The 1,044,542-nt window shown below is 34.4% G+C and overlaps 5 protein-coding genes, 2 non-coding genes and 2 pseudogenes across 15 annotated transcripts; 4 read left to right on the top strand and 5 right to left on the bottom strand.

The window, feature by feature from the left end:
* Positions 1–56,954: 56,954 nt before the first annotated feature.
* On the bottom strand, positions 56,955–59,142 carry LOC127538628 (heat shock cognate 71 kDa protein-like; annotated as a pseudogene).
* Positions 59,143–80,593: 21,451 nt separating this feature from the next.
* Positions 80,594–587,579, bottom strand: DOCK4 (dedicator of cytokinesis 4). 7 transcript variants are annotated; one of them, XM_052001087.1, is made up of 53 exons: positions 587,166–587,579; positions 384,574–384,657; positions 382,349–382,389; positions 380,672–380,727; positions 375,599–375,695; positions 363,575–363,723; positions 358,626–358,710; positions 350,705–350,856; positions 317,339–317,420; positions 316,477–316,537; positions 313,702–313,834; positions 307,811–307,899; positions 281,168–281,293; positions 264,001–264,125; positions 263,189–263,351; positions 254,143–254,249; positions 248,849–249,005; positions 243,556–243,653; positions 243,350–243,433; positions 243,084–243,184; positions 236,399–236,480; positions 234,925–235,095; positions 232,934–233,126; positions 217,209–217,336; positions 213,246–213,380; positions 198,887–198,985; positions 177,759–177,853; positions 167,617–167,692; positions 165,549–165,649; positions 165,003–165,061; positions 148,169–148,317; positions 144,454–144,539; positions 138,978–139,004; positions 138,738–138,833; positions 137,927–137,987; positions 125,433–125,526; positions 116,206–116,354; positions 113,401–113,487; positions 111,862–111,966; positions 108,538–108,679; positions 107,234–107,400; positions 103,026–103,112; positions 100,368–100,544; positions 99,111–99,194; positions 96,393–96,512; positions 95,887–96,008; positions 95,434–95,554; positions 93,845–93,926; positions 93,518–93,627; positions 91,002–91,074; positions 89,069–89,182; positions 86,355–86,416; positions 80,594–83,215 (listed from the first exon to the last, which is right to left on the bottom strand). In XM_052001087.1, the coding sequence occupies exons 1-53, from the start codon at positions 587,200–587,202 to the stop codon at positions 82,790–82,792; spliced, it is 5,907 nt and encodes a 1,968-aa protein (XP_051857047.1). In that variant the 5' UTR covers positions 587,203–587,579; the 3' UTR covers positions 80,594–82,789. The 7 variants fall into 7 exon arrangements, with proteins under 7 accessions (XP_051857047.1, XP_051857049.1, XP_051857048.1 ...); XM_052001089.1 differs by lacking the exon at positions 89,069–89,182; XM_052001088.1 differs by lacking the exon at positions 138,978–139,004.
* Positions 249,587–249,697, top strand: LOC127539567 (U6 spliceosomal RNA). The gene has a single exon (XR_007947992.1). It is a non-coding gene; the product is annotated as a U6 spliceosomal RNA (small nuclear RNA).
* LOC127539542 (U6 spliceosomal RNA) lies at positions 250,849–250,955 on the bottom strand. Its single transcript, XR_007947970.1, has one exon. It is a non-coding gene; the product is annotated as a U6 spliceosomal RNA (small nuclear RNA).
* A 199-nt stretch (positions 587,580–587,778) lies between the features above and the next one.
* Positions 587,779–744,769, top strand: ZNF277 (zinc finger protein 277). 3 transcript variants are annotated; one of them, XM_052001094.1, is made up of 12 exons: positions 587,779–587,972; positions 666,794–666,995; positions 679,630–679,718; positions 680,032–680,114; positions 709,096–709,187; positions 719,135–719,245; positions 721,931–722,063; positions 731,530–731,597; positions 735,709–735,805; positions 738,774–738,816; positions 740,560–740,734; positions 744,153–744,769. In XM_052001094.1, exons 1-12 carry the CDS (start codon positions 587,897–587,899, stop codon positions 744,352–744,354), a joined length of 1,371 nt encoding a protein of 456 aa, XP_051857054.1. In that variant the 5' UTR covers positions 587,779–587,896; the 3' UTR covers positions 744,355–744,769. The 3 variants fall into 3 exon arrangements, with proteins under 3 accessions (XP_051857054.1, XP_051857055.1, XP_051857056.1); XM_052001095.1 differs by having other exon boundaries at positions 587,888–588,470; XM_052001096.1 differs by having other exon boundaries at positions 587,888–588,695.
* A 115,868-nt stretch (positions 744,770–860,637) lies between these two features.
* IFRD1 (interferon related developmental regulator 1) lies at positions 860,638–878,474 on the top strand. The gene is made up of 12 exons (XM_052000355.1): positions 860,638–861,272; positions 868,110–868,214; positions 868,381–868,465; positions 868,961–869,085; positions 870,651–870,808; positions 872,742–872,792; positions 872,883–873,061; positions 873,193–873,301; positions 873,953–874,087; positions 875,892–876,020; positions 876,739–876,834; positions 877,619–878,474. The coding sequence occupies exons 1-12, from the start codon at positions 861,197–861,199 to the stop codon at positions 877,706–877,708; spliced, it is 1,338 nt and encodes a 445-aa protein (XP_051856315.1). The 5' UTR covers positions 860,638–861,196; the 3' UTR covers positions 877,709–878,474.
* Positions 878,475–883,327: 4,853 nt separating this feature from the next.
* Positions 883,328–883,865, bottom strand: LOC127564705 (proteasome maturation protein-like). Its single transcript, XM_052001441.1, has one exon. The coding sequence runs from the start codon at positions 883,793–883,795 to the stop codon at positions 883,370–883,372; it is 426 nt and encodes a 141-aa protein (XP_051857401.1). The 5' UTR covers positions 883,796–883,865; the 3' UTR covers positions 883,328–883,369.
* Positions 883,866–891,634: 7,769 nt separating this feature from the next.
* LSMEM1 (leucine rich single-pass membrane protein 1) lies at positions 891,635–923,129 on the top strand. Its single transcript, XM_052001389.1, has 4 exons — positions 891,635–891,960; positions 904,997–905,128; positions 910,927–911,061; positions 919,053–923,129. Exons 2-4 carry the CDS (start codon positions 905,002–905,004, stop codon positions 919,181–919,183), a joined length of 393 nt encoding a protein of 130 aa, XP_051857349.1. The 5' UTR covers positions 891,635–891,960; positions 904,997–905,001; the 3' UTR covers positions 919,184–923,129.
* Positions 923,130–1,014,661: 91,532 nt separating this feature from the next.
* Positions 1,014,662–1,015,760, bottom strand: LOC127538627 (40S ribosomal protein S19-like; annotated as a pseudogene).
* Positions 1,015,761–1,044,542: the final 28,782 nt, after the last annotated feature.

Raw genomic sequence — 1,044,542 nt, 5'->3', positions numbered from 1 at the left:
CTCTTTCTCTTTCTTTCTCTTTATCTCTCTCTTTTGCTTTCTCTCTTCTCTTTCTCTCTCTCTTTTCTCTTTCTCTTTCTTTCTCTTTTTCTCTCTCTTTTGCTTTCTCTCTTCTCTTTCTCTCTCTCTTTTCTCTTTCTCTTTCTTTCTCTTTATCTCTCTCTTTTGCTTTCTCTCTTCTCTTTCTCTCTCTCTTTTCTCTTTCTCTTTCTTTCTCTTTTTCTCTCTCTTTTGCTTTCTCTCTCTTTTCTCTTTCTCTCTCTCTTTTCTCTTTCTCTTTCTTTCTCTTTTCTCTCTCTTTTGCTTTCTCTCTCTTTCTCTTTCACTTTCTCTCTCTTTCTCTTTCACTTTCTCTCTCTTTCTCTTTCTTTCTTTCCCCCCTCCTTCCCTTTCTCCTTCCTCTTCTTTCCCTTTCCCCTTCCCTGTCTTCTTTGTCCTCATTCAATCAGATCATACTTTCAAGCAGCAAAAAATGAGTCAGCGGATGGGAATAGTGAAAATGAGAGAGAGGAAATGATTGAGGGACCAAACTCTTGGGTGAACAGATTGAAGGGGAGTAATAATAATAGTTCACATTTATATAAAGCTTTACGATTTGAAACTGGCTTTAAACATATTTCCTTAGATAAAGAACACAAGTGGAGAGAGAGGTGAGCTTTGGCTGAGAGTAGATGTATTCCATCATAGATAAGAGTGAAGAAAAGATATTAGGAATGATTATGAGGGATTTGAAGTTTAGAGTATGAAAAAAGAGGGTACTCACAAATGATAGCTTCTCTTTTCTCAGTAAAGTAGGAGGTCAGGTCACAAGGTTTTCTTCTTTTTGTTTTTCTTAATATACAAATATATTACGTAAGATCATATGACATTCTCAAGGGATTTATTAAGTGAAAAATAATAGAGTAAGATTCACTCAAGCACCTAACTTTTATTGTAGAAAAAATTAATCTTGATTTTTTTCCCTAGAAAGGTTCATTATGCATTTAAAATTCATATCTCTATTCTTTTCAGCTGTCCATTTGGCTAAAGAGCCAGCCCACAGGAATCAAGAATAGGAGGGCTTAAACTCCTTGAACACATTTTAAGTTTCATAAATAATTAAGGTGCAGGTTGCTAGGCTGCAGGTGAATTCCATTTCATCTTATCCCATTATAATATAATTTCAGCTTGTTTCACTGTTGGTTTTTTTTTTTTGTTTGTTTTTTTTTTTTTGCTTCTTTCTAATCCAAAGGCCTGAGTTGCAATATTTAATTGTAACTACTCTAAGAAAAGGAGCCTAAGTCTTTTATTTTTGTCATTACTTGATACATGTTTGAACAAGGGAAAAATGTCTATAACATTATCCTATTAAACATGCTAAGAATCCCAAAGAAGAGAAAAAGTGATGGTTTTAATTCCTGTTTTCCTGCTTCCAAGACTTCTCTTGGATTCAGTTCACCTGAAAAGATAGAGAATTCTCAGCAGAACAGCTGGAAAGAGGGTGGAAGTACTGATATTATTAAGGTGTCTTCTCCATTAGAATGTAAATGCAGTATGAGGAATTTCTTTTGTATTTATGTTCCATGGGCTTAACAGAGAGTACATGGCAATAGTAGCTACTTAATAAATATTTTCTCATTTATGCGACTCACAGACTTCTTTAGATAATTTTATAGTTAAGAACTGACACCTTCATTTCCCACCAGCTGTGCTCCGTGGTTTTGACTCCACCATTATTATGCTCCCTCAGGATAAGCTCATCACCAGGAAACTCATCATCATGGAGATTGCTTCAGCTGTGGTACCCTTCATCAGTACCCTTAGTTGATTTTTCCCTTCTGATTGGAGAACTGTTGGAAAAGAGAGTTTAAAAAAAAAAAAAAAACTCCTCCCAAAGCTTCCCCTTTACAGAGGACTCAGAAGTTCTAGCTAACATTTCATTTCTTACCAGTTGTTTTTCTTGGTCTTCTTAAATGCTGCATTCATCATTTCCATGATCCTCCAGATAAAAGCTCCCTTCCCTGGCTACCACTTTTCTATACTATCATTTCTTTCTATTAAAACATCAGTTCCTTGTGGGTAAGAACTGTCTCACTTTGCATCCCCAGCCTTTAACACAATGCTTAGCAGATACTGGGCATTTAAAAAATATTTTTCATGAATTAATGAATTTCACTACTCATACTATAATGTTTTATTTTTAGCTGTTTGGTATTAAGGAGAATTCAGAAATTTTCTAATAAATGGAATTTAAGCTAGAATTAGAAGGAAGCCTGAGAAGCTAGGAACAGATAAGGAGGGAGAATACTCTAAGCAAAAGGGATAACCAATGAAAATATCTGGAGTCTAGAAATGGGGTTGCAAATTCTCCAATTGCAATTCCAGTGCTCTTCCCGCTATAATATGCTATCTTTCCCATAGCATTATTACACACAGATATAAATATATAGATGTATGCATATATGAATGTGTGTGTATATATACACATTCATATAAATTTTGCTGTTTTCCATATAAAATTTGCTGTTTTCCATATTGTTATTTCAGTCATATATGACTCTTTGTGGTCATATGGTCATATTTGGGATGTTCTTGCACTGGAGTGCTTTGCCATTTCTTTCTCCAGCTCCAGGAAAATGAGGCAAACAAGATTAAGTGAATTGGCCAGGGTCACACAAATAGTAAGTGAATTTGAGGAAATAATCTTCCTGACTCCAGGAGAGACAGATAGAGAGAAGGGGAGGGGAGGAAGAAAATGGCAGAGAAGGCAGAGGGAGATGGGGGAAAAGGAGGGGAAGAGGAGGAAAAGAGGGAAAAGGAGGGAGAGGAGGGGAAAGAGAGACAGAGACAGAGACCCAGAGAGAGACAGAGACAGAGAGAGAGAATATATTTCATTAGGCCCTTATCTGAAATCATTTTAGTTTAGTAGCAAGTGCTAGCATATATGTTTGTGTTGTATATGTGTGACATACATAGTTTTTAGCAACTTAAAGTCACCTCCACACTAGGATGTCATTCTAAGTAGGAGCTTTCCTCCTCCTAGAGAAGAGACTCTGCATTCAAAATGTTATAGATTCACAATGCCATTTCAGTGCTAAACCTCAGTGCATGGGTAGATACAAATCAAATGCTGGTTTTCCAACTAATAGGCAAACATGAATTTTCTTGGGGAATAGCCAACATGACTTTACAAAGAATAAATCCTACCAGACAAATTTAATTTTTCTTTCTTTGACAGACTGACAAGGAGGAAGTGGTAGATTTAATATATCCAGACTTCACTAAGGCCTTTGATTCCATTTCACATGACATTTTTCTTCTATAAGCTAGTAATGCATGGTTTGGATCACACTACTGTCAAATGAAGGCATAAGTGTTTGGAAATGGCAACCAAAAAGTGGCTATCAGTGACTCTGTGCCCTATGTGGTCTGCAGGTACTGGTCTTGGAGTTAGGGTTATCTATTGGGTACTGGAATTGAGAGGAAATTCAGTAACTTGACACTAATCAATCTGAGTGGATTGCTGACATCTTGGGAAAACAGGTGAAGAATATGATGATCTTGTTAAGGTTGGGGGGAGCATTAAGAGAATAAGAAAGTGGAACTTCATAGCCACAATATAAGTAAAATAGGTTATGGAATAATTGATGGGGAAGGAGGAAGGACACAATATGTGACACATTTCAGAATAGTACTGGTTGTGTTCTTATTTTCCACCTTTTTGGGAGGAGGCAGATTGGATTGTTTTTGCTCCTTTGTTTTTGTCAAGACCTGTGGATATGAGGTGGACATTCATTTGACTTATGGAAATCAATTCATCCCTAACTTTTTAATCTTAGAGAACTGCCTGGATATAGAAAGGTTAAAAGATATGACCAGAGTCGTACTGCCAGTACATGTCAGAGACAGAACTTAAATGTCTATTTTGCTTACTGGAAGGACTGCTCTGTAAACATAATGCCATTATTCCTGGTTCCTTAGTTACTTAGTTCCTTAAAATAGTAAACTATAATCAGTTCTGCTAAAATGCTTAAAATTGAGAATTTATTCAACCAATGAATGTATCAAGGGATAATCTGGAAATAGTCATTGTTTCTGAAGGATTTCACCCACAAAAAACAATGAATTCAGAAAATTGCCCCCAGCTGCAAAAGACAGAAAGATAATGAGACATACCCACCTAGCTATGTGGTATTACCACTTTTTGCTTGATTTCAGTTGACCTCTTTCCACTTCTTCACACTAACTCAAGCTCCAACTCTTCCAAGACCCACTTCTATCAGCTTTTTCAGATCTTCTTCAAGGTAATGTGCCACATTTAGCCATATTGATTGTATTTGTTTTCTGACGCAGTAAGAGTTGCTATCAGAGTAGGGATAGCTTGTATAAAAATTGTACAACTCCTACTCCCGAGTTTTCCACCAAAGCCAAGGCTGAGGCTCCCAGCCCCTAGTCCCTGCGTTGCAATTTAGCAGCTCATCAAGATTTTCCTCCTGCCACTAAGGGCTATCAACTTTGTCAGTCTAGCCATGGGAATTGGGACATAGGTACAGTAATAACTAAGACTATAGATACTGCCATTATTTATTATAGTATTTATGTATTTCTTAACCATTTAACATTTATAAACCTGTAGTATTTTAAAATTAGGGAGTTTTTTGAGTGTGTCTATGTGATGATGAAGTTTTTGAGAGTTGCACTCCAGACGCTATGTCTTCCATAAGCCCTTTGGTGAATTTTATTGCATGATTTTTGCACAGAAAGATGTGTAAGCTGTGTTATAAATTTTACTTAGCAGGTATTGCTTGTAAAGTAGGGGTGTGGCAAAAATGGTGGTATAGAGGAGCAGGCATTAGGGAGGAGAAGTTATTAAAACACTGATAGGTAATTTTTTCTTAAGCTAGGTGTGTGACCTGTTTTTGCATCCTCCATAAAGTTTTTGTTGGATCCCTAGTCTGAATGGCATACACTGTGTCAGTAATAAAAAGATGTGCTTGTCCAAAATATGGGCTGGTTATAAGTACTCTTGTTACCTAGACACTTCCTTAGGCTATATCCCTATGTAGCCATGGAATGAGGTGAAAATTGAACCAATTACCTAGATAACGAATCTACAAACTACCTTTGCCTGAGGTATAGAAATAAATGAGGGGAAAATGGTTTGGGCTTGATTTTGGTTTAAGTCATTCCAGTAATTACCTCAATTCTCCTTTTACTATAGATATGTAGACTCAAGCTTCTAGTCTGCAGGAGTGGGAATCCACCTAAGGGCTATTTGTATGCTTTGGCATGTGAGGAATCTTCAAAAGTTTAATTCAAACCTGTTTAAAGAAAAGCTGCTTTCTAGTTTCTTTTCTTTTGAAGAAATAACATTGCAACTGGCATTACCCAAAAAAGATGAGAATCTTCCTTTTGGACTAAGCCTGCTTTCTTTATTCTTGCTTCAGACATGATTTCTGTTTTTGATGTCCCAGGGTTGGGGATGAAAAGAATTTTGGATTTAGTTAAGTGAGTCACCGGCATCTACCTTCTTAGAGTCTCAGAGGCAACCCACTGTGTGACTGATTAGACAGGAGCAAACAAAGAAAAACAAGACAGGCATTGTGTCCTATTCAGGAATCAGCTACTCCTGGATGGGGGATTTGAGTGTCACTTGGCCCCACTGCTTACAAGGCAGTTGTCATTTTATTTATTCCTTATAATCAGTTCCCAAAACAAGAAGGGGGAAAAATGAGCAGCCCCTCCCCTGATGCTGCAGCACTTCTCTCTGGGATGGAGTAAACAATGAACACACTGCAGAGACATAAGCAATAATGAATATTGTCCAACTGAGCTAACAAATCCTGTCCCTCTTTTCTTCCTTCTTCCATCATTGTTTCCCCCCACCACTACCACCTTCTTCAAACTAGTTCTTCTTATATCATTTTATTCTTTCAGCCTTTATATCATTTTATGGCTTACTCTGTGATAAGGGAAGCCTTTTTGTAAAACTAGGAGACATGTATGAGATCAGTTTCTGTAGCTTTTACTTATCTAGTGAATTGTTTATGACATTCCCCATGAAAGGATATTGTCATCAGCTCACAAACAATTCCATCAGGTATATAGAACCATGATTATCAATTGACATTGCCCTCTTTGAAAATGCCCCATCAATCCTCAATGTGTGCAAATAAAATGATTCAATGAAGGCACAAATAGAAGAAAAACAATGTTTGTCTTTTCTCAGGTGCTTGGAACAAATATGTGTAACTTTTGTACAGTCTAAGCAGTCAATCTATGGTATAAAATCAGATGCAATCAGTTTAGGTTGTAAGACCACTTTCTCTGTGATTCTACATCTTGAATTCCCAGAGGAGGCTGCTTACTTAAGAAAATACCCTTTCTTTAATGGTATCAACAAGTGTTGATTCATAATTGTTTTATATCTGCATAAATATATACCCTTTTCTGGAAAAGAAACTCACTAATTCCCACTACTAAAGTTGCCTCAGGTCAGTAATATCAGAGGCGAGATTTGAATTCATGTCTTCCCGATCCCCACTGTACCATATTGCCTCTCTAGTTTTGTATGTATGAATATATATGTATATACACATGTATATATATAAAATATAATATATATAATAAGTTATGATAGAGGAAAACAGAGCAACTTATATTTATATATACTGTGTGAATTTGTATGTATAGCACCATAATAATTTTAGCAGAACATAGAAAGGCAGAAAAGAAAGACTTTATACATACACACAGACATACACACATGATTACATATTACATAAAACACTGATTTCCAGTTCTAATATTCTTTAAAAGGCACTTTATATGATAGAGCTAAGAGTCTATGTCATATTATGAATTCAAGTCCTGAAGACTATGTGTGTGATTCTGGACAAGTCATTTAGCTCTCAATAGAATAATTCTCCATCTGCATTGGAAGAGTGAGTTTTCTGGCAGTATATTTCCTGCACCAACAAATAATAATAATGATAATGATAACTAGCTTTTATAAAGCACTTTATAGTTTGCAAAGTACTTTACAGATATTATTTCTTTATCTACATAGCAACCTTGCAAGGCAGGTACTATTCTTATCACCATTTTATAGATGAGAAAACTGAGGCACATAGTGGTTAAGGAACCTGCCTGGGGTCACATATTAAGTGTCTAAGGCTAGCTTTGAATTCAGGTTTTCCTGACCCTAGGTCCTCTGCTCTATCTACTGTGAGTGACAGAGTGTCACTCACTGAGTAGTCTAGTCCAGAAAATAAATAAACCTCAACAAACATGAAAATTTAGCTATTCAAAAGTGCAATCATAAAAGCCAGAATGTTTTACAAATACTTTCACAACACTCATTGTTTTGTTCATTTACTTCATCAAAGGAAATGCTGCTATTGTGTTGCTAATTTAAAAAAAAAAAAAAAACAATTTATATGGCCAAATTGCTACAGAAACACTTTCTATCTGCACAAAACATTTTTTTCCCAGTTGTGTAATTATTTTTGATCCAAATAATTGAGTAGTGCATAACAGCATAAATTATTATATGGAAACAAATTTTACCAATGATAACTTTCATTTTTTAAGAAAAATACCAAATCTTAGTTACGTGTCATAGGGTCTTGTACATACTTTAGTTTGTAAATTATATTATTAATATATGTATTATATAAGGCATATGTATATATTATATATATTGTATCCAATCTTAAGACTGGTCAGTTAATAGTAACATTAGAAAAAGTGATAAGCTGAATCAAAATAACATAGGTAAAAGATATTACCTTTAAGTAAGGGAGCTGATATTATCAACATTCTGTTAGGCATTGAAGCAAATGTAACACATTGTCTATGTATGCAGCCAATGTGGCCATTATCTAAAAGTGATAGCATTAGCTGCAGTTGGAACTTTACTTGAAACAAATAATCCTGAAGAAAAACAGCTGGTAGAACTGTGGTAAGATCATTTAAATATGTGCCTGCTTGGAATGGAAATAAATAACACATTGAATCCTTTGTGTTCTAAGAACTAGAGTTCTTAGTCAAAGATGAGGAAAGAACATGAGGAGATAGAGAAATCTTTTCATTTTGAAAGTGGATCTTTCAAAACAATTCAATGTAGCTTAATAGACCCAGAAAGTACATTCTTGCCTTCGAACACTCAGATTTCTAACCCATTATCTCTTACTTGGAGGACAGAGGCCCATCAGAATGAGTTTCTTCCTTTCCCTTTTTCATAAAACCAGGGCAACTTGTTACTTTTTAAAAAATCATTTAGTGAAAAGAAAGGATTGAATTAATTATTTGATATCAAATAGACAAAATATCATGAAACTATCTTTTTTCTGATTTTTTATCAAATTGTGTTGGTGTTGAGGGAGGAAAGAAATTAGAGAAGGGTAAGAAGCTGAAAAGAGGGAGGAAGAATGAGAAAAAAGAGAGGGAGAAGAAGAGGGTGAGAGAGAATTATTTTAGAGAAAAGGGCACCTCATCCTCCTTCAATAGAGTATACTGACAGCTCTGCATCATCTGCATTTCTGGCAGAATCAGCACATCCTTTACTCCCACAGGTCAGAACACCATGTGCTGATGCTAAATGACAGCAACAAAAGTCATTCATTCTACCACCTCAGCAACAGAGGACTACAGGGTATATAATATTTGTCTCCTCCCTCACAGAGGTAGGGCAAAGCTTAATTAATGGTTGCAAAACACTTGGAGGTCTACATATAAAAGTTGCTATATAATTGTAAAGGATTGTGGTGAGGCAGGAATGGTATTAAAAATTTATTGGGAAAGGAAAGGGATTTAACAGGTGAGTTTTATGTTTTACTTTGAAAATGACACCAGAGAGAAATGAACTGGCTTTCTAAGTACCAGAGGAAAAGAAGGGGGTGAACTTAAGAAAAGGTTCTCTATAAATCCCAAAATATTATTATTTTAGTTTTATAGCTTAGATTAATCTGATTTTAATACACAATAACAATAACCAGCACTATTCAAGCACACTATAATCATTTGTTATTGAGATTAAAAATCTCCCAGTAATATGATGGTTATCTGTCTTTTGAAATGTCACTAGTGTATAATGAATTCCAAGTTCCTTAGATGTTTAACAAGGATACCGCAGCCACTAAGATATTAATTGGATTTTCTTTGATGCTCCTCAGTTTCCAGTAGGTTTCAGTTTCTGTCAGAATCACATGCTTATTTATCTTATTTGCATTTGTTCTAAAGCAGCTTTTGCATAGTAGAGCAGCAATATACACATTCTGTTGAGTTATTAAAATTTTTCTCAGTTAATATTTGGGCAGAATTTGCTTCCATAGCAAAATAATTTGTGGGGTTTTTTTAAATCACATTTTTTGTGGGTTCATATACATAATGGGGTAAAATCCTTTGCTTTGAACACCAGTCAGTTATGCAAAGAATCAACAGTAATGTTATAGCTATCTAGCAGGGGCCTCAGCAATCAAAGAATACCAATTCTAGCTGCATTTTCTAATGTCTTGTCACTTAATGCCACCATTTGTGGCAATATATGGCATGAGGCTCAAATCCTCCCTCGTGTTAATTAGCTTTGAGCTTTCAGGAAACTGAAACCTGCTGAAAACTGAGGGCCATCAGGGTCACATTCAGCCTGTTTCCTCAAATATAAAATGGGATAATAAAACACTTATTCCATGGGATTGTTGTGAAGATCAAATTAGACAATATGCATAATAACTTAAAAACCTTAAAGTGTTGCTTTCAATGTTAGCTATTATTATTAAAATACTTTCACTTGGTGATATCAATTTTACATCCTTAAAACTCTTAATTATGTTTACTGATATAATGAGCCTATATTTGTCTTAAAAGTTTATCTAAATCATACTTTATTGTTTAAAAGGTACTTTGTATTCAGAAGTAGTGTGGCATAGAGAATAGAAATCTAATCTTGAAATCAAGAAGACTTGAATTTTCATCTTGCTTCTAACAAATATGGGAACTTGGATGGTTGTAGTGTATAAAATCTAGGGCTGGAATCAGGGGGATGTGAATTTAAATCCATCTTTAGACACTTACTAGCTGTATGATTCTGGGCAAGCCACTTAACCCTGTTTGCTTCAGTTTCCTTGTTTATAAAATAAGCTGGAAAAGGAAATGGTGAATCATTCCAGTATCCTCATGAAGAAAACCCCAAATGGGATCACAAAGAGTTGGATGTGACTGAAATGACTGAACAGCAATAAATTTGAGAGATAATGTTTGTGTGAACCTCAACAAATCATACCAACTCTGTTCACCAGGAAGTTAAAACTATAATAAGTTATCAATTGGCATTAGTAGAGATTTTTTTTTTTTTTTGGTAACCAGGAATTTCCTTATGCTTATGAAATCATGGTGTATGCGTATACAATACATACATATACACACACAGAGTTAGGAAAATGACTGGAGCTGTGAATTCACTGTTATGGGGAACTTCTAGAAGAAACTTCAAATTGGCACCTTTTCTGCAATCTACATCCTTAGAGAATTTTGTAGAATCCTGTGAGGATTTCCCCACTTAGTAAGTATCAAAGCAATTCTTAATTCAGAGCTTTTTTAACTCCAAGGTTATCTATCTATCAGTTTTCTACATATACATACTCTGCATACAGATTGGTTGAATTGCTAAGTAATTTATTAAATTAAAAAATGGGGCCAGTATGCCCAGTTCTTTAAACACTAATGACTATGATGGCAGTGGGAAATGAGGCTACAATCATACGTTAACATTACAAAGAGGATGTAAGGGTAAATGGCACAGAAAATAGAGACAAGTCAGGAGAAAGGAATACAGAGTCATATGTGGAGAGGGATAAGAAGAAAGACAGGCAATGTTGGGAAGAGGATAAGGAAATGGCACAGAGAACCACTAGTGCAACTGTGGATTAAAATTGGAAGCACTTGACAGCATAGACATGGATAAAGAAGGAAGAGTGTTCAAGGGCCAGAAATTTGAGTCTCATTCTAAAAGATTTTGTGGGACACAGACCATTATCTTTGCTACTTTGGAAGTACTTCATTAATTTATCCAGATCATCTCAAAGAAGTCAGTAAAACTTTAAAGTCAATCAATATATACACATCATCTCAAAATTTTCAATACCATTTGGTGTTCTGTTGGTCTTCTAGAAGATATCCCTAACAACAAAGTTTATAACATAGCCTGATTTGGCACATATTACCAGGAGGTGATTTGGAGTTACTATGTGAAAGAATTTGCAAATTATGCTCTTTGGGGCTTTGGGGCTTTGGGGGGTTTGGGACAGTCTGTATATGACTTCTAGGTTTTCCTTTGCAATCTACTTCTTGATATTGATACTTATACATTTGGTGTTCCACCCACAAAGCTCTTCTGGCTTCTATTTTTGAGAGAAAAGACAAATGATTCCAGAAAGTCCAATTTCCTGAAGGAAAAAAAGACTGAAAAGAAACCAAAATATAGGGGAGTTGCATTTCAATCATGTCCCTGTTTCCAGTGAACTCACCAGGGACTTTGGAGAATTTCCTCTTGGGCAAAAACTGAAGCTCTTTCTTGGTTGTGAGCTGAGGTATCTTGCCTACAGTGGCTGAGTTTACTCACTCTGTGTATTTTTTGATAAATTCTTTGCTATATAACATTTCTAATTTCTTTTTTGATAAATAAATCCTTTTAGATAAATGGATTTGCTATATTTGTTCATTGTGGAATAGCATTTGGGGAGAAGATAATTAAATCTATACACAAATCTCAGTATAAATAAATAAAGTATACATGCATGTATAAGTGCATTATATTATGTTAATTATGAATATTTGTCACAATAAAAGTGGAAATATTGGACCAATTTTTACAGATGGAGCAACTGAAACTCATATAAGTGAAGTAGTATGTCCAAGATTCCAGCTAATCAATAGTAAAACTAGAACTTACTTCCAGATCTTATGATTTGAAATCCACTGCTTTTTCTACTCTAGAACAACTAGCTCTTTGTAGTCATTTTAATCTATATCTACACATACTTATTAATTTATCTATTTCAACAAGGCACAATTTTTGTCTTAAAGACTTAATGCATTGAAATCTTTCTCAATCAATATATTCTTAGAATTGGCATAAATTTTTAATGCTGTTGCAGAGCCAATAGCTGATAATATGTTTACCCTGATCCTTTATCTTTGAGCAATAACTGGTCCTTATTTAGCTTCCTATGTTGTAAAATGAAAAGTAAATGGAATATATGGGTCCCGAAATTTCTCCCATTCTGTATGACTTGTTCATGATTTTGTGAATTGAAAGCTATAGGACAATACTCAGTTTTTTCATTGTCTAGTTCACATGCTCATAATTGGAAGTCAATTTTATAAAGATATAAAATCTGACTGTGAAAAGAATATTATTATTTCATAGAGCCTTGCCACATAGGCTGGTTTAGCTTTTCCTAGCACCTTACTTTCCAAAGTCTAGGATGCTTTTTCCTTAAAAAAAAGTATTGAAATCTCTTCTTGAACTTCAGCTGAGCTAGTTCAGGGGCTTAAAGCTCTAGTCATTGACCCAGCTTCCTGGTCACCCAAGAATATTAAAGAGGACAGCTTATGAGGAGTGGATGCCCTTTAAGCTAGGTCCATCTTTTCCTGCGGACCAGATTTTTTTGGGAGGTGAAAGGGGACATTAATACTGCTATCTTCAGTTCTTAGCCCTACAAGAGAGGTTTTTAACCTTTTTTGTCATGGATCCCTTTGACAGTTTAATGAAATTTTTTGGCTTTTTGTATGTAAAATAAAGTAGAAAGATTTGCAAAGGAAAAGAATTATATTGAAAAGCCTTTATAGTTAATTCATGGATCCCTCTCTAACACAGTAACTAACTATGGAATAAAGTTTGGTAGATATGTGTTGTTATTATTTCTCTTCCTCACTTTAAGTTTATACTTCTTTAGATCAGAAAAATTGCCAAACAAATGCATTTAACTATATGTAATCCATATCTTGCCAACAATTTATACATAATTTCTACATTTTAAGCTATATTGGTCCAGGAATCCAGATTCTCATCTCAAATATCCTCCTCTTAATGAGCTGTTTAATTCCCAGATCTTACTTTCCCTTCCAAAACCCATCCTTCAATTTGTAATAGTGATGAAAATACTCCTTTATGCCCAGAGTCTATATCAACTTCTAGGACTTCATAATCCTATCAACATTTATCTGGCATTCAAGACCTTTTGCAATCAGCCACCAATTTTAGCTTATACTATTTTTCTCCTATTACCCTGTGTTCTATACAATTTAGGACTCACTTGTTTTCCTGACTCCCTGTTTTTATTCATTCTCTTTTCTTTTTCTAGAAAGCCCTTTCACCAACTCTCTAAATGTTCCACCCATATTCTAAGGCTCAGCTCAAATACAACTTCCTAGAAGTCTGTTTAAATACCCTCTACTTGGTAATCACTTCTTTCAAACCTCAAGATTTGTTTGAATCTCCTTTTTCTACTTACTGTTTTATTGTGGTTATTTGAACATGTCTTCCTATTAGACTTTTTATAACATTCTTCTCCATCCCCTAGTACATTGCATGGTGCTTACTAGATCTTTGTTGTTTGGACCAACTCAAATCTTTTATGTTCAATTGAGATTATTTTTCTATTTTTTCCCCTAGCCTCAACAAAGATGACACAATTATTTAAATGGCCATTGTGTGAGGAGATGTTAAATTCTAGAATTTGTCAAAGTACTATTAGTTCTGAAGGCTGACTTCCTCATATAATATAAAAGGAAAAATTCTGAGAAATGTTAAACTCTTGCTAGCCTTTTATAATTAGAATACTGATTGTAAAATGTTAAGTCTGAAAAACCAAAAATAAAATCACTCGCCTACAAAGTTGTGATATTTTTCTGAGAGGGAGACATCAATAGGAAGGGGAAATATATGTGACAAACATAATTTATAGAATATTTTATTGGGAATAAAGAATATATATATATATATAAAACATCATATACATACATATGTATGTGTGAATTCCCATATTAATTAATGAACAAGTGATCAAAGGAAATGAATAGTTTACTCCAGAGGACACCCAGATTATAAATCTTCATATGCATAACAGTACAATTTCATTACCAGTTAAAATGGTTTTAATTAATGGTTTTAATTTTTAAGATACTAGTAATTAAACCAGTAAAATAAATTAAAATGATTAAAAATCCAGTGTTAGGTAGGCTATGAGAAAACAGGTAGAAATGCATTTTTGTAACATTTTAAGGGTTAGGGTAGCTATCCCCACCCTAATTAATCACAGAAGAACCAGACACCTCAATTAATCAAAAGTTTTAACTAGGTGTGAACAAGTCCTTAATCAATTTGAGCAGATTAAAGTGCTTCCACTGTTGGATGAAATTACATGAAGCCACATGGGAATCTTGTGTCTGGTTGAAAGAATAAGACATACTTTAGGATTGCTATATTAATAAGATACTATATATATATATTAAGAGTAATTAGTTTGCTACATTGATGAAGGACTCCAGACTTGGAAATACCATAAGGCAACAAACCCTCATGTCTGTACCAAACATATTAAAGGAAAGGGGAGAATGAGTCCAGATATAGTATTATGCTCTTGTGTCTCCTCTACTGACCATGTCCCTAGAGAGACTAGCCCACAGATAATGCAACCAGAAGATAAACTAAGGATAAACTAGATTCATTGAAGAAAGCTGTCTCAGAACATGGGTCTCTGGGGAAGAGATAAAAGTTAGCTATGAATTTTGAAAGAGCAGAAACCTTTCAAGTCAAGCAGAGAACTACACCTAAAGGAAACTTCATGAGATCTCTACAAAGAGAATGGTCTTTTAATAACCAAGAACTGTTAGGCGACATTTTGCCATAAGTGTTCTTTTTCCTTGTGTCTCACCACTATTATATTTCAATATTGGTGGTTGTATTGAATCCTATACTTAACATTTCCACCATCTGAATAACTATGCTTCGCTCCAGAGATAAAAGCAACAACTTGACAAGATAATGTATACTGAATGGTGCAGTTTATCTGCAGCTTGAACTAGTATAATTACAACAACCTTCTGAAGCACAAAATTCTTTACAGTTACCTGTAGACCTTGATTATTTCTCAGATCCATTGTGTGTAGGGAAGAGAGCCAGTAAGCACCAAAATAATCAACTAGTGACAAGAGACATTATCTGGGTAGAAGAAAAAGAGGCATCTGCTCAGATTTTAACATGAACTTAAGAATTCTAAGAACCTCAATGGCTGGTACTTGAACCAATCCTCTCTACTTAAAAATTTCCATGTTGGATTGGAGTTCTCAACCTCTGTAAGATGTCTAGAGCTCAGAATGCAGCAAGAGAGTTTTTCTTGGAATAGGAAATCTGAAGATTGCCTTTAGGTTATGAAAAATTCTTTTGTACTTGCTGTCCTCACTTTATTTTCTCAGTAATATTTTTTCCTAATTGATAATTAAGTCTAACTTATTGTTAGACTGGTTGTGAGAATTTTACTGATGGGATTCCTAAGAGATAGTACTAGAAATTCAATCCCTCAGAGTTATCTTATAGAATTCTCAAAAAGTAAATAGCATCTGTACTATAGGGACATGGCTTGTCATTTGAAGTGCAAATATAGTAAACAACTTTGGAGGGAGCATCACATTTTAAATGGGTTGTTCCTTTAAAAAAATGATGTTTATTAATATATATATTGCTATCATTTGCCAACAGCTCTTTTCATAGGACCATTTCTTTCAACAGAAAGGTACCATTAAGTAGAACAAACCCATTCATTGCCCACGATTGATAGTGTATGCCTCATTCTATACCCATAGTTCACCACTTTCCTACTGAGAGAAAGGAGTATATTTCATTGTCAGTTCTTTGGAATAAAAACGTCATTTCATTGAATTGAGTTATGAATATTTTACTTTATTTTTTTAACCATTTTATTTCTTTATGCACTTTACATTTCTTGGCAATTGTATATATTTTTCTTATGATTTTGCTTACTTTCTTCTGCAATGATTCACATAAGTTTTCCCAAGTTTCTCTGAATTCATTATATTTGTGGTTTTTTCTGTCACAACAATTTCCATTGCATCTGTATATCATAATTTGGTTAGTCATTCCCTTATTGATGGGCTCTATTTCCAAGGCATTGTTTGTTTTTATTAAAACAAGTTATTGTCTTTAACTACTACAACAAATGGTGCTGTGAATATTTTGTTATATACAATAAGGCCAGTCTTTTTGGAGAACAATCTGGTAGTATAATAGGAGTTGTGGATATTCATACCCTTTAGTGTAGTATTCTATCTTGAAAAATATATCCTGAGGACATAAGGGCAAAGGAAATAAGATAATTTTAGTAAACTCTTTGTAATTGATTTAATTATAATAATCATTTATATGGATTAGTTATAATTTAAAATGGTAGCAACCCATATGACCCAAAATAAAAAAAAAAAAAAGCCTGAGAAAACTAAGGTATAATCACACAATTAAATTAGTTTTAGGAAAGTTATGGAAATTTATAAATATATGGACTGTGTAAAAAAATGATAAGTTGTATGTTATAACATTATGTGGAAAGACTCAAAACAGAAACAATATGAATTATAGCTGTGTAAAAAATATGTTCTCTGCAGATATCATTTGTGGGATAGAAAGTCTGAATTCTTAAAGGCCATAATAGCAATACATGCTGCCAAAACATTCCTTCAGCAGGCAGCAAACATTTAATAATAATTATAATTATAAATAATTAACATTTTTATAGTTCTGACTATATGCCAGACACTGTGCTAAGTGCTTTATAACTATTCTCTCATTTGATGCAACAACCCTGGGATATAGATGCTATTATCCCCATTTTACAGATGAGGAAACTGAGGCAAAGAAAGGTTCGTATAACTAGTTGAGTATCTAAAGTTAGATTTGCTGACTCCAGCTCCAATGCTGTATCCATTGTGGCTCCTAGCTGCCCTGGTAAGCACATACTATCAGACACTATATTAAGTGCAAGAGATACAAAGGTAAAAGACAGTCTTTGCTTTCAGAGTTGACAATCTAATGAGATAGATAACATGAAAATCACTATATACAAATAAGCCATATACTGTACAGAGTAAGCTAGAGATAATCAATAGAGGAAAAGGCAATAATATTTTTTTAGGGGGAGAGGTTTTTTTATACCAATGGATAGTATAATTTATTTTTTTCATAATTATAATTTTTTATTGACAGAACCCATGCCTGGGTAATTTTTTACAACATTATCCCTTGCACTCACTTCTGTTCTGACTTTTCCCCTCCCTCCCCCCTCCCCAATATGGCAAGCAGTTCTATACATGTTAAATATGTCACAGTATAGATACAATATATGTGCAGAACCAAACAGTTCTCTTGTTGCACAGGAAGAATTGGATTCAGAAGGTAAAAATAAGCCGGGAAGAAAAACCAAAATGCAAACAGTTTATATTCATTCCCCAGTGTTCTTTCTTTGGGTATAGCTGCTTCTGTCCATCATTGATCGATTGAAACTGAGTTAGATCTCTTTGTCGAACTAATCCATTTCTATCAGAATACTTCCTCATACAATATCGTTGTTGAAGTGTATAATGATCTCCTAGTTCTGCTCATTTCACTCAGCATCAGTTCATGTAAGTCTCACCAAGCCTCTCTGTATTCATCCTGCTGGTCATTTCTTACAGAACAATAATATTCCATAACATTCATATACCACAATTTACCCAACCATTCTCCAATTAATGGGCATCCATTCAGTTTCCAGTTTCTGGCCACTACAAACAGGGCTGCCACAAACATTTTGGCACATACAGGTCCCTTTCCCTTCTTTAGTATCTCTTTGGAGTATAAGCCCAGTAGTAGCATTGCTGGATCAAAGGGTATGGACAGTTTGATAACTTTTTGAGCATAGTTCCAAATTGCTCTCCAGAATGGCTAGACGTGTTCACAATTCCACCAACAATGTATTAGTGTCCCTGTTTTCCCACATCCCCTCCAACATTCTGCATTATGTTTCCCTGTCATTCTAGCCAATCTGACAGGTGTGTAGTGGTATCTCAGAGTTGTCTTAATTTGCATTTCTCTAATTAATAATGACTTGGAGCATCTTTTTCATATGTCTATAAATAGTTTCAATTTCTTCATCTGAGAATTGTCTGTTCGTATCCTTTGACCATTTATCAATTGGAGAATGGCTTGATGTCTTATAAATTAGAGTCAATTCTCTATATATTTGGAAATGAGGACTTTATCAAAATCTTTAACTGTTAAAATGTTTTCCCAGTTTATTGCTTCCCTTCTAATCTTGTCTGTATTAGTTTTGTTTGTACAGAAACTTTTCAATTTGATATAATCAAAATTTTCTATTTTGTAATCAATAATGATCTCTAGTTCTTTTTTGGTCATAAATTCCTTCATCTTCCACAGGTCTGAGAGATAAACTATCCTATGCTCTTCCAATTTATTTATAATCTCATTCTTATGCCTAGGTCATGAACCCATGACCTTATCTTGGTGTATGGTATTAAGTGTGGGTCAATGCCTAGTTTCTGCCATATTAATTTCCAATTTTCCCAGCAATTTTTATCAAACAGCGAATTCTTATCCCAAAAACTGGGGTCTTTGGGTTTGTCAAACACTAGATTATTAAAGTTATTGGCTGTTTTGTCCTTTGAACCTAACCTATTCCACTGATCAACTAGTCTATTTCTTAGCCAATACCAAATGGTTTTGGTAACCACTGCTTTATAATATAATTTTAGATTTGGTACAACTGGGCACCTTCATTTGATTTTTTTTTCATTAATTCCCTTGAAATTCTTGACCAAAAAGGCAATAATATTTTTTTTTATAAATTTTTTATTTAATAATTACTTTATATTGACACTCGTTTCTGTTCCGATTTTTTTTCCCCTCCCTCCCTCCACCCCCTCCCCTAGATGGCAAGCAGTCCTTTATATGTTGGATATGTTGCAGTATATCCTAGATACAATATATGTTTGCAGAACCAATCAGTTCTCTTGTTGCATAGGGAGAATTGGATTCAGAAGGTATAAATGACCCGGGAAGAAAAACAAAAATGCAGATAGTTCACATTCGTTTCCCAGTGTTCTTTCTTTGGGTGTAGCTGCTTTTGTCTGTCATTTATCAATTGAAACTCAGGTCTCTTTGTCAAAGAAATCCACTTCCATCAAAATATGTCCTCATACAATATTGTTGTCGAAGTGTATAATGATCTCCTGGTTCTGCTCATTTCACTTAGCATCAGTTCATGTAAGTCTCGAAAAAGGAAATAATATTAAAGGAATCAGTGGAGGCTTCTTTTAGAAGGTCAGATTTTAACTGGGGAAACCAGGAAAGCTAGGAGGGAAACAATTTCAGATGTGGGGAGGAGTCAGCAAAAATCACTAGAGTTGGAATGTCTGCTGTGAGGAACGCTGAATCTGTTATCACTTGATTGAAGAGATATGGTGTGAAATAAGGTATAAGAAAACTAGAAAAGTAGTAGGAAGTAGCTTTGAATATCAGGGAATTTTAGATTGAATCCTGGAAATGAGAGAGAACCAATAAGAATTTATTGAATAAAGGGTAGAACTGTCAGATCTGCCCTTTATGGAAATTCATTTTTTCAGTCAAGTAGAAGATGACTAGAAAGGGGAGAGATTAGAAGCAGGAAGATCAACCAGAAGATTATTGCAATAACCCAAAGAGAAGACTGGGAACTGATTGTGGATCACAACATGATGTTTTCATTTTGTTGTTGTTGTTTGATTGCATTTTGTTTTCTTTTCATTTTTTTTTCCTTTTTGATTTGATTTTTCTTGTGCAGCATGAGAATTGTGGAAATATGTATACAAGTATTGCACATATTTAACATATATTGGATTACTTGCCATCTAGGGGAGAGGATAGGAGGAACGAAGGAAGAAAAATGTTGGAACACAACTATCCATATGTTTTGAAAATAAAAAGCTTTAAAAATATAAATTAAAAAAATAAAAAAACATGATTTCAATAGTTCATATATGAAATGAGGGACTGTACCAGGGTGATGACCCATAAAGTACTCTTCATTATAAGGCCAGATTAGCTAAATTTATAGAGGCTTATTATCAGATAGTTATGAATCAGGTAAAGGATTTATTAATCATAGCACTTTCCAAAAGTTATCTATGAACACTCTACATTTAGAGAAGATAGTCTCTCTTAGTATTTATGTATTGAAGTATGTAGCTACTTAATATTGACAAAGATGTATTTTTAACAAAGTTGAATATAAAATACTTTAGGCTAGAGACTGATTCAATTTTATCTTGTAAACCTTGTTACCACACGATATCTTGAATATTTAAATAAAAGAATGAAATAACATTTTTATGTATTTATTATGTAAGTAGGAGATACTTTAAAATTCCTATTGAATAAATCAGAATGATTGGAAGAGAAGTTAGAGTGTGTATAAAACATTTCATAATCTTCATGTTCCTTTTTTTTTTTTTGTAAAAGTTGTTTGTCCATGTTTTTTAATGCATTCAAAAGAGTTCTACTTTCTTCTAGTTCTACTAAAATACAAAGTCCTTAAAATGACAGAGAGCACAAGGAGCACGTCATATGGCAACCTCGAGAGAATATTCATTTTAATTGCATTGATCTTACTTCACAAGGTTAAACACAATTGTTCCCCAAGTTATATATCATTTTTATTGAGGTTAATGTGGAGTCAAGATCCAATTTCAGCAGCTCCTTAGAGTTATTTGATGGGTTCTCCCCAGCCTCTCCAACCTACCTACAGCTATTCAGTGATACATGTTCATTTTAATTCTGATTCCTGGTGTCACACCTAAGCACTGCCTAAACCTTTTACTTTTTTTTTTGTAATCCTGAGCTCCTGTAAAATGGGGATATTAAAACCCCTACCTTCCAGCATGGTTGTGAGGATCAATTGAGAGATAATATTGTTAAATACTTCACAATTCTTAAAAGTGCTTTTTAAAATGCTAGCTATTCCTTTTCTCTTCATATGGGCTTTCCCCTTAGCTATAGGTTACCAGTGCTTAGAATGTACTTCTTTTTCTTTTCCTTCATTTAGAATTCTTGTCTTTTTTAAAGATTCAGTAGAAGTGCCACCTCTATCACAAGGTCTTCTTTGATCTCCTCATTTATAAGGGCTTAACTCTATTCAGTTTTCCTTATACTATGCTTATTTATCTGCATGTTTTAGCAATCCCCCATGGAAGGCTACAATTGTTTAATTTTTGTTTTCATGTCCCCAACTTTGCATAAAATGGATTTTAAATGTTTCAGTTCAATTTAACTGAAACCCTCTGAATCTGCTTCCTCTTCTTTAAAATGGGAATAATAATATTTTTACTACACTTATCACAGGATTGTGGTTTAAAATACTTTATCATTTTTGAGTTGTTGCAATCCTAATTCTTCATGACCTTATTTGGATTTTTCTTGGCAAAAATGCTGGAGTGGTATTCCAGCTTATTTTACAGAAGAGAAAACTGAGGCAAACTGGGTCGCATACCTAGTAAAAATTTAGGCTGCCTCCTAAACTGTAAAATGAGGTTGATTATATTACCAGACTTTTGAAGGGTTTTGTGTGTGTGTGTGTGCGTGTGTGTGTGTGTGTGTGTATGTGTGTGTGTGAATTAATATTTGTAATGTGCTTAGCACAATATCTGGCATATAGTAAGAGTTTTGCAAATGCTTACTATTATTATTATCATTATAATGATTATTATTTTATATTATTATGACTATTACCTTTATCTCATAGGTTTTATGCAAAGAAAAGTCTTTGAAAATGTGGAACAAATTACTATGACATGGTAATAGTAGAAGTAGCAGCAGTAGTAGCATTAGTAGAGATGGTAGCCTTGGCAGTATTAGTTTGTCAAAGTCATTGATTATAAAAAAATTTCAGTAAATCTCATTAAATCAGAGGACAATGAACACAGCAAAACTTTATGCACAATAAAATGACACATTGTGCACCTATTCTTCTATTCTTAATTCTAATTATGGGAAGGTTTAGGAAATTATAATAATAGCTAATATTTTTTGAATACTTATTATGTGCCTTACATTGTGCTGGGTACTTTATCATTATCTCATTTGATCCTCACAATAGCCCTGAAAGATAGATGCTATTATTATACCCATTTTACAGATGAGGACACTAGGGCAAATGGGTTAAGCAGCTTGCTCAGAGTCACAGTAAGCATGCCAAGAACTCTTTAAGGTAGATAAATATGTTATACAGCATTATATCTCAATCTCTAGGACCAAGTCTGAAACTTTAATAGAGAGAAAGGTGCATAATGAAAAAAGCACTTTGCCAAAAGTCAAGATACCTGGATTTCAGCTTAGCTTCTGTCAAATATTCAATTATTGAACTCAATTATGACTTGGACAATAATTCAATTTTTGAACTTAGGCAAATAGCAGAAAATCCCTCTGCCTAAAATCATATGTTGCAGGCTAAAAATCATCCTCCTTGGCAGAGAAAAGAGGAGTAAAATAGGATCAATCCTTTCTACCTTCTTCCTGTCACAGGCTATCATCATTCTAGTCATTGTGCTCAGTGGTCCTAGAAATTCTCTCCTCTAACAAAACTAAACTCACAGAGCAGTCTTTTTGCTATTCTTAGTATTCATAGCTAGCTTTACCTAGTGGTGTTTTAGCATAACCAACACTTTTTTAAAATGATGACACTCCTTAATATTCATTGTAAGTTACCTGCTCTTGTTTATACAGCTTTTGTACAAGTCTTTCAATAACCTAAGTTGATCAATGAATTCTCTGGACACCCATATTACTCTGTATTGATATCTTCCCTGTTCTTCATTTGAATTATTTGTGTTTTTAATAGCATTTTTAAATGAACATCCCACCTCTTCTGCTGACTTTTTTTCTATAGAATTTTTTAAACCATGGATGTTACCTATCCTTTTCTGAATTCTTTGAAATCTACTCTTCCAAAATCTAGATTGCACATTAATGTTGCCCATCTTTTCCTTCCTTATACATCTTTATTCCAAATAATAAGGTAGTATGGTTACTTCTTCCCAGGGTTCCTATCATTTATACTTTAGCAACCAGTCCCTCCTTATTGGTCATAATCATATGTATAATCCATTTGTTACTTCCCACATCTTTTTAAAAATTGTTATCATTAATACAAGGCAAAATTGTATTAACTGCTCCGCTTGTAGCAGAGAAGATGTTAGTTGCTGCTTGGATAGTTGATGCTCTCCATCAATATTATATTATGCCTCTTTTCCAAATTGTTATTTTTATACTTCACTCATTGTTCATTTCCTCTTTCTGGCTAGCAGGTTTGTCATATATTTCCATCACAAAAATGCTTTTATTTCTAACACCATTGATCCTTGCCCAGATGACCTCCACCATTCATTCTTTCCCCTGACTCATGGATTTCCTCCCAGGATGGTATCTTTTTAAAGTATTTCTTTGTTTTACTGATCCTCTAACCTTTGATATAATCTGTTTCTTTGGAAAAAAAAGTTAATCTCTCATCACCATATTCCAGTGTGGAGTCCTATCTCACTTATGAGATAGAATTTTTGCTTCTTTATGTTAAGCTCTCTTGGCCTTTGACTTATTATTCTTAACTCTGTACATTCATGTGTAGGCATGGGGTTTGAGTATGATAACTGACACTTTTATTGAATAATGGTTCCCATGAATTAATGGTTCTCTCCAGTGATAGCCTTTCCTATATTGTATTTGCTATTCTCTGTAGTATCTAGCTTAGCAGATATATGCAAGAAGATTTTGCCTTCCCACTCTATTTTCAATTTAAAGCTTTCTCAATCAGCTTTGTAAGTATCCAAACTAATATATTTTCTTCTGGCTTTCATTAGATATGCTTTATTTTTGGCCACATTCTCATCATTCCTATATCTGAATCTTTAGTCCACAGATTTCAAACATTTTCTCAGATACTGTGTTAATCCTGGTGTTCATTTTTCTTGTCCTTTCTTTTTGGAGCTAGTCAGTCAATAAATAATTTATCAAGCATTTGCTATGTGCTGGGCACTGTGCTAAGCACTTGGGATACAAAGGAAGACAAAAATAGTTCCTTACCTCAAAAAATCTGCATTTTAATGATGAAGAAAAAGTATAAATAACTAGGTACATACAAAATATGCAGAGAAGATGAAAGGGATGTGGAAGGGGAAAGTTAGCAATTAGAGGGAATGTGAAAGACCTCCTGCAGAAATTGAGATATAAACTGAGCCTTAAAAAAGATCAGGAAAGTAAAGAGGTGGAGATGAAAATAAAGAGGTGGAGGTGGGGGAGCAAAGCATTCCAGGAATGGAAGACAGCAAGTTCAAAGTATGGAGACATAAGATATAGTATCATGTTCACTGATGACTCTGCATGAAAGAGGAAAAGTGCCGCTGGATTAAATAGCCATTTATCCAGTAATGTGGGACACTGAGGAGGGAAGAGGCAAATGACGTCTTCATCTATAGATGATTTCTGAGCAATAGGCATGAAGATAGCTGACTGGTCTATTTGTTGGAAAGAACAGGACTGAATAATCAAGATTTTTGTTCTTTGAAATCAGGACTGGTGGAGAAAATTTATACAACTGCTAGAAGTAGTGATAAAAAAAATCACCCTATATTCTCTCCAGTTATCAGCTTTTTGCCCAGGAGTCTGCAGAGGGCTGAAACTCTTGCATCGATGCACTGAGGTCAGGACAGCCAAGCACTTGAGGCTAACTACCGATTGGACACTACTCTATGGGCATATGCTTGGAAAATGGCCCTTCCCACTATCCTGTGCTGGCTCGATGAGTGGTGTATACAGAGAATTGTAGGAGAGACTAGGGGGTGGAGTAAGACTAGCCAGAGTCCCTTTGATGGTGGACAAGGAAGAAGGAGGTTGTGGAGATCCTGCTTCCATCCCCTTCACTTCTACCCCTAAAGACCAAGAATAAAGACTAAGGACTTTTGTTTATCCTGACTCCAGCTGATTCTAAGGTATCCTGGGTGCTAGCACGGTTGTCACAGGAGTCCATGACCAATAACTCACCATGATCAGGAATCATTCTTCTGGTCTTAATATACCTCATATTAGATTCCAGTAATGAAACTCTTGGTCTGGTTCCTTTACAAACAGTTTCCTATAAGGGTAACACCTGTGACTGAGGCTCTCTCTTATTTTCCTGGCTGGTATCTCTATTTCCCTCAGACCATTTGATATCATAGTCACTGGGACTTACTTCATTGGTCCTTCTAGAGACCAAAATACTGTTCTTGAACACCCACTCTGTGACTAGATCCTCATTTCTGGTCCCTGGTTTCCTTGCTATTTCATTGTTTACCTGTATAGATCTCTCTACTTATGTTCTACTGTCAGACTCCTGCCATTATGCTGTAGGACATTTATCTGTTGCCTATTGATAGACATTGTTAGACTTGACTCCACACTTTCCTGGATTTTTTTTTCTGCTCATACGAATATAAAATCACAAATTTAGAGCTAGAATGGACCTCATATTGAATCCAGTTCATTATCAACCTCATCTCCAATTTTACAGATTAAAAAATAGGCTTAGTAAAAGTAACTAAGTTAACAAAAGACATCACAGGTAGTAAATGAAAAAGCCAAGATTTGAAACTAGGGCCTCATCTTCAAATTCACTACTCTTTCCACTCTGTTATGTTCTGCTGCTTTTCCATCTCCCCTTTTCACTAGCTTTTTGATATTTAATTTCCATAGCCTAATCATTCCCAAACATGTCCATCCAGCTGCTGATTTTTTTTTTTTTCTTTCAGTATTTACTTATGAGTTGGTGAAATTTTTTGACATACTATCAACTTTTTGTCCACTTTTAATATTTATGGGCTAGGAGACTCTGAAATAGAAATTCACAATTAATTCTAAGATAAATGTGGAGAGAAGTGATCCCTTCATAATCAGTTCATCATTACAGCACTAGCTATTGTCCACCTCCTTTTCCTCCATGAAACAGGTTCTAACAATCCTTCAGGCATCAATCTAGACTCAGACAAAATCCCCTTCTATCCATACTACACCATCAGAGACGCCCTAGGTCTAATCCTACTACTCCTTGTACTCCTTTTTTTAGCCTTATTCTCACCAGACTTGCTCGGAGACCCAGACAACTTCTCATCAGCCAACCCCCTAAACACCCCTCCCCACATCAAACCAGAAGAATACTTCCTATTTGCATACGCAATCCTCCACTCAATCCCCAATAAAATAGGTGGAGTCTTTGCTCTACTAGCCTCCATCCTTATCCTCCTAATCATCCTTCTATTCCACACAACCAACAAACGAAGTATGATATTCCAATCAGTGTCCCAAACTTAGTCAAAATGAAGCACCTTTTAACATAACACACATTTTATGAATCGTTTTGTTTAACATGTGGAAGAATGGCTTTTATCAGCAGTTCTTTCTTGTCTGGGAAAGCCCTTTGGGATAGTCATGAATGCTTGCCTTGCAGTAGTACTCCCTGGGGTATCATAAGATTAGGCAGAAGTAAATGGTTATAATGTCCTACGTAATGAAGGATAGGGAAGAAAATAATAATAGTACTAATAACTCTCATTAATGTAGCACTCTAAGGTTTTTAAAGTACCATGATCACAACCTTATTATTCCCTATGATAATACCAACATTTCCCTGAAGCATTTTTCTTCCCAACTTCAATATGAATAAACTTTACCTAAAAAAAAGACAAAACATCCTTTCCTTGGACCTGATTGGATTTCACCTTCCCCATTTTGTCTCCAATTCCCACCCCCTCAACACAGGATAGGCCCAGAACACAGCTGCCCCCAGGATCCTAATTGGTTCTGGTTTTCTTAATTCAGTTTCCTGCTGATCTAGGAACATAAAAAATCCCAGCTACAAAAAGTCCAGATATCTCAGACTTTGTGGGTGCTTAAGACCTCAGAAGTCACTATATCCAGCTCATTTGCTGATCTTTCAATGAGGAGATGAGTTGAGAGAAATTGAGTCTAAAAAAGTTGAGAATAAATGTATTCTTATTGCATATCTATTCTATTAGGACAAAATAAACTTCCTTTGTTAAATGTCTGATTTATGATTGCTTCATTTCATGCTCAAATTAAATCTAAACTGTAGAGCCATACCTATATTTCCTATAGTAAATATGTGAAAACTAAGAACAAACAGTTCAATGTTTTTCCTAGGGTAACACAATTTGTGAATTATGGATTTTTTCCCCTCTTTTGGGTTTAAGATCAGTAGTCCCTCCATTATGAAATATTGCCTCTAAGAATTTATCTCACTTTAAAGGAGGGAAAAAAGAAAAATAATTCAGGACAGAGAAATTACAAAAGGTAAACAAATGACTATATTTTAAGAAGTACCTGAGGGGCAAGCAGTGGATAGAGCTTCAGATACTTAGTAACTGTATGATTCTGAGCAAGTTAAGAAAAGAAAAGAATTTTTTAAAAAAAGAAAGAAAGAAAGAAAAAGAGTGCCTGTCTGCCCTTGAGGAATCCAAATTACCCCATCCCAATGGTTGAATTATAGGTCTTGAATGTTCTCCCATCTCATCTTTGCCTTGTACAATCTCTGGTTTCCTTCACACTCAGCTCAAATATTCCTTTCTGTTGGAGGTTTTTTTCTTAGACCCTCATAGCCATGAAACCCTTCCTTTTTAAATTTACTTCTTCCCTTTTTAAAATGTCTCTAATATATGTCTAATTACATACATCTTGTTTCCCCATTACAATGTAAGTGGTTAGCAATGGTTTTTGTTTTTCCTTTGCAACTTCAGTACATAATACAATGTCTAGCATATAGTAAGCACCTAATAAATGTTTAACAAATGATTTAAAGAATTAGTGAATGTGATTGCTGAATCACTGTTAGCAACAAGTGAAAGATCTGAAAAAGTGGGATAGGTACCAGGGACTTAGGATATGTTTCCTAAGTTTAAAAGGGGGTATGTGGAGAATATAGTCTGAAAACCAAGGCCAGTGACCTCGATATTGATTCCTAAGGAAAAAGACTATGAAAGATCATGATAGAGATTATGAGGGAACATTTTTAAGTGGTTATCAAGAGGAGCCAGCATGGGTATATCTAGAATACATCATTTTAGATTAATCTTATTTCTCTTTTTGGCAGAATTGTTAAACTGGTAGATGGGAGGGAAACTAATTTTAATTTATTTCCATTTTAGTCAAGTTTTAAACAAAATTTCATATACTATTCTTATGAAAAAAGGATGGAAAGATGTGGGCTAGATGATATTTGAATTAGATGGATTTGGAATCAGTTGAGTGGTAGGGCTCAAAGTCTACTTGTTAATGACTTAGTGTTGACTGCTCAGTTTGTGTTATTTAATAATTTACTCATAAATTGGATAAAATAATCGATGACATGCTTAATAGGCATATAAATGACAGCTAAGTGATGCAGTGAAATAGAATGCCAAGCCTGGAGTTAGGAAGATATGAGTTCAAATCCAACTCCAGATACTTCCTAGCTATGTGACCTCAGGTAAATTACTTCTGTTTGCTTTATTTTTTTTCATCTGTAAAATATGACTCATAATTACACTTGATTCCAAGAGTTGTTGTAAGAATCAAATGAGATAATAATAATTATAAAGCCCTTAGCAAAATATCTGGAACATAGTAAGAACTTTATCAGTTGTCTGTGATGATGATGATGATGATGATGGCAGCTAGATGTCAGAACAAATCGCACACTTGAATGAAGAAGATGAGTTCAATTTGGCCTCAGATACTTAACTAGTTGAGCATTCTTGGACAAGTTCATTTAACCTCATCCTATCTGTAAAATAGAGTTCATAATAGCATTTATCTTTCATAGTTATTGTGAAAATCAATTGAAATAATATTTATAAATTGATTAGCACAATATTTGCATATAATAGGCACTATTAAAATAATTTATATTATTATTATGCAAATCCTCTTCACCTCCTGGTTTCCCTAAAGAGTCGGGTCAAATCCAGCTTTGTGTAGGACACTATTTCTGGTCTCCTTCCTTCTCTCCCTTTTGCTCTGACTTTTAAAAATCATTTTAGTGATATCTTGCTCTTTGTGGAACCATCTGGGGTTTTCTTAGTAACAATACTAGAGAACTTTGCCATTTCCTTCTTCAGCTCATTTTAAAAATGAGGAAACTGAGACAAGCAGGATTAAGTGACTTGCCTAGGGTCACACAATTAGTATCGAGGCCATATTTTAACTCAGAAGGAGGAAATTTTCTGATTGCAGGCTTAGAACTCTAACCACAGAACCCCTTTGCTGTGCTGTCCTGAAATTACCTTCCACTTATATTATTTATATCATATATAAACACACACACACACACACACACACACACACACACACACACACACAAATGGGCAAAACAAAAACAAAAACAAAACAAACAAAAAAAAACAAATGGGCCCCTTGTTCTCAAGGAGCTTAAGTTATAATGGGAGAAGCAACATGCAAATTGCTTTTGTATCTCCTATATGTAAAATAAGGCCTGACACACAGGGGACACTTCATTCATGCTTGTCTACAGATACAAAGCTGAACAATGGATGACAGTAATCAGGTCCAAAAAGATCTTGACAGTCTAAAACAGAAGTATCAGATACAGCCCTCAACATTCTTGAACATGGTCTGAACCAGAGTAAGATGCATTGGGGAAATATTTTAACAAAATAAATAGAAATACAATAAAACAAATAATGTTAATATGTAATTTTCTAATCCATAAGGGCCCTATAAGGACCCTTTTGTATGGTTTAGTGACACTATTTCTATTTGAATTTGACACTACAATTCTAAAGCACTAGGTTAAATCTGATAAGGTGACTTTTAATAGGGAGAAATGTAAAGTCATACTTTTTTATTTTTTTAATTGTTTTTTTTCTGCTTACACATGTAAATTAATTTTAATACACATTTCTTTATGAATCATGTTGGGAAAGAAAAATCAGAACAAAAGGGAAAAACCATGAGAGGGGGAAGAAAAAACAGAAAAAAATTAAGTGAGCATAGCCTGTGTTGACTTACATTTAATCTCTTTCGATCTCTTTCTGGATGCACATGGCTTTTTCTATCCAAAGTTTATTGGAATCGCCTTGGATCACTGAAACACTTGAGAAAAATAAGTAGTAGTGGTTAGAAACTGGAAAATGAATGGATGCCCATCAATTAGAGAATGGTTGGGTAAATTATAATATATGAATGTTATGGAATATTATTGTTCTGTAAGAAATGACCAGCAGGATGAATACAGAGAGGCTTGGAGAGACTTACATGAACTGATGCTGAATGAGATGACCAGAACCAGGAGATCATTATATACTTCAACAATGGTACTGTATGAGGATGTATTCTGATGGAAGTGGATTTCTTTGACAAAGAGGAGATCTAACTCAGTTTCAAATGATCAACAATGGACAGAAGCAGCTACACCCAAAGAAAGAACACTGGGAAATGAATGTAAACTGTTTGCATTCTGGTTTTTCTTCCTGGGTTATTTTTGCCTTCTGAATCCAATTTTTCCTATTCAACAAGCGAACTGTTCGGTTCTGCACACATAGATTGTATCTAGGATAGACTGTGTCATATTTAACATGTATAGGACTGCTTGCCATCTTGGGGAAAGGATGGAGGGAGGGAGGGGAAAAGTCGGAACAGAAGTAAGTGCAAGGGATAATGTTGTAAAAAAAATTGCCCAGGCATGGGCTCTGTCAATAAAAAGTTATAATTATTAAAAAAAAAAGAAAGAAAATTAAAAAGCTTTAATAAAAAAAAAAAAAGAACTCCCCCTCCCAAAAAAAGAGAAAAACAAAGTCTTTCATAGTTAATCATTGCACAATCTTGCTGTTATTATTACAATGTATTCTTGGTTCTACTTGTTTTGTTCAGCATCAGTTGATGTAAATATTTTCAGGCCTATCTAAAATTAATTTGTGTATCATTTTTTATAGAACAATAATGTTCCATTTTTTCATATACTATAACTTATTCATCCATCACACAGTTGATGGGCATTTATTCATTCTCCAATTCTTAGCCATCACATAAAGAGCCTCTGCAAATATTTTTGCACATGTGGGTCCTTTTCCTTCTTTTCTGATTTCTTTGAGATACAGACCCAATAGGGGTAGTTCTGGATCAAAGAGTATGTTCAGTTCTAAATTGCTCTTCAGAATGGTTGGATCATTTCACAACTACAACAACAATACATTAGTGTCCCAGGTTTCTCACAGCCCCTCCAACATTTATTGTTGTCTTTTCCTGTCATCTTAGCCAATCTGAGAAGTGTGAGATGGTACTAAAGACTTGTTTTAATCTGCATTTCTCTAATCAAGCGTGATTTAGATATTTTTTCATATGACTAAGGATGGCTTTAATTCCATCACCTGAAAATTGTCTGTTCATATCTTTTGACCATTTATCAATTGGGGAATGACTTGTATCCTTATAAATTTGACACAGATCTTCATATATATTTTAGAAATAAGATCTTTATCAGAAATATTGGCTGTAAAAATTTTTCCCAACTTTGTACTTCCCTTTTAATCTTGTTTTTGTTGGTTTTGTTTGTGCAAAACCTTTTTAATTTAATGTAATCAAAGTTGTCCATTTTGCATTTCATAATGTTCTCTAGTTCTTCTTTGGTTATAAATTCCTCCCTTCTCCAAAGATCTGATAGGTAAACTATCTCTTGCTCTGCTCATTTGCTTATGGAATCACCTTTTATGTCCAAATCATGTAACCATTTTGACCTTATTTTTGTATGGAATATAAGATATAGGTCTATGCCAAGTTTCTAACTTATTATTATATAATTTTTCCAGCAATTTTTGCGAAATAGGGAGTTTTTACCTCAGAAGCTGGAGTTTGGGGATTTATCAAATACTAGTTTACTATAATCATTGATTATTGTGTCATGTGTATCTATTATATTCCACTAATCTACCACTCTGTTTCTTAGATAAGACCAAATGGTTTTAATGAGTGCTATTTTATCATATAGTTTTAAGTCTGGTACTGCCATCATCCTTTGTATTTTTTTCATTAATTCCATTGATATTCTTGACATTTTAGTTTTATTTCCTCATTACCTATTCTAATTCCTTTAATTTCTTTTTCTTCTCTTACTGCTAAAGCCAATGCTTCTAATACAATATTGAACAATAGTGGTGATAATGGACATCCTTGTTTCATTGATCTTATTGGGAATGCTTCCATCTTCTTTCCATTAGAAATAATGCCTGCTGATGGTTTTAGATAGATGCTGCTTATTATTTCAATGAAAATTTCTTTTACCCCTATCCTTTCTGGTGTTTTTAATAGGAATGGGTGCTATATTTTGTTAAGTTTTTTTCTTCATCTATTGAGAGTATTATATGATTTCTGTTAACTTTGTTATTGATATGGTCAATTATGGCAATAGTTTTCCTGATATTGAACCAACCCTGCATTCCTGGTATAAATCTCATTTGGTCATAGTTTATTATTCTTCAGATAAGTTCTCGTAATCTCTTTTTAAAAATTTTTGCATCTATATAAAGAGATTAGTCTGTAATTTTCTTTCTTTGTTTTAGCACTTCCTAGTTCAGGTGGTTTACATAGTATTAGAATTAATTGTTCTTTAAATATTTGGTAGAATTCACTTGTAAATGCATCTGGCCCTGGAGATTTTTTTTTAGGGAATTCATTGATGACTTATTTAATATCTTTTTTTCTAAAATGGGACTATTTAGCTTATTTCCTCTTCTGTTAATCTGGGTAACTAATATTTTTGTAAATATTCATCCATTTTGATTAGACTGTCAGACTTGCTGACAAACAGTTGGCCAAAATAGCGTCTAATTATTGCTTTGATTTCTTTTTCATTGGTAGTAAATTTACCCTTTTTATCTTTGATGATAGTAATTTGTTTTTTTTCTTTCCTTTTTCTATTCAAATTAATTTTTAAAAAAGGTTTATTTATTTTGTTGGGGTTTTTTCATAAAACCAACTTCTAGTTTTATTAATTAGTTCAATAATTCTCTTTCAATTTTATTAATCTCTCCTTTGAGTTTCAGAATTTCTAATTTGGTATTTAATTAGGGCTTTTTAATTTGTTATTTTTCTAGCTTTTTTAGTACATAACCAAATCATTGATCTCCAATTTCTCTATTTTATTCTGTAACTGTTTAGATATATAAAATTTCCCCTAAGAATTTCTTTGGCTGCATCCTATAGATTTTGGTACGTTGTCTCATTATTATTATTCTCTTGGATGGAATTATGAATTGTTTCTGTGATTTGTTTTTCAACCCACTCATTCTTCAGAATTAGATGATTTAATTTCCAATTTGTTCTTAGTCTAATTTTCCCTGTGCCTTTATGGTCTGAAAAGGAAGCACTTACTATTTCTGTCTTTCTTCATTTGATTGTGAGGTTTTTATATCCTAATACATGTTCAATTTTTGTGTAGGCGCCATGTATTACTGAGAAAAATGTGTTCTTTTCTGTCCCTATTCAGTTTTTTTCCAGGGTTCTATTGTATCTAAGGATTCTATTAACTTCTCAAGTATCTTTCTTTTTTATTTTGTAGTTAGATTTGTCTGATTATGAGAGGGGAAGGTTGAGATTCCTCATTAGTATAGTTTTTCTGTCTATTTCTTCCTATAACTGGCTTAATATCTTCTCTAAGAATCTGGATGTTCTATCAGTTGGTATGAATAGATTTAATATAGTTACTACTTCATTGTTTATGGTACCCTTCAACAAGATGTAGTTTCCTTCCTTAGCTCTTTTAATTAGATTTATTTTTACTTTTTTGCTTTTTTTTTTTTGCTTTAGCTGATGCATAATAAATTCTACTTCAGCCTTTTACCCTAACTCTATATGTACTTCTCTGTTCCAAATGTGTTTCATGTAAACAACTATTGTAGCATTCTGTATTTTAATCCTCTCTGCTATTCATATCTATTTTATGGGAGAATTGTTCCCATTGACATTCACAGTTATGATTACCAGCTCTGTATTTCCCTCCATCCTATTTTCTCTCCTGTATATACTTTTGTCTCTCTTTCCACCATGTTCCTAATTAATAGTGTTTTGTTTCTAATCCACCCTACCCTCTACCTGCCCTACCTTCCATCCTCCCTCCTCCCTTCTCTTACTCCTATCTCCTAGTGTTTCTGTCCTCCTGTCCAGGCCCTCCCTTTTCCTTCTCCTTTCCCTTCCTACTTCTTTATAGGATAAGATAAATTTACTAAATGATTAAATTATTCATTCTTTGAGCCAAAACTAATAAGATCAAGCTTCAGACAATGCTCATCCCCATTCCTTCTTTCCCTCTCTTGTAATAGGTTTTTTGTGCCTCTTCATGTGATCTAATTTGTTCCATTTTACTTCCCTTTTCCTTTTCTTCCAGTACAATCCTTTTTCCACCCCTTAATGTCATTTTCCTTGATTATCATCACTGCAGAGTCCTTTCACAACAATACTCTCTGTCCATGTGATTCTCCCCTTTGTCAGCCCTAGTAACAGATACAGTTCTCAAGAGTTCCTAGGGTTTACAACAGTTATTTTGTAACATTTAAATTGTTTACAAGAATTTAACCTTTAAATGTGTATTTTTCCCTATCTGAACTAGACTGAGCACCCCTTTTACCCTGGTGAGACTGACATTTATTGGATTCCTTCTAATCTATCTTGAAGCAGTTTCATTTCATCAGAGTCTGTTCAGAGGCTTGATTTCATGTGGTTTTCAAAGGAAACTGAGAGAGCTTGAGTAGCTTCCTGGTTTTACTCTTCCATCTTGAGTTTGCCCCCAAAACTCCATCTTATACTTTCTTTAAAAAAAAAAAAAAAAGTGCAAGTATAATATTGGCAAACCATGGTCAGAAAACAATTGGGAAAAAATAGGAACTTTCAGTGGACTGAAACATCAATATGAATTGGCAGAATGAAATGCTACTAGATTAATGCAGTCTTGGGCTTTGTTATAAAAGGAAATTTCTAGGAATAAGGATGTAGTAGTATTACTATACTCTGCCCCATACAGAGCACATATGGTACATTGTATTCAGTCACAGTATGCATGCTATCACTCAGAAAAAACAAAGAATAGAGAAAGCAGAAAGGTAAAGGGCAGTGATGTGCCATATGTAGATTGGGCAAACGAACTGGGAATGTATAGCCTGCACAGAAGCTCCACAATTGACATGCTGATTTATTGTTGTTGATCATATGTTCAGAAAATGATGGAGAAAATGTTAATTATGCAGAATAAACTGAAAACTGGACCCTATAGACATTTTTCTCCAGTGAGCTCATTGTTAAACATTTACCAGCCTATCCTTGACTAGTCCCTGCAGAAGTCCTTTTCAGCTTTGCAATTCTTTGACTCTATATAAGCAAAAAAACACAATTAGGATGGGAATGTCAGTGAACCAAGGGATGCAGTACATAAATGAAAGAAATCTCAACCAGTAAAAAGGCAAAATCTTTGAATCTGAGAATCATAAAAAAGAAGGGACCTAGGAAGTTATTGATGCCAAACTCTTCTCTTCATACAGGAATTTACAGGGATCTCCTTTGTAATGTCAGTGTGAGTAACCCAACTTCTGACTGAACACATAAAATGATAGAAAGTTTATGACCTCTTAAACTAGTCATTCTGTTTCTGCAGAGTAATTATAAGTGATTGCTTATGTTATATGTATTGCTAATGCTCTAGAAAAAACAATATATGCAATGAAACAATATTGTAAGGGAAAAATAACTGAAAAATTTAGAATTCTGATTAATGCAATGATAAATTACTAGTCCAGAAGACTGGAGATAAAATATGCTCCTCACCTTCTTGGAGAGAGATGGTGAACTTAAAATGCAAAAAGAGACATTGTTGAAGCATGACCAATGTTGGAATTTGTTTTGCTGAATTATGTCTAGTTATGATGAGGGTTTTTTGGAGGCATGTTGATACATACCTATAATCCTCATTACTGGCAAGGCTGAGGTTGGTAACTTATTTGAGCTCAGGGGTTCTGAACTCAATAGGCCAAGCCAATTATTGAGTCTTCATACTGTCTAGCATCAGTATTGCAAGGAGGCCACCAGGTTCCATAAAAGGATAGAAATGGCCTAAATTAGAAATGGAGCAGGTTAAAAATCCCATATCGATCAGTAGAGGATTAGAGCCATTGGATGGTTAAAGAACTTCTGAACCAGATGAGGAAATTTTATTTTCAAAAAAAAGGCAAATTCAGGAATGATCAAAATATCATAGTCTATAAACCTTAGCAAACTCTCCCACCCATGCATACTGTGTCCCTGGGAGAGAGTAGGTGTACACTTAGAGAAATCTATCAGAGAGGTACATACATGAATGGAAAAATCCATGTGCTTTGAGGTAATTCACAACTGGATTATAAATCTTGGTGTAGTATTCCCTTTAGGAACAATCATCATCCCCTGAAGCCACTTCTCTACTTGTTGATCACTTCCTGATTTTCACTACTTTCCTGATGAAAAGATAAGTTTCTTAATTGATGGCTGTTCTTAGGCCTATGATGTTATTATTAAATATCACTAACCTCTATTAAACTTTGTCTACATAATCACTCCCTTCCCCTTTTTCTGCCTTTTGATAACTAGCTCATTAAGTTCAATAGGCTTTTTACCTCTACTATAAAATCTTCTCACTATTTTCCTACAAAGATGAGTTGTTTCTCTTAACTGTGTCACAGTAGCTCCCTTAATCTGTTTTTCTTGAACTAACAAGTTCTCAACTGCCAAGTTCTTTTAATTCACACTATCCTTAAGAGGATGCTGATAAAACATTGTGCTATTGTAGTGATAGTCACTTCCCTTTTATCCAGAGAACCACAAAGTTTCTCAGATTGGTCCTCTGCACAGTTCAGAGTAAGCAATTCAATCAGCAGGAATCTGATTGGCCCAATAAACTTTTAGCTAATGAAACAAGTTCTTACAGCAAAACAGAGTCCATTACAAAATAGATGCAAAGCTCATCCCTGCCCTAACTCTGACCCTTTTTCTTCCTCTTAAACCAGAGAAATATTAGAGAGCAACCAGGCCTCTTAGGTTTTCTCTCTCTCTCAACTATAAATTTGATAATACTAAAAGGAAATGAACTTAAATAGCAGCAAAATTAATCTATTTTTCAGTGAGATTACAGAAACTATTTCAACTGTTTCTATAATCAACAAAGCAATGTCTCTCTTTCAATTACTGACTCCCAGCAAAGTAGTTGAAGCCTTCTTATCAGTTTCCTCTTCCACTAACATCTCCATAACTTACATTTTTTAATATTCCATATAATTCAAATCGAGGCCTTTGTTGGTCAGTGACTCACCATATTAGTAAACCTCAAGAAATTTATTTTTATTTCAAGCATGTACCCAATAGTTTTTATTTAATATTCCTCTAGTCACCAGTTATTTCCTATACCATTTCCTCAGAACCTTTTAAGTTTAGATGAAAAAAAGTCACTTGTAAATATATGATCATTTCCTAAATCATCATTTATTCAGTTTTTTATACAAATAGATCCTTTCAGTATATTCATCTAAAAGGGAAGTTCTCTATATAGTCTTATTCAAAGTATACGTCTCATTCACTTTTTATCCAAGACACTATTTTTTTTTACAAGTTGATTTCCCTTACAAAAAAAGTTTTTTTCTCTTCCTTTAAGCAACGAAATTGTTTACAAGTTAAAGAAATAATGCCTTTCATAAGGATATGAGAAGATTGAAGAATATAGCCTATAAATATCAGTTAAAGAAACTGAGATTATACAACTAATATAGAAGAGGATACTTGGAGAGGTGAGGTGGAGAACATGACTATCTGCAAGAATTTGAAGTGTTGTCATTTAAAAGGAGGTTAGATTCATTCAGATTGGATGCAGTGATACTAAGTCTGGAACAATGGCTAGAATCTGGAGAAGGGCCAATTTAGGCATTACATAATAAAAAGCCTTTAAATAATTAGAGCTGTCTGAAAATAAAATTGCTTTAGGACTAGTGAGTTCCTCCTCCCTGGAAGCCTTTAAACAAAAGGTGAATGATCACTTGTAAGTTATAGCAGGGATCCTTGCTCTGAGGTATGCCTTAGACTCATTGATTTATGATGTTCCTTTAAGCTCCAAAATTCTGCACTTTTGTAATTCTAAGATTCTGAGAAAGCATGCTGGGAAAAATTCCTTGAAGAGAAAAAGTGCTGTGGGGTTCCAAATTCTGAATCAGTGTGATTTCATCTGACACAGCAAATTATAATCATTACTGCTCTCTACTAACAGAGAATTGATTTAAGTCAATATTATTTAATTTAATATTTCCTACTTGAGACTGATCTTTCACTTCTTAGGTAAGTTGAGCTCTCTTTAACTACAAAGGAAAAGAATTTGCCTAAGGAACAGAATCATATTTGTAGGCTTCCTATTCTTGTATAATCTTTTATCTCTGTACACATTTCTAATTTCTTGATGTTTGCAAATCTCCACAAAATCCTCTAAGTGGCTTCCATGATAGCTTGGATAAATATTGCTTCCATTTACCCCAACTAACAAAGTAACTTTGGGGAAGAAGAGTCATGGCATATTTCAGAGAAATATATGTTAATGAGTATTGTCAGTTCAGAAATGCTGTTGCAATAAATGGAATGCATTTAATGCCTTTATGTCCATTAAAAGTGTGAGAACATGGATAAAAGACTGTTCTTTGAATATCAAAGATTTGGGTTGACACAGAGTAAGTATTATGACTTTGGGCAAGTTACTTAATTTATGAGTGCTTCAGATTACAGACAAGTTGCTGATCTGCATCAGTAGAAAGAATTTCCATATAAAAAATTCCTTTTATCAGTATAATCATAGGTCTTTATATCCTACCTCTCTCCAAACCCTACATTTTGCCCATTGCAATACTCCAAAGATTAGGCATGAAGAATTTGTTATTGGACCAGTCACGAAGCATTTCAATCTGTGGCTAAGATGACAGGAAACAATAATGATGAATGTGGGGGGAATGTGGGAAAACTGGTACACTAACACATTGTTGGTGGAGTTGTGAACTGATCCAACCATTCTGAAAAGCATTTTGGAACTATGCCCAAAGGGCTATCAAATTGTGCATGCCCTTTGATCCAGCAGTGACTCTACTGGGCCTATATCCCACAGAGATCATAAAAGAGAAAAAAGACACTGTGTACAAAAATATTTGAAGTAGCTCTTTTTGTAGTGACAAGAAATTGGAACTGAATGGATGCCCATCAGTTGGAGAATGGATGAATGAATTATAGTATATGAATGTTATGGAATATTATTGTTCTATAAGAAATGATCAGCAAGATGATTTCAGAGAAGCTTGAAGAGACTTACGTTAAATGATGCTAAGTGAAGTGAATTGAACCAGGACAACACGGTACATGGCAACAAGATTGTACGAGGATCAATTCTGAAGGATGTGGCTCTTTTCAACAAGAAGGTGATTCAGGCCAGTTCCAATTGGTCTAGGAGAGCCATCTGCACCCAGAGAGAGGACTGTGAGGACTGAGTGTGGATTACAACATAGGATTTTCACCTTTTTTTGTTATTTGTTTACATTTTGTTTTCTTTCTCTTTTTTTTTTTCTTTTTGATTTGATTTTTTTGTGCAGCATGTTAATTGTAGAAATATGTATAGAGGAAGGGCACATATTTAACATATTGGATTACTTGCCATCTGGGGGAGGGGATAGGGGAAAGGAGAGAAAAAATTTGGAATACAAGGTCTGACAAGGTCGAATGTTGAAAATTATGTATGCATATGTTTTGAAAATAAAAAAGTTTTAACCAAAAAAAGAATATGAAAAAAATAAGAAAAGAGGAGAAGAAAAAAACATTTCAATCTGTTTGGAAAATGAAGAGAGTAGTTATTTTTAGTAAGCAATAAAATGAAACTTATGTGTTCTATTCTGTTAAAATAAAAATATTTTATCAGTTTCTTTTCTTTCCAGAAAGGGCAAGCCAAAAATCAGTCATTCTTTCCCTCATGGCTTGGAGGAACCTAGGCTAATACCATTCAATTGATTAATGCAAATTGACATTTCAGGCAAAAATGTCTTGGGTAAAGGTCAAGAAGTTGCCCCAGACTGGATTCAGTCTCTAAAGGGCAGATGGGAGCATTTGCTTTCATTACTATAGTGTTGCTTCTACAATATATCTGTCATTATCAGAAATTCAGCCAAAGCAGACAAACTTAACCATCACTAAAAGATTAGTCTTGGAGGCTGGCTTTACTGCTTAAGAATTATATCCTTATGACAAGCATGTTTCCTCCCTCTCCTCACAGTCAGGCATCATTTCCATTCTGATTGGGTAAAGTAATGCCATGCTCAGCTATTTCAGTTGGTTTTCTAATTAGTTGAGATTATATGATCATAGCTAAGATTTTGGCAACCAGAGTCTGGAACAGACTTATTAATGATGATCAATTATAGCCAGGTGGAATTTCTGACAGCTGATTTTTACCTGACAATATGTGTAAAGCCTTTAATTAGATAAATGTAGCTAACAAGCTGACCTCACCATCTGCTCTTATTTCTCTCCCCTGAGAAGAATTTTTCACTACATTCTGAATTTAACTTCTATCAGTCCAGATCCAAAATTTGAGCTCTGGTCAATTGCAAACAGTAGTCTAATACTTTTTCATCTACTTATATCGATACAAATAGAAACTGTTTTCCCTAAACCAGCTGGTAACCAAGTTGATGATTTGAAAGAAACCCTTCTCTGTCAACTTAAATTAAATCATTCATGTTGCAAGCAGAAGGGATATTTAGATGAGATCTCTTTCTGTTTTGTACAGTCTGTAATAATATAGGCTAGTAGAACTACTTTACTGCAAAGAAGGTGAAAAACTGGTAGGGTTAATGATGATATGGTGAAGTAACAGCAGCAATAAAAACAATATTGCTACTATATATCACAAGGATCTGCAAACAAATACGAAATCTATTCCACACCTATATCTCAGCTTCAGTATAAAAAAAGTCTGTACTCCTTGAGACCACTCTATAGTTTTCAGGGAGGAACTCATAGTAATAACACATACATTGTTGCAAGTTATGGTATACTGGGAATTCATCTCCAGGTATATTTTTATTTGATTATGTTGGCTGTAATTTGTAGAATTCAAAAGTTCATCAAGCTAGAAGGTTGCTTATCATCTATTCTGAACTTCTCATTTTGTGAATGGGCTAAATTAACATTCTCAAGGTCACACAGCTATTTAGTGATAGAAATGATAGAAATAAGGGCAGCTAGGTGGTGCAGTGGATACTCAGGAGGACCTGAGTTCAAATGTGACCTCAGACTTAACTCTTCCTAGCTGTGTGATCCTGGGCAAAGTCACTTAACCCCAGTTGCCTCAGCAAAAAAAAAAAAAAGAAAAGAAAGAAGAAGAAGAAAAGAAAAGAAATGGTACTAAAAACCAGATCCTAATTTCCTAGTCCAGTACTGTTTCTGTGTCAACCCAGGAATGCAACAATGGTTCAACTTTAGGCAAATAAATAATATAATCATATTAAAAACAAAAACATCCAAAGCGATATTATTATATTAATGTAATGTAATATAAAATAGACAAATTACAACATTCATTTCTGCTTTTAAAAAAAGTCTAAAAAGTACAGACAGGATATAACTGGAAGCTAGCATTGTGTGCAATGGAGAAACACTAAGATTGTCCCTTTCCCTGATGTAACTTTATATAGTTCTTAAAAATACTAACAATAGGAAAAAAGAAAACAGGAAAAAAATTTAAAGCACAAAAATAGACAAAGAGGAGACAAAAACTATCTCTACTTGATGATGACATGATGATTTATTTTGAAAATCTTAGGAAATTAGCCAAAAAATTAATTGTGACAATGATTTCAGTAAAGCAGTAGGTTACAAAATAAATCCATAGAGAACAAATAGCAGTCCTATTCAGTTATAACAAAACCCTGAAGGGAATAATATTATAAACATATATTACAAACATTTATTAAGCATCTGCTTTGGGCACTATTTTAAGGGTTAGAGATAGGAGAAAAAATAGGCAAAATATATCCTCTGTTTTCAAAGGAACTCTCACTCTAATTGGGGAAACAAGAAGTAAAGGATATATATGACAAGCTATGTACCAGGTAAAAAGGAAGTAACTAAAAGAGAGGGAGAAGGCATCAAATTTTAGAAGGGTCAAGGCAGGCTTCCTTTAAAAGATGGGTTCTTAGTTGAAACATAAAGTAAGCCAAGAAAGCAGTAGGCAGAGATGACAAGGAAGACTATTTTAGGTATGAGGGACAATCAGAGAAAATGCTAAGAGCTGAATTATCTTGTTCATTGAACAACCAAGTAGCCAGTGACACTGAATCAGAGACTCTGACAGATAGTAAGTATAAACCTGGAAAGGTAGAAGAAGCTGGATTATAAGACTTTAAATGCCAAACACAGCTTTTTATGTTTGATCCTGGAGGTGATAGGGAGTCACTGAAGTTTGATAAAGGGGTATGATATTGCTGAACCTGTACTTTACGAAAATCACTTTAGCACATAATGGATGATGAACTGGAATGGGGAGAGACTTGAGGCAGGCAGACCTGCCATTGCACTATTACAATAGCCTAGGCATAATGAGGAGCTGCACTAGAGTAATGGCAGTGTCAGAAGAGAAGGAAAAAAAAAATTTCCAGATTATTGAATAGGCAAAATCATCAAGTCTTGGCAAAAGATTGATTTAAGAGATGAAAGAGGGTGAGGAGTTGAAGATGATGCCCAAGATGTAAGCCTGAAGAACCAGGATAATGCTGCTATCCATAACAATAATAGGAAAGGAGAGGAGGAAGCTTTAAAGGTACAGATGAGTTTAGTTTTGGACATAATATCTAGTTCAAGATGTCTGAATGGGAATTAGATATGCAAGATTAAAAGTCAACAGAGAGGTCAAGGCAGAATATGTAGATTTGAGAATTATCAGCATAGAAATGGTAATTAAGTACATGGGAACACATGAGATCACCAAATGAAATAGAAAAGGAAGAGAAGAAGACCCAGGACAAAACTCTGAGGGACACTGTCAATTAGATGGTATGATCTGAATGACCTTCTAAAAAAGGAGGCTGAGAAGGAGAGGTAGTCTGAGAGATAGAAAAAGAACCAGGAGAAAGTGTTATCCCAAAAATCTAGAGAGAAAAGGATTTCAAGGAGGAGAGTATGATCAACGGTAGTAAAGGCAATGTCAACATGTCAATGAGATCAGGGAGAATTAAAATTGAGAAAAGTTCAATGGATTTGGCTCTGCTGATAAGATATATAGAGAACTAATTAAAAATATACAAAACCAAAATCCATTCTCTGATAGGTAAGTGGTCAAAGATTATGAAGAAATAATTATCAAAAAAAATCACAAAATATTAAAACTGCATAAAGAAATATTCCAAAACACTAGTAAAAAAGACAAACAAAACTTTGAGGTTTTATCTCATACCCAGCAAATTGGCAAAGTTGAAAAAAGATGGGAATAATTAATGTTGGAGCAGTTGTGGGAAGACAGGCATTGTGGGTGTAACTGTGAATTGTTCTAACAATTCTTCAAGGAATTGGGAATTATGCAAATAAAGTGATGAAAATATTCATATTCTTCGACCCAGAGATTCCAGTACTAGGCATTTATGCCCAGAAGGTCAATGATAAAAATAAAGTCCCATATATATTCAAATATTTACAGTGATGCTTTTAATAACAGAAAAGAATTAAAAATAAAGTTGATACCTATGAACTGGGAAAAGGCTAAGCAAAACTGTAGCACTTGAACCTAATGAAATATTACTGTTCTGTAAGAAATGTTAAATGTGATGAATATAGGGAAACATAGAGACACAATTTGATGCAGAATTAAGATCATTATAATATGAATGGAAAGAACTATAAAACAATCTAATATTCCAAAATTACAAAGAACAAATATGGTTCCAAAGAAGGGTATGAAAAGACACCTTGACTTCACTCCTCTGCAGAAGTAAAAGGTCAATGAATATTGTGTATTATATATATTTTCAGATTTCTTAATTTATTGATCAGTTTTACAGGTTTTTTCTTTTTCTTTAAAAAATTTACTTATTTTATTTCATCTAGCAGAACATAAACAGTGCAGTGGATAGAGTACTAGACATAGACATAAAGTCTTGAGTTGAAATCTATCCTCTGATAATTATTAGTTATGTGACCCTTGATAAATCACTTAATATCCATCTGAATCAGTCTCCTCATCTGTAAAATGGGTAGCACCTATCTCCCAAAGTTGTTGTAAAGATACAAGATGTTTCTAAGATATTTTACAAACTTAGGCTACTATATAAATACTATTATTGTTATTCATCATTATTACTAATAGTAATGATATCTTATGAGATGGCTGTTTTGGAGGGAGAGGAAAGGGATATTGGGAGAAATTTTAATCATACAAAAAAGTATCAGTGAAAATTTATTTTAAAAATTGTAAACTACATAAATGTTTATGTTTACCAACTGGGAACTAGATAAATAAATTCTGGGACATAAACATGATGGAATGTTATACTTGTAAGAAATGATAAATACTGAGAAGCACAAAATTTCTATAAATCAATATTTAATAAGCAATTACCATGCATCAGGCACTGTGCTAATCTCTGGAATTCAAAGAATGGCAAAAATGATCCCCCTTTTTCAAGGAATACACATTCTACTAGAGGAGATTATTGTTCATCCTTTATTTTCTAAGGGAACCCCTGATTACGGGTGATATCATAACTCGTATGTGAATATAGATTTAGGTAAGGTAGAGTTGCACAAAATCTATAGCCTCTCTCTTCCTGGGTTAAGGATTTTCAGTGGCAGGACAAAAGTTAAGATGATTGGTGTTGATCCAAGAGATAGCATGCAAACAATGTACAAATAAGTTAATGGAGTTAACAGGAGTAAATGTCAGAGGAAAGGTACTAGTACTATGGAGAAATGGGGAAGTTTTCTAAAAAATAGTATATTTTACTTGCTACTTGAATGAAACTAGGAGACCAAAAGAAGGAAAATGACATCATTGAAATTTTATGGAATTAAGACTTGGAGCATCTTATATTAGCAGCAAGGAGATCAGTGTCACTGGATTTTAGAATGTGTACGATTAATGTTTAAGAAAACTTGAAGAGATGAAAGGCAGAGGGAAAAAGAAAGCTGCTTATAGAAGACTTTTAAAAAAGCCAAATAGAGAATTTTATATTTAATTCTGGAAATAATAGGAAGCAACTGGAGTTGCTTTTAATGAGGGAAGGTGGAATAGGGATGTGATCACATGCATGTTTTAGGTAGATCACTTGGGTAACTGAGTTGAAGTTATATTCATTAGAGAGACTTGAAATAGAGATATCAGTAGGCTATTATAAAAGTCTGGATGTGCAGTAAAGAGGGCTACAAAAGGGTTAGACAAAAAAGAGGCATTTGTGAAAGATGTAGCAAAGATAGAATCAATAGACTTGCAAACTTTGGATAGTGGAGGGCAAGTGAAGAATAGGGCCTAACCCCTAAGTCATGAGTTTGGTCACTAGAAAAATAGTAGTACTCTTAACAGTAACTAATAGGGAACTTAGGGTTGGGATAGGTGAAACTGTTTGTTGTTGTTTTTTTTTTTTAATTTAAGACAACCAGGACACTAATAGTTTGAAATATCTAATAAGCAATTGGGCAAGACTAAAGGTTAAGTGAGAGGTTTGGATTGTATAAATAGTATAAGATTCATCAATATAAGGGTGGTAATTAATGGAATCTCATCATATGAACTGATGCAAATAGAAACAAGCAGAACCAAGAAAAAAATATATATGGCTACCAACAATATAAAAAGAAAAAGAACATCACAGTATTCCAAATGTGGGCAGATAGGTGACACAGTGAATAAAGTGCTAGACTTAGAGGCAGGAAGAGTCATTTTCCTGAGTTCAAATCTAGCCTCAGTCCTATCCTAACTATGTGACTCTGGCTCTGTTAGCCTCAGTTTTGTCATTTGTAAAAGGAACTGGAGAAAGCAATGACAAACTATTTTACCAAAGAAAACTCCATAAGGAGCCAGGAAAAGTCATACATGATTGATTGAAACAAGTGAATAACAACAAACATTACAAATGTGGTTTGATCAGGAAGAAATACAGTGAGACTGCAGTGGAATTATCATTTCATTATTCTTGAAAGCTATCATCTCTTGCTGCTTGAATACAACTTTCTAAGCTGCCATATCGTAGCTAATTGAGATCACTAAAATTCCCAGGTTTTTTTTTCTTTTTCAGAAAAATTTCTATGAGATACCTTCCCAACTAGTACTTTTGATTTTGAACTCTTGAAAGATTTTTACATTTATTTCTATTAAATTGATTGGGTCGAGTATTATAGTCTGTCAAAAACTCTTTATGTCCTAACTCTCAAGCACTCTTTTTTAGTTATTCCTTCCAGTTTTGTGTCATCTACAAATTTTGTATCAATACCTTATATGCCTGTATTCAAAGTTTTGAAAAAGAATATTAAAGCCTAAAGAAAGGTTTCTGCGACTTTTCATTAGATACTGCCTTCTAAGTTGACATCAAATCATTGGTGAGTGCTTTTTGGGTCTAGTCATTCAAAGTGTTTGGAGCCACCCATTTATCTTGTAAAATAGCCCTCATCTCCATTCTTTCCATAATAATAGTAAGAGAAATTTTGAAATTCCATTCAAATTCCACCATCTATAGGTTGTTTTTACCTGTCACGCCAACTGCTAGTTCCTTCTCCTTCTTAGATTATCTTTCATCTACTTTATATTTTGTACATATGTGATTATTTATCTCTGCTTTAGATTTTAATATCCTTGAGGGCAAGAATCAGTTTCACTTTTCTTCCTACTCCAAATAGAATAGCAATAAAATTCACTTAATAAATGCTGACTGAAGATAGTATAACAGGAGTAAACAAATCTCTGGAGATAATCAGGGTACCTCTTCTTAAAATATTATATTGCAACAATCCATGCTATTTTGCTACTGGGAGGTATTAAACTGATGTAAAGGAAATCCTCTTTCCCCCAAGAAACCTCTGTTATAATGGTAAGCAGTTTTAACACTGAGATATATACATCACAATACGATGTTCTCATAATGCTGATCATCCCTTAACCACTTCATCCATTTATCTGCTTCACAACCACAGTCATTTGTCATTAAATAGGACAGCATGCATAGGTTTGGGAAACATTAGTGGCTCCCAAACAAAATTCTAGCAGCTTCTTTCTTTGCAAGGTTTGCTTATTGTGTATCTAGATAGCCCACTATTAAAAGTGTGTTTCTAATAGCAGAGGAATGTGTCTTTCCTGATTGTTCATAGTCACTTTAGATCAGGTTCATATACTATTGTACATTTATCAAAATTCTAATTGTGCAAAAGTTATGTATGAAAGCTTATGGATATAGGAATGAACAAAACCTGTATGTTTTGTAAGAATTTTTAAAATTCTGTAAAGGGAAAAGGTGAGATGATGTAATATAGAGGAGTGTTGGTCTTAGAGTCAGAAATAGTAATGATGACAATAACATTTATCACTTTAAGATTGGTAAAGTGTTCTGAAGTTCAGGTCTTGACTTTGATATATATTGGCTGTGTGACTCTGGAGTAGTCATTTAATTTCTCAGTGCAGTAGGAAATTTTTTGAGATTGTCATTGGTTATTTGGTAGAGGATTTTTATTCACTGCGAGCTCCTTATTCCAATGAAATCCCAGGTCTGGGAGGAAAAATAAATCACTATTTCTGTTAGAGTATTGTTAATTTTTTATTTTCACGGGTTAGAGTATTGTATTTGGGTTAGAGTATTGTTAATTTTTTATTTTCACGGGATAAGCAAGCCAGTCTAGAAGAAACAGGTACCTTAAAAAAGAAAGACAAGAGACAATATGTGCTGGAAATGTCAAAACACCATTACTACCATCTTAATTCCTTTTTTCCCCTCATCTCCTGATAGGGACAGCCCAGGACTTGGAACCCAAAATCCTTCCCCAAACCACCACTACTTCTAATTCATCCTCCACAGCTATCATTGAAGGGAGAAATCATTGTGGACCTAATCAATACACTTTTGTTAAACACCTTCTATGTGCCAGGTATTGGTCTAAGAAAAAGAAAGACAACCCCTGCCTTTGAGTATTTTACAATTTATTGGGGAAAGATAGCACAGAAAAAAAAAATTGAAAAGGCAGAGGGAATTATCTGGTATAAGAGAATGGCAGAGACCAGTCCAAGAAGTACAGCTGGTGGAAAATGAAGAATTAGTTGTATGACTTGGGGATCTTCTTGCCATTAATAAGAAGGTACCCTGGGAGTAGAAGCATCATCCATACTACTTGTCCTGCTTCCAGATCTGTCCTCATAACTGTCATCTGGGGAAGCAACTACTATGGAGAAGGTAATAACCATCTCTACCAATACCAGTTAACTGTCACCAGCAGGGAAGGCAAGGTGGTTGGAGCAGCAAGGAACCCTGGAAAGAGGAGGCATACAAGAGGAGGCAGAATATATCATGCAACTTAAACCATCATCATTACTGTGACTACTATTTCCTCTTAGACATTAAGAGATAGTTGAGGATTCTAAACTCGAGAGTCTTTTCTCAATCTTCATTTTTCTTTACTAATCTTTAATATTGTTCTTTCTCCTGGTTCTCCTACATGTCTGACTACTCCTAAATCTCATTTGCTGGATCCTCATCCAAATCATTCCTTCTAACTGTAGGTGCTCCTCAACATTCTGTCCTGAGCCCTCTTCTTTTCTACTTCACTTGGTGATCTTATCAGCTTCTGTGGATTTAATTATCATCTCTTACTAAAAGACCCCACAAGCAATGAAATCATATCAATATTAAGCACATTTACAACAAACGGCATAGAACCAAAGTCTTAAAGGAAAGGTTAAGTGAATTACAGGAGATACTAATAAAACTATAGTATTGGGGGAACCTCAATTTTCCTCTTTTAGAACTAGCCAAATCTAATCATAAAATACATAAAAAAGAAGTAAAGGAGTTGAATAGAATCTTAGAAAACAGACCTCTGAAGAAAATTGAATAAGAATAGAAATAAGTATGACTTTTTTCCTAGTTTTATTAGTTCAATGTTTTTCTTTTTTAATTTCAATTTTATTTATGCATCTTTTGATTTTTCAAGATTTACATTTTGGTGTTTAACTGAGAAACTTTAATTTATTTTTTTCTAGCTTTTTTAGTTGCAAGCCTATTGACCTATTCTTTTTCTCTGTTACACATTTAGAGATATAAAGATATAAAGTTTTTGCTAAGAACTGCTTTGATTGCATCCCATGATTTTGATATGTTGTCTAACTGTATGTTCACTGTATTACGATATTGTTATCTTAGTGAAATCACTGACTATTTCTATGATTTGTTATTTGATGTACTCATTCTTTAGAACTGGATTATTCAGTTTCCAATTAAATTTTTATCTATATTTCCATGGCTCTTTGCTGAATGTAATTATTATTGCATTATGATCTGCAAAGAATGAATTTAATATTTCTGTTTTTCTCCATATGATTAGGATGTTTTTATTCTCTAATACATGGTCAATTTTCATGAAGATACCATATAAAACTGGGAAAAAAGACATACTTCTTTCTATTTCCATTCAATTTTCTTCCAAGTCTATTTTCTAAAATTCTATTCAACTTCTTTACTTCTTTTTTATTTATTTTATGATTAGATTTAGTTAATTCTGAAAAGGAAAGTTGAGGTTCCTCCAATAGTATAATTTTACTATTATCTCCTATAATTAATTTAACATTTCCTTTAAGACTTTGCTTCCATGCCATTTGTTGCATATTTGCTTATCATTGATATTATTTCATTTTCGATAGAGTCTTTTAGCAAGATAGAGTTTCCTGGTTTATTTCTTTTATTTATTTATTTATTTTTACTTTGCCTGAGATCAAGATTGCTACCCTTGGTTTTTCTTTTTCTTTTCTTTAAGTATATATTTATTATTTAAATAATAATAGTTTTAAAATTTTTTTTTCCAAAATACATGCAAAGAGATAGTTTTAAACACTCAACTTTGCAAAATCTTATGTTCCAAATATTTTTTTCCCTCCCTTCCCTCCTCTGCCTTTCCTTTAGACAGTGAGTAATTCAATATGGGTCAATATGTGCAATTCTTCTAAACGTTTCCCCACATTTATCATGCTATACAAGAAAAATCAGATCACAAGGAGGGGGCAAATGAGAAAAAAGAAAAGAAAACTAGCAAGCAAACAATGACAACAACAAAGGTGAAAATACTATGCTGTGATTGATATTCGGTCTCTATAGACCTTTCTCAGGTTGTGGATGGTTCTTTCTTTTATTGGGACTGACTTGAATCAACTAATTATTGAAAAGAGCCAAATCCATCACAGTTGATTTTCTCATAATCTAATTGTTGCTGTGTATAATGTTCTTTTGGTTCTAATCTCTTCACTTAGCATCAGTTCATATAAATCTTTGCAGACTTTTTTTGAAATCAGTGATTTGTTTTGTTTTTTTCTTTAGATTAAGCATAACAAATTCTGCTCCATCCCCTTATTTTAACTCTCTCTGTCTCTCTCAAGCATGTTTCTTGTGAACAACATATTGTTGGATTATGTTTTTTTTTAATTCATTCTGTTATTCACTTCCATTTTATGAGTAAACTCATCCCATTCACATTAACAATTAAGATTACTAACTATGCATTTTCCTCCATTTTCTTCTCTTTCTTCTTTTATTCTTTCTATTTTATGCCTCTTCCAAAACCTGTTTTGTTTTTGACCACTGCTTCTTTTATATACCTTCTGTTTTAGTACAACAACGGCCCTTTCTTCTATCCCATTTCCCCCTACTTCTGTGAAGGATAAGATAAATTTCTATATCCAGTTGAGTATATGTGTCTGTGTGTGTCTTTATATATTTATTTTCCTCTTTGAACCAACTTAGATAAGAATGATATTCAAACATTTTCTGTCTCCCCACCATTTCCCCTTCCTTTCATGCCTTTTCTATGTAAGATAATTTTCCCCATTCTTCCTGTACTTTTCCCTTCTCCCATAGCATTCTTCCATCCATTTTTTTACCTTCTCCCAACATAAATGAGTCATTGCTGTGTCTTTCTAACTGACCTAGCAATGCGTTCTCAGAAATTACATGTGTCATCTTCCCACTGGAAAATGTAAACAGTTCAACTTTATTGAGTCCCTTAGAGAAATACCTTTCCTGTTTTAGCTTTTTGTGCTTTCCTTGTGCCTTGTACTTGGAAGTAAAATTTTCTATTCAGCTCTAAATCTTTTCATCAAGATTGATTGAAACTCCTCTATTTCATTAAATATTTTCTGCTTTTCCCTTGAAGGATTTTACTCAGACTTCTAGAATATGACATTCCAAGCTTTCTACTGCTTTAATGTGATACCTACTAAATCTTATGTTTCTTTCTGATTGCTAGGAGTATTTTCTCTTTGTTCTGGAAGCTCTGGGATTTAATAATAATATTCTGGGAAATTTTCATTTGGGGATCTCTTTCAGGCAGTGATTATTTTCCTATTTTTCCCTAAGGTTTAAGTATTATCAGGACAGTTTCCCTTGATAATTTCTCAAAATATGATGCCTGTACTGTTTCTTTGTGACATTCAAATTGTCCAATATTTTTTCAATTATCTTTATCTATTTTCTGAGTCAGTTGTTTTTCCAATGAGATGTTTTAATATTCTCTTCTATTTTTTCCCATTCCTTTGACTTTGATATATTGTTTCTTGATGTTTCATGGAATCATTAGCTTCCACGTTGCCTAATTCTAGTTTTTAAGGAATTCTTTTCTTCAATGAGCTTTTGAACCACTTTTTCCATTTGGATAGTTAAGGTGTTGTTTCCTTCAGTACTTTTGTGCTTCTTTTAACAAGCTGATAATTGTCTTTTTGTAATTTTTCTACCTTTGTTCTCATTTTTGTTTATATGTTCCTTTCCTCATTAGATTTTGAGCTTCTTTGAGACATGGATTATCTTTTAGTTCTTCTTTGTATTTCCAGTGCCTAGCACATATTAAGCAATTAATAAATGCTTAGATTGGTTGGTTGTCATTATCAATGTTTAGTGCATAAAGACATAGAACTTAGAAATAACTCCTTTGGAGATAAAACATAGCAATTATTCCTTCAAGTACTATAGCCACATCCATTAAAGATTCAAAAAGTTCTTTATGCCAGAAGGGCTATAAAATTGTACCTACTCTTTGATCCAGCAGTGTTAACTACTGGATCTGTATCCTAAAGAGATCATAAAAAAAAGGTAAAACTGTTTGTAGCAGTTCTTTGTGTAGTGGCAAAGAACTGGAAACCGAGTGGATGCTCATCAGTTGGAGAATGGCTAAATAAGTTATAGTATATGGATATAATGGAATATTATTGTTCTATATGAAATTATGAGGAGGCTGATTTCAGAAAAGCCTAGAAAGACTTATTTGAATTGATGCTGAGTAAGGTGAGCAAAACCAGGAGAATATTGTTCATAGTAACAACAAGATTAGTTGATCAACTGTGATGGACTTGGCTCTTTTCAGCAATGTGATGATTCAACACAATTTCAATAGACTTGGGATGAAAAATGCCATCCACATTTAGAGGGAGAACTATGGAGACTGAATGTGGATCAAAGCATAGTATTTTTGCCATTGTTTGTTTGCTTTTTCTTTTTCATTTTTTTTCCCCTTTGGTCTGATTTTTCTAGCACAACATGACAAATGTAGAAATATGTTTGTTGTTTTTTTTTAAAGCAAGTTCTTGTTATCAAATCAAATTTAGTCTTTAACACTGTCGAATAATTCAGTGTTAGAAAATGATATGATTTTATCACTGGAAATGATATAAAAGGAGCATTGCTATCTGCTTTGCTGCTGTACCTTAAGAAACATGGAACTTTTCTAACAAATTTTAGCTAAAACCTTCAATATATATTATTTCCCCCATGAGAGTATGAGCCCTTGGGAAGAAAGGATCATTTTACTTTTCTATTTATGTCCACACTGTTTTATATGTATAGCAAGTATCTCGCTCTCTCTTTCCCTCTTTCTGTCACTTCTTTCCTTCCTTCCTTTCTCCCTTCCTATTTCTCCTTCTTTTCTATCTCCTACTTTCCATTCCCTCCTTTCTTCCTCCTTTACTTTCTCTCTCTCTGTTTCTCTCTCTCTCTCTCTCTCTCTCTCTCTCTCTCTCTCTCTCTCTCTGTCTCTCTCTCTGTCTCTCCCCCTCTCCCTCCCTCTCCCTCCCTCTCTCCCCCTCCCTCTCCCTCCCTCCCTCTTTCTTTTTTTCACTTCTGATTTCATCGTTTAAGGAATGACTGGTGTAGACATTCCATTTATTAATGAATATCAACAACAGTTTTAAAGAGAGAGCTACTAGAGGCCACTTATAGGGTAAATAATTTGCTGATGGCCACACAACAAAGAAGTATCAGGTGCTGGGCTCAGACCCTAATCTTCTTGCTTCCAAGGTAAAAATTTTTTTTTTTTATTTTCCAAGCCATGCTGCTTCTACAGTTGTAGAATTTATGAATTCCTTGGCAAGATTTAAACAACAAAAGGTTTCCCCGGAGACCGGCCTCATTTATGTGTATAAAGCCAAGTGACAGTCATTTGCCAGCTGAGTGACCTTGGGGAAGTGGTTTAACCAGCCTGGGTCTCAGTTCCATCATCTATAAAATGAAGGGGACAGAACTAGATGATCGCTAAGTCCCTTCAAGCCGTGACATCTCCACTTCTATTTGGCCTATTCATAACAATGCAGTTCAGGTTTTGTTTCTTTCCTCAAATCCAACTGGAATTCATTCAGAAATGCTGTTTTCATATTACTGACAGACCCTGCTTCAGTTCTCTAATTCGGTACCCAAGGGATAGCTGATGTGTGAAAGCTTGCCTGCTCTGCCAAAATGAAAGACTTCTGCTCAACTTGCTATCTTCGTCTGCCACAATGTGGAATAGTGAAGAGTAAACACAACATTAAGCATGGAAATTTGCACTGCTCTGTTCCATCCTGTAACAAAAGTTGAGAGCAGCTCACTGCTTTATAGCTTTTGTTTTTAATTATAGCAGCAATCTGTATTCATTTTCTTTGCAGTGGGTTTTTTTTTTTTTTTAAATAGTGGATCTACTACCTAGGCTGGCTTTCATCTCCCTGTCAAACTTTGAGGCTTCACTTTTATGTAAAGAATTCTGGCTGCAGAACTGCAGGGCCTGAGGGGTAGATTCGGATTTGTCACTCATCCTAGCTGTGTGATCTTAGGTAAGTCACTTAAAACTCCTGAGCATCATTTCCCCCATCTTTAAAACAGAAGGAGGAGAACTAGATAAACACTGAGTCTCTTCAAGCTGTGATAATACATGATTCTATGATTTATTTTACTCCTGTACCTCATCTCTTCCATCAGCTAAGTCTTCCTGCTCCCATCCCTCCCACATCCCTCCCATCTTCCCCATTTCTCTCATCTCCTGTACTGAGAATCCTCTCTCTACTCATCTCCTCTACTTCCCCACTAATTGATGTTCTCTACTCCATTTTAAAGCAGCTAGACAGTGCAGTGGATAGAGCACCAATCCTGGAATCCTTTGAACTCAGGTTTTCAAATCTGACCTCAGACACTTATTAGCCATGTGACCATGGATAAGTCACTTGATCACATTTGCCCCAGTTTCCTCATCTGTAAAATGATCTAGAGAAGGAAACAACAAAGTACTCCAGTATTTCTGACAAGAAAACCCTAAATATAGTCACAAAGGGTCAGAATTGTACAATAGCTTCATTTAAGATCTAGCTCAAAACTCATATCTTCTTCCCTTGTACCTTCTGTGATCAATATATCACTTTACCCAGCACTGTTATATGTTGGTTGTTTAAAAAAAAAAAAAAAACATATTCTATCATATTGATTCTACCTCTGGTTTGTGTGCAATCTTACAGATTTATAAAAGCTCTGCTTTCCCCCCATCATATCTCTTCAACAATGCACATCCACACACCTCTTCTCCAGCTCTCATTACTCTTATTTGCCTTCAAAAACAAAAACAGTTGCTATCATTTGTATAGTGCTTTAATGTTTGCAAAGCACAAATATATTATTTTATCCACACAATAAGTAGTATTAGAAATGCAATTAGGGTTAGAAATGTAATTAGAATTGAAGTTACTTAGAAGGAAACAGACAGCAATTAAATGATTTGCTTAAGATCACACAGCTGGTAAGTGAGGCTCCCTTTGAACTCTAACTCTAAAAACTGTACCACATAGTTGTCAAGGTTCAGCTCCAAGCTACTTTTTCCATGAAGCTTTTCTTTATCTTCCCAGTGGTTGGTACTCTTTTCAAATTAACTTGGACATATTGATTGACTCCACCTTTCTTAGTCTCTTCTCTCCTCTGGAGGTCTATAGGGTAGAATTTCAAATTCCTTCCAATTACTTTCTTTGTAGAAAGCAGAAACTGGACTCTCAGATCACTGCATCCTGCATCTTCTGCCTTGCTTTGTTTCAACTCCATGCATCTAGATTCCCTGTACCAGGTTCCCTTTGGTATTGAATCCTCCCTGTCCCTGCCTCCTTTTGTGTGCCGTGTCCCTTTTTAGATTTTAAACTCCTTGAGAGCAAGACTGTTTTTCTTTTTATTTATTGCATCCCTAGCACTTAGTCCAATGCCTGGCACATAATTACCTGATAAATATTAAGTGGTTTGGATTATCTATGTAACCTGTTGCATTCCTTGCCTCCCCACCCCTTTATACATTGCAAGTTTCCTGAAGAAAAGGATAGTTTCATCTTTTCCTCTGTATTCTTCAGTGCCTTATATAATATAGTTGCTTAATATTTATTGTTGTTCATTCTTTCAGCAAATATTTATTAAATATTCACCATATTTGGTGTCCTATACTAAGCACTAGGAGAGAAATTCACCTTTCTCTTTCTAAGGGTTTATTCTGTTTCCTTTCTTGATTCTCTTTCCATATACTAACTCCTTTATTGAAGTATTTCATTTCATGTATATTTTATATTTTAATCTTTACACACACACACACACACACACACACATATATATATATATATATATATGATCATGTAGAGAATCATAGAACTTGAGAGTTAGAAACAATCCAATCCCTACATGAAAGAATTCTCCACTATAATTTATCCAACAAATGGCCATAGATCTTCTGCTCAAACACCTCCGAGGAGGGAGCACCAACTCTTTCTGTCACCCATTCCGCTATTGGACAGTTCTATTTTTTTTTTTTTGCTTTTTTTTTTTAATAGCTTTTTATTTACAAGTTATATGTATGGGTAATTTTTCAGCATTGACAATTGCCAAATCTTTTGTTCCAATTTTTCCCCTCCTTTCTCCCACCCTCTCCCCTAGATGAGAAGATGACCAGTAGATGTTAAATATATTAAAGTATAAATTAGATACACAATACGTATACATGACCAAATTGTTGGACAGCTCTAATTGTTAAGAACTTTTTGCGGTCATGAAGCCTGAAATCAATCCTCTTTCTTCTGATGCCTATTTTAAATAGATTTTATTCTCTGGGACAAGAATTGCATTTCTACTTGTTTGTAGTACTGATAAAGTGCAATGCTGTTAACTCCTCTCCCTCTGTACACATTCAAGCGTTCAGAATGCCCAGATTTACACAGTAGCTTAAATGTAACTTTTAAACTGACACTGCTTTGGCTACAAATTTGAGCCCTTCAGTTTTTGGAAATATATGTGGAATCCTCTTTCTTCTGGTTCATTTAGTTGACCTCTTCAATGGTGGATCCAGAAGCAGCACATCCAGATGGGGCTGTTCCACCTCCTGGGAACCTATGAAGCATGCTTCTTGGCATGCCCCCGTACTCTGGTACAGCTTAGTAATGATGGGGTTGCAGACCTTCTCCAACTTTTTTTTGCTGATGCTCAGATTTTTCCTTCTCAGCAATCTGGTTCTCACTCAGCCAGTTGATTATCTCATATTAGTTATCAAAGAGCTTCCCATTTGTCTTTATTACCAATTTTGCAGTCTTTTATCCTTTGTGGTAGCCTTTATGTTGAAAGCATAAGATTTGAGAGAATTTTTGGAAGACCCCTTGTTTCTCTGCACATCCTCAGCCTTGTATTTCTCAGCCTTCTGTACCATACTTCAATGTCTTCTTTGCTTAAATGACCTTTCTCATTGTTGATAGTAATCTTGTTCTCCTTTCCTATACCCTTATCCATAGCAGAAACATCGAGGATGCCATTTGCATCAATATTGAATGTTATTTCAATGTGAGGGATACCTATGGGTGCTGCAGGGATTACTGGGAGTTTGAACTTGCAAACAGGATATAATTCTTTGTCATTGCTCTCTTACTTCATAAATCTAAATAGGCACATCAGGCTGGCTATCCAAATAGGTGGTAAAGATCTGTGTCGGCTTGGCAGGGATGGTGGTATTACATTTGATCAGAACTGTCATGGTTCCACCAGTACTTTTAATTCCAAGTGAAAAAGGAGTGACATCCAACAGCAACAAATCCTGCATATTTTCAGATTTATCTCCAGCAAAATGGCAGCCCAGTCAGCTGCTCTGTAAACAACAGTCTCATCAGCATTGATACTCTTGTGGATCATCTTGCTCAGTGGTTTTCAAACTTTAGTTTTCAGTATCTTTATCCTATTAAAAATTATTGAGGATCTCTCCAAAGTGTTTTTGTTTATCTGGATTATATTTGTAGACATTCACCATATTGGAAATAAACACTATTTTTGAATTTGTAGACCCTCTAAAAGGGTTTCAGAGATCCCCAGGATTCTCCCCATACTTTGAGAACCACTGATCTTGCTGTTGCAGAAGTTTTGCAGACACTTCTCGATTTAGGGCATTTAAATGGAACCACCCACCAGCATGATTCCATGTAATTTATCTATTTTGGCATGTCTTCTTAAAGCCTTCTTCAGAGGGTCCAGTGTGGGACAGAAAAGATCAACCTTTAGCTCTTTGAAATGGACTTGGGTGATAGATGTACAAAAATCAATTATCTTCTTGTAGGGAGTCAGTCTCTGATGGCCTATACTCTCTGAAGAAAGAGTACATTTTGCACCTTCACAGACAAGATACTTATTCTTACTTCCTTGCTATGCTTGAACTCAGCAATAAACTAGTTGATAAAGTGGGTGTCAAAGTTTTCCATACCGATGTGGGTATCCCTTGCTAACCTCAAAAAATGCCATCTTCAATGGTAAAAATTAAGATATCAAGAGCACCACCTTCAAGGTCAACTATCAACACATTTCTCTCAGCACCAACCTTTTGTCTAAGCCATAAGCAATAGCAGCAGCAGTTGACTCATTGATTATTCAGAATCAATGAGACCAATGATGGTTCAAGCATATTTGGTGACCTGGTGTGGGGAATCATTAAACGAGGCTGATACTGTGACCACTGCATTTGTGACAGTCTTCCCAAGATAAGCTTTAGCAATTTCTTTCATCTTGGGTCAAGACCACAGAATAGACTTCTTCTAGATACAAACCTTTGGTCTCCCACTTGGATCTTGGGCCTGTCTGTGTCAATCACCACCAAAAAGGCCAATGCTTCATGTCTGACTATAACTCCATCATCAAATCTGCAACCAATCAGATGTTTGGCAATAAAAACTGTTAGTGAAGTTCATTGAAACTTGGTTCTTCGCAGCATCACTGATTAAACATTCTGTGGTGGTTGCGATTGTGATATAGCTTGGGGTGATCCTGTTTCTTTGATCATTCCCAGTGATCTCCACTTACCCATTTTGGCAGTTTGGGGGAGAGGTTGGGCGAGGGCCTGCTTTTACTCTACCATCTTGGCTCTTCTCCTCCCATTTTCCCATTTTGGAAGAGTCCCACACAGGAATTAGTAGGGCCATAATTAATGCTAACTGCATGTCCCTTTGATATGGTCTTTGGGAAGTTAGGGGTCATAGCTGACCACTGTGGAGGATGAAGGACTGTTGTGCTGAGTAGAAGCCTAAAATCTTGTTAGGATTCTTACAAGGTGCTAAGTCACTGGAATTGATAGAAGCAATAATTATCTAATTTAGCATGGTACTTAACAGTTCTCTAGTTCACAAAGGTACTTAGTACTTACTAGAGTTCCACAAGATTCACGCCTTTAAGAGAGCATATATAAGGACAAGCCCATTAGAAGCTCTTGGAGACTCAGCCAGGATTCAGTTGAGGAGATCCATAAGCTAGAGAAGGCAGCTTAAGCTCTCAGAACCAAGACTACAGAAGACTTCTAAGAAAACTAGCTGAGCCCCAAGTGATGGAGACAAAACTTTGAAGGAGACAATAAAGGATCTGGACTTTAACTCCTGGCTGCACTTGTGATTTCTTTGAACTGAAACGCAGGCTGCCTCCAGAAGCCCCCCAAGAAACCTGCTCCCAGAGAACATTATAATTTAGAGAAGAATATTACAAAATCTCTTCATTACAGCTTCCTAGTTATGGTTTCTGCTGTGTCTATTGTCATTTCCAGTAGATCATTGGTTTCCATGAGGGAAAGTAATAATTTTTAAAGGGAATCATAGTACTGACTACTAATCTTATCTGTTGAATGTCTGTTGAAGAATGAATGTACAGTAACTCAAGTAAAATAAACTTATGTTTTTGAATGTATTAGTTGTGTATTTAGATGGCAAAGTAGATAGGGTATTTGGTCTGGAGTCAAGAAGACCTGAAATCAAATTAGGCTTCTGACACTAGCTATGTGGCCCTGGGACAGTCACTAGTATATAATTATTTGGAAATAACTCATTATAAAGAATGAAAAAAGGGTTTGTTTTCAGTTATATCCTCAGAGGCTCTCAGTCACTGCTTATGTTGTTCAACAGCCACTGAAGCCTGACAGGAACCATGCCATGATTCAATTCTAGGTTTTCAAATTCACTAGCACTTTCTTTGATCATCATTGTGGGTACTCTGACAGAGCTGTGAGACAAAGAATACTTGGTGGTTCCTTTTTAGGGATGGGAGAGGGACATTAAAAAATCTTCCCATTGTAGTTTCTAATTAAAAAATAGTGCATTTTTTCCTGTCATATTTGAAGTGATGACAAGTCAGTGGGAAAGCAATGTGCTGTGAAATGGAAAGAAGACAGAAAAGGAAGATGTTTTAAGAAATGGAATCATAGATAAATGCGTGATGTGAGGCAACATAATAAAGCTGATAGGAACTGAGTAGGGAGTGAGAATCTACTAGGTTCAAGTCTACTGAATATGAGACTCCAGACAAAGCCTCGATCTCTCAATGCCTTGGGTAACTCTAAGATTGCCATATAGCTCAGCTGCTCTTAGATATCAAGACAAGGAGTTTATTACACTGAGTTCCCTACTAGGTGAAATCTAATGTCTGGATTAAAACTAAACAATTTTTAAAAACACAACCTTGTATAGCTTTTGAATGATTGTACAGAACAATATTCACAGCAATTCAGTGAGGGAGATAACAAATATCATTAGCCCCATTTTACAACTGAAGCTCTTAGATTTGAAGTGGCTTAGTCATTTACGATCATGAATTAGTTTCCAAAGCAGTATTTGACCCCAGATCTCCTGATTTAGAGGTCCCACACACTATTATACTGCAGTTATACCAGTGCAAATAACTAGTGTTTCTTTTCTGTCAATACTCTTTTGACTAGGATCATAGGATCATGGATTTAGAACTGAAAGGTATCCTAGAATACATCTAGGACTTGTTGTTCAGTTGCTTCATTCATGGCTAATCCTTTGTGAGGCCATTTAGAGTTTTCTTGGCAAAGATATTGGAGTGTTTGCCATTTACTTCAGTTCATTTTATTGATGAGGAAAACTGATGAGAATACAAGGGAAAGTGACTTGCCCAGGGTCACAGAGTTAGTGAGTATCTGAGGCTACATTTGAACTCAGGTCTTCCTGACTCCAGGCCTAGCCCTATATCCACTGTACCACCAACCTGCCCAATATCTAATCCAATCCCCCTTCATTTTGCAAATAAGGAAAAGATCATTTTAAGAAGGAAAGTTATAAAGTCAAAAGGCAGAATCAGTTTTGAACTCTAAGCACTCTGACTCTAAATCCAGCAGGCTTTCCAAAGTTAATTACGAGAAAAAATATTTTTTTTTCACTTATTGGGATTTTATTTTTTCCAATTACATATAAAGATAGCTATCAACATTCACTTTTGTGAGATTCTGAATTCCAATTTTTTTCTCCTTCCCTCCCTTCTCTCCAAGATAGCAAGTAATCAGATATTGATTGTATAGGTATAATTATTTTTTAATGTACTTTCATATACATCCTGTCATAGAACAAAAATCAAAACAAAAGGGTAAAAGCATGAAAAAACTAAAGCAAGGGGCAGCTAGGTGGCACAGTGGATAGAGTACCAACCCTGAAGTCAGGAGAACCTGAGTTCAAATCTGACCTGACACTTAACACTTCCTAGCTGTGTGACCCTGGGCAAGTCACTTGATCTCAATTGCCTCAGCAAAAACAAAACAAAACAACAACAACAACAAAAAAAAAAAAAAAAAAAAAAGATGATATTCAATCCACATTTAGTCTCCATAGTTCTCTCTCTGGATGCAGATGGCACTTTCTATCACAAGTCTGTTGGATCTCTAGGAAGGCAGACATAAGGAAAGACTTATTTTTTTTTTTTTAACAATCATAATTGTCCAAAAATGGAATAAACCGTCTCAAGAGTTGGTGAATTCCCTGTTGCTGGGAGTGTTTAACCCAAAAGAAATTGGATAAACATTATAACTTTATATTCTGGAGGATATTTATAGTTCAGGATGTGACTAGTAGCCTCCAAGATCCTTTCTGAATTTGTTTTAGATCACATTGGTGAGAAGAGCCAAAATTATCATAATTGAGCACTACATATTCTTCCTGTTATTATGTATAATGTTCTCCCGGTTCTCCTAACTTCACTCAGCATCAGTTCCTGTAAATCTTGTCAGGCTTTTTCTGAAATCAGTCTGCTCATCATTTCTTATAGAAGAAAAATATTCCATTACCTTTATATACCATAACTTATTCAGCTTTTATATTCATAACTTATTTAGAGCTACTACAAACATTTTTTCACATGTAGGTCTTTTCCCCTCTTTTATGATCTTTTTGGAATACAAACCCGCTTTTGGATCAAAGGATATGCACAGTTTTAGAGCCCTTTGGGCACAGTTCCAAATTTCTCTCCAGAATGGCTGGATCAGTTCACAACTCCATCAACAATGCATTTGTGTCTCAGTTTTCCCATATCCCCTCTAACATTTTTCATTATCTTTTCCTGTCATCTTAGCCAATCTGATAGGTATGAGGTGGTACCTCAGAACTGTTTTAATTTTCATTTCTCTAATCAATAGTGATTTATAGTATTTTTTCCACATGACTATATATGGCTTTAATTTCCTCATCTGAAAATTGTTCATATCTTTTGACCATTTATTGAGGAATGATTTGCAATCTTAAAAATTGAAAAAAATATACTTCAAGTTATTATTCCTCCACGGGTTTGAAATGAAGATCAGTGCAATGGAAACTCCTTAAAGATCTCACACATACTCATTATATCAATAAATATTTAGTGAGTTCCTCCTATGAACCAGGTACTATGCTAAGCACTGGAGATACAAAGAAAGGCAACAATTAGTCCCTATTCTCAAAGCCCTCATATTTTATTAGAAAAGAGAGTGTGCAAGCATTTATGTACAAACAATCTTAGAGAGGTGCAAGTGGAGATAACCTTAGAGGTAAGACCCTAGCACATAGTAGGGACTTAATAAATGATTGCTGAATCAAATTAAATCAACAATTGTCTATAAATATATTTTAAAGAAATTTTCTGGGGGGTAAACATTCCCAGGTGGTGGGAAAAAGTGAGCTTCTACTTGCCAGACCATTTAAGAAGTATTCAAGTAGCATTTTTCAGTTTAAGATTACTATGGTCCTGGCTATACCAGAGAATTAGTGAAGTGAAGTCTCTCAGGAAGGATTATGGTTATATAAGTATTACTTCATCTTGTTAGTCATTACATAATTATATAACCTTGGTGAAACCATTGGATCTCCCTTCTGACAGATTCTCTGTCCACAAAAAATTAAAAACAAAACCTAATCTCTGGATGTTGCAAAGACAAAAGGCTCCATCTAATGCAAATTCTAATGTTATTATGCATGCTCATTTTTATTAGGAAGCAGATTATAATAGTACTAATAAACACGTATAATAATTCACTAATGAATGCTTGTAGAAAGCACTTGGGAAATTTTCTTTGAGGAAAACTGAGTGGGAGGGAGGAAAGAGAAGTGTTACATAAAAACAACCTTTATTGTGAGGTTAGATTTGTTCTTCTTGGCCAGTTTGAACCACAGAGTGGCAGACATAAGGAAACACTTCTTAATAATTTTAATTGTCCAAAAATGGAACAGACTATCTCAAGAATTAGTGAATTCCCTCTTGCAGGGAGTGTTCAAGCCCAAAGAAATTGGTTAAGCATTTTGCCTTAATATTCTGAAGGATAATTATAGTTCAGGATTGGACTCCAAGCCTCCAAGATCCTTTCCAAATTTGTATTCTATAAATCTACATATAGATTTCAGGTTAATCAACACATTATTAAGCCCATGACATTTGATTCAATACTTTTCTTTCTCTTACTCTTTCTTTACTTGCTGCCATTAGTGTAAATGTTTCTATTAGCACTGAGGCCATTTACTTTTTGATATGGGGAAGTCATATCCAAAGTCCTACAGTAGCATAGAAGATTCAGTAGATGAAGAGTGGCCAGCTTTCTCTCAAAAGACATGAGAAAAGGGAAGCTTCCATAGGTTTTGCTTCCTGGCTTTGAACACAAAGTGTACCTTTGATGAGATAAAATCTCACTTGTAACATCTTTAAAGCATCTATGCTTTTCTCAACTGATTGACCAAATTTAGTTCTCTTATGAGATTGAGAAGAAAGAATAGGGTAAGATACATCATTAATATGACCCAATCAATAGATTCAATATGTGCATCTATTGGTTCATCATGTTGGTTCTAAATAAAGACATATTTTATCTTTTGGAACTCATCAAGGAGTCAATCACTTACTTTTTTTGGTAGATTCCCCACTTTAGGAATGAGGATGTGCAAAACAGAATTACAGGACTATGAATCATAAGTTCATTTAGGATCAATTTCCTTTTCCTACAAAGATATTCCCCTTATTGTGATAAACATGCTTCCAGTTACACGTGGTACTCATCTTTAAAAGTATGCATTGAGTGGATTTTGTAATCTAATCTCACAGCATTGATTGCTTTATTCTTCTGGGAAATTAGTTATATGTTTGTAATTGGTCCTAAGATAAAATCAATAAACTTCTTCTAAGTGTCTATTTCTTCTGTGTCCCTCAAAGTAAAAAAATCCAAAACTAAATTCATCTCTCCCTGAATCTGCTAGATTTAATTTAGTTCAATACACATTCATTTGGAGTCTACTAGATTCAAGTCCCCCAGAATAATCAAGTTGTCCCTGATCTATTGGAAATGCCCCCTTAATTAACCCATGATAGAAATCTTATAATCAGTTAACTGCTAAGGCTTGTTACCTTTATAAATTTTTACAAACTCTCTCATGGCAAGTATTTAAGGTTTGTGAAACACATTACAAATACTACATCATCTTATTTTTCCAACAATCTTGGGAGGCAGGTGCTATTATTATCTTTATTCTACATATGGAGAAACTAAGGTATACAGCAATTAAGTGACTTTCCCACAACTAGTAAGTGGATTTGAATTCAGGTCTTCCCTTTCTTAACTATTTTCACTGTCATGATTGTAGTCCAGGTCTTCATTATTTCTTACTTGAACTAATGTAATGGCGTCTGGTTCCAAGTTTTCATCTAATATGGTAAAAAATATACAACTATTGGATGGATCTTCTAAAAGCACAGCTCTAATCATATAATTCCCCTGCTCAAAAAACTTCAGCAGCATCCTATTACCTTCAAAATAAAATTTAAAATTTTCCAAGTATTTCAGGTCTTGCAGAATTCAGTCCTCAATCTTTCCTACCTTGCCTCTTATCTTTTTGTTTCACGCTTTAATTTTTATTTTGAACTTTATCATTAATCGCAAAAATATTTCAAAATACAAAGAGAGGAAAAAGATTCTATTTAAAAACTTATACAATGTGAACTTATGCTATGTATTTTTTTTTTAAGAATTTCATAGGTAAGTGTGGTACAAATGCCTATAATCCCTGCTACTTGAAAGGCTAGGGCTAGTGACTCAAGCTCAGGAATTCTGAACTACATAAAGATGATCAAGCATCCACATTATGTCCATAATCAATGGAGTGTGTTGGGATGGACCAAGGGAATGAGAGGTAATGCACCATGCCATCCAAGGAGAGTCAAACTAGCCAAAGTGGAAAAAAAAACACATCTAACCTTCCATGCTAATTAGCAGTGGGATCAAACCCATGAGGCTTCTAGTCTGAGAGAGAAAAAGAACATAGATATATGCAGATATATATATACATATATATCTAGTTTATTAATTTGTTTCTGCTTCCCTATTTTTTCTTCTGCATATTTTAAAATATTTTATTAATGTTTTTTCCCATATCCTTCACTATCCATTATTCTACTCCCTGCTAAATCCAAATAGAAGTTCTCTCTTTTAACAAATACATTTTTGTTGTTCAGTCATTTTTCAGTCATATCTGACTTCGTGACACCACTTGGGGTATTCTTGGCAAAAATACTGGAGTGCTTTGCTATTGCCTTCTCCAATTGATTTTACAGATAGGAAACTAAGGCAAAAAGGATGAAGTGACTTGCCCAGGGTCACACAGCTAGTATGAGTCTGAGGCCAGATTTGAACTCAGGTTTTCTTGATTCCAGGTCTGGAGCTCCATCCACTGTAGCATAAAAATGTACAGTCAGGAAAAAACAAATCATTATTGATCCTTTCTGAGAATCATTTAGTCTCTCACTTGTTTACCAAGAAGAGGGGAGGGTGGAGGTTGAGGGGAGGTATGCTTCATCATGTGTCATGATGGTCACTGCGTTGTTCTAAGTTCTGAATTTTCTCAAAGTTATTTTCTTTTCCATTGTTATTGTCTTTTAAATGTTCTTTTTCAATCTAATGCCTCATTCTACTTCTTCACAAGCATCTGTCAAATGTACTAGTTAATATTCATGAACCTTATCACAGGCTTTCTTGCCTCATTGCCTTTGCTCATGCTTTCTCTCCTCCAAATAAAATGCAGTTACCCATCAGCTCTACATGCCCATTCCTATCCATCAATTAAGGCTCACGTATAATGCCACTTTTTTTTTTTTTAAGGAAGCAATCCTTCCTTACCCCCTTTCCAAGATATTATTCTACATGTGTATATATAAGGGTGAGGGTGGAGATGGGGACTACAGCTATTATTTCATTTTTATGAACAATTCTCTGTGGGGAAACTAACAAAGATCTTCAAATGCTTTACAACTCAGAGTGTTAAGAGTTGCTTAGGGAAATGGGAGGTTGTGTCTTCCTAACTCCAAAGCCTCTCTCCATCAACTAGTCCACACTGATTCTGTATTCAATTTATAATATTCAACTACTATAATTAATTTCAGTAGCTTTTCTTATCAGGAAATTGGGATTAAACTCAATCTCTAAAATCTCTGCCATTTACAAATCTATGATTCAATGATCCAAATGGTATATATGTCTTATCTCTCCTACTAAAATGTAAGCAAAAGGTTGCGTATCATTTTTTATTTTTATATTACTCATAGTAATTTGCACATAGTAGGTTTTTAATGAATCTTTGGTTCATTCAACAGATAAATAACCCCTTGATGATAAATAAGTCAAGGAATCAAATTCTGCTCATCCTCATAGAAGCCACAAAAGTGCCAAGCCAGGCACTTATTTACCTTCCCTTCCTTTCTAGCTTTTTATACCATTATTAAGTGTTAATTGAAAGTGATGTTCCCAACCCAGCACTGCACACAGGTGAGTAGTTAGATGAAGAGGCTGTTGATAGGTGTTTTAATAGACACACAGGAGGCCAAAAACAATTTTACAATGGTGTTTAAATCACTACCTCGCCCTCCAGTCAGCAACAATCCAGTCTGCTCTTGGCATAAGCTACCTTCTTAATCATCTCCACATCTTGCTTGAGCAAACTTTCAGTGTGACACTCTCAGCATTCGATCACATTAAGAAACGTTAGCACTTTCCATAAAAGCAAGTAACAGCAAGAATGGATTACCAAAGAGAAACTTGCTTTGGAAACTACTGACCCAGCAATGACTTATTCACCAGTGTCACTTGATGTCTTGCTGCTTATATGATCATAAGCTGAGGCAATGGTGTACTGATATTCAATTTCACTGACCTCCACCCCATGTGCTAGCAGTTAACTCCATAATCAAAATCAATTCAGTTTAAAAATAAGAAATAGCATTGAGAGGGTAAAAAAAAAAAAAAAAAAAAAAAACTAAACCTCATGCATCATTTTGTGAGCTCTCAATCATTTGATGAATGAATTTATTTTTAAAGAAGTATTTAAGTCCCTACCAAATATTGTTTTGTGATGGGGATACAAACATAAAACAAGTCAGTTCCTACCCTTTAGGAGCTTACATTTTAATTGGGAGAGATAACACATATGGGGAAGGTGTCCAAGAGAATTTTAGTCTGGAGAATTAAAGGGACAGTGAATTGATTTACATGGTAGTTAATTGACAGAAGCAATGGTAGATTGCATTCCAGCAAATAATGGTGATTTTAATTTGATTACTAGGCCTGGAGCAAAAGGTGATGGTTGACGAAATTCCAGAGTACTCATTTAAAACATACAACCTACTTTGAGAGGTGATAAACTCATATTGCAGATTCAAATGTACATTTTCTGTTAAACATGGCTCAGGGTAGGAATTTATTATTTTTTTTTCAGGGGGTGGGAAGGTATGAAGAGGTGATTATAGAGCAGGTAGCAAGATAAGATAACCAGAGGTAAATACTTGTTAGGATATGAAGCATAGTCTGGTCTGAGTTTAGTAGGCCAGGTGAGTTTGCATTTACAGCTTTATCCACTGATCAAGACATTTTAGTCCCAAGGCAGAAATGCAAAAACTGAATGGATTAACTTCCCCAAAGCAAGAGCGTTGTATTTGGAGACTCAAACTTGTCATTTTAATCCTTTTCTCTTTTTTGCTTTAATTCTTATCCCTTCCTGATTTCTCAATCTTGTCCCCAGACTTTCTTCCCTATTGGCTCCTTTGTTTCTACACATTTGAAGGCAAAAATGAAAGGGAAGATTTAGGAAGGCAGACATTGGGCTTGAATTATCACAATTTCAATTGGATGATACTTCAGTAGGAACGTAGTTCAGACTATATATCTTTAAAAGAATTATTAGACATATTCCATAAGTAGTCACTCAGTCTTTCCTGAACTCCAGTGAGTAGGGAAAAAAATGTGCATTTGTATAATGTTATTGCTAGGCTCTCTTGGATCATTGCTTTGATATAGTGGAGACACTTTCATAGTTTGTTGAAACGATGAGCTATGCAATGCAGAGTTACCCAAGACTGACAGGTCAGTGGAGAGTTCTGACAAAAGGAGGTCCACTGGAGAAGGAAATGGCAAACCCCTCTAGTGTCTTGGCCAAGAAAACACCAGGGATAATATTAAAATGTTCCTGGAATGCTCTGGCTCATGTCATGAAGAGTCACACACAACTGAATGATTAGAAAAAAAATTCCAGATGTTGTGCTAAGTCTTTTACAATTATATCATTCTATTCTCATAACCAGACAGGGATGTAGGTGCCTATTATTAAAACATTTAATAGTCAAGGAAACTGAAGCAAACAGAGGTTAAATTGATTCACTCTCACAACTAGGAGGTCTCTGAGGGCAAATTTGATCTTGTCTTTCTGACTCCAGGTTCAGAGTATTATCCACAATATAACCACTAGCTGCCTTATGAAAGAATGTAGCATTTTGTGGCATGGGTATTTTAATTTTTGATAACTAGTTCATAGGAAGTTTCTCTTTAAAATTCATCTGTAGGTTTGAATATTTTGATTGTGAAATGCTTATTTGACAACTGAATAAATATATCCAACAGGTGTTTAGAAATATAGGCCTGAGATTCAAGAGGAATATTGAGTTGAACCTCAGTCAGTCAACAAACATTTAAGTGCCTACTATGTGCCAGACACTTTGGAAATCATTTAATTAGAATTGGTGATTTAATCGATAAGTATGTATGAAATAGTGCCTTTCATCAAAAGATGGAGCAATGTAGGCAGATTATAATCCAATTCCATGGATTCAAAACTCACAATGGCCACACCCAGAGAAGTAGTCATTAATGATCCAGAGTCAACTTGGAAGGAGATCTCTAATAGAGTACCTGAGTATCTATGCTTGGTCTGTGCATATTTAGACAGTATATAGAAGGAGAAAAGAGAGAGAAAGGGCTAGCACATATATATAATTAAAGATGGCATTAAGCTAAGAGGGTTAACTAACACATTAAATGACAGTCATTAAAAAATTTTTTGACAAGACAAAAATGAGTAAAATCAAACTATGAAATTTAATTCAGATAATAGTCAATTCATACAATTTGATTTGAAAAGTCAGTTTTATTGCTATAACGTAGGGGAGTTATAGCTGGGCAATAGTTTGTGTGAACATAATTCAGGGTGTTTAGTGAATTGCAATCCCCAAATGAGGCAAATCATGAAACATAGTGGACACAGGAGCTAATGAGATTTTAGATCATGTCCAGGACTAGCAAAGTAAAAATTCTGTGTGTCCTGGCCATACTGTGTCCAGGAGTATTGTGTTTATTTGTAACCACCACATTTAAAGAAGGGAATTAATTAGCAAGATAGCTTCAAAAAGAACTCAATCAAGATAATAAAAGGTCTCAAATCATGCCATATGAAAAATTGTTGTAATGTAGTTTGAAGAAGTGGATGCTTATAGGGATCCATGACAGTTGTCTTTGAGTATCTGAAAGATAGTCATGGGGGCCAGGGGAAAGAGTTATATTTGTTTTGTTTTGCTTCGCAAGTTGGACAATGTAAACAGAGAGGCATATTTGGGTTTCATGTTGGGGGGGGGATGTTCTAATGATTAAACTATTCAAAAGTAAAGCAGACTGATTCAGGTAATAGTGGATTCTTTCAGAGATGATTTTCAGACAAAAACTTGTAGGAGGGATTCTGTGTCAGGAATATACCAAACTAGAAAGCCTCCAAGGTATCTTTCACATCAGAGCCTTATTATTCTAGGATCAATAGAGATGGAATGTCCTCATTTTAAAAATAAACAAAAACCTTTTAATAAATTCTGGTATTAACTGCCCAATTTTTCAAATATTCAGCCTATATCTCCCGTTCCCATTCTCTAATCCATCATGCCTGAGCACTTTTGCAATCTGTTCATCTGTCTCGTTAAAATAGCTTTCCTTTCTAGCTTTTTTTCTTTTTAATCTTATACAGGCATTGTGCCCAGGTACAAAATGTTAGTCATCTTTGATTCTTCCCATTTCTTTGCCCATATCCAGTTAGTCACCAAATTCTTTGCAGCAACCTTTACCACCACCTTAGGCTTTCATCTCCTTTGTCATTAACGATTGGGACAACTTCCTAATTCTCTCCTCTGCCTAGAGTCTCTGAATAGTCTAATCTTCTCATAACTGCCAGATTATTGCTCCTAAAACCTTTCATTTTGTCATTTCTTTGCTACAGTACCTAAACTAGCTTCCTACTGTCTTCCTACTATTTAATGTCTAAATTTCTTAGCCTGGCATTCAAAATGTCCCTCATTAATCTATGCAATCTTTAATTAGACAATTCTTATCTCCAACATGAACCCTCTACTTCTTCTAGGCTAATTTCCTGGTAACACTTCCTATGCTCCTTCCTGATTCATTCTTTGCTCATTGAGTTATTCTGAAATTATCTTTACTTTCTTTTATCATTAAACAAATCCTGCTTATTTTTTAGAGTTAAGGTCAAGTCACATTTCCTCCACTGAGACCTGCTCTAGTCATCTTGTCTACATTAATTATCCATTTGCTGAGCTCTTACAGTACATGTATTTGTGTGGAAGGCAAAATTGTACAGTGGAGAAATGGTTGTACTTCATAGTTAGGAGAGGCCTTCATTAGAGTCCTAATTTTGACACTTAATAGCCATGACTAGTGAGTGGATAAATCACTTAGCCTTTCTGGGTCACAGTTTCTTCTGCTGGAAAATGAAGGTAACAATGTACTTCATAGAATGCTACACACACATACACTAAGAGGTCAGGTTCCTAGAGCTAGATTAGCCCCACTTCCCTCTCAGGGTTCTAGAAAAGGACAAATTAGTTTATGGGCCAAATCTTTCTGCTTTTGTGAGGCTAATGAACTGAAAAATGTTTTGGGTATTTTAAAATTATTTTATTGTATTTTTAGAATGCAAAAAACCCAAACCAAACCATTCTTTGCTCACAGCCATATGAAAACAGGCAGTAGGCTAAATCTGACCTATGGATCATGGTTTGCTGACCATTGTTCTAAGGGATTGAGGCTTGGGGTGGGGTGTGAGATTCTCATGCTATAAGTTCAAACCTCCATTTTGGAATGTTTTCAACCATTCAACAGGGCTTAGCTTCTTCATTTCATTCAATTAACTATCTTTTTACAAAGGATTAATTACTGAAAATGTATAGCAAGAATAGAAGTAGAAAGATTTGCCCACACATGGAGTAGGGGAAGCTGGAGCACATTTTCCCTTAGACTGCATCAACAAAAGGAAAAGTGGACCTAAACTTAAAATCTTCTATGTAGCATTGCCATTCCAGTGTGACAGGTAAGAGAGGGTGGAGCCAAGATGATAGAGAGCAGAACCAACTTTCTATGACATCCTCTGACCTCTCAAACAAACAGTAGATTAAGCCTCTGAACTTGTTTTGGAGTCAAATAACCCAGAAATCTTTAGAGTACAACACATTTCCCGAAGATACTTTGGAAGAACTTCAGAACGGGCTGTTTCAAACAGGCAGGGGGAACCGTCTGCCGAGCCCAGACAGCAACACAGGAGACTGGGGAAGGAGTTGGGGTGAGGAATCAGAGTGTTGTAACTTCCAAGTACCTGGGAATCTTCTGTGAGCCTAAGAGGCTACTCTGTCCTGGCTGCAAGCTGGTGGTTTGACAGATTTGCTACAAAAGGCAAATTGTAAACCACTGAACCCTGGAAGAAGGCTGGACTTAGTCACCATTACCCAGCCCAGGAAGCTGATCAGCAGAACTGCCCCAGGGCAAACTAAAACATCTGTTGCTCCTTTTAAGAGCAGACCTCAAGCCTGAAAAAAAAAAAATGAACAAGGGGCAGCTAGGTGGTGCAGTGGATAGAACACCAGCCCTGAAGTCAGGAGGACCTGAGTTCAAACATGGTTTCAAACACTTCATACTTCCTAGCTGTGTGACCCTAGTTAAGTCACTTAACCCCAATTACGTCAGGAAAAAAAAGGAACCAAAAAAAAAAAACAAAAAAAAAAAAAACAAAAAGAACTCTCACCACAGACAGCTTTTATGGAAAACAGTCCTCAAATTCTGAGATTTCTAAAGGAAAATCAACTCCAGATGAAGCCCCAAAGGAAGATATGAGCTAGTCTTCATTCACAAGGCTTTCTTGGAAAATTTCATAAAGGATCTTAAAAGAGTTAGAAGAAAAATGAGGAAATTGAAATGAGATCTTTGCAAAAAGGGATAGGGAAAGCACATAACTCCCTACAAAATAGATTTGATGAAATGGAAAAAGCATATAACTACTTTAAAAGATGCCAATTCATTGAAAAACAGAATTTGTGAGATGGAAAAAATTCCAATGAACAAAACAATTCAATTGGCCAAATAAAAAAGGAGCTAAAAAAGATAACTGAAGAAAATATGCTAAAAATTAAAATTGAACAAATGGAAGTAAATGACTCAGTTAGACTTCAAGAATTACTCAAACAAAAGCCAAAAAATGAAGAAAAAAAATAGAAGAAAATATGAAATAACTCCTAGGAAAAACAACTAACCTGGAAAATAAATCTAGGAGAGACAATCTAAGGATTATTGGACTTCCTGAAAGTCATGATGAAAAAAAGAATATAGACATTATCTTACAGGAAATCATAAAGGAAAACTGCCCTGATGTCTTAGAATCAGAAGGTAAAATAGCCATTGAAAGAATTCTCCAATTATCTCCTGAAAGAGGACCCAAATTAAAACTCCAAGGAATATTGTGGCTAAATTTCAGAACTACAACACCAGGGAAAATATATGGCAAGCAGCCAGGAAGAAATAATTTAAATACTGAGGAGCCACAATCAGAATTACCCAGGATCTAGCAGCTTCTACCTTGAAGGATCAAAGGCCTGGAAGCTGATATTCCAAAAGGCAAAAGAACTTGGATTTCAGCCAAGTAAGCTAAGCTTTTTAAGGGAAGAAAATGAACCCTCAATGATATAGGTGAATTTCATCTATTTCTGATTAAAAGACCAGAACTGAACAAAAAAATTAATCTCCAAACATAGAATTCAAGAGAAGCATAAAAAAGGAAAAAAGGAAAATCCAGTGTGACAATATTTTAAAAATCCTTCTTCCTTTCCTCTATCCTTTTTTAAATCCCTCTCTCCTTCCCTACCTTTGTTCTTTCCTCTCCTTCCTGTAATGTTCTTCTTGGTTTTCTGGAGGCCTTTGGGGCAGCCTTCTTTTCAGTCAGAGTAATCTCCCTGAGAATAGTCAGGTGTTAAAGTCCAAATTCTTTATTGCTTCCTTGCCGGGGGGTGGGCAGCTTTCTGAAGAGCCTTTCAGACCAGCCTTAGTCTCATTGGGGGAAGTGGAGGAGGCCAGTCACCAGGAGCCTGATAGAAGATGAAATGAATCTCATCCAGTCCTTGCTGGCTGTTATATATTCCATTATCATAGGTGTGAATCTTGTGGAACTATATTAAGTACTGAGTACATGTACTGAACTAGAGAATTATTAGTGACAATGCTAAACTAGATAACCATTGTCTCATCAATTCCACTGACTTAACATCTTGTAAGAATCCTTGTTTTAAGTACAAGAGTTCTGGCCCATAACACCTTCCTTCCTTCCTCCTTTCCTCTATTCATTCCTCTCTTCCTTCCCTCCATCCCTTCATTTCTTCTCCTTCCCCTTTTTCTCCTTCAGTTCCTTTTTTCCTCTCTTTTTATCTTTCCCTCCTCCCTTTATTGTGTGTTCCTTTCTTCTCTTCTCTTCCTTTTCCTTCCCCTCCCTTTTTCTTCCCCTGACTACCTTCCCTAAAAAAGCAGGAAAAGACAAAAATGCCTTTCACACTCAATTCCTAAGTGTGAAGGACTCAAGGGCTCTTACCACCTAAAGGTTTACTACATGGCTCTCTCCTTGAACAAATGCCAGAAATGAAAAGGAGGAGACTTTTGTTTTGGCCAATTAGTATCTTTGGAATGCACCCAAATCCTGTCTCAGCAGCCAATTAAAGTCTATTGTTTTACCATTTGGCTAGCTGACCAGAACCATTTGCAGAGAATCTGCACATACTACATATCAGAGAATAGAGCTCTTCCATAATAAGATAATAAAACTTCCTAGAATCAGGCTCCCAACTTTTCTGCTAGGAACAAACATCAGCTGTACTCACTAGCATGTATTCACTAGCCTCACACTACCCCACTTACAAGGTCCAATAAGTTAATGTATATGAAATAATTTGCAAACTTTAAAGAAATGTATGAATACCAGTTTAATGATGTATTATGTCATTTGTAGAATCTCAGGTTAACAGGAAGATAAATTATTATTATCCATTAATTTTACAGAAAAGGAAAATGTAATGGTTGGGCTCTGAATGGATGAAAAAACATTTATTAAAAAGTAACTATGTGCCAGGTATTGGGATAAATTTAGGAAATACATATATAAACTAAATACTTCCTGCAGTTGAGGATATTATATTCTATTGGGGGAAGACAGTACATAAAGGGGAACAACAGGGAATGGGAGTACAAACTTGCATTGATTTAGAAATGGCTAAAAGTGATATGGAGACCTGCTTTCACATAGAATAAAGGGAAGGCTCGTTTACAGAACCAAGGGAAGACCATACACAGTAACGGCAAGATTGTAATCATGATCAGCCCTGAAAGACTTAGCTATCCTTATCAATATAGTGAGCCAAAACAATTCCAGAAGATTCACTGTGAAAAATACTGTCCCCCAGAGAGAACTAATTTGAAGCATATTTTTTCTCTTCATTTTTCTCGCTTTTTTTTTTCAATGTGGTTAATATAGAAATACATTTTGCATGGCTCCACAAGTAAAATAAGTATCATGTTGCCTACCTTCTAAGTAGTCATGGGGTGGGGGGAGAGACTGAGAGAGAGGATTTAGAACTCAACATTTTTTAAAAATAAAAAAACTCCTTTATTCAAGCCTAAGAGAAGGGTCCAGGCTTCTGTACAAGGGAGTTAAAGATAGCCAGGTTACATGTTGTCTTAATATTATTATTCAAAGCATGTGGAATAATGTTTTCAAATAGCTATAGTTTTAGAAATAATATGTACAGTATTTATCTAACAAGATTTTTGTCAGGATCAAATTAGATATTAAATGATGTTCAGACTTCAAAGCACTACAAAAATGTCACTTGCTATACTTAAATTTTTCAAATGTGTTGCATAAAATATTGATTTCAAAATATGATTTCAGGCTAATGTCCTTAGAAAGTTCTCCTGGTTATCATGGAGCTTTTTTATAGAATAAAAGTATAGCTATTTGAAAATGTATTATTTCACAGCATTTTTAGCATTTTTCAGCACTTTCATGGATAATTTTATAGTTATGACATCACTATCTTTTTCATGCCCTTTTTTCCTTTTGTTTGTCCTATCTTCTTCTGTAGATCATCTTCTACCAAGTTTGTTTGCATCTATCATTTCATTTATTCCTTACTACAGACCTGGAAAGTAGACATGGCAAAAAAATTACTAATTTACACGTAATTTTCTAATTTGCTAAATTTACTCATTTACAGGGAAATTGACATTCTGAGAAGTTTAATTAATATCTAAATAATATAAAAAACAAGGCTAGAACTCTATGCAGGCTCCTGACTTGGACTCTAATAATAGTCACTGCTCATTCATTAAATCCTATTGACAAATTATGAGCAAATTTGTTCTGTCACCCTTCAACTCAAAAATACTTCTTCAAGTATCATAGAATCAAAGATACGAAGTAGATATCTCACCCATTCCTCAACAATTCCATTGGACCAATCAATTAAAGTTGTAAATTATGTTCTTTTGAGCAATTTATAATCAATTTGGCATAGGTAAAGTACTTTAAGCTGTTGGGTTAAAATCGTATGTTTGAATGTATTGAGATTGAGAAAATTAGACGTTCCTCTCTATATCATAGATGGGATTTGAGCAAAAACAATTCAACAACAATAATAATAAATCAAGTTTTGGGGGTGCTTGGAGGAGATAGATCTGAACAATAAGCAGGGAGGGGAGAGGGGAGACTAGGCCTAGATAACATGTCAAATTTTTTTCTTTTTCCCATCCCACTTCCATGATCATATCACATTGAGACTGGACTGATCCATCTAGTAACTGAAAGAGGACATACTAGACATACTGATGAAAGGCAGAGACTTGAAGTTATAGACTCTATAAAGGCTTTGAGTCCTACACTTCTGGAGAATTTGTGAGGACTTCATAAAAGGAGAAAAGGACTTCTAATAATCCAGAGCCATGAGTTTAACTTTTTACTAAATGAGCTTTCTAAATGTGAGCCAAGTGCCCCAAAAGATATTGTGTTCATAAGGAGTGTTCCACACTTTGGGAGAAATTAGTTTACTACTAACATTTTAGTATATTAGTAAATATCTTTTGTATAAAGGCTAACTAATTCTGGCTGGTAAATAATGTCAGATGGGGACTCACTATACAATATAACCCAAATATTTCAGGATGAATCCCATAGCATTAAGAGGAGAATTAATTTCCCTCTGAGAACTCAAGCCACCAATATTTTGGGGGAATAATCCCAGAGAGGTCCTACATAAGAATCAAAATGTTCTGAAGTCTTTTTGTTCCCATTGTGATGAGCCAGAAAACTGTGCCCTTCAATCACATTACAATAATGTCTCATTGATTTCAAAGGTAATTGAAGTTTATTCCCTTGAGTACCAAATTATTTTTATCTTAATGGCTTATGATGAAAATCTTTCTAAGATGTACTGCATTTATTCTTGCTTTGTAAAACAGTATATGTTGAACATAAGTTAACATTTTGGAGATGAAAGCATTATTATAATGAACATCAGTTAACATACTATGCTGTAATCATAGTATACTTAGAGGTTTCTCAGACCCAACTGTCTCTTTGCTTTTATGTGAAATATAGCTTATCTAGATTTTAGTAAAGAATTTAACAAATTGTTTTATTATATAATTGGAGGGAAATAAAATATATTTTTTAAAAAAGAGAATGTTACCCCCTGAAAGACTTAAAAAGCCTTTTAACTATTACTGTTAAGCTGTATATGCTGTACCTTTGTTTTTCCAGAATTTGCCTTCCAAATATGTGATGAATTTTAATTCCTTGCATGATGGGTGCTCATGCTATCCTTACTGGGGAGATAAAGAAATGGAGGTTAGATGACATATTTAAAAAGATTGAACATTGGTTAGAAGCCAAGACTCAGATAATGGCTATTTGTGAATTTTGTGGTAAGGATTTGGACCAGAAAAGCTAATGTAATTTTGGGCTGAATTAAGAGCATTGCACTATCCAGAAACAAGAAGGGAATGGTCCCACTTTTTAAGATAATATTTGGAGAAGTATTTGGTTCTGTTCATAACATTTCAGTATTCAGAGAAAGGTAGTCAGAATGACTACAGAGAGGCCTTAAGACAATGCTATATGAAGTCTGGTAGAAAGAACTGAGGTGGTCTAAACTAGAGAAAAGATGACCAAAGGGAGGCTATGTTCACTATCTTCAAGGCTTATATGGAATATCGATTATACTTTTTTCTATTTGATCCAAAGGAGAGGAATAGGAATAAGAAGTTGCAGAGAAATAAATTTAGGAATAGCAATGTGACAATAGCTTATTGTCAAAGAAATTACAATTTCCCTTTGTCTGAACACCAAAGTTAATCATTCTTGCTTGAATTATGTCTAAACAAAGACTTCTTCTATGAGTTAAGTGCATCAGCTTTAGTGTGTAGTATATGGCATCTAGTTTGGTCATTCATAGACCTTTTTTCCTAACAGGTTCTTAGGAGGGTTGAAATAGATAAGCAGGGGTGTACTGGTAAATCTTTAACAACCTACTCTCCCCCTCTCTTTAAAAAAAAAAATTCATATCATACCTTTAAGTTTAATTCGTAGAATTAATGTTTTCTCTATAATTTTCCAAAGTCTAGACAATCAACAAAACAAATTAAACCCTGATAGGTACTTCTGGCTAATTTCTGAAGTATAAATGCTCACACTGAAAACTGAAAGATTCGTGTTCTGATCTAGTATGAATTGGCTCCAGCATACAGTATCATAGTTAAGCAACCTCTGAATTGGCAAGCTATTTTATGAAATAAGAATATTAAAGGTTTCTAGCTCTTATGCACCTACAAATGTTATATTAAAAGCCTTCCAATTTCTCTCTTATACAGTTCACTTGAAGTATCAGAAAAGTTCTATCTTTTAAGTTAAATTCAGAGGGTACAGAGGTAACCTTACTAAATGTATGGGAAGTGTATGGAATACTGGACTGAGTCCAGAAGACTTGAATTCAGATTCTGTCTAGGACACTAATTATAAGACTGCAAGTCAGTTAAACTCTATTTACTTCAGGCAAATTTCCAGAATTTATTTGCTAAGTAAAATGATAGGTGAAAGGAACTCTTTATGGTAAGGATTTGCAAATCTACCACATATTTAGAAAACATGCTCTTGAAAGACAAAGATACAGTATACCTAGCTTAATAGTAATAGTTAAAAGACTTTTTTTTAAATGAGTAACATCTCTCTTTTTTAAGATATACATTTTATTTTTCCCCAATTGCATATTAAAAAATTTCTAACATTTTTTACAAAGTTTTGAGTTTCATATTCTATCTATCCTCCCTTTCCTACTCCTTGAGATAGTAACATTCTTAACATGAATGTTTATTACTGTTTTGTCTTCGTGAGTAATTCAAAGGCTTCCATAAAAAGGAACATTACTTTGTTCAGCACAAACAACTATAAAACACTTAATTGACTCAGGAAAATTTATCCTCAAATTTTGAACAAGACTTACAATAATTAAGCCTTTATTTCGATAAAAGTTCTAAACTGCATTTTTAATGTGTGAATTAGCATGGATCAATTAAATAAAGCTGCAAATCTTATTTCCTTTCTTCCCCCTTCTCCTCCCCTCTTTGTTGTTTTATTCCTTTTATGAACAGTATAGAGATATTCTGTCACTTAGATACTATTCTGAGCTACTTGGATCATTATTATGACCTCAGTTATAATGAAAAGTGCCCCAAACCAACATTGAATAAATGGAAAAGCATTTACTAAATGCTTATTAGACACTCACCTTAGATACAAAGACAGTCCCTGATCTCAATGAGCTTACATTCTAATAAAGAAAACACAGGGCAGTGAAAAGAGAGCTGCATTTTGGTCCATAACATTACAAGGATGGTGATTGAAGATACAGAGGTGTGTTGAGAAATAATCTAAAAAATTTTGATGATGGTATATAAGTATGTATTGTCAAAAAGTTATGAAACAAGAGTGATTAGCATTGACTTCAGAGTAATAAACTTGTTTGTGGCACATGAACAGCTCATAAAGCAAAAGGAAAGCTTTATTTACATACAGTTTTTGGCCTAATACATCTCCTAGCACAATTTTATGGAACTGACTAAAAACAGCTGGCTCCCAAACATAGTTTGTCGCAGTTGGCAAAGGGAAGGTGTGTCGGCAGCTTTACATAGCAGCTGGCTGTCATTTTTGCATTGAGTTCTTTCTTTTTTTGGTGTTTTGAAGGGTAAAACAGGGGATCCAGTTAGGCTAATTAATGGTCAGCTAAAGAGGTACATTTAATCCACTTCTCAAATAAAAGAAAGCCCAAGTTTCCACCATCTTTCCTCTTTATACCACAAACATAGTTGTATAGCTGAAAAAAAAAAAGTAATACAATGAGAAGCATTGTTTCACGTGAGAAGAAAGCAGTTATCTCAAGAGACTAGTCAAAAATATTCACTCTGGGAGATAGGTTTACACAGCTGAACTGCTCTATACAAAAACACACACAAAATATAAAAATGTTAAGATTAATCAAGTAATTTTATTTCATATTTACCATTCTGCAGCAACCAACATGAACATCTGGGTAAACAGAATCTCATGAAATAATCTGCTGCAAAAGCTGACTTCAGTAATACACGCACATGATAAATTCAACAACTCTGTTCACTGCCAGAAATAAAAAAAAATGGCTTCAAGAGCAAATAACACTGATTCATACTGTGCTCAAGCACTAGTCAACAAATCTATAAAACTACACAGGGAAAAGAAATCAGAGAGGCTTTGTTATCTTACCAGGGACACCTTATTTAAGTGGGAGGCTTTACTTCTTTATACCAACAGAAAAAGGGAACCTCCCCATATCATTTAGGATGTGATTATAAACACAAAATGTTATAATCAAAAGCAAGTTCAAGAAATTTCAGACTGCAAAAACTTGCAAGATACAAAGCTCAAATTCATATGTTTCTTTTCTCAATTATGAATACTTTCACTAAACATAAATATTTTAACATATATTAATTTTTTCTGACATTCAAAATTGTAAAGTCAATATGGCAGAATTATTGTTAAAAGCACATATGTACAAATATTCTTTTTCATACATAAAGTATTTGGCATAATTATAACAATCATACTGCATACACAACTGTTTGCTTTTATTTATTTTTTTACACATAATGGTATCTCTTATTAAAATTAACCAGTTATGTACAAAAATACTTGAACATTTATTATAGAAAACCTCTATAACCAGCCTCAACAGCGTATACCTGCTGGATGGTTTCATTGAGAGAATATAAAAAAGTGGTCACCACCTTCCAGTTTAAGCTATTGACAAAAGCAAACACAGTTAAACCAACATGAGCTTCCCAACAAAAGAGGGAAAATATTTTAACAGTATGATTCTTAAATACAGTTCATACGTCTATTATCAAGTGAGTGTTATAAACAGTTAAAGAAAAAACAAAGATACAAAATACATATTACATACAAGGTGCTTTTCCACACTCCTACAACTGGGGCATTAGCATTACTAGCTAGATCTACAGATGCTATGTTGGGAAGTTTAAACTAGATTGGACTACAGGTATCTTCTCCAACCAGAGGAAAAAGGGGATCATTAGTTAGATGAGAGAAATTCCACTGTTAAGAAAGTAGAGCTGGAAGGAAATTTCTTATTTTGTGAAGAATTGAGAGTCAATAATGCTTTTTCCTTTTACAAGTTCTGATGCCATGTAGTCGTACTAATCTATATTCTTGAAGAGTTTTTTTTTAATCCCTTCACTTGCACGTATTGATTTAATACTGTCCAACATTGATTCCTGTATCCTGGTTAATGGGACACATTCATTTGTGCCTATTTAATACGGGAACATTTGTTCCTCTGCAATGACCAATTTTATGTAAGAACCTTCTGAAGTCAGCAGGTACAAAATCCAAGTAAACATTACTACAATGTCTTTTGCTTAGGGTAGCAGTTGGAATACTGAAAGTGAATTGCACCTTAAAAAAAAGAGAGAGAGATACAGTGGAGACAAGAACACTGGAGAATTGATATCAATGAATCCTCAAAGTATAGTTTTACATATGTAGACAGCTGTCAAACTTCAAAAGCAGTCTGAAAGGAGTGTTTTGTCTCCAGAACAAAGATACTCCTCAAACTTGACGCTTGCAACCCCTTCAATATTATATACTTCAAGTAACTGGCCTTCAACCTGTTTTCCAATGATGCACAGTTTTCATTCTGTTTGTGAAAAAGCCAGAAACTTCAGCCCTATTTACGGAAGTCTTCTAGAATAAGGACAATTGTGTTAGAATGTGCACTGATTTAAATAAGCTTTCTTATAGTATCAAGTATTCAGTAAAAAGTATACAACTTTAACACAAATGACAGCATTGTGTTGATTTTAGATTAGACTATGTAAAAAAAGTAAACATAAAAAGATACAAAAAAGTCTATATCACTATTTACCACTTTCAAATTAGAATGTTTTAATGAAATTCTCTCAACCACACTTCCTGTAATATCTGGCCTTCTAGATCAGTAATTTTATTTAATATTGTGCAACATAATATTAATAAGCAAGTTTTATTTCATTTGAAGAAAAAAATCTGGGTAAAATATTAAAGTGCCTACACTAAATTTCTTCTCACCATATTTTTATTACTTTGTAAATGGTAAAGAATTCATCATGAGGGAATAGAAAAGTGACTTATAATTGAGAGACCTTCCGAGGAAGAGGTCTGGGCCGAGGGACTTGTTCAGTCCTCCGGCTGCCGTTCTCTAGGTTGGTTGATCGAGCCAACAGAGGTTTGGGTGGCAAGGCTGGGGGCTCCGAAGTAACAGGGATGGAAAGGCTGTGAGGTAGCGGAGCAGGACGCCTCAAAGTTCGTTCATAAACGCTGTAGGGAGGCGGCGTTTTGCTTTCCTTCCTCACTGGCTCTTCAGGCACACTGTAGGTTGACAAGCTGACTGTTTGTTCATTCACTGGATTTTCAAAGCCTGAAGTTTCAGATGTGCTACAGCGGCTCAAAGATGAGATCCCACTGCTATAACTTCCCGACAAAACTGGCGAGTTGGATATTAATCCTGAAGAATGATACTCCACTGGAGATGGGGTAAATGATTGCATGGAACCCTGTTCATTAGCAAAGTGAAAACGAGAAGACAAAAGAATGAGAAACAAAGAGTCTGAGAAGCGGTTTCAAATCAATAGTGAATTGCCTGTAATATTTTTTTTCATTCATCTTTGCCTGTTAAGTTCCCTACATAGGAACCAAGCTCTAGAACTGGACGGGAACTTCCTAGTTCATTCCATCACCCACATGATTAGACTTCTCAACTTTATTATCATCATTAGGAAGACAAAAGAGAACCAAAGAATTAAAAAAAAGGAACAAAAGGATAATACTAAAATCTCTTAGGGGCCCTAGAGGGAAGACCTGAACCTTCAGAGATAGAGGTAATGATGCGGAATTTCAATGGACACATGACTGACAAAATGTAGGGGGAAAAAAACCAACCACCCTATTTTTAAATAAGATTCCAAAAGGTTCGAATGACTCTACTTTCAAAGTTAATGACATAAAATTCAACCTATTTTCTTTTTCTTTCACTCTAAATTGTTATTTCAACAATCTAGGTTAGTTGTAATCTTTCTTCAGAAATCTTTTGTATTTTTAAAAGAAAAAAAAATGTGTCCTAGTACAAAACTCCAATTCTAGGCAGTCTATGTAATTATATATTCTTTCTTTTTGAATTAAAAAATTTTTTTTCAGTTTCAAATTTCTTTATCTCCTTCCTTACCCAGTGAGAAGGCAGGGAATATTCTATCCATCATAAATATGAAATCCTAAGATCATCTCTTTAAAAGATCCAAATTCATGGGTCTTTTTCACCACAATATACCTCTCCTGAATTCATGGTAGGCTAATGCTAGTCATTAGGACCTAATTCTTATACTCAGATTATTTTAACTTGGTAACAGTGTGCCCTCTAATGGAATTATGGAATGAGAACACATGATATTTAGTGGCATTTTAATATAGATTTCAGACCTGTTCTTTACAAAATTTTCTCCCTATTTAAATAAGAGTCTAACATATGTTACCATGCCTGTAGTCAGTAAAATACATTTATTCAGATATTTTTTGCTCTTCCAGAGGTATTGTTCATGCTGTAGCTTCTTTTAATAATTGATATGACATTGGGCGAGTCCTTTAACCTGAGACCTTAAGTGTCCTCATCTATAAAATGGGGATAATAATATTTAACTATTTATCTCATAGAATGATGATAAAACAAACTGTATTGATGAAGTTATTTAAAATTTGTGAATCACTGAATGAATATATTACAATAGCCATGTAAGTACATTGAGTACTACCAACCTATGGCCATGAGATATCAAAGAAAGGACTTGAAACTAGGGTGTAATATTTACACAAGACTTTAAAGTTTTGCATATGTTAATACATTCAATCCTCATGATATTTCTGTGAGATAGGTGCCTCCATTTTTACAGCTGAAAAAGTAATGGTTAAGTGACATCCTCCAGGAACATATAGCTAGGAACTATCTGAGGCAGAATTAAAATTCAAAACTTTTCCTAACATCACAAATAATGACTATCATACCACGTCTGCCTAAAATTCTGGTCAATATGTTACAGCTCTGCTAATAGTAATAGGGCAAACATAAAAACATGATTATATTCTCTCTTCCTCAAGGTTGGCTGTCCCAGTGGGGGCTATGTTGTAAAATGTATGTATTATGAAATGCTACTCTTGATGTAAAAAACTAAAAAAATTCTATTCTACCATTTTATGTATATGTGTGTTACATACACATATACTTCATCATTAAATAACACCTGTAAACCTTCTACCACTCAAAGTCTGATTCAGATTCTGCACATATCTCTTCAGAATTAAAATAAGAGACCATTTAACTCACCAGCAAGTTACCAGAGTAGAAAGTCTAGCAGCAGAAATGAAATCAGATTTCTCTGTGATTTCCTCCAGTTTTGCTTTGAGGACCCTTACCTTCTACAATCAGGCATTATTAACAATGCACAAGACTCAATGTCTCCTTGACCTGCCACAATTTGTTTGGAGAGGCTAAGTTTTCTCTTTCCCATTAACTTCAAAACACCTCATCAGCAGAAGAGATATAAAACCTGGGTATTCTCATATACTTAAGTGCAAAAACTCTTGAAATTCTCACTTCAACCTCATACTCACCTTTATTGCAATAGCTTCTTTAAAAAAAAGGCAATTATGCTAAAACTCAGATCTTATATCATCAAGTGATTATATTGACAATCCTGGTATACTGTCTGATTCAATTTGTCCTAAGAGACTGAAGGCAGTTTTTGGTTTCCAGGGTAGATGTTTTATGTACTGAAATTTTAAATAGCTTATGTCTTCATTGCAATCCAAACTTATCTTTTTGAAAGTTTTCCATATTGTTCCTCCCTGCTTTTGGAAGAGCAGGGCTCCCTTTTCTTTCAATCATAAATATGCATTTCTAATTCACATGCCAGCAGGCTGTTTCAAATGATTAAAAAAAATAGGCTGCATTATTAAGATGGATGAGGATAATTCATAACAAAAAGTAAACAGACACCGCAACATGCCATTCCCTTCAAAAACAAAAAAAGAAAGAAAGAAAAGAAAGAAAGAAAAAAGGACCCAGTAGGATTCGAAGAATAGCCCCCTGATTTCTAATTTATGTTGGTTTTTCACTCTGATTTGACTTAAAAATTGCTGAAGATGGTTAGGGACTTTTGACTTCTTTTGCATTCAACTTAATTCAATTCTTTTTGATATATGCATTTCTTATAATTCAATGCCTATTATAATAATACCTTTATTTTACCTTTATGAAACACTTTGTTACTGTTTTGGGAAAATAATGCCTGTGATCTGAATTTTCATCCTGTACAGGAAGTAACTATGATAAGGAAGAAATCATTTTTCACAGGAAACTTTTCCTCATGCTTGAGTATCTTCCCACCTTGATGCATGTATCCATGAGGATTCTGCTTTGCCTTCTCTCTCCCTATTAAACAACAACCTCCTGAAGAGCAGGAACTGTCATTTTCCATCTTTGTATCTCTAATACTTAATATAGTGAGTGTTTTATTTTTTTTAGAAGGCATTTAATATCTGTTTGTTGAACTAAATGATCTGCTCGAGGATGAAGATTCCAGTATACACCTGAGAGTCATGAATCTGAGGGAAAGTAGGGGTGTGAAGTTTGTCAGGTTCCTGTACCTTCATTGGAGATCGCCCAGCAGGAGAGGGAGAAACTGATGTCCCATGTCTTGCTGGTGAAGCTGTAGACAGAAAGATTTCATTTCATTTCAACGAAGCTAGACAATTCATTCCAAGTAGTTCTCCATTTTTGTGGAGCCAAAAAAAAAACCCCAAACCAAAAGCCTTCATTTCTTATCATACCCAAAGTTAGTACGTTAAGCCACAACCAGCATTTGCTTAGAATAGACCCTAAATGGGAACATATGCAAAACTTCAAGGCTACAGAGTTATCATTAACAAACTGCCAATAAAACGTCACTGCACTCATGAAGGTCCAAGAGCTAGAGGTCCTGAAAACATGGTGTTTTATTGATGAAATGATAGTATCTTAGACACCCCACATTGTGGCCTGGACAGCTAAAGGAGAACCACAGGCCAGAAATGTAGCAGCTTATAGCAGGATCATAAGCAATCCCTTTGCTTCAGTATGACTTTTCCCTCATCTTTGGAAAACTCCTGAGATACACAGCAGAAAAAAAAAAAAATACACGTAACTATAGAGATATAAGAAAGATGAATATATATCATTTGTGTTTCACACATTTACAGCCAGGACTGTACATCATCCTCTAAGTTTTTCAAACATGAAATGACAAACTTGGTAGGAAACTGTAAAGCTTGAACTAGTCTCTCTACTAGTTAGATTCTCCTTTGATGCTAAAATATTAATAACTAGCATTTCTGATCACACTGCTTTCCTCTACTTAAAAAAAAGTTGTGTGTGTTTTGAGGTACATAGGCAATAGTCTACATTTAATTTAATTTATTAAATTAATTTAGTTTTATTTATATAAATATATACATTTACATATAAATTTAATTAATTTAAATAAATTAATTTAATTAATACTTCATACTCTCTAGCACAGCAAGACAGACCTCTCTCTTTACTGCTCACAAAAACATTTACAATAAAACCATATTAAGGTTGATTCTTTATCCCAGAGATCTTTTAGTTTTCGCTCAAACCACAACTCACAATACTTAATTGTAGATGGACAGTCATAATCTGATATAATGTGATGGGTTCATAATTACTTGTCAGATCCTTTTATACTCAAGTATTGTTACACATTATTTTAGAATAACTGATCTTTTAAGTATACTCTGTTCAATGAATTATAACAAAACTATTCATGACTTACAAGAAGAAATACATACAGCTATAGATCCGCACAATAGCAAACACAAATGGAAACTTCACAACAAATTAGATATGTAATCTATGCAGAAGGAAATGTAGATCTCTTGACTATAGGTCAGGTCTGAACTTAGGCTAACTAACCTGTGAAGTCCCTCGTTTGTTCTAAGTTGTCCATTGGCCAAAGTGAAAGCTAAATAAATGTCACCATTAGATTGTGTGAGATAATAAAAATTACTAGGAGACACCAGAAATGCATTTCAATGTATTTGCTGAAATGATTTGAAATATCATTTTAGTAACAATATTATGGTGACTTTCCTACCAAAAGAAGTAATTCTAGCAATAGTCATAAGTTTGAATGAATGATAATAATACCTGCGTATACTTGACTTACGATCAGAACTCAGAGTAGAAGAGGGAACATAAGAAAATAACTGCCCTCAGTTTTTAATTCTCAGAAAATTAACATGGGTAATTTATAAATAGAATTATTAAGTACAAGATTTTGGGCGGGGGGGGGGGGGAATCCTAGTCTTCAGTTCCCAATCTTTCACCTTGCCTCTACCCTATAAGGGTCATGTCTGAAGTTAATGTATATCTTATTTGAAAAATCAAGTTCTCAGGAGACTAAAAACTCATCTTTAGAGCTGTGCTTTCAAATTAGCTTTCCTATGCCTTAGCCTGAAGTAGGACAATAGATTGCTGCATCAGAAACACAAGCTGTTAGTCTAGCTGTTAAATCATACAAGAGCCATTTTAAAAGAATCTGTTATAGATTTTTTTTTTAGGAATCTTCCTGCCTTGACAGAAGAGCAGAGTACTTGTGTGTGTGGGAAACACACACAAGTGTGAATATGAAATATTCACAATTCACACCAATATGAAATTATGTTTGTTTGCTTTTAAAAAAAATTCTAGAATTTATCAAATGCCATGGGGATCATTTCAGAAAATTAACAAAGTGTAACCTTAGTTATCATGAAACAAAATGAAGTTTCATAAAACTTCATATAGAAGGACTCTCTAGTAAACAATCAATAAATAAATGATTATTGTTATAACTATCAATCCTGCTACGTGCAAAGTATTCTTTATAGTTGACCAACAACTGCTGGATTTTGTAATGACTAACGGTATCAGAATAAAATTAGGAAAAAATTAACTGAATTAGTATCAAATTTGATAGGAACCAGTTGGATAATGAGATGGAGATGAGTTAGTTAGGTTAGGTGACATCTCTTAATTTTTGACGATGACATTATGGAGGGTGTCACTTTTCTACAAATGTCTGAGTCAGAAGCAGAATGCTGCTGGGCTAAAAGGTTCTTGGTTTGTTCTAATATTGATTTTCTTCAATATTTATAGAAGAATAGGAGCTCAGAGTAGGAGGAGTAACGTTAGAAAACAAGTGACCTCTTCAGGTTTTCATTCTCAGAAAATGACCACCTATCTTTCTCTGAGTAATTCAGAATAGGGAGGAGTGGTTAGTAAAAAGTATTTTTACAGAAGTGATGGCTCAAATACCCACCAGTTTGTGTGGGTCTTGGAGGGACAGGGGGAGAGATAAGTTTCCCACTATCCAACATGTTCTTGGCTTCTTTCCCACTGTCCAGGCTCCAGCTGCTAGGGGTGGGATTCACAGCTGGAAGGGAATAAGAAAGCTGAAATACACAAGTTTCCAGCTCTTCTTTGTGACTTAATAAGTCTTTATTACCTGGAGAAAGTTAGAACTATCCAAAAACAAAAAAAACACTAAGAAATCTACTGAATACCAAGCCATTATTTCATGGGCTACTTACACTTGCAATTGACATTTAATTTGGCGATAGTATTTCTCTTCATTTCAATTTAGCTATCCAATAGAGCTTGTTGAGAATCAGAAACTGTTTAGTTGCTTGATAACAGATGGCAGACATATCCTTGAGACTATTTTAAAACTTGATTTCTTATGAAACTTTCTTGGCAAATAGTACCCTAAAGGAGAAGCGATGAAATGCTAACATCCCAACTGGTGGGCAGTGCTATTTAAAAAAAAGGGGGGGGGGGGTCATGATAGACAATAAAAATAACTGTATCATATTCTCTTAGAGGTCAGGTAAGCCCTGGGCTTTCAGAAAAATTCCTAAATGAATTGTGATGGGTCACAGAGATGATGGTGAACAAAAAGGATATTATTGTTCATTACTCCACACTCTCTGATTGGCTGATGAAATGGCTCTAATTTCCAGAAAGATGTTGAAATCTTGAATAAGCATATTGAGGACAATAAAACAAAAACTCTCTCTCTCTTTCATGTTATGTGACACACATATATGTATACATATGTAATACATAACATATACATACAACCTGGTTTCAAAAACAAAATGAGTTCAACAGATCTCACGGAAAGCTGCCTATACAGACACTGCCATCTCCTGGCAACTTCAAGGATTTAAATCTCATGGATTAGGAACAGACAGCTATGAGTACCACAAATAATTACGTGGACATCTATTTGAAAATCATTTTTAAAAGTCCAGCCACTTTTTTTTGAAATAACTTTGCAAATGGAAGTGAACAATCTTACATCTCTCAATTCAACCTTCGTCATCCACTATTGGATTTGTATCAAAGTGACATTTTCAGCTTTTAAATTCTTCTTGGTCAGGACCTAAGGGATCTGTGATTTGTACTGAAAAGTTTTATATTCATTTGCTAGTACATTCAAATGAAAATAGGAGCTATGTTCTTAATGAAGGGCAATTAAAATGCATTTCAGCAAGGACATTTCCATTAAAGGCTCTTGATTCATTTGCCTGTGGACCTCTTCTACATTTGAAACTTGACCCTGAAAGAAGCAAATGGGTGATTTCCTGAAAGGCCATTTTTATTCCCAAATAGATGAGGAGGACATGTTTAATCTGCATTTCATTCTGTGCTGTGCCATACAGATTGATGCTAATATGCTATTTGCAACTAAGAATGTGCTTCTTTTTCAAGTGACTTTCAGACAAAGCACATTCCATTATGCACTGGATTATAATTTTTAAATACCATTTAATTGCACAGAGAGCTAAGCCAGTGTCACTGCAAACAACAGATGAGGCTGGGAGACAGTATTTTGCAATAGAGACAAAGAATTGGAAGTATGAAATCAATCTAGAAAGTTACCTCTCTTTCTATAGCAAACGAGTAACCACATTGGCAACCTTTTATTATTGTTAAAGAACAGAGATTTTCCATTTTCTTCCATTAAGGCACCAGCAGAAAGCCACTAACTGTGGATTGCTTTTTTTGCTCTTTGTACATATATTCAAACTTTAATATGAAAACAAATTGTAAGGATCATAATCATCTCTCAAGAGAAAAACAGTTTTGACTCTTAACAATATTTCACTAAGTGCAAGGGTAAGGAAATTCCACATTAGATACACAGAAGACAAGAAAAATTCTAACAGATAAACTAAGTTTAGACCCACCTTTATCAGGTGCAGAAAGATTAGGGTCACTTCGTGGCAAAGGACCATCTCCAATATGATTAAACAGCATCCTCTGGAAATTCAGGAGAATTTAATGTTTTATAACGCAATAGAACATCCTGCCTTATAACACTCTTTAGAACGTAATATCTCACAACTGAACTTGATTCCAAATAATTTAAAATATAGTACAAAGAACCTAGAAACAAAGAATCTGGTTATGCTTTAGGAAAAAAAGCCAAAACAAAAGCAACCCCCCCCACAAAAATGAAAGAAAGATAATGCATTTGTTTTCAGAAAGGAAAAATAATATTCAGAAGTTGGATTGGTCTAAGTAGAAATAGCAACAAAATTAGCATTTAAATATATTTTGGAATGGAAGTAAATGCTATACAATTTTAATGTCCAATCTAGGCCTTAAGGAAGAAATGAGAAAACAACTCTCCTTCCTTTCAAAAATGGGGGGAGGACTTTGGGTGTAGAATACTACATATATGATCAGATTCTGTTGAAAAAGAGTTGATTCCTTTTTTTTTTTCTTCTTTGTGACAAAGAATGGTCCTCTGGTTAATAGAGTAGAAAGAAATATTTGGCAAAAATGTAAAAGAAAAATCAATTAAAATTTTATAAATAGATTGATTTTTCTGGAAGTCAATGTTAAGTATAAGTTAAACAATAGAACAATTTATAAATAAGAGTATATGATACTATAGAAAATAAAATTCAAATGAGAATTAAAGATAAATATTGGCTTTAATATTTCTGTTGAATAGATTTTATTTCAAAAGAGTTAGAAAGCTTATATATTAAAAGTTAGAATATATAACCTCAAAAATAGATAAAACATGGCAAAAGACATGATTTAGGAGTTTTTTGTTGTGTCATACAGAATATAATTTCACCGGGGAAGGACTCGAGATTTCAAGTATCCATGACTTTCTGAGTCCTTTACGTTGGCAGCATTTTCCTTGAGCAGATGGAACAACATTGAAATTCCCTTGCAACATCAAATGACAAAGGGAAATAAAAATGATTAGCTAGTTCAGCCAAATGTACTCAGACATAATTTCTGAAAGATACCAGAGTATTACAGATGAGGTGACTTGGGATTACAAGAATATTACATAATCAGCACGAATGAACCAATTACAAATCAAATCTCTCTTTTCAGTTGCTGTTCCCTGGGAAAATAATATGGGGGGGGAAAAAAGATGCATGGAAAAAAATAAAACCCACTATTTCTGTTAAAAGGTAGAAATGATTTAGAATTTACTCATATTTTACTTGCCACATGTTCAGAGATTAAATTTACCCCCCATAATTTGTAAGACCAAACAAAAGGTATTGTAAATCTTCAACTTTTCACCATGTTACAATTCTCAAATTATCTTCAGGTTCCTTAATCCCACCAAAATTTCTTCATATCCAGGGTAGGAAAACAGTCAGAAAAGACATCTCTCTACTTTCACTCCCTTTGCCTCCCAAAATGTACATTCTTGAAGCCAGGAACTGTTTCATTTTGTCTTTATTCCCAGGGCCAAAGTTCCATAGCTAGAATAAATACTTATTGAAAGAAAAAAGGAGAGGGAGGATTTTAAAATATTTTTTCCTGAATTATGATGATCTCACCTCTATTGTTTCTGGATGTCACAAAGACAAATATGACTCTGTCCCATCAAATTTAAACAGATTAGAGATAATTAAGTAGTGTATTTCCAAATGAGGCTAAAATCCCAGAATCTCAAGAGTTCAAAAGGGAATTGAGAGGTTAAGCTCACCAATAGCTGAATGAGAATCTCCTTAAAGGATTCCCAGACATAGGGTTATCCAGCCTCTGCTTGAAGCTTTCCAATGAAGGGAAAAACCCATCACCTTCTGAGGAGACATGTTCTAACGTTGTTAAATAGTTCTAATTTATTAGTGCTTTTTTTCTTAGCACTAAAATGAAAGCACCCTTTCTGCAGCTTCCCCCACTGATGACTTTTGAGGCTAAACAACAAAATGAATACCTTTTTTGCTATGGAAATATTTCAAATGAAAATAATTCTATTCCCCAGTAAATCCAGTGTCTAAAATCCATACTCCTCATCTTCATCACTTTCCTCTGGATGTCATTCTAATTCATGAAAGGCACCTTAAACGATGTATAACACACATACCACATTTTAAAAACATTAAAAGCTGCATGAAGTTGGGAGGCTATGACAAAAAGGATAAAATCAAGGTCAGAAACTTTATTTCCCTCCTTGTTCTTTTGGCCAGACTATATGTATTTTGATTGCTAATATGAGCAAAAAGGAACTCTCAGGCTTTGTGCAGAGAGAATACAATTTGTACATTATATGCAATCAAATTTGGCATTTTGTTCCAACCCTGTTTTGCCTGTGACATTGCCTTACAGAAGCTCAAGTCAGCTTCTCTGGAGAAAAACCAGTGGTTTTAAGCAGTCCAACATTAGATGATTACCTTTTCCCTTGCACCTGGTTAACTAAGCCTCCCATTCCCATGAGTGCTACCTGTGAAGGCTCCGTGGGAGTAGGATAGATGGCACTGCATGGTCTCTCTCTAGGAGACAAGCAAGAGTTTTCTCTGGAATGTTTGTGTTTGTCAGACAGGAGAGGGGAGGCTAGAAGGAAAAAAAGAAGGCGAGATGGTCAGTCTGGTGGGGAGGGGAGTGGGTATTAGGATGCATTCAGAGGGGAAACCCCTTCTTGAATTCCCTACTCTCTCCGAAGTAAGACCCGTATTTTCTCTGCAGAGTGAAGGGTCCTGAAGGAGGAGTTTACTAGGGCACGAAGGGATATCTGGGCAATGTCATTTCCACCTCCTACTCTGGCACTGACCTCTGGCACTGGATGGGGCTGAGCTGGTCACGTTAGGTGAAGCAGAATGAGTAGAACTCAAGCTTGAGGTAGATGGACTTGGCTGGAAATACATGGGAAGTTGTTATCAAGCTATGCTTACAGGCTTTAAAAAATACAGAAATGCTTTATAACGGCTAAACACAACTCGATATTTTTTAAAAGTTAGCATGTTATCTTAAATGAAAAGACCCCTTTTTAATACTGTAAAATGTTATTAATTCAGAATTATTGAAGAAAGGAGTTTGAATTAGGAACTATTCAATGCTTTAAAATAAATAAAATTTCATTACTGTTAATACCATAGCTCAAAGTTTTGTCTGTTAGGGATCCTTGTGGAATCTGATTTTGCAAATTGATAAAAATGTGTTTTAAATATTATATCTGAAATGACATTCCTATTTGGCTAGAGGTTGTTTTATCAAAACTTTGTTTGTCTCCTAGAACAGTGCTCTGCACACAGCAGATACTTATGTGGTTTTTGGACTGAATTGATTTTGGGGCTTGTACATGAGTGCTGCTGGCTTGTTTCAACTGCTTAAGAGAATAAAATTGTTTTATTCTCTTGGTAATTTTACTGCATTAATTTGATTGATAAAGTTGCCCCCCGCCCATAAATTGTTAAAAGTTCAACTTTAGACCAGGCTCTTTTGGAACTACAACAAACTGAATTTTGGTGGATTTCTTAAGATTATTCATTAGTTTAGAATTTTTCATTAGTCCGAAGCAACCTTCTAATCTTATAGAGGAAACTGAGGTTTAGAGAGGCTAATTAACTTGGTCACACAGGTAGTACATGGCAAAACCAGGATTTGAACCCAGAACCTTTGATTCCATTGGGTTTCCCACTATACCACATGGTCAGATGATAAAGTAATCAAAAGGGACAGATGTCATGCTTCACGCAGCTGATTTTGCAGTACATACATCTTTTCATCACTCCCCACATTCACATATATATATGTAAATATATATATGTATATATATAAGAGGCTAACAGTCAACATTGATGAACTTTGACTACATAAATTGACAAGGCTACACTAGGTTGTAATGTTTTTTCATATAGAAACCTCCTCCCCCCCAAACTCCCAATTTTGTCATGTGAAAAAAGACCACTTAAAATATTAAGAATATCCATCTTTCCAGTTTATTCTGAGATATCTAGTGTGGATATCACCAAAGAACAAAATGATAAAGAGGTATCCAAGCTTACCAAGACATAGCTTTATTAGGTTTTCCTTACTGTAGGGACATGCTTTCTCACAGCAGACAGGGGCAATTTTGGAAGAAATACTTTCCATTATCCCAAAGAGAATAATACTGTTAGAAGGCCTTAAAATATAAGTAAAGTATTCTGCAAACTCTAAAATGTTATAGAGTCACCAGTTGTTCTTATAATTATTATCACCATTATTATTAACTCTTGCACTAAGATAACTGCTTGCTCTCATGTTTACACTTCTGATATAACAAAATGATTAGGAAATTCTGTAATTGGGGTTTGAGGGGGGAGAGGTGAAGGGGAGCAATGAATATATAATTATGATCAAAGAAATAACTGATATTACCTGCATGTTAAAGACTTCATCAGAGCTTTCTGATTGCCCTGTGATATTGCTTACTTCGGCAGAGGCTTGTGAAGACAATGAAGAGGAAGAATATCGGTTGACAGCTGGGTAACTTAATGGGCTGTTACAGAGGGGAAAAATGGTTGTTAACTCAGTCTTGGAATTGTACTTTATCATATGCTGGTATGGCATAAAACTGAAAGAAAAAAGTATACATCACATTTTGTCATCTCACATTTATCCAAACAGAGTCAAACGTTTGAATTTATTTATTTCTCATGCTGTTGCTATTTTACCACTGACAGATGTTTGCAGTTGCCTTGTAGGTTAATTATTTCATTAAGAAAGAGTGTATTTGATAAATTATGCCATAAAGAATGAGAGAATTGTTCCAGAACATCTTGTGAAAATGCCAATGACTTGAAATATAAAATAATTCAGTCTCCAACTTACCTACGTCTAGGAATTACTCTTGCACCATCTGGACTCATAGAAGCAGGTGCTGAGTTTCTACAGACTCGAGGACTTCCATTAGGGAAATGGACAGGACTGGCTTGAATACATGCAGAGAACTCCTAAGGAGAGATTAGGAAAAAGAAATGCTATTTTAGAACTGTAATCAAATGAGCAAAGTAATTTGTAAGAAAGCATTTCAATCCATTATCTACGAATTCTATTTTTAAGTAAAAATTTATCATAATATTTAGGGATATTAGGATAAGTTTGCATCATTATGATTAAGAGCACCCTCTACCCCAACCTTATTTTGGTAAAAATGTGAACATGGTGAGAAGACTTAGCAGTTGAGATTTTCGCTGTACAAGAGTGTAGTATAACAGAATGACCAAAAGATGTCACTATTGGTTGTTTAATCCTCTCTTCAACTAAAAAGCAAATCACATTAATCAGACTCATTGTCCTTCCATGGCTAACTTGTGTGAGACTTTTTGTGTACATACCTGTATACCCAAGCTTGACTTCATCACGAAGAATTGATCAACCAGCTTTTTATGCAAAGGCCTCATATCCTGAGGTACAAACTTCTCATGTACTGCTAAACCAAATTCTAGAATCTGTGCCTTTATAATAAAAGAAAACATTCATCAATGAAACACAGTTCTAAGTTATTACCTCAAACCATATTAATCAACGTGGCCCATTATTTAATTAATCAACATAAGCCCATATCACTGTCAACAGGGAAAGGATATTTATTTTTTGGTGAGTGCAGGAAGAGTTGGGCAGGAATAGCTGCTGGGAGGCATTGGGCATTCCTTACCACAGGAAAGATGAGACTGCTCTCAACATTTCACTCTCTGTAACCATCAGATTCTTAACATTTTTTTTAGTTTCTTTTCATCTCAGAATTGTTAAAAAGGAGAAAAATGGAAAAAAAATAACAGTAACTAATTTTCTCTCTTGATTTAAAAATCCATATATGGGTCTAAGTAGGATTGAGATTTTATCTGTTATTTTATTGATATGGGACAACATTCTTAAACTTTTTATTTTTGGAATCCCTTTAATTACACTCTTAAAAACTACTGAGGACCCTCCAAAGATTTTTTTGTTTATGTGGGTTATATATGCTGCTATTTACCATATTAGAAATTAAAACATCTTGGTATTATTATTATATGCTAGCATCTTTGACCTTTCATACTCCTGAAAGAGTTTTTGGAACACTTTAAGAATTTCTAGGATAATAAATTTCTGCTAAGGAAGGTCCCTCTACCAAAGCAAACCTCTACCTTCTCCAAAGTTTATAGCTTTAAAGAGCTGTTGGAGATATTTAAATTAGAAGAATTGCCCAGAACACATGACCAAAATATATCAGATGTGAGTCTTGAACCTAGCTATTTTTGACTCCAAAGAAGGCTCTCTTTACCTACCATGTTACAGTTTCATATGCGTGTGTGTGTGTGTGTGTGTGTGTGTATACATACACACTTATTTTCTACTTTAAAAAAAAGATCAGCTCTACTACCTTTAAAAAAATACAAGAAAGGCCTATCAATAGGCAAATGAAAACACATAATTATAATGTCTTTTGTTCAGTTATGGATAATACTGAATTGCCTTGATATTGATAGGCTATTCCATCATTATTTTTCAAATATGCTCAACTGGTCAAATAAACAATTTTTTGAAGTAGAATTTAAAATCAATTATTTCCTTCACTTTTAGTATTTTATTTTTAAAGCTTTGGTACATGGAAGCCTGGAAGATATAATTCATCATTCTTAATAGGAACTCTAGTAGCATACAAAGCTTAAGAGAATCTCAAGTGAATCAGGGTTACATTTTCCAAGCATTTTCTAATCCACAAATGTCTCAAATGTGCTCAACTACTTTCTCTTGCCAAAAAAAAAAAAAAAAATCCTCATCAGATGAGAATTCAATGTTGTAATATCTGGATTGAAAACATGTCATTTAATGCTATCTTATTCCTCAAAAGATAATATTTTAAAGAAAAATCAGTTGGGTTAATCCGTTCTTTTGTTAAAAAAAATTAAACAATTTTGAAAATTCATATTTGGGGGACTATTTGAAAAAAACTGAAAAATACTTTAGTTTCTTAATCTTTTTGTGTCATGCACTCCCTTGGGTAGTTTGGTGAAACCTCTCTATCCTTTCTCAGAATCAAGTTTAAAATACATAAAACAAAATATAAAGGATTGCAAAGGAAATCAAAATATTGTTTGAGAATAAGTTCATGGATCACTAGTTAAAAACCTCTACAAAAACTGGTGGAAGGTTGATGTGATTTCTATAGCAAAGCATTCAAAAGGCTCAAGTGCCTGAAAATCTGTTGACATTGGGATCAGGAGAGGGTCTCAGAAGGCATTGTGGTTTAACCTTTTCCTTTCCTAGATGTGGCCATTAAGATTATTCAGCCTAGTCACTATTCAATTTACTTTTATTTTGAAAAGGGCAGAGAAAATGGAGATAGTGTGATACACAATAACAGATAAGAAATGGCAATCCAAATATACAGCGAGGTAGTGCAATAAAAAGACCTCTTGGTCTAGGAAGGCTCCTCTTGATGAGTTTAAATCTGTTTTCTGACACTTACTAGCTGTGTGAGTTTGGGCAAGTCATTTAATCCTTTTGGACTCAGGTCTGTATCTGTAAAATGAGCTGGAGAAGGAAATGGCAAAGCACTCTAGTATCTTTGCAAAGAAAACCCCAATTGGGATCACAAATAATCAGATGTGACTAAGAAGATGCAAAAACAACAATGTGCTTTACTACTTCTAGATCCATGGACCACACTGTGGTTAAACTTCTTCCTGAGGCAAATAGCAAATGTGTCTTAGTAGATTATTTCATGAGTTACTCATACCTAGAAAAATCCCATCTCTTTATGTCAAAAATTCTGGTGACAGATCTTCCTGAACTGGGCTAAACTTGTCCTGCAATGGTAAACATGTGGGCTCACCAGCCTATCTATACCCAAGCCTTATCCAGCTTGGTAAGGTCTACCAAAGCTTCTATTCTGTGATTATAGCCTTTGAGCTATACATCAAGCCATGATGAAAGACTTGGTTAGAACTTTCATGGAGATTGTCTCTGATATGTATCTAGGCAACCAAAGAAATCCTGGAATATTTTTTAAAAGTTATCACACATCAATAGTAGGCAAAATGAATAAGCAGTTGTATCAATTTTCTTACCTGCTCAAGCATCAGTTCTCTCAAGCGTGTGATTTTCTCTCCATCTTCTGGGTGGTTTAAAATGTATTCTTTCACAAAAAATGCCTGCCAGAAACAAACATTGCCAGTCACATCCATTGTGTAACCAGTGGGAGACTTACAAATGTAATTTTTACAAAATTGCAATCTTTGCCTCTAAGGAACCTACAAGCTAATTAAGGGTAAAGATGAGCCACATATACATGCTTAATATAAAGATCAATGGAGTCAGAGAACCTGGATTCAAACTATATCTCTATGTAGACTTTGGACAGCTCAGTTAACTACTCTGTGCCTTAGTTTCCCTGGCTATAAAATGAGGGGATTTTAGACTTACTAGACTCTAAGACCAACTCTTATCCTATGATAATAGGTAACCTTATGATGAGCCTATCTGAACAAAGCTAATTAGTCTGGTCAGTGGCTAACAGTTCAATCTGCTAGAATTGTTAGCTTAATAGAACCTGCCACAGCTTGCTTGCTATTACCATATAAAGTCTTTGAGAAACCAGAATCATCTCTGTATCCCACTGAGGTATCAAAGTAAGAAATCAGTGGATAATATAAAATCCATAAAAATATCAAATCAATTATAACTGATAAGGAGATAGTTGGACTCATTCCTAGAGACCAAGATTAGTCATAAAAGTGTTTCCATGGAAACTACAAATCAATAATCATGAAAAAGAAGAATCTTAAGAAGAGGTCAGGGGTTCTTTAAGGAAGGTGTTTTAAGTAAAATTATTTGAGGCATTATGTCCATGAACAAACTTTTTTTATATTGATGGTGACTGGTGGTATGGAATTATCTTTCTACTAACAGTGATATCATTCTGTTTTGGTTTAGAGGAATGTCAAGATGACAACTGGTGGCGGCTTCCGGAATAAAAATTTCCATCTTGCAAGTAGTCACCCACTGTGCTTACACACACTGTGAACCATCCAAACTTCATTTATTCATTTAATCTTTATTCATTTTTGTATATACACAGGTTGGCTAAGCAATTTTTTTGTGGACTGGTAAATCAGATCTGAATTTTCAAATCCGCCCCAGACACTAGTTCTGTACTATGGTCAATCACGTCAACTTAAGTATTGATTTCTTCATCTATAAAACAGGAATGATAACATCACCTGCTTTAAGAGTTGTGAGGATCAAAGGAGAAACTATAAAAAGCATTTTGTAAACCCTAAAGCACCATATAAATGCGAGTTGCTTCTATTATATAAAATTCTCACCTCTTGGTACCTGGAAACTCCACCATTAACTGCTGCATCTATGACACCATTCAGACACATTGTGAGAGGGTTAATATTTTGCATCTGCCGAGTGTGACACTGGCTAATCAGCGTCTTCAACTGCTGGTTCTTATTTTCCAAAACTTCAATTGCATTTTCCAGAGGACTCATTTCCACCTAAGAAGCAATTAGTCACAAAGCCACACTAAATAATTCCAAAATGTGATTATCCAGTTTGGATTACCTCTCCAGGGGTCCTCAAACTATGGCCCATGGGCCAGATGCAGCTGCTGAGGATGTTTATCCCCCTCACCCAGGGCTATGAAGTTTCTTTATTTAAAGGCCCACAAAACAAAGTTTTTGTTTTTACTATATTCCAGCCCTCCAACAGTCTGAGGGACAGTGAACTGGCCCCCTATTTAAAAAGTTTGAGGACCCCTGCATCTAACCCTTTGGGTTTCATGATTTCTTTTATCATATTCCAAGTAGAAGAATAGATGAAGGTAGAAAAATTAAACTAGCTGCAAGGTTTCAGAAGGTAGAGCAGGCCAAACCCATTCACTGACCAAATTGAAGTTGGGATTGTCAGCAATTCTTAAATTTTCCACTGAAATAAGTAATTAAGAATTGACTATAATCAATTCTCTAAAGCAAATTCCTATACTTTTTATGCAAGATTGAATATCTCTGAAAGCTCATTTTTATTTTCTTCAATACATGACAACTTAATTTGAGAAATATGGCAAACATATTATTTTTTTTTTACAATTATCCAAAAAAATTTATCATACCTTCTACATGCAAAATCATGGTGCTAAGGATTATGGTAAAATGATGAATCAGGCATAATTTTTGACTTCATGGAATATAGTCAAGTAAGAAGAAAAGGATATTTGTGTAAGACTATAACTGAGACCACAAGCTATCACATTATTGAAAAGATGAAAATTATGGGGAAGAAAAATGACTTAAATGCCAAGGTCTTCTTATGGAAGGGCAGTCTTTTTTTATGCTCAATGGTGTGGAATGATTTGTTTTTAATGATTTGGTAAAGGATGGAGTGGGAATGATTAATTACTTTTTTAAAAGATTTGGAAAATACATATATATGACTATTGTTGTCTTTTACTAATTATTGGCTTAATTAAGTGAGAACACAACAAAGGGCCACTCTCCTTGAAGAGAAAGGCTACCAAATTATTAGATTAAAAGGCAGCCAGGTTTAATTTCTTTCAGTTAAGAAGGTAAGGTCGGTATTGTTAAAGATTTCTTACAACATCCAAGACCAACAATGGAGAAAGAAATAATTTATAACCATGGTAACTTAGAATTTAATCAGTTATTATGGAGTTTCCTCATACAAAAGATTTACCATATGGTCTAAAGTTGGCATGTTTTAGATCACAACTTGTATGACTAAATGTGAATCAGTTTTTAAAGAAATAGCAGTGACATCTCAAATGCTACTTTCCATATTGTCTCTTTGTCTTCAGGTATACATTAGTTTTCACAAGTTTTTTTCCCCCTTTTTGTTGTAGACCTAATACAGAAATAGAGGACTAAGCTATTGCTAGGGATTTCTAAACTTTGCAAGTGGGACAAAACTTTCCACACCATGCACCTAACATCCAGCCCCAATATTTTTACTAACTGATAAGCATGTTACAACATAACAAGGGAAAAAATAGCATTTCAGTAACATCCACTCAAGCCACAAAAAATGGATTTTTTTTTGTTCTAATTTTCCATATGAATTGAATTTGTTTCTTGGATTGAATCTACTTGGAATTTTTTTTCTTAAACCACTGCAAAAATAAAGATGTCATTCAATTATTAGTTTAACTGAACATGTCATGTAATGGATGGTTTCACTGTTCACTGAATATTTCAGGTAGGATAAGGGATTCTTGGCAGTTGATTTTGGAGATCAACTGCACCTGCTTCTTTGTTGGCAAGATAAGTATTCTTTGGAAAGGCTACAAGAAAGTAGCTGAGAATGAGTTCATTATTAGCACATTTCATTCTGGAGGGAAGCAGGTGGGAATCATTGAGAGAGCTGGCTTCATTTTTTACAAGATGAAGCAAAACTTATCAAGTGGAGAGATCAGGTGCTGAAAGACCCCAGAGCTACAGCAAGGTCTGGGTGAGTAGAAACTAAAACTGGTAAATGGTGGCAGTGCAGCTCTCATCAACAGGCTCGGTGGGAAATCTGGATTGGCTCAGGCTGCCACCTCTCTTTCTTGGATCTGGAAATTGGCAGGGGATTAGGGTTATGTTTGCTTCTTTAGCCAAGATTTCCAGATGACTGTCATCTATCTGCATTTGGCCTTCTTTCTGTTCCTGGATCTGCCTAAACGAATAATATGAATGCTTCAAGGCATTCAGCAAGACGGATCATAGGGCATTAATATACTAGCACATCTAAGGGATTAAATATGCCCCAAAGCTTCTGGTGGATATAAAAGGCTATATACTGGGCAATATACTGTTTTTGAATATTATACCTATTTGGGAATGATGCTTGATATGATAAAGATTCATTAACTCATGATTGCAATATTCCCATGAAGGAAAATATATTCCAACAATGAATACCACCATGGCTTCAAGTGAAAAATTGTTAAGACGAACGACTTGGCTGTAAATGTTGATCCTTACCACTTCACGCTTTTCCACCTCAAACCAGCGGGAGATTCCAGGCAAACTCTGTACCAAAATCAATGAAGTTCTCTCCACCCAGAGACTCTACAAAATACAGAGATAAATATATAAATGAATGCAACTACTAAACTAATATTAATGTTTACATTTTAGTTTTCTCAAACTTTCTTTATTCTTGCCAGCTTTAGTCTGTCCAGTTACTCTGGCATGCCTTTATAACATGTTGATATCTTGGTAACTTATCTTTCCTGCACCTACAATGCTCAAGACATTGTCCTTATGTTCATATTCATCTTTCTTTTGTAGATTTCCTAATACCTTTTTCTTCTTCTGTGGGTGTTCATTCTCCCAGATCAAATACAATGGGAAAAGATAATTTTCCTTGTTTTATTTCAAACAGGATTAACCATTTTACATTGTCATTACTTTTTAAGACTTAGATATAAACTGACTTCAATATTTCATTCATCCATGACTTTGAGGTATTTTCTTCAGCAACATAAATCTTGTGCCTCTATATCTATACCTAATAGTCTTAAGAGTTGCTACTGCTGGTGATGAGCTTCTACAAACAACTAGACTATGATAGACATAGTCTACCACTAAGTTCCTACTGAAAACCAATTGCCAAAATCTTTAGGAACACACGTTTGTGTCACAGTGATGAATAAAAGCATAACTTATGTGGAAGATAAATCAGTAAATGTATCAAAATAATTGAATTATAGGGCTAAAACAGACATTAAAGACCATCTTGTCCAAATTCGTATTACATATTTTGAACCAATTAAATGGCAATATCACATAGCCAAATTCTGAAAAAAAAATCAAGCCTTGATCTTAGCTATTTATATTTAAAAAACAAAAAGAGTGCTCATCTTGGAATTACCAAGTCTGGATTTGAATCTTGCCTCTGCCATTCATTATTCATAGTCTTTGGACAAATGTAAAATAAAGGTATTGGATTAGATACCCACAAAGGTTCCTGCCTGCTTTAACCCTATGGTCCTCATGATCTGCCTCCTATCTTATATTGCTTCATCACATTATCTGATTCTTCTTACATGAGGGAAAGGGATGAAGATACATTAATGCAGAACGAACAAGTTTTGGTGGGAGAGAAAGACAACAAGAACATGAAGCTTCCAGCAACAAACTTTGTCTTCTTTATGGGTTCAGCCTAATACTACCTCTATTTCCTCACACAGAAAGTGGATTTTATCTAACCATGAGTAAAAAATATTTTTCTATAAAAGAAGCTGCTCTACATATGTAAAAGCATGGTTAAAAAGAAAGGAGCTCTATAAAACAGGACCATCAGAGTAATATATTTCTATTCCTCCTCTATTTTTTCTATGATTAATTTATTTTGTTTTCTGAGTGCCCAGTCAGTACAATAAGAATTCTCACTTTGCAATGTTCCTTTAAGTTGAGAGGGAGGGCTGCTTATAAAACAAGATAAAGTACTTTCTTTCCCTTTATTGATCCACTTCCCTACTCCAATATTTGTAAGAGCGACCCAGACTCTTCTTCTAGTTGAGCAGATTGATCACAATAAGTTGGGACTGTATTACATGGCAGAGTTGATTAAAAGAAGACCTTGTTCAATAATCCCTTCTGCACTAGTTGTTTGTAATTATTCAGGCATAGATAAACAGGAAATAAATAGCCTTAAAGTACTTGCAATGCTTCTTTTAACTTATATTTTGACTTTAGGTCAGTATCTCTGTCTTTGTCTGTCTGTCTGTCTGTCTGTCTCTCTCTCTCTCTCTCTCTCTCTCTCTCTCTCTCTCTCTCACACACACACACACACACACACACACACATGTCCAAGGAGGAAGAGAGAAGATGAGATATTACAGTTATTACTATTGGCATAAGGAAATTATGAATTATGAAAGAAATTTCCTTTACCAATGCAGGTCAGCACATTTTCTGCAATGTCTAGTCCTGGAGGGTTACCCAGAGCATTGAAAGCTTAAGTCATTTGTCCAGGGTCATATACACAGTAATTCAGAGGGAGAACTTTAACTCAGGTCTTTCTGGCTCTGAAGCTGACTATCTATTATACCATATTTCATTTCCAAAGAAACATAAATTCTATATTTTGTCATTTTTAGTGGAACTCTTCAGCTTACTTTAATATTTCACTGTGAAATAGCAATGACTGGGGGCTCTCAAATTATGTCAGCAGAATACCAGCTTTACTGGTAGCATTTATCAAGTTATAAAGGTTCAAAATACAGACCCAGAAAGAAAGCCTATGTGTCTATTATATGAGAATGAACCACACCTAATGATAAAGAAGCTCATCATCAAAAGATCTGTTTTCCAGTTATAATTTAAACAGCCAGAAGGTTCAAATCTTGCCTTAGATACTTACTACATATGTGACCCTGGAAAAGTCATTTGGATTTTCTAATTCTCAGTTTTTCCAACTATAAAATACAGATGACAGCATCTACCTCCCCGGGTTACAGTGAGGATCAACTGAGATACTACATATAAACCATTTTGCAAAACTTAAAGCAACATATAACTCAGAAAACAGAAAAGTTTTGAACAACAATCTCTCCAAATTCTAAAGCAACTGAATTTGTTATTTTAGAAAAATTATTAGTATGGTTAATAACTCAAAAAATGGAATGATGATAAGGCCCTATATTCACATTCTGCAGTTATAAGAAAAATTTTGAAAGACAAAATGGTGACTGCATCATGGTCCATCCTTGAAGTCAAGAAGTGATAAATGTATTCCCTCCTCTAACAAACATGATTTGTTATTGTTTAGACGTTTTTCAGTTGTATATAACTCTTCATGAGACCATCTGGAGTATTCTTGGCAAAGATATTGAAGTGATTTCCCATTTCCTTCTCTAGTTCATTTGATAGATGAAAAAATGATGCAAAGTTAAGTGACTTGCCCAGAGTCACACAGCTAATAAATATCTGAAGGCAAATTTGAACTCACCAAGAAGAGTATCTCTGACTTCAGACTGGGCACTCTAGCCATTGGAACTGTTCCCAAAACTAATTACAAGACCATAAGCAAATTATTTAGCCTTCCAGGACCCTAGGTACTTAGTGACAACTTGCTGGTTAGCATTGGAGGAAGGGTATCCACACTGGAAGTTTTCTACATTTCTCCCTGCCATACCTACCCAAAAAAGATCTACTTTAGATAGGATAGCTAAATAGGAAACAATATAACAAGAGTTTTTTATAACAAGAATTAGATATAAATTATAGGTACTTAGATAATAAAATGAATACAATAAACATTTACTAAGAACTTAATTATTTTTGAGTACCAACCACACCCACACCAGAATGTTTTCTACTGGTTGATCTCTAAGTCCCTTCCAAATCCAAAATTCTATGTCTTTTTATAGAGGCATGATGGAGGCAGTTAAACATCAAATTAAGTATTTTCCATGATTAGACTTTCAGAAGAATCTACTCTCTCTCCTGAGATACTATCTTCAAGATATCTCAGTATTTAGGACTAGAAAGCCATATTATATTCTATTTGCTGAAGAATTTTGCCTTTCTCCCTAGATTGTGTGATTACAAGTTCCATTACCCTTCACTTGTGAAAGTTCAAGGTTACTTGGAGTATGAAAGGAGACTCAGATGATTAGATTAGCAGGGAGAAACAAAAGATGGGTTCACCCTGCTTCATATGACAGGTTCCCACATATACGATAATATATGTTCTCTAATAAAAATAGCAATTAAAACAAACTAATAAGATTCTCCAAAGGCTACAAAATTTTTTCTACTGTAAGAGAATCTATTTAAAATTCATCACCTTAAAAGTCATCATATTTAAACTTCATCACATTATATCTGGGAATAAGTTTTTTGAAATTCCCATAATATAATCATGTTAAAAACACAGATAGTAATAAAAAGTACTTTTTTGTAGGCAAAGACTCTTATTTTACAGATAAGAAAACTACAGAGTAGTTATTTATCCCAGGGATAGACTGGAATTCCAGTCTATTTCTCTTTTAGCTACACAAGTCTCATATTACAGTTTAACGCAATTAAATTATCAAGTTAAGCATTTATTGACATAGGTCCTGCTATATTTCCCATATTAACTGCTTTAGAAAGTTCAAAAGAATGAAAAGATCCATTCTCTGCCTTCAAAGAGTTTACAATATAGTTGAGAAGATTTGACACAAAAAAGTTGAGGATACCTTGAATTCATTCTCTTTATCTTTAGTTCCTTTGTGGAATGGCCTATCATAGCGAAACCTCCATATATGATTCACTTTATAGAAGCTTTTGATGTTGTCTGGGATGCCTTCTCTCTGCAGGACTTCTTGGCTCTCTGGGATGGGAGTCACGGCATATATCTGCAGATCTGTGTTCAAATGATTAAGGAAAGAAACCTGGAATTGCAAAAGCCAAGGAAGTTTATCTGGATCTAAAGGCTTTTTACAATCAAATTGTAGATAAACATTAATTGTTTCTCTCTTGTAAGATCTACAGAGGGAATGAGACAGGAACAGTGCTGCTGGCTCCATTCAATTCTGGGACAACCCTATTATCCCCCTTTTTTTAAGTCAGCAAAAAATTACTGAGATCCCAATTAATAGAAAATTTTTCTAAAATCTGTGGGCCATGAACCAACTAGTGATAGTTTTAGGTAGGTAAATTTGGTGTCTGTTTCCAAGGCATAAATATCCTTTGAAGAATTTTTTTTAATTTGTAATTTGATTTTTGTTTATTACTGATCTGGGTTTTTAAAATCATTTATAATACAACTCTAAATCTTGCATTCTCTTTTGTGTCATTATAAGGGAAAAAATAGGTACAATCGCTAAATAATTTCCTTTCCTTCTTTTTTTGGTTTTTACTTTAAAATGGTTTCATGGGTGTCCAGAAAAACCTTCCAAGTGGTTTAAAGAATAAGTTTCATGGCTGTAGGCTGAGTGAGTCAGATAAAAGAGTACCAAGGTTAATCAACTTTGCTTCTAACTACTAGAGTCTGATTGATCTACTGTTCTTTAGACAGTGGTGAGTAAGATTCTGAAGAGCAATTAATAAAAGCAGTCCTGCCTTTCCTCATTTTTCCATTTCAGAATGAAAATACCAAAGAAAAGGGGGATAGTGAATTATGCAAATAAACAGTGCTATCCTTTCTCTGAATTGAACTAGTTACTATTATATAATATGGAAATAAATTAAGAGGAACTGTTAAAATAGCTTTGAAAAACATGGCTGTGTTGGAGAATAATTTTAATTAAAAGGAGATTTTCCTATATAAAGGATTTCTTTTCAACTCCAATCATCATTTAAAAACAGAGCAGCTGGAAACTGTTTGCCAGGAACCCAGTGAAATTAAATGAGCAGAGACAGAAATACCTAGTATATAGACATTAATTACCCTCTTTTCCCCACAAAATAGAGTAACAACTTAACAACCTGGGAACAAAACTGGGCAGTGAATGGTCAGTGCTATTTGACAAGACCACCACCCTTCTGCATGGATGGATACACTGTGCTTCTGCCTGAAAGATGGTCTCATCAGGCTGATTGGCATGTTGCATAGCAATGGCATGTGGAAACTCATTCAGCATCCGTTGCTGGAAAGCTTCCAGCCTTTCATAGTCATGCCCTCGGCAAACAAATTCTTTGTTCTAAAGAGGGAAGAACAAGAAAAGTAAAACAATAAGCAAATTAAATTGAAGAGGATAGCAATATTAAAATGAACAATGACAGATCTTAGCATCAGGTTGATTACATGAATTAATACTAGTCTGAAAACGAGAAATTGGACTACTTTTAACTATACAAACTAAAGGCTACATACTTTGTTTTAAAGCTTTTGAAATAACCTTTAACATATGCTATCTCATAGTTTTTTTTTTGTTTTTGTTTTTTTTACGGGAGTGCATGATTTGCTTCAAAGTATGAAACTTTGAAAACAAAGTCAATCCATTCAGTCTGAATGCAAACATGGATAAGTAAAATGAGAGATAATTTCAAAGATCCAATCCATCTTGTTCTATAACCCTACAGCTTGGTTAAAAACTATTGTGTTTATCTCCACCAAAGAATATCAAATTAATGGCTCCTGTGTAAATAGATGAATGAAATGAAACATCAATCATCATTTAATGGCTGAATTTTTTTTTAAAGCAATGCTTGTGTGTGTGAAGACAGTTTTGTAAAATCTTGGAGTATTATAAGTAAACCTTTATGAGCTCAATGAGGATATGAGGGGAAAAGGAAATAATTCTGAAATGAACTTTACTATTTGGTATGATAATTCAGGGGGACCTTGCTCTACTACAATTTGGTACAGAAAGAAGCAATGGGTATAATGGAATCACTATGTAGCAGAGTGGAAAGCTGGATCTGGAGTCAAGAAAAACCTTCACTCAGATCCTGCCTCTAAAATATATTGGCAATAGACATATTGCCCAAATAGAAGTTAGAGCTTTTAACACTGTAAGTTAGATAAGCTGCTGACCTAAATTAATTGGTGAAAGTTCCACACTGGAATTTCTCTTCCCTAATCATATGTCAGAACATTCCCCCCAGTATATAATTATGTAGAGATAAAGATAGAAATATCTCTCTCTAGATAAACACCTATATTCTCTATATGTGATATTTCATATCACAATGATTTCAGAGAAATGAAAGGTTCTGTTAGAGCAGTCTTATTTGTTAAGCTATTTCCTATAAGAAAAAATATTAGCTATTTCATGTATTTTATAGTTTAAATGGTCTTGACTTATCAGGAAAGAGAGAGAATTTCTCCTGGAAGAAGAATGTACAGAACAGCTGAAGAACTGAATTTTCAAAAATAGCCCTGCAAAGCTCATTTTTTGCCAACAGAGGGTAATGCTTTCCTATTGTTCAGTAAGAAATCACATTAATATGCAAGAAATGTTTTTTTTTAAAAGAATGACTTAGAAATTGATATATACCCTGGATAAAACATTTTCAAGGGACTTATTTAATGAAATTTATTCTATTAACTGATGCCATTTTCTAATTTGCTAAACTGTCTTTGAAAATTAATGACTCTTACCTCTTACAGATCTTTCTTATTGCAGCTTTAATTGACATTAATTGTGCTTACTAGATACTTCAAGGGATTTATATTATACTTCATAGATATTGAACTAGAATGTCTTGGGTAGAGATTCCAATGGTGAGAGAAGGGTCAAATAGTTTCTTTTCTTTTACTTGCCATTTCAAAAATAACCACCCTTTGTGATTCTCTACATGAAAATTAAGTCTCTCTACATGGAAAGTGAGTCTTTCACCATCATGTACAGTGTATCAGATATGTATATGTGAGTATATATACACACTTTTGCATATAGGACATGCCCTGCATATTTGCTAATAATAAACTCAGATATGTTAACTTTGTTTTTTTTTAAACTCAATAAAAGTAGTTTCTTTTGAAAGAAACTTCATTGTTTTTGAAAGTTGGACTAACCTCACTTGCTGGTCTTCAGATTTTACCATGTCTCAAAATATATAGATGTCCTGTTATTAAAGACTAAGTGATGACAAAGAATCTCGGTATACAAAGCATTTCAATAAAGAAATTTAATCAATTATTAGGATGGATGCTCAGTGAATTACCAAATTGATATTTTCTTGATTTGATTGGAGTTTTGGAGCATGAAACTTTTAAGATGAACTCAAACACTCAGGAGATGGTCAATTATTTGAACTTAAAGATAAACTTAAAATATACCTTAATTATATTTCCATCCCTCCCTTTTATACTCCCCCATCTCATACATCAAAGTATATGTTCAGATACAAAGTAAAATTTGAGGCACCATTAATACTAAAATTTTTAAATATTAAGATTTAAGGAAAAAATTATTTGGTTCTATTTTCCTTGAAATCTTCAATTTGGATACAAAATATATGTATTTCATTTAGTACCTTGAAGTAGTTCTACTTTCAATTTTTTATTCATTTCTTGGCACTAATATAAGAAATACAGATAATGGAGCACAATGTCTCTTATTCCTTGGCATTATATAACTAGAACTTTCTTTATGAACATGTACTTTTTGAACAATTTATTTTGTACAAAATGGTTATTAGTAATAACCACTAAGAATTTAATTGTTGGTGTAGTGTTGACTTTTTCTTTCCTAAAACAACTCAATTAATAAAACAATCCCCTTTCTTCTATATTCACATTCCAAGATATAGAATTGCTACACCTTTTTGAAATGTTTCCATTAATTATAAAAGTTATAAAAACTTCAGCAGTAACTTTATTAACTAGAAACATGGGTGCACAAGACTAAAAAGAAGAAACAAGTATAACTATACAACACAGTATATCTAATAGTTTGCAATAAATCAAGACAGGAGAAGTAATTATTGTTCTAAATTCTAAATTGATACTACTGCAGAATTCAAATGGAACAATCCCCTTTCTTCTATATTCACATTCCAAGATGTAGAATTGCTACACCTTTTTGAAAGGTTTCCATTAATTATAAAAGTTATAAAAACTGCAGCATTAACTTTGTTAACTAGAAACATGGGTGCACAAGACTAAAAAGAAGAAACAAGTATAACTATACAACACAGTATATCTAATAGCTTGCAATAAATCAAGACAGGAGAAGTAATTATTGTTCTAAATTCTAAATTGATACTACTGCAGAATTCAAATGGATTTCAAGCTTAAAAGATAAAAAACATAATATGAAGATTTTTTAAAAACATTTGCAGAAAGGGTGAAACAGTTCTAACATGCCAGATTCCTTCTAATTAGAGGAATTGGCATTAAAAGTATGAAAGAAAGCTAAAACTCTCATGTACTCACTCTTAAGAAAAATGGGAATTTTTTCCCATAAAATCCAACTCTAAAAAACTCTGGTTCAAGACGTTGTTGGTCCATGATCTTGTCATATAAAGAAGCTTCCATCATCTAAGAAAGTACAAGAAAACCTTTAAACATTTTTGCTTGGTCTTTAACCTGGTAATTAGACAGTACTGTTTCCTGAACATTTGAACTTCTTAGTTTAATTTCCAAAAAGATGATTTTCTTGTACATTTTTGTGTCCTTGGGTGAAATGTATCCTCAAGCTCCACTGAATTATTTCTATTCATTCACAATACAATCATGCAATACATTATTCACAATGAAACATAAGTTAATATGGAATGTCAGAATGAAAACCTTTTGCATTTTAAATCAAACAATACTTATTCACTCAGAATGGTCAAGTGATCAATTTGACAAGTAGTATCCTGGAAATTACTGGTGAGGGAAATGACAGAAAATGGGAGTAGTTTTTCTTTTTCTTTCTTTCTTTTTGGAGGAAGGAGAGTAGGAGGAGTGGAATGGTTCTTTCAGAACACAAATGAATCCAGGGATTTCTATAAATAATAAATTACACTTGTATGTGATGTGGACTTTGATGGTCTGATGTACACAATTGTGGGTTTCAGTTTGACAAATGGCTAACTTTTCATTCCAGAGGATGGGAACATTCCTTAGAGACTAGTTTTTGTAGGAACAATTCCTATACAAATGATTCCATATATTAAGTCCCCTGTGTACAGAAAGCCTTTAAGTATAACTTTGATACTACTGAAATCATGAGGCATTACAAAGTGCATATAGTTTCCCACTCATGGTTTTAGCATCACACAAGTTTATATAGTAAAACTTTTTCTCTGTGGATGATAATCCATGGAGCAGCAAGAGTGACTCCATGCTCTGGATTTATAAAAATCTTTGCAACTATGGCACCCAAGAGATACTATGACCCAATACCAGAACTCTCACTTCAGTTACAGGGACAAGATGTCAAATAGCAACAACCAAGAGTCTGAATCTCAAAGTCCAAGACCTGTCAAAACAAGGATAGTATGGACTACATTTAAAAACATATTTTCTGTGGTAAAGAACCACCATTCTACCTCAATAATAAAACTAACAAAAGTTTATTCCTTCTTTATAAGGAAAATCTAACCCAATGTTGATTGGGTTAACTCTATGATTTTTAGTGCTCTCCTTGGAAGATTTTTCTGAGATGTGGCGTCAGAGAGAAATGTAGGTATTGCCTTGTGAGAGTCTGAAGAGCATTTTTTATAAAAGCCAAAAATCTCACTCAGAGAGTAGATTAGGTATTGAAGATGTAATGCAGTATTGAATAAATCATGGATTAATGATCTCCAACCCTTTCTCTATTCAAATAATCAAACTGAAGGTCTATTTGTTGTTTCCAATTTCAGTGCACATTTCACAGGAAACAGTCTAAAATTTTTTTGAACAAGATTTGCATTATTGCAAATGAAAACTAATTGAAAAAGCTGTTCCCTTAACCCTTTGATTAGATTCCACCAAATTTGTTACCCGCATCTTGCTCAGATTTCTGTAGTCATAATAGCTTTCATACTGCTCTGCAATCTTCCGGCAAAGAATAATGCCATTTTCCCAACACTGTGAACAAAGAGATGACATAGAAAAAATTCACTCATCATGCCATGTAATTTGTACCCCTTAGTTATGATATAGTCCTTTTAAGTATTTTGCTTTGAAAATTTCAAATTGCCTAGATCACAGATTAATTTTTATCACTAGAGTATATTATGCTTGAAGGGGTATACTGGAGCCAGCTTGAGCCAACTCCACCTATATGTTAAATTTTCAATGTGAGCATTTGCACCTTAGAAATTGGAAAAGAGTACAAATCAGGGCTTCATAATTTTGTTGATTGTCTAGACTTAAGAAAATAAATGGAGAAAATGTGAATGATTCAAATTAAACTCAAATGTGTCATGTACACTTTTTTTTTTCTTCCAGAGGGCAAGTTGGTAAACACTTAACAGTATATTGCCTCTATGAGAGACAAGAAAAATGGCATGGAAGGTTGGTCTTGAAATTAGGAAGATTAGGGTCAAATCCTCCTCTGCCATATACTTACTATTTGGCCACAGGCTTAATGCCCCAAACACCTAAAACTATAGTTAAAAAAGAACTGTCAATCTGCAAAAGTGGAGGGGATTTCTATGAAATCATAGGTTAACTATCTTTCTTCCACACATAACCAAATATTTTTTATTAATCTTATTCATATTCCTAAAATATTGACCTTTTCCCACCCTCACTTGTCTTTGTATGTGTGTGTATGTGCAGTTTAAAAATCCCAGGTCTGCAAAGTATTAAGAAACATTCATGGCCAGGGAGAAAAAACAGATTAAAGTCTTAGTGGCAGCATTACTAATTTTGAATGCAAAAACAATTTTTTCAGTTGTCATTTCAATTGCATATCCATGTATTCTTGATTAGGATTTCAATTCAATAGCAGCTAGAGAGAAGAGAGGAAATAGACCCTGGCTGCTATGGGGTGATTACCACTGACCATTGAGGAGCAATTACCCCCTCCTGATGGGACCATCGTGGTTACCCTTCTTCTTCAATTACCTAAATTGCACGCCAAGATCCCGAGGCATTAACACAACACCCGCCAACTTTTCCTATTTGCTGGCCACAGCATTACATAGATTCTTTGATGTAACACAAACTCCTGGGAATGGCTTAATACCAACAGCCAGAGATAAAGCTGAGTTTGTGACCAGCAATTAACTCAACAGGTGAGAGACTTGATTGTGGAAGGGCACAGAGGGATTTCTTTTTGCTGCTAAAATAGCGGGATATCAAGGCTAAGTTTAAAAAAGGCAGAATAGGAAAAAAACATTTTCTTTGCTTCAAATTTTGAGTCAAATTATACTTTTTGACAGAACTATGATATATGGAAAATTACAGGTCTCTCTTTTTCTCCAGCCCCAATTTAAATACATATAAAGAACCTATCACTGAAAAATCTGAATGCTCAGTTAAAACATAAAAAATCCCACAGTAAATGACAGGCTAGAGATCACAGGATAATCTATTTAGGGATCTTAGAGATCATGGAGGCCAACTCCCTCATTTTACAGATTAGAAGAGAGGTTGAATGAGCTGCCTAAAGGTATAAATAAGGTTGGAATCAGGTCTTGAATCCAGGTCCTATGACAAAGAAATCCTGAACTCATTATACCATCCCACTCATTCTATGTGAACTAGATAAAGGAAAAGAAACACCATGAAATAATATATTAAGACAAATGAGTTGATCAATGATTCTCCATATCAGTTTTGTAATCAGATTAAGAGCTAGAAGGAACTTTATAAATTCTATAATTCAATTCCCTCATTATATCTGAGGTCTACTGGGATTAGCTGACTTTCCCAGTTACAAAGGTTAAGAAAGTAGAGGAGCTGACATTCAGACATATGTCCTCTAGCTCCAAATTCAATGCTTTTTCTACTGCTCATTATAATGTTGCAGAATTATCAATATAAATTAAATTTATTTAACTCTAGTTAGAAATTGACAAATACTATAGAATATTTTAAAGATACTCTATTGGACCCTGAGTCAGGAAGATGTAAATTCAAATTTGAATGGGCAGGAAGGGTGGCAAGTCACGTTAGTTATGTTGACTCAGTTTCCTTATCTGTAATATGAGGATAATAATAGTGCCTACCTTTCAAGATTGTTGTGAATATTGACTAAGATAATAGTAAAGTGCTTTCTTTGCAAAGTGTCTGGAACATAGTAACCAGATACATACACACACACACACACAAATAAATTAGCTATTATTGTTTTTAATCATCATTATTGTCATTATTACTATGGGGATATTGGGCTAGGGTCAGAAATTAAAAACAAACAAACAAACAAAAAAACCAACTGAAATGAATTGGTTGTCAAAATTCTCAAAAGGCAGGGGGACAGCATAATGAGGATATGTGGAGGATTTTGGAGAAGAAAATTGACTAGTGCAATTTAAAAAAAAAAAATCTGACTAGTGATTTCCACAAAGGAAACTTCCACTTAAGCATATTCTTCTACCAAAGTAGATCAGTGGCTATTCCACAATTGATTGCTTTATAGAATTACCTGGGGCACTGAAGGAAAGAGCCTGACATACAACCTGTATTTGTTAAAGATTACATTAAAGCCAGGTCTTCTTGACCCTGAGGCTGGCTCTCTCCTAAATCAAAATGGCTTCTAAATCTCCTAAATGAACTTAAGATGCTGTTACTGTTTTTTACTATTTAACTTTCTAGTTACTACATACAGATGCACAACTGGTCACTGTCACTTACTTTGCCTCTGTCAAAATTCTGAATGATAGTAAGGTGAAGATATTCTTTCCGTTGCCACTCTGTTTGCATGGGGTAGGTTAAAAATTCCCTGAGGGGCCGATCGGACCATTCCAGTAACTCATCATATAACAGAAGAGTATAAGCAGCCTCTGAAAATTAAGGGAAAACACATTCAATAAAATTATACCTTCAAAGCCACATGGCTATATGTAAGATTTTTTTTTTTTAATATGGAGAAATTTCTAGCCAACTTGGAGGAAATGATGATGTTGCTTTTTGTAACATCTAGACTCTGGTTTTAGTGCCATCCCCTACCTTATTCTTTTCCTGCTTCCCCAAAGTTTCCCAAACTGAACAAAGGTAGAGACCACAAATGCATCACTGTAATCAAAGGTTATAATAATTCCTCCTTAAAATCTTAATGTAATTTACTTTCTATATTGAATAGAACTGAAAAAAATTTATATCATTTTACTCATAATTTGTTTCCATTTTAGAACTTTTAGATAAAATAATAGTCCTTTGAAGCAGAGAAATAACATTAATATTAAGCATTAACATAATGACTTATATAATATATATTACATATAATGCCATAATGCTAGTAATAGATTTTCAGAGTATTATCTCATTTCACTATCCCCCCAAATCTGTGAAGTGATGATTATCTTCATTTTACAGATGATTAAACTTAGAGTCAGGTTAAGTGATTTGTCCAGTGTCATAGTTTCTGAAATGAGATTCAAAGATTTAAACTATCTCTATTCCAAGTCTATCATTCTATCTACTATGCTATATACTGTATAGCATCCAGTATTGATGTAGCTCATTTGTTGTTCTTTAGTTAATCATGTTTGACTCTTTAAGACCCTATTTGAAGATTTGAAGCATTTTGCTATTTCCTTCTTCAGATCATTTTACAGATGAGAAAATTGAGATCAATAAGTTTAAGTGACTTGCCCATTGTCACATAGCTAATCAATAACCGAGGCCACATTTAAACTCAAGTTCTGACTCCAAGGTTGATGCTTCTATCTGCTGTGCCATTCAGCTGCTCCAAAGTAACTTATAAGGACAGTGTTTTCTCTTAATACTGGCTTTCTTTAAGGAATCTATATGAAACTCAAATTGTTATATGTTATTTATATGCAGTCCTAGAACTATGGATTCATCTGAAAGACAAACAACAATAAAGGTATATTTCTCTCCCTAACATTGTAAAAATACTGTTAATTCTAAATTGAATATTTTTTCAGATTATCCTTATCTTTATGATATTGATTTGTTTTTAATATTGCATTCTACCTTCCATCATGAAATGATTTCTGTGTGTGTGTGTGTGTGTAAAACTATAATTCTTTGTATCTTCACATAATTCTAATGTCTTAGAACTTCTTAGCAATATCAATTTTCTTTTTTCTTAAAAAGCAGGAACTCATAACTTTATGGTGTTTTGAGGTATGTAAAGTACTTTTCTTATAATATCTTGAGAGATAGGTAATTAATTCTCAGGACTGTTGTGAGTGTCAAATAAGATAATATTTGTAAAGTACTTAGCAGAATGTGTGACATATAGTAGGGATTAAAAAAATATTTGTTCCCACTTGACTTGCCTGTGATCACACAGCTGGTAAAGGTCAGAATCTGGATAGCAACCCAGATTTTCTGAAACCATGTCTCCTGATTTCTACTATGCTATCCTGCCTTTCTAGCATATTTTTCCCCCCTATCTTCTAAATTATATACAAAACTGGTTATCTAATTTAGTTTCAATCTATCTCCACCTAATTGAATGCATGCCAGGAGTACTTAAAAGGGAGAAAAAAGCCAACAAAAACCTGAAGAGGCAAAAGATAATCCTACTTTCTATCAGAACATTTAAGGGTAGAACAGAAGATAAGGCAGAGTCTTAGTGGTGATTTAATTCTTTGAAATGTAGAAGTGATCAGGATGAATTGAAATTCAGTTTTTGATGCTGACTCATAAGGAAGAATTAATTTCTTTACCCAAGAATGATTAACTGTCCTCAAGAACAAACTTTTAGTTGAATAAACCCCCAAAATTATATTGAGGCAGAAAATGGGAAATAATGTAAAGAGATTCATATGGATGTAGAGGAAACTAATTTTTCAGGCTTCACCTAGACATCTGACAAAATCTTTTATATTATCTTTTCAGAGAAGATGGAAAGATATAGGTTAGATGACAGGACACTTGGGCAGATTCATAACTGTTATAATAACTAGAGCCAAAAAGTAGTGACTGAAGTCAACTGGCTTCTAATGACTCCCATCAGAGATCTGTGGTTCGCTTTGTGCTAGTCTACCTTTTTACCATTTACTCAGTAAAGACAAAAATAACATGGTTATCACCTTTACATATATGACACCAAGTTAGAACCATATCTTTGCTGATAAAGCCTAAATAAAAAAAAAATGATGAGTTAGATCAAAGGTCCAAATGAGATAAAACTGTATGGCTATAAAAGTAAAACTCGGGTTAAAGCAATTAATTGCATAGGATGAGAGAGATTGGAATAGTCAACGTTTCATGCAAAACTCAGGTAAGGTTTTAATGAACTTTGACTTTAATATGAGCCAACAGCATATATCTGAGAAAGTGAATGCAATGTTAAGCTATATTAAAAAAGGCGATGTTTCCTATTCTCTCCCAGGACAATCTGATCTGATCTGCCTTAGACCAGCAAAGATGTGAGTATAGTATCTAGAGTAGAACATTTAATTTGGAATACATTTCAGGAGAGAACACTGACAGAGAATAGTAAGAAGCCTGTCACAAGTATGTAGTAGGTTTAAAGAGCTGGGGATGCTTAGCCTGGAGAAGAGAGGTCTGAAGGAGATATGATAGCTCTCTTTAAGGCATCTGAAGACTTTCTAGAAGAAGCAGAGGGGCAGCCAGATGGCACAGTGGATAGAGAATCAGTCCGGAATTCAAAAGGACTAAGTTCAAATCTAGCCTCAGACACTTAACACTTTTTGGCTGTGTGACTCTGGGTAAGTCATTTAATCCCAATTGTCTCAACACACACACACACACACAAGGAAAAAGAAAAAGAAGAAGAAAAGAAGAAGGAGAATAAGGAGGAGGAGGAGGTTATTCTCTGCTTGACTGCATAGGAGAGGACTAATAGAAATAGATTTTTACCCAAAAGCCAAACATCTATTGGGCATTTACTATATGCTAGACAATTTGTTATGTGCCAAGGACACAAAAAGGGGAGGAAAAATGCATTTCCTTCTCTCAAAAAATATCCATTTTAATAAGGGAATGTAAATATCTAGGAAGATGCAAGATATTTTTGTGGTTTAGTCATTTCACTCATGTTTGACTCTTTGTGACCCCATTTGGGGTTTTCTGGGCAGAGGTACTAAAGTGGTTTGTCATTTCCTTCTCCAACTCCTTTCACAGATGAGAAAACTGAGGTAAATAGAGTTAAGTGACTTGCCCAGGACCACACAGTTAGTAAGTGTATGATGATGAATTTGGAACTTAGGAGAATGACCCTTCATGACTCTCTATATCTGATGCTCTATCTGCCAAGCCCCCCAGCTCTCCCAGATGCAAGATTTTTTTTTAAATGTGTGTTTGTGTGTGTGTATACACACATATAAATATACACATATACACACATGGGGGGGAACGAAGGGGGAAAGAGAAAAGGAGATAGAAAAGGAGAGAGTTTATATTAAGATTATTTAAAAGGATTTAATTAAAAGAATTTATATTAAGATCATTAGTATCTGAGAACAGGGAGGAAAAGGAAGGAAAGGGAGGGAGACAGACTAGACTGCAAAAGATAGGATTTTAATTGAATTCTGAAGGAAGTCAAAGTGGAAGGCAAGAAAGCAGAGTAGATATGGAGGACGTCAAGTGCCCAGCACACAAGGATAGGTGGCAGAAAGGAAATGTCACTTTAGTATAAAGTAATTCTTAACTATTAGAGCTGCCTCTAAAGGGAAGTAGACTACCTCATTAGATATCATCACTGGAGGGCTTAAAGTGATGACCATTGGTTTGAGCCTTTTTGTTTAGGTATGAAATGGGCTGGATAATTGTCTCAGATTCTGTGCAAGTGGGAATCATGGGAGCATTCAGTGACACTATCCAGGCTGTGTCAGGTAGGGGAATAGCTCCGGATAACAAGGAGAGCAACACGTGGGGTTCTCATGCTCTGGCCAGCATAGAATTATATAAACCTCCCAAATGTGATAAGGAACAAATAGATGAGAAGTTAGAATGGAAGGAACTCATCACAAAAGGCAGAAAAAAAGTTTTATACTATTTAAACACAACTTTCCCTCCCTCCCCATAAAATAATTTTTTAAAATTAGTTTACTTTCCCCATGGATACTAAAGAATCAGGACATGAATTACAACACATGTTATTCAATAATAGAGAATAAAATATTTGAAAAAACCTGTTCCTTGAGGAATATGAAAATCATAAGTGCAAATTGGGTAAACATATTTAAGGAAAAGACTGATCTCTTTCTAGAATAGAAAGAGACATATGTAGGCTTACTTCTTGAGAAGCAAAATGTCTCTATCACTTAAATTCTCTTTTTCCTTCCACAACCTTTAAAAAATAAAGATATGTCCACATACATAAATTGCTGCTTTAATGATTAAATAATTCCCAAATTCAAATAGTTCCCAACTAATGAATTATTTGCAAAATTATAATGTAAATTAGATGTTTGGATCTCAATTGGTATACAATGTTGTATAATAGAAATTATATTTCCAGGACAGCTCACAAAGCTAATTTAAGTGATGTATATCACAGTATACCATTAGAACCTACCATAAAAACCACAATTCAACAATTCTGCAAGCATTCATCAATTGTCTATTATATGCAAGATTGTCTGCTAAATGCTAGATATACTAAGATTAAAAAATGACAGTCTTTGTCCTTAAGGGTCCTAGGTAATTTTCAAAGAAATATATGTTCCAATAATCATATAAATATAGATGCACATATTGGATTTAACATATATTTCTATCATGTTTAACATATATTGGACTACTTGCCATTTAGGGTAGGATGTGGGGAAAGAGAGCGAAAATTAGAACACAAGGGCTAATGTTAAAGAATTGTTCATGCATATGTTTTCAAAAATAAAAAGCTTTAATAAAAAAATAAAAACTAAAATAAAAAGCATTGGAGGAAAAAAATTATGGGTTCAGAGTTCCAACTGGATCAGGAAATTCCAACAGAGACTGGTAGGAGGAGGTGGGTGAAATTCAAGGAGGAAACTCTAGCAGAGTGGAGGGATGAGATTGCTCAGTTTCCTGCTGGTATAAATGCTAAGCAACACTCTTTAAAAGTAGCTTCTGGTCCTGTGATGGTAGAATATACTTGGCCCTAGATCACCAGGTATCACTTGCCATAGTGCTTAAGAACATAAAAAACCTTAGCTCTCTTCGACACACAGAGCCCAGGAAGATGGGGTCTAAAGCAGACAGAAAGGCCCTTTGCCATCATTTGAATCTAGGGCTCAGCCTCTCTTGAAAACTGTAAGCTTCGCTGACCCAATAGCAATTATATTATAGCAGATAGTACTAACTCTAACCTGAGTCAATGAACAAAACAAAATGGACCCAGGTTTCTGTAAATATTGAATTCACTCTTCACTGTCAGACTCCATCAAGGGGCCTCAGACACAAAACCCCTTACTGAAGGGATTCTAGAATCACAGTCAGGACACCAGCCCTGAATGGGACCAAATACACGCAGTATGTACACTGAACCTCCTGGGTGTATGCTTTGCCTCTCACTTTAGGATGAAGTAAAGGAATTGGTACCAAATGTGACTGCCAGGGGGATGAGGAGGAAAGGAGTCCAAACCACCAGATACTTACCATCCAAGATGCTTACTCTAATTTCTCTGCTGCTTTAGCTCCCCAGAACAGATCTGCCTTTCATCATTCCAGGACTTAAGGGTAGGAAGTCAACTTTTCTAATCCTGTAACTAACCAATTTCCAACTCTTCCTTTCCCATTTCAATCATTATTTGCCCAGCCAAGCCTCCCTCTACTTGGTAAATTTCCCTTCTCTCTTACCTCTATCTAGCTCAGACCTATTCCTTCTATTTATTCCTTGTTTCTATTCTTCTTAATCTGTCTTAAATTATGTGCTCTGGATCTTTCCCCCTCTATGGCAAAACTTCTCTTCATTCTAGATTTATTCCTCTTAATCTTTCCTTTTTCGTACACACATGGCAAACTTGATTCTCTTCCAGAGGCAGTTTATCTCCTACCACCCCTTCAGAATAGGGTGTTGCTTCTCATAAAACTCCAACCACTTGTCAAGGAACTGGAGTCAGTATACTCCTGGCTACTCATTGCTTCTTCTAGGCCTTTTCTCTACTATTCTCACTCAATAACATCTCCTCTATTGAGGTTGACTCCATCTTTCTATGTCAACCGTCAAGGCCCTTGTTGCTAGAAACTCCCAGCTTCCAAGAACATGTTCCCCTTTCTCACAGAGTTAAGCACATAGCTCAAAATCTTTCTTTCTGCCCCAACCCCTGATCTTGAACTTGATATGTTGCTGTCTCCTGGAACACTGAGGCCTCTCAGTAAATCAACTTACATTTCATGTTAGTCATCCAAAGACTTTAAATAAATGCCACTTCCACGATCTTAAATTATTTTCCTTTATGATTATAAATGCTTGTTCTCCCATCTTTCTAACTTATTCCCCTAAATCTATTATCCATCTTTCCTCATTTCAAAATCTTTAGTCTTTCTACCTCTCTCTTTTACCCCTTAATTCCTTCAGGCCCTGAAGTCAGGAGGTCTCAGTTCAAATATGACCTTAGACACTTAACACTTCCTAGTTGTGTGACCCTGGGCAAGTCACTTAACCCCAATTGCCTCAACAACAAATATATATATATATATATATATATATATATATATATATATGTATATGTATGTGTGTGTGTGTATATATATATATATATATATACACACACATACATATATATGTGTGTGTGTGTATATATATGTAATATCAAATGATGGATATATATAATAACAATAACAATAATATTATCACCCACATAGCCCCCCATTATTATCCTAGCTCTCTTCTAGAAGTCACCTATGCTTGCTGCTTTTAATTCCTCACCTTTCACTTCTAGCTTCGGACTTAGCACTCAACTGAGGCTGCACCCTCCAAGGTTAGTAACAATCTTTTAACTGATAAAACCAATTTTTTTTTTCCAATTCCATCCTACTTGACTTCCCCCCCTGTGTTCCACCATCTTTCTTTTCCCCCACCTCCCTGCACCCCATTGCTTAGATTCTGTTTCCTTTTTCTCCTCTATTTTTCTGACTTCCTCCTTGGTCATTTTGCCTCTGACCTCCTAATACCATGACTATGTATGTTTTTCAAGGCTTGATTTTAGTCTCTCTCCTTTGCTGTTTTCATTTGTTCCCATAGATTCAAGTAACATAATAATAGAGCTTGTTCCAAAATGTACTTCTAATATTTCTTCTAGACTCTTGTACAGTGCAGTAGGAGGCAGAAACCTAGGTCATTTGCTATGTTGGGCGGGAGGAGAGGGGCAAAGGTACAAAACAGTCACTGTGGAGAATGAGACAGGGAATCAATCAATTTTGAATAGGGCTGTCAATTGGTAAAAGCCCAGCTGAGATTATACAGCATAAACTTACAGAGGTTTGGCAACATGATTTTTTTTGGCTTTTCTAGGGAAGTTTAATGGCCTGGGAAAGGCAAAAAAAAAAATCATTTGGAAAGGATTATTTTGGGGTGAGTAATGGCAGTTTGGGAATGGCAAAAGGTCAAAAGAGGCAAGAGATTTTAGGATAGCTTGTAGTAAATCACTGACGTGGTTAACCATAGATACAATCAAGAGTTTCCTTTGAGGCAAGTGAAATTAAGAGCACAGAGATAACTAGGGGAATAGCAAAGGAACCAGAAATGGAGGAAATGGCAAGAATGAAAGCAGAATCTCAGAAATAATGATTTTGGAAAATAGTATGGTGACAAAAGATAGTATGAATGACCATGTTTGTATGTGTCTGAATGAGGAGGCTGCTGGAGTGGAGAAAACAGAGTTTTTGTGAGATTCAGCAGCTCATCCATCAAAACAGTTTCTGAGTGGTAGGCCTTAGGTCTAGATGCACTGTAATGGAGGAAGAAAGCCCCATGGAATAGCTAGGACTTTATGCCAGGTGGGAATAAGAGCTAGTAGCCTCTGACAGGGAAGCTGTTAAAAGAATAAAAGTGACTTTATTTTATCCCAGTGGATTGCACTGATGAGATGGCTGGCCCCTGACATCCTCCTAAGCATAGAAAAAAGCCCAGTGAAGGTGGTATCTCCTCACTTCTGGAGGTCTAGATCTGCTGTTTGTCAGAGATAACCCCTGGGGAAAAGAAGGACTACCAGATGCTTATCCAGAACTATCAACATATATCTTTCCCCTTTGTTTGACAACTTCATCCTCACAAGCTAAGTAAACTCTTCTGTTTCTTGCTTGCATCTTGTCAATCACTTCTACCAACCCAATGCTTAGGATGACTGTCAGAAGTACTTTTTTTTTCTTAAAACAAAAGGGCATTTCAACTAGTTATGAGGTCCCAGGATGGAATCATGAGGAATATCGAAGCTGAAAAAAAAGTGCATTTGTTTGTTTGAAATCAAGAGCATCAATGAAATATAAAACCCAATCTACTGATTTTTGCTAAGAGCAGTAAGCTGAAATATTGTGAATAAAAGCAACAATTTCAGAAAGATAAAGAGTACCTTCACTCTATTAAAAACTGCAAAATAGCCATACTCATAGTTGACAGGACCCCGTATCATACTGATAATGTGAATCAATGTTTACTGGGTCATGCACCGCATTTACTGGGATTTATAATCTCCAAGTAGCCATGTTACTCTGAAATCCCAAATCCTGACTTTGTATTAAGAATATGAATATAGTTGCTTGATTTTACAGGTATAACCAAAATCACATTACTTGTCTTCTTGAGGGATGGGAGAGGAATAGGGTAAAAGGAAGGAATTTAGAACTTAATTTTTAAAAATGAATATTAATTCTTTTTACAAGTAACTAGTAATATAAAATATAAAAATATATTTTTAAAATGAAAGTGAACATAGTATGTGTCATCCTTAATGTAACAATTTCTAACACTTTCCCCAATTCCCAAACGGAAAAGTTACCTGTGAAATTTTGTGCTTTCAGATGCAGATCGTAGAGTTTATGAATGTAGCGTATATACATCTCTTCCTTGTTCAACTCCGTTTTGTAAAAGTTCTGTAGCAAAAGTGTAAGCATAGAAAGCTGTGTTAAGATAAAAAAAATATCATCCTAATACTCTTCTGTAGTTGTTTGATGAAATATAAAAAACTGATTCCTTTTTATGAAACCCATTTTACAAAAGAAAATCTTGAACTGTACCAGGAAAGTTTTAATGAGGGGAAAGTAGTGGCACCAACCATTTATTAGTCACTAAGCTGAGCCATTTTAAATATTATTGCTTAAATTTCTCTTTATTCCATTTTTTTTGTATGCATTTTTTGGGGGAGTGAGAGGGATATCTAGACCAATGATCTTATCAGTAGAGAATTCCCAATATGCAAATTCATGAAAATAATGCTGATTGTCAACTTACCTATAAATTATAATCATAATTATAACTGTACTGCTTAGAGGGATCGAGTGTCTTCCCCATTTATTCAAGGCAGGGCTTAAAACTGGATCTTTCTGACTTTGTCTGGCCCTCTATCCCCAAACCATGCTGCATTTTAAACTATCAATGAATAATCAATATACAGAGAAAAAGATATTTCCTGACTCCAATCTGTCACTCATACCTGAAATGCTCTCATCAATTCATCTCTATATGTTGGGTTCTGTGGCTTTCTTCAAGACTTAGATTAAATCCCACCTTCTTTAGGAGATCTTTCCTGGCATACTTCCCCCACCCAGTGTTCTCTTCCTTCTGAGATTACCTCCCATTTACTTAGTATATCTCTTGCATGTATATATTTGTTTGCATATTGTCTCTCACACTGGAATATCAATTTCTTGAGGGACAGTGCATTTCTTTGTATCCCTAGAGCTTAGCATAGGGCCTGACATAGGGTAAGCTCTTAAGAATTATTTATTGACTCAATAATTAGAGACAACCAAGATTGTAATAGATATAGCATAATGGTTGTTGATATATGGTTTTTTCACACCAAAATGCTTTATAAAATGACATTCATTTCATTGGAGAAGGAAATGGTAAACCATTCCAGTACTTTTGTCAAGAAAACTATATGGACAGTATGGTCCATAGGATCATGAAGAATCAGACATGATTGAACAACAATGTATTTTTTAAAATGAATTTTATTAATGCATGTTATTTTACAGAATGATCATACATTCTATAGCATCTTTAAATTTGAGATTTATTTAAAAGTTATCTAAAAAATAAAAAATGATATTGCTAGACAAAATATGAACCCTGTAATGTTTTCTGAAAAACTGTGTGGTAGAGGACAGATGGAAGAGACCATTTTATGATGAATAAGCACCTACTCTATGTACTAATGACAGATGCTAAGTATTTTTGGTTTATATTTAAAACACTTGTCCTACATATGAATCAATAGGGATTTGATTCATAAAACAAATATTTTAATTGGTTATAAAAATATATGAGGTTCTGATAAAAGAGTAAATGTAAATGAGAATGAAGAGACAAAGAATAATGACAGTTAAAAAGAATGAATGAAAAGTTATGTTTTTATATGTTGAAATTAAGTTAATTGTAAAAATTCAATAAAATTTAATTAGCAATGTTGTTTAATGCTATGTTATAAATAATTTAATAAAAGAATTTTTAAAATGCTTCTGGTTCTTATCTAGCTGCAGCCTTTTAATTATTTACAAATAGCTCTATTTTGATTTATCTAAAAATATTTTCACTGCTTGACATAAAAATATCCTTTATATATGAAAAGGACTACCAAAATTAAAGGGTTGATAGTTATAAAAGCTCCTTCTTTTTCAGTTAGGATAATGAGTTGTTTTTTTTATTTGACAGGGACATTAAACACCATTTAGTTCACTAATCTCTCTGCTCCTCTCTTATTTTACAAATGAGGAAACTGAAAACTCAGAAACAAAGTGACCTTGCAATTACTCTGCAGGATTTCTCTCTCCTTTCCTCCGACCCTTTTGATGTCTCAAGCTATAGCCCCATGATCTTCTCTTTCTCCTCATAAACACTTTCCATTTTATCTGCTCCGAGATAAACCTACTTCATCAACACCATTGCTCTAGAAAGAGCAAAGGGAAAAAGCATAAGTCTCAGGGTGCCGGTTTCATTTCTCAAATGAAAGAATTGGATTCAATGATTTTAAAGCCTCTTCCAGCTCTGGGTTCTGTGAAGAGGAGGGAAGAAAAGAGTCATCACTCCTCCCTACTCTTTCCTCCCAACATTACAAATTTATTTACTTAACCTTCTATCTCTATCCATGAAGGAAAAACAAAGTCTGTTGTCCCAACCTGGTTTTATTTTGAATGCTAATGTATGTACAATCTATATATCTCAGTGATTCAAAATTATCACCATCATAAACTTTGGATTTTTCCACAGAATCTCAGTGAAAAATACAAAGTGGGGGGAGAAGGGGGAGAAGAGAAACATGAAATGAAAGACATTTCATCATCTCTGTTTCCTCATTAAGCTTTAATACCTTAAGACTTTTGGGACACCATATTTATTCCATAGAATAGGTTCTATTATATCATAAAAATTCATTTTCTGGGCAGACCATAAGACCTCCACAATTTAACAGAATGCCTTCCAGAATTTCTAAGGCCACAGAATTTATTACCCTGTGGCCAATATCAAAAAAGCCTTTTAAAAATTTTTTAAACTTGGCTAATCTGATCCTCTGAGGAAAGACAGTCTAGTTCAGGGGTCCTCAAACTTTTAAAATAGGGAGTTAGTTCACTGTCCCTCAGACTGGTGAAGGGCTGGATTATAGTAAAAACAAAAACTTTGTTTTGTGGGCTTTTAAATAAAGAAACTTCATAGCCCTGGTTGAGGGGGATAATCGTCCTCAGTTGCCTCATCTGGCCCACGGGCTGTAGTTTGAGAAACCCTGGGACTCTAGTTCAACTATCACAAGTTATGCCTGAAATTTTTTGAGCTTGGTAAGAATGGCTAAAGTTTGGGCTCTACTGTTATCTCTTACAACTCTGGGTCCCTCTTAGCATGATTTGGAACATTTAAGAGAGCACCAATTCAATTCACTTCACTTCAGTATAACATATTTTAATAAAATATTATATTTCAGGGCTTCAAGCCAATCCCCAAGACTATAAGTTATAAGTTATTTACAGCTCTATATTCAGTAGAGAGTTTTTTGTGTAGCAATAAAATCGTGATTTTGATAAATTGAATTTGTATATACATTTATATGAGGGTAGATTGATGGATACATATATAAAAATATGCTATATGGGTATATAAACATATGATAAATGGATAAGTATTGATAAATACATGTCTATGTAAAAATATATACATACATATATACTTATACATTTCAAATGTATTGTGGATTAATTTTTTAAACCAAAAGTTATGTCATGATTGCTATGGGAAAATTTATTCTAAATTCCACACACTAACAAATTTATTTCTGGACTGTGTCCAGATTAAATTCTGTCTATAATATTAGTACAAGTACTCATTCATGATATTAAAAGAACTACTAATTGAGCTCAGGAAACTTGAAAAATGAAGACTTAGTCTAACAGGAGCACCATACTTTAAATCCTGTGTTTAAAGTAATTTTATTGAGTAGGCTATCATTCTGATTTAAATGAGCTTATACTTTTTTAAGAAGATGAGGAGATGGGATAAGAATCATCAAATTGCAAGTAAGGAAAATAAATATCAGGATCAGATTGTAGACTAGGGTTTGATAGCAAGTTACTGAGTCTGATATCCTACTTCAAATAATATATCTTAAATAGAAATAAAAAGCAAACAAATATTAGATCTGTAAGGGAAATTAATTCAATCAATACGAATTTATTAAGCACCTACAATGTTCCAGGCACTGTGGATTCCAGTACAAGAAATGAAACAATGCTCAGTTTAAGTGGGGATTTTTCCCCCTAAGGCAATTGGGGTTAAGTGACTTGCCCAATGTCACACAGCTAGGAAGAGTTAAGTGTCTGAGGGCATGTTTGAACTCAGGTCCTCCTGATTTAGGGCTGGTGATTATCCATTGCACCACCTAGCAGCCCCTAAAGTTACTTTCTTAAAGGTGTCACAGCCAATTTGTAGCAGACCTAAGGCTAAATGCTAACTCTCACCATCAATGCCTTACTCAGATGACCATTGGGACATCATAAATGTGACTTATTTCCCTCAGGTACTGCCTAGACTAGAATTTGTAACAAACTTTAGCCAATGATTTTCATTTATTTTCTCTCCCTTGTCTAGAAGTATCATTCTACTTATCTGGGAATTAATCTGCTTATGATACATTAGAAATATGATAAAGAGATCAGAGAATGCAAATATTTCCTTTTGATCATATCCAAGATGCTTCGTTTATATTTTCTACCTTTTGTTTCTTTGTAGATTATGGCATTTAATAAGAAAATCAGTAAATAGCGTTATTCATAACCCTCACTCTTAAATTAACCAAAAATCATTTTAATTATCTAGAATTGTTGTACCATAAACAAAGCATCTAACAGCAGCACGGCAGGGTTTTTGAAATTATCAAAGAATGATTTGCTCTAATAGCTTTCTTATAAGAAGGAGCTTTCTTTGAGAACAAAATAAGCCTTTTTCCTCTGAAGGAAAAGTGTTTCTTTTGAAAACATTTTATTATTACTGTCAGTAGACAGGAATCTTTTGCATATGTCTGGCAAACATACGGGTGACACATAGAATAAAACAATAATTATATTTTGTAGTGTTAGTCATGTCAAAAATTACTCACATTATTAACTTAATGCTAGAATTTAAGTCATGATGTTTCACAAAACAAATAGGAATTTTGTTAAAACAAATACTTTAGAAATTCCTCTAAAGGATTAATCAAAATGGACCAAAAGTGGGAGGCAACACTAATCATATTGCAGTGAAAAAAATATCAAAATTTTTCTATATAGAATAAAAATTAAAAGGTTAGCCTAGAAGTGATATATTAGGGCCTTTAGTTATGGATTATTTTATATAAGCCTGAAACAATAGGGTAACATAATATAATAATATATTAATATTATTAAGTAATAATAATAATAAACATAATTGAAACAATTACTCTAAATTATATATAATTATATAAAATTGAAATAATTACTCTAAAAATATGAGTATCTTTTGCTTGTTCACTATCCCTGAAATTACCAGTGAAAATTATATGTTCTTAATCAATGTATAATCTACAGATTCAATCAACATGAATTGATTAAGCACTTACTTCATGCCAGGGACTCAGATAGATACGGGGGATACAAAGACATAACCAAAAAATCTCAACTCTTAAGTAGTATATAATGTAGTAGAGAAAGAATGGAGAGAAGGGAGAATGAGAGAGAAGCTAAACACATAAAATATGCATAAAGGTAAACAAAAGAAAAATACATATAAAGCAAATACTAATTAATTTGTCAGAGTAGGTCACTAAGCAATGAAGGTAACCATAAAAAGCCCCATTTTGGACGTGGCAATGAGCTAAACATTCACGAAAATGAGAACTTGAAAAATCAGAGATGAGGAGGGAGTGAATTCTGGGTTTGGTGAGCAACCTGCAAACAACCGCAGGGACTGGAGATGAAATATCATGTATAAGGACTAGCAAGTAGGCTTGTTTAGCTGAAATGATGAGTACCTAAAGAAAATAATGTATAGTAAGCTTGGAAAAGTAGTCTGGAATTAGCATGTGAAGGGCTTTAAGTGGGGAAAAAAGGGTAGTTTCCATTTTGTCTTTTATCTTAAAGTCAGGAAGATGGTATTAATATTAAGGTTTTTTAAAGGGATGTAAAGGATAGAGCACTGAGTTTGGAATCCCAAAGGCCTGAGTTCAAATCTAGTCTCAGACACTTAATACTTCCTAGCTGTATGACACAGGGCAAGTTACTTAACCCCAAACTGCCTCAGCCAAAAAAAAAAAAATTCAACTCAGATCTTCCTGATTCCAGATGTGCCATTCTATCCACAGTGCCACCTGACTAAACATCTTTGGTTTGTTTCTCATGGTGAGTGCAAATTTTTGGACCTTTATTACATTGCTTCAGCTCTTTAGAGTGATCCAATTGTACAGTTTGTTTCATCTAGTGAGGTGAGAATCTGAAATCATTCATCTTTTTAAAAAAGGTTATAATCAGGTCATTGGTTATAAACTTTTAAAAAAGATGAATGATTTCAGAATAACCAGGTTATTGGTTATAAAAGAATATGGAGATAACAGAATAGGATGCATTTGGAGGAAGGTATAAACACTTGATGTCTGAGGTTATAGTAAAATCAAGACTGGGGCTAAGAATTGGGATTGCCTATCCGAGAGGGACAGTGGGATTAAATATTTAATGTCTGGCAGAAATCTTAGATGTCATATAGCCAAATCTCCTCATTTCACAGATAGGGAAACTAAGTTCAAGAAAGATTAGATCACTTGTCAAAGATTACACAAGCAGTACGCAGTAGAATCAAGAGCTAAGTCTAGCTTCTATGCCCAGCAATTGGCTGCTAGTACATTATGAAATAAGACTGGAACAAGTGAACCCAGAGCATCATAAAAGACAGAATCCTTCCACTGATACCATTGGTACTCAGATATGAGGCTTCCAAATTCCAGTCAAGATACCTACCTGAATGGGAGGCAGATTGCCCATCTCCTATTTGCCTATTCTAGCCAAAACCTAAAATTCTCAACAGACCTTAGTCAAAAAATCTAAAAGGACCTTTGAAAATTAAGTTGTGTTTTGTTGTGTCACTCTTTCATTGTGCAGTGTGTTTAACTCTTTGGGATCCTTTTTGGGGTTTTCTTGACAAAGATACTGAAGGTTTGCCATTTCCTTCTTCAACTCATTTTATAGATGAGTAAACTGAGGCAAATAGGGTTAAGTGACTTGCTCAGAGTTACATAGGGAATAAATATCTGAAGCTAGACATGAACTCATGAAAATGACTCTCCCTGATTCCAAGCTCAATGCTCTATTTATTGAGCCACCTAACTAGCCCAAGTTATTTCTACTACCCCAAAACTGTACCCCCCCAAAAGCTAGAAACTCATGGGCAAGTAGGAAAGGGGGCCAGTAAGTTCACAGTACTATCAGAGATTGGCTACAAATATGGCTACCCTTCAGGGACAGGCAACAACAATGGCATCCTCCCTGTTACCTCCATCCCCTACCCAAATACTCAGTGTGACCAAAATCCCTAGTACTTTGGAAGCCATAGGAAACCACCTGTGAAGATGCTGCAGAGTTCAGACCAGGATACCCTAGCTAGGGGTCCTCAAACTTTTTAAATAGGACTATAGTAAAAACAAAAACTTTGTTTTGTGGGCCTTTAAATAAAGAAAATATAGCCCTGGGTGAGGGGGATAAATGTCCTCAGTTGCTGCATCTGGCCCGCAGGCCATCGTTTGAAGATCCCTGCTAAGCAATAAGCAGTGACTAGAACATTAATATTCTGTCCTGAAATGCTGAAATAGGTCTTGAAGCGTTTGTGCCTGAACTTCAGAGACCCCTTGGGACCTTAATACCAGGAGGCAAAGGTCAGCACAGGAATGTAAGGGGTCCAGTAAAAGATTATCCAGGCAATATCATCCCACCAAAACACAGCAGAGCATAGAACTTGATCTAGGTGTAAAGTCCCATTTCAGAGCCTAAAACTGGAGTGATGAATGAATAAACCAAAGAAGATACTTACACTATATTAATTACTACAGATCTAGAAATGCCTACTCTGTTTAAAAAAAAAAAGAGGGGGACTGGGGTGGGGGAGGGAGGAGATAATGTCATAACATTTGAAATCAGAGACTCAAGGGAAATGGATTTTCCATAAAAATTACATGAATATATAGAAGGAAGCAAGAGATAAAAAAATTTAAATAAAAGTTATGAAAAAGAACTGGAAGAAGATATGCAGGAGAGAAAAAGTGTTAAACCTTACCCAAGTAAATGCACAATCTTAAAAAGATAATAGATTAAACAGAAATCAATCTCCACTAGATGACAAGAAATATTCAAAAAAAATTTTTAAAAAAGAACAATGTGTGAGATATCAGGTATCAGAGATAACTGACCTAGAAACTAGATCAAAGAAAGATAATTTTAAAATCACTAGACTTCCTTAAAAACTATTTTAAAAAAGTTTCAACACTATATTTCAAGAAATTGAAAATGAAAATAGTTTAAATATGTTAGAACCAGAGGATAAAGATTATCCTATCTTTATAGGAAGACTCCACCATTGATATCCTGAGAGAAAAATTTCAGTAAGAAAAAGTCCTAGTAAAAGATAGTGAAAAATATTAGAGAATATATTAGATTACATTATTAGATATTAGAGAAGATGTGGGGAAACTGGGACACTAATACATTGTTGGTGGAGTTGTGAACTGATTCAAACATTCTGGAGAATAATTTGGAACTATGCCCAATGGGCTATCAAACTGTGCACACCCTTTGACCCAGCAATGTTACTACTGAGCTTCTATCCCTAAAAGATCTTAAAGGAAGGAAAGGGACTCACATGTGCAAAAATGTTTGTGGCAGCTCTCTTTGTAGTGGCAAGAAACTGGAACTGAGTAGATGCCCTGAATAGCTGAATAAGTTATAGTGTGTATGTATGTATGTATGTATATATATATATATATATATATATTATGGAATATTATTGTTCTATAAGAAACGACCAGCAGGACGATTTCAGAAAAGCCTGGAGAGACTTACATGGACTGATGCTCAGTGAAATGAGCAGAACCAGGAGATCATTATACATAGCAATAACAAAATTATATGATGATGAATTCTGATGGATGACATGGCTCTCGCAACAATGAGATGATTCAGGCCAGTTCCAATGGTCTTTTGAGGAAGAGAACCATCTATATCCAGAGAGAGGACTATGAGAACTGAGTGTGCACCACAACATAATATTTTCACTCTTTTTGTTGTCTTTTGCATTTTTTCCTTTCTGACTGATTTTTCTTGTGCAGCAAAATATTTGTGGAAATATCTATAAAAGAATTGCACATGTTTAACATATAGTGGACTACTTGCTATCTAGGAGAGAGAATAAAGGGAAGGGAGGGAAAAGATTTGGAACACAAAGTTTTACAAGAGTGAATGTTGAAAATTATCCATGAATAAATTTTGAAAAGAAAAAGCTTTAATTTAAAAAAAAAGAAAAGTCCTGATAATGTTTTAGCTAAAATCTATAGCTGCTATGTAAAAGAAAAAATACTCCAAGCATACTGAAAGAATTTCAAGTACTAAAGAACCACAATCAATATCACACAAGACCTGGCAGCTTCTCTCGTAAATGAGAGATCTGGAATAAAAATTCCAAAAGGCAAAAATTACAACCAAAAATAACTTACTCTACAAAACTGAGTATAATCATATAGAGAAGGAGAAGAAGAAAGGAATGGATCTTTAATGGAAGAGAAAAATTTTAAGCATTTCTGATGAAAAGACCAGAGATATGTAGGAACTAAGAGATTTAAACTCAAGAATCAGGAGAAATATACAAAGAAAAATTTATTTGATCATCTAGAAAAGCCTATATGATGATGGAGTACTAACATTCTAATGAGGAAAAATGTCTCTTCAGAACTTTAATGTTTTTATGTTTAATGTTTAATGATAATACAGGAATTACAGAGTAAAGACAGAGGACCTGAGGTTTGATTGGTTCTATTCTAAGGTTTTGGAGAGGGGAAAGCAAAGGAAAGGCAAAATGGATAAAGTAGTATTTAAAGGAGGAAAAGGGAGATGGAATTTACTATTTATCATAACTGATGTATATGAAAAGAATACACAAAAATGAAGGTAAAAGATAAGGGAAATGGGTATTAAATAATCTCATCCATCTGAAATCAACAAAGATAGGTTGAACATCCATGTAAAACCTATCATATTCAATAGAGAAATGTGGGAATTGGGAAGATAATACCAAGAACACAGCTGCAAACAAAACCAATTTCCTGATCCTGAAGGTAATGTGTGCATATTTTGGATGGGATTTAGTAAGGTTTCTGACATACACTAAATCTTAACAGATTATTGCTGACTTTGAATTTGAACATGATGGAATTTTGTAACACTATAAAACATGGCAATATAATTCCTCAGAATCCAGGGTTGTATGAATTGAAATGGAATACACTGGAATGAGCAGATTGACAACAACAAAACAAACATATTCAACCACAACTTTGAAAAACTGAAGAACTCTCATAGATGCAATGATCAAAATGTCTCCTAAGGAAACATAATGAAGCCTTTTAGCTACCTCTTGATGGAAATATAATGAACTAAAGAGTTTCCAAAGCAGGCACATATTTTTGGGCAGGATCATCATTGTAGATTCATTTTACCTGACTATTCTTGCTCTTCTAAAAGTTTTTTCTTTTTTTTTTTTTCCTCTTGGGTTTTTTTAAATGGAAGAGTTGGGGAATAGAGATCGTAATTGGCAATAATGATACAAAAAAGAGGAGGATATTGGGAGGTTTTTATAACTATAAAGGAAAGGATTGAGGAAAATTCAGAGAATAAAACAGGTGGAAAGAAGAGTTTTTGACAGTGACATGGAATTTATTGTTGCATAAAAGCAAGTATAAGAAGTGACTACTTGTAATTTAATATACAATCATCTTTTTTCTGTTCTATATATGTTGAGATGTTCTTTCCTGTTGTTTAAAGATCAGTATAAAAATTAATATATGTGAATATTTACAAAAATATAGATTGCCTAGATTAACAGATGAAGAAATAGAATACTTAAATAGTCCCATTTTAGAAAAAGAAATTGAACAGAATAAAAATTAATTAATTAAAAATAAACTTTTAAAAGGAGTAGAAATTAGGGCAGTCAGTTAATACAATCATTTCTTTACTATGTGTTGCTGTGAACAAGTCACTTAATCCTGATTGCCTCAAAAAATAAAATAAAATAAAAGGATTAAGGCTTGTGAGGGAAGGCATATAAAACATGAACTTGAAAAGTCATAGCTATCAAGAGCTGAGTGGAATATCTGGCAATACCAATGAATGCAGAGGCTTAATGCGTATTTATAAAATAATGACACTAACATTTATATAGAACTTTTGAGTTTTGCAAAGGACTTAAATAGGATCTCATTTTAACCTTAAAACAACCCTAATGAAAAGGTGCTGAAAGGGGCATGAAAAGATTTAAAGTTGAAGTCAAATGGGAGAAACTTTGTACTGCATTGAATTCAAGGTCACCAAGCAGAGATCTGAGTAGTGATAACTAGAATTGACAGTGAGATGCTGGGAGCAGAAAAACAATTAGAAGATCTATATAAAGGGTAGTATAATACTTGCAAACTCAAAAGAAAGGTAATTTCAAACTGAAATAATTTCATTCTTTTTAACTGGTATCCTCAAACAGTTAATACAGTATCTATCACATAGTAGGTCCTTAATAAATATTTGTTGATTGATTGATAACAGTAACACCTTGCTTCATTCCAAACTAGAATGAATGCTATTTGTCTACATGATTAATCTTTACTATGTAGATACTTGAAAAACTAACCTCTAAATGAATCGTCATTGTTTTAATCTACAAAGACATGAACAATATATTTAAAAGACAGTTACACAGCATTTGCTATGTAATTACTGTCTTGAGTTGTCCTGCAGGCTAGCTGGCAATTGGGTAATAAGTTCCTCTCCTTGAAACACACTATAATAAAATTATAGTTTTGGTGCATTAAAACAACTTGATTTTTCAAAGCACAATCTACTACATAATTATTATTATTTCCTGACAAGTACTTCATTATTCCTCAAAACGGACTCTAGGAAATGGTATGGTAGTTCTACATGCAATTAGGGAATCTACAATGTAGTAACAAATACTGGGAGATATTTATAATCTGAAAGCTAACAATGGCTGTTTTGTGAATGCAGTGTGAAGAAGCAAGAATGTGAAAATTACTGTGTTAAAACACAGAATTGCCGATGGGTAACAAAAAGTTCATTATTCTTTCCTAGAAAAGAATTCAATTTGCTGAAAGAAATGGCAAGAAAAAGAGTGGCCAAAGGAAGTCTACATTAATTGAAGCTTAAAAAAAAATGCTATTCAGGGATGTTTGCTATCTCATATGAGAACAACAGGTACTCTATAAAATGGCTTCAACTTTTATACAATTGAGAATTTTTCCTCTAGAAGTATGTTTTGTCATCACTAGATTCTACTGTAGAATTTGATATGCATCCTAACTTTTATAATAAAACACTGTGCTATAACTTAATATCTATTTTTTTTTAGTTCTGAATCCAACATGTAATTTGCAAAATTCCTCTGAAAGTCAAGCTTTAATTCATTTGAGAAACAATGTACCTAAGCAAAAATGTACAATTATTTCTATGATTAGAAAAAAATTAATCAGTCACAAATATAGGGAAAAAATTATTTACAAACCAATAGGCTAACTGTACAGCCAATCTTTTTGCCATCCACTTCTCCCATTTTCATGCAGTCCCTAAAACAAAACACAATAGAAGTCTCAAGTACAAACAAATACAGTTTGCTTCATGAAACAAATGCCAACTAAAATTATACAATCACAGCAGATAAGAGTGCAATTAAGCATTCAGCCACTGGAAGAAAGATTATATTATATAGCATGCTGCGATTGTATATGACCCAGTCAGGTGTATATGAATTTCATACCAAAACTTTGTACTGAGAATTATGTCTCCAGGTTAAAAAAGAATAAATTTATTTGAGAAATAGAGAATTAAAGGGAATGATATAAATATAATAGAGGTATATCATTACATAAGTGGAGATTAAAAAAACTTTTATTTCAGTTTAATCATCTTGATAGGAATAAATGCTTTAAAAAAACCCAAATATACAGCTAAAGAAAGAGGGATATGTTTAATTGATCCCATTATTTAGAAAGGAGAGAAAACAACATAATATTCTTTTCATTAAATAACAAAACTGGTTGCATCATTTTAATTCTTCATTCTATGAAGAATCAGGAAGATGCTTGATTAGTAGATTTTCAGAAGGGAATTCCCATATCCTAGGACTTGCCTAGAACTGGACAATAAGAATTTCCAATGGCTTGGTTTTGAGCCAGTTATCTAAGTTCGAAAACTCTCATGTTTTAATTGTCCAGTCCTTTGAACTGATTATTCACGTGGAATCTTTATTCTATTCTAACCATCAGATGCCCTAACTCTGCTCCAAGATTTCTGAAAAGTATTGTGCAGGAGCTCACCTGTAGTCTAATAACCTCTCCATTAGACGGGTTACAGTGGCGATCAATGATACGCCACTCTCCCTCCATGTTTCCCGTTCAATTTTCTTCAGTAGACTGGAAAAGAAAAGAACCCAGGACAATTTCAACATTTATTTTTATCAGTCACCATGACAACCATTTTACTTCATCAGTACCTTAAATACCTTAGCAACCACTGCAACATTTCACAAGTACCACAATTTGCAAACAATGTCTTACCTAGGATATGGACCAAATAGTGGAATTCTAATCCAGGAAGCATTGACAAAGCAAATTGATTTTCAGATTATCCAAGTCATCAAGTCAAAAAACATGCATAAGATTTTTCAAAACACACAGACATCTCACAGCTCAAAGATATTTCCAAGTGCCCCTTAGACTGTTAGAAGCTTGCATCTTGGAAAAATCAAAGGACACGATACAAATGGAAAACAGGAGTAGCTCCAAGTTTCTTTTCAGTAGGATATTGTTTTATTCACATAAAAATGTTTTCCTACCTCTCAGTAGAATGCATCTTCATCCAGGCAATTTTACTGCAATGCAACTGCTACAGGAAAATCCTTGTACAGACGGTATGACGTTTTGCGTTTTTTCCTTTCACTTAACATTTGCCCACTCAATACATATTGTACTATCTGTGCACTCACTCAACAGTTTCATTCATTTAGTCATTAATCACTGAGGATTTTCTATGTAGGTTGTTAAAGCAGATTGATGACAAGTACTGAACCACATCTCTCCTCCTACATTTTCCCCTTATTTTTAAGCACCTTGGAGTCGAGGCACTAAATAAATGTAAAATAACAACAATCATAATAATTAGGAGCTGTGTTTTGTTTTGTTTTGTTTTTTTCTGTTCCCAACCCACAAAAAATTCAACAACAAGATCACTGAATTCCTTTAGCTCTCTCAAACTGAACTTTTTCCTAGAGAAAAAAGTGAACAGCCTATGTCCACTGGTACAGGGAGGCTTTCCCCCTTCCAAATTAATAAGGAAGATTATTTGACTTCAAAACCCTCTTCAAATCCTCTTTTCTTTTTTTTTTTATATTTCACCAGAAATAATATGAAAGAAACATTAATTATGGGAGGAAACTAAGTAGATGACTTGCATGATGTCATTTTTTTCAAAGAATCAATAAAAGAAATATAGAATTTTAAAAGAGTGATGGAGTCTTATTTCTGGATCCTAGATTGTGATTATGCTCACTCCCAAGTTCTTTTTTTATTATTATTTTAATTTCTTGGAATTTATCATTCCTTTGCTCTGTTGGCTGGACTTATTATCTAGGCTGTTTTTCTTTCTGTATCCAATCACATATGTTTTGTTAGTTCATCCTGTGCTTGTTCTCTTAATGATGTTAGACTAAGTGAGGGAAAAGTAGCATATGGAAAGATGGAAGGGATACAAGCAATGGATTTTAGCCTGATAAATCATACAAGGGGGGAGGATTCTTGGATTTGTTGTTTGTTTGTTTATTTTGGTATTTCTGGTGTTTCAAAATTTTAAATGTACAGTACTCCCTTTCAGAAACCTCTGAACAGCACCTTGTTCACGTTGAAATGCCAAAACAGTATTGAACCATGTACTAATTCAGGAACTGCCTGCCAAATCAATTTGGGAAGATGTAACAGCTCTGTGAAATGACTGCCATGCACAACCACACACTTGATGGCTTCAAAAACAAAGAATTCAAGTCAAAGTAATGAGTTCTAAAAATACATGAAAGCTTCTGTTTTAGAGATATGAATTTCATTACTCTTCACAGCTCTCTGGTGCAGCAAGTAGGGAGGTTAGGTAACATACCCTGGCCCCAAAAAGTGAGAAACTTGGTAGAACACATTTTCATAATTAACTCAAGATTCAGTGTTGGAGTTCAGATAAGGATCTGAGTCTCTATATTACAGGATTATAGATCTTAGCTGGAAGAGACCTTACATCTGGTTTAACTTCCTCATTTTGCAGATGAGGAAACTGAAGCCAGGGAGAAATTAAATAATTGGCCCTAAGTTATAGAGAAATTAAGTGGCAATGCTGGGAATGAAACTCAGGTTCTGTAATTCTTAAGTTATATTCTAGCTGTGGGGAAGTTCACTTATAATCACCTCTTTTATAGAAAGTAGGTTGTAAAGGGAGGATTTTTAAGTTGAGAGAGGAGAAATTGGTCATTTTCAGCTTACTCCTAAGAATTGTTTGATATCTATTTTCATATTAGATTATAATACTACTAATAGATATACTGTACACACTGGGACCCACTTTATAACACCTAGAAGTTTTGGGAGACAAAGCAAAATATCTCAATTATAGAAGCAGGAGTCCTCAAACTTTTTAAATAGGGGGCCGGTTCATTGTCCCTCAGACTGTTGGAGGGCCGGACTATAGCAAATACAAAAACTTTGTTTTGTGGGCCTTTAAATAAAGAAACTTCATAGCCCTGGGTGAGGGAGATAAACATCCTCAGCTGCTGCATATGGCCAGCTGGCTGTAGTTTGAGGACCCCTGGACTAACCTGATCATACATGTCTTAGGTGCTATATCATAACGTATGGGAGAGGGTTATACTACATCTATATGACTTTTTTGTGTCTACATGGTTTAAGCTAAGTGTTTTTTAAATTTAGAAAAAAAATAATATTCTACTTTCTCTAATATTTTATGACATTTTTGTCACTGAGGACTAGAACTGTCTGGTAATTTCTAAAATAGCATTTTTTTACTTGTGTTGTTTGATTGTAGGAGCTTTTATCACAAGTAGCAAAAACAGGAAAATTACATTCAAAATAGTTGAATAACATTGGAAATTTAGTCCTTTTAGCATGGTATATCTTCAATAGAAAGCATATCTTGGGAAAATATTAATTGGAAGACATGGAGAAATTTAGGCTGCTACTTTTGGAAAGTACTATAGCTCTGCTAAAAATGTTTTCATTATCTCTAAAACAATCACACAAACTGTTATAAAAAACTTTCTATTTATTATTCATTACAATAATTACTAGGTTATTACAATCCGGGTGAATACTTAAGCAAAACATATTCAGCAAAATAAGAAATACATATTAAACTGAAAGACCCTAGTAAAAGAGTGCAATGGCTATTTTGGTTATGGTTATTTGGTTTGTCCTGGAAGAACTCTGAGGTATATCTAAAAGAGACAGAGTCTCACATTAAGTTCTTAGCTCCTATACAATTCTGAATAAACTTTGGTTTAGAAAATCAAAAACACTCCAATTACATTTAGCATTAAAGAAATATATTGAACAGAAGATGGAAATCCAGTGTAGCAAAATGGAAAGCAAATTGGAATAGAGTAAAGTCTTGGCTTGAGCAAATTACATAACCTTGATGGTGTAGGTTTGAGCAATTATGTTTGGAATGGCACTATGATTCCAAACCTATGTCCCTGAGATGTTGCATGGATCAGTGAGGAAATGGATCCATGGATGTATTACACACACAAACATATATGAACACATGTATGAGTGTGCATGTATATGTGTTTGTGTTTACCTAAATATCGTTAAGCTCTTGAGAAGAAAGGCATATCACTGCTGGGATGTTATTCTTTTAAGCACATCAATTCTTCTTCACCAATTCTTTAATCTGTCACTTTAAAAAGCAAAGTATCTTGCTAGGCAGTTTCTGACTCCCCCTCCACCCACTTCCAACTCCAACTTTATATGCTGGAAATACTGAGTTACTTATAGCTTTTCTACTTTTCAATGAATATCAAACAATACATAAAGAAGCATGAATTAAAAAGACCAACTGGGGATCTGCACCCTGACTTCATGTATTTTCTAAACTCTTAATTTATGTGATGACTCACTGTGATTATACCAATTCATTATGGTTGCTCTTGCCAAAGGAACATTTCCTGAAATTCAGTTTGGGTTTCTCATTTTCTTGACCACAGGTACAAATGACATTTAATCATCGCTTAAGTGTTAGTTTGTCCCCCATGCTAATTATAAAAGCATGAAAGCAGAATATTGTTGTCACCTTTCTGAAATTATACTAAAAATGCATGACAAAGATAAAAATGTCAACATAACATATCAGGTACCTTAAAAGAGTCACAAATACGGAGGGCTTAATATTTTAATTACTGACTTTTCCCCCAATGTCAGGGATCATCCTCTATTCCAAAGTCATATTTATGCATAAACTATCCAAATTAGATGTTATCAGGGTTTTTACATAAAAGAAATCAGAAGCATGTATTTAATCTTAAAAATTCATTGCAAAAAATGAGTCACAAATCTCTAAAGAATCATTTCATTGAAAGCTTTCTCATTTTTGTTCTCTTTTCAAGTCACAAATGAAGAGATGTTGTAGAAAACAATTTATTACATTAGAGAAGGTTTTAATCAGAATTCTTGCTAAACTCTTGTCAGAGAAAGACAGATATCCTGCATACTAGGATGAATGAGTACTTGCTACGTTATTAATAAAAGTTTGAGTTTAATTATGGCATTAATCACATGAACATGGTGCTGTGCAGAATGTTGCACAAAGAACTTATTTTATCATTCCCCAAGACAATTCATTTAGTCCCCACTTTTTTTGTTTCAGTTTAATTTTCCTTAATGTTCTGATAACAATTATTACAGATGCAAACTGAATTTTGATCTGCTTTGTCATTTACAATATTATTTAATAGATCCTATCCTTGTTCCAAATTAAGGATCACAAGTAATTTTTTTTTATTTGTGGGGCAAGGGATTTTGTATTTGGCTTTTAACAATTTAAAGGTAAATATTAGTATATTTCTTTAACTACAAAACCTATAATTGCATTATTTTGCCCTTCTGAAAGCAGTGTCAAATTTTATAATCAACAAATGAGGGAACTGCTTCCTTCACATAGACCTAAAAAGTAGACACGTAAGCATATCCGGGCTCTTAAAGCACATCCCTAGAAAAAAATTTGAGGAATAAAGAACCAGCCTGAAATTCCCAAAGAATTAAATCATATATCTACTTTGACCCTTTCAAATGCATACTACTTCAAACACGACAGAAGATCAATTGATAATTCCATATCTGTGACTAGAAACTAATTCTACTTATGTGAACAACCTCAAAGTTCCTTTAGAGGCTCTGCAGAGCAGGTCCAGCATTCCTTTTTAACCTTCATATAAAACAAAGTTTGGACCAAATCAAAATGTGTTTATGAAATTCTAATCTGAAAATCTTCCCAAGCAATTCATAATCACTAAACAATCAGTTCCAATAAGATATTTATAGAATGGAATCAACAAGTGTTTCATTTTTAAGGAGAGGTGGATATCATGTTAATTCCATAGAAGCTAATCAACTCTTACACCTTGCTTTGATGGATAAGCATCATACACTCACTTAATGATTCCCCATATTTCCCCTCTCCCTGTCATCTCCACTCAAAGTCATCACTACATTTCTTGATTTTTGAAAAGAGAATTTTGTTATGTAACACATGCAACCTGTCCCAATCACAGATGAAAATAAAGAGACGAGTCTGATCATCAACATAATAAGAGCCATTTTCCTGAATTAGGCAATTATCCTTTATTTCACACTTCAAAAAGACAAAGCACTCCTGGGAGCCCAAAGCTGTTACTGTAGTTCTCGTCCACAGTGAGGCTGAGTCACCTATATTTTGCACCAACACCAATGAATGAAACAAAGATGAGAGACATTTATTACTCACATGCTGTTGAAGAGCTCACGGTAAGTTTCATCACCTTTGCCTTCTGACATCAAGCTATCCAATTTGTCAATCAGTTTGGCCTCCACCTGAAACAGAGCCAAATATTAGCCGTTCTCTGATTCTCTCTCTCTTCTCTTTCACAAATAGAATTTCTAGACAAACTGAAAGACATGTACGTATTTTTGCAAAGGAAACAGCCATATAAAATGCTCTAATTTCAGAAAAAATATATAAATTTAATGATAGGTCACATTACTTGCTGTGTGTTCAACAGCAACGGTCCCCTTGGAATTTTTTAGGGCTAATTTAAATGGAGCAACGTGACTTCAAACTACTGGCTGAGTAGCATTTGCTGCTGCTAAGGCAGCTATCTATTTATGGATTCAAACAAAAAAGCCAGTAGCCCAGCTCCACTGCCTGAATTCTCATTGAGGGGCTGCAGTGAATAGAAAGTCATAACTCATTTTTTTTTTAAACTGACCCACCCCTGCATCAAAACAAAAATTTCAAGTAAACCATTAGGATTACTTTCTTAATAATTGGGGACTTATGCATCTTAAAAAGTTTTATTTGTGTCTTTTATTTTTTTCCAATATTATAATCATTTCTGAATAAACACTGTTTTCTCTCTCCCTGGAAATGGACCTTAATTCAGGGACTACACCTCTGTGATGTATATCACAAGTGATTCTTTTTGACAACTTGCTCTCCTCCCCCAACCTTCTCTCCTGAGAGGAGAAAGGTAAATTCTAATCTTTGCTCTTCAGTACCAATACTGATTTTTACAGTTATTTAGAATTCAGTTTTCTTTTAGTGTTCTTTCCATTTACATTACATTCCAGAAAGTATTTCAAGGCTTAAAAGGTGTTTTGAAATGTTATATAATTTTGTTCTCACAATAAATCCTGCAAGGTAGATGCTATTGTAGATGAGGAAACTGATATATCTAATATGTTTCTGTGGATGGATTTGAATTCAGGTCTTCTTGACTCCAAGTCAGTGGTCTCTCCTCTGTATTATACTTAGCTGCCACCTACTTATTTCATACATCTAGGCTAGTTCATGCACATTTTCCCATGTTTCTCTGATTTCTTTATAGTGTACCATGAGAAATGGCAAATATTCCACTATATTCATATGCCACCATTTATTTTGCTATTCCCCAAATGATGGCTATCCATTTTGTTTCCTGTTCTTTACTACCATAAGTGTTGCTATGACTATTTTTGTATACATTAGAACCTTTTATTTTTGATTAGACCTTACTGGGGACATAGGGCTATGTACCCTTTTTAAGCTTAAGTTCAAAACCTGATCTGCCTTTGGATAAAGGGAAGAGATAGAACAATTTCAAATTAACATTAAAGGGATATTAAAAAATAGTGTTTCTGAAATGTTGGAAAATAAAAATACTACCACCACCTTGTATTTTCAAGTCCTGTTTATGAGGAAAAGAAAACTATAACTACATCTGTACAATATAGTAAAAAGGAAAGAAAATTAATTATACTTCCCTGGAGCAGAAGACACTCTACTGTCAAATACTTGACCTTATTATATAGGAAAAACCCCCCACAACTTCTCTTTTAAAGTGAAATTGAACTAACAAAAAGTTTTCTTTTTCCAATATAATTTTCTAGTTGGGCTTCATTTATGTGTGACTTTTGAAAGTGCTATCTGGATGACTCTGGGCAAGTCACTTAATCCCTAAAATTGTTTTTGGTCTGAGAAAGAAGGCCCAATGAGCATCTTTTTTATTAATAACCTGCTGACCTTATTAACAAAATGATTAAATTCATCAGAAACTATGTCTCTCAGACCTTTCTAAATGCCACATGGTGAGAATGAGGATGATGACAAAACCTGGAAAAATGCTCTGACCTTCTGATGTTTTAGAATGTTTCCAGTGAAGTACTTTGAAACTTTTGACCCAATGCCTGAAATTAAATCTAACACTTCTGTAATGGTTCATTTGCAATAAAATAGAGAAAAGGAATAAATTGAAGAATTAGCTCAAAGTAAGGCACAAAAAGTGCTCTGGAGTGGCAGAAGCAGCTGAATACAGTTTCTTCATTATGAAAAAAACTGCCCTTTTAAGTTTGGAACCTGAATCATTAAGATCTAAATTAGTGAATAATCATACTAGTAACTACTACATCGAATTGCTTTCCCCCTTCAAATTAATCCAACATACAATGTATGAAGTGAATAAACCTGAACCATTTTTACAGATATGACATTTATAGATCAGAGGATTTAGGCAATCTCAAAAACCATTAACTCTAGGATTCTCCCAGTTGGGACCCATCTCTGACTAAGCAAAGATACTGCTAGCCTTAAGATACAGACTTACAGGTTTATAGAAAACTAGAGCTAAGAGGCACTTTAGATTACCTAAAAACTCTCAATTCATTTTATCAGAGAGGAAACTGAGTTTCTTCCAAAAAGGTAAAGTAATTCATCCAAGGCCATATGACTAATTAATCTAATAATAATAATATAATAATAATAATCTACTTATTAAGTGCCTATTATACACTAGGAATTGTGCAAAGCACTGAGGATATAAAAAAAGGCAAAGACAGTCCCTACCTTCAAAGAGCTTATAATCCAATGAGCAACTCAATGAGCAAATATATATATTCAAATATATAAACAAATATATAAAATCAAGTTTAGATAGATAAAATCACTAAAAAGTATTTAATAGAGGAGATGCACTTTAATTAAGAGGAATTGGGAAAAGACTTCCTGTAGGAATTAACATTTTAGTTGATTAAAGGAAGGTTGGGGATCAGCAGTCAGAATGGAGGAGGGAGGACATTGTAAGAATTGGGAACAAGAGAGAATGCCCAGAGGCAAAAAATGTTGTATCTTGTTCATGGAAAAGCTAGGACACCAGTGTCACTGAATTAAAGAGTATGTTTTGGAAAGTAAGGTATAAAAACATCAGAAAAGTAGGAAGGGGCTAGGTTATAAAGGGCTTTCAAAGATGTACAGAGAATTTTATATTTGCTTCTGGAGGCAGGAGAAAGCCACTAGAGTTTGTTGAAAAGACATGTACTTTAGGAAAATCATTTTAATGGTTGATTGGAAGTTGCACTGGAGTGGAAGGAGACTAGAGGCAGGTAGACTCATCAGTAGGCTATTTAAATAATTCAGAAAGCGTTTATGAAGTCCTGCATTAGAATAGTGGCAGTATTAGGGAAGGGGACATATTTAAGAAATGCTACAAAGATGAAATCAACAGGCTTTGAAAAAAAATTGGTTATGGCAGGATGAGATAGAAGGACCTCAGTAATAACTTAATACAACTCTTTCATTTTACGGATAAGGATACTGAAATCCAGAGAGGTTGAGCCATCCAAGATACAGCTAATTATTGGCAGTTACCATCTTAAAAGGAATTTCTTTAGATTCTTTAGCCAGTGTTTTTCTTCTCTTCTTCTCATACACATCAAGACAGGATTGGGAATCAGGTCTCTTGATCCTTCATTAAGTTAAGTGTTTTTTTCACCAAAATATAATTAATTCAATTTAAGTGGTCAAATATTTATTAATTTTCTGTTTTATGCCAGCCACGGTGCTAGGCACTGGGGATATGAAAATAAGAATGGATTGCAGCTGTTTAAGAGTTTATTAAAAAAAAACTGTTAATCTTTAAAATGCATTTCACTGAATGTTTCCATCTGCATGGAGAGAAGTGTGTGCTTACCTGTTTAAAGTTGCCACTACGCCTTTGCTCCCAGTCCATCATATCATGGAAAATAGGAATCATTACATTCCGTAGGTCTGGCTGAGGTATCAAGGTTACTTCTAAGAAAGGGCCAATCAGTGCAGGAATGAAATGAAGCTTGTGTTCTCCTAAAAAAAACAAAGAAATCAAAATTTGACAGTGATTCAGAAAACATAGTAAGAAATAAATAGCAAAAGACACCACTGTCTTCAATTATGGATCTATCTCCCATCAGAAAAAAGAAGTTCTTGGAAATTTTGTTTAAGAGTGAATTTCTACAAAGTGAATCTCATTTCTCATGAAACTCCTTTTTAAATGAGTGGGTTTTTTTTCCCCTTTAGGAAAACATTCTGGCTCAAAGATAGTGGTTCTCAAATAGTATGCTTTGAACTATATTGAACTTATGCATGTATGTGTGTACAATTCTCTAAACTTTCTCATAGTATGTCAGTCAGGATTCCTCATAAAAAGAAATAATATGCTGTGCCAAGTGCAATTTTTTTTAAGTTGGGAACTGCTATTCTACAATATAATAGAATTACTAAATATGAATATCTGAGATGTTTTCAATCAATAAACTTTTTATTAAGTGCCTACTATGTATAGTCACTATACATAAAGTGCTGAGTATACAAATAAACCAACAAAACAAGGGTTACTTGCAAAGAACTTATACATGATAGGCTTACACATTATTTTACAGATAAAGACACTGAGGCACAGAGAAATTATGTGATTTGCTCAGAGTAAAACATGTCTGAGGAAGGATCTGAACAGAATTGTATCTACTATGCCTCTATTCAAATGTGGCTTGTTAGGATAAGTGAAATAGCTCGTACTGTTGGAAACTGCTAGTTAACCCAGATATTTCAAAAAATAAGGAATCTTTGAGACCATAACATAAAAGAATTGGTCAGAGGAACTGGAAAAACAAGAATACTTGAGGTGTGAGGAGAAGAGATGGAATGTGAAGCTCATAGCTATCTTCCCAGGTTTTTGAATGGGTATGTTATGGAAGGATTATTCTTCTTGGTCCCAGGGGGCAGAACCAATAGCAATGGATAGGAATTCCAGGAAGAAATATAGACTTGACATAAGGGAAAAACAAATTTGATTAAACTTATAAACACAAACAATTTATATATAGTTATATAAATCAGGACAGATTTCCTCAAAGTATGGTGGTTTCCCTTCATGTAAGGTATTCAAGTGGAGGCTGCTGGATAGATTCTCATCAAGATATGGGTTAGCTTTGTACTCTGACATTGTTCCCAATTCTGAGACTGTCCTTTGGTAAAATAGAATTGACTTTAATTTTATTTCAATTCTTCAAGTTTAAAGTAAATACTTATATAACCAACACAGATTACAATCCATCTGTAGCTTTATAAATAGATTATGAGATATTTTATGGCCAAAAAAATTATCATCCCAAAGCCAATCTAGTGATAAACGTCTTCAAATTTAGCTAGCTGATCTTTTAAACAATAAGCATGAACTCCAAGCCTGACTCAGGGTTAGGATCTCCAGAATGACTAAGGTACAAGACTCTATTACCAGATTGAAAATGTCTTTGAAGAATCATCATGGTCAAATTGCTGATGAGTTAAAGCAAAAGTCTTGGTAAACTTCAAGTAAGAAGAAAGAAAAAAAGAAGACATGGGATCTTCAGATAGTAGCTCCAATCTTATTTAAATAAGTATTTAAATGGTCTATCATTTCAAAAAAAAAAAAAAAGTGGGGCGGGGGAATAGGCAAATGTAGACGGTTCCTTTTTTAGAGAAATTTAACTGATTCAAAATAGCTGACATAATAGAAAATACAAAGACTAGAAATTCCCCAAGAAAATAAAAATGTAATTTCTTGCCTCTTGTAGAAATATGGAAGTCAAGGGCAACAACGAGTTTGAATACAAAATGTAAATTCATTCCCAAAACACTGGAGAGTAGGAGGTTGGAAGACTAAGCAGCATCACAGCATAAAAACATTCTGAATAGAAAATAATGGGGCAGCAGAAGAATGAAATCCATCTAAACCAGGTCATTAAAGTGCTTTTGTAAAGGAAAAAAAATGGAATGGAGACAACAAAGAGATGCTAAATGGAAGATGCCATTTTATAGCAATATACTCTCCTTGATGACAGACTCTTTTTGGAAAATTCTGAAGTACATTGAATGATCCAAAGGTATGCATTTCCACAAAAATTCATCTTTTAAATACCAATATTAAGTCAAATATGCAATATAATTACAAACATACAAAAATACAATTATGAAGCAATTGTGTGTGAATTGTGTATACATACAAAAATTTATATGTATAAGTTAATTCCTAAATACATACACATAAAATGTTTTTGTATGTATATACATACACATGTATGTATGTATGTATGTATGTACGTAGCCCAAGGGAAAATGGGAGTAATGATTCAAGTAGACTATAAAATATTATCAATAATGACTGGTGTGAGAAAGTGATGTAAAAGTTGAATGGAAACTCAAATGACTTAAAGAAAATGTATCATACAGAAAAAATGACAGAAAACTGAAGTCCAGCCACATGAGTATCAAGCATATATTAAAATAACCAGAGGAAAACTTTCAGCACATTGGATAGATCATCTATAGAAAAACAAGAACAAGAAATACAAAAGTATGAGGCGTGGAGAAGTTGTAACCTATATAAATTACTCACATGGATGAAAATCACAAAGCAATCACTATTTTTATTAGTAGGAATTTCCTCTTTGAGAGGTTTCTTTAAGTGGAAAATAGCTCAAATTATCTATAGTGTCAATATGGATCAAGAAGTTCTTTTGAGTTCTTCTAAATTTTACAACATTCATTTGTCAATATCCATAGAAAGAAAAGAAAATAAAGTGTGAATCTTATATTGTTAAGATTAAACTGTAGAGCTTTCTAATAACAAATAGAGGTCACTTCAATTTATCAGTAGCAGAGGCAATAAATCAGGGCTCCAAAAAACCTCAAAGGCCCACAAAGGCCCTAGTGAAGTAGGAAAAACTGGGGATAACCATGGAAAGCCTAATACATGAACTAGATCAAATAGTGAAGGAACAAATTGTTTCAAGTTAAAAAAAAAAGTATCTATATCGATAGCTACTCTATAAAATATTTAATTAAAGCCTCGTGTGATCCTGCTATATCTATCTGTGGCTCTGGACAAGTATGACATGATCCTGAAGAAAGAACCAAAACAGCACCTAGCCTCAAGAAAGCGTTTATTCTATTGTTTGATATGTTTTTCTAATCTATCTTAGATTAACTGCAATTGCTTGGGTTGCCTTATAAAAGAATATATATTTTAATCATACTGTATTCTTTTCCAAACACAGCTTTTTTCTGGCATAGACTAAAACAAATAACAAAAAAACTTTAATTCAAACTTAACTGAGCAATCAATGAAACTGCACAAAAAAAAGGGGGGAGGGGTTTGTTTTGTTTTGTTTCCCCCCCTTTCCAATGTTCCTTTTAAACTTCCATCTTGTGTGTTAGATTTTGGATCCGAAGCCATATTGTCCACAATCATTTGCCAACTTCAGAGTTAAATGCATGCACATTAATTATAGTTCCTTTTATTTTGCTGCTTAAGGTAGCATAAAGCACAGGATGCCCAAAAAAAAACAAGATATGTGAGAAAGTTACATTATAAAACAGCAGCTCTCTACACATACATAGGTACATTTCTTTTTGACTTTAGAAGGGTGTTCAAAGTAAAGCTAATATGCAAATAAGTATTCCTTTATTATTATTTGGTCATCTCATGTCTCTAGTTGGGGTTTTCTTGGCAAAAATATGGGCTTGATTTGTCATTTCCTTCTCTTAGCTCAATTTATAGATGAGGGACTGAGGCAAACTGAATGAAGTGATTTACTTGTCCAGAGTCACAGATAGATATAGCAAGTATCTGAGGCTGGGTTTGAATTCAGAAAGATGAGACTTTCTGACTCCAGAACCAACATTCTATCTACTGCCCCACCCAGATTCCCCCATTTTATCCTTAAAAGGGAAGAAAATAATCAAGAATGAGGGATGAGAGATTAGAGGGAAATGGAAAGTTTTCATGACTAAATAGTCTAATGACTAAATAGAAACTACATCTCCCATACCTCATTACCTGGATAGGAGTGTCATTTTCAGTGTCAAGGGAGCACACAGGGACATAAGTAGGTAAATGGACGTGGTATCAAGTATTGTACACAAACCCATCTAAATAATCAACATCATAATAATAATTCATATTTAGATGGGACATTAAAGTTTTCCAAATGTTTTCTTCACCATAGTCTATATAGCACAGTATAAAGAGCACTGGGTTTGGAAATCAGAGGACTTGTGTTCAAATTTATCTCTTCCACTCATTTTGTGATCTTGGACAAATTAATTGTTCACCTGGACCTGGAAAAATTCATTTATAGATTTACACAAACTGCTGCTGAGTGAAATGAACATTGTAAACAGTGATATTGTGTGATGATCAACTGTGATGGACAATGAATTAATTTAAGGCAATTTTAGTAGACTTTTGATGGAAAGTGCCATGCACATTCGGAGAGAGAACTATAAAGACAGAATATGGATCAAAGCATAACATTTTCACTTTTTTTTTTTTTTGTTTTTCCTTCTTTGCTTGGCTTTTAATTTTTTTTTCCTTTTTACCTGATTTTTCTTGTACAAGATAATAAATATGGAAATATGTTTCGAAGAATTGCACATTTAATTTATATTAGATTGCTTGATGTCTTGTGGAGGGGGTGAAGGGAAGAAAAAATTTTATCAATGTTTTGCAAAGAAGAATGCTGAAAACTATCTTTGCAGCTCTGGAAAAATAAAATACTACTTAAAAATTCATTTGTAGAATTGAGGGGTTTGGGGTAAATGGCTTATATTTATGATCCTACAAAGCAGTAGTTCCCAAATAGTGGTTGATGAATTCCTTGAGGGTTCATGATTATGATTCAAAGGGTTTACACTAAAAATTCTTCAATGGTATCTTATGCAGTAAATAACTGCCAAGTTATGAGGACTTTCTGGATAATTTAATTCTTACAGAAGATCCCATGTCCAATTCTTCATGACCCCACTTGGGATTTTCTTGACAAAGATACTAGTATGGTTTGCCATTTCTTTCTCCAACTCATTTAACAGATGAGGACAAGAGGCAAACAGGGATAATTGACTTGCCCAGGGTCACACAGCTAATAAGCATATGGAGGCCAGATCTGAATTCCAGAAGATAAGTCTGCCTTCCTTCATGTCCAGTGCTCTATGCTCTATATCACCTCACTGGCCTTGATTTTATATAGTTTTCATAATTACCGGTAATATATTCAATAATTATAACTATATGATATAAATGTTGAGGAGGTTTGGGGGGAAATGTCATTGTAATGTAAATATTTAATAAATAAATGTATAAGAATATTAGGAATAGTGTATTAAATTATTCTGGGGGCTCACAGCACAATTTGTTATTGTTTAAAGGGCCAGGGGACTAAAATGTCATCAACCACTATTCTAATTTATTATTCCTACTTTGCAGATAAGGAAATAGAACCAAGGTGACTCAATCAAAGTCACACAGCTACACTATAACTTACAAGTCTAGCTCAGAAAGTGATACTACAAGGAGCCTTCTAGGAGAAGGGATGAAAATATGTAAATGAGCCTCTATTCCAGTGATTTTTCTTAGGTAACCAGGGAAACCAACTAAAACATTTTAAAAGCCAAGCATATTTTTTCTAGGTCAGAAAATGTAATATTTTTCAAGAAAGCTTTTCCTGATTAATGCTATCTGACTGACCTCACTCCTCTATGCAGAAAACTCAGATGACACATCCAGTTATTTTATGTTGCAATATAACCTGTCATATTTGGATGGTTTAGAATGGAATCTACAGTACTTAACAATATATGATCTAAGCAGATGTCATCCTGTGAAGTCCTGGATCTGGGAGCAACACTTCCTTCATGGGAAAACAATGTTTTCAAGTACAACTCCCAGATAGGGAAAGGAATCACATATACAAAAGTAATAATGGAAGCTCTGGAAATAACTGAAAAATTATATCTCTGGCATATGAATATTATGTAATACTACCATGCAGTTACAAATGATGAACAATGCAATGTCAGAGAGACATGGGAAGAATTATATGAACTTAAACAAATTGAAATGAACCAAAGAACAATTCATATGAGAACAATAGCTTTGAAACTTTGAAAGATTTAAGTACCCTTAATGCAATGACCTATGATGATTGCAGAAATGGTAAAGTTGATAGAAAGGTGATGGTGCAGAATAAGACATTTTTTGGACATGACCAATAAGAGAATTCATTGTTTTTAACTAGGTAAGCATTATAAGAATTTTCTTTTTCTTTTTCCTCCAGTTGGAAAAAATGAAGCAAAAAAAAGAGAGAAAATAGAGAGGGAAAAAGAGATTGAGGAGGAGAAGAAATGCAAGAGATTAACTATAACTCTGTTATAGTTGTAACTAAACTATAACTAAGGTGTAACTAAGTTAAATAGATGGTATCTATCTAAAAAGGAGAAATCTAATCTAATATTTTGTGTTTTTTTTTCCTTTTCATTCAGACTAGGTGCAAGATAATTACATTAGTATGCTTGCTCACTCTCTAGCTATTTTCTTACCCAATTTTTTTGGGGGGTCTTCCCTTAAGTGGGGAAGTAGTTTTTCTTTCTTACTTAATTTCTTATTTACTAAAGAATGAAGGTTCTTGTTTGCACAAACAGTCTCCTTTTATGGTCTATGTCCATCTAAGATTAGAGGATCATTAGTTTGGAATCAGAAGAAATCCTAAAGATAATTTAGTCCAATACCCCATCCCCAATTTTATAGATACAAAGACAGTTCAAGGAAGATTATTACTTGACCCAGATCATGGAAATAGAATGATATAGGTTGGATTCCATTCTAGGTCCTCAGATTCCAAACCATTATTCTTTCTATTGCAATATTGCAAGAATCTATTGAAACTGATTGACTACTTCAGCCTGGGAATAAGCGAATAGTTATCTTATTTTCCTCAATATGACTTTATTCATTCCTCTTCTTTTAGTTGTTTGTATTTGGGTTTCCCTTTTTAATTCAAATAAATTCTAATACATAAATATATATTAAGTATCTATTCTACAGGCGCACTCTGAAAAGTTCTTGATAGACAAAGAATAAAATGTTGTCATTGGCTTCAAAAGATTTAAAAGCTAATAGGGAAAATGAGTCATATGGATAAATAGCTAACATGTCCATCAGATTATATGTAGAAAAGCAAAATACAAAGTGTCTTATAAGAGAAATTTGAAGGAGGAAAAGATTACTTCCAACTGGGGGCATCAGGAAAGGTTTCATGGGGGAAGTGACACTTGAATTGGATCTTAAAGGAAAAGAATAATTTCTGTAGATGGATATGAAAGGCAGGATTGAAGGTGAGGAAGTTTATTCCAAATTTGAGAGGCAGCATGAACCAATGCAGAGAGATAGGAGAAAACAGAGCAAGGATGGGGAATAGTGAAGTAGTGTGAAATGAGACCGGAAAATAAGGTTGGAAACATACTATGGAAAGCCTTGTATGCTAGTTTAAGAAATTTATACTTCTTATGGTGGGCTTTGGATAGTTTCTGAAAATTTTTGACTAATGGAATATGATGACAGCAGAGGATTATGAAAATTATTTGGACAATGATATTAATGAAAAATGTTGATCATTGACTATGTTTTCCTCCAAGTATTTTCCCCTCTCCTGATTTGTATGACATTTCACTTTTAATTCTCCTATCTAACTGCCTTCTTGGTGGTCTTTTGCTAGATTTATCCCCTTTGTGTTCCCTTTTGCCTCAGGTTGGAACTTCATCATGAACCATACGGTTCAATCGTCATGTAATGATTCTTTGCAAATACCTCTAAATCTATATATCCAGCTTTAGTCTTTCTCCTGAGCTCCAGTCACACATCACTAGTTGCATCTCAAAGTCACCCTGTCCAAAGCAGAATTTATTGCCTTTTCTCTTCTAACCCCAAATTCCTCATTTCTGCTGGGGGTACTATTTTACATATATAGGGCAACCTTAGACTCATCCTTGATGCTTAACTCTCTCTGACCCTATCTATATTTACATCTGTACTACTTTCTACATTCACATAGCTACCACCATAGTTCATGTTGCTGCATCTCACCTGTATGGCAACAGCTTCTAATTGCTTCCAGTCTCTTCCCTGCCCAATTGATCCTCCAAGTAAATGCCAAAGTGACAGTGTCTGGCACATTCTAGGTTCTTAATAAATGCTTGCCGATTGGTTGTTTAATTTCCATTTGTAGGTTTTTCCTAACTCCATAATGCACTTTTCAATCTCTCTGCCAAGAGGTTCTTATGTGAATTTGACAAACTGATATTCTGTTGATAGGCCTTTTCTTTCAAGAACCAAACCTGAAATCATATCCCTGTCTGGGAATTTAGAACAATTTCAATCATCAACCCACAAGCATTTATTAGATACTGACAATATATCAAGCATTATGTCAGGTAATTGGGGGATAATCCAAAGAAAGAAACAATCCCTACTTGTGAGCTATTGTTATTACATCACTTTACTTATAGTAGACCATTAAACATGCCTTGTAACATAGGGCTAAGAGAAATTAAAAGGTCCCAGAACCTCTCCTAAGGAACAAGATACAATTCTGAGTTCTTGTAGAATATGACAACATCAAAACAAACTTCTGTTATCAGTATAGATTTAGTATAGATTTCCCATCTCTAACAGTCACATGCTCTTGTTAAAAAGCATTTAGGATACCTGCAACTTGGTCCCCTAGAGTTTTCTATTTGTGCCCAGAACAGAATGCCTTAAAAGTATTGATTTTTCTACAGTACTCACTAGATGCTGTGTTTGCAAATGTGGGAGAAAGTGCCTGCTTTATATATTTAGTAAGAATTTTACTTCATCTGAAAAAAAGAACAAGCAAACCTTACCAAAAGATAAATGTCAGAGGATAGACCTTGATAGTAATGACTAACCCTTCCATTGTTAGACAGTGCAGCTATGGCAAGAAAAATAAAGATATATACTAGAAAGAAAGTTTAGCTATAAGTATCAACTGAACTGGTTTTCTGACTGTTTAAAGTTCATGACAAATTAAATGCACATACACAATACATTAATGTGGATATTGTTGAATATATATACATATGTACACACAATTTATTATGTAAATATATAAAATATTATTATTTAAACTTATGATAAATACATGTATTTATAAAATGTCTTATGAATTTTATATAGTAGCAAAAACTATATATATATATATATATATATATTTAAAGTAATATAAAACCTTAGAAAAACGGGTGTTTTGGGGAAAAAACAAAATATCCACATATATTTCTTGAGTTTTTTGTCTCATATTAGCTTATGAGTGTTTTTATAATGATGAATTTTATATGTAATTTGTAATATTATAAGTTCATATAGTATCATTTGACCTTCATTTCCCCCAAATAACTTCTAATTATGTTTTGGGAGGATAGCACTGTTTAATACTCCCAAGAATACATAGAGTACCTTAATGTTTCCGAAGTCCTTTCTGTTACCTATTTTGATCCTCATAATCCCTTTGTGAGGTAGATGCTATTTTATCTTCATTTTACATATGAGGAAACTGAGGCTGTGAGATTAAGTGACACAGGCCTAAGAAGTACAAGATGGGAACTCAGGCTTTCCAGATTACAAGTATGGCCTTCTAGTCACTACACCAGCACTGTCTTCAGGAAATGTATAAAAAACTAAGAATAATTTTTCAGAGGTTTCCTCTGCTTGGAGATTTCCTTTTATTGATTTTTATTTGAGGGATTAATGACTATGATCCTGTGTTCCTGACTTGCTTTTAAAAGATTCAGAATACAATGAACACAAGAAATAGTATTTATTTACTCATGAAGAAGTTAGAAACAAGAAACAAGAAATTTATCATTCTTCTTTGTTTAAACAGTTCAAGACAGAAGAAGAAGATATCTAAAAGTCCCCTCCCCCAAAAGTCAAGAGAAATTATAACCTGGTTCTTCATTACTATATGATCTTGAGAATAACACTAAAGAATCAAAAGAAAATATCTTTAAATTAAAGGTTAATTTTAACCTTTGTATTTAAACTTGTGTGAATTCAAAATATTAAACAACATTTTTTTTAGTTGAGAGAACCAACATGACATAAAGGGTAGGGATTCAGCTTCACAATCAGGAAGACTCAGGTTCAAGAAAAAGCTTGACACACTTAAATGGGATCTTAATAAAAATAACTCCTCTTGCACTAAGAAACTCTCAAATATTCTAAGTTGCAGAGAAATGCTGATATGTGCCTATGGTAAAAGAAGATTCCTCACTGGAACTATATCAATGAAATTACTGATCAGATATCTTCAAAATGATTAATTAGGCATATTTTGTTGAACTGGGAAAATCATAATCAGATCTTTATGCCCAACCTAACATATCTTCTTTTTTTACTTAGGGACTTGAAAAATTAGCTATACTGAGTTCTTGTAGGAATCTTACTTATCATTAAACTCATTGTTTATGTATAAACTCATGACTAAATTCCATTTCTCTGTCCTTTCCCATTCTTTTCTTTCTGAGAAGGAAACAAAACAAAACAAAACATGATTTTCCAATACAGTTAAATGAAATTAACATTCAGTAATTTCTATTAGATAATCACATGTAGCAAAAAATAATATTCAATAAACTTTAAGGTTTTTTTCTCCCTTTAGATTCCTCAGTACAATTCTGGAAAATGGATGCTTATTTCTACTTGACAGACACTACTGTCTGTTTCATGCTAACTCCAGAAAAAAAAATTTATTTGTTTTTTACTAGGATGGTGATAGTTCCTTCTTTTCAGTTCAATTTTTTATTAAATACCTACGGTATACAAGGCACTGAGGCTGAGACAAAAACTAGGAACATCCCTGCTAGTCCTGAGAAACCAACATGTAATCAGATAAATAAAAGAGAATTGAGATAATTAGGAATCAAGAAATGCTCCCTGTAGAAAGTGACACATAAACCAAGATTAGAAGAAAGCTAGTCATTTTAAGAAGCCATGATAAGGAAAAGTTTCATTCCATGTGTGGAGGATAGTTTATATAAAAGCACAAAATCATGAAATGGCATGTCAAATTCAGATGACCACAAATAAACTAGTTAAAGGTATCAAATGCTTCACTAATCTGTACTTGGAGTAGGGACTATACTAATCTTACTTTTTGTTAAATTGAAAATATTTTTTGAATTCTCAAATTCTTGTTTATGATTTTTTTAATGGACAGATACAAGATTCCTTAAAATTCTACAATTGTAAACCTTATTTATAAGAAAACTGAAAAACTATTAAAAGTAAGTGAAATGAGCAAATTTGTATTCCTTCTTTGAACAAGCCCATTTCTTTTATACCAGTATTCTCACAAAGATTCTGTATAGCTGTGAATCATGGACACCATGATTTCAAAAGAATTATAGTTTCATAAGCAGGCTTACACATGTTACTCAAGACAATTTTTATTTAAAAACTGGCACAAGAGAAAACGGTAAAGATGTGCACTAATAAAATAGAGAGTTGAGAAAATGAGAATGAGAATCAATGAAAATGATGAGAATGATGAAAATAAGATTGAGATGATCACCCCAAGTAGCCTATAGGGTGTATCTAGGATGTTAAAAGAGTAAGCATTTCCAGATTTGAGGTAAATCTGTAATGGAGGATTTTTAGGAAGCATATGGACAAGTAGCTAAAAGACTGACGGAGCTGTGGAGATACTATGAGCTGTTTCAGTGAACTTCCTAAGGAAGTTATAGTTCCTCTAAAATATCAGTATCAACATTTTAAATATAATAACAAATATACATATATCAGATTATGCAAAATATATACTTAAGTTCCTAAATTAATAAAGTACCCTCCAAATAAGCTCACTGGTCACTCACAGTACTTTACCGAAAACAAGGGTCATAGTCCTCAATTCTCAGTAGCTTCAGAGAGCCATGTTTAAGCCTACCAAGGATATTAATAAAAGGTATTTTTTCCTTATTTTTCTCTCCTAGAAAAAAAATCTCCTTTACTACCTACTGACAACCTTCAAAATTCTGGATTCTTTGTATTTCTGCATTCATTTTTGAAAGAAGAACACCTTTTAAAGAATAGTTTCTAGACTAATGGTATCAGGGATCAGGAAAATGAAGCAACAGCCAAAGAATAAATGGACACCTTGAAGGTACCATGGTCCAGTGGAAAAAACACTAGCTTTGGACTAAGAGGACCTAACCTTACTTCTCATACTTATCACCTGTGTTACTTTGGGCAAGTCCTTTAACTTTCTGGGAATTAACTTCCTTAACTGTTAAAGGAGGAAGACTAGGTGGCCACTTTTAGCTCTAAATAAATGATCCTCTATTCCTGATTAGAATATGAAAAACATAAAAAAAGTTTTCAGGTTAATAAGTCTTAAAGAACCTCAAATATAGGGAATATGTGACACTGTTTTAGAAATGGTTCTAGGCATGTCTCCTAGTTAACTAACCTTGGGACTATTCATGATTCCCTATTTTCAATTATCTTATACACTGACCTATTGCCAAATAATGTCATTTCTACCTTCACAACATCTCTGGCTCACATAGCCACTTTGCTAATAACTATGCACTTCTTCTTGCCTGGACTTTTATTATAATCTTCTAATTTGTTTCCTTGTTTCAAATCTCTTTAATCTACCTTCCACATAGTTTTGCCAAAATGATTTTTCTAAAACATAATTTTGACCATGTGAGCCCGTTCCTCCCTCTCAATAAATTCCAATGACTCCTTATTCACTAGTTCTAGATTCAAAGATATTGTCTTGCTCAGGCATATACAACTCTTCATAACCTGCTTTCTGGCTACCTTTCCAATTTTCTTATATATCATGCCTTTTTATGTGGTCTGTTACAAACTGATCTTTCTTCTCCATGATCCTGCACCAACTGTCCTATATTCACTCCCTCCTCTTAGATCCCTGACTTTCTTCAAGAATTAATTGAAATGTCACCTTCTGAAGAAATCCTTTCTTATTCCTCCTAAATATGGGTACCTTTGCCTTTGAGATTAGTTTTCACCCACCATCCATATGCCCCCTAATGGGGTATTTGGAGAGCAGAGGCTATTTTTGCTATTTCTTTATATTACTAGCACTTGGCAGTGCCTATCACATAGGGATATTGATTATCAACTGATTATCTATTTGTTTTGATCATTCTCTTTGATAGAATAAGGGCCATTTTAACCCAAGCTGAAGTCAATTCACTAAGCAATATAAATTGTTTTATAGTTGCAGTTCTGATCACTAGGAAATTGTCAAATATTCCTTGGAAATTGAAATAGGAGAAAAATTGTGTGCACAGTTTGCTTCCCTCTTGGAAACAAATCATTTTGCCTTATAAGAATGCTATTTTGTCTAAATCAGCACATGGGCTACTTTGCATGCTATTACTCAAGTTTAGGAATCTGAAAATTCTATATTAGTTAGGGGTTGGGGTGGGTCAGAGCAAACATTTATTACATTACAGCTAGATCATCAAAGCACGAATCTGAGCATCCGTGGTCCAGTGATGAAGACCACAAGGATGCACTAACCTCTACTCTTTCTCTAAAGCTATGAACCTCTAGGTCTTCTCTAGCCAACTCTAATATCAGGAAAAAAAATGACAAGCAAGCAAAACTTACTGCACAGCTTGCCCTGAGGTTTATTCTGATCACTTTGGCAGCTGTGTCACAGATGTGGATAGTTAGCTTTATTGTCCAGCACTTAGAGAAACATGCTTTTACTGGAAAAGACGTCTTTATTCAAGGTCTGGGAACATCATGCCATGAGTCAAAGTTACCATGGTTCTACCCACAATCAGTTTAAATAGTCAACCTTGTGGAACTTCGGGTCATCATTTTATTGAAATAGGTTCTCAAATAAAAGACAGAAAAAAACCCCCAAAATACTATAAAATTTTAGTAAAGATATTTAGTAAAGACAGTAAAGATAAAACACTGTAAAAATTTAGTAAAGAGAGGTACAATCCTGGAGTTATTTTATTGCAATACCACCCAAGTCTAGAAGGAATAAAGAGATGGATGATAAAACATTTATTAATTTGTTATTAGTATCATTAATTATGAAGTATTGTGCTAAGTGCTAGTATCAATCTCAGGGAACTTACATTCTAATCAGGGGACAAGAATGGTAGCCAATGATAAGGGAGACTTTTTTCAATTGCTTATTATAATTCTTGGCAGGCTCTATAGATGACTTGTTAAATTGAATAATTATCCAAAAGTCTGGAATGGTACACAACTCAATTTCATTAAATATTCCTTTAGGATATAGTTTCATTATTGTTTGCTGAGAGAAAAAAAATAAGAAAGCCCCCCAATGCAAAAACTTCAATATATATATATCTTCATGTGGCAATTCATATGCATACAGCCTTTATTATATTATCTTGTACTCTCATATAGTAAGAGTGATATTTATGCCTTTTGTGTTGGTTGGATTCCCTTACTTTTTAAGCAGAAATATGCCTAAACCTGGTTTTATAACATATTCTTAAAAAAAAAAATTTAAAAAGCATAGTACTTAATACACATTTAATTCAAAGAGATAAACTACTATAACCATACAATCAAATGATAAAAGAGCAGATTTTTAAAATAAATTTACATAGCTGAAAACAGTGACCAAATTAAATAAGTTATAAACATATAGAAGAGATCTAGTGCCAATGAAATTCTAAAACAATTTCTCTTTTGAATGCTAGTTCTTTTTAGTGTGACCAAGTCTGCATCATCAGTTTGCAGAAATAATATGCCCTTGCTGGTGGGGAAGATTAGCCCAAATTGAAATAACAGTCTCTTAGCAACTGTAGATATTTTAAATCATTTTGTAATACTCTTTATGATATGGCATAAAGGAATAAAGTTTAACAGAATAATGATACTCAAAGTTAATGCTTTATGAAACTCAAATTGAACTTTAGAGAATTTGTAGTTTCAATTTGGGAGTCTTATAGAAACTGAGCAATTACCCAAATTAGTAAATCAATAGAAATGAAGTACTTATTTTCTGGAATAATGAGTGATTTAAATATTGATTATTAATTAAGTATCAAAATACAAAGATACTGTATTTTTTCAGCACCAAATCTAGGGATTGTGGCAAATGGAAAAAATACAATGGTGAGAAAAGGGAGGGCCTGGGGAAAGGTCTTGAAATTTAGGATATAATATATTATGAGGAGGTCACAGCATTTCCTTGATGAGGAGATAGAGAAACCTAAAATGGCAAAGAACCTATCATAATGCTACTGGCATAGTTACAGCCCAAGATAAAAGCAGGGTCAAGTTCTGCTGGGGAAAGCTACCATAAAGTACAGGAAGACCATGGGATTCTGAGGCAGCTGGCTAACTCAGTTGATAAAATTCTAGACAACTATTAGTTGATAGAGCACTAAATTTTCTAGACCTGGATTTGTATCCTATCTCTGAGACTTACCAGATGTTTGACTTTAGACAAGTCACTTAACCACTTTGACTTTAGGCAACCACTTAACCACTCAGCCCTCAGTTTCTTTGCCTGAAAAAATGAGGATAATAATACTGTGTACCTCCCAGGTTGCTGTAAGGATTAAATTAAATAACATATAGTTTGCAAACTTAAGGTGTTAGCCACTTATCATTATTTATTATTATAATTATGATAATTATTATTCCTTCACAACACTTCTCTTTACTTGGTCTTCCTCATCTCATGGGTAGTTTTTAAACAAGCCATCTGAAATCAGGAACAGTTGGAATAGGAGTCAATTGGGTGGACAGAGTGCTGGATTTGTAGTCAGGAAGAACATAATTAAATTCTGGCCTTAAAACAGAATTTAGAATACTGGCTGCGGCAACTTATTTAACCTCTCTTGTCCTTAATCCACTGGGAAAGGAAATGCAAAGCAGTCCGGTATCTGCCAAGGAAAACCCCATAGACAGTATGGTTCATAGAGTCATGAAGAATTGGACATAACTGAATAAATGAACAACAAATCCCTGGAGAAAGGAGTTGAAAATAAACTAACTGGCCCTGTGATTCTCTTTTATAGTGTCTTGCAGGCAGCTGTATGTGCAGAGGATCAAAAGCCAGGCCTAGAGTCAGAAAGAAATGAGTTCAAATCCAGCCTCAGCCATGTCCTGGCTTTGGGCAAGTTGTTTAATCTTATTTAACATCAGTTTCTTCAGTGGTAAAGTAAGTTGGAGATGCAAATCATTGGATATTTTTGCCAGAAAACTCCAAATAGCATCATGAAGAATACAGGACTGAAACAATTGACCAACAACAGTTGGGATGCTGGGATGAGGAATGGCCTGATGCTTAGCCCAGAAAAAATGACCAGTTACATGATACAGAACAACCAGTCTAAGATTGTAAGATGAAGGAATAACATTCTAGAGAACTAGTACCAGTGGCAGAAAATAGACTTCCTGAATACTCTAGATCAGAAGACTCCCATTTTAGTTTTTAGCTCTAATAATTTTTTTCAAAAAGACTGCAGAAAAATTAGCTGAAATCTCATCAAAGTGAAGCAGTTCTGTGGATATTTCCATTGATACCTGTTTTCCTCCAAATTTTGTCTTTTAGATATTACTTTTTTTCATTCTTCACTGTCACTACAATTAAAAGAATATTAAATGGTTTAATTTTCCTTACCTAAATTTTGCCACATGCTGAAGATTTCACAACCCATTGTTACCCGCATATCACCATATCTGAAAATAAACAAATCTAAGGTTAATTAGTGGAATAATGAAATGTTTATGATATTACATTATTCTGAATTAAGTGAAACATTTCTATCAAGTAATATCAAGTACACACAATATATTTGAGTATTTCCCAATCAATTCATAAACTTAGTTTAACTTTATTTGCTTCATATTCTAAACTTTAGACCATTCAGAAACATAGAAAAGACTGAATTTCTTATGCAAGTAAACACAAATCACTGAAATTTAAAGAAAAATTTGCTTCTCATTTTGACCATAGAATCTCAGAATTTGAAAAGACATCAAAAACCATTTAGTCTTCTGTATATTTGAAAAAGAATTCTATTTTTATCCTAAAACCTCAATGTTTTTTTTCCACGGAATAAAAAGATGTTGGATTTATGTACAGTATTCATGAATTTACAGTGATTTGAAGAATATTCTCTTTAATAGCCCAAAATTTGTCATTTGAGCCAGTGTTGGTACTTACTTTTCTAGAACTTTTTTCTTTTTGGAAGGTGTGAACATCTCCAACTGCAGACACAACTGATTTATGAAAATGACAGCGAGGTAAAAGTAGGAATCCCAGATCTATAGGAAGAAAAAGATATGTAAATGTTGCAGTTTCTCTTTGAAACTACTACTCCTCACAATTCAGGTTGTGTCTGATCTGGTCTGTGTCAATTGTCCAATTATTTGTATATCATTATACTCCAGTGTATTTTCAAGGAAAATGAGACATCAGAAAGATGAATTCACTGTTGTTTAATTTAGGGATGAACTTATAAAAAAATACCATTTTGAAATTGCTATTCTTAAGTAGTATAATAAGAAGAAAAGAATTCCCCAAAGCATAACAACCATATAAAGAATGAATCAAATTACTATCAAACTTCACATGAAGAAAATTGGAAAAAACAAAAGATGGAAAAAGCCAAAAAATTGTAGGGATTGCAGAAGGTCAGACACATCAAGATACTGTCATTGGAACTGTTTATTAGTCCAACCATTATGAAAAAAAAATGGAATTACTTTAAAATCCCGTTGATCCACAAATCCTATTGCATAAGAAGTCAGGGATTGAAAGAAAGGCCACATATAAATAAAAATATTCATAGTAATTATTTTTTAGGGAATGACTAAACAAAATATGGTACGTGAATGCATTGGAATTTATGTTGTTTTAAAAAAAAAGAATTCAGAAGAATGGGAACAATTATATGAATTGATGCAGAGTATAAAAAGCAGAACCAAGAAAACAATATACACAATTGACTAAAAAGAAGAGAAACCAAAACTGAATGCTATAAAATTATTTACTTATTTATTGTTTACTGATTCCTTTTATTTTTATATTACTTAAAATTTGCAATCTCTTTTCTCTCTCTGAGAGCTAATTTTATAATAAAGAATTTTTTAAGAGACAAAAGATCTATCAAAATTAACCAATACTTTAGTGAAGGTCTTTATTGTATGTCATAATCTACACCAATAATTCTCCACCTTGGGAAAGAAAGGTAGGCATATTATTCTGCTTTTTGGGGTCATTAGCACAGTGTTAAAAGTAAAGTAGGGCACCACTAGTGGCTCAATCCATTTTTCTGATGTTAGTTCTTAGTTAAGAATTACAAAATGTTAAGAGTTGTAAGGAACATTAAAATAATTTTAGGAAAATAAATACATAAAAGATTAAATCATTTGCCTGAGATCATATAGTTGGTAAGGAAAAGAAGAGTTGGAATTCAAACCCAGAACTTCTAACTCTAATGTTCTTTCCATTATGCCACCTCTCTCACTTCCCTTATTACTAATAATGTCTTGAATAAAATTGTATTTCATAAATTCTCACGCAATTCTACATGAATTACACTAGCTTTCATGAATATGAAGAAAGCTATGATATTGTTTCCTCTGAACAAAACTTAAATAAAAAACTTTTCTTTACCAAGTCCTATAAAATAAAAATATTGTGAATCTTCTAAAAACATTATTCTGTATTTCCACTAACGTGATTTGGAGGACAAGAAGAAATAGCACTAGAAATCTATGATTATATATATATATTTTAAGCAACTACTTCTGTTGTATTTTCTTTCCCAAGTTTTTTGGTTCTGGTTTTAAGTTTGGTCTCTCTCTCTCTCACCTAGTCTGAAAGTAAAGGAGCTACTAATAGTCCAGGGCCTACTACTAATGAGAGCTTTGATTTGTTCCATTTGATTTGTTCCATTGATAAATTCAGTCCTCCTTAGTGTCCCCTTGCTTCCTTGAGTGTACCATATTAATGCTGAACTTGGTGCATATAACTAAATCAGCAAAAACCATAGTAGCTCAGAAATCCCAAGCTAAAGAGAATTTCTATCCTTCTTTCCCACTATGGCTGGTATTATAGACTCTGGCTATTTAAGTGAGTTAAGAAGTTAATACTATATGACTTCTTTTATTAAGGAAAAAAAAATCTTTTAGTGAGAGCTTTTAACTAAAAGCAGCAAGAATATATTTATTTTAGAGCCACAGAAAAAAAGATATAATATTGAGCAATAATTTAAATAGACACTCACCTTATAATCAAAGTTTTCATTTAAGAAATTCTTACGAAGGGCATCTGAGAGATACAAAACTGTTGTGATGATGACACTAGTAATTAAAGAAAAAGGCATATTAAGTAGATGAACTTTTTTTATTTTTTAATTCAATTTTATCTTTAGTTCCAAATTCTTCCTTCCTTCCATTCCTATCCATTGAGAGGACACAAAAAATAAAACCCATTACAAATATGTAGTCGTGTAAAACAAATTTCTCCTTTAACTTTATCCAACAAGGAGTAGGAAGAAGAGAAGAAGAAATAAAAGAAAATATGCTTCAATATGCCCTTTGAGCTCACCAACTTTCTATCTAGAGATGGACAGCCTGCCTCATCATGATAATTGTGGAATTATGTTTAGTCATTGAATTAATCAAGATTACTATGTCTTTCAAAATTGATGATCTCTGCAATACTGTATAAATTGTTCTCATGGGTCTCTCATTTCATTTTGTAGCAGAAATGAACTGACTTTTAATAAAAATCAACTATAGAAAGGATAAATGGTAAAATTACATATGAAATATGAAGTAATTGTAAAATATACAAAAAGGATTAGAAATACTAGTAAAAGCATCATTACTTTGAAGCCATGGAGTCTTATTTAGGAAAACTTGTTTATTCAATATGTTTTAGAAGAGGAAGATGGAATTTTGATGTTTTGTACTATATTGATCACAAATTATTTATCTAATTTAAATTATGCAAAGATTATACATAATGTCCCATAAGCAGTATAAAATGAACTATATTTCATGGGTAAGAGAGAGAAAAAAAAGAGAGAAGGAAGAAGAGCAGGAGAGAGAGAGAGGGAGGGAGAGAGAGAGAAAGGGAGGGACAGACCAAATTGAAAGTCACTAACTTTTTCATGGTTACAATATACTTAGTATTCATCTTAGATCATTGGGAAAACTAGAGACATGGGGTACCTGGTTAGTTATCTCAAGAAGTTTCCTTTCTAAACTAGCTGGAAGGGCAAGATTGCTTCATGGGAAGCAATGAAGCAACAAGAGAAAACCATCATAAATGAAGTGGTAAATTATATCAAATAGACCAGATGTGCCATCAACATTTAGAGAAAAGAGGTATCAGTGTGTATTGGAGTGATTAGGGAAAGTTTTACAGAAGAAGAAAACCTGAAAAAGATCTTTATGAATAGGTACAATGTGAACAAATAAGGAGCAATGAGAGGAGAACATTCTGGAGTTTCAGAGAAAGTTTTCATATACATAAAGCATCTACTGGACAAAAAAAAAAGGAAAGCAAAGTAAACAATTTTGTTCTTCAGTTGTCTGTTAGTTTTTTGAGCAATCAATTAAGTTGAAAACTAAATGAAAACTTTGAGTCATACGTTAATTTTTAATTACTTGAGCCAGATGAATTGTTTCAAAATGGAATGGAACATGTGGTTATATTCCGCAGTAATTAGGAGAATGAATAAGAGTAGATAAATGAGTTAAAAATAAGAGGTTGGAGAGTTTTGCTGGAGAAATTATTGCAACAGCACAAAGAAGATGTAAAGGTATGATTCATTTTAATTATTTAGATGATTCACAAAATCTGATTGCATATACAATCTTGTTCTACATAAAAAAAAAACTAGAAAAAAGACTCAAACAGGTGGAAGAAAACAAATATAACCAATATATTGCAGAATTTTCCTCATCTTTATATTGAAAACATTTTTGAGTTTCTAATGAAATGACATGGTAATGCAGCTGAGTAATGTCCATTTGAGTAGGGCAAAGGCAGAACAAACTGTGAAATGAGTAGAGAGGAAAATGACATGATTTTCTTCTCTATGTTTCATATTAAAGGAAAGGAAAATGGAGAACAGTAGTAGCAGTGGCAGCAGTTAGAAATACAGTAGTGGTAGAGTAGTAGTAGTAGTAGTAATCACTTTTATATTATCGTAAGCATTTACTATTCATTATTAAGCATTAAAAAGCTACAAACCTAAAAAGAGAAGTTATCCCATCTTTACCTTTTAAGTTTCCAAATAACCTTTAACCATATGAACATGAAATTCCTATTTTTTTTTTAAATCATGTGGTCTTATATCACAACTCGATTCTCGTTCCTGGCTTACTCCAATTATTTACTAAAAGCAAGTAGGTATAACTTTTTCTATTTATCTATAGTTACTTTTATTGTCTATTCAACTACCTTCTGGCCTCATCATTTATTTCTATAGTTTGGGGGAAAGAATTCTTATCACTTGGGTTTCCTTTAAAGTTAAGACCTACAAGTCTGGGGAAGACTCCCTCTCTTATATAACCCCTTTCTTTCTACTTCCCTACTATTGAACAAGATGAAGATCTACAATATGTATAGAAATTCATATGTAGGAATGGAGGAGGTAGATAGTGTGAGTCATCCAGGATTAAAGTTTAGGACAAGGGATATGGGATTCTAGAGCAAAAGACAACATACATTTAAAATGAGCACTGGTTGATTTGAAGCTGGAAAAGGAGGAAAATGAAATCAAAGGAGAGTTAATAATCTAAGAAAGTACTTAAGGTTAGGGAGAAATAAGACAAGATTATAGTCAGATAAAGGAATGTCAGAATTTCTAATTAAGGGAGAAGAATACTTGTGGGTGATAGCATTAGATCTTAAACTCCTTGACTGAAAAACAAATTTTTTTTACCTCTTTTTGTAACCCCAGTGCTTTATAGCACATAGTAGGTACTCAGTAAGTCTTTATTAATTGAGTGTTTGATTGCTCTATTTTGTGACCATCTCTATGTGTAACCAAGGGGCAGTGAAGTAAAGCAATCCATATTGACTGTATGACCCTGGGCATATTACCTAACCTCTCTCAGGGGCTCAAATTATTCTTTAAGACTAGTAATTGCACCGACCTGCAGTAGTAGAAGGAGCTTCCAAGTTTCCTACACCAATAAAATTGAAGGTCTAATCCTTATCACCATCCCTACATAGTATAAATTGCAGTGTTCTATAGATGCTGACAAGTGTTGATGATTAATTAAATTAAATCATAACAGTACCAAATTATATGTAAGTGGATGTCTTTTAGGACATTTAGGCACAGTGTTTTATCTGTAATTGACAAAAACTTAACTTAAATATATTATCTATTAATAAAAGCCTTCTAACAAGGTTTATGGCTCACATTTTAAAGCTGGAGAAATAACAGAAAATTCATATACATTTTGAAACTATAAATTGGTTATCACTAACAATTTTTTCCAGGCCTTCTAGTGGATGGAAAATATGACTTTTTTCATGTCATACCTTGAACTTTTAAGTACAAACCTTGCTTTCTGTTACAAAGCTAATTCTCAGTTTATTCTCAACAACAACAAACAAACAAACAAAAAAAAACACTTTTTATTATTAATGAATGAAACAACTGGCCTGAGATTCAACCAATGTTCTGGAATAAAGCCTATGAACTTTGCACTTTTTAAGAGGATGATTATTCTGAATAAATAATTACTATATGCCTAGAAACTGGAAATTGAATGGATGCCCATCAATTGGAGAATGGCTGGGTAAACTGTGGTATATGAATGTTATGGAATGTTATTGTTCTGTAAGAAATGACCAGCAGGATGAACACAGAGAGGCTTGGAGAGACTTATATGAACTGATGCTAAGTGAAATGAGCAGAACCAGGAGATCATTAAATACCTCAACAACGATACTGTATGAGGATGTATTCTGATGGAAGTGGATTTCTTTGACAAACAGACCTAACTCAGTTTCAATTGATTAATGATAAACAGATGCAGCTACACCCAAAGAAAGAACACTGGGAAATGAATGTAAACTATTTGCATTTTTGTTTTTCTTCCCGAGTTATTTATACCTTCTGAATCCAATTCTCCTTGTGCAACAAGAGAACTGTTCAGTTCTGCAAACATATATTGTATCTAGGATCTACTGCAACATATCTAACATATATAGGACTGCTTGTCATCTGGGGAGGGGGTGGAGGGAGGGAGAGGAAAAAATCAGAACAGAAGCGAATGCAAGGGATAATGTTGTAAAAAAAAAAAAAATTACCCTGGCATGGATTCTGTCAATAAAAAGTTGTTATAAAATAGAATAAAATAAAAAGAATTGCTGTAATCAGTAGTTTCTTATTGGTTCTCAAAGACAGAGATGAAATAGGATCTTTGGGATATCAAACTACTGTGTCTGGATGATAGCAGCATGGCAGGTCTATGGACCCTAGCTCAGGGTCTCTATGGACCCTAGACCCAGGACTCTTGGGCCTGGTAGTGTTATTCCAACAGAATGGTGTCAGTGTCTCCCTGTAGGATTGCTCAAGCTCGGCTCTTTCTTAGCTTAAGGTAACTATGAAGAAATCACACAAATAGTTAATAACAAATCTAGGGCTTGAACTAAGTTCCTTTTGATGTAAATCCAGGGCCTTTCCCACTGCAACTTACAGACTCATTTCCTTTACAATCTATAATAAGGAACAAGGGCGATATTCCTTCTGTTGTTACACCAAATTACTCAGCTTTTAGATACTATCAGCAGTGATAGATCACTTCTGCTATAGTGCTTCCTGGTTATCTAGTAAAGACAAATTTTGTCAGGGCAAGGGAGAGTCATATAACATGCCAGGTGAAGCCTTGTATTTATCATCAATCCCTTACTATAAAATGGATAGCTTGAAGAGCTTTTTGTTGTTTGTTCTAATCTATTACATCCTGCACAGTCTGAATGGAATGATTTGACTTCAAAAGTTCTTTTCATTGGCTTCTCCATTTCTCAGCTTTTAGATCATTTATGCATTGTTCTTGAAGATTGGAATTACTGGAAGCTCATCTGACATGCAGTCAGTGAGAGATTTGTATTCTCTCACACTTAGTCATTCAATTTGTTTATTTCTGCAGTATAAATTCTGGCACAAATGTCACTACTCTGGATATTGGAAGTCTCTTTGCAGCACAACTCAATACACATACACACAGACATATAAATATATACACACTTTTTCTGTAAAACAAATAAACATTTATAAAGTACTTATTATGTGCCAAAAACTGTTTATTTGCAGTTCATTTGCCAAATATATTACAAAAGCATACTATATATATTTAAATGTAGCACACTTTTTTTTTTTAGTGGTTTGGTTTACTGTTCAAGGTTGGGTGTGGAAGAAGTAGAGAATGAAGAGGTAGTCATGATACCTTACATCTATCTCTTGGAGTAATGGGCTAGACCTGAAGTACCAGACCCTCATCAGCACCAAAGGCATCCCTTAAACAATAACATAATGATAGAGTTGTTGTAGTAGTAGTAATCACTTTTATATTATCGTAAGCATTTACTATTCATTATTAAGCATTAAAAAGCTACAAACCTAAAAAGAGAAGTTATCCCATCTTTACCTTTTAAGTTTCCAAATAACCTTTAACCATATGAACATGAAATTCCTATTTTTTTTTTAAATCATGTGGTCTTATAGCACAACTCGATTCTCGTTCCTGGCTTACTCCAATTATTTACTAAAAGCAAGTAGGTATAACTTTTTCTATTTATCTATAGTTACTTTTATTGTCTATTCAACTACCTTCTGGCCTCATCATTTATTTCTATAGTTAGGGGGAAAGAATTCTTATACTTGGGTTTCCTTTAAAGTTAAGACCTACAAGTCTGGGGAAGACTCCCTCTCTTATATAACCCCTTTCTTTCTACTTCCCTACTATTGAACAAGATGAAGATCTACAATATGTATAGAAATTCATATGTAGGAATGGAGGAGGTAGATAGTGTGAGTCATCCAGGATTAAAGTTTAGGACAAGGGATATGGGATTCTAGAGCAAAAGACAACATACATTTAAAATGAGCACTGGTTGATTTGAAGCTGGAAAAGGAGGAAAATGAAATCAAAGTAGAGTTAATAATCTAAGAAAGTACTTAAGGTTAGGGAGAGATAAGACAAGATTATAGTCAGATAAGGGAATGTCAGAATTTCTAATTAAGGGAGAAGAATACTTGTGGGTGATAGCATTAGATCTTAAACTCCTTGACTGAAAAACAAATTTTTTTACCTCTTTTTGTAACCCCAGTGCTTTATAGCACATAGTAGGTACTCAGTCAGTCTTTATTAATTGAGTGTTTGATTGCTCTATTTTGTGACCATCTCTATGTGTAACCAAGGGGCAGTGAAGTAAAGCAATCCATATTGACTGTATGACCCTGGGCATATTACCTAACCTCTCTCAGGGGCTCAAATTATTCTTTAAGACTAGTAATTGCACCGACCTGCAGTAGTAGAAGGAGCTTCCAAGTTTCCTACACCAATAAAATTGAAGGTCTAATCCTTATCACCATCCCTACATAGTATAAATTGCAGTGTTCTATAGATGCTGACAAGTGTTGATGATTAATTAAATTAAATCATAACAGTACCAAATTATATGTAAGTGGATGTCTTTTAGGACATTTAGGCACAGTGTTTTATCTGTAATTGACAAAAACTTAACTTAAATATATTATCTATTAATAAAAGCCTTCTAACAAGGTTTATGGCTCACATTTTAAAGCTGGAGAAATAACAGAAAATTCATATACATTTTGAAACTATAAATTGGTTATCACTAACAATTTTTTCCAGGCCTTCTAGTGGATGGAAAATATGACTTTTTTCATGTCATACCTTGAACTTTTAAGTACAAACCTTGCTTTCTGTTACAAAGCTAATTCTCAGTTTATTCTCAACAACAACAAACAAACAAACAAACAAAAAACACTTTTTATTATTAATGAATGAAACAACTGGCCTGAGATTCAACCAATGTTCTGGAATAAAGCCTATGAACTTTGCACTTTTTAAGAGGATGATTATTCTGAATAAATAATTACTATATGCCTAGAAACTGGAAATTGAATGGATGCCCATCAATTGGAGAATGGCTGGGTAAATTGTGGTATATGAATGTTATGGAATGTTATTGTTCTGTAAGAAATGACCAGCAGGATGAACACAGAGAGGCTTGGAGAGACTTATATGAACTGATGCTAAGTGAAATGAGCAGAACCAGGAGATCATTAAATACCTCAACAACGATACTGTATGAGGATGTATTCTGATGGAAGTGGATTTCTTTGACAAACAGACCTAACTCAGTTTCAATTGATTAATGATAAACAGATGCAGCTACACCCAAAGAAAGAACACTGGGAAATGAATGTAAACTATTTGCATTTTTGTTTTTCTTCCCGAGTTATTTATACCTTCTGAATCCAATTCTCCTTGTGCAACAAGAGAACTGTTCAGTTCTGCAAACATATATTATATCTAGGATCTACTGCAACATATCTAACATATATAGGACTGCTTGTCATCTGGGGAGGGGGTGGAGGGAGGGAGAGGAAAAAATCAGAACAGAAGCGAATGCAAGGGATAATGTTGTAAAAAAAAAAATTACCCTGGCATGGATTCTGTCAATAAAAAGTTGTTATAAAATAGAATAAAATAAAAAGAATTGCTGTAATCAGTAGTTTCTTATTGGTTCTCAAAGACAGAGATGAAATAGGATCTTTGGGATATCAAACTACTGTGTCTGGATGATAGCAGCATGGCAGGTCTATGGACCCTAGCCCAGGGTCTCTATGGACCCTAGCCCAGGGTCTCTATGGACCCTAGACCCAGAACTCTTGGGCCTGGTAGTGTTATTCCAACAGAATGGTGTCAGTGTCTCCCTGTAGGATTGCTCAAGCTCGGCTCTTTCTTAGCTTAAGGTAACTATGAGGAAATCACACAAATAATTAATAACAAACCCAGGGCTTGAACTAAGTTCCTCTTGATGTAAATCCAGGGCCTTTCCCACTGCAACTTACAGACTCATTTCCTTTACAATCTATAATAAGGAACAAGGGCGATATTCCTTCTGTTGTTACACCAAATTACTCAGCTTTTAGATACTATCAGCAGTGATAGATCACTTCTGCTACAGTGCTTCCTGGTTATCTAGTAAAGACAAATTTTGTCAGGGCAAGGGAGAGTCATATAACATGCCAGGTGAAGCCTTGTATTTATCATCAATCCCTTACTATAAAATGGATAGCTTGAAGAGCTTTTTGTTGTTTGTTCTAATCTATTACATCCTGCACAGTCTGAATGGAATGATTTGACTTCAAAAGTTCTTTTCATTGGCTTCTCCATTTCTCGGCTTTTAGATCATTTATGCATTGTTCTTGAAGATTGGAATTACTGGAAGCTCATCTGACATGCAGTCAGTGAGAGATTTGTATTCTCTCACACTTAGTCATTCAATTTTGTTTATTTCTGCAGTATAAATTCTGGCACAAATGTCACTACTCTGGATATTGGAAGTCTCTTTGCAGCACAACTCAATACACATACACACAGACATATAAATATATACACACTTTTTCTGTAAAACAAATAAACATTTATAAAGTACTTATTATGTGCCAAAAACTGTTTATTTGCAGTTCATTTGCCAAATATATTACAAAAGCATACTATATATATTTAAATGTAGCACACTTTTTTTTTTGGTTTACTGTTCAAGGTTGGGTGTGGAAGAAGTAGAGAATGAAGAGGTAGTCATGATACCTTACATCTATCTCTTGGAGTAATGGGCTAGACCTGAAGTACCAGACCCTCATCAGCACCAAAGGCATCCCTTAAACAATAACATAATGATAGAGTTGTTGTTCAGTCATTCCAGTCATGTCTGATTCTTTGTGATCTTTGTGATATTGGAGTTTTCTTGGAAAAGATACTAGAGTACTTTATTATTTTCCTCTCCAGCTCATTTTACAAGTGAGGAAAGTAAGGGAAAGATTAATTGACTTTTCCAGTAAAAGTCTAAGGCTAGATTTGAATTCAGCCCTTGCTAACTGCAAGGCTGATTCTCTATCCACTGTACTTCCTTGCTGCTCCATAATAATGGGTATTTAGGGTGAATTTCTGTTAGAATATCAGCTATTATATTTTGTGAGTTATGTTGTTTTACATGGCTATTAAAACTGATGATGTGTCATTTAATTTTTCTTCTCATCTGAAGAAAACTGAATATAGGGGAAAACAACAAGATATAGAAGAAATTAAAAAAGAAAAGTATAAAGATGGCATATTGAGCAAAGGTCAGGTCTGGCAAAACTAATGCTAGATATGATTGAAAATAAATAAACCTGAAAAACTATTTGTTACTCAAAGGCTGAATCTGATTTTAGGCCAGTAACTCCTTAGTTTGGTGACCTGACTTTTGGTAGAGTATCAACAATCCGAGGACAGGGATTCCTTAGTTTTAGTCTTTCCATTTCCAACACAGTTCTTGGCAAATTATAAACATGTAACATGTCTGTTGGTTTGCACTGCATTCACAGATAAAGCAAATAACTCACTAGCTTTCTGGAGAAACCCAAGTACTGGTTATCAATGTAGACTAAGCTGTTTAAAAAAAAAAAAAACTTAAAAAAAAAAGATCTGTGGATCATTATTATAATAGCCCAATCCTCATATTCAGGAATCATGTAAATGCAACCAAACATCAGAGCCATATATTAAAGTCAATCAACCAATATATATTTATTAAGTGCTAAATGTTACCAAAAAATACAGAGCCCTAGATTTTGGCTGAACTGAAATTTAATTTCATTCTTCTCACGATATCACACTAAATATTCCAAGCCCTAAAGAGGACTGCAGCAACATTCTTGATTTGTCTGCAGAAACAGAAAAGCTGGAACTGTCAACACTGCTTCTGCAGTTATTTAAAATACATTATGCCATATTATATGATTTGCTACTTCACAAAGTTTTAACACGTCTGCTTCTATAAATGTATGCTGTAGTTGGAGCCATATTGAGCATGTCTAATAAAAATCTCTATAGTCTCAAAGCTTTTATCACTCTTTTACCTGGAGATTTGAAATTAGATACATAGATCACTTCCGCAAATGTATATCGAAACCAATTCTCACCTCATGGTTGTTTTCTCCATATATCCCAATACCTTTCCAATATGTCACATTTACTTTAGTAGATCAATTAATACAGGGGAAAAGATAGTCAAAAATAATTTGAGATTTCAAGAAGATCCTTTCATATATTCTTCTTTCCCTGAAGAGAAAAACTATTTATAAACAACATATCTTACTTGTTAGCAACCAAGCGCATGACAGTCCAGTCTTTTGGAAACATCTCAGGCCGTATCAGTATTCGAAACACAGTAAAAATCTGCAGCAGGAAATCCTGAGAGAGAATGGGAAAAAAAAATTTTTTTTTTCTGATTTTATTGTAATTACTAACACATTCAAGTGAAAACAGAAAAGAAATATCAAAAATTGCTGGAGCTAATTGCATTTTCTAAACAAAACAATTACAGAAAAGAGAAGCAAAATATTTCAGCAAGTAACCACAGAGCATCTTCCTATCCTTTAACTTTCCTAATTACAGTCCTTAAACTTTTAATAGTTTTGTTGTTATTGTTTAGTTGTATTTGTCTGTGACTCCTTTTGGTATTTTCTTAGCAAAGATACTGGAATGGTTTCCCATTTCCTTTTCCAGGTCATTTTACAGATCAGGAAACTGAGGCAAACATAATTAACTTACCCAGGATCACATAGCTAGTGAATATCTGGGGTAGAATTTGAACTCAGATCTTCCTGACTCTAGGCCCAGCACTCTATCCACTGTGCCACCTAATTGCCATTATATTTAGATGCAAGAAAACAAGTGGAAGACTTGTAGCAACATGTAGAACACTAAAGACAACCACATCAGGAAGCTGAGGCAGTTCAGTGGATAGAGTTCTGGACTTGGAATTAGGAAGCCCTGAATTCAAATTCAGCTTCAGACATTAATTGTGTGGATCAAATGAGCTAATTGCCTCTTTTTGTATCCTCCAAATTTAGCACAGTGTCTGGCATATATCTTAATCTACTGACATTTCCTTTTTCATAGTGCTAAGACTTTTTAAACTAGAAGTTTTTATGATTCTAGGATTATGTTTCTTTTTGTCAATTTAAAAATTTTATATTTAAATCAAAACATCTCAAACAAACCTCCATGTTCATAATTATTTACATGATATCTCCCCCATCTAAGGGGATGATATCCTGGGGGCAGGGATCAAGCTTTTGTAATTTCTTGCCTATCACTTAGTAGGTGCTTAAGAAATGTGCATTGATTGATTGATCTTCCTAAGAATGAGAACAATGAAAAGCACTAGTCTTATTGATCCGAAACCTGGGTGGCTTAGTGAACAGATATCTGAATTTGGAATCCAGTCAGGAAAAGGTGAGCTTCAAATCCTGACTCAGCACTAGCTGCAGGACTCCGGGCAAGACATTCAATTTCTCTGACTCTCAAATCCACCTCTGTAAAACAGGGAAAATAACAGCAGCTACTTTACAGAGCTGTGGAGAAGATCAAATGAGACTAATGACAATCCCTTGTAATCCTTAAGTGATTATGTGAAGGGTTAGTTATTATAATTCACATCACTCTCAACCTCAGTTACTTCATCTAGAATGAGAGGGAGAGACTAACAGGTCATTAAGCTTCCTTCCAGTTCTAACAGGTTATCTCAGAATGGGTTTTAACACCAATCATCAATAAGTATTTATTAAACACCTACTTAGTACTTGTTAGTGAGCTAGATACTGGGGATACAGAAGAGTACATGGCCCCTATAGAATGAAAAGGACTTGTCAAATCTTTTGTCTGGACTGTATAGCATTTTTCAAAAAATCAAACTTTGAGAAGGACAAGAAAGAACTCTGAAGGTTTAAAGACACTCTTCAAAGATGATAGGCCAGAGGGATGGACACATTTGCAAAAAAGCTCCTTTTGAATTGACCAAGCAGAATAACCTGACAAAGGATTTCTTGTTACTCTAGAAGATGGATGCCCTTTTCTAAAATAGATATCTAATGGGGCATCAAAATTCTGCCATAATATTATATCCTATTTTGGAAAGGAACCGAGAAAATAAAATAGATTTTGCAAAAATGAAATAAATTGCTCTCTTTCTGTGTATGTGTGTGTGTTTCTGTCTGTCTTTGTCTATCTCTGTCTCTTTCTCTCCATCCTTTCCTCCTTCTATCCTTCCCCTTTCTCTCTTTTTCTTGCTTTTTTCTCTCTCTCCTTCTTTTCTCCCCTCCCTGTCCTCTGTGTGTGTCTCTGTCTTGCTTTATCTTTCAATTATCTCTTTTAATTTAGTTCTCTTATAAAATTCTTACAGAATCATTAATAAACAGATTCCAAATTTAAAAAGAGAGACTGCTAATACTAGAGGTCTCAGGAAAATATGCTTCCATTTTTCTGATGTGTTTGAAATGTAGCAGCAAAATGTTATAAGCAAAAATGCTGGAATTTCGTATAATAATAAATCCAGTAACAAATCTGTTAAACGTGTAAGTTTTCTATAAATAAGATTAAGGTTGTCACTCAAATCAATAGAAGACAGAAAGAGAAAAACATAAAAATACATTTCTTGTTTATGATATGGCATTTTCTAGATACACTCTAACAGTTTTTTAATCAAATCAATAAATATTTTGACCACATTTTTGTTTTATGTTTTTTTTCATTTATTCATATCTCTATTTGTTATGGCCTCCAGATGGAGAGCATTGGATTTGGAGATCTATTTACAAATAGGAAGTCACTAACTTGTAAAAATAGCCATGAATGGGCTCTGTTCATTTAGTCAATAAGAACTCAATAATTTGTACAGCCAATATATCAGAGGGGGGACTAGTGCATGTTCCCCTGCATGCCCAAGTACATACCCATCTCTACTTACCTTTCTTTGTCCTGTACTTAGCATAGGCCTAGCACACTATAAGGACCTTAACAAATGTTTACTGCCTAGGGTGAGTTTTTTTTTTTTTTAATCTATTTTTTTCAGGGGAGAGGGGAGGGTTAAGCTTAAGTGCTTGAACATCTCCAAGGTGCTATTTCCAATAATATTCTTTAAACTTTTCTCTAAAAATTTACTTTTATTATATTAAATGTTCTTCCTCAGAAAAAAAAGGTGCTTTTTCTTCGTCTAACAATAATTAGTAATAGGCTTTTTTTTTTAGTATTCAAGTAAAATAATATTCATATTGTTTAGCAATATTGCTTAGATAATGATAAGAACAAGGTCACATACTCCACTAATTTTAATTTGGTAAGAGGAATACAATTATATCCTTTGCTCCAGCCAACAAATAAAAGTCTCTCATCATATTCTTTGTAATTCTCATAACCCTATATTCCTTCCTGTTGTTATTCAGGAATGTCTGATTTTTTGAGATGCCATTTAGGCTTTTTTTGGACAAAGATATTAGACTGGTTTTCCATTTTCTTTTCCAGTTCATCTTACAAATAAGGAAACTGAAGCAAACATGGTTAAGTGGCTTGCCCATGGTCACACAGTAAGTGCCTGAGGCCTATTTGTAATGCAGGGAGATAAGTCTTCCTAATTCCATATCCAACATTCTATCCATTTCACCACTGACGGCCCCTTTTCTACCCTACAAGCTGGAGTCAAATCAGAGGGAAGTGGAAGATATTTCAGAAAATTATGCTGTCCAAACATCAGATTTTCAATCTCTAATATCTTCATAATACATTCATTATCATCTAAAATAGACATGAAGGCACTTCATTAAGTTTTTAAAAGAAAAAACCGAAGTTGCAAGGAAAGAACTTCAGGGATATTGGCTGTTCTCAGGACTAACAGAAGTAAATCACATAAATTAATTCAAGCCATTTTTTAAAAAATTCAGAATAGTGAATTAATATTAACTTTATTATCTTCACATGGGACTTAGCTTGAACTTGGCTTCAAGTTGATATGTTGATGTTTAAAAGTGAATTCCTCCCACCCAAATAAAATGTGAATTTTTGAGAGCAGAGGACAATTTTATTTTGCTTGGCATATAGATGGCAATAAATATATGCTTGCCTATTAATTGAATTAAATACTGAAAAACAAGTTCTGATTAAAAGAAAGTTTGTAGATTATTTAAACAAGGTTCTTGATTATCCAGAAAAGTCAAATATGGGTTACATTGCCCACAAAAGATGGCTTAATTGTTGGAATCCTTACTAACTGCTAAGTAATTAGAGTTGATCTAATCTTACAAGAAGATGTTTTGGCAGAACCTGAAACAAGGTACTAAGTAGAACTACCCATAATCCCTCTCTCTGGAAGGAGCATAAATAGGCCAATGGGCCAGTCCGAGAGTTCGGGAGAGTGAAGACGCTACAAGTCGAGATTTCAGCGGAATGACATGAAGACTGGAGCTGGCTGGAGGCTGAAGAAAGCAGAGGCAGAGGCTGAAGGACCAGACCTTTGGATTTAAAGACATTTGGAGAGAGCTCTTGGAACCAAGCAGAGAGATAGGCCTCTAAGCTAACCGGGCTATATTGGGATAATAAAAGATCTGAACTTTTATCACCTGGATGTGTTTTGAGAAGAGAAAAACTCACCACATTTTGGCGCCCTGAACGTGGGACAAACAGACCCCTCAGTGGATTTCAGTGGAAAAGCTACGATCCTGATTCAAGTGGAAAAGCCTCTGATCCTGATCCAGTGGAAAAGACTCTTCAACCCAGAAATTAGGGTGAGTGCAACAAAGAAATTTTGTTAGAAGAGTTAAAGTAGAATTTCAGCTAAGATGGGACAGATATTTAGAAAACAGCCTGTTTCTGTTCAAGGAAAATGTTTAGAGAGCATTGTCAAAGTTATGGAAAGCCAAGGTTTAATTATAAGTTTACAGCAAATCACTGAACTTTTACAAACTGTAAAGGACATATGTCCTTGTTTCTCTCTTGATAAGGAATTAGATCTAAATGAATGGAAATTGGTTGGAGAGGATCTTTGTCAATTCTATAATAAAAATGGGCCTAACTCAATAATTAATACATATAATGTAATACAATTGGCTATAAGAAGTTATTTAAGTGATAGAATGATGAAAAGGAAAGTACAGGAGGAAGAAGTACCAACTTTACTGGGTGAAAAGGAGGACGAATCAGATGAGAATGGAGTTAATTACAATTCTGAGTGTGATACTTCACAGCAGGAGGAATTAGATGATTCCACATCTCATGACCCTCCCCCCGCAATTAACCCTTCATGGGTGGAACAAGGGGGAGAGAGAGAGACAGAAACACAGTCAGCTTCTCCTGTAAAGCAGAATTTGACGAGATTAGAAAAAGCATTAATTAAAGCAAAAAATGAAGGAGAAGATATATCTGATTTTATAAACGCATATCCTGTGATTGAAAAGATTGACTCTTCAGGTCAAAAAGAGAGAAGATACACTCCTTTTAATTTGGGAAAAATTAAAGATTTGAAAAAGGGTTGCACTCTTTATGGGGCTACATCATCTTATGTGAAGATGTTACTAGATAATTTGTCTTATGAAATCCTAACCCCGAATGACTGGAAATCCATAACAAAAACTTGTCTAGAACCGGGACAAAATTTATTGTGGCTTTCGGAGTTTCATGAATTATGTAGGATTCAAGCCCAACGCAATAGGCAAACAGGAGCTGTTGTACAAATCACTTTTGACCAACTAGCTGGTGAAGGTCAGTATGCAGAGAGTTCAGAACAGATTTATTATCCCATAACAGTGTATGAGCAAATTTCTAAGGCTGCAATAAAAGCTTGGAATTCTCTCCCTGGACAGAAAGATGGAAATAATGCTTTCACAAAAATAGAGCAAGGTCCCAATGAAACTTTTGCAGATTTTGTGGGACGTTTACAAACAGCTGTAATAAGAACCATTGGAGACAATGCAGCAACAGAAATAATGACTAGACATTTGGCTAAGGAAAATGCCAATGAGATTTGCAAGAGAATTATATGGGGGCTAGACAAAAAAGCTCCTTTAGAAGATATCATAAGATGCTGTGCCACAGTGGGCACAAATGCTTATTATGCCCAGACTATGATGAACATGGAAAGACAAGGTCCTTCTTGGCAGAGGAATGCTAGAGAAACTCGTCGATGTTTTCATTGCGGAAAAGTTGGACATTTGAGAGCTCATTGTAGATATGGAGATAGAGTGAGAAGACAGGATGAGAGAAAACCTAAAACCCCATGTCCAAAATGTAACCGAGGCTTTCACTGGGCCTCTAAATGTATATTGACCCAGAGGAATGAGAGGCAGGGCCCAGCTCTAAAGTATCAATCAAAGGACAGGTGGGGCATGATAGCAGCTGAGGTTACACCCAGAGAGACTTTAGAAATTCAGAACTCTGATGTCATCAATCAACAGAAAAGCAATCAGGATTACAGTTGGGAAGAATACAGGCCTTTTAAGACAACAAGACAATATCCAATGCAAAAAGCTCCAATGTAATTACCAGATGATGAGGAGAAATCCCAAAAGTGGTAAATAGAAGAGAATTAGATAGGTTAACTGCTTGGGGAAGAGGATCTGCTTAAATTTCCACAGGTGGAAAAGGCTAACAATGAGACTGTCAAAAGAACTTTAAAATCTTCAGCTTTCAGTTCCTGAAAAACCAGCAAGAATCACTGGATTCCCTGAGATGAAAAATTGTTGATGAGACTTTTTGCAGTACTTCAGAGCTTACAGGAATTATTAGATTCCTGGTGCATGAACTAATGGACAATGGAATCCTATTGGACTGTTTCTAGGACTTATGGACATGTGTAAATTTTCAGGATGATTCATGTTATTTGTTACATTACTACTAGCCTGTGTTATATTGCTATGTGCCTATGTAAATTATGTATAATGCCTCCCATATTGATGGATTTATGTATACCATGTATATCTGTTACAAAGTTCTGGCCTATATTGATGGATTTATGTGTACCCCCTCAGAAACCCCCTATGTTTTAAAACAAAAGAAAGGGGGAGATGTTGGAATCCTTACTAACTGCTAAGTAATTAGAGTTGATCTAATCTTACAAGAAGATGTTTTGGCAGAACCTGAAACAAGGTACTAAGTAGAACTACCCATAATCCCTCTCTCTGGAAGGAGCATAAATAGGCCAATGGGCCAGTCCGAGAGTTCGGGAGAGTGAAGACGCTACAAGTCGAGATTTCAGCGGAATGACATGAAGACTGGAGCTGGCTGGAGGCTGAAGAAAGCAGAGGCAGAGGCTGAAGGACCAGACCTTTGGATTTGGTGACATTCGGAGAGAGCTCTTGGAACCAAGCAGAGAGATAGGCCTCTAAGCTAACCGGGCTATATTGGAAATAATAAAAGATCTGAACTTTTATCACCTGGCTGTGTTTTGAGAAGAAAAAGATCACAACACTTAATAATATCACAGCAGGAATTAGAAGAAAAGGCATAGTGAAGAAGAACTCTTTTGGTAGATTCCCCAAGCCTTCATCCACTGATTGAATGTAATAATGACAAAGGTTTTTACTATACCTTGAAAATTTATTATTATTATTATTATATGATTTCTGAAGGCAAAATTTGGACTGGGAGTAAGGAGTGATAGGAAAGGCATTTTTCTGTTCAACATAAGAAAAAACTTTTGCTTTGAGAAGTTTTATATCAATTAGAGCTATTATTTTGAAATCCCTTACAGGGTTTAGGAAATACATTTATAATTCACAGAAAGTTACAAAAAAGACTCGAGAGATTCCCCTCGTCAAATCTTTTCACTTTATGCATCATTATAACAGACATATAAGGTCCTTGAATCATACCAACTTCAGAGATGGGGTGAATGCAATGTCATTTTTTTAAAAGAATGCTTAAAGAATGAACTAAGAGGACAAACTGATAGATTCTTCAAGCACTGCACAAAAGGATGTCTGCTTTTTAAGAACACTGTCTTTTTCCACTTAAAAATGAAGGATGGGTCATGGTGCCAAATGAGCTAGTAGAAAAAGTGTTCAAAGTAGTAATTCCACCTAATGATAACAGATTCTTTCAGTCTTATATTCTAAGAATCAGAAGTCATATGTTTCCTGTGGATTATTAATCTATATGAAACAATTGGTGGCACAGTGGACTGAGCACTGCATTTGGAATCAGGAAGATTCACTTTCATGACTTCAAATCTGGCTTCAGACACTGACAAGTTGCGTTGACCTGAGCAAGTCACTTCACTCAATTTGCCTCAGTTTCCTCATGTGTAAAATGAACTGGAGAAGGAAATGGCAAACCTCTCTAGTATTTTTGGCAAGAAAATCCCAAATAGGGTTAAGAAGAGTTGGATATGACTGAAATGACTCAGTAACAAAAATTAACCTATGCAGAACATTTGTTCTAATATTCACATTTATGGATGGCAAAAAAAAAAATGTAGCATAATCAAACATTTAAAAATTATACATCTCTAGTGCTAGGTGAGTCCTTGGAAGCTATCTAATCTAACTTTCTCAAAGTAAGATCAATAGAAGAAAATTAACTGGTATATGGTAATCTAGATAGAGTCAGAAGTAGAATTTGAATTTAGGACCTGACTGTACAGTCAGTGTTCTTTCCATTGTAACATATTACCTTTAGAAATGAACAGATAATTTTCAGATGACAAAATTAAAGCCATCTATAGTCATATGAAAAAATGCTTTAAATCACCCATGATTAGAGAAATGAAAATTAAAACAACTCTAATGTACATTCTCATCCTCTCAGTTTGGCGAAGATGACAGGAAAAAATAATGATAAATGTTGGAGGGGATTTGGAAAAACTGGAACATTAATGCATTGTTGGTGGAGTTGTGAACTGATCCAAACATTCTGGAGAGCAAGCTGGAACTATGCCCAAAGGGGTATCAAACTGTTATATCCTTTGATCCAGCAGTGTCACTACTAGATCTGTATCCCAAGAAAATCATAAAAGAGGAAAAAGGACTTATATGCGCAAAAATATTTGTAGCAGCTTTTTTTGTGCTAGCAAAGAATTGGAAAATGAGTAGATGCTCATCAATTGGGTAATAGCTGAATATGTTCTAGTATATGAAGGTAATAGAATATTATTGCTCTATAAAAAATGATGAACAAGCTGACTTTAGAATGGCAGGGAAATTTTATATGAACTGATGCTGAGTGAAAAAAAAAACAGAACTAGAAATACTTTGTATACAGTAACAGATTATGCAATGATCAACTGTGAAAAACTTGGTTTTTCTCAGTGATTCAGTGATCCAAGGCAATCCCAATAAACTTTTTATTTATTTGTTTTTCTTTTTTGCTGAAGCATTTGGGGTTAAATGACTCACCCAGGGTCACACAATTAGGAAGTGTTAAGTGATTTGAACTCAAGTCCTCCTGATTGCTAAATTCGCATCACCTAGCTGCTCCCCAGTAAACTTTGGATAGAAAACATAATATGTATCCAGAAAAAGCACTATGGAGATTGAATGTAAATCAACACATTCTATGTTCACTTCTTTTTTCCTGTTTGTTTGTTTTTTTCCCCCTCTCCTCTGGTGTTTTTTTTTTTTCTTTTGTTCTGATTTTTCTCTCTCAACATGATTTATAAAGAAATGTGTATTTAAAAACTAATATATATGTACAACTAGAAAACAAGTAAACTGAGTTTTTAAAAAGAGAAAGAGATATTATCTTTAAATATTTCTCTTTGGTTTTAGAGTTATTTTGTATTTCCAATTGTTTGCTTTAGTATCCTAACACTTTTTCATGTAACTCAATCCATGTTGGGAAAAGACAGATGCAAAATACTGCTGAACAACCAACTAACACAAAATCAATAAATGCACATTTAATAAGCACTTATGTGCCAGGTACAATGCTGAGTACTAGAGATACAAAAAAGGGGATAAAGACAATCCCTACACTACAAGACCATAAAAATCTAATGAGAAAACAACAAAGGAAAAATTCCTTCATTATTGAGCTTGAATGCAATTAAAGTAAGTATATTAATTAAAGTACATTAATAATATCTAAATAAGGTACATTAATATCTACATTTTATAAAATTCACTTGGAGATCACAATTACATTATAAGAAAAAAACTGCAAATAGGTCCTATGTTTTAAGAGTTCTGAAAATTTTTATTATTTTTATAATTATTGGATTCATCATCTCATTTTTATGAAAAATGGAAGAGGGAAATTTGCAACATCCTACACTAATGAAAGCAAATTCAGGAAAGGAAAGATAGCTTCTCATGCAGAAAGCTGTTTGGAAGGTCAAATTTTGCTTTCAAAAATAAGTACTCTATTTCTGTGGTTGAATTGCTTTACTCATGTTTGACTCTTCATGACCCCATGGAGTAGGCAATGGTTTACCATTTCCTTTTTCAACTCATTTCACAGACATGTGCCCAAGGTCATATAGCTAATTAATATCTGAGGCTGGACTTAAACCTCATGAAGATGAAACACCTTGATTTCCAGCCCAGTGCTGCTCTCTCTATTGTTGAATCATTTTAGTTATATCCAACTTTACATGATCTCATTTGGGGTTTTCTTGTCAAAGACACAGTGAAGATTGCCACTTTTTTTCTACAGCTTTTTCACAGATGAAGAAACCGAGGCAAAAAGGGTTAATAACTTGCCCATGGTCATATACATAGAGCTGGATTTGAACTCAGGTCCTTCTGACCCCAATCCTAGAGCTCTATCTACTGAGCCAACTAGTTGCCCTCTTTAATTCTACATTGATGCAAACCTATGCGAATAATTGTGATCAACAAAGAACAGGAGTTTTATGGGTTCACATATGTTGAACAATAAGGAATATGTGCAAAGCTGTAGCCCACAGAACAGGGTGGGTGTATAATGAAGCAGCACAGGCTGATGTAGAACAAGTCTAATCACTATTCAGTTATTTTCCTCGCCTCCAGTTTTAAGGTTTCTTTTTAATTTGTCATATTCCAGTGAAGGAAAAACTTCAAACAACTGAAAGTCTTGGCACTCATGTTTGAGCCCCTCTATACTTTGTACTGACACCAACAAAAAGCTGGTTTTTTTTTTTAATGTACTTCAGTTGATAAAGGAGAAAGAATTCATATTGTTCATGCCATAATTAATCAAAAATCCAGAAACCACTCAAGCGGCAACCTAAGAGACCTTCATGCTCCTTAAGCAAGAATATATTACTAAACTTAAAAGAACCTTTAGGCCCAATTGTGAAACTTCATTCTGATTCAAAGAACCCCTCTCAAAAACTTGGGTCAAATTATTCTCGGGTGAGAAATTAAAAATTGTGACAGAAAAATATACCAAGGAATATTTGTGGAATATACCACCTACTTCACAAAGTTATGGTGAGAGGGCAGCTAAGGGGGGCAGTGGGTAGAGCACTAGTCCTGAAATCAGGAGAATCTGAGTTCAAACCTGGTCTCAGATACTTAAGTGCCTAGGTGACCTTGGGCAAGTCACATAACCCCAATTGCCTCAGCAAAAAAAAAAAAAAAAAAAAAAAAAAAATTGTGGTGAGATCTAAAGGAGATGATAGATTATGTCAACCATAAAACTACATAATGAAGAAAATTAATTTTAATGCTGTATTAATATTATAATATAATATTCCAGTTTATAGAATCAGGATCAGGAACTTGATGAGAGGAAAAATCTTGTCCTAGTACAGATCTCTAGCAGCTTGGCAGCTTATAGAACAGTCCAAGGTTAAACAGCCAATAGGAATCCAAAGTACTTGATCTACCTGATTCTGAGGTTGGTACATTTTATTCACTACAACAGACTTTCTCTGTTACAAAGTATACTAATTAAATGTTATTATCATCAAATCATAAACTCTTACAGAGGGAAAAAGACTTAAATTTTATACAGTCTATAGAAATTCTCCTCATCCTTGATAATTAGGTTCCTCCGACCCATAGGTTAATCATACCCTGAACTCTGTCTTAAAATCTGTTTACTCACATCAATAGAAATGTTAGCTATTGCTATCATTATTACATGACATGATTTTGAAGACCAATACTAGTTACCCTCTTCAGTGAACATTATTTAGCTTATTCTTATCTTTTTTAACATGCAGTACCCTTAAAATAATTCTCCAAGTGTGATATGATAAGGAAGACTAGCATTATATCTTTTCCTTTGCATCCTTTGATTGGGACTTTATACATTTTAATAAACTCAGCCTAAGATTGACTTTTTTTTTCTTTTGGCAGTCACATCACATTACTGATTCATTGATCTGCAATTAACTAAAATCCCTATATCTTTTTCACATAGACAACTGTTAAGCCATACCTCTTCCATACAACATCTGATCAACTGATTTTGTGAACCTTAAGTGCAAGTTTTCAGAGTAATCTGTATTATTTCATCTTTTATACTTGGTCTTTTATTTCAACCCATTGAGATTTTTTTGAATTCCATTCCTGTTATCTGCATATGAATTATCCACTTTCATGTCATACACAACTTTGATCAGCATGCCTTTCTAAGTCTTAAATCATTACTAAAATTGTTTAAAAGGACAGACTTAAGACCAGAGCTTTATGGGGTGTGACTTAGAGACTCCCCTATACTTTGACTTCAATCTGTGAATCAAAGATTATTTAGGTATAATAGTTCAACTAGCAACAAATTCACCTAACCGTAATATCAGTTAGCACACATTTCTTCATCTTGTTCAAAAAATTTCATATGAAACCTTGTTAAACGCTTGATGAAATCTAGATGTGATATAGTAAAAGGTTAAGATGGAATATTTGAAAACACACAGAACACTAAGTTCTAGTTCATCATTTGACATTTTCTTGTCATATAACTTTGGGCAAGTCTTCGAGCTCCATGAATTTCTTTCTTCATTTCCAAAATGTACAATGAAAGATTTTTGTATATAACATTCAAATGAGCAGTATATTCTGGAACAATATCAAAATACATACCAGTGGGAGCAACTAAGTGGTGCAGTGGATAGAACATAAGCCCTGAAATCAGGAGGACCTGAGTTCAAATCTGGACTCAGACACTTAACAGGTCCTAGCTGTGTGACCTTGGGCAAGTCACTTAACCCCAACTGCCTCAGCCCAAAAAAAAAAAAAAAAAAAATACACACACATACACATATACCAATGGCATCTCTGAGAGGAGCATAGTACCAGACATACTGTAATTATTCAGTGAAAATTAGCCATGTTTTCAGAGTTAACAATGTTCAAACTGTTAATGGACAGTATTGGTTTAGAAGGTGCTTATCTATCAAACTTAATAGAGATGCATGCACAGAGCTATGAAAATGTCCAAAGAAAATATTCAAATTAACAATATACAACTAACAAGATATAGACATCTATAGAGTAAAATAGTTTCAAACATATTCCAGTCAATTTGAAAAGTATTTTAAAATTACTAAATTAGTGAAAAATGAATTTTTACACTTTGTAGGCTTTAATGTATTTTTACTTATGTGTACAACAATCCTTTCCAACACTTCTGAATTAGTTATTACCTTGCCAAATTAAAATATTTTCAGAAATAATATAAACCTAAGTGACTAGATACAAGGTTACTGGCAACAATAGCCAGATGAAGAAAATTGGTATTTTCCTCCTCGTGCAACCAAGTAGCATAATTACTTGAAATGAGAGTTACAAGTCAATGAGCTAGAATTCTATAATGCAAGAATATCTTATTGGGAAGGACTAGGAATTAATAAAAAGAATTATGATTACTTCTTGCTCTCATTGATAAGTCTATTAAATAATTCAAAATGAGGCAGGGGATGTCTTTGTCACTACTAGAAATTTTGAACCCCCCAAAATGTAATATAAAGGTTATTTGCCAATGTTATGTGCTAGAAAAAGATGGAGAAAGTGGATTCTTTCTATATTGGCACTGCCAGGGTTTTCAGTGAATAGGTAGAGAGCCGATATTATAGATCCTATGTATTTTCAGATAGTGATTCTGGGACTCTTCTGTCTGTTGGGTCTATATTATATGGGGCTACTTGGGTAGCTTGGATATGTACAATCTATTAAGATATTACTGTCAGTTTTTATATTTCCCTTTTGCATTGTTGACAAATATTGATTCACACATCTTTTAGAGATATCAATTGATCCCTCTGAATTGTAGTCAAATGACTTACTTAAGATATTATTTGTGACCAATACATGAATCTTTTATGTCTTTATTCATGGAGCTCTTATTTAGCCACATGATGTCTGTGGCCTTCAGAATAATTATTGGAAATGGCTTCTGCAATTTGTCTAAAATCTCAAAGGTGTTTTCATAGTTGCTGAATTAGAAAAGCTTTTTGTGGCTTTGAATACTAAACATCAGAAAAATCAGTATTGAAACAAATGCATTTTGTAAGTGCTGTAATACAGCTAAACACTGTTACAAAATTCTTTGCTGTATTATGCATTTAGTTAAACTGCAGATCTGGCATTCTCTGGGGTCAGAGTCAGCCTATAAGACATTGCTAAGAAAGTCTGTCTTCTGTATCTTATCTTACTTTCCAGATAGCAGTCAAATGATGAAGTCCTATAGTATTGGGAAACAAAATTCAGGAGATTGTAGTTCTCTGATAAATCCTGTGAAATGATAAAACCACCAAGTTCACACAAGCCAGAATTAATTACAGTTTCAAGTGATGGTTTTGTATCTATTGAATTCTGAATTATCTTAAGGTCTATTTCAGCCACATTGGTGATTAAAAGTCTTTAAATTGCTAAAGTTAATATTAGTAGATAGAGCTATCACAAGTAAAAACAATACCCAGGAACAGGGCCCTTGGTTCGACTTTACTCTGCTGAGATGGCAATTTTTAATTATACTAACATAGGGAATCCTTTTTTTTTTTTTTTTTTGCACGGTCATTATCATTTCCCATAAGGCATTTCAAAGATGTTTTAAAGATTTATTTATGGTTTCCAGAAACCACAAATCTTACACACTGGAAAAATTTAATTATCTGTTTGATATGTTCAATTTTGCAAATAAGAAGCTTGAGGAAAATCAATTTCCAGTTTTTTGCACCAGGGAAGAAACTATGGCATAAACATGCTATAAAGCAAATAATCAAAAAAAGGAATTTTCAATTTGATTTAATTAGAGCCATTTAGCTTCCAATTTATACTTAGGCTAATAAATTAGTTTAAATTCTCAAAGCACGCGCAAACACACACACACACACACACACACACACACACACACAACTGACTTCAATTTACCATTTTTGTGTAGTGAAAAAAAAGTTTAGAGTCATTTCATAAGTAGTAAACACAAATGACCAGCAATGGCCACACATTACCTTTGTCTTCCCTTAATCAATCCTAAGACCACTCAGCCAATTTACCTATCTCCACTAAACCTGTACATTAACAAAGGAGGAATCATGTCACTAAGCATCCCTTTCTTTATCTTGTTAAATTCTAAATATTGTTAAATTTTAAAGATAAAAATATGTAAAGTGATTCACAAACCTTAAATAACTATATAACTGTATTTTATTAATGTCATGGTCATCATCATCATCAGCCATAACTATTCACTTTTCCCCTCCTGAAGTTCCTATACATAGAGTCAAAAGATTTATACATAAAAGAGATTCCAAAGATCATCTAATTTCATCTGATCACTTTACAGATGAGGAAATCAAGACTTGGTGATTTGTCACACAGTTAAGTGTGAGTGATATAGCTAAGACTTCTACTGATATCTTCTGACTGAATGTAGTGCTCTTTCTAATGCCCTACTCTGCATGTTTTTATATGTTCAACATGTTGTTTTTCCCCATTTTCTTTTAATATATATTACTAACTTTCACTTTAGACAATCTTTATTTTACTCCTCACCTTGTCCTGCTCTCCACCCTGCTGTCTTTCTTCTCTTTTAATTCTTGTTCAATCACTTTAAGACACTTTAAGAATGTCTTTTCTCTTTCCCCTCAGTGTTTCTTTTTTAAGACCAAAAAAAACCAATACAAAACAAAACAAAAAAAAAACAAAAAAAAAAACACCCTATTTAAGGGCAAGAAGCCCAAGAACAGAGCTAGCAATACATCCATTTCAAGGAAAAGCTGATTGATAGTTGTAAAATTTAATTAGACAAAAGAACCAATGCCATTAACCTCTAAATCCCTTGAAAGTGTCTCCAGACTTCTTTTAACTCACCACAGAAGCCTCAATTACTTGCTCATTCCCTTCTAATTAAGCCTATCTTTCCTCAAGTACCAGTATTCAAGAAAAAAAGAATTTTAAGAATTTCTTTATTTTTTTAAATACACGTTTCTTTATGAATCATGTTAGGAGAGAAAAATCAGAACAAAAGAGAAAAACCATGGGAGAGATTAAAAAAAAAGAAAAAAGTGCCCATAGCATGTCTTGATTTACATTCAGTCTCCTTAGTTCTTTTTCTGGATGCAGATGGTATTTTCTGTCCAAAGCCTATTGGGATTGTTTTGGATCATTGAACCACTGGGAAGAACCAAGTCTTTTACAGTTGATCATTGCACATTCTTGCTATTATTGTATACACTGTATTCCTGGTTCTGCTTGTTTCTCTCAGCATCAGTTCCTATAAATCTTTCCAAACCTTTCTAAAATCAGCTTGTTCACCATTTTTTTAATAGAACAATAATATTTCACTACATTCACATGCCACAATGTGTTCAGCCACTCTCCAATTGATGGCAAGAATCAATTGTCAAAGAATTTTCCAATTCTTTGCTACTATAAAAAGAGCTGCTACAAATATTTTTGCACATGTGGGTCTTTTTCCCTCCTTTACAATTTCTTTGGGATACAGACCCAATAGTGACACTGCTGGATCAAAGGTTATGCACAGTTTGATAGCCCTTTGGGCATAGTTCCAGATTGCTCTCCAGAATCCACCAACAATGCATTAGTGTCCCAGTTTTCCCACATCCCCTCCAACTTTTATCATTATCTTTTCCTGTCATAAAGAAAATAAAATTTAATCCATTACTTTCCCAACTTTATTTTCTTTAGATTTTGTTTAATATGTGTTTAGCTTGTTCTTTGTGTAAGATTCTGTGCCACAAACTGGGAATACAAAGATATAAATGAAACATTCCCTGTCCTTAAGGAACTACATGTGTGTAACTTGTTTATTTAGAATCCCAAATGCATTTTCCCATAGAAAGAATACTGATGAAATTTTCCAAACATGGGCACAATGGAATGCTCTCCCATGCACACGGTTGAATTAAGCATTTTAACTACTTTAAAGGTTTAATAAATTTTCATGGATTTGGAAACTATCATCACTCTTTCTATGAAAAAATGCATTTGGGATCCTAAATAAACAAGTTACACACATGTAGTTCTTTGAGGATAGGGGTCCATGTTTGAATACCCAACATGTGGCATAGAATCTGATATATAGGATAAGCTCACTAACTTCATATTAAAATTTTGAAACTTTCAGAAGACAATAAGCTTGTAAGTTCAACAATATTTCCTTACACTTCCTTAGTGTCATGAGAACTGACATCTTTGTTATCCCGACTCTATATTATTTGTTAGTAATAACCATATGAGAGAAATAAATACTACAGAATCAGTCTTGCAATTTGAGGGGACATGTGAAGACAAGTATCTCCAATTTATGCCTTAACAGAAATCCCCTCAATATTATCAACAAGTGGTCATCCAGCTTTTTTTTTTTTTTTTTAATACTTCCAATGACGAGGAACCCACTCACCACCACCTAAAAGAGCCCATTTCACTTTTGGATAGCTCTAAACTTTGGGAAGTTTTTCTTACATTGATCTTTGATCTATATCTCTGTTTTTCTATCCACTGCCCCTTTTCCTGTCTTTAAGGCCCAAATAGAATATATGAAATCATATGATATCCATATTCTAACTTTTCAAATACTTGAGGCCAGGTTTCATGCTTCCCCCCCATCTCCTCCCAGCCTCAAATGCTCAATTCTCCTAATTAAACACTCCTAGTTTGTTTTCCTTTTTTTAAAAATCATCTTCTGACATGGTCTGCCACTTTGGTTATCCCCTTCTAGAAAACTTTTAGACTATAATTATTTATGAAATATGACATGTAGTACTGAATATTATTATATTCCATATGTGATCACTATAGAGCAGAGTATAAATAGAGATTATAACCTCTCTCATTCTAAACATTATGGCTTTCTTAAGAGAAACTAAAAGATTACATCAGTATTTTTTTGGCAGCCATGGCATATAATTGATTCAAAATGATATTAAAGTCCACTAAAAACCCCTAGGTTTTTTTCCCCCATCTACATGTAGTAGGAATAACTTTTACTATAAAATTTGCATTTAACTTGCAAAACCTTTACTTTACATATTCCCATAACTTAATAAGAATGTCCAATTTTATTACTGTCAAAGTACTGAGTTCCCATCACTATTATTGACTGGTTTTGAATGTTCATTTCTAAGAAATGCTTGTTAAATATTTCCATTATTTTTTAGCGAAAATAGCTGTAATGATCAGGGCTGCTGGGTAGTTAGAAGATTTTTTTATTCTTTGCAGCAAACCTATACACAGGAGTCATGAGTCAAGTAAAAAGCCATGTATAACACTTTCATAGATTTCTCCTGCATGTGTATGCATGTATAAATTATCACTGAAAAGAAAATCATCATAATCTGTCTTTGGAGAAAGTTCTTTTTGTTGCCTGCAATGAGAAACATGCATACCTTTATTCAGAGCTCATAACATACATTATTCTTGTTAAAGGGTATATTAAAGTATTCTAAAGCAATATCCTAGTCTACTTATTCATTTCTTTCAATGTATGTTTTGTTGCTATTTTCGATATAATTCCTAGTTTATAAAAATATGTAAAGGAGTTTTATATTGTACTTTCTTTTTTCTTTTTTTTTTAATTACTAAAGCTTTTTTTATTTTTCAAAACATATACATAATTTTCAACATTCACTCTTGCAAAACCTTATATTCCAAAGTCTTTCCCTCCTTCCCCCCTAGCATCTCCCCTAGATGGCAAATAATCCATATATTGTACTTTTTAAATCTGTGACAATCTGGCTTTTGATCTCATCCTTCACCTGATACTGTTCTCTCTCTCTCCAGAGTTACCAATGACTTCTTGAATGCCAAAACTAATGATCTTTTCCCAATTCTCATTGTCCTTGACATCTCTGTAAGTGACCCCCTTCTCTTTCTGACTATTCTTTCCTCTCTGGGTGTTCATCAAAAAGCTTTCTTGGTTCTCCTCCAACTTTCTGATTGCTTTTTCACAGTTTCCTTTTCTGGGTCTTCATCCATTTAATAACTATGAATACTATTGAATGATCCTCTTTTCTCTAACCATTCCTCTACTTGGTGACTTCATTAGTTTCAATAACTTAATTAACATTTCCATCTAGCTTAGACTTTCTCCTAAACTCTATTCTGAAAAAAGCAACTGCATATGGAATATTTCAAATTGGATGCTTCATAACTATCATGTACTCAATATGTTCACAATAGAGTTCATTTTATTTCCTCAAAAAATGATTCTTCTTCTGAACTTTCCTATTCCTATGAAATACATCACCAATCCTTTCAGTCACTCAGGTTTGCAATGTCAGTGTCATCTTCAACTTCTTACTCTCATCCCATATATTGTCACCAGACCTTTTCATTTCTATCTGCAATATTTCTCACATATTTTAGTTTTTCTTGACACATATCATAGCAGCCACCACCCTGGGTCAGCTCTATATTGACTTTTGCTGTGAGCATTGCCATAGTCACCTATTTGTTCCTCCTGTCTCAAGTCTCTTCATATTCCATTCTATTCTCCAAAAGCCATAAAAGTGATTTTCCTTAAAGCATACACAGCTCTGATAGTGTTACCTCATTATTAAAAATCCACTAGCCTACTCTTATTTCAACCTTTCCTCCCCTCCATATACTGTATGATATCACCATATTATCCAAATTGCTATTTTAATGCTCCATTTCTCACATTTATGCCTTTATACTGGCACATATCTGGAAAGCTCTCCTTCTAGCCCTATGAACTCTGATGCCCCTTCAAGAATCAACTCAAACATCACTGCTGTCAGAGGCATTTCCTTATTTATCTTTTCTACCCTAACAAGCTTTTATTGCCTTCTTATCTAAGGGGTATCAACTTTACATGTCTAATATATATCTATATCTGTACATGTTACTTTCCATGTCAGAATTTGTTTCTTGAAAATACAACCTGTTCACTTTTGATGGAGTCATTTCATCTGAAAATCTCAGATTTTCTGAAGGTACATTTAAAATTTACATGTTCAATTCTTGACTCTAACCTCAAGGGAAATATCTCTTCATACACATCTTGTTTTGTCCATCCCTTAGCAGTCCCTGCATCAGGCATTATCCTAATAATCTAAGTGCTTCATTAGTCAAAAGCTCCCAAACAGTACAGATATTTCTAAAAGATTCTTCTGTAGTTTCCCAAATACTTATTAATCCACAGTATTAGAAAAACGATATAATGCATGATGTAGGTTTAGTGCCCTTTCTCAGCACACGTTCAATGCTTTCTTTAAGGGGTTATGCTTATTCTGAACAGATAAAATGTCATATTCAGGCTTCTGCCTCCTTTCCTAATAGATGAGCTTTATAACCTTTTCTTTTTCTAATATTTGGCAAGTCTCTCCACTGCTAAGGAAGAGCAGAGTACTTAATCCATCAACAAGCAGAGTATTTGTCAATCTGCCATATTGACATATCTTTAAAAGTAGCTAACAGAATAGTGAAATGAACATAAAGAAAGGTAGAAAATTGCCAGAAGCTCTGATCACTAAGGAGGATTAGTGAGTCTACAAGGTTTTGGTGGACATTTAGAAGAAAAACCACATATTGCTCAAGTCACATACGAAGACTAGGTTTTTGTACAAACTTGAAATTTGTGGTGTTTAATATCAAAAAACTAATATATGATATTGACCTTAGACCTTAGATGGCAAAGGACATGAAAAACAATCCAAAATTACCCTTGAGAATGGACTCTAGAACCTATTAATAATATTGTAGTCCACAGTGTCTTATTTCAAAGAAAAAAATAATTTTCTCTAACTTTTCCTTTCTATTATTTTCCAGCAAGAACAAATGTTACCAAGGCCACTTCGCAAAAACAAGAGTGAGTTTTTTCATATAAATCTGAGAAATTCCAAGAGTTCATATAAATTAAGAAGTCTACACTAATGATTAAATATTCCTATCCCTATCAGCTGAGAAAGAACTCAAAAATTTTAACATCAGCAGTTGCAAAAAAAAAAATAATAATAATAATAATACTCTTTTAATTATGATAAGGGGGAAAGAGAGAACAAAGTGAGATACTCAGGGGAGAAAAGAAAAATCAGAAGTCACTTACCCTTAATTCTTCTTTTGTGCTGAAGCCATCAAGAAGCTGCTGATAATGTCTGTCTGTCATCTGTCTTAATAGGGATAAGAGGCAGGCAACAAACTCCCCCTAATTAAAAAAAAAAAAAAAGTCACATTATAGGAAAGTTCCTCACTTAGGAGAACCTAGAATTGAGAAAATCTGAATTTAAGTCCTTCTGAAGATACTTCCCAATTGTGTGACCATGGGCAAGTCACTTAGGCTGACAGCCTCAGTTTCCCTAGCTACAAATGGGGTTTATAATCAGACCTGCCTTTCAGGGCTGTAATGAGGATAAAATAAGATGATATATGTAAAGCATTTTGTAAAACAATGTATTAAACATAAAACTATTATCATTTTTATTATGATCAATATCATTTTATCATGATTTTATTATGACCATCATCAAAGTAGTCTATATTATCCTTAAATGCACATTGGAAAACTTGAAAACACAAAGCATCATGGCATGTAATAAAATTTGAAGTGATATTGTAGGCCTTGGGTCTAATTAATTTAAATTTTAAGTTTTCTTAGCTAGAGGTCTGTGAACCTTTTAAAAAATGTTTTATAACTGTATTTAAAAAGAATTGATTTCCTTTGTAAATCTATGTATCTTATTTTATGCATTTAAAAAGATTATTCTAAGTAGGGATACATATGCTTCAACAGAACACCAAACAGATCCATAATGCAAAAATGTTAAGAATTCCTGATCTAAATTAGGCTTTATGATCTCATATACAATTTTTTTTTCCCCTCTACTTCACTAAAACTCAATGAAATTCATGGTACTTGGTAAACTACCAGAACAGGGTAAAAAAAAACCAAACATATATATATGGAGAGAGAGAAAGAGAGAGAGAGAGAGATTGATTACTTCTTAAATAGCAAACTAACCTTGGTGACCTGCCTACTCATGAGTTAAAGTAATGATTGCATCATCAAAAAATGATGATTTTCCACTAAATGATTATTACCACCTCTCCCATTAAATATGAAGGGGTTTTGCTTGTTTGTTTTTTTTGCAAGACAATTGGGGTTAAGTGACTTTTCCACACAGCTATTAAGTGTTAAGTGTCTGAGGCCAGATCTGTGCTCTATCCACTGTGCCATCTAGTTGTCCTTAAGTGTTTTTTTTTTTTTTTAATATTAGTGATTTTTTATGAAAGTTCTTCCAAAAAAGATTATCAACATCACTGCTTATTTAAGTAGAAGACACAATATAATCAAACAATTTCTTAATAGCTTCAATTAATTATAATTCTTTTTCTTCACTGGATCTGTGATCAAAACAATGTGAATATCCTTTCATAAGAAGAGATCATCACTCATACACAATTTTTTATCTTACCTCTCGTGTCTTCCCATAGATGCTTTGATAGGGGTTTCAATTCAACAAAAGAGACCTTTGTTTTAGGTCAATTTATATTATAATTAATAATATATTATGCGTGTACTTGTTTAATATTTGGTATCAGCAGTGGTTAAACTATGCCATAACATATGATGGCCATAAGGGCTGTTGTGCCACAGTTCCCTTTTAATGTCCTGACCCAGTTTCCCTAATTGTCCTACTCAGTTACTCTGCCTCAGATTATAATCATTCCCTCTTAATGTCTGATAGGATAAAGGTCTTAAATCTTAGCCCTTAGGCTATAATCATTCCCTCTTAATGTTTGATGGGATAAAGATCTTTATCCATTTTAGACATCATTAGAATATCAGGACCCTCTCCAGTACTTCCATTGTATCATCTTAGGTGCCTCCCCCACATTAGGCATCCCCATCCAGGTACCTCCCCCATTATGTCATTGTTCTTGTTATCCTATAAAAGAGTCTTGTATCCGACATTTACTGCTGGATTCTTGGAGACAATAGTCTCATTCAGCCCTGGGACCAAACCATGGATCCATTTGTGTTAAGTCCAAGCTAGCTCCCTGAAGGCCTCAGGATCAGCCAGAGTCAGGATAAGTAAGAGGCCTTGATCTTTAGGAGGAGGAATGAAAGAAGCAGGCAAACTGCCAGGAGTTTTGCCAAAGATTTCTTCTGGATTCACCCCACCCTCTAATCCTTGCCCATGATTATCTTAACATCAAACGTTGAGCCAGCACTAATGGTGAGAAGAGCCATTTTCCCAAACATATCTAATAGTCATTGTCTCATATCAAATAAGTAAATAGCCTTAAGTGCTCAGTTGTCTGATTCAACCTTTTTATAGTATCAGCCTTTTACACATTTGGTCCCAGTAAATCTCTCCTTTTTAAATAAAATATTAAAATGTTCTCTAATCTCTATCCTGCCTCAGTTTCTCTGGCATTACATTTTGGAGGCTTCCCACCGAGATATTAGAAAATGAGCAGGATTAGAGAATAGAGAATTTAGGGTCTCCACCTTGGACTTCAAGGCGGCTGGGGATCTGGGTTCTTTGCTTGGAGAAGCTGGCCTTCTGGATTTGTTTTCCTCTGGGAAAGAGCAGTTTTCAGCCACAACTGTGCCTGAAACCTGACAGTGGACACTCCATTTGGCCATGAGACGATCTGGTCTGAAATCCCTGCAGGATAAGTTTTCTGTCTGGTCTGATTGCTAGCAAATCTGGTCCCCAGAAAAAGTTGGGCTGATGAGCCATACACCTCTGGGAAATACCAGTAGGATGCTACGTGGCATTATCTGGTTCTGAAGTACCCTTTGGGTACCTGAGTGCCCTTTGGTACTATATGGTTCTGGGTGTGTGTTAAATGTTTTGACTGTGCAGTCTATGTGTGTTCTATGTTCTGTGTGATTTGTTTGTCTGTTTTATTAATTTAAGAGCTCTGTTAAGTTTAAGAACAGTGATCAAGAAATTAGGAACTGGTTATTTCAATGTTGCAACTGTACTTAGTAAAATTACTTCTGAAGTCCAACTGGAGAAAATATTTGATTAGGAATTTTAGGATGATTCTAAATTTATGGGAAATAATTTTACTATTGCCTTTGCATGCCAGATTTGTTCTGAATATTCTTTTGGGCAGTTTTAAAATTGTGGGAAATAATTTTACTGCTGCCTATGCAGGCTAGATTTAGTTATCTTTAAGTATAAGATCTTAAAAGAACAATAGCTTATTGAAGTGAAGTTCTGTTAACTTGCCTAAAAGGGGTCACGTGCCTCTAATTAGGTAAAGAAGGGTCTAACTTTTCTAAAGGCTCCAACTCTGGCCCAAGTTGGAGCTTAGAAGTCCATTGGGAATAATGGCCATGTGGGGCCAGAGGGAGAAAAAGAAAAATTATGCTGTTTCATTATTGAAATATGATAGAAAAAGCAGTTTTATATTATTGGGAATTTAAAGCTGTATTTAGTTTGGTTCAGAGTCTGTTACCTATATTATAACATTGTAAGTTATGCTTTAAATCCAGCTTTGCTAGACATGTGGGTTTTATGGAATCTTCCCCCTCCCACCTACCTCCCACACTGCTTTCTGCTATTTTAAAGGTTGGGTAGAGTAGGGATGTCTTAAACTTACCCCCACTCCTCTCTGCTACTTCAAGTATGGAGCATCTAGTCAGCCTGGAGTGCAGTTTAGTTCCCTTCCCTTTCCCCTGACTCTTTGGAGGTGGAGTGGGAGGAAGGGCGACCACCGTGGAATCTCCCTCCCCTTCCCCCCCAAACTGTGCTCCAGCCTTTTTTTAATCAAGTTGTTGCCACCTGGTTCTTGGCTAAAAGGAGCAAACTGATTTATATAAATATAAGGTTATGGTAAATATCTGTTTAGGATTTATCTGAAACTTTGATTAATGGGATTTGTTATTGGAGGTAAAATTTCTTGGGCTTGTAATTAATATTTGGGAGTTTTAAAACTCCATTGGGACAATTATTTGGAGTAAACTGGTTTAAAGTGTCTATTTATCCTGTATGAGTTTAGGGATCAGTTTTGATTGTTTATATTATGTTATAGTTATGTCCCTGCATTTTTTTCCTTCTGTAACTAATTTCTATAATCAGACCAATGGTCAATAAGAAACTGTTAATGCAATTCAATTATGTCATATCTTGCTGCTTCCAATCTGGTTTTCTGTAATCATTATATCCTAAATACTTGAGCTAATAAGTATTTAGTCTGGTCATCTGTTGGTTACTAGATATTGTGTCTGGATATTGGAGCTTAGAAGTCCATTGGGAATAATGGACATCCATTCAAGTTTTTTTAACATTTCTAATTAATGAGAAGCCACATCTTGTAGCAGGCCTTTTGGACCCATCTTTCTATCTCAGACTGTTCTAAGCTATCTTTGTTAGATTTGTGTTTGTTTGTTTGTTTGTTTGTTTTCGGTTTGTTTATTTGTTTCTCTATTTGATCAAATTACAGAAATATTGACTTGGTTCTGGGACCTAGATTAGCTTTAATTGTCAGCACGCCAGACCACACCCATCTCCCTCCCTGGACTAAGCATCTCCACCCATCTTTAGCAGGAAGCAGTTTTTGAAAACACTGTCACCCCCACTTCTGATGTAATTTGGACTGATATGGGGGAGTGGAAAAGTAGTTGAATTATTGTTAAAATTTTAACTGTATTACTGTGTTTAAGACTTGGGATGGAAATTGTTAAACTTGTGCAACTTGCTGTTATATTTGAGGAATTGTTAGTCTGTTATGTATATGTGTATGTATAGGAATTTTGATTTACTCTTGGGATTTATATGTGGTATGGTTATTTGACAATTCCTTTCCATGCAAAAAAAAAAAAAAAAAAAAAAAGAGGAAGACATAGGAAATTTGAGAAACTGGTATATTTTCTTAGACACTTCTGTCCCACTCCTTATCTTACTAGTTCAGATTTAATTGGAAGTCCTTTAAACTGTCCTTTTCGTTTTTACTCCTTGCTTAAATTACTGGTGTGCTGGTTATGCTTTAACTTTGAAATCTCTTATTTTGTTGGAACTGCCCTGGCAGACTCAGTTTTGGGATTACTTTTTAGAAACATGCAGAAATCAGACACCTGTCTTGGGACTGCCAGTCTCTCTGATCTGTTTCTCCACTCCTGTAACCTCAGTTCCTTAATTAGTATTTCAGCGTACTTAAAAGGACCTTGCAGTTTAGTGTTAGGCCTCTAAAAGTTTGGGGTTGCCTGCCTTGGTCTAACTGTGCACACAATGCTCAGCAATCTGGATCCTAGTAGCAGCTACTGCTCTATTGAGAGGGGGCAAGTGGAGCTACTCCTGGCCCCACTTTTCTCTCCTCTTAGCATGGGCAGCAGGACTGTCTTGAGCACTGATACTCCCTATATAAGCAGAGGCTGAGTTAAATGCACAAAAGACCATAGACCTCACTCACAGTGAACTGTCCATCTCAAACTGGATTCTCTGGCTGAGATGCTCCCCAACTGCAGAGGACCTGACATGATTGCAGCCTTTGTGTATTGCTGATTAACTCTGGGGTTATCGGGGAGAGACTTGTCCTTGCTATAAGTCCTTGCATTGTTTTAGCTTTATTTTGATTTTTATTGGGTTTATTTATTTCACATGGGGTTGGTCAGTTATGGTGTTGAGACCTTCTAGAGGAAGGTAATTCAATGATTTGAATAGTCAATAGAGAGTGTGGAATGTTCTGCCACAGTTCCCTTTTAATGTCCTGACCCAGTTTCCCTAATTGTTCTACTCAGTCACTCAGCCTCAGGTTATAACCATTCTCTCTTCATGCTTGATAGGATAAAGGTCTTATATCTTAGCCCTCAGGCTACAATCGTTCCCTCTTAATGTTTGATGGGATACTCTATAAAAGAATCTTGTATCCAACATTCACTCTGGATTCTCATTCAGCCCTGGGAACAGACCATGAATCCATTTGATCCCAGTAAATCTCTCCCTTTTAAATAAAATATTAAACTATTCTCTAATCTCTATCCTGCCTCAGTTTCTCTGGCATTACAGGGTTATGCCACCAGAAGGATTTAAACTTTTTTGTCCCTATACACTAAATATCCCCAAAATCTTTTGCCTTTTGAATTCTTGCATGAGCTTTTTACAGGTGGTCTGTGTCGACTGTGCTCTTAACACAGCTGTCATTTCCTGATAATCTTAGTGTGCCTGTCTCTAGCTGTACCATGCTTGCTTTTCAGATTTGTTATATGCTAAGAAGCTAGATAATCAAGCTTATAACCGAATCTAAAAAAAATTAATAAGGCCACATGAGGTCCTGAAGGACTTTCCTATGAATTAAAATAAACTAAAAAAACACAAATCACAATCTTTTCCCAAGTTCTTAGAAGTCTTTTTTTTTTTTTTAATTTCTTATTCTCTAACTCCCCACTCCTCCATTCCCCAGTAGAATAAAAGTTCTTTGTGGTCAGAAATTGTTTTACTTTTGTTTTTTAACATGTTATCTTGTATCTCATAATTGCTTTAAAATGTTTCAGTTGAGTTATTTGTTCTGGTTGTGTTTGGAGAATTGAGAGTAGATAAATTCTAAATTAATACATTTCTTTCCTCAAAAAAAAAAAAGAAGTGGTTCCATCATCTTCTAAATATACTTATCTTGAAGAATAATGGTATCTAAAACCCAAATTAGCTCTCTCCTTTCTTTGGGTTTCCCCATTCCTCATGGCCTTGCATTCTGTAACAAATACCACACCAAGAATAATGTGGTGAGATAATAATGGTGAGATAATAACATATTCATTATCAAAGGACTGTTTCATTGATCTGATATGGGCCATTGAAGACCATCTAGAAACTTCAGCCATTAGTAAACAGAATAGCTTGACTTCTCAGTAAAATCAAGAATTTATTTTTATAAATATTCTTTAATACAATTTTATTCTAAGTATAATTCAAGATCTTAGCTATGGTATATAAAATTTTAGATGGCTTAAGGTTCAGTTACTTTAGTGATCAGCTCTTCCTATGAAAAATGATTATCAGTAAAAAATGATTTGAGGAGATCCAGAATTCCTACTGTTTCTAAAGTTCTCATTCCTAATAGGACAAGATCTATGATAACAAAAGATTAATATTGTCTTCAACCTAGTTATTACTATCCTATCCTACTTTACAATCTAATCTAATCTAAAGGCCAGTCTTCTGTTCAGGTTTACAAAGGAAATAAAGATCTTTTGACCAGATTTCCCCCTGAGATTGGAGGTGATTTGGAAGTAAATGACAAGATTAAAGTTAAATTGTTCCAGCTCCTCACTAGGATAGAACCATTTTGTAATAATCATTCCCTCTCATTAATTGTTAAACAATCAGAGTTGATTCCCAGCCTCAGGAACACCTACTCATTCAAGAACATATAAACTGTGAGCTCACCACCATGATTGCTCCTCAAAATTCCAAAGTGTCAATGATCCATTCTAATGTTAAAAACACTAGCATTATGCTTTCTATCAATAAAAAATTATTAAAAAAAAAAAAAAGAAAGAAAACACATAGGAATATTATTGTCAAATTTCAAAATACCCAGATTAAAGACAAAATTTTACAAGAAATATACAAATATGTAACAACAACAATTTAAATATGCTGGGGCTGCAATTAAAATTGTACTGGATTTATCAGCAGCCACAATAAAAGACTGCAAGTCCTGTAATCCTATATGTTGGCAAACAAAAGAACTAGACCTGTGGCCAAAAATATTATATCCAGAAAAAATTATCCATAATACTGAATTAAAAAAAAATGGATATTCAAAAAAAAAAAAAAAAAACACTAGCATTAATTATAAAATCATTAAGTACAGGGAAATTATACCTCTTGAACTTTTAAAATGTCACAAAATCATGCCCGTTTTGACCACAAAGGGTTCTCTGCTAAATTCTACAACTTTGGGACTTAAAGTAAGGGCAATTTTTTCCCAAGAAATCATTTGCCCAACAAAGCTCAGTGAAGCACCTAGTCTGATAAAACTCCAGGACGTGTTAAAAGACATCATTTTATTGATTTCAAATATATGTCAACTACTCTAATGTTTTCTTTTAAAGGTTTTCCATAACATTAACATGACAAAATTTGATGATTATATTAATTTAGGCCAATCAGTCAGCTAGAGGAAAGAAGGCCATTATCTATGAATCACTGAAATAGATAAGACCAAAAAAAAAAAAAATGGACCACCTTAACTTTCCTGTTCAAACTTTCTACATTTTCTAAGGTGCTCATTCTATCTTCTATCAAAAATCAAAAATTCTATCAAAAAATTCCAGTTAAGCTGCAATTATGTAAATCTAGAATTATATTTGATAACTAGAAATTGGGAGTGAAGGAGAAATTAACAGTTAAAAGATGAGTCTCCCATTGTGAGTATAGGTAACTAGGAAAAAGGTAGTATATTCATGTTGATAAATGAATTCTAATATAATTATACCAATCTCCCAATACCATTATTAATTAATTTTATTTAGGAACTCAAAACTGTCAAGATTGTGTGATGAGCAATAATAGGAAGAGTAGTGGAATTGACATCAAAGGACTGGTTCAATTCTGACATCATCAGGATGTTAAACACATTCTGATTTTTAGATAAGTATGCAGGCTCATGATCAGAAATATTATGAACATTCTTTTTCTCAAGCTAGACAGTGATTGATATTGATAGGCACATTTAAGCTTGAGCTCAGAAGAACTAGTTTAAAATCAGCTCAAAACCATTAAATTCCATTAAGTCCATTTTTTAAAAAAATTACAGTACAAGGCTTCTGATTTGCCAAGCTTATTAAAGAATTTACCAAAAGGGCTTTTGAGAAGTGGCAACATGTGAATCTTCAAGTATATCAGTATCTTTAGGGTCTGCAATGTAATGGGGGAGGGGGAAGAAAAATCTCCATCTGTATTTGATTCCTCAGCCTCAAAATCCCTGAGAGTCATGAACTGGGAACTTTGAATGATTTTAGGCAAATTCCTCAATTTCTCTGGAACTGATTTCCTCACCAAATGGTGCAAGAGTTGAGGGAGAGATAAGTTAAAGAAGCATTGAACTAAATGATCTCAAAAGTCCCTTCCAGCTCCAAATCTTATATTGTGACCAAACCTTGCCTAACTCTATTCAAATGCAATGCTAAAGATAACTTTTATTTCAAAAAAGCTATCACCTTTCTTTTCAATCTTCACTTTAATAAAGAGCAGAAAAATCTCTCTACTACTAGGTTACTTAGTTTCACAAGACTACAGAAATATATTAATAAGAAATCCAAAGCTCCCATAACTTATAAAAAATACAATAGACAAAAATAGTATTCTGTAGCATAAAAGTTACTGTATTTTTGAGTATAGGTACTCTTTAACATACAAGGTAGCTAAAATAATTAAAAAGAAACACAAACTGAAATTTACTATGCATCTCATCTTTTTTTTTAATAGATTCAATATGAAAATATTTTGTAAAAAAAAAAATTGTTACTATTAGTAAGGGGGGTTTTGTTTTTTGTTTTTGATCCCAATATGGGAACTGAGTGTGTAAAATACTTCCATCAATTAAGACTGGCACCTGGTCTGTAATTTAAAGAGTCTCAGAAAACTTTCTATGGGTCTATGGAGTTTACTGACTTGCATTGATTTTATGTGACAGAAACAGATTTTGACCTCAGGTCTTGCTCACTCCCAGCTCAGGCTGCTATCTACTATGCAATATTAACTTTCAAATAGTGTCTGTCTAACTGTCTTGTGTGTGTGTCTATATGCATAATGTTTTTCAAAAAAACAATTTTAATTAAAAAAAGATTTCTTATGTGATATATTTTTGGGGGCCATAAGCCCACATTGCAAGAAATATTGCAAGACAAATGAATACAAAGCATCTATTCTAGACATAGCTTGTGCAGAGATGAGTCAGCTGTAAAAGAAAAGACTTGAGAGAATTATGCACAAAAAAATGAAAAGCATTGGTAAATGCTAAGAAACTCTAGAGTTCAATTTCTTGAGGGTGTGAAGCAAATAGCTATTTCTACTCCTTTATAAAATCTTCATCCATGTACAATTAGAATACTGAAAAGAACCAATTACAGAGGCACTTAATCCAGTTGGAGAGACCATTTTAAAGTTTAAAGAACAGTTGGTAGAATAAAGAAAAGTACAATTCTTTAAAACTGAAAAATAAGGCTACTATTACCTAGAATTAGGTATATAGTAAAAGCCTGTTATACTGGTCTTTGGATATAACTCCCACATTACAGATTTTTCCGAGTTATATGCTGATGTAACTATATGTCACTAAATTCTTTCAGAACATAATTTGATTTGTAATAAAAGTGAAAGAAGCAATGCAACATAATGAAAAGTTTCAGAGGCCCCATGTTTGAATCATCGCCCTGACTCTTATGGGCAGCATGACCATAGGTAAAGCATGACCTTGTGAGCCTTATCTTTCTTACATTCTGTGATGTGGCTGCTTATAGGAAGGAAACACTTTATTTTCCTCCAATTCATCTTTCCTATCTTATAATTTGGCTGAACAACACAAATCAGTAGGTTCCACATCAATAGCTTCCATATTTTCCTTCTCACAGAACATGACCATAAGGTACCAAAAATACTTTACAATGCAATTGTGAGGCAAATTATTTGTAAATCTTGAAGTACAATTTAAATATTATTATTATTATTATTCTAGTTTAGGATTAGAAGTAATTTATGTGCAGTTAAAAAAGTTCAGATCAAAATTAATTTCACATTGTCCCTCCAGGGTAGCTAAATAAAGCTTTTGGATAATTTGAATAGATCTGGTATTAGTGGCCAGAGAGGTGATGGGAATTTAAAGGAATTTACTCTTTCCAATCCAAATATCAAGCAGGGTAGAAATAAAGCGGTCCAAAAAGAATGAATTGATTTGCCTGGCTGTTGCTCTGCGGGCTGCAAGTGGTTGTAGATCTGACTCACAAAAGAACTTAAATAGTCTTGAGGTAATGGGTTAGTTTTCTTACAGAAAAGAAGTCACACAGTAGCTACAATTAAGTTAAAAAGACTGTAGATTACAGTAGCAGCTCTCTGGAGCTTCTCAGAACAGAAAGCTGCTCAGCAATTGACAATAGTAGCTGAAGTTTTTCCAGCTGGGACTCAATTAAGAGATCATGAGATACTTGGACTACATGTATTCCCTCTCTAATAGATGGTACTGGAAATCTGTGAAAAAATATTCTTGTATATAGAAGAATATTTTTTCTTTGTTTTTCATTATGATATTCTGTATTAAGGATTTTTGTATTCGGGTAATGTGATTCCTGATTTGATCTGGAAAAAAGAGAATGGGGCTGGTTTGAACAGATATAGAACATATTTAATATTGGATGTGCTTACAAATAACATTTGAAAAAGATTTCTTTCAAATTGGCCACAGTATTCAAGTTATTATACTGAAATGAGTCTGGGCTATGAAAGAAAGCTATATGTCTGGATGTATATGTGTGTGTGTGTATGTGTGTTCACATATGTGAACATTAGTATTATAAAACAAAGTAAAGTTATGATGTTATTGCAGTATTTTTTAAATTAACAAATCTTTTTCTCTATGAAAAAATAAAATAAAACTGACATAGTCCAAGCCTAAGAGAAGTTATTCTGAATGAAAAGAATCCATTTCTCACTGTAAAGTAATGAACAGAGGTAAAAGTCAAAGAAGATATTAAAATAAAACAAAACAGATCTGTACTTCCTGGCAAAAATCATTCTTTACATCTTACGTGAGTTTTCCCTTCAGAAAGATAGCTCAATATATTTTCTAGTGAAGTGTGTTTCACAGTCCTGCTAGAAAGGATCTTTAACACTCCATCACTGCCCTTTTCTTTTTCTTTTTTGTATTCCATCCTCAGTCTTTCTTTTGGGCACATCACATTTTACAAGGCATTTGATTTACACTATCCATCATACTGTTAGAGCTCAAAGCTCATTTTTGTAACATTTAAGATTTGGTAGAAGCATGCAAGACAATCCCATTTTATAGGCTGGAAAACTGAAGGAAGTTAAGGGACCTAGATCAGGTCCCAGGTTACTAGGTGGGGTTGGGAGAGAGAACCTGAAGTACTAATAAAATTATTCACTGAGGCAAGCAGGGAAGGACATTAAAGTTATAGTCTCACCCTCGAGGTTTTGGATGGCTTTACTTTGTGGTATCCAGTTAGAAATTCAAATTATGTCAAACCTTCAATCTTAAATTTCCCCTATAAATCAGTCCATGGCTCACACCATCTTTGTCGAACACTTTTTGGGTTAAGCCCTCCACAGTGTTGCCTCATAGTGTTTTTCCCTACCCTTCCCAATGCTTCATGGTGTCTTCCTCTCACCCCTTCTACCATGCTAAACAATTAATGGCGTATTCCCACCTCATAGTGTATTCCCTTTCTCCTGATTAACTGTAAATTCTATTAGGGAATTTGTCCTTTCCATTGTTAATAATTAAAATCCCGTTTCCTTGCTAAATATATATATATGCTCTCCCAAATCTATTTCATATTTACCACCCTTGATGCCTTTTGTACTCTTCATTTTGTCTGTAACCTCTTCTAAATAAAGCTACCTTTTGCCAAAGAGATTGACTATTGTGAATTCTTCACATGATCACCAATACTTGGTATCTATATTACTTTCATCATCTGGTGCTAAATTTCAAACACATAAGCTTGTCCACAATCAGCTAGAAAATCAAGGAATTTTCTAGGTGCAGGTATTTGGATCCATATCCTCAGATTCTGTGGTATAAGATTCTTTCCACTGCCTTCCTCCAAAACATTTAGATATAAATTTAAAAAATTTTTAATGACAGAATTAAGTTGATATATATGAGTTTCTCTTTTCTAGTCAAGAGTTTTTTTTTTTTTTTTTGGCTTATTTCAAACATGTGCAATTTTATGACATAAAAAACAATCTTTTCTTGTGTTACATTTGATTTTTAGGATTAAGGGAAATGCTTATTGCTAGGAAGTCAATACACTCTTACTATAAAAAGTCATACAGATCCCATCCCTAATGGCACCAACCAATACCAAAGGGAAATTATCTTTTTTTCTAAGCTGGTTTTGGTTTTTGTTTGTTTGTAAAAAACAATGATGGCTTCCATTTCAAATTCAAAAGAATGATCTTTTCTTCTCTTCTCTGAAATTACAAAGGTGGGAAAGCTAGGCTTAATACTGCTTAATTGTATCATTCTGCCCACTCAGGTAAAGCTGAACTCTGAGAAAGTAGGTAGGTGATCTGATGTGCTAACAATAGTTCATTTCTTGAGCAACCTTCTTAGATCCAATGTGATTTACAGGCAAAGCAAAATCTCATATTCCAGTAGGAAAATAATATTATTTTCACATAGCACCAAAGGAAGCCTATTTCAGAGGATCTTAGGAAATACAATTGGAAGGAAACTTAAAGATTATCTTGTCTGAACCCTGCTTTTCACAGATAAGGAAAGTGAAGCTCAGAGAGCTTAAAAGAATTATCTCTAGTTAACAAAAATTCTTAAGAAGTGCTTGGCACACTATTAAGAGCAGACACGCTTACAAATAACATTTTTAAAATGACAAATTTATCAGTATATGCAAATCAGCTTTTTTTCCTACTATCTTTTGTAGCAATAGACCAAACTCTGTCAAGTGAAGGTAAGTTTTAAATAGAAAATAATATCAACATCCATTTCTAAATTATGTTTTTGAGTTGGTCATGTATGCCATAGATTTCTATGCAATATGGAGATTTAGAGAAAGGTCTCCCCAGTACATTGGAGAGATTTCCGGCTCCCCATACCCTCCCCAAGGGGATTTTGAAGAGGCCTAAAAGGTCAAAGAGTCTACAGGGGTGGCAGTTTATATCACTGAAGAGAGTACCCATTCGAGAAGACCACAAGTCTAGCAAAATATCCTATGTGTATTTTTTTGGCTTTGGAGAATTTTCAGGCTGAAAGGTTTCCCTAACAGCAAAGCATCCAACTCCTTGTTTTTTGGATGTGAAAACAGAACCAGAAAAGCTAATGGACTTCATCAAAGTAGCACAGCTAATCAGTATGGCAGAGCTCCCTAAGGCAGAACTCTCAATCCCATGCTCTTTTTATTTCTCTGTAATATTTTTTATTCATTGTGACTTCAAAAAAAATCTATCACTGTGGCTGTGGGTCTATAAGTCAAGTACATTTAATATAAGTAAAATTTGGATTTTAAAATGTTAAATAATTGTTGAACTGCCTTTTAGAAAATTCATTCCAGGTTTGTTAAATCTACTAAAAACTCATAGAAATGCTCTATAAGACAGCAACACTCATTATAAAGGAAAACAATTCATTCATGATATATCTCCTCATATTACCCAATTTTGACCTACCTTTAAAATGACTAAAGTGCTACCAAGTAGAAACTGTTCCCTTCCCAGTGTTCCTGGGTTTTTTTTTTTTTTTAATGATCTTACCGTCACATCTTGAAACTGAAGTCTCATTGCAGAGCCGGATGGCTGAGGGCGACTAGTGATTTCTAATATGGTTCTCAGAAGAATATCCAGCAAGCTAGTCACAATCACATCTATTTCTTCCAGAACAGACTTTTCCTAAGGAGAAAAAAAAGTGTAAATCTATACAAAGGTATATACCATATTTTTTAATAGCTTTTTATTTACAAATATATGCATAGGTAATTTTTCAGCATTGATAGTTGCAAATCCTTTTTTTCCAACTTTTTCCCTCCTTCCTCCCACTTCTTCCCCCAGATGGCAGGATGACCAATACATGTTAAATATATTAAAGTATAAGTTAAATACAATATATGTATACATGTCCAAACAGTTATTTTTCTGTATAAAAAGAATCGGACTCTGAAATATACAATTAGCCTGTGAAGGAAATCAAAAATGGAGGTGGACAAAAATAGAGGGATTGGGAATTTTATGTAATGATTCATAGGCATCTCTCAGAGTTCTTTCCCTGGGTGTAGCTGGTTCAGTTCATTACAGCTCGATTGGAACTGATTTGGTTCATCTCATTGTTGAAGCGGGTCGCGGTCATCAGAATTGATCATCATATAGTATTGTTGTTGAAGTAAATAATGATCTTCTGGTCCTACTCATTTCATTCAGCATATATACTATATTTTTAATGAACATGAGATTTTTAAATGATAAGGGAAAAACAAATTATCCAAATTTAGAATGAGCATTATCAAATTTAAGAGCTGGACAGAACCTTGGAAATTATCCAGCTCAATTCCTTTACTTTATAGATAGTGATATTATAGAGGGCCAGAAAAGTTAAGTCATTTCCTAAGGCTATACAATCAGTTAGCAGGTCAACTAAAATTGTACCATTAATATTCTTCATATCTTTGCTGTACAATTTTTGTTCTCTCTCCCAGAAATCTGTTATAGGAAACCAGAAAGAATAGTTAACTAGTTCTTTAAAATTATCAACAAAATCCCAGGGATACATAGGTAACAGTGCCCTCTGAAAGAAACCTGAAGTCTTTCTCCCAAGCCAAATATGCCAGTGCTGTGCAAACTGATCTCACTGAGCTCGGGCTAACACAGAGTCTGAAATCACCAGACCCCGGCAGATACACTATGCCCACAGTTGCACAATGATTCCATGCTGCTGGTAATTAGGACTCAAAAGAGCTGCACAAGGCAACATTCTGAGGATGGATAGTTAACCACTAGAAGAAACCTTGTTTGCAATTCTGCCCTATGGAAAGTAAATATTGGAGGATTGTTGGGCAGAGATTCATAAAATATTTTCTTATGTTTATATATGTGTATGTATGCATAAGTGAGTAAGGGTAGAGTAGAAGGTGGGAGTCTACACTTGTTATCTCAACTATATGAAGAACCCCTACTATGGAAACTTCCTCTACTAATCAATACAGATCAACAAACTTCACATTGGTTTATGGAATTATAGATATGGGGCTGAGATGGAATAACAGGCCTATGAGTCCAATTACTTCTTCCTATTCAAATGAGGAAACTGAGGCCCCAAAATGAATTGCCTAAGTGCCTGAATCTACATCCTTTCTGATTCCATGTCTAGCATTCTCTCTGCAATGAGTTGACAGGGTGAATGATTGCTCAAGGTTACATAGCTTATTTCAGAGACAAGACTTGAAAGTAAATCTTCCTAACTGACAGGTCCTCTGTTTAATAAGTTAAGCTGCTTCTTAATCTATATTATGAGCATATTACACATCCCCAGAAAAAATTACAGATATCCTCTGGGTTACTGCCATAGCCCCCATTTTTCAGTTATAAGTCAGATTCCTACTCTGTCCTTACTTAAAGATTCTCTGTCACTTCCAAGCCAAAAAAAAACAATCTGAAATTCAAAATCACTTCATCCCATGCTTATAGACCCTGTTTACTTTCCCATCATGAGTAATAAGGGTTTGAAAAATTAACCCAACAAAGCAGTGGAGTTATTCTTCTTACATTCATAAGAGATGAAGAATATTATACTTTCGCTCACAGTGCTGATCCATCCTGCTCTTCATTTTTCCACTCCCTCTCATTTTCCCTTTTCCTAATAAGGTCTGCTGGCCTAGGTAATATAACTGAGGCAAAGGCCTCATCATCCTTTTCTGAGCAGTTTCCTCTCTTGGTAAATATCCAGAGAGCATTGCTCAGGAAAATTAGTCCCAGTCTTTTCCTCGGAAATAGCTCTACTCTCAGGAAAATAATGGTCAAAATCATATAACCCAATTACACTCGCTATCAATTCACTGCATCACTAGAAAAGGAGTAAGGAAAGTTGAGAGGAATTAATAAGCATAGAATAATAGGGGAGAAAGTAACAAAAATGAACATGAAAAATCATTGTCCACTAGTTTATCTTTGGAAACAATAACTACCAACTAGCACAGTGCCTTAATAATGGTGCTAGAGTTGCAAAACTGGGTAAGAAAGTTGTCTATGCATATAAATAGGAAAACCAGAACTTGTGATCTAAATATGGAGAATTCCTTCCCACCAATAGCATTTCAGTATTTTACTCTTATAAGGAAGTTTTTTTAGGTATTAGCTAGAATTTTATTCAAACCAACAACACCAAAGACTACAAGAAAGATGATATGTATATATGCTTTAAAGGCTACAAAATACTTTACAAATATTATTTCATTTCATACTCACCACAATTCTAGAAAGTAGGTGCCATAATTATAATCATTTTACTGTGGAGGAAACTGAAGGCAACACAGGAAAAATGACTTGCCCAGGATTACCCTGGTGTGAGATGGTTTTTGAACCCAATTTTTCTCTAGGTTCAGCATTCTATTCACTATACCCTCAAGAAGCTAAAAATATCAAAACTTGGGATTTTAGGGAAACAGGTGGGAGATGATAGCTCAAGCTCTTTCTAACTTAGGAATCATGGGTCTCTAAGAAAAGAGTTCTAAACCTTTTTTTTGTCATGGATTCCTTTGACAATCTGGTGAAGCTTGTGGACCCCGTCAAAGAATAGTGTTTGTTTTTTTAAATTTAATTTCATTTTAAAAAATAATTATAACTTTTTATTGACAGAACCCATGCCTGGGTAATTTTTTACATTATCCCTTGCACTCACTTTTGTTCCAACTTTTCCCTTTCCTCCCTCCCCCCACTCCCCCAAATGGCAGGCAGTCCTATACATGTTAAATATGTCACAATATATCCTAGATACAATATACATGTGTAGAACCGAACAGTTCTCTTGTTGCACAGGAAGAATTGGAAGAATAATGTTTTTAAATGCACAAAATAAATTACATAAGACCACAAAGGAAACCAAAGATTAATGAAAATAAAAATATATTTCTTCCCCTTCCAAATTCATGAACCCTATAAAATCTAACCATAGACCAGTTGGGGATCTGTGGCTCTCTGTTTTAAGAATCCCTATGATATGATATTTCTAGATTCCTGGGGAATTTACTACAAAAAGATAGGCTTCTACAATCCAGCTACTGAGAAATTTCCAAGACTTGTCATGGAGATTTTCATAAATTTGAACGGTAACAATTAATGGTTATAAGATGATAAATTTATAGCGAAAAGAGGCTATTTAGTTGAATACCCTCACTGGATAAATAAGGAACCTGAGCTCCAAGACTTTTATCTGACTTATCTGAGGTAGGTCTTAAGCATCAGAAGTGGAATGTGAACTCAGATCTTCTAATTCAGATATCTAAGGTTTGAGAGACCTAAATTGCAAAGACTACTTTTAACTTGATGAAAATCAGTCCTACTCTCTTACAAAAGTTAATTCAGTATAAAAAGTAGAAAAACTAAACTCAAGGAGAAATCAAAACAAGTACCATAGCTTAGTAGTCACATTATTTTACCTTCAAATCTTAATGCTATTTGATTAGTAGAAAACACTTAATAGAAGTTTACATCTCATGATTGTTTACTTACTGAGCTATTTTTCTTGATGAGACAAAATATGTTGCTAAGAATTCGGGCACACATGATGAGGTCCTTTTGCTCTTGCAAATGCATGTGAAGATGATGCAAAACAACAGGCAGAAGTATATATCTAGAATCTAAAAAGGAAAAAGTTATTAGTGTCACTTATTTCAGAAGTCCCACTAGAAAACTTATTACATTTCCTTTTTTTCCTTCAATAGTATTTTATTTTTTCCAAATACACATAGTTTTCAATATTCATTTTGTAACATTTTATATTCCAAAATTTTCTCTCTCTTACTTCCCACTTCCACAAGATAGCAATCAAATTGATATAGGTTAAACATTACATTTTCCTTGTAGGTTAAACACTATATTTTCCTTAAATGATTTTAAATTAGCTCCTGAAATAGGCATCTCTGAATACTTCAACATAAATATATAAAAATATTTTAGTATTTACTTATGTATTTTTTAATCATTTGCAAATGGATAAATGAATATATCCGGTGCTTTTAGGACTCTCAGTTTGAAGATCTGTTATGTTTTTCTAGTCCAACATAGTCCCTTTAGACAAAATATAGATAAACTTATGGTACTTGTTGGCAAGGATACTAACCCATAGAAAGCTCTGGCTCCATTTCTTTTACTTGCTATTTCTTTAAGTGTTCTCTTTGAGCAACACAGAATGATAAAAGATAGAATTATATAGAATGATAAAACTTATTGGAAGCCTTCAATCTAGTTTTCACAAGTCATTTAGTTTCTAAAAATTTCATATGACCTGCACACTTGATCCTAACCTCATTAACATATATCCTCCCATTTCTAACTAGTACTTCTGTCTCTTTATCTACATCAGAAGACTAATACAAAATCAAATAAAAATGTAATTCTCTGCATTAAACAAGCACTGTTATTCCACTAATCCAACTGGATTCTATGTGGAAATCAAGCACAAATGTAATGTTTGGAAATTTTCCTTAAGATACCAACTCAAGAGAACTCAGCTTCAGGTCTACTACCTAAGAGTAACATTTAGAAATCTACTATACTTAACTTTAAGAAAACCTAAAGAGAACTCAGACTTAGAGAATAAGTAGGAAAGTGGTTATTTATTACAGGATAATCTATTGTTTTATGAAGTGACAGACTGCAGGAGTCTTTTAAAAGGTGAATTTTCATGATAAATTTAAATATTTATCTAGAAACCAGAAGTTATTTGAAAGAGAAGCAAAAACTCAACGTGTTTGGGGTTACTGACAACTGCAATTCAGTCAGGAAGAAAAATCACCTCTGAAATTGTTATTATGTATTAATAATAATGAAGTTGATAACCAGAATATTATATATTCACATAACCCTTAGGGCTTGTAAAAGACTTTCTCCGCAGCAATCCTGAGTAGTAGGTTGTACAATATTATTATATTCATTTTATAGCTAAAGACAATGAAGACCAGAGGTTAAATCATTTAACCATGGTCACAGGGATTGATAAACTAGTCCTGAACCCATTTTTCTCTCCAATATGCAACAGATATGATCTATAAAAAAAGTAATTTATATTCTAAGAACATATCCATAGCAGAACATAAGTCAAAAAGTAAATAAAATCTATTTGTGAAGAAGAGGTAAAGCATATGGGTATATTGTCTACAAATTAACTGCTAGGTCCCTTCAAGGCAGGGACTCTTATTTTATTTTTTTGATACTCTTAGTATCTAGCACAGAGCCTGGTGCATAGAAAGAACTTAATAATGCTTACTTGTTTACTAATACTACTAACAGTTACATAATGGTTTTAAACTTTGAATACTGTCATTATTTTATTTTTTAAAAGGTCTCTACATAAGTTTTCCTAAGAATCAAAGAATTTGGTATTCAGAAATTACTTAAGCAATCCAATAACAAAATATGGAAGATTTCTTACGGAAAAAGTTTCTTAAATAACTATATAAAATAATAGCACCTGATAAGAATTTAAAACCTCTTCAGTCAATAAGAGCCAATAGACTACTGGATAAATGCAAATGACAAATGATAAGCTGAGGGATGTCATGCCTGTAGTAACCTTTAAAAAGCAAGAATTGAATAATTCACTCCTTATTACTTTTCTTGTGCCTCCTGGAAAGTATTGGAGAGTGAGGCAGGGATTTAGCTCCCCTAAATTCCATAGGTAATAATAGCAGACACACAAAAGAGTAGAGGGGCTACAGCTGCAGGATAGAGTAAAGGAGTCAAGACTGACATACCTTATAATACAGACAGGATATCTAGATGGCACAATGGATAGAATGCAGTCAGAGATCATCTCTCCAAGTTCAAATCCAGCCTCAGACACTTACTAGCTATATAATCCTGGGCAAGTCACTTAACCCTATTTGCCTCAGTTTCTTCAACTACAAAATGAGTTAGAGAAGGAAATAGCAAACTACTCCAATAGACAACCCCAAGTGGAGTCACAATGACTCAGTTAATCTATAACTGCAAAAGACAAGCTATTATTGATCCCTATAGTATGAGTTCTATTTCTTTCCTGAAGAGTAAATATCCCAAGTCAAAATTACAAAGCAGTACCAAAGGCCAAGATTTCTTTCTCCAGTGGTTAAAGGCAAAAGGAGGCAGGCAACTACTAAACGTTTGGGGGCGGATTGGAACTCGGTCTCCCTGACTTCAGCCTCACCATGCTACTGACTGAGCTGCCTAGCTGCCTTCCATTCAGGAATTTGGAAACTATATGTGTGCTTCTCTACTGTTGAAATCAATGGGCATACACTCCCCCTCCCCCCAATCAATAATGGTAGATATATTTATGAAAGAATGGACCCTTGGTTTACCAGAGAGATATTGTGCTTTTTATTATGCCATTTTTGTAAATACTTTTGCTTTGAACTCACTGAATCTGGTTGCTTAAAAACAGATATACATGGTGTGTTCTCAGTAGTTATAATTTTAGGAGTACACACCCAAAGGTGACCCACAACCTGTTAGTTCTTTGTTTGTTTGGGAGGTTTCTGGTGGGGAAGGGGAGTGTCAGGGGTGGAGAACATGTCATAAATGAGAACTGGGGAGTAACTGAAGAGGAATATCATAGATGAATTATCTCATTTGAGTCTTCCACCACTCTGGTAAAATACTAAAGGTATAATTTTATAGATTAGATAACTGAAGCTCAAGGTTAAGTTAAATAGCTACTGAAAATCAAAAGTGGAATCTGAGCCCAGACTCCAATTTCATTACTACATCTACTATATCATGCAGGCCCTTGTCTTTTCATCACTACATATGGTGTCAACCAATGCAAATTATCAAATTAATGTGCATAGGTATTACCATGATCAGGAGCCTGTCATTAGTTATTCTGTCTTCATTTCCCAGTCTTTCTGAAGGTCAAATTAGCTGACTGGTTGAAATGCTAATTCTTGCCTTTAAAATTTAAAAAAAATTGCAAACTGACCAAGCAAGGAAAATGCAATTTAAGCAAAAATTTTTTTCACACACAGATTGGTGGAAGTTAAAGGCTAAAACAAGAAAAAAGTTTGTTTGGAAGGTTCAAAGCATGATCAGTCAATTTCATATTCATCTACTCTGCTGCTCCTTAATCAAGGGAATAACATTGACTACAGTATGAAAAGCATGAATTTTAAAAGTTTATCCCCTAAGTGACTCTAAACACAGAGACAAGCTGATCTTTGCTTCCTTCAAGAATAGGACTCTGGCCAGGGATCCTATAAATCAGCATTTTGGCATGAGTAGGAATGATACTAAAATGAGTCGTGTGATCAGATCCATATGGCCACTACAGCTCATCCTCACCAGAAAGGGCATATAAATAAATTGGATGCCAGCAAGACACCTCAGCAGCTGAGACATGGCAATCTCACATGGAGATGATTAGAAACAAGATGGGCAGAATGTTCTGCTGAAGTAGATAGAACTCAAGAAGAAAGGCCAAGTAAACACAGAGAAAGAACTTTTTCCTGACTGAGACAACCTACGAATAGATTAGAGAAAGCCATGATTAACATCAAGTCTTCACAAGAAATTTAAAAAGTTAAGGAAAGGATGAACAAACTTCAAGTGTACTCTATTTAGAAAATGGGCTACCAATTCTTCTTTCCAGTCATGTTATCTACATGGGAATTCCTATTACAAGGAAAAAGACAACAATTTAAAGTGGGACATAATAGATGGCCTGTGGAATCCGTCTTCCTACTTTATACAGGATGGGCAGCATACAGTCAATGGTCAAAGGATACTTCCCGGAAAACCTTAATCTGTTTACATAAGTTCTGCCAAAATGTCCCTAAACTGTAGGTTGGGAGTCTATTGTCTTCCCATTTGAAGACAGCTAAGATAGGTCATGATAAAGAGGCTCATTATTGCATGATGGCCAAAAATGTTTTCCTCCCCATCTGGTTATATCACATCACGAGTCGACTATGAAAACAATTGTTGAGGATGGGTGAACAAATCATGGTACATGAATGCGATGGATTATTTACTGTACTAAAAGAAAAGAAAATTATGACAAATTCAGTGAAGTTTGAGAGGTTTATGAATTGAAGCAAACCAGAAGATAATTAACCCAATAATGCAAGGGAAAACAACACTGAAAGAGAGGCAAGGACCAGTTTTGGTCCAAAAAGACCTGTGAAACATAGCCCTCTCCTCTTATTGAAGAGATGGAAAGACTGATGAGCTTGAAATGAAGTATACATTGGAGCCCATAGTTAATATTAGTTTATTTTGCTTAATTATAATCTTTGTTACATGGGGAGATTCTATTGAGAAGTGACAGCAATATTTTTAAAAACATCAATAAAATGTTTTTTTAAAAAAATAAACAATGAACAGCCAAAGATTTTTCAGGTCACAAGGCCATTCCAAAATAGAATTTTTTTCATGTACTACATATGCAGTGGTAGATTCAGCCAAAACATACATAATCACAGGGACTGTGAGAGAAATATTCCAAGAGTGAGAAATCATCAGCAGAATAACTGTATCAACTCTATCTTACCAAGGAAAAATACTTTCAAAGTTCTTACACAGACATTATCCTTATAGAAAGGGTTTTCACACATGTCAAACATGAAAAGAACTTTAGAGATCATTTAAGCCAATCTCCTCACTTTGGAAACTGAGACTTTCAGAAGTAGTGACTTTGTTGAAGGCATGAAATTATTAAGCCTCATATGATTCTCACAACAATCCTATTGTGAGCTCAAATATAAATTTCATTTTTACAGTTGAGGAAGCAAGTTCCTGATTAAGTTGATACAGTTTGTAAATAACAGAACAGGAGCTAAAACCCAACATCAGGAGTTCAATGTTCTTACTCTACAAGTAGTGTCAAACTCAAACAGAAAAGGATCCCTGTTACATATTGACTCAGAAAACCACAAATAAACATAAGATATGTTCTATTGTGCTTAGTTGACTATTTCCTTGGGAGTTTTGCTTAACACCTGGGAGTGGATTTCACACTTCTGTACTAAATACCGTATTGCTAGAAAGAGGAGTATTCTTTTCTCATTTCTACCCAATAGGCTTACACTCTTTTATATTGAATATTATTTTTACAAATTTGATAAATAAGATCAAAAATTTATTTTCAGGGTGGTCCAAAATTTGTGAATTGTTATTTCAAAACGAATTATCATTTTATCAGTTGAGATAATCCTTCCACTGATGATCATCATCATTTCTTCACTCATAAGTAAATGGCCTATATCAATTACCTTTTTTCAAAATTATTCATCCCATGGTAGCCACTTTCTAGGAATGGGCTTTTTCTACTGTAGCAAGGCTGGTCCTCAAGAGAACAGTCTGTCACTGTGCTGAAATTTGAAGCTTTTTCAGCTTGCTAGGATCTGCCAGGATTTGTTTTCTGCTGGCATATCCTTCTAGAACTTCCCTCCCAACCTCCCACTCTTCCTCTTCTCCTCTCCCCTCTCCCTTTCTCTCTCTATCTGTCCCTTCCTCCTTTCTAGAACCAATTCACAGGACGGAGAACCTTAATAAGAAATAAATGAACCTATTTATGAAGAAGTAAAGTACTACACTTATTCACTGTGATTTTATCGCTTCTATGAGCAGACTCAGAAATGACATGGGATATTCTACTTTGTTTTGGCCTTATTTTGTCTTCCCTAAGGAAAAAAAAATGAATATAATTTGGAGCATATACATGACTAGTTACTTCAGTTTAGGCAAGAGAGTTAACATATGAGTTTGACAACACTTCCACTATTATGTGGGAAAATTCTTAAAATAATCCAGGAACTTGGACTTGAGATAAGTTTTTGGCAAATGCTTTCAAGATTCTACCTAGATGGAGATAATACAGCAGCCCTGAAGCAAGAATTTTCTCAATCTGGCAGAGCCCAATTAGACAGAAGTTGGTATGATATGAAGTGGATTGATGATAAGAAGAAAGTATGCAGATGAAATAATAGGGGTTTGCAAGTTAATTTATATATTATAATATATAATATCATATTATATATTAACTATTTTTACTTAAAGCTTATTTTCTGACCAATGGAAAATGTGCATTCTTTAAGATGCACACATTTGCATATACATAAAGATACACACACATATACATACATTTGTAGGTATATATATATATATGTCTGTACATTTTAAATTATCTTTTGTCTTTAATATCACATTTGTTTTTAAATACATTTTTCCCATTTTCCCAGCAATCCTTTCAAAGAAAAATTAAAAAGAAAGAGAAAAAAACCAAACAAACAAATCACTTATGCTTGACAATATGTGCAATATTCCATAAGCATCCCTACCCTGCCCCCTCACTGCAGTAAAGAGCAAAAGTTAGATTTTCACCACTTTTATCTAAGACTAATTCTGATCACTACAATTACACAGCATTCTCTCTAAACTTTCTTATATTTTATGGCCAACATGGAAAAATGTTTGTCAATATACACTTTAAAGCATAATTATCATTGTTATATTCAACACAATACACATTGTTACATAAGATTATTCCTAGCTGTTATGCTCAGCAAAATTCAGGAAGCAGCTGGAGTATATCTGGCATGGACTGCTTTAAGGCTTATCAGCTTCTTTAGCTCACATCTGGTTAGCAGCAAAGTTTTAAACCAGATCAGTTTTGAAAGTGCAAATGAAACTCTATAGCTCTTGCTGCAATAAAAATCAATATAAATTGCACCTTAACTACAGTTCTCAGGAAGAAAAGCTACTGAGCACCCTTGAAATGCAGTAAGCCTTTATTTTCAAAGCTGTTGCCAGAATAATAGATACCACCCACCAAAGATCCTTCTGGCATGTTATGGCATAGAACCAGAGGAGCCCATTAATTTATGGGAAGTAACTCTGAAATGTACTTTCAACATAACCTTTAGAGAAATTTACTGCAGTCTCAAAGAAAGCAACATAACCTGGTAGTAAGGATTGGTGGCTTTATTGGCTCAAAACAATAAAACCCCTTTAATACTTTTTTAGGAATTTTTTTTTTTCTCACTGGAAGGATTAAAAAAACCCAATAGGACCTTTTAGGCTTTAGAATTTTTTTTTTTTTAGTGCAAGCTTCTTATCAATAACATATGTTTAGCATGAATCCTTATGTCTACTTTTCTGTATATTAGCTTGATCAGTCATTCAATTATCCAAAAGTTGAACAGACACATAGGACTTTTACTTAAGAAAATAGCTTAGTTGTACCTGTAGATAGTTAAGTAATCATCAAGCATCAAGCAATGCAAAGCAAAACAGAAATAAATGTGAAGATCGTAGTTCAAATTGATTGATCTTGTAGAGGTTGTGAGTCTCATATCTGTCTCCGTGCTATTTCAAACATTATTGCCCTGTTTCAGGCCCTTATCCTTTCTTGGCTGGGTTATCATAACCTTCTCCTTGATCATCTCCCTGCCCACACTACTAACCAATCCCTTTCAATATTTTCCTGATTGCTATTACCAAAGCTTTCAAGTCACCAGGCTGAACCTGGCAATTTCCTTAAAGCCTGTAAATGCTGCAGATTAACTTCAAGATTCAAAACATTAAGTTTTGGAGCCCTTTATCTGGGTCCCTAAGGCTTTTCTGGCTTTCTCTAATGCCCAGACAGTTATCCTCTGGGTTTATCTCAAAGGAGAGAGATAAAATTTCCAGAAATTCTTAAATCATCTACAAATATCTATCTATTTATTTTGTAGTATAGGAGTGACAGGGGAAATGATTGGAAATTTGGACAAAAATCAAAATCTAGACAATACTCTATGGACCTGCTTTGTGGTCTGCATTTAACAAGATACAAATGAAATGAATGAGATGAACAACAACAAAAAAGCAACCTTAAAAAAAACAATGATCAAACGTGAATGACAATTCTATAGTGTCTTGTTAAAGCTTGTTCTTTCAGTCTCGATGCCTCTTTAAAATCTAATTAGCAAACTGTCGATGTAAAATATAGCTGACAGGAGCTAAGCTATAATTTAATTAATTTATAACAGATTTTGCTTAGAAATAACATTGAAAATAGTGAGTAAAGAATTTATCAGTGATTATCCAGTATTGTGCAAGGAAGAAAGAAAATAGAGCTGGTAGACATTTGCATTGTTATATTATAAAAAAGAAGCAGTGAAGTTATGCTGAAAATTTGGACTTCCTAATTATTACTAATGTAAACTTGGGAAAGTTGTTTTAATTTTAGGCCTTGGTTTTTTCATTTGTAACATGAGGAGGTTGGATGACCAACTCTAAAGCTAGCATTTCTATAGTGCTTTAAGATTTATAGCATTTAATAAATATTATGTCATTTTATCATCAAAACAACATTGGGGAATAAATATTATGATTGTTATTTCTATTATTTTACTGAGACATAGACGTAAAGTGACAATTTAGTAAGAGAATGAGGCTGATTTTGAACTCTGCTCTTAACTCCAGGCCCAGAACTCTAGCCATTCCTATATAATGGCATCTAATAGTAGAGTAAGGGAATTAATTTGTTTCTACAGTGGCCAGGGTAAAATAACCCACAAGACTATCTAACTCCTTTGTTTTAATTACCTATTCACTAGGCAACTACACTCAGAGCTGAAAAGCGATCTTTGAAATCATCTGACCCAATCCCTATTTGTAACACAAATCCTCATTAGTCATTCAGCCTCTACTTGAAGACTTCCATGAGAGGAAATTAATTCCCTCCTGATGCAGCCTGTTAGATTTTTGGACAATTTTAATATTTATAAAATTTGTTACTATCATCATCATTCTACCATGTATGTATGTATGTTGTATGTATATATGTATATAATTTCATTGGTGTGGGGAGTTCTAATGTGGAATCTATCAACACCAATCAGTAATTTCAGTGAAACTTAGAGTCTTGGAGAGAAACTTAAAGATCACTAAGATATTAAGTGAATTGCCCATGATTCTTACATCCCATATATCTTAGAGGCAGGACATGAACCCAGGTTTTCTTGATTCCAACTTTAATCCACTAGTCATTCAACTACTTTCCTATTTATTTTGAGATAAATTTTGACTCTCTATAACTTTTTTACACATTAGTTCTGTTTTTCCCTGTAGATGTTAAGCAGAATAAATCTAATCCCTCTTCCACTCATTAATATAGAGAGTACTACTTTCCTTCACAATTAAGGTGGCTTAATATCATTTTTGGGGGGTGGGGGAGTTCATCTCATACTGTTTGACTATTTTTCATTTATAAGTAACTAAATGATAAATAAGTAACTAAAATTACTAATTGTTGTATGGACTGCTACGTAGCAGTCCATACACCAGGCACTATGATAAGTACTGGGGATGAGACCAAAAAAAAAAGACAATTCCTGCTCTCAAGAAATTTGCATTTTTCCCCAAATAATAAATGGTCAAAGGATATAATTAGACAATGCTCAGATGAAGAAATCGAAACCATTTCTAATCATATGAAAAAATGTTCTAAATCACTATTGATTAGAAAAATACAAATTAAAACAATTCTGAAATACCACTTCATATCTCTCAGATTGGCTAAGATGTCAAGAAAATAGGGAATATGGGAAAAGTAGGACACCAATCTACTATTGGTGGAATTGTAAATGACTTAACCATTATAGAGAATAATTTGAAACTATTTCCAAAGGGCTATAAAACTCTGCATACCTTTTGATTCAGCAAAATTCCTAAAAAGTTTCTAAGAGAGAAGAAAGGAGCCACACATGCAAAAATGTTTATAGCAGCTCTTTTTGTAGTGGCAAGAAACTGGAAATTGAATGGATGCCCATCAGTTGAGGAATGACTGAATAAATGATGGTTTATGAAAATAACAATATTATTGTTCAATAAAAAATGATGAGCAGGCTGATTTCAGAAAACTCTGAAAAGAATTACATAAACTGAAGCCAAATGAAGTGAGTAGGATCAAGACAACATTGTACACAGTAATAACAAGATTATGTGATGATCAACTGTGATGGACTGGGCCCTTACAATGTGGGGATTCAAGGCAATTCCAATAGACTTAGGAATGGCAATGGAAAATGCCATTCAGATAGATAACTATGGAGACTGAATATGAATCAAAGCATAATATTTTCACTTTTTGTTTGCGTGTTTATTTCTCACAGTCTTTTCCTTTTTGGTCTGATTTTTCTTGTACAACATGACAAATACGGAAATATTCTTAAATCTGTATCAGATTGCTTGCTGCCTTAGGGAGGTGAGAGGTAAGGAAGGGAGGAAGAAAAATTTGGAATATAAAGTCTTACAAAAATGAACATTGAAAACTATCTTATATGTATTTGGGAAAATAAAATATTATTGAAAATTTTTATAAATATGTAACAAGATATAAAAATTATTGTAAGTACATGTACATATAGATAGACTTTTACATATGTACATTTTTGTAAAGTTGTGTTTAAATATGTACATTTTATTAGAAACTTTAATTTACACTAAGAATTTTAGAACACCAGCTGGAAAGTGGTATTTGAGCTGCATCTTAAAGGAAGTGTGGGATTCTAATAACTAAAGGTGAAAAATAAATATATTTTAAGCATGGGCAGTATCACCAAGGCTGAAAAAGAAGCACAATGTATAAGGATCAAAGAAAAGACCAGTTTAGTTGGATTGTAGAGTATTAATGTTTCCCACATTCTGAACTCATATAGTTGATTTTTTTCCTCCAAGTTTGCAGCTCTCTGGAAATCCATGACTCCAAGAGCAAAAGCATGATGGAGATCATTTGAATGAGGAAAAAAAGACCTAAAAGATATTTTTTATGAGTTTATTAGAGTATTGAGCCAGATGGAAGAGATGAATCATATCTTCCTAATACAAATTATAAAACTGTCCTAAAAGGACAGACATCTGAAGCCATATACATGTGTTCCTAGATGTTTTTTCTTTTATTTTAACCTGAGAAATACTAGGTCTATTGCCCACAATTCTGGTTCTCCTCTGTTATACATGTTGCATTATCTACTTTTGGTGTGTGTGTATATATATATACATATATATATATATATATGTATATATATGTGTGTGTGTGTGTGTGTGTGTGTGTGTGTGTGTATGTGTGTGTGTCTTTGGTCAAATTTCAGTGCTCTTGATCAGCTCAAGTCTCCTGCCAAGAACATTCTTCTTAGCTTTCCTAAAATCCATTTTTTTGACTCTAGCTAGAGGATCAATTCATCATTCTAGTGTAACAAATTATTGCTCCCCAAAGCTAAATCCTTTTCTTGATACCTCTCTGTAGCCAGCCATTCACTTTCTATGACCTTCTTTTCTCTTTTAAGATGATGACAAACCTTAAATTGATTTAGAGAGGAAAATTTCACCTAATGACTCTCAATCTTTCAATTTCCTACCCAAAATTTCAAAGAGAAACAGATGTATTTCAAATTCCTTTCCCTTCCCCCCCAGCTATAACATTTATATACCCTTCAAATGGCATCCGTTAAACACCTATCATATGCCAGGTACTGAAGATACAAATATCAAATAACTCCTCTCCTCCAAGAAGGACCTGACATTCTTCTGCTCCTCACATGAATCAGAAGAAGTGGACAATGGTTTGTGCACTATAATCTGGGTATGTTTTTTGAAACATCTCTGATGCTCCCCTATCTTGTATAAGATCGAGTTTAAGGTAAGTGAGACAACTATAGTATTCCTAGCAAAAGTCTGCTTTGATTGATAGTGGATTGGCCAGCTACTAAGTGACTAAGAATTAGCATGATCAGGAATGAGAGTGAGATGAAGACTCCCTGAGAGTGAGAAAAGTCAGGCATTCAGCTGAAAAAGAGAGAGTCTATTCAGCTAAGTTCAGCTAAGGGGAACAATAAGGAAACCAGAAATGGATCAGGGTATGAGCAAGTGAGAGTAAGTCAAGTAGGGAGAAGGACAAAGAAGGGGAAAACTAAAATAAGGCAGGTGGTAGAGAAGGCAGAGTTACTTAGGAAAATGAATGAATGCTGGTGTCAGGAGTTCTAAGGTGAAAAGAAGCAAGAAGAGTCAGGACAAAAGACAATATCAGAAAGGGTCCCCACGTTATCAGATTAATATCCCCTAAGGACCATCAGCTTGAGAAGGAAGAGCTTTTTCAGTCCTAAAGGGAATTTGTCCAATCAGGGTTTGAAGGCAAATGGAGCTGATATCCCCTAGTTAATTTTTTAAGGTAAGTCTAGGGGTCTGAGGACTGGACTATATGATTTATGAACCTTCCTTATCACTATATTTCTATGATCTTGATTTACTATTTCAGCTATTAAGTAATGTAAAGTGGAATCATATTTCTCGTCTTTATAATGGATAGAGAAGAGGGTAGAGGAAGGAGGGAATTTGGAAGAGGGAAAGGAAAGGTAAGTAGGAAAAGGAAAGCAAAAAGAAAAAGAAAATGAGACATGTTTCCTACTGCCTTCAAAAATCAACCTAATCTCTACTGGGTCTCTAGCACAGCATGGTAATCCTTTTATTCATCCCTAATCGATACTCTATTCCATTCCTCACAGATATACTTCAAGCCTCTTCTCTCACCATCCTTAGCTCATCAATTACTTTACTGATAAAATAGACTTAATAATGAACTCCATCTTCCCTTTACAATTTAGCTTCATGGGTCACAGTTGGCTACTGTCAAATTTAGAGGCAAGAAATCTCAATTCAAATCTAGTCTCAGAAACTGGCATAGCAGTGCTATGTAAGAATTTTGCTAATCTTGGATTTTCTCTTATTTTTATATTTGTCTGTTTAAAATTAAACAAGGTTGAATTATCTTTGGAAAAAACAAGTTTTAAAAGTTTATCTACATGTATATGTGTTTATGTATACAGAGAGAGACAGAGTCATGTATTATTACATATATCAGTTTAAAATTAAACAAGGTTGAATAATCTTTGAAAAAAGTTTTTTTAAAGTATCTACATGTGTATATGTGTTTATGTATATGGAGAGAGAGACAGTCACATACATTACATATAGATGCACGTATAAATAATACAAAATCCAACAAAGTGGTAATGACTTTGTTCCCTATTTTTCTCCTATGCAGTGTTAAAAAAATATTTTGTTAATGTTTGTAGCAGCCCTGTTTGTAGTGGCTAGAAACTGGAAAATGAATGGATGCCCATCAATTGGAGAATGGCTGGGTAAATTGTGGTATATGAACGTTATGGAATATTATTGCTCTGTAAGGAATGACCAGCAGGATGAATACAGAGAGGCTTGGAGAGACCTACATGGACTGATGCTAAGTGAGATGAGCAGAACCAGGAGATCATTATACACTTCGACAACGATATTGTATGAGGATGTATTCTGATGGAAGTGGATTTCTCTGACAAAGAGACTTAACTGAGTTTCATTGGAGAAATGATGGACAGAAACAGCTACACCCAAAGAAGGAATACTGGGAAATGAATGTGAACTATTTGCAATTTTGATTTTCTTCCCGAGTTATTTTTACCTTCTGAATCCAATTCTCCCTGTGCAACAAGAGAACTGTTTGGTTCTGCAAATATGTATTGTATCTAGGATATACTGCAACATGTTTAGCATATATAGGACTGCTTGCCATCCTGGGGGGGGGGGGGAGGAGGGAGGGAGGGGAAAAAACGAAACATAAGTGATTGCAAGAGATAATGTCGTGTAGAAATTATCCTGGCATGGATTCTGTCAATGCGAAGTTATTATTAAATAAAATAAAATTTATTATAAAAAAAAAAAAAAAATATTTTGTTGATGCTGCTTTTGCCAGTGAGTCAATCTACTGTGTCCCACTAGCCTACCCTATATTTTCTCCTCTGTAAAACAGGGATAATAAAAGAACATACCTCCTAAGACTGGTGTGAAAATCAAATGAGATAATATTTATAAAGTACTTTCTAGCACAGTTCCTGATCTATAATAGGTGACTAATAGTTCATTCCTTTCCTCTATCCTTCCCACTACATCCCATCCCCAGAATGAAGCCCTGCTTTGTAACAAATATGTATATTCCAGGAGTTAAAAAAATCCCACTACTTTGGCCATGTCAGAGAATATATATCTCATTCTGCATCTCTAGTTCATTACTTTATTTTTTCCTACTCTTTTAAAGAACTTTTTATCCTCTTCAGGTAGGATACCAGATTACATTTCAAAATTTCAATGGTAACAACTTCAGGCAGAAATTGTCTGTATTACCAGACAGTAAATTCTCTAAAGACTATGTATAGGTTACCTCTTAGAAAAATCTTGACTGGGGGGCCTAATGTTCTGTACACAAGAGGTGTTTGTGTGTATGTATGTATGTGGTCTGCAAGTCACTAGAACAAATGCCTTCGTTTAATGTTATTTTGGTCTCAAGAGGAACTATTATATTCTATTAGTAGAATAGGAAAACATTCCTGGAACTATTTCAGAAATCATTTCTCATATTCTCTTTTCTCAAAAGTACTGTTTATATGCTTTTTTATCCCTGTTTGTCTCCATGTCAATGTGTTTCGGCCATCCTGTGGATCAAACATGGAATTGGTACACAGTCACACACAAAGGACTTAATACTCACTAGCATCTCATCAGTACCCAGTCTGCAAAATAACAAGCAATAGCTCAACTCATGATCAAGAGATAATACCAATTATTTGTAAAACTAATCCATCCATGTGCCACATTTATCAAAATGGTTAATTTGACACCAAAAAAAAAAAAATGCCAGATATCTAGGATCCCAAACTTTCTGAACAACAACAACAGCAAAAAAAATTCCTAGGAAGAGATTTGTTTTCATAGAATTAGCCCCAAAATGCTGATTTTTTAGAAAACAATGAAACAAAAAACCCCTTATTTGTTTTCTTTTTTGCATTTTACTAATGTCTTTCATTATACTAATTTTCTATTCTTTTTTTTCATAAGATTTGAAAAAAATCTTTCTTGATGCTATATTTAAATTTAAAAATAAAGTTTTAAACACAAATCTGCAAGTTTGTCATACAAACCCAGAATAAAGCAATTGTGCTTAGAGTTCATGAAGTCTTCATTAGGGTTTATTCTTTTAGGACACAGAAATTTTGCCACTCACAGTTTTAGCATAGATAAAAAAAATTTAACTTTGATATTCCATATCAATGATCCTTTTATGAACTGGGATTTTCAGAATGTTTTCATAAGTTCCTGCTGACCTGTAAATTCAAGACATGATAAGTATTCTAGAGAGTTTGTTTCACCCAAGAGTGCTATCATCCTACCAGGGTTGGTATATAGCTGGCTTTCCACTGTTTTTCCAATACACTGAAGTTTCACAGCTTGAAGGGAGTCATCCACATGCATGATTGTTGGCAGACTGCCCAGAGTATCATGCACTAAGTTTGCTACCTCACGAACATCAAAGAGTTTCAACAGCTCAGAATACACTGCCGGGAAGGAGCTCAGGAACACAGCCTTAAAAAAATAAAAAGAAATGGAAGAGGAAGGGAAAAGAATTAAAATTAACCTCAAATTGCCATGTGAAATGAGTTTTAAAATTTCAGTGTTCTGAGAGATTAGTTTAAGTATTTTTAAATGCTGGGGCAGGGAGTGATTAGAAAAAGTGTAGAGCACCCTAAAAGGAAGAGATAAAATTATCTGTTGTTTTTTTTTTTTTAAGTATTTGCTAGAGCATCAAAAGAACTGGGAAATTTGGGAAACTTACCAATAGCTGTAGAATGGTTGGGAAAAACAGTATCAGCAGGGGGCAGCACTGGGATATGGGAAAAACATCAATCCACAAGGCAAGGGATCTAATTTCTAGTTTCAGCTCTGCCAGTTGACTAGAGGTGTGACTTGGGATAAGAAGCTATCCCTTCCACATCTCAACTTTCCCCACTGTGGTTTCAATATTTTGAGAGTCAGCATAGGAAATTAAATGAGAATTTGAGGAGAATTTTGTGGAAGATCCAGGATGTCACATGAAGGTCAGCAAATGTTACAGAAAGTTTAGAAATTCATAAAACAAATGCATAGTATTACATAATATTAACACATTTTTGTATTTTTATATCATTAATAATTTAGACTTCTCTACTGCTACGAAGGGAGGACTAAAAAAGTTTACAGGAATTTTCCAGCTCTCAGGGTGCCATTCCTCTAACCCCTACACAATGTAGAAAGAAAAACTGTACTAACTTCTCAGTTCCTAGTATTTTGCCTCCCTGAAGAATCAGTTATGAAGAAATGAGATAATACATATGAAAGCACTTAGAATACTATATAGCACCATATAAATGTAAGGCATTATTATACTTCCTTTAAGAGTTAGTGAACTACCTCCCACAAAAAAAATCCAAAAACATAATTAACTTGGGTAACCTATTCAGATATACTTATTCTTAATACTTAAGCTCTCCAACATATCATCAGCTGACAATCTAAAGAACTGATTTTAAAGCTATAAAAAAAGGCAGAGTTCCATCTGTTTCTTCCCTTCAGATTGGAGGATAGTACCCCAAACTCCAGACTTCTGTGTAAGGAGAGAGCTCAGCTCAGAAATGCCTCATTTCTCACCTGGTTGTATTAGTCTGGAACTTTTCCACCACTCCCCTAAACTTGTGTACCTCCTTTTAAAGTTTGACATCAAGCTGTCTGCCAGTAATTGTAACCTGCCCCCTAGATAGTTAGGAAGTACATAAGTACTATAATAAGTACATAATCTGTGGCTGGAGGTCAGGAGATGAAAAAGCAGTTTGGGGTTTCCAGAAAATAAACTATATTGACTCTGGTGAAATTCCTACCACAACAATGATAGAAATAGGCTGTCCAAGGAGCAGCTAGGTGGCTCAGTGGATAGAACACCAGCCCTGAAGTCAGGAAGACCCAAGTTTGAATGTGACCTCAGACACTTAAGACTTCCTAGCTGTTTGACCTTGGGCAAGTCACTTAACCCCAATTGCTCCAGGGGGAAAAAAAAAAAAAGAAGAAGAAGAAAAAGAAGAAAAGAAAAGAAATAGACTGTCCACCCACCAATATCCTTTTAGGCAACTGGAAACAGTACTAATGCAACTCAATATCTTTTCAATTCCAATAAAAAAAAAGTTGAAAATAAGCAATCAAGTTCTGCTATTTAGGACTGATGGAATGAAAAAAAAAATAAACCTATTCTAAATCATGACAAGTACAGCTATAAACTGAAGCTCATTTAAGTTTCTATGTAAAATAAATTGCAAACACCTTTTCTCCCTATTCAGCAGTTGATAAAAATTACCTGTGACTGAGATAAAGCTCCAGAACCTTTGCTTTCTTGGGAAAGGAAAAATCGTACTGACATAAGGAGCTCTTGAATGCAGCATCGAAATTCTTCTTCATTTTGACCACCAGTGGCAAGAGAAAACAGTCTTCGAGATTGAACTATATACTTAAAAATATATTCCTGTGCCTAAAATTGAAGGAAATAAAAATAAAAAAATTTACATCAAAAAGAAACTTGGGCATCTTAACAAATGGTACACCTCTCTTTCCCCAAGAGACTGTTCAAAAGTTGTTCAAATGAATTAAGGGTGGACATTTATAAACCTTATTCTAAAATTTAAGACCTAATAGATATTTTGAACCTTGTCATTTCAGAAAGGATTTTCCCCAACACCCTGATGAGATTAAAAAATGTTTCCCAGAAACACTATATATGACTCAGCCTGGCAAACTGAATGGAATGCTGAATATGGAGTCTGAATTAGCCCGCTGTCTTCTGACATGCATACTAAGTTCTCTCAGTCATTATTTCCTCATCGATAAAATGGTGATCTTTGCAATACTGACTTCAAAGGATTGCTCTGAGACTCAAATGAATGGGTATACAAAAAAACGCTTTGTAAACTTTAAAGCTTTAAGGAAGTATCAGCTGTTGTTATTGGAAAACCCATTTCTTCAATTGAATTTTATTTGGAAATGTGAACATCAAAAGAAGATAACATGAACGTTAATCTGGAATATATTTAACAAAGAAAAGTTAACCTCCCATAAATGATTTTGTCTTCATTACATTTTTATTTAATTTAAGATAGGGGCTTTTTGTTCACTACTAAAGTAATTTAGTAATGCTGCACAGTAATTGCTTTACAAAATGTTAATGCCCTTTGAACTTACTTTCTAATGTTAGACAGCATGATATAAATAGCAATACTACCTTGTCTTAATTTGGAATATCTTTCTTTGGATAACCAGATAAATTTTAAGATTATATTTATTTTTTAAAAAGATTTTCCCAATATGCTTCTAAGTAAGAACAAAGATGCAGAATTAATAAGTGAGATGTGTGTTTATATGTAGACATTCTAAGAGACTAACTGATAATCACAGATCTTTTGAACCTCTTTATCTTCACTAATTCACTCTATTTGATGTGAAAATTCTGAGTTTAATGATTTCAATATGGTTCCAGAAGAGGATGTGGGTACTAGGAGTGAAGAAATAGGATCTTATTATGTTTCTGTACTATATATGAGCATCACCACTTTGTTAAATTCTTTCTTCCCACTAATCCAAAATAATCCATAGATTCTGGGAAAAGTATGATGAAATAAAAGCTCAAGGAATATTTAAAATTCTTAGCTTGGGCAGAGCCATAATTTTAAAATCCCAACATTAAATGACATGAACATGAGCTTTATTAATTACCATCAATCCCTTTCCACAAAGGAGAAAGTTTTGTTTAGGGATTTTGTTAGTAGTGATATATTTACCTTTAGAACTTCCTGGATGTGCTCCTGTCGTTCTGCTTCTGTTATTCTGTCCACATACCATTTAAGAACTTTAATAAGATCTCTAAAAATAGAGGGAAAATATGCAATGCATGTATTTTTTCCTAACTCTAATAATAATTAATAATAAATGTATAAGTCAAATACCCAAATTAAACACCTACTGTGATTGTTGGAAGGCTTCTTTTCTTGTCAGTAATATCACTAATAGATGACTTTGGATAATTACAGACCTTAATAGATCCTTAATTTTAGAGCTGTCATGTTACCAATGAGTAATCACCCCAATTTCCCCTATACAACTCTGCAATCTCATCATTTCTGCTAAAGACACACAGAGAAAAAACTCTACCTTAGTTTTTCCCCTCTCCCCCAAAATACTTTGGATTTTCTTTATGCCATTAATTTATTTTATTTTTTTTATTAAAGCTTTTTATTTACCAAGCATATGCATGGGTAATTTTTCCAACATTGACTCTTGCAAAACCTTTTGTTCCAAATTATCCTCTCCTTCCCCCACCCTCTCTGCTAGTTGGCAGGTAGTCCAATACATGTTAATATGTTAAAATACATGTTAAATTCAATATATTTATACAGTTATCTTGCTGCACAAGAAAAATCAGATCAAGAAGGAAGAAAAAGAAAAACTGAAAAAGAAAACAAAATGTAAGCAAATAACAAAGTGAGAATGCTATGTTGTGTTCCACATTCTGTTTCCACAGTTCTCTCTCTGGGTGTAGATGACTCTGCATCACTGAACAAGTGGAACTTGTTTGAATCATCTCATTGTTAAAGAGAGCCACATCCATCAGAATTGATCTTCGTATAGTCTTATAGTTACCATATATAATGATCTCCTGGTTCTGCTCATTTCACTTAGCATCAGTTCATGTATGTCTCTCCAAGCCTCTCTAAAATCATCTTGCTGGTCATTTCTTATATAACAATAACATCCCATAACATTCATATACCATAATTTATTCAGCCATTCTCCAATTCATGGGCATCTACTCAGTTTCCAATTTCTTGCCACTACAGAAAGGGCTGCCACAAATATTTTTGCACATATGGGTCCTTTTCCCTTTAAGATCTCTTTGGGATATAAGCCCAGTACTAACACTGCTGGATCAAAGGGTAAAACTTTTTTGAGCATAGTTCCAAACTACAGAATGGTTGAATCCGTTCACAATTCCACCAACAATGTATCAGTGTCCCAGTTTTCCCACATCCCCTCCAACATTTGTCATTATCTTTTCCTGTTATCTTAGTCAATCTGACATGTGTGTAGTGGTATCTCAGAGTTGTCTTAATTAATTAATTTGCATTTCTCTGATCAACATTGATTTGGAGCACTTTTTCATGTGGCTACAAATAGTTTCAATTTCTTCATCTGAAAATTATTCATATCTTTTGACCATTTATCAATTGGAGAATGTAAGCCTTTAATTTTGAATTTTTAAAAAAAACATTGTTTTTAAAACAATTATAGTGAAACAGGGAAGAAAAAAAATATTAGATTTGTTCGCCAAGGACTTGAATATGATTCCCAATCCTATCATCTGTAAAACTTTAGCCAAATCACTTGTCCTTTTTGGGTCTGTTTATTAATTTATAAAAACGAGAGAATCAGACCTCTAAGGTTCACTCCAGCTTTAGATCTTTGATCATTCTCATGAAAAGATTTTTGGAGTCTCCATGCTCTAAGCCACATGGATACTGCAATTATTCTGCCCTGTGTCATTGTGATAATATTACAAGTTCTTCATTACTACTAAGTCCTCAGTAGCTGAATTTGGTATCTTTCTTGCTATGAAATCTGTTCCCACATATGAAGACATTATTTATTTTTCTAATTCACTGAGTCATTTGAGAAAATCAAAACCAACAAAAAACAAAACAAAACAAAATGGAAAAGCCTAAACAATTAGCCTTATAATCTTTGAGGACTGAGCTCTCAGGACTCTTGTTGCCCCGACCCTGTCCTAAGGCCTCCTGTGACAGGCCTGACCCTAGAGCCAAGTGCATCTTCCACATGGAGGTATGGTATGTTGTCTTTGGGCATACATATTCCCTACATGTAAACCTCTCTGCTTACGGTCTTTAGGTGTGATCATTCTTCTTACTTTGGAAATGGAAATGGAAGATTTCATGCTATTTTCATTACTATGTCTTTCTTTGAGCCAACTGTGCCCTCTGGCTGTCTATTAAAGGTAAAACTATCAGTGATGGCTCATAAATTAAAATTTTAGGGATACAGTTGCACATAGCACCTTCAATATGGGTTAGCCATTCTGTGGGGGACCTCTCCTAAATGTTGTGGAGCTGGGAGAAGCCAAAGAAATTAAACTGCCATTGGGGATAATGCTAAAGAACTGGCACTGAATAAATTAATACTTCTAGAAGTATAATTACTAGGTTTTAGTAACCAGTCTTTTTATTGACACAACTTTCTTTTCCTGGCAGATGAAAAAACAAACAAACAAATTGACCCTTTTCTTCATAATCTCAAGACCCCAGAGGGTAGACTCTTCAGTCATCTGCTATTTCATTCTACCTATGGCTAACAAAGTCCATTTTTTCTTACAACATGTGCCAAAGTTAAAACTCCTTCCTTCCTTAGCTACTATTGAATCAGACCCCTTTATCTCAAACTCATCTCTCCAGATTCCCTATTCTCCTCTATTTTTCAGTTCCACTTCACTAGTTGGATCCTTCTGGTCTATCATTAACATACTTCATTTTATTTAAGACACCTCTCTCTCATTTTCTACTTCATAGACTTCATGGAAAACTTTTTTTTCCCCAAATCTACCAACATCTATGGTCAACCTTTCCAAGAGGGACACCTCTTCTCTCTTCTCTGCCTCATCTCTCACCCCACACCAAAATACTAGGCCAAGAATATATTCCTTGGACTTCACCACCAATTCCACAACAACTCTTTCTTGCTATCTTTTAGCAAACTCCCCTCCTCTCAATTGTCTATATAATTCAGTACATACCATCCCCTCTTCTTGGAGATATTATACCTTTGAACATCCCTTCTCAAATATCTTCATTAAACATACAGCCTTCAAACTTCCATATTTCTCTGGAGGCTACTATAATCCTTCTCGCTAACCAGGTTTCTAAGCTAGATATCATTGATTTTTTTTTCTCTCATATATACCAATATTCAATGTATCCCCATTTTTCAATACTGCCTCTACTCCTAGTTCAACTCCCATCACTTCTCTTTTGGTCTATTACAATGCTATAATAGTTTCTTTCCTTCTGATTTCTCCCTCTCCAACCCATCCTTCATATCATTGCCAAAGTTTTTCCCAAAGAAAAGGTCTCACTGATATCATCCATCTGCACAAGAATCTTCAATGGCTCCCTACAACATTTGGGATACCAATGTCTCTGTTCTGAATTAAAACTCTCTACCAACTGTCTCCAAATTACCTTTATGGAGTTATTTTAAAAAGCTTCCCTTCATACCATGTGTCCCAGACAGACTGGCTGTTGACCAAACTCAGTCGTCTACCTCCTATCTCTGTTATTGAACAGGCTGTTTCCTATAAATGGAATGTTCTTCTACCTCATCTCTGCTTCCTAAAAGCTTAACTACCTTCAGGGACCAGCTCCTTCCCTCCTATTTGAAATTCTTTGCTCATCTGCCTTGTTAAGATTTTTCTCCTCTCTTTAAATTAACTTATATTTATTTGTGTACACTTTGTACCCAGTGATAATATAATCTCCTTGAGTTTCTTATTTTTGTTTTGTAATATCTTACACAGATATGAATTAATGAATGTTTATCAAGTTGAATTGAAAGTAAGGAGTAATTCATAAGTTTTGATTTCTGCCTTCAAACCTGGGCTCATTTAATTTCTTATGCCTGGAAAAGCTCCTTTGTCTGTAAATCTGATAAAAATTTTACCCATTCTTTAAAGATTAGTTTAAATTACAAGTACTCCTGAAGTCTTCCTTTATATTCCCTGGCCACATACTTTCCTAATATTTACTGAAAGGGCCAATTAAATGCCTTAGGAGCATGCATTTCACTTTGATTTAACAATTAAGGGGATAACTTCTGAAAGAAAAATGTGATGGACAGCCTCATGATATCTGGTTCAGTTCTAAGATACATTCTAAAAAGAGATGTGCCTTAGAAACTATGTGGGATTAATAGTGAAATCTAGAGACACTAAAGCAGTTGTGCATATAGTGTGTGTGTGTATATCTGTGCACATGAGGTCCTGTATAAAGGACATCAAATTTCCCAAATGCATTTATTTTCTCTGTGGCTTTATGTAAGCACATCCCAATATTTATAGGAATATTGAACTTGATGCTAAAGAGTGCTTTCATTCTTTATCACAGAATTCTAATAGTGCTGCACAAAATTAATTTCTATAAAATCAAAATGTTTTATCCAAGGATACAATTTTGACAAAAGACATAATTCCATTTTTTTAAGATTTCTCAAAATTGCAATTTTTACCTTGAGTGGGGGTAGTCACAGGCTTATAGATTTAAAGAAGGGACCGCAAGAATATATTAATCCAATTCCTTCATTCTACATATAAGGAAATGGTGACCCAAATCATTTCAGTGGCTTTCTGAAGACAACACAGGTTAAGGCAGAAGAGTCAGAAGTTGAACTTGGGTCCTCTAACCCCCAATCCCATATTTTTTTCTTCTTGATCAATATGGCTATCAATATATAGATCACAAAGTCATTTAAAAAGGTCAATCTCTTCCCTCTCAGTGAGGAGTGAATAAATGGAGATGTCCACTAGACAGATGCTAAAAGGGTTATTTCAAAGACAAGATATAACAGGGTTGCCTGACCAGCCACAGTCTCACAAAATTCCATGGTACTTTGTCTGGTTAGAAATGATTGGCCCACTACCTCCCTAGCTAATCTGAAATGTGGCTAATTACCCTTCTGCTCTCTAAATTCCAATTCCAATTTGTGCTTAGGCAGGCAGGTAGAGCTGTGAGAACAGCACTGACCTCTCCCTGATGCTGCTGCATTTCATCCTGGGCATAAAATCACACTGACAGGGAAGCAAGCCATTGCCCATCGATTCAATTAGACACAAAAATAACTTGCCTCATGTAAACATCAGAGGAGCACATTTCAACACATAAGCCAGGAAATGGCCAAACAAAGGTACTCATGTGTCAGAGTATTCCCATTTCCAATGCGTATTATTCTGTTTGGAAGCATAATGTGCTCTATATTCATAAGGCAGCACAATAAAAACAAAACATTCCGAATGTTATTTTGATGCATAATTTGAACTGGCAGTGTATGTGTACACTGAAGAAATTGGGAAGAAACAGATAAAGTCTAGATCAGATGGATGCATGTCTTAAAGCTATACTCAGGCAGAGCCAAAAATGTCAGTCTAAGAATTACTCCCTATTTTCTTTTCCCCCCTTCTTTCTTTCCTTACTGATTTCCTATCTCTCTGTATCTTTTTCATTCCTATGTTCTTTCCTTTCTTTCTTTTTCTCTTCCACTTGAACTGATGAATGTCAAATTTTGAATATAATATAATATCTTTTAATCTATAACTACTCTTCTGTAGTAAGGTAGGTAAAGCAAAGACTTGATTATTAAGAATTTTAGTTTTGGTGCAAATCTCTTAGGTAGTTAATGTGTGCCACAGTACTAGTCCTGAAATTAGGAAAACTCATCTCCCAAAATTCAAATCTAGTTTCACACACTTCATAGATGTGTGAGGGCAAAACATTTAACCCTGTTTATCTCAGTTTTTTCTTCTGCAAAATGAGTTAGTGAAGGAAATGACAAACCAGTCCATTAGCTCTGCACAGAACACCCCAAATGGGATCATTAAGGGTTGCACATAATTAAAAAAAAATTGAATAACAACATTGAAAGTAAAGCTTTGAATTGTATTAAAAGTCAAATGTGCACTTCTATTGAATCAAAAGGCCTAGATTTGAGCCCCAGATTTTCCATATTAGCTGCATTATATGCCTCAGGTTAATCGTGTTACCTCTCATAGGGTCAGTTTCCTCATCTGTAAAATGGGAAAAGTTTAGACTAAATTATCTTTAAGGTAGCATTCAGCCTTAACAATTTGTGATTTTGTGGGTAAAGGGCTATGCTAGATACTGAAGAAGAAAGGCATTTGCTACTTGACAGCAATTATCCAGTGAGCAAGTAAGGGGCAGAAGTTAGCCAAGACATAATTTTTCTGTGACATCTATTTTATTGTACCATAAGTTCTAACTGAATGAAAAGGAGCAAGAAATAGCCCTCACAACTACCAAATTTACTTAAGCAGATATGGGAGAGAAGCTTGTTTTTCCTCTAAAAGTTAGTCAGTATTATAAAACTGAAAATAAATGTAAATTCTCACCTTACATTGTAAGATGACAAATGAAAAATTAAAAGAGAAAAGCTTTTAATGTTTTAGTTCAAGATGAAAATTTCGGAAGCTATTTTTTCCTTGGGAATTGAAATAAGATGCAACCAGATTTTTTCAAGTTGTTGTTTTAAATTAGACTCAGACTTTGGGAATATTATATGTTACCCATCATTTTTTCCTATAATGCCTTATAAATTTACATCCATATAGCTGGTATTGCTTAGAAGGACTAAAAAAGGGATGTTTTCAACCAATTAAAAGATAAAAGACCTTACCTGTATGCAAGTGCCCCAGCAAAATGACTTTCAATGTAAGTATCCATTACAGGTTTGAAATGATGAAATTTGCTATCTTGCAGTAAGTTTATTATGTGAACCTGAAAGAAAATTGAGCTTCATTAAACTGATGCAAATCAAGTTCCTTTTGATGCCTGTAATTGAACTGTTATGCTCTCAATTTCATATTTCTACAATGTTTCATAATAGTCATGACTGGAAAGCAAATTTATTAATATGTAATTAAGGAAAAATTTTATACTCACCAAAGAATCAAACACCTTTGACCCATATTTTTGAGAATTTTCATCTAAAATTCCAAATAAGGTATCCAGAGTATCTTGTAGAAACTGTTTTGCAGATAAAAATGAAATTAATAAAATGTTATTTTGTCCTTTTTGGGTCCTTCCATACCCTTTTCACAGATACTTTTTTTCTCTGAATTTCTTCAAAAGGGAAGAAAAAAGTTTACCTTTACTATCTCTGAGCCATCAATTTCTTTTATTTTGGAGAGGCAGCCTGTTATCTTGTCTGGATGAGTTCTCCATTTTAGAAGATCGAGCATATCTCCTATACAAAAATAACAACAACAAAGAGAAATCGATACAGGAAAACCTTCGCTTCTCCAACTGAAACCACCAAAAAAACCACATCCAAACACAGAAACCAATGTGATAATGTTGCCAAGTCTAACTGGAAGTCTGTTAATACATCCCCTTTTTAGGAACGAACTCTTTGTGGCAAGAACCAAGTAACCAATAAATATCATTTAGTGGAAATGGTCCTCACCATCACACACATCAATTCTCTGACCATACCTGTGTTTATGTAGGGAGTAGGTACAGGTCTAACCTTGTCAAAGTGAGAAAGTCAGTATTTGGAGATCTCGACTACAATGGGTTCCAGACAGTTCTATTGCTACAATTCTTCCATTAATAAGAGTGAATAATTTTTTTTCCTGATATTCTGGCCCTTTCTGATGTTAATAAGACAAGTTGGTGGTTGGTAACATTAATTCAGCAGTTTAAAACACAAATACACACACATCACATGTGCATGCATACATATACACACAACGTATCTGAGATTTAATAGGAATGCACAGTGCACAATAGAGATATGGAAATAATACAGAATGACTAGGTGATCTTTCAACCATCATGGAAGGCAGGGTGGAAAATGTTTTAGCATTCAACAAAAATAGAAAGGTTCACAGAGCATACATGAGGGATTTGTAAGGATTCAAAAATAAAACCTACATATAAGTGAGAGATTTACTTCAAAGTATTTGTTTCAGAAGAAATCTAATAGGGATTCCTTGAGAGCCAGAAAGATATCACTAAGGAAATGGGGGGAGAGGGAACTTAAAGAAGTAGTTAAGATTAAATAGGTAATTACATGTAGTGAACAGAAAAGATAAAAAACAAATATTTCAAGGAAAAGTCACAGGAAATAGACACCATCTCAAGTAGTTAGATGGAAAAAGAGAAAACATAAACAACTTTGCAATGAATTGAAAGGCTATAAATTTAATACCCTCTCAGAGAAAGAGAAGCAAAAATCCCCCAGGGAAACAATAAAATTGGGCAAACATTCATTCACTACATTACTATATTTTAAAGAAGAAGTTTGAGTTTTCTGTAACTCCACAGTTATGAGCTAGATTCTCAATGCCCATATTTGAATTAACTATCCTGGAATTTTGAGCTAAAACTATCCTAATAATTACAAATTAGTCATCGTATTTTATATTTTCATGATATACATACAAGAGCTAACATTAGTAAAGTAATCTATTTGTTTTTCTAGTACTCTACTTTTTCCTCCATTCCCTTTATAGTGCCTTCTAAATTTGACCCCACTTCTGGCTGCTAAGTGTGCTGTTAAAAAAGAATTATTCCACATTGTCATATTCTTCACATTCTTTTATTTTTCTTTCTTTAATCTGCCCCTTTGAACTATTCTCTCTCTTTTCTTTTTCCTTTATGCCTTGTATATACTACCAGCACCTCTTTATCAGTCAAAGACTGTCCTACACAGCTTGGACATTCTGTGAAAGACATTCCATGTAGGGGGGTGGGGGGCATGGGCCACGCAAAGACTGGCACACAGCAATAATAGATACTTGTTTATTATGATGGTTGTAAGGGTAACATTGGAATGATGAGTGGAAAGGCTGATCTGTGATACACTGTGTCTTACAGGAATATAAATCAAATGTCAAAAGTGGCTAAATGCGCCAGGGATGCCTAAAAAGGCATTTATAATGATCATAAGCTCTAAAAACAGAAAGAAAAAAAAAGAGAGAAAATCATCTTCTGGGATCAGGGGGAGAAACAAAAGGACAAACTGGAAGATAATCATAGTGATGCAAGAAAAAATTATTAATAAGACTTTTAAAAAATACAGAAGCAAATTCATGAAAGAATACTAACAGGACAGTTTTGTTCCTACTGTGCTAAATCTAGTATATGATAAAACACTCATAGAAAAAGAAGCTCATAGTTTTATATTATTCTTTTTTCTGCTCTTTGTATGCTAAAATATTTGTGTTTGACATATAGATAATAAAAATATTTTTTTAAAAAAAGAAAGAAAATAATCTAGCCCTGTTCCCTCTGTTTACAGATAAGGAAAGGATACTTAGGAAATGTTGGGACCAGGACATGAACTCGTCTCTTTCTACCATATCAGAATAAAGAAAGTAAGTAACAAAATGTTCAATCAAGCAGCATTTTTTTTAAAAAATGCAATTATTTTACATCACATGTGTGTCACATATGAGACTTGCACCTAAGCCAATATTTAAAAATATTAAAAATGTGACTCTATCACAGGATATCAGTGATCCAGATATCATAGTCTATCACTCCAAATTTGAAATTGTTCAATTCGTCAACATTAATACTTTAATTGTAATATGTAATATGGACAGCATAGGGAAAAATTATAATGAAATCTTATACAGTCTACACATAGTCTTCCCCATTAGAATGTGGCATGCAGTAGGGACTATATAAATGCTTATTCCCATCCTCCTCTTTTTCTTCCTTAAGAGTAATGTCTATTTTAGTTTTTGATTTATATCCTCACTGCTTAGCATAGTGCTTTAAACACAGAAAGCACTGATAAATGATTTTTCACGCATTCAAGGTGCTTAAAATCTCATTTATAATCTAGGCCATGAGGTGGCAAAATAAATAATTCTAGTCTTGGAATCCGGCAGGCCTGGGTTCAAATTCAGCATAGGATACTTATGAGCTAAGTAACCAGGGACAAATCACTTTAATCTGTCTTAACCTCATTTGTAAAAACAGGGATTGTAACAGCACCTCAGAGAGTTGGAATACAGATCAAAGGATATAGTTTATGTTAAGTGCTTTTCAAATGGATAAATTCTATAAGAATGTTAACTACTTGCTGGAAGACCAAAAACCACAAGTCTCTTGAAACATCACTAAGCTTTCTATAATAGTGCCAAGCTATTACATTTACTGGAAAATCTTCATGACTAAAAGCATTCACTTCTGTCTTATTTTTCATAATAGTTATTTGTACATGCTGACTGTCATCAATTGACAGATAAACCTCAAACCCCTGAAAGTGACAGGATCCCCTCTCCTCCAATGATTCATTCTGTTCTCAACCCAGTTCCTGCAAAAATCATCTGGGGAATTAACTCATGAGTTAGAAGGATATTACAGTTATCTTTCTATTTCTCCCTACACCTAGTACGGTGACATAAAAAAAATGCTTAATAAGATGTCTGTTTGGTTGTTTATTGTCACAAATAAGATTAATTTGTTTCCCAAATAGTAGAATTAAACATAAAGTTGTTTCATACTAACATCATTCCCATTCCTGTCATTTACATGGCATTAAACTAAACCAAAAAAATGGCAATAGGGTATACATTCTTTGAAATCATCTTCCTCCTCCCTTCTTGTATTCAAAATATGTTACTTATTTCTTCCTTATTTTCAGCTAGATGGATGTCTAAATTTATTTCCCTGAGGCAATTGGGGTTAAGTGACTTGCCCAGGGTCACACAGCTAGGAACTGTTATGTGTCTGAGGCCAGATTTGAAATCAGGTCCTCCTGACTTCAAGGTTAGTGCTCTATCCACTGTGCCACCTAGCTGCCCCCTGGATATCTTCTTAAATAGACAAATTTAATTAAGGTAAAATTATAATTTAGAATTTGTAAGGTTTCAATTGTATTAAAAATGGACAGTCTTCGACAAAGGCAGACATTCAATACAACCCTATATATCCTGTGTCATATTTACATATACCTGTAAATACTATTTTCCTCTTATAAAATATAGCTGTTCATTATTAGCTCTTGGTAGTCAGAAGCTATCTAAAGTATTAACACTAATATCTTTATCCTAGAAATTATCATATATAATCCTAGTTCATGTGTGGTAGAGATATTTCTAAAAATCATCAATATTCTGATTAGAGGTACTTTTTAATACTTTACTGGGGAAGGTGGTGCAAATTAAAATGCCAACTCAGTCTAAGAGACAGACACATGTTTAATTTACACAAGATGAACAGATATCCTTTGATGGATTGAAGTAGATAAAAAGGTGATTTCACTCTATAACCTTCACACGGACAGACTGGTGGCCCTCATAAAAATTCATGAGGGATAGAAAATGTTTTGCACTTCTTTACAAAGTTATACCAATAGAGACTTTAGCTAACTGGTAATAAATCCTGAAATCTTAGATAAAGGATCAGCCTTAGATTTAGCAAGACCTGTATTCAAGTTCTCTCTCTGACCCAGAGTTATATAACACATCAGTTCTCTGGACTCCAAGTAACTCTAGAACATTGTAAATTGCTGATGAGTTTTGAGAGAGACAGAAGACACTTTTCATGTTCAGTGAAAATAAAACATGCAGCAGATCTGGAGAGAAACTAATAAAAAATGTAGAAACTATTGAGAATTCAACTTGTATACTTATGTTCTTCACTGAAAGGAAAAGGAAATTTGAAGTTGTTCAAAACTGTAGCATTTTAATTTATCTCCCTCATCCTCCAACCCATCAAATACATGAAGCTTTTTTTTTTATTATAATTGATGGGTCGTGGAATTGGGAAAAGATCAAAGCAAAAAACACCAATACTTGTACATGGGAGTTATTTTTTGAGAAATCATATCTTATAATATGTGGGTTGTTTTGTCAACATAATGAATCTGCCTTATTAGTCTGACATTCAAGATACAAGCCAAACATGAAAAGCTTAAAAAAAAAATTCATTTACCAACTTGTGTATAGACATTGTTTCCATAATGATCTACCAAAAAGATGGGTTTGCTTTATTAATCATAACTTGCTAAACAATCAATGACATAAAAAGTAATGTTAGAACAGAAAAGCAATATCCATCTAATTTAAAAAAACAGCTTTTTATTGAGAAGCATGTAATAAGCACTGGATAAGGAACCATAAAACAACAGATTAAGGTGGTTCTTCCTTTGTTCTCTCTTATATTGAAGCAGCTGGGTTTTGATGACTTATTCTGAGGGTTTCCAATTTGGTTTCCAATGTTGAGCTAATTTTAGAGCCATTTTTAAATTGTGTACATCCAATGCATCATTGAGTCCCAGTTGTTTCCATCTTATTAGAAAAGGCACAGACAAAAGGAGCAAACGGATTTTCTAGAGCAAAATCCTTAAATATTTCAGCATTTGTTTGGAAAATGTCATTTATAAGTTCATTGGAACAAATAACTTTCAAAGAACCCACCTACCATTCTGTGTAAGTTTAGTGGAACAGAGGAAAGATGTGATCCAAAAAGACTCTTTAGTGGCCTTTATTGCTTGATTATTGGTTCCAAGGAGACTGGCCTTGGAAAAGGGAAGTCTGAGGTAGCGACTAGAATCCTGAAGATTTGTATTTTCTTCACACTGTTTAAAAAGAAATCAAATAATTTTTTTTCAACATAAAACTTCAAATGACATTTGGTTTAAAAAAAAAAAGACCCAAACAAAAAAGTTCAACTTGTTTTATCATGACTTCAACAACTTGCATAAAAGATTCATGAAAATTCTTCTAATTGACTTGGTGAAAGTTCAGTGATTTGTACTTGCTTTAGCAATACATTTACTTTCTTTTTAAAAAAAATTTATTTATTTAATATTTTTTGCCAGTTACATTCAAAACAAATTTTTTTCACTTTTTTTTTTTTTTTAAAGATTTTTGAGTTCTGGGTTCTCTCCCTTACTCCTTCTTACAATTAAGAAACCACATGCAAAACATTTCCATAACAGTCAAGTTGTGAAAGGAAACATGGATCTTCCACCCTAATGAAAATAAAAACTCTTGAGAAAAATGAAGTTAAAAATAAAGAGAGAGAAATATAGAATGCTTCAATCTGTATTCAGATACAATCAGTTCCTTCTCTAGATATGGATAGGATTTTTTTGTCATAAGTCCTTCAAAATAGGTATGATTGTACTACTGAGAATAGCAAAGTCATTTACAGCTGGTCATCCCAAAAACAGGCAATATATTTACTAAATTTTAAACAATACAGAGAAAATTAGCATGTGTTCTGTATGAGGATGACACGAAAATTTGTGAAATATTTTCTATGTGTTTTCTCAATGGGGGGGGCAGACAGAGGAAGGGAGAGAATTTAGAGCTGAAAATAGAGTTGACTATAAAAAGAAAAAAACTTAAATGATTTGAAGTGTAAATTTTACAGGCTTGTAAAGAGTCTCGCTCCTAAATGAGGCGCAATTACTTTATAAGAAGAGAACATCTGTGTGTAGATTAAAACTGCTTTGAAAACATTCAGTCACAATAGAATCAACACCAGTTTAAGTATGGAATCTCCTAAATGTCTTCGAAACATTTGTGTATGTATTAAAATTAATTTCATCATGCTACTGTTCTATAAGAAATGATGAGTAAGATTCTCTCAGAAAAACCTGGAAAGTTCTCCACGAGCTTATGCAAAGTGAAACTTAAATGGTGTACAAAATAACAGCAATGTTGTGGAATGATCAGCTGTGAATGACTTTGCTATTCTCAGTAATGATCTACGACTACTCTGAAGGACTTATGATGAAAAATGCTATCCATTCCCAGAAAAAGAACTGATTGCTACTGAATAAAAATTGAAGCATATTTCATTTTTCTTGAGGGGGATCAGAAGGGGAATCAGTTTTCCTCCTTAACATAACTTTTATAGAAATTTTTTACGTAACTTCACATGGGACAAAGGGAAGGAAAAAAGAAAGAGAATCTAGAACTCAGATTTACATGGAAAAATCTTTTTTAAAGTCCAGAAAAAAATTAATTAATTTAATCAGCTCATCAGAACATTAAATCTTTCATTTAGTTTCAAAAACTGTGCTCAGAACATTACATATTAGGAACTTTTCCCCCTCCCTGCCAAAGAAAACATTTTTTCATTAAAATATGATAAACTACCTCCAAAAATTCTCCTCATACTTTCAAACTACAAAGGCAAATGACTCTAACGGGCAAGAGGACACATTCAGAATAACTGTCCTGGTTTAAATAAATTTTAAAACAATTCTAATTTGGGTATTTCCACAGTCAAACTCTCTTTTCCTATTAGTTGTAGAAACTACTTCATGATTCCGTAAATGATAATAGAATTCTTTCAGATGGAAAAAAAAATCATCTCATAGAAGTGATCTGCATAATGAGACTGTAAATGAGTATAAAGAAGAGTAATAGTGAGAGAAGGAGAGAATTCAGTTCTGTAACACTGAAGAAATGATCCTCATTTGCTTCACGAATTTGCATGTCATTCTTGCATAGGGGCCATGCTAATCTTCTCTGTGTCGTTCCAATTTTAGTATATATGCTGCTGAAATGAGCACATGAATTCCTCATTTGGCTGTTGAGGTTGAACTGCATTTAGTCACCACCATTTCTCTCTGGAGAAGGATAGCATTTTTTCATCATAACTCGTTCAAATTTTTCAGAAATCATTCTACTCATCATTTCTTATAGCATAATAGCACTTCATTACAATGATACAAATATATTAACCAGAAGTCAAAAGAGTAACATTGAAACCCAAAGAAATTTACTCTTGAAGGCTAAAAGATTTACTAAAAGCAGCTTAATCTAGGACTAGAAATTAGAGATTTAGCTAAGAGAAAAACAAGACAGATGGTATGGCAAAATCTTCACACTTTTAAACATGATCAGTCAGAGGTGCAACAGGACTGATGTTGGGGATTGCTTGCAAATCTTAGCCTAAGCTGGTTGAACAATATGAAACCATATCGATGGCAATCCTCAATAATATACTGTTAGTTCATCATATTATAACAAAGTTTAGTTTTTGCACCAAAATTGTTGGTTTGTTGGAGAAGGGAAAAGGAAAAGAGCAAGGGAAGGGAGAGAGGGATCAATAAGGCAAAGAGATTAAACATTTATTAGGCTCACACTGTATGCTAGATACTACACTAAATGAAAGGAATATAAATACAAGTAAAAAAAAAAAAGAAAAGGGGAGAAAAGGAGAGGAAAACAGAGGGAGATAATGAGGAGAATGGAAGAAGGAAAGAAGGAGGAGTAAAAGGGGAGAGTATAGGACAAGGGAATGAGAGGGAGAAAGATCTGAAGCCAAAAGATAGATTTTTATGGGACAAACATGCTTCTCTTCTATATATATATATATATATTTTTTTTTTTACCATGCTGGATGTCAGAAATGAAGAGGTAATCCATGGTTATGTCATGAGCTTCCAATGAAATATGAAATCCTACATCATCACAAAGGCATTCAAATTAAAGATTTGTTCCTGTGCATGATTTAATATTAAGAAGAATGCCACAGTTTCATGGATTTTCTAAAGAATCCAAAGAAATCTTACTCTTTTAAAGACTAAAGGAAAACTAATGAAGGTAACAGGAGCCAGGTAACAGGCTAGGCTCAATTTTTATTCAATATTTACATAATCCCTTTAGTAAAATTTCTAAATACCTCCTCCTCCCTGGCTCTTCGTTTTTGACATGTAAGAAGGTAACAAATCATTTCTAGAATTCTGACCAATTATTTCAGAAACACAACAAAACAAAAAGAAAAATACCTAATGCTTTCTCATAGAATTGAGTTATTCATTTCCTTGCAAAGTGTACGTATCATGGGGGGAAATTTAAAATCCAGATTTTAATTTTAGCTATTAATGGATTTTAATTAAAAATTATAAAGTTATAAAAAAACAATTTGGAATTGTTACATTGGAATTGTTACAAGAGAAGTTACTAAATTTTCCTTTTTTTTTTTTTTTTTTTTTTTTTAGCCATAGATTTTCTTATTAGAACTGTATTCCAAGGAGGCTACTGACCACAATAAGAAACCCATATGTACAAAACTATTCAGAAAAGCTCTAATAATGATTTCTTAAAAATCCAGGGGAAAGTATGTGCCCAACCATTGGGTAAAGTCTAAAGAAATTATAGGACATTATGTAATGGAATATTTCTGGGACATAACGAATAACAGATACAAAGAATTCAAAAACATATGGTAAGAGTTGCAAGGAGGGATATAAAACAAATTTAGAAAGGAAGGAAACAAGCATTTATTTAGCATCTCCTAAGTATTTTTAAAATTATTGTCTCATTTAATCTTCACAATAATTCTGGAAAGCAAAGGCCATTATTGGCCCTATTTTACAAGTTGAAGAAACTGAGGCAAAAAAAGTTGTTACTTGCCCAGTGTTGACACAGTTATTATGTTTCTTGTGTTGAATCTGAAGTCAGAGCTTCCTAATTTCACATTTTCCATTGCACCACCTACCTACCTAATAATTGGCATAGCGTGATGACGATAAGAATCTCCTATTTAAACACAATAGTTCCATGTTAGTATTCTCTGTCCAAAGCTAAAGGATACAGTCTTCCTTTTTATTCCACAAATGATAAACAATTTTGAGAATAAAGTATTTATTAATAAGGGGTTGTCAGATGTGTGTTGAAAAACAACTTTTGTATTAAAATGCATTATTATATTTTTTAATTTTTGAGAAAAACTGGATTGTTGATAATATTTGTAAGGTATTTTCCAGGCTGGTTTAAAGAATCACAGTTTCAAAGTTTTACTAAAGCAACTGCAGAATCATAAATTTAGGTCTAGAAAGGACCTTTTAAGGAGGTCACAGAGTCTAATTACCTCATTTTATAGTTGAGGAAACAGAGAATAAGTAAGATTAAATAACTTGTTCAAAGTCACCCAGAAAGTAAATTGCAGAGTAAGGATTTGGACCTAGGTCCTCTGATACCAGACTCAAGTTTTTTGGTACTGCAGTACATTGCCTAAAACCTTTTGTAGACTCAGAATTAGAAGGAATCTTTGCTTTCATTTAGTCCAGAGACTCACTCCCCAGTTCAGCAATAACCAGATTAAAATGTAATTGGAAAACTTTATTTTTTAAATACAGTGCAACACAGATAATATCAATTTGTGGTTTTCTAAGTCGTTTTGCAGCTTGCTATTGGTTTCCATTTGATATCACTGATCTAGACCAATTTCCTGCCCCCTCAAATAAACATAAAACATTAGTATTAAATTTTATTTTAAAAGAGATTGTATGTAAAGATACTTTTACTAAATTGTTTTTCTTTTTCTTTTTTTTTTAAATGCTGAATTGATCACTTTTTATTGATAGAACTCATGCCAGGGTAATTTTTTACAACATTATCCTTGCATTCACTTCTGTTCCGATTTTTCCCCTCCCTCCCTTCACCCCCTCCCCCAGATGGCAAGCAATCCTTTACATGTTGAATAGGTTACAGTATATTGGATACAATATACGTGTGCAGAACCAAACAGTTTTCTTGTTGCACAGGGAGAATTGAATTCAGAAGATACAAATTAAATTGTTTTTCTTAATAATTTTCCTAAACAACTTGACTTTACAAAATTTTGTAAGTTTTTTCAAATTTCCTTTTTTCCAAAGACAAGAGAGATTTACTATGGTACTGCAAAAAGCTTCAATCTACTATAATGATTTTACTGTTCCTCATAGGTTACTGAATTCTATTTGACTTTACCTTATGTACGATAAGTTCATGCGTGCCATCTGGAAGTGTCCTACCATCTTCTTGCATCAGAGGAACAAAAGAGAAGCCAAACAACTTTTTCTCACCTTTCTCTTTTGCTGCAAAAAAAAAAAAAAAAGGAGTAATTATACACTTAAATAATTCAGCACAACTACCTAAGTATCCAAACTTCAAGTTTACCAGAATCAAGGAGAAGAAAAAGAGATAACTACCTTAACTAGCAAGGTCATTAGGACCTACAATATATGACCCAAACTGTCCCCTCGCTATTGTACATAATGGTCTTGACCACAAAAGTAAATGACTTCAATACTTTAAACCCCCAGTTTGGCTACCAAGAGCCTAGGTTGTGATACAGAATTTCTTCTTTATGGGAACATGAAAGGACAATGAAATTCAATAAAACAGATTGTTTTCAGGTAGACATATGTCAGTTATTGTTATGCTATTTCAGTTGGATTTATCTCTTTGTGACCCCATTTGGGGTTTCCTTGGCAAAGACACCATAGCAATTTTACATTTCCTTCTCCAGCTCATTTTGCAGATATGGAAAAAGATAAACCAGCTTAAGTGACTTGCCCATGGTCATACAGCTAGTAACTATCTGAGGTTAGATTTGAATTTGTGAAGATGAATTTTTTTTACTTCTGGCTTAGGCACTCTATCCATTGTACCATCTTATTGCTGCGATTACTTAGTAAATGATTTCGAGGCAATGAATTATCGGAAAGAGCACTGGATTTGGAGGCTAAAGACTGGAGCCAAAATCCCTGCTCTGCCAATAAGTTCCTGTGTAAACCAGACCAAGAAAATTAATCTCTCTGAGTTTAGTCTTTTCATCTATAAAATGAGAAAGTTGAACCCAATGATCTCTATGTTTCATTGAAGATTTAAATCTATGATTCTATACTCACTCTGATCAAACTCTGAAGGCCAGAAAGGATCAAAGTGTTTTCCAAACATGCTAAACTTTCTCCCCATAATAAAGCAAAGATTGTGACCTTGATCCTTCTTTCACTTTCTGGTGAATAAAGAATAATTCTCCAGTTCATGAGATATTATCAGAAGAATGATTCTCAGACTTAATTAACCTGACCAAATTTAACAACAATAATTAACATTTATATAGTGCTTATTATATGCAAGCCACTGTACTAGATGCTTTACAATTATCTCATTACTTCCAGAGAGGAAGGTACTATTATTATTCCAATTCTATAGACAACAAAACAAAGACAGAACTTTTCAGATTTCCACAGTTAATATCTGAAGTCAAATTTGAACTTTTGAAGAACAAAGTTCTTCCTGACTCCAAGCCTGAAACTTTATCTACTAAGCCACCTAGCTGCCTCCATGTATTACTGAGCAAGTAAAGGCTAAGTAAGAAATAAAAATAACTAAGACAAAGTTCATGTTTTTGAGTAATTTGGCAGTGGGGATAAAGCATGGTAACAGAAAAACCATAGCAACTGTATAAGAGACAAAGTGCCATGAGAGTTCATGAAAGTTACATTTGGCTAATGGAAACCAAATCTGATTTTGATGAAGAAGTGATCATGACTTCAATGAAGAGCTGGATGGGAGGGATTTCAGATAGAAATGTGAAAGAAGGAGAATTCTAGGTTGAAGGATCATCATCAACAATGGACCCATCATGAGCCACCAAATTGGAAAAACATGGAGCATGTTTGAGCAATGAGAAAGAGATCAATTTAGCTTTTGCAAAGGTCGTGTGAAATGAAATAGCATGAGATAAAACTGAAGAAGTAGACTGTAGTTAGATTATGGAGGGATTTGAAGATATTCTTTAAAAACATCAGTGTTTTTTATAGGTTGCTCTAGATTAATTTCTGGCTAAATGCAAGTTCTGCCAATCCCTATTACTGAAAATCATGAGTCCACTGATAAATTCAAGTTTGTGTTCATTTAGGTATGACTACCTAGTGAGAAGTGACTATCTTTACTAGAAGAGAAAGTTCCCACCACTGAAGAAATCATGTTTTGAAGTATTAAAGAAGGATGTCATTAAAAATTTTTAAGCAATAGGATAGCATGATAAAAATTATTCATTAGAATAAGATTATGCTGATAGCAGTTGAAAGGTCAGATTGGCTGGGTATGAGTCTGAGGCCAGTTAAAAGATTATTACAGTGCCATAGGGTAAAGGTAATAAGAGAAACAATAAGAGATAATGAGGTATTGATGTGTAGCAAAGAGAATGAAAAAAAAAGGAGGACAGATAGGAGACATGAAGATAGAAGAAATGAAACTTGATAAATGACTGGAGCTTAAAAAGAAAGAGGAAAAAAAAGAGGAGTAAAAAGAGAGCAAATATTCCAAGTATGCATGAGGTCAACTCATGGATTATAGGTCCTGTTGCTGTCCTTTTCCCAAAACTACAATTAAGTGAGCTAGGGACATTTTTTCTCTGTTTTTAGCGACTCTTTAGTAAGATGATACACTACAACTTAAATATTTAACTATTTAGTTGTTCAGTCATTTTTCAGTTGTGTCCAAACTCCCATTTGGGGTTTTCTTGGTAAAGATATTGAAGTGGTTTGCCATATCCTTTTCTAGTTCATTTTCTAGATGAGAAAACAGAGGCAAACAGGATTAACTGATTTGCCCAAAGTCACACAGCTAGTGTCTGAAGCCAGATCTGAATTTGGGAAGATGAATCTTCCTTGATTGTAGGCCTCACACTCTATCCATGGCATCATATTTAATCACAGAGTAGCACTTTGAATAATACAAATGATCTACTTCTTGGGGGAAAAAAATTCTCACACAATATTCAGGATAATTCTATTAAGGAGTCATTTTGAAAGGCTGACTTTGATTCCTGGAGCTAAGAAATGCCAGAAAATTGGAGGTGAAATGAGGCTTCACTTGAAAAACCAAAACACTAATTTCCCCCATTCAAGATAGACAGGATCAGAAAGAAATAAAGGGAAAAAAGCACAAAAGTAAAGCTCTCTGGGGAGATATTTTTGCATCAAATGATATTTTCAGATATAGAACTCCTGATTTAAAAGGAAAAGATTTACTGAGAAGTAATTTTAAGAGTGTGTTCCACCATTTATCATTTTTGTCTTTCATGACATGCACCTGACCCAGATACTTTTTAAATAGCAAAGATATTAAAGTGAAGAAAAATAGCAAAGAGATTACATCAGAGTTATAAATGGCTTCCCCATATTTACCTTGCATACTTTAAAACAAAGAAACAAACAAAATTAAGCAAACACAATGAAAACAGGAGTATAATTTTCTGCCCTTTTGTATGAGGTCTTACTAAATAAGCACTGTTTGAGGAATGAGGGATAAAGAGCCCCTTTATTTTACTTTAGATAGCATACATTCAAGTCTCTAACTTCTGAATCATTACAAACTTCTTCACAGCATTATTCCTGCACTTCTTTCCTGGCAAATCAAGCAGAAATGATATCCTAGCAAGGGAGAAAATAAAGATGAAAGAGAGGAAATTAATGATGGGATAAACTCTTGGAAAAGATAAGCAAGGAAGAAAGAGAGGACACAAATAGAAAGTCAAAGAGAAGGGCCAATTCTTCCTTGGAGACAGGAGTGGAGAAAAGGATAAAGATATAACAGAGTTCTGAGGGGTGGAGAAAGGAATATGATTAAATTTACAATGAATAGCTTGAAATTTCTTAGGAAAGCAGTAGGCAAAGACATCTGCTGGTAGGAGGGGACAGGGGATTGAAAAGTGGTTTGGAATATAACTAACATATCTACAGCAGGGAATATTATTTAATATGATTTTGTATTAGACCCCATCAGCACTAGGATATGATTTCCTCCAGTGGCCATCAGAAGCTCAGGTCTGAAGACGGAGAATAGTAGAGATGGTGGTAGTGGGATTATCGAGGGTTAAAACTGGTGAGCCAAAAATGGTGATTAAGTAAGTGGTTAAGGGTGGGCCTCTTCTTGGTGAATTCTACAGAATGTGTTCAGATATTTCCTGTCTGGTTCCAATCTAATGTATGGAACTTTGGAAGCTTGTTTTGAAATGTTGAAATGCCAAAAGATTAGTATTATATAGTGATGAAATCGACTTGGCCATAGAATTGAAAGAATCAAGAGTCAGATAGTGCTGAGCAGAAACTGGCTTCAAATCCTGAAGAGATTTACCCCCAATCTTTCCACAATTACAGTAAGCTGCCTGTGAGGGCCATGGGGAGAAGAGGCATGTCATTCCCTCACTCAGGGATCTCACATCCTAATGAAAGAGAAAACATGTAAATAAAATATATACAAAGAAGATGTAAATAATCTAAGAGAAGTACAGCCACTTGGGGAGTTTGAAGGCCTCCTATTGTAGATAGGATCTGAGTTATCTTAAAGGAATATAGGTACTCTAAGAGATATAGATGTGGAGGAGAAGGATTCAAGGCATGAGGACACAGAAGGAGTATCATAAAAAGAAACAGGAAAAAGGCTACAGTAACTCATTCATTAAGAACATGTAAAGAAGTATAACATAAAAAAAAATGTTAAGAAGGTACCAGATTCTATTTGGCTTTAAATGCTAAAGAGAGGACTTTTTATTGGGTTCTAGAACTAACAAGGAACCACTGAAATTTGTTGGGGGAAGAATAAGGTAGTCAAATTTTGCATCAAGTCACACAGTCTGAGGCCAGATTTGAATTTGAGAAGATGAGTCTTGCCCAGCATCTCGCTGTCTCATCGCTTTGGCAACTATATGGAGGATAGATTGGTGAGAAAAAAGAAACTTTTGAAGCAGAAATCAAATAGTTATTCCATTGATTCAGATGAAGGTGATATGGACTTGAATTAAGGGATGGTTATATGAGTGGTAAGAATGGAGAATGAAAGTTATGAAAGGAGAAATAGCAAGATCCAATAATGGATTAGAAGGTGGAATTCTCTTCTCTTCCCAAGAGAAAGTCAACAGCATAGCTGACATTGATATTGTAAGCTGTAGATAGAGAAGGTAGTAAATAGTAGTTACTCAATAGTAAAAGAGAAATTAGGAAGAAGTAGGAGGCCTTGGGGAAAAATAACATGTTTTCTTCTTTTTTCAAATTTGAAACTTCATCACTTACTTCCACATATTTCTAAATCCACATGCTGCTGCCTAATGCCCACAATGCCCTCCCATTCTCATTTCTGCCCCCTAGAATTCTCATTTTCCCCAAATCTCCCTTGATTCCTCCTCTTGTTAGTATACTCTGGATACTATTTGGTATATATTGCGACCTTAGCTGCCTGCATAGAACAAAGACTCATTGAGGGCAGAAATTTTTTCAGTATTATCTCTGTAGTCAAAGCATCTAGTCAACTTGTAAAAAGTAGACGCTTAAATCCTTAATGAATGGAATTAGGTAAGGCTCTTCCCTAACTAAAGGCTAGTGATACATGTTATCATCAACCTCATCTTCATTTCCGTCACACTCACTGAATCATAATGCATATTATATATGTAGTGCTTTAAGATTTGCAAAGTGTATTATATATTTTACTCAATTTGTTCCTTATATACATGCTACTGTTATATCCATTTGACAGATGAGAAAACTGAGGCACAGAGGTTTTAAGCAACTTACTTTAGGAGTATACAATTAATAAATTTTGGAGGTGGGGTTCAAATTTGGGTCTTCCTGGCTACAAATCCAGGGCTCTCTACATACTATGCCATACTTATTCATATTCCTAGTCTCCTCACAAGGAGTAACACTCTAGAGAAATTGTGAAAATGGTAACTGCAGTCAACCAGTTTTATTTCTTTGGATATGCTCTGAGATTTTGTAAAGTGTTTGCTCAGATTTACAGATGGGGAGATTTGAATGCCAGTAGAATGCTGGGGTAAATATACCAAATGAACAGTTGGAAATAGAAGACTGGGGCTCAGGATAGAGGTTTTAAATACACATCTAATAGACTTGGGATGGAAAATGTTATCTGTATCCAGAAAGAGAACTATGGAGACTGAATATAGATCAAAGCATACTATTTTCACTTTTTTTGTTGTTTCCTTTTTCTTTCTTGTGGATTTTTTTTCCTTTTGTTCTGATTTTTCTTTTGCAAAATGACTAATAGGGAAATGTGTTTAAAATGATTGTATGTGTATAACCTATGTCTGCTATTTATCTGCTATTGAAGAGAAGAGTGATACAGTCAGACTTTGTAATCACACAGAGAGGAAGAAAAATTTGGAACACAAAATCTTACAGAAATGAATGTTCAAACCTATCTTTGCTGTATTTGGAAAAATAAAAAAAAAAAACTATTGAAGTCAAATAAATAAATAAAATATATTCAGATCTCTCCCACGCCACAAACAAATAAATGAATATAGAGAATTAGGAGCCATTTACATGAAGGAGATTATTGAAGTTAACAGAATAGAAGCTTGTCACCAAGAAACAGGGTTTAAGGAAACTAAAACAGCATTTTTAGAAGCACACCCTTATTTATGGAGTTTTAAGAGAAAGAAGACACAATGAAAGTACAAAGAAGGAGTGTTGAAAAAGATAGAAGTACACCCAAAAGAGAAAAATGGGGAAAAATCCATGTTAAGACAGAGTATAAAAGATCAACAACATTAAATTAATTTGTTCCTTGTGTTTTTTCTTTTTTTTTTAAACTTTTTATTTTCAAAACATGAATGGGTAATATTTCAACATTGACCCTTGTGTCAGATTTTCCTCTCCTTCCCCCTCCCCTAGATGGCAAGCAATCCATTATATGTTATACATGTTAAATATATGTTATATTCAATATGTGTAAACATATTTATACAATTATCTTGCTGCTCAAGAAAAATAAGATCAAAAAGAAAAGTAAATGAGTAAGAAAACAAAATGTAAGCAATTATGTTCTCTTTTCCTATAGATCAAGATTCTTAACTGTTATGCTATGTACCCCACTAGCAAACTATAAAGCACATGGATTCTTTCTCAAAAATTTTTAAATTAATTAAATAAAATGTTAAATTTTGATGAGACATTATTGAAAAATAAGGATTTTTTAAAATTTCAAATTTTTGGACCCTCTGAAATCTATTCATGAACCTCTAGGGAGATCTGTGGCTCCTTAAGAATCCCTGAACTAACTAGGAACTTGTTATTCTATCTCTAAGACTATGACTCTTTAAATTTTCCCAGCTTTGTTTTTTCTCAAAAGTAAACTTTATCATATTCATGTGTTTTCATTTGAATACACAGAGAAAGAGAGAGAGAAAAACAAATACATAGTATATGTCAGGGGAGGCCAAAGAGGATAGGCTAAAAAGCAGAATGATTTGTAGATTAGGAAAACAAAGGAAATTAATCAACAATGATGGCAACTGAGACAAATTACTTGACCTTTCTAGGCTTAATCTACAACTTGAGATGTTTGGACAACAAAATTTTTAAAGTTCTCTCTAGCCATAATATTTCATAATCCTATAATTTCAACTTCAAAAATGACTGAAGAATAATTGCGAAGCAATACAGATGATGTTGTAGTAGTAATAGTAGTAATATCCATATAGCATTTTACAGTTTCAAAACCCTACAGGGGTATTATTCATTTATTTTGACATCCTTATAAAGTAGGTATTATTATTAACATCATCTTACAGAAAATAAACTGAATTTGGGTTTATTTAAATAACTTGCCTGAGCTTACATAGCTCCTAATTCTCTGAGATTTGAATTAATTTCTTCCTGATAACACATTCACTAGACACCAAGACTCTCTAGTCTACACCAAACCTACCCAAAGTTTACTCAGCTAGGTTCTGACTCTCCCAATAACCATATACACTGGAATAGATCCTCATTAAAATCTCAGTAGAGACCCTATTCTTAATGGTTGCTGTATTAGCACTTACCTTGGCTTCTATCAAATTATGAAGAACTACACAATACCATAACCAATCTTATTGTCTTATTATTTTATGTTGAACCTGTTTCTTTCTGAAAGATGTCTGGTGATACTATTTTAAGATTTGTAAAGCACTTTATTTATATGGTCTCATTTTATCATTTGTGGAAGTGAGGTGCGATTATAGTCAGAGTCATATAGTTCAATGAAACGAGTGCTGAATCAGGAGTCAGCTCAAATCAAGTTTTGACATCTTTTTACCTGTGAACTTGGAAAAGTCAATAAAACTATCTGGGGCTTTATTTATTAGTAAAATGAAGAGGTTGAACTAGATTAGATTGCTTTAAGGTATCTTGTTCTAAGTCTATGTTTCTTATTATCTCTATTTTATAAATGAGGAAATTAATACAGAGAAATTATATGCCTTTCTCCTCCTTACACAGCTAATAAGTGTCAAAGATAGATTTGAAGTTATACTCCCCCTCCCCCCCCCCGCCACCAATCTAGAGTACCACCTATTCCATTTTTCCACACTGTTCTTTAATCATTCTGGAGTTCTCATACTGTATGACCTGTTTAATGCCATCTTTATTTGGAGAGAAAACTATGAAGATTCAATGTGGATTGAAGAATAGTATTTTTACCTTTTTTGTTCGTTTGTTTACTTATTTTTTTCTTGAGGTTTTCCCTTTTGGTCTGATTTTTCTTTCACAACATGACAAATATGGATATATGTTTGAAATGATTGCACATCTATAAGCAAATGAGATTGCTTGATGTCTTGGGAAGAAGAAAGATAAGAAAGAGAGAAAAATTTGGAAAACAAAGTCTTTCTTTAAAAAAATGAGTGTTGAAAACTATCTTTATATGTAATTGAAAAAATAAAATACTACTGAGAAAAAAAAAACTATGTATTATAAAAAAAACCTGAATGACCTGATTGTATATATCTAATTTCCCACCATATATTTGTTCTGTCTGAAACCCTCCAAGAGACTGGTGATTCCACAGATTGAAAAGTTCAGGAATTTCACTTAGAAATAAGGAACCCTTCTAAATAAAGATCCTGTTCCCAAGATACTTGCCTTCTTTCTAACCTATCTCAGAGATCTCAATCAGTTTACTCACTTTGCTGACTGCCCTGGTAAGACAAGGCAATACATTAAGTATACTCAATTCTTACTGGAACAATGTCGGAACTCAAAGCGGATGTGGGAGCCTCGGAACTTATCCACAGGAATGGGAAGTTTCAGCAGTTCAGACCATCTGGGACTGTTGTTGTGGTAAAGTACAAAGGAGTGGAACTCATTAGCTGGTGGTTCACCAGAGCCAAAGGAGATAAAATCCTAACAAAAGAAACAAACAAGTTAAAGACAGCTTCATTTTCAAGTAATTTTGAAATCAGCAAAGCAATTACTTTTCTCTATGTATTTTATCTGTTCCTCAAGTTCTTCTTTCGTGTAAAGTGACTTAGTTCAGTTGGGGAATTACTAAGAGATTGGAATAGTTCTATCATATGAACCCTAACTACAGTCTCTGATCACATAAGGACTACTTATAGGGTCTGGATAAATGTTTCTGCCACTAAAGAAACTCTCTAATAAAAAGAGACAAATCATCCTATCTATTTGAGGAAAGTAGAGAAGATTTTTAAAAATAGTTCTGGGATTACAAAGGTGAGTCAAGTGTTTATCCACAATAAAAATGGGAAAACAGATTGGAGTCAGAGAAAGAAGAAATTCATACCCCTAAATAACTAAAAATAAGGCATCATATTTAAGAAATAATTGCTACACAAATCGAATCCTGATTACATGAATAAACTAATTACTATACAACATGTAATTATGAAGGTAAAGCAAGGAACTTTACTTTAACCTTATTTTTTGAGTAATGAAAAGAAAAAAATGTTTAGAGTTCCAAAAATCCAAAAAAAGTCAAAGGAATGAAAATGAAGTGTTTGTTTCAAGAGAAAATGGGACAGGTAACACATACCTTTAAGTTCTGGCCATTACTGTCAATGATATACATAGTCACTTCCACATTCCTGGCCACACTCTTTCCTCCTTTCTCAAATTCTCCCCTTTCTATGGTGATATATAAATCATTTCTCATTTCACCTATTAAGAATAGACAACAAAGCAAAACAAAAATATGTTAGATGACATAAAGAGATAAGTATTTTTATATTTACTCTGAGACACACAATATGGCACATGTCATACCATAGGGAGGTACTCTAGCTTCATTTTAATCATGAAAAATATAAAATCTTGACCTTTCCCCTCAAATATCTAACATTTATAGAATGTTTTACTATTAAAAAAAAAATTGCGGTGTTGTGACAAATTAGCCGGAAGAAAAAAAAAAAAAAACTACCTTTCCAGGATCAATTTCCTCACCTAAGAAATTCAATTTAATTCAACAAATAACTCATAGAGGCACCTAAAGACACAGTGCATAAAGCACTGGGCCTGGCGTCAGGAAGTTTTGAGTTCGAAACTAGCCTCAGAAACTTCCTCACATACAAAAGGGGAATGATAACACTATTTACTTCTCAAAATTGTTGTGAGGATCAATGAGAAAATATTTGTAAAGAGCTAAGCACAGTGCCTAGCTTATATTAAGCATGAGCATATAAATGTTATCTATTATTATTATTATTAGTTATTAATATTATATGACTAACATAGGGTCATAAAATTATTACATGTCAATACCAGGATAAAGAACCAGTTGTTCTGATTCCAACACCAGTGTCCTTTCCAATATCCTTAGCTATTCTCCAAAGGTTGGCTTGCATCTGCTATGCTAAAAAGTGAATATCTTACCTTAACAGTTTTACCTAAAAATGACTAGAAAAACATTCCCACATTCTGTCATTCTTCAAATATGTCACAACCCCATTAGCAAGGTGTGACTAAAATAATGAGACTTGGGAAGACCAATCTCATTACATTATAGTTTGAAATAATAGCTACTTAAATAGGCTTTTTTTTTCTTTTTAAAAAACAATCTCACTATTTAAAAAATGGTAAAAATTTCTTATAGCTATTAGAATTCTAGATCTTAATTTCTTTACATGCAAAGTGAGAGATTTGACTTAGAGTCAGCCTTAAGACCCTACCCAGCCCTATCATTCTAAGAGTAGGCTTTTAGGTATAAAGATATAATAAACATTCTACTATGTAATCACATCCATTCTAGTACTTTGAGTACCATGAAGCTACAAAGAAAAAGAAAAAATTTTCTAAATTCAAAGTAATTTATACTATAGAGAGGCAGACAGAGGGAAAGGGGAAAATGGAAAAAGAAGAAGGGGGAAGGGGAGGAAAATGGGATCTAGAAAGACAGAGACAGAAAGATAACAGAGAGAGAGACACACACACACAGAGAAATGGGGAGAGGAGAAACAAAGAGTCAGAGAGAGAGCTCCCTATTTTTCACTTATTATTTAATAAAGTTGAATATTTGATTTTCTTATGTAATCACCTCAACCTGTCATTAGGAAACACAGATGCCCAGAACCCACAGATATATGACATGCACTCATATTTTATTCAGCTGTTTTGTTTTGTTGTTTTTGACCTGACCTGTGAGCTCATAGTGGGAAACTTCTTTACCAGTGCTAGACTGGCATCTTCTTTGCAACTTTTAGCTACAGCGAGTTATTTGTCCAGGGTCACATAGCCAAGATATATCAGTGGTAATAACTGAATTTAGGTCTCCTTAACTGCAAAGCCAGATCTTTAAACTATTTTATATAATAATTAAATAAGGGAATTTATTTTTCAGTATAAATGAATAAAACATGTTACTCAAATTTATTTGAAGAAGATGGACAAGATTTAATTTATATGGATTTAAGGGTATTCCAAATGTATGAATTATGTTTTAAAATGAGCATTTTTAAAAAATGCCCACCCTTTACTATTTAGAACTTACTAATAAGAAAGCAAACTATCAGTGTTTTGGGGTAAAAGGAGAAAAAAAATCACACAGGAAGTACAGATTACAAATATATAAAAGAAATTATTCTTAATTCTTCAGTGTTGTGGGGCACCCCAATAAACCTGGTGACATTCTTCCATGTCTAGCTTATTCTGGCATCCTCATCTACAACAAAAATAAAATCCAACCATACCATTCCAAAGATACACATTTGAGGCTGGCTGACCAGGAAACAGATGGTCCATCAAACATGGAAAATGACAGTGTCATACAAAAGAATAAATAATATAAAACAGAACTTTTATTGCTAACACCAAAAAGGAGGAGAATAGACTTTCAAACTTAGTCAGAAAGGAAATTCACAATAATACCCTGTGAATTGGTAAATGACATTTCTTTCCTCTAAAACTGTCATTTTCAAAAAAAAAAAAAAAAAAAAAAAAAAAAAAAAAAAAAGGTATTTTGTATGCTTTTCAAATGGTTTTGTCCTCATTTAAAATTTTTCAAAGACAAGAATTTTTACTAACTTCCTGTTCAGACAGGAACTTTTACTTCAATACTCAGATAACTGTTGGTAAATGAAAGTTATAGAAAACAGCTTTAGAGCTGGAAAAGACTTTAGAAGCCAGAAAGTCTAACTTTTTCATTTTACAGATGAATTAACTTTGATCTAGAGAATTTAAATGGCTTGCTAAGAGTCAGAGAAATAGGTATCTGAGCTAAGATCTGAATGCAGGTCTTCCTGATTCCAACCCTAGTGTCTGACAAACTATCAAGAAAATAGGGTATTTCCAAGGTAAAATTAGCATTGTTTTAGAAATATATGAGTGATTTAGCAAAAACAAAAACCAAAAAAATATTAACCAAAAATTTTGAATTCAATTATAAAGAAAAAATGAAAAAACCAGAAAAAAAAATAAAAAAATAAATGTTTCTCCGAATTTGATTTAAGTAGTTCTTTTTTGAAAATTCTTGTGAATAACAAAAATCATTTCTCTTAGCCTCATATTTAAAGATCCATACATATGTCTCTTTTTAATAAACACATTTCATCAATGACTACATTAGGACATTGGTCTTGAAGGTGCTCTTGATCTAACAATTTGGGACTTGTAAAAAAAAAAAAACAAGCACAAATATTATGACATAAAAATTAACTTATTATATGCCTGAGATATCCTCCCTCTAATCATTTTGTTCCCTATCACAGACATCTGAATTTCTATCCACCTTTTAAAACCCAACTTAAATGTTTTTCTTTTTTAAATACAAACCCTACCCTGATTGCAGTGCTCCTTATTGAAAGCTATTATATACACTAGTGACAGCTAATATCCAATTCCCCTATAATCCTCCCTCAATATGGATTAGAAAAAGGCACAAATCAGGAGTTGAGTGGCCTGTAGTAGGTCGAGGCTCAAACAGTCATCCCCCACCTTAGGCTTCGAGAGTCCTCTGGAAGTGCTGACGTGATTTTCTGGTCACCTCAAGACCTCACCTTAGAGAGGCTGGGGAACTCGAACTCACCACACCCTAATTTGCAAATCAGATAAGGAGGTATAGAGAAGCTAAGAGCCTCTGTAGACTCACTGAAAACCAGCACTATGTTATGTTGTTCAGTCATGTCTAAACTCCTTGGGATACCATACTGTTTTCTTGGCAAAGATACTAGAGTAGTTTGCCATTTCCTTCTCCAGCTCATTTTACAGGTAGGGAAACTGAGGCAAACAGGGATTAAGTGACTTGCTCAGAGTCATATAGCTAGTCAATGTCTGAGACCCCATTTGAGCTCTGGTCTTCTTTTTCTATTGTACTACCTTATTGCATTATGTTAAGGCTTTTTGCTAACTGTTTATGACTTATGAGTCATAAAATTAGAGTGATTTACATAGATGTCATATGTCTTTTACTAGACTCAAAAGACCTTAACAATGGAGACCGTTTCTTATCTAAAATTTTTATTTCTCCAACTATTTAGTAGTGTCTATACACAGTAGACCCAATAAATGATTGTTTTAACATCTTTCCTATAGTCCTTGAGATAGGTAAACTATGAATTACATATTAATTCATTCTTTGATTTAATAAATGAATGAAAAAGCTCATTAAGCACTTACTCTATGCAAAGCAGTCTGCTAATTGAAACTTGTTAAAGACCTTAGTTTAAAAGGACCAACATCTTCTACTGCATTTATGGCCATCTCCAGTAGCCCTGAACTGGTCACTAGACCCAGAAGGCTCTGGAGGAGAAGGTGAGGCAGGTGACCTTGCACAGCCTCCCTCACTTAAATCCAATTCACTTGCATATCATAGCATCTCCTCCTTAATGTCATGGTCCTCTTTGAAAACAAGAATAGTCAATCCAAAATCACAATGGAAGGGGCAGCTAGGAGACACAATGACTAGAGCACCAGCCCTGAAATCAGGAGGACCTGAGTTCAAATCTGGCCTCAGACACTTAACATTTCCTAGCTCTGTGACCCTGGGCAAGTCACTTAACTCCAAATGCCTCAGGAAAAAAAAATCACAATGGAAGAAGTTCCCTTGAAACTTAGGAGAGTGAGTAAGAAGTATTCTTTCAACCACTTTCTTTTTCATCACTTGCCAAACAGACGAACAAATGTGGTTTTAGCAGGAAAAAAAAAGAGATGAAGATAAATTGATGGTATTCCACATAGCCACAACTAGACCAAGTAGTAAATAATGTCCTGGGCTTAGAGTCAGGAGAATTTGAGCTCAAATCTGTCATCTATGTAACCCTAGGCAAGTCACTCAGCCACAGTTTCCAGAAGTGCATAATGGGAATAATAATAACAACACCTAAAGTTCAGGATTATTGTGAAAATTCAAAGTGATATTATTTGTAAAGAACTTAGCACAATGCCTAGAACACATTACATAAATGCATGTTTCCTAATCTTTTTTCCTCCCCACTTATTCCAGGGTTTTTACGGATATTATTATTCTGTTTGGAAAGACCTGTTGAAGCCGGAGATGAATGGCCAGTGCTGCTGAGCCTCCTTTTGCCTCTGCACTTTGGAAAAAACTTTCCTAGAGACGTGTTATAAAATGTGACTTATGTATTAGACCAACCTTTAACTGAACTCAATGCATTTCAAGTTCTAACCAAGCAATCTAAAAGAAAGATGTTTTCAGAATATAACTTTTCAAATAGTCACTGAGTAACAGAGAGGGCAACGGAAGGCTCATGGAGGTTGTGAGTAAGCTACAACACAGAAGCTACAAAGTGGATGTATGGGATAACATGAACAAAACTGGAAGACATAAAGAGTTTGCATCTCCATCACTGAAAGACCCTCTTAAATATATGGTTACAAATTCATTTTCATTTGAATAACTTTTTAAACATCAAGTACTGATTTTATATATATGTGTGTGTGTGTGTGTGTGTGTGTGTGTGTGTGTGTGTGAGTGTGCTTTATCATTTGTGCTAGTCTTTCCACTTTAACCCTTCAATAGATTTGTGACAATGTAATGAGACATTTCTTCCAAAGAAATCCATCCAAGACCTGTACATTGAGCTCTACCTCCTATATCCAGGGAGGATAAATCAAACTTTCAGAAAGCCTTACTTTAGGTGCTTTAACATTCATTAGGCACCAGGTCCTGATCTGGTCTCCTAAATCTTGATGATATTCTTTACTAATGATACTTCATCTTTCAATTAACTTCATATACCAACCTCGATTTAAGGTTTGAATTCAATGAGAAATGTTTAATGAGTGCCTACTGTGTGCAGCACATACTGGAATAGATGCAAATTTTTAAAAAATTCAACCCCTATCATCCCCTGTTAAGGAATTGTGGTTTTCCTTATTAGCATAATTATATTTGATGCCAGATTAAATTTTTTGCCATTTCAAATGGGGAGAGGCTAGTAGACAGGTCTCAGGGAAGGGAGCAGCACAAAGTGATTAGATTGAAAAGGAGATGTTTCTGATTCCCTTATTAGAAGCCATTTTGTTCTTCATCCTGTGAAAAGGTACCCTCCAAGGACATTCCTGTCATAATAATGAATGAGTGAAAAAAGCACTTATTAAAATAGTGCTTACAATATAAAAAGCTCTTGAGTAAGCATGGAAGATACAAAGGGATATTATGTTGCCTCCAACCCTCAAAATGAAGAGCTACAAAATAAGCACAGATTGAGCAAGATCGAACCTAAGTAGTAAGATTCTGGCACACAAGACATTATCAAATGCTTTTTCCTTTGTTGTTTGAGAAGATTCAATTCAGAATGAGGTGAGGTTTGAAATGAATGATGTAAAGATAAAACAGGGAAAGGGACTGAACCTACGACTTCCATAATATGATGGGATTCCTACCAATTCAAGGAGGCATGTCCTCTGCAAATTGCCTAAAACAACAACAATAGCATTTATGTAGCACTTTTAGATTTGCAAAGAACTTCAGAAATATTGTTATTTTAATCTCATTTAAACTGAGATCTCCCTGATTCTTGGTCCTGCCACCTAGCTACCTTATAATAATAGACTCGCAAAGCATTTTGTAAATATAATCTCATTTTGGTTTAACAAAATCCCTAGGAGGTAGGTACTATATAATAATAGTCAAATTAGAGATGAGGAAACTGAGATAGATAGAAATTAAATGGTTGACTTAAAAAAGAGTTATTTGTCAAGGATCTCACAACTATTAAATGTCTTGAAGACATAATTGAACTACGACCTTCTTGACTCTGACTCCAATGCACTATCTGGTATAACTCTGGGCAATAGTACTTGCAATAGTGGTTATCAAAGTGTGATACTTGGATTCCTGGGAATCCCAGAGACCTTTATAGGGGTTCTAGAAGGTCAAAATGATTTTCATGACAATACTAAGACAATATTTATATGTTAAAGTAGTCCTCTTTTTTCCAATTACATAACTGTATGAGGCCAGACTTTCTCCATATTTGACAACCAAAATACCATATTGCAACAGATTAAATGCAGAAATAGAAATTAGTATCCAGCTGTCTTGTATTAAGCTAGACATTAATTTATAAAAATACATTAAAATATCACTTCTCATTAATTTTTGGTTTGGCGCTTTTAAAAAATTAATTAGCAAATATTTCAGAATATCATCCATTTAAATTTTGGATATGGTAAAAAAAAAATGATACAATAAATCCCATACGCAAAAACTTTTAGGGGTCTTCAATAATTTTTAAGGTTATAAAGAAGTCCTGATGCCAAAATTTGAGAAGTCATAGCCTTTGGCACTAAGAGGTTAGATGATTTGCCCACAGTCTCAGGACTAGCATTTGTCAGAAAATCTGAATTCAGTTCTTCCTGCCTTTAAAGCAGGGTTTCATTTCATCATGCCTCCCTCATTGCCTCTTGAAAGAAAAAGGGACAGCTATGTGGTGCAGGGGATAGAGCACCAGCCCTGAAGTCAGGAGGACCTGAGTTCAAATCTAATCTCAAATACTTAACACTTCCTGGCTGTGTGACCCTGGGCAAATCACTTGACCCCACTTGCCTCAGCAAAAAATATGTGTGTGTGTGTGTGTGTGTGTGTGTGTGTGTGTGTGTGTGTATTTAAATGCTTTAATGCATAAAGAGAAACACATTTGTCTAAATTAAAATAAATTATTTCCAAGTGGGAAAAAAGGGCATAAAGAAACTAACATGTCCTAACTATCCCAGAAGGAGCAAATAGAACAACAACAGGTTTTTTGAGAACTTTATTTGGAAGACTTTTGCTTTTCTTGGACAGCAAAGAAGCTCTGCTCTTTTATTTTCTTAGGAGATGGTATTCCCAGCAGTCTAGTGATATTCTGTTCTTCATTTCTATTTTTCTCACTACATTTTCAGAAAAAGAACAAATATCAATCCACCTCCCTCTCCTTTTTACTCTTTCTGTTATTAAGTGGTTAACACAGTTGTCCTTATGCCAAGGTAAGTCCAATTGGAGAGGGAATCCACTTCCATCTCATTTATAGAGTTCTCATTTCTAATAACTTTAAGGTTACTGTTAAAAATTATATTATTCATTCAAATATATTATCCTGAAGGATTTTAAATTTTATTCTGAGGTAGGAATTTCCCTTAATGTCCACATACTCCCTGGTATGAATTAATTTTCTCTATTTCCCTCCCTACTTAAAGTATACTCTATCTCTCATTCTCCCTCAAAATTGGGATTCCATTCCTCAAGCATTGTTTTCATTTGATACATTGTAAGAACTTAATAGATGCTTTTTGACTAATTTTTAAGAACTGAAAATACTTGAGATAAAAAGAGAAATGATCCATATTAGTTTCTGGTGGAAAAAAGTAAGCTCTGTCACCAAATTCAGTATAAGAACCTTAGTTCTTACTACTACTAGTATACTAAAAGTATATTTGTTCTATTGCTTGAAACAAATCAGTGATTATAGAATCATGGGATTAAGGATCATGGGAATCTTTTACAATCTCCTAAATTAACAGTTGAAGAAACTGAGGATAAAAGATAAGTGACTTTACAATACAAGAGATTATAAATAGTAGAGACATAATTTGAATTAGTTTCCAAAACACACTCATAAGATATATAGCATGTGGACAGATGATTAGACTACAAGTACTTTAGAAAAGTACAAAACAAAGTATTATATAAGACTTGGTGGGAATGAAAAAAAAAAGAAAAAATGAGAGGCCTTTCCCAAAAAAGGTATAAGAAAAAAGGTTCACAAAAGAAACAATTGCCATTTTAATTGGGTTTTAAAAGACAGACAAAACTCCAACAGGTTGAAAAAAAATTACAAAGGCTTGAAAGAAGCAAAGAAGTAAAAGTACATAATCTGTGAGTTGAAAAGGAGCTCAATGGATGTCTAGTCTACCTCATACATGAAATTAATCCCCACTATAACATCCCTAACAATTGGCATAAAGAAAGGAAATCACAGAATTATTCGGAGATGTAGAATAGTCCAGTTTAGCTTCAGAGTACATAGGGATTGTCTTCATTCTCAAAAAGGATCAATGACATCAAGTGAGTCTTGTCTTGACTTGGAAATAAATTGGATTTAAGTGAATGCAAAGTCATCAGTCTCACTCTCTTCTCTAATCATGGAAGTCTAGAGACAAGACATAAGACAAGGTCACTGGAGATAGCCAAGAATAAGGTGGAAGAATTTGGCCTTTTAAAACTAAGGTCTTTTCCAGATCTCAGAGAGAAGAAAAGGGACATAAACATAGAAAGGTAACAATAGCTTTCAGAATTGTAGAGGGTCTCAAATTCCAGGTGAAAGAATACAAACTTCACTCAGTCTTCAAAGGAAATTCTAATGAAGATTTCTGATTGTAAGGCTTACATGATTAGAATCATATATAAAGATTATTCTGACTGTTTCATTAGGGATAAATTTTGAAAGAGGGAGGAAGCAATGTAGTTGGAAAGACCTATTAGAAAATTTCAAATTTTTAAAAAAGGAATCACAATATGATTTTTTTTCCCAAAGGAAAACATCAGTGATGAGATCATGCTCCTGGTACTATCCTCCATATGCTTCTTCCTAGGAGTTTCACAGCTTGTTATTTGCCACTACTGCAAAGTGCCATATTTTTGCCAAAACATTCAGGAGTACAAAGTTGAAACAAGTGCTAATTAAAATCAACACATGAGATTGGTGCTGAAGAGAACAAATAAGCTCAAATAGCAATAAGAAAGCTAACTAGGTAATTAGGAGAAGAAACAAAATAATCTTAGTACATAATGGAAAGGTAGCCTCAGTAAGAAAAAAATTTTCCTGTCATGTTTATGTTTAAAATATGTAGAAATTTTGATGTAATCAGGTGAATTTTGCCTTTAATTTAATTTCAGATGGGAAATTTTATGCTGCCTTTATTTTCCTAACATTCTGGTTACTCAAAGCCTAAGATAATCTGCTCCCCTCTACCTCCACTACCCAAATCTTAATTCCTCTCAGTAATAACAATCAGGACCCGCCAATTTAACCTTCCTAAAACATAACTGTCTTCCATTATATGCTCTCAGGACTCTGCACTCAATGAGCAAATTCTTATAGAAAATCAAATCAGATTAACATAAAATATGGTCATGGGATCATAGATTTAAAACTGGAAAGGCCCTGTATTTACTAATAAAATCACAAAGGTTCTGAGTGAAACATAAGTTGCATAAGATCACACAAGTAGAAAAAGAGCAGATTGAAAATTCCAATCCAAGTCTTCTGAATGTAAATCTGTTATTTCAATAGTAGCTCCTATTCCAGAGAAATCTATACTTCAATAATTTCCCAAATACTTAATGTGTGAATTAGTAAATCGTAATGTGGTATTCTAACTCCTTTTTATTTTGGAGTACACTCAAAATATATTATCAAATATATTATATTTGATAAAAAAATATATCAAAATGTATTTGGAGTGTATTGTGAAAAGGAGAGGATAGGGTGAAAACTTCATTTTATGAAAATATGTATGTCTCAAGTTGAACCCTGAATCCATCACTTCTCTGTCAGAAGTAGGTAGACAGCATCCTTAACTTTATCATCATTCCTTTGGAATCACAGTTGGTCACTAGATTTTAATTCTTAAGTCTTTCAAAATTGCTTGTATTTACAATCTTCTTATTACATAAATTGTTCTCTTGGCTCTGTTCACTTCACTCTCCATTAGTTTACATTCTTCCCAGATTTCTTGAAATTGCTTCTTTCTTCATTTCTTAAGGCATAATAGTATACAATTACATAAATTTGTTCAGCCATTCCCCAACTGATGAGCATTACCTTCGTTTCTGTTTGTTTACCTCAACAAAGAGATGCAAAAAACCTTTTTGTACACATGAATCCTTTGCCTCTTTCTTTGATCTTAAGGGGTTATAGGATATAGGCAGTTTAGTGTCATTGGGAACATAGTTCAAAGTTGCTCTCCAGAATGGATAAACAAATTTATATTGGTTCACCCATAGTGAGTATACTTAATATTCCAGTTTTCTCTCAGTCCCTGCAACATTGTCATTTTTTTGGTCAAATTTGCCAATTTAATGGGCATGAGGAACCTAGAAATTGTTTTACTTTGCATTATCTCTAGTCCCTTGTGATTCAGATTTTTTCATATGGCTATGGATAGGTAGAATGTTTTCCTTTGCAAAGTATTTATTTAGATGTTTTAACCATTTGTTAACTGGAAAAAGATTCCTCATAAATTTGAATCAATTTCTTATATAAATGGGAAACAAGACCTTTATTGAAGTAACAACCTACATACCAAACAGTCTTGGATGGCAGGGAGATTTTTAGAGAATTACTATGATCCTTAATCAATCTATTATGCAAACCATTGGGCTGCATTATTTTCAAACATAAAGCAAGGATAATGGTTGAACCAGATAGTGTTTAAGGGTTCCTTTCAACACTAAATTTCTAAAAGTCCTTAGTATGGACTTTGAAATTACTAAGTTCCAAGTGGCAGAAACTATTAGAAACAAATTGTTAAGCTGTGTTTAAAGCAACATGAACTTAACTATTAGCATTCATACTGAGCTATGTGGTCAGAGAAGTTTAACAGGAAGGAAGCAAGACTGCTTACAAGGTGTGTGATTTTTTTCCTGAGGGGCACCCAAAAAAATTACTATTTTGTCCACTGTGTTAACAAAATTGCCCCAGAGTATACTACCATAAAATTTTTTTAATTTTATATCTTATATTGTACTCTGTTAAACATTACCGTAAATATTAACCAAGTTGGTATTTTAAAGAGTTCACATCCAATACCTGAGCAGCCATATGAGAGCAAGAACATGTAGAAAAAAAGTTATAAACTTAAATAAGTCTTCTTAACCTGACTTCTACGGACAGATCTTAGAGTCCTTGAAATTAAATTGGAAGAAAAAAGTCCTTCCATATTTTTTACTAATTTCTAACTGAAATTTAAAATTTCTTTGAATTATTTAAATTATTTATTTTATTTAATTTTTATTAATTATTATTTCAAAATATATATTAATATATATGACTATATATAATATAAAAATAATTAAATTATTTAAAACATATTCTAAGAAGAGGTCTAGAGCCTTTATCAGTCTGCCAAAAGTGTACAAGACCCCCAAAAAAGTCAGAACCCCGTTTTAATCTATGGGTCCTCAAACTATAGCCCACGGGCCAGATGCAGCAGCTGAGGATGTTTATCCCCCTCACCCAGGGCTATGAAGTTTCTTTATTTAAAGATCCACAAAACAAAGTTTTTGTTTTACTATAGTCTGGCCCTCTAACAGTCTAAGGGACAGTGAACTGGCCCCCTATTTAAAAAGTTTGAGGACCCATGAATTCTAGCATGAGGAAATGAGAAGAGCAGCAAAAAACACTGACAGAGAAGGGCCAATAAGGCTAAAGAAAAACTTCCCTACATAAACAAAAACATCCTGAAAAATAACTATCTGACTAGACAGTTATGAGACTACTCCTGAACCAGACTGTTCCATTAAGACATAGAAATGCAGTTGCTATGCAAAAAATTCAAGAAAATGAGGCTGATTCTTCTTGCCATCTAGTGTGCTGATTGATTTAAATAAGATTATGGAAAGAACAATTTATTTTCCATTGACTTTTCTATTTAAAAAAAAAAGGTTGCATCATGATCACATGATATTTTGCGATCATCTGAAAAAAGCTCAATATCTGTTTCTTGTGCAACTCTGGAGCAAGGAGAATTCCAATTTTACAGAAAAATCTCACTTCTGTTCTTAAAATGACCAATTGGAGAACCACATATTTATCTATCCCTATGCCTATCAGAATGCTAATGGTACAATTGAAAATAAAGGAAAATAACAAGTCAAAAAACTAGTATATTGGAAAAAACAACAAAAACTTAGGGCTTATATATTCTGTATCAGGTTTTTGATACAAGTAGAAGTCATTATTCAAGATGTCAGCTACAATTCTTTTATGACCACTGAAGAGAGCTAACTAATCTAACTTGAAAATAGGATTTATAATAAAGAAAACACTTTTACTCTTGGATTTTTCCGATCTGAAAAACTCTAGTCAGTTTTCTAATTTATTCCAACTGTTAAAACACACACACACACACACACACACACACACACACACACACAATCACAACATTCTGGGAGAATAAGCAGCTAAAGATAAAAAAGAGAAAAGAAAACAAAGGAATGGTCTTTAAAAAAAATTCCTCACTTGTCGCTTATGGATTGCAGTTATTTCATTCCTTAAACTGTTGTTTTTGGTAGTAATCCCCATCCTTATTATGGGAGAGGGAGGAAAAGGATGAAGTGACAGTAGCTCTAGAGAAATTTCATTTCCATCATTAAAGCCAGACAAGAGTTGCATCAGAATAGCACAGCCCAGGCAATTACTGAGCTGATGAAGTGACATGCTGAAAAATTCTCTCTCCATATTTTTTCCAACTCTCAAATGAGTCTGCCCAGAGACTGAGCTGTGGAATTTTAGTAACAGCTGGTTACATACCATTCTAGAATATGTTTTTCATATTAACCAAACACATCAGTTTGTCTCTTGATGGGAAGATTTTTGTTGCTTTTATGAAGGAAATACCAATTATTTTTAGCAACTGAAGGAAACAATGAACAGTTGCAAGAGTCACTGAAGCCAGAAGTAAATAGTACTGTAAACAATGATTTCCAATAATAGTAGGACTGTATAAATTCAGCAAAACTGTATTTTCCAAAAAGTTTACAACTCTCTGGAAACATTTTTACAGCCTTTAAGCTTTCATTCTTGAAAGACAATTAATTGTTAGATCAAAACAGATTATTACAGACAATACTAGCTAGCTTTTATGTCATCTCTACTTGTTCCGTCATCTTATAACAATTTCAGGTACAACAGCACCCACAGCTGCACCTATTCTATTTCCATAAAGAGAAATTCAATAGTAGCTTTCAGATGCTTGTTTTGAAAATACTGTCAATTAGTTAAGAGTTCAACCTTCATTTCATTTTTATTCTTTATCTTCAAGAAATGAAAATCACCTACTAAATTATCTGCAAATTCCTGTAACTCTTTTCTGAATCTTAGTTTTTGGCATGTAGACCAATGTAGGGAAATCTGTGCTTTTCAAGAGGGTCATGGCCCACAGGTGCCTAAAATATCTGAAGTTCACTAGAAGTACATTGGAGCAGTTCTAATGGTTTGTTAAATTTTCAGTGTGAAAATTTACATCTCTAAAACTGGATCAGAGGTTAATTTTTTTTTCCTATTGGTAATCTAGTATTAAGAAAATATTAATAATGCAGATTAAACTTAACTATATGTACTGTATACATTCCCCCCACATTCCTAGATGGTTGTTAAATATTTCCCAGCACACATCTGAAATCCACACACAAATAAAAAGCCATTTTTTTCAAAGACAAATACTTCATGTTGAACAGAAAAATATAAACTATTCTAAGCTTTGTGGTTATAAATCAGGATGTGCATAAAATAATTTCATACCATTAAGATTACTCATGAAATGAAATATAATTCATAATCTATTAACCTGCTTCTCCATGAGAATTAAACTCCTAATATTTTGAATTCCTGTTATATATTTTACAAATAGTATCTCATTTAATCCTCACTGCATCTCAGGGATGGAGATAATATTATTTATCCCATTTAATAGTTGAGGAAACTGAGGTAGAAGTTAAATGACTTGTCCAGGATCACAGAGCTAGCAAATGTCTCAAGCCAAATTTGAACACACCTTCTTGACTCCATTTCTGCATTTTATCCACTTCTCCACCTAGCTGCAAATATATCATATACAATGACTATAAGAAGTCATCACTTAGATGTTATTCCTAAACACCTCGTCACCCAACTACCTCAGTAAAGTACATAGCACTTTGGTAAATCTTGAAATGCTTTAGAAATGTTAGTTGTTATACATATTTAAACTATTAAAATTAATCAAAAGGATAGAGCAGAGATTCTTAATCTGAGTTCAATGATTAAAAAAAGATTTTGAAAACTGTAATTATAATCCTATATGTTTCATTTTATTCTTTTAAAAACATGGTTCTGAGAAGGGTTCCATGATATTTGCAAACAAACAAACAAAAAATTTAAGAACCCCCTTTGAGAAAAGGGAAAGGAAAAAATAGAGAAAGGGAGAAGTAACAATTAATAAAATGATTGAAAGAAAAAAGAAGTGTTCCAAATTACTATTGATCAGAGAAATGCAAATTAAAGCAACTCTGAGATACCACTACACACCTGTCAGACTGGCTAAGATGACAGGAAAAGATAATGACAAATGTTGGAGGGGATGCAGGAAAACTGGGACACTTATGCATTGTTGGTGGAGTTGTGAATGGATCCAACCATTCTGGAGAGCAATTTGGAACTATGCTCAAAAAGTTATCAAACTGTGCATACCCTTTGACCTACCAGTGTTACTACTAGGCTTATATCCCAAAGAGATATTAAAGAAGGGAAAGGGACCTGTATGTGCAAAAATGTTTGTGGCAGCCTTTTTGTAGTGGCCAGAAACTGGAAATTGAAGGGATGCCCATCAATTGGAGAATGGCTGAATAAATTGTGGTATATGAATGTAATGGAATATTATTGTTCTGTAAGAAATGACCAGCAGGATGAATACAGAGAGGCTTGGAGAGACTTACATGAACTGATGCTGAGTGAAATGAGCAGAACCAGGAGATCATTATACACTTCAACAACAAAACTATATGAGGATAAATTCTGATGGAAATGGATATCTTCGGCAATGAGAAGATCCAATTCAGTTCTAGTTGATTAATGATGAACAGGACCAGCTATGCCCAGAGAAAGAACACTGGGAAATGAATGTGGACTATTTGCATTTTTGTTTTTCTTCCCAGCTTATTTTTACCTTTCTGAATCCGATTTTTCTTGTGAAACAAGAGAATTGTACAAATATGTACACATATATTGTATTTAAGATATGCTTTAATATGTTTAACATGTATGAGACTGCCTGCCATCTAGGGGAGGGGGTGGAGGGAAGGAAGGGAAAAGTTGGAACAGAAATGATTGCAAGGGACAATGTTGAAAAATTACCCATGCATATGTTCTGTTAATAAAGATCTATAATGAAAAAGAAAGAAACAAAAAGGAAAAAGGAGGGGAAGGAATGAACAACAGAGGCAAACAGTTAGAAAGAGAGACAATGATGTAAGGTAAAGGGGAAATATGGAGATGCTCTTTAGGTTCTAAGGTTAGGGTGTCAGTTTGAAGTAAACCGTCTTCCTACCCTCATCCACCTTCTAGCTATTCATTCCCTGGAGCAGCCACTATCCAATGAAAGTATGCAAGTGCCAAGACTATATTTTGGAACTTTAATTAGCTGTCCAAGACTCTAAGTCCTAAAACTAGGAAACAGATTTTTAGCTTTTATTTTCAGATCTCAAAGACTGAAAAATTTTAAAAGGCTTATTTTCTTATGGAATTCAGAAGGTTTTATAAAGGTACCAAGAAACTCTTTAGAGGTGTCAATTTTCTAGCCAACCCCTGAAAATTCCTTTGATATTCAAAAGCTGTCAGACTGTCTTATCTTCCTCATTGAAAAAGATTAGATTGCTGGTTCTCCCAGAAAATTGCACTTATTTAATTATTTTGTGTCTTCAGCCTGCACTATCCTATAGACCTAAATCCAGCTTTTTTTTTTTTTTTTTTGAGCAATTACTTCCTTAATAAGATTAACATGTAGGCACATATCCATGCTCTCATATGCTGCAGATGTGTATGGGGTAACATCCCCTATACACATATACACAAAGGGACTGAGGAAGCTTTAGAGGAATAAATTGCTCTTCTCAAATTTTCATTTTAATGAAATACCAGGAGATAAATTGTACCCAAGGCTAGACTGCATTTTTATTTATCTTTTTACAGAAGAAACTAAACCAAGATACTGAAATTATTTTTCTTTGTTTTAGACCAAAAGATTCCATACCAAAGATTTAGGTAGTTTTACTTTTTGTCTTTAATGCTACAATTCATTCTATTGTTTTAGAATGCACTATTTATATTTCTAATTCTATTCAACAAATATGTACAAAATCCTTGGGGTACTGTGACTAAACAGGTTTTTTAAAAAAATTCTAGAACTCACATCAAATTCCCAATCCTCAAACTAAGGACATTTTTCATATGTTTAAAAAAATCAAACAAACAAAAACCAAGCCATCACTTTTGCTTCTTCCCTTTACCTACCAGGCATAATAATATTGGAAAACCCCAGCTTCCTGGTAATGGACACCCCATGAGTAAATACTGACGAGTACTCTCTTCTGATTTGTTCAATATCTCCATGCAGGAGTTGAAGAGAAACAGCTAATCCTAGAATAAAACAAAAAGAATAAAATCAAAATTGTAGCAGCAGCATAACATGGAATTGTAATGTTAGAAAAGATAAAATTCAAGTTTCTTCTTTCAAAATAAAAATTAAAAAGTTTCTTTGAAAAGTTATAACTTCCAATTGCAAGATATCCAAAAATGTATTTGTTTATAAGCAAGAAATCAAGATAATGAAAGAATGAACAGGTAATAGGCAATAGTATAAAACTAACTCCCTTTAAAACTAATTCACGGAGATTTAGTAGCTGACATATTCAAAGGAAATAATTTAAAGGAATTTTTATGAAGATGGTTCTGTACATAGCCAATTTCTAAAACCCTCAGATCAAGGAGAACATATTACAGGCAACATAGGAAAAAAATTCAAATATGATAGAACACAACTAGAATCACACAATGCCTAGCACTGGCTACATTAAAAGTTCACAGGAAAAATGGTCTTTGCTACATCAAAGAGCAAAAGAACTAAGGTTGTGACCAAAAATATCATATTTAGCAAAAGTAAGCATAATCCTGAACAACAACAACAACAACAAAGTGAACATTCAATGAAGTGCCAGACTTTCAGGATTTTGTTGCAAAAAAACCTGAACAAAATGGAAAATTTGACATATAAGATACAGAAGAAATCTAAGGTAAATGTCAAAAGCTCATTTCAAGCATTCAATAAGGACAAACTGCTTATGTTTTACACTTGGAAATATAAACCATATGTATAAGATTGTCGTTAACAATTGAGTAGTTAGAAAGAAAGATTGAAGTAGAGCTGAGTATGTGTAATTCTAAAAAGCAAAATTATGTAGGAAAAGTTAAAAAGACTAATTATGTTATATTAATGAGATGTGAAGCAAGAACTGAGAGAGGAATTGGATGGGAGAGGAGGACTTGTAGTTCTGGAATCCTATTTATGTAGGGAATGAGTTAAAGAGGGAATGGTACATATATAACTTGAAGCATTTATTAATGAATAAAAGGAGGAGGAAAAAACAAAGGTGAAGTATAGAAGTATGCAGATTAAACAGAAATGGAATAAAGTATTAATGAGAATGGGATGAAGAGGGAATGTAAAGATGGAGGGAGATGAAAACAGAAGGACTTTCAAGGATAGAATAGGTCAAATAACAAGGAAGGTAGAAGATAAAAGTAAAGCAGAGGAATCAGCAGGAATAGGAAATGAGATATATACAAACATAATAATAATGATCAGGAATGGAATTTAGTAGAAAAAATGCTGGGGAAGCAATCATTGATCTCAGACAAAGTTAAAGTAAAGTTAACTAAAAAAGAAAAATAGAGAAAATACACTATATATTAGCCACATTAATCAATACTGTTTTAGACTATTTAAAATTACTAGATACTTTAAGGTTGTAATATTGCTGTGGTGTAGGAAATGAGTAGGATGATTTAAAAAAAATACAGCAAGACTCAACTTATGAAAGATGATGTTATCTATCTTCAGAGAAACAGAGAACAAATAAGACTAATACAACCTTACATAGATGTATGTGAATGTATGTTATGTGATTATATATATATATAAATATATACATTATATATGTATGTATGTATGTACACATGTATATGTATATATAAATATATGCAGGTTAAATCATACCCTTCTTGTGGGAGGAAAGGAGGAAGAATGAGGGAAAAAGCATAAAGTAAAAAATGCATAGCAGAGAATATAGCATAGAAGAAAACTCACAAGCAAAGAAAAAAATGGACAGCTCTGAACATGAGTAGTATTTATTATATGGAATTTCTTGAAATGAAAATGTTTCATATTTTGAATCCACTCATGTTCTGCTGTGCACATGGTAATTTTTTTTTCTATTTTGTATTTAAGTTTTAAATAAATTTAATTTTTTTAAATGGTTCTGTAATGCCAATAAAAAATATAATTTTATTGCATCTATATATAGGTGGTAACACTGGAAAAAGCACTGGAATGATCTTAAGGTAATGAGAACCAGAATATAGCCTGATCCCACCTATGTCATTTCCTATATTATCTTGTACTAAAGACAACCAAAATTTTCTTTCCCTAAACTGAAAAGTGTAAATAATAATTTTCAGTTATTCAGTTCAGAGATTTCTTGAGAACATATATAAGCTTTATAAGCTGCAAATGCTTCACAAAGTTAAGTTGCTATCCAAAGATTAATAGAATGTTAAAAAGTAGATAGCTCTAACCTATACCCATGAACCAATACTTGTGTCCCCTGCCACAACATCCCTAAGAAATGGTCATGCAGTATATACCTATATCCCATTGCTTCCATTTGGGGAAAGGGAATTCTTGAAAGGAAGAAAAAATTTAACTAAAAATCTTGTTTAAAATGGTTGTCAAAAAACTCTTTTTACATGTAATTGGAAAAGATAAAATACTATTTACAAAAAAAAGGCAGTCGTATAACTTCATCTTTTGAGACCATCAATTACAGACCAGTTCCATAGAAGCAATCTTTCTAGTTGTTGGAAAATTTTCCTTGACATTAATTTGTAATTTGTAATATGGCAACTTTCATCAACTGCTCTCGGTTCTATGATTTTCAAAGATGTTCTGCCTATCTCTGTTTCCTTCTGAACTTCTGTCAGTTCTCTTTTCTCTAATCTCCAATAATCTATGACTTCTTTGAGGATAATTACTAATTTAAAAAAATCTTTGTATTCCCAGCACCATCACAGTGTCTGGCACATAGCTGGTACTTAATAAATGCTTGTTAACTTATTGACTTTTTTGCATTAAAAAAATGCTTCAATGATACTTTTTCTTTTCTTCTTTTTCTGTGATTCTGTGGCTAATTTTGCTGTTGTTTTTCTGTCACATCTGACTGTGCATGACCACTTTGGGGTTTTCTTAGCAAAAATACTGGAGTGGTTTGTCATTTCCTTCTCTAGCTCATTTTACAAATGAGTAAACTAAGTCAAACAGGGTTAAGTTACTTGCCCAGCATCACACAGCTAGTTAGAGTCTGAGGCTAGCTTTGAGATTATGAACAGGTCTTACTGACTCCAGGCACTCCATTCTACTCATTCAGTCACCTATCTACCCTTTCTATTGCAATACCTCAAATATAGAAAGAAAAACATTCTTACAACAAATAAATATATTTAAGAATGGGAAAATCCATATATTTGTCTTCTTCAAAAGTGTTTTTTTCTATATCTTAAATCCATCATTTGTCTGTCAGGGGGTAGGTAACATGCTATCTCTTTTCTGGAGTATTGGTTGCTCACCATCTTGATCAGAGTTTCTAAGTCTTTCAGAGTTGTTTTTCTTCACATGTTGTTTAAATCATTCTTCTAGTTCTTCTCACTTTCCTCTGTTTCACTTCAGAGCTGTGGAACTCTTTGTCCGTTTTTAATACCTCATCATAAGGTCAGTCAATCCTCTCTTCCCATGCTGGTATCTGTTATTCCTTTTCTTTCTTTTTTTTAAAAACAATTTCAAACTTCTTTAGAAAACAACAGCCCATATTTATGAAAACCATAATTCTAGCAGTGTGACTGTGAGGCATGAAATACATCAGTCTCCAAACAATGAAAAATAAATATAACACAGAGAACAATGGAGTGACTTGTGAAGGCTGTGAACAGGCTATGACATATAACCAATATGGAATTTTAAAAAGAATGTTAAAAGAAAAGGCTGATTTAAAATAATGGGAACCTAGATAGGATAGGAACATATCTGGAAGGTGATCTTTTATTTTATAATTGTGCCAGAAAGGAAAGAATGGCAATATTTAATATGAAAGGTTCTGGAAATTCAAATGAAAGCCTCAGGAGAGGTCATCTCACAAGTATCATTTTCAAGTGGTCCAATTACTCCAGAAGAAGAGCTGGGTGACAGAGAAACCTAGTCAGGCAAAATTAGAGAACCCTAAATGTTTGCCTTCAATCTTACTGAGGCTTTCCTATGCCATCAGATTCACTTTCACAAAATGAAATTACAATACAATACATAACAACAACAAAATGAATTTGCTTAATCAAAGACATGGCAACTAAACTGTTTATTTAAAATCAAGATGCACAAAATCTCTTTCAAACAACAACAAAAATGCTATTTAAATAATATTTTTGAATATTTAGTTACCACAACTAAAACTTTGATTAAAAATAAAATAACTATTTGATGTTAATAAGAAAAAGTTCCCTATTACAAATTTTGTAATTTCAGCACTTTCATGAATAATAGCTCTGTTTTAAGATAGAAATGGTTTATGAAGTTGACAATCTTCTTATTCATTCCTTAATCCAGTTTTTCTCTCCCTTGATGACCATATGTATTCCCACAGCTTAAATTATCACCCTTATATGGATAATTCCCAAATCTGTATCCATAGATAGTTCTGCCCTCTCTAAATCTCCAGTACCACATTTTCAACTATTTTGTAGACAGTTGAACTAGATATTCTGTTGATTTCTCAAGCTCAGTGTCTAAAATTCCATTTGTCCTTTGCACAATACAAGGCAAATAATCCTTTTCATTTCCTTATTTATATTAATAGTAGTAAGTATTCTTTTATGATAATCTTTACTTTCCCTAGAAAATTTCTCTGAGTTCTTTAATCTACCTTCCTTTCCTAGGAGAATGAGCTCAACCAATGGTCTTAGCCTGTAGCTCTAGTTCTCTATTTGAATGGAGAAGAATATTATATAGAGCTGATCAGGGTAGTATCCTGAGACACTAGATGAGGGAGGCACATCTTTCAATATGTAGATTGGCACCTCACTGAGAAGATTAAAGATTTCTCCTAAATTCTTAAAGCTTGTACTGATATTTGCATATTGTTGAACATAAGTGGCTAAATTTCTGCAGTGGGAGACAAATTATGGTTCCAAATTTCCCTTTTGTTCTTACTCTACTGCAAAAACTTTCCTTTTTTTGAAGAACTCCTAACAAATTAAGCACAGTAGATGGCAGCAGAGCTAAGAGCAGACTAGTTATGGAGGTGGGGCAGGGAGCCAATGCAGCTAATAATGGCAAAGAGAAGAAAGTGGCAAATCCTTTCAACAATGTGACTCTCAGAAAAGATTGAGAAAAAGTCCAGCCTCTTAACTACAGAAGAGAAGAATTTCTGAACAATGTAAAATTCCTGCAGATTTTGGGAATCCTTCCTTTTAAGGGAGAGGGTCAACTCAGAAGAAATGAAAGAGAATTTTATCAATTTCTTATGGGGTACTGAGAGTTATTTACATTGTTTTGTATTTTTCCTGGTGTAAAATAAAGGCTGTCTTATTTTTGGTATTCACTGTTACCTTGAGTATTGAAATGGGAGCTGGAACCTTTTAACCACATCTACAGAGATGTATACATTAACTATGTCCTGAAGTTCCAAAAGAAATATTTGGATAGATGTAAAATTAAGGATAAAGAAATAACTTGTGAGCCATCCTCAGTATCGAACTGGTACATAAAACTCCACAGTTTATGGTTATAAGTCATAGGATCATACTTAGGAATCAAATATAGAGACAGATTTCCTTCCTTTCATTTTTCTTCCTTCCTTCTTCCCTCTGCATTCTAATAAAGAACAATATATTTCCAAGGCATATTCAGGTGTTTAATAAACTGGTAGTTTTGTATAGTAACCAAGGCTCTTCTAAGGTTATTCTTTTAGAGGCGTTTTATGGAGTCCTATTCTTAGAGTAAACAAAGTAGCTAATTCAGCATTGTTTAGAGTTAGCAACAAAATTAATTTTTGAATACATCAGCAACTCTGTTACCAATAAACTCAATAACAAATAGTAAAGCATTCACACCAGTACATAAATGAAATCTAGTGCCTACTATTATGTGCTATTATTAAGCTTGCTATTTATGAAGCTTTGTATATGACCATTTTTTCTTTTTCTCTATTTCATGTTTTATTAAAAACTCAACATTGACACATTAATATGAACTAACCAAACCTACTCAGTGACTGCAAATTAATTTAAATATAATCATAACCTTAATTTTGTTTCTGTAAGCCTCCAACAGAATTTTCTGCAGGGCCATATTTTGCAGGAGCCATGAAAATACACAAAATGAAATACCTATAGTTTAACTAAAGGTCCAAAAGGGTCCAATGATTCTCCTCATGCCTCATATATGATTTCCAGGGTCTCAAAAGCATCAGTGTATTAAATCAAACTCATTAAAATTTCATATGCAAAAATTCTTATTGCATGATCTTTGGAAATAATGATATGGGACTTTAGAGATTAATATAAAAAGAATACTTTTTAAAAAAGAGTCACTTTTAATAAATGAGGATAAAATAATATTCAATTGACAAATATGCATGCATGAATATGTGGTGGAGCTGGTGAAAGCAGCGGGCACAGTGAGCTCTGGGGGCCATGCTAATTACATTTTCCATAGAGAATAATAAATGTCTGAAAAAGAATTTGACCTTGGATTGTTTTGACTGCATGGAGATAGAAATCTATACACCGGATCACCTAATAGTGAACAATGAGATTTAGCTTCCTATAAGAGAGTTCTGACTTTGGGTACAGTTTATACAAGTTCAGCTATTCCCCAGGGTTTCTCACCTTCTAGCTAAATATTCTTATTTCCTTCAATCAGTCCTCCTAAACCATGGAAACAAGGCTTTTCACCATCTTTGATGCTTTCTTTTAGATTTTTCTCCAACTCATCAACTGATTCCTAAATCATGGTTCCCCAAACTAAACACAGTATGGTGTGACTCTGATATAATATACTAAAGCTATCACCTTTTGAAAGCTAGATCCCTAATATGGGGTGTCCCAAAAATCTTAATATAACTAGCCAATAATGCTGCTCTAAATTGCTCTAAAACTTTCAGGAAAAGAACTTATATAATATGATAACATGGGATTATCTTCTTGTGGTTCATACCTGTCTTATTCCTGGAAGCTATGTCTTTTTTATATAATGGTCATTCTTTGTACCAATGAAATAAAGGAAATATGGTGGGATGGAGGCAACTAGATAGATGGCTGGGCCCAAAGTCAAGCAGTTTAAATCTGGCTTCACTCACTCATTAGCTGTGTGACTCTGAGCCAGTCATTTAATTTGCCTGCCTTAATTGCCTTAACTGTGAAATAGAGATAGTAACAGTATTTACCTTGCAGGATCATTGTGAGGACAGAATCAGATAATATTTGAAAAGTACCTGGTATGTATATTCCCTCTCTACCCAATGCTTCCCTTCCCCAGGGGAAAAAAAAATTTAGAGGCTTAATTTTCTTAGATCACCATTAATTACCAAAAAAAAAAAAAAAAAAAGTTTATTGGAGGTAGCTAGATAGAGCATCAGTCCTGGAGACAGGAGGACCTTAGTTCAAATCAAACATTTAACATTGACTAGCTATGTGAATGTGGGCAAGTCATTTAATCCAATAGCCTTGAAAAAATAAAATTTTAAAAAATTTAAGTGCTTATAAGTTAAACAGGCTCGCACATTCACATTCCACTTACAATCTAGGTCATGAGACCTATTCAAAACCTCCTTTAAAAAAAAAAAAAAACTCTTTTTACTAAGAAAAATAAGTAAATAAATAGAGTATAAAAAGAGAAAAAAGAGAAGTACAGTAAGCACATACAATTTATTTGATAAAAGTTCCTTTGCCAGCAACACAATAAAGGCTCCCAGAAGGAAAATATAATAGTAATGACTCCTAGACATAATTCCCTATAAACCTTTAAAATTACAGCTTTCATTCATTAAGTACAAAGAAAACTCTCTGACTATGTATTTATTCTGATTTAGACTTTTTTTTTTAAAAGCATCACACTTATTGAAGCCAAGTTTTAAATAGCTGCCCTGAGTTTATAAACACCCAAAATTAAAGTACACAATCCCAAGTCACAAACTAAAAAGCATAAAACAGTCAAAATGTTTACCCCACTGATGTAATTCAAATCAGAAGAGAATCTTCATGCAAATAAAGAGAAAACACATGTAAAATAGCTTAATGTGTTACTTATAAGTCCCAATTAAGATCTCTTTTTTTTTTTTTTTTTTTTACAGGAAGACTTATCCAAAGTCTCTCAAGTGCCTTTATTGTTAGGTGATTAATAAATATTGATTGATTGAAACTATCCATACTAAAAATTATCACATGAGGGATTTTTATCCCCTTTGATCTCATTATTGCACAGAAGACTTGAGAAGGAAATCCTTTCAACAATTACACTATAGATTACAGATTTTAGGAGTTTCAGGATCAGACACTGAGATCAAGACAATATAGGCCATGGTAGAGTATGAAACCACATTATCTAGATTCTAAGGCTAATTATCCAATTACATTACACACTAATTGAACTTAGTGATTACAACCAATAGTTGTCATAAACAAAGGAAAAATAGTTTTGAATAACATACTTGTTTTTCTTATTTTTCCCATAATAGATTTTTTTCATAAAATATAACTGACATAAAAAAAATCATCTTTACTCTCTACTTTTAGCATTTTATAAAGTCTTGTGATAATCTGAAGAACATATTTTAAAAAAAAGTCATACTGTTCTTCTAAGTACCAATTACAGTCAAATATAGAAACTTAAATTAGAGGGCAAACAAACTTGCCCAATTCATTCAAGAGGGTACTAGAATTTATTTCAGAATGGTGGAAAAATTGAGAACTTACTGAGAACCAGAGGGAGGCGAGGGAGGCAAGGGTTGGGATAGAGAGGAGAGAGAGAGACAGAGTGAGAAGAGAGTCAATAAGGGAAGGAGAGGGATGAAGAGGGGAGGGAAAAGAAAAGAGGGAACAGGGAACAGAAGAGGGAGGAGAGAAAAGAGAGAGGGATAGAGATCAACAGGGAGATCTAGAAAATATACTATTCACAACCTGCCATCTAGAGGAAGGGGTGGAGGGAAGGAGGGAAAAAGTTGGAACAAAAGGATTTGCAACGGTCAATGCTGAAAAATTACCTATGTATATATCTTGTAAATAAAAAGCTATAATAATAAAAAAAAATAGCTAACAAAAAAGAAAATATACCATTCATAAATAAGTGTACATGAGAAATATAGAATATGTTCAATAAAGAAAGAAAATATTTTAATTCTGGCCAAGAAATATAAAATGAAAAAAAAAGAAAAAAGAAAGCAGTCATATAATTTCTTTTGGTATTTTAAGAATAGGACAAAGAGAGTATGAAGTGGTATGGGCATATAAGACTCAACTTAGTTTGTTTTTGATCTTTGAGGTTTTGATGATCACTATCTCAAACAGAAGTTGCTATATCATTAAATCAATTTCCAGAAAAGTTATCATGTAGACCCTACAATATTACCACAAAATAATATGCTTTTTTAGGTATGTGATTTTTGTATTATTACCAGTGTACCACTATGTCCTGCTGGTAGCAATTCAAATTACAAGGTATTTCCTAAAATAGGTCACATTTATGAGGTACTAGATTTTTGTTGGTTTAATAAAAAAGGAACTAAACAACCCTTTTCCTCAATCTATATAAAAATGCCCTACTACTAAACTAAAATAACTAAAAAACGCATCTATTACTAAAAAGGGGGAATAGATTATATATATATATATATATGTATGTGTGTATGTAGGTATATATGGGGGGAAAGCTGACTGAAAGCTTAAAAACTAGCTACTAAGAAGTTATAGTATATTACATCATAATAGGTACACTATAGAAATGGTAAATGTTATGTGTAAGGAAAGCATATACAATATGAATGATGAGTATGTGTGTATGTGTGGTGGGGGAATATGTATAAAATGCTATCATAGAATATCAATACTTAGAGCAATAGGATTATATACCATATCTGTTTTATTTAAATACTTGGCTAACGCTGTTATTCCTAGATGCTATACGAGACATGAGAATAAGCAAGTTTCTCAACATGTCAGAAATATCTGAAAACTTCATAAAAGTTTTAGAGTGAATAAGAAAATAAGGAGCTTGGGGGATTTTTATAAATAATTAGTCTTAAAAATATTTTAACACATGATTTCCTACCATGTATCAAAATTCAAAACTGAAAAAGACCTTGACAATCACAATTATCCTGACCAAACTTCTAGATAAGAAAATTGGAAAACAAAGTCACATAGGTAGTAATTGGCAGGGTCAGAATTTGAACTCAGCAGGGTTTTTTTATACTCTAAAATGAGGGTCCTCTAGTACTTGTGATGAAGTATTCTTCTCTTTGACATTTCACTAAAGAATTATAGGAAATTTTCATGTGTCCTGGTAGTTTTCTAAATGTCAATGGAGCTACAAAATGTTTGAGATCTTTTTTCTTTATTTGTAACTCTAACAAAGCAGAGAAAGAAACCTATGCACATACATACACAAGCACCTGTACACACATGCATGTATATGTACCAGAATAAATGGAGAAACTGGACGTATCTAATTAATAATTTTTGTTGTTGTTGTTTTCTTTATAACTAGAGTTCATGCCTAATAGGTATAGATTTAATATTTTAAAATGCAGTTACATTCTGTGAATAAAAAAGAATCCTGAATGTACTCCAAAAATGATTGAAATGTATTTACTGATAACAATTATAAAGTGGTGAGAACCAATTTCTCAAACAAATCATCTTAAATTTACTATCTCTAAAATCAATTCTGCCAAGTCTAGGTCTCAAACCAATGTAAAAGAAAAAATTCTGCAATTTAGTTTCTTTAAAATAAGAGATTTGAACCTATAAGGTATCTTTTAGCTCTAAGTCAGTGGTCCTATGAGAGTGGTCACTTTTTAAAAATAACCAGTTTTTACTAATTTTGTTGTCAAGCATCTCTCCTATCACCACTCTCCACCAAAAAGATAACAATGGCTAATTTTTGGATCTTAGAAAAATAGAGTTAGAACTAGAAGTCATCTCAGTAGTCATCAGGCCAGCCTCCTCATTTTATACTTAAAGAAAATGAGACTTAGAAAAATGAGGTCACACCATGGATATTACCATTCATTGATGAATAAAACACATATTCTTTTAAAAAACATCCCTGGTAACTTTTTCATCTTCATCTATTTTATCAAAGTAGTATTTACCTAGCATATTTGAAAGTAGTGTTCTGCAACTGCGTGAGAGATATTATTTATTCATCTCATATGGATTTATAGTTCCCTTTGTATTAACTCTTCAACTCTAAGAGGCCCACAACCCACAATTGGTAAGCCCTACTTACTGATTTTTTAATAAATTTCCTTCTCTTCTTTATACTCCAAATGTAATAAAACACTAAGATTTTTCAATTCCCCCATAAAATTTTCTGAGTCCCTTTTTTAGTCTTCTTGCTGCTGTTTCCTTAATTCTAGGCCTATCAATCAAACAAGCATTTATTAACAGCTTACTACATGCCAGGTATTTTCTATATTAGAGATACTTGGAGTCAAGAAGACAAGTTTAAATACTACCTTGACGAATTACTAGAAAAGTGATCCTAGACAAGCTAGTAAATCTAAGCCAGCCTCAGTTTCCCCATTTGTAAAAACTGGGATAACCAAAATATCTTAACTCATATAGGATCATATGAAATAATATGTGGTACATTTTATAAACTTTGATGTACCACATAAATGATAATTATTATTATTATCAACATCAATAATAATCTATACATTCAAGGATCTTATATTCTATCTGGTGAGAAAAAAATAAAGAAAAAAGAATAAATAGAAATAAACATGAGGTAATTAAGTACAACATGGGAAGGAAGAGCATTAGTAACTCTAAGAATCAGGAAAGGCTTGTACTCAGGTACTGCAACATTAAATAAATTAGAGATACAAAGTAGGGTTTAATCAATATTTCCTGACTAGTAATACAAAAGCAAAATATCAGGCAGCATATCTCAATGGAAAGAACACTGAAAGTGTAATTCAAGTCTTATTGGGCATTTCTTTGTCTACTTTTTGTTCCTTATTCATAATATTCCTACCTTTTGTTCCTTACTCATAATATTTCTCATTGTCATTCCCTTGCTCAGTTCTGTCCCCCATACCTAAAATACAGTCTCTCTGCACTTCCACCTCTTAGAATCCCTAGCATTCTACAAAACTCAGATCATTTCCTAGAAGATCCCTTTCCTCATCTATTTCACCTGCTAGTTCCCAGTCCCGAACCAGAAGTTACCTTTTGCTTTCTCTATCTTTTGCCTTTGCAAGGGTACTTTGGCACTTGTCTGCTTCAAAACTCATTGAATTCAATACTCGAAGCATTTCAACAAGAAAAGAATATTTCAGCACTTAACTCTTGCTCAGCTTGGTTGCTACATTTGGTAGCTGTCTTGGCTGAGCAGCAGGGATGTGAGGTTGGCCAGGCAACCTGTTCAGCCAGCTGCTGTTATTGCCCTTGGCCATGGACAGATCCTCCCCACACATGCATAGGACTGTTAGGTTGGACTGAGGGGAGGGGTGGGAGGAGGAGGGCATAAACACAAGTCTGGGGCAGTTATTGCAAGGTGGTTGAAGAACAGTCTCCCAGCTCCCCAAAAATAGTACCAGAAGGGGCAGGCTCAGCAGGAGGAGAAGCAATAGGAGCAGGGGTAGCTGTGGTGGTACAAGCAGCAGTGGAGTCCAGGAGAAAGTGGCAGCAGTTGGGGAGGATCCAGGGCTCTGGGCAGTACAAGGCACCAAATTACAGCTTTCCACATCCAGGACCTTCTCTCCCCCAAAAGAAGTATGGGATACTGGGAGAATAAAAAGATATTGGTTCCTCTCAAAATACGAGTTGGATCAAGAGGAGAGGAATCCATGGCAGGTTTCTCCACAGTTGGAAATCACAGTCACTCCTTTGAGGGATTAGGTGGGAAAAAAATAATTTGGCTGCAGATAGAAGATGTTCTCCTGATGGGAAAAATTCGTTTGGTACCCATTTTCATGCCTTCTGATACCAATTAATGATGAGTACCAATGTACCACTGTACTGACAGGTGTATATGTTATTTTCCAAAGATAATGCAAGCTCCTTGAGAGCTAGAACTATATTATTTTTGCTTTTACATCACCTGACCAGCACCTAAGAGTACCATGACTGTCACATAATGGGCACTTTATAAATGTTTGCTTATTGAGAAGTATGGGACCTTAAGCAAATTCTTTAATTTGTGATCTTGGTTTTATTATCTGTGAAATGGAGATGATACCTAGCATGCATCTCTACTTCAAGAGTTTAATGTGATAATATAAGTGGGAAGAAATTAGAACTTCTATAGCACCTGTTGCTGTGGTTCAGTCATTCCGTCTTGACTAATTCTTCATGACTCTGTGGTTTTTTACTATCCATGGAGTTTTCTTGGCAAGGATACTAGAGTGGGTTGTCATTTCCTTTTCCAGTGGATTAAGTCATATAGAGTTAAGTGACTTTCCCAGGATGATACAGCTAGTAAGTGTCTGAGGCTTTCTGACTCCAGGTCCAATGCTCTCTCTATTAAGCCACCTAACTGCCTCCTATATAGCAGCTACTATGTGCTGAGCAATTTTTATAAATACAGTATTTCTTCAAAATGACTATGAAGGAAGGGAGAGGGAGGCAATGTGTCCATATAATTATATTTATATTTGACAAATATTATTTGATAGTTATTATGTAATCATGCATATGTGCTGTGATCAATTGATTTCTACCTAATCATATAAAGGAAGCATGCATATACATGCCTGAGTTTGTAAGAAATTGCAATAATATGTGGTGACAGCACATTAAATGAGGCAAACAAATTTTAAAATCTATTTCTAGTGTTCTGATACTGAGGGAATTATTAGATATGGCTTCTTCATAAACAACTTGATTTTCCCTCAGATTTCATCTGCTTTCCAATTTGCACGAAACTTACCTGCTATTTTTAATAGAGGAAATGAATGACCACCAGGACAATTTCCGCTACTCAATCTCTTTTCCAAGTATTCTCAGGAATCAAGGTTTCACAGCATGAGACTCAAAGACAACAGTTCTGTGACATTCTGAATTCATATACATTTTACAACTAATCATGACAAGTTTGAAATGAATTCAGAAGATGAATGAAATCAGAAAAACAAAAGAACTGATGTTTTAAGGAAAAACTGTTGCTAAACAACATATTTTTAGAATAGCTATTTAAAAAAAAAAGGTAAGGAAGGAAGGGCTGAAGACAATCTAAAAATATCAGAAAAAGTGTTGGCTGCCAAAAAAGGAAGCAGAACTATCAGGGCAGTGTGATCATATGAAAAAGATGTAATTCAAAGGTTTCCAAAAAAAGAGAAAATAACATTCTTAAAAATTAAATACAAAGAAAAATTTTGTGAGGAATAGCAACAAACAGATTTCAAGTCACTTTAGAAATAGTATTTCTTGATAATTATCTGACATGGAAAAATCAGACAAAACATAGCATGGAGGAGTTAAGCTTCTCATATTGCAACATCACGAACTTCCATCGGGTGTCAGCAAAACTTCCTAAAGATAAAGTTATTAATTTCTTTAACAATTATTTTCTAGCTTTTAAGTTGTTTTGGTGAAATTTGAAAGCTGAACTTAAAATACCTCTGCTGTTCTTAAAATATTACTGGTAGCACTATAAAGACCTCCACATCCTTAATGTAAGGTTTATTTTAATAATTTATAAAGAGATATATAAGTTTAGCTCCCTGACAATGGAACATTTAATGTATAAGTATTAAAAACAATTTCATTAGTTTAAACCAGGGATTCTTAACCTTTTTTTGTACTAAAGATTCCTTTGTCAGTCTGGTAAAACCTATGGATTCCTCTCAGAATAAGGGTTCAAATAACTGAGGGAAATGTACATTTAAGTTAAGGATCAGTGAAAATATTTTTCCCTATCCAAATTCACAGAAGCCTTCAAAGTCGGATGTCCATAAACCTCCAGGTCAAGAACTTCCGGTTTAAGGAAACATATGAAGCTATACAATTATTCCAGTTTGGTTGCCATGTTAGAACATATTTTTTGAATTCTGCCGAAATCTAGGAGTTTCACAAAAGTTCTGATAAATGAGGGTATCATTGGAATAAGTTGAATAGTCTTCTACAGCAACTATTCTGATGGACATACACTCAATGAATATAGAAAGACTAGTATACTAGTTTACAAAACAGTAACATTATTTTATAATTACATATTATTCTGTATGACATGAGAAATTCAACAAGTCATTGGAATTTCTAGGTCATGACTGTCCTAAAACCAATTTTCCTTCTTTTCTTCAATGACCCCAAGCCATTTTTATTGGCCAATCCATGAATAACACCTAGAGAGTAAGTGGTATGCTCAATAATCTGTTTTCCCCCCCCACAGATCAGCAAAACACATGGTGTTAGTACCCTTTATTTCACCTTAAGCAGAAAGAGAATGCTGAAAAGTCAAATTCGCTTGGACTAGAGATCTTAATTATTGCATATCGTGTTGTTTGCAGAACAGAACCATCATTGCTAAAGAGTTCGATTAAAATGAATAAATTATTATTTATAGAAAGAGATTAAGAAATGCAATTATTAAAGCAGTGCCTTATAATTCTGAGTCTTATTCTGGACCTTTCTTAATTTTCATTTTAATCATGAATGCATTCAACTGTGAAGTTTCTCCTCTTAGCAAAAATCCAATTAATAAGGGCAAACTATTAACATATATTTTCCTAACTCATGTGATATAGTCTTATGAAAAGGTTACATTCTTCTTATGAAAAGTATGCAAATATGTAGTTTCTGAACAATGCAAATTTGCATAGTTCATCTCTTTGTCTACATGGTATCAAAAGAAAATAGGTTGTAAAGTCAGGGAATCCTGGATTAAAGATTGAAGTGCAATATCTACTATATTCCTGACCATGGACCTATCACTTCATATGAAAGCCTTGCTTTACTCATCTATAAAATGGGAATAAACATACTTATACTATTGAATTCACAGGTGTATAGAATGAAGAGAGTCCATTATATGCTACATATATGTGAGTTATCATGGATCAGGACAATGGGAGTATCTGGATGCTATAAGAACACTCTTTAAAGAACAGGTTTAATATTCCCAATATATGGCTGACCTCAACAGCCACCCACTCCCTTATTTAGAAATGAGGAAACTGAGACCCAGGGGAATTAAATGACTTGGCCAAAGTTCTTATCACAAAGGTGATAAGTGTCAAAAATAGGAGTTGAATGCAGGACTGTTGACTCCAAAACTAATGTGCTTTGCAACATTACCATGTTAGTTCCCTAATATGAATTGTATTCTGCCAGGGTTCTTAGGCAAAAATCCTGATGCAAAAGAACAAATAAGAAGCTATTTTAAAAATTGGTACAAATTTTGGCCTTCAAATACTTAATATAGCATTACCTATGGCGAAAACAAAAGGTGTCAGTAGAGTATAGCATGTCACTATTCATGACTAATATGTAAAAATTGGAGTAAAAGATACAGCCACAGAAAAGGTAATTTTAAAAAATAGGTGATCTGGTCACATATCGAGAATGAGACTCAAATGGACTGTCCAAGTACTACCTTGGTGTCTGAAAATTAAATTGTAATAAAAGATACTGCCAGAAATATGTATAAGTAAAAAAGCAGGTTATGTATCACATATTGATAATGAAAACAACAACAACAACAACAACGACAACGACGACAACAAATGGATCCTCCAAGTACTATCTTGGTGTGTCTGAGAAATTATGAGAGTTTGAAAGTCTCAAGAACATAGAAGGGACTGTGTGAATATTTTGTAGAAAGATATGGATTATATACTTCATAAAACTAGATGGCATAAATAGGGCTACTATCGCCATAAGATGAAGGTGTCTTCCCACCAAAAAAGGGCATCAAGTAATCATTAAAGCATCATTTAAAATAAGTGTAAGCAAGTTTGTTTACTCCTGGCTGGCCAAGCTTGTCACTGATGACTTCTCTCTGTGTGTTGCTTCTAGATAGATATGGTAAATTTCTGTCAATTATCAGTTGATTAGTCTTTTTGCTTCAAGATTTAGAAATATAACTTCACTAAAAAAATGAAATAATATGAGTGTTGACTTTATAAAAACAGTACTAGGCTTTCCACTTGCTGGACAGTGGAAAACTTGTCATGAGAAAACCATTAACTAAAAATCTTCAGTTTTGACTCAAAGAATATCAATGATAACTAAAAACAATTTAGGGTTGGTGAGTTTATTTTAACATTAGTCTTATTCATAGCTCAGTCAACATTTGTATGAGTGCTTGAGAAACCATTATTTTGAAAGTTTGGGGTAAAAAAATTATAAATTGAAGTACCAAACTCCTTACCTTCCTGTATTCTCCCTGATTCCCAAGCTACTTGGTTTTAAATTTTGTTGGGGAAAAAAAATCCAAATATTCTATTATGTTATAATGACAAGAAGGATGCAATAGTGAGATGGGAGAATGGGAGATGCATTAGGCTTAGACTCTGAAGAAATGGGTTCAATACCTCTTTCTGACACAACCAATGTAAACTTGGTGAAATCATTTAGTCACTTAATCTCCTTTGACCCTCATATTCCTCAGCTCTAAAGTGGAGGAAATAGCACTAGTACTCTCTACCTCACAGGGGTGATGAAAATGCATTTCTGAACCCTTAAGGCAGGAAATAATTGTGAGATTTAAAAAGTCATTATCAATAGAGCTTAAAATGTACTTTTCTGATAAAAATTCTAGCCATTCATCTTGTATTTTTTTCCACTTAATACTGAACCCTAAAGTCAAACTTCCCTAGTTAAAAAAAAATTCACCATGATTTTTGTTTATTTGTTTCTAAGATTCAAGAAATCATTTAATAAATTTCATATCTCATTTAAGTTGAATTTTTTTTTCTTTATAACTTGGACTTAGAGTAGCACAGCCTTAGACACAGAAGAGAATTTAAAAGGTCTCCTAGGAAAACATTCTCATTTTTCAAAAGAGAAAACTGAGGCCCAAAGAGATTAAGTACCCGGAAAAGAACCTGGATTTATAATTAAGAAATATGGTGATCATTTTCCATTCTATATTTCTGGCCAATAGGTGGTGCCAATCATTCCTACATTGCTTTTAATTACAGTATTTGGAAAATTATTTCCAAACTGTGCATATTAAAGCCAAAGAAATTAATATTAGGATTCTAATTATAATGATGAATCATTGATAAGAAAGAAAAATAGAATTTTTTTTGGACATAAGTTCAAGGGGTAATTGTCCATTAACAAACAAACTGACATATAGAAAAGAAATGTTCTTCTCCATTGTTTTACACAGCAGTGTTTACTTCCTGCATTTAAGTATAATACCATGAATTCCATATGTGCCTTCACAAACCTTTAAATGGGACCTGTAGCCAAGAGGTCATACATTTCTTAACTAATTTTTTGGCTATATGTTATATCACAGGTGTCCCCCCCACCCAGTCCTCACCCCCAAAAAAGAAAAGAAATAAAATTGCTAGGAATATAACAAGATTACACACTTAATATATCTTTCTGGAAACAAAGAGATATTTCTAAAGAAAAAAGCCAACAGAAAATATCCTAACTTTGGATTTTTGGATTTCATTCCAAGTCCTAGTGATGAGATCCTGAGAAGCTGGATACAGCTGGTAGACAAAGACTGTCTTGTCAGAAACCCTGAAGTTAAATTTCCTCTATAAATCTGTCCCTGGTTCACGCCATCTTTGCAGAACTCCTGTGAATTAGTCCACAATATGGTGCCTACAATTTTATCATTTGGTGCTAAATCCCAAAAACATTATTTGATGATCAGGAATTTTTCTTCTAAACCATTACACTGGAAATGAATCTTCCATAGTTAATCTAATTGACTCAGTATCATTCTATATTCTTAAAAATCCAAAATTCAGCTTGATCCTAAAGATAAATGGCATTCACAATAACCACTGGCTCTCATTATTTTAAATGTTTCTGTAAACATTTTTGATGTGGATAACAACAGGGACTAGAATTAAGTCTGAAGCACAGGCAATTTCCAAATAAGAAAAGTTTTACCAATTAATAAAGTTAAGACTTTTTTCAAGTAGGACAGGAAATGGAATATCATTTGGAATATCACTGGAAAGTATTTTAAAAAATGAATAAAAACACAATACAATCTAGATCCTGTTAACTTGTGATTTTATAGTTTCCTTTCTCCTTTTATAGTTTTTCTTTACCCTTTTCTCTTTATAAAAGATATCCTTTGATACCACTAGCCTACATAGCACCTTGCTTACCCTCACAAACCCATTATGTATCAGAGACAGAACTTGAATTCAATTCTTCTTTTGAGACTGATTTTCTATTCACTATGGCTTAATCTCTCTCTCCTTTTGGTGAGAATATTCAAAATATTCTATTTTTTAAGCCTTTACTAAGTGTTTTATAATTACAAACTCATTTGATTCTCACAACAATGTTATAAAGTAGGAGCTATGATTATCTCTTTTTTAACTCAGACAAACAGATTAAGTGCCTCGTTCAAGGTCACACAGATAGTAAAAATGTTTGAGGGACTATCTGAATTCAGCTCTTTCAGATTGCGGGATCAGAGCTATATTCATTGTTACATGTTATACTAACATAAAATCAGAGAAATTTAAATTTATTTAAACTTACATATTCAAAAATGAGATGTGCCATTCATATTACTTTACCCAATTATCATAATCAATGAAGATTGTACCAAAGTACCTTTGGAAGGCTGGGGAGATGGAAGAAAGACAAGAAAGGTCAAACTATTTAACTGAAAAAATTCTTTTATCTGTTAAATGGACATGATTACAACTCTAGAGATTAAAATGACATAAATGATACAAAGTTTGGGCAGCTTAGACAATTCATTTTCAAATTAAATTTCAGTTATTCTCTTCCCCCCCCCCCCCCCCCCCCCGCCCAATACTCCAACCTCTCCCCAATCTCCAAGAAACAACATGGAAAAAAATTCATGCTCAAGAGCAGCATGGGATATGGGATTATAAGCAATATGTACAAAACTAAAAGGATAGCTAGGTGGCACCATAGTGCATAGAGTGATGGGCTTGGCGCTTGGAAGACTAAATTTGGCTTCAGGCACTTATTAGCTGTGTGACTCTGGGCGAGTCACTTATTTCTGTTTGTCTCAATTTCCTCATCTGTAAAATGAGCTGGAAAAGGAAATAATAAACCATTCCAGGTTTTTTTTTGGTTGTTGTTGTTGCTGGTTTTTTTTTTTGTTTGTTTGTTTTTGTTTTTTTTTGCCAAGAAGACTCCAATTTGGGTCATAAAGAGACAGACAACAAAAAGATAAGAAGTCTGAAAAGACAAAAATGCACCAGATTGTGAAGATATTTAAATGCAAAACAAAGAATTTTAAATTTGATCTCTGAGATAAAAGGAAGCCACTGGGGTTTATTGATGTGGTATAATATGGTCAGAAATATACTTTCAGAAATTACTTTGTCAAGTGAGTTAAAGATGTACTGAATATCAAGAGTCTAGAGGCAATGAAACCAATCAGGAAAAAAAAAAAATAGCAAGTTCCAGTGAGCATAGAGGTAGGGTAAACTGAGATCCAGAGTTCAAAATGTGGCAATGAATTGGATATTTGGGATGAGTGAGAGTAAGGAGTCAAGGATGACAGCAAGGTTATAAGCTAACATGCAAGAACTCTCTAGCTTAGACAACATGTCATTTTGCATTTCCACTATTTTCAGAGCTCTAAGGGAAGTAAGTCAGTCACTCAATAATATTGACAAATCACCACGTGCCTAAAGAGACAGGGATAGGACAATGACAAGATACCAGAGAAAGCAAATACTATCCTTTCATTTGTGGAACTAAAATCTACTGGAAGAGAGTAAACAAAAAATATCATTTATTCAAACATTTATTAAGTGACAACTGTGTACTCAGCATTGTGTTAAGTTCTGAAGGCAATGGGGATTGGAGGGAAGTAGATTCAATGAGTGTTCAAGAGTTTTAATTCAAGAAGTGACTGCCATAAAGTTGTAAAAAGAGAAATTAAATGTTAGAATAATTTTTGGAGAGGATGATTTTTACCACTTTACCTAAAATTTATCTGAAAGAATGGGCAAGATGTCAGGAGTCTACCCTGAAGCCAAAAAACAAAAATCATTGTCTCATAGTTTTATTCAGGAATAAAATGATGGAAATGGAAAATCAAATAAGTTGATCAACTAAAGTAAGGAGATCTGATGATAGTCTGCAATCAAAGGGAAAAGAAAGAGATGTCAAATGTGAACTGAAAAGCATGAGGAAGAAGATATCTGGATTTTAAGTTAGAAGGCCTAGGTCAAAAACTTTCTCTGTGTGACCTTGGGGGAAAAATTCTCTTAATTTCCCTGGATACGAGGTTCCCTCATCTACTAAATGAAAGCAATAGATTCAGAAGTCCCATTCATTTCTAATTCAATGATTTAAGAACAAGATATGCAGGACAGGGAAAGATAGTCCGCTGTTAGTAGTAAAAAGAATACAGGAATGAAGAGAGAAAGAGACATGCATTCATTCAGGTAATCTGTCAGTTTCTGTTTCTACTGATCTCTCTCTCTCTCTCTCTCTCTCTCTCTCTCTCTCTCTCTCACATACACAACCCCTCCCCCCCAAATGAGTTTTGCTTTGATGACAGTCAAGCAAGATCTATCCCTATAGATAGTATGATTTAGGATTATAGAGAAGATGAAATAAATTTGTCTGGGCCTAAATTTTCTCAAAATTCTATAGTAGATAGACAGACAGACATTATCTAGAGAAAGAAACAAAGGGAGCAATTATTAAGTTCTTACTATCACCAGAAATTGACAAATAATAGGTCAATGGACTTATGTTGTCCTCTATAGAAATTTCCTCAATTTACACAGATCCCAAAGTACTAAGGCATTATTTAGGTAATCTGTAAAATTTGGAAATTTTTTGGAAATCTGTAAAATATCTACTCAACACACTAAGACATTCTTCTAGTTCTTTTAATATTTTGTGGTGAGTGTACAGCATTATACTGGAGAATAATTCACATCCTGGCGGCAGCTGGATACTCACAAAGGAAATAGTGCTGCCGAGGAAAAAAGATGTAGAAAAACAGTGCTGGGAATGAGTTTTGGGACATATCCATAACCAATGGGTGGAGGAGATGATGAGAACTAAGTACTTAGAAGAAGAAGTTGGAGATATATAAGGGGGGGAACTATAACTCGAGACTATGCTATGCTTGAAACTAAGATTTGTATAAAAGAAAAGGGAAAAAGTGATTAAAAACAGCATTAAGGACTCAGAAGAGCCTGGAGTTGTATGGGAAAGGGTGAGTGGGGGGAATATAACACAAGAGTTTGCACTATCCTTGAAAGCAAGTTTTACATGTAAGAGAAGGAAAAAAGGTGATTAAAAGCAGCAATAAGGTTTAGAGGAAAAAGACAAAAAAGGATAGCACTCACAGATCAAAAGACTCAGGATGATCAAGTGAGAGAAGAGGCTTTTAAGTTTCTCTTCTGGTTTTTTTGTTCCACATACAACCTGTGATTTCATTGAGAATTTCAGATGAAGAAACTCTATCTACCAACTCAGATTAGAATTAACTTTATAATTTAGAGTATTAGAACTCTGTGGGGCACTGAGAGGTTTAAAGACTCATACAGAGTTTGGGCAACTGCTGTTGTTGTTGTTTGTCCTTCATTTTTCAAAGAGAAACAGTGATATCATAGAATAATGTCTAGACTTATGCATGAATTAGATTTAAGTGAGGCAATATTGCATAGAATTGTCAATTTCAAGCCCTCTCTTCCAAAGTTATGGAAGTCCAATGCATAACAAAAGTCAAGATGAATGGTAATGGGCCAGGATACAATGGATGACCTTGAAATTTTCAATGTCTGACCAAGGTCTAAGTGTCTGACACCTGGTTCAATTGCCTTCATAGCCATTGAGGGAAAAAAATTCCCTTCTACCTATTCCACGAGGCAAAGTCTACAAATGTTTGGGATAGAAATCCCTCTAACTCACCTATGAGTTTGAGTTCTGTAGTTACTCTCAACCTTGTTTGTTTGGCCTATCTAATAAGACATTTTTACCAGCTATAACCACTGCACATGCTACAGTTTTTTTAAACCATTTTTGAATGCCAGGTGGACACCAAAGATGGATGAATAGTCCTGGAAAACCCTCACACAAGAGGTGTCATTCTTCCCTGAAAACTCCATTTGTCAAAGGAAAGACCTGAATCCAAGGCTTAGTGCCTCTGAGGTCAGCTCTCTGTCCATTACACTGAGCTATATCGCCATTTTTTTTTGTTTTGTTTTGAACAGGAAAACAATGATGCCATTAATGGACATAAGAAAATCAGAAAACAAAAGCAAAAAAAATTTCATTTTGAAAGGACAAGAGTCAGGGCAGGCTAGTGAAAAACTCTTGAGTCAGAGAACCTGCTTATGAATTCTGGCTCTCACCCAAATGAGCTGTGTCACCATGTGTAAGCCTCTTGATTTGTTTTGGCCTATTGCCTCTCCTGCAAAAGATGAGGATTGTACTAAATTATCTGTAACATTTTTATAGGTCTAAATCCAATGAACTTCAGCTCCCTCATTTTATAAATTACCAAGACCCCATGAAGCAAAGTTTACATAGGAAGTAGGAAGAATTTAAACCAAAGTAGGATCTATATTTCCAAATTCAGTGTATTGACCAATACACTCTTCTGACTCCAACTTAAGATGGATCATCCAAAGAACAGATTGAAAAAAATGACAGAAAGAAACAAAGACAAGCAAGAATGTTTGGAAAGGAACATGACAAATTTGTTTTATGTGTGAATGAGTATACACACACACAGATGTATTTATATAGCGTATAATATATGCATGTTATTAATATATATACACACATATACACACATATATTTAAAGGTAAAATTTTATGATTTCACATATAATTTTTTTTCTGTCCTATAGTGCATATGAAAATTAATCTCTCTCTCTCTCTCTGTTTGTAAAGTTTAGGAAGTTTTTTTTTTATTTTAGATTTTTCATAGTATCAACAAAGATATATTTACCATTTTTCTGCCCTCCAAAAAATGGGCAGCATATCTAGATCATCTGATAATGTATCACTGACTCTCTTTAGATTTGCAGTTTCATGTGCACTTCATTGTACTATGTTATGAAAATACTTGTTTTATTATATAAATTTTTAAAAATTTGTTTTAAATTCCCAGTATAAAATCATAAAAGGCTCCCTTGTCAAGGGCTTTTTATATCGATTTTTCTAGAAAAAAGAATGACTAAATAAATATTATTATTCTAAGAATTGTAAAACAATGTACAAAACTATAATAGAACTAATAATTGTTTTCAATAGTTCCTTTTGCTTTACAAAGTTCCTTCCTACTTCCCTCAAGGATGCTCAATTGTTGGTGCCCAAAATTTTGCTGATGAATGTTTTCAAGAGTGTATTGGCTTCCAGTTTAAAATTTATGATGGACATCAGTATTAGAATCATGGCGTCCTCCCTATCTCTTGGGAGAGGGAGGAGATAATTGACTTCACCGAGAAGAGCTGGAATGTTGTTTATAACAGTCAAATGAAACACACATAGAGACTTCTAACTTGAAGTAAATTTAAGTCCCAGTGAGAAGTCATTTCTATCTTCATTTACTCTTTCATTTGATATAGTATATCATAGTAGAAAATGTACTGGACTTGGATTCCAAAAATCTGAATCTCCAGGTCTGACTGGACTATTACTTGCTGCATGATCTTGGGCAAGTAGTCCAAGTTCTTTGAGACTCAGTTACCTCATCTGTGAAATGACCACAAAAAAATGTTCATACACCCTAGCTCACAAGATGATAATGAAGATGAAATGAGAGAGTGTGAATGCATTTGGCACTTAGTTGATTTAAAACACTATATAGATGAAATTGTTATTATTTACTATTATTTAATTATTAACAATGTGATTCTAACTAAATAATTAAATTATTGTTGATGTTTGATGCTATGGTTCAATAAGGTAAACATTTTCCCCTAAAGTTCAATTCTAACACTGTTAGTGGAGGTTTTTATAATTGAGTGTAGTTTTTAGAAAGTCCTGCCAAGATTACAAAAATGTTCAAATACTGTCTCTTAATTGTGTGAGGACCAGACTATGTGAATGCAGTACCATCATCAGGCTAATTTTAGAGAGATGAGGTTTTTTTTTTTGTTTTTGTTTTTTTGTTTTTTTGTTTTTTTTTTAAGTTTTCTTAAGCACAGCAATTGTATCTGTGAAGAAAAGAGTATATCAATCAGAGTGCAGATCAGGAAATCTTGAAGATAAACAGTAAACTGAGAGTCAGGTAACTAAAGTTCAAAATCCATTTCATCTTATAATTGGCAGTTGGGGTTGCTGAAAGAGTTCTACTCACAAACTCAAGAAACCTGAATGTAATCATTGACTGAATTGTGTGATCTTTCTTTTTGTGTGATCAACTTTCTGAGTCTCAGATTGTTGAGAATGAATCAATTAATCATCAAACATTTATAAGCACCTACAATGTATCAGGCTTTTTGTTAACATTCAAGTTCTCTAAAAATCTAGGTCGTCATTAACAATTTCCTTTTCTGATGAAATTCTGAATTGCTAACTCAAGGATATATTTAAATTCAGTTTACATAAATGTCAGCAAAACATTTAAGAAAGTCTTATCTCTATAGACAAGATGTAGAGAGGTGGGCTAAAAAAAGGAATTTGAAATTGTCTGAATGGCTAGACCAAAATGATTCAACAGAGAGAGACATTTCTTGCTTGAAAATCCCAGGAATCTAATCTTGGCATTGACTTGGATGAAGTTACAAATAGAATACTTATTAAATTTGCTAGGAGGGACTGTAATATGTTGGATGAGAATCAATATTCAAAAAGTTCTTCACAGGTGAGAATGATTGGCCAAGCAACAAATTCTAAATTCAACATTTTACTTTCTTTTCCCCTATTTGTAGTAGGCACTAGTGAAACTTAAATCTGTACTACCTGAATTTCTTCGTATGATATGTCCATCAAGCTGCTGATATACTCTCCTTTCCCAGAGATTGAAAAGTTTATTAGAATAAATATTACTTTCCCTCTTGTCACATCTTGACAAATCTGCTTGTCTTCAACTGTAATAAAAAATGGTTTGCTGGCACTCAATAATAGGTAGTGAAAAAGGTTTTATTGGGCATTAATGACAGATTTCAGGGTGAAACACCAATTTCTACACAATAACTATAGACCGAAATCTATTTCTTATTTAGTTCTTAGTTATATCCATTTAGATCTCCTGAGTCCATAGACAAGTTCAAGACCTTTTGCCTTTTTTTCACAGATTTTATAATAATTTGGCAGAAATCTAGGAAATGTGTAGTGTCATTGCTAAATTTTTTAATTGCTAAATTTTTAACAATGCTTTTTACATACAATTATATCTGGAGGTCCTAGAGTCACTAGCTGGAATATAGACTTAACATTTTTAGTATGAACCTATAGGATAAAAAACAACCAAAATACAGGCATATACTTGCAGCATAAACTCACCTGCATTGGAGCCTGTTAAATTATAGCGGGCGTTAAGTTTCTTGATGATATTTTCATGGATTTGATACCATTCACTCTCTGTGTTACACCTATGAAAACATAAAAAAACCCTGTTTAAGTCTAATAGTTGATCTGACTTTCCTGATACATAACCTCTTAATAGGAGCCAATCATAAATACTTCCTTCTTGTATCACAGAGACAAGATCTGTATTAGATTTTTACCATGATGTTCATGATAAATGTTCTGAGATATAACCCCCATATAAGACCCTGGTCCATTTTCTATCCAGGAAATCTCTGCTACTAAGTGTGTCAACAAAAACAACAAAAAAATTCAAATTGAATAATGGCTACTACAACACTATATCAGTGATTCTCAGAACTTTATTAAGGATTCTGAGGATTGCAGGAATAAAAATTATTTACAGAAAAATATTAAGGCATTTAATTTTAATAGGGTAAATATCAATAGATATAACCTACATAAACAAAAGTTTTGGTTGGAAGGGTCCTCAAGAATTTTTAAGAATATATGGGAGTCTCAAGACCAAAATGTTTCCCTGTCAATGGCCTTTATTGAAGTCTTTGGTTATGACAGATTATTACTACTACATAAAAATTAGGCTCTATATCAACCTCTACCACCTTGAAAACAAAATATATTCAAGATTTATCAAAGGAAATTGAATTTGTGCACAAAGTATAATTCAGCTCAGAAAATGTTTCTTAGATTAAGTAAATCTTAACACTGGTGCCTATTTTCTTCATCCTCTACTTTTTTGGCTAGAGATTTCATTCAGGTCACTGTCTCTTGCCCTTATATATATTTCCAAATAAGCTGCCACCTTGTATTAGCCACTAACATTCCTCTCCACAAGCTGAGAAAAAACAGCCTCAGTGAGTAAAATGAAACAGAGTCAAAATTATTCCCGTTATGTATTTTCCAATACCCTGAATCTGAGGCTATGGGTTTATATTTTACCTATTTTAGCATTCACAGGTACTTTCATGATGGACATTATCTGTCACATATACAACTCTCTTAACAGCAGGGCACTAAATAGAGCTTTTAAACTTGGATGGCTAGAAAACTGCGATCAGATAAAACTATTTTACGTGACCAGAAATAAGAAACAAAATAATCTTCTACAAATTTGAATGTCATTTTTCCTTCCTTCTTTTGCCTCACTGGGTGAGAAGAAAAGATGGATAGCATCTTATTAGGTATCTAAGCAATCTCAATGCTCAAGTCTTTTTTTTTTTTAACTATCAAACCCAAAATCAAACTAAAGCTTCTAAAAAATCTATGGCCAAAATGTTTTTGTGTCATACAGCAGACCTTCAAAATATGCCTTAACATTGTGTTGAGCTCCAGAAAGACATGGAGCTCCAGAACTCCCAGATTTGGTGTCAGTGAAGAAATATATCACTCCCTCTCTCATACTCGCTCTCACACACTCATATACACACTTTCTCTGTCTGTCTGTCTCTCTCTGTTTGCCCCCATGTGCCTTATATTAAGAAAGCAAAAATTAAAAACTAAGCTGCTATTTTGTCTATGACTTCTCCCTAGTTGACTGACTGTTCTCCTTACATAGGCCATAAATAGTCTATGGTCCTGAGGCTCTTCCATACTCCCTGGGATTACTAAGCACTCTCACTTGGTGATGAGAAAAATACAGAATAAGATGTGTTCACCAGAGAGGTAGTGAGCCATATGGGTAATGCAGGGATTCATGGTTTTCACTCTGTCTTTCCTTTGATCAAAGAAAATATACTTAGCTCTCTCCTTCTCTGTTTTTCTCTAAGAAGCATGGACAGAAACACTTGCTACCTACACTTTCACATAAAGCTGAAAGTACTAATGATATGTTTGCTGAGAATTTCAGTTCCTTAAAAAGGCAATGTTGAAAAGTAATGCTTTTGCTGTACTACTAGGGAGCCAGGCAAGACGGGACCTGCAAATGTATTACTTGGTTCTAACATGTTTCAGAGTGAATTTTCTTTGAGAGAGATAATGATCATGAATTTTAGCCCTATTAGGGAATGACTTCTATGGGACTTTGAGCAAGATATTTAACTTCTCCATGCTCTAGGAAATCTCTAGAACTTTAAGTTGCAAAAAGGTGCCCACCTGCATTGGTAGAAGAAATTTTCTCATTATAAAGTATCCTATGAAATCACAGTTCAAGTTTTTAGTTCTATACTGAGAGTTATATTTTGCCTTTAACTCTCATATATATCTCATATAACTCTCATATATATATATGGTACAGTAAATAGAAAGGGTTAATCTTAGAGACTGGATTCATGTTCTGCCTTTGAGATATTCTGGCTTTGTGCCTTCACTTACTATGGCACATGTAACTTTCTAAGGCTATAAATTACACAAGAATGGCTCATTTAGATCACGTAAGAGAATTCCTGATACTACTATTAAAATCATAGACCTGAACAAAAACAAAACAAAATAAAAAAACACTGGTAAGTTTCCAAATAGAGTTATTAATTTTACTAAGTATTTATATGTTTCAAAATAGGGTCAAAGATTTCTACATTTTTATGTTCTTAGTTCTTGTTTGAAGATTTCAGTCTACCAACCAACTGACAAATGTGTAGTACTGAACCAAGAGATTATGGATAATAGGAAATCCATCGATGTCAGTGGGAGGAGAAATTGCTAAGCATGTGCCTATATAATAATCTTACAAGAATGACATGTAAATGATATGTATCAAATAAATTAAAGTAATTATTAGAATAAACTGTCATAATTTGTGGCAGGCATGAATGGGTTTTAAGAGTTGACTTGAATCTTTGGAGGCTATCTACATGGGAATGCTAGCTTTGGCAGACCTCACCAGGCTGAAAGTTCTTTTGGTTGGTGTGCTGGATATACTCAGAGGTATCATAAGTAAAATGTAATCTTAGAACATCTTTAACTTTGAATAAGCTTATCTTCAGAAGTTTTGGGACTAGCTAATGAAATTTATTAGACATTCCACATCCTAGAGACAGTCTAAAACAAAGGTTTATTTATTCTCTTTTAGCTAAACAATTTTTTTTGGTAGTCTGATGAAATCTTTGGATATCTTCACATAATAATGTTTTTCAATGCATAAAATAAAAAAAAATTGTGGGATTATCAGGGAAACCAATTATACTGAAATACTATTTTTTTAAAAAAAATTCAAAGATTCCAACTTAAAAACATATAAAGTTTGTGATCTATGTTGGTAAAGAGATAATTCACACCAGTGAAATCCTAAATCTCTGAAATATTTCAGTATTAATTTTGGCATTATCTTCAGATAGTCACCTAGATATATTCTGCTCAATAATAAAAAGTATTCCACAAAATAAGAAAGGCTTTTTTTCCCCTGAGAAAATTAAACTATCATTACCAAAATTCAATTGTAATACAAACAGCTATAAAATGTACCATGTACTTTGGGGAAATGCTACTTACTGTAAGGATAGGCTTCCCAGTAACTCTTATAGCCCACTTCAAGATTCAAGAGGCCCTAATATGTGAAACTTCAATTTTATGAACAAAGCCAGACAAGGAGCCAAAATCTCATGAAAATTACATAACTGAAAGATATGTGTATATACACATGTATGTGCAGGGATATAATACATATGTATGTATATATAATGCTATTATCATCAGTGATGGTGGTACTCTAACTATTGTGGTGGTAGTCGTCGTTTATAAAGCACTTTACACATTATCTAACTGAAGCTTCATAATAATGCTAGTAATTATTTTGAGATAACCACCCCATATTACAGATAAAAAAGTTGGGGTACAAAGAGATTGTGACTAATTCATGGTCAGAAAGCTAAAAGATGGAAAAGGTGTGATTCAAACCCACATCTTCTGCTTCAGCCAGGTAATTTGTCAACCATACCACATGGGAGGCCCAGATGGATCAACAAAAATTTATAATTTTCCAAGAAACTTTTGCCAATGTATTATACAGAAAGCAGATAAGGGAGTTCTGCAGAGCTAAGATTTAAGTTGTACAAATTACTACTATAGTATAATTGTATATGATATGGTAAAACAAGCCTTCTTTATCTGGTGTCCATAATTTATTTAATATTTTGATAAGTGCGTTAAATATATTTCAATATAATCAATTTCCAAAGTAATCCTATGTATTTTATTTGTGCATTAATAAACATTATTCTTAGAAGGGATCCAGAAGCTGAAGCAGACTGCCCAAGGGGCCCATGACATTAAAAAGGTTATAAATTCTTTTGTTGTAAGACATCTGCAATCTAATTGTAACAATATCTCCTTTTTATAGGGAACTTCTAGTACAGATAAGAAATGCTTTTATTAAGTAACAACATATGTATAAATATATTTATATTGTGATTCTTTTTTCTTGCTTACAAAATAAACAGTAGAATTTTGTAGTGCTATTTGTTATATTTCTGGGCTATGAAAAAGGGTTTCCTATCTATGCTGCTCATTCCAAAAAAAAAAAAAAAAAGACATATGTCTTAGACATAAATAATATACCTACAAGGTCAAGCAAATGGAATCTACTTCTATGTGAGAAAGGGGTAAATTAAACTATACCACCCTACAATAATGACAAAATATAACCAAGTATAAATTTGGGGACAAAAGCTCCCCCAAAGTGGGGAGTTTCCATTTGCATTCTTGCCAAGGCTGGCAAGTCTAAAGCTTAGCTCCTGGGGGAATATCCTCATAAAAGGGTCTACTCTACCAAAAGAAACAACTCTGTGTTGTTGCTTCACTCTGTGAACATTGCAGGGACCTTGCATTAGCGTATCAGCAGATTGTATGCAATCAGAGGAAGGACAGAAAGGGCTCACTGTTTAAGAACTGCTTGGCCACCGCATATCCTTAAATAAAAAAGCTCTTCTAGATGTCAGTTGTATATAGGATACACACACACACACACACACACACACACACACACACACACACACACACACACTTTTACTTCTTTGGTGGCCTTGGGCTGATGTCATGAAAGTCAAAAAACAGATAATCAAATAGTCTCTCACTAGAGGCTATTTGCTTGGAACAATGACATTTACTTAGGTTATTATTAAAACTATTTTGCTTTCTCTCTCTCTCTCTTTCTCTCTCTCTCTCTCTCTCTCTCTCTCTCTCTCTCTCTCTCTTTTTCCCCTTTCCTCCCTCCTTCCCTCCCTCCCCTGCTCCCTTCATTTCTCCCTCTTTCTTTCCTTCCCCACCTGCTTCTAAGACCAAGTCTCCCCGTTTTGCCCAATACGGTAGCATAGGGGCTGTACAAGAGTCCCATCAGCGTGGGACACCTGATTCACTCTGCTTCTTACCTGGATTGGTTTGCCTCTTTTTAAGGTAATTTTATGTCCTTCCTTGCCTCACCTGGAAGTTTATTATATTAATGTTGAACTTAGTACAGTTGATCAGCTTCTTTAAGCAGCTCAGAACTTCAGGGTCCAGGGAGCCATCCCTCCCAATTTATAACTAGGATTACTGGCATCCCTTCCAATTATCTAATTTTCAGTCTCTCAGAACTTACTAACTGATATTCAGGGAAATAGTCTACAAAAAAAGAGGGAAACCATCTTGGAATTTTAAAGCTCCAGCAGAGAAGCTAAAAAAGGTGGACAATCAATATGCACCATAATTGATAATTTAATATCATTATCATCTGAGAATTACATTGAGTGGCAGTTATCAAGCTGATCCCCATCCTGCACATGTTGAGTGTCTCTGGATAGATCTGTGAAATCCACATTTGAGGTTCTATCACCCATAACCAATACTAGCAAGAGTTGCTACTCCCAATCTCTATCCCAGTGGGAGAGGTTACAATCAGTCACATCGACTTCTCCCCAAACACAAATGCTTCTTACATGTATACTTTCAAGATGAGGTCATCCTTGGTTTCTCCAGTCAGCAGGTCAGCAATACTGAGGACCGCACAGCCAAAGGGCCGCCGATACTGTACACTGCACGCGTTCTTCTTCTCTCCAGCCCCCATGCGACCTGTCCAGTAAAACAATGACAGTTCACAGCCACTTGCCTGGAGCCGTCTCTATGAATCGTGCCCAACTCCACAGCAGTCCAGAAGTAACTTAATGTTATGATGAAAAGAATATTGGAAATTCTAGTCCTACCCACGAGACTAAGTACCTGTGTGACTCTAACCTCATCAACCTAATCTCTCTTCTCCTAAATTCCCTCACCTGTAAAATGAGAACATAATTTCTAAGGACACTTAGAATTCCATATAAGCTGATGGAATCTTTGCTCTTTCATTTTGCCTTGTGATAAAGTAAAAGAGAAACATAACTTCCACAATAACTTGAGAAGATCCTCAAATGAGAAACATTTATAGGCTGTTCCTGTCACCACCTCCCAACCCCATAAAGCATAACTCTCTTGCTTCACAATACTTAGATGTTGAAAAAACCAATTTCAGCCTTCCCTTCTGGCTCTGAGAGCACTAGCTCTATCTCACATACTACAAGACTGATACAATTACAGTGCTCAATTGACTGGTGCTATCAACTCTAGAGTTCCCAACTCACTGATTAATGAGAAACCCAGGACTCTAGTCATATTTCTAGGAAAAGCCCCTAAGCAAGACAAAGGGGAAAGGAGAATAAAGGAGAGCACCCAGCAGCAACAAGCCATTTCAAAAATTAAAAAGAAAAAATAGAGAATAAAAGAGGAATAAAAAGAAATGCAAAGAAGAGGACAAGAGAATGCAAACTTCATAATTTTCTTTATTTAAAAAAAAAGTTTTCCTTTCAGAATCAAAGTCCCAGTCTTAAAAACCAAAATGTAAAGCAATAAATAGCAAGGTGTACTGTTTCTCACTTGCCCTAGCTGATGCTGGTCAGCACACCCTTCTCACTCAATAAGTAGATGCCTATGACAATTTTACAGAAATGAAAAATGCCTGGCTCTTAAAGATAACAATTCCTTCTCCCCTTCATTTCACCACATCAAAGGAACTAACAGACTAAGCCTAAATTCTTCTTACAGTGCACTGCTCCAAATCTAATTTCATCTCATTCTCAAAACGTTTAACCAAAAATCTCTTGACCTTTTCAGCAGGTCTTTCAATAATCCCAATGAAGTTATGCATTCAATGAAAGCTGAAGGGGATTAACTGCTAATTAAATGTTCATTTCAACTAATTAATATCCACAAAATTCTTAATAAAAAGAGATAACTGCTATAAAACTGTTATACATTTGAAGCAAGCACAGTTCCCATTAAAAACTCTTGGCTCCAAATACATTTTCTGTTATCCCTCCTTAAGAAAGGGGGAATATTTTGAGTGAGGAGTGAGGAAATACTACTTTATTCATTTAACTACAGAAAATAGTCATTATCATAAATAGTCATTATCAAATATTCAATGATATTTTGAATGATTTTAATAAAAATTTTAAAATATTCTCACAAAATTATTTTCTTCCAGGTTTTATAGCATCGAATTGTATTATTTATTTCAAAGGAGTGCATGTATAAGCAGTCTTTATTCTTGTCACCTTGTTGGTTTACTCTATCTTCTTCACAGAAATATACTTTAGTCTACATTCTAGCTTTTCTTAATGCTTCTAAGCATTTCCTTCCCATAATGTTCCTCTGTACCCATTTAAAAAGAAGACAAAAAAGAAACAAATAGCTTGCCTCTCACTTCTGCTGTCCTTCAAACATAAAAAGACAAAGAAATGGAAAAGGGATTTCAGAAGGGATTATACATTAAAAAAAAAAACCTACACACATTAGTCTGCATTGAAATGACAAGGTATTATAAGCTCTCCTCTCTCCATGTACAATGCAGATGTTTCATGTAGACAAAAATAAAATAAAGATCGATACAATGAATTCTACATGGATGCATCCTAAAAAACCAAGCTGTTTCTAAGGGACAAAAACAAAAACAAAAAACAAAAAACACAGTCCTGGAAGAAAAGAGAGTAAATTTCATATTCTAGCTCTTTAGCATCAATATAAAAGTCATGCAGTTTAAGTAATTCGTGTTTTACCTTATTCCTTCAACTCCAAAATCCCTTCATTTAAAATCATTTGTTATGCTGGAATAACACAAGGGAAATACATGCTGCCTGATTTATGCATGTGTAATATAAAGAATTCATGAATCTGTAGGAAATCTAGCCCCAAAAGACCACTTCACACTATCCTCTAAAATTAGGATTTGTCTTTCTTTTTTATTTGAAAAAAGATAAACTTTAAAGGAAGGAAGCACTCTTGTGAACCTATCCTCCCACTCCCAAATCTTGAATAATAACAGAAAACCTCTTTTATTAATTTTTTTCACCCAAAGGAGAGAGGAAAACCAACAAAACACCTAATTGTTAATGGCTATTTAAAAATAAAAGTATGACAAATATACTTAACTTCAATTATGCTTTAGGGAGAAAAGGCTATTCCTAGATCAGGACTAAAAACTGTCAATACCAGCATCAGAAAAATAAGTGGCATCAAATATTACGAAGCAAAGCACAGGTAGACTTTTCTCCTAAATGTATTCAAACATATGGAATAGAAATGTATCATAATCATAACCAAACCTTATAGCCTTTTTTCTCCTTGCTACTTGCACATCATTTGCAAATGTGTTACTAAGCTTGGCAGGCTGCCCTACTCACCTATTCGAATGATGTGCACAGTGATATAGATGTCCTTTCTGAGCTCACTGCTACCCAGATCCTGCCAAAGAAACCAAGGAAGGTCATTTGATAGCTCACATGTGAAAAAACAACATTGAAAGACTGTAGTGTATTATTTTGCCAGTGTCCAACACAAAGTAGGCATTTAATAAATGCTAGTTGATCAACTCCACGCAAAAAAGCTGATCTTTATCTGACATTGCTGTGACTAACATTATTTCACAATAATAACCTTAGTCTTAAGGAAGTCATAGACCCTTGTTACATTATTTCATCTAACATGTTTTATGGGAAATAGTTAAGGATATTAGACATCCTATTCTATATGGGAGAAAAAGAGCTGAAAATAGAATTGGAATCTCTTAAATGAAGTTCAGTTGTATCCAGTTATCAGAAGGAGAGACAGATAGGGAAAGGAAAGAGGAAGACAGACAAAAACACACACACAGGCACACATACAGAGATGGAGAAAGAGAATCATTATAAATACAAATGAAACTACGATCATATTTCCTTTTAACAAAGAATGATTCAAGCAATAATCAATGTTACTTGCTTCAAAGCAAAAAATCAACATTTTAATGTAGAAAGGAAAATTCACAGTTCTTCAGTGTCCCTTCTAACAGTATTTGATCTGTATAAAAGTTTTTTTTTAATGTAGTTATGAATGATATTAACACTGTATTACATGAATGAAGAAATTTATGAATCCTCAATTTTATGAGCTAACTAGTAATCTTAAGCAAGAACAATGAGGTCTGGTTATAATAATAGTGTTATTTCATTTGAATAGGTACAATGGAAAAAAGTTTTCTTGCATATGAAAATAAGCTATACTCACCACAAAGAGAGAACAATGTCTTTCAGGCTTCTCTGGGGACTTTGGCAGACCATTCCTATTTAGTCTCAAAAAAAACCTCTCACTGCAGGCAAAATTAAAATATATATATATGTTAAATATCAAGAAGTCAGTTTAATTTCTTTATTTTTATTTTTGTCCATTCTTCTAAACCTTTTTTTTTCAAAACTTTTCATTCTCAACCTTTACAATTTTAGTAACTAGCATTCTAAATGGCATGGATATACAATTTGTCTCTATAAAAATCAGGCTTGCCCCTGAAATGAAGGCTTGGCAGATAGTGTGCTGGGGCTAGAATCAGGAAGATTCAAGTTCAAATCTGATAATCAGATACTTGTTAGCTATGTGACCCTGGACAAATCATTTAACCTTAGCCTTCATCCAGTGGAATAGCAATGACAGGATCTTTGTCAAGAAAATCCCATGGACAGCAAGGTCCATGGGATCATGAAGAGTCAGAGGTGACTGAACAATAACAACAAAGAATATGACACAAGTATTGTTTGCTTCTCTTGGGATAAATTTTGCAAGTGAATAATCTGGAAAGGGGAAAATATGAGGCACAAAAAAATAACTTTCTGAGAAATGAAAAGAATTTAAAGTCCATGTTTTCACTGTTTTTCTTTCCAAGAGGTTAGCCAGAAATTAAATAAATGAAGAATGAGTCTGAAGCATGGTTTCATTTGCCTTTTCTTAACTAGAGATCCACTTTTCACATGGATCTTAGTAGTATTTTCTTTTAATTAAATTTTTTTTTAGTCATTGAAAATCTACTTTCTCCCTCTTCCATTTCTCTCCCTTCCCTGAGAAAGAAAAAAAAAAAAACAAATTATTTTGTTGCAGAGATGTATAGTCAAGCAAAATAAATTATTACATTGATCATATTTTTAAAAATGTGTCTCGATATGCAATTTGAGTTTATGAACTCCAGTCAGTTCAGGGCATTAACAACCTGTTTTTCATTAGTTTTCTAGTATTTTAATTGGTCATTGTGTAGATCAGAGTCCCTAAGTATTTGAAAGCTGCTTATTATAATATTGTTATTGTATAAACTGCTCCCCTGATTCTGTTTATTTCATTCTGTATTGTATCAGGTGATACAAGTAGGTCTTTCTAGTTTTCTCTGAAATCTTCCCCATCATTATTTTTTAGAGTACAACAGTATTTCTTCACATTCATGTATCATAACTTAGTCAGCTATTACCTAGTTGATGGGCTCCTCTACCATAGTTTATTTTTCAAAAAAACTTCCATTCCTTAATCTTTAATAAATGCTTAATAAAATTAAAATGGGTGGTTGGGTTATGCTCTTACAAATTCAGAACTTAGCATTTTGTAAAAAGAAGGCAGTTCTAAGAAAAATGAAATTCACAGAAAATATCAATGCAAGAAATCAAGAAATAAGAATATTTTATTATTCACAATGAAATAAAAGAACTAATGGACCACCTAATCCATTTGTCAGTAGGGGAAAAAAATCTTGCTACAATTAATGGGGATAAAAATTACTTTTGAATAATTTTCAAGGGTGGATGATACGTGATTTTAGAAAAAGATTTTTAAAAAGAAAGAAATTCAGCTGGGGCAGAAAAAAGGGCCACTTCATATTACTATAAATATTAGTATTTATAAGATATTTGGCAATAGACCATCTGGAAAGTCCCCAGGATTTTATAAGAATGATCTGTAAAACATTACTGGAACAATCACCATACAACATGTAAGGGCTTTCTAGAGGTAACTAATTACTATTCTTGACCCAGAGCTAACTTTGATATATGAGTAAGAGCAATAATTGTTTTCCTCCTAATATTATGTTAAAATGGAAAGTTGAACCTACTATATTATTTCTCATCAGTTATAATTATCAATGTGTAGCATGCTTCCAGAGGCGGGTTTGAATTTATGACTAAGCACAATACAGAATATAACTTAAAAAGCAATAGAAGACACAGCTGAGCTAAAATATTTCCTTCTCCAGTCTGGTAACAGCATCTGGAATTCTACCTCTGATCATCATACCCTTGAATTAAAGTAACTGCTTACAAAAAACTCTTGCTGAAATGTAATTAAGCTTCCCATGTTGGGCAACACAAGAATGTTAGATTTTTTTTTTAAACATTTGGACAGTTACACAGGTTTATAACTCCCAAATGTGTCACATATTTAACGCAGGTTAACAGTCTGGTTGGGAAAGAACCACAGGACTTGAAGTCAGGAGAACTGGGTTGCTTCAATTAGCTCTGTCAATTTCTATCATAAAGCAACATATTCATTTAACACTTGTCTGTTCAGTACAGTATGATTCTTCTTGACCCCAGTTGAAGTTTTTGTGGCAAAGAGACTACAATGGTTTGCCATCTCCTTCTCCAGCTAATTTTACAGATGAGGAAACTGAGGCAAATGGGATTAAGTGAGTTGCCCAATATCACAAAGCCATTAAGTGTCTGAGCGGAGAGCTGAACTAGGGAAAATGAATTTTCTTGACTCCAGGCATGGAGCTCCATTTACTGTACCACCTCACTGCCAAGACTAATCACCTATGAAGTGCTACTACAGAGACTGGGTCTCTGCTGTAATGGACAATTTTAATTTGATTTATTTAATTAATTATTGGTTTTATTCATTCATTCATTCATTTAACAGAAATGGGAGTGGGAGATGATGGGAAAGAGGTCTAAACCTGATAGCGACTTGGCAGGGTCAGATGAGTTCACTTTAATGGAGACAGAAAAATGATGACAGATCTAGCTAGTAAGATATGTTGGACACCTGAGACTGAGAAATGTAAAATTGGAAAAGACAAATTTTTGCCAATTTCTCACTTCTACCTAAGACTATTTCGCACAGAGTAAATATCTAAACAGTTTACATATCAAGAGATGGTGTGAGGTGACAATTATGCATTAGGCATGGAACCTTGGAAGAAGAAATAATAATTAGAAGAAGAAATGTTTTGTTACAGTATTTTATTGAATTCTGTCTCTGGGTGGCTGTCATTAGTGTTAATAGATGTTGCTAAGACCAGGGATAGGGACTATTCTGGAGCTCTGATTTCACTAGCATGAGAGACTGCCTGGATGAGAAAAATGCTTCCACCAAGGCCTCTTCTCTGGCTCTTATAGTCACAGAGTTGTCAGAGCAATTAGAGAGAAAGAAACTTTTTCAGGATTACAAAGACAGAAGGCATCAGAGAGAGGGCTTGAACCCAGGTGTTTCAGATTCTGAGGCTGGCTTTCTATCCACTATTTCCTGCTGCCTTTTGATTGCTAATAAAATGATATTTCATTTGGTTTCCTTTCACAACACACTCAGCCACATCCCAATTCCTATAACTATTGTAGCCCGAGGCACTACATGAGAACCAATGGCTATTTTGTTTCAGCCTGAGAAGTCCAGGGTGTTATAGCTTGCTTGTCACTACTAGGATTAGGAATGTAAAACACAAAGTCAAAGGCATAAGCTCTGAGCTGGAAATTGGTGGGGAAAGATAAGAACTTTCACACGAACTGTGGGGTAAGAATGAGTATTCTCTTTTCTTTTTAATTACTTAACAATGGCTACTGAAGTAAATAAGGATGTTAAGACTCACTATGTCCAGCTCACTGCTTTCAGGCAAATGAGAAAAGTGCGATGCAAAACACACACACATGCACATGTAGGATACAGAAATACACTCAACAAGCAGACAAAAGGAAAAATGAAGAATGGGAGAATGGAATTAGAGGTAGGGTCTGTTTAAGGGGAATTAATGTTAAGTAAATGATGTCAAAGTCTGAGTTGAAGTCTCTGGGGACCTGTGTGATTTTGGGGAAATCATTTATGCTCTTCAGGATTTCTATTTCTATGTTTATAAAATAAGGAGCTTGAATCTCCAAAATCCCTACCAGTTATAAAACCTGAGAAGAATTCAGCCTAATAGAGCTCAATAGAGTTCCAGATCTGAAGTCAGGAAGATTTGAGTTCAAATGCATCCTCAGACATTTATGATCCATGTGATCCTGGATGTCACTTATCTACTTCTTGCCTCAGTTTCCCCATCTGTAAAATGGAGATAATAACAGTACTAACATTCCAGGGTGAGAATCAAATAGGATAACAATGTGTTTGCCAGTCACTGGCATACACTAAGTGATGCATAAATGTTAACTAATCTATTGAGAAAACAAACAACGTTTTGTTGTTGATCTTTTAGCCAGGCAATTGGGGTTAAGTTCATTGCTCAGGGTCACATAGCTAGGAATTATTAAGTGTCTGGGTCCACATTTGAACTCACATTCTCCTGACTACAGGGCAAGTACTCTATCCATTGTGTTATCTACTTGCCCCAGGACAAAAATTTATTGAGCCACTTCTACATGAAAAATACTGTTCTAGGCTTAGGGACATACAATCACACACACACACACACACACACACACACACACACACACACACACACACTAGCCCCTGCTTTCAATATGCTTACAATCCAGGAGGAGAAATAAGACATCTGTTAGGGCCAGATAGGGATTACAACTATTCATTCATTAATGGAGGAAATTCCCAGATGAAGAAACTCCTTTTTCTAAGACACTCAACTACCTTCTCTGCAGCTTATAGTTGTTGTTGTTGTTTTTTTCTTTTAGTAGCATTTTATATTTCCAAATACACAGAAAGATAGTTTTCAATATTCACCTTCACAAAAACCTCGTGCTCCAAATGTTTCTCCTTCTCTCCACCCCTCCCCAAGACAACAAGCAATCCCATGTGGATTATAAAAAGTGCAATTCTTTTAACATATTTCCAAATCCATTTTGCTACATAAGAAAATTCAGATCAAAAGGGGAAAAAATCACAAGGAAGGAAAAAAAACACAACTAGCAAACAACAAAAATGTGAAAATATTATGCTGTGATCCACATTCAGACTCCATAGCTCTCTCTCTGGTTGTGGACCAGCTCTTTCCATCACAAATCTATTGCAATTGCCTTGCATCACCTCTTTGCTGAAAAGAGCCAAGTCCCTCACAGTTGATCATCACGTAATCTTATTGTTATTGGGTACAATGTTCTTTTTGTTCTGCTCACTTCAATTAGCAATTTATAATTTTAGAAACCAACTTAGCCAGAGTGGAATATATCAAATGCAGTACTTCCTATCTGTCAGGTGACCATTCTATGCATTTTCGTATGCTGCCTCTGAAGACACAAGCCTAACTAACTATAATGCAATATAACACTATTGGTGCTCAAGAGAGAAATAACAATCTACAAGTTCAGAGGGGAGAGAAAGCTCAGTTTCTATTGGAAGCAAATCAGTCAAACTTCACGGAAGAGGTGGGTCTTGTTTGAGGAGGAAGACATAAGATGTAAAACAATTGCTCTTCCTGGAGGAAAAATAGATTCAAACATTGAATCATCATATGCAAGGATACATTAAACAGTTAATTATCCATTTATCAGAAGGTGGTCTTTTCCAGCCAAGGTTTGGGGCCAAATGAACACAACTAAAGCACCATTTAGAAGCAAGATGATGATTTCTTAGGTAAATTTCACCATTAATGCTAAATTTTACCATTAATGATAACTATCACCAATATATTTTATTTGTCACTTCCTCTATTGGAGATGCAAAGCATAACAAGACCCCAAGTGCATGACAATCTAGTTGGAATACAGAATAATCTAGTTGGAACAAGTATAAACAAGAGAACATAAAAATTCCAAGTCAATGATACAGAAAAACATTAAAACCATTCAATGGTCCCTGAGAGTTAAGGAAGACCACAGAAGTTGTTATGTAAAAAGGATCTAACCAGGGATAATTTAATCAAATTCCTTCCTATTGAGAAAAATATATATCAACTGTTTATTGCTTTTAGGACATTTAATAGGTGCTAATGTAAGCTATAAAGTTTGGATAAGGCATAGCCCCACCCTCAAAGAACTTTTTCTCAAAGAGCAGAGTCTAGTGAGAAAATATGACATATACATAGAAAATCATAATATTTTATAGGTGTACTAGAGAAATACAAAAAAAAATTGAAGTAAAGGATCATTGCTATAGAGTTATGAGAATATAGAGCTATATATGAACTAAAGGATATGAGAAGCCATATAATTCAATTAATTCAATTTCAGATGAGAAACTGAAACCCAGGGCAACTAAAGTTAATTGCCCAAGTTCACAAATAGTAAACAGCAGAGGCAATATTTGAACTCAGGCCCTTGAACTCCAGAAAGAGGGCTTCCCCCTTGTATAGAACAAGGATTTCATGAGTTTGGATAATGTTGTCAAAATCAAATAGGTCCTCACATAGAGCCCCTCACCTTCCATTGAAATAGGAGTCACAAAACAATATATAAAGATTTCTGCAGGCTGCATACTGGCTTATAACTTCATATAAACATTATCTGTGTTCTATTGTATTTTATTTATTTTGTTAAATATTTCCCAGTTATGTTTTTATCTTGTTTGACTTCTCTTGGGAGTGGTGTGGGCAGTAGCATAAAGAAATCTGACTTCTGTTCTTACAGATGGGTAGAAATTCAATAAATGAAGAGAGAAAGGGAAAACTTTCTGAACACAGAACAATGTGAACAAAGGAATGGAAGTAGTTCAAGAAACAGTTTCACTGAAGCATAGAATATGAGGTAAAGATAAATACAAGTCAAGGTCAGATGAAAAAGGCTTTGAATGCCACACAAAGATATAATCAACTTCATCAAAAGTGAGAATATTGAGAAATCAGAATCGGGTCATGGGCCCATTTGGAAAGCTACCAAATCAAGATGTTGGGAAAGTCAGGAGAAATAAGGAACATTTAGAGAGAGAGGAAAAAAATCAAAAGAATGTGGCAGGAGAGAGCATCAAAAAAGAAAGCATATTTAACAGTGTCAAATGCTGCAAGGAATCAAAGAGGACAAAGGAAACAAAGATTATTGGCTTTGGTGATGACTGATAACTGATTTTTTTTTCCTTCCACATAGTTTATTTATTTTTAATGTGCATTACTTCATGAATCATGTTGGGAGAGAAAAGTCAGAGCAAAAGTAAAAAACCATGGGAGAGGAAAAAAAAAAAACAGAAAAAAGAATTGAATTTAGCATGTGTTGAATTACATTCAGTCTCCATAGTTCTTTTTTTTTTTTTTTTTAAATAATTTTTTATTGATAGAACGCATGCCCAGGGTAATTCCATAGTTCTTTTTCTGGATGCAAATGACTTCTTTTGTCCAAAATCTATTGGGATTGCTTTGGATCACTAAATCATTGAGAAGAACCAAGCCTTAGTTGATCATTGCAAATTTCTTGCTGTTATTGTATACAGTGTATTCTGGTTCTGCTTGTTTTGCTCAGCATCAGTTCATGTAAATTTTTCAGGCCTTTCTAAAAAAAGTTTGTTCATTTTTTTATAGAACAACAATATTCCATTACATTCATATACCACAATTTTTTCAAGCTATTTCTCAATTCATGGGCATCTACTCATTTTTGCTACTACAAAAAGAGCTGCTGCAAAACTTCTGCACATGTAGGTCCTTTTCCCTCTTTTACAATTTCCTTGGGATATAGACCTAGTTTGTGGCACTACTGGGTCAAAGAGTAAGTGAAGTCTTATAGCCCTTTGGGTTTAGTTCCAGATTTCTCTCCAGAATGGTTGAATCATTTCACAACTCCACCAACAATGCATTAGGGTCCCAATTTTCCTACATTTTCTCTAACATTTATCATTATCATTTCCTGTCATCTTAGTCAATCTTAGAGATGTGAGGTGGCACATAAAAGGTGTTTTAATTTGCATTTCTCAGGTCAAGTGATTTAGAGCATATTTTCATATGACTATAGCTGGCTTAAATTTCATCATCTGAAAATTGTCTGTTCATATCTTTTCACCATTTATCAACTGGCAAACAACTTTTATTCTTATAAATTTAACATAGTTCTTTATATATTTTAGAAGAGAGACCTTTATCAGAAACACCAGCTGTAAAGATTTTTATCCCAGTTTTGTATTTTCTTTTTAATCTTGTTTCTGTTGGTTTTGTTTGTGCAAAACCTTTTAAAATTAATGTAAGCAAAATTATTCATTTTGCCTTTCAAAATGTTTTCTAGTTGTTCTTTGGTCATAATCACAGAAAGGGCAAAAATACATATTATTTAAATTGTTTACAACTATAAATGGGAAAATGATATCTCTAACTCTTAAGAACTGTTTCTATTTCTGGGGAAGACAGAAGGGGACATCACATGAATGGAAGGTGAGGTTATGAATGGATTCTGATATGAAGATATCAAAAAAAGACATTAAGGGGTGGAAAAAAGGTCTGTACTGGAAAAAAAGGAGGAAAGGGAAGGTATAATGGGACAAATAAGATCACAAAGAGGCACAAAAGATCTATTACAATCTAGAGGGAAAAGGGAGAGAGATGAGCATTGTTTGAATTTGATCTCATCAGTTTGACTCTAAGAAGGAATAACTTAATCATTCAGTTGATATGGATGTATATCAACTCCATAAAGAAGTAAAAAGGCAAAGAGGGGGGAAAAAAAGGGAGGGGTAAGACAGAAGGGAGTGAGTGGGGTAGCTTTAAAAACAGCACTAAGAGAAGGAGGGAGGTGTGATAGGAGATAAGGTAGTAGGTAGGGTGGGTGAAAAAAACATTACTATGGACAGGGTGGAAAGAGAAAACAGAAGTATATACAAGGAAAAAAATAGGATGGAGAGAAATACAGAACTAGTAATCATAACTGTGAATGTGAATGGGATGAACTCTCCCATCAAATGGAAACAAATAGAGTGGATTAAAATTGTTTATTTGTTTGTATTGTTTACAAGAAATACTTTTGACACAGAGAATACAGAGTAAAGGTAACAGAATTTATTATGCTTCAGCTGAAGTAAAAGAAAAGTGGGAGTAGCAATTCTGTTTCAGATAAAGCAAAAGGATAAATAGATCTCATTAAAAGAAATAAGGAAGAAAAGAACATCTTGACAAAGGATACCATAAACAATGAAGTAGTAAGGATACTAAATGTATATACACCAAGTGGTAGAGTAGCCAGATTCCTAGAGAAGATTTTTAGCCAGATACTGGAAGAAATAGAGAACAAAACTATATTTGTGGGGGACCTGAACCTCGCTCTCTCCAAAATCAGACAAATCTAACCACAAAATAAACAAGAAAGAAACTATGGAGGTTAATAAAATCCTAGAAAACCTAATTATGATAGACCTCTGGAGAAAACTGAATACGGACAGAAAGGAATATACCTTTTCTTGGCAGTACAAGGAAACTACACAGAAATTAGCCATATATTAGGGCATAAAACCTATAATCAAATGCAAAAACTCAGAAATAGTAAAAGCTTCCTTTTCAGACCATGATACAATAAAAATTATATCCAATAAAGGGGCAAGGAAAGACAAACTAAAAACCCATTAGAAATTAAATAATCTAATTCTAAAAACTGAGTGGGTCAAGCAACAAATCACAGAAACAATCCATAATTTCATCCAAGAGAATGACAATATTGAAACAACATACCAAAATCTATGGGATGTAGCCAAAGTAGTTAGAGGAAATTTTATATATCTACATAATCATATGAATAAAATAGGGATTGCACTTTGAGACAGCAGTTTGAGTAGGAATCTGGGTATAGAATATAGGTCACAAGGGGTCAAGGAAAGCCCAGAAAATGAGAAAGGGCTCACTATCTATGAACTGGTTATAGTTAACATACTTTTAAACATATAGCAATAGTGGGGGACCAGTGAAAGATTAACCAGTAGCTGGATAATCTAAAGGGTCCAGGAAAGGATTTTTTTCCCCTTCAAGCATTTGGATGAACTGCTTATGGGTAGATGAGAAAGCGTTCTTGAAAAAGCCCATTCAAGTCCCTTCATAGTGGAAGAGGATAGATTGAAGATACAAGAGGAAATAAAATTGTGAGACAAATATCTTAGAAGAGGTAGAAGGGGATACAATCAAAGGCATGCAAAGAATAATGAGCTTTAGTTAGGCATAGGCTTCTTACTCTAAGACTATAGAAGAGGATATTCAATGACACTGAGAAGAAAGGAATCCTCTGTATTCTCACTAGAGGTGAATAAAAGGTAGGGTTTGGAAAACCAAAGGAGAGATGAATTTTCTGGGCAAGCAAAATGGAAGAAGGGAAAAGTGAAAGGAAAGGAGAAGAAAAAAAGGAAAAGGGAAGGAAAGAATGCATCTTCAAAGGATAAGGAAAAGATCAATTAATGCATAGTGCTGTGTTCATACGGATATAATGGGAGATAAGGTTGGGGAGATAGATAAGAATCAAGTTATGGTGAACAATATGCCAGATTAAGGAGTTTGAATTTAAATATTATAGAGGTAATGGAGATCCATCAAATATTTCAAAGCAGGAGCAAGTGCTATTTTCAAGACTGCTTTAGAAAAAAATATTAATCTGGCAGCAATGAGCAGCAGGACGAATTGGATAGGTAGTATCCTGAAATTATCTTTACCTACTTAATTTAGAAATAATTATCTAATCAGTCTTTGAAACTTGCATATATTTTTCTTTAATGCATGATTAATGTTTGACATAATTACTAATGTTCTAGGTAAAAGGCTAAGATATTTGTAAAGCAGTAGATCATATTCTTCAAAGAAAAATTAGCTTTAAAATAATTTTTCCTATATGAATTAATTCATACTGCAAAAAAATTCATAACAAAGTGCAAGAGTTAATATGCCAACTATCTCTGCCTCTATGTCCTAAATAAATTTCAATGTTAGTACTTATAATAAAAGTTCTAGAGTGGATGCCTCAGACAGTGAACTTCTTCAGTATTCAAACACCCTGCAATCATCATGAAGTCTGAATTATGTCACTACAATTTTAGTTCAAGGAATTCACATGGAAAAGATTTTCAAGGAATTAACAAGATACTTTCAAGTCTCTCAGATCACTATGGCATTTAGAAGGCTGTTTTAAGAGGTAATCATTGCTTTAACATTTTCTTTGCACATTTCAGGCATATAGCATTATTCTGATGCAGAAATATATATATATCCTACTGCCCTACTAGCCTATAAGCACCATGAAGACAAGGAAGGGTTATAAAGACTTTGTTCTTTATAACCCTCCATAGTGTTCTGCACTTATAGGTGCTCAACAAATGTGTTAAAGTTGGAGATACATGTAAATCTCCAAGACCCAAAGAATATATACTCCAAGACATAAATAAATATTTAAGGCCTATGTTTATGGGGCTTCTCCTGTACATGACCTAAAATTTTAAGGGCATATTTAGCACCTTTATCTACTTATCTTATTTCATCTTGTGTTCTTTAAAATAAAATAATGAATACAAGAATTATGAGAAATGAAACTTGAAGCCCCAAATTAGTTCCTCCTAAGATGGAGGAACTAATGCTCTACAAAAAACACTCTCTCTGACAGAAACAAATGATATTGTTAAGCGCATTTCATCATACCACATTTAAATCTGACATAATTGAAGAATAAAGATTTCATTTTTCTTCATCAGGAAATAAAGCATTTAATATCTTCCCATTCCAAACCTTAACAATGTGCAAAATGACGATCCCCCCCCCCCAATATACTGTCCTCTTAAGATAAAGGAATTTATATATATATAAAGTTTTAAAGTATTTAATCCCAAAGATGTCTATAATAATTATTTGGAGAACTTAGGAAATGTTGAGTACCTGGCTTTTTTTTTGTTTTTTCTTTTTTTTTCTTTTATAAATCTGAGTGAAAGGTACAGTGTGGTAAAGTGCTCAGAACTGGTCTCAGAATCAGAAAGGCCAAAATTAAATCCTGCTTCTATCACTCGTTGGCAGTGTGGATTTTGGTAAGATACTTAATTCAAGCTCCCCTAATCAAACAACTCTTAACTCTAAGTTGCTAAGTAGATGACAAATCTATTAATAGGGGAAGCAAATCACCCAGACCACCTCACATTGATAATAACACCAGTCTAGATGATACACACATGTTTATTTGACCTGCTATAGTCATCAAGTGAAATTAAAAATATATAATATAACATAATGATGTATATATAATTCATATAAATATATTTATATACTTATAATCACATATATCTATATTCACAACTTTAACATTACTTTAAGTTTTACAAACTGCCTTTTCCACATGTTATCTCATTTGTTTCTCACAACAATCCTAGGAGATAGGTGGTATTATGATTCCACTTTTAAAGATGCTGAAACTGAGGCAGAGATTAAGAAATATGCTCATGGTTAAATAGCTAATGTATGAAGAAAGATTTAAACTCAAGCCTTCCAGACTCCAGGTCCAGAAACAATCACCTAGTTGAAAAAAAAATAGATATTCTTAAGAGTCAAAGAATCAGAAAGACTATTTGAATTTAAAATAGATGTTGTCAAACTAAGACAAGAAAGGAAGTTATCTATTGTTGAACCCCTTACACTTTTCATTAGCAGTTAGGATGATTATCCATAATTCCTATTATCTCCATCCCCACATCTATAGAGCACTCTATATAAATTGGGTTTATACAAGGGTAGAGAAATATAAGATGTGGTTGCTTCTCTCCAGAAGTTATGGAGAAAAAGGAAGGATCAATTAGTAACACTTCCAATGCCTCCTTTTTTCATCTCATCTCCCAACAAAGAGAATTACAGCTTGGGCATATTACTTTTTAAAGGTTGCTAAATACTGATTGAAAGTGTACTCTATAGAGCTTCTTCCAAGAAATCAAATTAGAAATGAAACTGGGGGAAAAAAAGAGATCTGTTTTTACCAAATGGAACATAAAATGCTTGTCTGAAAAGATCTAAGAACTTGATGTCAATTAACAAAAACTCCTGAGGGTTAGAAAGAATACTTTTCTCCTTCCTTCTTAGCTGCCAATCACAGACCTACAATACTTATTAAGAATGCAGTCCAGGCAAAATGGTCAAAGGCAGTATATTATGTTTTACATTTCTTGGAGAGCATTGGTGATTGGTGCTATTGAAACATGTGAAACAATTTCTCATTTGTCTATCTTCTGATAAACTAGAATAGTATAATGAAGGCTTCTGCAATTAATACATGCATGGATCAACAGGCGATTTTAGAATTTGAAATTGTTCATCACATGGATGTCACAAAGGCATGGGTTTGCCAGTGACCTTGAAAAGCAAGATCACACCAACCTACTCTATTTTTCAAAAGAGTTTTAAGTGGAATCAATATCACTATTTTAATTCCAGTAGTCTAGACAGATTTCCCTGCTGTGTGATTTGGAATGCAAATCTGAATCTGCTTTTTCTATTAAATTACATCATATTCTGTGGCAGAAAGAATACCAATATATATTAAATCATAGCAAATAACACGTCCCTTAGCCAAACATGGCTCAAATGAGAAATGAATATAGATTTAAGAGAAGATAGTTAATATAGAGAAAAATGTGGCAAGTAATTTCCAAACATTATAAATTAACTATCCTTACTTATCAAATTGCATAATGGATAAGCGAGTAATTCTTAGTTTTACCAGTTTTAATAATGTGACAGTTTGAAGGGGGAAGGGAGACTGGAATCTGGTTTCTCAACCTGAGAGAGCTACTAAAATCATTGTCATTCATTTGGTGCCCTATGGTTATTACAGCAATTCATCATTTTTTTCTTTAAGTAGTTGCAGTAACATCAAAACTAATCAGCAAATGGTTTCAGGGAAGGGGGAAGAGTGGCTGTATTTCAAAATCATTTGAATTAGAGGGGTGACACATACAAAACATATGACTGACAACAAGCTACAGAAAGAATAAAAAAAATAGTGCCTTTCCAAAGACACCTCTGCATTTCTCTGTCTCTCACAGACCTTTGATAATGCTTCTGAGGCATTTTTGTCTTCAGAAAGATGCATTATTTCATCATTGTGGACACTCACTCAAAGATATAAATCTCAAGATACCATCTAGTAAGATAAAGGATCAGATGTACAGAGAGAACTGGGTTCAAATACAAACTCTTGTACTTACTATTTATGTAGCATTTGGTTTAGTCATTTAATTTTTGGCCCTCAATATTCTTATCTGTAAAATAGGGAGATTAAAGTAGAAGATCTCCAGGTCTAGTTCAAGAGGCTGAGTCTTGAGCTACTCCATGTCTCAGTAGCCTATCTTCCTAAGTTTTTGTTACCATCAGCTACAAATAATTATCTCATAGACTGGCAAGATGTCTCTCTGAACTTAAGTAGGTCAATCCTCAGTTTAAGACATGTAGTATATTGCTTGTTAGGCTCCAAAGCTCAAAGCTTTTGTAGTTTGAAAAAAATCAGGCAGAAATGGGGTATAGTGCAACAAGAAAATCCTGTATCTGGAGTCAATAAAATTAGGTTCAAATTCTGGTTTTGCCACTGTGTCAAATGTGTGACCATAAACTAGTCATGCAATCTCTCTGGGTCAGATTTCTTCATTTAAACAGTGAAAACTTTGGACTATGACTTCCAAAGTTCCTTCCAATTCTGATTCAATAATTTTAGAGTTGTAGATGGCCTTCTTGGTTACCAAGATCTAGTGTTTGAGCTACTTGTGGTCTCTCTAGAGAACTGCTGTAGAGAATTGCTTGAGAATTGGTTTCCTCATCTATAAAATGATATAATACATGTAACAACTACCTATATCAATGCTATGTAAAGTTTATACATGAGAGCTAGAAAGGTGGGGGGATAGTATTCCCTCTCTTTTTCCTACTATGCTTTCACCTTACATTAGAGCTCCCAAAAGACAACTCAGAGTCACTTAAGATACAATTACTGGACTTAATCCACATGCTCTTTCACAACTACTTTGTTCTTGAACATACATTGTAAGTACTATCAGACAATGATGGGCTGATGAGGAAAGCCAGAGGAAGAAGATGATATGACTTGATAAAAATCCAGTTTCTAGGTATGAGTTGCCTGAAAGCAATCGGGTTATTCCTTACTATCAAGCCTGGAAACCAAAGTCAGTTCATGCTAATTTATTATCTAAGATATGAAAAATTAGGGTATGGAAAAAACAAAGGTTAAAGAATAGAAAGGAGTGACTTGGGGCCAGTCTAGCTAAGTTACAGAAAAACTATAACATAGCAATAATTATACAAGGTGTTAGTGTTAATGAATAAGTGGATCAACAAAACCTCTGGAAATGTTAATATAGACATTTTAATAACTGTTCACTTTACTTTTTGATTTTCAAACACAAATGATTCATTAATATCATCTTCCTATGATGAGGAAAATATAATAGAGAAAATGGCAGTGTCATTTGGAAGTGGAAGGGTCAGAAAGAAAACAAGGGGGAAGAAGGGAGAGAAAAAGAAAGGAGAGGAAGAAGGATGAACAGACAGGGAATAGACAGGAGAGAGAAAAGGAGGAAGAAAGATAAAAGAAATATCTGCCTACAAAAGCATTAAAAATAAAAAGAGATGCTTAGATAGCATCACAATGGCAGTTTCTACATATAAATTAAAATTGTTTTGGGGAAAAAAGTGCAAAAAGCACTACTCTACTACCATCCTTCTTTGTTTCTAATCATGGTGTGGGTATAATGTGACACTAGATTCTCAGAAGCTATACCAAAAAATGCAAGGTCTATCGCTCCTTTAAAAAAACAGCAATAAATACTGTTTTTCATCTGAGGAAAAGCCCAAATCTCCTGTGATGAAGATGAACTGACAGAGACTACCAAGATAAAAAGAAGTTTCTACATTATTAGAGAGAGCATTCACATCTACAATATCTTGGATCATTATAATTATTATTAATATTACTACTCAGTTTCTAATGATTTATTCTCTGGCTTTTAAATTCTCAGTTACTTTTAGAATGACCATAACAAATGAACTCTCTAAAAAATGAGGAATCTCATTATAACTTTTTTCTAGTGCAAGCAATGAAGCACCAGTCAGGTATAAGGCAGTGGCAGGTTTTGGAATTGCTACTGTATTGTATTCCAGGGAATCATAAAAGTAACATCAACAACAATAATATCTCACAGTTAAGATTTGCAAAATCCTGATAACAGTCATTTGAGGCAAGTTATTTTATTATTCTCATTTTGAAGATGAGGAAAATGACAAAAATGACTTGACAGAGATCACAAAGTTATCAGTTTAAAACAGGATTTGAATCTGGTCATTCCTCACTTCAAGTTCAAGACTCTATTTGCTATGATAATTATCTGATCCTACACTGTAATCATTTGTGGTTGGTATATTAGGAACCAAAAGGAAGAGTTGGAAGGAGTAGTATAGATTGTACAATGACACACTGATAATGAGAGCTATATACCCAGATCCTCAGTACAAAGTATAGTATGTTATCTCTTCCTTTTGAAATGTGGGTGATTGCCAGAAGTTGAGAATTAGTAAATAAGGGACAATAACAGATCATTGGGGGGGATATTTCTCTCATCTGGGAGAAGTAACATAGCTTAAATGAAAAAATGACAAAAAAGAGGGAAAGAGGAAATGTATTTCAAGAATAGGGGCAAACCAAAGCAAGGTTCTTGTATTTAATAAGCCAAGAAAGGCTGTATTTGAGGAATAGAAGATTTGGTTTCTATTCTTGAACGTGAAGGAACATTAGCTGTGTTCTGATTTAAAAGGAAATTAAAAGAGATAGAATCTTCATTATGGGCTTTTCCATAGAAGAGCATCATCAAAAGAAGAGACATTTTCTGAGTCTTCTTACAAATCAATAACAAAAAATTCATGACAGAACAAAACAACATTTTGCCTGATTATTTCCTTAAATACTATACTATTGAAGGATTTAATTTGTGGTAGATTTTTATAGGAAATATTGGCACAGTAAATTAAACTCTAAATTAAAAGTAAAAGTAAACTTTAAATGTTCAGCTTATCCATTAGGTACTAAATTGTAATCCCAAATTGATTTCCCCTGGTGATCATAGTGCTTCTGAATTATTTGGAATGGATTTTGTTGATATTCAGGAGGTTTTTTGAGGAGGAAAAGTGGGAAAGGGAAAGAATACTATTTATTCTTATTACTAATATGCTAAGGAAATGCAGTTATTGGTTTTAAAAAGTTATTTGGAAAACATTCATTTTTGAGGGATGGGAATGGGGATAAAAATTGATATTTTTAGATCTGCTGATTGAGCTACTAAGTAGTTAAGTGGTGCATTGTTTTAAGTTCTGGGTTTGTAGTCAAGAAAATTCGTCTTCCAATGTTCAACTCGGGCCTCAGACACTTGCTGTGTGATTAGGAACAAGTCTTAATTTTCCTCATCTGAAAAAGGAGGTAGAGAAAGAAACAACAAACCATTTCCACACTTTTGCCAAGAAAATTACAAATGATGTCATAGAAATCAGAGACAAATGAATGAAATGCTTCTGCTCTTGGGTACAGCATTTCATACAAGATAAGAAAAAAAATTTAAATGTTATTTGAATAATTGAGATGAGAATGAGGAAATAAAAACTACTGAGGAACTATAGAAATGAGAGCCCTGAGAAATCTGTTCATACATGTAACTCAAGTACAATTCTGAAAATATTACTAATATTCAAAATATTAGTTACTATACAAGGTGTCCAAAAGACTTAGTTTAACTTTAAACTATGAATGTTTAAAATCACCTCTAAGATATTTAAGAAATCCTAAATAACAATTTAAAAAGAAGAAAAAATACTGACCTCAATAACACAAAGTTCAAGAATACTAGATACATACATAAATAACACAATAAAATACAGTTAATACAAATCTACTATTAGCTAGAAAAAGAGGTCCTCAGTGTTCAAAACAGAAATTGGATAACAGCAGGACTTGGCCAACAGAAGCAACCATGCAACAACAAATCTTAAAGCCAGTAATATTATGCCAACTTCTTTCCATAGAAAATTTACATAATGTGATCATTGCAAACAGTGCATCTTTGACATTTCAAGATACAGTAATCATCTTGATCTACAGACAGTAATCATTTTGACCTTTGTAAGCAGTGAATCCTTATTAAGAACAGCATCAATGACAGGGAACCTTTAAAGTAAGGTTTAAAAAATAAATCTAGCAAATAACAAAGTACTAAATTGCACTCCTGGTCTATGAATGAGATTTCTGAAAAGATCAAGAGTGAAGATGGTCCAAATAAGAGCAAAGTAAATAACAAAAAGTTAAAAAAAGCCCTACATTATATCTTTCCATTTTGAAGAGCTAATATTGTGCATGTTTGACTTTCAAAGCTAACTGCTATAATCATTCAAATATTTGAGCTTATTCTGGGATAAGAATTTATTCTTTTGTTGCATTATATAAAAAGCATTCTGAACTAAAATATGAAAAATTAAGACTTCATACAAAACAGTTATTAATCACTTCAACTGAACAGAATGAATCAATCTAAATAACAAAATACTATTTTTGATTATGTCATAAAGAATATTCTTCCTAATATAAGCTGCTGAATAACCATAATGAATAGCGCGAGTTTAGTACAATGAGGAATTTAGAGTAATTCATATTTAGTTTATATGGAGCGAGATGCACAATGCACCCAATAATAATTCATTCAGCAAATATTTGGAATATATATACATATACATACATATGCACGCACGCACATACGCACACACACATATTTGGAAATCTCAAATATGTAGAAAATAAATGCTGAAAGATATACATAAAAATAACTCAGAACTGATTTTTCCTAGTTATAAATCTGGGTTATATATATATATATATAATTAAATCAAATTAATATCAATTTGATACCAATCAATCAATCAAATATCAATTAAATCAAAAGTTTAGTTCCCATCCCTATGATGATCCCATATCCTTGCCTTCCTCAAACTTATCTTCTGGAATAGTGACTGTTAAAGTGCCAGCAGACCAAAAGCTAGCTTCAAAATTAAATATCAATCTGCCTGTCCCTTTAAAAGACTGGTAATTAGGGGAAGAATAATCCAGCTAGTTTTTATTCTAAAATATTTCACCTCATAAGAGAAGAGTTTCTTAGTGCTCTGGGGAACAAAAAGTTAGTCATCTAAGTACCACTTCTTTATGAATATTCTAATTTCTTCAACCCTGAATTTCTAGCCTATACAAAAACTAAAATCCAAGTAAAATCAAATAAATATGCTCTCTAAATGTGACAGAAAGGTATTTTATTTTTCATTTTAAGTTGTGTTCTCCCGAGTATAAAAAATTTGAGATCCTTGTTCTTAAAGAATTCATTCCATTCTATTATCTATTTTTCATTTAAAAATCACTATCCTCTTTAATGATATTACTACTACCCTTGAAGCAATTAATTTCTTTGTGAGTGAGGTCTGTGACTTAAATCAGGCATAAACTGCAAAACCAGGCTAATTTTTCAGTGACATGTATTCTGATTTTCATGCAAATGACTGAACAGAGGCAGTAAGAGAAAAGCAATATTTCCTGTAAGGAGAAGACTGGAGGGAGGGTCACTGTGGGTCACTGATATACAACTACCCCAAATGAAATCTATGCCAAGTTCGTCTAGACAAAGCAGGAAATGCTCTGTAGAGAGCAGCTGATATTGCCAAGTTCACAGAAGAATCCCTTAACACCCTCTTCATCTATTTATGTTCTCAAACAGAAATGTGTTCTCAACATCTCTGATGAGTTATCTCTCTCCTCCCCCAACTTAATTTTTTTCTTGCTTTTTTTTGGGGGGAAAAGCAACAGAATATTAATCCTGTAAGACACTGCAATAAAATAAGCTTCCTGCCCAATATACTTAACTTTCCAAACAACAATAAATATCCCTAAGTTATATAAAACATACAGGCTGAATTTGTGGGACCACACTACAATAAGTTGTAAATGATGTATGAAATGAGAAATTCTTGCACAGTGCACAGAGAATTAAAAGGCAGTCCCTTTGTTGTCTCAACTCTGCTTTGTGCTATGTAACATACACAATTGAATATTGATATTTCTACAGATCTAGGATGAATGAACAATCCTCCAATTGCCAATAATCCTTTTGCTGAGAATTTTCTTCAAGCAGCTATCTGAATGCAGAAAAGACATAAAATATCTACCTAAAACTATAATTGGAAACATCTTAAAATATTCGCTATATTTATGCTGTTACCTAAAATGAAAAATTGTGTGCGCTGGGATTGGGGGAAAGAGGAATTGATTTGGATCAGTATAAAGTCTTATAACATACAGACACACAAGTCTTGAACTATTAGAAGGTCTAGTGCAATATAGATTTTTCAAGTCAAAGGGGTTAATGTTCAATTCCTCACTTTCTTAGCAAAGATATTAGAATGGTAGGACATTTCCTTCTCCAGCTCATTTACAAATGAGGAACTGATGTAAACAGGGTTAACCAACTTGCCCAAGTTTACATAACTAGTAAGTTTTTGAGGCCAAATTTAAAATCATGAAGATGACTCTTTTTGATACCAAGCCCCAATGCTCTACCTACTGTATCACCTAGGTTCCCAGAATTTCTTATTTAGTATATCAGTAAACATTGAGGGTACAAAAAGAAAAGGAACATAATCTCTGTCCTCAAGGAACTCACATTTTTTCAAGGGAGATCAAATGTATTTACAGGGTATCCCAAAAACTTTAATGGTTTAACATTGTATTAAGATTTTTGAGTATGTATATATGTATGTAATTTCTGTATACAGAACACATCCAAGAGAATGAGGGAATGAGCAAGGAGGCACCAGCATCTGGAAGCAGAGGTCCATGTTAAGGACTACGATGAAATATCCATAACAGCATTATTCGAGTCACAAAAAATTGCAAACAAGTGATTTTCCACTGACTGATGAATAGTTGAATAAAATGGCACGTGAATATGGCATAATATTATGACAAAAAAGTGGGAAGATTTTCATGAACTAACACAACCAAAACATTAAGATATTCAATGACTACAATAATGTAAATGAAGACAATACTGAAGATTCTGATTAATGGTAATGTCCAATCTTGGTCCAGGAGAACAGATAATGAAATACACTTTTCTCCCCAATGGCAAGTTGGAAGATTACATATGAAGGTAATGTAAGACATGGGGAGTTTACATTGAGATATGGCTGGGAAATAAAAAATAAATGATGTTGAGAAATTTAAGTGTTTTATATGGGAAGTAGCAATTTCCTGAGTGCCAGCCCTAGAGATATCAGAATGACCATTATCTCATTGACTGCCCTACACCTAATTAAGCAAACTATGTCATTAAGGAAGTAGAAGGAAAATGGCTTATTCGTGACAGAAATGTAGTCTAACCATCAATTAGAACAAAATATTTTTTAATGCAATGATGTATAGAATTCATGAATGAATGAAAAAGCATTTAATTATTATGTTCTCAAGGACCTATCAACTCTAGTGTACTCTGGGTAGATAATGAAAGATCCAAAGTCAATTAGATAGTAAAACATCAGAGAATTAGTAGGGTTATATTTACTGAAAAAGTAGGGTTAGGGAAAGGAAATTGTAGGAAATTAAATATAATAAGAAAATGAAACAGAACATCAGAAAATTTATAACTAAAAAGTGAATTTTAAGTTGTGTTTAATTCTTCATCTATTTTTCCAGAAGCAATATCTAACTGCTGTTCTCTAAAATAAAACCAATGCCAACAACATAACATGCATGAGCTGCTTAACACTAAGCAATCAATGTGTATGCCACAGGAGGAAAAGAACTCAGTTAACTAGGTTGTTCTCAATTTCACTGAATTTGAGACAATCACAATATGTATTAAAAACCATGTCGATCCTAGAAAATTCCTGGACTGAACATTTTAATGGCTTTTTATTGGTGGAATTGAGGAAATATTAAGTGCACTCTGATTAACAATGAAATTGTGATTTTAATTAATGAAGCCTTAGCATACAAAAGTAAAGATAGGTAATGGAACTTTAAAGGATGACTTCAGCCAGTGAACCATGTTATTTTTATGTTACCACATTAGCCAGCTTAAAGTTGTGTTCAGTTGAACATTAAGTAAGGTGCATCATCACAATAGAGATAAGAATTAATATACCAATTTATTTTCACTCACTCTGAATTAAAGGCCAAACACATTCAAAATTTATAATGTCACAAAATAGAAACATCAACAATCTTTTTAAACTGAAATAAAATGGCAAGAAAACTGCTTTTATATACACATACACACATATGGGGGAAGGGGGCGGCGGAGATGTTTGGATGTTAAGCCAGAAAGCCTGGAAACCAGAGATACAATGGCAAAATAGATGACTAAATAGCAGGAGGAAGGCTCAGTAATTTCACCAGAAGCAAAATCTAGGGAAAAAATTCAAATAATTATAATCCCAGAGTGCTCAAATTATTATTTATATGCAAATGTGCCGAGTATACTCAATGAACAAGTAAACTCGATTTCAAGTCAAGGAGATAAATTTGATGATAGGTATCAAGACTTAGCAAAATGTGACACATAGAGATAGACAGATATATAAAAGATTCATTCACTTAAGGAAAGCCACAAACGAGGGGAAAACATTTGGGTAAGGATCAACGAAGCAATTTAGTTTAGAGCTTAACCAGAAGGAGTCTCACAAACAGATCACAAAGCTGTCATGGAGGCATGATTGTAGTAGTCTTGAAAGACTTTGATCCTATGTCATACATTTATAAGCTATATAATTTTGGGCACATAAGTGGCACAGTAGACAGAATCTGGAATCAGGAAGACCTAAATTCAAATCTTGCCTCATATATGTATTAGGTGGGTCACCCTATACAAATCATCTCAACTCTGTTTGCCTCAATTTCCTCGGAGCTAAAAGAAGGAAATGGAAACCATTCCAGTATTTTTGCCAAGAAAACTCCAAATGGAATCACAAAAGAAAACGGACATGACTAAAATAAGGGAACACCACTATCACTGAACAAATCATTCAAGTTCTCTATGCCTCGGTTTTCTCACATATAAAATGAGGGAGTTGGATTTTAAGAATTCTAAAATCTTTTCAGCACTAAACATACGACCAATTATTTAAAAATCATTTTGGAGCTCTTTTTTTGGCTAAAAAAAGAGCAGATGCTAAATTCTCTTCTTCTCTAAATCAAATTTAAGGAAAAATTAAGGAAATAAACTGATTCTAAGTCAGATGATGAAATAATGGATTACAGAAAACAAAGAAAGAAGCATCTTCCATCTTAATATTTCCAATGGATAAGGCAATAACAATAGCAACCTGAATTTGTATACAATTTTAAAACTTATTTACAAAGGAGAAAGACACAGGCATAAGCAAAATTTTGTGATGATAAATTTCAATTTTGGAGAAATTAATTGATAAGCCTTTATCAAGCACAGAAATAATTGACATGATTCCATGACCTAAGATCCCATATGGAAAGTCAACCCAAGAAAGGATCATTTCCTTGACTTGAAATCGAGTTTACTTTGTTCATTGAGTATACTCAGCACATTAAAAAATAACAAGCTAGAAAAGTTGGTGAGGAAAAGTTTTGGTTAACTGTAAAACCTTATTAAGAAAAAAAAATACCATGAATTACTATAACTCTGACCCATCCTGGCTCTGAGATCAGGATCATAGATTTACAGATGAAAAGGAACTTAGAGGCACCTCATTTTGCATCAAGGAAATTGAGGCTGAGAATAATTAAGTGGCTGGCCTAAGGTAGTGAAATTAAAATTAAATCCAAGTATTTTCAATTCTAAATCTGGCCTTTTAACCATTTTACCAGAGATCTTTACAGTGATTCTACAGCTAAACTACAGAATATATAGTTAAATACTTATCATATATCCATATAATATATATAGTATCATATATTAAAATATATATCTAAAAACATGTCCTTATACATAATGTAAGCTTCCTGAAAGCAGGGACTATGTCTTGTCTTTTTTTTTTTTTTTTTTTTTTTATCCCTAGCACTTCACATAGTGCTTGACACATAGTAGGCACTTAATAAATGTTTATTTATTTATTTATATCTGTATATTTGTATTTCTGTCCATATCCATATTTATATCTCTATCTCTATCTGGGATAGACATAGGTGAAGAAGTCTATGGAACAAAGATTTAAATATACCTTTAGTGATTGATATAGAAAGAAGCCATGTGGTTCAAATGATAGAATTCAACTTATGGACTGAATTCAGAGAATTAGCTCAGAAGTATCTCCATTTAAAACTCTATTTTTCTTGATGCTGCCTCCCCCTCCCCACCCAATCAATTTTAAGCTGATCTGCTTTACTAAATATGCTACTAATTAAAATACTTCTCAGAGATGAATCAATTTTTTTTATTTTTTAAAAATTATTATAGCTTTTTATTTACATGATATATGCATGGGTAATTTTTCAGCATTGACAATTGCAAAACCTTTTGTTCCAACTTTTCCCCACCCCTTCCCCAAGATGGCAGGTTGACCAATACATGTTAAATATGTTAAAGTATAAGTTAAATACAATATATGCATACATGTCCAAACAGTTATTTTGCTGTACAAAAACAATTAGCCTGTGAAGGAAATCAAATATGCAGGTGGACAAAAAATAGAGATTTTGGGAATTCTATATAGTGGTTCACAGTCATCTCCCAGAGTTCTTTTGCTGGGTGTAGCTGATTCAATTCATTACTGCTCTATTGGAATGATTTGATTCATCTCATTGTTGAAGAGGGCCACGTCCATCAGAATTAATCATCATATAGTATTGTTGTTAAAGTATATAATGATCTCCTGATCTTGCTCATTTCACTTAGCATCAGTTCATGTAAGTCTCTCCAGGCCTTTCTGAAATCATCCCGCTGGTCATTTCTTACAGAATAATAATATTCCATAATAATGAATCATTTTTTAAAAATGATCCTCAGACTTCTTTCCTCCCCCTGAACAAAATCTTTTTTTGCCAAGAAAGTTTATCTTATCAGTATACCTGTGCAACTGGACCTTTAGCCAACCTTGAGGTCAAGCTGCTTCATAATCAATTTAAGAAGGCAGATTTTAAAAGAACACCAAGTAAGATTTTTGCTGACAGTAAGATATCTCAGAAAATATCTTAATCCCAAAATTGTAATAAATTGTAATAGGCATCTACCACAAGCCCCAAAGGTCCTACAATTGGAGATTTTCTTCAGGCAGTCTCAATACTCATTTCTGAGCATTATTAAGAGCTTAAGCGTAGTGAAAAACGCAGAGACAGAGCATGTACTATAAGGTTCCCTCAGGTAATTCTGCAGATGAACTCTGCTCTGAGCGACCTGAAGTTTTTGGTGTAGGAAAAGATGAAGCCCTGGTTCTATTAGGTGAGAGAGAATTCCAGTTGTTTTTTAGGTGGGAGGTAGGAATGGGGAGGGGGAGGAAAAAAAAGACTCCAAAAGGGTGATAAATTTTAAAATCAAATAGAAAACTATAGAGGAAACTGAGAGAATATAAAATCACCATTATCATCATCAATAATGACAAGAATTTATTAAGATTTGTATTATGTTCAATGTGGGAAATTCAAAAAAGGCAAATGCATGGTCTCTACATTAGACTTTAATGAGCAAGACAATACAAATTACTATGAACATGTAAAATGCAAATAATTTGAAAATAATAATAAAAGAATTTATTAAGATTTGTATTATGTTCAATGTGGGAAATTCAAAAAAGACAAATTCATGGTCTCTACATTCAGACTTTAATGAGCAAGACAACACAAACTACTATGAACATGTAAAATGCAAATAATTTGAAAGTAATAATACAAGGCACTGGAAGGGCAGAGATTAGCAGGAAAGCCCTCTTTAAAAAGGTAAGATTTAAGCCTTAAAGGAACCCATGGAATAGCTTAAAACAATGATGAAGATAACAACAAATATCTATATAGATCTTTAAGGAATGCAAAGCACTTTATAAATATTATTTTCTTTAAAAAAAATTTTTTTTCCTAGCAATACTGAGAGGTAAGTGTCCTAATTATCCCTATTCTATAGATGAAGAAACTGAAGAATTAGAGGTTGACTGACTTGTTCAGGATCACACTGCTAATAAGTATCCTGGATCATATTTGAATTAAAATGTTTCTGTTTTCTGAAACTACCATCACTCTAGTGCAGACCCTCATTACCTCAGTAGGTATTCCAGCTATAAATTACTAGAACAGCTAATCCTCCACAAGTGCAAATCTGATAAACTCACTTCTTTAATAATCTTCAAAAGCTCCCTATCACCTCCAGTCCTAAATGTAAAATCATCTACTTGCCTTTCAAAGTCCTTCAATGTTCTTCTTTTCCAGTGTTTTTACATGTTATTTCTCCCCTCCCCAGATAAACTTTGTAATCCCTGACTCTGGCCTCCTTACTGTACCTCACTCAAAGCATTGCATCTCCAAAACTGGAGATGCCCCCTCTGCTTGGAAATCTCTCCCACCACAGTTCTGCCTCTTGGCTTTTATGGCCACCTTCACGTTCCAGTTAAAATGCCACAAGAAGTCTTTGCTGACCTGTTTATATTTTGTATATTTAGCCAATACATGTTGTCTCCCCCCTAGGGAAGGCAGGGACTGGTTTTTGTTTTCCTTTGAATCTCCAGCACTTAGCACAATGCTGAGTACATAGCAGTCACTTACCAAATGCTTACTATTGGCTGACTTGATTTTTTTTTAATTCTATTTTATTTTACTTCTTTTAGATTATACATGTACATTATTCATTTTTTACATATTTCCATATGAGTCATGTTGGGAGAGAAAAATCAGAACAAAAGGGAAAAATTATGAGGAAAAAAACAGAAGGAAAATAGAAAATAGTATACTCAGTAAATAGTATACTCAGTCTCGATAGTTCTGTCTCTGGATGAGGATGGTGTTTTCCATCCAAAGTTTACTGGAATCCCTTTGGATCACTGAATTGCTAAGAAGAACCAAGTTGATCACCACACAATCTTGTTGCTCTGGACAATGTTTTCCTGGGTCGGCTAGCTTCATTTAGCAGTAGTTCATGTAAATTTTTGCAGGCTTTTCTGAAAGACTGACTTAATGTAACATAATAAATAGGCAAGATTTGAATACAGTTCCTACTAAAACTTATAAGACAGAAAGAAAGAGGGAGAGGCAGAGAAAAAGAACGTCAGAGTTCCATTCATTCTGTAATGCAGCATTCCCTAATATTTTCTCTTGAACTTGAATTCAAAAGATAAAATTTAGAGATGCAGATTAGGTGAAATCTGGGTTAATAGTACCAGGTGCCAGTAAAAAAAAAAACAAACAAAAAACCTGGGGATTTTAAATATCTGTAATGCCAAAGTAAATCACTTGTGCTATGATTTAAGTTCCTATCCACTTCTAAAAAAAGACACAACTAATTCAATATACAATTATTCAGCCTTCAGTTTGTATTTAGAGAAAGTTTTTGACTTTCTCTAAATACAAACTGAAGGCTAAATAATTATTATAATGAACAAATTTGGTTCCAAAAAAGAGATATAATAATCTCCCTACTTCTTTCTTTGTAAAAACAGGTAGTGGGAGAAAGGAGATAGAAAACAATATATAGTGTCAGATTTAATTGATCTATATGTTTTAAACTCATTCCTATGCCAAATTATTTCAGCTAAAATTTCCATGAAAACCATTATTATATTCTATATAGGAAGAACTTAGGCATTCCTTTAAATATAATAGAATTTGGCCTATTCTAATTGGATTCATTTGCTTTATGACTCAATATCTCCCAAATATGGAGTTTTACAAGCATTTGGAAACTGTGTATCAAACAGTCAACTAATATTTCTTGACCACCTACTCTATGCAAGGCAGCAAGGGAAATAATGATGAAAGGGGGGGTTATGTGATCTCTGCCTCAAGAAACTTTCAGTATAGATAAGACAATCAAACATACAAATGAAAAGTAAAGCAACAACATCATTTTTGAAAAGTTTAAGACAGCATGAGAAGAATTAACTATCCAAGGAAGGGTTCAAGCATTAGAAGAGTTTTAAAGTAGCTGTTAGAATTTAGAAGTTGGAAATGTTCACTTAAGGCAAGACAGTTACGGAAGACTTAATAGATGTCACATGGGTTTTCAAATTAAAATATGAATAGGTAAAATAAGGTCAAATAGTACAGGCCAGTCTATCATAATTAACTCCAGAGGAATGTATAAATTCTATTTTTCTTATGGAAAACGCCACAGTATTAAATAACGGTTGAAATAAATGGGTTATTATAGGCAGGAACTTGGAAATCTTTTGTTATGCAGAGTTTTATTATTATAACATTTCACAGATTCATAGATTTAGAACTGGAAAGAATTTTGAAGGTCACTGAGTCAACCTGTTCAACTTATACATGAGGAAATTGATTTGCTTAGTAACTACTGTGTGATGTGGGATGTAAACTCAGGTTTTCCTCACTCTATCCTCTATATCAGAAATGTCAAACTCAAATAGAAACAGGAGCCATTCAAGGGTACCTAAGAATCTCTGCATTGATTGACTCAAAAACTACATATTAACATTATCTATGTCTTGATGTGTTTTTAGTTTGTTAAATATTTCCCAGTATATAAAATGTCATCTGTATCCAGAGACAGAACTATGGAGATTGAATATAGACCAAAATAGACTATTTGCACTTTTTTTGTGTGCAAAATGGTACATGGTACCATTTGTTTGTCTTTGTCATGGTTTTTTTTTCCTTTTGTTTTGCTTTTTCTTTCACAACACAACTAACATGGAAATATGATTACAATGATTGTACATATATAATCTATCAGATTGTCTTGGGGAAGGGAAAGGAAAGAGAAGGAGAAAATATTTTTGGAACTGAAAATCTTATAAAAATGAATATTGAGAAATATATGTGTAATTGGAAAAAGAAAATAGCATTGAAAGTTTTATTTTTATTTATTTATTTATTTTTGTGAAGGCAATTGGGGTTAAGTGACTTGTCCACGGTCACACAGCTAGGAAGTGTTAAGTATCTGAGGTCACATTTGAACTCAAGTCTTCCTGACTTAAGGACTGGTGCTCTATACACTCTGCCATCTAGATGTTCCTCATTGAAACTTTTTTTTTTTTTTTAAATTCCCAATTACATTTGAACCTAGTTGCAAATGCAGTGCGGAAAGTTGTAAACCAAATGAAGCCTATGGCAGCATGTCTGATATATCTGTTGTATGTCATCTGCCTTTGATTCACAAAAATGTGATTTGGCCTGAAATTTGAATAATAACAAATGATAAATAAACAAGAATTAATAAAACTATGATGAATTACTTTAATTTCCATAATTAAAGAATTTATCCCTTTTCAACACTTAGCATTTCAATTGAATTCAACTAAAATTCAGCTAACATTTATTTAAGCATCTCCTTCACTGAAAGCACTGTGCTGGGAGAGCTACTGAATTTTAATGAGACATGATGTATGCTTTACAAAGCTTAGCTTCTAACAGGGGAATAAGAGACATACACATAAATATAATATATTATATTTACATAAATATAATACAACATAGCATTTGCTAAATATATGAGCACTCCAAAGGAAGGATTACATGAGGTCTAAGGGGGAAAGGTTATTATTAGTAGGGGAATTATAGAAGCCTTCATGAAAGAAATCACATTGACACTGACTTTAACATTGTTGTAATTAAATAGACAAAAGTTCCCCAAATTAAATAAACCATTCAGTTGAGAATTTTTTTTTAAAAGAGAAACTTTCTTGGCAAAAATCTATTTTTGGTGGGAAGTCAGAGAGTAGAAGGTGGGAGGAAAGAAGCTAAGGGTCATTTCTCGAAAGGATTCACCTGTATCCAAACAGTTTGTAATTAGCGATAATAATAATAATAATTATTATTATTATTATAGTAATCAAGTCAGGGACCAGACCTATAATTTCAAAGGGAACTCCACAGTAGGTAAACTCCTTGTACCAATATACCTCATATCCTTTCTGCAACTTACAGTCTTAGAAAATTGTCTAGAATTCAGACAGGTCAATGAAATCATCAGGCCTCTCTTTTAATAAAACTTACCGATTGGAGAGTATAATTCACTAACTTACTAACTTTGGCATAGATGGAAAGTAGATTGAACGTTCAGGCTCTATAGGTCTAGAGTAGTAAAGAATCTCAAAGAATGATTTCAAGATCTTAGATGATCTCTAGAATACCTTTCTGTTCCATGAGTCAATGAATATGCTTCAGAGGTCAATTAATTTCAATAAATATAACATATTTGTATTAAGTCAAAGTGCTTAAACTAGAGACTAATAATAAAACTTGCAGTTTTTAAAAAGAGATCTTGTTTAAAAAAATAGGCAACCCTTTAATATTGGTGCCTATTTATTTTTGCTCATTAACGAGAAAATTTATTCTCCCTGGAGATAAGAAAAAAAAAAGCAAGTTAATAGCAGGGAGTTCTACTGTATGTGAATTAAAATGAAAGGTATCTAATGTGACTATTATTATATGTTACAAAAGTAAAATCAATTAGGCACACACAATGTGAAGTACCAGTAAAAATGAAAATGGTTAAATAATTGCCAAGAATAATTTGAGAGACACTGTTTTGTTCTTTTTAAAATTAGAAAAAGATAATCTAATTTCTTAATCCATCTTTTTATGAAAGTGGGAAGATAGGGAATCTATAATAAAAATGGCCCTAATGTGCTACTGCAACTTCTGAATCTTATGCCAAAGTGACTCTGAATCTCGTAGGTCTCTTTTAGTGGAGCAAAAGTTCTGGCAGATTATTGAGCTGAGGAGACTTCAGGTACAAGTTAGTATATGGATGTCTATTGTCTGAGATTTATTTTATATTGGTCAGAGAAATTTCGAATCATAAAGTTCATTAATAAGAAATAAATTTTATTCATCTATAGCATAAAAATTGACTGGCAAGGCAAGTGTAGGAGTAGGGAGGGTCATCTGAATCAATAAAATTGATTTTATTGCACATATATAATCTGTCAGATTTTCTGGGGGAGAGCAAAGGAAAGGGAAGGAGAAAAAATTTTTGGAACTCAAAATCTTACACTACACTGAGGATATCAAAAGTCCTTGAAATATTGAAGTTAACCATGACGGTCAGCTTTCCATCATAGGCTTATTAATTGAGTCTTTTTTTTTTCATCCTTTCTTTCATTGTCTGATTTAAGCTAATTTGTTATTTACTGGTGTCTCCATGAATTGATTGATAAGATAAAATCAAAAAAATTGAGTTTTCTCAAATTAGCTGTGATAAGAAGTCTGGCAAAAAGTTTTCCTTTTGGGATGAGATTAAAATTATTGGTTTAAAAAAAGGCTTGGGAATCTGTGTAATATAGTATTCCCAAACATTTATTAAATAACTAATGTGTGCAAGTAATTATGTAAGACATTGAAGTTACAAAGATATCTCTGACAAAAATTTTGCTCTCCAGGAGTTTAAAATCTAAATAAGGAAGAAAACACATGTAAAAATAGAAATAATTATGAAACAGAAGAGAGTGCAATAATTAATATTTACACAATCTTTTAAAATACAGGCTCAAGAAAAATGTTAAAGAAATCTCAATATAGAATGCCTTCACTTAGGAAGGGACAAAACCTCTGTGTGTTCATGTTTGTGTGTAATGGATTTCTAGAAAAGATGGTACAAGTACTTTTTTTGAATATGAATTCAAGAAAATTTATATTGATATTTAACATTTTTTTATTTTCAATTTTAAATCCTCCAACTCTTCCACTCATATAGCAGTTTTTAATATAAAAGAAATTTCCTGCATAGAAACAGGGTCCAGGATTGAGGAGGAAGGGAACATTCTATTAAGATGACATACTAGAAGTCATTGGTAGTATGGAAATTAAAAAGTAGTGAGAAATGGAACAAGGCTAAATCTTACTATTAGGAAACTACCTGTGCAATAGTATTTTAGACATGAATCCCTACTACCTCTATTCACTCCATTTCTTCCATTTCTATCTGAAGTCTAAAAAACTCTGGGAGGGAATTCTTATTGTTCATAGTTATATCTGACTCTTCATGATCACATTAGATCCCATTTGGCAGAAATATTAGGTTTGCTGTTTCCTTCTCCAGTTCATTTTACAAACGAGGAAACTGAGGTAAATAGGGTTAAGTGACTTGTCCAGAGTCTAAGGTAGTATTTGTCTAACTCAGGTCATCCTGTCCATGCTCAGTTCTCTTTTTACTGTACTATCTGGTGGAATAGAAAGAATACTTCTGGAATTTGAGAACATAGATTTAAATTCAGAATCTGAGCTCCTTGAGGGTAGGTAAGTAGATGTTTCCTTTTTTCCCCCTTTAATTTTGCATGCCACACACCCAACAGACCCAAAATAAATGTTTGTTTGTTGAATTGAATTAACCTAATTAAAAAGTTCTTCAAGAGAGATTACCCTGGATACTTCTTAAAAGCAAGTATTTTGCATAATAGGAACAACAAACTAAAGATTAATTTCATTTTTCCTACCCTTTTCTACCTCGAAGTTAATTATGAAATATCTCAAAAAAGGTCATATTTCATATGCACAGTTGAATTAAGATTTTGCTCTTTTTTAGTGCCTTGCAAATTAACTCCTCAAGCTCTTTGATATTTTAGCAGGTTAGCATATAAGCAAAAATATACTTTTTTTTTTCTTTAGCAAAGAGGAATGCAGATTTTTTTCACATATCACAAGTTTTAACATAGCAACTGTTAAGTTGCAGATAAAGTCAGGTTTTCTTTAACTTCAATTTCTATTTGTTGATAAAATTGGTTTTTTAAAGGGAAAAAGGACACCTCTTTCCAAGTCAATAATAAAAGAATTATTTTGTAGCAATTGGAAATGAAGCCTTTTGGTCACAAAATAAAAACAACAAAACTAGAAATAGTAGTGAAAGCAATACCCAAACTAGTAACAAAGACTCCAAATTACAGGAATGTAAAAAGTTTTGTTAAAGTGTAAAAAGTTTTGTTAAAGTATCATCCAAGATTTAAAACACAATTCATTTAAAACCCCTATATTACAAAAGAAATGTTTACAATTATTTTGCATTCAGTGTTAATTTTTTTTAAATTCAATACAAGATAAATATAACACAAGACTTCAAAAAATATAAATTTGGAACACATACACACATACACACATACACACCTATACCCACACACATGTGCCAATTCTTTTATAAAGAACAAGATACCACCAAGTTATTCAGTCCTCTATAAATGAACTACACAAAACCATTTTTATCAAACCATAGCTGTCAATAACATACTTAAGCCTGAAAATCTATCATTAAAACACATTTACCATTACAGTATTAAAAAATTTAAAAATTACAGTATAAAAAAATTGAGGATGCTAGATAGGTTACCTGATTGGCCGGTTTTCTTTGCTATCAAAAAGTGAGAAGATGACTTCTAGCTCTTCACCTAAGTTGGAGCACATCAAACTCTTCATCTGTACAAAGAGGTGGTGGCTGCTTGCCTGTACAGGAGTGTCTTTCTTCCTGTGTCGGTGCTCCATCTGAATAACACCCACCCAAAGACAAAGTAGGATCAGGACAGGTCAAGCAAAGTAAAAAGCCCCATCAGATCAAAGGGGAGGCACAGAACATGAGGTAGTTACAATTTCTCAATATAACATAAAACCTGTAACCATGAATGACTGATCTAGTTGGAAGAGAGTACTCAAATTCCAATACCCATACTGGTTTAATGGAAAACCAAGAATTCTTACTGACATGTCAAAATTAGGAATAACACAGTTCACTAAAAAATTTGATTAACTATTAGCCAATACTTCCAATCATATATTTCATATGACATTACTGGAAAAAGCTCAGACATGATGTCACAGGAACTGAGTTCACATCCTAATTTACTACCTGTGAGATGTTAGGAAAATCACTTGCCCTTTCTAGATCTCAATTTCCCATCTGTTAAATAAAATGACTGGATTAAGATGACCCTTGAGAAAGCTCCCTGCTCTTTGAGTTTCACGATTTATTATAATTAGTTTGCTTCCAGAAAAAATTAACTATGTAACTTTTAGAATAATGAAAAAAAAAAAAAAACAAGAGAATTCTTTAAATCTCTATGATCATTCCAATGATTTAATTTGGAAGCTAAAGTAAGTATACACCAAATATATATATATACATATATATATGTATATGTATATATATTTAAATTGTAGGTACTAGAAAACTAGAAAAGCGTGGTATTTCTCTGAGATCTTGTGGCAAATGAATATACAGTTACTGCATTTATTTAACATTTTCTTTTGTATCTTTCGTAATTGATAGGTAATGCGGTGTACTATAATTATCTTGCAGACCTTAAGCTCAAAACTAGAAGAAAAGGGACAATTAATGATATCTGGTTTATCTAACCTCTGCATCTTCACACATAGCTTTCTCAGAGCTCTGCATGCAGCAGGTGCTTAATAAGTATTTGTTGATTAAATACATAAGACAATTACCACATTAAAATGCAGATTGTCCTAAATTATACCTTCCATTTCCATCCACCAACATAACCCATAATACAAAAGAGGGTGAGAATAGAAACTAACATTATAATGTTAATAACCTCATGGGAGAAGAAATCATCAGTGGCACTAAGAAATAAGAAGAGAAAGCAAAAGCTTACTCCACTTGGAAAAATAACAATAGCTAACACTTATATTGCTCTTTAAGTTCTAAAGCATTTTTCACATAGTGTCACATTGACATTCACAACAACCTTGTCAGACAGTTGCTGTTATTTTCTCCATTTTACAAATGAGAAAACTTAGAGTGAGTGAAGTGAAATAACTTGCCAAAGTTCCTACAATTAGTAAGTATCTGAGATCATATTCAAACTAATTTCTTCCTGAGATGACAAAAGGGGAAAGTTTTTATTGTTATTAAAGCTTTTATTTTCAAAATATATGCATGGATAATTTTTCAACATTATATTTCAAATTTTCCCCTCCTTTCCCCCACCTAGATGGCAAGTAATCCAATATATGTTATGCATGTTAAAATATATGTTAGTTCCAATATATGTAAACATATTTGTACAATTATTAATGGCTGGCTGCCCAAGGAAGACTAGATCAAAAAGGAAAGAAAATGAATAAGAAAACAAAATTCAAATAAACAACAACAAAAAGAGTGAGAATATTATATTATGATCCACACTCAGTTCAAAAGAAAAAGTTTTGACCAACCCAGGCTGGTAGTCCTTAAACAATAGTCTAGCATTTATATTCTCAATAAATGGACACTTATTTAAGGTTAGTTGGCTAATGTTATATCCCCAGTTCTGTCTAAGATGTTATACAAGCTATAAATCTAGCTATAAATTATAGGTGTATTTCAAACATGTAATCTATATGTATAAAGTCATCATAATCATCATAAATTGATTTTTACTTTAGAACAAAACAAAACAAACAAAAAAAAAAAAAACCTAAGATGAGTGCTACAAAAATTTTAGAAAAACTACCTTTTTATCATTAATTGGATCTACTTGAAATACCAAACTTATAAAAAGTACAACCAACTAGATAAATTCATAATCATATTAAATTTAATCAGTGCAAAGAAATTCTGTGGAAAACAAGGGGGTAAGTTGTTAATCCTTCAAAAAATTAGACATGGCAGAATTTCTGCTTATTTCCAGTTTCCTCTTTACAAGAGCATCTGGATAGCAAAATCTTCACCTATATTCTGAAACTATCTTTCCCCCCCTTCCCAGCTCCCCACCAATATGATTCTATTTTTATGCACTGCCATTTGCTTTTGAAGCAGAAATAAAAACTAAGGAACTTGTTTTCTTCCACTCAGTCCTAGAAATCCCCAGCATCTTGCCCCAAAAGTTTTAATTGTGACTCCATGAAGGAAATTTGTGGCTTATTTTATTTGAAACCTGTGCTCCCAAAGTAAAAGCTGCAAATGAACAGTCTGAAGATAACTAACTAGGAAATACCAAAACAAATTTGAATCCACTCAGAGTGTGACTTTTAAATTTTTAACATAATCTGTGTTTCCATTGGTGTATATATAGGTTCCAAAGAGGGAACCTCCCTTATCACTGCAGATCCACACCTATTCTCCAATTCATATTTAAATGAACTGTTTCAGGTCCTGACAGATTAAGTGCCTTGCCCAGAGCCTAGAAGCCACAGAGTAGTATATTGCCTCAGGTCATCTCTTTGAAATTAGTCACTGAAGGGAGCAGTTTGAACATTTTTTTAAAAAGACAACTTTACAATAATAATGATTCTGATTCCATTTTGTAATTGATTCTATTCTGTATCACCTGCAGTATGTTGTAAAATTGCCTAAGCCATGTTTCTCTGTCTCGGTATTAAATTCAGAAGTTCAGCTTTCCTCTCTGAGCTGAATTGTCTCATAAATCACCTTAATTCTAAGGGATATATTGTCTCCACACTTGTTACTGCCCATGTACAATTAAGGGAGATCTGTTAGCTTCCTAACAAGCCTTGCAAGATGCAGGTGAATGCCAGGAAGTCTGTTATCTCTGCAATGTTGGCTGTCCTTCAAGAAAGTCTGGACTGCTATTACGGTGACTCTTAACTAACCATGCAGGTAGAAATCACCAATGAGCTTTCCTTAACAATGAGATGACAGGAAGGGCTATTGCCAGCCCTGCATTTCTGACTTCTATCCAATCATGTTATTTTCTACTATCTATGATGCTTCAGACTTTATAAGCAATCATACTGTTTTATGCTTCCTGTTCTTCATTTTGTTTTATAATTCCTGTTCTTTATTCTCTTCCCAATACTGCATGAAACTTACCTCATGGTCTTTTGATTGAAGAATTGAGAGAGACTCTATTTGACCTAAGACCCTAAGTTCAAATATCAGCTCTGACCCTTGCTTTAAATCTTCACAAGTCATTTAACCTCAGCAGTAAAACAGAGGTAATAACCCTTGGCTTAACTTCATCACAAGAAAATTTTGTAGAGAATTCTTTATAAAATGTTAAGTACTGAACAAGATAGCTAGGTGGTACCATATATAGAAGAATGAGCATGGATTCAAGACTTTAGCTATAATATGACAGGAAAAAATAATGATGAATGTTGGAGGGGAGGCGGGAAAACGGGGACACTGATGCATTGTTGGTGGAGTTGTGAAAGAATCCAACCATTCTGGAGAGCAATCTGGAATTATGCCCAAAAAGTTATCAAACTGTGCATACCCTTTGATCCAGTAGTGTTTCTATTGGGCTTATATCCCAAAGAGGTGCTAAAGAAGGGAAAGGGACCTGTATGTGCCAAAATGTTTGTAGCAGCCCTGTTTGTAGTGGCTAGAAACTGGAAAATGAATGGATGCCCATCAATTGGAGAATGGCTGGATAAATTGTGGTATATGAATGTTATAGAATATTATTGCTCTGTAAGGAATGACCAGCAGGATGAATACAGAGAGGCTTGGAGAGACCTACATGGACTGATGCTAAGTGAGATGAGCAGAACCAGGAGATCATTATACACTTCGACAACGATATTGTATGAGGATGTATTCTGATGGAAGTGGATTTCTATGACAAAGAGACCTAACTGAGTTTCAATGGATAAATGATGGACAGAGACAGCTACACCCAGAGAAGGAACACTGGGAAACGAATGTGAACTATTTGCATTTTTGATTTTCTTCCTGAGTTATTTTTACCTTCTGAATCCAATTCTCCCTGTGCAACAAGAGAACTGTTCGGTTCTGCAAATATGTATTATATCTAGGATATACTGCAACATACTTAACATATATAGGACTGCTTGCCATCTTGGGGGGGGTGGAGGGAGGGGAAAAAACGAAACATAAGCGAGTGCAAGGGATAATGTTGTAAAAAATTACCCTGGCATGGATTCTGTCAATACAAAGTTATTATTAAATAAAATAAAATTTAAATTTAAAAAAAAAAAGACTTTAGCTATGGCCTTCTCTTAAAACAACCAAAAATTCTGAAGATTCCTTAGGTGGATTCAGTTCTTCTTATAATGAACTCATTGTTAAACCTGAATTACTCCGTCTATCCTTCAAAGATTGCAAGGCATGTTGCCAAAATTATCCCCTTGCAACATAAAAATAATCCATTTTGATACTCTGCAGGCAGAAATAGTGAGAATATTTAAACTGGGAAAAAAGAGACCACAGAACAATTGCTTTTTAGCTATTCAAGAGATTTGTATTTGGACTTTTGGCAGCAAGGAAAGCTTTCCAAGGAGACATATGTTAACACTATGAGGTCTAACACATTTTGTTGCTCAGATAAACAAAATTAGGTGAAAATGAATTGCTAAATATGGTGTCCAAAGCCTAAAGTCAGATGATTCACCTGGTGTTTTAACCTGGATTTCTAAAGAGGTATTGCAGAGAACTGTGTCTCAAATAAAAGATTGAGGAGTTGCTAATTGGAAAAGGGCAGGCCTCAAAGGCATAGTAACTAACAGAGAAACATCCTAAAGGCTTAATACAATTATCTCACTGAAAATGTTACAGTAGTAGATTCTTCAGTATTCCCCGATGCCTAGAAGATGGAAGTATTTACATGGCGCCTTCCAATTCTATAGTCTAACCTTCTCTCTTAAAGAGAGATAAATTAGTGTCACAGTGACCTCTTCCCTTACCATAGTGAGAGTACCGTGTCATGCTTATGAGGTACAACAGATCTCTAGAGCATCCATGTACCAATATGAGATTTAAGTTTGAATCTCAGCTCACACTAGCTTTAAATTTTCAAGTCATTTAGCCTCATCAGTAAGAAAGAGAGAATAACCCTTAGCCTAACTTCATCACAAGGAAATTTTACAGAAAGTTCTTTGTAAAATACTAAGCTAGATGGTATAGAGGAGAGAATGGTGGGCCTGGACTCCTTTTCCTGAGTTCAAATCTGGCCTTGGACACTGACAAACTACATGATGCTGGGCAAGTTGCTTAATCCTGTTGGTTAAGTTGGAAAACCAAAGAGTCAGACTCAACTGAAATAACTGAACAATAACCAAAAATACTAAACAAAAATGAGTCATTTTCATTATTCAATAAAGGACCTGAATTGCAGTTTAAGGGAAAAGAAGATTCCTTATTAACAGTATAACTCTAGTCAAATCCTTTAACTTTGGGGGTGGGGGGTATTTAGTTTCCTCAACTATAAAATTAATTCCTTAGGCCAAAAGACCTCCTATATTTTTTTTTTGAAATTCAAGAAACATTAAGTACCCACAAGCATGGAATCTTTAATTTATTATCATCTAGCTTTTATTGAGATGCATTACTTACAATGGAAAACAAGAATATATGGATATTAGCTAATTGGATATTAAAAGCAATCAAATATGTAGACTACATTAACTTCTGAGTTCTCTTTCATTTCTAAGATATTTCAAAAAAGGGGAAGTAGAGAGGGAGGGAGACAACTTCAAAAAGAATAGAAGGAGATAGGGGAGGAGAAAAAAGAATACAAATAAGGGGGAAAGAGGGAGAATAGAAGAGAAATCAAGAGAAGATGGGAGGATTCTAATACTTTCTCCTACATTCAGTTTGGCTATAATTCAGGGGAATAAGGGAAAGCAAGAATGGAAAAGGGGACATGGGAGCAAATAAAGAGGACAACAACATCAGCATTAAAAATTTGGATTCTGTTATGAAATATTATTGTTCTGTAAGAAATGACCAGCAGGATGAATACAGAGAGGTTTGGAGAGACTTACATGAACTGATGCTAAGTGAAATGAGCAGAACTAGGAGCTCATTATATACTTCAACAACGATACTGTATGAAGATGTATGGAAGGGGATTTCTTTGACAAAGAGACCTAACTCAGTTTCAATCGCTCAATGATGGACAGCAGCAGCTACACTCAAAGAAAGAACACTGGGAAATGAATGTAAACTGCTTGTATTTTTGTTTCTTCCCGGGTTATTTTTACCTTCTGAATCCAATTCTCCAACAAGAGAACTGTTCGGTTCTTCAAACATATATTGTATCTAGGATATACTGGGACATATTTAACATATATAGGACTGCTTGCCATCTAGGGGAGGGGTGGAAGGAGAAAGGGGAAAAATTGGAACAGTAGTTAGTATAAGGGATAATATTGTAAAAAATTACCCTGGCATGGGTTCTGTCAATAAAAAGTTATTATAATAAAAAAAATCATGCAAAAAAAAATTTGGATTCTAATAAAGCCCCTATGAACAAGAATTACTTATGTCCTCTTATAATTGTATGTCCTCCTGTGCATAGCACAATACCTTGGCACAGAATAAACACTGAATAAATATGCTCCTTTGCTATGTCAACTCCCAATGGATAAAACATACACCTTTCATATCTCTGCATATTCCCTATACTTTAAATTGATCTCTTCCTCAGAATGTATTCTAGCATTCTCTTTGCTTTGCCCTTATCAACCCTACCTTTTGTTTTCTTCATATGTATACAAATATATACATGTGTGTGCATGTGTGTATATGTCATATACATGTACACACATATACATACACATGTGTGCGTATTGCCACACACACCCTTTAAACTACACTAAGTTTCTTCAAGGCAGAGATTGTATGATTTTTCATTTTTGTATCTGACCTGCTCAGCACAACACCTTGTATATAGCACACACTTAAGAGTTTAATTGAATTTGTAAAATTGACTGTAGGTCTGAGTTTGGATAGGATATGACCAAAAAAGCATGTTGAGGATATAAATATAAATCTACACTGTAGAGTATAGATTTAGAGAAGGAAAATTTAAATTCAGAGAAACCAGTTAGGATGATCTTGCAAAAATTAGGAAAGAAGAGATAAGAATTATAATAAGAGCTGGGATGGTAATGGCAAAGAAACGGAATAAACAAGCAAAAGAGGTTTTTTGGATGTTTGTCTTTAGGAGGACTTGGTAATTTGAAAAAGTACTTTGTATAAGAATGATAAAAAACAAACAAATATAAAAGAATGATATTAATTTATCCTAGGATAAATGCAAAGAAATATGCAAAGGAAAAATAAAACTTGTTTTCCAACTTATCTTCCTGGCACATGTGAAATGTGGAAGATATATTAAAGTGTATCCCATTATTTTGAGACAGCTGTAAAATTTAAATAAATTTTGGGCCACAGTCACCTCAGTTTTGAACTTCAAATTTATCTCTAAAGTAGATTTGCAATATTATGTGAACTTTATATTTAATAAATTGGGGAAATATTAAGAATATCATGGAAACCATAAAATTAGCACTTAGAGAATAAGTAAAGTAAACTGCTAAATACCTACCAATCTGTAGAGTTCCGTGATGCTAATATCCTCAGGGTCCACCATTGCATATTCCTTTCGAGGCACCAAATCTAATCCGAGTTGTCTAGAAAACAAGGTTTAGAAATTTATAAGAGCTATCTCTATGGAACAGGCTAAAAATGTATATTTTCTCATATTGTTTTAAACTCAGCTATATCCTCGGACACACTGACAGCAGTCATTTTTATACATGTGTTACTTTCAAACAGTTTTTCTAACTGATTAATCAGTAGCATGACAATAAAGAAAGTCTTACTAGTATTTATTAGTAAATATAAAAAGTAGACTTTGTTAATGAAGAATCACCATCACTGCAGATGCCACATTTTTGGGCCAAATAAACAGGGAAAGTAAAAAATAATATATGATTTAGAAGAGGATAGAGTGCCAAATAAGAACTTCTTTGGAGAGACTATCAACTCAGTATGTAAAGGGAAAATTGAGGATTAATAGAGGAATAAATTTCATAGACTTCAGTAGCATCAAGCAAAATGAACATGTCAAATGAGGCATCAATAAATGAGTGAAAATTGTGATGGTTTTAATGTCAATGATGGTGAAAATTTCTAGAAATCTTGATATACAAAGCAGTGGACCAAATTTTGTGACAAATGATTTGAAAGATAAAAATATTACCCTATAAGGGGAGAGAAAAAGAAAGAAATTTTGACAGAATTTTTCTATTTAGGGAGGGGTCTTATTCTTTCATTTTTTTTTCTTGATAGTCCTTAGGATGATCTTTCTTAGTAGTGTCTCTTACTAATAATTCTGTAAATCTGTATTTCTCCCTAGTATTAATAGCTGTTTATTGAAGCAGTATCATTCAGAATCTTCTATAATAAGGTTTTTGTATGTATTTTGTATTTATATCTTCAAATCTTTGGAGGGGTCATATCACCATATGGCATGAAAATCAAATGTATAATGGCTGAAAAAATTTTGAGGTTCTTTTGATCTCCTCATAAATGATCTCATTTGAATTATTTATTTTTATCAGTTATATAATTAGCAAATATATGTTACATTGTGTGTGTGCGCACACACACATACAAAAACATTAAAGGGCAGAATGGTCTAGGAGAAAGAACATCAAGTTTGTAGTCAGAAGAGATCTGGTTAAAAATTCTAACACTCACTAAATACCATACTATAGACAAGTCATTCATTTCCTAAGCCTCAGTTTCTTCATCTATAGAATGAAAAAGCCATAACTCTAATATTCAGGTCAAAATATTATCAATATGATAATTTACATAAAGTACTTTGCAAATTTTAATCAATTATATAAATGTTAATTATTATTATAGATTACATTCCTCTTCCTCCTAGAATTGTAGAAGAACATATCCTAATGATCTGGTACATACTGTAATGCACAGCACCATGCATTGCATATAGGACTTTAACAAATATTCAAAGAATGAAATTAATATCCTTTATGCTCTACTTCTATGTGATAAAGACTATGTTTTCCATGCTCATTCCTATTCCCATTGACTTATGTAAAGTGCTTTCCATTTTACAGTATTTCAAAATCTAACTTAAAAGTTTAAAAGCTGGATTGAAGAGTCATATTTAATTTAGGGTAGCTAGGCCTCTATGCTTCTTAATTAAACATTTTCCAGTTAGTTTTATCTTCCTAGAGGAGTTAACTAAATTTGCAATGTAGCCACTTAAAAGAAATATACATAATGAAAAATAACAAAATGTGTGTCATTTTAAACAAGGCATTATGTAATACAGCTTTAAAATGAATTGCCTTTAAAAAAATATAACTATTATTTAGGAAATTTTCCCATTAGGCAGGTTACACAAATAGATTATACTATTCATTTCATGCTTATTCATTTTGTCTGTTACTTATTGCTTTAAAAAGCCCAAAATGCCAAAATGCGTTGAATGATTGCCTACATCAAAAAAGGAATTATTATTCAGTCAAAATGAATATTTATCTTTCCTTCCTAATTATATCCTGCATTGCCTTTTGCCTTTGACTTCGACTTCATTGCCTTTGACTTTCATCAAACTGAAAAAAGGATCAGCCCTCCCCTTGTATCCATTTCTGAAATTGTTTTTAATACGACAACCAGTTGAACTCTCTCTTTAAATTCAATATTCTTTCCACTATATCACATTTCACAATGCCCCTTTCCCACCCTTTATCAATGAGAGTTCTATGTTCAACCCAAGGAAAAATCACCCAACATAAGAATTTGGGAGTCTAGGCCAATGGTATTCAACTCAAATATAGATAGATACCTGCTGATCACATTTTGATTCAAAAACCCATAAATAGTTGGTTTCAGGATTAAATCAATTTAACAACCACTTATTAAGGAATTACTATGTACAGTTCCAGGTACTAGTAATATCAAGGTAAGACAAGACAAAGTTCCGCATTTCAAGTTCCACAACTCCAGATCTTATCATTCTTAAATTCTGGATACAGGATATATAATTTGTATCATAGGGCTGTATCCAGAATTTAAGAATGATAAGATCTGGAATGGGAACAAGAAATTCTTCAAACAAAAAGATATTATTGGAGTTGAACACTGAAGAGAGTAAAGGGTTTTTAATCATAGAAGTGGATAGCAAACACCCAGGGAAAGAACTCTGGAAGATGACTATGAACCACTTCATAGAATTCTAAATCTCCCTATTTTTGTCTGCCTGCATTTTTGATTTCTTTCACAGGCAAATTGTACACTATTTCAAAGCCCAACTCTTTTTATACAGCAAATTACCTATTTGGACATGTAAACATATATTGTATTTAACTTATACTTTAACATATTTAACATGTATTGGTCAACCGGCTACCTGGGGGAAGAGGTAGGGAAAGGAGGGGAAAAAGTTGGAACAAAAGGATTTGCAACTGTCAATGCTGAAAAATTACCTATGCATATATCTTATAAATAAAAAGCTATAACAAAAAAAGAAAAAAAATAGTTTTCTTACATTCAGTTTTATCAATCTCACTTTTAATTTTTAGAATTTTCAATTTGGTATTTAATTAGACATTTTTAATTTATTCTTTTTCAAGTTTTTTTTTTTTATTTCATACCCAATTCATTGATTTGTTTTTTTCTTGATGTAAACATTTAGAGAGATAAATTTTCCTCTGATCAATGCTTTTGCTATATTCCTAATCTATATTTTTGTATGTCTCATTATTATTATTTGCTTTAATAAAATTATTTATTATTTCTAAAAAAAAATGTAGATAGCGAGGGAAAAGAGAAGGAACAAGCATTTTTAAGCCTACTGTGTGCTAGGCTCATGGCAAAGCATTTTATAAATATAATGTTTAATTACTATTAATTACTAATTAAATAGTTAATATTTGTATTGAAATAATTCTAGACAAGGACATTAACTTGCACAAAGCCACAAAAGGAAGGAAGATCAGGAAAAGATGAGAGAACAGTGAATAGTATGGTTTGACTGAAATGTATTTTAAATAATGGGGAAATAAGACACAAAAAGGCACAACAAAAAAGCTGGAGACAGATTATAGAAAATCTTGAATGCTAAGTTAAATGTCAGTAGGCAATGACATACTACTAAAGACTGAGCTAGGGATTAACATGAGACTTACCTATAAAGATAAGTATTTGGTCAATTGTATGGAATAGAGAGAAATTAGAGGCAAGGAGACCATTTGAAAGGTTATTGATGCTCATATTTAGAGTTTTTCTTTTTGATTCTTTGGAGAGTAGGGCAAGAAAGGTAAGGAAAGAAATCATCTATCAACATCAGATAAGCATCAGAATTATCTCAGCTCAGATTTGGCTCTATTACCTCACATTATTATTATTTACCATGCCATAAACCTAAAAGAAAAACATCATAATGCAGATATAATCACTCAAGGGGTTTAGGAAGCTAAACATCAATGTTTTTAAAACTGGAAGGAATATTAGGGAGTTCCCTAGAGGTCCCCATAGAGGCTGGACACTGGCTTAGCTTCAAGTACCAATCCCTTTCCAGCCAGAAGCATACTTTGTGAGATATGTAAGTGATTAGATGTGTTAGTAAAAAGTGCTTTCCTCCCGCTGGGAAGAAAAAAAAAAAAAAAAGGGATGTGTATGGCTTAAACTAAGCCCTTCAAGAAAGGATCTCACCTACAGAATTATCCTAAGTAGACTCTAAACTGCAAAAGAGCTAATCTATATGCAAGACAAATTATGAGGAGCCCCACATATGCTCTTGCCATAAGACTCATTTAAAATTAAGAGAAGTGGAATTTCTCATAGGATTACACTGGTGACCTTCTCAAGACAAGTGCCATGGTGCAGAAGAGGCACTCAGGAAGTGCAAATACCCAGGCCAAAGGGAAGGCTCAGCTGAAGGTGAGAGACAGGAATCAGTGGCAACACTGACCAGAATGATTCCCCCGAGTATTTCCTTTCTAGCAAGGATGTCCGTGCTGTTATTCTACACAATAGAAGGGAAAACAAGGCTGACAGGGGCCAGCACTGCTTCCCTTGATGGAACAGAAACTCTTATCATTTTTGTCTTTATATTCTCAGGGTCTACCTATGTAAGTGCCTGGCACAGAGTGAATGCTTAACAAATCTTTGTTGATTTATTGATTTGGAACAAGGATAACTGAGTTAGCAGCAGCTGGGCTTTTCCTGACCCTATGAGAGACAGTCTGCTCTGAGAGTAAATGAAAGGATCACAGGATCTTATATTTGGTGCTAGAAAGGACCTTGGAAGCCATTCAGCCCACACTCTATTTGTGTATTTGTATATATTTATTGCATAATAAAGAAATTAATTTTTCCAAGGGCACACATAATCAATAAAACAGGAGAAAGCTGCACTTGGCTCCTTCAGCAACTGTAACCATACACTATCTATCCATATCTAATTACTGTTATGCTCAATTATCTGAAATAGCTTCTGCTGTTAGGACTCACTCATTGCCCCAGTCCAGGCGAGCAGTGATATGCCGTTTCACATCTTTCATACGGTCATGGGTGAGATGACCAACTAATACTTGACGTCTTAAGTCCAGGATTTCATTCATTATATGCCACAGTCGATGGAAAAGATCACCTTCATTTCTCTAAAAAAGATCCAAAGAAGGAGAATTCATTAATTAACCCAAAATACAACATTCTTTACAGTAATTAGATTAATGTGTTGTAGTTCACATATGTCCGACTCATCCCAGTTTGGGGTTTTCTTGGCAAAGATATAGGAATGGTTGTTCATTTCCTTCTCTAGCTTATTTTATAGATGAGGAAACTGATGTAAAATTGGCTGACACATACAGCTAATAAGTGTCTAAAATTAGATTTGAAGTTAAGAGGGTAAATCTTCCTAACACCAGGTCCAGTGCTTTAGCCACTGCCAAAACAGATTAAACAACTAGTTTCTAAATTATGGTGTGTACACTCACACGCATAGAACTCATTCCAATTAAGAAATATTTATTTGGCAACTACAGAATGCAGAGCACTATGCAAGGTACAGGGGACAACAAAAAAAGTTTGGACAAAATATGGGCCTCACAATTATGGGATTTACAATTTAGTGACATATATGTGGATAATTATAATATATAGTAATAAGGCAAATAAGTGGTATAGTGGAGAGATTGCTGGCTCTGGAGTTAGGAAGACCCTAGTTCAAATCCAGCCTCAGAAACTTACTAGCTATGCAACCCTAGGCAAGCCATTTAACCCTGTTCACCTTTGTTCCCTCATCTGTAAAATGAGCAGAAGGAAATGACAAACTACTCTAGTATCTTTGCCAAAAAACCCTAAAAGGGGTTACTACAAGTTAACACACAACTGAAATGACTAAACAAGAATATATAATAATACATCACAAGTATCCATTAGAAAATGTAAAACAAAGAATTATGAGTTATATACACAAACCACACACATCTGATATAATTTCTTCTCCCATCACATTTTTTTAACATTTTTCTGTTCAAGAATTTCTGATGGTTTTGTGATGGAGAGAGTCATATGCACACAAAGAGATGACTGTGGGAAATGAGTGTGTATCACAGCATAGCATTTTCACTCTTTTTGTTGTTGTTTGCTTGGATTTTGTTTTCTTTCTCATTTTTTTTTCCTTATTGATCTGATTTTTCTTGTGCACCAAGATAATTGTAGAAATATGCATAGAAGAATTGCACATGTCTTGCTATCGAGGGGAGGAAGTAGTGGAAGGAAGGAAGAAAAATTTGCAACACAAGGTTTGCAAGGGTCAATATTAAAAAAAAAAATTATCCATGCAGATGTACTGAAAATAAAAAACAAAAAACAAAAGAATTTCTGATATCTCTCTATTGTCCACAACTGAGTCTAAATTCCTATGTGCTCGGCTCTGTACATAAGGTCATGCCATGGACTTAGCTCCATTGTCTTATTCAATTTTATTTCTTACTACTTTCCAATACAAACATTTTCTCTGGTCAAAGCAATTTTTTCCTTGCCCCCTACCCAGTCCATGCTCTTCAAATGTTCATGCTGTTAACTACTCTGGAAATTCACTCTTCCCTGCTATGAAGTACTCTATGCCATTCAAAGCCACAACTACTCCTCTCCCCTTCCCTAATCTGCTAATATACTTCTCAAAGGATCCACTTTCTTGAACTCTCGGTGGCTTTTGATGCCTAAAAATCCTATTCTGATACTCTCTGCCCTCTAGGTCTTCACTGCACTGTTCTCTCCTGGTTTTCTTCTGTCTGAATAAGCCTCTAACTCCTTTGATGGAGATTCATCCACGTGCTACCTGTTAACCTGAACTTTCTTCTCTCTATATGTTATTTCACTTGGTGATCTCATCAACTCCCAGGGATTCACTAACATGTCTATGTTCACAGCTCTCTGACCTATTTGTTCAGCTAGCTTTAACGGCTCTCCAAAACTTCAATCCCACATCACAGCTACCTAGTAGATATCTTTTAGTAGCATAAAATCAACACATCCATTACATTTCCTCAAAACTTTCCCTTCTTCCTAATTCTCCTAATACTGCCATGAAAGTCATTATTCTCTCACTTACCAAACCTTAAAACCCAGGTGTCATCCTTAATTCTTAACTCTCTAACTCCATATCCAATAAGTTGTCAAGTTCTAGCATTATATCTGTCTTATATCACCCTTTCTCTCCTCTGACACTGCTACTAAACTGGCGCAGGCTCTCATCACTTCACACCTGGACTGTTACTGTGGGTTAATCCCTTGCTTCATTTCTCCCCATACAGATCCCTTGATTCAGTTATCAAACTGATCCTCCTAAAACACAGGTTTGACCATTTCACCTTCAAGACCAAATATAAAGATCCTTTCTTTGTCTCAATCACAATCCTTTATAACCCGACCACATCCTAAGTGTAGAGTTTTCTTCCCATGTACTCTAAAATCTAGTAATAATGGGTTTCTTTGCTGTTCTCTCACATTACACTCCATCTCCTTGCTGTGGACTTTTTTACTGGCTGGACTCATACAAGGAATTGTCTTCTTCCTCAGTTTTGCCTGCTGGCTCCCCTGGCTTCCTTTAAGTCTCAGTTACTGTTAGTCCTTTGCATTTGAGATTATCCCCACTATCTGCATATATATTGTTTGTTCAAAGCTGATTCTAGACAATAGTGTCTATTTTTTCATTCATTTACCTTTCTATGTATCCCCAGAGTATAGTAAAGTGTCTGACACATATCAGACATTTAACAAATCCTAGTTGACTTAACTTGATTTAGTGACTGTCAACTAAGATACTGGCTCAACTATTTAGAATCTGTCCAACAGACTTTTGTCCTTCAATCCAAATCTTTTCTTTTCTAAATCTTTCACTGACCCTTGCACCCTAGATGAAGTGTTATACCTTGTAGACTTCCTAGATCCCTTATCTGCTCGCCTCTTTGAATCTAGAGAAGTAATACAATTAATAAAAGGCAAACCCTTCTGTTGCTACTATGTCAACCTTAGCTCCTACTTTTATCTCTCCCTAATAACTAATGACTATCACATTCCTGAAGTGTGATAAAATAAGGAAGTATGAGAAATTCTATATATTGATATAAATGTTATATCAAATGTAAACTTAAAAAAAATCCTAAGGCTCTGATCTATAGTGCAGGCACGTATACATAAGCACGCGCACACACACACACATACACACACACCCTTGCTTGCTTACTTGAAGGTGGAGTTCCCAGAAGGGTGACTGCTACATTAGTTTCTAAGGTAGATCTGTGAGCTTCTACATGTGAAGCTTATTAATCCCTACTATATTAATCTTTCAATTAACAACTGGCTAGTAAAATTAATTTGTTCTTGGCAAAGGCATTTACTAATAAGATAGTAAACATGGTTGTTATAAAATAGTATCACAAAAAAAAAATGCTGAGATGCACCATTCCCACAAATTTTATATATATATATAGTATATATATATATATATAGTATCCATGGGTTCAAAGTCAGAGTACAATTGTGAGAGATACATATGCTGGAAAATGTGTAATCCACAGTACTGAAATTCTTTCCCCTTTTGTAGAGGATTCTCTCAGCTAATGGATACAGACTTATTTGCAGAGGGTGCAGCTTTCTCTGCTGACTACTCTCCTCAGCTAGGTGCCCAAAACATGCTTTTTCTTTATTTTATTTTATTATTATTATTATTATTATTATTATTATTATTATTATTTTTGCTGAGGCAATTGGGATTAAGTGACTTGCCCAGGGTCACACAGCTAGCAAGTGTTAAGTGTCTGAGATTGAATTTGAACTGAGGTCCTCCTGACTTTAGGGCTGGTGCTCTATCAACTGGGTCACCTAGCTGCCTCCCCCATGCTATTTCTTTAGTTCATAACATATTAACGTCTCTACCATGAGACTACACGCTACCTGAAATATCTTCCTTCTTCAAGTGACTAATTTTCTGTACCTGTCTATCCCTACTCCCAATTAGATGAATTTTCTCAAAATTGACTAGAGTATCCAAAGACAATGGTCAGTGAAAATTTGGGAAACAGAAAAAAATTTCTCCTTATCTCAATGACAATTCTTTTAGGGGGCCTTGATTTCCCTCCATTTCTAGCTACAACACCAAAACCAAGAATCTTCACCTCCTGAACTGGCCAATTCCCAAAATAACTTGCTATTTTAATGCAAAGACTCAATTTATATGCTAATTCAACCAATCATAACATGTTTCTTGTAATCCAATCAAAAACAAACAAAAGTAGGTGCCTCTTGTTTACAAATTAAAACTTCATCGAGTTTTAATGTTTCACATTTTTATATTTTACATTTATTTTATTCTGAGCCTTCAATGATTACAGCAATTAAAGTATATGGAGAAGGTTAAAGGTTGGTTTATCCTCACTGTCATTCACAGGGAATTATGTCTTTGAAAATTCAGTGTTTTCCCTAAGAGACAAGTTCTGTTTAATTTAGAAATGAACTTCTCAGGCTCAAGCCACATATCTGGGAATTTTTTCTGCATACTACCGAAATATATTTTTCTGAAGGTATTGAGAAGACATTGAGAGAATTCAGAGACACCATTCATTCTTGCTAAAACATTTTTAGAGTAAGAAGCTGTCCTGAAAAAACTATCAACTTTTATGCCATTAATAAGTTTTCAGTTGTTAAGGATGTTTAGTAATAACTGGAATTACGTATTTTAAAATGCAGTTACATATTTTCTAAATCATTAAACAGCAATGGCTGAGGAGTCCTAATGTATTTCATAAGATGTCACCACCAAAGAGAAAAACAAATGGATTTGGAGAAAGATGATAACTGGAAATGAAAAAGCCAAGCCATACATAATTGGCTTTCAGCTGCATCACTTAACCTGAAACTGCTTTTCCAAACTCACCAGTGTTCTCCTAATTGCCATGTCTCCTGGCCTTTTCTCGATTTTTATCCTCCTCAACTTCTTTACAGGCTTTACACACTGTTAAGCACTTTCTTATCCTAGATAAATAAACACTCTTCTCTGGGTTTTTATGACATTGCTCTTTCCATGTTCTCTCTACTGGCATGACCCCTCCTCAGTGTTTTTGTTCATTTTTCATGGAAATCATTCCCTCTAAACATAAGTATTCCTTGAAGTGCTAGCCTTAGCCCTGTTCTTTTCTCCCTGCATGTTATCTTACTTGGAAACATCATCAGTTCAATCATCATCTCCTTGGGAATGATTCACAAATTCCCTAACTTTTCTCCTCAACTCATCATCTTTAATTACATATCCTAAGGTATCTCAAACTCAGCATGTTTAAAATAGAGCTCATTATCTTCCATCCAAAACTCTTCCATCTTTTAAGATTCCCTGTTACTAGGGAGTGCACAAAGTTACCCAAACTCATAATCTTAATGTACTTGATTCCTCATTTGCTCTCATTCCACATATGTCATCTATTATCAAGTTCTATTGTTTCTGTACTCCCCTTTCTCTTCTCTGATACAGCCATTCTAATTTGGGCTCTCACAAACTCAGGAAGGGATAATTGTGATTAACTCTTGATTGGTCTGTCTTTCTTCTCCAATCCATCTTCTAAGTCTCAAAGTGATTTTCCTAAAGTGCATGTCCAACCATATTGTCATCAACTCTACCCAAATAAACTCTCATTATGCACGTTTCTAACCATAGGGATAACATCAAGAAAATGTCAAATGATTAGAGAGCTCCTCAGTCATAATTTCAAAAGACAGTATTTCCTCAAAAGCCATTCTCCAAAACACTCACACAGTTAACAGAGAAACACCATTCCAATTACATACTTTTCCTGTTGCACAGTATGTGGTTATAGTGAATTTTTAAAAATTATTATTATTCTGTCCTGAAATTTTGATATTTTGATGAAAAATTCATTGAATTTTTTTTATGAAACAATTTTATTCAGGTAAAGCAAATGTAGTTCCCTATTAACTCTTAATATTAACCATTAACCCTATTAAGAGAATCCAATATAAGATCTGGAATTTTAAACTCTTCAAGACTTTACCTTTTTTTCCTATCTTTGCAACTTTTTTACATTTTACACTTTTCATGAACTTTAACATCTGCCTCTTGATATTCCCCCCATAGGACATTCTACCTTTCAAATCCATTTTTTTCAATCCTCATTTCTGGAATGTTATCTTTATCTTCCTTTGAATTTTTCCTCTGGTTGCCTGAATTTCTTTCAAGACTCAGCTTGAAACCTCACCTTCTGTAAGAGCCTTTTCTCAGTATACTTCATGGTTAGTGAAATCATGTAATATCTGCTTTGTAAAAATCTTGTTTTTGTCTCCCTCATTAGAATGTGAATTTCGTGAGGTAAAGAATGATATATATAGGCTGTCCTTTTATGCCCAATTCTTTAAATAGTCTCAAAAATTCAGGGTACAACACAGATCCTTAGCCTGACTATAAAAATCATATTTGTGCTAAGAGTGTATTTCAGTATTAGTTTTTTTGTTTTGTTTTTTTTTTAACATGTAGACGATAATAGACATGTATGCTGGTTGAAAGATTGCAAAGTGCCTTAATCTCAAACTACTGCGTTAGGGAAATACAGTAAGTACACAAAGCTTCTGGCTTTCCCAGACATTGTCAACATGGTCTCACTTGTGAACTCTCTCCCCACACAACTAACATATTTTTTAAAAGCATGTGAAAAAGTTATCTTCCCTCATGAGAATGTGAGCTCCTTAAGAATATGAATTGTCTTTCTATTTGATTGTATTTGTATCCCCAGGGGTTTAGCACAGTACCAGGTATATAAGGTTTGTAAATGCTTGTTGCCTCCCTGCCTAACTAATATACTCAACATCATCATCAATATCATAAATTAATATAGTGTTTTAAACTTAAACAAAACACTACCCTCAAAATGACCTCATCTGGTAGGTATTACACAATTATTCTCATCTCCTGAGAAAAAAGAAATTGAGGTTCAAAGAGAAGTGAGAAAGATTTTTGCAGGATAAACACTGAAAAGTGATAGTCATTTATTTGTATTCTGAAGCCAATAAAAGTAAGCACCTGTGTGGATATGGATATGTGTATATATATATATATAGATATATATATAGTGTGTGTGTGTATATAATCACCAATAGATATATGTATATCCATGTTCACACACATATGTGTATATACACAGATATTCCTCAAAAAATTGACATTCTATTGCAGAGATAAAGCATTTAGTGGAGAATTTATATGTATGTAAATGGATGTGTATGTGCATGAAAAAGAAGCAAAAAAAAGAATTTTTTTCCTCTTTGAGAAAAAGATACAAAACACAAAACTCACAATTTTGATAACTGAAAATTACCAAATGTTTTACAATGCTTTATGATATAAAATGTTATTTTTCTTGGGTTTTTCATTAGTTACTACATGAATACATTAAACACTGAGGATTTTGGGTGGGATTTTACAAATCTTGCATTTTATTTCTTTAGTTCTTTGCTGTATTAGCAGAGTAGCTTTGTTCACTCAAACTGCAGTAGACTGATGATTGTCCAGGTGCATATATTAAATACTAAAGATACTGTGACTTTCATCTACCTTTCAAAAGATTCTTTTCCCTTTATTAAAAAGTACTCATGTATCACTGTTTGTTTGTTTGTTTGTTTTCCTGAGACAATTGGGGTTAAGTGACTTGCCCAGGGTCACACAGCTAGGGAGTGTTGAGTGTCTGAGACCAGATTTAAACTCAGGTCCTCCTGAATTAAGGGCTGGTGTTCTATCTACTGCACCATCTAGCTACCCTCATAGCATTATTTTAATAAATATTATAATACCAACCTATAAAAAGAAACATATAAATTTATGTAAACATAGATGACTTATACAATTCTGCCTCACTTAAATCTAATTTATTCCTGAATCAAAAAAAGACAATTGCTACATAATATTATACACACATATATATGTTGATGACTATCTACCCATGGGTATTCACATGTAAAATATATTTCTACATATATTCATCAACATATATATGTGTGTATAGTTTAAATTTTTAATATTTATAATTTTTTAAAAATTTACATGTGCTGAAAGCAACTGGGTGGCACCATAGAAAAATCATCAGCCCCAAAGTCAAGGAATCCCAAATTCAAATCTAGCTACATGACTCTGAGCAAGTCATTTAAGCCCAATTACCCCCATGCCTCCCCCCAAAATTTATATAGCTATATAAATATATATAGAAATACACATATATTATATTGCATATAAACATATCCATTCATCAGTAGGACTGTATTTCTACAGTAGAATAAAAACTCTCTAAGGTCAATGAGTCATTTTTATTTTTGTATCCTCAATACCTAAAGAGTAGCTAATCCACAATGACATTTTAAGGACAATGACAGATTGGAGCAAAGCTTGAGAACAATGACCAACATGGCAAAGTATCATTATCCAAGGATCACTTGAAGGAACTGGGGATATTTAGCCTTTTCAAGGGCTAACATGACTACTCTTCTGAAGTGTCTAAAGTGCAGTCCAATGGAAGAGAAATTAAACTAGCTTGGCTTGACACCAGAACTTAGAACTGATAACAGCAAAAGCAAACCGCAATTAAGTGATACTTTAAAGTTTAAAAAGCACTTGTCTCATGACAGTCCTGATAATTTAGTAAGGAAATTCTCATCTTCATTTTATGATTGAAGGTATTAAAATACAAAGAGGTTAAAATATTTGTTCAGGTCACTAAACTGTTATATTTTAAAGCCATGAATTACATTCAGGTCTGAATCTAAAACTATTATAAACCAGGATAATAATATTATTATTAAAAATAACAACAATTAACACTTATATAGCACTTTAGGATTTTCAAAGCAATCTTCAAAAATCTCACTATAATCTCACAACAATCCTGGGAAGAATATGCTATTATTATCTCAATATTACAAATCAGGAAACAATGCAAAATTAAATTTGTTCAAAATCGCACAGCTAGGAATTATCTAAGACTGGTTTTGAACTCAAGCCTTCCTGAATCAAGGCTAGACCTTTATCCACTATGCCATGTAGCTATCTCATATACCATGTTGCCTTTCAAGTATAAAAGCACATTATTTAAGTCTTTAGGAAACTATACATGATAGCTCTATGTATATGATACATAGTAGCAGCTCTATGATAGCTTTATGAGGTAGATATTGTTGAATATTATTATACTTATTATATTTCTAAGATGAAGAAACTGAGGCTTCAAATGATTTGCCCAAGACTATACTGCTCGCAAACACACTATTAGTTGAAAGATGAACTCTTCTATTAATTCAGTCAAGACCTTTTCACTATATATGTCACTTCTAATGTCAACTAATCAGCACAAAGTGATTTTACCTTAATCACGTTTCCCTTAACTGAATACACTCTATACTTACTCTCCTGACAATTTTCCCCATCGTGTTATTCTTTCTACCTCAAAAACCTAACCCTATCTTCTCCCCAACTTCTCCCCAACTCCTTTTTAAATCTTTAGCATCTTTTTTAGATTTTTACTGAATCCCTTTTTTTTTCCCTCTCAGTCATCTTCACATTTTTAATCTCTTCATTGAACGAATTGTAATACTTTGGACCTATCTTATTACACATTCCTTAAAGGCAATTCCTTGTCTTCTATCTACTTGTGTACACATCTTTTTCCCTTACTGTAAACCTTGTGCAGTCAGATATTGTCATATTTTTCTATAAATCTCCCACAGCAGTCAGAGTAGTACCTTGTACATATTGGACACTGAAGAAGTGTGTTAAATAAACAGATGGAAATATGCTTATTGCTCAGTCTTACCCTCCAGCAGCTGTGCTGTAATTCAAGAATACCAAAGAGCTACATGGAAGACCTACTCTGGAATCAGCTCCCTGACAATTAATTAGCTGTGACCTTAGTCAATTAACATCACTGAGCACCAATTTTTTTATCTGTAAAGTCAAAGGGTACTTCAGACTGAAAATGCTCCAAGTCTAAGATTCCATATGTAATTTCCTCCAGTGTTCCAGCTAGTTCAATATTCTTTATACTCCTGCTGGTCTTTTTCTATGCTGTCACAGAATTTGATTGCCCTAAATCTATCTCTGCTAACACAAACACCTGCCAGTCACTGTGTTTTATATGACCCAAAATACTGGATTGGTGACAATACACCCACAATCACCATTAATAAAGTATCATTAACTTGGAACATGAAAGTACAGGAAAGGAAGACAGGCCTATCAGAGTCATCATCTCTAAATTGGGCTACCTAATAATCTTGTATTTTATTTCTCCATTATCTTTCCAGGTCAAATTGCATTAGCTGTTTTTAAATACAGCTGAATATAATGTAGGAATAATATGTTGATTCCTGATTTGCCAAGAAAGTTGCTCTATTCTTACTACTTATCTGTTCTCTGTTTCTCAGAACAAAGCAATCTTTGAATTAGAGCTGACCTGTCTCTGGTGTTTGCCTCCTACAGGGTGGTCATCATCCTTATTTGGCTGGTTTTCAAATTAACTGTGATATTCAAAACAGAAGTTCGTAGCTTCAAATGAAGCTATGAATAACCTGATCAGGTAAAATATTATTCAAATTTCTCCCCCCCCCCCAAGAAAACAAAGGTAAAGCCGATTATTAACAAAATAGTTTTGTTCACTCAAACTGCAGTAGACTGATGCTTGTCCAGGTGCATGTATTAAATACTAAAGATACTGTAATTTTTACGTACCATTCAAATGATTTTTTTTCCCTCTATTAAAAAGTACTCATATATCATTGTTTTAAGTTAAGAATTTTGCTTGGGCTTTACTTATATTTCAGTAGAATATAGTATTTGTAATGTTTTCAATCGAAAAAATGGAATTGTTTTTCTTTAGATGCCTGATGGCACAAGGTCCTTCAGGTCATTCTTATTTCTATTGTGCTTTTATCCTCATGATGTCCTTACATCCTGACAATTCTTATAGGACTATTCTTGCTTCTCAACACAAGACTGTTCAAGCTATCCTGGGACAAGATATAGGGCTATAGTACCAACATTAGCTATTTTGTTATACTTATTTTCTTAAGGTCTATCTTTCCTTGATCAAGTATACTAAATTCCTCAAGTAACACAGATAAGAAAAACTACTATCATTTCTATTCCTCTCATTCTAGAAAATGTTTTTTCTTTGTCATAATCCTAGCAAAGCATCTCAAAACATCTATCAGTAATGCTTTAAATTTATTACGTTTGTCTTTTGTTTCCTAAAAAAAAATCTAGGCTGACAATTTAATCATAAAGTCTAATTCCTTCTAATAAATGTATACTAAATAATTAACTAGCCTTTTTGTTTATTTGTTTGTTTTTAGACATGTCTGATTCTTCATGGAACATTAGGGGTTCTCTTGACAAAGATACTGAAATGATTTGCCATTTTCATCTCCAGTACATTTTATAGATGAGGACATTGATGCAAATTTTTTCAGGGTTAAGGGACTTGCCTAGGATTACACAGCTACTAAGTGTCTGAACCTGCATTTGAATTCAGATAAATCTTCCAGACTCCATACCCAGTGCTCAAGCCACAGCACCACCTGGTTGCCCATAATTAATTGACTTATCCATTTTCTTCAGTCATCATACATATCTTGAGGCTTTAAAAAAAATACAACATATCAAGTTTTTTTTCCCAATACAATTAAGGACTAGAGTGCTTTTTATTAATCAAATATTCCAGTTAACTGAAACATACTAAGCATATTATATTTTGATTACTAAAAGGAATCAGAATATATTGAAACACATTTAAGAGGAAAAGGGTGCTGAACATAATTTGATCTTTCTTTGATGATTTAGAAGGCACTTCTAAACACAATCACAATATCTTACCTTTAGAAAATTTAGAAATCATTTAATGATATGCACAATTATTGAAATTTCTGATATTTTATTTTAAACTATTTTCTATCAGAACAACAATACCATAAAAAGCAAATTACCACATAAAGTTGCTTCCACATGGTTCCCCAGTCTCTTAAAGTTGATGTCATTTCTGTGATAACGGAGTCTTCTGTTGGAATTACCATTTCAAACTGCCTGTGATATTAAAAATATATTTTTAAAAAATACCCACAATAGTATTATCAAACGCTATAGACGATAAATTTGTTTTCAATATCATGATGGGAAAAGGGGGGCAAGGAGAGACTCCTTATCAATATTTCAATCTGCAAAGAATTATCATTTTCTAATTACAAAGCAACATTATATTTAGAGAGAAAATCCAAAACTGTCAGTCTGTTATTTAAAGACCTCTGCAATATCTAACTCCCACCAACCCTTCTAGAATTATGTATTATTGTTACTCTTAATTCAAGCAAAATTACAGGCAAACTGACATACCAGTTATTTCCCAAACTCCCATTTCTGTTCCTTTTCACCAGATATTCCCCCAGATTGTACACTTTCCTCATCACAGTCTCAATACCAAGAAGACTCAGCTTAAATATCACCTCCATCAAAAAGATTTTTATGCATGCCTTTTTCTACACTGTTAATAATTGTTTCCCTTCACTTATTTTTTTTTACCTGCTAATCTGTATGCATATTGGATCCCAGAATAAAGCGTGAACTCCTGGAGGGCAGGTAAGGTTTGATTTTTGACTTTGTATTCCTAGAACTTGATAAAATGCCTTATCTATAATAAATAATTAATTTTTATTGAATGATTATTTGAGGACTTAGAATGAGAGATAACTTAATTATATCTTTAATATATTTTAGTATCAAATCCCCATCATAATGCTGATGTTATATTTACTCTGAGGAGTTAGCATGGTTTTTTAGGCCCAAATTTCCATTCTTTATACTATCTTCCATAGTATAATTCCATAGGGCTCTAATAGAAAAGACCCATATATTGAAAAAATGTCACACAATAGTCTAAAAATATATATAGGTGATGAGGTGCAGGGAAGAATGATTCTATCACAAGTTCTTTTGCTAAACAGAAGAGAGAGCAAAGGGAAGATGAAGTTAACAGATTTTTATTTTTGATTGTTTGGCATGAGAGTCTCCATTTCCATTCAGTTTCAATTCCAGGAAGCAAATCCTTTCACATTTTTATGAGGTTAAAGAGTTACAAGGCCAACATTAATACTGCTTTGCAGGAATATATTATTTTTTTTCAGCTCTCAAACTCTACGAATGTCTAATTCTAGGACTTAAGAAGAGCAGGATTCCACGTTTGTCAAGTTTAATTTTCTTAAGGATGACAGGTAGGGTCATCACCCAGTAGAAAAGATAGCAGCATCAGTTCAAACCAAGAGATCCTAATGAGAGATGAAATTCTTCGTCTGATACTAATAGCAGTTCCGAAGTCTCTTTCTCAGAAAAAATCACTAAAATAACTCTAATTGGTATTTTTTAAAAGTTTCATTAAAGGCACTTAGAAAAAGTAAAAGCACATGTTGAGAATTCTTCACCACAGGAGTCTGAGCTCTTCATTTCAGAGGGCTGCAATAATTTCTGCCTGCTTCTTGACAGTTTTCCTTTTTCCAGATATAAAAAAAAAGTGTAAAAACTATAAAACAGGGCATCAAAATGGAAAAAGAAATACTTATAAAAATGGTAAGCCAGCATTGAGACAAATGGAATGGCTCGTTGTTCCAATAAGGAACAACTTCCAAGAAGTAAACAAAAAAACAGGCTATTTCAAAGAATGTTATATTAAATTATTTTGTTCTTCCAGTAGTTCCCCTATTTAAAATGAGCAACATTTTAAAATGGACCTAAAGAGCTAAGCTTCAGGAAGGTGAGAAAGGAAACACTGAATCTTTGTAAGTAACTGAGAATCCTACTGGATCTTTTAAAAATATGATTATTTGTTTGTAGCAGCCCTGTTTGTAGTGGCTAGAAACTGGAAAATGAATGGATGCCCATCAATTGGAGAATGGCTGGGTAAATTGTGGTATATGAATGTTATGGAATATTATTGTTCTGTAAGAAATGACCAGCAGGATGAATACAGAGAGGACTGGCGAGACTTACATGAACTGATGGTAAGTGAAATGAGCAGAACCAGGAGATCATTATACACTTCGACAACAATATTGTATGAGGACATATTTTGATGGAAGTGGATTTCTTTGACAAAGAGACCTGAGTTTCAATTGATAAATGACGGACAAAAGCAGCTACACCCAAAGAAAGAACACTGGGAAACGAATGTGAACTATCTGCATTTTTGTTTTTCTTCCCGGGTTATTTATACCTCCTGAATCCAATTCTCCCTATGCAACAAGAGAACTGTTCGGTTTTGCAAACATATATTGTATCTAGGATATACTGCAACATATCCAACATATAAAGGACTGCTTGCCATCTAGGGGAGGGGGTGGAGAGAGGGAGGGAAAAAAAAATCGGAACAGAAACGAGTGTCAATATAAAGTAACTATTAAATAAAAATTTAAAAAAATATATGATTATTTAATCACAGATAGTCCAATATCAGAACTTTCTTACTATTTATAAACTATTCAAAATTAAGACCTTTTACATGGCCTGAATATTTGATCATTAGAAGGAATTAAATACTAATTTCACTAAACTGAAATCTAAACTTAATAAAGAACTGGCTCAATTTTATGGGTAGTGGGCTAAGATTTTTTTTTTCATGCTAAATAAAATAAGCAGTTTTAAGGGAATAGCTGTATGTATTGGTTAGGAGAATAAACAACTTCATACATGTATCAAACTAAAATTGTCTTATCTGGTAGGCTTCAGCAATGCTAATGAACAATCTTAATTACAAAGTCAAGGTTAATTTAGTTAGGGAAGAATAAGGGAACAGCATAGGCTTCAAATAAGCTAAATAATAAAGTTCATCCTGATATACTTGCATATATAGGACTATGAGGTAATAAAACATTTCCCTCATTTTTAGTTAAAACTGTCTCTTCTATGTGACCATTCAAAGTTACAATTGATGCAACTAGGTACAAATGGTTCTAAACTCTTTTTAAAAAATCTTACTGGGTAACATTTGTGCTGCTCTATGCTCACATTTAAGTTGGCTAATATTCCATTTGGGCAAAATGTAGATGGGATTCTTTAACTTCCCCAGAAGTATAATAGCTCTACTTTTCTCACATCTGGCATCCAAAGTTCATGATTCTGACTTTAGCCAAAATCAGAGATATTAGTACATAGGGAGCTTGGATGTGAATTTAGTGTGATAGTGCTTGGCAAAAGCTTGCATAAAATATTTGATATTTGAGATAGACTAATGCACACTTAACTTCAGTCATCTAGATTCTGAGTTCTATATTAAGTTAATCCATCAAAGACAAAAAGACCTGGACCTCATTATCTTTATCCATCACAGAAATGATTTTACTGAGTTATGATTTAATGTTATATCCTCTCCTGTTAGATAGGAAAGATATGAGAAATATCTCAAAAGCAAATTAACATGCTTATTTTGCAAAAACCACAGTTTTAAGATATTATAGAAAATGTCTTTTTTTGTGAAATTCCAAGTGAGGAGAAAAATGTTTCCAAAAAAAAAAAAAAATTTGCAGATGAAGGTTGCTATTTCTCATCATAAGGCAACAACATGTAACTTTCAGCTGCCAGAATGCTTAGAGTCAAATTCAATGATTAAATGACAGTCATCAACTCATCAACTCATCTCAGTAGCCCAGGAGCATCTACAAAATCTGTTTCTTTTATACAGTTTTTCATGCTTCTGTTTTAAGTGAAGTTTATAGAACACATCAGCCAGCTAGCCACCTCACCAAGTGCTCTTGGAAGTAGGTGGGCATAAATCATCAAAAAAGAAAAACCTACTAATTAAAATCTTATTTTTTTTGCTTTCTTGTATATAAATTTATTAAAGAGGAAAAGTCAGAATTTAGAGCCAGAAGAGACTGTTACACATCATCTTGCCCATTCCCATCATTTCATAAATAAGGAAAAATGAGGCCCAGGGAAGCAAAAAGATTTGTCCCAAAAAACTCTTCAGAAGAGAAACTAGAACTCAGGCCTACTGACTCCTAGGTTAGCATGCTTTGCACAACACTATATTCTCTATCCTAAGTAGAAAGACCATTTCAAATAAGGTATTTTTAAAATATCCTAAAATTTAAAAATATTTTTGTGAAGTAGACAATTGTCAAGAGTATTATTTAAGTATTATTCACACTCCATCTGAGAGAGTTTTTCATTCCAAAGTCAATCCCCTAATGCTATCCTATCTCTCATCATACTTTGTAGAGATGAGCTAGATGTGGTTTATTCATAATTGATGTTAAATGTAGACAAAAACTACATTTGGAATCATAATACTACAAATTCAACTAGTTCAATTGTTATTACTGCTGCTGCTATTGCTGCTAATCTACTACTAATAATAATAATGATAACAATAATAATAAACGCAGGTAGGTAGAATCAGGAAGACCTGAGTTTAAAAAAAAAAAAAACTGCCTCAGAAACTTACTCAATGAGAAACCTTGAATAAGTCACTTAATCTGTTTACCTCAGTTTTTTCAGCTATGAAATAAGGATCTTAACAGTAATTACTTTCTACAGTTATTATGGGGCTCAAACAAGATAATATTTGAAAAGCACTGAACCTATCCATCACTTTAGCATTTCAGTGGAAAAGACCTAGTATCTTGCAGTATATGTAACAACTTAAAAATACCACTTGCATAGGCAGCTGGATGGTACAATGGACAGCACAGTGGACAAGGAGTTAGGAAGACCAGAATTTCAAACAAGTCTTAGATACTTAATAGCTATGTGACATTGGACAATTCACTTAGCCACTGTCTGTCTCAGGGGATAATAAAATACCTTCCTCTCATGGTTGTTGTGAGGATTATTATCAGATAATATTTTTAAAGTGTTTTGGAAACCTTAAATCATTGTATAAATGAAAGATAGTATGATTGCTATATTTACTAATTTTATTATTATTATTGTCACCAAGAGTTTCTTCTTTGTGCTAAATATAAAGCCTATGAAAATTCAAAATGAGATCTTGAAAACTAAAACTCATTTCTTACCCTTTGTTCTTAACACATGCATTTTTCAAATGAATGTAGCTGGAAGGAAATATTCCCTAGAAGAGAAAAAAAATAGTTTTAATTAATATTCCCCAAAGATTCTGCAGCCAGCCGCTTATGGTTAAAGCAGGATTGGTTTTCACAAGTCATATGCATAAAACCAACCACAAAACAACAAAGCTACTATGAACAGAAAAAAAAATCTAAAAATCACTACCATGTAATCTATATAACCAGATTCTAATCATTCCAGCCTAGTTGTTCTCATTTCAAATCCTTTTAAATAACCACTAGTTCTCAAATTTAGATAAATATTTCAAAAGTAAGTAAAACTTAATAAAGCTTTCAAGAGAAACACCAATATTCAGATGGATCCTCTGTGTTAGAATGGAAAACTTTATAAATGTTAGATTATTTTACTGGAACATTTTTGACTTTCATTCTCCCAATCTAGCTCATCTTTCATTAAGATGTACATTCAAACATGACCATTAGGCATTGAGGACTATCCATATGTATATGAGTATGTGTATACATACATACATGTTTGTATATGTAATGGGCTCTGGCTAATATTGCTAACAATGCAGCATCAGTTAAGGCTTGTCTTGCCACTGCTGTTGATGACTTCCCAGAAGCGATGTCAACATTTTGTTTTATTGACAACAAAGAGAAAACAAATGAGAAATGTCAAAAGGAGAGAAAGAGAAGCAACATTCTTGTCCATTACATGACTAAACCTCCTAAAGATTTTTCAAGTTGTCACCAAGTGACAAACGCAATGAAATTTTCAAGCAAACAAATGCCAGTTGAATATTTTATCACTGCATGAAAAACAGAATGTAAAAATACAATATGAGGAAAAGATATAAAACTGACCTCTTTTCCATATTTGTATTTCTCTCAATGTAAAACTTAAGAAAGAGAATAATTGCAGAAAAGGACCTAATTTTTAAGAAAGTGAAAAAGATAGAAATTGTCTGAATAGACTTTTTTTCAAATAACCAATTAAAAACTAATACTCAATTTGCATCTGGGTGACGAGATAAACAACAAATTTTAGGTGAGTAAACAGTGGGAAATGAAGTAAGATAATATTATGTCCATTATGTTCTCTTTGCTTTCAGAGTAAGCTTTAAGAAATAAAATTATTAAGTAGAATGAGAAAAAATGGGGTGGAAATATATTTAAATCAAACAAAATATTGTGTATGTGTGTTTAAGATGAAAAATATTATATAGTTTATAAACCATTAAATGACATTTTGGGGAAAATACCAGATTATTAAAATGGATCCAAAAAAATTAGTACTGGGAGAGGGGAGAAAAATTAGATGTCTAAGAAAACTTTGTAGTAGCAAAAAACTGCAAATAAAGTACATATCCTCCATTTCCCATTTAAGTTTTTAGCAATCTAATGTATTAGTAATTATGTTTATATATAATGAGCTTATTAAGATCCTTCAGTTCAATCTTCAAGATCCACACAGGATTAACATTTGGTTACTATCCCAAAATATAATCCAAGTTCAAAGGAGTTTTTAAAATTATTTAAATCTCCATTATTGTCATATACAGTTCCTACTAACTCAACCACACATATAATTCAAATAAAAGTATTTTTGTTCAAAAATACTTATGACTAGAATGAGAAACAATTTTTTTGTTGATTTTTTACCTTGATATTTGGGTTTTTTAAGGCAAATCCTCTGTACCAGCCTGTGAAGAAATAATTAAATATTAATAAACCAAAAGAATGAAAAGAATAATAACTTTTTTCTGTTCCTCACTAATGGGGAAATAGTCTATATGTACAAATTAGATGCATAAAAACATAAGGTTTAGTAAAATATAAAAGCCTAATAATCATGGATCTTAGTAATTGGCTAACAAAAAAATATAAATAAGTAAAAATTATTTAAAATCATATTTAAGGTTTTTGTACTCATGTCTCACCTGGAAATCTGGTCAAAAAAGTAGAAAGATTAAGAACTGTCCAAAGTTTTTCTTTATATTATAATAGGGAATAATAATATATATCTTGCAACTTTCTATTTTCACCTCTACCCCTCAGTTTTATACTTAACAAAAATGGAACTAAGATATATAAATGAATCCAACAGAGATATCAATTGGGACAAAATCTCTTCTTGATGTAAAGGATTAGTGGTAGAAATGAAACTTGGATAGATAACATGAGGAAGGATTAGTGTCAGCACTAATCAGAACTATATTATGAGTCTCTTCTATTTTATGAAGGAATTAAATAATGAGGATGAAGTCAACTTTTTTACAATCCAAGTTATAGGATGGTCTTTACACTGGCTTGAAAAGGGAGATAGCTGGTTCTTTCTCTAGCATGCTTGAGACATAGAGGTGGAGGATACTGTTCAGTATGCATCTTCAGTAGAGGCTTTGGATTGTTTTCTCAGAGGTAGATATAGATATGAACTTGGGATATTTCAGCTACATTCTTCTTGTGACTAAATAAAAACCAAGTGAAATGACCAGCCAGTTAACCTATGAGCATAAGAAAAAGTGAAGGCCACTGTCTCAAGTACAGATTGAACCTATCCCTCAAGGCTTAATGTACTTACGTATTACCCAAGTGAATTAAATGTGGATTTTAGCAATATTCCTTGACTTATAATCAGCCAAATTCATTTACTAAAGAGTTATAGCCAAATAATTGTTTTTGAGGATAAAAAAAAACTATGTTTGCAACTTATAAAAATAGAGGTTATAAAAAACCAACACTGATATGTATTTGAAACAGGCTGGTATTAAGTTTCTTTGCATGAGTGTTTTAAATGATTAAGATGAACATAAAAATACTTTGAAATGTTTTATTTTATAAATAATGTCCATAATTGTTGTTAGTTTTGTATTTCAAGATTTAACCCCTGAAGAGTAACATGAGTAGGCAATAATGCATATATTCTATCATATGTGAAACAAATACTGCCTTATTGTTTTTCCTTTATATTTTTCCATTTTCAAAACTTACTCATTTAAATATAAAAAATATCTTTGTTCACAGACACTAATAAAACAAATTTACATGCTGGTACAGTGGATATGGCATTAGAATTGTAATCTAGATCTTCCCAACTCTTACTGAATTTAATAATTTTCTTTAGCAAACATTATTCAATTCATGTAAGTATGAATTCAAGTACTAGTGAGCTATATATTACCATAATTTCCTTTATTAGAAAATTTCTTAAGGAAATTGTCTTAGGACATTAGATAAAAGCTTTTCATGTATCAGTATCATAAAATAGTATTTTTTATATTTATGAACATAAACGTTTTTGACAATTTAGATTCCTATGTAGCATATAAATGAAAATCAATTGATATCTTACAGGATTAAAAAAAAAAAAGCAGGCAGTTTATGTTGTTGCTGTAAATAATTTCTTGTGTTCAGAACTGAAAAGTTCCAGCTACAAGGGACTTTGAAGTAGTAGGTTGGACATAGGGACTCTAACCCCATATTGGAAAACAATTATAAAGTCATATAATCTTTATATCACTGTCTTCTCATCTACATAATGAAGAGGCTACTACAAATGATATTTAAGCACTAACTTTCTAGGATACCACAAAACATCTAGTTTGATGTACTGAGTCATTCACACTATCCAGGTATCACTTCTTGACATGAACAAAAATGGAGAATACAAATGACAAATTCTAAACATCACAAATAATAAATGATTTTTGTTTTCATTTATTTGACTTTAAACAGAAAAAAACACCTCTAAATGTCTCTCTGTGACCTACTTCAATAGAGATTAGTTTTGTGTTTAAAAAAAAGTTCCCAAACTTTACAAAATGCACAATGAATGAAATGACAGTCCACATCAGACTAATATCACTTGTGACCAGCAGCATACTTACCATCACATTTCTCTAGGATCTGAACTGTGTCTCCAATTTCCAATGATAGGCCATATGGGACTGTTCCTCGAAAACTGGCAATGACTGTAAAAGATAATTTATAACTTGTCATCTAATCTTTCAGTTTAAAATAAGTCACACCATTTGTCGTTAAATGTTTATAAATCAGAGAAGGAAAATGAGTTTACAAGCATTTGGATAAGAAACAACTATGAAGACACATTTTAAATATTTATATTTTGTAAGGAAATTAAGTATACATAATCTGCTCTAATTTATAGACTCAATAATATGCTTTTCTAAAATACATTTCAAAAAAAAATTAATGATGCTTCCATGGACTTTATAAATCAGGATATCAATTGTATGATATATATATATATTTTTTATTTTTTAAAAGACATCTATGGTCCTGATTTCTAAACAGCTTTGTGATAATAACTGTCAAGATCCAAAAGTGCTCCCATGAAGTAATCAGCGATTGGGTTTTGTAAAGACAAGAGAAACAACAACATTTGTCAATTGGCTGTTAAGTATAGAAGTTGGGATAGAAGAACAGAAAAACTGTGGCACAAAGAACACTATTCTCATGGGATATTCAGAGTAAGAATGAAAGAAAATGACTTATTTTAACGGTCACAGGAAAGCAAATATAAAGATAGAAAATATGGCTAAGTACAACAAAATCAGAGAAAAATATCCAACAGGTACCCAAAAATGAACCTACAAATAGTCTCCATCTACTCGTTGTAGACAACAACCTAAATTATCTGAAGAACTATCACGTCTAGGATCATAGAAGGCAGAACTTTTAACCTTCTTATTTTACTGATTCAAAAAGGGGGCAGAGAGCTAAGATCACTGAAGATTATTTTCAAAGTGGACAAGTAGGTGCTATAATGGATGGAGGACCAGGTCTGGAGTCAGGAAGATTGGAGTTAATTTAACTTCTTACACTTACTAGCTGTGTGAACTTGGGCAAATCACTTAACCCTGTTTGCCTCAATTTCCTTATTTACAAAATGAGCTGAAGAAATGACAAACCATTTAGTATCTCTTCCAAGAAAATAATGTCACAAAGAGTGGAAATAATTGGACAGCAAAAACAACAGAAAAAAGGGTAAGCCTGAGGCTAACTACTGGTGATAATTCCTAGTCTCTGGCAAGACAGTTGGCCCTTTTCTATTCTAATAATTCTTATCTCAGCAGGAACCAGAGCCTCTGGGTCAGATACTTTAGGGTAGACTCCGTCAATGGAACTCTTTATCTCACCAGGAGAAGTTTTTTCATTTGTTTAGCTATCACCACTCCTGGTTTGACATCAGGAAAACTTATGTTCATGAGTTCAAATCCAGATTCCAACAATTACTAGAGGTGTGACCCTGGATAAATCACTTAATCTTTTTGCCTTAATACACTGAAGAAGTAAATGGAAAACCAGCCCAGTATTTTTGCCAAGACAACCCTAAAAAGTACTGACACAACCAAAATGACTTAACAATAATAATTTTCAGAGAAATCGTGTCATAATTTGAACACAAGTCCTATAATCCAACTCCCAGAGTTCTTTGTGCTATGCCACTCACTACCTAAGTTTTAAAAAGATAAAAACTGACTTTTGTCATTTTATTCCAAGTGTTTGATATAAGTTAAATTTAAAAATACAAATCGTGTTTATTCTCGAAGTTGGAAAAAACACTACTCCCCACAAATGATAAATCAGATAAATTAAGATGATACAACAACTCAAGAGGACTCTCAAGTCCATTTTATGAAAGCGAATAAAATTAAGACCAAGAATCAAAACATAATACTCCAAAACTCGAGAATCAAATCAAGAGGAAACAGATCTAGCATGACTATCAACTGAAAATAATTTAGGGAAATGCTTGATTATGATGTCATGTCTTTCAGCTGTACCATAAATACCCACTATTTCCTAATATTGCTGGCTCCCCTCCCTCCCCCCTCCCCACATGTAATCTCTCTTTTGAAGAGAAAATTCAAAACAAATTTCTACTTGGGGCAAATTATTTCATGCACAATTTTTCCCCTAAAAATTTCTCACCTATGGGACTGATATTATAGAAGCAAACATAACATTCATTCCAGATTGATTTTTTAAAAATTCTCATCTAAATTCTACTAATGAATTTAGTGATTCCTCAAAAAATCCCAAACAGACATTATGGTGAGGCTGAACAAGTGTAGGAAGTATAGTCTGAGAAATCGAGTTCAAATTTTGGCTCTTCTATTTGTTACCTGTTAACTTTGGACAATCAATCAACCAAGAGACTTTACTAAGACCTACAAATTGTTAGATGATGGGTAAAGAAACAAAAACAATGCAATCCTTGTCCTCAAAAGGAGTCAATATGTATTTACAAAAACACATAAAAATAAATAAAAGATTATTTGGCACTGAGGATGAAACCAGCTGCAGGAGGTAGATAAGAGACCTCATAAAGAAGACAATACTTGAGCTAAAATTTGAAGGAAAATAAGGGGGATAAGAGTTAAAGGTGAGGAAAGAATGCATCCCAGAAAAAAAAAGATAGATTGTACAAAGACACAGAGAGGAAAAGAGAATAGTGCTATGTATGATGAAGAACTGTGAGAAACTATACTACTGACAGCTGAAGTGAAGATGAATAATGAGTAATACATAACAAGGCTGAAATGGTAGGTTGCTAGAGAATTTTGCATTTGATCCTAGAGGAAATAGGGAGCTACCAGAGTTTATTTAGCAGAGGAGTGACACAATCAGACTTGTGTTTTAGAAAAATCACTTTGGCAATTGTATGGAGAAGGAAATGGACAGAAGAAAGACTGAGCAGAGGTAGAGAGATAAATAAGGAGACTATCATACTAGTTTAAGTGGTTGGCAATGAAAAAGTGAAAAAGCTGAATATTCACTAAAGTGCTGGTCACATGAGAAGATGGAGAAGAAAAAATTAGATTAGTAACTAATTAGATATGTAGCAAGTCACTTAAACTCTCTGTAACTCATTTTCCTCATCTGTAAATAAATACACTAAAATAAATTACTTCTAAGGCTTCTTTCAGCTATTATGAACTTCTGAGAAAACAGGAGTGATCATCATGGATCAGTTTTGTGATAGAAGGTTTGAGTTACATTCACTGACACAATCCTACATATAGGCAAAGGTCTACTCATATGTGATGGTGAATTAAAAAAAAAAAACCCTAAAAAATGCATTCATGTGAGATCACTCCTGACTGCATCCTCTTGCATATGTTACAACTTGTTATTCATAGCTGGCTGGTGTTCAAAATTTCACTTGGATGCCTGATCCCTCAGCAAAATAAAAGAAAGTGAAAACGGAATGAGAAAAGAGTGTGATGGTTACAGTTTACCCAAATGCATAAGAGTAGAGAATTCAGTGATGCAAATAACATATTGGTCAGTGAATTCTTGAAAGTATGGCCAAGATGACTAGTAAAAATATTAAATTGAGGTCTATAACTGCTGGGGCACATATTTATAATGTTCAGTCATTTCAGTACTGTTCTACTCTTCATAGCTCATTTAGGGTTTTCTTGGCAAAGAAACTAAAATTGTCATTTCCCAATCCAGTTCATTTTATAGATAAGGAATTGAAGCAAACAGGGTTAAGTGACATGCCCAGAGTCATATAACTAGTAAGTGTCTGAGGCCAGATTTGAGTCTTTCTTTTTCCAAGCCCAGTACTCTACTCACCATACCATAATAAATATTTGTTGAACTGGAGCGAAAGTAATAAACTTCCAGAAGTTATTCAAGGTACCGGTTTTGATGTGTATACCTGTGAATGGCTATAGACTCTCAAAGGAACAAAGTGATGTTACTGCAACTGGATACTCAGCTTGAAGTCAGTACAAGCAGCTCTGAGATGCCAGCTTGATGACAGAAAAGGAATTATAAAGAGGTAGGTGTTCTAAGCAAAAGGTCAATAGATCTGAAGCTAAGTCTTTCCCTTAAATCATAATGCCCATGTTTTCAGAAGAAGGTAAACTCTTCAGGGAAGTAGGGTAGAGAAAGGTCAAGAACTAAAGAAAAAAACAAGATAACATAAGCTCCAATAAAGGTTCAGATAATATTTCCAACAATCTATTCTCATTTCATTTATCATTGTCAGACTGAGTCTTAGATAAAGACTTTCTAGTAAATCTTCTTGCCAATCTACAAGTATGTTGCAACAAAATAAAGCTACAAAATAAACTGAATTTTCATTGTGAAATGGCTGTTTCCTTTTTGTGGAATAAAAACCAATTCACATTTCACAGATCTTTAAATAAGCATCTTTTAAAGAAAGATGATCTAAGACAGGCAAAATATCAAAGGATATTTTTCACTTTTAAATAAATAAAATGTTTTCTTAGATAGCTATAAGATCATTATTAATTAAGTCAAATATGATTAGAAGTAATTAAGAGAAAATGAAATAATTAAAGAATTTTTCAATGTTCATGGTTGGGTCATGCTATTATAATAAAAATGACAACATAACCAAAATTAATTTGCAGTTTTTGTGCCATTGAAATTGTATGATAAGAAAAGATACATTGGTATTGGAGTGAATTCAAAGGAAGACAATTGAGATGTTTTTCCACTGGTATTTCCCAATGATTGGGGAGAGAGGGAGGAGAGAAAGGAAATGGGGAGAGTAGGAAATCAAGGAAGGCATCAAGCATTTTGAGTAAACTCCACTGGGTGAAATTATTTGATGTTGTGGACAAGAGTTGCCCAAGATTTGGAGTCAGTGATATCACTGGATAACATTTCCAAATCAAGATTAAAGACTCCTTCAAATGTTAATCTGTTGTATAACATGATGATGCTAATTAGCCTTGTCATCAGAAAGCAAATAATTTTTACTTATTTTAATTTTCATTATTTTTATATGGATTATACATTGAAAGCTAATTTGTTAAATCATGTTATTTAAAACACATTCACAGTTTTGCAAGGGTCAATGTTGAAAAATTATCCGTGCATATGGGTTTGTAAATAGCATGTTTTAATACATAAAAAATAAAACACATTCTCCCATTGAAACAATTCATTTGTTTTGTCATTGATCATACCATATAGTGTTTCTATTCAATGCCCATCTTAGTTAATAATGTAACTCTGAGCAAGTGAGACTTTTCTAGAAATTCTTGAATGGACCTTTGGATATATTTCTTGGTTTAATGGCTCTGTTTTATTATATCAAATTTAACTTCAAAATACATGGTTTTCTTTTCCTTAATAGAAATGTTTCCCTGATATTTGCTCCTATATCTCACTAGAAATTAGGATGTCTAAGGTTAATAAGGGGAATTGAGTAGACATTCTTTTATGGTGTAACAAGACAAGGGTTAAGTAATAGAGAAAGTGCAGTGGATAGAGAGTCAGTCCAAGAGACAGAAAGATTTGGTTTTGGGTCTCTCTTCTGACACATAATGACTACATGAACTTAAACAAATCAATTAGCTTCTCGATGACTTTAAGTTGTAGGAAGGATGCCAAGTTGCACTGGTAGATAGAATCTCCTCACCAGAAAGTATCCTTTACTACTAAAATCCCAAGTCTACCTTTTATCTTACCTATCCTACTGCACAAGGATTGGAAATGATAAGAAAAAAAGGAATAGATTTAAGGAAATGTGTATTCTGTCAGGATGAGGCAAAAAAAAAAAAAAAATCACCCTGTGTTATCTGTAATCAATAGAACCTAGAGGAGAAAGGGGGAGAAACAGTATGCATCAAATATTCTGGAGTAGAAGAAAGGTAACTAAGGAGTGTGTATGACTGAATGAGAAATATAGTGTTCTTTCTGATAGCTGTCAAGAGATCCAGGGGGTATGTATGAGGAAGGAAGGAAGAACCATCAGCCTGGAGTTGGAAAGGGAGAACCAGTGAACAATAGCTGTTCCATGCCACAAGGTGCACAAGGCAGACATTCTTAATAGGAGACACCTCTGTGAGAGGTCTTTCTGTGAGAGAGAGAGAGAATGGTGCAATGGAAAGGGAACTTCACTTGGTTGAGTTCATCCTTCAGATTCATTATTTATTAAAAGTCTAATTTCATTATGATTCAATTTCAATAAGTGTCTACTATGTGTCAAGCACCATGCTAAGTACTAGAGATACAAAGACAAAATAAAATAAACTATGCCCCCTGAGGGATGGAGAGGGGCAACATAGACACATAGTAGATACATCTCAGGCAAGTCATCTGACCTCTCTGAACTTCAGTTTCTTCAACTGTAAAATGTGTTACCACTTGCTCTCAAAAGAAGTTATGAGCATCAGTAGGAATAACATAAAACAAGCTGTACTCTAAAGCATTAATCAGTGATGGTGTCATCTGAAGAAATGAAAAAAATGTTAAATTAATTGTTACCTTTGACCCTATTAACAACATGTGCTGATTCACTAAGTTGCCTTAGAAAGGCTTGATAACAATGACAATAAAAAGAAAGGCTAGTAGGAAGAAAAAAAAAATCTGTATCCTATTCCATCATGATTAAAATGCTAAAGCAAACTTTGTAATTCTGATGTACATGACCTGATCAAGAAGAAACAACTAATTTGTGGTAGATCCTAGTTTCTCATCATCTAATAACCATGCTGTTCTCTTTCCAATGTAAAATAATATGATATACACTGTTTCTGTACTTTTTGATAAATAACAAAGGTTCTTTTCATACCGTGTACATGAGAAATTCATTCTTTGTTCCTCCCCTCTACCTTTTAAGAATTGAATTCAAAGACAAATGATTTACAATGCAGAATTATAATTACAAGTATTTCTCAGAATTTAGGTGAGCTAAGTAGCCAGGTAAAAGAAAAAAAGAATGCAGGAAAAGTCAGGTAACAAGATCACTGTCATTATTTTTTTTAAACATTACATTATGCTTCTACTTTCAGTTATTAGCACTTGTACTCTCGATGTCTTTCTTTCTCACATGAAATTACTTTACATGTACTTGTATGTCCTTATTTGTATATGTTATTATCTCCTCTGTCAAGTACAATACCTAGCACAGATTGACATTTAATTAGTGTTTAATTAATTAAATATTAATAAAATATTTAAGAAAATTCTATCCCTCTGATTCTCACCTCTCTGTTCTTTTTTCTTTATCTCTTCTTTTCTCCTGTGCACGACCTCATACTATAACTCTTTAATCAATTGTTAGAAGTACTATATATCTAGTAAGGAAGAAAAAAAGGGGAAATAGGAAGGGTTTGATGGGGAAGGAGTTCTAATTGGCATTTTCCACTTGGAATGACATACATGATCAAATGAAAGTTTTTGAATTCTCATTTGTCTGCTCCAGTTAAATATGGTTCTATTCAAAGTCATGGATTAACTAGAGTTCACAAGGTTCCTTCTGGTACTGAAATGCTTTTAGAAAAAAGGTGATTCTTGACTGTATCATTTTCCGACAATTTACAGCTATTACTTGAAAATATTTTGCTTTTCTATATTCTGAGGAAAAAAAGAAGGTACTGCAGTGATTATAGACCTTGCCATCACTTCGGACTTGAGTGGAATTCTTGTGGATTTGAAATTAACTGAAGACATCATTTGAAAAAGAAAGAAAGAAAATGGGGAAGGAAGGAATGGAGGGAGAAAGAGACAGAGAGACAAAGACAATGAGAGAAAGACAGTGAGAGAAACAGTAAGAGAGACTTGTGAAAGACAATGAAAGAGAGAGAAAAACAGACAGAAAGACAAAAAAAGAAGGAAGGAAGGAAGGAAGGAAGAGAAAAAAAGAAAGAAAAGGAAGGAAGGATGGATGCCTTTCTTGGTCACTATATGTTCAGACATTTCTCTCTGGTGTCATTGTCTCCCTGCTGTGCCCACAAGCTGTGCAAACTGCCCAGCTACCAGAAATGTAAGCCACTGTATTTTACTAAAAAGGGAAGTGGGGGTGGGGAGTAGATCTGGAAATGAGCTCAATGCTACATTCCACATTCACCACATCAAACTTCTGCCAGCCTTCCAACTCTGTCACCAACTCTACAATCAAAGTGCAGCGTGCTGACTAAAGCAATTCTCTCCCCAAATCAACTATACCTCTGTCTCAAGGGTAAAGTCAATGCTATTAGCTCCGGAGAATGAGATGCCTTAAAGTGGGACAAGGATGAAGAAGATTCAAGGAAAAATTGCTACTGAGTGGTAGTCACGTGTAGGCCCAGTGAGTTTTTTCAGACAATTCCTGACATGTAGTCTAATTACTTATTTCTTCATTACATTTCCATGCACAGATAATAGAAAGACAATCAGAATCATCTTTTAACTCAATTTTCTTTATCTCTTTGGCAAAGGAGACATAAACACATAATGAAAATAATAAGATATAGCACAGTATAAAGTATAGAAAGCCAGCCTCAGAGTCCAAGAGGCTTGGATTCAAGTCCTACTTACCTCTAACACAACTGCCTGGATAGCCCTACATAAGTCAATTAATCTCTCCTTATCCTAAATAACTCTATAGGTCCATATAATACAAAGCAAACTGCTGGTCAGTCTGCAGTCCTGAGATTTCAGGTCTAGTTCAAAAGACAAAAGGCAAACCTCATACTTACAGAATATTTTAAGATTTACCTAGTACTTAACTCACAAGATAAGTAGATTAAATTAAGCCAATCACAAGGGAACATTCTCTATTATATGTGGAAGCATTTAGCCACAATCCTATGTGACTGAGAAAGTTTGTTTTATAAACTAAGGAATTCACCAAGATTTACTACTTTAGAGCTTCAACATTTGATTTCCAAGTCAAAAATTAAGAGATAACACTTTATTGCCATATGAAGAGTGGTCTCATTAAAAATAGACACCAAGAAATAAACCATATACTGATTATTCTATTAATGTTAACGGTTTAAAAGAAAACTTAAAAAAAAAAAAAAAAAAAAAAAGGACAAACAGCTATGTTCCTGTCAAATATCCACCAAAGAAAAGTTTCTGAAAATAGGCAAAATGATTGCTCAGAACCTCAAGTGCCCCAACATTCTCTCAAACTAGAGGGGAAAAGATCTTAGTCTTTCTCTTAATAGGTTGTCAAAGGAACTAGATAGATTATATACTTGGATGCTGAGTAAAAAATATTTGGGGACATAGAAATTAGGAAGCTCAATCTCAACCTAATAAGCAAGGTTCCTTTTCACAGTGATGAGTGATCTCAACAAGGAGATCATTTCTCTGCTTTGCCTTGGAAATGACAATTAAAAAGTGAAAAATGGAATGGGGAAAAAAGGAGGAATAAGTACATCCATTAGAGAAAAAAGGACAATATCAGTTCTATTTTTCCCTGATAAAACAATATCATACTTGACACAGAACATATTGAAGGTGATGAGAAAAATCAAATGCAGAGTGTTTCTCCTAAAATTCTATATTAAAGATTTGAAGAGAAGAACATTAAGATTTCTTAAAATTTCATGTAGTCATCCTAATAGTATATTTTCAAATGTAATTATAAAATTCCATTATGCCATTCACAGATTAAGTTGTCTACCATTAATGTTATTTGAATGCGGATTGAAACTATGATGCAAAAGAATTGCTTTTCAATCAAGTGAAAGATAACTTAGTACCAAAAGATGTGATATCATCAACCAAACTACTTAATAGGCAAATGAAAAGCCACTATCAAATTCACAAGCACCTAAAGAAATTAATTTAAAATAGTTTTCAGTTAATATTCCTATAAGTCTGATTTAGTCCCACTAAAAACTTTTGGGGAAAAGGATTGAATAATGATCAAAATAAAGAATTTTAGGAAAATGGTGAGGATATGTACAAATTTAAGTTTTCTTCACTAGATAGTTTATCCACAGGAAAAAAATAGCAATAATATTTCAATTGATGATTCACAGCAGACAGAAGCATTTTTATGATTTTTTTTGCTAGGTCTGCATAATTTTATTTGTGCAGAAGTTTGACCCAGGAAAGTCACATAATTTATCCCTCTGTAGATTTACAACTGTTTTTTGTAATGATGAACTATGTCTTTTTTTCTGTCCTGAGCTAAGCTAAGAATAATAATAACTAATATCTATATAACACTAGTTTATAAAAAACTTTAGATAACAATATCTATCACATAAGCCTCATAACAATTCTCAAGATAGATATTAGGAGAATTATTTCCATTTTACAGATAAGAAGTCAGCAGCACAGAAAGTTAAATTATTGATTGTTCACCCCTCCACAATATCACAACCAGCAATTCAGGCAACCACAGGTCACTTGAAAGTGGCAATATAGGGATAGATATGAGAGCAAGAGATACTAAGAGGGCACTGGAGTAAAGCCACAGCAGAAGACTATGAGATGATTCTATTAGGGAGCATAAATTGTGCTCCCACAGATGTCAACTACTGGCATGCCTATCAGCTTCACCAAGTTAATATTCTTAAGATCAGAGACAGGAATACCATCTAAGCTTTTCATCACCACCACCACCCCCAAAGCCTTTTTAGGTTTAGCTCAGATATGGTATATATAGTTTAAGACTTAAAATCAAGAAGACCTAAATTTAAATTCTTTGGCAAAGGTTTGCTAATTGTGTCACTCTGGGCAAGTAATTTAATTTCTGGCTGCTTCTATTTCCTCATCTCTTAAGTGAGGTTAATAATAGCACCTACCTCCCAGGGCTGTTGTGATGACAAAAATGAGATAGTATTTATAAAGTATTCTGTAAAACATAACATGCTACGTAAATAACTTACTACTATTAATATGACATGATATATATCAAGATTGTTTTTCAACTCTAGCTCTCTATCTACAATATTTTTATTTTTTCTGATACTTTAAATATTCAAAGTAGCAGAGTAAGTACTATTGGTTAAAATGATACTCTTAATAGGCCTGATCATCAGTGTTCAGAGGAAAGGATCTACCACAATCACAAAGATAGTAATAAGAAATATGACTTTAGTGGTGGAAGATAAGGGAAAGGGGGAAAAAAACTGCTTTAATTAGGAAAATCAACACCTGGAATAGTCAGTTTTTGCAGTAATGCTGATGATATGACCTTGAAAGCTTTTGGTAAGCTTTTTATTGGATATTGCTGACTGCTCTGATCCTTGTTGTTGTTAATCCTTTGTTCTGGAAGATGACCATGACATCAGGGAGGTGATGCCATGGATAAGATTTAAGGGAAGGAGGGCTGTGCAAAGTCACCAGCCTCACTTTTTCCTCTGGAACCATTTGGATCCAATGGCAAGATATAAATCAACTGGAGATAATTCTAGATACAGAGATCTCGACTTTTTAAGCAAAGTGTTTTAACAGGTCTCATTTTGAATGAGACAATGCCCAATCAGTAATTAAGGCTAGGTAAGAAATGAAGTAAAGAACAGTCTTTTTTTCCTAGTCAAAAAAAAAATATATATATCAATCTGGGAAAGGAAGACTCTCAGGGTATCTAGTCAAAAGAGAAATAATTGCTATCTACTTTTACTCCAATCTGGTTGGTCAATTAACGAGAGAATCCTAGCCTATCAAGTCCAAGATATCTTGAAATGTTTCAGCCTTTATTCCCACCCACAGAAGTTGTTATTTATCTTTCATTTTCAAAGAGGACCATGACATCAGAGAGATGACATGCAAGTGAATTGAATTTAAATAATGGAGGGCTATGTGAAGTTACCAGCCTCACTTTCTTCTCCAGAGCTCACAGAACAGTCTCACTGCCTTGGGAAGCTTAAAAAAAAAAAAAAAAAATCAAAAACTGCCCACCCATTTCAGTGGTCAAATGATTCAGCATACTGGCAGTATGAAACCTGGTTACACCAATCCTTTGAATTGTTGTTTCTTTTAAAGTGCTGCCCATGCTTTTAGAGTCCATTCTCATCTTTCAGTCTTCCCACGTACACATTTTTGAGTTCCCATTTCTGCTTCTTGCCATTAGGCTCTTACTTTTTCCAATTCTTTTCTTTTTTTAATTAGAATTCGTAGCCTCTCAGTCTACCAACTAGAGTTCTCCCATATTCGCCAATGTAAAATAAACTTTGAAATTTAGCTAGCATGAGTTAACAAAGGTTTCCAGATTTAGAACACAAAGCGGGAGCAGCTAGGTAGCTCAGTGGATAGAGCACCAGCCCTGAAGTCAGGAGGACTTGAGTACAAATCTGATCTCAGACACTTAACACTTCCTAGCTGGGTGACTCTGGGCAAGTCACTTAGCCCCAATTGCTTCAGAAAAAAACAACAATAAAAAAGAGAATTTAGAGGCTTCAAGTGCAATCTCCCTCATTTTATAGATGAGGAAACTCAGATCATAAAAAGGTTAAGGAATTTGTTCAGAGTTACAGAGCTAGTAAGAATGTGAGGTGGAATTTGAGGTAGATTTTCCCAATTCCGAGTTCTAAGCTATTTCCACCAACAACAATAACTAGAAGTCTTTATTAAGAGCTTACTATGTCCCAGGTGCTGGGTTAAGTGCTAGGGATTCAAAGAAATTCCTGCTTCTAGAGGCTTACATATTCTAATGAGGAAGACAACATGCAAATACCTATTATCATACAATAAGGCAGCTAGCTGGAAAAGTCATGAAGACTCATCTTCCTGAGTTCAAAACTTGTATCAGACATTTACTAGCTGTGTGACCCTGAAAAAGTCACTTAACCTTGTTTGCTTCAGGTCTTCATCTATAAAATGAGCTGGAGAAGGAAATGGCAAACCACTGCAGTATGTTTGCCAAGAAAATCCTAAATGGGGTCGAACACAATGGAAACAATTCAACAGTAATAAAATTAGTATTCAAGATATATACAAAATTGATAAAAGGTAACCAAAAAGGGAAGTATGAGCAGTATTGGATCACAGGAAAAGGCTCCTGCAAAGGACAAGATCTAAACTGAGTTTTCACAGATGACAAAGGAGCCTCTAGGTCAAAATAAAGTAAGTGAGCAATTTACATTGCTTAAACACGTGGCATAAAACTACCCTATCAAACAAAAACATCCCATTTTCCCTTATATTTTAATGGCATTAATCAAAACTCCCTAATTTTATTTAAGATTATGTTCTTATTCAGCTACATACTAATAATTGTAAACAATTTTTAAAAATACACAGCAAAAAACGGTTCTATGAAACCAAAGAACAGCTAGAAATCTTTTTTTTCTCATTGAAAAATCAATGATAGGGAACCTATGAACTTCTCTTGACTTCATCAGTGTTCTTAAGAAACTCATTATCCTGCAAGATGATATCAACCCTGAAACTCAAACCTCTTCAATTCTCCTGGCTTTGGTAGTTCCTACTTCCCTCTAATAGGAAATGGTGAAGGGCAATCAGTGGCGAGCAGCTCCCTAGATCTCCATTTAGAGAGAGGACTAAGAGCAACCATCTCATTATTTCCCACTTTCTTCAATCCCCGAGACCCCATGTCACTGACATATACCCTTTATTCTTTCCAGGGGACTCTCTGACTTTACCCAATAGGATAAAGTTCAGAAAGTTCCTTTCATTCCACATGCTTATGCCTGATTTATCCATTTTGCTCCATGTGTAAATTACCTGTTAATATAATTCTTCTCTTAAATCCATCAAATTTATTCTTCATTTTATACCATTTTCCAAATATATACCATTAAACAAGAGATAAGAGTTCTAGTTCAGCCTTTAATCTCCTTTGTTTAGATTGAAAGTTCTCTTTCTTCAATCATGTTTTCAGTGTACACTTATAACCGTCATGCGTACAGTCACGTTACACTTGGAGAAATGAAAAAAGTTCTTTCAAGGTATTTTCTCAACATTATTATCTCACCTGGGATACCATACTTCAACATCAGCAGAATATATGCTGAGCTATTTTAACTGCGGTCAAGAAATTAATTGCATTTCCTTTGAAAATGGGGTAGGACCAGATGGGGTAGGCTGAAGGGGTGAGGTGAGAAGAGGAGGAAGAAAAACTAAAAATATTTCTCTTCAGCTTCATATAAAGCTCTAGAACAAAGAAGTAAAAACATACCACAGAGGTCAAGGTAACTAATTCAATTTATAAATAAACTGCCACAAAAACCTCACCAGTCTATATTTTATTGCAGAAAGGTACTACATAACATACATAGTAAAAATAAATTTAGATTTGGAAGACCTGATTTCATGTTCTAACTCTGCAACTCATTCATTATGTGAATATCTGCCGGGGCTTTTGGCTTTCTAGCTCATCCTAAGGTCTATGATTCTATGTCTGTTTACAAGCATTAATATTTCTATCCCATTACAGAATCTACATCTATCAGGTTTGGCTAATGACAATATTAATCATGGTCCTGTTGTCAACTATAATCATTAGTTGTTTCAACAACTTTGTTCTTCTGTCCTCACTGCAACTGTTAGTGACCGTCCATAAATACACAGAATGGGAATTTTCATACTTCTGGCATTTCATGACAGGAAAAAGTCATGCTTAATTATATATATATATATATATATATATATATATTTATTTATTTATTTATATTTATATATTAGCACTTGTAATATGGTTGTGGGCAAACAGAATACCATAGACACCAAAGCTAAAGGCTAATGAAAAAAAGCAACAAAATAAACAAAGGTGGAGTTGAGAAAGCACCAACTTGTCACCAACCAATATAGTAGAATACAGGTCAGAAACAGAATATTTTATAACCTGAAATGACAGTGAACTGCTCATACAGCAAGAGCTAGGGAAATGATACACTGTTTAATGAATGGCTTTACAGACATCATACACAGGTATTAAGGAACTTGGACAACTGGGAAAGAAGTTGGTAAAAGAACATGGGTTTTGATGTGACAAGTATCAAAGACCCAAAGAGTGAGGAGATCTGGGAAAATCGGGGAGGCTGGATTCATCTTTACTATTAATGGGCCCAACAATTCCTCCACCTGTTCCCTAACATTCCCTACTTATCCTGGAAGCCTCAATTTTAAACTTGATCCAAAGTATAGCTCTGGGACTATTCCCTATACCAGTTGCTCTTTCCTCTCTTCCACCTTTGCCCATCTTTCTCCAAATGCAATATAATACCAGCAAGAAAAAATCCCAACACCTCTTTCAGAAACACAATAAACTGTCACCTGGAAAAAACATAATATCCCACAGAATATTTCCTCAATGCCCAGAGCCTCTGAGAGGTAGTCTGGTATATTCATGAAAAGAGCATTCCATTGGAGTCACAGGCCTGAAATCTCAATCCTGGAACCACCACCGACTGTCCCTGCATACTCTTGGACAAGTTACAATATCTCTGGGTCTCAGTTTTCTTATCAAACTAACACAAGGCATAGAATTAGATGATCTCTAAGTCCCCTTTCTAGCTATAAATATAAAATGGCAGCTGGACATTCTCAAAAGTCACAAAATGATTAAGCTAGAAGAAGCTTTAAGGAACCACCAAGTTTATGAGCCCGCCATTCTTATTTCACATATGAGACATTTCTAAACCAAATATTTTCAACTGAACAATGCATTAGGAGTGCATTTCTGTTTTGTTTTTACAAACTTCTCTCTTGCCCATTCTTTCAATAATTGAAAAGCTAACAGAAGAAACAACATTTTTGAAATTTTGTAATGAAACTCCTAAGAATTCTAATTTCAAATCAGGGAAATGGAACAGAAATTAAAGTCACCAACTCAGCATCTATCAATTACAAATGAGCTTTTAAATTCTTTTGCAGAGTTTTAGAGGACAATAAATCCCTCCATGATCACCCCCATGTCTCTTTTGTCTTCCAGTTTTAAAGCTAAATCAATATTTCCATGGTCTCTTTTTACTAATAAAGATGTCATATTGATCCTATACATTGTCTCTAATATCTGAAAGGCAAGTCACTTTGTTTGTAACTCAGTAGCTCTCTTTGAAAGAAACATGATCCTTGAATCTATTTACATCTTAATTAAAGTTAAAAATCTTTAGCTTGACTAGTAAGAAATCTTTACAATTGTGTTGTCCTTTCTTCTCTTCCACTGTGAAATTTGCCAAGCAAATAAGTTAAGCACTCCAATATTCCAAAATATCCACAAAAACAGCCAACAGTTCTAATTTGAAAGCCAACTATAATTAAAGAAAAAGAATACACTTGTTACACAAGATGTTAAATTAGGGCCAAGAAATATACCTCTGATTTTCAATCTGAATCACAAATTTGCATGTGTTTTTATTCTTATTCTCACCCAAAGTGAATTATGACACTCATAAACATATGACAATGAGGAATATAAATGCTAGTTTCTATACATAAAATAAGCTCCCTTTAAAGTACAAAGTACAGAACAGAAACAAATGTCTATGAAAAGGTTAGAATGCAAAAGAAAGAAAAACACTAAATCAAAAACAAAACAAAAACCCTTTACACTGAGAGGTAATTTTTAAAGTACTATAAATAATCTAACATGCACCAAAATTAGAAAGAGATTTATTCTTCCATAGATGTGGGGATTTAAAGAATTCTCATTCCCAATTGGAGAATATAAGGATTTAAATCTCTTTTACAATTCAATCGTAGGGCAATTTGAAAGCCAACAGTTTCAATCCACATTAAGATACAAATATTTTTTGTCTTTCACAATCAAATACAGTGAAAACTATCATGCATTTTAAGGTCTCTATCATAAATTCAAATGTTTATGCAACTTTGTGTAGCCTTTTTCATTTTACTAAGAGTTTAAATATCATTAAATTTCTTTTTTTTAAATTAAGGATGAAAATGTTTATTTTCCTTTGTCTTAAAATGAGAAATATTCAATGAGTAGGTTATTAGCTATAATTTTACACTCTTTTATAGAGAATGCCTATCTGTGGCAAATGAAATTTCCAAAAATTCAGCACTTTGCCTTGGTCAACTGTATGTATGGAATCTGTTATAAGGAACAGAATTTGCTATTCAAAATATCTGTGTGTGTGTGTGTGTGTGTGTGTGTGTGTGTGTGTGTACAGACACACATACCTGCATATATAATCAATTTTATACAAAGAAATTCCAAATGCAAATATACAATTTCAACTTCATTCCAAATACAAATGTATGAATTTAAAAGTCCACACCAAAAAGAAAAAAATTGTAAGAACTTCCATCTGTGGACTGTCAGTGCTTAGAAACAATGCATCACAATAGTTATAATCCATCCTATTTTTATCCTCATAACTGCATCCTCAAAAAATATTCTAAGCTATAGCTTCAAGAACTGAGAAAAGTTCTCATAAGTACTATGTGTTTTGATGCTAGAAGAAATCTTTTCGTCTACACTTAAACATTCATAGCCCTGGTGACCACTGTAATTCCCTAGAAAATTCCACAAAAGTAAAATCTCTCCTTTTGCTTTGGCCTAGTAAGTTAATATATTTATTACCATGTAGTGATAACTCTGGAAATGGTATATAGAACGACTCTACGTGGTGTCCCTATTTTATCTCTATGATCATTATTTATTCAGTGATAGAAGAGTAACAAAGCAGATTAACTTTCTTCCATTCTCCCTTATCCAACACACACACACACACACACACACACACACACACACACACACACACACACAGTTTTTAAATTCTATCCAGAGTACTGTCCTTCACTGTAACTGCATATAAACAAAAAATAATGTATAACTCCTAACTGGATATAGTTTTAGCAATCTCAAACCACACAAATTATTCAGGTCTCCTGGATATTTAAAAGATTATTAATATTACTAATTATAATTGTTGTGTCAGTGACCAACAGCAGAATAGTTCTGATTTTCCCAATCTTCCATATAAGAATAAACTTAAAAAAAAATAGGGACTAAGAAACACGACATTTTAAAGTTGTAAAAGTCTCTGAAGTCATCTAATTTAACTATTTGCATGTCTCTTATTTGACATATAAGAGCCAGCATTAGCCCTTTCAGAAAAGTTTGCAAAGTGTTTTAAATGTTATTTTATTTAATCCTCACAACAATCCCTAGAGATAGCTATTATTATTATCCACATTTTTACAGATCAGAAAACAGGCTAAGAGAAGTTAAAATAAGAGAGATTTTGCCCAGGGTCATACAATTGCTAAGTATCTGAGACAGAATTTGAACTCCGTTCTGACTATACCATCCATCTGTCTAGTTGAGAGAAAGGAGTTCTAGACATGTGAAGGCATTTTCCAAAATTACACAAGTTTGGGGTAAAGTTAGGCCTTAAACTACGGTCAGCTGATTTCCAATTCAGTGATTTTTTCTGTCTGTTATACTTTTGAGTCCTGAGTCTTTTTTATCATTTATGTATGACAAAGAATTAGCCAGTAGTTTAAAAGAAACAGAGGATGGATGACCACTTGTTGAGTATATCATACCATAGGGGGAGATGTAGGTTGAATTAGATAAATTAAATTATCCCCTTCAGCTCTCAGGTTCTGTGATTTTGCTCACTGGACTTCATTTCAGCAGGCAAACCCAAAGTAGATTCAATAGCAGAATCATTAATCATGAAGAAAAATATATAACTTGCATAATGGGGGTAAGTAGGTGGGGTAGTGGATCAAATACCCGGCCTTATTGTTAGGATGATCTGAGTTCAAATTTGAGTCTCAAATACTTTCTAGTTCTATTAGAACTAGGTCAAGTCACTCATTTGCCTCAGTTTTGTCACCTAAAAAATGGGAGTAATAATAGCACCTACTTCCAGGATTGTCAAAGAGATGTCAAATGCTTTGATAAGCATTTTACAAATATCTCATTTAAAGAGCCTGGCATATAGCAGGTACAATATAAATGTTAGCTATCAACATCATCATGATTATTATTACATGCACTGAAGGTATATGCATGTAACTAAATAATCTTGAATTAACTTCCAGTCTGGAAGGGAAAAAAAATAGATATTTTCAAAAGGACCAGGCAGATAAAGAGAGCCTGACATTGTACACAGTAGTTACGGGTTTTGCCTTCCTCCTGCCAGGGCTAGTCTATATCTGTCTACTGACTGTGTCTACTTAGTTCCTTTTCACTTGCTTAGAATATTAGATCATACTGAATTTGAGTTTCAATTGTTCTTATAAAAGTGGGTCCAGGCAGAAGCCACACATGTAGAACTCTTCAAAATGCACTACCAATCCTCTGAGTTCCCAAAGGTATAAAAATTCTGTTCCACACAATTCTTTAGCTGTGTCAGGTATGTTAGTTTGTTGTTTTTTTTTTTTTTTTTTAAACTCTCTTCTTCATTTCAACCCTTGATGTTCCTCATTAAGTCAGCAGTTTGGTCCTGCTGAGTTTGTGAAAAACAAATTTTTGAATTTACATTTGTTCTTGGAAAGGGAGTAAAAGCATAACACTCCTAGTAGAATTGTATTTGGCTTAAATGATCACATATCCCCTGAAGCCTGGGCTAAAAACATGACTGCCTAATAAGGTTTGTTGGCAGAGAAAATTGGCCGCAAAATGACTTTGCCTTCAGTGACAAGTCATTTGAACCCAACATAGTCCTTAAAGATTTTGTGCACAGTGAAAGGCTTCAAGAGCAAGAAATGAGGAATTAATAGCTGATATAAGTATGGTTCTCTTTTAGTCCAAAAACCTTTGGAAATAATTTCAGACACAGTATTAGAAGAAGGAAATGGGATGAAAACAAGCATTTATTAAACACTTAGTATGTATCAGGGACTATGCTAATAAGCATTTTTTTTTTAAACAAATACTAGCTTATTTGGTTCTCGTAACAATACAAAAGGTAGGTGCTTTAATAAAAGCTCATTTCATAGCTGAGGAAAAAGAGGAAAACAGATGTTGAATGACTCATCCATGATAGCTAGTAAGGGTCTGAGGCTGGGTTTGAATCAAATCTTCCTGACTCCAAACCCAGTATTCTATCCACTAAACCACCTTTGAAATAATCTAGGCTAATCCCCTCACTTTATAAACTATGAAATGTAGATACCCCTTTCAAGAGACGTTAAATGTCTTGTTCAAGATAATGTTTAATTAGTAGTAGAAAATATTAAGCCATCTGGATCCATTTTATGTAGGCCTTGTTAGCCTGGAAGATGTCCAGAAGAAATCAAGATGAATGGTGAGGGGACTCCAAATTATGTAAATTAAGTACTAAGGAACATTAAATTCAAATTAGGAAAAGACAATGTAAAAATCTTCAAATGTCTGTGAAATAGCTCTTATATGGAAGAGAAAGAGCAGTTTGATTGCCTTAACCCCAGAAAGGACCACTGGGGAGAAATTAGATAAACTTTGGGCTACATAGAAGGTCTTTTTTAAAAGCCAAAAATAAACAATCAAGAAGAAAAAAAACAGTTCAGTAAATCTGAAAAACAATAATAGCAACTTTGTACATGCAATAAAAGAAAAAGTTGCTAACAAAGCTGTTGAAATGAACTGTATTAGCGGGTATCAAGTTCCCATAAAGGGCCATCTCTAGTCATCTTAAACTAGTCATCTAGTCATCTCTGGCCACTGGATCCACTGGAAGGGAAAGTAAGGCAGGTGGGCAAGGTCACCTTGCCCAGCCTTCCCTCACTTAAATCCAATTCACTTGCATGTCATGGCATCTTCTCCCTGATGTCATGGCCCTTTTTGAAAACAAAGGATAAGCAACAGCCACCTCTGTTAGAATGTCTACTTAGCTAGGATGGAGGGTGACACAGAGAACAGGAGTCAGCAAAGATCTGGGTTCAAATCCTACTTCTGACACATTAGCCATGAGACCAGGAATAAATTATTAACCTCAATGAAGCTAAGTTTTTTCATCCATAAAATAGGAATAATAATAGCTCAAATAATTCATAGGATCCTAGCGACATAGATTCAGAGCGAAAACAGATTTCACAGGTCACCAATTACAACTCCTTAATTTTAGAGATGAGAAAACTTAAGGGTCAAGATTGAGATGGTATTGTCTAAGATAGCATTTCAGTTCAGGTTCTGTTGCCAAAATCAGAATTCTTTCCACTGGGAGGTTCAGAAGAGATTACTTCTATGATCATTTCTGATAAAGTGGTATGGGACAAAAATACTTCATTGAGTTTATCAAGTTACATTCAACTTCTTAAGCTTTAACTTTCCCTTAACTAAACTTAGTTTAAAAATCTGCATCAAAATATAAATAAGGGTCAAAATAACTGCACTAGAGAAGCTAAATGAAATTATAATTGCATGTGAAAACAAATTATTATAACTCCATGACATAGCAGGTGCTGGAAGAAATAGAGGAACAACAGCAATTTCAGTTTTCTCAAACCCTCAGAAATTTAGTCATTCTGAAGAGTCAAGTTTTCCAGACACCTATGGATTTTACTACTGTTAACCAAAAACCACGACTTTTTAAAAAAATATATTTTGGATAGTGATCTTTCTAAAGGCCTGTACATACTTCCCTGCTGGTCTTTCTCAAATGTCCTGTCTTCTTCCTTACTGTTCACTCTTCAAACCCCTATAATCTAGCTTCTTTCTTGACAATTCAACTGAAACTGCTCTCTCCAGGGTCACCAACTGATCTCTTAATTGCTCAATCTAATAGCTTTTTCTCAGCCGCTAGCCTCCTTGACAGGTTTTCAGCATCTGACACTGCTGACCAAACTCTCCTTTTTGATATTCTACTCTCTGGGCTTCTATGATACTTACAGCTCTTTCCTTGTTCTTTTCTTACTTGTCTGACTCTATTACTCATTCCCTTTTATTGTTTCAATTTCCTTCTGGCCTCTAAGGATTAACAACCTCCTTAGGTTCTCTCCATGGCTCTCTTCTTTTTTTCCCTAGTTTATCTCAAATCTCATCTCAAAATAAATGACTCCAAATTTTCCTATAGCTCTAAGTTGGCATTTTGATTTTATACAAAGCTTTGCTTGAACATCCCATCCGCCTCTTAAACTCATCATGTCCAAAATGGAACTCATCACTTTCCTAAAATTTCCTTTCCTCCTAACTTCCTTGTATTATTAATGGTCTCATCATCCATCCATTAATTCAAGCCAGAAATGATTCAATCTACATCCAAACACATGCTGAGTTCTGTGAGTTTTTCTCTCATATTTTTTCCCATTCTCTCCACTGGTATCATCACCATTCTAGTTCAGTATCTAGATTATATTCTTTGATTTCCTTGCCTCCATTTTCTCCATCTGTCAAGATAATCTCATCAATGCATAAAACCAGAGATCATAGATTTTGTGCTTTAAGAGATTTTGATAATCACCGCCTTATATGCGTGATGAGGAAACTGAGATTGTGACTGGAGAGAACTAATTTGCCCAGAGCAACAGAAATAGGATTTGAATCCAGGTATACCAACTCCAAAAGAAGTGTCCTTTGGACTGACTAACACAAGACTAACAATGTCATTTCTCTGTCCCCAAACTATCAGTCATTCCTCATTGCCTATGGAACAAAATACAAACTCATTGGCCATTCTTTAATCCTCTGTACAATCTAGCTACAGTCTACTTAACCAGACATTTCTTATTACCACTCTTCACATCCAGTAGCCACATACCAAACAGACAAATCATTACATCACCTATTTGCTATTCTTATGCCATTAACTACATACTTCTCTAAACTCTCCATCCCAGGAGTGATTCCCTCTTCTAAACTTCAACTTGGGTTCTTAACCTGAGGTCTGGAGATTCTCACAAAGCCCTTAGTAAGGTTTCAGGGACCTTAGGGAGGAAAAAATGCTATCTTCATTTTCATTAATGTCTAATTGAAATTAGTACCATCTTCCAATGTGGATGTAGGTAACAATCATGATTCTGAAAAAGTGAACTTGAATAGATTACCAAATGAGTTTATGATACATAAAAACTTTTAAAACTTTTGCTCCATACTAAAGATAAGACAAATAGGTGGCCTAGTCAGGAAGAACAGAATTCAAATCTGGCCTTAGACATTTATCAGCCGTGTAACACTGGGCAAGTCATTCTGTTTGCCTCAGTTCCACAATACTTTTTGTTTTATTATATTTATTATATATTATATTATTATTATTATATATAATATAGTACTTTAATTTTTTATATTAATTATTTAAATTTGATCCTTACACCAACCTATGAAGTTGTTGATGTGAATATTATTATTCACATTATGAAAAAGAGTAAACTGAAGGCTAGAATGATTAAGTGTCTTGTAATAGGCAGCACATATTAAGTGGCAGAGGAAGGGCTCAAGGCCAGGTCTTCTTCTGACTCAAGAGTTGAGCTGAGCAGTCAGTATTAAAAACTTCCCTTTTGTTGAATGGACTTTGTAATCTTTATTCTGTCAGGCTTAAGAAATATTTTGTTTACATCCTAGTTCTTCAGCATATACCAAACCAGAGAGGCTCTGTCACCAAAGGGACTCACATAAAAAGGCAAATAATGATCATCATCATTATCTACCTATCTCCCAAATAAGAGGAAATGTCAATTTTATACCAAACTCTCAAAAACGGCAAAATAAAATATGATATATAAACTGGAGAACAAACTTCTGAAGTATGGGATCTACTACTGAGAAAAACAAGCTAATAAAAACACCATGGGACTAATTCAGAACTGTCAACATGGAAATCATACAAATGAAATGACTTTTTTATTTGTCTTCTTTTTTTCCTTTCACTATATGTTTCTCTGATATTTTAAACATTTACTTAATGTGCCCATCACCATTTTCATAGTCAGCAATATTATGAAATCCTGCCATATCCCTTCTTTCAATATATACTCACCTTTTCACTATGCTTGTCAAATTTGATGGTATGTTCACACACTGATATATTTGGGTTTTTTCTAACCCCATGCTCTGAAGGACACCTCCAGTCTTGCTAGCAATGAATCATAGTTAAGGAAGGAAAGCACTATTCACTACATTCCCAAGTGAACTTTGGGGTCAAGCTCATGACAAGTGGCAGAAAGCAGAACTCAGAATATCAAATTTAATGGATATGATACTTCTCATATTTACCAAATACATACTTAAATGTAGCCTATTATTACAGCTGCAAAATAGAAATGAAAACTTATTTAAGTGGTAAAGTGGATAGAATACTAATGATAAGGTTTCCTACTCCACAGGACTGTTATGAGGATCAAATAAAAGACAAAATGTAAAGCACTATAAACACCTAATAGCAATATGTACATGTCAGTTATTTTTGTTGTTGTTACTATTTTAAAATCCTTTGTCAAATGTAGTTCACAAAAAAACAGAAGGGAATTTTCATAGAGCCAGCTCCCTTTTCCCTGAGTTTCTTCTAACTTAAATTTTTAGCTGAAATTTACAGCATTCTTGCTTCCTTAGTTCTGAAAATGTATACACCTGATATCAGGTAGACAGATTTGTTAATTATTATTAAGAAAAGGTATGTGTTGATGTGACCCAAGTCAAGGACAACATATGGTTAATGTAGTACTGAGGCTACAAAATTCCAAATACTTGGTGCTAAGTTAATGTAGGGAATTTTGGCAAATGTTTCCACCTAATTCAAACATTGCTTCTATTATCCTCCCTACCTCCTCTAAATTCAGTGTTTACTCCATTCAATTTTTAAAATATCTCCAAGAAAACCAGGGAGGACAAATGGGCAAAATTTCAGTCTCTTTGGTCAGGATAGACCATCATTCTTATAAAAAGAAGCACATAAAATAACCTCAAACCTTCCAGATTAGAGAACAAAGTCTTTGTTATTTTCTATTATTTTTAACCTATAAAACTGAAGTCTTTTAACTGTCTTTGAGAGCTAATCCTAGAATACTAATGAAAGAACAAGCAGTTTGTACTTTCCTTCCTGAATAGCTAAAGTACTTACTTGCTCAGGATCATTCCTTTAACTCAAATGTCCTCAAAGGAAATTTTTGAGTTTTTATAACCAAGTCTTTTACTAGTAGTGGATGGGATTAAAAAAATAAAGTAAAAATGAAAAATGAGTTAAAGACTAAATCCCACTTTAATCCCCAGCACAGTTTTGCTTAAAATAGTCTTCATTTTAAACCCTTTAGATATTTTAAGTTTTTACCCCAGTCAGGGAACAAAAATAGTTTTCAGTGAAGAGAGTTCCTTATGTCTGTTAATTTATTTTTGATATTCTAAATGGATAAAATGAAAAGAACATTAGATTTCATAATCAGAGGACCTTGGTTCAAGTTTGAACTTGAACCAAGCTTCCTTCTATCTCTGTGAGCTTGGCAGGTTGCTGGGTCTCTATTTGGCTATAGTAGAACTGACTCTTTAGGTCCCTTTCAGGACAAAAACAAGGATCTTATGATGTTCCTATTCTTTCCCCTAAAAAAGATTTCTTTAAAGGCTCCAATAACTACTCAAAAATAGTTATAAAGTTAATTATACCTTTTGTCTTATAATGCCCAACTTCTTTTTTTACGTATTCCTAACCTTGGATATTTGAATGGCAAGACATGCAAAATTTTTGCTGTTTGCTAATAAAATTTATCTTCATTTTAAAAGCTCCCTTATCCTTCAAAAAGAAAACAAGTTATGTTAAACTATTTTCAAGACAGGGAAAATGGCCAAATGTAGCAGTTAGATAGATAAATCTGTGATGTGAGATGTGAATGGAACACAAGCACATGCACATACACCAGCATGAAGGTAATATATGTAATAAATGAAATGAAAAATGTAATAAAACAAGTATAGATAGATTAGACTACTCACTGAGGTCCCTTCCAACTCTCCAATACTGTGACTGGTAAAGAAGCTATTTTCCAAAGATTATATTTAAATTGTTTACTATAATGGGCACCAAATATTTTTATTCCATGAAAAGAAAAATGAATTTAAACAATTTTTTTCTGGATGAATTAGCCCAAATGAAGGAAAAAAAATGTTTTTAATTAACTGTAGTCAAATATACCACATAATTAGCAAAGTAATTACTTTTAGATTGAAGAATTTTTCTAAACCAATTAAATGTTCTACAATTCATCCTATAAGTTATAAAACTTCTTTAGGGTGTACGAGCATTTCCTCAACATTGTAAACTATTTACTTTATTGCTGACAATCACTAAATAGCACAAATATGCAATTTTTTGAGCTAGACAAACATAATGCAACTGGCTAAGAAGTAAGCTCTCATAAAGGGATGAATGATCAATTTAAAATATTTACTGAGCTCTGCTCAGTAACATTACTATTTGTGAGTATAGGTAATATTTTTTTAAAAATACTGATAGTACTGTAATAATTTTCCTAATAATAATAGGTAACATTTTTTCTAGTACTTAACTATGTGCCAGGCACTATGTTAAGTGCTTTACAAATATTATCAAATTTGATCCTAATAATTATTTTCATTTTACAGAAAAAGAAACTAAGGCAAACTGAGGCAAACCCAGGATCACACAACTAAGAAGGGTCTAAAGCCAGATTTAAATTTAAGTTTTCCTAACACCAAACTTAGAGTCCACTGGACCACGTAGCTGCAGTTTCTATCCTATTTTCCAATGAAAATTTAGCTTCAACTCCTTTCTCCAAGATTTTATTACCTGCTGAAATCTAGGCTTCCCCCCAACCCCTCCCTTTTGCCCTCTGCCTCCATGAGCAAGCTCTTTACCTCTCAGACTTAGCATCAGAAAATGAAGGCCAAAAACATAGACCTGAAATCTCATTCCTTCCATCTTATACCTATTCAGTTGAACCAACCATAATAATGATAATAATTATATATATGTTACCATTTACATATATATAATTAGCATTTATATGCTAAGCATTTTTGCAAAGCACTTTTGTAACACACTTCACAAATCTTATCTCATTTGATCCTCAGAATAACCCTGGGAGGTGCTATTTTTTCTCTTTTAAAAAGGTAAGTGAAGCAGCCAATGGTTAAGAAACTTGCTTGCGATCCCATAGTTAGTAGGTGTCCACAGCTGGATTTGAACTCAGATGAACCTGACCTAAGTTCAGCCACACTCTCAATTAATTTCCAAAGACATTGCTTTTAAAAAGACCTCCAAGAACACTTCCTCCCTCCCATCTTTTTTATAATATGGCTGTCTTTTTAAACCACATTTTGAAAGATATCAATTTTATAATTCTCTCATCATTTCCAGACCATCCTCTCTAGTCCAAATATCTAATAAATAAGACAATTCAAAGATAAGAAAGAGCTTGCTTCTCTTATGTACCCATTCTACTAGAATTACCCTTTCTACTTGAAGGCAGAATGATCTCATTTTTTTACTTCATGTCTCCAGAATCTAACAAGAGTTTTTAGACAGAGACTTTGTTTGTAGATGCTTGCTTGTTGCTAATTTCACTCCCTCATTCATTCATTCACTGAAGAATTCATTTACAATTTTAATTTATGGGCCATTACCAAAGCTCTAGATTCAGTAGGTTCAATCTTGGAGGTTTCTCAATACCTACTATTTTCTATAGCTTGTGTTTGCGGTCCATGAATAGTTTCCCTGGCTTGCTTTGAGCTTTCCCTAGTGGGATTCAATTTACCTCTTGCAGGCAGCTAACCAAACTATATGAACTTCAGGGTAGCACAGTACGATGGGAAAAGCACTGATTCTGGCAAGCCAGTGCATATTGGTTAAAATTCTTTCCCTTGATACTTGACACCTGTTTGATCAAGGGCAAATCATTTAAATCTTCTGTTGCTCAGTTTCTTCATCTGTAAAATGAGATGGGTGAACTAAACAAGGTCACTTCCAACTCTAAATCTATAAGCTGCAAACCACTTATAAAACCTCAGACAAAAAACTTTAGACCTCAATATCTTCATCTGCAAAATATTAGTAAGCTAAGTGACTCCTTAGGATCCCCCTATGCCTATAGCCATAATCCTATTTCCCAGTAACCAATGTTATAACAAAGCATAAATAGAATAATAAAAAATTTTGGGTATATATAGTACCCCTTAAATGGAATCCCCAGTTCCCTCTCTTGCAGTTTGGAGCACAGTATTTACAAAAGACTCATAATCCCAATAGCATTTGTACAAAGCAAGAACTAGAATTGGTTTAGGTAAGCTGTCTTTATCTTACTCCCCCCAATACCACTTGTTTCAGCTGAATCTCTTTACTAGTACTATCAGGATCTTTTCAAAACTTTTTCTCCAGTTCTGGGCAAGCTTCAGGTTCTTCTAACATAGAATCTCAATGCTATGCTCACTCACTTTGACAGACCTTCCTCATCACCTACCAGAAGCACCAGTTTCTCCACGATTTCAAGATTTGTGGCCATCGCATTAAAGTAAAATGAGTCCCTTACTCTCAACATATGTTTTATTGCATCTTCCATTCAACCTTCAAGATGAAAGAGGAAATCAGAAAGAATGCATTTCTTATTGCCACATATGTTGTCCACCATATAAAAAGAAAAGGGGGATAAGGACAATAAGGTTTATAGAAGGAAGGGGTCAATTTGTACTTGTTTGAAAATTGCTGTCCTAGAATGCCTAAACCCAGCAAGTACTGTGCCTATCACAAGCAGACTAAGTGCAGTAAATGTCATGGGCTAACTTGTGATGATGCCAAAATAAGATTTACTTGATCTTTTCACCCCAAGAAGTGCCTCACAGCTGAAATCAAGCAGGAGAAATTTCAGGCCAGAAGGAAACTATCCAAAAGAATTATGATCAAAGTGGATGGGTACTTAAGGAAAGACCCCTTCGAACCTTCATCATATATGACAATAAAATAACACAGAGTACAGCTTCACTCCAGCACTTTAACAGAATAAACACAGCAGCAAACATATATACAACTAGCTCAATTTTGTTCCCAGCCAGGGCACAAAAAGAATTTAATTGTCTGAGTTTTCTATGTTGATTTCCTTTTCTTCAAATGAATAACAATTGATACTGAATCATAGAAAATCTAAACATTGAGAGATTTATACTTTTTTTGGCTTTTTGTTGCTAATAACTAATTGAAAATTCATCAAAAGTCTATGTGGCATGGGATGCTGGATCTGGAATGAAGAGCTGTCAATTTCAAAAACTGCCTCAGTTATTGAGTATTGCTAAATCACTTAATCTCTGGATCTCATTCAGTTTACCTGCATTATTCTGTTTCACAGAGATGCCCATGGGGGAAGTAGAAGAAGAGAAGAAAGAAAAAAAAAACATTTAAGTGCCTACCATGTATGTGTCAGGTACTGTACTGAGAAGTCTAGAAATGTCTCATTTTATTTTCACAATAATCCTGGAGCATGATTCTCATTATTATTCCCATTTCATAGTTAAAGAGATTAAATGAGAAGTTAGATGACTTGCCCATGAACATACAGCTAGAAAATATCTGAGGCAACATTTGAATTCAATTTTTGCCAATTCTAGGTGCAGTACTGTATTCACTGTGCCACCTAGTTACCTCTAATACCAAATCTGAAGAGTTACAGTATCATCAATGAATTATTAGTAGTAGTAGTTGTTAGGGGCTGGCGGGATCTAGGTAAAACTGTGATGCTACTTACTACATATGTGAATTTGTAAAATTAATCATCTCATCATCTATGTCTCAGTATCTTAATCTTCAAAATACTAGAATTGGAATAAATGCCATATGAAGTCATTTGTAACTAAAATAATTATCTTAGTTCAAGTCCAGTGTAATTATCAGCAACTAAAGTTAAAACAAGTTTTATGCAACTTTATATAACTTTTCCTGCTATAAAATTTTAACAAAACACAATGACAACCACCCTGAAAATCTAAATAAAAGAAAAACATAATGTCATAATTCAAAACATTTTAAAGATTTTGTTTAATGCTATATACAATCAGAAAGTAGGAAAGAGATAAGGTACACAGAAATTTTATAGGTAATAAATGCAATTTTAAAATACACTTAACTCAATTATCAGAAGACAATTTATTCCTGTGGGAGAATAAAAATCCTTGTTTGCTCTAGACATACTTGTAGTCAAAGAGAAGTGACTTTAAGGCAGAATAATTTATTTTCCTGCCCCTAGAAAGCTGTGTGATTTAAAAGCAAACTTAAAGAAATATGCTCTACAATCATAAAGTCATAGATAAATAGAGGCAAAAATAGTCTGAAGTTGCTTGAGCAGGAAAGTGACACTGTCAGATCCACAATAATAACAACAATATCAATAATAATAACAATAAAATTGATAATAATCAGTATATATGTACACATACACACATCACTTTAAGGTTGGCAAAGCATTGTACAAATATTATCTAACAAATCCTCAAAACAACTCTGGGAAAGTAAGTGTTACCTTCATCCCCATTTTACAGGTTAGGAAACTAACATAATAAAACTTTAATTGACTTGCCTAGGGACTTTCATCCCCATTTTACAGAGTAGGAAACTAACATAATAAAACTTTAATTGACTTTTCATAAAGCTAATAATTTCTTAAGGCTGAATTTGAACTCAAGTCTTCCTTACTCCAAGTTGAGCCCTTCATCCACTTTCATCTACTTGCTTCTTAAGCAAAATCACTTTGGCAATATTGTGGAGGATTAAATGAAACAGGGAGACACTTATGGAAGAAATATGAATTATGAAGTCACTGAAATTATATGTTAATGAGGGTCTGAACCAAAGATGCAAATGTGTGAATCCTAAGAAGGGATCACAATATAGAAATGTTACATAGGTAGACATGGTAAGATTTGGCAATGGACTGGATATGTGGAATAAGAGAAAGTAAGAATTTAAGAGTAACACCAAAGTTCTGATCCTGGGAGACTGGATGAATAGGAGTACTTTACTTAAACGGAGATAGGGAATTTTGGAAGTTTGAGGGGAAGGATGATCAGTTCAATTTTGAATTTCAGATAATGTGGTTGATATAACAAATAATGTGATTGTTTTTAGGCACCAAATGAAAGCACCAAATGTAGGGTTCAGTCATGTGAAGAATTCACAATGGCCATTCTGTTTGGCAAAAGATAGGTTTATTTAGGAGAAAAGGTTACAGAAAAAATGAAGAGGTACAAGAGAGTTGGGAAAGCACATAACAAGGAAAGGGATTTTAATAATTAATGATGGAAAAGACAAATTCCCCAGTAGAACTTAATTAACCAGAAGAAAGGAAAACACCCCATGGGGTTAGGGCATGCCCTTAGCTGGCAGGCTAAATCCTAAAAAGGGATTTAGTACCCTAAAAGAGTTAGTTAGCTATAAGTAAGAGACAGACACCATAAGACATAATGGGGAGATGAAAGGAGAGATGCCATGTGGTAAAGGGAAGGGGTGAAGGGAAAGACACCACGAGGAAGAGCTTCATGAAAGACGGACCCAAAGAACTTCAGCAAAGTTTACATGGGCCATAAGCAGATTTGTAAGGAAAATTTAACATCAGGGACATGACTGGGATTTCGTGACTGAACACGGCAAGATGGGGACACCCACAGATAGGGGGAAACTTCCATGAAAGTGGGGCTCAGGGATTTGACATAACTTGTATTTTTTTGCTGAATACAGTAATTTCACTCTTTCTTTGCCAACTGCACCTAGTCATTCAAGATCTCATCACCGATGTCTCTTGGACCTTCTCTGAAATGTGCAATGGACAATCAGTAACATAGAAGGGGAGGTCAGGAGAGAGACAGGGCTGATTTTGTAGCCCTGTGAGAAGTGAGTCTAGAGAGTCCTGCTTTAAAACAAGGGAGCTGAAAAAATTACCAAGAAAGTGGGTGTGGTGAGAGAACAACAAAATTTAAGGCATTCTTGAGGGACACCCACAGGAAGAGTGTAAAATATAGATGTTTAGTCCACAAAGAAAATGAAATAGTGTTAAATAGGAGAAAACCAGGAGAGATTAGTGTCACAAAAGCCAAGGGAGAATGGAATATCCAGGAGTAGAGCAGGGGAAAAGTATCAGACACTAGATAGGTAAAGGAATACATAACAACATAAAGTCACTAGACTTGGCAACAAAGATAACTTTAGAGAGCAGAGTTTCAATTGAGAAATGAAGACAGAAGTAGATATCTGAGTAAACTAACAATGGATTTTTCTGAGAAAGAAAAAAAAGATACAAAATAATTTAAAGGATTAGTAAGCGTTGGTGAAAGTTTTTTTTAAGGTTGGAGGAGATTTGAGTATATGTGGAGGCACTAAGGAATTGACAAAACAAAAACAAATTGAGGAATATAGAAATAAGGATGATTAGGATTAAATTCTATGCTAGAAGAAAAAGTATTGGATAGGACATGTAGAGGGGCTGAATTTGGCAAGGAGAACTAACTATCTCTTGATCAGAGATTGTGGGAAAGGAGGAGAGATTGTGAAAGGAGGAGAGATTTGGGAATAAAAGGAAAGACTGAGTGATGATGCCAAAGATTTGAAGAGACAAAGAATGTAAGAAGACAGAAATCACATCCAATGACCTCAATTTTCTCAGTAATTTTTCATTCTCAGCTAAGAGAAGGAAGAGATGAGATATGGACACCTGAGGAAAAGAGGTTTAAAAAAAGATTTTGTGGGGAATCAATTAGAGAAAAATAAAAATAATTCCTTGCAACAGTGAGGGCTCAGTTGAAATTGGATATCATGAACCTGTAATATACCCAGTAAACATATTTGTACAATCTCCTCCATCTCTGTTCTATATAAGGGCTAAAAGCTAACTGAGGGCTGTGGTTTAGCAAGGGAGAAGTGGTGAAAGAGGCAGGGAGTAAAGGGGGAAAGTAGTGAGAAGGGATTCAATAGCAAAAGACAGTACAGAGTTGAACTAACTTAACTATAAGGTCAAGACTAGGAAGGAGGAATTAAGATTAGAGAAAGGATAACAGCCTAAGAAAATACTGAGGAAATGGAAGCCTCAATGAAATGACAAATAGGTTCAGAAGGAGTGAAGTATAGAAATGGAACGATAAAAAGTTATGGACAGATAGAGATCTATGAAGAGCTTATAATTAAGAATGTAAAACATTTATAGGTAATGGTGAAGAAATCTGATGTGTGACTTCTTATAGGAAGCGGAATTAGAGTAAAGGAGGTTGTCACGGGATGCAAGAAGTTTTAGGTACTTGTGAAAACATCAACAGGGATCTTGCAGTATCCTAATATAAGGGGATCCCTAAATCTATGGGATTTAATCTATGATCCTATGTTTATAAGAACCCATTTCACTAAAAAGAAAGAAAGAAAGAAAGAAAGAAAGAAAGAAAGAAAGAAAGAAAGAAAGAAAGAAAGAAAGACCTTTTCCAAAGTTAAATAGCTCTGTCAGAAGACCCTGCCTTTTAAGGAAAAGGCACATAGTTGGAATAGTAGGAAAATATGCTAGGATCAGAGATAGGGTTTTTAATCTAGATGCTACCATTAGCTTTCCCTACTGAGTAAATCCCCTCAGAGTTCCAAAGGATTAGTTAAGAAATGGGAATAAGTGTGGGTAGAGCACTAGCCTTGAAGTCAGGAGGACACTTAACACTTCCTCGCTGTGTGACCTTGGGCAAGTCACTTAAACCCAATTGTCTCAGAAGAAAGAAAGAAAGAAAAAAAGAAGGAAGGAAGGAAGGAAGGAAGGAAGGAAGGAAAGAAGGAAGGAAGGAAGGAAGGAAAGAAGGAAAGAAAGAAGGAAGGAAGGAAATGGAAGAAGCTTAGAGATCATCTAGTGCAATTCAGTTAAAAAACATTTAACATAGCAGGTACATAACATATTTGTGCTGAGGTGAAGAAACACCAAAGAAAATATGAGAACCTTTGGATTTTCTTTGGGAAGGGGACAGAGAACCCATTGCCTTTCCTTCTGTTGCTATTTAGTCCTGCCTTCTTCTTCATGACTCTGCTTGGGGTTTTCTTGCCAGAGATGCTGAAGTGGTTTGCCATTTTCTTACCCAGTTCATTTTACAGATAAGGACATTGAAGCAAACCGAGTTAAGTGACTTGTCCAGGGATCCATAATTACTAAGTGTCAGAAGTCAGATTTGAACTCAGAAAGATATGTTTTCCTAACTCCAGGCCCACCTCTCTATCCAATATGCTATCTTGATGCTCCCTTTTGTTACTGCCTTTTATTATCCTTTCTATATAAGTTGCTCATTTTCATATCATACTTGAAGACAGATGACATCACTACTCAAACTTTTCAAGGGAAAAAAAAAATCCCAGTTATATTAACTGTATCATGGGTACTACTTTCTAGTCCTTTAATCATCTCAGTGGTTATTCTTTCTTTATGCTCACTCATTTCTGTCTCAAATTATGCCTGTAATAACTCAAACTGCAAAAATTGAAAGAGAATTTGCTATGCACATTTCCTCATTTCAAACATGCTCAAAATGATTTCATTGCAATAATATCTGCCTTGCTTCAATGCAGAAATTTTAATTTTTGGGCTTTTCATTTGTTTCTTTTTCTTTTTGTATTAGATTGACCCCTTGAAAATACATGTTTATAACAAAAATGCTGACAAGCCATAATTGGATTGTGATGAACAGGACACAAAAATATTCGTTGTAAAAAAAGCTGATGGTTTGACATTTTGTAAATGAGAAATATTAATCAAGCTCATCAAATAACACAATTCCTATTGGATCAAATGAGATATACAAGCAATCAAAAAAAAATACTGCTGGGTTTATGAATTCATATGGCAAGGCTATATGCAATAGCTAATCATTGTTTTTCCATAGAAACAATAGTGAAAAAATAAAATATGAATGCTGAAACTCATGCCATCTGCAACATGGAATTCACTAGAATTTTTATCTGCTTGTAACACCTCTAAATGGTCATAAAAAGCCTAAAGAATTTTGATATGCAAAGTATGATGGACAATACCATCTAAGTCATACTGCTAGTAAAGATTATACTTCATTATCATTTTGTTCAAACCTTAAATACACTAACATTATAATATCTTGAAAATTTGGAAAAAGAGAAGATGGGAAAAGCTATGCAGGTATCAAACAGGTATGCAAAGCAAAGAAATTTTAAAATTCAGCTGAACCATGTACAAATAAATTTGGTAATGTTCTACATGAGCGGTATCAAGCCATATTCCAGAGTATGGTCCATTAGATTAAAATGTAATTGGGAAATATTTAACAAATAAATAAAAACATAACAGAATATAAATAATGTCAATATGTAGTTTTCTAAGAATATAGATAATGTCAATATGTGGTTTTCTAAATAGATGTGCTGCCCATATATAGCTTAGTGGCCAACTTTCTATTTGAGCTTGACATTACTGTGCTATAGCTTCCCTCAAGAAACTCAGATTTACTTTTGAAGAATAAAATGCTATAACATGTACAAATAAATATAATACAATATAATTTAATTTGTGGAGAGAAAAAAAGAGTAGAAACTGGAGGGATCACAGAAGGCGTAATAGAAGAGAATGCACATTCCAGGCAGAGGAAACAATTTTTGTAAATGCACAATGATCATAGGTCCATGGGCTTTAAATGGAAGAGAACTAAAAGGTTATCAGGTAAATTCCCTCATTTTACAGTTGGAAAAAATGAGTGCCAAAGAGTTGTTTAAAGTCACACTGATAGTGTCAGAGCCAAGATTTAAATTCAGGTGTTTGAACTCCAAATTCATTGCTCTTTTCAGGACACTAAACTCTACAAAATTTTTGTATCATTTTCAAACATCCATTTTCTCTACTGATTATACCTTAAGGCACTTTTCATTTTATTTATAAATATAAAACCAATAACTTTATATTGCAAATTCACTTAAGCACAGTTATTTGAGTTAAATAAAATATTGCTACAAGATTTTTTCAGGATTTATATTACATTTCATATATCGTTACAATGAAACCTCAGTGTAATATGGTTTTCAGAGGCTATACCACAGAATTACCTTACAAAGAAGTCCTTTTGGTATTTCACTCTCTAATCTCCCCTTACTCTTGAACAAGGGTACTTTTTATTTAGTCTATTCTATATTAAATACAACCACAGTGAGAATGCTGCTATGCATAAAGTGGGTGTATTAATTAACACTTATTTGAATTGTTCTTTCATAATTCCATTTAATAATAGTTAACATATAAAAAAGTCTAAGATAAGCATAATACCAATGGACAAAGGTTTGCCAAGGTATAATTCTGATTAGAGTACCATGACCCTAATTAGATAATCTTTTCTCCTTCAGTTTTCCCAGATGTGATAAAGATTTCTTATCTAGGTTTATGATTTTACCATAGTCAATAGCACCAGATAAGGAACTTCTTCATCTGGTAGCAGAATGCTACTTCCTTGGCAACTTTTAGTTTTGGAAAGTTGGGTGAAGGTCTAGGACACTGCTCACAAGCCATCATGTATTACAAATCAATCCTAGGACTCGGATCTTCTGAGTAAAATAGCAGCTACAAATCCACTACATCTCATGACCTCAAATGTGATAAATAAACAAATGAATGTATTGCTTCCTGTTCCTGACTCAATGTCTTCCCAATCATTTTTTTTCTCCAGTACTTTACATTTCACAAAATTACATTGGTTTACAATTTAACGCCATTCTATGTTTTAAGCAAAATCTTTTCCACATACATAAATGGCACATTTTCTGACAAGGCAGTGGGAAATATTAATTTTTTAACATAAAAAAAAGAATCACATTTTAATCACTTCTAACTTTAATCTCAACATATCAGAAAAAATTAAATCTGATTTTGTCTGGACTATGAGTCCATCTGAATCATTGTTGAATCAGACAGGAAAGATAGAAAGAGAGATCAAAGGCATACAGCTACATATAAGATCAATGGTTCTGATAGCACCTTCTGGAGAAATGAGGATAAATCTAATGTAATTCCAAAACAAGTCAAGCGTCATTAGCCTGCCATACAGCAAAATCGGTTAACATTGTCTGAAATATAAAAAAGAATAATTTCAGCTGCTAATCTTTCCACAGTGAATACTGAAAAAAAGAGAATTGAAAACATGTTAGAGATTATAAAAATGAAACTTCAGAAGTGGAAAGTGGACTTTTTAAATGAATCTCTCCCTCAACTAACAAATCTTTTGGTAAAAAATAAAAATCTCAGGGCTGCCCAGGTAAATCCTGTACAATTAGATTGCACAAGACACTTAACATTTTCTATGTTCACTAACAGCTTGGGAGGTATAATTGGCAGGATATTCTTAGTCCCTTATAAAACTCCTAATCTTTAATCAAAATTTTTAACTGGTATATTCTGCCTAGGATATGTCATTTTGTATTGCCAAATCCTGGAAAATGAAATTATATTTCACATGGCTAATTTTAAATGTTAAGTATTGTAGAGGGGAAAAAAAGGTATGTTTAGAATTGAATAAGACTAATTCTCCACTAAAATTGCCCCATTTTATAGCATCCTTTATTTACCTTGGAACAGCATGGTTTTGCTGGATGGGAGCACTACGTTCTTCCTACTCCTTTGATTTTTTCAGTTAAATATTATGTTAACTAACCTAAAACTGCTGTTTACAGTAAAAATGGCATTTAAAAGTGATTTCCTGTTTGAGGTAAAAGTAGATGGCTCTAAAGAATGGTGTCTTCATTTCTAAGTTCTGCAACAAATAAGCCCATTTTCAGTATTTACACTAATCTATTAGCTTTTAATTGGGTTTTGGCTCTAAGCTGTCCATCCAACCTTTAATTTTATTTCAAGTGTTTAATATTTTCATGTCCTGAGGGGGGGAAACACAATAGTGAACCATTCAACCAGCTGAGACATTCAGATTTTCATAAATCAGAACCAACATGAATGGAGAGTGACATATATAAACAGTCAAAAAAGGAGGTGTAGGGGATTTGGGGAGGAAAATAGTGTCAACACACATTTAACAAATCCAATTTGGAGAAAAGAGTTGTTTTTTAAAGAGCTAATTATCAAGGGATTCTCATATCACAGCTGACCAGGCTATCATTCAGTTATTCTTAGGGGACCTGAGGTTACTCTGAATGAAAGGAAATCATAGTAACCTTCTGCCACATATGGGGAGCCACATTAGAGGTCAGTGTGCCAGGGGAAATGAAGACATTCTTGGCATTGGGAAGGCTCTACCATATTTCCCAGAAGATATTTATCTAACCAACAAAACAATTAAATGACACAGAGACAATTTTAACATCACAAAGGCAAGAATTATTCTTGGGCCAAAAGAATACATATATTAAATGTAAAAATGTTCAGTTCTTTCTGGGGTACTCTTCAGGTCTCATTGATTCCTTTTTTCATGAAAAAATATAGCCCCACTAGTGATTGGGAAGGAAAGTTGACAAAAATGTAAAGACCAAATGGAATTAAAATGGTTGAAAAATGTGGGCTAACTTGGCCATAAAAGTAGCAGACTGGTGTTAGTAACATTTATAGATTGTGAGCTTTTTGAAAGCAGAAGCTGTCTTTTGCCTTTTTCTGTTCAATATAGTGGACATGATCCAAATGCAATAGAGAATTACTCTTGTTCAATTCTAATCATAACGTTTTTGATTCTCCACTTCTTTCAAAGACATGACCTAACTAAGGTTGGTGAACTATATCACTAAGCTGGGTAAATAATGGTTTTGTTTTCTTTTGTTGCTAACTCTTAAAGTCAATCTGCTAAATCATAGAAGCACTCCAAGCTGTCTTAATAAAGAAAATTGTCATAGAAGTAAAATTATGGAACCTTGAAGCACTGAAATGGAAATTCTTCTGCTAAGAGTAAGGATGGGAAGAGAGGTCAATACCAGACAAGAGGAAACAAAGAAGTGTCTGCTAGAGTATACTCTATCCACTAAAAATTCTCTACCACATATGTCACATATTAGATATTCATTTGGATTAAACAGTACTTCTGTTAAAATGAAAGTAAAATGGGGATCTGGTGCATGCCTTGACTTAATAAAGTGAAGGAGAAAATGTTAATGATGCAAATTAAACTCAAAAGTGTGGCCTGCATAGACTTTTATTTTATATGAAGGGAGGGAAGCTGGCTGTTAAAGATTTATCAGCACATCCAGACTTATTGGAAAAGAATGAACTGATCCTTGAAATAATAGAAGTATTGTTTTTTAAATGTATTTATTTAAAACTTAAATGAAAAACAACAAAAAACAAAACAAAAAGAAAGACAGAAAAAGGAAAAAAAATGTTTCATATAACCAAGCAGCACAACAGAGAAGATTTTTTAAAAATATAATAATAAACTTCCATTTCAAGGAATCATATATAATAAAAGAAGACATTGTACTCAAAAGAAGTACTCTAAGAGAAAAACAAAGAGTAAAAACAAGTGAAAATAGAAGCATAGAATCCAAATCTATTGGATGAACATGATGAAGGAAAGGAACACAAGAAGGATCACTGACAATCAAGGCTACTTAATAGGTTAAGGAAAGTAACTTTTTTTGCTATGAAAGCATCACAAACAACTCCAAAAGAAGTGATGGAAGACTAGATTCACTATATCAAGTAGGACCTATCCAGATTTAATCAAATATGTAAAAATCTCACAACCAATATTCATTTCTGGTGATTCACATGGGACAAACCCAAAAGAACTAAGAATGCATTTCTAGGGATTATAATGGTTATGCAAGTTAATAGCTAGTTTAAAATATGGTGTCAGAACAGGATTTTGATTTCTAGATGAAGACTTCAAAGAGAATAATGATAGATTCTCAGTCAAAGAGAACATATGAGTAGTAACATAGATTGTAAGCTCCTTGAAAGGAGCATTGGTCTGTCATTTGCCTCTTTCTGTATCCCTATAACTTAGCACAGTGCTCAGCACATAGCAGGCAGTCAATGAATATATGTGTGACCCAATAGTGAGATTTGTGCTTATTAGGAGGAAACTAGAACTGGAAAAAGAAAATGACCTATTTATTTCACAGAAATACAAATATGAGAGAGTAAATTATTTTTAGGTAACAATTCTTGTAAAAATATCTAGGATCTTTATGGAATGTAACTTCAGGATAACTCTATAGTTGTGTGAAAATAAAACATGTATTCAGATGGAAATATATTAGAGATGGGGACATAAATCTGTGATTTTATCAGTAGAGTGAACTCTCCAAAAAGGAAAGGTCAGTTTTATCAATTCAGAGCAGCATCTTTCCTGAAACTTACTGTCTTAGAAAATTGCTGGAATACAAAAATGCTAAGTGACTTAAGATCAGAGATGGGACTTGAACCCAGGCCTGGACTTTCTGGCTATGAAGTTCTATTGCTTTAAAAGAAGCTGACCTAACAGGCTGCATTAAGAAGAATATAAAGTCAAGAAGGACTGCAAGATGGGGCAGTAGATAGAGCACCAGATCTGAAGATTCATATTCCTGAATTCAAATCTGGCCCCAGATTTGATAGCTCTGTAACCCTGGGAAAGTCATTTGGCTCTCTCAATTTCCTTATCTGTAAAATGAGGTGGAGAAGGAAATGGCAAACCACTCAGGTATCTTTGCCAAGAAAATCCTAAATCCTAAATGGGTCATGAAGCATTGGATACAACTGAAAAACAATTAAACAGCAAAAAAATCAAGAATGTTATGCATATTATCCTGGTCAGACATCTTGACCATTGTGTTTTCAATGACATAATTTTGGAAGGAGGTTGACAAGCTGATAGGCATCCAAAGGCTATTGGCCAAGATGGTGGTAAAAAGAATTAAACTATGTCATGAGACTCAGTTGAAAGAGCTAAGTATATTTGACTGAGAGAACAAAGGACAGGAAGAAGTTTGAGGTGTGTTAGACATGACACATCAGCAAGATATGATATACCATAATGGGTGACATAACGGGAGGATCTAGATCCCCAAAGGATAGCATCAGATTAACAAATGAAATGGAATGGTAAAGTTATAGGTTACTGTTGGCCAATATAGAGGACACTATCTCCATCTAGGAGAAAAAGATCTTTAAAACATATTAAAGTATGAGGCTACAAATAAATTATTTAAGTGAAATACTGGGATATAAAGAATTGCTTTGATATCAGAGTGGTTAGAGATATAGCTTCATTTTTATTTTTTACATCTTTAATAAATTGAGGTCTCACTGCATTCAGAATGGCCAATTCTAAAACAACTGTCATGTTGGTAATCATTGGTTCATACCTATTGTAATAGAGTCTACATCATTTGTGGCAATGTTATTTCATGCTCCCTGTGCACAGTGCTTCTCATTTCTTGAAAAGCCATGTATAAATAAGAGAGCTCTGTGCAATATTTAAGCTTCTGCCTATTGTTTCTTTCTCCTCAACTACACATGACAAAGCTTATAAGTATTACTATCCCTTAGTCCCCATTTTATAAACGAGAAAATTAAAACTGAGAAGTTATGCCTTATTCATAGTCATAAAGTTAGTGTTGATTTGAAGTTTTTTTGAATAATAGTCTCAGTAGTCTGTGTACTAGATGATGCTGTCCCAGTATATATGTGTATACATGTTTGTGTGTCTTACATGAATACCAACTCTGTCCCCAAATTCAGAACCAAAATTCCCCTTTGTTAGATATTTAAACAAATCCACTTTTGTTTACAAAATTTAATTGCTATTCACCTACTTTACTCACAATCTCTGAAGCAATAAACAGAATTCTTAGCCATTCTAGCCCACCAGGAGTTGAAAGTAGCAACCTTTTTAGGGATGGTAATTACATCACTCACCCCTGTGAATGTTGTGAACCAGCCCATTTCAAAACAGGGAAGCCAACAGTGTTGTAGGCCTGGCTTCCATCTGAGAAGCAATTCAATTCATTCTCAGCATCGTGGGGAGTAGGAGGAAAAGATAAGCTCTGGAGGCAGGATCAGTTAGCTCAACATTAAACAACTTTGTGTCGTCATTTCTTCATTGGGTTGAAGATACAGTGGATTCCCTCATCTACATTTTAACACGATAAAATATCATCCCAAAAATTGACTGTTATTACTTGACCTCCTACTTATCTTTATAAAGCACCTACTACGGGAACAATTTGTCACAGTCCACTTTCACAAAAGCCAAGCTCAGTACCTATATTTTCACCTGGCAGCTGACTCTCTTTTGCCTTCTCCCTATTTCCCCTTCATGTACCTGCTCAATTTGACAGAGTACCAGCAGTTGCTATTCTACTGAACTAAAAAGAAAGCACTGTTTAAGATGTTTCCTTAACAATTTCCTGGCATTTAACAAGCTAATGTTGATGAATTCTTGGATAAAAACTCTCCCAAAGTCAAGATGCCCATCAGGTAAGGTCAGGAACTTCAATTATTTTAATTTTTTCAAGGTGAGGTAAGAGCCTGAGGTGTACCTGTCACAGTGGATAAGAAGTTACAATTATAGAGGTTTAAAAATGTATTTTCTGTGACCTCAGGGAAATGGAAAGAGGCAAAATGGGGTCAGTGAAAAATATAATATTGCACAGCATGCCAATTTTTTTTCATTAAATCACATTCTATTAGGTGGTTCTCAAATATAACACAAAATTAATTACTTTTCAAGGTGGTCAGTGCTATATCTTCTCTGACCCAAACTGTATGGATAGATGAGGCATTACTTTAATTGCTTTAGTAATAAGGAGTCCCTTCAGCAGCCTTTAAATTTTACCAGGAGGTCAACAGTAACACTACTTTCCTAAAAAAAAAAAAAATTAAACAGATAGGAAACAAAATAAATTCAAATTTTCTGATGGGAAAGGCAAAAGCAAACTGGAAAATGCTATTGAATACCATTAAAGGAGGGAAAAGGAGAAACTGAGTAGCTTTCCACATTTCATATTATTCACTTTTATTCTCTTCTGACATAAAGTAATCCACAATAGCTCTACCTCATCAACATACATAACTCTTCTCATCTTTTAGTCTCATTCTCTAAATATACAAAGTTTAAAATTCATGAAATTAGTTTAACTATAAAAAGATTAAATTCAATATAGTAAATGTAAAATTGTGTTGGATTATAAGAAAAAAACATCGGCAGGAACTTTATCTCTTAGGGTCTCTGTCATGAAAGCTGGAAGTTTTCCACTAAAAAGCAATTCCCAAGACTCGATTGGTCCAATGTAGTAGCATATTTGTCATGGGCCTGATTTTCTACTTAAATTATGCCATTAAAAAGACCATCCTACAAGAATTCAGTCTTCCTGAGAATTGATGGATGCCAAGTTATATACCTTTCTGAACCAATACTCCTTTCAGAACAAAGGTATTTTCTATATAGAGATGAAAGAGGTGTATGTCTGCCAAAACCAAAACTGTATTGTTACTAAATATACTTTCATACTTTAGTAAGCTTTTTTGTTCATGTTGAATATTCTAGAGAAACCAGAACCATTGAACTGTTTTTAATTCAGAAGACCTGGCAAGAACCCATAGCTAGCCAGCAGTCTGGACTAGCCACTGAAAATTAATCAACAGTCTGAATAAAGCAGCCCCCAAAATCAGTAACCAAGAAAAAAGTCATGTTATCTCAGGTTGCATTAATTCCAACCCTTGTTGCTTTTTGGCAAGTACACCTCTAATCCTAAAACTGAAGTTCTCCAATGCTTGCACATGCTTTACTGCTAAACTGTTTTCTGCAGAAATGCCTAAAGTAATTTAATGCTCCAGATGCACAGATAGCATTTTTGATAAGCTGTCCCATTCTCGAAATAATCTTCGATATTATTTTGTTGAAAACTTCTTTATTTCCAAAAGTCAGTAATATAGAATAAGAGATAGAAGCCTAGCCTTGGGGCCAAGATGCACTGAATTCAAGTTTTGCCTCTGATATATACTGACTATGTGAAGGTAGGCAAATCATATAAACTCTCACTGTTCCAGGCAATTTTCCAAAATTACAAATTGTAGAGAAGGTTCAGAACTACAATTACATGGGGAGTTTTCTCATCTAGAGTTCCCTAAATCAATGAAATTACAAACCAAATCCCTATTCCTTCCTTAATTACTTCTGTTCTTGTTTATGAAAACATTCCCACCTCTAATCCAATTGACTATCAACTGGCTCCCTAATTCAGGATTCCTTAAAGAGCTCTCAATTAATATGTCACCAGAAGACCAAAATTCAGTTGGATGTTCAAAGAATTAGAGGTGACTTTTTTTTTTATAATAATAGCTTTTTATTTTTCAAAATATAAGCAAAGATAATTTTCAACATTTTCCCTTGCAAAACCCTGTCTTCCAAATTTTTCTCCTGTTCTCCCCCTCCCTCCTCTCCTAAATAACAACTAATCCAATATTGGCTAACCGTGTGCAAAAAAATTTATCATTCTGCACAAGAAAAATCAGATCAAGGGAAAAAAAATAAGAGAAAAAAACAAGCAAGAAAATAGCAACAACAACAAAAAAAAGAGGTGAAAATACCAAGTTGTGATCCAAATTTAGTCTCTATGGTCCTCTCTGTGGACACAGATGGCTTTCTCCATCACAAGCCTATTGGAATTGGTTTGAATAGAGTTGACTTTAAATATCACAGAGCATGATATCCTCAATTTTAAAAATCAGTTCAGTTTTCTCAATCTTAATTGAGAATTGATTGAGAATACTGACTAGCTCTGTGACTGTAGGCAAATCACTTAGCCCATGGTAGATGTCAGTTTCATCATAATAGGCTTAGATGAGTTGATGTCTAAGAGTCCCTTCCAGATTTAAAATTCTATGAGTGATGAGGACTAATTACTCCAGACACGTACAACTGAAAAATATTCCCTAAGAACATAATTTTGTTATATTCTACCAAACCTAGGCTAAAAATAGCATAACAGCCCACAGAAAAATAATAATTGAGTGCTCACAGATTTATTGACAACAAAAGGTGGTCTATCTTATTGGTTAAGTTCTCCAAAGAAAGCTCTTCCATGGTGCTTCATACAAATATATAACTATTCTTTACAGTTTAACCATCTCCAATTGTTAGATTAATTGGCTCCAATATACGCAATTCAAGGCCAAGAGGAATAAAGTATTCTATGTTTCCAAAAACCCAAAATAAAACAAACAGGACTAAAAGAAGTCATCTAGGAGGTAAGTGCTTATTATTATTCACATTTTACACTCGAGGAAACAGTGAAACAAGTGACTTGCTCAAGATCACACAGCTAGTGTCAGAAAAAACTGTATAAAATATGTTTTCCTTATTCCAGGCTCAATATTCTCTCCGATAAATCACATAGTTGTCATTAGACAAAACACCAAATTCCCAGCAAATGAAGAAGGAAATGGGATTTTAAAGTAAAAACAAAGTCAATCAAAATAAGTATCTTCCATTGAAATATAGTCACTTGATCTATTTTGCCCCATCAGATGATAAGACTTGATAAATAGGTAGAAAGGCAATGGGTAGGGAGGTTAAAACATATGTTCCTCTACTTTTACCTGTATAGGATAATCTGTAACATATTACAAACAAAGAAAGCATGCAACTTGGATACCATTTTTTAAGTGGTCAAGAAAGAACAAGAGAACCTTTTTAAAAGTCATCTATATAAGCTATATATCATATTTAATACGATATAATATATAGAATGGTGAGGTATTCAAGATCTATGAATGTTTTAATTATATGGATGGAAGCATTCTAACTAGCAATTTCTGGTCCCAGGGCAAATACTAGGTGAGATTCACTTAAGGTACAACCTGTAAAACCTGGAGAATAAGGAATTTTTTTAGGGGGAGGGAGGTGATGAGGAAACTGGGGTTAAGTGACTTGCCCAGGGTCACATAGCTAGGAAGTGTTAAGTGTCTGAGGTCAGATTTAAACTCAGGGGTTCCAGATCCAGAACTAATTCTCTGTCCACTGCACTATCTAGCTGCTTCTGGGGAAGAAATTTTTAAACTAGTTAAGGAAGAAGACAGAGGATGTTCAAGGAAGAAAATACCTTCTCCCAAGACGTTATTACCTCTAATGTCACAGAGATGTATGCATAGTAGAACCCAAGATGGTGCTACTTATTAATATTCTATAAATCTTTCACCCTTCAATCCTCAAAGTTTTGCCATAGCTACAATTCTTTAAGGCATATTTCCTTAATTTTTTGAAGTCTAAGAACATACTACAAAAGGTCATAGATCATTTGAAAATAAATGTGGCACATCACAGGATGCAAATATCAAATAACTATACTTTAAAACACAATAAGGTTACAGTAGATATCTAAGAAGAGGAATGAAGGGCAAAAAGAATGAAGGAAATATTGGGGAAGTTGGTTACATATTAAAACCATGTATCTTTGGATGCTATAAAATTGAATGTTTTATATAATTAGGACATCTCCAGTAGTCTAGTTGATTCTATTCTTACCTTCCTGCCCTTCTATGCCATGATAGTTTCTGGTACCTAAAATCAAAATTTGATAACAGAATAAAAAAAAAAAAGTTCAACTGAGAGAGGTCTTAGAAATCATCTGGTTCAGGCACCTAATTTTAGAAATAAGTAAATTGAGGGTAAGAAAGATTTAGTGAGTTGTCAAAGCACACATTGAGATTTGTGGCTGGGCTGTGATGGTAATTTCAGGACAATACTTTTTTTCAATATATCATGAATTAGAGATGATGCAAGCTTTTAAAGCTGATAAAGTTGAAAGAGAGGCATGTGGCATCTAGTCATAGCTCTACCAACAACGAGCTCTGTGTCCCAAGCAAATTATTCAAACTCTGAGTTTTAGTTTCTTCAAGGATAAAACAAGGATAAAGGATTACATGATCTCTAATTTAGCTTTCCACTTCTATCATAACTTTTGAGCATAGCCCTGAGTGGTCAGTGACTTTAGAAATAGTTGAGGCCCAGCAGTTCTCACTCCCAATCCATAGTGATTTCCTTCTTCTATTTTAAGAGCTAATAATGAAGACAGCCAATTACATCAAGTACACAATAAGTCAGTGAAAAATACAAAGATTAGTATTTTGCAATACTGGGTTCCATGAGAAAAACAGGGACGAGTCCTGCTAAACTCATCAAAAACACAGAAGAAGTAAATACTAACAATTTAAGAAGAGGTGAACTATACCATTTGCTTTTTAAAAAAAAAATAGTATCAATAGGGGTTTAAAACCAGTATGTAAAATTTAGGAAACATGCTTATTCCCAAACATAATAATATGAAGATCAGACCATTACCAGTGCTTTTCTGGTTAGTAAGAAATACCAATAGTTATCATTTAGTACATTTATGGTGATTGAATATGAAAGTTACTTTGAGAAAGCACTGTAATACACTTTTTTCCCTAAGAAAATTAAAATTACACATCCATACATCATCATCATTAATATAAAAACTACATGAAAACTGTGCTTACTTTTTTAAAATAGGAAATAATAATTTTTATTTATTGACTTTTAGTAATCTCTATAAATGTCATAGGAAAAACATAGCCCTAGCCCATTACAAGTTATAATCTATATTTAAAGCAACAGTCTAATATTAAGTATATACAAATTCATGCATACATAAAAACAAAACTGGATTGTTTTTTAATTTCACCTACAATGTGGTACAAAGGAAAATACACACTCTGGACTCAGATAACCTGGCTTTAAATATAGCTACCTACATGATCTTAGACAAGGCAATTCACTTTTATAAGCTTCAGTTTCCTCATTTTTAAAGTGAGAAAGCTGGATCAAATGACTTTTGACGTTCTATTTTGATGTGTATGTATACACACATGTATATATACACATATACATACACATGTGTATATGTATGTGTACACATATACATACACATGTGTATATGTATGTGTGCACATATGCATACACATGTGTATATGTATGTGTACACATATGCATACACATGTGTATATGTATGTGTACACATATGCATACACATATGCATACACATGTGTATGTGTATATGTGCACATATACATACACACGTGTGTGTGTGTGTGTGTGTATGAGATTTGGTGGCAGATGCCCAAAGTGAAACACAGGAGAGAAAAATCAGCAACCTATCTGCTTTCCTGCCATTTGAATTAACAAATGACCTTAGAAGACAAATAAATTCTTGTAATCAAACTACAACATTTCACAATGCTAGTTTGTTTATTTATTTTTTGCAAGGCAATTGGGGTTAAGCGACTTGCCCAGAGCCCCACATCTAGTAAGTATTAAGTATCTGATACAGGATTTAAACTCAGGTTCTCCTGAGGGCTCTGTCTATTATGCCATCTAGGTGCCCCAATATTTCACATTTCTAGATCTCTAAGTTTAATAAAGCATCTTGGAATGAGAGATAAAGATTACAGTAAGGAAGTCCTACATACAGAAACATGTATGATGCATTTAAAAGAAGAAAATGTCAAAGCAATGTTCCATCTCCATAGTTAATGCAATTACTGAAGGTATAAACATTGCAAGTTAATCAATGGACATGATGAAGTTTAAATGTGTACACACGGGTTTAAGTTCCAATCAATGGTCATCCCTGTCATTTCAACCTTCCTAACAAACACCCCTTTATCTTTTGTAACAATGCAACCACCCTAGTGTAGTCCCTCTTCCCCTCATGCTTGGATTCCTCCAGTAGCTTGCTGCTTGATCTCCCTGACTCTCTCACTCTACTCTAATCCATCTTCCACTCAACCACCCAATTGAGCCTTCTTAATTAAAGATCTGATCATATCATGCCCCATCCCCATTTAATAAGATCCCCATGGCATACTATTACCTTCAGGATCAATTATAAAATCCTGTTTGGCTTTCAAAGCCAGTGACTATTATATGCCAGTCTCTGTGCTAAGTGCTTTACAATTATTATTTCATTTGGTCTTCTCAACAACCCTAGAAGAGATGTTATCCTCATTCACATTTTGCAGCTGAGAAAAATAAAATAAAAAGAGGCTGTGACTGACTTTTCTCAGGGTCACGGAATTACAAAAGGTCTGAGAATAAATCTGAACTCAAGTCAAGGTGACTACAGACCTGGCCTTCTATCCACTTCACCACCTGAATAGTTCAGAAATTAGTTCAACAGAAGACTATTCTTAGCAATGAAAGACTCTTAGTTAAAGCGATAAGGTCTAAGTTTCAGAGATAATTTAAAGCTGCTAAAAGGAAAATGACCTTGGAAAAAGTGGCTTTTTTTCTCTTTTTCTTCTCTTTCTTTCCTATCATAATAGTGGAATGACTTTAGAAGAGACACTGCATCAGGTCAGGAATACTGAGAAACAACATGAGGATGAGAATAAACAAGCATGATGTAGAAAGACAGGACAGCTACCCCAACAGAGGAAGCTGCTTCAAAACTATGAGCTTTTGAATCAGATAAAAATACCAGCTATAATGATAAATATGAAAACATGCACAGAAGAATTGCACATGTTTAACATATTACTTGCTGTCTAGGAGAGGGTATGGGGGGAAAGGAGGGAGACAAATTTGGAACAGAAGTTATGCTGAAAATTATCCATGCATATATTTTGGAAATAAAAAGCTATTTTAAAAAATACTAGTCATAGACATCTAGTAATGAGGAACTGAACTTACATTTTGGCCACATGTGTTCCTTATAGTGTACAGGAAGTTTAAGCCCCCCCCCTTTTCATGCACATTGCATGTAGCTATAGGAGAGTGTACCTCAGATTAAGGTTGAAATATTTTGTACCATCTTTTTTTTTATCATAGCATCTCATAAAGTGCCTTCACTAAAAACAAATTAAATCTATTATCTAAATAATAGTGAAGAACACATCAGTGAGGACTAATGAATGACAAAAATAGAAACCTAGCTTCTCAGGATCACCTCTAGAGAACACTGAAAACAGTCATCAGTTATCCTTCTGAGGACTCAAAATGCAAGTCTGTGTGAGAATTGAAGAAGCTCTAATGGGACTACTATATAATCAAGATGGAATACTTAATAAATTCATCAAAAACGTGTTTGGTTTCATACTTAGGACATGCAGAAACACGAAATAACAAAATCTGACACTTTTGGCAGGAGAGAAAAATATGACTGCTTATAAAAATATTTTAATGTATTAGTTGACTTTGGGCCAATCTTACATTTGTTAAAATTTCCAAGTAGATTACTACTGAGAAAAAGTAAAGTGTTCTCTGAATCTTTTCATAATCTCATGTTTTATGATACAAAGGTTGGTGAGTTTGCCTATAATGAATCATCTACAAACAAGGACAACTGAATCTTTCTTGTCAAGATACCAGTCAGTATTCACTCTAGTTCACACAGGTTATATAAATATAACATTAGCTCAATTAGAGCATTCTGTGATGCTAATGTTCAATTTACCTTCACCATAATAAAACTATTATTTAGGAGGTAAAAAAAAATGATGGTTTTACTCTAAGAGACTTTAAAAATTGGTCTGCATATTATTTTAAAAAATAAAAACAATAATATGCAACCAAATATCTCTAAGACTAGAATTAACTTTGTAGTGATAAATCATTAAAAGGATAAGATTCTTTTTTATCAGAAATGCTTGAAATACCTGCATTTCATTAAATATCCAATAGTGGGTTTTTTTTCCCATGTAGGATTATACTCAGTATTGCTGCACAGATTATGCTGGGTTATAATTTTAGCTCCTTTGCTTCCAGAATATCGTATTCCAAGTCATGTACTCCTTTTTAAAAAGCAGCTACTACATCTTGTGTGAATCTGACTATGGATCCATGGTATTTAAATCCTTTGTATTTACTCTGATATTCAAACATATGACTCAAGAAAAACATAAAAAGGTATGTACAAATGAGAAATCATAAGGGAATTAACAAGGTTACATTTACATTCCCATAAGGGAATCCATTCATTATTCACAATAATCACATACATACATATTCTCAATAATACACATATATACATGTGTCAATATATCCATATATGCATATATATTCATTCATGTACATGTACAGGGTGTCCCAAAAAACATAGGGCTATCTAAAATTATTAAGAAATAAGATTTTGGTGTACTCTACAATTTAGCATTATGAAAAATGTTGGATTTAGATTTTAAAAGACCTGGGTTCAAATTTTACATCCAGTATTCTGACAGATAAAGCAAGAAGAAAAAATAATTTCAGTGAGGAGAATGAAGATAACATAAGACCAACTGTATGTTCCTTCATTGACACTTAGTATTAAATTAGCTTGTTTTATAGTACTATAAATAGGAGCATTCTGGAATTATTATAAGAAAGTCAGTCATTCCATTTTATTCAAGCTTTGTGCCAACTTGCTTCTCAGAAGATTTACTTTAATTATGACCTTCTAAGATGTAAGCTACCTTCCTATACTTCATTTCATATTTAACTATTCTATACACACAAATAAATATGCCCTTCAATAGGAATTTCCCTCCAATATACAGATTCTCTCTTCTCTGTGATGTTTTTTTTTAAACTGACAACGTTGCTTTGCTTGAATACTTTTAAAAACAAATATAAAAGCATATTTCAGTTATGGATTCCAGGCTTACATTCAGTCAAGTCTATTTCTTCCATACCAATTTGCCATCTGTTACTTCAAATCCAATTCTTACATTCTAGACCCAGACCTGGAACATAAGATAGAAAGCTCTGCTTCCCCTACCACACACCCACCCAAAAAATGATGATTGCTATACTACTAAGAAGCCGCTGAGCCTTTACATTTCTTGGATCCCGTCCATAGCACCCATAAACAAACTTTCTCCCTTCTCATTTTACTCACTGGCAGTATAGATGGGTTTCTTAGAGTTTTTATATGTGTGTGTTCTTTCAAATGAGATTTTTACTATTTTTTTTCTTTCAACAATCTCATTTTACATTTGTGGAAAGTGAGCCATGAATCATTTGAAGGATTTTCAGTAAATTTCAAAAGCAACCTACTAAATGTTTTGTTCAGTCATTTTCAGTCATATCCAAATCTTTGCAAACCCACTTAGGGTTTTCTTGGCAATGATACTAGAGCGGTTTGCCATTTCCTTCTGAAAATAACTGAATAGCAACAATCATTGATAGTTATTATTATTAGATGCATAAACAAATATATAGGACTTTAAAAGAAAACAATCATAGTGAAATATAGTTATCAAAATTTGTTTTAACAAAAAACAAAATCATGATCCCTAAACTAAGGATCTCTTGCTCTAAAGACATTTCCCCCATTTTGGGGATGAAGAAACTTAGGTTCAAAGAAAGTTAAATGAATTTATCAGACAACTGGTTAGCAAATGTTCATGTAGAGTTTGAATCCAGTTCTTACAGAATTTTAGGATCAAGAATCCATACCAAAAAGGGGTCTCCAAAAGCATCAAATACAACAACCACATTTTATAGATGAGGAAACTGAGGTACAAATAGGTGGCTTGCTCAAAGTCACTCAGGTAACAAGCATTGGACTTGGAATTTGAAATAAAACATTTGGATTCCAGAGTCAGGACTCCTTCTATTATCCCACAATACTTCCTAACTTTAATTAAAGTAATTATGTATTATGCCAGGCCATTTTTTACTTTGGAGCCAGCAAGAGAACTTGTTGAGATATGATTTAGGTAAAAAGAATAGACAGGAGAAACTAGTTAAATGCCACATCCTACCTCGCACTTACTACCCTTATCCTGTACCATCTTCTGATATTTCAACTATAATGATTTTGAAGAATAGATAGCATTGGCCCACACATATACACATCTGAGTTCAAAGCCAGACTCAGAAACCTAATACTTACTATCTATGTGACCCTGGGCAAGTCAATCCCAATTGCCTTGCAAAAAAATAAAAATAAATAAAAATTTAACATAACCATTCAGAATTATAATAACCAATGGCAAGATAAGTAATTTATAAGCTTATACCAATACCATATAAGTCATCACTTTGTACTATTTATAAGTTAATATTCTTCAGATCAAGTTCATATGTTTGAAGTACACAAGGATAGAGAACAAGGGAATGTTCACATTTTGGTGTTTCTGAGTAAAACATAAACTAAATACCAGAAAAAATTTTAATATTCTGAGCCTCACATTTTTATGACTTATTTTTCATTTTAGGTTGTTAAAAAATTTCAACTCTTCAACAAAAGCACTTTAGCCATAATTTAATCCTTCCCACTACTCTTAGTTTCTAGAATTCAAATACCATTGGTTTTCTAACATCATAGAGGAGTGGATGTGACTGTGAAATATAGTATAATTATTACATACTATGTAATAGTTATGTAAGGTCAACTAGCATTACCCAGAGTAAGAAATTTTATCCAAAAAAAAAAACTCAAAACACATACAAATATAATAGAGAAAGAACAGGGGATATAGAAATATTTCCTGATTTTACAGTTAATCAGCTTATACAAAAAAGAATGAGTCTATAAGAAAATGAAAACTTTTATATTAACAAAATCAATGCTGATAAGGTAAGGTTATGTAGGAAATAAATCTTTGCAGCTAATAACTTTGATAAACATCCTGAAATTATCCAAATTATCAAAATAGAATTAGTACAAGTATTTAAAACAAAACAAAAAAAATCATAATCTAGTAAACAGCCAACGTATATTAGGGAAAAATGATATCCAAAGAATTATAAATTATTAACAAGCATATAAAAGACTAATCAATGTTGTTAATACTAAAAGGATGAAATAAGAAAAAATGAACTTTCATCTCACACCCAAAAAACTAGCAAAGATGACAAAAGATAAGATTGGTCAAAACTAGAGGGCTGCAGAAGACAGGCACACTAATGTCCTGATTCTTAAACAGCCAATTGATGCAATCACCCTAGAAAGTAATTTAAAGATAGATAGAAATTGAAACAAAATGAAGCATGCAGATCCAGGAACACAAAATGGAAACTTCAAGGTAAATGAAAAAAAAAAAAAACAAAAAAAGCAATGAAACTAAATGTTTTATAACTATAATTCAGCTTGACCCTAAAGAAGAGATCTAAAAATATACATCCCTTTCCTGTTTTGCAGATGTGGGGGGAATATGGATATAAAAAACTGGATACTGTCAACTTTATTAATGTATTTTCTTTCCCTATTTTTCTATTTTCATTCTTGGTAGTAAGAAATGAATCTCTGAGTAGGAGAAGGAGAAGATTTTATTAGGAAATAAAATCAAATAAAACAAAAATAAGTTGTTTTGTTTTGTTTTTTAAGCATGACAGTATATTTCTTTAGCTCCTTAAGGCTCTGACTTGTTTTATGCCACATGTGATCTACAGTCCTGAAATTAATACATTGTTTGCCTGATTATTTGTTTAAATGATTTCCAGCAATAGAAAATACTATGTAAATAAACTTCTTTTTAGCATTTGTTTACCTCTTCCTTCCTGGTTTTCAGGATTCAGATAGACAGTTTCTGTTATATGTGGTCTATGTATCATCAGATCTGTTTTCTTATCTGTAGGGGCACTCCCTTCAATAGTACAGACTTAAGCTCACCCAGGTCTTTTTTTCCTTGATGCTCTTGTTTATTATCTCCAGAGAGGAGGTAACCAACATACTGAGTGACTTCATGTAAATCTCTTGAAATTAAAGGATATCAGTGGATCTGTCCATTGGTTCTACTTTAAAATACATTACTTACATTTTTTTTCCTTTTTTAGATAATCTATGTATTGGATGATATTTCTTACATTCATTATCCTGTGAAACTATTCCTTAATCATACACGGTAGTCTATATTCACTCCTCATACATCTTCAATATTATTTTTGACTTCCAACTTCTTCAGAGAATATGATATTCTATATTCATGACCATTAAAGCATTCACTATTGGAAAAATGTCAATGGGCCTTCACTTCAAGAAGTAGAATTAGGGTGAAAGTTTGTTTTTTTTTTTAAATTAAAACTTTTTATATACAAAACAGAATTAGAATTAGGGTGAAATTTTTTTTTTAATTAAAGCTTTTTATTTACAAAATATATGCAAGGGTAATTTTTTCAACATTGACCCTTGCAAAAGCTTTTGTTCCAAATTTTCCCCTCCTTTCCCCCACTCCTTCCCCTAGCTGGCAGGTAGTCCATGTTGAATATGTTAAAATACATGTTAAATCTAATATATGTATACATATTTATACAATTATCTTGCTGCACAAGAAAAATCAGATCAAGAAGGAAGAAAAAGAAAAACTGAGAAAGAAAACAAAATGCAAGAAAATAATAACAGAGAGAGTGAGAATGCTATGTTGTGGTCCATACTCAGTTCCCATGGTTCTCTCTCTGGGTGTAGATGGCTCTTTTCATCACTGAACAAGTGGAAATGATTTGAATCATCTCATTGTTGAAGAGAGCCATGTCCAAAAGAATTGAACACTGTATAGTGTTGTTGTTGCCATGTATAATAATCTCCTGGTTCTGCTCAGTTCTCTTAGCATCATTTCATGTAGGTCTCTCCCAGCATCTCTGAAATCATCCTTAAATTTCTTTAAATTTGCTTAATTTCATTAAATTTCTGAAGTTTATAAAAAGAAAACATGAAGCAGTGAAAACCGTATTGGAATTACAATGGATCAAGACCTGGCTCTGCTACCTTATTGTGGTATAATCTTATGAAAGTTATTTGTACTTCTCAGCTTCCTCAAATATAAAAGCAGTAGGTTGGACTAGATAACCTTGAAGAGCTCTCTCAGATCTAACTCTTGACTCTACAAAAATATTACTATTTAACGCATCACAATTGTATTGTAGAGAGACAGAGGGAGGAAGGGAAGAAAGGAGGGAAGGAGTGAGCAGGAAAGGAATAAGCAAGGAAGGAAGGAAAGAAGAAAAGAAGGAAGGGAGGGAGAGAGGGAGGGAGGGAGAGGAAGAGAAGGAAGGAAAAAAGGAAGAAAGGAAGGAAGGAAGGGAGGAAGGAAGGAAGGAAGGAAAAGGGAGGGAGAAGAAGAGAGGGAGGGAGAGGAAGAGAGGGAGGAAGGAAAGGAGGGAGGGAAGGAAGAAAAGAAAGAGGGAGGGAGGAAAGGAGGGAAGGAAGGAGGAAAGAAGGAGAGAGGAAAGGAAGGAAGGAAGGAAGAAAAGAAGGGAGGGCAAAAAAGGGAGAAAAAAGTTCAAGGCAATTAAACTTCAAATTTGAAGAGAGTAAAAAGAATCTTCATAATTTGTCTAGTTAGCATATTTGGGGCTCTATTTTATTAAATTATTCAAAGTAATGCACTGAAAGTTGTATGTTGGATTTTATTCCTTATTTTACATGTTTATTTGCTTATTTTTTTTTGATTGTGTTTAAGTTTATGAATTTTTTAAAGCAGTAATAGCCTTGTGTGATATAGACAGTAAAAAGCATCTCTAGTATTGCTCTGGATAACATATGGCATGAAAGGAGGTCTGGAACACTCTTTTAAAGTCCCAATCTAATTTTCTCTCTACAGACACCATAGATCTTTACTACTGCCTCAACAAATTAATGTGATATTAGGCAATTCACTTCACCATTCTATTAAGTTTAATTAAGTTCAGACAGCATTTACTAAGCACCTACTATGTTTAAGGAAGCGAATTGGGCACCGAGGATTAAAAAAGGAAAAATGTCATAGTCATGAGGAAGAAAAGAAGAAAGGAGATAGAAATAAGAAAAATAGAGAGAAAAGGTAGGAGAAAAGAGAGGCAGGCAGACAGAGAGACTAAATAGATAATATAGAGAGCAAGAACTTTCCCCAGATGGATGAAATCATAGAACTGAACATACCCACCTACCCACACCCACCCCAGGGGAAGGGGGAAAGAGAAAAAAAAGGCATTTCAACAAATTAAAATACAGGAGTAGTTCATTCTAGGAATCATCTATCCAAAGACAGGGCATTAGAAGTATACAAATTAAAAAAAGAAAAGAAAAGAAAAGTATACAAGAAAAGAAAACTTTTAGTTATTCCCTTTGATTGGAAGACACAAATGCATGAAAGCAAGTAGTGTGAAAGGCAATAATAGGGAAGGTAGTGCAGAACTAGACCTTCAAAGGCCATAACTGCTAAGCTAAAGAGCTTATATTTTATCCTACAAAATAGAAAGCCATGTTCTTGAGCAGAGAAGTGACCTGGTAATATCTGTACATTAGAAGATTACTTTGGCAGCACTATGCAGAGAATGGATTCGAGAGCAGAGACTGGAAGCAAGAGTGTCCAGCAGTTAAAAGACTCAAAGACTAGGGCAAAGAAAAAATAATGAGGATAAAAATGACTAATATGAAGATGCTAACACTAATCTAAAATCTTACTAAACTTTCTCAGAATTTGAATTTTAGAGATGCCTTCATTATTTAAAAGTGATTTTATTATTACATAAAGGATATATTTCTGTGCAAATAAATGTTTCTTCATATAGTTATAGCCCTATAAATGTCTTTAACTGGTTTCCCAGAAAATGTGATTTTTGGTGAAACAATATTGCAAAGGGAAGTTTATTTCATAAAAATACTTTTTTTAAAGTAATTTATGCATGATTAGTGAAAGCTTTCTTATGGAAAGTTTATGGCATTAAAATGGGTTGGTTATAAAATCACACCATATCATTGCAGAATCCCAATGGCAAATTTGTTGGGTCTATCTAAGATGAGTAACTAATAATAATCATAAAAGCTGGGGCAGATAGGTGGTACAGTGGATGGATCACCAGCCCTGAAGTTCTTCCAGAGAAATTATCTCACATACTCCAGGGGATCAGTGAGCTATTTTTACATTCTCTGAGAGGCATGAGAGCAGTTACTTGACTATCCCAGTCACTTCCAATTTAAAATTACAGAGGTAAACATTTCATGTTGCTTCAAATTTATACAAAGACAATTAAGAACAAGCGAATTAAAAAAATTTTTTTATCAGAAACACATGAGATAATGTATAGAGAGCTGGCCATAGAGTCTGAATTCAATGTCTGCCTCAGAAAAATGAAGTTCCTGAGCAAGGCATCTAACCTACTAGGAGCTTTCTAAGATTATAAATTACAGAAGAGATATTTGCATGCTTGGTAAAGGGAATTTCTTGTTCTTGAAGTTCCCTATCTCAATAAAATCACAGATCCATTTCCTACTCTATTAAAAACAAGCACATCTCCATTCAGGGGAGTGGAGGGGAAGTTCACATGCTTAGATACTTATTGAATAGACACTCCAAGAAGCTTATGGATGAAATTCAAACAAGATGAAAAAGTTGGGTTGGGATTCCTGAAGGGATACCAACATTCATGAGGTCAGGAATTAAGTGAAGAATTGCAATATGTACTAATGTTTATAGCCATGATGCCATCCATGCCTATTAATTTAGATTTGTTTATTATTATATTGAGAAGACAAATTTATTTTGAAGTCAACTTATTTTATATCCACATAGTACTTTTCTTTAAAGAAGTTCAACTCCATTTATGAGGGGCAGGAAAAAAAAGGTAAACATTTTTCAATAATTTGGGAAGCAGAGTTCAAATAAAACAGGGTCCGTCAGGAGTATCATTGATTTGGAGCTGAAAAGAGACTTTAGAGATCATCTAGTTCGATGTCTTTACTGAGGAGAAAAATGGAAGTCCAGAGAAGGAAAGTCATTTCTTCTGAGTTCCACAGATAGTAAATAGCAAAAGTAGGATTTCAGAACAAGTATTTCTTTTTTAACTAAAAAGGAAGTGAGAGAAGCATTTGAATCCATAAGCAAGAGATAAAAGAGAAATAATGTTAACAATAATAAAAAAAAGAAAGTATCTGACATTCAAATAGAATTCTAAAATTTGCAAAGCATCTTACATCCATGAGTCATACAATTCTCACAATAATCTTATGAAATATGAACAGATGTTATTTTCCTTATTTTGCAGAAAAGGGAAACTGAGTTTTAGGTAATTTAAGTGATTTAACTAAAATGGTGACAGTGAATATCATCTATATATTCTCTTCTTCTTACCCTCCTCCCATCTTTAAACCAATTGCAAGAAATGCATATCTCCAATAATAACAAAACAATCCCTTTTTAAACATAATAAAACTACTGTAATAAATAAAATTATCCTTTTATGTTCAGAATTTGTAATATAAACAATATGAAGAAGTGATGCAATGCAGACGAAAGATAAAGAGATAATTTCAAGGGAGAATTAGAAAGAAAAAAGAAAGAAGAGAAAAAATCTCTAAGATGGGGTTGAACATTCACTTGGATAAGTCAGTTTCAGAACAATATCAAATCTGATGGTCTAGGTGGGGAAAGATTATTGGGAAATGGATGTCTGCTTTAATCAAGAACAATTTCAGAAATCTAAAGAAGATCTTGCATTAGTTTCTGTCAGAAGGCTTTGATTTGTTTTAAAAGACGTTTTGGAAATTTAATGGAACCATTGAGTAGGCCTGGGTTAGTGCCTAGGCTAGACTCACCTAGGCATCAGGAGTTAGAACAGCAATCTTCCATCACTCCCAGAATAATGGAGACTTTATTCACATGGCTAGAGAATTGGCTTCTTTTAATTACAAAATCCCTTTTTTTGTCTTGCTCATGCAGCTACTGCTATTCCTGATTAAATTTTCTTTAATCAAGTCCTAACACTGACTGCTTCTAGCACATTTCTGATTTGCTTCATTTATCTCTTTTGGAAAATCTTATTAAAAGTTTGATGAAGTTCAAATGCCATAACATCCACCTGATTCCATTAGGTACCATGTTATTGAACCAATCAACAATGAGGAAAAATGAAATTTTAAATTATGAAAACCAATAAACACTGGAATTTTGCTTTTTCACAATTACCTCACAGAATTCAAAGAACAATACAGTGAATGAGGAATCATTTACACTTTGTCACAAAGCAGCTTTAAACCAATGCCTTTTCACCTGCCAAAGACTTTTTTTGAAGGCAGTTGTCCTAGTTTTTTCCTTTCTTTTTTTTTGACAGCAAAAGTGGTAGACAATTTTATTTTGACAGGTGAAGACAGGATTCTTTCACAATTTTTAAAGACAAACAAAAAAAACTAAATGCATAAATTACATAAAGCACAGAATCTAGGAATTCGAAAAAACCTCAGAATATATCCAATATCACATATCCTAACTAAAAATTCCCTCCATATTATGACCAATATGTGCCTAAGCCTGACTAAAAAGCTATAATCAAGAGGGATCTATTACCTCCCAAGTTGGCTCATTCTATACTTCCGATTACCTCTTATTGTTAAGAAACTTCATTCTGAGTAAATCTTTTTTTGATGTAACTTTAATCTATTCTTCTTTGTCCATTCTTTGGGACCCAAAACAAGAAAAACAAATCTAAACTGTCTTTAACATGACTGCCTTTTAAATATAGAAAGATTGTTTTGTCTTTCCCTAGCCCACGTCTTCCACCTGTTTTCTCTTTTCCAGTTTAAGCATCCCAAGTTCTTAGAACTAATTTCCAATCCTCTCACTATCCCATTTGCATCCCAGTTTGTCTCTGTCCTTCCTAAAATGTGGTGGCCAAATGTGAGCACAAGATTCCAGTCATGAGATGACAATACCAAAGCATGGTATTTGGGATGATTGTGAGCCCCATTTTGGAAATTATGGTTCCCTTATTGTAGTCTGAAATAGGGGATAAAGACTACATCTATGGTTTCATTGATAGAGATAACTCCCTGGTGAGGACAGTTCCTCTAGCAGCACTCTCTCTCCAACTCAGTCTTAAAAAGCCACTTTAAACACAGAGTGGCCCCACTAGCAGCAAATATCAGAGTTAGCACTCAAAGCTTTGGCTTCCTGGTTTCCAGTCCAGCTCTCTCTTAGAATAACACTAGATTGTGTTTAATAATAATAGCTTTTTATTTTTCAAAATACATGCAAAGATATTTTTCACATTCATCCTTGCAAAACCTTAAATGTTTTGCTCCAAATGTTCTTTTTCCCTTCCTACCTTAACTCTCCCCTAAACAGCAAGTAATCCATTAAAGGTTAAACATGTACAATTCTTGTAAACATTTATCATGCTATATGGGAAAATAAATAACAAAAGATAGAAAACAAGCAAGCATACAATAACCACCACCAAAAAAAAAAAAAAGGTGAAAATACTATATATGAGGTTATACAATGATCAATTCTGGTGGATGTGGCTCTCTTCAACAATGAGATGATTCAAAGTAGTTCCAATTGTTTAGTGATGAAGAGTCATCTACACCCAGAGAGAGGTCTGTGGGAACTGTGTGGTTCACAACATAGCATTTTTACTCTTTTTTGTTGTTGTTGTTTGCTTGCATTTTATATTGCTTCTCTTTTTTTTTCTGGTTTGGCTTGATTTTTCTTGTGTGGCAAAATAACTGTATAAATATGTATGCATATATTGGATTTAACATATATCTCTACCATGCTTAACACCTAAAAAAATAATAATAATAATAAATATATTCAGGATGGATCCCATAAAGCACTCACCTTCAAAGGAATAATGAGTCCATTAAGACTACTCTCTGAATTTAACCATTCAAAAAATTCTAAATTTTTAGCCCACATATTTTCATCTTGTCCACAAGGAAGGTGTTAGAAAAAAAAAATGCTTTGTGGAAATCTAAACATACAGAGTTATTTTTGGATTGGGAAGAAAGGACAAAATGGAAATGACTTTTATTTGGCTAGAATCTGCAGCAACTTTATAAATTAGTTTTAGAGTGTTTGTTACCTTAGGAACCTGAGATGTTAAATAGGTTGCCTAGGATCATACAGTAAGTATACCAATAGGCTTCCTAATGCTGAGGCTGGCTCTCAACCCACTTTACAGGTATTTCACCCACTAGTCTAGTTAACCTTTTCTAAAAGGGAATTTTAGAAAGAATTTTAAAAGTTTCACTCTCTGCCCTTTTTTGAAAATCTGAAAATTTATTTTTATATCCCTTTAGCATCTGTAACTTTCTCCATGATCTTTCCAAGAACACTGATAGTTAGAACATCTGTCCATTATTTTAATACGTTGGAACTCTGGCTAATATCATGACCTGCACTTACTAAAGGATACAAGTATTACACAAGACTAAACTTCCAAAGGTTATAGTCATTCTGAATGTACTATTTTTAATCAATAGTTCTTGTTCATTCTTTGATCTAAACTGGCTCCCCATTTCCTACTGTGGTCTGAGTTAGAAAGAGATCACTGTAGATCACTGGATAGTAGCATTGCTTTTTTAAAGGAAGGCTCTCCAGAGGAGAGGTTGTCAGAATAATAAGCAGCAAAACAGAGTGCATACAAATGAGAGTGCCCAGGAAAGTGAATTGACTCAATCTCACTATAAGGAGAACCTGGAGATGTTTAGCCTGCTAAAGAGAAAACTTCAGGAGACTGTTTTCACATGAGAAGGGTTGTTATTTAAAAGTGAAATTAGACTTGGCTCCCAGAAGCCATAAGGAAAACCAATAGAACTTACACAAAAGTCCCATAGTAAGAAAAAAAATTAATTCTTAACTTCGAAGTCTTTTGAAACAAAGAATAGTCAGAGACAAAGGAATTTCTGTTTCATGTATGAGCTACACTAGATAGTATCTAAGGTTCTCTGAAATTCTGTAATCCATAAAATAAAAATTAAGGATTTAAAACACAGTCCCTTCAAGTTCTCAATACTTTTATAATTATATAACGAGAAGAAAAAAAGAAGAGAGTTCTGAGTAAGAGATGGCCACAGAAAATAGAGTACTGAAGATGATTTGAGATAAATGAACAGAAAAAGAAAAGAATTTACATGATAAACACAATAATGTAAAAGAAAACAACTATGAAAGATTCTAGGGATTTGTCCCATTTCGTAACCGTTCCTCATTTCAAAAGACTGATAATAAAAAGGGATGACAGATCAGAAACAAAGAAAGAAACATATATTACAGACAATGTGTTGATTTGTTCTGTTTGACTGTGCTTATTGCTTATAAGGAAGGATTTCCATTTCATGAAGATGTTGGATAAAGAAAGTAATGCCAAAAAAGAAAAAGAAAAAAATTTAAATTCAAATGATATTAAGAAAACACATAAATGGAGGGAAGCTCAGGAGACAGCCAAGCAGAACAGTTTTGCTGGTATTATATTAAACTTAATATATGTATAAAATGCTCTAGATAACAGAACATCATGATTTTATAAGCAATCCCTTTTTTAATTCTTTGATTACTAACACTTTCATGTTTACTCCTATCTGTTAAGGTTTTAATGCAAAAAAAAAAAATAGTAAAAAAGAGTTCATTATTGTATAAAAAACAAGTATTACCAAATCCAGAGCCTTTTATTCAAGAAAAAACCAGTTATATTAGCAAATATACATTTTCAAATACCAAATATTAAAAAACTTCAAATGTTGCATGTATTGTTTTTTTATCATCTGTGCCTTCTCAAAATCAGTGTAAATATTGAGAGAAACAAAGAAAAATATCACAATTTCTTACTAAATAGTAATAGTATAGTGAAAAAGATTTTTATTATTATTATTATTTATACTTCTACAAAAAAACCTCATTATTTCAAAGAGGTGATATTGGGTTCATCTGAGACACCAAAATGAATATACAGACTCTGGAAAATTAACTAAAACCAGAAAACAGGTATGGTCTTGGTGACAAATTGAGGATCACCCAACTACATACAAAGATGCTAATCATGAGTAAACAGACTACCAGTTATTAAATTCCATGGCACCAAGGGATTAGGAAAGATAAGAATTAAGAGGAGGTCATTGAATTTAGTAATTTATACACTGAACACAATTCTAATTTATCCTTTGAGTTCCAACTCAAAGCCATTTCCCCAGGAATCCTTCACTGATTCTAATTTATCTACTGGCAGTTTCTCCCCTCAAACCACACATAATAAATGAATGAATATATAATATCTTATTATGCTCCTCATGTATTATTTGGCATAAGTCATCCTCTTATTGGCCACAAACTTAATGCCAGCAAGGAATAAGTAACAATCTAAACTTTCTATCTCTTCCCTACACAGTACCCCATATGCTCTGCATAAAGGGAGCAATTAAAAAAAAATTTTATAGAAATTCCACTGAATTATCTGAAAGCTCTTCTATTTCTAGGAAGCTAAAATTTTTTCAGAGGTCAGAGTAAAATAGCATTATCTATAAAGAGTGCCAAGCCATTCAATCAGAATAATGATAATAGAAACTTTTTTCTCCTGACCCTTGCAGGAAGAAGCACAGAAAAAGGAAATGGAGAGAGTACATCCTCATTGGCCATGACGCTACTTAATAAGTAGGATACAAAATCAAAAAAGAAAATTGCAGTTAGAGCCTATAAAGCTAAAATCAAAGTTGAACAAATGAAATCACTTATATAAATCACTTTACAAACTTCATCATACTCTATAAATATCAGCTACTGTTATTAGCTAAATATACTCCCCCATATACATATTCCTTATTGAATATTAACAAAAATAAATTATGTAAAAATCAAGTTTACACAAGGAATCTTGGCACCTTGGGAGAATTTTTGAATGATACTCTTCACAATATTCTCTTAATATTGGAAAATCATATACATACAACCTCTCTTCCTCATCCCTTACTCTACCCAGCATCCCTCACACTAGAAGACTTGTACCATTATTAAAATAAACAAATTTCTCTGAGTCAAATAGAAAATAATTTTATGGCACTATACATAAATTTGGTGCCTCTTCTAGTAGTAAAAATATTCAAAATATAGTAAAATGTTCATCAATTGAAGAAAGGCTGAATTAAATAAACTATTACTGAAATGGTGATTTTTGAATAATTTAGAAAAACCTAGGAAAACATGTATAAACTGATACAGAATAAGGTAAAGTGTACATTATACCCAATGACCCAACACTAATATAATTGAAAAAGAGTAGCAAGTAAAGGTAGCTAGATTGTAATGGATTGGAAAGATCCATTGTGGTAAAAAAAAAAAAAAAAAAAAAAAGGACTAGATGAAAAATGTCCTTTTGGTAGAGAGGTGAAAAACTGTGAATGTGAAATATTGTATATTTTATCAGAGAGAATCATTTTGCCATTCAGTTTTATACAATTGATTTCTTTTCTGTCACAACTAAGGATCTCATGGGAGAGATTGTGTCTATGTCTACATACACACACACACACACGCACACACACACGCACACGCACATTCACAGCTAATCCTTGAGGATTAGCCACTTCTAACTTTTGCGACTTCAAACATTTAGCATGATTTCATGAGTAACCTCATTTTCATTTTTGAGTTGGCAAACACACAAAGTCACAGTTATGCATAGAGAAAAAAAAAGTGTGCCAAGTTTGTGGAGTAGTTAGTAGGCTACCAAAAGCTTTATCAGCTTTGTTCCTCCTACCACTGTAAAGAGTTAGTTCCCCATGCATTCACTGCATATTTTCATATTTTTGCATATTTTTAGGTTGCAATTATGCTCCCAAAATGCAATATAAATTCTTTGAGTGGACAGCAAAGGCTGAAGTCCCAATAACCTTTTCCTTGGTTTTCAGAAGGCAAAAGAGATAGAGAGATTTATAACAGTACTGTATACAGCCTCCACACCACCATCTGACATTATGGAAAGTAAGATTCGTATTAAAAAATGTTTTAATTTTTAAAATTTCCATTTGTTGTGCGGTATTTATGGTACTATAGCTTTTATATGTTATGAAAATCAACGACTGTTGGTTTTTTCTGGGGAAGGGGTTTGAGATGTTAAAACAAAATGTCAAAGAAGTCTAAGGAATTACTAGTAAGAAAAAATTTTTTTGCATATTATCAATTTTATCTTGTGTACTGCGTTTTATAGATAATAGTTATTGTGTTAGGAAAAATGCACATTATCATGGTTTGTAATTAAAAAATAATATATGTATTTTCAACAATCTCTCATGAAAGAATATAATTTTTAGTTGTCATTGGGAATCTAACCCATTATTTCCCATGGATTCAATGTATCAATATCCCTACATTTTACTTCCTTGCCATTTTCTAGGAATATTTCTTCCATGAAAGTAGGGGACTATCTATGTATGGTTTTGTGGGTATATGGAAAGAAATGTCATTCAAAAACAAAAGGCATTTATACAATTTTAAAATATGTCACCAGGCAGCTGTCAATTCTGCCCACACCCAATCCTAATTGATGTAATACTACTACTTTCTCCACTTCCAAAGCACCTTACCTATTCACCACCCATTTTATTCAATTGATAAAATTAAAGTTTGGGGTAGAGAGCAATTCTAACTAAATCATCCAAAAATATCCCCAAAACAGGCAACATGAGGATAGAAACTTAATGGGCATTTTCCCAAAACAAATCAGCAGATCATTTTATAGATGAGGAAAGGAAATTGAATCTCAGCTGTGTCATTTGGTCAAGGTCACACAGCTTGTACATGTTAGATGTGGGATTTGAATCCAGGACTTCCTCAAGCCAAGTCCACTACTCTACCACATATGCTAGACTACTCTGTACTACATGCACCATCCATGAAACAAGTGTTAAAAAAGAATGATTAATGAATATAATTAGAATAGCAGCTACATCTCTGCAATTGAGGATTATACACTCCCTACTTGGGCTTTTCTTAAAAAAAGCACCTCACTTGTTCGTGGTTTTGATTTGTTATAAATGACTCTTCAAAGACATTTATATGTTAATAAATGTTAGTTTGTTCAGTATCAGTAATACTTTTAAAATTATAGCACTAATATTAGTTAAAGATTTTAAATAACAGTTATAGGCACTGTCCAGTTCTGAAACACTATTATTATTCTACAGTAAGAGATTAAAAGAGACTTCACCCTGTCATTATATGATTCATAAACTGACATACCCTCAATGAATTCATCCCTATGTCATAATTGCTCAGGTTTTAAATTACTTTCTTTTACTTTGTAAAGTAACTTGATATGAGGATTATAATTTCAATTACTTTCAAAATTTGATTAACTTTTGAAATTATGAACTAATTTGGTTTTATTATACAGATAACATTTTTATTCCAAAATGATACACCTGATGATATGATGAAATGTCATGATAAAAAACATACCTTTCCTACTTTTATAAACACTTCACATCACAACTGAAATGGTCATGAAGTCACATACAGTTCAAAATAAATGCAAGATGGTATATTAGGGAGAGAAAGCACTGACCCTATTAACTCAAATTATCCAAGTTCCCAAAACTTACTGAAATGTAGATTATCAGCCTTTTTAATTCCCAGTTTCTTCCTCAATAAAATGACATAAACACATAATTGTTATAAGGAAGCATGTTATAAATTTTAGAGCTTTACCAAAATGTAACAGAGACAGTAGGCATAATGGCTAAAGAGTTTCCCTTAAAGTAAGGAAAAAAAAACTGATATCATATCTTTGACTTATTGGTTCAGCAGGGTAGTTCAGTAGATAAAGTGCAGGGCCTAAAGTCAGGAAGACTTATCTTGCTGAGTTTGAATCTGGCCTCATACTTACTGTGTAACCCTGGGCAAATTACTTAACTTGTTTGTCTCAGTTTCCTCATTTGTAAAATGAGCTAGAGAAGGAAATGACAATCACCCCTATATTTTTTGCCAAGAAAATCCTCTATTGGATCATGAAGAGTCAGACATGACTGAAATGATTTAACAACAGTTCTGACTTCTAAATTACCAGAGCAACAAGAGGGCAGACTAGCTATTTTCTTTCCAATTTCTGCTACCTCTCAAACCTCTCCAGAACAGATATTATGTGCCAAAGATAAACAACTTCAGTTGTTTCCATATCTAAGGATCTCCCTCATGTCCTAACACAGACTATTGGTAGTAATGCTGCAGTAGTAGAACCAAGGCATGACATAGGTTTACCTCAAAATCCAATCTTGAACCTAGTCGACTCTCCATCTTTCCAGTGTCATAAATAATCTTGCTCCAGGCTGCAGAACTTTGCTCAGGTTTTAAGAGTCAGATTGGCCACAGCCTTTAGGAACAAAATCCTGCTGACGTCTACAAACTAGAAGCACTAAAGTCCTTTTAAACTCTTTCAGCTGGTTCTTGATGTCAAGACTATTTTCATTATAATACTAAGATTTTTATTTGGAATATGGCAAAAATATGGAAAAAGTAGAATATGGCAAATATTGATATATGTAGCCTACACAAACAAAAGCTCTTTGAGTAAGAGCCTCAGTTATGTTTAAGAGGATAAAGGAGACGAGAGCAAAAAGTCTGAAAACTGATGCTCTCGACAGCACTATTTATAGAATTACAATCCTATAAATTATGGAGAATAGTCCATCACCATTATAGGTATCATCTGGAAGCTCCCTATACCAATGAAATTATAGATCTAGTCCTTATCCTTATAGAAAGATACTTTTATTATTTACTAGAATCAAATTAACTTTCTGCCAATTTGAGATATTCAAGAAATGCTAGAAGCAGAATACACTGACACAACTCCCTGAATTAAATGACACCAAGGGCACAAAGGAAATAGAGACATCTTTTGTGATCAAAGTTTTAGTTCATGTATCATACTTCAAGATTGAGATGTCCAGGAGAAAAAGATAAGCAAGTTCCTTCATTAAAGGATGCAGGGAATAGTGTCTTTAATACTTATTTTCATAAGTATCTTCACCTATATATCAGAATCATTTCCCTTACACCAAACATTGACAAGTTTAAAATATACTATCTTCCTCCTAAATTACAAATAATACTCTGTGTGTATGTGTGTCTCTTTCTGTCTCTCTGTCTACTTTCTGTGTGTATGTGTCTCTCTCAAAACAGACTGATATGGAACAGCAAAATATAAAAGTCATCTAGACACTCTTACATCAACAATAACTGCAGCCTCCCCTCAATTCAAGAAGACAATGACATAAATTCAAAACTTTTGTTTTGTCTTGAGAGTAAGTATTGATGACAAGAGTAACTAGAATAGCTAAGGTCTAAGTTGGCATTAATAGCTATTCACTGACAACAGCAATTATGATTAGAAGTATGGGAATTATAGATTTTCTTCAGTGATAAAGAGGATGTGCCTCCTTGGCCATACTATCCATTTATTACATGGGGAATATTTGAAATATGCTCACAAAATAGAACCATATTAAGTTAAACTAGCTCTTCTTCCCAGAATAATTATTTCATGGGATTTAGAGAAGAAAGGCGTTTGACAAATTATCTAACCAAAACCATCTAGCAACAGAAATAAATACCATGTGTTCAAATATGTGAAGGCAGACTTCCATTTGAATTCAGAAAAAGAAACCAAAGCTATTTATAAAGAATTATATCTTAAGCAGGTCACTTAACCTCCATGTACCCCAATTATTTCATCTGAAAAATGAAGGGAATATAATTATATCTATTATTTTATTATATATAAGAGTGTGGAAGGCACTAAAAATTCAAAAACAAAAAAAAGTAAATGATTCCATTGATAATGCATTCCAGAGAACAAGGAGATAACAGTGTTTTTTTATTGTCTTAATAATTTCCTTAGCAATATGCTCTCCATAAACATTTGTTAATGATCAGTATGATTAATATGATTGACAATGATAGGCTAAAGTCACTAGTCAAGATATAAAGAAGAACTTAACTAAATTCATTTTAGAATAAAAGTATAAAGACAAGCATCACTTAGGATTTTTGCTAATTATTATTCTCTAATGTGAGTGATTTAAATTCAATCTTTAAAGGTCTACAAAGACACATACATGAGTGTGTATGTGGGGGTGTGTGTATGTGTGTATAAAAGCAAACACTATAAAAAGAAATATACATTCAATATAATTATAATAAATTCAAATCACACATTCTACTTCATGTGTTCAGGAAAGAATGAATAAAAGGAACAAGGAATGTAACCTTCTGCAGTAGTTCAGATGTCAATCAATTCCCTTAACATACATGGAATATACACATAAAAAAGAAATACTTGTTATAGGTGTAGTCACAGGAAACTAAAGGCTGGCTTCTCTTCTAAGAGAAATAACACTTTCTTCTAGAGTAGAACACAGAACGTGTTCCATCTAAAGTTTTCTGCTAGAACTCTTGATAACTTAATGGAATTAAATTATTTACTTTCTAAGGATTGAACAAAGATCCCAGGTCAACTTTCAAGTCAGTATGCTTTATTTCCATTCCTGGCAAAAGTTTATACCATATTATTAAAGAGATGGTTAACAAATATCTAGAAAAGTGATCACAAAGAGCCAATATGTCCTCAGCCAAAATAGGTTATGTGAGATTATTCTTATTTCAAGACTACTCAATTGGCAGATCAAGGAAATGCCTTAGCTGTAATTTATCCAAATTTTATATTATTTTTCCACCATTTCTTGTGATATTGCTGCCCATATATTATTTGTCCATTTAAAAAGATTTATTGATGCTAGGTGTCTCTTATATCATAGTTATTTGCTGACACTCCCCAACCATCTCTTGTAACAGAGAAAGTATTTAAACAAATCCAATATAAACAGCAATCTTGTTTTGATAGTCTATGGAATATTCCATGCCCACAATTCCCTTCTCTTATGTGAGAGGAAAGAAGTATATTTTATTATGTTTTCTCCTAGACTAAAGTTTATCATCATATTTAATCAGAGTCCAGTTATATTTTATTGTGGCTTTTATTTACATTATTATAATCATTATTTGTATTGTTCTCCTGGCTCTGCTTATTTCACTCTGGATTAGTTCATGTGAGGATTTCCACATTTCAATTGCAAAGATGGCAAAAAAAAAAAGTCATTTGCCATTGTCTCTCATGCTATTGTTATGAAAAAGAAAAAGAGATATTAGCTAGGAGTTGGTTAGGTAAAAATCATTGAATGGCTAGACCCAGCTTTCAAATCATTAATGGAACATTTCTATTTTAAAGTGCCCCAGAAAGTACACTGGAATGGGATTTGGACATAGATTCAAATCCCAGTTCTCCCACTTAGTACCCATGTGATCTCAAGTAAGTCATTTCATCCCATTGGGTCTCGCTTCCCTCATTTGTAAAATGAGGATGTTAAACCATGATCCCTCCAGGAATTCTCAAACTTTAAATAGAGGGCCGGACTATAGTAAAAACAAAAACTTTATTTTGTGGGCCTTTAAATAAAGAAACTTCACAACCCTGGGTGAGAGGGATAATCATTCTCAGCTGACGCATCTGGCCCGCGGGCCATAGTTTGAGGACCCCTGTTAGATCTTCCAGAAGAAGGTCATTAATCATAAGAAAGCTACATTGCCATCAAAATATTTATAATATCACTTTTTTGTGGCAGCAGAGAAGGGGAACAAAGTAGATGTCCACTGATTGGGGAATGATGAAATAAACTCCAATACCTGAATGTAACAGAATATTATTATGCTGAAAGAAATGATTATGATAGATATAGAGGACTTACATGAAGTGATGAAAAGTAAAGCAGAGTCCAGAAAACAACATGCAGAATCATGGCATCAATATAAATGAAAGAAATAATAATGATCACCACAAAATAGCTGAAAATTAATTTTGCTAAAATTACAAAGAACAAGCTTGGCCCCAAACAAGAGCTCTAAGAAAATATTTGTCCCCAATTCTTTCAGAGATGGGGAAGAGGAGGGACATATGTAGAACATTGCCTATACCATATAATTCTTTACAATGTATTAATAAGTTTTGCTGGTTTTTTCTTCTTTTTTCTTTTTTCATTAAAAAATGATTTGTTTTATGAGATGGCTCTCTGGAGAAACAGAACGAGAGGGATACAGTAGACAATGTAAAAACATTTTTTTTTTTTATTTGAAACAAGATGGCAAAAAATTTCTGGGACTTCTGCCTAATTCTACAAAAAGAATTACTGGCAGGAAACAGTAAGGGAAGGATTTCCTGTCTTGCTTCTGTACAGATTGATACTATGACTTGCCTTTGGGACTTATGTGAAGAAGGAAAACTCTCCAAAGCAGGACTGGTGTTCAAAATATGCCATCCAGGACAACAACGGGAATCCCCTGGATCTGTTTAAGTGTTACCACATTCCTGAAGTGGAAAAGCACAGTCCTTTCAAGCATGAGCTCGTTTTGCTTCTTGAAATTACAAACTAGGAATACCATCATCAGCACTTTGGTGATAAGAGTTATTACAGAATGGGTTAAAGAAACTATAATAAAACCAGACCTGATTTCGGTTCAGTAATTGATCATTTTACTTTCTGACCTTTCATTTCTGAGCAAACATATAACTATGCTAAATAGAGAAAACTATGAATATTGCATTTTTTGCATAAGAAAAATGAACAAAAAATGTATAATCTGGATTTCTTTTTCTTTCCATTAATTTCCCCATATTATTCCCCCACAAGTTCAAATAAACAAGCATTTATTAATAAATGTTTATTATGTTCCAGTTACTATTCATCAAGCCAAGCCCCTAATGAGGGAACTAAGGCTAGAAAGGTGACTTGGCCCCCAAATCAAATAAGTAGTAATCAACAGAGACTATATTTGCACTAAATGCTTTTATACCAAATATATCACTCTTTGCATTACATTATTCTGTCTTTTTTCATTGTTCTGGTTCACAGACATAAGCAAAAATGATTATTTTAGAACTATAGCATAAGTTGACTGAGGACAAGAACCATGCAGGAACCAAGTTTTATTTGTCTTCATAGGCCATGCTACCTTCAAAAAGTAACCATCCAATCTGAATATAATGGAATATTATTGTTTTATAAGAAATGATGAGCAGAATGATTTCAGAAAGGCTTGGAAAGACTTACATGAACTGATGGTGAAATGAAGTGATCGGAGCCAAGAGAAGATTGTATACAGTAACAAGATTATGAGATGATCAACTGTGATGGACTTGGCTCTTTTTAACAATGAGGTGATTCAGGCCAATTCTAATAGACATGATGGAAAGTGCCATCCACATCCAGAGAAAGGACTACAGACACTAAATGTGAATCAAAGTATAATATTTTCATATTTTTGTTGTTGTTGCTTGTTTGGTTTTTACTTTCTCATGTTTTTTTTTCTCTTTTGATCTGATTTTTCTTGTGTAGCATGACGAATATGGGATTATGTTTAGAACTGCACATTTCACCTGTATTGAATTGGTTGATGTCTTGGGGAGGGGGATGGTAGGAAAGAGGGAGAAAAATTTGGAACACAAGGTTTCACAAATGTGAATGTTAAAAATTATATTTGCATGTATTTGGAAAAATAAAATATTATTGAGGGAAAAAAAGCAATTACCCAGTAAATTTCTACAGAAGACAGTCATAAGTACCTTAATGTGAAATTGGGGAATGGTAAAGAATAGCAGGAGTATTTTTTCTGTAGAAGCAAGGCCCTCTGACTATATTTCTACAGAGACTTGCCCCATGAGAAATTTCTTTCAACAAAGATTTGAGTAATGCAAGATACTATGATAACTATTAGATAGCTAAAGCTGAAATCGATCATTCCTATTTTAAAGTGCCGCCAAAAAGGTACTGGAATGGGATTTGGACATAGGTTCAAATCCCAGCTCTCCCACTTAGTATCCATGTGATCTCAAGTAAGTCATTTCATCCCATTGAGCCTCACTTCCCTCATTTGTAAAATGAGGATGTTGAACCATGATCCCTTAGACCTCTAAGCATATGGTTGCTTGGCTAAGCAGAAATGGTAAAGTATATACAAAAATAACAACAATAAAAATGTATAGGTGATCGACTGAAAGGAAATGCTCAAAGTTCTGTAAGAAAGTAAGCCCTTTCATATAACTCAAATTGTAAACTACTAAAGGATAGAAAGCATGACTAAATTTGAACATCCTTATCTATCCCACCCAATACACATACGTGTAATAATAAATAGTCAAACAAATTAGTACTTCTTGCTGCTGCTTGACTGATCTAGCACCAAAACTGTGCAATAATGAAATGTTTATTCTAACAAAAAGTGGCTACAGTATTAGGCAATATAGTTCAAATAGCTTTATAATGGATTCTGTGGAATGTTAGCATTTTACTGATGTTGTTACAATGACAGAAATTTGTTAAAATGGATACATCACAAGTAGCTATATTGCTAGGATACCATACCCAAAGAAAATATGTAGGCTTTTCCATAGTGGATTAGTAAATACAAAAATGAAAAAGTGCTCTAAAGCTACTAGGGCAAAGAAAGAAATGCCACACATAATCTCTTATCTCTTTTTTCTTCCCATTTTCTGAACGACTACTATTTTGTTTTTTTATTGTTGCTTCGGAAGGCTCCAAGTGTTTGCATTAGGTCTTTGGGATATATTTGGAAGAAACAGGAGATAGCGCCCGATGGCAAATCATAAACTTTTGAGAGTTAAGTGATCTTCTCTTTGCCTAAAAAAAACAATCAAATTTATCTGTTATATGTGTTTAGGCTTATGGAAGTACTTATGGGATTCCTAGCAACCAGATTAATATTTCATTGTTTTTAGAGAGAACATCAACCATACATACCCCACCCTGGTCAATTGTATCAAGAGGTTTGTTCTAAAGAACTCTTTTGCAACGCAATCATTGTAATAATCTTCAATTCAATGTTTTCTCTCCATGCTTTCAGTTTATCACTTATTACTTATGCATGCACTTATCAATTAATTACTGTAAAAATAATTACAACTTTTCTCTCTCTAGGTGACCTCATCAGAGGCTCCCATGGGTTCAATTAGCATCAAATTCTAAAGTGCAAGTACATGACTCCCAGATATATTACATAGAAAGATGCAACTTTCATCTCTCTCTCCTAAAGTTTAGCTGTTTAGATTATGGTATCAAATCACTCAATAACTATCCATCCTCCATACCTGCCAAAGTGATTTTCCTAACTATATTACTCAAATTTTAGTGGCTCATTCTTACTTCAAAAGTCAAATATAAAATCCTCTATTTGGTATTTAAAGCTGTTAAATCTGGTCCCATACTATCTTTCCATCTTTATTATAAATTAATCCCTTTCTTATATAGTACTCCTCCCATATCTGATCCTTTAATCTAGCTGTCCTTGATATCTAGAATTCAAACTCTCCTCACTGCTACCTTTTAAAACCCCAGTTTAATCACCACCTTCAAAATGAATCTTTTCCTGATGGTAGTGCCAGTGCCCCAAAAATTATCCCATCCACTTTAAATATATTTATATATTTATGCATTTTTCTGTAATAGTTAAATAATTTTAGTATTCCCAGAATATATAGCATAGAAACTGGCACATAGCTGGTCCTTGATAAATGCTTATTGATTTATATACATTCAATCTATCCATTATAACTAATCTAATCCATCGTCCATATAGTAGGCAGCCCATCCCTAAAGAATAAGTCTGACCTTGTCATTTACCTACTCAAGAATCTCTGGATACTCCCCTACTGCTACTACATAAAATACCAACTCTCTTGATGAGCATGTAAATACCATCTCAATCTGTTTATCATCTTTCCAGATTTAGTGCATGTTATTCTCTTTATTGAAATCTTCTTTCTAGCCAAATTAGTTGGCCTGCTTTTCCTTACACTAAAAATTCCATTTCTCCACATCCATTCACTCTTCTAACACAATTTCCCTATGTCTGGATAGCACTCCCTCAACTCACAGAATTCCTAGCTTCTTGAAAGACTGAGCTCATGAGTCATCTGCTGTACACATGAGATCTATACAATTCACCCCATTTCCTAGTATCCCCTGGACTCCATTAGACTCTCTATATTCTTTTTATTTACAAGTCTCTGTATATGTCACTTTCTCTTGGGGGAGTGTAAGCTTCTTGAGAATGAGAACTATTTCATCTTTGTCTTCATATTATCAATGCTGAGTATAATGCTTAATGAAAAATATCTACTAAAAGTTTATTTCAAAAAAGATTAATAATTTAACTATTTTATAGCTTATCTTGTCATGTATTCATGTCTTATCTTTTTGACTAAAGATTGAAACTGCTCCTACCCATGAACTAAATATGGTACCTTTTAGTTTCAGCCAATATAATGTCTGGCACATAGTAGGTGCGTGTTTGTTTTCTGAAAGGGACATTGATAAAAGCCAAAGTCCTTCATTTTAAGTTTTCAACCTTATCAAAGTAGCTGATGGTCAAACCTTCAGATAATGACTTCCTGAATAGTCACATGTATGTGTAAAAATAATTCTAGTAACATCATTTTTTTACTTATTGCTAGATACAAAGAAAAGCAAGGATAAAACCATTCCATTAAAAATAATGTAAAAGCCAAAGGAGTCTTAAACACTAAAGATTGGGAGTTTAACATTATAACTTTCACTTGCATTTGCCTTTCTCTTCATTACCAGTAGCTTTCAACTCTTAGTATCAAAAAGAAAATTGAAAGTTTGTTCACGTTGAATCCATTAGGAATTTATGTTACAGAATACATGTCAGATGGAAACAAATTAGTTGAGTGTTTCTGATTTTAACCCCGTTAAAGGGAGGAAAAGTAGAGCCTTACCAAGTAAGTTCTCATCAAAAAAAAGATTACAGGGATAAACCCGCAAATAACTATTCTTTTTATTTGCTTACATCTCTGGTTGGTTTTTCTTGGCAGTTATGAATTCTTAAGTGAAAAAAAAAAAAGCCATACATTACTTCATTCTTGGGAACTATTTTCTTTTCTTTTTTTTTCTTTTTTGAGAATTAGTTTCTAAACTATAATTTTCTAGTTTTGTAGCTATTGAAAGTTCCAAGTAGTTCTTATTCTCTCTCAGAAGCTCTTATAAAAGGTTAAGGGTCTTTACTTTGGATTCTAAGGCTATAAGCCCTAACATTAAATATCATTCTATATTTAGGAACCATAAGCCAAAGGCTCATGGATTTGTCAAAAAGTTAACTCCCTCTGGGTACTTAGAAATTCTCAAAAATAATGAAAATTCACCCTTACAATGATAACTTGAAAACACTAAGATAATTTTACTAAGATTACTCTTCCATTTGTACACAAAAATTTGCATGCTATTTAATTTCTTACTACAATAAGCAAATCATCTATAAAAAACTATTCTAATACATGTTCACAGTATGAAAACAGCTGATTGGCTCTGGGTTCTTGAAGGCTACCTAGGCAATGAGTAATTTTTGTCAGAGCCTTCATGTTCATCTTTCAAAGATTAACCTAAGTCAAGGCACAGAAATTCTAATATCCAGACAGTCAACTTAGGGAAAAGAAGGGCTATGAATCAATTTCTACATAGGAAGTATATATAACAAAGAAATAACAAACTTTGAAGGAAGTATGTGTAACAAAAAAAAAAAATCACAGATTTCGAAGCACAATTAGTAAATCACAAAATTTACTTACACTAAGAAATAAAACACAGACATTATTATTGATTTGTGTGTATTATCAAATTGGTTTGAGTGTTTATAGGTTTTTTTTTTTGAAGGGGTAGGTATAAAATTCTACTCTAGTTATTGCTTAGACTAACTAACTCTCCATTTTGGTTGCAAAGAGCCTTTTTTTATAAGCTACTTCTCCAAAGCAAGCAGACTTCTTTGGAATAAAAAAGAGTTTTCCACAATGCATAAGCAGCAAACTCATAATGTCACTTGAGCTTTACCATGCCAGTCACTGAACAAAACACTTGATAATGATAACACCCTAGAAGGAGTTTCATCACCAAAATGTTTTGTATGCCAATGAAATAACAGGTCCTGTCCCTATCTTTCTCCCTACCATGTATAAGGTAGTACTAAAAGTGTATTTTTATAATGAAGCTTGCTAAATTTAGGGCCCTCCTATTCCAACTCCCTTTCCTCCATCCCTGAATACCACTGAATTATAGATGTTAAAGATTGAAGAGCCATAATTTAATTCTATCATTTCACAGATGTGGAAAATGAGACATATTGAGCTTAAATGTATAAGTATTGCAAAATAAATAAGCCTAAAAGTTTATTTTAAACCATTTTTGAAAACAAATTTTTGAGCAAATTGACAACATAAATAAGGACCGTTTTCTAAATCCCTCGAGGTTATCAGTTTACAGGTAAACTAATATACAGCCCTGTTGGATCTCCTCTTAAAGGTGTGGACCATTTTATGATTTAATGACTTGTATTGTTTGATACTGCTTCATGTTAGGCTTGTCTACCCAACTAAACAATATGGTCTTCAGGGGGCAGAGATCACATTTCACACTTCTTCCCCAGCTGTGCAAGGCCTATCCAAATGCAGATTATAGTATAATGGATGGAAAGAAGGAAACAAATTATTGAGCATCAATTGTGTGGCATGTACTGTGTAAAGCTCTTTGGTTCATTGGTTGGGTTTTGTGGGGGGTAGAGAGGATGGCAATTGGAATTAAGTCAAATAAGAGAATTTGTAAAGAGCTTAGCACAGTGATGATGCAATGGATAGAGAACTACCACTGGAATCAGGAGGACCCAAGTACAAATCCATTCTCAATTACTTGATATGTATTGGCTGTGTGATCTTGAGCAAGTCACATAATTCCAATTGCCCCACACACAACAACCCTGGGACACAAGTACCCCAATTATCCTTACTTTACATTAAAAAAGAAGTTAAATTACATGTCCAGGATCACACAGCTAGAATGGGTCTGAGATTAAATTTGGATTCAGATTTCTTCTTGTCTTCAGGACCAATAATCTCTATATTGCATCAACTAGCTTCTTCAGGGAGTGCTTCAGGATTGAAAGATGAAAGTCAATCAAAAAGTGCTGTGTTTGACAATAATTTCTGCAGTTGCTGCTTCCCAGTGTATATATGCTATATATTAAAATTTATAAAAATGTATTTCCTTCAAATTATTGCACAATTTGGAATTTTAAATGACTCAACCTGCTGGTTCTACCAATTAGTCTGAGTTACAGAGGACTTAATGTTTTTAGTGAGATAGTATTTTAATATCAGCTCAGAATCTAGAGCCATATTAAATATGCTTATTAAAGCAGCAGACAAGGGAGCTTAGGAAATTTTGGCACAGTTTCACAGATTATTTGCTGATGTAAGACATCTGGCTTTTTTGATTATTTATGGAATTTCACTCCAAGGCCCACTTGATATTTTAAAAATATGTTTTGCAATATTTGGACAATCCCCAGGTGGCTGGCTTTGAATGCACATCTCCAACCCCACAACAATTACCCCCAAAACACACACATACTCACTCTTTCTCTCTCTCACTTACACACACACATACACAGGCTATCTGATGGCTGCAAATTAATGTGAAATATAGACAAATGTCTACACATTTTAAAAATGAAAATTACATTAAAATATCAAAAATCATTCTCTATGTAGCTTTTTTGAGAAGTTTAATAAGTGATAATAAGACTTCACTGAAGAGAATTTCAATTGCAGTTGAAATGATTACATACTTAATTTTCAGAATTGCTAATACTTCTCTTTCAAAATAGTTGGTAAAAATTCTAATTAGAGATTTTCCCCCAAAATAAAATTATTCTGTTTTTCTTTTGGGAAAAAATATTAATATTTTAATCAAGAAATGGCTATATGTTGCATTCTTTATAGATTCATGAATATGCTACAAGGCAAATTTATTTCCAATGGCATGAAATAAGCATTTGACAGTTTGGAGGTTTTCACCCAGGGGCATTTAATAAACTATAAGTGAGTAACAATGCATATACAATGGAGTACAATGTATAAGATGGTAAGACACTTCGATTTTACTCACAATCAAGATAAAGTGCAGAGTAAAGAGAACAAAAAGCAATGAAGCAATGTACCAGCCATTAAACCTTTTCCAGGTTTCAATGTAGATGACATTACATCTATAAACAAAGAAAATGTTGATTACTGTCTAAAATTTAGTGTAAATTCATTCACTCCTGATGTTAGGATGCTTCTTGCAAAACAGAAGGGTAGGAAGATAGGTAAATGTGTGTATATGTGTGTGCGTGAGAGAGAGAGATAGAGAGAGATAGACAGAGACAGAGAGAGATGAAAAAACAAATGAATTCAACGTCAAAACTTTTTTTAAATCTATTATCAACTAAAATAACATTATAGTCAAAATTTGGAAGAAAAAAAAGAGAGACTGGCAGGTCCTTCTTTTTAAAGATGAAGAAACAGATGCAAAGAGGTGAAGTTTTTTGCTGAAGGTTACACATGTAAAGAAAAGAATGGAAAAAAATGCCCAAAGCCGGATCACTGGAATTTAGTGTTAGAGTGAAATGATATTCAGTTGTTTTCAGTGTTGTCCAACTCTTCATTTGGGATTTTCTTGGCAAAGATATTAAAATTGGTTCATTATTTTCTTCTCCAGAGATCAGGAAAACTGTGCAAACAGGGGTAAGAGCCTTACACAGAATCACATAGCTAATAAGTATCTGAGGCCAAATTTGAATGCAAAAAAGTTTTCTTGACTCCAGGCCTAGCTGCCTGGTAAAGCTAGCTGTGGTAAAGGATCAAATTCTGGCTCTTCCTTTTATTAATGAAATAACTGTAGCAAGTCACTTCACATATTCATGCCCCAGTTTCCCTATGTGGAAAGTGAGGAGATTGGCCTAGGTGACCTGTAAATTATAAATGCTATTGATTCTTAGTCCAAATGAATGTCTACAATCTCAAAAACTATGTAGGCTTCTTCTATACCATAATAATATACAAATTCCAAATTCTACCAAATTATTTATTCATTCAAAACTGGACAATTTGAAAGCACAGATTAGCTAATATTGATTACCTTGTACTCTTCTTTTCTATTTCTATTTAAACAACTGGTTCACTGGATGGTCTTAATGAGATCTGGGGCCCTAGTCAACTATATATGATATTGTGGTTTTGAGTCTACTATGGAAACAAGTCAAATATATATACCCCCCCAAAAAAAAGGGGAGGGGGGAGAACTTGAAAGTAAAGTACATAACCTGTGATGCATCTTTATCCAATTCATAGAAACATACTATAGTGAGGAAAGTCTTTTCTATTTTTAGAAACTCAGTCTAAAGTTTTTTTTTTTTTTTAAGAGATATCCTAGGATGCTAAGAAATATACAGTGTTAACAGCTTAAGAATGAGATTAAAAATATTAAGAAAAATTCATTTGTTAATTGGCCATTCCAACAGCACCACCTCAATGACTAGATATATGACACATGCTAATATAGGTGAACCCAACAGAACTGTCTTGAAATAAAATCTTTAAAATAAATACAATGAAAGACATGTTGATGACAAATCTATAGTCAACCAAACTCAGAAAATATCCGGATTGCTAAAGAAAAGGATGAATAATGTATGCAGCCTAATGCCTTGGACATTCACATTAAAAAAAAAATCACTTTTAAGACCATTGTGAAATAAGAATAACAATCTACACAGTAAATTCATTGAATGGTAAGTAGCTAAGAAGGTCCAAATACCTTTTTTTTCCTTGACTGGACTAAAGTTTCATTGATTTGGGAAATTCCCAAACGAGGAAACTGTCACTACAGATAACACCAACTCTGCAACTTAATAATTTTAAGAGAATGACTTGGAACAGGAAGAGTTTAAGGGATTTGCCCAGAAGCATCCAGTCTATTTTTACTACCCAAGGCACTGGAACTCAGATCTTCCTGAATACAATGCCAGTTCTCCATTCTTTATAACACACTGTCTCTTTTAAAGAATAACCACATACATTTATACTTTAGCATTTACACACATCAACTATTAAATATATAATATTAAATATTCTCATTCTCATTTTATGGGTTTAGCATCTTGTATTGGCACACAGCAGAACCAGGAGAGCTTCATTCTCAGTTCAGGGCTCCTTCCACTGTATGGACATTGCCTCCCCAGCACTTAGCATGGTGTTTTAAACACATGGTAAGCCTTTAATAAATGCATATGGACAACCTGACTGCCTCAACAATAAATTAAAAACCATTTTATTGAACTATGCAATAAAATTAGGTCTTTTCTACTCTTTTCATCCTAAAGGGGAAAAGACCAAATTTGATTAGCCTAAAGTTCAAACTGCTTGAACATTAAATAGATTCCTCTTGGTTACCTGGACATCTGAAGGCATTAAATAGTCCTGTCCGGAGAAGTTTGGCCTTTAGACTTGGCTGATGTCCTAAGGTCCATTGAAACTCTGTACTCTGCTCTGCTGATAAGAAGCTTTTTCACATGACATCAATCAGAAGTGACAAACTGAGTCTTGCAAAAAATCTTAGCTTAAAAAGGCCAAAGCCTCCCACTGCATCTGGGGCCATCTCCAGACTCTTGTGAGTAACACCCAGATAAATATGGAAGAGAGAGTGAAGCTGGTAACTGTGTACAGCCTTCTCTCACTTAAATCCAATGCACTTGCAAGTCACTGTCCTCTTTCAGAATAAAGGACAAACAACAATATTCCTAGGGAGTATCCTTTATTTGTTAAAACTAAGTAAACTTCCTCTTGTTAACTGCTAAATAACCTGCAAGAGTCATTTCATTCTAATAATTCTAATACTGGATCCTAAAACACTAAGGAATGACTTAAATCAAGTCTAGCCCACAACACACCATGATTATTTGGGGCATCTGACCACTAAAATAGCAAAACACATAGCATTACACCAATGTCTACTCCTATTCCACCCCACCCTCAAATGAAAAGAAAGAAAAATAAAGAGAAAACTTTTTTCATTTAAGGCTTTTCATTCTTTGGTCTCAGCCTCTTTTTAAAACCTTTGTTTTCACAACTTCCCTTTATACTCCCCAGGCTCTCATTAAACTCTAAAGTTTCTTGCTCATAATAATGTTCCCTGCTTTTCTGATTTGACGTCTTTCCTCGTGCTGCAGCAGTCCTTTACTTGGAATGCCCTTTTGCAATCAATTCTGCCTATCCAATATCTACTTATTCTTCAAGGGTTATATCAAATGTCATCTCTTTCATGATGACAAATGTATATTACATCTTACTGAAACAACAACTCTGAGAGGCAACTAATATAATTATTATTTTACAAATGATAAAACTAGGGCTCAGGAATTGACTTACTCAAGGTCCCACAAAAACTAAATGTCAGACCCAAGATTCAAACCCAAAACTTATGATGCCAAATCCAGTGTCTCTTCTGCTAGACCACCCAATATACCTCTCCTTGAATTTGACATGAAAGCTCTCAATCTCTCTCCTTCTCCCTCTCTCTCTCCCATCTCTCCCTTTCTCCTTCCTTCCCTCTTTCTCTCCCCTTTCATGTTCTACGTGCATGAGAGAAAGTATAGCATGATATTTAAACATTTTTTTCTAAATTTATAATAACTCAAAAGGCCACTGGAAAGATACAAGATAAGTAGGTGTCAATATTGTCAAGTATTATTTGGGCTTAATAAAAGGTATAAAAGATATTGCCAAGTTGATGCATAAACAGAAAAGGATTTGAACAAATATCATTTTTAAAAATGAGATATAGCAGATGGATAGCTAAGTAGCAAGCTGTTACCTTCAACATAAAAGAAGAAGATGGGCCTCCAGAAAGGTTCTCAATGTAGAATTTACAGGGAAAGACAAAAACATCAAGATTAGTGGAGCTGTATGCTGCATTAATGGGATAATTGGACTGATGAAACCATAAATCTATCAAAATATTATATTCTCCTTTACGTAGTTATTTTTCTATATATACTAACAGCCTATAATTTTCATGAAAGCAGAAATTTTATCTTGGTTTTCTTTTGCCTACCCCTAAACTTTAATACAGTTTCTTATACATAATCAATGCTCAAATTTTATTGAGCCGATAATGACCTAGTGAATCCCCCCTAGAAACTAAAAGTACATTCATTAAGATTTAATCAATCATGAATAAAGTAATGCATTTTATATTGATAAACAGAATGGTAATAAGGAAAGATCACTAGTCAGAAGTCCTGGGTTTTAGTTAGAGCTTGCTTCAAAATTTACTATTTAATTTTCAGAAAGATATTTACCTCCCAGAGTGAGATAATATTTATCCTACCTATTGCAGTAACTTTTTATAAACAATGTACTTTCAAATGATGAAACATTATGTATATATTACTTACATCATTATTGCTATTGTAAATTCTAAGCATTAACATTGTTATTTCCTTAAGAGAATGAAAAAAAGCCTATTAACACTAGCGGAATGCTGCCAAAGTCATCAAATTCAAAGAGTCCTTTGGGACACAAGATGGCCCATGTATTTACATTGTACCTTTCAGTTTATTATTATCATTCCCTCTTGCTACTACAACTGCTACTATAACAACAATGAACCAACATTAGATCTTTAATTTACTGCAGAAGGTTATACATTTACAACTGGAAGCTATCTTAAGTTACAGAATTCATCCTTCTCATTTTACAAATGAGAAGACTGTCACCAAAAAAGGGCTTGCAAACTACTCCTGAACTGAAAGACTCCATGAACCTTCTAATCAATGGCTACCATCTTCTATCACAAAATTCACCAGAACTGAAAGCAGACACTACTTTTCATGAGATCATGTTGATATAAAATATGCAATCAATTCAAGCTGTGTGGAGGGAAAGAAGGAGCACATAAAGTGACATTTTAAGGAAATTAAATTATAGGAAAAGGGATGATATGCACAAAAATATTTTAGCAGTTCTTTTTGTGGTGACAAAGAACTGGAAATTAAAGGGATGCCCGTCAGTTGGAAAAGAGTTAAACAAATTGTGGCATATGATTGTGATGGAGAAGTTTTAGGCTATAAGAAATGATGAAGAGGATGCTTTCACAAAAACCTAGGAAGACTTACAGGAACAATGTAAAATTTAGTGTGCAGAATTAGAAATACACTGTGCACAGTAACCACAATGTTATGACAATGATCAACTGTGAAAGGCTTAGCTACTCTGATTAAGACAATGATCTAGGACTATTCCAAATGACCCATGATAAAAAATTCTATCCACTTTCAGAGATAGACCCGAGGTAGGCAGTACAGATTGAAGTTTATTTTTTCTATTTTTAAAATATGTTTTGCTTGTTCTTATTTTGCAAGATAGCTAACATGGAAATGTGGTTTATACGACTTCACACATATAATTTTTAACATATTGCTTCTCAATGACTGGGGAAGGGATTGGAGGGGGAAAACCTGGAATTTAAAAAAAAATTTAATAATAAAAAATAATGGAAAAAAATCTTTGTTATAAAAGACTGGCTTATGATTACCTACAGGACTTTCTTGAAACCCAGGATAATATTCCATCATCATTAATGCTTTTTAAAAAATTTCTTCTTCCTATTCCTTCAAATTGTTTGGCAATATGAAATAGCTGTGCACATCTGTTCTATCATATCCTCATCTTCACAAATCACACAACAGTTTTGCAGTGACATAAATATGAAAATTCTTCAAAGAATCCTAAAATGTTGCCATGTCTACTCAATTGCTAACACATAGCATCCAGACAATATGTAGGTGAATTTGTAGAGGCTGATGAAAGTGACATAAGGTAAAACTGTTATAAACAGCAAGACTAACAGGACAAAAGTCATCCAAAATATTTCTAAACAAAAATGGTTATATAAACATTAAGTAGATCAAAATAATGCCTTATCTACAAGACTAGTAGAGGTGAAAGCAAAAATTTTACATATGGTCTGCCTTTAAGAAGACAAGAAGGAAATAACCTCCTGACTTTTTACAAAATGTAAATAGTTGGGTCACGAGCTCTTCTTGGGCAATTCTGACTAGAAAAGGAAATTCAAAACATACTAAAGGATATATTAGACAAAACATTTCTGATATTTTGAAAACAACCTTAGTCTCTGTCACTGCCTTTTTCATTTTTAGCCAACTTATTCAGTGAACAAGAAGACCGATTTTAAAAAAAAAGTTAATATTTTAATTTTTTAACCAAATATGGTGGTAGTCTCCCCATTTTGATAAAACCTCATACACAATAAAACAAACTTAATGAACATAGTTGAACTTTTTTTTAAAAAGACAAAACAAGCATCGTTCAAAGAAATTAAATGTTAAATTGTTTTTGAAAGCCTGAATAGAAAATTTGAATAGAAAAGAAACACCACATAAACTTTACTTTAATAATAAGGAGTGAAATAAGCAAAATTTTGACTCAGTAGATCTCAGTGCAAACCTTGCCTTTGATATTTACCATTTTCATGACCTTGGACATACTATATAGATCCTATAGGCTTCAGTTTCCATATTATCTGGGAGGGGGGGGTAGTGAGAGGAAGACAGAAGGGTGAGAAAGTTGAACTAAATGGTCTATAGAGTCCTTTTCGGATATACATCTATGATGTTATGACTTATTTTAAGAAAGCTTTTCAGGAATAAATTAATATGTAAAATAAATTACTCTTCAGGATAGCAACAGACCAGAGATTGTTCATTTACCGTATATGGAAATTACCGAAAGACCCACAAGTCAGTTCATCATATTAAATACCTATTACACACTACACACAACCTCCTTTCTTGTTACCCCGAACACAGCAAAAAATCATTAGGCACCAGAAAATATCAAGAGCAACCTTTGTAGATCTGTGGCACTGAGACAGCTAGGTACTATAGTGGACAGAGTTTGAACCTTGTGTTAAGGAAGAACTGAGTTCAAATCCATTCTCAGATATTTATTAATTGTGTGATCCTGGGCAAGTCACTAAACCTTTGTTTAAGTTTTCTCAAATGTAAAATGAAGAAAATAAGAATATCTGTCCCCCAGGGTTATATGAGTACCAAAAGAGATAATATTTATTGTTACTCGCATTTATATAATGCTTCAAGTTTTGTATTTTATAAATACCATTTTGTCCTCACAAAAACCCTGGAAGAGGCAAGTGTTATCATTTTACAAGTAAGGAGATAAAGCAGACAGAAGTTAAAACACAGCTGGTAAATGTTTAAAACTGCACATGAACTCAGTTCTTCCTGATTCCAAGTCAAATGAGTTCAACAAAGTGGACTCTCTCTCCACTGTGTCACCTCGCTGATTCTAGGCTACTAAGACAAGGGATCTGCACTAGTTTTTCTGTAATGGGAATCAATCAATCAAAAGTTCACCAACATGTTTACTCTAATGGCAATCTTCAGGTCCTTAGCCAAAATGCGATTTTTTAAAATAATCTAGTCATAAGGAACTTGAACAAATTAGCAAAAACAAACTAGAAATAGGTGAAGGGAGTATTAAAAACCAGCACTTAGAAGAGAAAGGTGACTGACCTATAACAGAGCAAGTATTAAAACAGAACCTATCTATGTCCATACATAACAGTAGAAACCCATAATGGCTAAAATGACTAGTTATCAAGAAAAGTTTAAATGATGCTTTGATATTATATAACAAGACAGTTAAAGTATGATGGTGCATTTCCATCAAAAGAGAGAGCAGACAGAGCTGGTAAGGGAGATCTGGGTTCAATCTATGCCATATATACACACACAGATAGTTATTATTATCCTCATTTTACAGCTGAGGAATTTAAGTGATTTGTCCAAAGTGATATGGCTAGTAAGTCTCTGAGACCTGATTCAAATTCAGATCTTCCTAACTTTACACTCAACACTAATTGCCCATGACATGTGTGTGTGTGTGTGTGTGTGTGTGTGTGTGTGTGTGTTGGAAAAATCATTCTATCTCTTAGCTTTTAAGACTACACATTGCAAAGAAGGGGATGACTTGCATTAGCAGAAGGTGTTCTCTCCCAAGAAAGCCCTATACTAATGAAATCACAGATACAGTTCCTACCCTATCATTAGAAATGGTTGAGATGGTCTAATTTGAGCATGAAAATGTTAAGTTCATTTTAATTATTAAGAAAAACCAAACTTTTCCAGAAAAGCTCATTTCCCCAAAATGTCGAATGAATGAGACATTGCTACAGAATAAATGCTTTTCTTAGTAAAATGTCCAGAAAACAGAAGCAATTGTTTCCTTAAATAAAGTCTGCTTAGCTTTGCTGAACATTCACACAGGAACCTGGGTTAACGTATTTCCATCTGGGGCTGCATGCTGCTAAGAAGCAGCAAGAAACATTCACATGATAGAGATTGTGGGCTGAGTAAAAGTTTGCTTGAGTTCCCACAATTAAACCCACACAGGAAACTGCAAGCACTGAATAATAATGGGGAGGGGGGGTTTAAGAAAAGAGAGAAGAGAAATAGGACCCTTTCACACTTGTACCTAATAAAATAAATGAGCTGCAGAAGTAATGGCAATCTGTGGAGAAACTAATGCTTGGGGAAACTAACCATGGAAAGCCCAACAGTTTAACAACAAAAACTGCCATGTAGGTCCAACTGCATAGTGGCCTTCTGACCTTTTCTCCTCAACCAAGAGAACCAACCTAATTAATTTAACTTAATTTAATACAAAACTTGCGACAAAAGAAAGCCCTTTAGGGTCCCAACAGATTGTGTGCTTGTAAACAACCCAGCTTAGTGCCAATTTCAATGCGTTCCTAAGCCTGGAAACAAGAATGTCAGTATCCAAAATCCTTTATCAGAGGCCATTAAAAAGCTAACAACCCTTAACTTCCCAGTGACATGGTGAAGGAGGAAATTTCCTGCATGCCCCATGGCTAGTAAAATATCAGTAATATACATTCCAAAGGTCACTGCTAACAAGCCTACAAGGATTTTTTCCTTATGTTGAAGCCATACAGCTACACAAAATGCTAGGGAAGCATATGTCGAAGAATATAGATAGTACTGAATAACTGAAATAGCATGTGTGTGTATGCGTGTGTATCTCACAGCTTATACAAATAAAGCCGCTAACACCAGCGGGAGATGCCCCCCTCCATCAAGGTATCAAGAACAACAAAAATACCTCAAAATAAAATGGCAAGCTGGACTCCCTAAAATCATCCTCTGTCTAAGTGATGAGTTTACATTTCTAGTTAGGCTCCAAGAAAAAGGGAACAGAAATAGAGGAAATGATCTAAGGCTAGGATTCTGTGATTTGCAGTACCACACTGCCAGTCCACCGAGAAAAGTTGTAGTTGGCCAGTCCCCTCTCCCCCTTTTTTTTTGCTGCTCCAAGATGGCCTTTGCAATCTGGTTACACAAGGCAGTAAATCTCTAGAAGCAATGTTGGGATAACAGAAAGGACACTGGTCTTGGCGTGACCCATTCAGGATCAAGACCCAGCACCCTCTACTTAGTAGCCTGAGAAAATCTTTTTATGCTTTCCAATTTCTACTTCCAAACCAAAAATTCAAAAATTCATAGGTCCCTTCCAACTCTAAATTCACAATCCTACAGATTCTAATTTCTGTATATAGAAGAAGAATCTATCTATCTATATCTATGCATCTGTCCATCTCTTCCAGCTATCTTATATCTATCTCTTGTATTTATCTCTCTCTTCCATGTATCTATATATCTATCTATATCCAATAGATAGTAGTAATGGCATGGAGTCAGGAAGTTCAAATATGACCTCAGACAACAGCTATGTGACCCTGAGCAAGTCACTTAAATCTATCTGCCTCAGTTTCCTCATCTGTAAAATGAGCAGGAGGACCCCAGTATCTTTGCCAAGAAAATCCCAAATGGCAACACAATTGAAGCTATCTATCTATCTATCTATACACACATATACACATCTATGTGTACACAGAGAGACATGTTCATATGCATATATTCATATATATATGTATATATATATACACACACACACACACACACACACACACACACACACACACATATATATATATATATATATATACACACACACAGAGAGAACCTAATAAAATACAAAATAAAAACAAAATCATTTGATGAAGAGAAGCAAAGGAAATGATACAACCAAGCTGGAGGGTAGAAATCCATTAAGATTTCATGCAGAAGGTAGATTTGAATTGGGCTTGGAGGAAAACAATGGAAAGAAGAAAAAAGGAAAACTGCAGAATTGATGAAGGAGTGCATTGTAGATATAAGGGACAATCTCTACAAAGTCACAGAAATGGGAAATGGCATGAGAAATAACAAGGCTGCCAATTTACCTGTACCAAAGAATATGTAAAGGATAATAATTTTTAAGAAAGTTGGAAAAGTACTAAGCTCAGTTAAAAACTTTAAATGCCAAAGAAAGCAGTTAGTAAATCTGACCACTGGAGGTAAAAGGGAGCCACAGAATAAGGGGAATTATGTAGTCAATTCTGTACTTTAAGAAAATCATTTGGGAAGATGTCTGTGTGATTTGGAAGGGGAGAGATTTGGAGCATCCTAACCAATTGGGAGACTATTCCAATAGTCCAGGTAAGAAGTGATGAGAACTTGAAAAAAAAGTAATGACTATGTGAGTAGAGAGATTGTGACCAGATGTCAAAAATATTTTTGAAGTTTAATTAGACAAAATTTAGCAACTGATTAGGTTTGTGGGGTCAGGGTAAATTCTTTGGTGGCTCTAGTCCCTTATTAATATAATCAAGAGAGATTTCACATAGCTAGCCTATGTGATAATTTTTTATTTCTAATACTCTATGATTAGATACCTAATTAAGGATATTTCTCTACTAATTGTGCATTTTGTGTAACATGATTCTATTCCTAAGGTTAAGATGTAGTGGTTTCCTGAACATGGTATATAGCTGAACTAATTAGTGGGGGAAAAAGAATCTAAATAAAATATATTGAAACCTATATACATGTATGTGTGTATATATACATATATATATAATTTTATAGTTTTCATGAGTGCAAAACTCATGAAGCAGAAGGAATTTTGTTCTTTAAATTTAAAAATTTACTTAAAAAATTTTTAAATATATTTTTCGTCCTTGTATACAAAAAATTTTTTTTAAAGACTGAGATATTAATGTACTATAATGGAATAAAATCTGATGGCAGATTTGAGAACTCCCACGAGAATTTAATAACATAAGTACCAAATATCATTGCTCCCTGAGGGCAGGTTTTGAGTTTACATCTCTTTGTATCCTCACAACTTGTATAGTACATAATAAATGCTTGCTGACTGGCCTACTGACTGAATAAAGCAATCTCACCTTATCCATCCAAAGCATGAACCTTTGAGTCATTGTCATATCACAAAATATTTAAATATCCATGTAAAGTTATTAAATGCAAACAACACATGAGTAGAATTTCCACATTTAGTCAGCTTCAAAGCACACCACACACTGTCTACTACAGAATTAGTTTTTTCATTAATGAGAATGGAGTTATTCCAACACTATTCTTAGAAATGGTGCCTGCATAAATACAATATTTACCCCCCATTTAGTGAATTTGGCTATCATCTCTAAAAATGTGCTAAAATGGTATGTTTGGATACATATGCATACAAAAATATTTCATTTATAAAATACAAAGCCATGTGCCAATATACACATGAGGATGTTAAGATCCATCAGCATGAAGAAATATCTATCTGATCATTTTATCTAATATTAAGCACTCATTTTATTTGGCATCCTACCAACTGGAATTCTCTACTGGCATGTCTTACATATGCCACTGGCATATCTTTAAAAATATTTAATACTTTAAAAAATCCAAACCAGAGAAAATGACCACTGGAGGATGTATCCTAAAATCCCAACTAGAAGTATGCTTTTATATAGTAGAAAATATTCTAAAATGTAGAATGACATTCTATCCCTTTTCATTCTTTCCAGAATAAAGTTTTTGGTGGTATTTTTTCCCAGCTGAAAAATCAGAAAAATAAACAGAATTTGAAAAAAAAAAATTATGTTTGCAAACTCAAGTTCAGATTTTGAAATTCTTCAACATTATAAAAATGGTGATATAAATTCATTTTTACTTTCAAGATTATTAGTTTTCTCTCCATTGGACCCCACCCTCATCCCCTACAGGCAGCAGTTAACTCTAAAATTAGTGTGTTATATATTAACTATCTTTGTATGGATTAGATTTCCAGAAAATCACTTTATTTTTAACCTGCATAAAAAAATCTTTAATCCACAAAGAATATTCATTTGTTCATTCAATAAACTTTTCTTAAAATCCTTTTAAGGAATTTTTGAATGACAATAACAAAGATTTCCTAGCTTAATTACTATTCTAATTCTATAAAAAAAAATGACAAATTTTGTTTGATATAAATGATAACTTTATATGATCAGAACATTCCATTCTTTGACCAAAGAGAATAAAAAATTGACATATATTCTCCTTCCCTTTTCCATGAGGTTTCTGGTTATCACAAGTAGCAATTTAAGGGGAAAAAAATCATAAAAATTCTTAATTCTTGCCAACTTAATTAGCTTAAATGATATTTCTAAGTGCTTTAGAGGGCAAAGATCATATACTTTAAAAATTCACTACAGCATTTAGTACATTGTACATGCTTTTAAAAGGTAAAAAATTATAATTATTCTAATAACATCCTTTAGTTAGATAAAGGAATAGAGAAAGACTCATTAGAAAGAATTCAATTCACCTCTAACCTAAAATGAAAAATTCTGTTAAGACAAATCATCACTGTCCACTTCAGAAATAATCCAGTTACCTGAGTGCATAATTAACTACATTGAAACCTATGAAAATTGGATATTTCTACAATTCTTTTAAAAAACAGAAGCAGTTGCCTGAAATGGATTAATTACAAAATGATTCAGGTTTAAAATGAGACAGCAGTTAAGTATTAGAACTTGATAAGTGTATTATACAGATAGATTAATTTTGGTAAAAAATCAAAACAAACCAAAAAACCATTGTATCCCATATAATTTATAATTCAAGGAGCCAGATTTTTCTTGTGAAGGCCTATTTCAATAGCTACAAATCAGTAGCCCCTCAACAAATACTTGACAAATAAATTCTGAGCTAGCAAGTGAGACTGGCACAGAAATCATTTGATAATGTTGCCTGAATTGTTGAATCCTGAATTGACTTTCAAATATCTAAGATAAGGATGGCAACTTTTTTTATGTGGTAAAGAAGACCTCATAGTTAGATGATATAGTAAATAGGGCACTGGACCTAGAGTCAGGAAGACTCATCTCCCTCAAGTCTAACTTCAAACAGTCACTAAATGTGTGATCCCTGTCAAATCATTTGACCTTGTTTGCCTCTGTATTCTCATATGTAAAATGAGTTGGAGAAGGAAATGGCAAACCATTCCAGTATCTCTATCAGGAAAACCTCAAAAGGAGTGAGTGAAAAACAACAACAAAGAAGATTCATAGGAACTCTGTGGTAGCTTGAGTGAGAACTTGTTCATCACTCATTTGCAAAGTAGACCAAAGACAAGATAAAGGTGACTTTGCAAAGAAATTGGAGTCAGCCTTAGCCTCTCCTCCAGAGTCATCAAAGTCCAGTGGCAGGACTTATATCAAGAAAATAGCCCAGGTTGCAGTGGATGAATTAAGACAAAAGATGACTTAATTACCATCCCATAAATATCAATCTCGGAGGAAAAGACCCTCAAAGTTTCTGACCAGAACAGAAAATAATTGCTACTTACTCTCATTCTAAGCATCAAAGCCTAAACAATGAACCATAGAGGCTCAGGCTGGGGTTATTATTGGCCATGCAATGAAAGCAAAAGTAATTTAGATTTAAATGAATAGTCAAATAGCTCCCTTTGAAAAAATAAGCTTTTTTTTAAGCCTGTTTTTTCAGAGCTATATTTCAAGAAATAACTGAAAACTGCAAAGGACCAAAAAAGCAAATTGTTACACGTTTTAGGAGAAAAAATTAATTTAATTAATTGATTAAAAATTTTTGAATCTTTACCCCAAAATTCTTATAAAATATAAACAGCCAGAAATGACATTCTTATTGAAAGAACACCTAAATGTAAGGATATAACAGCCCAAAGAAATTCAGGAAAGGGAAGGGAAAGAGATAGAGGAAGAAAAAGGAGTTAAAGAAGAGAAAAGGGGTGGGGAGGAGAAGAAATAGCAGCATTCCCCAACTTTTGCTCCAACTGTCAGGTTGATTCATCCTCAGGATTCTAGAGATAACTGTGATGGAGTGATACTAACCTGCAGGATGAAGTAGAATAATAATAGTTTTATGTTACTAATTAACCCCACAAAGAAATTAACCTGGTGATTTCCCTTTTTTCTTTCCATTTTCCTTTATCTTTCCTTTTCTAGAAAAGCAAAAACTCCCAGAGGAGGAAATATTCCAATGTATCCTTCCCTTTACCTAGTACATTAATTTCTACCCCTTTAAAGAAATTTCAAGTCCTACTAGTCCAAAAAGGAAGACATACCCCAAAACATTTGTCAGTAAGATACTCATTATTTACATTATTTCTTTCTGGTGATTTTAATAGAGTACAAAGGATTTTTTAAAAAATGTTTTAAACATTCAACCAACAGGAATTTATTAAGCATTTGTTATGTGCAATGATAGAGGAAGTTACATGGCTCAGTGGATAGAATGCTGGACATGAATTGTTGGAAAACCAAGTTCAAATCTGGCCTCTGACACTTACTAGCTGTGGATCTTGGGAAAACTGCTTAACCCCTCTCACTGGATAAAGTACTAGGCCTGAAATCAGAGAGATTTGAGTTCAAGTATAGCCTCAGAGAGTTAACAGCTTTGTAACCTTGTATGCCTTAATCCACTGAAGAAGGAAATGGCAAATCATTCCAATATCTTTGCCAGGAAAACCCCAAATGGGATCAAGAAGAATTTAACAAAATTGAATGACACCACTGTGCAAGAAAGATAGAGTGCTGGCCTTACAATGACAAAAAGCAGAGTCCCTGATCTAGGAAAATGATAAAATTAGTAGATTTAGAGCAGAAGGAGACTTTAGAGATTATCAAGTCAACCTCTTCATTTTAAAGATAAGGAAAATTAAATAGATTAGATGATGTGGAAATTTAAGATACTAAATGACACAGTAAAGATCTGAACTATGCTTTTTCTTAACACAAATAACAACTCTTCAATAAAGTATGCTGCCTCTGAATTCATCAAGAAGCTCACCTTTGACTTAATCCGATATTTTATTTCAATGATCAAATGGTGCTTAATATGTGCCAGATACTGGGAATAGAAATATGAAAATGAAAAACAGTTCCAATAGGGCACCTAGATGGTGTAGTGGATAGAGCACCAGATCTGAAGTCAGCCTCAGACACAAAACAGTTATTAGTAGGGGAGAAGGAAGGTGGGGGAGAGAAGAACGGGGGGGGGGGGAGAAGAGGAGGTAGAGAGAGAGAGAAAGAGACAGACAGACAGAGACAGAGAGACAGAGACAGAGATAGAGACAGAGAGAGAGAGACTAGCCCCTGTCTTTAAGGAGCTTACATTCTATTAGAGGAAACCAAATACAAATATCAGTAAATACATTGTCAGGAATCTCTGGTACTTGAACTTGGTCAGATCTTCTAAATCTATTTGTCAAGGATAAGAAAAGAAGTATGCTAATCATTGAGGTGAAAATTATTTTTAATGGTAAAATAGGAAGTGGGTTTAAGGTGACTTTTGAAGGAAATTTGAGATTATCTAAGAGCTAAAAGAGAAGATGCTGTCCTGACATACAACCCAGCTGTCCTGACATACAACCCAACATTTCCATAGGATATGGAAACGTGTACAATGAACAAAAATTAGATCAATTTTTTTTGAAATGCATGTGTGAAGAGAAATAATTTTCAGTACATCTGGAACGTTATAGTGGATTAAGATTGTAAGAGGTTTTGAATGTCTAATGTTTTATTGTTTATCCTAGAGAAAATAGGGAGTCGTTGAAGCTTCTTGAATAAGGGAATAACATGAAACATATTTTTAATATCAAAATCAAAACCTTCTTGGTTTTGCCCTAGTTTTCCAGCCCAATTTTGGCTAGGAGTTGTAGGGCATAAAAAATGAATTAAGCAGCATTGTTTTGCCCTGAAACAAGTCTATACTCAACTGACTTTTGTGGAATAAAAGAGAATTACAAGTTCTTGCCTCTTTTCTTACAAAGTAATAAAAGCTGGAGAGAATGAGAGGCTTTGGGTAAATTAAGCCAAAAGCAATAGCTAATTCAGAGTAGATGGGACAGTAGAAAGGGGATTGAATTTGGAATCAAATCCCTGGTCAGCCATTGACTTATGTAACCCAGAAGAGGTCATTTTATTTATCTTGGTCTGAATTTCCTCATCTGTGAAATGAGATTGGATCTTCCAGTTCAAGATATGATCCTATAAACTCAAGTTCAAAAAAGAACTCGCCATTGTAAGGTGTGTACCACATATAGCACTGCTATATCAAATAGGGCCTGGATGCAACCTACTTTAATAACTTTTTGGGCATTATTCCAGATTGCTCTCCAGAATGGTTGGATTCGTTCACAACTCCACCAACAAAGCATCAGTGTCCCAGTTTTCCCACATCCCCTCCAACATTCATCATTATTTTTTCCTGTCATCTTAGCCAATCTGACAGGTGTATCTCAGAGTTGTTTTAATTTTCATTTCTCTGATCAATAGTGATTTGGAACACTCTTTCATATGAGTGGAAATAGTTTCAATTTCATCATCTGAAAATTGTCTGTTCATATCTTTTGACCATTGATCAATTGGAGAATGGCTTGATTTCTTATAAATTAGAGTCAATTCTCTATATATTTTGGAAATGAAGCCTTTATCAGAACCTTTAACTGTGAAGATATTTTCCCAGTTTGTTGCTTCCCTTCTAATCTTGTTTACATTAGTTTTGTTTGTACAAAGGCTTTTTAATTTGATACAATCAAAATTTTCTATTTTGTGATCAGTAATGGTTTCTACTTCATCTTTGGTCACAAATTTTTTTCTCCTCCACAAATCTAAGAGATAAACTATCCTATGTTCCTCTAATTTTTGTATAATCTCGTTCTTTATGCCTGGATCATAGACCCATTTTGATCTTATCTTGGTATACGGTGTTAAGTGTGGGTCCAGGCCTAATTTCTGCCATACTAATTTCCAGTTATCCTAGCAGCTTTTATCAAGTAATGAATTCTTATCCCAAAAGTTAGGTTTGTCAAACACTAGATTGCTATAGTTGACTATTCTGTCTTGTAAACCTAACCTATTCCATTGATCAACTAATCTTTTTCTTAGCCAATACCAAATGGTTTTGGTGACTGCTGCTTTATAATATAATTTTAGATCTGGTACAGCTAAGCCACCTTCACTTGATTTTTTTTTTTCATTAATTCCCTTGAGATTCTTGACTTTTTATTGTTCCATATGAATTTTGTTGATATTTTTTCTAGATCATTAAAATATTTTCTTGGAAGTCTGATTGGTATAGCACTAAATAAATAGATTAGTTTAGGGAGTATTGTCATCTTTATTATATTTGCTCAGCCTATGTAAGAGCACTTAATATTTTTCCAATTATTTAAGTCTGACTTTGTTTGTATGGAAAGTTTTTTGTAATTTTGCTCATATAATTCCTGACTTTCCTTTGGTAGATAGATTCCCAAATATTTTATGCTGTCGACAGTTATTTTGAATAGAATTTCTCTTTGTATCTCTTGCTGTTGGATTTTGTTGGTGATGTATAAAAGTGCTAAGGATTTATGGGGATTTATTTTGTATCCTGCTACTTGATGCAACCTATTTTAAAGAAACAATTTTGAATTCAGGACACCCTCTGAATGGTCAAAGGCTCTGAAAGTGATGCTCTAATTTAAAAGAGACTGGTGGGAGAAAGAAAGTAGGTATGAACTGTACCGAAGCTATGATTTCATGTGAGATATTTACATTTTGTCTCTATGTATATGGCATAAGTAGTATCTAGTGTTTCCAAGATTCCATTCTTCTTCCATGGTATATCTTCACATATCAACTAACTGCAGGCCTAAGATTTAAGTTTACTCCATAAAAAGACAAAAAGACCTGTTTTTTTCTCATTGAGCTTAAAAAAAAAAAAGCTTAAAATTCTTGGCTTTTTTTCCACAAAATCTCAGCCTATCTCCTAAAATTTGTGACTAGTATATAAAGGCCCTGTGATTACTGACAGCTTAACAAGGAGCTGTGAATGATATAGACCCTTCCATAAAATGCTTCCCACAGACTGAATATGGCAAATCAATACTGAACATTTTTCTATTTTCAAATAGAAACTTATACTCACTGAGGGTTTTCTGATGAGAGTAAGAGCAGCAGACAACTACATAACCCATCTTTTGAAAGAGCTGGAGACTTAGAATAACAATTTTCAGACCTTATCTTATCTAGTAATAACTCTCATTCACTCCCAGTAGATAGTTCTCCAAAGCTTCTTAGGATTAAAGTGAATAGCATTACAAAAGTTACCAGAGAAGTCTTTCCCCAACTTTCTACATGTCACCTTCTGATGACTTCAAGAACTGAAGAGCATTAATCTATAAAGCTTATTATTTAGATTTAGGAGTGTTAAGGAGCAACATAATCAATCTTAGTCTTAAATCTATACCTAGTTTTTATTTTATTGAAGAACAGTACATTCTGTAGTCAGAGATGTTTGAAACTGGAGTACAGCTATTATTTCTGTTGGGAGTTTTTTCTCTTCTTTTCTACAAAGCATGTCACAGAATTAGAAGAAAATGAACTGAGATGAGATGAGTAAATCACTAAACAAATTCCAGCTATGCCTCCAAACCAGATGTCTTTTGCTGTCACACTGGCAAAAATGGAGTTGGGGCCACCACCACCCCTTCCATTTCCTCCACCTCTATCCCAACTAATTATCTGCAATGCAAACTAGCACAACATAAATGTTTTTCTTCTTATTTTTAGGCTCACAGCTCTCTTTTCTCTTGCTTTCCACATTTTGATGGCTGAAAATTTGGTTTTGTGTATTTGGCATTTTAGCCTATTATTTCCAGCCAGAGACACACGTAAAAAGATTCCTTCCAGAGTTTCCATGCACTGAATTCAAGTCCACTAGTAAAGAGTTGTGTCCACTTTTCATGAAGTCTTCTCACCAGATAGGTACTTTACTTGTTCCTAAGGTTGGACAAGAATATGTGGGGTTTCCACATTATGTCATTACAAAGGGGAGGGGAGGGGATTAACAACAAGGAAGGAGAAAAATTGGTTTCTAAAAAGGACATTGGCAAACCAACTAGAGGACAACTCTGACTCAGAGGCACACCATAATTTGCATTAAAGTGCTTTCTTTTCTTTTTGAACATGCCCAAAAGCAGCAGTAAATCAGAAAGCCATAACCATTATTTCAGTTTTGAAATTATGCTGTCTTATTTCTAAAGGATATAACCATAAGTCTCAAAGCAATACTCTATCACACTCAGATAAGCTTCAAGATAGCTAAAGGGTTTGTGGTCTTGGAGGGGAGAAGAGAATAGCAGGGAGGACACAGTGCAATTTCCATCAGCATTTTACTAAAGGTGTCTCATGAAGACTCAAATTCCCAATTCCACAACAAAGAATTTATCATTTCTGTCTGCAACATATGGATGCTATTATAGAGAGCTTCTAGATACATATGGATAATATCATTAGATGCAAAAGGAAAGGAAAAGATTATAAAAGAAAGAATATGTATATTCCAATGTTTTAGTAAATACACAAAAATTCTCAGGATTCTTTTTTGTTGTTAAAAATGCATACAAGTATGAAGTATGTGAAAACATGCATATGTATACTGACACACTTTAAATATTACCTTCTCACAAAGAAATATACAGCATATCACCATTCTCTCCCTCTCTCTTTCTTTCTCTCTATCTCTATCTCTGCCTTTTTCATATGGACTCATTTTTCACATTGACTTTGCAATTAATTTTTTTAGTCAATTGACTTCTTTTTTCTTCTAAAAGCACTCAAACTAGCTTAAATATTTTTTAAAAACCCTACCATAATGCTGTAGATTAATAGCAACCACCCAATTATGAGGAAATGAGTTATAAGAACACATCCCAGATTCCAGGGATAAGTACATACTGGGTTTTTTTGTAAGCTAAAAATCTTAAGAAGCTTAGAAATTTTTTGGATTTGTTATTCCAAGTTAAATTTCAATGGAAATGGGAAGTCAGCAAAGTGTTTATTTCTTTTAGATGATAAATACTGTACAAGTGAAAACATTATTGGGAGAAAAAGTTTTTATTATGATAACCCACCACCTCAAAAAATATCAAACTCCAATATGTCAGCCACATTCAAAGAATGAAATACCCTATATTAATTTTTAAAAATATATTTCAACTAAATATAGTAATGGAAATTGATCTAGAACAATCTTTGATCAGAAAAGGGGAGGAAGAGTCATAGTATAATTTGAAATAGTCTCTTTAGAAATTATAAAAAGATAAAGTTAATGTCCATCTTATTATAGAGGGGAAAGGCTCTAACTCTGGAATCTAATTCTAATTCTGGAAGCTAGAAAATATTTAATTTCCATCCTTGAGAATAATATCACATCAAACTACCAACAGATTTGTAAGTCCCAGGTAATGAGGGTAGGTTTTAGGTTGAATATATTGTATCAAATCTGCTAATAAAGTTGTTTCAAAAAACATAATTTTGACTCCAGCAAATCCAAAAAAGTTCTATTTTGAAGCCCCACCATGGTGTAGAAGTGTCTCAGAGTTCTTGAAGGTTATGCTAATAGAGTGCCATACCCAGTAGTTCCTATCATGTTCTTAAGGCTTTAAATATAATCCCAGCAACAGAAAATATATATTTCTATTTTCTATTTTCTCTTTCCAAGTACTAGTTGAGTTTGTCAAAGACCACAAAACTGGCCATGTTTTGTTAAATTCTTCTACCAACATGATTGTGGTTCCTTTTCTGCAATAATATTGGGGAAGTGGTGAAAAAAAAAGGATAGAGAATGCTAAGTATCATACCATTTTTAGACTATTAGCATAACTAATGATAATGCAAACAATTTCTCATTATTTAGAAATAATGGAATTCAGGTCCTTAGAAACTAAGTGATTTGCTTTATAAATTATGTTACTGAATCGCAAAGAGATCCTCACTGGTACATAGCAATATTGTTGAGGGTAGCTAAGATATCTCAGTGAATAAAATGTTTAACCTGTCTATCAGTTAGATGGCTCATTGGATAGAGCTCTGGGTTAGAAAGACCTGAATTCAACTCTAGCATCAGACACTTAACTAGTAGTGAGATCCTGGGCAAATGCCTTAATCCACTGGAAAAAGAAATGGCAAAAACTATTCCAATATCTATATCAAGAAAGATTTGAACTTTTCTGTGGTAAGTGTAATAGGGAAGAGTAAATCAATGAGGATCTTATTGAAAATTGTCTTTATTGTTCAGTAATGTACAACTCTGCATAACCCCATGGACTATTATACTCCCCACAGGAAAGTTCAAAACTTTCTCTCCTTAAGCTATTTACAACATCCTCTGTTCTTCACAGTTTGTCAAAAGAGAATACTGCCTCATACTTCATCAAGTTAATAGAAGTTATCTATTTTACTCTTCCTACTTCTATAGCTCAAATCCCATCAATATTCATTCTCTTCCCAATGCTTTGGTCTCAAAGAAAAAGAGACCCTTTTCCTTACCAAGGTCAAGTACCTATTCCATCTGCTTTGGAAGTCTACATATTCCATTATCTCCTCTTCCACAAAGTTTTTAACTTTTCTTCCCCTCCCCTTGCCCCCAACTTTCTTTATCCACCAACTCTTTGCTCTCCATTCCACACAAAAAAATTAAAAGACAAAACTTTTCACCTGACTCTGCAATCCTCTGTCATCATTTTCATATACCTCTCTTGGTTTTTATAGCCAAAAAACCCCAACTATATTCCTAGCTTCCACTGCCTGATTTTCAATTTCCCTGAACATCATTTGTAACCAAACTTCTGAAAGCACCACTCAAGTAAAATCAATCATTCAAAAGTTTCCAAATGTATAGCCCAGTCCTGGCTCTCCCAACCCTAACTTGGACCAGCAGACTAGATCTCCCTTCAGAGTTCTATGGAGTAATCCTCAGGGGCTAATAGTGGTTTTTCTAGTTTGCTAATTCACAAGCCCACAGCCAAGTGCTTTCCCCATCAGAAACCAGTATATGTTATTTAATCAGTCAGATTTACTTACCTTTTAGTAGTTTTCTAAGGTGGCATAATAAGAAAAAAATGGTACAAAACATCAATTTGGAGGCATCCTCTTGCACAAGTACATATATAGTCCAGCAGAAAATAAGTTTAAAATTGGAACACATTTGGCAAAGACTTCCTGATGTATTGGGCAAAGCTAACTTTTGGTTCCTGATGCAAATGTTTGAAAGACATGGTTTGGACATTGATTGGATGTCCAAAATTTTCCTATTTCAAATTTACAAGACTATGTAATGGCCAAGTTGGTGGTAAGAGAGGTTCCTTCTCATTCCCTCCCCAAATGATTCTCTCTCAAGGGCTTAGTTAAAACTGATTTGCAACACTGATCTAGACTGCCATTCAAATATTGGAACTGAAAGTGGCTTGCAATTTTTTACGAGCTCCACAAGAGCTAATAAACTAGTTAGGGGCTAGTGAGTAGAGAAATATGCAAACAAAAGAAAGAAACTTTTTTTTTCAATATATAGAATACAGGACAGAAAGGGCAATTCTCTTGATATCACATTAAATTTAACATACAGTCTAAAAAATAAGTTGTACTTAGCAAAAAAACATAATTATATATACAATCCTGTTTTATTCACATATTTATGTATTTATGTGTATAGGTATATATTAAATATTTACATTTGCTCAGTTTATAATAAAAATAAAGAACCTTATACATAGCTTTAAAAAGTTTATTTTCCCTTGTGTTAAATGAAGTATGGTTAGGGAAAGCCCTAAAAAAATTTCAGATTAGGGAAAAGTAAACATTGGTTTCTCTTAAGTTCTTTACCATCCCACTTCTTTATTTCTCTCTCATCACCTGGAATTCCTTCTTTCTCTTTCTCAAACCTCTTGCTGTACAAAATTCCATAATGCAGAATTCCATAAAGGTATTTCTCCTAAGTGATTGCTAATCCCAGTTCAGTTCAACCCCAACCTAAAATACATTTCCCTCTTCTCCATAGCAAAACTTATGTTTCCTCTTTCAAGCTTTTAAACATTAGAATATGATTAATTTAATGAAATTATGATCCTTGCACAGGGTGAATTTGTAGCTTTAAAAAGAAAAAAAAACAAAATAAACTTTTAATTGCTTTAATTAGATACATCATAACAAAATTAATTTCAAACATGCAAGAAGATGGATGGAAGAAGATGGATAGATATTTGGAAGAAAGCGAGCCTTCTCAAATTGTATACTATCTAAGCTCTCAAAGTTCCTGCTATTATAGGATATTGTTATATTTCACTTGAATTAAAATGCAGGAAACTGAGCATGGGAAGAAAACTACTTTGTAACAAGGCCAAAGTCATTCTAAGTAAAGAGAAGACATTGAAACAGTCAAATTCTAATAATTCCAAAATAGCTCTTAAAGCAGGTAGCATGGTACCAATTAGAAGAATACAAGAAATAAAGACATTCTGGCAGATCCTAATTAAATAAATTGAACATCTCTATTTCATGAATTTTAGGTGTTGTACTGCAGAAAACTTCAACATAATTAGTTGTCAAGCATGTTCCTCAGGCATATAAATGCTATATTCTTTTAATTACTATATATGATTTACTTACTAAAATAAGTCATTAGTTCTTTTAAGAAAAGGGCTGTTTTCTACTCATAAATTGCACACCTACCATAGTACCTGGTACATTTCACCTACTTAAATATTTATTGATTCACCTGTTGAAATACAGGTGAGAAAAAGCTTTCATTTACTGCCCACTTCATCTCTAATCTCAGAAAATAGAATAAAATAAATAGAAAACAAGTGGAATAGAACAACTATCTCTCTTTGAGAATCAAGAATTTCTCATTGTAGTTTTCAATAGGCAAAGTTAGAAAGACTCAATTGAATTCCAACTGTCCCAGACACTTAGTAGCCATGTGACTCTGGGCACTTACTCATTTGACTTTTCTCAGTTTCAATTTCTACAACTATAGAATGTAAAAGTTCTCAGCCTTAATTTCTCTATCCACAAAGTGAGGATAGCACTTACTGCATAGAGTGATTATGAGGATGAAATGAGGTACAATAATTAGAATGTTTTGCAGATCTTATAGCAATATTAAACATGTTTGTTAGCTGCAATGTAATGCTGTTTTGAGCTATATATACAGTTCTGTATAATTCTACCACCAAGATTATTATAGTTTCAATATGCCTTCCAGTAATTTGACTATAGACTAAAGGGAACATGATTTTCCAAAAATCTTATTCTGCTCCCTATGACTGCACGGATACCAAATAGAAGAATTTCTCCTTTATTAGCCCAAGATACAGGAAGAAAGATAAAAAAATCAGAATCATATCATATTAACTTTTGATTCTAAAGCCTTCTAGGGTATCAGAGAAGATTCCCAATGGAAACTGTCAACTCTTCAGCACAACTTAGATGACAAGAACTCTTGTGTATTTCAAATTTTAAAATTCTTTATATGGCTCAACCTTTTAAATATTACATGAAAACATCTTGATCTTTCATGAAATAGTTTCTGACTATTCAATTCCGTATCAACCAAATGTTTTGATATTAGATAATGATTAGAAGTCAATATTAATTGTTAATATAAGCCCCACAACAAAAAACAAATACCTATAAACACAAAAACATTTTATATCCTTTTGCTCAAATAATCTAAAAACAAATAGTTCTATGCTAGCTAATGTACAAATGATTATTCTAAGTATCCATTTCAATGCAATACATAATTCCAACTCTGAAATACTTCAAGAAAAAAAAGTTCGAAATACAAGCCTATTACAAGATTTTTAAAATATCCAGAATTTGCTATCAGCTTCTAGTACATTCCACTCCAAATTTACCTTTTTATCTTTTTTATCTGTTATGGATATGTCTATTTATGCACATATTGTCTTTTCCTTTGAAATGTAGGCTCCTATTCTGGAGAGCAATTTGGAACTATGCTCAAAAAGTTATCAAACTTTGCATACCCTTTGATCCAGCAGTGTTTCTATTGGGCTTATACCCCAAAGAGATACTAAAGAAGGGAAAGGGACCTGTATGTGCCAAAATGTTTGTGGCAGCCCTGTTTGTAGTGGCTAGAAGCTGGAAAATGAAAGGATGCCCATCAATTGGAGAATGGTTGAGTAAATTGTAGTATATGAACGTTATGGAATATTATTGTTCTGTAAGGAATGACCAGCAGGATGAATACAGAGAGGACTGGTGAGACTTACATGAACTTTTGCTGAGTGAAATGAGCAGAACCAGGAGATCATTATATACCTCAACAACGATACTGTATGAGGATGCATTCTGATGGAAGTGGATCTCTTCGATAAAGAGATCTAATTCAGTTTCAATTGATCAAAGATGGACAGAAGCAGCTACACCCAAAGAAAGAACACTGGGAAATAAATATAAACTGCTTGCATTTATATTTTTCTTCCCGGGTTATTTATACCTTCTGAATCCAATTCTCCCTGTGCAACAAGAGAACTGTTCGGTTCTGCACACATATATTGTATCTAGGATATACTGTAACCTATTTAACATGTAAAGGACTGCTTGCCATCTCGGGGAGGGGGTGGAGGGAGGGAGGGGAAAAATCAGAACAGAAGTGAGTGCAAGGGATAATGTTTTAAAAAATTACCCTGGCATGGGTTCTCTCAATAAAAAGTTATTTAAAAAAAAGAAAGAAAGAAAGAAATGTAGACTCCTGTAGAAAGTGTTTCTTTCCTCCCCTTATCTCTAATATTTAACATTTCATATTGTTTTGATGTATCAATTGCTCAGGTTGTAGCTATGAAGGCATTCAAGAAATGTATGCTTTAAAAAGCATGCATTAAAAAGGAAGCTAGTGGACAGAGCACCAACTCTGGAGTCAGGAGAATGTGAGTTCAAATCTGACCTCAGATACTTAACATGTACTAGCTGTGTGAACTTGGACAAGTCACATAATCCCAACTGCCTCACCACCAGTCCCCTCCAAACAAAGCCTGAATTAGTAAGGCTGCGTTTCACAGGAAATACTAAATTTGGGAGTTGAAAAAATGAATTCATATCTTGTCTTACTAGAATTATGACTAAGGACAAGCCATATAAGGTCTCAAGAATAACAATCAGAAATTGTTGCCAAATTATACACAGAATGTGATCTGTGCCTGGACAGAATCCTCTCAATAAGAAAGCCAAAGACCCTGTTCATGGTAACTTTAAATGGAGGAATACAATACCAAAAGTATGTGGTACAATGTAAAAATAAGGACTAAATCTGCAATTTTATTGGTCATGCAAACTCCCAGAGAAGGAAGTTCCCTCCAATGTAGGAATTTTTAGTCTTAAAAGAGCTATCTAGAGCATTGAGAGATGATGAGATTGACCAAGGGTCACATAATTATCCATTGTTAAAGATGGGCCTTGAACCCAGATCTCACTGGATCTGAAGCCAGCATACTCCACTGGCTCAGTAACACAACATAATTCTATTCAATGGAACAAATCTTTCTGATTTTCAGCCCGATGTGAAAATACATCAAAACCTTTCTTGCCACTTTAGAAATTTTTCAAACCTGAATTGTTGTCCAGTTATTCAGTGATATCCAGCTGTGTGGATCACAGCATTGTCAATATTGTCTATGGAATTGTCTTAGCAAAGACATTTGAATGGTTTGCAATTTCCTTTTCCAGAAAGGAAATAATTTCCTTTATTAGGCGTGAAATAATTTCCCAAGATCAAACAGCTAGTAAGTATCTGACACAAAATTTGAACACAGGTTTTCCTTACTCCAAGGCCAGGCTCTATCCAACCAGCAGCTGCCCCAGGACTTAAACAGATATAATGGATTAATGTACATAGTTCTCCCTTGCTGTATTGAACAAGGTGAAGCCAATCATCTCTTTTCAAGAGGCAAGAGCTCATTAATGGTCTCTGCTAATAAATTGACTGTCAAGCTAAGGTTGGCGTCTATGAGTCATTTTAAAAAAAGGAGGAGGAGTGGAGGGAATAAAGAGAAAGGGAAAAAGAGAATGAGAAAAAAGAAAAGGTAGAAAAGTGGGTGGAAAAGGAAGGAAAAAAGGAAGAGGGAGAGGAATGGAGGAAAGGAGGAAGAGAGGGAGGGAGAAAGGAGAGGGAGAGAAAGGGAATGAAAAATGAAATGAAAAAGACCAAATGAAATAAAATTATTCTTTTTTCAAAAAGCTATGAAGACTAAGAATACATTAAAGAAAAATGACTATACATAATGACTTCTATTTCCAAAAAGATTTATGTGATTGAATGTTACAATATAAATAGAGTCCAATCAGATCTAAGAAGGAAAAATTCAGGCTCTATCAAAACTTTTATAATTTACTTGTTGAATTAAAAAGAGGGGGAAGAGAATTATATTTTTCACCTTCTACAAAAAGCACAGTGGGTACAATCATGCTTAACATATGACCAAAAGAGAACCATCTTCTTAGAAATGACAAGAAATTTTATGGTTCCTAGCACCTAAATATAGATTCCACTTCTTGCCCATCCTGAAGAGATGCTGATTTACTACCATCCTTTTCACATGCTAGTTTAGAAACTCCATTCAAATAAATCATTCTGACTATGTTTTAAATCAAGGTTAAGTTAACCCTGTACTGAAAACCTGGTTCATATCCAGAAAGGGAAAAGAGGCACACACAATGAAGAGGATTCTTAGGTGCTTAGCTGTTTTATGTAATTCCTAAAATGCCTGCACAGAAAACATTCATAAGCTGTTTCACTACAAAGTAGGAACTACTATTCAGGCTATCACATGGTCTGTAACTTAAATAACGTAGAAAATCCAGGTTCCTGTGCCAAGTTTTTAGAAGTAGGTCATATATTTTTCTAGAAATCATATATAATTGGAATTGGAGCGAAAACTGATATTAAACAAATAAGATAGAATTTAGCTATTGCTACTATTTAAGAAAAAACTAAACAGGCCAACGCTTGCATCTCCTGTCTCTTCTCTTCCCTCCCTTCCCTGAACCCCAAATCCTGCATCAGGGGAAAATGTCAGCCTGAAACAGAAGAGACAAAGAATAGAAATTCAGTCAAATGGGATATTTTTTTCTTCCCAAAATCATAGTCATTAGAGAACAAGAGTTTAGTAGGTTAATGCCCTGTTAACATTCTAATGATATTTTCAGATCGGATGTATTATTGCTACTGAATACTCTGAAATATGAATCATAATACAAAGCAATTATTACTGAATTACTATTAAACACTCTACTGAAAGAGAATGCCTCATTTACCAGGTCTGATCTCCATTAGGAAACTCATCATTATACTGATGTTTGTATATGAAAAAGCTCAGAACTCAAAACCTTTACAACCTATTTTTCCTTAATTATAGGCTGTGACCAAAGGGTTTCTGTAATCTGATACACTGATAATAAAGTTTTAAAAAATCTAAAGTCCAAACTCAAAATTAAACCAACTATAACCCAAGATATACAACCCAAGAAGTACTTTACACCGCTTCTTCCTTCGCTGTGGACAAGAAAAAAATAATACTTTTAGGCTTATGAAAAATATTATAGGTTATATGAAGTCAAGAGCACATATATTTTAGGTTATTTTAAGGAGCTGATCTCATACATATTGTGTCTTTTTGTCCCTGTTAAAAAAAAAATAAGCAAAAGGTTCTCATTTGAGCCAACTTGGAAATAAAATAAAAAAGCTTTCAATGATAATTATCAATCTGTTAACAATTTCACACTGATGTAAGCAACATCACAAGTACATCTCTTCATCTTTCCTTCTTTCCTAAAGGTTGAGAGCCAAATGTAGGATTGCCAAATAATCTCCATATATATCAAGATTAAATAACCTGTAGCTGCAGAGAAATTGAATGCAATCACTATCTTTGATGATATGAAATATGGATTATGTTTTGGCCCTGAAGGAGATTCCTGCAAAGTTTTGTGCTATATTACTATAACACCCTAAAAGTAACAGGTGGCTCATTTCAAAATAACATTTGTACATTGCAAAGAAAGTGGTTGCATTAAGTTATATTTTGATCTATTTTCATCTTTAAGTTGGAGAACCTCAAAGAATATGTATATACAAGTTATATTACCTAAACCTTAAGTCTAAAGGGAAAAGACTACTAGAAGTGGGTGATCTAAGTCATTTTTTCTCATAGTGTTTTTTTTTAATTTTGGCTTAACTCTTGGCAACAATTAGATAAATCTTTATGGTATTTTTAGACATAGTTTGGCAACAGTTCATTTCTGTGAAAAGACCAATAACTCCTTTTTTTAAGCTCTGAAGAGATGAATACATTGTATCATCTCTATTCATAGCAAGACACTGTGTAAATGAAATTCCATGCATAAAGAAGAAAATCATTTTCCAGTGATTCTCCAGTTTAATTATCACCAAGAATATAGCAAAGTTCCTTTTAAATAAAATTCCAATACCTTTGCTTTCAAATGTTTTAATTTTTAAAAAGAATATACACTCAAACTCTAAAAGATAGTACCAGCTTAACCTATCATGGAAAATTAGCATAATATAACAATGTAAGAAACTATTTACTCATTTTAAAATACTTGCATATAGGCACAAGCATACTACAAATCTCTAACAGCTTATAAAGATCAAAAGTCTCATCTTAAACTTTAATTACAAAAAGTCTTCAGTAACTACAGATTTAAGCTACCACCAATCCTGTTTCTCATCAAATAATAATCAGTAACATTTAATAGTTCCCCAAGTGATTAAAAAAAAAAAACAGCACAGGAAATGAGATTCCTTTATTCTAGAAACTCATAATTTAAAAGGCCTGGAATAATAATAACCATGAATTATTCTCAGTCCTGAGGTTTCTATTCCTTTCTCAGATGTGAAAACACAAATAGATGACTCTTGCTATGACTCTCCATGATACTTTTCCTAATCACCTCAAGAAGAAGTAATTCTTTTCTCTCTAATTTGTCATCCCTTTATATTTTCCCCTTCTTATATTTATGACATTTTGATTTGAATTGCAGTTATTTCTGCATATGTCTTATACCCTTATTTGACTGGAAACTTGATAAATGTAGGGATCATGTTTTTCATCTTTACATCAAGCAACTGTAAAAAGGCCCTGTACATAATTTTGTTTTGTTGTAGAGTCATGCCCAACTCTTCATGACTACATTTAGGATTTCTTAGCAAAGATCCTGGAGTAGTTTGCCAATTCATTCTCCAGCTCATTTTACAGATGAGAAAACTAAAGACAAATGGAGGTAACTTGCCTACGGTCATACAGCTTTAAGTATTTGAGGCCAGATTTGAATATGAGTCTTCCTAATTTCAAGCCTAATATTCTATTCACTTTGCCACATATCCTCCTTCAAGCTTAATATAGTGACAAAGTACTAAAAAGTTCTGAATTTTTAAAATAAATATTCATAGTCAAGGGCAGTACATTACAATCATTAATTATATGTTCCCATGACCAGACCAATTCAGACACTGATGATGTGATACAATTCAATGTCCAGTGTCAAGACATTCATTTACACAAGCTTAATCTGAAGATCCCAATGAAACTCATATCATTAAAAAGTTATTAAAAACTTCAGTAACATTAATGAGATGGTCAAATCCCAGGAACCACTTTCAAAAATAATAAAAACCAAAAACAATTCTACAAGCCTGGTTTCCAAATAACATGTTTTCCCTATTATCACAGGCAAATTTTAAACTTCTCATAGAACTGTATGTTTATGAAAATTTGAAAGTATCAAAATACATATTTTTAAAAGGGCTTGCCAATTAACTTGTAATGTCGGAGGAACTGGGGCAAGATAGAGATTAGAGAGTTTTTAATATTTTCTTAGCTCAGGTACACAAAGTGGGGTGAAGTCAAAGCTCTGGTGATGGGGAATCTCCAGGCAGGGACTATCAATTCAGTTCTGACAGGTTGGGAGCCAGTCAGTCTGAACTCCCCTTTATCTTGAATTTACACATTTATAATGTATAACCTTAGAGTAACTAGTCCTAAATTATATCAGTCATAATGATCAGGATGAGGGTTATAAACAGGGGGATTAAGGCAGAACAATTCAAGGAAACCGAGGTAAAACAATTTAGGGAAACTGAGGCAGGACAATAAAAGGGAACTGTGGTACAACAACCTGATACTAAAATTCAAGTATTTAGTAAGTTTTCTCTCCTGAAAAGTAAACTGAATTTATAGCCAAAAGATTGAAGTGGCTCTATCCAAATAATTTGCTATTTTTGCATCTAAGTTTCTTCATAAAAAGGACAGTTTTCACTCACTGGAGTAACTGATAATAGTATAAGCCCATGCCATTTACCAAAATTTAATTTAACTTCTCTCCAAAATCTTCTCCATATGAGGTACTGTCTCACCAAAGGAGATGCTGAATCACCTAGCCTATCACACAGCAGTGATATCACTACTACCTCTTCTATATGAGTACATATCCCCAAAAGTACATGATGGGCATAACTGTCAAGGCTGCTGATCTTTGAACTCATCTCACAGTAATTCCAAACCTTCTATTCTTCCTTAATTGATTCCCCATTTCACACACACACACACACACACACACACACACACACACACACACACAAACCACCTCTCTTCTCTTCTTTTCACCTTTATTTTAGTTAAAGACTTTTCCTTCGACTTTAATAAAAAAGCTGAGGCTGCACATTCTACTCTGACTTCCTCCTTCTCTTATTCTCTTTATCTCAGAACCTACAGCTATCTTCCACTTTGTCCTCCTTTCCAGTTCTCTGACAATAATATATCCTTTTTCCTTACTAACACAAACCCTTTTACATATGCCCTTCATCCCACCATGATCTGTTTTATTCAATCCACAGCTTCAATCATTTCTCCTCTCTCTAAAATCTTCAGGCATCCCTATTCTATTGGTTACTTTTAAGTCTTCAAATATCCCCTAGACTCTGCCATCCTTAAAGACTTGAACTAGACCTTAATATTCCCCTCAAGCTACCATGTAAACTCCTTGAGGCTAGAAACTGTTTCAAATTTCATCTACATCTCTCTAGTGCTTGGGATATGCTGATTATATTAACAAATAACTTACCAAAATAAATAAATCTGATTTATAATATTTACTCAGATCACTGATCTTACATGTCAATCCAAAAATCCTTCTAATTGTTCCCACAACAGTTCCTTACTAGCTGATGTATTTACTTATTTGTTTGTTTATTCCTTCATTCAATCAATCATTTCTTTAATCCAAAGCATATTATAAAGAGTCAAAAATTCCATTTGACTTCTGCAGCAGGTCTACTCAGAATAGTAAAATCATGGATTTTAAAAACATGGAGCTAACATAAATAATAGTTCTCCTCTTTCATATTGACTTGTTACTATTTTAGTCCTCAAAAAAATTTAAAGTCTGATACTGTTTAATCACAAGAAGTTAACATTATCACTGAAAACCTTTAAAACATATACTTCACATTAGATGAAACTCCCACCCAAAAGCAATACTCTGTACTTCCTAGAATAAAAATTCAAAGGGGAAAAAGAGATTTCAATCCCAAAATTGCAGTGAAAAATGAAAGTATCACAGTAACAGTAAATATCACATTTTACTTAAAGGTGAGGCAACTAAGTATACAAGTAGATATATAGCATAACTTTTAAGACACTTTATAGTTCTTAGAAATATGTATCTAAATCAACAAATCACTTTCTTTAACTTATTCAAACCATCTGATTGGCATTATATAGACCCAATCTTTACACAATTTTTTTTTTTTGGCTGAGGCAATTGGGGTTAAGTGACCCTCAGGGTCAGGGTAGAAAGTATTAAGTGTCTGAGGCAAGATTTGAACTCAGCTCTTCATAACTTCAGGGCTGATGCTCTATCCAGTGTGCCACCTAGCTGTCCCTTTACACAATTTTTAAAAATTAAAATGGCAATTCTAAAAGAGATAGAAACAAAGAGAAAAACAGAGAAGGAAAAAGGAGAAGGGAGAAGAGGGAGGGATTGAGAGAAAGGGAGGGAAAAGGAGAGGGAGAGAGAGAGAGAGAGAGAGAGAGAGAGAGAGAGAGAGAGAGAGAGTGTGTGTGTGTGTGTGTGTGTGTGTGTGTGTGTGTGTGTGTGTGTGTATGATGAAATCAGTCTTCTCAAGGGGCTTACATTCTAATGGAAGAAAACAGAAAAGGAAGGGTAAAGTGAGGTCTGGGACCAGGAGGGGAAAGGAGGAGAAGAGAATATACTCAGGGCATTAGAAATCTAAACTACATCCTAGTAAAGGGGAGAGGCAGAGAGGTATTTGGAAATATTTTAAACAGGATCAAATCAAATTTAATTTTATATAATTTTGAATAAAATTCTCAAAAATTATTTTGAAACTTCTTCACAATGCTAGAAAAAGAAAATGGTCCTAAATTTCATAATTTTGATGAGCTTACCTTTCTTGTCAGAATTAGAATTAATGCTTAAAATGAAGCAGTATGGTCTATTCATTCACCAATTCACCTGCTCCAAAAAATTTTTTGATTTCTTTTATCTCAGTCTTATACTGTCTTTTACAAGATAAAATATTCACATATAATTTTTAACAGCACAATTATGTGTGTGTACGTGTGAGAAACTAAAAATTATATTGAATCAGTACCAAACCTTCTTCAAAATCAGTCAACTCAAAATTACAATTATGATAGTCAATAGAATATCAGATAGGGATGATTAACCACTTAGCCTCAACTTCCTCATCTGTAAAATGGGAATTAAAATCAGCAACAGGCTTCACAGAATTGCTGTGAGGATCAAATGTAAAATGCTTTACAAAAAGTGCTAAATAAATGCTGGCTATGATAATTACATTGATTATTCTCAGAAATATTTGTATGCAAGAAGTATTGATTTTAATTTGGAACAACAAATGGTTAAGTAACATCCTATGATCATATTTTTACTTTATCAGGGTAGATCAGTGCCTGATAACTTTGTTCTGTTGTTTGTAGAGATCTGTATGTGTGATATATCCACATTCCATAAACTCCCACAAATAAACCTGTCACTTAAACAAGGAATGAGTCAAGTTATGAGTTTCCCAGAAAAAGAAATAAATTAATATATTTTGCTCATGTTCCTACAAGCATAATAAAGAATACTCTAACCATAAACACAAAACCTTTTTTTGGAAGACAGGGAAGAAGCTGAGGATGAGATTTCTTTTGCTTGGCCCCAATGCACAGACAGAAGAAGACTCAGTCTTGATGTCAAGAAAAGCTTCCTAACAACTTGGTTCAAAGTGAGAAAGATTGCTTCGAGATATTTTAGGTTCCCTCTCACCAGAGGACACCCACCTATGGAAGGCCAGGTGACCAATTACTGGAGAGAAAGGCTTTTTCAGGCAGATAGATATGAAGATAAATTGCCTCTAATATACTGTGATTCTGAGATTTCGACACAGTATCTGCAATCCCTTACTCTTACTGTGTCACCTGCTTTTAATTTCTCCACAAACTGTTGCTATTTTAATAATTATACCCTTTTGGAAAAGGATTAAAAGGACCCTAATTTATACTCTATCCCACGGGGTTTGCAGTCCAATTGCAGCAGGGTGTAAAAGAAACAATATTGAAATACGCGTCACAAAAAGACCCAAGTTTGAATCCCATCTTGAAAACTACATCTCAGTTCTTTTTGACTCCAAACCTCGCCTATCCACTATGCTACTTAGCTGTCTTAAACATCATTATTTAGTAAACTACACCTCATTTTAAACATGAGAAAAATGAGGTACAGCAAGATTAAGTTACTTGCCAAAGATCACAGAAATAACCAGAGATGGAATTTGAATCCAGATACTTTGAGCTGAAAGAACTTAATTTGTTCCTTCAGTGGATCTGTCATCTAATAGTATAGATATTTCCTCCATTAGTACAGATTCCAGCCTTTCTATATGTTATCATCTTATGTACTTCTTGCCCACCTATGTCTTTAAACAAATCTTCCCCATCTATAAAGCAACTACTTATAACACTTATCTCATAAGGTTGTGAGGCTCAAATGAGATAATATATGTAAAGCAGTTTTCAAATTAATGTATTGTATATGGGAAGAGGGAGAACAGGGAGAGGGAGAAGAGAGGAGAGACAAAAACAAAGAAAGAGAAAAGAAAAGAAGAAAGAGGGAGGTGGGAGAAAGAGAAGGAAAAGGAGATGGAAAGATGCCAGGTTCTATAATTAGTGTTAGAGAACTTGCACAACACACTGAAAAGTTTTCCTTTATTTTATTTTAGAGTTCAGGCACAATAATTCAACTGTACACATTCTCTCACTGGTCACTTTCTTTTTTGAGCATACACATACTAAATTACATTTTCTGTGTCACTTTTCATTCGACAATCATTGTTGGTACTTATATCTACCAATTCTCTTTGGGTCATCCAGAGTAGTTATTCTCCTAAAATTATGATATTCTACTAGCTAGAGCCACATAGCCCATGGCTAGAGCCATGATGATAAAACTATGGAAACGTCTTGCTTAAAAAAATAGGGCTACACTAACAAAGTGATGGTGATGCTATCAATTGGTTTAACAATTTTGGGGAAACTAATTGGAACTGTGTCAAGAAATGATTACCTTTTGACCCAGAGATCCTAATACCAATAACAAAAAGAAACATCCCATATACACCAAAATATTTATAACTTTTTTTTTGGTTTCATAAAGAATTTGAAACAAGGCTATTTATTGAGGAATGATTAAATTGATTAATTTATACATTAATAATTAATAAAAAGAATATTATGTCATAATAAGTTAATACAAAAGAATATTGCATTGTAAGTTATAAATATATTGAAAATAGTACAAAGAAGCATAGGAAAATGTGAACTGATGCAAAGTAAAGTAGAAAAAAGCAAAAAAGAATGTTGATGACTACAACAATGTATGTAAATGGAAATAAGAAAAATGACAAAACAAATCAAAACTGAATATCATGATATAGCCAAACCTAAGCCAACCCAAACTTATTTCCTGCTGTCCAGTTACTCCTTCTCATTCTAATCTCACTTTCTAACCTGGAACTACAGATACTGCCCTAGTAATTTATACTCATGACTGGTGAAATTTTTACATTACCCAACCAACCCAGACACTGGGGAGTCTCTGGCCACCTTCATGCTCTGTCACTTTGCACTTCTAAGTCAGAAAAAAATAGTAAAATCATCACTACCATTCCTGGAGAAAACACATTCCATTCATCCTCCTTGTGACTTCTTGGACCAAATATGGACTTTCCCAGTTATCTTTCCCCAAGGACAGCTAGATAGTGTAGTGAATAGGGAACTGGCTCTAAAATAAGAATGACCTGAGAACACAGATTTTGGACAGTTAACACTTTAACTGTGTGACCCTAGACAAGTCACTTAAGCCCAGTAACATCACCAAAAAAAAAAAAAAAATACTATAGGAAAAAAAAATTTCTCTACAGCTACCTTTCCCCTTTAAGTACTGTTGTACTTAATAGAATACATCCTTCTCAAAGGCAAAGAGTGCCTCACTTTTTTTGAATGATATTCCCGGAACTTAGCATAGTGTCAGGCATATAATAAACACTTAATGAATATTTCCTTTATTTCTTCATAAATTTATTTATTCACTTGTAAATTCATTCAAATGCTGCAGAATCATATTTGTTTTTGCTGGCAAAAGCTTTAAGAACAATTGGTAAATTCCACATAAGGATAAGATTTCAAAAAAGAACTGGTGTGAATCTAAAAACTGAAATATACAGCACCCCTTCATTTTATAAACAAAAGATCCAAGTCCCAGGAAAACTAAATGAATTGGCCAAGCCCTAATTTACAAGTGGCAGAGCTGCACCTGGAATCTAGGTCCTCTTTACGCAAAACTTAAAATGCTTTCCACTAGACTCAGTATATTTTAAAGGAAGAAAAGAAAGTGGGAGGGGACTATTTGGCACAAGTTCACAATTCATTCTTATATGACTACTTTTCCCACAATATCTGTGTGAAGCAAGTACAATGCAAATATCATACTGTTAAGAATTAAAGGTTTTTCCCCTCAAAAAGAAGATTCTCACTGAACATTGAGAATTATGCCATTTAGAGAAGATTGCTTCTCAAAACCTTAAGTTTCTATGTTTAAAAATTGGGATTACATTGAAATAATGCTTTATTTGGGGGCTGTCAAATGATTTAGTTGTTATTATTGATTCCTCTAACTTTTACACAAAGATTTATTATACTTCTGGTAGACTAGATTGTAATAAATGCATCAAACATAATTATTCATTCTTATTTTGCAGCTATTCCAATTATACAGTTCCCCAGTAGTGTAACTCTTCAGAACTAAACTGACTATAACTGGCAATAAGAAAATATTATTGTTATCTTTCTGCTTTAAAAAAAATCTTGACTAATTTCTTTCTGCTTTAAAAAATCTTGACTAATTTCTTGACTAAAATCTGATTACTGTCAACCTTAACCTGATACAGTCCTAATTTTCAATCAAGAAAACCAAGAACCAAGAAAAAAAGATGTGGCTAATACACTTAAAGACATGGAACTCACATATTTAAGAGTGTTGTTAATAATTACCTTTTTCTGAAAGGCACTAACAATGTTGCAAATTTCAGTTTCTCATTCACTTAGAATGAAGGTGCAATTAGGTGGTACAGTGGACAGCCTCAGACATTACTTTCTGTGTAATCCTGGGAGAGTCACTTGACAATGCATCAATTTTCTCATCTATAAAATAAGCTCGAGTAGAAAATGGCAAACCACTCCACTAGAATGGTGTCATAAAGAGTTGGAGATGACTGAAGAAACTCAACAATAAAGAATAGCATTCACAAGAATTCACAAGGAAACAATCTGTTCAGACATTTTTAGGGAAAAATACACTCCTTTGCTTTTGCATATGAGCTTTTGCTCCCCAAAATCAGTGTCTGTCAGACAACTCTTATTTCTACTTTACTCACTGAAAAGATATAAATCATTAACAAATACTATCTTGCTTTTGGTAAGTGAGGAAATTAAAATGGGAAGACATTACCTAGTTTGCATGACATCATACTAAAAATAAGTGGCAAACCTGAGACTAAAATCTAGGTGTCAAGTCGCAGGCCACTTCTCTTCAGCCAAGGTTGTGATGCAATAACATCATCCGTTTTGGTACAGCAGAAATTGTGATCAATTTGAGGTCTGAAGAGCTGGATTTGCTCCCAAACCTTGTTTGCGTGATCATACGCAAATCATGTTCAATAGTTAATCTTTTTGGCCCATTCTAGCTCTAAATCCATTCTCTTATGATCTAACAACAAAATAAAGATCTTACTGAGAATATTTTATAAGCTTTCCCCTCACCTACACTCAAGTAGAAGGACCAATTGCTATGATATGAAAACAGGCTAAGGGGATTCAGTAGCTGGCCCATTTTTGATAAAAAGAAATCAGTTTAGCATCTGATCACCCTCCTTGCAGTATGCTCAGATTAGTTCTAAAATAATTTAAGAGGAAAAGGGAAGAAAGGGAATAATCTCTTAATCTCTTATTAAACATTACATATTGGATAGTGACAAGCACTTTACAAATACTTCATTTGATCCTCACATTAAGCCTGGAATGTAGGTGTGGACCAGGTTGATCTACAGGGGCAATTATAGATAGGAGTAGAGGTCCAAGGGAGGTGGACATTTACTTCTTTGCTCACTCAAAAATATCAACTTTCATGCAAGGTTTAAATATGAAAACAAAAAAGATCTAATCAATTAACAACTGAAATACAAATGAAAAGTAATTCATTTGGCAATGTCCCTTAAAAATAAAATTATTAATTTAGTATTCAAAATTTTGAAATGTTATAACAAAAAACTTCAAAACTAAAAAAAAAAATAGAACTCTAGCATTTAATCCACTTATTAATTACTAACAATATTCAATTAAACATTGAATATATATATATATATAAATAGTGATCAACAGAAAAACAATTTTTTTTGGTTTAGTTTTTAAGGGTTTTGCTTTTATCTAATACTCCTATCCTCAGGAGTCTGAGGAAACAACACAAGGCAGTGCTTAAGGCTAAATGTGTCACTGTTTCAGAAATGTTGTAATTCATTCAGTTTTAATTTATGCAACTGATAGTGCTAATGAACACTAAACAAGATAGAGGGGAAGGTGAAAGGGGGAAGTGGGGGGTGGGAATACAACACATAAGCCTCCAGTAGCCTATCCCCCTCTCCAACATTTCTCTCTGTCCTTCCCTTCCCCACCCTCTTCTCTTTTTAATACAGTTAGTAAGTGTCTGACTCTGGATTTGAATTCAGGTCCTGCTGACTCCAGGGCCAATGCTCTAGTCACTACACCATCTGGTTGCTCCCAGCCTGCCTCCTTCAAAAATCCTTCTCTAATTCAATTTCCTACAGAAATTCTAAACAAAATGGGCAAAACCTCAGTTCCCCCGGCTTTTTTCACCAAAGCAAAACAAAAAGGAAAAAGAAAAGAAAAGATGTAAATAATACATGTAATTCAGGCACAACAATGACATAACATATATCTTCTGTATATATTTAATTGAAGCTCATACCCAATGGAAATTTAATAGCTAAAAAATAGCAATATTACTCAAAACAATTCTAAACTTTCCTATAGAAAATATGATAAAATAGTTTAGAATATTTAATCTAATTACATATAAGTAAGCTGGACTTCCATATGATACATAAAACATTTAGACATATGCACACATATGTACTTATGAACTAAGATACTGAAACAAATTAAATTATGAATTAATGACATAAATATCAATCATCTCCATTATAAGATAATGGAACAGATTTTTGATCGTCCAAACATTATTACAATAATAGAGGAAACTACCAGAGTATTGGTGCCAGAGACAGAAAGACTCAAATTCAAATCATGCATCAAACACTTAATGGCCAAATAATCCTGAGCAAGTCATTTAGTCTTTTTTTCCTGCCTCAGTTTCTCCATCTGTAAAATGGGAATAATGATAGTCTGCCAGCCACTGCCTTACTACCACTGGGTGGTAGTAAGGATAAAATAACATTTGCAAAGAGCTTTGCAAAACTTAAAGCACTATATAAATGCTAGTGATTCTTAGTTTTATTATAATTATAATGAAGATCAAATAACATTTCTTTTCTATTTATTTCCATTATTTATATGAAATGTCCTATGTGTAATGCCCATGAAAAGAGAAATGTGTCTTTAGCCATGAAAAAATATAGCACGGGAGGTCTGAATGGGAATGAAGCAGAATACTTCAGAACCACTATATACTTCAGTGAAATCAAAATTGCCTTTTCTCTGAGCATTATCCCAGCAAACATGCTAAAATTTAAGTATCGTTTGAAAGGCTTTGGCAGCAGAAAGTGAAATGTAGATGGTAAAAACACAGCAGCATTTATACTTAAGAAAAAAGAAATAATTTTTTATTTAAGTTTATCACTTTTCCAACAGTGGGCAGTAATATCGATGGCACTGAAAGTCAAGTTTATATAAACTATATTTCACAATCTTCAGAACAGCCTTTATTTTCTGTCAGGTCATTACATCAGAAAAAGTTACCAAAAATAAACCTATTTGATTTCAGTGTTTTAGACAACAAATGGAACAATTTCTCTTGATGTCACACTAGCTTTGAAAAACATAGGTTTTTAATAGCAAAAGTCTGTTTTCAAGAAAGCTTTAGATTACATCATAAAAGAAACTAAAAGCTAACAAATACAATTTATTTTTTATAATGTGATATCTTTTGCTATTTTTTATTAATCTAATAATTTCGGTGGGATAGCTATAGCATTCTCTAGATATAATATAATTGATCTTTACTGTACCTTAGATGGTTTAAAAATGTATTGTGTACAGATGCATTCAATTCAATGCAATTAAAAAACATTCATTAAAAGGCAACAAACATTCTGAGGGGTATAAAGTTTAAATAATATACAGTCCTTGCCATTCATGGAAGGTATAATTCTTACTAATAGCTTTAATATACCAGGAATACATAGGAGAGGTGCAAACAAAATACTATGTGTTTCCATGTGGAATAGGTACATCTATAAAATCATAATAAAAGCATCACAACTCTGTCCTTGAGTCCCCATCTCATTTTTCAATTTGGTAGAATATATGAAAATAAAATACTACGTTATTTTGACAAGAAAATTAGGTCTATGTTGGAGAACTTGCAGGAAAATAGGCAAGATTAGTGTAAATCAGTACAACCATTATGGAAAACAATTTGAAATTATACATAGATTCTATGTTACTTGGCACATACCCCAAGGATTTCATTGATAAGAAGAAAGCTGTCATGTACAGAAAAGTATTGATAGTACTACATTTTGTAGCAGTGAATAACCATATACAGAATAGATACTCTTCAGTTGAGGAATGGCTAAAAGAAATGTAGTATATGAATGTAATGGAATATTACAATCTTATAATGAATGCAGAGAAACATACAAAGATATGAACTGATGCATTTGAGTTGAGTCAAAAAAATAATATATACAATCACTACAACAATGGAAATGGATGGTAGAAAACCCACAAAATAATTCAATGGGAATAAAATTATAATGAACAAACATGCACCAAAGAAGAAAGGAAGTCCATACCAAGTGTATATCTATACAAGAAAGTGAAGGTTGGATCCAATTTACCTTCATAGACATAGTTTGCTTTCTGTTTCCTCTTATTTATCTTTAGGACTTTAGTATTTACCTAGTTATCTGTGCCTGAAATGTGTGAATATTCATATAGTAACTAGTTCAGTGTTCTGCCTGCATCAATCCAGCAAAAAAAGCATTTAATAACAGCTACTATGTGATTAATGTGATACCTTGACAGTGTGTCTCAGGCATTATGCTAGGCATTCTGGATACAAAGAAAAGGCAAAAAAACAGCCCTTGCCCTCATAGAGATTACATTCTAACAAGAGGATATAAGCATGAGACATATGTTTATTGAATTAATAATAAAGATTGAATTAACCAAACCTTCAAAAGAATTACTTAATACAAGTAGAATTGTTTTTTATATATAATTATTCTGATTTATTCTATGGCTGAATTAATGGCATAAAGTGAAGGAGATTGGAACCTGATAACACTTTAGATCCAGTAGGAAATTAATATACTACTATAGTTTTTCAGTTATGTTATCTTTGTTGGAATACCTTAAATCTATTTGAACTGAAACCCTCAATGCCACAGGCCACCTCTCTGTGGTAATTTTATATAAACCACAGGAATTTCTATCAAATGTTAAACCACAATTTCAAAGATATTGCTTTCTTGGGAAAACTCTCAAAGAGAAGTTCAAAAAAGAGAAAAAAGAGGAAAGATCGCTTCCCAGAAGGATTTCTAGGCATACCAGGCTAAATTACTAGAACTAAGAAATAGGATAACCCTGAAAAAAATAGACCATTTGGTCACCCGAGCCCTCAAGGCAGTTCACACAAAGGATGTGATGTTAAAAATAGAATAAACAAAACACAGTGAGATGAAATCTACACATAGAGTAAAAATTAATGGCATTCCTATACTAAAATACCTAGAAAGAGTAGCATATATAAAAGAGGAACACACACCCAGCAAGGCAGGGGCCATATGGGACAAACTCATTTTTTCAAAAACTTTCCAATTTGTTGTTTTCCTGCAACTTTAAGGGTTCTTAACTATGAGTATAGTAGAAAGAGAGAAAATTATTCAAGTCATTCTTTCCCTTGTTTTCCCATATTTAGCTAGTATTAGGGCAGCTAGGTGGTGCAGTGGATACAGCTTAGCTCTGAAGTGAGGACAATCTGAGTTCAAATTTGGTCTTAGACACTTAATACTTCCTAGCTGTATGACTTGGGCAAGTCACTTAACCCCAATTGCCTCAGAGGGAAAAAAAGTTAAAGTTAAAGCCTCAGTAATTACCTAGTTATCTGTGCCTGAAATGTGTGAGTAGACATACAGATATATGGTATATCATGCCTGGAATAATCTAATGTTCTCCTTCCTCAAGTTTGCCTCCCATAATCCCTCACTTCTTTCCAGGCTCAGCAAAAGTACCAGCAAAAATACCACCTTCTACAAAAAATCTTTCCCAGTTTTCTTAAGCTTAGTGCCTTTTCTATGAGACTACTCTCAACTTGTCCAATAAGAGGAACTTGCTAGTATATGGTTCCTTGAATGTTGTCTCACTTGTTAAACCGTCAATTACTTTAGAGCAGGGAGTATCTTTTAAACTCTTTGTATCACCAGCATTCAGCACAATGACTAGTGTGGTGATCTTTTTCTTCTTTAAAATACAATAATGATGGTTTTTCTGGGAGTAAGCAGGTTTCTCAGGGGAGGTTTTCTGGAGGCAGCCTTAGTTGCAGTTGAAAGTAATAATCACCTCAAAACGCAGCCAGCTGATAAAAGTTCAGATCTTTTATTGTCTCCAATATAGCCCGGTTAGCTTTTCTTAGAGGCCTCTCTCTCGACTTGGTTCTGAGAGCTCTTGCAGCTTTGCCCTTTGCTTCTGCCTCTGCTTCCTTCAGCCAGCACCAAGTTGAATCTATCTTGCCTCCAAAGAGCTCTTGCAGCTTTGCCCTTTGCTTCTGCCTCTGCTTCCTTCAGCCAGCACCAAGTTGAATCTATCTTGCCTCCAAAGAGCACTTGCAGCTTTGTCCTTTGCTTCTGCCTCTGCCTCTAGCCAGCACCAAGGTAAAAGTTGTAATGAATCTTTCTTGCCTCTGAGAGAGGGCTTCTGGCTCTCCCAGAGCGCTCTGTGTCTAGCCCAGAGTGCTCCCCTCCAACGTAATTCAGCTGAACTCTCCTAACTGGGCCTCTGCTTTCTTCTTATATATCAGAGAGAGGGATTATGGGTTTTCTCCCAAAGTGCTCTCTGGCCCTGAGAGCTTCAAGGGAGGTGTGAATTCGGTTATCTCATACTAAATTCTGAAATCTCCCAAACGTGTGAAGTCCAATGAATAAAGGTGTGAACAATGAATCAATTAGTTCTACTTAGTACCTTGTTTCAGGTTCCGGCCCAAAACATCTTCTTGTAAGATCAGATCAATAACCTATCAATTCTAATGAGTTAGCAGTTTGTAAAGATTCCAACATCTCCCACTTTCTTTTGTTTTAGATAATTATTGTCTCTATCAACTCTAATGACTTAACAGTTTGTAAAGATTCCAACAGACTAGTGCATAGTAAACTAATAAATGATGGTTGGCTTGACTGTAAGGAAGGCAATACTACTGTTATCATCTCCATTTTGCAGATGAGGAAACAGACTAATAGTAATTTAATTATTTGTCCACTGTTTTGTTTGTTTGTTTGATCCTTTTCAGTCCATCTGATTTTAAGTGACTACTTTTGAAGCTTTCTTGGCAAAGATACTAGAATGGTTTTCCATTTCCTTTTCCAGATCATTTTACAAATGAAGAAAATGAGGCAAACAGGGTTAAGTGACTTTCCCAGAGTGACATAACTACGATGTGTCTGAGACTAGATTTGAATTCAGGTGTCCTTAACTCTAGGCTTGGCACTGTAACCATTGTGCCACCTCCCTATTCTTTGCTTATTATCACACAAACCCAAAATTCACAGTAAGTTAGTGACACAGAGCTAAAGAGCAAGAAAACACAGAATATAGAAAATATGCATTTACATACACACATATGTATACTTATTTATTTATTTTTCAAACACACACACACACACACACACACACACACACACACACACACCAACCACACATAATTAAGAAGCAAACTAAGAGGCAGAGGAATCTTTTATCATGTTAAAAACAAACAAACAAACAAAAAAGAACTTTCAGGTCCAATAAGTATTTCCTCTACTGAGGCTTTCCTGTTTACCCTGAAATTAGGTGTTTCAGATTTACAGTTCCTTCTCATCATGAAAAAGATACAAAGGTACATAATGAAAAAGTCAGCAATAGAATAGGATAAAGCCCAATTTCTTTTAAATAACACTATAAGCTGACAGTTACTTTAAGAAAACCATCTTGGATGATGAATCATCTTGGCATTTAAAAAGAAATTTAAATAAGTCATTCATATAATTTTGAATCTCTTCTATTAGCAGACAATAGAATCAACTCAGTTCTTTTTTTAAAATAATAGCTTTTAATTTTCAAAATATATGCAGAGATAGTTTTCAACATTCAACCTTGCAAAACCTTAAGTTCCAAATTTGTTCTCCCACCTTTTCCCCTAGACTTCAGTAATCTAATACATGTCAAACATGTACAATTCTTCTTTACATATTTCCACAATTATCATGCTGCACAAGAAAAACCAGATCAAAAATGAAAAAAATGAGAAAGAAAACAAAAAGCAAGCAACAACAACAAAAAGGGTGAAAATACATTCTACATTCTACATTCAGTCCCCATGGTCCTCCTTTTGGAATTCAGATGACTTTCTTCATCACAAGTCTTTTGGAATTGCCCTGAATTACCTCATTGTTGAAAAGTGCCACGTTGGTCAGAATTAACCATTGCATAATCTTGTTCCTGTGTACAATGTTCTCTTAGTTCTACTCACTTCACTTAGCATCAGTTTATGCAAGTCTCTACAGGTCTTTTTGAAATCATTTTGTGGACCAATTTTTTTTTTAGTTTATTGATTTTAAATGCACTATTTTAATTATGTTGGGAGAGAAAATCAGAGCAAAAGAGAAAAACCATGGGAGAGATTAAAAAAAAAAAGTGAACATAGCATGTGTTGATTTATATTCAGCCTCCTTAAATCTTTTTCTGGATGCAGATTTTTTTTGTCCAAAGTCTATTGGAATTGCTTTGGATCACTGCACTACTGAGAAGAACCAAGTCTTTCATAGTTGATCATTGCACATTCTTGCTGTTATGGTGTGCAGTCTGGTTCTGCTTGTTTTGCTCAGCATTAGTTCATATAAATCTTTCCAGGCCCTTCTAAAAATCAGCTTGTTCATCATTTTTCAAAGAACAATAACATTTCATTACCTTTATCTATCGCAAGTTGTTCTGCCATTCCCCAATTGATGGACATCCTCTCCTTTTCCAATTCTTTTCCTGATCATTTCTTATAGAACAATTATATTCCATAACTTATTCAGCCATTCTCCAATTGATGGGCATCCATTCAATTTCCATTTCCTTACCACTACAAAAAGGACTGCCACAAACAATTTTGTACATGTTCACCTCAATTCTTAATTAAACTAAGTCCCAATTTTCCTAATAATTTATTCTCAAAAAAACAACTATTCTGAGATTTAATAAGCTGAGTAGAGCTTTCTATACCACTGGGGTATTTCCCCTCTGGAGGCATAGGAAGCAGTTGTGCAAACATGACTCCAGACAGGGTAAATTAGTGTCATTCCTAGACTGTAAATACGTCACCTCTTGTTGTATAGTCAATACTCTCGATGACAGAAACTTCCTCTCTTGTCTGTATTTATATGACAGGATCCCTGGTGGCAGTTATCAGTGAATCTCTACCACTACCACCCTTACAAACATTATGACAGGAAAAATCACCACTTGTATCCTTTCTTTTATCTTGATATTTAAAAAAAAAATTCTTCAAGTAAGATGAGAAAATGAGGCATAAGAGCTTAGATAAAGAAATACAAATGGACAAAATCTAATTTAGCCTGGAGAGTAAGGGCAGATTTTTAAAAGGATGAGACTCTGTGACCTCTTTTAACATTAATGAATAAACTGATTCTATTAAATAGTCTTCCCTTAAGCAGCAGTTTTATATTATCCCACTTTTGGGTCATTTCCTTACTCAAGTAATGAAACATTGAATGTTTCATCCATTTCCTCCACTAAGCCTAGAAAAGCAGAAGGGGGAAATGTAAGCTTTTCCTGTTATAAAAGTTAACTAATAAATCCTTACTGGCAATTTGTTCTCTCTTCTGTACTCCAGCTTTATTACAAAAATGTAGTTAATTGTTTGAATTTCTTTTCACAACTATTATTGTTGCTATGCAGTCATCCCAGTCACATGATTCTTTGTGACTTTTAGGGGCTTTCTTGGCAAAAATATTGGATAGTTTCCTTCTCCAGTTCATTTTACAGATGAAGAAACTGAGGCAAACATGATTAAATAACTTGACACAGATCATATGCTAGTAAGTGTCTGAGACCAAATTTGTACTCAGGAAGATAAGGCTTCCTAACTTAGGCCCAACACTTTATTCACTGCACCACTTAGCGGCCTCATAATTACCACTATTGTTTGTTGTTCACTTATGTGTGACACTTCTTGACTTCATGGACACCTCTACTTGGCGTGTGTTGCCATTTCCTTTTCCAGTGGATTAAGGAAAATCAGAGGATCACACTGCTGGGAAGTGTCCAAAGCTGCATTTCCTGATTTCCAGACCTGTTATTATAAGCCATTAATTTAAAATAATTTTTCTTTTACTGGAAGAGTAAAACATGACACACACACAAAAAAGTTTTTAACAAAGTATCTTAGAAGTAAAATCAAAATCTCTAAAACTGATAACTGATCATGAATATATTTTAAAGTTCCTTTTTTTTTCTTTATTTCTTTCTATATTTGGCACAAACATTTTTATCTTCCCACCAAATAAGTAAATATATTACTATATCCTGGCACAGTTTCTCTTGCCCAGCAGGAACTCCACAATTATGTGGTAATTCAATGAGAAAAAAAATCCCATTAACTTTATACCTGCTACACTTCTTTTCATCAAAAGGAAACTGCCAGTTCTAAGAAGTTCATCGTCACATATGACCAGTAACAGTTAGGACCCTGAAACTCCACTGACCTACTACCTTTTTTTTTATCCAGCCACCTTTCCCATTAGTTCTTTCATTCATACTAAAATTGTTCCCTACTCTCACTTTGTCCTTCAGTTCTTATCTACTTCCAATTTTCCCTCTCATATTCTGGTTTCAATTACCTTTATACCTAGATTTGTCTCCATAAAATCACAGAATATCAAAGCTGAAAAGAACTTTAGAGGCTAATTCATCTGGCCTTTATCCACAAAGAAATTCCCTCTACAACATTACTGACAAGTGGTCACCCAATCTCTGCTTGAAAACCTCTATGGTAAGGGAACTTACTCCCTCCTAAGGCAACTATTCCATTTTTTATTACATGTAATTGTTAGGCAGTTTTTCTTTTCATCAAGCTTAAATCAGACAGTTAGAGATTTCTATACATTGCTTCAAGTGAAGGCTCTTTACTTAGAAAGAATTCCTCTAGGAAAGTCTTTCAAATACTTAAAGAGGCTATTATGTTCTTACCTCCCATATCAACAATTCTAGAGTTTAAACATGCCCAAATACTTCAAATAATCATCATATACTTTAATATATCTAACATGTATAGGACTATCTGCCATTTAGGGGAGAAGGTGGGGGAAGGAGGGGAAAAATTGGAACAGAAGGTTTTGCAAGAGTCAGTGTTGAAAAATTACCCATGCATATGTTTTGTATATAAAAAGCTATAATAAAAAATATATAATTAAAAAAATCATTATATGAAATGATCCTAAAGCCCTAGATCATCCTGGTCACTTTCCATTGAACACTCTCCAATTTATTATTCATATTCTTACTAAAACAGGGCACCCAGAACTGAACAAAATGCTCCATTAAGTGAAACACCTAGTTAATCAATTTGTAGCTACAATACTGGCTGTGGGGTTTTCTTGGCAAAGATACTGGAGTAATTTGTTATTTCCTTCTGAAAAAAAAAAAAAGCAATAGTTAGGCTAGATTTGAACTCGGGTCTTCTTGCTTCCAGGTCCAGTACTCTTTACACTTAGTCACCTAGTTGCCTTTAATTTACATTAAATATCTGTTCCTTTCTCCTTATGCAATGAACACTAATTATTTCCATTTTTAATAAATCTACATATTTTAGCAGAAGCTGTCAGAGAGTAAGTGAGTTCATAATATATGTTAAATTCTTATTAACTACTTAAACATACAGATTTTTAAAATTGCTTATATTAGTAAATTTGCAACCTGGTACTATCTATTATCCAAGTACTGTCCTGAACAACCTACTGAGGACTGGTATGTGTTTAACTTTAATTATAATTTAAACAAAACATAAAGACCTCTGCTGGGAAAAGTCATAACATTTATTCCTTCATTTAATCATTTATTCAATAAAACTTTATTTAGAAATTTGTATCCAATAATACAATGTAACCAAAGTCATCATGTAGCTGAGGCCAAGAAACATGATCTATATCATGAGAAGGCTCTGGGATGTGCAATGGGTGGAGGAGCTTCTCCTTATTATTAGAGAAATAAAGATTTAAAAAATTTAAAAATGAAATTCACAGGGCAAAATAGTCAGAAGTCAACCCAATACTGGAGAGAGAGTGAATAAGTGAGAGAGAGAGAGAGAGAGAGAGACAGAGAGACAGAGAAAGACACAGAGAGAGAGAGAGAGAGAGAGAGAGAGAAGAAAAAAGAAGAAAAGAAGGAGGAGGAAGAAGAAGAAGAAGAGGGGGAGAAAAGAGAGAGAGACAGAGGAAGAGAAGAAAGAACAGGAAAGAAGAGAAGGGGGAGAGAGAGCTGTCTATTAGTCTATAGAGTTTCCCCTAAATAATGTTAACCAGAAAAAGTTGAGTTTTAATCAGGATGCTATATTAAATTACCAAGTCAAAAAGGAAATGATACATGGTATACAGATCAAAGGGCAGGAATTACAGAGTTAGAATCCTGCTACTATTCTTGAGCTATTATTTAGTTTTCAAAGCTTTTTAATTGCTTGTCATTCCAGCCTCATTACACTTTACTCCTCTTCCCCAAAACTCTCTAGTTAAAATTGCAATTCTCAATGGGGAACTCCATCCCCCAGTTCTTGGCCTTTGCATTGACCATCCCACATGACTGGAATGTACTGCCTCTTCACCTCTCATAGGACCCTTATTTTAAAATGTAATTCAGACACTACTTTCTCCTTGAAGCTGTCTTTGATCCTGTTGTTTACAGTTGTTTACTACCCTGCTATTATAACTGTCATATGTCAGTCATATAACATGTCAATCTATCTTAATATTCTCTACTTTTATTCTCTACTATTATTCTCTATTCTTATTCTCTACAGATTTATTCTGACCAATAGACTAATCTCCTTGAGTCTTTTAAGATTTTCATTTTTTATATTTATATCCCCAGTGTCTTAGACAGGGATTTGTACATAGTGGATGCTTAATAAGTACTTACTGAATGATTTGATACAAAGCTTTTTTGCCTTTACTACTGCACAAGGGAAGCTTCTGCTCCTCTGCCCATCCCATCCCAGTCATCACTGGATGAGGTACTGTTGCTAATACCTTGAGCTTTTTAAACAAGGTATTGTTCTTATTTAGTTTTCATTGAATCCAATTCTTGGTGACCCCACTGAGGGTTTTCTTGACAAAGATACTGAAATGGTTTGCCACTGCCTTCTCCAGCTCATCTTTCAACAACAGGGTTAAGTAACTTACCCAGGGTCACAGAGGTATTAAGTGTCTAAGGTGAGATTTGAAGTTTTATGAGTCTTAATGACTCCTGACTTTCAGGCCTGGCACTCTAACCACTATTCCACCTACCTGCTCTGGTAACACATGGTAAACACTAATTACCTGAGGGAATAAAGGTATCCCTAGTTCCTTTGGTAAATACAAGAATCATAAAATGAATGGTTGTTTTCCAGGAGTTTATGGGGAAGAAACTAATTTCCACCCCTGACAGCTAAAGGGAATTAATGCTATCTTGTGCTATTCGTGTGGTATGAGAAGAAATCTAGTCCAGTAGATTGAAGGCTGGAATTAATATCAAGAACACCTGGGTCTAAGCCCACTTCTGACATTAGCCAAGTGTTTGTGGTCAAGCCACTACTTAAGAGTGATCTTGGTGTCTCCCAGACCATTCTTTAAAAATGTAAGTTACAAAAGAGTTGCTGATCTACATAGGTAGAATAAAGGTCTACTCAGAGTTTCCCAGAATAAATGAGTTTCAAATAAAAGAAAAGGGGGGGGGGGGTGGGAAGGAAGGGAGGAAAGTCATAAATAAGCTGCCAGTGCAAAAAAGATTCAAATTGCATTAGATCAAAGTGAAGTTAGTCTTCCACAAGCAATGTTTTAATTAAAAAAAATTATGATTCATACATTCAAATAATAGATAAATATCAGACATGGTCTACTTTTAAGATTCTGAATGTAATGATATCTGTAATTCTTTCCAAATAGATTACTAATTCTCTCTTTCTTTTCCCTGGATCCATCAAACATTTCAGAGAGGATGGAGCTGCAACTGATATAAAAAGGAATAAGGATATTACTACTAGATGATAAGAAGTACCAAACGCCATCATTGATCAGCATTGCCACATTGGTCTTCCCTCAACAGCTTTATATGTTTGAGAAAGGTATAAAGTAGTCAAAGGAAATGCTGGAATTTCTGGAAGCAATACTATTCCCCTTTAAAACTAGGCTTCTAATTAGAAAAACTGTTCCTCTTTCCACAAACTCTGGTCCATTCTGAACTGCCACACCAAACTAAAGACCTTCTCCTGACTGTTAAGCAGGCTTCTTGAGGCCACCTCCTACAGTGCACTGCACCTAGAAGGCATTTATTACATGTTTATAGAATTTAATTGAATGCAGGAAGCACCAAAACTTTCTGTGAACATAGCAAGTTTGAACAAAGAAGAGAGCATGTTATAATGGACTGAACAGTGGACTTAGAGTAAGGAAAATCTGAATATAAATCCTCCCTCAGACAAATACTAGCTAGGTGAGCAGGGGCAAGGTACATAAACTCTCTGGACATTATCTGTAAAAATGAGGGAGTTGCACTCAATGACCACAAAGGCCCTTTCCAACTCTCAATTTGTGATCCTATAACAAAAGAAGTCAATCCCAAAGGATATGCTTTGATTCACTGCTGAAAGGAAAGGAGCTATTTCAAAAGCTCAATATTACTTTCTCTCTTGTACATAACCATTTAAAAGTTAGGGGAATAATGAGTGACAAATAAGTCAAAGGCCAGATTACAAATATTAGTCCCTTCATAAAATGTTGACAACAAAACTGTCATGGCTACCTATGAAGCCTCCTGGATGTATAAAACAACATTGAGCCTGAAAAAAATGGCCAATTATAAAACCAGCCTTCAAAAGAAAAGGAAAGTGAAGCTATAGTTTCCTTTCATCCAAATGAGAGGAAATGTAAAGTGTCAAATTAACAAATTCAGTGGCAGTCTGTTAATTATGGAGCAAGGTGTGGAAACTAGTAGGGTCTTTGCAGCTTTCTAGTGTTAATTAAAAGTTTGCTTATCTTGTAACTCCACAAATACAGAAACAAAAAAAAGTATCTACAGACTACCACAAAGTCTGATCAGAAAGTATAAAGACTTAACCCTTATGGTTAAAAGAAAAAATCAATTTGTGATCCTCATTACTGATTTATTAATCAAATCAATAATTATTATTTGTGCAATAATTATTGCATCACATACTCAACACTATACGACAAGTGAAAGTATAACACAAAGTTTCTCTCCTCTAGAATTACCAAATATGAAAAACAAATAAACAGAGACCTGGAAAATGACATTAGAAAAAACAATTTATAAATGTGGAAACTGAGGTTCAAAAAGAATGACCAATTGCCAACTAATTGCAAAGTTCAGATTAAGTGAATTTCAACTTTCATTCCAGTATCTATTTCACTGACAAATTTACATGTTTGTTCAGAAGAAAAAACAAATGCACATGAAATACAACAGAATATAGTTTAATATTATTTTCTCTGGTACTAATTATAAGGCAATATAGTATAATGGAAAGGAAGTGGGTCTTGAATCATGAGATCCAGATTCAAATCCTAGATTTGAATTCAGTAATTTACTAAAACTTACTAGTTGGATGAATAATTGTTTTAACCTTTGAGTATCAGTTTTCTTATTTGTAAAACAGCAATAAATAACTATCTTGGAAGGATATTGTGAAAAAAATACTTTGCAAAACCTATATAAATGTGAATTATTATTATTGTGAATGGTCAAATTTTATGATCATTGTAAGGCTAGAATAACCAGTGAAGCCTTCATAATAAATGTCCTCAGAAAGAGAATATTTAACTGTTGGGGGATATCTATCAGTTCAATAATTAGATGACTTCACATCTGCATCTCCTCTTTCATTCCCTGAAGCCTTATTTCCTTGCATCTACTTGTCAGCCTGTTATTTTAATGTTAAACAAAATGCCAAATTCTTTCTTGTGTTTTAAATTAGTGTTATTTATTAAAAGAAAAAGAAGAGGAGTCTGGAGACAGTGTTCAAATATTTATTTTCAAAAAACACAATTAGGAAGCATGTGTGGAAACAAGAATAAGAAAAGAAAAATCTTTCTCATAATACTTAAGAAACACTCAAGAAAAGGCAGACATTAAAGAAATTCCTTTTACCTTGATTTTTAGAAATGCTAATGACACTAAATTTACAGGTCCGGGTAAATTGTCCTGTTCATGGCCACTATGATGGTGAACACATGGAAAGTAGAATTTGATTCTGACTCTGGAAATAGTGAATGCTTTTCTATTGAGCCACATGTACCTGAAATTTTACACCATCATCATCATCATCCATTTATTGACATTAATCTTGACTCTGAGCAAGGGACCATGATGGAATTTTTACTTGAAACCTAACTGATTTCAGTTTTTTAAATTCCCACTCATGACAACTCATCCATAGCTAGATGATAGGGTGGAAAAAACTCTGGATCTGAATTCAGGAAGAGACAGTTCATATCTAGCCTTAGATACTAACTAATTCAGTAATCCTGGACGATTTACATAATTGTCTCAGTTTCCTCAACTATAAGACTGAGTTAATATCACTATCTCACAAAGTTAGTGTGAGAATCAAATGAAATAATATTTATGAAGTGTTTAGCAAAGTGCCTGGTATTTAGTAGGCACTTAATAAAATGCTTGTTTCCTTCCTTTCTTTCCTCTTCCATTCTTCCTCTCCCTATGGAAATTCTAATTTCTAAAATTCTAAATTCTACTTGGGGCAGCTAGATGGCATAGTAAATAGAATACCAGCTCTGAAGTCAGGAGGACCTGAGTTCAAATCCAACCTCAGACACTTAATACTTCCTAGCTATATGATCTTGGGGCAAGCCATTTAACCATCATTGCCTCAGGGGAAAAAAAAAAAAACATAAAAATAAAAATTCTAAGTACCTTACTATTCCCCATTTATATAAAAAGTTTGAAGCTTTCAGCACTATTTATATAATTTACATAAGCAAAAACAAACAAAAACGATACAGTTGTAGAACTTTGCAGCTCAGATCTCTCAATATCTTTGAAGTCTCTCATGATGTTCAGATAGAATTCCCAACCTTGTAGAAGACAATAATTTTCCAAGTTTATAGTAAGGAAGCCTAAGGGACTATTATTTTTCCTCACCATGGGAAACAAAAAGAGAGCTCTATCAGAAAAAGCAATAATAATTAGCATTTATAGAGTGCCCTTTACTATGGATCTCAGAACCCCATAAAGCCATTTTCTTGGTAAGCCATGTAATAGCCTTGTGAAAGAAGTCATGACAAATACAATTTTACAGATGAAGAAATCTATGCACAGACAGGTTAAAAGTCATGCCCAAGGTCACATCTATGAAGGAGAATTAGTCCCAACCAGACCTCCCTTATCTTTCACTTTACAATTTGTCCCCACTGTTTCTCAAGGTAGGCATATATGAAGAATTCATTTGCAACAGGGCTCAGGAAAACATTTGTGTTATTGAGGTCACGGTGCTACTTATAATAATTGAAATTTTCTAATGAACCAGTATCATTGAACCAAAAAAAATATAAATCCTTTGAAAAATAAAGTTCATTATTAATCAAATGGAAAGGGACCATCTTTTTCACACCAGAGCCAAAGAAGGAACATAAACAAAGTCCACTGGTCAGAAACCAGGAAAAAAAAAAAATTAGCTCTAGAGCATACCATTGCAAAAAAAAAAAAAAAAAAAAAAGTCACAACAAAGACAAGCTAATTCTGCTGCTTGGAATACCTCAAATAGCTCTAGCTTCCATATGTTCAAGTATCAAGACTTTATGGCACTTGCTCAGCCACATAAAAAGAAAGCATTCTTCAGATATTTATAAACCAAGACAGGAAGAAGTTATTTAAAGTCTTTTAAACAACAACTATGACTGGTAACAAAAAGTCCCTCACTTTGAGTCAATTTACATCAACTCGGGTTGTTATTCACATTACAATCTTGCTTTTTCCAGGGAATTTTATATTGTAGACATCTACTTGTTTAATTGTGTGTATATTTTCTCAATGAGAATCAGATCACTGTGTGAAAACTATAAATCGGTACCAAAAAATATAAAAGCTCATTCACCCTCCCTCTTCATTTACTTCCTTCTTTATCATTGTCTGGAATCAAACTAACTATACAATGCTTCTAAACAAACTTCAGAATCAAGCAAGGAACAGGGGTCAGGCAGTAGAAATACAGGGGTAAAAATTCAACTCAGAAGGTTTGTAGGCTAATCCGATCTCTCCCAGGTCATCTATATTGATTTCCTAAGAATTTGTGTAACTACTTTACATTCAATTATTTTTACACTTATAATTATTTTAACTTTTGTTATTTGTAGACTTCCATGAATTTCCACTCCAATTACTCAAAGTAATCACAAGTAGGTACTGGTTCTCCAAGACCATACAAGTAAAATGAAGATTTTACCATCCCATAAGGGCTGGTTACAAAGGTATTTATACCACTCAAACAAGTTAATACCAAGAAACTAATCACCAGATTTTTCTCCAAGCCTAAGTAAGAAACAGACAAAAATGGAAACAAAATTGGAAAAATGGAAAATTCTTTAGTTGATGTAATCCTCATCTGCTCATGCAATAAATTACATGGTAGAAAAGAGGATAAAAAATAGTTGGAATACTTACAGATAATATTTTAAAATATTAATTTAAGTTTTGGTACTCAGCCATTTTAACCAACAATTATTAAGTTGAGATAGTAGTAAAGTATTTGAACTACACCCATAAGGATATCCAAAAAAATCTAGAAGGCATTAAGAAGCTATAGCTAACAAATTCTTCTCAAAAAGATATAAATTAGTAAACTTGATTATTTATTCACTCACATGCAACAAGACACTACTATTTCTAAATAAAGTGCTCAAAATAGGAATAAGCACCATTATGATAACAGTAGTTTACAGATGCAGGGAAGGAAGACATAGAAAATGAATATACATAGATAGATAGATAGATAGATGTATAATATAATAATGTATGTAAAATAATACATAAATGAATATATAACTTGATAACCTGGTGACTTCACAATAAAACCGAATAAAGAAAATATGGTGAAAATTATGTTGGAAACAATGTCAGGCAAATATGTAGACTAAGAAACCTCATGCCTAAACAATACAAATAATTCAAGAAGAGAGCTGAATATGATGACTAGTCATGGTAAGTACAAAACAACATCAAAAAATAGAAAATTGCTTTTGACAGATATTGACTGATTATCTACTTTTGAACTGATTTTAATGCCATGAACCATAAAGAATACTGATTGAAGAAAGAGTTTTTTGGAGATGTCTGGGCTCCCTCTAAAAGATTAGATCCAAAGTTTTAATTCCAAATCACATACATTATTGGTATATAGAAAAGGTCACACTTCCAGGAGTACACTGGTGATCATAGAATTGTTCCCAACTTGTCATAAGAAGAGTACTTTGTGAGTATGAAAGAACTAAGATGTTGCTAGCTATTAGATAAATGTTGGGATATATATCAACTGTCCTTAGAAGAAATCCTAAAATCTATGAGGGGGGAAGCAGAGTGAATCTTAGGGTCATCTGTAAACTAGGATTAGCCATGTTTCTATAAGACCTCCTTGACCAAGGAATCTATCTAGGAGGCAAAGGCAGGAAAAAGTTAATAGTTATATTGATAAAGAGAACAATATGATGAAGAAATCACTGATCCTACAAAGTTCAAAGATAAACCTAAGGGAGCAGATCTCAGAAATAACAGATAAATAAGTCACTAGACTTTTATAAAGCTCCCAGAAGTAATAGACATAAAGTAATTTCTATGCAAGATTGGGGAGAGAGCTTCCAAGATAACAATGGATGCCAATGAAAGAAAGAAGTTATAGAAAGGAGAAAACAGCTGAAATGGAAAAATAAAAGGATGACAACAAAATACTGGTTATTTTCAAAGTTTTACTTGCATGTAGCCCTAAAAAAATCATTCAGAACAAAGCTGAAGTTGGTAAGTCAATGTAGTACTCTAACTTGTATTAGTTACCTCATGCTCTATCCATCCTCCAAAAGTTGATCAGAATAGAGATATATTCCTGTGCTACTTAAAAAAAAAATCTTGAGGGGGTTTTTCTATGCCAGTAATTAATTTCTTGATATTATCCTTAGTCTTTGAATCATCCCTTTGAACAAAGAAAAAGTTAAGCAAGACTGACCAGTAAAATGACTATGATAACAAACAAGGTGAGCAGACTAACCCTACACTACTTTTCTATAGAAGTAGAAAAATAATAGTGTGATGTGTTGTTGTTCAGTCATTTCATTCATGTCCAATTCTTCATGATACTACGGACCTGCATCCCTGGGGTTTTCCTAGCAAAGATAATGTTGTGCCTTGCCGTTTCTTTCTCCAGTGGTAAAAAGAGGTTAAGTGATTTGCTCATGTTCACACAGCCAGAAAGCTTCCAAGATTCAATTTGATTTCATGTTTCAGACTCCAAGTGAAGTCTTCTATTCACTGCACCACCTAGCTGCTTCCATGGTGTGCTACATCCCATATATTTTCAGAGGTTTGTTTTTTTTTTCTTTTTTTGATGTACTGATTTTTGCTAATTTTTTTTTGTCTTTTCTTCTTTCTCTTTAAAAATAATATTAGTTACATAACCTGGCACTGTAGGAGGAGAAAGGGATAGCATATTAAAAAAAAATTCTGGTAATACACACACAAAAGAATAAAAATTTATTTTTTAAAAATGAATTTTAAAAATCACTACATTTAGTGGTATTTATTCAACTACTATTATTCTGAAATTTATACCTTGTTTTACATTGGGCAAGTCACTTAACATCTTCAGCCTCAGTTTCATCATCAATAAAATAAGGGGGCTCGACTAGATTCTCCTTGAGGTCCAATGAAGATAAAATCCATGATCACATGATCCTATGAACTTTCTATCAAGAAAGACTAAAATATATTTGTTTTTTCAGGATCATTGTTCTTAATAATTAATATGAATTTGGCTGCCTTTTAGTTTCACTTTTCTTTTACATTATTACACACAACAATTATGAATTGATTCAGATTCCACAAAACAGTCACATTCAAGACATGTTATTCAGCATAAGAGTGTTGGGGCTTGAAACACTATAGTGTTGTGTCCTGAGATACAACAGTGTTACTCTTCCAATCTAGAGTGTCAAAGTGAACTATTCATAATATATTAAATTCCATCTAGACTTGTAATTGCTCTAGCAGTTATCTTTATTAAGCCTAACCGGATCTAGAAACAAATTGGTGTATTCTTAATGGTGCACCGAAAAACTATTACTCCTTCTACATGGGTCATATGACCACAAAATGATAAACTAGACATTTTTTCTTATCCCCCCCACTCTGAAAAAAAAAACAGAAAAGAAGAAATATATTTTCTAGAGATAGAACAATTGCAGCTAAATCCTTAGGACTATAGAGCAAGAAACCTAACAAGGGAACAGTCTTATGAATTATAACTGAACATCTCTAAATTTCAAAGTATTTACTGAGCACTTCTCCTATACAAACTTCCAACCCATATTAGGGCTCAAAAACTGACATACATATCTGTGTTTGGGATTCAAAGGAGGACTCTTCCTTGCTTTATAGAATCTGTAAGGATAGCCTATCCCCTGTCCATCACTACTGCATTGCAAGAGCAAGAGATTTTGACTCAGCCCAGTCATGTGAGAAGAACGGGATTGGGGGGAATGAGAGGCATGTGCTTTTTTTTTTCTTTGCTTGGGTAACCTAATAACACTCACATTACCCTTACCCCAAATCCTACCAAAAAAATAACAACAACAACACAATTCAACCAGAAAAAGGCAGCAATGGGAGGTGGAGACTGCATTGGGCATAGGACCAGAATGAGTGAAGGAAAGAGAACTAAAATTCAATTAGAGTTGTTCCTGTACAATCAGAAACTTACTGAAGATACAGTCAAACATTAATGAAAAATAAATTCTACAATTTCAGAGGAGGTTGAAAAACTTTGAGGAGGGGAAAAGGAGGAAGTATGTCTACAATCAGAGGGGAAATGAGTCATAAAATGAGTGACAAGAAAATGTAAGGACAAAAGTTAAAACTATCAAATACTTCAAGAGAAAATTCAGTCAAGAACCTAGCATTCAAATAAATAAATCGATAGGGAGTATATTTGTTAGAAAGGAAAGATAAGTACTAAAACATGGGGGAAAATTACAAAGTTCTCTAAATAAAATATTATATGATGCAGGAAAGTAAATCCATATCTGGTGTAATGAAAACACTGAAATCTGAAGACAATATGGAACTACAAAAAACGTTTTAGAATCATTCAAAAGAGAAATTAAAAAACATTTTTAAGAAATGTCAAAGGTCAAGATATATCATGTAGCATAAATAATTAACAAAGTATAAAAATTTGAATCCACAGTGGTGAGTTTCTCCAAAGTCAAAGTGTCATATTTTTGGGGGAGATCTCTGACCCTTTAGTTATTCTTTATATCCGGTCTTCAAGAGCAATGGCTTTTACAAAGATCACTTTTCTTTTAACATTATTGTCTTTTGCTTGTAATCTTTTTAGCTCATCCTTTACCTCAGTATATTTGTATTCTGAATCTGTTGCTCACTTTGACTTTTGAGTTTTTTGGGTTTTTTTTTTAATCTTGAATACTATAATTTAGGAAGAAACACTGGAACTTCTGAGTTCAGGATACATACAGCAAAAAAAAAAAAAAAAAAAAAAAACACCTCATAGATGCTTACAGAAAAAAACCCAAAACTATGCTTCCAACTCTAAGAGATATAGTGGTTAAACTTATTAATTCCAATGACAAGCAACAAATTCAGCAAGAAGCCAAAAGAAAAAGTTTCAATCACAAAGAAAAGGAAATTTGAATAATACCACAATATAACACACACACTCCCAAAACCTAAGAATGGAATGGAATAACATTCTGAAAATATATTCTGACATACTCTACAAACCTGAGCCATTATAATTATCAATTTTTAAAAAGATGTATGTTAAATGAAAGTAACTGAAGAGTCTGCAAAAAGAAAACAACAAAAATCAAGAAATAAGCAGAATGTTCACTATGAAAACACCACAAGCAAAAGAAACACAAGATAAATATAGCTAACAAAGAAAGAATAGGTGAGGAAAAAATTATTCTCCAAGGAGAAAAACTGACCTATAGAATAATAAAAAAAAGAGCTATTAAGAGATTTATTAAAGTATACTAAAAATAAAGAAGAATGCAATATAAAGAAATAGTTAAGTGACAGTGGAGAAGCAGGGGTGATACACCACTGAGTAAATCCTATAATCATCATACAAGTCAAAGTACCAGTACCAGTGTGATTCGGTGCATAAACGAGAAAAAGGAATATTTGATGTACCTTTAACAAATCCACAACAGAACAATAAAGGGCAGGTAACTTCTAGATTCCCTCATTAAAAAGAAGAGTTATTGGAGAAATTGGAGAAGGGAGAAATAGAAAACTGAGGAAATGAAAGGGTAAGTTGCCACAGAAAAGCTCTCCCAAGTAGAGAAATGCTTCTGTAATAGGAGATGGGGACTTTACCATTGGAGAATTGGTATACTGCTTTCTCTGAGAGATTACTGTTTCTCTGTGACAATTTTCTGCTTCAAGAGAATTTAATTGCCACTCTTGGAGGAGAACAGAAGAGTTAGAGGATATAGACTAAGGAGCAAATTATATAGCGAATGGGACAAAGAATGAACATGGGAACAGGGGTGTTCTCCTATAAGGGACTGCTTCTTTCCACCCTACTTCTTTTATGAATTGATACTTTTAAGAGTGAGGTACAACAGAAAAATGGGACAACTAAATATAACATACAAACACAATAATATATAAACTGATTAGAATAGAAAGTTCAGAAGCTTTAGTGTTTCAGAATCTTTAATTTCATGATGAACACAAAAGAGATTAAATAAGGAATAAATATATATTCAGAGCAGGAATCAAAAATTAAAATTGAAAATAGAAGGGGTAGAGAATTAACGATAAGAACAAAGTAAAGAAATCCTTCTTAGAAAAAGGTAAATGAAAAGAAAAATGAACAAAAGATGAAAGAGAAGAATATAAAAGAGAGGTCTTAACTGAGATGGGGAAAGAAGAGAAGAATTAGATAACAAAATGAAGAAAAACAAAATGAAATTTCAAAGATAGGGAAAGAGGATAACAGAGAGAGCCTGAAGGAATAGAAATGCATCATAGTTGATTGAATTCATTTCATATGATTATTCTGTCACATGCTTAATGTCCCTAATAGGATGATTTTATATACACATGATTAGCAATGAAATGCCTAACCTTTTTAACAACTCTAAATCAAGAGGTCAGATCTTCAAGGAAGTATCTGAGCCACTAAAGAAAAAAATAATTTGAGAATGGTGGTAGAAAAAGAAAGAAGAGAGAATGATGAATATATAAAATCCAGTAACAATTACGTTGATTAATTTCTAAAAGGTATGCTTTATTAGAAAATATTTAATAACTGGTTGTTAATGATAATCAATTCAGTTCTAATGTAGTTTTTTACAATACCAAAAGTACCTCACTGGAATTTATACTCCAATATAAAATATCCTAAAAGCAAAGTTATGACAAAGTAACAATTATCAAGCTTTTATCTCCAATATTACCCCAAAAGAAGTTACCCAAGATTATTTCATGTTATGACTAAATTCAAGGATTGTCTCCATAAGCAAGAAAATGCAAGAAAATACAGTCTTAGTGTTTTCCAGTGTTGGTTCAGAGAACAGTTTTAGAGAGATGAAATGATATAGCAAGTAGTTTAATGCACAGTTTCTTAAATTGTGGTTTGTGACCCCATGTGGAATCTCATAACTGAATGTGGTTTAATGGATAATGTTGGCCTGGCATCAGAGAGACTTAAATTCAAAGCTTGCCTTAGATACTTAACTGTGTGACTTTTGGCAATGCCTTTAACAACTTTAAGCTCCCTTATCTATAAAATAAAGAGGTTATATTGGATCACTTCTAAGTGACCTCCTAACTCCATCCATCACCTTACTTTATCTATCCAGTTATATGACTAATAATTAAAAAGCAAATGACTTGGAACCATACTATGTTACCCTGACTTTCTGACTAAGCAAATTAGCCATTTTTAAAAAAGAATTATCAAAACCTTTGTAAGAATAAATTGCTAGGGAACTTTTAAAAAGCAAAACACTGAAATATCCACTTTGAAGATTATTTTTCCAATATTAAATCAATATATTCTAATAAATTATTTTTCCTATGGTAAACTGTAAACTTTGAGAGTTTTCATTTATAGTTCAATTTAAAATTCATATGAAACAAAAAAAATCAAAATCTAACTAACAATATTAATAACATAGATATAGTACTTTATAAAATGCAATGTATTTCACAAATATCTCATTTTATCTTTACAACAACCCTGCAAGATAGGCACTGTGATTTCACTCATTTTACAGATGAGGAAACTAAGACAGACAAATGACTTTAACAGGATTGTACAGTTAGAGAAATGTCTGGGCCAGATTTTGAATTCAAGTCTTCCTGAATAAAGAGTTTAGGAAATAGTAAAAGACTCCTACTATTACAAACATTTTCATCTCTCTGTATTTATCCATGTAGAGTTACAACTATAGACACATATAGGTATATCTATGCAAAGACAATATAGTTAATGAAAAAAGTGCTGATCCTAGAATAGGGAATATATTACTCTCTTGTCTTGTAACCACTGTTACTAAACTTTCTTCATCTACAAAATGGGGATCATAGCAGTACTAATTTCCCAGGATTGTTGTGAGGCATTTCAAATAAGTTAATATTTGTAAGATACTCAAATCCTAAAGCATTATATGTTAACATTATCATATCTTAAAATTTTGTGTAAAAAAAAAATCTTCTTACCAAATAATCATATTCTTCATTCTTATCTCCTCAACCACAACCATGAGAAAAAATACTTTTTACCAGCTACCATTTAAAAACTATAGCCTATTGATTACCAAGATCCAAGGAGATCATTGTAAGGTTATGAATATTAAATAATATTTATAAAAAACTTTGTAATTTACATATAGTAGTGCATCAAAGACTCATAACAAACCTGGGAGCTAAGTATTAAAGGTATTATTATTGCCATTTAATAGATAATGAAACTAAGAGTTTCAGTCACTTATCTATGGTCAAACAAGTTTAAGTGTCAAAGGTGAGACATGAAACCAAGGCTTGAGGACACTAATGTCTTTTGACTATAATGATGAAGTCCTTGATGAAACAAAAAAAAGTTGAAATAATATGATCAAGTACCATGAAATGAAGATAAAACTATTATAATTCAAATTGATTATTGAAGGTCAAGTTGAACAATGCTGCCTTAAGTACTCAGGTCTAACTCCCAAAAGAAGAGGTGGATTTTGATCAAGGGAAGACTTCTTCTGGGTGTAGGGAGAAAGAAAAACCTCAGCTTAATTAATTTTTCAGTCTCTTGATTATTCCACCCAACTCACTATTTCCCTTATCTCATTAAACATTCCTTCGCCATGTCTCCCTCATGGGCCTCTTATTATCACTCTCCTCTCCCTTAGCTCTCTTTGCAAAGTTTGATGTTCTCTGTTCTCTCTGTTGTCTAACCAACACTACATCTGGTTTCCCAGTAAACACTCAATAGAGTCAACAACTTTCATCCAGTGCCAGTGTGCAAGCACCACACTAGACACAAAAGGAATAACATAAAAAATAACTGATCACCTTCAAGAATGATAAAATATAAACAAAACTAGAGACAGCATTGCTGGGCTTATTCAAATAAAATATTTCAGCTAATTCCAGGCTCACACTAAAACTTCCAGTCTATTTAAATCCTCCTTTAAATCCTAAGGTATATGGAAGAAGACATAGAGAATAGAATATGGAAAAGAAATTTTACTGATTCCTACAGATACTATGAACTTTTAGTCTCAGCTAATAAACAAGTTCCTAACATTTTAATTTTCTTTTTTATATTTATTGATACCTTTGTTTTCACATCACTTTCACTGTTAAAAATATCCCTTGTTCCTTCCTCACTCAGAAAGCCATCCTATGTAACAAAGGATAAAAAGGGGGAGGTGGAGAGGGAAAACAATGTATCAAAGGATCAGCTGAAATTAACAGTATATCTACTATCTTCTAGTCCAGGACCTTGGCCCCCTCTACATCCCACCTCAAAGATGAGAGGTGATTTTCATAGCGGCTACACAGGCTGGTTTCAAAGCCAGGAAGACTCAGCATGTTACCTATCTGACTCATCTTGGCTGTGAGACCTTCCCTGAGTTCATCACTTACCTTTTCTCAAGACAACAAGCATTTCTTAAGTGCTTTCTATGTACTAGGCATTGTACTGAATGTTGGAGATACAAAAAAGGCACAAACAGCCCGTGCCCTCAAGTAGCTCATAATCTATTAGAACAAAGTGTAAAGGGCTATGTACAAAAACTAGATGTATTCTGACTCATTGGCTATGAGACTTTCCCTAGGTTCATCATTTAACTTTTCAGTGCTTGGCTACTTCTCAAGAGATTTGTTTTCTACGTGCTAGGCACTATACTAAATATTGGAGATACAAACAGCCCCTGCCCTCAAGAAACTAACAATCTATTAGGACAAAATGTAAAGGGCTATGTACAAACAAGATGTATTCTCAATAAAAGATTATCTCTGAGGGATAGCACTAGCATTAATGGGGACCAGAAACAGTTCTTGTTAAAGGTGGGATTTTAGGTTTCATATCACACAGGTTTCAGAATGCTAATCTTTATTTACATATAAATAACAGTTCTCTACATTCTCTCAGGGTTTCTGTATCCTACAGACTATTCACAGTGAGACTAGTGATAACTCAACTGTGTGACTAAGGCTTTAGTGAAGAAGAATATTGGGGAAAAGAAAGAAACAGTATAACAATTCTTCCACAGCAAACCTTGGCTTTCTATGATGACTTTTTTATGCACTGAAAATCACCATTTAAGTGCCTTCTATTTATACTGTATGCTATAGCTTCTCCACAACTAAATTTCCCAATTCATTCTCTGATACTGACGTGAATCCATAAACAACTACAATTAAGCCATAAAGGGGACAAACTAGTAAGTATCAGAAGCCCTGTTCTGTTTTTTGCTTTCCCAGAAAAATGGTCACTTTGTAAGATAAATTATATCCTATACATGATAAAATATTTATCATTTGTAAAAAGAAAATCCACTGTCTGTTACCAGAAAGATTCTATATTACTTCTATTTCCAGTCTAACTTATTAAATTTTGAAAATTAAAAGTTTAAAAAAGAAAAAAAAATAAACCATGAGACCTTTATGAAAATTCATGACTTTTGGAGGGAAAATGAGAAATGAATAACTTTAAAAATAGGAACTAATTTTCTGGGCTATCTATCTGGATATATATATATGATTAAATACATGAAGACTATTAGTAGATCATGAAATGTGGTCCCCAGGCTGACCTCACTCAAACAGAAGGCCTATTTTTACTGCAATATGCACATGAAGTACAGAAACACATTTCTGATCATGTCACTCCCTGATATAAACACTAGTGGTTTCCTATTATCTCTAGGAAAGGATTTCCTATTTTGGATGTTATGGACAATCTAGTGAAGCATCTGGACACCCTTCTCAGAATAATATTTTTAAAATGCATAAAATCAAAATACATAGAATTACAAAGTTAACCAATGCTATTGAAATAAAGATGAAGTTTTCCCCATCCAAGTTTGTAGACTGACTGATATCTTTGCATAGACTCTATGTTAAAAGTATCTGCTATAAGGCACTTAACTACCTGGTCTTACTACTCATCTCAAATCACTCACTTTCATTCATTCTTTAATCTAGTCAATCTGTATGTCTTACTACTTCTTAAATAGAGCAATCCATTTCTTATTTCCTCCTTTTTGTTCTGGCTTTCCTTCATGTCAGAAATGCCCCTTGTTTTGTAATCCTTAATTTCCTATAAACTCAGCTCAAGCACAACTTTCATGATTAGGTTTTTTTTTTCCTGATCAACTCTCCTGCTAGTACTCTCTTCTGATAAAATCAGCTTGTGTTTATTTTATTCCTATCTCTACTTGCACATTTAAACTCCTGGAGGGCAGAGATTGTTTTTACTTTTGTATTTATATTCCTAAAACCTATCACAGTGCCTGGCACATGAGACAAATAATAAATACTTGCTGATTGGTTAACTGATGGGTAACTTTCTGGGGCAACCACTCTGGAAAGAATAGAAATTTCTAGATGTCAAGTTCTTTGCCCTTTCACTTTTCCTGAAGCACCCCATCACTCCCACAATGACCATTGCAGGGTAGTACAAAGCAGATAAAATAAAAGTTTTTTGGCTGGATTTAATTAAGAGTCACAGCTTGGGTTGTTCTACTATGGAATTCAGAATTCAAATTAGAAATTAGGTAAATTACAGGTAGCTGGTCTCATATTATTTAATTATACTGACTCAGCAAAAAGTATCATGCAGCCTTTCCAGGTATTCCTGGACTTATGCCCTCTGATTCTGCCAGATCCTAACAAACCTGGACACTGCAGGACATTTTATCCTGCCTTGTTAGTTCACCCTCACTTCCAATTTCTGGTATCCCACTGAGCTAGATCTGACAATCCCATAATCATTAGAAAAGTAAGGTCCTTCTATCTCCAAATACAAGCTTTACTCCACTTCAAGTTCAGGTCAAAACTGCACTTCTCAAAGTCCCTTGAACTTCGACAAAACTGTATCCCTGGAGTCTGTCCAGAGAAATTCCCTGAAATAGCCATTCTTAATTCTGGGCAGACAGCAACCAACCAGCTCAATTCCTCTGAATTAAGCCTGTTCTCTCTGACTTTTTTTTTTTTCATCTCTATCTCCCAGAGCTGGCCATGCAGTTTCATTTTCTCTAGTCTCCCTGACAACTCCCAGATTCTGACAGAATGATCATCCATGATCATCTCAAGCTCCTATGTTCACACATCTTCTCAAGTAATCACATGTTCAGACACTTATCTCTAGGTCACTATTTCCTCTCAGACTAATATACAACCAAATGCATGTGTAGAACCTAATTACAGTTCACTTATTCTGGCCCCAGTCAGACTGGGGATACTCCCAAATCCACATATTTTATTTCTAGACCTGTGATTTAAATGATATGGAAAATTACCAGAGGAAGAAACTCCATCTACCAACACAGGTCAGAACCATCTTTACTCTTTTCTTTTAAATCATGAAGTCCTTAACCTGGGATTCATCAACTTTAAAAAATATAGATAGATAGATAGATAGATAGATAGATAGATAACCATTTCAATATATTTTACTACCATAGCAATTTTCCATTATGTACTCAAAAACATTCTAAAAGGGGGGCCAATAGGTTTTATCAATCTGCCAAATGGATCTATAATACAAAAAGAGGTTGAGAACAATGCTTTAAGATGTAACACCTCCCTGGTCCCCTTAAGTGCTTTCAGGTAGTACAATGGACAGAATACTAGACCTAGGGTTAGGATATAGGTTCAAATTCAAACTCTCACATTTATTTATTATATGACATTAGACAAATAACTGAATCTCTTTGGGGCTCAGTTTCCTCAATTGTAAAATGAGGATAATAATAATAGTACCTATTTCATAGAGTTGTTATAAAGATCAAATGAGATGTTTGTGTTTAGTACAGTCCTTGGTATATAGTGTTAGTTATTATCCATAAATGATAAAATGAAACAAAAATGGATTTCATTTCATTAATGCAATAAGAATACTAATTTGGAATCTAAATTTAAAATTATGATTTTGTAAATTAAAAAGTCAAAGGGGACTTTCTGAAAGTTTTTCTTCAAAGCCCATAATTGAAATTGTTAACAATATATAACTGACATTAGCAATGGAAAAAAACAATACAGTTTATCTAATAAGACCCTTTTTATGGGGAGCACATAAACTGAGGCCTAGAGAGGTACCAGCTCACACTTATAATCAAAGCAGAATGGGGCTTAGAGTTCAGATTCTCTAGGATATGGTCCAAAGATTTTTTTTTTCACTCCATCATGCTGTCTCCCAAACATCAGGGGCTAACTTTGAGTCCTGTTTCTCTGAACAGAAACAAATCTAATGTTTGTATATTCCTTTCTAGTCCAAGATTAATACTGAAAATAATAATTTTTTTTCTTTGTTCCTGGATTCCTTTCTTGTACACCTATGTGTTTTTCAAGGAGTTCTTTTTTTTTTTTTTAATTAAAAAGAACTGGGGGACAGGCAAAGGTTAAGCTCTTTCTCCCTACAACATAACTGATTATCAGATAGGATGAAAGAATCCTGCTGGCTAGGCTGACAGTCAAGTCACTGGGACATAACATATATTAGAAGTCATCAATATCATGCAGCAAATGTTGCATTCCTACACAACACATTTTTACCTCTAATAAGGACACAGAATTGCTGCGGGTATTTTTCAGAACCCACTCTGATGAGACAGTGGCCTCCTATTATTTCTGTCTAATCAAACTAAATTGAAATAAACATGATGCTTGGCTGCATCTGACAAGGGGAGGGGGAGGAAGAGTTTAAAAATGAAAATGTTTTCATACAAAAAAAATAAGTAATGAAATGCTTTTTGCCTCAAATGTTCTTTTTTTTTAAGCCTATTCATATAAGGATCCATTCTGAATTTTAATTTCTTAAAAACTAATGGAAATCAAATCATTCTTGTGTCTACTATTTATAAATGAAGGCTCAGAAATCAGATACTAAGGAGCACCATGTGATAGTTAAATGTTAGTATTTAACAAACTAGTCTACAACTATAAATACATCATTTCATCACAGCTGCCTTCTTAAGATCTGAATATTAATAAATTGACTTAATAGATCCTGATTTATTACAGAATTTCTACCGAATTAAACAGTTATTACACTGATAATTGTGTCCACATGTAGCACAGCATGGATCCCTAAAGATAAAACCTGTGTGATGTGAGTCTCCCAGTCACTGATTAATCCTAAAGTCTACTTGAACAGCATTTTTTACTTACAGCATTGAGACTATGCTCTGCCCTCTGATTTAATGAAAATTAGCAAATGGAAACCGTGCTGTACAAATGTCCTTGGAACAGACTTTAAATCACAAAAATAACCTCATTTGATTAATTGAAAATATACCAAAGACAAGTTCAAAAGCGAGACTAATTTCAAGTGCCCACTGAAGCCACTAAACAGAATAAGAAATTTATCTAACAAAATATCTAAGGTCTGCAGTCAAAAGTCATTCAATTTAGTGGCCTATGGAAGTATTTTTATAAGTCTTGGTGATTTGCATTACTCCCTTACTTTTATTACTACCAGTTCAAAAACTACCATAGAAAAAAGATTAATAATGTCATGTGGTATCAATGTCAGTTTCCATGGCAACTTGGAAATTGCAAGGTTTAGGGTAACAGATGGGAAACATTGTAATGTATTCCTTAAACTTCATCATTATTTTAGAGTAATATGTATTCACCTTTGTCGAATAAATATGATATATTTTCATAAGCACTGACATTTTACTCTTACTATCACAACCTATTGACTTACTGAGTTTTTAATGAATTTAATCATATTAAAAAGACCCAAAATAAATCAATCATGATCAGTATATATTATATTTAAGTAAAGGAATAAAATGCCTTATATAACAATTTGATAAATAAATTAATAAGTAATTTGGGAGTCAGCACAACTTTGGGTATCATAAACAGAATTTTAATTTTAATTTAATTACACTTAGATCATTTTTATATCCTTATATCCTTTAATTTCAAAACATTCAAACAAAGCTAAGTGAGAATCAATATAAAAAGACATGGGAGAAATCTAAGGAAGGAGAAGTTGCTTCTGAATGGAAGGGGAACCCAAATTGTAAGGTTTCCTAAGTGTTGGGTGAAAGATTTTAGGCTTACTACAGAAAACAATGGACTTTGAGGCAATGAAGAACATGGGAGACTTAAAATATTGCGTCAACTACATAGAGATATCTAACAAAGATAGAGCATACAAAATGAATAGAAGAAGAAAAAGATAGGTAAATTGGAAGAAGAAAACAGATTCCTAAGATCAAAAGAACTCAGCTGTTGATTAGATGTGGAGGATGAGAGAAATAAAGGAAGGAGTCAAAGATGACTTTGAAGTTTTGAGCCTTAGTAGATTAAGGCAATGTCATTAATTAAAACAAAATCAGGAAAAGCTTCCAATAAGGAAAGTGACAAGATTATGAGTTCAACCCTGATATTCAGGTCAAGATACCCCAGTAGACAGAAATATTGGTAAGATGAAGCTGGAGGAAAAGGGCCAGGACTGGTAACACAGATGTGGAAATCTTGAGAGTGGAAGTGTTAGTCAAAATCAGAGAAGAATTTATGAGATAAGAGAACAGCAAGAAGAGTTTGGTTAAAGATAAGAACCTTAGGGAAAACTGGAATACAGAAGGGAGAGGGGGAGGGTAAGGTTAGGATGGCCAGGAATGTAAATCTCTTGTGCATGATTTCTAGACTTCTGACTCTAAAAACAACTAGATCATATATTTAGACCTAGATCATACCTTAAAGGTGATTTAAACCAATCCCTCTATTTTATAAATGAGGAGACTTAAGTCCAGAAAGATCCCACAGGTTCCAGGATTTTGAGATTCAAACTTCAATACTCTCACTACACTTACAGAATCCTTTATATTCTTTCCTCTTGATCTGTTTGCTAATGTTCCTCTTAAAATGTGGTAAGCAATGTTCCTACCCCTTTTTTTGCAGAAGTAGGAGATTATGCAAATAGAATACAGCATAAGTTGAACTTGATGGATGTGTTGATTACTTTTCGGACTGATCTTTTCTCCCATATATATATATATGTTACAATTTCTTATATTTGTTATGTCTTTTGAGTTGGAGGGGGAAGGGATATATTGAGAAATGAAGGTGACATAGAAACAAAAGATAACAATAAATCTTCCTTAGTGTGAATCCAACATTCAAAATATGGTTTAACTAACAAAGAGCATTACAGGAACAATATTTCCCTACTGAGTACAATATCCTATTAATAAAATCTAACATCAAAATGATTATTTCAGTATCCACAGCCTAAATTGGCTCACACCGAGTATATCATCCAGGCAGCAATCAGGTGCTCCCAAGCTCCCAAGAGAGACCCTTGGACTTCGAGTATGGAAAACCTGAGTTCAAATATGGCCTCAGACACTGACTGGTTTTGTGACATTGTAAAGTCACTTACCTGTGTTTATCTCAGTTTCTTCATCTGTAAAATGAACCTAAGAAGAAAATGGCATACCACACAATCTTTACCTCCCCCCACCCCCCCCAAAAAAAAAGATAGTCACAAAAAGTTGGATACCACTGATGAACAACAAAGAGTCTCTACTCTCATTCAGCAGCAGAAGCAGGGATTCTCCCATGACCACAAACATTCTTACAACAGGAAGTCCAGCTGATCTATATGTCTGGAACATTTAGAAATCAGGCATTAGTATGTCAGAAATTGTCGTCATTTCCTCATTTGTAAAATAGACGCACTGAACTAATTGTTCTTATAAGGTCATTTTTAACTTTAAATTTTTCTAATTCTAGCATGAGGAAACTGAAATTTGGGTACTACTGCTGATAGTTGCCTTCTAATCTAATTCCCAGGGTAGTCAAAATCAAATTTGGTTCCTTTCTCTGGGGAAGTTGTCTACAAGAAATCCCCAAATCAAAGTATACCTGACCTTGTCCAGTATCTTCTCACCAATCATATAGGAAGCATGCAGTCCGAAAGATCCTAAGGTAACCCTTCATGGTAACCCCAAATGTGGGAGTAAGTACCTGATCCCATGAATGATCAAACACACCACAAGCCCAGTGGCATGAGCTTCCCAACTAGCAACTGACAAGAAAGAAGAATATTGTAAGAGGCAGTTGTAAGAGAGGTGACAAATTTCCAGTCAGCACACTCACACTCTGTGCAATAATTTACAATTTACTCATCTTAGCTCAAAAACATCATGAATTAGCTTGAAAGGGTATTGAAGCCAAAGAACCTGCAGTTTTGAGAACTGATAATTATCATTACTATTCGAGAGAATGGTGCTTTGGAAACTGTGAGCAACATTTTTTCACATGCCTAGAGATAATGCTCTAACAATCCTGCATTTTTATTTGATTTGTGTTTAGCTTCAGAAATAGTTATATGGAATATTAGAATGATATATATCATTCACACAATCCTTAAAGCTGTATTGATTAAAATTATTAGACAACTTCCCTGTTTCATGCATAAAGATTACAACTAATACATAGAGTATTGTCTACTATATATCAAGACAAGTACTCTCTACGAAGGATCACAAAGATGGAGACTGGTATTCATTCCTCCCTGAGATAAAGACTCTCTCATCTCCCAAGAATATTGGCTTGGATTGAATGGGTTCATGAGGAGAAAACCTCTAATGCAGCTGATGGGTATCAGGGATCCATGTCTCTAAATAGAGAATTTTTCTTCTTGTCAATCACATCTTACTGTGCACATAACAACAAAAGATCTTTCACTGAAAATATTTTCAATGCCCCCCAAATACTAAACTGTAATGGTAACATGCTCTTTTTTTGAATACAAGGCTTTGGAATGAGATATGTTAGGTATTCTCAGATAAGTATGGCAAAAGATAAAAGAACAAAACAGATAATCATAATAATAAGAAAGAAAACATCACTCCTTTGCAGGTAATAATACCAAGGACTGTCGCATACATTTTGTCACCAAATTTCTATGATTTCATTGTGATTCTCATAGACAAAGCAGTTATTATTACATTAACTATTATACATAACTCAAAGTTCAGTGTGATTAACTGACTTGTCTCTGGCCACATGACTAGTAAATCAAATCAACAAATACTTAGTAAATGCCCATACCAGAAGAGGAGCAGAATGGTATAATGGAAAGAGTCTGGTTCTCTCTTGGGCTTGAATCCTGCCTTTGACTCACACAACCAGTGCATAACTCAGGTAAAACTTAATCTCAAAGTGGTTGAGGGATGTGTCTAATGCTAAAGTGGTATGGATTGAAGTTCCTCACTGGGAGCTACTTACATTTTTTAAAATAATACTAATAATAAATAGCATTACAAGTTAAAGGCTTACAAAGCATTTTACAAATATCTCATTTTTTCCTCATAAAAGCCCTGGGGGGTAGGTGCTATTATTATCATAGCCATTTAATAGATGAGGAAACTGAGGCAGAGGTTAAGTGATTTGTCCAGAATAACATAGCTAGTAAGTATTTGAAGCCAAATATGAATTCAAGTTTGCCTAATTCCAGGTCCAGTGCTCTTATGACTGCCAAATGTGTCAAGCAACATACCAGACTTCATAAAGCTTAAATTCTAAAAAGATAGTAAATGATTGACCTAGGATCAGTACCCAGGTCTCTGAACTCTGCATGCAATGTTCCTAAAAGCACATTATGGTGCAATTTCAAAAGTGATCTTTTAAGGAGACACAGTGGTCATTTGTATTAAACCCCATGTATGTTTACAATATGTCTACACATGAAAATAATTTTCTAAGATGCTACTGCTGCTCTAAACTGAACCTTCAGAGACAATGCCTTTCAGAGTAGAGTCACTCAGAATTTACTGGAAGCCTACATGATGCAGAACATACTACCCATTCCCACTCCCAACACACACACACACACACACACACACACACACACACTCTCTCTCTCTCTCTCTCTCTCTCTCTCTCTCTCTCTCTCTCTCTCTCTCTCTCTCTCTTTATCTTTCACTCTGAAAATTTGGATCAATTCAACACAATCATTGCCTTGGCAAAGGGCATGTAAATAGATTATATTATGATTCCACTTGTTATCCACAAAAGTCTTTTCTGGTTATGATTTCCTTATGTGTAGTCTCCCTTCATTATAATATAAGTTCTTCAAATTCAGACATTCAGACATTAGACTGTAAACAACTGTTTTGCTTTTTATTCTGTGTGCTTTATTAGCACAGTTTCTGATATATAGTAAGTGTTTAATATTTGTTGAGAAAAAATTAATTTTTTTCATATATTCACAATACTGGGGGCAGCTAGATGGGATAATGGATAGAGCACTGACCCCTAGAGTCAAGATGAACTGAGTAAATCCAGACTCTAACACTTAACATTTATTAGCTGTGTGAGCCTAAGCAAGTCACTTAACCCCAATTGCCTCACCCATTAATTCACAATGTTAAAATGGAGACTTTTGGAGAATTGGATTCTCAATAATTTTAAAACTCTATTTTCTATTTCATAAAATCTTTCCCAAGAGAATTTTGAAGATTCCTTTAATCTTTTAGAACTCACTAGAGTATATTCGAAATTTTAACTCTAATTACCCTCCCTTTGAGGCTGACTTTGCCTGTTGCAGTTCATATACTGCACTGAGTGCACATTTAAAAAATATTCAGAGAATAGTCTGCACCATTGGAACATACTGTTTAGCATTAAGCATGCTGACAAATAGAAATTGCTTTCTTCTCATGAACTGACCTTTTGAAGAAAAGCAGTCCCTGAATAAAGCTGCATATAAAAACACAATTATAGTCATCCTGCAATTATCCACAAGTGGATTATCCATGGCTGTTTCTTTTCCAATATCCAGCTGGGTCCCAGACTACTGGCAGTAGAATCAGAACAGTGGAGCAAGTGAATGTCTAAGGATAAATGCATTCCAAGCTCCCCAATAAATGATTTGGAGATTATCTACACCTCTGGTGGTAAAGACAATAGAAAGTTGACTATAATGACTTCCTTAGAGCCAACATGGAGAATAATTGGGTCACTGAACTTGAGAATCAAAAGATCAGGTTATTATCATAGGGTAAAGTTTTCTTTGTCTCAATTTCCTTTATATTATGCAAACAGTCCTTGAAATCTCCCACCTCTAAGGAGTGAGGTATAGCTTTAAAAATAAATCCATGTAAATTGTTATAATTTCTTTAAGAAGAAAGAAAAGAAAGGAAGAAAAGAAAAGGAAGGAGAAGAAAGGAGAAGAGGGGAGGGAAAAGGAGGGGAGGAGAGAAGAGGGGAGGGAGGGAAGGAAGAAGGAGGAAGGAGGGAAGCAAGGAAGGAAGGGAAGAATGAGGGAAGGAAGGAAAGGAGGGACGAAAGGAAAGGAGGGAAAGAAGGAGAGAGGGAAAGAAAAGAAAAAAGAAAAGAAAATATTTTTAATTCCATATTGATCATTTTCTTTTTTAAATGGATTTGTAATTTCATTTCTATAAATAAATTCTACCTACCAATATAAAGTGGCAAGTTTTCTGTAAGGCATAGGCTATTCATTATTTACAAGAGAAGAACCTGTAGTTAGTATGAGGAATTATGAGGAATTCTGGGATGAAGAAATTCCAATCCAAGGTTGGCATGTCATCTGCAATTTATGTCTTTAAAAATCTACCTAGAGCACTGAAAGGTTAAAAGAATTGTGAAGGGTCATATAACACAAATATCCAAGGTGGAAGCTGAGTCTTCTTGACTCCAAAACTGGCTTGCTATCTATCCAGTACATGATCCTCCTCATCATTTCACCAGATCTCACAGGTCTATGGAATACAAGAGGCCATGGGCTTATCTACTTTTTTGTATTAGATACTTAATTGTGCAGTCACAGGAACCCACTCTCCCTGATCTGTATTTCATATTCCCGACCTTTCATACTGCAGCACTAATCCATATATTAATATATACCAAAGGTACCTCAAAGAATAGCAGATAAAATGGCTTTTCTGCAATTAAGCACAAGCACTGAATCATTAATGTCCTGTGTCCATCCAGGAACTCACTAATGACTAATTATAATATTAGTTTGAGAATGGAAGGGGCAGAAATTCTGGGATGTATATACATGTAGCATCAGTCTATATGAATTCTTAAAAAGCTATTTACATAGTGGCTCTTTCATTGATGGTTTTATTATAGTGACCACTTTTTAATATTTCTCCTCTTGTCCCTTTAGAGTCAGGATAATATATCTCATAGTATTGGGACACTATAAAAGACTTAAAACAAGATTTCCAAGAGAAGCAGGTTGGTTTGGCATTTTAAACCTCAGCATCTTGGCTAAGTTCCTATTGGGGTAAACTACATAGTATCTCTCCAAGTTTCTCCCTGTGGCTACAATTAGGAACACCCCTTTCAATCCTCAAATGATAGCATATTGTTTCTAAGTTCTTTCAGCAGCTGTTGGATTTTACCTCAAGGGCAGTAGTAACATTTCAAGGGTCAAAGTTGTGCTTCCATAATAATGAAATATGGAAGTATAGAAAGAAATAACTAATAGTAGATCTGATCATTCAGCTTGAGAATAGTACCTTAATATATTGGTGAGAGGAGTGTGTGTACAAGAACGATAGAGGAAAAAACTAAAGATTTTATTTATTCTTTTGAATTTAGGAGGTAAAGAGCTCTTTTCCCAAGATCCAATCTGTTTACCTTCAAGGAAATTTAGCAAAGTTAAATCCTGAAGACAAAATAAAATTCCAAGATTATAAAATGAAATAGGGATCTTAGAAGTCACATGATTAATGTAGTGAATGGAGACAGTCAACTGGGGGGAAAGGCCAACTTCTAATGAATTTATGTGCATTGATCAATTAACCAGGTAATTATACTATATGCAGCAAACTGTAGATAAGTCAGACAAAGCCCAAATTGTATCTTTTGGTACATCTTCCTTTAAGTCAATAATTTTAATTTATCTGGTTACTTTCTATTCCCTTGGTTTGTAACCAAGAAACCTGATCTTTCCCAATTTGTATTTCTTAAGAAGACTGAAAAGAGGAAAAGTACCAAGGTTTGGAGTTAGCCTTGAAAGTGATGGGAGCCAAAGAGATACTAAAGAAGGGAAAGGGACCTGTATGTGCCAAAATGTTTGTGGCAGCCCGGTTTGTAGTGGCTAGAAGCTGGAAAAGGAATGGATGCCCATCAATTGGAGAATTGTTGAGTAAATTGTGGTATATGAACGTTATGCAATATTATTGTTCTGTAAGGAATGACCAGCAGGATGAATACAGAGAGGACTGGCGAGACTTATATGAACTGATGCTAAGTGAAATGAGCAGAACCAGGAGATCATTATATACACCTCAAAAACGATACTGTTTGAGGATGTATTCTGATGGAAGTGGATCTCTTCGATAAAGAGAGCTAATTCAGTTTCAATTGATCAAGGATGGACAGAAGCAGCTACACCCAAAGAAAGAACATTAGGAAATGAATATAAACTGCTTGCATTTTTGTTTTTCTTCCCGGGTTATTTATACCTTCTGAATCCAATTCTCCCTGTGCAACAAGAGAACTGTTCAGTTCTGAACACATATATTGTATCTAGGATATACTGTAACCTATTCAACATGTAAAGGACTGCTTGCCATCTGGGGGAGGGGGTGGAGGGAGGGAGGGGAAAAATCGGAACAGAAGTGAGTGCAAGGGATAATGCTGTAAAAAATTACCCTGGCATAGGTTCTGTCAATAAAAAGTTATTTAAAGAAAAAAAAAAGTGATGGGAGCACCTGCAAGTTGCAGAATCTACTTGCAAGTTGTTCAATCTTGAGCTATCTCAGTGTCAGCCAGAGACTCAGAAGAATGCAGAATGCTGATCAATTTTTATCACGTTGTTTATCATTGTGGACTTCATTTTATTTGCAAGCTACTGTTCAGCAATTGCCCCAATGATGTGCTTTTATTAACTTATGCTAAAAAATGTTCATGTGCATATAATGAACAAAGCACTCACATAGGATGGACCATTTACGCTTTATGTTTATCTGTGTGCACATGTTCTTTAGTCCTCTATGTTGCACTTGTACCAGCTGTTTGGAGCTTAAGTACAAATTCTAGTGTCCTAATAGGCTTCTCAATTTTATTACCTTTTATAGCTTAAGGCAAGTGCTGAGAGGACTTAACTGTTTATTTTTTTTTTCAGTATTGACTAAAATTACTCACCATGATACAATCACTACATTTGGGAATTATAAATACATAGATTTCTTGGAGAGAGGTGAGAAAAGATATATCCATTAAACAAGAAACCTTTTAAAATCAAGTAAATCAAAGTTTAAAATTTCTACATTGAAAACAAAGCAGGAAAAAACAAAACCACCATATACTGGATGATTCTTAAGGTCCTTTCCAGATCTAAATCTAATGGAGGGGGGAGAGGGGAAAGGGAGGGGAGAAAAAACTTTTATAAATAAATCTTCATGCTGATAATAGAAATCTTAAATGGGGGAAAAAAAAGACATTAACATTTCAGTTGTCTCTCAGGAGAAAACAGTATTCTCTTTCAGATTTTAGGAAGGTCAACAAGAACTTTTTTATGCCTCAAATGGAAGCTCCAAATGCAACATTTCAAACATCTCTAAGGTCAAGCTATATGCTATTTGATACTATGAGGGATCCATGATATGATAAATGAGAATTCTTTCTACCACGGCACCATCAGAATATATTCAAATTCTGTTGCATTCCTGGCAATAATCTTTCATAATTTTTTTTAGAGAAAGTAATATAAAATTTGGATGTCAACCTGTTTTTCCTCACTTCCTCTATCTGAATTGACTGCTTCTTTTTCAATTATATGTGTCCAAACAAAAATCATTTTGGGTATAAGCTGTGGCTTACACATATCATTTGTCTTTTCATTCTCTTTTGGATCATTTGTGATTTTATTCTTTAAAAATAAAAATGTTTATTCCAGGGCTCAGATATATAATACTATCAGAAGAATATTAATATTGAATTTTTTTAGCATTGAGGAGTTTAAAATCATGAAAAAAATACCATGTTATTTTTAAAATGAAATTAAACGTTTTCTAGTTTCTAGAGTAAGAGACATATGATGGAACTTGAAGATACATCCATATATGGGCACACAAATTAATGCAATGGGATCTATAATTACATATTATGATTTGGGTAATATGTGTTTTTTATTTATATTATTTTTCCATTGGGTGTGATTAGCTTAATCTGTCAAATTATTCTAGATCTCATTAAAGAAGCTTTATACTAGTTTAGGTTCTTGACACAATTATCATGTAATTAGCCATTAATAGGTTCCTTTTGGAAAAGATGATCATGAATAAGAATTGCATTTGGACTTTGCTCAGGATATTTCCCTAATATTGTCCAACAACTCCTCGATGTTATGTCTTATTCAGTGTGGACATGCTTTTACCATAGTTGTCATAATTTAATGTGACAAACATTTGCATGAAAAATGCTTTTTTTGAGAAGTCTTTAATGGATGTACATTCTTATCCTAAGCCAATTTTTTTTTCAAGAATTTATTTTTTTTTAAATGGACACAGCAGGATTTTACAGTCTCTATCACTCTAGCTGTGTGATTATAAAGGTATGATCTATTGTAGAGAATCATCTGTGAAAGCCTATGTTTCCCATCTTATGTTCTGATCAAGTTCATCTTTGACATATGCATAAACTATTACATGGGTCAACAGACAAACAACTTCTAGATCACAGGAGAGTGAACAAAAATATGATCTGTTTTTGTTCTTTTTTTGCAAATCTTTTTTTTCCTTTGGAAATTACTTGAAAATTATTATTAATAGTAGTAGTAGCAGTTCACATTTTTTAAAGCCTACAAAGAATTTGCAAAGATTCCATCTCACTTGAAATTGACAACCCTGTGAAATAGTTGCTAGTATTATCCCCACATGATAGAATTGAATTTGAGGAACTTAAGTGATTTTCCTAAGATCACTAGTAGGTATGAGGTCTTCCTATCTCCAAGCCCAGCAGTGATTTTCAAAGTTTTTAATCTCAGGAACTTTTTATGTTTTTAAAAATTATTGAAGGGCCCAAAGAGCTTTTGCTTAATCCACATGGATTATAACTATCAATATCAGCTTTTCTCCACAATTTCTGAGAGCTATTGCCCTCTCCTTTCATACTACCATGATGAGGTAGAGTCTAAATGTCTGAAATGAAAATAAATAAATCTGTAGATAACAGGAATTATGTTCTTGATTATGTCTCTTTCTCATCTTGAAGTTTATGACATGATAAAAAGAAATATTAAATGACCAATTGTGAATAACTTAACAATTCTCAGTAATACAGCAATCCAAGATAGTTCTGAAGGACTCATGATCAAATATGCTGTCTCCTCTAGAGAAAGAAGTGGTGGTGTCTAAATGCTGATTGAAGCATACTTTTTAAAAAAAACTTTATGTTTATTAGGGTTTTGGCTGTTTTTTCTTTTACAACATGAGTAATATTGAAATGTTCTATACAATTGCGCATGGATTCATCTATATCAAATTGCTGCCTTCTCAAGAAAGAGGGAAAGAAGGGAAGGAAAGAATTTGGAACTCAAAATCTTAAAGAATGAGTATTAAAATTATCTTTACATGGAATTGGAGAGAGGGAGAAACCTACAATATATAGGTTTAATGGGATCTCATACTAAACTTTCTATAGACACATTTTCCATTTTTTTTCCCCAAGGATGACAAAAACCTCGATACTATATTTGTAGAGTATGTATGGCTTAATAGAGACTTGGAGCAAGGAAAAGCTGAATTCAAGTCTTTCCTGAAATTAGATACATGATTTTGGACTAGTCATTTAATTTGTATCATCTTTAACAGCTAACTCTGAGACTTGCTGAGTTTTATGTTGACTCATGTTTTAGCCAATTCTCAGGACTTCTATACTAAACCATGTACAGAGTCTGTATGTATTTATCCATATTATATTCCCTGTTATCTCCCCAGTAGAATATAGACTTCTTGAGAACAAAGTCTATCTAGTTTTCATCTTTGCATCCCTTATACCCAGTGTTTTACACATAATACCAGAGTAAGCATCAAATAAATGTTAAGTATATTTGAATTATATATTGAATTGTTGAATTCATTTGAATTTAATAGAGGAAAGGGCTGGGTAACAAAAGAGCAGTCATTTTAGAATAGTTGTCCATATCAACTAAAAAGAGGAAAGAACAAAATCAATTGGAAACAAAGAAAGAATAAAGATCTGAAGATTTTGCTTATAATTACAGCAGCTCCAACCCAAACTGTTTAAGTAAATGTACAAATGTAAATATTTAGTATAAATGTACTAAATACATTGACTTTATTAGTACTTTTTAGTCAAGTTGAACCAATACAAAATACTTTATCTCCTTTCCAAGAAGAGAGGCATTCCAGCCAAACAGTGGCAACACAGAAGTTCAAGTTCATTGGAAAACACTGTACAGGAGGAAGATGTAAAGTTTACAAAAAATGACCTACAAAATGAATTTTTTTAGAGAAATAAAATCATTTAAAATATATAAAGTGAATCAAAAGAGGCTAATAAAATGAGGTTTGTAGAGGGTTTTAGAGGAGCTGCTTTAGTAAATAAGTGAAAGAGTGATTTGAAATTAGTTTGTCAACTGTAAACAAATGTTTCAAGCTATTCAAAGGATTTTAAACCAGTTTGTTATCTAGAATTTTCTCTTGCAATTTTACTTTAGCCTATTAAGAAAGTCTTTGTTAATAAGAGATAAAATTCAGCCCATCAAGTCAACAAATACTCATTTAGGATCTACAGGAAGTATCCAAAACTGTAGTCTACACTATGGGAGATATACAAGAAGCATTCAACAGGGTCACTGTGGGGGAATAGGAACAGCATTTATCCAAGAATCAAGAGATTGATCCATCACAAATCAGCTATGGGACATTTCCAAATTATTGTTCTATATGCCAGGTGACTTCAACTTCAATGTAACTGAATTCATCATTGCAACTTCCCTTGATATCACTTATTCTTCCTCATTCCCACTCCCAGTCACCTATGCTCAAAAACTGCATGCTGTTTTTGACAACCTCTACATTTATTCACCAATCCTATCATGATTTCTCCCATATTCATAAAGACATTTATTATCACACGTCTGAACTATGAAAAAATAACCTAAGCATTCTATATATCCCTCTGATTTTCTTTTGAAATCTAATCTGGCATGTACACTATTGACAAATTTATCTTCCAAAACATTTCTTTGATCACATAGCTTACCTACTCAAAAATTCTCAATGGCTCCCTATGGCTAAACAAAGTTTAGACATTTTGCTTTGCATTTGATATCCCACACAACTAGACTACTTAACATTTTAGTGATAAGTCAGTATACAAACTTTCCTGCCAATCATTGCCCCTGTTTAATAAATGTGATGCTTTCCTGTTCATACCCCCATCCCCTACCCCATAAAATACCCTACTATTCTACCTAATCTACTAATAAGCCTTTTATGATCAAGCCAATTAAAATATCCTTCCTTTAATTTCTACTGCCTTTATCACTCATATGATGCCTATCACATATGGGTTTACATTATAGTTATGTATGCAAGTTTTATCTTCCTTATTGTACTAAAAGGACAAGAAGATCTTGGGGGAGGGTGAGTTTGGTATCTCCACAAGATCTATCAGAATGATTTGCATAAAGTGGGTACTTACTGATTCTTTATATGGTATAACTGTAAATACTGAATAGGACAATGTATATGATAGATCTTTGAAAAGTTCAAATCACAATATAAATATATACAATTAGTTTTCTCTTCTAATTGGAAATATATATAAAACAAAAAGCAAACTCTTTCACAAACTAAATTGATACTGAATTTCAGAAATATCAAATATTTGGGGCTAGATTAATCCAAAAAGACTTAATAGAAAATGTAAGCTATAAGTTAAGTCTCAAAAGTAAATATAACATCTGCAGGGGCAAGGTGGAGATGAGCATGGCATATGTATGTATTTTTGTGTGTTTATGAGCCTATATCACTATATGTAAATATATCATATATGTGTGTGTGTTTATGAGTCAATATGTCTGTATTTAAATATGTATATATATGAAAATGTATACATATACATATATTTGTATATGTATCTGTGTTTATGAAGTCAGTCTAAGAGACCCTAACTTTTTTTGAAGGACAATAGCTCAAGTTTTTTGCACAGATTTTTAGGCTATACAAAAGCAGAAATCTGACAGCTACCTGTTAAAACAACCACTTTTGTATGGACCATTTGGGTTAGGATCTTAAACAAATGTCACTAACACTGTCAGTGGCCAGCACCTCCTAGAGTAGAGAAAGGGACTAATCATAAATAGCAATTTAATTACACTTTTGTTTATATTTCCATTTCTAAAGCTAAATATTGATTTAATTAATAGAATAGTCCTTCAGAAGTTATATCCATTATTAAAGGTATCACTGTATTTCACAACTCTTGGGTATGGAATTAAGAAGCCAGGCTCAGCAAATACTTAAGCTAATAACTCTAAAGATTTAAAAACAATTTTAATTAAACAAACACGAGCTTGAATATAGAAGTATAAGTAAACACTGCTTTATGAGAAATGTTGCAAAGTAATTGGTAAATTCCCTATTTGTACCCTGCATGAGTTGCATGATATTAAGGCTTTGGTCTTAACATTTGCACACACACATTTCTCAGGAATGTTATCCTATTTGCTATTACCTGCTGTATGGTCCATAGGGAAAGACCAGCTAGGGAAAACATTTTTCATAGGCTAGTCAAGGTTGTATACCACTTCATTAAACTGAACAGGGCATGTGCTACCACATACTCTTAAAATAAAAGAAAATCTTCCACTGCAATAAACTAAGGCTACCAACAGTGCTGCTCCAATCTGGCTAGGGGCATGGTAACAGAAGGCAATGCTAAATATGTCTTTTAGGCCTGCCTTGGAAAACCTAATTGAAGAACTGCAATTTCATCCTAGAAGGCAGCATTTTTTTCTTACAGTTTCCATCATGATTGGCTGGAAGAGGTAATCACAGGGTTTTGTTTAGCTCCTGGGATCAGTCTGCTTAGCACATAATCTGTAACCAAACTCAGGATGCTTAAAACTTTGAAAAGTACATAGCTCAATAACCCTGATCTCCAAATTTTGGCAGCAAGAATTTTTTTTAACCTGACACAATTTTCTATGCATTCAAACTGAATAAAGGCTGTGCTGATCTACTAATGTAACACATGATTTATTCACGAAGGGAAGGAACACTAAAGTCCCCTGGGTATAACAGCTTGAGCACTGAGACCAATCTCTCTGGACTGCTTAAGCAATATCGATAGTTCACTTATGACATTTGCACATCTTGGTTAATGTGGCATAACAAAAACTGCAGAACCTTTAAGCCAAGTCATTTTTTCTTGCACAATGACAGTAAGTAAAAGATGACAAAGAGTCACAATGCTGAGCTTCCCAGAAATGGGAACAAAATAAACAAGATAGCATTATTACTTCCCACTGATAATGACATGTTTTAAATGGTCAGGGATAAGGGAGTGAATCTTAAATTTTTCTATTAAAACCACAAAGGTATTCCCTAAGAAAGGCTAATTTTTATTATAGGAAATTGCAAAATTCATTAAAACTGTGTAATATTTATTTTTCTTGATCTTAAGGATGATGATGATAATAATAGACACAGTAGCATATAACATCATTTCTAAGTCTTATATTAACCCTGTGATATAGGTATAGGTACTATAGCTATTCAGATCTCCATTATACTAAAAGGGAAATTGAGAATCAGAGAGGTGAGGTAACATAGCACTGAAGATATCATCTGAACCCATGTCTTCTTCATTCTGAACGGAGCACTCTAACCATTAATCTATGCTATCTGGAAGTTATTAAAAAGCTCCAAGTTGTGTGGTATATATTCCTTATTTTTTCAGCATGGAAGATGACAGCTTGAATAACTCTTTTCATAAACAACTGAAGCTTATTTCTTTTTTAAAGCTTCACATTAAAAAAAAAAAACTATAACAGGTTTTTATGGTTACTTCCTAGTTAAAGTAGCTCAGTGGCTAAAGTGCTGAATTCAAGAAGACATGAATTTGAATGCTGCCCTGGGCACTGGTACTAAGGCCTCTCTCAAGCCTCAGCTTTTTCATCTATAAATCATATATGATGATAATGACACCTCTTTCATATGATTATTGAGAAGATCAAAAGAGATATTATCTGACTTTGCAAACCTTAAAGTATTAGTTATTATTATTTACTCCCTCACCATAATATAAATGAGCATATTAAACAAGATCATGAATATGTGCCACATTTATACAACAATTTCATGTACTAATGCCTTCAGAAGACAGGTGTATAAGGCTAGGCTTAACTTTTCACTGAATTTCAAGCATGCTGTACTATATTCCTTACTGGTCCTGATGTCTTCAGGGATATCTTCAAGGAGCTTCTTAGTTATATGAGCTCTTTGTCCCTAAATGAATGACTCCTCCCTATTCATCCTATTTTTACTAAATGAATTCCTGTTGACAATAAAAAGAAGTACTCTATCATGTCACTATTTAAGCTAGGTTTGAAAATACTTCCAGTTGCATGATGGCCTCTTTTTTGATATAATACACTTTCCTGATATCAGAGCAATTTTTTCTGCTTCATACTTTCTTTGGATTCTGTATACTGCAGATCTCCCACATTCACAGTTAATCATGGAAAAAGTGAAAATTGCCAGTTGAAGTATAAGCAATTAGGTATTAGAATTTTTTCAATTATCTTACAATGCCAGAAAATTCCAACAACAACAAAAAAAATCACTAAATGAACGGTTTTTACTTGCAATGGATAAACTTCAAAAAATTCTACAATATAGCATAAGATAAACCCAAAGATTTAAGCTTTTGGAACAAAAATTCATTATCTGACCAAAAAATGCTGGGAAAACTGGAAAACAGTAATGCAGAAACTAGGCATAGATCAATATCTCACAATGAATACCAAAGTAAGATCAAACTGTATATGTGATTTTCACATTATTAAAAAAAAAACCCAACATGGAATAGTTTATTTGTCAGATTTATGGATAAGAGAAGAATTTAGGATCAAAGAAGATATAGAAAACATTACAAAATATGAAATACATAATTTAGATTATTTAAAATTAAAAAGTTTTTGCACAAACAAAATCAATGCAACCAAAATTATATTTTAAAAAGCATAGGAAACTGGACGGAAAACTATGCAACAAGTATGTCTAATAAAAGGCATCATTTTTTAAATATATAAAGAACTGAATCAAATTTATAAAAATAAAAAGTATTCCACAGTTGACAAATGTCCAAAAGCTAGGAACAAGCAATGATCAGACAAAGAAATCAAAGCCAGAGGGTCATATGAAAAAAATTTTAAAACTCTCTAAATCTCTACTGATCAGAGAAATGCAAATTAAAATTATTCTGAGGCATCACCTCATAGTACAAGAGGCTAATATGACCAAAAAAAAAAAAAAAAGAAAGAAAGAAAAACAGTGGATATTGGTAGTAATGTGGGAAAAGTGGGCCATGAATACACTCTTGGTGGAGTTGTGAACAGATCCAAACATTTTGGAGAACAATTTGGAACTGTGCTCAGCAATGCTACTTCTAGGTCTATATCCCAAAGATATCCCAAAAAGAGGGAAAGATCTTATTTGTGCAAAAGTATTTATAGCTCATTTTATGATGGCTAAGAATTAGAAATCAAAGGGATGCCCATCAATTGAGGAAAGGTAAACAAGCTGTGGTATATGATTACAATGGAATATTATTATAAGAAATGACATGCAGGATGATTTCAGAAAAAACTTAGAAAAACTTACATGAACTGATATATAGTGAAATGAACAGAACTTTTTTTATTCAACTCTTTTAATGCAAAATGACTGATATGTAAAAGTTTTACATAATTATACATGTATAGCCTATATATGATTGTTTACCATCTCAGGTTGAGTAGAAGGAAAGGAAGAAGAGACAGAATTTGAAACTCAAATGTTTAAAAAAAAGTTAAAAAAAAAAAAAAAGAAAGAAAAAGAAAAAAGATTCTCCCAAGTCAGTTCCTATATTACCTTCCCCAAGAATAAATAATAAATAGTCTCTGGTTGAAAAAATTTCATCATGGAAAAAATGGAAATATATACGTGTGTGTGTGTGTGTGTGTGTGTGTGAAATACACATATGAGTATATGTGTATGTATATATATATATATATATTCTTCTCAAATGAAGATTAAAGAACTACCTTCATGTCTATGCAACAATGCAGTGTGTGTGTGTGTGTGTGTGTGTGTGTGTGTGTGTGTGTGTTCTGCTTTGCACTGGAATTTAGAATACCAACAAAAAAATTTTCTCGTGTGTTAAATTATATGTGCCAGGGGAATACATGCTAAAATAAATCAATAAATCTGAGAAAGCATACATTAAATCAGAAATCATTCCACAAGTAATGCCATTGATGGTAACTTTTTCTGGAATTCCACTGTGGAAATGTGGTATGATATCATGAAAGATTAGTAGGCCAAATGATTTGAGCAATGATAGAATTATTTGAATAATCATAATGTCTTCCAAGATGATTACTCTGAAAGGAACAGCATCATTTGGATAAAGTTCTTAAAATCTGAAAAATCCATGTCATTCCTTCCAATATTCTTTCTCCTTCAGTGTTGGTATGTGCTACAGAGAAGGAAGGGAGGTGATCATTTAACTTTTTCATTGAAAACTTAGCAGCCTGTAACTAGGTCAAAGATATGAGAATTCTCCTATAAAGAACGTCAGGTAAGGTCATTTAATTCCCTAGGGAAAAAAAGGAATAACCAGCAATCTTTACTTCTTCATCTCAAAAAAAAAAAAAAAAAAAAACTAAAGAGGGGGAGAGAGGGAAGGAGTTAGGAAGGGAGAGAGAAGGGGAGAAAGATAGAAAGAGAAGGGAAGAGAGAGAGCAAGGGAAGGAGGGAGGGAGGGAGGGAGAGGGGAGAGAGAGAAAAAGAGAGAATAAACAGAAATGAGAAAGAAAAGAAGGGGGAAAAAAACAAACTACTTCAGATGCCAAAAAATGAACAAATACTCTGCATTTGCAAACGGAACAGAAAAACAGAAGCAGGTGGTCAAGTAGCTAAGCTGGCAAAGCTACTGGCTACTATCCGGATGGCCCAAAATCAATCTTTGCTGAGGCTACTAATGTCTTCTTAGCACCCAACCATATGTGGGTTACTTAGAACTTTAAAAAAAAAAAAAGGCAAAACAATAAAAATATACCCAAAGGAAACATACACCTAAGTTTCAAAACCAATGAAAAGCACAACAAAAATCAAGAGGCCAACAATCAATGGCTAGATTTCACAAACATTTACCAAAAGGACAATCTGTTCACATCATTGATTACAACATGGCAGGAGAGCAATAAACTTTTATCTAGCTCATACTTTTATCCACATCCTTTTAGAGAAGATAGTTTATCTCATTAAATAGTATGGACTCTGTTTTCCCAATCAATTACATCTTAAATTCCAGTCCTATCCCTGCAGAGAGAAAAAGCAATGACACCCTGTACAAGCAATTTCTCTTCATTCTCCTCAAATGTAAGAGGACAGAGTTGAACTAGATGCACCCTAGAATTCCCTCTGAAAAAGGTTCAAATGATCAGACTTTTCTGTGTTCTGGGACACATCTAAGTTCATCCAGAGAACTACAAAGGAGAATGTGATAAGCACAGACCTTAGACAAAAGTTTATTTATCTGCATTTTAATAGGTCTCCTAATGTTTTTATAAGGTCACAACACTCCTTCATGTGGTTTTGCTTTTCTTCCCTTTGTTCACTATTGCACGAACAGGAGCAAGGGGACTATCTACAAAATCTTGAGGACTGGGAGCAGGGAAATGTGATTCATGCCATAACAATTTATATCTCACTTAAAGTGTAGTTTTACAACCACAACTCTTCTGAGAACATAGGGTATGGTACTTACTTGTAAGGAGCTCTTTTAGGCAGAAAAATATATACAATATATCACTGAGTAAGTTGAGCCGCCAGGGTCCTAAATTTGACATAAGAATTGTCTAATTGTTAATTAAGGAGAAAGTAAATGTGCTGTTATATATAATGTTTGTATGTATGTGTGTATAAATATATAATATATATACACATATTTATATGTGGAAGTTTATTTTATATATATATATATATGTGTATTTATTTATACATATGTGTGTATCATTTAAACCATTCACTTATTTCAAAATCAATCTGCAAATGAATTCAAAATTCATTTTAACTATTAACTGACCCAAATATTTCAGAGATGAGTTAGGGGCACAGAATGAGAAATGAATGCAAACCTTCTAGGTTCACAACATCTACTCCAGAAGAGAGTTTTTTGTTTTGTTTTATTTTTTGTTGTTTATTTTCAGTTATTTCCAACTCTTCTGGCTAATTTTATAAATGAGGAAACTGAGACAAACAAGGTTAAGTGACTTGCCCAGAGTCACACAGCTACTAAGTAGCTGAGATTACACTTAAACTCTGTTCTTCCTGATTTCAAGTCCTGTGTCTTTTTATTCAGATTTTTACTCCATACCTCATATACTAAACAACCTTTTTTGGAGACTATTATTTCACCTTGATTAACATTTACCCAAAGGGCCCTGCAAGAAAGTGAGTAGTATTTTTAATATGAGTGAATAGCCAGGAAAGACATAAAACTCCCCTTAAATAACAAGGTCAGGTAACATGGGAATATTAGGTATTAGTAAAATGCTGACCATGCCATTTAATAGAAAGTGCAGTCCCGGAATACTGCTTACAAACTGCATATGTAGAACATCAAAAGGGAAAAGCAGGTAGACAACTGTTGGCCTAGTTTGGAGTACAGATCCATGGGAAAAAAATCACAAGTTAAGCATAGCAACCTTTAAAAACACCAGTCTACCGTGTGGTCTTTAGCAGAAAAATTAATATGAATAATATTATCAATTCTGCCATGAAACTTTCCAAGCACATTCAACAGTAATAAAACTGGAGGGCAGAAAAAAAAAAAAATCAGACCCCATAAAAAGGAATCTCTGTTTACTACCTTATCATTTAAACCTTCAGGGGAGATTCAGTGGCAAATTCTATCACCCAAACATTGGTTTTTGAATGTAATTACTCTCTACATAAATAATAAAAAGTTCAATTAAGGAAAAGCATTTTTGAAAAACATTAGGCATGTAGCTAAATAGTATAAAAATCAACACAGTTAAGTGCTTCTCAGTTTCTGGTTTATCTTTTTTTGTCTCTTCCTGCAAATGATGTGTTATGTAGGGATCCAAACTTAATCACCAGGAGAGACAAAAGTCACAGAATTAAAAATCAAAAAGACTTCAAAAAGACCTGAAAGACCACTGAGCCCCAACACCCTTTTTTTGATGATGAACCTGAAGTCCAGGGACTTGATGTGACATTCCCAAGATGGAACAGTTAATAAACATGACTGAAGGTCTTCTTGCCTCCTCGTTACTCTTTTCATTACAAGTTATCATAGTGCCTCCCTTACCAAATTTGTCATATCTATGGCTTCCCAGCTATGACAGATTGGTTAAAGAAGTTGAAATTATAGTAGTATCTCCCCTATCTGAGACTGAGCCCTCAACAACCTCCAACTGTTATGAAACATGACAAAAAAAGATAATTATAAGCAAAAAAAAAAAAAAATTTCAAGACACCAAAGTAAATATCCCAAACTTCATGCATTTTTAGGCAAGCTAACAAAATGTTCAAAATTTATTTCCTTTTTAGTTGATAAATAATTCTGAGAAACTTGGCTATATGCTTTTTAAGCCTACAATAAATTAAAAGCAGCAAATCAGGAGGAAGATACTCTACTAGAAAGTTTATGGCCAACTGGAGAAATGAGGAGATGACACAAAGGAGACAGAGAAACTATTGTTCATCCTTCATTCTTGAAGATGACCAATGACATCAGGAGGAAGATGTCTTGACTTGCAAGTAAGTTGAATTTAAGTGAGACAGACCTGTTCAAAATCATCAGTCTCACTCTCTCCTCCAGAGTTACTGAAGTCCAATGTCAAGACACATGTAAAGATAATTGGAGATCTCAGCCCAGATGCATGGTCTTTCCCATGTCTCAGTTTCCCAGGTCTGAGACAAAGCCCATTCAGCAATTAAAACAGGTAAGAATTGAAGTAAAAAGGTAGTCTAATTTATCTTCATGAAAGAATCAGTCTAAGAAGGAAAGACCTTAAAGTTTCCCAGGAAAACTATAAAGAACAAAAAACACAGCAATATAGTGCCATTAAAATAATCATGAGTAATCCTATATATCACTACAGGCCCTGTGTACTTAGTTACATTACCACACAGTACAATACTAAATATAGTATCCTAAATTTTAAAACAGAATAGTATGTATATTTTGAAATATTTTAATCCAAAATAGTTTTTATATTTAATTGTTTTTTGTTGCTTAAATGGGAAAACAAGATACAACTTGGACTTGGAGTCAAGAACATCTGGTTCCAAATTTGACACATGCAATTTGAGTCTCAGACTATTGTTACAAATAATTTTCAGATCCACATCAGTGGAGGTAATTTTTTTCACCAATGAAATCAAAAGTTTGAATAATGTAAATAAATGACTAGATATAGTTTAAAGGGAAAAAAATTGCTGCTTAAACAGGTAAAAATTCAGCTTCCTAAAAAACTTGACTATTCAGAATAATCTATTATCTTAATCCTAAGGCCTTTCCTCCATTGATGATTTCCAATTTATCTTGCATATATCTTGTTTGTACATAGGCAAGCTGGAGGGCATAACAAATAGAATGCCAGGTCTGTTGTCAGGAAAATCAGAGTTCAAATCTGGCCTCAGACATTTACTTGCTGTGTGATCCTGTCACTTAATTTCTCTTTGCCTCAGGTTTCTCAAATGTAGAATGTGGATAATAACAGCATCTGTGTCCCAGGATTATTTCAAGAATCAAATATCACAGTAATTCCTATATAATAAATCCTTATCCCTTCCACAGTGAAAATAGTGTATGCATTGAAACTTATCTTACAGAGCTCTTTTTACAGAAAGTGGAGACCTCTTAGGGCAATCTGTTAAGAAAAAGAACTAAATGAATGTTTAATTAGAAATCTACCTTATTCTTATCTATAGGTCACACAGAGATTATTTCTTCTGGAAACTCTTCCATGTTGGAAACCAAAAGTAAAGGTCAATTTTCCCATCAATTGCCCTATTCTAAATTGGGAGTAAAGGATCTAACCTGTGATTTCATCAGTGCAATAGCCTTCAAGGTACGAAAACTCCTTCTACCAATGAAACTTAGCATCTTTCTGTCACTCAAACTTAGAGTGTTTCTTAGGTCAAGTGACCAAAGAGGGGATCAGGGAGCAGCTTGGGAAGGTGGGGGGAAAAAAGGGGAAGACACAATCAGAATGTCAGCTCAGATCTGAGTCCAGTTCTTCTTGGTTTGTAAGCTGGTTCTGGAACTACTATATTACATGGCCTCTTTCTCCAAAATTAGCCCATCCTAAATCCTAATGTTTGTCATAAATATCCTTTACAATGTTTTATTATCTATATAAAGTCACATAAAAATGTCATATAACTGGGCAAGTGGAACTTCTATACCTAATACCTGAAGGAACACATTAATTAGTTTGAGATGGACAGAGAACAAATTATCATAGAAGAACAAAAATGTGAATAACCAGGAACAAGTGTAATCCCCTCTGACTCCCTCACTACAACAAATCTGATCATGTGGCTATTTATTATTTAGCTGATACCAAAGACATCTGGCATTTCAATAACTCAAAGGGCAACTGAAGACTATGCTAGATCCCATGTAATCCCTCTGACATTCTATACATTTGCCTGATTAATTTAGAGTTGGGTTTTCACAGATATATGAGTAGATCTATTCAGGGAAAAAAAAACTACAATAGAAAAAAATATATAATCTTAAAAAAAAAAACTGCATCATTTTCCCAATGCATCAAGTGATGTTTAAAAAAAAAAAAAAAAAAAGAAGAAGAAGAAGAAGAAAAATTCTGTTTCTTTCCCTCTGGGATCTGTAATTACTTTTCCATGCTTTAGTATAACTGATTTCAACTCAGAAAAGTGGGGAAAGATGTCTGTTCTAGACAATAACCCTTGTTGCACTACATTATTTTCCATTGTATCTTCCTAAAGATTTAGTGGTGGGGCAGCTGTTTTGTAGGCAGCGGGTCCTCAGCCTGCTATCCCAATGGGACCGTTTCCTATAGAGATTAATAAGACAGTCAAACAGAAGTGGCTCTGAAGAATATGCTATTTGTTCAAAGGCTGTCAACAGCTAATTCAAAAGGGTTTCACTGGGATCTATTTTGGCTGTTAAAATTGCTATTAAGTTGGGTAATATTTAGGCTTCACTTGCTCCAGAGGGCTGCCGAGTGCACTACTAATTGTGCTTAGGAAATGTCCACACCTGCAATGCACACATCCACGGTAAAGAGACAAAAGGGACAAGCAAGAGATTGTGCCTTATTCAGCAGGGTGGGCACAGCAATACTAAATGATGAGAGACTTCTTGCATGCAAGAAATGTATACTGACCAGGGCAGCAGGAAAAAAATTATGGAGAATGATTTGTAGTGGTGATACAAAAACAGTGAGCTAGCCCTGAATTAGGCTACCTAACAAGTACAAGCGAAAAATGGACAAAAATCAATCCAGAAAGCAAGCATGTTCTTCAAGAGGCCAAAAACAAAACAGAAAAGGTATCTATCATGTATGATTTTAAATAGAGGCAAGATCGTATACTGTTATAATAGAAGGAATCCTGAACAGAAAGTTTCAGAATCAAAAAGATCCTGCCTTTCTTACTTACTAGCAGTGAGACCCTATTTAATTGCTCAGTCCTCTACAAGCATCCTTTCTAAGACTATACATTTCAGAGGAGCTACTAACCATTGGTGGAGAGTTTTCTCGACTGGGAGTTCTCCATACCAATAAAATCATGAGTTGAGTCCCTATTCTTATCCAAGTAGTCAGTCAAATCAGTAAGTCAATCAAAAAGTCATCAAGTTGTGCAGGCAGCAAAAAGGTAGCATAAAAGGGGGCTTGACCCAATACTGTAGGCAAAATTTATATGGCCTTGCACATAAGGAACTCTATCTCTCTATCTGTCTGTGTCTCTTATCTCTCTGTCTGTCTTTTTCTGCCTCTATTTCTCCATCACACACATACCCTCACATTCTCTCTCTCTCTCTCTCTCTCTCTCTCTCTCTCTCTCTCTCTCTCACACACACACACACACACACAAATACACACACCAGATAAACATCTTTACATTTCCTACACCATTTATTGCTTCTTTTCTAACTTTTCCTGTGGCTGTCCTAAAGCCAACACTCAAGAGATCACTGGGCATCCCACTGCCATTTTTAAGGGCTTTAAAATCTAGGCATTTCTACCCTAGAGCAGGTTTTTATTTTGTGTTTGACAAAACCTGGTCCATCCACATTAATAGAAAATTCACCATTGTCTCTCCACTATTACCATAGTGTAATTGTAGAGCAATGATACCCAGTTTTTTTTTGTTTTGTTTTGTTTTTGCTGAGACATTTGGGGTTAAGTGACTTGCCCAGGGTCACACAGCTAGGAAGGGTTAAGTGTCTGAGGCCAGATTTGAACTCAGATCCTCCCGACTTCAGGACTAGTGCTCTATCTGCTGAGCCACCTAGCTGTCCCCTACCCATCTTTTTTTTTTAAAGTAGAAATGTTCTTTTTTAACATTAAATAATGCAGAAAATCTTCCATTCTATTGGTCTTGGTATTAGTTCCTGTTGTTGATCAAGAAAATTTGCAGATTTTTTTAGACCACGCTTGTGATTTCACAGGCATAGGGAATTTCAGGAAGAAAATTCCCTTTTCCAAGGCATGTAAGCCTCTCCTATGCAACTTAACTGAGGCACTGAGAGTGATACAGCTATAATAAGCAGGACTGGAACTCCAGTTTATCTTATTCTGAGATATTAATACCAGGCTACTTGTAAGAAAATACAAAAGGATAAAACATGACACAAATCCCGTCACATTTTAAAATGTGCTCTGTCATTGTAATAGTGTCTGCATATATTTGAAAAACAGTGCCATATCTTTTCTGTTGTTGTTTGCTTGATTTTTTTTTTCTCTCTCATTTTTTTTTCCTTTTTATCTGATTTTTGCAGCAGGATAAATGTGCAAATATGTTTAGAAGAACTGAACATTTTTAAGCAATACAGTATTACTGTCCAGGGGAGGAGGGTGGGGGGAAAGGAAGGAGAAAAATTTGGCACAAAAGATTTTGCAAGAGTGAAGGTTAAAAACTACCTTTGCATGTATTTTGAAAATAAAAAGCTATCATTACAAAAAAAAAAAAATAGTGAGGTAAAAAGGTGAGAGATATATTATTTCATTTTGTATATATTAATGCATATCTTTGCTCCTCCAAGAGAACATTAACTTTTTTTGAGGAGGGATTGCTTCATTTATTATATCTATATCTTTCTCCCAACATATTCAATTGTTTTTGGTTGTGTTTGTTTATGACCCTATTTGGGATTTCTTTCTCCAGTTCATTTACAGATGAGGAAACTGAGATAAACAGATTGAAGTGTCTTGCCTAGGGGCACACAGTAAATTACTATAAGTCCGATCTTCCTGACTTTCAGATCCAGTGGTTTATCCACACCTATTTGGTGATTATCAAATGCTTATGATTGATTATTCAGTCTACAGATACTATGTTTCTTACAAATTCATGGATTATATGGATTTGTGAATTACTGATTTGTGGCCATTTTGCAATGATATCTCACAAAGAGTCAATAGTTCACAGGTTAGAAATAATTGTCTAGAGAATAACCAGATCATTGGTATCACAGTATTTACTCAATACACTTTTCCCACTGGTCAGGGTATATCTCTAGACCAACAGTATCAAACTAAAACAGAACCAGGAGCCCCTACACTAAGCATAAGAATCCCTGGTGGGTCACATATTGACTTAGCTTTAAAACAAAATGTTATTTATATTTTAGTGTATTTTTATTTTGTTAAATATTTCCTAATTACATTTTAATCTAGTTTGGGCCACAGTGGGCAGTGTTTCGGGTGTGTCTCACCAATGTTATACCATTGCACTAGGACGAGATTCATAGATGGAATGGGATGGAAACAATTTGTGAGTGTTAAATTACTATACATAGTCAGTGGGGATGAGGGGAAGCTATTATTACAGATAATGTGGCATAGTGAATAGAGCACTGGAGTTAGTAGCAGAACAGAGTTCAAATTCTGTCTCAGATACTTGTTGAGATCTTAAGTATGTCCAATTTAACTACTACCTATCTCAGTTTCGTGACAGGTTAATGGAAATCATTATATTAATAGCATTTATATCACAGAGTTCTTAAAAGGTTCAAGTAAGATTGTATATATAAAGGAATTTTAAAACTTTGGTGTATTGTATAGATGTCAGTTTTTGCCATTGTTATAGCAAAATTCCTTAGAAGAAGTTTTATGGCTAAATGAGGTAAAGAAAAAAAAATTTTTTTTAATCTGCTATAAAATGTAAATAACTTCAAACAAGATGCATGTGAAATTCTTGGAAACAACAGAAGAAAAAGAACAATGAGGCTGTATTACTGTCATGCAACTTTAAAACAGAAGCAAAAAAGGTGAGAAAGGATGGCAGCCACGTATGTGGTCCTTTACATAGCAACAAAATTACACAAAATTAGACTTATTCTTCAATTATCTGTGTACACATTTCATACCAAAAGGGAAAAGACTGATAACACATTTGTTATTTCAGATCTAGGAGATCACACGAATACCAACAGCAGGATAATTATCTCTGAATCTATCCAGGAGTATCTTCTCCCTTTGAGGAATCCAAATAAGAAATTCTTCATTAAAAAAAATTTTTTTTAACCAAACTGATGAATTGGAGGTAAATAAAAACTATCATGAATATAGGTAGATTCAGTTTAGCTACTTCTGTTGTTGGCTTGAAAACCCAATTTCATATTTTTTATCTTTACTCATATTTCAAAGCTTTTAGCTGGAAAGAAGCCCATGATCCTCCCTGCTCAATTTAAAAGCAAGTTATTGACACTTTGAAATAACATGATTCATCTGCTTGCCTTTCACAAAGCTACAAATCTATGAGCTTGCCAATGGCAAGTGGGCTTTTTCCATCCACAGGAATTTTCTTTAGCCTTTCATAAAGGCTAAATAAAGATAAAGAATGGCTTAAAAGAAACAGTCTAGTAAAATGGATAGTGCCAAACTCAAAATCTGGGAAGGACTGGGTTCAAATCTTACCACAGATACTGTGAGACACTGGGCAATTTACCTAATCTCTTTGGATTTCAATTTCTTCATCTATAAAATGTGTATAAAAATCGCACCTTATGTATGATTCCATGCAATTACAACTGACTTGGGTTAGAAAGTGCCATACCATCATGCAGAGAGAGAACTATGGAGAGTAAATATAGATCAAAACATAGTATTTTCACCATTTGGGGGGAGTTACTGTTTGTTTGCTTGTTGTTTTGTTTTTTTCCCTTTTCATCTGATTTTTCTTGAGCAGTATGAAGAATATGGAAATATGTTTAGAATTGCACATGTTTAACCTATCAATAGCTATCAATGGCTAGCAGCAGAGGGAAGGAGAGAGAGAAGGAGAAAAATTGAAGCACAAGTTTTTACAAAGATGAATGTTGAAAACTATCTTTGCATTTTTTGGAAAAATTAAATACTATTTAAATAAATAATAAGTGCTCCAGTAAAAAAAAATAATAATAATAATCTCACATTAAAGACTCTGTGATCTTGGGATACAGAATGACTAGAGTTGAATAGCTTGAGAAAGTTATTGGGAGTTGAAAAGGAAAGGACTCACAGATTCATACCTCTTTAAGGATAGATGATTAAGCCCCAGGGCAGTGTAAAGTTGGAGTTACATAGGTCTCTGAAGAAAGAAATAGCCAAGAGAAAGGAAAGAATTTTCTCTCTCTCTCTCTCTCTCTCTCTCTCTCTGTATATATATATAAGAATATAACTATATAACTACATATATGTATATGTAGTTATATAGTTATATTCTTTGTGTCACTTTGAATTGTCTGTCTGTGGGGAAAAAATAAGTGCTATCCCATAACTATTAAGCATTGTTATCTTTAAAGCTTATGCGGTAAGTAAGGCACTTTCAACACATCTGACACATTTCCTGAAGTTCAGAAAGAAAATTAATGTTGGAAACAAAGTAAGCCAAAGAAGTATGATTTGGGGATAGTTCCTCCTAAAATTGAACTCAGTCTTTGTAAACCCAGAACTTGAAAGTTCTATGCTAGTCAATGGAAAACAGACAAGAGAAAGGGGATATTATATTTCCATTCTTTTCCCTAGCTGCCTCCAATTCACTCCGGAAAAAGTGCCAGATTCTAGATCTCCAGCAATTTAAGACCTCTCTTAGTATACTTTTTATCTTCTTACTTCACTGCTCAGCTCAATTATCATGGTTTACTCGAAGTGTAGGGTGCTCCATTTGGTCCATGGCTTCCAAAGACAATGAAAGTTGTAGGAGTATTATAGTTCCTTCCTCCCCCATTGACACAGCTATAATTGCCTGAATGACCTTTCACTGTAGCTTCTCATTATTAATAAAGATACTGTACAAAAATAAATTTGACTCAAAGACCAATTTTCTAGCAAGGAAAAGTGTATTGTATTTTACTTTTTAAAGAAAATATATACACACGATCTTCCCATATTTGGCTGCAACAAAAACCTGCATTTTGTGCAAAACTGCCAATTACTACATTTTAAATTACAGCAATTTTTACCCCCTAGAGTCTTTACAAGTATATAGCCCTACCAGTTACAATTTAGGAACTTGACTCATTTAAATTAAATATCCCCTGACCAAGTACTTTTCTAAGTAAATGCAACTGCTAAGATAAAAAGGGTTCAATATTAAAATTACTAATCACTAAGAATAGTTTATGAGGTTTTTAAATGAAATAGCTGTTGATCTGCTAAATGATAATCAATCAATAAACATTTACTAAATGTTTGGAAATACTGGGTGGTAGAGTTACCTAGAATCAGGTAGATTCATCTTCTTGGTTCAAATCTGGCATCAGACACTTATGAGCTGTATGACTCTAGGCAAATAATTTAATCCTGTTTGCCTCAGTTTTCTCATCTGAAAAATGAACTGGAAAAGGAAATGGCAAACCTCTCCAGTATCTTTGCCAAGAAAACCACAATGGGACCACAAAGAGTAAGACATGACCAAGAAACAACTAAACAGTCAGGATGAGAAAGGAGGTCCTAGTAATTAAAGGGATTGGAAAGATGTCATGTAGGAGTGGTATCTGAACCATGTCTTCAAGGAAAAGATGTTGACTAGAGTAGACAAGGGGTAATATATACAATGGGATAGGTTTGGATCAAGGGCTTTAAAAGTCAAACAGAAGAATTTTTATTTTATCCTAAAGGCAATAGGAAGCCATTGAGGTTTATTGAGTAGCAGAGTGATATGGTCAGATCTGTACTTGAAGAAAATCCATTTGGCAGCAATCTGGAGAATGGAACAGAGAAGCTTGAAGCAAGGAGACCAATAATCCAGGTAATGGGTGACAAGAACCTGAACTAGGGAATATTAGGGAACTAGAGAACAGTAATAAGAAAGAACACATCAGATCCTAGAAATGTAGAGGAGGTAGAAATGGCAAGATCTGACAAAGATATCACCAGATTATAAACCTTGAAAACTGGAAAAATTTCTACATAAATAGAGAATTGGGGAGAAAGAAGGATTTGGGGATGAGTCGTAGTTTTGGTCATGATGAGTTTGTAATATCTCTATTTCATTCAATTTGAAATGTCCAGTAGACAACAACTGGTGTTGGACTGAAGCTTTATATATCTTCATCTTCTAAATTGCAGTCCAATATTCTTGGACAAGGTCAAGTCAGCCTTTCTCAAAGGAAGGGAGTACGGGGTTAATGAATCAACCAAAAGCAAAGATAGGTTCCTAGTTAAGGTAGCATTTAAAATAACACCTTTTAAAGAATTAAGATGTAATTTATATTACAAGGTAAACAAAAGTGAATGTGATTCCCCCCCAACTAACTATTCCATCTTCCCAACCACTCTCCATTCAGTGCAGTCAATTCATCTCTGGGGGACAGAAATCAATAACCAAAAGAAGTGCTTGGTGCTATTAATCTATGTTGATTCTGTAGAGCAGCTGTTGTAAAGAACAGAGATGAGGGAGCCAAGATTTCATCCTGTTCTATTCTAATGCTCCCCAACATATTTGAGTTATTTTAGCTAGCAATCAGTGATATTCTCCAATCCTGCTCTCCACCCCCTTTTGTGGATTCAGCACTAGCCCTTATTAGCTCTGTGAACCTAAGAAGGTCATTTAACCTCTGTCTACCTCAGTTTCCTCAACTGTAAAATTGGGATAATAACAGCACATATCTCCCAGGGTGGGTGCGAGGATCAAATAAGGTGTTTATAAAGCACTATAAATGTCAGCTATTATTAGCCACATTTCCTATGTTACCCTTACCTCCTGGGAATAAAGTTTCTGAAAAATGTGTACTACTATAAAGTAATATGTTTATATAGCTAATCAACTACTTGACTAAAAGCTAAGGGCCTGCTTTAAAAAAAATTTTTTTTCTAAAAAAGGTCCATTAATGTCAATTTTTCTTCTTCATGACTGATACCAGAAATGGCAACAATAGGGAAAAGTTAAGGTTGACAGCCTTATGTGGAAAATGGAAATATAAGGATAGACACATGTATATTTTCCTTATGTAAATAATATATCCTTAAATATAGTAGGCAAATTAATTTTTTGTAACTCATAGGAAGTAATTATAATTCACAGAATGCCAATTTAAAATGGAATCTTTTCAGAATCCTTTTTAAAAAGCAAATACCACCCCCAATTTATCATTTGCTATAAATTTCAATTTTTTTGATGATATTACCTTTGCTTAAGGCAAAATACAACTGCATTACAGTAACTCTTCTCATCACTGAGGGTGTTATAGGGAGTTATTTAGGCATGACCATTCACCATTCAGTGGCATTCACAAGCTTGATGCATGCTTGGATCACAAGAAAAGCACACCTGGGAAACATAATTCCTTGGAAACAAGACTTCTGAAACTAATAATGGAACACAGCAATGTGACAACAATCAATTCACTTCACTAAGCCTTAAATGCCTACTGTGTGCCCAGCTTTGGAATGCATAATCGCTGGAACAAACAGCCCTTTCTCTGATCGCTTTCTTTCTGAACTTCTATCAGGAAACTATGAAGATTATTCCAAATCTCATTCTTTTAAATGAAAGCTACAGATTATGGTTAACATCTGGACCAGATTTGAAATACAGCTTTGTTCCTTCAATAACACATAGATGTTACATGAATATTGTTAAGGTGAGCTCCCCATTACTTTTCTTCATCTAGCTTTTTCAAAGTGTACAAAAATGACCACTATTTTTACAGATATTTTTGCAGCTGTCCTACCCACCTCAAAAATGTACTGCCATCTGTGTGGAGGAGAAAGTGGTGAATAGAACAACAGCCAAGAACAATGTCATGATACTGTGCACAAGCAGGATGTTTACCTGTTTACAGGTAAACAAAACAAGCAGCCACTTGAAGCAAAAGAAAAGCATTAAGGGGAACAGAATGAGGGCATATCTTTTTCATTATGACCCCTAATAATTGCTTATTTTTAAGCATACAGAAAATTCTGCTCTCTGTAGCACAGGGCACATAGTTAGCTTGTGATGTCAAACTGCATTCTTATCTCACATCTCTGGCACTACCAGCCATGTAATCATGAGTAAGTCAGAGTGCACTTATCTGAGAAAAGGGAACAATCACATACAAGATTGGTGGGAAGAAAGCATTTTGTACAACTTAAAAGTTCTATATGAATGGGAGTAAGGCAGGATAGTTGAGTGGACAGAGAGCTGTCCTTGAAACTACAGAGTCCTGGGTTCAAATTCTACCTACATCATATACTGGCCTTGTGATCCTTAATAAATTATTTACCCTGTCAGAGTTACAGACAAATCTCAGACTAAGTTGCCAAGAAGATGTCAATGTGCACTAAAGTGTCCCTAGCTGGGAATTCCAGATACTACTGAAATCGGAGTTCCAGTTCCTATTTCATATGAAAAAATACAGAGATTACAATTTTCAAACTTTGCTTAGCACAAATGTGGATATTTGTCCAAGATCTAGATGGAAGGAAAAGAAATTTTCTTGGCATTTCTTTTCTCCATTCTCTAAACCAAAAAAAAAAAAAAAAAAAAAAAAAATCCAGAAAAGGAAATGAGGCAATACTAGAAAAACATACGAACTCCCAGAACCCCATTTCTTTTCTCCCCCCTCTCTCAGTACTACACATCTACATCTCTGCATTGTCCCTTATCTGAACCACAGAATTTGCTTCAATTACAGTGTCAGGGACATCATTTTTATTCCCTGCAGCAACCAAGTATGTGAATTAATTGATTGGTTTTACATGCATTTTGATCAAAAGTAAATCAAGAAAAGCTTTCTTCTATCACTATTTCCCATCATTTGTTTTCTCATGCTCTTCCCCCTCACTGAAAAAATCAAATTCAAAACCTGCACAGTCATACCACAAGAAACTAACTTATTGGATTTAAAAAAAAATTCCAAATGTACCAACTTTACTACATGGGTTCAGATCTAACCTCTTTGTGCCTCAATTTCTTCAACTCTAAAAGAAGTGACTGGGCAAGATTCTTCTTTCCCCTTCCAATTGTAAATCTATGACACCACGATCCATTGTAAAAATCACCTGATGAACAGTGTGATTTTAAATCAAAGAAACATTACGAACTTATCTGTGCTTTCTAGCTTGTCTCTGTTTGAAGGAATGTTAGAAATTAAGATCCCAAAATTAGTCAGTTCCTCAAATCCAGGAAACAGGATGACAAATTCCATCATTACAACTGATTAAGGCAGAAATGGATGTTTTTCCTCCTAAATCTTTAAACACTGTGCCAGATAATCACCAAGTGGGGCTGACAACATTTAAAAGCATTATCACCTACTATAGGTTATCAGCATCACACACACACACACACACACAAACACAAAAAGCAGGAGTGGGGGAGGAGTTTGAAGAACCAAGTAAATACACATAAAACCTAAAAAAAAAAAGAAGAAGATGCATCCTTAGAAAATACAATGCTCTCTGAAATTTAAGGAAACAGGTTGTGTCAACAGGAAGAACCTCAAAAATAACTCCCTATCTATCCTTTACAGATATGCAAGGTCATTGTGCAGCCCATCTCCCACACTCCACAAAACTAAGCTTAATTGGAAGGCCACAAATAAAACCAAAAGCTCAATCTTCAGTGTTTAGGATACTAGGACAGCTCATTTAAACCTCCACAAACTCAAGATCTGCTGATGAAAGTAAGACAGCAGAAAGGGTGATGAATATTAAATTCAGGCTTGTATTACTTTAGCACAAGTATTTTTCCAATTTAGATTCTTTATATTCCATGAACTTTTGACGTGCTCTCAGTTAGGTAAGCTGACAAGTTGTCAAGGGAGTAAAAAAAAAAAAAAAATGGTAGCAATGTCAGTTCTGTTCTGAAACAGCCACGTTTCTACAAGCCTAAAAAGAAATGCTGTTTAAGAATTTTGAAACTTTTCAGCTTCAAAAATGAAAACTTCTGTTAACCCTCTTGAGCAGTAGAAGATGAAAAATGTACTATTTTCACATAAAAAAGAACAATTTGCCAGTTTTACTTAACTAAAACAAGTAAAAAAAGAACATCAACTGAACAGATTCGTTACAATAAGCAAATATATAACACATATACATTTAAAAACAGAAAAGGAAAGAAAGGTAAGAAATAAAAAAATGAGAGGGAGGATGGAAGGAGAGAAAAAAAGAATCCGAGTTCTCTCTGAAAGAAAGGCATACCTAATCCAAATGTGATTTGGTCTATTATCTGGTATAGTTAGCTAGGTGACAAGTGGCCTGGAGTCACAAAATTTCATCTGGCCTCAGACACTGTCCTGGCTTTTTGACGCTTGGAAAGTCATTTAATCCTGTTTGCCTCAGTTTCCTCATATGTAAAATGAGCTGGAGAAAGAAATGGCAAACCACTCCAATATTTTTGCCAAGAAAACCCCAAATGGGTCTGATTTTTCTTGCATAACATGACAAATAAGGAAATTATTTTTTAAGTTGAACATATTTTATTTTTATTTTCTGTCTTGGGGAGGGAGGAGCTAAGGAAGGGAGAAAAATTTGAAACACAAAAGTCTTTCAAAAATGAATGTTGAAAAAAATCTTTACATGTATTTGGAAAAATAAAAATACTATTGAAAATTAAACTTGAAAAAGAAAGAAAGAAAAAAGAAAACCCCAAATGGGATCAAAAAGAGTTGGACAGAACTGAACAACAATAACACTGGTACAGAAAAAAGTAAGTAGAAGTCATCTTGGTAAAGGTCACCATTATGTTTCCATAAAGGGAAGAATGGAAATAAGTAGAACATAAACCAAACACATATACAAATAAGAGATCTGGATTCTATTGTTCCACACTATCTGTGTGATAGTTTACCCCATCACTTCCCTGGGTCTTAGTTTCATCCTCTAAATAATAAAGTGGCTTTCTTGTGCAAACTTTCTAAAAGTTTTCATACACTGCTACTTCATGAAAAACAATGAGATGGCACAGAAGGCAAATAAGTACAATGCCTCCCAAGTATTCAATTTGATGACAGGTATGTAAGCATTTTAGAAAGATCAAAGTCCTATTACAATCATAAAGTGATCTTTATATATATATGACATAAGAAAGTGAATTATAAACATTTCAAATCAAACAATAATAAAGAGGAGATTTCAGAAGAATTAAAACTCAGATCACATTAATCAGCTATATCAAGTTTCCAAATTCAAGATTTTTTAGACTTTCTAACTGTGGACTTCATGTTCCCACGAAGAAAGCTATAGTTTGCTTTCCAGAGACATCTGGCAAAAGACACCCAGCTGATTTGAAAATTAACATTTAAACTATAACACAGTGTTTTTAATGCCCCATTGTATTGCTATCCTGTTGATTTCCAAGTATAGACAGCTTTATCCTGTTGTATAGTATTATTATGTGATGAGATTAAATCATATCTTGGTAACACTATTAGGTGCTAGATTACTCTAAAGTGAAGTATTTTTAGGCATTTTAAAAAGAAAACATCCCCCAAAGCAAGTAATAATAATAAACAAATAAGTACAACAACTACATGACATTATCTTCCTTTTCTTTACTATTTAAGAAAAGGGAAATATCAGCTTATTATTATTCTTTAGAAGTAGCATATCAGTATAATAAGGACATTATATGTATATAATTCTATGCCATCTGAACAACAGCTCTATGGCATAAGCAATGCAATTGTTAATAGGACATTGGAAGATTTGGTAATTTAAAAGATCTGCGATTTCAACTAAAGGAACTGACTTTCAATAATGCAAATTAGCATCTTCTGTATGTGATCAAAACTTTCCTACACCCAGTTATGACTTAATAAATTAAATCCTAGGAAGTAGCCTAAGACATATTAATGCCAACAGGTTTTCTGAAGTCAAGAGGGCCAGAGATGGATTTGAATCCTGGTTTTCAAATCTTCAGCCACATTCTATGGCTCACTACTCACTACTCACTACTAACTTGCTTCTAAAAGCAGGTATTATCATGTTCATACTCTAGATGATAATGGTTCTCAAAAATTTAAAGTGACTTGATAGCAAATTGCAAACATAGCCCAAAACACCAAATATTCTGACCAAATCCTTTACTCCCACATCACAGGTTACCTGGGCTCTATAAGAAACATGATATAGTTTTAGGGAAATTTAGCAGAAGTCCCAAATTAAATCAGGACAACAAAAAAGCAAAAGATATTTGTGCTTAAAGAAAGAAGTAGTTATTGTTGTTGTTTTATTTTTGTTATTATTGTCATTTTATCAAATATCTGAACAGTCACTTGTAAATTTTCTTTCAATACTTTTAATACTTAATATTGTGATGAACCCTAAATAATGAAGATTAGATATATTTCAAATAGGTTAAAAATGATTTAAGGTAATCCTGAATATGTTCTACCTATCTTTTATTTCAAATTTTCAAGAAATGTAATTAAGATTCTTTTTATTAAAAAAATTCAAATGCCTAAATACATTTTAAGTATGCCAAAACACCAAGAAATTATAAAGCCCAATACCAGAATAATTCGTGTGCTATATCCCTAATTACTTCTGTAGTTAGAAAATTACTATTCTCAAAAGACAACACAGGCAATTTCCAATATATATATATATATATATATATATATATATATATATATATATATATATATTCTCTTCTGACTTATTGTAGGATAATAAAAATAAAATTCAAACCCAACTCATTTTTTGCCAACTAAGATTAAAAAAATATCTCCCAAAAATCAGATTATTACAAATAATTAATTTGGATTGCAAATGAAGAAAGATTTCTTTTTTCGAGGAGGACCCCTATTTTCTTGGCTTCAAATAAGGGTTTCCTCTCCCTCCCTACAAAAGCTGGCAAAACACACACACACACACACACACACACACACACACACACACACACACAATTTTCATTTTCACAGCTGCTTCTGTAGAAATAGGAGGAAGGACAGCTTTCTCCCTCTGTGTTTAAATAGGACCAGGGGTTGGCTACTCTTTGTCTGATATACCACTATGAATGGCAACCAGAAAGCAAATGGGAAGGGAGGGGTGGGAAGGAGGAGTTTGTTTGTGCTTTCAGAGGCTATCATTTTTCAGGTGGAAAATAAGAATATCATGCCACAGTGACATTTTGCCTTGTGTCACAATGATTAATAGTCCTAATTTTTTCCAATTAGGGGAATAAATGCAACCAGTCAGTGAAATCTGACCAGTCTTGCACAGTATGGTCAGCCAGTACTCTAAACTGAATGGGAAATGAGATCTTAGATGATGTTTTGCCTCTTTATATGTCTTAGAGTTTCATTACATTTCTATTCATGAGTTCTTTGGGATAGAAAGGCAAAGGGATATTTAAAATAATTAAGGAACTTTCTTTCTAAAATATATTTTCTTTGAGTTTTTCACATACAGTTCAAAATTACAACTGATAGTCTACAAATAAAATGTTAACAACCTTGGCAAATTTAGTAGCAGGGAGGAAATATTTTTAATTCAGCAAAGTAAAACCACGAGAACAGCTTCATGGAAGCCTAAGTAGTTCAAGATTTTAAAAAAAGATAAAATTGTTAAATCAACAAATAAATTTGAGAGATAACTAGCACATAGAATAAATAATATCACATAGAAATTGCCCACCTAAACTCAAACCAATATCATTAGAGAGACAGAACCATTTCAGAGAGAAAACATTATTTATTAAACTTTAAGAATAAGCCTATAAATTAATTCCATAATCATTTTTCCTCCTATGAGAAGAGCAATGGGCCAAGCTCTAGGAAAATAAAAGGTCATTCAGTGATGAAATAGAAAAAAAAAAAAAAGCCAAATTTGAAATTAAAGGCCTGAATTCAAATTTTGACTCAGCTGTCTACCTATGTTGATTAACTTTGCTGGATCTATGCTTCCTCATCCAATGATTACCCCTGAAAGTTCTTTTTATCTTAAATATATGTTCTTAGGTTCAGATAAAAGATATCTAACTTATTTTTAGACATAGCTGCCTATTTTCACTGAGCTTAAGACATAAGCAAAATTCATTATATAAACAATACTAAGTATCAAGTGAATGAGAGAACTGTTAAAACAATGATTTATTTGAGATACATTGAGGAAGGAAATCTGGAAAGGCTTTAGGATTCACTGAGCCACTCACCTAGACTTTGAAGGAGTTAGGAACCTAAAAGGTGAGGAGGATAAAGAATATGCACATTACAGGCACAAGTTTTGCTGAGGCCCTTGATGACTCAGTGGCTAAAGCACTGGACCTGGAGTTAGGGACCCTTAAGTTCAAATCTGATCCTCAGCAAGTCTGTCTGCTTCAGTTTCTTTATTTGTAAAATAGGAATAGTAGCAGCACCCAGGGTTGCTGTGAGGATCAGATAACAGAAAATATTACAGAAATGTTTGTTCCTTTTCTTTCCTGTATAAGCAAACACACAAAGGTATACTCCGTGAGTAGTGAGCAGTTCAATTTGGCTTGTGTACAATGCATAGAAGGCTGAGTTAATGGGATTCGGAAGATAAATCAGCACTAGACTGTGGAGAATAAACTAAAAATATGAAATAAATATAATCCCCTTATCTGACTTCATCTGATTCCTTCACCCCTTTCAAGTCTTCTTAGACTTTAGTCTCCTCCACATACTCTATCCATGTTCCAGCAATTCTGTCTGTTTTCATGCTCTCCACATTCACCTTCATCTTGGAGTTTCTCTGATTTCCTTCAAGACTCAGCTCAAATTCCACCTACTCTAAGAAACCCTTCCAGTTTTCCAAAGCTAAAATGCCTTTTCCTTGCAGCAGGTGTTTGTGTACATACATACTGATGCCTATACTACGTCTATAGAATGTATATTCTATCTCCCTACTTTAGCCATTTCTCCTCTCAATAAAACTCCTTTAAAATCAAGGACTATTTTTGCTTTTATTTGGGGGCAGGGAGAGGGGGGGGGAAGAGGAATCCCCAGTACTATGGCCTAGCATACACTAAGTTTAAGAGATGCTTGTTAAAATGAGAATCATGAATGTCAGGTTTGGGAGTTTTAACTTTACTTGAGAGGGAATATGAAGCCACTGAAATTTTTCAGGAAAGAAGGAGGGTGACAAACCAATGCATAAAAAGAGTTATTCTGGCACCAGTATGAAAGGTGGATTTGTGAGTAAAATTACAGAGATTACCTGTTAAGAGAGTTACTGCAATTGTCCAAGTAGTCCAAATGAAGAGTGTCAATCCTAGACTGATGGCAATGGGGATGACTGTAACTGGACATGAGAAGAATGCTATGCTTCTTGACAGCAGGGAGAAGAGAAAAAGGTAACAGCAAATTTGTGCTTATGAGAGGCTTAACAAAATCAGAAGGAGTGAAGAGTTTAGAGGGAAAGCTGCATGGGACCATGGAGACCCACTGGAAGAAGTTAGTTAAGTGATTTGTCTAAGTTCATATTACTAGTCTGTAGAGCTTGAAATAAAAATAAATCACTTACAGGATCTGGCTAACTTGACGCACAGGCTTTTGAGAAGTAACAACAGCATCAGAATAAAACTCAAGTTGTTTTGTTTTGTTTCTTTCAGGAAAAATCACTACACTGTATTACTACAAACCACAAATGTCATACTAGATTGTAAAAGAAATTATATCTATGTCCTGTGATTTTCCATCTCCACTTTATTTCAGCCATTCAGATTATTGGTTTGGTTACATCTTCCATCTCACTATTGATTGCAACTATATATGACTCCAAGACACTGATATTACCTCTAATTAGCCCTTGTATTTCTGCTCTCTCACTCATCCCAAATCTATTCTTTTAATCCAATTCTTCAAGAAACATTTATTAAACTTTTACTAAAAAAAAATGCAAGGCTTTTTTTTTTTTTTTTTTTTTTTTTAGGGATAGAAAAAACAAAGAATGAATGTTCCTGCCTTCAGGAAACTAACATTGTCTTGGAGCAATAAAACATGTAGACAAGTGAGTAGCTACTACATCAAGACAGGTCATTAAAAGCTAAGGTAAACAAGAAAGACTTCACAAGAAATGGTACATGAGCAGGAGGCTTAAAAGTAGCTAGTTCTAAATGCAAAGGTGAGGAGGGAATATATTCTAGGCAGGAGGAACTTCCCATCCAAAAGCTATGATCTTGGATGACTTGAAAGATGATCACAAATTTCAAAAGAAATTGGAATTTTTCATGGGTGGGAAAGAGATGATTGGCTCTGATTTTGGAAATCAGAATGATTTGAAATGCCTACAAGTCATCTGGTTGGAGGTGTCCAGATGCTGATGATGTGGAATTGGATCTTAGGAGAAAGAAAAGGAAGAGAGGAGAGGAGGAAGGGAGGGAAAGAAGGAGGGAGGAAAAAAACCAAAGACTTGCCTTATCTAAATCTTGGTTTTTTAGAAATATTTTATAATGACTTACATTCATCTCTCCAAGAATTTCTTGAAAATAACAAATTACATCCATTTTATTTCTTTTGCCTAGACTTAGAAAACATTAAAAAAAAAAAAAAAAGCCAAAGTATTAACATTAAGCATAAGATCAGCCAAAGCTGGGGTGTAAATCTTTCCAGGAAGGAAGAGGAAAAAGAAAAAAGAAAAAAAAGTCTTCCAGTTATTTAAAGTATAGCTCAGCTCAGGTGTTTTTATTGTATTGAAATCTAGTCATTCATTGCAGCTGTCTACACCAACCAGAGTGGAGATAATCTTGCCCCCAACAACAACAACAAAAATTCTATTCTTTTGCAAGATGCTGAGCTGGCCAGGATATCAGAGAATTGTTTCCTCAAGCACATATCTAAACTATAGTCTTAGTAAGCCACATTATCATCATCACCATTTCAAGTCAAAATCTTCATTTTAAAGTTTTAGAAGAAAAATATACCTGCCTTGTCCTGAACACCAAACTAATTTTTTTTTTTTTGAAACAAGCAAACATGTCATATAATTCCTGAAAGAAAGTATAGGAAGTCACATTATGTTTCTTGAAGTCTAGCACATTGGCAAACACGATTTTCAGTAACTCTGTGTTGATTATTTCAGATTTCCAGTGAATGCTCCATGTCATGTTCGTGTCTAACTCTTGGAAAAATCAAACTAATATAAAGAACATGATTTTTCCCTCCTGCCTCTTTCCCAAGGTACCTGTTCACCAGAACCAGGATTCTCTTACTTTCACTTTCTCAGTACTTTCACCTCTTCAATTCAAATATCGCCTGATTTACAGCATTTGCCCATTATCAAGGTGTAAATGTTAAATTGAAAATTTAACAATGATAGATCAAGTTGGCTCCAGAAAACTCTACCTTCTTTCCTTTCTGAAGTCTCCTCCTAGCCAGAAATTTTCTGATCTCATATTTTACATTCTTATTTATATTTTGTGTTCCACTTTTCTCTGTGGTTAATTTATCCCCACTAGAGCTTAAGCTCTTGAAGACAGAAATTGGGTTTTATTCATCTTTATTTCTGCCTATCTCATTTTCCCAGCAAACAGAATTGTGCAATATATAGAGAATACATAATAACTGTTAGATAAATAAGCTTGATACTCAAAGAAATAGAATTCCTCAATAGCAGAGCAGTTACATTCTAGGTATTTCACGCCACTGTCACATTTCTAGTATTTAATTGTTGTTAAGTTGTGTCCAACTCCTCATGACCCCATTTCTTAGGAAAGATCCTAAAATGGTTTTCCATTTCCATTTCTGGATCATTTTAACAGTCAAGAAAACTGAAACAAACAGGATTAAGTGACTTGCTCAGAGTCACACAGTCTGTCAGTAAAGTATCTCTGACCAGATTTGAATTCTAGAAGATGAGCTTTTCTATACACTTCGCCCACATCTCTGGTAATTAGTAAGAACAGCGATCTGACCTAGCAGGTAGATTTTCTGATAATGCTAATTATTCATGTCCCTGCTCACCTTCACTGGCAGCCAGGACAGGCAATGGTCATAAGAGGTACCTAGAACTTTGCTAGAATTCTCATTATAATTTTGTTGCAAACAGCAACTCCCAGAAAAGGGAACAAGGAAACACTTCAAACACTTGGTGTTGTTTGCTGGTTCTGTAGATGTAAGGAGATGTATAAGGAAGATGTGAAAAGAAAGTCCAGCAGGATCCTTCTTCACATGCAGTAAAGTCATTTTTTTTTTTTTTAAATCACTGACAAGTGTATGGCCCAAGGCTGTAGGGTGTGGAATGAAGGAGGGAGGGGAATGGATGTAAAACTGACAATGGAATTAAGACTATAAACAGCAGCTTACATTAAAACTGTAGTCCAATCTTAACAAGCTCCCAAGGGCAAGAAATCTATTCATTTAACTCTTTTGTCAGATTGGACAACCCCTAAAAAAGTGAGTCTATTTCATTTGAGCCATCATAAAAGCAAATCAGAATCTGGTCAAACTGTCTTATTTGAGCAAGCACCAAGACAAACATTTCCAAAATACTCCTGGAATATATAAACTCTAGCTTTAAAATAAATGAATGAAGGAGTAAGTAAATAAACAAATAAATAGATAAAAGATGTGAGGAGGAGAATTTACAATATAATAGAATGTACATGCTAATTCTCAAGCTGAAATTCTAAGTGCTTCATAAAATGTTGAATTTTTATTAAAAGCAAATTTGTTTCATAGGTTTAGAGAAGAGATGAATATTATTTTTTTTCCTTTCCTAAAATGTGAATCTAAAAAGGTGGTGTGAATACTCCAGCCCAAAGTGACTGTACAGTGGGTGAGAAAGAATGTTATGCAGTAGCAGGATCACATGCAAGCAAACTAATTTGTAGAGGAAATTTGGTTTAAATTTATAACTCTAGAACAGAGAACTTCAAGGAATCGAATGACAGAATGAAGTCAGCTGCTTCAGGTACAACTCATCCCAGTCAATGCTTTCATCCAAAGGAAACACCCTATGTCTTTATACTAGGTAGCTCAAAGCTACATTCAAAGCATTTTATTTATCACAATAGAAAAATTTTTTCAGCAGTGCAAAGTCATCTCTGACAGACATCAAATATAGCATACTATATGTGGTAGAAAGAACACTGAATTTGGGGTCCAGGGTACTAGATTCAAATTGGCATTTCCCCTTACTACATATTATGAGTATAGGCTATTCATTTAACTGTGTCTCAGTTTCTTCACATTTAAGATGAAATAATACTAGTACCACCCACTAAAATGCACTACTCACTTTAAAGGAGTTATAGGTCTGATAAATTAGGTGGCACAGTAGCTAAAGACTTGGAATCAATAAGACCTGAGTTCAGATCCTGATTTCAGGACAGCAAGTATATGACACTGAGAAGTTACTTAACATCTCTCAGTCTCAGTTTCCCCATCTGTAAAATGAAGATGTTAATAATAACCACTTCACTGGGTCTTTGTGAAGATCAAATAAGCTAACTTATGATAAATACTATACAAATACCAACCATTATTAATAATATCATGGATTCTGAGGTGGAAAATATCTTAAAACTCAAAAGTCTCATCTCATTGATAAGAAAAAAGAAGCTCAAAAAAAGAAAGAAAGAAAGAAAGAAAACTAACCAGGCTATTTTGGAAGAGACAATAAAGGATTTGAACTTTAAAACATAAATAAATAAATAAATTTAGAACCAAAAAAAGTTGTGACTTACCCACAGGTATATAGGAAATAAGTAGCAGATCACATAGTAAAAATCTCATCCTCTCAGACTCCAAAACTTTCTTTGTATCATGCATATAAAGTGCTTCATAAACGGTAAAGAGTTGAATAAATGGTATAAATTGGTGAGTCTCTGGGAGATTATTTATATATTCACCCCAACAATTATAGAAGAATATTTTCCTAAGGTTAGTTTGATTCTGGAGTCAAAAGTCCTAAGTTCAAAGCCTCACTCTAATGCTTACTACCTCTATGATCCTAAATAAGTCATTTAAACCACCTTATAAATCAGTTAGCTTCTGAGATCCCTTGCAACTAGAGATCTAGAATCCCACAATCCTAATATTTTATGATATACATAAGCTGTTGGATGAAGAAGTATGAATTGTGTTTACTAAAATATCATTTACGCATTCTGTTGTTCAACATACTTTTTGGAAACCTCAAAAACATGTACAATCTGGCATAAAATATTTGTTTGGGTAGAAACTGTCAAAGAAATAAAAATAAGTAGCACCTTAGCCAAAGAATACACTGGTGAGAAAGAAAATTTATTATTTTAAGACAAAATAAAAAAAGTTTATGTTACCAATTTTACAAAGATTGATGACAAAACTTAGTTCACTGTTTTAGTGATAATGAGAAGATAGATGGCACAGTAAATAGAGTACTGGTCGTAGAATCGAGAAGATCTGAGTTCAAATCTAGCTCCTATATTCAATAACTGTGATTATGGGCAAGATCCTTACCCAATTGGACTAAGTTTTCTCATCTGTAAAATTGAGATCAGAAGAGTACCTATTTTCCAGGCTGGTTATGAGGATAAAATGAAATCACCATAATAAATTTTTGTTAAATCTTAAAATATTATCTAGATGCTAATTATTATCACACCTATTCCTACATTCCTGAATACATACCAATAAAATGATAGCTACTCTACAGTTAGAGGGACATGTGGACAGTGGATAAAGCACCAGGACTGGAGTCAGGAAGGCCCAAGTTCAAATCTGGTCTCAAACACTTATAAACTGTGTGACCCTGTACAAGTCACAAACCTTTTTTCCTCACTTCTTCATCTGTAAAATTAGTTACAGAAGTAAATGGCCAAACACTTTGCCAAGAAAACCCCAAAACAGGGGCACAGAGAAGGTGAAAGAATTCAACAACAAACAATTCTATGATTGGGAAAGGTCCTTTTGTCTACTCCCTACACCCAAAAATAACCCAAGACTTTAAACTGGGCCACCAGTCAATTACACACCTCATAAAAGGAGGGATAAATCAACACTTCAAAGATAAATCTGATTGTATTTCCTCTACATTTTTGATAATTCAATTCAGTAAGTGAATGAATAATGTGCTTGTCATCCATTGTACATAAAGATGACACTACTATCCCATAGTCAATAGAGCAGGCAATTTGAATTAATTCATTTTCCTGAAGGTTTTTCTTGTGATCGAAGACCTGAAGGCAGATAAGTAGTTTTTCACTGCCCTATAAAGGGACAGAATCCATGATCTTGACTGCATTAGGATTACAATCATAGAAGCAACAAATCCAGAATTTCAAGGAGAGTCCAACAGAAACCTAAAGCTTCAATTCTTTCAAGCAACATCCCAATAAGTGGTCATCTGACCCCTGCTTGAACACTTTACAAAAACTCTTTCACAAACTTTATCCTCATTTGATCCTCACAATAGTTCTGTGCTGCAATCAGGACAATTGAGCTTACCACTTCAGCTTATTTAGAAAACAAGTCACATAAACTGTCTTATTCCTTTTAATTACGATCAACAATCTTGGTCAAATGGAGCTGATGCCAAATGGCACACTCTTTTTTGGAGTGCCACAATTGATAATGTTTGCCTGTTAAATAGATTTGTATTTTCCTTTCTTAAGGTCAACAAGAAGCTTTTTTGTCCTGGAAAATAAAGTCTAAATATAAGTGATCAATATGTAATTGATTGATCTCATTACTTCTTTTTAAGACCAAGGAAGAGGGGCTCCTTCCTTAAAAGTTACATTTTAGAACAAAGAAATGCATTTTCTCATGTTGGAGAAATAAGATTCTTTTTGAAGGAGAGGGTCTCAAATCAGAATTAAGTTTATATTTAGACATCACTATAAGTGTAGTAGAAAGTATATGAGCATAGAATACTTATCATATGCCTGTCATAATCTAGATCTGTTCATTTGCTCACTAAATTTATAAAATTTACTATGTCCAAAGTTTTCTCATTAATATAATTTAGAAAATACATGCGCTAATGATTGTCTGAAGGCAGAAAAGGTGTTACCAGTAAACATTTTATCCACCTTCTGTTAATCTTAATTGTATAAATGACTGCTGACTTTGAGTTAAGTACATGATGGCCATATCTTCTGAACAAAATAAATACTTAGGGTATATTTTAACATGTCAAATATTTTATATCCCAGACCTCTGGCAACAAATACATAACTTGCAGATGTCTTCTAGCAATGCTGGGTATCAAGAGGTTAAGAGGTTTGCTCATGATCTTCTAGCTAATGCTAAGTAGTGTTTTAACTTGGGTAAGATTCCTACTTACAAAATCTAGTACTCAATCCACTATGTATAAATGCCCCTCCACTTACAGAATCTGATTGATTAAATGATCTATAATTGTGACTAACAATACTTGAACATTTCTAGTAATGATAGCAGGGATGAAGAGAGGATTGATTCTTAGAAGACTTCTGGAAGAGGCAAGTTCAGTGAAATTCTTAAAATCTTACCCTCCTGCCACCTCCTCCAAAAATCTTTCCTAGATCATTTCTTTTATAGAAACTAAACTCCAAAAAATAGCTCAGTTTAAAATGATGAGAGGGCTAATTTTAGAAGAACCTGGAAAGTCATGAACTGATGTAGAAGGAAGTGAGCAGGACCAAGAGAACACTGTACACAATAACAGCAATATGGTATGATGACCAAGTGTGAATGACTTAACTATTCTCAGCATGCAATGATCCAAAACAATTCCAAAGGACTCATGATGAAAAAATTATCCATCTCCACAAAAAGAACTAATAGAATCTAAATATAAACAAAAGCATACTCTTTTTCATTTTCTTTATATTTTTCTTTTTTGGTTCAAGTTTTCTTCTACAAAATGACTAATATGGAAATGTTTTACATGATTGCACATGTATAATCTATGAGATTGCATGTTGTCTCGGGGAGATAGAAGGGGAGGAAAGGAGGGATAGAATTTAGAACACAAAATAAAGCAAAAAAAGTGAATGTTTAAAAATTGTTTTTACATGTAATTGGGAAAAAATATATAAATTTTTTTAAAAGAATTTGCTTGTAGTGACACAGCTGTTAAGTGTCAGTCAGATTTTTTCTACTTCACATCCAAGGTTCCTTCTACATCACACTGGAGAGTAAGAACCAAGGTATTCATATTTGTAGCTACTTTGTTCATGTAGTTGCTGGTGAATGGACTATGAATGGGCTAACAGAGGATTTGTATTCTAGTCTTCTTGTAGGAAGTCTCTTATGAGAGTATGACTCTACTCCATTGACCTTAAACTAACCAAAACCTCTTTAATTAAGCTACTTCATCCAGTTGCAGTGATAATCAAAACAGGATATAAGTGAAACTTATTCACAACCCCAAGGTCATACAAATGTAAGCTTTTATCATCATGATGATCTTCAATCACTATTATTTAATGCTAAAATTGTTAAAATAGGTTAAGGTAAATGACTGTAATCATCTAGAATTCTTCCATTTCAAGAATCATCTTCCAACAAAGTAATAAAGGAAGACACAATGATGTATTTATTGTTTCAAGAATATCTCTAAATTGCTCCTTCTGAAAGAATTGTCACTTGGGAAATAAGACATTGATAATAAGGTCCCAAAGCAGACGACAAACTAAAACAGATGTCTCAGTCCCCATCCTAATGTCTTCAAATCAGTGAGATTTTACCAAGAGATAGAAAACCCTCTTCCCTCTACCATTTAAGAAAAAGTTCAAACTATTCATCCAGTATTGCGCTCTTTCTGAATGTTACTTTCACATTATTGAATACCAAAAAATGTCATGAAATCAAAAATTAAAAAAAAAACACTCTTTAAAATGAATTTGCAGTGATAATGAACAAACTAAAAGAAAAATCGTGCCCTACTTATTATTCTCCCCCAGACAAGAATACAATTACATTTCTCTTGAAGGAAACATAACTCTAAAATAACTTTTATAAAGAGGCAAGTATTAGTTCTGTTATAATAAAACGGCCTTAAGAAGAAAAATCAGCCAAAGCATAAGGATTTATTGAGCATTTTCACTCCAACAATTCTACGAAGTCAGCAGAGTAGCCCTCATCATCCCCTTTTTACATCTCTGAGTGACACAAGGGTTAAGTGTTATGTCCAAGGTCACACACCTACAACCCAGCTGTTCAATTTTCATCTTCTGCTTTTTAAGTCTTTTGCTCTTTTCAGGATAACATACTTTTCCTCTCTTTGGAAAATACAGGCAGGTATTTTTGATGACTCAATTAAGTTTCTGAACTTCTGAGAGCAGATACCCCATCTAATTTAGATATTATTTCCCTCAATCCCCAGCAGAATTTACAGTCAATAATTTTAGTGACTTCTCTCTGTTCATTATTTCCTGTATATTTATCCTGCATATAGTTTGGTAATACATAGCTGTTTGCATGTCTTTCTCAGTAGATTCTAAGCTCCTCATAGACAGGAATTGTCTTTAATCTTTTTTTGTAGCTATCCCCTGGCTGACCTGTTTGTTAAATTAATGAGTGACTAGTAATAATATTAATGTTGATCTCAGCAATAGTATTATAGTAGAGTATATTCTTTACATACAAAATTATACTATTAACTCCCAGGTGGTATGTACAGCATGCATTCAGAGCCGTTTTACCTGTTATGTTAATGGCTTTGCGCTGATTCATCCCTAATCCCTTGCCCAGACAAGGGTGTATATTTGTGAATTAAATAGCTGACAAAAGTTAGAAGTGATGTCTATGGTTATAGAACTGAAAAAATAATAGCTAATCCCCATGGGGATATTTGAGACAATAAAATAACTCATCTGCAAATAGTACTTTAGGATTATAAAGTATTTTAATCTATTATCTCATTTGAACCTCACAACAACATTGTGAGATAGATGGTACAAATTTTATTAATTCCATTTTACAGGTGAAGAATTAGAATTTCGGAAAGATTAAAAATAAGTTGCCTTAGAACACAGAGCTAGTTTAATAGCAAAACCTTCTACAATTCAACTCTGTTCATTTGTAGTCCAGGCCTTTTTTCTATGCTGTATACCAGGATACTCCTTCACTGTAGGAACCACACAACTACCTGCTGAATGAATCCTGAAGCAATCACACCTTCAATGCTCTGAACTATTATGTGGGCAATCCCCACTTACAGAGAGAAGGAAGGTGACCTCTATCTCTGGAAAATTATTTCGTCTGCAGGAAATCAGAAAACATTTTGAGAAGGGTGGGCATGCTTTACTCATCATTGGAGGAACTCCTTTTGGAAAGGATGAGACAGACTGTGAAAGTGAGCAACTGCCACCTGGCTCCTAGTAGTCCCTCCAAGAAACCAGGTGGCTTTTGCTTAGCTCTTCATCTTGTTTAAAAATCATTTTTGGCATGCCAAGGAAAAAGTATATGCCATACAGCCAGCTATGCAAAATGTAGATGCTCTTCTTTCTAAAGGGTACATATGATGGGTAGTTTCAGAACTATAAACTATAGCTTAAGGGAATGTAAGTCATCGTTTAGTCTGACCTATTCATTTTACAGGTGAAGGTCCAGCAAAGTTATCAACTTGTGCATAAAGTCACACAACTTGTTAAGGGTAAAATCAAAACTGGAACTCTGGTCTCTGTGTCAGACCAATATTCTTTTCCATTCTGTTAATTGATAGAGCTAATAACCAGTATTGTTCCACTTATTCATTTTGTCATGAATGATATTATAAGTCACACTCAAAAGATAGAATTATATTATACTCAGAAATGTAGCCTGATTCTTATTTCTCATAATTTTTTAATTTCAGACAATTCAGGTCCATGACAAAACATAGCTTGCTTTAACAAAAAGATGGTTATTGCTTAAACATGATAAGATGTTCCATTGCCCAGCTGAGAATTTATATTTCTAATCCTCTTTGAAACACACACACACACACACACACACACACACACACACACACCACAAAACATTAAAAAGAAAATGGAGAATATGGCTTATATTTGTGAAATGTTAACACAGATATATAAAATGCACAAATGTTTTCTATGTGGAGACACAGGGGGCATGAGATTTTGTTTTAAGTATTACAGTAGACGTGTTAGATTTTCATAGGCATCACAAAGACTGAACACTTCAGGTTATAAAAGATCAATTTATTTCAACTAGTTACAAAACTGAATGACAACTGGACCAAGAATTGCAAAACTTCTTCCCTGGGGTTCATAAGAACTACAGAAAACACACATTTAACAAGGGTAAAAGGGAGGAGGAGGAGAAGTCTTTAACTAACAGCCACAAATAGTTCTCTCCATGGTGAAGAAAAGCTCTGCATGCTGGAGTATCCTAGCAAATTTTTCTCAGGCACTCCAAAAAATCCTAACAGATGGATGGTGAACAACCAAGCAACCACCAGCCAAATGCTTGAAAAATAATAAAAAATATTATTAGCCCTCAAAGGTTTGCAGTATAAATGACAAAGGGAAGCAATAATTCTGGCAAGAAACACTCATCTTTCCACTTCCCCCCTTCCTCTGCCACCTTTTCCCACTCAGAGAAGTGGCCTCCAAATCACAACTATCACCACACAAATCTGAGTGGTTTTGCTGCAGCTTGAAATACTTGACTGATAATATCCTGTTTGCCACTCCAGGAAACCCCAGAGTGGTTTATAAAACCTGCCCATAACAGTAAAGAAAGGAGAGTCGGAGAGCTAATCGATAGTAGCAACCCAGCTGTGACCTGGCACATAAAGAAGTAAAGAAAATGAATGCCATCGATAATCTCTATAATTTAACACTTGGAAGAAAAAAACATTTAGGATCAACTCCAAATGGGACGGGGTTGCCCTGAATGGGTCTTGGCTTCTAGCACTAATTGTTAAATCCAGTGAGATGAGATGATCCTGAGATGATATCCTCTTCCTCAGGTTCAGAAACAAAGACCAACTCTTTAGGTTTCTACCTAAACGTAGGAAAAAAAATATAAAAGCAACCAAGGGAAAGGAGAAAGCTGGAAAGAATGACTGTCAAACACTCAAAACACGTCTAGAAGAAACTATTGTCTTGCTAACCACTCAACACAGCAGAATGCAGAATGAAGGCTTTTAATAGGTCAAGCAAAAGACTAGATGACTTTGTTTAATCACTTCACAAAGTCAGTTCAGAGGGTTCCACGGTCCTTCCCCTAGGCAAAATGGGGAGGTGGGCAAAGGGTCCCCAGTGAAAACGACTCCCACAAACAGCACTTTGATCTTTTTTTTTTTAATTGCTGGAAACGAATGAGAGGGGTAGAAAGCAGATTTTTCCACAGAATCCACATCTACAGAGATCTGCCCTTTTCAAAAGCACTGCCTGGCGGCAGTAGATGGCAGATAAGAAATAAGGGAATAATAGATAGATTCTATAAAGGTTCTGATCTCAGTGAGACCTTCAAGGCCTCGATTAGCCCATTTTTGTTTCAGGACCTTCACTGCAAACCCCATTTATTTAAAAAAAAAAAAAAAAAAAAGCAAACCCTGAAAATCCGGAAAGGGGGGGGGGGGAGGGGAGAGAGGGAGATAGGGAAGAGGGAAGAGGGAAGAACCCAGCTTAATTCAAACAAGAACGGGAACTCTAGTCCGTATCAAATGGGAGGAGGGAAAAGAAGGGAGAATCCGATCTTCATCAGTCAACATTAATGTCCTTTGTTGTTCACCTTTGCACGGAGGAGCGACTGTTACATTGTTTTCCTTTTTCTCAAAACGCCAAAGTCAGACAGGTCCTTCTTTAAAACATGCCCTCCTGCCCCGGTCTGACCCACGGCTATCCCTAGCTGACTCCCCGGAATTGAAAATGCACTTTTCAGCTCCCCCCCCAAAAAAAAACCCCACCCCACTCCCCACTCCCTGCATTGACCCCAGGATCGGACCGGACACAGTAGCCAGAAGTGAAAACATAACCAAGTCCTCGTTCCTTTTCAAATGACAAGGAAAGGGAACAATTCCAATGAAATTCACAAAAGAAACTCCCCCCCCCCCAAAAAAAAAGACCACTTAATACAAAATACCAATAAAAATATGCGGGGGGATGGGGAGGAGAAGGGCGTTAGGGGAGGAATAGAGCGGGCTCAGTCTCCTGTCAGAATTGCTCCTTTGTAGATTATTGCACATTTTGCACTCTGGGGATGTTGATGCGAGCCAGAAGGAAGGGTTTGTCTTCCCCTTCTGGTTTTGTTGGTTTCGGGTTGTTTTTTTTTTTTTTTTTTTCCCTCCCCTTCCTCTCTCTCTGTCCCCAACCCTCCTCCCGGGAAATCTCTGCAGCTGATTGTCGTTTCGGATCCTGGGGTTTGGCTGGGGGGAGGGGGGAGGAAGGGGAGAGGGAAGGGAGGACGCAGAAGGGGAGGACTATGAAAGAGGCTCGCCCTTTCCCTTGCAACTTGACACACTCATGCACCCATCTCCACTTCCAAACTCCAAAGACGGAGATCAGAGTAGGCAACGCAGAGCTAAGGGATCCGTTCCCTTTGCATTGACCGGCTGATCGCTAGCCAGTGGATCTGGAAGGGAGGGTAGTGAAAGAGGGGGAGGGTAGTGAAAGAGGGGGAGGGTGCGTGGGGTTTCGCTGGGGCGGGCTCAAGCCCCCAGTCCAGCGAGTTGGGGGGCGGGGATGTGTTTCTCCCCGCTTTGACTCGATCTGCATAGTACCGTATCAGGGCAAAAGAGGAGAACATAGGGAGGACTGACTATATTATGCCACAACTATCCATTTCCAGCCTCACCTAAATATAGGGGGCAAATAAGGAGAGCAGAAAAGAGGGGAAAGAGGAAAATCGCAAGCACTGGAGAGAGAATAAAAGTTCGCCCGGAGAAAGACTCACCTACGCCGTATTTCTCGTGTTCTGTAGGTATCCACATGGCTAAAGAAAGATTCTGTTGTCCCTCTCTATTTCTCTTCTTTTCCCCCCCTCCCACACCTCCTCTCAAGAGCTCAAAACAATAAACCAGAAGCCAGAGTAGCAGCAGCAGCAATAGGACTAAAGCAGATCAGCGCTTTCAGTCCTTGAGCAAGAGGGAGAAGGGTCAGGACTGGAGTCTGCCCAAGCGCTGACACTGCGCGGGCTACGCTGCCTACTGATGCTAAGCTGCTAAGGCTGCTGAAGCTGGGGTTGCTGCCGCCGCTAAGGCTGCTGCCGCTGCTGCACCTCTTCGCAGCTTCCTCAGACGCGCTCCCGGGGATTCAGACGCGCAGGCATTGTTCTGATTCACTGAACTAAGCGAACACGCCGGGGCACTCTCGGGCGCACCGCCCCCACTGCTTTCCTCCACTCCACTCCACTCCCCCTTCTTCCCTCCTCCCTCCTCCCTCCCCTGTACCCTCCGATGCATGATGGGGATTGTAGTTCTTCACCTCCCTACCGCGAAGGGACGGGGCGCTCTGGTGATTGGGGTGGGGCCTTGGAGATCCCTCCCACTCTCCCTTGGTCGGTTCTGCCGAATACGAGCTGTTTGTGGGTACGTCTGGGAGTGGAGGAAAGATTGAAGTTGGGGGTGGGGTGAGGTGTAAACTCGCTCCTAGGTCTTCCTTCCCCCTCCCCCCATTCCCAGCGGGATGGCTTCTTCTGGGGCTGCGGGGGCTGCAACTGGAGATGATGTTGGCAGCAGCAGCAGCGCATTCAGTGATGCAGGTGAGTTTGGTGGCCGCCTTGCAGCAGAGCCCTTGGTGCCAGTGGCTTTAGTTTGCTTTCCTGCCTTTTATTCCAGTGGTCCTAGCTGAGACACAAACCCTAAAAGTCTTACTGACTTTCAGGAAGAGCTTGGAAGGAACCTTAAAGCCTGATGTCTCTGCAGCCACGTGTGCACGGGGAATGGCGCTGTGAACCGGGGGTGGGCTGGAGGCGGAGGCGCATATTTGGCAGCTGTTTGCCTAAGAGTGGGTGGAGAAAAAAAGGCGGAAATGCCATCTCCTCTCCCCGAGAAGTTGGGGAACCCTCTCTTGGTTCTTCCCTTACGGTCTTGAAGTAGCGCCAGTCTTGCGTTCTAGCTCATTCAAACGCTTTGGCTTGGTTTGCATTGCTATTGGGGCGGAAAATTAGCCAGTCTCTCCACGTCCCGCCCCTCAGACTTCTTTTCGTGCTTTGTTTGGCATCGGGAAACTTGCGTTATTTGCGTCATGCGTCTTCCAGGTATGAAACTTTCGTTCCTGGACGTTTCTGTGCGATCTCTTGCAGTCTTCTTCCGCAGTGAAGAAATTTTGTGTCCTATGAGCTCTCTCACTTTCTCTACTGAAGGATCCTCAAAAGGAAAATATTGCTGCTGGAAGCCTTGTCAGAGAGCCGAAATAGCACTATGCTCTCTTAGCTTCAGAGACGATTCGGAGCGCTCTGGACTTTTTCAGTGACTTTGTTCTGGTAATCAGTTACTTTTACAAGTCCGTGGCTTTGGGTTTTCTAGAGGACTTGTGGGTCACATCTACATTTTGAGGGCGGAGCAACCTGGAAAAGAAATTAATTTGGGGGAGGAGCCTCCTGGCTAAGAAATTAAATTTGGAGGAGGAGCCTCCTGGATGAGTCTTTTCAAGGTCCTAGGTGTAGAATTATAAGGAATATTAGAGACCGTATTAATTTAGCCTTCCTATTTTATTGATGGGCAAATAACAACCCTATTTAAAAAAAAAAAAAAAAAAAAGCAGGAAGAGGGGAAAGGGAGGGAATTATTTGCCAGAGGGTACACAAGTAGTGAGTGTCTGCTCCAGTTCTGCCCTCAGCTCGCCAATCCTAGAGTTGCTTTCTTAAGTCCCTAATTTTTCCTTCTTTTCCCAGGACAAAAGAAGGGCCTCCGGGGTAAACAATGCAGAGAACTATAATAATAACTTGCAAGCTGCCTGCCATTTCATAGGGGGTAGAGAGGGGGGCGGTGCAGAGAAGATATTTTTGCCTTGACTAAAGTTTGGTACACCTCTAATGGAATTTGTTGTTGTTGTTGTTGTTTGACGGTTAATAACCTTGTGGTCAAAAATTGAGTTTCATCTTGTTACCACAAAGTTAAAGTGCTGTTACTAGCTACTTCTATTATCAAAAAATCCCTAACCCTAAAATTATTTTTTAAAACTACCTCGTCAGTTCTGTGTATCTTAAACTGACTGCTGAGTCAAATGTTTATCCACCTCCACATCTTAGACAGTTAATTATTGAGTTATTTGGTTTTCATTTTGGTGGACCAAGTGCTTGACCCAGCTCTCATTTGGGGGAAACATATAATTAAAGTTCTCTAGATACCAGTTCTCAAGAAGGTTAAGACTCAGAGATGTCACATTAAGATTTGTCAAAAAGCTGACTATTGAAGAGAATGATGCCTGAACTTTCAAATTTGTTCCTGCAAGAAGTTTTTAAAATTTTTCCCAGTTTATTGTTTCCCTTCTAATCTTATCAATTTGATATAATCAGAATTTTCTATTTTGTGGTCAATAGTGATCTCTAGTTCTTCTTTGGTCATAAATTCCTTCCTCTTCCACAGGTCTGAGAGGTAAACTATCCTATGCTCTTTCAATTTATTTATAATCTCATTCTTTATGCCTAGAGTTTTTAAAATTTTAATGGATCAAATAAGAAAGCTGATTCTCAGTAACTCCTGAATCAGGGTTTTTGGATGTTTTGTTTTAATACCATTAGTATTCCAGATTTGGAAATTCTTGAAATGAGTATCAAAGGCAACAGTGTAATCTAAAGTAAGACTATGGAAAGATGGATTTGAAATCATACCCTGAAGACCGTACAAAATTACTGTACAAATGTCATTTTGAATCAGACCAACTCTGTTCTCTCTTAAGAGGGAAAAGAAAGGATGTTACATAGCCTAACAAAGCTGTGGGGCGATAGAATACTGGACTTAGAATCAGGAAATCAGAATCAGAAAAACCTGAGAGACATTTATTCAGTGACTCTAACCATTTAATCTTTTCACCAGTTTCTTCATCTATAAAATGGGCATAATAATTACTAGCTTAAAGACTATTGTGGGGTCAAATGAGATAATATATGTAAAACAAGCACAAATTCAGTGCTGCATAAATGTCGAATTTACATTAGTTGGCTTTCTTGAAGTCAAACCACATTTAACATTCTACCCCTGAACTCCCTTTTAATAACTTATTCATATCCTTACATAATTTTCCCATCTACATTTCAAACCTATAAATCACTCTAAAATTTATAGAGCATTATTATCAAGTACATTTCTATTTTTCCTTCTGAGAAAACCCAAGCTAGTAAATTATGCATGGTATTTATTGCCTGTTGTGTATTGTAGTACTCTTACTGAATTGATCTAAAACAACTTCTTTCAAGAGATGCCTCCTGATTCTAAAGGTAGCATGACATAATGGAAAGAATACTGAATTTGGAAATTAGAAAGTTTGAGTTTGAATTCTGGCTCCTCATCTTGCTAACTTAGAAGCCTAGAGTAACACATTTAATCAATAAACATTTGTTAAGTACCTACTAAGAGTCAACCATTATACTAAACCCTGGGGCTACAAAGTAAGGCAATGGGCAATCCTTTCCTTCAAAGAGCTCTCGATCTAATAGGGACACAACATGTAAACAACTATGTATGTTCTAGCAAGAAAATACAAAACAACTGCAGTGAGATTCTATTATCTCTTTTAAAAAGAGAGAGAGAGATAATAATTGCATTTACTTGCTATGCATAAAGCACTTTTAGAAATGTAAATTGCTATATAAATCTAGGCTAGTATTTGTAAGATTTTTTTAGACCTGATCTAATACCATAAACTAGTATGAGGCCTCATCTGAAATGGGGAATTATGCTCAGTGTCCGTAAATCAAATTTGCAGGACATGTCGTTATTGCCCAGATTTCTTCTTTGATATACTTGGTGTCTGGATTCTGGAGCAGTAGAGCATTTTACTGGAGACCCACCTGCCAAAGATATCTCAAGGAAACATAGATATGTCACTTCTGCTATCTTCACCAGAGGTTTAGCAGCCAGAGTCATACAGAAAAACGAACAATGAGGAAAGACGGCAAAAATACCAGATTACTTCGCGTTTCCCCTGAGTGTGTGTGGGACACAAGCAGGTGAAATTAGCCATCACCAGTGCTCTACCCAAGCTGCATCTCCCAAATTCATTTGCTGGTCAGGGCCCCAGCTTCTTCAGGTTCCTTTTCCTCTCCATTTGTTCTTAACACCTGGAATAGATTTAGGGGGCAGGATGGGTCTCTCTCAGCAGTACCTCCAGTCTGTGAGAAATCTGATGAAAACTTTTGCTCATGTTATCACCTACTACTTCAGGGAGAGTTTGTGAGAACAGTTCAATTCTGTACATGTCTGCCACGTGTGAGACACCACATTAGGTGCTAGGACTGGATTAGATAATCTCTGAGATTCTAAATTCCAAAGATGTCACCCAGGCTTTATCTTGCTCTGTACACAAATGATTATGATTCAAGTGAGAACCACATAGTAAGCAAGGTTTTGGCAAGTACCTCATACCTAGGGAGATCATTCTTTTCTTGTAATAGGGAGGGCTGGGAAGATCCCACAGGTAATAACAATGATGCTAACAGACAGCTATATAGCACTTTAAGTTTTCCAAGGGATTTATGTCCATTCTCAGCCAATATTACAACAACCTGGTTAGGTAAGTGTTGTTCTTATCCCTATTTTAAGGATGAGCAAAGGAGCTTAGTAAGGTTAAATGATTGTGTCCATGGCTACATAGTGAGTGACTCAGACTTAGGTATCTTCCAAACCCCTCTTTAGCATTCTTTGGGCCGTGAAAATGGTACTAGTAGGACTTGAAAAGTGCAAGGGCTATTTCAATTTTGAATTTGCTTTCCTAGCTCCTAGCATGGTGCCTGACACATAGTGAGCTATTAATAACAGCATGTTGATTTATTGAAGTCAGAAGACTTATCTTCCAGTCCAGCTTTTCTCACTTACATGCTAGCTATGTGTTCCTGGCAAGTCCATTTCCCTCTCAGAGCCCAGATTTCTTCATCTATGAAATGAGGGGGTTAGAGGAATGATCTCTGATGTCTCTGCTAACTCTAACATTTTGTGGTTGATTACTGGGTGAGGTCATTCATACTAACTCATCATCATCCCCTCCTCGTGCATATGGACATCAACCAGGAAGTTTGCAAGCCCTTTCCAACTTTATTGTGACTTAATCTTTTTTTCTCTCAGTTTCTCCTTTAATAATTATAGGAAAACTACTTATTTTCCTCATCCACTTCATTGGAATAGATAATGGAACTCAGTTTAGATCAGAGGTCTCCAGTGTTAAGAGCACTATAAATCCAAAATACTATTATGATTCTTATCTGGTTGACATGTAAGGGAAAAGTCATCATAGTCTGTCTCTTAGAAAACACAGATCTATGCTGATATTGTTGGGAAAGAAAATGCCTCAATCTTCAAAAAGCATCCTAAAGGCGTCACAACACCAGCAGTGTCAATTAATACCATCCAGACTTGTTATCTTACTGACTTCTTTCTCAGAGCTGCAGAAGGCAAGCTTTTCAGGAAAACTAGAAAAGCAAGATTGCAGACACAACAAGAGGCAAAACAAGTAGGTGGATTAACCGAGGGAGACAGATAATGAATCTCTTATTTTGGTATTCTAGATAAATGAAAATATTTTTTAAAGAGAGTAGAATTTTGTTCTGTCAGGATGAATTAGCCTCGTAAAAGAATATGTTAAGGCAGAGCTGTCCAGTATTCAGTCTGTGGCAATGTCCTGGCAGACTTGTCCTTGTGGTCTCTATGTCATCATCTTTGGGGCTATTGTCCAGATGGGCTGGGACTTGGAGGGCTGTAATTAAGATTTTCTAACTATTTGTGAAGCAACTTGCTATCAGCAGGCTACCTATTGTAGAGCTGAATTAAGCCAAATCTCATATGCCTTTAGTGCTTCTCTATTTCAGGAATGGGGAGGGGGAGGGAAGAAAGCAGGAAAAACAAACAAAAAAAAGGAAATTGGCTTCCTTTTTAAAAATGTCTCCAATATCCTGGATTTCTAGGTTCTATGAAATAATCCTGGAAAAAGTTAGGAATGTTTATGACTTCTGTTCTGAATGTATTATATATACACTTAGAATATCAAAGCATTATGAAAGTTATTCTCCCCAAATTCTTTCTCCGGATGTCCCTCACATACTTCTCAGTCTCCAAGAAACTGAGATGAATGAATTTGATTTGGCAAAGGAGATGTCAAAAGAGATTCAGGGAGGACTTGGTTGAAATAAAAGAGGGTAGAATGAAGCTGCTCTTACATACAGTGTTATGGGAATGAATGACAAAATATATATATATATATATATCATTTCCTTCGCTACCAAAAGAGCCAGGTCAAGAGAACACTTTTATAATCAAAACAATCTTATGGGGTTTTTTTTGTTAATCTTTTTGATACTTGAATAATTAACTAATGACACATAGAGTCTAACTCAAAATATAAATTACAAAATTTTTACCACATTTTATTTTAACCTTCTTAGTCCCCAAGCATTTACTATCTACTGCGGGGGTGTATGGATGTCTGGGAAGACTAGTATGTCTGGTGTGAGAGCGGCTTTCCCCTGTGGTGTCTACCTGCTACCCAGCTCTTCCTGTGGTTCCAAGAAGCTGTAGAGCATGTGGCCACACCTCACTCAACCCTTTCTGCAGACAGGCTAAACCAGATTGAGGGCAACCAATGCACTCCAACCTACTCGGGAGTTAGTGAGAATTAGTGAGGTATCTACACCAAAGATGTGAAGACTTCCCTGGCAGAATGGGCAGATATGAACCATTTGTTCCAAAGGGCCATGAAAGTGGAGAAAGCTGGTGATTTGGAGTGATTGAATGGGGTTAGACACTGAAACATCCCCTGCATCCCAAATCATCAATACTTTATTCAGGAATTAAGAGATTTGTGTGCTAGATAAGCTGGTAATACAAATCAACCTATCACTCCCCCCAAATAGAGAGAGAGAGAGAGAATTCCTGTCCTCAAGGACCTTACATTCCATTGGGAGACGACCACACATGAAAGGTAACAGAAAAGTAGGGAAGGAGCTAAGAGAAATGAAGACCAGGAAAAAGCAGGGCTGAAAGCTGGCTTGGGCACTTTCTTCCAGGAAGAATTCACCAAAGAAGAATGAGTGGGTGAATCTCCACTTAGTCACAAGGATGGAGAGGTATTTGGGGGTTATAAGAACAGGAAGATTTTTCCAAGTGTGAAATTCTAGGCCATGGGGAAGGCCAACCTGTGGCAAAATTGTGGCTTCGGTTAAGTTTATCCTTGTCACTTTTCTATTTCTTAGAACAAGATTCTTTACTTTCTCTTGGTACTCTTGTTATCATCACCATTCCCATGCCCCAACTCTCTGTGCCCAAACTCTAATTTTTAGAGATTATCTACATCTGTGAATCCAGTTAAGGGGGAAGATTAAGGCCTGCTTCTATACTCAGGGTGATGGAACTAATACACTCAGGGTGATGGCTATAAGTTCAAGTTGGACCATTAGCCCTAATTTTCCTACATAGTCACACAATCATTAGAGCTTCAGAAATTTGCCAGTAAATGTGGCTGGTATTGTCCTTTAATTGGTTATTTTGTCAATATGATCATTTTAAGCATGAGTTTCTCCTGTGTTTCTTAGTAATTGAATTGTGTTGAACTTCATGTGGTGTTAGGGAGGGAAGAAGGTTTAATCTTTTTTCCATAGATCCCTTTTAATGCTAATTATATAATTCTATTGAGTTAGAAAATAATAGTTTACACAGTTTATACAGTTCTGGCAAAGTCTTGTACCATCTCAAAATACAAGATTTAGCAAGCTTCCTTCTAAGTATAATTCAGCAAGCATCTAAGAATGAATCGGAAATTACAACATGAACAAGCTCTTTCACTTCTAGTTTAGTCTATAAGTATCTGTGCTTAGTTATGCTTTAGACTCTTACCACAAAGTGATGGGTTATTTTATGCTGCAGATCCTATATCAGACATTATAAACTAAACTAGCTGAAATGAATCAGTAGAGGCTATTTCCTCTCCAGGAATGAAATGTGCCCCTTTTGTAGATGAGATAATAACACTGAGCCATAATCAGTAGTTCGGGTATTTCAGATTTGATAGATTTGACTGATGAGCTCATGCACTCCATCAACCCATTCATTCTTACATTCTTACCTAAACTATTTTGTGAAGAGATATATTTCAAAACTTGCTTGCTAGGGTTAGGATTTAAATGGAATAGAACAGTCTACTAACCCACCTTTCTGTAACCCAACCAACACTTCTCAAGTAACCTTGAGAGCAGTGTACATTTTGCCTTTCTATTCCTAGCTCTCAGCATGGTACCTGGTAAACTTCTTTAATAAATGTTTATGACTTGATGATAACTCGAATAGCTTGAATGTATTTAAATGACATTTAGGAGAAATAAACTACTACTGGATTTTCCCCATAGGATGAATTTCAATCACTCAACCAATATCTGTTGAATTCCTAAGTATATTTCCCAATGTTATGCTTAACATTGTGTGATGTACAAAAGAAATTAGAAATTGTAGTCCCTGACCACAAGGAGCTTACAGTCTATCTGAAGGGACACCAAATATTTGTGTTACCTGGGATAGTACTATAATGGGTCTCATATGGTATATTTAGGCTTCTGGATAGCCTAAATATAGGCTTGCTATATTTAGATTATATAGATTCCTATCTTTAGATTAAATTCTATGATGTATAGCTTTAGGTTGTATGATGCAGTGGGGCAGAGTGGAAAGAAAGCTCAGGATCAGGAAAAAAAGACTTGCATTCAAGACCTGCCTCTGATACTTCTTGATTATATGAATTTGAACAAATCATTAACATTTCACTAACTCTTTGAGCCTGTCATTTACACAGAAGATATCTTTTTTTTGGTAGAGGGGGTTTTCTTTTGGAAAGTTCTCTCTCCTCGTGATATTACAAGTCTAGCACAGAAAAAAAAAAAAATCTATAGTCACCTATTCCTTACAGAAATGGACAGGTTTGATTTTTTAATTATGTTCATTTTTGCAAAGAAAAGAAGTTCATTCTCAGTCTCCTGCTTTCTCCAGGCTTGCTTTTTAATTTTTCTGCAATGAGGGATGACTCACCTTGTAATTACAGAGGCCGCACCTGTTATAAATTATTTTGAGTGTGTTTATCAAAATATGCATAGATGCTTAATTTCTAAGATTGAACTGGTTGTTGCATATTTAACACAATGCTCTGTTAAGCAACATGTTGGTATTCAACAGTAATAGCCAATTAGAAAAGAAAATATCTTGTACTCACTGATTGTGATTACATCTCTAAACTAATTAATAGTAGGAATCATTTGAGTAATAATAGAACATCAATCAGACTTCTTACTGAAAAACACTATAACAAAAGGTCTTCCAAATGGCTAGAGGAGAGGATAATGGGGAAAAAGGAGAGGACCAGGGTAATTCTTGCAATCTGGTGGTTTTCTGTAAAAATTTATTTACCCTTCATTTGTGAAGACCCACAATTAGAAAACAAAGTGCTTTCAGTTCTTTTCCCACTAATGATCCCTCTTATCATGAGTGACATCATGGTATACTGGACTGAGCATCATGAAACTGGGTTCTAGGCCAGTCTATTCTAGGATATTTTGTTATCTTTAAAATGAAGAGATTGTACTAGATGATGATTGTTGGTGGGAAGGGTCTTTCTGGCTATAAAAGTATCATTCATTCTTATCCATCCATGCTCTCTTTCCATCAACTCCCCATCTTGATTACAGATCATATATTTAGAGCTAGTGAGGATATTAGAGATCATTGAAGTCAAAACCCTTGTTTTACAGATGAGAAAACTGAATCTGAGAGAGGTTAAATGACTTGTGTAGCGTCAGGTAACTAGTAAGTGTCTGTCTAGTTAAATCTGAAGTATTTGAATTTGGGTCATCCTGACTCTGAGACCAGCCTCAAAACCAGGCCCAATCTCTTGGAGCTTTCTTCAATTTGCTGAGTTTTTAGGATCATAGGCCTAGCACTACAAGGACCTCAAAGATTGACTGGCCAAACCTTCTCATTTCACAATTAAGAAAACTGAGACCTGGAAAAAAGTGACTTAACTAAGTTCACACAGATAGCAAGCATCAGAAGTAAGATTTGAACTCAAGTTGTACATTCTAGAACCACCTTGAAACTCAGTCTAACAGAATATATTTCTAAATATGGGTGGACAATTCATGGGGATTTATTAGCACTGCCGGACTGAATTGAACCTTATTCTAACATTCAGTTCCTTCCTAATGACCCCCAATCCTCTTGTAGAATGGGGTCTCCTGAAGGGATTCCTAATCTTGCTCATTTTACTCACTTTAGAAGTGAAAGAAGTGATAGTTTTAAATTTGCATTAATGTTAGAAAAATATTTATAATCCAAGGAATTATTTTGCTAATGTATTTCCCTGGTTTATTTGGTTGCCTTTTTTGTGAGAGGAAAAAATATAAATACTAATAGTCTCCATATATTGATAACAGTAGAGACTATCAATTAATCCTAACCTTCCATCATGCAAACTAACATGTATGCAGACTCAAGAAAAATAAGGCTAGACCCAATAAATATCAGGCAGTGATTCTAAAGGAAATAAACTCCCGTGCTTACCTTTGGAAGTTTTTTATTGGAATGTACAGTCTCTTAACTATATTATGTGGAGAAAGTTGCATGCTGATAAGGAGGAGAAGGACCTTGTGGAGCCTGGCCTATAAAGTCACTCAAGGAAAAAAAAAAAAAAAAAAAAAGGATGTTTTAGCTTATAGAAAAGGAGGCTTTGACTGGGGAGGGTAGCTGTCTACAGAAATCTGAAATACTGCCTTGAGGATGAGGGGTTAAACTTGTTCAGCTGGATCTCAAAAGGCAGAAGTAACAGCCTTAGGTGAAAATTAGAGAGAGACAGATTTGTCTAACAATTTGTGCTTTCCAAAAGTGAAAATGATTACTTTAGTGGGTTCCGCCTCAGAGGTCTTCAGCTGAAGACTGAGTGTCTAGTTGGAAAGGATATAGAGGGGAGAAGCAGACAGAATTGTAAAGTCCAAAGGACACTGGATTTAGAGGACCTGGATTCATTTCCACCATTAGCTATGATTTGGGGTAGGTCCCTTAATCTCTCTCTCCCTGTGTCCCAAAGTCCTTATCTGAGCAATGAAGGGTTGGGCTAGATCTTCTCATGATGTCTTTCTAGATCAATGGTTTCTCAGAGCCTAGAGGTTGAGTTTCTTTCTAGCACCTAGCTTCTCTAGGAACTTTACTAATTGTGGGCGTTGTCAATGCAGATTTGGTGGGCTGTTTATCTTTGTGAAAGTGAATATTCTATGCTTTATGCTTAGGTCTGGATTTTGAGAAGTCTGCTGGAATGGGGCAGTGGGGAGGGGGGGAGATTGGCCATACTGAAAACTTTTAAATTTAATCTGCAATGTTAACATTTTCTCTGTCCTTTTCTTAAATCTAGAAAAGTAACAAAACAAAGAAATCAATCCCTGATTTGTAGTTTGCCATTTCCACAGTATATATGTTCACTGTGAAAATTTAACAACCTTCTTTCCTCAAACAGAGCATTTTCCAAAACACTCATGCATCTAGGTCACCCTTTCAAGGAATCACCTATGCAGACTTATATCATGGGATTGTAAAGTTAGCTTTATAAGTGACTCTGAAGGCCATCTATCAGTAAAGTCTAACTCCTCATTTTATAAGTAATAATATAAAATAAGAATGGTGTAATGCACCTTTTGGCTATGACCAATTTTAGAATCTTATGATAACAGAGAATTACCCCTTAAATATAGGCAGCTAATAGTGTTATTGATAGAGCACTAGACTTGGAGATAGGAAGACCAAGTTCAAATTATTCCTCATTTTTTAGCTATGACCACAAGCAAGTCATGATCTCTAAACTTGAGATTTAGAGTTTACATAACATAAACATAAAATGAGACCCTTTCTGGCCTCAAATCTGCTCGTTTATCCTGATTTTCATAGTGGAGTTAGGACACTTTTAGGAAACAACATATAGTCCAATAGAATGGCACAATGTGTACTTTTCCAGCAGAAAATAAGTTTCTTTTCATTATATCTGCAATGTTCTTCTCTAAACTATAATATTCTCTGGGAGTAGGTTTCTTTGAGGTCTTCTGGAGGCAGCCTTAGTTTCAGCTCAAAGTAATAATCACCTCAAACGCAGCCAGGAGTTAAAGTCCAAATCCTTTATTGTCTCTTCCAAAATCTTATCTCCTTCACTTGGGGCTCAGCTAGTTTTCTGGAGGCCCTCCGGATCTTGCTTTCAGTGTTCTCCACAGGACAGTCTGCCACCTCTTCTCTGTCTTCCTTAGTTCTACCCCACTGCTGTCTCTGGTTTGTGAATCTCCTCGACTGAATCCTCGCTTCTGAATTTCTCCAGTCCATCTTGGTTGAGGCTCCTAGCTTATATATGTTCTCTTAAAGGTGTGAATCTTATGGAACTGTAGTAAGTACTAAGTACATCTAGAGAAATGTTAAGCACCCTGCTAAACAACCATTGTCTCTATCAATTCCACTGACTTAGCATCTTTTAAGAATTCTAACAATATCTTTGTAGCTACTCTGACCTGGCACATAGTAAGCACCTACTAAGTATTGTGTGGTGTCTTACTCCAATGAGGCAATAATACATAGGGTGATCTCAATGTGGGCAGAGAAATAGGGCTTCTTTTCAGAACATTAAGAACCAAGATTCTTCTGAAATTCTCTAAGATATGTATACATTCAACTAAATATCTCTCTTTAGAGAATTATTACACTTTAGCATTGTGGAAACATTTTCTCTTTAAGTGTCTATCACTGTGGTATTATAGTGTCCCTTCCTTAGCACATTTGAAATAGAAGGACTTTTTCTTTAAAAATAGAACAAAAAGACAATGTTCTTAAATAACTAGACTCTGACATACTGTTCCAAAGTATTCAGACCTAGGCTTCTTATTAATTCAGGTAACCATAGCTATTTAATGCATTATTTAGAGTCATAAAAATTTAATTTGCATTCTTCGATCAGCTTTCATTTCCTTCAAGAATGTAGGTATCATGGAATTTTTTTTTCCATTTCCAACTGCAGAACCAGTGTTGGAAAAGTTGGGGAACGGCAGTAACTAGTGATTAAATAATTATTTGTCAATAAAATTATAGTTCTACATATGTCACAGGTGAGAAATTCACCTGCTGATCTGGTCTGTTTTGTTTGTTATTTGTTAAAGAAGCATAGGGTTATAGAATTTTAGGGTCAGAGTGGGTGCAGAGAGCCCTTCTCATTTCACAGATATGGAAATAGGGTTCCACAAAAGACAAGTGATGTGATAAAAGTCATCCATCTGAGTGACAGACCTGAGACTAGAACTGAAGTCTCCTGAACTCCAGTGCCATTGATATGGTCTCTCTTGTTTTATAAATGAACTTAGGAATGATTCATGGAGCTTTCTCTAAGCAGCTGATTTGCTGATTCAACAAATGAACTAAAATATTTAGGGCTAACTGCACTCAGTTTCTTCAAGATGCATGTTTATGGAAAATATGATGGAAAGACAGGCTGGTCTTGATACCAGCCTGGTAAAAAATTTTACTTTCTAAGATCCTGCCCAAAACAAGGTTACTCTCTGGTTGATGATGCAGTCCCTTGAAAGAGGAGAAAGGTAAGGAAGAGGAGGAGTAAAAAGGAGTAACTAGGAGGAAAACAAGAATAAGCCAAAAGGCTGGTTTGAATTGGTTTACCAGGAAAACCATAAAGAGATAAAATCTAACAGTCCAAAGCAAATGGGAAAAGCTGTTGCCAGAGCAAAGATTCGGGATGCAGAGATCAATGCTGAATCAGAAAGATAAATGCAGGAAGAGTGAAGTGGTTGACCTAAGTCCAATTTTCTCTAGAGTCCTGGTCTTTTTCTGATTCTTAGTCCTATCTCTTTTCTGATCTTCCTCGTTTCCCCAGTATACTTATATGAGGACATGTTCAAGGGTAAGAGACCACTCCCCTCCCACAACACATTAACTATATGTTCTTCTCTGTGATGTCTAAAAAAATTACATGTCTTTTTGCAAGAAAAATAATTAGGATATTCTTAAGTTGGATTTTGCATATGCTTCTGAAAGATCATCAGTTCTTAGCTTAAGAAATTTACAATTTGTGTAAGCATTTAAAATTGTTGAATAGACCTGAGTCCCTTCCCCAAAATGAAAACATACTTATAGAAAGCCAAGCCTTATGATTGTTTGCTCATGGCCATTTATGTCTTTCCCTCTACTGTTTTTTACTACTTAGTGAAATGATATTTTTATGCAATTGCATCTGTAATTTCATCAATAGTATTCTCTCCACGGATGCAGATCACAACTTATCCACGTCTAATTATCCTTTGTGACTCTTTCTCATTATCTCCCATGAGTTTACCACTGGAGGTCTACCCAATGTGCTGGGGACCTTCATTGCTTTCTCTTAATTGCATGAGGATGCCCATAGAGCACCCAGGCTATTCATATGAGACCAGCTCATCTTTTTCATTTATATATTTCTTTAATTACATTCTATAAGCCATTTCATCTTTTTTCTTTCTTTTTTAAAATGTTATCTTGCCTGCCTACAGCCATTATATGCATATCTTTTGCCAAAAATATCCTCATTTTAAAAACTGTAGTGTGCCATGACTTACAAGGAGCTAGATGGCACAGTGGAGAGAATACGCTAAGGATGACTCTGCTTATCTCACTTTCTCACCAATCTCTCTTTAAACTGATTTTTACCATCTATCATCACTTGTTCTTGCTGTTGTTTCATGAGATAATACAATTCATATGATCAGAAAAACCTGAGTTCAAATTTGACCTCAGACATTTATGAGTTGAATGACACTAAGAAAAGTCACCTAGCTTGCTTCAGTTTCCTCCATCCAAAATCAGGATAATAATAATAACTATCTTTCAGGGTTATTGTGAGGATCAAATGATATATATTTGTAATAAATTGGAACACAATGACTGGCATATAGTAGGCATTATATAAATGGTATCATCATCACCATCAGTAGTGGTTGGTGTAGTTTTAGTTGAAGCAGCATTACAGTTGTACAATATCACTTGAAGAAGATAAGAATTAAGATTTGCCTTTGTTTCATAGAGAACTTTAAGTTCATTAAAAGAATTTTTCCATTTCTCAAAGAAAATTCAGTGTGCTCTCCTTATGCCACTGAGCCCACATTACCAGTTACCAAGATGTCTTCCAAATATATGCTATTGGACAGGTTGACCATTGACTTGAAAATCTTGGCCTGGACAATAGATATTATTCATCCATCTGGGTGTTCCATTATAACTATTTGATATTTGACTCTTTTTTTAGGAAGTTTTGCCATGTTCCTTGATGCAATCATCTTATTATCTTCATGAAAATGCAAATAAGCATATCTGAATAAGAATTCCCTTTGGCTACCATATATTTCTTTAAATTGAATAAATCAAATGTTTGCTGATTTAAATGGCCTTTAAATCTTTGGGTCTCCTTGTTATGGCAGTTTATGATGATTAGTTTACATTAGTTAAGCTTCTGTGTGAAATTTATAAAATCAGTGGCAATGGCATTTTTTCATTTTATATCCATTTTGGATATCCAAACTTCATTTAGATAGTTCGCATTGAAGTTCATTTTGTGTGTCATATTTCCCCCCTCATTTTTATTCTTCTACCTTTGTATTAACTTTGATCTTTTTTCTCAGCAAGTTAGTGTTCTTATTATAGAGACATCTGACTAAAGAATGAATATCGTATTGGTAATGTAAAAATATAATCAGTTTCATTTCTTGTGAGGATATTTGGTGTCTGCCATGTTCAGTGATAGATTCTTCTCAACTAGCATTTATTAAGTTCCTACCATGTGTCAGCTTTTGTCCTATGCATTATAGATACAAAGGCAAAACTTAAAGCCTGTTTTCAAGGAGCCTGCATTTTAATGAATATACAAAATGAACATATATAGGAATATGTAAAACATGCACAAAGCAAATACTAGGTATCTTTGGGAGAAAGGGAAGCACTAGCAACTAGAAAAATTAGGTAAAAATGTCAAGTAGAAGAAAGTTCTTGAACTAATTCTTAAAGGAAATTAAAGAGTTTAAGAAGATGTTGGAAGATAGTACTCAGTTTTATTTTGTTTTAATTTAGACATACAAGAACATTTTTAGGAAGTCTTAAAACTAGGCAAAATCTAACAAGTATTTATATTACTCTTAAAAGGCAGAATGGAATAGTGGATAGTTGGAGGCCAGAAGACCTGGATTTGAGCCCTGCTTCAACTGCTTTTTATTTGGGTGACTGATAACAAGGACCCAGACAGTTTTCTGAGTCTATAAGTTAGTTACACATGAATTATTGATCTTCATTACTGATGGGAAATTTCTTACTGGCTGTTTTTTATAGGGATGAATCACCAATTTTTTAAAAAGCATATTAGGTTGAAATAATTAAAAGTAGAGATATGTTGATGAGAGTCATAGCTATAAATATAGTAACTACAGGCAAAGAATACATCCATGATATATACATGTAAGCTTCTGTGTATCATACAAATCTCTACCATTTCCTTCCTTACTCCCAAATCATATTTTCCAATATATTTTTCACCATCCATATATTTTCCAGCTTTTGCAACAGTCATGAAATTATCAAATTTTTATTGAATTCTGAGGATTTTATTAAATTCTTCATAAAATTCCTCTACTTCTACTTCTTCATCTTTAGCCACAGATGATTCTGTATAAGCTATTATTGTTTTCATGGTAGTCTTTTGGAAAATTCTGATCATAGGTAGGTACCATTAGATGACCAAATATCTCAGGAAATATTTTTGTTGCCTTTGGGGACACAATAAAACTACCTGTCAATTCCTTTATTTGTCTCCCAGGAGAACCTGTGAGTCATTCATTCATTTAACTACAGTTTTTTTTTGACTTCTATTTTCATTAATAATGAAGCCATTAAGATTGATGCGATTCCTTCAGTAGTGTGTCCATTCAGTCATTCACATATAGGTTCTCTCTCTTTTTTTTTTTAATAAAGCTTTTTATTTTCAAAACATATGCATGAACAATTTGGCAACATTAACTCTTGCATCGCCTTGTGTTTCAGATTTTCTCCTCCTTCCCCTCATCTGCTCCTCTAGATGGCAAGCAATTCAATATATGTTAAACATATTAAAATATATGTTAAATCCAATATGTATAAACATTTATACTGTTTTCACTGCACAAGAAAAATCAGATTAAAAAAAAGAAGAAAATAAATAAGAAAACAAAATGCAAGCAAACAACAGCATAAAGAGCGAGAATGTTATGTTGTGATCCACATTCAGTTACCATAGTCCTCTCTCTGGGTGTAGATGGCTCTCTTCATCACAAATTGGTTCTTCTAATTCGTTTATAATATTATTCTTTATGTCTAAATCATGAACTCATTATCTTGATATATACAATAGTATGTGTGGGTCAATGCCTAGTTTCTGCCATACTAGTTTCCAATTTTCCCAGCAGTTTTTGTCAAATAGTAAGTTCTTATCCCAAAAGCTGGGGTCACATATAGGATCTTTCATGTTAATAGGCAGTTTAATACTTCTTTTATTGCACATGTTTAACTTATATTTGATTACTTGCTGTCCAGGGGAGGGAAGAAGGGAAAGGGAAAAATTTGGAACACTTGGTTTTGCAAAGGTGAATGTTGAAAACTATCTTTGTATGTATTTCAAAAAATATAAAGGTAACATCATTTTAAAATTTTAAAAAATTTCTTCCAAAAGTATATAGACTGCATAAAAGCAACACATTCCTACAACTTAGATATGTTCTTTGATTGTATGACAGTAGATACCTGCTTTTAGTGTAACTCATAATTGGAGGCATTGCTCAGAGCCCTGGCTCTCAAATCAGCCCATCAGTGATGAGTCTCTGTATACTTTATTAAGTTTGTGCTCAGAAGTACCTTATCAGAAACTTTACAGTAGAATAGAATCTGTCAGAGTTTATGCTTCACTGGAATTACCTTTGAGAACCCAGAATCATCTTCCTATTACATTGAGACAACCAAGAAGGACTTTGTGAAGATGAGATTGCTCATTAAAAAGAGAGATGCAGAAACAGAAAGAGCCTTGAAACTTGAAAGAACTCAGCCTTGTTAACTTCACAGGATAAAGAATAAAAACTTTCCATTTTCCAGACTGATCTGAGGTTGAAATAACAGTCTAGAGTTGATCCATAAGTATATACAGCTCAAGTGGATACTGTGTATGGATAATAAATTGTGTCCAGAATATATAGGAGAACTGGATTGCATTTGAGAATTGGTTAGTGCTTTCCCTCCCCCACCCCACCCCCCAGTTTGAATGATGCATTTTTAAAATTTTTCAATTCACTTTTTTTCTAACTGAAGTTCTTATTTTTTTTCAATTTCTTAAACAGTTTTGTTTAAAGTTTTGAGTTCCCTATTCTGTTCCTCTCATTACCCTGACACAAAAAGCAATCAGATATAGGTTATAACGTGTACAATTATGTAAAACATTTCCTTATTGTCATTTTGTTCAAGAAGACTCAAATAAAAGAAAAGAAAGTGAAAAATAGCATGCTTCGGTCTGAATTCAAATAATATCAGTTTTTCTCTGCAGGCAGATAGTATGCTTCATCATTAGTCATTTGGAATTATCTTGGATCATTTTATTGCTGAAAATAGCTAAGTCATTCAGTTTGTCATCGAACAATACTGCTTTTACTGTGTATAACATTCTCCTGGTTCTGTTTGCTTCACTATGCATCAAGTCATGAAAATCTTTCCAGGTTTTTCTGAAATCATTCTGTTCATTATTTCTTATAGCACAATAATATTCCATTGTAATAATCTACCACAGATTGTTTAGCCATTCTCCCATAACAAAAAGAGCTTCATACATATATACACACACACAATAAATATTTATGAATGGGTCTTTTCCCCTTTTTTGGATGTCTTTGGGATATAGACCTAGTAGTGATATTGCTGGATCAAAGGGTATTGCTTAGTGCTTTTAATAAAAAATTTCCCTCATGCTATCTAAATGCAAATCATTAAATACTATGGTTTTCAAGAATTTAAGTTACTGTTCCCAAAGTAAATGGAAGTTCAGTTCAAGATATAGATGAATAAATAGCAGCATATCACAAAAAAAATCAATCCAGGAAAAACTATCAATTAGTAAGTATTTGTGAGGATACAAAAAGGGGGAAATGAAATTATCTAGGTCCTATCCTCAAGGAGCTTACATTCTATTGACAGAGACAGCATATACATATATGAGTACATACAAAATAAATATTAGGTATTTGGGGAAAATTGGGGAAAATAAAGGTCACTAGTAGTTGGAGGAAATCAGTAAATCCTTCATGTCATTTGAACTGAGCGTTTGAAGGAAACCAAGAATTCTAAAACACAGAGCTGAGAAAGGAATGTAGTGCAAGGGAGTAGTTTAAGCAGAGTCACAAGATGGAAGATGGTAAGTCATAGAAGAGGAATAATTAGAAGGATAGTCTGGCTAGACCATGGGGAATATAAAGGGGAAATAATATATAACAAGGCAGGAAAGACTTTCTAGAGTCAAGTATTAAAAGATTTAAAATGTTAATCATAGGTGGGTCATGAGTAGCAACAGAACAAAAAAAAATTATATCAAGGAATATTTAACAAGAAAAGGATTTGGACTGATTGTGTAATCAGATTGATGAATAAATAACCCACCCTTAGCATTGGGACAGATACAGAGGCAGGCTCTCAAAGTATTAGGTAGACCCTTGTTAAAAATTTATTGGACACTATGAACAAGAGTAGAAAAGAAGATATAGTTGGAATATAATCTGCATTGTTGGGTGAAATAGTTCTGTTGATGAGATCATAACCATATCTATTTAGGATAAATGGATTCAATCAAAATGAAACATATTACTAATTTTTTCAATACTTCATTTTCATATACTTAATACACTTTAAAAATTTCTATTTGCATTTTTGCTCATTATTCTTTGCCTTTAGAGCCATTAATCAGAAGCATCATGACATGCTAAATAATTTCCAGTGCTTTATTTTCACTAGCGGCCAGAGAACTCCTTGCTTTTTTTCCTTTTAACGATTAAGAAAATTAGGAACGGACCTGAGTATTTCCCAGGATCATCTGATGAGTAAAATACAGATCAGAACTAATAAACTAATTCTCAATTTATGCTTATTGTAATGAATGCCACTACTTCATTGAATAGAGTCTAATTTTAAATCAGTTAACTGGCTGGTATGTATTAGACTGAACTATAGACACTTCCATATGTCCATGTAGTCTACCAGCTGATCTGGCCAAGAATTTTTTTTCCCAGCCCTTTATAGCAGATGGTGCCTGCTGCTTGACTTTCTGGACATTCAGTCTTGTGTATTGACCTTAGTTCTCATGAATATTAAACTTTCCCTAGACAGTCAGCCATAAAGACTTTATCATTCATCAAAATCTTTCTCAGTACATTTTGCAAAGACCTGCAGAGGAACAGAATTTTCATGCTGGTCTTACCTTTGCAGATAGGACTTTAAAAGTTTGTATTGTTTTTTCTACACCATTCCTTCAGTATGATTTCCATTATTATTTCAAGAGTTATAGAGAGAATGTTTGTGCAGATTATTTTAGTATTTGTTATTCCTCACAACAGTACCAGATTGCCACTGTTCACTCTTCCTTACAATTGAGGAATTTGATGTAAATAGCTTGCCTTCTTATTCCCACCCCTTGAGTAGGGGTCTACTGCCTTAGGTATATGGTAGCATGTCTTTGAAGCTTCCTCTCTACTCTTCCTTTATAAACTTAGCCTGCTTTAGAATTAGTATTAGAGACTGAGCAGTGTTAACCATCCTTGACTAACTGCAAGCCAAGCCCTGTCGTCTGTCTAGTCTTCCTTCAAAGTGCCTCTCCATTGATCATTTATTTGACAAATAGATATTGAGTACCTTAGGAAGGCATTCTTCTGAGCACTTTGTGAAAGATACAAAGAAAGAATACGCAGCCATTCTCTAGTACTTAATAATCTTGCTGTCATGAAAAGACTACTGAGTACTGAGTCAGAGGATCTGGGTTCAAATCTCACCTCTGATTACTTTTTTTGATTTTGAACAAACTGGTTAACTTTCTCGGGGATCAGTTTTCTCTCCCATCTCTAAATGAAGGCTTGTGTGAGATGTGTGTCCACATAAATTCATGCACAACAACACAAGATAAAGCACCAGATTACTGGTAAAGTCAATAGTTACTCTAGACATTCAACATGTAAGCCAGTATAAATAAATAGTAAGGGCTTAATAAATTCTGATTGATAGACTGACAACTTCTGACACCATAATCAGGAAAATCTCTATAGAAGAAATAGTACCCTAACTAAAAAATTGAATGTCATTGACATTAGAAGCCCCCATTTTAATTGAGTAGGAGCAAAGTAAACTAAAATGAGTAATTTACCATGTATAATAAATTATTCATTGAAACGTATTCCCTGGGTCTGAACCCTAATCCAAACAAATTAAGAGACAAGTGGAAAATTGGTTACATGTATTTTAATAGTATGATTACTGTCATGGGGGGAAGGAGGATATCTTTTTTTTTTCTTTAAAAAGAGATTCTCAAAGTCAAAAAGGTGGGAAATTACTGGATTATATGATCTTTAAGGACCCCACCAGCTCTGACATTCTGTAATTAGTTTAAAAATCTGAATCTGTTGGGGGGGAAAATGTAATAATGCTATTTTTTTTTGGTTAAGCCATTTTCTGGATGATAAACTTATGTGAAAAATATTGGTCTTATGTTATAGGCAAGCAGTCTCATAATTAATTCCTCTAATGGGAAATTTATAATAAATGCTTATTTAAATCTATGACTACAGCAACAAAATTTTCTAGGAATATTTTCCAATTGGTACACAAATCAGAACTTTTTCATGATATCCCCTTGAATTTATCTTAGACACTTCAAAATCTACACTATATCTCTGTACAAATGATAAACTTATAAAGGGGGAAAATTGTTCTGTCTTCCTATCTATTTCTCTCCTTTTCTCTTTCTCTCTAATATATATGTATATGAAATTCTAAAATTACCTAGCTATATTCATTACAGTATCTCAAAATCTTTTTTCTCTCTTGATTCTTGATAAATCCCAAGGTCACCCTTGGTCAGTTTTTCTGAGCTAAACCCATGTTGCCACAATTTTATCTTTCAGAATAGTAGCTCTTTTTCCTGATAAGAGACATGTTTTGTTAGTAGTTCAGCTACTTCTGAAGTCTCTGATGAATGCCATCTGGTACTAATGATGTATTGCAATTTAATTTCTTAGAATGTCTTGTGGCTTCCTCCATCTCCTATCTCTTTTCCCCCCTAACCCTCCCACCCCCATTTTCCTAACACTGCTACAGATAGTGATACAGTAATTTTAAAAGCCATGAATTTGTTTTGCATAAATATATTAAAATTTAAAGTACTTTTTTCCCTTTTTAAAAATCGAAGTGACAAAATTTCTCTTAATTTCCACAAATGATCTACAAAATCCACTTCCCTGTGTTTGTTCCCACAGAGAAAAAGCCACAGACCCTATTTAATTCAAAGATTAATCAATGTACAAGTTGTCTGTTTTGTCTTCCAAATATTGAATGCATTTGTTGCAAAGAGGTAATTTTTTGGGGGAAAGGATCTAGCCCATTATTTCAAAAAGAGAAAAAGATAGTAGTTTCCACTTCATTAGGAAAGAAGATTGTATCAATTTAAAGTGTTCCTCTGCTTTCTCCCAATTAGCTCCCTTGGTGAAAACAGCAGCCATGTTTAGGGGCTACAAAAAAAAAAATATTTTATTCCTTCACTGAAAGCTATTTCAAAGCTTTAGTCACATAAGTGTCATGCAGGGAAGTCCCTGGACAAGAGGCTTAAAAATAAGTAATGAGGATCTAGGGAATTCACAAGGGGATTGGGAATTGAGAGCAATTGGAATTAAAGTCTCTGGGGAAGACAAAGAAACAGAATATCATTTGGGAAACAAAGGAACAAGGTATCCAACTGGAAGACCGAGAAGGATACTGTAAAATCAAAAGAGAAATGTCAGGCTGGAACACTAGGAGATAGCGGTCTGACTGAATTAACTCTGTAGGTCAACACTTAACATTCATATAGGCTGTTGGGTTCCATTTTCAAAGAGCTGCTCACCCCAGTTCATATTCTTTTTTGACTCCTCAGAAGCTAGGCAAATAAATTACCGAAAATAAACTCCAATGACTTTTACAAGGTCACAGGAGAAATGCATTAGGAAGACAAGGAACAAGACATTTCTGCTTCATATTTGTTGATGAAGAACAAGGTATCACAAAAAAGGATGGCTGCTATCAGAGAAACCTCACATATTCCTTTTCTTATCAGGAAACTATAAGATCAGATTTAGAGCTGATTATTTGGGGGTATTACAGAGCAAGATTAGTTGGATAGTTAAATTCCAGATACCTCAACAACTGGTTTAAATTAGTCATTTCTATGCTGCTCATATTAAGTATTATCAGATTGCCAGCTAGGAACCAATGATACCACTTAAAGTTCCTTCTTTTTTCTTCTTTTTCTCCCTATCATGAAGCCTATCTGAATGTGTTGTGTTTTTTTCCCCTGTTTTTTTCTTTTCATTTATTAAAAACTTCATATAGGAGTATAGAGATCTAGCCCTTTTCATTTTACAGAATGGGAATTGAGACGCAGAGAGATTAAATGGCTTGTGCCAGGCCATAGAGTTAGCTAGTACATAAGTCTGATATCACGACTTTGAGTCCTGAGTTCCATTTCATTGTACTATGTTGTATATCAATAATTTCTTTTTTTGCTGAGCATTTAGTCCATGTCTATTTGTTTGCCTTACTCTATATCTACTTTATATTTACTTTCTATTTACCTTGTAAATAACTATAAATGTACATGTTATTTCTCTTATTAGAAATATAAGCAATTTGAGGGCAGGAACAATTTTCACTTTTTCATCATTCTGCCAGCACTTAGCACAGTTCTTGGGACATAACTACTTAGTAACTATTTTATTGATTGATTAAGCATTACACACAATGTCAAAGTGACACACTTTGACAAAGGCCACAGAGAGACCTGATCTTTATCCTTTCAGGTTCATTACTTTCTGGGCAGTGGAATGAATATCACTGTACTTTTCTGGTATTTGATTGTTCCACAAATTTGAGGTCCTAGAATTGTCAACATTCTTATGTCTATACAGTATACTCTCAAGAATTTGAACTTACTCTGCCATCTTTACTCTCTCTTTTTCACATAGAGTCTCAATTGTATTTTTAATTGAGGAGCAACATGTATTTGTATGGTTACAAAAGACAAAATAAACACATACCTCAGATTCAGGAAGTTGGAATAGTCCTATCTCCCCGATGTCACTTCTAAATATTCTCTCTACTACCATAAATCAGTCGTCTCTTTTCCTTTGAAGCCCACACTCTTCAAATTTATTACCCAATCCAGATCTTAGTAGTCAAGGGGCAGCCTTTCTCCTCTATAACTCTTGTCCTCATGCTAAGGAACTTCAACATAGATATTAATGCTCTTTCAAATATTCTAATTTCCTAGTTCCTTAACTTCTTTAATTTATGACGTACTCCTTCACTCTGACTTAATAAAGATGGTCATATCCTTGATCTTGACATCATCCCCAAATGTTCTACTCTTAAGCTCTGAAAGTATTTTTCCTGGTCGTGATCTTTCATCCTTGCATCCTTTCCTACATAATTTTCCTGCATTCATTCTTACAATCCCTCTTCCTCTCAGTTCTTTCATAAGTCATCATTCCTGCCTTGGCCACATAACCTTTCCTTCTATTCATCCTTTGACAGATCAGTTCAATTCTATACTGTTGTCTACACCTGAATCTCTTACCCCCTTAGCTTAGAAATGATCAAGCCTTACCACATTCTAGCTTTGGATTACCCCCACCATCTACGTCTTTATTTCTATTCATATACTGTTAAACAGAGCTAGAGAAAATGTAACTGAATCCACACAAATTTATGTTCTCTGATTTCAACTAGCCCCTCATTGCATCAAGGCAAACTTTTAAACATCTGTAATCAATTTGTTATCCCACTCACCACAGCTGCTTCTCCAAATACTCTCATTTCTCAAGTGCCCCAGAGCACCATGGCTTCCTTTACATGCTACCACATCCAACTAAATCCAGGTCTTAAGACTAAATCCTTTGCTCTTTTTATGGCCATCTCAGGTGTCAAAAAAGAAGTGAGGACTGAGGCAAGTCTTTTCACTGATCATTAAATCATATTGTCATTCTTAAGACCTTGAAGATTAATCTAATATAACTATTCTAAGGTTCTTGGGTAAGCAAGTAAGGGAAGAGTGATCAAAAAGGTCAGAAGATATATTGGACTACATAATATATTGTTCATCCTTATGTATCGCTACAATGTCCTTGAATAACCTGTACCTTTATTTCTTTGGAGAATGTGGTATTCCATTACTTGTAGTCATACATCATCACTGAAATTAAACTGATGTCAAAAATATGGGACTTTTTTTTCAGGAAAATGTTTTTAAAATATCTTTATTTTTTCAATTTTTTGTCCAGTTCATTGTCTGTCTGTTGGATCTAACCAAGATATATAGATATAGATGATAGGTAAATGAACAGAAAGATAGAAAGAATTTGACAATTTCTGTGAGTTGTCGATCCAACCACATACTGCAATTTGGACACAAGGCATTCTTTACCACCTGAGTTTTTCAGTGTGGACGGTAAGACCATTTTTAATATTAAATGTTTTACTAAAAATTGATTTATTAATTAATTATACAAATTAATTTGAATATGTAAAATATATTTTTCAGTTCCTCTCAATCACCATCAGGATTCTTTGTTTATTAATTCTAATATATTGTTGCTTTTATGATCATAGTTTATTTATATTTCATTTTCCTGGTTCTGCTTTTTTTTTTTTCATTTTTCATTATTTCATATAATCCCGCGTCTATCTCAATTGCTTTATAGTAGTCCGTTACATTAATGTGCTACAATTTATTTAAATATTCCCCTTTTGTTGGACTTAGGTTAATTTCAACTGTGTATGTGTATTATTACAAAAAACTCAACTATCAAAATCTTTGGATAGGTTGCTCTTTTTTTTTTTTTTTAATTATAATTGTCAGAAAAAAAGACTGTCAGATAATATTCCCAACAATGGAAAAACAAATACACATGAAAAACAAGGAGCACAATGAAAAGAAAAGTTGATAAATAGGGCCTTTGGAGAATTGTAATATTTTTAAAGCATATTACAAAACTGTTACCATCAAGTCTATCTGTTCCTTAGGGGAGAGAGAGAGAGAGAGAGAAAGAGAGAAAGAGAGAGAGAGAGAGAAATCCATGGAATAAAATGGAAGCACCAGACAGATTGCAATGTATATAAAAGATAATTGACAGACCTCTGGAAAACAAAAACCTACATAGATTTTCACTACTTAACAAATATACTTGAAAAAATTGATTCTTAATTCATTGAGAAAAGAATTTGGACTTAAATCTTAACCCATATATCCCAGAGAATTCTAGGATTTAGTAGACTTAAAGATTTAAATACTTTTTAAAAACCTTCTATAAAAAATAGAACAAAATAGAGACAATTTTTTTTTTCTATTCAGCAAATGAGATATGCTAAGTTCTTTGAGTGATTGTGGACTTCATTTACAAGATCTGCGATCAGCATAATAGAACCTAAAATTTGTAAGACATGACATTTGATAGGAAAGCCCTGAGTCATTTCAGCTTGGACAGGACAGTCTTCCATAATAACAGCAAATGACTTTGTGAAATATACATCTCTTTGACTATACCCCACTAACAGAAAAATATCAGTTCCTTATCATTAAATCTTTCAGTAATCATACGACCATATTTTGATGGTAGAAATATCATTATTGGAACTACTTAAATTTATAGAAGAGGAAATGGAAGCTAAGAGACATCAAATATTCATCTGTCATACAACTAATTAAGTAGAAGTGCTTAGATTCAAATGCAAGTTATCTTTCTCTAAAACCAGTATTCTTTCTGATATACCACACTTCCTCCCAAGGAATCCTATATGAGTTTTTTTCCCATTACTTTTTACTTCTCAATTAACAAGTACTTATTTTCTCTCTCCCAACTCCTTCTCTCCCACTCAGTTTTAAAGAAAATCAAAACCCTGGTAACAATTATGCATAATCAAGCAAAACAAATTCCTACATTGGCTATGTCTAGAATATGAAATACTTTCTTGGAGAGATCCTTTAAAAGCAGTATTTTGCCCTGCCAAATTGAATTCTATTTATTATCAAACAATGACCACAGTTGTATCTTGTATTCTTTGCACCATTCTATCAATCATGTAACCATAGAAATATAGTCTCTGGCAGACTGTCATTTGTAAAAAGCTTGCATGATAACATCTTATACTTTCATCAAGCATACCCTCCATGCAGATATAGATTTTCTAATAAAAATTTGTAGTTCTATGAAAGTAGGCTTATTTGTTCAATAGTTATTCCTGTTTTCTCAGCTGCCTTCAGTGGGAGAATAATAAATTCTTAATTTTTTTTTGTCACTTAATATTCTATCCCTTTTCAGATGTCTTTAAAAATCACTCCCTTGGCCCTCTCAGAACTGTATCACCTCCAATATATACTTTGTCTAAGTGTACTTGGTCGGTCTAGCTGACTTTCCCATTTTTGTTGTCTTCATATAGCACATTCAGCTCTGTGTGATGTTAAGAGTCCAGTTATGGTACTATGCTAAGAAAGACTTTGTTTCCAAAATCTTAACAGATCTTTTGCCTTTTCTATCCTTTCCATGCCTTCAGCAGGGGTCTTCTAACTACAGCCCGTGGGCCAGATGCGGCAGCTGAGGATGTTTATCCTCCTCACCCAGGACTATGAAGTTTCTTTATTTAAAGGCCCACAAAACAAAGTTTTTGTTTTTACCATAGTCTGGCCCTCCAACAGTCTGAGGGACAGTGAACTGGCTCCCTATTTAAAAAGTTTGAGGACCCCTGCCACGCTTAAGGGATGACTTTGCTTATTTGGGACTCCCAACAATCTTTCTGTAAACTGTTTTTTAATAGGAAGGCTTGTGTTTTAATTTATTTAGGGAACTATTTAAAAAGTCCTGAGAAACAAAAATTTCCTGAACTAAGACAGATGCAGATCTGTACCTTCTCTGTATCTCAGTTTTACTAAGCTGCCTAGGGCATTAAAAGGTTTATTGACTTAGCCAAAGTCATATGAGTATTTTGAGGCAAGACTTCAATCCAGGCCTTTATATCACAAAGGACAATTCTTTGGCCATTATAAGATAGTCATTCTCAGTTAAACTTGATTTTTCCCTTCTTTGTTGTCTTATGAGGCAATATTTCTACCATCTTCCTCTATAAGATTTTGTTAATGAGTTTATAGTCTAAATGGGTCCTGTATTTGGCTTCCATAATTCAATTTGGCAAGAACACCAAGGGTTTTCTTACTAAGATCTGGTTTTTTCCTAGTCTCTTCATTATGGAAGTTGCTTTATCACTCAACATTCTTTAGGATATTATAATAGTATAATATAATAATTTATAATATTATATTATATAATATATAATAATACAACATATAATAATATAATAAAACAATATTGTTGTCGATCCTTTTTTTAAAAGTCAATTTTCTGTAATTCTTTGCATCAGCAGTTTGTTGGAACAGGTCAGATTGAACTTCCTGCACTGTGTTTTGATTCTACTATATTCTAGATCTTTGTTCTACCAAGTTGGCCAAAATGGCCTTATAGCACCAAAAAAGCAGTGACTCTCACATCAAGAACCATGAGTTTCCTGTCTACTAAAATGTTCTGTTTCATTTTCTTTTGTGATACTATTTAGTGTTTGCCATACCCTGCAACTTAGGACTCTTATCTTCAAGAAAGTGTTAATGATATAAAGATATGTCTTCTGTATAAAATACAAGACTTTGGCACTCTTTTTTTTACTCTATGCCACAAGTTTCCTCTCTAACATCCTAGCAATCATAGAAATGACTACATTCCTAAATATAGATTAGATGAAATAAGATGAAAATGAGAGATACTCAGATTTGAAGAGAGGAAAGTTGAAGAACTGAGCTCAGGTGATGGGAAATCTTCAATTACATTACAACAGAAAAATGAAGATGGTGGCAAGAACTCTGATCATCTGACAAAGCAATTATTTCGTTTAAGTACCTGGATGAAAATTTAGATGGAAATTAGTTTTTCTGCAGTCTTCTGAGTCTTTTATCTGTAGGTATTCACTGTTGGGTCCAGTTATGATGAAAAATCTTTTCACTATATTGCTTCCTAAAGATTTGTAATGGGCTTTCTTTTAAAATGAGAATGTATATAAAATGAATCCTCTTGTTACCATTTTTGCTACATCTCTTCTATTTATACTAACTGCTCCCTTGCCCAGCTCCCTTTCAAATAGTACAAAACACTTTTGTGCACTGTTTGACAGATAGTAAGTACTCTGAATGATAGGGTTTTTTAGACTCACCTCACTGGTGTTTTAAAATACTTTTATACTTTAGCCTTTCAAAAGCTGCCTGCTGAGCCTCCAACCCCAGAGCACATCAAAAGAAAGGCAATGGCCATAGCCTTTTGCTAGAGTGCACTAATGAGGAGCATGTCCTTGAAATCTTGAAATCTATGTTTTGGTGAGCTCTTTTAAAGGTACCACTCCTGTAACCCTTGCTCTTTTCTGATTCACAGTTTAACAGGTCAGTACAGGTGGGAATTTTTTGCTAAGTCAAAATTATGGACACACTAGATTGACAGTTTCAGAATGGAGAGAGGAATGCTTACAATGGAAGTATGTGCATTGTTATAGTTTACAGACAAAGTTTTATTGGTTCTAAGAATTCCTACAAGTTCATTTTGCTAATAATTAATCATTCTTTGTTTCCTGTCTTAGAAGATGAATATCATGATTTTTTAAAAAACTTTAATAGTTTAACTTTTTAACATTTTTTATCTTCAATCTTTTCTTTATGTCTTTTCTTTCTGGATCTTCTTCTCATCAGCACATTAAATTGAACCTTCCCTTCCTTTTTTTTTTTCTAAAATAAAATTTGCTATCATTTGTTTTTCATATCACCTAAATTTTACTTCTCTACCATACCTTTCAGAGTGCCATTTCTTATAACAAAGAATTTTTTTAAAGAGAAATTTTAAAAAGGAAGAAGAAAAAACTTTAGCAAAACCAAAATCATTTTTTAAAAAGGACAGTTTATAAACAATATTCTATTCTTGCAGATCCCACCTCCCATGGAATCCTACTTTGTTATAAATACAGTGAACCACATGTAACACTGTATGTGATAGTCTACACCCAAAGTTCTTAACCTCTCTCTTCTCTTGAAAAAAAGTCAATTATTACAATATCTCAGAGATTGGCTTCCTTTTAGCATTCTTTTTGATTAATATTATTTACATCATTGTATGTAGTCTAATTCTGCCTATATCATGCTCTATCCATACACAGCTTATCATGTTTCTCTGAATTTTTCATATTTGCCATTCTTCATAATCCAGTAATAATTCTATTACATTCACGTACCATAGTCAATCGAGTCTTTCCTGCCTGTGAGCACGATTTCGTTTATAGTTTTATGGTATCACAAAAATACTGCTGTTTATTAAACCTTTCTCTGACCTTGACATTATTGTTGGGAATCAGTATATGATATTTTAAATTAGAATCCAAAAAAAATACTTATTTAAAAGATCTGTTCCCTGGATAATCTTCTGATTAACATCAAATGAGATATTTAACATAAGATATATGTTAACCAAATATGTTTACCAATGGTATTCATTCATTCAGTAAGCATTTATTAAGCATCTATAATATGACAGGCACTTTGCCTGGAGCTGAAGATGCAAAGACAAATTTTAACAATTCCTTCAAAGATGTTATATCCATTGGAGTGGGAAGGTGGGAAACAGCATATGAAGAAATACAAAGTAATTTCTGAGGGAGTAATTTATGTAGGAGGTGTTACCTGATTTTAGGAAACTAGGAATGAAGTGAGGAAGAACATTCCAGACATGGAGGCTAGCCCATGGAAAGGCACAGATATTGGAGAGTTAATGTGATATAAAGGGAAAAGCAAGTAAAATAAATCTTGAGTAATATCATGTTTAAAAGAATAAACAAAAGAATATTTTTTCCCCTCTTAATTGATGAAGAGGTTCTCCAAATGCTTCTATTCACAAATACCCACAAAAAATGTGAATGAGACTGGGATGACTATTTATTCTGAACAAACAAAGTGGATAATAACAGATAGCTGAATGAGTTATTTATCAAGTTTGTCAATCAACAGTTATATCCTGTTTTAGTACTGCAGATGGATACTGACTTGAGTCCATATGACCGAAATGGTACCATTTTTATATAGAATAGTCTTGCTTTTCTTTCATGGAGCAGGGGATCTATCCTTGATCTTTGGCTGACTTAGTAGACTGGTACTAAATTATTGGTTTGAGTTTGTTTTTGTTGTTGTTGTTGTTCCCCAAGGCATATGGTGAATGAATAATCTCCAGACAGCAAAGTGGTATGTGGATAGTATGCTGGGTCTGGAGGCAGGAAGACTTAAGTTCAAATGTGGCCTCTGACACTTAGTAACTGTGTGAGTCTGGGCAAATCACTTAACTTGTGTTATCTTAATCCAACAGACAAGGGATTGGTAAACCATTCCAGTATCTTTGCCAAGAAAACCTCTTGGACAGTCTTTGCATACTATGGTCCAACAGATCACAGAGGGTTGGACATGACAGAATGACTGAATAACAAATTGCCAATTGCTGTTACAAATGAAAGAATACAATGGAGTAGAGTTTTAGTTTAATTATTAATTTATTTAATTAATTCCCAATTTGTGACCAAAGATGAACTAGAGACCATTACTAATCACAAAATAGAAAATTTTGATTACATCAAATTAAAAAGCCTTTGTACAAACAAAACTAATGCAAACAAGATTAGAAGGGAAGCAACAAACTGGGAAAACATCTTCACAGTTAAAGGTTCTGATAAAGGCCTCATTTCCAAAATATATAGAGAACTGACTCTAATTTATAAAAAAAATCAAGCCATTCTCCAATTGATAAATGGTCAAAGGATATGAACAGACAATTTTCAGATGATGAAATTGAAACTATTACCACTCATATGAAAGAGTGTTCCAAATCATTATTGATCAGAGAAATGCAAATTAAGACAACTCTGAGATACCACTACATACCTGTCAGATTGGCTAAGATGACAGGAAAAAATAATGACGAATGTTGGAGGGGATGCGGGAAAACTGGGACACTGATGCATTGTTGGTGGAGTTGTGAACAAATCCAACCATTCTGGAGAGCAATCTGGAATTATGCCCAAAAGGTTATCAAACTGTTCATACCCTTTGATCCAGCAGTGTCACTACTGGGCTTATATCCCAAAGAGGTACTAAAGAAGGGAAAGGGACCTGTATGTGCCAAAATGTTTGTGGTAACCCTCTTTGTAGTGGCTAGAAGCTGGAAAATGGATGCCCATCAATTGGAGAATGGTTGGGTAAATTGTGGTATATGAATGTTATGGAATATTACTGTTCTGTAAGAAAGGACCAGCAGAATGAATACGAGAGGCTTGGAGAGACTTACATGAACTGATGCTGAGTGAAATGAGCAGAACCAGGAGATCATTATATACTTCAACAACGATACTGTATGAGGATATATTCTGATGGAAGTAGATTTCTTTGACAAAGAGAAGATCTCAGTTTCAATTGATCAATGATGGACAGACGCAGCTATACCCAAAGAAAGAACACTGGGAAATGAATGTAAACTGTTTGCATTTTTGTTTTTCTTCCTGGGTTATTTATACCTTCTGAATCCAATTTTCCCTGTGCAACAAGAGAACTGTTTGGTTCTGCATACATATATTGTATCTAGGATATACTGTGACATATTTAACATATATAGGACTGCTTGCCATCTAGGGGAGGGGGTGGAGGGAGAGAGGGAGAAAATTGTAACAGAAGTGAGTGCAAGGAATAATGTTGTAAAAAATTACCCTGGCATGGGTTCTGTCAAAAAAAAGTTATTATAATAAAAAAAAATTTAAAAATTGTGTTGTTTTTAATTACAAGATAAGTTGTTTGTATTGGATTTTATGGTCCATAAGGGGTTCCTTGCATTCTAACAAAGAATCTGAGTACTAAATTGGCCAGATCTTTGTGGGGATGGTTTCAATTGCCTAGAATTGAGTAAGATTAAGAAATATAGCAAATTTAATATTTAGGAAATTTGAAAGTATTTTGAGAAATTCTAAACTGCTCGCTGCTACAAATGACTCTTTAATACTGATATTCTCATATTGTGCTATCTTCTTGCTGAATCACATTTGGCTTCCTTATGTTTCTGAGTAGGAGTATCTTGAATCTCTATGTAATTTGGACTAAGAAATTATTTTATAAAGAGAAATTATCTTCTTAATTAGACAATCATAGATGCTGCATTATTATTTCTACCTAATATATTGTTTCTAGCATTTGCCAATTCCCTTATCTGTTAGTAAAGAATCTAGATTGAAACTGTCAGCCTTGTGAATTTCCACTCTGTTGCTTAAATCATTAACCCACTCCAGTCCCATACACACACACAACAGAGAGAGAAAGAGAGAGAGAAACACAGAGAGAGAGAGACAGAAACAGAGAGACCGAGAGAGAGACAGAGAGAGGCAGAGAGTGAGAGAGATTTGTTAGGTTTTTAACTTGATACATTCCAGTTCCCTATAGTGATATGAGTTGGTCTGTTTCCAGAAATCAAGATAAAGTTAATTTTGCTTAGTTTGAAGTGGTTTTCATAGGCAAAAAAAAAAGAGTAGAAAATTATCTGGATAACTAATTAAAATTGAAAAGCATGTCTGAATTGTCTGGAAAATTGCTTCAGTTTTCTACTTCACTTTGCTAATGAAGACAAAGTTGAGCTGTCTTTTTTATATATATGATATAGGGACAGTTTGCATCAAATAGATATCTATAATCCTATTTGGACCTTTATAATCTCAATTAACTTATATAATGCACAAAATCATAATAGAAAAAAAGATCATCAACCACTTTTTTTAAGCATTTTGTCTTAAGAATTTAATCCACATACCAATAATATTCAAATCCCAGAGTTTTTAGTCACAGGCCAGGACCAAAAATCAGCTGGGGAAAATGCCATCAATTACTAATTTGTGTTTTAGCTCTGTGGAATACCAACACTTCATATTTACCGAGCATTTTCCAAACTTTCTTATAAAAAAAAAATTAAAACAAAAATACACACCCCTTAATTCTGCAAGCATTTAATAAATACTGGGTATCAGGCACAATGCTTGGGTGCTAGAAATGGAAATAGATTTCTGGATGAGTACTCAGGAAACCTAGGACCTCATGGTGGTTGTAACACTTGCTAGATGTATGATTTTGGCTAAGTTATTTGGCTCCTCTAAGATTTTTTTTCCTTTTTCATAAATTGAGGGAATTAATTCATGCTCTAATAATTTACATTTCCTAGCTTTCAGAGCTTTCCTTTATACTGTTTGATGTTAATAACAACAATGTGGAGAAAGCATTAATTGAAATAAAGTAGATCCATGATATCCTCAATGTAGAGTTTATCTCTGGTCTTGTGACTCTTGTCCTTGTATTATGTTATCCTTTGGAGTTCAACCTGGCAAGCTGAGGATCTTTTTTTGTTTTCTTTTCAAGTTCTACATAGTGCTTTCATTTGCTATTCCATATGATCCATACAACAACTCTGTATGATAGATGTTATTCCCATTTTAGATATATGGAAATAAGACTGAAAAAGTTATAGTAACTCATCCAGGAACACACAGCTAATGACTGAATGACAAGTCCTTCCAACTAAATGTAAAATTATACCCAGGGGCAGCCTCAGTGTCAGAAAACTTGGATTCTAATTTTAAAATATAAAATAACTGTCCAATTATTGATATATCAATCTCTACTCCTGTTTCTCTTGACATCATGAGAACAAAAATGGATCATATAGGCAATATTATCATTTTATTTTCTGCTTTTACTCATGACCAGCTCATCTTTTTATTTCTCATATATTTCATTGATGACATCCATTACTTAGGGTTCTTGCAGGCTATGTCTGTCACTGGATCATGAGTTCTGCATGTCCCGCTTTCCAAGGACCAACCTTGCTAAATTGAGAGGCTCATTATTTTAAGAAGGTTAATTACTAGTGATGAATTCCTTAGCAGTGAAAACACAACTGCTAACATTATTATTTTTTAGACTTTCTTTGAGCATTACATTCCATAAAGCAGTAAACCCCACAGAAAATAAGAGATTCCCATGTGTAAGCAGCACTTTAGGCATTAGTGTCTTAATGGTAAAAATCTACTAACTTCTGGTAGTGATAATAAACTAGAGAAATCTTAAAAGAAGGCCAACATGGATATTTACCCTACTTAAACTGCATTTTTGAAAATAAAAATTATGTCAAATAGTGAACAAAAATATGGGAATGAAATATGTGAGTTGTGTTTCTAAGCAACTTGGCCCTTTTCATGATAACATCCTTTTCTAGGGGGGAAAAAAAGAATATGAGAAAACCTAGAAACAAAGACAGTTTTAACATATTTTCTCTTTGAAGAGTTAATTCCCAATTATTGACGAGCAAGGTTGATTGAATAGTTAAATTCCAGATAACACAACAACTGGTTTAAATTAGTCATTTCCATGCGGCTCATAATAAGTATTATCAGATTGCCAGTAGGAACCAATGATGCCACTTAAAGTTCCTTCTTCTTTTTTCTTCTTTTTTACCCTATCATAAAGCTTTTAATAAGTGCAAAGGCAATTCCAGGGGAAAGAAAGAATGGCAACTGATCAGAATAATCCATAAAGTATATTAGCAGTCACAAATACTCAGGCTTTATCTGAAGAGAAATAATGATTTTGCAAAACCATAGAATTGTGGAATCTACTGGTGGATAGGATCTTGCAGATCACCAAATCTAATCTCTTATTCACAATAGGTATTCCTTCTACAACAGGAATTCTAATACTTGGGTCTATGGACTCCCAAGGGATCTGTGAATTGGGACAGGGAAAAAAATTACATCTTTATCTTCACTAATCTCTAATCTATAGCATTAAACTCATGTGATCATTTCATCTTTGTTTGTGACCCTTTCTTGCTACTTTTTACCAAGGACTGTGCTAGGAATTTAGAATATAAAAACAAAGATAGGATCATCCCTTCCCTTAAGGGACTAATTTAAGGGAAAAAAGGGTGGGGGGACATTTTAGAAACAAAAAAGAACTGTAAAATTTATGCAAAGTTGGAAGTTCAGTGTGCCACAAGACAGGTTTTTCCTTTGTTAGCTAGCTCTAGGTGTTTTTGGTTTTTTGTCCTAGGGGAACCTAATTTTATTCTTTGAAGCTACTGAAATATGTTCATTCTTCTTCCATGTTTCAGTCCTTCACATATTTATAGACAGTTTCCCTATCTCCCCTAAATTTACTACATATAAAGTATAATACGTTAGTAGTTCATACGTAGGCAAGTTCCAATTTATTGAGGTCTCTCTTAAGTGCTACGCCAGGATTTGAAATATGGACCAATCAGTGTTTTTCTGAATGTCGTATGTTTATTAATGCATCCTGAGATTGAAATGGCCTTCCAAAAAAAGTTGTTTTGATATTTTTAATATTACATCACCTTCATTTCCCACCATTCCTTTCTTCCTTCCTTTGCCTAGAGAACTGTCCCTTATAACAACAAATAAAATGGAAAGAGAAACACAAAAGGCAGTTCAGTAAAACTAATCAGTAATTCAATCAAATCTCATGCTGTGTTCTACCTTGGCAATCCTCCACTACATAGTCAGAAATACCAGGGTTCTAGTGCTACCTTTGATAGGTCTAGTTATGTGATCTTGGCAAAGTCACAGTCTCTCTAGCCTCAATTTCCTAATTTGAAAGATGAAAAACCAAATGTTCTTTTTAATTCCTTTCATCTCTAGTACTATAAACCTATGGATTTGCATCTTTTTGTATTAAATGTTTACCTTGCTAGAGAATTAATTTGGAACTTTTGTCCAGTGCTTTTTTGACTGATGATTTTGTCATTCAGCTATTCCTTTAAACTAGCTTTATGTCATCTAAAAACTGGATAAGTAGTCTAGTTATAATCCAAGTCATTAATTTAAAAATTTCTATCCCTTCCCATTTTACCCCACTACACATAAACATATACTCCCAAGGACTAAATATAGAGGCTTATCAGAGATTTCTGATTTGATGTTATTCATTAACACTAATTCTTCTATAAACTGTTTTGAACTGACTAACATGGTCATTCACCTAGTAAAAAACATGTCACGCTTCCAACCTCCTCATCTCACTGAAGAAAATCTTATCTCTTACTCTAGATTCTAGCCAAAGTGAACCCCATTTTCTAACCACTGTTGTCTGTTGAAAAAGATGTTTCTCCATTTGGATTTAATGAATTTTGAGATGTAGACCAATGATGAAATTCCAAAACCCAATCTGTTTCTGTTGGTTTTATTTTGCCACATCTTTCTTCCCTTCTAAAAGCATTACATAGTTCCAAAATTAAAGTGAATTGGTTGAGCAACACTAGTGAACAGTGGAGACTGACTCCCTGTTGTGTTGCATAAACAGAAGTGAGACTCACTAATTTAGAGTCCCACCTTTTTATAACTGATGTGCTAATGGGCCTTGTACACATTCACCCTGAAAATCTTTAAAAAAAAAAAAAAAAGCACCTTATTATTGTACCCAGCTCATGAACAATCTTTCCATGTTTGTTTTTAATTATGAATCATTGAATGATAAATAATTAGAATAGCAACTTTTATACAATGTCTTAAGGTTTGCAAAGCAATTTACAAATTATTGTCTCATTTGATATTCTCAGCAACCCCAGAGCATAGGTACAATTATTATCCCTATTTATATGTTTTAAATAAGTAAACTGTGACAGAGGTTAGACTACTTACCTGAGGTCAAATAGTTAAGAAATTCTGAGGCAGAATCTGAACTTAAATTTTCTTGACTTCAGGCCCAGTGGTCAATTTAGAACCTAAAGCTGCCTATTAAGTGCCAACTCTATGCCTAGCAGTAAAGTAGACAGATAAAATAGTCCATGTAAGTGGCAAAATGATTCAAAATCATTTCTTGCTCTTTTGGGGAGGTTTTGGTTTTTTGTTTTGTTTTATTTTGTTTTTGAGAGGCATTTGGGGGGCAGCTAGATGGTGCAGTGGATAGAGCACCAGCCCTGAAATCAGGAGGACCTGAGTTCAAATCTGGCCTCAGATACTTAACACTGCCTATCTGTGTGACCCTGGGCAAGTCATTTAACCCCAATTGCCTTAGCAAAAAACAAACCAAAAAGAAAAAAAAAAAAGAGAGAGAGGCAGTTGGGGTTAAGTGACTTGCCCAGAGTCACACAGCTACTGTTAAGTGCCTGAAGCCATATTTGAACTCAGTTCCTCCTGACTCCCCAGGGCTGGTGCTCTATGTGCTATCTAGCTGCCCCTCAAACTTAGTCCTGATGTGCAAGCCCTTAGACACTTTTACATTTGTACTCCTTACTTGCCTTTAAGTCCAAAAGATTCCACATCCTCAACAAAGTATGCAGATTGAGAAATAAATAAATAGGTATACTTCACTACTTATAATCGATGACCTAAATAGCCCTAAGTATGTGACAGTGTTGTAGTGCCAGTTGTGTTTCATTTGCAAAGAATCTTGGTGAGCAGGGGAGGAAACCAAGTTGCCATTTGTCTATAATAAGAAAAATAATTATAGCTTCCATGTATGTGCTACTTTAAGATTTACAAAGTAACTTTTATTATTTGATAAGATGAGGAAGGACTGGATTTGGGTAGTAGTGATAAAGGATATAGCTGCCCCAAGCCTATTTAATCAACCTGTGAGAATCAAGTCTTCTCACCTAAAGAAGCAGGTCTGACCTAAAGCTGTGGCTTGAAAGAAGCAAAATTGTGAAGTACTTTTCCAAAGCATTTATGGTGAATTCTCCTCTCCCCTTTTAAAAGATGAGAAAACAGAGGGGCAAGTTTAATAGATATTTTAATTCATTAATAAAACATAGTCTCTGCCCCCTTGAAGTCAATTATAGTCTAACAAGGGACCTAAGATACACACTCTCTCTTTCTGTCTTTGTGTCTCTGTGTGTGTGTCTCTCTCAACTATAGTATAAGACAGGATATCTTTAAAATGTAATAGTAGAGGTTAGTATTATGGGAGCCAGGAAAAAGAGAAATCACTTCCATTTGTGGGGTAATCAAGACAGATTTCATAGGGGATGTGAAATATGAACTATGTTGAAAGAATAAATTTTGAGTGGGCAGGGATAGGAGAGAAGAATACAGTTTGAGCAAATACTCAGAGAAAACATGAAATTCAGGAGAACATTTTAGAAATGATACATCTTGGTCCATAGCATAGTTGTGTAGACATGAGTGCCATGGTGAAGAAAAGGCTGGAAAGGTAGATTGGGTCAGTGTTACCTGAAATGTCAGGCTAAATAATCAATACTTACTTCAGAAGCAATGGAGAGCTGTTCAAGATTTTTGAGTGAGGGAGTAACAGGATTTGACTGGGCATTGCAGAGGATAACATGACAGCCATGTGCAGCACAGATTGTAGAAAAAAAGCTGGAATTGAACTTCATCTCCAAGTCACAAAATAAGACTTTTGTGAAGATATCTGTCTATATTTATATAGACAGATAAATATATCCTTTGACTTCATTGTTATAAGCAACACTCAATGAAGAAATATTCCTTACTAATCAAGGCAGATCTGCAATTATGTTACAACTTTAGAGTCTTAGAACCTGAGATAGTGAGACATTGTGATTTGCCCAGAATTAAATAGCCAGTATGTATCAGAAGCTAAATTTGAACCAAGATCTTTCAGACTTTTAATTCAGCATCATATCTATAAGGACATCAAAGAGCTTAAATTCTGTCTGGGGAAACAATATATAAACTGTTCAAGTAAATACAATGAGTGAATAAATTAAATGCAAATTAAGGAGGAAGAAGGAAGCACCAGCATCTGGGGAAGACAATCAGGGTACAAAATGATATCTAACATTTTCATTTCATTGATGACTTGAGACTTTTAATAGCGTTTTCATTTACATTAAACAGTTTGTATTTCCACCAAGCAAGAGATAGTTGTTGTTATTCAATTATTCATTGGTGTCTAACTCTTCATGACCCTGTGGACCATAGCATGCCAGGCTCTCTATTCTTTACTGTCTGTCTTATCTGAGTTCACATTCATTGTTTCCAAGATACTATCTATCCATCATCCTATGCCATACCCTTTTCCTTTTGTCTTCATACTTTCCCAACATCAAGATCTTTTCCAATGGGTCCTACCTTCTTATTATGGTATTTAAGTTTCAGCTTCAATATCTGGACTGTGGACTGTGAAGTTTTTTTTGTTAGTTGGCTTGGGGTTTTTTTGCATACATAAAAGTAGTCCCACTAAAGACTAGAAAGGAAACAGTTGGAGGATGGTGATCTTTTCAGTATTTTTTTTTCTGATAAAAGTTTCATTTCTCAAATATTTTGGGAACTAAGTCAAATGTATAAGAATAAGAGCCATCCCCCAATTGATAAATAGGTAATATGTATAACAGTGTTCTAGGTAATAAAATCGACAAAAAAGGAAAATGATAAATGTTAGTGGGCTTGTGGTAAAATATTTATATTAATACATTGTTATGCTTACCTTTTAAATGGCCTTTCAAACTGTGTTCCCTACTGTTATCCAAGAAATTCCTTTTAATCTAGCAGTATTACCTATTTCTGTTTATCTAAATCCCAATTTTCTTTCAACTGCTTGCTAATTATATAGCTGGGGGGAGGGAGGGGGGAGGAGGGGATGACAGCTTTTGGAGGGAAGACCCAAATTCAAATCCTAACCCTGCCATTACTTTTTTTGACTTTGGTCATCATTTAACCTGGTAAGGTCTTTCAGGAAGAAAGGTCTTTCTTCCTGTATAAAATGATGTAGTTGGACTAGATTGCTTCTGAAGTATATTGTTCAACTCTAAATCTGTTTTCTCTTCCATCTCCTTCAACCAAATTTTAAGCTTTTTAATGGGTGGGGAATGTGGTTCCCCACTCCCATCAACAGAATAATGATTGCTGCTTAAGAGCAAAAGTTACAATAGTTCAAACCTAGTAACTAGCACCAGTGCCTGAAACTTGGTGAATATTTATTGAAAGCTTAATGAACTATGCTCTCTTGTACTCCTCTCCCCTACCTTGCTTAGCACAGTAGGAGGCTCATGGCATTTCTAGAAAATAAGGAAATAGGTTCAGATGATAGCTTCTGAGCTCTTTTCCAGCTCTAAATCTATGATCTAATTTGTAGCAAATACTTATTAGTTGCCCTCATTTTTTCCAGTTTGATGACAAGTGGTTTCATAAAATTAAATCACACTCAGGTGTTAATGGCATAATGCATTGACCTTTTCTTTCTTTCTCCTCCTTTAGACAAGGAAAAAAAAAAAAGAATAGCTTATTTGGCAATGACTCTTCTCCATTCTGTCACAGACCGAATTTAACTGATTTTTCAATTAGCAAATACAGAAAGTTAGCTTCTCCCACCCTTGAGCCCTATTCCTAGCAACATTGTGGTTAACAATCTTTATTAAAATCTCAAGTCTACTCATTTTTTCATCTTCCTCATTGTTTTTGTTTAGTCACCAATTCTTCCCTTCTCTTGAGAGTCCCATAGAAATCAAAATCTAAAAATTAGAAGGGAAGCTTATGCCTTTAAGAAGAGGTAATAAAGTTGGAGTAACATATCAATATATCAATATCATAAACATGACAATTATTAGCAATGTCAACTAAATGTTCTTATATTTAGTTAAAAGATGTTCTCAAGCAGTAGACTGTTGGAGAAAATGGGCAGTATAGCTTTGTCTTATTTACTTTTAACAGTTAGATTTTTTTTTTTTTTTTTTTTTTTTTTACTCCTCAATTCCCTTCTTTTCATTCACTTGTGTACTGATGATTCCACTCTGGTACCCATAGCAACACTTGTTAATGCTAATGAAACAGCAACATCTTCAGCTCTCCTACAGAGCATCTCTGTTAAAATGGCCATTAAGCACAGTGGCATTTTTGTGGTTTCTTTCTCTGAAAAGATACCTGCATCATGGTAGCTCTTTCCCAAATAACCAAGATTTAGTAACTTCTTAAATCTGTCTGATTATTAGAAGGGAATATTAGAAGGGAGTTTGTTTTGGGGTTTTGTTTTTTAAGCTTTGGAGAAAGCATTAAGTATGAGCTTAGATATATAAACCCACACTATATTTATATGAGATATCCTTATGATTCTCTCTGTTAGAGGATAGGAATAATTGCCCATATTCTGCAAGGCTTCTTTTTGCACAATTATAGTTAGGAGACACTGTGATTTTAAAAGATTTTTACTTTATTTGTTATATCTCTTAGGCATAGCAAATTTTTTGGTAAATTTTTAGATTTTAAACTTAAATGCAGAATGAGAAAAGAAAAAGAAAAATTTTAAACAAATACAAAATGTGTGCATTGTCTTGTACATAGCAGACTAGAAGAGAGCATTTGTGATAAAACAACAAATTTCCATTCAAGAACAACTATATAATGAATATCATACATGGTTTTCAAAACTACCTAGCTTTTCTTTGTTTCCTTGTTGGATTTTTTGTTTTGTTTTGTTTTCTACTGTGCCCATTTTATTTTTTCCCCCTTCCTCCATACTCCTTACCCCCAAAAAGGTAAATTAAACATACAAATAGATCTAAATATATACATAAATATCTATAAACATACACACATATATACTTAGAAATATATATGTAAGACTGTGCTATCTATGCTTATTTTCTCCTATCATCTGTTTCTCTGAAGGTAGATAGCATCTTCCTTCATAAGTTCAATTCTTTCCATGTTTTTCTAATTCAACCAGCTTATTATTTCTTATATCACAGCAATATTCCAACCCAATCACATCCTCTTGAGATACTATGTTTTTCCCCAATTTTCTGCATTCCCTCAGTTCTTGGCTACATAGGTTTTATTTATACATGGAAATTTTATTTTAAAATAATGGAAATCATATTTATACTTCAACAGTGCTCTCCTTTTATAATATAGTTTAAAGTCTGATATGCTAAATCTACTTTTCCCCCAGGTTTCTTTGAAGTTCCTCACTTTTGGTTCTTCCAAATGAACTCTATAATTATTTTCCTGACAATTTTTATAATTATATTTGGATGATAATAAATTGATTAGTTAGGAAAGTCTTCTTAAAACTTATGTTGACTTTGCCTACTCATAAACAATAAATATTACTTCAGTTATTTAAATTTTAGTTTATTTGTATAAAAGGTGTTTTATATTTATGTTCACAGAGTCCCTGTGTCTGTTTTGGCAAGAACATGCATGAATATTTTACACTGTCTAGTTATTTGAAATAGTCTAAAACAATATTGAATAATTTTGCTGCACATAGTATAATTTCTCTATTTTTCATTTTTGACTTATTTTAACTTTAACTTTGTCTGATATCATGATTACTACTCCTACTTGTGCATACTATATTCTACTCCTACCTTTTATTTTATCTTTGTGTGTAGTTCATTTTTGTAATGTCCTTAAAAGCAATATATTATTGAATTCAAAATTTTCAATCTGCTCTATGTTTCTGTTTTATGGGTAAATTCATCCCATTCACATTCTAAGCTATAAGTTTAGCAATATTTTGAAAATATAAGCAAGAATATCAATTTAACAATGGGGAACCAATTTACTAATCTTTGAATACTAAAGGGAATGTTACCTAATCCCCAATTATCTGGTAAATGTTTTTAACAAGTATAAGAAAAAGCTAAATAATTGCCAATAACACTGCTGATTGCTAATGACTCAGACTCTTTAAAATGTCATCACCCTTTTCTGTTTTTTTTAATGTTTTCTCTCTGTTCTTATATAGAAATGAGCACTAAACTGAGTCAGAATTGTGACACATAATAATTCTTTATTTCCTGAAAAGCAAAAACTGCTATATATAATGAAACAGGAAAAAATTAAAGGCTCAATATATGTAGATTGTTGAATTGAGAAATGATGTAGAATTGAAAAAGAGAAAAATTAGTTTTTATATGTTATGTCATTTAAGGACAGTTCAGGAATTGTCAAGTGGGGTAAAGACTGAGAAAGCCAGGCCGACTGGGCAGAAGGATTTGGATCACACTGCTATTCAGGGAAAATGAGGAGTCTGGAAATCAGAAACCTAGGACAGAGGCCAAAAGAATTTCAGTTCTCCATAGAAGGGGGACAAACTGAAGAGCTAAAAGGCCAAGGAGTCCACCTCTGAGGTCAAAGCAATGCAGAGTCAGAAAATCTACACGCTGAAGATGTAGACATCAGTGAGCACTAACATCCAGTGTGAGCTTATTCCAACATTAGGGACTACTTGTTTTCTGTCCTTTTAGGGGAAGGGAGGAATGTTCCTGTTAAATGCATGCAATATACTTTATTTATTATTTTTTTTAAGCAATATACTTTGAGAGTCTTAAATCTGTGATTTTTTTCCTCATTCATAAATTGAGAGGATTGTCAAAGAGATCAAAAAAAGAGGAAAAGGACCCATTTCAATAAAAATATATGAAGCTTTTTTTGTAGTGATAAAGAACTGGAAATTAAAAAGGGTACTGAACAAATTTTGGCATATGGATGTAATGGAATATTGTGCTGTAAGAAAAGGCAAAAAATAGTTTCAGAGAAACCTGAGAAGACATGTATGAATTGATGTAGTGTAAAGAGCAGAATAATAACATTGTTCAGACAATTAAAAAACTTAAGAACGCTGATCAGTATAATGACCAATCATGATTTTAGAGGACTAAGGATGAATGTTACCTACTCCCTAAGTAGAATTCAGGATAGAAAATGAGACAGATTTCTGGACATGGCCAATGTGGAATCTTTTTTGTCTGAATATGTCGATTTTTTTACAAGTGTTTTTTTTTTTTTGGTTTTTTTTTTTTTGGTTTTTTATGTCTGGGGTTTGAAGATGGGAAGGAAAGAAAATAAATATTTACTAATTGAAAAAGAATTTAATTAAAAATGAATTGAGGGGATTGGGTTAGATGGCATATAAGGTTCTTTCCAACTCTAGCTTTAGGATTCTGTGAGCTGGACTCTGATCCTGCTGTATCTCAGACAGAGGAGTTACTGTAAAAGGGAAGTTTGTTTTTTGCATCTGTGGAAGCTCATGAATGTAGCATCTTACCTCCCTTTCTGCCCCTGGGCAGAACTAAATTTATACCGTTCCTCAAAGATAGCTGATTTATCCCATCAAAAAATAAGTCAAAATCGTGAAAGAAACCTCATAACCTCCTTTTGTTTGCTCTTGCTTTTGTTTGTTCCATTCTTGGAGAATGGAAAATAGGGCCATGAGGAAGGGAGCAGTTATGAGGCTTGGTGCCATTCCCTCATTTCTGAAGAGGGTTGTTCTAAATTGTCTGCTGTTATTCCTCTCTCCTTCCCCTGCCTCAATGTATTGCAAACTGAAAGTGCTGGGCCAGTTCCTCATCATCATCCCCTATCCACTCCCATTTCCTTCAGCCTCTCTCTAATGATGATAGATTCATTTGGTAAAGTATTCCAACACTTCCTTTCTTGGGCATTGTCAGAAAATGATATGTTCCCCATCATATCAATTAGTTTCTAAATGCTTCAGTGTTTATGTTATTCATTTTGCACGATTGTTATTGTTAATCATTTTGCATTTTTTGATAATAATTTTACGAAACTTTCAAATTTGGATTAAATGATTCTGTGGCTTCTTAAGACAGATTTGGAGAGGGGAGTGGGATAAGAGGTTGGGATCCATACCTGTGATTTAATTGGTACCAGAAATTGATTCCCAATAAAGAAACACTCTTCTCCCAAGGCAGGTCTACAACTGCTTGGCAGTTTATAGGTTTGGTTAACTGACTGAAGCACCAAGTGGTTAAGTGACTTGCCAAGGGTCATAGGGCAGATGTGTGTCAGAGGCTGGGCTATAATCCAGGTGTTCTTACTCTGATGCTGACTTTCTATGCATTGCACTGGGGTGAACATAGTGAACACCATATAACCTTTCTTAATGACTCAGAGCCACAAACTTCACGTACTGTATTATGACACTTTAAGGAATGATTGAAACATGGAGGACTATTTGTCTCCATCCTACGCAGCACCAAAATATGATTTTTTTTTCAATTCTCATGTCTGCTTTTACAGTTTTTCTCTGTCTTTTTTCCTGACATTGGTCTACCAGCTGTTATTTCTTGCTTCTGTCAATGTGCCCGCCTTAAGCAGCCTCCTGACATTCATCTAATTTTGTCCTTTAAATCTATAGCTACCTGGGAAATCAGGTTACTTTAGTTAGTAGAATTTCATGTCAAATAAAAGTAAATAGGCTTTGAGACAGGGCCTAGGATGGGAATAGTGGTTCCAAAGTGTAAAAGGAAAAATATATATATCATTGGCTTTGTGGCATTTTACCAAAAGTTGTATAGGACTCAGTCCCTGGAGTCTAGCTGTTTTCTAGATAGTTGAGGCTGCTGGGTAATTGACCCCTGGGTAAGTGAGTTCACTAGTTTATTAGCCTTTTCCCCGTGGTTTGCCTTCATTGGAGAAAGTCTTTAAAAGAGAAATGAAAAAAAAAAAAAAAGGAGTCTGGATGTAAAATGTGTATATGTCGGTTAAATTTTAAAACCAGTACAAGGTTCTGCAAAGAATTTCACTGTATTTCACTTTCATGGTGTTTAATTGTTTTGCCCAGTGTTAAATGAGCTTCATTTGTATCTGCACATTTATCATTAGGCTACTGATTTCCTTGTACAGTATTTTTCCTCCTGTTTTTACCTATCTTTTAAATGTCCTCCTTTTTCATGTTAAACAAATTGACAGGAATTCTTAATCTCTGAAAAGCGGAGTGCTGAGCCCTTTGTTTCACATAGTGTTTTTGCTTCTGCTCATTTGACTTGTCCATTGTTGCTGCACTTTTCGAAGTTCTCTGATGCTTCCTTTCCTGATATTAACCATCTGTATTAATGAGATAATAAACCAGGCTTGTTGCTAATGAATTGATTCATTCAACTGCTGAATTTAATTAGAAAGACATTTAACATACTAGCAGATGTTCTGATTTTGTTTCATTATCTCCAAATATAATGAAACAAAACACAATGAATTTATATGTATTTTGCATAAATTAAACTTAGTCAAAGATTGGTTACTGTTTCATAAATTATAAATGGATAAATTGGTGGAGTTTGTAACCAATGTACTCTAAAAATAAGAGGAAAAGTAATTTCCTTTTAAAAGCACCTAGCTAATGCTAATTGGCAGTTATTAGTTAGATGAGTCCAGGAGTAGAGTTGACATGGCCACCAAATACTTAGGAAGAAAACTAAGTCATAAAAACAATCCAAATCTTCTACTGTGTATTTTTTGCACATCCTTTACCAAAGTACTTTAACATTAGAAAACACTTATTTTCCACCAGCAAAATGGGCTTCTTTATTCAGGAAATAGTGACTCCCCTTCCTTTGATATATGTAGATAGAGGGTAGATGACCACATATAGGATATATTTAAATTGTTGAGAGCTTTGGGGGCATAGGTTGTCCATTGAGTTCCCTTCAGATTTCAGAGTACTGTGATTTCTGTGGACCAATCCTAATAATATTAGAATCCTTTCTGGTTTTATTTGGGATATTTTGTTTGGGGTTTGTATTCCTGTGTGTAATTTGTTTTTTATTTTTTTTCTTGGTTATGATCCATCATGACATAATTCATATTCTTGGTTTTAGATACTGATGTGAAGAGGTCATTCTTTAGGATTTTTTTTTTTTTTGGATTTAAAATTTAGGAGTTTTATAGAATGGGTTGTTTTTCAGGAATATTTCTTGAAGAAATTCAACATGTGTTAAGAGCCTAGATAATCTAAGTGGTTCCTTATATGTGTATATAAAATTAACGATCAATTAATGAGTTTTTGTGGATACTCTTTGGTCCAGCAATGTCTTTACTGGTTCTGTATCCCAAAGAGATCAAAAGAGAGGGAAAAAATCCCAAACGTACAAAAATGTTTGAAGCAACTTTTTTTTTTTTATAGTGGCAAGAAATTGGAAATTAAGTAAATGCCTATCATTTTGTTTAAATAAATTATAGCATATGGATGTAATGAAAAAAATATTCTATAAGAAATGATGAGCAGGCTGATTTCAGAAAAGCCTGGAAAGAGTTGCATGAACTAATGTTGTGAGTAAAGTGAGCAGAACAAGAACATTGTACACAGTAACAACAACATTGTGTGATGATCACTTAGCTCTTCTCTGCAATACAGTGATCCAAGACAATTCCAATAGATTTAGGATGGAAAATGCCATCCACATCCAGAGAAGGAACTATGGAGACTGAATGCAGATTGAAGCATATTATTTTCCACCTTTTGGGGTTTGTTTTTTCTTTCTTGTGATTTTGCTCTTTTGTTCTGATTTTTCTTTCACAACATGATTAATATGGAAATATATTTAAAATAATTGTATGACCCATATCAGATTACTTGCCATCTCAGGAGGATAAGGGAGAGAGGGAAAAAAAATTTCAGACTTAAAAATCTTACAAAAATTAATGTTGAAAACTATCTTTACCTATAATTGAAAAAATAAAATGCTACTGAGAAAAAAATAAAAATAAACTTCCAAAAAATTAATGAGTTTAATAGCAAGGTAAAATCATAATAATGTATTTTTGGGTTAAACTAAGAAATAAGTAGCTTGCCTGAAAAACTATCTCTGTTCTTTCCTCATGAGAACTCATGAAGTATTTAGTTGAGCTCTGGGTGCCATAGTTTTTAAAAAAGCAATTGATAAGGTAGAGAGTATTTAGAAGAGGGCAGTCAGAGTGGTGAAGGGCATTGAGCTCATGTCATATGAGAATTTATTGAAGGAATTGCACCCTTGGAGAAAATAAAACTATGGGAAAGACATGATAGCGCTTCTTAAATAACTAAAGCATTGTCATGTGGAAGAAGAATCAAACATAGTTTCTTTGGACAAAGAAGGCAAAAGAAATTGGAGCAGTGGAGTTTCAAAGAGATAAATTTATATTTGGTGTCAGGAAAAATTTCTTAACAATTAGAGTTGTCCAAAGGAGAATGGGATATTTCTAAAAGTATGGGTTCCAAAGGGGCAGGTGTGATTCAATGGGGAAATCACTGAATCTGGAGAGAAAGGACCATTTGAATGCCACCTCTGCCACTTACTTACCCATGACCCCATTGATAAGTCTCTCATCATCTTTCTATATTTATTTATTTTAGTTGAAGTGTTTGACTCTATGCCATCTAAGGACCCTTTCTAGTTCTAAAACTGATCCTATGAATTCTGATGAAGTACCATAAAAAGTAGTCTCTCATGCTTTTGGTGAGTTTTTCCACTCAAGCTTTAATTTTCAGTTGCTATCATTTTGCTTTTCCTTCTCCTGGTTTTCTTTCATGGCAAGATAGGTAAGTCTTATTACTTTCAAGGAGCAAAAAGAGAGGGTGGAGACCAGGATAGCTTAGCCAAAGTTTCCACCCAGACTTGCCCACTCCTGGTAGTTATTATGGAAAAGCAAGAAAAATTGAATACAGCAGTGATCCTCAAAGTGTAGTCCAAAGAATTTTTGGGGTCTCTGAAACCCTTTCAGAGAGTCTACAAATTCAAAATCATTTTTTATTTCTAATATAGTAAATAGCTATAAATATAACCCATGTGAACAAAAATTCTTTGAACAGATCCTTGATAGTTTTTTAACAACATGAAGATACTGAGAACAAAAGTTTGACAACCACTGACCAAGAGCATAGAGTACACTAGCAACACCAGCCATGGAGAAGAGCTCAAAGGTGGCAAAGGCCAACTCCTCTGCAGCTTTTTATTTCAGCTGCCTATCCAAAGATTCTCATAGCTGGCTTCTAGAACTCCTTTTAATGATTTATTCCGACAACCAGAGAAAGCCAGGAATACAAAGGTGGCTAATGTCATCCACCAAGCATAAGAGGGATCTCTGATCCCAGCTCACTTACATTCCCAACTGATGGGCTGATAACCAACCCACGTAGGACAACCCTATCTCCTGATCTGGTGCTCATTTTCAGTCACAGCCAGCTAGTCTGGGTCATGTCACTGGAGTCTACGATGGAAATCTTCCTTTAGAACTGAAGCTCAAGTTATGTTAGGCCCCTCTTCACCACTATTTTAAGTCTAACCTACTTAATTTTAATAGTCCAAATTCCCTCTTTTCCTGCATCAGAACATTTTGTCCATGAAATTATGGAAATTAAATTTGCTGGATTTCATAAAGGGCTAACAAACGGCATGAATTAATATTTCATATGGCTAATAATGGCCGAGTTACATCTATGCTCTGCCTTTTCAAAAAAAGAAAGAGAAAGAGTTAGTGAAAATAATCAATCCATTTGAGCTCTGTGTAAGACTGTGTTTCAGAGACTAAACATTTCTCCTTAGATTTCTGGAAAGAAAGACTCTGTGTACAAGTGAAATAATAATGGTGACATTCTGTATTGAAGTAAGGAGGGGGGAAAATGCCTTCAGTTTCTTTAGTACTAACCTCTGCCCTAATTTATTTTCATACTCCCTTGTGTCTGAATGTGACTGCATGTAACTATCCCCAAATCCCTATTATCTTTTCAGTTTTCATATTCCCTCTAGAATTGTGTGTATTTCTATGAGGCTACTTCATAATCTCTCCTTTAAAGACTTCGACCCTCATTTGTCTAATCCTCTTGAATAACAAAGCCTCTAGTCAAAGTCTGGCTATCATTCTGCTTACCCTTAGCCATATATTCTATACTTGTTTAAAAAAAAAAAAAACTGCTTTTGTAATAAGATGACCTGAATCACCCTTGTTCCAAATATAGCTCTAGTTATTTAATCTTTGAATAACATCCTCTGACTTAAACCAAAGTAATAAACATCCTAGAATTCTATTTTGTTCCTTAAACAGTGAGTTAAAGATTTTGGAATCGTATCCTCCACTAACCATTTATTCATCTACATTCAGTGTTTTATAGCCAATGACTTCCAAGGGGGTATTCATTTTTGATTGAATTTGTTTTTCTCAGCCTCGTTGTTTTATATTTCTCCACAATGAGTTTCTTATACTTCCATCAACTTTATTCAGTTAAATTGTGCTCCTTTCTAAGGCCTTTCATCCCTATTTTGAAATTTCAAAGGATTCCTTTACCTTTTGTTCCTTTTTCAGAATTATTCAGACCAAGGGAAGGGAAAAGGAGGCAAATGAGCCTAATTGAAGCATAATTTCCAGAGGTAGAAAGGTGACAGTCTTGTTATATATTGTCTTCTTTGGACTTCATCTGGAATATTGAATTCAGTTCTGATAAGGGTCATTTAAGAACATGGATATGGTACAGAATAGGCAGAGGAGGGCAAACAAAATCATTTGTTTTTCATTTGAGGGAGGACCTATTAAAGGAATTGGGAATAGTCAGCATAGAGAAGACAAGACTTGAAGATCATGACAACTTTTTTTCAAATATCTAAAGAGCCCCTTTAGAGGGATTGTGATTGCTCTGGCATCAGGAGCAATAATTGTAAGTTTCAAAGAGGCAAATTTAGGTTTAGTCTCAGGAACAACTTCCTGACAAAGCTATCCAAAAGTGGAATGGGTTATCTCAAAAGTTCCCTATCCTTGAAGGTCTTCAAGCAGAGGCTAGACCACTTGTTGGTTAGAACCAGATTCTTTTGTGATATGAAATGAACTAAAGGACCCCTCCAGATCTCAAATTCTATGATTCTCCGTTTCTATAATTGGGGTGGAGTGGGATTTATCCCTCAGCATAGGATCTGAATCTGTTTGTGGCTTAATAGATGTGCTTTGAGAGTTCTGTGGGTGAAAAATTCATCACCAGCTTAATGGTGAGTATTTTTGAACTAATTTGGACAAGAATTATACATTCTGTCACCAAGTCTGTACTCAGTCTTTCCAGTATCTGCTGCCTTATCTTGCAAGATAATCTTCAGAATCTTCCTAAGACAAATCAAGTAAAAATGATTGTTTTCTGGCATAGCACAGGTATGCTGCTCAATTTAACAGACATACATCAGTGAAGTAAACATAACAGCTCTGCTTGGTGTGCAAGCTAATATTTCTTTTCCACACTTTCTTTCAGAGCCTCTTAAATACTGAGCTAGTTTTAGCAGTGTGTGCATCAACCTCATCATCTATATGGATGGGTTCCCCTAGATGCATCCTAAAAATCAAAGCTCCCTTCCCCTCCATTAACTCAGAAGATCTATTTGTGGATCCTGGGTCTGTCATTTATTTACCTATGTCATTCTCTTATGACCTCAGTTTCCCTCATTATAAAATGGTTTGGACCAGTTCCTTTGTAAAGTTCCTTCCAATCTAAGGCTTTTATTTTGCTTCTTCATTAAATTGGAGGATTCTTCTCGCTCTTATTCTGTAGTCTCTTAACTTTATAGAGTTGAGAAGATTCTTGGACTTCAAAGATGAAAAGATATTTCTACACATCCTGCCTCTTCCTTCAAGGCCTAGCTAGTTCAGGAACTGCCTTATTCTTGTTATCTTCCATCTCCTAATTGAAACTTCTCTCTTCTTCCTTATTGTGAATTTCCTGATTAAATTAACCTTAACTCAGAATTATCATTTATCAGGGCTTCATGGTGGACAAAGTATTTTCCTCAAAACCTATATAGTGTATTTTCAATCTTCATTTTATTCCTTTGTATTCTACTTGGTATTATCCTTATTCATATAAACATTTAATCTCCTTATTAGGTTATAAGTTTCTTGAGGGCAATTAATTTTCATTTTAGTAATTCCTATTACCTAACTCGGTGTTTTGTTCACAGTAAATACTTAATAGATGCTTACCTGGATCGATATGTGAACTAGTTGTATTTAACCATCCCATTGGTTCCTTATATTATAATCAAGCCTCCAATAATCCATGTTCTGTGATATGACTTTTTTAAACAAATAATTGTATGGGGGTAAGGATTTTTAAAAAATAATCTTTTGGCAGTTTCTATTCTGATTTGACATTGTTCTCTGGTTTCAATAAATGAAAAATAGTAATGCTTAATTTCACTTCGCATTGTATTATGATCTATATAAATACATCCTGACAATATTTCATTTTATCTTGACATTATAACATCCTCTCCATTAACCAAAAAAAAAAAAAAATCTGTCACTTTGCAAACACTGTAGTGATATTCAGTCCTATTAAAGTGAAAGATTAAAGAGTTTGGCATAAATAAATGATTAGAAGTAACCACTATTCATATTCTAAAACAATTTTTTCAAGCTTACCACTAAAGTCATTTCCAGCAGTTTCTTTGCATTAATATACAACAGGCATACATATATATGTATTATATATGTACACTATATTAGAACATTTAAAAAAGTTATCATTTGTATCTGAATCTATAGTCTATCTGTGACAAATAATTTATTAGTTTATTTAATGTCTTACTAACTCATGTTATAGTGGCTAAAAATCAATCCTAGAATTCTGAGATTTGAGTCACATCTCTATTGCATACTGGCTTTGTGATCCTGGGCAAGTGGCTTCATTTTCCTAAGAAATAATTTGCCAAAAAATTTGTATTGATAGAGAAAATTTTATCATTCAGAAGTTTCCTATGCCAGTGAAATCACACAGCTAGTTCCTATCTCCGTATTGTTGTTGTTATTGAGTTATTTCAATTATGCCCTATCCCTTCTCAGAATATTACTTGATAAGTGTAATAAATTACATAGGTTTTCAAAAAAAATCAATTTCACTGAAATTGGAGCAGTTAGATGGCACAGTGGATAGAGCATAGCCTGGAGTCAGAAGGACTAGTATTCAAATTCTGTCTCTAACACTTACTAGCTCAGGACAATCACCCTTGTGCCCTAAGAGTAGACCTCAACCTTTAAAAATGAGCAAAAAAGCAAAAATAGTTCTGACCAGAGAGAGCTATTATGGAAACAGGGAAGTCCAGAACAGAAACCCAGAAGAGGACAGCAAATGCAAAATGCCTGCAGATGAAGCCTCAAAAGGGGATATGAATTGGTCTCTAATTCAGAAGGCTCTCTTGGAAGAGTTCAAAAAGGATCTAAAAAGAGACAGAAGAAAAATGGGGGAAAGAAATAAAAGAATTGCAGGAGAGTAATTAAAATTTTCTGGGGAAGCTAACACCTTGGAAGAGGAAGATTTGTGAAAAGAACTTCCAGTAGTTAAGTAGAGAAATTGGAGGGAAGGAAGTGAGATGCTTGATCTCATAGAAAGTCCATTCGTGTGACTGAAAACAATTCCAATTTATTCATTAACCTAAGGCTTATGAACTTCTTCACTTTTAAAAAATCTATTTTGGCAATTGTGGTATTGTTGTCCAACCTATTACACTGGGGTACAGGGACTCACAATTTGGTTTCTGTGGTTGTGTTGGAGATCTCACACTGGTTTGCTGATTAGTCTTTTGAACCAATTCAGAGTAACCAATGCTGCTGTATTTTGACTAAGAGCCTCCCACTAGATTCTCTGAACTAGGTCTTGTTCCCTCCTGCCCCATTGAGAAAGACCTTTCCTGAAGTCCTTCCAAAATATCTTAAGCTGGAAAATTATTACACTCTGACTGTTTGTGGATTTTGTCACTCATTCCAAAATCCATTCAGAGACTTGATCGACTGTTGATTCTAAGGGTAGCTGAAAGAGCTCCTGTGTACTCTCTACCATCCAAACTTCACCCTGCTCTCTTTTTCACAATTAATATTAAAGACTACCCTCACAGCACTGGCTGGCTCAAGTACTAAGGATACAAAAATAAAAATAGGTCAAGACCTACTGTCAAAAAGTCATATTCTACTAGAGTATATAACACATATGAAGATAAATGAAATATAAAGTAATTTGAAAAGAAAATGAGCAGGTTTCATTGGGGATGAAAGATGGAGTGGAAGGAAGTCATCAGAGGTAGGGAGAGCAACTTATATGTTTTTATCCAACTAAGAGGTGATGACAACTTGATATTAAGCACTTAAATATTTTTTGACTGACTTTTAGGGTGGCTTGAGTGAAGAGCATAGGATCTTAGATTTAGACCTGAAAAGAAGCATCCTGTCCAAACATATAGTCCAAAATACTCACTTACAGACAAGGGAACTTGGAGGATAAAGAGATAAAGTCCAAATTCATATAACAGTGTTCTTCCTCTAAATCCAGCACAATTTCCACCCAGAAGGGGACTGGGAATTTATAGAGATTGAAATAAACCTCAGCAACTGGTGGGATGAGATCATAAGAAGACAGTTAAAGACTTCCTGAATTTGAGTGAGTGTTTGCCTATCAGCATCTTTCTTCCTACTCCAACTTCCTTTTTTCTCCCTTCCCCATTTTTTCCCTTTGTAGAAGTTAGTGATTTTTGTTAGCTGGCTGGGGAGGTGGGGAAACCAGTTTGTTTCTTTTACACTAGCCTTTCTTAGAGTAAAAACACAAGGTTTTTACTAGCAAGCTGAGTGATTGCAGAAAGAAACATTATCATTCCCAGGGCATAAGATTCCCTCACCTAGTGACATTGACTTTGGCCAGGCTACCTGAAGAAATGGCCCCTTGGAATAGCCCAAAAAGCAATTGTGGCAGCTTGCCCAACTCGTAATTTCCAAGGCTTTCACTGTGTGCCTCCCACAGATGATTGAAATTCTTAAGCAGCAAGCACTGCTTTGCTCCTTTCCTAGAAAAGGCAAGTAACAACCCCAGCCTTGTTTGAGCCCCCTTCAAGATAGGCTAAATGGATTCATCTGCTTGTTATGTGCAGGAGTTGATTTTTGTTTGTATATTTTTGGGTGGGTGGGGGACTAAGAGATGCTGCATATGTAATTTGCTTTACAGCCCAATTTAAAGTCTCCTTATTGGAGTCATACGAAGATTTCACTCATCCTGAGTCACTGCAGCTCTTTTTTTTTGTGGCTAATGAAATTGCCAGGAGGAAAACACAAAAGAGTAAGAAGGGAATAAGAATAAAAACTGGCCCCAAATAGGAAAGTTAGTGCTACTTACAGATTTAAGAAGAAGCAGAATCAAAAACATAGCCTTTTGTTCACCACATCTAAAAGAACAGTTCTTTCCCAATAATGAAAATCAGTTAGCAGGCAGTAATTAAGCCCTTCCTAGCAGTATCAGTGATGAACATGAAGTCAAGAATATCTAGGCTTAAATTCCACATTAGCCACTTACTTACTAGCTAGATGATCATGGACAAGTCACAACTTTTTAAGCTTCAGTTTCTCATCTTTAGAATGAAGGCATTGGACTAAATGGCCATCAATTAAGATCCCTTCAAGTTTTCGTTCTAAATCAAAGAGCCTATGATCTCATATACATTGTCCTCTGGAAGGCAATAGGGGCACAAAGACAAAAACTAGAAATTTACTTAATTTGAATAAAGACTTTATCCATTATTATAAAGTGTGTAAGCCCACACCAAGGAGACTGGAATACCCAATAGCTCTTGAAAATTAGGCAACCTAGTACACTGGTGAATTATGTTCTACTCATACAATAAAGAGCTAAGACTTTTTAATCAGAAGACCTTGTTTTTAAAATCTAGGCTATCTTATTCTTTAATTGTGTGACATTTTAAAAGCTAAATTTCTAGTCCTATATGCTGCATATGGAGTATTCCAGTAATTTATCATGAGCTATTTCTTTTTTTTTTCCTCCTGTCTGGAATTTTCTGACAGTCAGCAGGCTATCAGTTTGAAAACACTAGGAATGTGGACTTATCACTTTTTCTTAATTAAAAAGAAAATGATGGATTCACTGACTGGTTTTTGAGACAGTTCATCATTTCTGAATTTATCTGTGTTCTGTCTGTATTAACTTTTTGAGGTCAGGAAAAAAATCATTCTCCATGATCAGTTTAACCTTCTCCAGATCAAAGTATTCCATACTTGGTGAATGAGTTACAATGACAATATTTAGGCCATGCCCCCAATTTTTCCTTAGCTTGGTTGCTTGGTTTTATTTTATGAAGATAATGAAGGTATGCCAGTTTCATGTACCTCCTGTGAACATCCGGTTAGGAGCTCATAAAAGGTAAATTGATTATGTTTTAATGACTTCAAGTAAACTGTTAGTTTAGTATTTTGTTTTAATCTCATTATCTCAGGTGGTTTCCTCACTTTTAAGATCTCCTTCCAACACTATGATACTGGTATTTTATTTTATGAATCATTCCTCCAAATTTAATTGCCTGGGAATCTTCAGGGATTTTATTCATCAAAGATTTTAGGATTAGAAGATTTTAGAAATCCTCTGGTCTCATTCTCTCATTTTATAAGACAAAAAAAGTTAAGACCAGGGAATTTGTCTTCTCACTTTACACCATACCAAATACTCTTCAATCTAATGTCAGTGGCCTCTTTGCTGTTCCACATAGGACTTTCATCTCTGGACACTTTCTCCAGCTGTCTCCCCCTCCTAGAAGGGCTCTCCTCCCTGCCTCCTGGCTTCCCCAACTTCCTTCAGGTCCCTGTTCAGGAAGTCTTTCCTAACTCTTAAGACTAGTATCTTCCTTCTGTTTATTTCCTATTTATTCTAGAGATAGCTTGTTTGTAAAAATATATTGCTTTGTCTTCCTCACTAGATCAAAAGCTCCCAAAGGGCAGAGGCTATTTTTTGCCTCTCTTTGTATTTCCAGTGTTTAGCCCAGTGCCTTATTGCTTATTGACTGGCAGATTGTCTGTGGTCAACAAACTGGAACCCCTTTTTCTCCTGGTTTCTGTGATTGAGTTACCACGCATCAGTGAGAAACTTTTCTTCCTTTGCTTCCTTTTTTTAGCTGTCACTCCGCAGTTCCTATCTACCTTATTGTTTGCTAGAATAGTAAAGGGTTTGTGGTTGTTTTTGTTCTTGTAGAGTTGTTTCAGTCATGGAATTTTTGTGATTCCATTTTGGGGTTTTCTTGGCAAAGATACTAGAGTTGTTTGCCATTTCCTTCTTCAGCTCATTTTACAAATGAGGAAACTGAGAAAACAAAGCAAATGGGATTAAATAACTTGCCAAGGGCCACACAGCTAGTTAGTATCTGAAGCCAGATTTATCAGGAACATTAGTCTTCCTGGCTCTACACCAGGCACTCTAACCATTTCACCACCAAGCCATTCTATATGAATGGCTCATAATATGTATCATTTATATTAACTAACTTGTCTAGGTCATTAATATTATTTTATTGTTTTTTATTTATTATTTTATATATTGTTTCCTAAAGTTTCTTGACAGCAAGATGACATTATGTTCTTAAAGACTCTTCCTTTAAACAGAGCACAATCTGGCAAATCCCACCGAAATGGGCTTTAAGGGTAGTCTTGGCTGAGGTCTAAGTAACAACCTAGTGAACATTCTGCTTATAAAAATTTAGCCACCAAATGTATGTTTTTCCAACACTGAAACACACACACACACACACACACACACACACACACACACATAAAGTGTCCTAAAGTATTGAAAGCTTGGAAGGATTGCGGTCTTTGCAGTGCAAGAAACACAAATGAATGAAATCACACATCTTTGCAGTTTTAAAATACACATAAGTGAATGAGCAAGGCAATATGACACAGTAAATAGAAATCCAGCTTCTGGACAGAAACACCTGGTTTCAAGGTCTGCCTCAAGATATCCTGGCCACCTCTTTTTATTTCAAATAGATTTGTAAGGCCATAAAACTGCAGAATAGGTGTCAGTTTACTTTAGTAAAGGAAATCTCTTCATCCAGTGTTCTCTATGCTAATGAAATCATTCTCCTCTCCTTCTTTCCCTCATTCCTCCCTCAAAAAAAAAAAAAAAAAAAAGTCAGTGAAAGAAAATCTGAAAGACTACTTACAGTCAAGCATTTCTTTGGGGATAATTATTTTGTTTGTGGGAGGGACACATAGCCTTCAACAATCAACTGAGTGTTGATAGATGCATAACAGCAGGAAAAATAATAGCTACAAACAAATATCAATATCTATTCTAATCTATTTTTTTAAAAGCTAACATTTCTATAGCACATTAAGGTTTTTCATATATTTTCTCCTTTCATCACTTGATAGTGTTTTTCAAATTATTTTATATGGAAAATTAACATTTTGCAGAAGGGAATCTGACCCCAAAGAGAAGGGAACATCCAATTTGTGAAACTAAAATTTGCCTATTGAGAAATGAGAAGTATCATTGTACAAATAAACAGTGAAATTTTAATATATCCAGAACACTTCATTACACCTTTTTTTTTTCCTAAAAAATACACAGAGAAGGGGTGGGGGAGAAAGAGCGCAACTAGAATTCAAGCTGGTAGAGCAGCTGTGAGAATAAAGATAAAGATAGAACTATGTGGAAGTACCAATTTGTCAAATGCTGGACCCCAGACTGAGACCAGGCCACCTGCCCCAGGGGCTGCTATGTGATTTGAAATTAGGAAGTAAATTTAATGCTTCTGTATCACTATTAGTAAGTAATTAGACATTCATGTTGTTCAGTGTTACATGCAAACTCATTTGGAAATACTAGATTATACTCTCTCTCAATATAGTGTTTTGAGTTAGAATTATTTAGCAAAGTGTTTCTTCTCCCTAATGAACAGATACTATTTTTCTTTCTGTCTCTCTCTTTTTTTCCCCCCACTTCTGTGTTCTCTGCAATGCTTTAAATATAGAGGTCAATATGTGTTTGAAGCGAATGAAAGAAAAATATTTCCTTGCTAACACGACAGAGGGATGTTAGTGGTAAATGTACTGTCAAGGAAAGGAATTGATGATCATTGACATCAAAGATCCAAAAAGTAAGGATAAAAAGACCCTGTTTGATCTTCAGTTTACTCACTTGTAAAAATATAAACATTGAACTAGGATAATTTCTAAAGGATAATCTCGTCTAGCACTGACATTCCTTTAATCTATAAATCTGCCAAAGCCAAGTGAAATCTCTAGACCATATTTTGCTGATGTCTCCAGAGATGCAGATTAGAAGGCTCTCTTGCGAACTTGTCCAATGTCACATAATGTCACATAATGTCACAAGCAAGACTTAAATCCAGAGCTTACTAAGTATAAGACCAGCTCTTTATCCTTGTACATACCAGTACTAAAAATAAAGATTGATTGTTAATCTGTTAGAGTCCTATTGTGCCCAGTCTTGGAGTTCATATATTTTCAATGGAAGTGCCTTAATTTAGTATCTCAATAATTGAAACCCCTTGGACATAATTCCAGAAAGCCCATCTCATACTAGGGTCACTAATAAAGCAGTTATCAAGTATACTCTACAGTGAAGGAAACTGAGACCTAGAGAAACTATATGACTTGCTTAAAGCTATACAGATAGAGAGCAAATGAACCTATATTCAGATTAAGTCATTTGATTCCATCAAGACTAAATAGAAATGATGTAAAAGCATTGGACTGTATAATAGTCATAAACATTAAGAGGAAGAGGCTAGAACTTAAAACTTTAATAATATTTAAGCAGTCAGATCATTGCCAGAAGACTCCTTAGCTATAGATAAGTATGAAAAATAATTCATTGCCAATAATGATCTTTCCTCCTTAAAAAAATTCATTAAAGAGTCAAAATTTCTTCTAAATGAATCCCCTAATTGATTAGATATGTGTTGTGTGTGTGTGTGTGTGTGTCTGTGTGTGTGATCTATGTCTGTGTCTTAAAACACTGTACTTTTGATCATGGCCAAAAGGTCTCCACCAAGTCTTATTCTAGTGCCTCATTGTGTTGTAGTAGGAGATGAAGTAGTTTCTTGGAAACCAGAAAAGCTTTCATTATGGTACTGGGCACACATTAATTTATTATCTATTTATCTATCTAATTACAGACTTATCCAAAGTAAGTAGATCACTAGGTAGTGAATTTTTTAACCAATGCAACTATAAGAGAAAAACATTTATAAAAAACACTGCCCATTTATCAATAATTTATTATGAACTATATGTTCATATACATATACAAAAAATGTAAGATAATTTGAATGGCACTGGGTAGGAAGAGGAGGTGTAGGGGTAGGGGGCATTAGCAGACAGGAAGACCAAAAAGTGACTTATTTTGAAGATAATGCCTGAGTTGAAGCTTGAAGGAAATAGGATTCTAGGATGTATTCTTCTGATCTATATTTGCATCTATATAATATCTATATAACATAAATCTATATAGCATACCTTATTTTTGCAGAAAAAAATCTACTCACTCATTAGATAAGATGCTCATGTTTCTTATGGTAGACCACTTGCTATTTTTGTTTATAATTTTACAAAGCATAGATATTCAAGAATAAAGATAGAGATCTGAAAGTCTTGAGCAGAGGGTGACATGTTTATAGACATTTAAAAAATATCCACATACATTCCTTATATAATTTTTGTTTATATGAGCCTAGAAAAATATCACCATTACTCTATTCCATAGAAACAAAGTAATTTTATGTGTTGAAAAAGTACTTGATAATTAAAACATTGAACACTTGAAAGTAAAATAAAATCCTAGAGAAATAGCACAACTATTTAATGTTTCAGAGGTATAGTTGTCGTATAATTCAGAAATTTATGCTTCTATCAAAGGTATTAATTATACTTAATAGGGAGCACTGGACAGGTGATTTATGATTTTCCAGTTATTGACCCGTTTCATTAAAAAATTGACTACGGGATTTGCTCCAAAATAATTGCCTGTCAGATCAAATCAAGTAAGTCACATTAAACTCAACCTCACTTGATGTACTATAAAGTTTCCATTTCACAAAAACTAATTTAGAAAATGGAATTATAGAGTACAATAATAATAAAAAGAAACAAAACAAAAAAATCTCTTCTCTTTTTCTACAGTCTAACATCCAGAAAACTGAGAGTTGCATATGAGATAGAAATATCTGTTCCTCCTTTTTTTTTTTTTTTTTTTTTTTTTTTTTTTAGAATTAGAAATATGTTGTAGAAATAAAGTCTTTTCTTAAACTTAATTTCTCTGAAAGGACATTACCAAGTGAACACATCCTTTCCATTCAACAGAACCTCATTAATCCCAAATAATAGTGAATGCATTCTTCTGATTAATTGAATTTATGGTTAAGAAAGATTTAATCAGAATTCCCATTTTTATTTCATGGCTTATTGCTGAAAATTTTCTTAAAACAGACCGAATGTCAAATGACTGTTGTTTCTTCTCTAACTACTAGATGCCCTCTACTGGTGGAAGGGAGAGAGAAAAAGATTCCCCCTCTTAAGGGTAGAAGGCATCCCAGTAGAAATTCCTAATCTTGGTCCTAAGGCCATGAACTCTGTTGAAGCTCCATCTCTGCGTGCTCCAAAAAAAGCTTTGATCTTATAGAGTGGACATATTAAAAAAAAAAAAAAAAAGTTCTGACTTACATTTGAAAAATCTATTAAATTTTGTATGCGTACAGCATACTTTTAAACGTATTCATTATTCTGTTACCTTATCAGTAACTCCATCTAAATTCCCTCCCATTCTTTATGATTGTAAATATCTTAGACTTTTTAAGGTAGTTGTAGCCCTAGTATATACTGCTCCTTTAGTTCTATGTTTTTCACTTAGCATTATTTTATAAAGATCCTTCCCATAGTCCTTATATTTGTCATTTCAAAAGACTATATTGTGCATAAGATTAGAGAGAAAAAGTGTTGAGTAACAGATTAAAGAGTTGACCTTGAAGCCACAAAGACTTGAATTCACCCTGCACGTCTAAGACATATTGGCTTTGTGATCCATGGGAAGACACTTTACCTCTGGGTGTTCTGAATAATGCTCAAAAAACCTAAAGTTGCAAAAATTAGTACCTACCTGAAGTAGTTCCTCTATATTAGTGTTTCTCATATTATGATCCTGGTATCTTTGAGGTTCCCTGAGATTCTTTCAGTGAATCTATAAAGTCAAAACTCTTCATAATATTACTAAGATTTTAATTTTTGATACAGTAAATAGTGATAGATATATCCTATATAAACAAAAGCTCTTTGGGGGAAGTCCTCAATAATTTGTATGAATGTAAATGAGCTTAAAGAAAAGAATATTAATGGTAATCTTTGCACCAAAAATTGCTGTTCTATACTAACAAAATTACAGGTCTAATTACTCTTCTTATCCATGGAATTCTTTTATATTAATAGACTATGGTTTGGTCATTTATATTTCACCATTGTACATTTAGGTTGTTTGTAATTCTTAGACATTATAGTTAATATAACTTTCAATATCTTTACATACATCTCTCTTTATTGCTTTTTAATAGCTGCCTTAACAATTTATTCGTAAGAGTGTGTTTAAGGGATCAAATGCAATAAATTTTATGATAGTATGCCACCATATATTTTGAGCAATAGTGCTATCATGGAATAGACTGAATTTAAAGACAGATGGCCTGGGTTCATATTCTTGCTTTTATTTACTACTGTGTAATGGTCAAGTCATTTCTGAGCTTCATTTTTAGCATCTGGAAAATGAAGGGATTGGAGTGGTTGATCTTTAAATCAATGTATTCTCTAAAAAGATTACATTAGCTCACAATTCCATCATCAGTGTATACTTTATTACCTTCAGCGCCACCATCATGGATTTCTTGCATTTTTATTTACATTTGCTAGTTTGATAACTGAGGTTATTTATTAATTATATGAATTTTTTCACTTATTTACAATTTATGATTTTCACTTTATGCATTTGATAATTGATATCATTTGAATTTGGGGGACATAGATATTGTTCTTGTACATTCTGTATCAGTTCTTTATAAATTCTATATTGTGGTGTTTTCTTTTTTTTTCTAAAATATGATGGTTCTCTCTGTGAGCAGGTTTCTTGGGGAGATTTCTGGAGGCAGACTTTGTTTCAGTTCAGATCAATAATCACTTCAAAAGCAGCCAGCGGATAAAATCCAAACGTTTATTTTCTACTTCCAAGTCTTGTCTCTTTCCTTGAGCCCCGTTAGCTTTCCCGACTCCTACAAACTTCCTAACTGACTTACTGACTGACTGAAGCTCTAAGAGCTTCTTATATATGATCTCTTAAGATGTGAACCCAAAGGTTCCTCTGAGAGACTGGGATTGTGGACTTCTGACTTGTGAATCTCCAGAACTTGTAAACTCTAATGTGTGAGCTAATGTGTGAATTCTCAAAGGTGTAAACTCAAGCATTGTTTCTATCAATATTAATGACTTAACACCTTGTAAAAATTTGCTTAATGTGTGAACCAATAAGCATTGTATCAATTCCATTGAGTTAACTCTAGGATTCTAACACTATATATTAACATTTTAGTTGTCATTTTGATTGTAAACCCCGCTCTGCAAAATTTCCCAATCTGTTTCTTTCCCTCCCCTCCCATTTTTATTGGGTTATTTGAAATAAATAAATACATGGACAGATGGATCTGCTTTGTTCACACTTCTCCATTGGGTTGTTTTAAGAAAACTGCATTGTAAACCCCAAAGAAATATGGAAATGTGAGCTTTGATACTTAATATTTCTTCAACAAAGACAACAATTTGGTATCATCATTATAGTTTGATATTTCTATAAATCCACCAGCTAGCTCATCTATTGAAGTAGATGGAAACCTACCCATATTTATATATCTTCTCATCCTGTGTAACTCTAGCTCTCATTATCTATGGTTTTCTGTACTGTGGTTAATTTTATTTAGTTTGAATTTAATTTTACTTACTGATATTTGATATTAAAAAATTTATTTAAAACTACGTATTATTATCTTTTCAGGTCTCTATCCCACTGATTTAATTTTTTTTTTTTGGCAGAGGGAAAAGGGATGTGTGTGTGTGTGTGTGTGTATGTGTATTTGTATATGTGTATACATAAATATGTTTTTACCAATATCAATTAAGCAATAAGCTAAATTGGAATAGATTTTGCATGTTCTTATTCAAGTCTTTTCTGATTCTCAATTCCTCACCAGCATGGAACATTAAGAAAGGAAAGATCTCTAGAGAATGGAATTCAAAATTTTATGTTATTGTAAACATGAAAAAATCTCAAGTTCATTGTGCATTCCTTTATTGAAGTAAGAGGTAAGCCTCTTAAAGAGCTTCTTTAAAGTTTTCACTGGTCTGCAAGCAAGTCAAGTATTTACCATTTATTTAAAGAGGATTTAAACATTTTTACTTGTGGATTCTCTACCTAAGGTCTTTCTCCTTAGAAATGCTTATAAGATACAATATTTTGTATCTGCAAGGTGATTATATCTAAGTCACTTTCCCACTTTTTGTGTGATCTTGGACAAATGACTTGCCCACTCTGGACCTCAGTTTCCTCATCTCAAAAATGAAGGGATTGGACTAGGTGAACCTCTAGTAGCCCTTCTGGATCTATCTAAACCAGTAATCTTTTGCTCCTTCATAGGCAGCTCTGGATTTCTTAGGATAAACTAATTGAAGAGAAACATTGGTTTCCTCAGATGCATGAATAATCTAGAAAAGATAAAATAAAACTGACTCCCCTGTTCAATTTCTTTACTCATGCTCTTTCCTTATCGGTTCCTTCTTTCCTCATTTCTTAAACATTTCTTAGAAACCTGATTCTGTTTTAGCATTAGTTTAATGATTTTTTTAAATAAGGAGAAATCTTACATCCCAAGTGTTTTAAATCTCCTAAAAATTTAGGTTCTGCTCTATTGAGAGCCATATTTTTTTTTTTCCACCCTCATAGCAAAGTCATTGGGGACATAATACAAAAAACAGTTCATACTATGTGAAATCAAACCAGAAAGGATAGCCATGCTCCATAATCTGGCCTAGGCCCAGTCCTCACAGTGTAGCTAACAATTTTAAGAACTCCCAATTCTAGGCAGGAGGCAGAAGGGTATTAAGGGAGTGTGCCTTTTAAGAAAGAGATTTCATTGATGTGGAACCATGAGAATCTTTTTTTTTTTTTTTAAAGCTTTTTATTTACAAGATATATGCACAGGTAATTTTTCAGTACTGACAATTGCCAAACCTTTTGTTCCAATTTTTCCCCTTTTTCCCCCACCCTCTCCCCCAGATGGCAGGTAGACCAATACATATAAAATATGTTAAAGTATAAGTTAAATACAATATAAGTATACATGTCCAAACAGTTATTTTGTTGTCTAAAAAGAGTCCGACTTTGAAATAGTGTACAATTAACCTGTGAAGGAAATAAAAAATGCAGGCGGACAAAAATAGGGAATTCTATGTAGTGGTTCATAGTCATCTCCCAGAGTTCTTTCTCTGGGTGTATCTGGTTCAGTTCATCACTGCTCTAATGGAGCTGATTTGGTTCATCACATTGTTGAAGAGAGCCACGTCCATCAGAATTGATCATCATATAGTATTGTTGTTGAAGTATTTAATGATCTCCTGGCCCTGCTCATTTCACTCAGCATCAGTTCATGCAAGTCTCTCCAGGCCTTTCTGAAATCATCCTGCTGAACCATGAGAATCTTGATTGGGAGTGAGGCAACCTTATAAAGGGCCACAGAGAAGAATCTCACTCTTATATGTTCACCTTGAGGCAAATTCTGATCACTATGACCAAGTTACAAATAGTTCTGCTTCTCTCCATTAGTATTAATCTCCCGAAGCCTTAGACTACTTAGGTAACTTATGATATCAGTAGCACTGGTGATGTGGTCAGGGCGAAATGATGTGAATTAGGAGAGCAATTGCTAATTTGGAACTATGTCCAAAGAGCTATCAAACGATGGATACTCTTTGATCCAGCAGTGTTTCTACTAGGCTTATATCCCAAAGCGATAGTAAAGGGATAAAAGATCCTACATGTGCCAAAATATTTGTGGCAGCCCTTTTTGTAGTGGCAAGAAACTGGAGAATGGGTAAATATGTTATAGTATATGAATGTTATAGAATACTGTTGTTCTATAAGAAATGATCAGCAGGATGATTTCAGAAAGGCTTGGAGAGACTTACATGCACTGATGCTGAGTGATGTGAGCAGAACCAAGAGAACATTGTACATGGCAACAAGATTATATAATCATCGATTCTGATGGACGTGGCTTTTTTTCAACAATGAGATGATTCAGGCCAGTTCCAATGATCTTGTGATAAAGAGAGCCATCTGTACCCAGAGTTCTGTTGGAACTGAGTGTGGATCACAACTTAGTATTTTTACTCTTTTTTTGTTGTTTGCTTGCTTTTTATTTTCTTTGTCAATTTTTTTTCCCTTTCTGATCTGATTTTTCTTGTGCAACAAAATAACTGCATAAATATGGATATATATATATTAGATTTAACACATATTTTTACAATGTTTAACATATATATTGCATTACTTGCCATCTAGGGGAGGGGATAGGAGGAAGGAGGAAATTTGAACACAAGGTTTTGCAAGGGTCAGTGTTGAAAAATTATCCATGCATGTTTTGAAAATAAAAAGCTTTTAAAAAAATAAAAAGAGTGTTTGCATATCAGTACCAAAAAGATGTGATTGGTATAAACACCAAATGTTGGGGTTTAGTCTGTAAAGAATTCACAGTGGCCATTCTCTTTGGCAAAAGATTTATTTAAGGAAGAGATTACAGAAAAAATGAAGGGATACAATAGACACCAGGAGTGGTAAATATAAAAAACAGAGTTAGGAGAGCATATAGTTGGCAAGGAAAGGGGTTTTAACAATTAATGATGGAAAAGATAAGTTCCCAAGTGCAACTTACAATTAAACCAGAAGCAAGTGAATTAACGTATGCCCTTAGCTGGCAGGCTAAATAGCAAAAGAGATTCAGCACCCTAAAAGAATTAGCTAGCTGTAAGAAGACACCATAAGGCAAGATGAGGTGAGAGGAGAGAGACCACATGGCATGGGAGGAGAGAGACACTCCAAGGCAGAGTACCAAGGTGGGCTATAACCCCAAGAGGGATTCAGCCAAGATGGCGTAGCCATGGACAGATTTATAGGGGAAATTCAACCCCAGAAGTTTGATGTAACCCAGATTTCTGACTGGACATAGTTAGAAGGGACCACCCATTACCTCCACAGAGATTGGGACAATGAGACTAAACTGATTCTTATTGGAAACAATTCCATCAATACTCCATTTTTTCTTTGCCTGGTTACTCAGGACCTCATTAATTCCAGTTTGTTTATCTATCTTTCAAAAATCATAAAGACAGTTGAGATTAAAGAGGTCCAACAAGATAGGAAGATAGGGAATTGTCAAGAGCAAATTCAGACTCAAGCCATCTCCAGGTCAAGGGGCAAAGCTTTCTTGTAATATTTTAAGAAGCTAACAAAATTCCTAATGATCTTAACAATTAACCAAGGGAGAGGTGGTATTTTTTTATGGGAAAGCTTTGGTGTACTAACTATGCTAACTATACACTGGTGGCCATGATGATCTTATTTATACAAGATAACCTCCTGAGTTGAAGTCTATAGCTTAACCTCAAGATTGTGGAAGGTAACAGTGGCTATCAGTGCAGGATAGCTGTCTCTTGTGTAAGATAATTCTGTTAGTCCAAGAAAATTCTACAGGGTTAGTTTGTTCCTCACTGGGGCCCACTCAGATACTAGGTTGTTACCAGGGACGTGGTCTTTTGCTACAGTCCTTTCACTCCATCAGGACCTTCAAGTTGATAAGGGTCCAATCCCCCTGATTTTACAGCTAAGGCAACATGTAAAAAGATTAAGTGACTTTTTTAGGGTCACGTAGTTGCTAATAGAGCCGAGACACCTAGTCCATTGCTAAACCCTAAAACCCAAGCTCTCCCTATTTGAAATCACTCCTAAGGTAACAAAGAGTTATCCAAGTAAAAAAATAAAAAATAACAAATAATTTTTTTTTAGAGTTATACAAATGAAGGGATAGGAAAAGTCTTATATAGAAATAGCCAACCTGCTCATAGTCAAGGATTTTAAAGAAAAATTGGGAAGAAGTATTACTAAAACCTAGGTTTCTAGATCTCGAGCTAAAAGGCACGTTGGAGACCATCTCATCTAACCTTATTTTTGGCAGATAAGGAAACTAAGGCACAGGAAGCTTAATTTATTTGCCCAGTGTCTCAGAGAAAGTAAGCATCACAGATGAGATATCAACCTTAGTTCTTTAATTCCAGAATCAGTGTTCTTTTCACTATACTGTGCTTCCTTTCTGAAAACAGACAGCCCCCCTAGGATGAAGGTTGTTCACATGAAAGAGCTATTTGTAGAAAATCTGGTCTCAGTCCTTCTGTTTTAGGGAGCATTTTAGCTGCTTTCTTCTGCCAGACTAGCCCAGCTTCCTTCTCTTTTGCTACTACTGCCTAAAGCTTCCCTGAGCATATGCCCTCCCTCTTGAAAAGGTTTACAGCCTTCTTTAGTTTAAATGAACAGAAGCTTTAAGATATTAAAGAGAGAAGCATTTCTTTCTAATGCAATCTGAAGCTTTGAAAAACAGAAAAATTTGGGAAGCTAACTGAAGTATCCTTTCAGTTTTTCAAAGAAAAACATATACTATCATCACCATAATTGAGTCTTAGTATTAGGCTCAATTATGGCTATAATAGTAACATTATCAAGGGATTTTGTTGTTGTTGTTGTTGTTTTTGCTTAGGGGCATCTCTGTCCCATAGTACACACTCTTCTCCCTGTGCAGAGGGTCTCCAGGAGTACTTACACTCTCAGAATAAGTCTTAAGCAAAATAAGGAGAATAGGTATCTCTGGGACTTCTCTATTTTCTAGTCATTTCTCAGTGGCCTTATGCTGACTCTGGATCATGTGCACACTACAGTCCAAGCACACTATGGTCCCGAACTTCCCAAAAGAACTTTTCCTCCTTTGAATCCTCAATCCCCAAAGGCTCTGCTTTTTTGTTAGGGAATTGGGATGGCAGATCTATGCAGCTGTCATTTCCAGAGACAGTTGATTATCTCCCCATCTCCTCCCTAGCCACCCACCCCACCTGGGTTTAACTGTAATCTTCCTAAACAAAGTCATTATTCACAAGAATGTCTTTAATTCGGGGAATTTCTGGCACTCTGGGGAGATACCATCTTACTAGAGACTTTGCCTTGCCCATTCCATCCTAACAAGGAAGCAGCTGCCTATTCCTCCTCCTCCTTGGAGGACTGTTTGTTCTAGGTACAGAATAAGATATAAACTCTAACCCATGAATGGTGGTTAATTCCATTAGCTATGTAAATAACCTAGCATTTCCAAGTCTGGACATTAGTCACTAACAACGAAAAGAATTTTTCCATTGATTCAATTATTAGGAAATTATTTTTAAAGGGATAAGCTTAAACAATGAATTTTTAAAGATCTTTTTCTTCAGCATTGTTGATTTTATATATAAGCCTAATATAGAACAGATTGATTTGTAATGCAAAAAACATTTTCCTTTTAGGCACAGAATAAAAATCTGTTGTAGAAGGCAGCAAGTTTGAAAAGGGGTTAACATTATTATGAATAACATTATTAACATTAATGTTAATTAAGTTAACATTATTAACATTAAATAATTATCAATCTATATTAATTTAACATTTATAATAATTATGACATATGGTGATTATTAATAAAAATAGTATGTTATAATAATTATTTAATTGTTAATTGATGTTAGCATTAGCATTAATAACCTTTGAATAGGCAGCTAAGTAAGCTAGGCTCAAGTTCTGGACCTGTCTCTAAGTAAAACTAGCTATGTATTTTGGGCTTTTATGTTATTTTTTTGGAGTTGTTTTTCAGTGGCATCTAATTCTTGGTGACCCTATTTTGGATTTTCTTGGCAGATACTGGAATTCTTTGCCATTAGATTGTCTAGCCATTTTAGAGATGAAGAACTGAGTCAAACATTATTAAGTGACTTGCACAGGGTCACACAGCCAGTATCTGAAGTAGGATTTGAACTCTGGAATTTCAGACCAAGCACTTTATCCACTGTGCCATTCAGCAGACTTTTCAGCCTTTTGTGGGCCTCCCTCAACTTCCTCACTATCAAAATGAAAGATTGGGACAAAAGGGTTTCACAGCTTTTTCTGTGGGACAAAAGGCTGAAAACATTAAGAAATATATATATATTTTTTTTCCCTAAAGCCCTTTCTAGACTCAGAGAAAAACCCCTTGGATTGATGGGTGATAAATTGAGAACAAAAAGACCTTTCATTAGGTGAATAGATTAAAGGGTAATCTCTTTTTATCCCTGAAGGAATTAGACTGGGGTCCATCAGGGAAAATGCCCTCCTCTACTGAAGTTGAGATATTCTCATAATCTTATTATTTCAGTTAGATTTTGGATATAGACCTCTGAGAGAGAGGGAGAGAAGAGACCCCAGTGATTCCTCCAGGGGATAGTCCAGGAGGAATGAGATAGTAACCTAATGACTTGATTCTGGAATTGGGTTAACACCCAAACTGTCTTTTAAAGCAACTTTTCTTTTTTCACTGTTACTATAAATGTTACCAGAAATCTTGGGTCAGGGAGTCAAGTTGGAAGCCATGGAGGATTTTGCCATTTTGGACATCTCTGTCTCTCCAAACTAGAAATGTCTTAGATATAAATTTAATGATAAATTAGGCTGTGCAGACTGAGATCTGAATAGAGTACAATAATGGTTTTAATATATTTTCCTAAAAAAATTTCTATTTCTAAATCCACCACCTGGGCAAAAAGCAGTACAATAATAAACCAGAGCCAGGAATTCAAATCCTGCTGTATACATTTAATAGCTTTGAGGACCTGGGCAAATCATTGTACCTTATCTGCCTGTTTCTTCCTGTGTAAAATGGAGATGATAATGATGTCTACCTCCCAGAGTTTTGTAAAGATAAAATGAGATGTATAAATCACTGTATAAATGCTAGCTGTTACTTATGTAATAAGTAACAGCAATTATTAAATCCTACGAATCTCTTGATACAGTACAACTCTTCTTATTCTTGTTTAGACATGAAGAAATGGAATCAAAGAGATGATGTGTTCAACACAAGATCATAGAGGCAGTGAACAGTGTAACTGAGATTTGAACCCCATCTTGTGACTAGTCTTTCTACTCTACTCTATTGCTTCTTGGAGCTCAAATAGGCATTTTGTTTTACTGATTAAAAAGTATATGATGGGGCAACTTTCTGGATTAGTAGATAGAACACTGCCTTGGAGCCAGGAGGATTCAGTTCAAATCCCGTCTCAGATACTTACTAGCTAGCTATGTGATGCTGGGAAAGTCACTTAACATTGTTTGCCTCCAAAAAACAAAAAAAGTTTATGACAAGGAAAATAACAAATGTTGGTAGAACTATAGGAAAACATAGCCATCAATGCATTATTGTTGACAAAGTTATAAATTGATACAACTATTCTGGAAAACAATTTAGAACTGCCCCAAAGGTATAAAACCTTTTGACTCCACAATCCTACTAGTAGGCCTGTAAACCAAAGGAATCAGATAAAGAGTAAAACTGTCCAATATATACAAAAATAATTTATCGCTGCTTTTTTTGTGGTGACAAAGAATTGGAAACTAAAGATCCCACCAATTGAGAAATGGTTGAATGAATGACTGTGAAGGAATATTATTATGCCATAAGGAAATTTGAAGGGTTCAACTTTAGAGAAGCCTGGGAAGACTTGAATGAACAGATGCATAGTGAAGTGAGCAGAATCAGGAGAACAATTTGTATTATAATAATACTGTACAATCCAAATAATTTTGAAATATTTAAGAATTCTGATCAGTGATCCCAAAAGGCTCATGATAAAGAATACTACTCACCTCCTGACAGAGAGATGATGGGCTAAATCTGCAGAAAGAATATCATACTTTTGGATTGGCTAATAATATGGGATGCTATTTTGCTGTGAAAATAATAATTGTAATAGCATTTTATAGAGCTTTACACAGTTTATATTTTATCTAAATTTGATCCTTGTGTGGTGGGTACTTTTTTTATTCCCTTTTTACAAATAAGAAAAATGAAGTAAGAAAGGCTTCACTATCATGTTTGTTGCAAGGTTTTTTTTTTTTTTAACTGGGAGGAAATGGAAGAAAAAAAAAAGAAAATGCTTGATAATTTTTAAAAATGTAAATAGAAATATATAAATTTCACAAAAAGAGAGAATGGTAATGTCGACAACCAGTCAACAAGTCAACAAACTTATTATATGAGTTATACAAAATAGAAACTAGTATTATTGATAGTAAGGCAGCAAGGATTTATTAAATGGCACTTACTATGTACCTGGGCGCTGTCCTAAACACAGAGAAAGGCAAGGCTCTTGCTCTCAGAAAGATCACATTCTTATGAGATGATACAACTTCTAAACAACTATGCAAATGTGTTATAAATAAGATATATGTACAGAGAAGATGAAAAGAAAACAGGAGACCAACTGAAAGACTCTTATAATAATCTAAAAGAGGTTATGAGGTCCCATATTAGTGGAGAGAAGGGGACTTAAACCATTGACATAAAACTGTTAGAAAAGCAACTGCTTAAGTTCCAATAGATTTGGGGTGAAAATATCATTTGCATCCAGAGAGAGAATTATGGAGACTGAATATGTATTCAAAGCATGGCATTTTCACCTTTTTTTTTTGTTTGTTTGTTTACTTGATTTTTTCTCTTTTGGACTGATTTTTCTTACACAACATGACACATATGGAGATGCATTTAAAAGAATTGCACATATTTAATCTATATCAGATTGCTAATTGTCTTTGGGGAGGAAGTAGAGAAAGAAAATTTTGAAACACAAAGCCTTATAAAAATAAATGTTGAGAACTATCTTTACAAGTATTTAAAAAAACAAAATACTATTGAAAGAAAAAAAGAAAAGAAAAGAAATCATTTTTGCCTGAGATTGTTCGATTCAGAAGACATTTATTTTGCACCAAATATATATGTACAGAACTGGGTAGTTAAGGGCACAGTGGATAAAGTACCAGATCCAGAGTAAAGAAGACTCATCTTGAGTTCAAATCTAGCCTCAGATACTTATTGGCTTTGTTATCTTAGGCAATTCTACTCAATCCCTTTTATATGTTTCCTCATCTGTAAAAGGAGTTGGAGAAGGAAATGGCAAACCACTCCAGTTTCTTTGCCAAGAAAACCCCAAGGAGGTCATAAAGAGGTAGACATGAACAATAAAGTGTATAGAAATATATGCATAACATTTTACTCCTTTCTCTCTAGCCACCTCCTATTCTCCCTTATTGGCCACTCAAGAGACCATGCCATTGAGGAACTTTCACTGAGGGGATGTGATGCAGAGGATCTTCTAACTAGTGACTTTTTCTCTGAGATTACTGTTTTAAGACAGCCTCAGCCACCATGTTTTACTTAATCTTCTCTTCTTCCTCCCTCTCAATTATGGTCTTACTATTTCTTCCCAATCTCCCCCTATAGTTCTGGATCTGTGAACTATGATTGAATCACATCTATCAATGCTCCTAAAATATTGTGTCCCTCTGGGCTCACAGCCTGGTAGGTTTCAGGCCCTTCCCTGGTCACCATTCTTTTACATATGTCCTGAAAGTGAATGCCGGAGGAACTGCCTTCATTCTGTATTTGTATCCCCAGCACTTAGCACAGTTCTTAATGAAAGCTTTTTCTTTTATTCTCCCATCCATCCATTTACTTATTTATTATGCAAAGCATGGGACCAAGGGAGGCATAAGACATTCAGAAATGCAAAATAATGTGTCATGAGAATATAGGTGAGTTGGTTTTTTTAAAGTGTTTTATAAGGACCATTAGTAGCTAGAATTACTAAATAAAAGCAAGACATTTCTCAGTACCTCAAATTTCTCATCATAAAATGATGATCAAGATGATTTCTAATATTCCTTCTAGTTCTTGTCAGTTCTTCAAAGGCAGTGACTATCTTTTGCTTAAATGGATAGATAGATAGATAGATAGATAGATAGATAGATAGATAGATAGATATCTCCAGCTCTTAGCATAAGACCTGGCACCTAGGGGATACTTCAAATACTTACTAAACTCACTCTAAGTTGTGCAACATTCTAATATTCTGTAGATCTCTGTATTAAGTAACCAGTTATTAGTCCAGAGGAATTAGTACTTGTTCATATTAGAGCCCTGCCTTGTAGTCCTTTTTTTTGGTGACCCTGAACAAGGAACCTCAGTTTTCTCATTTATAAAATGAAAGGTTTGCACTAGATAATGTCTAAGATTTCTTCCCTCCCTAAAGCTACTATGTTATGAATCTTCCATATGAAAGCCACTTACCTTCCTCCATCTTTATAGGGATACACTCTTTTTTTTGGTCACAAAACTGTTTTATAGATATGACAGAAGAGCATTAAAATCAACAATCACACATTTTATGGTGAAAGTGAATTTTCTAGCCCTTCATAGTTCCAATTGAGGGGTTGATTCTATACCGCCAATGGGAAAAAACTAAAGCAAAATTTTTCAGATTTTAAAAAATGTTGCATGTGTTGCAAAAGTAAAAAGGGAATAGTATGTCATCATTCTATTTATCTCATAGGATGAATATAAAAAAAGCAATTGTAGGCACTTTAAACTATATAAATACAAATTATTTATGGGTATTGTGTGGCCTCTAGCCTTCTGAGACAAAGCTCAGGAAATGATTTTGCCATTTTTGAATTGAATTTGTTTTTTGTTTTGTTTTGTTTTTTTAAACCATTGCTGCTTTACAGGTAAATTCTAGAATCAAGCATGCAGTGACAGTCATTTTGGTAGTGCAGGTTCCATGAATACATGGTTCCTGATTTTTACTGAATAAACATTTCTGGTCTAAGGAATTTGTTCCTTCCTGGGTGAATTTATATGTGGGTTGTCTGGTAATAAGGGTATCTTTTATCTGGAAATGTTTATAATTATAGAATTTAGACCTAGACAAGATTTTCAGAGGTCATCCAGTTCAGCCTTTTCATTTTACAGCTGAGGAAACCAAGACTTATAGAGATTAAGAGATTTGTCCATGGTCACATAGGTAATAAATGTCAGAGATGACATTTGAAACCAGGCCCCTGGAATCAGAGTCCTGTATTCTTTCCACTCTACCAGGCTGCTTTTCTTAGAACAAAGTCATCTATCTTGTGAGCATGAGTTTACCATGAGTTTCAGCAGAGAACACAGCTCCACAATGTGAGGATTAGAGCAGGTATGTGAAGGATGTGAATGAAGTTGGTTTGGAGCTAAAAGAGAGTTTCAAAGGTGGTATTATTCTGATTAGTCTGCCTTTGCTAGAGGACCCAAATTCTTCATGCCTAAAACCTGGCATTTTGGTAACTATTCTATTCCTATACCAAATGTTCTGCTAAAAAGAAAGAGGAAGAGGAGATCTAACTTCACTAACATAAACATCTACCTGAAAGCAACCAAAATCTTACTGAGAAAGAGCTCACTGAATTAATTAGCTGGTACATCGTATAGTTCTTTCATAGTTCTAAGACATAATTCTGTTGCTGAAGAAGTCTCATTATTAGACTCTAGACTAATAACAGATCTGTGACCCATCCTTATCATCCATTTATTCACATTTAGTATACTTTTAAAAGTACCTACTAAGTATAATGAACTATTGAAGGGAGAGTAAGCTGACAGAGCAGATAAGTATAAATGAGACATAGTTCCTATCTTTAAAATGGTTATATTTATAAAGAGTCATATGCAGGTGGGCATCTGGGCTTGAGGAGCAAAAAAAAAAAAATCTATTGGGACAAAATTTTGGAGGTAAGACCTGTGATTTCACTATTATAGAATAGTCTCAGTCAAGAAATTCTCATTTACCAATGCATAGAATTATTTTTCAATTTAGTCTTGGAGATTTGCCTGGGGCACTGAGAACTTCAGTGATTTATTCTTGGTTTCTCAACCATATGTGCCAAAGGCAAGATTTGAGCCTTTAGGACAGGATCTGTCCAACATACCTTGTTTCTTTTCAAAATTATCCTTTAAAAATCCTTTAAACTACTCTGTGTGTGTGTGTGTGTGTGTGTGTGTGTGTGTGTGTGTGTGTGTGTAAAAATAGTATTTTTAAAGAACTGTAGCTACAAAAGGGCTGGGTTCTCTTTTTTGAAAAAAAAAAGTATTTCAGAGGGCAGAAGAACCTCATATAGTTGCTATGGAAAAAGTTGACTATAAGTTTTGCTTTTGCACAGCATTTAGCTAAGCAACATCAGCTAAGGGATGATCTACAGAGATCAGGGAATCAGGACTTCTACTCAAATTGGTAAAGGAAGTTTACCGGAAGATGGGTGATAAGGAGAGAGTGCAGAATTTTCAAAAGGGTTTTACCTGGTGTAATTAGGTTTGACCGCACCTTCACCTGTCTGGCACAGAATAGTTGTTCATCATTTTCAAAGCGGGCCAGTGACATCAGACTGTGAATTGGATTTAAGTGAAGGGGAGTGGGCAAAACCGTCAGCCCCACTCTCTCTTCTAGTCCAGTGGCAGGACAAAAATTAGGATGTGGTACATATGTTTTCTGAATTGAATTGAAATTGAACGTTTTTATCCTGCCGTACCAGAAAGTTAAAGGGAAACCAAAAGAGTCAAGGAAGCTCAGTAGGATTTTGCTAGTTGTCTAAGAATTCCATGAAGATCAAGCAAACGGAACCCTCTTCTTCTTGTCTTCATGAACCTAAGCAAGATTAAAAGACTCTCTGTGTGTATGAAAAGGAGATTCTGGATTCACCATCAGAGGGGGAGATGTACATAAGAGGTATATAGGAACTTTGGCCTCTAAGGGAAAGGTAGGTAGTAGAGCATTAGATCTGGTGTCTGGAAGTCTTGCGACCTCAGATACCTTTTAGAGGTGTGACCCTAGGCAAGTCATTTAATCTCAGTTTCTTTATATGCAAAATGGGAATAATAAGAACATATACCTCCCAAGGTTATTATAAAGATAAAATGAGATAATATTTGTAAGTGCTTCACAAATGTTAAAGCTATGTATAAATGCTAGCTATTATTCATGTCCCATCTCCTGCTCATCATTAATTGGAATATGAGACTCACCCCCACGACATTAAAATTGTTATTTCCCGTTCTCTGAAAGGACTAGCAGCTACCTTTTCCACAGAATGTTTGCCAGAAGATAATCTCTGACTGTATGCTGTTGGACAAGTTATTAGTAAGCTATTCATCGCTAGTGAAGGCTGAAAGAGAGGGAAATTAAGATTAATCTAATTCCAGAGACTATTGTCTATGGGAACACTATTTTGCCTCCAGGGTATGTAGGTACTTTGTACTCCCAGAGATGCCAAACATTTCCTTCTGGTTGCTTGGTTACTAAATACTCTCTAGTCTGCACCAGGGTAGCAGACCTGGACTTCCAGCCTCTAGCACATGATAGATAGGACCTGCTCCTTAGGAGTGCCTGCTGCCTGTCCCCAGGCAAAGCTCCATTTCCTGGTTTCCAGGTTGGTGTCCTATGCTCTCCGCTAATCTCCCTTATCTCTCAAGTGGACAGTCATTGGAGACACTGTCTCAAACAAGACAGAAAAATCTCCACGCCATATAGTGCACATCTTATAATCAGGATGCATGATAATTCAGCGAGCAATAAAGTCATAAATCAACATAAAAACCTGTCAGCTGGGTGGTACGCTGCCTCAGCAGGGACCCCAGCTCAGGACAAGGGCTTTCCCCTGTTTGGTGCATGGCAAGTAAGTGCAATCGGAAGGGAGCTGCAGGTGCAGCAGGAAGCAGCTTAAAGGACCTGCCTGGCATCTGCATCCTTCCCTTGCCTTCAGGGCTCTCCTTCCCGGGTCACAATTGGGCCTCACAAGCCTCACTCAGCAGCAAGAGCCTTCCCTCTCCAGGTGCGCCCCTGGGATTGCTGCCACTGGCCAGCTGCCAAGCAGAAACCTTGGACAGCTGCCCACGCAAATGGGCTTCCCCCACTCCGCCAGCCCGCGCCGCCGGGAGGCTTGAGCCAGCCGCGCACTCTGCCCCTCCTTTTCTTCAGAGAGCTCTATAATATAAAAAGTCCCCTCTCTCATTCACTCAGTCTTCCCCCATCCCCTTTTATTGCCAGATCAACTATCTTTAGGGTGGTTTTAATTCATGAGGTGAAAAAAATCATCAATCCTGAGAGTTATGTTCAGCTCTCCTTCTTTTTTCTCCCCCAGACAGTAGGGATTGTATCTTGGAGCCTCTCTCCCTGCCAGAAAGTCCAGGTGGCTGCACCACTTTAGAAGGTTCCCCATCTGTGCCTTGTATCTTCTGCGAAGAACATTTTCCCGTGGCTGAACAAGACAAACTTCTGAAGCACATGATTATTGAGCACAAGATTGTCATAGCTGATGTCAAGCTGGTTGCTGATTTCCGAAGGTACATTTCCTTTCGTTTCATGTAGGAGTAAAATTGATTTTCTTGGGAGGAAAAAGTACTCGGTGCATATATGTATATACATATATTTATGTCAAGTGGATGTAGCCAAGGTAAATGGCAGGCCTTTCCTTTGGAGTTTCCTATCGTTGAGTATTTTCTATCTTTTTACTCCGTGGCTCACTAGAGTGTGTTTGTTTGTATTACTGATTAGGTATTACTTGATGATAACCCTGAAAATGAGAAAATTTACCCACCAGCTGGTCCGAGTCCCTTTACCACACTCTTTACACATGTTGCTATTTGAAACCATCTGTCTGCTGAAGTCCATCTTCCCGTTGGGAGTTCTTTCCTAGCCTCTTGGGGTGGTTCCGCCATGTTTCAGAGTACAGATAGTCCCTGACTTTGGAGCATTTGACTTAGGAATAACTTAAGATTGATCTGTCCCTTATGACAAGCTGCTTCTACACTAAGGATGAGTAAAATAGGCTTTTGTATATTGTCCCTAAAGTGCCAACCACCATTAAAGCATTTGATGAAAAAGTAGGTTTGGAGAACTAATCAAATGACTTACAAACACACTTCCAGAATGCAGTTTGTACTGAAGAGCAGAACTTAGTCAAAGGAACTGTTCTAGTCTTGGGTTCTGTTCTTTAAATTATTAAATACTATTTCTAATCCTGCTTTCAGAATTAGCAATAAATGTTTACTGGGCACCTTCTGGACATATGGCACTTTATTTTGGGGAGGATAGTTTAAGCATTCATTTTTGTAAGATTTTTTTCTCCCTTTCTTCCTTAACTCCCTCCCTCCTCAAGACAGCAAGCATTCTAATATTCACTTACAATCATTTTAAACATATTTCTATATTAATTATATTGTAAAAGAAAAATCAGAAAGGAGAAAAAATAAAGAAACAAACAAAAAACTGAAAATAGGATGCTTCAATCAACCTTCAAGTTCCATAGTTCTTTCTCTAGATGGAGATACGGTATTTTTTAACCTTAGTCTATTAGAATTGTCTTGGATCACTATATTGCTGAGAAGAGTTATCACACACAATCCTCACACAGTGTTGATATTACTATGTACAGTGTTCTCCTGGTTCTCTTAATTTCATTCAGCATCAGTTCATGTAAGTCTTCCAGGCTTTTCTGAAGTTGTTTCTTATAGAACAATTAATATCCCACACTTTATTCAGCCATTCTTCAATTGATGGGCACTCAACTTCTAATTTCTTGCCATATATGATACTTTATGGAGGGTTGTTTTTTCATTTCTTTCTGTAACACTTAATTTTTTTTTTCAGTCTCTTATTTTCCCTTTCTCTGTTTCTGTACCTCTCCATCTCTGCATCTTTTTCTGTTTGGCTTCTTCTGTCTTTTTGTCTATCTGTGTCTTTTTGTCTCTGGTTTCAGTCTCAGTCTTTCTTTTTCTCTCTCACTCTGGATCCTTTTCTCCTCTCCCACACTCCAATCTCTCTTCTCCTTTATAGAAAATATAGAAACATACCACACATTCTAGTAATTTCATCATGTATGTTATCTTGTTCTTTCCAATCAGGCCTAAACATTTGTTTAGGATTTTCCTTTTCAAGATAAAGAATCTTTTTTATCTGCATTAATATATAACAGTTAATACTTAAAAAAAAAAAAAACCCTGAAGTAAGGATGCTTTTCTAATTCTCACTAAGGTCAGCTTTTCTCTTTGTTTGAGATTATTCTGTATTCTGCTTTTTTCTGTCCTGCTGATATGAAATTTCCTTGGAATTTGCAAATAAAGCTAATTATCTAGCATTGATGGTCAGTTGAGCAAAACAAGACTTTTTCCTCTCTTCCCTCCTAAAACTCCTAACGCAAGGGTCTTTATCCAGGTTTGCATCTTTCTCCCTATGTCTGTACATAGTAGTTAAGAAATTAGGTCCATCTTATCTTTTTCTGTAATTCTTTGTCAAGGTTATTGATCTTTTTATCAATAGGAGGCAAAGGGGAGGTAGATAATCACATATTAATTATTTAATAGGCCATCATGCTTAGGAGTCTAGAAATAACAATTGGGATCATTCACCCAGAAGATGCAACCATTCAATAAAGTGAACGAATCAGGAGTAGAGTAGGAAATGAAAATGGCCAATGCTTGATTTTAATAGGAAATTTTAATGATCTGACTCATATGGCTACATTGCTGACCAATCTTCTTTGATTTTGATAACAAAATTCTCAACATTGCCTTTCTTTTTTAATTAAATAAAAAGCATAGCAAAGAGAGACATTTTTCATTCAAATCTACTAGCAATAGTTCTGTGTCATCTATGGTTATCTCTTTCCTTAGACATATTCTCTTTTCAAGAAATTTTCTTGTCTCCTTTTGTTAGGATTCTTACAAGGTGCTAAGTAAGTGGAATTGATGAGATAATGATTCTCTAATTTACATGTATTTACTACTTACTATAATTCCACAAGATTCACACCTTTAAGAGAGCATATATAAGGAGGAGCTCTCAGGGCCAAAGAATAGAAGCCCACCAGAAGGTCTTAGAGGAGGAGACAGATTCATTCCGTCTTACATCTTTGTGCCGGCTGGAGACATTTTGGAGGGAGTTAGAGGCAGAAGCTGGCAGAGGCAAAAGACTAGCGGCAGGAGCTCTCGGAACCAAGACTGCAGAAGGCCTCTAAGAAAACTAGCTGAGCCCCAAGTGAAGGAGATAAAGCAGGGGTCCTCAAACTGCAGTCCATGGGCCAAATGTGGCAGCTGAGGACGTTTATCCCCCTCACCCAGGGCTATGAAGTTTCTTTATTTAAAGGCCCACAAAACAAAGGGTTTTTTTTTACTATAGTCTGGCCCTCCAACAGTCTGAGGGACAGTGAACTGGCCCCCTATTTAAAAAGTTTGAGGACCTCTGCTTTAAAGGATACAATAAAGGATTTTGACTTTAACACCTGGCTGCCTTTGGGATGATTACACTAAACTGAAACTAAGGCTGCCTCCAGAAGGCCCAAGGAAACCTTCTCCCAGAGAATATTACACTTTAGAGAGGAACATTACATCCTTTGACTAATGCCTATATTATGATATGTAGTTAAAGAAAAGTTTTTGTCATTGTTGGAGTCCCAGTGGACTCTATTCCCACTTTTTATTAGTTGGTATCACCTCATGTATTATAGGTTATATACCCCTATAGAATAGTCAAGTGTTTCTCTGACACTTTGAATAGAGAGGAAAAGATTTTCCTTCTTTTGTGATAATCTGGCTACTTCCTTAAGGAGGAAAAAAAAGTAGGAAAAAAGAAAGACTCAAGAAACTGAAAGTGTTTTTACTTAGAATTCATATACAGGCAGATACATTTACAGATACTTTAGAAGCTGTCATTCCTGTGTACTTTTTAGAAGATAAATAGTAGATAAGAAGATGAGCTTATTCTAGCTCCAAGAAAAAAAAAATGCCCGTGTTTAACACCACAATCTAAGCTCAGCACTTGATTTCTTAGATTATTCTAATGAAGAAGGTCTCGTGGAAAAGTTTGAATCTCTCAGTCAACCTAGTTGCACACGTAGAACTAGTTGCTTTTCTTGCTGCACTGATATTGTCTCCAACAGACAAAACATAAACGTTTCTTGCCCCATGCTGCTGTGTATATTACTTTCTTCTCAGTCACAGCTGCCCAACTTCATAGCCATGTTTCAGTTTTTCATGCCTTTTTCATTTATAAGAAAGGCAAATGCACAGACAGTAGCATTCATAGAATATGAGCTTATATTTATATAATATCAGTAAAAGATACTCACAAATCATAGAATGTTACAACTAGCATTATTTATACTCAAGGAAACTGAGGCCTTGAGAAGTTTGAGGTTTAGTAAAGCTGAGATTACAGTCTAGATTTTTTGATCTTAGAGAAGGATTTCCACTTCTCTACACTTTTGCTATTGTTCAGTCGTTTCAGTCATGGGTGACTTTTTGTGACTCTTTTTTGGGAGTTTTCATGGCACAGATTGGAATGGTTTGCCATTTTCTCCAACTCATTTTACAGATGAGGAAACTGAGACAAACAGGGTTAAGTAACTTGCCCAGAATTATATATCTAGTACAAAGCTTCTTAAATTATGGGATTGCTTGCGTAACTGAATGTGGGAATTACAAAAATTTGACAACAGTAAAAAGTATCAAATATTCCCCCAAAATGTAATTTTATATGTAAAAATAAAGAGGCACATCTATCTCATTAGTATGCAAATTTCTTTCATATTTAATAAATGGCAAATTACATATATATCAAAGAATTGTTTTAAAATACATTTCTGTATGACATCATCAGTAAATGTTTAATTTGTATTCCTATCAAAATTTCTTGGGCAAAAAGGGGTTATGAGTGAGAAAAGTTTAAGAAGTCCTGATCTGGTAAGTATCTGAGGCCACTTTTTTTTTTAATTTTTTGCTGAGGCAATTGGGATTAAGTGACTTGTCCAGGGTCCAATGTCTGAGGCCAAATTTGCGCTCAGGTCCTCCTGACTTCAGGGCTGGTGCTCTATCCACTGGGCCACCTAGCTGCTCCTCTGAGGCCACATTTGAACTTAGGGCTTCTTGACTCTAAGCCCAGCATTATCTATCTCCTTTTTCTATACTGCCTCTCTTATTTTTTTTGAATTTTAAAAGTCCTCAATATTGACCTAGTGAAAAGTGAAGACTGATAGATGCCAATTAAGTTATAATTTAATACCATTTATTGTTTTCAATATTGGCACTTAACCCATTGTGAAGGAGGAAGATGAATTAATGGAAAATAATTTTTTCTCTTTATACTGAGGCTCTCAGTTTCTTTGAATGTCAATCTGATTGCTCTTTAGCAAAGGCAGGTAAAATCAGTATCAATATTTATAGTTAAGATGTCAAACTCTTTATTTTACTCCAGCAGTATAACAAACAATTGAACCTCGTTTTACACATAGCTAATATTGTACAACATGAAAGTAAGTTGTTTTTATGTCTTAACCAACCCTGGAAATAGATGCCCATGTTTCTTAGGAAGAACTTATCTGTTGTTTTCTAAATTTAATTTGTTTTAGTCAGTCAAGATCTTACCCTTCTGCTCTATCCTACTACAGTCCCTAACTGAGAACATAGAAACAAAACCCATTACAAACAAATTTCCACATTGACGAGCTCCAAGAACAGTCTTTCATTCTACATTCTCAATTGGGAAGTAAATAGCATGTTTTCATCATTAGCCCTCAAGAATTCTGGCTGGTCATTATGCTGATACAAGTTTATCACAGTAGTATTCCATCACATTTACATGACATAATCTACTCATCCATTTCCCAATTTATGGGTACCCCATCACATTACCCTCCAGATTATTGCTACTTCAAAAAAAGTAATAAATATTTTCTATACCCTTGTTTTTTGGCTTAGCACTAATCCTTCCCGTAACGCTGCTTCCTTCTTATTCCCCTTTTGTCCTCTTATCCTTTTCCAGTTGTGTTATCCTTAGCTGTGAGCCCTTATTCTTGCCTTGTAGAATTCTAAGTTTTTTCCTTTATAGTGGTGGCTACTAAATCACATGTGATTCTTATAGTGTCTTCTTGGTACTTTCTGCCTACTTATGTTATCTTTTCTCTAAATTTTGTCATGATATTTCTGGGAGTTTTTATTTTAGGATGAATTCTTTTACTTTTACCTCTGATCCTAAAATCTGGGCAATTTTCTTTTAAGATTTTTAAAAATATGCTATATAGACCACTTTTTTTGTAGATGGCATTCAAGGATTCCTAAGATTTTTAATTTTTTCTCTCCTCAATCTGTTTTTTAGATCACTTTTCTTCTATTTTATACAGCTTTTTTACTTTATTAAAGTAATTTTAATATCTCATGGGATGCTTGGCTTCTTTTAGTTGACTAATTTGGGGGGAATTTGTTGTTTGGGCAGATTTTATACTTCTTGTTCCAAGCTACTAATTCTCTTTCCAGTTCTTTCTTCCAGAGCTCTCATTTGTTTTCCAATTTTTCCTCAAGCACTCCAATTACATTTTTTGAAATTAATTCTTGCTTCATGTTTTGCAGTAATTTTGGTTGAATTTGTACCCAAGTTGTTGGGGGGGTTTTCCTCCCGAGGCATGGCTTGCAGATTTCGGGAGTCATTCTTCTGTTTTTGTAATTTGAGCTTCCCAGCAACATAGTAGTTCATAATGATGAGGTTCTTCTCTTGTTTGCTCTTTCTTCCAGTCTGCTTCTTGACTTTGGATTTGATATTTGAGCTGGGCTATACACCTTTCTGGAGGAAGGGTCTGGGATGGTCCTACTGCTGGGGACTTGCATTCTTTCACTGCTTCCAGAGTCTTCTGATTGCTGCTTCCCTGGTTGGAGCTCTGCAAGCTCTTCACCTGGGTTTAGGTCTTGTACAAGTAGACAGGTGGTAGAGACCCTCCCAGACAACAGGAAAGCTCTGTTGGCTCAGAGAGGCAGAATCATAGGCTCCTCTTAGGTTTGAGATTCATGAATTGGTTATTCCTCAGCAGATGCTTTAATTAAGAGCCTGCTTTCTTCCTTAGGGTCTGAACTAATTCTTCTGCTGGCTTATGCATTTACTTCCTCCTCAGAACACACCCATGACCTCCCTGTGCAGGAATATCACTCCCCTGAGCAACTCTTCTCAGTCTGCCTTAGGTAGGTGACCTAAAATTGGACATTGGGCAGTTCTAGTTGCCCACATGCAGCTTCACAAACTTTGCAGTTGGCACCTGTCCCTGTTGCAGTGCTCCATAAGCTGGGAGTGCTCCAGTATAGTTTTGCAACTACTTCTTATCTAGATCTTCAATCTCTCCCAAATGTTCCCTTCCAACATTTGGGAGAGATTGAAGATCTAGATAAGAAGTAGTTGCAAAACTACTGGGCCCACTGAATCTCCAATGTCCTCAGACCTCCCTGTCCAAACTCAGTTAGGAAAATGACTATGACTTTTTCTTGATTTTCCATCAGGATTTGATCTGGAATACTTTCTAGATCTGCTTGAGGAAGTTGTTAGAGTGGAATTCATGGCACTGCTTCCTAATTCTCAGCCATCTTGACTTTGCCCCTCACTCTGATGTAATTTTTACAAGTACTTAGGTACCTGTCACTAATTGGTCAGTGAAATAAGGTTTGAGATATCAGGGTTTTAGTAGAACATTGTTTTTGTTCTTCTGATGTTCTCAATTGTATTTCCTCTATTTTTTCTTGCCTGCTTTTCCTTTCAGGGGAGAAAGGGAAGGAAAAGAAGGGAAATCTAGATGGTATTTCCAGATGAGTTAATATCTCAAGATTGCTTTGGAATCAGGGCTCCAGCCTGATTTGAATTCCTCTCCCTTTGCTGTGCTCTCCAGTGTATTTGTCAAAATGTTATGTTCAGACCCTGATATAACTCTTTGCCCCTCACTCTGATATAATTTTTACAAATTCTTAGGTACCTATCACTAATTGATTAGTAAAATAAGGTTTGAGATACCAGGGTATTAGTAGAACATTGTTTTTGTTCTTCTGATGTTCTCAATTGTATTCCCTCTATTTTTTCTTGCCTGCTTCTCCTTCCAGGGGAGAAAGGGATGGAAGAGAAGGGAAATCTAGATGGTATTTCTAGATGAGTTAATATATCAGGATTGCTTTGGAATCAGGGCTCCAGCCTGGTTTGAATTCCTCTCCCTTTGCTTTGCTCTCCAGTGTATTTGTGAAAATGTTATGTTCAGTCCCTGATATAACTCTGGTATGAAGAATGAAAAGGTTATTGATGCTGTCTGTGAGCAACATTTCAAATACCATTTTTGTAGTTTCACCACATTGTGCATCAAAAACAAGCCCAGGGACTGAGGTATATCATATGACGCTTACTCTTAGAAGTCTCTATCTTTCCCTGCTGTAAGGAAGGATTAAGCAGGGCCTTCAAGGATTGTTAGTTTTTTTTGAGAGGAGGAAGAGAGAATGAAATATGTCATTTATTAAGAAGTAAATTTAAAGGATACCAGAATTGGAGGCAGGAGGCCTCAGTTCTACTTCTCACCATCCCCAACTCAGACTTCCAGACACTAACCTGGGACCATGGCCAGGTCACCTTCCTCTCTAAGACTCAGTTTCCTCATCTGTAAAACAGGGATTAAAATACTTGTAGTGTACAGCTCAGTGGGTTGTTGTGAGTAGAGTGCTTTGTAAAATTTTGTAAAAGGAATCTTAAATTCTATATAAATATATTATTATTTCATTTAATACTTTTAATATTCATTATATTATGTGATAGGCATACATAATATACTATTCATTATATTTAATATTCATGTACTGGTACTACTACAGATCAGTTAGGTGGTGCAAAAAATAAAGTACCAGGCTTGGAACTAGGAAAACTTATCTTCGGGGTTCAAATCTGACCTCAGATGCTACGAGTTATGGGACCCTAAAAAAGTCACTTACTCCTGTTTGCCACAACTGAAAAATGAGCTGGAATAATACATGACAAATCTCTCCAGTGTCTTTGCCAATAAAACTCCAAATGGACTCATGAAGAGTTGAACACAACTGCACAACTAATACTATTATTTATATTACTGTTGTTGTTTTGCCTTTGGAAAGGCAGGATGACATAATTGATATAGGTCTGACTAAGTCTCCAAAAGAACTGGGCCCAGATCCCATCCTTGATATTTTCTACCTATGAGATCTTGAGCAAATCACTTAATTTCTCTGAGCCCCAGTTTTTTCATCAGTAACAAAAACAGCCTAAGGTCCCTTTTACCTCTAAATCTGATTCTGTGCTCCTTTACGTGTCTGTTTTCTTAATTGTATTTACCATTTAGTCAAAGAATCATGACTTGTTCTGTAGAGCTCCTAGTATAGTTGCCATGTGCAATGATCAAATTTTCAATGAAGATATTGGTGTCGAACTTTTCAAACTAGTATTGAGAATAAAGGTCTCTGATTTTTAAAAATATCTGATAATTGGGGATAGGGAAATGTTAAGGGAACAAAGAGAAAAATTAAAGTAACAGAAGAAAAATTTTAATTGATATAAGGAAGAAACTATTTGGGAAACCTTGCAGAATGTGAGGGGGGAGAAGTGCAGCTGTCTTCTACCCTTATATCTCTGCTTATACTATAATCATTACTTTTGGTATATTCAGTCAATAAATATTTACTGAGTGCCAGGTACTGCACTAAATGCTAGAGACACAAAGAAAGTCAAAAAACAGTCCTTTCCCTGAGGAATTCACAGTCTGCTCATAGCAGCTACTATGCAGAGTAGATCCTATTTGCTAAAGAACTAAATACAAAGAACTAAATCTGTCAGGTCTCTGTTTTTGATTATATCTGGCCTGGAAGTTGTATTTATATATGCATCTGTCACAAATATCCAGACACATGAAAGTATCTCTCCTTTATCTTTTTTTTTTTTTCTATTGACACCTATCACTGTTACAGGGTCTAGTCTTTTCTAAGTTTCTCTTTTATCCATCAGCTATGTCAGTAACTATCTTAACTGCTGCATAAGAAGCCAACCTTTCTATTTCCTTTCTTCTCCCTGGGAAGGCAACTACAATCTCTCCTTGTACCATTTGACAAATGAGTTTCCAATTGGCAGCATAAATCTTATAAGATAAATGGGAAGATGAACAGATCACTGACTCCTGTCATCTTTCCCCCTCTCATCAGAAATGGAGGTCTGGATGTTAAGCTTTTAAATTTAACCAGTGTGCAGCCGCTAACTCTGCTCATTACATTCATCCAGTGAGTTGTAACCTTGTCTATCTTATTCTCACCATTCAGTTTGCCGTATTTAGATCCAAACTGTATGTGTAGACTTTTTTTAAAACTCTTTTTTTCTCCCTCATTCTCCCATCCCCCTGAAAGATACAATTATGGGCATATATATTTGTGTATATATGCATTGTATGTGTATATAAACACACACATATACATACATTACATATACACATACATATATGTAGATATCTGTTTGTGTGTGTGTATATATACACATACAAGACTGTACTATGCTTATTTCCACTTGTCTTCTGTTTCTCTGAAGGTGGATAGCATCTTCCTTCATAAGTCCAACTCTTTCCACATTTTTCTAAATCCACCAGCTCATCATTTCCTACACCACAGCAATATTCCAACTTGATACTATCTAATTATTTTATATCATCCAAAACAATATTGATTAATATGACTGACACATTTGTGGTTTCCCTACTTTTCTCTTTTGATTAAATCTATTTTAGCTTTAATTTTGTGTGAGATCATGCTTTTTGTTATCTGTGGTCTTTATTTTATGTTATGTTGTTTCTCTCATTTTTATAGCATTTCCTGAAAGAAACATATTGTTGAGTTCAGATTTTTAATCTACTACATGCTTCCATTTTATGGATGAATTAATCCAATTCACATTCTAAGCTATAATTGCTATTTATTTTCCTCTTTCCTATATTCTTTATTATCCTTCTCCCCTTATTCCTGTCCCTCTTCATTCCTCTTAATTTCTACCCCTCAGAGAGACTACCTGTCTCTCCTGATTCTTTTACTTTACTTCTGTCCCTTACCTTGCCCTTCTATTATTTAACTTACCCCCCCTCCAAGAATCCCATCATTATCCTTTCTCCTCACCCTATCTTTTTGCTCTCTTATTTCTCTCTGACTTTAGAAGACTTTTATACCCTTCCAAATACAAATGTGGCTCTTTATTCCATTCCCACTAATCTATACCCTCTACTGTATTCTTCCCCTTATCCTATTACCTCACCCTCTTATTTCTTTGTAAATTTTATTCTAAATGTGTAGATTGTCCCTTTAACCCAGATCTTATTTGAGTAGGGTTCCCTCTATAAAGAAATCCTTCTCTTATCTTCTCCTCCTTCCCTCTAATTTCTTTCTGAATTTAGAAGACTTTTATATCTATCTATATCTATATTATGTATGTATTGTTCCCTCTTTAACTCATTCCCAGTGAGAATAGGGTACTAGAATTAATTCTTATTATATGATCTCATAATTCTCTATATAGCTCATAATCACCCAATATTCAGTTTTATTGGAGAATATGAAATCTAGCCTATTTAACAGATGCTGGGTTATACATTGACATCATACTTAAGATACTACTACGGAAAAGTTGTGAATGTACCAGAGGAATATCTTGTTTGATCATGTCCCATGTCTGTGCAGATTGTAGTCATTCAGCTTTTGCATGAGAATCTCCCAAGCTATCTTTGACTTCTGAAGGCACTTCTTTACATCAAATCTAGCTCACTGTAATTTCCCCACACTGTTTTCATTTTGGGAACAAGCATATTTCTCCTCAGTCTTCTCTAGAATAAACATCCCAAACCAGTTTGTTATCCAATTCTCACATGACATAAATTTAAGAGCTTTTATCATCCTGGTTGCCTTCCTATGAATACTTTCTAGATTATTAATAATCTTCTTAGAATATGGTGACAAGAACTGAACATAACACTGAATATAGTAGTAATTAATAACAGTAAACACCAAATATGTTTTTTTAATTTATTCTGTGTACAAGAAACTATTAGTCATTGAGGATGTAGAGATTAAATCTTGGCCTTGAATAGTTTACAGTCTGTTTGTCCATATGTTTGTTATATGTGTGTTTTACAATAACTGTAGAAATTAGTATACACTCTAATAAATCCCCCATATTTAGTATCTAGTTCCAGATAGTCACATTTCATCTTTTGTTTTAGTTCAAACTTATTTCACAGCCTAACAAAGTAGATACATAATCTACCCAAATTGCAGGTTGGAATGTATTAAATATAATGGAGAGGTTTTCACAGAAGTACTTCAAGAAGTACTTTTTGAGAGGGAAAATGATCTACATGTGCAAAAGCATTTATAGCAGCTCTTTTTGTGATATCAAGAAATTGGAGGTTGAATGGATGTCCATCAATTAAATGTTTTGTGCATGTTGACTATGATGTATTAGAGAGTAGCTAGGCACATTCAAGTATAAATATCCATCAGATATTTGGAGATAAAGGACAGAAGTAGAGGGCTTAAATGTAAATTTGAGAGTCATCTGCATAGAACTGATATTTAAATCATATGAATTAATATCATTTTCAAGCAAGAGAGTGTAGAGACAGAAAAGGCACAAATAAAGAACTTTGAAAAATATTCATATTTAAGGGACAGGAGAGTAATGAGCCAATGAAGACAGAAGGGACTTTTAAGATAGAAGAGAGCATCATAAAAATATAGTCTTATGGAAGCCAAGAAATAAGGGAATGGCCAACAATATCAAACGTTGCAGAATAATTAGGGGCAATGAGGGCTGAAAAATGGCCAGTGATTTGGCAATAAGGACATCATTTTGTGACCTTGGAAAGAATAATTTCCTTTGAAGAGTGTACAGAGAAACCAATAAAACTGAACAATTTCCATGCCATATAATTTTACTTCATAGAATATTAATTTCAAATTTAGTGGCACAAATGGCAGACTACAGTATGATTCCTTTTTTATTACAAACTTCCAAGCAGTTTTTCATCATGAACTAATGTGTTATTTTGTGGTAAATATTCCTCGAAAAACCCATTACTCTAGAGGAAGCAGTTTTGAAATTCCCTTCAACTCTCTATTTTTGGATTGTTTTAAGGTATGTTTTATATTGGAAGAAGAGGTTCACTGAGCAGCCTATCACAGATTTCTGTAGTGTGATAAGAACCAATTCCAAAGCTCCATTTGGTAAGTATGCCACTCGGCTTTTTTCTATTCCTTTCACTCCAAGAATGCAAAGTAATAATCTCAGGATCTTAAATTAGATTTGTACTTAATTTCATAATAGCTAAAAATTGAATAATTTTACTTGTCTTGCCCAATTTGAAAAAGACTAAGAAAGAATTATATGCCAAGATTAGTCCTGCTAGATATATATCTATAGATATAGATATACACAGACACATATATGTGTGTGTATGTATATATTTTTAAAATAAATCTTTTGAGGAAAAAAATTAGAAATATATATTTCTCATTTGTCTTTCTAATCTCTCAACAGAAGAGCAAGATGATTATTTTTTATTATGTGATGTTTTACCAGAAGATAGAATTCTTAGAGAAGAACTACAGAAACAAAGATTGGTGAGAATTTTGTTTTTATTAGTGCCATTTGGTTTTGGGGAAAGACCCAAGTATTAATGAACAAATGTATTAATTCTTACAATGATTGAAGTATTTTGTGTTAAAGCTCCACACAGAAATTTTGGTTTTATCTTTTCCCCATAACTCAGATAACAACATCACTCATTTGGTTTCAGTGTAACTTTAGCTGCCTGATACATGCTAGGGATTCAGCAGTCATGGAAAAATGCCCTAAGCTAACATTGAGTTGAATTGATTACTCTTTTGGTCCTCCTCTCCTTTCCCTGTAATATGCTGTATATTAATGCTCCCTTTATTCCAATCTACAAATTAAACATATGGCTCAATAAATATGGTATCATTTTTACTGTTTAGAGATTACTATTAGGTAGGTTAATTTTAATTCCTTCAAAATTACTTCTTTTTCTACCACAAACAATCTAAGATTCTAAAATGTCTTAATGAAAAAAAAAAAAGATTTAAGAAAGTATTTCATTTTTAAGTTAATTAGCTATAAGCTAACAAAGTAGGAAAAGTAAAAAATGCTGTAAAAATATTTATTTTTCCCATTTTCTTTTTAAACTTATCATCTTTTTATCTAAAATCTGTATACCCAGACTGTTAAAATAGCTATTATCCACATATTTTCCTTATATTCTTTCCATGCTGTTCTGTGTCTTTTTTCAATTATACCATTTGACATTGAAACAGAACCTCCCAAAAAATGGTGAAGGCAATTGAGGGTTGGGTTTTGGCAAAATGGACATAAGGAAAACAAAAAACAAAAAAAGCAAGAGAATGACGGATTCTCGGGTACTTATAAGGATAGAATTAAAATGGACAGTGACAAGTATATTTAGTATAACTAGAAAGAATAGTTTAAATGGGAAATTCTTGATGAGGGCTAAGATCAGATTAATGGATATTATGATCAGAGAACAAGAGCCTCAAGTTTTGAGATCTGGATGCAATAACATTGCCAAGTGGTAGTAAAATCAAAATATAGCTCTGTTGGCGAGTAACTGAAGCAGAAGGAGATAAAGATCACTGGAGAATGCAGAGCTGGGAGGTCAGGGTACCATATGGATCATTTAACTATTTTATTGAAGTTCTGAGGATTAAGGCACAAGGTTAGGGAAAAGAAAGATGAGCCTAGTGGGGAAATTAGCCTTTAAAAGAATAGAAATAGAATGATAGATCAGTAGAGTGAAAGTGATGCTTAGGGAAGAAAGAGCAGATCAACCCATCTTCATCCATTGTGTTTAGCAAAATGAGAAATAGAAATTTTCACTGAATAGAAAGTGGTAGATCTTGTGTCACCTAAGTAAAGTCAGATTTTGGTTAAGATGTTGAAACCACATTTTTTGATTTCCCTCTTTTCCAAAAAAAGTGTCAAAGTAATATAATTATTATGCATTAATGATTTGACACATGGCTGGTTCCCCTACTAACACTAAAATAGGGAACTTAAGACTGAACATGGAAGTTTAAAAAGCAACATGTATTAATCTGTGCATCTTCTTTACTGATATCCTAATTTAACATTCACCCAAAACATATGGTCACTACTTCTGATCAATAATGGTAAGCCCCATCTCCTTGAATTACTAGAATTCTTGCCAGTTAGGTACATAAAATATTTCCAATGTTTCTCTAATGTTTGCACTGGAAATTTTCATGTTCAATTCAAGTGCTGATAGCAACAAACATTCAGTGTTTTTGAGCACTCAGTGGTGAAATATAACTTTTATTTAAATTAGAGAAGAAACGACAGTTGAATTCTGTGTGATTTAAAAAACATCACTTCAGGAGCTCTCTTAATGGTAGTAATAAATATTTTATCAATATTTTTAACCAATTTGACAATTTTCCCTGTTGGAGGAAAATACAATGTTTTTTAAAGAAATGGAGTTTCAGACATTTCTACCCTGTCCCACCCCCAATAAATTATACACCTCTTAAAGAATAGATTATTGAAATCTTGTCTCATGCTAATTTTTTTTTTAGCATTTTTACTTGGCGTGATATACTTACACTAGAGCTGGCTTGTGTTTTCTCTGTTTTGTCTACAAGATAAAGCTATTTTAAAATAGTCAATGAGAGTATTAAAAAAAAAAAAAGTAGTACACATTTATCTCTTCCTTTCCTTATTTCACACTAGTTTGAAACAAGTCAATCAAGTGTTTATTAAATGCCCCCATGTGCCAGGCTCTATGCTATGGACGAGGGACAATGTCATATGTTGGAGAACAGCAAGCAGACCAATTTGGCTAGAGAATAAAGTGCATAATGAGGAGTAATATATAATCAACTTAGAAAGATAGACTGAAAATCAGTCTATCAAATTGTGAAGAATGCTGAGGAATCTGTAGTTGATCATGGGGAGACTGGGGAGTCACTGAACCTTCTTGAGCATGAAATGAATGCTTTGGAAATACAGGTTTGGTAGCCAAGCAGAAGAGAGATTATAGAGGGAAAGCACCAGATTCAGAGAGAAAAATCAAGAAGCTATTGTAGTAGACCAAGTGAAAGGTGATGGCACAATATTAAATTTATTTATTGATGTGGCAAACACAGTAGAATTCCATTTCACAATGAATAGGCAGCAATATTTCTCACCTGCTTTTGTTGAATAATAATCGTAAACAAGTGTACAAAAAGTCAAATGATCATTGGGAGAAAGATATTGATATTCAAACCACTTGATTTGTTGTTCAGTTGCATCCAATTCTTCAAAACTCCACTGGGAGCTTTCTTGGCAATGATATTGGAGTGGTTTGCCATTTCCTTCTTCAACTCATTTTACAGATGAGGAAATGGAATCAAACAGGGCCAAGTAACTTGCCCAGTGATTTGCCTGAGGCCAGATTTGAATTCAGGATGATGAGTTTTCCAGACTCCAGACCTGGTACTATATTTACTTCACCACCTAACTTGCCAAACTTCTGGAGAATTATGATTTTTCTTCCCTTCCCAAGGAAACAAACTTAAAACCAATGTGAGTTGTGAATATTTACCAGTTTGCCCAGCTTCAGGTTCTCTGGAGTACAAATTTAGCATGAAAACCCCCTGTCAGGTTAGTAAGCTCCTTCAAACCTGAAACAATTTCATTTTTATGTAGGTATCTCCTATATCAATCCAGTCACTTACACATAGTAGATACTTAAGTATTTGGTGTTTGATTTATTCTTTGCCTACAAATAACCAGATTCTGTTTCCTTGAGTAAAAGATAAAAGCCACTTTTCTCCTTCTGTTTCTGATTTTTTTTAAATCAGGTTTCTTATTGATTTCCCTATAGTGGAAGAAAACAAGTTACTAATACTCTCATGCCTGAGAGTCTTATATTTCTTTTTTAATTCAGTGATACCTTCCAAAGTTGTAGGGTATCTTTAGAGAACCCCTCTTGAGCTGGAGTTGACCTTAAGCTACCTAACCAGTTATTTTTCTTCTGGTATTTACAGAAATCACTGAGATGGCACAGAATTGTTGAGAAATTGTGATCCAATGGTTGTGATCATGGTCTTAGAAATCTTCAAGGAGAATAGATCACATTCTTCTAGTTTCTCCTAAATCCTACTTTTATTCATGCAGAATTTCCCTCAGTTTTTTCTTCAACCAGAAAAATGAACTCAAGCCCTAGGATTTCTCCTGATTTGATACCTGTATTTTCTTCCTCCCTCCCCCCAACCATTATATTGACCCACTTTATTTAAATCCCAAAGGAAGCCAGTCATTTAACTCTCTGTCTCCCACTCTCCTTGTTCACACTTCTGAGCTGTTCAGCCCACACTCGCCTTTGCCTCTTCCCTTCGAGTCACCCCAGTGAGTCTCACAGAAGAAAGAAAAATATGGCCTTTCTCTCCTGTGTAGCAAGCAGATGGCATCTGCTTCTAACATTATGATTCCAGAAAGGGTGGGAGGTATTGATGGCTTTCAAGAAGGTGAGATATTAGTCAGATCATATCACATGTATGTCAGGCACTTAGCATCCAGTTAAGCAATCCTTTGCCTAGTGGGTTTTGGTTTGGAACCAGTTGGCAATCTTGGTAACCAGCAGAAAACTGACTTTCTCAACAATTCTGTGTCATCTCTGTGCTTTCTGTAATTACTGTCTAGGAAACCTGGGGCAAGAGTGAAAGAATATTGCACTCTTGATGTTACTTTTTTTTTTTTTTTTTGATTGACTTAAATCTTCCCTGACATGGCAGGACTTGCTTTGTTTTAGGTGTTTTACTTCAGGTAGTTAATCCCTACTGCCTGTACCCAGAATGCTAAGGAATTGAGTCTCAACATATCAAATGCTGGCAGAAAAATATGAATGTTGCCCCTGTGCTGCTTTGCATTGCTCAATACTTGAAGGGGAACCCCAAGAAAAAGAGTTGACTTTCAGGAAGCTTCCTTATTGGAGATTGTTCCTAAAATATTTAAGAAACTCAGAGAGTGCTATTACCCTGAAAGTTAAGGGATGTTACTCATCAGCATCCAAACACAAAATTGGGTCACAATTTCATTTTTACCTTGTGAATCTAAATGCTGATCTCCATCAATCCTTGAGACTTAATGAGAATTTACTGACCATTTTCTGGGTAAATGTTTTTATGTTGTGTTATCTCTGGTAGAGTAGAAAATGCCATGGTTATTGTTGCTTATGCTTTTATTTACTAATGGTGATAAGTGTTAGGTCTTCTGCAGAGGATGCCAAATCATCCACTGAGTTTTTTAAAAATTTAATGTTATTAATTAATTAATAATTAATTTAAAATAATTAATAAAAATTAAAATAAAAGTTAATAATTAATTAAAAATTAATGTTCCCCAACTCAGAAAGGTGAAGTGTGCTGAGCGGATAATTAATCTACCTCTACTGAACTGTAGGAAGAACAGGAGGAAATAGTTTTATTTTATTGCCACAGAGATTGCCCATATCCCTTTGAATTGTAAAATGTTTAAAACTAGAGCCCTAGGCTTGGAGTCATAAAGATCCCTCTTTGAAGCCAGCCTTGGCAGAGCTTTACTAGCTATATGATCCTTGGAAAGGCAGTTGGCTTCTTAGGAGCTCAGTTTCCTCATCTGGACTACATTGAGGATCAAATAAGAAAAGGTCTTTGAAAACTTTAGGTACTATACAAGTAGGAAATGCTGTTATTATTGTCACTGTTAATATCATTCTTCCTGTCTTTTTTGACAGTTGAGAAAAAAAATAATCTAAGGACATGTTACTATTCTAATATTCTTTAAAATTTCATTGTCTTTGGGCTAATGTGCAAATGGACAGAATGACCATTTTTTGTAATTGAATAAAAGTATAGGCATAGGAGCTTATCTTCCATTGATTTGCTGAAACCATTTTGAAGATAAATCCAATAGGAGATGCTAACTACTCTAGTAGCAGTGAGGATTGCAGGGATGAGATGCCCCTCATCCTATTGCTGGAGAGTTTTCAATTTTTCATTGAATTTCAATTCAAAATCTTTGTTAGATTTTTATGTTTTAAAGACTTTTCATTCCATGTGCTTTCAGGTATAGCATTATCTAGTAAATAAAAAATTTTATGAATGAGTCTTAGGTCCAGGCATTTATAAGTAATATTTATTTATAATGATCCTCTGGATTCAGTAGAATTGATTTGTTGAATTCTCAGGGATGTTTTGGAAACTGTATTTGTGGCGTGGGGCAGCTTAGTGGCACAGTGAATGGAACTCCAGGTCTGAAGGCAAGAAGACCTGAATTTAAACACAGCTTCAGATATTTATTAACTATGTTACCCTGGCTGAGTCATTTAACTGTTTGCCTCAATTTCCCCATCTGTAAAACTAGCTGGAGAAGGAAATGGAAAACTACTCCAGTATCTTTGCTAAAGAAAACCCCAAATGGGGTCACAAAGTTAAACATGACTGAAATGACTGAACATTTGTGGTAGAAAGTTTTTATCTATTACGTTTTAAAGGATAGTGAACTTCTGATATATAATTCTTGGTGTGTGTGGGGTGCCTTTTATGGGGTTCTCATCATTATCAATTTATTTTCACCTAATAACATAAGATTTGTATTCTTTGTGATATGGGCTATCACAGACCATTATTATTCTAACATCCTTCAACATTTTACTACAAGCAAATGGATATTTTATACTTGCTTAAATAATTGTAAATAGTATATAAAGGTTTATCATGATAGCTGTGGATGTTTGTACCTTGCATGCAATAGATCCTCAGTGAATATATATTCACTATTTTATTTTATACAAGTGGTACTCATCTATTAGTGATTCTTTAAATGCCCTTTCTCAAAGCTGAGGGCTGGTCTAGCTGACCACTCAAGATTCTTTACAGAAATTTGATGTAATGAAATTTTCCCATTCTAGAGTGGGGATACAGTGGAGATTATAGAATCTCTGAAAATCTTTAAAACATTTCTTTCTTTAACAGACTTTTAAGTGTTAAATGGAATCTGTTGGTTAGGTAAGTAAAAGTAGCAGTTGAATTTTTTCAAAGCCCTTTAGATAAATTAGGTTATTTTACATTCACAAGAATCCTGGGAAGCTGATGCTATTATCTTTGTTTTACTGAGGAGGAAACTGAGGCAGACATTGAGTGATTTGTACAGTGATTGGGGCTGGATTTGAATTTGAATCAGATAGTTTCTAGGGTCCTTCCTAGTCAATCAGTAAACATTTATTAATTGCTTCCCCTGTGTCAAGCCCTGTGTTAAGCTCTGGGAATACAAAAAACCAAAGGACAGTCCCTGTCCTCAAGGAACTTCAAATTATTATTTTAGAAAATACCTAAAATCACTAGGGAGAAGAATATTCATTCTACCCATAAAAGAGAAGGTGATTTCTCCCATTTTGAAAAACACTACATCATCCTTGTATCAGTGACACCTCTGGCACTATTAAATGACACCATGGTCAATAGGAAAAAGTGTGTTCCTCAAAAGGAGTTGGGAATGGAGTGTTCTATGGCCAACTGAAGTATATATCCTGAAGTGTCTATGTCCATAAAGTCAGTTTTTCCCATTCCTCCTGAACTATTTTGATTCATTCATACATGGATACTAGATGATGAGTTGGACTTTTCCAAAACCTCCCTTCACTTTGATTTATTGGTTTTAATCCCTTACAGATTTATCTCCCAGTTGCACAACTCACTTTGCCACAATACTAAGTTCTCAAAGGGAATATCTGACTCATAGTTTGCTATGCCTGTAGGTAAATAGCTCAGCATTTCTACACTCTTTTTTTCTAAAGATCCTTTCATCAGAGTTTCTAATGCATTAGTGACTTTACCATTTGGTAAGCAGTCTGGACACTGGAATTGTAAACAAGCTATCTTAAAATAAGTCTGGCACTCTGTGACTCAGTTCTAGTGGCAGTACTTTGGGTAGGACATTTATTTTTTCATTACTTATTTCTTTCATTTTAATTTTCCCTCAGTTTAGTCATTTTCCTTTATCTTAGGCTGAAGAATCATAGTATTTTACTTTTTCCAATTACCTGTAAAGATAGTTTTCAGTATTTACTTTTGTAAGATTTTGATTTCCAAATTTTTTTCTCCTTCCCTCCCCTCTTTTCTCCCCAAGATGGCAAGCAATCTGATATTGGTTATACATGTACAATTATATTAAACATATATTTTAAAGGGTGGTAGTAATTGGCAGTTTTGTTTGTGGACAAGATCAGTGATTTAATTGATCTAGACAAGAACTTCTAGTGAAGAATCCCCTCTATCCAATAAAAATTAATAGCTTCTTTGTAATTTTTATTATTCGAGTTTTTTGGGTCACTGAGAGATTAAATGGCTTGCTTATGGTATGTGCTAAAGCTATCTCTAGTTGTCTGATACTCAAGTCTTTCTGACTTTAAGGCCAATTCTCTATCTGCTATACCATGATACTTGTCAACATGGTGTTTGCTTAATAGTGTGACACTCAAAAAGCTCGAGGCACATAATTTTTGAATATTTTAATCATGGTATTAATTATGCCAGCCCTTTAATAAAAGGATGATAATTTTGCTGTCTCTCTCTTAGACCAAAGACCCTCCCATAATAGTGGGCTCACTGTTTATATAACCTTGGAAGAGCAGGTGGATGGCAATCAACTATGATTGGTTAACAGTGAGGGAGAGAGAAAGAGAGGGAGGGAAGGAGGAGAGAGTGAGAGAGAGAGAGAGAGTGAGAGTGTGAGTGTGTGTGTGTGTGTGTTATGGATATACATACATATATATATGGATAACCTTTGTGAATATTTTATTTTCTTGAAGCTTCAAATTTAGAATATTTCGGTCCCTTCAGATTTCATATCATATAAGATTCCTGTCAGTGTTTCAAAAACTGAAATGTTTTTCTTTAAACTTATAAAAGATTTAAAGAACCTTGCCAGCTTTTTGTTTTAGTGATCCCCTATGTCACAACCTTGTCTCATAGCCTCTGCATTTCAATTTTTTAAAGTTTTCTGACATTTAAAGAAATTCTGTTATTTTCACAAATACTTTTGCATACATACTAATTTCTTTACACCTGTTAGGTCAGTCTGGTGAATTTTCCCCAATCCACAGAAAAAGCCTAAAAAGAATCTACCTTTCAGCAATGAATTCTCAATTTCCTGTATTCTCTTACGTTTTCAAAATGGCAAAATCCCTTTACACAGATTGTTGTTTTGAAATACTTCAAAGTCTAGGCCAAAAGTTTTAATTCTGGAAACTATATTAAGAATCAAACTCTTGTGAAATTCAGGCTTGGATCATCCTACCTTTAGAACTCAACATCCATCACAAACAATTTTGTGAATATCTGGCTGTTATCAATGTAAGATAAAAAAAATAGACCAATCTATACGCTGCATTACAAGTTCTGACTTATGAAATATGCTTTTAGCTTCATTTCAGCTTTTTTAAATTTAGAAAAATCATTAGACATATTAATACTTATAAAAAATTTTGGCAAGATAATGCCCAGGTTCCAACAACACAAGTTATACCAGTGTAAAAAAGGCATAAAAAGATATCAAACCAACATCAGGACAAGTAGCACCCTGAAAGGATCTAATAAATACCCAAACATTTTGAAGTTAGGATCTATTCTTTCAAGGTCAAGACTGAAAAGTTTTCAGTGATATTCACTGTTTTACATTGATGCACATCTTCTTCCTGTTTTCCCTAAAATAAATCTTCAATTTGACTGTAATAGGTCAACCTATTTAATCACATCCCAAAAGTTTGAAATTTCACTCAGCAGAATCTGTTATACACACAGAAATACTCACTTGTTCATATGGAAGGATTGAGAATATAAATACTATGATGAAAAGGTGGATTATGTTACTATGTGGGTCTTGGATAATGTGACTTGGATAACCCCAAATCTTGGTCGAAGAGACTTACTCATCTCTGTGACCTAAGGGAGAATCCACATTTTCCTAGAGTGGTCTGAGCAAACACAATGAGCAGGAATAGCCTAAACTTAAAATTTCTTTTACAGTCTTTTATTAGATCTCTGTCATCCTGGCTGGGGAAAGTCTCTTAGAGAGATTTTCCACACTGGTTGATTTCTAGATGAAAAAATAGAAAGGCTGGGGAGGAGAGGGGGGAGAGAGGGAATCTTGGCTCTGATTCAATTATTAGTTATTAATACAAGAAAGAAATAATCATTTGTCTCAATAGTATTACTAGATTCAATATGTTGCAACTGCTAACCAATTCAAGGAAGTTTAAAAATCATGCCATACAAGGAACAATTGAAAGACTGAGAAATGTTTAACCTGAGGAAGAGAAAACTGTGAAATAGCTATTTTCAAGTATTTGGAGATTTGTCATATGGAATGAATATTAAACTTCTGCCTTTCCCCAGAGGGCACAATAAGAAAACTATTGATGGAAGTTTCACAGTCAGATTGAGGTATGATGTAAAAGAAAAAACAACCCTGACAATTGAACTTTGCCAAAAGGAAAAGGATTTTCTCAAGTCCCTCATTAGAGATTATCTATGGAAAACCAGGTATTTGTTAAATATATTGTAGAAGACAGTTTCATCCAGGCAAAGGTTGGATGTGTTAGACCCTGAGTTATCATATAACTGACTCTCTTTAAAAAAAAAAAACTGTGTCATATTTCACAAGTAAAAAGCAAGAGATGAGGGGGAAGAACCTGCCTTCTTCAAGGCGATTAGTGTTGCTATTGAATGCAGTTTGGTGTTTAAAGGTCAGGAAGCACCTTGGCTAGTTCCCTGAACATTATATCATGTCTTTCCCCATTAGGATATAAGCTACTTGAGGGCAAGAGACTGCCTGGCTTACTTGAATTTGTATCTCCAATACTCAGGATAGTGCCTGGCACATGAAAAGCAAGTACTTAATAATGATTTTTCATTCATTAATTGAGGGAGCAGCCATTGAGGGACTGCCCTTTTTTCTTTTTTTTTCTTTTTTCTCACTCAAAGTATCTTATACATTCAGCCAGGAAAACCTCTGCTATACATCTAAACTTTATTTATCTTTTCTTCTACTTTCAACTTATAAACACAGAGGAGACTGGGCCCTAAACTCTTCCATGTCATTAAGTATGTAGGCATAGGGTTCTTTACTGATGTCTTTTAACTAATACATCAACTGCTCTTTGAACTATACAGTGATAGTTTTTCTCCAGAACTGCTTTGTTGTAAAATTTGATTTGATTTCATCAACTTCATTGATGAAGTTTGAAAAGGCAACATTTATGACCTTGTCATTTCTCAATTCTGTAATTCCATTTAAAAAAAAACCTAGTCTCTCATGCTTGTGTATGTTGTTAGTTTGGGATTTTTGTGGGGCGGGGGTATTTTTTAATTTAGTAAAGTCACAGAACTCGTGGATTTTTGACTGGAGGTCCGTGTGTGTGTGTGTGTGTAATATGATATTTTTTAAAAACAATATTTTATTCTAAAGTGATTTTTTTTTCCACATTTGCTGTGGGTGAAATCATTTGGTATATTAACCTTGCATATATTATTTTAATTGTCCAAATGACTTATATGCTATCTTATCTCCTACCAATAATACTATCAGAATCAGCTTAGAAGTAGTGGGCCCAGCCTAGTTTAGTCAAAATATTATTTTTTAAATACTTTACAACTATCCCATTATAATGGCTAAATGTGGGCCCAGATAAGAAAATGTACCTCCCCTCTTCTGTACAGAGATAGAAAACTATGAGCATGGAACATTATGATAGTCTGACACCAAAGTGTCAGATTTAGTTGACAAGTTAGTTTTGCTGAAATGCTTTTTTTCTTTCTCTTTTACTATTTGTTGTAAGGGATGGCTTGCTAGGAAAAGGCAAGAAGCTAAAAATATTTGAAAATAAGGTGGTCTAAAAATAAAAGATATGAATAAAAATTTAAAATATATTTATTTAAAACATTTCTATTTAAACATATATAATTGATTTAAATCATATACACACAGAGACACAGACAGTTGGTCGTCTAGTCTCAGCTTGAAGACTGTTAAGAAGAGAACTCATTACCTCCTGAGGCAGTCCATCTCATTTTTGGAGAGCTCTGTTAAGAAGTTTGCATACATATACACATACACAGAGACACACTTTTATACATATTTGTGTATGCATATATGTATATACAAATATGCATGTGTATGTACACATATTTCCCACATCCATATATATTTCAAACAGCCATGATTTTGTTGTGTTATTGTATATGTCACACCATACACTATTTCAGAAGTTGCTGTGATGGAATAATCTATCACTCTGTGGCCAAGCTAATGGATGGACACATGGTCTGTACTCAAACCCCACTAAAAGCTTTCTAGATCGGCAAGACTGTAAGAACCTTCAAAAAACCCAGCTATTTCAGAATGGTTTAGTAAGGCCTTGAAATAGGAATTTTTAAATTTTAGAAATGTGGATTTCTCTTATTCCTCCACTTCAAGGAAGAGATGGAATGGAGAAGAATTGAGGGCTGCATTAAGAGACTCATTTTCTAGTAATAGGAAGGTGATATTCCCATCATACTCTGCATTTGTCAGACCTAATCTGCTGTAATGGGTTCAATCTTTGATGTTCCTATTTAAGAATGACTTACTGAGGTAGAGAGTTTGAAAAAGAGCAGCAAGGATGGTAAAGGGCTTTGGGTCCACATTATATGAGGATTGTCTGAAGGAATTAGGTCCAGAGGAGAAAAGTGGGGTGAGAGAGCAATGTGGATAAGATGGCTATCTTCAGGCTTTAAAAGGGATATGGAAAAGTGATCGTACTTCTTTTGTTTCAGTGGAAGTCAAAAAGAGACAAACTTAAGTTTCATATCAGGAAAAACTTCTTAACAATTAGAATTATCCAGAAGTGACTGCCTCAGGAGGTGGGGAGTTTCCTCTTCTTAGAAATCTTAAGTAGAGCCTGGATGAACACTTGTCAGGTCTATGATAGTGGCAATTCCTTTTGTGTATGAGTTGGACTAGATAACTATAAAGGTCAGTTCCAACTCTCCAACTGTATGATTCTGTGAGACCTGCATTTTTATTATGTACCTACCATTTATAAGGCACTGAGAATACAAAGATATAAACAAAAAATAGCTCCTATCCTTGAGTATAAAATATTCATGTTATAAATACAAAGCACTGCCAGAAATAAGGGAGAGCATTGATTATTGGGGTGGAGAAGAATAATAAAGGCATTGTGTAAAAGGTGATTCCTGATTTGTTCCTTAAAAGAATGTATATATTCGAAAATATTTATAGTAGCTCTCTTTAACATGGTAAAGAACTGGAAATTGTAGGGATACCCATCAACTGAGGAAATGGTTAGATATGCTATAAGAAATAATGAGCTTGATGATCTTAGAAAAACATGGAAAGATTTGCATGAAATAATGAAAAGCAAAAATAGGTAGAATGAAAAAAAATTGTATATAGTCATAGCAATATTGTTTTAAGAATGACTAAGCAAATAAATCATTTTGACTATTACAAATAGCCAAATTAACTATAAAGGATATGTGGGGAAAATGCTATTTACATCCAAAGAAAAAACTGATAAATAAAAATGTACAGAAAAATTTTACATAAACATATATACCTATTATTTTCTAAAGGTAGCCATCTCTAGGATGGTGAGAAAAAAAATTTACATGATAACTTCATTATATATTAAAAAGGAATAGCAAGTTATACATAACAGATTTGTAGTTTCATATGCAGTTATCTTTTTTTTATTATACTATGTTACAAAAATGCTTGTTTTATTACATATTTTTTTTTTTAAAGGAAAGGAAGAGAAAGAGCATTCCAAGATTTGGGATAGTCTTCAAAGGCTTGAAGCAAGAGATGAAATCTCTCATATGGAAAACAATTACTTCCTATGTTCTAATTAATTCTAATTTGTCTAGAATGTGGAATGCATGAAAATAGTGTAAACTTAGTCTAGCAGGATAGACTGGGCTCAGGTTCTGAGAGTGCTTTAAATGCTAAACACAAGAATACATTATCCTAGGGGCAATAGAAAACTGGCAAAGCTTTTTAAGCAAAAGACAACTATATGTCAGATAACTCTTCTATGACTTCTCCTCAAAATCAACCTGAAGTTATCACTCTGTGGCCAAGGTGCTGTCAATATGTCTTGAAGGTATAACTGTGACCAAAAAGAGACTTAAGACCGGAAGTGGGAAAGAAGGATAAATGGAATGATTTAGATTTATTAGGTCATAAATTTAGGATTGGAAAGGACCTTTCGGACCAACTAGTTCAACCCTGTTTCCATCAGTGATAACACCCTACAATCTGCCAATCACAAGCCCTTTTAGTCCTTCATAGAGAGGCTAGATAAGCTCACCAAAAACAAAAACAAAAAACAGGTAAGGTAATAGTAGACTTTCCTGTTTGAAGGAACAGAAAAAAGGGGATGCTGTTCTCCCCCCACTTTCTAAACACTTCTGTCAGTCTCCATCTCTAGAGACTGTGCTTCTATAAATTTGAGGTCAGGATGTTCCAGTGTGTTTGTCCAGAAATCCTTAGACCTCACAGGCATTTACTGGGCACCTTTTTAAGTGCTTCCTGTTCAAGTTCTGAAAGACTTTTTCCATTCAGTAACATGTCTTCTGTCTGGTAAACTACTGGAGCAATATTATTTTGAACCCAGAACACCTCAGAATCAGTGATCTTAAAGCTTTTGTATAGTATTCTAAGAGGATCTGTAAAATGGCCACTTTGGTCTTAGCTTCTAAGATCAAAGTTTCAACTTTGATAAGGTTAAAAGGAAGTAATTAGTTTGGCAAGTTCTTCTTTTAGCCATTTATACACTTCAGAAAAATTAATAAAGAGTTTTAAAAATTATTCTTTTCTACCCATGACAAGTCTAGGTCCAGAATTTGTCTACAAGAGTGAATTATAGGGATCAGTATCTTTACAAATCTGTAGAAAGCACCAGGTTTATGAGTGAAGTATTATTGCTCAATATAAGGAAATGCCTTTGTTACTAGGACCATTGAATCCATTTCATTAAAACAACTAACTACAACAAAGACAACATAAATTTGTAAGCAGTGGGAATATTTCAGTTGGGCTTTAGAAAAACCCCTTTCTCTTTTGATGAACTGAATTGAATAAAGGAGGAATATGAACATTTTTTAATATAAAAAGAATAACTGTCAAGGTCTCCAATTTTAAACTATTAACCTCTCATCATGTAATGATTAGACTTTATTTAACTAAATTTTTTAAATTTTCAATTTATAATTATTTTCTCTATCTTTTATCCTCATTCTTCCTTCAAAAAAGAAAATCAAAATAAATATGCATAGTTACCCAGGATGGTAACTACACATCTGTAGTGGGAAGATTGGGTCTCTTGAATTCAGGAGTTTTGAGATGAAATAGACCAGTCTCGTGTCTGAACTAACATCAGCACCAGCATGGTGAGTTCCAGGAACAGTGAGTCACTAGGCTGCCTTTCTGACCCAAAAAAATGAGAGAGTAGGTCACAGCTTTTGTAGTGATCCTTGGGGTGGGGTGGGGAGAAGAGAAAGAGAGAGACTGTGTGAGTGTGTGTGTGTGTAGGGAGTGTCAAGTTTGTAAGTAGCCTCTGTACTTTTAGCCTGGGAGAGATAAGACCTAGTTCCAAAAACAAACAAAAATACATTTTTTAAAGTCCTATATTGACCATATCCAAAAATGTGATGTATTTTCTATACTTGGTCCGTCACCTCTCTATTAGGAGATAAAGAGCATTCTCCATCCTTGGTCCTCTGGAATCATGGCTGATCATTGACTTGACCAGAATTCTTAAATATTTAAGTGTATAACTCAATGACTCCCATGTAAAATATGATACCTTTAGACACTTCAATCCTATGCATTTAGGGGAAAGGAGGAAATGTCTACATTTTATTACTCTTTTCTGGAAGAAGCCAACATCAAACAAAATTGTCTTCTTTTGAGGAAACTAGAAAGAAAACTCCTTTTTTGTCAGGTTAATTAAGGTCTTAAAAGGATTAAAAAAAAAAAAAAAAAGCAAAATTCAATGTAATACAGTGTTGCCACACCTGAAATTTCCTCCAAAGTTCTGTACAAAGACTCTCACTCACATTCCATTTAGAAAGAGCTGCAAGCATATTACTTGATTTGTCTTAAATTTGCATCTTGAGTTCTTTTCTCAGAATTTGTTTCCATGGTAACAAATATGCCCACTGAATTTACTCATCTAACTGCACAATCAACATACAATATCTCAACACAAACCCGAGATCTTTCAAACCATAAGGGTAGAGTATTCAGGCTGGCAATGATGACTTTATCTTCTAGCTAGAATGAAAACTTGCTCAATTCGTAAAACTTCCTGAATTTTTTTTATAACATAATAGCTTTCCTATCTTATAATACATAATGTTCTCTTTTTTTTTTTGCATGTAATTTTTTTTTAATTTTATAATGTTCTTAATAGGCAAGTTTCTTATTCTAGCAAATATCCTTTTAATGTTAAAATTAGGCAATATACAATTGATATGTGTAAAATAGAAACCAGGGTACAATCATGCCTACAATATTGATATGTAGAATGCTGACAGGGAAAATCATCATGAGAACAACTATAACTAAGTCTTTGCAGTTAGAGAATTCATCCATAGATGAATTCACATTTGTCTTTCCTAGATATGTTATATATTTTAGGTAAACTGAATGTTGCTTCATCCATTCTAGAAGTACTTAGTGAGTATCTCTTTAAAACAAGGAATATATGTGGTATAGAAAGTTGTTCCAGGTAAGAACTTGCCCTTAGAGAGTTTATAATCTAAAACAGTGGCTCCCATTTAATAATTCTCAAACCTCTTGGGAATACATGATGATGATCAAAGGGGTTTGTGCTAAAGATTCTTCAATGGCAACTTAAGTTATAAATGTTGCAAAATAATAAAAAGAAACAGTAAATAGTGAGAAAAAAGTAGTAAAATAAATTCAAAATAAGTTGTATATTAAATTATCATAGAGTTCACAATACATTTTATTATTATTGTTTAAAGGATTTGAAAAAACAAAAATCACTAGGAAGCATTGGTCTAGATTATATGTATATTTAAAGATAAATTCCAAGAGATTTTATCTGTAATACAAAACAGCACGTGTTAAATGGTACAAATTCAACACTTTAGGTTCTTATTTGGATGATGAAGGAAGACCTCATGGACATGACATTTGAATTAGACCTTGCTGGGCAAGTATGATTTTTTTTAAGTGAAGTCATACAAAGAACATTCAAGATAAAAACAACAGAGTGAACAAATTCATGTTCAGAGAAGAAATAGTACAGATTTATATGAGCACAACTTTTGTGTTGGTAGTATTTGAAAAAAAAGATTTGAGACAATCTTGGGAGATCTTTCAGTATTAAGATAAAGAGTTTAGACTTAATTCTGTATGCATTTTAGTCTTCATTTTAAAAAAAATTTCAGGTAACATGCATTTATTTTCTCTCCTTTCCACATCTCTACCCCAATTTAAATTTTAAAAAAAATGCCAAATATGCAGAGTTAAATAAAACAAATTCTTGCATCAGCGATATTTTTAAAAAAATGTTTTTCCCAATCTGAAGCTTGAGTCCATAGCCTTTCTTTCAGGTGGGTAGGTAGCTTCAAGGAAGTGTTTTATTTTTGGTCCTCTGAAATCATAGTTGCTAATTGCATTAATTAGAATTTTTAATACTTTAAAAGTTTCATTTCCTTGCAGAGTGGTTGTTTTATATAAATCGTTCTCCTGATTCTGTTCACTTTACTCTTTAGGAGTTCATACAAGTCTTCCCAGCTCCCTCAAACCATCCTCTCAGCATTTGTCAGCTTGTTTATTTCTGTATGTTGTATACTTAATCGATTGTTTGACCTCTTCATGTTTTAACCAATATCAAAACATTTGGAGAATTAGTGCTTTGTAGTATAATTGGAGATCTTGTACTGCTAATTCTACATTCTTTTAACTTTTTTTCCCCGTTATTTCCCTGAATATTCTTTCCAGATGAATTTTTAACAGAATTTATTAGGAAATCCTTATATTCCTAGTTGTCTCTGAATTTCGGAAGTTCATTTATGGCCCTTTCATTTTTTTTCCATGATGTTGGGTTATTTAGATTCTCTATTTCTTATTCTGTTCATCTGAAAAATTCTATATTTTTGTAAATATTCATCATTTTTTTTTTTTTTTTGCTTTTTTGGAATAGACGTGGACAAACTTTTCTAATAGTAAGTAGAGATACTTTTCATCAGTCAACTAACAACTGTTTATTACCCCCCTTTATTTTGGGCAATGTACAAGGATTGGTTATGGTGTTTTAAGTGTTTAATACTTAGATACTAAGACAAAAGTAAAATAATTCCTACTCTCAAGCAGTTTATTCTAACAAGGGAAACTCTGTGTGTGTGTGTGTGTGTGTGTGTGTGTGTGTGTGTGTGTTAGTTAACAAAATAGAAACAAAGTGATTTCAGAGAGGGAATTTCTAGCAACTAGGAGAATCAGAAAAGACTACTTGTAGAAGATGGCATGTGAACTGAACCTTGAAGGAAACTTGGGATTTACAAAGGTAAAGATGAAGAGCATAGGCCATAAAGACAGAGAGATGGAAAGCAGCAAATTGTGTATGAAGAACAGTTTTTTTGGTGTTTTGTTTTATTTTAAAGTTCAGTTAGATTTAAGAGAACATGAAGAGAAATAATGTAAAAATACTAAAAAGCTAGGTTGGATCCATATTGTATTGGCTTTATCCATATTGGATCCATATTGTAAAGGGCTTTAAATGCCAACATAGGAAATTGTAGTTTACTTTAGAATTAACAGAGAGCAATTAATGTTTAACTATGGTAAAGTGGACAGTGGAACAAAGGCAGACAAGACCTGAAGATCATTGCAATAATTTAGCCTTGAAGTGATACTGATCTGATCTAGGCCATGTGAGTGGGGAGGAGATAGACAAAAGAGATGTAATAAAGATCAAAATGGCAAGATTTGGGGCAACTGATTGAATATATGGTAGTGAAACCGAGGAATCAAACATGATGGCAGAGTTATAAGCCTGCAGAACTGAAAGGGTAATGGTACCCTTGCCAGAAATAAGGAATTTCAGAAGAAAGGCAGAATTAGTTAGAGATGCTGATAAGACATCTATTTTGAAATATCTAATAGGTTACTGGTGATACATGACTAGAAGACTGGAAAAACTAAGTCAGGTCATAAAGTCTGGGAGTCATTTGCATAGAAATGATCATTAAACCTGTAAGCACTAATGAGTTCACCAAATTAGAGTATCAATAGCAACATCTATGCTTATGTCCTTCTAAAGCTCTTTCCTAGGTTTGTTTCACATCTAGATTTAACAGTCACATGCAAACTAACATATCTGACATGCAGTTAATTCTCCCCCAAATCTCTATTTATAGTCAAGTTTTTGTCTTTTATCACTGCTGAGCATGCACCAAATATTCCTAGGAAAAAATGCTTGTGTAAAATAATGTTCAGTTATCTGTTGATTGAGCATCTGACAACCGTAGGCACTGAAAAATATACCACAAAACCTCTGGTTCCAATGAAAATAGCTTCCATAAAGTCCCTATATTTTACTGCACAGAAAAAGTTTCATTATATCTTCCCTTCTCAGACATATATCATATTTGACTTAATTTTTCATGTGATACTCAGTTATGTAGTTTCTTGTAGCAACCTTCAGCTGTGTCCTAAATAATAGCTAGAAAGCAGAGATACCTAATCTGTAGATGTATTGGGTTAGAAGTGGGGGGGTGGAGTGGGTGACTCAAAACTGGTAGCAGTCAAAGTAGATCCATAATCAATAAAAGGAAGGAACTTTAGAGAAATAACGTGGTCCCAAGAGGAGGGGAGAGAACTACTCCCAACTAGGAGGGCTCTGGAGTCTGCAAAATCAGTGAAAAGGCAGAGAAAACAATCAGTTTCAGTTGAGGGAATTTCAAATAGGATAGGATCCCATGACTTTTAATACTGATATAATTTGGAAATATGGGACTATCTAAGAAAGTGCTATTGGGATATAGCTTTCACCTGTCTTGCAACATAAACTCATTCTCATCAGTCCTTTTGGTGTGTGCCCTGTGCCCAAGATCACAGGCAGTTTCACAGCAAGATCCAACATATAAACGCATGATACAGGACAAGACTTTGAGAGAGGGAGAGACAAAGACCGGAGATGGAAAGAGGGAGAGAAATTGAGAGAAATATTTTTGAGACAAAGTTCTGGTATCCATTCTTCCATATCTATAAATGTAGTGGTATAGTAAATGTATGTCTGTCTTGATGTTCTGGTAAATGTTTAATAATTATCCCTGAAAACACACTTTCAAGTTTAATCTGTACCACTAATATTTTCTGTATCATTTTCTTAAGTCTAAACAATCAACAGCACAATAAATGAAGCCTTCCAAGGTGTAAATGCTCACGATGAAAATTTAACAATCTTGACCTCGCTGCAAACTTGGATATCTAGACTTATATTTATATCTATATCCAACAAGCACCTGTATACAAGAAAAGGCCTTCGGTAACAATAGGCCGCTGCAGAAAAGCCTCAGTGTCTGCTCGGAGGTCCAATCTAAGTCTTCCTTCCCGATAGCCCGGCCTTCAGCCCACCAGCAGGGAGGCTTGTTTCATTCTGCTTCTCACTACTGTTACAACATCCTGCTGCTGGGCCCGCCAGCTTCAAGACTTTGTCCACTGTCTAATCTGTGTGAGATAATAGTGGTCGCTAAAGCAATCAGAAGTTCGTGTGAGTGCAGGAAAAGGTTTATTTTTTTCTCATAAGACAGGGTGCACATCTCTGAGACACAAAGTATGGTCTTAGAGACACATCCCCAGGCAAGGAGTGAAAGTCCCATTTTTTAATTCCCTCCCCACCTCCCTGGCTCCTTTCCCTACTGCCCAGAGTTTCTAAAGTGCAGCTTCTAAAAATGAAATAAGAAAGCCTGAGGCTAGCAAATGCTTAACAGGGCAGGGGGTTTCCCACTCTTTCCATTCTAGAACTTCCTTTCTTGAAGGGAAAGGGAAAGATGGAAAGCCAGGAGCAAAGAACAAAGGATTTTTTTCAAAGCTCAGGCCACCACCCCTGGTTACACAGCCCAGTCCTGTCCCTAAGGAACTTATATTCTTACATTTTTGCGGGGGGAGATAATCTACATCCTCTCACTTCCCCAAACTCACCCACCACCCTTCAATGTCCCTGGGAGTTTCCATTTTTCTAATTTAAGTTTCATTTCTCCAATTTAATTTTTATAACTATGGAAACTAAATAAATTCCCATCCATTTCTCACTACCCACTATGTTGGTTTTCCTAAAGTACAGACCTAATGGTGTCAGTAAACTCCTATGACTCCTTTTTGCCTCTAGGATCAAATACAAAATCCTCTGCCTGACATTCACACTTAAACTCTTTCATATCTTTCCAGTCTTCTTATACCTTAATCCCCAATACATTTGTTCAGTCTGTGTCCTCCTGACTCTCCATCTCTTGAGTTCTGGCACTTTTCTCTGGCTGTCCCTCCCATGCTTGGAAAATCCTCACTCTTGCCTTCTAGCTTCCTATATATGTCCCAAGTACAATCCTATCTTTTTTAAGAAGCCTTGCCCAAACCCTCTTAATTATAATGCCTTCCCTCTGTTAAGCATTTCCTATTTGTCTTATATAAAGCTTGTTAGTACATTTGTGTTTGCCTCCTCCTCCCCCTCCTCCCACATTAGACTGGAGAAACTGAGGCAAACAGGAGTCCCATGTCCCAAGGCCATATTGCCACTAAGTATCTGAAATCACGTTTGAACTCAGATCTTCCAAGACTTTAGATCAAAAGCTCTATCTACTTTACCACCAGCTATTTCTAAAGTTGTAGAGAGATGATCTTTTAATAAAGGGGATACTCACAACCAAAGGAAAATTGTTTTTCATCCCAAGCAGGAGCAAACTGAACCCCAAAAATAACTTTTCCTAAGAATTCTAGGCCATCTCATACTCCAGAAAAGATAAAATAGAGTTTCTTTCTTGGCAGAAACTGTGACTTCTTTTTCTCTGAAATGCTACAACAGAATTACAGGGTGGCTTTGACTTTAAAGCCAGGAAGACCTGTCTTCAAAGCAAAATACTTGAAAATTACTGGCTGTGTAATCCTGAATAAATCTGTAATCACCAAGAGGATAAGTTAGATCTGCATTGGTGGAAGTTTCCTCTTGATGTAATAGGATTTTTGGTCCCCTGATTTTTAGGGGAGCCTGGATCAAGAAACCTAAATCTTCTGGTCTGAAGTCTGTCTCAGAAAACTCTCCTGTTTCTGACCACTCCTTAGCCAGATAGCTTCTAGCCTCAAGAAACTCCTACAATAATCAAATTTCAGAGACAGCCTTTAATTCATCTGGAGATTACTCTTTAGCACACCACCCTCAATTCTTAATTTATCTAGAAATTACTCCCTAGCCCACCACCCTTAATTCATCTGGAGATTACTCTTTAGCACACCACCCTCAACCCTTAATTCATCTAGAAATTACTCCCTAGCCCACCACCCTTAATTCATCTGGAGATTACTCCTTAGCCTCGGGTCATAGAATCAACTTGTACTCTTTAGCCTTTTAGGCTATAGAAGATTGGATTAAAGCTGTTCTCTGTCTTTCATTTATTTGTTATTTCCAATGAGAAATCTAGTCCTCTGAATTCTCAGCATCAAATAAACCTTTTTTTTTTTTTTTTTTTTTTTTTTTTTTTGCCAACTTAACTTGGAGACTGGGACTGCAAATTCTTTTGCAATACCTGCAACATTGATCTTGGGAACCCCAAATGTTGTTAGGGTGTATCATTTCTCAACACTCTTATAAAGTTCCATAGACCAATGAAATCACAAATCCATTTTTTATTTCAGTCCCTGAAGCCTTAAGAATGATCTTTATAGTACAGTTATTCCTTTTGCATCCCAGGAATTAGGAACACAGTGCCCTCACCATCTGGAAAATACATGAAAAAATTTTGGCCCTCCCTTCATACCAAAGAAGAAATCTGAGTCATTTTTGTTGAGATAATACATTATACATATGTTTTATTCATTTTTTTAATTCATAAATTTCTTTTGTATCATCTAATAACCTTTGCATATTTTCTGCGGCTTACACAAAACTCCCAAAATATTCCCATTCAGTTTCTCATGCCAACCTGTGATATATCAAAACCGTGATGGGAAAAGGATAACTGTATTTATTGTATTTACTGTTTGCTGGATTTTTCCTTCCTCCTGGAACAACACCTTCCAGCAATGTTATCCCTATAATTTTCTGACTCATGTTGTCACTACAAAGCAAATTATCCATGACTGTGATATTTTAAAAGTTTGAGAGATATAATTTCTGGATAATTAATAATTTTATTAATAATGCTAACATTTTATTAATAAAAGAAATAGTCATTTGGCCATCCCTATTTCATGGCTCATAGTTTATATGCTCTTGGAAAGGTGGGTGTCCCTAAGAGTGGCAATTAACTCTGACTAACAATTAATGAGTGAATGAATATTACAATGAGAAGTGGACTCACTCTAGTAAGGGACTGAGAGATGGATGTCACTGTTGGATTATGAGACTATCTCTATACCTAGACCACCCCCCATCCTTGGGCAATAAAGACAAAGAATCTATCTCCACTCAGATTAGTTTGAATGGAACACAGAAACAGGATACTTTAAATAAATATGACGAGAGAGAGAGAGAGAGAGAGAGAGAGAGAAAGAGAGAGAGAGAGAGAGAAATAGAGATAGAGATAGAGAGGGTCGGGGTAGGGGGTGGAGTGAGGGTGGGGGTAAATTTTGGCAGAGGTCAGGTTTGCAAAGGCTGGACTTCAAACAAGAATAGAGGACAGGGAAAAAGCCTGGATTTCCCCCATGACTGGGTGATTAATAATCATTTCTCCCAACTATGACAAATGCAGCTTTTGTTTTTCCAACTTTTTCCAGCAGGTCTATGCTGGTTGTTTTAACATTTTTAACATTTAAAACAACTATTGAAAGTAATTCCCAATGAGCCTGCAACCTCATTACCCTTATGCTTTTTCCCTCCACACCCCCAGAATCCTCCCTCAGAAGTTAAGACTAGCCTTCTCTGATTGCATTAAAGCTGTCTTGCTCTGTGGTTAGTATTTTGGAACTCAGTGTTTCTATACAGATACAGAGTATATGTAGGCAGATCACTCAAAATCCATCTAGTTTTTGGTTGTTTTAGTCCCAACCTTTCACAATTCAGGGCATCTTGACCTATGCCGACTGGTAATTGTATGGTTCCTGACTATGACCTCATATTTGCGGTTAAAATGAGCTCTTCCTTTAACAAGAAGTTTTTCATTTACCCAAAAGACTCCATTGCTATTAATAAATCATAAAAGAGTAAGTATAACAGCACTGAAATATAGAGAAACGTATCTTCTTTGCTGCCCAGTTTGTCTAGGTTTGAAGGTAATATGTTTTGGGATAAGTTAAATTGCCTTTTAAGGAGTTTACTAGTCTGAGAACAGTGAAGAAGGTGAGTGAGGAAGGCTGAAATGGTTGTAGTCTATGAATATAATGGACGATATTGTACAGTATGAAGTGACAAATAGGAAGAATTTGGAGAAAAAGAATTTGTGTTTGCTTTACTCTGTACCAATTCATACACAACTTGTCGTGTTTCTCTGAATTTTTCATAGTGGTCACATTTATAAGTATTAAATGTATGAGTGTTTATGTATGTTGTGTATGTGTGTGTGTGTATATGTTATATACATGTATTGGAGGGGGGAGAGAAAGAGGGAAGGAGGGAAGGTAGGGGAGGGAGGAGAAAGAGAAAGAGACAGAGAGAGGAGAGAGGAGAGAGACAGAGAGAAGAGAAGAGAGAGAGACGGAGAGAGAGAGAAGAGAAAGGAAAGAGAGAGAGACAGAGAGAAAAGAGGAGAGAGAGGAGAGAGAGACAGAGAGAAGAGGAGAGAGAGACGGAGAGAGAAAGAGAGAGAAGAGAAGAGAGAGAGAGAGAGAGAGAGAGAGAGAGAGACTTGCAATTATATGAATGAAAGTAATGAAACTGAAGATACTGAACTCTAAGTAATTATAACTATGCTTGGTTATTACAGAGAATTCTGGGAATCATTACTCAGAGAAGTGTTAATAAAGCAAACCTTTCTCTTTAACAGAGGTGGAGAACCATAAGGCCAGCATAGTTCACACATTGTTAGTCCATCAACGGTTTTTGCTTAATTATTTTTCTTGGTCACAAAAAAGGAATCAATTCCAAGCTGAGAGAAGGGGAGGGAGAGACAGGATCTAGTAATGACTAAGATATAAAAACTAAAGGTATTGATAAAACTTTTAAAAATTAAAATAGGGAAGGGAAATAAAAAAGGAGAAGGGCACTAGTATGAGGAGCATAAAGCAAAGGTCAGTAGGTTCTCATTAGTTTTTAAGATAAAAATAAAAGTATTTATGAAACAAGCACAAATTAGTTTCCTAATAGATTTTGGAAGAGACATAATGATATTCCATGTAGTAATAATGACTTTAAGCTTGTATGACTGCACAAACAATGCACATTATCTGTCAAAGGTATACCTGTCAAAAGTGAGAAAATCCTATTTCCCCTCCCTTAATTAGATAGGGCAATACATAAGTGGAACACTCTGAATCTTCTCTTGTCATTCTTGAACTAATTAACCCAGCAGGAGTTTAATTGACTGTAATTTCATTCTATATCCCTAGCATAAATACAAAAGAAAATTGAGAAGGCCTAAGTAAGCTAAACTATTTAAATGCATTTTATTTCCCTGTTTTTGGTCAATATTTGCAAGGTTCTAATAGAGCAAACTAGTTTCCTTCCCTATAGCATTCTTCAACCTAAGTCAGATGAAATAATTACTGATTGTAATGACTCTTATGAGAATGAGGTTATGATCCAGTGAAATGAGAGCCAGAACTTTTTTTTTTAATTTTGTATATAGCCTTTCCTCTAAAGGCATATAGTACCTATGTGCCTATAAAGTTATAAAGTACATAAAATTTCCAACAGAAAATATTTCTCACATATAAAAGCAAAACAATAAAGTAATAAAAGAAGGGAACAAATAGAATCAAGAGAAATAGAAACCAAAAAATGCACCTAGAAGAAAAAAAAGACAAAATGTTAACTTGGTTGCTTTAATTTTTTTCAGTGCAGAACTAAATATCAACATTATCTCCTCTGTTGCTAAAGTGATTATTAATGCTATGCTAGACTTGCACTATGCCAAGCGGCAAGAATACAAAAAAAAACAAATTAAAAACAAATCCCTCCCCTTAAGGAACACATATGCAGGGGTCCTCAAACTTTTTAAATAGGGGGCCAGTTCGCTGTCCCTCAGACTATTGGAGAGCCGGACTATAAGAAAAACAAAAATTTTGTTTTCTGGGCCTTTAAATGAAGAAACTTCATAGCCCTGGGTGAGGGGGATAAACGTTCTCAGCTGCCGCATCTGGCCCGTGGGCTGTAGTTTGAGGACCCTGAATTATTATAGTAATGAAATAGACAACATATATAAATTAGAACCTACAAGATAAAATGCAGGATAAATGGAAGGTGACCTTAGTGGGAAGGGCACTGGAAGTAAGAAGGAACAAGAAAAGCCTGTTGGAGTAAGTAGCATTTAACCTGAGATTTAAAGAAAGCCAAGCATACAAGGATAGGACATTGGGACACAGAACGTTGCAGATATGGAGAGTCATATTCAGGACACAGCATGATTGGATCAGAGTAGACTATTCATACACTAAAAAGATAATGAGGGATGAAGTTGTAATAAGATTTAAGCAGAGAAGTTTATATTTGATAGTGTAAGTAATGATAATCCCCTGGAGTGTATTAGTAAGGTAGGTGAAGGTAATTTGGTCAGACACACACTTTAGGAAAATTACTTTAGCAGCTGTGTGAAGGATGGATTGGGATAGAGAGAAGCAGGAAAATCAATAGAAGGCTATTGCAGGGGAACAGAGAGGTAGTGCAGTGTATAGAGAACAGCCCTGAGATCAGGAGGACTTGAATTCAAATCCTGCCTCAAACATGAGACACTTACTAGTTTTATAATCCTGGACAAATCACTTAACCCCAATTACCTAAAAAAATTACAGTCAAGAAATGATGAGGATGTGAACTAGGGTCGTGGCTGTTGAATAGAGAGAAGAGAACAAATATAAGAAATGTTGTGAAAGTAAATATGTTGAGATTTGGTGGTAATTAGCACGGACAAGTGAGACAGAGAAGTCGGGAATGATAGCAAGTTTTCAAACATGGGTCCCTGGAAGGTTCGTGGTGCCCTCATTAACAGGAAATTCACAAGAAGAGAGGGTTTTCAGAGTGTTCTGGTTTGGACATGTTGAGATGAAGATGCCTTTGGATATCCAGTATGTTGTCCAATAAGCAGTTAGTGTTGTGGTACCTGAGCTCAGGAGAGAGACTAGACTTGGATGTGAAAATCTGGGCATCATGTGCAAGAGGGGACAGGACCATGAGAGAGAATCAAAAGCAACCTCAGGAAAGAGCCCTGAATGATGGTTAGTGGGAGTGATCTGGATGATGATCAACAAAAGAAACAGAGGTATGTATGGCCAGACAGGCTGCAGGAGAATCACAAAAACTTAGAGAGGGTATCCTAAGAGAGAAGGTGGTGAGCAGTGTCAAATGCCAGATGGCTCAAAAAGGATGAGGATCAAGAAGGGGCTATTAGTTTTGCCAAATAAAGCATCATTAGTAAATTTAAAGAGAGAGAAGTTTTATTAAATAATACTATTGAGAGCCATATTGCGGATAGCTTGAGAGATAGTGAAGATATAATCTAATATAAATCTTTTTCTCCCCAAAAATATTAGCAGAGAAAGAAATGGAGATATAGGAGCAGTTACTGGCATGCATAGTATAATCTAGAGATGGTTGTTTTAAAAATAAATACTTTGGAATGTCTAAGCAGCAGAAAAGAAAGGAGGAAGAAATTGTAGATTAGAGTTAGAGAGAGAGTGGAGATGATGGTGGGAACAATCTGATAGGAAGATAGAAGGGGATGTTTGCAGGGCTGAACCAAAGGAGGAGAGAGAGAGAGATGGTAATCAGAAAGATGTAAATTGAGGAGAGAAGAAGGGACTCTTACTGAATGACTCTTACTTTTTTTTTTCTTTTATTGAAGTATGAAATGAGATCCTCAGAAGAGAGGTTGGGATTAGGGGGTGGGGTCGGAGCTAAAGAAAGAAGGAAAGGCTCGGGAAACCTGTTATTTGGTGAGATTCTAGATTGCATACAATTCAGTAATATATTTATATTATAAGTCAAGTAGGTATACATAGAATGCCTATTGTAAGCTCAGTACTTTGTTAGGTGCTACAGAGAATTATAGACATCAAAGACATGATTCATCCTCTAAAGCAGCATACAAGAGCTTTGGAAGATATTCCATATACAATACAATTATATATATATATATATATATATACGCTAAATCATGTGGTAAAAGCAGTAGCTTCTGAGGAGATTGAGAATTGAGATCTGGGAACTAGAATAGTCAACAAACCTAACTACATGGAAGAAATATAAATTTGAGCTTCGCTTTGAAAAGTAGACATCATTTGTATCAAGTGGAAGGTATTCAGATAAGAACCAAATAATCAAGGGTAAAGATGGAAGAATGAGAATCATGTCTTTGTGACATAGAGTGGAGACCAACAATGTGTGAATGTGTTTTGGGAAATAGGTTGGACAAGATTGCTATCAAAGGGAAAGGCAGATGAGTCTAGTCTTAGTAGAATAAAAAACTAGGAGCCATTTGAAGAAGTAAGATGAATTCATCGAGCAGTAGTACATAAGATGCATAAAATCAGGTAAAAGCTGACATTAAGGAGGATATTATAGTAATCCTGCTGTGAGACAATGAAGGCCTGGAATAGATGCTTGCATTTGGAATAAAGAAGGAGGGAGGGATTAAAAGACATTTTAAAGAAAAATAAAATCAATAGGCCTTGATGATTGACTGGCTACATATTGAGGAAGCATCAACAAGATGAAACAAAGATGACTCTCAGGGTTTTTAGTCTGGATAATTATAGGAGTATTTGTTAGTGGTGACAGCAACTGGGAAGTCAGGAGAATGGCTGAGCTGATTTGGAAGAGAAGATGATTAGTTCAGTTTTGAACATACTGAGCTTATGGTGACCGTGGGACATTCAAACGGAACTGTTCAGTCACAGTTAGAGATTGAAGACATGAATTTTGGCAAGAGAACATTACTGAAGGTAGAGATGTAGGATATTATCAGATGCTCAGTCTCCCTCTCACGCTAACTTCCGTCCACACTTTTTTTTTTTTTTACAAAGTATTGTTTGCCTGGTTTTATGATAAAACAGGTTAAAAATAATTCAGAAACCCTTAATCATGAATTTGCAAAACTATTATCAATAAAATCTGCCTTTGTTTTGCAGAAAGAAATCCTAGAACAACAACAGCGTGAAAGATATGATACAAGCTTCCATGGGATGTGTATGTTTTGCAGTGAAGAATTCACAGGCAACAGGTTTGAGTTTTTTTCATCTTTAAGGGCTCACTTTTTTTATTTGCAGATTATTTAATTTTTTTGGGGGGGGAGAGCAGGGAGGAGGTGAGGAGGGAGAGGAGTTATATATATTGGCCCAAAACATTAAATTTTATGGTCTGCCTCAGTAGAACTCTTCTACCAGCATCTGTTAGAATTCAAGAAGATAAATCCTGAGTATAAATAACTTCTTTTGTTGGCCTATATTCTCCCTCTCTCTTTTCCCCTTTTCTTTTCTTAAACAAAACAAAACAAAACCGAGTTATAAGAACTAATAAATACTTAATGATCTGGTTTCTAAAACTGTCATTTAATAATGATCTTCTGAGATATACATATCACATAGCCAGCTAGGTAGTGGAATAGCTCTTTCCTGAAAACTGATCCAATCTCAAAACCTAAAAATAAAGGAATTATATATTGGATATAGAATGGTCAAATCCAAACAATAAGAAGAAAGAACCATTCTCCCTTCCCCCAAATAGATTTTTAAAATGAATTAACACTAGGAACTTTAATATTTAGACTTCCTCTTCAACATCTCTCAACTGTTGAGTTGAAACAATAAATTCTAATTGTAGTGATTCTCAATGGCAATAATAGAGCAGAACCAACACCAGCACCCCTGCTCCTCATCTTTCTCCTCCTCATTTTCACAGCCAGCAAAATTCAGAGAGTAAACACTGATTTTTGGCTTATTATACAAAGGAAAGGCTTAGGGACCACAGATTATGACACTCAGGCTGGGTGGGAAATGAACACTATACTCAGAAACACAGACAAGAGGGAAACAAACAAGCCCAAGTGGAAACTCATCTGAGGCTAGTGCCCTCCATTCCCTTCGTCCCCCAAAAGTTACTCAGACTAAAGATCCTAAACCAGCCAAACAGTATATCCTCCAACCCAAGAAAATGTGAAAGTAGCCCACAGCACAAGTTTCAAGAGGTTTATGCAGAAGTAAAGGATAATACAAGGAAAAGATTAAAAGACCAAGAACATCTTTGGGGAAACTGAATAATTATCTAGCTCAAAAGTAAATAAGCCAACAGAAGAGAGGATGTGTAAAACCTTAAAAGAAATAAATGAAGCTCTAAAAATAAGTTTTTCAATATGAAGGAAAATTAGCCAAATATTACTTCTTGAAAGGAGTAGCTGGGTGGTACAGTAGATAGAACACTAGGTCTGGAGTCAGGAAGAGTCATTTCCCTAAGTTTAAAGCTGGTCTCAGATGCTTACTAATTGTGTGACCTTGGGAAAGCTTCTTAATCCTATTTGCCTCAGTTTCCCTAGCTGTATGAGATGAGGAAAGAAATGCAAACCACTCTAGTATCTTTGCCAAGAAAACCCCAAAGAGGGTTACAAAGAATCAGACAAGACTAAACAAAAACATCCTCTTAAGAGAGAAAATCAGGTGGACTCCCCAGAAAGCATAGAATAATAGGAAGGAACTCTAGAAAAATTCAAAAGAGAAATGAAACTCTTAAAAGAACAAATTAATAATGAGGTAGGTCAAAATGAGAAATCTCAACATAGAATTTAAAAATAAAGATATTTTGATTGCATGTAAGTATCAAGATCTGTTATCCTCTTAAAGAAATCATACTTGATTGTCATTACTCTGAGGCTGTTGCTGTTCAGGATTGAGAAGAGACTAAGTAGACTCTTGATGAAATGATTTTAACTGAATTCTGAATTCTTTCTGACACAGCAAGAATGGAATACAACTTGATCTTTCTAAATGTTTTAAGGAAACAACCTTGAAATCTTGAAGACAATGAAAAAAATTGAAAATGTTTATTTGTAAAAGGCAATAAGATTGAGGCTCTGGCTGAAAATCTTTTGGCTTATTGACAAGTAAAAATTTGTTTGAGAAATAAAATTTTTGGAAAGAGAAGAAATATTAATACTGGAAAAACCAAAATTTAAGAATACCTTGAAGGAGCAAGTGGCATTAATTAATGCAGTGATTTTTTAAAAAGACATAGTTGGCTAAAATATTTTATTTCAGAGTTTTATAATGTGTTGCCTGATATGCCAAGTGCTTCACTTGTTAAAGATCCCTGAGTTTGTTTCACAGGTGATGAATCTGGTTCCCATAACCTTGCCATATTAGTTGGGACTTGGTCTGTTCAAAAAAAAAAAAAAAGATATATATTTGAACTAATCAAAAGAGTGAATTTAACATAAAAATAAAAGCCTACAAAAAAAATAAATCTCTGTTTTTATGTTGAGAGAATTGCTTAGATGATTATCCAAAAGAGTATTTCAAGTTAGATGATTTTTAAATCTTATATAATTTGTTAGCATCAAACTTCTAACTTTTTTAAATTTAATTTAAATACAAATAAAGAAACTTAAAAACAAACATAAATATGAAATTGTAGGTACACATTTGTAGGTATCACCATCAAATTATAAGTTCCTCTATATTTTCTAATTTCTTGTATAAGACAAGGGCAGTTGGGCATTATAGGAGAAGGCTCTAGACACAATGTAGTGCTCTGCAAATATAGCACACTAGCCCATTTAAAACAACACAGGTTTTAGAGGCAAAGAAACAGCAAATAATGGTTCAGAGAAATTAGGGAGAACTGGATCATACTCAGTTAAAAATTTAAACAAGAGGTATAGTTCAAATTTATTGTGTTAAGAGAGTACAATGTCAGGGGTTCCATGCTTTGTTAAATATACCAGCATTGTTCACAGGTGGCTCAGAATCTGAGTCATCAGACAACATCAGTCTCCCTTTTCCTTGTCTCCTGTGTTCAATCTGTCAGCAAACTCACTTGGTTTCAACTTTACAGAAAGATACTGTGAAGGATTCTCTGTACTTGACACTCCCTACCTGCCAGTGATCTTTCCCATATCTAATATCAGTTTGTATTCTTTATATTCTTATTCTGTTTTGTGTTATATTTAATGTTGGAAATGTGTTTTATCTTCCATTTTTGTACCATAAGTTTCTCAAGAGTAAAAATTATATCTTATCCATCTTCATAGCTCTTCTAACACTTTGAAACCAAAAAACTAAATGAAAGGTCTACTCCACTGTCATTAATAATATATCTAATCCTGAGTAACCATTTCAAAATTTATGCTATTATTAACAGTGGGGACTATGTAATGTTCATGTTCCTCAATACCAGCCCATCAATATCATTAATAACATACAAAAAATGAAATAATTTTTTATTTTAGTGGTGGTCCATTGAACCAATTACTGTAACATTCAGAAACTATGTTTTGTCAATTTCCTCATCAATCAATCAATAAGCATTTCTTAAGTGCTTAATGTGCAAGGAATTGTGCTAGCTATTGGGGATATAGAAGCAAAAATTAAGCAGTGTTTGTCCTCAAAGCTTTTACATTCTATCACATGTAAGAAATTGAAGGACTGTACTAGATCTAGATCCTAAGAATCATTTCCAAAACATAAAATTTAGGTTGCACCTCCAAATACTCAGTATAAAACTGATATCTATAAATATTTGTGGTAACATTTTCATTCCATGGCTGAACTTTCCCATGGATAGATATGATAGATGAATCTTTAATTCAACAAACGTTAAGAATATTATTTTGTTCAGATCATTACAAGCAACTCAAAGAGACACAAAGGTAGATTAAACATGGTCCATATTTTTAAGGCACTTAAAGGAAGGAGGCAAATGGTTCTGAAAATTATCTGAAATTCAGTTGACATAGACACATAACAACCAGAGGATTTTAGAGGAAGGGGAAAAGAAGCATTTATATACCTCCTACTATGTGCCAGGCGTGTTAAGTACTTTTTAACAATATTATCTCTTTGATCCTCACAACAACTCTGCAAAGCAAGTGCTATTATTATTTCCACTTACAGTTGGGGAAACTGAGGCAAATAGAGGTCAAGTCACTTGCCCTGAATGATAAAACTAGTAAGTGTCCATAGCCACATTTGAGCTCAGGTCTTCCTAACTCTAGGCTCAGGGTTTTATCTCACTGGGCTACCAACTGTGCTCAGTTTTATGTTTGATCCTAAAAGTTATAGAGAACTACTGGATTTTGTTTTATTTTGTTGTGTTGTGTTTTTAAGTCACTTAATAGGAGATGATAGAGGCAGACCTACACTTTAGGAAGATCACTTTAGCAGTTACTCAACTGTTGAAAATGGAATAGATTGTTTGGTGTATTTATTTTTTTATTAGTGCAAAACTCCTTTTTTTCCCCCCAAATGCAAGATATAGAGCAAATAATCCTGGACTTGATTCAATAGCATGGTGTTCAAAGACACAACTTCACTAGTTTCTGAATACAATTCATTAAACCTCTCAGAGATAATAACAATACATGTTTAATAAACTGAAGCTACTTCTCCAAATGTTCAAGTCACTTTTTTAAAATTTTCAAAACATATCCATGGATAATTTTTCAACATTGACCCTTGCAAAACCTTGTATTCTAACTTTCCCCCCCTTCCCCTAGATGGCAAGTAATATATGTTAAATATGGTAAAAATATATGTTAAATTCAACATATACACACATAGTTATACAATTATCTTGCTACATAAGAAAATCAAATCAAAAAGAAAAAAATGAGAAAACATGATAAAACCATGTCACTTTCTACAAACCAAAATGACTAATTACTGAGACTTAAATATTAAAGTTACTAGCAAGACAACCTCGTTACCTTGTAGTATAAGGTAACCAATAAAACTGGCATAAATTATCATTTATATTTTTAAGGTGAAAGATTTCAGCAGAATAGCTTTGCCTATTACTTATAGTGCTTAATTTCATATTTATATAATAGTCCTATCATTCATTTATTTCAAGATAGCAAGTTACATTTCTTCTCAAGAAGAATTTTCTTTCCTTATCTGCTTTGTAAAGGCAAACGATCAGGCAAATAAGAAAAATTTTAGTTTAGTGAAGAAATAAGTACTTTTCATGCCCTTTCCTTATACTTCACTCAGCCTTGTCAAGAAAATAGTCTCAGTCACAAATGACAGTTAAAATTGCCAATTCCCCAACACCCTAAAGCTGATTTAACGAGGCAGTAACAATAACTATATCTAGTCTCCATGGGAGAGGCTACTGATGTTGGTATTATGCCTGTAATATGTACATTTATAAGGTCGTTAAGGGGATCAAATGAGAACATATGTCATGTATTTTGTAACCATAAAGTACTGAACATGAATTGTTATTGATATTCTGTTTACTAGTTCAATTTCTTCCTTCCATGTTTCCTCTGATAATTTCCCACTAAAATGAGAGTATGAAATCTTAACTGTCTCTGTTCTTAATAGAGATATAAAAAAGCTTAAATCTTTCAGCATCGGTTGCTATCCAGATTTCTTAAAATTTCTTCCTTCAGAAATTCCACACACACACGCAAAAAAAGTACACTGTTGAATGAGAAACTAGTATCCAGCTAATTCTGCAGCTCCCCAAAGATTAGATTCATTATGAGTCCTGACAGCCCTATATTCTCAACCCAGGCTACCGTCCTCCTTTCCTTATCTTTGTAATTTGGAAAGATCCAAAAAGTACAAGAAAATGTTGGCATTTTAGCCCCGTGGAAGGTAAAAAAGCTAATTTTAAAAAGAGAAGGGATAATTGTTCTCATCTCTAAACCTCAGTCAAAGAAAAGCAACTAGGTAGTCATTCATTTGAATTTTTGGCTATTGAAAAGCTTATTCTATCAGTATAAAATATCAATAGAAATAAAAATAATATGGGAAGATGGGGAAAACTGTGTAGGGAAATTATTTTTCTGAAGTGTAAAAGTAGAATAATATGTAAATAAATATAGTAAATATTGAATCTCTGAAAATTATGACCATCTCTTTGAATTGTGTGATTTTAAGAATTCTTTAGTTCATCAGAATTGCCTATGTGAAGGATCATCTATAATTATGTATAAAACACTTGTGGACACAAGGTAAAAACATTAAAAGAAAAAAGACTGAAATTCTGGCTGAGATAGTTGTAATTAGGAGATGAAGCTCACTTTGTGGTAATGGAGAAGCAGATGATTAGAAACAGATAGTAAAGTTAGACAACTTAAAATATCATACTTGATTGAATCACATCAAAATGGCAAATATGAGTAAATAAAGATGACCCTTTCCCCCAGCCAAGTGACAATCGCATTAAATTACCAGATACCAGGAAATCAGAGGATGGTGGGGGACAAGCCAGGAAACAAAGGAGACTGGGTTCTTTCTTTTTTTCCCTCACACATCTTAAGTTGAAAGATTACCTTAATGAGACTTGTCTTGTACTGAAGGTTAGGTTACAAGGTGAAGGGATGCTTGTATTAAATGCCCTACTCTGATGTCTCACAGTGCAGTGGAGTTGATCACAGATTCCCAGAGGCTCCCCCAAAGTAGCACAAGCTCTGATGTGTCCATTATGGGATAGAGCCTCTGGGTACAGTCCCAGCGGGTCTGTACCTGCCTTCCAAGAAACACACTAACTGAGCTCTAACCAAGAAGCTCATCAGTAAGAGGCTTGCCTCTGGGTGATAAATTCTTTGGCCTTGGGCAATCCGTGGGAAAAAAAAAGAAAGAAAAATACAAAATGGCCCTGGGGCCATTGTACTTCTGCAGTGATGGTATGGGGCAGAAAACAAAAAAAGACTGTGGTAGGGATTAGACAGTTTTTAGGCTTTTCCCATGATTCTAAATAACATTTTCATTGTAAGAGGGTACTATCATTTTTCCTTCTCCATAATTTGGAAGAGTAAAGTACATAAAAAGCAGCTTATTTTGCAGATCAGAGAGCAAAGGCATAGCTTAGCTTTAGAACCCTGTGATTATTTTACCCAAGTAGAAATAAACACAAATTTGGTCTCCTAATCCAGACAGGGATTCATGGATTTTTGGTGCACATCTTTCCCATGTATATATGTCTTCCAGTGCACTTCTTATTAGCTAGTCAGCAAATATATGACATTATTTAATAGATATTTATCTAAGAATGTTAATGGATATGGTCCATTGGCTGTCTCCTCTGTCTTCTTCTTGAACTCTTCTTCATTGAATCCCTAACTTGCTCCAAGGCACAGCTCAAGTTACCTCATCAACTTAAAGCCTTATCTGATCTTCCCCCCTCCCCAATTTCTAATATGCCCTCCTACTTCCCCCCTCCCCAATTTCTAATATACCTTCCTAACCCTAACTCCCCTATGTCTGTCTGTCTGTCTGTCTCTCTCTCTCTGGCAGTTGGGGTTAAGTGACTTGCCCAGGGTCACACAGCTAGGAAGTGTTAAGTGTCTGAGGTCAGATTTGAACTTAGGTCCTCCTGACTTCAGGGCTGGTGTTCTATCCACTGGACCACCTAGCTGCCTCACTATATTGTAGTTTAAAAAATATATTGTCTGTATATATATGTGTAGCTCTTGTCTCCTCTATTAGAGCATAAACTCTGAGAGAAGGGATTATTTCATGCCTTCTATTTTAATCTCTAGTGTCTAGAACAGTATCTGGCTTATAGTGAGCACATTATAAATTCTTATTGAATGGTTGAGTGATTTTGTATTTATTTGACATATTTTTATTCTGTGTAAACCCACGTGTACACATATCATTTACTCCAATTGAGTGTAAAATCCTTAAGAAGAGAGACTGTTTCATTATTGTTTATAGCCCAGCACCTAACAGTGCCTAATATGGAGTAAACATTTAATAAATGCTTTTTGCTTGATTTCAAATTCAAAGAAAAATACTTTTCATATTTCACATATTCTACAAACCTTTATTGGGTTCCTACTGTGTACTGTTATTTATTATGCATTATTTACTATGCAAAAGCACTGTGCTAGGAGAAATGCAAAATTTAGAAAAAGCAGAATCCCTGCTCTTATGAGCTTATAATCTAATAATACTAATTGTAGGACCATGGAAAAGTCACTCTCTAGACTTCCTGTAAAATGAAACTAGTAATACTTGCAATTAGTGTGCCAAAAAATATTTATTAAGCACCTACTATGTGCCAGACATCCTGCTGAATGCTGGGAATTCAAAAAATGGTAAAAGACAGTCCTACTCTGAAGGAGCTTACAGTCTGTTGGGAGAGGAAGCATACAGACAAGCTATATTTATATCTATAGATATGTATAGCTATAGCTATATCTCTATATATATACATATATATGAGGTATACATATATGTATGTATATATGTATATATACATATATATGAGGTATATACCTTGTATATATGAGAGGTACCATACAGACACCTATGTTCAAACTACATATAGCTAGCCAGCTATATAGATATCATATATTAATATATATGAGAAACTGGGGATAATCTCAGAGGCTAGACACTAAAAATGAAAGATGTCTGGAAAGGCTACTTGCAGAAGGTAGGAGTTTAGCTGAGACTTGCCCACCTCTTTATTGTGAAGAACCTACTTAATAAACCTTAAATCACCAGGCAAGATGGGTTGTCAAATTATTGTTTTTATAATAGTTATTAATTATCATGATAATAATTAATTACTGGTACTGGATAACTCAGGCACTTTAAGGGAAGCTTTGAGGTGATATAGCAATCTGCCAACTGAACTGGAGATGTTTGACATGGAGAAGAAAATCTTAGAGAAAAGATGAGAGTGTTATTCAAGTTTTTGAAGGATTGTCATTTATAAAGGGGATTAAATTCATTCTTCTTTGTCCTAAGGGGGCAAATCAAATAGATGGATTTCAGTTTCCTGTAAGAAAAAAATATTTTTCTAACAGTTTGAGCTTTCCCAAAGTTCAAAGGATTACAAAAAGACCCCTTTACTAGAGGTCTCAGTGACAAGCTGAGTAACTATTCTTTAGGGATTTTGTAGAAGGGATTCTCAGCCTACTATAGATTGGACTATATTGGTTTTATTGAGATTCTGTGATAATATATCAAGAAAACTAGAATTCACAAAGCTACATGACATATCACAATGAGACATACTTTTTTCATTTAATTTTTTTAAATGCCCTTGATTCAAAGCTTTTGTCTCTTACATCTTAGTTATTTCAGTCATTCTTCATGACAAAGAAAAACAAGCAAAACGTCAGATATAATGACTCTATCTGACTATATATGCTGTTGTATCCAGTAGTCTTCCATTTCTGCCATAAAGTAATGGTACATTTCATTATCTATTCTGTCATTTCTCAGAATTCGTATTACATATTTTGACTGATCTTTTTATTACATTGCAATCCATGGCCAAAGTGGAATTTGTTTTATTTTACTATGCAAATTGGTCAGAAAGATTTTTTTTTTCTCAATTGGAAGGGAACTAGGAAGGGAAAAGGAACTAGCTATAGGGATTAAAAAAAAAAAAAAAAGATAAAGGAAGGAAAAGAAAACTGTGCCATTGAATCCACACACTAAAATGGTGAAGTCAAATGGAAGAAGCAGATTTATAGGGAAACACAATAAGCCCAGTTTGGGACATGTTGTGTTTTTGAAATATGTGCAACATCCAGATAAAAATGTGCCCTGAAGGCAGCTGGAAATATAGGTGGGTCTGAAGCTCAAAAGTGTGTTCAAAGCTAGATATGAAAGACTGAAAGCTGGAAATAAGACAAATTGATAACTGGGAAAGAACTAAACGTACAAAGACCAAAGCCCCAGGCCATCACCAGTTGTGTTGATTTCTGTCTTGTCACTAGATTTTAGTAACTGGCAAAGAGACTGAAGTGATTTTCCGTGTTCTTCTCCAGTTCCTTTTACAGATGAAGAAATTGAGGCAAATAGGGTTAAGGATCTTGCCCAGGGTCACACCGCTAGGAAGGGTCTGAGGCCAGATTTGAACTCAAGAAGATGGGTCTTTCTGACTCTGGGCTTGGCACTCTATCCACTGCACTACCTAGCTGTTCTTCATTATTAGCTAGTGATTATTTCTATAAATCACCTCATTTAATCTCTAATCTCATTGCAGGTCTGTCCTTTTGAACCACATGGCAAGAGAGCATGCTTTCAACATTGGACTGCCAGACAATATTGTACACTGCAGGGAATTTCTTGAGGTCTTACAGAAGAAGCTTGACAAGTAAGTACTGTTTTATGAAACATACCTCAAAGTCACATTAATTTCAGTGAAGTTTTGAAAATCAATTTAATAGCCAAAGATAATAATCTGATGGTCTGTACTTTTTTTTTTAAAGTTGGAGCATTGAAAAACATTTTTTATTTTGTAGATTATATTTTCATTTAATTTTAATTCACATTTACTGTAAATGCAGCTTAATCAGAGGTCAGACATGGAAAAATTTGGATTACCTGGGATGGGATCAAAGATCTGAAAAGGAGGCTGTGAGTTGCTGAAAGAGCTGTCACCAAGTCCATGTACTAATTCCCAAATCCTTTATTTGATTGTTCCTTGGGTCCTCACACAGAATTTCACTTGAGACACAGATCTAAAAATAGCTTGGTTATCTGGTTCCCCAGATTATAAAAACTGAATAATAGCAAATTAGAATGTTAGCCTGACTCTAATGGAAATAAGGGAGGAGGAGGAGATAGAAAAATTAGTATTTTTAGTTTAATAAACGTAAAACTGTACTAATACTTTTGAAACAGCCTGTATATATCTAAGAACTAAAAAAAATAGGAGCTCCTTAAGTAATTATCATATCACTACTCTGTACCTCATCTGTGAAATTAGGGTTTTGGTATCATCTTATTTAAGCCCAACAATGGCCTCTGAAGTCTGTCGTCCAGAATTGGCGTTCCATCCTCTCCCTCCAAGAATGCAGTTCTCCTTCTCCACCTCTTTTGAATCCTTCCTGGTTGAGTTCACTTTCCACTCCTGCAGGAATTCTTACTTGATCTCCAATCCAGCCTCAAGTTACCATGTGTACACTTAACTGTTTACTCTCTGTGCTCTCTGAGCACAGAAACCACCTTGCTTTTCTATTTATACCCCCAAACATTTTCGGATGCTTTGTATATAGAAGCATAATAAAGATTTGTTGAATTGAATTAAACCGGGTGCTTCCAGCTGTAAGACTGTGATTCCTTCATCCTGTTTTTAAGTGTTTGATTGAACTTTCTAACTTAATTTTTAAAAAATCCTTCCCATCTTCCGGAAGTTCGTTGCTTACCGTCATCATTCTAGATTTCCATTTCATAGCTATACACTGGTCGAACTAGCCTACCTTATTAAGCAGGGATAGGTAGGAGAATTTTTTGCAAAACATAAGTACTTTTTGAGACAGTAATCAAGGTTCATAAGGATGACTCTGAGTCATCAACATTAAGTTGAATTATATTTAGCATACCCTGTTTAAAAAGGTAGGAGAGTGTGTATGACATTTTAGAAGAATTTCTGTCAGAAATAGTTAAACTTTTAAAAGCATCAATGCTTAAAAGACTTAGCTTTAGTTATCGGGGAAATACACTTATGTGGAGCACTTGCCTTCCTGGTAAAAGCAAACTAATGAGGTGTTACTGAATATCCTTTTGAAGTTTCTTTGGAAAGTCACCGTACCCCCAAAGAAGCAATGAACAGTTCTCAACAAGTATCAGCACTGCTTGATCCCAAGCATTGTACTGAACTTCTCTATGCTTCTGTGTCCATCTATAAGAATGAAGATACAAACATCTCCTAGCAGAAGTTATAGTAAATAATCCTAATCCCAAAGATAAAGTCCTATTAAGATGATGATTTCAGGATAAGATTTTTAAGCCTTAACTAACAATCCACAAATTCTTAACTCATTTGCTTGACCCTTTAAAGCTTGATTGACCTAAAGTGATTATAAGTAATGTTTAAATCAGTGTCTTATCACTCTAAGTATTCTCTTCATTGGTACAGTGAGCAAACCAATCCCACCTTCTCTTCCTCCTGTGCATTTCTGTCCATGTTTTCCAATTAACTCCCATCCAACCAATTTTCTGGAGAGCTTTCTTTAGTCATCTTACACTTCATGGATCCCAGCAAACAATAGATCCTGGGGCTGACCTATATTATTCCTTACTTCCTATGTGATTAACCCACTTCATTTTCTAATCATCATCTTCTGCATATCTTTTATACTATTTATGTTAGCCATTGTTTACAAGTGAAAAGCTTTTGCTCCATTATTGATTATCTGATTATTGATATCAAATAGGGCATAATACAGGGAGATATGTGTTCACCAGAAGACTTCACTATCATGAGTAGATCTTGAGCATGTATATAAATAAGGTCTTCCCAATTTAAGTTTGCACTTGAATACAAAAAGGCACTACAGATGGGCAATGCATTTCAGGGGTCCTCAAACTACAGCCCGCGGGCCAGATGCGGAAGCTGAGGATGATTATCTTCCTCACCCAGGGCTATGAAGTTTTTTTATTTAAAGCCCACAAAACAAAGTTTCTGTTTTTACTATAGTCCGGCTCTCCAGCAGTCTGAAGGACAGTGAACTGGCTTCCTATTTAAAAAGTTTGAGGACCCCTGCTAGGCCCACAGTTAGTTAAAAGAGGCTCATTTACATTTGGGAACTTTTCACAATGTTTTCAGTTATTTCCAAGAGATCCCTTGGCACAAAAATCTTTCCCTTTTTGTTGTTGTTGTTTTTGTTTTAATTTAATACAAATGTTTGTAAGTCAGACAATACCATGATCTCTAATGGATCAAAACTTGCTGGTGACTCAAAAGTCAATGAAAGGGGGGCAATCTACAATACTATTATTGTGCAGATTGAGAAAATTTTCAGTTCAGTTATGATTATTTATGTTTTTATTTTAGCTTACAGTGCTTGTACTGTGAAAAGTTCTTCAGAGACAAAAATACACTTAAGGACCACATGAGGAAAAAACAGCATCGCAGGATCAATGCTAAGAATAGAGAATATGACCGATTTTATGTCATTAATTATTTGGTAAGGCTTTCCTTTCCTAATTGAAAAATTGATTGAAGTACAGCAAACACAATCTTGTTAAAGACCCATCTCTAATTTTTGATCAAGCTACTTAGCACAAAGGTCAAAATGCAACTGGAGGGCTCTTCAGAATTATATTTCCTCCTAAGAATGGTGAGTTTATAAAACAGCTGAACAAACATTTGTGGATTACAAAAAATAAAATGTCACCCACATTAACAGCAATATTAATATTAACAACTTAATTAAAATAAATTTCAAGCACTCATGTGATTTTTTCCATGTGGGATATATTGACTTTAGGCCTTAGATCAAAACAGTTATCATAGACTCAGAACCGAATGAGAAAGTTGAAGTCCTACTTTCCTATTTTATAAATGAGGAAATTTGAGAACCTGGGAGTTCAAATTTTTTGCCCAAAGTCATATGGCTACTATATGGCAAAGCCAGAATTCAGATCTAGGATCCTCCTACTCTAAAGCCAGTCTCATTAATAGTAGTTTCCTACTAGACTGCTTAAACTTTTCCTTCTCCTTTCCCCACATCTCACCTTACCCTATTCCACCCTGACTCTTGCCAACGAGTTAATTTAATTTAAATCTCTACTGACTGAGAGGGCTCTTATTAGAATTTTAAGCCAAAGCTCATCAAACACCTATGTGGCTCAAATAGCACCTAAAAATCCTAGCTACACAAAACTCTTTCCCACTAGGTATTAGACTGTTGTGTTCAGAAAGCTTTATCAAAGTATAAATAATATATGAGAAGAATAATAAACACATTAACTCGTGGTGGTCATAGTCCAAGTATATTTTAAGTAGGGTTAAAAGGAATCAGAAGCACAGAGCATAAGTTATTAACAGGAGAGTAGAAATTCACCATGGCCATAAGGAACCCTGGGTGTCACAAGGTTACAAAAAGCCTGAAGGCAGAAAGAAAGGAAGATATATAAAGCTGAAGAAGAAGAAACCATTGGATCTATTTCATAGTTCTGCCTTGATGTAGTTAGTGGCAAGAGGATGTAATGGCTAAGGGGGTCTCTGGGGCAGGAATGGCCCTCCCTCCCAAGATGTCTAAGTCTCCAGAGTCAGAAAATCCACTCTCCCTGCCAAGTTCCCTGTTGCTCTTCAGCTCATGGACCTTGCTATTACATACTGTGACTTCATAAAGATCATGTATCTCAGTGCACCCACATATATTTGGGCAACCAGGTGGCTGGCTAGGCTACTTTCTTTGTTATTGTTATTCAGTCCTTTCAGTTGTATTGCTTTTAAGTCTTTGTAATCCTATTTGGGGTTTTCCTTGGGCAAAGATACTGGAGTAATTTGCTGTTTCCATCTCCAGCTCATATTACAGACAGGGAAACTGAGGCAAAAAGGGTTAAGTGACTTGCCCAGCATCACACTGCTAGTAAATGTCTGAAGCCAGATTTGATCTCAGGAAGATGCATCTTCCTAACTCTATCCTCTGCCCCACCTGACTGTTCTAAAGTTGCTTCTAGTTCAGGTTTTTGTTTGGTTTTGCAATTACATATAATACTTCTAGGAAAATCTTTTAATAAGCTTTATCTTTTCCTACATCCTCCTTCCTTTCCCTCCTTTCTTCCTCTTTCCTTCTTTTTTTTTTTTTCTTTTCCTCCTTTCTTCTCCACTATGTCCAGCCTGGAAGTACAGCAACTCCTCAAGCACCCAATCCCATTATTGTTCATTACAAGAGCTTTGGGTTGCTCCATTCCCAAACTGAGCTGGTTCACTTCTCTTTAGGCAGCTTAGTTCCATCTCCCTGTTTCCAAGGCTTCATCCCACATGCAGCTCAGCCCTCTAGAGCTCAAATGTCTGCCAACCTCAGAACCTCCATTAAATGGGATGTACCACTCTTCCCCCATTTTTTTCTTCTTGTTGAAGATAAGAATAGCACCTAACTCAAAAGAATTGTTGTGAGACAACCTAGGCAGAGCACTTTGTAAACCTTAAAGTGCTATATAAATCTTATTATTAGATGTTCTATCCTAAGGGCCAATGAATTTATTCTTGATTCAGCTACTATGTCTCATTCCAAGCCTATCTATGCAACTGAAAACATTGTAAAAAGTTCCCAAATGTAAAGTTGAATCTCTGGGGTATCTTTGGGACACACTACTAGCACTATAGATGTCATAGCAGCCACAGCATCAGAGACTGAAAAAGCTGGTCCAGGAACATTCCCATGGTGACAAGAAGAACTACTCTGGTACCAGAATTCCTCTACCACCAGATCAGCCTGGGGTTTGGCCACCCACCTGAGCACCCACTCATTTTTAGATACATACGGCAGATTAGTGGGCAGCTATGCATGGAAGTTCTATTGACTTTAAAATGGAATAGGATGCCAGATAGCAGTTTTGTCTTTCATTGACATTTCCTCTAAGCAAATGGGAGAGGCTTTTTCCTGTTGTTATGAATGCTGAATTAAAATTGATAACCATTGACCACAAAAGCATTATTGGATTCAGTAAAGTTTTTTTTTTTTTTTTTAAAGGTGATACTTTTATCTTCCAAAAAGGAACATGTGTGTCCTGAATCAGGATGTAAATCTTCTTTCTGGCTCCAGGGAGCAATTTCTGCCTCTTCTAATCCTTTTGGCATTTAAAGTTTTAAAAAAAAATTTTTTTTTCTCCTCATGAAGCTAGTTTAGCGTGTATTTGCAGGCTGGCTCTGTGAGTTACCATGGTGCATGGCAAATATTTCACAACTAGCTAACAAACAACAAAGCCACATGCATCATTTGAATCCTTTAGTCTCCTGAAATCACTCAATCTCATCTCCTTCAGGGTTCACCAGAATTCATTAGGAAGTGGACTTCAATATTACACCTCTAAGAAATAGGGAGGTACAGCAAAAAAAAAAAAAAAAAAAAAGGAAAAGGAAAGGAAAGAAAAAAATGGAGGATGATTTAATAGGGCTCCTTCCTTTTGAGGTTCTTTTAAACTAACACCTTAGCATGGGATTTAAGGGAACACCAGATGGCCAGAGGTACTCATCTTTTTTGACAAGACTTCAAAAGACCAGATCTCTTGAGCTCATTAAGCTTCCTCTGCACTTTTAGAAAACATAAATGTACTACTAGCCCGTAGTTCACTCTAGCTCCTGTGGTTATAAATTTTCTGTCCTTAACAGAACCACTTCACCTCTCAAGCCTTTCCTGGACTAAACCATTGGGTCCTGTCAAGCTTCACTTTGACATTACACTCCAGGGCCTGCCACTATTAATACATGTAACTGATTCCTTATATCCTATGTGTGATGGTTCCAGCTTCCCTACAAAAGGCTTCAGTAATATGTTTGAAGATCACATAATAACTGGTATTTCTTTAAAGTTTGCAAAGGATTGTATATATTATATTATTTGTTGAGCTGCTTTCAGCCACACCCAATTCTTTGTGACTCCTTTTGGGGGTTTTCTCAAAAGAGATACTGGAGAGGTTTGCCATTTTCTTCTCCAGCTCATATTACAGATGAGAAACTGAGGCAAACAGGATGAAGTGACTTTTCCAGGGTCACAGAACTACCCACCAAAGACTGGATTTGAATTTTGGTCTTTCTGACTCCAGGCCCAGCACTCTATCCACTGGGCCACCTAGCTACCAGATATTAAAGTATTTGCCAAATGATTAAGAAACTCTAGCTACAATAAGTATCTCATCACAAGATAGTCTCATTGTGACTTGCCTTTGGTCACACACATAGTGAGTATCATGAACATGATGATTTAAACCTAGGTCTTCATACTCTGAGTCTATCACACTCTTACTTAGGCCATTTTGCCTTATTTCAAATATTAAGATGGACAAGATGAGAGATAGCATGTTCTCATGGCTAGAAAGCCGACTCTGGAGTGAAGATGTTCTGGGTTCAGGTGACACTTCTGACTCCGTACTGACATATCATCACCCTTGGCCAGTGTTCCCCAGGCAACTTTCTAAGCAAATAAGTTGTAGAACTAGTAGTAGTACTGATCTATCTTGGTAGAGAGAGTTTTTTTACTGGGAGTTCCCTACGCTATTTAAATTCCAATTTTTTGAAAGAAGATATAAATCCCCAAATTTCTAATTCATTACAATTCTGAATTAGTAATTCTGTGACCAGGAGGAATAGTATAAAAAAAAAAAAAAAAAGTGTTGCATTCTAATGTCATGATAATATCCCAGTAGCAACAGGATATGCTTTGAGTTATTTTTTGTAGCAGCAATAAGGATGTATACCAATATCTCCTCATCACTCTGGTCTGGTCCTTTTTGTGGCTCATTTCCATTGTCCAAGGCTGTAAGTGATGTTAACTGACCTAGGCAAAGATCAAACCCCCAACCTTAGCCTGGTAAGCACCCTTCTCTGCCCTTCTGAGCTAAAGAGCAAGACCATTAAGTGTTTGAAGCTTAGCAAGCACTTTTATTCCTCACCGTTATATGGAGATAAAGTGAATGCTGTCTAATGGGGCCAAAGGGAGTTGTGAAGAATTGCCCATAGGTGTGTTTGAGGAGTGGGCACAGAGAAGCTGCTTCCCAGCTTACCAGCCTTATAGTATCTCAGGACTTGTGGCCACCTGAGAGATAGGTGATCATGATTTCCTTATGCCATTGGGAATTAAAACCACTTTAATTATCTGAAAAATAAGTAGTTGGGGGGGGGGGGAATTCTAATACTTAAAAAATAGAGAAAATTAAGACATAAAGATTCAGGGGTCATCAGGTTTTAGCCCTTCTTCCATAGTAAAGAAGCATTCACATTCAATAGGAGGCAAGATGGTACGTTGGAAAGCACTTACACTGCTGACTCTCTGTGTCACCTTATTCATCTGAAGTTCTTGATTCTCAATTTCCTCATATGGTAAATAAGATTAGGCTGAATGGTCTCCAGGGCTCTTTTTAGCTACAAATTTATGATCCTACAATTAGTTCTTTTAGCCATTTAATAGAATTTTATTTATAAAGAAATTTGATCAAATAGAAAATGAAAAGGAAGGCAGAAAGTAGATATTCATTGTTTAAAAGTGCTCCTTTAGGGACAGTCAGAAAGGAAGATGAATGTGTTAATATTCCCATGCCCTGTTCCATTCTCAATGCTGCTTCTTTTAGGGTGTCCTTTTCGACTTGGATCTCTTCTCAGGAAGGCATTTTAAGGAACTGATTTCTTTACGGGGCCATGAAGGTCATATTGTCCAACCCACTGATTTAACAGTAAGGAAACTGAGGCCCAAAGAATTATGTAACTTGCCCAAGACAGTATATGTCAGAGTCGGGAGTTGAACCCAGGTCTTGTGATTCTGATTGTTTCATAGGACCCTTTACATGTTCTAGATCACCCAGAGAAAACCTTGTTTTATTTCCTCTAAGAAGGATAAAAAGGTCTGAGATAATATTCAGGGTAGTTAGCTAGACAGCTTTTTTCACAGTTTTTCCTGTCTTAAGGCAGTAGAGGGGAAGGGGACAAGCATTTATATAGCACCTATTGTGTACTAGGTATTGTACTAAGCTAATTACAAATATCTCATTTGATTCTCACAACAGTCCTGAAAGATTGGTCCTATTAATCTCTTCATTTTACAGTTAAAGAAACTGAGGCAGACACCAGTTAAGTGACTTGAACAGGGTCATGCAACACCCAGGTGTGAAAGGCTGGATTTTAACTCTGGTCTTCCTGATTTTTTCTTACTTTCCCAGAAGGATCCAGGCACCTGTTACATTCTCTCACATGCCAGGTTTTGTGCAGTTCTAGCTCTTATTTTCACTGACACTTCAGAATTCCTTGATTTAAAAAAAAAAAAAAAATTCCCCTAACACATAAAAACAAGCTGCTTCCAGTGACTTCAAGATCTTGAGTGAAGCTTCATGGATTTCTCTTTGTAGGTCTCTGTCATAAAAGAACCCATTCACATTTAAAACACATTGCCTTCTTCATCTGTTCCTAACCCACTTTTGTCTAAGGGCGTGGGTGTGGGTCTGCCTTTCCTATCGCATACTCTTTCCAACCCTAGCATGAGCCATCTGATGCAGAGGTTTGAGGGGGCGGACCACAAGGCTTTATTGACATGCCTTCCCAACTTTGTTTTTCTCCTGTTCTGTACTTTCGTGATATGATTCATTACCAGACACGATCTCTTAATTAGAAAGTTATGTGTGTTGGTTTTTTCTTCTGAGTTCTGGTCCTTTAGTAAATGGCTAACTTAGCTGTCCCTAGGAGAGATCTGGGTAAACGTCTGGGTATGTGTTTTATACAAATAGCTGTTTTCCTAATTCACTAGTTAAATGAAATTTGGGCTTCAAAGAAGTTTATTTCCTGGATCATTCGCTGCACATTGCACTGAGTTCAAAGAATATCACGAATTAATCCTTGGACAAGGGGAAGTTGTTTGCTTATCACTTAAATTAAGCTATTTAATAATATAGATATATTTGGGACAGTTAGATCAAGCTAGATTAAGCTTGTAAGGAGCAGAAGTGAATGATGACATCCACTTAATAGTTAAAAATCTGTGATTTCTGCATCCTCCATCCCTGATCAGATCCTGTCTAGAACGTAAGAGCTAAATCCTTAGGAGATCCTTGAGTCTCAAGAAGAGCTTAAGTGACTTGCTATTGAGCATATAAACAAAAAGTATTAGAAATTGGGATTGGAATTCTTCTCCTGTGCTTTGACTGGGTCAGCTAGTCTGTGGCTCAGTATGTAGGCCTGGAGTCAAGAAGACTCATTTTCCCAAGACACTTACTATTTGTATGATCTTGGCAAGTCACTGTTTGCCTCGGTTTCCTCATCTGTAAAATGAGCTGGAGAAGGAAATGGCAAACCATTCCAGTATCTCTGCCAAGAAAACCCCAAACAGGAACATGACTGAAATGATTAATCAATAGCATGTTTTTGGCCTCTCCTCTGTTCAGAAACTCTTGACAATAAGAAAGACCATGGCCAGCACATCCTCGATTCAGTACCAAAATAAACAATATCTCAATATTGAAAGAATTAGTGCATCTCCAAATATAATAATAATGATGATGATAATGATAGCTAACATTTATATAGTGCTTATTTTGTTCCAGGCATTTTACAATATAGCTCATTTGATTTCCTCAATAATGGGGGTAAAGAGAATGCTATTATTATTCCCACTTTACAGATGAGGAAACTGAGGCAAACAGAAGTTAAGTGATTTGCTGAAATCACACAGGCAGTAAGTGTCTGAGGCTGGATTTGAATTTATGTTTTCCTGCATTCAGGCCTAGTACCCTATCTGCTGTGTTTTCTAGCTGTCCCAAATATATCTTATTTTTTTCTCTAGACAGTTATGTTGTGGCAAAGTTATATAATGGTTTTTGTCAGTGGTGTCTCTTTATTACATACTATGTAAATATGCACTCTTATTGTTATCAAGCATTTTGCACCTTAGTTTTATGTTTTTGAATTAAATACCTCATCTTTACTACAGAGATCTAATGTTAAAGAGCATCCAACGACATTTGAGTTTATGCATCATTAACCTGATAAATTGTGACAACTTTGAAACTTCTCATTAAGTTGACAAATGATGTATTAATTTTATTTTTCTCTCTTTTCACAACTCTCCTCGCCTTCCTTCTCCCACTCTCAGAGAGACAGACAGAGACACAGACAGACAGAAAGACAAGAGACAGAGAGACACAGAGAGAGAGAGAGCAGAGAGAGAGACAGAGAAATGTCTGTGGTAGTAATAGTGGTCCTTGGTTTTGTGAGTATATTTTAATACTTGTTCTATTTGAATATTCAACAAACATTCATAAAGCACCTACCACATACAAGACAATTTCTTAGGCATTAATATTCAAAGGTAATACTAGAACTTGAAAGTTTGGATCTAACATTTTTCATAAAAGAAGCATAGGGTTGTGCTCATAGTGGAATCAGGATCATAGACTTACCTTAATCCCAAGATAATCATAACTATCCCCTTCATTTTACACCCAAGAACCGATGCCAGTAAAAGTTTCAGGGCACTAGGGGAGAGGATGGGAGGAAGGAGGGGAAAAATTGGAACAAAAGGTTTGGCAGTTGTCAATGCTATAAAATTACCCATGCATATAACTTATAAATAAAAAGCTATTTAAAAAATATAACCTCAAAAACAAAACAAAACAAAAAAAGTGTCAGGGCAGCTAGGTGGCCCAATGAATGAAGCACTGGCCCTAGATTCAGGAGGACCTGAGTTCAAATCCTACTTCAGACACTTGATACTAGCTGTGTGATCCTGATTGCCTCTCACCCAAAGTGTCATAAAGTAGTAAGTGATGGACTGGGATTAATACTCAGGTGCTTTGACTCCTAGTTCAGACTCCTTTCTGATCAGGTTTGTACTATCTGCTGCCATTAGCTATTTGTTCTTATTTAAGTCATTTTGTTTTGTGGGTCTCAATTTCTTCATTTTTTAAAAAAAAGAGGGATTTAGCCTAATTCCCGGTTTCTCCCCATAATTCTAAGGCCTGACTTGTCTTAGGAAAGATATTGTTACCAGCCTGTCCTCCCCAGACTAGTATGTAAGCTGTTTTTGCCTAGATCACTAGAGGAGAAAAGGGCAGAAAAGGAACAGATGGCATTAAGATGGTATAAATAAGATCTGCTGAAACAGGGGGACAGGATTTGAGGAGAAAACAAACTACTGGACCAAGCATCTTTGGTCCAGCTTCATGTACAAGTGGTAAGACTACCCAAGCATCATTTTCTGCAGTATATGTCAGGGAGAAAGGAAATGTTCTAGTTTAGTTTCATGATTTAGATCTTTTTTTTTTTTTTTTTAATGGAAATAAGATTTGTAATTTTGTCAATACATCAACACTCCTCTAGCCAGTAAGTAGTCTCTGAGAGTTACTGTGGCTGAAAGACTCATCCCCTGCAGCCAAGTCAAATGAGGAAAAAACTCTCTCATTAGCTTGGCTGATTGTCAGATGACAAACACGAGACAGATATCAGTCTGTCACAAACCCCAGTTTTGAAAATGCAAACTATTCTTTTCTCTTTGTTCACTCTGTTACTTTAGGTGACCCAAATCAAAAATATCGCAAATATATGTTAGATTCAGCATAATGAAAAATACTCAAGGGCTGGGATTTTTTTTTTTTCTGAACAATGATATAGGTCTCATTTTAAAAGAATCCAGAGAATACCTATTAACATAGGATTGCCAATCTTGTTTTAAATTAGCAATTTAAAATGAGTAGAATGATACTTTGGCTTATTTTTAAGGTGTACTTCAATTTAAATTGTATGTATTGAAATTTTAGAAAATTTCTGCTCTCCTTTCTAAAAGGAAAGAAATTGTTAGAAGGCAAGCATAAAGACTGCATAAATCTTTCAACATTTGTATTGTTTCAAAGTCCTCAATAGAACTGGGAATCTTCCAGCCGCTTTGTGTATATATTCTTAATCCTTTTCTTTATCTTTCTGGTCTCTTTGTCTAACTTGCACAGGAGCTTGGAAAATCCTGGGAAGAAGTTCAGTTGGAAGATGATCGGGAGTTGCTAGACCATCAGGAAGAGTAAGAATTTTTACTATTGGGGATTGCCATTTTTTTAACTAGAATTAAATATTTGGGAATGTGTTCCCTAAAGAGAAGTAATAGAGATAAGTTTCTCCTTGGACCATGAATTCAGTGACTTTACTCTTATTTGATAATGTTTGACAGCAGGCCTTTCAGTATAATTAAACAAAATTTCATTAATTTGATATTGGTTACATCAAAATAGCTTCCAAAACAATAGCTAGAGCAGTTGTTATCACTACTACATAGGGTTTTGCCATTAAGACGATTTGTTTAATGCCATTAAGGGCGTATGTGTATGTACGTACATATAGAGAGATAGATAATTCAAAAAGGAAATTGCATCCCGGAGTGTCTTGCATTATTAAATTGGTCTAAAAACTTGAAGTAAGTGAAGTGATTTTTGAACTGCTTCAATTGCTGTTCAACTCTGCTCTGGTCAGACCACATCAAGAGTATCATGTTCAATTCTGGGGGCCATATTTTAAGAAGGCCATCGATAAGCGGGAATGAATTCAGAAAAAAGTATGGGTTTAACTGAACAGTTTCTACCATCTTCTTTGTAACAGGGTGGTCTGGTTTGTAGATTCTCTTGACTTTGGAAAATAGCATTTTTTTTAAATGAACAAGTAATTCACTAATTCAATTTTTAATAATATTTTTCCAAATACATGTTCAGACAAATTATAGCATTCATATTTATAAGGTTTTGCATTCCAAATTTCCCCCCTCTCTCCTTTTCCTTGTCTGTTTCAAAAAATGTTAGGCAATTTGATATGTTATACCTGAACTATCATGTACAATGGAAAACAGCATTTCTTTTTTTTTTTTTTAAATAACTTTTTATTGACAGAACATAGGCCTGGGTAATTTTTTACAGCATTATCCCTTGCACTCACTTCTGTTCTGATTTTTCCCTCCCTCCCTCCACCTCCTCCCCCAGATGGAAAGCAGTCCTTTACATGTTAAATAGGTTACAGTATATCCTAGATACAATATATGTGTGCAGAACCAAATGTTCTCTTGTTGCACAGGGAGAATTGGATTCAGAAGGTAAAAATAACCCAGGAAGAAAAACAAAAATGCAAACAGTTTACATTCATTTCCCAAGTGTTCTTTCTTTGGGTGTAGCTGCTTCTGTCCATCCTTGATCAATTGAAACTGAATTAGCTCTCTTTATCGACGAGATCCACTTCCATCAGGATACATCCTCAAACAGTATCATTGTTGAGGTATATAATGATCTCCTGGTTCTGCTCATTTCACTCAGCATCAGTTCATGTAAGTCTCTCCAGCCTCTCTGTATTCATTCTGCTGGTCATTTCCTACAGAACAATAATATTCCATAGCATTCATATACCACAGTTTACCCAACCATTCTCCAATTGATGGACATCCATTCATTTTCCAGCTTTTAGCCACTACAAACAGGGCTGCCACAAACATTTTGGCACATACAGGTCCCTTTCCCTTCTTTAGTATCTCTTTGGGGTATAAGCCCAGTATAAACACTGCTGGATCAAAGGGTATGCACAGTTTGATAACTTTTTGAGCATAGTTCCAAATTGCTCTCCAGAATGGCTGGATGTGTTCACAATTCCACCAACAATGTATCAGTGCCCCTGTTTTCCCACATCCCCTCCAACATTCCGCATTATCTTTCCCTGTCACTCTAGCCAATCTGACAGGTGTGTGTAGTGATATCTTATAGTTGTCTTAATTTGCATTTCTCTGATTAATAATGATTTGGAGCATATTTTCATGTGGCTATAAATAGTTTTAATTTCTTCATCTGAGAATTGTCTGTTCATATCCTTTGACCATTTATCAATTGGAGAATGGCTTGATTTCTTATAAATTAAAGTCAATTCTCTATATATTTTGGAAATGAGGCCTTTATCAGAACCTTTGACTGTAAAAATGTTTTCCCAGTTTATTCTTTCCCTTCTAATCTTGTCTGCATTTGTTTTGTTTGTACAAAAACTTTTCAATTTGATATTATCAAAATTTTCTATTTTGTGGTCAATAGTGATCTCTAGTTCTTCTTTGGTCATAAATTCCTCCATCTTCCACAGGTCTGAGAGGTAAACTATCCTATGTTTTTCTAATTTATTTATAATCTCATTCTCTATGCCTAGGTCATGGACCCATTTTGACCTTATCTAGGTGTACGGTGTTAAGTGTGGGTCAATGCCTAGTTTCTGCAATAATAATTTCCAATTTTCCCAGCAGTTTTTGTCAAACAGTGAGTTCTTATCCCAAAACCTGGGGTCTTAGGGTTTGTCAAACACTAGATTATTAACGTTATCGGCTGGAAAACAGCATTTCTTTAGGGCACCTTAGTTAATGAAGTGAGTGTTTACATTTTGATGCTACGTATCTCATGAATAAGAGTGATAATGCAGAATGGGGAACTTGTATTGATCAGTACCACCTCTCTCCTATCCTACACAAACACACACACACTTGCTAGGAAACAGGGAGAGGAGAGGAATGACTAGGAGGGAAAAGAGAGGGAGCTGAGTCATCTCAGGCCCCACCAGAATCAATGGCTACTCTAGAAGCTATTAACTTCTAAGTGCTAAGTTTCCTTGCTCTTTGGTAGAATTCAAGAAGAGGACATCATCTCCACTCATTCCTTTTCCCTAATACCTATCTCTCTGAAGATAATTATTAACATTTCAAAAGAGAAAGGAGGAAAAAAAAAAAGGGATGTCTGCTTTACTATAAAATTCCCCAGGAGCTCCAGATAAAATAACCATTATTTCTGTGATTTAAAAATAAGAAGGGGGGGAAGGGAGGATGTTGTATGAAATGCAGCATGCACCTTTTGTTATGCAGAAACTTGTTCCCAGCATCTAGTCTGACTGTGTGTACATTTAGTGGTTGCAGTTAATACATCCCTAGATTTGTCGTCTTCTACAAATTAGATCTAGTTATCTCAGAACAGAGTCTGCCAGAAACAACTGCTGTTTCATCATTCCCCTCGTTCAGTGGTAGAATAGCTGTTCAGAGGAGAGTAGAATATGAGAAAAAGATTAGCACCTGTTTGTCATTTATATTAATTTCATGGTACTTCTTAGAATTTCAAAAGCTAGCAGATAGAAATAATGTGTTGTGACACTCTCTGGGTAAATGTCAAGGTTGAAAATGATTTGGCAGATTTCCCTCTGGCAAATTGGGAGGAGAGAACCTGATGGCTAGTGTCACCTAGAAATCACTGAGCTGAGAGGGCTTGGGCACACCTCCACATACATTTTAAAAGTTTGTAGACTATATATGGATACAATTATAGACACCTATGTATATGTAAGTATATGTAAATATATATCAGTGTATATTTAAATATAATTGTATTATTTGTATTAATTGTAACCTTTACATTTTAAATAGGTATTTTTTAAAGTGTGTAGATTTGTTTGCTTTGAATGTTTTACCAAAAATCATTACAGTTAACTTCAATATAACTAGCTAAATTTGCCTGAGCTATTTACCCTTAAATTAATTAATTTTAATCAATAAAGAATCCTAACAATTCATCTATTTACTTCAAGTCCTAATCAGAATTCTCAGTTCATTTTCATATACTTTTCCTCTTGGTGATGATAGTCTGTATTCCCATTCTTCTGGTTTTGCTTATTTTATATTTTTTAGGTCTTTCCAGATTCTTTGTATCTATCATATTCATCAGTCTTCACTGTTTTATAGAATTCCATTGTATTCTTGGCTATATATTATTTAATAATTCCCATATTGCTGGATGTTTAGGCTGTTTCCAACAATTAATGATTTTATACACACACACACACACACACACACATATATATATATATTTTTTTCTCCTGCTTGTGAAATCTTAGAATCAATAGGTCTTTTTTGTTTTCTGACAACACTTATAGGTATATTTCCAATGACAGTTTTGTGGCTTTTATCACATACTTTAGAGTGTGATGCCAAAAGATTCTACACATTTGCAATTCCACCAACAATAGATGAGTGTACCTCTTTTTCCATAGCCCATTTACCACCATTTTGCTACTTTTAATTCTTTGTGGTCTGAGCAGACTAATAATGAAGGCTATCTCTGTTTTATGTTTTCTGCATACAGTGACTGGTCTGATTGGGAAGAACACCCTGTCTGTGCCGTTTGCTTATTTTGTGAAAAACAAGCAGATACTACTGAAAAATTATATATCCACATGGAGGTGAGATGTTGTTTTGGTCATTTGATTTGAAATTTGTTATATAAAAAGAATACAGAAAATTACTTCAACCTTAATAGACTATAGCTAGAGCTTCTTGTTCAGTCATTTTTCAGTCATGGCTGACTCTTTGCAATCCCATTTAAGGTTTTCTTGGCAAAAATTCTGAAATTATTTGCCATCACTCCTGCTCATTTTATGGATGAGGAAACTGAGGCAAACAGTTAAATAAATGGCCCAAGTTCACATGACTAGAGTTTGAAGTTAGATTTGAACTTGAGTCTAGGACCAATGCTACTACTTAATTGCTAGAGCTTTTTAATCTATTCCCTAACCTGAGAGCAAGATTTGGAAATATGATGGCAGCATGTAATCCATTCAATTCAATGACCAAATGTGTGTAGCCAAGATATTAGGGTAATTTTAGTAAAATTCTAACCCAGAAAGTCAAATATGAATCAAGATAAACACTCAGACTAGTAGGTAGTATGTTCAAGTCCTGAGTCTCATTCAAGTGCTTCCTGTCTTGGGTAGAAAGCTCTTCTATTCTACAAAGTTGTAGTGAAAATAATGTGAAAAATAGAGCCAGAATCATACTTTTATAAAGAAAACTGGAATTATCCCACAGTTCAGAATTTTCTTTTTCACTCACAACAACTTAATTTCTATTTTAAAACAAAATTAAAACTGCAAGATGATCAAGGCTGGGATCATATGCTCATAATTTTGCCTCAGTCTAGAAGGCAGCATCGGACCATAAATGTTAACCCATGTGGAAGCAGAGTTCCCTGAAGCAGGAATCGTCTTCCAAACTCCGCCCACCATGCCAAAGAAATGGAGCAACACCTGGTCATTTATGCAGGTGACTCTGTGTGAGGTTGCCGATTTATACACTCAAAGAGTTAGAAAAGAACTTAAAACGAGTTAGTGGAACTAGATCCAAATCTTGTCCCTGCTGTGAACTCCTCTTGGGCAAGTCACTCTATGGACTTCAGGTTTCTTATGAATAAAATGAGGGGGTGGGCTAGCTGATCTCCAAGATCTCTTCAAGTTTCTACTCTTGGATCTTAGAGCTAAGAAGACAATATATAGACAATAAGTCCAATCTAAGTTAAAATCTGATCCTCTTCTCCTTCATGGAAACCTTAAAAATATAACCAAGATCAGTTATTCCAAAAAAAAAATTCTATTACAAGCCTCCTGAGGGACTCAATAGGACACGAGAGAAGCTGGACCCAAGAGGAACAAGATTCCTTATAACATTTGTGTATTGTGGACTGCTTTGTCAGTCTGGTGAAACTTATGAGCTCTTTTGCAGAATAACATTTTAAAATATATGAAACATAATAAATATATGAAAATAATGAAAAGTAATAAATAAACATAAAAAATATAATAAATAGTTTTATATGTACCAATCATGTCAAATCCCCCAACTCAGTAAACTCTAGTAGCTTTCTGTTGCCTCCAGGATCAAATACCAAATGCTCTGTTTGTCATTCAAAGCCCTCAAAATTTAGCCCCCTTCTTCCTTTCTTGTGTTCTCACACATCACTCCCCACACATACTTTTCAGTCCAGTGACACTGATCTCCTAGCTGCTCCACCATGAAGACACTATTGGGGGGAAGGGAGTTGCAGACAGCATGCAAAGGCCAGTAGATGACATAGAAAAAGTTTAGAAACTCAGAAAGGCATAAAATATATTTATTATATAGCCTGTGACAAAATACTCAATCCAAATTTTACAAAAGGTACTGTAAATACCACATAAAAGAAAAAGAAAAAAAAATCAAATTTCTTCTTTGGTATGAAGAGAAGCTCAAAAAACTTTACATGGATTTTCCTAGATTTTGGGGGTGCTGCTCTCCTAACCTCTTCAATGAGGAAAGGGTAACTGTACATCTCTTAGTGCTAAGCATTTTTTTTTTTTTTTGGATGTTCCCCGCTGCTAGAATGCTCTTCCTCCTGTGCTCTGATTTTTCCGGTTATCTTTAGGTCCCAACTAAAATTCTATCCTCTACAGGAAGCTTTTCTTAACCCTTCTTAATACCAGTGCCTTACTTCTGTTAAGTATGTCCTGTTTAAGCTATATAGCTTGCTTTGTATATATTTATATTTTGTCTCCCCCTTCAGATTATAATCTCTTTGAGGACAGAGTCTGTCTTTTGCCTCTTTTTATTTGGCACATGATAGGGATTTAATCCAATTTTATTAATGATAAAGGATACCAATTTTATTGAAATATAATTGTGAAAATATTTTTCAAAAACAAGCTCAGACCACAAACCATAGGAAGAACTCCCAATTTATGACATAAGAATGGTCATAAGAGCTTCACAAACATGAAAATACCACAGAATCATAGCACTGAAAAGCTCCCCCAAGGTTGTCTAGTTTATTCCAACTTCCCAAATTTTCCGTGTAGCCTCCTGAACAGGTATTTCATTAGTAACAAGAGAGTTTACGTTAGAGAAATTGAAAAAGTCAGTGTATTATATGGGAAGTTTGGGGAGAAATAGAGGGAGTTGACTGTTTATGCAACATGCTTAGAAAAGTAAAAAGGGAAATTTTTCAAGGTTAACAAATATGGTAGGTTTTTAGTACCTTAATATAGAGAGCAGGAAGGACACATGCTACTGCAAGACAGAGAACACCTTTGATCAGATATAGAATACATGCAGGATATTCTTAAGAGATAGTCCCAGCATGGCCATAGCTGATGAAGAGGTATTTCAAGTTTATGTGATCAATTTCTGCTGAGCTGTGTGAAATAGTACTTAGATTTTTAAAAATTTGGAAAAGGAAGATGGGGGACACAAGTTGAGTTTCCAAGGAGCTCAAACTCCTAGGAATTCTTGGTAAGCTCATTTTCTATTTAAAACTTCAACATGAATGATGAAAGAACTCATAAGACTATGGATTTATGTAGCAATGTATATAAATGAATAATGAATATTTATTTACAACAGGATGCACATGAATTTGATCTTCTGAAAATAAAATCAGAGCTTGGTAAGTATGATGTACTCTACCCTGCAATAACATAGTTTTCATTAAAAGCCCTATTAAACAATCCACAAATTTTAAATGTGCTTTTCTTATGTGCTATTAGAAAGTGATAAGATTGAGTGTTTTATTGCATTCTTTTGTCTTCTTTTTAAGTATATGTGTGTGTGTTTGTTGTGTGCGTGCATGTGTGTATATATTATGTGTATAAATATATATATACACACACAGAAAGAGAGAGAGTGTGTGTTGTGTGTACATACATACATATATAGAGACACACAGAGAGAGATCTCTACCTTTTCTTGACTTTGAGAACTACCTTCCTTTAAACTGTAAAAGTATTACATAATCATAAATGGAAACTATCGGCCCAAAATGTTTTCTACACATATATAGCAAAGGATTCTATTTTAAAGTAATTTTCCCCAAGCATATTGAAATTTTAGTTTCCCATTGTTTTTTTATCTGACTTCACACCCATTTTTGATCCTCTTTACCAGTGCTTTATCCTAAACTGGCAACTCCTATGCATCCTATGAGCCATCCTATGGAGCTCCGAGAGACCCTAAGGATACAGATCTTCTGAGATTTTTTTTTTAGAGAATGCAAAACCTTAATTATTTGGCACACATTAACTCTATTCACCATGGACCCTATATCATGCTACCATAAGATTCAGGGATTGAGACTAGGAGTGTAATTTCATTGGTATAAACTTTGAGGGAAGAGTATCCTTCCAGTGCGGTCAGAATTTTTTTTGCAACTTATAATATTAGAAAGTTATCTAAAGCTGGACTTCTTAAACTTTTTCTACTCTCAACCCATTTTCACTTAAGAAGTTTTTGTGTGACCCTAGGTATACAGAGATATAAAATAGGTATACACATCACTTACTAATAACTTCATGATCCCTATATTCAGTTATGGGATCCCGTGTGGGATCATGACCCACAGTTTAAGAAGCTTTGACCTAGAGCTTTGACTTGCCATACCACACAGCAAGTATGGGTCCAAGGTGCGACCTAAATCTAAGTCTTCCTGGCTCTCTAATCACCATTGTGATGCTCCTTCATACTACTATACTTAGATAAGTAACAACTGTAATTAAAATTGGAGAGGTAGCGTGACAAAATGGGTAGAGGAATGACTTTGGAGTCAGAAAACCAAAATCCTATTTCTGAAACATACTGGCTATGTAAACACAGGTAATCACTTAATCTCTCAGTGTACCAGACAAGTGTCCAAGATTGAAGAACAAGCATGCTGCTGATAGAAATCAGTGGAGAAGTTTGGATTCCTAATCATATGTCCTATTACTAAGAAACGTGATCCCTTCTCCCAAATGTGCTAAATATTTATTTGTATAGGAAGTCAACAAAAAATATTATCAGCTCTGTTTATCTCCTCTTGCAATAACTAGACACATTTGAATATTGTAAAAAAAAGTCAGGAATCATTGATATAAAGGGATGATACTTTGAAAAATTCCAAATACATTTTCTTTGGGGCATAAGATGCTTGACCTTCATCTTATATACTTCATATTTTATACTGAAATCCATATGTATGCTTCTCTTCTTAGGGTCCAGCTCTTTCCAACCTCCCACCCCCCAATATCCTAATCCATTCTCAGGCCTTCTTAGGGTATTGTAAAACATCTAAATGACTTTTTAAAAATTACAGCAGTGTAAAAGCACTTGTCTAATGAATCATCTGGTATGATTTTACTTCCTGCCATCTTCCCAGGATTACATTTCTATCAGCAAGTAAAACTGGTTAACTTCATTCGGAGGGAAGTTCACCAGTGTCGATGTTATGGCTGCCATTTGAAATTTGCATCTAAGTCAGAATTAAGGAATCACATGGAGAAAGCTAAACACATATCAATGCTTCCTGAAAGAACCACATGGGATCAGCCACAGTATGTATTGCTCTGGCTCATGCACCTATCTTTCTTCTCCCCCATCTTCTACCTCCCGCATTTCAGTATTTCTAAATCACTGAAAACCCGACTAGTTGGTGTGCAACTGCTTAGATGTGTATTATTTATCCTATGATCATCCCTTGGCCTGGCCCATAATTCAAGCTTGTTTTAGGAGGATCCCAGAACTGTTGTATAAGATCTTGTGTGTGTGTGTATATGTATATATATTTTTTATTTATTTATTTTTTTTTCCCTGAATAACACCAGGGCAGAAGGCTTGTGGAAAGTTGGAGTCCCCCAAAGATTCCAGTATGGAAGCTTTGGGTCATCAACTTAAAGCCTTGACAAGGCTTTGGAGGCATCCTCTCCGACCCCTTCATTTTACAGATGAGGAAACTGAGGCAAGGAGAGATGAAGGTCCCACAGATAATCAATCCATCTCTCCGTTGTGTTTCATTACAAAGTGTACTTGCTACATTAGAGTTCAGAGAATTCTACCCCTCCTTTGAGATGGATTCCTTAGAAAGGACCTTATGAATTCCCAGAGTCATCCCTCAACAAAGCATCTTCCTGAGTGGGTAGAAAACCCAGATGAATTCATGTTAGACACCTCCAAATGTCTTCATGACTGTCGAATGGAAGTGGGCGTCGATTTGTTCTGTGTTTCTCCCAAAGGCACAAACACTAGAGCAAATAATTAAGAGTTACAGATAGGAAGCAGATTTCAGTTTAGCCAGGGAACTGACCATCTCATAAAATAATGACTTTCTTGTTCATGGAAACATTCAAGCAGAGACTGGATGATTATCTGTTATAGAAAGTATGCTAATATTGGGAGGAGATCAGATTGGATCAGAGGTGTCAAATATGCAGTCCACCACTTTCCTATGTGCCGCCCAAACAAGATTAAAATGTAATTGGAAATGTTTGGCAAAATAAATAAAAAGTGAATAAGACAAAATAATATACAAGAGGTAATAAAACACAAAATATAATAGACATATTATTTATAATGCATTATATAATTATAGATGATATGTATATATCATCTATAATTATATAGATAGAAATATAGATAAATAGATAAAATTTTTACATGGTTTTCTAATTGACTATAAAGTCAACAGGCGTTCTTGGGTATGATTTAGTGGCCCCTGTTTCTATATGAGCTTTATGGTCTCCCAACATCCCTTTTAATTTTAAGATTGTAGGTTTCTCTGCCCACTAAATACTGAATATTGCATTTTGCTTTAATATTTTTTTTTCCCTCTCTCCTTTCCTCTTCTGTAAAATTCCAGAGATCACTAGGGTCATGTAAGTAGCAACATAGTTTATGGTAAATCAGTAAGAGTGTCAGAGGAAACCCAGGGTTAAGGGCCACACACTTTCCCTCTCTGATCCCCCCTTTCCTCATCTGTAAAATAAGGAGAGAATATCCACAGAACTTACCTAGAAGAACTGTTGTGATGATTATAGGAGATCATGACTATTGAGTACTTTGCAAAAATCATGTCACTGTTAGTTAATTACCCCCAAATGACCTGTGCCTTTGAATATTGTTATAAATGAATATTTAGAGGTCTATTCAGATCGCCAAGTGACTATGGGCCTAAGGAAGGAGGGCTGAGGTAACAAAGGCCCAGCACATAACGGGATGTTGTGTATATGTTGGGCAATACCCACCCCCCCAAAAAGGAAGAGAAAGGGACTACAAGCTGACTCATGCCCGAAGTAATTGCTGACAACACAGTAGCACATCCTATCCACACATCCCATCATCCTCACCCTTATGACCATCAGTGTGTAACATTTCCCCTTTCTATAATTTTCTGTACTCTGTATTCTCTCTTTCCCCCATCCTCTTTCTTACATTTTCTTTCTCCTCTCCTTTCAGTCTCCTTTATCTATCAGTGGCTTGACTCTGACAGTGAACAGCCATCACTTGGACTCAGTGATGGTCCTCAGAGTTCAGTAGATCGCTGATCATTCATCAGTAGGTACACCTGTATGTACTGATAATGTGCCAGAATGTTTCAGTACCTCCTTGTCTCGATCTTTTCTTTCCTTTCTGTCGGCTCCAATCTGACTAGAACTGTTGTGGGCAGGGTTCTGAGATTACAAAGACAAAATGAAAAATATCCCCAACTATAAGGGAACTTTTATTTTTTTTCCTCTTAAACCGAGGGGATACAACATGGAAACAAAACTACATATACATGATAATCTGAGGAGTAAGAAGTCAACACTAACTACAAGGGGGAGAGAGAGCAAGAAAGACTTCCCCTTAGAGGTGGTGCTTGAGCCAAGCTTGAATTAAACCCTGCCTTCTAGGAGGCTAGGTGGAATGCTCTCTGGACTTTCAGGACAACCCAAAGATGAAAGGGGGGAAGACTGATGGGACGTGGAACCTGAGGTCAAGAAGAGTCATCTCACCTCAGACAATTACTAGTTGGATGATTCTGGGGAAATCACATTACTTCCTCACTTGTCTAATCTGTAAATGAGGCAGTTGAACCTTTAAGGATCTAGTAATTATGTAGTAAAGATACTAGTTGTATCTTTAAGGACCATACTGGTTCTAAACTCAATATTATTCTTATTTATAAGTAGATTGACTAGAATAGGAATATTGTTAAATAAGGATTGGAAAATAGATTGTTCAATTCTTCCCTTCCCTGTTTCCTTCCTTCCCCTACAGTCCTCCTCCTTTCTTCCTTTCTATTATCTTTTTCTCCATGTCTGTAGTTTTTAATTCATTTTTTTCTTTTCAAAAATTTTTGAAAACATTCCTTCTCTTTGCTGTGGATACCAATGTCTCCTTCACTTTCCCTAATATCCTATGAAATGGGATAGGAATGTGTCCTGAAATCATCTAATTGCTTATTTTGAAACTAACATGAATTATTTTGATATTGAATATGGCCATAATTCAAGAGCCTTTAATTTCTTCTACTTGGTTTGATGTCACCCAGGGAACAGCTGGACGTCTATAAGTATATTATGGTGGTCCTTTTCTCCTCAGTCATATGTATTTTGAAAATCTGGATTGACTGACCTGGAAAACTGACCCAGAAAGAAAAGAGGGAAGCCAATTGGGCAAAAATCCCAGGACTTGGGGAAAAGGAAGCTCCCTTTACTGCCACATATTAGAAAGAGTTGGAATAGAAGAAAAAGGAAGTATGACATTTTGGAATTCACTGAGAATGTCCTTGGTCATCATCCAGTTTTAAGATTATCTGCCAGTGAAAAATAAAGTGTAGACAATTCAAATGTTATCTTGCTTACAGTGTTTACGAAATTCAGCATACAATGTTGGCAAGTTTTTCGGCTCTGTCCAGAACAAAATAGACTACAACTGACTGCAATTGCCCCTTAAGGATGAGGCTTCTTAATGTGTTTGTGGTTGTGTTTTCAGGTATTACTTTCCAACCTACGAAAATGACACCCTGCTGTGTGCATTGTCTGACAGTGAAGGTGACCTGAGTGCTGAGGGGCTGAAGGAGGAGGACATCCCTGTCATAAGTGAGGATGTCTCCAATCTGCAGGCTCTGAAACAAAGCAGCGTTTTGAACCAGTTGCTACAAGGAGAAGGTTCAAAAAACCAGAGAAAACTGTAGCCAACAGCAGGAATGTTGGGATGGCTTTCATACCCAAGCACAACTCAGATTTCCACACAGGATTTAAACTTAAAGAGGACCTTGGAGATCATCTTGTCCAACCCATCATTTTATAGATAAGAAAATTCAATTCCAAAAAGATTTTGTGATTCACCCGATTGTGATTTGTGATTGTGATTCACTCACTAGAGAAGACTAGAAGTAACAACTAGTACCAGTATTCCAACTCAGGTATCCTGATCCCTAGATGGGAGATCAGTCATAAAAGGAGAAAACATGGAATTTCAGCGGGTCATTATTTGAATTAAAATCACCTGCCAAGGAAAAATGAAGTTCAGACTATTTAAATCTGTGTATTCTTTTGTAATGCTTGTAATTTCTATGTAAGTTATTCTGAATAAAACTTCGACTAGAATTTTTCGGCAAAACAGTGGCTAGCTTTTCACAGAGCACGGTGCTCTTGGGAGGGTGGCTGTAGGCAAAAAGAACTCCTGGGATGAAAGCAAAGGGCAAGAATCTCCCCTCTCCATAACTTTGTACAGGTTATCTCTCATACTTGAAATGTACTTCTTTCTTTTTACTTCTGCCTCAAAGAATCCCTCAAAGAAAAAGCTTTCTTCAAAGCTAAACTCAAGTAACATCTATAGGAAACAAGTAAAAACCAAATCCTTTTTGTGCCCTCATCAGGAATGGGATTCTGCCCCCCCCCCCCAATAAATATAGGAGGTCTTTTGGAAAATGGAAAAAAAATCTCAAGTGACATTTACAGGAAGCAAGAAAAAACAAATCCTTTTTGTGCCCTTATCAGGAGTGGAATTTTTTTCCCTCATAAATATAGGAGGTCTTTTGGAAAATGGGGGAAAAAAATCTTTATTTTTGTTCAACCAAAAGTCTTTTATCCCCCTTTTGCTCCTTAAAAAAAAATCTACTTATTAATCATCGTAGATTTTTCTTAAGATAAGATCCTATAAGTTTTTTTATTTACATTTAAAGTCCATTAAAATATGGCTTCAAGCTGTTTTTCTACAATGATTTAAGAATAACTGTCCCCCTACACACTGTCTGTCTCTCTGCTTCCCAGTCCACAACCTCTGGTCAAATTGGACTGCTTGGTCTTCAAGCACAAAATTCCATCACCTGCCTCCATCCTGCCCCCTTTCCTCCGCCTTTTGGAATCTACCTCCCTTCCAGATTTGACTTGATTGTTCCCTCTCCAAGAGGCCTTTCCTAGTTTCATCCCAGTTGTTAGTGGTTTTCCATCCAACCCGTGAAATGACTTTGAATTTGCTGTGTGTGTGTGTGTGGTGTGTGTGTGTGTGTGTGTGTGTGTGTGTGTATGGTGTTTTCATTTATTTGCCTGGATATGTGTTGTTTTCTCTCAGAAGAATATAAGTTCTGTAAGGGCAGAGTGCATCTCACTTTTGTATTGTCCCAGCACCTGTGTGCATGGTATGCTAGGAACACTTAATAAATTCTTAACAGAATTTTGTTTGGAAGTCATAATGACCCCTAATTTGAATGAAAGTATAGCAATACATGAAGCACAGGTGGTGCAATAGATAGAGTGCCAGGCCTGGAGCCAAGAAGACCTGAGTTCAAATTTGACCTCAGCTATTTACTAGCAAACCATTTCAGTATTTTTTGCCACAAAAACCCCAAATGGGGATCATGAAGAATCAAACATAACTGAAAATAGCTAAACAAAAACAATATAGTTTATAAATGTTTTCAATGACTCAAGATACTGGAAGGGAAATGATTCTCTAGGTTTTCAGCACAGGTCTAATGTTGATTGCTTTCATGGGATGCTTTTGCTCCAATTGTATACTTAAATCTAAGAAATCTAAAAACAGACTGCTTTTCTAGGCAATGAAAGTCAGGGGTTCACATTTAAGAGGAAAAGAAAACTGTCTCAATTAGACACTAATCTTACTTGAAATCTGGTGTAGGAGTGAATTTTGCCCTGCAAATAATTGTAGAAAGGTTAGATCCTATTGTATGACAGGTTTTAAATGAAAGTCAAAAAAACCTTATTTCTAAGTTTTTCATTTTCTTTATAAAAAGTTTTTTCTTAAATTTATTAATTTCAAGATTCCTAGGCAATGCTAAATAGCAGAACTTCATCATTGAATATTGCATATTTTCAAAATTTTTCATGATGATACAAAAATATTTTTGAAGACAATAAGGTAACATATAAAGTGCTATTTCCATCAATGCAGAAAAATTTTATAACGAGTTCCTCACATCTATAAAATTTCAGATTGGGACAACACCAAAAAAAAAAAAAAAAAAAAAGGTTTTCTTTATACAAGCTATTCAATAATCATGTATTTCTGAGTTCATATATTCCATAGTTTCCTGATCGTGATACTCTGAACATTGGTTCAGATTAGGGGAAAAAAATAGCGCCAAGACTTTTTGTAATATGGCTACACTTTGCCTATTCTGACTGGACTTACAAATACCTCCATTCACAAAAGGCACATTGAACTGGATGAAATTCTTGTCTCAGGAAATTTATCACATTTCAGATGCCAAGAGAAAATTCAACATAACCTAATAGCTCAGCTGAAATATTTATTGAATAAATGTTCTTTGCAAAACACAAAAGAAACTGGAAAACTCAAAGATGTATATCATGATCCCTGCTCTTGATGAACTTGTCTAGTAAGGCAGGCTTAGCCCCATTAACAGATTTTTTGTTAGAACCTTAATTAGCTTTTCTCTACCAACTCTGCACTGAAATTTTTTGGAAATTTTTCTTAGAAAAGGTGGTAGGTACTTAATAGACACTTATTGGTCTTTTGTTATATGTAAGTCATCTCCATAGAGATAATAGTTAAACTCACAGGAGCTGATGAAGCAACTAGAGAGAATATGGAGGAGAAGAAATAAGGACTTAGGACAGAATTTCAGATAACACCCACTGTTAGAGTGGGGAGTAAAATGGAAGATTAGTCAGCAAAGGAACTTAACGAGTATATAGATTTTTTTTTCTTTTTTTCTTTTTTTTTTTTCTTAATAGATGTTTATTCCCTTTACTTTTTCTACCCCCTTGTCATATCAAAGAAATGGTACAAAGTAGATTTCCATCTAGCAGAAATGGCTAAACAAATTGTGCTATATAAATGTAATGGAATATTATTGTATCATAAAAGTTACTTATATAAAGAATTCAGATTGGAATATTATTTTTTCCATAAGAAATGATCAGCAAGATGATTTCAGAGAGGCCTGGAGAGACTTACATGAACCAATGCTGAGTGAAGTGAGTAGAATCAAGAGAACATTGTACATAGCAACAAGATTATACAATGATCAATTCTGATAGACATGGCTCTTTTCTTTTTTTCTTTTTTTTTTTTTTAAATAACTTTTTATTGACAGAATCCATGCCAGGGTAATTTTTTACAGCATTATCCCTTACACTCAATTCTGTTCCGATTTTTCCCCTCCCTCCCTCCACCCCCTTCCCCAATTTATTTTTTTCCTTTTTGCTGAGGCAATTGGGGTCAAGTGACTTGTCCAGGGTCACACAGCCAGGAAGTGTTAAGTGTCTAGATTTGAACTCAGATCTTTCTGACTTCAGAGCTGGTGCTCTATCCACTGAGCAACCCAGCTGCCCTTGAGTATACAGAGTTAGTAGAAAAAGTAATTATAAAGACCCAGAAAAGTGCAAATTAAGACAACTCTGAGGTACCACTACACACCTCTCAGATTGGCTATGATGACAGGAAAAGATAATAAGGAATGTTGGAGGGGATGTGGGAAAACTGGGACACTGATACATTGTTGGTAGAATCGTGAACTGATCCATCCATTCTGGAGAGCGATTTGGAACTATGCTCAAAAAGTTATCAAACTGTGCATACCCTTTGATCCAGCAGTGTTTCTACTGGGCTTATACCCCAAAGAGATACTAAAGAAGGGAAAGGGAGTATATAGATTTATTTTTTTCTTTTTGCCGAGGCAACTGGGGTCAAGTGACTTGCCCAGGGTCACACAGCCAGGAAGTGTTAAGTGTCTAGATTTGACATGTGCAAAAATGTTTGTGGCAGCCCTTTTTGAGGTGGCAAGAAACTGGAAACTGAGTGGATGCCCATCAATTGGAGAATGGCTGAATAAGTTATGGAAAATTATTGTTCTGTAAGAAACGACCAGCAGGATGATTTCAGAAAGGCCTGAAGAGATTTACCTGAACTGATGCTGAGTGAAGTGAACAGAACCAGGCAATCATTGTACACGACAACAGTAAGATTATTCTCTGATTAGTTCTAATGGATATGACTCTTCTCAACAATGAGATGATTCAGGCCAGTTCCAATGATCTTGTGATGAAGAGAGCCATCTACACCCAGAGAGAGAACCATGGAAACTGTGTGAATCACAACATAGCATTTTCACTCTTTTTGTTGTTTATTTGCATTTTATTTTCTTTCTTATTTTTTTTCCTTTTTGATTTGATTTTTCTTGTGCAAAAAGATAATTGTATAAATATGTATGCATATATTGGATTTAACATAGATTTTTACCATGTTTAGTATATATTGGATTATTTGCCATCTAGGAGAGCAGTGAAAAAAAGGCAGGAAAAAATTAGAATACAAAGTTTTGCAAGGACTAATGTTGAAAAATTATCCATACATATGTTTTAAAAATTAAAAAGCTTTAATTAAAAAAAAAAAAGAAAACAGAAAAGGAAGGAATATCCAGAAGGAAGAAGTGGTAAATAAAGTGAAATGTAGCAGAAAAGTCAAGAAAGAGGAGAAATGAGCAAAGACCATAACATTTGGTCATTAAATCATTGGTGACTTTGGAGAGAGCAGTTTCAATTGAGTGATGAAATGGGAATCCAGCTTGCAAAAGGTTGTGTAAAGAATAAGAGGAAAGGAAGTGAACACAAGAGCTACAGACAGTTTTGTCAAGGAATTGAACTAAGAAAGACAGGAGAGATATAAGATAATAGCTTGAGAAACTGGCAGGGACTAGTGAAGGATTTATAAGGAGAAGGAAGACTTGGGCATATCCAAAGGCATAGGAAAGGAAATTATAATTATCTAGTCAAGGAACTAATCTTTAGATCTCCCCCAGTATCTAACATCATAGTGCCATGCATATAGTAGACACTTAATAGTCAATTGATTGAAATGATTGACCCTTTTGAGATAAGATTGAGGGACAGATACAGGCCTTCTATTGATGATCTTGGTATAAATAATATTTTCGTTGCAAAAAAGAACAGATATATACGTATACACACACATATATATATAGACATATACATATGTGGATAACACACACACAGAAACAGTCTTGTACAAAGAAAAGAAGGCGGAAAGAGAATTTAACAGGTTTATGAGTGTTAGTAGCCCTATTTTGCAGACTGAATTCAACATAAAAAGACATGTTACAACTATTGCAAAATTTTGCTCAAATACATTTGCCAAAATGAAAACAAGATTGTTATTTTTGGCTTGATCAACCATGCTAATGGATGTTTGAATGTTGCCTTCCCTCACCTTTGGCAATTTAATTCTGTTATAATTGACTCTAGCTTTTTATTTCCCTGGATTCTATTTGGTTTTTATTTACTTAAGGAATGAGGTCTCCATAGACCTCAGATCATCGCAAGTTTTACATCACACAATTTCCTTGCTGTCTGAGCTTCTGGGAGCATTCTCAGGCTGCATTTTGAAATGCATAATAATGTTTGATGCTCTCTGAGGGAGGGCTAGTTTTCTGCATCCATTTTTATATGAGTTTATCCAATTTCACAGACTCTTGCATTTGGATCAAGCTGTTGAAATATATGCAGGATGTTGCCACTGTCAAGGAATGTTCAGTTTATTTGTGAAAATGGATGGCATATAACCCATATTTTTGAAAAACACTTAAAAGAGATGTAATGGTTTCATAAATGCCCATTGCAGAAAATCTGAGGTGATATTCCTGCAGCAATAAGCAAATTCTAAGTACTTGGGCATTCTGAACAGGTAGCTGTCTGCTTGAGGGAGCCCGGTCACTCAAGGAGGAAAACAGGGTAAATAAAGAGGAGGAGTTGCATTAATAACTAGGGTCTGGAGGAACAAGAAAAAAACCTGCCAAGGGAACGTGAGTGGCGTAGAGATTCACAAAAGACATGGCACATAAATCTGGTCAGCCAAGAAATGACTTGGACATCATTTTAATTATTGTGTATGTGACTTCACCATAGCTTCTTAACTTCTGGGTCTCAGTTTTTCTGATAGCTTAAGCAGGAGGCTCTTCACCAATCTGATTAGCTCATTAGGAAAATTAAGTCAGTAAAAACTACTGGATAGAGTGCTTTCAAATAAACCCCAAATAAGAATGATCCTATAAAATAAAATTAAGAACAGCAGTGACAATTATTTTATACAAAATAACTTCTGGAGAAGAGAAAGTATTAGGGAAAGATCAACATTTCTGATTTCATGAGTATAGGAAATCACCTAATATAGAAACTTCTACAAAAGCAGATCTTAAATAATGATGATGATAAACAGCATTTATATAACATTTAAGTCTGCAAGACATTTTACAATTATGAAGTCATTTTATCCTTACAACAACCCTAGAAAATAGGTATTATTTCCATTTTATTGATGAGGAAACTGAAACTGACAGAAGCTAGCTGACTCTCCCAGGGTCACATTGTAAATAATTGAAGCAGGATTTGAACTCAAGTCTTTCTCATCCCAGATCCAGGGTCCTATCCATTCTTAGAGCTGTCTGAGGCAATGAAAGGTTAAATACTTGCACAGGCTATCAACCAAAACAGACAGGGCTTGACCCCTGATTTCCTGACTCAAGGCCAAGTCCCTATCCCTTAAGTCATAAAAGAACTTAAATTTTAAATAAAACTAGGTTTTTTTTAAGATATAGAGAACTCCTGGTAAGAAAATTACCTTTTCTAATGCAAACGTACCAGCTTTCCAGTTTAGTTTTTTAATTTTATTTATTTATTTTGCCAAGGCAATTGGGGTTAAATGAGTTGCCCAGGGTCATACGGCTAGTACATGTATTTCTGGGGATGTATTTGAATCAGGTCCTCCTCACTCCAGGGCTGGTGTTCTATCCATTTATTGCACTATTCAGTCACCCCCTAAGTTAGTTCCAAATTTGCCTATGGTACTGAGAACTTATAACTGGCCCAGAGTGATATAGTCAATATATGTCTAGGGCAGCACTTGAATCTAGGTCTTCCTAGGTCTCTGATGTAAACCAGTTAACTGGAGAATAAAATACACCTCTGGTCTGGCATCTAATGCTCTTTACTGCCTAGACCTAGCCTACATTTCCATCCTTGTCTTTCCACCCAAGGTGATACAGTAAAATGATGGACCCAGAGCCAGGAAGACCTGAATTCAAATCCAGCCTCACACTCTGTAGCTGTGCGACTCTCAGAAAAATCACCCACCCTGCCATCTGCCTCAGTTTCCTCACCTGTGAAGTGGGGATAGCACCAACTACTTTGCGTTGTTTTGAAGATAAAATGATATAATACATATAAAAAGTGCTCTGTAAATCTTAAAGCACTATGTAAGTGATTATTAATAGCTATTATTATTATTAATCTGTGGTCCAACAAAACTATTTTAAGCACTAATTGCTCCTAACTTTGTAAGCCTGTGGTATTAGACAGAATATATACCAGATGCTTTTTAATTCAGTAATTCCTGACTCCAAAGCCAGCCCTTTAACCCCTACAACATGATAGCTTTAATGAACAACATTATAATACAACAAAATGATAGGTAATTATAGCATGGGTGGAACTTCCAAAGTAGCCCTTATTGCAGGCTTGACTTTTTTTATTTTTAAGGATCCAAGGAACTGTAATTTATATATATATATGTATACTGTGTTCAAACCATAATTACAGGGATTTATTCTTTGGAGAGCAGAGTGAAATTGGAAACCCGTTCATAAAAAAAAGATAAATATACACACATGCATACACACATATATTTATATACACACATGTATACAATCTTGCATGTACATGCATATGTGTATGTATATATTGTGTATATATCTATATGTATGTATACTGTGTGTGTATACACATACATACAAGCAAATACAATTAGTGTAAATAATGAATCCCCACAAGTAGTTACACTATTTGAACTTACATTGCTTCTTTCTATTGGGTTGGAACCAAATGCCATATTTTACATAATAATTCCTTAGAATAGTATGAATTTTAATATATGAAACCACTTCTGAGGATTCATTTTTTGTGCTAATCAGAATCTGGATATATAATAGCGTGTATATGCACATGCATGTATGTGATATATACATGTATGTATATTATGTACACACACAAATAAGTACTTTCTAAAATTTGTAATCAGAACTAAAGCTACAGCATCCATGAAGCAGGAGTCATGCTCCCAAATTCCACAGAAAGTTATTCAATTTCTACTTTCACTATTCCTTAAGAAACTAGAAGAATAGTAAGAGACCGCCATATGAACGAATGTATAATCTGTGATAACTGAGATTTTAGAAAAGAAAGTAGATATTAGATACTATTGTTATTTAATGATTTCTGTGACCCCATCTGGGGTTTTCTTAGCAAAGGTATTTCAATCTAGGCCTGGGACTCTATTCACTGTCCCTCCTTTTTATCAATTAAAAAACAAAAACAAAAACAAATAAACAAACCCAAAACAACATAGTACTGAATATACTCCTAGATATTTCTCTATCTTGTTTAAAAATATTTTTAAACTTAGACATTCATCTATGTGTCTCCCTGCTAAGAGAGACTGAGATCAGGTCTCTGAGCTACAGTGAACTAAACCAATTAGTTGTCTATACTAACTCTAGAAGCATTATAAGCAAGGAGTACAGGGAGCAAGCTGGTTCCCTAAAGACAAGTGAATCATTTAGCACAGGTCAGAAACAGAGACAAAGTTTTCTTGCTAATCAGAGCAGGACAAAGCTGTGAGTAATCCCTGTGTTTCCAGCTTGGGTGACATAGAAAATTCTAGTCTTTAAAATAAATTTTAAAATTTAAATTATTGTATTACAGATATTGGATTTTTCTTGCAACATGGCTAATGTGGAAATTTGTTTTGCATAATTGCACATGTATAATTGGTATCATATCGCTTGCCTCCACAGTGGGTGTGGGAAGGGGCTGGAAAGAAGGAGATAATTTGGCATTCAAAATGTTTAAATAATGAATTTTTAAAATAAATAAATTATGAAAAATTAAGGACCTGAAAAAATAATTATTAGAACTAAAATTATGCTCTTGTAACCCAATGACTTAGTTACTTTTATAATGTTTCTTTTAATTTTCTAATCATAGAATTGCTGACATAAGTATTAGTCTAATACCTGTGCTATTGTTCCAATGAAAGTTATATTTTCATTGATTCTTATCAAGCACAAAACCAGACTTCTGTTTCCTCCTACATATACAATAATCTGGTTGGACTAAATGATCTCTAAAATTTCTTCTAGGTTTAAAACTTAGGACTCTTAGTGTTTTGACAGCAAAAAAAAAAAAAAAAAAAATTGAATCTTTCCCTTTAAAAAAATTGTCTGCACAGAAGAGGAGACAGAGTGATATAGACTTTTAGTTTATTGTAGTATTTGAAATTAAAATAAAGTAGATGTTCATCAAACTTAACAAATTGTGGAACATGAATGAAATATTGTGCTATAATAAAAATGAATGGGATGAATTCAGAAAAGAATGAGAAAACAAATCAAATCAGAACAAAGTAAAAGAACCAGGAACCACATTGATGCACAATGATAACAACAATATAAATGAAACAAGAATAATTGAAACTAAGTGCTGTGAAATTATATGACTGAGCTTGATCCTATTTAGAGAAGCTATATGAAAATTATTTCCTATTATATAACTTGGATTCCAGGTAAAACACATACCTCATAGTTTGTTATCATATGAAGGAGATCAGGACAACCATTACCAACTGCTGTGAAAACTACTCTAACGGCAAGGAAAATATTTACAAGGAAAAAAATTAACCAGAATAAATGCAAAAACTCTACGTTCAAACAACTTTGGAGGTCATCCAATCCAATCCCTCTTTTTACAGATAAGAGAATTAAAGTGCCCAAAACATTAGGTGATTTGCTGTAGGTCATGATTCATTTGTGGTTCATTAACAAAAAGGATTCCTCAGTTATTCCTTCTTCTTGTTCATGGCCAAACAATTTTATGTGGATGTAGAATTCTTATCTTCCCTCCGCATCAGTGTTGTAGGAAATTGGTTTGATAAAGATGTGTTGTGGGTTGCTATTGTATGCTCCTGGGATCACCTGCAAATCTTTGAGCAAGGAGAATATCTCAGAAAGGGTAACAAACACAGGATGCTGTAAGTTCTAGCCTTTATAAGACAATGTTGGAAGCTACAACTGTGTGGGAACTGAATGCAAGCTATGTATGGCCAGTGGTGTGAATATATAGCTGGTGTTGGAGCCAAGAGGATGAGCTCAAGTCCCATCTCTGACATGTATGATCCTCCACAAGTCATTTGACCTCTCAGTGTTCCAGTCAACTCTTTAAGACTCTAAATTACAGAGAAGTACTTTCTTTATCTGGGAGTTCCTTATTCCAATAATACTAGTGCAATCATTCTTTATCATTCTTTATAACAATGTAAATGGAAACAACAATAGGATATAAAATAAGCTCACAAAAAGGTCAGTCTTTCCATAAGTATCAACAAAATCTGCAAGGAAGAGGTAGAAAAGTAAATTTCATTGAAAATAACTACAGTATATATGAAATATCTAGGAATTCAGTTACTGAAATATATACAGAGAATTATTTTAATCCAGTGACACATTGGATAGAAATGGATAGAATCAGGAAAGCTCATCATCCTGAATTCAAATCTGGCTTCAGATGCTTACTAAGCTGTGAATGAACCTGGGCAAATCATTTAATTCTGTTTTCTTCAGTTCCTCATCTGGAATATGAGTTAATTCCAGTATTTTTGCCAAGAAAACTCCAAATGGGGACATGACTGAAACAACTGAACAATTATAAAACACTTTTTGCAGAAATAAGCAGACAGAAATAAATAAATATTGAAGAGGGGCATGATGATATAATAAAAATGACAATGTTGCCTAAATTAATTTAGAGATTCAACCTGACCATATCAAATTACCAAAGAACTAGAACTAAAAAAAATTATAAAATTCATCTGGATATAGGTGTGTTAATGCATAAATATACATGTATGTATAAATTAATAATGCCTATTTTGTAAAGGTTTTAACTCCCTCTGTTAGAGTATAAGCTGTTTGATTAGAAATTGAAAGGATACCTATCAACTGTGGAGTAACCAGATAAGTTGTGGTTCATGACTGTGATAGAATACTATCAGAAATTATGAGCAGAATGCTTTAAAAAACCTGGGAAGACTTATATGAACTGATGCAAATTAGAGTAAGCTTCTGGAACTAGCAAAACATTGTACAAAGTAATAGCAATATTTCATGATGATCAATTGTAAATGACTTAACGACTTTGAGCAAGATAATTATCCAAGAAAATTCCAAAGGATCCTGACTGAAAAATGCTATCCATCTCCAGAGAAAGAATTGATTAATTTTGAGCATAGATTGCATTTTTTTAAACTTTATTTTTCTTGGTTTTTTTTGTTTTGTTTTGTTTTGTGTATTTTCTTTTGCAACATGGCTAATCAGGAAATAAGTTTTGCATGACTTCACATGTATAATTGATATCACATTACTTGCCTTCTCAAGATAGAGAGAAGAGACAGAAGGGAAGGAGAGAATTTGGAACTCAATTTTTTTAAAGTAAATGATTAAAAATCATTTTACATGTACTAGGGAAATATTTAATAAAATAAATAAAAATATACTGTTTTAAAAATCACAGGCTCTTTGAGGATGGTGTAATGTGATTTTTCTTATCTTCATATCTTCAATGCCTAGCACAGCACCTCCTAATTGTTTAATGGCTACTTGTTTAATTCAAATCAATTTAAATACTCTTTAAAAATCTGGCACATTAAAATCTGTATTTGTATCCCAAAAAATCATTATAGAATTTTAGGTCCAGAAGAGGTTTGAGATTATTTATTCCAAAGCACCTCACCACATTGAAAAAGAAACCCACAAAATATGTTAGGTTTCGTTTTTTAAGCTTTGCTAAAAGTCTTTGTCCTAAATATTATAGCAAATTCCCTTGCCACATTAAAAATCATTCAATTTTTACCACTAATACCATTTCCACACTCTGATGAACACTCCTGAAAAAAAAAGCTGGGGACATTCACTTGGCATCCTACTTCTGAAGTTTGTCTTAATACTAGCTCTAACATGATGATTTACTATAAAAGGTTTATAATCTATGAAGCACATTACTCAGAACTTAGAGACTTTTATATAATAAATTTTAAATGAAGAAAACCTTCAAACTCTTCTTCTAAACATTTTGAAAGTTGGAATCTATTAAGTCAGACTTCAGGGCAAAACCTAGTACATACTCTCTCTCAAGCAACTTTAGTAGCTGGTGAATGAATTATGACAAGCTTCTCTTTTTAAGTACCCAACTTACTTCTGAAGAGTGGTTTGGGCTCTGGGGACAATTTAGCTCATTGATTTATAAAGTAGCTTTCATTTCTAAGATGTGTTCTCTGGCTTGCTCTGTATCTATTTGATTATTTTAAATTACCCTTGAAACAAGTTACATGGGTGACCACTATTTTTGAGGGGGTTTTGGTGAAGGGAGGGAGATTTTTTATTCTTGTCCTTGTCCATAGACAAAGGAGGGTATTTTCTTTCATAAATATTAAGTTAGCAAAAGAAACTACACTTATATTTACAAGTAAGAGTAGATAGAGCACGAGCTTAAAATCAGGAAGACTCCTCTTCATGAATTCAAATCCCACCCCAGATATTCAGTAACTGTGTGACTCTGGTCAGATTATTTAATCCTGTTTGCCTCAATTTCCTCATCTGTAAGAGAATACAAGATATGAAGTTAGAAGATGGGTTCAGAGATCATTCTGTCATAGAAAATACATAATTTAAGAAACATTTTAACGAGCAGGGCCAGGAAATCCTTATATACTTCAACAACAATACTATATGATGATCAATTCTGATGGACCTGGCCATCTTCAGCAATGAGATGAACCAAATCAGTTCCAACAGAGCAGTAATGAATTGAACCAGCTATACCCAGCGAAAGAACTCTGGGAGATGACTAAGAACCATTACATTGAATTCCCAATCCCTATATTTTCACCTGCCTGCATTTTGGATTTCCTTCACAGGCTAATTGTACAATATTTCAGAGTTTGATTCTTTTTGTCCAGCAAAATAATGGTTTGGTCATGTATAGTTATTGTATATCTAATTTATACTCTAATATATTTAACATCTATTGGTCATTCTGCCATCTAGGGGAGAGGATGGGGGGATGGAGGGGAAAAAATTGGAACAAAAGGTTTGGCAATTGTCAGTGTTGTAAAATTACCCATGCATATAACTTGTAAATAAAAAAGCTATGAAATTAAAAAAAAAGAAACATTTTAAAGGGCCAAGCTGCATCAGTTGGCACTGTGCTAAGTAGGAAGGATACAAAGAAAGCCACCATATTTTTTAAAAATCCCTTTCCTCAAGAAGCTCATGATCTACTGGCAAAGAAAACATATGAAACATTATATACAAACAAAATAAATACAGAATAAATTGGAGGTAATTTCAGAAGGAAGGTATGAACATTAAGTGAGACCCAGAAAGATTTCTTATAGTAAGTAGGATTTTTGCTGAGATTTGAAAGAAGTCAGGGAGAAAGGGGCAGCTAGGTGGCAATGGAGATAGAACCCTTGAGCTGGAGTTAGGAAGACATGAATTCAAATACAATCTTATACATTTATTAACTCTGTGGTTCTAGGCAAGTCACTTAACCTTATTTGCTCCAGTTTCCTCATCTATAAAATGAGCTGGAAAGAAAACTCCAAATGGGATCATGAAGAGTCAGAGAGAATTGAACAACCACAACCGGAAGAAATGGGTGAAGAGAGAGCATTCCAGTCATGGAACCAGCGCAGATACTTGGAGGCCAGAGGCGAAGTGACTAGATTGTAGAGAATGTGGAGGAGCATAAACTCATAAAAAAGGCTGGAAAGATAGGAAGGGTCATGTTATGAAGGGCTTTAAAGCCAAAGAGAGGATATTAGATATGATCCTGGAGGAAAAAGGAAGACTGGAATTTATCAAGTAGGGTTGTGGTGTAATCTAACCTTCACTTCTGGAAGATCATCTCTTTGAGTGATAGGTATACTGGAGTGGAAAGCAAAAAGACAGAAAGACCAACTAGACAATCATTGTAATAGGTACAAACCTTCAACTCTTCACTAAGTATCTAAGTGTTGGCCATGTCAAAAGGGAGAAGAGTGAGTATAAACTAGAAATGCAGGATCAAATAGATTCTCAGATACAGCCAATGTGCGACTTAATTTTGTGCAACTATGTTTTATTTAAGGCCTTTTGTCTTTTGAAGGAAGATATTTGAAGTAGAGATAGTGATTATCATTCAATTGTTTTTCAATTGTGTCCCACTCTTTGTGACTAGTTTGAAGTTTTCTTGGCTAAGATTTAAGAGTATCTTGCTATTTTGCTTCTCTAACACATTTTACAGTTGAGGAAACTGAGATAAACAGGGTTAAGTGATTTGTCCATGGTCACACAAGTAATACTTTGAGGCTAGATTTCAAGTGGGGGAAAGTATTAATCTCTGTTTCAGGTCTGACATTATATTTACTGTGCCATCTATGTGCCTCCTAGAGATAGTCATAGAGATAATAAAACACACACACACAAACACACACACACACACACACACACACACACACACACACACACACACACACTTTTTAGGATCTTTAATTTTAATGGGCTCCAGGGCTGTGACTACCTCTCTCTACTCTCATTTGCTTTCCCTTTATGCTCCTTTAATGACTTTTTCCCCTAATTAAGACTGTTTTTGGTTTTGATTTTTATCAAATTTTCCCTATAAATAACAATGAAACAAATTATGATCTGCTCCAGACCTGTGTCCCTGTATAGGATTGATAATAGCTCAGAAACCATACACAACCTCCTGAAAGATGATTGGTTATAATATAAAAATAGAAACATTAATTTAGCACAGTTGTAGTTAGATCACAGTGCTAATGAGGCTGAGATTCTTTCTAGGAACAAATCACTTTGTCTAGCTTCATTCCACAGTTGTAAACAGCACCTCTAACCCCAGCCATCTATCTCACAAATTTCACATTGTTGATCATGATCAGATAAAATAGAAAATAGAAAAAAATCCATTATACTAGAAAACAAATTCCAAACACATGTCCAACCAAATGTGGGTCAGTAATGACACTTTTGTATTCAAAGGACAGAATGTCTTTTTAAAATTGTAATAGAATCTGAGACTTAGCTTGACATCACCAAGAAAGGAGGTAACAAGCTAGCAGACAGTCCAGCTTTCCTACAAACAGCCAGATCCATTTTATTTTCATCACTGGGTAAGAGTTCAAAAACCTATTATGTTGGATTCTAACTCAAAGATTTATGTTAGTCACTTGTTCCAAATGTGTCTTTCTCACTAAGTCCACACTTCTACCAGGCTAAAGAAAACCTACAGAAAGAAAACTACTAGCTTTCGCAAACTCTTATAAAGTGAAATTCTGATTGTGACAGAGTTAGGTCTAAATATAATTTGGAAATATAATTTGGTATTATATTTGGAATAACAATGATAGAATTATATATTATAAAATTATACTACTATTAAATACTTATAAATAAATATAATTCAAATTATATGTTATAACATAAAATAATATATTAATAAAAAAGAAAATATAATTTTCTTCCTATTTCTCCCCCAGTATATTTTCCAGTGCATCTCAAGCTAAAAAATGTGTCATTTTTTTTCTTCTAGCTCTACTCCTTTGCTGCTTAATAATAGTAATGTTGTTTTAAGAACAACTTTAAATGAATGAATAATTTTGACTATTATAAATACCTAAGTTAATTACAAAGGAAGATGCTGTCTTCAGCCAGAGAAAGAACTGCATAGGCTACCTCCCCAACTTAAGTTCAAAGATGGTCAGTGAATCTTAAAGTTTCTTTTCTGGCTTAAATATTTCTGAAGTTATCAATAAAGTTAATGTTTATTATAGCATGAAAAACTGTATATCATTATAATGATACAGCATGAGGAATGTTAGATTTGGACTCAGAGGAACTGGGGACAAATTTTGACAGGGCCACTTACTACTTGGTGGCTTTGGACAGGTCATTTAACCTCAGTTTCCTCATTTGTAAAAAGATTAAAGTAGACTAGACGACCTCAGAATTTCCATCTAGTTCTAGGCAGCACCATGGATAGAGTATTAGACTTGAATACAAAAAGACAAGATTTCAAATTGTGCCTCAGATACTCAGAAGTCACTCAGAAGTGACTCTGGGCAAGTTATTCAACATTTCAGCCTCAGTTTCCTCATGTATAAAAAAAGGATAATAATAGCACCTATTTCCAGGATTGCTGTGAGGATCAAATGTACTGTGCTTTGCAAACCTTAGATAACTACATAAATGCTAGTTATTAAATCTAGGAGTTTATGATCCAGGTGCCATCCCATTTTGTGCTCATACCCAAGGGTAGCTTGAGATGCTAGAACCAAACAGACTTTCTTTTATTTAATTTGAATATTTCTTTTTTATTTTCAAAACATATGCACAGATAATTTTCCAATATTGACCTTGCAAAGACTTGTGTTTCAAATTTTCCCCTCCTTCTCCCCATCCCTTCCCCCAGATGGCAAATAATCCAATATATGTTAAACATGTTAAAATATATGTTAAATCCAACATATGATACACATTTATACAATTATCTTACTGCACAAGAAAAATCTGATCAAAAAGGGGAAAAAATGAGAAAGAAAACAAAATGCAAGCAAACAACAACAACAACAACAAAAAAAAAAAAAAAAAGAGTGAAAATGCTGTGTTGTAATCCACATTCAATTCCCACAGTCTCCCTCTGGGTGTTGATGGCTCTCTTTATCACAAGATCATTGGAACTGGTCTTAGTCATTTCACTGATCAAACAGACTTTTTATAGAATATAGAACAAAGAGGTTCCTGTCATTCTAACTAGTATCCTGTCTACGCAACAGATAGGACTAAATGGCTTGATATTATTTTGTCCATACTTTAAAAATAATAACTAACATTTATAGAGAGCTTAAAAGTACTTTGAAATATATTACCTCACAACTCAGTAAGGCTGAGTGACATGCAGAATTTGAAGTCAGGTCTTCATGACACCAAAGCTAGCACTCTGTTCACTGCATTAATTGCCTTTAAATTAAAAGGTGGATTGCCTCATCAGGACATAGAACCAATGCTACAGTGAGATAATATGTACTATCCTCCTAGTGAACTCTTATTTCAACTCTACTGTAGAATAAGTAGGAACCCCTCCTGAGGGTAAAATACTCAGACTGAAAAAGGGGTTTCAATCTAAGAAAAGAGAACATGGTTTGGGCATCCTGTAAACTTTGTTGTCTGAGCCAATATGTGACTATAAAAGTGGTCTGAAGATAAGATTTCAATGCTCTGTGGACAGTCCCCTACACCTTCTCTATAGACTCTGCTTTTGCATTTTGTTTTGTATTAATCTTTAAATTTTTTCTGTTTTTGTATTTTGTTTTGTATTAATCTTTAAAATTTCTCTGTTTTTGTATTTTGTTTTGTGTTAATTTACCTTGAAAATTTCTTTTTAAGAAGAGGATTCTGGGAAGATGAGTAGGTCAGAAAATTCCAAATTCTCCAGGTTTCCCTCACAAACAATGAAATTGTGCCTCAGTATGAAGGTAGACCAGTGAAAAACAAATTAGATTTGGGGTAGAACAGGGACCCTCCTGGGAAAATTTGAGAAGACCTAAAAAAAAAAAAAAGACCTCAGGACTGAGCTTTAATCTGTATGAAGTGTAAACATCTCCACTGAAACAGCAAGCAGAGAGCCCTGGGACTAGCTGGGTTCGGAGGAGCCTCAATCTCAGCCAAAGAAACTTGCACCTCCTAGATAGTGTGGGGAATTGGAGGTTTGAGTTTGAGAAAAATGAGAGAGCCTAGACTGAAAAGGAAGGTTAGGTCCAGCTGTGTTGCTGAGATGCCACTCACTGGGAAAAGAAACAGCATGCCCTCCTCCCCCATTTCTTCAACCCCCCATTCCCTTCCGAGTGCAGAAGCACTAAACACTGCAGACACTTACTGGGGATGGAATTCTTGCTTTTGAGTTGCAGGCCAGAGGGAAGAACCAAAAAAAGACCTAAAGCCCTAGGCACCATACCACCCTCATCCCCCTAGAGAGGTGATTATACTAACAAACTCTTATTTAGAGGGAAAAAAAAAAGAGCAGGCAATGAAGAAAGAACCCAACCATAGAAAGTTACCATGGGAATAAGAAGACTGGGGTTGATTTATAATGGAGGATACCAAAGGAAAAAAAAATCTCTCCTATACCAAAGAATAACATTAAAGGGTTAATTGTCCAAAGAACATTCATAGAAGAACTCAAAAGACTTTAAAAATTAAATGAGAACAACAACAACAACAACAACAAACTAAGGGGAAAAAAGATTATGGAAAGAAAGTCAACCAATTATTAAAGGAGATCCGAAGTCTAAAGGAAGAAACTAACTCTTTGAAAATTAGAATTGGGCAAAGGGAAGCCAATGAATTTATGAGAACAAGAAATAATAAAACAAAATATAAAGAATGAAAAAGTGGAAAAGAATGTGACATCTCATAAGAAAAAGATCAAGGAGAGAAAAATATAAGCATAGTTGAAAGCTATGATCAGGGGGGAAAACACCTTGAAATAATAATAGAAGAACTAATCAAAGAAAATTGTAAAGAAAGAAAAAAAATTCACTGATTAATCACTACCTGAAAGAGATTCTGCCAAAAACAAATATACAGGAACATCATTGCTAAATTTAAAAAACTCCAGATCAAAGAGGAAACTTTATAAGCAACAACTACAACAACAACAAAACAATTCAAATATGCTAGAACTACAATTAGAGTCACACAAGACCTATCAACAGTTACAAGAAAAGATTACAGATCTTGGAATACTATGAATCAGTAATTTAAAAAACTAGGTTTGTGACCAAAATTATTATATTCAGGAAAATTAAGTATAATATTGAAGGAAAAACATAGATACTCAATAAACTGTAAGATTTTCAGGATTTTGTTACAAACAAACCTGAACTCAATAGAAAATTTGACATATTGATTTGATGTTGACAGTCAACAATCAAAAATTAATTTCAAGGGACTCAGTAAAGAAAAACTGTTTATGATTTATATGTGGAAATGCAAACCATGTGTTTAAAATTGTCATTAGTAATTGGTATCCAAAAGAAAGATTGGGGGAAAAGGTTAGTATGATGTAATTCTAAAAAGCAAATCCATGTAGGAAAAGCTAAAAACAGTAATTATGCTATATAAATGAGGTATGAGAGTAAACACAGAATTAATAGAATAATTAGATGGGGAAGGAGGGATGATGATTCTGAAATCCTACTCACATCCTGAATGAGTTAATTAGGTGTGTGTGTGTGTGTGTGTGTGTGTGTGTGTGTGTGTGTACATCAAGAAGGGAATATCACCCTCCAAAATCTATAAAGTAAGGGGGCAGGGAATAGGCAGGGTATAGAAGGATGTGAAGATTAATGGGAAAGAAATAAAGAGGAAGGGAAAGATTGAAGGCAGAGGATAACAAGTATTTTAATTAAATTTAATTTAAGTATTAGCAAGGCAAGCTAGTGGATAGAAGTAAAGTAGAAGAGTCAGGAGATTAGAAAACAAGAGATAATGAATATATGTATATGTATGTGTATGTATGTATATATGTTTATATAGGTGTGTTTACATATATGTGCATATATATGGGGGAGAAGAAAGAGGGAAGAAAGAATAAAGTAAAAAGTGCACAGAAAACTTATAAGGAAGCAAAGATATATATAGTACTGAATACAGTGTGTTCTATTATTATATATATGCTTTCTTGAAATGGAAATTTATTGTTACATAATTTGAATCCTTTCGTGTTTTATTGTGCACATGACAATTTTTTTCTTTTTCTATTCTTTTTTTCTTATAAAAAAATTAAAATTAAAGTTAAAAAAGTTTCCTTTTGAAATATTCCCAATTTACAAGGAAAAGGAAATTGTTCATGCTCAGGCACATGGAACTAGAGGAATCAAATTGTCTCTTAGAAGCCAATCATGGCAAAGAGAAGAGCCATCTTTTTCCATCAATGGGATTGTGCCAGTGATTTTGAAGTACTTAAAAATTTAGTTAAAGAAAGTTCAGTATTTTATCACATTTTCCTTATAGTACAGACACTTCATCAAACAGATATCTACAATTCTTAAACCTGTATGTTAACCCCATGGCACTTTTTTACATCAGAAAAAAAAAAAAAATCTGAGATAAGGAGCAAGAGGGACTGAAAACAAGCTCTTTGTTTCCATTAATATAGCTTACTCATCTAGCAAAACTCATACCCTTGTTCCAAATCCATTTGCTGGAGCTGAAATACTGTGCACCTCAGTAAGGCAATGCAATAGTTATTATCTCTCTATGTGCTTTTAAAATAATTGCTCCTCACTGAAGAGAGTAGAATGAGACTAGCTAGTAGCACTCTATGAAAAAGTCTAACCCACCAATGGAATACCTATTTTCTTGTTCCTACCAAATGAACAAGCTGATAGCTTCATTCTTGCTATAATTGTAGGTTAACAGAAAGGTATAGAATGGAAAATTTCCCTATCCATTCAAGTTTCTAACACCTAATCATTTTCATTGAGGGTCTGTAACATTATTTTAAAGCCTGACTACTGAATAATGCCTTTTATACTTTGTTCAACAACAAAACATATGAGGAATGACTGAGGTGCAGTTGGGGAAAGAGAAATTTCCTCTTTCTATAGTGAGCCACAGCATGTGATAGTATTCATGTTCTCTGTTCACAGCAACTTCTATTTTATGTTATGTCACTTGATGTGAAAGCAAGATGACGTACCCTCATACCTATGAAGTGAGATTTGAGGGATTTAGGAAAACTCTTTCCTTTTCCTGTCCCATTGTCTAAAAATCTACCATTTGGAATTGGTTCTTGTAGGTAAATAAATTTCTTTTAAAATGCTAAGAAATGTTCTTTTTAAAAATGCTGAAATGGTTTTCATGTCAAATGTTCTCTTCTTTTCTTGGTGAGGGGAGAGGTGAGTGAGTTGTTTGGAGTCATAAAGCTAGTAAGTGTCTGAGATTAAATTTGAACTCAGATCCTCTTGACTCTACAGCTGATGCTTTATCCACTGAACCTCCCAGGAGTCCTTAAATATTTTCCTCCTAGGAAACAATAACAGGAAACTGCACCTTGGCAGGAGGATTTATTTCATTGATTGCATTTGTATTCTCAATGCCTAGCACAGTGCCAGTTACTTAGTGGGCACATAATAAATATTTGCTGACTCGTTAATGAAGGATCAAATGAGAAGTACAAGAAGGACTCTGTAATCAGAAAGCACCCTAAAAATATGAGCCATGTATTCATTTGGATCCCTTGTGGGACTAGTTAGTAGGAAAGCACATTTTCAACCAATTCAATAAACATTTTTCAGTCATTTTTATTTGGGGTTTTCTTGACAAAGATACTTGAGTGTCTTGCCATTTCCTTCCCCATCTCATTTTATAGGTGAGGAAACTAAGGTAAACCTACTATGTTTTAGGCACTGAGGTAGACACTGGAGATACAAAGATAAAAATGACCTTGACCTTGCCCTTGATGAGCTTACATTCCAAACACCACAATCTTATTCAACTTTGTCATCCATCTGAACAACTGAATTCCACTGAGTGGCTATTTGAAGAACTGTGAGATTTAATCTCTAAATTAACTAATTCCCCTATTGTCTGAAGTTCTTGCTCCATGACCTAATTGAGGAGGGGAGCCTGAAACTGAAGGGGGGACCCTGAAACTCTCTGAAACTCGTTCAAGGAGAAAGCCTCTGCAAAAGACCCTGCCTAAGGGAAAAAGGATAAATAGCTTTATTCTATTATCTTGAGAAATGGGCACCACCCCCATTGATAATACTCACTACTAATTGAGCTCCCCATTGAGATGGGGATTAGTCCAGAGATATTCATTGAATTTCCAGATTCCCTTTTCTGATTCCAGCTTAGACTGCACCCAGCCCCTATCAAGAGCCGCTAGCCTAGACTTCTATTATAAAATGAGCCAACTTGGGTCTCAGTCCTTGCAGAGGACCTAATATACCATGCCAAGGAACCTCTCTCTCTCTCCCTGGCATAGTAGCAACCCTCTGTCTGCTGAAATTATATTCTCTTTCAGCGTTAACTCCTCTTTATCTCCTTCTCACCTATTTCCTTAACAAGACTTTATACCTCTCTGTCAGGATTTCTCTGCTAGAAACTTTACTTCTCTGTCAGGACCTTGCCACCAAGGAATTCCGTCTTTCTAGTCATGCATAGGAAAGGCTGACTTCCCATTTGGTGGCCACCGCAAGGAATCCAGAGAAAGCCTGGCTAAAGGACCTCTGTGCTGCCAGAAAGAGGTTCCTATAACTCCCTACCCTGCACCGAATCCTAGGAAAATCTAAGGGAGCCAAACCTCTTCATTTGGTTCCCTCAACCCCGAACCTGCCACTAACCTCATCATTTTTAGTTCCCTGACCTGGAAATCCTGAAAATCTGGCCAAGGTAAAAAAAACCTTTTTTTTTCTTCCCCATTCCATAGTGGATGCTCAAAGCTACCCCCAATTAGGTTTTGGACTGTTATTGTTAGAGCCCCAGGTTCAGGCAGAATTTTTAGGGGACATCCCATGGGAATTGCTGTGTATTGACAAAAGGCCCCCTTTTGTTGCTCTCTGCCTCTAGAGACATCTAAACGCATGAGAGGCACTGCAAGAATTTGGGGAAAAACTAAAAGCTTTTACCTGTCCAAAATGAGACAAAACACTTCTGCCTCTAAAAATCCTATCTTGAGCAGAGATATTTGGCTTGAGAAAAATCCCCTGACTGAAAAGCTTAAGATGCTTAGGGCCTTCCTTTACATCTCAAGGCACTCCTAAATTCCTTTTTCTCTTACCTGACCTGAATCCCGGAGCTTCCAGTTTTTCCAGGATTCTGATTTTAAGCTCTGTCTTCAGGCAGAAAATCCAGAGAAACCCAAACTCTGAGCGGGAGTGTCTCTTTCAGAAAGCTGTACACCCCCCAGACCAAGGAGAAACCTGGCCATTACTCTAGAGACCCCATCCAACTTTCTCGGGGGTCCAAGGGCTGGCACCCTCTTTGATCTGTCCTGGGGAGATAAACCGAGAAACCTAGAGAAGCCAAGCTTGAGCCCTCAAGATTCTCCCACTCCGCTATTACATACAGATGTTCAAGTCTTTCATGAAAGCAATCAGACTTTAGCCGAGGAGAACAGTCATGGAATTAAAGCGAACTTTGGAGACATGTCTCTACCCTTGGCTGTTACTCCTGGGAACTACAGGGGTTGAGCCATCTCCCCAATGGCCTGCCCTCCTGCAGGAGTCTGGTTGAATTCCCCATCCCTCCAGTTCCAATGTGGAATCAACAATGGAACCTTCACTATTTGGGAAGCATCTGGGTAAGAACATTGCATTTCTTTCTCCTTCACTCTTGCTTTACAACTCTGGCCTCTCCTCCCTCTACCCCCATAGAATGGGGATTGCAGAGGAACCCAAGACCTGTTTCAAACCCCTCTTCTACCTGGCTGGCTTGGTAAATCTGTCATTTAAATCATCCTATCTCATTCCCTTATTGGGGTTCTATTTAATGGGGAGACTGGGGACTCAATCTTATCTTCTCAAGCCTCCAGAAAATTTTCACCCAACTTTTAAATTAACAGAAGTTTACCAGTAGTCTGGACAAGTAGGTCCATGCCCATTCCCGAACCTTTGTCTGTCTCTTAAAGGAACCGCAGTTTCCAACCCTCTCAGGAAGCATGCTTGTTCCATAAAACTGCCTCAGTTCCTTGTGGAGCTGTGTATCTCTCTTCTGGGCACTCTGAGGAAAACAGGCTATGTCCTTTCTCTCACTCTCCTACCTAACTTTCTCACCCCAAAGATGAGAACTTTTGCTCCTAGCATATTCTCTCCTATTTTTCTTGATTGGCATTCTATACCCCTGCCAGCAAATAAGGGTCTGACTTTCCTGTAAAGTCCAACTCTGGCCAAAGTTGCAGCTTTAGGAAAGTCCACTGGAAATAATGGTTGGGAAATAAAATTTCAAAGCAATTCAATTAAATTGGGGAGGATCATGCAGAGAGTTAAGAGAGAGAAAATGGTTTCTTTCTTTTCCTTTCTCATTCCCTGACTGCAGCAGGACCACATGAGGTCAGAGGGAGAGACAGAAACTATTTGAAAACTCCTTAACTACTTTCAGTTAGGGAGCTCTGTGGGTAGTGGGGACATTCAGTATTGTTGGGTGGGCTATGAGCATTCTTAAAGCAGCCCACAGATGGGACCTGATGCATTTTCTGCAAAAAGGCTCCATTCCTAAATGTCATCATCTCAATCCTGGATGACACCCCACTTTTAATCTGCTCCTGAAATCTGTTTTCTCTAGGTTTCAAGCTGTGACTTTTCAAATGCCCCTCCAGCTGCAGACCTGGACTGATTGGGACATTACACACAATCGGATGCTCTGCTTCTGTCTTCAGTTCTCACACTCCACCCCTCTGTTGCTGTCTTCAGTTCTCATACCCCACCCTCCAGACTAGGGGGTCCTGGCTTGGACCCCCCAATATCTCTACAACTCTTGTCATCTTGAAGTAGCTACATGAAGTTGAGATCTTCGTCCTTTATTCCTCAAATGAATTTAAGTGTTAACTGCTTGGGGGGGACGGGGTGAAGAGGAAGGGAAACTGTTAAGTTGTGTTCCCTTTAAAATTATCACTCCTAAAGATTGTGTCCCCTTTTCTGATTTCAGAGATCAGGCTGCAAGAAGTCTAGAGAAAGAGCCTATCCTCTCAGGATAAGAGAAGCAATACTATCCAGGGGCAAATCAACTCCCATAGAAATTCTAAATTCTCATTCAATTGAGGAATGCTAGTCTGATCAGTTTGGCGGTTCCAGCCCCCACCAAGATATCCAATATAACAGCTTCCCAGAGCTAAGCTACTTTGCAGAGTGCTCATGCACTTTGCTTGGACCCTGCCCGCTGATCATTCTCTCAGCGCCAAAACTTCATTTCCAAATAGAACTCTGCCACTATAGAAGTTTGTTCCTTAGAAACTTTCTATCCAACAATAAATTCATTTTGCAACTAAAAATTCAGGAATAAGTGAATTCTTTCACTTTAAACCTACAGCCCCGATTAAAGGGCATCTTTAACAGCTCTCTTATTGCCACTAATCCCATGACCACCAAGATTCAGAGAGAGAGTTTTGGGGTCCCCCCTTCAGTTTCAAGCTTCACTTGTCATTATCAGTGTTTTTTTCTTAGCTAAATTGCTTCCAAGATATTTGACCTCCTTGTCTTATTGGGGAGTTCATTTGTCATAAGATTTTGCATATTATTCTATTAAAATAAAATTAAAATATTACTACAAATAATATTAATATCAGTTTTGTAGCATTGTAGCAGCTTAACAAGGTGCTTTATACCTTAGCTAGAGAAAGCCTCTGGACTGGGTTCATGGTTATAAGGAGGATAAGAAGAACATAAAATAGAGAGGAGAGGCTATAGGAAACAAAAGCCACATATTTCATAGCTTCCTCAGGTCCACCTCATGTAATACAAGTGCTGTGGAACTATGCCATCTTTAATGTTAATATAAGCTGCCCTGTAGTATTTTTTAAAGGGTGTGACATTAGTTATTACTTGATAGGTTTGGATTTTAAAGCTCTTGGGCTAATATATCCTTCTGGGTCTTATATGTACACAATTTAGACAAAGTGCCACAAAGTAAATAGTTCATATGGCCTTATGATATAAATAGCTAGACTTCCATTTATGTATTTAATTGAAAAAAACCAACAACAGGGAAAGCCTTTCATTCACTGCTGACGTTCCCTTGTTCCCTTTGCTTGCTGTTATTGGGGAATGTTGGCAGAGACTTGTGTGGCTTACGGCCTTTCTGACATGGGACCAAGATATCCAGTAAGTTCACTGCTATTGGAGACTATGGACCCAATGCGTATTCTATTTATTTTTCTTCTTCCAATTAAATTAGTTGAATTAGTATTTTTCAGTCATTTTCCAGTCTTGTCCAATTCTCCACAACTACATTTGGAGTTTTCTTGGCAAAGATATTGAGGGTTTTGCTATTTTCTTCCCTAGCTCATTTTATAAGTGAGGTAACTCAGGTAAACAAGGTTAAGGGAATTGCCCAAGATTATACAGTTAGTAAGTGTCTGAAGTCAGATTTGAATTCAGGAAGATGAGTCTTTCTGACTGGGCCACTTATCTGCCCCTTTCAGTTAAATTACCTCCTCCCATTTCTTCTTTCTTTTTGCTGCTTGCAAAAAGTCTTTTATACTGTTAATCTTTTAAAAGAATCTGATTAATAAATAATTAGATTATACAACTGCTTACTATTTGTAAAGCACCATTACATATTACCTTTGAGGTCAAGCATTTATCTGGACCTTTATTATTATTACAATGTCAATAGCTGATTGCATGGTTATTTTCTGCAAACAATCAAACATTATTATCCAGAGACAAAGTAATGAGGAGGAGGATCTGGAGCCAGAGGAAGTCAATAGACTAATTACTTCCTCTGCAGAGATTTATTTAACCTAGGTCTCCTCTTTAGAGGATATTTTATTTCCTAAGATGTTTTTATCTGTCTTAAGAAACTGGATCTGGTTTTCCTGTGTGTTAATAGCAATCAGACAACATAATTACTTGCCATCACCTCTTCAATCCTTTCCATAACTCAGTACTTCAAAGTGGTTTGGAGTCAGGAAAATTCTAATCCTATTCCAGCTTCCATTGGAAGTATAATAGATGAGGGGTGGGGTAGGGGAAGAGAGGGAAACTGGTATTTTCTTATTTAGAAAGCCTTTGGCTTCCACAGAGATAGATTCTGAAAAGTCCCAGGTAATGGGGTACCGTAGCAATATTGAAACAAAAGAAAGAGAGCAACTTTCCTCCCTCCAACCCCATCCCAATCAAGAACTTTCTTACTGCAGGATCTCAATTACTTACTGATCTAACAAAAACAATAAACACAAAGATATTGATGACTACAAGTTCTGTGAAGAAGACACAAGCAATATCTTTCATACCTACTCAATTATGTGTCAGAATAAGAGACTGTCATTCCAAGAGGATGTTTATTTATGTAAAAGAAACACAAAGTGGAAAATTCCAAATCATGGCCCTCATCAAACTGAAAATTCTCAGTCGATTAATCCTCTACAATTAATTTCCATGAGAAATACACACAGATCTGACTTTGGGGAAGAAAACAATTTGGGGAAGGATAGCTCTTTCTACCATGCTGATAGCATCATTTCCTATCAGGTAATTGGGGAACTTTAGATATTTTTACCTCCCCTCTTTTTCAAGTTTAGAGACCGAATATAGCTAAAGCAATATTGATAAGACAACTAAGTGTTGCAATGCTCTATAAATGTACTAGGTGTGCAAGCTAAGCTTGGAGCCTGGATGGTCAAAGACAAAATCCTTCTTCAAACACTAGCTGTGTGACTCTGGTCACAGGGGACAGAGGGTTTAACCTCTGCTTGTTTTTTTTTTTTTTTTAATTTTATTTTTTAAAAAGGTGATAATAGAGGCCATTGTCCAAGGTTACTGTGAGAAAGAAATAAATAAAGCACTTAGCACAGTACTTGTCAAATAGTAGATGCTATATAAATGCTAGCTTATTGTTATTCTTGGAGTACCCAGAGAATTGATTGCTCCTGCTTCTTGCCTGACATGAAACTTGATGAATTCTCTGCTTTTCTATTAAATGCAGATCTTCTCTTCTCAAGATGATGATATTCCCATTAAACAGTGGCGAATTCCAGGACCTGAGGAAGCTCCAGTGACTTCTAGTTATCAGGACCACAGAATTGCTTGATAAATAACAATGTTTGGGGAACAGAGCATGGAGATGACAGCCCTCCAGCGGCACTGGGCAAGTTGTAATCTCCATATATTCAGCTTTTCTAGTTTGGGCACAGGGCTAAAAACAGGCTTTCCATTTTCAGCTGTTGGGAGGAAATAAGAGTGTTTTTTGAGATACTCCAGGTATGAGGGGAGTCTGTTATTCACATATATCTTTAATATATGATATTTTCTCACCACAACATGAGGTCATATGATAGACTATGATTGTTCCTTCACCCCCTCCCCTAGCTGGCAGGACAGTCCTACATGCTAAATATGTTAAAATATATGTTAAATCCAATATATGTATACATATTTATATGGTCATCTAACAGTTATACAAGAAAAATCAGATCAAGAAGGAAGAAAAAAACTGAGAAAAAACAAAATGCAAGCAAACAACAACAGAGCGTGAGAAGGCTATGTTGTAGTCTACACTCAGTTCCCACGGTCCTCTCTCTGGGTGGTAGATGGCTCTCTTTCTTCATCAACGAACAAGTGTATTGCCTTATATTTTGAATCCTTTTTTATGTTCTACTGTGTACATAGCAATGTTTTTCTTTTTTGTATTTTGTATTTGAATTTTAGATAAATAAATAATTTTTTAAAAATAAAAAAGGAGATGGGGTAAGGAAGGAGAATATAAAATAACTAAAATTTAAAGGTGTGCTTTTTTTAGCTAATGAGAGAATGGCTAGACATTCTCTACTATGTAGTGGTATATGAATGTAATGAAATGTTATTGCACCATAAGAAATGATGTAGATGCTGGGTAGTAGAATGAAGTGAACAAAGTCAGGAAACCAATTTATACACAGACAACATTGTAAAAAAAAAAAAAAAAAAAAAAAAAAAAAAACAAAACAATTAATACACAGACAACATTTTTTGTTTGTTTGTTTATTTTGCTGAGGCAATTGGGGTTAAGTGACTTGCCCAGAGTCACACAGCAAGGAAGAGTTAAGTGTTTGAGATCAAATTTGAACTCAGGTCCTCCTGACTTCAAGGCTAGTGCTCTATCCACTGCGCCACCTAGCTGCCTCACAGACAACATTGTAAAGAAAAACAATTTTGAAAGATTTAGGAACTCTGAGTAATGACCTCAGAGTAATCATATCTCCAGATGATCTGTTAAGAAGCATGTTACTCACCTCTCAATAGAGAAGTGAGCAACACAAAGTACAGAGACAAATTTTTGGACTTGACTATTGTATGGATTCATTTTGCTGGACTCAGTTAATTTGTTTTTTTTTTAATTTAAAGTTTTTTTTTAAATTTTCAACACATATGCAGTGATAATTTTCAACAATTATATCTGCAAAACCTTGTGTTCCAAATTTTTTTCCTTCCCTTCCCCCCCAACCCCCTCCTCTAGATGATAAGTAATCCAATATGTTAATTCTTTTATACATATTTCCACAATTATCATGCTAATTCTACAATTATCAAGTCTCTGCTAATTTGTTACAAGTGTACACATTATGTAGAATCTATTACATGTTCTACAAAAAGCAAACACTCTATTTTGTAGAACATGTAATATTTTTCAAACTCTAAAAAATATTCATGTCATCATAGAAAATCAATTCTAGAAATCATTTGGAGGTCCTTTGTGTTTGTTGGTACCAGCCCTTAATTCTCCATTCTGAGAACTGTTATATGTTTTAAGAACTGTAGTACTTCTTCCTCTAAGTCCCAACTAAAATTCTGTATTCTATAGGGAATCTTCCTTAAACCCTCTTAATTCCACTGCTCCCCCTTCTTTTAATTATTTCCTCTTTATTCTGCATATAGCTTGGTTTCTATATATGTTTGTGTATTTTCTCCCTCATTGGATAGTTACCTCCTTGAAGTCAGGGACTGTTTGTTTTTTACTTATTTATTTATTTATTTATTTTTTTGGTGTCCCTGATGCTGAGCATATTGCCTGGCATATAGGAGGAGGTACTTAATAAATTTTCCTGAATTGAAATTATTGAACCATCTAACTTCTATCTTTTAAAATTAAATTAAATAATTAAAATAATTAAAATTCCACTTTTCCTACCGGTCTCTTGGCAATAAATAGAATGGAACCAATTTAATGTCCTAAGTACTGCCCAGATTATGCTGAACTACAAAATCACTGAAAACTATGTGATATCTCAAGTCAATTGGATCCGTCTTACTACTGTCAGTTAAAACTATTCCATCTTTGGAAGGGTAAGAGGAGGTGAATCATGGAGTTAAATAGGAAGAAAATGAGTATGTGGTACCTAAAAAGTTTATTGCGGACCTGGCAAAGTATTGAGGTATCTGATCCATGAATACTTCATGCTCATAAATAAGAGACAATCTTCTTTTTTATTATTATAGCTTTTTCTTTAGAAGTTATGTGCATAGGTAGTTTTATAGCATTGACAATTAATTGCCAAATCTTTTGTTACAATTTTTCCCCTCCTTCTCTCCACCTCCTCCCGCAGATGGCAGGTTGACCAATACCTGTTAAATATGTTAAAATATAAATTAAATACAAAATAAGTATACATGTCCAAACAGTTATTTTGCTGAACAAAAAGAATTGGACTCTGAAATAGTTTACACTTAGCCTATGAAGGAAATCAAAAATGCAGACAGACAAAAATAGAGGGATTGGGAATTCTATGTAGTGGTTCTTAGTCATCTCCCAGAGTTCTTTCTCTGGGTGTAGCTGGTTCAATTCATTCCTGTTCCATTGGAACTGATTTGGTTCATCTCATTGCTGAAGATGGCCAGGTCCATCAGAATTGATCATCATATAATATTGTTGTTGAAGTATATAATGATCTCTGGTCCTGCTCATTTCACTCAGCATCAGTTCATGTAAGCAGAGACAATCTTCTTTAGTTTTTTAAAATATTTTAATTTTCCTCAGTTACATTTAAAATAATTTTTTGCATTTGTTTTTAAAATGTTGAGTTCTAAACTTTTCTCTTATCCCTAGCCCCACTCTCATTAAGAAATTATAAATTACAATGTGAAATTATAAAAAAAAATTTCCATAAAAGTCATGATGTGAAAGAAAATATAGATATTCCCCTAAAACAAAACCCCTCTTTTAATGTAAAAGGGAGGGAGACAGAGACAGAGAGACAGAAAAAAAGAGGGAATATAGCTTTAGATAGGATTTTTCATCATAAGTTCTTCAGGGTAGCTGTGAATCATTATATTGCTGAGAATAGCAAAGAGAGACATTCTTCTAGAAGTTACAGGAAGCTTATAGTGAAGTTTCTTTGCTAAAACTTAGAATAAATGGATCTACTATCTCCAAAAGAAGTGATGGCATAGAAATTCTAATGGAATCAACTGTTTCTGATAGACTAGTTTATGGAGGAGATATATTACCAAGATGTGCAATGAAAAATTGAACTGAGAACTTCTTCTAGATAGAACTTATTAAACAATAAGATTAGACCTGCTCAACACCTGTTCCTGGTTCAGTCATGCAATGTGTTATTAATGTAAAAGAAGGAGAAATGGGTCATCAGAAAAAAGGCATTTATACTTCTTAAAGGGCTTACAGGGTTTTGACATCTTGTTAATACATTAATATCTCATCTATGATTATATCCTTTAACTCTATCAATTGAGCTTGGTGGGGGAGAATTCCAACCTCTCTTGGATTAGGTTGTTGTTTCTTGATCCCCATTCCCACATCCATTGAAGGATTGTCCCCAATGTCTTTCTCCCTTGCTCCTGAAGCATAACCTGAACTGTAGATCCTACTTACCCATAATCTTCAGTAAATCCCAGCCCAGCCTCTACCCAGAGATTTATGGAGACAATTCAATATTGTCATATCATGACAACTTCCTATTCTTAAGAAATTTTAACTTTCCAGTAAACAGAAATGTAGATCCAGAATATTTTTTTACAGCAAGAATTTGGCCTTTCTGCAATTGAGAATATGATACTTTGGGGCAAAATGGCCAGACTACATGAAGAGAATGCTAGATAGCTTTGTGGGAAAGAAGAATAAATAAATTTTTCTGATTATTCAATTTCCCTTCCCTTACATTTATAACATTATAACAATGCATGACTAAATCAAGATCCCAAGAAAGCTTAACAAGTTAGAATATATTGCTGAATGTAATAAAATGAAATACAATCAAGATAAATGTGAATCTTATTTTTCTTTTTCTAAAAAAAAATCAACTTCTCATGCCTAAGTTGGAAGAGTTATGATATAATAGACCAGGATTTCTAGCTATCATCAATGTAAGTTAAGCTAGTTCTTTCCCTCAAAACCAAGGGGGCTATTGATTCTAAAACTGAAATCAATAATAGCCTCAGAGAATATTAAACTAGCTTCCCGTTCATCTAACAATTAACCCATCTAGAATTGTGGCCCTTCAGAATGAGCAGATGTCCCAACAATGCATGAATCTTTTATTTCCCACTTGGCTGAATTCCTTTGATCTTTATCATGCCCCTAGCACATCTCATCCTTTTTCGATTTCCTTTTGAGTGTTTTCTTTACCAAACAGATTTATAATCTTCTTGTCTTTATTGTATTATAGCTTACTCAACAAAAGTGATTAAATGTTTTATACTCTCCAACCCAGCAATTGGCATATATTAGGTGCTCAATAAAATTTTTTTGACAGACTGAGCCTGTTGACTTTTTTTTCTCGGGGTTGAAGGGAATGATGGCCACCCAAGATGAGTGCTTTTCCCTCAATGAGTATCTTTTTCGATGCTATGGCTAAATAAAACTTTTTTTTGTTAAGTGCTAAATGATCTATGAATGTCTCATTTCATTCCAGTACTGGAATAAACTGCAAAGAAATCAAATTGAATTAGGCTCAGCACAGTGTACAATGGTTTTAGACAGCAGTTTATCTAAAGAAGAGGGTGGAGGAAAGATTAATGTACATATTAATGTAAAATTCATCAAAAGTGTGACTTGGCATTCTTCAAAATTAATTGCTTTTGAAAGGAGCCATGGGATGATAGACACGGTGATGCTCTGTTAATGCCCTTTGTGAAGTGGTCTATCCATTCCAGATTTGTTTGGAATTTTTCTCATATATTAACGATTTTGATCAATGAGGGCTGAATCTTGGAAGCATGTGCATTAGGTTAGACAACTTCTCTAAGTTTACAGTGACATGTTACAGAGAAATCTTTCTTAACAACATTCTGGCCAAGGGAGTTGAAGGGGGGGGGGGGCGGGGAGAGGAGTTGAGGCCAAGAAGTTCTCCTGCTGAATTGACTCTTTCTGAGGGCTTAGCTGAATGAAATTGCTTGGGCCCTGACTTGCTACTTTTCCACTTCTTGATTCTCTCTTAATTCTGGGATTTGCTTGGTATTGTCTAAGTTTTTTGCTGTTCAAAGTGTCCCTTCGTTCATCCAATGACTTTCAAGAATTTTTCGCACTTAGATAAGAAATTTGATTGTTTAAGATATATTCTCACCTGACTAAAATATCAGTGTATCTTATTACTTACTTTAAGTGGGTTAGAGATAATTAATTCAATAAACTCTACCCTTACTCAAGAAAAGTGATTAAATGGTTCATACCCTCCAACCCAGCAATTACATTACTGCTATATACTCCAAGGAAGTGAAAGACAGCAACAAAGATCCACAATATTAAAAACAGCCTTCTTTGTGGTAGGTAGCAAAAAAAAAAAAAACCTGAAAACAAAGTATGGTGTCCATCAATTGAGGAATATTTGAAAGAACTATAATATATGAATGCAATAGAATATTATTCTGCAGTTAGAAATAACAAATGTGAGGAATTCAGGGAAACATGGAATTACATGAACCACTTGATGAAATAAAATACGTGAAACCATAAGAAGCAATAAACTTGATGATTAGAATAGTGTAAGTGAAAATATTAAAGCAAATTGAACTCTGAGTAATGGGAGGAAAAGCAGTCAAGGTCCTGTGAAAGAGATAATGAAATATACTTCAACTTTCAAGACAGATTGGAAACTATTAGATCAGACTATCATATGAATTATTTTTGCTAAATTGTTTTTTCTTGCTACAAGGGAGGGTTTTGAGGGGGTAGGGGAATAATAGAAATAGAAAAAAATAGAAAATGACTATGATATAAAGACAAGAGATATAAATAAAACATTAAAAAATTAAAAAAAATTAATCACTTTCTTGGGCTGTATTAAGAAAGATGGATTCCAGGAATAAAAAAGGTGACAGTTCAATTGTTCCTTCTTTTGGTCAGAACACATCTAGAGTACTATGGGCATGCTGATAGGTTCACAGTTCAGAAAGATAATTAGTAGGAAAGTATCCAGTGTCCAAAGAAAAGCAATCAGAAGGATGAAGGGCTTCAAGTCTATGCCTTATGAAGTTTGTTGGAATGAAGCAGAGGTGTTTAACTTGAAGAAGATTAAAAGGGAAAGTGATAAATATTTTTAAGCATTTTGAAGGTTGTTACATGGAACAAGGATTGAAACTGTTTTGGGTGACCATAAAGAATTAAGCAGTCTGCAGCAAGATAACTGTATAAATATGTATACATATATTGGATATATTTTAACATATGTAACATGTATTGGACTACTTGCCATCTAGGGGAGGGAATGGGGGGAAGGAGGGAAAAATTTGGAACAGAAAGTTTTGTAAGATCAATGTTGAAAAATTATACATGCATATGTTTCGTAAATAAAAAGCTTTAATAAAAAATTTTAAAAAGAATTAAGCTGCCAGTGAAAACTGCAGAAGCAAATGTAGACTTGATTTCAGGAAAAAATTTTCTAACAGAGTCATCAAAAGACGATTTAGGGAAGTAGTGAGCTCCTCTCTTATTGGAAGTCTTCAAGAAAAGGCCATATGATCACTTGACTCATATGTTGTAGTGGGGATTCTTTTTTAGGTGCCGGTTAGAATAGATTTCCAGTGGGGCACTTTCCAACTTTGAAGATCCATGATTTCAATAACACCAGGGATTGAGTGAAGAAGTCAACTGTTTGGAAGAATCAAAACCAGGAGATAGTAGTAGAGACAAAAGCAAGACCAAAATCACAGATTAAGGAAAGCCAAAAAGGGGTTTTGTGGGATGTAAAGACCAGTTTATAAATTGCATTGCAAGGAAATAGACAAGGGGCTGAGAGACAAAAGAATAAGATCATTTTATCTCCCTTGGAGGCTATCCAGATGCAAGCTGTGTTCAAGTTCAGCTGTCTGCCAGTGAGATCCATTTTCTCAACTCACCCCAAACTCTATTATCTGAAAAACTCCATTATCTGGTAAACCCCTCATTCCAGTGCTGCCTCCATGGACTCAATGGGACCCAAAACACACACACACACACACACACACACACACACACACACACATACACACACACACACACAAAAAAAAAAAAACAAAAAAAACTGGTCCTACCAGTGAATCTATGTGAGATTTTTAGAACATTTTCATAATATTGTTGTCTATCTAATTAGCCTTTAAAGTATGGGAACAATCATACTTGGCACTTAAATGTGGTATGAAGTATCTCTGAGATCCTGATAATTTCAATTAATTCCCTTGTTAGTAGCATCACGTTCAATTTTACAGTAATTTCCAAATAAATACACATGTTCTTTAAGGACCAGTGTATATTCACATCCAAAAATAACCAAAACAAAGTTGATTATTCATTCACCTCATATGAGTAACTTTGTCTTATTTCTTTTCCAAGTCTTTGAAGAAGCAATTCCATGGTTTTAAGGTAAGATAAGAAACTCCAAGAAGTATTAGATATCTGCCTCTACCTTATCAGATGAAAATTATTTCTGTGGGATTCTATCTTCCTCTGACCACAAACATTTCTACATAGCCCTCTCATCTTGCATTCCTACTCCTGACATCCTTCACTCACCCTCACAGAGTTTGGGAGTGTAAAAAAATAGTCAAATAGTATTTGCTTTAATCTGGGAACTCACCTCAAGTATTGTTCCACCATATTCTGCCATAGTTTCCTCCCTTTTGTCTTCTCCTGGAAATTGCCTGGCAAACTTGGAATAAACTGTCCTATGCATATGCTGTTTCCACTGCTTACCTTTGTCACATCTTCCCAGGGCTGTCCAGCAAGACAACACCTGAGCAAAAATGAAGACGTTACCTTCACATACTCAGCCTTCCCTCCTCAACGCTGCCCTCTTTTGGGATTATCCAGCATGACTGCACCAAAATGAGAAGAACTATTTGTTGCATTTCATCGCATTAAATTTACCTCAGTGATTAGAATACCTAGATATGCCTCTGGTAATAATGAAAAAACACAACTGCACCTATACTTATAATGTAATTTTTTGGGGGGCCCACATTTCATTGAATAAAAAGGTTCTGCAAAACACAATTTAGGAAGGGTAAGTATGCATGTGTGTGTGTACGTGTTTTCTGCAACCTCTATTTTGACAGTTAATTGTTAGCTTACATATTAGCATTATTGTCTCTGCTGGCATAAACCACAAAAATCAATGTGTGACTTAAAAAAAAATTTGTTGTTGATGTTGTTATTCACTGAAAACCACATTTATAATTAAACCAGTTGATAGCCCAAATACACATCAAATTCTTTTATTACCGTAACAATCTCATGTTTACTTATTGCTAATTCTTTTTCAATATAATTAACTCTTTTAATCATCCATTATTTGTATTTAGTCTGGACTGAAGGAGAGTGTACTCTGGGTTTTTGGCTGCCTGCCTGGGTGGCTTAGCGTGCTTGACAGAACGGTGCCAAATTCTACAGTAGCTCATATTTTTTCTCATTTCCTCATTTTTGATATGTTGTTTCCCTCTTCCCTTCTCTCCGATGGAGGAAATGTTTCATCTGATCAATTAAAATTTGTTACTGAAACACACCATACTGTGGTAGGTGAATAGTGACACGCATGTAATATCATCAAATGTAGCAAGTACTCGTTGGAAATGAATCACCTACAGGGTACAAATTGTCATTTTAAAAATTTGATTATTATTACATTTAATTGAAGACTACAGAAATCTACTGTCTTGCCTTGGATCTCTTTCTTGTTCAAAAGTTTCTGTCATTAGTGTTAAGAAACAAACTTAGTAGACGCCCTTCTGGAAACTGTACACTGATATATGTCATTCAATATTCGAGGGAAGCATTCAAAAAAAAAAAAAAGAATTTCCTTCTTTGTGCTAACAAAAAGTTAAATACCCCAGCATTGCTGGGAAAATTTAAGGTGTTGGGTAGCACATAAGAATCCCAGAAATACCTTTTGGATAGGCATCCTGTGTTCTAGCATCTCAATCTTTGAACAAATATACAGTTGCTTCAATCTTGGGGGAAATCCCTCCCTTAAATTTTCTCTGCTTCTTTTTTTCCTAACCAATTTTCTCTGGGAACCCCACAATTTGACTTAAACTATGCCTCCACTGTTAGGAATAAAAAAAAAAAAAAAAAAAACCCAGAAACAAAAAGCCAGTTCCTATGCAAGATAAAAATGTGTATCAGATAAAGAACAGCTTTTATTTTACCTGACAGAAAATGAAAATCAAAACAAAGAATATATACCAATCCATAAGTAGTTTATACAATTACTGTCCCTTTTCCAGTGAGTTCTAGTGCCCCCTCCATCCCCCAAGATCTGTATAGTACCCTAATAGTGAGGGTGTAGTGGATAAAGTTCTGAACTTGGAAGTAGAGAGACCTGGATTCAAATTGCAACTTAAGATATTTATTAGCTATGTGATCTTGGGCAAGTCAACTAACCATTCTGGACTTCAGTCTCCTTATCTTTTAAATGAGGGAATTGGACAAAAGCCTCTGAGGTTCCTTCTTATGATCCTAAGATGTTTGGATTTTCCTAGGAAAGAAAATAAATCTAAAGTTTTTAAGTAACTTTCCCCCTCACATTCTGTTGAGTACAAACTTTATTCGGTGATGAAGAGAGCTCTCTATACTTGTTGTCTGATACCCTAAAAATCTAGATTACCCTCAAAAGAGAATGAATTAAAATTGTTCCCTTTTTCTCCATTAGACTAGAAGGGTATAAATTACTTACATTCATGTCAAAGGTAAAAGTTTAGGTAGTTTTTTTGCTCCTAGTCTAATAATAATTGTCTCTTGCTGCTCATCAATCTGCACAGCTACACAGTAGAACCTCAGTTAAGAAATCTAATATCTTCAATCTTTTGGAAAGCTAAAGTTAGAGAACTCCCACCACACAGCAAGAAGGGATGGGGCTTGGCAGTACAAAATATATTTTTTCTTTTTTTCAAAATATTAAAAAAAATTATTAAAAAGCACTAATCATCCAAACGTTTTGTTATTGGTTGTGGGGAGTGATAATGGCAGCTAGATGGCATAGTAGATAGAGTGAGGAGCTTGAAAACAGGAACACTCATCTTCCTAAGTTCAAATCTGGTCTCAGACACTTCTAGCTGTGTGACTGGGGAAATCCCTTATCTTATATGCTTTAGTTTTCTCATCTGTAAAATGAGCTGGAGAAGGAAATGGTAAACCACTTCAGTATCTTTGCCCAGAAAACCTCAAATGGGGTCACAAAGAATCATACATGACTGAAATGACTGAACAACAACATAGAAAGGTTGATCAGTAGAATATATTATAGAATATATTAAAAATGGAAGATAATGAACTGTATAGTTTAATGTTTGATAAGCACAAAGACCCCAGATGTTGAGAAGACTTCACTATTTCACAAAGCTTCTGGGAAAATTGGAAAGCAGCCTGGCAGAACCTAGGATAAACCAATATTTCACACTGCATGCCAAAATAAATCCCTAATGAGTATGACTTTAACATTAAAAAAAATTAAAGATGCAACAAAAGAATTACTGTTCATATCTATGAGTAGGGAAATAATTCATTCACAAAGAAGGCATAGAGGGGACCACAGAAGATAAAACAGACAATTTTGATTAAAGCAAATAAAAATATTTTTGCACAAGCAAAATCATTGCAGCAAAAATTCAAACAGGAACAATAACTGGGGAAAAATCTTTGCAGTAAGTTTCTGTGAAAAAGGAAGGTCTCATATCAAATATAAGAAAGTAATATAAAAGTTGAAGAAAAGAATCATTCCCTAACAGACAAAAATTCAAAGTATATCAATTTTTAAAAGAAAAAAATCCTAGTTATCAACTAAAATGGAAGAAATGCTCCAAATCATTAATAATGACAGAAATGTAAATTAAATCAACTCTGAGGTTCTACCTCATACCAATCAGACAGGCAAAAATGATAATAAGAAAAAATGACAAATGTTGGAAGAGCTTTGGGCAGTAGCATCAGTTGGAGAACTTTGAATCGAAAATTATGGAAAGGAATTTGAAACAAAATTATATGCCTTAAATTACTAAATTATGTATATACCTTGACCCAGCAATACCTTTACTATACCTATATGCCAAAGACACAAAAGAAAGAGAATATGTTCATGCATAAAAATATTTATAGTAGCTCTGAATGCATGCCTAAAAATTAAGATATGACTGAAGAAATTATGGAATATTAAGATTATGAAATATTGTATTATAAGAAATTACAAAAGGGATAGCACTTCTGAGAATCCGGGAAAACATGTATACACTCATGCAGAATGAAAAAAGAACAAAGAAAATATATATAACAACAATATTACAGAGAATAACAGTTTTTAAATTCTTGAAAACTCGATCCTTCTTGTAGAGGACCAATGATGAAGTATGGAACACACCTTTCTAATAAAGAAATATTGAATACAGTGTGCCAAAAAATGACATTTTTGACATGTTCAATGTAGAAATTTGCATTGCTTCACTATACATATTTATAAGGTTGTTTTTGTTTTGTTTTGTATCCAATAGGGGAAGGAGAGGTAGCAGAGAAAAAAAATAGATTTCTGTCAATTGGAAAAAAAGCAAAATTTAATATTTAGTTTTAAATGAATTCCTAAAACTCAGAAAGGTGGTTTCTTGAGGCCAGAATCTTATGCCTGGAAATTCTCCAGAGGTTATATAATTTAGAGGTCTGCCGCTTCCTTTTGTTAAAACCTCTCAGGCTCTGTGGATGAAAGCACATATACTTATAATATATCAGTTTCAGGGTTGTCATCAGTGACTTCTAGAAGAAGGGTTTCCTGCCCCTTCTCTGTTATCCAGGCCCAAACAGTGATTTTGCTCTGTGGTTACTAGTTTGTGTCCAGCTTTTTCTTTGGTTCTCACAAAAAAAAAGACCATCTGAAGTATTAAGCTTCCTTTTATAGGCTCATTATGACTTATAGAATCCAAAGTCAACTTAATAATTTCAATCATGGAGAGTGAAGGAGAGGTCTTCAGTTCTCTTAAAGAAATACCAATGGACTGGGTCTGTATTCCAAAGAGATCATAAAAGAGGGGAAAAGACCCATATGTGCAAAAAATTTGTAGCAGTCCTTTTTGTAGTATTCAGGAACTGAGAATCAACTGGGGAATGACTGAATAAGTTATGGTATATGAATGTAATAGAATATTATTGTTCTATAAGAAATGATGAGCAAGTTGATTTCATAAAAACCTGGGAAGACTTATACAAATTGATGCTGAGTGAAATGAGCAGAACAAAGAGAACATTGTATAGCAAGATTATATAATGATCAGCTGTGGGACTTGGCCCTTCTCAACAATGTGGTGATTCAAGACAATTCCAATAGACTTGGGATGGAAAATGCCATCTGCAACCAGAGAGAGAACTATGGAAACTTAATGAGGATTGAACCTTAATATTTTCACTTTTTGTTTGTTTTTTCTTATTTTTTTTCCCCTTGTGGTCTGATTTTTCTTGCACAACATGACAAATATGAAAATATGTTTAAAAGAATTGCACATATTTAATCTATATCAGACTGCTTGCTGTCTTGGAGGGCAAGGTAAAAGAAAGAGGGAGAAAAATCTGTGACATGAAATTTTACAAAAATGAATGTTGAAAACTATCTTTACATGTATTTGGAAAACAAAATGCAATTGAAAAGAAAAAGAAAAAAAAAGGAAAATCAATGGGCAAGTTCATAATCTTTCATAGAAAGATATCATCAAAGTACCCAAAAAATTAGCTCACTTACATATAAGATAAACTCATAAAGTTGATCAAGTTGCCCCAATGAGTGGGATTTCTCTCCCATCCCTACCCATCCTCCTGTCTTTTGTTTCTGGCCTCTACACATTTGCATAAGCTGTCTTCTATGTCAGGAAGACTTTTCTCTCCACATCTCCATGCCTCTTAATTTCTTTCAAGGTAGTACCATTTTCTGCAAGAATAATTTTCTGATTCCTTAAGTTCTTAATTTGCACTTAACAAATTATTTCATATTTATTTTCTACATATTTTATATTTACTTCTCAATGTAATGTTATGTCCCTGAATAGAATGTTAATTTCCTTGAGAATAAGGATTGTTTTGTTTTTGTCACTGTATCCTCATCATCTGGCACAGTGCTTAACATGTTCCACACACCTCATAAATTCTTGGGGACTTGAATTGAATAGAATAAATGCTATGTGAATGATACAAATTAAGTGCTGAGTTTTAAGAGGGAGGGATTGCTTCCAGCTGGAGTGAACAATCTTGAAAGAGGTGTCACTTGAGCTGATCCTTAAAGGAATTATAGTATGGGATTACCATAAATGAAATGTGCTATCTTTTAAAGTATTCTTTTTGAGAAGCCATCCATTTATTCCAATCTTGTTATCAGAAGAGGCTATTACACTATCATTACGCCAAATGTGTTTTGGAATTTGAATTTTGGGAAAATTGACTTCAGAGTCAGTTTCTGAGTCACAAAAGAAAGTTATTCTTATCATTTTATCTCACTATTTTTTTTTATTTTTGAATGTTTTTTTATTTTATTAAAGCTTTTTATTTTCAAAATATATGCATAGATAATTTTTCAACATTGACCCTTGCAAAACCTTGTATTCCAAAATTTCCTCTCCCTTTCCCCACCTCCTCCCCTTGATAGCAAATAATCCAATATATGTTAAATATGTGCAATTCTTCTATACATATTTCTACAATTATCATGCTGCATAAGAAAAATAAGATAAAAAAATAAAAAAATGAGAAAGAAAACAAAATGCAAGCAAACAACAGCAAAAAGAATAAAAATGTTATGTTGTGATACATGCTCAGTCTAGATGTAGATTCACTGTCTAATTTTTAACCCTTACATCAAGATTACCCTATAGCTTGATTATCAGGCTTGGCACTGAATGATTTTTGGATATCTCCCCCCTCTCCCGAAATAAAAAATAAAACCAGGTTGCCATTCCTAAAGATATTTGAAATCATGTGATATAGGTCTGAAGGCAATGCCACCAATGTATTTTTTTTTTTTAAATAATGCTTTGAGTGACCTAGAATAGTTGGGATTGATACATATCCTTTCAAGAATTAAACTCATTTGAATGTTTAGATAACAAATGTTCTGAAACTTTTACTCTAATTCCTACCCAGAAAGTGACTATTATGCCTCTCTATCCATTCCAGGTCTCTAGGGATATCCTGAGTAGAAGGTGAAGAAGGGTTTTGTAATATTATCAGCTCAAGTTCCCAAATGAATGTATTTTCTCTGGGAGAATAAGTTGATTATCATCCAGTAAGCTAGACTCATTTTTTTTTAAGAAAGGGGTATTTACTGAGATGGCACAAAATATTCCCCCAAAAGATCTCCCTCAAGCACATACTAAATCCAGGGAAAAGTGAGTTCAGAAGCACATGTGAGGAGTTATTCATTCTTCTTGTTTCTAAAAATTCCTTTCTCTCCTTCTCAGGGGTGTTTGAGAAATTTGCCTTAAGCATACTGTAGTTTCTTTGCTGAGCTCTTTGCAGAATTGTAAAATTTCTTTTTTGATATAGTCCCTGCCACTAGCTACTACTATACCAGGAGATGTGGTTAGGATACCAAGGGAAATATAGGAAGTCCAAAATTCTTTGAAAACTTCACCGGGTTTCATTGAACTAAAGTGTATGGAAGAGAGAAGGGATCTGAAGAGACTTAGGCAGTCAAAGCAGACATCTCTCTTCCCCTGCCTAGTGATTTCTCTTCAAGGATTTCACTGGCATTCACATTCATTCCTAGTTTTGGAATAATCTCAGTTCTTAACTTGTTTAATTTTCATAGATGACCCCTAGGTTCAAACCTTGTTTATTTAGCCTGTCCAAACATGATTCTAGTGCAATGTCACTCTAATTTCAAGGATTTTTTTTCATACCTAGCTTAAAGCCTAAAGATTGATTGGTTGATTGAAATGAAAGCGTAGGATTGATTTATTATTTGTTGTCACCTAGTTAAGTTACCAGGACATCTTATTGCTTACCTGAAATGGCCCCTCGAGGCAGGGAAGGTGTGGGGGGAAGTGGTGACTTGATTGATTTACTAGATTAATATCCCACTCTTACATTTGACATCTGGTGAGAGTATTCATATACTGTGTTCTTAGGCATCCCTTACATTGGTTCTAGAAGCCTTGTAAACCTGATTTTAAAAAATTATCAAGCCACAAGGACTGTGCTAGATTTTGGTCATGCAAATACAAAAACGACATTTATAAGCTAACTTGAGGAGGAAATAACATATATTACAGTGGAGAGAAAAAGAAAAACTCAGATGAGATGGCATCTGATCTGAGCTTTAAAGATTATTAAAGATTCTAAGAGTCAGAACTGAGGAAGGAATACATTCCAGGTACAGGGGCCAGGAATATAAAGGTTGGAGATTTATCTGGCAGGCATACATATGTAAGATAAAATATTAAGGAAGAGGGACCGTGAATTTGTTGGGGGAAAAAATGGAGTGCATAAAGGAAAATAGTTTAAAATACAGATGGAAAGGTAGGTTGGGGGCAGATTGTGGAAGTTCTTAAATGTCAGACTAAAGAGTTAATATTTCATCCCTAAAGGCAATGGGAAGCTAGTGAAGTTTTCTGAGCAGGAAAATAACAAAGTGAGATCTAGGGGATGGTAGCTTTGCAGAGAATGGAGAGATGAGAGCTCAGGAATTGTGAGACTAATTAGAAAGCTATTACAGTAGTCTAGACAAGAAGAGATGAATGGAGAGAAGGGGTCAGGTGTGAAAGATACTTTGGAGACAGGAATGAAAAGATTTAATGAGTGATAAATTGTGGGCTGAGAGGGAGAAAAGAAAGGGGAAGAAAATATCAGATTACAACTATTATCCCATATCTCATTCCTTTTATGGCTAAACTCCTTTGCATCTTCCATAATAGATACCTCCACTTCTCTTACTTTCTTTTTAACGCTACAATTTGATTTCTAACCTCATCAGTGAATAGAAACTCTCTCCAAAATTTCTAATGCCTCTTAATCACCAAATCTAAAGACTTTTTCTCACTCTTCAACCTTCTTGACCTTATAGCCTTTGACACTGTCAATCACCTTATCTTTGATATTCTCTTCTCTCTGGATTTGTGAGACTTCTCTCCATTGGTTCTCCTTGTCTAATCCAAGTCTTTGTCCAAGTTCCACCTGCTCACTGTGAATGATTCACTGGGCTCTCTCTTGACCCCATCCCTCTTCTCGATCCATATTATTTCATTTGGTGATGCCATCAGTTTCTATGGATTCAATTATCATCTTTATGCTGATGATTCTCAAATCTTATTATTAGAACCTAACCTCTCTACTGACTACTAATCTTAATTTTCAACTAACTGCCATTGGATATCTTGAGCTGGATGTCCTGTAGACATCATTAAGTCAACCTATCAAAAGTTGAATTCTTTTCTCCAAAGCATCATCTCTTCTTAACTTCCCTCTGACTGCAGAGGGTAGCATCATATTACCAGTCACCTACACTTGCAGCCATGGTATCATTTTCCACCCCCTTCTCTCTCACTATCACCCCTACTCCCCACCTCCACCTCATCCCTACTCATATCCAATTGATTGCCAAGGACTATCCATTTTAACTTTGTAATACCTCTAATATATATTTCTTTCTTTCTTCTGATATTGTCACCACTCTGGTGTAGGCCCTTATCACGTCATTCCTATAGCCTGCTGGTTGGTCTCCCTGCCACAAATCTCTTCCCTTTCCATTTTATCCTTCACTCGACTGTCAAAGTAATCTTCTTAAAGCATAAGTCTAATCATGTCATTGCACCTCCACCCCCACCCCTGTCAATAAATACCAGTGGCTTTCACCTCTAGGATCAAATATAAAATCATCTATTATTCAAAGCTCTTTATAACTTGTCTCCTCCATCTCTTTTCTAGTCTTCTTACACCTTACACTCCCCCATAATCTTTATTCCAGTTATACCAGTGTCCTTGCTATATTTGAAACAAGATTTTTCATATGCCCACTCCAACTATTTACAGTAGTTAAACTCTTTACCCTGGAATACTCTCCTTCCTCATCTCTGCCTACTAGCTACTTTTAGTTTCAGCTAAAATCATACCTCCTACAGGAAGTCTTTGCTCATCCTTAATTCTAGTGCCTTACCTAGATGATTATTTCCTGTACCTGTTGATTATTTCCAATTTCTCATTTATACCATTTGTACTTAGTTATTTTTGATTCTTTACATATTTTGAGCTTCTTAAGAGCAGGGATTGCTTATATTTGTCTTTATATCCCTAGTGCTTAGTTAGCCTAACCCCTGCTTGGCCCATTGTAAGCAGCTGACAAATTTTTATTGACTAATTATTAGGAAGAGGGTAATCCCCTCAAAAGAAATAAGGAAGTCTGGAAGAGGGAAAGGATTAAGGGAGAAGATAAAGATTTTAGCTCTGGAAATAAAGTTTAAAATATTTTGAAGACATAAAGGAACTGTCAAACTGGTGATTGAATTCACCTGAGATATTAGGGCCAGATATATTGACTTTAGGCTAAGGGGATCCTATAATATCAATCCTGAAATCAGAATAATGGGATTGTTTCTTCCAACCTAATTCATGGTTCAACTCAAAGAATATTTATAGTGTATTATATTTAAGATTTCACAAAATAGTAACCTTCCACATAGAATTCACAGGGTCAGCATGTTATAAGTAATGGCATGATTTCAGGAGCACTTGGAAGTCCTAGCCTTCCCTTCTCTCTCCCTCACACAAATTCTTACCTCTCCACTTACTGCTGCCTAAAATGAAGAATCCCTAAAATGAGAGAACTCTCAAAGGCAAATGCTGGAAGTGGCAATACTTTACAAAAAAATTTAAGTGACCAAAGTCAGGTTCTTTCTTTATGGTCCTTTTTGATAGGTGGGAGAGTCAGAGAATGGATGACAAAGTTAAGAGGAAAAAGAATGGAATACCAGAAGTGGAGAAATAAGAAAAGGGAAAAAAAGGAAGGTTTTGAAAATTGTCTATTTACAGTTTTTCCTAGAGCTAGCTTTTACAATACTCTCTGAAGATTACAAGAATTTACTGAAAATCAATCACAGCACACCTAAGAATAGTGAATAGCTATGCAGGTTAATTATACCTGAGGTGCTGGTCGGCATAGTGAAAGTGCTAAAGTCTGCACTTTCCTTTCCCAAGATGCATTAATACCTAAGGAACAACCTTTGCTTTGTGGGTGGGTTAGGTAACTATTTTCCAGTCAAAGAATTTCTGAAGATTTTATTTGTTTGTTTGTTTATTCTTGAGTTGGAAGCTCCTAAATTTCTAGCTGCAAACATTTCATTCTGAAAGACATTTGCCCAACAGGAAACATAAACTTTTAAGGTACTTTACAAATATTTTGATAGCAAATGATAGTACCTTAAGGAAAATGAGAGAATTGTTATCTTCAGAACCTCAACTAGAAATTCTGGGGCCAGGGAGAAGTTTCACAAACGGTACCAGCCCAAGCAGTATGAAACATACCCTACAATTAATTTTTAAATCCACTGATTGACACTGGGATAGATCCAAGGATATAAGGCCCAGTAGCCAGAGAGTCTGAGGTACCTGACACTGAAATCAGAGAAGAGCAAGAAGGTGACTCAGGCAGGTGAGGCCAGAGAGTAGCTTACTTTGCATAGTTTTTCCCCTCCTGTGAAAGGTAGAAAACATGCCATCTGGTAGGTTCTTATTTTAGCTCATTAATCTTGCTAACTGGGTGCTAAGCTCAGTCGTTTCTATTCTTGATCGAGTCAGATTTGGGGAATTTAAGGAAAACAATGGCCAATTAAGCTGGCCAAGCTTGGAAGTTTAGAGTGGAGAGCAACAACATTTACCTTAAGGTGACTACAAGGTCTATTGGATAGCAGTAGGCAAACCACCAGTTGAACGTGTCTTCCCCTCCCCTGTCCCCACCATCCAAGTCATTGATATGGACAACTCCCAGCCAGTAAAGTTTCTTTAACAATGCAGGTCAGCATTTGTTCTGTTAGTCATAGTCTTGTTTGTTTACTTGTAGATTCTGGAAGAGAGTTGGACTGATGACTTTGCACACTTCTGCCTCACTTAAATCCAATTCATTTGCAAGTCAAGATTAACCTTCCTGATGTCTTTGATCTTCTTTGAGAATGAAGGATAAAAAACAGTAGCAGCAGCAGCAATAACCACAACATAGTTTTAGAGAATTGCCTGAAGCATTTAGAGGTTAAATGAACTGCCCCAAATCACAGCCCCAGGAACTGAACCCAATTCTTCCTGCCATTAATTCTTTATCCATTCAGTTTTACTGCCTCTTTTAAGTCACTATTTCACATATTGATGAGAAAAGGGTACAAGATGCACATACTCTCTATCTTTAGGTTCCTATTTTGACCTGGTATAAGGGAACAAAGCTGCTCACATTATGACCTCAGGTTGATGGGGTTGGGTTTACCATCCCAATTCCCACACAGATTGTGTCTCAGAGTCAGACTGCTTTCCCCTTATATTCTAAAGGTAACTTTGAGAGGTCGTTCCATATCATTTTCCATTACTATTGTTCTAGGGTTTCCATCTAGTGTATATCACAAATACCAATTGGTATTTCTACAATATTATCTAATTAGCGATGGCTGCCCCAATACAATTATGGCAGTGATCTTCTCAATAACTTTAGTAACCAAGTACCATCAGTTACCTTTAACAAAAGGATATTTACTGGGAAAGTATAGGAAGGGAAAAATAAAAACAACCTCCCAAATGGGTATCCTTTATTTTTTGTAAAAATATCTTGATCCCAGAGAAAGTGGGCTCAAACAATTCAAAGAATTATCCCAATTAAATTCACTTCTAGGTATGGCATAACCTATTGTAAGTCATAGGAAGTGGTATCTTGGCTGCTGGATCAATTCAATTTTAGGATAGGTCAAAGAGCTCATACCTCCGGGCTTACTTTTCACCAAGATTGGTAGCTGTATCTAATAGCAGATTGTACCATGTACTTTTCTTTTTTAAATATCAGAGTTTGGTTTCCTTTAAAAAAAAAAAAAAAAAAGAACCACTGTGATTTATTTATTTGTAGCATTCTTTTCTTTTTTACTATGTACTTCTAATACTGGACATCTGATAGTTGGGGTTCCCCTATAGTAAAAAAGAAAAGAATGCTAAATATAGAATCTTGTCTATTCCAAAAGGTATTTTTCCATGGTTTATTTTCTAATATTCTGTAGAACCAGATTTACTATCGTTCTATTCTAAAAGTTTTCAAGTACAACAATTAAATTTAACAAACATTTACTGAGCATCTAGATATGAAGCACTGTGTTGTCATTGGGTACTACTGAATGGCTCAAGTGGCCCTCATCCTACAGACAACTCTGGTTAAGTATATATAATTATCTGTCCTCATAGTAATGGGTAGCTACTTGATCCATAGATAAGTTTTACAGCAAATACTATATTTCACATTTTCACAATTGAACTTCCTTTGTAAAATATACACATCTCTAGACTGTTTGTGAATTCAAAAAGTAGAATTGTGACATGAATTTTTCCACTGTTGGGAATGAACTTCAGGATGCAGTGACTTGATTTAAAATGTATTCTAGAACTTTTATATTCTGATATAATATGAGAAACTCATATGCTAGGATGAAAGGTAGGGAGGTGGGTTGATACAATCAAAAGGGCTCTGAGTTAATTTCTAGGAGTCTGGTATAGCCTCTTGACTCTAATCCTGTGAGAAATTGAATTTTCGTTTTCCTAAGTGAAGGAGAAAACCAGTGACATAGTTCCTCTTAGACTTGAAGGACACAAAGGTCCACTTTTTAACATCACTCTAAGGGAATAGATTTTTCTGTAGTGACAAAGAAGGTGGGATGTAAGGAGATTGTCACTGAGGGGTACTGGCAACTAGGTAGCACAATGGATAGAGTGCTGGGCCTGAAATCAGGAAGACCCAAGTTCAAATCTCGATGCTGCCATTACTAGCTCTGTGACCTTGGACACTTAACCTTTGTTTGCCTCAGGTTCCTTAACTGTAAAAATGATAACACCCACTTGCCAGAATTGTTGTGAGGATCCAATGAGATAATATTTATAAACTGCTTACATAGTACCCGACACATAGTAGGTACTTACTAAATGCTTATCCTATCCCTTGTTGTACTGTGTGATATATGCAATTAGAGAAGCATATAATATGAAAGATAGGGATGAATAACAGTTAATTATACAAATTAGCATGACTTTTGTATAACACAGGGATACCCTTAGGAACTACTTAAGTATCTCTCCTCAATTCTATGTTGAATAATGTTGATTATTTTCAATTTATCTTGTATATAGTACATTTGTACAGAGGTTGTTTACATGTCTTCCCTGTTGGGCTGCTTGACGCCAGAGACTGTTTTATGTTGTTTTTCTTTTTTGTTGTATCCCCAGTGTTTAGCACTGCCTAGCACATAGTAGGCACTTAACAAATGTTTATTGACTGATGGACCCGGTTTCCTTTTTAACATCCCCACCCCCACTTCTCCCTAAGAGTTCCTTTTGTCTGTTCCTTGGGGACATATATAGATTGAGTGAAAGCTGTTTGTGCTGATCTCCACACTTCAGTGTAGCCCTCAGAACTGCTAGATCTTGTCTCTGTTAATAGCTCTTTTCTCTGCTGTAGGTATCTCCTGCTGACAAGCATTGTTGCTACCTCTAATCACTTTTAGTGCCATTGGGACTTTTATCAGCTTCTTCTGCTATCAGATATGTCCTCCCCTCTTCCCTCCTCTTTCACAGCTTTTGCGTGAAAAGATAGGTCTTTTTAGAACCAGAGCAAGCTTTTCCTTTTGTCAGCAAACTGGACCAATCACACTAGTTTAGGGGTGATCTCTAGGTCTTTGGAGCCTTTCAGCTACTTTCATCACTTTGTTGCTTAAACCTTAATGAAAATCCCTGGAAAAATGTTCTGATTCCTCCCCCCCCCCACTCTAGAAGTGCCTTTTTCTCTTTCCCTTTCTTTTTCTTCCTTTCCTTCCCTATTTCCTTCTTCCACTCCTTCACCTGGGTGGCAAGTCTGGTTTACATTACAACTTCATGAGCAAGATGTTTTAACCAACTGAACTAAATAATCATGTAAGTCAAGACTGGCTGATTAGGAAATTAGCTAAATATCCTCTTTATATTTCAATTATAGGAACTAAAGGTAAATATAACCAAATAATGCTTTTTACCCAGAAGATACATGATAGCATAAAAAGTTTTGAGGCCTATTTCCTAAGTTTGAAATGCAAGAAGATATATTAGATGAAGTGAAAAGAATATTGCATTTGGTATCTGGTTCAAAAATTGCCTTTGACACTTAACTAGCTACATGAAAACTTGCCTGAACTTTATCCACCAGCCAACATTTATTAAGTATCTACCATGTTCTAGGCATTAATCACTGAGAACAGAAGAGGACAAAAGGCAGTCCCTGCAAAATGAGGATTATATCTGAACTATTCCCATCTCCCACCATGTTGTCATGATGTTCAATAATGTGAGTAAACTTTAAAAGGCAATTAAAAGATCAGTTCTAATTATTTCTAACTTAGCTATAGATATAGTTTATTTTATTAGTGACCAGTAATGATTAGTAATGGAAACACCAATTGTGGTGGAGTTGTGAACTGAGGCTATCATTCTGGAGAGCAATTTGGAACTATGCCCAAAGAGTTATCAAACTATGTATACCGTTTGACCCAGCAGTAACATTATTGGGTCTATATCCTAGAAAATCATGTAAAGAGGGGAAGGGCCCACATATGCAAAAATATTTGTAGTGGCAAGGAAATGGAAACTAAGTGAATACTCATCAGTTGGGGAATGGCTAAATAAGTTATGGTATATGAATGTAATGAAATATTATTACTATTTTTTTTGTGGCTGAGGCAATTGGGGTTAAGTGACTTGCCCAGGGACACAGATGGGAAGAGAAATATTATTATTTTATAAGAAATGATGAGCAGGTTAATTTCAGAAAAGCTTAGGAAGATTTACATGAACTGATATTGAATGAAGTGAGAACTTGGAGAACATTGTACACAGTATCGGCAAGATTGTGTGCTCAACTATGATAGACTTAGCTCTTCCCAGCAATGTGATGATCCATGACAATTCCAATAAACTTGGGATGGAAAATGCCATTTTGCATCCACAGAGAAAATTGTAGAGACTGAAAGTAGATTGAATGAAGCATAGCATTATCACCTTTTTGTTTGTTTTTCTTTCTCAAGGTTTTCTCCCCTTGGTCTGATTTTTCTTACACAACATGACAAATACGGAAATATGTTTAAAAGGATTGCACATATTTAACCTATATCAGATTTCTTATTGTCTTGGGGAAGAGAGAGAAAAGAGAGGGAGAGAGAAAAATTTGGAACTCAAAGTCTTACAAAAATGAATGCTGAAAATTCTCTTTACATATATTTGGAAAAACTAAATACTACCAAGGGAAAAAAAAGAATAATAAAAAATAAAGGAAGTATCAAATGTTAGTTTGAAATTGGCTTGTTTCTTTTAAAATATAAATGGTATATGATTCAGATATGTTAACTGTTATTCTTTTCCATCAATATTTGCAGCATTAGCAGTATTTTCCATTCTGTTTTTCTCTGAACTTGACAAAAACCAAATAAAATATAAACATCTAAATAAAATGAGCATTTTCATAAACATAAAGAGAGATTTACACAAGAAATTGTAAATCTCTAGTATTACAGAGCTTGCTTTAAAAAAATGTAATGAATTCAACATGTAATTTCAAAGCTTTGCTATGTGTCTATAATTCCTTATGGCCCTCCTTCTGTTCTCTTCTTCTTTGGAGGTGGGGCGGGGGGTAGGAAAAAAAGACTCTGTAGCCCTCCTCTCCCTCCCACCTCCCTATCCCAATAAAGAAAAACAAAACCCTTATAGCGATGATGTATAATCAAGGAAAACAAATGTCCAAAACTTTATGTTTATTTTTTCATCATCTTAAGTCAATTATCTCTGTCAGGAGATGGTTAAAGCAATATTTAGTCTTCACCATTCATACAATTCACAATGGTAACTGCAGAAAAGTGAATTTATAATGCTTTTGTCTACAAACTGATAGATTTGGGAGGTCCTAAGATGATGTTCTTATACAAAATTTCTCCCCAATTTCCTTCACTAATGCCTCTGTCAGGGTATGAAATGGACTACATTAATGAGGACAATCACCCAGAAAATGAACTGGATTGATTTGTCCTTCCTTTTGTCCTTTATCACACATCATCAATTGCTTTCCTGTTGCTTGTCTCAGTAAACTGAGCATAGATTTAATTGGACTCACTGACCCTAGTTTTGGTGACTTCCTGAAGGAGACAAGTATATTCCTTTGATCTTCAATGTGTCTCTTATAATAATAATAATGATAGCCATTGACATTTAGATTGTGCTTTGCAATTTATAATAGATGTCACATGTGTCTCATTTGATCAAGTATTTTTAGATCCATTTTACAGATGAGGTCACTGAAACCGACATATTTATCACTTATCCAAGGTTATATTAATTTTTAAGTGGCAGACCTATGATTTTAATCTGCTCACTTGACCCCAAATCCAATGTTCTCACCACTATACCACTCTACTATACCACTATATAACCAGCAGATTAATTCTGTCCAATGCATCAAATGAAAATTATCAGATAATAAAGAGGAACCACAGTTTCATTCTATGTTCCTAGCCAACACTTATTATGAAAATATTCTTTAAATAGTATGAATCCATGACATTAATTACAGCATCACAGAATGTCAAGGCTGGAAGGGATGTCAGAGACCAAGCTAGACCAATCTTTTTATTTTGCAGATAAGGAAGCCAAGAAAGGACCAGCATCTACTGAATTAGATCCAGTTTTCTGAGGGCAAGAATATTCTCAATTTTTCATTCGTATCCCCAGTAGTTAAAGTGCTGTACAATTAAGTGCCTAACAAATGCTTTGTTCATTCAATTCAGCTACATGCAGCTATATAATTTCTTTCTCTCCTGGATGGTTTAATGTTTTAAGAATCCCAGATAAAGATTTATTCTGAATCACATTTATGCCAAGATTTAGGCAGATGTGAGTGTGCATATGCTCCCATCTGAGCCTCAAACTCATTTTCAGAAGAGTAAACTACCTGATGCTTCTTTTTCTGGGTGGTTTATGGTATTGCATTGAATGGGACTATAAATTTTTGCACAAGAAATAAAAATTCCATAGTAAGCATCCATTCCCATGTCACTGGGCTGCCTTTATTCATAACAAATATGGTCCATTCTGTTTATGTCTGGAATGGAAAGTGGTTATTGGTTCTGAGTATTTGGCTGCTTGAACCAGGAAAAATCATCCAAAGAAAAATTTCTAACAGATTAGAGCAAAAGTTCTCAAAGTATAGTCTGGAGATCTTTGAGACCCCTTCAAGCTGGAAAGAATTAGTACATTAAATATATGCAATACACTATTTAATTCATTGGAGCACAAATTTTAGATAGAAGAGTCAGGGGGGAAAGGCATCTAATTCAATCCCTCCTTTAATAAAACAATAAATCTATAGCTTATAGAAATTGCCATGACTTTGGGCAAGGTCAGGCAGGTAGTGAGAATTTAGCAGGATTTGAACCACATTCTCTGACTATAGAATACCAGCTCTTTATATTGTACTTTGTTGCCTTTTCAAAAGTTCTCAGGGAGTACTGGCGATTGATGCCCAAAGTGAACTTTAGTCCAGATAAACAATGATTAGGATTTGTGGACTTTTGCTCAGTAGAAGAGATAAACAGCAAAAAAGGTTATGAATGTGTGGGCTGTCACGTAACTTTAGTTATCACTTGGCTTCATGAACACAGAACATTTCTTAGTTTGAACTTAACGCCAGCATTCTGAATATATCTCTCTGAAGTACTTCTAAAATGAAATAGCTAATTCTTTATGATCATAAAATTATATAGAATAATGGGAAAAAGAAACTTGTTTTGGTTCCAGGCAAACTGTCAACTGCTTCATTTTGTCTCTTTTTGATAACAACTAAATAATTTATGGTATCAAATCATTACAAGTTCTGACTCTCTAATAATTTGCAACATGTCAATTTATTCTGTTGGCTGATGCAAGAGAATTTCATAATACATTAAAAAGTAAACAAAAGCATCTTCCCCTAAATTATGGGGATAGTGTTGTCTTAATTTTTTATTAACAGGCTGTTTAACTCAGTTTCATAATCTTTTGAACAATTCTCTTCTATATGGTCTTTAAAAAAAAGTGATTCGTTAATAAACAGTAACTAACATTGAATAAAAGACAATGATGTTTGTTTGACACAGCAAGCTAAAGAATCTACAACTACCTGGAGAAATGTTGATCCCAAGTAGGAATATTGAGAACTTCTGTTTCTGACTTTCACTGACTGTTAAATTTTCAGTGTGAATGTTTATTCCTCGGAAATCAACAAAGACTATAAATAAGAACTTGATTTATTGTTGTGTTGATTGTTTAGTCTTAAGAAAGTAATAGAGAAAATGTTACTAATAGCAATAAAACTTAAAATATATCTTGAGAATATTTGGGGGAGGAGAATAATCTGTGGTTAAATATTCAATGGAAACACCAATCCCAGACCAAGTGGTAAGGCTTACTTATAAGCACTGGGCATTTGTAAAGTAAAAACAGTTCCAAGGACGTTAGTAAGCAAAGTGCCTGACAGTGCTTAATAAATGTTTGTGAAGAGATGGAGATCCCTATTTGCCATTTTCATTGAATATATATATATATATATATTGAAGAAATAAGAACTATTTGTGTAACCCTTGGATAGGAGACACCCATGAAAATCTCTAAAAATCAATAATACAGTAATGATTACCCCAATATATATGTAAAAATTAGGCAGTTATAGTTTTGTTGCTAAATAGCATACCTCTCAAAGGTGCCTAACTCATAACCAGAAAATAAGTAGCTTTGACACGGATAGAAATTGGCTCGGAATATATTAAACAACAATGAACTAGGTGTTCTAAAAGAAATTGAATTTTTAAAAACATAAATAAAATTCATGGCTCTGATTCTTAAGAGTTTAAATGTAAAGAAGAGAGTACAAGCCCAGATACACTATGATAAGCCAATAATAAACCTAGAAAGGCAAAATAAAGTAGACATCCCAGTTGCATGTATTTTTAGGTTTGATTGCCTTGTATTTTTTACCTCTTCCTTTTCTGGTGTCTGGGCTCACAGCTGCACAGATTCAGCTAAGTCACTTGAATCATCCAAGCCTCCCTCAACTCCTCCCCCCACCCCCATCCATATCAAAATATGCATCCACATCACTACACTTCCATACTCCCACAAATTTTCAGTCTTTCTTTAAAAATTCAATTCAATAAATATTACTTTGGTCCCTGCAATGTGTTGAAGGAGAAATAAAAGAAAACAAACTATACAAGGACAGTGAAACAGATGGTTTCATCCACTATTATAAGAACTATTTGTGTAACCCTTGGCTAGGAGACACCTGTGAATATCTCTAAAAATCAATAATACAGTAATGATTACCTCAACCCTGTGGTCACAGATCAAATGGATTTCTTTAGCAGTTGTAAAAATATTTGGTCACTTCTTCTTTTCTTACTCTGAATAGGGAATTTGTGTTCTCTTTCCCCTCCAACTGCTGACCTTGGTTTCCATTAAGATTTGACTAATATCCCACTTTTTACCGGAAACTTTTTTTAAACCACCTTAATTGTAGTGCCTTCTCTCTATTGTTTTTTTTTTCCTATTTATCTCAAATATGATCTGATTTGTATAGATTTGTTTGCCTACTGTGCCTCCCATTAGCTTGTAAGCTCTCCGAGGGCAGACATTGTCTTTTGCCTCTTTTGTTTGTATCCCCCTCCATGCTTAGCTCAGTACCTGGCACATAATGGGTACTTAGTAAATATTTATTGAATGACAGTGATTAATTCTAACAAGAACTTATGCCAGGTACATTCTAAATACTTCTTCCCCAAACTTTTTTCTCTCTATTATATCCTGTTCCTCTGCACTTCCCTCGCCTGAAAAAAAAAGTATTACTCAGCTACACTAAACTGCAGTGGTGTATGTTGAGTAGGCCTGAAAAGTTACAAAAATCTATAACTGCTGAAACTATTATCAGCAAGAAATCTTTTAGAATGCTATTAAATTTTTTTCTCTCCAAGCTTGGAGCTTTTTTCTTTTTTGCCTTCCCTCAGATCCAGTTGATGGGTGAGATTCTCCTTAGGCTTAGCCCAGGTTTAGAAATTCTGCAGCAGGGCCAAGCTGGAAGTACACAGGAAAAAAATGAAAGTCATCCTTATCCTCAGTGAACTTGTAATTCTACTGGCAGGAAAAAACAAGATGTACACAATATGTATAAAGCATATAAAAATATAAAAATTATATAAAGTAAAAAGCAGTTTGTAATGTGAGAGACATTAGCAATTGGGGAGATAAAGACCCTCGTGAAGGAAGCGATACCTGAGCTAAGCCTTAGTGAAGTGGGGATTCCACAAAGCTAGGGGGACTCCAAGAGGTGGACCACAGTGAAGAAGGACAGCATCCAGGCATGGAGAACAGAGTGAGAAGACTTCATCCAAGAAAGAAGATAGAATGTTAAGGAGTGAAGAGTAAAAAGCAAATATTTCAATTTAGTTGGAATATAGAAGATGCGACATGTAATAATGTAAAATGCATTTGGAAATAAAGTTTAGGGTGAAGATAGATAGTATAGTTTTTAAATGTCAAATTAATGAGTTTGCATTTTAATCTAGAAGCTAATAGGGAGTCACCGAAGTTTTTTGAGCAGATGTGTGACTTATGTTTTAGGGAAAAAAAGTTTATATTTTCTTAGTCTTGCTCCACATTGACCTTTCTCAACATTGGATCTTTTGATCTTGAACTCAGTGGATTTTTTTTTTTTTGCCTTAGCCTTTGAATTGGTTGCCTTTCTAAATCCCTGGCTTTAAATTCAGCCTATCTTTCTGTTTACCTGTTTTACTCTTGGTTTGGACTATGCCCCAGAGGTGTTCTTTTCTTCTTGTCCTGGGAAGTGCTGCTGATCTCTGCTATGTGATGAATCAGACCTTATTTTCTCATTCTTCTCCCTATATGGAGTATGGTCCCAACAGCTGGTATTTGAGAACAGGTGCTAAGCATAAAGACAGTCTCCTTTCCCTTTCTTCATTAAGGATGATTTCACAAAGGAGGTAGGTTTATAAAAGATCTTTGAAATGTGGCTAAAAAGAGGATTGACAGAGCTGTTCTATGAAAAAAGAAATCACATTGGAAGACATGTTAGGGATCAGTGGGAAGTCAGCTGCCAGAGTAAGTATAGGGTTAACTCAAAAGGTGAAGATAGATTAAGAAAATCATTGGTTATTATGGCTGGGAAGGTAAGGCTGTCAATTTGCCTTATTCTGGATTGTGAATTAATTTTTGATATAATTATATCAGTAACGTACCTTGTATTTAAAAAGTACTAAATCAGTGATTATTAGGTACTAGTAGTAATATGGACTGAGATAGTAGGAGAGGACAAACTAGCTTTAGAGTCAGGATGACCTGATTTCAGGTCCTTCCACAGACACATACTGGCTGTGTGATCTTTGGCAAATCACTTGACCTCTCTGTGTCCCAGGCAACTTTCTAAAACTATAAATTACAGAATATGTACTATTTTGTATAAGTTTCCTCATCAGGTGATCCCTATACCATTGAAGGAAATGTGTAGGGAAGGGGAGGAGGAGGAAGAAGAGAAGTAGGGCACAAAGATTCATCAGAGCAATCCATTATTACTCTTGGAAAAGCAGCTTCAGGATCAAGTTCTACTGTTGTATCAAGGACAGCACATCAGATTGAAACAGTCCATTTTAAACTTGCATCATAAATCTACAGTGTTATTTTTGAATGATCCCCTTTATCAGGCAGAGAGAAGCTATTTTTCATGTTCTATCCTGAAATATACCACATATATTATGAAAAATGAAGACAAGAAAGGAAGGTGAAAGTTCTGTGCTTATATAGATGTGAGATTTAAGACATTAGTTCACATAGAAACTGCCAAAGAGTTTAGCCTTGTGTTCTTGACCTTTTAAATTGTTTTCTGCAGGCATATATATGTGTTTATGTATGTGTGTGCTTTTGAGGTTTGTCAAAAGATTACAGCGGATAGCTAAGAGCTGCTGTAAATAGAGTACAAGGTCTAGAATCTGAAAGACTCATCTTCCCAAGTTCAAATCTGACATTTATTTACTAGTTTAATTTAACCTTGTTTGACTCAGTTTCCTTATCTGTAAAATGAGCTTAAGAATGAACTGGCAAGCCACTCTAGTGTTTTTGCCAAGAAAACCCCAAATAAGTTTGAAGAGTCAAACATAACTGAAAATTATTGAACAAGTTGTTAGAGAGAATGTTTCCTCTGATTATTGTTTTTGCTGTATACTGTAAGTTTTGATATGTTATCTCATTACTATAATTTGATAAAATTATTGTTTTTATGACTTGTTCTTAACTAACTCATTCTTTAAGATTAGGTTATTTATTCTCTAATTTTTAATGTTTCCATGATCCTTTATTAAATATAATTTTTATAACAATATGATGTGAAAGGGATATGTTTAATATCTCTGCCTTTCTGCATTTAACTGTAGAGTTTTTTGGCTTAATATAATATCCAATTTTTGTAAAAGTTCCATGTACCATCAAGAAAAAGATGTATTTCTATTTCTATTCATTTCTCTTCAGATATCTATCACATCTAGCTTATCTAAGATTCTCTTCATCTCCTTGGCTTCTTTTATGTTTTTGTTAGATTTCTTTCATTCAAAAATGGAAAGGCTGAAATCCTCCACTCTTACACTTTTGTTACCTATTTATAGTCCTACCTATAATTTATTTATTCTTTCCTTTGGTACATATATGTTTAGTATTGCTATTACTTCATTATTTATTCATTCCTCAATTGATAAATGGTCAAAGGATATGAACAGACAATTCTCAGGTGAAGAAATTAAAGCCATTTATAATCATATAAAAAATGCTCTAAATCACACATTATTGAATGATTAAGTCAACTCTGAGGTATCACCTCATGTCTATCAGATTGACTAAGGTGACAGGAAAAGATAATGATAAATGTTGGCAGGGATATGAGAAAAACAATACACTAATGCATTGTTGGTGAATTTGTGAAATGATCCAACCATTCTGGAGAGCAATTTGTAACTATGTTCAAAGTGCTGTAAAACTGATTGATCCAGCAGTTTCACTACTGGATCTGAATCCCAAAGAGATCACAAAAAAGGGAAAAAGACCCACATGTGCAAAAATATTAGTAGCCAATCTTTTTGTTGTGGTAAGGAGCTGGAAATTGAGTGGATGCCCATCAGTTAGGGAATGGCTGAATACATTATTGTCGATGAATAAAATGGAGTATTATTGTTCTATAAGAAATGGTGAGCAGGCTGATTTCATAAAAAATTAGGAAGACTTGCATGAACTGATGCTGAGTGAACTAAGCAAAACCAAGAGAACAAGATTATATGATGATCAATTATGATAGACTTAGTTCTTTCCAGCAATGTGGTGATCTATAATAACTTCAATAACCTTGGGATAGAGAATGCCATTCACATCCAGAGAGAGAACCAAGGAAACTGAATGCAGATCAAAGCAAAGTATTTTCAACTCCCTTTTTTATTGTTTGCATTTTCTTTAACATGATTTTTTCCTCTTTTGGCCTGATTTTTCTTGCACAACATAACAAATATAGATATATGTTTAAAAGTAATGTACATACAGCAACAGCAAGATTATACAATGATGATCAATTCTGAAGGACAAGGCTCTTTTTAACAGTGAGGTGATGCAGACCAATTCCATTGGTGTTGTCATAAAGAAAGCCATCTGCACTCAGAGAGAGGACTGTGGGGACTGAATGTGGATTACAACATAGTATTTTCACTTTTTTAAAATTGTTGTTTACTTGCATTTTGTTTTCTTTCTTATTTTTTGCATTTTTGATCTGATTTTTCTTGTGCAGCATAATTGTGGAAATATGTATAGAAGAAGTGCACATGTTTAACATATATTGGATTACCTGGCATTTAGAGGAGGGGGTGGGGGAAAGGGAGGGAGAAAAATTGGAATGCAAGGTTTTGCAAAGGTGAATGTTGAAAATTATCTATGCATATGATTTGAAAATAAAAAAAAATTTTTTAAGTTAAAAAAAAAGTTCAGAAAAAAACAACAAAATCAACTAAAAATAATAAATAAAATCCTATTTAAAAAAAAGTAATGTGCATATCTAACCTATATCAAATTGCTTGTTGGGGGTGGTGATAAAGGAGGGAGGAAGAAAAAATTTAGAACATAAATCTCACAAAAATGAATGTTGAAAACTCTTTAAATGTATTGGAAAAATAAAATCTTATTGAAAAAATAAAGATAAAGAAAGAAAAAATAAAAACAAATAATGTGTTTCTTGTAAACAACATTGTTGGATTTTGGTTTTGTTCCATTGTGCAATCCATTTCCATTTCTGAGGCGAGTTCATCCCATTCACATTCAAAGTTATAAGTACTAATTGTGTATTTCCCTCCATCCTATTTTTCCTCCCTGTTTATTCTTCTTTCTTTCTCTTTTTATTCTATCCCAACTCAGAAATCTAACTTACTTCTGACTGCTTCCTCCTTAATCTGCACACTCATTTAAAAACTCTTCCCTTACATTATTCCTATTGCCCTCTTTTTTTCTCTGTAAGAGAACTTTATATTCTATTAAATGCATATGTTATTCCCTCTTTCACATAGTTCAGAGGAGAATAAGATTCTGGCAGTACCTGCCTTCTATCCTCTACTTTTGTCCACTCTTAAGAGTTGTTCCATTCATGCCTCTTTGTATGGGATAAGTTGTTCCATTTTACATCTCCCTACCCAAATTTATTTTTTTTGTGATCATTCCATCATCATCAATTCAACCCCAAGCTTTCTATCTGTGTATACTTTAAAAAATTATCTTAGTAATAACATTATTTTTTCTTTTTAATAGTATTTTTCCAATTACATATAAAAATAATTATTAACATTCATTTTAATAAAATTATGTTCCAAATTTTCTCATTCATCCTTTCCTTCCTTCTTTCCTTTCCCTAAGATAGTATACAATTTGATATAGATTATATATGTGCCATTATATAAGACCTATTTCCATATAAGTCATGTTGTGAAAGAAGTAACAGTTTGCAAAAGGAAAAAAAATAAAATGAAAATAGAATGCTTTGATCTGCATTCAGATTTCAGATGATAACTTTGGTAAGAGTTACAAATATAATATTCCTACATAAAAAGTAAACAGTTTAGCCTATTTAAATCCTGTATTAATCTTACTTACCTTCTTATGTTTCTCCTGGTTCTTATAAGTAAAATTTTCTATTTAGTTCTGATCTTGTCCTCGAGAATTTCTGAAGGTCCTTCAGTTTACTTAATATCCATTTTTTACTTGCAGGATTATACTCAGCTTTGCTGGATAGGTTATTTTAAATGGCAAATTCAGGTCTTTTGTACTTTGGAATATTATAATTCATACCCTAAAGTCTTTTAATGTAGCAAATGTGAAATTGTGTTATCCTGATTTTAGTTTCACAATATTTAAATTGATCATTTCTAGTTGCTTCTAATATTTCTCATTTATCTGAGAGCTTTGAAATATATCTATAATGTTCCTTTGTGTTTTCATTTTGGGATTTCTTTCAGGCAGTGATTGCTAGAATTTTTTTCAATTTCTATTTTTTTTTACTTCAGAGCAACTTTTCTTAAAAATTTCTTGAAGCATAGTGTCTAGAATCTTTTTCTATCATAAATTTCAGGTTGTCCAGCAATTCTTATAGTATCTTTTCCTGTATTTTAGATCCATTGTTTTTCTGATGAAGTTTTTCACTTTTTCATTCTTTTGATTTGATTTTATTATTTTTTTATATCTTATAAAGTCATTAACTTCCATTATCCCAACTGTAATTTTTTATTTTATTTTATTGGAGACATGGGGTAAAGTGATTTGCCCTCTGTCACATGACTAATAAACATCTGAGGCTGGATTTCAACTTAGGTTCTTTCAACGTCCAGGCCAGTGCTCTGTCCACAATCCCACTCTTTTTTCTTATTTTTTAACCAATTCTAATTTTTAAGGAATTATTTTCTTCAGTAAGTTTTTGGATCTCTTTTTCCAATTGGTTGACTTTCTTTTCATAATTTTCCTGTATCATTTATTTTTTCCTACAATTTTCCCTCAATCTCTCCTTTTCAAGCTCTTCAAAGAACATTTTGGGGCTTGCATTTGGGGGCTTTACATTTTTCTTTGAAGCTTTAAAAGAGTCTATTTACAAGAGGCTGAGTTTGAACTTAGGTCTTCTCTATCATCATAGTACCTCTGATTAGGTATTTTTTTCTGTGTTTTTCACTCATTTTTAAGTGACTTATTTCTTGATTGCTAACTTTACATTAGAGAACAGCCATAACCAGGGTCCTCAATACAGCTGCCACTATAAATGCTCTTGCTCCTTGTAGTTCCTCACACTGTGTCAGAGGGCCCCTCTGCTCTGGAACAAAAACAAGGGACTCTGTTGTTCTTTCATGCACCACAATCAGCAGGAACTCAGCCCGCTGAAACCACACTTACCAGCACCCTCTCTCCTTGGCTGGTAGCCACAGCCTAGGTCTCCATCTAGTCAGCAAACCCGGGTCCCATATCCAGTACCAGCAGAGGGCCCCAAAGCCATCTCCAAGTCCACCCCGTCCTCTTCCCCCCACCCTCCCCCCAGCCCTCAACTCTGTATGTAAAAGTTCCTGAACATAAAGTTAACATCTACACAGCTGCCCCCAGGACTTGCTGTTTGTTGACTCTTTGATATCTACACTTCTTTCAGACTAGACCAACACCTATGAGATCAGATCTTTCCATAAAGTCCTCCCAAGTTGTCTTAAGCTGGATGACTGCTTTACTCCAATTTTTAATTATTTCTGCTGTTGTAAAATTGACTTTTAGATATTATTTTAAGTTATTTTTGGAAGAATTTTAAAAAGCTGGATAGTTTCCTGTTTTGTTATGTCATCCTCCTTTACTTCTTTTTTTAAACTACCTGATAGTGACTTATTTTCCTGACCTTTACATTGTTTTGGTATCATCTATGCTACTAATGCTATGCATCTAATGCTCTGCTAATTTCCTTAATAAATCTTTTTTGATTGATTTTGTTCTCCTAAAAACCAAAGAATAAAAATTACCAATAGATTGTGAATCCCAGATAGTGAAAATTCCAATATAAATTTAAGACTGTATTTGAAGGTTATCTCCCAAAAGAATTATTTTCTTTGAAATAAAGGTAAATGGTGGTATTAGCTATTTCCTGCATTGTGTCAGTTTTCCAGTTCTCCAGTTTATAGGGATGCTTCCTGCATTTGGCTAATCAATACAATATTGGTGCCAAATCCCTGCAACTGAACCTTTGCCAGATGATAAAGAATTCCAGAAATTGTGCTTTTGAAATGCATCAGATAATTCATCTGCAGCAATGAGATTTGTGAGGAAACTATTTCTTTTAGAATAATCATTTTATAATCCATCAAAATGAGAAGGGGGAGGAAACCAGAACAAAAATGCATGGCTTAATCCTAGGGGAGCCATAAAAGAATGTTGACTGCAACTGTGTCACCAGTGTCTCATTAATTGCCCTTTGAAAGCCCCATAAAGGTATTTCAGGTACTGAGCCCCTAAAGACTGGCCCACTATGGCAAAGCCTCTGGAACCAGACTAAGACTTAGAGAGAGGGCATGGAAGGAAAAGATCCAAGCCAGGTCCCTTCCCTCTTTTGATTTATAAATGGCATTTGTTATAAAACAAACAAAAGCTTACAATGTTAATCCACCATTTAACTATGTTGCCATTCAGTGTAATGTTCTGTTACCTTTCTGGAGGTCTTGGAACCAGCTTTCATTTCAGCAGAGTAATCACCACAAGAATAACCAGAGATAAAGTCCAAATTCTTTTTTGACTCCTTCACAGTCTATCTCCTTGCCTGGGGCCCTGGCTAGCTTTCTGGAGGCCCTTCAGAAGAACCTTGGTCTCAGTGGAGAAATGAAGAAGGATAGGCCAGCCATCACAAAGGTGGGAGATGGAATGAATGCCTCTGACTGAGTCTGTCGCAGCTTATGTATCCTAATTACATCATCATAGGTGTGAATCTTGTAGAACTATATTAAGTACTAAGTACATATACTGAACTAGAGAACTATTAAGCACTAAGCTAAACCAGATAACCATTGTCTTACCAATTCCACTGAGTTAACACCTTATTTAAATCAATCATCCTGCCCTTTTGTAGTGGCAAGAAACTGAAAACTGAGTGGATGCCTATCAGTTGGAGAACGGTTGGGTAAATTGTGGTATATGAATGTTATGGAATATTATTGTTCTGTAAGAAATGACCAACAGGATGAATACAGAGAGACTGGAGAGACTTACATGAACTGATGCTAAGTGAAATGAGCAGAACCAAAAGATCATTGTACGTGTCAACATCAATTCTGATGGATGTGGCTCTCTTCAATAATGATGATTTAGGCCAGTTCCAATGGTCTTGTGATGAAGAATTGAGATGATTTAGGCCAGTTACAATGGTCTTGTGATGAAGAAAACCATCTGACCCAGAAAGAGGACTATGGGAACTAAGTGTGGATCACAACATAGTATTTTCACTCTTTTTAATTGTTGTTTGCTTGCATTTTGTTTTGTTTTTCATTTTTTCCCTTTTTGATCTGATTTTTCTTGTGAAGCATGATATTTGTGGAAATATGTATAGAAGAATTGCACATGTTTAACATATATTGGATTACTTGCCATCTAGGAGATGGGGTGGAGGGAAGGAAGGGAAAAAATTTAGAACACAAGATTTTGTAACTGTGGATATTGAAAACTATCCATGCATATATTTTGAAAATAAAAAGCTTTAATAAAAAATTTTAAAAGTAAATATGCTGTCACCAGGTGATTTACAGGCTTGGGACCACATACAAAGTGAATGGTTTATCTGAATGGGGTTTTTTGCTTGGGTCTATAAATTTATAAGTATTTATTTTATTTTTTAAAGTAAAATAAATGTAAATCAAGTAAATATTCCTTTAAAACTACAAGCTTTTAAAAATCAACCAACGCTAGGTACAATTGGATATCAAACACAGTTTAAATGAGTGTCAAGACAGGTGAGTGGTCAAGCAGACTTGAGGTTAGTGAAGATCAAAACTGCCAGTTCTAATTTCAGTGCAATTCTTGTTCACATTTAAATTATAAATGACAGAAGAAAATAGTCACTCCTTATAGTGAAAGGAACTGAAGACAACTTCTTTCCTGACTATGTTGTCTAGAAATGGAGATAATTCCTCTCTGAACACTCCTTTTCCCATAATGCTGTGGGTCCAGAGCTAATGCCTAGAAAGAATTGAGCTGAGAATACTGGAGAAAAAAAAGATCAATTTCACTAAGGGACAGAACAGCATCTGGTGATGATGGAAAAGAATTGCCACTGATTGTCCAGAAGGGCCTGAGGAAAATCAGGAGCTATAGAAGAGAGGATGATGGTGGCAAGCAGGTGGCAGTAAAACCCAGGATCCAGGCTAAAGAGATCTTATACTTCAATAGCAATTTAGCCAAAGTATTGAAATTTTATTGATTAGTAGCATGAATCTTGCTAAGTCATCAGAGCTATGGCAGAAGGACCAAAGGACTCAGTTTGATAGACTTTGCTTTAAGTTTATATGCTTTGTAACTTCAGTTGCCTACAGGAAGGAAATTAAATACCCTATGGGAAAATGGAGTTAAAATGATTTTAATGTACCCAGAAATTTTTGGATGAGGACAAATACTAGTCAGAATATATTAATTCTTAAGAAACCTTTAAGATTTAACTTGGTCTCTTTAAATTTAAATCTATTTTTCTATGATGATAATGAGGCCATTGATTACACCAAGACTATGATTGGTGTAATTCAATCTCTAGCTTATCTTGATTTTCCTAGGCCTGGTATACAACTTCAGGACTTCAGACTAGCTTGTTATGTTAGCCAATAGAGTTTTTCTCACAAATAAAAATATCTCAACTTGAACAATCATTTCCTCTGCTTTCTTCTTTGGCAGAATAATGTTCAAGTAATTCCCCACAGAATTCATTTCTGATATTTTCTTTTTTCATTTTCCCACAGCAGAAGAAACAAGAAATAGATCTACTCTACAGAGTAGATTCTCTCCATGAGAAGGATTTGGTGTTCCAATTTATTCAATTTTGTTGTTGAAAAAATGTGTTTTGTTTTTAATATCACAATCAATTCCCCTTTGTTATGTTCTACTTCTATCACTGTACCGTCCTTATAATAAAAAAGCATATTCAAATAAAGCTATATAGCACAGCACAGCATTGTCAGGGTATCCTCAATTTCATATCTAGGAGTCTGTTCAAACTATTCTGATTCCCAAAGCAGATCAGGACAGCTCTGTGGCATAGTGGATAGAGCATCAGCTCTAGAGTAAGGAGTGTTTTTGTGACACTTGGCAAATCATTTAATTCTTCTTTTAGCAGTACCAAAGCTTAGCAATCTTATTGATTACATCAGTAAGAAAATTCTTTAGAAACTGTTATCTGAAGAATTCTGTATCTCTTTGAATATGTAATTTTGCACAATGTTTTTTAATGTAGATTCAAACTGGTTTTATAATTTTCCATCCTTCTTCCCAATCCACCTGTTCTCTTCCTACTTAGTTCTGAACCTAGCTCACTTTCTATTTTTAATTCCCATCCAAGAATTAGGTATATCCTGTAAATAATGGCTGACATTTTGGTAACCCATGCAGCAGGGTCTTTGGCTCTGAGTTTATATGGATTGGCATTTGGTCCCTCTAACCAGAGTTGTCACTTAATGTAAAAATAGGCTGAATGTAATTCCACACATTAAATCAAAAAGGTTTACATAAATAAAATAAATATTGCCAAGGTCAGAAGGAAAGCAGAAAATTGGAAGGAAATTTTATAGACAGTTTATCAAGGTATAGCAAAAATATATTTAAATATATTTCATTTAAATATTTAAATATATTTCATAGCAAAAATATATTTTAAAAAAACTTTGTCAAATATATAAGAATGTGAATCATTTCCCTGTTGGTAAATGGTAAAAAGATACTAACAGGCAGTTTTCCAAAGAAGTAACCAAAGTAATTTATAATTATATAAAATATGTTCCACATCATTATTGATTAGAGAAATGAAGATTAAAACAATTGAGATATTTTATACCTGTCAGGTTGGCTAAAATGATGGAAGAGGAAAATGATAAATGTTGGAGAGAATGTGGAAAAACTGGGACATTAATTCATTGTTGGTAGAATTATGAAATAATCCCACTATTTAGGAAAACAATCTGGAATTATTCCAAAGGAATTATTAAATTACCAATACTTTTTGACCCAGCAATATCACTATTTGTTCTATTTCCAAAAGATGATTAGGGGGAAAAGGAAAAGAACATACATATTCTAAAATGGTGATAGCAGCTATCTTTGTAATAACAGAGAATTGGAAATGGAGTAGAAGGTTCCCGAGATCCTAGACCGGCATTCAAAGTAGCAATGTATATATAAGGTACAGGATAGCCTTTATTAACCTCCACAGAAATTGCAAACAATAAATAAAGTACTCATGATAATCTGCATATAAGTAATATATAATTCTCTTCCTTCCCTAGCAAGTTCCACCTTTCCCAAAGTCCTAAAATTCTCCAGAATCTCTCCTGAATAAGATCTGAAGTACTCCTCAAAAGGCAAGCAAACTTGATGTTGATGCATGACATTTTTTAGGATTTTGTCTTTTCTCTCAGAAATCCATATAGGCACTCAATTTTAAAGGGTTTGGATTCCCCGTAGAAAGAAATGAATTTGAAATTGATAAAGAAGCAGACAGGGACAGCTATATGGCATAGTGGATCAGCTCTAGAATAAGAAGGACTTGAATTTAAATCGTGTTTCAAACATTTATTAGTTTTGTGACACTTGGCAAATCACTTAATCCCAATTGCCTTGTAAATAATAATAATAAATGATAAAGAAGCAGATCCTTTTCCCATGGAATCTATACTGTCTAAATATGTAATGGTAATAGCAATTGGCAGTGTCATGATAAAGTTTAAATCTATTCTTCTAGTTTCACAGCCATGAACTCTCTAAATTTGGAGTTGTCTAGAAATTCCCACCTTGGGGGCAGCTAGTTGGTGTAGTGGATAGAGCACTAACCCTGAAGTCAGGAAGATCTGAGTTCAAATATGACCTTAGACACTTAACACTTCCTGGCTGTGTGACCCTGGCCAAGTCACTTAGCCCCAATTGCTTCAGGGGGAAAAAATTCCCATCTTGACTTGATAAAAGCTAGATATGAGGACTTTCTTTGAAGTTGTTAAAAGAAGAAACTCCAGGGGCTAGTACTTATCAGGGAAACTTGCCCTGATGTTCTAGAACAAGAAGACAAAACAGAAATAGAAAAAATTTAGAAGGGAATAAAGGTCTTTTAAATTTATAAAGAAATAAGAGAGTAAGGGAATAGGATAAGGAATAGAAGGCTGTGTGGTGTATAGATTAACAGAAATGAGATAAAGAGGGTACACCATGTATATTTGGAAAGCTGTAAAAGTCTTCTAAATTCATAGAAACAAGAGGGCAAGGACAAAGGATGGGGGGGGGGGGGAGAGGATAAGGGAAGGATCCTGGGAGAGGGGATTAAGTTAAGTAACAGGAAGACAAGGTAAGAGATAGAAGTAAATCAGAACAGTCAGGAGGGATAGGAAATAAGATATATATATATATAAACAAAATAAAGGTCAGGAATAGAATTTTTTTTTTGGAGTAGAATATTATATTTTTTAAAAAAGGAAGGGTAGTAATCACAATCTCAGACAAAGTTAAAGCTAAAATAGATTTAATCAAAAAAGGGAAACTACATTACAAGTCAACCATATTAATATTGTTTTAGAGTACTTAAAATTATTAGACAATATAAGGTGAGAAGAGTGTTGTAGTTAGGAAATGATAAGTTGGTGGAATTAGGAAAGTATGGAAAGGTTTGCACTTATGAAAGAAGAAGTTATCCACCTTTAGAGAAATGGAGGACAAACAAGCACATCACAGTCTTACAGATACATATGAAGGTATATATGTATGATTATAGATATATATGTGTATATGTGTGTATAATTATATATATACATATATTCGCATGTATAAAACACACACACATACATATATACACATATGTGTGTATAGATTTATGAACATGAACAAATCTCTTAAACTCTCTGTGTCTCAGTGTCTTCACTTGTAAAATGGAGAAAATAATTATTGCATTGATTGTATTGTTGAGTTGCTAGTAGGAAGGACCCTTGAAAGTCTTTAAATGCCATATAAATGCAACTTTACTATTATTCAGATTGATCTTCATTTGACAATGATTCCCAACACAAGCTGCAGATGTCTCTGTTTACTGTTTCTCTGTCAAGTTAATAAATATTTACATATACTGAGGACACTCCTCTGTTTACAAACGGATTCATGACAATGTTGCTTTAAAGCAGTTACAGTCTTTTGTGAGATTCTGGAGACACAGTGACAATCACTATTAACCAAAAAGATTCATGCCTTGTAAAATCTCTACAATTAAAAATATTCTTATATGAAAAATATAGCTTCCTTCAGATAAGCATGAGCTAAGCACAAAATTAAATAAATGGAGACTATTGGAATGGATTGTATTTGGGAAACTGCAGTGCTCACTGATCCTAAGGGACCTGCTACAGCAAAGCCCTATATATTTTTAATTAAATTTTGTTTTTTCAATTAACAAGCATTTATTTTCTTTCCTACCTACCTCCTTTCCCACTGGAAAAGGAAAAAGAACAAAACTCTTTAACAGATATGTATAGTCAAGCATAATAAATTTCCATTTTTACAAAGTTCCATCTTTTTAACACCAATATTCTTCTGGAGATTAAATGGTTACAAATAATTGAATTTAAATCTTAGAAGAAATGAAATTTCAGGCAACCTAATAGAAGATGCATTGTGCATGTAAGTAGGTTGGAGTATATTATTGGTAATGACCATATATAATAAGTGGCAAAGAAAAAACCATTATATAGGACATACATGACCAAAAAAAGAGTAGTGTGAGGTTCAGTCACATGGCCAGAGTAAGGAATAACATACAGTCTGAATGTTGCACTAAGCTTAACAAACTATTAAAAAAAAACCAGAGGAAGGTTTCCAGTACATTGAATGGATCCTGAATAAAGGATTTATAGGTAAGAAAAACAGATTTAAAGGTTTTCCTCCAACATTTCTCTCATATAGATGTCAAAATTGTGCAAGAATCTTTGAATGACAGAGGCAACTTTGTTCAGTGACCTTCTGATTAATATAAGTCAAAGAACAAAACAGGAAGATAAGTTCTCCATTCTTGTCCTGATGACATTAAGATTGTAAGACCTTATTGATATTGATAATCACTCAAAGGAATTTGAATCGACTATCCATACATAACCCAGTAGATAAAAAATATCTATTTTCCAGATGATGATATAAATCTGGAAGGACAATAATGTGAAATTCATTCATTGATATTTCTTGAAAAGATTGTGCACATAGACAAAATAATTGAATTCATGGAGTAAACAATAGTAAAAAGTTAAAAGCTCCAATTTTGGCTAGTACTAAGTTGTGGACAAGTTTGTTTTAAAAGTGAGCAGTATATGGATAAAGGGCACTGAACAAGGAATATTCAAGATTATGGCATCACAAATCCATTAAATTGGCCAAATTAGAAGTTTTAAGAGCCAAAGTTTGCCTATGAAAGGCCACATGAATCACTTTCTTTAAGGTTCACTAATTCCCCCTATCCTCAAATTTCTCATAACCTCTTACCTAGATCTCTCTTTTTGTTAGAGGTAAGCTTAAGAGCAACACTCTCTTAATTGAGGTTTTTTTGTTAGGAGGAAATGAAAGTTATTGAACTATTTAAAAGTTACTGAACCATTAACAAAAAAAGGTTTATTTGACTCTATTACAACTAAGACAAGCAAGAACGATGTGATAGCACCTAAATGCCAGGGCATGGTGATTTTCATTGTTTTGGGGTTTGAAGATTTCAAATCAAGGAAGGCAAGGGGCAATCAAATTGCAGAGACAAGTTTGTTGCCTTAAAAAAAAAAAATTAATCTCTGTTACAGGAAGAACTCACATGATCACAGAGGCTTGGGCCTACCTTACCAATGTTATTTGGAAATGCAGGTAGATAGTATTCCTATGACACCTTTGCATTTAACATGTTCTCAGTTATATCATAGTTATTTGTGTATGTATCTTTTGCCTTTCTTAGATTATAAGTTCTTTGAGAGAAGGGTTTATGTTCTTTCTAGAACCTAATTAAAGTACATTGAACATAGTTAGAATTTAATAATTTATCTATAGAATTGAATTAAAATTTAATAAGCCTAGATTTTATTGAGCAGGTTACTGTGTTTATAATAATAATAATGCAATGGGTGTGATACGACTTAGCTAGAGACATATACCCAAGTGGAACAACCCTTGTTGTTCAGGCTTTTTCATGGAAATTTAGAAAAAACAATGGGGACTCTCATTCATTTCCTTTATGCCATTTGAAGGGACTCTGTGGGCAGGTAGAGGTTACCTCTCTGGCAAGAACCTCACAGATTTTGTTTCAGGACTTAGGAATCTCTAATTTAGAGAAAAGATGGGCACCAAGTGAGCGAACTGAAACCTAAGATCACTGACTCAGTACCCAGAACAGTGCCTTGAACATGTAGGTACTTAATAAATACTTCTTAATGAATTGATTGCTCTTTCCAATACACTATACTGCCTTTATTAAAATAAAAAGGATCAGTCAAAACAGAATAGTAGCAAATTGTCAAGGAATCTCATTAGGCAGTTCAGCCACATAGTTCAAATCTAACCTCAAATAATTATTGGCTGTATAACCCTAGGCAAGTCATTTAATCTCTGTCTCAATTTCCTCAACTATAAAGAGGAACAACAATAGTACCTGTCTCATAGTGTTGTTTTAAGGATCAAACGAGATAATGTTTGTAAAGTCATTGGCAAGATGTCTAGTATTTAATAAGTAGCTACTTAATAAATGCTTGTTTCCTTCCACTATTTGCCTTACTTTTCAAATAAAATCCCTAGGATAGAGATAACATTGAATCAAAAAAATCTCAGAATTGGGATACTCTTAGAATATTATTAGATTTAGACCTGGGAAGGACTTTAGAAGCTATTAATTTTAATCTCTTCCTTTTGCAGATGAGGAAACTGAGGCCCAGGGAAGTAAAATCAATCCTAAGGTTGCACAGGTTAAAAGTAGCTGAACTAGGATTCTAACTCAATTTCTCACTGCTAGTCCAAAACTGAGAAGTCTTGTTTACTAATTTAGACCAAGCCATTTCCTTAATGTAGAGTCTGTGTTTTTCTTTTTAAAGGAAAATACAGCCTTATCCGTAGCTGCTATGTTCTGTGAAGGATCATAATCTCATGAAATGAAGCTTGATTACATTTGAGGTTTACATAATAAGGTACTTTAAAAACCATTGCTTTAAGCTTGCAAGTGAGACATCCAACAAGTCAAGTCAACAAGCATTTATTAAGTGCCTATTATGTGATGAACACATAAATTCTAGGGATATTAAAAAAAAAAAAAAGCAAAAGCAAAACAGCCCAACAACCACACAACACGTATATTTGCTGACTATACATATTTCTAGCATCTCTTTAGCTTTACAATATAATATATGTACAAAGACACAACCTAATGACTGTGGGGATTATAAGAACACTTTTCTTATAGGCAAAATGGTTTTTCACTGCCAGGGTCAACTGTCTCTTTTAACCCTGGAGAAATTGTTTGAATACACAGCTCCTTCGTGCATAACAGTCCTGACATTTTATCAGTATGCAATTAAAATTCTTTTGTCTGAAATAGTGGCTCCAAATTCTTGAGTAGATAGAAACAAGAAATGAACAGAACAGTGTTGTGTATGTGAGAATTGAGAAGTCTGCCTCCCAGCTCTTGGCTCTCTGCTCCCTGGAAAGAAAAAGAAAGGACAGTTACAGAACAGTAGTGCTCTCTATTGGCCTAGTGCTGAAATGTTCAGTGTCTGCACAGTACAGAATCCTTCTGAGAAAATAGTTCCAGATTATCTTCCAAGGAAAGTTATTGAGAGAATAGAAGCCTACCAGTGTTTTTGAGTTCAGGGCATTTTCTTCTAACAAAAAGGGAAACCAAATAGCCTAAGGAATCACAAGGGAAACCACAGATATTGAAACTATGAAGAATATGAAGAATTGATAAGATTAAATGAAATAAAGAAAAAGCAACGTGTGAAAAGTTAGTCTTATTCCTAAAAGTTATATGACTGGTAAGTGAAAAGAACTAGAACTTGAAACCCAAGTGTCTCAAAAGTAAATCAAATATATTCAAGTGAAATTTTAAGCTGAATCTTATTCTAAGCAAATGTTTGAGTGTTGATTTTTATAGCAAGTACTGGCACCTACTTAGGAATTGCATTCTTATAAATTACAAGAATTTATATCAGTCAATCAATTTAATCAATAAACATTTATTAAGTGCTGGTGATACAAGAAGAAGCAAAAGAGCCTGATTCTAGGGAGCTTATAATCTAAAGGGAAAAATAATGTGTAAAGAAATTATACAAAGCAAGCTATATAAAGGATAAATAGAAAGTATTTAACAAAGGGAAGGCACTAGAATTAAGAGGAGTTAGAAAAGGCTTCCTGTAAAAGGTGAAATTTTATTTGGGATTTAAAAGAAGCTGGTAAGTGGAGATGCAGAGAGAAAGCATTCTAGGAATTGGGGATAGCCAGAGAAAATTCTGGACTTGAGGGATGGAATGTCGTGCTTGTGGAACAGCCAAGAGGTCAGTGTCATTGAATCAAAATGTATTGGTAGGTAGTACGATGTAAGAAGACTGGAAAGGTGGGGATGGGATGGGAGGTGGATAGGTTATGAAGGATTTTGAGGGCTAAACAGCATTTTCTATTTGATCCTGGAAGCAATAGAGAGTCGCTGAAGTTTTTTGAGTAGGAAAGTGACATGGTCAAACCTGTGCTTTAGAAAAATCACTTTAGTGGTTGAATGGAGGATGCATTGAAGTAGGAAGAAGGTTGAAGTAGACAGACCTGCCAGCAAGGGTATTGCATTATTCCAGATGTGAGGTGATGAGGGCTTGTTCTATATTGATAATAGTGTCAGAGAAGATAAAGAAGTATACTTGAGAGATGGAAAGGTGAAATTAGCAGGCCTTGGCAACAAATCAGATATGAGAAATGAAGGATAGTGAGGAATGATGGATGATTCCTAAGTTGTGAACCTGAGGGAAAAGAGGATGATATTGCCCTTTACAATAAGTGATAAGGTAGGAGGAAGAGAGATTGTAGGGGGAGAGATGAGCTCTGCTTTGGACATGTTGAATTTAATATGTCTACTGAAGATTCAATTTGAGATTTCTAAAAGAAAGTTGGAAATGTAAGATTGCAGGTCAATAAAGAGATTGGAATAGGATAGGTATAGCATAGAGAGAGTAATTCTATCCAGGGGAGCTAGTGACATCAGAGAGTGAAATAGAGGGAGAAAAGAAGAAAGCCCACAACAGAACTTTGAGAGACACCTCCAGTTAGAAGGCCTGATCCAGATGAAGATCCATCAAAGGAGATGGAGAAAGAATAATCAATGGGTAAGAGAAGCAGAGGAGAATGATGTCCCAAAAACCTAGACATAAAAGAGGAAAAGGGACTCACATGTGCAAAAATGTTGGTTGCAGTCTTTTTTGTAATGGCAAGGCACTAGAAACTGATGCCCATGAGCTGGGGAAAATGAAATATTATTCTATAAGAAATATTGAGCTGGCTGATTTCAGAAAATCCTGGAAAGATTTATATGAATTGATGCTAAGTAAAATGAGCAGAACTAAGAGAACATTATATAAAGTACAGCAAGATTACATGATGATAAACTGTGATGGGCTTGGCTCTTTTCAACAATGAGATGATTCAAGGCAATCCAACAAACTTGTGATAGCAAATGCCATCCACATACAGAGAGAGAACTTCAGAGACCGAATGTGGATTACAGTATAGAATTTTTCCTTTTTTATTGTTGATTTTTTGTTTTTGTTTTTGATTTTCCCCTTGTGTTCAGATTTTTCTTGTGCAGCATGACGAATATGGAAATATGTTTAGAAGAACTGCATATTGCTTGCTGTCTTGGGAAGGAAGGAGAGAGGGAAACAGGGAGAAAAAATTTGGAACACAAGGTTTTGCAAAGATGAATGTTGAAATTTATCTTTCCATATATTTGAAAAAAGATAAAATACTATTAAAAATTGTAAAAACCTAGATAGAAAGGGGTACCAAAGAGGAGGGAGTGGTCAGCAGAGTCAAAGGCTGCAGAGAAGTCAAGGCAAAAGAGAACTGAGAAAAGGCCATTGGATTTGTCAACCAAGAGTTCATTTATAAATTTGAAGAAAGCAATTTTGGTAGAATGATGAGAGAAGCAGTGATTGTGAGAGAAAGAGAAGAGGAAAGAAAATAAAAGCACCTACTGTAGATAGCCTTTTTGAGGAGTTAGGTACAAAGTGCACAAGAAGGTAAGATGATAGTGGGGTTGGAAAGATCAAATTAGATGTCTTCAGGATGAAATTAAATAATAGACTGAGGATGACAAAGAAGGCAATCTATTGGAGTAGAAGGCATGGATTTGGGATCACTTGAACAGATAGAAGGCTTAACCTTGTTGAGGATAAGGCTATTTCATTATGTGAAGTAAATGAAGGAGAAGATAGTGGCAGAAGGCATCTGAGTGATAGGAGAAGAGGAAGATGATGGAGGAAGGAGTTTTCAGTAGTTGGCATCAATTTTTTCTGTAAAATATGAAACAAAGGTCTCAGTTGAGGAGGTGGAGGGATGGAGAAAGGGATAAAAAAGGTTGAAAAAGTTGGATAGTGAGTTGATAAAGGAGGTACAGTAGGATTGTCTGGCAGCAATCAACATAGTTGAGGTTGTGCAATATGATTTGGAAACAGTACGGTGGCTCATTGGATAGAGCACTAGACCTGGAAGTCAGGAAGACCTGAGTTCAAAGCTGACAGGATACACTTCCTAGCTGTGTGATCCTGAGCAAGACATTAAATTTCTGTTTGCCTTAATACCTTAGAGAAGGAAATGACAAATCATTCCAGTATCTTTGTCCAGAAAGGCCCATAGATAATATTGGTATACTATGGTCCATAAGGTCATAGATGGTTGGATGTGACTGAATAAATAACAATATATTATTGTTCAGAACAATAATATTGTTAATATTATTCAGAATAATAATATTCAGAACAGTTGCACAATTTTTTTTAACCTTCATTAACTAGCATGTGTATAGGAGTGAAGGGAATAAATAATGGCAATGATCCAAGCCTGAGCTTTGACAAGTCATAATTGGCTATATGATAATGAGGCTAAAGATTCAAGAGAGAAGAATAGTGTAAAGTGGAACTTATTCACCAAGGAATCAAGAAGAGAAAAAAGAGGAGAGAGTGGCTAGTACAAGAGAATTGTCTAAGCAGAGAATTGAGAGGTCAATGTATTAAAGGTCATAGTGTGGACAAAGAATAGGGTTTTTTAAAGGAAAGGTGGAGAGAAATAAAAAGTTAATAGATTATGGTCAAATAAGGGGGTTTTCAGAATTTTTTAACGTGGAGTGGTACATATGAGGGGTGCTACATACAAGTGTGTGACTATCTTATATGTAATTGAGGTGGGGTGGAAAAGTAACTCAAGGAAAAAGAAAAGTTGGGATACTGGGTGATTAGGATATTTGGGGGAGAATCAATATGTATATTGAAATCCCCTAGTTTGAAGGCAAATACTAGGGAGAGGAGAAAAGTTGTAAGTCAAGTATCAAATTCATTGAGGAAGGAAAGTGAATGATCTAAGGATTTATAAACAGTTACCAGGATTTTTATAGAGTGGTAGATATGAATAACATGATCTCAAAGGAAGAACGGTTACTGAGTGATGGAGGAAAGAGAAAAACTAAGAAGTGGCAATAGAGAGCAAGGAATATAGTATATTTGGCTCCCTGATATTTGAATTGTTTCTTTCTGGCTGCTTGCAGTATTTTTAACTTGATCTGGTAATTCTGTAATTTGGTTTTCATGTTCTTTGGAATTTTCATTTTAGAATGTCTTTCCAGAGGTGATCAGTAGATTTTTCACTGTCTATTTTACCCTCTGCTTCTGGGATATTAGAACTTTTCTTAGTCAAAAATACAAATTCTATTTATTAAGCTGAGATCATAATGGAATTAAATTGCCAAATTACACAAGTCTTTAAAGTATATATATATTATAATTATAGCTTATTATTTTCAAAATATATATGAATAATTTTGATGTTTACCCTTACAAAACTCTTTGTTCTAATTTTTTCCCTCCCTCCCTTCCCTCCTCTAATTGGCAAGTGATGTTAAAAATGTGCAATTCCTCTATACATATTTCCACAAATATCATGCGACACAAAAATAATCAAATCCAAAAGAAAAAAAATGAGAAAGGAAACAAAATGCAAGCAAACAACAACAAAAAGAGCGAAAATACTATGTTGTAGTCCACATTCAGTTCCCACTATTCTCTCTCTAGATGCAGAACATTGGAACTGAATTGTAAATGAGAGCCATGTCCAACAGAATTGTATAATCTTGCTGTTGTCGTGTATAATGATTTCCTGATTCTGCTCATTTCACTTAACATCAATTCATGTAAGTCTCTCCAGGACTCTCTGAAATCATCTTGCTGATCATTTCTTATAGAGCAATAATATTCCATAACATTCATATACCATATACCAAACATATACTTGTTTAGCCATTCTCCAATTGATGGGCATCCATTCAGTTTCTAGTTTCTTACCACTACATAAAGATCTGCCACAAACATTTTTGCACACGTGGGTCCCTTTCCTTTCTTTATGAACTCTTTAGGATACAAACTCAGTAGAAACACTGCTGGATTAAATGGTATGCACAATTTGATAGCTTTTGGGGCATAGCAGAACATTTAAAAAAATAATTTCTTGGATTATGATGTCCAAGTTATCCTTTTGATTATGGCTTTCTAACATGATTCTTAAATTATTGTTCCTGGATCTGTTTTCCAGATCAGTTGTTTTTCCAATAAGTTGTTTTCTATTTTTTCATTTTGATTTTGTTTGATTGATTCTTGATGTCTCTTATAAATCATTCCACTTGTCCAATTCTAATTTTTAAGAAATTATTTTCCTTTTGTACATTCTTTTCCATTTGATCAATCCTGCTTATTGAGGAGCTGTTTTCTTCACTGGACTTTAGTAGCTCCTTTTCCATTTAGCTAATTTTACATTTACATTTTCTTTTCTTTTTCTAAGCTTTTGACTCTTTTTCGTAAGTCTCATTTATCACTTTCGGTCTTTTCTCATTTTTTCTTCTGTCTCTCAGCTAATTTTTCAACTCCTTTTGAGGTCTTCCATGAGTTCTTGCTGGGCCTAAGACCAATTCCCATTTTTCTTTGGGGAGTTTTGCCCATGGATGTTTTTGACACTGTTGCTCTTTTCTGATTTCTTATCTTGATTTTTCCTGTCACTATAATAACTTTTTGATCAGACTCTTTTTTTTTTGTCCTCTTTTCTGGCCTTTTCCCTTGCCTTAAATTTGAGCTTTGCTCCAGAGTAGAAGGAATACTGTTCCAAGTGTCTTGTGCCAAAGGCTGCAGGTCCTGGCTGTTTACCTAGTGCCTCATATCTGGTGCTGAATAGAATGGCTGAGATAGTGAGAGTCTGGGGCTGTTGGAAGCTGTAGGGGGTCTGGTAGCTTACCTGGTGCTGAGCTGAGGCATATGGGGATGGGGGGTCCTGGTACTGATGGGTGCCACTGGGCTGAAGCCCCCAACATTGGCATCTGCCTATTTACCTGGGACTATTATTGTCTGTCCATGTTCAGAGGTCCATGGAGAGTCCTGGTGTTGGGAGTTTTCCTGTTTGCCCCAGCTGCACCTAAGCACATGGTGGATCCAGTTACTGGTGTGTATTTCTGCACCTGGTGATGCAGAGGCACATGGGGGAAGAGAGGCTTCTAATATTGGTGTTTGTCTCCTCCCCTGTCTTAAGGCTCAGGACTCCCCCACTGGTTTACTAAGGTGGGTTTGCTGCTGGCTTGCCAGCCTATCCTAGACTACACTCTCCTTTTACCCAAGTGAGACAGACCTTTCAAGTTTCTTAGGCTAGAAGAGATTATGACAGAAGAGAAGAGATAATCATTTGGGAGCACTACTGTATGCTTTTTTTGGAGGTGAATAAGGAGAGTTAAGGTGATTTCCTGCTTACCCCTCCATCTTGGCTCTTGGAAGTCCAAGTATAATAGATAAGAATGGCATGTATCTCAAAGGAAGAGATATTTATGAGGCAAGGTTTATTTCTCATAAAATGTTCATAGCTAAATCCTCATGTATTTTTCTTTCATATGAGAAGCAGTAAACAATTTGATTTGGGGGGGCACTGGGATTGCCTTTGGGGACTTGTCACTGACTATGCTATTTGGAATACCCTTTGTTCTCCTACACTAGCTAAGTAATTATCAGGGGAAAAAAAAGGAAAACGTTTTTATATTTTCACATTCCTGAATTAAAAAAAAATTAACAAAGCAAATCCTTTAGAAATCCATGAAAAATAACTATCTCTTATACTTAAGAACTTTGTTTATGATTTTTAAGATATGAATTTATATATACATTTCTGGCAAAAAGCTCATCTAACTGGTGTATTAGGGATTCATATTCTTGACTGTGGCCTAATTAATGCTCTGATATAACTGAATTTGGAATTATAGGATTTATGCTTGAATCTACTATTGCAGAGATTATAGAAGTTAATTTAAAAGTAAGCAAGTCCAATCCCTTCATTTTACAGGTTGAAGAAAGTAAGATTAAGTGAACCACCAGGGTTACATAGCTACTAAGTATCTAAGAAGGGATTTCAACCTCAGTATTCCCAACTCCAAACCCAGCACCCTACCTACTATACCACTTACCTGTTCCAATGCAGATAGTTTCCCAAAGTTTACTTATGCGACCTTGAGTGAATCATTTAATCTCTGTAAGCCTAAAATAGCCAGGTTCCAAGCTTATTGAAATAGTTCATTGTGATTCAGTTCTATTCTACAAATATTTGTCATGTTCAGTGAGCTCTGAGGCCTGGGAAATCTTAAAGTATCTAAAGCTTAGTCTTGTTCGCCTGAGGTTTCTAATGCACAATCAGATACTTGGGTTCTACAGCTAAATCTTCCTGATTCCTGAACATGAAGCAGCTGTGTTGGCAGGAATAGTCAGGCTCAATTCTTATTTCATCTGTTGGAAGGTCTATATTTTCTGTGTCATTTTAAAATACAGTCAAATATGTAGTTCACTTTTTTTGTGGGGGAGCACAAACATATATATATATATAGGCACCAGGCCTACAGTTAGATTAGAGGGAATTTTCACTTTTCATTTATCCCTAAGACAAATGCTCAGTTAGCAATATATATGCTGACCTGTATGAATAAATATCTGGGAGTTATCTACCCCAAGAAAAACACAATTCCTATCTTTCCTTCCCCAAATATTATTAACATGTAATGTTGAATATGTATGTATGTGAATATAGAATGAGGCAACATGGTATAACAAGTGAAGATAAATAATAACTGACATTTATATAGTGCCTACTACATGTCAGGCACTGTGCTAAATACTTTACAAATGTTATTTCCTTTCATCCTCCCATTTACACATGAGAAAACTGAGGCAAACATAAGTTAAGGTGCCTAAGGTGACATGATTAGTAAGTGTCTGAGGCCACAAAGTGTCTGAGGGAGAGAAGAGTACCTAGAAGAGGCTCTGGCAAGAGAGACTTCAGGAAGTGTGAAGCCTAATTACCCGCAAGAAGGCAGAGCAAAAGGACCAGGGATGCAGTCCATTTCAGGTGAGGTGAAATATTCACTGAAGGGGCCATGGGGAGGCAAATGCAGGAAGTGGAAAGAAGTTTGACTCCTTCAATGACTTTGGAGTCAGGAACACTAGAGTTTAATTCCTCTTAGTGATACATACTTCATCTATGACTCTGGATCAAGCAACTCTCAATGTCTCCAAGCAATTCTCTAGGACTGTAGATTGTAAAGTCTGTGTCCATTGCATTGGCAGGGACAGTTCCTCATCAAAAGTTCCCTATTCCAATGAAATCATAGGTCTGGTTTAAAAGAAAGAAAGAGAGAAGGAAGGAAGGAAGGAAGGAAGGAGGGAAGGAAGGAAGGAAGGAAGGAAGGAAGGAAGGAAGGAAGAAGGAAGGAAGGAAGAAAAGGAAGGGAAGGGAAGGAAAAGAAGGAAGGAAGAAGGAAGGAAGGAAGGAAGAAGGAAGGAAGGAAGGAAGGAAGAAGGAAGGAAGGAAGAAAAGGAAGGGAAGGGAAGGAAAAGAAGGAAGGAAGAAAAGGAAGGGAAGGAAATGCATAGATATAATAGATATACCAGGGATTCAAAAATAAAAATGAAAAAAAAAAAAAAAACCATATTCAAGGAGCTAATGTTATGCCACAGTTCTCAGTTTCCATAATTATCCTGACCCAGGCCTGACTCAGTTTTCTTGCTTCCCAGTCCTGCAAAACTCCCCCTTCCTCTTTATCAGAATATTTGGTAAGGATAAAAGATCTTATGTTTTAGAATATCAGAATGCCTTTCCCCATCCCAAGCTATCAGAATGTCAGATACCGTCTTATCAAGATGCCTCTCCCCATGTCTGGGGTGCCTCCCCCTGATTACGTCATCTCATCTCCGGAGGCTCACCCCACCCTGTCAGAGTCCTGTTCCTGCTCTCAGCACCCTGCCTCTGTCTCTGCTTCAGTCTACCCCCTGAGTCTGAGCCACATGTGTATATAGGTCATTGAGAGCTCTCATTGTTTGCTGGATTCTAGGAGATGATAGTCTCATTCAGCCCTGGGACCAAACCATGGATCCATTTGGTCCCAATAAATCTCTCCCTTTTAAATAAATTATTAAATACTCTCTAATCTCTATCTTGCTCAGTTTCTCTGGCATTTTACTTACACCAATTATTTCATGTCTCCCCCCAAAGATCTTAAATTTCACTTTATAAACCGGGGTTCCATGGTAAGGATCATGTCTTATATTAACTTTTTTGGAATCTCATTGTACCTAGATACCTTAATGCCGGGCACATCCTTGGTAATTCATGAATAGTTTTTGATTAATCATTCCCATTTCAGATACTTTCCAAACATGTAACCAGAGACAAGTCACTTATCCCCTCAGAACCTCTGTTCCTTTGTTGGTCAAAGATGAGCAATATATACCCTACCTAGCTTAGAATATATGGGTGAGGAATGTATTTTGGAAACCTTAAAGTGTTATATGATTTGAGCTGTTACCATTATTATTATTCCACCTGAGACAATGGCTGGTGGAGCCACAGCTGCTTTTCTATCTCTCCTGACAGCTGTGCATGGGCTGGCCAGCAGCCAGGGTATCTACTGCTGGAAACACATGGCTACAGAGGCATTCTCCCAGCTCCTGCTGACATTAAAAGTTGCCAAAATAAGTGAAGATTTATAGATAGATATCCTGGCTAGGGCTTTAAGATATTTGCTTTTTTTCAACTTATCATCACAAATTAGAACAGTGCCTGGAACACTTAAAAAAATGCTTGTTGATTGAAGTTAAGCCTGGGTGGTGTCTTTTCTTTTAATAGGGCTAGTCAGATCAGACTGAGTAGATGTGATTGTCTCTAAGGAAGACTCCTATTTATATGGTTGTGCCAAGCTAGAAAGAGCTGTAAAATGAAAGACAAGAATGTTAAACATCTTAGGTTACATTAAGAGATAATAATTTCTAGGACTAAAAAGATGACAGTGTTACTGTACTCTGCTCTGGTCAAATGTGTTTAATTCTAGACATACTAAGGTCATTGATAAGCTGAAAGATTATCAGTTTAGAACCAGAAGATGTCAACTAGCATGATAATAGTTTTGTGTCTATGTCTAGTTGAAGGAAACTGAGGTGTTTACCTTAGAGAAGGGAAGATTGGGGAGGGGGGGGAGAGAGAACATGATAGATATCTTGAAGTATTGGAAAAGTTTACATATGAAAAAGTTAGATATGATCTATTTAGATCCAAAGAGTAAAACAATTAGCAATGAGAGGAAGAAAATTAAGGCTTGAAATTATGGGGAAAACTTTGCATCCATTAGAATTATCCAAAAGTCATAGAAGTTATCTAGGAAGGTAGTAAGTTCCCCTTTATTGGAAGATTTTTGGACAAAGGTTTGATGATTACCTGTTAGGTGTTTGGTAGAGAGAAATTTATTTTCAAGTATTAGTTGAACTAGATAGACTCTGAGGACCCTTTTAATTTTGTAATTCCCTATATTTCTCACATAAGAGAAATCTTTGATTTACCAGGAATATTGTAGCTTTGATCCAAGTACTAACAAAGATTAGGTCAACTTTTGGAATTTGACTGAGGTAAAGTAATAACACCACCCTTAAAACAAATTAAAGTAAATTTGACTGGTGTATCTTGTTTGTACCCTTGACAACTAGGATGAATCTCAGAAGTAGGTCCAGAAATGATTAGAATTTGGAAAAAAACATTAATAGCCATTTAGTACAATCCATACATAAAAGCACTCCCCGGTGGAATATACCCACAAGTGATCAGGCAGTCTCTGGATGACTGCATACCTCCTTTTAAGGAGGAGGAACCTATCACTTTTCAAAACAACCTATTCTATTTTTAGACAGCACTAATTGTTAGAAGTTATTCCTGACATCAAGCCTAAATTTATTTTCTGGCAGCTTCCACCCATTGTTCCCATTTCTTTCCTCCGGCACATAATAGAGTAAGGCTGATCCCTCTCCATAGGACAATTCTTGAAATTTTTGAACATAGCTACTATATCTCCCCTGAATTTTTTTTTTCCCTCCAGGCTGAATACACCTATTTCCTTCAATCAAAACTCACATGATATGGACTCAAGATTTTTTATAATCCTGGCTGCCCATCTTTGTATACTTCTCACTTTATCAATATCTGTAAACATAATACTTTAGATGAGACTTACCAGAACAGAGTAGAACAGGATTATCCCCTTCTTTTTTTCCTGGATAGTACATACCTATTAATGCAGACCAAGATCTTATTATTGCTGTTTCACATTGAACATTGAACTAAATCAGTAGTGTCAAACTCATATACAAATGGAAACCACTAAACTATGCATAACTGTGCTGTGTTCATACTATATACAATATATAGTCTATAGGCTACATGTTGATATATATTTACATATATATATCTGTATATGTACATATACACATGCATGTATGTTTATATTTTATTACATATACCTATAATATACCTGCTTGAATGTGTGTAAACATATTAATATAAACATTAAAATCAGATAGGAAGTATATTTTAATCTGTTTGGGGCAACACTCATGGGTAATGTGCATCCAGACCATGTGTTTGAGATCTGTTTAAAACCCCCAAATATTTTTGGGACAACTTTCATCCAACCATTCTTTCGCCAATCTTATGTTTGTGATTTTGATTCTTTGTACCCAAGAGTAAGAAATTAGATTGCATTGTTTAAGAATGTGACAGATACCACAGACCTAACCCTTAGCATACATGGCATATTCATTTGCATTATTGCACAGTGAATGGAGGATGATTAAAGCACAATGACGTCTTGAGACTACTCCTTTGATGTTAACTAGACTCAGTTACTCATTATTGTACTTTGCCTGGGTAAGAGACTCAGCAGAGATAGGGTGTGTGCTGTTGGGAGACTAATTTCATCACTCTAATAGGAAATTACCACTGACCAGAATGGGGCAATTTCAAGTACAGGATGAGTACTGTGAGGACTGAGGAAATGGTGGCGCCTGTAATTTTTGCTCACTTCGTGAAAAACATCAGCCTTCACCTTTGGTCAACAGGGCTGCAAACTGGAGGAGACTGAATAGGAGTAGGCACCCTTATTCATTCCAGGATTTGAACTGAGATATTCCTTACTTCCAGTCAATATTCCACTATGTGATCTCCTGAGTGTTTGAATTAATTACTATAATATACTTAAAAAAAATTTAAGGGTGGATCAGTGGTTCAGTAGATGGAACAGGCCTGGGGTCAGGAAAACCTGAGTTCAACTCTGGCCTCAGACACATGTTGGCTTGTATGGGGGCAAGTCACTTATCCTTGTTTGCCCCAATGTCTTCATCTGTAAAATGAGTTAGAGAAGGAAATGGCAAACTAGTCTAAAAACACTCCAAATGGGGTCATGAATGATTGAGATGACTTAACAACAAAAATTAAAATGTTTCTGGTTTCCTTTCTTTTAATAAAACTCTTCCTCTAACACATTTTAGACAGATGGTTTATAAATGAGGAGGGAGTGGTTCAGCTCAGGTGCTACCTCTTCAGCAAAGTCTTTCCTAACTGGTCGATTATTAATTCTCTCTCTTTTCAAACTGCTTTATTTTTTCTTCTCTAAGCACATCTTATATCTTTGTAATAGAATGTAAGTTTATTGAAGATAAGGATTGTTTGTACATTTGTTTGTTTTTATTTCCAGTACCTAACAGTATTAAACCGAATTGATGCCAGCCTCTTGGGACAACTGGAGAGATTTTCCTAGAATTTGGGAAATTGGGGAAGTAGTTCAAAAGAAATAAGATATCTCTATAAATAATCTGGACCCTTCATATGATAAGCACATCTGGTGCTAGGACTATATCACATTCAACTTGTTTCAGGGCCACATACTCAATGAAATTAAAGCATATTTATGATTTTTAAATTAATAAGCTTTGCTTGAATAACCTGACAATCATAAGCAAGCATAACTAGTTTCAACTTTTCAGCTATTACACATAGAACTATTAGGAATATTTTCTTTTTTAAAAAAAAATTAAAACTTTTTATTTTCAAAATATGTACATGGTTAATTTTCAACATACATCCTTATAAAATCTTGTGTTCTAATTTTTTTCCCTCCCTTCCTCCTACCCCCTCTCCTAGATGGCAAGTGATCCAATATATATTAAACATGTGCAATTCTTCTATACATATTTCCACAAATATCATGCTGCACAAGAAAAATCAGATCCAAAAGGGGGAAAAATGAGAAAGAAAACAAAATACAAGCAAATAACAATAAAAAGAGTGAAAATACTATGTTATGATACCTCAGTTTCCACAATCCTCTCTCTGCGTGTAGATGGCTCTCTTCATCACAAACCATTGGAGCTTATCTGAATCACCTTATTGTTGATGAGAGCCATGTCCATCAGAATTGATCATCACATAGTATTGTTGAAGTATATAGTGATCTGCTGGTTCTGCTCATTTCACTCAGCGTTAGTTCATGTAACTCTCTTCAAGCCTCTCGGTAATCCTCCTGCTGATCATTTCTTATAGAACAATAGTATTCTATAACATTCATATACCATAATTTATTCAGCCATTCTCCAACTGATGGGCATCCATTCAGTTTCCAATTTCTTGCCACTACAAAAAAGGGCTGCCACATTTGCACATGTGGGTCCCTTTTCCTCCTTTATGATCTTTTTGGCATACGGATCCAGTGGAGACATTGCTGGAGATTGGGTCAAAGGTGTGGAATTTTTAACTTTTGGGGGGTTATAAATCTAAATTGCTTTCTATAACAATTAACTAATTTACAGCTTCATCATTAGTAGACTAATGTGCCTGCTTTCTCTCAGTCTTTCCAACATTAAATTTTTTATTCATCATTCTTCTGACTTATTTGTATAGTATTCCTTCATATATTGCATATTTAATGCTTCACTTTATATAAATGTACATTTGTAAATATTATTTAAAAAACACAAATATACTATAATTTGCTGTCATTCTTTGTTAGAGATGTATCCAGCTTTTGGCTAACATAAATTAAATAGCTATTGATATTTTTAAAGAAAAAAACTTTATCATGTTTGTCAAATCGATATATATGAGATGATATATCAGAATTAAACCAGACTCTTCCTTCAAACAGTTATGTGTTTAGTAAGGTCCAGCAGTGTATAGTGACAAGAGCACTGGATTTGTATCAAGAGAAACTCAGTAGAGAAATATTATACTAAGAGTTTGAATCTCAGGTCTCTTAATTAATACCATTATGACCTTTAAAAATCTCAGTTAGCATCTTTAAAATAAAGATTTTGAATAAAATGATCTCTAAGGAACTCTTAAAGCCCTAGATCTCATGATCTCTAGATAGAAATAGATATTTATTAGGGGAGAGACTTTCAAAGGAGACGTTATATCATAAAATAAGCCACTCTTATGGAGTGGCTATAATTTTGGAAGCATCTTTAGATGTAATAGAAATGACTAAGAAATTAATAAACTAGCTTTCCTGCACTTAGGTTTTTTTTCCTTTTACTACACTGTGTATTTCTTCCTAGCTCTCTCTATTGCCACCCTCATTCCCCATCCCAACAAAGCTTTGAAAGATCAAACATTTTCCTGTAAAGGAAATTATTTCTCCTAGTTGAGGGAGTAGTTGAACTGACTCACAGATTTTGATTCATAAAAATCTTAACAAGTGGAGTTTGATTACCTAGCTGCCACGGTGGCAGGGAAAATACCTGGGCTTCTGGCTATTCTTCAAGGACTAGGTTGGAAGAAGTTAATGAAGAAATGATGTGAATAAAAAACCCAACAGAATCAGTAATCAGGAAATCAGAATGTAAATATGTATTAGGCAAAGGGGAAGATAGTTATAAACAGTGCGGGAGCCAGGAGATGAGAATCAAAGGTCCACACAGGGCAACATATGAAACAAAAATTCATATAATACTACCACAGGAAGGCTGCGTTTAGAAGGGTGTTTTCTGAGTATTCTCTATGTAGGAAGAATGACTCAGCAGTTCCTATTATTGGTCCATTCCATTATCAAGGCCAGACCACAAGTAGCCCTGGCAAAGCTGATGTCCCTCCCCCAACCTTACCTTCTTTGAAAATTGTTATTTTAGTGTCTCTAGCTGCTGGTTTCCTCTGGATCCATGTTGAAGAAACTGAGCTCCAGAAAGGTGATTGTATAATTTCTCTCAATGTTAAACGGATTTTTACCTTAGAGACATTCCACTGGGCCTGAGCTGTTTATCAATAGCATAATGTTCTGAAGTTGTACTCGGATGCATTTTTTCCCATCTTGAATGAAAAAAAAAAGCAATGAGAAGGAAAGTGATGAAGAAAGGAGAGGAGAGGAGAGGAAAAAGGAGAGGAGAGAAGAAGAGAGGAGAGGAGAGGAAAGAATAGGAGAGGAGAGGAGAGGAGAAGAGAGGAGAGGAGAGGAAAGGAAAGAATAGAAGAAGAGAGGAGAGGAGAAGAGAGGAGAGGAGAAGAGAGGAGAGGAGAGGAGAGGAGAGGAGAGGAGAGGAGAGGAGAGGAAAGAGGAGAAGAGAGGAAAAAGGAAAGGAAAAGATTAAGAAGATTATGGGGAATAGAACCTGGAGAAAGCTATATGAATGATAGAAAGACAGATTTGGACAGGTATAGAGCCTATGATCATATAAATGAATATTCTGTTATATTATGCATCTTCCTAAAATCTCCATATGGTTTTCAGGCTGTAATAATAGTCCACTATCTGTATAATTTCTATTGATCCATTAACCAGCTCCTTTCATTCACCTTCACTTTTATTTACCAAATAATTATTAAGTGTCCATGACATGAAGGCATTCTGCTGGATACATACTAAAAAATGAAATAGTCTTTGCCTCTCAAGTAATTTATAGTCCAGTAGTGGCTTGCTCTAAATCTGTCAGGTTCTCCTACCTGATTTGAACCTTTTGAGAGAGAAATACCCAATACTGCTTGGTACATCACTATAGACTACTTTGGCAAGTTTTCAGTATCATCTTGAAAAGTTATTGTTTCATTCTTGATGAGGATCATGATGACATCATGTGCCATGACATGTAAGGGAACTGGATTTAGGAGAGAGCCTTCTTACTTTCCCCTCCAGAGCCATCTGGGTTTAGTAGTCAAACATGACTACTAAACTTGTTTGTAGTATGTATGTAAACATAGATCAAGACAACTGGAGATGGCCTTGGATGGTCTGGCACATAGTAGGTAATTAATAAGTGGTAACTGATGACAGAATGAACAACTGAATTTGTATCATTAGTTTGACTGCTGTGCTCTTTTCTTCCAAACTTGTCTCCACCTGTCCCCTTTTCCTTATGTGGGAGATGGTAAAGACTATCCAGATTTTATCATCTCTCCTAAATACTTTATGGATAATCCCCAAGGTTGATTTCTTAACTCTCTTATTCTTTATAAATACTGTTTCCTTAGGAGATCTTATCCATGTTTGTGACATCATCTCTAGTCATTCAGATGACTCCCACATTCAGATCTCTGACCCTAGATCCAAAGTGGTTAAGGGAAGGGTAAAGAATCATCTGGAGAATAGTAGAAAGGAGGAACCATATGAGTAATTCAACTGAATTAGATAATCCTTTCCTGGTTATCAGATCTTGGCTTCAGTAGCTGTGGACTCTGTCTTGGTGAGGTCACTTTAACAGATGGCAACCTGATGACTATTTTATACCCTGGAGGAAAATTAACAATCCTTGAAGGACTCTGTAGAACCATTTAACCTTTAGAATCCATTTTCCATTTGCAATAAGGGTGATGGAATGAGATAATTGTCAAATAAAATTGTCTGCTGACCAAATACTGTCCTCCTATAGAGAAATGCAACTCAAAGAGATTAAATTTTCCCCAGAAGGGCCAAACAAGTGAGCCCTAATGACTGAGGGCCAAACACAAAGAATCATTGTGGCCAATAAATAGGTTACCACAATAATGAGCTATGAGGACTATACTTTTGCTAGGCCACCACTTACAGAAGAAATCCCATGTTTGACCACTGATTGACCTATTTATTTTGGTCTATTAATATTGATCTATTTATTGGGAAGTTCCTATGAAACCAGTTTTGCTCTGGTCAGCTACATTTAGTCAATTAATGTAAAGCTTTTCTGATCATAATCATTTTAGCTTTATCCAGGTAAACCAGTTTGTTAACTTTTGCTAATTACAATATTCTTGTGGTTAATAATGGGGGGAGAGGGAAGGAGGGTTTACAATCCGGATTGTCTGCTGGCTACTTCAGAGATCTCTCTTTGATCAGAGAACAGATCATTATTTACTTCTTGAACACTTTTTCCATTCTTTTCTTTTGATTTTTAATAAAGAAATAATTTTATTTCAATTCAAATAATTTTTTAAAATTCAATTTCATTTTATTTTCAGTTCTAAATTCTTTGTCTCCAACCCATTCCCTCTCAATGAGAAGAAAAGAAAACTAACTCCCACTACAAATACAATGATACAAATACAAATTTGTTTTTCAGAGTATTGTTTTCTCTCTGATAACCTAAAACACCTCTGGCCCTTTCATCTAACTTTTATTTTATCCTTATATGCCTATTAGTAGGTACTGGCATAAACACAAATAATTCACATTTCTCCTTGAAATGAAGACATGCAATGCTGTAAAGTTACCCATACATATAATCTGTAAATAAAAGGCTATTAAAATAAATAAATAAATAAATAAACATTATGGTACTTGGAAAAAAAAAAAAGAAATGAAGACATGATTCCATTTACTTCTTATTGGTAGCCCTCTTAGCTAAAACTTTTTGCTCACGTGGGTCGATTGTGGCTGAGATACCAAGAAAGAACAGAAATATTCAAAAGATCTTAAGTCAGGAAATTTATTATTCATAGGCATGTAAGTGAACAGCCCCCCAATCCTGCTATCCCATGCAATCACAGGTGGTCTGCATACATGGTGGGCCCTGAACAAGGACCCAGATCTTTAGGGTCTTTGTCCTTATATCTGATTTTTATTTCTGAGCAGATTTACAGGGTGGAGGATCTCTGAGGCAGTCAATCAACGAATAGTCTGAACTGCATACCCCTCTCTCATTATCAACCATAGAAACATTAGCAAAATTTGTTAATATGGTTTATCTGAATTAGATGATATCGGCTAAACTGGTTATTGATCAGGACAGCTTAATATTAAATGCTTAAATGGATACATAGGAACTTCTCAGTAAATAGGCTAGTTAACCAGTAGTCAAACATGGGATTACTTCTGTCAGGGAGGGCCTATCAGTAACCCAGTCCTCAAAGCTCTGGCTCTATGTAGTAGGGTCTTAGTCACTAAGACTCAAGTGCTTGGTCTGTCTGAGGAAAGTTTAACTGCTTTATGATGGTTATCCCAAAAGAGGACAGTATCTGTTCATTTATTTTAAAGAAAATTACAAGAGGAATTATTTTTGTAGAAAAGATATTATGATTAAGATTTTCTGGTGCATGTTCAGAATGCCTCAGAGGGTAGACTTCTCTCCATGTGATGAGACTGGGAGGCCGCTTCTGAAAGAGTCAGAATGACATGGAATGGAAGTGGCTTGGAAAAACTGTGAAGAGTGCATAGAAATTTTTTAACTGTTCTAGCTTATCACATGGGAAAGGGGAGGCTGTATAGCTGCTGGAGCACTTTAAAGCCTTAGCTAAAACCTACTAGGTCTTTAGTTCTTTTGGCTGCTCTGTTCCTGGTGCTGTGACCCTTTCACCCATGGTACAGATTTTGTCGTAAGAGGCCTTGGGGTATTGTCTGTTTTGAAATCATGTGGCCTGAGAAATTGGTTTCACTCCATGTATTCTGCTCTTTTTTATTTTAGTCAAGGAAGTGGAACTTCTATGGCTTTGTGGGATTCTGAGGGTACCTTGGCATTACAAAGTTCAGAATTCAGAAGGTATTTTGTTATTCCAAATTTCCATGCAGAGTTTTGAAGCTAGCTTAGCCTTAATGTCTCAAGGACTAATCTGGCAATTATGCTACATCTGGACATGAACTTTGTGGGACCAAAGCTGTATTAGCTAGGTTGAGCCTGTTCCTCCTATACACTAAAGTGTTGAAGGGAGAATATATCTTCTCCCTCATCCCCATCGCCAGATATTCAGGAAAATATTTTGGCATTTATTCTTGAGTATTTTTATTTTATTTTATTTTTGCATTAATACCATATCTTTTTTTTATTTTTAAATAACTTTTTATTGACAGAACCCATGCCAGGGTAATTTTTTACAACATTATCCCTTGCACTCACTTCTGTTCCAATTTTTCCCCTCCCTCCCTCCACCCCTTCCGCAGATGGCAAGCAGTCCTATACATGTTAAATAGGTTACAGTATATCCTAGATACAATATATGTGTGCAGAACCGAACAGTTTTCTTGTTGCACAGAGAGAATTGTTGAATATTATTTTATTAAAAAAAATTAAAACTAAGACAAAGTACTTAAATGGAACTGGGGTGCTAGTCACTGGCACCTAATAATGAAGGGAATACAACTGGTAAAGACTTGAGCTAATGTGATACCCTAAAATCTTGAGCGGTAGACATAGCAATTTGTCTATGGGAGAGTAAGCCACAGTGTATGTAATATATAACTAAAACAGAGAAACTGTTTGCTGAAGCAGAAATGACAAAAATCTTATAAGAGCTTGAGAATCTTCTAAGTAAGAGCTTAAGATAGAGGGAAAGAAAGCTGAATATGATCTGACATGTCATCAGATGAAACTTTTAAAAACATCACTTTCATCAAGGCATTTCTCTGCTCTAAAGCCTTTAAATGCTTTTCATTGTCTACAAAATAAAGCCAAACTCCTTAAGTTGATTTCCAAGGTCCTTCCAGTTTGTCAACCTATTTTTTCCAAGGATAGCCATTGACTTAGAGATGCTCATATATATATATGTGAGAAGTTGGGTTAAGTGTCTTGCCTAGGGTCGCACAGCTAATGTTAAGTATTTGAGGTCACATTTGAACTCAGGTCCTTCTGATTTTAGCTACCCACTGCACCATCTAGTTCCCTCAGTGCTTATAACATTTAATCCTTCCTTTCTTTATCACATATTTATTATTTTATATTTAATAGTTACCTTTATAAGAGTCACATTCAACTCCACTTCAACTATATTAAAACTTTCCTAAGTGTAGAAACTGTGACTTAAAATTTGAATTTCCTTTCTGACTCCCAGGAACCTATTTCAGTTCCCCCTACATAGTGTTTAATAAATGTTTATTCACTTAGATGAAAAGAAGTGATGAAGAAAGGAAAAGAAAAGGAAGAGAAAGGAAGGGAAGGGGAAGGGAAGGAGAAAGGGAAAGAATAAGAGAAGGTTATGGGGAATAGAAGCTGGAGAAAATTATATGAGTGATAGGTATAGGGCCTCTGATCATATAAAAGCATATATGGTATATTATGCATCAAGTTCAAATGCATTCAGACACTTTGAGCTATGTGACCCTTAACAAAGTCACTTAACTCTATTTGCCTCAGTTTCCTCATCTGTAAAATAAGTTAGAAAAAGAAATGGCAAGCCATTCCAGTATCTTTGCTGAGCAAATGCCAAATGAGTTCACCAAGAATTGGACACTATTAAAATGACTTGACAACAATATACAAGAGACTATTGTCAGATTACTTAATGCAGTATTATATGCCTGCAGATGTCATTAAGACTATCCTAAAATGCTAATATTTGTTGAAGGAGAGGGAGTGGGAAGGATATGTTTCCTTCTATCTCTGTGGACCACAGTATTCCTATACCTGATCCCATCATTGTGATGCCCCTTTCTTAAGGGCTGTCTTTCCTTAATTTTTTTTTTTACCTATCCTATCTTTCTGTAGGTTTAGAGGGAGAATAGGTACTATTTGGTATGCTGCAGGAGTGTAGGAATTGTTTGGAGTATGATCAATCCTCTCTTGGCAAATCATACCTGGAGTAGATTATTTTCAATGCCATGCCCTCTGCATCAATCATTCCTGGTTAGGGCTCTATCTATAATGCTTCGCTTAATACTGTTCTAAAGTTGGGAAATCTCTTCAGTGGACAAGCTATGGGGTTAATACTATTCTCTACCCAGGAAAACTTTTTTTTATTATAACTTTTTATTGACAGAACATATGCATGGGTAATTTTTTACAACATTATCCCTTGCACTCACTTCTGTTCTGACTTTTCCCTCCCCTCTCTTTACTCCCTCCCCTAGATGGCAGGCAGTCTTATACATGTTAAATATGTTATAGTATATCCTAGATACAATATATGTGTGCAGAACTGTACAGTTCTCTTGTTGCACAAGAAGAATTGGTTTCAGAAGGTAAAAATAACTTGGGAAGAAAAACAAAAATGCAAGTAGTCCACATTCATTTCCCTGTGTTCCTTCTCTAGGTGTAGCTGATTCTGTCCATCACTGATTGACTGGAACTGAATTAGATCTTCTCTTTGTCGAAGAAATCCACTTCCATCAGAATACATCCTCATACAGTATTGTTGTTGAAGTGTATAACGATCTCCTGATTCTGTTCATTTCATCAGCATCAGTTCATGTAAGTCTCTTCAAGCCTCTCTGTAGTCTTTCTTCTGGTCAGTTCTTACAGAACAACAATATTCCATAATATTCATATATCACAATTTACCCAGCCATTCTCCAGTAGATGGGCATCCATTCATTTTCCAGTTTCTAGCCACTACAAACAGGGCTGCCACAAACATTTTGGCACATAGAGGTCCCTTTCCCTTTTTTAGTATCTATTTGGGATATAAGCCTTCTGGATCAAAGGGTATGCACAGTTTGATAACTTTTTGGGTATAATTCCAAATTGCTCTCCAGAATGGTTGATTCGTTCACAACTCTGCCAACAATGCATTAGTGTCTCAGTTTTCCTGCATCCCCTACAACATTTTTCATTATTTTTTTCCTGTCATCTTAGCCAATCTGACAGGTGTGTAGTGGTATCGCAGAGTTTTCTTAATTTGCATTTCTCTTATCAATAGTGATTTGGAATACCCTTTCATATGAATAGAAAGAGTTTCAGTTTCATCATCTGAAAATTATCTGTTCATATGCTTTGACCATTTATCAATTGGAGAATAGCTTGATTTCTTATAAATTAGAGTTAGTTCTTTATATATTTTGGAAATGAGACCTTTATCAAAACCTTTAACTGTGAAAATGTTTTCCCAGTTTGGTGCTTCCCTTCTAATCTTGTTTGCATTAGTTTTGTTTGTATATAGGCTTTTTAATTTGATATAATCCAAATTTTCTATTTTATGATCAATAATGATCTCTAGTTCTTCTTTGATCACAAATTCCTTTCTTTTACAGGTCTGAGAGGTAAACTATCCTATGTTCCTCTAATTTATTTATAATCTCGTTCTTTATGCCTAAATCATGGACCCATTTTGATCTTATCTTGGTCTACGGTGTTAAGTGTGGATCCATGCCTAATTTCTGCCATACTAATTTCCAGTTTTCCCAGCAGTTTTTGTCAAATAGTGAGTTCTTATTCCAAAAGTTGGGACTAGGAAAATTTGTTAAAACTAAAGAGAAATTAACAAGCACTATATCTTCCATAAAAGTTACCATAGCAACATCTAATGGTCTATGGATACAGATGTGCTCTGTTCAGCCATACAAGTTCTTTGAAGATGACCTCTATCATCCATCCTGGATACCCATAAATCCCCTCGACATTGAGTTATTATCAAAGGAAGTATGGGAGGAATTAGGATTTGGAAGTGATTGCAACTTCTCAGCAGAATTCATAACTTTAACAAAAAAAGGTGCCAAGGTCTAGGATTCCCTCCTTTAGAAGTTCTGTTGATTTATAGTTGCCTCTTGGTACTTATTATCTATCTTGTAAGAAGGGTCATTGTGTGTCCTTACAGAGTGACTTTTCCTCCTTTCCTTTCATATATCCATACTTTTCTCTCTTCCCTTAGCTTTTAAAGCTCTCTGTTTGTTGCATATGAGTATTTTTAAAAATATTGATTGATTCTTCAGAGCTACAGGATAGCCAGCAGTTCTGATTCTTTTGGCAGAATCAATGAAAAATTAAACACCATGATCTTCCCATTCCCTCCCATCTCACTTCATCCAAAGTGTGATCAGAAATTCCCAAAATAGGGTGCCCTCAGGACCCACTTTCAATTCTCAAGAATAATTACTTTCTAGTTGCTCATTCACTTTCAACCTCTTCCATAGGAACCCTTTACTCCAACCAGAATAATCCACTTACCTTTGCAGAGAAATGACTGACTTTCTTGCTTCCATGCATTTAAAATGCTCATGACATTTTTTTCTAACTTAAATGACCTTACTCTTTTTCACTTCTTACCCAAAGACTACCAGTTTGTAAGTTTTGCCTCTTCTGTGAAATCTCACTGATCTCACTCCTACTCCACTTACTCTACCACTCATTCAAGTTTTTATTTACAATCTTACAATGGTGATCTTTTTGTGTGATTCTCTAGATTATAAACTTATCCACTAGACTAAAATCCTTAAGGGTCATATTTCTTTGTATCTCCTCCACAGTGCTTAGACACATTGTAGGCATTCAAGCAGGTTCATTGGTTGATTGAAAACTGCACATTTGGAAGTGTGGAGAAATTGTTCAAAAAAAAAAATGACCTTGGACAGGTCTTCTGCAGATCCATTTTTATACATTAGAAAATAGCTATGTTATTTTCTTCAAGAATCCCTAAAACAATTCAAAGTTATGCAAGATTTTGAAAAATACCTTATAGGCAATTCAAATAGACCTGGGGTGAAAAAGAGCCAACTGCATCTTGAGAGAGAACTATAGAGACTGAATGTGGATCACAATTTTCACCTTTTTTTGTTTCTTCTTGTTTGCTTGTTTTTTTTTTTCTTTTTTGTTTTTTCTCCTTTTGATCTGATTTTTCTTGTGCAGCATGATAAATATGGAAATATGTTTATTAGTATTGTACATGTTTAATCTATATTGGATTACTTGCTGTCTAGAAAAGAGAGAAAGGAAGGGAAGGAGAAAAATTTGGTACGCAAAGTTTTGTAAGGATATTGAAATATTGAAAACTATCTTTGCATTGCATGTATTTTGAAAAATAAAAAAACTATTATTGAAACAAAGTTATCCAAGGGAAAAAAAGAAAAGAAAAATATCTTGGAGACATCTTGCTTCTTCAAGAAACGTTTGCTGATTACTTAAGCCTATTGCTAATGACACTTTTGCAGCTTCTTATATCCTATCCAATTTTCTTATTTTATTTTATACCAATTATAGATTGCCACTTTAAGACTCTAAACTGGTAAGAATTAGATTTGTCAAATTCAAATGATAATTATTGGTTTGAAATATCTTTACCTACCAAAAACATATGACATAAACATCAATCTTAACACCAATTATGATCTTGGGTTTCATTAAGTATCTAATTACACTTTAAAATTCACTTTTTTGATTATTTAATTAGAATAATTCTGAATGCCAGAAGGTATTTGAAAGTCTGTCTTAGAGAATCAAAGAAACTATTACATGAATAACTATCATTCAAGATTTAGAGTTTTGCTACAAATTTTTCTTCTCTGAAAGAGCAGATTTCTTCATTGTTTTATATTGTTGGTGACTGAAATATTACTTCTGAGGTTCTGTTTTCCAAGCAGCTGCTACTACATTTATGAAAAATCTACTTAATTTTATGTTTCTCTCCAATACTGTCCCATGTACTTCAGCAGATTCACATTCAGGTACATCAAAACAAGTCTCAAATGGCAACTTATTATTCTAATAATCTCAGTAAATAAGGTGACATAACATGTACTCTTTACCTTCAGAATAAGGACAGGCTTAAAATCTTTTTCAAAAGTGAACATGCTATCCTGTGTTAATAAGTTGGTTAAATTTTGCATTAAAAAAGAATTATCACACACACACACACACACACACACACACTGCCTCCCCCAAAAAAACCCTACTTTAACAAATAAAACTTAGATGCTTTGTGAGAAATAAGACATCTTTATGATTATGTCTCCCTTAGTGCTGGTTATGTTCCCCTTAGTGTTAGTTACAACTCCCTTGGTGCTAGTTATATCTCCTTTTTGTACTTCTCATTCCCCAATTAGTGCTATTTATGACCCAATTAGTGCTGGTCACATCCCCTTTACTTCTGGTTCTGTCTCTTTTAGTATTGGTTATATTATCCTTAGTGCTGGTTATGTCTCCTTTAGTGCTGTTTTTGTTTCCTTTAAACTTGGTTATGTTCCCCTTAATGTTGGTTATGTCCTCCTTAGTACTAGTTATGTTTACCATAGTTCTTGTTATGTCTCCTTCAAATTGGTGTTCCCCTTAATGCTGGTTATGTCTGCTTCCCCTGAGCTGGTTCCCCTTAGTGCTAGTGACATCGCCTGATTACATCCCCTTTAATGCTGGTTTTGTTTGCTTAATGCTGGTTGCATCTCTCTTAGTGCTGGTTACATCCTCTTAAGACTGGTTATATCCTCTTTAATACTAGTTATGATCCTTTAGTGCTAGCTAAGTCTATCTTAGTGCTGATTAAATTTCCCTTAGTGCAGTCTATATCCCATTCAGGCTGGTTACTTCTCCTTCTGGTTGGTTTCAACCTCCTTATTGCTGGTTACATTCCAAATAGTGTTGGTTATGTCCTAGTGCTAGTTCTGTCTCCCTCAGTGCTAATTATTGCTGGTTACATCCCAATTAGTGTTGATTATGTCCCCCTTAGCACTGGTTACATCTTCCTTGGTGCAGATTAGGTCCTCTGAAGCATTGAAAGGTTAAATGATTCAGCAACCTATTATTTCCAGTCCAGCTAATAAATCTTAAAAGAAGACTGGAAAAGGCCTCCCCTAGACTGCAACTTTTGTATTAACTGCTATATATCACCTAGTAGTACCTGTTAGACCTCACAACTGGTAATTGGGGAGGGGCTACAATATGATGGCTTAACTCCTTTTACTGATGGTGGACCTATCTGAATTGTCTTTATCTCATTATGAAAGTTATTAATAAAAGTTGACTCTGTCTTGAAACCTTTGCTAATTTACAGTGATCAGCCCCTTAATTTGTTGCCACCTTGACATATTTTTAATAAACTTATTTTAATTCTCTTTATCTTTGTTAATGAGGACAAAAGTCTAAAAGAATTTTCTTTTTAATGTATTTGAACCTAGATCTTGGCTTTGAAATTGGCTCTTTGTATGACCTCTGGTATTATATGGTATAGTCTACCAGCCTGAAGCTAGTGTTTGAACTTCATGGTGGCACTAATTTTTTTCCAAGACTAATCTACTAATAGACTTACTCTCTCCTGACTCTGTGCTCTCTTGTGTTCCTTGCCTGAGTCTTTACCTTCTTTCTCTCCTAATCTTCATTTTTCTTTTTGTTTTGAAATTCCGGGTGAATATTTTTTGTTACAAACTTAAAAAAAAAAAACAAAAAAAAAACTAGATGTGATTTTTAATCAATGTAGATTTCTTCCTCCTGATTAACTTCCTCTATCTAACTCCACCTTGTGTCTAATTTATAATCTTAGAAAATTACCTAGGGCAATGAGAGATGAAGTCCTTTGCCCAGATTTGGTTGAAAACTATATTAGATGAGAGACTGGAACCCAGGTCTTTCCTACTGCAAAACTATCTACTATGAGAGACAGAGAGAGATAGAGATAGATAGAGACAGAGACAGAGTCAAAGAGACAGAGACATAGAGAAAAGGAAGGAAAAGAAAAGGAAAGGAGAGAAGAGGAGAAAAAGAATTCTTATGGCAGTCTGAAAAAAAAGTCACTGGAATATTCTGGTTTTGTTAATAGAGTAATATAGAATTGGATTCCTCTCCCCCTTCCCACAGCACTATGTAGAGGGGGAAATTAAATCAATATATCTTAACAGGGGCAACTAGGTACAATTAGTGAATTCACCATGCCAAAGAAACTGGTATAAACCCCAAACTGCCTTTTAAAAAAAATAGACTTGATTCTAATTTGTATCAGAAGCAGATGCAGAAATTCCTTTATCTAAAATCTGGGCCTCAGGCAGTGCTTCTTTTTGTGCCTAAAGGTGTAATCCTATGTAGCACTTGATCACCTCAGACCAGTCTAAATGAAGATTCATTTCCAAGAACTGTACTACAGAAATCAAAAGATATCAATGACACAAAAAACTATCTTATTGAATCTTTTTTTTGAGTGAGTTTTTCATAACTAGTTTATATGATATGGAAAACCTATAGTTAAATTATAGGTGAGATCTTGCGTCTTTGAAATCTTTAATGGAAACAACAGATGTCAAGAATACTATGACAAGAATAATATCAAATTAAAGAAAAAAAACACCAACTTATTCTCTATCTTTTAGATTTCCCAGAGCATTCTTTGTTTTTTGTTTTTTTGAAGGGTTGAGGGAAAAGATCTGTGATTTTATCAACAGAGGAAAGAAACTCCTGGGATTGAAACTACCTCCACTAAAATAGATAGCTTATAATTTTGAGAACTGCAAGGGGATGCTGGAAATTTTTCCCTTGATCATGCTGATACAAAAGTATCAGCTAGTACGAGATGAAGGTAGGCTTTGAACCCAGGTCTTCCAGACTCCAAGGTCTTCTGTCCATTATATTATTTTCCAATCAATCATGTTGTTTTCTAAATAAAATCTTAGTTCACATTAGAAAAGCAGTTAGTCAATAAACATTTATTAAGTGCCTAATATGTTCCAAGAACTATTTTAAGTGTGTGGGGTTAAAAAGAGGTAGAAAAGATAACTCTTGCTCTCAAGGAGCTACAAGTTTAACTCAGGAGACAATATGTAAACAACTATGTATCATACAAGCTACATAAATTGGAAATAATCAACAGAGGAAATGCACAAAAATTTAGGAGGACTGGGAAAGACTTTCTGTCAAAAGTGGAATTTTAGCTGGAATTTGAAGGAAGCCAGGAGAAAGGATTTTGGATAGAAGACAACTAATGCATGTAGTTGGAAGGTGGAATATCTTGTATGAGAAACAGGAAGGTCAGAGTCACTGAGTTACAGATCACAGGATGGGGTTGTATGTTGTAAGAAGACTACAGAGATGGGGGTGAGGGATAAAGAACTTTGAATGCCCTTTTTCTATTTAATCCTGGAGGTGATAGGGAGTGACTAAATTTTGTTGCAGGTGAGAGAGGGGCATGAGAGACCTGCACTTTAGGAAGATCATTTTGGCAGCTGAGTGTGGTAAGGACTAGATTTTTGGGAGACCAGACTATTATAATAGTATAGGACTAAGGAGATAATGACTGTAATATAAAAGAAAATAGATATGAAACACATGAATGTAAAAATTAACATACCTTGACAATAGATTGTAGATAGAGGGTAAGAGAGAGTGAAGGGTGAAGGATAACACCTGGTTGTGTGCCTGGGTAACTGGGAGGATGGCTATACTCTCTATAGTCATAAAAAAGGAAGAGGGGAGAGTTTAGAAAAGTTGAGGGGAAAGATAAGTTCTTTTTTGACAGGTTGAGAAGAAGATATTTAAAGGACATCCAGTTTGAGATGTCTAATACACAGCTGTAGATGGGGGACTAAAGGGAGTTTAGGATAAGTAGGTAGAATTGAGAGCCGAATATTAAATTCATGGGAGTTGATGAGATGACCAAGTAAAATAATGTAAAGGGGGAAGAAAAGAGGGGCTAGGACAGTGCTCTGGGACACCTGCAATTAGTGGGTGTGACCCAAATGAAGATCCAGCAAAAGAGACTGAAAAGGACCAATTAGACAGGTAGGAAGAAACTCCTGAGACAACAGTGTCATGAACACCTAAAGGGAAGAGAAATATGGCAGGAAAGAAAATAATCAACAGTGTCAAAAGCCACAGAGAGGCCAAAAAGAATGAGGAGTCAGAAAAGGCCATTAGATTTTGTGTAGTAGTAATTTTGGAGAGAGCAATTTTGATGGAATGATGTGAATAACATATCTATTATTGCTAGATAATTTTATTTTTTCTAGTGATTGCATATGAAAATGTTTTGAGAGGCAGTATGGTGGAGCAGATAGTGAGAATGATCTTGGAATTAGAAAGACCTGGGTTCTAGTCCAATCCCATACTGGCTTTGAGATTCTTGGCAAATCACTTAAACTCTCAGTGATCAAGGGCAAGTCTCTTAGATACTAAATTTCAGAACATGTTTAAAATCTGCATTTATAGAAGGAATTTCCATATTAGCAGTTCCTCATGCCAATTTCTGAATCTACAAGCAAGAATAGCAATATATGAGATCCAATTTTAAATGAATGTGGGAATAAAGATTGGGAAGTGATTCCATTTTGCCTGCCTCAAGTCATATTGGTAGAGGCATAAATCTAAAAGCTAGAGACAACATAGTGTTGTGAAAAGAGTACTGGCCTAGGAGGTATGAATTTTAGTTCTGACTATCATTAGTTAATTGTGTGAATTTGAAAAGGTTTTTTAACCTCTGAGTCTTAGTTTTTCATTCAATAAAAATTGAAGGATTAAGGCAAATGATTCACCATATCCTTTTCAGTTATAAAAACTACAATTCTATCTTATTTTAAGAGAATTACCATGGAATTCTTTTATTTCCCTTTTATCAGATAGTACTGGTCCAATAATAATATTAACTAGCATTTATATAGTACTTTAAAGTTTATAAAACAGTCAACAAATATCCTCATAACAAACCTAGAAGGTTAAGTGCTATTATTATCCCTGTTTTATAGATAAGGAAACTGAAGCAGACAAAAGTCTCAAAGGGTCACACAGCTAATAAGTTTTTGGGTCAGGAATTGGACTCGGGTCTTCTTGATTCCAGGTCCAGGATGCTATCCACTGTGCTACCTAACTACCCAAGTAAAACCCATAAAACATATGGCAGAAAATCAACCATAATGACTGATGATCTATCTCCCAAAATTCCCAAAGTGAGTAGATGCTACTTATAAATCATTTTTGGGTAGAATTCCTTAATAGATTGGATAGTGGGTGTTGGAATTATCTGTTTGGTTATTGTATAACCTTGAGTGGTTCATCTTATCCCCCAACCCAGTTTCTCTCTATGCAAAATGGGGTCAATTCCTCAGTGACGCATTTTAGAGGAATAAGACTAATGATTGAATTATTAATGTTATTAAATTCAGAATGTTTTAAGTTCTATAGAGGATATACAAAAACACTATGCCTATTTTTAGAAGCTATATTATTTTGGGATCAAAAATGAGAGCTATAATCATATAAATAGGAATTATATGATAGCTCCCTTTTTTCTCCCACAACTACCCCCATGAGATCATTGTATAAGAATTATCATCCTTATTGTATGGATGAGACAACTAAGGACTTCCTCATAGTATTGAGAAGTCCTTGACAAACAAACAAAAGTCGGGTAATACGTAAGAGTTAGCACTCACCTTCTGATCTTATCCTATGTATAGTATTCTAGCAATAACTCTATGCCTCTCAATACTGTCAGAGATCAAGAACTAGAAAGGGACCCAGAGTCTACTGAGACCAATGTTTCCATTTTCATTTTACAGTTAAGGAAACTGGGGTACAGGGAGATTAAGTGACTTGTCCAAAATCACATATGCAGTGAGCAGCTGACATCAGAGCCAATGTCTTTTCACTATTTCAAACTCCTTTTAATACAGTGAAATTTTGCTATTATAGCATTCTAAAGGTTCACAGAATAATGCTTATTTTAAATAGAGATGGGTTTGTACTGTAGTTCTGGTTTGTCCTTTGTTCTTGAAAAGGACCATGACATCAAGGAGATAATGCCATGACATGCAAGTAAGTTGGATTTAAGTGAGAGAGCTGTGCCAAGTTACCAAGTTTGCTTTATCTTCCAAAGCCAGCTGGATCCAGTGGTAAGCTATAAATCAGGATGACTGGAGGCAGCCTTGCTTGCAATGGGAGACTGTGGCCTTTCATGACACTTTTAACAACTGTCAGTTTGATTGAGGAAAAGTCCCATTTAATGAATAAGGCTAAGTAAGAAAACATGTATGTACAATAACATAACAAAAATGACTTTCAAATCTATATTTCTTGCCCTGATTTCATTTCCCAACTCCAGACTTACACTGCTAACTTCCTATAACAAAGATTATCCAAACTGAAGTCTATGAAATCCCTGGATGTTGTCAGAATCAGATTAAAATGTAACTAGGAAATGTTTAACAAAATAAATAATAATGCATTATACTATAGCTATTGTTCACTTGTAATTTTCTGTCAATGTGAGACCAGCAGAGATCCATATATATTTGACTTTGAAATCACTAGTCTACAATATTCTATCTAGTATTTCCCATAACTAAAATACAATGTGGCTAAGATCCAGAATAGACAATTGTTATATTTAATTCAGCATTCTAGTGGATGACAAATATAATTCCCCAGTATATAATCATTCTTGCAGTAGTTTCTCCCATTCATTTCTTTGTAGCTAATAATCTTTTTTTGCCCTTTACTTTGTAGCTAATTTTTCCTTTCCTTTTTTTGTTTTGTAGTTAACCTTCTTTTGTTTTAAATAATGCTTCTGGGTGAAAGAAAAGAAAATAGGCATCCAAATTTCACTCAAATTAAGTGAGGTAGATACATCTTAAGGACAATTAAAAAGTTGAAGCATCAAATATAAATTGAGACTTCAAAGCAAGCACCTTTTATTGCATGAAACAAGACATTAAGATCTGATGGATTGGTGGTATAAGTGATTAATATATACAATAATTAGATTTTGATGATATTTTATAAGTTGGCAGTTTTCTTTGCCTTGTACTGAGATGCTCCATAAACACTTGTTGATTTGATTTAGTTTTGATTCTATAATTTCATTGTACATCTTCTTTGATGATTTTGAATTTCGTTTATTATTTATATTACTATACATTTATGAAATAAACATGTGTAACACCATGCTTACTGAAATCTATGTAGCTTTAGGCATAGGTATATATGATATCAATTTCTAAAATAAAAATATTTAGGTGAAAAGTAAATGAGGGAAAATACAAATGGGATTTCAATGTTAGGCCTTATGTTAAGCAGTGCTCAGTGGGGTACTCTAAACAATTAAAAAAAAATTTATTAAAGCTTTTTATTTACAAGTTATATGCATAGGTAATTTTACAGCATTGACAATTGCCAAACCTTCTGTTCCAATTTTTCCCTTCCTTCCCTCCATCCTCTTTGGGGAATGGCAGGTTGACCAATACATGCTAAGTATATTAAAGCATATATATCGTAAGTTATTTTGCTGTACAAAAAGAATCAGAGTTTGAAATAGTGTACAGTTAGCCTTTGAAGGAAATCAAAAATGCAGGTGGACAAAAATAGAGGGATTAGGAATTCTATGTAATGGTTCATAGGCATCTCCCAGAGTTCTTTCGCTGGCTGTAGCTGGTTCAGTTCATTACTGCTCCATTGGAACTGATTTAGTTCATCTCATTACTGAAGATGGCCTCGTCCATCAGAACTGATCATCATATAGTATTGTTGTAGAAGTATATAATGATTTTCTGGTCCTGCTCATTTTGCTCAGCATCAGTTCAGGTACATCTCTCCAGGCCTTTCTGAAATCCTCCTGCTAGTCATTTCTTACCAAACAATAATATTCCATAATATTCATATACCACAATTTATTCAACCATTCTTCAATTGATGAGCATCCACTCAGTTTCCAGTTTCTGTCCACTACAGAGAGACCTGCCACAAACATTCTTGCACATACAGGCCCCTTTTCTTTCTTTAGTATCTTTTTGGGATATAAGCCCAGTAGTAACACTGCTGGATCAAAGGGTATGCACAATTTGATAACTTTTTGAGCATAGTTCCAAATTGCTCTCCAGAATGGCTGGATGTATTCACAATTCCACTAACAATGCATTAGTGTCCCTTAAACAGTTTCTTTTAAAGTACTATACAACATGGTGTTATAAGAAACAAAAGATTTCAAGGGTGTGTCTAACCTAAGCACTGGCTTAGAATTATTACTTTTTATTTTTTTAAATTTCCTCCTTTTTTTTAGTGTTTTTTTAATATTTTATTTTATTTTATAATAACTTTATATTGACAGAATCCATGCCAGGGTAATTTTTTTTACAACATTATCCCTTGCACTTGCTTCTGTTCCAATTTTTCCCCTCCCTCCCTCCACCCCCTCCCCTAGATGGCAAGCAGTCCTATATATGTTAAATATGTTGCAGTATATCCTAAATACAATATATGTGTGCAGAACCAAGCAATTCTCTTGTTGCACAGGGAGAATTGGATTCAGAAGGTAAAAACAACTTGGAAAGAAAAACAAAAATGCAAATAGTTCACATTCGTTTCCCAGTGTTCTTTCTTTGGGTGTAGCTGCTTCTGTCCATCATTTATCAATTGAAACTGAGTCTTTGTCAAAGAAATCCACTTCCATCAGAATACATCCTCATAACAATATTGTTGTCTAAGTGTAAAGTGATCTCCTGGTTCTGCTCATTTCACTTAGCATCAGTTCATGTAAGTCTCTCCAAGCCTCTCTGTATTCATCCTGCTGGTCATTTCTTACAGAACAATAATATTCCATAACATTCATATACCACAATTTACCCAACCATTCTCCAATTGATGGGCATCCATTCAATTTCCAGTTTCTAGCCACTACAAACAGGGCTGCCACAAACATTTTAACACATACAGGTCCCTTTCCCTTCTTTAGTATTTCTTTGGGATATAAGACTGGCTTAGAATTAAAATAAATCTTTCCTGCATTCAAAAAAGAAAGAAAGGAAAGAAGGAAGGAAAAAAAGAGAAAGAAATAAAGAAATAAAGAAGGAAGGAAGGAAGGAAGAAAGGAAGGAAGGAAGGAAGGAAGGAAGATAAGGAGTTGGTGCGAGGGTAAAAATAGAAAAATGGTAGAAAGTGGGATATCAGGAAATGCCTATATTTGGTCACAATATCTGAGTGCTCCTTAAGTATGCAGGGTATGTGCTTATTTAACATTCCTCTGAAACTCATTCAATACATCATGGTTAGGTTGGGGAAATGGGTCACTGGAAAATAGAATAATAAAAAAATACATAGGTCAAAGATACCTCCACATACAGAAAAGTTCAAGCTATAAAACTACAAATAAAAAAACTGCTATGAATATGACCTATAGCCCTATAAATAAAATGAAGCTTCTGATTAGATGGGTTGTACATATTTCATTCCTTTTCTGTCTGGAAGAAAGCAGAGTTTCTACTACACTGATATCCTTCATGGCATCCCAAGGTATTACTACAACCTTTGTTTCAAAGAAAAACTGTCACCTACTCTTACCAACACTGTTTTTGAATAAATTTATTCACTGGGAAAAATTAAAATGGGGACAGCCAATGGTTTTTCCTTATTCCTCAATCTCCCAGACCTTTCTGCAGCATTTCACACTATTGACTACTAGCCTTCATTTCTGCCCTGGCTAAAGGAATACTACTTTGTCCTGTTTCTCTGCTTAGATTTCTAACCATTACTTCTCTATTTTTATGTTCACCTTCCTCTTCCCTACTACTTAATGCTGGTGCTTCTAAAAGGTCTGTCCTCATTCCTCTTTATTTCTCTGTCCTTTACAATCTTTTCCCACAGCCTCAACTCCCCCTTTTATAGAGATAACTTTCAAATCTATATGGGCAACCCAGATCTCTCAACAGCTCCTAACTTATATTGCTAACTGTTTCCATCTGGAAGTCCCATAAGCATCTTAAACAGTTTTACAAAACCAAATTTATTATCTTTCTTCCAAAACTCATTTGTTTTTCATTATTTGTATCAGTGGCACTATTTGCCCAACATGCCATGTTCAAATTCTTGTAGTTCTCTTTGACTTTTTCCTTTCATACTATACATTTCATCAGCTGCCAAAGTTTTTGAATACTACTTTAAAAGAATCTCTCATTTCTGTCTTCCTTAAGTTGCATTTGAACTGCCACAACCTAATTCAAATCTTTATTACTAACCCTAGGGAACTATTAGAAATTATGTATTTGTTTGTTCCTTTTATAGGCATTAATTATTTCTCCTTTCCATTCCTCAGACTCAAAAAATTAAAAAAGAAAACCCTCACAAATTGTCAAATTTGTGATTGTCAAAACCAAATTTTACATCGGTCATGTCCAAAAATGTTTGTCTCATTCTGCATTCTAAGTATATTCCTTATCTGGCAAGAGATAGGTTGTATGTTTTATCCTAAGTTTTCTAGATCAGGGCTTCTTAAAACTGTTTTCATTTGCAGCCTCTTTTCACCTCAGAAATTTTTACTTGACCCCAAGTATACAAGTATATAAAAAGTATACAAATAAAACATTTACTGATAATAAATCTTATTTTTGAAGCCCCAATATCCATATAGGGTCATGACTCACAGTTTAAGAAGCTTTGTTACAGATCAGGGGTAGGGAATGTCTAACCTGTGTACTATATAGGCCTTTGAAATCATTTGGTCTGACTCTGCCAAGGAAATCACAAGTGATGATGAGCAGAAAGCTAAATACAAACTATCCCCCACTGCTTGGGTTTTTAAGTTGATGATTTATGATTGTAAATGATGTTTTAAAAATCCAAATGGTCCTTGGCAGAAAAGTGTTCCCCACTCCTGCTTTAGAGCATGGTTTATTATTATAGCTATCATTTATTAAGGTTTCTTCCTGTTTCCATTCTTTTCCCTCAACAAACTAACTTCACACTACTGCCAACCAGATCTTTACAAAAAGATCACATCATGTTATTCCTCTGCTCAGTATTCAATAATTCCCTTTTGTCTTTTAAATGAAGTTCAGAATCATTTGTCTGCCATTCAAAGCCCTCCATAATTTAATACTACACTCCACATTCTCAAAACTAACTAAACCATGCTGCTTACTATCCCTGTAAATGACTTATACTTTTTAATGCCTATGTCTTTACTCATGATATATCTCCTATGTATGAAATGCTTGCCCTCCCTCATTGTGTTGAATTTCTACTTAATCTTTAAAATTCAACTTCCCCCAGGGAAGTTTTCTGATTTACCTTATTAGTGACAACCTTCTTACTTGATCCTCAGCACTTTTTTTACACCTCTGACAGACTTATGTATTACTGTATATAAATTATGAATACCATGTTTTCTACTAAACTATAAGCTACATGACCTTCAGGGACTGTGTTTTATCTTTTATTTATTTATTTATTTATTTTTGTCTTCAACTATCTGCTAAGCTCAGTACCTATGTAGGAGATAGAGCACTAAGCTTGGAGTCAGGAAATACTGAATTAAAATCGAATCCCAGACACTTATTTGAGAGACTCTAGTCAAGTCAATCTTTTCATCTATAAAATGAGTTCAAGAAGGAAATAGCAAACTATTGTAGTATCTTTACCAAGAAAATCCCAAATGGGAACACAAAAAATTGGACATGATCGATCAACAACAAAATGAATATATTTATTGGTTCTTTTCCTAGAGACAAATTTTTCCTAGGGAAAGGATGAAAAGAACAAGCTCACTTCACCAATCTTTCTTTTTATTGTTGTGGGTCCTACTCTTCTAAGAGTCATTCAAGTTCACAACCTAATTAACAGTTATTTATTCTTGATTTTTTTCACTCTCCTCCTCCCCTTTTTCTTACTTTCACAATATGCAATTTGTTGTTAGGTTTTATTTTTCATCTCAGCAACATCTTATGCATCTTTTCTCTTCTCTTTGCTCATATGGATAGAATTCTATTCTTGACCTTCGATCTTTTGTTTTGGAACTATTCCTTATTGGTCTTCTTGCTTCTAATCTCTCCCTTCCTTCCAATTCATTCACTAAACAGATGTCAAATTGAAATTCTTAAAGTACAGAGTTGGCAACACCACTCCTTTGATTAAGAAACTTTATAATTACTTATATTTGCTTTAGGATAAAATAAAAACTCCTTTGGACTTTAAAGTCCTTCATGATCTTTGGCTCAAGCTTATTTTTCTAGTATGATTTCATATACTCCTACACATCCACACACACACACTCACTACATTCCACTCAAACTAAACTGCTTGCTGTTTGCCATCTAAGGCATTCCATTTCCTGGCTTGGTGTCTTTAGACAAACTGTCTTTCAAGTCTGAACTTTCTCCCTCTTCATCTCTGACTCTTCAAATGCCTAACGTGGAAGCCAAGCTCAGGGGCCATCTCAGGCAAAAGGCTTTTCCTGATTTCAACAGTGTTATTGCTTTCCCACCTACTTACATTACTTTGTACTTATATGTGTACATGCTGTAATATGATATGAATTCTTTTTTTTATTAAAGCTTTTTATTTATAAAACATATGCCTGGGTAATTTTTTCAACATTAACCCTTGCAAAACCTTTTGTTCCAAATTTTTCCCTCCTTCCCCTTACTTCCTCCCTCAGCTGGCAGGTAGTCCAATACATGTTAAAAGTTAAAATACATGGCAAATCCAATATATGTATACATATTTACACAGTTATCTTGCTGCGCAAGAAAAATCAGATCAAGAAGGAAGAAAAAGAAAAATTGAGAAATAAAACAAAATGCAAGCAAATAACAACAGAGTGAGTGAGAATGCTATGTTATGGTCCACACTCAGTTAGGATATGAATTCTTGAAGAAAACTAGAGACAGTTTTGATTTTGTCTTTTGTCTCTCTATCCCTCACTCCTTTTCTGCTACAACATCAAGTAGCTGAGCATTTTTTGAGCAGACTATTAAAATAAAGAACATTGAGTGCATTACTCTAGGCTCAACATCAAAATCCCATTTGTATTTTTCCCCTTTAATCTTGACTTAAATATTTTTATTTCAAAACTGATATTAAGTATACCTATGCCTAATGCCACTTAGATTTCAATAAAAATGGTGATGCACATATTATTTCACATTTGTACAGTTATATGAATGATGAATGTAATTCAAAATAGCATGCAATGGACACTTAAAAAGTACTAATTAAAATATGCTAAAATAAAGATACAGATACTAAAAAGATGAAAAACATGCCACTAAAAACTGGGGAAAAGATTCTGGGGAATTTGACAATTTTGCTGAGTTAAGCCTCATATAGGCACTTGTTCTCAATCTTTTGGAAAATCTTAAAGAGTTCAAGGCTCAGGTGTTCTACAGTACTTTGTCTGAATTCCAATAGCAAAATTCCAAATAATATCAATCTACAATCAAATATGGCCTAATAAAAATGGAACTTAAATTTGCTTACCAGTCAATTTTCTGAACTCATTTTTATGGTTTTGGCAACTGCGTAATAGAGGTCTTAATACAGAATAATTAAGTGCTTACTTTTGACTTTTGCCAATTGTGGAATTTTAACTCACATTTGTCTTTGTTGCTATTTATCAGCTATTAACATGGTAAAGTTTTGGCTTTTTATATTTAACAAGATAAAACATTGTTTCTTATTGGAAATCAAGAAATGATATAAAAATGCTACCTTAAGTGGCAGGGCAGCTGGCTAGGTCACTGGGGATTTGATGTGATAGGAAAGTTAAGAGATTTGTAGACATGGGGCAGGTTCATGGAGACTATAGATTTAAAAGGGAAAACTGTAGCTAAACAGGCAGAGATCAAAATTGGTTACAAGTAGCACAACTAAAGCTACCAGAAATGATTGATATAGGACAGTTTGTTTTTTTTAAGGGAAGATAAATCTGGTAAATAAGAAATCTAAGTCATGAGCTAATCTAGATGGAACAAAACCAAAGCAGCCTCGGTAAACTAGAAATAGAGAACACCAAGCACCAGGAATACATGGGGAACAGAAATGAGAATGCAACAGATTGTGTGAGAAGAGAATGATAGATAATGAGCAAGTAAAACCAATGATATAAACAAATTTTATAAAAGTTTAGCAGGAAAAATAATGAAAGATAAAATGAAAGATGAGACATAAAAAGGTTAAGAAAAAGGTTTTCTTTTTCTTCTCCTTTTTTTTTTTTTAAGGACTGAGGAGACCTAAACATGTTTGTAGGCAAATATAAAGGAGGTACCTCCTTCTGTTAAGAGAAAGACTGAAGATACTTACAACAGAGATACTTAGAAACTGTTTCAAAGTCCTGAAAATGGTGAAAGGTATAGAATCAAGGAAGTGTGAGGGATGTAGAAGATGCTTACCCAAAATGACTACTCAGAGATCATTCAGTAGAAAGCAGAAAAGTTGTTTATTAAAACCTCCAGAGGATGAGCTGTCCCATTAAGAAATAAGAAAGAAAAAGCTCATGGTAGCAGGGCTAAAGAAGTAGTAAAGATACATAGCTTTTATACAAGAGATTACATCACAAGTAAGAGAGCATTGAGAAGGGAAGGGGGAGGTATCTAATTGGTTGTTGCTATTTGGAGAGATTGGATTAGAAGATTTCTGTTTCCCCAAAATCTCCTGATTTCTAGCAAACAGAAAAGCAGGCCTTCAGGTTTAATCAAGCAAATAGTGGTCAAGCTAATAGACTAAATTTTGACAAATGTCAAATACTGATAAATGTCATTAGCTCAGGTTAAGTAAATACGTTTATAGCTGACTAAGGCTCAAGTAAATATGAGCCTGCACATATTATACAGGTCATAGGGGAAACACAGAAATAATAAAAATAAAATACAGAAAAAGAATTCATACATTCCTGTAAGTTCTCCACCTTATTTCTTTCTATTCCATACAGAAGCAAGCAGAGGGATTAGTTTATGTGAAGAATAGAGAATCCTCTTCCTTTAGGACCAATGGAAAAAGGGGAAAGAAAGGGAGTATTCATTTATTAAATGACCATTATGTACCAACATTGTGCTAAGCACTTTACAAATAAAATCTAATTTGATTCTCACAACAACTTTGTGACATAGGTACTATTATTATCTCCATTATAGATAAGAAACTTGAGGCAGATTGAAATGATTGTTGCAAAGAATTAAACAGAAGTTGATAAAATGAATTGAATACATATTTTATCGTGCACCACTTTGACAATCTAGTGAAACCTATGATCCTCTACTCAGAATGTTGTTTTTAAATAAAAGAAATGTCAAATTTAAGTTACATACTAGTGAAAATAAACAAATAAATAAATAAATAGTACCTATCCAAGACCAGGGGTCCCCATGAAATCTCTCTCTACTTGGGAATTCATAGGTTCCAGGTTAAAAACTGGACTATATAATTTCTAAGGTTCCTTCCAACTTTGGGTTATGTATATATGTAGATATCATGAGCCCACAGATTTGGTTATATTGCAAATTGATCTATCCTCATATCAATGGTGCAGATTTCTCTTCTTATCTAAAGTGAAGAAAACAAATTAAATTAAATTCAACCCCCATTTCTTCAGGAGCTACTAAGCACTTGGTATAAAATGGCAAAAAATGAAACTGTTCTTGTCCTAAAGAACTCTCAGAACTAAGGTTGATGTCATGTGAGTCAAGGGGGTTCATGTGAGAAATATTATGAAGACATTACTGGCAAGAATTTGCAAATAATTGAGACAAAAGAGAAGAAAGAACTGGGGATGACTCAGGTTACAAACCTACGTATCTGAAAATGGTTCCCTCAATAGAAATATATAAAGGTTAAAAAAGGGATGGTGTGACTAACTTACCTTAACTATTATACATACTCAAACTAACTATAAAGGACATAGGAAGGAAGATACTGTCTGTAGACAGAGAAGGAACTGATAAATAGAAGTATGTATAGAATGGTTTTATATATGTGTGTGTATACATATTTGTGTCTAATGATATCCATTGTTAGAGGGGAAAGGGAAGTAAAAAAGAGAGTGACATGGTAACTATTATATATTTAAAAGGGATAACAAATTGTACATAGTACATTTGTAGTTTCATGTATAATCATCTTTTTTTTCTATTCTACTATGTTATGGAAATGCTTTTTTGTTTCTTAAATTCATAATAAAATTAATAAAAGAAAAAAGGAGGGATGGTTTTGTAGGTAAAGACGAATTCTGTTTTGGACAATTTGAATTTGCTATCCTATGAGACAGCAAGGTGACAACATTCAATAAACAGTTGATAAAGCAGAACTGGCAAGCAGGAGAGATGAAAGTCAGATATGTGAATCTGAGATTTATTTGCATAGAGATGACAATTGGACACTTGACAACTAATGAGAGAGGGAGAAAAGAATCCAGGATAGTTTGGGGATTTTTGAATACAGAGAAATAATACAGAGGAAAAAAAAGATTAAAAAGGAATAGCTTGAGTAAGTAGAAAAAGGGCCAGTAAAGAACATTTTCAAAATGGAATGGAATGTCTGAGAGAAGGGACTCTAGAGTGGTCACTCTACTGCAGTAAATTCAAGAATGACAACTAAAAAAAGGTCACCAGATTTAGCTATAAGAAGATAATTGGTGACCCTGGTCATTTTCATTGACCTGGCAAGATGTTAAGTCCACTAATAAGGATTGAGAAATAAATGAGAAGTAAGGAAGGAGAAACCTCAAATGTAGATAGGATTTTCTAGTGATTCGGTAGTAAATGAAAATAGAAAGATAGAAAGGTATTTTAAGAATGTGTGTAGGGGACAGATAGAATACATCAAATAAATCGCCTCATCGCATTAAAAATAAGTAATAAGATGTTGGCTCAGAAGTGCTGAACTAGATGCAAAGATTTCAAAATCGTAAAAGTGGATAACTTTAAAGAATCGTGATTATTGCTACTAGATCTTCAAGGGCCTATGATTTCATTGACATGGATATTCTTCTCTACTGATGAGTTAACAAAATTAAGGAGATTGGCTTTCAATAACTAATCCCTTATCAAAAGTCGTAACTCTGAAGCCTTTCCCTGTCGTTTACTAAGATCGCCAGTTTGGGCTGACATTGCCTATGAGAAGCCTGGTCACCTCTGACCCACGATGAGGCATAGGAGTGGGTAGGTCTTTCAGTGAAGATGAGTCTAACCCAGTCTAATGACAAATGTTGTAAAGAAGCCACATGTGGGTCACATGTAAAAATATTGTTGAGGGTGCCTATTTATAACTGTTATTTGCCTTACCAGCTGTTAAATTCTCAGAAGTCAGCTGTATCCCCAAATCAACTCTGTAATTGGCAAGACAAGGCAGTAAACTGATAACAGCATACTAATTCTTAGAAAAATTTTCTCAGCTGCTATGAGAAAAACTATAATTTCACAGCTAAGTAAATTAAAAACGAAAAATTTCCTTTGGGGACAAACAAAACAATGAACTTGGATCCAATGCACCCTGCCACCCGTACTGAAGTCAAAAAGGAGTGGAAAAGGAAAAAAGAATCAAAAGAAAATAGTGGGAAAACAGGAAAAAGAATTGTAGCGTAAGTCCTCCCTTGGTGACAGATGTGAGGGTTAATAAAAAGAGGAAAGAATCCCCAGGGGCACAGCCCATCACACGAGTCTGCCCGATGGCTCACACCCTCCTACCCCTCTCCCCTCCCCCCACCCCGTGACTGGCCAGGCGTCACTCACTGGGCAGAGACCCAGAGGGGGCGGGGACGAGAGCGAAGTCACGTGGGTGAAGCCGGCTAGACAATTAAAGAAACTGGTTTGAAGGGGAGGAGAGAGCGCTCATACGTGGTGTCACGTTCTCAGAAACAACATCCCCCAGCATGCAGCGCAGCAACGACCGCCCGACCTTTAGGTTCCACGGGACGTGTTGCAGGATGGGATTGGGAGTCTATGCCTCTGACAGACCGGACCGGATGCGGGGTGGCAAAGAGTAGGGGTCGATTGGTCCGTCCGGATTGGTCGGTAAGGGCGGAGGCCCCGCCCATAGATGGTGACGACAAGCGGTCTCAGTACATAAGGCGTTGTGGCCCCCGACCGCCCCGCCTTAGCTCCCGCGCTAGAGAGAAACATGTATCGATTTCGCTCACAGCTCTTCACGGGGATTTCTGCTGCCGCCATCGCCCACTCTTCCCCTCGTCGTTTCTCGCCTTTGTTGTTAGTTGAAGATTTATCTCTTAGCCAGCCGCCGCACAGACGCACAAGTAAAAACTGCAGCTCCATCGGCTGATCCTCGCTGTGCTTTCAACTCCAGGCGGCCCCGGGCGTCCCACGATGCCGAAGAATAAGAAGCGGAACATTCCCCACCGCGGCGGCGGCGGCGCAGGAGCAGCAGCGGCGGCAGCAGCAGGTGAGGGCCGTCCTACCACCGGCATCCTCGTCGCGGTCGGCCTGGTCCACGCGTCGTCCCTGGGCTCGGGCATTATGGGAGTTGTAGTACTTCGCCGTGGCATCCAGTTTCGGGGTTACCCCTGTGGAGGACAGGAGGACTACCACCCCCGACATGCCTTTCAGTCTATGCACCGCTGTCCCCTCGCGCACAATGGCGGAGGCCGTGAAGCTTCTAGGGACTAGGGGCGGGGTGCCAGGGATAGTGTGCTGGGTTCCCGAACCTGACAGGGAAGCAGGAGACTTGGGAGGAAGTGAGATTTTCCCGGGATTAGAGTGACAGGACGCAAAAGAATCTAGCACAATTTTATCTGTAGTTGCTGGACCTCTCGGACACTCCCGCTCCCTCCCTTCAAATCCCCTTTCCAAAATGGAGTCTCCGGGGAATGTCACCCGCCCGCGGGCCTGGCACCATCCTTCCCAGGGTCGGGATTCCCGGTTGCTTCTGACCCTTCCCTCTTGTCTCCTGTCTCCCTCGTGCGTAAGGCCGGCCGGCTTCTGCGTCAGCGGAACTGAGCTTGACAGCACGGATCTAGGTCCGCTTCTCCAGTGTCGGTGACCTCCCCTTCTATTCCCCCCACCCTCAACCTCCCACCTCCAGGGGTGGCCTTGGAAGCTGGACTTCTAACCAGACGCCGAAGTAGGGAACTAGGTTTCCCTCTCTTCATTAGTCTTTACATTAACAGCTACTTGTCCTTCTCAGGACATGTCTCCCCAGACTCAGATTACCGCCCCCAGTCCTCATCCCCTTATCTCTGATCTCAATACTCCTGGCCCCTCTCTCTGAGGTATGCTTGCAGTTCTAGACATAATTCACCTAAAATAGTCACTTAAGGAAGGCATTCTAAAAACAAAAGGATGAGAAAGAAGTGATGAGAAAACGAAAAAACAAACTCTTATTTTTCTTACTTGGAACTGATATATTCTTTTATTCTTCTTGGTCAAATGTTTTGGAGGCTTTGCTTTATTCATTATTTCTCAACTTGTAGTTGAATTACTGATAGTCACTGTTCTCAGCTGAGCTAAACTCATATCCTGTTCGGAATGATGCCAAACACGTCATTAGTTTTTCAGGTATTGTTACTTGATTAAGTTTGTTTCTCATAAATCCATCAAGCATAAGCCTGTAAAAAAAATAATGCAAATGCTTTGAAAAGTTCTGATTACCACCACTGATAATTGAAATTCAGAATGATTTGCCTTGTTTCATATAGAATAGATTATATTTTAGTTTAGAGGATGACTGAATTTAGTATTCTAGTAAAAGTACTCAGGGGATTTACTACTAGAATGTACTGATGGGAATACTACCTTCTCAAAGCTTATACAACTTATCAGAACACCTATTGGTGTTGCTGTGGTCTACAAAATGCTTTTAAAAACAATATTTTATCTTTTTTTCTGCCTCTCAGCTTTGAATCTCTATAACATGTGTGATTATTTGGTTCCAAGATAGTCAATAAGAGGACCAGCCTTGAATACAGTACTACTTTTTGACTTATAATAGCTGTAATAATAATCTGGAATAATTTGCTTCAGCCTTTCTGGGCTTTATTTTCATTAACTGTAAAATGAGGGCAAACTTTTCTAAGGTTTCTTTCAACTCTGTTCCTTTTGTGTTCTATGTTCTAATATATCTTGTTATATTGATAGAAATTGTGGAGGGGAGGGCCTTAGCTGACATAATAGTGGAGCATGAGTAATGTTGATACTAATATCCTTCTTGTAATAGAAACATACTATATAACTACTTTTCAACTTCTATAGATGGTAACATAGTTTCCCTTTTCTACCAGTAAATGGAATGGAGTTTTGCGTTGTATTTGTCAAAACCTACTCCTGTATTTTAAAACTTTTGTTTTTTTCTTCACATAATATAAACAACTTTTTGTGTAAATGTGGAGAAAGGCCTTCAGATCACAAGCTAAAGAGGTTATTGTTAAGAACTTTTAAATTCAACATGGCCAAAACTGAACTCATCATTTCTGTTAAACCCTCCCCTCTTTGTACCTTCCTTGTAACTATCAATGATACTGCTATTCTGTTAGTCATTTGACTTATAACCTGTGTCAGGATCCTCTTTTGCTACCCATACATACATCTAACTAGTTACCAGGTTCTAGCAATTCTGCCATTGTAATATTTCTTAATTATGCCTCTTTTTCCTCTTACATTGCTCCACTCTGAATCCAAAGCCTCATTACCTCTCTTGGACTATTTCATTATCATGCTGAACGGTTTCTCTGCACCCCTTACCCCCATTTCAAAGTATCCTCCACTTAGTTTTTGACTTGATCTTCCTGAAGTGCAGGTCTGACCACGTCATCCTATTGTTTTATTCAATAAGCTTCAATAGCTTCCTATCACCTCTTCTATCAAATATAAATTCCTTTGGTTTTAGAGTCCATTGTAAACTGGCCCCTTCCTACCTTTCCAGTATTCTTAGAACTTCTTCCTATCTACTCAATTCAATGATACTGTCTTCCTTGCAGTATGTTCCTCAAATTTTTATTGACTGCCTCCCATGCTTTGAACTTTTCCACCTCCTGGCTTCCTTCAAGTCTTAGCCAAAGTCTGTAAGAAGCATTTCGTAGTCCTCCTTAATATCAGTGCCTTCCCTCTGAGATTATCTCCAATTTATTGTGTGTATAGCATGTTGGTACATACTTGTTTAGTGTTGCCTCCCCTATTAGACTGTGAGCTCCTTGAGAACAAGGACTGTGATTTGCTTTTCTTTGTATCCCTAGTACTTTAGGACAGTACAGAGAATAGAGGCACATAATAAATGCTTGTTTACTTGACACAGAAGACATCTGCTCCCATCTGGTGCAGTTGCCCTTGGAGAAGGGGAATAATATATTCCCCTAGAGAATTTGACCTGTGCCTGTGACCCTAGAACTCTGAGAGGGAGGCAGCAAGTGAGAGAAAAATCAGCAGTGGGGGAAAATGAGCCACTGGGAAATGGGACACTTGTGGGTTCAAAAGGAGGGGCTTCCCCCAACACATTGGTATGTTAATGCCTTGGTATTTTTGAATCATTGTTGATCTAATTAATTTTGAGAGTCATCTAGATGACACAAGTTTACAAAGTGTTATCTGGAGTCAGGAAGTCCTGAGGTCAAATACAACACTGGGCAAATCATTTAACCTCTTTTGTCTTAATTTCTTCATTTGTAAAATGAGGATAATAACATCTGCCTCTCAGTGCTGTGAGGATAAAATGATAGATAAATGCTTGTGGTGATGGTTGTTCTTAAAATCCCTTCCAACTTTAAAATCCCATAATTCAGCACCACAAATCTGATGTTGATTAAATTCCTTAAATTATGTTTGAGGACTGAGACCTAACCTAGTCAGTTCTAAACTCTCCAATCTAGTACTTTCCATTGAATGCATGCTAAATATATATTTGGATGGGATCTTTTAGGGGATAGCTGTGGGAAAAAAAGGACAGACATAATTTTAGTTCTGTTTTTTCTGTAATTGAAAAATTCTAAAGATAAGAATTTGTATTTATGTGAGGCTTTAAGATTTTAGAAAGTGCTTTAAATCTAGCAACACCTCATAATAATCCTCTGAAGTACAGATTGCCGAGGTCATCCAGTCTCAGAAAGATTAGTTATCTTTTCCACATCTTGACTTTCCTATCACTGTTTTAATATATTGTGAGTCAGCATAAGAAATGGAAATTTTTTGAGAATTTTGCAGTAGCTGCAGGTGCCAAAGAGGCTATGATCAGATTTTTAAGCCAAATTTTACAATAACATACTGTAAATGCTCCATAAAAGCAAATATTTAGACTTCTCCTTTGGTATGAAGAGAGGATCAAAAAATTTTACATGCATTTTCCAGATTGTAGGGGCATCATTTCCCTAACTCTCAGGTTGTAGAAGAGATTATTATATTTACCCAAACTGTTGTGTATCTAATAAATGTTGAAGGCAGGTTTTGAGTAAACGTCTAGTTTCCAAATCCAGTACTCTTTCTTCTACAAATATATTACGTTAAAGAGTAGCACAAATGGGGAAATCTTGAAATGAAAGGAACATTTAAAATATTTCCTTTAGAGATATGTGTTGAATTGTTAGTGTTACCATTTTCCTACAGTGAAAGTGATAAAATTCATGTAGTGAAATTTTTTGGTTCGGGTAGGTACCAATTCAGGATTAAAATAACCTGTATAGAAAGAGACAACAAATGGGAAGATAATTTATAGATTAGATCTGTAACTCTTTAAGATTTCATTTGTGTAGCCTCAGCAATGTAGTTAACATATAGTAAATTTTAAAGATAAATTTTAACTAATATATTCTGTTTTTATATCTGCCTAAATTTTCCTCGTGTCCCCCTTCCCCTTCCAGAGAGCCATCCCATATAACAAAGAATTAAAATAAAAAGATGAAGAACAGGGAAAAAAATCTGACAACACATGCAATATTTCACCCCCGTGGACCCACCTCTGCAAAGAAGTGAGGGGAGGTATCTTCTCATATCTCTTCTTTGTAGCCAAGCTTCTTGTTTGTAATTTTGCAACATTTATTTTTGGTTATTTTGTGGGTTGTTCTTTCCACTTATATTTATTGCATACTGTTATTGCATATATTGTTCTCTTGACTCTGCTTACTTCACTTTGTATCAGTTCGTGAAAAATTTTTCCATGCTTTAACTATATATTAAGTATTCTTTGTTTCTTGTAACTGAATAAATTCCATCACATTCATAATTTCTTAGGCCATTTGTCATATTTGTTTATTCCTTTTCCAAGCAATGGGCAATCTACTTTGTTTCCATTTCTCTATTATTCAGGATCTTTTACTATTTTGTGGATAACAATGTAGCACTTAAAAGGCTGTCCATCTATATAGACACTGTAGAAGCTAATTACAAAGTTAAAAATAGAATTGTAAACTTATCACAAAGTCAGAGTCTGTGCTTACTGATGATGATCAATCATGCTCTAGTGAAAATAGTTGGAAATGTTTGCTTAAATGAAGCCTCAAAACTTCAATTATGTAAATACAGTAACAGCTTGTTATGTGATTTGTGCAGGGTCACATAACATATTTATCAGAGGTAGAACTTGAACCCAGCCTTTCTCTTACTGACTCTTGAGTCCCTATACCTTATTGTATCTCATTAATATTTAAAAGAATAAAATCTCTTTTGCAGGGGAAAAAATATTGAACAAGAAATCATGAGATCTGCTTTCTAGTTCCAGCTTCTGCCCTTGTGATCATGAGCAAATCACTTTACTTCTGGGCTTTAGCTCTTTTATTGGGAAAATGAAGTAATGGATTAAATTATAAGATAATTATGTCTTCCATACTTTTGCAATCCCATTAGGCTCCAAACTGCTGGAACTTTTAGGAAGTGTACCTTAAAGTACTTAAGAGTTCTCTGCTATTTTATGTAAAGACTATCTCTTGTCATAGTACTTAATTCCTTTCCTTCTTAATGAGAAAACAAAAAGCTTAAAAATCAATAATTATTTATATTCTTGGGAACAGTGTGCAACTTTTCCCCTAAAGTACTAATTACTGGTAACGCATTAAGATAACACAGTAAACCCAAATTTGAAGATTCTTATGAAAGACATTCTTTCTTGGATGGAAGAATAGTGAGCAATTATACAATATTCTATTAAGATACATATACATACACAAATACTTACACGTCTTAGCTAAAATTAAACTCTAGTATTTCAGATGATCCTCATTACCATCACTGTCAACTATAGTTAAGTTAATATTTTTTAATCCTAAAAAAGGAGAGGCAGCATTGCTTGTTGGTAAGAGGTATTGACTTTGTAGTTGGGAGAACTGGGTTCAAGTCCTTCTGGCAAATACTAACTTTGGCTGTGTGCATTATCATTTTGTCCCTCTCAGTTTCCTGCATTTTGAGCAACTGAGACTTAAATTTTAGAGGAGGTGCAAAATCTGTGTTGTACTTAAGCCAAATAAAATCACATTAAGTATAAAATAATATTAATAATGAGTTAAATTATTTTGCAAATTATATCATTTGGTTAGGGTGTTTGAAGCATTATACTTCTAAAAGTATGCTTTAATATGAAAATATTTAGTATTTTAGAACTAAGAAAACCTATTTTTCTTTAAATACCATGCATATAAATATAACCATCCCATCTTTAATCAATGTTGGTTAGCACTGATTGGTCTAAGAATGGGGGTTTTAGTAATAAAAGTAAAATAGTGAGTCCATTTTCACTATGGATGATCCTTCCCTTCTCTCAATTTTATAAACTTGGACTTTTTGGGGTTAAAATATAGAACTTAGCTGGAAAGAATTGGAAATCTTTGAGTCCAGCTCCCTCCTTTTGTAAGTTAGGAAACTGAGACCCAGAAAATGATTTTCTCAAGGTCACATAGACTTTAATGATACAAAAGATTTGAAATTCAAACTTAGATCTAACTCACTTAGCTTAGTACCTGGCAGATAATAGTTATTTCATAAATGTTTATTGGTCAACAGACTGACTTAAGTCCCCTGGCTCCAAGTCTGGCTTTTTTTATTATACTGTGGTTCCCCAGATGAGATTAAGGAGTTACTATGTGCATAACTATGCTAGGCATTAGAGGTCTTCTTGGGTCATGGATTTATATTATGATCTTATTAGGAAAAAAGATTACATACAAAAGTAATGCTAACATAGGTCATTCATGTGTAAAAAATAGAAATCAAAATGCTTAAAATAGGTCATCCCTGCATTTTAGAATCCTCATGAAAATCAAGTGAACATAGTATCAAAGCATCTTAACTTTTTCTCTTTCTCTCTTAGGTGGCCAACATCGAAATGTGCAGCCTTTTAGTGATGAAGATGCATCAATTGAAACTATGAGCCATTGCAGTGGTTTCAGTGATCCTGCTAGCTTTGCTGAGGATGGTATGCTTCTTTTTGCAATTATGAGTAGATGTTGCTTCAGAGAAAAGGATGTTTTAAAATATAATTTTATAATTATGGAAAATCTTTTTAGAAACTGAGACAAGCAATTGCCCTATTCCTACTTCTTTCTATTAAAATTAATATTTCTTGGCTTGTGTTTCATTAGGGCCAGAAGTCCTTGACGAAGAAGGAACTCAGGAAGATTTAGAATACAAACTGAAGGGATTAATTGACCTAACATTTGACAAGAGGTAAGCAGCATTTTGAAAAAAAAATTCATGTGGGACATCTTAAATTACTTAAAATTTTATGTAAGTTATTTTTTATTATGTTAAATTTTGATTTTTTTTTTCTTTTTCCTTTGGATTCCTAACCCAGACTATGGAATTAGTTACTTTAATTTAGATAAATGGATCCAAATGAGTAATTTTTAAAGCATTGTTCATATATAATCAGTAAATGTCTATGTTTTTTAAAATTAGTGAAATGTTATTTGGTATAATGAAAATTAATTTTTAACTAGAAATTACAAAAATATCTTTATTTTTGACCTTTTACTTGGTAGTATAATAAAAGAAAATGGAGAAACAAATCTATTTAGTTAACTAAGAACCATGTTAGTATTTTTAGATATATTGGAAAACATTTGAAATGTAGAGTATCCTAGAGTTATAAAAAATGAGCTAACAAATATCATTCTAAAAGTGTATTCGCTTTATCATGTTTAAATATTTTACTTTTTACAGTGCGAAGACAAGGCAGGCTGCTCTTGAAGGGATTAAAAATGCAATGGCTTCTAAAATTCTTTATGAATTTATTCTGGAGAGAAGAATAACATTAACAGATAGCATTGAACGTTGCCTAAAAAAAGGTAATTTTAAAAAATATTAACAGTTGTAAACAATCATGTTTTGCACTTTCTTTAGAATAGTATTGTAATGGCCATAACAATTATGGGGTGGCCTTACTTTGGGATGACTGTCATTGGTTGTGCTAAGTTTTTCGTAAATTTTTTTCCTTAAAGCTCCTGATAATTTTTATACTGAGGCAATCAGAGATAGTACAGCATTCTTCAGTCAGTTTATTTAGGGAGATTCAACTGTTTGGTAGCCAACTGGGTTATTATGGGTAGGCCTTTGGTTGAAGAAATTCCTGCATCTCCCACTTAATTTTTTTTGGCAAGGCAGTTAGGGTTAAGTGATTTGCTTAGGATCACACAGCTAAGTTAATCTGTCTGAGGCTAGATTTAAACTCAGGTTCTCCTGACTCCAGGGCTAGTGCTTTAATCACTGTGCCCCCTAGTTACCGCTTCCACTCCTTTTTTTAAAGAATTGATCATAACTAACATACTTATAACTATGTTGCATTTATTATGGATGTGTGAGTTATAGAACTTTAGAAAAGATCTTTTAGAATCCATTGCTTATATTTAGCATGTATGTTCTCTGTGAAAGTACTATCAGTCCGGTATTAATTTGTTTTAATTTCACTTGAATGTGTAGAAGTCTTTAGTCTCCATAATTCTCTTAGTTACTACTCATATAAAAATTTTTTGTCATTTGTAATTATACAAATAAAAATTCTTGACTATCAATGAAAATTTTAAAAAGAACTTTATTCAGATTGCCAGCCCAGATATTTCCCCTTTTATTCTAAAGGGAAGCCCTCCCTACCTCTTCCTTTCCCCTTTAGCTCATGTGTCAATCACAATATATTTCTTTATGTAGGAACAATGGCTAGTGACAGAAGACTTTTCAGGCATACTTGGAGAATAGGGTGGGGAACAGGATGGAACTAATGAAGAAAAAAATAATATAAATAAATGTGTATTTTGCAGATACCAAAGCCCTATCTAAAGGTATAGTTTAGGGTAAGCAATAATAGAAATAATCTGAAATGCTTTGGAAGAACTCAACAAGCAGTTATTAAAGTCTTTTTTGTTGTTCAGTTTCAGTCGTATCTGACTGTGATCCCATTTTGGTTTTTCTTAGCAAAGATACTGGAGTAGTTTGCTGTTTCCTTCTCCAGTTTATTTTACGAATGAGTAAACTATGACAAAAACTGGTTTAGTGACTTGCCCAGGGTCATATAACTAGTAAGTGTCTGATACCAGATTTGAAAGATATAACTCTTTCTGACTCCTGGCCCGAGACATTCACTGTCCACTCTGCCACCTAGCTGCCCTAAATCTTTATTTACTTTGCATAATTAAATTGTAAGCATTTCTTAACTTAAAAAGTTATAAAAGACTACAAAAATTACTTGCTCTAGTTATCTTTACAACACTTGTAAGGAGATTGGGGAATAGGCATTGTAAAGTCAGATGACTCCTAATACTTTACAGCATTAGAAAAATGATAATCTTCTCTTCTAAATCAAGATTAATTTACTTGTGGCCCTTGCATAGTTATATTTTTACTTTTCTTTCCTCTCCAGGAAAAAGCGATGAACAGCGTGCAGCTGCAGGACTGGCATGTATTCTTTGTGTACAATTGGGGCCTGGAATTGAAAGTGAAGAGGTTTTAAAGACTCTTGGACCTATTCTAAAGAAAATAATATGTGATGGAACAGCTAGTATCCAGGCTAGACAGGCTGTAAGTATTATGGGTCAGTGTTCCCAGTTTAAGTATTCCTCTGAAGAATTCAGGCATAAAGACATGTATTTTAATGTACTTCTCTGATAACCATCTTTGTTTCTTCTTAGTAGTCTTTATTGATTTTTTTACTTTAGTTTAAGGGAATGGCATTTAACATTATTCAAATTGGTCCCTTGCCTCTTATTTTTTAAGTTTTTTTCCCTTGAATCATATTTAGCAGATATCTGAAAGTAAAACTATGTTGTATTATTAAATAATAGAATATGTTACCAAGGAAGCTTGCTGGAAGTCTCTTAAAATAGTTCTTCGTTCCATGTGCTTTGAATAATTTAAGATAAGTTAAGCAAGTAATTAAAAAAAAACAAAACTAAACACCTGGCTACTCACTTAGGCATGTAGCAGGAGTAAATTGCAATTTCTTATTTTTTCCAATGAGACTAAGAATCGGGAACACCTCACAAGGACTACAACTTAATCTGTGACATAATTGCTCCATTTGTTGATTTAACTACTCAGTCCACTCTTTTCTGATGGAAGCAGTTTGGCTAAGTGCTCTCTTCCTCTTCTCATATATATATATAACATATGCACTTGTCTGTTTTATTCCTCATGTAGAATATGTACTCCTTCAGGATAGACCTTTGCTTTGGTCCTTTTATGCCTAGTCTGTAGAAGACAGAAGACTACTTGCATAAAATGAGTAATGCTTGTTCAATTGGATTTGAGTAATTACTTGAACTTGATAAGATTCAGAGATGCTTTCAAAGTGCTTTTTCTGACTCAAAAAAATCATTGGTTAAAAAAATCTAAGTGCTAAAATTACAATTTTTATGGTATAAGGATTAAAAATGAAGATTCAAGGTCCAATTCTGTCTCAAATGATTATTGGTTGTGTGACACCAATTTATGTGTCATCTAACTTATCTTAGTCTCACTTTCTTCATCTATTGGATGGCTTCTCAGGTCTGTTTCATTTCAAAATCTATGATTCTCTGACTTGGTAACTAATTAGGATTAGGGGGGTGTTTTTCAAACTCAAGTGTTTTAAATTGTATATAATCAATTTTATCTTAAAAGTAAGGTTCTGCATAGGAAAAAGAATTTCTTGTCATATGGTGGCAGTAATTGCAAATAGTTCAGTACTATATAATTAGGATACATCATTATAAGGGGGAAAGAATCTCAATCTGATTCATGAAAAGTCTGGTCCTGAAGATTAAGGACAGAAGATCAGAATAAAATTCCCTGGGATCAGCAATTTACTATGAATGAGTTCATTTTTAAAACAAAAATCTGTCCTTGGGTATTTAAAAAATTCTGTTTCATTCACTGAAGATAAGTAGATTGACTTTAGTGATCTTGGAAGAAAAGTGCCATTTTCTTTGTACACATAAAAGATTTCTAAACTTGTTTTTTAGCATGAGACTGTAATTGACTATACAAAATATAAAGAAAAAAATATAGCAGAATATAGATGCTAAAAGGGCAGTTTCTTTTTAATTTTTTCCTTTTTGCTTTATCAGCATTTCATGACATTTTAAAATAAATTGTGTAAGATTTCATTTGATATGATTAGGGAGAGGAGGTAATGAAAATAATGGTATTTCTTGATTGGGGGAAGAGAATTGATGGCTTCAGTTTATATTATAATTATATTCTTTATATGAGTTATACTTGTGAGACTATTTAATGAAAAGTAGGATCATGGATTTATCCAAGTCCACAATCAAATTTTAACAGCCAGAATTAGTACCCAAGTATGTTAACTCCTGTACCAGTGCTTTTCTACAGTGCTGCTCTTGGGGACTTCAGAAATACATATTTAAACAATTTTTCCATGAATTTAAATTACAATTTAATTAGAAAGCCTTCAATTAAATTGAAATAAAATTGTAAGCATTAAATTACCTCCCTTCTCTTCTGTGTTTAGTGTGCAACTTGCTTTGGAGTTTGCTGTTTTATTGCCACAGATGACATTACTGTAAGTATAAAATTTAAAATATGTTTTATTATATATCTTAGTATAATAAAGTTTAAATTAGTCATCTTAATTTATCTTCTTGTGAATTAGGAATTATATTCAACAATGGAATGTTTGGAAAATATCTTCACCAAGTCATATCACAAAGAGAAAGACACTAATGGCATCTGCAGCACTCCTAATACAGTGCTTCATATCAGCTCTCTTTTAGTGTGGACATTGTTATTGACTATCTGCCCAATCAATGAAGTGAAGAAAAAGATTGAGATGTAAGTATTTAATTTTTGTCTGTTTTATTTCCAGAAAGCAATGTCTGTTTTCTGATAGCATACTTAGATGTAAATTTCATTAAAAAAATTTCTTCCAGGTAGTCTTAACAACAACTAACTCTGTTTTCTAGGCATTTACACAAACTTCCAAGCCTGCTTTCTTGTGATGATGTTAACATGAGAATTGCTGCTGGTGAAACTTTGGCTCTTCTTTTTGAACTTGCAAGAGAAACTGATAATGTAAGTATTTTAGAGGTGCATAGTAGTGAATTACATTTGTATTTATGGTATAGTTGCACTTGATTTTTTTTTTTTTTCTTTGACTAACTGCTTGGATTTAGAGAAATAAATTAATATTTATTTGAAGAAATTCTTATATCCAAGGGAATAAAATGATAGTTTTAGATATTTGGTTGGTATGAATGCCTAAAAATATCAGTCAAAGGAGTAATAATAATGTTACATGCAATTACATAGTATTTTGTGATTTACAAAGTGCTATTGCACATATTATCTTTTTTGATTTCCTTAATTCTATGAGGTAGGTCGAATGAGCATGTCCCATGTTGTAGCTAAGAACAAAGAGGTAGATTGAATTCGTTTAGATGAATGAATTTAGAAGAAGAAAGGTAACTACTTTATTCATTTGAGAAAAATATTTGAGAAAATATTTGGCAAATAAATGGTCTCTTGCATTTGGTGTTTACCTGTCAGCTTGCTTGTGTATGTAATTTACATATGCTAAAGTCTCACTTTAAGTATAAGAGTAGCTGGATACCAGTGAGGAAGCAGGTACTTTCCATTTCCAAATTGAAAAACTCTTTACAATGTGATTTCCAGAAAAAGGTTAGAAATATGACCAGGAAAAACCAGTTTTGTTTTTTTCACTAGGATTTTTATTATGAAGACATGGAATCTTTGACTCAGAAGCTCAGAGCTTTGGCTACAGATGGAAATAAACACAGAGCCAAAGTTGACAAAAGGAAGCAGCGATCTGTCTTCAGAGATGTTCTGAGGGCTGTGGAGGTAATCTTAAATTCTTTGGTTAGATTATGTAAATCTAGAGCTATTTTTATGATCACTATTAACCAGAAAAATCACCTGATTATTGTATACTCCATACAGAGTCCAATGTGATGCACTGTAGTAAAAAATGAGATTTCTTAAAGTGCTTTTAAGTCACAATAAATTAAAGATTACCACTTTAAATTTTTCAAAGCAGTTTTACGTATTTTCTCATCTGTTTTTCAACCAGAAACACTGAGGCAGAAAAAATCAACATAATCCCAGGTTTATAGATAAGTTAACAAAGGTATAGAGAGAGAGTGGCTTGCTGAGATCAGTCATATAGCTAATTAGTGGTAGAGTTGGGATTAAAATTTATAGCTTTTCTCAACCTTATTCTCTTTCTTGAGATTAAGCTGTTTGACGAGGCTAGTTGTACTATTCCTATAGACTTTGAGCAATATGACATTAGATTAGTTTTTATATTAGAAGTTGTAAAATAATCTTTGTTATTATTTGTGCTTACATAGCTTTCTCCTCCCACCCAAAAAAAAAAAAACATTATGTCATTCATTTCATGTCTTTGGGTTGAAATAGTCACCTGCTTTGCACACTTATAATTTAATGTCTTTTATGTTTGGCACATAGATCCTTAATAAATACTTGTTAATTGTTCCGCCCATGCCCATTTTATATTTTACTGTAATTTTTCATTGTTTTGATCTTAAATTAATACCATGATAATAGTTTCTTTTATTAATATATGTAGATTTAGAATATCATAATTTAGCAAAAATGGATTAGTTTATCTCTCAAGGGACTTTAAGAGTTCTAAAATTCTGTGATTCTTATAACCTTATTTGAGTATTTAAAATGAGAGAGAATAAAGGTAGGGTACAGTAATAAATATTACTAGTTTGTCATTCCCCTGCCTGTAAAAATTTGGAAATATGTCATACAGGATAATATAGGAAGTTAACTAGAACTTCTAGTGTCCTTGTTATACATAGTATCTTTTTAGAAAGAATAAAAGAACAATAATTTTTGAGTCATAGAATTTTAGATCAAGTTGCTGAGACTATAAATATCATGTTTAGGTTTTGTTTTGTTTTGTTTTTTTGCATTTTACAGAATAGTAAACTTGATGCCTAAAGGGATTTTGAACAAGGATTATGTAACTTCCAAATTCAGTGGGAAAGTTTGGTGCTCTTTTCTGGCTTTCAAGTTTTGGCTCTTCACTTAATAGATGCCACTTAACTTATGAGGGCCTAAATGGTCACAGTTTGAAAAGGACCTTGGACATTATCTTAGTTTTAAATTATTTCATTTTATAGATGGGATCATTTAAAATTGTATTCATGTTTCAGGTATCATGAATAGAAAGCCAAATTATGTTTTGCATAATTGTTTAGCAGTGCATTTATTTGAATATAGGTATTAAAAGAGGCCATTCTTTGCCTCAATCTTTACCTAGCCTTAGTTGCCTCAGTCAAGACCTGTGTAAAGACCTTAGCTTAAAATAGCCAAGGTTTTCCACTGTATCTGGAGTCAACCCCCATCATCCTGATTTGTATCTTACCACTGGACATAGATGACTCTGAAGGAGAAAGTGAGGCTGGTGACTGCCCACCCTTATTTAAATCCAACTCACTTGCGCATATATCTTGGCATCACCTTTCTGATGTCATGGTCCTCTTGAAGAACAAAGGACAAGTAATAACAATATACATGTATATATGTGATTAGAATAACAACATATATGTATTTATGTGATTAGAAATTTAGCTACCTAAAAAAAAAATCCCTTTTTTCAAAAAAATTATAGGAACGTGATTTTCCAACTGAAACTGTTAAATTTGGACCTGAACGTATGTATATTGATTGCTGGGTCAAAAAACAAACTTATGACACTTTTAAGGAGATTCTGGGAACAGGAATGCAGTATCATCTGCAGGTAAGATGCTACTATTGTCTTGCCTTTTTTTTTTTTTTTTTCATTTTTAAAATTTTAAATAAGTTTGTTGTATAGTTGTTTATTTAGTTTAACTTTTATATTTGGGGAATGTGAATGAATGCTTTTTTATATAACATTTTAGAAGTCAATAGATTTTTCTGGCAAAACTTTTAAAAATACTGGACATCTGGAAATATATTTGTTTTGGTCTTCTTCCATATTTCCCAAGTTAGAAATACAAGACCAAAAAGTTAGTTTCTGTGATATAATTTTAAGACCTAAGTAAGGGACTGCTATCACTGATTTTATTTGTAAAAGAAACTCCCATTATCAGTGCAGGTCATAATGTTCTTTGCAGTTCCATAATCTTAAACAATTGACTGGAATTATGAGATTAAGTAATTTGCCCAATAACTGCATAGTCATTATGTGTCAAAAGGCAGAACTGGATCCCCATTTTTCTTTTCTTTTTTTTCCTTACTCAAAAGTAGGTTTATTTAAGAGAAAAGATTACAGACAAAATAAAAGGTAAAATAGGCACCAGGAGGGCTAGTATTCATTGTGACATGTTGCTTTTTTTTAAGTGTAAAAGATGTAGGAACAATTTACAGAAATGAAAAGCAACTGGTTGAAATTTGTATTTATGCTGTTTTTTTTTTAAGGTTGTTATGTAACATTTACTGACAAACATTAAACTCTCATTGATTTATTTTTTTAGTCAAATGAATTTCTTCGGAATGTATTTGAGCTTGGACCACCAGTGATGCTTGATGCTGCAACTCTTAAAACAATGAAAATTTCTCGTTTTGAAAGGGTAGGTTTTTAAAGCCTTATTTAGCATGAAAGAAAAATTGAACTAAAAATAGCGTTTAACTATGTAATCCAGTGATTCGGATTTCATGATATATGTTTTCTATGAAGATGCTGCTGATACCATGACCTTGGTTTTATTTTAGTTGGGTTGGGATTTTTTCATATTCTTGAATTATGGTTTGACTGGCTAAATCCTTTACGTAACAGTCTACCTGACTTGTTTGCAAATGCAAGTTTGCACACATATACATATTCACATATATATATATATATATATATATATATATTTGTTATAGATATAAGTATTTAATATGAATGGCCCTTCCCCCTCAACACAAATGACCATTTAGGAATGACTATACCTAAAAGAATTACCTTATCTCCCTTTGTTTGAGATTTTTCTCTTCCTTTCTTCTGTCTTCCTCCTGAGAACTGCATATCCTGTTACTATCTGGGATTCATCCTAATCTCTTAGGTTCTTCCTTAGTAACATTACTTAATATCTAGATTCTTTGTATGTGGGTTGTCGGGACTTGAAAAGGAAAATGAAAAAGTTAGAAATTGCACATTATAGATTCATTAAACCTTTGTGTTCTAGCTTTTGAATTTAAATGATGTAATGTTTCTGTGAGAAAATTCATTCAAAGTTTCAAACAGTTAGTTTTAACTTTTGTATCACACTGTCCTTTTCAGTGTTAGGCCAAAAAGTGTATAAAGCTTAGCTGTATAAGCACATACAAGTTTTATTTGACTCATTGTTTTCTTTTGTTTGTTTGCTTTTTTAGCATTTATATAACTCTGCAGCATTTAAAGCGCGAACAAAAGCTAGAAGTAAATGCCGTGACAAGAGAGCAGATGTTGGAGAATTCTTCTAGATTTCTTCTATACAAAAACAACTACTTATTTCCTAATTCAAGATCTTTTCTATAATTTCCAAAGTATTTAACAATTTTTATCATGAGGGTGGGTGATAGGGTGAACATATATTACTTAGATAAATTTTGTAATGGGGCCTAAATTCCTTATAACATTTATTAATGCTGTATAACATTTATTAACACAGTATTCCAAATAAGTGTAATTATTGAAGCTTCTTTGTATATAGAATTAGTAAACTTTTAAATAAAATTTTTATAATGTTTGATCAGAATCCATTTATGAAGCAGGGCAAAAATTCTTTTGGCTCACCTCAGATAATTTCCTGAATGAAAAAGGCATGTTATATAAATTTCCACAAGATAATATATATCTTAGTCTCTGGTTTCCTGAACTGTTAATTGGCTATTAACAATCCAAATCCTTACCCTTAACGATTGTAAATTTCTACCATAAGATAGAAAAATTATGACCCAATTCTAAAAGTTTCTTATTCTCTTAAAAAGCTGCTATATTTGCCCTTTAAATGGAACTTGATTATTGTAATTGTTCAGTTAGCAGACTGGACTTAAAAAGGAATTATTCCATTGCACAATATGTGCAAACTTTCAGCTACACAAAGGCATTAGATAGTGCTCTTGGAATTAATCAAATGTTAAATGCCATATCACTTATGAATTATCTTTAAAAGCAATAACACTGATTTTTGTCTCCAATGTAAGATCATGTGTTCATTGCTTTAAAATAAAGATTTTTCTTCATTAAGTGTTTCTTTTTTTCAACAGTGGGAAACTTCATTAATTGAGATAAGTACTTCTAATTGACTTTGGAAGAAATAAGTTTAATCCTCATGTCTTATGTAATGCCAAAAATCTGCAAATGTGTGTGCTTATATGATAGATATAAAAAGCCAATGACTGACAAATAACAGGACTGATTAGATACTTCCTTAAAATATTTCCTTTACAAGTAGAAAAAGAAAACTAACTTTCTAATGCCCTACTTCCTTTTAAATATTTTAGCAAACATTAAGTTTAAAAGTTTGAAAATCACTAAAAATTTAGAATGTATTGTTGGGAGAATAGTGACAATGGAGAAAAAGATATAATGATCAGATAGTCAGAATGGCTTCCTCAAATGGTAAATCTTGCCGCACCAAATTTCTTTCTTTTAACGGGTAGGGTGTTAGATTAGTAATTTTATAAATTAATTTGGCGAGATAATAATTTGGATAAAGACAGAGATGGCAAGTTGATCAAAGAGCACTGGGGCCAATATAATAATTAGCACTTTATTCATAAGGATAAAGTTAAATTCACACAAAATATGAAGAAAGATCTGGTTCAGCAGTTAATCTAAAAAGAATTTGTGCAAACTTCATTTGTGGGAACAATATGATAATGGCTGCCAAATAATAAGTGATATTTACTTGGCATCAGTATTTGTATAACATTTCCTTGGGCCATTTGCTAATCAACATTTCACATTGGCAAATTGAATCCCAAAAGAGGTTCCTTTTTCAGAATCTAGGGATAAATCTGAGAGATGGAAACTTATTGATTTCCCATTTTGTGTACCCCAACAGTCAACTGATTATCATCCATTAGCTTTTAGTGTGTGATATTTATGAGAAGACAAAAGCAAAAGCAATAGTTACACAGGAATTTTCCCCTCCTCCGCTGTCCCCTCCCCAAACAAGATGCCTTCTACCCTCTGTATCATCCCTTAGAGTCCCAGTGTAGACCTACCAATTTTGGTGCAAGGGATTGGCAATGGATAGCAACTCCCTTGCTCTTTTGGTTTTGTTATTTGAAGGATAATCCACTATTGGGCTGAGTCAAGCTGGTTCAGTCATTCTATTGTTGCTATTAGCTCTAGTTTCTGATAAGTCTTCTCTGATAGACCTTCCAAAGTGACCACTTATAGACCCTCCTTAATATTTGTTCACCTAAAATCTGGAAGGGATAAATAAAAAAGAAGCTACAAATGCTTTTAAAGACAGGCTGGCCAGGTGGGAGATAGAGCAGCTTCCCTTCTCACCAGACGTACTTGTTACCCAGGGAATGACATTCCTTTAGCATATCCACTGAGCTTGAGTACTAGCAGCCAATTAAGGTTTTATCACTAATCACACAAATTCCCCAGTGTGGTGGCCAACAAAAATCAGAGGCTATCTGCTTGGAAGGGGGCAGGCTTAAAAAGGTGCTCTCCATCACACATATGCAGCAACAAAACAATCCTAAACTTCCTGTACTTTCCTAGAATACTGACTGAATACTCCTTGTGGGTGTGTTTTGGGAGGGAGAGGTAATTATTTATAAAACATCTCATTTGTTTCTCCAAACAGTGAAGCAAGTACCACGAGCATGTTTTGTCCCATTTTGCAAATGAGGAAGCAAGCTTGAGGGTGTAATAAGTGATTTGCTTGTGATCATATTACTATGAAATGGAATTTATGCCCAGGTGTTTATGACTTCCAAGTCCGATGTTCTATTTAACTATATTAGGCTACCAAAAAAATAAATAAAGCCATCGTGACCTTCAGAGTATCCAGAAAATAGACCTGCTAACTGCCTCCAGACCACAAGCATGTTTTGGCCCATTTTGCAAATGAGGAAGCAAGCTTATTGAGGTGTAATAAATGATTGGCTTGTAGTCATATTACTATGAAATGGAATTTATGCCCAGGTGTTTCGACTTCCAAGTCCGATGTTCTATTTAGGCTACTAAAAAAAAAATAATAAAGCCATCTTGACCTTCAGAGTATCCAGGAAATAGACCTGCTGTAACTGCCTCCAGACTACACTATTATGTTCATTCTCAGGCAAGCCTGTTTAGTAAGAAAAGCCTTGGAGAACCTTTAGGTTTTGAACTCTGAGGGCAAGAAATATTTTTGCCCTTTTTGGTATCACACTGATTTGATAAATTTAGAAAGCCAGGGGTTCTTCAAGGCCTTGGAGGAATTAGCAGCAGGAACTAGGATGGCAATCATGCTGTAATTAAATACCAAGGGCATGGGAGCAAAAAGTCTATGAAGACAGAGACAGATGGTACAGAGGTAGGCTGTGGCATGGGACATGAAATATGATGGTGAAAGGCAAGGGAAGCATAAGGGTAGAAAGTATTCACATAATCGTGGATTGCAGTGAGGAGTACTAGGCAGCATAGATTTGATGGAGATAGAAAGATTAGACAGCAAGAGGTTTTTGGTTTTTTTTTTTTAATAGGATTTGGGGTTTTTTGGAGGAGAGGGGAGGAAGAATGGACCAACTTATATCTCTCTCACCTTGGGGTCCAGTTCATTAACATCCAAATCCTTTCAAAGTTATTAGTAAAACTAAAAGTTACATCTCAATATCAGTGCCTTTTTCATGCTGTCTTGGTCTGGAATTGTGAAGATTTAGAATTTGTTTGGAATGTGCATCTTGGAAGACCGGAACACATTTACGGTAACGTAGCTGGCTTCCACTGACTCATCACATGTTAACAGGATGAGAAGTTTGGTTAATACATGATATGATTTGTAAATTATCCTCTTTTGATCATTGGGACAAATTGTAACTTCCATGTTCCCCTTTATAAACTTTATGCTATTGGTCCTTTATGGTGAAGGTGGTCACAGACCAGAACAAGATACAATTTTTTTTTAATTATAGCTTTTTAGATACAATTTTATTTAATACACATGCACTTAGCAAAGTGGCTGGCACTTTGGTGTTTAATAAATGCTTACTGGGGGCAGCTAAATGACACAATGGATACAGCACTGATCCTGGAATCAGAATCAGGACCTGGGTTCAAATTTTTTTTGTTAAATAACTTTTTATTGATAGAACCCATGCCAAGGTAATTTTTTACAGCATTATCCCTTGCATTCACTTCTGTTTCAATTTTTCCCTTCCCTTCCTCTACCCACTCCCCCAGATGACAAGCAGTCCTTTACATGTTGAATAGGTTACAGTATATCCTAGATACAATATATGTGTGCAGAACCGAACAGTTTTCTTGTTGCACAGGGAGAATTGGATTCAGAAGGTATAAATACTGGGTTCAAAATTGATCTTAGACACTTAACACTTACTAGCTGTGTGACCCTGGGCAAGTCACTTAACCCAATTGCCTCACCAAAAAAAAAAAAAAAATGCTTATTGACTTGAAAAGCAAGACTGGTGAAGGATCTCAAGATCATGTTATGAACAGTTGTTAAAGCAAGGAGTAATGTATAGCTTACAGAAAAGAATTCTTAGGGGAACATAATACCTGTCCAACTTTGATGGGCTGTCATCTTGAAGAATTAGATCTGTTCTACTTGGCCCCAGAGCCAAGAACTAGAGATGTGATTTACAGAGACAAATTTGACTTAGATATAAGAAAAACTTCAAATTAGAAGTTTAGGGTTTCTCATAACTAGACAGCTTCAAGAGGAGTGGTATGTTGTAAAGGGAGGGGCTTCTTATGTTGGATTATTTTTCCTTGGATTCTTCCTGGTCAATATTCTATGAAGTAGTAGTATAATTCTTCATTGCATTTTTCCTGCTTAATCATTTAACTTTTCAGTATAATGTGTGTATTATTACAAAACATTACAATAACTCTTGGTATTGAAGGTGATCTTATGCTCTGGAAACTATGTCAGCAGAGCACAATACCCCGTAAGAGGGCCTTCCAAGCTGTAAAGATTTGAGATTGCTGTGGGTCCAACAAGAAGAGGTTGTTCACTAATCTTATGTCAGGAGGCAGTGACCTCTTTGAGTCACAAAACTTAAGAAGATTGAAGGAGTATGGTTGATGAAATAACAGATGCTGGAAAAGTCAAGTCAAGAAGCAATTAAGTGACTTCTATGTTCCAGTCACTTTTCTAAGTGTTGGGGATACAAAGAAAGAAAAAGGAAGATACACAGAGAGAAAAAGAATTTAATGAGTTTTTAAAAAGCTTTGATTCACAGAAAGTGTAAGCATTCCCTTTATTCCACTCATAATCACCCTTTGTTGTAGATCTTCATCAATTCATATCTGGACTACAGCACTAGCTTTCCATTGGTCTCCTTGCTTCAGGTCTCTTTCCACTCCAATCCACCCTCTATTTAGCTGCCAAAGTGATCTTCCTGAAGTTCAGCTCTAACCTTATCACCCACTTCTCTCCCTCTGTCCACATGAGGAATCACACTTTTATCTGTGGGTATTCTGCTCAAAAGAATATACATTTTGATTGCTGAAACCTTACATATGATTACTGGAACCTGAAATCTTGGGATTTACTGCTAGAATTTCTTCTCTTCTCTACTTAATCATTTAAAAAGAAAACTGAGACAGCTAACTCTTTTGTCCCATGAAATTTCATTTATGATTTCTTGAAGTAGAGCACTAGAAAACTAGGCTTTATAAAGCCCATTGGGATTAAAATGGAGCAACTTGATCATACCTTAAACCCAAATCATTCTGTCACTGATTGACCAATTATAAGTCCCATCCCAAGCCTTACTTGGTTGTTTGGGTTTTTGATAGCAGAGTAAGTATACATAGCAATTATTTGTTTTTTTTTGTTGTTGTTTTTTTGTTTTTTAAATATTAGTACTTTTAATGTTACACATCATACCATCACAAAAAGACAATTATAAACAGGATGCTGTTCCTCAATTTTCACTGGCAATGTATTTCTCTTACAGTAAACCAAGTTTGTATTCCACCATCATGTGTGGTTCTCCCATTATTTCACTCTGCGATGGATCATTAAGAATATCTTCAAATCCAATACTCTCATCAGAACCTCTCAAAATATCCAGGGAGAGGTTCGAGCTCTGAAGGAAGGGAAGACGCTGGACCTGTTTCACTGCCTTGGATTCCATCTGTAACTTCAGGGGAGCATACAGGCCCTGGATATTTCTCAGTGTGGAAAAATTCATTTTATCTTGATTGAGCTGGAAATTTTTTTCTGATAATTCAAGAGGATGACTAGGCAAAAGTTCATTTTTCACACAAGAAAAACCTCTCCGAAGAATATCATGGTTTCCAAAAGGACTACTAGCTGAAAGTTCAGAAACTGAAATACTATCCTTTAGCTGCGATCCAAGTCCTCTGGTATTCATCTTCGATGCGTCTATCTGCAGCCACGGCGCAGCGCCTCCTTCTCGTCCGTTTCTCTATCCATTTCCACATAGCAATTATTTGAATTTATAGAAGGTCTTCCTTCTCAATCTGATTTTTTTTTTTTTTAGAGTAGGTAAACTAAGCTGACTTTTTCCTCATTTCCTACACTAACCTTGAATGGGTGTTGCCACAGACCAACGGAGACTTAGGAAAGACCTTAGCTTAAAATGTTTTCCCACTTCATGTGTGGTTATCTCCAGGTGTCCTGATCTGTCTTGCCACTGGACTCAGAAACTCTGGAAGAGAGACTGAGGTTGATGACTTCCTCTCTTAAATCCAATTCACTTGCAAGTCAAAACATGGTCCTTCTGATGAACAGAGGGCAAACAATTCCAGAACAGAGGACAAGCAATTCACCTACCACCACTGCTCAAACGATCCAGTGGCTCCCTTTTACTTCCAGTATAAAAAATGAAATCTTTTGGCTTTTAAAATCCTTCACAGAGCTTTTACAATGGTCAGAAAAATAGGAAGGGGACAGTAACAGTAATAGGTGATGGGAATTGGTTCAAAGAAGGAAGAACATATACACACATACACATCATAATGTAATGGTTAGAAGCAAAATAGACTTTTGAGGAGGGTCAGGATAAAAAAGAGGAAGAAACCCGAAAATGGAAAAGAGGGAAATACACAGTATTAAGTATAATTGGGAATGGGAATAGGATGAGCTCACCCATGAAATAGAAGCAGATAATAAAATGGATTAGAAACCAGAATCCAACAATATGTTGTTTATAAGAGACATCTGAAACAGAAGGACACACAAAGCATTAAAATAAAGAGCTGGAGCATTATCTAATTTGCTTCAGCTGAAGTAAAAAAAAAAGTCAGGGGTAACAGTCATGATTTGAAAGCAAATATAAAGATAGATCTATTTAAAAAAGATAATCAGGCAATCTATATTCTACTAAAAGATACCATAGCCAAGAAAGTAATATCAAAATAAAAAGCAAGTTTCTCTGACAAAGGGCTTATTTCTCAAATATATACTGAATTTAGAATTAATAAATTTTATAAAATTTAAGAACTGTTCCCCAATTGGTAAATGGTCAAAGGATATAAACAGTTTTCAGAAGAAGAAATCAAAGCTGCCCATAGTCATTTAAAAAAATACTCTATATCAATATTGATTAGAGAAATGCAACTTAAAAAACTTTGAGGTACCACTTCATACCTATTACAAATGACAAATGCTGGAAGGTTTGAGGGAAAAATAGGTACACTAGTATATTACTAAAACAAAGAAAAAGGACCTATATGTACAAAAATATTTGTAGTGTTTTTTTTTTTGTTTTGTTTTGTTTTGTGGTGGCAAAGAATTGGAAATCAAGAGAATGCTTATCAATTGAGGAATGGCTGAATAAGTTGTGACATATGAACATAATGAAGTACTATTGTGCTATAAGAAATAATGAGAGGTTTCAGAAAAAAATATGGTAAGACATATATAAAAAAGAACTGGAAAATCATTCTGCATAGTAAGAATAATGTAAGAAAAATCGGGAAAAAATCAAAATAATTTTCCAAGACATTTCCAAAGGACTCATGAAGAAAAAATGCTAGCCACCTCTAGAGAGAGAACTGATGAACTCTTGAGTGCAAATTGAAGTATAATTTTTTCATTTTATTTTTCTTGCCCTTTTTTGGAAATATGACTAATATGGAAATATATTTTGTATGTATGTAAATATATATATTTGAAATATTGCTTGTCTTGTGAGTGGAGGAAGTGGTGGAAGGGAAGGGGGGAGAATTTTGATTTCAAAATTTTTTTTTAAATGTTAAAAACAAATAATAAATTAAAAAATAAAATAAATTAAAATTTTAGAATCTAAATTATAACTGCAATTAAATTAAAATGTAAAAAAAAAAATAAAGCCCTTCATAATCTGATTCCTTCCCACCTTTCTATGCTTTTTATATTTTATTTATCTCCATATATCCTGTGATCCAATGATACCAGTCTTGATGTTTCTTGTATACAATAAACACTTCATGCCTTTTCCCTGGTTATTTTTCATACCTAGAATGCTCCCCCTCTTATCTCTTCATCTTGGCTTCCCTGGATACCATTCAAGACTCAGCTCAGTTCCTATTTTCTTCCAATGCCTCCCTCCCTGATCTCTCCACATCTCTGATGTCTTTTGTCTGAGATTAACTTCCATTTACACTGTATTCATTTGTATATATATTCTGGGTACATAGTTATTTGCATGTTGTCTTCTCTATTAAAATTGGAGCTCCTGGAGCTCAGGAACTTGGGCATAAAATATTTCTTTGTGCTCCTGGTGCTTAACATGATACCTGGTACAATAATGTTTGTTGATTGGCTGATGTAATTTAGATAGGTTTCTATAGGACATTTAGGAGAACATTTGCCATATGATATATCAAGGTTCTGATTTAAAAGCTCAGTTAGATTGACCAGGATAGACTGGTGGGCTTCTGGTAAATACAAGATGGACTGATTGAGGAAACAAAGGTTTGAGCTTCTGAGTATATTGAATTATTAATGAGAGAAATAATTCATTTTGGACTCTTACTCTATTCCAATCGGCATTAATCAGTTTGAAAGAATCACATCAAAGTATATAAGGCCCCAGAGCTGTGAGCTGCAAATTCTATGCTCACTTGCTTAACTAGAAGTTAATCTTTAAAGGCTTACCACCTGACCCTTGTTTGCTTTGTCATTGTGACCAAGCCCAGTTGTGGTAGAGATCACAACTACATGGAAAATCTCCCAAAATATTTTTGTACTTCCAGGTCAATCCCTTGTCCAAAAGGAGAAGATGATCATTTTATGATTATTTAGGTTACTGACAGCTTGTACCATTTCCTCCTGCCCAAATTAAGGAGAAACCTGTCCATCTTATGTGGAGATATACCTTGAGTCAACCAACTTGTGACCCTGCTGACATTATTTTGTTTATTCAGTGGAATTATTCTGTTTTGATATTGCTTTTCCTGAATGACTGGACATCTAGCCCTAGAAAAATAGGGCCCTGGTGTAATGCCGGAGAAACTGAGGCAGGAGAGAGATTAGAGAGTTTTAAATATTTTATTAATGGGAGAGTAAGATTGACTGGATAGGACTCTTGTCTCAAATTATCCAGTCAGACAGAGATAAAGATATACTGGGACCAAGGAATTCATGTTGGTCCCAGGGCTGGAGGAGACTGTCATCCCAAAGAATCCAGCATCCAGCATCCAGCCACCAGCCGCCAGCCTCCAGCAATGAATGGAGGAACCCCAACTTCTTAAATACCTTTTCTCTAAACAAAGGAAGGGGTAAGAAGTGAGGGAAAACCTCTATCAGGATAGGGAGGCCATAAATCTAGAAAACCCAGAGACAGAATGTCTAAATACAAAGAAGTAAAGATATCAATGAGATATCTTGGAATATTTTAGAGGGATATTGTAAATTCTTGAGGACAGAAAAGAATCAGGAGTCCTACTCTCTTGTTTATCTTGCTAATTTATAACCTTTGAGCAAATAGTCCTCAGTCTTATTGGGTCAGAGGGGGATTTACAACTAAAGAGATTGAGACAGAACAGTTAAGGAAACTGAGACAATCAGGACAGTTAAAAAGAACTGTGGCATAACACTGGAAGGAGGTGGCATCTCAGATTGTGAAGAAGATCTGAGGTCCACTTTATTAGAGAAGACCATGGACCTTTTAATAAAGTATTATTGACTCTGACCTCAGACTTTCTTATTGTAGGTGGGATAATTTTACTTTCCACATTAAGTAATGCAAGCTAATTCCATAACAAGCCTCTTAACTTAAAAACTGGATCCTGAATGCCAGGGGACACAGATTTTTATACATTAAAAATAGCCAAACAAGACCAATTAGTTAAAAGAAAACAATTAACCAGGATACAAAATTAGGTAATCTGATTTCTAATAGAAGGAAGGATTAGGGACTTTGCAAGTTAAGAGGGTGAGAGCAAAGGTACAATTCCTTAAAATCAGAAAGAGAGGTGTCCCATTTGCCCAAAGTGTCTGTATTTTATCCAAGGAACATGAAAACTATAATTGACCAGTTTGGGACCAATTTTCAAATAATTCATATGGGATGTTTGAGATTAGTTGTGAGAAAATTCCTTGCATAAATCTTTGGATTTGATGGAGTTTCTGGTCATCATAATCTAAATCCTTTCTTAAGGGTCTCTAAGCAACACTTAGAAGTGGTGCAGCTTCCCGCCATGAGCCCTAGCTTCAATCAATAAAACAGTCTTCTCACAGACTGGTGATAAAATAAAACAGGTCTGTACATGTGTATAAAGACTATTAATGCACCTGATGATCTAATGGTAGCTGTGAGGGTTGTTCTGTTTGCCCCTCAGATCTTCTTTGCTAGTAGAGAAAATGACAGCATTCTTGGGATTTATTCCTGTTATCTAGCATCTGGTGAAGGGATGACTACAATAAAAAAAAGCCATCAATTCTTTGCTGCAATCAATCAGTTTATATACTATGTCAACTTACTGCTTAAAAAAGAAAAGTAACTTTTTCCAAAATAGTCTAATTTTAAGGAAACTTTCTTTCCCCCTACATTCCTTTAAATTGATGTCTATTACACAGTTAAGCTTAAAGGAAATTAACAATTGTAACTCTTAAATTTGCATACAGTTTAATGCTACCTTCCTAAAGATTAGTGCATTCAGGTCCCAAGATGTACTTCATTGCACACAAAATGTATTGTCTTCAAGTGTTATTTATATTTTCTAATAGATATGTAAATGATGATGCCAATAATGATAGTGTGCCTTAATTTATGAATCATGAAATCATGAATAATTCATGGAACCTACTTGAGAAAAAGTTTTTAAAAATATATAACATCAAATTAATATTCAGCAAATTGTAGTTAAGATTCACCCAGACTTTGACTAATTCATTTAAGTCCATCAATGGAAGAGGACATTCTTTTCTCCCCTTATTTACAAGTAGGAAAAATAACCTATTTTCAGAAATTAATAAGCCAAAAAAGAATTATTCTTTGGTTTGCTTCTTTTTTCAATCAAGGTATAAAATAAAATACTTTGTGCTTTTTCTTTCTGCAAGCCAGATTGGAATGAAATCAAAATATAGGATGTCATTAAAGAATGTTACATTAGCAATATATATTATACATAAATAGATGAGGAACATATACATATTTATCATATTCTGAACTCTGTTCAAGCTTCACCCTAGTCAATAAGACAAACTCAGGAAATTAGACAAAGGAGTTTATTAGCATACCAAGGCAGCAAGCATTTGGAATGCAACAGGCCCAGATTCAAACTGTGAGCTGCCTTTTATAGATAGGAGTAAACAACTTCCATATAAGGACAAAAGTATTTTGGTTCATTCACTTTATTATGAGGAGATGGATTAGTGCTGATTCAGCTCCTCCTTCAGTTCAGAATCATATGGAGAAGGCATTAGTGCCCATGCTCAAGTGCTTCTAGACCACCATTTATTGCAGGCTGGCTATGCAGGTATTCAAAAGTCTAAACAGTGTTTTTAAATAGGGGTCAGTCAGACTGACTCTGTACAAGTAGGTGATTTTACACAATGCCCCTTTTGATGATAACCAGTACCACACCCATTTTACTCCTCTATTCTCAATTGCATCATCCTAATCTCTACTGCTTATAATTTGGGAATTATTTTGGGAATCAGTTCTTTGGACTAAAGAAGGCACTATAAACACAAACAACACATAGTCCTTATGAGGACACACATGAGAAAACTCACAAACATTTACTTTAGTTATGGGGGATTTGGGAAGTCTCAAATCTAAAATGAGTTTTAAATTGGGTTCTCTCAGACTGCACAAGTACTTTGCACAAACTGTTTTCCCACCTTAGAAGTTCCCTTTGAAGTAAGTTAGGACATTGAGAGAGCATAGTTATTTTATGGGAGAGCACAGTTATAGACTGTTATAATGTTGTAATGTATTGATAATAATAGTTTGCATGAAGAACTCATGTCAGAGACTCAACCAAATATTACTAAGTGAGGCAGGATCATAGATGACTAAGCTATGTTCTATGGGGTTCAGGAGCCTTTAAAATCTCAGGGGAGAGGAGGAGAAAGGGCAGGGTCTGGGGAGTAAGAGGAAGAACCAGGAAGGAGTTTGGGAAGATGCTAGGGAGAGATCAAGGAGGATCCAGGTGGTATCTCCATGACTGACCAGGTCCTAGACTGCCTAAAGATATGCTAATCAAAACATTATCAAGAGGTTGGCCTATTTCTGTCTAATATTGAAGAGAAGGATGAATAGTTTAAAGTTACCGACAATGGAAGCCAGATGAGCAGATTAGAATTCTAGCTCCCACATCCCCTGTGCTTTATAACCCTCTTCTTCCATTGGTGAGCTCCTCTCAGAAACTCTATTTTGAGGAAAGACCTAGGCAAGATATTCCTAAAAGTCTCTGTACGAATGTCTGAAAAGTAAAGTTTTATAAAACAAATTTATTTTCATTGACTGATAATTTTATAAGGATATAATTCTAATTAAGACAACTAATTAATTTCTGCTGAGTGTCAACAATGGAGTGTCTATACTCTTTTACTAGGTTTTCTCTTCTTGCAATGGCTTTCCAGCGTCAGCTATAAATGTGGTCTCAGAAAACTATAAACCAAGGATTCCATACCTGGAATAAATGATCTAATACTCATGAGTATGAGAATTTTTACAGGGATGCAGAAAATATTTGGCTAATAACTGTATTATTCTACTGAAATACTCCAAAAGGAGTATTGTTAGGTGGAGGGGGGAGATTGTGGATTGGAGAGAGGAAGGTGAGGAAGGCAGGAAGGAGGCAGGGAAGGGAAGTGTTAATGTGCATCTGGAAAATTTGAAAGAGACAATCGAAAGAATAATTCCCAGTGACTAAAACCAAATGAATGAGGCTTGTGGATAGTACTTGTGGATAGTACTTCTTTCATTCTGAGCTAGAAAAATATTCAGTGGCAGTGATCCAGTAAAAGATGAGCTAATCAAGCTTTACAAACTTTTGAATTGATTTCCAATCAATGGTGACAAAATTTTTTGGTGTACCATTGGAGAAGCAAATAATCCTTACTTGATATGAAAATTCTTGCTAAATACGTTCACAATGTTTTAATTCCATTTATAAAAGTTTATCTCTATGAATTAGGATTCTTAATTTTGTTATTAATCAAATCCAAAAACATAAACTCTCCCATTAGATTGTAAACTCTTTGAGATTAGGGGCTGCCTTCTATCTCTTATATCCCTAGTACTTAAACACAATGCACTTAAGCATAGTACATATTTAATAAAGGTTTATTGATTAATGAACTGTTAGGATGATCATATTCATGCTGAATATGACATTTTCGTTATGGAAAAATTTAATCTATTTTGTTTCTTATTTACACATGTATGGTAAACTCTAGAACTTATTTCCTTCCCTATTTCATTCTGAACAGGATATATAGGAAGGCTTATTAAAAGACAGGCCCTAAAAAAAAAGGAACCCCTACTTTGACTATTGTAGCAACTACAGGGTAATCTACAGCTTCATTTATTTTGTCCAAGCTACTTGAGTTGGACTCCTCCTTGCAAAGTGGAATATTTCCAGCCTTCTCCAAGATATTTATATGCAGTTCAACATGAGCAAGAGGACTGAAAAATCCCAGTATCACTTTACACAGAGGTATAATAAACTCCAAATTTAAAAGTAGATCTGAATAAATAATTCTCAGCAATTTCATCATGGCATTATTTTGAGACTAGGATAAGTTTTAAAAAATCCCTAGTCCTTCCTTCACCAGAAATGGAAAGAGAGCATTACTTGTTTAAAAAATTAGTTAATGAAAAATTTTTTGTCAATATTTGGAACCCACACTACTGGGTCTAATTAAATACTAAATATAGATGACAGCTTCCTGCTGTGTTTTACAGGACCTATAGGAATACACATGCTTTGAGGAAAGGGGAAAAGGAAAGTGCAGGAACTGGGAGGAAGTTTTTTTGTTGCTGTTGTTAGTCATTGTTGTAGTTGTTTTTTCCATAGTGGCTTCCTGAAGCATTTTCATTTGGAGTTGGCCCCTCTGAGCAGTTACTCGGGAATTGGTGTAAGTCATTTGCGAGTCATCTCACTACTGAGGGCTGAGGTGGCTAATGGGGGGAAGGCTGGGGGAATTTTAATTGTTCATTTTAGATGGCCATAACTTTTAATAGATATTATTTAACTCTTTTAGATTTGATATTTTTAATAAAAAATTTTTATTGGGAAGAGTCAACAACCCCAAATGAATTTGGAAAACAAATTATAATGATTCATTCAATAAAGATTTTCATTACTCTTGAATTAAACTCTTTGGAGAAATAATTGCTATTTGGAGGACAGAAATACAAATATGTACTTCTTGTTTCTGTGACTTGTTACTAAAGATCTATGGGGAAAATAAACAGCAAAACTAGAAAGTCATTTTTATTTGTCACATTCCTATGATGGTAATCAGAGCCCTTTCCAAATGGTGACAAGGAGAAAAATCAGTGGTTAGTTAGCATTGAGATAACTGGAGAGAAAAATGGAATTACTCACAGGTACTTTAACTCAGGGGGTTTGAAGGGATCTTGATAAAAAGTTGCTTTTGAAGAGTGTTGCTAGCATCCGGCTTGGCAAATGTGGTGACTGGATGATCATTATAACAATGAAGAAAAGCTATTAAAATTGAGTCTCCCAACTAGCCCAGCTGCCTCATAAGGAGAGGCTAGAAATAGCAACAGCTATGTGACCAGCAGCTGCAAATTGTGACTTTGTAAGCTGTTCAAAACTGTGGATGGGCAGAAACATAGATCTGAAACTGGAAGGGACTTAGGAAATGACTTAGTCCAATGCTTTTATTTTAGAAAGGGAAATAAATAGATTACTTATAAAGGAATCGCTATGTCCTAGTCACTGTTCTACAAAATGCTTGAAACACAAGTAAGCAAGATCGTTCTTGCCCTGAAAGAGCTGATGTTCTAACGGGGGAGGGCAAAACATTAAGGGGAGCTGAAATAGGACAAATGATTGTTGATAAATGACATAAAGACCTGGTTCCAGCAACTTGGTGGCATGGCAGCTAGATTGCTGGAAATGGAATCAAGAAGACCTGAGTTCAATCCAGCCTCAGATGCCTACTAGCTGTGTATCTCTTGAGTCATTTAATCTCTCAGCCTCAATTTTTACATCTTCAAAATGGAGATAATAGTATTTACCTCAAAGGGGTAATGAAATAGCTTAAACAAAATACTATGTATATGGTAGCTTTTGTCATTATTGTTGGTATTATTCCTGGCAAGATAAGGCAAACACCTCTTAGAGCTGGTGTCTAAGGTGATGGTTAGCAGTAGTAAGAGAGATGAGAAATATTGTTGAAGAGCTGGCAACATGCAGAAATGGTGACCTAAAAACAGAAGCCAAGAAAAGTGAAGAGTATTGCCTAAGATTATATAGGTTTTAGTAGCAGAGTCAAGATTTGAATTCCTGTGACTTCAAATCTAGAACTTTTTTAGTTATTCAATAGTGCATCAAGAGCCTGTACCATATTCCTGAAAATCCCACCTAACTTTACTCTCTCCCAGTTATTTCTTGATTCCTCCAGATTTGCATTTTATAATTTCTTTAAAAATTATGTTACAATCTTCTATTTGCATGGCTTCCAATATCAGATGTCATTTTCTCCCAAGAGAACAACGTTCAGATTTTATTTGTCTTCTCTGGTCTGCCTTCTGAATTCTTTTAGGTCCAATAAGTAACTACCCAAAGACATATTTTGAGTGGGTGGAAATCCCAGCATGTCTACTTTTGTCAACTGAATTGTTGCTTTTCTGTTTCTGTAGCTATGACTCTTCCAGCTACTGATCTAGTCCTTTATAAACATTAATTAAGCATCAGCATGAGAACTGAGTAATAATAGCACCATTTTCCAGTGGAGAAAGCTAAGGTACAAGTAGATCAAATCATGGATCCAAGAATGTAAAAAATAAAGAATCAATATATAAGTAAGAGCCATGAGTTTGGAATTTAATAAGCCCTTCCTGGAATTTAACAAGTATAACTTAGAAAAGTATTCTTACGTTGATCCTCAATATTATGGATAATCAGAGGATCTGATACTAGTGAATTCAAACTCCCCTATGCAATTTCTTTCTTTCTCTCTCTCTCTTTTTCTTTCTTTCTCTTTCTCTCTCTTTTTTTCTTTTTCCCTTCCTTCCTTTCTTTTTTCCTCCCTCCCTCCTTTCCTTTCTTTCTTTCTTTCTTTCTCTCTCTTCCTTCCTTCTTTTTTCCCTCCCTTTCTTCCTTTCTTTCTTCCTCTCTCTCTCTCTCTCTCTTTTTTTTTCTTTTTTGGTGAGGCAATCAATATTAAGTGACTTGTCCAGGATCACACAGCTACTAAGTGTTTAGAGTCTGAGGCAGAATTTGAACTCAGGTCCTTCTGGCTCCAGAGCTGGTATTTTATCTAGCATACTACCTAAATGTGCCTCCCTATAATATTTCTAAAAGACCAACCTAAAAAAACATATAAAACTCCTATTATCTGTGTAATTTTGAAAAGGAAGAATACTTATTTTTCTGAGACCTCAGTGTCCTTATCTGTAAGAAAATAAATTAGATGATCTCTAAAATTTCATCTATCTTTAAAATATAATTCTTCTTTATTCATTCTCTATGCAATTTCCTCTTTCTGTAGGAAAAACCTGGAAAAATTACTTGGACTTCAATAACATTTACATAGAAATGGTCCAATAATAATTTTATTAACCAAAAATCTTGGAGCACATGGTAGTTGAATGGAGGGTGGGATGGAGAGGATAAAATGGGGCTGGGGAAGTAAATCAGCTTTGTTGCTAAAAAATGTACTCTTTACGCTATTATCAATGCAAAATTAATTTTTTTCCCCTCCCGCAACCGCTCAGATTGTTAGTGATCTGTGTGTTTTACAACTGGTCAGAACCTTAAAGGGGTGTGTGTGTGTGTGTGTGTGTGTGTGTGTAGAATATATACATGGTATATGCATGAAATAAAACTATTTCTCTCTTTTAAATTTGTGGAAAGAAATTATTCCTGCAATATTACTTATATGCTGATCTTTATTTCAGAATGGTGCATTTGTCACCAAGTACAATCAAAAGTCACACCCAAAAATGAACATTGTACAAGTGGAAAATATATTACATTTGCTTTTCCCTTGTCTCATATGACAAAATAATGCTGTACAGAACAACCTCTCCCTCCTCCACATCATATTACCATCCTCATATTCAGGTTGTATTGGTAAATGTTAAACAAGGGCATAGGAATGTTTTAAATTTAATCTGCTTTATTAACATTTTCTCCATCACTATCTTAATCAACAAATCAATATCATTCAACAAAACAATAAATCAAACTCTGATTTGGAAAATGTGCTGATTTATGAGGCATAAATGTTCACACTGAAAATTATATAATCTGCCAAGGAGCTGGTCTTAGCCAGTTCCCATACACCTCTGCCTATTTATGACTTACTTGCACCTCCCACCTTCTGTCCTTTGTGAAAAAAGACAGGATAAAAATAATAATTTAAAAACAAATAAAACATTATTATTACAACTCCACAGTCCATATAATTTCTGGTCTCAAACCAGTTACACTGTAACTAAGATGGAGTGAATGGAACTTTGCCTCCTTGTAATGATCACTGTCTCCTCTTCCCATTCCCCCCAAAATCTTGGATTTATAGTTCACTGGCCATCATATGCCACACTAGAAGTCCATCTTTACCTCCAAGCCCTTTGGGTACATGAGTTCTATCAAGTTGCAGGCATATACACCTATGTAATTTTTTGGAATTTTGATACATTTCCCATACATTTCCATAAAACTTAATTGCTTGATCAAAATTCATGTTTTAAAAAAATCATGAAGACTTCACAGATTTCAAAAAAATTTAAGAACCATCTTGATTTTTTTGATTTTTCATGGTAAAACTAACTGAATTGTAAGCAGTCATTGCTCTGTGGCCCAGGCTACACAAAACTGGGCCTGGAATTGAAAAGATTAGAATTCAAATATAACCCCAGATACTTATAAGCTGTGTGACCCTGGACAGGTCACTTAATCTGCCTTTCTCAGTTTTCTCAACTATAAAATGAGGGTGAAAATAACAGCCCCCAATCCCATAATACTTATAAAGCACTGTCTGTATCTGATATATTATAAGCACTAAATATTTGGTCAATTCTTCCTTCTTGATTTCAGAGTATGCTATAGTGCCTTCAGTCATTCTCATTATATTTTCTTATTTCAGAGTGGATAAAGACAAAGGATATAGGGTTGAATTTGTTCTCATATGAGGACAAACCCTAGAATTTCCTTTTCTGAACAAATTTCTGATCTCAGTTTTTTTCTTACATTCCCTCCCACTCCTCTAAAAGTATAGTATAAAAGTATAATCTGTGGAAAGGAGGAGTGGACCTAGGCCTGGGATTAATCTGAGTTCTAGTCATGTTTGTCACTAGTCAATAATACATGACTATAGGCAAAAATACACAAGAATTTAATGATATTTTTTATATAATTAAGATTTTTACATCCATGTCAAGATATTTAAGGTAGTTATGGTATATTACTGATGAGGTCAAGATCTTCATCTCTCTGGGTCTTTACTTGTAAAATGAGGATATTCAATTAGACAGTATCTAAAATCCTCCCCGCTTTTAAAATATTCCCCGACTTCATACTATATTAGTAGCCAAGCTGTATGATAGACTCAATCTACTCTAACTTTGCCCAGAGACACGAAGACCTGGCCTGAATGCCAATAAAGCAGAAGAATAAAAACTGTGATTCCTACTTGATTGATTCTTGAAATGTGCTTTAAAAAAAATCGTTTCTTAGTATCCTTCAGGATTTAGCTTCCCTTAGTATCTTGATACACAGTCAGGTAGTTCCCAGTGATAATTAATCTTCTTTAAATGCTTGGTGATATTACAGAAGAAAAGTCTAATCAAGATAGTGCCTCCAGAAAAATTGTTCAACTTATATGTTTCCCACAGGGTATGAGGAATAATCCAAGCTCATTTATACAAGAGCTGAGGTGATGAAATAGTTTTTTTTTTTTCAATAGATTTTTACTTTGTAAATGACCATTTACTCAATTGTAAAATGAAACTAATAACAACACCTACTTCTCACAGATAGGGGATCAAATAAGATAATACAGTGCCTGGCATATAGTAGGTGCTACATGAAGGTTTATTCCCTTTCCTTCCTACTTCTTCAAAGAGAGGGAGACTACATCTTTTCATTTCTTCTCCAGGGTCAATATTTGTTATATTTACTCAGAATTTGGTTTCTTTTCTTTGTTCTTTTCTTTTATATGTTGTCTTGCTTCAATATATGTTTTTCTTGCTTCACATTGTCAATTCATGTAAATATTCCCATGTTTCTAGTTGCCATTTCTTGTGAAGTAGTATTATTCCATTATACTCATTATACATTGTTTGTTTATCCATTCTTCAATAAATATCTACTTTGATTCCAGTTTTTCTTTAATATAAAAACTGCTACAATATTTTGGTATATGTCAGATCTTTCTTTCTCTCTTTGAGTTACTTAGGGTATTTACCAAGATATTTAAGTCATTTTTTTGTATAATTTCAAATTACTTTTTTTAATGATTAGACCAGTTTAAAACTTCACTAATAGGATTTATCAGTACACTTGTCTTTCTATATCTCCTCCAACACTACATATTTTGTCATTTTAGACTATTTATTGTGAAGTAACTGATCATACTTTCTAAGCCAAATCTAAAATGGAAAGAGAAACCAGTATGGTACATTTTGGTTTTCAGATCCGAGTACTGTGAAAAGCACTATTGTTTTCATGAGCACACAATTATCTTATTATTTACCCTATGCTTAAAATGTTAACAAAGTTCATTCTTTGAGCAAACTTTAAAATGCCTATTCCAACTCCTCTTCCCATCTATAGCTTAATCTTTTTCTATTCCATTCCTTCCATTAGATTAGATTAAATTTATTTAATTGGTCTAGGGAACTCCTCTTGAGGTAACTCCCTTTACCAATATACCTGCTCTATAAATCATGGTTTTTGACTGAAAGTTGTGGAGGAAAGGAGGAGGACAACTAGAGATTGAGTGATTTGTCCAGAGTCACATAGCCAGTTTGCATCTATGGGATAGGAGTTGGGCCAGCTTTTCTTGATTTCAAGGCTAGTTATCTTTTTGTGAGACTAGACTACCATTGACTCCTCCTACAATTACTTGTAGCTGCCCAAATATATTTCTCTGATCATGTTATCCCTCTATCCCAAAACTTTTAGTGATTATCCAGTGCCTCAAAAATAAAGCATAAATTCCTTATCTGGAGATTAAATTCCCTCTACAATCTAGCTCTAATCTATCAGACTTATTGCATATCATTTCCAATTATGCACTAGTGCATGGAAAAGGTTAAAATTTGGCTTCAGAATGAGGCTAAAAATCCTGCCTCTTGCACTTATTAGCTTTGTGACCATGGGAAAGTTCCTAATTTCTGTGAGTCTCAGTTTTCTCATATGCAAAATGGGAATACTAATGTTTCTATTAATAATAGTACCCTATCCACAAATAGGTATTACTGGGTTACTAGTAAGACAAGGTAATAGTAAAGTTTAAAGGAAATAGTCTGTTAAAATGCTTTGGAAACTATAAAACCCTTTGCAAATATAGAACCTGCTAAGGTATTATAGTTGCTATTACTGCTCATTCCAGCCAAACATACTACTGGAGCATCCTAATTTTTGCTTTGGCCTTTGCTCATTCTGTCACACATGGCTGAAATGGTTTGTTGGGGATAACCCCACTTCCTCCATTTAGCTTCTTCCTTTTGCCCTGCTCAAATTTCTCATAGCACTTTCCCTAGACATCTCCTTTGCCCTTACACCATTGGTATCATATTTATATGTTTACTTGTAAGCTCAGAAAGAGCAGAGGGTATATCATATATATATTCTTGCATTCACTAAGCATAATTCCTTGCACATAACAGACATGAAATACATGTTTGTAGCGTTGGGCTAAATTTACTCTAAGAAAGAGATGTCTCCTGCCCTCAGGCCAAGAATGCTTGCCTTTACTTGGCTGTGGGCATTTTCAGGGTGGAATAGAGTTTGCTTTACTATGGAATTTCAAAAATAAAATATTTAATTATGCCTTCAGAAAATCAGCTTTACACTGTGTACAGAGGGCTGGCCTCAGAGTGGCTAAGATCTGAATTTAAGTTCTAGTTCTGACACATAGCTGTGTAACATTAGGAAAATTACTTTCTTTCTCAATGCCCCAGGTAATTCTCTAAAAATATAAATTGCAAGTGATATGCTTGGGTAGAGGGAGTTTTCTCACAGAAGTGCCTTAAACAGATGGAATCAAAAGATCTAATCTCCAACATTTAATCACAGAACTCCCCAAAAAAACTATTGTTCCAGAAAGGTACCCTAGAAGGATTGCAATAGCAGATCAAGATTGTGATTCCAAAAAATCAGTCATATGTTTTATCCCTATTTCCTGTTGCTAAGAAAGTGGTTAAGGATTTTATTTTTCTACTAGCCAAAATTTGCCTACCTTGCTTATGCAGATTTTTTCTTTCCATCTCATCTAAAGACCATAGTCTCTCAATGTACAAAATAGAGTGCTTAAAAAGGAAAATGTCTGTTCAATCTTTTCAGTGCTGATTGAAGACATGCTTGCCATTAGAGGATATCATCTTAAATGTGGTTTCTCCTAAACTCAATTATTCTAATATTTGTTACTGAAATGACCCAGCCCTACCTGAGCACATTAGTGCAATACAATCGTCTAATTATCTATGTTATTTCTTAAACACAGCCAGAGAAGAAATAAACTTAATTGAAAATATTTTGAAAGGGTAACTATTTCCTGCCCTTAATCTTTAAAAAACTTGTTAAGTAACAAAAATGGAATCCATAAAACTCCAGGGGGAATTCTAGGTCCTCATAATGACTCCTGCCAATTGTTTGCTTGTTTCCTTGCTCCAGTAAGAGATCATGACTGAGTGTTTTGGCGCAGATTCTTGTTCTACAAAAATTGCCCTAATCCTCTTATTCCAGCACAACAGAAGTCTTATTTTTTTTTCTTTTGGGAGGTAATTGGGGTTAAGTGACTTGCCTAGGATCACACAACTAGAGACTATCTGAGGACATACTCAAGTCCTCCTGCCTGATTCCAGGATGGGAGCTCCATAGGATCACCTAACTGTCCCTCCTTGGTTTCTTTTTCAAGATTACTTTTAAAATCTATTGATTCATTCAGTTCTGATGCAACAAATTCTTCCCAACAAACATCCTCATAGTAAATGCTTTTCAGAATACATTTCCTTCCAGATGGTTAGTTAACAATTAATAATTGTTAAAAGAAAGGAGGGATGTGTCTTTCACAATACAGTACTAACATGGAGAACTGTATCTGACCAGAGCTTGGTTATTAGTCTGTGGTGACTTTATTTCCACTGTTAGAATTGTGACACTGTGGAACTTTATTACAAAAATTAGCTTGCTTTGAGACTAGGTGCAATGCAATGGCCTTAAGGTCCCTGTGATCCATTTCTCTGATATTTTAAGAGATTTGTATTAGATGAAAAGTTATTAACAAAAGCATAATAGCTCAACACTCCTACTATTAGGAAAATTGCCAATGTTCAGTAAGAGGCCCTAATTTAAGCTTTTTCTATTTTTAGTTAACTCAGGGCTTCCTCCAGGTTAAAGGAAATATAAGCCAAAGTACCTAAGTACAGGTGTTAAAGGAAGAAATTTAGATAAAAAGAAATGAGGGAAAAAGTATATAATGGCATCTTTTATTAGACATTGGAAAGGGAAGTTGGGTAAAGGATAAAACTTTTAGAATTCACTCAAGTCTTTGAAGAGGAAACTATAATTGGTAGCTTTAATCCAAGTTCTTTGTACCAAGATATAAATAGGATACAGATCTATCAGTTTTGTGTCTCTTTGTCTCTGTCTCTCTGTTTTTGTCTCTGCCTTTCTGTCTCTTTCTTCCTTCCACCCTCTTTCCTCATCTCTTTCTCTTCTCCCTGCTCTTTTTTTTTTTTTTTCTTTCTCTCAAATTCAACCTATTAAATCCCTGTCTCATTATCACTACAAATTGCCATAGTCGCTTTCTTTGGAATCTGTTCTTCCACAATCCATGTGTATCTTTTTCAAAACTTCTAAGTATGATTCAAGTCTGTCTCTTGGCTTAAAGATTAGAAGAGTCTAAAACTCTTTTCAGGGCTAAGAGGGAACAACTGTTCTGACTGACAGATTCCAAAATTCCTGTTAGTTCTCTGATCCCTGTTATGGATATTGGTTTTTATTTTCCAATGTCTTTACTTTCTATTATTTCATATATGTTTTTCTAAATTTCTATAAATTAATCTCATTAGTCATATTACAATTCTGTTTTGATAAAACACACAACACACACATACATAAGAAATATCTATATGTGTATATATATATGTATGTATGTATATGTACAAATGCATGTGTATGCATATGTATGAATATTTTATTCATTTCCCAAATTGTGGGTCATATTTTGTTTTCAGTTTTTTATTATCACAAATAATGCTGTTATTAACATTTTTGTAAATATAAATGTTTTCTGGCTACCTTGCTCCTTGGGGCAAAATTTCAGGGATGATAAAATCTTTTAGTCAAATAAAATGGACAATTTAGTAACTTTCCTTGCAATATTATAAATTATTTTTTTTCAAATCCATATTCAGATTCAGATTCTGATTCATAACTCCACTAGTAGTGAATTGATATATCTATCCCCCAGAATTTATTCACCAATAAATTTTTTCATCTCTTAATGTTTGTCATCTTTCTGGGTGTGAAATGATAGCTCAGAGCATTTCAATCTATTCTCACATGAATGATTTGGAACTTCTTTTTTAAATGGATTTTAAAAGTTTGTATTTTTTTAAACAAGTTTGTATTTTTTGACCAAATATATGGGGAATGGTTTTTAAACTTAAAAAAATCAATTTTCTTTAGATTTTTAATGTCTGGCTTGTAAGAGATATTTAATGCAACCTTTTCCCCCCTGAACCTATGAAGATTTTATTCATGGAAGAACTTCTTAATTTTCTTTAATCATTATAGAATTATACATTTAGAGCTAAAAGGGACTTTTAAGTTATCTGGTTACTACTAAAGATAAGGAATTAAGCCTAAAGAAATTAAATGACTTACCTAAAATCACACAGTTAATAAGCTGTTGACTTGGTATTTCAACAAAGTTGCTCTGATTCTCAGAGGTAGCTTGGTGGCTCAGTGAATAACACACCAGCCCTGAAGACAGGAGGACCTGAGTTCAAATTTGACCTCAGACATTTAATACTTTCCAGCTGTGTGACCCTAGGCAAGTCACTTAACCACAATTGTTTCAGCAAAAAGAAAAAAAAAAGTTCTTCTGATTCTCAATCCAACATTTTTTCTACTGCATTACTGTTTGCGTTGTGTTATTATTTTTACCTAATATCTAGTTACAATTTTTTCCCTCTCAATAATTGTAAAAGATAAAATCTTCTATTCCCTAATTATTGACATTTTTTCATATTTAGTTTGCTTATCTAGTGCAAAGCTTCTTAAACTGTGTGTTGTAACTCTTTATGGGGTCATATAACTAACTGAGAGTTGGGGGTCATGAAAAATTTGGCAGTAGTAGAAGACATCAAATATTCTGCTATGACTTAATTCTTTATGTAAAAATAAATAAGCACACCCATCTCATTAGTATACCAATTTGCCTTTGTCTTTAATAAATGGTAAAATTATATGTGTACAAAAAAATTTCTTTATGATTTATTTTGAATGTTTGATTTGTATACCTATATAGCTGAGGTAATGTAAAAATTTCTTGGGTGAAAAGGAGTAACAAGTAGAAAAAGTTTAAGAAGCCATGATTTACAGGAATTCATTGTACTAGGAAGTATAAAGAGCTATGTTTTGGTAGACAGCTTCCCAGTTTCTCCAGAAATTTGTGTTGAATAAAAACTTCTTTTCTTAGTAGGCTTTTTTTTTTTTTTTAGCTTCTCGTGACTTTAGCATAGTTTTTTCCTAAGCTCTTGCTTAACTAGTCTATTCCACTGACCTATGTTTTTATTTATAGTACTAGATAATTTTAATTATAACTGCTTTGTACTATTGTCTGAGATTTAGAATTACAAATTCTCTTGTCTTCCTACTCTACCATACCTCCATTTTATTTCTTGATATTATTGATATTCTTCAAATAAATTTTATTTTTTTAATTCATAAATTTCAAATCATAATTTCAAATAAATTTCAAATCAAAAATCAAAATTCATAAAACAAAAATATAATACTAAATTTGTAGAGTAATTCAAAAAGCATAGTCACTTTTTCATATTGATTTGGCCAAGCTATGTACACTGAATGTCTGTCCAAATTTGCAAATGTCTGAGTTACTTCCTTAGCTCATCACCACCATGACTACTTCCATTTTTGGAGAAATAGTATGAGATAGAGAATAAAATGCTAAACCTGGAGTAAGGAATATCTGGCTTAAAATCTTACATTGGATACAAGTTTTATGGTACCAAAGGCAAATCATATAATTTCTCAGAGCCTCAGACAATTAAGATGTCTGGGTTGGAAATTATGGATGAACAATAAGTAATATTAGTGGGGAGAATTCCTACAACAATAAAATGACAAGTCCTTAAGATATTAATTTTTGGTTGATTCTCTAGCTTTTTTTTCTTTTTAAATCTTTTGTTCCCATGCAAATACAGATATCTGTAGTTTTTTTTAAATTTTTAATTGCTATAGCTAGCAAATAGTGGAGACATTGGCATATTTATTTTATCTTTGAACTTACTGAGAAAGATTACTTTAGTTCTGTTATTTAAAAAAAATTCTTGCTATTCATTTATAATTTTAAAAAATATATTAAGAAATAGACCTTTTATATAAATGTTATATTTTGGCAAAAATTTTTCTGTATCTATTGAAATAATGTCTCAAAAGCTAGGTTGAAGAATACTTGCTAATCTTCATTGGTAGAGGAAGTTTCCTTCCTTAAACAAATAAAATTAAATGTTTGGAGAAAAGCACTTGTGACTTTTTAAAGGATTTTTGCTACTAATATCATTTATATTTATAGTCTTCCTAATGTTGACCTATTCTATAAATCAATCTGATCATAGTGAATAGTTTTATTCTATATCTGTAGTTCTTTGTTAATTTTTCATTTAACATTTTTCTGCCAATATTAACTTGTGATAGTGAATGAAAATTTTCTTTCTCTGCTTTATCTCCCCTTGTTTTAGATATAAGTATAATTTAGAAAAAATTTTGGTGAGGTGCCTTTTCCTTTCTTTTACAAACAGTTTATTTAATATATGGTTGAAAAAAATCTTTGATAACATTTACCTATAAGTTTGTGTGGATTAGGTCCCCCCAGCCCTGTTTTTAAAAAAAACTTATTTTATGACTTGCTAGATTTTTCTTTCTGAGAATGGATTATTTAGATCATATTTCTTATTTTATCAATCTGCAATCTGAATGTATAATTTTATACATACTCACTAAATTTTTTCATATTTATTGGCATATATTGCATGATTTGTTACTTATAATTTTCTTTATTTCCTCTCCATTAATTACAAATTCTCCCTTCTCATTAAAAAAAAATGGTAATTAGATTTTACTCTTTCTCTTTTAAAAACAAGGTAATTAAAGCCTTTATTTCCAAGTTTTATCTGAATGATACAAAGCTAGCAGCTTTTCATATTCATTGAAAGGGAATTTAGTGTAATAATTATGTTACATTTATAGAGATTTAAGGTTTACAAAATATTTCTTCACCGTAACTCTATGAGGAAAGTACTGAAAATGTACATTTACTCCAAATGGAAAAAACTGAAAATATAACAGCTTACTGACATACTGATATAATTATCTATGGTAATATTCCCTTTGGCAATCACCTCAATCATGACCAATTTGAATTACTCTTTAATGGTACTCTATTGACATATGGTAGAATTTGCCCTGCTACTTACTTTTAATCTCTTGTTTTCTTTCAGGAACAATGAATCATTCTGCCCTAGAAATTGGCTCCTGTGATACCCATGAAGAGAGAAAGCTCTATGTTATTGATTCCTTAAATGACTTAAACAAAGTGAACTTCTCTCCTGCTGGATCCCAGCGTGGAATCTGTATGTGTGCCAAGAGAAGTCTGGCAACTGTTTTCTTGTTTAAATTTTATCTAAAATAACAAATGTTAGTGTGAGAATGTAGGTCCATCTTCAAAATTTGGAACTAACTTTAACACCAGGAAATTGATATTGCTTTTTTGCTTTTGTTCACTAAATTCTTGATAGAAATTATAGAATTGCTCAAATTAATGTGGTATATCTCTTAATTCCTTGATCTTTCCTTTTTCTTTTTCATTTTAAAGAGTGGGTCTTTATCTTGCTCAGCTTCTCACAGTCCCAAACCAAGACTAATGAACATTGGAGTTTTTACCTCCTCTATTATGGACTTGGACTGATTCACCTCTCCTTAAATAGTTTGTTGGTGCAACACTACAGGAGATTTACCATACTGGTTCCAAACTCTGTGTACACCCTTGAATGCCAAAATTCAAATGATCCACTTACATTAGTCTCACCAACAGATGATATCACAGATGTGTGCCACAATATCCACTTTCCCTGATACTGTTGCTGGAGCTTTCCAGACACCAAGAAGGGATACAGATCCATCCCCCAATTCTAGGAGCATTTCTCTAAAAATTTTATTTTTCTACTACTTAGTGCTATCAGCTCAAGGTTTCCATCTCATTTATTGATTTCTCCTAATTTTTATCTTCAATGAGAGCTACTTTTAAAATATCCTTTGTGATTTTCATAGAATCCCAGAAACAGACTTAGAAGTGGGTCTTAGTCCTACATGGACTGATGCTAAGTGAGATGAGCAGAACCAGGAGATCATTATACACTTCGACAACGATATTGTATGAGGATGTATTCTGATGGAAGTGGATTTCTCTGACAAAGAGACTTAACTGAGTTTCATTGGAGAAATGATGGACAGAAACAGCTACACCCAAAGAAGGAATACTGGGAAATGAATGTGAACTATTTGCATTTTTGATTTTCTTCCCGAGTTATTTTTACCTTCTGAATCTAATTCTCCCTGTGCAACAAGAGAACTGTTCGGTTCTGCAAATATGTATTGTATCTAGGATATACTGCAACATATTTAACATATATAGGACTGCTTGCCATCCTGGGGGGGGGGGGAGGAGGGAGGGAGGGGAAAAAACGAAACATAAGTGATTGCAAGGGATAATGCTGTGTAAAAATTATCCTGGCATGGATTCTGTCAATACAAAGTTATTATTAAATAAAATTAAAAAAAAAAAAAGTGGGTCTTAGTGACCAACTAGTCCAAAACATAGCTGAAAAAAGAATCTTCTATAGAACATAGCCCTCAAGTGAACACCCAGTCTTTGTTTCAAGCTCCATGTATTCTATTGCAGGCCATTCAGTTTTTGGATACTTCTAATTCTTAAGAAATTTTTTTCCTAACATAAAACAAATTTGTCTCTCTATAACATATCCATTGCTGTAAATTTTACTTTCTGAGGCCAAATAAAACCAATCTGTTTGCTCTTTTTTCATGAAAACACTACAAATGCTTGTGGATAGCTGTCTTATGCTCTCTCAAAGTATTCCTTTTTTCCTTCTCCCTTTTCCTTTTTTTGTTATATACTCTCCTAACTTCTTGAGACCCTCAAGTCAGCTGTTACTAGATATGGCTGCAAGATGTTAAATGAATAGAAGTGGGGTCTGTCTAATCTATTTAGTTGAGCTTTTTTCCCATTTGATGTGAATTACGGCAGAACTGTTTTGGCTATAGCAAATAGATATTGATCGTGAAAATGGCTGATATGAATTGTCTGATTCAGTGACTATGAAGAGACATGCTATATTTGAATTTTAGCCTCCATATCTCTTTTTATGTGGCTTTGATAGTAAGATTCTATGAGCACCAAATGAAATCAACACAGATGGCAGTTTCTTTTTTTTTTTTAACCTAAGGGAAAATTATAATATTTCCTATACCATAAAGACTAAAGTCCAGTTCCCTATATATATGAAGGTAGAGTCTTTACTCAATCCACAAAATACTGAATATATGCTATGTGCAAGATAATGCTAGGTACAGTGAGAGACATGAAAAACAAAGAGGCATGGTTGTCCTCTAAGAGAGCTTCCAATAATAATGTTAACATTAAAAAACCCAGGATCTATAATTTCATTAGTTTGGGGAATTTCCTGGAACAAAAACTACCTACTAGTGCAGAACCTGAGTCAAGGTGGCATGGTGTAGTGGTTAGAATCATGGAATGGGATCAGGAAGATCTGAATTTAACTTCCCTGACATCATACTTTGACCTGTTCCTGCTTCCTGTTTTACTTGTTACCTAGTAAACTATTACTGTTATTAGTAAATTATTTTGGACCCTACCTACTGATGTAGAAAAGGGTCCTTACCTCAGGCAACCCTAATCTCCACCCCATTCCCTAAGGGATGATAGAGTACTGTTTTAGGCCACAGACTAAACAAAATACCCTCCTACCCAGAAGACAGTTATTGAATTGATTGTGATCCTAAATAGTCCTCTTCTTGCCCCATATATTCCTGATCTTCAAAATCAAGCTCTCAAATACTGAGTGTTGCAAGTGCCATGTTTTTGGGGCTTATATGCCACATAAAACAAAACAGATTTGGGCCTTAACCAACAAGCCCTTCCAACCTTGTCTCTCTGGTAGTAGTTGAAATGATAAACAGGTATCCGTGCCAGTCTGGCACTCCTTACCTAAGAGATCAAAGACTAGGGAATGCTTTACAAAATATTGCATTCAGACTATGATAAATATCTTCCCAGTTCTGACTTTAGATACTAGGGTTCTTTGCCAATGCTACAAAATCTGACCATTTCTGGGGACTTGGGAAATTTACCTTCTTCCTTTAGTACTGGACAAAGCAACATATGAAGCAAATGGAATGGTCTCCAACTATGATCAGATCTTGCCAGACCCTGAATCAGAGCACCTTCTTCAGCAATAGGATTCTCAAGATCAGGTTAAATAGGCCTGTGATTAATTTAGACCTGAAACACCAGTTCTGATCAATAAAAATCGCTCACTGACTAAGCTAGAAAAAGCATCCCTGGACAAGCTTCTTGAGGGAAAATACTTATTAACTAATAAAGAAATAGATGGATGTCACCTAAACTTCTGCTTTATTTTCTAGAGCGTTGGTGTAACTTATTGAGATGAATGAATGGATGGACGAATAAAAAGTATTATACTTGATAGCCAGCTATGATGCAGATTAGACTGCACTATTCTTAACTCAGCCTGCCCATATCCCACACTATGATCTACCTTTTCCTCTAACCTTTCTACTAATGTGGAACTGGAACCTTTTAATCAATAACTTTAATCCTTCTATCCTATTTTTATTGTTTCATGGAGACAGACCAATCAAGACATTAGCATATCTTAAAAATCTGGTGTCTGGTCAAAGATAGACTTCGCCAGGCTACTCCCTGATACCTACCCGACTCCTCCTCAATTCTTCCTCTTACTCCTCAGAACCTACCCCTATTTCCCTGCCCCTTCTTCCTAAAGTTTCCACACCTAGAAGCATATTGCTTAATCATAAATGATCTTGCCTTGCTCAGTCATATTTGATTGAGCCCATGAGTTATTTCACATAGTAAGTGGCAACCTTTGTGACCTATGATAAATGTCTCTCTCATGATTATTTCATGTGTCTTGAACCATTCTTCTAAAATATCACTTCTCAAAAAAAAAAATAAATAAAAAATAAAAAAAATAAAATATCACTTCTCTCCCAATACCTTTTCCCCTTTTAGCTGGATACTGATCTCCCTTTTCCTAACCCTGTTCTTACAGGAGGAAACTCAGAGCTCTCACTCCATTCCAATCCTTGAGTTCATTCCTCATTTTCCAACAGTTGTGAGCTCTGGGTCACGTGGCTACTTTGACCACTTTCATTAGTAAAAATTCTTCCAGTAAAGACCTCAACATTGTTCCTCAAACTCTAAACCTAAATTATGTATTTAATAAATTTTTAAATTCATTTGTTTCATAAATCAATAAGCACTTATTAAATGCTTAAGGAACTCTGGTAATCTCTGAGGATAGAAATACAAAAAAATTGCAAGTTACATATTAATGAACCTTTACTACAGAGCAAACCAGGTTTAAAAACACTTTTAAGAATCAAGAATGTTTTAAGACCAGATTTAACCACAAATATTCTTCCAAATAACTTCTCAGGAAAATTCTAGGGCACCAATTTTTCACAGAAAGCAGAAATCACATAGTCACTCCAGTCCTTGGGGCCTTAGTCTCCATTATACTTTTGTCTTACTTCAGGGAAAAAGAGAGGAAATATCTGTCAGCTCTTCTGCCTGATTTCTCACTTTTACTCTTCAAGGTAAAAATAAATTTTACATAAAGCAATCAGTCCACTTCTATAATTGGATGCCACCTGAATGCTCTAACTTGGAAACTTTCTAACTTTTGTAAAGAAAAGGACAAATAGGTAGCAGAATCAGAAGGCCTTATATTAGAATTCTGCCTTATTAGTTGTGCAACCCTGACTAAAATTACTTCATTTTTCTTAGTTTCAATGTCCTCTTCTGTAAAAAGGAGATAAACTTTAATTTAATTGTTGTGAAAAATCAAATGAGATAATAAGTTTCCTAAAAGTCTTGGTGCACTTTTAAGCTCTTAAAGTTTAAATTTTTATTTAATTATTTAATAACATTTGTTTATTTGATCAAAACTGTTTAGGCTTTTAAAACTTAAATCTGCACATTAAGAGATTATAGCATTAAAATACACTAAGATTTTTGGGACATGTAGTTTATGCAAAACTCATTTTAAATATTCAAAAGTTATATAAATGTTAGCTATAATTAAGGAAATAATCTAATCCTGAGCAGTTAGCTGGCAGAATGGATATAGTGCCAGGCCTGGAGTCAGGAAAACTCACTTTCTTGGGGTCAAATTTGGCCTTAGACACTTAATAGCAGTATGACTCTGAGCAAGTCATTTAATATGGTTCCTCATCTGTAAAATGAGTTGGAGAAGGAAATGGCAAACTATGCCAGCATCTTTGCCAAGAAAATCCGAATGAAGAATCATGAAAAATCCATGGAGAATCAGACCAACGCAACAATAACAACAAATCCAACCCTGCTTATTCTTTGGATGAAAATGAAAGAAGGTGGGGATCTATATAAAAACATAAATCCTAGGGAAAAAGCTTAATAATTTAAATTTATAATCCAAAGACAAGCCCTCTTCATTCAAGTCAACTTTCTCAAAGATCATAATAATAGTAGCTAATATTTATATAGTGTTTACTATGTGCCAGATGCTATGCTAAATACTTTGCAATTATTATGTCATTTGATCCTCATAACAACCATGGAAGACAGATGCTATTGTTATCCCCATTTTACAGACAGGAAAACTGAGACAAACAGAGGTCCTAAGGTCATACAGCCAGTATTCTGAAGTTGGATTTGAACTCAGATCTTTGTGATTCCAGGATTGTGTTCTATCTTCTGCATAATTTAACTGCCACATTATCATAAATTTCGAGGAAAAAATAACTTCAAAGAACATTTAATTCAATTCTCTCATTTTGCAAATAAAGGAAGTTGAACTCCAAAGGCTAATGGCTTGCCCAAAATTTTATTAACAGCAGGGAGCTGAGCTGAGATTTGAACTCAGGTCCAAATTCAACACTCTTTTCACTTCATCACAATTTTCCTAATACCTGCTGTGTTGAATTCAGCAAAGCTGTTTTCCCGACATTACCATTCCATCTGCTTTCCATGTCAGAGAACTTTGGAATAAAGTTTGAATCACTAGTCTTTTTCTCATTTGTTTTACATTAGCTCAAGAAAAGAAGTTCCTAGGAGGTGCTCCTAACACAGGGAACGGAATCAGAAACCGAAGCTTGTTCTTTGTGGCGCTGATTATCGCTTTGATCGTCAGCTTGACCCTCGTTTCTTTTGTGATAGTCTTACTACGTAAGTAAAAACCCAGCAAGAACCTCATTATTTAAAATGTTAATTAAGGCTTTAATAGAATGTGCATCATTTGCGGACTTCATGGCTACCCTACGTGCAGTACTGCTCCAGGCGATGCAGTAGTGTATGCATTGAGTAACTTATCTTTTAGTATATGAGACATTTAGGATAAAGGATAAAAAATTTAGAATGTAAATTCCTTGAGAGTATAGATGGCTTTATTCTTTATATATTTGTGTGTGTGTGTGTGTGTGTGTGTGTGTGTGTGTGTGCGCATATACACACAACTTGCTATTTACATGTTTTCTTCTCTATTTGAATGTAAGTTTCCTGAGGGTAGAGGCTGGTTTTACCCCCCCCCCCCCTCTCTCTCTCTCTCTGTGTGTGTGTGTGTGGCCAGTACTTATCACATAGTTCCTGACACTCAATAAAATATTAATAAATGCTTGTTGATACACTGATTGATCCACAATGCCTGACATATATAGTAGTTCCTTAAGAAATGCTTAATTGGTGTAACTCTTTTCTAGAAAGCATTCTATTCTTTGTAATGATGATAATAAAACAGTTCTTCATGTAGCTTTAAGTTTTGCAAAGAAGTTTATATATATAAAATCCCATTTGATCCTTGAAACAATCCTATAGATATTTTAAAAAGGAAAATTGGTATTTGTAGCAAAAAAAAAAAAAAAAGATCTTGTAAAATCTCCTTTATAAACCTATAAGGATTTTTAGAAATATGTTGTTATAAATTCTTATCAATCCTATACAAGGGTTTTCTGTATTGTATTTTTCTGTATTCTGCTGAGTTAATGGGATAAAAATGGTAATTATATACAAATCGGATTTATTTAAAGAGAAAGGGGAAAAAACATTGAGTAAATTTTTTTAAAGGCATGGTAAACTTTGTTATTGTGATAAGGTTAATTTAACTGGGTGACTTTTTCTTTTTGACTTATGAAAACTTAATCTCTTCCCCACCAAAAACACATTGTGACTAAACAAGGTGATAATGGGAAATTTTATAAAGATAAGGAATTTATTTTGTTATAGTAATTTGAGGGTTAATTTATGTTACTCAAAGACATTTTACACCAATTTAGTTTTGACAAATTTCAGTTTTAAAGATTTATTTTTGCTTTAAGGTTGAATAAGTAAGAGTTACCTGTCATTTTAGAGGTTTCTGACTAATTTACTTCATAAAATTTGGTTCCTTTTAACATCAGGATAAATTTTAAGGCATTTTTAAGAAAAGGAAATACTTTTAGGAAGAAATATTTAAGTAAAAAAAATTGTAATAAATTTTCACACAAAAATGTGATTCTTAAACCTACTAAATTTTCATTTGTAAGCTAACTTATTGCAAATAATTTGATATGATAACAATTTGGTCCAAACCTACTGTGATTAGTGAGATTTTGGGACTCTAAATAGACTCTTATTTGGAGTGACATGAGCTTTAAGGACTACTTTTGATGCTGTTATAACTATGAACCTGTTTACAGCAATCATAGCCAATTTTTACTATCAGGGTAGACAAAAACTGGAAGTTTGTCCTTGCAATATGAATTATTATTGGTTATTAGAGTTATTAGTTGTTAGTAGTTATCTAAATGAGTGTATTAAGCTCTGTGTTTGATCTGAATTTGTTGTCATCCCATGACCTAAGCAAGAGTTAAATTAGTGCTTGAATTTGTCATATGTATAAACTTCAGTTCCTGAAGTATCTCTTTTTTTCAGAATGATATGAGTACAATTAGACAATTAGTGAAACTAAGATGTAAATCTATTAAGTTGTGAGGTTAAAGTTAGGAACCTCTCTTGCTTTTGTTTTAAGGAATAGGATTTCAATATAGTGTAATGCCGGAGAAACTGAGGCAGGAGAGAGATTAGAGAGTTTTTAATATTTTATTAATGGGAGAGTAAGATTGACTGGACAGGACTCTCGTCTCAGATTATCCAGTCAGACAGAGATAAGTATACTGGGACCAAGGAATCCATATTGGTCCCAGGGCTGGAGGACCCAAAGAATCCAGCGTCCAGCATACAGCTGCCAGCCGCCATTCTCCAGCAATGAATGAAGGAACCCCAACTTCTTAAATACCTTTTTGGAGACAAAGAAGAAAAAGGGAGGGAAAGTTTTTTATCAGGGAGGGGAAGCCATAAAACCTAAAAATTCCAGAGACAAAGAAGTAAAGATATCATGGGTTGATCTTGGAATATTCTAAAGGAATATTGTAAATCCCTAAAAGAGTCAGGAGATCTACTCTTTTATCTTGCTAATTCATAACCCGAGAGCAAATAATCCTTAGTTTTACTGGGTCAGAGACAGAACAGTTAAGGAAACTGAGACAGGGAAACTGAGTCAGGACAGTTAAAGAAAACTGTGGCATAACAATAGTTATATTCATGAAGAGTATTAATTTATAAGTTATCTTGTGTTATCCTAATGGAAAATCTGATTTTACTTATGTTTGCTATTTAATCTGGAATTCGAGCATGTGTAGAAATGTATGCAAACTACTTAGAAGTCGCCTTAAAGATGTTCCCATTGCTTAAAGTGATTCTGAAAGTAGTAGATTATGTTTATGTTCCTTTGAACATAATTAATACCTGGACATATTTTACTCTAGATAACATGTCATTAATCTATTCTCTACATAAAATTTACAATTATTATATTAACATATTCCAAGTCTTTTGTTGCTTTTCATTTTTTAAAAAAATTGTTTATTAAAAACAATAGAAAAAAGACAGAAAAGAAAAACACAGAACATTGTCTTGTGTCCAACAAAGCACATATCAGGAAGGATTCAAAATATATAACAATAAATTTCAGTTCAATTCAATTCAAGAAAGGAAATATAATAGTAGAAAAAATATATTTATGAATCTTTTCTTTGCTTCCTTGTAGGTTGCTTTTTTGTTCTCTGCTGTGCACTTTTAAAATTTATTCTTTTTTCCCCTTTCATTTCCATTACCTCACCCAAGCAGGCTATAATTAAGCACAGTTATATTTAATAGATATACACACATGTGCCCACACACAGACATACACACACATCAATACAAATTCACACTCATCCATAGACCTACACATATATACACATATCTATATACATATTCATAGAGCAACATGATTATATATCTACATATACTTAAAATATATATGTGTATATATGCATACATACACTACGAATATACCATTAATATACTTTCCATTGTGTCCCTATTCTTTTATAGCAAATTTCTATAATAAGAAATTTTTTAAGTACAATATTAAATCAATTAAATAACGAATTGATACTGAAACATCTTTGAATTATTATAATTGAATGCAAGTATGAACATCTTATAATTTTTCCTTTTTTTCCATTTTGCAATTTTAACCTGTATTTATGATCAAATTATCATTTAGGGTTTATATCTTCCAAAGGGGGAAATGATTAGGCAAGGCAATGTTAAAGTTTTCTAATTAAATGGAATAATAAATTTGAAAAAAAAAACAAAAAAACAACGGGATTAGATTATTTTCTCTTAGAACTATATAAGATTGACAATTTTAAAAGAACAGGTCATAAATGAACTTCCTAAGAAAAAGCACTAGAACTAGACAGATTTATAAGTGAATACTATTAAACATTATATCAGATACGGAACCTGGGTAAGTATAGAAATAGCAAATAATATATGAACTGAAATTCTCTGAAATTTCAAAATTGGAGAACCAAATTTAGGTGATTGTTTTAGATTTAAGTCAGAACTTTTAGATTTGGGATCAGTGAAGCAGAGCTCCCTTTAGGTGATCATGAGAAGAAAGCACATTGTACATGTAAATTCCCCAGTTCAGAACTAATCCATCATAAGATCTCTAAGTAATCTCATCTGTAGACCTGACGTAATGGAATTGTGAAAAAAAAAACTTATTGCAATGTTTAAACCTAGTCCTATGTAGCTGGAAAACTGGACCATCTGAGTAAATAGACTCATAAGCAGCCTATATTCTGTTACAGGATTCTAGATGAGGGCTGAGTCTTTTGTCCAAGTTTCCCCTCCCCCTTCCCCTTTTGTTATGTGCCCAACTGCCAAGGCCCTGATTTAAGCATGTATTGGCAATTTCTCCCTTTGACATTCTTGGAAAGGCAGCTAGAACTTCACTTCCCACTCTATGAGGAAGAGTAAGGTTTTCCCCATAACTTCTTTTGGTCTGCAGATGGTGCCTTTGGTGTCCCTTTGACCAAAAGGAGGGAATCTGGGACCTACTAAGTCCCTCATCACTCAAAGAAGGCTGAAAATCTGGATTGGCCAATCAGAGAAAATGAATTGAGCCCTTCTGGACTGACACACTAAGAGTCCTCAGAGATGCTCTCTGAATGAACCCAAAATCTTCCTGCTGTGTCAGGAACCACAAGACCATATTAAATTTGCACATATATCCTAAGTCAAGGGGCATTTCTTTGCTTTATAGGAACTCTAATCTTGGCTGACAAAAGGCCAGATATCCTGGCACTTCTTTGCTTTATGACTTTGTAATTAGCCTCACTCAAGCCTTTTGTGAGCTCAGTTGCATGCATACTTGCCTGCTTGAGAGGAATAAAACGAATCATATCAACTAACTTTTTGTCTTTCTTAGACTGAGCTCTAAAATAATTGGCCAATTTTCAATTCCCAAATTTGAAATTCTAACCCCTTTGCCTTTATGCAGGCCTTCCTCTTTGCCTAAAATGTCCTTTTCCTCTAAGAAACTTTAGCTTCTTCAAGAATCATCTTAGCTAAACTAACTTATGGGGAGACTTTTCTTATTCTTCTGGTTGTTAATGTTCTATTGTCTTTCAATTTATCTTTGATTCATTTATCTTTTTTCTTTTTTGTCTCTGCCAGTAGAATGCTAACTTCTTGAAGGGAAGGAATTCTGAATTTTACCATTTCTGCCTTTATATTCCAGCCACTTGTGTAATGCCTTGCAAGTGATAGGCACTTTTAAAAGTGCTTCTTACATTAATACATTTTTATTAAATTAAACTAACTGCCTATTATCTAGAGATCACTTTATGTGCTAGTGATACAAAGACTGGAAAATGACTTTGTCCCTTCAGGAGTTTATAATCTTATAGGGAAATGAGAGTTATACAAATACCTTTGATACAAGTTTGAATCTTTTAAGTGCACAGGAGAGCTCAACTTGATTGATCTTGATTGATTGTTGATCTTGGCTGATCAACAAAAGATATTAAGAAAACATCATTTTAGCAAAGGAGATCAAGGAGAAATTCACTTTCATCATATTTCTTGAGATAAGAAGTGTTTCCTGGATGCCTTTAGGGGAGAAACTGACCAAGTACCTACCTAAGATTTGGGGTATGGGACTTATGGGGGAATGGGATTGTGGAAAAGGTAAGGATTAGTTCCTGAAAGGCAAATCTTCATATTTTAATGCTTTGGCATTGAACAGGAATAAGTTTGTTCACAGTTTATTTAATTTTTGTTAAATTATTTGACCAAATCGTATTTATTTTATGTCTCAACTTGCTCACAACATTTACCCTGGAAATTATTTTTATATTATTATTAGTGTTTTTTAAAATTTATTTTGTCTCTTTTGGGGGTATGTATCTCTCTCTATATCTATTTATATAAACATACATATATATGTGGTATACATTGTGTTTATATATATGTATATATATATATACACACACATATACACACACACATATATGTGTGTGTATATATATATATATATATGTATATATATATATATATATGAGTCTAGATACTCATCATCATCATCATCATCCTTATCATCATCACTAGGCCTGGAGTCAGGAAGACCTGAGTTCAAATCTAGCCTCAAACACTTAGTAGCCATGTGACCCCAGGCAAATTACTTAATCTCTCTTTGCCTCAGCTTTCTCATCTGTAATATAGGGATTATAATGGAATCTACCTCCTAGAGTTGTGCAGATTCCACGAAACAATATTTGCAAAGCATTTAGCACAGTATCTACACATAATATGAATTACATAAATGTTTATTCTCTTTTTCCCTCTTCTCTCTAACATTCCACACTTCCCTGAAAAATGAAGTCCTCTCTATCTCAAAGAAAAACAATTGAGCAAAACCATTTGACACTTGGATATACAAGATCCACACCCATAATTCTCCACTTCTTTACTGAGAGGAGACAAGTGTGTTTCATTATCTTTTTTCTGAGTCCAAGATTGGTCATTAAAATTAATCAGAGGTCAGCTTCCTTTTAGTGTCATTTTCATTTGAAGTATGACAAATTCGTAGTGCTTAATTTGGAGTTAGAGCACCTGAGTTTTAATCCTAGCTCCTCCATTTGATATTCATCTCATCTCTGGGACCCATTTAATAATTAATCCCCTTTATATAAAATGAGAGGGTTGGACTACGTGTCCATGATCTTATGATTAGATGACTCTAAGCTTGCTCCTAACTCCAAATACATGATGCTGGATTCCTTAATTTTGAATGGAGAGAAAAATTTGGCTTTCCCTTCTTGGACTAATAAGGCTCTTATTATAACTAAGAACAGACTTAAGAGTCCTCCCAGAGAAGAAAGTTTTACTGTCAAAGTATACAATGACAAACGTTGCTGGAGGTGCTATGTAATAACTTGAATTGCATACTTCCTCCTCCAAGCATATGGTTTATTCGGCCCAACACTGTAGCCTGCTAAGCTCTTATCTTTCCCTCATTACTTGAATGACACAATTCTGCTAAAATCATTTCAGATTCAAGGAGGAACTGCTGCTCTGTGGAAGTCCAGTCTGAAAACCTACTTTACCTCTCCATGATATTTTATCAGCTGAGAATAGTATCAGGGTAGTAGTGTAATTAGTCTTTGAAAGGTAGACCTTGAAAAAAATTTCTTGAAACTGTAATATAAATAGCAGCTCAAAAAAGTAACAGATTTTGTTCTATAGTTCCTGGGAAATTTTAACTTCTGTATATATAACTGAAGGTGTTGTTCTGTAGATTACTAAATTACCAGGAGTTCTATTGAGGTCAGGTATTGTTTTCATTTCTGGCTTTGGATCCCTAATGCTTGGCAGAGTGCCTGGCACATAGTTGATGTTCAAATAAGTATTTATTGAATTTAATTGACTTGAAAATATTTTTTCCTCTTCTCTCAAAAGTAATTTGAAGAGAATTATTTTCCAGAGCTGGCTGAAAGTCCAAATATTTCTAAAATGGCATTTTAAAAATATTTTATGTCTTTTTTTTTAAATAAGTAATTTCCTGATGTACTGACACCTCCCACCAACCTCTCTTATGTTACAAAGGAAAACAGTTAAATAAAACCAATACAAACTGAGTCTATAAATTGCACATTAACATTCTGACCCCAAGTTCCACCACCTCGCTACTAAAAGAAGTGTGTTTCATCACAACAAAGAACATTTCCAAAACAAAGAGTCAAATTCTTTTAGGATGATGCTTTTCAAATGAGGTATTGTAACAATCACTTTGAAAAAAATAATCATGCTGGCCCATTTCAATGGTGGCATAGAATGCTGGATTTAAGAGTCAGAAAAAAATGTATTTGAACTCTGCCTCAGATACTTACTAGCTACATGATTGTAGGTCTAAGTTTCCTCATTTTTAAAATGGGGTAACAAAAATAGCCATCTCACAGGGTTGTGTAAGGGTCAGATGAGATAATAAATTGATTATATTATTGTTTTCATAAATATTTTTGGCCTAGCCAAGGTTTCTGATAAATGTAAAGTTTGGCATTAATCAACCACCAAATATTTCAATGAAGGATAAACTTCCTTCTGTTCTCTTCTCTGCTTTCTCCTCCTGCTCCTTCAGTTAATAGAATGTTGTTTCACTTTCTGACAGGCAGACTTATCCTTTTGCAGTTGTATTCTTTACAATGCCTGGATTAATGTTAAGCATTGAATAATCATGCTAGAATACATTCAAAACCAACTGATATAACTTATTTTCCCTTTTAAAGTTCAAACTGGAAGCAAGATGGATGAAGTGTCAAGAAGATTAACAGCTGAAAGAAAGGATATCGATGAGCTCAAGAAAATAAACAGCATGATATTAAATCGTCTCAACCAATTGGATGCTATTAAAAACTAAAGACGTGATCTGTAAAATATCAACTCTGAAAGTCTAAAGATTCTTCTTAATGTTACAAAGAATCTTCAAGGTGAACTCTTCAGGAGAATACCATAAGAGGGCAATCCATTGTCTGCATGATGAAAAAAGGATTGGTGACATTCTTTCAGCTGAATTCATAAGAAACAATTCTAGAGATGGCAATTTCTCACATCTCAGTGACACAGTTATTAATTTTTTGTGAGGCTAAATGAGACAATGGATGTTTTGAAGAGAGCACTGAATATTTTGGAAATTTGGGTTCTATTGCTGGCACTGCCACTTAACATTACCTGTGTGACTGTGAATAATCTCTCTGAGCATCAATTTCATAATATCATAATATCATAGACTTAGAATCAGAAGAAACCTGTCTATCTACTCCAACTTTCTTATTTTGCAGAGGAGAAAACTGAAGTCCAGGATAGTTCAAGGAAATTCAGATACTTCTCTAAAGTCAGACAGGAAATAAAGATCAGGGTTTTCATTCAAGTCCTCTCACTTAAGCGTCATTGCTCTTTTTGTATACCACAGTGCATTTCCTTGAGTGTAAAATGAAGTTGTGCTAGATGGATTTCAAGGGTTTTTTTCAGTACTGATGTATTTTATGTTCTATGTTAAGAAGAGAATGATGTTAAAGCCTTCTAAGTAAGTTTTTAAACTGTATCTTTTAAGAATGTTTACTTCCAGACATGATAATATATCTTTTCACAAATTCATAACACTGTACATATTTCCTAAGAAAATTTGAGGAATTTTTCCTTATAAATTAGTGATTCTGGATTTAGCCATTCTGGAGAACAATTTGGAACTATGCTCAAAAAGTCATCAAACTGGATCAAAATGTATACCCTTCAATCCAGCAGTGTTTCTACTGGGATTATATCCCAAAGAGATCTTAAAGGAGGGAAAGAGATCTATATGTGCAAAAATGTTTGTGGCAGCCCTTTTTGTATCATCAAGAAACTGGAAACTGAATGGATGTCCATCAATCGGAGAATGGCTGAATAAATTATGGTATATGAATGTTATGGAATATTATTCTTCTATAAGAAACGATCAGCAGGATGATTTCAGAAAGGCCTGGAGACTAGATGAAATGAGCAAAACTAGGAGAACATTATACATGGCAACAGCAAGATTATACAATGATCAACTTTGATGGATGTGACTCTTTCCAAAGATCTTGTGATGAAGAAAGCCATCTATATCTACAGAGAGGACTGTGGGAACTGAGTGTGGGCCATAACATAGCATTTTCACTCTTTTTGTTGTTGTTTGCTTGCATTTTGTTTTTTCTCATTTTTTTTCCTTTTTGATCTGATTTTTCTTGTGTAGCAAGATTATTGTATAAATATGTATACATCTATTGGATTTAACATATTTTAACATGTTTAATATATATATTGGATTACTTGCCATCTAGAGAGGGGATGGAGGGAAGGAAGGGAAAATTTGAAACACATCATTTTTTAAGGGCCAATGTTGAAAAATTATCCATGTATATGTTTTGAAAATTTTTTGAAATTTTGAATTAATTTGAAAAACATTTTGAAAAAAATTAAATAAAAAATAAAACAAAAAACTACAACAAATAAAAATTAAAATAACATAAATAAAAATAAAAAAAAAAATAAATAAATTAGTACTTCCAAGGATAAGTAGAAGCAATGTTTTTAAATTAAAAAACAAATCCTTCTGATAGATTATTGTACTTCTGTAATTCTCTCTACCTTTCCAATTTATTCTTTCCTCCTACCCTTCCACCTTTCCCTCCACATACTCTATTATCCACTGATACTAGCCTCCTTTTTGGTCTTCACACAAATTATCCCATCACCCAATTCTAGGTAATTTCAATGGCTGACCTCATGCCTGGAACTCTCTCTGCCTCGTGGCTTCCTTAAAACATCCTTAAAAACTCATCTAAAGTCCTATCTTCTACAGGAAGCCTTTCCTAATGATCTCTTAATTCTAATCTGTTGGTGATCTCCAATTCATTTGGTATTTGGCTCAATTTATTCTCCTCCAGTAAGTTTATACTGTAAATATATTTCATTTATTGGATTTCCCACAAGAAGAAAAAATTGGGGGGGGGGGGTAACTATACCTTGTTGGTGAAGGACTTAGAGTTTATGTTGAAGGGTTTTTATTTCATGCCATAAAAGGAATTTCGGCTTCACAAGCCCAACATTTTATAATTCTGTATTAATAGATAGCAAGGATTTCATTGCTAGTTTTGCCAGGGATTTTTGTCCTTTGAGAGAATTCCTCAACTTAAAGGCATGGTCAGTACTTATTATACATTACTCTATCTCTTTGCTATACTACAATGCCTTTCCTTGAGTGCTAGTGAGTTGTGCTTAGATGGGTTCTAAGGTTTTTTTTTCAGCATACTTATCTTTCATGCTTGGAATACACGTCCCCTTTACCTTTCTCTTTTGGAATGCCCAGTGTTCTTCAGCTCAAGCTTAAACTCATTTCAAACAGTACTTTTGACACATTGCCTGTATTTTGATCCCTCCCACCAGCTGCCATCCCTTCCTTCCAAAAAATTTACCTTATTATTAATTTTCTATTTTTCTGCAAATACTTGTATATGTACATGCTACAAAATAAAAGCAAATTTTTTTTGGTCCTCAAGTGGAGTATAATCTAATTGAACCTAAGATTACAATTTATATATATATATAAAGGAAATGTAAGCTCCTTGAAGGCAGAGATTATTTAATTTTTGTTTTGTATCTTTAGCACCTAGCACAATGCCTGGCACAAAACAGAAGTTTATTAACTTCTTGATGATTGATTTATAGCTCTTGGTGACAGCTGACTGAATGAGATATTTAGAGGTAAGAGACTTTCATGGATTCCATCAAGTGACACTACTTAGGTGACTGTCCATTGCAATCTATGTGCAAAACTGCGTTAAAATTATATCTTGTTCTGGTTTCCCTGATTTACCTCCTTGTAGTTAATATAGTAAATTTATAAGTAGCCACTATAAAGTAATAATAGCAAGAATTAAGATTACAAACTCACTTAAAGATTGTCCTATGGATCAATGATTTGCAAACTGTATTATATATTAACTAAAAATCACATCCTGAGACTGCTAAATCAGAGGAAACCTTCTAGTCCTTTCTATCAGAGCCTTTTTTATCCTATAAATTATAAAGCTCAAATAAGCTCCAATATCCACAATAAAATCTGTAGAACACCAAATGCTACTGTTAACTTTGAAATAATATTGATACAATAATGAACTAACCCCAAAGTGGCACAGATAACAGTCTGCCCCCCTCCAAAACCTTGTAAAAATGAAACTCCAATTTCCTGACCTTGGAGTACTCCATCTTCATCTGGGTCCATGCAGCCCAATACTCCCAACTTCAATCTTTGGTTACATAAATGACTCTGCCTCTTAGTATTCTCTTCCCCATGCTGCCTGCCTTACTCCTCTCCTCTCATGCCATCTGCCTCTGTATCCTCCTTCTGCATTGTCTCTGTACTTTTTGTACTACTTGCCCCTGCACCCTCTGTGCTTTACTAAAATGTGATTGAAATCTTTCTTCCCACTACCACTGTGGTTTTTCCCAGAGATTAACAAGAAACCAGAAGTGGCCGCCCTCATTTCATAATTTCAAAAATTAACAATTCATTGATCTGAACTCTGCTTACCATAATTGAAATAAAATGTAACTATAGAGTTTATATTTGGTTTTAGGGAACTGAGCATCTGCAAGATGAGAGACATCATCTTCCCTGAATAATAATTGTTCATCTATTTCCTAGTGAGACCTCTCTATGCTTTCTGGAAAGCCTTCATGGTTGGCTTAACACTTTCAGAATATTTCTTATTGGTAACCACTGTGCTAATAGTAATAATAATAATAGCTACAAAAAATAATAAAATAAATGGGAAAACTTTTTTTGTTTGCTACATTATTTGATATAATTGTGTCTCATGGGACAGTAGAAATATTTGAATTTGGAATTAATCTTTATTTTTAGAGGATGTTTTGCATGAAAACAAAGTCTGTTGCATCTAAGGTTCCACATGGTGGTTTTTTTCCCCATTGTCTCCTGGAATAATTTTGGTAATGAAAAAATGAAAAAAAAAGAATAAAAATGTAATGATACTTCAATTTTAATTGATTAAGTATAGATGGAGAATCTTCAATCTTCTCAGCTTTGTTCTATGCACTAGTGGAGGATACAAAATAAAAGCAAATTTTTTTTGGTCCTCAAGTGGAGTATAATCTAATTGAATCTAAGATTACAATTTATATATATCATGAAACAGGACATTAAATGAGTAAGGGGTTTCAATAGCTTGTGCTTCAGAGCCTGATTTAAACAAATAAAACAGGGGCCACTGAACTATACGTAAGTATCCCTGCAGTCTGTATATTGATTTAGAAAGCCAACTATTAATATTATTTGTCTTACTGTACTTTTTATTTATTTTGTTAAATATCTCTAATTACCCTTTAATCTGCTTCTGGTTGTATCCAGGAACATTAGGGAGTACATGTTTGACACCTCTTTTCTGTAGCATGATTTCCAAAACAAGGGTCCTGCTTTGACTCCAAAAAGTATTTATCAGTCAATCTGAGTGAAAGAATGCTCCACATTGCTGCCAAGGTGATTTTTCTAAAGTAAAAAACTCTGACCATGTCACTCCCCTACTTCAGGGACCATTACCTCTAGGAATTGTCCTTTGTATATTATTTACATACAATTTAGAATCTGGTTCCAATCTACTTTTTCAGCTTTTATTGTAATTTACTTCCTTTCACACATTCTATGATCCAGACAAATTGATGTTTTTACTATTCTTCACACACATCACATCATCTTCCATTTGTCCCTGTGCTTTTTCAAAGGCTGTCCTCATCTCTGAAATGCCCTTTTCTCAAGCCCTCCTTACTTAAAGCCTTAATTTCTTTTAAAACTCATCTGAAATGTTATCTTCTATGCAAAGTCTTTCTTGTTTCTTTCTATAGCTCCTAGTGTCCCCCATTTACTATGTATTTATTATATATGTATTTTATATAGGCGTGTGTGTGTGTGTGTGTGTGTGTGTGTGTGTGTTGTCTTCCCTGATAGAATGTGTGATCTGAGAGAAGGGATCATTTCATTTTTGTCTTTGTATAATATCTAGAACAGTGATTGCCTGGCTTGGAGTATGCACATAATAAATGAATATTGACTGACTGGTTAGGGAAGGTTTCATTAAGGATGGGATTATGAGTATGGGGTGTTCTAGAAAAAATGAGAATGCCAAACTGGATGGAGTAGAGGCAGCACTTGAATGTTTGGAGCACTGAATGACCAATGGTCTTGGTTATATAAGTAAATTCAAAATATAGGATGTCCCCAAAATCGTAGTGAATTTTTAAACTATAAAATGCTTAAGAAATAAAATTTTATATTTATTATATATAATGTTTAAATTTAATATTCATATTGAAATAAATGGCTTAATACAAAAACTAAATACAAAGTACTTTTGGGGGGAGGGGCAGGGACGATAATACTAACAACTACAGTAGGGGCCATACAGGAAGCAGCCCTGACCTGAGCCTTGCAAGGTTCCAAGGATTACAAGAGAGGAACTAAACAGAAAAAAGAATTTCACATAGGAGGTGCAGACTATGCAAGATTCCTTCTAGATCTTAAATATCATAATTCTTCCATCTAAGCAAGGATTAAAGGAGATTAGTAGGGCAGCAGTGTGCAGAATGAGTTGAACATAGGCTAGAAATGGAAGAAGTAAGGCTATTTAACAGGTTATTACATATAAAAGCAGCAAACATAAAGGTAGAGCAATGGTATATTAGGGAGTCAGCAAATTTATAAAAAATCAAGCCATTCTCCAATTGATAAATGGTCAAAGGATATGAACAGACAATTTTCAGATGAAGAAATTGAAACTATTACCACTCACATGAAAGAGTGTTCCAAATCACTATTGATCAGAGAAATGCAAATTAAGACAACTCTGAGATATCACTACACACCTGTCAGATTGGCAAAGATGACAGGAAAAAATAATGATGAATGTTGGAGGGGATGCGGGAAAACGGGGACACTGATGCATTGTTGGTGGAGTTGTGAACGAATCCAGCCATTCTGGAGAGCAATCTGGAATTATGCCAAAAAGTTATCAAACTGTGCATACCCTTTGATCCAGCAGTGTTTCTATTGGGCTTATACCCCAAAGAGATACTAAAAAAGGGAAAGGGACCTGTATGTGCCAAAATCTTTGTAGCAGCCCTGTTTGTAGTGGCTAGAAACTGGAAAATGAATGGATGCCCATCAATTGGAGCATGGCTGGGTAAATTGTGGTATATGAATGTTATGGAATATTATTGCTCTGTAAGGAATGACTAGCAGGATGAATACAGAGAGGCTTGGAGAGACCTACAAGGACTGATGCTAAGTGAGATGAGCAGAACCAGGAGATCATTATACACTTCAACAACGATATTGTATGAGGATGTATTCTGATGGAAGTGGATTTCTCTGACAAAGAGACTTAACTGAGTTTCATTGGATAAATGATGGACAGAAACAGCTACACCCAAAGAAGGAATACTGGGAAATGAATGTGAACTATTTGCATTTTTGATTTTCTTCCCGAGTTATTTTTTACCTTCTGAATCCAATTCTCCCTGTGCAGTGGGAGAACTGTTTGGTTCTGCAAATATGTATTGTATCTAGGATATACTGCAACATATTTAACATATATAGGACTGCTTGCCATCTTGGGGGGGCGGAGGAGGGAGGGAGGGGAAAAAACGAAACATAAGTGATTGCAAGGGATAATGTTGTGTAAAAATTATCCTGGCATGGATTCTGTCAATACAAAGTTATTATTAAATAAAATTAAATTAAAAAAAAAGTATATTAGGGAGTCAGGAAGATTTAAGTTCAAATACTGTTTTATACTTTTACTAACTGTATTATTCTATTGTATTCTATTTTAATTTTTTATTTAATATTTTATTCACCTCCAGTTACATGTAATATTTGTTTTTAAAACTTTAAGTTCTGGGCAGCTAAGTGGTGTACTGGATAGAGTATCAGCCCTGAAGTCAGGAGGACCCGAGTTCAAATTTGACTTCAGACTCTTAACATTTCTTAGCTGTGTGAGCCTGGGCAAGTCACTTAACCCCAATTGCCTCAGCAAACAAAACAAAACAAAACAAAACTTTGAGTTCCAGATTCTGTCCTCTTTCCTCCCCCCATTGAGAAGGCACATGTGAAATTATTCAAAATATTAGCTGTAGGCAGGTCATTTCAGCTCCCTGTGGTTCAGTTTCCTCATCAGTAAAATGAAGGGTATGGAGTCTATGGCCTTTAAAAACTTTGAACTTTAGAACTTTATGAATCACCCTGTTATGAAGTAATGATAAGTCAAGATTAGGAGGGTAGCAATGGTAATAGAAAAGGGGTGGACACAAATATTTTGCTTGGAGGAAGACAATATATAATTAAGATGAAGTAGGATAAGTGGAGGCAGCTAAGACCAGAGAAATCTTCAAGATTTCAAGAGAAACTTATTGGCAGAATGGGGACATCTTGAACAGAAACAAGGAAACTGATAAGGGGAAATGTTTTAAGAAAAAGTTCTTTTAGTATCATATTGATTCAATTTATTCATTTACTAAACATTTTAAGAAATTGCTATATGTGGGGCACTATGACTGGTGCTGAAGGAGTTACAAAGCTTGTGATTTTCACAAATCAAAAAATGAAGCATACTTTTCAAAGACTCACAGAAGAGACTAATAGAACAGGCCATTAAGCAACCTCCAGTAGTACAGGCTTTCAGTACATATTGAAACATCTTATTATCCCCTCATTTTACATAATGATGATGAAAGAAATACCTTAAGTTCTTTCCAAAGTATAGTAATTCTAACAGAGGAAATTTTCATTTATTCAAATGAATGTGAGGATCATCAAAGGAGAATGAGATTCAACAGAGAAGTGTTATTTGCTTTCCCTTAATCTTAGTACAGGTTCCTCAGCCCAACGCTATTCTCCTTCTTTTTTTAATTTTTATTCTCTAATTAATTTTCTTTTTTATCTGCTTTCATTTTCCTCTTTTTTTCTTCTACTCTCTCCTTTGCCCTACTTTTTCCTTTGATTATTTTATCCATTTTCCCTTTCCCTTTATTCTAGGATGAATGAAAGTTTTAAAAATAAATAAGGGAAAATCTTTTTTTTTTTTAAATGGTTGAAGCAATTTAGAATTGCGTCCTTTAGTTTATAGACCCTCAATTCCCTGAAGGCAAGTGACTCTGTTTTCCATTACAAACCTTTCCAGTACTTTGAACACTGGCAGAATGCTAAACCATGAACAATTCTCTATTTCAGTTGCTAATAGCTTTTAATTAACCAGAGCAATGCTGATTAACAGGAGAGGAGGGACATCTGGTGGCAGTTGATAATTATAAGTTAAGAAAGCAAATTTGGCCAAAGAAATAAAGGAAATGGAAGAGACTGATAAAGATCATTATATCAATAGAACATCAGGTTTTTATTAAGTACCTATTATAAGTCTTTTTGTATTCAGAGATTAGAATAGTACCTGGCACATAGTAGCTGTTTATTAAATCATTATTGACTTGATAGTCACTGTGCTAAATGCTGGAAAAATAAAGAATGAAACAATCCCTGCTCTTGGGGAGCTTACATTTTGGGATTGGGGTGAATGATGAAGAAAAAGAAAATAGAGGGAAGAAGAAAAAAAAAATCGAACCCAGCAATGGAAACAGAACAGCTGAAGAAAAATGACTACATCTAGGGAAAAGAGATCAGCAGAAAATCCAAATGGAAGAAGGGGAGGGAATGAAAAACATAAGGTTTAGACTAAGGAAGCATCTGCTTGTCAAGATGTCAAGATGTGCCACTGAGACTTTTCCTCTTCCTTATTAGCTTCCACTCCAGATACATTAAAAAAAAGTGTCAAGGTTGTGCTGGGGCCAGCTCCTATTGGTCCTCAAAAAATAAGTATTAAGTTTTTAGGATAAGCATTTATTTACACTTCCAAAATTTGCAAAATGCTACAAACCAGGACTTGATTTATTGTTTTGTTGATAGTCTAGACTTAAGAAAGTGATAAAGTAAATCTTAATAAAGTAGGGTATCTAGATGGGGCAACAGATAAGATAAGGAAGATTCATCTCTTGAGTTCAAGTTTGGGCTCAGACACTAGCTGTGTAATCTTGGGCAAATCAATTAAATTTATTTTCCTCAGCTTTCTTCCTCCTCTGTAAAATAAACTGGAGAAGAAAATGACAAACCATTCCAATTTTTTTTTGGTTAATAAAACCCCAAATAAGGTCACAAAGAGTGGGATATGATCAAAATGACTAAACAACAAGGAAAAAGCTTAAGCATGTATTCCACATACATTTCCCCCACATGCAGCCAGTTTTTTTTTTTTTTTTTTTAACATTTTTAAAAACTGTCTGGCATTTCTTTTTATGGAGTCCACTAGATATTTAGTGATTTTTTAAATAAGGTCTGAGGCTAAATAAATGCCTACTTCTTAATGAAATGAAGAAAAATTCTAAGATTCAGCCCAGATAAATCAGTCAGTGAATCACTCAAATCCCTCCAGGAGTGCCCACAATGTCCTAAGTCAGGGGAATAGTATAGCCAATGATCTCTAATCTAAAGGTGCTGACCATCTGGTCATTGGATGATGAAATTATCATTCTGGAGACAGAAGGGACCTCAGAAGGCATCTAGTCCAATCTAACCTTTCTTTTCCAGATGAGGAAACAGAGGCCAAAGGAAGTTAAGTGCCTTCCCCCAAATCACATAAATAATAAGGATCAGAGATCCTCTTTTTTTCCACTTTTGTGTAGAGATAAGGCCAATATTACAGCAAAAAAGATTAAATGAAACCCTAAATTGTGTGGTACGTGTTGAAAGATCGTATAGGGCCTCAGAGAAGAGAAAGCTTTGTCAAAAATAGTGTAATCAATGGAGTCTCTGAAGGATGAGCAGGATTTGGATGGGCCAGAGGGTGAATGGAATACATTGAAAGTGAACTGTGGTTTTAAAAGGATCTTTATTGGAAGTACTGTGACATTTCATAGAGATACACAATAACAGATACACAATAACACAATAACAAAGAAGTAGATGAGAATTCAAAGTCATGGAGTCCAGTCCACAGCTGAATAAGCATCTCCTCTACAACATCTTAACAAGTGGTCATCCAGCTACTACTTAAAGACTTCAAGTCTCCTTTAAGAAGAACCCATTATTTTCCAAGGCACTTCCCATTCTACTTTGAGATGCATTGTGGAGAGAGTACTGGGCTTGGACTGAGCAAAATCGGGATCAGAATCCTGATTGACACTGTCTTTGAGCCTTACTCAGTCACCTTCTATGAGCTTTAGTTTCCCTATTTGAAAAATGGGGATAGACCCTGCTATCTGACATTTAAAGTCCTAGTATTATAACACATTAATCCACCCAAGTGGCTTTCATGCTATTCTTCACACAAGGCATTCCACTCCTGGTCTGTCCTTCACACTTACCTCTATTTAATAGAATCCTGAGGCTCCTTTAAGATTCAGAACATCACAGAGGCCTTTTCCTGATTCCTCCCTCACCTTAAACACACCTGCTAGTGTTGTTTCTTCTACTACCTATATTTATTCTGTACATACTGATACAGTATTGTCTCCCAAGGTAGAATCCCGACCGCCTTGTTTTATTCTTTTTCTTCTTTTTTCCATAACTTAACACAGTATCTGGCACATAGTGCTACACACACACTTAATGAATATTTCTCTATTGCACTTAATATTGGTCTTCAGATTAAGGTAGATAATGCTATTATATTGAGGGAACAAATCCTTCCATACCTATTCTTTCTAATGTTTTTATCAGGAATATTGAATGTTAGATTTTATCAAAAGCTTTTTTTCTGATATATATATGTATACATACATGTATATGTATATATATATATATAAAATCATGTTTAGAGGTGTTTTAAAATCCATGCTTTATTATTTTGATAGTTTTTCTAATATTGAATGAGCCTTGCATGCTTGTTATAAACTGCTCATGATGAATTATTTTTTCTTTTAAAAAAATTCACATTGAATTTAAATACATAAAGACAAAAAATTTTCATCTATGTAGCACAAAATAAAGATGATTCACTATAAAACCATGAATTTACATTTCACAGTGTTTACTAAAAGAAACTGCATCAGATTTGTAGTTTTCAAAATTACTTTTTCTTTGTTTCCTTCTAAATTTTCTTTTATTCTCTACTATTGATTATTTTTAAAAATTATGTTGCTGTATTCAATTAGCTGATAATTTATTTAATATTTCTGTAGCAATATTCATTAGAGAAATAGGTATTTTTTTAGAATTATCTTACTAGGTTTTTAATAGCAATCTCATATTTGTCTCATAAATTATAATTGGCATTGTTCCATTTTCCCTATATATATGGAATTCCCCATATTCCCTATAAAAAAGTTATGGAAAAAAAGAAGAAAAAGAATAATACAAGGCGGTCGGGATTCTACCTTGGGAGACAATACTGTATCAGTATGTACAGAATAAATTTCCCTATATATTTCCCTATATATATACTATATAGAATGATCTGTATAGTAGAGGGATAATTTGTTCTTGAAATATTTGAAAAATTTTTAGCAGTACTCAGTCTGGAACAGGCATGTTTTGGGGGATGCCAGCAATCTTTATATTCATATTTTTGGGCTCCTTTTATGTGACCCTTTCCTTCAAACACAATTTCCTGACAGCTAGATCCAGTTTTAAAGGACTCTCTGATTCAGAATCTGTTTAAATCCATAGCTCACCAATTCCCCATCCAGTGTTTCGTTTTCCTCTAGATCAAAACTGATGACTCATGATTTCAAAGAAAAATATTTAGTGAAAAAGGTATGGCAAATAATAAGGAAAAATTCCATCACTCCTACCATACCAAAAAAAAAAAAATCTCCAGATTTCCATGTCACAATTGGGAAAAGGAACACTTTTAGAACTCATGAACTTAGGAAAAATAGGGTTGTATCCTGGATGTCACATCTTTAAAGGCTCCATCTGCCAGCACCCACTACACTATGTTGTTCCTCATTTTGCCTCATTGCTAATCCATATCACTTAGAAAGCTGCTGTTATTCTATCCCAGTACATATGAAAATGCAGTGATGTGGCTACTTCTTTGCTGAACTACTGCCATCTACTGGTGATTCTTCAGCTATTGGAGTTTTTCTTTTGCTCAAGTATCTTATACCATTATTTTCTGAGACAACTCTGGCCAATACACTCTAACCTAGGATTGTCATTATATTTTCACTTCTTTGGCTAGACCAGACGCAACAATGATCTTAGTCTTATAAGAGTGATTTTAAGGGAAAGGGGGAAATGCCTGAACAATCATGCTTTGCCAGTGGAGCAAAAATTATTTCTGGATACTTTTTGATATCCTCATTCTCCTTCAGTAAGAATTCCCTAGACCCAAATAGCATTTGAATTGGAGTGAATAAACTTTTGATTTCCATCATGATACTGGAAGCTACTAACAGAATGTAAATTACACTGGAACTTCATTTAGTAATACTACTGTATTAGTGGGCAGGAATAGGTAATTTTGGCTTATATTTCTGTAGTTACAACCAGACTGTTGTCCTTCATAAACGATCTTGGGTTTTTGCTTATAGAAAGAATGCAAGAAATTAATGTGCTTAATTCCTCTAGGAATGTATAAAATCAGTGGTCATTGGACATGGATCTTATATTTGGAGTATTAAATTAATTAAATTTATGTAGGTACCCAAACACACTTAATTGTTAACATTATCTGCCTCCTCTTTAACCACTCCAGCACTTCATCAATGAGAGCTACCTCTAGTCCTCCTAATCTGTATTTTGTCCCTGGACCCAGGTGGCTTTGGGGAAAAAAGTGAAGCTGGTGACCATTTCTTAAATCCAATTCACCTGGCATCACCTTCCTGATGTCATGATCTTCTTCATGAATGAAGGACAAACAAACAACAACTTTATTAATGAAGAAGAGGTAGAGGATCTTACAGGACTGAGTGTTATTATTTTTTCCCATTTCATGGGTTGACAATGCCAAAGAATTTGTCCCCTATTAGTCAGTCAATTGGAGATCAACTTTTCCACACTTAGCAAGGCTGGCTCCATCACTAGGATCATACAAAACAGTATATACTAGGCAGATCAGGGAGCTTCTGGTAAAACACTGAGGAGTTCCTGGATCAAGCAGAGGAGTTACATGACAACTTTATGGTAGCAAAGAGAGATAGGTGAGAAGATTGTAGCCAGTGAGATAGTTTTCGGGATTCAAAACATGCTATCATCTAGCATGTGGCTATAAATATATATATATACTATTGTGGAGTGAAGACAGGATATGCTGGTAAATGTTTAACAATCAACTTTTTGGGAAAAAATTGTATACACAAAATACTTTAAAATTTAATCTACATAATTACAATTTTCTTTATTACTATCTTAAGTACAGACAATCATCAAAACAGGAAGTCAAGTTCTGATTTGTTTTTCCTGATATCTGAGATGTAAATGTGTATACTGCAAATTTAAAAATCAGTTTTTTGAGCAGATAGGACCTGGCTCCAACACACCCTTAAATAATGATAGAAGTAAACAGAGACAACTATGTCAAGGAGTTCAATGGCTCAATGGTATTGAGAATGAAAGATGATATTGATAAAAAAGAAAGAATATGAGTTATATCTTAAAATTATCCAGAAAGGTTTGAGTGAAGGTTTTGTCTTTTTAGAAGACAAAAAGTGGCAATTTTTTGTAGAAAATGGTAATAACTGATTCATCATGAACTTAAATAATGAGAAATGAAAGGGGCATTATGTAGTGTCACTAAAGGTTGAAGATAAAGTTAACTCTATCTTTAAATGAAAAAATGCCATTGGAGAAGTTAGAGGGAATTGTGAGTTTCCCAAAAAGATCAACTTTCTGTTTTAATGAGAAGATAAAAAGAATAGATTTTAAAATAAGTTTAAGAATAAGGGGATTGGATAAAAATGTAATTGGCTTTCTTCAGGGAACAGATAAAAAGAATAGGCAGGAAGAGAGCAATTAGGAAGCTTTTCAATATTCCAGGTGAGAGGTGATGAAGGCCTGAACTAAGATGGTAGCTATTTGAGTGGTAGGAATCAAATGTAAGAGAAGGCGTGACAAGATTTGACAAAGATTTGAGATATGGGATGAATAAGAGTGACAAATGGAGGAAGATATAAAGGTTGTGAACCTGGGTAACTAAGAGGATGGTGGTGTCCTCAATAGTAATAGAAATGTTAAGAAATGACAAATATGGAAATAGGTTTTAAATGATTGTACATGTATAACTTATGTCAGATTGCTGTATAGGGGAGAGATCAGGTAAGGAAGGGAAACATTGGGATTCAAAATTTTACAAAAATTAAAGTTGAAAACTATCTTTACATGTAATTGGAAAAACAAAATACTATTATATGCGGGTAGGGGAGAAATAAAGTACCCAAAACAGTGGACAAAAAAAAAAAAAAGAAAAGGATTTGGTTTGGGAAATAAGATAATGAGTTCTATTTGGTTGTGTTGAGTTTAATATAGTTATAGGATATGCAGTTTGAAATTTTGAGTAGGTAATTTGTGATGTGAGCCTGGAGCACAATAGAGAATCTAGGATTGGAAATCTAGATCAAAATAGAGCTGATTAAATCTGAGAAGTTTTAGGACACAGCATGGAGTTATATTCACAGATAAGGGGTGTGGCATGGATTATTGAGAGAGTATACAAGAGGAGCCTATGTTGAGCAAAGTTAAAAGATGCAGAGTTAAAGAGGAGGAGAATAGAAAAAAAGCCATAAGATTTGGCAACTAAAAGTTCACCAAAGGCTTTAGAAATGGCTTTTCAGTTAAGAGATGAGACTCTAAACCAGATTGCAAAAAGTTAAGAAATGAATTAAAGGAAGTAGAAGAAGTGGAATGTAGACAGATGGTATAGAGTAACTGGTACTGTAGGATGGGTACTGTGTAGGTGTGAGTGTTGCCAGAAAGTGTGAAAAGTTTGTTTACAAGGGAATGGATATAGAGAGTAGAATAAAGTATTGAGGTTGGAATTAGAATGAGGCAAGCCGAGAGGAAGGGTAGAAGGATGTTGTTTTTTATGGAGTATAGCACTTACAGAAGAGTGGACCAAGTATATTGACAACACTTGGTAAAAGGAATATTTGTACAAGCAGCCATTGAGAGAGAAAATCAGAACCAGGTAAAGATGCACTTTTTTTTTTTTTCCAGATGGTATATTCAAGTGGCAATCCCTAAAGATCATCTACATTCTAGTTTCTCTCTTACTGTTACAGGTTGGATGCTTGCACAGAAACTGCCTGGAGGTTTCCCAGAGGATTGACCCTCTCCCCAATTCCTCTGCCCTACTGCCTCAGGCAGCTCCTGTATGTTCAATCTTTTCCTCAGGTCCCTCTCCTCAAGATAATTGCTTGTGATGGAAGAGAACAACTTGATACAGCCAGAATGAATGATGTAACAGGAATTCTATATATTTTAATAAAATGGAAGATAAATAGCATTATTAGATAAATGCATATAAATATAATCTGATATGGTAGTTGAAAAGTCTCCCAAGGGAAAGGTTTAAAGGCTTGTGTGAACAGGGATAGCTATATCAGCTGTGGAACTCATTACCTGACTTGAAAGGGTATATTTGTCTTTTCTCAAGTTGAAGAACTCTGCAGGCAGAAGCCGATGTGTATTGATTTGTATTTATACCTAGATTTCCAGAAATACTGAACTCACACAATAATGAAGAAAAAAGTCATGATGAGAATGGAACTGTATTTCACCTATTTTTAGTATTTACTCTCTATTGTGACTATGTAAATGACATCCTTTTTATCTCCATTTTATTGAGATTCTGATTGGTTTCAGGTTCTTTGTACTAGCTATAGTCTTTAAAATGACCATTTTAAAAGTGATTTACTACACTGTACATATTGCTAATTGTGTAGTTGGGAGCATCTACCAAATTTTCAATTCTTAAAAACAAAACAAAACAAAACAAAAAAACCATTTACAGGGAGCAGTGGAGAGCTTTCCACTAGGTGGTGGAATTCTGCCATGGACACAAGTTTTAAAAGTATAGGGGGAGGGAAATAGTTTAATTAAGAAAATTTAAATTTAGATAGAGAATCATCTATTATCTAGTAAATCATATTGCTCTAAAATGGAAAATTTTTCTTGATACTATTTTTTATATAGACAAAAAAATGAACAATTCTGGATATTCTAAAATTTCAGGCAGAAAATGGAATATATAATAGCACATTGTTTTTGCTTTAGACCTCAGTTATGGTGGGACCCCCCCCCCCCACTCTTCTTTGATTGTAGATAATACTACAGTCAAAATTGGCTAAGTTTTTATTTGGCTGATTTTTTTAGATAAGAGTTATTGACAAAACTCGTTATGTTGAGAAAACCAACTGATTTTTTGAAAATACCAAATTCATCTCATAGTTCCCAGGTTATGAGAAATCCACTCAAACAAGATGGGGAAATGTGCAAAGAGATGTTAGTGATTTGGTCAGGGATGATATTAGGTAACCTATATTTGGTTTTGTTGTAAGAAATGTTCTTTTCTGTTCTTCCCTACATAATTTCCATGCTTTTAAGCCATTAAGGCCCTTTTACTCTGGATGTGGTGGAATCCAACTGCTGTTGAATCATTAAGAATATTATATAGAATTCATGAAGAATAACATGGTGTGTGTTAGCAAATTTCAGTCTTTAATTAGGAACTCCAGAAAAGTCCAATAATAAAAGATATCAAGGAATTGTATGACAATTAAAGATAATGGATTGATTAAATGGCAAAATAGAGGGATGGTAGATGGATAATTGAGGGTTCCATTGGTAGTCTTATAATTTTAGGAGAAAATGAGGAAGACCTTATGAATTTGCAGAAGAACTTGGTCAAGAGTCACACAGGATTGGCAGACATAAATGGGTTGTTATCTTCACTAAAGTGATCAGAATTGATGAACTCCCAGATTCATTTGAATATTATTGACAGAATAGTGAGAAGCAGCACTGGCTCATTTGACTAACCCTACCCAATAACCCCAGAGACCTTTACAGGGAATAGTGATAATTTCTGAAAAAGTGGGGGTGTTTTGTCAAGTTTCTATGCCTGTGGAGAATGTTCACCGGGTCAATAAACATCTGGGTATTGAAACAAGAATATCAGCTTTGGAATTACCATGTTACAACTTGCAATAATATCTGAGAACCATTTGAAATAATTATAGAATTATAAATTTAGAACTGCAAGGGACCTTGGAGGCCATTGATTCTGTCACTTTCATTTTACAGATGAGGAAATAGAGGCACAGAACAGGTAAGTGATTTTTTAAATTCATGGCTTCAAGTAGGACAATAAGAATGGGTGGTTGAAGTATTTTTCTGATGTTTGAGAAAACTTCTGTGAGGGAAAAAGTTGGTGAGAGCCATAGTTCAAGGAGAAACTACAAAAGGGTGACTGAAACACTAACTTGCAATTTTAAATAAAGGAAGAACTAGTTTTCTTGCCAAGAAAAGGTAATTCTCTACTATTCTCTTCTTTGGTATAGGGATAGGGTCCTCAACTCAGAAATGATGTCTTTATTTTTTTTTCTGGTAAAAGGTTAGCAAAGACTTCATCTTCATGTATCACCAAGCTCAACAATCAACCTTAAGATTTGAAAAGCACAGAAATTGAAGACTTAGTCATAATTGATTTTGCTCATTTTGCTGCCAGCTGTTCTTCCTTCTTATGTTTTTATCCTCACTATCAAAGGCCAGGAAATACCACCACAGCCAAAGGCAACATGCCTTATCAATACCTAAAATTAACACTGGAGCAGAATACAGAGCTATCTAAGATCACTTAGCTGAAATGTTTCTATGGGCAATAGAATTTTGGCAGCAAAGTTCATTGGCAGCATTCTTAAGAAACTAGCTTCCATTGCTATTATGAAATCAGAGGAGAACTGATTCCTTTCTTGATAGTTGTTTCTTATTGTAAAAGACAAAAGAACAAGTACACTGGAGATGTCATCCTTTGTCACAAGGTATGCTGTAACAGGTCACAGTGAAATTCCAATGATCTTCCTCAGCATACTTGTACTACCAACAGTAATTTAATGAGGAAAAATAAAAGAGGGAGCAACCATCTATTTCACACAGATTAGACAGAGAAAGTACAATGAAGAATGATGCATTGTAGTGTAGTAGAAATAGCACTGAATTTAGAGTTGGAGGACCTGGGTTCAAATCTTAGCTCTTCCATTAACTCCCTATGTGCCAAGTCACTTGTCTTCTCTAGATCTCATTTTCTTCACTTTGTTGTTTCTTTTGCAAAGTTACAAAGATCATGGAAATTATCATGGACATCCAGGTAGAGAAGTATGGTGCCTTGAGAGAAACCTAAAATAGTGAGACCATCAGTCAAAGTTTGGATGGGTTGGCTAAGCGTTATGACTAGTACAAGAAGAAGGGGGCTTACTTTGGCAAGTCAATTGTATACTGTTTTGGAGATCATACACTTTCTTTCCTTTCCACTCTGAGAAACACCAATACATAGGACCAGTAGGCCCATAGAATGGCATTGTTGGAGCTAGAAATCCTCTCAAATGGAAACTATGATCTGAAATGAAACACTATATTTCTGAGAAGGTCAATTGTAAACAATCACCATATTTTCTTGAAAGGGATCTGCTTGAAGCCCAGTCCAATCACAGGGGCTGTTTCTCTTTTAGGGTAAAAGGTGAATAAGGATAATTTTGGTTGCAATTCATTTGGTTTTAAAGCTACTGAAATCAAGAATCTGACTCAATACCCAGTCAAGCCAGTGAGTATCCCTCTGTTCAATGACCTGCAACCCTACTTTAAGCAATTTATGTTGCAAAGGTGATTTGGATGGAATCCATCTGAAAGATTAGAATTTCCATCCACAGGTAATGAATGCATATTTTGCTAGAAAGCCCCCATATGAAATAAAGTTATTCTCTATTCTTATAAACGAATAATAAATATATTCTGACCCTTATTTGGAAAAATGGCAGTATGAATGGATAGTCAGTTAGCAAGGCATGTGTGCTAAATTATTTTTTTCCTAGTACTAATTTGTGTTACTCTATCAGAGAGATTCCATCCATACTGACTTGCTGGGTCAATCTTAGGACCATTCATATTGACCTGCCTGGTCAACCTTAGGATCAACAGCATTCATTTATAAGACAAACTATTAAATTGTCATTAAGGCTCTAGCTATGAAACAAAGTGAATCTTACTAACTTAACAAGGAATTGAACTGCACTCTTCTTGATTTCACAGTTCTTGACATCAGTAGTATTATAACGAGTGAATTGACGAGAATTTACCAAATGAGTTTTTTATGATTTTTTTTTTAATCAAATGACTTTATCAGAAGCAGTTGACCTTTTATAATAAATGGTACACAAGGTTCCCTGAGTGCTATATTTTCATGCAAGATCTTCAAGATTTTCTTATTCAGGATATTGAACTATGAATTGAGTTTCCTAAATGAGATTCAGTCAGCTGATCAATAAACATTTACTAAATGATTAGTATGTATCAGGCACTGTGCTAAATGCTAAGGTACAAGGAAAGACAAAAGACAGTTCCTGACCTTAAGAAATTCACAATCTAAGGAGAAGACAATATGCAGCCTGTTATATACAAACTATATACAAGATAAACAGGAGAGGGCAGAGCCAAGATGGTGGAGAGGACACATGTTTCTATCTAAACTCTTCCTTACCCCAGACTACTTCTTTTATGAAAGGCCTCGGAATTAGTGCTTGACTGAAAAAAACCCACGAATATTGGGAGTTTAGCACATTACCAACAGAAGTTGTCCTTGAAATTTGTCAGAAAAGGTTTGTTTTTGCTCACAGGTGGGGATGATTAGACGAGGAGTAGTGTTAGGAAAGTTGGCAGTGTGAGCATGGAAGGCAGCTCACTCTGAGCAGACCAGAGTTTCAACAGGCAGAAAATTTGCGGGAAGAACTTTAACACAGTGCGTGAAGTAGCAAGCAAGCCAGTAGATCAGCAGAGATGCTATAAACACAGGGAGTAAAGACTATAACCCCAAAACGCTAGAGTTTCTTGGGACCTAGCCACACCCACCCAACACCCAAATGACTCAACATGCTCTCAGAGCACAACCACTGCTGCTTCCCTGTTACTTCCTGTTGTCTGTAGAGGAAGCTTGGTAATACCTTACTGCTCCAAAAGCAGACTGCAGGTTTTTTTTTTCTTTATTTCTTTTTTGTTAAAATGAGTAAAAAGTTAAAGCATGCTCTAACTATAGATAGCTTCTATACTGATAGAGAGCAGACTTCAAACCCTGGGGAGACTAAAAATAGTGTCTCTAGCTGAAACCCCAAAAGGGGATATGATCTGCTTCCCCACAAACAAGACTCTCATAGAAGAAATTAAAAAGGTTCTTACAAGAGATCTAGAAGAAAAATGGGGAAAGGAAAGGGAATCTTGGCAAGAGAGTCTGGATAAGTCATCCCACTCATTAAAACATACAGTGGATAAAGAAATGAACTCCCTGAAAAACAGAATTAGTGAATTGGAAAAAGAAAATAGCTCTCTAAAAAATAAAATTGGCGAAATGGAAACAATTCCATAGAACAAAACAACTCATTTTAAAACTCAATTGGACAATTAAAAAAGAAATAAAAAAGTAATTGAAGAAAATAATTCATTTAAAATCAGAATTGAACAAGTGGAAATGAATGACTCAAGGAGACACCAAGAATAAGCCAAGCAAAAGCAAAAAAAGTGAAAAAATTGAAAAAAAATGTTAAACTCCTACTTGAGAAAACAACAGAGGTGGAAAATAGATCTAGGAGAGATAATTTGAGATTATTGAACTTCCTGAAAATTATGATGAAACAAAGAGCCTAGACACTATTTTTCAGGAAATCATCAAAGAGAACTGCCCAGATGTTATAGAAATAGAGGGTAAAATAGACATTGAAAGAATTCATTGATCACCTACTGAAAGAGATCCTAAAATCAAAACTCCAAGAAATATCGTGGCTAAATTCCAGAACTATCAAACTAAGGAAAAAATATTACAAGTAGCTAGAAAAAAAACAATTCAAATACGGAGGAGCCACAGTAAAGATTACTCAGGATTTAGCAGCATCCACATTAAAGGATCAATGGGCCTGGAATCTGATATTCTGAAAGGCTAAGGAACTTGGTATACAGTCAAAAATAACTTACCTAGCCAAAATGAGCATTTTTTTTTCCTAGAGAAGAAGATGGACATTCAATGAAATAGGTGAATTCCATCTATTTTTGATGAAAAAAACCGAAACTAAACAAAAAGTTTGATCTCCAAAATATAGGACTCAAGAGAAACATAAAAAAGTAAAAAGAAATCTTGGGAATTATATTTCTGTTATGAGTATTCATAAAGAATACATGTATAATTTGCTTTTACTGTCATGAAAAAGAAGCTAGAGGTAGAAAGGAAATTGTACCAGAAAAAGGAAAAATGGAGGCACTACATCTCATGAAGAGGCAAAGGAAACCTATTTTATCTGAGGGAAAGAAGGGAGAGGGATGAATATAGTGTGTATCTTACTTTCATCAGAATTTGCTTAAAGAGAAAAATATTAGACATATTAGATGTACAGAGAAACTTCTCCCACCTCATTGAAAAGTGGGAGGGAAAAAGTGAAAAGGGAAGGAGTAGCTAAATAGAAGTGAATACAGAAATTGTGAGGAAAAGAGGTAAGACAAGGGGAGAGACTCTAAGGTGGGGGAGGGATTCTAAAGAGGGAGGGCTGTATGAGGCAAGTGGGGCTCACAAGTTTAACACTGGAGAAGAGTGTAAGGGGGAAGGAAAGGAGAAAAGCATAAGCTGAGGTTAACAAAGATGGCAGGAAATACAGAATTAGTAATTTTAACCAAAAATGTGAATGGAGTAAACTCCCCCGTAAACCGGAGGTGGATAGCAGACTGGATTAAAAGCCAGAATCCTACAATATACTGTTTATAGGAAACACACTTGAAGCAGGGTGATACATACAGAGTAAAGGTAAAAGGCTGGAGCAGAATCTACTATGCTTCAGGGGAAGTCAAAAAAGCAGGGATAGCTATCCTGATCTCAGATCAAGCAAAAGCAAAAAGCGATCTAATTAAAAGAGATAAGGAAAGGCGCTATATCTTGCTAAAGAGTAGCATAGATAATGAAGCTATCTTCATTAAGATATTAAATTAATATTAAATATATATGCACCAAGTGGTGTAGCATCTAAATTCTTAAAAGAGAAATTAAGAGAGATGCAAGAAGAAATAGACAGCAAAACTATAATAGTGGGAGATTTCAACCTTGCACTCTCAGAATTAGATAAATCAAAGCACAAAATAAATAAGAAAGAAGTTAAAGAGATAAATAGAATACTAGAAAAGTTAGGTATGATAGATCATTGTAATGGAAAACTAAATGGAGACAGAAAGGAGTACACTTTCTTTTCGGCAGTTCATGGAACCTATATAAAAACTGACCATATAACTGTAACATATTTAACATGTATTGGTCCACCTTCCATCTAGGGGAGGGGATAGGGGGAAGAAGGGGAAAAGTTGGAACAGAAATTTTGCAAGGGTCAATGCTGAAAAATTACCATGCATATATCTTGTAAATAAAATGCTATAATTAAAAAAAAAAAACTGACCATATATTAGGACATAAAGACCTCAAATTCAAATGCAGAAAGACAGAAATAGTAAATGTATCCTTTTCAGATCACGATGCAATGAAAATTATATTCAATAAAAAGCCAGGGTATTATAGACCAAAAAATAATTGGAAACTAAATAATCTTATCCTATAGAATGATTGGGTAAAACAGCAAATCATAGGCATAATTAATAATTTCACCCAAAAATATGACAATAATGAGACATCATACCAAAATGTGTGGGATACAGCCAAAGTGGTAATAAGGGGATATTTTATATCTCTAGAGGCCTACTTGCTTAAAATAGAGAAAGAGAAAGTCAATGAATTGGACTTGCAAAAAAAGCTACAAAAGGAGCAAATCAAAAACCTTCAGTCAAACACTAAACTTGAAATTCTAAAAATAAAAAGAGATTAATAAAATTGAAAGTAAAAAAAAAAAACTATTGAATTAATAAGTAAAACTAAAAGTTGGTTCTGTGAAAAAAACAACAAAATAAATAAACCCTTGGTAAATTTGATTAGAAAAAGGAAAGAGGAAAATCAAATTGTTAGTCTTAAAAATGAAAAGGGAGAACTCGCCACTAATGAAGAGGAAACTAGAGCAATAATTAGAGTTACTTCGCCCAACTTTATGCCAATAAATTTGATAACTTAAATGAAATGGATGAATATCTTCAAAAATATATCTTGCCCAGATTAACAGAGGAAGAAGTAAATTGGTTAAACAGTCCCATTTTAGAAAAAGAAATAGAACAAGCTATTAATCAGCTCCCTAAGAAAAAATCCCCAGGACCAGATGGATTTACATGTGAATTCTACCAAATATTTAAAGAACAATTCACTCCAATGCTATATAAACTATTTGAAAAAATAGGGATTGAAGGAGTCCTACCAAATTCCTTTTATGACACTGACATGGTACTGATACCTAAACCAGGTAGGTTGAAAACAGAGAAAGAAAATTATAGACCAATCCCCCTAATGAATATTAATGCAAAAATCTTAAATAAAATATTAGCAAAAAGATTATAGAAAATCATCCCCAGGATAATACACAATGACCAAGTAGGATTTATACCAGGAATGTAGAGCTGTTTCAATATTAGGAAAACTATTAGCATAATTGACTATATCAATAACCAAATTAACAAAAACCATATGATCATCTCAATAGATACAGAAAAAGCATTTGATAAAATACATCATCCATTCCTATTAAAAACACTTGAGAATATAGGAATAAATAGACTTTTCCTTAAAATAGTCAGGAGCATCTATTTAAAACCATCAATAAGTATCATTTGTAATGGGGATAAACTGGAACCATTCCCAATAAGATCAAGAGTGAAATAAAGTTGCTCACCATCACCATTATTATTCAACATTGTATTAGAAATGCTAGCTTCGGCAATAACAGTTGAGAAAGAGATTAAAGGAATTAGGATAGGTAAGGAGGAAACCAAATTATCACTCTTTGCAGATGATATGATGGTATACTGAGAGAACCTCAGAGATTCTACTAAAAAGCTATTAGAAATAATCCACAACTTTAGCAAAGTTATAGGATACAAAATAAATCCACATAAATCCTCATTATTTTTATACATTACCAACAAAATCCAACAGCAAGAGATACAAAGAGAAATTCCATTTAAAATAACTGTCAATAGTATAAAATATTTGGGAATCTATCTGACAAAGGAAAGTCAGGAACTATATGAACAAAACTGTACAAAATGCTTTCTACACAAATAAAGTCAGATCTAAACAACTGGAAAATATTAAGTGCTCTTAGAGAGGCCAAACGCATATAATAAAGATGACAATACTACCTAAACTAATCTGTTTATTTAGTGCTATACCAATCAGACTCTCAAGAAACTATTTTAATCACCAAGAAAAAATAACAACAAAAGGTCAAGAATTTCAAGGGAACTAATGAAAAAAAAATCAAATGAAGGCGGCCTAGCTGTACCTGATCTAAAACTATATTATGAAGCAGCAGTCACCAAAACCATTTGGCATTATCTAAGAAATATACTAGTTGATCAGGAGAATAGGTTAGGTTACAGGACAAAATAATCAATAACTATAGCAATCTAGTGTTTGACAAACCCAAAGATCCCAACTTTTGGGATAAGAATTCATTATTTGACAAAAACTGCTGGGAAAATTGGAAATTAGTATGGCAGAAACTAGGCAACGACCCACACTTAACACTGTACACAAAGATAACATCAAAATGGGTTCATGATTTAGACATAATGAAGGAGATTATAAATAAATTACATGAGATCAATGAAAATTAAGACAATTCTGAGATATCACTACACACCTCTCAGATTGGCTAGGAAGACAGGAAAAGATAATGCTGAATGTTGGAGGGGATGTGGGAAAACTGGGACACTGATACATTGTTGGTGGAATTGTGAATACATTCAGTCATTCTGGAGAGCAATTTGGAGCTATGCTCAAAAAGTTATCAAACTGTGCATACCCTTTGATCCATCAGTGTTACTACTGGGCTTATATCTAAAGAGATCTTAAAAAAAAAAAGAGAAAAGGACTGTATGTGCAAAAATGTTTGTGGCAGCCCTCTTTATAGTGGCTAGAAACTGGAAACTGAGTGGATGCCCATCAATTGGAGAATGGCTGAATAAAATTATAGTATATGAATGTTATGGAATATTATTGTTCTGCAAGAAATGACCAGCAGGAAGATTTCAGAAAGGCCTGGGGAGACTTGCATCAACTGATGCTGAGTGAAATGAGCAGGACCAGGAGATTATTATATACTTCAACAATAATACTATATGATGATCAATTCTGATGGACATGACTCTCTTCAACAATGAGATGAACCAAATCTGTTCAATAATGAACAGAACCAGCTACACCTAGAGAAAGAACACTGGGAAATGAATGTGGACTACTTGCATTTTTATTTTTCTTCCCAGGTTATTTTTGTCTTTCTGAATCTGATTTTTCTTGTGCAACAAGAGAACTGTACAAATATGTACATATATATTGTATTTAAGATATACTTTAACATGTAAAAAAAATATAAACAGGAAAAAGTAGATATAGCATTTGGCTTTGTAGTCAGATCTGGGTTCAAATTCCAACCTGGCATTTGCTACTTTTGTGATATGGTTAAATCAATTAGCTTCTGTTAACCTAAATTTCTTCATGGGTAAAATGATGATAATACTAATAGTGCTTTTCTGAAATGGTTTTTGTGAACCACAAATGAAATGATGTATTTAAAGTGTTTTCTAACTTTAAAGAGTTACATAAATGTGAGTCATTATTGCTTGTTACACTTTCTTCTGTTTGGTTCTTTGGTTTTAATTTCCTAAATATTAACATTTATTTGCATATGTCTAAGTGATTTTAGGATTAATAAGAAATTTCAGAAAAACATTAAGCTGGCACATTAGTAAGTGCTCTACAAAGGCATACTTTTTTCTTGCTTGGTTAAATTGATGCCAATACCAAAATCTCATATTCATTTCTTTTAGTTAATTCATAGGTATTTTTTCCAAGATGCTTTAGATGTTTCAAAACTCTATAATTCAGCATTTATTTATGTAATAAACAAATAGCTACCATGTAACTAGTTTGTAAGATCACTACAAAGAAAAATAAGATTTTATTTTTGCCTTCTAGGAGCCTTCAATCTAGTTAGAAAAACAAGCTATAAAGAATAAATAGTCATATAAATATTAGCTGAGGAGATAAGTAATGGAGAGAATACATATTAAAGGAGCTCAAGAAGGGAGAAATTAATATGGGTGAACATAGTTGGGAAAACTTCATGAAGGAGAAACAACCTGACTTTGCCCTAGATGATGATTTAGTTCAGGAAAGGACAGAAAACATCCCAGGAAAAAGATATTTATAAAAGATTGGGAAATTAGAACAGCATTTTTTCTTTTCAAATGTTTCAATAGTAGTTTCCCTCCCTCCCCCATAATATTGTCATTTTCCAATGACTCCCCTTCCCTTCTTCCCCCCAAATTCTACTTTGTAACAAATAAGTATATAGTCAAGCAAAAATCAATTATATTATCCATGTTTGAAAATTCCATATTTATGAGTCACAATTCTTTGCAGAGATATGTGGGAGAATTAGCATAGCATAATTAGCATAGAAGTAGCATAGTACATTCTAAGAGTAGTAAAACCTCTATCTTAGTCCATGAAGTTCTGTGTTAAGAATTAGTCTGTCTAAGGAAGGCACTGAGAAAATTGCTAAGCATTTTAAATACCACATTAATTTAGCAAATTAGACACTTTTTACTGAGACATATACTTAATAACTTGTCTATGGATTTTTTTCTAATATATATCTTTAGTGTCAGATTTACATGTTAGCTGTTTTCACTACAACAATTTACGTTCCCTTGTTTAGCTTTTAGCATCTTTTAACTTAGCTAGATTAATTTACTACTTTCTCCAGGAAGCATGCTAGACAATTCTGGTGTCATCTTGGGACATTTCAGTTTGGATGCTTCCATAATTTACAGATATTTCCTTCATTGTTCTGTCAAAAGACCTTGCTTTTTCCTCCAATGATGCCCATTTAGTCAAGAAATTTATTTTATTATTTCTCTTTCATTCTTTTGTCCTCTGAGGTTACTGTTTGGGGCATAGTACACTGAAGCAACTTTTACTATTACAACATTTTCTCACCAGTTTAAACTTCTCAAAATTTCTGGTCCTGTGCTTCACTTTCAAATGTTCATTAATCCATAATTGGTTTTGTACATAGACATCCTGAGGATGGCAGCAAAACTTTTGCAAATTGATTAACTGCATAGTCAAAAGATTATACATTAATCTTTAATATTCTGAATAGAGGAAAGGAGAGGAACAAAGGACCTAAGACATGCAAGGCCCTATGTAAAGCACTTTACAAATACTATCTCATTTTGATTCTCACAACAGCCCTAATACATAGAGAGCCCTGGGACTAAAAATATTACTTCACTTTTTCCTTGCAACAATATTGGAAGAGAGGTGCTTTTTTACATGTATACAAACTTTTTAATACACATTTCTTTATAAATCATGTTAGAAGAGAAAAATCAGGACAAAAGGGAAAAACCACAAGAGTGAAAAAAAAAAGAAAAAAGAAGTGAACATAGCATGTGTTGATTCATATTCAACTTCCATAGTTCTTTTTCTGAATGCAGATGGCATTTTCTATCCAAAGCCTATTGGGATTGTCTTGGATCACTGAACCACTGAGAAGAACCAAGTCTTTCATAGTTGACCATCACACAATCTTGCTTGATACTGTGGACAACGTATTCTTGATTCTGCTTGTTTCACTCAGCATCAGTTCATGTAAATCTCTCTAGGCTTTTCTAAAATAAGTTTGTTCATCATTTTTTATAGAACACTAAAAATCCATCACTTCATATACCATGACTTCTTCGGCCATTTCCCAATTGATGGGCATCTACTCATTTTCCAATTCTTTGTTACCACAAAAAGAGCTGCTACAAACATTTTTGCACATGTGGGTCCTTTTTTCTCCTTTATGATTTCCTTAGGTTACAGATCCAGTAATGGCACTCCTGGGTTAAAGGATATGCACAGTTTTATAATCTTTTGGGCATAGAGGAGGCAGTATTGTTATCCTCACTTTATAGTTGAGGAAACTGAAGACATAGTATATTTCTTATTCAAAATCACAGAGCTGACAAGTATCTAAAACTGGATTTGAATTCAGGTCTTCCTGATTTAACCACCTAGTTGTCTCTAGAAGAATGTGTTAGAAACAGGAATTAAATGATGTTCTACCATGACTTATTGTCTAATGTAGATTATCTAAATACTTACCTGACCATCCCAAGGAAATCGGGAATAAGAGCTTACTCCCTACTAGTCTCTCCTCTACCATGGACTTTGATGAAGGGGAAAGTAATCTGGTATCTTGAGTTGAGGTAAAATATGATATCTTAAGACTGGCAAAACCCCCCCAAAACCTTAGATATTATCTAATCCACTGCCCTAATTTTATAGATGGGGAATTGAAATGTAGAAATTTCATATCAGATTCTAAAATAATAAATGACCTTGGGTATATCACAACTTCTCAGTTTCCTCATCTTTAAAATGGAGCTATCAGTAACACCTACCTCAGTAGGGTTGCTGTGAGGATCATGCAAGAAAATGAATTATGCTAGATACATATGAATTTGTAATTTTCATCAATGTCTCACACCACACAGGATCTTCTCTTTTTCCAGGCAATTTTTGGCATCTTTTTTGACTGAAGTATATGGCGACAACACCTACTTTAGCAAGCATTTTAGTCAGTTGTCATGATTCTGGAACATAGGTTTTTGATATCTCAGTTTGGCTGCTTTCAGTAACTTCCAAATGTTCTCTTCTTCGTTGTTCTATAATTACTGCCCACCCCCTCTGCAGTGATCTCTCTTTAGTTTAGAAATTTTATTTTAGCCTGTTTTGTTTTCATTTTCATTTTAATCCTGGTCCTCTTACTAAATTTTCAGTGTTATTTTCACTAACAAAGTCAATTGAATGAGCAAAATGTAAACTAAATTATAATATCTTAGGGTTTGAAAAGTAATTTACATTTGTTACCTCATTTGATCCTCACAAAAAGAAAACCCTGCAAGGTAGGTGCTATTTTCCCACTTAGTAGATGAAGAAATTGAGGCTAAAAAGATCAAGTCACAGGTCACAAAGATCACATGACTTACAAGTGTCAGAGGCCGCAGGATCCAAACACAGTTCCTTCTGACTCCAAAACCAGTTTTCTTACAAATTATTCTATACTGCCTCTAATTTTTGAATGAGTTAATCAATGAGACAAAGGATTGGCAATCACATTAATGAATGGAGAAATAGAAAATTCATTGTAAATATGTAAATTTTGTTTTAAAAATAAGTTCTAAAATTTGAGGATGAAATTTTCCAAACATCCCTTAAATTTAATATGCACACCATAAACACAGTGAAGAATATGTTTCTATGTTAATCCTAATGCCAGATGCTAGGTCTTGAAATCCTAAATTACGCAGCTGGCTAAGCAAAAAAAAAAAAAAAAAAAAAAAAGAGATCTCACTAAGAATCCAGAAACCTCTAGGACGCTATTTTTTTTAATGGCCAATGGTAAGAAAACACATTAACAGAGTCCATGACCTCCAAACCAAGGATGCAAAGAAATAAAGCCTGGCTTAGTTGCTTCTCTCCAAAAGGTTTATATTAAATAATTTAGCATCTAATCATGAAGACCCTTGTATAGTTGATCAAAGATGAAAGCCTTCTCCCTCTACCTAGGTGCATTGATTCTGGGTTGGGCAAAAAGATTTTCATTTTCATATAATTGATTTGTTTTATCTATGGTTATTAGGTTAATCTTTTGTCTGGTTAAGAACTTGCCTCAACCATAGTTGTGAAAGGTACAAGATTTGTTTCTCTTTTACTTTTTAGTAGTTCACCTTACTTAGATTCTTAACTATTTTGAGCTTATCATGAATATTATTGTAGTATGCAATTTGAGATATTAGTCTAAACCTAAACTGTTTTTACTAATAGTTCTTCTCAAATAAGGAGCTCTTTCCCAAATAATTTATATTCTCCGGTTTTTCATACATTGAATATTTAAGGTTTAATTGTTTCTGATTCTTCTTTACCTAGTATGTTTAATAACCTTCTAGTTTTCAGTTATTATGTTTTATTTAATGTGTTCCATTGATGCTTTTCTAAATTTTAACCAGCACCAAATAGTTGTGATGATTTCTCCCTTACTGTATAATCTGAGTTCTGAAAATTCTATTCCTGCTTCATTCTTATATTTCTTAATTATTTCCTTGGAGATTCTAGACTTTTTCTTCCTTCAAATGAATTCTTAGAATTTTATCTTATTTTATCTTATTGTGTAAAGTTTCCCCTTAACAGTAGTATCTTCATTTTTATCATATTGTCATTTTAAGAGAATATTTTCTTACCAATGCCTAATAAAGGGCCTGGAAAATAATTGGCACATATTAAATGCTTATTGATTAATTGATCTAGCTATGTGAAGTTCTTCATTTCTTTATGGAGTGTTTTGTAATTATAACTATACAGGTTTTGAATATGCTTGGGTAGATAGACTCCCAGATATACTTTTTAAAATTTTTGTAGTTATTTTAAATGGAATTTTCCTTTCTATGACTTTCCCAAGAATTTTATTATGGGGTACTCCACTGAAAGTTCAGCAAAAGCTTACAAAGTTTACATAGAAAGGTAAAAAGAAATACTTTCATTGGCGAAATAGACATTTTTAACCAAAAAGTTTGAAAATCTTAATTGCATCTGAAGAAGCCAGCAATCCAATAAATATTCTTCCCAGAAACAAATGGCATTCACACAGTTCTCCCAAGCCTCTCATCTAAATAAGATTCTCAAAGGAGTTTGGAAAGTTTTGAAAAAAAAAAAACTGATCACCCCCAGTGTAACAGAATTTCTTTTGATTGAAGAAGAATTTATCAAAAGGAAAGGCAAGTCTTCAATTTATTTCCTGTGTGGAGATGACAGATAATCCCAGTCCTTAGGTTTTGAGGGCAGCAAAAGTAAGAAACTTTTGTTCTACCAAGCTAAGGCTTATTGTCCTAGCTAAATGAGCTTTTGTAATATCCCAGCTCAAAAGATAAACGGTAATACTATCATCTGTACAAATACAGTACTCATCAACCCAACCAATAAGTGCAGTTGCCCATTCAAGAGCAAGTCCAAAAAACCAAAGGATTAACCAGGTCAGCAGAAATGTCACATGTTGAGAAAAGACCAGTGAAACAGTAGCCTGCGTGGCCCAACCTGGCAATATCTGCCCCAAATAAAGTGATATGCCTGTCCCTGTCTAGTAGCCACTGTTCAGTGCTCTGTTCAGCATTACCTGACAGCAGCTACCCTGCAGCTATCCTGTCCAGAACCTAGTCAGCAGGCAAAAATGTACTAGTTGGACCCACGATGAATTAGATTGGCTTGTTTAGCTGAGATACTGTTACCTTGTAGTTACAAAACTAACGGAAACAGTCTAGAAGAGACATTGTGTCTTATGAATAGTCATCCCAATAGTAGAGTAACAGAGTTAACTTTATGAGGACCCTTTGGAGAGAGAAAAGACAGGAAATCCCTGCTATTCCAGAATTTTGAGTCCCCTTGGCCATGTGAGACTCTTCTAAATGTGTCTCACTACCATTGTGCCTTTAGATTTTTCCTTTTCCTTTTCTTGGATTCTGGTTATATTTGTCAGAGACTGTTCCTGCTGTTGATGGGGGAAGGAGATTTATAATTACTTTTGCTGTTATGCCTTTTGAGTAAAAGCTTTTGCTGAAGATCTGAGGCTAGAGTTACGGAGACCTACCAGTAGGGATTCATGAACTATTATTTGAGGATTGGTTTGTGTCCTTCTTCATTACTAAAGTTATTGTCTCAATTAATTTCTACTTTTTCTTGGTTTTCTAAATAAACTATCAGTTTATAGCAAACAGTTATAGTTTTACATTTTTACAATCAAAGGTTCTGATAAAGGCCTCATTTCCAAAATATATAGAGAATTGACTCTAATTTATAAGAAATCAAACCATTCTCCAATTGATAAATGGTCAAAGGATATGAACAGACAATTCTCAGATGAAGAAATTGAAACTATTTATAGACATATGAAAGTATGCTCCAAATCATTATTAATTAGAGAAATGCAAATTAAGACAACTCTGAGATACCACTACACACCTGTCAGATTGGCTAGAGTGACAGGGAAAGATAATGTGGAATGTTGGAGGGGATGTGGGAAAACAGGGACACTGATACATTGTTGGTGGAATTGTGAACACATCCAGCCATTCTGGAGAGCAATTTGGAACTATGCTCAAAAAGTTATCAAACTGTGCGTACCCTTTGATCCAGCAGTGTTTCTACTGGGCTTATACCCCAAAGAGATACTAAAGAAGGGAAAGGGACCTGTGTGTGCCAAAATGTTTGTGGCAGCCCTGTTTGTAGTGGCTAGAAGATGGAAAATGAATGGATGCCCATCAATTGGAGAATGGTTGAGTAAATTGTGGTATATGAATGTTATGGAATATTATTGTTCTGTAAGGAATGACCAGCAGGATGAATACAGAGAGGACTGGTGAGACTTACATGAACTGATGCTGAGTGAAATGAGCAGAACCAGGAGATCATTATATACCTCAACAATGATACTGTTTGAGGATGTATTCTGATGGAAGTGGATCTCTTCGATAAAGAGAGCCAATTCAGTTTCAATTGATCAAAGATGGGCAGAAGCAGCTACACCCAAAGAAAGAACACTGGGAGATGAATATAAACTGCTTGCATTTTTGTTTTTCTTCCCGGATTATTTATACCTTCTGAATTCCATTCTCCCTGTGCAACAAGAAAACTGTTAGGTTCTGCACATGTATATTGTATCCAGGATATACTGTAACCTATTCAACATGTAAAGGATTGCTTGCCATCTGGGGGAGGGGGTGGAGGGAGGGAGGGGAAAAATCGGAACAGAAGTGAATGCAAGGGATAATGTTGTAAAAAATTACCCTGGCATGAGTTCTATCAATAAAAAGTTATTTAAAAAAAAACAGTTATAGTTTTATCTATGATTTACTTGTATTGTCTTACTGACACCACTGGCATTTCCAGAGTCATGACAAATAACACTGGGGAAAGGGAACTTCTTGCTTTATTTTTTCATTTATTGGGAAGACTTCCAGCATTTTCCCATTGCAAACAATGCTAGATTTAAGCTTTCTGTATATATTACATACATACATTTATATGTGTACATATACACTGCCAAATCCTGATATAAATTAAACTCATAAGAATAAGGTATCTTTAATTACGATAACAGGGTCACAAACTTGAAGCTCTGGGATCACCCATAAATAGATAGATGTCCAGTAAGAAAACAGAGAAAAAAAACTTGTATACTTTTAGAAGAAAAAGTAGAGAAGGGTAATATAAGATGGGGCAACCTGGTTTAGAGATCCCCAGTCACCCACTGCAATCTGAGCAAGAATACTCATTCATTCTGGTTAATTTATTCTTCATGTTCTAAATCACCATAAATCTCAACAAATAAGACAAGGATGTTAGGAGTGGAGATCCAGCTCAATCTAGGTTTCTTTACAAGGTAAGATCCCAGGATGGGGACTTAAGGCATGGTTCAGCTCAATCTAATTGAGAGTTAACCTCTTAAGAGTGTGAATGCAAGGATATTACCAGAATTCTGACATATTTGGGATTATCAAAAGGAAGTGGCAAGTAATAGGTAGTGTATTTGATATTAACAAATGAAGTAGTGCATAAACCATTGTTCAAAGATGATTAAGGTTATACATATCTTAGAGTTAGTGGGAAAAGTGCACAGACAGTGTTGCCTTGCTGATTTCTATCAACGCTCAGGAATTTTTCTGAATGGTGCACAAAAACATATTTTAATTGGGAAGTCCTAGATACATTCCCTCTAAGAAGAAAAGTAACTTTATTTTTCAAAGCTTTATGCCTTGGCATAATTTTTTTCCTCTATTGAGATATACATTTAGGATGACACACTTTGATAAAATAGTCTGATTTTGTTTTTATAAAGATTTGCTCTGGCAAGTAGAAACCTTTATCTATTATTTTTTCTGGGGAAAAAAATCTGGCTCTGGGAACTTCTTTGCCACTTCAATATCTGCACTAGCAGCTGCTCCTGACACTTGCACATTATGAAGTCCTTCATGATTTGTAAATGAGGCGATCCAACCACTGCTTGCTGTAAATATCTATGCTCCTTCATAGTACTTTGCCTTTAAATGTTCAAAGAGGCTTTGAGCTTTGGTTTGAATTGTCTTCAAGCTTAAAGAAATATTCTTTTAAGTCTAGTCTTCTATGCATATAGTTTCTCCATCTCTAGAATAGTACCTTCTCTTTATTTCAACAGATAAGTTGATTTAATGCAGGAATTGTCTTTTGTATGTTCCTTTATCCAGACAATATCCTTTATTATGGTGTTCACATTCAATACCACAAAACTAAGTTCATGGACTCTAGATGGCAATTTTTGTCCTCCTCCTTATTTTCAAATTACTTTCCCTTTCATTATCAAGTCTATTGGTTTACATTTACAAAAAGGTTCCCTTTTCTCCTCAAGACCATGTTTGCTGATAACCAGGGTTAAAATATAACTATTGAACAGTATATACTGTCTGAAGATGTGCGGGAACTGACTTAGAGATGCTTTTGAGCTTCTCACCACCATTTATATTGCCAACATCATACAGCATGCTTTGTGTAAGGAATTTTCATAATTTCTTTGGAACACAGAGTTCTTTAGTAAAGTTGAATTTATGTAATACTAATTTATGTAAAGGGAGAACTGTATACACACATATTTTTATCAATAAAGACAACAGTTTTGTGCTTATGCTTTATAGGATTTTTAGAATAAATATTGTACTATGACAAAAATTATTTTTGTATCTACTGATATAATTATGTGATTTTGATTGTTTTGTATTTAAACATGATTAAGTTTAGCAATTGTTTTCCTAATGTTGAATTCTCCTTCACAAATCATTATGACCACAATGAATTATTTTTTTAAAATATAGCTTTAATCTTTTTGCTGGGGTTTGAATTAAATTTTTTAAACTTGAGTTCATATGGATTATTTAGTTTATATTTCTTCTTCTTCTTCTTCTTCTTCTTCTTTTTGCTTCAAACATCCTTGATTTAGGTATTAGAATTCTATCTCAAAAAAACCACTAACTTGTTTTCTCACTGATAAGAAAATAATTTATATAGTAAATATATTAATTGTTCTTTAAACATTTGTAAAACAATCTAATTCGTTTTTTCCTTCTTTTTATAGTTCTTTTATAAAACTTTCAACTTTTTTCTTAAAATTGTATTGCTTAAGATTTCAATGTGTTCTTTGTTAATTTGTATATTATTTAAAATATATATATAATACATTCAATTTATATATGTTAGATAATCTTCCATTTCTTTTAAATTCTGAGTTTTGCTACCTTATGACTGTACAGTGGTTCTAATATTTCTTTTTGTTTCTTCTCTGTTAGATGTGATTTCGCCTTGTTCATTTTTTTATTTGGGCGATTTTATTTTCTTCACATTTCACAGCTTCAGGTATTATAAATGTAAGCTCTTTTTCTGATCTGTAGCTCATAAAATGGAGCTGAGAAGAAATAAGTAGTGTCTTGCTGAGATCTCTAGAAGAAAATGGTTAACAGACTGACTTACAAATGAGCTACTGATCATTATTTAACACAAGATACTGAGGGACCCCTTTTAGCTCATAGAAAGAGTTGTTTTAAAAAACTTTGTAAGGCAGCAAATGAAATAACTTCTGAATTCTAGCAATATTCTGATGTAAGCATATTATGTATAGAGAAGAAACAGCCTTGGAGTATTCACACAAATAAGTATAATTAGGATAACCTTTGCATAAATGATGTGGTGGTTTTTGAGGGCAAAGCAGAAAATTGCAAAATATGAAGCCTAAAATTAGATGAAGTGAGTAATGAATAATGAATACTTAAAAGGGCTTCTGAATGGTCATAGAATGTAGACTTGTAGTTCATTGAACTCCTTCCACTTTTTTCTCTTCTAACTTCCATTTCCCTCCCCCCCTAAAAACTGTCTTCAGTTATTGGATAATGCTTCAGAAAGCAAATGGGAACAGAAAAATAACTTTGCCTATTTTAGCATCTGTACCACAATATGTTGCCTGCCTCTATTCAACCCCAAGCCATAACCAGGGGATCTGAAAAAAAGGGCAAATGTGCTATTCATCTAATTACTTCCACCAAAGAAAAATGTGTTAATTAACTGACCTTAATAATTCATAGATATTTGAACCGAGGGATCATTAGGCTTAGGCACAAGGACTAACATGTTAGAATTCAGGATCCCTGAAATCTAGAAAACCCAAGAGACAGCCTTAGCTTGGAGACATAATCTTTTTTTTAGAGCAAATTTGCAGCATCTAAGATGATTGAAGAACTACTCTGCTGATGAAAGGTTTTCTGTAGTCCCTTCATTCTTCAAATTTCTCACACTCCTTCCCCTACTCCCAGGAGATTGGGGGCTTATTTTTAGAACCACAACTGCCCAATGTGCTAATTAGGGCCTATTTTGATGACTGCTGATTGAATTGTTATTATTGTTTGTCCTTCATTCTCAAAGAGGAGCATGACATTAGAAAAAGTGATCTCATGACAAGCAAGTGAATTGGGCTGTGCAAAGCCACTAGTCTTACTTTCTCTTGGTATCACTGCTGATTAAAACATAGAATAAGAAAGAAGCTATTAAGTATCCACTACAGATCTCCAAATCAGGAAAAAAAAAAAAAAGCCTCCTTCCCTTAAATACTTAATAGGATCATCAAAATCAGAGGTGCCTGTTAGGAAACATGTACTTTATCTAGGTGGCTGCTAAGAAGGCAACATAGCAGGCCACAGACTATCTGATCGGGTTTTTGTTCGATTTTGTTTTGGGGAAATGGTGCTGTTAGTTAGACCAGGATCCTAAACAAGCCTAGCTTCAGCCTCCTTAGGCTGTTTGTTGCCAATCAAAAAAAAAGCACCTCTCCTCTTTGTCCTCAAATGAAGAAAAACCTGCATTTCGAATAAAGCCAGAATGTAAAAATAACCAGGAATTTTATCGTGGCCAAGTCTTCGCCATAAAGGCAAGGATGCAGAACAAAACAAAGGCATAAGCCCCGCCACGTTCACATCATCTTTTTGGTTTTGTCCCTATTGCTACTTAGAAAAGTCTTACAGGTCCAGACCCTGTTTCCGTTGGGTAGAGGGCCCTAATTTTTTTTGGGGGGGAGGAGGGATAATTTACCAGAAGGCATTTAATGAAGAATTTTATAATCCTGTTAAATAGTTGTCTGGGACCATTGACTTAAAGACTTCACGAAAAAAAGAAGGGCTTAATCCTAGCCTGAGGATTTCTCTTGCTTTTTGTTTATTTCTTGGCAAAGGGCAGCGGATTTGAGATAGAGGCAATGCCTTAAAAGCGGATATATCAGTCTCCCTTTGCCAGGAAGGGACCACTTGTACCTCTGTAATTGCTAAGGTAAAAACTCCTGAAGAGGCTGACTCGCTGACACCCAGAAGATGGCAGCAGAGAGCAGCTTGACAACCGTTAGACCAGTGGAGACACCTATGGGAGATGATGTAATACCTAGCAGAGACAGCATGACATCTAGCAGAGAAAAGAGCTGCAGACAAAAGAAACCCAACAAAACCTCAGAGAAGTTAGACAGGGACTTTGTCTAGGAGGCTTTTCTGAATAGCACGTAAATAAGCTCAGAGACAAAAAAGCTACTCGAACCTGGCAGGATTATACCTTGGCTTTTGTTTGTTTTTTTAATAAGATTTTATGCCCAGAAGAAAACAATATGGTATCATCAGAGCTCCCCAAATTCTGCAGCATATGAGGGGAAGGTCATCTTACTCATTAGTACCCTCAGGGAACTTTTTAAAATGAGGTACTGATCTGAATTGGGAGTGTCCCCAGTCAGGAGATCTCTACATGAATAGTCCGACACCCCACCCCACCCCCCAAATTCTCTGGGCTGAATAACAAATAAAAATTAATGTCTTAGGTTCCTCTTAAATGAAAATTGAATTAAATATATTTTTGGTTAATTTTTTTGTAAATATATATGCGGTATAAAAATATGCATCAATAATTTTGTACATTGAGGAAATTAAAAGAATTAGAACAGTAAGTAGTAGTAGAAATTGGGTGAACCACACTGACTCCATTTTATCACTTCCCTTTCTATTCAATTATGGGTCTAGTTCAATTTTTGTTTCTACTCAGTTGTGGAGTTGTGGGAAGTGTGAGAAAATCTAACTGCATAATCCTTACCGCTGTATGGCTGGGAAGCTGGACCACCCCATTCGCTGCTTAGAGACAATTAAGAATTTGGTTTTTCTGAATAGAAAACTGGTCAAAAATAAAAACTGATGCAAGGCGTTTCCTCACAATTATATATTTAGAGCAATGTGTTTTATCTGAAAACTAGTCCTGTATCAATTCCTTTTATCCCCCACAGACACTGGTTGGGGGGGGGAGGGGAACGAGACATTTCTTTTTCTGGTTTCAGGGAATTATACCTGTTTGCTCTCCCCCTCCCAACTTGCAAGTCCCTAATCTTTCCTCTCATTAGAAATAAAATTACCTAATTGTATATTCTGGTTTGTTGTTTTCTTTTATTTATTTGGTCTTATTGGATTAATTATTCTTAATGTATGAAGTCCATCCCCTTCTCCCCCTATTCAGATCTGAGGAGGCCTATTTCTAATTTGTTGAGCAATCGTCATGTATCGCTTAATAAATTGATATGATCAGAAGCTCAAGTTTTTCTTTTTTTTCTCTTGATGGTATTTTATTTTTCCATCTATATGTAAAGAATATTCTTTTTCTATATTTTTTATATTTATTTTTCCAAATACATGAAAAAATAGTTTTAAAATTTATATTTGCAAAATTTTGTGTTCTAAACTGTTCTCCCTGTCTTCTCCTGTCCTCCCCCAAGATAACAAGCAATACAATAATATAAGTTAAATGTGCAATTCTTCTCAACATATTTCTATATTCATCATGCTGTTCAAGAAAAATCAGATCAAAAACATGAGAGGAAAAAACAAGCAAACAACAATAAAAAGGTGAAAATATTACAATATCCATTTTTGTAAGATGTTTGAGTTCCAAATTTTTCCCCTTGCCTTTCCTTTCTCCAAGACAGCAAAGCAATCTGATACAAGTTATACATGTACAATGATTTTAAACATATTTCCACATTAGTCATGTTGTGAGAGAAAAAATCAGAACAAAAGAAAAAAAGAGAAATAAAAAGGAAACAAAAAAATAGTGAAAATAGTATGCTTTGATTTTCATTCATTCTTCATTGTTCTTTCTCTGAATGTGGGTGGCGTTTTCCATATCAAGTGTATTGGAATTAATCTTGGATTACTACATTGGTAAGAAGAGCTAAATCTATCTTAATTGATCATCACATAATCTTGCTGTTACTAAAATATTCTCCTGGCTCTACTTACTTCACTCAGCATCAGTCAACTTAAGTCTTTCTAGGCTTTTTCCTGTTGGTCATTTCTTACAGAACTATAATATTCCATAACATTCATGTACCACGATTTATTCAGCCATTCTCCAATTGATGGGCATCCACTCAGTTTCCAGTTTCTTGCCACTATATAAAGGGCTTCCACAAACATTGTTGCACATGTGGGTCCCTTTCCCTCCTTTAAGATTCCTTTGGGATATAATCCCAGTAGAAACATTGCAGGACCAAAGGATTTGATAGATCTTTGGGCATAGTTCCAAATTGTTCTCCAGAATGACTGGATCAGTTCATAACTCCAACAAACAAGCCTCATTTCTTCATCATTTCATCTTTCATTCATTATAGCATGGATACAGATATAGTTTCTTGCTAAGAAATAGAATCTTAAATGTATCAAAGCTCATTCTTTTTATTCTGGATGGGCTACTCCATTTTCTTTGAATTACACTAAAAAACAAGATAATGAGATTCTGCAGCACTCTTTTTTTCATTTTTTAAAACTTTATTCTGAACTTAAATAAAACAAGTATTTCTACAATATAGTAGAAATGGGGGAAAAGATAATTGTACACGAAGCTGCAAATCTATTCTATAAATCTTGCTTTTCTGTTTAAATATATTATAAAGATATCATATAAATTTCTCTTTTTTTCTTCCTTCTCCCTGGCTTAGAGATGCTTACCATTAGACAAATATATATGTATGTATTTATGTGTGTGTTGTAAAATCATCTTACAAATATTTTTATTTATCAGTTCTTTCTCTGTTTGCAGATATTGTCTTCCTTCAAAAATCCTTTGTAGCTAATTTGGGTATTATAATAGTTAAAATGACTTAGTCACTCAACGTTTTTTTTTAAAAAACAATATTGCTATTACTGTATACAATGCCCACTTGATTCTGCTCTTTTTTGCTCTTCATTATTTTGTTTTTTGTATTTTTTGCTCATTTTGCTCTTCATTATTTCATGGAAGTCTAGTTATATTATTCTAAGATCATCAAGCTCATTGCTTCTTATAGTACAGTAAATTTTATCATGATCACGTCACAACTTGTTCAGCCATTCCCCAATTGATAGAAATCCCCCCTGTAATTTCTAGCTTTTTGCCACCACAAAAAGAATCATTGTAAATATTTTAGAATATACAGGTTCTTTCCTTTTTTCCCTAATCATCTTTGAAAACAGACCTAGTAGTGATATTGCTAATAACTCTTTGGGCATAATTCCAGATTGCTTAATTAGTATCCCAGTTTTTCCACCACCCTTCCAAAAATTTGTTGTTTTCCATTTCAATCATTTTAGCCATTCTGATAGGTATAAAATAATATCTTAAGGTTGTCTTAATTTGTATTTCCCTAATCAAGAATGACTTTGAGCATTTTTTTCATATGACCATAAATTGCTTTGATTTCTTCATCAGAAAAGTGCCTGTTCAATATTCTTTGGCCATTTATCAGTTGGTAAATGACTTGTAATCTTACAGATTTGATAAAGTTCTTTACATATTTGAGATATGAGGCCTTTATCTCAGTAATTGATTATGATGAATTCACCATTTTCTTGAATGAAATCTCTTACTCCTTTTTTTTTTTTTAAAGACTTGGAATGGACTATGAAGATCATAGTATATTCTCATCTTGTTTTTTTTTTTTAAAGACCTTTATTTTAGTATTGATAGCTTTTATTATTACATGATAATTATTCAAAAATACTTATCAAAAATAATAATTTTGATTTGTTATTGTGATTAAGTTCTCTCTTTTAATAAAGAAAAACAACTAAGCAAAAAGAAAATAAAACCCAAACCTTAAATAGTGACTGTGTCTTATACTAGATACAATATTCTTTCTTAATAGTTATACAGTCTTTATGTCATGCTAAAGAGGTATGTTTCATTATTTGTTCTCTAGAACCATTACTATTTTTTCAATTTTTGGCCTTTTATTATGAGGTTTTCATTTATCTTGTTGCTGTCAAGGTACATTATATTCTTTGGTTACCTGCTTACTTAACTCTGAATCAGTTTATACAAACCTTCCCTATGTTTCCACGAAGTCCTAATATCTGTCATTTCTTGCTGTACAGTAAGGATACATAACTATTAATTTTTTTTTGTAGTTACATTATAGAAATCCATTTCATTTCTATTTCTTGGTTGTTTTATACTTCAGTCACTGGGAAAATATATTTGAACTAGAGCTTAAGAGAAGGATTTCAAACAGCAAAATTTGGAAGGAGTTCATTTCAGAATAAGGAATGTCCTATGCAAATGTACAGAGCAATAGAGCTTAGATTAGCAGTTTAATTAGTGTCTCTCAGTAAGTCAGCAAATAAATGTCTATTATTAAGTGCCTATCATATACTGGTACTGTACTAGGTGCTATGAATACAGAAAAAAAAAAAAAAAGGCAAAAGGTCCTGCCCATAAAAACTCACAATTTAATAGTAGAGACAACAAGGAAACTCATCAGTACAAAAAGCTGTGCATAGGATAAATTAATGGAGAAATGGAGGCAAGGCATAAAACTCAAGAAGGATTAGGAAAGGTTTCTAGTAGAAGGTATTTACAGAGGCCAGGGAATCCAGCAGGCAGAGATTCTAGGCATAGCGTTAGACAGAAAAAAATTCTCAATGTTATAATCTTCAAAATCCATTCCAAGCTTAAAAAAAAAAAACAAAAAAAAAAACAGTGAGAGACCATTCCAGAAAAGGTGAATTCATCATAATCAATTGAGATAAAGACCTCATATCTCAAATATGCAAAGTGTCTTGTTTGTCCTTTAGTAATTGTTATTTCTTGGCAAGCTACATATATTCCACTTATAATTGTACTAATTTTCTTGAAGACTATTAAAATTAAATTATAATTTATTATTACAGTAGAAATATAGATTTGGAGTCAGAGGAGCTGATTCTGGCTCTGACACTACTTGTGTGACTTTGAGGGACTTATTTAACTTCTCCAGACTTCAGAACAAAGTTCTTTTCTCTGGATGGCACTCCTTTATGTGTCTTGTTTTCAGCATTAGACCAGGACTGCCTCACTCAGTTCATGGACTCCTTGAGGTCAGGAACTGGTTTTTGGTTGTTTTGTTTTTCTTTATATCTCCAGCACTCAGTACAGTGTCTATCACATAGCAGTGTCTATCATATAGCGCTTGTTAACTTGGCTTTTGTCTTCATGTTTCCAGAGCCTATCACAATGCTTAGCAAATAGTAGGAGCTCAAAAATTGCTTTTTTACTCATTTTTTTATCTGTAAAGTGAGAGAATTAGACTACAGGACTTCTAAGTTATTTTTCACCTCTAAACCTATGGGTTTATTTCTATGGTTATAGATGTTCATTTATTGATTTTAAACCTTAAGCAATGAAAATTGTGTTACATATATTATAAAAATACACACATATGGGCAGATAGGTAGCATAGTAGATAGGGGCCTGGGCCTGGAATCAAAAAGATGAATTTTCCTGAGTTCAAATCTGTTCTCAAACAATAGCTGTGTGACCCTGGGCAAATCACTGAATCCTGCTTGCTTGCTTCAGTTTCCTCATCTGTAATATGAGCCAAAGAAGGAAATGGTAAACCATTCCAGTATCTTTGCCAAGAAAACTCCAACTGGGATCAAGAAGAGCTAGACATAACTGAAAGTGACATCCACATATATACTTCGTAAGTGTTTACTTATGTAAATACACACAAACATATATATTTATACACATATATATTTAATATCTATTATGTGAGAAATTGAGACAGAGGAAAGGATGGAGAAACAGAAGGAGAAAGAGAAAAAGAGAAGCAAAAACTCAACTCCAGGAATCAAAAGTTAAAAAAAAAAAAAGAAAAGAAAAGAAAAAAAGAAGGAAATCAAAACTAGCTATAGTTTATTTCCAGACAAGTCAAAGAGATAGCTTAATAATTAATTCTAGAGCAGATTCTAATTCTTAACATACCATGAAAATCTGTCAAATGTATTTATTATTTCAACAATTTTTCTTCTGATATCTGTATTTCAAGGTTCAAAATTTCACAAATTTCTCATCATATTTTTTAAATGAGTGATTAGAAGAAGTAGATTCTCACTGGTTTACTGCAAAAGCAACTTAGAACCCTATCAATTTGTTTCCTTGGTACCATGAAGCTAATTTGAATAATCCATTTTTACAGTTTAATAGCTCTAAAGTTTTGATCCTACCATGCAAGTAGATGATTAAAACCACCTGTGTACACATTACATTGGAGACATCTGGTTATTTTCCAACTTGAACTTGTCACTGAGGCCACTTTACTTTAAAAGACAATTCCCCAATTGTTAGGCTAAGATCTGCTCTTTTAGGACAACTGCTTGAAGTGGCTGGTTGCAAGGAGTGCCTATGACAATTTTGAAGAATGTATACAGAAGATTTTCAATTATTTACTATCTCTTCTATTTCATACTTGACTTCCCTATGGACCATGGATTAATGACTGTAGATGTCAGTTTGAATGTTGTACTCAGTGACTCACCACTGGTACCTTCTAGCTTTGATTTCCTTCTTTTTCTTCTTCTTCTTTTTAAAATTTTTTTAAATTTTTGATTCCTGGAGCAGAAGTGTTGAGTTTTTGCTTCTCTTTTTTTCTTTCTCCTTCTGTTTCTCCATCCTTTCCTCTGCCTCAATTTCTCAATAATAGATATTAAATATATATCACGTGTGTGTGTATAAATACATATAACTGTACCTGTTAACCTGAACCATTTTCATTTCTGAGGACTTCTCAATATCACATATTGAGCCTGAGACCCAATAAAGTTCCCGATAAGGATATCAGTATTTGGCTGATGTCTATAAAAACCAGCATCTCCTATTCAAATGCTTGGACTAACAAAACTAACTGTAAATCATGTTTAATTAAACTCAACTAAAAAAAAAGCAAAAGACTTGCACCTAAGCCTATAAATATTCAAGACAAATCTCTTTTCTTTTATGATGAACCTTCTTTGGTAGGATCTTATGAAGTTCTCCAGGCTCATAATACCTTTTCTCCTACAAAGCAAAAAAAAGTAGATTTGCTAGAGGATTCTGTAACTTTTCTTTCTGGTAGATTCCTGTGTCCTACCAAAGATATACACAGTGTTCCAGATTGTTTGCTTTATACTGCATGCTCTTCTCTAACTCCAGCACAAATAAAAAGAATTCAAGATTACTAAAGGATCCTACTATGTGCTTGGCATTATAATAAGCGCTAGTAACCCCCCCCTTGCCCAAATGAGTCAAGTTTTGTGTCTCCATTTTACACAAGTTTTTTATCTTCTGAGACTACATGGTTCCTTGTGGAAAATTTGAATTTATGTATGTTTAGCAATTCTCTTAGTTTTTCGCCTGACTAAACCTTTGTTTTTGATTTCCATTTTCATGGTCAAACTCAAGGGAATAGCTGAGTTGTATGCCTTCTTCCTCTTCCCCTTTTCTATAACTTTCACCAATCTCTTTCAATTTCTCTTTGTGTGGTATCTTTCATTAGGATTTTTTTCTTCTTTTTTTCAGAGGCAATTGGAGTTAAATGACTTGTTTAGGGTCACACAGCTAGGAAGTGTTAAATATCTGAGACCAGATTTGAACTCAGGTCCTCCTTCAGGGCTGGTTCTTTATCCATTGCACCACCTAGCTGCCCCCTTCATTAGAATTTAAGTTCCTTGAGGCAGGGACTATGATATTAAATACTATGGTATTAAATACTGTATATACTGTATTACACACGCAAAAAAAAAAGTCTTAATAAATACCTTATTTAGAATAACTATATATTTGAGCCTATGCAAGGACAAAGGCTATAAACCAAAGTATATCTAAGACTTCTGGGAGCAGGGAAATTTATGTCTTTATTCATGTTCATGTCTTATACACACATTGTTTTGGAAGATGAGAGAGAACGAGCTTCTTCAGTTTTAATTGAGTCATGCTGTGCAAGTCAACCAACAAGTATTTAATATTAAGCACATATTATAGGTTAAATACCATTCTAAAAGCTGGCAAATGACATTATTAGTTGGTAATATTGTAGCAATTTGGATAGACAGTACTATCTATCATATATCTCTCATGGAGTTTTTAATTCCATAGTGAACACATTTTTCTTCATCCTAAACCTCTCATGCTTCTTCCATCTACTTTCCTCCAATGAGAACTGAATTCACCCTAATAAATTACATCCTTGACCCTTCTCTTCAGCACTAGCTGTACCTTCATTCACCCTTTCCATCTATACCTCCAAATACACAAGAAGGAATCAGAATACTTCTTGTTTCTCTACCATCACTCACAAATATCTTCTCCTTGGAGGCTCACCAAATCTACATCATGATGGCCATTTTATACCAGTCTCTAAGTCATTCTCCCTCCTTTATCAAGGAGTTTGTAAGTGCCTCAATATTTTGCTTTCCTTCCCAACTTTGCCCTTACACTTAGGAATTTCAACATCTATGCTGATAACTAAAATTTCCTAATTTCCCTATTCCTCATTCTCCTTAAATCCCATCAATTTTCTCTTTCACTCCATTTCTATAACACTAACGTACTATTACACACTGAATCTCATCATTATCCATGTGCTTTATTTTCTAAATTAAAAACCCTGAAATTCCTTTGTCTGAATACAATCTCTTATTGTTCCATCTCTAACTATTCCCAGGTAAATTTGCCATCATCAAAACCTCAGTTACCTCCACTTCTAAACACTTTATCAGACTCTAACTTTACTTTCTCTAATCTTGAATCTACAATAAGACAATTTAATTATAAACTTTTCTTCTACTTATCTCCTATCCTTTTGCTATTTATTCTTTCTGAAACCTCAGTCTTGGATTGCTTCCATCATGCCCCTTTTCTATTTCTATATACTTGTTATTGAATGAAACTGAAAAAAGTATTGCAATTGTGTTGATAGATACATAAATTCTTATTATGGAACTTTGGCTACTCATGGTAGCAAGGCAATGCTTTTTTTTACTGCTTAATTTATTTTTATTCCATGTCTGCCTACAAAAACCTTTCCAAACTTCTCAACTCTCTTCAAACCTTTCACAAACCCACCTCCTGTCTTTCTCAGATGAGTACCTTGCCTATTAATTTAGTGAGAAAATTGGGGCTTTTGGACATACATTCTTTCTTCACTTCATCACAAAACTTCTTTTTTTTTTTTTTAATAATTTTTTATTGATAGAACGCATGTCAGGGTAATTTTTTACAGCATTATCCTTGCATTCATTTCTGTTCCGATTTTTCCCCTCCCTCCCTCCACCCCTTCCCCAGATGGCAAGAGTCCTTTACATGTTGAATGGGTTGCAGTATATCCTAGATACAATATATGTGTGCAGAACCAAACAGTTTTCTTGTTGCACAGGGAGAATTGAATTCAGAAGGTATAAATAACCCGGGAGGAAAAACATAAATGCAAGCAGTTTATATTCATTTCCAGTGTTCTTTCTCTGGGTGTATTTGCTTCTGTCCATTTTGATCAATTAAGGCTCTCTTTATCAAAGAGGTCCACTTCTATCAGAATACATCTTCAAATAGTATCATTGTTGAGGTATATAATGATCTCCTGGTTCTGCTCATTTCACTCAGCATCAGTTCATGTAAGTCTCGCCAGTCCTCTCTGTATTCATCCTGCATCACAAAACTTCTTGATATCATGCCCTCCTTTTCCCTTTCTTTCCAATCTTCTTTACTTTTTAACAAGGACAATTTGTCTATAGGCGCCCTTTTCCTCCTCCTGTCTTCTCCAACAAGTTACAATTTTAATCATACTATTCTTCTCTCTAATCTTTAACCCCTATCTATTGGTTCTTGTCCTACTGGCATCAAATATACCTAAATTTCACCTAACCTTAAAAATTCCTTCATTAGACTCTACCATCTATTCAAGTTATGATCTTATAATTCTTCTTCTCAAAAAGCTATTTTGTGGAAGATGCTATCCATAACTGGAGAAAAAATTGATGAAGTCTGAAGGCAGATCAAAACATACTATTTTCACTTTCATTTTTTTGTGTTTTTTTCCCTTTTGTTTTGTTTTTCTTTCACAACATGACTAATGTGGAAATATATTTTACATAACTGAACATGTATAGCCTATATCAGATTGCTTTCTGTCTTGGGGGGGAGGGAAAGGAGAAAAATTTGGAACTCAAAATTTCATAAAAAATGAATTTTAAACACATGTCAGATTGGCTAAGATGACAGGAAAAGATAATGACGAATGTTAGAGGGGATGTGGGAAAACTAACATTGTTGGAGGAACTGTGAAGGGATCCATCCATTCTGGAGAGCAATTTGGAACTATGCTCAAAAAGTTAGCAAACTGTGCATACCCTTTGATCCAGCAGTGTTTTTTACTGGGCCTATATCCCAAAAAGATCTTTAAAAAGGGAAAGTGATCCATGTGTGCAAGAATGTTTGTGGCAGCCCTCTTTGCAGTGGCAAGAAACTGGAAACTGAGTGGATGCCCATCTTTGGAGAATGGCTGAATAAATTATAGTATATGAATGTTATAGAATATTATTGTTCTGTAAGAAAAGACCAGCAGGATAATTTCAGAGAGGCTTGGAGAGACTTACATGAACTGATGCAAAGTGAAATGAGCAGAACCAGGAGATCCTTATACACGGTAACAACAAGACTATACAATGATTAATTCTGATGGATGTGGCTCTCTTCAACAATGAGATGATTCAAACCAGTTCCAATTGTTCAATGATGAAGAAAGCCATCTACATCCAGAGAGAGGCCTGTGGGAACTGAGTGTGGATCACAACACAGCATTTTCACACATTCTGTTGATGTTTGCTTGCATTTTGTTTTCCTTCCAAGATTTCCCCCCCCACTAGATTGTCTTGTGCAGCAAGATAACTGTTTAAATATGTATACATATTTTGGATTTAACATATTTAATATATGTTGGACTACCTGCAATCTAAAAGGGGAAAGAGGGGAAAATTTGGAACACAAGGATTTGTAAGAGTCAATGTTTAAAAATTATCTATGCATATGTTTTGTAAATAAAAAAACTATAATCATTTTTTCAAAAATGAATGTTAAAATTTCTTTACATGTCATTGGGGAAATAAAATACTATTTGCATTAAGAAAAACAAAGAACTATCTTATCTCTATTATCTCCACTTCCACTTATTTTTCAATCCTTTGCAATCTGATGTCTGACTTCATCAAAAGATTTAAACTGGCTTCCATATTAATTCCCAATATAGTTATCAAAATAGTTACCTCTTATATTTTTTAATTAACCACTGATCTCTTAACTGCCAAATATGACGGGAGTTTTTTCAGCCCTCATCCTATTTGCTGCATTTGACACTGTTGATCACATTGTCCTCTAAATAATATCTCCTCTCAAGGCTTTTGTGATACTACTTTATCTTGTTTCTAGCTTCTTTTCATTTTTCTCTTTTGCTGGTTCATCACATCTTCTGCCTCTTAATTAATACTTCAAGACTCTTCTCTTCTCTTTCCACACTTTCTCCCTGACCTCATCACCTTCCATGGGCTAAAATTACCTTTTTTATATCAACGATTCACAAATCTATATATCCATTCTCAGGGTCTTCCTTAAGCTTTAATCCTGGATCATCAATTGCCTACTGATTACTTCAAAACAAATGTCCTGAAGTCACTCCAAACTCAACTTGTCTAAAATAGAACTTATTCTTCCCAAATGTAGTCTTCTTCCAAATTTCCCTATTTCTACTAAAAACACTACCAATCTTCTGGTTTGGGGTTATAAATCTCAGTGTTTTCCTCAACTTTTAACTTTGTTTCATCCCATATGTTCAAAATTTGATAAAATTTTACCATTTCTGTGTCTACAAAATCTCTCATATCCAATTCCTTCTCTCCATTGAAAGAGCTGTCATTTTACATCAGGCTGTTAAATTTTATTACTTTGACTATTACAACAACTTTCCAATGTATTTTCCTTAAATATATGTCTGAATATGCTTTCTTTATGCTTTCCTTATTTAGTACACTCCAGTGACTCCCTCTTGCTGCTAAGATCAATTCTAGACACCTCAAGTTTTTTGAGCCCTTTATAACCTCTCTTTTCCAGCTCCATTGGTCATTGTTCTCCTTTGCATGTATTCAGCTAAATTGACCCCTTTGCTCTTCTTCGTATATCATGTATGCCTCTGCACTGACCATCATCCATGATTAGAATGCAGTTACCTCCTAACCTCTGTTTCATAGGATCCTTCTCTTTCTTCAAGATACATCTTAAGTCCACATCTACATAAAACTTGTCTTGATATCTCCAACTGCCCTCCTTTTCAAACTGTTTCACCTTTACTACTTTGTACTGATTGTCTTTATTCACAAAACAGAAAACATGGCAGAGTCTGCTAGAAGAGATTTACAATCTCTCAAAGGAGTTTGATCTCTCCATCTATACTGGAAAGACCAAATGAATGAAGAATATTTACTGCTCAAATTTCAACATGCATCTGAATGAACACAAGACATGGCAATATATATAAAAACAAGAAACTCACTAAGCGCAAGGCAGAGAAAGTCATGTCAAGGAAAATAAACATGCAGAGTTGAGATTCAGGTAAAGGAAGTTTTATATTTAAAAAATGGACTTAGTGAAGGACAGGTGCCAGATGTGGGGAGAGACATTCCTAATCAGATCCAAGTGTGGTAGAGAGAAGTTTTCAGTTATTTATTGATAACAAGCTTAGGTGAGGTTCACTAAGGGGATTTTTTTTCCCAATTAGGAAATAGGAAAAGGGTTTGAATAGAATATCTGAGGCACTAGAATATGAGTGGCTCAAAGGCTATTTTGCAGTTGGTCAGGAATTTTATCCAACTGGAAATTGCTAGTATGAACTACTTAACACAAGGTTAAAATAGGTCACACAACAGTGAAAAGATGCAAACTTAGTTGTCATTGTCTATGTGTTTTATATAGGCTCAGGTGATAGTTAACATTTTTTTAGCAACAAAGTACTTTTAATTAAAGTATGTACATTTTTAATATATAATACTATTGTATTTTTAATTGACTTAGTATAATGTAAACATAACTTTTATATGTACTTGGGAAACAAAAAATCCATGTGACTTATTTTATTGTGACATTCTCTTCATTGCAGTGGTCTGGAACCAATCCCAAAATATCTCTAAGGTATATCTATATGCAGTTTGATATGTATTTCCATATTGCTTCCTTGAAACTTTTTTCCTTTTTGTGGAATCTTCATAAAGCTTCCCTTAGTTGCAGCTTTCTACTGGGTTCCAAGTACAAGCATCTCTCTAGAATTTGTAGCTGGTGTTCCTCTCAATCCTTCTGGGCTCATAGTTCCTTAAACTACTACTGTCTTTGAGTGACTTGTCTTTCCACATCTGTTTATAGGCATTTCCTCTCTCATTAGCCACTATTACATACAGTAGACTTTGTTACTGATTCTTACTTCCAGAAACCCTTTTGCTCATCATTAAGTTTCATTATTAACTTCACAAACTCATATCCTTGTCAATTCTATCCTTGAAGAGTCAATTTTCAAATGTTACAGAAGAATAGATACAATAAACAGAGATATCAAGTACTTGTAGAAACATGGTGACTGGGTGGGGAAATGTAATTTATTGTCTCTCTTGGACCTTGTTCAAAGGAGTTCTTGCTTCATTTGTTTTCAGGAAGGAAAACAGAGATAGGTGTCCTTTTACATGTGACTTTAGATCTGGCTTAATAGTTGCTGAATAATTGGTTTCTCTGACTCTATAACCAATTACAGTGCTTTTCATCCCATATTACACCAATCTCATAATCATTCATGGCCAAATTCCTGAATTGGAATCAGATGGGGAATGTTTGAATATACATGCTCTGTATACTCTACTAGGAAGGGTAAGTCCAAGCATTTTCTAAGGACTTGGCCCTTATTAGCCATTCCCTCCATTATAGTTGGTTTATGATAGCTATAGTTCATAAACAAGTAGCCAACCCATTAGTGATGAATCTCTTTGTGCTTAGTAGTTATACTGGTTCTTGGAAAGCTGACAGTGCCTATTACTGGAACCATACTTGAAACCTTTCCAGAATAACAGACATTCCAGTTCTTGTTCTCCATTAACAAAGCCTTCAAGTACCAAAGTCATTTCTATGTCATAATGAAACATCAGTACTTTGTGAGGTCTTTGATTTCTCCTATACCATTTTCTCTTATTCCTGTGCTTTGCTTTCAATATAACTATGATGGTGATATGAAAAAATTCTCAAAAAAGGGAATCGGTCTCTACTTTTTTGCTGCTCAAGTAGCACCCTTAATAGTAACCTTTCAGAAACAATGTCTTAAACTAAATAATTAATTGTAATGGGATAAACTTCTGCATTATAGTTGACTGGTAGAAAAATATATTAGTTTAAGTGATGCTGTATGGTGCTCTTAAATCATATCAAGTAAGTGGCTATCTATTTTTCCTACTCCATCATCTATAACTGTAACAACAAAAATACCTGGGAAGTGAAGAAGTTTTCTGGTCATTAACACTATCTGGAAATTTAGAATTCATTAAAAAAAATACTTATTAGCAATTATAAAATAAACTCTTCAGTACCATTGCCTCCTAAAAGCAACTTATAAATATATTTCCCAATCTCCCAGGGAAAGATATAATCTTTGCAAAATCTCCAAAATTTACCTCTTAGCAAAATTTCAATTTTGTCTGCTTTGACAGCTAGCTGACTCAATGATAACTAAGCTCCTGTTTTGGTTTTGCACTAGGACAGCTGGAGGCAAAGACATTTTGGGTATCATCCAGATACCTGAGGCCTTAAGTGACATGATAATTTAACATCTCACCTCAAAACATGATTGTAGACTTTGGACAGGAACTTAAGAGACTATTGAGTCTTAATCATTCTAGCATTATGTTGTAATAGAAAAAACAAAACAAAACACTGAACATGGATTCAACAGTACCAGGTTTGAGTCTATACCTTGACTTTTATCTTGCTAGCTGGGCAGCCAGTCAAGCCACTTTATCAATCAGCCAATCAACAGGTCTTTATTAGGTTCTTACTTTGTGCTAGAAACTTGTTTTCTCTGAATTTCAGCTTTATTATATGTAAATTAGCAATCATAACATATGGCTTACTTCTCAGGGTTGTTTTAAGAATCAAATGCGATCTTGTGTGAGAGTGCTTCCTAATGGTAAAGGACAATATATACATAAATGGTTACCAAACCTACTACACTGCAGTATCACCAGGTATACATATGGATTGGAAACTTTATTTTACAAGCTTTCATGTAAAGATTCCTAGAATAGTCAAAAACTCTATAACAAAAGTCCAAGGAAACACATTATGGTTAACAATACAAAAGACAAAGGATATCTTTAGAATCATCACTATTCTGTTTTTTAGTGTCAGAGTGAATAGTATAATAGCTATTTCATATTTGGGCCTAAAATGCAATTTAAATGATTTAGCTTCAGGTATCAGGGCTGACTGACAAGTTATTACAGAATATTAATCTTCCTAAAATGCTAAAATTGTATGTCATTCCTCTGTTCAAAAATCCTTCTTCAGTTCTCTATTGCCTATTCTAAACTTTTTAAATCTGGCATTCAAGGCCCTCTATAATTTTACCCAATCCTTCATTTCCAGTTTCTTTCTCATAATTTATGTACATCTATCTTCTACTCCAGCAAGACTGGTCTCTTAGCCTGAACATGTCATGTGTACCTTGCTCGCTGAGTTTCTTTTTCCTAAATGATCTTTCTCCCTCTTTTCTGTCTATCCAATTTTCTATCCTTTAAAGCCCAGCTTTCCTGATTCTTCCACAAAGGTTTATTGGTTATTCTACCATCAAACAAATTCATGAAATGCTCAATAAGTATTGAATGAATGAATAAAATGCGGGGAAAAGTGGAAAGGCTCTATGAACGATAGTATATTAGACTAGTAGTTACTAGGAAATTAAACTTGTCTATACAAGAACTCCCTGGGGAAAAAATAGCTTGCATTTATATCATGCTGTACAGTTGCAAAGTATATCTAGTGATCTATCAATCAATCAACAATCATTTATTAAATACCTACTATGTGCTTTTGGTACTAGTAATTTTTTTTTTTTTTGGTACTAGTAATAAAAATTTTAAAAGCATATCTCCCTACATATCTCCTCTATCCTCAAAACAGTAAAGTAAGTAGTGCATCAACTACGATCTGCATTTTAAAAGTCAAACTGAGGCACAGAGAGGTTGTTAATTTGCTTATAACAAAGTGGGACCAAAGTCCCTTTCCCAACTTTGGAGAGTTCAAACATTGACAAGTCTCCAATTCCTCTGTTCTCCTTCTCCCCATCCTCAACCCACTATCATGAATTAGCATCAGTCCCCAAGTATAAATTCCTTACTCCTTTCTTGCTAGACACAGAAAAGAACCCTTTAAAAATCTATCAGATTTACTGGTTGGGGAGAAGATGTTCCATGCCCTCTGGGTCCCCTTAGAGTTACCCTGTGCCTACCCTCCCTCACTTTCCCCTCTCCCTTAATAAACCTTTTTTGCTTCACTTTCTGGCCACTTCAAGCTTACACATCATCCCCTCTGGAGCGGCTATACCTCCCAGTCACACTAATTTTTTTCTTAGAAACAAGAGTAGTCAGTCATCCAAAACTTTTACAACCAGTTTTAGCATCTGGGCCAATCTTACAAATTTTTACTTAGGGGCTGGCTCAGGAACTGTGTGCTCTGGGGTCACAGGCCTTTTTCTTGACGTCAAAACTGAATAGAAGTACTTCCCCAATCCCTTCAGATTCCCGCCTCTCCTGCTTTGACTCTGTGTTAAGACAGTGCCCAAAACCATAGAGCTAATAATTAACAGAAAAGGAACATAAACACACTTTTCTGACTCTTAAGTTTATTGTGCTTTCCCCCACATTATATTGCTAAACATAGATTGGCTCTCATATATTAGCTCTAGATTAAAGCTGGTTTCCAGGCTTGCCTAAACCAAAATGCTTCTGGGGGTAATCAGAACTAAGCTAGTCAAAGGAGATTTCCCAGAAGCAAAGGTATCCCATGCTATAATATGCACTATTTTGGTTACATGCTGATTTGAAGGGTATTTTAAAATATGCAGTGGCTTTTATTCTAGCCTCATATTTTGTGGTAATTTTTGTGGGTCATTCTGAGTCCTCTGGGAAGAGCTAAAATGTTGGAAGTTCCTTTTTCAATTATTTGACTTTTACTCATTTCTCTTTTCTTGCCTCTTTTCTATTTCAAATCCTTTTTAGCTACAGGCATTGAAGAAACCAAATCGAATGCACCTGTGGCCAAGGGCAGGGAGAGGTTTCATGTTAAATAAAAATGTTTCTATGTGTTGACAGCTGGGTACATGATGCCATCTGATAACCTGCAGGCACAGTTATCATTGGGAATGTCTGCTAGGTACAATTAAGTCTTCTTGATGATCTAGCTATCAGTTCCTGCAGCTGCATACATGGGCAAGGAAGAATGGTCACATGAGGTATAAATCAAGAACGCCATACTGTGACTTTTTACACAATTCTACATCTCAGGGTATGTTCCTGGCCTGACAGAGACCTTTTCAGAGATAAAAGCTCAGAATTCAATAGTTGGCACTCACTAGAATAATTTTTAAATCTAGCAACCCAAAGGTCATGGAAATTCCATTTCTATGGACACTGTAAGAGCAGAAGACACTAGCAAACAATAGTACTACAACGAACAAGTCATCTGATGTTATTTTGGTTGAATTTTCTGAAAGAATTGGAGCCTTAATTTCAGTAAGTTGGGATGCTTTTATTTTATTCAGTTTCTGCTCCATATAATTTCTTTATGCCAAACTAGGGAAAGTATATTCATGATAATATATAGACTTGAAAGGTCACAACCATGGGGCAATTATTGCTATTTAGGCATTGCTAACAGGACATTGGAAGTCAATAATAAACTGAGTCTAAGTTCAATGGGTAGTGTCACTACAGAGGGAAAAACTACTATATTTTTGGAAAATGTTAAATCAATATGATATGTTCAATTTTTAAAAATCCCTCCTTTGAGAGGTAAACTAGTGATAATGCCTTGGAGTGCATACATATCTCACCTCTGACACAAAATAATTATGTGACCCTGGGATACTCTTATCACCAAGCAACTCTGAATTCTTAGTTTCACTCACCATTCCCTTAGGCAGACCAGATTCCCAGAGCATATTTACTAAATTTCCTCTCTGAATTCTCAGAGTATTTCTGAAGAATCAAAAGTCTTTTCCTAATGCTGTAGGTCTTGACCCCCACTGTTAAGTGACACTATTGGCATGCTTCTTACCAGTCTTACTTACTAAACAGTCAGGTTTAATTAGCTTTCAGAAATGGGTATTTAATAAGAAAGAATAATAGGAAAGAGCCAAGCATCTTTCCAAAGTCTGTGTGATACATTCTCCTACAATTATATATGGAGCTCAGGGAAATGTAGTTTTAAGCTTAGAGAGTACATATGGCAAAATGGTAATTCATAGATCCTTTTGCTGGAAGTTTTTTCTACCTTCATAGGGCATTAACGACGAAGTTTCCCTTAGACTTATTGGAGCTCTCTATTAGCTTCCTTGTAGACTCCCCAAGCTGTCTTTGTGTGTTTAGTTCCCAAAATAGACACTCACCAATCACTACTTTTCTAAGGATACTACTAAGATATTGCCAAGGAGTCCAAATACTTTGGTCCTCTGAACTTCACAAAATTATACTCTTTTTAAGGATGGGAGAAGAGATCAAGATCAAGATCAATACAGAGACGATGACACTTCGGTCTTACCTACCCACTGAACTCCAAATAAGTGATTCCTTCTCAAGGTCTTGTTCTCTCTCCAAACCATTGCTAGACATTAAAATACTTGATTCCAAAATACCTTGCTAATTTTACACACGGCTATAAAGCAGCCTCAACCAAAATGGCAAAAATATAATAACTTCATTAATTTAGAGAACAATTTGGAATTCAAAATAATTTGGAGGAGGCTTTGGCTAAAGTTCACTATCTATGGTTTATTAAGCAAATGATAATAGCATCAAGGCTGCTTAATTTAATTAAGCTATTTTCTGCTCTTAAGTACTTTAGGAATATCTATTCAAATACATATATTTGATATGCTAATTACAAATCATTCTTATCTCTTCACTAAAGCAATCCTCACAAGGAACTCTATTAGGTAACATTTTATTGGTCTATTTTCAGTTATTTGATATAAAAATCTGTATTTCTTATTAAGTAGTCTGTATTCCAAACTTTTTAATAATAAAGACTACCTTCAATTTGTCTAAATTAGTGAGACAGATCTGGGAAAATTCCTCTAAGCAAGTGCTTCCTTTTCAAACTGTCTTACTTGTTAGTGAATTTCTACTGACAATCATACAGATTGTATCATTAAATTTCTCCAAAGGCTTTCTTTATTTCTTCATTCCTGCCTCCCATTCCCTATCACTCATCCACATGGAAGCCAGTGGGTCATGTGCTCTTTCTCTTTTTGCATAAGCAAAAAGTTTTGAAAAGACTATTCTCTTCTTATTAAATTCTGGACCCACTTCCATTGTCTTTTAGTACTTGTTCAAAACAACCATGTAAATGAAATTAATTGTCCACCTAGCCAATGCTATAATTTGGAAAATATGGATTTTTTTTTTTTTGTCTATTTTGTTTAAGTGTGAATGGTTACTTTGGATTTCACTGAGGAAGCCTTGTATTCTTTTGAAGTGTGATGAAATTATGATATCATCTGGGAAAAGGAACTTTTAAAGAACCTTGCTTTCAATACAAAAACTTTTGTTATCTACCTTCCACACTATTCCTCTTAACTTTGCCTATGGTTCAAAGTAACTTTTTAAAAAACTGTTTCTCATACATGGCACTCTTTCCTATTTCTGTCCCTTTCTACTAGGAATGATCCAACCATTCTGTAGAGAAATTTGAAACTACACTCAAAGAGCTATAAAACTGTACATATTCTTTGATCCAGCAGTGCCCTTACTGGGCCTGTATTGCAAAGAGATCATAAAAAAGGGAAAAAGATCCATGTGCAAAAATGTTTGTAGCAAGCCTTTTTTGTAGTGATAAGGAACTGAAAATTGAAAATTAAAAAGATGCCTATCAGTTGGGGAATGGGTGAATAAGTTATGGTACATGAATATAATGAAATAATATTGTACTATGAGAAATGATGAACAGGCTGAGTTCAGAATGACTTACATGAATTGATGCTGAATGAAGTAAGCAGAACCAAGAGAATACTGTACACAGTAAAAACAAGATCATATGATGATCATATGTGATGAACTTGGCTCTTTTCAACAATGAGGTGATTCAAGGCAATTCTAATAGACTTGTGATGGAAAAGTGCCATCTGCATGCAGAGAGTACTATGGAGATTGAATGTGGATCAAAGAATAGCATTTTCACCTTTTTTTCTTGTTTGCTTGTTTTTCCCCCCTTTGATCTGATTTTTCTTGCACAGCATGGTGAATATGGAAAAATGTTTAGAAGAATTGCACATATTTATCATATTATATATGTAATATGTATAATTATATATAAATACATTATATTTATACATTATATGTATATGTATAATGTTATATATATTATGTTATATGATTATATATGGTTATATATATTCATCATATATCACATATAACATATTATCAGATTGCTATCTTGGGGAAGGGAAAGGAGAGGAGAAAAATTTGGAACACAAGTTTTTGCAAAGGTGAATGTTGAAAACTATCTTTGCATGTATTTGGAAAAATAAAATGCTATTAAAATTTTTTAAAAATACAAGTACTATTATTGATGGAAAAAAAATGAAGTAGATGTAATGTGGGGAAAAAAAAGAGAGTGTATTCTCTTTTAATCTTTGCCTTTTAGAATAGCTGTTCTTTTTTTTTTTTTTTCAAGACTCAGTTCAAATATCACTTTCTATAGAGAGCCTTTCTTGATCATCCCATTTGCAAGCATCTTTCTTCTCTCCAAATTACCTGGAATCCATTTTGTATAAAGCTATATTATACATGTTGTCTCTTACCACAGAATATAAGCTCATTGAGGGGGGCTACTATTTTGCTTCTGTTTTGCTTAATAGATGTTTGTTGATTGATTGAAATTGGCATTAACATTTAGCAAGCATATGCACCTTCCTGTTTAAGACTGCTATTATTTGGTGGAATATTGAACAAAATTCTGTCTGAAATTATATCTGCCATAACATTTTATGTAATCTTTGACACACAGTTAAAGAGAAATTGTCTGAGAAGTTTTCAAGATCATATCTTGCTCATTTATTAATTATGGATTTTGAGAAAATATTGTTATATCTTCTATGCTTCAGCCACATGCTCCACAGTTTGGTGTCTATTATTTGAAATTCCTAGGCAATTTTTCCGCAAAATGGAAGGATGTGTTATTATATGAAATGTTTTTGGGTTTTTTTTTTTTCATATAGAATTGACATATAGAGATAAGGGAAAGTGTATAAACAGTAATAGTAAGTCCAATCCTAAAAGCCAATTATATTCTGAACTGACTCCTGTTATATGGCTCTCTATACAGGTAGGCATGTGCACTGTTCCACAGGTCTCTTGATAAGTTGTACTTGCTCCAGGCTTACTGTCATATAAGCCAATTTGGTCTTGAACCCTTTTGTTTGGGATCCTAAGACACCCCTCAGTTCTGCTTCTTAGAGTTTCTAGTTTTCTGCAAAGATCAGCTCAGGGACCATCTCCTACATAAGATCTTTCTTCACATATTAGTCCTCTCTTCCTCTTCAAATTGATTTGTATTTGTTTGCATGTTGTATTCAATCAGGAATCAACTTTCTACTGTACCCAAAGCCCCGTGCTTACTCTGAGGAATATAAAAACAAAAAGGAGAGTTCTTGCTCTCACTCTTTACAATCCAATGATTTTGGAAGTGTAGTTGGAGACCTATGGGAGTCCCCAAAACTCTTTGATAGAATACACAAAATCAAAACTATTTTCATAATAATATCAAGATATTTTAATTTCTAAAAATAAATATTGAGAATTATAACCAACATAAGCAAAAGCTCTGTGGAGTTCACAATAATTTTAAGAGCATAAAGGGGTACTGAGACCAAAGAGTTTGAGAACCACTACTTTATATGTTACTGCAGTAAAATATATTCACAGATTGCAAGATATATACAAAATAAATAAAAAATTGCAACACATGTTCAAAATTAATAAAAGTGTTTTGAGGGATGGGCATTAAGAACTGGGGAAAATCATCTTGAAGGATGTAGTATTTGAAATAAGCTTTGAAGGGTGCTAGAAATCCCAGGAAGCAGAGATGAGGAGGCAGGGAATTTTAGGCAGGAGGGAAAGTCTGTACAATGACATAGAGGCAGGAAATAGAATACTGAGGACAGGCAACAGCAAATGGGCCAGTTTGTCTGAAGCATCTAGTAACCTAGAGCCAAATGGACACTAACACAACATCAGCTCCTTGAGGTTAGGCGGTACCTGATTTTGTTTTGTTTTGTTATGTTTTAAGTATAATCTAATCTTGTTTAATGGTTTTTCAGTCATTTCTAACTCTTCATGATTATTTGAGGGCTTTTTTTTTTTTTTTTTTTTTTCAAAAATACTGGACTGGTTTGTCCTTTCTCCAGCTCATTTTACAGATGAGGAAACTGAAGCAAATAGGGTTAAATGACTTGCCCAGAATGAAACATAACAGCACTTGACACAGTGCCTTGTGCATAGTTAGGTGATTAATAAATATGAGTTACGTTGATTTGAATTAAATCTATGGAACAGAACAAAGACTGGATAAATATTCTACTTAAATAAGATCCACTAGATCTCCTCCTATCTCTTTCCCCAAACCAATGCTTTGGACATTGTTCCTTTGGGCACCTTCATATCTGACACTCACTTTAGACTGGAACAAAAGCAAAAAATTGCATTGAATAATCTAGACATCTGCTGTTCTTTATAGGTACTACATGTAAAATTTCAATTCACTTTTGGCAACATAAAATAATTTATCAGTTATTCTATCAGTATTTAACATGTAAAATTTCAATTCACTTTTGGCAACATAAAAGAATTTATCAGTTATTCTATCAGTATTTAGCTTCAATATGTTTAATATGAATGTAAAATTAATTTCCATTCTTTCTTTGCACCTTGCTGAGCTCATCTGATCTACAATTCTCATTGATTCAGACGAACTCTGTGGAGCAAGGGAATTGGATGAAAAATGGGCTCATAATCTATATTGACACAGGAATTGAGACGCTACATTAATACAGGTTGTAGAATCATTGGGGAGCTATGAAATAGTTTCAAAGGAGGTAGTGCTAAGTACAAATACACTTATTTCCAAGTGCAGATTAATGTTACACACTATAATCTTCCCTAAGGAACCATTATGGTTAATTAAGGACAGGTTAAATGTTGTAAGATTGTCCACAACCAACACTAAACTATACTGGTTGGCAAATTGGCCCAAATAGCAGGCTGCTTTCTGAAAGTAGAATGAACTAATTGAAAAGTTTGTGTGATTCTTATAAGGTTATCCACCATTTTACATGTTCAAATTGATATCAAATTATCTTATGAAAGATTCTTAGAGCAAAAAACTTCTAAATTATATTTATTGAGATACCTTTTTGCAGACTGATATAGCCAAATGCATAAAAAAGAAAAAAAAATAAGTATTTTTGCAAGTTTTTTCTCTTATTAAAAATCTCTAAAGAAAATTAAATCACAATGAGAAAAGTTATCTATATTTACATCACTTAATTGATTGTTATATGATTTTTCAGCTACAGCTATTTTCAGTGATCACATCTATTCAGCTATAAGAAAATTATTTTTCCCACACTGGAGAAATTATAGATTTTTGATGAGTATATGTGTCTATGGGACTTATAGGTGGCATAATGGATGGAATGATAGGTCTTATGACCAAAAGGTCCATCTTCCCATCTTTTTGAGTTTAATTCTGACCTCAGACACTTAGTAGCTGTGTGACCCTGGGCAAGTCAATTAACTCTGTTCACTTCAGTTTCTTCATCTGTAAAATGAGCTGCAGAAGGAAATGGCAAGCCACTTCAGTATTTCTGCCAAGAAAACACCAAATGACCTCCTGGATGTCTTGGACATTTGTGCTTGGAAAGCAAAGAACAAACAACAAGAAAATAATTTTTTTATGATAATTAGGTGGATCAGTGGATAGAATGCTAGGAGTGGAGTCAGGAAGATTTCAATACAAATCCAGATTTAGACAAGTCATTTAATAGGCTCCAAAAATGAAGATAATAGTAATACCTCCCACGGTTATTATAAAATGAGATATTATTGGTAGAGTGTTTAGCACAGTATCTGACACATAGTAGGTACTTTATAAATGCCTTTTTATCTTTTTAGAGTCAGGTACTTTATAAAAATCAAGTTTTTGGCTTTCACTTTTCAGTTACTTTTGTCACTTTACATAATGTAGATCTGGCCCAATGGTGAAATTAAATTTTTATTTCAAATCTGTCCTTGATTTGTGACCTTCTCCTATCTCTCAAATTTTTAATGTTGACAGAAGGAATGTGGTGTTTCCTTCTTCCATGGCTGTGGTAAGAGTTCAGGCCTATAAAAGTATTTTTAAAAATTTAAATCTTTTGAGAATTAATATTGACTTCCGGCCAAGATGGCGGAGAGGAAATACACTTCTGTGTAATCTCCGTGTTTTTCTCTCACTATTCATTTCATTTCATGCCTCTGAATTAATGCTCGACTGAAAAAAAACCATACAATTACTTACCAAGAGAAACCATCCTTGAGACTCGTCAAGAAAGGTCTGTTTTTGCGCGAGGGCGGGGACGGTATTTGGAAGCAGTCTGCGGGCAGCAGCTGCAAGCGACAGCACAGATAGCAGCTCAGAACCGGGTGGAGCGGAGAGGGGGTAGGACGCGATCGCAGCCGTCTCTGCGGCGAGAGCTTTGCTATAGGAGCAAGTCAGCAGCCCAGCAGAGAAGCTAAAAACACCGGGGGTGAAGAATACAATCCCAAACAGCTGGAGTTTCTCGGGACCTGGCCACCCCTCCCCCACAGTGTCTTAGCCCGCTCGGATCTCAGAGCGCTCGGATCTCAGTGCGCAGGCGCCATAGCACAGTAGGACCTGTGCCTCACGAATACCCTGCCCCTCCCCCAAAGAAAGCAGCCTCCATTCAAGGGGTTTTTTTTCCTTCTGTTTCTTTGATAGTTTGTCTTTGATAAATAGACAGAATGAGCAAGAAACTGAAAAAGAATTTAACCCTGGACAGCTTTTATACAGATAAAGAGCAGACTCCAAACCCTGAGGAGACTAAAAACAAACAGTCCCCAGGTGAATCCCCGAAGGAGGAGACCTTATGTCCCTCAGCACAGATAAATCTCATGGAGGAAATTAAAAAGGCTCTCACAAGGGAGCTAGAAGAAAAATGGGAAAAGGAGAGGGAGGCTCTGCAAAAGGAGAGGGAGGCTTGGCAAAAGAGCCTGGAGAAGTCAGTTAAAGAGAGAGTGGATAAAGAAACCAAATCCTTGAAAAATAGGATTAGTGAACTGGAAACAGAAAACAGCTCTCTAAAAAACAAAATTGGCGAAATGGAAAAAAATTCCACAGAACAAAAGAACTCAATTGGACAATTAGAAAAAGATCTTAAAAAAGTGAGTGAAGAAAATACCTCACTGAAAATCAGGGTCGAACAATTGGAATTGAATGACTCGAGGAGACAAGAAGAATCAGTCAAGCAAATCCAAAAAAATCAAACAATGGAAAAGGATGTGAAATACCTTCTGGGGAAGACAACAGACCTGGAAAACAGATCCAGGAGAGACAACCTGAGAATCATCGGACTTCCAGAAAAGTATGATGAAAAAAAAAGCCTGAACACTATCTTCCAGGAAATTATCAAAGAGAACTGCCCAGAAGTCATAGAAACAGAAGGTAAAATAGACATTGAAAGAATTCATCGATCCCCTACTGAAAGGGATCCTAAAATCAAAACACCAAGGAATATAGTGGCCAAATGCCAGAACCCTCAGGCAAAGGAAAAAATACTGCAAGCGGCTAGAAAAACCCAATTCAAGTATCAAGGAGCCACAATAAGGATCACCCAGGATCTGGCAGCATCCACATTAAAGGATCGAAGGGCCTGGAATATGATATTCCGAAAGGCTAAGGAACTTGGTATGCAACCAAAAATAACTTACCCAGCGAGATTGAGCATCTTTTTCCAGGGAAGAAGATGGACATTCAACGAAATAAGCGAATTTCATCTATTTCTGATGAAAAAGCCAGAACTTAACAAAAAATTTGATCTACAAGCACAGAACTCAAGAGAAATCTAAAAAGGTAAAGATTAATCTTGGGAACTATATTTCGGCTGTAAAGATGTATAAAGAATACATGTATACCTTGTTCTAGAAACTAGTTGTGGAAAGGACATTGTACTAGAAAAAAGGGAAAGTGGGGGTACTACATTTCATGAAGAGGCAAAGAAAACCTAGTATATCTGAGAGAAAGAATGGAGAGGAATGAAAATAGTGAGTATTTTACTGCTTTCAGAATTGGCAGTAAGAGAAGAATTTTAGACATATTCAATCTATGGTGAAACTTCTCCCACCTCATTGAAAAGTGAGAAGGGAAAAGTGAAAAAGGAAGGAATAAGCTAAGTGGAAGGGAATACGGTAACTGGGAGGGAAAGGGGCAAGTTGGGGGGGGGGAACTCTAAGGGGGGGAGGGATACTGAAAAAGGGAGGGCTGTGAGAAGCAAGGGGAGCTCACAAGCTTAATACTGGGAAGGGGGGTAAGGGAGGGGGTAAGGGAGTAAGAAGGGAGAAAAGCATAAACCGGGGTTAACAAGATGGCAAGTAATACAGAATTGGTCATTTTAACCATAAATGTGAACGGGGTAAACTCCTCTATAAAGAGGAAGCGGTTAGCAGAATGGATTAAAAGCCAGAATCCTACAATATGTTGTATACAGGAAACACACCTGAAGCGGGGTGATACATGCAGGTTAAAGGTAAAAGGTTGGAGCAAAATCTACTATGCTTCAGGTGAAGCCAAAAAAGCAGGGGTAGCCATCCTGATCTCAGATCAAGCTAAAGCAAAAATTGATCTAATCAAAAGAGATAAGGAAGGGCACTATATCTTGCTAAAGGGTAGAATGAATAATGAAGAAGTATCTATATTAAATATATATGCACCAAGTAGTGTAGCATCTAAATTCCTAAAAGAGAAATTAAGAGAGCTGCAACAAGAAATAGACAGTAAAACTATAATAGTGGGAGATCTCAACCTTGCACTCTCAGAATTAGATAAATCAAACCACAAAATAAATAAGAAAGAAGTCAAAGAGATAAATAGAATACTAGAAAAATTAGATATGATAGATCTCTGGAGAAAATGTAATGGGGACAGAAAGGAGTACACCTTCTTTTCAGCAGTTCATGGAACTTATACAAAAATTGATCATATATTAGGACATAAAAACCTCAAACTCAAATGCAGTAAGGCAGAAATAGTGAATGCATCCTTTTCAGACCATGATGCATTGAAAATTACATTCAATAAAAAGCCACAGGAAAGTAGACCAAAAAATAATTGGAAACTAAATAATCTCATACTAAAGAATGATTGGGTGAAACAGCAAATTATAGACATAATTAATAACTTCATCCAAGAAAATGATAATAATGAGACATCATACCAAAATGTATGGGATGCAGCCAAAGCGGTAATAAGGGGAAATCTCATATCTCTAGAGGCCTATTTGTATAAAATAGAGAAAGAGAAGGTCAATGAATTGGGCTTGCAACTAAAAATGCTAGAAAAGGAACAAATTAAAAACCCCCAATCAAACACTAAACTTGAAATTCAAAAAATAAAAGGAGAGATCAATAAAATTGAAAGTAAAAAAACTATTGAATTGATTAATAAAACTAAGAGTTGGTTCTATGAAAAAACCAACAAAATAGACAAACCCTTAGTAAATCTGATTAAAAAAAGGAAAGAGGAAAATCAAATTGTTAGTCTTAAAAATGAAAAGGGAGAACTCACCACTAACGAAGAGGAAATTAGAGCAATAATTAGGAGTTACTTTGCCCAACTTTACGCCAATAAATTCGACAACTTAAATGAAATAGAAGAATACCTCCAAAAATATAGCTTACCTAAACTAACAGAGGAAGAAGTAAATATCCTAAACACTCCTATCTCAGAAAAAGAAATAGAACAAACTATCAATCAACTCCCTAAGAAAAAAACCCCAGGACCAGATGGATTTACATCTGAATTCTATCAAACATTTAAAGATCAATTAACTCCAATGCTAAATGAACTATTTGAAGAAGTAGGGATTGAAGGAGTCCTACCAAACTCCTTTTATGACACAGATATGGTACTGATACCTAAACCAGGTAGGCTGAAAACAGAGAAAGAAAATTATAGACCAATCTCCCTAATGAATATTGATGCTAAAATCTTAAATAAAATATTAGCAAAAAGATTACAGAAAATCATCCCCAGGATAATACACTATGACCAAGTAGGATTTATACCAGGAATGCAGGGCTGGTTCAATATTAGGAAAACTATTAACATAATTGACTATATCAACAACCAACCAAACAAAAACCATATGATCATTTCAATAGATGCAGAAAAAGCATTTGATAAAATCCAACAGCCATTCCTAATAAAAACACTTGAGAGCATAGGAATAAAAGGACTTTTCCTTAAAATAGTTAGGAGCATATATTTTAAACCTTCAGTAAGCATCATATGCAATGGGGAAAAACTGGAACCTTTCCCGGTAAGATCTGGAGTGAAGCAAGGTTGCCCACTATCACCATTATTATTCAATATTGTATTAGAAACACTGGCCTCTGCAATAAGAGTCGAGAAAGAGATTAAAGGAATTAGAGTAGGCAATGAGGAAACCAAACTATCACTCTTTGCAGATGATATGATGGTATACCTAGAAAACCCCAGAGATTCTACTAAAAAGCTATTAGAAATAATTCATAATTTTAGCAAAGTAGCAGGATACAAAATAAATCCCCATAAATCCTCAGCATTCTTATACACCACCAACAAAATCCAAGAGCAAGAGATACAAAGAGAAATTCCATTCAAAATAACTGTTGATAGCATAAAATATTTGGGAATCTACCTACCAAAGAAAAGTCAGGAATTATATGAGCAAAATTACAAAAAAGTTTTCACACAAATAAAGTCAGACTTAAATAATTGGAAAAATATTAAGTGCTCTTGGATAGGCCGAGCAAATATAATAAAGATGACAATACTCCCTAAACTAATCTATTTATTTAGTGCTATACCAATCAGACTTCCAAGAAAATATTTTAATGATTTAGAAAAAATAACAACAAAATTCATATGGAACAATAAAAAGTCGAGAATCTCAAGGGAATTAATGAAAAAAAAATCAAATGAAGGTGGTCTAGCTGTACCTGATCTAAAATTATATTATAAAGCAGCAGTCACCAAAACCATCTGGTATTGGCTTAGAAATAGATTAGTTGATCAGTGGAAAAGGTTAGGTTCACAAGACAGAATAGTCAACTATAGTAATCTAGTGTTTGACAAACCCAAAGATTCTAAATTTTGGGATAAGATTTCATTATTTGATAAAAACTGCTGGGATAACTGGAAATTAGTATGGCAGAAATTAGGCAAGGACCCACACTTAACACCACATACCAAGATAAGATCAAAATGGGTCCATGACCTAGGCATAAAGAACGAGATTATAAATAAATTAGAGGAACATAGGATAGTTTATCTCTCAGACTTGTGGAGGAGAAAGAAATTTGTGACCAAAGATGAACTAGAGACCATTACCAATCACAAAATAGAAAATTTTGATTATATCAAATTAAAAAGCCTTTGTACAAACAGAACGAATGCAAACAAGATTAGTAGGGAAGTAACTAACTGGGAAAACATCTTTACAATTAAAGGTTCTGATAAAGGCCTCATTTCCAAAATATATAGAGAACTGACTCAAATTTATAAAAAATCAAGCCATTCTCCAATTGATAAATGGTCAAAGGATATGAACAGACAATTTTCAGATGAAGAAATTGAAACTATTACCACTCACATGAAAGAGTGTTCCAAATCACTATTGATCAGAGAAATGCAAATTAAGACAACTCTGAGATATCACTACACTCCTGTCAGATTGGCTAAGATGACAGGAAAAAACAATGATGAATGTTGGAGGGGATGCGGGAAAACGGGGACATTGATGCATTGTTGGTGGAGTTGTGAACGAATCCAGCCATTCTGGAGAGCGATCTGGAATTATGCCCAAAAAGTTATCAAACTGTGCATACCCTTTGATCCAACAGTGTTTCTATTGGGCTTATACCCCAAAGAGATACTAAAAAAGGGAAGGGGACCTGTATGTGCCAAAATGTTTGTAGCAGCCCTGTTTGTAGTGGCTAGAAACTGGAAAATGAATGGATGCCCATCAATTGGAGAATGGCTGGGTAAATTGTGGTATATGAATGTTATGGAATATTATTGCTCTGTAAGGAATGACCAGCAGGATGAATACAGAGAGGCTTGGAGAGACCTACATGGACTGATGCTAAGTGAGATGAGCAGAACCAGGAGATCATTATACACTTCGACAACGATATTGTATGAGGATGTATTCTGATGGAAGTGGATTTCTCTGACAAAGAGACTTAACTGAGTTTCATTGGAGAAATGATGGACAGAAACAGCTACACCCAAAGAAGGAATACTGGGAAATGAATGTAAACTATTTGCATTTTTGATTTTCTTCCCGAGTTATTTTTACCTTCTGAATCCAATTCTCCCTGTGCAACAAGAGAACTGTTTGGTTCTGCAAATATGTATTGTATCTAGGATATACTGCAACATGTTTAGCATATATAGGACTGCTTGCCATCCTGGGGGGGGGGGAGGAGGGAGGGAGGGGAAAAAACGAAACATAAGTGATTGCAAGGGATAATGTCGTGTAGAAATTATCCTGGCATGGATTCTGTCAATGCGAAGTTATTATTAAATAAAATAAAATTTATTATAAAAAAAAAAAAAAGAGAATTAATATTGCCATTCATTTTGCATTGTATGAATGACAAAGTTGTGCTTAAAAATTTTATTTGGAATTAAAATATTCAGAACACATACTCCAAGTTTTGTTTTTTAAAAGAGTAAAAAGGTATTGTCATTATTAGAGATTTCAACAATTTTGTGGTTCAAAAAAATTTTAGTTTGTTAGGCTTAATATTCCAGGGGAACTTTGTATTTCTAAAGTGCTTTCTTTCATGAATGGATGCCCATCAATTGGAGAATGGTTGAGTAAATTGTGGTATATTAATGCTTTGGAATATTATTGTTCTGTAAGAAATGACCAGCAGGATGAATACAGCGAGACTTACATGAACTGATGCTAAGTGAAATGAGCAGAACCAGGAGATCATTATATACCTCAACAACAACACTGTATGAGAATATATTCCGATGGAAGTGGATTTCTTCGACAAAGAGAAGCTCTAACTCAGTTTCAATTGATCAAGGATGGGCAGAAGCAGCTACACCCAAAGAAAGAACACTGGGAAATGAATATAAACTGCTTGCATTTTTGTTTTTCTTCCCGGGTTATTTATACCTTCTGAATGCAATTCTCGCTGTGCAACAAGAGAACTGTTCGGTTCTGCACACATATATTGTATCTAGGATATACTGTAACTTATTTAACAAATATAGGACTGCTTGCCATCTGGGGGAGGGGGTGAAGGGAGGAAGGGGAAAAATCGGAACAGAAGTGAATGCAAGGGATAATGTTGTAAAAAATTACCCTGGCACGGGTTCTATCAATAAAAAGTTATTTTTTAAAAAATAAAGTGCTTTCCTAAAGAGGTTTAAACAATTACAAAAATAATTTTTTGGTTGAAATAAAATCTTTAGACCTGAAACTTAATTTTTAGCTGTCCTGATGTGATTGATGTCCAATGATTTTTAAGTGACTTAGAAAAAAAAATTCTCAGAGAATAAGAAATCTTGCCATAATTAGGATAAGTCACATAAACTTTCAGTAGGTAAAAACAATGAAACTTAATACCTAATTAACAAGAATAATTAGTTAAAAAAAGAAAGCTGGTAGATAACCCTTTCCCCTTTCCCCTATCCCTATATCTCATCTCATGTGAGTTTCTCTGTGATTCTTGCTCCCTCTGTTGGCAATAGCTAGTGGTAGCCACATAGTATCCCAGAATGGGTTGGGGGTCTCTTTCTGAGGTCTTCCTCACCTCAATTGAATTTATCTTTAAACAGTTGATTTAAGAACTTGTGACTTGCCCTACAAAAATTTTTGTGAGACTTTCCCAGAGTGCCTAACTCACTACTTATGGCTCTGATAACAACATATTAAAAGAAGTTATTTCACTCAGGTTTTATGTACGTTTACAAAGATATAGAATGTTATTGATCTATAATTTAAGTAAACAAAAAAAGACATTAATTGGATTAAAAAATTGAAACTATATTATTAAATCATTTTTGTACTCAATACTAAGATTGAAATAAGTTATTGTTTTTTTGTTTTTTTTTTTTTTTGGAACTCTATTAAAGCATTGAATCAAGCTATTTCCCCCTTCCAAACAAAAAGTAATTGATTTGATCATTTGTAAATTGGCCAATCCATTTACATTATTGTAGAGCTCGTAATAAATAAACATTTAACATTTCTGAATGAAGCTATTTATTATGTAGCTGGGTTCTCTATGAATTAGAATATTTGACTAGTTGAAATAAAACTGAATAGTAATGTCTATGCCCAGTTACTAGGGAAATTATTCATTCCCTAGTAAATAAATTTGGGGAAATCACTTGATGTCTTAATATGTTAATAGAATTCTGAACTTGAAATCAGGAAGACTTGAATTAAAATCTTGTCTCAGATACTTCTTAGATGTGTCTCCCTGGTCAAGTCATTTAACCTCTCTCAGTCTCTTTTATTATGTCTAAAAAAGGTATAATAATAATATCAATAATGACTATCCCATGATAGTCATTGATCTTCACTGTGAAGATCAAATGAGTTAATATATATAAAGCAATTTATAAATCTTACAGTTCTATATAAATGCTAGTTGTCATTATTAATGTAAAAAATCTTTTTTTTTTGAGGCAATTGGGGTTAAGTGAGTTGCCTAGGGTCACACAGCTAGGAAGTGTTAAGTGTCTGAGTTCAAATTTGAACTCAGGTCCTCCTGACTTCAAGACTGGTGCTCTACACATTGTGCCCCCTAGTTGCCCCTTACTTCAGAAATCTTACTTGTAAAATTGTAGTACAAATACTTTCTAACTTAAAAACACCCAAAGTATGAACATCTCATATATATCCATAGCAAAAGCAGAGATGGGTGTTAAGAGTGGTTCTTCCTAGTATTAAGAAGAATTGCTTGACCCAATAAGTTTCCTTCATTGGGGATAGATTGGTGGTGATGGGGGGAAAAGGAGAGAGGAAGAAAGAGAGACAAAATCAGAGGTTCACTTGCTTCCTAGGAGTTCTAGGGCAGCAAGAGGTAGAGAAAAAAGATAAGCTTTTTTTTCCCCTAGCTTTTGCTCCTAGATCTACAACCTGAGATCTTTGAGCACCATGATGTTAAGAGGGATGATAAGAGAGAAAAGAAGGAGAAAATCTTACGAGTCCTATAACTATGTCAATTTATTGGACCTGTTCTTATGGAAAATAGGGTCTACTATAATGGGCATAAAGTTGGATTCTGCAATATTAATCTTTAAATTTTCTAACACTCAGAAATTTACCCCTCTATTCAAGTGTACCCTTAGCTCATAAGGAATACATGTCAAAATAAAGACGCCATTAAGTTTACTCATTTCCTAAATTTCTGATTTATTTTTTAACTTTTCTGAGCCATTCTCCAAATTCCAAACCATGCTATAGTTGCAACAAACAGACTAACATTCACTCAGGGCTCTTTGTTTGACACTTCATATATTGGAACATTTTATGTTTATGACATGGAACAGCAGACAATCAGCTGGGAGCTAGCATAAGCCCTATAATACCCCCTCATTTTACAGATGAGGAAACTAAGACCCACAGAGGTTAAGCAGCTTGCCCAAAATCACAAAGGGAGAGAGTGAAAGATCCAGGATTATAATAAAAATAAGCCACAGAACAAAACACAGTCAATTCTGCTAAAACATGACATATGCCTTCCTAAAAAGCACAGTATGCAAAATTGTGCAATTAAAATTTACAGAGCCTATGGAACAAAGGGGTTAGGAGCACAACTTTCAAAAACTTTGTCAGTGATATGAAAAAAATAGAAACCTAAATCAAATCGTAGTACAGTTTGATATATGTTAAGGTTAAGAAACATAAATATTACATTAAATAGAGGCAGCATTTTGGTCTTCCTGTACCGGGCAGAGTGGGGACTCAATATTCTTCAACTTCAGGTTGGTGAACTAAGGGGGGGGGGGTGGGGGAGAGAAGGGCTGACTGGCCCTCCTCGGCTTTCTGCATCAACAAATAAACAATAAATAGGGTATTTTTACCTTGAAAAAGACCTTTAGTTGGAAGTAGGTGTCTGAACTCAATCTTACTCGAAGATACCGCAGGAGCCAACACAAGAAACCTTCATCGCGGGATATTGGACACGGACTATGATAGCCCATGCCCCGTGAGAGGCTTCCGTGGGATGCCGGGTGGCCAGGTTCTTGAGCCCAGTAGGGCAGTCTCTGTGAGATGCCCAGGGAGCACGACCCATTTCAATGAAGATGGCAAGTAATGACCGTCTGTTGCAAGGCTTTTCCCAGAGCTCGGTCTGTGAGGAGTCAAAGGGGCGAGTCATCGCATCACTTACAAGTGGAAATATTAGAGGTCTCTTCTCTTCCCTTCTCCAAAGCATTCTGGGAGGTTACACTGGGTTTTCCCAGTCCCTAAGAACAACTCTAGCCCTCTATCCATGTATTCTAGCGACATCTTCCCTTCCCCATTCCAATGAATAAGCAAACTCAAAATTCAGGTTATAATCATACTGTTCCCTAATTTATTAATTAGGAAGAAACAAAATCAGGTTTCTAAAATAAACTTTATAGGTAGAACTGACTAATGGTATTTGATGTCCCAGATTTTGTGCTTACATAGTCATAAATGTTATGCTGATGCACAAGTATTAATAGACCAAGGCAGGCTAGAAGGCACTAGGATTAGTAGGCTAGTTAAGTGGGAGATTCTAGGAATTATTGAAGGTCTGTATGGGTCACAACTGGGTCAAGATTAGTGGATTAGTTAATAAAGCAAGCAACAAAGTACTGCCCTTATAAGTAGTAAAGAAGTGAAATACAGAGCTTGAAATGTCAGAAGGTCAGATGGAGCAGGTAGGTGGTAGATGAGCTAAGTTCAAAGTCTGGGAATGTCAATGAAGGGAGAGAGGAACAAAGAAACCATGGAGAGTGGCTTTTGACCTCTCATCCTATGACAGAGGCTCTTGGTTCTTTTTCTTGAATTTATGGTTTCTTTTGTGTGAGCAAAAGTACCTGCATATGTTATAACCAGAGAGAGACAAGTGGACTATAAATTCTGATTATAGCAGGACTTATAGGCAAGTAACTTCTAGAGAGTTCTCACTGTACAGTACCTATGCTCTTGCCAAAGGGGGTCCTTACCATCCTTTTAGACCCCACGGAGTTAGATTAGGTATAATGGAAGATTTCTCTATTTTCAGGGATATGAACACACTATCCTTGTTTCCAGAATCATAAAATTATAGGATCATAGCTTTAGAACTAGAAGGGAAATTTTAAATTCAATCCTCATGTTTTTTTTCTGATTGAGGAAATATCCCCAAGGAAAAGAAGTGACTTATCCAAAATCACATACATAGCAAGTAGCTGTGTTGGAAGATGGATCTAGGACTTCTGAATTTAAGATTTAATCTTGGCAGCACTCAATCTAGCCACGAAAGAAACCCTGGAATCTCTTTGAATCTAGAATTCTTTGGACTTGATTATTCTATTCCTGAATTATCATTGGGAGGAGGAGGTTGTATGTATGAGGGGAATCATAAGAATTGAATTGTCAAGGACAAGCTTGGCCTTTTCCCTTAAGGACTCAGGGAAAGAGTGGAAGATGGAGTAAATTTTAGGAGAGTCAAGGAAACAAATATGAATGTGACAAAAGAAATTTTCTGGAGGATGGCAAATAATGATAATAGAAATAACTATAATAACATCCAGCATTTATAAAGTGGTTCAAATCTTGCAGATTGCTTTGCAATTATTATCTCATTTTTTTCCATACTCCAATCTCAGGAAATCAGTGCTACTTTACATCCCCACTTTACATGTGAGAAACTGAAACTGAGAGTGGTTAAGTAATGTGGGCCATATACTGAGGAAGTGTCTAAGGCTGGATTAGAAGTGGGGTCTTTTTTGACTCCATATCCAGATCCACTTCATGCTTAGCAAGCATCCCTTTCATGCTAATGTTGATCAAACTTTGCCAGAGGGCATCTGATCTGATCATGCTTGGTTGGCTGCCAGACTCTGTTATTCATGGAAAACAGAGACCCTTTTGGGTTGGCTTGGCCCTTCTGATTTTATTTGGCTTTCTTGAAAGACTGGATCAAAGTGGTGTGATGTGTAAAAATGATCATCCTAAGTGCTGATTGTGGGAACTAGGAGGAATTTGGTGCAGTGGAAAAAATATCTTGGTATAATGAAACATACCAGTGTAAGAGTCAGAAGATTGAAATTTCTTGTACTGGTACTGACAATAACAGTGTGTTGGCTAAGTCACATCCCTTGTCTGAATCTCAATTTATTCATCTGCAGGATGAGTCAGGTTGGACAAAATGTTATCCGAAATTCTTATGGCTTTAAATTCTCTAACTTAATGAAATAAATCCAGGATATAAAGCATATAATTTGATGCTTTCCCTGAAAGTAAAGAGAATTGAAGATTATAAATAAGGGCTTTAGATACCTTTACCATAAGAGAAAAAAAAACCACCTTCCTTAGGAACACAGATTTTTAGATTTGGAAGAAACCTAAGAAATCACCATGTATAAATTTCTATTCAAAGCATAAATCATTTCTATAAATAGTCATCTGGACTGTACTAATAGAATTTTAGTAATAGGGAGCTCATTACCCTTTTTCCTCTGCTTACTTATAGGTCTCATTACAGCTGATCTTGGCACACAAAAATGGGAAAGAAAATCCTTTGGCTTCAGTGAGCAAAAATCTTTTCTCATATGTTATAAGTGGCTTAGAAAAGATAGGAAAGAAAGATAGCTGACAATAGTCACACTGAGGAATGAGGACTCTCTCTTCCAAAGAGTTCTTAAAACATTTCCCTCTACTTCTGCAAAGATGGATAGAGAGAGAATGTGATTCTGCCTAGAGCATGTAAGCACCAGTTTTCTCCTAGTATACTCAGTACCCTGGGATATTCTCTTTGGTAAAATTTGATTATCCTTAGAGGGAGGATACTGAAATGAGGCTATGGATAGTTTCTTCCTTGCACTTAGGAGAATCCAATACAAATGAAGAGGAGTAATAAAGCTGACCTAATCACAAAAATCAGAGAACAAGAATTTGATTTGCTCTTTTTATGTGGTATTCTTTTCCAAGCACATTCCCATATCATCTTTGTTTCTTAAAGCTATTTTTAATAAGGTCTTCGTTGCATATTAATTGTCCAAAGTTATTTTCTTTATTTCTCCTATTGAAAACAAGTAATAAAAATGAGTTTATTTTTCCAATTTGAATGATCATTAATTTCATGGTCTTCCTCAGTTATTAGAAAGGCATGTTTTCCTCTAGTTATTTCTTCTAGATACATTCTGAAAGTTCTTCTAAGTCTCTTTAATCCCTTGACTTTCCAGCTGATGATTTTCTTTGTAGGCCTTAAATGATGCAGTATAATGTGATTTTGTTCACTTTCTTCTTTCCAAATTATATTTCTTTCTTTTTTTTTTCTGTCTTTTCAATCTCTTTGGTTTTTGTAAGTTAAAAGAGCTCCAAAATCTGCATATCCCTAATTTATTCAACTAAACTTATAATAAACTTCATTAAGACAGGGATTATATTCTATCATATTTAGTTATATTTTTACTTTCCCACCCCCATCATAGTACATACCATAGTGATTTATACATAGTAGTATACAAATTATCTGCTGTTGATTATCTGTTATTGATTATCCTTATCTATGAAATGGGGGGAAGTGTGCCTCATGGTACCTGTCTCACTGGATCAAATAAGATAACATGGAACATTTGGTAAAACTCAAGCTGCCAGGGGGAATAATCAATAGTTCATTGGTTAGAAAGACCTGAATTCAAATCCTCAGGCAGGTAAGTCACTTAACCTGTGTGTACCTCAACTTCCTCTTCTATAAAATAAGGTAGGTAGACTTGAGAGCTTCCAGGTTCCCCTCACACTCAATCTATAATCCTATATAAATGTCAACTATTGTTATTACTAATAATTTAAAATTTTTTAACTTGTAGAGTGGTTCAATTATCCTAATACCAAACCATACAACTGAACTCTTTTTGAACTTTACAGGATACATCAAAAGTCTTAATGGATGGCACGCTTAAAACTAAACTATAACACCCTCTAAATGCTACATACAGGCTATGATAACAAAATTTAGATGAGAACTTGATAATTTCATTTCTTTCTTATACTTGCTGTACAAATTTGGATTGATTTTGCATGAAATTGTTCAATGAACACAATTTTTTTTTTTCTTGAGTGCTTATGCCCTCATTTCAGGTCCTTCTAAGCCATAATTACCATTGGTCCTTCTGTCCCCAAATCCAATAAGCTTAGGAAATACCATCTTGAATTCCCCATTAGCACAATACTTTGCATTTAGTAGATGCTTAATAATTGTTTTGGGGGTTTTTGTTGTTGTTTCTATATACCCAGCACTATGTTAGGCAATGTGAAATACACACATAAATATAATTAAATTCAAATATTTATTAAGCACTACATGTGCAATGCATTGGGTTAGGCATTAAGGTTATGAAGATGAATAATTGATACAACTCCTCACCTCAGAGAGCTGAGCGGAGGAGGGGATGGGGGGAGGAAGATAAGACATGTAAATGTAGCATAAGGTAGAATGTGATAAGGGCAAATGACATCTCCAGACAAAATGGTCTGAGAAAACAAGAGAAGAGATTGCTTTCATCTGGAGTGATACCTATAGGCAGGGGCACGGAGGGAGAAAGTTCTGGTAATGTACAAATGCATATCTTGTCAGGATGAGAAATAGCTGGCAATCTATCTTGGTTAGAATATAGGAGGTATGAGGAGAGAAGTAGAAATAAGGATGGAATGATAGATTGGAGCCAGGAAGTAAATATCTGTCATTCATTTATTTTCAGCTCTGTTTGACTCTTCATGGTTTCATTTGGATGGTTTTTTTGTTCGTTTGTTTTTGGCAAAGATACTGTAATGGTTTGTCATTTTCTTCTCAGGCTCATTTTACAGATATGGAAACTGAGGTTCACAGAGTTAAAGTGATTTTGTGTCTAAGGTAAGATTTAAACTCAGAAAAACAAGTCTTCCTGATTTCAGGCCTTGGCACTCTATCCACTGTGTCACTTCACTGCAGGTAGTAAATATGCATTTGAATAAAATGAAACAAAAGAAAATGTGGCAAAATGTGAAGGATTATTACACAAAGAGATTCACAGAATAATGACTGGGTCTATGTAAATACTAACTTGAGATAAAAACAGTAACCAAACATTTGTTCCTAGTTGTCAGTGATTTCCTTTATAAAATGTTATGGGGTTTAAATTAAACTTATTCCTTGTTTCATGTGTTTAGTAGACTTAAATGTAATAGTCTAGTAGCCTTAAATGCTAATAAGATAAGGAATTCATAATGTGCTTTGGTGTGGCTGATGTAATTCAAATGATGTGCTTTAGGAGAAGCACCAAATGTTGGGATTTGGTCATGTGAAGAATTTACAATGACCATTCTCTTTGGCAAAAGTAGGGTTATTTAGGAGAAGAGGTTACAGATAAAATGAAGAGATACAAGAGACACTAGGAGTGGTAAATATGAAATAGAATGGGAGAGCATATAGTTAGCAAGGAAAGGATTTTAACATTTAATGATGGAAAGGGCAAGATCCCTAGTGGAACTTGCAATTAGCCAGGAGAAAGGAAACACCCCATGAGATTGGAGTGTGCTATTAGCTTAATCCTAAAAGGGATCTAGCACCTTAAAAGAGTTAGTTGGCTATGGAAGGAAGAAGGATACCGTAAGTGGGGTTTGAGAGGAGAGAACAATGTGGGGATGAGAGAAGAGGAAATGTAATGCAGGAGAAATTGAGACAAGATAGAGATTAGGGAGGCTTTTGATATTTTAATAGCAGAGAGTAGGACTGGCAGTCATACAGGATCTGGCCAAACAGCTGGCTGAATTGAACTCAAAGCATTCAGCAATGAGTGAAGGAATTCCAGAGACATTTATAGGGCTCCAGTGATCAGGGAAACAAAGGGGGGGGGGGCTAGGATTTTGGTGAGTGGAAACTCCAGGAAGGACCATAAATTCAATTCTGACAGATTGCAAATAAGGAAGGAAGGAAGGATCATAAATTCTGATAAGTTGGAAGGAAGAAGCTAGGAGCCACTAAGTCTGAGGCAGAAGATAGGGTGTGCCATCTAGGTATTTGAGATAAGCCATCTGGAATTTTATGATTCTTTGGAATGCCAATGGCCAGATTTCTGCAGCCCTAATTATCTCAGTCTTAGTGGCCAAGAAGGAGGGGTTGCCACCAGAAAAACTGAGGCAGAACAATTTAGGGAAACTGAGATATAACAATATTACATGGCAAGGGGGGAGGGTTAAGGGAAAAGACATCTCTCATGGCAGAATAACCCAACAGAGTGCAGCAGAAATAGTGTGGACCATAAGCAGATTTATAGGGAAATTTTAATAAGATTTCTGACAAGACAAAGCTGGTCTGCCTAGGACCTCTGAAGGTGATCCTTAAGGGGTTGATCTAACTTGGATTTCTAACTGAACCACCTTCACAAAGGGTGGGATCACTAAGCTAAACTGATTTCTAACAGAGCCTTTTCTCTGCCTGCCCCAAGTAACACACCAGTGCTCCAGTTCTTTCTCTCAATGGCACCCACCTACTGAGAAGCTTGATCACGTCTTATAGGTGTGACTATTAAGGGGATGATATGATTATTAGCTTTGATCAATGACTCTAATTTACATTGATTTATTTCCCAGTACAATTGTCTCTTTTCCATCCGGAACTAGTATGAAAGGATTTGTAATCCTCTTTACTTTTTTTGTTAATTCTGAGCCTCCAGACAGATATATAACATTTGGGGAGAGAGGAGGAAAGAAAAGAAAACCATTCACTATTAAATGCATCTCTCTCTGCTCTGTGGATATATCCTTTTCAATTGCTCATTTCTAATTGTATTCCCAATAAATATACCCCCTCCAGAAAATACTAGTGTTAACTTTAGGTTTATAAGGACAAAGTAGATTTTTTTTTCAAGGAAGATAAAACAGAATTACACTGGGTTCAGAGAACAGCCCTCAAAAAGGAACTCAAAGGGGGAAAAAGAAATACAAGATTACCTCAAGGTCCATAGCTCTGGTGTTTCTGCCATACTGGCAGACAGAGATTCAGGAAGGTAAAAAGCTGGCTTGAGACACTAGCTATGTGAATCTAGGCAAGTTATTTAACCTCTGTTTGCCTTAGTTTCCTCATTTGTAAAATGGGGATAACACCTCTTAGAGTTGTAAAAATAAAATGAGATAAAAATTTTAATGTGTGATACATACTTGAAAGCACTATAGAAATATTAGCTATAATGCTTTGTAATAGTCACCTCTGACTGGGTTGTTTCTATTCTCTACATGATTTCCCATGTTCTATTTCTATGGGTCTACATTTTGTCCTATTTGGAGCTGGGTCTGTCTCCAAGATGAAGGGAACTGACTTTTAAAGGTCACAGGAAGTGTGGTCCATCATTCATCATTCGATCTTATTGCTTCCATTCTAATTCAATTAAGGGACTAATTAGCACCTCCTAGAGAGATCACTAGCCCTGGTAAAATCCTTTGTTGTTGGTTTAACAACTCCAAGTCTGCCCTTCTGTAATTAGTATCTAGGCTTTCAGTGACCAATCTCTTATGCTGTCAATAAAGAAAAATATGTCATGTTCTTTCTCTCTAATAACTTCAGTCTAATTGAAAGAGATAAAACATTTTTACATGAAACCATAATTAAAAACACAAGGCACCATGTGAGTCATACCAAGAGAGTGGTATAGAGTTACTATAAGTGCTAAAAGAGCTCAGGGGAAGAAAAGGTTATTGTAGATTAGTGTCAAGAAAAGACCATATTGAGGAAGCAGAGGAGGAAGAGGGCATTAAAGCACCTGTAGAATATTCAGAATTCCAGATAGTTTTGTTGTTGTTGTTGACATGAGAACTCAATAGTTTATTAATCCAGAACTGATAAGTTCTTGGATACTTAATTCTCACTTACACTGAAATTTATATGATTTGTAAACTATACTATAGTTATCAACTTATTTAATTTAAAATGAGACATGTATTTGAGTAATAAACTAAATCCAGTTACCTCTAAAAAATAACCCTTCATGGTATAGAAACCTACCTGGAAGACTTAAATAAGATGATGTTTAATAAGTATGGAAATAAGGAATTCAAGTGATTTTTAAGGGATATTTCTCATCATCTCTATTGGAATCTGAATTCGAAGCCTCCCCCTCTTCTATTCATTCTAAGAAATATATTTATATAAGAAATTAAATCCACTCTTTTAAAAGCACTTCTTTACAGATAGTAAGAACTGCTCAAAAGGTCAAAAGAATATTTGAGATTATCCTGATGGTGATGGAGTTAGAGATAAGTTACTTATGAGTGTGAGATTGGGTACTAGACCCCCACTTTACCCAAACTGACTACTCGGAAATGTCTCCAGATATAAACAGAAAGCATTTCTTCAGTTCTTGTAAGAAGTGGGCCAGCACAATTACTAGGCAGTCTAGTAGGGTACTCTGGAAAAGTGCAGAAGCAGAAGCTGGATTACATAGACCAAAAACTTCAAGTATTTCTTTATCCTGTTGACTTTTAAATTCACCAATTGGACTGAATTCTTCAGGACCACAGAGCAGCAGGGCTGTTGGCCAATGTACAACAATGCCTCTTTTTTTGGCATGAGCAACCTGAAACTTAGGCCTAGGGCCTGACCTACTTTATCCTGCAATCTCTGAGAAATCTTTACTTGTCCCATTCATAGGTGAATTTTAAAAAGACAATTGTATTCATTGTATATTAAATCCCCTTTCACCCTAGTATTTGTATTTATCTGGTAAAGCAGATATGGTGACTTATAAAAACCACTTTTTTTTTTAATGAACAATGCTAGGCTCTCCCAGAAAAACTATTTCTCCTTAAGCTCTGCTTTTCTGTGCTCCAGATTGTGATGCTAACTTTATCATTTCTGTGGTATCAGCTGATTATCTATTATTATCTTTTTTTGTTTTATTCTTTGGCTCCAAATATTTTTGGCTCAACAGATAATCCTCTGTAGACATATAGAAGATGAACAGGATCAATGTGGTAGATGTTCATCAATTCAACATTAATTAAGTACCTAATATGCACAGGAATACTAGGAATGGAAAGATTAAGACAAAATCCCTACTTTCAAAGGGACAAAATGGACACATATACAAAATATGTAAGATATAATAGATACAAAGAGGCCAAAACAGAGTGCTTTGATAAATTCAAGAAGAGATTATTCACTTCCAACCAGAAAGATCAAGAAAGTCTCCACAGAGGAGGTTACATCTTTGTTGAATCTTCAAGGATGTCAAGTTATGGGCAAAGAAGTTGGACAATCTGTTTTAGGCAAGACAAATGACATGAATAAGATGTGCTAAGATATTGTAGGATGAGATTAAAATATATTGAGAAGTATAATATGACTGGAAAGTAGAATGTGTAAATGGGTACCTCACCTTTATATATTACAGAAAGTTAAAACAATAGGCTAGAACAAGATTTGGGAAATCTTGAATGCTGGTCTCAACTATTTATACTTTATTTTGGCAATGGAGGAGTGGAGAAGATTTTTGATAAAGAAAGGGATACAATTGATGGAGAGAAACCATAACAAAATAGTTTACCAAGCTCACCGAGGTGACAGAAGAAAATGTGATCAAAAGTGACTTGGCAGTCATGTCATTTTCTGATATTGGAGGGAATGAGAAGAGGGGGGATGAAGACAAGAAGAGGGGATTTGAGGGAACTCAAGTCAGATGGCCTATCAGTGATCCTCAAAGTGTAGTCCAAAGAATTGTTGGGGTCTCTGAAACCCTTTCAGAGGGTCTACAAATCAAAATTATATATATAGTAAATAGCTATAAATATAACCCATGTGAACAAAAACTCTTTGAACAGATCCTCGATAGCTTTTTAACAACATGAAGATACTGAGAACAAAAGTTTGAGAACCACTGGCCTAAATCTTCTGTCAAGAAAAAAAAAAAACCGAGATAGTCATCTGATTAGAGAGAGGATGTAGGGAGGAAATTGGAGCTTTGAGGAATGTGATGGGAAGTCTATCAAGACTACACAGAAGAGTTGTTGTATATCAGGGAAGGTCTGGTTACCTGGCCAAACATAGCCCATATGAGCATGCTTAGAGTATTTGGCTGATGCAGTTCCTTATGTGGACTTCAGAGAATGCACAGCTATAATAGTTTGAACATATTCCTAGTTCTAGATCAGGGGTCCTCAAACTATGGCCTGCGGGCCAGATGCAGGAGCTGAGGACATTTATCCCCTTCACCCAGGGCTGTGAAGTTTCTTTATTTAAAAGCCCACAAAACAAAGTTTTTGTTTTTGTCTGGGGGACAGTGAACTGGCCCCCTATTTAAAAAGTTTGAGGACCCCTGTCTAGATCAATGGCTAAGCTTGGACAATTCTTCATTGCCCTAGAGAAAAGGTCAGATGGATGTCATTCTGATTCTAGGAGCATGATTCCTTTGGGACAAAATTCATTTCTTGATATTTTCTTGCTTCTTCCTTCATCCCTCAAGAAGAGAGCTGATTCAGAAGGCCTTTGAATTATTAATAGGCATCCAATGCCCGTAACAATTATCCCACCTTAATACTTTCACCAAAGCATTCAATCTTGAGGACAAAGGCTACCTAAATCTTTAGCAATCTTACTCTTGTTCCCCATGGTTATGAAGCCCTTATGCAGAACAGATGAAATTTGTTTCTGTCCCACTCCCTCATTCTCAATCTATATTTACCCTCCTGTTTAAATAGCTGAGGTTCTTCCTTGCCCATAGAGTTCCTATGGAAAGCACAGTATATAATGATATTTTAGTATTTCACTTTATTCTTCCCTCATTATCTCTGGCAGAGGAGAGATTGAGTAGATCACTATCTCTTTCCAGAAGGAAATTTTGAAGTAATTTAATCCATCTTTTTCATTTTAAACATGAAGAAATGAGGCCCAAACAGGTTAAGTGATTTGTTTAAAGTCACAAGGGTAGTAAGAGCCAGGACTGGAGCCTCTGTTTTCTGGCATCAAATTCTGAGCTTTTCCCACTATAATACACTGCCCCAGAAAAGTGTCTAATAGCTAATATTTATTTAGTACTTTGTTCACAACAATCATACGAGGCAAGTATTTTAACTATTATGCTCCCCATTTTACAGATGAGGAACTTTCAGCTCATAGAGATTAATCATTTGCCCAAGGCCACACATCTAGTAAATGTTAGTTCTGGGATAAGAACATAATTCTTTTCTGATGTCACCTCCAGTTCCTTTTTTTCTGTGCCATATTATACTTCATCTTATCCCATATGAGGTGATGATATTTTGACATCACGGGGATGAAACCTTAATCCTTGGCCTGCATTAACTTAGTTTCATTTGGGTTCCTGTTTTAGCATAACAAGAATTACTTTGTAAGACCTTAGTAATTTTCCATAATGCCTGAGAGAGCCTGTATAATGTATTGCCTTTTATAAGTCACGGAGTAAGCAAACAAATGTAGTAAAACAGACAAGGGCATTGCATCCCTGTGAATTTGCTTGATTGCATAATGAGAAAAATACAGTTACGAGCTACCTGGGATATGCATTAATGGTTTGAATGGTACTGTACAGTAAAACCTCATTAACAAACGCCACTGGACTTAGTGATAATTCAGGTATGCAGAGCAGGAGTTTACCTTCACACTGTGAAAAATGGGATTGCTGAGAAAATGAATCATATAAACGAGAGAAATAGTCAGCCTATGTAAGTGAAGTCTGCCAAACTGTTTTCATGCATTTGGAAAACAAATTTAGTAGGATTTGTGTAGTAATAATAAATGTCCTTTTCCACTAAATTTCTGTTCTGTGATGATGTAGAGAATGTCATAGGTTCTTGAAGTCTATGCCTATGGAGTGAAAGTTATGTTAGGTCAAGTATATAAGGCCCAGGAACAGATTGTGTATCTCTTTTTACCAAGGACCAATTTAGTTAAGTTAAAAGAGGCTCCTTGGCAGGGGTTTAGCCACCAAGTAGGGGGAGGAGGGAGAGTCTCTGCAATTCATTCAACCTTCTACCAAGATGCAAAGAGAATGTGACCTGCATCAATAGAAGGAGAAGTGATCCAAGAAGTGAAATCTTAAATCCTTTAAGTAATTAAAAATAGATAGTATGATTTATTAAGATGGATGGCATAGTAGCTAATGTGCTGGACTTGACTAGATTGCCTGAATTTGAATCCTGTTTCAGACACAACCTATTCCAGGCAAGTCAATTAAATTCTTAGAGGCAACTAAGTGGTATTGGACTTGGAATCTGGAAGACCTAAGGTCAAATGTGACTTTAGACTAGGCAAGTAATTTAACTTGTTTGCCTCAGTTTCCTGATCTGTAATATAGTGATAATAGTAGCTTCTACCTCCCAGAGTTATTAAAAGGATCAAATGTAATAATATTTGTAAAGTGCTTTGCAAATATTACAACACTATATAAATACTAGTTTGTGTTATCATAATTTTCAATACTTCCAAAGATCCATAATCTCCTTGATATATGTACTTTCATTAATACCTTCTCATTTTGTGGAATTCTCATTCATTTACAATTATAAATCATTCTTGAGGATCTAGCCAAAACATCTTGGAGGCCTTCTTATATGTGTCCAAAACATAGTGCTCAGAATCTCCATCTGTGATCCTTCCCTCTATGACCACCTCAATAAGATGCATAGTTCCAAGATGTCACTTATATGTAAATAATCAATTAATTAACATATATTTACTAAGTTCATATGCTATGGACCATATACTATGTTAGGCACCAGGGGTACAAATACAAAGAATGAAACAATCTCCACGCACAAAGAGCTTACCTCTGTGGTAAGAGGTGTTTAATTTACCCTCCTGGCCTTTATTCTCATATCATCAACTACCTAGTAGACATTTTAAGCTGAATGTTAAACAGATATCTCAAACTCAACAGGTCCAAAGTAAAACTCACTATCTTTCATACAAAACCAAACCAAACCCTTTTCCCTCCCAATTGTCCTATTTCTGTCAGGAACACCACCATCCTCCCACTCATCATTTTCAGTTGCACTAATCCCAAATATGTAATTTGTTGTCATCTCATCATTTCTATTTTATCATCATCATCTCTTTTCTTTACTCCCATAGTCACCACCTCTGTCTCATAGCTGGACTATATTTCAACAACTTTCTACTTGGCTTCCCTTCTTCAAATCTCTTCCCACTCAATCCATCCTCAATTCAGCTGCCAACATGATTTTTCTAAAGTGTATGTCTGACTTCCTTACCTTGCCACTATTATTCCCACTTATTAAACTTCAGTAACTCATTATGATATTTAGATCAAATTTGAATTCTCCTTTTTGACTTTTAAAATTTTTTACTACTTGTCCCTTTCCTACCTTTCCTGGCTTTTTACACTTTATACTCTCCTCAACATATGTAATATCACGTAATGATATTACAAGTGTTGCTCTTCCTTGCAAATGACAATCTATCTCCTGACTTTATGGATTTTCACTGCATCTTTCATGTTAAGAATGTTCTCCCTCTTCACCTCCTTCACTTGACTTCCTGGATTCCTTCAAGACTCCACTCAAATTCTTTCTGCAAAAAGCCTTTCCCAGTCATCCCTCCACTCCCACTAGTGTCACTTCTCTGAAATTACTTATACAATGTGTACCTCATGTATATTTATTTTCAATTCCACTCAACTTTCTAGACTTCATTAGACCTCAGCTGTCTTCTCCCGTAGAATGTCCATCTTTCCTTATGGTCTTCTCATCCTGAATAATTCTTCTTCTACTGTAGACTTCTCTCCCTGGATGATCCTTCCATTTTTCAGGCTTCCTCTACCCATTAGTGAGTTCCTCTTGCAAAAATATCCATTTTGAGAACTTGTCCCAGCCTATCATGCTCAATCCTCTCCTTTTTTCCTCAATTCTGATTGCCTGGATTTCTCTGACATGCCTCTGAATGAGAGTACCTTTTTTTCCTTCACCTGCCCCCAATTTTCAGCTTCTTTTTATGTCTACATTCTTTGATTGAAATCTAAACTCCCTAAGCCAAGTCTTGTCTTTTTGTTTGTATTTGTATTCCTAGTACTTAACACTGTGGCTGACGTGGTAACTTGGAAGAAATGTCTATTGCCTTAATACATACATAAAAGTTGAATGTTGTCTCCCCCATTAAAATATGAATTCCTTGAGGGCAGGCTCTAAGTTTTTGCCTTTCATTGGGTCCTCAACACTTAATGTGATTCCTGGCTTTGATTGATTAATGAATCTGAAAAGAGAGAATGGTTCCAGTTTGTGAGGAGCTTATATGGACCTGGGCAATAGAAAGCCGCTGAAGTTTAGTGAACTGGGGAGTGACATGAACAGGCCTGCCCTTAATAGAATCATGATGGCAGCAGTGCTGAACATAATCAGAATGGAGAATTGATACAAGGAAAAACTAAGAGATCTTGTAGCAGTCCAGACAAGAGAATATGAGTCCCTGAACTGAGAGGTTAATTTGTTAGAGTCCATTTATCCCCCTAATCATCTTTGCATTTCTTTATAAATTACCCACAATTCTGAAATTAAAAAAAAATTATACAGATAAAGTCAATTTTGTTACATTTATTAATTTTTTCAATCAAGTTTTCTAGGAGATAGAACTCAGTTTCTCTTTCCCTGTTCTTGAGTCAATGTTCAGTTAGCTCTATTGTCCTATATTTTTCTTTCCATGTTTTATTTTTCTCTGGTTTAGGTATTAGGACTGTATTTGTCAAGTTTTTGTACAAACAAAACAAATGCAGACAAGATTAGAAGGGAAACAATAAACTGGGAAAACACTTTTACAATCAAAGGTTCTGATAAAGGCCTCATTTCCAAAATATGTAGAGAATTGACTCTAATTTATAAGAAATCAAACCATTCTCCAATTGATAAATGGTCAAAGGATATGAACAGACAATTCTCAGATGAAGAAATTGAAACTATTCATAGACATATGAAAATATGCTCCAAATCATTATTAATCAGAGAAATGCAAATTAAGACAACTCTGAGATACCACTACACACCTGTCAGATTGGCTAGAGTGACAGGGAAAGATAATGTGGAATGTTAGAGGGGATGTGGGAAAACAGGGACACTGATACATTGTTGGTGGAATTGTGAACACATCCAGCCATTCTGGAGAGCAATTTGGAACTATGCTCAAAAAGTTATCAAACTGTGCATACCATTTGATCCAGCAGTGTTTCTACTGGGCTTATACCCCAAAGAGATACTAAAGAAGGGAAAGGGACCTGTATGTGCCAAAATGTTTGTGGCAGCCCTGTTTGTAGTGGCTAGAAGCTGGAAAATGAATGGATGCCCATCAATTGGAGAATGGTTGAATAAATTGTGGTATATGAACGTTATGGAATATTATTGTTCTGTAAGGAATGACCAGCAGGATGAATACAGAGAGGACTGGTGAGACTTACATGAACTGATGCTAAGTGAAATGAGCAGAACCAGGAGATCATTATATACCTCAACAACAATACTGTTTGAGGATGTATTCTGATGGAAGTGGATCTCTTCAATAAAGAGACCTAACTCAGTTTCAATTGATCAAGGATGGACAGAAGCAGCTACACCCAAAGAAAGAACACTGAGAAATGAATATAAACTGCTTGCATTTTTATTTTTCTTCCTGGATTATTTATACCGTCTGAATCCAATTCTCCCTGTGCAATAGGAGAACTATTTGGTTCTGCACACATATATTGTATCTAGGATATACTGTAACCTATTCAACATGTAAAGGACTGCTTGCCATCTGGGGGAGGAGGTGGAGGGAGGGAGGGGAAAAATCGGAACAGAAGTGAATGCAAGGGATAATGTTGTAAAAAATTACCCTATCAATAAAAAGTTATTAAAAAAAAAAAGGACTGTATTTGTCTCATAAAATGATTCTGAAGATATACTTTGTCAATTTTCAAGAAAAATTTGTGACATGTCTATTAAATATTCTTTAAAAGTTTGACAGAGCTGTGTGCTCATCCTATGGGAATTTTATCCATGTGCTTCCATAAATTTGTCCCTGAAGGACTACCTGTAATTCTGAGAGCTTTCCTCAATTTCTCCTGATAGTTTAAGGATTCCAATCTATTGGTTATCATTCATTATGACATGACTAGCCCTTCTTTCTCAATCTAATGTATTTTCAAGTACAATCTTTAATCTTTTTTCATAATTTTTTGTTTGTTACAGATTACTTTCTCACATCTACCTTTTGCCTCTCCACTGCCCTCTGAGTGAAACTCATTTTTAATTCTTTGGAGACTAGTGTTCCATGACTTGTGACCATAACAACACATCAATAAGGTATCAGACTACAACCTCTTTAATGTTATTATATTATGGTATACAAACAATTTGCCTTCTATCTTCTTCTCTGGCATCTTATGACCCAACTGTATCTTTTGGTCATTGGCAGATAAAAAATGTTATTAATTAGATGAAAGAAGCAGTTAAGAGCAACCATGCAGCAAATCATGGCCAAGGAGCTGATTTTAATTTCAGTTAATTAGTGAAAGATGTAAGTAAGAAAGTCAATACCAATGTGTTCCAAGGAAGATGGATTAGACTGTCATCATGCATCAAGAAGTAAATCTTTTTAAGTTCTTAGAAAAGAAAACTTCAAATACATTTTTCTTCCTTCTTGGGCTAATTAAGTATACTATTTAAAAAACCCCAAGAAATAGCTTAAAGATCAAATTTTCTTATAAAACTAATAAATATATTTATACATTTTAGTTTGCTCCATTTTTTTTTTGACATTTAACCTGCTGCTGCTCCTCATTCCATCCCCATTCTCACCTAAAACAGTATAGAATAAACCAGACCTTCAGAGACCTTGGGGGAGTTAATATTTTCAGTTTTGGAACTTAGCTCTGGAGATGAACTGTTCTGATGAGTGAGGGAGTAGAACCTCACGTAACCTACTCTAGTGAAAGAGCCCTGAAACTTACCTTTTCCCCCCTTACAGCTCTTGCTTCAGGAACAATAATCAATTCAATAGTATCATTGGAAAAGGCATGAGAATTGATTACCCCATGGATTCACTCACCATTCCCATTACTCCCCAAACAAAAGGAACCTAAAAGGCCATCTAGTACAACTTTTTCAGTTATTTTGTTATTTTTTTGGTCTTAACATGCATTTCCCTCATTCCCTTCATTTAAAAAAAGAGAAAAATTCAAAAAAACAACAACAACAACAACAACAAAAAAAAAAACCTTGTAACAGGTCTAGTCAAGCAAAATAAATTTCCACATTGGCTACATCCTAAAATAAATCTACCCGTCTCATGGATAGTGTGCTTTATCGTCAATCCTTTCGAATTGTGGTATATCACTGAATTGATCGGATTTCTTGAGTCTTTCAAGAATATTGTCTTTTCAAATTTGTTGATATTATATAAGTTGTTCTGGTTTTGCTCATTTTACTCTGTATCAGTTCATATATTATTCCCATTTTTTCTGAACCTGTCCTCTTTAGTATTCCACTACATTTCTAAACTATAATTTGGTGCAGAATACTTCCCAACTAATGGATAATCTCCCTCCTTCGTTTTTCAGTTCTTTGCTACTACCAAAAAAAAAAAAAAAAAAATGAACTGCCATAAATAGAGCACTGATTTTGCAGGAAGAACCGAGTTAAAATTCATCTTCAGACATTTATTAGCTGTGTGACTCAGGGAAGTCATACAACTTCTGTCTGCCCCAATTTTCTCATCTATAAAATGGGGAAAATAATAGTACCTACCTTCCAGGATTGTTATGAGGAATAGATGAAATAGATAGTGTAGCCCAAGGTCACATAGGTAACAACAATAATGATAATGATAATAATAACTATCATTTAGACAGCACTTACTATGTGTCAGGCATTGTGCTAACTGCTTTACTATTATTATTTCATTTGGTTTTCTGACAACCCTGTGAGGTAAGTGAAATTTTTGTCTACTTACAAATGAGAGACAAACATCTAAGGCAGGATCTGAACCCAAGTCCTGTGACTTCTAAGACCTCTTTCTTTCTTTTTTCCTTCCTTTTCTTCTTCTTTCCTTTCTTCCTTCCTTCTCTCTCTTTCTATTTCTATGTCTTTCTCTGTGTGTGTGTGTGTTTCTCTCAGCTCCAGTATTCATTTGTGTGTAAGAAGCTTTTTTTTGGAGTCCTCTTTGTCTAATAACAGCTGTTAAGCAAATAAAGGAATTTCTGAACAACTGTGGCTTTTCTTATTAATCAAATTTTTGTAAATTAACTTTTTTATTCCCTCCCCACAGTCACTGTAACTTTTCAGTCAATGGTTCATTCTTTCCTCAGCCTGTGAACAGCCCTGGCTGTGATGAGGACATTTCTGACTTTCCTTTTTTGGGGGGGTTTCCTACTTGCCTTATTTTTCTTAGTTCAAACTTCTTGATTATTCACTATCTATATCTATTTCTTCAACTGTGACTATATTCTGTCAAATAGCCTAATTCTTTTTATTTTTTTTTCTCCATTAGCTCTGGACTATAATCTTGTAGGCTAATCTTTGAAAAGTGCTAAGATATTTTTTTATTTTGTTTTTCATAGATGTGTTTTTTTTTTAAATATCAGATCTGTAATTGTGCTATAGTCTATACTGAAATTTAGCAAAGGCTGTAACATAATTACAAGTGGCACAGTGGTTAGAACATGGGACCTGGGTTCAGATCTGAGTTTAAATCCAGCCTTAGACACTTATTATTACCCTAGGCAAATCACTTAACTCATGGGGTCACAATTAAACAAACAAAAAAAAAATAGACAAAATTTTTAAACAACTATTTTAAACACTTAAAGCTAAAAAACCCAACTCATTAAAATATTAATGTCCTGTATGTCTGACAACTTAGTATAGGGCAGTATTGAACTTGGGAAAAGGACACTTAAATTTCAATCCTACCTCTGCACTTTGCTAATTTAGTGGTATTTAGACAAGTTACCTAACCTCTCTCTAAATCTCAAATTCTTCCTCTGTGCAATGGAGACAATCATTGCACTACTTTTTTTCCAGGGTGTTTGTGAAGATGTTCTTTGTAAACTTTTATATAAACTTCTATATGCAGTATGTTATTATTATTTGTAGTATTTATAATTCTATCATCTTGGGACATTGTGACAAGCAGGGAGATGAGCTTATACACAAAAAATAACGCGGGGAGGCAGTGAACAGATGAGGGTTTAGGGATGGAATTTAAATAGGTTATTTAAGTTATTATTCTTATCTTTTGGCTAGCAGCAGCCTTATAATTTGATACTTGGTTTGACTAATTATTGTGGGAGCTTGGGTGTGGAAAAATGCCAAGGTAATAATACACGAGTCCATTGTGTTATAAAAGGATTATCTAGTCAAATTTATGCAGCCTTCTTGTCTCTTGTAGACTATATGTTGAGAACCCATTGAGAAAAGTGTACATTCGGGGATAATTAAATAGCTTAGTTCAGAGATATGGGTGGTTGGGATTTGGTCCCTACTTTCAGGTTGCTCTCATTGACTCTGGATAGGTAACAAAGACCAGTGGCCACAAGTTGAAAAGAGACAAATGAAGTGGAAGGGGCATTTTAACTGTCACTATCTCAGCTCTTGCCACTGAGTAAGAGTTTATTAAATGTTTGTTCACTCATTGACTGACTGACTAGGAATAGAGGAATAACCCTTGATGGTTTTAGAACCTTTCCAGCTCTAAAATGCTAAAATTCTAGACTATGATTCTAAGACTCTAATTTTAGGAGGAAGGATAGACTCTGGGAAAGTTATCTCAAGAATAATAATAACTTGGTACTGGGTCCCTAGGCTCTCACACATAGAGAGTCTAGGAAAGAAGGAACTATCTTATGGCCTATCCCCTCTCAGTCCCGAAGGTGAGTAGCATTAAATTGGGAGAAAGAAATAGGAAGATTAAAGAGGTTCGTCTAGACATTCCCATGGTGAAATCATTTTTTTCCCTTTTTGGCAGAATTTGGAGTAGAATTTATAGTACCCAAGATTGTAAGTCTAATTAGACCAACCTTTCCTGTGAAAGTTTTCTAGCCCCAGAGGATAGCTGTATGAGAAAGCCTGAAGCCTTGACTCTTCTAGTCTCTTTAAAAATAAAAGTAAGAAAAAACCAAAACAAATACAACAGTTGATTCTATTTTTGAATTAATTACCAATGCTTTCCTAGCAAAATGAAGCACCATGGCAACACAGTATGTTATAGCTAGGAGTCAGGAACACCTGAGTTTACATCCTGCCTCAGATAGTTATTAGCTATGTCACTCTGGGCAAATTGGTCTTTTCCTTTCTCATTTATTTCTTCAATTTCCTTACATGTAAGAAAGAAGAGGTTTGACTTGATGGCCTCTAAGGTCCTTTCTACTGTTAAGTCTATGATCCTATGATTCCCCGTCATGGTTTATGACATGGCTACAACTAAGAATTATGATTAACTGGAGTACATTTAGTTGAGCTTAGGGGGTAGGCAGCTTCAAAGGACAATACTATTTTAGGTAAAATCAAGCCAGGAGAGGATTATGTGACATAACACATCCCTTTCACTCCCACAATGACTGAGTGGGCTTGTAACCCCAGGAAAGGTCAACACAGTGAGAGGATAGAGAGTAAGGTGGCTCAAAGAAGATTGCACCATGTGATGGGGAAAAGGGAACTGATAAAGACTGGGTCATTGATTATTGAAAGACCACAGTATGCCTTTTGAGTTGTTGTCACCCTGGGCAGAGACCCATTCACTCTATGTTAGTTATGATTCTGGACTGTGGCACCCTTTAAGTTTATAGCAGTTTGCTTTTGAAGTCCTCTGGAAGCAGCTTCATTATTTGGCCATTTTAATTATTGTACCCAATGTAGATTGTAAGGAAAGATTAGAATGTTTCTGTTCAACTATCACTCTAAGCCATGGTTATGAGAATTTAATGTCAAAAAATCATAATAATATTTATTTAATGTTAGATAATAGGCACACCAATGTTCCTGAGTGACAGGTGAAGTGAAAGGAAAGTTAAAATTGATATACTTATTTGTCTCCTGGATTGTCACTTCAATGCAAGCCCTCTTTGCCTGTTCAGAGTTGCTTGTCAAGTCTTTAGGAAGAGATGAAAATCTGTTGAATTTCATTAAAAAATTATATTTTGTTCTGTTTATTTCTCTTAGGGTAGACCTAGAATTCTCTTTGGTTTCAGAATTCAGTTCAATTCAATAAACATTTACTATATATTATGTGGAGGGTTGACTACTGAGCACAAGAAGAGATACAAAAGTCAGTAAGACATGTTGTCTGACTGAAAAGCTTACATTCTAGTGGACTGACATAACACATATAGAGATGACTATAATGTAATAATAACTAGCATCCGTATAGCATTTCTCATTTTATTCTCACAGCAATTTTAGGAAATAGGTACTCTTTTTATTTAAAGATGAGCAAACTGAGACAGAAAAAGATTAGCTGACTTTCTGAAGGTCACACTGATAGTAAATGTCCACAGCTAGATTTTAAGTCGGGTCTTCTCAATTCCAGGACCAGTGTTCTATGATAAGCCCATAAGAAAAGGACCAAAAGAAAATGTCATGTGACTGAAAAGACCAAGAAGGGAAAAAGCAATTCCAATTGAGGAAATGCAGGAAGAATTTATAGATTTTAGGATTAATACAAAGTAGAATTTCAGTTGGAAGAGATCTTAGAGGTCATCTAGTCCAATCCCTTTATTTTATAAATGAAGACATAGAAGTCTAGGAGTTTGCAATTCTTGCCCAAGTTTATAGAGAAAGTATCAGAGATTGATACCAGGTCCTAGGACTCCAAAGCTAGTACTCTTTTAAGATGAATCTTAAATGATAAGTAGGATTTCAAAGATATCTCAAAAACTTTGAGTATAAATAGATAAATCAACAGGAAAAACCATAACATCAGAAAGAAATATGGATTCTAGTATGAGTAAATGAGTTGACACATCTATAAATAATACTATCAAATGAAGGGAAATGAGTCAACACTTGAGAAAAAGGATCCTATGGAATCTGAGGAGAACATGGAACTGCAACATGTTGTTCCGGATGGTATTTAAAGGAGAAATAAGAATGAAAACAAAATTTGTGTCCTACAAAGCAAAAAACAAAACAGAAGAATTTAAATCTATTATAGCAAGCTTGGCTAAAGAAACAAAAGAGAAAAGTAGTTGGGAAGGCAAATACACAGATGTAAAGGATGATGAAGAAGAGAGACAAAAAAAATATATCCTAAGAATATTAAAAGAATATATGTTTACTATGTGAATAAGTAGAGACAACTAAAGGATCATAAAACTCCACAAAGAACATGATGGGTCAAAAAACCAAAACAAAACCAAACCAAAAAAAAAACACCTTAATGAAGGATATAATAAAAGAAAATTGCCCAAAGCTTCTGAAGATAAGACATGAAATTTCAGTCAAAAGAATACACAGATTGTCTCCAGAAAAAACAACTAAGATTATAGTTCTTAAATTTAACAATTCAATTCAAAAACAAGTTCTACAAGTCACAGAGAACTTCAAATAAAAAAGAAAGGGCATTTAAATTATTCTTTACTCCCTAGAAAAATGAAGAGGGAATGGTATAATGCTTTTTTTTTTTTTTTTAAATGAGTAAAGCAACTTATTAATGAATCTGATGTGGTTTATCCTAATGTTTCTTGTTGGCAGCTGCCATCTGTCCTGCAATTTGTTCAGGTCTCTCTGTTCTGAGTTGTTCTGGTCCCCATCCTGATCCTTCACCATCGTGAAGCCTCCTAGGGCTTGTTTTTGAGCCATGCTCTTGCAGCTTCTGCTGAAATGACTAGGCATGACCCCATTGTGCTGGTGCCTTCTGTAGATCTTAGTCATGGATCTCATATCTGCCCCACCTCGGATGTACAGGTAATGGGTTATGGAGGTAGCCCAGGTAGAGAACCAGTTATCACAGGGTACCAGCTCCTTATGTTTGGTCAATTTGATCATGTCTACCCATTCATGGACTTTAAGCTTCCTTGATTTTATCAGAAAGGTATCCAAGACTCAGACAAACTCCTGCTGGTGCATGTTCTTCAGTGTGACTCCAGGAATCTGTGGGAGGATTGAGATGGTAGGTAGAGCTCAGGAGGCAGTCCAGGGTAAGATGACCTATCTTGCAAATCCTAGATTAACCATGTAGGGCAAAAGATAAACATTTAATAATAAAAAGGAGTTGGAAATATTTTTAGAAAGAAAACCAGAATTAAAGAGATTATTTGCTTCTTGAATATCACAAACGATGGAATTACAAGAGGAGTTTTAAAAAAATGCAGCAACAGAGTAACAAAAGAAATATCAGTAAAAAGGCTTCTTTCTAATTGTATACAAGGAGACAGAGGTGAAGGTGAAAATCTGGTAGGATGAAGAGTGAAGAGACAGACAAAGGATGTTATGGATAGAACCTGGCAACACCCTTCCTATATGTAGATGCTTCTTTTGTGCAATTACAATATAACATGGGAGAGGACATGAAAGGGGAGGAAAGAAATAGGGAACTAGAAAAGAGAGAGGAAGGTGTTAGAATCAAAACAAGGACTAGCAATGAGATGAAAAATAACTTCTATGGTCTCTGAAAGATCAGAGCTTCTGAGGAATGGGTGAGAAGTAAGTAAGGAAGCAAAGACTGGGGTAAAAAAAGGGAGAAAGAGAGAAAGACTTACCTTGGAGATGGAAGATGGTCCCATTGATGAATACTCCTCTGGGTGAAGGGAGATGAGGATTTTACACTGCATAAAGCGTGGGCGATTTGGTGCCTAAAAAGACTTCTTGACCTAAGTAGTGATAAGGTGGAACACCTGGTGATAATTGATACCTGGAGAAATGGGAAAATAGACACAGTGATAAGATTTCCAGGTAAATGTAGGGGGGGAAAAGGTGAGAAATAAAGGTTCTAGATTAGTGAGGGAGAGGTATCCTCCTATGAGACAGTGTCCTTTTTGATTACAATAACTGGCAATGTTCTGAAACTGAGGCACAATGGAAAAAGGGAGTCCATGGGATTAACCCTACAAGACAACAACAGGAAGTATCTACAGGCTAGAGCTAAAAATGGCTATCTTGGATTCATTTATGAAAAAATACAGAAAAAAGAGAGAGAATAGAAGATTGTAGGAGTCATGAATTAGAGAATGATGTTTAGAATAAAGAGAAAGAGAAGATCGATAATGAAGAGAATGAGAGAAATATTTTTTTTTTTTTTGGAAAAGAACACAAAATTAAAAACCTAATGGACAGAACTAGATAAAGAAGAAGAGCAGAAGGGGGATTCTAGTTGATTAACTAAGAGGAAAAAAGAAAGAAAAGTAATAAATAGCCAGATAAAAATAGGAGAAAGGAATTAATAAGCAAAATCCTAAAAGGAAAAGGATAACAAATGAGAAGAAGGGATCAGGGATGAGGGGAAAAGAACCAATGGAAACAGGGCCACCTTAAAAAGGTTAAAATAAAGTAACTGAAGGAAGATAACATTGTATTTATAGCAGAAGAGGGGGGAAATCATAACTTGAAAAAAATCTTTATTCTCATAACTTTAAATGTGAATGTATCAAACAATCCAATAGAATAAAAAAGTGACAGATTGGATAAGAAAATAAAATCCTACAATTTGTTGCTTTAAAGAACAAATAAAAAAAAAAAACAAAGATTTACACAAAATCAAACAGAGGATGAGAAAAAAACAGCTATGTATCAAGTGAATGAAAAAAAGGAAATGATAGAAATAAAAAGAATATTCAGAACAAGTATGTAGAGAACACACACACACAAAAATAGAGACTTTCAAAAAATGTAAACTATCCAAACTATCAAAAAAACAAATAGAGATCTTGAATAATTCAGTCTCAGATTTAACTATAAAGGAACTGTCAAACAAAAAAAAAAAAAAGAAAAAAGAAAAAAGAAAAAAATAAAGAACTTTTGGATTTGATGGATTCATAGGAGAATTCTGCCAAACTTTATTTTTGGTGAGGAAATTGGAGTTAAGTGACTTTCCCAGGGTCACACAGCTCTCTCAAACTTTTAAAGAACATTTAATAAATATAATTCACAATTTATTCTTGAAAATTGAGAAAACATTCCATCAGAATCCTTTTATGAGACAAATACAGTTCTGATACCTAAATGAGCAATGGATAAAATATGGAAAGAAAACTATAGGCCAATAGAATTATTGAACATTGACTCAAAACTTTTAAGCAAAATCCTATCAAATAAACTACAACAATTTATCCAAGGTGTTATTTATTATGATCTCAACATAATTATGTTAAAAACCAAAATAACCAAAACTATATGATCATTTCAATAGATACAGAAAAAGCTTTTGAAAAAGGACAACATTTTTTATGTGATAAAACATGTAATGTATAAGCACAGAGGAATCTTAATATCATAAAAAGCATCCACCTAAAAATGAAACAGACAAATAATGTCTTATTATTATTATTAGAAATATTTCGATCCATTAGTAGATTCTCCAAAAGATGGAGATTTGCTGGGCATTTGTAGATGATATTTTTAGAATAATTGCTTTATAATATACCCAACAAGTGATCAATCAGTCTTTGCTTTGTTCAGAGAAGAGGAACCCACTCTTGAAGGAACTCATACTTTTAGACTATTCTAGTTATTAGGACATTCCTTCTTATATTAAGTTTAAATATGTCTCTCTTTAACTTAGGATAATATTTCAAACTTCAAGATTTAGAACTAGAAGGAACTCAGAGAATGACCTGCCAATTTTACAAATCAAAAAACTGAGGTCCAAAGAGTTTGTACCTTTCCTGAAGTCACAGTGATTTTAACTAGCAGAGGTGGGAGTAAAACTAAGTCCTCTGACTCCAAATGAAATGCTCTGTCCACTGAAACACATTGTCTCTATTTCTATCCTCCTGCTAATTCTGTCCTTTGGAGTTAAAAGGAACAAGTCCTTCAAATCCTTTAAGACATATTAATCTGACTCAATCTCTTATTATCTATGTGACTCTAAGCCACTCATTTTACCTCTATGAGCCTCAATGGCTAATTAATCTGTAAATTAAGGCAATGTATTATAGTAGCACAGAGTTTGGAGTTATAGGATCATAGTTTTAGAGTTGAAAATATGGGGTTAAAAATTTCCCAGCTTACAATAAAAGAAATTGAGGGAGAGTTCTAAGCTAATGGCACTTTATTAAAGGATCCATGGCCCCCTCCAGGGAAATGGATGTTAAATCTTCCTCATGATCTAAGATGTCCCCTTCTTCCAAGGTCTTAGTTTTATAGTACTTGATAAGCAGCCAATACAAATGAAGCAAAGTAAAAATGAAGATTCTCATTTATTGATAGATCTGGCCCATGACCTTCCAGGAAAGCCTACACAATATATCAGTCTCATTGGTTGACAAACATACTAATTAATAGGTTTTGACAGACCTTTTCTGACCTTTCAGAAGATCTTACCAAGCTGATGAACAGACCTATGAACTGAGCTTATAAAGAGATATCAAAACATCTGCATGTGCTGATGGGTCAGGCCACAGGGTAGAAAATAGGGCCATTTATTGGTCAAGGACTCATGGTCATTCCCCCATGTTGGGCAATAGAGGATTGATAAGGAATGGAGGGCAAACAAAAATAGCTGGGGAACTTTTCAAGTATTGAGTTGCTTCTGCCTCATTGAACTTGGTCATCATAACAAGGCAAAAACAAGGATACAGACCCTTTAGTTAGTTTCCTATGATAAAGAAAGTGAATTTACAATCTCCAGTTCACAATTCTGAGGCCTAATATCAGAACTTGTAATCATCACCTCTATGGATCATAACAAAATGATTAATATTATTTGGAATAAAATAGAGGTCCCATGAATCATCAATCACACTCTCCTCTTCAGTCCAAAGAAAGATTGGCCTTTCTGTGGATTGCTAGAAATCTAGGAACATAGGGAGCAGTCCTCTATGATGCAAAAATCAGAGGGGGCAAGCAGTCCACTAATGAGGAACAAAGATAACAAAAATCCATTGGTATAACAATGTAAATGGTATAATACAATGTAATAACCCACTTCCCATGGCTATATAATCAATCTATCATAGCTTAGGGTTCAGATATCTCATTTCATATGGGGTTTCAAAGCAGCTACTAACAGATTTGCTTCTCTGATTCACGTCACTTGTAGAGAACTCCTTTTCTGTTAAAATTTCTTATAAAATAGATCTTAATACAATATTTGTTTGTAATGACAATAACAAAATCAGATAGTGAGAGTGACCTTAAACCTCACTGCATTAATATGAACAACAATTTACCATATTTTTGCCACATGTAATTGTCCAATCTTTGTTATTATCTTTTATAGACAAATTTAATTTTTAAAACACATTTATCCCCTTAACAGGATGAGATTCTGCTAAGGAACTAATGACAGATTTTTTTTTTTCCCAAGAAGATGATGTCTAATACAATTGAATTCATTTAAAGGTTGCCAAAATAACTGAAATTATCAGATTCTGGAATGGTATGTATAAATACATCAAATAGTCCAGCTTTAAGATTCTGTATATGAATTAAGTTGTTATAATAAAATATGTTTGCCTTTCAAGATATGCTCAATATCCAGGTGGTAATAATAAACCCAAATAAAATTGGCTTTTCCCATTTGAGTAACATTAGATATTGAATAAACTACTCTCCCCTAAAAAAACTGATTACACTAAAATTCTTTTCTGCAAATCAAAATTGAAGATTTTCTGTTTTAGACATAACAATTTATAAAACAATAGTTTGGTCTCATAAACTGTTCCATCAGTACCCAATTATTCTCATATTAATTTTAGAAAAGACTAAAATTCTAGGCATAATAGCTCAAATGTTTGGAATGGCTAATTGTTCACAAACTAGGACAGAGGTCTGCAAACTGGGTTCAGGACCATAACTTTTGCCCAATACAGGGGAGGAGGGCAAAAACCAAGAGAAAAAATGATGATGCAGCAAGTAAATCAATTTAAGAGTACTGTCCAAAGCCAAAGCTAAAAGTTGCAGTTATAAGACCTAAAATCATTCAAGATACAAAACAGGACAAAAGTCAAACCTGGAGTCCAATTCAAATGGAAGTAATAGTAGAATCAGCACAGGGGAACAGCCAAGACTGCTTCTATTGAACCAATAGCGCTTTCTCTCTCGAGATTGCATCAAATCAATAACACTAACCCCAGCATATGATTTGTCCAGGAAATAGGTGTTGACTGATTTATGCGTTGCATTTATCTTATAAGAATGGAGATGGTTTAGGAAAAAGTGCTGATAAGAGATGCCTTGATAGATAAAAAGAGAAAATAAAAAGATTAGCCATATCTGAAATAGACGTTTTAGATCTCATAATTAATTTAATATCAACTATTTTCTAGTTTGTTGAAAAAGACATACATAGTTATTAAGAAGTAATAAAGAAGTTCATGAATAACATAAAACCATTAATGTAAAACAATTGAGTTGTCAAAGGCAACTTTCTCATGATTAATAAGACTTGATTTATATGATTGTTTGGCTGGTGGACTTCCCATAAAGAAGTTACATATTTAATTGTTTTGGACATTTATCACCATATATGAGCACAGGCATAATTTTTACATGAGAATTCGCTTTTTATTTTCATGTTCATTAAAACTAAGTCAAGTCATTTTTTTCTGACGTGCTTGCTATTTTTACACAAGCAAAAATGTGTTGTGTAAAAGCAGTTGCTATGAAAACCACCGAGACGTCATATAACAATGAGTCTAAAATGTGAATGATATTATTTTAGATTCAATTTTCCAGATGTTTTTTTATGTTGTTCTACATTAATATTACAAATTAACAATGTGATCTACAATATATTTACTTTATGCATATCAAGCTGACTTAATCCTTCTATTCTTTATAAAATAAACTTTGCACATTTGCAAATTACTGCCCCCAACTTAAATATAATTAAAATGAGAATTTATAAGAAAACTTTTTAGGTAAATGTTAGAGCTAGATTTTTTTTTTCCCTCAAGATTTCCAATCTTGATAGTTACTTTTGAAGCTCTAGGTTTTTAAGAAAATAAACTGTTTTTGACCAACATGGATAATTTCATTAGCATATACTGATGTAGAAACTTGATGTAGAAACTCCCTTTAGTGATTCAGACTAGGAGTTTATTTTGAATTGCCAATCTGGGAAAATTACCTGGGATAACTAAGAAGTTAAGTGACTTGTGGATGGTCACACATTCAATATATTAAAAGGCAGAATTTGAACTCAGCTGTTTCTGACTTCAAAGTCTTTTAAGATTGAAAGCTCTAGATTAAAAATCCTCAATCAGACCCTTCACCCCTTCCATAAATATCTCTTGTTATTTGTAATCCCATTTCTCTTATGAAATTTGGCTAGGATGGGAGGTGACTGGTGAAGATGGAAAATACTACTTGAATCCTACTTTTTATGGAAATTCAAAATCTAGAAATTCTATTCATAAACAAAGTTACAAACATTTAGTTCCATACTCATGTCCTAGTGTTCCATATTTCAAGAGCTGCTTCAAAAGCAAGAAGATTTGCTATTGGAATATTATGTATTGTATAATTCATTATTTTGCTTCTGCTATGGGGAAAGTCCATTGTCTTTGAAGTTCAACTAATTTGCTATTAGTTGTGTTGTTTTTTTAAGTAGCTTCTAAGGAAGCTCACTGATAGTGACCATATTTAATGCAGAACTAAATTATATCAATCTACAAAATTGAAAGTTAAAAGTTAAATTTATTGATCAATCTGTTGAATATTGCATTTATTTGTTTGTCATTGATACCAGGTCTCCATTTGTTGCCCAGGCTGGAAGTGTATGTCACTCATAATACAGTTCCAATACTGAATAACGAGGAACTCCTTTTTTAAAACCTGGGTAGTTCATTTTTCCATAGGCAAGTTGATGGCCTTCTGCTTCTGAGGGATTCACTATATTGGTTGTGGGCCTCAATGCTAACATCCAATCAGCTATTTCTCTCAGAAATCCCAAATTTAAATGATCCTGCAGTCTTGTCTCTTTATAAGCAAGGAATTCAGGTGTGTGCCATCATGCCTGGCTTACTCTAAATAAAATGGCACACTGTCAAATGACTTAGAACTTTAATATTTTCAAAGTGTTTAACTTTTTTGTGTTAAAGAATAAATATTCAAGGCAGAGAAAGAATATGAGAAATGCCTTTATTCTATCTTTCCTATTATTAATGGAAGTTTCTTGATTAGCCAAAGAAGTTGTTGAAAGTGGTGAAATCATTTGTCTGGTACCCAAATTTCATCCCCCGATGACAGTCTATTTTATGCCCCAGTAAATGAAAAGGTTGATTTAATTAAAACCAAAGCTTAATGGCTGCTCAAAACTGAATTATCTTTGAAGAGACTCTAGAAAAAAGGATAAAAAGTTAAGCTACCTTTTCAATGACACAGACTACCCATATTTTTAAAATACCTTTTTTCAATTTTATGAAAAATCATTTTCAAAAGACAAGGGAAAATAATCCTTTATATTTTATAGCAAAACTGTGGTCACTTCTCCTAGACTAAGTGGTTAATTAATAACTAGGACATGTACTTTAAAACACTCACCATACTCCCTAATGAAGAATAAGAGGTCTCGGAAAGCTCTTTCTATTCCTGGCAATTTTGTCACTGAGAAGATAAACAACCAGGGTAGCTAATATAAATCACTCTTGAGGAGATAAACTGCCTGACCTTTTGGGGAGCCAGTTGCATTTATATAACACCCAGTCCCTAGGATCTCAAATCACTCTTAAAAATAAATTACTTAATTTACAACCATGACAGAATCCCTAGAAGGTAGGAAATTACTATTATTATCCCCATTTTCCAGTTGAGGAAACCAAGGCAAAAAGTTGTAGAAACTTTAGACTTACACTACAAATCACCAACAGACTGGAAGAGCATTCATGTTCTTTCCACCCCAAATGCAAGTCATTTCTCTTTTTATCAAGCACAATTGTCCTTTACTTCATGCACTTTGGGGCAAGAAGACTAGAGATTACAAAAACTCAACTATTTATCTGATTAGGCTTCCTTTATAAGAGAAATAGTTCTTTTCTTTTCTTTTTTTACTATTACATATCATATTAAGACTAACAAATGACACTCCAACAAAATTTCCTCGTTTGATTATTTCAGGTGAATAGATCAATCATGGCACTAGTGGAACCAAGATTGAGGGTTCGGTTATTTTTTAGCCTAATTAATTTAATAAAAAGAAAAAAATACCCAGGCACCCCATCTTTTATACTCACTTGCTATCTTGCAACTACAAAGTTTAATCCAGTTCTATCATTAATTTCTGGAAGAAAATGTGGAGAGAATATTCCTTATGGATGAAATAGTGACCTCTTTATTTCTACATGGATCAAAAGTTCCAAGTCTAGTTTTTCCCCTTATTAGTGTGACCTTCTCTGAGTAATGCAACTTCTTTGCTTCTCAATGTTCTCAGTTATGAATGTACACTCTGTCTACTTCATAAAATTGTTGTGAAGATCAAATAAAGTAATGAATATGAAAATACTTTGAAAACTGTCAAGTAAGCTACATCTGTATTTCAGCAATATTAGAGTAATTTTAAGAAGTAGAATGGATGTTGTAATAGATCACTAACAATCAGGGACTGGAAGAGGCAGCAAGGTATAGCCCAATAAACTATGACATGGGAGGCAGGAAAAGCTGGGTTCAAATGTATCTCTGCATATATGTGTGTGACTAAGGGAAAACTAATGAAAACTTTCTCAGGCTCAGTTTCCTCACCTATATTCTCATCTATAAAATGAAGACAATAATATCTGTAATGCCTACTACCACAAGGATTATTGTGAAATTCCAAAGTAATAATGTATGTTTAAAAAAGAGAGAGAGAGGATGAGGCAAATGTTTTTTTCTGAACAAAGCATCTGGATAAAAAAAGAAATCTAACTGGATGTTTTGTATACAAGATACAAAAGTACATAGATATTTCGAAACATTAATGCTTGAAGTTTTCATTTGTCACTTCATCTTTTGCATCAAGTAGATACAACCTTTATTAGTTTCTATAGCTTCAATGTCTTAGGTAGATCGGAGTGAAATGGGGGCTTTTGAGTGTCTCTTTTCTGGGTTTGAGGGTAAGCAAAAGACATAACATCTTTCAAATTGGAACACTAATGTAATTAGTGCTTAATTCAGTTTTTCTTAGAGAATTAAGTTCTTTCCAGTACACTGAGTCAATGATTCTTTTCTACCTCAACTAAGTTGCCATATGGGTGGAAAGAGGAGGAGAGAATGTAAAGGTTATTAGAATCAATCCATCCATCAATCAATAACTATTTAGTTAATGAGAGTTATGTGCCAGGCACTGTGCTAAAAACTTGAAAATACAAACACAAGATAAGAAACAGTTCCTATTCCCAAGTAATTTATTATCCTGGGGATAATTCAAACCAAGAAACATTTATTAAGCAGACCGAGCTACTCACTGGAAATACAAACAAAGGCAAAAAAACAATTCTTGCCCTCAAAGAGCTCACAATGTGATGGAACAGACAGCATCCAAACAAATATGTGCAAATAAGATGCATGTAATATAAATTGAGGATTATCTTATAGAGAAGGCATTATTAACATTAAGGAGGACCAGGAAAGTTGTTTTTCTTCTTTTTTTATTTGAAAAGAAAGAATAAGGGGGGAAAAAAAAGGAAAATTGTAAAGGGCTGAAACTCTGAGTAAGTGTCTACACTTGGACAACTGAGCACTTACAGCTAATTACATATTGGACAATAATCTATTAGCATATGCTTGGAAAATGGCTCTCCCCACTATTCAGTGCTGGCTTGATCTATTCTCTAAAGAGAATTGTAGGAGGTATTAGAGGGTGGAGTAAGACAAGCCAGAGTTACTTTTGGGATGAAGACAAAGAGGAGAGGTGTGGAGATTCCTGTGTCCATTCCCTTAACTTTTACCCCTAAAGACCAAGAATAAAGACCAAGGACTTTTGCTTATCCTGACTCCCGCTGATTCTAAGGCATCCAGGGTGCTAACTCGGTCTTCACAGAAAACAAAAAAGAAATACAAAACAAAATAAAACAGAACAAAAGAGAACATTGTCATGTACCCAGCAGAACACCAGGGAAGATTCAAAATATACAACAACAAATTACCAGATCAAAATATATACATATTAGTAGAAGAAATTATATTAATGAGTAACCATTTTTCTTCCTTATAAATTGTTCTTTGGTTCTCTGCTGTGCATCTTATTTATTTTATTCTTTTTCCCCTTTTCATTCTCCCCCCACACACACACACACACACATACTTCTAATCATGTTACATTTAAGAAGAGATATATTTAGGTATAGATATATAGATATATATACCTTACAGACATGTTTGTCCTTATTGCCTCTTTAACTACATTCTGCTCCATAACTTGTCTTGGTATTACTTAATCTCCTGCCACCCAAGGATCCCTCCTTTGTCTTTTTTCCCTTCAATCTTTCCTTCCCAGTCCACCTATCCCTCCCCATTTATTTCTTTATAGATTTTGGAGGATACTACATGGCATATATGTACCATTGCCTATTGAACCCATTCCCAATATGAGTAGGTTTTTCAGGACTATGAGCCCTCCTTTCCCCTCTAATGCCTCTGTATTTGTTCTTACTCTGCACCTCATTTGTATAACATGATTGCTATTTTTTCCTTAACTCTGCCAATCTTTCTTTTGAGCTACCCTATTGTTGATGTGAATCTTATATACATACATGCATATTTATGCATATACATATATAAAAAACATAATTTGTCCATGTTTAAACAGTTTGTCCATGTTAAATTCCTTAAAATTGATCTTTTATATTGACTAGTATGTGTTAAATTTTCTGTTAAGTTTGGGTTTGGTTAATAGAAAGTCCTGAAAATCTGCAAGTTTGTTGAAATTCTATTTTTTTTTTCTCATTCAGAATTATAGATAATTTTGTTAGATAAGATATTTGGGGCCATAAGTCTAGTTCTTTTGATTATCAGTAGATGATTTCAGGACTTGAGATCTTTTATTATAGCTGCTGATAAGTCTTGTACAATTCTAATTGAAGCTCCAACATATTTGAATTGTTTTTTTTTCTTGTTTCTTGCAAAATTTTCTCTTTGATTTGGGGGTTTGGAAATTTGGCAATAATATTCCTGTGTGTTTTCCACACAGGATCTCTTTGAGATGGTGATAGATGGATTTTGTCTATTTCTACTTATCCTTCATGTTCTATCACTCCAGGACAATTTTCTTGGATTATTTTCCTGCATTATTGTGTCAAGGTTCTTTTTTTGGTCACAACTTTGTGGCAGTCCAAGTTTTGCTATATTTTCCCTTCTTGATTTGTTCTCCAGATCTGTTATTTTTCTTATAAGATGTTTCACATCTTATTCTGTTCTATTTTCTCATTCTTTATAATCTATTTTGTTATTTCTTGTTCTCTCATAACTTCACTGGCTTCCCCTTCCCAATTCTAATTTTTAAAGAATTATTTTCATCTTTGAGATGCTACCTCTTTTTCTAGTTGGTTAACTTTTTTTTCATAAACTTCTTGTTTTTCTTGGATAGTTTCTATTTTTATTTTTATATTTTAGTTTTTCCTCAGTGTTTCTCATTTGACTTTAAAATGTCCTCCTTTGACATTTGGATTTCCCTCTTCCCATAATATGTTTCAATGGTAACTGTAATTGTTCTTTGCCTGATTCATTTTTTAAAAACAAGAGGTATGAGTGTAAGCACCTCAAACTGTAGGCTAGAGGGATAGTGTCTCAAGCTTCTCTTTAGTCCTCTACTCTGACCAGGAACCCCAAACAAAGAAAACCACCTTCCTATAAGTATCTCTACCCCCCTGCATCTGCACTCACCAGGTGCTACTTCCTTCTTGCCAGGGTCATGTCCTAGCAGCAGAGTTGGACAAGGTTCCCAATCAGCTAAGATTTTCTTAGTCTTCCTGGATTTAAATCCAAACTGGACAATTTGGGAGATAAAAGTCTCGAAGCTCCAGCACATCCAGGTAGTCCCAAGGATTCCCATTTGATATTTCTGCCAAGTTAGCCTGGAGGCGTATGCACTTCAACAGGTTAATCCTCAGGCCTTTCTTTGGATTTTCTCAGGTTGTATCAGGATGACCCCTGTTCTGCCCCAAGTCTTCATGATTTTTCAGAAGTTTATGTTCACTCTGAGGCTTGAATTTGTTCTACTTGTGGGGAAATCAGGAGAGCTTGAAATTTACCAACCTACTCCACCATCTTCCCAGAATCCTCCCCTGAAAGTCTTCTTACAAAAGCTGGAATTTTAACAGAGAATTGAAGAGTGATCCATTGAAACTTTCACATTAGTACATAAAGAAAAAGCAGTCAATCTATGTAGAACCAAATGAGTTTTGCAATATGTGCCTCAGACTGAAATCTATATATCCATATGACCAATGGAATTGCAAATTTCTGATGGCATTAAAGGCTTAATTTGAAAACAAATAGTTTTTCAAGTACTTATGGAGGATTGTAAAAACAAATTTGTAATACTGTAATGCTAGAGAAACTGAGTCAAAACAGTGAGTGGTTTTTATTCTTTTAATTGAGGAGAGTTTAAGCTAGCCAACCTAATCGAACTCATGTTCAAAAATCATTTGGTCCAGAGTAATTGAAGAACAGTGTTTATATAGGATTGTAACTAACAAAGTAAGCAGGTGCAGTTAGGTCATCAGGCAGCTGTTATACCAAAAAAATTATATTTTTCACAGCCTAAAGCAATAATTAGATGCAGACAATGATGGGAATGGGTTTGGGATGTATACATAGTGGGAGTAACAGGATGCATACAATGATAGGGTCAGTATTTTCAGGGAACAATAACTGCTCTTATCAATAGAAGCACCACACAGATGTGATGCCCAAGAAAGCAGAAGAACAGAAATAGGCAAGGTCACTCTATGGTCATGCTTGTCACTTTGATCTAGTGTTGGAGGCTAAGGTCAGGTTCTCATGAGAAACTTACAGGGTCTTTTTTGCTTCAGCAATACCATGTTGGAGAATCCATAAAGATTTTACCTGCAAATCCATATTTGCTAGTGAGCTAAACTAAAAGAGACTCTATATCTCTGCCACTCATTAACTCTCCAAGTTACTCAGTTCTTCTATTCCCTTAACTTCATATTTTCCTTTCAACAGAAAGAAAATATTAAAAGAATAAAGAAATCAATGGTCCACAGAGACCACTAAGAAAAGTAAAGTCATCAACATTCCATTGGGAAAGCAGCAAGAAGCCATCTCCAATCTTAGTCTGTGAACAGCTCAGCATGACTCTCCTATTAAAAATTAATCAAGGGAATATGGTCCTATGATACTAAGTAGCAAAAGAAAATTAGACATCTTCCTAGGGGAGGGTATACAAGTCATAAAAATTGAAACATAAAACCATTCATTTATAAATATAATTTACAAACATAAAAGTGTTGGTGATTCATTTCTGGCAATTCTATAAATCCTAAGAGAATTAAGAAATCTCCTTAGCCTAAATATATATACACATACACACACACACACACACACACACACACACACACACATATATGTAGGCTCCTTTATATAACTGTGGCAGTTTGAGTGCTCCTTTAGACCAACAAATTGTCACTTCTAGAAATATTCAACTCTTTCTTATTCAAGGACTGGATTATCAATTGTTGATTCTTTAGGTCCTTTGTATCTTTCCCTTCCAGATTAAAATTAGAGAATTTAGCTCATAGGATATGATTCTTCTAAATTACTTTTCCTGTCCTTTTGACAGGGAGATCAGATTGTTATGAGTTTTCTAGGTTGGTTACACAATAAGTTCCTTCCAATCTGAAAAAAACAATAAAATATGACAAAATATATTAAAAAGAGATCAGTGTCTTCCTGTGTGTGTATAACACTTATTTCATATCGAACTCATTCTTATAATGTAAATTCAAAGAGAAACCTGAAGATTTACTTTCCCATATAGCCAGAGATTAAATGATAAACATTTAAGGTTAACAACCAGCTATTTAAAAAACAACAACAACAACAACACAGAGATAGAATGGATAAGCAGCTATGTAATACAGTCAAAAGTGTGTGGGACAGTAGTGACCACAAAAACAATCAGAGACTCTCAGAGTTAAGAAAAAGAAAAAAGGGGTTTATTACAATCTCTTAAGAAAGGACATCTCCCAACTTGACAAGGTATTTGTCAGTAAAGAAGTCCAAAGCATAAACTGCAAAATATAATGATAAGGTCTAGATTTAGGGAACCAAAATGAGATTAGGGTTTCTGGTTGTCAGGGAGTTAAATAATAAGGTCTAGTGGCAGGTTCGGGATTCAAGGAACCAAATGGAAGTTTAGCTCCCCTGCATTCCCTTGGGATTTGGCACAAGGATAGGGAGTTGGGGGAACTTCCTTCTGGCAGCACAGAGATTCTCTGTAAAGGAATTTACAGACTTGAAAACCTAGATTGATAAAAGAGGTTTAATTATAGGGATTGGGAAGTAAAGTTAGAAATCCTGCCAGAGAGGCATAAAATCTCGAAATAGATGAGGATAAAGAGAGGATGATACTGGAAAAGAAGATTATTCCAGTGGGCAGAGGTTTCCATGGCACAGCCTAGCATGGCATAGCATGGCATGTTTGGAACCTCTGCAAAGAGAGAATTTTAGTTTGGCTCTTTTATAATAGGAGCTTTGGCTACAAGCTGAAGGGAACTCATGGGTGGAATCCCAAGTTGTCTCATCTACTCACTGGATTTCAGCTTGAGCTGGAATTCAATGGTTTCTTCAGTTCAGTAGGATTAGAATTCCTTTTGCTAGATAACAGAAAGAAACTGTCTTGTTTGCTTTCCCTCTGGCAGGGTCCCTCACTGAGGCAGAATTAAAGGAGATTTTCTCCTTCAAGGATTTTTAGAGTTTCAGGTTCCCCTCTTCATTAAGATTAAATGGAACAGAAGCTTCCTCCTCCTTTGACCTTTTGTCCCATTGTCTGGGGAAATCCAGGTTTATATTTTAAACCGGGAAATCTATCTTAGAAACAAAAGAATAAATTGTCTTTAAAAGAAGTACTTAAATACTAATTAAGTGTTAGTGGGAAATAGGAGGGAATGTTCATTCAAGAAAATCAAACAACTGCAGCTTTTTAGCTATAGCTCAATTTGTTGCAAAGTCTCAAGTCATAATTAGAGAATAGTTTAAGGCCATCTTCCCATGAGAGGGTCTTCACTCAGTTAATCCCACACAAAAGGACACTGGAATTAGAGTTATAAAAACCAATTTAAATCTAGCATCAGTCACTTCCTACCTGGGTGATCTTGGGGAAGTTATTTAACTTGTCTGCCCCCACCTTCCTCATCTGTAGAATGGGCATAATAATAGCACCTAATTGTCAGACAGACAGAGCTGGTGAGGATCAAATGAGATGTTTCAAATTAAACATTTTGCAAACCTTAAAGCACTGCAGAATGATAGCTATAATAGCTATTATTAATAGGGGTTGGAAACTGGTTGGATCTGATGGATGAATGGCAAGGGAAGAGTTCAAGATGACAGTTTTTGAACCTGGATGACTATGAGAATAGACAATTTGGAGGAGGAATGGGGTGGAATACAATGGGAAAGAGAGAGTCAGAGAGAGAGAGGGACAGGGAGGGAGAGAGAATATGAATATGAATGTGTCTTCATAAGTCCTGTTTCTCTGTAGAGAAAAATTCAAACTATAGACAGTCAGTTTGTCCTCCCAATACTAGCTAGAGCTATTTGGGCACAATAAAGTAATTAGCTAAATCAGGTAAATTTTGTGTTACTTCTGATTACAGAAAATTATAATGGAAGGATGGTAGGAGCAATATGTTATGTAAGGAAAGAACAGTAATCAGTCAATCAATAAGTATTTATGGTATATGAATGCTATGGAATATTATTGTTCTATAAGAAATGACTAACAGGATGATTTCCGAGAGGCCTGGAGAGACTTAAATGAACTGATACTAAGTGTAACAAGCAGAACCAGGATGTCATAGTACATGGCAACAAGAAGACTATACAATGATCAATTCTGATGGACATGGCTCTCTTCAACAATGAATTGATTCAGAACAGTTCCAACTGTTCAGTAATGGAGAGCCATTTACACCCAGGGAGAGGACTGTTTGTGTATCACAACATAGCATTTTCACTCTTTCTGTTGTTGTTTGCTTGCATTTTTGTTTTCCTTCTCAGGTTTTTTTTTTTTTTTCTTTCTAGATCTGATTTTTCTTGTGCAGCAACATAACTGTATGGATATGTACCCATATATTGGATTTAACATATATTTTAACATGTATTGGAATACCTGCCATCTAGGGGAGGGGGTGGGGGGAAGAAGGGAAAAATTTGGAATGGAAGGTTTTGCAAGGGTCAATGTTGAAAAATTACCCAGGCATATGTTTTGTAAATAAAAAGTTATAATAAAAAAAATCAATTAGAATTTATTAAGTCCTGAACTGAGAACTTGGAATGGCAAAAACAGTTATTGCTGTCAAGAACTCACAATCTAATAGGAGAAACAACAAGCAACACACACACACACACACATATAAACAAGCTATATATAAGAAAAATAGGAAATAATCAATATGATATACCACAGTTCTCTTTTATTGTCCTGATTCAGTCTCCCTAATTACCCTGACCCAATCCTGATTCAGTTTCTTTGCTTCAGTTTATAATAATCAGCTCAAAGCTCAGTCCTGCAAAACCTCCCCTCCCTCTTTATCAGAATATTTGATAAGGATAAAAGATCTTATGTTTTAGAATATCAGAATGCCTCTCCCCATTCCAAGCTATTGTAATGTCAGATACCATATTATCAAAATGCTTTTCCCTATCTCTGGGGTTCCTCCCTCCATTAGGTCATCCCATCCCTCATGCCCTGTCAGAAGCAGATTGTCAGAGTCCCGTTCCCACTCTCAGCACCCCGACTCTGTTCTTGCCTCAATCTACATCCTGAGTCTGAGCCACATGTGTATACAGGTCATCAAGAACTCACATTGTTTGCTGGATTCTTGGAGATGATAGTCTCATTCGGCCCTGGGACCAAAGCATGGATCCATTTGGTCCTAGTAAATCTCCCTATAAAGAAATTATTAAGTACTCTGTAATCTCTATCTTGTCTCAGTTTCTCCTGTAATGCCGGAGAAACTGAGGCAGGAGAGAGATTAGAGAGTTTTTAATATTTTATTAATGGGAGAGTAAGCTTGACTGGACAGGACTCTCGTCTCAGATTATCCAGTCAGACAGAGATAAGTATACTGGGACCAAGGAATCCATATTGGTCCCAGGGCTGGAGGATCCAAAGAATCTAGCGTCCAGCATACAGCTGCCAGACGCCATTCTCCAGCAATGAATGGAGGAACCCCAACTTCTTAAATACCTTTTTGGAGACAAAGAAGAGAAAGGGAGGGAAAGTTTTTATCAGGGAGGGGAAGCCATAAAACCCTAAAAAATCCAGAGACAAAGAAGTAAAGATATCGTGGGTTATCTTGGAATATTCTAAAGGAATATTGTAAATCCATAAAAGAGTCAGGAGATCTACTCTTTTATCTTGCTAATTTATAAGAGACTGAGACAGAACAGCTAAGGAAACTGAGACAGGGAAAGTCAGGACAGTTAAAGAGAACTGTGGCATAACACTCCAGCATTATAAATAGAGGAAAAAATCCTAGAAATAAGAGGAATTGGAAAGATTTCCAATAGATTCTAGGATTTAACTGAGATTTGAAGAAAGCCAGGAAAATGAAATGGAGAGAGAGCGCATTCATGGGAGACAACCACAGAAAATGATTGGAACTGAGAGATGGAATGGCTTGTTTTATGCACCACCAATGTCATCATAAACTCTTTTATGTTCAGTTTCCATCTGCAGTTACTATAAAACATTTTTGATTCTTAGTTCTCTCTTCTGAAAAATGAGGAGGTTGGATTAGATGATCATGAAAAAATTGATTTAACTTTGAAAGTAACCTTAGAATTCATGTAGTCCAGTGATCTCATTTCTACAGATGATTAGATTGTAAATTCTTCCATTAGAATGAAAGCACCTCCCTTACAGTATAAACTCCTTGAGGGCAGGGATTGTCTTTTGCCTCTTTTTCTAACCCTAATACTTAGACCAAAATTTGGCATGTAATAGGTGGTTCATAAATATTTATTGATCATTATTGAAGAAACTAAAACCAAGAGAGTTTGAATAAATTGTCCAAAGACCCAGAATAATAAGAAGCAAAATTGAGATTCAAACTTAATTCTCTGGATGTAGATTCAGAGCTCTTTTTGTTTTCTTTAACAGTAATTTATTTTTCCCAAATACATGCAAAGATAGTTTTCAACATTCACTCCTCCAAAACCTTGAGATCTAGTTTTTTGTTCCTCTTTTCCCCCCTCCCCTACAAAGCAAAAATGTGATATAGGTTAAAATGTGAAATTCTATATTTTTGTTCTTTTTAAAATTTTTTAATAATAACTTTTTATTTTTTTTATTGTAGCTTTTTATTTACAAAACATATGCATGGGTAATTTTTTTCAGCACTGACCCTTGCAAAACCTTCTATTCCAAATTTTCCCTTCCTTGCCTCCACCCCCTCTCCTAGATGGCAGGTAGTCCAATACATGTTAAATATGTTAAAATATATATTAAATCCAATATGTGTATACATATTTATACAGTTATCTTGCTGCACAAGAAAAATCAGATCTAAAAAGAAAAAAAAAACCTGAGAAGGAAAACAAAATTGCAAGCAAACAATAACAGAAAGAGTGAAGAGGGTGTAGATGTCTCTCTTCATCACTGAACAATTGGAACTGGTTTGAATCATCTCATTGTTGAAGAGAGCCATGTCCATCAGAATTGATCATCATATAGTCTTGTTGTTGCCATGTATAATTATTTCCTGGTTCTGCTCATTTCACTTAGCATCAATTCATGTAAGTCTCTTCAGGCCTCTCTGAAATTATTCTGTGGGTCATTTCTTACAGAATAATAATATTCCACAACATTCATATACTAATTTTTTTTATTTATTCAGCCATTCTCCAATTGATGGGCATCTATTCAGTTTCCAGTTTCTTGCTACTACAAAAAGGGCTGCCACAAACATTTTTGCACATGTGGGTCCTTTTCTCTCCTTTAAGATCTCTTTGGGATATAAGTCCAGTAGTAGCACTCCTGGGTCAAAGGATATGTACAGTTTGCTAATTTTTTGAGCATAGTTCCAAATTGTTCTCCAGAATGGTAGATGCATTCACAGTTCCACCAACAATGTATCAGTTGTCTCACTTAACCCACATCCCCTCCAACATTTGGCATTATCTTTTCCTGTGATTTTAACCAATCTGAGAGGTGTGTAGTGGTATCTCAGAGTTGTATTAATTTGCATTTCTCTTGTTCTATTTCTTTTTCTAAAATGGGATTATTTAAGCAATTTACTTCCTCTTCTGTTAATCTAGGCAATCTATATTTTTGTAGTTATCCCTCCATTTCACTTAGGCTATCAAATTTATTGGCATGAAGTTGGGAAAAGTAACTTCTAATTATTGCTCTAATTTCCTCTTCATTGGTGGAAAGTTCTCCTTTTTCATTGATTTTCTTCTTTCCTTTTTCTAATCAAATTTACCAAAAGTTTATCTATTTTGTTGGTTTTTTTCATAAAAACCAACTCTTAGATTTATTTATTAATTCAATAGTTTTTTTACTTTCAATTTTATTAATTTCTCCTTTTATTTTTAGAATTTCAAGTTTGTTATTTGATTGGGGGTTTTTAATTTGCTCTTTTTCTAGCTTTTTTAGTTGCAAGCCCAATTCATTGATCTTCTTTTTCTCTATTTTGTGCAAGTAAGCATCAAGAGATATAAAATTCCCCCTTATTACTGCTTTGGCTGCATCCCACAAATTTTGGTATGCTGTCTCATTATTGTCATTCTCCTGGATGAAATTATTAATTGTGCTGTGATTTGCTGTTTCATCCATTCATTATTTAGCATAAGATTATTTAGTTTCCAATTACTTTTTGGTCTATTTTCCCCTGACTTTTTATTGAATGTAATTTTTATTGCATCATGATCTTTAAAAAATGCATTTACTATTTCTGTCTTTATGCCTTTGATTTTGAGGTCTTTATGTGCTAACATATGGTCAATTTTTGCATAGGTCCCATGAACTGCTGAGAAGAAAGTGTATTCCTTTCTGTCTCCATCAATTTTTTTCAAAGCTCTATTATACCTAACTTTTCTAGTATTCTATTTATCTCTTAAACTTCTTTCTTATTTATTTTGTGGTTTGATTTATCGAGTTCTGAGAGAGCAAGGTTGAAATTTCCCACTATTATAGTTTTGCTGTCCATTTCTTCTTGCAGCTCTTTTAACTACTCCTTTAGGAATTTCCATGTTATACCACTTGGTGCATATATATTTAATATTGACATTGTTTCATTAGCTATGGTACCCTTTAGCAAGATATATTTTCCTTCCTTATCTCTTTTAATTAGATCAATTTTTGCTTTTGCTTGAACTGAGACTAGGATGACTACTCCTGCTTCTTTTACTTCACCTAAAACATAATAGATTCTGCTCCAGCCTTTTACCTTTACTCTGTATGTATCACTCTGCTTTAAATGTGTTTCTTGTAAACAACATATTGTAGGATTTTGGCTTTTAATCCTCTTCTGCTTTATGGGAGAGTTCACCCCATTCACATTTGCAGTTAAAACTACTAATTCTGTATTTCCTGCCATCTTATTATCCCCAGATTATACTTTTCTCTTTCCTTTTCCCCTTTCCTTCCTCCCCAGTATTTAACTTATGAGCACCACTTGCCTCAAGCAGTGCTCTCCCCTTCAGAATCTCCTCCTTTTAGAGTCCCTCCCCCTTTCTTGTACCTGTCCCCTACTATTTCTGTTTTCCCTTCTATTTAGCTTACCCCTTTCCTTTTCACCTTTCCCCTCCCAGTTTTCAATAAAGTGAGAGAAGTTTCTCTGTAAACCAAATATGCCTTATATTTTCTCTTTGAGCCAAATCTGATAAGAGTAAGAGTCACACAATGTTTATCCCCCCCTTTCTTTCCTTCAAATATAATAGGCTACCTTTGCCTTTTTGTAGGGTGTAATTTCCTTCATTTTACCTCCACTTTTCCCTTTTTCTGGTATAATCCTCTTTCCACCTCTAGTTCCTTTTTATATTATAACAGTAAAATCAAATTATAATGCACTTTCTGTGTATATCTATAATAGAAATATAGTTCTCAAGAATTCTTTTTACTTAGTTATGCTTCTCTTGAGTTCCTATATTTGGAGGTCAAATTTTTTGTTTAGCTCTGGTCTTTTCATCAGAAATAAAAATAATTCACCTATTTCATTGAATGCCCATCTTCTTCCTTGGAAGAAAATGCTCACTTTAGCAGGATAGTTTATTCTTGGCTGCATTCCAAGTTCATTTGCCTTTTGGAACATCAGATTCCAAGTCCTTTGATCCTTTAAAGTGGAAACTGCTAGATCCTGGGTAATCCTTATTGTGGCTCCTTGGTATTTGAATTTTTTTTTCTGACTTGTAATATTTTTTTCTTGGTTCAATAGTTCTGAAATTTAACCATGATATTCCTTGGAGTTTTAATTTTGGGGTCTCTTTCAGGAGGTATTTGGTGAATTCTTTCAATGGCTATTTTTACCTTCTGATTCTATGACATCGGGGCAGTTCTCTTTGATAATTTCATGAAAAATAGTGTCTAGGCTCTTTTCTTCATCATGGTTTTCAGGGAGTCCAATAATCCTTTGATTGTCTCTCCTAGATCCATTTTCCAGCTCAGTTGTTTTCCCAAGTAGGTATTTTCCATTTTTTCCATTTTTTGGTTTTGTTTGACTGATTCTTGATGTCTTATCAAGTCATTCATTTTCATTTGTTCAATTCTGATTTTTAGTGAATGATTTTCTTCATTTAGTTTACTTCTTTTTGTATTTGTCCAATTGAGCTTTTAAATAAGTTGTTTTGTTCTATGGAATTTTTTTTCCATTTCACAAATTGTTTTTTTTTAAGGAGTTATTTTTTTTTTTCATTTCACAAATTCTGTTTTTCAGGGAGTTTTTTTTTTTTCCATTTTGTCAAATCTATCTTTTAATGAGTTATATGCCTTTTCCAAACCTCTTGCAAAATTTTCTTTTCCTTTCTCTATTTTTCTTCTAGCTCTCTTTTGAGATCTTTTTTAATTTCTTCTAGGAGAGCCTTGTGTGATGGGGATCAGGTTATACCACCTTTTGGAGCTTCATCTGAAGACAATCTGCTTTTAGTCTCCTCAGGGTTAGAAAGCTATTCTTCTCTTTCACCATAAAAACCATTTATGGTGAGAGTTCTCTTTGTCTTTTTACTCATTTTTTTTTTATAAGTTGGGATCTGCTTTTAGGGAAAGAACATTTTCCAAGCTTCCTCTATAAGCAGCTGCAGTTGCACTGGGATTGTGCTGACTTACTTCCAGTGCTGGGTGGGCATGACTCTCTGGCATTTTGAGTTTCACTATTTATGTTTTGTATTTGTGTTGGATATTTTCAAATTTCTCTGCTGATCTACTAGCTAGCAACCAGGGCAGAGTAGCCAATACTGGCGTCGATTCTTCCTTATAGATTCTCCGCAGCATGGAGTCTGCAAATCCTCCCCTCCTTGCCCTCCCCCAATGGAAACTGCACCCCGCTTAATGCCTGACTGAAACAGACTTTTTCTGGCGATCTTTGAAATTATCTTCTGCTGGTAATTTGCTGCACTCCCAATATTTGTGGATTCTGTCAGTCCAGAACTAATTCAGAGGCTGAATTTGCTAATTAGTTGAGGGTCATGGGAGAAGATCAAAAAGAAGCATGCGTTCTCTCTACCCTAGCTCTGCTCCCAACATGTGCAATTCTAAACATATTTCCATATTCATCATGTTGCACAAGAAAAATCAGATCAAAAAGGGCGAAAACACGAGAAAGGGGGAAAAACCAGCAAACAAACAACAAAAGGTGAAAATACTATAGTTTGATCCATATTCAGTCTCCATAGTCTTTTTGAATGTAGATGGGCTCTTTCCATCACAGATCTATTGGGATTACTTTCAATCACCTCCTTGTTGAAAAGAGTGCAAGTCCATCATAGCTAATTATCATGTAATCTTGTTGCTGCTACAATGTTTTCTTTTTTGCTCATTTCACTTAGCATCAGACACAGGGCTTTTGATCCAAGAATTTATTCCAGATTCAAATCTCACCTCAACCAGGAAGCCCTCCCTGATTTATAAAGCCCACTTCTGAGGGAACCAAAAAACAACTATATTCTAAGAACCATAGGATCTTAGACCAGAGGGGATCATAAAAGCTCTCCAGATGCTCCAGCTTCTCACAGAATATAGAAATCCTCTCTGCAACATTGTTGATTAGTAGTCATTCAGTCTCTGTTTAAATACATGTAGTGTCAAGAAATTTACTAGCCCCCAGAAAAGCCCTTGTCATTTTTGATAGATCTAATCAGAACAATAACTAGAGAGAAATGATCAGGGTTTTGTTCAAGAGAATTGAAATTTAAAGGGCACTAGCTACACTTGTCCTTTAACAGGTAGAAATGATTGAGTTTGGTGTCTGGTAAACAATAATTAGTTAAAATAAGAAGCTTCCAGGTGCCATGCTTTCCATCTCAGGTGCCACATTTCTGGTATAAAGGGGAGGATTGACTCAGTCCACTAGCTGGTTAGTTCAGCTTTAATGATAAAATAAAGTGAGGCGTTTATAGATAATTTTATACTTTAAAAAAATCCTTAGTATAGAAAGAATATTTAAGGAGGAAGCTATAGCATTAAACTTAGATGGCTAGTCTTCATTGGAAATACTCCTGTTGAGCAAGGAAGGATTTAATAACTGATACAATCTTTGTACCACATAAATGAGCCTTTTTATAGCCTTGGGTAGCTAAGAATCTAGAAAACTATTTCAAGGGAAGCATAGCTTAAGCTTTAGCCCTAATGGAAGTCAGATCCCAGAAATACCTTTGTGGGCTTTTAGGGGAAAACTAGCCTAATTTGTAAAAGGGAAAGGATTATGATTTTGGTTTCATCATACCAGGAAAGCATTCCTTGAAGTGGCCTTGAAGTGAAGTAATTCTGACTCCCCTTACCCCAAAAACACATATATTAGACCTTGTGTCTTTAGGTCTAAAAGTCTTTCCTCAAAATTTTCTTTACCCCTTGGGGTTTTGTGGTGCTTACCTCAGGCACCAGAATTTTTATGAGTTTTATTAGAAAGTTCTTACACATATTAATCTTAGCTATGACTCCATATAACTTCCTTTTATTCATCCTAGAATTGTTTTCTAAAGCAACAGAAAATAAATTTAATCCTTCCCATACTCATTTAGAATGGATTATGTATTGTTGTGCATTGTTAATTTTTTCCATGAATATGAATATATCTTCTTCCATAATGAGACTGTATACTCCTTGAGTGTAAGATCTTTGCATTTGAGAACTGATATGGTACTTGCAGCCCTAGTGAGTGGTACAGTATTAGGTACTTAGTAGGCACTTAATTCATTGCCTGCATAGACCGTATCATTTCGTTTATATCCTCCTACATTGTCCACAACAATAAATATAGTATGCACTCAGTAATATTTGGTCATTCGATGAAACAGAAAGAAATATCTGGCAAACACAGAGGGGAAAAAAGAGACATGCACAGAGGGGAAAATCTCCCAGACACCAAGAAAAGGAGAGAAACAAAGAAGCTAAAAGGATAGTGGAAATGAGACAGATGAAAGTGTCTCAGTAGTTTCTTTAGTTCCCTGAGGTTCGTTGGTATTGTCAAGTATGGCTTGTCCACTTGAGTCCACATGTAAATATTAATTAGTTGGTTAACCACCATTCACAATTCAGAATTGCATAATTCTACTAGCCATATGGGGAGAAATCCTCTTGCAATAAATGTTTGCTACTGAACCAAGAGTCATATATGGATTGGAGAACCCTTTCCCCTGTAGTTGTACCTTTAGAAATGTTTTATCAACATAAAAATGTTTCTATTCACAACTTCTCTTTGTTCCAACTTCTGCTTTCTGAGACCAAGAAGACTCAACAAATTCCTTTTTTGTATGACAATTTTTCAGCTACTTGAAGACAACTATTATGTATCATTCTTTTCTTCTGCCCTCATTAAAAATTTCCAGTTCTTTCAGCCAATTATCACATGACATGATTTTGAGGTCCTTCACCATTCTCTTGAGGATAAAAATAGTTACTGGATCTGTAATTTCATTGGTTTAGGGAGCTACAGTGACTTAGAATTGGAGGGCCATTCAGTGTAAGTCCTTCAATTTACAAATAAGGGAGGAGAAGTGGGAAAACTGGGTCACTGATATCTTGTTGGCAGAACTGTGAATAGATCCAACCATTCTGGAGAGCAATTTGGAACTATGTTCAAAACTGAATATCCTTTGACCCAGCAGTGTTTCTATTGGGCTTATATCCCAAAGAGATTTTAAAGGAGGGAAAGGGACCCACATGTGTAAAAATGTTTGTGGCAGCCCTTTTTGTAGTAAAAGAAACTGGAGACTGAATCAATTGGACAATGGCTGAATAAATTATGGTATATGAATGTTATGGAATATTATAGTTTGGTAAGAAACGACCAGCAGAATGATTTCAGAGAGGCTTGGAGAGACCTATATGAACTGATGCAGAGTGAAATGAGCAGAACTAGGAGATCATGATACACAGCAACAAGAAGACTATACAACATCAATTCTGATGGACATGGCTCTCTCTTCAACAATGAGATGATTCAAAACAGTTCCACTTGTTTAGTGATGAAGAAAGCCATCTATACCCAGAGAGAAGACAGTGGGAACTGAGTGTGGACCACAACATCGTATTTTCACTCTCTTTGTTGTTTGCTTTTATTTTTTTTCACAGTTTTTTTTTTCTTCTTTATTACTCTGATTTTTCTTGTGCAGCAAGATAACTGTGTGTATACACACACACACACACACACACACACACACATATTGAATTTGACATATATTTTAACATATTTAACATATATTGGACTACCTGCCATCTAGGGAAGGGGATGGGGGGGAAAGAGGGGAAAATTTGGAACAGAAGGTTTTGCAAGAGTCATTGTTGAAAAATTACCCATGCATATGTTTTGTAAATAAAAAGCTTTAATAATTAATTTAAAAAAACAAAAGACAATTTACAGATAAAAAAACTAAGGCAGGGAGAGGTTAAGGGATTCTCAGGAATAGCTGGTGTGAAGAAGGACTTGAATCTATTCATTTAATAGCTATAGTGATTCTGGACAAGTCATTTAACCACTTCCAACTTTAACAAACTCTCACCATGTCAGAGCAGTACCATTCTGCCATGAAATTTTAGAAACCTGCTTAAATGAGTGGTGTTAAACTCAAATAGAAACAGAAACCACTAATCTAAGAATCTACTAGAGATCTTTGGGATCCGTATCTAAGAGATCCACTAAGGATCCTTGAAGGTGGCAGATTGATTTAGTTTTAAAATGTAACATCATCTATATTTTATTAATTTTAAAATTTATTTTGTTACTATTTCCCAATTTCATTTTAATCTGGTTTATCCTGAATTCAAGTGTACTGTAATTGTGTTTGACACTTTAGCCTTGAGTATTTGGCAGTTAAATGGTCTACCCAAAGTCACCCACTCAAATATGAATCAGAGATAGGATTCAGTCTTAAATTTAGGTCTTTCTGGCTGCCTCTTTACATACTGATTAAACAAGATACTTCTTAAAATATTGTGACTGGAACTGAACACAATACTCCAGTGATGATTTGATCAGGTAGTGTGTGACAGTATCACCATCTCCCTACTCTTAGTACCATGTATGTCTTATGAAGCTTAAGAATTCATTTATTTTCTTGGCCACCATGTTACTTTGATGACTCACATTGAGCTTGCCATCTGTTAAAATCTTCTAATGGGAAAATGGAGTTTGATTTTCAGGTAGAAGAGTGCTGAACTTTTAGCCTCTATGTGAACTGTCCATTTATATTGTTATCAAAGCTAGGCTATGGTGACATAATGACAAAACTGTCCTTAGAATGGATACATAAATCAATAAACTGGCTGTATATATGAATGTGTTTGTATGTTTAGCATATAAAATGCTAAACAAATTACTTACCAGATTCCTTTGTGGTTGTTTTGCATTGTATATTCACAACTTCAGGATGTGATTATTTTTCATTTCTGATTGAAAACGTTGGCTCTGTTACTAATTTACCTTAAGGAATTCTTGTTGAAACCCCATCTTCTATTTTAAAATTAGGGTATCTTCTGAGGGCTCGTTTAAATTAGTTGATGACAGCAAACTTTTTAAAAAAACTTAAAAAATATATAATAGATCATACTTCTATAGTATTTTATAGTTTGCAACATTCTTTCCTCCCCATAACAAACCTGTAAGGTATATAATTTTTAAAAATTAGGGGGACCATATCTATGTTTTCATTCACAAAGAGAACTCCTTCTACCAGTGCAAGTTGACACTCATGGTACAATATATTGTCTTGGAGTAGTCCAGGGAGCACTTAACAACTTAACAATAAGAAACCTGGATTGAAGACAGGGTGAAAGAAAAGGTAGTGGTAAGGGGTCAGGCCTCAGGGAAAGTCAGAACATGAATGAAGTAAAGAGGAAGCAAGATGCTTGCCATCGTGGGTCTTGGGGAGCAGGTGGTACAATAAGAGATGCATCACAGAAATGGGATCTTAGCAATTGGGAAAGAGATCACAAAGAACTTCACAAAAGGGATAGCAGTTATCGTGGAGTTGCTCCTTTCCTAGCAAACACGTTGGCAATATATGGCAAAATCCCACTAGCCCCATACTAGTTCTGACTTTGTTACTATTTCAGATGTCTTTTTTTCATGGAGATCTAGTACTCTCTCATAATAAAAATCTTAAGGATGGTTTCACATCAAAAACCAAAAGCAGCATATTTCCTTATATGTCAATGTCTTCCCTTTCTCTTTCCCAATTTTGTTTGTAGTTAATATTCCAGAACTGGAAGATCCTTGCTATGTTCCCTCTGACTTGCTTCTGTTTTCCCTTGCCTTGTGACAGAGCAAAAGAAGAATACTGTTACATAACTGATTTGTATATCATTATCATCAAACCCCTGATTATCTTCCTCCCATCTAAAGGAATTGATATCTCCTTTCATCCAAGTACCTCTTCTTCTTTCTGCCTCTCATTGTCTGCTTCCTCTTTACCACTGATTTGTAGTTTGCATACATTACTAAAGTTTAAATTTGAAAGGCTAAAAAAGACCAATCAACAAAGTGACCAATCAGAATTCCCAAAGATTCATGATAAAATAGGCTATTGATAGAAAAATGATGAATTCGGAATGCATATTGAGACATTTTGGACATGGGCAATGTGATCATTTGTTTTGCTTGACTATGAAGTTTGTAATAGTTTTGTTTTCACAATGGGATTGGGAAAGGACGGGGAAGAGAATGAGGATCTTCATGAAAATAAAATTTATTTTAAAATTCTTATGTTTGCTCATTTAATATTTTTCTCAACTTTATAACTTGACTGCAACTGATAGACTTTTTTTTTTTTTTTTTTGCACAGGCAACTTCCTGAAAGAACTAAAAATTTAATCTATACTAGTTCATAACCCAGATCATAACATGCTGAAAAAGAACATGAGAAGAAAAACACCAGAACATGTTTTTTAAATAAAGTTAGTCCTTTACAAAATCTGATAATTGGTGTTGTACCTCAAAAAGTGATTCCTGTTTCCCTAGACATATCCAACCCTCTACCAAGTATCTCAATCAATAAGCTTTTGATGTGACCATTAAAAATTCTGATATATTTTCTCATCATTATTTGTGTCTTCAAAACTCACTTCCCAGTTGATAACCATCGTGATATGTGTTCTAATCAAGTTTTTACTGTCTCTCTTTTAGAAGAAATGGAAAATTATTGAGCAACAGCAGACATTAATTAAAGAGGGAAGGTTGACTAAGATCTTTTTAGGATGATAAGAAATTTACACAAGTCTGCATGTTAACTAGAGAATTTAGTTGTGTTTTTTTTTTAATAAAATTTCTTTCTTGAATTACATATTAAAAACAATTTTTGACATTTCATTTTTTAAAATTTTGATTTCCAAATTATCTTACTCCTTTCTTCCTTTCCTTCTTAAGAAGGCAAGCAATTTGAGATAGATCATATATGTGTAGTCATGCAAAACGTATTTCCATATTAGCCACATTGTGAAAAAAAAAAAAAAATAGACCAGAAAGGAAAAAAAAAACCTCAAAAAAAAAAAAGTATGATTTGTGTATATCTCTATATGTCTATATCTATATATCTATATGTAATATAGATATATATACACACACACAAATATCATGAAG

This window comes from Antechinus flavipes, chromosome 5 (assembly GCF_016432865.1).
Source record: "Antechinus flavipes isolate AdamAnt ecotype Samford, QLD, Australia chromosome 5, AdamAnt_v2, whole genome shotgun sequence".
NCBI classification, from domain to species: domain Eukaryota; kingdom Metazoa; phylum Chordata; class Mammalia; order Dasyuromorphia; family Dasyuridae; genus Antechinus; species Antechinus flavipes.
The sequence above is the reverse complement of the archived record's forward strand: the minus strand, read 5'-3'. Positions and strand labels throughout refer to the sequence as shown.

Coding starts and splice junctions, on each gene's coding strand:
- DOCK4 (XM_052001087.1), bottom strand. CDS start 587,202: ATGTGGATACCTACAGAACACGAGAAATACGGCGTAG. Junction 384,658..587,165: donor ACACGAGAAATACGGCGTAG/GTGAGTCTTTCT, acceptor TATCTTTTACAG/TCATTGCCAGTTTTCGAGGA. Junction 165,650..167,616: donor ATGAAAACTTTGATTATAAG/GTGAGTGTCTAT, acceptor TTCTTCCTATAG/ATCTGGGATTCCTACTTTTA.
- ZNF277 (XM_052001094.1), top strand. CDS start 587,897: ATGGCTTCTTCTGGGGCTGCGGGGGCTGCAACTGGAGATGATGTTGGC. Junction 722,064..731,529: donor TTTATGTCATTAATTATTTG/GTAAGGCTTTCC, acceptor TAACTTGCACAG/GAGCTTGGAAAATCCTGGGA. Junction 738,817..740,559: donor GAAAATAAAATCAGAGCTTG/GTAAGTATGATG, acceptor CCATCTTCCCAG/GATTACATTTCTATCAGCAA.
- IFRD1 (XM_052000355.1), top strand. CDS start 861,197: ATGCCGAAGAATAAGAAGCGGAACATTCCCCACCGCGGCGGCGGCGGC. Junction 868,466..868,960: donor GACCTAACATTTGACAAGAG/GTAAGCAGCATT, acceptor TACTTTTTACAG/TGCGAAGACAAGGCAGGCTG. Junction 876,835..877,618: donor AAATTTCTCGTTTTGAAAGG/GTAGGTTTTTAA, acceptor TTGCTTTTTTAG/CATTTATATAACTCTGCAGC.
- LOC127564705 (XM_052001441.1), bottom strand. CDS start 883,795: ATGAATACCAGAGGACTTGGATCGCAGCTAAAGGATAGTATTTCAGTT.
- LSMEM1 (XM_052001389.1), top strand. CDS start 905,002: ATGAATCATTCTGCCCTAGAAATTGGCTCCTGTGATACCCATGAAGAG. Junction 905,129..910,926: donor TGGATCCCAGCGTGGAATCT/GTATGTGTGCCA, acceptor GTTTTACATTAG/CTCAAGAAAAGAAGTTCCTA. Junction 911,062..919,052: donor TTTTGTGATAGTCTTACTAC/GTAAGTAAAAAC, acceptor TCCCTTTTAAAG/TTCAAACTGGAAGCAAGATG.